The 1,153,433-nt window shown below is 38.7% G+C and overlaps 8 protein-coding genes, 1 non-coding gene and 2 pseudogenes across 18 annotated transcripts; 4 read left to right on the top strand and 7 right to left on the bottom strand.

Annotated features, from left to right (window-relative positions):
* Positions 1 to 51,017: 51,017 nt before the first annotated feature.
* Positions 51,018 to 51,317, top strand: KIAA0040 (KIAA0040 ortholog). Its single transcript, XM_065897749.1, has one exon. It carries the CDS (start codon positions 51,018 to 51,020, stop codon positions 51,315 to 51,317), a length of 300 nt encoding a protein of 99 aa, XP_065753821.1.
* A 12,762-nt stretch (positions 51,318 to 64,079) lies between these two features.
* Positions 64,080 to 118,500, bottom strand: TNN (tenascin N). The gene is made up of 18 exons (XM_065888009.1): positions 118,095 to 118,500; positions 116,072 to 116,446; positions 114,684 to 114,947; positions 110,784 to 110,969; positions 109,352 to 109,441; positions 100,468 to 100,731; positions 88,780 to 89,043; positions 85,149 to 85,412; positions 84,198 to 84,461; positions 82,213 to 82,476; positions 80,732 to 80,995; positions 78,213 to 78,343; positions 76,672 to 76,804; positions 76,066 to 76,217; positions 70,812 to 70,908; positions 69,762 to 69,929; positions 67,309 to 67,472; positions 64,080 to 65,004 (listed from the first exon to the last, which is right to left on the bottom strand). The coding sequence occupies exons 1-18, from the start codon at positions 118,498 to 118,500 to the stop codon at positions 64,864 to 64,866; spliced, it is 3,891 nt and encodes a 1,296-aa protein (XP_065744081.1). The 3' UTR covers positions 64,080 to 64,863.
* A 42,358-nt stretch (positions 118,501 to 160,858) lies between these two features.
* Positions 160,859 to 181,095, top strand: MRPS14 (mitochondrial ribosomal protein S14). The gene is made up of 3 exons (XM_065892518.1): positions 160,859 to 160,990; positions 174,913 to 175,071; positions 180,649 to 181,095. Exons 1-3 carry the CDS (start codon positions 160,946 to 160,948, stop codon positions 180,829 to 180,831), a joined length of 387 nt encoding a protein of 128 aa, XP_065748590.1. The 5' UTR covers positions 160,859 to 160,945; the 3' UTR covers positions 180,832 to 181,095.
* A 24,014-nt stretch (positions 181,096 to 205,109) lies between these two features.
* Positions 205,110 to 215,564, bottom strand: CACYBP (calcyclin binding protein). Its single transcript, XM_065883495.1, has 6 exons — positions 215,441 to 215,564; positions 211,343 to 211,562; positions 209,400 to 209,496; positions 209,076 to 209,175; positions 207,407 to 207,504; positions 205,110 to 205,678 (listed from the first exon to the last, which is right to left on the bottom strand). Exons 1-6 carry the CDS (start codon positions 215,459 to 215,461, stop codon positions 205,522 to 205,524), a joined length of 693 nt encoding a protein of 230 aa, XP_065739567.1. The 5' UTR covers positions 215,462 to 215,564; the 3' UTR covers positions 205,110 to 205,521.
* Positions 215,565 to 227,630: 12,066 nt separating this feature from the next.
* Positions 227,631 to 847,458, bottom strand: RABGAP1L (RAB GTPase activating protein 1 like). 7 transcript variants are annotated; one of them, XM_065882769.1, is made up of 25 exons: positions 847,321 to 847,458; positions 845,622 to 845,814; positions 836,794 to 837,004; positions 833,475 to 833,649; positions 825,394 to 825,551; positions 824,017 to 824,127; positions 803,145 to 803,211; positions 797,617 to 797,719; positions 793,961 to 794,127; positions 773,951 to 774,092; positions 722,209 to 722,302; positions 714,142 to 714,292; positions 501,318 to 501,431; positions 469,055 to 469,129; positions 453,936 to 454,061; positions 451,636 to 451,779; positions 411,027 to 411,068; positions 356,620 to 356,748; positions 254,845 to 254,937; positions 244,301 to 244,411; positions 237,396 to 237,500; positions 234,795 to 234,878; positions 231,536 to 231,607; positions 229,205 to 229,402; positions 228,033 to 228,185 (listed from the first exon to the last, which is right to left on the bottom strand). In XM_065882769.1, exons 1-25 carry the CDS (start codon positions 847,456 to 847,458, stop codon positions 228,033 to 228,035), a joined length of 3,156 nt encoding a protein of 1,051 aa, XP_065738841.1. The 7 variants fall into 7 exon arrangements, with proteins under 7 accessions (XP_065738858.1, XP_065738866.1, XP_065738881.1 ...); XM_065882778.1 differs by lacking the exon at positions 229,205 to 229,402; XM_065882786.1 differs by lacking the exons at positions 411,027 to 411,068; positions 451,636 to 451,779; positions 453,936 to 454,061; ... (12 more) ...; positions 845,622 to 845,814; positions 847,321 to 847,458 and adding an exon at positions 365,014 to 365,694 and having other exon boundaries at positions 227,631 to 228,185.
* On the bottom strand, positions 672,854 to 677,171 carry GPR52 (G protein-coupled receptor 52). Its single transcript, XM_065890597.1, has 2 exons — positions 677,080 to 677,171; positions 672,854 to 675,981 (listed from the first exon to the last, which is right to left on the bottom strand). Exon 2 carries the CDS (start codon positions 675,758 to 675,760, stop codon positions 674,675 to 674,677), a length of 1,086 nt encoding a protein of 361 aa, XP_065746669.1. The 5' UTR covers positions 675,761 to 675,981; positions 677,080 to 677,171; the 3' UTR covers positions 672,854 to 674,674.
* Positions 776,460 to 777,089, bottom strand: LOC136127321 (COP9 signalosome complex subunit 8 pseudogene; annotated as a pseudogene).
* An 84,477-nt stretch (positions 847,459 to 931,935) lies between the features above and the next one.
* LOC136141270 (U6 spliceosomal RNA) lies at positions 931,936 to 932,042 on the bottom strand. Its single transcript, XR_010657725.1, has one exon. It is a non-coding gene; the product is annotated as a U6 spliceosomal RNA (small nuclear RNA).
* A 29,456-nt stretch (positions 932,043 to 961,498) lies between these two features.
* Positions 961,499 to 962,745, bottom strand: LOC136121112 (heterogeneous nuclear ribonucleoprotein H-like; annotated as a pseudogene).
* Positions 962,746 to 1,061,524: 98,779 nt separating this feature from the next.
* On the top strand, positions 1,061,525 to 1,117,621 carry RC3H1 (ring finger and CCCH-type domains 1). Of its 4 annotated transcripts, none has more exons than XM_065877932.1 (20): positions 1,061,525 to 1,061,755; positions 1,073,023 to 1,073,143; positions 1,074,158 to 1,074,397; positions 1,074,847 to 1,075,022; positions 1,086,401 to 1,086,601; positions 1,090,793 to 1,090,925; positions 1,096,259 to 1,096,377; positions 1,097,714 to 1,097,826; positions 1,100,579 to 1,100,860; positions 1,101,171 to 1,101,385; positions 1,103,643 to 1,104,013; positions 1,104,514 to 1,104,681; positions 1,109,312 to 1,109,464; positions 1,111,654 to 1,111,867; positions 1,112,324 to 1,112,414; positions 1,112,539 to 1,112,671; positions 1,114,509 to 1,114,661; positions 1,116,036 to 1,116,151; positions 1,116,628 to 1,116,630; positions 1,117,471 to 1,117,621. In XM_065877932.1, exons 1-20 carry the CDS (start codon positions 1,061,525 to 1,061,527, stop codon positions 1,117,619 to 1,117,621), a joined length of 3,384 nt encoding a protein of 1,127 aa, XP_065734004.1. The 4 variants fall into 4 exon arrangements, with proteins under 4 accessions (XP_065734004.1, XP_065733988.1, XP_065734012.1 ...); XM_065877916.1 differs by having other exon boundaries at positions 1,114,482 to 1,114,661; XM_065877940.1 differs by lacking the exon at positions 1,116,628 to 1,116,630.
* Positions 1,117,622 to 1,134,986: 17,365 nt separating this feature from the next.
* SERPINC1 (serpin family C member 1) lies at positions 1,134,987 to 1,145,064 on the top strand. The gene is made up of 7 exons (XM_065873705.1): positions 1,134,987 to 1,135,125; positions 1,137,183 to 1,137,552; positions 1,137,876 to 1,138,091; positions 1,138,781 to 1,138,918; positions 1,140,598 to 1,140,988; positions 1,142,043 to 1,142,107; positions 1,144,811 to 1,145,064. Exons 1-7 carry the CDS (start codon positions 1,135,085 to 1,135,087, stop codon positions 1,144,985 to 1,144,987), a joined length of 1,398 nt encoding a protein of 465 aa, XP_065729777.1. The 5' UTR covers positions 1,134,987 to 1,135,084; the 3' UTR covers positions 1,144,988 to 1,145,064.
* Positions 1,145,065 to 1,153,433: the final 8,369 nt, after the last annotated feature.

The following is a 1,153,433-nucleotide window of genomic DNA, read 5'->3' as shown; positions in this document are numbered from 1 at the left end:
ACCTGAAGGATTAAGGAACTATTTCTCAGAGGTAGTAACAACTGAGCCAGACCTTAAAAGATAAGATGCTTTCCATGCCAACAGAGTGTAAAGGCAATCCAGGCAGGGGAACCCCTAGGACAAAGGCCCAAAGTCTAAATATAGAGGTGAACTCAGGGAACTGGGGGCAGTTCCATGAGAACTGGGACATTTGTAAGTCATATATAATGTACATATACATAGTATCTTACATGCACAGTATATACATATCTTCCTATCCTTGTGAAATTGGCAGCAAATAATTATTCCCATTTTGTTGATGCATGTATCACAAACTTATGTGACCCTATTCCATGAGCTAATCAGTTCACCTAATATTTTTTAACTAAACACCTGGAGTTATTGGTTATAGGTTGTTAAGTGGCCCTCAGTCATCTATGCCTTGCTCCCCACAGGTTCCTGAATTTCTATGAGACATGGCACCCACAGTGATGAAGGTCCTGGGAGGGATGGGAAGGAAGAGAGACTGAAGGACAGACGGACACAGCTTCCCAGTATGGGCATCTCAATGGCCCAACAAAATAACTCAACATCTTGGAAAAATAAATATTTTGGAATTGTTAAGAAATATTCTAGAAATGTGACTGATACATGAATCATCTATGTACATTGTGAAACCTAAGCCTTACGTTGTTTATTTCACAATAAAAATTTTCCATCAAGAAAAAAATAAAGACAAAAGACATGGCAATTTGTGGAGAGACCCATAGCACCCTAGGGTTTTGTGCCACTACAGATCATCTTATTTATGCTACAGAAATAGTCGATATGTCCACAACAGGTATCACTAAATGATCTCAGTATGTTTTCTCACTGAACCTGAGATAAGGGGATAAGGAGAGGTCAAAGACTAGAGTGGAAGCATCCCTTGTGCTGTTAAAAATAGTGCTGTTAGGCACCATCGAAATGGCTCTATGGTTGCATTAAAATAGCCACTTCAAAATGTCATCTACAGGGGCTTCCCTGGTGGTGCAGTGGTTGAGAGTCCGCCTGCCGATGCAGGGGACACGGATTCGTGCCCCGGTCCGGGAAGATCCCACATGCCGCGGAGCGGCTGGGCCCGTGAGCCATGGCTGCTGAGCCTGAGCGTCCGGAGCCTTTGCTCCGCAACGGGAGATGCCACAGCAGTGAGAGGCCCGCGTAACGCAAAAAAAAAAAAAAAAAAAAAGTGTCATCTACACAATTTTGCGTCTCATGGCAGGTGTGCCATGAAAGGGTTATGTGGCCTTTCCAAAGGTCACATAATTTCTTTAAGCTTCTAATTCCTCTCCTGTAAAATGAAGACCTGGACCAAATAACTTCCAAAGTCCCATTCTGACAGTTTACAATTCTGACTTTCCTTTTTACCACATCTAGTTATCCCAAGCCACTATCTGTACTAACAACCAATTGCCTGGGGCAGCAGAAGTCTAACCCCTAGTCCCGATGACACATGCGTGAATTTTTGACCCGAACAGCACAGTTCACTTGAAATGCCCCCATGGGCCCATCTGATCAGTGCTTTTGCCCCACACCTTGGGCAAATGTGCACTAGAAGTAAATCAGCAAGAAAATGATTGCTGCCCCCAAAGCAGTGACTTGAAAATCAATATTTACCTTGCCTTCTGTGGTTTCATTTCCTGCCCGGAAATGGGGCTGGGTGCTGCAGATGGGGCCTGAGATGACAAACACTTCTGATATAGGCTCTGAGTTCAGCATGGTTTCCTTTGCTGTGAGATATCGCTAAAACACTACAGAACTTTTCTTTACGTGGGATCAGGCAGAAAGCACAATTCAGATGGACTTCACTTTGGATTTCCTACTTTGGATGAAATTAGATGGAGCATCACCCTCCAAGTACCTTCCAGACTCAAGGAACCCCCAGGGTAGGTAAGGCAAGAGGAGGCACCCAAGGGTTCCAGCAGCCAGTAGGCAACAGGTATGAGAAATACAGCTGCACTGGCCACCCTGCCACAGAGTTGCCCCAGGAAGAGCCCACCCCTAGCTCAGCAACACTGGGTCACAGCCTTCTACTGGGGCGGTGAGCTCTGTCTGCATATTTGTAAGGGCATTTAAGGCAGTGTTTCAAAGCATGAATTATAATGCCAGAGACCTGGGTTTAAGTTTCATTCCTGCCCCTAACCCCCTCTCCAAGCCTCAGCTTCCTCATCACTAAAATGATGCTAATAGTAGAATCTAATCATAAGGGTCATTGTGAACATTAAATAAGACAGTGAACGTAAAGCAATAAGGTATAGTCACTATCTCACAGTGCTGTGCTGAGCTGTACTTGAGCCTGAGACAAAAGGAAAAATCAGTACTACTGAGCCTGTCTTTGTTAAAATCTTGATATTTTGTGTTCATCATGAATTTTTTGAAAGCTTAATTTAAAAATATTGCATTAAAGTATTACTTATCTTAATTATTGAGGGTTTTTTTTTTTTTGGCATCCTTTAACTCTTACACATTCACCTAAGAACTCAGTAAATGTCGGCTATCATTTTACCATCATCATGCAATGACTGCACATCACAATTTAGCACTTAATTATCTAATGTCTTGTATTAGTCACTGTTCTAGTCGCTTATGTCCTGTTTCCCAACTAATTTGTACACTTATTAAGGGAAGAAATTATGACATATGTCTTTTATCCCTAAAACTGCTGAGTCATAAGAGATTCAAGTAAGTGCATGTCCAGTGATGGCTTATAGCCTAAGGTAGACAATTTATAACACCACTGTCTTCTAACTGTTTCATGTGTTTGAAGGTTTTGTCTCATGATCCTTGAGAGGGCAGGGATGGCATCTGGCATTTATTCTATGCATGTCTGGTGTAAAGATGGGGGACAGAATCAAAGAACTGGCAGGGACCTTTGAGTTCATCTAATCCCACCTGCTCACTTTACAAAGAAATCATTTGATGTCCAAAGAGGTTGCATGATGTAGCCAAAACCCCTCAGTGATAGCGCCGGGATCTCCTGGGCTCTTTCCACGCCAGTGCTCTGATAATTTTCTTTTATCTCTTCTTGCCCATCAGTATCAAGCACGGAATTTTGCATGTAGGAAAAATCTAATAAATGATGTAGATGATTGATTTCTGGAACTTGAGTAATCTTTGCTTAAAGAGGGAGTAGGGAGTCATTGCCTGGAAAAGTGTATGTATTTACCAACTATCCATATCTTCTGGCTCAGTGTGGCAAGGTGTTTATGAGAACACGGGATTTGGAGTTAGACAGCTCTGTTTCAAGTCCTGGATTCACTACTTTCTAGCCATGTGACCTTGGATGAAATTGTTTCTTAATTGAATTTTCCTCATCCAAAATAGGAACATAATAATGGTACTTACCACACAGAATTGTGAAAAATTACACAAAACAGAAACCTGTAAAGAGTATGGCAGGCTACTTAACACATAGTAAATGCTCAACAAAAATTAGCAATTATCACTATTCTAAAAGTAAAGCCCTAAGAGTTAGGTGGGCTATAAGAGCAGATGGATAGAGTTATATGTATGGTTGTTTAATATACCCACATTTTTATATAATGGTGGATAAAGACTGGGAATGGGGAGCTAAATTATTAATCAAGCACTTATTATTATGCTATATCTATCCCATGAAGCCTCAGAAATAACTCTGATGTCCAATGTATTCTGTGAGATCTCAGTTCTATATAATCATGACAAGGGCCCCTCACGTGCACACACACCAGCTGCCTAGCTCCTGAAATTTTACAGATTTCCAAAAGCAACGGGAGCCCAGGCCAGTAGCCTATAAAAGGGACCTGTCATAGAGTCAAGAATGCCTAACTATAATCCCACTTTTAGTTCCATTTCAAGAGAAAACAAACTATATTAGCAAGGACACCCAATCCATAAGCAGAAGCCCAGACAAATAATAAGACACTCCATGACTTGGAATGTTGCCAGCACAAGCCTGATGCTATGAACAATGGATGGAGTAACCCAGGGAAACCAATTGCATAATTGAGTTCACACAATACCTCACCTACTTTTATTCTCTTTTGCCCTCCGCAAAAAGCAGTACTCTGAACCCAAATTCATATGACTCCACAGGAAGATGTGAGGTAGAAGTGTGAAAAGTATCCTATTTTTTATTACTTAGAACTTGGGAGAAAGAAACAGACTTGAATATCCCAAATTTCCAACCAAAGACTCCAATATTTTGCATTTTTGCAGCACCTTTATACCAAAATCCTCAAACCACTTCTGCTTGTCTGATATTAGCATCTCAGGGAAGCAGCCAGGAGTTTGTTGAAGCATTTTAAAGAGCACTTAATATTCAAAGCTGTTTTCAATTTTGAAAAATGAGGGAAAATACAAATAAAACTATTTTTCATTCTGGGTCAAACCCTCTATTGGCAATCTGAAATTTCTCTTAAAATTCAAGGTTTCCCAAAATCAATGTGGTATCCTAAATTGGATCCTAAAACAGATAAAAGGACATTAGTGGATGAATTGGTGAAATCCAAAGAGTCCATAGTTCAATCATTAGTATAGTACCAATGCTAATTTCTAAGTGCTAATTTCTAAATGTACTATGGTTACATTAGATGTCGACACTAGGGGAAACTGAGTGAAAGATATGTAAGATCCCTGTATTTTCTTTGTAACTTGTCTGTAGATCTAAAATTATTCCAGAGTTTATTCAAATATTTATTTTTAAATTAGCAAAAAAATAGTAAGTCAAGATTTCTTTGCCAGAGAAACTCTGGTGAGTGAAAGGGGTGGGGATTACTATTCTCTCTCCGCATTGAAAAATATACTAAAAGGACAAAAATCTCCAGTTTCTTTTACTAGAGATCAACCAAAAGATGGTGGCCAACTCCATTTCTCCTCAAGGTAACATGTTGGGAAGCTAAAGGGAACTGGGAGCTCCAGGATGTAGGCTCTCCAATCTGTAAAACAGAGATAATGACCTCTCTCTCAAGTGTCTCAAATGGGGAATCAAGGGCACAAAAAAGGTAGAGCACGTGACCTGTGTCAGGAGCTAGGTGAGTGGCATTGTCCTTTGCTCCATCTCAGGACATCCCCACTGGCGGCTCCTGTCAGCCCCTCAGGGAAACCTTACAGGTGGTCTCTCTGGGTGGAAGGATGGCTCCTCTATCTTGGCAGGAGGGCTCCCCATGTTCATGGCCTCAGAGGACATGCTGGATGTCTTAGCTCCTGGACAGTGACTTGTGGTCTCTCAGCCACACCTCTAGAAGCAGCTTATACTCTGCTGGGCTCCTGTCAAACTCTCTGGGGGCAGCTCTGTCCTCGCACCACTTTTTAAAGAACAGCCCACCCATCACTCTGTGGGGATAGGGAGACAGAAAAAACTACCATTTACTTAACTGATTTACTTTTCAGTAAGAGTGAGAAGGGAAAAAATGAGTCACGAGCTGAGGCTGGGGGCTCAGCACTTGCCCCACAGAGTGGCACTGTGCAGGCCACAATGTGGGTCATTTCTAGAGCAACCTCTGCTCCCCTTGGCTTGGCCCAACTTTTAATATGTTGCACTGACTCACTGTCTTTTGCTTCAAGGAAATTTTTAAATTAACTAGACCTTGACGCTGTATGACAGTGCAGAGCCCATTCCTTCTTCCCGGCATTGTCCAGTCTTGTGGATAGAGAATATTTTGGTAAAAGTCCCAAGTTTTTTTGTCCTATCTCCATAGGTTGTGAATTCTCTTGAGTAATCTCTATTCCAAATATTCTGCCTTATTGATCCTAGACACCACCCAAATGTCCCAGAAACTGAAAATGTTTTAGTATTATTCTCTCCCTGACGGCCTCATCTACCTAAAGGTGACCACATGTTCTGCCAGCCCCTGGGCTTTCTTCAGAAGTGGTCAGGGTACCCATCAGGTGTGTGGGTACCATCAAGGCCACTTCTCATGCTTTTGGCCACTTAGCATCTGAATCCTTCCTTTGTCTGCGGAGTCCCTCTCCCTGTGAAGCAGAGCTGGTCTCCCACTGTGGAGCTGTCAACGACAGATATTTGCTTACTGGCCTCCCTTGCAGCAGATGGGCTAGCCTTGAACTAGACTCTACCAATCAAATGAACCTAGTTCAGACTCTAAATTGGAAACTAGTCACACAAAAGAGCAGGAGTCACCCAGAATCCATTCTGGTGTGGGGATGGCTCCACCCAGCTTACTGACATAGCAGTGGTGGCAGATTCAGAGCAGTTTCCAGCACTTACTGTCAGTGTGGCAGGGGTACATGCTGCAGTGTCTGTGCTTAGCCGGAGCTGCCCTGGGTCTTCACCAGACCAGTTCTCCAGCACAATTTGGATATTTCCCCTGGCCGAGTAGCCCCAGAGCCTGTCCTTTTGACCTTTCTGGAAATTCTACAAACCAGAGCCTACTTCATGGGTCAGCAACCTGTGTGGTCACACAGGGGCCCAGGTTCAGCATGATCCTGTGCTTAGTTAAATGGTCTGCTGCCCATCTTCCAATCCTTCAAAGTTTTCACCAAGAAGCCTCACATTTTCATCTTGCACTGGGCCCTGCAAATTAAGTAGCTGAGCCTGCTGTGAGCTAGCTAATGTACTTTAGGTTAAGGGGTTCTTAACCTTTTGTGTGCCATGGAGCCCTTTGGCGGTCTGATGAAGCCTATGAAGTATATAAGGAACGTTTTGAAATGCACAAAATGAAACACGTAAGAAGCCAGTTATATTAAAATATAGTTAAATTTTTTAAACAAATATATGATAGCATAATATGTGTGATTTTTTTAATTAGTACATTAAATAAATCCAGTGGCAGGCCTAGTAACTGCTGTTGCCCAGAAGTAGTATTTTGGAACGCCTGCAACGACTGAAATGTCACTTGAAAATACCTACGACTTTTTTTTTTTAAGATTTTTAAAAATATATTTTTATTTATTTTTGGCTGCATTGGGTCTTTGTTGCTGTGCATGGGCTTTCTCTAGTTGCCGCGAGAGGGGGCTACTCTTCGTTGCAGTGTACAGGCTTCTCATTGCGGTGGCTTCTCTTGTTGCGGAGCACGGGCTCTAGGTGCGCAGGCTTCAGTAGTTGTGGCACATGGGCTCAGCTTTTGTGGCTCATGGGCTTAGTTGCTCTGCAGCATGTGGGATCTTCCCGGCCCAGGGCTCGAACCCTTGTCCCCTGCATTGGCAGGTGGATTATTAACCACTGTGCCACCAGGGAAGACCCCCTATGACTTATAAAGGTGATAAGGTCACAGGTATCTGATTTGCTGTCTATATTCATAACTTAAAGAAATGCTACATTCAGTGATTTTTTTAAAGTGATCCATCCAAGTCACAGTGTCTTTATTTTTTAATTAAAATTTAATTGTAAAACTTAATTAATTAGGGCTTCCCTGGTGGCGCAGTGGTTGAGAGTCCACCTGCCGATGCAGAGGACACAGGTTCATGCCCCAGTCCGGGAAGATCCCACATGCCGCGGAGCGGCTGGGCCCGTGACCCGTGGTCACTGAGCCAGCGCATCCGGAGCCTGTGCTCCTCAATGGGAGAGGCCGCAACAGTGAGAGGCCCGCATACTGCAAAAAAAACACACAAAAACTTAATTAAAATTTAATTTAAATAAATTCCTTTTCTGCTTCAACTGGCCAAAGCTGTTATTTTGTTGCTTACAAAGAGAAGCCTGTAGGATACAGGTACCTGATGTGACCCAGGCCCCAGGACGAATCCTGAGTATGCCAGGGCTCTCCACAGAAAACAAGCAAACACAACAGTCACAGTGGTCCGAGGTGAGTCAAAGGCGTATCCAACATAGCTCTGCCTCAGCTGTTAGGATCTCAGAAGAGAAAGTGTCAATGGTGACAGTCCAGGATGCTGTCTGTGAAACATGTGACAAGCCCTATGTGTGTGGTATAAACCAAGTGATCTAGATGTCTGAGCAAGTGGAGGTAGGTCCCTTCCAGCTGGGAAGGTCAGCTATTAATAACAGTTCTACCTTATGAGAAGGGAGATGAAACACATAACAGTATAATCATTGTGCCAATGTCCACAGCAAGTTAACAGAATGTTGAAGAATCTCCTTCCTCAATTTCCCAAATCCTAATCCAGAATTCTTAGTTCTAGACGCATTACCCCTCAGGTATTTCAACATGAGTTTGTTTTTTTACAGATCTCCAAGGAAATATGATAAAAACATACCTCCTCGGGTACTATTCTCTTGTTCCCCTTCCACTCCTCCTTTTGGGACAGGGGACTCAAAAGCCCTTCAACACAAAGGGAATATCTATCCTTTGGACACACTTGAGAAACCTGTGTTTGTTCAGAAAGTGGAAAACAATCCATTTGCAGATATCTTGAATTTTCCAAAGTAGTTTTATATCCATTATTATACTTGAGCTCCGGGCATATATCATTACCCCTGTTTTATAGATGAGGAAACCAAGGGTCAGAGAGGTTGCGACTTGCTCAAGGTCACAGAGCAAGAAAGAAAACCCAGGTTTCTTTCTTCTTAGTCCAGTGTCCTTTCCTCTGCCCACAACTCTCCTACGAGCAGATCATAACAAAAGGGGAGGCCGTCTCTGAAAGGGAAGTGCAATCATGCAGATCGTCAAAAAACCAAGACACCCACACCCCAAATTCTGGGCAACAGGTGTCAGCTAGGAGAGGAGAGGCTCAAAAAAGAAAACAGATCACCAAATCCTCTGGCCCTGAACAGGCTTCAGTTTGAGCCCCCAACATGGGACAGAATTCCTTTGGCCAGTGCCCAGCACACAGAGTCCTTCCCATTCCTGCCTGGGACTTAGGCTCCTAACAACAGCAACAGCAGGAAAAGGGCTTCATGAATATAAAAATAAACAAACTTTCTATTTTTAGCAGGGCTGCAGCTGTGAGAGCTTCTTTATTTGCTTTTTAGCTGCAGCATTCTGAGGGAGGAGAGGCAAGCCGGGAGGGGGTGGGAGACGAGGACAAGTAGGGACAGTCACACTGGGAGCCAAATTTTCCTTTGCTGAACCTGATTACACACAGGTCACAGAAACCCACGTCCAGCCTGGAAGTCCGTGGAGTCTGCAGGTCTGGAAAAACTGGAGAGCGACAACCAGGAAGCCAGCCGGTGACTGGGCTCTCCTCTGGCCATATATAGAAATAAATCATCTTTTGCCTAAATGGTTTTTAGAGCTACTGAAAACCGTGTTGTAGTGACTCCATCAGAGGAGTGGAAGACAAGCTTGTGAGTAGAGACCTTTCAACTCTTAACTTAGGCTGTAGCGAGAACCTATGTGAATCTCACAGAAACTCAGATCCAGCAACTTCCAGGCTTAAACCTGGCTGGGGTCTGGAATTCCCAATAAGCCTGCAGCATTTTTCTCCTGCCCAGCCCTCGCTGATAGCACTCAATATCAAGATCTTGAGAAAGGACAACCCTAATGTTGGAGGTGGGGAGAAACAGGAACTGTGGTTCCTCCTTTCTGTTTGCCTGAGACAGGATTGGACATTATGAGAAGGGAGTTCCAAGGCCACCACAGAGGAAGGACCTTTCCTTATACATGTCACAGTGGCTTTAGGAAACGTATGCACCTGATCTGATTTCAGAAGTACCTCTTTAGCCGTGCAAATACCTTTGGCTGTGCCACACCCTGACCCCATGGCATCTTTAATTACATTCTTTTCCCCTCTTGTGGCCCTTTTCATTCATGGTCGCAACTATATTTTCAGTCCTTCTGAGCAGACAGAATTGCAGACCCCAAAGCAGTACTGAGGAAGGAAAGAACCCAATGCTTTGGGTGCTTACAAGGAAATAAGTGCCCAAGCAAGGGTACCATGCTCTTCCATGCTGGGAGAGAGTCTCTACAACTTCCCGGATGTGGCCTTATGGCTGGCGGTCTTCATTCACTGGCAAATGTGTACCGAGCACCCCACTGTACCGTCGCTCGCAGTCCAGTGTGGGGAAGAAATAAACAGACGATGTCATCACTGTGGGGCAGGCTCTATGATGGGTAAGCAGAGAGTCCTGTGGGAACACAGAGGACTGGCTTCTACCGCAGTCCTGGAGAGTCAAGATCTTTTCCGAGGAGATGGTGCCTCAGCTAGCACCCAGGCAGGTAGAGCTTGGGTAGGGCAAGAGTTTCTCCTCGAACACTCCCTATGAAAGGGTAGTTCTCAAATAATACCATGGTAATAGGACATAGCAAGGCTAAAATATATGAGAGCTTAACCCCAGCACCTCAAAAATAGTCCCTCCCAATAACATTTATCATTTTACTCAATAACACTACTGAGCAAACCAATTGCTGGCAAATTACAAGAAAAAAGACAGTATCATAATCTATTTGACTGTGAATTTTGACAGCTAACAATGTAAGCCCTGGTATCTTGAGGTTGGAAGGGATCAAATGGGCTACTGAATCCTCTCACCATATATAAAAATCCCTTCTACAGTATCCCTGCCAGATGGTCACCCAGGCTCTGCTCAAATTGCTCCAGTAATGGAGAGCTGTCCACGGATCAAGGCAACTAGTTATTAATAGTTAGTTTTAAAAGCAGGAGCTGGAGTGTGTAGTGGCCTCCCACCCAGCTGAAGTTCAGTCTCCCAGTCTTTCCACACTCCAATAAATCCTACAGAAGGCCACCAGATTAACTTTGAAAGTGGTCAGTCCATTGTTCAAAACCTGCAGTGACTCCACCTACTGACATACAAATTCTAACCTCCTTCTAAAAGACTAGAAGAGCCCATATCAAAATGTAACATTGGTTATATTTAGTCATGAGGTTTATGGATGATATTTTGTTTTTCTCCTCCATACTTTTGAGTTTTTCCCTAGTTTTCTGTGAGACACAGAGAGAGAGAATAAGAAAGGTAATAAAATAATGTTATTTACAAAAAAGTCCTACTGTGTTTATTCGTTCATGTTGTACCCAATTTAGAAATCTTTCACTCTCTTTCCCAGTCTTTAAATTCTTCTGCACCTCCTAGATTCTGGCCAGCCCACCTCTATGTTTCCTTCAGTGCTCCAGCCCTTACTGCCCTTAAATCCAAAGTATAAAATTGAGCACTTTATTATAAGCAGTTTTCTACTATCTGTTATTAATCATCTCATGAGATGTGGTAGGTTCCACATCAGACTGTAAATTCGTTAAGGACCATATCATAGTGCCTACCTAGCGCAAGGCAGAGGCTATTGTAGATTCTGCGTGAATATTTGCTAGTGGATAGATGGATGGATGAAATTCCACTGGGTGTATTTATTAGCTCAGTTGGTTAGAGCACAGTTCAAATGATCAGAGCACAGCTCTAATAAGTTTTGTATGTCATCGGATCCTATGCTTCTCAAACTAGGGTGCCCACAACCTTGGAGGAATATGGCAAAGAAAGTCAAGTGTATATGAAGCCACAAGATATTAAATAATGTCTTCCTAAAGCAAAAATGTCCTCCTTTGGGGGAATACTCTGGTGGAAAGGTACGAGAAGCACTTTTGCAGCCCATCCCTTTCCAAGTGCAGGAATTCCATCCAAGGCTGACATCCAGATACTGCTTGAGTTCATCAGTTTAGGCTTTGCTTCTAGATACTTTCAGAAGCCAATAGGTCTATACCCCACCAAGAGATGTTCCTGGAAGGTATCATTCATCCTGCATAAAACAATGCAGAGATCACTGGTCTAGGAGCCAGAACACCTTGGTTCCAGCCCAGTTATGCAACTACTGTGGGCTACCAGCCTCTTCAAGCCCCAGTCTCTCATCTACTCTGCCCTCCCAACAAACGTTGGGTTAAATTAAATAATACACTTGAAATGTCTTTGTAAACTGAAAGTTATGTGCAAGCTTCAGGTATTATTATTGTTGCCCTTATCATCCCAGAATCAGTGAACTTGATTTTGTCCCGTGGGCACAGAGGCTGCTTCCCAAACCTGTCCTGTTGACTAAGGTGGGTAGCAGTGGAGCTCTGAATTCACAAAGTTGTAGGTGGAAACCTGACTCTAGTGTAAGCTCCACCAGACTAGAGTCTCATTCATTTTTATATATCTCATGTTTTGCTTAATATTTAGAATATATATATATATATATATATATATATATATATATACACACATATATGCTGAATGAATGAGTTTCTGTTTATTGGGATTTCTGCCTTCCATCATCTACCGGATCTTTGGCAAAATTAACAATTTTCCAAATCCCATTCTCCTTATCTCTTAGATAAGTATAATAGTATCTCAAAGTGTTAAAAGCATAAGCTGCCTGGCACATAGGAAGCAATAAGTCAACCGCAGTTAAAACAGAGGGAGAGGGTGAGTGTATTTCTGCAACTTGGTAAATGAAGGCTAAACTGTTATTTTATGGTTCTGTCAGCCCTTCCTTTTACCTGTTATGAAAGCGCCAGCCTAGGGAAAGGAAGGTTGCTTGCAGCAAGGATAGTGTTCTGAGTCACTGAACTAGTTAAGGAAGCAAATTTCAAAGGCACAGTTACTTTGTGGGCCCTCAGGGCAAAAGGAATAAACAATTCCAGTCTTCACAAAAACTTCTTCCAGAATGAATATGCCTGGGCAGGGCAAGCTGGGGTTTTCCAGAGGTCTCTCTGACAAAGTGACAAGAAATGTTTTACCTAGGCCATGGCAATGCTATATGAAACCCACACGATGGGCTCACTCAATAAATTGATCAGTAAACCGAGAGCAGGAGACAAGGGGAGCCAAAAAGAGAGGCGAAATGAGAGTTCTGTGGAGCCCTCCTCCCACCCTGAGACCCCTGCCAGAAAAATGGAATACTGAGGCCCTTTGTTTACATGTGCGCTAAGCCAGTGGTGCAGTGCTGCCAGTTCCAGAGACAGTGCTGGAAAAAGAGCTTTCGAGACACAGCCCCAGGAGGCTGGGAGGCAGAAACGGAAAATGAAAACTGAGCCCCTTCATGCCCCAGAGGTAGAAACAAAGGGCCTTCCGAGCTATCACCACCCCTCACCAGCCCCACTGCTGGAAGGGGTGCTCCATCTCTAGAACTTAGAGGAGCGCTCAAGAAACCATAAAGCACGTGGAGCAGAGGGGCACAGGTGTGTGGGGAGACGTGGTGATTATCAGAGGAGACATTGAAGAGTTTCCTGAACTTCCCCCAATGTCAAGATTTGGAGCTACAGTTATAAAAGTAATATTTCCCCTGGCATCTTGGATGCAGCATTGAAGACATTTTGGATGCTGCATGGAAAAGAGCTCCCAAGAAAAGTATATTGTCACTGCTCTTTTTAGAGGAGCTTTCATAATTAGAGTAATTTATGTCAGAATTAGACAGTTTAGGGAACAGAGATTTAATTGCAAGAGATAAATATAATAACTGGTATGAAAACAGGCTCTCAAAATCTGTTTAGCAATCCAAAGCCAAAATGAAAAAGCAATGCATTTGAAAAGGGCTGTAAGGGGTGGGCAGGAGTGAGGGGTGGGTGGAGGCGGGGAGAGGAAATGCTTTCTCAGAATAGTTATAATTTAGCTGGAAAACTCACCGTGTTTTGGATAACCTGCTAAAACTGAACACGAATGAGACTAAAAATAAAAGATAGCATCTGCAGAAAATACTTGGCTAAGGTAAAAAGAACAAGGTTTTGCCACCTTCATGAGGCAAAGGCCATGGAGACTGTAGAATTAGGGATGCTCATTGGCTCAAAACCAGGCCAGGACTCTTGTCCACAAAGACCCCATGTACACGTGGTGGAAGGGCCCGTGGGGCCACCCTGACTCCCGACCACATGGAGTCCATCTCAGCTTCCTGCAGCACTCCTTTACGGCTCTGCCATTCACCTGTCTGTCCAAACCCCTCTGGAATCCATTTATGTTGCCAGCCTGTGCCGCCTCCGGGAGATAAGCCATCCCATAAATTCACTACCTGTTGCGCAGTGTAGTATTCCCACTGACTTCTCCTGAACTTGCCTACCTCGTGGTTCCGCAGTGCTGCTACGTTTCAGGATCTGGTGCACAAGTCTGTGCTCATCTCATCCACACCACTTAGAAGCTGACCATTTCCTCCTAACAGCCTGCATCTTGTCAACAGCCCTTCTGACTTCCAGTGGGTGCCTTAAGGATCCAGGCTGCTGTTCAGGTACTTTCTGAAGTACCCGTGTAACACACTTTTAGACCCTCGCCCAAGTGTTGCAGCCAAGAATATACCACCGGTTAAGGTGAGAGTAAGATAATGTTCTCAATTTAATATTTTCCCTCCCTGAAGAAGAGGCCCATTTGGGCACAGCACTGTCCTGGTGCACACACATTATATTCGACATGGCTTCTGGACTCAGAGGCTTTGCAAACTGATGGGACAGTGTCTTCAGGCAGCACAAGGCCAATAGTGAAAGTTAACCTGTCTGATACGGGGCACTTTCAAGAAGGAAAAGCTAGCATGGCAGTCCTGGCCTTCTTAGCAGGCTAAGGTTCTATGCTAAATACCCCCTTGATTTTCACAACCCCCTGGGAGGCAAGCAACACCTTTTGTCCCATATTGATGTGAAACCAGAGCTTAGCAGGTGCTAGAGTTAGTCACTCAAATCTCCAGTCTCAGTTCACAAATGTGCTTATTTCGGCTTCTTTTATTTTCTTAATTAGATGTTAATGCTGTTTCACTCCATTTAGAGCCCACTAACCTCTTGACCACTCTCAAATATCTTTACTAAAAATATGAAAAATAATGAGGATTAAGCAAAATGTAACAGCACCATGATGGCCTGGGGCCATCCATGAGGTCATCAGACTTGGGATTATCACTGCCTAGAGAATAAAATAGTAGGTGGGTGCTCTAACATGCTTTTTTGTAAGGGATGCGTCATCCGCCCAGAGTGAGAACATCCTGGCCAGTCGCCCACTCCTGTACTTCTACCATAATTGCATCTTCCTAGCAATGCCAGTCCCTCAACAGACTTGGCAGCCTTGGCAAACCAATGTGAGCGAATCCACCATCTTGCCCACTGCCTTCTCTGCCACAGAAGCTGTTGGCCTTCCTCACTTACTGAGGCATCACAGAGACACCACCTCATGGATAGGCCCAAGATTTTCTTCCCACCATCGACAGGCATGTCCATCAAGCCCTAAACTCAAATCAACTGCCTCAGTTTCTCTTGTTTAATTTCTTCCCGTTCTCTCTGAAAAGCAGCCCTAAAAACTGTCATGTAGGCCAGAGCCAATCTGTAATGTTGCTCTAAATTTCCAGGAAGGCATCTTCTGTAACCCTTCCTCAATAGGCCTCATTCCAGGCCTGAACATGACCCTTGCTCCAATGTGGAATTCCTTAACAGAAGGTGACCTCCTCCTCTACTTGATGATATAGTAGTAAAAGGATGGATTGAGGGTTGGAAACAGACTCAAATCTGGCTTCCACCATTTACGAGTTATGTGACTGGGAGGAAGTTACTTAGCTACTCTGAACCTCAGTTTCCTCATCTGTAAAACGAGGATGATACTACGTCTCATAGCTGTGTTGTGAAAGGCTGAATGATGTGTTATGGGCAAAGCTCCTGGCACAGTGTCAAGTGTCCTTAGCATGAAAGGAAATCTCTACTCCCAAATCCTCAGGCCAGCATTCAAGGCCTCACTTTGCCCCCTGCCCCTACCCCATCCCTTGCTCAGGGCTCTGTTAGACTCTGGCTTTAAACTCCGAGAGTGTCAGAGGAACCAACTCTATGTAGGTAGACAGTTGTAAGCTCAAAATGTGGTTACAGATTGAGCGGCTCCCATCTTGGTTAGCACATCTACTAAGGGAAGCCCCTCATCTGGACACTTCTAAGCAATCTCCTCAGCCCAATCTTCCAATCTCTGCTGGCCCTACCTGACCACCTGTTAGCCCACCTGCTTCTGGGACCCACCTTTCCCCTCTTGTTCAAATCCAGACTAAGTTTTCTCCACCTGGCTTTCTGGGAAGAAGGTCTCATCTAATTTCCTTCCATTGGAGGAAAACTTCCTTTTCTCTCTTTCCTTAATCATCTGTGGCATTTCTGACTGGAGGGCTGGGTTTTCTCTTTGGTCTTTCAACTCAGAGCCATTTGGTTTCTCCATCGCTAACAGAAACAGATCTCTTATTCCTCAGCTGAAACAGCTGGCTGCACTAGTCATTTTAACACCCACACGCAGAGGCCAAAGGACACCAGCACTCAAGCACAGGAGCTGGTGGGCAAGACACGGCTCAGCACCTGGCACCTGGGCACCTGGCAAAAATAGTCAAGAGGGCAGCATCTCAGGTCCACGTCATGGGAGGACCTCTGAGGAGGCCCCTAGACACTCCGAGGCCAGGTTCTGTCGTCAACCCACCCTCCCCCCCACACACACAGTACCTGTGAGACAGTGAGCTCCCTGCCATGGGTAATCAGAAGCTTTGTGTCTGGAGTCCTCCATCCCACGCTGGTGCAGCTCTTTCATTTCCTAGCTTTCCAGGTGCTGGACTCCAGACCCACCAGCTCTGAATAAAAAGTGGATAGAGGGCAACTGAGGATGAGCGGGGAAGCACCTTTGAGAACTTGGTGAAGGCAGTTTTCCCCTCCATCTCTGCTTCTGACAGCTCCTGCTGGAGCACACTGTTTCTTATTGCCTTTGGTAAGCAGTGCAGAGACTTTTCCAAGGTGTTGCGTGCACCCCACCAAACACACCGTGCTGACCAGGGGAGCCCATCACGTCCTTTGTCCAGATAAGGCACTGGAGCCTTCACCCAATCTGCCCCATGGCCTCCCTCTCCAACACCTCCCACCCCCTTTCCAAGAAGGCTGCTCCATTAGGAAGGGCTGGGCTATTTTCACTTAAGCCCACTTTTCCCCGAATTAGGTCTCAGATCCCTGGGAGCTTTGGTGCCTCCGTGAAAGCGACTGGGACTGGTTCCGCAGGCTCCTGAGCAGCTGTGTCCTGCAGGAGGCGTGTTCCGGGACCGACAGGGCACCGACACTTAAGGGCGGGGCAGGGAGGGGGTAACTGGCGGGAAGTCGAGGTGGGAGGGAGGGCGAGTCTGGGCCGTGTGCGCCCAAGTCCAAGGTCAGCCGTCCTCCGTGGGCCCCAGGGTGGCGAGTTTGGGCCGAGCCCAGGGAGCGGGAGAAGGAGCGAGTCTGATTCAGGAAGTCGAGCCTCTGACATCAGGGGCAGGACGGAGTTGGAGTGAAACCTCAAAAATGCGAGGCGTCGGCCAGCGGGAGGGCAGGGAACACAGAGGGCGCCTTTCTCAAAGCCGCAGGCAGGTACGCGCAGCGCAGGGCGGCCCCCGCTGACCCTCCACCTGGGCCTGGCCCGCGCGGGACCCGCAGGGGCTTCCAGCGAGACACCAGGACCTCGTCCCTGCGCCCGATCGCTGGTGCACGGGCAGCACCAGACGGACCCCCGAGCGACCACGCCTGCAGGAAGCCCTCCAGTGGACTCAAGGGTGAGTCTCAAGATTTTTTGTGGTTGTTGTGTGTGTGTGTTTTAAAACACTTTTTGAGCTGCCCTCCGTTTGAAAGGGGGCTTCCCACTCCCTCCTTTCTTCAGAAGATTGAGACTAGCCCCCTAGATAAGTGAAATTTAAGGACTGTTTCCAAACAGCCTCTTACCCCTTCGCAACTTCACTTCCAGTGTCCCCCTGCTTTGCGAGGATTCTTGGCAGCCTTACTTCTGCTTCTGGGCTGAGTCCACATGGGTTCCTAGTGGGGTTTGGGGTGGAGTTCTCCGACTCCCGTTGACAACAGCTGCCGGCAGGAGCGGCTTGAAAGGGACAGAGGGACATTCAGTTTGCTAACAAAAAAAGTCAAGACCTGAGACCCTCCAAAAATCACCCCAGGCTCAGAGGTTTCTAAATTATCCTAGGTGAAGCCAAATTTTCAAGGGGTCTAAGAAACTGGCCACCGCGAAAATATGGCCTGGAGCCAGGGCTGGAATGGGAACCTGTCTGCTCTTCCCCGAGCCTCTGGGGGGATCTGCCTTGACACAGACCGCTTGCTAACTTCTTTACCTCTTTCAACAGTCCCACACCCAGTCCCTCACCCTGCCCATGAACGTAAAATGGAGGACACAGTGAGACCTGTTTCCCTAGTATTTTGAAGAGTTTCACAGGAATACATTATAGTAAAGTTAAACTATGGACATTAGCTAGTGGGAACACCAGCCCTGCCTAACCGAAAGGGAAACTGAAGCAGACAGGCACTGCCCTAATTTCTCAGGGAACAGTGGCAGCCCACATGCTAGCTGCCTTGCAGGACTGCTCCACAGATTCTGTTGAATGAGGAAGGGTGGTACACTTGAGCATCTGAGAAGCACTTTCCTTCCAAAGCTGTTGCATTTCATTCACTCAGCTGAAGTTCATAAGAACCTGCACCTAATCTGATGGGACCCTCATTCTGAAGTCCTGTTGGATAACGGGAGAGCCTTGAGTTACAAGGAACAGGACTGGAAGACAGCACTGACGCTAGGTTGTTCCTAACCTCTGTACAAATGGTTTGCAAGTTCCACCTAGAGAATTCAGCAAGGATGTCACCATCAACCTCCTGGTCTGATGTGTCTACCTTTCGCCTGTGCTGGGCTGGGGAGGCAGCTGTATTTAAAAAATCTGATCAAGTCCTTCATTTCATCTGAAATTCTGGCTCCCCATCCCCACCCCAGACACAATATTAGGAAAGAAATGTATTGCAAAACAAATGTTTCTCCAGCCTTCAAACTTTGTTAATATTTAGCCTGTGGAATAAAGAAAGGATCTTTTCTGTCCTCTTCCCTGAAGACTAACCCCAAGAGAGTAATGAACACTCGACAAACAGAGTCACTGATTTCATCAAACAGGGATGTACATCCATGCCATCCATTCATTCAACAGTTACTGTACCCACTGTGTGCCAGGCAGTATGCCGGGACCTTGGAGTCCAATTATCATGATACAGTTTCTGCATTTGAGGACATGAAATCTGGTAAATGAGACAGAGGAACAAACTACAGCTCAGAATAATACACATCATCATAGCAATAGCTATGGGACACTAAAACAATCCAAAGGAGGGAGTGAATAAATCCCCCAGGAATTATCTGCAGAAATGACGGATGAGCAGGTTTTGAAAATGATTAGGCATTCCCAGGAAAAGGGTATTCCAGACGGAGGAAAGGGTATCTGCAAATTCAATGGCAGGTTGGGGGAATTGCAAGTAATGGGGATTACACTGCTGTACAAAGAATGGTGAGCTCTTTCCTGTAGCAGTGGGAAGTCATTTTTTCAACAAGGAAACAGTATGGTCAGATTTGTGTTTGGAGAGAGAACTGATGGCCAGATGGAGGTGGACTTGGAGAGATGAGAACAGAGATAAGGAAGACCTCAACTAAGATAATGGTAGAGGGAACTGAGAAAAGGGCATGGACTTTAGTGGTGTTTAGGAAGTAGAGTCAAAGGTACCTGGTGGCCAAGTGAACGTGGCAAAGGAGGAATGAGTGGAACAGAGGATTATAAGGTGTTGAGCTGGGGATGGGGAGATGCACCGTGATGCTTGTAATGGAAACCACATGAACTAGGGGAGGAGTGGGCTTGGGAAGCAGATTTTTGAAGAAAACGATGAACATGTTAGACACATTTAAGTTGGATGTACTCAGGGGATGTCCAGGTGGAGATATATGGGAGGCAGCGGGCACACAAGTCTGGAGCCCAAGGAGAGGCAGAGGCTGCTCCAACGTAACTATCTCAGATGCTGTACAGAAAAGCAGTGTCGAAGGAAGCTAAAGAGGCCTGATTACACTGTCAGTGAGACCACTTGACCCTGAAGAGTCTTGGATTTGTCAGTAATGGCCTACAGGTATTATTTTCATACCACACAGTGACTTCCAGATGACTCTCTCTAGACTCCCAAGGTTTTCCCCAGATGCCTTGCACGGTGATACCTAAAATGTTAGCGAGAACCCTAAAATGGCACACAGGTCGTACAGATGCATTTAACCGAACAAGTAAATCCCCAAGAATCACTCCCCCATGTGAGAAATGAATACTTTAGTTGAATTGTAAAATCTGCAGGGACACCTCCGGAACTCATACCCCAAATCTAGTCATGGCACCTGTGTGGGAGAGTCCTACCTTTATTAAAACAAGAAGAACAACTTTCTCAGACTAATTCTAAACCGCTATAGAGTGGTCCTTTAGGTCTGGCTGCCAATGCCCAGATCAGGATCTTATGTGTCCTGGTGTGGAAGAAAAAAACCTTGAACTTGGAACTAGACAGACATGGGTTCAATTCTTGCCTTGACCACTTACTAGCTGCCCCTGAACAAGTCTTTGAATCTCTCAGCTTCATTTCCCTTATATTTAAAATGGAGATAATTATATCTCACCAGGGCAATAGTCAGAATCAGAATCAAATTGAAAAAGAAAGTACATTTAATGTGCTACATAAATTGTAAGGCTCTATAAAAATGCAAGGGGTTTTTACTAGTAGTACTAGTCTTTCCTCTTGAAGCTACCAAATCAGAGGGACTGTGTAGGTGCAGGATCTGGGCAGCGTCTTAGGCCCAGACTCGCAGCTTTTTAAATGCATGAAATATTTTAAGGCAGTAATTATAAAAGTCTCCTTCCATCAGAGCAATGACATGCATCTATTCTGGCCACTTCTCTTTTAACTCCTTACCTAATGCGGTCAGAGACCAAAGAAGCAAATGCTCTCCTAAAGCGTATGCAGGTTGCGTGGTGCACAAGGGTTCCTGGGAGCTCATGGGGCTGAAAGCAGTCAAGATTCCACTTGCTAAGCCACAGACCCACCCCCTTTGCAGCCAAGTCCACCCAGAGGGGACACTTTTTTCCTAATCCTCACCAATGTGCTAGTTGAACCAGTAGTGGCCCTGAATCTGAGCATCTTTTGATGGCTTAGATGTCTCTGTGTCTTCTCCCAGCCAGAGAAGCCTGACATATTCCAACCCAGTGAAGCTCAAGTTTTACGCCAACATCCAAACTTTCAAGTAAACAGACTCCCTGTAGGGGCTGGTTGTTGAATGAAGAAAAGGAAATAACCACAGACGCAGAGATTCAGATGGAAAGATACTTTAGAGATGAGCCAGCCCCTCTCCCTCTCACTCCACAGATGAGCAAACCAAGGTTCAGGGAGGGAAGTATGTGCCCGGGTCAACAGCTGGTTAATGGAGGGACCAGAATCCAAGCTCAGGAATAGCGAACACTCTCTGGACTTTGTATCACCTGGACCTTCTGTGCCTCACACACAGGGACACACGCAGGCACTCAAGTGCTGGCAGAGAGGAAAAGCAAGAAGATTCTACTTGAAGGCTGAATCTTCCCCAAGTGGTCTCTGGGGATAACCCAGAGCAGACCTTCAGGAGATGTGGGCGGATCTCCTCCTTTAAAACAATCTCCATACCACACCCATCCCTTCTGTTTCCTCGATGTCAATCCTTAAACTGTTCTCCAGAATTCCCAGAGATCCCTCAAGAAGGAAAACAGCATTGGGTGCCTTAATGAACTAAAGCCTGTTTAGTGTTTCATGAAACTTATCATGAAGACTGTTTCCAGACCAGTGGGTGGGTCAGCATTACACATCAAATATGATATTCAACTGACCATTCGATAAGAAAGGCTCTAAGCGAATCACAGGAGCTCGTGAGACTTATCACAGGCACAGTGAGAGATAAAACCGTGACAGATAGACTTTCCCTCTCCAAGCAGCAAAAGGAAAATCTACAGCAAATTTTTGGATGGGCAATCCCCAGGGCCATCGACCAGCTCAGGTTTCTGACATTTCTCCCACATCAGCCCGAGCCATCTGAACAGAGCACCACCTGGGGACGTCAGTGGCCCCTTAGTGGAGACTGGGCAAGGGTAGCTGAGTTCCAAAACGAACTTCACACAAACACAAGATTCCTTTCTTAGGGCAGCTCCCAAGGGGCTTATGGCAGAGTCCGAGCCGAATCCTGGCCCTGGGAAGAGACTTCCTCCCACGTCTGTAAGGAAACTGCTCCATGGAATTTGTTGCTAAGAAATGAAGGAAAACCGAATCATAGCCGTGTTTCTTGGTCAAAATTGAAGATTGTGTTTGTAAGTCATTGCAGACTTGCCCTTGCTCTTAACTGTCTATAACTCCTTCCTGTTAGGTTGTTTTTCAGTAGACTTTTATTCTCCTCAGATACAATCCTAATTTCAAGCCGGACAGGCTTAAGTAAAGCCCATCAGCAATTTCTTTTTGTTTTCCAGGCAAGTCATAAGAGAAAACTGGCAGAAGAGAAGGGGGAAAAAAATGTTATAGCAATAAGGATAGTTGTATGTTATAGTTCTTTTAGTCTTCAAATTGTCCTGAGAAGGAAAAGCTGGGGGTACACAGGTTTAGAGATGTGTATGGAGGCTGGGGGTTGGGGACGGAGAAAGAGGCAGGGGAAACTGGGACATTCAATTAGCTTTACTGTTAATGGGAACATAAGGGCACACGGTGCACATGCTGGGTCTTAACCTAAATGAGGTGTGACCGCGGCCACCTTAAATAAGAGAAGAGAAAAGCTGCATGCGAGTCCGGAGCCTGCTTTGCCCACCCCAACCCAAGGAAGATCCTGAGGCTGTGTCCTTTCTAGGTTTATAATCTTAGGTTCCTATGCAGCTCCACCAATGGGACAAGGTGCCGGCTTTCAAAAGCCCTTCTGCTGTAAAAGTCCCACCGTAGCCTGACGTTCCAGAGAGCCACTCAGGCACACGGGCCCGAAATCACCCAGGAACTAACGCTGGGGTCAAAGTGACCTTCCCAGTGATCAGGGACCGGGAGCAAACAAATGTCCACCCAACTTTTCTTGCTCCCATGAATCAGTGTGCACACTAGGCTCTCCATAGCTATTTGCTGAATAGTGGTGCTAAGAATTTGAGGCACACAAAAATGACAGCCACTGCTGCCTCCCAGCCACCCACCAGGTTGCTTTACGAGCACATCACAGTGGTTTACTCGACATCGTGCTGGGGAGAAGCGGCAAGGCTGGAAGAGAACACACCACTCTCAGGGCCAGCCCTGCAGACCTACCCCATCTGTCAAACTCCTTTCTTGTAAGTGACTGGTGGCTCCCACCCTCCCCTCCCTCACTCCACCGTCCATTCCTGACCTGAAACATCCCCCTGCTCCTGCCCAAGGCCCACAGTCGGCTGAATAGCAGTTGCCAGTGCAACCTGGCCATGGCCTAGATTAAAACCTCCAGACTCATTACGTGGGTGACCCACCCCATCCCATAATGAGACCTCCCCTGGGAGAGGGGAGCACATTGGCACAGCACACCACCCAGACATGACCTGCTTGCTCAGAGCTCTCCTGGTTTCCAAATTAGAAACTCAGACCCTGCCCTGTGGGATATTTGGCCCAAAGCCTTCTCTGGTTCAGGAAAAGAGCAATGATGTGCCGGGTGCCTTAGGGCACTTGCTGATTTCCAACTACTGTGTTCTTTGTAGTTGTACACGAAGACATTATTGACCCCTCTGAGGAAAGAGCTGATTTTTACTGTGTTTTCAATGGATGGATGGCACAGGTTTCCACGGCTGGATGTGGAAAGAATATCTCATTTCCAGACAGAGATACTGCATTTCGCCCTCCCTGTCTGGGACAAGAGGAAGGGATACAGTCACAGAGCATGTGACACACAGGGAAGAAGGTCTGATGCTCCTGACTGACATTTTCCAGGAATAAGTCTTCAGTGGTTTAAAAAATATTATTCCTTCAATAAGGAATACTTCAATCACTGAGGTATGCTGTCATTCGACATTTGGTATTGGAGTGAATGAATAAATACACACTAAAAAGATAATCAGTGACGTTATACTTCTCAAACCATTAATAATGGAAACTACACCATTCTTTTCCATTTAACCATCCATCAGCTTTCAAGAAATTTTGTGTTATCTCCTCCCACTTTTTTATTGAGGTGAAATTCACATTACATAAAATTAACCATTTTACTGTGAAAAATTCAGTGGCATCTAGTACATTCATGATGCTGTAGAACCACCACCTCTATCTACTTCCAAAATACTTTCATCGTTGCAAAATAAACCCCCATGCCCAGTAAGCAGTTACCTCCTATTGCTCCCTCTTCCCAGCCCATGGCAACTACCAATCTGCATTTATGGATTTATCTATTCTGATATTTCTTATAAATGGAACCATACAATGCCCTTTTGTGTCTGGCTTCTTTCCTTTAGCATAATGTTTTCAAGGTTCATTCATGTTTTAGCATTTATTGGTGCTTCGTGCTTTTTCATGGCTGAATAATATTCCATCGTGTATATGTACCACCATTTGGTTACCTATTCATCTGTTGATAGACACTTGGGTTGTTTCTACCTTTCGGCTATCGTGAATAGTGCTGCTGTGAACATGCAGGTACAAGGATTTGTCTGAGTACCTATTTTCAATTGTTTTGGGTAGATACCCAGCAGTGGAATTCCTGGACCACAGGGTAACTCTATGTTTAACTTTTTGAGGAACGACCAAACTGTTTTCTCTTCTCCCACATTTTTTTTTGAATTTTTTTTAACATCTTTATTGGGGTATAATTGCTTTACAATGGTGTGTTAGTTTCTGCTTTATAACAAAGTGAATCAGTTATACATATACATATGTTCCCATATCTCTTCCCTCTTGCGTCTCCCTCCCTCCCACCCTCCCTATCCCACCCCTTCAGGCGGTCACAAAGCACCGAGTCGATATCCCTGTGCCATGCGGCTGCTTCCCACTAGCTATCTACCTTACGTTTGTTAGTGTGTATATGTCCATGACTCTCTCTCGCCCTGTCACAGCTCACCCTTCCCCCTCCCCATATCCTCAAGTCTGTTCTCCAGTAGGTCTGCGTCTTTATTCCTGTCTTACCCCTAGGTTCTTCATGACATTTTTTTTTTCTTCTTAAATTCCTTATATATGTGTTAGCATACGGTATTTGTCTTTTTCTTTCTGACTTACTTCACTCTGTAAGACAGACTCTAGGTCTATCCACCTCATTACAAATAGCTCAATTTTGTTTCTTTTTATGGCTGAGTAATATTCCATTGTATATATGTGCCACATCTTCTTTATCCATTCATCCGATGATGGGCACTTAGGTTGTTTCCATCTCCGGGCTATCGTAAATAGAGATGCAATGAACATTTTGGTACATGACTCTTTTTGAATTTTGGTTTTCTCAGGGTATATGCCCAGTAGTGGGATTGCTGGGTCATATGGTAGTTCTATTTGTAGTTTTTTAAGGAACCTCCATACTGTTCTCCATAGTGGCTGAACCAATTCACATTCCCACCAGCAGTGCAAGAGTGTCCCCTTTTCTCCACACCCTCTCCAGCATTTATTGTTTCTAGATTTTTTGATGATGGCCATTCTGACTGGTGTGAGATGATATCTCATTGTAGTTTTGATTTGCATTTCTCTAATGATTAATGATGTTGAGCATTCTTTCATGTGTTTGTTGGCAGTCTTTGGAGAAATGTCTATTTAGGTCTTCTGCCCATTTTTGGATTGGGTTGTTTGTTTTTTTGTTATTGAGCTGCATGAGCTGCTTGTATATTTTGGAGATTAATCCTTTGTCAGTTGCTTCATTTGCAAATATTTTCTCCCATTCTGAGGGTTGTCTTTTGGTCTTGTTTATGGTTTCCTTTGCTGTGCAAAACCTTTGAAGTTTCATTAGGTCCCATTTGTTTATTTTTGTTTTTATTTCCATTACTCTAGGAGGTGGGTCAGAAAGGATCTTGCTGTGATTTATGTCATAGAGTGTTCTGCCTATGTTTTCCTCTAAGAGTTTGATAGTTTCTGGCCTTACATTTAGGTCTTTAATCCATTTTGAGCTTATTTTTGTGTATGGTGTTAGGGAGTGATCTAATCTCATACTTTTACATGTATTTGTCCAGTTTTCCCAGCACCACTTATTGAAGACGCTGTCCTTTCTCCACTGTACATTCCTGCCACCTTTATCAAAGATAAGGTGTCCATATGTGCGTGGGTTTATCTCTGGGGTTTCTATCCTGTTCCACTGATCTATCTTTCTGTTTTTGTGCCAGTACCATACTGTCTTGATTACTGTAGCTTTGTAGTATAGTCTGAAGTCAGGGAGCCTGATTCCTCCAGCTCCTTTTTTCGTTCTCAAGATTGCTTTGGCTATTCGGGGTCTTTTGTGTTTCCATACAAATTGCAAAATTTTTTGTTCTAGTTCTGTGAAAAATGCCAGTGGTAGTTTGATAGGGATTGCATTGAATCTATAGATTGCTTTGGGTAGCAGAGTCATTTTCACAATGTTGATTCTTCCAATCCAAGAACATGGTATATCTCTCCATCTATTTGTATCATCTTTAATTTCTTTCATCAGTGTCTTATAATTTTCTGCATACAGGTCTTTTGTCTCCTTAGTCTTCTCCCACATTTTAATCAACATTTATAAATTCACTTTCCTTTCTTGAGGATAAAGTGCATAGTAAGTGGCATGCTTTCCCTCACCTGGTCCCTTATTTCTTGCCTTTAATCTTATGCTTTAAGGAAAGATATTAAACCTGGCTTCTTGTGGTCCTAGAGACGCAGAGTTATTTGGATGCTTGAGATAGATAATATTTGGGTAAACTATAAATCCTTCTTGGTGTAGCTGAGTAGTAAGCAACAGATAACACCAGCAACATTTATGGAGGACCTTATGTGTGCCAGGCACTGCATTAAGAAAGTCACATACTTCTCACTTAACCCTCATGACAGTTCAACTATGATACCTATTTACCGAAGAGGAAAACTAAGGTTTCTACCAAGAGCAAAGTTCTCTTCCTCTGGCTCCAGAGTATTATCTGTAAGTCTCTCCTACAAAGAAATCTGCAGCTGCCACCAATGATGAATCAGAAGCTGTTCAATATCTTGGGAGCTTACAGTCTACTTTGGTGGATAGATAAAGAGGCAATTATAATACAGTGTCATCAGTGTTATGGTAGGTGTCACAACAGGGAGGAAGTGCATTTAGCCCGGCTCTAGGTGACAGACTTACCAGAGGAGACAAAATCTAAGTCAGTTGTTATTTCATTTATAAATAAATGAGCCTTTGTGCCCCTTGGTAAGGCTTGACCCTCCCCCATCCTCCCTGTGGCAACACCACCTCATCATTCCCAGAGCCCAGTGTCTGGCACACAGTAGCTGCTCATTAAACACAGGTTAATAAATGTGTGCTTCTGCTGATGGAACTTCCAGCCTCTGTCACACTGTTACGGAACTCCAATGCCTGGAACTCAACTCATATGCTTTCTCAAAAAAGCTGTGGCCCAGGCATGAGAGGAAGGAAATTAGAAAAAGCCTAGAAGGGCTTCTGTTGTTCTCTCTACATCTGAACAGGCTTGCGTACACGAGAAGACAAGAAAAGAGGGGGAAGAAGGGTGGGGAGACGGGGGGACTGTGAAGACACCTCCCCACACCCAGGTGAGGAGTCTGCAGAAGTGCCTGGGATCCTGAAGCAGAACTGGAATGAACTGCTAAACCACTTTACCAAACTGTACATTCTCCATTTCATCTCAAGGTTGTGTTGTTACTTCAAGACTCCTAGCTCATGGCTATCCGGTATCTGGAGCAATTCACCTCACCAGCAGGGACAAGAATCAGTAGCCTCACAGAAAGGTCTAGACTCTCCCCAGTTGATAATCCTCACTCCTCTTTCTCAGGGGTTTTCAGTGAGACTGGTTCACGTTCAGCACCTCTCTACAAAAGGAGAACTGTAAAAACTTTTAGGAGCCCTGCTGGCCTTGCTTTAGAAGGCAGGAGCTGTCCCAGCGTGGCTCTGGCTGCATTTTATTCTTACACATTTCTTAAATGTCTTTGTGTGTGCCAGACACTATACTGGAGGCTGTGGGGAATTTAAAAAACAAAGACAGGCACAGATCCCACCTGCAGGGGCCTACTGCCTATGCCTAGGAACCTGCCAGCCCTTAGCCGTACTCCTGCCCCCTCATCCAGAGGTGGAAGAAACAGCCTCCCCCCGGGATTAGAGTCTGTCCTGGGATCTCTGCTTGCTGGTGCCACCCTCTCTTCACCCACCACCCAGGCTCTGTGTGGTGTGACTCTCAGCATCCCTGACACCTGCCTCATCCCTGCTCAGCTGGCTCCCCAGGCTCTGAGCAACTTACCTAAGCCATAAGCTGCTGCTTTGGGTTCCTACCCCAACTGTGAAAGCAAGGCCTTCTTGTTCTGCACAGGCCCCAGTCCTGGTCCCCACTCACTGCTGTAACCCCACCCTGTTATAGCACCCGTGACCTGGTCCTGCAGAGGCCAATGCAAAGCTTGTGGAGATATGAGGGCTCAGTCTCCCAGGAATGAAAATGTGGGCACCCCGGCCTGCAGGAGGTAATATACAGCCTCACAAAGGCACTCTCAACTCTGGGTCTTTTCCATCCCATAACCATTCAGTCAGTTCACTAATCAAATGGACAAGCATTTATTGAGCATCTACTACGTGCCAACAGTGAACTAGGCATGGGGGATTCCTAGAGGAAAAAACTCTCAAACAGTCTATAGTCAAGTGGGAAAGCAGACATGAACAGCATCTGTACCATAAGAATAAAATAGTAAGACAGCACAAGTATCCAACAGTATCTTTCACCCATTGTCAAGGAGGTAATGTAGGAGAGAGGGACAGAAATGTTCAACCATGATGATCTCTATGTAACCCATGATTGCAGAAAAAGCCCCAGGCCACTAAATTTTCCTTTCTCTTACCCTATCTGGTGGGGGCAGTACAGTACACAGGTCAATTTCTGGTGCAGTTCTACAGGCCAGAGCATTCCTCACTGGCTCTGCCTGAGATAACCAAAGCGTCTTGCCATGCTACACACAGCAGTCACCAATCACTGTGGTCCCTTCTGCATCCTTGAGCTCCCCACCGCTGGATCATAGCAGGGCTCACGAGCTCAACACCCACGAGGCCTGACAGATTAAAGCTAACATTTATGGGACACTTACTCTGTGCCATGTACTGCTTTAACGACATGTTACAGATGATTTAACTCATCTGATTTCCACAACAATTCAATGACAGGATCTCTTCTGATTCTTCTTTTATATTTGAGGAAACTGAGGCACAGAGGGGTAAAGGGACTTTCCAAGGTCAGACAGCTAGTGAATGCGGGAGGGGCAACCTTTGACCCAAGCTGATCCACCGGAAAGAGTAACACAGGCGGTGCGGGAATACGGGCAGGACCAGCTGTGCTGCAAGCTGTGGTTCAGACAACCTCTCTTCACTGGTCACATCTACCTCAGGGGCTTCCAGCTTGCAACCTGTGGTCTAGCTTTGCCCTTCTTGCACAAAAATCTCATTTGGTTTCTACCAACCTTGGGCTAAATGTTACCAGTATTATTACATGGGTAGGCTAAGTGTGTGTGTGTGTGTGTGTGTGTGTGTGTGTGTATGAGAGAGTGAGAGAGAGAGAGAGAGAGTGAGAGAGAGAGAGAGAGAGAGAGAGAGAGAGAGAGAGATCCCTTTGAACTTGTGCCAACTGGAACCGGCTTTGGTTACCCTTGTGGCCCCAGATTTCAATTCAGGATTATCACCAAATTTAAGAACATACAAAGGAATAAAGCGTGTTTGGAGCTGAGAGGGAAGGAGGCAGAAAACTCACTATCCACTCAAATTTTCTTACACAATAATCTGCTTTCATGGTTAAACATGAAAAACATCCCCTGAAGGTCCTTGGCCCAGCGTATCATCAGTTATCCCCTGCCCTGTCCCTGAACATTCAAGTCATAATAGGCAAGAAGGTAAGGAGGGAGAGAAGGTCTCCCAGGAGCAGCCCTTCTCCTCAGGCCACTGGAATGCCATGGATTAGAGCAGCTGGCTGGGAGAGGGCCAAGCGGGAGTGAGCTGCTTGTTGCCATGGTAACAATGGGAGATTCAAAGTCCCCAGATCTTGGCCCGGTGCCTGGGCCACCTTGATTGGATTCCTTCTCTGAGCCAGCTGTGCTTCCTTGAGCAGTCTGGAATCTCTTCATTCTCATCCTCACTGCATTTGATCGTTCCATTCTCCCTGCAGATGCCAACTCAAATCACAGCCTCCTTGAAGCCTTGCCTAGATTCCTCAATGGAATTAGCAGCTTCCTCTGTGCCGCTCCCATAACCATTTGTTGGCATAAGTGTCCCCTGGGACACTCAACTAGTCATGCTTCATAGTTCCCCTGTGCTCATCCATTTCCCAAACAAAAAATAAATTCCTTGACTTCACAGTCTACATCTTTAGTTCAGTTTGGAATCCCTTACCCAGGTAGTTGGCAGGTTTCTACATCTTGTTAGGCAGCATCAGCTGGGAGAGCCCTAGAAAAGAGAGAAGTTCCTTGCGCACGTAGTAGGTTCTCAACTAATGTGCACAGAATTGAATTGTGCACTGCTGTGCTGCAGAGAGGGGAGAGGGCGGTTCCGGGCCTCCTTGGACTCAATTGTGTCAACAACCCAGGTTCAGGGAAGGAAGAAAAAAGCCAGCAAAGAGTTCCTCCCTCTGGAAAAAAAACAGGCAGAGCTTTTTGCAGTAATGACAGTGAGACAGTGAGATGCTGAATGCTACACACACGTTCTCTACCCAGTTGGCTTGGCATCCGAAAATTACCAAATGGAATGCTATCAATTCATGACACCAAAATACGTTAGGAACACAGCCAATCAGGGCTTTCCAAAAACGTGGTGATAACCTCACTTTCAAGTGATATAATCATAATATTCAGTACGGCACCCCGTGAGGCAAAGGCCCATATCCATTTGAGGCCAGTGATCTTTGGAAGTCAGGTCTCACTGCTGTCATCTCTGTTTCTCGGCACTGACAGCCTCACTGGAGATTCAAAGGTAGCTACTCCCCAAAAGAGGCCTGCAGAGTGTCCTTGCAGTCTGGAATGCCTCAGAATATCTGGTATCTGAGCACACTCTGAGCCCAAGCTGAATGAATTCTCCAAACCCAGAATACTGAAATTCCACTTGGTAGATTTCTTCTTTTCCTGAGTATCTTCTATCTGGCCACAATGCTGGGTGAGAACCCAGAAACCAGGGTAGCAGAGTGGAATGAGCACTGCATATTTAGGGGTAGAACTGCCCCATCTTCCACGATCAGCTGGGAGACCTTGGGCAACTCATTTAATTTCAGTGAACCTCAGTTTCCTCGTCTCTAAGTATGGTCATTCATTAATTCAGCAAATACTTTCCAAGAACAAAACAGGGCCCTGGATGCCCTACTGGGAATAGATTCTGTCTAGAATGGAAGAAAGATGACTAAATAAAATGAACCTAAAGTGGGTTGAGGGCTATGGTAATAGTATAGGGACAGTGATGGGGCACAGGACAGGGGCTCTAAACATAATGAGGTCACAGAAAGTTTCCCAAGGGGGATGATATTTCAGCAGAGACTAAATGCATAGAGACCAGGAGTGGGATTGGGATGGGATTGAGAGAGAGTTGGGGGTTTCAGATAAAGAAGCTTCCATGAGGCCCTAAAGCAGGAGGGACCACAAATCTCAGGGAGTCTGAGAAATGGAAGGCTTTGTAAACTGGAAAAGTGACTGGTTGCCATTGTTTGCTCCTCTCGTGCTGCTTTTTAGGAGTGAGTGGAGTAAGGAGAGTATCACTCTGGGAAATGGGAAAACTAGGACCCAGTCTGCCCTTGGCCACTGACCAGCTTTGCAATTTTAAACAAATTTTGAACACCCATTTCTGTTCTTTAGTTTATTCATCTGTGAAATAGGGCAAGAAATCCCTTCCCTCCTCACATTACAGTGGATTTGATGAAGAAATGTTTGCAGAAGCTGCTAAAAAATTAAAACGAGTTATTAAGTGCAGGGTCTTTGCTAGGACTTTCCCCAATCATAAATAAACGCAAGCCCATTCAGACTGGAGAAGTGATTGCATCAGGGTTTTTTTGCCCCCTGCCTCCCTTCCCAAGGGATCAGGAGATAAATAGCAGGTTCCTTCTGATTGGTTTGGTCATATGTCATTTCAGTTCATAATCCGATTTTGTCTAAGGGAGAAAGTGTGCTATTAATAAAAGGTTTTTTTTTTTAATTGTAATATTTGTGATTACTGAGCCTGGCTAGTTAGGGCAGACTGCCCATGAGCCCAGGGTGGGGCTTAATCCTGCTCTGGCCAAGGCATACTTCGAATTACAAGAGGGACCAGGTAAGAGAATGTAGCCTCTGAAACATTGATACTGCTACCTGTCTTCTGCCCACCAACTTTCAGGGCTTCCCTGGGGCCCATTACTGTACAGCAAACCTATGTTGAGCCTTCCCAGCCCCCCGAAATCTCACCAGCCTTGCCGGTATCACCTCATTTCCCACTCTTCCTCAGGAGGTTTCTTCACTGCCTTCCCAGTCTCAAACTCTGTATGTGCTGGCCTCTGGACCTCTACTCTTGCTTTCCCATACTACCCAACTCAGCCCAGCTTCCCTTCTCCCACCCAAATGTCCAACCCTCCATGTGATAACACCCAGCACGGGGGGCGCGGCAACCAACCTCCATCTCCTCCAGGCAGCCTCTCCCTTAAAACCTAAGCCAGGCTTCCCTGGTGGCACAGTGGTTAAGAATCCACCTGCCAAGCAGGGGACACGGGTTCGAACCCTGGTCCAGGAAGATTCCACATGCCATGGAGCAACCAAGCCCGTGTGCCACAACTACTGAGCCTGTGCTCTAGAGCCCGCGAGCCACAACTACTGAGCCCGTGAGCCACAACTACTGAAGCCCACGCACCTAGAGCCCATGCTCCGCAACAAGAGCAGCCACTGCAATGAGAAGCCCGCGCACTGCAACTAAGAGTAGCCCCCGCTCGCCGCAACTAGAGAAAGCCCGCGCACAGCAACGAAGACCCAACACAGCCAAAAATAAATAAAAATTAAAAATAACTTAAAAAAACAAAAACCTAAGCCAACATCGATCCCTCTCCTGTCTAACCGTGCATGATTTTGGCACTTCCTGATATTTACCTTAGCCTTCAATTGCTTGTATTATTTTTGAAAATTAAACTGTGAAGAGCATTAGCAGTCTATAAAGAATCTCATGTATGTATTATTGGACTTTTACAGCAACACTGGATGGTGAGTGGAGTCGGTGGGATTATTATCTTCCCATCTGAGATGGGGAACCTGAGGCTTGGAGATTTGGGGACCTGCACTGTCACCTGTCAAGACTTACCATGTTCTAAGTTTCATTAAGAAACTCTCCTAGGATGGGAACCAGATCATAACCTTCTTTTTTTTCCCTCAGCACCACATTGATCACACAGCAGATAGTTATTAACTAACATTTATTGAAATGAAATCCATAAGCAACTACCGGAAAAATAATCGGAATGGCGTATTTCATTGATGCACGTAATTGCTATGAGTACTATTAGCCTCTTCACGTGTAAAGAACAGGATGCTTGCAGCATTATTTTCATTATAGTGACCCAGTAAACAACCTAAGGGAGGCTCTCACGTGTTCTATACAAATGTCCCCACCCCTGCCCCCGGGTGTCCATCAGAGGGCAGCCACTCACGCAGGCTCTGCCCCCTCTGTTCACACCAAGCAGCATGGCCCCACTGCCTCCTGGCAAAGGATGGAACGTGCTTATCAGAACTTGCCTGGCAGGGTTGACATGCTGGGCTAGCCCTTGGAAATCTGGAGTCATTTGGGCACACGGAGGATCCGGGTTGCCCAGAACCGCTGCAGAGCCAGGTGCAACAGCCTCGAAGGTTGGGGTGGGGTAAGGGTGGGGTCCATCCATCCATTCTGCGTTGGAGGTAGGAAGACCTCCCAGCATGGGAGCCAATTTTCTAAGAATTTCAGGCCACTGTGACTACCTGGCAGAACTGAGGAGTGTTGTTTGTTGCCATGTCCCTACATCTACCTGGAATAATACCAGTTATGACTCTCAGTTTTCTACAGTTCCTAACAGCCTAGGAGCACATTCACAGGCACTGTTGCTTTGACACAAGGACCCTCCCTGCCAGGCAGGTACTCACTTCCAGGTGGTTGTTGACTTTGGAAAGTACCTGCATACAGTCAGACCTTCAGAACTGTACCAAAGGACTGAGAGGAAAGCCAAGCCCCTCCCAGCCCTGCCCCCATGCCCTCCGGTAGAGGCAAGAATGCTATCTGTCATTTTCTTGTGTCTCTTCCCAGATTTCCCCCATTTTGGAGATGAAGAAGCTGAGGCCCAAAGCAACTGAATGACCTTCCCGAGGACGCATACTGAGTAAGTCACTGGCGAGAATTTGAACTGGCTTCTCACACCACTATGAACTTCCCCTGCACTCCAGGCTATATTTTAGCCAAGAATTCAGCTCATGAAAATCTACAAGTGTGTAAACAAATAAAACCAGATAAATGTCAAAGCCAGAACTGGAGGCCTGGAGCTCCATAGGCTGTCCACTGAGAAGCAGAGCTGCCTACCCCTCTCAGGGCACTCCAAGCCCCTTCTCTGGCTGCTCCAATCCAACTCCCATCTCCAGGACTCTCTCCTGCCTTCCACCGAGCAGGGGCAGGACCATACATCCTGACCGTTTTGCTCTATCAAAGTGTTCCCACCCAATGTCCTATTTCTTCAAGACCCTGATACTTTGAGGGTTGGTCTGATAACTATATATGTGTATGTGTGTGTGTGTGTGTGTGTGTGTGTGTATACATATATACATATATATATATATATATATATATATATATATATATATATGTACACACACACACACACATTCTGGGATGCTAAGGAAAGATAAAACTTAAGGCTGGTACAGAGCCTGCAGGTGGTCCAGGCCTGAGGCCACAGGTAGAGAGCTGGGAGACAAGATCAGAATTCCCTGGCCTTTCCCACCATCCCCTCACCTCCCAGTGGCCCCATGTGCTTTCCAGAGAGTCTCTCATAAAGCTTTGAGGCCTCCAGGCAAGAATGGAGCAGGGGTGGTAGATGGGGAGGAGTGACGGGGTAGGGCTAAGGGAAGAGCGAGTGTGTGAGTGTGTGTGTGTGTGTGTGTGCGCACGCGCGTACACTTTGGTATCTATGGGGAACTCCCCTAGCCCAGTCTCCAGCAGTTTCTTCCATCCATACTCCCAAATCACTCATGGGCAATACCTGCAGCCTCCTTTGGGAAGGTCATTTCAGGGGTGGAGAGGAAGATAAGATATTTGGGGGCAAAGGCAGGCAAGTTGAGGGCATCAGGGATGAGGTGAAGCCAGTGGCAGTTGCAGAATTTCTCTAGAACAGGGTCTTACAGGTAACAGTCTATTTGCACAGAAGCACCTAAAGCTGCATTTGATGAGACTGAGCAAATATCATCTGTATCAAAGAAATAGGGGCTTCCCTGGTGGCACAGTGGTTAAGAGTCCACCTGCCGATGCAGGGGACGCCGGTTCGTGCCCCGGTCCGGGAAGATCCCACTTGCCGCGGAGCAGCTGGGCCCGTGAGCCATGGCCGCTGAGCCTGCGCGTCCGGAGCCTGTGCTCCACGACGGGAGAGGCCACAGCAGTGAGAGGCCCACGTACCGCAAAAAAAGAAATAGGGTACTGAGGCAAAAAGGGGGTGCTACTTGCCTGAGTGGGGGCTCGATAAATATTTTAGCACACTCATATATGTCCTCTGCATTCACCAACAGTTATTTATCAAAACTGTAAAAAAAAAAAAAAAAAAAAATCTACATGCAACGTTAGGGATACAGATGTAAATGCATACACACAGAAAGTGAAGGTTCATTCTCCAGCGACATCAACTCTGTGCTACCCGCCCTCTGGACGGAGCCTGTGACCCGAAGTCTGATGAACCTGAAATATTCCACACTGTGCATTCCGCAGGGGTGAGTTATGACTGGAATGAGAATATTTCTGCTCACTCCATGATTTGGCCTTTATATTTTAAGCCTTAATATTGCAGTAAGGTAGCTTTTGGCTTTTAATTGCGCTGAGCTTTTGTTAACATTAAATGAAGGGAGGAAATGGAAAGGAAAATAAAATCGTATCTGTATTGCTTTTGAGTTGCATAATTGTATATTTTTGCCACCCCATTAGTTTTCAACTATTCCAGCCCATAAACCTCTCCCCTGCCACCACCGAGGAAAATAAGTCGGTCATTCGGTTATCACTGCAAAGTTTGCCAAATTCTCAGTTCTCTTCTCTAATATTAAAGAGAATGATGCACCTTTAAATTGAGTCTATTTTTAAATTACCACCTGTGGGAGACCCTGAATCACACAAGTGCTTGGTCATCTTCTTGCTTTTTAAAAAAACACACCTTCCTTCTAAGCAGATATGACATTGGAAGACTTAAACATCAGTTACTGGAGTCAGCCACAAACTGTCCCCTTTATTTGGGGACCAGAGAAGGCACCACCCCTCCCCAACTGCTTCTAACTCGAAGATGACCTCAGAGCCTCAACTCACACTTTCCAAAAGTAAAACTTGCCTCAGTGCTTTACCACACCTATGAAAATTGGCTCCAAAATCTTTTACCAAATAGTTTCGAAGAGTGAAAATAAGAACAGTATAACCCAGGTATGTTACTGTAACCATGACTACAGGTTTTATTAGCACTAATACCAGGATGTGGTCAGACTGGATATATACAGACGGCAAACACAAGCCTGAGTGGTGTCAGAGTGTGTGCCCGCAAACTTTCCAAATTGAAAACGTAGCCCTTAATGACTATGATTCATACAGGACCTGGGGCGGGTGGAGGTGGGGATGGTGGCAGTGGGTCAGAGGGAGGAAAAGGTTTAGGGCAGAGGGCTGCATCAGTAAGAGAAGTCAGCGTTCTAATTTTAGCTGTAATTCAGCTTTAACACGATCCTCTAATATGCCACTGCTTGCATTTAGATTGCAATTTTCCCTTCTCGATGTTTTCTCACAGGTCTTGTCTGTTCTTCACAACAATCTTGAGAGATAACTGAGATGGCTAATAGCCTCACTTCTCAAATGAGAAAAGGGCTCGGGAAGCTTAACTGATTTGCCCAAGGTCAGAGGCTGGGAGGACAACTGAACCGGGACTAGAACTGGGTCCTCTTAATATTCTTTCCACTGCACCCCTCTGCCAGCCTTTTGTATTCTGCTTGGGACATTATGATATGCATTAATTCCTCTTGCAAACATCCCTCATCCTTATTATTTGTCTAATTAGCCAGAGACCAGGATCAATCCATTAAACTGGAGGTGACAACTGGAAAGTAAGGCTTGCCTTTTGTCTTTTGTCCTCATCCCTTTTTCAAGCCCCCTGCGTGGTTCTCCCCTTCATGGACGACAGCACAAAGAATAGGTAATGTCATCCCTATTCCGGAGGGAGGGTGTGGTCCAGGGGCTACAGGCTTAATATGCCTCCAGGGACCAGGCAGGTGTCAGGACTGGGTGAAGCCGGCAGGGTGGGGACTGGGGTACAGGTTGGGGGAACATCGGTCCTTCTAAAGCTCCAGCAGATTATAGCTATGTGGGAGGTTAGTGTGACCAAATTTTATGACTCGCTAAAGATTGAGAATTTTATATGAAATCAGAGGAGAAAAAAAATAAAGGGAAAATAGAAGTGCCTATGGGTTGGATACAGCTCCTGGGCTGCCAGGGAGTACTCTAAATTAGAGTTTTATGCCTTTGGGTCCCCAGCACCCACTATCATACGTGACATATTGCCCTTCTCTTCTTGTATTTTTGGTCCTATTAAAATGTGAGCTCCTTGAGGTCACAGAAGGTGTTTTAGTCCATCAAGAGTATATCCATAGCGTGTGGCACACGTGGCAGGCTATCAAATGCTTGACAGATGAAGGATTGGTGAATACCCCTCAGTCCTAGAAGAGAGAAGTCCTCAGCGTCTGTCCAGAGAATGGCAGCTCTAGAGCATAGCAGTTACAGCAGGGTCTTTTGCACTTTAGTAGCTCTATGGCCTTGGGCAAATTACTTAGTCTCTGATAGGCTCGGTTTCCTCATCTGTATAATGGGGATTAAAAGACCCGCCTCCTGAACTGCTGAAGGAGGCAATGTCTGTAGAGCCTTGATTACACATGCAGAGTTGCGCACTTAGTAAGAACACAACAAATGGTGGCTTTTGGATTCAACAGATCATTCCCTGTTCCTGTGAAAGGTGATAAGATATTATGCCAAGCCTCTGTTTTTGAGGCTTTGGCCTCCTGAGGTATCTATGTCAAAAGAGGCCAGTCAAAGGAAAACAAGTGAGCATTCTAGCTGAAATGAAGAGAAGAAAGTTGATAGTGATGGACAGAACAAGGCATCCCTAAGAAACTAGATCCTGGAGGTCAGGAGGGCTGAAAGAGGGGCAGCAGCTGAGAACGAATGGAAATACAATTAGCAAGAAAGCAGGGGGAAGGCAAATGAGTCTGCCCTGATTCCTAGGATTGGCTGACTCACTCCCACCGGTTCACAGAAAAGTTGATCAGACTCTGCTTATGAATTCTGTAATGAATGGATGCTTTTGTCTTTCACACAATATGAGTAGTATAATAACAAATAGGGTGTTATATGGTTTTCAAGGCAATTTTAAGGCCCCCACTGTGTAAAGTGTACTTAGCCTACACACTTTACACACATTGTCTTTACACGCGTCATTCACTCGCTCACACACTCATTCATTCATTCATCCATTCAACCAATACTCATTGCCAGCCCACTTTCTGCCAGACACTGTTCTGGGGAGAAAGAATGAAATGATGTAGCACAGTGGAAGAAACACCTCGCCCTCAGAGAAGTGTGCTCATATCTCTGTTTACAGAAGAGAAAACTAAACTCAAGGTGCTTAAGTGGGTGTTGCCCAGACTCCACGCCAGTGTCAGTGAAGGAGGCAAAATTCTATTTTTTTTTTTTGAGGGATAACTTTGTTTTATTTTGTTTTCATCTTACTATATCATTTTTTTTAACATCTTTAATGGAGTATAACTGCTTTACAATGGTGTGTTAGTTTCTGCTTTATAACAAAGTGAATCAGCTATATGTATACATATATCCCCAAGGAGGCAAAACTCTCAGTGCATGTTTTCTGGTTTAGGAGAAAAATCAGGAAGTTATCATGATGATCTAGGGACATAAACATGAGGAAGTCTGTAACTTGCTAACAGGCTGGGGGTATCGCATTAGATCACATTTAGCACAGCTGGAATTTTCAGAGTATCGGAGAGACACAATTTTTAGTGTTTAATCCTAAGAGTGACTGAAAGCGACTAATTATTGTCAGAGTCTATGACATGGACCCTTTGGAGACAATGTAATTAGGGAAGAGGATGGAGAAGAGAGAGGGAAGAGGGCGGGAGAAAGAGTAAAGGAGAATAAAGTGTCTAGACATGTTAGGCCATCCATAACAGAAAGTCAAAGAAAGCCCGGATGAAAACCCTTTTAAACTCCTTTAATTGTTCTTATTCTCTAATTATTTTCCCCACATTCATCTTTGAGTAGAGAGAAGGTGTCGTTTTCCTCCTCTGTATTTCCTAGCATAGCTTAATTAATACTTGATTGATTGAAAGATTGACTCATTTGAACCTGGAGTGAAATGGAGCTTTTTAATTTTCTTTCTGCTGAACCTGAAATAGAGCATATAGTAATTAGGAAAGGATCCCTTGTTATCAGAAAGTCCCAGCCACAATGAGCTCTCTGTAACTGAGCAAAAGGAAGGTAGATGATTATTTAGGAGTTGATAAAGCACACTCCCCACTCCCTTCTGCTTTCAGTGATATGGGAGTTTCTTGATCATTATTTCCTCCTTAAATGAGTTACTTGGCTGGAAGATCCGTCTGGATGGTGGGCTAAATGGTGGATAATTGTCATCAAAGTCTGGCCACAGATGTGACTGATGGCCTCTTTTCTATGCCTTTCATTGCCCCTGCTCTCTCTCCAATGACCTCGGTTGACTAATTTACATTTTTTTTCAAGATCTCTTTCCTTTTAGGACCCTTGGGCTAACCAGCATGACTTCATTCATTCATTCAGGGACATTCCCGACTCTGAGTATCTATACAGAATAAGACAGGCAAGGGCCCAGTTCTCACTGAACTTATTTTCCAGAGCAGGAAGAGAGTCCATAAATGCATACACTACAGTGACAAGAGCATCACGTGTGACTCCGAAACTTTAGAGTGGGAAGAACTACCAAGGCCATAAGACAGGATGGTGTGCTAGAGGTTGATGGGGGCTAGGCTTCTTAGATGACTTGGTCAAGAAAGGCTTCGTGTTGCGGTAACATCTGTGGTTACAAGTGAGTGGAAATGCCTTTGTGTGGAACTCTGCATGTTAGGAAGCAGTCGGCCACGTCAAGATCTGAAAGAAAATGTACCAGAGGGACAAACAAGGTCCTGAGGGGTGGACAGCTCTGAAGTAGGTGTGTCCAGGACACAGCAAGTGAGAAGGGGTTACAGGATGAGATTAGAGATGGAGGCAGAGCCAGCTGATGGAAGCACTTGTCGGGTATTTTTATTCAATACTTTCCAGGCATTGGGAAGCTGTGGCGGGGGGGGGGGGGGGGCTCGTGTGGGGAGAAGACGCTATAAAGAGGGAAGAGTAGAATCAGAGAGCCTGGTTAGGAAGCTGTGCAGTAATCCAGGTGAGGGGTGATGGTGACCTAGCCATGAAATGGACAGAAGTGGATAGATGCGGGATATATTCTGGAGATAGAAAGGATGAGACCAGCTGAGGGGTGGGAGTGGTGTGAAGCAGGAGGGGTACATGAGTCTCCTGGGGCTACCGTGACAAAGTACCACAGGCTGGGTGGCTTAAACAACAGAAATGTATTGCCTCACAGCTCTGGAGGCTAGAAATCTGAAATCAAGGTGTTGGCAGGGTTGGTTCCTTCTGAACCAACAGCCTTCCTTCTGAAAGCTGTGAAGGAAGGATCTGTTCCAGGCCGCTCTCCTTGGCTTGTCAACGGCCATCTTCTCTAAATGCCCCTTCATTGCCTTCCCTCTGTGCACGTCTACCTCTATGTCCAGATTTCCCCTTTTCATAAGGAAACCAGCCATATTGGATTATGGACCCACTTTACTCCAGTATGACCTCATCTTACCTAATTACATCTGCAAAAATGCTGTGTCCAACTAAGGTCATATTTTGAGATAGGGGTTAGGATTTTAACATATAAATATATCATATATATATATATGATTCTTTGTGCTTTTCTGTATTATTTTAATTTTTCAAAGAAAACAAGTAATTACAATGCAGTCAACAAGGGCTGTGATGGTAGGTTATTGATTGGCTCCATGAGAGCTCAGAAGAGAAAGAAATGGATTCAGGGAGGTCTGCAGGCAGAGGACTGACAGTCACAGAAGACCTCCCAGAGGAGGCTGGAAGGACAAGGAATTTCCCTGTGAACGGACCAAGGGAAGAGGTAAGAAGACATTGCAGGCAGGTGGAACGGCACGTGCCAAAGAACGGCAGTGTGAGACAGCCGGATGCTCGGGAGAATGTGAAGAAATGTGGCAACAAGGGTGGTGGTGGGAGACGAGGCTAGGGTGAGAGCAGAGACCAACAGCTCACAAGCGATTTGTCCCCCTCGCTAAGGAGTTGCGATGATCATGCAAGTGATGAAGAGCCAAAGACAGGCTGAGCAGGGGGAGCATGAGCCCATTTGGATTTTAGAAGATGAACTGAAAGAAGGAAAACTAGAGAGCAGTCTGAGGGCTTGGACAAATGCGATAACAACGAGGGTGAAGAGGAGGGTGCCTGTGCTCCTCGGGGTCCTTTCTCTGCTTCTCCAGCCTCTGCCCTCTATACTCACACCACCAGAGCTGCCTGGCTTGAACCCTGCTTCACCTCCGGCGCTCTTGGGCTCCAGCTCTCTCCTAGATTATGCCAAGCTCTTTCCCAGTCCGGGCCTTCGCCCTGCTGTTCCTGCCACCTGTGCACGACTGGACCCTTGTCATCCCTCCAAGCTCAGTTCAAAGTCACCTCCTCAGAGGCCATGCCGACTGTTTGCTTTATAGCCCCAACAGCATATCTTGGCTTCTTTGTTTGTGCACCTGTTTACTATCTGCCTTCTCCCTGCAGAAAGTAAGTAGCTTTACCATATCTGCATCATTTGTGACAATATATGCAGTGCCTGGGAAGGAACTGACACATACTAGGAGCTCATTAAATGCATTGGCAGAAGGAAAGAAGGGAGAGAGGGAAGGAACAAAAAGACAGTTTGGTGTGGGGGAAGGATGGAGGCTCATGTCCCACTCTGCCCGGTGATATGAGATCCACGGGGGGTGAAAAGGCTGTATCCACACCCTCATAGCGCTGCTTCTGAGTGATGCCCGTACATGTTTTAATTCTGAAATGGTTGCTTGGAAAAAGAATGATGAGTGTAGTAAGAGTCTCCTTACTACAGGAAAACTATAGAGAAAGGAGAAAATAAATGCCTTTTAAAGGAGACCTAAAGAATCAGTCATGACTCCAGAACCATCCCCAATTCTGAAAAGGCAAACAAATTCATCATTAGCTAAGAAGTTGAGGGTGTTTCTTTGGCCAGCCTATTCCTTTGGGGTCAAATAATAAGGGCACACATCTATGGCCAGGCGTGGCTCCAAGAGGCTCTACATCTACTGACTCATTTAGTCTTCACAACAGCCTACTATTATCAGCTACATTTTACGAATGAGGAAAGTGAGCCCCCTGGGTTAAGTAACCTGCCCAACGTGATAGACTTAGTGAGTAGCCGCATCAGGATTCGAACCCGGGATATTTGGTCCCGGAACCGGCACTCTGAAGCACTTAGTTAAACCCCTCTTGGGTCAAAGCTGCACCTCAGAAGAGTTGTTAAATGTATCACATATTTGTTATAATCATTGCCAACGTTAGCTTTTTGTCACTTGTATAAGGTAGGATGGGCTAATTGCTATAGCGAATAATCCTTAAATCTCAGTGGCTTCCCCCAACAAAGGTTTCTTTCTCATTCATTCCACCGTTCACTGTGGTCAGCGAGGTGCTCTGCTAGCAATCATTCAGGAACATCTTCCATCTCTGCTGTCCCAGGGGCCCTGGAGTCCTCCCCTGGGCCCTTTGCATCTGGCCAGCCAGTGAGCAAGCAGAGAGAGAATGTGGAGGCCCTTGGGGGAGATTTCAGGAGCCAGGCCCACGTTCCTTTGGCCAGAACTCAGTCACACAGCTCCAGAGGTGTCAGGGGGCTGAGAGGCATAGACTAGCCTGAGCCCAGGATGAGGACATGGTGGGCATCTTGCCTAGTGCTGCCTCAGTAGTTACCTGTGTGGACTCCTGTAGGGGAAACCTGGTAGGAGGGGTGCTGGAAGTCAGAAGACATTGGTTCTGGCCCTGAATCCACCAGTTGTCAACTGTGTGACCTCCAGCAAGTCACAGCTTCTTTTGGTCCCAGATTCCTTATCAATAAAGTGAGGGAACCCAACCAGAGGACCCATCTCTGGATCCTTCCAGTTCAGAATGTCTACATGACAAAGCATCATCTTATTATTTTTAATAACCATGGTACCTTAATCGTTTCTGTACTGATGACCTATTTGTGCTTTTGTTCAAAATTGCAACCATAATTATAACATTGATTCTGAGGGAAAATACTACCTATTTTCTTCTAATCCTCAATATCTAGTTCCACACCACGTATGCATACTCTGGGGGGAAAAAAGGAGGATCCAATTTTGTATTTGGACTAGTTACTTGAAGCAATTAATTAAATTGGGGGAAATACAGACATCCATTTCATCATGCCTTTTTAAGTTAGGTTTTAAGTTATAAGCGTAATATTCCACTAGCAGATTATTTTCTGTAATCTGACAATTTTTATACAAAACAGTACTTACATCTATTAGAGGGCATCTGAGCGTGCCAGGTTAGCAAGGTGAGAAACATCAAGAAAATATATATCCAGAGCAGCAGAGTTAATAACTGCTGACCGAGGTTCCACCGGCGCCCTAGCTGCCAGAGAGCCTTGGTTTCTGAAGTGTGTGATATTGTAACCACAGGGATTTTGCAAGGACTGCAGGGTAGTTTTGGGAGCTGGGACAAGGTTTGGGCAGGCAGAGTGGAGAGGCCTGGGGCTGAAAAAGAGGTTTTAAACCCTCAGGGGATGATGGCAAGAGTCAGGTAAAGCCTGTTGGATGGGATTCCTATTCTAGGAATATATCAGAGTTGGAGACCAGAGAGGAGACTAGGGCTAGAAGAAGAAGAGCAGAGCACAGCCCAGAGACAGTCCTCATGTCCCTCCGCCTGACAGTTCTCTCACCGCATCCGCTGGAGAACACCCAAGTCAGGCACTTATCCCACCCAATGCCACCACCCTCACCCTGGTCCCAGTGCCATTTTCCCTGAACAACTGCAGTCGTCTCCTCCCCCTCCTGCCCTTGCCAATCTGTTCTCTCTCACCCCAGTGACAGTGTTCTTTATGAAACACAGATCTATTCTGTTCCCTCCTTGCTTGAAATCCCATGGCCCTTACAGTACACACCAGCCATTGACATGGATCAGAAGGCCCTGAAGGTGTAGGGCCACCTGCCTTGAGGGCTTCACGTCACCCCACTGTCACCCCCACTCACTGCTGCTGCGTCCAGCCACACTGTCCTTTCAGGTCCTTTGCAGGAGAAGCAACAGGTCCAATTGTTCATCTGAAAAAAACACAATGAACAGATTATTTCCTGTGTTTCCAGACGTTGGTGTGGGGGGAGAATTTATCATGTATTAACAATTGAACTCACTGCTTTAAATTTAGAGGCACTTCATCTGAGAAGGTATTGGAGAGTTGAAAGAAAACACATCACACATATTACTTGAAAGTGCTTTAGATAAGTTTAGTCTATGTCCTCGAGAGTTTTCAGACACCCTGACCACATGTTTGCTGTTTCTGTCATTCAGATCTTAGTGAAGCCATCCCCACCCAGAGCCTGCCCTGGCTTCCCTGATGGGTATCACTCACTTTCACAGCATCCCGGGCTTCTCGTTCATAGCAACTATATACTTACACACCGGTCTGCAGGGTTCTTTGATGAGTGTTTGCTTCCCACACCAGACTTTGCGCAAAAAAGGGACAAGGATTGAGCCTGCCTGCTCCTGGATACCCAGGACCCAACACAGTTCCCAGCGTGTACTAGGTGCCGCATAAGTAGTCCCTGAAGGAATGACTGAGCAGACTCTGTCCTGGTTGTCATTTCCTTTTCACCTCTTAATCCCCTCCAGGCCAGCTTGCTTACTCCTTCCCCTGCGCTGCTCCCATGCCCTTTACACAGAGTTTGACCACAGGACACTTGATCACACTGTGCTTCTGCTAATTTTTTTTTTTTTTTTTTTTTTTTTGCGGTATGCGGGCCTCTCACTGTTGTGGCCTCTCCCGTTGCAGAGCACAGGCTCCGGACGCGCAGGCTCAGCGGCCATGGCTCACGGGCCCAGCCACTCGGCGGCACGTGGGATCTTCCCGGACCGGGGCACAAACCCGCGTCCCCTGCATGGGCAGGCGGACTCTCAACCACTGCACCACCAGGGAAGCCCTGCTTCTGCTATTTTTGTCTCTGCTCCTTACTAGACAGGGAGGAGCTCAGGATATGAATGCACAGGCCCAGACACATAGTGGGTGTTCCGTGAATGTTTATTGCATTGAACTGTGACCTCCACGAGAGTAGCTCTGGCCCAGATGCCCTGACTACACAAGAGCAAGAAGTAACACCCAAGGAGGCTCCCTGCAGCAGGCCCTGGTGCTGCTGTGTATAAAAATAAACCTCTTTCCCACCTCTCCTCGCCCATGATCCATCCATCCTCTCACTCAGCACATGGCTTCTGAGCTTACAGAAAAGGGTCATCAGCTCAACCTGCTCATTCAGCAGTTTTTGAACCTGATAATTGTCCAGAAACACTTGGGTTGTTTGTTATAAACATAAATTCCTGGGCATACCCTAGACCTACTGAATCAGGAGTGTAAGTCGGGAACCTGCATCCTTTAATCCCTTGGTGACACACTTGGTGACTCCCTTCCCTGGCCAGAAGGCCATCCTGCCATCACCTGAGATCTTTGGGTGAGGAGATAAAGCAAGCACAGTGATGACCACAACACAAGAAGGGAAGGTCTTTGCTCCCAAGTTACAATTATGAGGTGGCCCCCCACACATACCCAGGAGTCTGCAGCTGCAACAGAGAAATCTTCTAAGGCTCCGAGAGAAACCTGACCCTCCTGCTTCACCCCACCCCCTACAAGAAGGCCAAAGGTTTAAACCGTTTGGAAATCACTCTGGAGAAGGTTTCAGGGATTTCAATTGGGTGCCATCATGATCCTTATCATTAGCATTTCTAGAAAGCATTTGCTATCCAACAGACACATTCTTCAGCTTCACATGTATTATTTCACCTAACAGACAGAAATTACAAGAGGCTGGTGCAAAGTAGAATGCCCTTCCCCCTTCTTGGGGAGCTCCAGAAGCAACAGCAGTCTGAGGGCCAGCCCTAGACATAACTCTGGAGCAGCTCTTGGCTCTCAGGGATGGATCAGACATCCCTGTGGCAGGAGCCATCCCAGTACACTTCCAGGGGTTCCAAAGCCTGGAGGGAAGCTGGGGCCTGCAGAGGGCTAGGTGCTCTCCCCAGGTCTCACTTTATGAGCCCAACAGTCCTCCAGACACCCATTAGATGTTCCCCAAGCGACCCTTTTCCATTCCTGCTGCTGGATGCCAGAGTCTAGAATTACAGCCACAGAACTGCAGACCAGTTCTAAGCAGGGAGGTCACGTGTGAAGCCCTTTTCATTTGAATGGCGGCGGGGGGGGTGGGGTGTCCATGGTTCTCTGGCCATGAAGACAGGGCTACAGGTGAGGGATGGGGAAGAAGAGCTCAAGGCTAGAATTAGTCCACTGTTACGGGGAGATCACTCGCTATTTTATAGATTATGTTTTATAGTATTTTACAGTTTACGAAATGCATTAAACATATTGAGCTCTTAATCTTCAAAACCTCACTACAAGGGAAGCTTATTAGCTTCATTTTGTAGCTGAAGTTCGGTAACTGGCCAAGGTCACAAGAGTTGACCCAGGGCTCAAACCCAGGTCTTCTGGCTCCAGGATCTGTGTTCTCCATCAACACCTCACATGCAGGCAGACAGACGCTTGTGGGAAGAATGAATGGATGAAGGACTCTCTCCCAGCTAGATACTATGAAGGATATAGAGATGAATACTGCTCACTTACAAGAAAACTGAAAGGACCTTTTCCCCTCTTCTCCCTCCTCATAACCACCCCCATAACCACAATCAAGGTTGGTTAGCACCTACTGTTGGTTTTACAAGAATAGATGAATTGTTTTTCAAACAGTGTGGGTGATACTTGAGAGCCAACCAAAGGATGGGGTCTCCCGAGAGCATTTCTAAGGCTCAAAGTTAGCTCGTTTTGCAAAAACGTTCATAGAAGCTCTAACTTTTAATTCATACCACCAAGGAGATATTTGATTGTTTCCTGGAAATGCTAATAATGAAAAGCTCATAAATACTAATGAAACACTGTAGATGAGCAGCGCTCAGCAAGTAACGTGGGGGGCCTAGAAGAGAATTCTTAGATTAAAAAATATAAACAATACCTTTTAATTGAACTTTCCCCAGACAGGGTTCCCAACTATTAATGAATACTCTCTTTGGCTGTATGGAGAGTAGACGCAATTAAGTACCTTTAGGAATCCAGAGGTGAATTGTTGACTTAGCTTTAGCTTGAAAAGAAATCTGCTTACTCACAGGCTATTTTAGGTGCCAGGGGATGGATGAGTTTGAGACAAAGGTTGGGATGGGTGGGAGGGCCTGGAACATTGAACTAAAGAAATAATTCAAATGCATGCTTTTATTTCATCCAGCTAAGGATCCTAAGTTGGAATTTGCTTCTTCTGTTTGCCTTCTGGCATGATCCCTCAATGATAATAAGATCCCTGGAATGTACGAGGCTCCATGATACCAGAAACCTTATCATTGTCGTTCATTCCTGAATCCTCAATACCTAACACAGTGTGTGGCACATATTAGGTGCTCAATAAATGTTTGCCAAATGGATGAAACATCTTCTCTTAAAACACCTACCAGAGGTTTTCAGATTCTGTTATCTTTTCCTGAAGGGCAGCTCTGATCACAACATCCTCCTGTTATAAAGCCCCCCAGATAAACACACCCTATGAAGGACCCCTCTACCTTGGCCACAGCCTACAGTCCTTCCCTCTCCCACCCTGAGCTCCAGGATCACCAGAAGGCCCCTCGTTCTCCTGCTGATGTTCTAGAATTTTCACTGCCTGGAATCTCTGAACATCCTTTTCACACGTTTTTCTGTCAAGAGCCTACTCATCTCTTAAGATGCTCTATTCTCAAGTGGCTCTGCTTTTATGAAACCGCCCTAATATTCTCCAAGGGCTTGATGCCCTTCTTCTCCCTCCCTTGCTGAACCCAAGAATGGGCTCTGATTCACATATGCTCCCCACAGAGACCAGCACGACCCCCGGCACAGCAAAGTTTGTCTGCAAGTGTTGTCTGCTGCTGTCTAATTGAATCACAGAAATGCAGTGCAAGGAACATCTGGCCCCCGAAAGTGTACGTGGAGGGTCAGGTTAGAGAAAAGCACCTAACAACAGAGCAGAAAAATCCCTCTGGATGGGCCAAAGAATGCTGGGCCACGCAAGGCTGAGGTCAAAGCAAAGCTTACAGCAAAGGGAGAAGGAGAACCCAGAGGAGAGGCAGGCGGTGTGAGAAGGAGCAAGCAGCGAAGTGGCCCCGCTGAGGGGCTATGCGGAGACCAAGGGTGGTTTTCCTCTATAAAGAGCCTGTATGTTTGCTGGTGTGTGGCAGGTCCATGGCGCGAGATGTGCCCAGACACTCAGGGGGGCTCAGGCAAAGCCTCCAGCAAGGAGATAACTTCTCAGGATGTTCTTCTTTGTTGCATGTTGAATTTAAGTTCAGGTGCCGTATGCTTTCTATAAACCTCCCCTTGGGCGGGAGTGGATTTTTACTCTATGTATCTTCACGCATTTGCGAGGTGTCTGACAATGCAAAATAAATCTCTTTGTAGTCTTCTTCTGCAACAGACGGGCATAAATGTTTCAGTCAACCTGAGGGATAGCAAAGGATTGTAAGATTCGATAAATTCTGGGCTACTTGCCAAAAATGGGTTAATTCCACACGAAAGAATAGGAGGCCCAGAGCAACACCTGTGAGCAGCTCACCCCTTGGGGATCAGGGGCCAAACCTCCCAGAATCCATAAGCCCAGCTGTGCCACTCCCTCACTGTGTGACGTGTGCCTCCGTCTCTTCAGCTGTAGGGTGGGAGGAATAACTGTACCTCTTTCATAAGATTGTGATGAAGACTAAATGAGTCGATAGGTGCAAAGTGCCTAGAACAGTGCCTGGCATATAATAAGGGCTAGCTTACAGCATGATGTCAGGCTCCATGGGCCAGATGGCACAGGTACCAATTTATACAATTGCATAAACTGTATAAATAATGTTATGAGGGGATAGGTCCACATGCCTGCAGACCAGGACGGAGATCCTGGGTGTGCCTGGATGGATACATGGGCACTGGGTACATAGGACACTTATAGAGTGTGTTATCCAAGGAATTAGACCCCCAAGGACAACCGCTGGGACACCACGTGTAACACACCACCCAGGTGTGTAACACACACATTTATGCTCCAGTGCAGGAGAACCCAATAAAGCCCAGACTTCCAAATGATTCTGGACCCAGGTCCCCCAGTGCTTCCCTCCATTCACAATGCACCAACCCATTGCTCACTTAAAAGATAATTTACATGAAGGTGATTTAGAAAAGTATCAAATAAAATACAAATATAAAGTCATCATCCTTAGTTTTTCTGCTCACCCAGCAGCCTTAGGAGAGTGCTGGACCCATTGTTCAGAGGTCTGGGTGTTCATCACAGCTCTGTGTGTCCTCAAACATGGCACCTCAACACTATGGGCCTCAGATTCTGCATCTTTAAGTGAGAGAGCTGGTCAGGATGCTTTATAAGGTCTACAGCCTAGGCAATGTCTTTTTTATTTTCCTGAGCAATGTCTTATGCCAAGAGGTCTCTTCAATTTCTTTGAATTATCCTTGTCCTCCAAGTCTTATTTAGACCCGAGAACCTGTGGATTCCAGAACTGAAGGTGCCTCTAAGACCTTATACTTGAGGACTGAGGCCTGATATATAGGTAGAGAGTTGGAGAAGGTGCCACAGGAAGAGGGGCCACTCTGGACAAGCAACCAGAACAGTGCCGGCTGTAAGCTGAGCTCAGAACAGGAGTAGAGAGACATCCAGGGACCTCATCGCTGTTTCCAAGCACCATCACTGATCAGCCTGCAAAACTCTTTCCACCGCAAAGAAAGGGAACAGGCAGGGAAGGAGACTTGGGAATCTTTGGCTGGGGGACAGAAAGCAGAGACAAGGGTAATGAGGGAGAGGAAGGTAGAAACAGAGAGAACTGGTTTCCCACACAAAGCACGACGAGGCACAGGAGTGGGGTATAAGGAGGGGGGAGACACGGAGCAGGGAAGAGAGCATGAAGGGACAGCAAGGAAGGCAGGAGTGAGGCAGGATGAGGACTGATGACCTCCTAGCCTGGGGAGGTCCAAGTCCCCTATGACAGCCAGCAAGACTTGGACATTCTATCTTGTGCTTAAGCTTTAATTAGTGTTGAAAACGGCAAGTTCATAGAAGGTCAGATATGGAGCTGTCCTGTGGGGAGTATGTATTCAACACCTATCAGGTGAGCTGCAGTGGAGAACTGCTCCTGTAGAGGGTCCAGGGACCCTTAACCAGAACACTGTGAATACACACATTGATTTACTTATCTGACAACTGCAGAGCACTTACTATGTACCAGGTCTGATATGCTATTAATTTTTATATCCTAAGCCCCATACAGTTGTACATAGCAAGAATTAGTTAATACTTAATTGACTAAATGCATGTGTTTATCTTGTTTATAGAGTCTCAATACAATTTCAGTGAACTCTGGAAACCTTTGATTTCCTCCCATTTCCTAAGCCTAAAATCGATGATGTTATTAAAAATCACAGACCATTCCCACTGCGTATCTCTTAAATTATCTGTTTTTCTCTCTTTAGGTGCTATCCGTGGCATGCCCAAACCCAAAGCTGGTAGAGGAATAAGTTACAAGTGGGCAATTCTGCAACCTGTCACGCCCAGGCCTTGCTGGTGAGCTGAGAGGCTCCTCTGGTCCCATCTAGCCAAGCACCATGGAGAAAATCAGCACCTTCTTTAGCGCCATCTGGGACACCATCTCGGCCAAACACCAAGAGGGCCTCTTCAACAGCATCTGTCTAGGCATCCTCCTGGGTCTGCCCCTAGTGGTGATTATCACCCTCCTCTTCATCTGTTGCCATTGCTGCTGGAGCCGGGCAGGCAAAAGTGGCCAACAGCCAGAGCGAAACAAGGGGAAGAAGAAGAAGAAAAAGAAGAAGGCTGAAGAAGACCTCTGGATCTCCGCTCAGCCCAAGCTTCTCCAGATGGACAAGAGGCCATCACTGCCCGTCTAGTTAGACAGGAGGCAGAAGTGTCCTCCCCTGGGGGCTCAGCTGCCCTCCAACCACACACAGGGTAGGGAGGAGAAATCCCTGAAGTGATGCACTCACATCCACAGAGGAGCTACTCAACCAAGGAGCAAACCTCAGACTGAGTATCCCCACGGAGGACATTCCCGGGGAACACGTGGACAAGTCTTAGGTGCTGTCTCAGCATCTGTGTGTCCAATAGCAATGCTCTTTACTACAGACTCAGGCATGCCTTCCACCCACCTCTGGCACATTCCATATGCAAAAGCACAAGGAACGTTTATCCATACATCTTGACATATCTCCCAAATGCACACATGCACACCACATACACACACACACACGCACACACATTCAGGCAACAGGTACCTGGACAAGTATATACTGTTCATCAAATGGTCACTGAATGTCTACTTTGTACAAGGCACTAAACAAGGCAGTACATTATCTGCTCTTAGAAAAACATCTCATAGGAAAGCCTGGCAGACCCGGGCACACATGCACAATTACATAACCAGACAAGAGGCCTACGCACTGTCAGTGCCACACACCACTCAGGTTAGAGATGTATGCTCTTCTGTTCCCATCCCCACATAGCCTTTTACTGGGGATCTTCATATGAGGACATTCCAGCAACCTGGTACAGCCCCCGTTCCTGTATATTGATACAGACACACCAAGTTCCTGTGCTTCTGACCTCTCACCTGGGAGGAAAAGTTTAAAGTGTGATGGATCAAAATTCATCGAAAGCTATTGTCTCGCACATCATGACAAGGTCCTCAGCACCACTGATGGCTGTTTAATGTAATCCAAGACCTCTCTTTGAGATGCTACCCTCAGAACCACTCAGCAAGGCTCCCTTCTCCAAGCAAGGACAAACGGCTCCTGGTAGCGACCGCTAGGAGGCTATGGAGACCGGGTGTACGCCATCCACTTCAGTGGACTACCGTTGTATACCTGTGCAATGTATGTTTCACAGATGGGAAGGGGATGCCACCCCTGAGCCAGTGATCCCCTATGAAACCAAAGGTTTTCAGCAGGGAAGGGATTAGGACAATCACAGGTACAGTCTCACAGAAGGCACACTGGAAACAATTTCATAAGGTTGTCATGGGTGCATGGTATGTTGCAGATGGGATGCAGAAGTTACAGAATTTAAATGAAAGTAGGACGAAGCTATACAGAGGTTGATCGATATTTATTTTGAAGCTCAGGCAAGCGCCTTGCACACAGTCGGTACTCACAACTGTCTGTGGATGCTGTCGGATATGTGATGATGTTAAGGGTAAACTTGTAACACCTCCCCAATTCCCCCAAGTGACCTTCCCTTCTCAGTGAGCCCACTAATTGCTGCAACAGATGGAAGTTGGGTATCGAATTCCGCAGGAGGGGGGCGCATGTAGGACCAAGGGTCGGGTTGACAAGTCTGCCCTGAGAGCCATGAGGACATGTAAGCTAGGTCCGCAGTGAGTTGAGGAGAGCGTCTTCCCACCGGGCTGAGGTTGGGGGGGCCGAATTAATCCACTCATAGGGTGAACTGGTCGGTATTTTGATTGTATTGTGACCATATCACAAAGATGGATAATTTCCAACTTGGGAGCAGGTTGGGCTCTAAACGTTCATTTGCAAATCTGCTGGGTAGCTCTCTTGAAATATTTTCCCACAGAAGCTCTTCTAAATGGTGGTGAAATTACAATTTAATTAACAAGGTAGCTAAACTATGATATTTATAGAAGCAAAAGCTAAATTCTGAAAGACTGTGTTCATGGAGAAATGTATTCTATTTGTTCACTTGGGCTAGCTGGTACTCAACTGCCCTCCAGGTAAAGTCCAGGTCTAGTCCTATGGAGGGGAGGTGTCTGGTAGCAACTGCTGCACCAAGGCCTTCTGACAGATGACCCTGTGAAGCATAATTCAGGCCTGCTTATATTTTAAAAACAGTCATGTTCACCCTCTCACCCTAAGTGGCCTTAAATACCCTGGGCACTCAGGCTCCTTATGCGTAAACCTCTTTGACCAGAGAAAGAAGCACCCTCTGATGCTCTGTCCCCTTGTCATATGGAGACTTGTCCTAGAGCATCTGGCTGTCCCCTTCACATCCCAGGATGACTTGTCTTCTCCCCACACAACATGCATGTGACTCCCCACATACCCCACTGCCCAGCAGGGTGAGTTACTCTTTCAGTCTCCAACTCCCAGCCCCCATAAAACGGATGACTTGGGGGAGACGTGGAGGCTGATGGCCGAGACTGGCGTCAGATATAATCTAGGAGAGAGGATCTCCGGGATCAGGGACCGCACAAGTGCCATGGTTGCCTTGACAACCGGCTGCTAGTTTGAATTAAGAGAGCAGTCGGTCGTCATTGCCATGACAAGGCCTCTGTCTCCAGGGGCAGTGCCCCACTGTCTCCTCACAGAATGGACCTGCTCTACGTCCAGGTATGAAACACCCAGAAACACACTTCTCAGTTGCTTCTGTACCCAGGTTTGGAGACCCAAACCCTGAAAGAGGCTTATCTTTTTCCCACCCAACCTCCCCGAAAACCTTCACTGGAGTACCGAGAATAGTCCTGGAGTGTGATACGCCCGCAAATTTTTGTTGAATTCGTGGGCGCGTGAAAGGAGCTCAAAGCAATAACTGCAGTCCACTACCATTTCTTCCCACTTCATTCTCATCTTTCTCTCCCCTGTTTTCTTCTCTTATTCCCCTCCTCTCTGGGCACCACCCCAGCTCCATTCTTCTATCCCTCTCCATCTTTACTCCTTCCCAGCCTCTGTCCCAGAACTGCCACTGGCAGCCAGGGGTGCCTCAGGACTGGAGCCTGCTTGGCCCATCTCGGGGAGGTTAAGCTAACAGAGGGCAAAAAGGATGGTAAAGAAGAGGCTTCCTAAACCAGCCCAGACTGGGGGAGGAGCCCCCAGGCCCAGGACTTCTGAATGGTCAGAAGAGGTCTTTCTCCCACTGCTTAATGGATTCATTTTGGGTTTCTTGGGGGAAGGGGAAGATGCAGAAAAAAGGGCAGTTACCTCTTCAGGAAGAATACAAATGGTCCAAGTTGTATAGTATTTGTCAGTATTTTTTTTTCTGGAAAATTCAAACAAACCAAGAGAAGAACTTATTTAAATAAAATACTTTGAAAATGAAAAGCCATGCCTGGCCTCCTTACTTATGGAATCAGATAGTTATTTTCTTGACACTGGAGACTACCGTCTCCCAGACATCACTCAGAATGATGGATGCAATGACTTCCTCTGGGACACCTAACGCCCAGCCATCCCCAGGCACTGCCTTCCCCGGCAGAGTCAGAGGTCCAAGGACCAGGGATGAACTCTCGCACCGCTACCTGCAGAGTAGACACCTCAAAGACTAGGCACCCTCAGAGGTGCCAGGTGCAGAAAAACACACTGATGTTCCTTGGCAACACTTAGAGAATGTTCCCATCAATGAGGTCAATCAATATCCTCTTAAAGGAAAAACGGGAAAATAGCAAAGACTAAGTAAAAACAGACTTCTGAGTTAAATATGGTGCTGGAAACGGGAGAGACCAAATGCTTCTATAGTAGCTGCAAGGGAGACAGACAGATAAATAGAGGAGAGTAGGTGGACGATATAGAAATAGAGACAGACAGACACACACGTGTACGAGTGTATAAATGTATATCTTTTTCAAGTCGGCCATCGCTTTGCATTGGTTAAGAAATGTAATGAGTTAGATGCTCCTGATTCCTCCCTTGATGATGCTAAGCTGTCATTAAAGCAGAAACTATCTAGAGCAGTGCTGTCCAATAGAACTAGGAATGATGGAAATCTTCCTACCCCGTCCAATATGGTACCATTAGCCATATATGGCTATTTAAATTAATTAAAATTAAATAAACTTAAAGGTCCAGTAGCTGAGTCACACCAGCCACATTTCACTTGCTCAACCACCACACACGGTTGGTGGCTACCACCCTGGAGAACATGGGCCGAGAAGCTTGTGGGGGGAGGGGTCAAACACGCTGGCAAAGCACCATGTTTACTGCACTTCAAGCACCTAGGCAGCCCCGAGCCTCATCTCTTCCGAGGCAGGCTGATTATTCCTGTTGCTGTACTTGATCCCTGGGGTCCCTTCCCCATCACCACACATCCCATGAGCAACTGAGGACAGAGACCCTTCAGTCAGCTCTCTGATCCTTCCTCCAGGACTTCTAAAACTTTCCACCCTGGAGGAAGGAACGTTGCCCAGACAGCATCTGGGGGAGAGGCAGCTGCGGCACACCTGAGCGGATGCCAGAGCTCAGTGCCATCAGCTCCACCTGCCCAGGCTCAGCCCTGACCTTGGGGGTGTGAATGTAAATTTGGACAATGCTATGAGCATTCTCAACTCACCAGAACCCTCTGCACTGACCTCTTGCCCTTTGCCTTTAGTATTATTCCCAGATTCAAAGTCACACGATTACAAGATTGAAGAGTCCCTTTAACACAGCTTGCAATCTCTGCCATAGGTTCAAAGGGACGTTTTCAAATACCTGTGATACTTCATTCAGGACCAGCCATGCATGCAGGTATCTATCTAACTCCCTCTTGAGACTATTTATTCCATTGACATTTTTTTAAATAAATTTATTTATTTATTTTTGGCTGCGTTGGGTCTTCACTGCTGCGCGTGGGCTTTCTCTAGTTGCAGAGAGTGGGGGCTTCTCTTTGTTGTGGTGCATGGGCTTCTCACTGCAGTGGATTCTCTTGTTGCAGAGCACGGGCCCTAGGCACACGGGCTTCAGTAGTTGTGGCTCGTGGGCTCAGTAGTTGTGGCTCGTGGGCTCAGTAGTTGTGGCTCGCGGGCTCTAGAGCGCAGGCTCAGTAGTTGTGGCACACAGACTTAGTTGCTCCGCTGCATGTGGGATCTTCCCGGACCAGGGATCGAACCCACGTCCCCTGCATTGGCAGGCGGATTCTCAACCACTGCGCCACCAGGAAAGTCCCCCCTTTAACATTTTTGATTCTAGTATGTGCCGAGCACATCAGGTGGCAGCAATATAAAGTCATCTGGAGGGGCTCACAGCCTGGCTGTGGGAACAGACAAGCAAAGAGACCATTATAGTACGGTATGGTCACTGCTTCCAAAGAGGGAAGTTTCAAAGCTGGAGTCAGGGCAGGCTGTGGGGAGACGGGGGGCGTCACTCAGAAGCTGTCCCCCAGAAGAGAGCTGCAGAGGAGGCCACTGGGAAAGGAGGGCACCATTTGCATCTGCATATAACCTGACAGTGCAGCCTGGTGAGGACCACTGTAAGTGTGGGAAGCTAGGACTGGAGTTGTCCAGACTCTGAGGCTAACTCCAACTCTCACTGTTGTGTAATTCAGGCCCAGGACTTAATGTCCGTGAAGAATTCATGACAGTACCTATCTCACAGGGATGAGAGGATTAAATGAGATAATGCATACAAGCATTCAGCACAGGGCCTGGCTTACTATAAGTGCTCAGTAAATGTGCATTATTATTAAGGACAGAAGGAAGATCATGAGAGAGTTGTGTCCTCGAAGTCAAAGGAGAAGAAACTTTCAAGAAGAAAGCCAGAGTCTGGAGAGGCAGATGGTGCAGACAGGCCAAATGAGATAGGGACTGAAAATAATGTACATCTTCTATTCCCACTGATGTAATACGTTCCTCAATTTCACCACACACTGCACTGTCCACAGTATTATTAATACTCTTTGAATTAAGGGCTCCCAATTTACAGTATGTGACAGGTGAACTTCTTAAGTAGCTATCCCGCCTCACCTCAAGCCACCCTAGGGTGACAGTGCCTTCTGGTGGCCAGATCAGGAGAGTCTGAGTCAACATCTTTTTCACCTTACAACAGTGTTTGCCTTAGAACATCAATCCAGCTACGTCACAGGTCCTCAAACTCAATGTGCTAAAGACTCACTGGGTTTTATGTGATAGCCACAAACCTGTCAGGGTCAGTGACGCCATGCTCATTTGCTAGATAAGGGATTTTCATAACCCTAACTCTTAGTTGCTGTTAAAACATATTTCTGGTGAAGTATTCCAGATTTTACATCACTGCCTAGGAACGCTTCCCTAAGTACACAAGTTTTCCCATCACAACAAGATCAGACTGTATGGCAACCATGTTCCTGTGTTCCCAGCACTCTAGCCCATTCTCACCCGCATTAGAATTAGCCATTATGAGGCCAGAATTCTGTCTTATTCAGCACTGTATCTCCAGTTCCTAGCGTGGAGCCTGGTGCATACTATATGCTAAATAAATGCAGTGATTGGGGGAAAAAAGAAAGAGAATCACTGGGTGTTTCTCACAAGTGCAGAGACCCAGTCCCTCTCTGCCCTTCTGCTGGATTTATTACATCTTGGATGAGACCAGACAAGCTGCTCTTCTAACAAGAACTCTAGGTAAATGACAGTGGTCTCTGAACCATACCTCGACAAATATTGATATTATCTATTCAGAAACCAAAAGCATTCTATCGTCAAATAAGTTTGTAAAGCACTGCATACCATGACTTTCCCACTCCTCCTTGGAATGTGCAATGCAGGTATCACGTTAAAGGTTCTAATGGGTACTGGAATAAGGAAATGGTGTAACTCCGCTGAACTCAGCTTTCCCAAGCTTATTTGACCACGTAACCTCTTCTTTTAGCACCTCTGGAGGAGCAAGGGTTCCAAGGAACACAGCTTGGGAAATGCTGCCGTGGAGAGTTTGTGTACCCCCATGCTTCATCTGTTTGTCTTTTACTGCTAACACCTCAATTCATATCATCCCCAAGGAAACCCCTTTCGAAATGTAGAGATTTTCCTTTACCTTTACAAACCTTTCTTTCTCACTCTGCGCTTTCTCTTTCTTCTGTGAGCCATAATAATCCTATTGGTGGTTATTCATAGCAAATATACCTTAGAGCTAGCTAGGGATACCCCTCTATCAAGGAAAAATATATATATATCCAAAAGCTCTGAGAGAAGTTATGGAGACTAAAGATGCAAGGCCTCTATCTTACCATTCCAGAGTGCTTCTACCTCACAGTTATGGGCACTTTCAATACCTCATTTGACTCTTGCAGCAACTGACGCAGTGAGTAAATCAGGGACTAACGTCATCCCCATTTTATAAAGGAAGAAAGTGAGGCCCAGAAAGGTAAGCAACTCACGCAAACCTGGAAACCTGAAGACCAAAGTCTTCAGACTCCTATCCTAGTGCCCCTTGTGCACACAGGGCATCACGATCCAGGCCATTCTGCTGGTCTGGCCTCCTCAGAGACTGTTAACTTGCAGAAGCACCTCCTCTGGGTCAGAAACTTATAGAAGCCCCTAACGGGCTCTGCCCACAAGCCTTCAGACACCCAACTGTCTCCTTCAGATGTTCCACCGTGTAGCATGAGCCCTGACAGTTCCGTTTTTTCTTTTTTGTAATCCAAGTGCCTGATTTAAGCTTTGATTGCAGAGGCATCCATTTCAAAGAGGCACCCACTTCAAAGACCGCGATGCAGGATAAACACACTGCCATCCACACAGATGGACAAGGACCCAGGCCACCTCCCACACTGGGGCTCCTTTGTTTTAGAGATTCCGGTTGATTTCAGTAACTAACCATTTGGGCCTCTTGATTTTTTTTCTTCTTTTTCTGCACTTGAAATTCCCACTCCTATGTTTTCAATTCACCAGTGAAGAGCGAGCCCTCGAAATCCTAGGCCCCCACTGCAGACTCCAATAAAAGGAGAACCCTAGGCCCGCTCTCTCTGGAGCTCATTTTCTCTCTCTCTCCCTCCCACACACAACCTCACAATGTGGCCTCCTGTGTGCCGTGTAATTTCCAGGTCTTGCAAGTAATAAACCTTTATTTTTCAAAGGTTCCTGACGGCTATTGCTGAAGGGTATCTTACAATTATAATAAGAACTCAAGGGCCAGTCCAACCAAAACATTGGGTATTGATAGGCTGAGACCAGCCCAGAACACAGAGACAGCCTTATCTGCTTCCTATCCTTCCCTAATCAAGCCTAATTTTCTTCACCTGCCAAAATAAAGAACTGGTTTCACTCCACCGTTCTTTTACTTAAATTGCAATACTACAATACCTTTGTTTTCTATTTCTGTCATTATAAGTGCACTGCAATTTATCTGAATTATAGAATGAACAGGCTTTTCTGGGCTAGCCTGAGAACCTAATTTCTTTATATACCATTGGCGGCGGAACTCAACCCATTTCCTCGTAGCAACATCCAACCAACAGAAGGACTTTGGAAGTGGATTCACTTGCACTTTAGGAACTGCCTAAAACCCCTTCCAGGGGTGCCCCCCATCCCCTTGCCGGACCACCAGCCCAGTGGGCCAGGTCGGGGGACAGAGTACCTGTCTCACGAGGCAGTCTCTTCAAAGTGTTTCCCAGTTACCTGTTTTGTGCAGCAGCACTGCCTGCGCAACCACCAAGCACTGGCTGGACGCTGAGTCGTACCCCAGAGGCTGACTCTCCAGGTCATTCTATCCAGGAAGGAAGGAACGTGAAGACCCCCAGAACTTCCCTTTCTGGAGGAGAGGAAAGTGGCGCTGAGGCTAGAGGCTCCCGGTAGGACCACACTGCCATCTGCTGGCCCGGCCGCGTACAGCGCGCCCCGCTGCGCGGGGAGGCTGCCCTCAGACGTTATTGATTGATCCGCGCTCTTCATTGACAGAAAACACCTTCCCCGATCCTCTCCACCGCCCTGGGGAAAGGCTTAAGGGAACGACTTGGAAATTCTTTTAGCGGAAGACTTCCTCCAGTAAATGAGTACGTTTCGCCGAGAGCATTTCATTATTTATAATTGTTTTTCCACTGCCATGCTGTACCCGCATTGACACTCCACTCTGTCCACAGCCTGTCTCTCTTCACACACCATACCTAGTCCTTTTCTTTCATGTCATCCCTTTGATCACAGTTCCTTGGGTCATTTTTTTTTTCTTTCTCCCTTCAGCATTTCCTAGCTTGAAGGATCCTTGAATCCCTGAGAATTCCAAGTTAAAAAGTAGAAACCCTGGGCTCCCCTGGTGGCGCAGTGGTTGGGAGTCCGCCTGCCGATGCAGGGGACGCGGGTTCGTGCCCCGGTCCGGGAAGATCCCACATGCCGTGGAGCGGCTGGGCCCGTGAGCCATGGCCGCTGAGTCTGCACGTCCGCAGCCTGTGCTCCGCAATGGGAGAGGCCACAACAGTGAGAGGCCCGCGTACAGCAAAAAAAAAAAAAAAGGTAGAATTCCTTTTTTTTTTTTTTTTTTTTTGGCCGCAGGGCTTGTGTGTGGGGGATCGACCAGGATTGAACCCAAGCCTTCAGCAGTGAAAGTGCAGAGGCCTAAACATGGGACCACCAGGGAACTCCCAAAAGTAGAACTCTTGACATCTTGTGACAAACATAAAAGTTAGGACCCTCTTCCCAGAGGAAGCTACTGTCAAGAACCAGCCCTAAACTCTGCATGAAAGGATCCCTCCCCTCCCTTTACCACCCACCTCCCTCAAATCCTGTTAATCCTTCCTCCGAAATATTATTTAATCTATGCTCTTCTTCCCTTTCCCACAATTTCTGCCACAGGCCAAGGAAGTCAGTACCTATTGCCTATTGCAATAACCCTTAACTTGTCTGTGAATCTCCACTCTTTCCCTAAAACAGCCCTCCACGCCTCCCCCTATTCTCTATGCTGTCACCAGACTGATGTTTCCAAAATACAAGCCTCACTACAAGTGTCACTCCAAGGTTTAAACACCCCTGAGTGTTCTCCACTGCCCCCCTTTTTCATCTTAGCCATGGTTCTCAGCCCCAGTTGCATGTTAGAAGCCCCTGGAGCCTTAAAAAACTCAGAGGCAGGGCTTCCCTGGTGGCACAGTGGTCAAGAGTCCGCCTGCCGATGCAGGGGACACGGGTTTGTGCCCCGGTCCGGGAGGATCCCACATGCCGCGGAGCGGCTGGACCCGTGAGCCATGGCCGCTGAGCCTGCGCATCTGGAGCCTGTGCTCCACAACGGGAGAGGCCGCGGCAGTGAGAGGCCCACGTACCGCAAAAAAAAAAAACCAAAAAATACTCAGAGGCACAGGACTCAGCTGAGACCCACTGAAGCAGTGTCTCTGGAGGTGAAGTAGGATCAGGCTGGTAACAGCTCCAGCTGATTGTGCTAAACAGTGAGACCACAGTGCTTACACGGCCGAGACCAGTCCCTGCCCATCTCTCCAGCAAGGCTCCCCACCAGCCACTCCTCACCCCACCTAGAAACCATCTTCTTCCCTCAAACACACCACACGCCACCCTTTTTCATCCTTGCCATCAAGTGTCCTCCTCCCAAGGTGCCCTGCCTCCCCCAGGCCTCTCGTTTCTCCCCTGGCAAACTCAGAGTCCCCCTTCCGGACGCAATGCTGACACCACGCCCACAATGCTTTCTAGGGCACCCCGCTCTGTTCACAGCATTCTCCCCGTCGCAGTGCCCACTGTCGTGGTCTGTCCCCGTGGCCATCCCCACCACACTGCGAGCAGGGGCTGTGTTCTGCTCATCGAGGCTTTGCTAGTATCTTGCCTGCAACAGGCAATGGCTCAGAGACTTTATCAACTGCTTGTGATACTTCTGTCCTCGCTTTTACCCTAGTGCCTGGCTGTGCCATCTGTCTCTTCTATGACAGCTTTTGTTTTCTTTGGTTTGTCCTACCCGGTAGGAATTGTCCCTTAAGCTTCAAAACCCTGATGGCTCATAACCTGGCTCTAAGAAATGTGTCGGACCCTTGAAAAAGCAGGTCTATCCAGAAATCTATTCTGGGGCCTATATTCAGCTACCAGAGCAGGAGTTGCCAGAGCTGGTCATGTTAAAATGAGGTTAGGCACAGAGATTTAAGTCTGGAATGTTCTCCTCAGTCAGACAAACATCCTTTGAAAATGAGCTTCCCACCTCCTGCACTTTCTTCTTTGCCCCAGTGGAATCCTTGAAGGGTCAACTGAGGTTTTCTCTGTCCTGTCCCTTCAGGGCAGCAAGGACCCTACAGGCAAAAGAATGCAAGAAACAGCTCCCGTTTCCCACAAGCCCTCTTCTTGGCCAGCGGTGGGAAAACACCAGGGTTGGTGAACACGGACGGGGCTGTGCTGCTGCCACCATCACAGACGCCTCCTGAGCAAACAGGCCATCAGAGGGTGCCCCCTGCGCCACCAGAGCTACTCAGAGAGCGGTCACCCATCCAACAGCAGCCCTGGCCCAGAGCTGCTGAGTCAGAAGGGCTGCGGCCCAGCAATCCTGCCCCACCAGGCACATGTGACAAGTGCAGTTAAATTTGGGAAGCACCACCCACGATGCACCCGACCCCACCCCCGCTCTGAATCATTCCAGGGTTTGATCCACTTTGCAAAGGAGGCTTTTCTTTTCTAAAGAGGCTGCACCCACTGGGATGAGCACAGGGCTCCCGAGCCACCAAGGTGAGAACTTCGTGTGCAAACAGGAGACCAGAGGCCTCGGAACTGAGAAGCTGTGAAAGGGAGATTTAAAACGGACAAGGAAATAAGCTCAGCCTCCAGCCCTGAGGAAGTTGGATCAAACTAAAGACATCCGGCCAGTCTCTGCAAATATCTACTCCTCAGAGAGGCCCGTGGAGTCCCCCACTTCTGCCACCAATCTCCCCCTCCATCTCTTAATCCTACTATAATTTTCTTCCATGGCACTCATCACTTCTGGGAATTGTACGTGTATCTGTTTTTTATTGTCAGTCTCCACAAGTAGAATATAAGCACAAGGGCAGGAATCTTGTGTTTGGTTCACTTCTATAGCAGCAGGGCACAGAGTAGAACCCAGCACAGAATAGGGCTTAATCAGTGTTTGTTGAATGAATGAGTTAATGAGTGGATGAATGACAGCACACATAATCCAGTAGTGCAAGGACCACATCTGGCTTGCTTACCTCTGTGAGCTCACCGCTGGCTCCCCGGTGCCAGAACACTGCCTGATAAACAGGCAGACACTTAAATTCTCCTTGAACTGATGAGAGAGGTGCAAGCACGTTTTTAAACCACTAGCCCCAACACTGACACTGTACTTCATCCAGACCACACTTTACCAGACCGAGAAGTTAACCAGGGCATTGCTCAGTGCACGTGTATAGGGAGCCAAGGGGATGCTGAAATTTTTAAAGGTTGACAAACACCGTTTCTGAAGTATGGCTTGGCATTCGGACAGAGGTTAAAACCTGGAGAACCCGAGGCAATAAACGACTCCAGCACCCTCGAAGAGGACCGCAGCTTTTAGGGCACTTGTCTTCCTCCCCACTCACCCACTTCCCGGTTCCAAATACCATTATTGGCCATCACACCAGTCAGAGGCCACGGCCAACCAAACTCCATTATAATGCACAGATGGTACCTTTGCTTGCACTTAGGTTAAATTTAGAATTCAAGTGTACTTACGTGGGGAAAACAACACAAGGCAAATGTTTTTTAATCAAGTGGTTTATTTTTTTTTTCTCGAATAGGAAATTAAGTTTCTTCAATGGTCACTGACTTTGCCACAGAAAAACCTTCCAAAGTGATAGGAAAATAAGCCAAAAGGATCTGACCTTGCCAAGTGTCCACTCAAACAATAAGCCTCTGGTGCTGAGCACTTTCAGGAAACCCGGGGGTCCGACAGGGCGGGCGGGGTGGGGGAGGGGGAGGGCGGGGGCAGGAGGGAGAGAGGAGGAAGGCTGAGGACTTGACAGTACGAAAGGGAGTCACAGGAAAGGGTCTTTGGGAGGAACCAATTACCAAGAGAGTCAAATTATTTAAAGTTGAAATAAGTGAGAATTTATTCACAACATACGCAGATCTACAAGAGTGATAATGCAGGTGGCTGGAAAGGGGGCACTTAAAAATAACAGTGACCTGGAAGCTGGGGTTTCCAGCACGCCGGAAACTGGTCAGAACACAGCAAAATTCAAATCCCTCTTGGTCCCTTTTGGTTCCCTTTATTCTTCCTCATAACATCAGCAATTATTTTTAAAAGGGGAAGATTTATGTCTTTTTCCTCAAAAAAGATTTTACCAATTTTCCAGTGGTAATGGAAGGTAAGTTTCAGGCTACCTCAGCCCCTTGTCGTCAAACACCCCTTTGGTGTTTCTTTTTAGACAGAAGATTTGTATTAGCAGAGCCCTGAATATATATATACCAATTTCCAGAGATTTCCAACTGAAGAAGCACTAGGTGATTCTTTATCCGCCGCCCCTTTTTTTTTTGCCCTAATCCCGTATGTTTGTTACTGAAGATAGAGCAGAAAACCTTGCAGTTCCAGTGCTGTCTTGCCCATACACATTGTGCAGCTATTTTTGTGTTGATTTTCAGGCCCACAATACAGGTGGGCAAAATGCAGGTGACAAGGAAGTGAGCTATATGGTTGGAAGCTTGGTGACATGCTTTGTCCTGCAGGTTATCGAGCCATCTCAGAAGCCAAGGGCTATGAGCACCCCTCAGACTTCCATTAGCCAGTCATTAGTACCCACCCCACCCCATGCTTACACAGGCCCCAACCCCGGGCTGGTCTCCTCTTGTGCAATAAGTGCATGAATGGGCCGTCAGAATGTTCTCGAATTTTCTCCCAGTGTTTGCTTCTTTCTGCCCAGGACATGTTCCCCGCTGTAGCCATGAGGGCGGATCTTCAACTCCACAAAAGGAATGGAGAACTCATGTCCTTTCCATGGCTCCCAGTTCACCCCCTACATTAAATAAATAAGTAAATAAAATAAATAAAACAAATAAATAGGGCTTCCCTGGTGGCGCAGTGGTTGGGAGTCCGCCTGCCGATGTAAGGGACGCGGGTTCGTGCCCCGGTCCGGGTGGATCCACGTGAGCCATGGCCGCTGAGCCTGCGCGTCCGGAGCGTGTGCTCCGCAACGGGAGAGGGCCACAACAGTGAGAGGCCCGCGTACCGCAAAAAATAAACAAATAAATAAATAAGCCAACATCAAGAAGAGGCACCTGGGAGAGGGTGGGGTGGATTATGGTACCAAAGAATGTTTCTTTGCCAGGGAAACTACTCCCTCTCTGCCTAGGGGAGAGACGAGGGTATTTATAAAGGCAATGAGACAGGAATCTAGAAGCGTGCTCCCTCTGCTGGGCAGCTGAGGTTAGACAGGCTGACAATTTGGAAGTCCCCTGTGGTTGGAGGATGGGGGGTGTGAGCCCAGGAGGCGGGTGAGGCCAGAGCAGCAGCAAAGGTAACCCGGGGTCAACCTGGCCAGCAATGATCGAATTATCTTTGCCTCACTTTTCCTTTACAAAAAATTAAAGGCAACAGTAAACATATTAATTGGCCAATTGTGGAAAATCATTTTCAATTTAGACTGTTTAGATATTAGCTCTGGGTAATAAATAGTCTGCTGAAAACTAAATCTCATTTTACAACTTTTGATGGGTGAGCACAATAATATTTAATTCACTTAATAACCTTGCAACCTGGCCAATAAAGAGCCCAAGTGACCAATTTTATGTATTTTAATTTGTGAGGTAAATAATAAACAAGAAGCTAAATGCCTTGCAGACTGTGAAAAGCACATTAAGCAGATGAATGTCTTTTATTAGCAAATATGGGGATGGTTTAGGGCATGCTGGCTGCTCATTTCAAATATTTGATCTCTGGTCACAGGCTTCCCTGAGTCAGCCCACATGCTGCCACCATGATTCACGGGCACACCCTCCATGGCTCCCCTGGGGACATATTTCTTCTTCCCTTTGAAAAATCACATAAGGATTGGGAGTCCCTGCTGCCTGGTTAGGACCAAAGGAATCAAAATGTACCTGGACTTCAGATGTCCTAATATTTACAGTCATATTGGTACACTATGTATGAGTTCTGGGGACAGGTGGCTTCCTGAAGGCTAGGATCAAGATCTAGGATGGGAAATGAGAAACCCAGGAAGGGGAGAGTTCATGGAGGGGATGGATTCATGATGGGTAGGAACAAAGATGCAATTTTTAAGAATCTGTGAGGGAGCAGGCAGGAGATGCCTGGAAGCTGGCGAGGAACCACGACGATGTTCCCGGGGCAAGAGGATTCAAGAAATCACTGATTGGAAAGTTGCAGAGCAAGGGAGCGGGGGAGGAGCCCTCGCCAGCTCCTGGCCCTGTGTGCACACTCCTGAACTGGAGAAACCAGTTTAGCACAACGCTCTGGGCAGACTTTGGGTGGCTCTGGATGAAGTGGATCCAAGGGTGGGTCTGACATAAGACAGAAAACTTTGTTTTCCCCGTGATCAAAGGACTGAGAAAAATAGCTCTGGTTTAACTGGATGAACGACTAGAAAGAATTCTGAAGTGTCTGTTACGGATAAAATGTTTGTGCCCCTCCCCCGCCAAATTGCATATGTTAAAGCCCCGACCCCACAACGTGAAGGTATTTGGAGATGGCGCCTTTGGGAGGTAATTAGGGTTAGATGATGTCATGAGGGTAGGTCAACCATGGTGGGATCAGTGCCCTTATAAGAAGAGAAGGACAGACCAGAGCTCTCTCTCTCTCTCTCCACACTATGTGAGGATGCTGTGAAAAGGTGGCCATCCACAAGCCAGAAAGAGCTCTCATCAGGAACTGAATCTGCTGGGAACTTGATCTTGGACTTCCCAGCCTCCAGAGCCATGAGAAATAAATGTCTGCTGCCTAAGCCATGCCGGCTATATTATTTTGTTACAGCAGCTTGAGCTGACCAAGACAGTGTCCATGTGTGAACTCGTAAAGTGAGATGGTGTGGGACCCATATCATCTCTATTAAGCGGTGGGCAGCCTGAGTACCTCCCTGCACTGAGTAAGGGTACAGCATTGGTGGGAATGTAGAGCGGGGAGGGGCTGCAGCAGATGGGCAGGGAGGGCCTTGACCTCAAGGCCATGGAGCCTGGAGAAGAAGTCTTACTGCCCTGACTGCTGGCAGCAGAAGGAGAGGGTCAGCCAAACCAGTCTGGAGGGTGTCACTCTAGGAACACAATATGGGAAAAGCCTGGGACAAAAAAGATGTTCACCTGTCACCTACCTCACTATGCTTGGTCTCCCCGTATCTGCCATTAGGGTTGGCCAAGTGGCAGTTCTTATACCACCAGCCGCCATGATGCGTCAGGGCACAGTTGCTGAGGGCGATATCATTGTCCCTGTCAAAGGTTGTAAACTTCCATCCATTGTGGTAAGTAAGAGCGTCCCCTGCAGGAGAGAAGACATGAGAGGGGAGAGCCCAAGTTTCATCCCTGAGGGCGTGATCAAACTCTGGCCTGAAAGAGGACTGGGGGCAGGAAAACCTCCAAGCATGAAAACGCCAGGGATCCAGTCAGTTAGGCCACAAGGAGCCACTCTTTTCTCAAAATCGCCAAGATGAGAACATGATAAGGATGAACAGATTCTCTTTCCGGGCTTGTCACCCAAACTTCAGGCCTGTTTCTCCAATAGCTTTAAAAGCATTTTCACCTAGAGGCTTCACAGTAAAATATCCAAACACCCAAAACCAAACTCCTCGACGCTCCCCATAGTACCTGACCACCCTCACACAACTAACCCCCTTTCTGTGCTCCTGTCTCTGCTTGAGCATCCTCCCAGTCACCCAGACTGGGTCCCCCCGAGCCACATCTGACAATCCTGTGTACCCCATTATCAAGCCCTTCCTTCTGCAGGTCACTCCTATATACCCCTGCACCCACGGCTGCCACCCTGGGCTGTTCTCATCTCTCTCCAGGCCTGTGTAAACACAACAGATTTCCTAGCTCTTCCGAAGCTTAAGCGTCCATTTTCATCATCTCAGGCCTACGTCCTCCCACGTGGAGTGAATTCCTCCTCCTGGCTTTTCAGGCCTGTAACTTGGCTGTACCCTTTGCACAATCTCACAGCCCACTATCCGCACAGGCGCCCTCCACGTGTGAAGTGGACGCAGCCATCTTCCATGCCTCTTCTCACCTGTTTCTCTCTGCCCTTCATCATTCCAAAGCCTCACCATTCCTCAAAGCCCAGCTCAACCCCACTCCTGAGGAAGATTCTCCTTATTAATCCTCCCACACACACACCTGAACTTCTAGGGACCTTCTGGGCACATAGGTACGATCAAGTGCTTCGTTAATCCTATCTAGAAATCTGCCTTAATTATTTTACTTGTATTCTACTATTTCCCCATCACATTTGTCATCCTTTTATAAGTTTACTTTTTAATTCAGCTCATAAAATGCAATAAGGGCTCATATCAATCCCAAGCTTAATCAAGTTCTGTTCCTACAATAACAATACTTCCATTTAATCTGATATCTGAGTTACCCATCACCTTCACATATACATTCTCATTTGATGCCCACAGCAAGCCTGAGGGGTGGGTCAGGCAGCCCTTAATCCCATAAGGAAACAAACTCACAGAGGTTAGACTCTAGGAATTTGTCACGGTCCCACAGTCCACAAGCAGCAGAGCCAGGACTCAAATCTCCGACCTGAGACTCCAAGCCCAGAGTTCCTTCTGAGACACCGATCCACAGGAAGCTTCTTTATTTCAACAGCAGGCTTTGATTATGCCTAACAAGGACGAGCTGTCTCTGACCATCTACAGCAATGGTTCTCAAAGCGGACCCTGAACTGTCAGCAGCTGCAACACCTGGAACTCGTTAGAAATGCACGGTCCCAGGTCCACCCCAGACATACAAAACCAGAAACTCCACGGTCATACCCTGCAGTCTGTGCTTTAACAAGCCCTTCAGATGACAGCAAGCCCTTCTGATGCCAGCTAAAGATTGAGAACTTTTGTCCTGCAACCTCATTCATTCATTCAGAAAAAAAAAAATGTATATATATATATATATATTTAAATAATACACACACACAATGCTATGCAAGAATGGCAGTCACACTGCTGAAGCCGAATGAGTGGTGGGCAGACACCATGAATTCTCTCAGAATGTGGGTTCATCAGCTAATGTACAACAGCCCGAACTGGGGGAGTATAAGAGGAGGGATTTTACTGGTGGGGGATCAGTGTGTAATGTACAGAAGTTCCAATTTTATGATAGTCAAAGACTGCTTCATAGCACAGGGAGATCAGCTCGGTGCTTTGTGACCGCCTGGAGGGGTGGGATAGGGAGGGTGGGAGGGAGGGAGACACAAGAGGGAAGAGATATGGGGATATATGTATATGTATAACTGATTCACTAACACACCATTGTAAAGCAATTATACCCCAATAAAGATGTTAAAATAAAGATGTTAAAAAATAAAATAAAATAAAATAAATAAAGAAGGGTGAAAAAAATAAAATAAAAATGTATAATGTGTTTAAAAAAAAAAAAAGACTGCTTCAATGATTCTGTTTAATCCCCTGCGGGGCGTGGGGCCTCACTTGTCAGTGAGGACAATTCACCGTCACAGAACAATATTCTATCCCCCCGAGACCCATGGCAGGTGGCCAACCAATCCTCAGACACACAGAGCAGGAGACCCCAGCAGGAAGGACACATTTTGTCTTACCTGCTGTGCCTCTGTATTTCCCAACTGTCAGCCTGTACCGCTCCTTGCTGGAGGCTACTCGGAAGGAGTCATATATGGCATAGGCAGATTCGTTGGCAGTCTGTAAGTCCACTCTCACCTCATAGCGGGTGGGCGTGCCTGTGGTGAGGTTGTGTAGCTTGTCGAGTCCTAGGAATCAGGAATGGAATTCCGGTCACCAATCAACCGGTGTGTGAGCACCCACCAGTGGCATCGGAGACTTTCAGCCCGCAAAGCTGCCTTAGCCTTTACCTCCGCTGCTAATGGGGGCCTTCCCTACACCATCTCTTCTGGGGGGCTCATTCTCTCATCCCATTATGTCTTTGGCACAGTCATGGAAGCCACATCCTCTGGGAGGGAGCGGAGGGGTTAATTGTGGGATGAATCTGCCCCCACTGACTCCTTCTCCCTCAAGCAGAAGCTGTTCTAGTTATCATCCACTTATCTCACCAAGTGGGAGAGGAGATCACCTACTGACTCTAAGGTCACCGAAGGGACTTTTGTACCAAGCAAACCACAAACATCATCTACTCTATCAGATGCTGAGTATCCGCGTTATGATTTTTTAATTCTTCATTTCCCAACTGATGTTTTTGGCTATTTCATTCTCTACGAACATCTGCTCCAGAATAGAGCAGACGTAAAAGGGAAAAAACAACAATGCCATAACGACTGGCATTACTAGCAGAATGTCAGGGACTCGTATGACCTCCCAGAGTCCCAATCAATCAACTATTTTTCTCCTCTTGTGGTTTCTGAAAAGTTCAGGCTGCAGGCAGGTTGTGCGGGCCTTAGATGCAGCATAAAGCCCACCCACCTGTGACAGTCCCACCCTCTCACACGCCCAGAGCACATGAGAACCTTCCCAGCGACACGGCCACACCAACGCCCCGGTCGGCAGGTTCCTCAGAGAGTTCCTGTCGCGCGGAGCTCTTCCTGAACGTGGTGAGCTTCCGCAAGCTGCCTGACCAGCTTTTCAGAGGGGAGTCTCCCATTTGCACCTCAGCCTTTATGCATGCTCAAAGGTCATACCAAGCCAGAACTCCCTCATGGGGTCCCCGAAGCCTTCCACGTAGGTCCGCCAGCGCTTGAAGAAATCCAGCTGCCCAGTGTTCCGCCTCTGGAAGACCTGAAGAGGGAGATGGACGTTTCCCTCTGACATACCTGAACAGACGTGGCTGAGCGACAGAGGGCAGCACAGTGGACTGGGGCTGCCCTGAGGATGAGCAGAGGGGACAGAAGGGAAAACTGACAGACGTGGCGATGGACTAGAAGTGGAGCTGAGAGAGAGGAGGATGTCAAGACTGCCTCTCGCGGTTTGGGCTCGCGGCGCTGAGGGCAATTCACTCAGCCGATCGCTGGGAAAGGGGCTGTGAGAGAGGACAGTTTCTGTGAGTGCCGCAGAGCTCATCTGGGGACCTGGTAAGTGTGAGTGACTTCTGAGGTATCCTGGTGAACAAAGATGCCATAGGAACCACTGAATGTAAGGGCTAGAGTTCGCAGGAGAGAGCCAGGCTGGACTTAGAAGGTGTACCTGTGTATCTGAGACAGTGCCAGGTGCTCAGCAAGTCCCCTTTCACTCTCCTCACCCCCTGAACACAGGGAGACTTTCTTTTTCAGCCTTTCTTGCAGCTAAGCTGGAACCATATGACTTGCTCCAACCACAGGACTGTAAACAGGAGCATAGCTTATGGGCTGGGGGTCTCCACACTCTCTCTTCCATTGCCCTGGGCCATGGTGCCACAGTGAAGGCCACGTGATGACAGGGCAGGGCCACAAGCTGTGATCAGCCTGAATTCCTGAGTCACCACTGAGAAGTGACTTCGCACACGTGAGAAAAAACCTTTTATGGGTTAAATAATTGAAATTTGGGGTTGGTTTGCTACTGTAGCATAGCCCATTCTATCCTAACTAACATGGAAAGCCACCAGGATGTTAGAGAGGAAGATGAAGCCACTGGAAGGATGAGACCACCTGGGAAGAAAACAGGAACTGAAAAGAGAAAGTGGCCTAGAATGAAGCCTTGCAGACCCCGAGATATAAGAGCCACACACAGCAGGATAAGTTCATTAAGGCGAAAGGGGAGCAACTAGGGACGTGAAGGACGACTGGGAAAATGCGGAATCAGAAAGGCCGCTGGAGAAAGGTGTGCCCAATAGTATCAAATGCTGGTGAGAAGTCAGGGAGCACGAGGTCCAAACTGTCCACAGAATCTGGTGACACAGAATCGCCAGTGGCTTGAGCAAAGGCTGTGCTAGTGAGCGACAAGAGCAGAAAGCAAACCGGACAGGGCTGAAGAGTGAGTGAGAAGGGACAACGTGGAAACGGAGGTGCGACTGTTTCATGAGAGTACAGGCTGCTTTCTTTTCAAAACTTCACGTGGAAACGGAGGTGCGACTGTTTCATGAGAGTACAGGCTGCTTTCTTTTCAAAACTTCCTCTATCTGAGGAAGGGAGGCAGTTCCAGTCAGAGTACATTGGATTCTTTTCTATGAAGTAAACCTAAAAAGTACCTAAAAGCTAAACACACCTACGTATGCTAATTCCTCCTGGCCTTGAGGGCCACGCTAGACACCATCCTAGCTAACTTCACAAATGAGTCTGGAACTCCCCAAGGCTGGAGTGGCATCTTCTTCTCCGCCTCCTTTCCTTCGTGTTCATTCAAAAGCAGACGCCCAACACAAAATCCAATCCCCCCCTCCTTTCCACCATGCTTCACACCACGTGCCTTGAAGTCGAGCACTTTATCTTGAATCTGATGAGGTAAACCTCCTGATACTTGAGAATTCTTGACACTTTTCTCTGGGAAGAGACGGGGAAGGAGGAGAGAGCAGCTTGCCCACAACAATGCCGAGAGCTCCGAGTGGGAGCTCACCACCAGCTCCCTGTCTGCTGGCCCAGGAGGCACTGAACGAAGACGGCAACGGGTGGGAGTCCTGGCAGGGCGTTGGTGAGTCCATCATTTCTATTCCTGAGCCTGTTGTCCAACAGGTTAGAAGCGGGAAGGAGGTGTCTACCTCAGAGGTGCTGGGAGGACTCGTGAGACAGGACACGTGAAAAGGATACAGAGCCTCTGAGCAGAACTTAGGGATCGTCATGGCGAACAACGACCCACCGCACTAACACTGCTGTTCCCTTTCCCATCTTTTCACGTGTCCGTCTTTTAGAGACGTCCCCTTCCTTTACTGGCTTCCTTCATTTCTTTTTTCATTTATTCACTTGTGTAACAATCACTTGTTGAGCATTTGTTAAGGGCTGACTCCAGGGCAAGAATATACAATGTCATTTTACAGATGTGAAAGTTCAGAAAAGCGAACAGCCAGAGTTACACAACTAACTATTCAGTTGCTGATGCAAATATAAAACACTGCCTCCTCATCTTTCCATGAGAAAGCCTGAAAAAACCAGCTCTACTGACCCTGTTGTTCAAAAAGCATGTCGTAAGATTCTGAGGCTAACTGTTAATTTCCTAGCACCTGGGACTACTCCTGTATCACCGACACTGGAATCCTAGGGCAGATGTGGGCACCAATGTTTGGTTCCACACACCCTGCATCAAATTCTGTTCCCACTGATATAATTAGTTATACTATAAGGTCAGGCTCAAATTTGATCCTGGTACTTGGTCTCTATCTCTAATCAATGAACACAGTGCCCAAGCATTTTTTAATTTGTTTTTTTCTTTGTTTGTTTTACTAATGCTTCAGCTTGGCTAGGGAAACTCCAAAAAAATGGTTCTGATGCTCTTGGCATCACTGTTTAGACCCAGCTCTATACTTACTAGCGGTGTCCTTGGGCAAGTTAATTAACCTTGACAAGCCTCACTTCTCTAAACTATTAGATCAAGATGTTAATAGCCCATTTGCCATTCTCTTAAATCAAGGCTTCAGCAAGGTCATCAATCATGATAAATCATAAAGTATAGGGGCCAGAGTCTGGCACATACATACAGATATAATAAGTGATTATTAGATCTCAGTAAATGTTAGCTTGCATTTTATGATATCAGATTCCAAATGAACTGACCCACGGGGATCATTTGTACATCTTGATCAGTCAGCCTTAACTGACTCAATCAGAATCTAGTCTATTCCCTTCTATGAGGTGAAAATACCTTATAGTGAACTACCTGGGGTAACAAAAGCCCCTTAGCAAGTAAGTCTCAAAGGAGAAAAGAATCTCTTTCTGCCTGGTTCTACACAACAGAGCTTCACTGCACCCTAGAACTTACTCACAGTCCTGAATGTCTAAACCAAGAGGAAAAAATGAAAATCTCATTTAAATGCCTGTGGAAAGAGCCTCTCGTGTAGTCCTTAGGACTTGCAGGATGGAAAACAAAGACGAAAATATGTGAGACACTTAAGTGTTCCCTGAGGGTCTTCATTCCAGCCTCCCACCCATAGCCTCAGTTAACTCACGGCAGAGTCCTGGCCTGTTAATCAAATTGGGTTTCTGCTGCCTGGAATGGAGAAGAATCTCCTTAAAGGGATTTGAGAAGCTCAATTTAGAAGAGCAATGTATTCATAAGATGATCATCTTTCAATGACAGCAGACTCCTGAACCCCCGCAAAACATGGAAACCGTCAGTAAAAGACTTGGTAGAGAAGTTTTCAGGACTCCGTATATTTTCTGGAGTGTGGTAGCTTTGAGGAGAACCCTATAGAATTTCAGTTCATATATTATCTTCAGGAGTCTGGGTGAGAAAACAAGACTTGGGAGGGGGTGGGGGACTGGCATTGTTTAGAACCCAGAGTGATTCTATTATTTCTAGAACTGACGTCTGTGTTCCAGTAAAGGTCACTTGCATGGGCAAGATGTAGAAGGCAAGATCCTTGAGGTCAGGGACTTTTGTCTGTGTGGTTCACTGCTGGTTCTTGAGTACGTAAAACAGTACTTGACACATAGTAGGCACTCAATAAATATTTGTGGAAAAATCATGGGTACTCCCAGGCAGACAGACTAGCAGGTCTCTTTCGAAAGGTTGCCCTAGACACACATCTCCTGCCCTGTGCGAGGCTGGCTTTCAGAAAGGTCACATTGGACAGAACAAACATCCTGCCAATGGGCATCTATGGGCACAAATGCAGGGAACCGGCTTCAAGCCTGAAGGGACAGAATGCTTAGAGCTACAATGGTGCTGATGAGAAGCAGCAGGTACAGCCCTGTGAGTCTGGTCAGGTGGAAGGCCTCCCGTGTTACATTCTGTTCCATTATTTTTTATAAGTCAATCAGGAATTTCCCCCATCCAATCCCATTACTGCCTTTCAGCCATCAGATGCAGCTGTGTGGATAATAAGTTTTCTTCTTTGCTGCTTATTAGATGGTATCATTGTATCGGTGGCTGTTCAAGTGTCTTTGGTTTTGCAGGCCCCTGAGCGAATGTGTAAATGAACATAGTTGGAGCTCTATGAGATCATGCTTTCTCCTCCCCACAGTGAGTGGTGGAAGCACAGTGGGTAGGACTGCAGGCTGATTTGGAGCAGTGAGATCCTCTCTCTGTTCGGGTACAGGAAGAAGGGGGTGGGGGAGATGGAAAGATCAGATTGAAACTCTCAAAAGCAGCTCATCATATAATTGGATCAGGCAGATGCAATCAAAGAAGGTACCATGTGGTTTACTGGTCCACAGAGAGTAAAACCTCCGCATGCAAGAGGGACAGTCAGAACATTGCCAAGTTTCCTTCTCTCAGGTTTTAGCCTTTCGTATCAAAGTTCCAAAGGCCTTGCTTCTGTACCGTGGAGCCAGGATACAGAACTTGGACAACGGCTCCAATTCAGAGGACTGAGCCCACAAAGAGGCCATGTGTTTCCATCTTGGATGGCCTGAGATGACCCACTGGGAAGACCAATGACCCAGGAGGCTGGAGTCCTAAAATCTGGTCCCAACTTTGTTATTAACTCATGTGATTTAGCCAAGGCACTTCTGCTCTTGGGCTTCAATTTACCTATAAAATATGAACAATAATCTCTCTCACTTACTCTATAGCTTATGTGTGAGGGTCATGTTTATGAGAGTGCTTTGCACAGAGTAAAATGTAGGCTAACACATGTGTAAAGGGCATTAGTAGACAGTGATAAACCCACAAGCCTTCCCAATCATCAGCCTTAGTTTACAAAGCCTGCTCTACCCCAGGAGTGAAGTACTTCGGGCTCTATTCTTCCAGTGGGGTGGGATCTCTTTAAAAACAGCAGCAAGCCACCAAAGCTCCTCCCTCCCATGTATGAAGAAGAAATAGAGCTTCCTGGCCTGAGAAACAAGACACTGCCCAGGGCTCCGTGGGACTCACGATCCAGCCACCTCCATCCGTGTCCATGTCACAGTACACCTGCAGGGGCCAACTGGCATCCCCGTGCAGGTAGACGGTGTAGAGACCACTGGCGACGTTGCTATTCTGCTGAACTTGACTGCAGTCCGAAGGGTGTGGAAAACGGGCACCAACTGGGAGCCAAGCAGAGGGACAGTGTCGTTAGGAGAAGGGCGAGGGAGGAGGGGAGTGGGGCTTGTCCCCTATTTTAACATTATTATGTTTAGAAATTATTTTGGAACCCCCTACTACTTTGCTTCTTCCAACTCTTCACTCACGTCTTTTTTTTCTCACTCATTCTGCTCTCATGAAACCCTCCAAATGTATTAGAAATAAGGTCAAGTTCACATCATTTCCTCCTCCTCCGACCCAACTCCTCTCTCACCAAATAACACTATTCCACTCCCCTCCTTCGTCTCTCTACCATGGGATGGGTTTCTTTTGAACTCATGACCCCACTTCCATTTCCCCCTGTCTAGAGAAATCCAGAATCCTGTAGCTACTTGCTCTTCCTTGGACACCTCTTCTGGCCTCTCCAATGCTTGTCCTCCACTGCATTCTTACGCAGAGTGCACGAGCTCACGTTACCTGTGGAAAGGGTGGTGGATACACTCCTGCTCCGGCGATCACCCTTCAAGGCAACCAAGGAGACAGGGAGGGTGACACCCTGCTCAAGGCCTTGCAACTCAAACCTCTGGTCCCCTCTTCCAAGCTGCACCTCCTACCAAACAAAGGAGACAGTAGACATTCATTTATCTCCCCCAGCACCCTAGGCGTCAATAGTATTCCCTGGTGCTAATGACAGAAGCTACCTGGGAGGGTAGAGTTTTGTCTCTTTGAGGGCTCATTGGCAACCCAGAATCCAAGTAGGTTCTAGCTGCTTCTCTGAAGGGCTGTGCCATGGAGATTCAGCACTTCTGGGAGCTCTAGCTGGAAACCAGCCCCTAGCACTGCCACTGGGAGAGCACCCACTAGGTGTCCTGGCGACCTCTGCCCCCCAAATACATGCTGGGGCACCAACCTCAGCCACCACTGGAAGAAACAGGCTGGCAACACCAGGCTGAGAAGTTAATGGGAAGGTGAAGCAGGCTATGGTTATCTGTGAGGCAGGGAGAGAGTTGGTTTTTCAATAACCTTTCTTCTGAAACTGTCTTACTTGCTCTATAAACATAGGGTGAACTTTCCTGGCAGGACTGTCATAAGCATTAACTGAGATAATGAATAAATCAAGGGGCCCTTCCTTTTCTCCTTCCTCTCTTCTTTTTTCCTTGTGAAGGAGAGAGAATAATAACTTCCCACTTGGACAAGTTACGAAAATGTGCTGGCCTTCAGATTCCAGACGGGAGGTATAATTCTTGAAATAAGGGTTAATCAATTCATTCAATAAATATTTATCGAACACCAACCAAGTGCTAAGTTCCAAGCACTTTAGATACAAGGATAGTCAAAACAGACAAAAATTCCCCGTCCTCATGGTGCTAACATTTATTGGGGAAGACAGACATTAAACCAAATAACATGGAGCAGACTGTGTGGCCAGCAGATATGTGACGGTCAGCTAGGAAGGAGCAGGCACAAAGTTTAGTCCTATAAAATGAGACCACACGGGACTTCCCCGGTGGCGCAGTGGTTAAGAATCCGCCTGCCAATGCGGGTTCGAGCTCTGGTCCACGAAGATCCCACATGCCGCGGAGCAACTAAGCCCATGAGCCACAACTACTGAGCCTGCGCTCTAGAGCCCGCAAGCCACAACTACTGAAGACCGCGCACCTAGAGCCCGTGCTCCACAACAAGAGAAGACACCGCAACGAGAAGCCCGTGCACTGCAACAAAGAGTAGCCCCCACTCGCCACAACTAGAGAAAGCCCGAGCGCAGCAACAAAGACCCAACGCAGCCAAAAATAAACAAATAAATAAATTTATTTTTTAAAAAATGAGACCACACATAAAATGTCCACAGATGACCAAGTTTAGCATTGCCCCTTGCACATAGGTGGTGATCAATAAGGATCAACGTGTTCATCGGCAGGTTGCCATGGGGCCACCTATCAAGCTGGCTGGCCCAAGTGAGTTGCTTCACAGGGAGGCTGGGCAGGGGCAGAAGAGAAAAGACAAGGAGCATCCAGTACCTTGACAGTGCCATCTGGGAATTGGTAGGTCAGAATATAGCCATCGATCTGAGCAGAGGGGGGTGTCCAGGTCAATACCCCACCAGACTGTGTTACAGCAGACGGATGAAGGTTTTGGGGAGGGTCAATGTCTGTATATAAAACACCAAGTAATTATTATTACTAAGGTAATGAGAAAAGGTAATTTTTGAGGTGTTGGCTTATGTTTTCTCCCTATATATTCTCCCATTTTTCTTCCTCCCATCAAGCAGGTAGCAGGCTCCATTCTTCCTTGCCACAAGGCCTTTAGGATCCGTGTTTCTAAAAGTATAAACCCACCGAGGACAAGAGGATTAAGGAACAGGGAGTTGGGTGAGTCCCAGAGGGAGTGAACCTGGGCTCCCACCTCCCCAGCAGATCTCCAGAGAGCAGTGGATACAAGCAATCTGAATCAGCAGACAGATTCCCTGAGATCGCAGGGCTCCCAAAGTGGCAAGAAGGATGAGGGAAGGCAGATCTGGAAGGTCCCTGCACACAGAGGCACTCAGCAAACAGCTACCCAGAAGGATGACCGAAATACTGGATGGGACTCCCTGGCCTTGGAAAACCACCCAAGACCTTACATACAGCCCTGGGGAAGGAGCGTGACCCTAAATTTCCTGAGATTTCCAACTAACCAGCAGAATGGGAGCTTATGATGGAAATTAAGTTGGTATAGAAATATAAAGTTTGGGGAATTCCCTGGCAGTCCAGTGGTTAGAACTCCATGCTTCCACAGAAGGGGTCCCGGGTTTGATCCCTGGTCAGGGAACTAAGATCCCACAGCCCCATGGTGGCATAGCCAAAAAAAAAAAAAGAAAAGAAAAGAAATATAAAGTTCTATGTCTTATATAACTAAGTATGCAGTCTAAGATGCATACCCTGTACAGAATGGGGAAGCGGGGGAGGTGCTTGTATAAAGGAGGAGAGAAAGGAAGAAAGGGTAGTAGAGATGTAGGAAAACCAGAGATTTCTTCTGGCTCCTATGCACTTTCCCACTCAAAACACCAGAGGGAAAGTGTGGGTGCGTGTGTGCACTGTAGACCAGGAAAACTAAATCTCAGCAAAAATTCTAGTCAACACCACGATAATTGGCCAGATTCTTTTAACCAAACAAGATATGAATGGAAATTTCCATTTTGAAAAATCATTATCATAGGAGGTGATTTTAATTTAGAAGTTTCCAAAAAAGATGTCTCCAAGCTATTTTCTACCCAGTAGCATTTCAGCTGAGAACTGAATTGCAGTATTTTAATAGAAATCAGGCAGCTATCGCTTTGAATTAGGATATTTTGACAAATTTTGAGCTTCTGTAACATCAGCTTAGTGTGACTTTCTAAAACATAATATCTGGTATGGATTTTCTTCCATCCATCACACGGAAAAACTGAATTTCCTGCTTTCAAAATCAAAGCAAAACCTTAACTATTTAAATATCTCAAGTTGGCTTCTGCCACCTCTTTGACTGCCCACCCATCCCTGGGTTATGAACTTCAGATGTCGTCTTAGTTCTTTCCACATTTCTGCAAAGTAGAAAGAGGAAATATTTTTGTCTTTAAAAATGGGGAAAGTGAAGCAAAGAGAAGATGAAGAAGGAAGAGTGGAAGGAAGGAATAAAGGAAAGAAGAAGAGACAGGAAGACAGAGAGAGAGGGGAAGGAGGAAGGGAGGGAAGGGGAGGGGAGAAGGAAGGAGGAAGGTGCTGGTTGCCTCGGGAGAGCGGCACTGGATGTCAGCACTGGGATGGGGACAAGAGTTTTTCTTTCTACATATCTTTGTTTAGTTTGAAAAATTTTACTATCAGCATGTATTACTTTTTTGATTAAAAACTTCTGTTCATTGCAACTAACAAAAATAATAAAGGAATCAAGGCACTTCTAATGCCAGTGGCCACGCATGGCGTACTCGGCCACACAGGGGATGGCCCAGGCCTTGCCCAGACTGTCTAAAGAGGCCCACGGATGTCAGGGTGGGCTCAGTGATCCTGTCAGGTCCCTCTGAGGCCTGATCGTGGTGATGCTCGGCGACACCAGGGGCCTCATCACGCACAGAAAAGACAAGCAGTCCAGGCCCCATTGGTCGCCAACTGTAGTAAGGGGATGAAGATGCTCCACCACTGCCCCCAGTCTGGAGATGGAAGCAGAAGAGGCTCCTTGCCTCCCTCCTCCCTAAACTGAGGTCCAGCCAGGTTCTCCTAGCCAGGGCAGAGAGTCTGGGAGCTTGGCTGGGTGAGGTGGGGTAGGAAGGGAGGCTACCTTTTGCACAGCCATCTTGAAGAGTCACACAGTCTTACTTTCACACCACATCCTCTACACTCTTTCATCTTCATCTGAACTGTCCTGTCAACATACATTACCTTAAAAAGGTGAAAAGGGAAGCACTTTGAAGAATGCCCACAGGAGAAACACTGTGTTCCCTGCTCCGCTCCCCAGCCGATGTGGAGGAAGACTGTTTCCTGATAGGAGTGAAGAGTTTGATGCCCCCCGTCGTCCCTGACAGTACCTGTCGGGGCTGTGGTGTTGGCCTTCCTGCTCTCCCGGTCCCCCTTCTGGGCCCACACGTGCACCGTGTACTCCACGCCCGGCCTCAGGCCCGTCAGGACGGCGCTGCTCTGCTCCTTCCCCACCGGAACCTCCCCGGAGTCTCCTTCAGCAGAGGTGTAGCACACCAGGTACCTGTCAATCACGGCCTGCACCGGGTCCCAGGAGACGGTGGCCGTGTTCTCTGTCACCTGGTCGGTCACCAGGTTTTTGGGGCTGTCAATGTCTGAAAGGAAAAATGCTGATCAATATGCACTATTTATAGGCCACAGAGTGCGGAAGCTCACAGCCATTTTTCTTGGGGTGACACCCTTTCATGTTTTGTGGTTTTTCCATCTTGCATGCTCCAACTGCATCATGGACATATGTCTTCTCTCCCCAGGAAGACTCTGACTCCTCAAAGAGAAGGCACAGTAGACCAAAGTCTAAGCATCTATACTATTACCTCTACCAAGAGTTTAGCAAAACAAATTTCTTTTTTCGTTTTATAAGCATATGTCAAAACACCCACTAGATGTAAGGCATGGGACCAGGCAGGGTGCAGGGTCCAGTTCAAGAAGACATGGTCTCTGCTCACAAGCAGCTAATATTGATAATTTTGTTTCTAGCATCATGTCAACGAAGACCTCCCATTTCATGCAAGAAGATTCTACTGGCCAGGTGCAAATGTAAGCTCCCAGAGGAAGAGGGCTGTATTCTACTCCCTCGGGGTTCCCACTGCCTAGTAAGGAAAAGGGCTCATGGAAAATGCTCAATATGTGTTGTTAAACAAATCAGCAAAATTAAAATCGAGTTTTAATATCCTTTAGCATATATAGATTCACTTGTAATGATGGTTTGCTGGCTAAATCATGGTATAGAAATATGATCATACATCTCTTTCACAATAAAATGAGAATATAACCTAGAAATTATACCTGAAAAAAACACAATATTGTAAATCAACTATACTTCGATTAAGAAAAAGAGCATAACATAGAAATTACTCTTATCCTCCAAACTAGAATTATCATATGATTCATTTACAGTAAAGTAAACCACATACAACTACTCACTCTGGTGGATATAAAGTCTACTTTTTTGAAGTTGAATTTTGAACATATTATGATTAATATTAATGACATTTCAATTCATTTCCTGTTTCCAATCACAAACTCAATAGGAGACCCTCAATACTGAACAAAAGATTCACACACTCAGAGGAACAGTGGCTGGACATACCATGCAGTCATAGCAGACTTGTAGCTTGGAGACTGCCAGGTGGACCTGACTTGTCAAGTTAAAGGGAAATAAGAGATGGCTTGTAGTCTATTATGAAGGAACACCATCATGCTCTTCATTAAATCATCAACTCTGCCAGTGTGAGTTCAGGAAAACAAAACATGACCAGCCGTAGGCTTAACAGGACAGGGCTTACGTTCCCGAAGAAAGATGCTCCATTACCTGTCGGGGCCGTGGTGTCGGCCTTCCTGCTCTCCCGGTCCCCCTTCTGGGCCCACACGTGCACCGTGTACTCCACGCCCGGCCTCAGGCCCATCAGGACGGCGCTGCTCCGCTCCTTCCCCACCGGAACCTCCCCAGAGTCTCCTTCAGCAGAGGTATAGCGCACCAGGTACCTGTCGATGACGGCCTGCACCGGGTCCCAGGAGATGGTGGCCGTGTTCTCTGTCACCCGGTCGGTCACCAGGTTTTGGGGGCTGTCAATGTCTGAAAGGAAAAGTGCACTATTGATAAGCACCAAAGAGTGAGACGATGTTTCTTGGGTGAGGTAGCCTCCGTTCTAAAGGTTTTCCCATCTCCTTTGTGGATTTTCAGTTGTTTCATGGACGTAGATCTCACCACAGCTGGACTCTTGGATCCTCAAGGAGGCAGCACAGGACAGCAGAATGAGCACTAGGTCAGGGTCACAGGAGCTACAATCCAGTCCCAGCCTGAGAGGCAGAGTGGAGGAGCAGGTGGAGCCTTGGGCTGGAGCCAGGGAACTAGGCCCAGCTCTGCCATCAGCCAGCGGTGGCCCTGGACAACTCTGCTGCCTCTGGCTGGGTCTCCACTCCTCATTTGTAAAACGTGGGCCTTGCCAAACAGATTTTAAGGTACCATAATATTCCATGAATATTCCACAAATCTGACTCCATGAATCATCAGCTAACTTTGTGAACTGTAGAAATCATTCACTTCTCTGTACCTGAGGTTTCTCAACTGTAAAATGGGCATATTGATTCTTGCTCTACCCGTCTCAACAAAGCCCTCTGAGTACCAACTAAATGAGGAATATAATTCTCATTATTTGCTGGTAGGAATGCAAAATAGTGCCACCGCTCTGGAAACAATTTGGCAGCTCCTCAAAAAGTTAAACATAGAATTACCATATGGCCCAGGATTCCACTCCAAAGTATGTAGCCAGAAGAATTGAAAACATATGGCCATACAAAAATTTGTACACAAAAACTTGTAGCGTCATTATTTATAATAGCCAAAAAGTGGAAACAACCCAAATGCTCATAAATTGACAAATGGATAAACAAAATGTATTATATCCATATAATGGAATATTATTTAGCAATAAAGTGAAATATTGACACAAGCTACAACATGGATGAACCTTGAAAATATTATGCTTAGTGATGAAGCCAGTCACAAAAGGCCACATATTATATGAATCTATTTATATGAAATGTCCAGAATAAGGAAATCTCTAGAGATAGACAGTAGTAGTTTCCTAAGGCTGGGGGAAGTAGGGATGGGAAAGACTGCTAATGGTATGGGGTTAGCTTCTGGGGTGATGAAAATATTCTGAATTAGACAGTGGTGATGGTTGCACCACTCTGCACATACTAAATTACACACTTTAAAAGGGTAGGTTTCATAGTGTGTAAATTATAACTCAATAAGTCTGTTCTTAAAAAATGAGGAAACAGAGATGAAAGAACTTTACAAAGTATGAACCGTTACTGTATAAAAATGCAAGCTTAGGATCCTGAGAACAGAGCACACAGTACTCAAAGAGGATTTATCCACTAAGACAGCAATAACTCTTCCCTGTTCCAAAGAGATTACGCCAGAAGCCATTTTCCTAAAGTACTTAGCTCACAGATCCTAACATGTGGTTTCTTTTTATTTCTTCCCTTTCAAGAAGAAATATTTAATGATTGATCACAAAGGAAATATACAATTGGAGGAACAGTCGGTGGATAACACCAATCACCATTTACCTTCACAAGATCAAAGTGTGAGGCCAAGTATGAGCTCTTCATTATGATATAATGTGTAAAAACAGAGTGAGGGTTGGTGTGTGGTTTGACAGGAGTCTACCATCCTGCTCTTCCAGAAATCCTCAATTCTGCCAGTTTTAGAACAGAAAAACAAAACTTGACGTGCCATAGACGGTATGACAGGGCTTACATTTTCAAAGAACAATGCTCCATTACCTGTTGGAGCCTTGGTGTCGGCCTTCCTGCTCTCCTGGTCCCCCTTCTGGGCCCACACGTGCACCGTGTACTCCACGCCCGGCCTCAGGCCCGTCAGAACAGCGCTGCTCTGATCCTTCCCCACTGGAACCTCCCCGGAGTCTCCATTAGCAGAGGTGTAGCACACCAGGTACCTGTCGATGACGGCCTGCACCAGGTCCCAGGAGATGGTGGCCGTGTTCTCTGTCACCTGGTCAGTCACCAGGTTTTGGGGGCTGTCAATTTCTTTAAGAAAATGTTTGGAAAAAAAAAAAAAAGAAAAAAGAAAATGTTTGGGAAAACCTAAGCTTTGAAGCCATGTAAGAGATACCCACCACCCCATCACTGCGATTTTTATCTCCTAGAGCCCTACTGGCACAAGGCAATGGTATTCCCATCCAGAGGGCCTGGTGGGAGTCAAGGAAGAAAGTAACCCCTGGTTCTCCATCTCAAAGGACTGCTCATTATAAACTTGACATGCTTCCCTGGCTTTCAGCTCCCTAAAATGTGGGAGGAACAATGTCTTCTTAGCAACATTATGGCACATCAAAGCAATCAATTAGACATCTGCCATGACTTCAGGGTATCTAATTTATCACTTTATCAGGGGCTACTTCCCAAGCAATCATTCTGAAAGTATTATCACGAGCGTTGCAATGACCAGAGCCTATCAGTGTCTTTGCTGGGTCTGCTAAAAACACGGCCACTGCACAACTTTACTTCTGTCTTCTGCTTGATTGAGTGGCTCCATTGGCAGCTGTCAATGTCAGGGAAGCGCAGCACTTGAGATCACCACTAGAACTCACCGTCTTTTTTGATCTTTAAGATTCTCTTTGCAAAGTCTCTCAACTCAAGCCGCATCTTTTGGTACCGTGTACACCCAAATTCACACCCTCAAAATTCAATTCTAATTGACCATCTTTTTCTTATTACCTGTCGGGGCCGTGGTGTCGGCCTTCCTGCTCTCCCGGTCCCCCTTCTGGGCCCACACATGCACCGTGTACTCCACGCCCGGCCTCAGGCCCGTCAGGACGGCGCTGCTCTGCTCCTTCCCCACTGGAACCTCCCTGGAGTCTCCTTCAGCAGAGGTGTAGCGCACCAGGTACCTGTCGATGACGGCCTGCACCGGGTCCCAGGAGATGGTGGCCGTGTTCTCTGTCACCTGGTCAGTCACCAGGTTTTGGGGGCTGTCGATTTCTTTTTAAAAAGGAAAGGCTGAATTTTAGAGCCAAGCGGGGACATCCCAACTCCTCATCGTCATTCACTTTATCTTTATTAGCAATACAATTCCATTGAAAACATTTTCCAGGGAAACAAGCCACTGGATATTAAAACAGGAAGGAATTAGATCTTCTCCAAATTTATCAACATGGAAGTTTTCTGTCCTTCTAGTTCCCACGAAAATAAAAATCTCCTGAGCAACAAGATAAGCCACCCAAATGGCAACTGAAACAACCTCTTTTGCTATCTCCATGGTATCTAGCTATTTTGTTTCACAGAATTTGAGAGCTGAGAAGTTACATCTTTCAAGCTTCTTCTCTTGTATAAAAGGGGAGGAGAAGGGAGACCGGGCAAAATGAAAAGACTCCGAGATCCAACTGTTTTCTTGTGTTAAAACCTAGACCAGTTTCCTCTGAATTTTGAGCCCTCCCACCTTCTGAAGGACTTTGTTCCCTTTCACCTACCCTCTTACCTGCAGCATCAATCTCTCCTCCTCTACCATTATTCCCAGACAAACAAGCTCTAGATCCCTCATCCCCCTGCTCAACTGACAGGCTTCTCAGGAGAACCGTCTGCATATCTCAGTTTCACTCCTCTCCTCCCATTCACTCCTCAGCTCAATGAAGCTTGGCATTTTCTACAGCACAGCACTACAACTGCTAGTCTAGGTCACCAACAACTCCATGTTGCCAAATCCTATGGACACTTGCCATCCTCGCGTTGCTCGACCTTTGAGCAGCATTTGTCAGAGCTGAGCCACTCCCTCTGCCTTGAAACACTCTCAGCTCTTGGCTTTCATGACTACACACTCCCCTGGGTTTCTCCTAACCCCTAACTCCTCCTCTTCAGTCTCCTTCATCAGCAGCCTAAAAATGTCAGGGTGCCCAAGGTTTCCTCTCTTCCTCTCTCCCTACAGGTGATCTCACCCATGTCCACAGCTTTCAATCTCAGCCAGATGCTCACAGCTCCCCAGTATGTATCAACTCTGAGCCCTTGACTTGTATCTACAACAGCATATCCACCACATTGCCTAGCATGTATTAGACACTCAATAAATATTTGTGGAATCAATAAATAAGTCACTCAGTTAACCAGGGAATCTCATGAGTATCTCAAGCTCAAATATCTAAACGTCTTAACGTTCCTCCTCAAACCTATTTATCGCTCAGAAAATGATGCCCCAATCATCCATGTTACTCAAGTCAGAAACACAGGTCATACTTGGTCCCTCACTTTCTTCCTGTCCCACACCTCATCCATCAACAAATACTGTCATTTATGCCTCCCAAATATGTGCCCAGATATCCCCTTTTCTCATCCCTACTGCCATCACACATGTCCAAGTCATCACCACCTCTCCCCTGACTTTATTAAACTTCCCCCTTCTACCCTTATCATCTCTTCCATTTATTCTCCTCTGGCGTGAATAACTGTTTAACAATGAATATTGCATCATGCCACTCTTCTTCTAATAAGTGTAGCACGTTCCCTCCTTGAAGCACCATGTGGTCTTGTATGATCTGACCCTTCTTCCTTCCCCCATCGTCTCATGCCACTCTCTCTCCCATCCTCAATGCTCCAGCAACACCAGCCTTCTTTCAGTTCTTCAACCATCTCATGCTGTTCCAGCTCAGGGCCATCACACATATTCTTCCCAAAATGGCTAGTTTTCCCCAATACACATTCTCCCCTTCCTCTGCAAGCACACTGCCCAACAGATCTCTCTGCAACGATGGGAATAGTCCATAATCTGCACTGCCCAATACAGTAGCAATTAGTCAAACGTGGCTACTGACTATTGGAAATGTGGCTAGTATCACTGAGGGAATAATTTTTAAATTTTTGTTAATTAATTAAAATTTAGGGCTTCCCTGGTGGCGCAGTGGTTGAGAGTCCACCTGCCGATGCAGGGGACACGGGTTTGTGCCCCGGTCCGGGAAGATCCCACATGCCGCAGAGCGGCTGGGCCCGTGGGCCATGACCGCTGAGCCTGCGTGCCCGGAGCCTGTGCTCCGCAATGGGAGAGGCCACAACAGTGAGAGGCCCGCGTACCGCAAAAAAAAAATTTAAAGAGCCACATGTAGCTAGTGGCCACTGTTTTGGGTGGGATAGTAGAACAGAATTGTAAGCTGGGCACACAGCCCTCCAGCTAAAGACTTCATTTCCCAGCCCCCCTTGTACTGAGGTCTGGCACTGTGTCTTGTATCTGGCCGGTGGAATGTGAGAAGTGATGTGTGCAGTGCAGTCATGCTCTTCCCTTTCCATTACCCCTTTCCACTGGTTGGAGTGAGGATAGGTGATGACCATGTAGATGCAGGCAACTCCCTAGGAATGGCTGAGCAACAGTACGGAAGGAGCATAGGTCTCCTGTACCACGGAGCTACCCTATCAGCCTTGGTCCCCTACACTCTGACCATTCCACAAGAGAGAAATAAACTTCTTTCTTATTTAAGCCACGGTTATTTGGGTGTTTTTGTCAATGTGTATCTTAACTATTGCTCCCCCATTCCATCCTTGCCCTGTTATTTTCTACACCTACACCATGTTTATCTTGTTCATAGAACTTATTATAATTTATACTTATAAATGTGTTTGCTGGTTGATTGTCTTTCCCACTGGACTTCAAGAGAGTAGGAAACGTATTTATTTTGTTCACTGCTGTAGCCGAGGCCTGGCACTTATAAATATTCATTAAAATTTAGCTACATGGGGCTTCCCTGGTGGCACAGTGGTTGAGAGTCCGCCTGCCGATGCAGGGGACACGGGCTTGTGCCCCGGTCCGGGAAGATACCACATGCCACGGAGCGGCTGGGCCAGTGAGCCATGGCTGCTGAGCCTGCGTGCCCGGATCCTGTGCTCCACGACAGGAGAGGCCACAACAGTGAGAGGCCCGCGTACCACCAAAAAAAAAAAAAAAAAATTTAGCTATATGTTGAAATGAACACAGAGCTCCAGCTGCCAAGGGTAACACTTGTTCCTTTAAACTAAGCACCATATATTAAGTAAAAAATAAAATACCTTGCCACAAAAAAGTACTTTAACCCAGTGTTTTTAAGAATTTTATATTGGCTTTACCTAATTCCCTATGATTTCCTATAACTGATTAAAAACACAGGCTTTGGAAAACAGTTTTCAGACATTCATGGAACTGCTCAGTACTGAGCCCATTACTGTGCTTTGTTCTTTCTTTAGGTGAACAGAGTTTTTTTTTACAGCAAACTCTCCTAAAATAGTCTACAGTCCTTGAGGTCATGGGCCACAAAAGCAGCAGTGCCATAATTCAACAGTAGTAGATCAGCCCACAGTAAACACCCTAGTTTGCTTTTCTCTTCGCTCCTGTTACCTGTCGGGGCCGTGGTGTTGGCCTTCCTGCTCTCCCGGTCCCCCTTCTGGGCCCACACGTGCACCGTGTACTCCACGCCCGGCCTCAGGCCCGTCAGGACGGCGCTGCTCTGCTCCTTCCCCACCAGGACCTCCCCGGAGTCTCCATCAGCAGAGGTGTAGTGCACCAGGTATCTGTCAATCACGGCCTGCACCGGGTCCCAGGAGACGGTGACCGTGTTCTCTGTCACCTGGTCGGTCACTAGGTTTTTGGGGCTGTCAATGTCTGAAAGGAAAATGAGGATCAATAAACACTATTACTAGAGTGAGATCTTGTGGCCATGCTGTTTGGGCTGGGGCAGCTTCCTCTTCTTAGAATCTTCCTATCTCACATGTCAGTTTTCAGTTGTTTCATGGGTGTAGACCTCTTTCTACATCTGGACTTGTGGGTTTTCAAGGTGGCAGAACAGGACAGCAGAATGAACAGTAGGACCAGAGTCAGAAGAGCTGTGGCCCTGGACAACTCTGCTGCCTCTGGCTGGGCTTCAGTTTCTTGATCTGTAAATCTGGACTTCAGGTTGGATGGACTCCAGGGTTCCTTCAAGAACTAATGTTCCATGCCTGCATCTCATTTCATACATTACTAACTTGTTTTGTGAACTTGGGCAAGGCACTTCACTTCTCCGCATTCGTAACATTGAGTTGTTAATAGTTATTGTACATATCTCTCTGAGTAGTTCTGAAAACCAAGACAAAAAATGTCATGTAGAAAGGGGCCTTGAGGGCTTCCCTGGTGGTGCAGTGGTTAAGAATCCGCCTGCCGGGCTTCCCTGGTGGCGCAGTGGTTGAGAGTCTGCCTGCCGATGCAGGGGACACGGGTTCGTGACCCAGTCTGGGAAGATCCCACATGCTGCGGAGCGGCTAGGCCCGTGAGCCATGGCCGCTGAGCCTGTGCGTCCGGAACCTGTGCTCCGCAACGGGAGAGGCCACAACGGTGAGAGGCCCGCGTATCGCAAAAAAAAAAAAAGAAGCTGCCTGCCAATGCAGGGAACACGGGTTTGAGCCCTGGTCCGGGAAGATCCCACATGCTGTGGAGCAAGTAAGCCTGGGCGCCACAACTACTGAGCCCGCATGCCACAACTACTGAAGCCTGCGTGCCTACAGTCCGTGCTCTGCTACAAGAGAAGCCACCTCAATGAGAAGCCTGCGCACCACAACGAAGAGTAGCCCCCGCTCGCCACAACTAGAGAAAGCCCGTGCACAGCAATGAAGGCCCAATGCAGCCAAAGATAAATAAATAAACAAATAAATAAGAAGAAAGGGGCCTTGAAAATATTAAAAGTATCACAGTGCTTATAGGAAAAAAAAGGAGGCGGAAATAATATTAGTGTATACCCTGTAGAGATGGGTATTATGTGAGTTAATAACATGCCCCTTACGACAGCTCCTGGCAGAGTGGATGCCCAATGACCATAAGCTATTTTAAATGATATCAGTTTGTTGATATTTTATGAATGTACAGGATTATGTTCCTCCATACTACACACAGGGAAGGTGTTTGCATATGTATTCACCAAGAAAATAATAGCGTTCTTTGTTCCACATACGGGCATACCTCATTTTACTGTGCTTCTCTTTATTATGCATCAAAGCTATTGCACTTTTTACAAATTGAGAGTTTGTGGCAACCCTGTATCCAGCAAGTCTACTGGCACCATTCTGCATGTGCCAATAGCATTTGCTCACTTTGTGTCTCTGTGTCACATTTTGGTAATTCCCATAATATTTCAAACTTTGTCGTTATTATTTTATTTGTTATGGTAATCTGTGACCAGTGATCTTTGATGTTACTACAATTTGCTGAAGGCTTACATGATGATTAATATTTTTTAGCAATAAAATATTTTTAAATTAAGCTTTTTTAGACATAACACTATGGCACACTTTATAGATACAGTGCAATGTAAATGCAACTTTTATATGTACTGGGAAACAAAAAACTCATGTGACTTTCTGTACTGCGATGTTCACTTTATTGTGTTCGTCTGGAAGCGAACTCACGACATCTCTGAGGTATGCCTATAGTTCACTGCAAAAGCCATTACCCTAAGGTCCTATCACATATATGCAACAGTATGTTCAAGTGGGACTATTCTTATCTTGGTTTAGGCTGTGACCCCCAAGAAAATTGGTATTTACTTTCCAACCTGAAGGCCCACAGCCAAGGCAGGACCAACAGTTTTGTGGCCTTTGATTAACCAACCAACTCCAGATTACGAAAGAGGCTGGAGAGTACAAACAGGTGGGACTTAAAAGAGTGGATTTCTTTGGAGAGAGTTATACCATGAGTCCCATGGGTGAGAGCCAAGCCTCGAGTAAGCAGTTGCAATGGGATCCCTTACAGAGCTGCTTATATATACTCCAGAGCAAAAGTTCTCAACCAGGGGTGATCAGCAATGTCTGAAGATATTTTTGCTTCTCTCAGTTCAGTGTGGAATGGGGAGGCTCATGGCATCAAATGGGTAGAGGTCAGGGATGCAGCTAAACATCCTACAATGCACAAGACAGACCCCTGCAACAAAGAATTATCAACAGTGCCAAGGTTGAGAAACCCTGCCCAAAGCTTGGGGAACACCGTGGGCTGGTGTCTGACATGTGCCTAAAATATCTGAGAGGTGAGAAAATAGCTGGTTGTGAGCAGCAAGAGGCTGCAGCATTGCAACAGACCCATACATCTGGTTGCATGGACAAAGGATGCATGTGTGTACCCCACGGACCAGATGTGGGCCGAAGAAAGGAAAGCCCACCTGGGACTGTTTTAGAAGCTGTCCAAGAGGATCGCCCAGAGGAGTGAGGTGGGCTCACCTCACGCCTCACCAGAGAAGGGCACTGGAGGGCACCCCCAGATGTATGGGCAGAAGGGAGTAGGAGACCAGTAGGAGACATGCATGTATCTACAGAATCACTACAGTGAAAGAGGACAGATGAGGTGTCTCTGAAGAACACAAGGAAGTGTTCCATGAAGGAAAAGTTAGTTTTAACCCTTGTTAGGCCCCACGACAGACCCGAGCCAGCTGTGACTATTACTGTCAAGCAAGAGCCCTCACCTCTCCTCCTCCTGACACCCCTTACCTCCCACGTACCAAACATAAATGGGTCAGGAACTCGAGTTAGCACTCTGGAAGGACAGTGCTTAACGAATGGACTGGAAATACAAGAGAAGCTGAGCACGCCCCCTTCAAGGGCAGGCAGTTAGCCCACAAATGGCCCAAGCTGATGGAGAGGAGCAGGTTTAAAGTTACATAAAGTATGTACAATTACATGGATGTAGACATCTTAATTACTAAAATGATACATATTGGATGCTAAAAGTGACTAGACATTTGCTTAGTCTGAGCTAATAAAACGTCATTATTTCTGCAAAAAACGCTCATCCAAAGAGCAGAAACAAAAAGAAGCACCACAGAAAGGCTTTATTTATTTAACATCTTTATTGGAGTATAATTGCTTTACAATGGTGTGTTAGTTTCTGCTGTATAACAAATTGAATCAGCCATACATATACATATATCCCCATATCTCCTCCCTCTTGCATCTCCCTCCCACCCTCCCTATCCCACCCCTCTAGGTGGACACAAAGCACCAAGCTGATCTCCTTGTGCTATGCGGCTGCTTCCCACTAGCTATCTATTTTACATTTGGTAGTGTATATATGTCAATGCTACTCTCTCATTTCGTCCCAGTTTACCCTTCCCTCTCCCCGTGTCCTCAAGTCCATTCTCTACATCTGTGCCTTTATTCCTGTCCTGGCCCGAGGTTCTTCAGAGCCTTTTTTTTTTTTTTGGAGATTCCATATATGTGTTAGCATATGGTTTTTGTTTTTCTCTTTCTGACTTACTTCATTCTGTATGACAGTCTCTAGATCCATCCACCTCACTACAAATAACACAATTTCGTTTCTTTTTATGGCTGAGTAATACTCCATTGTATATATGTGCCACATCTTCTTTATCCATTCATCTGTCAATGGACACTTAGGTTGCTTCCATGTCTTGGCTATTGTAAATAGAGCTGCAATGAACACTATGGTACATGATTCTTTTTGAATCATGGTTTTCTCAGGGTATATGCCCAGTAGTGGGATTGCTGGGTCATATGGTAGTTCTATTTTTAGTTTTTTAAGGAACCCCTATACTGTTCTCCATAGTGGCTGTATCAATTTACATTCCCACAAACTGTGCAAGAAGGTTCCCTTTTCTCCACACCCTCACCAGCATTTATTGTTTGTAGATTTTTGATGACGGCCATTCTGACCAGTGCAAGGTGATACCTCATTGTAGTGTTAATTTGCATTTCTCTAATGATTAGTGATGTTCAGCAACTTTTCATCTGTTTATTGTCAATCTGTATATCTTCTCTGGAGAAATATCTATTTAGATCTTCTGACCATTTTTTAATTTGGTTGTTTGTGTTTTTGATTTGAGCTGCATGAGCTGCTTGTATATTTTGGATATTAATCCTTTGTCCATTGCTTCGTTTGCAAATATTTTCTTCCATTCTGAGGGTTGTCTTTTCGTCTTATGGTGTCCTTTGCTGTGCAAGAGCTTTTAAGTTTCATTAGGTCCCATTTGTTTTTGTTTTTATTTCCATTTCTCTAGGAGGTGGGTCAAAAAGGATCTTGTTGTGATTTATGTCATAGAGTGTTCTGCCTATGTTTTCCTCTAGAGTTTTACAGTGTCTGCCCTTACATTTAGGTCTTTAATCCATATTGAGTTTTTTTTTGTGTGTATGGTGTTGGGGAATGTTCTAATTTCATTCTTTTCCATGTAGCTGTCCAGTTTACCCAGCACCACTTATTGAAGAGGCTGACTTTTCTCCATTGTATATTCTTGCCTCCTTTATCAAAGATAAGGTGACCATATGTGCATGGGTTTATCTCTGGGCTTTCTATCCTGTTCCATTGATCTATATTTCTGTTTTTGTGCCAGTACCATACTGTCTTGATTACTGTAGCTTTGTAGTATAGTCTGAAGTCAGGGAGCCTAATTCCTCCAGCTCCTTTTTTCGTTCTCAAGATTGCTTTGGCTATTCGGAGTCTTTTGTGTTTCCATACAAATTGCAAAATTTTTTGTTCTAGTTCTGTGAAAAATGTCATTGGTAGTTTGATAGGTATTGCACTGAATCTGTAGACTGCTTTGGGTAGTATAATCATTTTCACAATGTTTATTCTTCCAATCCAAGAACATGGTATATCTCTCCATCTGTCTGTACCATCTTTAATTTCTTTCATCAGTGTCTTACAGTTTTCTGCATACAGCTCTTTTGTCTCCTTAGGTAGATTTATTCCTAGGTATTTTATTCTTCTTGTTGCAATGGTAAATGGGAGTGTTTCCTTAATTTCTCTTTCAGATTTTTCATCATTGAAAAATGATGAATGTGTATAGAACTGCAAGAGATTTCTGTGCATTAATTTTGTATCCTGCTACTTTACCAAACTCATTGATTAGCTCCAGTAGTTTTCTGGTAACCTCTTTAGGATTCTCTATGTATAGTATCATGTCATCTTCAAACAGTGACAGCTTTACTTCTTGTTTTCTGATTTAGATTCCATTTATTTCTTTTTCTTCTCTGATTGCTGTGGCTAAAACTTCCAAAAGTATGTTGAATACTAGTGGTGAGAGTGCACAACCTTGTCTTGTTCATGATCTTAGAGGAAATGGTTTCAGTTTTTCACCATTGAAATGATGTTGGCTATGGGTCTGTCATATATGACCTTTATTATGTTGAGGTAAGTTCCCTCTATGCCTACTTTCTGGGGGGTTTTTATCATAAATGGGTGTTGAATTTTGTCAAAAGCTTTTTCCGCATCTATTGAGATGATCATATGGTGTTTCTCCTTCAATTTGCTAATATGGTTTATCACGTTGATTGATTTGCGTATATTGAAGAAACCTTGCATTCCTGGGATAAACCCCACTTGATCATGGTTTATGATCCTTTTAATGTGCTGTTGGATTCTGTTGCTAGTATTCTATTGAGGATTTTTGCATCTATGTTCATCAGTGACATTGGCCTATAGTTTTCTTTCTTTGTGGCATCTTTGTCTGGTTTTGGTATCAGGGTGGTAGTGGCCTCATAGAATGAGTTTGGGAGTGTTTCTCCCTCTGCTATATCTTGGAACACTTTGAGAAGGATAAGTGTTAGCTCTTCTCTAAATATTTGATAGAATTTACCTGTGAAGCCACCTGGTCCTAGGTTTTTGTTTGTTGGAAGATTTTTAATCACAGTCTCAATTTCAGTGCTTGTGATTGGTCTGTTTATATTTGCTATTTCTTCCTGGTTCAGTCTTGGAAGGTTGTGCTTTTCTAAGAATTTGTCCATTTCTTCCAGGTTGTCCATTTTAGCAAGCCTTAGGTGCTTGTAGTAAGCTCTCATGATCCTTTGTATTTCTGCAGTGTCAGTTGTTACTTCTCCTTTTTCATTTCTAATTTTATTGAGTCTTCTCCCTTTTTTTCTTGACAAGTCTGGCTAATGATTTATCAATTTTGTTTATCTTCTCAAAGAACCAGCTTTTAGTTTTATTGATCTTTGCTATTGTTTCCTTCATTTCTTTTTTTTCCAATCTGATCTTTATGATTTCTTTCCTTCTACTAACTTTGGGGTTTTTTCTTCTTCTTTTTCTAATTGCTTTAGGTGTAAGGTTAGATTGCTTATTTGAGATGTTTCTTTTTTCTTGAGGTAGGACTGTATTGCTATAAACTTCCCTCTTAGAACTGCTTTTGCTGCATCCTATAGGTTTTGGGTTGTCGTGTTTTCATTGTCATTTGTTTCTAGGTATTTTTTGATTTCCTCTTTGATTTCTTCAGTGATCATTTGGTTATTAAGTAGTGTATTGTGTAGCCTCCATGTGTTTGTATTTTTTACAGATTTTTTTCCTGTAATTGATATCTAGTCTCATAGTGCTGTGGTCAGAAAAGATACTTGATATGATTTCAATTTTCTTAAATTTACCAAGGCTTGATTTGTGACCCAAGATATGATCTATCCTGGAGAATGTTCCATGAGTACTTGAGAAGAAAGTGTATTATGTTGTTTTTGGATGGAATGTCCTGTAAATATCAATTAAGTCCATCTTGTTTAATGTATCATTTAAAGCTCGTGTTTCCTTATTTATTTTCATTTTGGATGATCTGCCCATCATGAAAGTGGGGTGTTAAAGTCCCCTACTATGAATGTGTTACTGTCGATTTCCCCTTTTATGGCTATTAGCATTTGCCTTATGTATTGAGGTGCTCCTATGTTGGGTGCATAAATATTTACAATTGTTATATCATCTTCTTGGATTGATCACTTGATCATTATGTAGTGTCCTTCTTTGTCTCTTGGAATAGTCTTTATTTTAAAGTCTATTTTGTCTGATCTGAGAATTGCTACTCCAGCTTTCTCTTGATTTCCATTTGCATGGATTATCTTTTTTCCATCCCCTCACTTTCAGTCTGTATGTGTCCCTAGGTCTGAAGTGGGTCTCTTGTAGACAGCATATATACGGATCTTGTTTTTGTATCCATTCAGCCCATCTGTGTCTTTTGGTTGTTGCATTTAATCCATTTACATTTAAGGTAGTTATCGATATGTATGTTCCTATTACCATTTTCTTAATTGTTTTGGGTTTGTTATTGTAGGTCTTTCACAGAAAGGTTTTAAACCAGTGAGGAGTGAAGAAAATTTGGTTTTGGATCAACCATCCCTCAGCATGATAGTTACTTGTGCTTTCTTTATATTTATTCTATATGAAGGGGAAGGCTTTAGGCATTAAAAACAAAGCAGGTGCACAGGCAGAGAACAAATGACAATGAGCAATAATGTCAATGTTTAAAGACCAAGCTTTGGTCTTTAACCAAACAGAACAAGCTATGCATTCTAAGAGAAGCCATTCTATTTAAGGAAGGGGTACACAATTTACTATGCAAGGACACCAGCCTGCTCATCCTTGAGCCTCCCTTTCAGCCAAGGTCAGAGAAGGAAAACCAACCTAGACGGACATCAGCTTAGCAGTGACACAGTGATGATGCATGTTCCATTACCTGTCGGGGCCTTGGTGTCGGCCTCCCTGCTCTCCTGGTCCCCCTTCTGGGCCCAGACGTGTACTGTGTACTCCACGCCCGGCCTCAGGCCAGTCAGGACGGTGCTGCTCTTCTCCTTCCCCACTGGAATCTCCCCGGAGTCTCCGTCAGCAGACGTGTAGCGCACCAGGTACCTGTCAATCACGGCCTGCACTGGGTCCCAGGAGACGGTGGCCGTGTTCTCTGTCACCCCGTTGGTCACCAGGTTTTGCGGGCTGTCAATTTCTTTAAGAGAGATGAAGGAGTGTATCATTTGCCAACTCTGTAATTCGTGAAAGGCCAGCACACAAACAACCAAAATGATGACCTCAACAAATTTCAGAGTCTGTTATATGCCAATGGTTTGGATAACTTAAGGGTTTAATTAAGCAAGTGGTCTGAAATTTCCAAGAATGAGCTATTTGCATTCAGACGAAGCCAATATTCAGTCTCAACTCTATAAACTTTTTCCACAAGTAGCCTTTGGATAAAAAGAATTCATCTTCATATACAAATTTCTCCTTTACCCTGGGTTTACAGAATATACTGTTTTAGTTCCTGGCTCCTTGTACCTGAAAGCAATTATATTTCAATAAATCTGTGCATCCTCTCTAATATTTTCTTTTGGAAGAAAAATATCCCAGAAGTAGGACCTGTCAGTTCTTTCCATATAAAACATCATGTCTGAGGCCAGAGAAATGGGAGACTTTTAAAGTGAAGGCATTTGAGGTCTAGGATGATAAAAATAATCCTACTTGTAGGGATTTTCTGTCTGGGTTTCTAGGCAGTTAAACTGGGTTGAAACGTGGGCTACACTATTTCCTGGTTGCTAACTTTGGACAAACTGTATAGCTTAAGTCTTGGTCTCCTCATCGCTACAAAGAAGGAACTATCAGTAACTGCTTCTGGGTTATGGTGAATAGTACCTGAGATATTACACAGTAAGTGCTGAAATATGAGCTCTTTATTATTACTAATGTCACCTGAGGTATGAAATATCACTTTCTCCTCAAAAATATAAACCCTTAAAAAGTCAAAAAAACAAGGAATTGGGTGCAATGATTAGCCTGCCCTTATGATCGTGTTTCAAAAACCACCTCCTTGAAAAACTGAGCTTTCTGTGATAGCAGCTGCATTTCAAACCTGTGCACCACCACTTGCCAGCTCGGCCAGGCCAGCTCAGTGGGATACACAGCCAAGGGAGGCCTTGCTAGAAGGAGCACAGGACACCTGACATGAAAGACACACAGACAGCTGACATGAAAGGACAAACAATTTACCCTGGGATTCTATGCTGGCTTCAACGCCCCAGCCTCATCTTTCCCTACTGCACTCCCTCACAGACCTACCCACCATAAACACCACTAAAGATGACATTATTAACATAAATGCATATTAAGACATGACAGAAAACCAACCTGTCATATTCCCACACCTTTAGGTCTCTGCATATGCTGCTCCCACTGCTAACAGCCGCACATCCTTCTAGATTCCGTTCAGGGGTCACCTATTCCTATAGGCTGCCATGACCCCTCTAATCCCCACTTTTTTTCAGGTTCCCAAACTTCCAGGGTTATTTGTTTGCTCTGGAACATAACTCACTGCACTTTGTCTTTTTCACTTGTCTCCTCAGGATTGTGAATGCCATATGAGCACAAACTGTGCTTTTACCTTTGTACCCCCAGAGCCTAGCCCTGTGCCTGACATCCCCAGCAATACCACACCCCAGTGGCTCCCCATGATCTGGGGTGCTTTACTTGCACCATGCCCACCTGAGAAAGGGGAAGCCTCTTCTCCATTCCAGCTTCCACTGTCTTAAAAAGGTTGACCCACATGCTCTTTCTTTTCATAGCACTCAAAATCCTAGTGAATGGAGGGCCGTGTGTAATATAAACCAGGAGCTGGTAATCTAGAGCTCATGGGTCAAATCTGACCCACTGCCTATTTTTATAAATCAAGTTTTATTGGAACACAGTCATGCTAGTTCATTTCCATACTGTCTATGGCTGTTTTCTCATTTCAATGGCAGAGTTGAGCGGTTGCAACAGAGACTTTATGGTCCCCAAAGCTGAAAATATTTACTATCTGGCCTTTTACAGAAGGTTTCCTGACCTCGACTTTAAACAAACTAGGTCTCACCATCCTTACTGTCAATTTCTCCTTCCCCTGGAGGAGACAAGGCCCATCTGGCCCCAGTAGGCTATGCAACACAAAGCGCTTCAAGGCCAAATGCAGATTAACATTTCTGTGCACTGAATGTTTGTGTCCCCCCACAAAAGTTTATATGTTGAAGCCCTAACCTCCAATTTGATGGTATTTGGAGGTGGAACCTTTGGGAGGTAATTAGGTTTAGAAGAGGTCATGAGGATGGGGGCCCCCATGATGGGATTAGTGCCTTCCTAAGAAGAAGAGGAGACCAGAACTTCCTCTCTCCACCATGTAAGGAAGAAGGTGGCCATCTGTAAGCCAAGAAGAGAGCTCTCACCAATAAATGAACCAACTGGCACCCAGATCATGGGACGTTCCAGGCTCCAGAACTGCTGGAAATAAATTTCTGTTATTTAAGCCACCCAGTCTATGGTATTTTGCTATAGCAGCCCGAACAGACTAAGACACATTTTAAGAAATAAGCATGACTATCATTTATGTAGCACTCTCTATGTCAGGCCTTACATGAATTAACTCATGTAACCCTCACACTAACCCAGTGATGTAGACATTCGTATGTCCCATTTTACAGACAAGAATCTGAGGAACAGAGGCAAAGCAACTTGCCCCAAATCACTCAGCTAGTAAATGGTAGAGCTGAGATTAAAACTTGGACAGTCAAGCTTCTGAAACCATATTCCTAACCAATTATCAGCTTCTCTGAGAGTCTCTACACTAAGTGTCCACAAAAAAGGCCAATCAATAAGTGAATTGTTTTCTATGATTCCTGTCAAGTGTTTGGAACTTCAAGTGGACTCCAGGATTAGGCTTCTCTGAACTCAGGGACAGTGCCAGAGGAGGTTTTAAGCAGAAGGAATATCTGGGATACACCCCCATGCAGCCTCAGGACACCCGCAGGCCCCAGCTGAGCAGAACAACTGGAAGGAGTAAGGGAGCCCTCACACTTTCTGAAAGCTTCAAGTCAGACTTGGTACATTTGGTAAATGTTGACTCAGGAGGCAAACCATTTCCATGGTCTGAAAGAGAGCTCCAGATTATATGCAACATGCCTGTACAGTCACTGCAAACTGAGATGAGCATTCAAATTCACTGTCAGCCCAATGTTTTGAGTTTTAATGTCCAAAAATGAAAATTAGAAAGTGTTCCTCTACTCCAAGGGAGTTGCATATGGAATTCCAACCCAAATAAGTATGACCTTCTGTATCAAATAAAAAGGATGGTCTCTTTTGCTTGAGGTTAAAAAGGAAAAAATTCATAATTATGAAATTTGAAATTGCCTTTGCAATCCCCCACCCACACACCTGCAAACGAAAAAGTTGATGCTAGGTGGGCATCAGCCTCCTGACTCAAAAATCAATCTTCTCCTTGCCATGAGGAAACCTGTTTCTTTAGAGACGGGAGAGAGTAAGAATGAGTGAAGACTCCCATCCTTCTGTTACCTGTGAGGGCCTTGGTGTCGGCCTTCTTGCTCTCCTGGTTGCCCCTCTCAGCCCACACGTAGACTTTGTACACCTCTCCCGGCTTCAGGCCTGTCAGGACGGTGCTGCTCTGCTCCCTGTACACAGCTGTGTCCTTCGTCTCCCCATCAGTGGAGATGTAGCGCACCACATACTTATCAATGACAGCCTGGACTGGGTTCCAGGAGACCACCGCTGTGTCTTCTGTCACTCGATCAGTGACCAAATTGGTTGGGCTATCAATCTCTTCATAAAAATATATGAGAAAGAAAAAGTAGAGAAGGCATCTGGCTGGTCAAGATCACAAATGTTTCAAGATCGAGTGCATCTGGGTGACCTGGTTCCATAGTCTATGCAATGCAAGAGGCCCTCTCCATCATCTGTGACAGGTAGACAACTGGCCTCTGCTTGAACCCTAAGCTGAGAAAGGTCTTACTGATGGACTTCCATTTTATAATCAATGAGCACATTAGAGAAAACTCCTCCAAGTGTGGCCACTTAAAGTAGTACTCCTTCGAGTATGTCTACCCTTGGTGGGCATATAGAATACACCTAATTCCTCTTCCTGGAGACCATCCAGCAAGTATTCAAGAACAATTCTCATTCTCCTTCCTAATTCTCCTTTAATCAAACAGCTTTACCTCACTAATTTATGCACTTATAAGTTTAAAAGTATTATATTATATTAATTATATTATATTACATTATAAACTTATATTATCAACTTCCAACTTATAAAAACAATTATATCATGTCATACTATATTATATTATAAATTTATATTATCAACTTCCCAACTTCCAACTTAGAGTTTCTAGACCTGGCACTTACATCTAAACATGCTCTTGTCTTTCCCTTTTCAGAGAAAAATTCCCAAAACTTAGCTCATTCATTCAACAATTCACTGAGCATCCATCCCATGCCATGGCCATGTAATGGCACTCAGGAATCACCAATTAACAAAATAGTCAGAAATCACTGCTCATGCAGACTTTATATCCTAGAAGCACCAACCCAGAACAAAATGCCCTCCATGTCCCAGACACTTTACCCCCCAATAACATAGCCTCATCCCACAGTCTCAGAAAAATCCCTAAGTTTTTCATACTTGTCCCAGTTACCCCAGGGGCTCTCAACCTTTGCCAACATTGGACACCTACTAAGTACCACCACCAGAGGGTCTACTTCAGCATGTCTGAAATACGCCCTGACATCTCTATTTTAAAAACAAGTAGGCAAAACTCTACAGGTTATTCTGATGTACCTCAGATGTTGAGAACCTTCACATTAAGCTACATCTCCCCCATTTTTTGCATATAATACATGTTCTGGATCCACCAATTATCCTTGTTATATTTTATCTTATGGATTCCATTTATAATTTAGTCTTTCATCCAACATGGCCACTTTCCTCTCCAGCTACTTATCATTTGCAAACCATCTGAGTGCATCCATCAAGGTCACTAATAAAGATGCTTGCCCTGAGAACCCTACTTACAAGTAGATCGGGATCCTTTTGGTTAAAGACACACAAAAAATCTCTTACTCTCAGAAACCTAAGCATTTTTCTTCTTCCCCATCCTGTTGTAGTTCTCTTGGCCAAGAGTTTTCCAGCAGAGATGTTACAACTTTACATAGCTACATTCTTTAACATCAGCTACAATGCACCTTTCTTAAGCACAGTGGCCATGTTTTACTTGTGTGCAAGGAAATGAAATACATTCCATCACCAGAGACAGTGCATATTTTATTTAATAAATCAACTGCCATCTACTGACCACATATTAAGTGCCAGGTGCTTTTCATACGTTACTTTAGCAGACTTCATAGCAACAACATAAGGCATTTATCAGATTCTCCATGTACTAATTGGGGAAATTAATAACGGTTACCATTTTTAGATCACTAATTATATGCAAGACTCAGAGAGATTAGATAATTTGCCCAAGGTCACACAGATAGTAAATGGTAGTCCCTGACTCATTCTTTAAACAATCACTGAGTGCCTACTTGGAGCTGGGGACTCAGCAGTGTTATGAGTTGTGTCCCCCACCTTTTGCAGAGGTATATCTAAGTGCTAAACCGAAGTACATCAACATGTGACCTCATTTAGAAATAGGGTCTTTCTAGAGATAATCAAGTTAAAATGAGGTCATTAGGGTGGGCCTGATCCAATATGACTGCTGTGCTTATAAAAGGGGGAAATTTGGACACAGAGACAGACACATACAAGGAAAGACAAGACAAAGACACGCAGGAAAAAAGACAGTCATGTGATTGCAGCGCTTCATCTACGAGTCAAAGAACGCAAGGACTGCCAACGAACACCAGAGGCTGGAAGAGACAAAGAAGGAACACCTTGAGCTGTCAGAGACAGCATGGCCCTGCTGACACCTTGATTTCAGACGTCTAGCCTCTATAACCGTGAGACACTCAATTTCTGTTTTAAGCCACCCAGTTTTTGGTACTTGGTTATAGCAGCCCTAGGAAACTAATATAAGCAATGAAGAGAATAAAGACTCCCTACCAGGGAGCTTACATTCTCCTGGAAGAGCCAGACAATAAACAAGTGGGGATAGTATTGGGAAGCCCAATAGGGTAAGGTAAAGGAATTAGAAAGTGAGGAACAGAAGATATTTGTGATTTTAGAAGGAAGGTCAGCGAGAAGGTAACAGCTGAGCAAAGACTGAAATGAAATGAGGCATTGGGCCACATGCAATCTGGGCAACCTCATTCCAGGCAGAGGGAGCAGCAAGTTCAAAGACCCTGCTCCACGTATTTGGGGAACAGCAGGAGGCCAGTGCATCCGGACAGGGTAACTGAGGAGGTCGAGTGGCTGGAGGTGAGGCCAATGAGGTGAAGAGGCAAATAGATGCCTTTGAAAGTCATTGTAACAACTTGGCTTTTGCACTGAATGAGATGAGAAGCTTCTGGGGGGTTTTCACAGGAGAATGACATGATCTGACTTGTTTTATAAAAGGACCCCTCTGGCTGCTGCAGAGAGTACAGACTATTGCAGGTCAAGAGTGGAGGTCACCTAGGAAGCTGCTACAACAGTTTATGTATGAGATGACAGGAACGTGGACAACTGTGGCAGACGAAAGTGGGTTGGGGAGATTTCAAAGACAGAGCTGCCAGAATCTGCTCACGAATTTGATGTGGGCTATAATGACTTGTTGGTTTGGGTCTTTAGCAATTTGCAGAAAGGAGTGACCATTTACAGAGATGGGGAGATCTGAGGGAGGGCAGGGTTTGCAGTAGAAGCTAGGGAGAGGAATGGGACCAAGGGTTTACTTTTGGACATATTAACTGGTAGAGCCAAGATTTGAACCCAGTCCTATCTACCAAAGACTACACATTTCCACCTTATACCACTATAGGCTAAGCGGCACTACCATCGGCCTCTTCTTATGGAACTACGACTACTACTAAGAACGATAATACTAAACTACAGATAAAATAGATAAAGTATGACCTGAAAATTTCTTGCAACCTGAAACCCAGAAGCACTAGTGGATTGGAACTTGGAGTGGAAACTAGAAAGAGGAAATGGTCCCAGACTGTTGCCTCTGGGAGACAGGGTCTGGGCATACCTCATACCCATTTGGTAGAGTGGGCCTCTTGGGATGAAAGGGCAGTGCAGTCAGAACACAGACACCGACGGGGCCATGTCCTGGGCCTCTGGGGGCTCGAGTAGGCTCTAAGAGGATGCTCAGGAAAAAGTGTACACAGCGGGGGAGAGGACTCCCACCTCATCCCATTGCCCCTTTCTGTGCATAGCATGATTCTGCACATGACAGGGAGGTAATGAAGAGAGCCGCCAACGGTGATATGTCAATAGGGGGAAATTGGTGCGAAATCGGGAGTGGGGACATTTGGACTGGAAAAGTGAAGATGGGGAACACCCAGACAGTCCTGCCTCTTGAAGTCCCTGGCCCTCATCCTCTCCCACATCTGTACAACCCGCAGTCCCAGAAGTGCCTCCCACCACCACTCCCTGCCCCAGATCAGTGCGTGCCACCACGGCTGCCAGGACCCTCAGCCCAGGTCCATGGCTTTGAAGGGTCAGGGCTGCCTGTGTGTGCAGCCCTCTCAAGATCCATCACATCCAGCTGGGTGGATGGAGGAAATATTATGCTATTATTATGAGGTTTGATAGAGTAATGTATGAAAAGCTCCTGGCACATAGTATGTGGTCAATCAACGGCAGTTGGTTTTTTAGACACATTAGAGTTTTGTAGGTTATTTGCAAAAAGTAAGCTTATGTAACACACCTTTTCTTAGAGATAAAAAGCACATAGGAATGAACGTGAGATGAGGGGCTACCTCTGGGGATTACACAATTTAGCTCTGTGGCAGCCACTATAATGCTCTAACATCTAGGAAAGCAGAGATCAGAAAGATGAGAGAATGACCCTCAAAGGAGAAACTGAATGTTGTCTTTCCATCACTTTCTATGGATTGAGGCCAGTCCATCCCACTTGGCTGAACAGGGATAAGCTGCCACCAGTGATTATGGGAACCAATTCAGGAGAGTATAGATTTCTGACACAAGGCCTGATTTCTGACACACAGCCCTGAAGCTCCTTCCCCCGCCAACAGTCCCAGAAACCCCAGGGATGGAGGAGAACCAGGAAAAGACATCTTGGCTATGAAGAGTGAGAAGGTAGGAAGGAAAAATAGAATCACACCATGTCAGGGTTACAGAGACCAAGCCCAGAGAGGAGATGGGACTTCTCCAAACCCATAAAGCCAGTGAGAGGCTGGGCCAGCCTGGAACTCAGGACTCCCTGCCCCTTTTCTCTCAACTCCCTAACAACAACAACTTAAGTCAGTAGGCGGCTCTTCAAAGAGCTGCTCTTTTTTTGATAAATTTCAGGATGGGAATCAGACGCCAAGATACAGATGTAGAAGGAAAGCCTCAGTGATACTGTGACCCCGCACAATACGCCACATCATTGGAAGAAGCCAGCTTAGCAGGACCAAAACCTCCCTCTCTGCCAAGAAGAGAGGAACAAAGCCGTGGAACAAAGCCTTCCGGTAGCTGCAGCAGCTGGCCAAATCCTACAGGAGTCCCAGCGGCAGCCTCAACTGGGAGATAGGCCCTGCCACCCCAGCCCCAACTTCCTCCTCAGGCTGCAACTTCCCACCTGCTGGACACCAGCTGCCCTGGTGGGACCTTTCTCAGGGCCACTGAGGTTAGGGAGATTTAAAACAAGATTTAAGAGGCTTGATAGGTAGGATTCACTTTTGAGTGCACGTATTGGAATAAAAGTAAGTCCCATGTCAGGGATTTAATTTACAAAACTGAGGATACAGAAAAGGCTAATTAAGAGCTCTAGACACATCAGGAAAGATCATTCCACTTTATAACAAGATTCACCACAGGATTGGGTAGGGCACGGCTGTCCTCAGTCTATGCTGGCAAACCCAACAGCACGGGTCCACACTCCAACCCATGGCCACAGGCATTAGGGACAGCCTTCTCCATTCACAACGGCCACTTGTGAGTCACCCAGGTGGCGTAGTGGAAAATGGAACAACCAAGGTCTGAAATCCATGAGGATATTATGGGTTTGGAGGCAGAGATGGGGGACAGGGCCTATACTACTGGTTTGAAGGTGAGTTCACGGAAGAGTAGCTTCCTGGACTACAGTAGCTATGCTTTCTCAGGTCTCCTCTACTGCTTTTCATTGTGGCAATAAAATTATTCAAAAGGCACCATTTGTAGAGAATGTACGCAAAGAGATCAACCCACCTTCCTGCTATCCTCTAGCTTTGCTTCTGGAAAGCGAACCTAAATTCAAATGCCATTCACTAGTTCACTCTGAATCTTCTAAACTTTGTAGGCTTCAATTTTCTCACCTGTGAAACGGGAATAATAATGCTTACAATGCTTTTAGAAGGACCGAATATAATGTTTATGAAACCCCACGGTACCTAGAACACACAAATGCTAGAGATCCTCATTGTTTTTCAGCTATTGGGTGTATGTGTGGGGAGGCTGTGAGAGACAGGAGTTCTGAGTGTTGACAGGAGCTCATCTTGAAACATGAAGGAGTTTGAGAAGGAACGTTTTGGAGGCTGGGCCATTTCAAAATGAACCATTGTGTTTGGGAAGGAATAAAAAGCGAAAAGGATAATAAGAGTTGCCAAAACTTCTATTTCCTAACATAGTCTAAGGGGAAAAGTTCTGAGAAAATTGTTAAGCGAATATGCTAGGCTCTATGCTCTGCTGTGCGTGGGAGCGTGGGAGATTATAACAAAGCAAGTGGTCCTTTGTTTTAGACTTACCATGGAAAGGCATGACTTACAGACATGATTAAAAAATCATAATCATAAAAAAAATAAGAGAAGGGACTTGAAACGCATTTAGTCCAACCTTTCATTTTACAGATGGAGAAATGAAGAAAAAAGGGATAGCATCACCTCTTAGTTAGGGGCCTGCCTCTCTTGTCATTTGATGTGAAGTGGCTGTGACAGTCTGATGGAGGAGTTCAGGGACATTTCTCCCTGGAGACACTGGCCTGGCCGGTGCATGCTTCTCCGGAAACTGATCCGTTTCTAAAGCCTTGCCTTTCTAGAAGTGCCTTTCAGTGCACTTTGAGTACGTTAACAGGGTGAGCACTTCCAATCAACACTTTCACTTTCATGGTATTAGTTCCACTGAGTGACTCGTTAAATGGAAAATACCTGAACTGTGCCATTTCCTCCCTGCACATGCTTATGCCATTCTTATATTCCAGTGTTTCTCCATCTCACGGAATGCAGAACACCTGGAGAAAAGAGAGATTCTTTTTTTTTCCCCCTTACATTAATTGTCTAGCCAGGTTTGAGAGTGCTTCCTGACCTTAGAAATTATTGTGTCTTTTATTTTCAGGTTGGTAAGACACATAACACAAATTTATTTGCAATCCAATAAAATATCCCATCCTGCTTTTAGAATAGTATTGACAATAAAAAAACATTTCTTGAGTGCTCAACTTCTAGTTGGCATAATATGCTTGAAAGGTTAACTAGCAATTCAAGGCCATATGTAATTAAATGCTCTAGAAATTCAAAGGCAAAGATGGCTGCCATTTAATATTGTCCGAGAAGGCCTCAGTGGAGCAGCTAATGCTGGAGATGACCCAGAAGGATGAGTGATATTACTGCTGTGAGCCCCCTAAGGGCAGGGACCAGAGCTCATCATCTTTGGAAGTATCTAAAGGGCTTGTGTCTCTAGGACCCAATGGTACTCTGCAATTAATGTTTGTTGAACTGAATTAATTGATAGCTAGAGATAACAATGGAGAATTTCCTAAGCAGGGGTAACAACATGACCAAACCCACGAGGTAGAGATAAGCCTTCTGTGTTAGGGAGCCCCAAGAACAGTCCAGCTGCAGGAAGGCTTCCTGTTGGGAAGTTTTGAGAACAATGGCCCAGGTTGGAGGGGTCCACAGAGGCCAAGATAAAAGAAGTCTATGTTATCCAAAGACAATGAGGACTCACAGAATTTTTTTTTTTTTTTTTTTAGTTAGGGAGTAAAAAGTATGAAAATTAACCAGAAATAATGGACAGAGAAGTAAAAGTAGGTGGCATTTTAGTTTTGGGTCCACCAAAGTGGACATCCTGGGTTCAAATCCCAGCCCTATCATTTCCTGGCTGGGCGACCTTGAGCTTAATTTCTCCAAGCCTCAGTTGTCTTATATGTGACTTGGAAATAATAATAGGACCTACCACACAGGATTATGATGAGAACTAAATGAGATAATTTATGAGAAGTGCTTAGTGGTATAATGCCTTGTGCATGGTAGGCTCTCAATTAATTCACAGCTAAAGAGAAAGGCACTAGAAGCAAGGAAGGACTTGCCATTTTCTAATACACCAACGTGTTTCACTAGTTCACCATTCATGCAGGCTGCACAGTCTATACTGTATGGTTGAAAATTAAAGTATCTTTTATAATTGCCCAACTCTAGAACTCTTTCACACTCCAGATATGCAACCTATCTGGCAGCTGAAATAGTGAATTCAATTCTTACACCATCTCACCCTTACTCTCACCACCCTAACCAGCTACTGCCAGGACTGAACTGAAAAGAACTACGAAACTTTTCAAGGAAGTCTCAAAACTCAAAGATCCCTTCTTTGCCAGCTCCAAGGATTAGCCTCTAGGGGGTGACTGTAGGCTCGAGATCACCACCTCCCGACTCGACTTGGCAGGCGCACAGGGTGACCACAGGAGGCTCACAATTCAATACAGGCTCAAGCACTGCCTAAAAACTAAAACTTACATAGGATATCTTGCATATATAACTACAAGGATTTCAAATTCTTTTCTGATTAATAAATTACAAACTTACTGTCACATGTTACTCATTTATAGCAACGTTGGTCATTGTATATTTTCTCAATCTGCAGATGCTAAATCTCTTGCTACTCCCATGTGAAAGTCTTTACTATCTTTTGACATTTTAAAGCAAACTCCCTGAGTGTGTTTGCCATGAAAACACCACAGGAATGACAAGAAAAAAATTATAAATCACCTGTCTTAAGTAATGTGGAGCTGTGTGCCTAGGTCCAAGATAATAAATGCCTTAAAAAAAAACCCAGTGATTGAAGCTATTAAAATAAGCAGAAAGGTGCTGGAAATGGCCTTTCCCCTTGACTCCAGGATCCTGGAAGAGATTTTCAACGGCAAAACATATTTGAAATAGAAGAAGTTTGCTTCCCCTCTCCTGCCCCCCAAAAGATGTCAGTACACAAAGAGACAGGCTGTCTCTACACACAGATCCCAGAGTTTTTATCCAAAGAGGAGTCAGCCAAGAAAATATCAGAATACAAACATGAGATGCATTCATAGTGCCTCCCCGTTGTTCTTACCTGTCCTGCCATTCAGGAGAATCGGCTTGCCCTCGAGGTCTCCCCTCATGGGGACGACTGTGATCTTATATTCTGTCCCGGGCTGCAGACCTAGAAACAAGCAGCCAGTGCTGGGTGTGAGTACAGGCTCCAGACCCTCGAGCCCCAGCACTGCTCTTCCCCAGGATTTCTCCTGTGAGGGTGTAGAGAGGGCTAAGCTTCTCTCCTCAAGACTATAATCTACCTAAGGCAGCTAAAGAGCTGCAGGACCAGTGGAATACAAGGCATCACTGCGGAGCTTATCAGTCATGAAGCGCGGGCCAGAGAGGATGAGATGAAGTTAATGGAGTTCCAGCCCCTTCCTTGGACCACTGAGACCTTATTTCCCAATTGTATTTACAGCCCAAATGTTTTTCTGCTCCCGACAATCCTTTTCCCTCAAAAGTTTCTTTCCTCCCCATTGTAATAATTAGCTTAATTTTCCCCTCTTTATTTTCTTTGCTTTAATTTGCCCTTTCTTTTTCTTTTTTCTTTATCTTTGTTTGTTGTTTCTCTGTAGCGGCAACTTGAATGACTGTTCCTCATGACACAAATATTCAGACTCTAGTGGTGAACTGCGGGCAAACAGCAGCATGTATGAGGCACACACGTGATTTGCCACCGCACAAAACATTGAGAACTGCAAGATGACCTCTCAAGACAGAATGCAGGGAGTAGATGGCAGGACAAGGCCCCAGAGGAGGACTCACCGTGGAGCTAAAAAGCCTCAGGGCCCCTCACCTGCACCAGCCCCTTCCAAGGCCATGTGCTGAATTGGGTATTCGTGCTTGTGTATTACTTTCCTTAAAGAGGACACTGAAAATTGTACAAACTTCAGGTGTCACAAAACATTACCCAGCCCTACGTGGCCCCGTTCTGTTTGCAGCCGCCTGATTTCCAGCTCTGCCAGAGTTAGCTCTGTCACCTGGCATAGGAGCGCCCTACCCCAGGCCGCCTAGCTCAACTCCTTCCACATATGGCACTGAACAAACCAACCTCAGTCAACCAATTTCTCTCTCTCTCTCTCTCTCTCTCTCTCTCTCTCTCACACACACACATACACACACACACACACACACACAGTTCTTCCAAAAGGAATGTCTGTGTCCCACCCTGAGACACAGACAGGGGCTTCCAGAGGGTTAACTGACTTGGGAGAACATTTCGGATGTGTAATCTGTTACCCAGGTGCTCCAAGCTTCCAGAGGCAGTGCTGGAATGCTGGAGCAGAGACCTCGGGCCCCCAGAGTGGGCTCACCTCTGGGAGTTCCCGGGTCAGTGTTCAGGTGATTCCCAAGGCCCCAGGATCTTCTGTGCACACCTGAGCGCTACAGATGCTGGTCCCCTCTGCACACACTGTCCCCGCCTCAGCATCCACCAGCAAACATCTCACATCCCCAGTGTTGGCTCTTACCCGTGATGTCATATTGGCTCTTGGGGTCACTGCTCTTGGGCACGGTGACCTCGGCCACCTCTTGCCCTGTCAGGGGGCCATACTGCAGCTTGTAGTATTCCACCTTGGTCGGGGGGTTCTCCCACTCCACGTGGAGGGAGTTCTCAGTCTCATCCGTCACCCAGGCAGTGCCAAGCACAGCAAGATCTAGGGCAGGGGCCAGGGAGGGCAAGAGAAAGCAATGAACAGCAGGGGCCCGCAGGTCTGTAGCAAGACACTGGCTACCAGGTCAGCTCCCTTTCTTGACACACTGAAAGCTGGCTTCAGCCCCAGGACACAGTCCTTAGAAGGTGTCCCAGAACTACCGAAGTAGCAAATAATTGTTGGTTTTTACTTTGTCCATGGAGGATAGACTGTCCTTCGGGAAAGCCTCTCCCCCATCCCACCCCATCAGATGCCATGCAGTCCGCCCTGTCCACGCTGCTGTGGCCAAGCCCTGAACCTCGCCTCCTAGGCCAGCCAGCCAACCCACTCGGCCAGGGTTCACACAGCTCTGAACTAAACACTCACCCTTTAGCTGCAGAGCCCCTGCCCACAGAGACTCAACCTCAGGATGAGAAGCTCAAGGCCCCTCCAGGTAGAGTTTGGGAAATGCATTTCCAATTTTCTGGAGTATAACACTGGTAATAAAACCAGCTCTTTCCTCAGTCTCCCAAATCACAGCTCCTTCCCTTCTCTCAAATTCTCCTATAAGGATTAAACACAGGCAAAGCTATAAAGTAGGAGAATTTTAAGTTGGTCCTTCTGAGCATTCTTCCTGCACCTTCTACCAAATTTTAGCACCTCCACCAGGTACCCGGTGTCCTCAGCTGCCCCACCGGTCCATCCTGTGAAGGAAGAGAGTTACTGTGTACATTTATTCATAGTAAAGTACTTTTTTAAAGAGAGTGCAGTGCTTTATTTCATTTTATTTGTACTTTGGCCACGCTGAGCCAAACCCAGGCCTCTGCAATCCCAACCACTAGACGACCAGGGAACTCCCATAGTAAAGTATTAATGGCTAAATGTTCACCCCTCCACTCAGAAAAAGATGAAGATATAATCCTTATTACAAAGGAATGGATCGCTGATGTGGCTCTGTGGGAAGAACCGTTGGGTGGTGTTGAAGAGGGGTCTGGGGTCTCTGGGAATACTTTGAGTTCCAATGTCCATATCCCAGGCCAATGTCACCTGGCCTGAAGTTTGTAACAGGAAAGACAAGCCCCCAGACTTTCAGCCTCGCCCCTTCCTCACCTCCAGTGCCTTGGTGCTGAAGGTGTTCCCACCAGACTCACTGACCCCTTGTCAAGGACGTAGGACAGAGAATTTGTGCATCAGTCAAGGGGTGAACTCTACGCTTTCAAGGTCCCATGGCTCTGAATGTTTCTGATTCCCTCTGTTATGGATAAAGAAGCTCACAGAGCGTTTCCTCTGAAGCACTCCTGCCCAAACTCTGCCTTCTACCTGCCCGCCTCCAGGTTGTTCCCTCAAAGATGGGAATTCCTTGAGGGAACAGGTCAAGAGGCGAGTAATGAAAGTGACTCAAGGATTACAGAAGGGGCCCTACGTGGCTCACAAGTGAAAAAGCAGGATCTTAATGAAAATGTTCAAGATGATTATGGGGATAAGTGTCTCTCTGGCTGAGGCTCCCCCGAGGAGCAAACCAGAATGGGTTTCACTTGAATCAGATTAGAAAGACAACTTCACAGTCACAGGATTTTACAAGTCCCTAGAGCAAGAAGCCTAGAGGGGTTGCTAAGACTTTCAGAACAGGTGTCTTGGCTCTTCATTGAGAGGCTGTGAGCACCGTCTGTGAGCACCGTCCTGTCTAAATGCAGAGGCAGCCACAGACAAAAATGGGGAAAGAGGGCTTCCCTGGTGGCGCAGTGGTTGAGAGTCCGCCTGCCAATGCAGGGGACACGGGTTCGTGCCCCGGTCCGGGAAGATCCCAGATGCCGCAGAGCGGCTGGGCCTGTGAGCTGTGGCCGCTGAGCCTGCGCGTCCAGAGCCTGTGCCCCACAACGGGAGAGACCACAACAGTGAGAGGCCTGTGTACCGCAAAAAAAAAAAAAAAAAATGGGGAAAGAGAAAAGGAGCCCGACAGCTGGGAGCTGGCCTGGCTCTCACAGGTGGGCCTTAGTGCTCTCCTGTTGAACATAAACAATTCCACAGGACATCAACAGCAGACAAGGTGCTCTGTGGCCATGCCAAATTAAGGCCAAACGAGACGATTCCAAGATCACATCTGCACCCAGGCAAAACATGAACGAAACATTGTCCAACTCACAGAAGTGACTAAACATCCTCCCTCCTGACTGGTATGAGTGACTGTTCCTTTTTTACCAATGACAGCTTTAGCCTCCATCTAGTCTGCCCTCTTTCTGCATAAGATTCACTAAGATACCAATCAAAGGATTACCCCCAGTTCCTGACAGCATGCAATCCAAAGCAAATCCCTGCTTCCTTAACTCTTTCCGCAAATCACCTAATACAACCCCAACTTCTACACCAGTCCCCTCTTACACTGTCTTACTGAGACACCCATGGTCCCCCATGGTGTGTGTGCCCCGATGCTGCAACCATCAATAAACCCAACGTGTTCAACTACAGGGGTGCCCTGAGGGGTCTTTGGCTGGAGGGCGTTGACAAAGGCAATCACAAATTACCCTCCCAAGCATGACAAGTCCTTCGTGGCTCTTTCCAACACTGAGCTATCCCTACCCTATTCTACCCTTACCACCAAAAAGGACAGGCAGTCTGATGATTCTCCAAAGACACTGCATGTCAAAGGCCCATCCACCTGGATGTCCCTGGATTTTCCTCAAGAGTTGAGGGCAAGATGGAGACAGCTCATTTTTATTAGCATCTAGGACAGTGCCTGGCACATAGTAAATGTTCAATAAAGTATGCTGAGAAAAGGAATGAATCCGAATCACTCAAACAACTAGGTTTCTCCAAACCCTTGAAGATCTAGGCTGCCTCAAGTACTTCCATGAGAAAATAAGAATTTCTAAAGAATAAGCAATGATGCTTGTCCTTCCAAGCATTTTGATAGCATTTAGTGGTGCCCTGGAGACTCCATCCCTCCAGATCCATCCTCCTTCCTGCTCTGTACCCCAGATTATGACCTCTATGAAATGCATTAGCCTGGTTCCCTGGACCTCTGGTTTCTGGTCATGTTCAGCCATTGAGAGTCACCAGAAGAGGGCAACTGATCTCCTCACTCCCTCCTGGTGGGGACACAGCAGACTGCCTGCATCCCTCTACCATCAGGCAGCCCTCTCCTAAAGTCCTTTCTGGGTCTCAGTACAAACTTCCATCCCCTGCCCCTTCAGACTGGGGTGGATCCCCACTGATGCTAGCCCTAGAGTGTTTCATCCTCCAAACCCTACCTATACCTCTATAAATAACCTCTTCATTAAACCTCCTTCAGCTACCCTGTTTGTACCCTCTCTTTTCTGCTGAGATGAATCTAATTTATACAGGTGACTTCAGCAGACCCCCATCCATACCACCTTGATCTTGCTGAATGGTCACAGTGGTTCAGTGAGGGCCTACGGATGCAGGTGTACTCCAAGGCTGCTTGTATGTGGGTGCAGGGCAATCAGACCTCACTAATCTCAGGGATGGAGAAGATGCTGTGAGCCCCAAACCAGCAGGCTCCATCACTGACTTGGAGGACCCAATAATCATGGAGGAAAGAGAGAGGAACAAGAATGGAGACTTTTCTTCAGAATCTAGGATTGCAGCAGCTATGTTTTCCAAACCCCAAATCAGGGCAATGGCCTGGGGTAGTAGAAGGGTACTTGTGGGGACAATGGAAGAAAATGCTTAAAACAGAGCCTCTACTGGGAGACCTGGGGCATCTGGCTGCTTCCTCACCTGTGGTGGCAAGTAGGTGCTGTGGGCTGCTGGAAATCTCTTTCTTCACGTTGCGCAGGGTGACTATGTACTTGGTTCTAGGCAGCAAGCCAAGGATCTCATAGCTGTGCTGCTCCTTGGGCACTTGGATCTGCTTGACAGAGAGCTCCTTCCCCAGGGGGTAGTAGCTGAGGAGGTAGTGGTCCACCTGGCTGGAGGGCTCCCAGCTCACCAGCAGGGAATCCTCTGTGCTTTTGAGCAGCTGCAGACCCTGGGGGGCGACCACTGCACACAGAACAGGAACAAACATGCAGACGGTAAGGAAAGAAGGGTGGGAATCCACAGCCAATATGTATTCATTGAGCACCTACTTTATACTTAACACTATGACGGTGGGTGTGGAGGATACAGAGCCTGTGTAAGTCACCATTGTGGACCCCCAAAAGTTATTATCTGGTTAGGAGTTAATATTGACCCCCTATGTTGCCAGAGCTGCTCCAAGTCTTTGTTCAAAATCCTCCAACCTCCACGTTTAGCAGGAGTTAACACAAATCGTTAAATTAAATGGTCCAGGGATGAGAAAGGAAGCTACAAACAAACAAACAAAAAAGATGGAAGCAGCTGGGACCAAGATGGTGAACCTGACCTCTGACAGACCCTGAGTTTCACTCTACACTTATTTTACTACGTTAGCATATTAAATGACACACCTACCAGCAGCCATGACTGGGACTTTAAGGACCAAACAAGGATGAAAAGAGAGTGGCTCCCCACTCCCTTGAAAAAGCACTGCTCCTTCTCAGGTAGACTAAAGCATATGCCTCCCCACCATTAGCCTCACTCCTACTCCCTTTGTCTTTACTCATTAGGATTAAATCTCTCTTGCCAGGTGTGCGAGATGTTGATCTGTGAACTTAGTTCCCATTTCTCCATTCTTTGGCCACTGAGTAAACCTTGTGCTTTGTGGATTTCAACTCAAGTTTTGTTACTGGCTGCTAGAGCCAGAACCCTCCCCTAACCAGGCAGAGAGCCTCAGCAGGGCTAGGGCCCGAGCAGGGGCCATAAGACTTCATTCAGTAACACCTGGGGCCATAAGACTTCATTCAGTAACACCTAACACAGGCACACACCATCAGGTAAGACTAGGGTCCTCAAACCAGCAGTATCAGCATGGAACTTGTTAGAAATGCAAGTTCTCAGGCCGTCCCTCAGACCTGCTGAACCAGAACCTGCGGGAGGGGCCCAGGAATCTGTGTTTTAACAGGCCCTCCAGGGGATTCTGATGTAGGCGAAAGGTGGGGGGGGGTGCCCTTCTTAGGACAAAAGGTAATTAATGGTTAAACGGTGCCGTGGGGACCGCCGGGGCAAGTTAAGAAGAGAGGCGGGCCAAGGCGCATCTCTGCTCTCACCCTGGGCGCAGTCGAGGCCTGTGAAGCCCTCCTCGCAGTAGCACTCGCCCGCGTCGCAGAAGCCTTGGCCGCTGCAGTCGCCGGGGCAGCGCCGCTCGCTGCAGTCCTCAGACATGAAGTCCTCGTGGCACTGACAGACGCCGCGCACGCACACGCCGTGCCCGCTGCAGTTTTCCGCGCAGGCGGGGTAGGCGCAGTCGGCCCCCACGTAGGGCTGCTCGCACAGGCAGCGGCCGTCCACGCAGCGCCCGTGGCCGCTGCATGCGCCGGGGCAGGCGGGCCGCTCGCAGTCGGCGCCCTCCCAGCCCTGCACACAGTGGCAGCTGCAGGTGTCCGGGGAGAAGGTCCCGTGGCCGCTGCAGTGGTGACTCAGACCTGCCCGAGAGAGGAAAACAGTCAGCTGGGACTTGAGGGCTTGTGAGCGGGGAATCTCCTTCCCTGGGGCCCCTAAGAGCAGGCTGGTGATTTCAGGGTCCTGCACGGCTCTTTCTGTGGAGGAGGGTAGGGCCTATGGGGAAGACAAGGAGTCTGCCTTTTCCAACCTAGGCCAGAGGAGGACCTGCGCAATCTATTGATATATTTTATGCCTGAATAGCCACAGGGACCACATTTGCCTTTCCCTTTTCATCCCGAGCGCTCCTTTGACTTCTCTTGGTTCCTTCCCCTGTGAAAGGTGCTGATTGTTTAGTACCTTTCTATGAAGCCGCCTTAAATGCTCCAACCTGGATGTCAGCGGGCCAGCTTACACTAAGGGACAGGGCTCCTGGGCCAGGCATCAGAGCTCCAGGCTGGGTGAGAGCTTGCCTTGGTTGGAGGGGGCTGGACCTAGCAAGGCTGGGTCCTTGGGAAATGATCCCAAAGTGAAGCCTGGAAAAGTGGACCTGCAGAAGCTATCAAATAGCCCAGTCTCATTATGCGGGTGGCAGACGGGAGGGAGAAGGATTAACCAGGCTCCCCTCTCTAACCCCAGACAGCAAGAGGCAATTGGAGGGCGGGCCAGTCAGCCCTGTCTCTTCACCAGCCCCAGCTCCTGTCTCAGAACACCCTCTTTCCTTCCTAAAAACTTTAGACATCGAGGTCCCTCAGGGGCAGTTCCATGCTGTTTTATTCATGACAGCATCCTCCGTGCCTAGTTCTGTGTCTGGCTTATGAGAGGCGCTCTTAACGGTAGCGATTTCTTCAGGCATTAAAATATATGCCAAAGTATTACTGGTTAGTATCATCTGGATCAGCCTGGCCGTTTATGCTGAAAAACAAATGTGGTGATGGGGGGACTCACTATTTGTAAAATCAAATTGTAGTACTAGGGGCTTCCCTGGTGGCGCAGTGGTTAAGAGTCCGCCTGCTGATGCAGGGGACATGGGTTCGTGCCCTGGTCCGGGAAGATCCCACATGCTGCGGAGCTGCTGGGCCCGTGAGCCATGGCCGCTGAGCCTGCGCGTCTGGAGCCTGTGCTCCGCAACGGGAGAGGTCCCAACAGTGAGAGGCCCGCATACCGCAAAAAAAAAAAAATAATTGTAGTGCTTTATTACTGATAAAAGAGTTCATGATTTTCTGCCTAATGGCCGGGAATCTTCTGTACATCATCCATAGTTCTCAGAACTAGACTAGCTGATAGAATTCTCCTCAATGGACAGTTGAGGAAACTTAAGGAATTTGCCCAAAGTCACACAGCTAAAGAATGGCAGAACTGGGATTTGTACCCAATCCTGTCTAGCTCCAAGGCCATTGAGCTTTCCTCTCTAACCCGTTGCTTTCCCTTACAATAGAGACTGGATCCCCAGGTAAAACTGCACCCAAAAGCGTTCTCATCCGGAAGCACTGACCCAAGAGTCCAGACTCACTTTAAGGGTTGCTGGTCCCTCCCTGCTCAGGCTTGAAGGTAACCCCTGGAAGCTAAGCGCCAATGGTGGCACCCCCTAGAGAAAACCCAGAGTGAGAGGCGGGGTGCTCATGAGGCTGGCGGAACACATGAAGGTGCTCATTCAGTGTTTGTTGAATGGATACCAGGTGGTGAGCTCACCAGCAGCTCCCGGGCAGCAGCGCTGGGCACTACACCGCTCCTTCACCTCCGCCATCTCTTCCTCCAGCTTCTTCACCCGAGCCAGGAGGTCCTGGATGCTGCCTGCTAACTCGCAGTCCTTCTGGGGCGTCTGCAGGCGGATGTTGTGCCTGAAGATGATGTTCTGTTCCTCAGCCTCCCCTGGGGCCAGGAGTGAGGCTCCATCATCACGGAGGGGCTGGGGGTCAGCCTCTACCTGGACCAGGGCGGACTTGGGCACATCAATCTTGTAGGTGTGGCTGACGGTGACCTGTTGCTCCTTCTCGCTGCAGCCGGTAGACTCGAGAGCGGACGGGGCTGAGGCCACCAAGAGCACAGAGCCAAACAGGAGCCCCAGGGGGAAGCAGAACATCCCCTGGAGACCCATCCTTGGAGCGACGGGGAGCAGATGCTCCAGGAGGCCTGCATCCAGAAAAACATGCAAAAGCAAGCCATGGAGATTAGCTGATGGAAATTGGCCTTTTTAACGGATTCTAAGAGTCCACAGGAAGCTGAGAAACCAGAAGAGAGATTGCCTCCTAGATTATTTTTTGTTCCTTCTTCACACATTGCGCATTCTTGCCTCCTGTCTTTGCTGACACTGTTCCTACTCCCTCGAGGCCCTCCTTTTCATTTCTAATTCTGTATTTCACCTGTACTTCAGTAATAACAAGAACAACGTCTTGTAGTCAGGGCATACTGTGTGCCAGGCTTTGCTCGCCCTAATCCCTGATCTATACATTGACACTAATACCACCCCCACAGTAACAACACCAACAATTATAGCTGCACATAGAGCACAAGCTGTGTGCCAGGCACTATCCTAAATGTTCTACATTTATAAGTTCATTCAATCGTCACAACAACCCTTCATGGAATATACTGTTACCCCCATTTTAGAGATAGGGAAACTGAGGCACAGCTACCTCAAATGACTTGCCCGCAGGCACACGGCCGAGAGTGGCAGAATTTGAACCCAGGAAATCTGGCTCCAGAGTCTGTTCTGGTCACGATAACATCATACTGCCTCACACAGATGAGGAGGCAAAGGCTCAAGGGATAGAGCATGTTGACCTGGGTACCATGGTAGGAAAGGGCAGAGCCTGTACTCGGTCCCCGGACCAGTGTGCTGCTCACCACCTCTGCCCACAAGCCAGCAAAGGAAGAGAATTTCTAATAAAAATACCTTCTGCACGAAGTCTTCTCTCACACCCCCTGCCTCACCCCAGCTGGAAACTAGCTCTCCTTCTGCTAAGCGTTCAGAAAAATGTATCGGTCCCTCTGTGCATCTCTTGGCGGTTATTCTTGTGTTGTAATCACTCTTGTATGCAGCTCGTGTCCATGCGAGGCTGTAAGCCTCGTAAGGATAGGACCCAAGGCCAATTCCTCTCGGGGACCTCCCAAGGCAGGAGCACAGAAGCCCATGTGCTGAGGGGTTCAGTCAGCCTCCACTCCTCCAGCGCTTAGATGGTTAGTAAGTCAGACCACCCGGACCAGAGCTGGCTGTTAGGTTCTGCCACCTCTACCGCCAGCAGGAGGTGAGGGCCTCCAGCACCATCAGTGTGTAAGAGGACCCCTCTCCCCTGGTGCCCCCGACCCCACTCTGGGACGGCACATTCTTGACCACTAACAAGCCGAGTCAGGGCAGACCACAGGGACTGGGTTTGTGCCTCGCATTGACTTACAGGCACTCAGTCACCAGGACATCTCCCAGTCAGGCTGTCATCCAGAAACCAATCTGCAGAGCTGCCTCTTGACAATGGACTTCTGTGACCAACTCGAGACTCGTAAGCATTTGGACCAGAGATTGAAGAAGTCAGGAAGCCTAGTCCTTTCCTGGTGTCCCATGCAAGCCCGGGCTCTCCTTCCCCATTGTGCAAGGCAACTGCGACGTACTGAAAGGGCGAATCGACAGGTCCTAGGTGTCTAGCCTTGCGAAGACTACCTTATCCTAAGCTTTAGTCTCCTCAGCCGTAAAGTGGGAATGACAGTGCCTGCTTGACTGCGTTGTATGTGGAAAGCACTTAGCGCCATGCCAAGCACGTAGTAAGGGCCCAATAAATGTTTTGAGGTTTGTTTGGTTTTTAATCAACTACTGAGTATGACTTCCTTTTCTCTGTTATCTTTTTTTTATTGGGAAGGGTGATATCAATATTGAAAAGAATATACAACATAAATTGTATAGTTTTAATGGATTGTTATAAAGGCAACAGCCATGGAACCACCACCCAAGTTAAGAACTAGAATAATGTGGACCTGAAAGGTATCATACTTAGTGAAATAAGTCAGACAGAGAAAAACAAATACTGTATGTTTTCACTTATATGTGCAATCTAAAAAACAAAACAAATGAATAAATATAACAAAACAGAAACAGACTCACAGATACAGAGAATAAACTAGTGGTTACCAGAGGGTGTGGGGTTAGGGGAGGGACAAAAGAGGTGAAGTGGATTAAGAGGTACACACTACTAGGTATAAAATAAATAAGTTACAAGGATATAACGTACAGCAGAGGGAATATGGTCAATATTTTATAACTTTGTATGGCTTGTAACTTATGAAAATATCAAATTACTATGTTGTACACCTGAAACTAATATAATGTAGTAAGTCAACTACACTTCAGTTAGAAATTTTTTAAAAAGAATAAGAATATTGCTAGCTCCTAGAAGTCCCCCATGTGCCCTCATGGGATGCTGCCTCTTCTCCAAATACATAGTTGAAAACACCATCAAAAGAATTGACCTGGGCAGATAACTTCAGAAAAGGAAGACAACTTCCTAGTCATGAAACCAAATTCTAATACTGTGTAAAATCTTTAATTCTTAATAGTCATCATTTATTCAGTATCAGAAAGTGGAGGAAATAGAGGCTGAAGGACCCTGGCAGAATTGTTATGTGAAAAAATAATAATAACATTACAATAATATTAAAGGTTATTTGTCAGGTTGCCGCTACGTGCTAGGCACTGGCTACGTGCGTTAATCCTCATACTTAATCCTCGTGTAAGATTGGTGCTACTCTGCTTACCCCGGGTGAAGAACCAGGTGTTGAAAGGAAACTCACTTACCAGGAGTTGCTCAACTAGTAAGCGGCACAGTCAGGATTCTAATTTAAGTGCATTTGATTGCAAGCCTGTGCTTGTTCTGCATCGATACAACTGACATTCCGATACAAAGAACAAATGAGTTCAGTGTATACCATTTCTATGCAATGCCCTCCTTTGGAAAAATGTCCTGTATGTTGTACCCAAAGGTCATGCCACCACTGCGAACTCAACAGAATGACTCCAAAGGAAAGTTCTTCTTCATGTTACCCCTTTGCCCCACGCTCCTTCTTGGCTCTTTCTATTATCTGAAGCATGTATTCTTGATAATAGTAATAGCTCACCTTTTCTGAGCACCTACTACATCCCAGAAACTGGATGCAACACCTTGCAGAGGTAATGGAATGGTTGGTGAGACATTTCTTGTTGTCAGGCGATTTGGACAGTGGGTAATAAATGTCCACACAGTTTAAAGAAAGCTGCTCTACCGAAGGTTTTTCTGGGGCTGGGAGATTGAGGTAAACAGGAGGTGGAGGGTAAGAGACCAGTGCCTGCCCCGTGCCCGGAGGAATTCAGAGATGGGATTTTGCCTGGAACAGGCTGCATAGCAGACAGTGGAGGGAGGCCACAGAGGGAGGGGCTTGCACCCCAGAGTGTGGGGAGACAAGGATATCTAAGTCCTGCCATAGGTCAAGTCCATGTCACAGAAACAATGCCGCTGGGTCCAGAGTTACGGTGCAGCCCCACAGCTCACCCCAGTGGGCAAACTACCAGAGGAGGTGACAAAAGGTAGAATGCGGACTGTCTGAATAAAAGAGGGGGCAGGTGGAGCCAGCACTGGGAGCAGCTGCCATAACAAGAGCTTCTGACAACCAGAGGGAACTGCACCAGCCCCCGCTAAATAAAGACACCTTTTTCCTTCTCTTCTGACATCCGTCCCTGCCTCAGTCAGCAACGTGCCAGTTGGACTGAGGGGATGCAGGAAAGAAAGCACCGGGCCAACCGAGGTCCCCTGCCCTTCCGCTCATCTGTGGATTCCAGCATCGGCCTAAACTGGGTGAAAAGAAAAGACGTGGTCTGGATAGGACACTGAGGCTCTGATATGGGGAATGGACCTGGCTTTCACAAAAGCGCTCTCTTCCGACCCCCAAAATGACCAGAAAAGCCCTGGAATCTGCTTGAGACTTTTGTCAGAGGATGGGGGAGGTGAAGAACACCAGTAGAGTGATTGGAAGGCAGGTATAGGATAAAAATTATGATATTTCACCGTTGCTATCTTCAAAAGTTCAGCCCAATAAGTCAGTCACACACACTCATTCTCTGTTTACTCCCTAGGATGGAAACTGAGGCTCAGAGGCAACAAGCAATGTGCCCCTGATTATGCAATGAGACTGCAAGATCGCAGATTGGAACCCAGACACATGGTGTCCACTAACTGAGCTGTTAACACCTGAGCGCTCTGCCATCACCAATAACCACACCGATGGATCTGAAAAGCACCTACTATGGATGGGCTGCACGCGAGTTTGCACTGTCAAAACTCCCCTTCCCAGGCAACGATAGAGTTAAAAAGGCAGGCTTCAGACCTCTCTGTCCACTGTTGGCATCCAACCCCCCAACCCCAGCCTGCGGCTCACTATTCTCCAAGATATAAATGGAGTGCAGATGGTTTTCAGCAGTTCTGAACTAATGCAAAAAAGCCATGGACTCTTGCCACAAGCCGCAGCAGGGCTGTGCGTAGCCATCTCACAGTGTTTGTGTTTGAAGCCTGGAATAGGAGTAACCCCAGAAGCCCTTGTGGGAACGTTCGCTGTCACCCATCCTTCTGAGTTATAGCAAGACGTTCTCGTTAATTACAGCCTCTCAGATGCCACACATTGAGCTCAGATTTTCCTGGGCAGGGTGATTGCTCAAAAGAAGATGAGAGCAGGGAAGTCCTCAGCCTAGCACTTCTGTCAAGGTTAATGAGCAGCAGGAGAAGCCTTCTGGCTCTCTCCCTTCGACACGTGGCAGGAAAATCAGCATAAGGAAGGGATGACTTCCCCGCCTCTTCTGTGCACAGCGACCACAGACCGAGCTCTACAAGGATGGGGAGGGGTGGTGAGGGCAGCTAATGTCACTCAGACAAATGCAGGGTAATAAGTTTCTGAATGGGGATGATTATTCTGTTGAGGAATAGTTTCCCACCGAAAGAGAGGTAACTGCTAAAGGAATGTACCGAAGGCCATTTGCATGCTGGGAATGTGCACGCAGGAAACCAGACGTCCGCAAGAATCAGTCTCATTGACTGAACATGTCTTTAATTCTGACTGCAGGAAGGGTGGTAGGTGACATGGGAAATGGGAGCCGGGGCACATTAAGACTCAGGATGAAGCTGCCTGCTGTTGCTATTTCGAGAAAGGCTCTTTGAGGTGTGTCCTGGTGACGATGAACTGGAAGCACCATGAAAACGGTGGATGGTCCTCCTGGTTCAGCCCTGGAGGCACACTGATGTCACTGGCCTCTACATCTATGCCCTATTCATTCTCTCTTGGCGGCCACATCTACCCCTGTGGCTTTAACTTCCAGCCAAACACTGACATCTCCCAAATCTGTGTGTGAGTTCCTAAGCCCAGACATCCCTATAAGCTCAGGGATGACAGTGGCCATGACTGCGTTGATTCCCTCCATACTCACAGCCTCACAGCACAGTCCCGGCCAAAGTAATATTTTATGTAAATAATAATAGCCACCGGGTTTTCTGCATGTGTCTTTTTTAGGTGACAGGTACTGTGCTGGACAGTTTATAGACATTATTCTCATTTAATCCTCAAAATCCTGGGAGTCAATTGATGTCATTCTTTGTTACACGTGCTCAGAGAGGTTAAGTTGCCTAAGGACACACAGCTAATAAGCAGCAAAGCTGGGACCAGCACCAGGTCAGCCCATTCCCCGTATCTGTGTTCTTTATCTCTTTGCTATATGTACTGCCTCAAATGAAAAAAATCCAATGAGAAGATTACTACATGTGAAAAAGAGACCAAATGTCCTCCTTCCTGGATATTTAAGAGAGGGGTTCTCCTGGAAATAAAGGAAACCCAAGGTGTACTGAGCACTCAGTTAAACATTAGTTGCTCAGTAACTAAATCCTATGCCTGTACTTTTCTCTGCGCAGTACCGAGGATGATTCCCTGGAAAGATAAATTAGTGTTTGTCCCATAGAGAGGTTAAATTCTAGTCACTTCTCATGAGAGGCTGGAAAATTCCCTTCCTAGGAAACACAAAGCAGACGAAGACTTCTGTCTGTAGGGTCAGTTACCAACCAAGCCTTTGGCCAGAGGAGAAGGATGGACTCTGATCCCAGATGGTCCTCTCCCATCTTAGAGCTGATGATCTTTGTGTCACCTCGTTTTCTCCAAAGAAGGGCAGGAATAAAATATACTACTTACACCAAATAGAGTGGCAGCCAATTCCTTAGCCACCGTTACAGATCTTACTACTTAAATTTAGGGTTTTCTCGGGTTCCCTTATGACTTCATCTTGCCCTTACAGTTAACCACAAGCAAATACAGAAAAACTGTATTATCTTGGGTTTCTAGTGGAATCACTTAAAAAGAAGATATTCTATCCCCAAATGACAGGGTGGACATCAATGGACTATGAAGAAAAAGTGAGGGAGGTGGGTAGCTAGGGATACATCGATGTCACAAAAGTCCCCTGGAAAATTTACTCCTTCCCCAAACTCCCTTGGGTGTATTCTACCAGTGATCTAAGCCTGGACACTGAGTGAATCTAGGATCTTTTGACCCAAATACTCAGTCTAGGAGAGCAAGTTCTTGTGTAGCTGAGGACTTGCCCTGGCTCAACTCATCCTGGACTGGAGACCTTAGGTAACGGGTTTCACCTCTGTGTCTCTTCCTCCTTCAGTTTGCAAGCACATATGATGCACAAGGCCGTACTGTTTCTGTTGGGTCCAACTCCAGACAGACCAATTATACACAGCACTTTTATTTCTAATCTCTGCAACATTGAACTCTCTACACAGGCATTCCCTATAGCAGCGGTCCCCAACCTTTTTGGCACCAGGGACCAGTTTCGTGGAAGACAGTTTTCCCATGGACAGGGAGGGTGGCAGGGGGAGGAGGGTTCAGGCAGTAACGTGAGCAATGAGGGGGATGGCTCAACCGGTCCACGATCCTGGGGGCTGGGGACCCCTGCCCTATAGGACACGAGGCAGCTGAGTGTGGATGAGAATGAAAAATTGATTTCATGTCATAAGGCTTAATATAGTCATATTGCAGGCATCATTTCTCCCCCCGCCCCACCCCGGCCACTCTTGTAGTTCAGTAGAATATACCCAATGAATGCCCAAGAAATCTTTGTAGAGACCTCACACTGCCATGCAATACCCCTTCTCCCAAAAGAACTCTTTCCATCAAGTCTGCCATATGCCATAGGCTGGAAAAGATAAAGGATGGCATTTGCTGACTCAGCCTCAGCACTCAATCACTTTTTCACGGGTGGCCACAGGCTTGTGTGATTGTTTTTTTCTATCAACTGAATCTTGATCCACCTTGTAAAGGCTCAAATGGGTGATGAGAATGGTGGCTACCATTTTCTACAAGGAGGAGATAAAATGGACACAAGGACAAGAATTCAGGAACCTCACATCACATCAAACCAAATACCCAGTATCCAAAATGACTAAGTATTACCTTATATACAATTAGCCTTATTCCCCATGGTCCTTAGGGCATCTGATGACAAACTCTACTTCAACTGATTGATAATGAAGAGAGGCACCTGATGAAAAAGTTGCAATTCCTTTCTTTAGTTTAGTGTGTGGTTTTCCACATATTGAAATAACTTCAAAGTTCCAGCCTTCTATCAAAGAGGAGAGGCTTTTCCTTGTTAATTTCCGAGGACTTGCACTGCTCCACCCACTCTCCCTGGGCCTCTCTGAAGCCAACAGCACATATTCAGATGGTGGCTGGTTGGCATTAGCAGTGAGTCTACTGCGGTGAAACCCGGCAAAGCCCCTGCCCATCCAGGGATCAGGTCTGAGATCTTAGCATCATCAGCTCACAGATTGGCAGCTCCAGATGCTGCCGCAGAACCTAAACCATGATCTCATGTCTGTATCCAGACCCTGTAGGAACAAAGGCTCTGGAATGAGCACTGGGTTGGGTTGGACAAGAGTTTCCACTGGGTCTGGGCACAATTTCCTCAAGCAACTTCTCAGGAACAGACCTCAGTCTACCCTTCATTTCAAACCACAGAACAGGGCTAGAATGGAAACAGAAGCCACAAGATGATTTGAAGTCATGCTGTCCTATTTTCCCTCTTCTAGGAGTCAGTTGCGGCCCACATACTTGGGGACATAGCAGGATTCAGAATTGCATAAAAGAATGTCAGGTGGTTTTTTTTTTCCTCCTCCCTGGGAAAATGATACTGATGTTGGTACTCTTTATTCCTTCCTGGGTCCCTTCTCCCAACACCTTAACTCTGAGTCTCCAACAAATGCCCAAAGGCCAAAAATCACTGATTTTTTTCCATGAAGATCCTGTGTTCTGCCAGCTACCAATCTATAGTCCTGGCTGATCAGGTGTCACCTGATACTTTAGTGATACTTTGGCTTCTCCACGAACCAATGGACTTCGGGCACTGTGGTTAACCTATGTCCAGATGTGGGCAGTTTCTCGTTTTTATGTTAAGACTTGTTCTTTTTTTTAATGCTTATATAAGCAACTCAGTTCTGTGCTTTTAAGTGATTGTTCTGACTCATTCTTTCTCTCTCCTTCCCCCAGCTCTCTCTCAAACATAAAAATAAACAAATGGGTAAATAAATAAAAAGACCTCCAAAAATTAGCCCACCATATCATTTCTTGAAATGTTTCAAAATATTTCCTTTGCAGCATTGTGAGGGTAATAGCATAAGAATGTTGAGAAGTTGTCCTCTTACAAATAAGAATCAAAACTGATGAAACTTAACATTTGAATAAACTTTAAAGCTCTTCAAGTACATTCATAAACATCATCTTAATTGGTATATACAAAATCCAGAAAAAGGAAAAGTTATAATAGTTTCCTGATCACAACCGAAATAAAAGTGCCATTTTAGGATTAAAAAAGTGAGCTATAACAGATAAATTACAAAAAGAGAGATCTTTGACATGGTAAAGAAGCAAACAACAACAAAAAAATAGAGATGAGAACACGCTAGACTTAAAAGAAACATTTAACATAGAAATCTATTACTCCAGGTAGAAATTTCCCTACAACACAGACTGCATCTGGCCAAGTAAGAAGAATATTGTACTTGGCCCTGTCGCGGAACCAAGTATACTACTATCTAAGGACACGTTACTCAGGTCCTGGGAAATATTTCGTAATTGCGTTTTCACTCCTTATGGAGGTGACAGGAGACCAGTTACACTGCCTGGATATTCAGGCTCAGGAACTGAGGCATGTGAATTTCATCCCACCTGGCCACCATCCTCCCTCACACAGGTAAAATCTTCAGAGATTGGTGCTCTTACCTTGGAGGCTGCTGGGCACCACTTCCAACAATTCTGCCACCCAGGAGCCAGGCCCCTGGGGCTGCAGACCTTGGTGCTTGTCTGTCCCTCGTTCTCTCCTCTCCTCGGCTTCCCTCTCTGGGTTTAAATCCCATCCAGACAAGGGGAGGAGCCAACAAGGACTCTGGGGTCTTCCTTTCTCTTCCAGGCAAAAATTCTATTAAGAGATAAAGAGCAACTCTTTCTTCCTCTAACTAGGAAAGGAAAAAAAAATACACATTTCCCCCTTCATTTTTACTTCAATTACACAGCAGCTAAAAATACAGGAGGCTGTTTCCATTTAAGTAGGTCCAGAATAAGGTTATTGAAAGAGTTTGCATGTCTCCTGGCCAAGAGCTTGGTTTGCAAGTGCATTCATAAAGTCTCTTTCTCTCTTTTTCTGTTTCAGCCACTCTGGGATTTATTGTCTACCATTTTTAAAATAGGAAGAGACCTTCATCACAGAAAGAAATGATCAGAGACCCTCAGAGACAGAACCTCCTGTGATTCCCCCACCTCCTCCCTGCATCAGCTCACAGCTGGGAGTGGCAGGGTTCTGAGGACACCTGAGAGCAATGGCAGACCCAGGGAGTCCATTCCACAGCCCATTCTGGCCCCTACCCCTTCCCAGAGGCCTCCCACACACCACCCACAGAAGACCCCCATCACCAGGACAGCATAGAGGTACCCTTTCACAGCACCCTTCCTCTTTTGCCATCAGATGGCCAGGCCTTTACACTTTCTACAAACCAGAGCTATTCCAATAGGTCACAGCCCTACCCTCCACCCCTCTCCTGCCCTGCCTGAGGCAGATTCTGGAGCGCAGATCTACGTGATGGAAGGAGCCCACGTGTTTTCCATTCACCTCCATAGAAATCAAATGTTGTCAGAGGGAGAGAAGGAGAAGGAAGAGGACAGGAGAGATGGGGGATCAAGGAGTTGCCCCCAGAAGTGTGAGGGTGTGTCCAGAACCAGATTGCTTGTGTCTGAAGCTTGTGTCTGCTACTTGCAAATGACCTTTGACTTAACGCCTTCCTGCCTCCTTTTACGTCTCTCTAAAAGAGGAATAATATGGTTATGGTGAGGATTAAATGAGTTGATACGTGTAAAGAATTTTGACTAGTCCCAGGGACACAATGATGGTTCAATAAACGTTAGTTTTGGGGTGGGGAAGGGATAAATTAAGAATTGGGGATTAACAGATACATACTACTATATATAAAATAAATAACAAGGACCTACTGTACAGCACAGGGAACTTTATTCAATATCTTGTAATAAGGACTTTCCTGGTGGTCCGTTGTTTAAGACTCTGCTGCTCCAATGCAGGGGGTGCAGGTTCAATCCCTGGTTGGGGAACTAAGATCCTTTGTGCCACGCGGTGTGGCCAAAAAAACAGAAACAAAAACAAAACAAAACCCAATTATCTTGTAATAACCTATAATGGAAAAGAACCTGAAAAGGACTTTTTTTCACCCCACTGGCCTGAAGGGAAGAAAAAAAATCAGAGGAGAGGAGTGGGGTCCTTCATCAGGTCAGCATTGCACAAAGAGAAGGAAACAGCCATAAGATGTAAGACACAGTGCAATAGAGTTCAGAGGAAGCAAGAATCCAGAGCCAGATGTGACCACAGGCCATAAGCCCCTTCGCCCTGTCCAAGACAGAATTCACAGAGATTGGTGATGGGAACAGGGGCAGAGGGTGCTTTGGATTTGCCACAGGTTGTTAGGGGGACGCTGGAGCTGATTTTAGTTAACTCTCTAAGAAGGGTGACTTCAGCTGGAACGTGAGTTACAGGATTTCTTCTCAGTAGTCTTCATATCGAGACCCGTAGTGCTGGTTGGCTTTTCCATATGTTTATGCAGAGGCTCCGTAACTTCAATATGAGCTCCTGGAGAATAAGGACTTAGTTTTCCTCTTTTCCCCTCACTATCTATGGTGTTACAAAGTACATAATATGTTCCCTTAACTTTCATCATTTATGCCTCAAGATGCCTAAGGACAAAGCAGATTCCCCAAACATATGAGGCCTAATCCGCGGTGGAAGGCATTGGTTTGTCTGCCTATTGAAGAGCCTTGCCCTTCTTCTTTCCCAAGAGAACCCCAATTTTATTTAGATATCCACTCACCTCTTCCTGATCTTGGGCTTCAGGGGAGTCTGGGCTCCAGGAGGTGACTTCTGACTGACCTAAACCAACCAGTAATCCCATGGTCTTTGCCACTGACTGATTCAGATAGGAACATGCAATGCATTTGGGATCAGTGAGTTGTGGAGAGAGGCTGCTGGTGGGGCTTCGAGGAAAAGTCTTCACTCAAAAAATAAATAAATGACCCAAAGAAGAGACAGACATCGTTACATCTTTATATAATTCCTGAAACTGTGTCAGACACCTTGCAACCAAATGTAAGGGGTCCTAGCCAAAGACAAAGAAAATGTATCACTACTGAGCTACTGAATTCACTGCCCCTCAAGTTTTTCTACTTCGGAACTTTCTTGAGTTAGGATTTTGTTTCTTAGAATTGAAAGCATTCTAAGGGATTCCACATTGCTCAGTAAATTTCTTGGTAGCAAAGAGATTTATTGACATCCTGTTGAGAACATAGAGAGAGAGATGTAGGGAACTCCAGGAAGAAATCATTACAGCCAGGGACAGGCCATAACTTGGAGTCTGGGAAGTCAGTTTCCAAAGCTTTCTGTTCTTCTAGCTACACTGTATTGCCTTCAGTTTGAGAGTCCATGTGGATTTTCAATGGCCATAGATTCTTTGCAGCTTCTCCCTGCAAGAGGTTGGGTCCACTTCCCTACCACTTGAACCTGGCCTACCTTTGTGATTTCCTTTGCCCTAGAGAATGTGACACTAAGTGACACTATGAACCTGAGCTTGGGCCTTAAGTGGCCTTGCAGCTTCTGCTCTCACCCTCTTGGAATACAAGTGCCTTCTGAGGATGAAGGAGCACGAGGACAAAGAGGCCTCACTGTCCTAGCTGAGGCCGCAGACACATGAATGAGCCCAGCCAATACTATGTGGGCCATCCCAGTTCAGTCTACCCCAAACTGCCAACCCACAGAATGATGAGCAAAGAAGTAATTATTTTAAGTCTCTGTATTTTGGACAGGTTTGCTATGCAACAATGGAAAAATGATACAGAGCCTCTACCCAAACTAGGGGAATAGTTTAACTTGAAACTAATTTCACCCCTTTATTTCATCCAAATAAGTGTAACCCATTCCAGAACACCAAAGTTGCTGGATCAAATGGTGGTTCACCCAACATGTTATTATATCAGCTTCTTTTATTTGAGAAAAATGTTGGAAAAAGCATGCCAACTGCAGTCATATCCAATTTTATTTGTCCTAAGAAATCACCCCAAATCCAGAAGACCAGTGTGCTGGCTCTGAGGGAGCTTGAATCAATTGTGTCTAGTTTGGAGACCTGGAGCTGGTTTCAGCTGGTTTGGGTCTGGTTTGAGCTGGTTGGAAGATATGTCTTTAGTATCTTTCATTAGGATTCTGCTGAATCTACAGGAACTGAAACCAAACCTGAATAGACTTCCACTGTCAAGATCTTGTCTCAGCTCACTTACTCCTCTCTCCGCTATAAATTATATCTATTTTGTACCCATACGGACACTTTCCCTTCGTGGTAGTTTCTGAATTCAAACTTCTAATAGCGTTTACAGGGATGTGCCATCTTTGGCTTTAAATGCACAAGTGTTTGCGAAATAAACAGAATATGGCATTCGACAAACAGGAAGGTTTATTACTCCCGTCAAGGCAATGGAAGACCCTGATTCTTCTTCCATCAATATTTTCTTCTCTGGTTCAATATTTTTTGATATCTATCTCAGTAGAAGTCAATATCTTCTTATTAATCTCTTCTGGCTATAACAGTTGCTATGAGCCCATGACCTGAAGTGGATGGGGTCAGAGGGCTAGATTTGCAGGTAGGGGCCTGGAACCGTGTAGGGGATGGCAGTTTGGCCTGTAAGAGGCTCTTCATGTATCACTTGCCCATAGATCACTCTTTTGTAGATATCATTGCTATTTTCATTATAAAAGTAACATTATTATAGACCAACTAGAACATGGAGAAAAATGTAAAGAAGAAAATTAACGTTTCCTAAAATTCCCACAACCCGAGATAACCACTGGTTTGTTTTCCACAAATGTATACCTATATGAAGAGATGTATATATCTGTGCACACGTGTAAAAAAAGATTAACAATTAAGATTACATTATATATTTTTTCTGCTCTTTGCTCTTAACTGTACATAGTAATTTTTTTTCTCCATTTTCTTATATGTATTTTCAAGGACCTGCTTTTTAATGTTTCGTAGTATTCTAGTACATGCATCTAATACATCGGGGAAAGGACTGATTACAAAGGGAAAGGAAGGCATTTGGGGGAGTAATGGAAATGGTCTCTATCTTGATTGTTGTGGTTATCATAGAACTGTATACATTTGTCAAAATTCATTAAACTGTATACTTTAAAAGGGTAAATTTTAATGTATATAAGTTATATCTCAATAAACTCAAGGGGGAAAAAAGAATTAGCTAAAGAACCATCTCAAACTATGAACCAGTGCTGCCCAGATCTTGGTCTACTTTTAAATTTCTGTCTTGGCAACACATGGGAATCACTTGGGAGTTTTTAATGAAATAAGATGCCAGGGCTTTGGGGAAGGAAACCAGAGACTCTGATTTGATTGGCCATGGGTGGGGCCAAAGCATTATGTTTTCTGAAAGCTCCCTTGGTGATTTCCAAAATGCGCAGCCAGGGTTGAGATCCACTGGTCTGTACAATAATTCTTTGGACCAAAGAGGCAGAAGGAGATAAAATGGAATGTGTAAATTTCAGAATCGTAAAAGAATTTTGTAAATTTTGCAAACTAAACATTTATTAGCTCACTGAATTTTTTTGTCCAATTCTACCCGCCCCCCCCCACCAAGGCCTGAGACAGTCCTATAAATATTTTTGTTGTAATATAACTCAAATACTATAGAATTCATTCTTTTAAAGTGTAAAGTTCAGTGGTTCTTAGTATATTAGTGAGGTTGTGTAGCCATCACTATTATTTACTTTGAGAACATTTTCTTCAACCTAAAAACAAACACCATATCCATTAATAGTCACTTCTCATTTCCCCCTCCTCCAGCCCGTGACAAACCCTAATATGCTTGCAGTCTCTACGAATTTATCTATTCTAGATATTTCAAATAGATGGAATCATACAGTATATGATCTTTTGTGAGTGGTTTCTTTCACTTAACATAGTGTTTTTAAAATTCATCCATTCTATAGCACATATCAGTAGTTCATTCCTTTTCCTGGCCAAATGATATTCCATCATGTAGATATATCACATTTTGTTTATCCATTCATCCACTGATGGAAATTTAGGTTGTTTCCACTTTTTGCCTATAATGAATGTTACTGCTATGAACATTTGTGCACAAGTTTTTGTGTGGATGTTATGTTTTCATTTCTCTTCATATTTACCTAGGAATGAAATTGATTGCTAGGCCATATGGTAACTTTATTATGTTTAAATTTTTGAGGAACTGTCAAATGGTTTCCAAAGTGGCTACACCATTTTACATTCTCACTGGCCATGTATAGGAGTTCCAGTTTCTCCATGTCCCCTCCAACACTTGTTATTATCTGTCTTTTTTATTATAGTCATCCTAGTGTGTGTGAAGTAATATCTTGAGGTTTTGATTTGCACTTCATCAATGATTAATAACGTTGAGCTTCTTTTTATGTGCTTATTGGCCATTTGTATATCTTCTTTGGAGACATGTCTATTCAAATCCTTTGTCCACTTTTTAATTGAATTATTCATATTTTTATTGTTGAGTTGTAAGAGTTCATTATATATTCTGGACAAGAGACTCAATAAATATATGATGTGTAAATATTTTCTCCCATTCTTTGGATTGTCTTTTCACCTTCTTGATAGTGTACTTTGAAGTACAAAATTTTTTAATTTTTAAAAATAAATTTTTTTTATTATTTTTTATTTTGTTATTTATGCTTTAGGTGTCATGTATAAGAAACCATTGACTAACCTAAGGTCATGAGATTTACAAGTTTTCTTCTAAATTTTTTATGGTTTAGGCTCTTACATCTAGGTCAGTGATCCATTTTGAGTTAATTTTGGTATATGGTGTAAGGTAAGGGTTCGACTCTACTCTTTTGCATGTGGATACCCAGTTGTCTCAGCAATATTTGTTAGAAAGACTATTCTTTCCCCAATTAAATTGTCCTGGCACCCATCTTGAAAATCACAGTCATGTATTTTTTTGAGTATTTACCTCTGCTCACCTGGAAGAAATGTTTACTTATTCTATCAGTTGATTAGGAACGCTCAGTCCAATTGGCCATGTCCACACATCAGTGGGTCCAGTGCCTAATAGTTGTGACTTTTAAGTGCCAGGTTTCCACTAGGTCCTTAACAAATACCCTTTGATAAACTGATCTTGAGATTAATCAATTAAGTAAACATAGCATAATTTGTTTCTTATCAAGTTGATTGACCTGATTCAAGTGGCTCTCTCCAATCAGTCAAAAGGACCAAACTGGCCTGTTCAAGTCAACAGTCAGGATAAGAACAGTAAAAGAATCCTTGGGATGACAGTTGCCTATCAAACAGGACTACAATATTGTCTGTGTTTACCTCTCCCTCTGGTTAAATCCTGATTTATTCTAAGCTAATCATAGTAATTTCAGTCTCTGTGAAATGGTTTGATTTAGGAAAGAATATCTGACCCACTTCTGTCAAATGGGGGTTCTGAAAACATATTCGTGTATCAGAAGAATTGGTCCTTCTCCTTCCAGAGGCTGTTGCCATGCTTGCCTGGGATATGGCAGCCATCTTATAACCATGACGGGAGGTAAACAGGACAATGTATGACAGAACAGAACTATGAGAGGAATCTGGGTCCTTAATGACATTCTTGAACCCCTAAATTAACCCATCTTGGTGATTTCCTACCTTGGGACTTCTCATTATCTGAGATAATATATTTCTTCATTATTTTAAGCCAACTGGGTCAGAGTGCTTTGTTACTTGTACTCAAATCGTTCTAACCAACACAGACCTCCTGACTCTTCCCAGAAAATGCCTTCAAACTGCAAAACTTTAAGGGGACTGTAAAACTGAGCACAGTGACCCAGGGACTTGACATTCTCCAAGGGAAGTTTCCAAACTTAGCCTCAGATGAGCTTCCCTGAGATCTGCAAGGAGACCTGCCCTCTAGTCTGGTGATGACGGCAAAAGTATTGTACCTAGGTTGAACTTCATCCGAGCACTGAGTCCCTGGCTTCCTCAGGACAGCTCATCTCTATGGCTTTTCTAAAAAAGGAATAGTTATGGTATTAATGTGTTTAATGTATTCTTATCTCTAAAAATGTTTGGCTATGAAGGAAGTGCTTTTACGTTCCAAGTGGAACAATGCAATCTCAACATCTTTGGCATGAGAGGGAGCCAGGAGAAGCCATACATACGGAGTCTCCTCCCTGATAATAGTCATTCTGCCTACAGCTGAGACCTCCAGCCAGAGCTACTCACCACCATGGTAGGAAGGAAATTTCAGTTGTATGTTGAAGCCAGCATGTATGGGATTTTGAGAGGTTCCTAACTCTTCCCAGTTCCACACTCAGTGACATCACATTGGTAGCTTAAAAATCAGTGAGAGTATTTATAGCATGGAAATCAGCAAGGAGCTTTTTCTTTCTGGAGAACCAGGTACTCAACGTTACCAGCGCACCACTGGAAATTCCTCTCTCGGTCATTCTGGGGATTAGAGGTTCCTTTATACCACCAAGATATCATAACATCTCTTAAACTTCGTGGCTGTAAATCAAAGAAAATATAGACCCCACTGTCCTTCCCTGAAGATGACTGACTGCTGATATACGATAGGAAAATTCAATCAATTTCTTTACAAACTGAGTCATAACTTCCTATCTCAAATTTTCCTTCTAAGGCCAGGCTGTTCAGGCTTTTGTTTTATGGTTTCTGTTTTTATTTTTAATGCAACTTTGATTCTGCCTAATGGCCTAACTGCCAGCATTTTCATTTAAGGTTTTTTTGTTTTTAATTGTTGTATTCTCAGAGTGTAGGATTACAGCAAGGCTGCTGTGCAGTAACTGTTCCATTGCAAGCAAGGGCAAAGCCACAACTAATGATAAGGTTTACTGTGGAACTGCTGAGGTCACCCATTTGAGGCCAACTGTGGTCTCTGGGAGATGAGTCTACGGGTGACTCCCTGGTGACTGAGGGTACCTCTGTAGACTGCCATCCCTCTGACCCACTCTCCTCCCATCTCCTTCCATCTCTATTATCCCAAATCCATCCCCAACCAGGCCTTACAGGCTCCTCTTTCTCCCACTCCTTCTTCCCAATTACAAGTTTGGGAAAGTGGGCAAAATTCATTGTCAACACAACATCATTCCCACTGGAGTCTAAAGCTGAAGACAGAATTGTTTTTTTTGAATTGTGGAATATTTTAGATATACAAAAAGGTATAGAGAAGAGTATTATAAATAGTCTTGTACTTCTACCCAGCTTAGGAAATAAAACATTATGAACACTGTTAAAGTCCCTGCATGTGCCTCTCTGATCATATTCCCCTCCCTCCAAGAGAGAAACACTTTCCTGAAACTGGGACTATTATTCCAGTGCATGTCTATATACTTTTACTGTATACATCTATACATAAGCCTAAAAGCAGTGGACAGAACTGGTTTGTATGTTTTTAAGCTTTATGTTAATGATATTATAAATATTGTGTGTCTCTTCCTGAGATTTGCTTTATATCTATTAATATTATGTTTTTATCCATGTTTGTATTAGGCTTATTTTCTTTTTTTCTTTTCTTTTTTTTTTTTTTCCACACCGCACAGCTTGTGGGATCTCAGTTCCCCAACCAGGAATTGAACCTGGGCGACAGCAGTGAAAGCACCAAATCCTAACCACCAGACCACCAGGGAGCTCTCTGTATTAGTTTTCTATTGCTGTGTAACAAACTACCCCACATGCAGTGGCTTAAAACAACACACGCTTATTATCTCATAGTTTCTGTGGATCAGGAGTCCAAATGTGGCTTAACCGGGTCCTCTGCTCGGGGTCTCATGAGGCTGACATCAAGGTGTTAGCTGGGCTGTATTCTCATCTGGAGGCCTGACTGGGGAAGAATCTGCTTCCAAGCTCATTCAGGTTGTTGGCAGAATTCATTTCCTTGAGTTTGTGTGGCTGAGAGCCCTGGATCCTGGGGTACACCCACTTCCCTGCCATGTGGCCTGCTCCCTAGGCAGGTCACATCATAGTAGCTTGCTTCTCTGCAAGGCCAGCAGAATCCCTCACTCTAGTCTGCTAAAATGGAGTCATATAATGTATAAGATTTATTTCATCAATTTTGTCATATTCTATTAATTAGAATCAAGGTACAGGTTCTGCCTGCATTCTAGGGGAGGGGATTGCACAAAGGTGTGGACACAAGTGTATGGGAATTATTGAGATCTGTCTGCCTAGGATCTACCTGACACAGTGTTGATACCTGTTACTCTGGTCCATTTATTTCTGTTGTTATGTACATTGTATGCATTGTACAAATATACCACAAAAATCTACCCATTTTTATGTTAATGATTATGTTAGGGTGATTCCAGTTACTTACAATTATAAATAATATTGTGCTTAATAATTTTTATAGGTCTCTTCTATACATGGGAAAAAGTTTCTAGACCCTGAAGTATGCACGTCTTCAACTTTACTAGATGTGGCTAAGTTAGTCTCCAGAGTAGTTATACCTATTTCCACTCTACCCAGAAGTGTATGGCCCTCCTACCCTTGAAATTGACAGAATTACTTTAATTTTTTTTATATTATGGGCAATGTGGCATGTGTGAAGTAGTATCTGCTGGTTCTAATTTTTATTTCCCTAATTAATACTGAGGTTGAGCATATTTTCATATTTTTGTTTGTTTCTCCTTCTGGGAACTGTCCTGGATTTTGTGTATTTTCCTTATTGATTTGTAGTTCTTTATGTATCTTGGTTCTTAATTCTTTGTCTGCCTTATTGCACTACTGATATTTTCTTCTTATCTGTGCTTCTCTTTTTTACTTTTTTTCTGGTATTTTTATGTGCAGAAGTTTTTCATTTTAATTTGGTAAAATGTATCAGTCTTTCCCTTTATGATCTGTTCTTTTTATGACTTATTTAAGAAATATTTTCCTATCCTGAGGTCAAAAAGGTAGTCACCTATATTTTGCTATAAAGGTTTTAAAGTTTTTCTTAACACATTTAGGTTTATAGTATACATGGAATTTATTTTTTTTTCCTAGGGTAAAAGAAAGCATCCAATTTTATTCTATGTTTCTATGCAGATACCTAGTTGTTTTAGCATCATTTATTGAATAGGCAATGTTAGCCTCTCTAATATGCTATGTCATCTCTCAATTATCAAGTTTTCATATACATGTGGGTTTGCTTCCCGATTGTCTATTCTGTTCCCTTGATCTATTTGTTTATTCCTATACCAATATACTCTGCTTTAATTATTACAGTTTTATGTTAGGGTGAGAGCTAATACGTTTTAATACCAAATCAGGCCTTCCCTACCATCCCATTCCTCTCTTCAAAAATAATTTTAGTCTACATGTGACCTTGGCTCTCTCATATAAACTTAGATTCAGAAGGTCAAGTTTCATGAAAAGCCTTGCTGGGACTTCACTGGAGTAGTCTTCAATTTGTAGATTGATTTAGACAATGTTATAGGCTGAATATTATCCCCCCAAAATTTATATGTTGAGGTGCTTACACCCAGTACCTCAAATGTGACTGTATTTGGAGATAGAATCTTTAAGGAGGTAAAGTTAAATCAGGTCACGGGGTGGGCCCTAATCTGGTATGACTGGTGGCCTTATAGGAAGAGGAGATTATGGCACGGACATGCATGACCGTATGAAGACACTGAGAAAAGATGACCATCTACAAGCCAAGGAGAGAGGCCTCAGCACACCCCAACCCTGTTGACAGCATGACCTCTTCTAGCCTGCAGAACTATGAAAATATTAATTTTCTGTTGTTTAAGCCACCCAGTCTGTGGCATTGTTATAGTAGCCCGAGCAAACTAATACAGAGAACTTTGACAGAGTCACAACACTGAGTTTTCCTACCTACAAACATAGGCTATCTCTCCATTTATCCAGATCTTCTGTTAAGAAAGTTTTACAATTTTCTCCATAGGGATCTTATAGATCTTTTGTTAGATTTACTCTAAGGTACTTTATATTTTTGTTTTTATTCTCTTTTAATTCCAACAATTGTTCCATAAATTTTCATAAGTTTCTATGTAAGGACTAATATCTTCTAAATAATGACCATTTAATTTCCTTCTTTCCTATCCTTATAATTTTTGGCATAATTGAATAGAAGCCCTGAAAGCTGGTGTCCTTGTTTTGATCTTGATCTTCAAGGTGATACTTCTGCAGTTGCAAGGATATACTGTACATTTTTCTGAAGGAGTTTTGCCACCTGACATCCTGCAGCACAAGCTCAGTAAATCCCTCTCCTGCCCCCTCTTTCTCTGGCCCCTTCTCACTCCTCTTCCTTCTTCTTCTTATTTTTTTGCGGGGGTACACAAGCCTCTCACTGTTGTGGCCTCTCCCGTTGCGGAGCACAGGCTCCGGACGCGCAGGCTCAGCGGCCATGGCTCACGGGCCCAGCCACTCCGCAGCATGTGGGATCTTCCCGGACCGGGGTACGAACCCGTGTCCCCTGCATTGGCAGGCGGACTCTCAACCACTGCACCACCAGGGAAGCCCTCCTCTTCCTTCAATACAACCTATCTGTTCTGAGCCCCATGTCTTAAAAATAAAGTGAAGTCATGTGGTGATTCACACCGAGATGCTGATGGCTAATTATCAATCAGATGGCACATTCACATTTTAAGACAAAAGTCTAGGCCCAGGGAATAAATGTGACTGTTGGGGTCTGAGTGTTAACGTCTTCTCAGATCCCAACAGTAATGGGAACCATCTACAACCCCCTTTACAGTTTCTTTTTAAAAATACCACTTCTGGGCTTCCCTGGTGGCGCAGTGGTTGAGAGTCTGCCTGCCGATTCAGGGGACACGGATTCGTGCCCCAGTCTGGGAAGATACCACATGCCGCGGAGCAGCTGGGCCCGTGAGCCATGGCCGCTGAGCCTGCGCGTCTGGAGCCTGTGCTCCGCAACAGGAGAGGCCACAACAGTGAGAGGTCCGCGTACTGCAAAAAAAAAAAAAAAAAAAAAAAAAAAACCACTTCCGGGACTACCCTGGTGGTCCAGTGGGTAAGACTCCATGCTCCCAATGCAGCGAGCCTGGGTTTGATCCCTGGTCGGGGAACTAGATCCCACATGCACCCCGCAACTAAACATGTTGCAACGAAGATCCCATGTGCCACAACTAAGACCAGGTGCAGCCAAAATAAATAAATAAAAAAAAAAATATATATATATATATATATATATACCACTTTTCTCTGGGCATCCAGATCAGACTAGCTCAGATGGAACCGGGAGAAATTCCAAAAGATGGGGACTTGATGTGTTCCCTTATTTATTTATTTTTTTTATCATTCCAATAAAACATCTTTTTATTTTTTATTTTATTTTTTATAGCATTTCTTACATATTCTTTTATTTTTTTAAACATCTTTATTGGAGTATAATTGATTTACAATGGTGTTTTAGTTTCTGCTTTATAACAAAGTGAATCAGTTATACATATACATATGTGTCTCCTTATTTTAATCAAACTACCCAGGTTCACACCCCACTTACTTAAGTGGCCTTGAGTAAGGTGTTTCCTCTCTCCTGCCTCCGTTGCCTGACCTGTCAGATGGGGATAATAGTAGCACATACTCATGAGTGGGGTTAAATGAATCACTGATGTAACTTATTGGGAACAGTGCCTGGCACATAGTAAGCACACAATAAACATTAGCTAAGCCCATGGGATGGCCACCTTTGCACTACCATTCAGTTACTTAATGGGTTTTTACTTTTTTCTTTTTCTTTTTCCTTAAAAATCTCAGAATATGGTATTTAAGTGTTACCCTATCCCATGTATTCCACCCTGTGGCCTGGCACAGAATACCGCTCTAGTTCATTTGTAAAAGTTCATCCAACCCTGCCTGGTAACAATCACATTACTACTCTCCTTGCCTTTTTCTAGTATTTAGGGTTGAATGCCACTGGCTTTCAGGCCAGCTTTCCAAAATGAATGAAATGCTGAGCAAGAAGCAAGCAATGCTGAAAAGATCAAGCTGAATCTGACCATGGAGATGCTAGCACGCTGGGGGAACCCCAGGCATGGTCTGGTTTGCAGCCTCATCTCCTAGAAAGTCTAATGCTGTGCTGGGGGTTCAGTAGGCCTGGTAAGCTTGATGATATTCACGCCAAGGTCACAGGGAGGGGGGTGGGAATAGTGAGCAACGGGCCTCATTTCTTTTCAGTAATACCCATTGATAAAAGAAAATTTCACATATTGAGATATAGGGAAGTCATTCTGGCTTACACATGAGTTAACCTGAATTTTATGCTAAATAAAACAGCCTGTTTGTGGCCTATCAAACATACATTGTACATCTGCTTTAATCATTAAAGAAAAGGGCACATTGACTAGAAGTAAAGAATGTCCATGTTAAAAATAAAGATTAAATGCCCCTCTTCCTGGGACGCCAATGCTGGTACTTCTTTGATGATAAGTCTCCCTTCCCAGATGCCAAGGCCATACTGTCCATGCTGTATGTGTATGTGCTGGCATGGTTTTTGAAACCTTGAAGAAATGTATCCCTGACTTGTTTAGTATTCTTTACTCTGACAAGATATAAAACTGCTAAAAACCCTGCTTTTCTGGAGCAACTTCTCAGAGAGAAGCTGGCTTCTGGGCTAGTCCTCAGTTTGGCTCAAATAAAACTCTTTTCTATTTTTACTATTGACTGTTTATTGGTTATTTTCATCGACACCATCAAGCAATGAGATGGCTAGATGGTAATTTCAGGAAGGGCAGACAGCTGCTGCTCTAGCACCATGCCTGGTGCATACAGGCACTTAACAACTAGACACGAGTTTGTTTTAATTTTCCCCTGCATCCAGCCCCCGTTAGGCCTAATGCAGGCCCTAGACATACAATAGATAGTTAAAAAATATCGGTGGGTACCTCGAGCAATTATTGTGCTGCAAAATTGGTGTTAGCCTCAGTGAGCTGAGCCACTGACAGGTATTCACCTGTCTTAAGTACTTTTCTGTCATGTTTGGTAAGGATACACATCCTCAATATGTTACTGTAGGGGAGAAAGTTAAATCACTAAACAAATGCAGCTGTGTCCACTAAGTAAGTTGTTTTGCCTGCAGTGATGAAATATCAGGTTTACTGTCATTCACAGCAGCTGCAAGTATGTGTGAGGAAATAAGCCAGGTTAAGAGGGTACAAAGAGGCACCAGACACCAGCCCACAGGAGAGCTCAGCAAGGCTTTGATCAGAAACAGAAGCCCTAAAACAGAAGGCAAGAGGAAGGAACAAAAGAGCAAAGGCCAGCTCTCACGTTTGCCTCTACCCTTTAGAAAATCAAGAGCTTCCAGGACTGCGAGAAATCACCACTGATGATCCCAGCTGCCTCCAGCATCGAGGTAGGAAATTTTCAGGGGGACCACCCAGCCACACAGGTGCTTCCACAGCCAGAGGAGCAATAAAAACACTTCTGCCTCTCTTTCTCACTCGAAATCTCAGGCGAATGCTTCTCATTTGTGGAATCCAGCTGGGAACATGGGCACTAAAGGATTCTGGGGAGTGTGGTTCTCAGGCTTCCAACCCCTGAGATAAGGGCGGAGTATAGAAGGGATGGAATGATGTTGAGTTGTCAACAGACAATTCAGCATGAAAGGCTTCTAAGGTAAACTTAGAAAAACAACACTAGAAGGCAGTTAACCTGTGCTAAGGACTTCCTGTGCTTCTCAAGCAACACAATCTGTGCTTAAAGACAAGCATTGTCATTAAGACAAACTACTATGTATAAAATAAATAAGCTACAAAGATTATTGTACAGCACAGGGAATTTAGCCAATACTTTATAATAACTATAAATGGAGTTTAAGCTATAAAAATTGTGAATCACTATTCTATACACCTGAAACTAATATAATATTCCAATATAGTAATGAGGTAAACCAACTATAACTCAATAGAAAATAATACATTTTTGAAAAAAGATTAGGATTGGCATGAGAGTCGGAGCCTTTGAAGAAGGCTTTGGATAGAGTCAAACCCCAAGGCAAGACTTCATCAAATAGGTAATGAAAAAGAGGAAGAGCACATGGAAGTGAGCAGGCATACATTCTCACCCATGCATTTAGTCATCCATTCAGTGAATGTTTATTGCCAAGCATTGGGCTAGGCACTTGGGCTTCTAGACAGTGAGGAGCCACCGACTGTTTCTAAGAAAGGAAATAATATGACGAGATTTTTAGTGTAAAGAGATCATTATGAAAATGCATTTCCTTTCAGTTGTGTCTATGCACATATGCATTTTCATAATGCATTATGAAAATGCATATATGCATAGACACAGCTGAAAGGAAATTCACTTCAGTGTAATCAGTGCTCGTCTTTGGATGGTGAGATTGTGAATAAATATTATTTTCTTTTCTAAATCTTTCAGTATTTTACAAATATCCCACAATAAATGTGTACAACTTTTTATCAGAAAAAAAAGTTTTAGGAAAGAAGATAGGAAGATCAAACTGGTAACAATGTGAAAGAAATTCATCACACATTTGTCTTTTGATGCTTTTCTGTAGGGATACCCTTCCTTTGCTTTCACTTTCTTCCTCTTCCTTGTTGTCTCGTAGTCATTGCTCCATTTTCAGTTGAAACTGTCCTTCACTGAAAAGACTTGCCTGCCCCCTAAGGCTAGGTTAGCTGTCCATGTTTGACACTCACAGCCCCTGGGAGTGTCTCCCACCACTTGCTATACTTACAGGTATGGGCTTGATGCCCGTCTTTCTCATCAGAATGTAAGCCCCATAGGGAAGGCATCATACTGACCTTGTTCACAGCTGTTTCCCAAGTACATTTGTCATTCCATAAATATCGTTTGAATGATCAACTACCTCTATAAAAGATGTAAGACTGGAGACAGGCAGATTAGTAAGAAGGTGATTATGATAGCCTGTACAAACTAAACTAAAGAAAGGGCAGAGCAATGAAGGGGAGGAACCAGCCTGTGGAGTTGTTATGGTATCAAGTCTGCAGAACATAGTGACTTCTTCCTGGATTCATTCAGCAAGAAGCAATGGTTTGGGGAATATTTGGGCGGTAGAACTTATTAAGACTTGCTGATGGATTAAACGTGAGAATGATGGAAAAAGAACTACCAAGAAGGCCTCAGGAGTTTTGGTCTTGAGCAGCTGGATATGTCACGATACAATTTCCTGAGATGGAAAAGGTATTTGTGGGGGTAGGAATCAAGAGTTGCAATTTTGGATGAAAAGTAAGGATGGGGGAGAAATGTAGGGGAAGTTGCCAATTTGGGCTAGGGAGTTATTCTCTTAGGCAGGAAATACAGAAGGTGAACCAAGCTTGAGGAGAAATATGAATTCAGTTTTGGATATGTTAAGTTTGAGGTGTTCACTGAGACATCCAAGATATCCACCGAGATTATCGGGGTCTAGAATTCATGAGAGATTTCTGGACAGAGACAGAGATGCAGACTTAGTGGTAGTAGTTGAACCCATTGGGTGAATGAGAACATGTACAAAATGAGAAGGGCAGAAAGATACCAACGTTAAACCCTTGAGAAACTGATATTTATGGAAGAAGAGATGCCCTAAAAGGAGATTGAGAGGGATTCAGAGGAGTGAGAATATCAGATTACATGAAACAAGGAGTGCCATTTTGATCAAAACAAGAGTTCAAATAAGGGAGTAGTACATTGGAGTGGTAATAGAAGCCAGATTTTGGAGGTCCTTGAATGCAAGGCAAAGAAGTTGACTCTTTATCCAGAGCCTTCGTGATTAGTGCTGGTGACCGTGTATATGTTCTCGCTGTACCTGACGGAGCCTCCCAGCCCTGCAGGGAAATTGAGAAACATCGGTAGGTGAAGGGTCCAAAATCTTGATCCACATGGTCAAGACTTGGAGACAGGAAGTAGAGAGTGGCCCGTTAAGAATATATTTCTTAAACAACATGTCATCTAACCCAAGTCACCACTGACTTGAGTAAGCTGAAGAGTACAACACAGACTTTCAAAGGCCATCGTTATTTTTGGTTGGTTCTTATAGCCAGACCCTCAGCAAAGACAAAGTACAAAAAACATTCCCCAGGGCTTCCCTGGTGGCGCAGTGGTTGAGAGTCCGCCTGCCGATGCAGGGGACAGGGGTTCGTGCTCTGGTCCGGGAAGATCCCACATGCCACAGAGCAGCTGGGCCCGTGAGCCATGGCCGCTGAGCCTGCGCGTCCGGAGCCTGTGCTCCGCAATGGGAGAGGCCACAGCAGTGAGAGGCCCGCATACCGGAAAAAAAAAAAAAAACATTCCCCAGGAATCCTCCCAGTCTAGCCAACTCCAAAACCAACCACAGTGCATCCAATAGCCTCCATGATAGCCTCTTTGGCACCACATGAGCCATGTGTTAGTTTATGTACCAGAAGGAGCCATCAGACAAGTACAGAAAAAATGTCTGTCCTCCTTTCCATTACAGTGTTCCAGAGGAAGAAGATGGCCTGAGGCAAGGGAAGACAGGCACCAGGACTCCTCTAAACCCTGGCAGCTGTACCTTCTACCATACCACTGTGGTTTGGGGAGAGATTTGAAGCTAAGTTTCAAAAACAATTACAAATTAAGAGTCTGGCTAAACATAACCACAGAGGGAGAGGAAGATGAGCTGGATCTTTGCAGAAGGCATCAGGGTGTATATGGTGAATCTGTGAACCTGAATGTCCAGGAAGGCGCCTCAGCAGATGTCTTGGTGGGCAGCGCATGCATGTCACAGAAGGATACGTCTCTCCATGTAGACTGGAAAAATGAACAGCAATTCAGACCAATGGAAAGAGTACCAATGATGGTTAGCAACTGGCAGTGTGTTTGTGAATGTCTGCACCAGACGCACTTGGCATAAACACTTTGCAGACACACATTGTGTGGTTGCTTTCAGAAAGCCCTAAGGTTCCAGCCACTGACAGAAGCCAGGAGCTGCAGAGTCTTGACTGGGAGGTGAGCTGGACAGGTCTGCTGCCCTCGGGGAAATGGGCTGGCCCTGAGAACTCTGTGCTCGAGAGCCTGGTTGGGGAGAATAGGGAAGAAAGAGCAAGGTAAGCCCAGCTGAATAGGAGGCTCTTTGTTCCAAGCTTTTGGCCAACTCTCTCTCCAGTCCCCAGTTTCACTTCTAGGGGAAGGTGAGTGAACAGGCAGAGAAGTCTTTTAGGGAGAGAGGCCACCTCTGAGGGATGCAAAAGCCAGAGCTTGAGGAGCTGATGTTCTGAAGCACAAGAAGCCTGTGGTTGATCCCTTTAAGTGTCCTCAAGATGCGCCTTGTTGAGGCAAAAGAAATGAAGGCAAAAATAAACAAATGGGGCCAAATCAAACTTAAAAACTTTTGCACAGCAAAAGAAACCATCAACAAAACAAAACTGGGAGAAAATATTTGCAAGCGATGCAATTGACAAGGGGTTATTATCCAAAATATACACACAGCTCATACAACTCAATTGCAGAAAAACAAACAACCCAATCAAAACATGGGCAGAAGATCTAAATAGACATTTCTCCAAAGAAGATATACAGAGAGCCAATAGGCACATAAAAAGATGCTCAACATCACTAATTATTAGAGAAATGCAAATCAAAACTACAACAAGGTATCACCTCACACCAGTCAGAATGACTATCATCAAAAAAAAGCCTACAAACACTAAATTCTGGAGAGGGTGCGGAGAAAGGGGCACCCTCCAACACTGTTGGTGGGAATGTAAATTGGTGTAGCCACCATGGAAAACAGTATGGAGGTTCCTTGAAAAACTAAAACTAGAGGTATCTTATGACCCAGCAATCCCACTCCTGGGTATATATCCAGAAAAAAGTGAAAACTCTAATTCAAAAAGATACATGCACCCCAATGTTCATAGCAATATTATTTACAGTAGTCAAGCCATAGAAAAAACCCAAGTGCCCATCAACAGATGATTGGCTTAAAAAGATGTAGTATGTATATGGAATATTATGGAATCTAATAGTGGAATACTACTCAGTCATAAAAAAGAATGAAATATTGCCATTTGCAGCAACATGGATGAACCTAGAGAATATGATACTTAGTGAAGTTAAGTCAGACAAAGACAAATACTATATGATATCACTTATATATGGAATCTAAAAACAATATAAACGAATAGAGAATGGATGTGTGGAAACAGGGCAGGGGGAGAGGGGTGGGATGAATTGGGAGATTGGAATTGACATATATACACTACCATGTGTAAAGCAGATAGCTAGTGGGAATCTGCTGTACAGGGCAGGGAACTCAGCTCAGTGCTCTGTGGTGACCTAGAGGTGTGGGATGGGGTGGGGGGGTCCAAGAGGAGGGGATATATGTACACTCATAGCTGATCCACTTCACAGCAGAAACTAACACAACACTGTAAAGCAACTATACCCCAGTTAAGAAACAAACAACAACAAAAAAACAGAAATAGACTCCAGACATAGGAAATAGACTATGGTTACCAAAAGGGAACGGGAGAGGGGGAGGGATAAATTAGGAATATGGGATTAACAGATACAAACTACCATACATAAAATGGACAAGCAGCAAGGATTTACTGTATTGCCCAGGAAACTATTCAGTATCTTGAAATAACCTACAATGGAATATAATCTGAGAAAGTCTACAGTTGAATCACTTTGCTGTACACCTGAAACTAACACAATATTGGAAATCAACCATACTTCAATTTTTTTTTTTTAAGTTGAGAAGATGTGCCTTATTGGAGAAGACAGGCCCCTCTTGACTCTTGACTCTGAGGTGAGGCCCAATATGTTTAGTGAAAGCAAGGAGGCAAAACAGCGAGAGGGAAAGTCACAGGTAAAGAGGGACCAAGAAGGGGTCAAGGATAATAATTAGGCCTAAAAGTGAGGTCTAAGGCTAAGGGTACGATGTCAAAGCCGGGGTGAAAGAGGAAGCTATGCAACAAAGAGACAACCTCTGCTAGTTCTACCCAGTCCTGTCCTGTCCAGCAAACACGCAGGGCACCAGGCATCCTTCTGGGCTCTGCAAATCCAAAAGACAAGTTTCCGCACTCACAGAGCTCACAGTATTCTAGACAAGCAGGCTCCTAAAAGTCTGTTAACACAGTGAATGCTGCAGGTCCAGGGTGCTAGGAACCAACAGAGGAGCAGCCCAAACCCTGTCTGGGGTCCCCAGAAAAAAGCCTCCTGGAGAAGACAGGTATAGGTGTTTTGAAGGTAGAAATAACATTGTGTGCACACATGCGTGTGTGTGTGTGTGTGTGTGTGTGCCCACGTGCACAGGTGTATAATCTATATTCCCCAAGGTCCTGTAGAGCATTTTGCATATGACAGAATAATAAAGCTCATTGAGTGAACACAAGGATTCGTTATTTTTTCTATTTGTATCTTTCTAACTATTCCTCTGCTTCTTCTTCTTTTCCTTTGCTGGGAATGACCAGGGAGTTTCATTTGGAGGTAAGGTCCAATTATCTGGATGTCAACAAGATATAGAAATTGCCATTTTGTGACATGAGGCAATATTGGAGGAGAGGATACAGTGGCCTACAGTGAGAAGGGAAATCATCGTCATCATAATCATCATAGAGCATTTATTGAACACAAACATCCAGGTGCTGTTTTAAGGGCTTTTAATATGAAATGTGCTAAATCAATAACACAAAGAGGTGGTACTATCACAGGTGAGGACTTCAGTCGATGTACCGACAGCTCATGTAACTTGGGCAAGGTCCCAGAGCGAGTAGATGGTGGAGCCAACACCATCTGGCTCCGAACCTGCACCTTCTAATGCATCCCACCCTCAGGACTGAAGACGAAGGGCAAACCATCTTGAGCTTGCCACCAGTGTATGGGCCAGAGACCGCTGATTATTTTTAAACTTTTTAAAGCTACATAATATCCATCAGTTCATTTTCCCTATTTCCTTCTGTTTCCCTGTAGAATTGAGCAGATCCTAAATTCAAGGAGCTCTATAGATGATCACTTTTGCCTCAGCTTTTATTCCAGTGGTAAGAAACATAAGTCGTAAAAAAACAAGATAATATTAGCATCACAGAGCACATTACTGTCTCCATCAGATAATAGCAGCAAGCCAAGGGCCTATTGCTTTCTGGCAATAGGAGCTCAGGAGGGCCTGGGGATTGGGATAAAGGAGCACAAGGGCAGGACTGGCTTTACTGGCCTCAGGTCAGTGTCCATGCTTTGGTGTCATCATCCAAAAAAATAGAGCTAATGCTTTTCGGGCACTACAAGATGAACAAATTCATGTCTGTATCTGAGAAGTCTGAGTCTTCTCAGAGGAAACAATTGTCACCAGGATCAATTAATCTAAATATGACCAACAAGGACTAGTTGGTGCCAATCCTCTTTGATTCTTCCCCTATATTAAAATCAACATTAATAAAAACCCAACCTATTACTATTGAGGGGTAAAGGATAACTAAATGAAGCAAAGGGAAGAAAGAGAATCCTGCAAGAGGCTTCTGTGGTAACCACGGCTGTCCCACACAGGCAATCATAGTCTACAGTGAAGTGGCCACGTGTGCGGGCCTGTTCTTCCATCTTCATTACATCAACTTTTCCTACTGGGCAGCCACTCCCCTTCAGGACAGCAAATGCTCCTTCTCTTCCAGAAGCAGACCCTTGTGGTTACTGGAAGCATGAGGCTGAGGTTTTGTACCAAATCCCAGATCAAATCAGAGTGGGAGACACTCGGCCTGAGTCAGACCTCAAATGCATGAGAGGACAAGTCTAGTCTCTGCTGATTAATATAATCTGTAAGGATACACTGAATATAACCTGAGCTCTATTCATTCAAATATTTATTGAATGCATGATATGTACTAGGGACTGTTCTAGGAGATGGGGATATAGAATTGAACAAAATAGACTCATCATCATCACTGCCCTCTGAAGTTTACATTTCTAGAAAGAAAGACAGATCAGCTCTCCCTGTAGTAGAAGTGAATCAATAGTAGTGAAGTACTGCCCTGTGGTTCTATGAAAGAAGTAAATGAATGAGTGGCAGTTTATGTTCTTCACGTGTCTTTTAGGGAATATACACTACATTTCTCAGTGCTGTATAGGATACTAATGACCCTACAGCCTTGATCCTATGGAGATGTAGCAATTTAGGTAATTACCATTGTACTTTTTTTCTCTCTTCTCGTCCCTGAGCAGAGAAATCGAGGATGCTTCCTCACCATGAATTGCACCCAAGAAAGAAAAAGACAAAACCCCAAGTGGAACCCTGAAAGCAGATGTCCAGCAAGTCAAACTCAATCCAGTAATTTAATTACTTGACAAAAAGGTATTTACTGAGGACTGAATGCCCATTATGTGCTGTGCACTGCCAGAAATCCAAGAAAGTGTTATGACATGAATCCTACCCTCAGAGAGACTAGACATAAAACAATTAGTGCATAACACCAAAGATTATATTAGCTATCTATGATGGCAAAGAGCAGAGAATGAAAAACACATCTAGAAATATAATTTTGGGGTGGTAATTTGGTCTTGCTAATTTTTATTGAAGTGTAGTTGATTTACAACGTTGTGTTAGTTTCTGGTGTACAGCAAAGTGAGCCATATATATATATATATATATATGTATATATATATATGTATTCTTTTTCAAATTCTTCTCCCTTATATGTTATTACAAGATACTGAATATAGCTCCCTGTGCTATACAGCAGGACCTTGTTTTTTATCTATTCTATGTATAGTAATGTGTATCTGTTAATCCCGAACTTCTAATTTAGCCCTCCCCGCTTCTCCTTTGGTAACCATAAGTTTATTTTCTGTGTCTGTTTCTGTTTTGTAGAAACACAATTTTAATTTCCTTTTCTAAAATAAATCAGGACAAAATCCAAATCCACCCGGTTTTCCTGACAACTGATAAACTCAGCAGAAGACAAGGTATATCCAGGAACATTTTTCTTAGTCTAACTATGTTAGCCTAGAGGTGAGGGATGGGAGAGAACTTAAGGATTGTGGGTTTCTGGGAGAAAGCCATGGAGAGGGCTGCTGGACAGACATGTAAAGTGAGTGTGCTCTCCCCTGGCTCCTTCCCAGGCCCCAGCATGGACCATGAACATGAGGACATGATACACACTTCTGCTCCGGGGCTGCTGGGTGGTCTGCAGAATCACACCATGTATCTTCTCCAGGAAAGGGAACCTCTGCCTTGTGCTGGCATCATCAGGACTCACCCTGTGGCTCTGCAGAGGTTTTCTACCCTTGAATCCCACTAACTTCTGACTCTTTGGTATTTTTGTCCCTCTAGCTACCAAAAGCGATGCATTTCAGCTAAACTGCTAATATTCTGCCTTTTCATCAGGGTTTGAAATTTAGAAAACTTAGGAAGAGGAGAAAGAAAAAAAAAAGAAAAGGGGAAACAATGTGAAAGAGAGAAGCTACTTTCCTATCAACTGTTTATTCCCCCAAATGGAAATCTATTAAGAACGTTGCAAAAGAAAATGGGTATGACCTTATCCCTGAAACCACACGAAACATTTTGTTTCAGCCTGGGCCACAAGCAGCTGGAGGAGAGGGCCTTGGAGGTCCCTGAGTTGGATCCAAAACCTCAGAGTAAGTGTAGACTTTCCTCTGGTGAGAGGAGAAAGAGGCACCCACACAGCTGGAGAGGCAGGAGTGAGCAACAGAATCAGGTTGACAATCAAGAGGACCATGCTGGGGGGGAAAGGGCAGGGGGAGGGATATATTGGGAGATTGGGATCGACATATACACACTACTATATGTAGTATAGTATAAATAAGGACCTACTTATAGCATAAGGATCTACTTATAAGGACCTACTTCTAGCATAAGGAACTCTACTCAATACTCTGCAATGACCTATATGGGGAGAGAATATAAAAAAGAGTTGGTATATGTACATATATAGCTTATTCACTTTGCCGTACAGCAGAAACTAACACAACATTGTAAATCCACTATACTCCAATAAAAAGTAAAAAAAAAAAAAAAAAGAGGACCATGGCCTTGGGCAAGGAGGCCACGGGGAAAGAGAATGTCGTAGCCCTCCTGGAATTCCACTGAGGCAGGAGGTCTGGAATCCATGAAGGCCAGACAACCCTGGGGGTCCTGTCTCTCCAGGTAGCAGGCCAGGCTCTCTTGGGCATTCCAGGGGATAGCAGAGCAACTACATGTGCTTGGGTTTCAGCCAGATGAATAAGCATTGTCATCATTACCCAGGGTTTGTTGGGTCTGGCGTTAGGGCAACATGCTTGATCCTAGGGATAAGGGGGCCAAGCCTCATCTTTACTTTCTTGCCAGGGGACAAGGCACATGCTTTATGACTGTGTTTTAGAGAAGGCCATGAGAGCTCTTCACTCCCCTGTCGTCCTCTGAGGCAACTCTGGTTCTTCTCCAGAAGAGACTAAACGTCTATGTTACCCCATCAGCACTGCAAGCATGGTCTTCGCCATGCCTGGAAAGGGAGAGACAGAAGGGCACTTTTTGCTAAAATACTAGGCCAGCAAGTTGTATTCATAGAGGCTGAACTTGAAGGGAATCCCACGAACCATGAAGGGAGAATTTTGTGCCAGTCCAGTTCTTTCCCATTCAGATCGACAGTGTCTGGTTAGGACATGGTCAAGTATAAGAGTTTGAACAATTTTGATCCAACAAATATTTATGAACACCTACTACATTACTAGACATTCTGCTAGGAACTTGGGTATTAAGTTGAAAACAACGTGTTGCCTTCAGGAACTTTCAAATAAGTAGGGGAAATTAATACAAATTAATAAAACATGTCAAACAACTACGGTATTGAAAGAGCAATATGTAAGTCTATCAGTCCCACCCTCCCTAACCTTGACTTCTCCCCATGAGAAATTCTAGTAAATAGGTGCTTACCTTTGGATATCTCTTTAGAAAGTCAGGATGGTTGAATCTGGAGCGCACAAAGTACGAATCACTCCTAATGGAGTCAGATAGGAAAAGGGGAACTTGGAAATGAGACTGGGAAGAGCATTAGAAGTAGATGTGCTGCACTGCCATCTTGATAAAGCTGATGAGTGTAGTGAGTTGAATAGTGTCCCCCCAAAATTCATGTCTACCCAAAACCTCAGAACGTGACCATATTTGAAAATAGGGTCTTTGCAGATGTAATTAAGGTTAAGGGCTGAGACGAGACCATTCAAACGACCTCCATTCAAATGAGAATGTTCTTGTAAGAGGCAGAAGAGTGAGCAAAGACCACACAGGAAAGAAGGCAAGGAGCAGAGGTTGGAATAATGATTCTGCAAGCCAAGGAGCGCCAGGGGCCACCAGAAGCCGCAGGAGGAAGGAGCCTCCCCTAGAGCCTTTGGAGGGAGCGTGGCCCTCCTGACATTTGACTTTGGACTTCTGGCCTCCAGACCTGTGAGAGAATAAATTTCTATTGTTTTAAGTCACCCAGTTTGGGGCAATTTGTGGTGGCAGCCACAGGAAATGAATGCAATGAAGAAAAGTAAACCAGGTCCTTGGAATGGGGAATTAGCCCGAGAGGAAGGAGGCAGGTAGCTAAGATGGAAAGAGGAGTTGGTAGTAGGTGCTTCTGCATGCAGATACCAAGGCCATGACTGAGGTTATAAATCCTGGGAGCTGGATGGAAGGGTTGGGAATGACCTGCTGAGCTGTGTCTCATTGATTAAATAAGATTATCTTAAACCATATCTATCTCAAGCACCAACTTACTTGACATCTCTGAATCATAGCAGAATTAAAGAAAAGCAATGCACCTACGAGCCAGGGAGCCAGGCCTGGCAAAACGAGGGGGCCATCACCTCCTTAGCCAGTGCCAACCTGCACACCGTATCCAGCGGCCTGCAGGCAGAACGAGGGAGGTGGAAAATCAACAATTCCAAGTCCTCGAGTCAGGAAGATACCGAATATGGGGATGGAACATGAGACTCAGAAAGGAAAAATCTCTTTTTATGCATATTATCTGCAACAAATCAAAACAAATATGCAAGCATCTCCTTGGAACTGCTGGGAAGAAAATGTAACATACTTTTTGAGTTGGGGATGGTAAGTGGAAACTGAGTACCACATCCGCTACTACTAATTTAAAATGTGCAAGATATTAATCGCATCACCTTTATTTAGATATCAGTCTTTATGATTAATGTAAAAATAAAAAGGCTTTTCATATATTTACCCCCACTCAGAGGCTTGTTTTTCCACAAGATCTCAAGTTCTACAAACGCAAAATTTCCTATCTCCTTACCAAAACCCCAGCAGTGGTTCTGGCCTGGTGAAAAAGTATTTTCAGTCCTCTCCTCTGAGGTGGACTAGCTAAAAGCCTTTATGTGGGATTGTGTCCACACGTGACGTATCCTGTGCTAACCCCAGTAACGTGTAGCGTCTTGAACTAAACAGAACTGGATGGAAAGGTTGCTTGAAATAAAGTCTTCACGAGAAAGAGTCACCCAGGGGAACCTTGGAAGGGGGTAATCCGGTGTGTCTAGGGGCTCTCGTGGGGATGGAAAGGGAGCCGCAGAGGGCTGGACTTCATTTTGCAGGAGAAAGGGAGCTACTAAAAGTGAGTCGTTGCAGTGTTTTAGAAAGTTCACTCTAGCAGCAGAAAAGCGTGGAGGTTTTGCAGGGGAAGGAAATGGGTTACGTTTTTAAAAAAAAAGGAGGCGAAAGAGCAATTAGGAATACACTTAATACTAGTTCAGGCAGAGATAAAGAGGGTCTGACCAAGAGGAACAACACTAGGAGAGGAGAAAACGAAAAAGACAATTAGAAGTAGTATCAGCAAGATTTGGGACGATCTGTTGGATGGGATATTTTTGTCTTAGCCTGAGCTCCCCTATGCACCCACCACTTGCAAAAGCAGACTCCATGACAGAGGTTTACGTGCAAGTAGTTGATATGGGCAGCAACCCCAGGGAGCAGGAATGAGGGGTGAGGATGGTGACCAAGAAAGGGGGAAAAGGCAACACAAGGATGTGTTACTGCATTGGTGACAGGTGTTTCTATCACCGAGACCTTCCAGGAGCCACAGGAAGCACGTTATCCATAGGCTTCCATTGCCAGTTGGTTCAGAGTTTCCCAAGGGTGTCCACAGCCCCTGCATTTGGTGGCCGTGCACGTGTGGGTGCCGAGCTGTCCCTTGGTTCCTCAGGTGTCCCACATCAACCTCAGAGAAGACCCAGAGCAAGAAGTGAGATGTGCCTGAGGTAAGTCCGAGGGGCTATCTCACTGCACCTGAGCTCCACGGGATATTTTACTACCTTTAACAGCAGTTTTTTCCTGCTTTATGAACAAAGGGCCCTACATTTTAATTTTGCACTGAGCCCTACACATCATGTAGCCTGTCGTACTCTTGAGTCCTACAAAAGAGGCAAACTCAGTTGCAAACACAGGTCGTACCTGATGATAGGCAACCTGTCATCAACTTACTTGGAGGACAGGTGTGTGGGGGGCACAGCTTGCTGGCAGGTGTTGGAGCTCAGATGTGCCGCTACTGCCACCTTGTGTTCAATTCCATGAACTACACACAGCTCTAGGAGGAGACTTCCGGGCTGGGGCCATGGCAGCTGCTTCTAGAAAGAAGTGCTAAGGCCACCACACTCCAGGGCCAAGCTGGTACAGCAGTAGGATTACTTTTCAGCTGGTGGTGTTTAATGAAGGCAGACTATCCATACACGCTATTTCAGAGCCAGGGCTGAAAATGCTTGTGTGTGTGTGTCTGTGCCTTTCTCTCTCCCTCCAACATGTTCTTTTTCTCCTCTCCCACCTTCCTCCTCTTTGTTTTTCCTCTTGGCTGTCCCCACACACAGACCACCACAAGCCCAAGAAGTCTGGTTCTTTTGAGTCAAACCATATCCAGCTTTCCACGTGGGGGAGGCCTGGCCCTGGAGGCCCCTCCGGGAGAACGTCGTGGATGGGAAACACTGCAGGGGTGAAGCAGGGAGGGTATTCAGGTCCTAGGAAGTTGCTGAGTCAGCCTGGGCCAGACAAGGTCTCTAGGGACAGGCATAGACAGGCATATCACCAAGTCAATATTCTTACTCTGTGACTCGAAGGGCTGCAGCTCAGTTAACCCTGTTATTTACCATTTACAAAACAATAAAAAGGAGTAATTAAATAATCCTCCCCCAAAACAGAGAGGCAAAGGACATGAGCAGTCCTGTATTAGGTATATACTAGACACCAAAGGAACAACTTATTTGATGGTAGACACAGAGGAGCCAGAGACATGAAACCCAAAGGGAGAGTGAATGACTAGTGCTAAATAGGAAGGCAGCAAGCATCCCTGGATTCTTCATTTCTTCCTGCTTTGTCCAGGGTTCTGACTGTGCCTGTCCCCAAGGGTTAGCATAGGCTATTGACTGGGGCCAGGTCGTGACCTTTTCCTTCATGCCCTCTGAGAAACACATTTTTCAAATATTTTAGGTGAAATAACAGAGGCATAAAAAGACAAGAACAGGTTAATTTTTTTTTTTCTTGGCTGCACCGGCTCTTAGTTGCTGCATGCGGGATCTTCGTTGTGGCATGCAGGATCTTTAGTTGTGCCATGCAGGCTCTTAGTTGTGGCATGCGGGCTCTTAGTTGTGGCATGCGGGCTCTTAGTTCTCTGACCAGGAATTGAACCTGGGCCCCCTGCATCGGGAGCACAGAGTCTTAAAACTGGACCACCAAGGAAATTCCAGTTAATATTTTTAAATCAACTTCAACATTTTTGTGAGTCTAAAAGTAAAATCTATACATGATAAGGAAATTGAAAAAACTTTTAAAACATAAATATCGCCAGTAATCTGGTCACTCAACCTATTACTCTTAGTATCTGAGTGTATTTCCTTCTTCATCTTTTTTCTATCTATCTGTCTATCTAACCTATAAATATACCTGTATCTTTAAATATATATATCTAAAATTTTGGAACCCATCAGATTTTTTAAACTAGAATTATAACATGTTATTTCTTAATTCATTTAACTCTCCCCCTACTGTTAGACTTTTAAGTTTTTTATTTGTTCTTATTATAAATAATCCCAGGGTATGTGTCCTTGTATATAAATTTTAGAGTTTCCCAGTATTTCCTTGGTATAGATTCCTAAAAGTGCCATAACTGGGTCAATAGATAAAAACTTTGAAAAGAACCTTGCCAAATTGCTTTGTAGACAAGTTATACCAATTTATTTTTCTACCACTAGATTAAATCTCCCATTTCCCTATACCCATAACAACACCAAATGTTTTTTTTAAACCTTTGTTAATTTGCTAGATTAAATTGTCATTGTTTTAATTTGCATTCTCTTGGAAACTAATGAGGTTGGATAGTTGTAATGTTAGTAGACATTCTGAGACTTGTCTACTGGGATTTAAGTTTTAAAATATGTTCACATAATAAGAACCTGCTATATATAGAAAAATAAAATAAAGTAAAATTCAAAAAAATAATAAATAAAATTTGTTCGCCTATCTTTTCTTCTTTTTCAAGGCATTGTTAGCATTTAACTTTAACTTATCTAAAATTTATTTTGATAAATGGTAAGAGGTAAAGATATAATTTAAACAGTTTTCCCCAGTTCTTTAACCAATTGTTCCAGTACCACTTGTTCAGTGATTTTATGCTTCCTTTAAGATATAACAAACTGTAATTACACTGGGGTTTCTTTCTGACCTAACTAATCTAGTTCATATACCTGTCTGTTGATTTTGGCATCAGTATCACACTAGTTCAATCACTATGGCTTTATAATATATGGCATTTTATAATCTGGTAGGGCAAGACCATTCATTATTTTTCCTCTTTCAAAATTTCATAGCTTTCTACCTCTTTCCCATCCCACTTAATCTTTATATACATTTTAGTAGTATTTTAAGAAACTTTGCATTGAGGGTTTTTATTGAAATGGCATTAAACCTGTATTTTAGCCAACTGATATGTTGTATAAGTAAGGATCCCATGACAGCAGTCAGGCCTTTGTCCTGGAGCTGTCGCTTCTCCAGAGGACAGTTGTAGGTCTTGGTCTGGGACTAGTTCTGTGAGCTTGGCAAGTCATCTAACCTCTCTGTGCCTCAATTTCATCATCTATACAATGGTTCCTCTTATTTTATTATACCAAGAATCAATATGGTAACTAGAACAGTCTCTCACAATCAAATCTCAAAATGTTTAACAATTAACTTTTAATCTGTCTACCCAAAAATAACGTTTAAGCCTCCAAGGGAAGGACTATCTGAAAAACCAAAGGCAATATAACTGGCAATGCTGAATATCTCCACCTACATCTAAATAATGCCCAACTGCATCAGAAGGGCAGGGATTTCTTTCTGTCACTGCGCCTCACACACATACACAATGGTACATGACAGGCATTTAATACATGTTTCTTACATGAATAAATGAATGAATGCTGATGTTTCTCCTGATCTTAGAATTCCAGGACAGTAAGGCCAACAGCTTTCCCCACTTTCCGTCAAATGGCCAGGGAGAATCATAGAGGTTTTTGGGAGAACACAAGGTAAAGTGATTCTTCTTTACGCTTTGCCAGGCTTCCCCACCCAGTAATGGGGGAGGGTGCACTGGGGGAAAACTCTTAGGCTGTTATACAAAACCAACACAATTAATTAAAGAAGATCCTGGAGTCTTCTCTTACTGTCTCAGAGCTTCCTATCTTACCAGCCATTAAATTGCTTTAATCTCTTCTAAAGAAAAACAGCTTAATAACATACTAATACTGTTTAAGATATTTGTACATACATATATATTCATAGTAGCATTATTCACAATATATATATATTCATTCAATATATATATATACATATATATTCATAGTAGCATTATTCACAAAAGGTAGAGGGAAAACAAGTGTCTATCGACAGATGAATAAAGAAACAAAATGTTGTACATCCACACAATGGAGTATTATTCAGTCATAAAAAGTAAGGACGTACTGAAGAATGCTACAACAAGGATGAACCTTGAAGATGTTAAGTGAAAGAAGCCAGACACAAAAGAACAAGTGTATGATTCCACTTACGTAAGATATAGAGAGAGTAGAAAAATTCATACAGACAGAAAGCAGAATGGTGGTTGCCAGGGGCTGGGATGCAGGCGGAAGGGGAACTTACTGATTAATGGGTACAGAGTTTCAGTTGAGAAGATAAAGATGTTCTGGAGATTGATGGTGGTGATGGTTGCACAACAGCGTGAATATACTTAATGCCACTGAACTGTACACTTAAAAATGGTTAAGATGGTAAATTTTATGTTATGTATATTTTACCACAATTTTTTTTAAGTTACAATGCTGTTTAAAGATGCTTTCAGAACTAGTCTTACAGAAAGAAAACAAAAGGCTGCTGTGTATAAAGCTGACTCACCTACTTCGTGAGCTAATTGTGTTACTGAGTCTAAGCTCGTACTGCCCACCACACGACAGGCCAATAAATCAAGAGACAAGTTGTTGGGATGAGGAATAGTGACTTTATTTGGAAAGCTGGCAGACAGAGTCAATGGTGGACTAGTCCTGAAGAACCATCTTCCCAGAGTTAGAATTCAGGCTTCTTTTATACTAAAAGGGAAGGGGGTAAAGTCTTGGTTCTGGCCAGACTCCGGAGGGGACGAGTTAATTGCTTCCTTCCTGCAGCCATTCACAGGTGGGCCTGGTCAGGATGTTTCCCGTGAGCTAAATAAAGGTATTTTAGCTTAATGCTTATTATCTAGGAGGCAGGGTTCCCAGAAATGCACCATTACATATAATTTAAACTTATAGGTAACATCCCTTTAGTGATTAACTTGTAATAGAATACAACTGCAGAAGATAACCCTCAACTGTGCAGAGGTATTACATGGGCTAGAATTAGGACTAGATGCCTGCCTGACACTGGTTCAGGAATTTTCTGATTCTACCATGACAGGGGCTTATGCTGTCCTTTCCTGCCAGCTGGCCTCAATCAGTCCCTCCCCAGTTCATTACACATGTTCCAATACACTTGAATCTCTCTCTAAAGAAAGGAGTCTGCACTCAGCTTCCCTTCCCAGAAGACTCCTGTCCAATAATGTAGATGCAAATAGCACACAGGGGAATCTCCTCACTTCATCAATCAGCACATCTAAAATACAGGTCTTTGCCAAGCTAATATATACTCCTTGATACTCTTCTACCAGGGTGGTAGGTGGGTGGTACTTGCCTTACATCTACACAAAGTAAAGGAGCCCCACAAAGGGTTCATTCCAGACCAAGGACATTTGCTATGAAGATGAACTGAAAGTACCCTGAACTACAGACAGAAAACAGCAATTTTTAAATGGCAATGCTCCCAGCCCCAGCCCTGCCCCCGAAAAAAAACCCCAAAATATTTTAAGCGCTTTTCACCTAAAGCTCCAATACACAATATACATATTTTTAAATATATATATATATTTTAAACCCTAGACATATAAATGGGAAGTATAGCATTGCTATTCTCAACATGAGCACTATCTTTATAGCAGAGAGGAGAGATTTGCAAAATCCACAGGAAGGAGGACAGAGAAGGAGGAGCTGTCCATACTTGTAGGTTTCTGGCAAGTAGCATCCTAAATTAATGGAGGATACAGGAGAAGTAGGTTGAGCGAGAAGAATTTGGGGAAAGAGAAATTAGTAACAATGAACTGGTAGGTAAGGGAGGGTGGAAAAGGAGCTGGGTGGGGACGAAGATAATTTAAGAGGGTGTGTAAAGCGCTCAGGAAACGAGGAACAGATAATGACCGTCAGACTCCAACATCAGTATCACAGCTCCGCTCCCAGATAGTTAATTTGCCCATATTCCGTTGAATACCGCGAGAACGTACATCCAATTAACTACGCCCTCCTTCCTATACGCTAAAGACCCGCCTGCCGCCCCGCCCCCTGCGGCCCAGGTCCCGCCCCTCGTGTTCTCGCTGTATCCGGCAGCGTTAATAAAGTTGCAGCAGTTTGACATTTGCGGCGGACAACATGGCGGCCTCCACGCTCGGCTCTCTGCTGCGGACAGTCCGGCAGGTCTGCGCCACACCCTTAAACCCTCCTCCCCCTCTCCTCTGAACCTCCAAACCCACGGGTCCCCCACTATTCTGCCAGCTGTAGCGCCCAGTGCAGACTCGTCTCAGGGTTTTCGCTCTGCCCACTTCCCTCCTCCGTCCTGCTTCAGGGGAGGGCCGAGCTGCAGACGTAAATTTGGTATTCGTAAGCTTAGAGCTGACTGGCGTTGAAAGCTACAGATTGACTACAATTTATAAGGAGTGTAGGTGGGGAGAGAAGGTGTCCGAGGAATGAGGCCCCAGAGCCTTCAATGTTAAGAGAGCCCAGCAAAGGAGACTTGAAAGAAGCAGAGCGAGGGAGGAGAGCGTGGTGGCCCGGAAGCACTCCAGGAGCAGGGAGTGGGCAACTCTCTGCTCAAAGTCAATTAAAAGACGAGCTGAGAATTGCTTGTTGGGTTTAGCAGAGTGGAAATTGTTGGGACCTCGATCTTAGCCGTTTCGATGGCGTGGTGGGGGCGAAAGCGTTCACGACAGAATAGGAGGAAAGAAATTGGAGACCACGAATATAGACAAGCCTTTGAAAACGTTTTGCCGCAAAGGGGAGCAGAAAAATGGGTCAATAACTGCAGAGGAGGTAGGTTAAGAGTGGGTGTTATGTGTTATTTTTTTTTAACGTGACAGAAGTAACTGCGTGTTTTTGTGTTAAAGGGAAAGATTCTGTAAAGTGGGGAAAATGGATGATGTAGGAGAGGGAAGAATTGCTGGAGCTGTACCGCTGTGTTGGAAAGAGATGATGAGTTTCGTGTTCAATTGTTTGGTCTTAGGAACATAGTTAATCTGTAATAGCGTTGTCCAGTAGAAATAAAATGCCAACCACATATGTAACTTAAAAGTTTCTAAGTGGCCACATTAAAAAAAGTAAAAAGCAGATGAAATTAATTTTATTAAAATATTTTATTTAGGTATGTCAAAAATTATTTCAACATGTCCTATAAACGTGATGTATGAGATATTCTTTTTTTCATACTAGATCTTCAAAATCAGGTTTGTATTTTACACTTAAAGTACATCTTAGCTTGGATGCTAAATTTTCCACCATTAAAATGGAAAATGTAGGAGCTTCCCTGGTGGTGCAGTGGTTAAGAATCTGCCTGCCAACGTAGGGGACATGGGTTCGAGCCCTGGTCCGGGAAGATCCGACATGCCACAGAGCAACTAAGCCCATGCACCACAACTATTGAGCCTGTGCTCTAGAGCCCGCGAGCCACGACTTCTGAAGCCTGGGCACCTAGAGCCTGTGCTCTGCAACAAGAGAAGCCACCACAAGGAAGACCCAATGCAGCCAAAAATAAATTTTAAAAAATAAATTTATTTTTTAAACGGAAAATGTAGTCCTACCAAAACACTAAAGTTAATGTTTATCTTGCTTCCGTTTAAATTTTTTAATTAATTAAAATTAAATAAAATTAGGAATTACGTTTCTCTCGTTATATTTCAAACTCACTAGCTGTGTGTGGTTAGTGGCTACTGTATTGGACAGAGCAGATCTTTAATAACAGGATGGAATGTAGTACATGGACTACAGATGCTTTTTTAAAAATTTATTTTAATTGAAGTATAGTTGATTTGCAATGTTGTGTTAATTTCTGCTGTATAGCAAAGTGATTCAGTTATACATATTTTTTTCATATTCTTTTCCATTATGGTTTATTATAGGATATTGAATATAGTTCCCTGTGTTATTCAGTAGGACCTTTTTGTTTATCCATTCTGTATAATAGTTTGCATCTGCTAATCCCAAACCCTCATCTGTCCCTCCCCCTTGGCAGCCAGAAGTCTGTTCTCTATATCTGGTTACAGGTGCTTTTAATTTCGTAATTAAAGAGAAATTGAAGTCATCAGCTAAATGTGGGGATGTGGGAGCAGGTGTCAGAGATTTGAGGAAAGATGGTGTAAAATAGTCAAGAGTAGATGGGAAGAATAGTGGCAAGAATTAGAGCCAGTACAGTGAAGTGAGAGAGGGACCAGGGAGTTGAGGGTGTCTGAAAGATGACATTGTATTTACGGACCATGGAATTCAGGCTGGGTAAGCGGGAGATAGGAAATCAAAAGCTGAGAGCCAGTGAAGAGCTGGTAGGAACAATGGACTAAAAGTGTCAGAGGAGCTGTTATGAGGTGTTAGAAGGAGCAAGCTAGAAAGAAGTGATAGAGAATGAGATACACACAGCTGAGACAATGGAGGGCTTGCACCTACTGGTAATAAAAGACCTAGGGCATGGAAGTGAATAGGTAAAGAAGAGTGGAGGACAAAAATCACTGGAGGAAAAGAGTTCGAGGAATGGAGAGATCACAGTGTAATTTCATGTGTGTTGAGATCACCAGGAATTAAGACAGGAAGAATATTGGAGAGAGCGACAGTGAGCCAGCATTTACAGTGAGTGAAAAACGAAAGGGAATGGTGGGGGCTGTGGTAGATGACTACAGTGGTGACCTGTGGTGGGAGTATAACCCAATGGCACAAGAGCCAAAGCTTACTTTCAGGAAGGAGGGACAGTCTGGAAGCTGCAGCAAAGAGCCAGGAAGCTTTCTCCCACTTGTGGGAGAAAAAAAGAGCTATGGGGAAACTATCTGGGATTCAAGATTCTCTAGAGCAAATATCTGAAGGAGATGTTAAGGAATTGAGGATTTAGAAAATTTCGACAATGGTAGACCATGAGTTGAAGAGGGCCCAATGGAAGAGTTTTAGGAGGTGAAGAGCGGTGAGAGAGAGGGGCAGGATAGGATAAGTACAGAACAGAATGCAATCTTAATATATAAAGCACTGTTATAAACTGGTAAGAAAATACTGACAATAGAAATGTGGGCAAAGGACATACACTATTTACAGAAGAAATTACTATAATAGACCAATAAATGTTTATTTTAAAAGTGTATTGCTTTTATAGTCAGAAAGTTGTGGAAAAAGAATGAAAGGTGTTTTGTTTTCTTAAATAAATAGAGAAACCTGTTAGGAGATGGTAGAGAGGATGTTGATTAGGAATAGTCTGGAAAAGAATTGAGGGGAGAAATGTTTAATTTTGTTTTCTAATTCTCTTTAACTTTCAATGTCATAGATAAAAACAAACCTTGCATTGACCCTTAATGTGAATTGTTTCTTTCAGCCAAAATGATCTCCTCAGACCTTACCACTATATCTTGTTCATTTCCTCTTTTGGTTTGGAAAAAGTTCACCTTCTCTTCTTTCCTTTCCATGATGCTCATTTCCAGCCACAGTGACCACGTGTTCATTTGACTCAGTCGTGTCAAATCGATATTGAAATTTCCTTCATGCTGTCTTATTTCCAAAAAGCAGATTTTAGAGTTGTTGTATTTCCCCATGAGACTTTGAAGCATTGAAGATGCTCAGTTTATCTTTTGTTAATAGATTTAAAAAACGTTTTCTTTCTAATCTACTATTCTCATTTTCAGCTTTATATTCTGTATAATGCTGTACATATATTTGTTTCTAAAACAGCAGTTATAAGAGACCATCATTATTTTCTATAGCTGCAATTTAACGAACATATAATATTTGCTCTGGTTTGGGGGAGACTAGAGTTTCTAGTGGCCTATACTCTCTCTGCCTGTACTGTCAGTCAGAATTGTAAACTCTCACCATGTAAACATGTGACAATGAGGAGCCTACTATTTTGTTACTGGACAACTCATGCTAAGAAATATTAGGTCAATGATAATTTCAAATTATCATTTTGAAATAATGCTTTGACCCAGCAGTTCTGCTTCCAAGAATTTATCCTACTGATACATAGAAATATATATGAAATGATTTACATAAGACATTATTCATTGCAGCCTTGTTTATAATGATAACTGGTGAGGTATGGTCTAGCTGTCCACCAGTAGGTCACAGGATAATAAATCATGATGCATCTGTGGGGAGGAAAAAGTAACTGCTTTATCTTCTTCTAAGTTCTCAGCTGGGGCCCTTGTAACGAGAAAATCATACAAATTTGTAAGTTTTACCCGACACGGGAAGTTTCATAGGGAAATGAAGACCCAAAGAAGTTAAACCTGAGTAGTTTTGTGCTAGGTTTGATGAAGCCTGGAAAGTCGTGGGGAAATTTGATAAGACAAAAGGTATGGGCTAAGTGTAGAAAACTAAGGGAAACTTAGCAAGGCCTGTTATTCAGATTCTTCTCAGTGTCCCTCAGGCTTCAGAGATAAAGATGCTTCTTTCATGCCCTGGCTATAGGGAGGGCACCTGTCACATAAGGGTCTTATGACCTGTTTCAGGGGAAGGTCAGAAAGCCCTTCTTGCACCTGCTGTTTCTCAAATTACATTTGCTTGAAATAGTCAGTATGCCAAAGGAGCCATATTTTGAGGTAGTGTCTCCTGAACATGGTCACATCCATATAGTGGAATATTATGTGACCTAAAACAATGTGGAAGCTTTTTGGCATATGGATATGGAAAGATCTCCAAGATGTATTGTTACATGTGAAAAAAGGGGGTAGGGGAAGAAACATGGGAGTGGGCATGTGTACATGTATTTTATAGACAAAAATCTCTGGAAGGCTGCACAAGAAACTAGTAACTGGATACCTCTGGAGGTGGGGGTGTGGTCACTTGGCTGGTGAGGGACGAGGTGGGAGGGTGAATCCACTGTATGTCTATACTTCTTTAAAATTTCATTTTTTTATTGAACTATAGTTGATTTCAGCAAAGTGATTTGGTTATATTTGGTGTGTTTTATATATATTTTTTCGATTCTTTTCCATTATAGGTTATTATAAGATATCGAATATATTTCCCTGTGCTATACTGTAAATCCTTGTTTATTTGTTTTATATATGCTAATGTGTATCTGTTAATCCTATATTCCTGATTTATCTACCTCTCCTTCCTCCTGTCCTGTTATCCCTTTTGGTAACCATAAGTTTGTTTTCCGTGTCTGTGAGTCTGTTTCTGATTTGTAAATAAGTTCATTTGTACTATTTTTTAGATTCCACATGTAAGTTATATTTGTCTTTCTCTGTCTGACTTGCTTCACTTAGTATGATAATCTCTGGGTCCATCCATGTTGCTGCAAATGGCATTATTTCTTTATGGCTGAGTAATATTTCATCTTCTTTATCCATTCACCTATTGATGGACACTTAGGTTGCTTCCATGTCTTGGCTATTGTAAATAGTGCTGCTATGAACATTGGTGTTCATGTATCTTTTCTAATTAGAGTTTTTTTCCAGAGATATGCCCAGGACTGGGATTGCAAGATCATATGGTAACTCTATTTTCAGTTTCTTGAGGAACCTCCATACTGTTTCCCATAGTGGCTGCACCAATTTACATTCCCACCAAAGTGTAGGAGGGTTCCCTTTTCTCACAACCTCTCCAGCATTTGTTATTTGTAGACTTTTTGATGGTGTCCATTCTGCCTGTGTGAAGTGATACTTCATTTTAGTTTTGATTTGCATTTCTCTAATAATTAGCAATATTGAGCATCTTTTCATATGCTTGTTGGCCATCTGTATGTCTTCTTTGGAGAAATGTCTATTTAGGACTATTTAGGTCTTCTGTCCATTTTTTGATTTTTTTTTTTTTATATTAAGCTGTGTGAGCTGTTTGTATATTTTGGAAATTAATCCCTTGTCAGAAGTATTGTTTGCAAATATTTTCTCCTAGTTGGTTGGTTTTCTTTTTGTTTTCTTTATGATTTCCTTTGTTGTGCAACAGCTTAGTTTAACTGGGTCCCATTTGTTTATTTTTATTTCCATTATGCTAGAAGGTGGATCCAAAAACATATTGTTGCAATTTATGTCAAAGAGTGTTCTGCCTATGTATTCTTCTAGGAGTTTTATAGTATCTAGTCTTACATTTAGGTCTTTAATCCATTTTGAGTTTATTTTTATCTACTGTGTTCAAATTTCATTCTTTTGCACATAACTGTACAGTTCTTCCAGGACCTTTTAATGAAGAGACTGTCTTTTCTCCATTGTCTATTCTTGCCTCCTTTGTCATAGATTAATTGACCATAGGTGTGTGGGTTTATTTCTAGGCTTTCTATCCTGTTCCATTAATCTATGTGTCTGTTTTTGTTCCACTACCATACTGTATTGATTTCTGTAACTTTGTAGTATTGTCTGAAGTCAAGAAAGGTGATTCCTCCAGTACCATTCTTCTTTCTCAAGATTGTTTAGGCTTTTTGGGGTCTTTTCTGTTTCCATATAAATTTAAACATTGTTTGTTCTAGTTCTGTGAAAAATGCCATTGGTAATTTGATATGCCATTAGATTACACTTGTCTTTTTCTTGTGGTTGATTTCTATCTAATCTATTGCCATTGGATTGCACTGAATCTGTAGATTGCCTTGGGTAGTGTGGTCATTTTAACAATGTTGATTCTTCCAACCCAAGAACATGGTATATCTTTCCATCTGTTTGTGCCATGTTCAGTGTCTCTCAGTTTTTGCAGTACAGGTTTTTTGCCTCCTTAGGTAGGTTTATTCATAGGTAGTTTATTCTTTTGATGGGAAACTTTAACTGTGCTGTCAACTTTGGAGAAGTATCCCAGTTGTACCATGTTGGGTTGGCATTGTACAGAAATCAACAGCCATATTGGTCTAGAAACGTTAAACATAATTTTTTCCATCTGTACAGGGGTAGCACACTGTATTAAATATGTAAGGTCTTATCTACATGGGTTGGATTACAGAAACTAATAAAGTATTCTCTAAATAAAAAAATTGTTTATATTATTGTTAATAATATAAATTGTTTATATTAATATAACAATATAAATTGTTTATATTGTTAATATAACAATATAAATTGTTTCCTCAGTTTCTCATTCTGATATTCCATTGTTTGTGTATAGAAATGCAACAGATTTCTGTGTACTAATTTTGTATCCTGCAACTTTATCAAATTCATTGACGAGCTCTAGTAGCTTTCTTGTGGCGTCTTTAGGATTTTCTGTGTATAGTGTCATCTGAAAACAGCAACAGTTTTATTTCTTCTTTTCCATTTTGGATTCCTTTAATTTCTTTTTGTCTCTGATTGCTGTGGCTAGGACTTCCAGAACTATGTTGAATAAAAGTGGCACGAGTGGCCATCCTTGTCTTGTTCCTGATCTTAGAGGAAATGCTTTCAGCTTTTCACCATTGAGTATGATATTAGCTGTGGGTTTGTAATATATGGCCTTTATTATGTTAAGGAAGGTTCCCTCTGTGCCCACTTTCTGGAGAGTTTTTATCGTAAATGGATGTTGAATTTTATCAAAAGCTTTTTCTGCAACTATTGAGATAATCATATGCTTTTTATTCTTCAGTGTTAATGTGGTGTATCACACTGATTGATTTGCAGATATTGAAAAATCCTTGCATCCCTGGGATAAATCCCACTTGATCATGGTATATGATCCTTTTAACCTATCGTTGGATTTGGTTTGATAATATTTAGTTGAGGATTTTTGAATCTATGTTCATCAGTGATATTGGCCTGTACTTTTCTTTTTTTGTGTGGTTTCTTTGTCTAGTTTTGGTATCAGGGTGATGGTGGTATCATAGAATGAGTTCAGAAGTGTTCCTTCTTCTGCCATTTTTGGGAATAGTTTCACAAGGATAGTTATTAACTCTTCTCTAAATGTTCGGTAGAATTCACCTGTGAAGCCGTCTGGTCCTGAACTTTGGCTTGTTGGGAGTTTTTAAATTACCAACCCAATTTCACTACTTATAATTGGTCTGTTCATATTTTCTATTTCTTCCTGGTTCAGTCTTGCAAGATTGTACCTTTCTAAGAATTTGTCCATTTCTTCTAGGTTGTCCATTTTATTGGCATATAGTTGCTCAAAGTAGCCTCTTATGATTCTTCGTATTTCTGTGGTGGCAGTTGTAACTTCTCTATTTCTATTTTATTGATTTGGGACTGCTCCCTTTTTTTTCTTGATGAGTCTGGTAAAGGCTTATCAATTTTGTTTATCTTTTCAAAGAACTAGCTTTTAGTTTCATTGTCATTCCTATTTTTTTAGTCTCTATTTCATTTCTGCTCTGATCTTTATGATTTCTTTCCTTCTACTAACTTTGGGTTCTGTTCTTCTTTCTCTAGTTGCTTTAGGTGTAAGGTTAGGCTGTTTATTTGAGATTTTTCTTGTTTCCTTGCATCTCTAAACTTCCCTCTAAGAACTGCTTTTGCTGTGTCCCATAGATTTTGGATTGTTTTCATTTTCATTTGTCCCCAGGTATTTTTTGATTTCCTCTTTGACTTCTTCAGTGATGCATTGTGTAGTAGCATATCGTTTAACCTCCATGTGTTTGTGTTTTTGCAGTCTTTTTCTTGTAGTCGAATTCTATCCTCATAGTGTTGTGGTGAGAAAAGCTGCTTGATATGATTTCAGTTTTCTTAAATTTACAAGGGTTTGCTTTGTTGCTCAGCATGTGATCTATCCTGGAGAATGTTCCATGTGCCCTTGAAAAGAATTTGTATTCTGCTGCTTTCAGATGGAATGCTCTGTAAATATCAATTAAGTCCATCTGGTCTAATGTGTCATTTAAGGCCTGTGTTTCCTTATTGATTTTCTGTCTGGATGATCTGTCCATTGATGTAAGTGGGGTGTTAAAGTCCCCCACTAAAATTATTATATATTCTTGTATTGATCCTTTGATCATTATGTAGTGTCCTTCTTTGTCTCTTGTAACTGTCTTTTTTTTAAAGTCTGTTTTGTCTGATGTAAATATTGCTGTTTCGGCTTTCTTTTGATTTGCATTTGCATGGAGTATCTTTTTCCATTCCCTCACTTTCAGTGTGTATGCGTCTTTAGATCTGAAGTGTGTCTCTTGTAGGCAGCAAATATACTGGTCCTGTTTTTGTATGCATTCAGTCAGTCTGTGTCTTTTGGTTGGAGCATTTGGTCTGTTTACATTTAAGGTAATTATCAATATGTATGTTCCTATTACTATTTTGTTAATTGCTTTGGATTTGTTTTTGTAGGTCTTTTTTTGCCCTTTTTTCTCCTGTTCTCCTGTGTTGTGATTTGATGACTATTTTTAGTGGTATGTTTGGATTCCTTTTTCTTTTTTGTGTCTGTATCTATCATAGATTTTTGTTTTGCAGTTACCATGAGGTTTTTGTGTAGGAGTCTATATTTATGCATGCTTGTTTCAGGTTGCTCATCTCTTAATTTCTAATGCATTTTAGATACACTCACTGCATTTGTAGTCTCCTTTCCTCACTATTACTGTTTTTTGGGTTGTTTTTTTGCGGTACGCGGGCCTCTCACTGTTGTGGCCTCTCACTGTTGTGGCCTCTCCCGTTGTGGAGCACAGGCTCCGGACGCGCAGGCTCAGCAGCCATGGCTCACGGGGCCAGCTGCTCCGCGGCATGTGGGATCTTCCCAGACCGGGGCACGAACCCGTGTCCCCTGATTTGGCAGGCAGACTCTCAACCACTGCGCCACCAGGGAAGCCCACTATTACTGTTTTTGATTTTACATTTTATGTCTGATTGTTTTGTGTATCGCTTAACTGCTTACAATGGTTACAAATGATTTTACTACTTTAGTCTTTTAACCTCCCTACTAGCTTTGTGCATGGATGATTTTCTACCTTTATTGTATGTTTGCCTTTATCAATGAGCTTTTCCATTTTGTAATTTGCTTGCTTCTAGTTGTGGCCTTTTCATTTCCGCCTAATGAAGTTCCTTTAGCAGGTGCTGTAAAGCTGGTTTGGTGGTGCTGAATTCTTTTAGCTCTTGCTTGTGTGTAAAGCTTCTGATTTCTCCATGAAATCTGAATGAGAGCCTTGCTGGGTAGAGTATTCTTGGTTGTAGGTTTTTCTCTTTCATCACTTTAAGTATATAATGCCACTCCCTTTTAGCCTGTAGTTTCTGCTGAAAAATCAGCTGATAGCCTTATCGGAGTTCTTTGTGTGTTTTGTTGCTTTTCCCTTGTTGCTTTTAATAGTCTCTCTTTATATTTAACTTTTGTCATCTTTCTTACAATGCATTGTGGTGTATTCCTCTGTGGGTTAATCCTGTATGGGACTCTCTGTACTTCCTGTACTTGGGTGACTGTTTCCTTCCCCAGGTTAGGGCAGTTTTCAGCTATTATCTGTTCATTTATTTTCCAAGACCACCCTTTCTCCCTCCTTCTGGGATCCCTAAAATGCCAGTATTAGTGTGCTTGATGTTATCGCAGAGGTTTCTTAAGCTGTCCTCATTTCATTCTTTTTTCTTCTTTCTGTTTAGTGGCAGTGATTTCCACTACCTCTGTCTTCCAGCTCACTGATCCATCCTTCTGAATCATTTAGTCTACTGTAGATTCCTTCCAGTGTATTTTTCATATCAGTTATTGTTTTTTTTAGTTCTTTATATTTTCTAATTCTTTTTTAAAAACTTCTGATTTCTTGCTCTGTGCATCTATTCTCCTCCCAAGTTCTTTGATCGTCTTTACAATCATTACTCTGAACTCTTTCTTGGGTGGATTGCCTATCTCCACATGACTTAGTTGTTCTTCTGGGGTTTTATCTTGTTTATTTGTGTGAAACATATTCCTCTGTTGCCTCATTTTATGATTGCTATTTGTGATTTTGTGTATGTGGTAGGTTGGTTTCGGACCTCCACCTTGGAAAACTGGCCCTCTGTAGGAAACGTCATTTGTGTCCCAGCAGTGCACTCCCCTCTCATCCCTCAAGGACCAGGGGCCAGCTGGTCCCAGGGTAGTGTCTGGCCTGTGTTTGTGGACTCAGTCTGCAGGCTGCGGAACTGTAGTTTTCGTGCTTCTAGTGACCGTCCCCTGGTAGGTGAGCCTGGTGTAGAGGCTTGTGCAGGCTTCTTGGTGGGAGGGGCCGGTGCCTGTCCCCTGGTGGGTAGAACTGGGTCTTGGTCCTCTGATGGACAGGACCATGTCTAGGGACATATCTAGAGGAGGCTGTGAGCTCAGGAAGTCTTTAGGTAGCCTGTCTGCTGATGGGTTTGACTGTGTCCCTGCCCATTGTATTGTTTGCCTCAGTGCCTCTCAGCACTTGAGCCTATGGATGGGTGGGGCCAGGTCTTTGTACCAAAATGTCAGCCTCCACAAGAACTCACACATGCAGATGAATGCTCCCTGATATATCAGGCATCAGAGTCTGTGTCCCCAGGGTGGGCCACAGCCACCTCCCCAGGAGACCCTCCAAGACCAGCAGGTAGGTCTGGCCCAGGCTTCTGTCAGATTACTGCTTTTGCCCTTGGTCCGGTGCATGTGAGATTTTGTGTGCGCACTTTGAGAGTGAAGTCTCTATTTCCCCCATTCCTGTGGAACTCTTGCAATCAAGCCCCACTGGCCTTCAAAGCCAAATGCTCTGGGGGCTCCTCTTCCCCATGTCAGCCCCCTGGGCTGGGAGTGGAGTCTGACAGGCTCAGAACTCTCTTCTTTGGGAGAAGCTGTGCAATATAATTATTCTCTAGTTTGTGGGTAGCACACCTGGGGGTGTGGGACTTGATTACATCATGAGTGTGCCCATCTCATTGTATTTAGATGTAGAGAATCTTTTCTGCTAAGTTTCAGTCCTTTTTATAATTATTCTCTAGTTTGTGGGTAGCACACCTGGGGGTGTGGGACTTGATTACATCATGAGTGTGCCCATCTCATTGTATTTAGATGTAGAGAATCTTTTCTGCTAAGTTTCAGTCCTTTTTAACAGTGGTTCTGCAGATTGTTCTGATTTTCGTGTGCTCGTGAGAGGAGGTGTGCTTAGGGTCCTTCTCTGCCATCTTGGCTGCTCTCCCTTCAGCATTTTTATTACTTCCTTTTTGGACTTGGGGTCATGTAGACTGGAGAGGTCTGTTTCATTGCTTGTTCTTTCAGGGGATTTCACCTGTTCTTTTAATTGGGAGTAATTCTTCTGCTTTTTCATTTTACTTATATTTCTCTTATTCTGAATTTATTTTTTTAAGTATTAAATTTATTTATTTATTTATATTCTATTTTTGGCTGCGTTGGGTCTTCGTTGCATGTGGGCTTTCTTAGTTGCAGCAAGTGGGGCTACTCTTCATTGCGATGCATGGGCTTCTCATTGTAGTGGCTTCTCTTGTTGCGGAGCATGGGCTCTAGGTGCACAGGCTTCAGTAGTTGTGGCACACAGGCTCAGTAGTTGTGGCTCACGGGCTCTAGAGCACAGTCTCAGTAGTTTTAGCACACGGGCTTAGTTGCTCCGTGGCATGTGGGATCTTCCCGGACCAGGGCTTGAACCTGTATCCCCTGCATTGGCAGGCATATTGTTAACCACTGTGCCAGCAGGGAAGTCCCTCTTACTCTGAATTTAGGGAAAATAGTTGTCTACTGTGGTTTTGAAGGGCTGTTTTTATCTGGGAGTGACCCTGTGTAGACTGTATGAGTCCAGTATTTTTGGTGCGAGGGCTGTTTTTGGCTTGCTGTGTCTTTCCTCAGGGTGTACTGGCCCTTGTCTCCTTGATATAGGTGGTGTGTTTGATATTGTGTTGACTGGAGCCTGCACTGGATGTTGGGCAGGGCCTCCTCTTTTCTCTGTGATTGTTACATCCCTGTCAGGGGTAGAGTCTGCTCCCCGTTTGTTGGAGTGGAAGCCCCTAGATCCGATTCTAAGCTTCGATGTGAGGTAGGCAGGTCTAGAACACTGCCTCTGGGAAAGGAGCCCCTGTGCGTTCCTCCCCAGGAGCTGTTTGCTGTGATGTGTAACTCTGTGACACTGGTGCCACCTGGTGTGCACACCCACAAAGATCACTGTTGCTGGCACTGCCCTCGGGGGCTGCATCTGCTGCAGGAGTGCTTGGAATCGGCTTGGAGATTAGGTATGGGTTAGAAACCCTCACAAAACCATGGGCGAGAAAGTCCTCTGGAGCTGCAGCCCCACACCTAAAGCAGGAGTGCCAGTGATAACCTCAGTATTCAGTGCCGCCTCTATGTGTGTGTGCCCACAAAGTTTGCAAAACCCACTGCAGTTGGAGCTGTGCCCTGCTGTGAGCATGTTGATAGTGAGGCTGCTGTAGTGGACTCATGCCCCTCCCTTCCCATGTTGACAGTGGGGCTCCTACGGCAGCCTCATGCTCCATCCTGTGCACACCCCCAGTTGTGGCTCGGGCCACACTCCAGGCCCTTTGGGCTGTCTTCACACAGCCAAACCAAGTCATCTCCCCAGATCTGTCTACTGAAGCCTGAGTTTCAACACCCAATCACTATGCACGCCAGCAGGTGCACCTCAGACTGGAAAGTGTGGCAATGTGGCAAAGACCGTCTGTGCTGGTCTCTCTACCCTGTGGGGCAGCAGACCAGCTCCTGCACTCTGCTTTTGAGCCTCTGAAGCTCCCTAGCTGTCCCAGCAGACCTCCCAGACAGTGAAGGAGGTCCCCAGGGTGAGGGAACCTTTCGTCTTTCACAGCTCCCTCCCAAGGGTGCAGGTCCCATCCCAATTCCTCTTCTCCCTTTTCCCTTCATCCTACATGGTTTTGTGGAAATCTTTCTTGCAGCTTTGGTTGTCTGAGATCTTCCGCAGGCTTTCAGTAGGTAGCATGTATGGATTGTTCCACGTGTAGATGTATCTTTGATGTATTTGTGGGAGCAGGTGAGCTCCATGTCTCTCCACTCCACCATCTTGGCCTCCTCCCCCTTTCTATACTTTTTTGACTTTTGAACCATATATTTATTAACCTAAGTAAAGGTAAAACAGAATTATATAAAAAATCTCAGAAAATTTTTCACTTTCCAACCCACATTATTGGCATTGTATTAATTACCACCATTTTGGCTTAATGTATGTCCATAAAGGTTATTTGTTCTGAATTAAAAAGTCTATTATTTTAAATTATTAAAGTTATCCATAATTACTTGGAGGATAAAAGGTCATAAATAGTGACTAAAAGAGGATCACAGGATGGAGAAACTGCCAGAGTCTGGGTCTGACTGTCCTTCACTTGTTCTTTGTCTCTGTCTCTTAGGTGGTTCCTTCATCAGCTTCAGGCCAAGTTCGAAGTTACTATGTAGATTGGAAAATGTTGCGTGATGTGAAGAGAAGAAAAACGGCCTATGAGTATGCAGATGAGAGGCTTCGGATCAATTCTCTCAGGAAGAATACCATTCTGCCAAAAGACCTTCAGGTTAGCTAAGTAAGATGAGTATCTACCATAAAATCATTAACTCAAATCAGATCACTTTTAATACAGTTTGTTGTGACTTAGTATCAATATACTTTCTGGAGAATGTAATCAGATTTTTTTCAATCAACGTAAACAAATACCCTTGTAACTGATTTTGATGAGTTTCAAATTAAAAAAGAACTATTCATTCTTACTAGCTCTTTAACCATTTCATTAGGTGATGCTTAGAAAGTACTGATGCATGGTAAGCACACAGAAATTGGATAGTTATTTCTCCAATCATCCCAATCATTCAACTCTCAAGGCATTGGGAGTCTTTGCCAATGCGTGGGGCCAGGTGCCCAGCACATGGCCTACACCGTTCCTTATCCAGGGCCATCCCTAAGCCTGCCTCTCCGAATTCCTGTGCCCATGAGGTGGCCTTCCATTTAGGTTTACTTTCTTGTCACACTCTAACTTGAATAAGAGAATGTCAACTCGGTTTGACTCCCAGAATCATAAGTCCTGCCTAACTGGTGACATAAAATACCTGCATTCAAGAGTCTTATCAGGGGCTTCCCTGGTAGCGCAGTGGTTGAGAGTCCACCTGCCGATGCAGGGGACACGGGTTCGTGCCCCGGTCCGGGAAGATCCCACGTGCCGTGGAGCGGCTGGACCCGTGAGCCATGGCCGCTGAGCCTGCGTGTCCGGAGCCTGTGCTCCGCAACAGGAGAGGCCACAACAGTGAGAGGCCCGTGTACCGCAAAAAAAAAAAAAAGAGTCTTATCAGAGAGTATAACTCAAATTCAAAGCCATTAAACTTATCAAAAGCTCAGAGTAAATAATATTTCATTTATATAAATTTGGAGAATAATATACAGGCCCCTCATTACTGTGGATTCTTTTTTTTTTTTTACTGTGGATTCTTTTTAAATCTTGTCTAAATTAAGCCAGATAAGCAGAAAACTGAGTGCCCTGGACCATTCTGTTATGACTTTTACTGTAGTGACATTAAGCTACTTGCCTATATTTAGCGAGTAATAAGAAGTGGCTCCTGAGAAGCTCAGCTTAAGATGTTGTGGAGGACAAATGTATGAAGATTCCCAAAAGATTACTATGTGGTGGTGATTACTGATTACTATTTCTGCTCTGATCTTTGTTTCTGCTAACTTTGGGCTTACCTGTTCTTCTTTTTCTTGTTCCTTGAGGTGTAAGTTAGGGAGGGAGCTGTGGTATGAGAACCAGCAATAGCTGTGCAGAGACTCTATGAATCATGGGAAGTGATCATGGCACTATGTTGCCTGCCAACTAGCTTACAAGTCAGATTTATGCCCCAGTGCTAACATACTTACAGGCTCTCACAGAATGCTCTTTTGTTTCATTTTCCCTTTGCCCAGTTTCCTCATTTGTACACTGCCTTAAATCTTTACATTCACACATACATAAACAATTTGTAGGTATTCTTCAAGTTCTGTCTCCATGAAACTTTACTTCATTCTGCCAGCCCAATCATTTCTCCTGTCTCTATAGCATTTACTGTCTACCATTCATTGACTTAATCATGTTTTGTATAATTCTCTCAATATTTCTTTTTTTTTTAATAGTATTTCTTAATAGCACATGCATAAGCTTTTGGAGATCAGGAACTACTCTTAATGCTTAATAGTTGATATAAATTTAGTGGCTTTCATATACATTTTCTCATTTATGTACTTCTAATATGTTAATTATTTTGCTTCCATCATAGTCTAGTACAGGGTCAATCACACACACACACACACACATGCACAATAATACACATACTTCAACCACATACATAAGACTAAATCTGTACTGACAAAACCTTAGTGCTAACTACTGCAGTAATCTCTGTTTTTCTCCCCTGAGCCACTTTTGCCCTTTTACCATATTTATTTCCCTACGTTGCAAATGATCTTTTAAAAACGTAAGTCTCACTTGATCACTCGTCTTTGCATCTCCACCGTCAGAGTCTTTACCATAGGTGTCAAGGTTCTGAGGGCTCCTGCCCTTCCTTCTTCTTCAACTTCACCTCAAACCACATTTTCCTCCTACTTGATGTTCAGTCCAGAGGTTTCAGACTTTTATGATTCAAAAATCTTATGGGAAATAACCTAACTTACACCTCAAGGAACAAGAAAAAGAAGAACAGGTAAGCCCAAAGTTAGCAGAAACAAAGATCAGAGCAGAAATTAATGAAAATAGAAACCGGAAAAACTAAAGATCTGTGAAACTAAGAGCTGGTTTTTTGAAAAGATAAAATTGATGAGCCTTTAGCTTGGCTAACCTAGTAAAGAAGAGAGAAGACTCCAGTAAAATCAGCAATGAAAGAGGAAACATTACAACTGATACCAAATAAATACAGAGAATCATAAGAGACTGAGAAGAGCAATTGTATGCCAACAAATTGGCTAGCCTAGAAGAAATGGATAAATTCCTAGAAACATATAACCTATCAAGACTGAATCATGAAGAACTAGAAAATCTGCAGTGACCAATAATGAGTAAGGAGATTGAATCAGTAATCAGAAACCTACTAAGAAAAGCCCAGGACTGTGTGCCTTCATGAGTGAATTCTACCAAACATTTAAAGGGGAATTAGTGCCAATCCTTCTCAAACTCTTCCAAAAAATTGAAGAAGAGGGAAGCATTCCCAAAGTCATTTTATGAGCCCAGCATTGCCCTGATACCAAAGCCAGATCAGGACACTACAAGAAGAAAACTACAGGTCAGTATCCCTGATGAATAGAGATGTAAAAATTCTCAACAAAATACTAGGAAACCAAATTCAACAGTTTTTCCTCTAAGATCAGGAACAAGACAAGGATGTCTACTCTTGCCAATTCTGTTCAACAGAGTACTAGAAAGCCTAGCTAGAGCTATCAGGCAAGAAACAGAGCTAGAAGGCATCTAATCAGGAAGGAAGAAGTAAAACTCTCTCTATTTGCAGACAACATGATATTATATGTAGAAAACCCTAAAGACTCCACCAAGAAACTGTTAGAACTAATCTATAAATTGAGTAAAGTCGCAGGTTACCAAATCAACCTACAAAATTTAGTTGTGTTTCTGTACACTGACAAACTATCTGAAAAAGAAAGAAAACAATCCCATTTACAATAGTGTCAGAACTAAACCTAGAAATTAAGAAGGTGAAAGATTTGTACACTGAAAACTATATGCACTGATGAAAGAAATTGAAGAAGCAAAAATAGAAAAAATAATCTTAAAATTTGTATGGAACTACAAAAGACCCTCGAATAGTCAAAGCAATCCCGAGAAAGAAAAACAAACAAACAAAAAAAGCTGGAGGTATCACATTTCCTGATTTAAAAGCTATAATATTCAAAATTGTATGGTATTGGCATAAAAACAGACACCCAGAAATAAAGCCACAGATACATAGTCAACAAATATTTGACAAGGTAGCCAAAAATACTCAGTGGGTATTGGATAGTTTCTCCATAAATGGTGTTGGGGAGACTGGATATTCACATGTGAAAGAATGAAATTGGACCCCTGTCTTACCCCACTCACAAAAATTAACTTGAAATGGGTTAAAGACTTAAAGGACAGACCTGAAAGTGTAAAACTGCTAGAAGAAAACAAAGGGTAAAAAAGTTCTTTGCCATTTATCTTTGCAGTGATTCTTTAGGTGTGACACCAAAGGTGCAAGCAGCAAAAGCAAAAATAAGCAAGTAGACTACATCACACTAAAAGAAACAACAACATGAAAAGGCACCCTACAAAATGGGAGAAAATATTTGCAAGTCATGTACTTGATAAGGGGTTAATACCCTGAAAATGTAAGGAAGTCATACAACTCAGTAGCCCCCCAAATTTTTTTTGATTAAAAAATGGGCAGAGAACCTGAATAGACATATTTCTAAAAAAGACATAAAAATGGCCAACAGGTACATGAAAAGATGCTCAACATCACTTATCAGGGAAATGCAAATGAAAACACAAAGAGCTATCACCTCACACCTGTCAGAATGGCTACTATCCAAAAGACAAGAGATAAGTTTTGGCGAGGATGTGGAAAAGAGAACCCTTGTGCACTGTTGGCGGGAATGTAAATTGGTGCAGCCACTATGGAAAACAGTATGGAGGTTCCTCAAAAAGTTAAAAATAGAACTACCATGTATGATCCAGGAATTCCATTTCTCAGTATAAATCTGAAGGAAATGAAATCACTAGATAGAAATAGAAGTGATATCTGCACCCCTATGTTCACTCCAGCATTATTCACAATAGCCAAGACATGGAAACCACTTGAATGTCCATCAGCAGATGAATGTGACACTCAATGTGATTCATACACAGGCACAGAGTACGATACTATTTAGCCATAAAATAGAAGGAAATCCTGCCTTTTGCAATAACGTGGATGTACCTTGAGGGCATTATGCTAAGTGAAGTAAGTCAGAAAAAGACAAATACTGTATGATCTCTCTTATATGTGGAATCTAAAATAACAAATTCATAGAAACAGAGTAGAATAGTGGTTACCAGAGGCTGGGGACTGGGGAAAATGGGGAGATGTTGGCCAAAGGGTACAGACCTCCAGTTTTAAGGTGAATAAGTCCTGGGGTTGAATAAGTACAACATGGTGACTACAGTTAACAATACCGTATTATATACTTGAAAGTTGCTAAAAGAGTAAATCTTAAGTGTTCTCATGCACACAAAAAAGTAATTATGTGGGGTGATGGAGGTGTTAACTAACCTTTATTGCGGTAATTATTTTTCACGGTATATACATGCATCAAAATATCACATTGTACACCTTAAACTTATACAGTGTTCTATGTCAATTATATCTCAGGAAAGCTGGGAAAAAATCGTTTGGGGAGACAACAGAAATGCATTCATACATTTTCCAAAAGAGAAATGAGAATGTCTGTAGCAGCTCTATTTGTAATAGCTCAAAACTAGAAACTACCCGGATGTCCATCAGCTGTACAATGGATAAATGAATTATGGCATATTCACGCAATAAAAGCACCAATGAGAATGAACAACTTACAACACATGCACCAGTATGAAGACTCTCACAAGCATTTTATTGAGTGAAAGAAGCCAAACAGAAATGAATAAAAAAGAATGGTTTTTATTATAGTCCATGGTTACATTTATATAAAATCAAAACAAGAAAAATTCATCTGTGGTGTTAGTAACCAGGTTAGCTCTTAGCCAGGAGGTCAGTGACTGAAAGGAGGCAGAGGGAAGGCTTGGGGTGCGGATAATTTTTCTTAATCTAGTTGCTGGTTACACAGCTATGTTCTGTTTGTGAAAACTTGTTGAGCTTTACACTTATGGTTTGTGGATTCTTGTGTATCTACGTTGTTTCAATTAAATTTTGAAAAATTACATTGTATGTCAAACATTTCTGTCATTTTTCTGATCTGTTTGTTTCTCCTCAGAGCTTGAAGTTCACTATGGTGTCCAGGGTTCTTTTGCCAAACTTGGCTACATTAATGAATCTAGCCCTTTGTTCTCTTCCTCTGAGCATTAACTAATCATCTAGAATAAATAAATGCATGTGATCTGTGTAAATAATGTTGTGACTTCCCTTAGGAAGTGGCTGATGAAGAAATTGCTGCCCTTCCCCGGGATAGCTGTCCCGTTAGAATCAGAAATCGGTGTGTTATGACATCCCGTCCACGAGGTGTAAAGCGGCGCTGGAGGCTTAGTCGTATCGTCTTCCGTCACTTAGCCGACCATGGGCAACTGTCTGGGGTGCAGCGAGCAATGTGGTAATAATCAGCTCCAGAACCTACTGAGCTTACAGGAAAACCAGTTCTGGCAAGAAGAGACTTCTCTAATAGACAAAAACCTAGTTTTTATGGGGGTCCAGAATAAAGGTCTTCTCTACCTGATGCTATCTATAGTTAAATTACTTACAAATTTTAAATGAAAAAATTTGGAAGTTTCATTCTGTCAGTGAATTCTCTTTTCTCCTGGACTTAATAAATTACTGTCCCCAAGCATAGTGTGAAGAGTAGAGTAATAAAAAATATTTCTGTGGAAATATGGTCTGTATAGTTGTCTTTTCCCTCATGTTTATTAATCTTTTAGCAACATGTAAGTGTTCCTGTACTTTAAGAGCATTATTTCATACAGCAGTATTATCTTCTTGTTAATTCAACTCATTGACATACATGTCAGTGCTCATCTATGGCAGTTTTTAATCCTGGGATGGCTACCCTGACCTGCACAGCTCACTTTACTTTTACTTGATTGTTAGACAATACATTGGAAAGTAAAGCTGATGCTCTGGATTATCTAACTAATGCTCAACTTCTTTGTGTGATGGCTGAACAAAAACAGAACCACTAATTGTTTTCTTTTTCCATCTTCAAGAGCCCTTAGGACAAAATATGTCCTTTAAGCCCTGAAAATCTGTCCAAAGAGGATGAGTTTTGCTAGAATGGTATATATTCTCTGTATTCATATTTATTTCATCTGTAACAGAAATAAGTAAAGGTAGTAAAGTGTTGTCTCATGCAGTAACTCAATAGTGTCATCAGCCCAGTGATAAAATGTACACAGGGTGGTATATATCTGGAAGGTATTCCTGGAGCTGACACCTGAATTTAAATCAGGAGGCAAGGGATGAGGTTGTTTGCAAAGGGAACAGTGGAAGCAAAGGCGCTAAGGCATCAAACAGTGAAATTGCAGTCACTTCAGTGTATCAGAACTAAGCAGCACACGACAAAGGTCGTAAATACCAGCTGTTGGAGAGTTTTAAGCAAAGGAACGACATGATAGTTTGCTCTACAGACAAATGACAGCTGTGTGGTAGACGGCCATGAGAGGAAAAGACTACAAGCAAGATAAGCAGCCAGGAGGATGTCTTAATTGTTCAGGAAGACTAGGGCCTGATCTAAGGTAGTGGTATTAGCAAAGTAGACGAGGACAAATTTTAAAAGTGTTGTTTAGGAAGGAAAATTGGGCAACACTTAGAAACTGATTATATTTAATTGGTAAAGAACTTTCTGGGTTCCTGGTAAGGGCTACTATATAGATGGTAGAAGGCAACTCCAAAATAATTTGGGGGATAAAAGAATGGGTTTGGGGGAAACAAGATACATACCTGAGTTCAGATTTCAGTTGTACAATGTTTGAGATGCAAGTGTCATCCCGATGGGAAAGTGAAGTCTGGAAATCAGGTGAGGTCATGAGAGGGAATTATGATATACCTTGGATTTGTATTTCCTAAATTTGTATTACGACTTACTAACTGAAATGCTCTCGCTAATATCTCAACTAGTAACCAGTATTAATCAAATCATAGCTAGAACATGAAAGTTGCTGGTTTCTGGCATATCATTGATAACCTACCTTTTCCTTTGTTTGAATCAGTGTCCAAGCATTATCCACATATTTGTTTTGATTGCCATCTCCTACTCCTCCCTTTTTTCTTCATATCATTCATTTGTTGAAGGAGCCAGGTCATTTGTCCTGTAGAATGTCAACATATGGCTGTTTGATTCTTTATGTGTCCTTTAACTTAGTCCTCTATCCCTATAAAGTGGAAGTTACATCCAGAGGCTTGACTAGATTCAGGTTCAGTATTTTAGGAATGAATTTTCTCAAGTGTGCTGTGTACTCTGTCCCTTCACATCAGAAGGCACATATCTGGTTGTCCAACTTTTAGTGATGATTTATCAGTGGATTCAGGTGGGGTCAGCCTGATCCCTGCATTTGAAGTTCACCATTTATTAACCTGTCACCTAATGATTTTAGCATTTCACTGGTGTATGTTACCCTGACCTCTACTTCAATTAATGGTGATTGTCTAAATTCCATCACTTTTTCTGCATTAGCTGGAATTTTTCTGTAAGGAACTTAACAATTTATCTTCCTGAAATACATTTCTTAAAGACCAGATAAATGCATGATTCTCTATCAGTTTTTAGAGTGAGTTGGTGCTCTAGCAACTTCCAAAGGAAACAAATGACTTTTCACTACAATGAGCTTGTAGATTTCCTGTGTATTTAATGTTTCAGTCTACTCCAGACATTATTTTGATGTCCAAATTAATCCTTCCACTCTTGGGTCCTGTATCTTGTTGACTTGATACACTGACTTCATACAGGACTTTTAGATAGTTCCTTGCTTTCTAGCATAAGATAATCAAGGCTTACCTTGTATATTTCCTGCCTCAGTCATTTTTTTCAAGGGTCCCTCTTTTCGTAGGTGATGGCAGAGACCACATCTGGATGTTGTAAATAGTGCTACTGTGAACGTTGGGGTGCATGTATCTTTTCGAATTTTTGTCTTTTCTGGATATATGCCCAGGAGTGGGATCATATGGCAACTCTATTTTTAGTTTTTTAAGGAACCTCCATACTGTTGTCCATAGTGGCTGCACCAGTTTACATTCCCACCAGCAATATAGGAGGGTTCTCTTTTCTCCACACCCTCTCCAGCATTTATTTGTAGACTTTGATGATGGCCATTCTGACTGGTGTGAGGTGATACCTCATTGTAGTTTTGACTTGCATTTCTCTAATTACTAGCAATGTTGAGCATCTTTTTGTGTGCCTGTTGTTCATCTGTATGTCTTCTTTGGAAAGATGTCTATTCAGGCCTTCTGTCCATTTTTAATTGTGTTGTCTGTTATTTTACTATTGAGTTGTATGAACTGTTGGTATATTTTGGAAATTAAGCCCTTGTCAGTTGCATCGTTTGTGAATATTTTCTCCTAGTCCGTAGGTTGTCTTTTTGTTTTGTTTATGGTGTCCTTTGCTGTCCAAAAGCATATAAGCTTAACTGGGTCCCATTTGTTTATTTTTGCTTTTATTTCTGTTACCTTGGGAAACTGACCTAAGAAAACAGTGCTACAATTTATGTCAGAGAATGTGTTTGCCTGTGTTCTCTTCGAGGAGTTTTATGGTGCCATATCTTGTGTTTATCTTGTCATATCTTGTATTTTCAGTTTATTTTTGTGTATGGTGTGAGGGAGTGTTCTAACTTCATGGATTTATATATGACTGTCCAGCTTTTCCAACACCACTAGCTGAAGAGACTTTTTTCTCCACTGTATAGTCTTGCCTCCTTTGTCGGAGATTAATTGACTGCAGGTATGTGGGCTTATTTCTGGGCTCTCTATTCTGTTCCATTGATCCATATGTCTGTTTTTGTGCCAGTACCATGCTATTTTACTTAGTGTAGCTTTGTAGTATTGTCTGAATTCTGGGAGGGTTATGCCTCCAGCTTTATTCTTTTTCCTCAGGATTGCATTGGCAATTCTGGGTCTTTTGTTGTTCCATATAAATTTTAGGATTATTTGTTCTACTTCTGTGAAAAATGTCATGGGTATATTGATCACATTAAATACATAGATTGCTTTCGGTAGTATGGCCATTTTAACTATATTAATTCTTCCAATCCAACAACATGGCATATCTTTCTGTTTGAGTCATCTTCAGTATCCTCTATCAGTGTTTTATTGTTGTCAGCATATAAGTATTTCACCTCCTTGGTTAGGTTTATTCCTAAGTTATTTTTTGTCATTATTTTATTTTTATTATAATTAAATGTTTTATTGAAGTATAGTTGATTTACAGTGTTGTGTTAGTTTCAGGTGTACATCAATGTGATTCAGCTATACATACATATATATCTATTTTTTTTCAGATTCTTTTCCCTTATAAGTCTTTTTTTTTTTTTTTTTTGCGGTACGCGGGCCTCTCACTGTTGTGGCCTCTCCCGTTGCGGAGCACAGGCTCCGGACGCGCAGGCTCAGCGGCCATGGCTCACAGGCCCAGCTGCTCCGCGGCATGTGGGATCTTCCCAGACGGGGGCACGAACCCGTGTCCCCTGCATCAGCAGGCGGACTCTCAACCACTGCGCCACCAGGGAAGACCCCCTATAAGTTATTATAAAGTGAGTATAATTCCCTGTGCTATACAGTAAATCCTTTTTGGTTATCTATTTTATATATAGTAGTGTGTGTATGTTAATTCCAAACTCCTAACTTATCCCTCCCTCCCCCCTTTCCCCTTTGGTAACTGTAAGTGGTTTTCTATGTCTGTGGGTCTATTTCTGTTTTGTATATAATTTCATTTGTATCATTTTTTTTTGAGATTCCACATATAAATGATATCATATGATATTTGTCTTTCTCTGACTTCACTTAGTATGATAAAGCGTAGGTCCATCCATGTTGCTGCAAATGGTATTATTCATTTTTTATGGCTGAGTAGTATTCCATTGTGTGTATATATGTGTGTGTGTGTGTGTATGTGTATATATATATATATATATATATATATGTATCACATCTTCTTTATCCATTCATCTCTTGGTGAACATTTAGGTTGCTTCCATGTCTTGGCTATTGTAAACAGTGCTGCTGTAAACATAGGGGTGCATGTACCTTTTTGAATTATGGTTTTCTCTGGATATATTCCCAGGAGTGGGCTTGCAGGATCATATGGTAACACTATTTTTAGTTTTTAAGGAAACTCCATACTGTTCTCCATAGTGGCTGTACCAGTTTACTTTGCCACCAACAGTGTGAGAGGGTTCCTTTTTCTCCACACCCTCTCTAGCACTTACTATTTGTAGACTTTTTGATGATGGACATTCTGACTGGTGTGAGGTGATACCTCATGGTAGTTTTGATTTGCATTTCTCTATAATTAGCAATGTTGAGCATCTTTTCATGTGCCTTGTGGCCATCTGTATGTCTTCTTTAGAGAAATGTCTAGATCTTCTGCCCATTTTTGATTGGGTTGTTTGTTATTTTACTGTTGAGTTGTTTGAGCTGTTTGTATATTTTGGAGGTTAAACCCTTGTCAATGGCATCATTTGGAAATACTTTCTCCCATTCTATAGGTTGTCTTTTCGTTTGTTTATGGTTTCCTTTGCCATGCAAAGGATTTTAAGTTTAATTAGGTCCCATTTATTTATTTTTGTTTTTATTTCTATTACTGTAGCAGAGAGATACAAAAAGATACTGCTGAGATTTATGTCTGAGTGTTCTTCCTATGTTTTCCTCTAGAAGTTTTATAGTATCCAGTCTTACGTTTAGGTCTTTAGTCCATTTTGAGTTTATTTTTGTGTGTGGTGTTAGAGAATGTTCTAATTTTCATTCTTTTACATGTAGTTGTCCGGTTTTCACAGCACCACGTATTGAAGAGACTGTCGTTTTTCCATTGTATATTCTTGCCTCCTTTGTCATAGATTAATTGACCATAGGTGTGTGGGTTTATTTCTGGGCTTTCTATCCTGTTCCGTTGATCTGTATTTCTGTTTTTGTGCCAGTGCCATACTGTTTGGATGACTGTAGCTTTGTAGTGTAGTCTGAAGCCAGGGAGCCTGATTCCTCCATCTTAGTTCTTCATTCGCAAGATTGTTTTGTCTATTCGGGGTCCTTTTTGTTTCCATACAAATTAAAAAACTTTTTGGTCTAGTTCTGTGAAGAATGCTGTTCATAATTTGTTAGGGATTGCATTGAATCTGAAGATTGTCTTGGGTAGTATAGTCATTTTGACAACATTGATTCTTCCAACCCAAGACACAGTGTTTCCATCTGCTTTTGTCATCCTCAGTTTCTTTCATCAGTGTCTTACAGTTTTTGGAGTACAGGTCTTTTGCCTCCTTTTTAGGTTTATTCCTAGGTATTTTATTCTTTTTGATGTGACGGTGATGGGATTCTTTCCTTAATTTCTCTTTTTGGTGTTTCATTTTTAGTGTATAGAAATGCAACAGATTTATGTGTATTAATTTTGTATCCTGTGAGTTTACCAGTTTCATTGATGAGCTCTAGTAGTTTCCTGGTGACATCTTTAGGATTTTCTGTCTATGGTATCATGTCATCTGCAAATAGTGACAGTTTTACTTCTTCTGTTCCAATTTGAATTCCTTTTATTTCTTTTTCTTCTGATTGCCGTGGCTAGGAATTCTAGAACTATGTTGAATAAAAGTGGAGAGAGTGGACATCTTTGTCTTGTTCCTGATCTTAGAGGAAATGCTTTCAGCTCTTCATCATTGAGTATGCTATTAGCTGTGGTTTTGTCATATATGGCCTTTATTATGTTGAGGTTGGTTCCCTCTGTGCCCACTTTCTGGAGAGTTTTTATCATAAATGGATGTTGAATTTCATCAAAAGCTTTTTCTGCATCTATTGACATGATCATATGGTTTTTATTCTTCAATGAGTTAATGTTGTGTATCACACTGATTTGCAGATATTGAAAAATCCTTGCATCCATGGGATAAATCCCATTTGATCATGGTATATTCCTTTTAACCTATCGTTGGATTTGGTTTGCTAATATTTAGTTGAGGGTTTTTGAATCTAAGTTCATCAGTGACATTGGCCTGTAATTTTCTTTTTTTGTGTGGTTTCTTTGTCTAGTTTTGGTATCAGGGTGATGGTGGCCTCATAGCATGAGTTCAGAAGTGTTCCTTCCTCTGAAATTATTTGGAATAGTTTCAGAAAGATAGATGTTAACTATTCTCTAAATGTTTGGTAGAATTCACCTGTGAAGCCATCTGGTCCTGGACTTCGGCTTATTGGGAGTTTTTAAATAATTGATTCAATTTCAGTGCTAGTAATACGTCTACTCATATTTTCTGTATCTACCTGGTTTGGTACTTTTCTAAAAATTTGTCCATTTCTTTTAGGTTGTCCTTTTTATTGGCATTTTATAGCTGGCAGTGTCCGTTTTATAGTTGCTTATAGTAGTCTCTTATGGTCCTTTGTATTTTCTGTGGTGTTGGTTGTAATTTCTCCTTTTTCATTTCTAATTTCATTGATTTGGACCCTCTTTTTTTCTTGATGAGTCTAGCTAAGGGTTTATCAATTTTGTTTATCTTTTCAAAGAACCAGCTTTTAGTTTCATTGGGCTCTTCTATTCTTTTTTTCATCTCTATTTCATTTTTTCTGCTATGATCTTTATGATTTCTTTCCTTCTACTGACTCTGGGTTTTGCTTGTTCTTCTTTATCTAGTTGCTTTAGGTGTAAGGTTAGGCTGTTTGAGATTTTTCTTGTTTCCTGAGGTAAGCTTGTATCACTATAAACTTCCCTCTTAGAACTGCTTTTACTGTATCTCATGGGGTTTGGATCATCATGTTTTCATTTTCATTTGTCTCTAGGTATTTTCTGAATTCTTCATCTCTTTAAATTCTTCAGTGATTCATTGGTTTTTCAGTAGCATATTGTTTAGCCTCCACGTGTTTGTGTTTTTTACAGTGTTTTTCTTGTAGTTGATTTCTGATCTCATAATGTTGTGGTTGGAAAAGATACTTGATATGATTTCAGTTTTCTTAAATTTACCGAGACTTGCTTTGTGGCCAAAAATGTGATCTACCCTGGAGAATGCTCCATGTGCAATTAAAAAGAATGTGTATCCTGCTGCTTTCAGACGGAATGCTGTATAAATATTAAGTCCATCTGATCTAATATGTCATTTAAGGCCTGTGTTTCCTTTTTTATTTTCTGTCTAGGTGAGCTGTCCATTGATGTAAGTGGGGTGTTAAAGTCCCCCACTATTATTGTATTAGTCAGTTTCTCATTTTATGTCTGTTAACATTTGGCTTATATATTGAGGTGCTCCTATATTGGATCATATATATTTACAGTTGTTATATCTTCTTGGATTGATCCTTTGATCATTATGTAGTGTCCTTCTTTGTCTCTTATAACCTTTATTTTAAAGTCTATTTTGGGGACTTCCCTGGTGGTCCAGTGGTAAAGAATCTGCCTTCCAATGCAGGGGACACGGGTTCAATCCCTGGTCAGGAAACCAAGATCCCACATGCCGCAGGGCAGCTAAGCCCACGTGGCACAATTACAGAGACCACATGCCACAACTAGAGAGAGAAAACCCACATGCCACAACTAGGGAGAAGCCCATGCACCACAACGAAGAGACTGCATGCCTCAACGAAAGATCCTGCATGCCACTACCAAGATCCCACGTGCTAAAACTAAGACCTGGTGCAGCCAAAAATAATAAATTAATAAATTAATTAATATATATTAAAAGAAGACTTCAGAGACAGACAATTGCAATGTAAAAAAGAATCAAAAAAAATAATAAAGTCTGTGTTGTCTGAGTATTGCTCTTCCAGGTTTTACCTGACTTTCATTTGCATGGAATACATTTTCCATCCCCTCACTTTCATTCTGCATGTGTCTCAAGATCTGAAGTGGGTCTCTTGTAAACAGCATATATACGTGTCTTCTTTTTGTATCCATTCAGCCAGTCTGTGTCTTTTGGTTGGAGTATTTAATCCCTTTACATTTAAGGTAATTATCGATAAGTATGCTCTTACTGCCATTTTGTTAATTGTTTGGGATTTGTTTTTATAGGTCTTTTCTCTTCCTTTTCTCTTTTATTCTTTTCACTTGTGATTTGATGACTATCTTTAGTGTTGTGTTTGGATTCCTTTTTTGTTTGTTTGTATGTTTATCTATTATAGATTTTTGGTTTTCAGTTACCATGAGGTTTTGATATAATGGTCTATATACATACATGAGTGTTTTAAGTTGCTGGTTTCTTAATTTCAAATGCATTTCAAATAACCTGCATTTGTACTCTGCTCCTCTCATGATTACCTGTTTATATATCATATTTTTGTGTGGATAATTTCTTACCTTTACTGTATGTTTGCCTTTACTGGTGAGCTTTTCCATTTCATAATTTTCTTGTTTCTACTTGTGGCCTTTTCCACCTAGAGAGGTTCCTTTAGCATTTGTTTCTTCTTTTTTTTAATAGCCTGACGTCCTAGAGGTCATGTCAGTGTTTACAAAGCTTAATGATAAGTAAATGACTTGGACACAGATTTTGCTCAGACACCTCAAATCTGGTAAGTTTTTTACCCTCTGGTGATGGGTCTGGTTGGATATGGGTTGAGGAGTTCATTTAGTGTTCAGCCAGTTATCAAGTCTTGTCTTGGGTTTTTGTGTGTTCTTTTTAATTTTTTATTTTTTTATACAGCAGGTTCTTATTAGTCATCAGTCTTATACACATCAGTGTATACATGTCAATCCCAATCGCCCAATTCATCCCACCACCACCACCCACCCCCGCCACTTTCCCCCCCTTGGTGTCCATACGTTTGTTCTCTACATCTGTGTCTCAATTTCTGCCCTGCAAACCGGTTCATCTGTACCATTTTTCTAGGTCCCACATATATGCATTAATATATGATATTTGTTTTTCTCTTTCTGGCTTACTTCACTCTGCATGACAATCTCTAGATCCATCCACGTCTCAACAAATGACCCAATTTCGTTCCTTTTTATGGCTGAGTAATATTCCATTGTATATATGTACCACATCTTCTTTATCCATTCGTCTGTCAATGGGCGTTTAGGTTGCTTCCATGACATGGCTATTGAAAATAGTGCTGCAATGAATACTGGGGTGCATGTGTCTTTTTGAATTATGGTTTTCTCTGGGTATATGCCCAGTAGTGGGATTGCTGGGTCATATGATAATTGTATTTTTAGTTTTTTAAGGAACCTCCACACTGTTCTCCATAGTGGCTGTATCAATTTACATTCCCACCAGCAGTGCAAGAGGGTTCCCTTTTCTCCACACCGTCTCCAGCATTTGTTGTTTGTAGATTTTCTGATGACGCCCACTCTAACTGGTGTGACCTGGTACCTCATTGTAGTTTTGATTTGCATTTCTCTAATAATTAATGATGTTGAGCAGTTTTTCATGTGCTTCATGGCCATCTGTATATCTTCTTTGGAGAAATGTCTGTTTAGGTCTTCTGCCCATTTTTGGATTGGGTTGTTTGTTTTTTTAATATTGAGCTGCATGAGTTGTTTATATATTTTGGACATTAATCCTTTGTCCATTGATTCATTTGCAAATATTTTCTCCCATTCTGAGGGTTGTCTTTTCATGTTGTTTATGGTTTCCTTTGCTGTGCAAAAGCTTTGAAGTTTCATTAGGTCCCGTTTATTTTTGTTTTTATTTCCATTACTCTAGGAGGTGGGTCAAAAATGATCTTGCTGTGATTTATAATAAAGAGTGTCCTTCCTATGTTTTCCTCTAAGAGTTTTATAGTGTCCAGTCTTCCATTTAGGTCGTTAATCCATTTTGAGTTTATTTTTGTGTATTGTGTTAGAGAGTGTTCTAATTTCATTCTTTTACATTTAGCTGTCCAGTTTTCCCAGCACCACTTATTGAAGAGACTGTCCTTTCTCCATTGTATATCCTGGCCTCCTTTGTCATAGATTAGTTCACCATAGGTGTGTGGGTTTATCTCTGGGCTTTCTGTCTTGTTCCATTGATCTGTGTTTCTGTTTTTGTGCCAGTACCACATTGTCTTGATTACTGTAGCTTTGTAGTATAGTCTGAAGTCAGGGAGTCTGATTCCTCCAGCTCCGTTTTTTTCCCTCAAGACTGCTTTGGCTTTTCGGGGTCTTTTGTGTCTCCATACAAATTTTAAGAGTTTTTGATCTAGTTCCATAAAAAATGCCATTGGTAATTTGATAGGGATTGCATTGAATCTGTAGATTGCTTTGGGTGGTATAGTCATTTTCACAGTATTGATTCTTCCAGTCCAAGAAGATGGTATATCTTTCCATCTGTTGGTATCATCTTTAATTTATTTCATCAGTGTCTTATAGTTTTCTGCATACAGGTCTTTGGTCTCTCTAGGAAGGTTTATTTCTAGGTATTTTATTCTTTTTGTTGCAATGGTAAATGGGAGTGTTTCCTTAATTTCTCTTTCAGATTTTTCATCATTAGTGTATAGGAATGCAGGAGATTTCTGTGCATTAATTTTTTATCCTGCAACTTGACCAAATTCACTGATTAGCTCTAGTAGTTTTCTGGTGGCATCTTTATGATTCTCTATGTATAATATGTCATCTGCAAACAGTGACAGTTTTACTTCTTCTTTTCCAATTTGTATTCCTTTTATTTCTTTTTCTTCTCTGATTGCCGCAGCTAGGACTTCCAAAACTATGTTGAATAATAGTGGTGAGAGTGGACATCCTTGTCTTGTTCCTGATCTTAGAGGAAATGCTTTCAGTTTTTCACCTTTGAGAATGATGTTTGCTGTGGGTTTGTCATATATGGCCTTTATTATGTTGAGATAGTTTCCCTCTATGCCCACTTTCTGGAGAGTTTTTATCATAAATGGTGTTAAATTTTGTCAAAAGCTTTTTCTGCATCTATTGAGATGATCATATGGTTTTTATTCTTCAATTTGTTAATATGGTGTATCACATTAATTGATTTGCGTATATTGAAGAATCCTTGCATCCCTGGGATAAATCCCACTTGATCATGGTTTATGATCCTTTTAATGTGTTGTTAGATTCTGTTTGCTGGTATTTTGTGGAGGATGTTTGCATCTATATTCAGGGATATTGGTCTGTAATTCTCTTTTTTTGTAGTATCCTTGTCTGGTTTTGGTATCAGGGTGATAGTGGCCTCAAAGAATGAGTTTGGGAGTGTTCCTTCCTCTGCAGTTTTCTGGAAGAATTTGAGAAGGATGGGTGTTAGCTCTTGTCTAAATGTTTGATAGAATTCACCCGTGAAGCCATCTGGTCCTGGACTTTTTGTTTGTTGGAAGATTTTTAATCACAGTTTCCATTTCATTACTTGTGATTGGTCTGTTCGTATTTTCTGTTTCTTCCTGGTTCAGTCTTGGAAGATTATGCCTTTCTAAGAATTTGTCCATTTCTTCCAGGTTGTCCATTTTATTGGCATAGAGTTGCTTGTAGTACTCTCTTAGGATGCTTTGTATTTCTGCGGTGTCTGTTGTAACTTCTCGTTTTTCATTTCTAATGTTATTGATTTGAGTCCTCTCCCTCTTTTTCTTGATGAGTCTGGGTAATGGTTTATCAATTTTGTTTATCTTCTCAGAGAACCAGCTTTTAGTTTTATTGATCTTTGCTATTTTCTTTGTTTCTAGTTCATTTATTTCTGCTCTGATCTTTATGATTTCTTTCCTTCTGCTAACTTTGGGTTTTGTTTGTTCTTCTTTCTCTAGTTCCTTCAGGTGTAAGGTTAGATTGTTTATTTAAGATTTTTCTTGTTTCTTGAGGTAGTCTTGTATAGCTATAAAATTCCCTCTTAGAATTGCTTTTGCTAAATCCCATAGGTTTTGGATTGTCATGTTTTCATTGTTATTTGTCTCTAGGTAGTTTTTTTTTTTTTTTTTTTTTTTTTTTTTTTTTTTGTGGTACGCGGGCCTCTCACTGTGGTGGCCTCTCCCATTGCAGAGCACAGGCTCTGGATGCGCAGGCTCAGCGGCCATGGCTCACGGGCCTAGCCGCTCCGCGGCATGTGGGATCTTCCCAGACCGGGGCACAAACCTCTGTCCCCTGCATCGGCAGGTGGACTCTCAACCACTGCGCCACCAAGGAAGCCCTCTAGATAGTTTTTATTTCCTCTTTGATTTCTTCAGTGATCTCTTGGTTATTTAGTAATGTATTGTTTAGCCTCTATGTGTTTGTGTATTTTACGTTTTTTTCCCTGTAATTCACTTCTAATCTCATAGCGTTGTCGTCAGAAAAAATGCTTGATATGATTTCAATTTTCTTAAATTTATTGAGGCTTGATTTTTGACCCAAGATGTGATCTATCCTGGAGAATGTTCTGTGCGCACTTGAGAAGAAAGTCTAATCTGCTGTTTTGGGTGGAATGTCCTATAAATATCAATTAAATCTGTCTGGTCTATTGTGTCATTTTGGATGATCTGTCCATTGGTGTGAGGTGTTAAAGTTCCCCACTATTATTGTGTCGATTTTCTCTTTTATAGCTATTAGCAGTTGCCTTATGTATTGAGGTGCTCCTATGTTGGATGTATATATATTTACAATTGTTATATCTTCTTCTTGGACTGATCCTTTGATCATTATGTAGTGTCCTTCCTTATCTCTTGTAACATTCTTTATTTTAAAGTCTATTTTATCTTATGAGTATTGCTACTCCAGCTTGCTTTTGATTTCCATTTGCATGGAATATCTTTTTCCATCCCCTCACTTTCAGTCTGTATGTGTCCCTAGGTCTGAAGTGGGTCTCTTGTAGATAGCATATATATGGGTCTTGTTTTTGTATCCATTCAGCAAGCCTGTGTCTTGTTGGAGCATTTAATCCATTCACATTTAAGGTAATTATCGATATGTATGTTCCTATGACCATTTTCTTAATTGTTTTGGGTTTGTTTTTGTAGGTCCTTTCCTTTTGTTTCCCACTTAGAGAAGTTTCTTTAGCGTTTGTTGTAGAGCTGGTTTGGTAGTGCTGAATTCTCTTAGCTTTTGCTCGTCTGTAAAGCTTTTGATTTCTCCATCGAATCTGAATGAGATCCTTGCTGGGTAGAGTAATCTTGGTTGTAGGTTCTTCCCTTTCATCACTTTAAGTATATCATGCCACTCCCTTCTGGCTTGTAGAATTTCTGCTGAGAAATCAGCTGTTAATCTTATGGGAGTTCCCTTGTATGTTATTTGTCGTTTTTCCCTTGCTGCTTTCAGTAATTTTTGTTTGTTTTTAATTTTTGCCAAGTTGATTACTATATGTCTTGGCATGTTTCTCCTTGGGTTTATCCTGTATGGGACTCTCTGTGCTTCCTGGACTTGGGTGGCTATATCCTTTCCCATGTTAGGGAAGTTTTCAACTCTAATCTCTTACAGTATTTTCTCTCGTCCTTTCTCTCTCGTCATTCTGGGACCCCTATAAAGCGAATGATGTTGCGTTTAATGTCGTCCCAGAGGTCTCTTAGGCTGTCTTCATTTCTTTTCATTCTGTTTTCTTTACTCTGTTCCGCAGCAGTGAATTCCACCATTCTGTCTTCCAGGTCACTTATCCGTTCTTCTGCCTCAGTTATTCTGCTATTGATTCCTTGTAGTGTAATTTTTATTTCAGTTATTGTATTGTTCATCTCTGTTTGTTTGTTCTTTAATTCTTCTAGGTCTTTGTTAAACATTTCTTGCATCTTCTCGATCTTTGCTTCCATTCTTTTTTCCCAGGTCCTGGATCTTCACTATCATTATTCTGAATTCTTTTTCTGGAAGGTTGCCTATCTCCACTTCATTTAGTTGTTTATCTGGGGTTTTATCTTGTTCCTTCATCTGGTACATAGCCCTCTGCCTTTTCATCTTGTCTATCTTTCTGTGAATGTGGTTTTTTTTCCACAGGCTGCAGGATTGTAGTTCTTCTTGCTTCTGCTGTCTGCCCTCTGATGGATGTGGCTATCCAAGAGGCTTGTGCAAGTTTCCTGATGGGAGGGACTGGTGGTGGGTAGAGCTGACTGTTGCTCTGGTGGGCAGAGCTCAGTAAAACTTTAATCTGCTTGACTGCTGATGGGTGGGGCTGGGTTCCCTCCCTGTTGGTTGTTTGGCCTGATGCAACCCAACACTGGAGCCTACCTGGGCTCTTTGGTGGGACTAATGGTAGACTCTGGGAGGGCTCACGCCAAGGAGTACTTCCTGGAACTTCTGCTGCCGGTGTCCTTGTCCCCACAGTGAGCCACAGCCACCCCCTGCCTCTGCAGGAGACCCTCCAACACTAGCAGGTAGGTTTGGTTCAGTCTCCTATGGGGTCACTGCTCCTTCCCCTGGGTCCCAATGCACACACTACTTTGTGTGTGCCCTCCAGGAGTGGAGTCTTTGTTTCTCCCAGTCCTGTCAATGTCCTGCAATCAAATCCCATTAGCCTTCAAAGTCTGATTCTCTATAGGAATTCCTCCTCCCGTTGCTGGACCACGTGGTTGGAAAGCCTGACGTGAGGCTCAGAACCTATACTCCAGTGGGTGGACTTCTGTGGTATAAGTGTTCTCCAGTTTGTGAGTCACCCACCCAGCAGTTATGGGATTTGATTTTACTGTGATTGCACCCCTCCTACTGTCTAATTGTGGCTTCTCCTTTGTCTTTGGATGTGTGGTATCTTTTTTGGTGAGTTCCAGTGTCCTCCTGTCGATGATTGTCCAGCAGCTAGTTGTGATTCTGGTGTTCTCGCAAGAGGGAGTGATAACACATCCTTCTACTCTGCCATCTTGTATGGAAGTCTCTTCTTGAGCATTTGTTATGAAGCTGGTTTTGTGGTGCTGAATTCTCTTAGCTTTTGCTTGTCTGTAAAGCTTTTAATTTCTCCATCAAATCTGAATGAGAGCCTTGCTGGGTAGAGTATTCTTGGTTGTAGGTTTTTCCCTTTCATTAAATATATTGTGTCACTTCCTTCTGGCCTACAGAGTTTCTTATGAAATATCAGCTAATAATCTTATGGGAATTCCCATGTATGTTATTTGTTGGTTTTGCCTTGTTGCTTTTAGTATTTTTTCTTTATCCTTCATTTTTGTCAATGATTATTATGTGTCTCAGCTTGTTTCTCCTTGGGTTAATCCTGTGTGGGACTCTCTGCTTCCTGGACTTGGGTGTCTGTTTCATTTCCCGTGTTAGAGACGTTTTCACCTATTATCTCTTCAAATATCTTCTCAGGCTCTTTCTCTCTCTCTTCTCCTTCTGGGACCCCTATAATGCAAATGTTGGTGTGTTTGACCTTGTCTCAGAGGTCTCAAACTTGCCTGATTTCTTTTCATTCTTTTTTTACTTTACTCTGTTCTATGGCAATGATTTCCACCACTCTGTCTTCCAGATCACTTATCCATTATTCTGCCTTATTTATTCTGCTATTGAGTCTTTCTGGTGTGTTTTTCATTTAACTTATTGTGTTCTTTAACTCTGTTTGGCTGTCCTTTATATTTTCTCTTTGCTGAAAACTTCTTGTAGCTTCTTGCTCTGGATAGTCATTCTTTTCCTGAGTTCCTGGATCATCTTTACAATCATTACTCTGAACTCTTTCTTGGGTAGGTTGCCTATCTCCACGTCACTTAGTTGTTCTTCTGGGGTTTTATCTTGTTCCTTCTTCTGGAACATATTCCTCTGCCATCTCATTGTTTAAATTTCTATTTGTATTTTTATGTATATGGAAGGTTATTTATGTTTCTTGACTTTGGAGAGGTGGTCCTCTGTAGAGGATATCCTGTGCATCCCAGTAGTACACTCCCTTCACTGGCCCTCCCACCCAAGGGCCAGAGACCAGCTGTTCCCAGGGTAGGTTCTGAACTGCTTTTGCAGACTCGGTTCCACAGGTTGCTGGATAGTAGTTTGCTTGTTTCTGGTATCTGCCCACTGGTGGGTGGAGCTGGATCTTGGCCCTCTGGTTGGTATGGCCATGTCAAGGGGCATGTTTAGAGGTGGCTGTGGGCTCTGGAAGTCTTTAGGCAGCTTGTGCTGATGGGTGGGACTGTGTTCCTGCCCTGTTGGTTGTTTGGCCTGAGGCCTTCCAGGATGCTACAGGCTGTTGGGTGGGGCCAGGTCTTGGTGCCAAATGGTGGCCTCCAGAAGAGCTCACGCTGATGAATATTCCCCAGTACTTCCACCACCAGTGTCCTTGTCCCCACAGTGAGCCCCAGCTATCCCTGCCTCCCCTGGAGACCTTGCAAGACCGGCAGGTAGGTCTGGCCCAGGCTCCTATGAAGTCACTATTATTGCCCTGGATCCCAGTGAGCACAAGACCTTGTGTGTGCCCTCCAAGTGTGGAGTCTCTTTTTTCCCCATTCCTGTGGATCCTGCACTTGAACCCCACTGGCCTTGAAAGCCAAATGCTCTGGAAGCTCCTCCCTATTTCAGACCCCCATATGGGGGAGCCTGACATGAGGCTTAGAACTCTCCTATTAGAGAACTTCTGTGATGTAATTGTTCTCCAGTTTGTGGGTCACCTGTCCCAGGGGTATGGGATTTGATTATATTGCAGGTGTGCCCCTTTTACCATCTCATTGGGTTTCTTCTTTATGTCTTTGGATATAGAATATCTTTTTTGTTAGGTCACAGTCATTTTTATTGATGGTTGTTCAGCAGTTAGTTTTGATTTTGGTGTGCTCATGAGAGGAAGTGAGCTCAAGGTTCTTCTACTCTGACATCTTGTCCTTGTAACAGTTTTAAAGGGGATTGTTTTTTACTCTGTGATATTTCATTGTTAGTGTAAAGAAATGCAACAGATTCCTGTATGTTAATCTTGTATCCTGCTACCTTGTTGAATTTATTAGTTCTAATAGTTTTTGTGTGTTTGTGTGTTTAGGGTTTTCTATATAGAGTATCATGTCATCTGCATATAATTACAGTTCTACCTCTTGCCTTCCCGTTTGGTTACCTTTTATTTCTTTTTCTTCTCTGAGTACTAGGACTTCCAATACTATGTTGAATAGAAGTGGTGGAGTGGTTATCCTTGTCTTGTTCTTAAATTTAGCAGTTAGACTTTTAGTATTTACTGTTGAGTTTTGTGTTGGCTGTGGAGTTGGCATAAATGGCTTTTACCATGTTATAATATATTCCCACTTGAGTGAGAGTTTTTATCATGAATGGATTTTGAATTTTATCAAATGCTTTTCCCACGCCTGTTGCAATGGCCATGTGGTTTTTTTTTGTCAGTGTGGTGTATCACTTTGATTGATTTGCCTATGTTGAACCATCCTTGTCACACTGAGATTGATTGATTTGCCTATGTTGAACCGTCCTTGTTATACTGGGATTAATTCAGCTTGGTCATGGTGTATAATCTTTTTTATGTGTTGTTGGATACAGTTTGCTAATATTTTCTTGAAGATTTTTGCATCTATATTCATCAGTGACATTCGCCTGTGATTCTCTTTTTTTGTGGTATCTTTATCTGATTTTGGTACCAGCATGATCACAGCTTCATAGAATGACTTTGGGAGTGTTCCCTCCTGTTTGGTCTTTTGGAAGAGTTTGAGAAGGACAGGTATAAGTTCTTCTCTGTATATTTGGTAGAATTCCCCAGTGAAGCCATCTGGTCCTGGACTTTGGTTTACAGAGAGTTTTGGGGTTTTTTTTGTTTTTGTTTGTTTTTAATTATTATAGATTCTATTTCACTTCTAGTGATCATTTTGTTCAAATTATTTTTTCTTGACTCAGTTTTGGTGGGCTGTATGTTTCTAGAAACTTGCTCATTTTTTCTAGTTTGTCCAATTTGTTGACGTATAATTGTTCATAGTATTCTCCTATGGTTTGTTGGTAATTCTGTTTTATCAGTTGTTATTTCTCCTCTTTCATTTCTTATTTAGTTTATTTGGGTCCTGTCTCTTTTCCTTGGTGAGCCTGGCCAGAGGCCTGGCAATTTTGTTCATCCTTTCAGAAAACCAGCTCTTGGTTTGATTGATTTTTCTGTCGTTTTTTTAACCTCTATTTTATTTATTTCTTCTCTGATCTTTATTATTTCCTTTCTTCTGCTGACATTAGGTTTTGTTTGTACTTCTTTTTCTAATTCTTGTAGGTGGTAAGTTAAGTTGTTTGAGATTTTTCTTGTTTTTTTGGGAAAGGCTTGTATTGCTATGAACCTTCCTCTTAACGACTGCTTCTGCTGCACCCCATAGATTTTGTATGGTTGCGTTTTCATTGTCATTTGTCTCAAGGTATTTTTTAATTTCCTCTTTGATTTCATCATTGACCCATTGGATATTCAGTAGCATGTTGTTTAGTCTCCTGGTAATTGGTTTTTTTTTTTCCCCCCCCCGTTTCTCTTTATGTGGTTGATTTCTAGTTTTATACCACTGTGGTCAGAAAAGATGCTTGAAATTCTTTCCTCTTAAATTTGTTGAGGCTTGTTTTGTGTCCTAGTATGTGGTCTATCCTACAGCATGTTCCATGTGCACTTGAAAAGAATGTCTATTCTGGGGGGTTTTTGGATGTAATATCCTAAAAATATCAATTAAGTCTAACTGTTGTATTGTGTCATGTAGGGTCTCTGTGGCTTTATTTTCTGTCTGGAAGATCTGTCCATTGATGTCATTAGGGTGTTAACATCTCCTACTATTATTGTATTCCTGTCAATTTCTCCTTTTATGTCTGTTAGTATTTATTTTATATATTTAGATGCTTCTGTATTCCTTGCATATATGTTGAGTGTAATATCTTCTTGTGTTGATCCTTTTATCATTATATAGTTTCCTTTAGCTTTTTTTATGGCCTGTTTTAAAATCTATTTCGTCTGAGTATTGCTACCCCCTGCTTTCTTGTCATTTCCACTTAACCTACTGACATTTAAGGTAATTATTGATAGGTATGTATTTATTGCCATTGTAAACCTTGTTTTCCAGTTGATTTTGTACTTCTGTGTTCCTTTCTTGTTCTTTTTGTTTTCCCTTTTGTGTTTTGTTGGTTTCTTTTCTATTCTTGAGTTTTCTTTTTGGTTTTTGTGACTCTATTATATGTTTTTGATTTGTGGTTACCCTGGTTTTCAAGTATGTTAACCCATTACTATATCTACGTGCTTTAGGCTGGTAGTCATATAATCTCAAACACGTTCTTTTAAAAATCTACATTTTCTTACTCCCCTCCCCTCATTTTTTGATTTTGATGTCCTATTTTATATCTTCCTATTTATCCTTTTGGTGTTCATTGTAGTTACAATCACTTTCACAAAGTTGTTTTTGTTTTTTGTTTTTGCGGTACACGAACCTCTCACTGTTGTGGCCTCTCCCGTTGCGGAGCACAGGCTCCGGATGCGCAGGCTCAGAGGCCATGGCTCACGGGCCCAGCCGCTCCGCGACATGTGGGATCTTCCCGGACTGGGGCACGAACCCGTGTCCCCTGCATCGGCAGGCGGACTCCCAACCACTGCGCCACACCAGGGAAGCCCACAAAGTTTTTTTTTGATATTCTTTTAATCTATGTACTGGCCATTTAAGTGATGTACAGTCCTTTTATATATGTCTTTCCTACTGTGATTTTCCCTTTCTTATAAATTCTTTTTTATTTAAAGCAGACCTTTCAATATTTCTTTTAGGATAGGTTAGGATTGCTGTATTCTTTTAGTTTTTGCTTATCTGAGAAATTCTCTTCTATTCTAAATGATAATCTTACTGGGTAGAGTATGCTAGATAGTAGGTTTTTCCCTTTCACGACTTGGAATATATCTTGCCACTCCCCTCTGGCCTGCAAAGTTTCTGTAGAGAAATCACCTGATAGCATTATAGAGGTTCCCTTGTAACTGACTCCTTGTTTTCTCTTGCTTCCTTTAGAATCCTCTGTGTTTAGCTTTTGCCATTTTAATTTTGATATGTCTTTGTGTAGGTCTGTTTAGATTCATCTTGTTTGGGACCCTCTGTGATTCCTTTACCTGGGTATGTTTCTTTCTTTGGGTTTGGGAAGTTTTCAGCTATAATTTCTTCAGATACATTTTCGATCCCCTTTTATTTCTTCTCATTCTGAGATCTCTGTTATGCGTAGATTGGCATGCTTTATATTATCCCATAACTCTCATATGTTGCTTTCATTCTTTTTCATTTGCTGTTCTGATTGGGTGGTTTGCATTATTCTGTTTTCCACATCACTTATTCATTCTTCTACATTAGTTATTTTGCTATTTATTGCCTTTAGATAGGTTTTCATCTTGGCAATTGAATTGTCTAATTTTAATTGGCTCCTCTTTATAGTGTGTTACAGTGATCTGCATTTCTATCAGTATTTCATTACCCCTTCAGCATTTTTATTGCCTCCTTTTTGGACTCAGGGTCTGGTAGACCGGAGAGGTCTGTTTCACTGTTCTTTTAATTGGGAATAGCTCCCCTGCTTTTTCTTACTTGTATTTCTCTGAATCTATTATGAATTTAGGGAAAACAGTTATCTACTGTGGTCTTGAAGGGCTGTTTTTATGTGCAAGCATCCCTGTATAGCTTGTTTGAGTCCAGTATTTTTGGTCGTAGGGCTCTTTTTGTTATGGGTGCCTACCACATCTTTCCTGTGTGTGCTGGCCATTTTCCCAACAGAAGGTGTGTCTGGTGTTGTGGTGACCAGAGGCTGCACTGGATGTTGAGTAGGGCTTCCTCTTTCCTATGTGGTTGTCATAGCCCTTTGGGGGCAGGGTCTGCTCCCCAGGTGTTAAGAGTAGAAGCCCCAAGATCTGATTATAAGCTGTGGTGTGAGGTAGGTTGGGCTGGAGCGCTCCATCTGGGAAAGGAGCCACTGCGTATTCCTCCCCAGGAGCTGTCCACCAGGACCTGCACTCTCTGATGTCATTTGTCACTCACTGTGTGTGCTCACAAAGTACACTGTTGTTGGCACTACCCTCAGCTCTGCCTCCATGTGTGGGCAACCTACTGGTGTTTTGTGTGCTCCTAGAACTCAGTGGCTGACCTGTGCCCACTGTGAGCAAGCCGAGAATGAGGCTGCTATGGCGGGGCCATGCCCCTCTCTCATGTGTGTGTTAACAATTGGGCTCCCATGACGGACCCAGGCTCCATCCTGCACACTCCCACCTGTGGCCCTGAGCACATTCCAGGCCCTTCAGGCTGTCTCCAGAGTCCTCTCCCCAGTCTGTCAGCTGAAATCCTAGTTTCAGCAGCGACTTGCTGTGCACACCAAGCAGGTGCTTCTCTCCTGCTGGGAAATGCAGCAAGATAGCAAGGACCCTCGGCACTGGTCTCTGCTGGTTTCTGTCCTGCTTGCCACAAGTTAGATGTTGCACTATCCTCCAAATCTCAGGCTGTCTTTCCTAGCTGACCTCTCAGCTGGTGTAGGAGGATCCCAGCGTGAGGAAACCTTTCATAGCTCCCTCCCAAGGGCACAGGTCTCATCCTACCCAGTTACGTGGTATATTTCTTGCTGCTTTGGTTGTATGATATCTGCCAGAATCCAGTAGGCATTCTGAGAATTATTCCACATATAGGTGTATTTTTGATGTATTTGTATGAAGAAGTGAGCTCCATATCCTTTTATTCCGCCATCTTGATCTCATCCCCCCAAGTTTCTATTTAGCTTTTAAATGCTTAAATTTTAGATGGTCAAAACTATAGAAAGAGATAGTCACAGTATTGCTTCCATCCCATCTCTTTCCTCCCCCTACTGGTAACCATTTTTATTTGGGTTTACTCTTCCTTTTTGAATTTTATGCAAATACATGTATTGTACATTCATATTTCCCACTTTTTTTTTTTTTTTTGTGGTACGCGGGCCTGTCACTGCTGTGGCCTCTCCCGTTGCGGAGCACAGGCTCCAGATGCACACGCTCAGTGGCCATGGCGCACGGGCCCAGCCGCTCTGCGGCATGTGGGATCTTCCCAGACCGGGGCACGAACCCGTGTCCCCTGCATCGGCAGGTGGACTCCCAACCACTGCGCCACCAGGGAAGCCCTTCCCACTCTTTTTGACACTAAGGTAGTTAAGTGTAGCATAAACAATGTTCTGCATGTTGCTTTTCCACTTACTGTATCCTGACTGATCACTGTGTATCAATATGTGGAAATAATCTTCATTTTTTGGTGACTGTTAGTACTTCCTGTGTGGATGTCCCAAAGTACTAGTTTACTCAGCTAGTACCCTATGAGTTGATATTTGGGTGTTTCCAATCTTTTGTATATATCACTCCAAATTTTTGCCAGTGTTACTTTTGGGAAAGAGCCTAGAAGTAGAATTGTGAATTAGAGGATAAATGCACATATAATTCTGGTAAATACTACCAACAACTGCTCTTCTATACAAGTTTTAAGCTTCTCAACCTTTTCATTCCATTACCATATATGTATTTCCCCATACCCTGAATAGTCCACGTTTTAGAGTTTTTCCAATAAAAGTTAAAATACAGTATGTTTTTTATATGCTAAATTCTTTTTATATGTTTAATGGTCACTTAGGGATTTCCTGGTGGCACAGTGGTTAAGAATCCACCTGCCAATGCAGAGGACACAGGTTTGAGCCCTGGTCCAGGAAGATCCCACACACTGCAGAGCAACTAAGCCCATGCACCGCAACTACTGAGCCTATGCTCTAGAGCCTGTGAGCCACAACTACTGAGCCCACACACCACAACTACTGAAGCCCGTGTGCCTAGAGCCTGTGCTCTGCAACAAGAGAAGCCAAACAATGAGAAGCCTGCACACCGCAAGGAAGAGTAGCCCCCACTTGCCGCGACTACAGAAAGCCCATGCACAGCAACGAAGACCCAACACAGCCAAAAAGGTTATAAACAAACCAAAAAAAAAGTCACTTACATTCCTTTTACTAACGAAGTGTTGGTTAATAATTTTGGAATTCTCTCAATGTCTCATGTTAATTGGTAATTAACATGGTAATTGTGGGGGGGGGTTTGCCATGTAAACATTACATAGTTAAAATTATCAATATTTAGCTTTGTTACATCTAGATTTTAAGTAAGTCACATAGTATAGTTTTCCCTCACTGAGGTTACAATGGAGTCTTTCAGTACTCATGTGGCTTCACTTTTACATTTAGATCTTCTGATCTGTTTGGAATGTACCCATATGGCTATTTTTAGTTATCTCAATAAGAGCCATCTCTTCCCCATAGTTATGAAATGCTATTTACTGTATTCTAAACCTTCCATACACCTTGGGTATTTTTTATTCTGTTCCATTGGTCTGTTTTATTCATGTGCCAACATCACAGCTTTAATTATAGAGGTTTTATAATGTGTTCAATATTTAGTAATAGTTATCCTACATATTGGCTGTTTTTTTATGTTAATTTTAAACCCCCACCAAACTTTACCCTAGTACTTTTACCAAATTCTCTTATTAACTCTAGTAGTTTTGGATTTCTCCTCTACGCATTTAATTTGCTTTCTCTTTTCTAATTGCAGTGGCAAATAGCTCCAATATAACAAAGTTACGGAAATCACAGGCATCTTTCTTGCTCTTACTTCTGATTTTAGGGGGAGTAATACCCTCTGAAATAAACAATTCCCCTAAAAGCCTGACTTTTCTGACATACATCTGGACATCTGCTACATGATAGGTTTTTATTCAGCACAATAGATGGATTTCATATTTTACTTTACAGTTATTGTTTTTACAAGCCATCTGATCCATGGCAAACCCACTTACTGATACTATTATAAATATGTGTATTCTCAAGTTTCGATTTAGTTCCAATTTATTCATAAATATATGTAAATCTAGAGAAAAATATTTGTGATTAGATTATTAGGGCATGCTAATTCATGGTATATACATTACTTAAGCTGTGAATAGATCAATCTCTAGAACAACCTTGAAACACAGGTATGAATTTGCATTTTATGCAAAAACTCACGTTTTATTTTTATTCTTACATTGGTGGGAGCTGATGTCAGAACTGAAAGGCAAGCAATAACTTGTTTCTACCTCTTAGCTGAACAATAATACACACAATGTGGCATTTTCATTAGGTAAGAAGACTTGTTTCTTTACATTTCACACTAGAATACATTACCCTTTTCTTGAATAAAATGACCCGGTTACTAAGGAAACCATCTTTGGAGGGAGTGTGTGTTTGTTTAATAAGCATATTTTATTTAAATAAATCCTCCAGCAGGAAATGGAGAATCATCGCCTTTACTTAGACTGTGTAAGTAGTTTTATGTCAAACTTATCTGTGCAGCTCACCAACATGTCCTCGTTGGAAACATCGATATTTCCACATCACAGTTCCCAAAAAGACTAAAGTCTCAGAATTCTGTATCTCCTTTGGCTTGCTTCTCTCTTGATTCCACCCAGGCTTTATTAATGGTTCGCTTCATATCATCATCTCCATCTTCATAAATTTTCTTTAGAACATTCATTAATCCCTCACTAGGATCTGTTTCAGTGTCGTAGGAGGGCTTTCTGTTAAAAAGAAAACATGCAATCAATAATGGAGGAATATATATAATGTACGTGAAACATATAATAGTAATAATAATATATAGAATATAGAAATATATATAAATAATCCCATTTACTAACAAATTTTATAGGTATGATTACTAAGTATGAAAAGAGACAAATTAGTATGTAGGAAGTACAAGAGTGGAGGTAAGAGGAAGACACAGTATCCAAACATACTCTGACAATCAAAACATGTACAGATTCATCTTAAACAATATATAACCACACTTAGTGCATCAAAGAATGGGCATCAAAAATGGTTAAGGGGGACTTCCCTGGTGGCTCAGTGGTTAAGAATCCACCTGCCAATGCAGGGGACATGGGTTTGAGCCCTGGTCCAGGAAGATCCCACATGCAGCTAAGCCTGGGCGCCACAACTACTGAGCCTGTGCTCTAGAGCCCACGAGCCACAACTGCTGAGCCCACATGGCCCACGAGCCACAACTACTGAGCCCACATGCCACAACTACTGAAGCCCGTGCATCCTAGAGCCCATGCTCCACAACAAGAGAAGCCACTGCAGTGAGAAGCCCACGCACTGCAACATAGAGCAGCGCCCACTCGCCGCACTAGAGAAAGCCCGGGTGCAGCAACAAAGACCCAACACAGCCAAAAATTAATTAATTTTTACAACAATGGTAAGGGGTTATCTTGGGACTATGGGATTTTAGGTTAATTTTTAGCAGGAAAAGTAAAGAAATAAGCTTTTACTTTTCTAAACTTTTAATTTTCTTAAAAGCATGTTTCCTCATATAATATGAAAAACAATTTCATTGATAAAAAACAAACATGTTATATATGGACACATACTAAAGCTCATATTTTTTAATTAGAAAAGCCTTCTCTTAAGCCTGAGATACCTGAGTTTTGGGCCTGGTGGTATAAAAGCACAGCCCTCAACGTAGTCAACACTTCTAGTTCAATCAGTGTGCAAACTGGGCTCATTAACTTTATACTTAATTTTTCACTTACCTCACTTATTAAGTGCCAGATTCTGTACTGGACCCTGGGGATACAGTAATAGTAAAACAGGTTCCTATACTCAGGTAATCCATTCTAGATTTAAAAGCAATTCCACAGGTAATGCCTAACACCTTAGCCAACCACATCCCAAATGCACACTGGCTATGGGAGGGAGGAGTGAGAGAAATGTGGATGGCTAATTGACTCAACGTAGTACATTACTACTGCAGGAAAGCAGAGGAATGTTTTACCTAGGATGGAAGTATCTTTGAATAAACATTTTTCAGAATAGCCATTATTAAGGAGGATAAAGAATATTCTCTTTTTCACTCTATACCAGTGATAGTGAAATTCTAACTATATATCAGAAACTTCTGTGGAATTAAAAAACCATATATGGGTATCTGGGCTACTATGGAACTACTGAAATGGAATCTCTCGGAATGAGCACAGCACCTATATAGCAGCACCACTGGCCCAGGGTTAAGAACCAGCACAAAAGAACCAACCACAAGTACAAAGACCTCCTTAAAAAGCAACTTGCTAGATACATGCCCTCTTCGGGTGCCCTCTAACAAGTGAAAGCAGATATAACTGGGTTAATCAGAGGACATTAGAAGGTAAATGGTCAAATTGCAGACTATACACCTCCATTATTGATGAACATCTACAACCCTAGCAGAGAATACATTATAATTCTTAAATAAATGAATGTAGACTCACTCTTTCTCTTTGCATTCTTTTTCAACCTGAGTCAGGTAGTCCCACCGTGTGTTTTCTGCTTTCTTCCTACATAAGATAAGAACTGTATCTGTCTTGATCTGGAAGAAAAGTGGAAAACAGGTACAACTTAGAACACATGGAGATAGGCATGAATATTTAGAAAATAATTATTTACTCAATTACTCGAGTTACTGTTACGTACAGGACCTGTTTTAGGTGCTAGTAATACTTTTATGAATAGGCTGGAAAATCATACACAAACTGTAATTCCTTCAAATACTAGATGCTATCAAGACAAAGAGGATGTTAATGAGTATTGGGGAAAGAACTTCACTAGGAAAGCCTCTCTGGGGTAAAATGTGAGCTGTGGCCCAAGCTCCAGGAAAGAGGGCCTTCCAGGCAGTTGACACAGGAAGAGATGATTCTGGTGTCTTTGAAAACAAGGAGGAGGAATGGCTGGATTTTGATGATTGAAGGAGAGAATAAACAGTAAGAGGGGTCAGAGACAGGCAGAAAATCATGTAAGGCAGTATCGGTTAGGGAGTTTGCAAGGTGAGCAGAAACAGCAAGAATATACAGCCCTTTCAACAATGATCCACATAACTCTAGGACTCTTGAGTAATACTTCAACATGCGATTAGTGGACAAAGAAGGGAGCAGGGAGTCACAAGTTAATCATTAAATTATATTCTAATATTACCGTTAAGCTGCTACATAACTCTATGTAAACACAGACAGCAGAATGGCACATCTGTGTACCAGGGGCATTAAACTTCATTTATTTAAATTAGGTAGGAACAGAAGGATTATCTGAATTAGTGAAAAATGAATAATGTTGCTTCAAAGACAGTTTATTTCAATTTTGTAAAACAAATTATTATTCCCATTGTACAAATGAGAAAACTGAGGTATAAAGTGATTAAGTGAGCTGCCAAAGGTCACAATTAATATGTGATAAAACTGGCATTAAAACTCAAGTCTCGGGCTTCCCTGGTGGCGCAGTGGTTGAGAATCTGCCGGCCGATGCAGGGGACACGGGTTCGAGCCCTGGTCTGGGAAGATCCCACATCCTGCGGAGCAACTAGCCCCGTGAGCCACAACTACTGAGCCTGCGCATCTGGAGCCTGTGCTCCCTCCGCAACAAGAGAGGCCGCGATAGTGAGAGGCCTGCGCACCGCGATGAGGAGTGGCCCCCGCTTGCCGCAACTAGAGAAAGCCCTCGCACAGAAACAAAGAGCCAACACAGCCATGAATAAATAAATAAAAATTAAAAAAAAAAAAACTCAAGTCTCATTCTTAACCACTTTCAGTTTATTCAACACCCTCCTGATTCTAATGCAATATTCTTATAATCTATTTTTCTAGAGCAGGAGCTGGCAAACTTTTTCTGTAAAGAGCTAGATAATTAGTATTTTAGGCTTTGTGGGCCACATGGTCTGTTGTAGCTACTTAACTCTGCCACTGAAACACAAAAGTAGCCAGACAACACATACACAAATGAGCACTGATATGTTCAAATAAAACTTTATTTACAAAACAGGCAACAGGATAAATTAATTCTAGTTCATCTTAATTCTAAACTGGCCAGGTAATTTCATGAGGTTTCACAATATTATGAAAAAAATATTATGACAATTATGACAATATTACAACAAAAAAGTAAACCTACCTTTTTTGAACTGCCTTCCACAGAGATGGGTTTCAAGAGATTGTTCACAATCATGGAGTAACTCTTCCCATTTAGATTCTTTACCAAAAGATCAAATGACCTACAACACAATAGTGAACACTTTATCTTTCTGGTTCTGTGAAAGGTGCTCTTCAGTCGTTGTGGAAATAAAGCCAGTTTTACTTTAGGATGTGCACCTGGCCATCCCAGATGATAAGACTCAACCTTTAAAGCAGATGTAAAGGATAATTTTAAATTTAAGCAGAATTTTAGAAACTGAAAAGAACCCATAATAAGGCAGTCTTCCCCATTATGAGAACTCACCTCTCTGTGAAATGCACCTGCACATTCTCAGCGGGGACTTGATGAACTCCAGTTAAGGTAATGTAGATTTTCACAAACTTATCTGACTGATCCCATCCTGGTTAACAACAACAAAAAATGGACCATGAATAAAGTCTGATCTATCTCTGGAATAGCAAATGCACACAGCTCATAATAAAACTCACTTAGATAAAAATCTAGTAATAGAAACATGAAAGAAATAAAGATATAAGAAACTTTTTAGATGGAAAAATTGAGCTTCAAAGCAGTTAAGTAATCTACCCAAAGTCAGGCATCTAGCTAGTGAAACAACCTGGATTCAAACCCAGGTTTACTGAACACAAAGCCCATGTTCTTTTTATTCCTTAGAGTAAGCAATATGATCGTTAAATACTTCCTTAATTGTAGCTCATTTCCCCTTTTCATGGATATAATTTTGTCCTATTCCTAAATATTGATAATCTCCACCAAGCTGGATGGCTAAACATCAGCTTTGTCTAATCAGTATTAGCTAATTCCATAATCATTTCTACTTCTCTAAGCAGTTCAACAAATGCAAACCTAGCTTCCTCAATTCCTTTCCCTGATAAAGCAGAATATAAATTTAGAGAGTCAAATTCATCCAAATCTGCCAATTTAATTAACCTACCAATATCTAGAAGTTACTTCATTTTTTTATTATCAAGCTGGTCTCTAACCTACATGAATTCTGCTAACAGAAAATACACAAATGTCACATAAAAAGCATATCATATAATAAAATATGTATTTATCTATTTATTGTACTATATGACTTTTTCTTACTTAGTCCTATAGAAATCTAGTGTTAATAAAAAAAAAAAAAAGATGTTCTAGAGGGTTCTGTACTTCATTTAGTTACTTCCCATCCGTTCAACCCATCCTCCACATTGATAACTATTTCTCCCTAAACACAAATCTAGGTTCCTAGTTACTATGCCAGAATCCTACCACCTTCAGACCAGTTTCCTATCGTCAACGAAGTACACAGCGTATCTCCCATAGTACTGCAGTACATCACTTAAACACAACACACACGCTGCTTTTTGCTATGACGATACCCAAAACGCATGATGCGTTTCATGTCTCTACTCATGTCCTTTGCTCATGCAATTCCCTTCTTTCTTCATACTTGACGAACTCACCTTTTAAACTCAAATGTCTCTTCTAATTCTCCCTGACTGTTCCTCCCCTCCAGCAGAATTACTTTATCAGCTATATTCTCATAATACTTTATAAATATTCAGTTAATGAAATATTAAGTACTTACTGTGTGCTAGATATTGTGAGCACAAAGGAAAATAAGACTGTCCCTGCCTTCGTGAGAGCTCATTACTCAGACTTCAAGTTGCATTGCTTCCAAAATTAAAAAAGTCTATAATCAATTTAGGGAAAATGGTATTATGACATTGTTATGGCATTAATTGTACGTCTATGTCCCAACCACACCGTGAGCAGGGATTGGGTCTTGCTCACTGTTCTGTATCCACAAGTCCAAGTACAATAAAGGCACATACTAGGTGCTCAAAAATGTTGTTTGAATATAACTGGATTCTCTTCCTCAGTTAATATCGGTGATTGTTTGGCTAACAGAAATGCAAAACAGGAAGAAAAACAAAACAAAAAGCTGTGTCCATATATACTGAATATATTTCAGAATAGGTTCCTTCTTGCTGCTACTCACCATTGTACTAATCATCTTGCTCTCTTATTAATTAATTAGCTTTTAGAATGCAGCATTTTCTTTTTAATATCTTAAAAAGCATCTTATTAAATAAGAACTAATGGGTCTTCTCTTTAAAATCACCAAAAACAAACACTCAAGACTATTAAAAAATTGATTTTGTTAGTGGGTCACTACTAAGGAATACATGGCTCAGAGGCAGAAATAACTGTATAGAGCTGTATGTAGGGGTGAGTCATACCGTAATTACTGATTTTCACTGTATATCCTGTTGTAATAGGAGCAACCACAGCGGCTGGCTTTTCGTTTTCCAGAAGTTCTGCTTTCCTCTGTGATTTCTGCTGCATCTTATTCTTGATTTCTGTCTCAATCCTGGATTTTTCAGCTGTCAGGGCATCACGTACTCTTTTTCTAGTGGCTTTTTCCAGCAGCACCTTCACCTCTTCTAGATCTTTCTGTAGCTGTGTTAAAATAAAAGATAAGTTAGCTATGATAAATAAGACAATAGTTTGATATTGTGCATATCGATCATTTCAATTTACTGCATAAGAGCTAAGAATAGGAGGTTCATTTAAATTTCCTAGGGTTGGGTAGCAACAAGGATTCTTTCCTCCAGCCTACTGAATTGTAAATAACTCAAGATTCCTTTCTTTTAAAAAGGAAAACTTAATCTTGAAGTAACAATAGGTAATCAAGCCAAATTTTTCCAGTTTGGTAGACTGTTATCTACCTTTGTTTTAAAACATTTTATTTACAAAATACGAGTGTGATTTATAAACATTTTCTGATTATAACATGAAGAAATCCAACAAAAGGGAATCGTGAATTTCCTTGTAACATCCAGTCCTAGTCAAGAGATATGAGGAATTTTTTAAATATTGAAGTAAAAGAGATGAGTGATTACATGGTAAGTGTGGTGAAATGCTACAGCAACTTGACTGAAGTAATACTCTACTTTCCGTCAGTGATGCGTCCTCACTGATCTTCCTACCCCTAGTAATACACATAAGAAAGTTAAAATTTTTAAGACAAAAGATAAAAAAATAAAGACATATTTCTTCTTCTAAGAAGTCAGACAACTTCTTAATTCTAAAGCTCCTGATTAATTTTACTTGTCAAAAGTCTGGGACTTGGTTGCACAGTAGAGGATGAAAACCTGGACAAACAATCCAACATGCAATGCACTCCTGGATCACTGAAAAAGCCACCTGTTTTTTTCTTCTCACGCCAATACACTGCCTACCCAAGTCTATTTCTATTACTTTCTAGAGACAGACTCAACATTGTGTTAATTTAAGAGTTAAAGACACTGTTAGAAAATTAATGGGCTTAAAAACTTTTTCCCAGTTACCCTCTGACTTACTGCAAATGCATGAGATCTTTATAAACAAGGGATTCATTTCTCTTAAAATGACTTTACATTCTGGCTTGATACTAGCTAGCAATCTGACAGGAAGGCTTTGACATTATAGCCTGAGATCATGTAAGGCTCAATATAAAAATCTTTAAATGCTTGGTAACTTAGTATAATATCCAAAGTACAGCTCAAAAGTCTTTAGATTTCTTGAGTCTTAGAAAATGCAAACCAGAAAAACAAATGCTTTTCTTTTATCCCAAGTCTTTTATCTCATTTAACTCAGATGCCCTTGTTTCACCTATCTGTAACTGCTAACTTGGTATAAAAAGTCCAACTGTGCCCAGTCTCCTGCCCAAATTCTATCCCCACCTCCCAAAACTCATATTACTAAGAAAAAAAATTGCAAACTCATCTTTAAAGCATAGAACCAAGATGCTTTTAGTGCAAAGCAATCTTTTTTGTTATAATAGCTTTCAAAATTCACATTCATTCTAATAACAAGATGAAAAAAAATTAAAATGTTAAATGAGTATATTGTTTCCAGAGTAAGGATTTAGTTTAAAAAAAAAAAAAGTAAACGTATAGAGTCTAAACAAAAGGTTTTACTTCTTGACTGGAATAGGAATCCTTTTTCTAGGAGACTCAGAAGAGAACTCTGAGAATTAAGCAAGAGATCCCCAGGCCCTCTTTACAGCCAGTTTGGCTCTACAGTACTACAAAAATAAGATATCCACTGTAAGTCTGAAGCAATTTACAGCAGGCCTGTTTAAGGTAATTCCTCAGTTCTTCTCTGTTATTTGCAGATCTGAAACCAGTAAAATTGATCCCTTTGGTGCTTTTCCTGTACACGTATTTAAGATGCCTTAGATACAGCATTTCTTACCTAATTTATCTAGGCATTCACTTGTTTTCCTTATGCAAAATCACACCTCCCTTTTATCCCTATCCATAAACACATTAAAGCTTTCTCTTCTAATCTATTTCCAAATTCTTCACTAGGAAGCAATAAAACCAAAGTGCCTCAAAATAGGCAAAGACCTTGTACAGACATTTCTCCAAAGACAGACAAATGGCCCTCAAGCGCATGAAAAGATGCTCAACGTCATCAGGCATTAAGGAAATGCACATTAAATCCACAATGATACACCACTTCACATCCACTAGGATGACGAACAACAACAAACTCCAGCAAATAACAAGTGTTGACGAGGATGTGCAGAAATCGGAAGCTTCATACACTGCTTGTGGGAATGTAAAGATGCACTTTGGAAAGGAGTTTAGCAGTTTCTCTAAGTTAGTTACCATATGACCCTGCAATTCCACTCCTAGATATATACGCAGAGATTTGAAAACGTATATCCACATAAAAAGCTGTACACAATTATTCATAGCAACACTGTTCATAATAGCCAAAAAGTGGAAATCATCCAAATGTCTATCAATTTATGAATAAACAAAATGTGGTATATCCATAAAAAAGATTCTGCCATAAAAAGAAATACATGTTTCACCATGGATAAACTTGAAAACATTATGCTAAGTAAAAGAAGCCAAAAAGTAAAAGGCCACACATTGTAAATCTCCATTTGTATGAAATGCTCAGAATAGGCAAATCCATAGAGACATAAAGTAGACTGGTGGCTGCTGAGTGGGAAGGAGTAATGGGAAGTGACTGCTTAATGGCCACTTAATGGGTTTCTTTTGGGGTTGATGAAAATACTCTCAAATTATAGTGGTGATAATTGCAAAAACATGTGAATATACTAAAAAGCATTGCACCGTACACTTTAAAATGGTTAAAAACTGAATTTCATCTCAAACAAAAAAAAAGTGTCCCTAAATGTATACACCGCAATTAGAAAGCCCCTTACTTTAAAGAGGATTAATACTGAACACGCCAAATGTAGGACTGTAAAGTCACTTCAGAGATTCTTTCCTCAGGGCACATGGTACCACAAGGCCAATCTTTAACACCTAACAAACCTGTGGCAAGTTATCCAGAATAACACACATAGTTTTTCTTCATTTAAAGCAAATTCTCAGACTTAAAAAGTCAAATGTGAGATTTCCCACTCTTGTTCATATTAAGCAAAAAGATTTCCAGAGAACAAATCTAGTCAATGGATACCCAACACTTTACTGTGAATAACAGTACTGTCATCTTAAGTCGAAAATAGAGCAATCCAAGTTTATTATTCCCATGCTGTAACTGTGCAAACTAAGTCTCCAAAAAAGTTAAGCTGTCTCTGTTTAAAGAGCTTAAGCTTTAAAGAGAAAAAGCTATTTCCCACCACTAGTTACAACTAACTTTACAATTTATTTTTAAAAACGCCTATAGCAGACTGTTTTGTCAAGCACTGTTTTGAACATTTAGAACTATTACTTGGTCTTTACAACCCTATGAAAAGGATACTGTGACCCAGAGGAGCACCATAACTTGCGCAAAGTCTGTGTAGAGAAAAGATGACTAAGAGAATTTAAGTGCCGGGACCGAAGACTTCTCACCTTCCAACTGCCCTCTACCATGGAACGACACTCAGTTTTTGTAATCAGCTTTAATTTAACGACGCTTCACGTCCTCAGGCCAGTGTAACGCGGGCGGAAAGGGCCTGAGGATAACGTGAAGGTGACCAGCCCTCAGGCCCACCATCGGACCTACCTGCCGCCGGGAACCACGACACACACCCCCGCTCACCTACACCGCCGACCAAGGCTGAGCTGGGGGCATCGACCGTCAACTTTTCGGGGAAAGCGAAGGCCCCGAGGCCCGCAGTGGCCGGGTCGGCAACGGGGCGCCTGCAGCTGGGCGGGTGGGAGGCCAAGGGGAAGCGCGGGAACCCGAGTACGCAGGAAGGCGGTCCGACAGGCAGGTGTCGCGTGCGGCCGCTAGGCAGCTCCGCACGGGAAACGGCGGTGGGGCGGGAGACGGAGCGGAAAGCTCCAGGAAGGGCGAGCGAGGAAGATGAAGGCCGGACCCCTTACCTCCTCCACAGTTGAAGCCATGCTCGGGCTGCGTGAGGGAAGGCTCCAGCTGCAGCGGCGCAGGGGCGAGAACAGGAAACGCCGCACTGACCGCGCTCAACCCCCGAGCGCAGACAGCACCGGCACCTTTCACAGTCGCCGCGGCCTGAGGGCACACCCGACCCTGCGAGAGATCTCGGCCCGCCTCCCGCACGCGGCGCCTCTAGAACCTTCGCGAGTCCTTCGAGGCCGCCCCCCGGGCCCAAGCACCGCCTGCAGGGCTCGGCCCCGCCCCGCCTCGCCGGGCCCGGCCCTGCCCCGCCCACCTCGCCTCTTAGCAAAGCTCAACTCTCGCGATTAAACCGGAAGTTCGAGAAGAGAAACGCCTCTACCTCCACGCCGGGGCAACTGTACGTAATATACTTTGACCCCGTAGGTCCCGGCTGCGCAGTCGCAGCTCAGAACCGCTGCTTTCCCGTACCATAACCCAACCCCGGAAATCACGCACTGATCTTCGGGGTTCCAAGCCGGAAGTTGACTAGAGAGTCGGCTGTTTCCGTGCTCTCTAGGACCCAGTGCCATCGAGGCGGCCATCTTGTGTAAGGTTAACCTGTGAAGTGCGAGAAAAGGACAAAAAGGGGGAGAAAAGGAAGCGTGTTTATGCTAAGACGGGACAGAATGAGAACGTTAAGTGTGCTGGGTCCTGAAGGGAACAGTTTTATTTTCAGTGACTGCTGGCGCTCTGGAGACGTCATGATTTCGCCTGTACGACGTGGTGACGTCATCATGGATTGCGGGAGGAGGTGGGGTTGCGTTGGCTATGTGACGGGACCCAGTAGCCCCGCGGGGAAGTAAGCGTGCTAATATAGCGGGTACCTCCATGTGTCACCGCATTTCGGGTCCCGGTTTCCCCTCCTAGACTGTTGAAGGCCTTCCCTAGCACCTTCACCGACCATTCTGCGAGTCTCTAGTTGTCACCCAGGTTTGGATTCGGTTTAAGTGAGTCTATTCGCCAAAGAAAATGTGGGCTGAGCTTTCCTGGGGCTGCCTTCTGCTCCTGTTCTGGCTCCCGCAATGCCGCTATGTAAGGCCCTTGAGACCCTCCGTTTTCAGACTGTTTTAGCCTCTGGCAGACTGAAAATGTCTGCAGCCCCGTTGAGAGCATAAACAGTAACCCCGGAGAAGTCAAATAGCCCACACTCAGCTTAATATATCGCCCGAGGTAGCGATTAGAATCAGCACGTCAGAGGAGGAAAAAAGGACTAGAAAAAGGCAGGCTGACCGTTATGATAGTAAAGAATCTGAAGTACCGCACAAAAACAAATTACAGCTACGTACAACGTGCATGAATCTCAAACGTGACGTTAAGGGGAAAGAAGCCAGACAGAGAAGTTCTTCTCTAAAACTGCGAGACATTCAAAATCGGGTTAGTCTTTCCTTAAGTGGGGAGGACAATGACAGAAAGGAGCCACAAGGGGACTTTTGAGGTTCAAGTAACGTTCTGTTTTCTTTCTTTGGATGCTGGTTACAGATGTGTTCACTTTGTAGAAATTTCATTGAGCTGTAATTTGTGTAGTTTCTTTTGTATGTTATAGTTAACTAAAAGTTAACTAAAAGTAGGCCCAGGAGGGAATTTTCCAGAGATGATAGAAGTGTTACACTGATACATGCAATTGTCAGAATTCACAGAACGGGTACTTTCTGGTGGTCCAGTGATAAAGAATCTGCCTTCCAATGCAGGGGATGCAGGTTTGATCCCTGGTTGAGGAACTAAGATCCCACATGCTGTGGGGCAACTGAGCCCGCAGGCCTCAGCTAGAGCCCGGTGCTGCAAACTACAGAGGCCACACCACAACTAGAGAGAGAAAGTCCATCGGCATGCCACAGCTAGAGAGAAACCCTCACACCACAACGAAGAGCCTGCGCTGCAATGAAATATCCCACGTGCCACAACTAAGACCAGAAAAAGAAAATAAAAAAGATTAAAAAAAGAGGCCAAGAAAATATTTTTTTAATGTATGCTGTCTGTAAATTTAAAAAAAAGAATTCATAGAATGAACTCCTAAGATCTGTGCATTTTGTTTAGTTATACCTCAAGTTTTTAAAAAAGTGTCTAGGGAGTTCCCTGGTGGTCCAGTAGTTAGGACTCCCTGCGCTTTCACTGCCAAGGCCAGGGTTCAATCGCTGGTCAGGGAACTAAGATCCCACAAGCAGCACAGCACAGCCAAAATAATAATAATAAAATACTCCACTTAAAAAAAGAGTGCCTAACTGGAAGCCTGGAATTATTTAGGCACTTAATTAAATAGGAACAGATATCCTAGTCCACTGCGTGAGAACTTGACCTAATGCAGTGATTTTTAAATTTGCTTGATTATGCACCTCGGGCAACTTATCCGCCAGATATCCTAAAGCCACAGGTTTTAAGTACCACCTGTTACCAGTGACTCCCAAATCTGTACCTTCAGTTCCACCATATCTCTGAGCTCCAGACTCTGCCTTTGCTTCGATGTCTGATAAGACATCAAATTCAGCTTGTCTGAAAAACAAAACAACCAAAAAAACCTCCTGATTTCTCATCCTCGCACACCAAATCAGTTCCTCCAGTTATTCTCCCGCTCTGTGAATGGCCACCTCATTCTCTTAATTGCTCAGGCCAAGCATACCTGAGCTCTCAAGTCATACCTGAGCCTTCAATTTCAGGTCCTACATCCCATTCTCTGGCAAGTCTTGCTGGTTTTATCTTCAAATATATAATGAGAATAAAATGACTTCTCTCACCTAATCTGTGACAAAGGAGGCAAGAATATACAATGGAGAAAAGACAGCCTCTTCAATAAGTGGTGCTGGGAAAACTGGAAAGCTACATGTAAAAGAATGAAATTAGAACACTCCCTAACACCATACACAAAAACTCCAAATGTATTAGAGACCTAAATGTAAGGCCAGACACTATAAAACTCTTAGAGGAAAACATAGGCAGAACACTCTGACATAAATCGCAGCAAGATCTTTTTTGATCCACCTCAGAGAGTAATGGAAATAAAAACAAAAGTAAACAAATGGGACCCAATTAAACTTAAAAGCTTTTGCACAGCAAAGGAAACCATAAACAAGACAAAAAGACAATCCTCAGAATGGGAGAAAACATTTGCAAACAAAGCAACTGACAAAGGATTAATCTCCAAAATATACAAACAGCTCATGCAGCTCAATATCAAAAAACAAACAACCCAATCAAAAACTGGGTGGAAGACCTAAATATTTCTCCAAAGAAGACATACACACTGCCAAAAAACACAGATGCTCAACATCACTAATTATTAGAGAAATGCAAATCAATACTACAATGAGGTATCACCTCACACTGGTCAGAATGGCCATCATCAAAAAATCTACAAATGGGACTTCCCTGGTGGTACAGTGGTTAAGAATCCGCCTGCCAATGCAGGGGACATAGGTTCGAGCCCTAGTCCGGGAAGATCCCACATGCCACGGAGCAACTAAGCCCGTGTGCCACAACTACTGAGCCTGCGCTCTAGAGCCCGCAAGCCACAACTACTGAAGCCCACGTGCCACAACTACTGAAGCCCACGAGCCTAGAGCCTGTGCTCCGCAACAAGAGAAGCCACTGCAATGAGAAGCCTGTGCACTGCAGTGAAGAGTAGCCCCTGCTCACCACAACTAGAGAAAGCCCATGCGCAGCAATGAAGACCCAAAGCAGCCAAAAATAAATAAACAAAATAAATTGTTTAAAAAAGATGTTTTTAAAAAAATCTACAAACAATAAATGCTGGAGAGGGTGTGGAGAAAAGGGAACCCTCTTGTACTGTTGGTGGGAATGTAAACCGATACAACCACTACGGAGAACAATATGGAGGTTCCTTAAAAAACTAAAAATAGCAACTACCATATGACCCAGCAATCCCACTACTGGGCATATACCCTGAGAAAACCATAATTCAAAAAGACACATGCACCCCAATGTTCACTGCAGCACTATTTACAATAGCCAGGACATGGAAGCAACCTAAATGCCCATCAACAGAGGAATGGATAAAGATGTGGTACATATATACAATGGAATATTACTCAGCCATTAAAAGGAATGAAATTGGGGAATTTGTAGCGATGTGGATGGACTTAGAGACTGTCATACAGAGTGAAGTAAGTCAGAAAAACAAGTATCATATACTAATTTACATATGTGGAAAAATGGTATAGATGATCTTATTTGCAAAGCAGAAATAGAGACACATGTAGAGAACAAACGTATGCATACCAATGGAGAAGGGGGGGTGGGATGAATTGGGAGATGGGGATTGACATATATACACTATTGATACTATGTATAAAGTAGATAACTAATGAGAACCTACTGTAGAGCACAGAGAACTCTACTAAGTGCTTTGCGGTGACCTAAATGGGAAGGAAATCCAAAAAAGAAGGCATATATGTATACATATAGTTGATTCACTTTGCTGTACAGTAGAAACTAACACAACATTGTAAAGCAACTATACTCCAGTTAAAAAATTAAAAAAAGATAAACTTCTCCCTTTCTACATCATACTACTAAGAAAGGTGGTTGCTACTCTGGACAAATTCTTTTTTAATTTCTAGTGAGTATAAAAGTGAAATTAAGTTTAAAAACACTGAAAACATTTAAAAGATATCAGACTCAAAATTTTAATTACCTCATTAAATGATTAAATTTAAAAAAAAATAAATAAATAAAACCACTTCTCACAATCTCCACTGCTACCACCTGAGACCAAGACATCATTATTTTGTCTAGATTTTTAGCCTCTTAGCTGGTTTCTCTGCTTCCCCACTGTGTCTTTACGGTTAGTTTTCCACAGGGTAGCCACAGTAATCTTTTCAAATGATTATATTCCTTTGCTTAAAAACCTCCAATAACTTCCTGTTAGGCTTAGAATAAAGCCCAAACTCCTTACATAACCTGGAATGTTTTGCATGATCTTATATCTCACCTTTATGAGTTAGTGCCTTTATCTCACGGAACTCATCTCTCACCAGTTTCCCCTCCCCCTGGTTTAAACAGTGGCATTTTTGTTACTCCTTGAATCCACTGAGTTTGTTCTCACCTCCAGGCGTGTACTCTGTGCTTCCTGTCTGGAATGGTTTTCCTCCAGATCGTCACAAACCTTTTTCTATCTTCCTTTTGTGCCAGCATTTAAAACACCTCATAATTCCCATTCTTAAGGGTCAACAAACTCAATGCTGCTTCTCTCCAGCTGTATCCTATAATTGTCCTTACATCTATCATGTAGAAGCAAACTGACTCCTTGCCCTGCTACCATTAGGAGTAATTGGGTACATCAGATCCCAAAGTCAAGAAAAAAAATTAAGAACTTTGCATCCTGAGATAAACCAAAAACAAAACATCATCAACGAGACACACACACATCAGGGTCATTGTGTCTAGTTCTAGTCCCCCAAATAAATGAAATTCTGAACCTGAGCCTTTCCTGTAAAATTGGACTCCCTAAAATCAAACAAACACTTTATCTCTGGCTTTTGCAATGCTGATGTCTAAAACTATGGATAGTAGTGTGAGAATTGCTGTTTTCCCACCATGAACAAACTAATTATAGACTCTATACTTGGAAATTGTGTAGTTTTTTTCCTATAAATAGTTGTAATTTCTGTTTGGCGAGCTTGTTCTTCTAAAGCCTGAACTTCCTTGCAAACTTTCTTTGCAAGTAAACTTTCAAAAGATTTTGCTCTGAGTGTCCCTTTGACAGTACTGAAAAGTTTTGTTAAAGTATAATTTCAAAAAGGTGAAATCAAGATTCTCATGCAATTATAAAACAAATATTAACAAATAGTTTATGCAATTCATTGCATAAACCATGAGGGTAGCAACAAGTTCTTAAAACTATCAAAGAGTACATTTGCACAGGTGGGTACTTTAGGCAATTTAACAATGGAATATTAGTGTAAAGTTGCAAAGTTAGACACAAACTAGTTAATGTCCTACAGGGTAGTAAACGATACATAACCTTTCGAGTCATCTATTCCACTGGAAAGAAAATAGGGATTTGCATCCCTACTGGACAAAAATCTACAGGTTAACAGGTAACTTCACTAAGTGTAGGGTCTTTAATCAATAACGAACAGTGAGTTCCACTTACTATTCATGTCAAGACCACTCATGACCTCCTCACTGCCAAGTTCAGTAGATATTTTCTGAATAATTTGACTGTTTTACTTTGCGGTACGCGGGCCTCTCACTGTTGTGGCCTCTCCCGTTGCGGAGCACAGGCTCCGGACGCGCAGGCTCAGCGGCCATGGCTCACGGGCCTAGCCGCTCTGCAGCATGTGGGATCTTCCCGGACCGGGGCACGAACCCGTGTCCCCTGCATCGGCAGGCGGACTCTCAACCACTGCGCCACCAGGGAAGCCTCGACTGTTTTACTTTTTATGTAAAACTTCTCATTTTTTAAAATACTGCATAGGCCAAAAAAAAGATGTCTGTGGCTGGGTTTGGGCCGCAAACTAATTTTACAATCTCTGATTACTATTTTTTAATACATGCTGAATTCTAAGAGGAGCTGACTAATCTGGCATTCATTGGGTTCCATGGACACCCAAAACAAAACGCAAATTAGAACAAAATGCAAATCAGGATTCTCTGCACCCTGCCTCCACTTCAAGAGAGCCTCTGGAGTTCTGTTTGAATTATATGATGTCACCCACTGTGCTGTACTCTGAAAGATGAGGAGCAGCCACCCAATCCAGGATCAGCCAATCGGATTTTTTGTTTTGTTTTGTTTTGTTTTGTTTTGCGGTACACGGGCCTCTCACTGTTGGGGCCTCTCCCGTTGCGGAGCACAGGCTCTGGACGCGCAGGCTCAGCGGCCATGGCTCTCGGGCCCAGCCGCTCCGTGCCATGTGGGATCTTCCCAGACCGGGGCACGAACCCGTGTCCCCTGCGTCGGCAGGAGGACTCTCAACCACTGCGCCACCAGGGAAGCCCGCCAATCAGATTTTTGCAAGATTTTGAAACTGGGACACTGAGATGCCAGCCCATCTCTGCTGGTCACTTGAAGAGAGGACATGTAAACTTGGAAGCTGTGCACTTAGAAGCAGGGGATGCCTCTTTTCAGAGAGAGAAGCAGCAGCAGATAAGCATCACCTGGCAAGAGAAGCAGAAGAGCGATTATAAGAACAATTGCTTAGGTTCCTGATGGCATTCCAGCCCCTTGTCCCCATGCCTCTTCAGGCCCAATGGTTTGGCCTTTGGTAGCTATGAGCTAAGTATACTTTTTTTCCTTTTAATTAACTGCCTTATTATTATTAAGCTAGCTTAAGAGAGTTTGTTACTTCCAACCAAGGAATCACTATAGAGAGGAATACAGGGCACTTGGCTGTACCTGCTGTACAGGATATCATTCTGCAGGATATAACCTGGAGCAAACTCCTGTATATTTCTTCTTGCTAAATTGACTAGAGTCTAGTGTCAGATAAGTTTTTCACAAACATTGGGTTCAGATGATTCAGAATAAAATCAACTAGAAAAAAATTAAAAAGCCATATGGATTTCAGAACAAATGTTTATTACTGCTTAATGGGGCCAAAGGAGCAACACAAAGCATTGAAAACATCACTGGCTCACAAAAACAGTCATCTTGCTACCTTCTCGGTTGCATTTGTTTATTTCACAAGGCTTCATTCACACATGAAAACAAGATACTAATCCAATTCAAGTTCATAACAATTATAAAAGTAAACATTTGTTGGGACAATGTACAATAAATTGCACTTTTTTAACAAGCATTACATTTACATTTATAGAGTGTACTATACATAATACATGGAATTATGGAAACATCTAATTGGTCAGTGGTGATAGAGGAGAGAGGCTGCTCACTAATTTCTTTTGCAGTCAATTAGCACTGTTTGAGCTAATCAACTCCTTTATTCTGGAACCTGTTTTCACTGGAGAAGCCATGGGCAAAATCATAGAATTCATAAAAATAGATGGCACAGAATTTCTACTACCTCCTCAGCAAGGGAAAGGTAGGAGTTGAAAGAAATGACGTGGGGCTGACTGAGAAACTTTCTTCCTTATTTGAACTAAGGATTCATACCTTATGCAAAATACCAAAAATAGAGAAACTGATGCAAAGGCTATTGGGATCTTGGATTCTGGGGCCATTTCCAGGCTTTATTCTTGTGCTTTCATGACACCAGAGTCTTGATGTGTTTATGTCCTTACCATTCAGTTTCCTATATTTTATTCCATATATAATATATAGTTATTAAAAGTTACATTTTAACAGAAAAGTTTTTACATGTTAACTTATTGCCAATGAAAAAGGAAAGTAACTCAAAATATTCATCTTCTACTCAATGATTCTTTTTTCTTAACGTTTTCAGAATACCACTAATGATAAACCAGGAGTGGAGGTGGGGAGAGTAGGACGTGTTGATGAACATGTTTTTATAGCAGGTAGCAAATACATTTGGAGATAAGCTTGAAGTGTAGTCTTTTAGATGGAAGCTAAGACAGGGACTTCTGACAATTGACTGTAGTCACTAAGCTACTCATAAACATCCACTTTTCTCCTTACAACTCAAGATCATCATCTCCCATTGAGGTGCAGCCTGCACTGAAGTATTCATTTTGGTAGCTCTTGAAAGATAAGGAAATCCCTAAGGGCTTTGCCTGTATTATATGGAAGCCACTATGAGAGAGGAAGGATGTTTTGGAGCAGTTCCAGTTTAATGTGACAATCAGCACGGCAACTAGAGAGAAAGAGTTTTATATATCTGGTAGTAGGAAACACAGGCCACTGAGCTGTGTCTGGCCTTCTGTATCTGATCGCCATGTACATATTCAGTTGCATGGTACCTGGGTATACCAAAGAGGCAGGGATACTCCATATAAAATTCTACCAATCACACACACACACACACACAAATCTCACAGCATTCAAATCAAACAACAGAGTTTGTCCATGCTCTCATTTACCTGTAATTGAAGCAAGAGAATCGGAGCTACTTTAGAGTGGTTTTTTTTTTAAGAGTAAATTATACAACAGAATAATCTTACTAAGTAATTAAAAGTGTTCTTTTCCAGAAAGATAAAACAAACAGGGTATTTAATTTTTTGAAAGCTTTTTCTTCCCTAAAAGGGTCTTGAAATCAGACAACCACCTTAGCAGAATAATGAGTAGACTGATTTCAGCTCAAGAAAAAGAAAACTCAGTCCCTTACATTAGTTACGTATGTGATTCTCATCCTCAGTAACTAATCAATTCCTTTAAGGATCTAACTCTCATCTCTTGTGCCCTAAACTGTGTATTCTCTTGTTTTTCTTACTTTAGGTAGGAAATGAAGCTACTAGTTATTAACCAGAAAGTATTTTAAGAAAATGGAGTAAGGGTTTGAGAAAAATGAATATTAATACATAGTATAAGAAGATGGAATTTTTGAAAACAATGAAACAAGATAAATATTATTAAATACCCCAACATCAGTACTAACATTACTTTTCTACTTTATTATGGAAATTTAAGAAAGCCAATGAAGAACAAATTACTAACTTAATAGTTGGGAGAGAGGAAGAGAATGATTGGTTTCATGGAAAGATAGGGTCATAAGCCTATGTGACATTCCTATTAATGTTTCTGATAGGCATTCATATACAGACCATTAGGTAACTGAGAATTTATTTGCATTAAATTGTATGTAACTAAATATAACCAAATTGTGCCATGGCTCAGGATGTGGGAAGCTAGCAAACATATGCACTGCAAAATTCAGCTTGGTTTCTTTCAGCTTTAAGGAAATGTGTTAAGATTCTCAAGATATAAAAGCTAATGACTGAATTATCCAATTGAATTTCATTCTCTTAATTTATTCTGCAGAATTTAATGAAAGGAGAAATCGTCACTTCTCAGAATGTTGCAAATGTTGGATTTTTGGAGGAATGTTTTATATAATGTATGCTAGGAAAAGATGAAAAACACTCTAGAATATCAGAAAATTTCCTGGATATTTGAGCTGGTCAATCTCTTCCTAAAAGAAATCAAGAGAAGAGTAGCAATTCTCAACTATACTTCAAAAGAAGAGAAATTAAAACTAGCAGTTATTTAATGCTGGAATGCATGAGTTTTCAAACAACACATGGTGAAGGGCATGGGGTCTGGGATAGTGCTATTATAATATTGTATGAATAATACACCAACTTTTGAATTTTCTTTCCTTCTGTATTTGCTATTGCTACTTACCCAAAGACATTGCAGTGAGGGACAGTTTAGACTATGGTACCAATACACACACCCAAGTATGATATGGAACTGGAGAAGGAAAAAAAAAAAAATCTATGGATGGCCATTGTAATCTTTTAAAAGAGTTAAAAGAAAATGAAAAAAGACAGATTTATTAAATGTTTGGAATATATGTACCTAGTTATTTTGTTTAAAGAAAAAAAATGTAATGGGCTATGAAATTGAGCCAGGTCTACAGATAAGAACTGGACCTAGAGCTATTTCTCTCTCAACTACCATTTAAGGAAAATTATGCAACTTAGGCATTCTGTGAAATGTAAAAAGAGCTCTGTACAGTAGAATTATGAGATTCACAAAACACAAAAGAACATCTTTAATTTAGCTAGCCATCTGATAAGGCAACTTGTACAAGGCTTCTTGGGATCAAAGCATAAAGTACCAGTAAAGCTAACAAACTGTATTAAATGATTTACAGAAACAAGTACCAAGATGCAATTTTCTAGCCATTATATTCTGCAAAAAAAAAGGAAAACAAAATTAATTTTTCTAAACCACCATGTTGGGAATGTTAGAGTCAACACAGATACTCAGAATGCTATTTTCCTTTTGGGCGAAAGGAAATGAAAACTATGATGAGAGATGTCAGGACAAAAAAAAAAAAAAAAAAAGAATTCTGTAAGAAAAGTATTATTTGATGAGTGTAAAGAAGGATAACAAAAAACCACATCAGTTTTATGGGCTGTAGATGATACGAACACTTACCGATGAAGGGGATTTCACTTTTTAGAGTTTAATGATTATTTTAGAGGAAAGGATCCATCATGAGCAACTTGTAGTACATGCTCCTGGAGTTGAGATGGCTCTTAGATGATTTTTACTTCCAAGAGTGTGTTACTTTTAACTGCAACATATGGCACAGATGAGAGTCACTCTGGCACTACGGAGTTTGAGATACTTTGCAAAGAATATGTTCAACAGTGAAGCCAAGCATGAGTATCAGTAAATGTTACTATACATAGCTGACAGTAGTTTGGTTGCTGTAAAGGACCAAAGCCCTCCAAAATAGCTTAAAAAATGGGAAAATTAGTTTTTCCCTTACCAAAGGATTTCCTGCAAGGACTATTTATAAAGACATGTTAAATATAATTGAAAAAAATATTTCCATCAACTTTTAAACAATAGCTTTACCTTTCCATGAGATAAGCATTTCTATAAAGGTTGTATATGCAATCAAAAATGTTACAAATGCATTTGCATCTCTTCATCTAGGGGTACCAAGGGCACATTTTTAGGAAGCTACAGAAATCAGAAAAAGTTGCCTAATATTAAACTAAGATGATATGAAGCTGACTTCTATTTCCCATTTCATAACTTTAACAAAGTTACAGTGTATTAGTGTTTCCTTAGCAAGTATATGTCAACATTAAATGAATACTCTGTCCCTGGTTCTACATTCCATTCTAAGCACAACAGCTGTTCCTGGGCCTTTCTAGGCTTCTCTGGTGAAGGTTTCCTAAAGATGCAACTCATAATATCCACTTCTGACTTTACATTTGCCAGAAGTCACAACTGTGTTCTTACTTAGGAACTCGCAATTCCCATGTGGAGTTCTTAAAAGGACCTGTTAGAAGACCAGGACCAAAATGATTTATTTTATCCTGCATTTATCAAAATCTCAGTTCCTTTTATCTAGTATGTGTTTTCAATAGCCTATCTTATTCCATGGTTCTTGGCACTTCATTTCCAGATGTACCCAACAGAAAATAAAAATAAACTGTCTTTGGGAATTGTTCAATCCCAGGTCTGTTCTTTCCTTTGGATAGGATTATCGCTATCCTGGGCATCACTTTCAGGAGGAAACATGACAGTGGTCATGACTGGCCCCACAATGTGCTTTATCTGAATAAATCCTGAAAAGTTAAGAGGTTTAGGCTGCAATCTTTTTTTTGCTGTGACAAATACCTGCCTATCACTTCAACCTTGGAATAAAAGACAACTCCATTTTTATGTAAGATAAAAATAATATGAATAATTAGCTCTAAATAAAAAGCATTTAGTTCTGAATTACTTATTTCCAACCAAACATCAGGCATGTAAAATAATGTGTAATACTATGATGGATTGGAACACCGTCTTCCATGAAGAAGCACAAAAACAGGTATTTGACATAAATCAGGTTAGTTTAAATAACATCCCTTTTTTAAAAGTGTCATACAAGAAAGAGTAAGAGCTACTGAAAGATCCTGGCTTGCTTTCTGGCCTCCTTTCCTTCCTTTTAAAGGGACACCAGGAATCATCCTGGGTTTCCGTTGCTTTGATCGTTGTGCTCTTGTACTTGGGTGAGGCTGGACCTATGTGCTCTCCTTGGGGGGCTGGGTGGCCTGTGGCGGCTGCAGTGGCTGCGTTCCCGTGGCCGTTTTGATAGAGTTAAGGGTTTTGCTAAACCAAGAGTTTTTTGCAGCTTGGATTTCATTCATAAGGGCTCCCCTCTGATGTTCAAGTTCCTAATTCAAGAAAGAAAATCATCTGAGTTACATAAATATCTTCTCTCTGCCAACAAAATTAGAGTATAGCTTTTTGGAATCCACAGGTCTACACAGCCGCAGTTTTCTTCCTACAAAACCCAGGTGAGATTTAGTTGGCTTCTGAATGCAAGAAAAAAAAATCAGAGCTAAAAGAATTACCACTAAAAACCAGAATTTGTGCTTTCTCTGATCAGTGAAATGAAACCTCATTTTACCCTTTTTTCCCCCGGCAATTTAGGTCCAAATCTAGGTTTAGGCTGCAGCCTAAGAGAAGATGTTTAAAACCACAGGTAAACGTAAACATACAGATGGAATGAATTTTTACTGATAGTGTAAGCATGAGTAAATTCTAGTTCCAAACACATGGCCTGTGCCCCTGAGGACGTACAAGGTCAGAAGCAGAAAGAGTTCAGGATCGTTAGTGTGGCGCAGCAGGTGCCATGGCAGGACACGGTAAGGGTGAGGGTCACTGGTAGGAAAGAAGTGGGAACAGTCCATCAGAAGCCAGGATTGCTTTTCTAATTCTGATATCCTCCAATACGGAAAGAGATTATGGGGAAAGGGATTTGGCAAAATCAGGTAAAGATGAAAAGGAGCTCCAAAGAAAGAAAAGAATGGCTTGTCAGCCAACGTTCAACTGTCAGGGGAACGATAACAGGAGGGGTTTGGCCTTTCAACTTTCAGGATCAGCTAAGTGACCAAGTTCAATGGGAAAGGACCATGGCCAAAAAATATCAGTGTAAACTAAAAAGGCATCTGCTTAAGTTCTCACAAGATACATATAATTTTAGTTATTAAAAATTTATTTAAAACTATGTGTTTATATCAGTGTTTAAAAATGATGTAAAATGCAACTCATTTGCGGGCAGAAAATGTATTCATCTTATATGGTAACATCGTATGATTCTGAGCTCGATAGGCCGACTCTACAGTACTAGACTATCCTAGACCACTAGCTGTTTATTTTTTTTTAATTGATCTTTTATCAAATCACCAACCTGGATTTTACACTTGGCCTCCACCAGCTGCAGTTTGGTTTGTGCCAATTCCAGCTCCATTTCCCTCAGTTGCTTCTTAAGAGAGTCCTTCTCATCATCCAATTCAATTCCCTGGTCCTCTCTGCTTATGGCTGCTACTTTCAAAGCACCCTCCTTGCTGAAAATGTCACTGCAGTGTTTACATGCCATCATTTTACCCTGAAATATCCAAAAGAGATAACCAACATCAAACTGCATTTCATAGCATAAAACATGTCCTGAAACAATGCAATATGATTTTTCTTAAGACACTGCTTGTGGCCATCAAATGCAGGCCCATTTATAAAAGTAACTATTTTTCTTGTGCTATGACCAAAATGGTTATAGTCGGCACAAAACCCAACTATCCAAGACAGGTGCTACTTTTTCTTACAGTATCTCGAGAGAGACTCTGGGGATAGAAAGTATTATAGCATTTCTCTCAAATCTTTTCTAGAAACTTTGTACTACCATTATCCTTACTAGATGTCAAGCCCCGTGGCATATATGCTATATGCATTACCTCATTTAGTTATGATTAGGTATTATCACCCCCATTTTATAAATGAAGAAATTTAAGAGTTTAAGTAACTTCCCTGTGGTAGACTGAGGAAGGTCATTATGACTAACCTAAGTCTACTCCTGCAACAAGTGAAGTATACGTTCTTTTGTTCAAGTGAAGATGATCATTATTGTTCAAGGAGATAAAAGCAACTCTGCCACATGCCTGGATTGCCAATCAAGCACAGAGCACTGAACAATGGCAACTCTTTTCAAGACAACAGTGCTACAGTTTTCTCAAAATATCTTCATAAAGTTTAGAGATAAGAGATACTACAGGGCTTCCCTGGAGGCGCAGTGGTTGAGAGTCCGCCTGCCGATGCAGGGGACACAGATTCGTGCCCCGGTCCGGGGGGATCCCGCATGCCGCGGAGCGGCTAGGCCCGTGAGCCATGGCCGCTGGGCCTGCGCATCCGGAGCCTGTGCTCCACAACGGGAGAGGCCACAACAGTGAGAGGCCCGCGTACCGCAAAAAAAAAAAAAAAAAAAAAAGAGAGAGATACTACAGAATTTTGATCTATTTTGATGTCCTACTGTTACAAGCTCAGCATGTCCATAACTGTAACTATACCCCTCTCTTCACAGACACACAAAGCAACTCTGCCCACACTTCTGTGTCACTGTGCATTACCCCACCATTTAGGCCTAAAGACTTTGGTGTCATCTTTCCATTAGCTTCTCCTTCACTCCATATTCAGCTGGTCACAAAATTCTTCCTCTTGATATGTCCAAGCATGTGTCCCAGGCCTGAATCCCAAAAAGTCACCTTCTCAGCACAAAGTTCCTATTTTCAGTTCTCATGTCTCAGATTTTCAGGTTACAACTTTTAAAATATGTATTTACTGAGCATTTATTGTGTACCAAGTACTAGACTAAGCACTTTATTAACAGGATCTTATTTAATCTTCAAGATGACCTTATGAGGTAGGTAATATTATCTCTATTTTACAGAATACAAAATAAATCTGAGAGAGGTTAAATAACTTGTCAAGTTGTTAAGTGATATACGAAAGTGCCTAGAATGCATTTATTTACTAATATAAAGCTGAATATATTCAAATAGAATTGTATCAGGTTTCTGTAACACTGGCCCCAAGAGCTGGCTATACCAACACTGCTTCTTAGGAATACCAATCCATTTGGTTTACTGCTTTTTCTATACAATAATCACTTTTTTCAAGTAGGTAATCAGCACAAGGAGTTTTACCACCAGGGGGCAGCATAGAAATAAATGCTGCATGTTTTCTTTAAAAACAAATCTCTACTTTTGGTGGAAAAATCAGTTACCCAACGTGTTTCCTCCAGCTGAGCTCTATACTGCCCATGGTGTCCACTGTTTAAGAGATTAATGGGATGATCCTACTGGGTTGCACAAGGAAGTCACATCAATTCAGGCACAGTTGGGATGCAGGCTGCTGAGGGTTCGGGTTTCCAGGTTTCCGACAACCAAGAAAGCTCAAGGCCTCTTGTGACAATGCTGAAATCCTACCTCCTTTCCTGTTACCTGTCTCTGACAGCCCAAAAGATTTCTGGGAACATAACCTTTCAACTGGCCCACACCCCAGTCAGAAGAGGGACCCTATTCACCCTAATTCCTAACTCCTTTAAAACAAAGGTGGGGTGGGGTCGTGTTTACAGGCTGTCCTGCCTGTGGTGCGTCACCACATATTGGGATCCTCCTATCAGGTGCTCACTCAAGACTACATGAATTTGGAAGAAAGTGTATCACAGGACTGTTTCATTCTTCCTCACCTTTACCACTTCCAGCTCCTCCTTGCTGGCTGCTTGCTGTTTCTCCAGTCTGGTACTCAACTGGGAACAGATCTACGAGAAAGAAAAGAGCTACTTTACTAAAAAGTAGAATGTCTCTTGTAGCATGTGCACACAGCTGTTTATTCACTCACATCTCTGATGCTGTAAGAAATTTTGCAAATGAGTAGCACTGCAAATGCCAGTCATTCCCATAAAAGAAGCAGCAGAAAGCCTGAGAGTGTTCCGTGTGTAAAGCACACCTCTATCTCGATCAGTAGAAGAAACACATGGGGTAGATTTGCTTTCTTTCTGTCACTAGCTTCCGTGACCGGCCCCAGTGAATTCCTGTCCTCACTTTGGAATCAATCTATAGAATCTTTGCTGAGTATCTACTTTGGGCAAGGTACTATCCTAGGAATCTGATGAAAAGAATTCTGAATTTCTTCACGACTGAAAAGTGCTGTGCTGTGATAATCAGTGAGAAAGAAAATGTATGTAAAGGGTTTAATACAGAGCACCATTAAATAACATCTCATTATTATTGATTCTGAAATAAGGTGCTAACAAGTACCAGGAAGAGACAGAAATAAGTGCTTTCAAAGCCCCCTAAAATTGTATTAAAAAAAGAGAACAAAAAAACGGTTCGAGTCTTGCTACACTTGAGTGAAATAAGAATTTTTTATTTTGGAAAAAAATGGAAAAAAAAAAGTTAGGGGAGCGCTTCCCTGGTGGCGCAGTGGTTGAGAGTCCGCCTGCCGATGTAGGGGACGCGGGTTCGTGCCCCGGTCCGGGAAGATCCCACATGCCGTGGAGCAGCTGGGCCCGTGAGCCATGGCCGCTGAGCCTGCGCGTCCAGAGCCTGTGCTCCGCAACAGGAGAGGCCACAACAGTGGCCAGTGTACCGCAAAAAAAAAAAAAAGTTAGGGGATGTCAAATTTTCAAGTGCAATTTGGACTAAAAGCATAAAAGGTCTACCTCTATTATCAAAACGGACATTTAAAAAAATCCCAGTCTACTCAAAAATAGTTCTAGAGACCTGGGACTAGGTTGAGTTCAGTCTCCAATTTGTCCAGATCCAAGCCTGGAAACAATAAATAGGACTGTAGGGCTGATGTTAAAAAGAAGAGACTTCTCAAGCAATTTTGGCAACAAATAAACCCTTTTAAATAAGCCCAAACATATAGCCAGTAATAGCCAATTCCAACTACAGAATGCATTTAGATTACACTATATGTTTAACTGTCTTCAAAGAGATTGGTCTGTTGCCTTTTACATTACTTCAAGTGCTTGCCAGATAATATTCAAGGCAAGGATTGCTCCTTGAAGAGTGCTGCATATGGTGGCCACTCATGGCCTGATGAAAAAATGATGAAAAAACTGCTTCTGCAGCAATGGCAAGCTCCACAGCACACAGTCTTTAATGTTCCTTATATTGTGTAATGTCTAACCAGCCCTTCTCCTAGTTACCTAAATTCAAAATCTCAGGATCTCTTCCAGTATTTTCCCTTATCTAGCAAAAAAATGACTCTTGTGTTTCCTGCTTCTCCGTTTTCATTACTACTTATTGTAGTTCAGGGCGCTATTTTTTTCCTCCCCTGGACTCTGCTGTTGGCCTAATCTTACTGCTCTGTGTCTTTCTTTGCCCGTGCATCTCTTCACTTGGTTCCACATTTCTCCCTGGACAGAGTAGTGCCAATTATACGTCCCTGGTCATGCCACTGTCCTCCTATAAACAGAATAAAATCCGAACTCCTCAGCCTATCCCTGAAGATCTTCCTTGAACTAGGCCCCAACTCACCTTTGCTTCTCTCGTCTGTACTTGAAACTCTTGCTAAACAAGACTCTTTGTCACTAATCTACCTCCCATGCCTTCGCACATGCTGTTTCCACCTTTCCACCGTTTCCATCCTCTCCTTCTCCATCTCCAGATACCCAAACCTCACCTAGCCTTTGAAGCACAAACTCAAATCACTTCCTGCTCCAGGAAGGGATTCCTCATTTCCCACATGTAAGAAATTCCCTCTCCTCTTAATTATGGACAGGTTTTACCTCCGTATTAGAAAATCAGCTTCCAGAGAAGAGAAATTGAATGAATTTATCTTTTATTCCTCCAAAGTAACAAGCCTCACATGTAGCAGGCATTAAATAAACATATATTGATTTTGTACATCTGTATGTAGATATAGATATATAGATACAAATAGATTATAAAAGAGAAGTAGCTCTGAAGCCTTATTTCTAAGCAATCTTCCATGAAGGGACAGAATCCTTATGGAAAGGTGGTCATAATATACAAATGAACTAGTTCCCCCCAAAATGCATGAACAATATAACTTACATTTTTATTTATATAGCAACAAAGCATACTCAGTGTATTTAGTGATTCTTTCTAGTTGGCAAAACGGGAGAGGCCACAACAGTGAGAGGCCCGCGTACCGCAAAAAAAAAAAAAAAAAAAAAAAGGAAGCCTTAGACTTCAAACTCCTCTGTGAGGCAGGAGACCCCAGGGAAATTTCTGGATAAGTAGGTGGCATACAGTACCTTAACAATTCTGGAAAACTGGAACTTGAACAGTCCAGTCAGAGTACTTCAGCAACAAGAGGAGTCCTTGCCATGTCCCAGCATAACCAGCAGGGACAGGAAGATACTACTGGAGCTGGAATGAAGGCTTTCTGAGACACGCCGCCACCCCCACCCCCACCCCTGCGATGGGACTAGAAATGTCCTCAAAAGAGAAGAGCACCGCCCCACCATTAAAAGATCTTTTTAAGGTTAACAAGAGGAGGTTAATTGCTAGCACTGGTCTCTGTTGGGTAAGGCCATATAGCCATGTGGGAAAAAGAGCTCCCATGTTCTCTACTGTGACAGCAAAGGACTCATGGATCTCCTAGCTGTTGCCATTTAATACAGTGACTAAACTTTAGTGCTCGGCCAAGAGGCAAATGTTACTAGTGTGATCTACTGGAAATTAGCTTCTGAGTAAGGCAGAGACGGGATCCCAATGGTAATAAGATTTCTTGTTCCTCTAAATCTATCAAACATTGAAAACAACCAACAGATTGTTTTGCTCAATTAAACTTCTCATGTTATCAGCAAGCAGGTCCAACCACTGTCTGTTTCAGAGGAGAAAATGAGCCAACAAGTATAATCAATGCAGTACAGTTACTGTTCTGGAAACTCTAAAAACAAACAAACTTTCCCCAAAGAAAAGAGCAAAACAATTAGTTTTCTAGTGTCGAAGCCCACGATGGCACATTACCTGTTTATACTCGGCAATGATAGCTGTGGTCTTCTTTATTTCATATTCTGCCTTCTCTAGCTGTTTCCTGAAGACTTCTTTCAGCTAAAAGAGTAAGAATGAGAAACATCAAGACTCAGTCAAAATCTTAATAAATTTCCATGAACATCCGTATTCAAGTCTGCCTGATTCATAGTCAACAACAGTGTCAACAACTGTAAGTACACACACTTTTCCTATTGCAGTTGCATGTTGGTCATTTGAAAAACCTAGTCATCTCCAGAGATACAGAAATCTTACTTTTTTGCCTGCAATGTATAAGAATATGAGCAATCCTAGTATAAAACTGCTTATGCTTCTTACTACTTTATAAATATGTTGTTAAATAAGTGTCCATTCAGAAGCTATCTTTATCCTTATGAGAGTCTAAAACAAAACATCAAGGCAGCATTGCATGTACTCTTGATGCTCTGCAATAAATTACTGAGAAAACATTTTAGGGCTTCTTCTTTCGTCCCATATCGACACTGCTGTTACCCCTCAGGAGGTAGGAACAAGAGGCTTTTGGGACTGGAGTCAGACATGGGAGATGGGGACTGAAGAAACACTGACTTCAGAAGAAGTTAAAGTGACATAATGCAGTGCTTGTTACAGTAGCAGAAATACTAAATTATGAATGCTAAACCTAAAAGCACAGTTATTTCTGTAGCCTGGCAGCGCTAGAATTCTAGGTATAGAAGAAGGTTAAGGCAATGAAAAATCTCAGGTGCCACCAGCTAAAAAGGAAAGAATTTGATTCTCCCAAACTGACCAAACAAAAAACAACTCTGGTTAATTTTTAAGTACACAATCAGAAAAAAACTGATGAATTCTGCTTTGCAGCATCCCAAATTATGAATGGAGTATACTCGGTACTTGTAAATTCACAAGTTACTGCAATTTATAACTGGTCCTATCATTACAAGATTTCGGAATTTCTTCATATTTGCTACATTCTAAACTTCTAAGAGCATTTGTAGGTTATACTGATTCAAACTTAGTTGTTTATATTGGTCTCTGTTCTCTGTTACATAATTCAAGGACTTCAGCCATACCCTTCGTCCCTTCTGCAATAAGGCCGCACTGACTCAGGGTCAACTGAGATAGCTGCGATGCTTTGAGCAAGTTCATTTAATTTCTCTAAGCTGTAGTTTACTCATCTGACAAATGAGAATAATCCCTATCTCACAAGGGAACCACAACAATTAAAACAGGATATACACACATATAAACACACACACACACACACACACACACACACACACACACACACACAGAGAGAGAGAGGAGAGGGGCATGGATTAAATTCATTTGCTAACAGCTTCATTCTTTACCTGAAGTACTGAAGTGGGCCACCAAAAAATAGGAAGTAAAGAAAACAGCAAAACCCATCCAAAGGGCTAGATCAAACTGGACAATCGACCCCCGAATATTTTTGAGTATGTTAAAGAAAAACAAAAATCTTGGTCCACAGTAATTGCCGAGACTCATTGCATCATTTAAAAAAAAAAAATCATGGAATACTTTTTATAAATCCCAGAAGGTGCTAAATGACACATCCCTTCATTAGTAATTTTACTGGAAGTTTTTCTGGTTGCTTGGATGTAGGTCTTTGAAATGCTTTGTGTGCTGTTTTATATTTAGTATTATTTTTTTTTTTTTTTTTTACGATACGTGGACCTCTCACTGTTGTGGCCTCTCCCGTTGTGGAGCACAGGCTCCGGACGCACAGGCTCAGCGGCCATGGTTCACGGGCCCAGCCGCTCCGCGGCATGTGGGATCTTCCCAGACCGGGGCACGAACCCGTGTCCCCTGCATCGGCAGGCGGACTCTCAACCACTGTGCCACCAGGGAAGCCCTATATTTAGTATTATCGATGTCTCCGAACCGAACTCATTATAAGTGAGCTAATCATGCCTGGCTGGGACGGACAGAGATGGAGACCATTGGTGAAGCAGCCTGCTCTTCCTCAGGGAAGCCGGAAGCTTTGACTCCTATAGGGTGGAGAGGTCCCTCCTGTCACCTCTGGGTCCTTGGCGATGGTGTGTCTTCCAGCTGCTCAGCCTCACAACGCACATGAATACTGTAGAGAGCTAACCTCAGGGCTGGCTCCCAAAGGGTTTCTTTTTATTCTCTCAGGGAAGAAGATTTGAGAGCTCTGCCAGGAACAGAAACGTGGGTGCCCCTTCTTCTAAGGCATGAATCGGGAAAATGCGTGACTGATGGAGGTGACTCAGCAGAGATCTCTGTAGGCTTCCAGCTTAGCAACCCTCATAAACTACTTCAGAGAAGTCAAACATCTTGGAGATACAACACGAAATCTGCAGATGCCTCAAAGCTCTTGCATCATAATTCCAACTTCCTAAACTTGGAGAAAGCGTACCACTCTCGCTAGACGTCTCAGTCAAGGCAAATTCCTAAAAGCTGTTCAAGGGTGGAAATGCTGCCTCAATTCTACTCACATGTACTGCTTCAGCATCGCCCTTGATCTGAACAAATTTCATGTTACTTCTTGTTTACAGTATTAATCAACTCCGCGTACCAATACACCTGCGTAAGGACAAGCCCGCCTACGCCTGTTACCTGAGCTGTCTCCTCCTCTTGTTTCCTCTTCTCTTCTTCAGTCTCTACCAGCCTCTGTTTGGTCAAGAGGAGCTCCTTGTTCAGCACGTCTGCCTTGTCTTCTGCCTGCAAATCAGAGTCCATCACAGTCATAAAGAAGGTGAAGAAAGCACGTGTATACTTTCTCCGACCTCCAGTTACTATTGTTCCAACATTACTGGAAGCCTTTCTATTCCCTCTGGCTCACCCAGGGGGTGGCTGCTTTCACTGAATGCCAGCCAGGTACCACGCACTCAGCACACATTATCTCTAATCCTCACAACAAAAATTATTTTCCAGGTAATGACGGTGAGCTTTGGAGAGATCAAATAAACCTGACTGGGACACACATCTAAGATCAGAGCCACGATCTGAATTCAGACTGGAATGGCACTGAAGCCCATGCTCTCTCTAAACACATCTTCCACATTTTCAGCTGTCACTACAGCACTCACTCTGAGACTGCGTGGTAAGACTGGATGAAGGGTGGAGCCTCACTTGGAAGCTTCCACCTGGTGGTGCGCGGGGCAGATCCAGAGAGGATGAGCAGACAGGCTGATCCATGGACCACAGTTAGGTGAGAACATTCCAAGACCAGCCCAGGTTAATCTGGCCCACCAGGCTACTCACAATAGCAACGAGTGCAGTAAGGAGAAATTAAGACCAAAAACCCGTGATAGAGACAGCCCTGAGGAAAACTGAACTAAGGACCAAGAATCCAGGCAGAAAAGACCATATTTCTAGAATAGCCAAGAAAAGCCTGGAGAGAGTACACTGCTCATAATTTGGACACAGAACCAAAATTCACCGTGAAAGCACTGTGTGTTTGTATATTTAATTTAGTTAACGCGTGTCTGCTTTACACGTTAGGACACTTAGCTCGCCCTTTAGGTCTCGGCTTCAGGTTCACCCTGCAGTGCAGCGTGGTCTGAGCCCTGTCCCCCTCACCCCATCTGCAGCAGCTCCCCACCCCACCGAAGCTCGTATCTCCCTTGACAGCACACAGCACGACCTACAGTGACAAACTGCGTGTGTGATAATGTGTGCCTCGCCCAGCTGTCTGCAGCTGTGGGAGGTGGGAAACCTCTCTCGTTTGCTCGTCACTACACCCCCAGCCCTGAGCCCAGGACTGGGACAGAGCAGGCGCTCCATAAGTGAGTGAATGGACGTGGCACTCTGAGGCCCTGGAGAAGCAGACTGGGTGGAGGTGGGCGGAATGAGTTCAGCAGAGAAAACCGCAGTCACAGAAGAGAGGCAGCTCTTTGAAGAAGCCATCCCGGGCTGACAGCAGCAAAACGCTGTCCAAGTCTTTGTGAAAACTGGCCAGGTGGCCTTCTGTCTGTGTTTCACCATATCTCCCACATGTCCAGATGGCCAGGCCAGCACAGTCTGCTGGGTCCTGGCAGAGAAACTACAGTCCAGCTTCTCGGCTCTGTCTTCCAGTTCCTGATGTCCCACAGCCTAGGGCTTATAGCTGTTTTCAGATAATGTGGAACTGTCAGGTAGTTAAAGTGAAAAAGTCCCTTTTAAAGACTTTGAAATTTGTTCCGATACATTAGAGTTTAGGGGGAAAAAATCTACACAGCAAAACGCATCCTAATAGTAGAGGTGGGTCTCAAAAAAATGCAACATGCATGTTGCAAGTTTTAATAAATCGTAAGATATCAGATGTAGATTATGGAAACTCAAAACTGCGAATTCTAGAGCTGCAATGCAGATGACAAGTTACCTACAAAGCAGGAGATCCTTCCCAAGGTCTTCAACAGAGGGTCACCTGGCAGCAAATCATGAGCTTGCATTGGCAGGTGCTCCTCTAATGCCCTGAGAATTTGGTTCAACTATCCTTTGGTTGTTCCACTATGGCGTTAGCCTTTGAAAATATTTTTAAATAAAAAATCCAATTTTTCTAGTGGAAAAAAAAAAAAGCTGTCCTGATGGCTTCAGCATTCTTAAAAATCTTACCAAATCTGTCTCCCTAGAATGGCAGTCCACTGAGATATTCTACCCCAGAATATCTGAGTGACAGCCCTGCTAATAAAGAAGACTGCACTTTAACCACCTCTTACCATACCCTCAGCAATCTCCATTTTGTGAAGAAAATAGTCCTTTTTATAATATATATCATGACACACTGAAACAAATGTTTTCTAAGTTTGGTTTCTTGAAGGGAGATTCACTAAAACTCAAAAGTGAGCCTTCTGCCAACTTCTGAATAGTCAATGCTGTCCTGACATTCAGCAACAAGCTTCTAAAATTCTGTGGCATATCTAGATGTTGTACGATTTTGGAAATATCTATAAGAAAAGGGACGGGACTTCCCTGGCGGTCCAGTGGTTAAGACTCCTTACTTCCGCCACAGAGACAGCGGGTTCGATCCCTGGTTGGGGAACTAAAAGATCCTGCATGCCGTGCAGTGTGGCCAAAAAGAAAAAAAAAAAGGGAAAAAACTCACTTCCCTGAGGAAATTTTTGACGAGAGGGACTTTTTTTTTTTTTAAGATTTATTTATTTTTGGCTGCGTCGGGTCTTAGTTGCGGCAGCAGGATCTTCGTTGAGGCATGCGGGGTTTTTTCATTGCGGTGCGCGGGCTTCTCCCTAGTTGTGGTGTGTGTGTTTCCTCTTCTCTAGTTGTGGCGCGCAGGCTCCACGGCACGTGGGCTCTGTAGTTTGTGGCACGTGGGCTCTAGTTGAGGCATGTGAGCTCAGTAGTTGTGACGTGTGGGCTTAGTTGCCCCGCGGCATGTGGGACCTTAGTTCCCTGACCAGGGATCGAACCCACATCCCCTGCATTGTAAGGCGGATTCTCTACCACTGGACCACCAGAGAAGTCCCAGGCCTATTAGTTTTGTGTACACATTTTCTGTTGCACATTCTTCACTATGCCAAGGTCAGGTGACCTCCCTCTATTTCTGTTATCAGATCTGACATCTGCAGAAATTGCTGTGGGTCCCACAGGAAGCTGTATCCAGAGTTTCCCCTCCATGCTAAACAGTAAAGTAGGACTGATTCTGCTCATCAAAATAGAACCAGATCTGAATTCTCCTTTTAAAAGGTTCTCCTTTTAAAAATGGTCTTCTGGGTCTCTATATAGCCAACCTCTATACCTCACTTAAGTAGAAACCATCTTTAACGTTAAAGGAATCTCCAGGAACAGAATACTAAACAGACAGATACTCTAATTCTATCTTTGAGCCCAAATGATAAAACCTTCACCATAATTTGATAAGACTGAGTGGACCATTGTCATTACTGTCTTCTAATCACCTACCAACATCTTTTAATGCCTTATTGATATGAAAACTTCTAATTGCTCTCTAACTTCTATGACATATATGAGAGAAACGAACACTGCAATGTGTGATTAAATCATGAACCAACTAATAACCTGCTCAGAAGGTTCAGCTCTCACGTTAGGGATGAGGCTCTTTCAGAAATAATTTCTCAAAGAACTAGCCAAGGCAGTTGTTCAATTTAAAACAGAACAAAAGAATGTGCCACTTGTGATATGCAGCTTCTGGTTTGACACGAACTCCCTCTGGTCAGAAGGGACCTGGGCCCAGGCTGCAGTGGGAAAGCACTGGTTGTGTCTCTTGTTTTTGTTCCTTGGGAACAGAAAGAACAGGAAGGGCCTGAAAGCAGATAGCAACAGAAAGTGAAATGGAGATGTTGTATCTTTTTTCATTTCTGATCACTGAGAAGTCCTTATTTAAGGAGTCTCAGGGAGGCAAGTTGTCAAAAGAGAAGGCTCTGTCAGAGAGAAAAATGAAGAGCTGCTGGGGGCCAGGAAGCCTGAAGCCAGCGCTAAAATGACATGGGTATGAAATAACTTACCTAATTACCTAATTAGGTTTGTTTGCTTTACATATTGTCTCAAATACAATCTGCTTTCATATTTGTTTAATGTATGCCAATGTTTTGCTATTTTAATTAAAAGATTTGATTTTGAAGAACTGGTAATGGAAAAGTACTGGGCAAACTGGGTGAAGGCAGGGAAGCCTCACGCTAATATCCTTCCTCTCCTCAAAGACTGGAGGGGCAGGACACCTAAACTGCAGGGACAGCTTTTTGATGTGCAGATAAACCCTGCTCAGGCAGAAACTACAAAATTAGATGTTAGGAGGAGACAGCAATTTTTGAGTTAGCAATTCAATGAAATGGCAATTTTTATTCTTTCATCTAGAAAATAAGCTTCAAAAGGCAGAGGGGCCAGGTCTTAACTACTTTTTTAAAAAGAGAAAGGGAGGTATGAAGGGAGGAAATAAAAAGAAGGAATAAATGAAGGGATGTTTTCTTCAGGGATTGATCTAGTAGCTCCATGAGGTACCTAGGTACTCAATAATTTCAGGAGGACCCTAGCAATTGTTCCGGACTAATCTACAAAATGGGTTTTTTGGGTGGTGAAACAATTTTTTTTAATAAAATATTTTTTCTGATCATTAAAGAGTTATAGGGCACGTTATTACTTAACCAAGGGTGGTTAAGTAATTTAAGGTCTCCTTATAAAAGATATATAATTTAAAAAAAGTATGAAGATGAATATAAAAATTAGATTTACTGTTATCACCCAGAGACATCTAGTAGTAACATTTTGATGTATTTCCTTGTAGGCTTTTTTTCCTGTCAATGTATATTCCAGCCTCCTTTCTTTTCCTACGGGATGGCCCTTTGCCAGCATACATTCCTTGCAATTTAGATGCAAACATTATATATAGATAAATTTACTTTAAAAAAATATATTATTATATCATTACCTTCCCATTGTTTTTAAAAACGATTCCAGAAAGATATTTTACAGATATATCTTCACCCTCTCCTTCTATTGGACATATACATTATTTCAATTTTTTATTCTTGTAAGTAACGCTGCAGTAAACAACCTTGTACCTATATTTTTGAGCAAATCTCTACTTTTTTTAGGATGGTTTTCCAAGTCAGAGTATGTACGTCAGTTTCCTCATTTATAAAATGGAAGATAAAATACTTGCTTAATGGAGTCATTAGGAAAATTAAACGAGATAATGCTTATACATTGCTGAATAAAGTGCTCGGTGCATAGTAGGAACTCAGTCAGTATTTAATTTCATTATTGCTCAACCTTTTAAATATACCAAATGTACATTTTAATGTACCAAATACATTTCCCACATAACTTTCAATTTACAACTCTAACTTATTTCACTGCATACCTACTGAGTCTAACTGATTAAAACTTCTGTTCCTTCTAGTTTTATTGAGATATAATTGACATACGTTTTAGGTGCACAACAAAATGATCTGAATTACATACATCATGGAATGATTACAACAGATTTATTGCAAAACTTTTGCATTTAGCTAGCCACCTTAAGAAAACTACTAATGGATAAAACATTCAAAATGGCAGAATCAAGTGTCAGTCAAGGCCATTTGGAAAGCTAATATGGAACCAAAAATTTCATTAGAGTACTGAGTCACACCGTGGTCTTATTGCTACAAAAGTACAACAGCCAAGGTCAGGCTGGGTGTGGCCCTGTTGAATGGGGACCCCTCTACCTTCCCTGGTTCTGACTCCCTTAGTCACGCATTTTTCATACCATCTCTAACAGCCTGCAGAGAGGCTGGAGTTAAAAGGGCAGCCTAACAGCCTGCAGTTAAAAGGGTCATCCCCCTGCCTTCCACCATGGGGGTGCTGCTTCTGCCTTCTACATCCTGTGTCCCAAGCAGCACAGTTTTTGTTTTATTTTCAAACTCCATTTAGTGTTGACGCCTTCAGCTTCCTCCTCTCCCCCTTCAGCACAATTTTCCTTAACAGTGGTTTTATCTCCCATCTTACTGTGGCTAAAACTTCTGAGCTGCAAAATTAGCTGTTTATCTGGGAAAAGGAGTTGTGGCAGGGACCATTTTTAAACATTTAAAAAATTCCTGCAATTCTAAACAACCAATCATATCTATATTATTAACGGATTTGTATTTTAAATATTGTCAATGCATAGCCAGAGCACAGGTAATGCCTCTTTTTTACAGATTCAACCAGCTAAGTCTCAACTTTTCTGACCCTGCACCATTGGGCATATGGGCTTTTTAAAAGTCAGAAAATAGAGTGATGGCTTTAAATTTGTGCAAGATTCCTTCTATATTGCCAATTATTTCCAAAAACACAACCAACGGAAAAACAGTAAGTCCTAAAGCTGTGAGTACTGTTGGAAAGGACAAGGAGGTTAAAGAATTTAAGGGCTTCCTAGCAACAGCTAATGTTTATTGAACACATACTCTTGTAGTGCTTTACCTCATTTAATTCTCACATCATCCCTATGAGGTCAACACTTTTTTAAACCTATGGGCAGGTTAAGAATGGCCCTGGGTCACATGATTAGTGAGTGGTGATGCCAGGATGCACACCCAGGCAGTCTTGGCTCTCAACCGCTAGGATGCCGGTCAATCCAACAACACATATCTCAATGTACATACTTCATATAAAATCCTCACATTTACTGTAGATGAGAAATCTTTTTGGAACAAAAATCTACAGTGCCTACAGATATTAGAGTGGCACTGCATACTCTTGGTGACTGATAGTATCAGGTAATGATGCTGGCAGTCCTTGGTTTAGGAAAAGTAGAGATTAAGAGAAGAGACACCAGAGAAGCATAGAGCTATTTTTTTTTTAAAGTATGCTTCACATGCTGTTTGGAAATGACCGAAACCTATCTCAAAAGCTTGCGTTTTCCACCGTCTCCGGTGAGAACAGCAGTCCCCTCCCACTTACCACCCACCCCTTCACCCATCAGGCAGCTCACTCAGGGTCAAGTACAGAGCAAGCCCTGGTGGGACTGCCCTGAGAGCAACTTGGTCCTTGCCCCGGAGGAGGCTGTCATAGTCTTATTTCCGCCTAGTGAAGGACAGGTTTACCTGATCCAAGTCATTCCGCAAAGCAATTTTGCTGGTTACTAGTTCATGGGCAAGGTCATCATTCTCTTGTTCCAGCCTCATGCTGGCCTCTTGTAATCTCCGGTTCTCCCTCTGCAGAAAAAGAGCAACAACCAGAGGTGGGCATTAGGGCATTAGTGCCTGGAAATACTACCAGAAACAAATGGAACTGGTGAGGAAAAACAAGCAGCAACAACAACAACGAAGTGAACTTTTCAAGGTGTAAAAAGGAGAAGGCGCGAGTGGCACAGGAAGGCAGGATTGCTGTCTGGGAAACAACAGTGAGTTAAGCGAGCAGAGCGGATGCGGAACTCTACCCAGTGAAACTTACAATTGTCCCTTAAGCCCTCCAGACAGGACTTCATCATAAAAACCGTGCCATGAAAAGCAAAATTTCCAAACACACCCCCAATCTTGTGAGGTTTTCATATAGACCTAGAATACAGACACAGGCAAGTCTTTGTTTGAAACATGCACGATAATCCCACCCTTGACCTCAAAGGAAACTGCAAGACACAGTAAGGATGAAATTGGGGAAACCAATAGACATTTCCCTAAATGGTTTTTCCCATATCAGAGTTTAAATTAATTGAGTATATTTAAGATACACGGGTTGGATTTGTTTTGCTATCAACTGACATTTTCATTCCTTGGATATGAATGTATTTACTTTTCTGAACGCCAATTTTTGTGTTAGTAAGAGCAACCGTCCTTATGATAATGTCTCTGAATGTTTGTTTTGCCTTTTTAAAAAACTTCAGATTAAAAGGTTCTGGGTAAAATAAATTGCTGAGTTGTTTTTTGCCCCTTGAACTCCTAGAAAAAAATTTGAAACGGTTATATGATGAAGAAAGCAAGTCACTAATTCTTATGAAGCAAGATCTCCCCCTCACCAGTCATTATGAACTGTGTACATTCACTCTGTTTTCTGAATAGCAATTTAGCGACCTCCCTTCCAAAGTATCAAAAGTGCTGTCTCTGCTATTGTTAGCAGTTAGGGAAGATTCAAAAGAGAGCTGACAGGAAAAACATCAATGTGATAAGACCTTCCTGTTTTTCAGATTTACACTCCTAATGGTGTTTTCTGCAAGGATGGCAAAAACTCAGACAAAGCAGTGGTGTACAACCAGAAGCCAAATCTATGCCCTGGAAGATAGTTATCAGACCATACTGGAGGCAAGGCGGGGAGGGGGGCAGGGAGTGAATTTTATCTTCTGTAGAACCACCTGGAGTTTGTTATATGGAAAGAAGAGCCCTGATTTCTTTTTCTTTTCTTTTTGTTTTTTAAAAAGGGCTAAGAAGCAGATGGTAAGGGCAAAGGCTGAGACTTTCAAGGAGGTAGAGGATCCAAAAACAGGGCCAGCAAAGAAGCCAAAGGACAAACGTGCACTTTGACTACAGCCAGCCAACAGGGTCAATTGCTCCCTTCTCCTTTGTTAAAGGTAGACTGGAACAGTTGGGAACAGTCAAAACATTTTTGAAAAAGAGATCTACTAAAAAAGAAAAAAAAAATCCTAAATACTTCTAAATAAATTAATGATAGAATTCCATACAGTGTTAAAATATAAGTAAAAAATATCTCTCTAATGACAGGAGAAATGCTTATGCTACTTTATAGGGGAAAAAAAGAAATAACTGGAAAATCTCATTTTCATAACAACATAAATAACATTAACTCTGGGTAGTGGATTATTTTAACTGTTGTTTTTGTGCTTTTAAAATGTTTCCAAGTTGTCTACAATGAATATACAATACACGTGTTTAAAAAGTTGTTTAAGAAATAAAAAGCAATTCAGAAGTTCAGTTCCATTGGAAAGGATAAAATGCCAAAATGAGAATTTTTTTAAAGTCTTCTCCTATTAGAAGCTCATATTCTATGTGAAACCCTAATGGATCTTCCTCTGTGACCAAGATACAATGTAACCCCTCACAAAAAAGGACGCCTTGCCAGGAACCCTTTCCCAAGATATACCTGAAAAGACAGTGTACATATTTGTAGGGGCAAATTATACTCATCAAATTCTGTCTGTCTCCTCAATCTACAGAAGTTCTACCCTCCCATAGAAGCATAATAAAAGTGGGAACTAAAATATAAAAATAGCCAGGGTGTCTACAGCTGAATCTTTCAATCTTTGCTGAAGTCATCCAGATTCTAGCAGGGGCTAGAGATTAGTCTTTCGTCCTGATACATCACACTATTACCCCTTTTTACAGAAACAACTTACATGCTTGTTGGAAACAGATTAAAAAAATATGGTTCAAAAACTTTTCCAACAAATTTCCTCCTTGCCAGGAACAAACAGCAATACCAAGCACAGTTTCATCATACCATATTTCACAAGGCAGACTGCTTTAGACAGGGAAGAGATTTTTCTCATTTCTTGATAAATCCCCTCAAAAGAGACCGTGATAAGACTATTCGAATACCTATTCCTAAGTGTCCTATTTTTACTGAAGTTGTACTTAAGTCTCCAAGATGCAAACAGCTCCCTCAACTACTTATTTACACTGCGTTAATTTGGCACAAGCGAAAAATGTTGCAGCTACCAGTTTTTCAGGTTACAGTGATATATGCTTAGAATCAAGTTAAAATAACCTCCAGGTAAAGTCATACAACGCTATGGAAAAGCACTTTGTTCAAAGTACTTAAAAACTGCACCAGGAGCTACTTCACTACTGATTAGAGATACATGTCTGATGGGTTATCTTATATTATATATGAAAGAGGTGTGAGCTTGGTTGAAACCTGACTGGTCACTTCCCATTACCATGACTGTCGCAACTCAAACCTTTCCTCGCAGACACATAGCTAAGGGGGTGGGGTGGATAGGGGAAGACTGGGGAGAAATTAGGTGTGTCTGAGGGTCCCTAAAAAGCAAAATAGCCTAGGGGGCAAGCCTAGTGGCTTTTGCTCTAGCAAGAAGCTTCAGTTCAGTGTGTGCAAAGCAAGCAGCACAGTGGGAAGTGTGCAACTCCTGCTCTGCACTCAGACACGTGGGAAAGCAAGCTCTGGGGCCAAAAATGCAGTATCGTCCTCCAAAGTATGAACCTGGGGGCGGGGCAAGGTGGAGATTTTCTATGAAGAAGAACCCGCCCACGCTTACCAAGGGTTAAAGAGAGACAACATGACTTGGCTGTCTTTTCCAGCCTTTCCCAGGGAGCCAAAACTGTTTTTAGAACTGACTGAAGAAAAAGTCTGCCTTTATACTAGAATAAAGAAGACAGTTTAGCTTTGGGAAAGGTTGGAATCTTGCTTGGTTCGTTCTGAAATGTTGGCAAGGACGGCCCACCCGAGAAAGACGTGAAGTGGCCCCATAACCTCAGCCAGTGCAGAGATACTCACATGCCGTAAGTCTGCACAAGCGGATGTGCTGAACGTTCAGAGCCCATAAACAACACAGGCAAATCGCTTCCCTTGCCTTTCGGAAAAGGCTACAGGAGACAATGCTTACATAACCCTTAAAATTCACAGCACACTGTTTGAAACCTCCTCCATGTCACACAATTAACAACATTCGAACAAACAGCAGACAACAACTTTCCTCATTAGTTCCCTCCCCTCTTGCATAGGAGATGTGCGGCTGGGAAAGTTGGGTTAGTAACTTTGGGGAGGAGGATACTGCATTTTTCAGAGAGACAGACGCTGATATTACAGACATACATAGACAAAAAACTTACCTCCTGAAAAGCCATAGACCAACTACCGTTTTCAATCATAGGTACAAAGACAATTGAAAAAAAAAAGAATATCCAATGAAATTGCACACCTACTAATACAATTAGGAAATGGCAATAACAAAAACAGACGCTTGTTAATGCTATTTTGCTCTTCTGTTTTTCCTTAGAGTGTCATTTACTCTAAGTTCTCTCCAGGACAGCTAACATTTGATGCAAGAAAGTATACTTGAGGCAGCCAATGGGCAAAGTCTCAACTCAGGAAGACTGATACACTAAACTCCGCCCTCTCCACGCTGTTATTTGCAGTTTGCATGACTGATGAAAACGCTGTCTGTGGAACTATTTGCAACTACGGTGTGAGTTGTTTACACTGTTATTAGAGCTGGGTGGAAGGAACTTCCTTATGTGACAAAGTCAGAAACATTGCAAAATATTTCATCTTCAGGCAACAGAATGAAATTGCTGGGCAGGGGAATGCAAAAGAAAAATGGATCTCAGCTCTCCTCTGTGTCTGGGGGTTGGAGTTTGGGTGAAGCAGTATAAGGAATGGTGAATGTGATTTTTTCCAAGATGAGAAACCAGAGAAATGTGAACTGGCAATCAGAAGAAAATAAACTCAGCCTTAAAGGAAAAAATGATGGGGCAGGAGGCAGCTTTATGACTCTAGCTCAGTATTTTGGGTGTGCTGTCTGCTGCTATAATGAATTCTTGGCACAGACTTTTAAAGACATTTAAGGGTCAGGAGAAAATATTTTCCTAAAAGACCCAGTGTAATTTTATTAGCAACAACACACTCAACTCTCACATCTTTTCTTCTGGATGCCTCTTTCAAAAGAGTTGACAGTCATCATCTTCAAATTTCATCAAACAGGTTTTTGACATTCAAAGACAAATGCCTATAGATGAACTGTTTAAATGTCTACATTATCTGTAGATGAAATTTGAGAAAGAAAATCTGGATGTCTCAAATCATTTTATGCTCCTACTTTACCCAGCATATCCAGTTTTATCTTTCTGGTGGAAATTTAAACAATTTTAAATGCCAAACTAAAGAGAAAATCTTGTCAGTACGAACTAACTGGCAGTTGGCAAACGAGACTGCATTTCTCATAGCACTTAAAAACAATCTTAGATTACTCTTTAGCATAGGGGTCAGCAAACTTTTAATGTAAATGCCCAGACAGTAAATATTTTAGGCTTTGCAGGCCATATGGTCTTTGTTGCAGCTACTCAACTCCATCATTGTTGTGCAAAAGCAGTTATAGATAATAAGCATGTGGCTGTGTTCCAATAAAACTTTATTTACAAAAACAGGCAGTGGGCCAGATTTGGCCCACCGGCCGTATGGTTTGCAAATCCCTGTACTACTCTAGCATACAAATCAAATTTTTGAAAAGCAAATGGGTTACAGATGACGTAGAAACATAGGAGTGTGATGTAATTTTCTCCGTCAGACTCCTTTAACAGGAAACAAGACATACTAAAAACTGAAGAAAATTTTTGGAGAATTCTGAAGATCATTGATAAATATACCAAGAGATTCTTAATATGCATAACATTTATGCCTCTCCTGTTAAGTATAACTCAATCAGCAGACAAGCATCATCAGAAACCACCTGCTCCTTCTTAGCTAAGTGGCTCGAGAAGCATCAAGAGAACTTAGGCTTGCCTTCTCCACAATCCTATAACAGTGAGTTCATCGAGTTACCCACGTGCAAAAGGAAAGAGTGGCAGCCTTTTGAAGTTTATCGTTAAGTTGTCAGAGGCAGATAGAAATCATCCTCTTGACTATCACTGTTCATTAAAAGCACATGATTTCATAACAAATATTTCCAAAAGCCAGCAATATCTCTGATGTGAAAAATAAGAAGTTTATTTTCATTGGAAGAAAAATACTTTTCAAAGATGGATTCACTTATCTTGACTTCTCTGAGTAAGGAAGGGTCCAATACAGTAAAAAAAAAAAAAAAAAAAAAAAGGTGGGGGTCTTCTTTTTCCACGTATGTTTAGCATAAACTTCTTCACTTATCAAGTTAAAAACAAAATGTGACAATTGTTCTAAATTATTTCCTTAGATATGTAAGGATAGCAAATACTACAAGTTAAGCTTTATTTAGAAAATCTTGTTTGTACTGTTTGTACTATTTATAATTAAATAGCTTAATTTTAAATCACATGCAGGGATGACTGCTCTACAAAAATTAGTACGGGCAAGAAAAACCTTCTGTGAACTTACAGGAATCATTTTCTTTCTATTTGAATTACATTTTGATAAAAAATGTACTATGTCTAACCTCAAGAAAGACGTTAAACATTCTAGATTTAATTATACTGAACATAGATAAGATTCTTCAATTAGAAATTATGTATTTATAATACTGTCCCCCAAACCCAAGAGAGTTTAAGCATTCCTGATTCTTTCTAGGATTTGCCCATCTAGAACAGGTAATAACATAACCTTCATTACACGTTGGGAGATTCACCGAATTTAATTAATTAGCTGTGCTTTTTGAAGGCTTAACCCACATTTGTACAAGTAGTTCTTTAATTAAACAAGAAAAGCATGTCATCTTCTAAAGACAGATGAAGACTGTAGTTCTCTAAAATTGCCATCAATAGATTACATCATTAGAAAACTAACTTCCCCCAAATGAAAACAATTCATCACCTTAAAATAGCAAATGATATTTTAATTTCTGAAGTTGATAGCTGCTTTTTAGGGGCTTGGCTACTAATTTTTAAAATGACTAAAACAGCTGCACATATCCATGAACGTTTGTTTTCTGGGGATTTGTATGAAGATAAAAGTATACATGATGGGGCTTCCCTGGTGGCGCAGTGGTTGGGAGCCCGCCTGCCGATGCAGGGGACATGCGTTCGTGCCCCGGTCCGGGAGGATCCCACGTGCCGCGGAGCGGCTAGGCCCACGAGCTATGGCCGCTGGGCCTGCGCGTCCGGAGCCTGTGCTCCGCAACGGGAGAGGCCCCAACGGTGAGAGGCCCGCATACCGCAAAAAAAAAAAAAAAAAAAAAAAAAAAAAAAAAGTATACATGATGTACTTCTACAGACAAACCTTCATCCTGCATTTCACTTCACTTGAAATCTATAAATAAATTTACAAACCAAAATATCAGAGCAGATAAATACCACTACACAAATCGGGCCAGGTCAAACTTAAGAAGGACAATAAAAGGGGCTTAGAATAAATACTGTATATTCTTCTTCCCATAAAGTTTCCTTTCTGTGTCTTGGAATCTAGTCAGGAAGATAAACAGAAAGAGTACACCAAAGGCTATAAGCAGTCATTATAGAGCTCACTGGTTTCAAATACAAACTGATGTCAACACCAGGTAGCACAGGCAGTGTATGTATATATATATATATATGCATTATCTATTTATATGTTTATGTCTGTGTGCATGTATGTATGTATGCGTATATACTACATATATATATATATACACACGTATGTATATATACATAAAAATGAATGCATCACCCACTTATGTTGGCCTTTGCCTTATAAATATAAGTACACATAAGATCTATAGTCATTGATTAGCTCCAGTTCTGACAGGAGGTCTCCCTCCCACAAGTATGGCTTGTGCACAGGTACCTCTGGTGTGATTGAGGTTTACGAAAAAAAGATGGCAGGCAGATGCCAATTCTCTTCAGACATCTTGCTTGGATTTTTTTTTTCTTTTGAGATATAATTCACATACCATAAAATTCATCTTTTTAAAATATACAAATTAGTGGTTTTACTACATTCTCAAAGTTGTACAACTGTCACCACGATCAAATTCCAGAACATTTTCATTGTGCTTAGGGTTCTAAAATTTAAATTTATACCAACACCATTTCATCAAGTGTTAGATACAGGTGAGCACAGTGACATAACCTCAGAAGTAGATGTTTGCATATATCATAAAAATAGACACAAAACACATGTTTAGATAGCTACAGCAAGAATGTGACTACTGAGAGCTATCCTCTTTTTGTACCCTACCATGCCCAAGAAAAACAGTATAAAGCTGAAAAAATCTCTTGGAATATCTTAAGGTATGACATTTCTGGCCTTCTTTTTTTTTTTTTTAACTGACACAATCTTCCTAACTCCCTTGCCGTATGGCAAGCTAGAGGATAAACAAGTCATTTTAAACACTATGGATCCTAACGGTTGAGGAGGGGTTGTCAGTGAACTGGTATAAGTTCTGACTCAATGCCTTCAAAGATCTTCCCAAGTTATTCTTGAGAATTTTTGGGTTCCCAGTCCAAGAACTATGAGTTATAAAGTGCTTATTCCCAGGGCACAGATCTTATTCTTGACAGGATTAAATTTATAAGTTGCTAAAATGTATCTCCTAAGACACCTTCCTACTTTAATGAATACAACTGTAATTAGCTTCTTAAACTAGATAGTGAATATCTGAAAGAACAAATCTGTTGATGGTTGGACACTATGTTGTCAAGTGTCACCTTGAAAATGTAATTATAATGTGAGGACTATAACTTTACCAAGTTTATCTCCAGTACAAATTTCTAGACATTATTAAAAGTGGGACTTCCCTGGTGGCGCAGCGGTTGAGAGTCTGCCTGCAGATGCAGGGGACGCGGGTTTGTGCCCTGGTCTGGGAAGATCCCACATACCGCGGAGCGGCTGGGCCCGTGAGCCATGGCCGCTGAGCCTGCATCCAGAGCCTGTGCTCCGCAACGGGAGAGGCCACAACAGTGAGAGGCCCGCGTACCGCAAAAAAAAAAAAAAAAAAAAAGTGTATAGAAACATTAGTTGGATGATGTATTGACAAGCTATTACAATAACACAAAAGAAATAGCTATAGAGGGTGTCTGATATGCATAAAAAGAGCATTCAAGCTTAAAAGTAGTACCTGTTTGCAAAACAAAGACCAAAAATAAGTTTAATTCTACTTTGACCCCTCAGTAAAAACTGTACACATCAATAGTATATGTGTGATAATTACTTTTTAAGAAATAATATGCATTGTACTATTTATTTATACATAGCTGCTTTGACACAAAAAGGATATAAGAAATAATAAGTTCAGTTCCAGGCTGATTTTAAATACACCATTTTAGTCTTTCATTTCCCTCTCTTCTATTTTCAAGTATCCTTCCTAGGTTTTACTCATAACAATGGCAGCAATAAGAAAATTAGAATGACGCAAGCAGTAGGAGAGCTTCACTTTGGATCCTTAATAATATTTTATAATTACTACTTCAAGCCTTTCTAAAGCAGCAATGCTACATAAGCTGCATTAAAACTGGTTTTACTGAGGGGTGGAAATTAACTTCCAACTTTATCTATGAGCACCTTATATGGTAATAGTTATCTGCCATAGCAATATGTGGGATTTTATTATCAGCTGGTTTTATAAACAAGGGCAGTAACACACTGATGTTAGATTATTAGGTAGCAATACTCGAGAGAAACAGGAGAAAGATAATCAAGGGACTGGTGGAGCAGACACAAATAAGGTGATATTATTCTAGTAATAACTGGGTAATTAGAGGCAGTGGACCTAATAAGGCTAATCACAACCATTTATTGAACACCAACTATGTGCTGGGTACTTAACATATAAAATCCCTCATCCTCACAACAATCTTTCAAGGAAATGTGTATACTATATGTTTTACAGATGAGGAAGAGGCTCAATAATTAGTCCAAGATGCTGAACAACGGCATAGGGATTAAAACCCCCAACTTGGACTCCAAATTCTGTCTCCTTTTCCAGAAATTCAGGTTTTTAACTCAGATCTGACTACAAAATCCATACACTCCTTCCACCATTCCCCTATGTGAACCTCCAATGCTATTCAATTCAGCAACGGAGACGAGATATACTGTGTAACTGCAGCTGCCTGTGTCCAGCTTTCTGACCACATGGAGGCAACTCTAGTTATACAAGCAGAAGTCATCCCACAGTGGGTGGTTTAATTAATAATGTCATTGCAGTACTTTTTGGCATTGCTGGTGCTCAATGTATGAATACAATATTCTCTTGTCCTAATGTACTGATGTGGAGAGGGAGGGAATCATTCTGTATCTGTAGTGATCTGGAGAATTAAAACATGTTGAAGAGAGACACGAATTTTTCCGTTGGAAAAAAAATAAGTTTGAAATCAGTACTTCCCCAACATTGTATCATGGAAACACTGTTGCTAATTACCATTGAGGAGATCTTTATGACTGGCTCCCATTTTTTAAAATACTACAATTAACTACGATATTAAACTGAAATCATCTTGATTCTTGAACTGCATACTGTAATGAAATGTCACTGTTACTCATAAATTTGTTTGTGGAAATAAATGTTGCAACAAACACCATGACTGTGCTCAGTATAGCTCTGTGGTTTTTATTTTTCCTTTCGAGTGAGTTTGTATTTTGAACATTGGCTACAGACAGAGGTAAGTCTGAAACATTCTTGTGCCAGTCTTGGAGCAGTTCGCCTTCTAAAAGTCTTTGTGGATGTGACTGTGCACAGCTAAAACCGTACTTTGCCATTTTCCTTTTTTCTCATTTTTGAAAGTAGTCGATAGCCACTTTCTCTCTTTCTTTTTCCCTCTCTTTCTCTCAGCTTCTTATGAAGACTCCCAGTATAAATGCAACGGGTGAAGTTACCTACAAATATACAAACTGAAAGAAAAGAAATATTATGGTTGGCCACTCAGGAGTCTCCTGAGATGAAAACATACCTGGACATTGAGCATGGTCAGAGAGTCTACATCAACCAAGAAGGAACAGAGGGAACAAACTTTCCACAGCTGCTACTTTAGGGGAAAGAAGGCACTTGGCTCTGACAGGCGACCCCTGTCTCCCATACCTTGTATCTATCCATTGGGTCTTCCTGCTGCAGCTGACTCTCTCGCATTGCCTGGTATTCTTTCTCATATTTCTTTAGCTTCTTGGTCGGTACCTGCAGGGATTAGAGGACAATCATGTTAGTCAAGGAGATCATTTAGGAAACCATTTTCTGATGTGTTTCCCAATGAAGTCTCTGACATTCTAAAGGAGCACCCCAGACTCAATGTAGGGGGAAAATCTAGATTCTAGAACAGGGTCTGCAAACTTTTTCTGTAAAGGTCCAGATAGCATATATTTTAGGCTTTGCGGGCCACACAATCTAGGTCACAATTCCACTGTTGTTATTGCACAAAAGCTGCCATGGGTAATAAACAAACAAATGAGTATGGCTGTGTTCCAATAAAACTTTATTTACCAAAATGCGCTGTAGTCTGTTCTGCAACATTGCTGATATAGCATCACTTTTTCTTGTTAATGTATTTAACAGTGGTGTTAATTCTGTTAACTAACTTTCTTTAAGTAAAATTCACTCTCCCAACATGTTAAAAGTGAGAATTATTATTTTATAAAAATAAAATATTGAGCAACACACAAAAAATTTAATGGAGCTAATAATATATCAGAGAGAAAACAGATTCTAAAATTGGTAGGCAAATTTCTATTTCATAATGGTTGTCAGGAGAATTAAATGACAAAGTATCTAAAATAATGCCTGGTTCATTGAATTTTTTAAAACTGTGTTTTCAGGAAATATTCAAAAAAATCCATTTTAATCTATTACATGTTATACATAACAGACTAAGTCTACCCTTAGGCTTTTCTTGGACAATCAAAATTATATAATTCCTTTAGACATCAAAATCTTTCCTTAACGTTTAGGTCCTAACGTAAATGACTTGAAATGAAGAATAAATTTATCGAAATTTTAAAAAAGATCAGTGCATTATTTGGCTAATTACTGGGGACTCAGTGAAGGCAAAGACCATGTACTGATGCCCCTCAGCATCCATTATGATGCCTAACAATGTAATTGGCCCCTAGGAGGCCCTCAACAGATTGTTTCTTGTCGACTTCAAAACATGGTATTTAGAAAACATGTAAGCATGTGAGAGAGAGAGAGCAAGAGAGAATGGAAAGCACCAATGAAAATAAAATTATCTTATGGTTTTCTGGGATGGGGATAGTTTCAATTCTCTTAAATCTGGCCACAGAATTTGTTAAATAAAACGCAAAGACACCAGGTGTCATTCCCCAGCTTATTCTAATTACTTTGTTCTTCCCATCCAGGAGCACTGTGAGTACTGGAATTATCTGCTTCTCACCACAACTGGGAAGTTGCACACAGTCCAAACCTGTCAGGTAGTGTAAATCATTCAATTACCACATGATGACAGTATTCACCTGGCTGATGGGGAACCGCCTACCCAATGAGACTAGAAGAAAGAACATTTTCCAGCATGTCACTGAATTGCAAAACCACTGCTGAATATTGGCATGAGAAACTCTAACCCTTTACTACTCCATCTCCAGAGACCTTTAACAGTATGCTGTGACCAACGAGAGTGCAAGAGAAAGAAAAACACCACCTGCCAACTGTGTGGCCTCAAGATCATCGATAAACAACAAGGAAAATATACATGATCAAGTGCTAACAAAACAGCAACCACGTTATTTTTCTTGACTTTGAGAGGGGCAATTTCCTCTAGTTTTCTTTTCTCTGTATTAATCATATACTCTGAAAACCAAAACCAGACTCTCAAGACCAAGTGGCAAATCACTGGCACTGAAGTAGCCCTGGAGCTGAGGAGAAAAGGGAAGAAGTCCCAGAGTTTTAAGCAGTGACAGGGGTTTCCTGTGGATCTCTAGAAGGAGGGGTCAAGGGAGAAGTGAGAGGATTTGTGTAGAGGCATTGTGAGGAGGGAGCCTACTCCAGCAGCCACTTAACACAAAATGAGAAGGAAGTACAATATGTTAATATTTTTGTAGCTGAATACTGGTACCACTGGGTATCAGGCTGAACATCAGTCTTATGTGGAAGTATTTTCCGCATAGTTCTAAAACGGATCCATTCAGCAATAAGTGAATTACATGTTACAAGCTTGTCTCTAGAGAATTTCTTCTAAAACTGTATTTTTAAAATTGGAACTATTACTGAGGATTTTTTTTTAATATGTAAAAGAGTGTCCTTTTAAAAGTCAATCTTGTTATGTTAAGAGGTTCATTTCAAAGTGAAATTTAAAAAAAAAGCATGAAACGCCCCTCAATAAGCTAATCCTTTCCCATCTGGCTGAGATTCTAGGATGTTTGGCTTCATCTTGTTCAGGGAAACAGAGCAGGTTCCCAGAACAATATGTTGCTAGGAAACCTTCCAAGCTTATTTATCTTATGCTGTGGGGTGATATTGAGCATCCACCTGTGATTGGCACAAAGTAAAAGGGGAAAAAAGGTGGAGGAGGAAGGAGAGCTGATATGAAACTCCCGTGGTTTATGAGATAAAGAAAACAGACTGTTACAGTTTTCAAAACTATATTTCAGGACAAAATTGATTTAATTTTAGGTAATATAATATTGAGCTTGAATTTTTTCTTATCAAAGAAAGGAATTTTAAAAACCTCTGTAGTATGTAGTTTTAATTAAAAAAACATAAAGTCATTAAGAATTATTAGAATTTAAACAACCTACTATCTCAAGAGCAGTATAGGTATCTCTCCCCTTAAATTAAATAAATTTTATGTAAGTGTGTACTTGAAGAATGAGATGTATAGGGAAGAGGGGACTTCCCTGGTGGTCTAGTGGTTAGGACTCTGAGCTTCCACTGCAGGGGACATGGCTAGATCCTTGGTCAAGGAACTAAGACCCCACATGCCTTGCAGCGTGGCCAAAAACAAAACAAAACAGAACAAAATAGGGGAGGATCTGCGTAGGTTATATGCAAGTACTATGCAATATATAAGGGACTTAAGTATCCGTGGAGTTTGGTATTTGCGGGCGGGTCCTGGAACCAATTCCCTGTGGATGCCAAGGGATGACTGTAATTACTAATTTGCATTACTCTTTCTAAAGGTTAATCATGCAGGCCTCAGTTGGAGATGCAGGAGGGGAAGACTGAATAAGAATACAGTAGTTATTGCAGTACATATTGCAGGTACTGCAAATGTTTCACATTTGAGATTATTTGCAACCTGGAGACACAACCCACTCCCTACCTCCCAACTCACTCTTCCATGGTTCATCTTCATCCAGATGCTCAAGCCAGAAACCCAGCAGTCACCTTTGACCTCTCCCCCCATCAGTGATCATGAAGTAAGTCACTAGATTCTATAGTGTATGCCTCCAAATATATCTCTAGCATGTCTTCTTCTTTTGAACCTCACTGGCACTGCCCTAGTTCAAGTCATAATCACCTCTCACCACTGCAATAACCTCCAAGCTGGTCTCCCTGTGTCCATGCTTGCTCTACTCCCAAAGGTAGTCAACTTTTTTTTCAGGATGCAAATCTGATGTCATTCCCTTTCCTAAATTTTTCAATTGCCTCTTGTGCTTAGGATAAAGAGAAAAATACTTGACATAGTTCTGCTGGTGCTATAGGATCTGGTCTCTATCTACCTCTCTCCCTCACTTTCTATGCCTATATTTCACAAAAGTGGGGTTCACCCATCCCAAGGGGTACATAAAAGGATCCAAAACATGGAAAAGGCAAAAGGCAATTATTAAAAATTTCAGTTCTACTTCTTTTTTTCAACCTCAACTTTTTTTTTTTTTTTGTGGTACACGGGCCTCTCACTGTTGTGGCCTCTCCCGATGCGGAGCACAGGCTCCGGATGCGCAGGCCCAGCGGCCATGGCTCACGGGCCCAGCCGCTCAGCGGCATGTGGGATCTTCCCGGACCGGGACACGAACCCGTGTTCCCTGCATCAGCAGGCGGACTCTCAACCACTGCGCCACCAGGGAAGCCCCTAACCTCAACTTTTAAAAATGTCTATACTTGTGCCTATTTTATCAAAGTACATGTACATAATTTACTTTTAAATGAATATTCATATACTGGAGATATATGCTTAAATTCCTTTTACTGACAGGAATGCACGATCAAAAGAGTTTAGAGACGACCAGTCTCTACTCCAGCCACACTGGACTTCTTTCAGTTCCTTTGACGCATCCTACTCTGTCCTGTCTCAGGATTTCGAGCCTGCTGTTGCTCCTGCTGGGACGGATCTAGCACGTTCACCTCAAGATTCTAATTCAAAAGGTCTGAGGTATGGTCAGGCACCTCTGTTTTTATAAATTGCCTGCTCCTCAGGCAATACACTGTCCATTTGAAAACCACTGGATGAAAACATCAAGTGCTGGAAAGGGAAGAGTGACAGACAGGCTAGAGAGGCTTTCATGAACTGGCCTGAGAACATAATCATCGGTTTCTAAGGGAATACCCATCCTGAGTTTCAAACAACCAATTATTAAATAAACTTTAGGAGAGAATAAATTTGTTAAGATTAGGAAGAGTCTCAGGAAAAACATATTTTTAATGTTCTAAAATATTTCAAGAATCTATTATATAAGCAGTTTGGATATAAGGACAAAATCAAGTTTGAAATAAGGGAAAACCCATACGCTTCAAGAACAATTATTTAAAAAATAGAGTTACTTCTCAATATTATATGTAGGGTGATTTAGGGGTTAAACAGGCTTAGTTTATACTTGAAATCTTGCTCTGTCAAATACTAGATATGTAATTATAGAAGCAATTCATTTAAACCTCTTAATCAGGGGACTTCCCTGGTGGTCCAGAGGTTAGGACTCTGCACTCTCAATGCCGAAGGTCAGGGAACTAACATCCCAAAAGCCGCGTGGCAGGGCCAAAAAATAAAAAATAAAATAAAATATCATGCAATAAACCTCTTAATCAGAGCTTCAATTATTTACTTTTTAAAATGGGGGTGTAACACAAATAACAACTACCACGTCCATCTCCTTTTATTAAAAGCATACAGCATGCCATGGCACTGGGCTAAACACTTAACATATTTTATATTACTTAAGCCTTACGAAGTTGAACTGGGTTTACTATGCCCATTCAATAAATTGAGTACACTGAGAAAGATTAAGTGACATGCACAGGGACCACGGTAATGACTGACCCAACAGGCCTTTTTGACACCAAAGGTAAAGCCTTAATTGCAGTATGTTACATGCCTGTCATCCACCCAGCACACAGAGCTCTCAAACCCAAGACCTTGCTCAGCCTCATCAGTCGCCTGCTGCAACTAACTGAGCAAATCAACTGCAAGATGATACAGATACTTTATTTTAACACCTGACTGGGAGATGATGAACCTAGGATATCTGCTATCTTACCTGGCATAAAGCAGGAGCTCAGAAATATATACACCTCCTCCCTGAACTTTCTGGGCAAACTAGAACAAAAAAGGGAAGGTCAAATAGACCCTAAGGTGATTGAACCAGGCGTTTAACTCTGGGAGAAGCCTGCTTAAAATTCCATAAAGTCTCAAGAGGGGGCAGATTGAAATGATATATTTTCCTTCTCTCCCAGGCTTCTGAAAAAAGTATTGAGGCATAAACAATCCAGGAGATTTACAGCTTAAAGCAAATTACCTTAAGGTGCTGGAATCAGTCAGAGCTTAGATGGAACATTTTTTGAGGCCTACAGCTTCATTGAGAATGCCCTTCTCTGGGTATTGTTTCTCATATTTATTTCTTTCTGTTGCACCTGCTTCATGTACTGATTTGTACAAAAAAAAAAAAAAAGATGGGTTCTTTTTTTTTCACCCACGTGCAGCAGTTGCAACTGGGTCACAACTATTCCTTCTGTTGGTTTTTAAGGCTTTTTCTCAAATTTTTTTATACTTGAAGGAGAAAAAAAGCCATTTTACCTGTTTTTAAGCAATACAAATCCTTATCTCACTATGCTGGTTAACTTCCATTTCAGGCTGAATTATGAAAATTCTGTTTTCTCTTTGGAATGATTAAAAAGCAATGATATCTTAAGTTGGTATACCATACTGGATGCTTTTATTTTCCTTTGGTGGGAGGTGCTCAAAATCCACTGTAATATCTCATGTAAAATTCCACTTCTGAATGAGTTTTCTTATTAGAAATGTATTGCTTAAAATGTTTATTATAGTTTTGGAAAATAACAGAATGATTACCAAGTGCTAAAAATTAAGACTGTAAGATGGTATGTAATACACTAAATCTGGTTACATGTTGAATGGTATTGGTCTGATTCCAGGGAGTAGATTAACCAGATGTAGTCCCCAAACTGGGCCACAGAAAGCTGATACAGCTATGCATTCAGAGCAAGCTAATTAAGCTTATTTAAAACTAGACAATGAGACAGAGGGGAAGAATGATAGGGGAGCTAAGTAGGACACTGTTTTTTATCACCATCAAATGCTATGTTCATTAGAATAATGCTGGCCTTTGCACTGAGGATGCTGAGAAACCTGAAGCTGTACTTTCATGTCAGTTTCTACTGGCAATTAGATCAACAGTAAATATATATACTATTGCGGAAAATATTCACAGTAGAGAGAAGGCTATAGATATTTATGCTATAAGAAATTTAATTCAAGACTAATATGCCAAACAGCAGCTGTATAAAACAGTCTGAGTGCTTCCGTCTTCAGAGAGATTCACCTTTACCATACCAGACTATCTGAAAAGGAAAGCAGTGGGGAAGAAAGAGAAATGGGGAAACTTTTCTGTATTCACCTATCTTTGAGATACTACCTTAAAGGTAGTAAGTCAAACTGGTTAGAAGTTAGCAGCAGCAGTATTAAACTGCATGATGATTGCACTGCCATTTTTATACACCAACTTTTTAACATGGGAAGAAAAACTCATCCCTCCTTTGCATTTTTAAAAATCACCCATTCACTCACTCATTCCACAAATACGTATTGATTATATACAGTGTAGCAGGCATAGCCATCCAGGAACAAATGCACAGTGTGTCCCCTCAAGGAGCTCAGTCTGGTGGGGAGGAAGTCTTTGAAGAAATGATCACACAATTGAAATAAATACTGCACTTACATAAGGTGAATGCTCTTCGGGAGAAGTAAAGGTGGAGGGATAACAGTGCACAGGTTCTAATTTTGACTGCTTCTCTGAGGAATGACAACGAAGCTGAGTCCTGAAGAGTAAGTTAGCCAGTGAAGAGTAGGGGGGGAGAGTGTTCCCAGCAGAGGGCACGATGGGCACAAGATGGGAAAGAGGAAGACCAGCTACATCATTTGCCAGGACCAACACAAAATGATAATCAAGGCCCCTTGTCCAAAAAGTGAGAATTTCAAGGTGACAGTAGAGAGTTAAACCAAATGCAGTCCCGCAGGTCACATGCCCATGAAGCTGGCTGGAGGGACTGAAGGTCAGCTGGAGCACAGTGAGGAGAGAAAAGGCTGGCTGAGGCTGAAGAGGTATGAGAGGTACACAAGCACCAGCCCAAGGTACAGGGCCTCCAGGGACCAACCTCACAGACCAACCTACTATTGTCTGCTTCATCGTTCCACAAATAGTTACTAAAGAGCTATTGTGTAAGCCAGGCTGTTATGCAAGCACTCTTCTGTGTGCTAAGAGGAAGACAAAGAAGACAGTCTTTGCTTTTAAGCAGCTTACAAATAATTGCATTATTTAGGGTAGAATGCGATAAGTTCCACAAGAGAGTATAAGCACCAATTTGTGGGAGATTCAAGGCATGAAGATTACTCATTTGAGGTAGAGTATGCAAACACACAGACAGAAGGACTTCAAATGGACTGAAATTAGCATTCTGCCTTTAGAGCAATGATTTGGCCGTATCACTGTAGAAACAGCAAACACACCGAGCACTGCCTTATATACCAGGCACTGGACGCTATATGCTTTACACGTATTAATATATTTTAGCCTCACACCTATGAGGTAGGTGCTATTAATTTTCCTCACTTTACAGAGGGGAAACAGAGAGCCAAAAAGGGTAAATAACTTGCCCAAGGTCACAGAGCTAGCAAGGTGGGGATTCATTCCAATCCAGGCAGTCCAGATCCAAAGTCCTTGCTTGCTTTGGACTACTATATGATACTACCATTTTTACAAACATTGTTTTATTTTGCTTTTGAAAGTCTCTGTTATTCTTGTGCCTTTTTTATTTCTTCTCCCTTATCTTCTGTTGTTACTTTAACCTTTTTATGTACTTGATTAGCTATATATACTGCCTCAAATTGGCTAAGAGATACAGAACAACAAAAATAATTTTCCTAAAGATTTTTCCATCATCATCCTCTAGAGCCGGAGCTGGCAGAAACAGCAATATGAGATACACTTGAGTACGGATTTCTGAAGATGACACAGACAATGCTACTTTCCTCTGCTACTGATGACAGTCCCAATGTATCTTTGTACCGATGGCCAACTAGAGCTGAGGTAGTTATAGACAATTACTACTGACTCCTTGAGAACTCTGAATGCTGAATTAGCGGAACTCTGGGAACCCACACATTGGCTCCCAGTGCCCCCATGACCCAATGCTGGATCTGTTCCTTACAGAATTGGGAAGTGCATGTATGTGCTCATTCATTCAACAAATATCTACTATGTACAAGGCACTATGCCGGATGCCATGTGGGATACAAAGATAGCTATGACACAATCCTTTCATCAAGAAACTTACAATACACTACAGACTTTCATTTATGCCATCATTGAAATATGAGCCTCATACTGTTATGGCTTAGAGGAGAATATTTTCACAAATCTACAAGGAAATTTAGGACAGACTTTAAAATGGAGTTAGCATGCAAACAAGCATTGTCCTGGAGGGAGCTGTTGCTATTGACCATGCAAGTGTCAGGAGTTTTCTTTTCATCTTCGTCTTCTTCTCCTTTTTTTTTTGGTAGACATCAGTAGCCTCCAAGGATTGGAGATAACCATGGCCATACATCTCCTCCCCACTACCTTTCTACCAGGCAGGAAGCATCGTTTGTTAGCTGAGAGTCGACAAGCCCAGCGTATTTGGCTGCAGGTTTCAGACTGCTAGCTTACCAGAATCTTACATGCAATCCATGTAAGGCTAGAAGGCCTATATAGCATTTCTAGCCAATCCAATTAAAAATTATTTGACATCCTTTATGCTAATTAGAAAACCCTTCAGTGTAGAGTTAAATATAAGTAGGTTGAATTTATAGCAGTTATCTCCTGATTAGGGTCTTTCCAATGCTAACCAACTACCCCTGGACTGTGTATTCCCATATCAGGGTGCTTCAAATATTAATCAAGTCCAAGGTGTAGACTAAAACTAACACATATTATATCACACTGTGTAGGTTTTAATGTAAAATACAGAGAGTATAACAGTAGGGTAGGACTGTAAGAGCTACAGAGAGGGGCAAGATAAGGAGGGAACAGCTCATTATGGCTTATTTCTTTCCCCATTCCATAAAGGAAGCTGAAGTGCTGTAAGCAAAGGCATGGGTCTAAAAACATGGGCCTACAAACTGTGCTACACAGCTATGTTCGTCTGGGTGAGGAGCTAGGTGCCTGGTGTATGGCACCTGCAGAGCACGCTGGAAAGAATACCCTGGAGCCAGGTCATTAGAAGATCTAGGTTGTTGCCAAACTGATGAAAGTGTAAACCTATTTTGGTAGTTGCTAGTTCAGTGACCATATTTTCTAAAATAAAAAGCAGGCACATGGGCTTAACAGATGTTTGCACCCATTCTGGATATGAGAAGCAATCTGGAATATGAAAGAAAATAAAATACTAAAATTTTAAATTGTTTCGGTAGCTTACAGGACTTAGAAGGTAGAATATTTGACATTAGAACTATCTTTTCAAAAAAGTCTTGTCCCTGGACTTCCCTGGTGGAGCAGTGGTTAAGAATCCGCCTGCCAATGCAGGGGACACAGGTTCGCACCCTGATCCAGGAAGATCCCACATACCGCGGAGCAAGTAAGCCCACGAGCCACAACTACTGAGCCCACGTGCCTAGAGCCCGTGCTCTGCAACAAGAGAAGCCACCACAATGAGAAGCCTGCACACTGCAACGAAGAGTAGCCCCCGCTCGCTGCAACTAGAGAAAGCCCACATGCAGCAACGAAGACCCAACGCAGCCATAAATAAATAGATAGATAGATAGTATTTAAAAAAAAATAGTCTTGTCCCAGTTATGATAAGAAGTCACTGAGGTTTTTAAAATAGGGCAACAGAAAGATCCTAACTGTGCTGGTAATAATGTTCATTGGAAATGGTATACATGCTAAACTAGAAAGGGGGATAAAGAAAAGGAGGAAGGTGGCAACTGAAAGAATATTTATAAAGTTATGAAAATAGTTCAGGAGAAAATAGTTCAGGAGAAAATTTGTTAAGAAGGTGGCAATACAGGAATTCCCTGGCTGTCCAGTGGTTAGGACTCCACACTTTCACTGCTGAGGGCCCATGTTTGATCCCTAGTTGGGGAACTAAAATCCCACAAGCCATGTGGTGAGGCCGAAAAAAAAAATTTTTTTTAAACAATAAAATTTAAAAGAATAAAAGAAAGCAACGGTAGAAATGGAAAGGAAGGACCATTGAAACCAATAAAAGAGAGGTCTTCTAAAGCAAATCTTCCCTGGTCATTTTGGTTAGGCCAGGTCATCCCTCCCCTCCTAAAACTTCTTTAGAATTAGTCTATTCCACTTTTAATAATCGCATATGGCTGTAATGAGTTTTTCCTGGGTTTGAACTTTCTTAACCCAATTAGGATGTCTTATGGCAAAAAAAAGAACCCTGCCTTATTTAAAATTGGTATCTACTGCTTTAATCGAACACAAAGCTGAATACTCAGTAGATGCCTAATGCAGATTTGTTCAGTTAAGTATATTCTTAATGTCTCAAGGTTCAAAGGGATTTTGTGAAGTAGTTTAAATATTGGAATAAAAAAGACAGATAAAGACTATGCCCATGTATTTTCCTCGAGTATGGGTATTACAGGAGATATGTGATGACAGAGAGTTGATAAGTGGAAACACATAGAAATCCACTTAACATAGGATATTTTTGTTACCTAAATGAGAAGATTGTGATAACCAATTAAAAATGGCAGTTTTCCTTGATATGTTTGACAGAGCCAATAATTACCTCTGCTCTGTGGGGCAATTTCTAAAGTAGTGAATAACAATGAGACTATTTGAGGAGACTTTTTATGCTATGCAATTGGATGCTGTTTCCTAAATTGAAATTCATTTCTTTAATCTTGGGCGGAAAGACATAAGTAAAAACATCACGCATACTAAATGCTTAAAACACGAAGGACAGCTATATAGACATATACCTGACAATCAACAAGAGTATGTCTAGGACAATTCTCACTTTGAAAAAAAGGTAATATCAAACTAACTTTCTAAAAGTTAATTTAATCATTTTTGAGGGGAAGTAGATCAAATAAAAATATATTTGCAATTAGGCTTGGCTGCACAGGCAGAGAAAAGGCTGTAAGATTAGTTTTTTGTGTATGCCTGTTTAAGGTCCATCTACTGCTGTTTATACATGAATGATTGTTTCTCCAAAGCTTGGGGTAGAGTGGCTTTTATGTCCCCATTTCCATGGAAACTGTGAGGAGGCAAGAAAAATAAGGTATGGGGAAATGTGTATGTCAACCCTCACTTCCCTTCCACCCATCCAGCCCTCCTCATTTCCATGGGAACAGAAATTGAAAGACCTCCAGAAGCTGAAAGCGAAAGCTCACTCATAGATTGCAGCTGTTTGAATGTCAGCTGAGAGCTGACAAATGAGAGTTTATAGCAGCTGTTAAAATTTTTAAATGATGTTTTCCCTAATACATTCCCCACTGTCATAATTTACAAGGGGGAAACTGACTATATAACTAGCATGAGGAAGAACACTCAAAGGGATCTCTTGAGGCTTAGTCTGTTGCTGTCTTTCATAATTCCAATATCATGTATCATTTTAAAACAAATGACTGTGATAGGACAGGCAGTGAAATGAGGAGTGTGCTCAAGTCACTCTGATGTCACAAACTTCCTCCAAATGGTGGACGTGGAAAAGTGTGGAGGAACTAATTAAATGGAGGGAGGAGAGAGAAAAGGAGAGAGATGGGGAGGAGGGACCTAATTTAACTTTTAAAATCGATTTAATTGTATCTTATTACAAGAAATACATGAAGATTGTCAGCTACACCTAGAGTTGGAACACTGAGTCCAATGATGTTGGTGAGAGATCTTGACTTAAGCATTTGTAAAGAATTCTATAAACATACAGTATTGTATTCAAATCTCACTGGTTGGAGTTCAAATGGGGAATATACCCATATATATATGGGTATATATATATATATATATATATATTTTTTGCTACTGTAATTGAAAAGGACAGGCCAGAACTTGCTAAAGATTTACCCATTTCCCCTCTACATCAAGGGTTAAAGGATACACATGTAAAGTGACTTATAGATAGAAATCTGTTTTAAGCTTTTAGCTCAAGGGGAAATATCCTCTTCAACATGATCCTTTTAAACATATGCGAAGGTTGAGAAAGAAGAATTCTTTTTGTTTTATATGTCGTGACTCAATTTTATCTCTGAGGTGCTTTTTCACTCTTTATGAAGAGGTTGTTACTCCAAATTGTTCCCTATAACTTGGCTTCTACTCACACATGCCTCAGGCAAATACAAAACCTGAACATTATCTAATACAATTCAACAGAAAGGTGTCAAGAGCACTGGCCAACAAGCTAAGTAGGAATATTATGATAAACCTTTGGGGGCCTAAATGGGCTTTTTATTCTTACCACAATCTCCAACGTGATATTTCCAAAACAAGAATATAAGAACAAACTACAGAGGAGCTCCAAGTAGGATATCCAGTTTTCACTGTTGATTCAAGTAAAGTCTAATTTTATTTATGTCAAAAAGTACACATTGAGAACCTACTCATCATCTAGCTCTAGGTGCTAGTAATACTAACATTTGTGAGTAAGAGTTTCTAACTGCAAGGTACCTTTTTATTTAATGAAATATTACTATTTTAAAGTTAATCTTATAAAAAAAATATATGGCGCTCTCCTTCCCCAGCTTCCACTACTACAGACCTTGGTATACATGAGGGTTGTCCTGAGACTTGGTAAATCATTTATAATGTAATGTATAACTTAGGCTATAAAACGCAGGTTAGCAGTTGAAAAAATGAAAATGAAGGTGAATCTATAAATATGGGACCAAAGTTATTGATAAATTCTGGTACTTTCCAGTTCTCCATAAATGTTTTTTCTTTCTCTTTTCATAAGCCAATTTTTACTGGCTAACATAATAGTTAAGATAGTTTTATGAAGCACTTTGCTGCTTATATAAAGTATACAGTGATATAGGTTCATAGCATAGATAGACATGACTATGAAACTTCATAAGTTAAAGCATGCTTTAGCTTATTCCAAATTTTTTTTTCTTGCTTAAAACCATAACTTCCTTGGCCTTCATGTTCTCCTCAATTCTACCATCAGCCCTAGTAGCTGGCTTTCTCTTTGGAGATGTTCTCCACTCAGAAACAAAGTTAAGTTGAAATCTAGATGCTGAAAAGAAGTCTGGGCTCATCAAGACTTGCTCCTCACCAGCCTCACAGGATATATATATTGACAATCAGGACTTTTGTAAAATTACAAAATATTAGTGTCATGGCTCTTAGGGGAAAACTCATAAAAATGCTGAAATCATAAATTCATGAATTTAAAAATCTATATCACAAATCTTGGAATACTAAGTTTTTCAAATTTCCATTTTCAAAGCTAATGATTTTCTGTGAAACATTTTCAAAAGATTACTCATAAATGCAAATATGTAAGGACCAGACCAAATTAAGCCAAAGTTCATATTAAGTGATTTACTTCATCTCCTAGACTCTAAATTTGAGTGGGTATGTATTTATGTATCTACTGTTTCCAGTCCAGAAAAAGTCAAAGGTATTACATACCTAGATATTCTCAAAACTATTATTCACATGAACATAGAACAGAGAACCCAGAAACATTTACAAAATTTTTGTGAAAAACAATAATAAGGGCCTTCTTTTAGAATAAAGAAAATGAAAAAAATCAGAAATATCACTTTTTAAGAAGGGAGTCAGTTTTAATTTAAGGCAACCTGTAATACAAATTGAAAGTATTTTTAATTCAGGTGCTGTGTAATAATTATCCCTTTTTGCTGACAGAAAAGCTAGAGGATACAGAATATATCTGGCCCAGGAATCTAAACAAAGAACAGATTCCCTGATAATCCAGTTAAGGTGAAGGTCACAACACTGAACAAACTATGCTTTGTTCTCTAGTATAGACACAGGTATTTTTGGCTTATATTTTCATGCCATTCAGGAAAAAAAGATGTTTCCATAATGATTATACCAATTTACATTGCCACCAACGGTGCACAAGGATTGTATAGAATATTTTAATGGCTGCAGAAAACATAGCTTGTATAGGAAAAGTAATAGTTCATTAATTGTATATCTTTACATGTGACCTTAGAATTAAGAAAAAAAAAAACAACCGTACAACTTCCATTGCTTTGATATTGCTGTTACCATTTCTGATCCCTGCTTTAACTGTTTATGTTAGGCTTTAATAAAAAGGCTTCTAAACCAAAAAGACGAAGCAAAGTTTAATTCTTCTACAACTTTGTAATTTTCCCTAGAGGACTGGGCTTTCCACAGACTGTGAGTTGATCTGGATAGATACTCCAGTCTGACCCAGACACAAGGCCATAAATGCTGGGATGGCTCCAAAACCCTAAAAATGGTCCCTAGGCACACCTGACAACCAGGGAATCTTCATTATGCAAGAGATAACCTCAATAAAGACTGGAATACTAAGTAGAAAAATCTATCTTCCCCAGGAGAGTGGGTCTCAAACACTAGTATGCATCAGAATCTCCTGGAGGGCTTCTTAAAGCACACATTACGGGGCCCTATTCCCAGAGCCTCTGATTCATCGAGTCTGAGGTAAGGCCTGAAACTGTGCATTTCTAAGAAGTTGCCAGGTGATGTTGATGCTCCTGGTCTAGAGAACACACTTAAAGAACCTCTGCCCTAGTTTCCTCTTATTAGGGCCAATTCTTGAGTACTTGTCAGTCATCCAATTTCCTTTTGTAACCAACCCATGAAAACAGAGTGCAGGGTGGCCTCAAGCAGAGAGACTGGGCCCAAGCAAAGTGAGGAGGGTAACCGTGCAAGGAGATGGCCTCATGGGGACATTAGAGCCCAAGAATGGTGAGGAGGGCATTTACACAGAGAGGCAGCCTGGCATGGATGTGCTGCAGTTCAAGTGGAAGACGTCCATCAGAGAGATGCAATCTGACATGGGGAGTTAGGGCCCCAGCAGAGAGAGGCCTTGAAACCAGGTATTTAGAAACCACATAGATACAAATGCCCAGCCACACAAGGTGGGGGTGAGGGACAGCAGAAATAACAGACTTATGCATACAAGGGGATTGATGGAACAAGTTAAGGATCCAGATTTCTCAGTGTCAGAGAAAGTAGTTATAATAATGGAAAGAACACCTATGTTCATAGCAGTACTATTCACGATAGCCAAGACATGGAAGCAACCTGAATGTCTATCAACACATGAATGGATAAAGAAGACGTGGTACATATATGCAATGGAATACTACTCAGCCATTAAAAAGAACAAAATAATGCCATTTGCAGCAACATGGATATAACTAGGGTTTATCATACTAAGTGAAGTAAGTCAGAAGGAAAAAGACAAATACCATATGATATCACTTACATGTGGAATCTAAAATATGACACAAATGAAACTACGAAACAGAAACAGACTCACGGACACAGAGAAAAGACTGGTGGTTGCCAAGGGGGAGGGGGTTGGGGGAAGGATGGAGTGGGAGGTTGTGTTTAGCAGATGTAAGCTATTATAGATAGACTGGATAAACAACAAGGTCCTACTGTATAGAACAGGGAACTATAGTCAATATCCTATGATAATCCATAATGGAAAAGAATATAAATATATATATATATATGTATAACTGAATCACTTTGCTTTGCTATACAGCAGAAATTAACACAACATTGTAAATCAACTATACTTCAATAAAAAATGTTACTAAAAAATTAAGGGAAAGAGAAGAAAACTAGGATGAACCCTGTAGTGTTGGATTGGAAGTGGAGGTAATGGTGCAAAGTCAGAGTTTTCACGTGTGTGTGTATGCGTGTGTATGTGTGTATTCCCTAGCTCTGTCTGCTGAGGGGGTCTAGAAGCAATGATACCTCCCTGGTGAGCATAGCTTCTGCACAGATCTTGGTTTCTAAATACCATTCTCTACTAAAAAGAACGAGGGCTACTTAAATAAATACCTGGTTTCAAGGCTAGAGCCAGGAAAGCACATAAAAGCCTGGAATATCTTGTTGTTCCAAAAGCAAGTTATGCTCAGAGAATAATGGGAACATGTCAAATGACACAGACACCACCTTGGAGGAGCTCCTAATGGCCAAAAAGGGGATAATTTGAGCTTTAAAATGAATAATGATAGGAACAAAATAGAATATTGAATAGGAAATCACAAGTCCACATAGATACAAATGAAATAAATTTAACGTTTGATTAGGAATGGGATATTGACACAATTTCAAAGCCCTCACCACAAAAACCTTATTAGTTATGTAGGGGAAAAGAGTGACTTTACATGGAGAACCTGGCAGGAACCACCATTAGTCAAACGATCAAAATGAGCATCACCAGTAATGGGACAAATCAAAATTGTGCTCCCTCTGATAGAATGGACACAATGAGAAAAACATAGCATCATCTCTACGATAGTCTGGTCAAAATGTATACCCTAAATCTAATCATGAGGGACCATCATAACCATCAGACAAACTCAAACTGAGAGACATTCTACTAAATAACTTAGTTTGTAATCTTCAAAAGTATCAAGGTTATGAATGTCAAAGAAAGACTGAGCAGCTGTTCCAGACTGAAGTTTTCTAAAGACAGAGGTTGAACACAGTGTCTTGCTCAGAGTTCATCTTTAAAAAGTTCTTTTAAATAAATGAATAATTTGAAATATTAAAGAAGAGTACTGACTTTCCAGAGTGGTTCTGACATAGTCCTACATGAAGAAAGGAGAAGTACAAGAGGATTTCTCTAGGTCCTTTCTAGTTTACCAGTTCTATCCGGTTTGCTATCTACCTTCTCATCTATCATTCAGAGCACACTGAATAATAGAATTTGAGTGTGGATAGCTCAGAACTGCACTGGACAGGCAAATAACCACATACCAAAGGAACATGATCAGTCTAAGGAAAGCTGCTTTATAATTTAAGCCCTAATACTAAGAAGGCAAATCTCAAAAATCTACATACACCTGGACACAAAATGGGAGGCAGACAATGTCTTCCACAAAAGAGGCCAGCACATGCAGTCTTTCACATGGTATTTCTGCCACTTGATTATAGGCTCAACCAGGAAGTAATCAAAAAACAATACATTTACATGTTTTTAATTTTTTTAAATAAATTTATTTATTTTTGGCTGCATTGGGTCTTTGTTGCTGCACGCGGGCTTTCTCTAGTTGCAGAGAGCAGGGGCTACTCTTGGTTGCGGTGCGCAGTCTTCTCATTGCGGTGGCTTCTCTTGTTGTGGAGCACGGGCTCTAGGTACATGGACTTCAGTAGTTGCGGCACACAGGCTCAGTAGTTGTGGTGCACGGCCTTAAGTTGCTCCGCAGCATGTAGGATCTTCCCGGACCAGGGTGAGAACCCGTGTCCCCTGCATTGGCAGACGGATTCTTAACCACTGCGACCCCAGGGAAGTCCCTACATGGGTTTTTTAAGTTAACTATTATCCAAGCCTTCTGGTATAAAATAGGAGTCATCTTTTTGCTTCCTACAGTGCCTAGGTCTGCTGGCAAGTAGTAAATGTACATCTAAAGTACTGTCAGTTTATTTTATAACAGCTTGAGGTGGATACAGTTACCAGTTAGTCAGAATCTTTAACACCTTTAGGCAAAAAGCAGCACAGAGCTATGTATGTTACACAGATCCCAAAACTCCCTGCCTTCCTCCTTCCCTCATAAATATTCCCATTGGCTGAGACAACTAATTCTTGTTCAGTATAGCTGAGTAAAACACATGACAATAGCTGTCTTCCCTAATCTCTCTCTCTTTTTATTATTATTATTATTTTTTTAAATATAAGTCTTGCCAGGGCTGAAGCAAACTTTGATTTGGCCCAAAGCACTCACTTCTATTAAGCTTGAAAAGCCTCACAAAGAAAATCCCGGAAAGAAGATCAGTGAAAAAAGCATTAACTGTTAGAAGCCATAAGAAATGACTTCCTTTATTCAAAGAATTCAAAGCTAGGCTTAGAGCTAGAGTATTAGAATATCAATCTTACGATTAGCACTAGGGATTTTGAATTTTATTCTTAAAATATAATGCAAAAGACATCCCATCAGCTTTCTCCTTTAAAACAGATGGGAAATGTTCATCATATAAGAAAGTACTGAGTTTCACTGGACACATATATTCATTCCCACCATCCAGAGCCTGGCCTGGAGGGGGTACAAGTATATTGTGAAGTCCCCTGAGTGTAAATAAAATTAGGCATTAAGAGCATCCACATTGCTTACTTTATCTCTCTCCTTTAAAAGACAGGATGATGATGGTATGATTTTTTAAATGTTTCTGGTGAAAACCAAACCAGAACAACAACAAAAGCTCACTAGAATTGGGGGTTTAAAAAAAACAAACAAACTATTCCCCATTTGGTAAATCCAAACTGATAAATTCCTTTACTTGGACTTTGGTGGTTTCATATTCATCTGGATTTCAAAAATGCACCATTAGATTATTGTTAATTTTATCAGGTATGATATCAATATTTGGTTATAATTTTAAAGTTCTTATCTGTAAGATATATATTTAAATACTGATGAATGAAATATGTCTGAAATTTTTACTTAATTCCTCAGCAAAAACGGTTGAGGAGAAATGAAAAAAGAAAAGTGGGAGACTGATGGTCATTAAAGCTGGGTGATGGGTACATGGATATGTATGGTACTCTTCTACGTTTGTGTGTGTTTAATAATTTCCATGATACAAATTAACGTATATGCAAACAAACAGACTCACAGATATGGAAAACAAACTAGTGCTTACCAGAGGGAGAGGGGAAGAGAGAGGGGCAAGTAAGGGGTATGGGATTAAGGGATACAAACTATAGGGCTTCCCTAGGGGCGCAGTGGTTGGGAGTCTGCCTGCCAATGCAGGGGACACGGGTTCGTGCCCCGGTCCGGGAAGCTCCCAAATGCCGCGGAGCGACTGGGCCCGTGAGCCATGGCTGCTGAGCCTGCGCGTCCGGAGCCTGTGCTCCGCAACGGGAGAGGCCACAACAGTGAGAGGCCCGCGTATCGCAGAAAAAAAAAAAAAGAGATACAAACTATGTATGAAATAGATAAGTAACAAGGATATATTGTACAGCACAGGGAATTACAGCCACTATCTTGTAATAACTTTTAATGACGTATAATCTGTGAAAATACTGAATCACTATGCTGTACACTTCAAACTAATATTGTAAATCAAATATACTTCAATTTAAAAAACTGTGAACAACAAAAAATTTCCATGATAAAAATATATTTTTATTGCATCCATTATTAAAGCTCTTACGTATAATTATGGCAATGACACAACAAATTTTGGTCTGGATTTCAGTCCTTTCCATTTAAAACACTGGTTTAGAAATGTAACTCTATCCTTGATATTCCAACCACCTAATGTTATAATATTAGGTTAGATATAATATTAGGTTAGATATATTAGATATTTAATAGCTATAGTCAACCCCAAATATAACATAACCAATTTTCATCCACATTCAGATATACCATGGGGCAAACATTTAGTAAAAGTTAGACATAAAGGTTTATAAAGTAAGTTGGTCCTATTTCCTAGTGCCCATGTTGTAAACGACTTCATTATAAGTGTATTCCATTATATTTCAATTTCTGGATCATTGTTCTTTAAGACACATTTTTCCTTATCTCCTCCTCAACATGGAAAATGAAGAAAATAAGTACCAAGTAAATCATCACTCAACAATAACAAAATCAGGCTCATTGAATTTTGCTTTATAATCAATAGGAATTTACACACTTCCTACATTTCTAGTTTCTAATCTAACCAGAGCACAAAAACCTAGTCATATATATATATATATATATATATATATATTTTTTTTTTTTCCAGTACGTGGGCTTCTCACTGTTGTGGCCTCTCCCGTTGCAGAGCACAGGCTCCGGATGCGCAGGCTCAGTGGCCATGGCTCACGGGCCCAGCCACTCTGCGGCATGTGGGATCTTCCCGGACTGGGGCATGAACCCGTGTCCCCTGCATCGGCAGGCAGACTCTCAACCACTGCACCACCAGGGAAGCCCATATATATATATATATATATATATATATATATATTTTTTTTTTTTTTTTTTTTTTTTTTTTAACGAGTCTGAGAAACAGAATCTTTCTTTAATACTGACAGTGGAGAACAGAAAGAGGGCAATAAGTAAAATAAGAAAGTGGCTTCTCAGACAATTTCTCCCCAGCACCCCATCCTCAATCATTTCCAATTACTCTCTTGTTCACCAAACACAACTGTTAAAACCCCAGTAAGCAGCAGACTTCCTTAACAAGGTAGAGGTCACAGTGGAAAAATGAGGAGAGAAGTAGGATAATATATAAAAGCACTGCTATATTTGTTTGTTAACAAGTTTGTATCCCCTACCAGCCAGCCAGACTCTCCAGGGTGGGGAAAGGCTCTAATTAGTTCCAGTACTAGCTCTGAGCATGTGCACAGAAGGTACTCAATAAATATCTATCGACCAAATACATAAATGAACTTAAAAGAAAATAAAATCTCCAAAAATGGGGGAGGGAAATTACAGAAAAACAAAAACGGCAACAAAGTTGCAAAATACTGCAGATGGAAAGCATCAATTTCAATCAGTCAATCATTAGACAATCATTGCAAACATTTTTGGAGTTCCCTAAGGTTCTACTCAGTGCTCTAGGTAGATAATGAAATTAACAGTCAAAGTTAAATCTTTATGGGCTTTTTGCTTATATTGTTTTCCTTCTGGATAATCCCTTTCTCCTATATCTCAATTATTGCCTGTGTGTCTGTTCCTTTGTTCATCCATACAATACATAAGTGATTAAAGACCATGAAGTGAATAAAGTGAATAAAGTGAATAAGTGAATAAGTGAATAAAGTGAATAAAGTGAATAAGTGAATAAAGACCATGAAGTGTCAAAAGATTAACAAAGATCTGTATGGGGTACAAGTCAGGACAAGTATCACAGAGGTAGGTAAGACCTGGGCCTAGAAAAATAAGTGTTGAACAGCTGGACCAAGGGAAGTACACTGAGAAAGTCCCCACAGAATGACCAATTCTCAGGGGAATCAACGGGAAGTGGGGTGTAATGAGAAGGGGTTGCAAGGCTAAAGAAGGGCCAGATCCTGAAGGGCCTTATAGGGCACAGTAAGGAGTTCAGACTTCTAGATACTATGAGTTAGGGAATCACTGAAGGATTTTAAACAAAGGAATTTCATGCTCTAGTAGAAATATGGAAAATGATTAGGTGATGAGAAAGGAATCAAGAGGTGAGGCCAAATGTTAAGCAGAAAATGAACAGAACTTGGTCACTGAGTAGATGTGAGCAACGCCTAGACCAGCTCCTAAGTTTTTTGGCTGGATGGTACCATTCTCTGAAACACAGAAGTGAGAAGGAAGTGCAGGTTTAGAAGATAAGTTCAGTCTTACATCCCAGATTTTGAACCGTGTCATTTTGCCAATTATTTAAAATAGTATTAAATAAGAAGAAATATTACTGTAATTCACATATTCGATTAAAGAAGAGAAATTATAAAATCACCTAAGCAGATGCACAAACAACTGATAAAATTAAACAGCCACTAATAATTTACAAAAAAATTTAGCAAATTAGTAATAGAAAGGACTGCTTTAGGCCATACAAAGGCTATCAATCTAAAACCTAGAGTAAACATAATATTTCATGATGAAATCTTAGAAACATTCCCTTTAAAACCAGGAACAAGACAAGGATGCTCATTATCATGGCTCTTTTAACAGCTGCTAGAAGTTCTTACTGATGCAACAAAAAGGGAGAGGACTTCCCTGGTTGCTCAGTGGTTAAGAACCTGCCTGCCAGTGCAGGGGACATGGGTTCGAGCCCTGCTCCGGGAAGATCCCACATGCCCCAAAGCAACTAAGCCCGCGCACCACAACTACTGAGCCTGTGCTCTAGAGCCCATGAGCCACAACTACTGAGCCCTCGTGCCACAACTACTGAAGCCCGCGCGCCTAGAGCCTGTGCTCCGCAACGAGAAGCCACCGCAATGAGAAGCCCGCGCACCGCAACAAAGAGTAGCCCTGGCTCGCCACAACTAGAAAAAGCCCGCGCAGCAACGAAGAGCCAATGCAGCCAAAAATAAATAAATTTATTAAAAAATATATAAAGGGAGAAGGTAAATATAAGGGTTAGAAATTAGAAAGGAAGACAAAAAACTATTTTTTTTTTACAGATGACTGTAATCATTTAATTAGAAACAGCTAAAATAATCTATGGATAAAAGAATAAAACTATTTAGAGATTTTTAGCAAGTTCATTAGATACAAGGTCAATTTACAAAATCAATAGTATGTCTTTACAGTAGCAACAACCAGTTAAAAAACATAAAATAAAGCCCGTTCATACTTGCCACAAAAACAAAGTTCTCTGGGAATAAATCTAACAACAACAACAATAACAAAACTCTCTTGTGAGGAAAAATTTTAATTTTGTTAAAGAACTTAAAAGAGGACCAAAATAAGATACATGGGAAGACAACAGCATTAATATATCAACTCTTCCAAACACAATTCCATTTAATATCCCAAAAGATTTGTTTATATAAGCCGTGGTAAGCTGACTGAAAAAATTTATACTGAAGAGCAAAGGGCTAAGAATAGTCAAATTTTAAATAAAAATAAAGGAAGAGGCATATGCCCCTCTTAGATATCAAAGATTTATAATAAGTTTTATTAATTAAAACTGTGTCTTAGAGCTCAGGGATAGACACATAGACCAATGGAACAGAATTAAAGAGCCTGGAGACAGGTCCATGTACATACGGGACTTGGTATAAAACTTAGGTGGTATTATTACAAATCGGTGGGGAAAAGATCGGATAGTTAATAATTGGCGATCAGACAACTGGCTATTAAAAAGAGGAAAAAAAACCCAATTAGGTTCTCTACCTCACATTATAGAAAATATCTGCACAGATGAATTGAATACATAAATAAGAAAAACAAATATTTTTAAAAATTTATATATAGGACGCTATGATCTCTATGAAAATCTATAAAAATCAGTTTTTAAAAAGTGCCTGGCACACAGTAAATACTTAATAAATATTATCTTCATCATCATCATCATCATCTATGACCTCTAGGTAAGGAAGAAATTTAAAATAAAAAACCAAAAGCACAAATCATAAGAAAACAGAAACCACATGCCTTACCGTGGCCTACAAGGCTCTACCCCATCCGGCTCTCTGTCTTCCCTCACTTTTCCTCCCTACAGTTTCTCCAGTGTACCAGGCACACTTCTGACTCAGTCTTTTCACTGGCTGTCTTCTCTCCCTTCAACACTTTCTCTTCTATACAGCCACGTGGATCACTCCCTTGCCTCAGCCAAGGCTTTGTTCAAATGTACCTTTTCCATGAAATCCACCCTGACCCCTCTATTTAACATTGTGCCCCCCTGCCAGCCCTACTGATCTCCCTGACCTTCTTCCAAGTTTTTTGTATTACCTATCAACTTCTAATACACTGTATAGTTTTACTTAATTATTGTGTTATTACCTGTCTTCACGTAAATGTAAGTTTTACATTTTGCCTCCTTTATTTACTATCATATTCCCAGAGTAGAAGAGTGTCTGACACATAGTCAATAAATACTGAATGAAGGTAAGTCTAACTCATTAAAATTAAAAACTTTGGGGACTTCCCTGGTGGCACAGTGGTTAAGACTCCATGCTCCCAATGCAGGGGGCCCAGGTTCGATCCCTGGTCAGGGAACTAGATCCCATATGCATGCTGCAACTAAGAGCCCGTGTGCCACAACTAAGGAGCCCTCGAGCTGCAACTAAGGAACCCGCCTGCTGCAACTAAGACCCAGTGCAACTAAATAAATAAATATAAGAATTTTGGTAAAGAGAAACACACCACAAAGTTCAAGGCTAAGAAAAAATCTGAAAGATGTGTATAACAAATATAACCAATAAAGGATTAATACATAAATATCTATATAAGCCAACAGTAAAAGAGACAATCCATTAAGTAAGTGAGCTAATGATGTGGATAGGCAATTCAAAGTAAAGGAGAGCCATCAAACACATGAAAAGAGGCACCATCTCATCAGTCATCAGCGAAATGAGGAAACCACAAGGAGATGTCTTTTTTTTCCCTTTCTTCCCCCCACCCAGCTTAACTGAGATATAACTTGACATATAACTTTGTGTAACTTTAAGATGTACAGAGATACCATTTCATTCATAGATATAAAACTGGCAAAAATTAGAAAATCTAAAGATACCAAGTGCAAGTGATGATGAGGGGATGCTGCTGGAGTGTAACAGAATAACCACTTTGGGGAACAAGCTGGCAATATCTAAAGTTGAAGTTGTACATACCCTACAGTCTAACACCTCCATTCTGCAGTATATACCCCAGAAAAGCTCTTGATCAGGTGCTCAAAGATATATATACAAGAATGTCTGGGGGAATATTATCAGTATTTATAATAGCAAAAACTAGAAATAACTAAATAACCATAAATAAGAGAATGAATAAACAAACTATGTTACAGTCATACAATGGATTGCTAGTAGATGTACATGTAATAATACAGGCACATCTCAAAACCAATACTGAGTGGGAAAAGTAAGCTTAAAAAGGATAAGCATAGTATAAAATCATTTATGTAAAATTTAAAGATGCATAAAGTATAGAGATCCTAGAGCCAGGCTTTCTGGGTTGCAATCCTGGTTCTAGCACCTGGTACCTGTATGACCTTGAGCAAGTCACTTACCTCTCTGTGCCTCAGTTTCCTCATCTAAAAATGAGAACAGTAACTGTACACAGGACATTATGATGAAAGCAGTTAATACATGAGATACTTAATGTTATGTGTCAATTTGGTACGCTGTGGTGCCCAAATGTTTGGTCAAACACCAATGCAGATGCTGCTATGAGATTAACATTTAAATCAGTAGACTTTGAGTAGAGCAGATTACTCTCAGTGTGCGGGTCCTCATATAATCAGTTGAAGGCCTTAAGGGCTAAGACCTAGGTTTCATGAAAGACAAAACATTCTCAAGACTGCAACATAGAAATCCTGCTCAAGTTGCCAGCTTGCTGCCCTGCAGAATTCAACCTCAAGACACAACATCAATTCTTGCCTCGACTGCCAGCCAGCCAGCCTGCCCTACAGATTTCACACTTACCAGCCTCACAATCACTAAGATAATTCCTTAAAATAAATTTCTCTCCTGCTTTCTCTGTATCCTATTTGTTCTATTTCTTTGTAGAGCCCTGACTAATGTGATATATATGCCAAGTGCTTAGAATAGTGGCTGGTACATAGTAAGTGCCACATAACTATTAGCTCTTATTAAATATAATGTATTAAAAGTATTAAAAAGTTAATGGGATGAATACACACCAATTTTAGGATGGTAGAAACTCTGGAAGAAGGGAGGATAAAATGATTGAAGGTAACTGAGTGTTTAACTATATTTGCATTGTTTGATTTCTTAAAATATGATCACAAATAAATATGACAAAACATTACTATTTATTAATGGGGGCACAAATACTGGGGTATTCATTCTGTAATTCTGGTTTTGAAATATAACTGACTCAAACATGGGTGTGAGCTGCGCAGACCCACTTATTAGCAGATTTTTTTCTATAGTAAATACTACAGTACTACATGATCCATGTTGGTTGAACCCACAGATGCAGAATCATGGCTACAGAGGAACCACATAAATGGAGGACCATCCGTAAGACATATGTGGATTTTTGACTGTGCAGAGTGTCAGGTGCCCCTAACCCCCACATTGTTCAAGGGTCAACTGTAGTTTATAATGAATAATGTTTTTTAAGTATGCAGAAAAAGTTGAGACAAGTATAAACTCTTCATTGATAGAGTTCGTCTTTAAGGGAAGCAGGGACAGGGAGAGGTGATTATCAGTACAAGGGGGCCCAAGAACTTTCTGGCTGTTTTTTCTTAATATGAGAAAGATAACATGTTCCAGGTTTAAAGAAAGAGTCACCAGAGGAGAAGTTGAAACTCTTATGTCAAGTGAGATTATCCCTGGGGGAGATGGGAAGGGATCAGATTGGGAGCAAGGCCGAAAGAATTAGTGTTGACCAGCGGGGGACAAATCTTTTCCTAAGCCTGGAGAAAATAAGAAAGGTAAGTTTAGGAGTAAAAAAATGTATCTGAGCAGAATCTGTTTACCCTAAATTTTCTGGAAAGCAGGAAGCAAGGTCATTATTTACAGCTCCCCATAAATGTCATTTCTTTCATAAACCCCTCCCTTCTGATTATGCAATGAGAAATGTTCTTTCCCCTTTTCCAGATTTCTACAGTATTTTGTACCTTTCTCATGAAACTGACCGGACTGTAATTTAAAAGTGAAGCCCTTAGAAGCCTTAGGTACCTCTGACTCAGGTGTGATAACTCAGCCACGTTTATATCTCCCAATGGAATCACGTGGCAACGTAAGTTCTGACTAAATACTTTTTTGATTAAACCTTACAGGTGACAAAGTCTACAATTAAGCAAATGACTTCGCAATCTTTGTTGATGTGGAATATACTCAAATGATTAACATTACTGTGTAATTTGACTACATATCATTTATCCAGACATGGCACTAAGGGTAAGGCTTTGAGCTCCTGTTCATTGGGAAGGTTCTAGCAGAATTCAGCACTGTGAAAATCGTGGAGAGGGACCATACACTTAAAATAAACCAACCCTTTAAAACCTGTCATTCATTGTCTTTGAAAAAATAGTCATCTATTCAATAAAGGCTCCATATGCACTTGATATATTTTTAACTATCATCCAACAAACATTCACTGAATACTTACTATGCTTTACACAAACCATCAGCCTTAAAGGTTATTTCAGTTGTTTCTAATATCCAAATACCTAATAGGTAACAGTATAATGACTAGCATTTATTGAGCCTTTCCTATGTACCATATGCTGTTATAAGCATATAACACGTTTTATCCTATTTAATTCTCAAAACTTTACATACATATTCTATTACTGTCCACATTTTACAGAACAGAAAGCTGAAGTACAATATGGTTAAGTCGATTTGCCTGAAGTGGCACTGCTGGTAAGTGGCACAGAAAGGATCTGAACCCAGACAGACTCCACACTTTAACAATTATATTGAATTTCTTTACCAGAAAATGAAAAGTTTCGGTATCTTTGAGATGTGAATAATATGCATGTGTTCCAGTTTAGAAATAATGTTTTCATCTGATTTCTCAGTTGGAGGAGACCAAGAAATCTCACAAAATGATCAAAAAACCTGGTCCTTATTCAGAAGCATTTCTCTCCTGGTACATGAGTTGGTCATGTTCTTAAATTCCATGGTGAGAAAGCAATGCTGAGAGAGACAGCCAGTATCTAAAGAACATGTCAGGAAAAAAAGTAGTTTTAAAAATTGAAGGGCAGAGTGAATGCCTCAAAACAGCAGTTAACTATTGAAAATAAATGTCCTTTCCCATACTGATTTCAATAGTTTGTTTCAACAGTAGAGACCTCAATGCAGTCACTACATCCAATTTGGACTGCGTGTACTGAAACTGATACTGAAAGATAAACGAAGACCTTCCTTGTTAAAGCCACTGTCTGTTTAGGTCTATTTGTTAACCTGTATTTTAATACAACATTTTTGTGACTATAATTTTTTTCTTCCTTTTTTGGAAAAGGCTTCGACCTTTTTGCCTTCTGGACTTACATCTGGCCTGTGAATATAAAATTTTGCTTAGCTCCTGTACTACTCTTTTCAATGATGTTTAAGTGTTATGAGGTCATTTTAAGTCCCATCACCATCTAGACTGGATGACAAAGCAAGAAGATAAGTTCCGATATATTACTGTGAAAGTCTTAAAAATCTAGCCAGGTGACGATAGATCAATGGAACAGAATTGAGAGTCCAGAAACAAACCCGTACATTTATAGTCAATTGAGTTTTGACAAATTTGCCAAGGAAACGCAACAGTTTTTTCAACAAATGGTGTAGGGACAATGGATATCCCTATGTGGAAAAAAAAAAAAAAAAAATGTATGTAGACTCTTATACCACCCCTCCCCCGCAAAAAAAATGAAAACAAAATAGATCATAGGCCTAAATGTAAGAGCTAAAACTAAAAAACATTTAGAAGAAAACCTAGGAAAAAATCTTTGTGTTAGATCAGGCAAAGATGTCTTAGATATGACACCCAAGGCATAATCCATAAAAGAAAAAAGATGGTAAATAAAAAACTGTTGCTGTTCAAACAACATCATTAAGAAAGTAAAAAAGAATAGCACAGGGAACTCTATTCAATACTCTGTAATGACCTATATGAGAAAAGAATCTAAAAAAGAGTGGATATATGTATATAATAAACTGATTCACTTTGCTGTACAGCAGAAACTAACACAACATTGTACAACTATACTCCAATAAAAATTAATTTAAAAATTAAAAATAAAAATAAATAAATAAAAGGGCAACAGAAAGGATCCTTGCAGTGATGAAATTTTTCAGCCTCTTGACTGTGGTGGTGGACACACAAACCTATATATGTTATAAAAGTGTATAGAAATCCAATCTCCCAATTCATCCCACTCCCCCATTCCCCACCTTGGTGTCCATACATTTATTCTCTACATGTCTCTGTTTCTGCTTTACAAATAGGTTCATCTGTACCATTTTTCTAGATTCCACATATGTGCGTTAATATACGATATTTGTTTTTCTCTTTCTGACTTACTTCACCCTGTATGACAGTCTCTAGGTCCACCCACATCTCTACAAATGACCCAATTTCGTTCCTTTTAGTGGCTGAGTAATATTCCATGGTATATATGTACCACATCTTCTTTATCCATTCATCTGTCGATGGACATTTAGGTTGCTTCCGTGTCCTGGCTATTGTAAATAGTGCTGCAATGAACACTGGGGTGCATGTGCCTTTTGGAATTATGGTTTTGACATATATACACTATTGATACTATGTATAAAACAGATAACTAATGAGAACCTACTCTATAGCTCAGGGAACTCTACTTAATTCTCTGTGGTGACCTAAATGGGAAGGAAATCGAAAAAAGAGGGGATATATGTATACTATAGCTGATTCACTTTGCTGTACAGTAGAAATAAACACAACATTGTAAAGCAGCTATACTCCAATAAAAATTAATTTCAAAAAAGTATATAGAACTAATCCATACATACACAAATGAAACAAGTAAAACAGACACAAATGATTATATCAATGTCAATGTTCTATTTATAACATTACACTATATGTTTACAAAATGTTACCATTGGGAAAAACAGGATAAAGGGTAAATGACAATTGTCTGTATTATTTCTCACAGTTGCATGGAACCTACAATCATCTCAATTAAAATTAAAATTTAAAAACAAACAAAACAAGCAAAAAAAAGTAAAAAAGAAAAGCCATAGATTGTGAGAGAATATTTATAAATCATATATCTAATAAAGGACTTATACCCAGAACATATAAAGAACTCACGTAACTCAACAAGACAAATAACCCAATTAAAAAATAGGCAAAATCTTTGAAAAGACATTTTAACAAATGGCTAGTAAGGACACGAAAAGATGTGCAACATCATTAGGAAAATGTAAATAAAAACTTCCAATGAACTACTACTACACACCCACCAGAATGGTCTATAATGAAAAAGACTAACAACATTAATAAGTGCTGTTGAAAAAACAGAAACTGGAATCCTCAGATGCTGCTAGTGGGAATGGAAAATGTTACCGCCACTTTGCAAAACAGTTCAGCAGTTTCTTCAAAAATTAAACACAGGCTTACTATACAACTCAGCAATTCCACTCCTAGGCACCCACCCAAGAGAAATGAAGGCATGTTCACACAAAAACTTGTATATAAAGGTTCATAGGAACATTACTCACAGTAGCTAAAAACTGAAACGAGCAAAAAGTTCACCAACTAGTAAACGAATAAACAAAGTATGGGATATCCATACAATGGAATACTATTATGCAACAAAAGGGCACAAATGACTGATACATACAATAGCAGAGATGAACATCAGAATCATCAAGCTAAGTGAAAGATGCCAAGTGCAGAAGATTATACATTGTTTAATTCCACTGATATAAAATTAACAGAGAATGCAAATCTGTAAAAACAGAAAGTAAATTACAGTTTGACTGGGTCTGGGAGTGAGATGGGGACTGACTGAGAATGATGATGAGGGAACTTTTTGGGGTGACAGAAATATTCTAAAACAAGATGTGGTCATCGATGCACAAGCCTATAAGTAATTATCCTTCCTGAGTTTCAACTGGGCTCATGGATACCCATCTAAAGATTATCTTTCCCAGCCTTCCCTGAAGCTTGGTGAGGCCATATGACTAAGTTTGGCTTTAAGCAAAGATGATGTATACCATTTTGTACCAGTGCTTTTAAAAGGGAAGGGGCTTGTCCTCCCCTTCTTTCCCCTATTGGCAGTGAGATGGCAAAAGCTCTAACAACTTCTTGGACCCATAGATGGAAGCAGCTTGTGAGGATGGCAGAGCCGTCCTACATCCTACCAGCCTCAGATCTCACAATGTTGGACTGTATGTGAGAAAACCACTGAACTTTAGGAATAGTACAATTATGTTTGAGAAAATGAAGAATGGAGTTCACCACTCAACACTTGTTAACTGTGAAGTATCTGAGGCAGCAGCTATCTTTATGAACTGTCTGCAGACCAGCAATAAGAATGTTCTTATCTAATTACAGAAAAATTTATGCAACAACTTCTGTTAGTCTTCAATATTTAAGATCCACTGTAGATAAATATGTGGGGAAATCTGTCCTGGACACTAGTACATATCTGAAGTATATGTGCTGAAAAGTTATTGAAGCTTTGTAACTTCCTTCTATCTTTTAGGTGTCAATACTTATTTTCTGAAACAACGAATCACCAGTCTTTCATTTCATACAATCACTGGCGTTAAAATAGTGCTAAGTAAAAATCTGTCTTTTTTCTTTTTCCTATCGTTCTCCAATAAAACTTTAAGATAGCTAAATATTACAAAAAAGCCTTTTGTGGACAGCTCATTTATATAAAGAAGCTAGGTATTTCCTTACCTGCCACCTGACTTAAAATAGAGTTGTGTGAGAGGAGAGAGCTGAAAATCAGAAGGCAGTTATCAACCTTATAAGTGATAAGGTTAGGTGATTAGGTTAATAAACTTTGTGAAACTTCCACAAAGTAAGGGTTTGGTAAACATATTTACCTCATCAGGAAGACTGTATCACAAAAATAGGTATGTTCTTCAGGCAAGACAAGAGAAGCTGCTTGTCCTAACTGACAGTCCACAGGGACAAACATCTTATCTCTAGAAACACAAGGTTTAGTGCTGATACCCTACTCATGTGGCAATGATGTGCAAGTCAAAACCTCGGGGGAAACAATCAAAATCCTTATAGTTATATGGCTTCATCACATGGCTCTTATAAATAAGCATGCAGAGTGGACTATGGATGGACACCGCTACTTAGAGCCAATGGTACAATCTGTGTCATATACAGTAGAGACATAAGCTTTCACAAAGTGCTAGGCAATAAACTTTGAATTATTTTGCTGTTTAGTAGGTATACCAGATGACAACAGAAATGACAGCAGTAGGAAGTTGATGCCATTAAAATGGCACATATTTCATTTATTTTCACTATTTCCTAGGTTAAAAAATCTGAAAACATAAAAAATATGAAAACATAAAAAATATGAAAACAGGCTATAAATATCTGAGATAAATTTTATTGTTAAATGAATCCTTTTCTGAAAATCTAGAAGAGAACGGAATTCACGGTTAATTTCAACTACCTGACATGACTTCTCTCTCAGATTGATACACATTTCCATAAGAAATAAACTTATCTGATTAGACACAGCTGGTGCTGCCCCAAACAGATTCAGTTTGTGTTTGCTCATCTGTACCTGTTTATACTTTGCTTTTAAGACATTTCTAGATGTGGGTGTGTTCTTTTCTGAGAACATTGAAACTTCCTGAGATCAAAGATCATGTATTTGGCTTTTTTTGATAGCTCTAGTAATAAGGCATGGTATACTCTTGTCACATATAAATGCGTAGCTCCAGCTTGTATAAGGATGAAACAAGTATCCAATCCTTTGCTTTACTTTTCCAGGACAATGGAAGTGAGCTGGTCTGTTCATATTCTCTTGCCTGGTCCCTTTTGTGAGATAAATTTGAGAGGCTATTGGCAGAGAAAAGTAGTAAAATCTACAAAACAGAACACAATCATCTGTCTTGTATGGCTTGTACGTCATCAATGCCTGCCAGCCATGGACAATGCCACTGACCAATATTTTATGTTTTATCAAACAATGAGTTCATGAAAACATAAATGCTTACCCAACTTGATTTATACTTTAAATTTTCAGAAGTAAAAATCAAATCTTATCTATTTACTCACTTGACCTACAAGGCAAAAACAGGGCTGCCAAGGGTAGGAGCTACTGTGAATAACAATGCCAGAAACATAGCAATAAGAGGAAGTTTCCAAACTGAGCAGAGCTTCTTGCATTACTCTGAGCCTAGTCAGCATAGCACAGAAGCTGCAGGGAGAAAACTGGGATATCTGGAATAAAACACACCCTGGTTCTGGGAGGAGCTTAAAAATTACTGTCTCCAGAGTCATCTGTATCTCCTTTCTTCACCTTCAAGGTAAGCACAGCCTGATACCTGGAAGCAGTAAAAACCTCTTACTGTTAAGTCATGTGTTCACTATATTCAGCAGTTTAGAAGAATGCTAGGAGTAACAAGGGAGCTTTAATTTTTATAAAAATAAATGATGATTCAATTACATAATAGGAGTATTTGTATGGGCTACTTTTAACATCTTGAAATCCAATAAGATATTACTAAGCAGATAATATGCTCACAAAATTTACTGCCAGTCTTACAAGCACATTCTCAGATTCTATAAGCATTAGTTAAAAATCTCAAAATATCCTTCATAGGTAAATGGGAACCTTTTCACGGAAAGATAAAGCTTAGAGAAGGTAACAAAACTACTCAACTCACACAAATTTTCATTCAATTTAGCTACTATATTATTCTGCATGTATTCAACTGAACAGTTTGCATTCTTATTATTAAATTACATAAAGGTTCACTCTCTTATAAGTTTTTTTTTCCTTCTGTTTTTTAGCCATGCCACGTGACATGTGAGATCTTGGTTCCTGGACCCAGGGATCGAACATGCGATGCACCCCCGGCACTGGAAGCTCGGTGTCTTAACCATTGGACCCCCAGGGAAGTCCCAAGGTTCACTCTTTTAAATAGATGTTTTTATGAATTTTATGGTGCTTTATGTCAAGTAAAAATATCTTTGACATGGGCTTCCCTGGTGGCGCAGTGGTTGAGAGTCCGCCTGCCGATGCAGGGGACGCGGGTTCGTGCCCCGGTCCGGGAGGATCCCACATGCCGCGGAGAGGCTGGGCCCGTGAGCCATGGCCGCTGAGCCTGCGCGTCCGGAGCCTGTGCTCCGCGGCGGGAGAGGCTACAGCAGTGAGAGGCCCGCGTACCGCAAAAAAAAAAAAAAAAAAAAAAATCTTTGACACAAGAACAAAAAAAAATAAGTTGGACTTCATCAAAATTAAAAATGTTGTGCAAAGAACATCAAGAAAGTCAAAAGACAATCTACAGAATGGGAGAAAATATTTGTAAATCATATATCTGATAAGGGTTTGATATCCAGAATGTATAAAGAACTCTTACAATTCAACAAGACAAACGACAGTTAAAAATGGGCAAAGGACTTGAGTAGATGTTTCTCCAGAGAGGATATATAAATGGCTAATAAGCACAAATGAAAAATGCTCAGCATCATTAGTCATCATTAAGGAAATGCAAATTAGAACACAATGAGATAACCACTTCACACCCACAAGGATGGCTAGAATAAAAACAAAAACCAAAAAAAACCGAAAAGTGTTAGAGCGTCAGTGAGGCAGTAGAGGAAGTAGAACTTTTGTACACTGCTGGTGGGAATGTAAAGTGGTTCAGCTACTGTGGAAAGCAGCACGGTGGTTCCTCAATATGATAAATCTATATTTAACTTACTAGCAAGCAATTCCACTCCTAGGTATATACCCAAAAGAATCAAAAACAAGGACTCAAACAGATACTTGTACACCCATGTTCACTGTCGCGTTATTCACAATAGCCAAAATGTGGAAACAATCCACATGTCCAGCAACAGATGAACAGAAATAAAATGTGTTCATATAGTATATACATACAACAGGATGTGTTCAGCCATAAAAAGGAATGAAGTTCTGAAACATGCTACAATATGGATGAACCTTGAAAACATTATAGTAAGTAAAATAATCCAGACACAAGAGGACAAATATTATATGATTCCAGTTACATGAAATATCTAGAATAGGCTAATTCACTGAGACAGAAAGTAGATTAGAGGTGAGCAGGGCTTAGGAGAAAGGAGGGGAATAGAGAAGAACTGCTTAATGGGTACAGAGTTTCTGTGGGGAGGGGAGGAAGGTGGGTAAACCTGTTTGGGAAATAAATAGTGGCGACTATAACTAATGTCACTGAATTGTATATCTAAAAATGACATACCGAGAAATCAGTTAAAAACTTCAGGCATCTCTTCAAAGTCAAGACACCTAGCAGCTTAAATTACTTATCTTTTTCAAGCAGGTATTAAATTATTCTTCAGGTCAATTATGTGCTCATCAAAATATGTAATGAATTAAAATTCCAAAATAAAACTCTTAATATGGAGTCGAAGTTCATATAATTTAACTTCCCATCTGATGTTGGAATTTCCTCAGTAATATCCCTAGGTGACTACATACTGCTTAAACATATGTAGTAATTTACTGGAACACCTACAGGCATTCAGAGGAATGCCTTAGTAACCTTCTGGTGCATGAACAGTTCTAATTGTTAGTTCTGTTTTTTCCACTTCTGAGTTGAAATCTGTATCTCTAGCAGCCTGTACTCATTAACCATGATTCTGCCTTTTATTCCAACTTCCACACAATACTCCTTCAGAAATCTGAAGACTATTACTGGACCTCCAATATTCCCCTGTCCCAGCAAGCACTATTTCCCTTTCGATAAGACTTCAGGTCAGTTTTACCAGCTTGTACCCTCCACTCTAGCTACATTCCAAGTATTTTAGTATCATGGTATCCATCATTATGATTTCCTTCTCATTCACTTTCCACATTTAAAATTTTTCCATAATACATCTATATTACCTTTATGATGACAAAATTATGTTTTAGAAAAAAACAACCACATCATAGGAATCATTAGAGTACTTTCTGTAAAATACTGACTAAAATATGCTTCATAACAAAATTTATATTCTAATCTGAAAGGAAGAAAAATAGAATCAGAGCAGAGCAGATGAAAAACACTGTTACTTCTTCCTAGACATGATACTTTCAGGATGTTTACACGCACATTAGAGATCTTTGATCTGAAAGGGCTAACCCAAGTCTCTCGCTCTAAAGATGACAAAATTTAGAACTAGAAAGGTCAAGTGAATTGCCACGTTTAAATCATTAGCCTAGTGTTTTTGACAGTGTCATAAAATTAATGTCTTCCCTGCTGAAAGCCTTGAAAGTGTTCCATCGCCCTGTGTTTGAAGTCCAATTTCCTTAACACGGCTATTAAAGCTCCTCGTGATCTGGTTCTATCTTCTCTAGCCTAATTTTGAGCCATTCCTTGCTTCCCTCACCCAGCACTCTCCACTCCATTTCTTTAAGTTTTTCTGCTCATTTCTGAGACTTAGAATATACTTCCTCCTCTTACTGGAACACTCTTCCCCTTACCCTCATTCTCTTCAGTTGACTAAGTCCTACTCATCCCTCAGGTCTTCCTGATCTCAAACTTAGATTAGTTCTCCCTATATGTTGCCACAGAACCTAGACGCCCTAAGTTGGACTAGATCTCCCTATAAGTCCCCTTAGGACTCAGGTCTCCCGCTCTTCATAAAACCCATAACCTTTTGTGGAGATTGTTTAACATCTATCTTGCCTACTAGATTGTAAACCCCATGAAGGTAGGAACCCCACTGAGTTGGCTCTCTAATGGAAGCTCAGCACTGACTCCACTAACATTGCTGGGCTCAAAGTACGTAGTTAATAAATACTCAGTTTTACAAAGGCTTAAGTTAGCTTATAATTACTAAAAATACCTATCAAATGCTGTTAACATGCTACACTACACAGAATTCTTTTGGATTTGAATCTCATATATTACCCTTAACCCTATTATGTCTCATGGACACATTGTTCCAGCCAGACTCTTCTGGGTCCTGATTCTGTCAACCAATACACTGGCCATCCACATTGGGTCCTCTATACATTTGATAAACATGCTAACAAAAAATAGATTTCCTTTATATAATTAAGTGTCCTTCCTTTAAGAAACTGTCCAAAGATAATTTTTATTATAAGCCACCTCTGTACCTGTCTGATCTTCTAAACTGCCAGTTTCTAGACTATCAAAGTTTTTTTCTTTTACACTAGTAAGTTCACAGACTTATTTGAATAAACAGACCGAAAAAACGAGATTCAAGTAAGACGGCAGCAGTTCTCATTCGAACAATAACTTTCTCGTTAGCATATGCCTTCTCCACAGTCAGGGAAATTCAAAATAGACAGAACTGTTAACTGGTTTACTTAGTCTTTGTAAGTATGCTTGCTATAAGAAGAACAAGGCTCCCTTTTCGTGTATAGAATGCAGAGTCAAACATGGAACTTTTAGAATTTAAATAAGCACGTTTACCTTAATATCCACATACCCGAAAGAAAGTGAATAAAAATCTAATAGTAACAGTACCAATCATCGTTAGAGCAATCTTTCGCCTTCAGGATCCATGCTACAGAAATTAAGGAAACGTTAATTACCGTTTTAATGTCTAACTGATCACCTTTCCTTAGAAACTGCTGAAGTGTAGCAAAGTTCAGGATTCTGATAATTAAAGGGGTATATAATCAAAGGAATCTTCGGTATAACTAATGAGTGAGAACAAAGCATAACGCCATGCATTTTGAATAATGATGAAGAGCACTGCCCTAGAGCCAGGGAGCCTGTGTTCAAATTCTGACTTTACTACTTTCCTACAATGTGTTCTTGAGCTAGTTACCTTAATTAATCTGTGCTTCAGCCTGGCCATCTGTAAAATAAGCCTAGAATTTTGTTGTTAAGATTAAATGAGTTTAAAAAGAATTCTGAATTAAGTGAATTAAGTTAAAAAGTAATGTGTGGGGCTTCCCTGGTGGCGCAGTGGTTGAGAGTCCACTTGCTGATGCAGGGGACACAGGTTCGTGCCCCGGTCTGGGAAGATCCCACATGCCGCGGAGCGGCTGGGCCCGCGAGCCATGGCCGCTGAGCCTGCGCGTCCGGAGCCTGTGCTCCGCAACGGGAGAGGCCACAACAGTGAGAGGCCCACGTACTGCAAAAAAAAAAAAAAAAAAGTAATGTGTGATTCTTTTTATTGTGTCATTTTAGCACTATTAAGATGCAACCCAGGTTATAACAGTGTAGGACTTCTGGACCCTGACCCCTCTAAGTTCCTTACTATGTCAATTCCCTTCCATCCTAATTTGTGAGTGTACTAATTTCCTATAATCACTCCAAATCTCTTAACATGAAGTCAGTGCAGAATCAAGAAAGGAAATTAATTCTTTCTCTTTGTAGGGAGTACCAGAGGCAAGTACATTTTACTGTTCTATAAAAAATTCTCTAAAAACTGAGGAAGACCAATTATACAAGCAGCTGCGCCACTGAGACACTTAGAGCAAGATGGGTCAGTCTAATGTCAGCAGTGCTGTGGTCACACAGTCATTGTCACACTTATGCTGGCACAGCTGGGCCCAGGCTCCTGAGGCCAGAAGCAAGCTAAATCCTATGGGTTTGGTCTAAATAGGTCACAGGTAAGTGAAATTTTTCAGTATGAATTCATAGTCATTTTATATCATGTTCAAATATGCTCAATATATTAAAAACTTCCACATAGTTTAAAAGATTGAGTAGGGTGAATGCCTTCATTTCACTCTGGATGGAATGAGTACCTTTTACATTATTATAATTTCTGTTTTCCCCTTGAAGATTGCTTAGAGGAGGCGACAAATGGTAATTTACTGTGGGATACCAATATCACTTCAAATTTGTATACCCTTTAAATATTTTCAGTACTCTATTCTCAACTCTGCAGAAAATACTTGGGACAGTTTCTATTATTTCTAATTAACAGAAATGAATAGTTTCATTCAGTTATTCCATTTACTTATTTGACCAATTTTGTAGACTCTCTACCATGTTTTGATCTGGTAAGGTTTGAGAAAAAGTCTTTGTGTCTTGGCAAGTGTCGTTAACAAATGACCTCTTTTCTCCCCTGGGCCCAGTCTCAAACCTCTTGCATCAAATGCAGTGTGCTAAGCTCCACTTCCACCAATGATTATAAAGAGTGCTCACTTCCTGAGGAAACAGGTGAAAGTCCTTCTTAGGAGGAAAATGAACTTGTGAGTCCAGTCACCTCAGTCATGGCTGTATTAATTAGACAAAATCTATTCAGATGTACCCCAGCCTTCTCTCATATCCTCTCTGCAGCCTTCCATCACTGGGAAGGCTGATCCTTGAAAACATCTCATTCTTGTTTATAACAGTCTTGAGTGCTAAGTTACACCTTGTTTTTCATATCTTCTTTGAAGAGTTCAAGCCAATGACAAATTAGACTACATATTTACAGGTGACATTAATCTTCTAAATGGACATAAATCTTGTGTCTCTTTAATAAGAAGAAAGCTAACAGCCTACACCCAAGAGAGAAAGCAATTTGTGCCTTTCAGGCAGGAGCGATAAAAATGACCATTTTACATGAAGGAATCAAATTAACGTAAGTGTGTCTGTTAGGTTGGAGGGCACCGCAGAGCTTTTGGGCTTCTAACCAAAAGTCACCTTTTAATGATTAAGAAAGATTTTGCTGATTCCACCATTTACCACATGTGTATATGTATGGTTTACCATTATCTTGGATATACTGAATTCCCAAACATCAGAATTACTGTCACAATCTACCAGCTTGGAGTTCTTTAATAGACAGCTCAGTAAATGCACCTAGGACCTTCCTCCCCTTCCCCTTGTAATTCTTAGGATCTAATCAAGGAGGGAAAAAATTATTTGAAGGTACCTGTGAAGCATGCATTGGTAGGACACATGCATTTAAACAGAGCATCAGTGACTTGGAGATGATGTTTCTCAAATCCTATTCTCAAAGAACAGCCTGGAAAGGATCTGCCACAAACTGTTCCAACAGACCCTACAAGTGGAAGACTTGGCTATTAATAATACTAGGATTATTCCACAAGAGGACTACCGAGTATGAACTGTGAACCCCAGCTTTCTGAAACTTACCATCCTTCCACACATTTTGTACGGTTGATAATTGTTGAGATCCTAATTAGAGAAGTACCTGCCGGTGAAATGCCACAAAGAGGAAAAACAGTACGTGTAATCAGGTTTATTTAAAACAGGGGTGCCCAAGGGACTTCCCTGGTGGCACAGTGGATGGGACTCCACACTCCCAGTGCAGGGGGCCCAGGTTCGATCCCTGGTCAGGGAACTAGATCCCACATGCATGCCACAACTAAGAGTTCACATGCCACAACTAAGGAGCCCGAGTGCCATATCTAAGGAGCCAGCAAGCCACAACTAAGACCCAGGGCAACCAAATAAATTAAGTAATTAATGTTTTTTAAAAAATAAAACAGGGGTCCCCAACCCCAGAGCCAAGGACCGGCCTGTTAGGAACCGGGCTGCACAGGAGGTGAGTGGTGGGGGAGTGAGTAAAGCTTCATCTGCCGCTCCCCGTCGCTCCCCATTGTTCGCATTGCCGCCTGCACCATGCCCCTCAACCCACAGTCTGTGGAAAAACCGTCTTCCACGAAACTGATCCCTGGTGCCAAAAAGGTTGGGGACCGCTGATTTCAAGGTTGTAGTAAGGCCCTTAAAGAAAATAAAAACAAAATGGTTCTTTATGTCTCTAAAAGGCACCCATATGTTTAAGAAAAGGCCTTCATTATATATCCCTACAATAACAATTATGCTGTGATTTATGCAGGAATAATTACTAGTTTTTCTTTTCTTTCCGGAAGAAATTACAAGAATCTCTTAACAAGTGGCTGTCTTTGGAAATCACTGTCTGTCTTTTTTAACCTAATACATATATTGATTTTCTTTTATTGTTTTAAGGACCACAGGAGTTCTTTGGATAGAGAGAGTCTCTGAGTGATAAAATTTTGAGTAATTTCTGTTTTAGTTTTTCTTTATATGTTATTTTCCAAATTTTGTGTAATCAACATTATTTTACTCATTAATGAGAGAAAAAAACCTTTACGTTGCAAGATCTTTAGGGAATAGACTTATTTGGTATGCTTCACTTTAAATAAATGATACAAACAGCTCTTCTTTCTGTAATATGTATTAATCAACTTTAGTACATCATTTCCCTACTCAAAACCTTTGTCTAGAATTTAAAACATTGGTCCCTTAGCATAACACACAAAACATTTCATGACCAACTCCCATTCTTTTCCTACTTCCTGGCCTTCCTCTCATATGCTAGCCAGATGGAACAAGATGAAATCTCCAGACGTGCTACCTTTTTCTCAGACCTGTGGTGCTTCTGAAATTGTTCTTCCCTCTACCTGGAACATCTTTCCTCTCCACGTGACCACCTGAAAATTTTCTACTTTTCTTTCTTTAGAATGTTTCTCAAAAGTTTCCACCTTTAGGGCTGCCCTGGTGGTGCAGTGGTTGAGAGTCCGCCTGCCGATACAGAGGACATGGGTTCGTGCCCCGGTCCGGGAAGATCTCACATGCCGCAGAGCGGCTGGGCCCGTGAGCCATGGCCGCTGAGCCTGCGCGTCCGGAGCCTGTGCTCTGCAACGGGAGAGGCCACAACAGTGAGAGGCCCGCGTACCGCAAAAAAAAAAAAACAAAAACAAAAGTTTCCACCTTTAAATGGGCACAGAAATACACTGCTGGTGGGTGAAAGGATACATCTTTTAAGGAGAGCAATTTAGCCCTATATATCAAAATGACAAATATACACACCCTTCAACCTAGCAATTCCACTCCTAGGAATTGAACCTATAGATATTCTCACACTTTTGTGAAATGACATAAAAAAGATTATTTGCAGCACCATTGTTTGTAACAGCAAAATACTGGGAACAACTCTACATACACATATATTGGGAGTTGGTTAAACATATTACAAAAATAGTGAAATACTATGTGGCTATCAAATAAATAAGGAATCCTTGATGTACTGACATAGAAGAATCTCTAACACATATTGTTACATGAGAAAAGCAAAGTAAGGAAAATAATGGGACACCAAAAGTTCTGTAAAAAGGGAGGGGAAGAATACACACAAATTTGCTTGTATGTGCATAAAATATTTCTGGAAGGATACTTCTGAATAATAAGAACTTCACTGGGACAACACGAACAACTTCACTGGATACCATTTTATACTTACTGAAATTTTAAACCATGGGAATGTCTACTTATTCAAAAGGTAAAACTGTATAAAAGTTTAAAAATCAAAATGCTAAAAAAAGTGTTCACATCTTTTGATAGTATCTCTGTTTCCCATACTCTCCTCCATCATCTCCTTCATTCATTCATTAGAATATTGGACTGCAGATATTTTGTGCCAGGTGCTGTGGTAGGTAGAGAGGGGAAATAAAAACAACCTGCAGGGACACTGAACCTCAAGGTACAACTCAGAAAAGCAGGTAAAATATCTCATTTCAGTGAGTGCCCAGGGTGGGGGATATGACAGGCACACAAAAGGAGAGGCAGGGATCTAACCCATCTCTAACAGTGCTCACATCATTGCTTCATAATAACTGTTTACATGGCTGTCTCCCAAACTAGATTGTTATCTCTTGGAAGGTACCTTAAAGGTTAACACGGTGCATTGCACATAGGAGTTATGCATGTTAAATGAGCCACTGAATAAGCCATAACAGAAATAAGCAATGCACTATTTTTTAACAGTTAAGAACTAACATCTAAGTACTCAGCTAGACTCTAACCTAATTCTACAATCAATTTTATTAGAATTTGGTATAAAAGTCTGAGGATAAAAAGATTTAAAAAATAACTTTCCCTATCTTATGTGTACAGATATTTAAGAATGCATCCAATTGTCACAAACATATTATCCACTGCAGACCATGATTATACTTATGCAGTGCTTCATTTTTTCCCCTCCAATACTATCAATTAAATATGTACAGAGAGCATACAATGCACCAGGTACAATGCTGGGCTGCAGATACAATGGTAAAAAAAAAAAAAAAACATAGCCCTGTTCTCATGAAGGTTACATGTTAATGAGAGACTAATCAAATAATCACACAAGTTTCACAAGTATTTTTCTACATACTCAAGAAGAAGACAAAAACTGACGGGCATGGTCAAAGTTCTCCTAGGTGGCCATAAGGAAAGTAAAAGTTACCTTCATGTCTCATAAAATATAAGTTAAATGTTATTTTAGGGAATTATGGAGAGAATTCAGTGTCCTTGAGCTTGAATGGAAAAAATATCTTTATTTTCCTGAACCTCTGAAATTTATCAGCTTTTTTTGTGTGTGTGTGTACGCGGGTCTCTCACTGTTGTGGCCTCTCCCGTTGCAGAGCACAGGCTCCGGACACACAGGCTCAGCGGCCTTGGCTCACAGGCCCAGCCGCTCCACGGCATGTGGGATATTCCCGGACCGGGGCATGAACCCGTGGTCCCCTGCATCGGCAGGCGGACTCTCAACCACTACGTCACCAGGGAAGCCCTATCAGCTCTTTTAAATCATGAATGTAGGCAACAATCCACTGCAGTATTTGTCATTCTGTCATCAATAGACCTTACAGATATTTTCATTCACACTGCAGTAATTGCATATATCTCAAAATACTATCTATATTTATGACTTTTTTAGAATTATAGTAGTTATTCTACTTGCTACCATATCTTGTTATTTAATGTGTTGATAAAAAAAAAGCACATACTACTGTATCATAAATCGGATTTTGGGGGGTAGGGAGTGGGCAAAATGGGTGAAGGTGGTCCAAAGACATAAACTTCCAGTTATAAAATAAATAAGTCCTGGGAATAAAATAAATCCTGGGGTTGAAACATTAACTTTAGTTAATAATACTCTACTGTATATTTGAAAGTTGTTAAAAGAGTAGATCTTAAAAGTTCTCATCACAAAGAAATAAACTATGTGCAACTAACCAGACTTATTTTGCTCATTTTGCAATATATACATATGTAGAGCTATTACGTTGTACACCTGAAACCAATATAATGTTATATCTCAATGTTCAAAAATCTTCTTTTTCTCTATTTTGATACCTATATTTCAATATAATTGGTTTCCTTTAATTTAGTGTATTTTATGCATTTAAAAAGTTTTCTGATAAGGGGTCCATAGACTTAACCAAACTGCAAAAGGAGACAGTGACCACAAAACTGCTAAGAATCCCTGAGCTATAAAGGTTGGAATAACAATGCCAACAATTCCATGGTTGGCACACAAGGAATCTCACTGGAGAAAAGAGATTTCTGTTTTTAATCATGTTTGGGAGGGACAGGAAAGAAGAGTACTGATCCACTTCAAAGCTCCAAGAAAAATGAAAAAGGGTAATAGGGTGTTTGCTAAGCTTGAATTTCAATCAGGTTTTACTGTATTTTCAAAGCGTATATGTCATTTTCTGATGACAAATCTGTGGATATACAGCTTTGGTGAATATAAACTATGTATGCTGTTGAGAAACACAGTGTTTACATATTTTAGATAGCTAACCTAACCATGACGATCACATAAAAAGTCAATTATGGTGGATGATTGTTCAGCAAATATTTGTTCTCCTCTCTTCCAACCTCTAAGATGGGGTATACTTTCCTGACCCACTATGTTGGAAGTGGCCTTTTGACTTGCTTTGGCCAATGGAACATGGACAAAAATCAAAGTGTGCTAGCTCTAAGTCTAGGCCTTTAAGAGCCATCAAATGTTCCTAATGACCGGGCTTCCCTGGTGGCGCAGTGGTTGAGAGTCCGCCTACCGATACAGGGGATGCGGGTTCGTGCCCCAGTTCGGGAAGATCCCACATGCTGCAGAGCGGTTGGGCCCGTGGGCCATGGTCGCTGGGCCTATGCATCAGGAGCCTGTGCTCCGCAACGGGAGAGGCCACAACAGTGAGAGGCCCACGTACCGCAAAAAAAAAAAAAAAAAAAAATGTTCCTAATGACCACTCTAGGAACTTCTAAGCTCTGTCATGAAAAGAGCACACTCCAGATAGCCTGCTGATCTCAGAAGAGTGAGAGGTGTGGAACAACAGATCTAACCAAACCTGGGTCCTGAGCCGAGTAAGCTCAGCCATGCCCAAGTATGCCCAGCCATGTTCTGCCAAACGTTGCCATCCAAAGACTCATAAGGCAAAAGATACATGCTTATTATTATCAGCCACCACCAAGATTTATGGCCGTTTGCTATGCAGCAATATCTGACTAAGAATATACGATAAATAATACTCTTTAAAAACCTCGACTGACTGACTAATGCTCTCTGTTCTATCAAAGAAGTCTGATACTCTGGGCGTGTTGAACTCCTGTGGCTACTAGGCTGTTCCCACAACTGAATTTATGCTTAAAAAAGAGTTAACTGAACTGATTCCCAAACATGTTTATGATCATAATAAAATGAATGTGAAAAGAAACTGAGCTGCTGTTTCTATAAAAACTAAGTTGAGCTATTTGGAAAGGCAACAAAGATGACTGGTTAAATACAAAAGTCACTGTCACATTAAATGGTGGCAATGCCACCATCGAAGAGGTAAAAACAGTTATAAAAAAACTGTAACGTTTGTTTTAGATTGCTTTATGAGTTTATTAATTTATTGCCCCTCTTCAGGAAACTGAAATGACAAAGCATTATGTATTTCAGAACTCCTATTCAAAGGCATCAAAGGCCCTATAACAAAACTGATAATATGCATTTATGTTTTAAATTAAAATAAATGTTTATGTGAGTTAGTATGTACTATTTTGAATGCTTCACCTAAACCAACATTTTCTGTTAACCAACCAACTACAGGCCTGGCTGTGTCAGATAAGAGGGTTTCCTCAATATTTCAGCCTGTTAGAAATTCTATTGTGGGCATTTACAATAATCAGAGCAATGGTGTTATTTTTGTTTGCTTTGTTGCAAATCCCGCTCATAAGCCAGCCTGTAGTCCTTGCATTGAATTTGAATGCTACAGTTTGATTTCATATTGAGCTTGAGCACTGTGGTGAGTTGTTGTTTTCCTTTTCCTGAAAAGATCTTTGCCTCATGTTTATTTTTTTCTTTGGTTTTGAAAAACTCTTTCTTGATTTTGACAACTGGATCATTTCATTTTTTCCAGATGAATAATCACAGGGCAGCATAAGTAAGAATTAAAACTAGCATATACATGAATCCACTGATGGATTTCCTTGAACATTTTGCTTTGGGTTCTAGCAGTGTCCTAAAAAACAATTTTTTTTTAAAACATCTTTATTGGAGTATAATTGCTTTACAATGGTGTGTTAGTTTCTGTGGTGAGTTTTTGATGTAATACTGGCTTCTCTGATAATTTAATCATCATTTAAAATTTCTGTTAGCCAAGTCTAAAATTCGATTCATTAGACATGAATACGGGCCATGATATAAGGAATAAAACCTCAATTCCTTCTTCTGACTTACAAAGCCCTACGTCATAACCTGACCCCCAACTCCTTCCCCAGCCTCATTTCTTACCACTGTCTACCCCTGGCACATGGTGCTCTAATCACACTGATTCTACTGCTTTGCTAGTATATCAAGCTCTGTACCACTTTGGGGCCTTTCTCTCAGAGATTTCCTCTGCCTGAGCTACTCTTTTTTCCTTATTTTCCCTTGGATGTCATTCAGATCTCAAATGACACCAGTGAGGTACTCACTGATTACCCAACATAAAGCCTCCAATTAAAGACTTTAATTACATCACTCCATTTTAAGTCTCTGCATAACACTTATCACTGGCTGATCATTAGCTAATATTCATGTCTTACCTCTCCTCCAAATAGTATAAGATTCACAATTGACACAGGTCTTTCTTCCTCACACCTAGATTCCCAGGACCAAAAATACAGCATAGCACATAGGAGCAGATCAATGAATATTTTGGATTAATTACTAAACTGAATGCAAATATGGGTGCTAAAACAGACAAAAAACTAGAATAAGATTTTTCAGTCACTGTAGACAAGCTATGATTTTATAAAACAAAAATTTTACGTATTATATGGTTCATGTCAACTGCTCCTATAACACCTTCTGAAAAAAATATTTTGAATTGACTCACAAATCAACCCCACTCCCAGAATCAAGTATAGAAAGATTATTTCTCAACACCTGAAACAAGATTAAATGCAGAAGAGTTCTAATTATTATCATAGAAGCTGGTTTAATAATTTCATATTTAATAGTAAAACAACCTAAATGATCTTTAGATAGTGAATTTATAAAGTCTTGCTAAATGTTAATCTTTTATTTCATGATTTTGTAAAGGAAGAATCAGTTTGGAATTATATCAACTTATATACATATACCTCTTACTATGTGCTGGGTATTCATAAGTGCTTTAAGGTATTAACTGACTTAATCCTGTAAGGTGCTTCTAATATGCTTCCAATTTCACAGATGAGAAAAATGAAACTCAGAGAGGTCAAGTAACCTGCCCAAAGTAAATGAGCTAGTTGGAGGTGAGGTGGGATTTGACCCAGATAGTTTGGCTCCAGGGTCTGTGCTCCTGGGCTCTACTCTATACTATGTCACCTCCCTTAACACTCAGATTTTTCTCTGAAGAATCTACAGTTGTGATTCAGGGGTAGCAACTGAACTCTGCAAACGACAGAACTATAAATCTGAATGCTGTATGGCAGCCATATTCAGCCATGGGATTGAAGAAGCAGAGAACTTGGGGAAAGAGATAAAGTAGATGCAAAGAGAGAAGTTAATTAGATGGCATGAGATATGGAGAATGTTTGCCAGCATCAGTCTAGTACCAGCTCTGCTGAACTCCTGCCCTTGTGTTTAAAGGAACACAACCTGGTGCCCACATGATAAATTCCCTTCCTTGTTTAAGAGAGCTCAAGATTTTATTACTTGCAACCATAAGAACCTTAACTCATATCAAAACTAATAAACCACATGAGGGATGATCTGGCTTCCTGTGCTAAACTGAAGTTGATGAAATACTACCAAAATATGTTCACTTCAATAATAATGAGAATGTAAAATATTCAGATAATAACATTTTTAAAAAATATGGATGAGTCAATTGGTGTTACAGTGCTTTGTTTTAATCAATATTTTTGTATATACAGTGAAGATTTAGAAATAACTACTGATTTCATTGTTTTTTCTGTCTCTGGCACAAGGAATTGCTCTGAATTTTTTGTTTTTAATTTGGCATGCTAGATGAAATCTATGTGCCAACCCAATAAGAAGGAAGTAATTTCAGAAAGCTTACCCTCATCTCCCAGTTATACAACAGAGAAACTGGAGCTCCCTGAAGAGCTCCCTTCCTTTACTGCACAGGGCTGCTATTTCGGTATCTGTCCATTAAGAACATATATCCAGGGCTAATAGAGTATAAACATGTGTTAGTCTGGGTAAACAGTTTTTGTTAATGGACAAACCACTGAACAACCAAGTCTCTTCCAGTGATGCTGTGACCTAGCATTTCAAGATGTGGAACATAATAAAGCCAAAATGGGCCATCTTTTCTCCATTACATGCTTGATATCCAACTTTCCCATTCAAGCTGACACAACAACAGTCTTGCCAATTTTATAAGGTGGAAAGCTTACGTAATTTTCAACTTGTCTCAATCGTTTACTCTTCTTGTATAGATCAGCTGCTTGCTTCTTCCTAAGGAATACTACTGTACCTATCCACTGCAAGAACTAAACATCATGTGTGGACTAATTTCTTTATTCACACTGCTACTGTCAAAGTGTCAAGCAGTCCAGACTCCTGTCAACTCAATTTTTAAAAGGTATTACAGCAGGTAATGCCCTTTCAACATTTTTTTCCGCACGCGATGCGGCCCCCATCAGTCCACTACTGCCTATTACTGCAGTAATTGATGTATCTACTCAGCAGATGGTTCGGCCCATATAAATCCCTCTTACTAATTCCACATTGCATTCTCACCATCCTGAGGCTCAAACCTAAGATCCTCTACACCCCCAACCCAATGTCGCCAACCCCAGGGCTGTGGACCGGTACCGGTCCGCAGCCTGTTAGGAACTGGGCCGCACAGCAGGAGGTGAGCGGCAGGCGAAGAGGGACGCTTCACCTGCAGCTCCCCATCACTCGCGCACCGCCTGCACCACTGAACCGCCACCCAGCCCCCAACCCCTTCCCTGTGGAAAAACTGTCTTCCCTGAAACCGGTCCCTGGGGCCAAAAAGGTTGGGAACCACTGCTCTACACCATCTTTACGGCTAAAGGCTTCAAGTTTCCTGTAGGACTGATATCCTGATAGTGATTCCCTAATCAAACAAAGCAATTAGCCAGGGTTACCCAACTAGTCCATTTTGTCCATCCCACTCCCTGCCTTCTCCCACATCCCTGTGATACCTCATCTACTCACCCCACTCTTTCCTTTAGGCCTTCTCCAAACAGTGACAAGGGAAGACAGTAAGAGCTTTCATTGTGCTAAATACAAGCACTCTCATTTTAATCCTTGAAGTAATCTAGTGATGTAATGCTACTATATCCCTCATTTTTCAGATGAGGAAACTGAATCTTAGGGAAATGAAGTAATTTACCAGTAAGTAACAGATGTAAAATTTGAACTGAGGACTGTAACTTTAAAGCCTCTGAAATAGTTAACTTCTTGGCCTCTGTACCATCTGTTCGCCCTGCTCAGAAAGGTCCTACTACTTTCTACTCACTGGCAACACCTGATCAGCCTTCACAGCCTCACTCAATTGCTTCCACCCGCTTTGGAATTCTGCCTCCACACTGTTCAATCAGTGGTAATTATTCTCCACTTTGTTCTACCCTAAAAGAGTAAATATCAGCCCCATAAATACTGATTTTGCTTCTCTTTTATTTTATCGTGAGGTCTTTGGGGGAAGGGGTATTGTATTTATACCCAGCATGTGCAATAACCCAAAAATGTTTGTAATATTACATACTGGCCTCTACTAACATACACTGGAAAGCAGTATTCCCTTCATAACCACTTTATAGATTAAAAAGTTGAAATAATTCAGTAGAAAATAAATTAACATTTAACACGAAATATTCAAGCTCGACAGAGTATGCACTGGTTATTAGGCTTTTCACTGTTTAAACATTAAATTGAATATTCTGAATTTAAATACATATTCAAAGCTTTCTTTTGGAATGCATAATAACTGTAACAGGTGTGATCTTTTCCCTTTATTTATACTAGTCAGATATAAAAATAATTAGAAGTGGTGGAGGTGGTAGAGAGGAATGCTGGCCATTCCACTAGGAGACAGAAGGTCCTGACAGGAAAACTTCAGAGACTCCCTCCTTCACTTATTATTCCTTGTGTGAGCACTTGTGCTAAGGGAAGGATTGTGGGGAGGGGTACAGTTTTGTCTCACAATGCAAGAGTTAACAACCAAAGCCTGTGAATGACCAAAGAAAAAATAATCTGTTGGATTTAAGGAAAGGCAAGAATGCTGCGTCCAATGAGGCAGCCATTTTGATTAAACTGGATTTTCACCTTACATACCAACTTATTCATGTTGTAATTTAAAAGTTGTTAAATTCTGCTAGTGGTGACTCTAGGCTTTTGTTTAGTTTATCTTAGCAAATACAGTACTGATCCACGTAATCTTATGTTGTGTGTGTGGATGATCTGGATGATAAGAGAAATTATGCTTGACTTTCTTATCCTTTTTCTTATCTGTCATTTATGAAAAGGACCTCTGTAAAGGGATCTGTGATTTTCCTGAAATATTCATTTTTAAAGGATCAATAAGATATAGCCATATTTTTCAAAGTGTGAATCAAGACATTTCTGAAATTAATGGTTGCTCACAACTAGCCTTTAAACAATTAAATATAACAGAGCAGAAGAAAAACTTGAATATATCACCTGGTTTAGTCAAATTTTCTTTTAGTCTTGTGTGTACAGTGTCTTATATTTTTCACTATGTGTCTCCATCAAAAATATCAGAAAGGGCTTCCCTGGTGGCGCAGTGGTTAAGAATCTGCCTGCCAATGCAGGGGACATGGGTTTGTGCCCTGGCCCGGGAAGTTCCCACATGTCGCAGAGCAACTAAGCCTGTGGGCCACAACTACTGAAGCCCAAGCGCCTAGAGCCCGTGCTCCACAAGAGAAGCCACTGCAATGAGAAGCCCGCACACCTGAACGAACAGTAGCCCCTGCTCACCGCAACCTGATAAAGCCCGCACGCAGCAACAAAGACCCAATGCAGTCAAAAATAAAAATAAAAAATAAATTTATAAAAAAAAAAAGTCAGAAAGCCACAGAGCTACTTATGAACATGAAAAGATTCAGTGTCCACACCAAAAACACTGTACTTACTGGCATTCTACCATTTAAGGAATCAAGATAACTCTTATTATGAAACAAAGTCCAATTACAGAAAGATATTTAATTAATTCTGTACTAAGAAAGTTTCTAAATACCCTTGCAATAGTCAACCTAAACCCAGGGGATTTTATATGTTAGCAAGAATATAATTTGCTTCACAGTGCAGTAATAAATCATATTGAGAAGCAATATGATTTTATTTTATACTATAGAAAATCTGAGTATTTATCTCTTTCATACAATTTAAAGGGTTCATCTCAAAGCAAAAAATTCAATATGGAATCAAAAGCAAATGATAAATATTTTATCTTACCACAATTTTAGTATAACTTTCCCAGATAAACTAAAACCAAATACCACCTCCAAAAGATGTTACCAGTAAATAAACTATTTAAAATTTCAAATCTGATAAAGAAAACTCAGTATCTCCAGAAAGTTCTGCAATTAAATTGAACACACGAACGTCTATACTATTTAAAAGTTTGGTGTACAGAGCAGTATTTTGTGTCTTTATCACACCTCTGAGACTTTCCATATTAGGGACCAAATTTCATATCAAATAAACTCCAGGGCTAAACCCCCTTTGGGGGAGCTAGAATTGCATCAAGGCGTAACATATATCAATATGTAGAATATGGAAGAATGCTCCCTGGTAAGCATATTAATGCTCATTCATTCATTCATTCATTTTTTCTCTTCCTGTCTCCTGTAGATGTGTGAGCACACAACCTGCACACCCCACAACGTCTTTTATTTATTGAGCACATGACGCTCTCCATGACCCGGTCACTGCCTACCTCTTCAACCTCCTCTGTCCTCTACACTGAGTCACTTTACATCTCCCTGTTTTTGTTAATTCTCCCCTCTGGCCTGGAAAATTCCTATAAGGTTTTGAAGACTCAGCTCAGACCCCTTAAGAAGATCTTGATAGGACCATCAGAAAAAAGTGAAATAGAATTCTGAATTCTTTCATTAAGTTTTCATGATGGAATATTGCAAAATTAATGGCTAAAATGAAGCTTAAAGATTATCCACAACTGTGAACTAACCTATCCTGACTTGGTATATATAGTAATATTTATGGTTAACTAAGAATTGGCAATAATCTCCATATAATATATATATAATTATAAAAATAGAAATTATATTAAATAGGAAAAGAATGCAATAGGCTGGATATTTCTTTATTAATGAACACTTACAGAAGTATATTATGGTTTTGTATTTGTTTTGCTTTTGCTTTTTTTTGTCCAGCTGATTCTTTTAAACTGCAGCTATACAACATCTACAAAAGGAGAAAGTGTAATGAATCCCTGTGTACTCATCTTCTGTTTCAACAATTATCAACACATATTCATTTAGTTCACCCACATCACCAACCCCTCTACCGGATCACTTTGAATCTTTGCAGACATTAACTATCCCTACCTATCTTAATCATCATCATTAACTATATCCATAAATCTCTCTAAATCATCATTTTAAACATAATCAAAATATTACTGCATACACAAAAATTGAATAATTCTCCTAATATCACTAAATACCTAATTAGTGGTCAAATTTTCCCTGATTATCTTATAAATTTTTTTATGGTGTGTTCAAATCAGCATTGAAACAATGTCAGTACACTGCATGAGGCTGATATAACCCTTAAGTCTTTTTAAATCAACCTATGAGTTCCCCCTCACCCTTTTTTTATCATTACAATATATTTTTGGAAGAAATTGCCATATTATGTTTAAGGTTCCCATGTCTTAAAATAGAGAATTAGGATTTCATACTTGTAAGATAGTCATTACCAGATACTTGTTCATTCTGTTGCTTGTGATGGGTACTACTGAGTATAATGAATAAAGGTTACTACAACAATAGTTAGGAAAGTTTGTTAAAAGGTATGGATCGGGGGCTTCCCTGGTGGTGCAGTGGTTAAGAATCCGCCTGCTAATGCAGGAGACAGGGGTTCGATCCCTGATCTGGGAAGATCCCACATGCCGCGGAGCAACTAAGCCCGTGTGCCATAACTACTGAGCCTGTGCTCTAGAGCCTGCGAGCCACAACTACTGAGCCCGCATGCCACAACTACTGAAGCCCGTGAGTCTGGAGCCTGGGCTCCGCAACAAGGAAAGCCACCACAATGAGAAGCCCACGCAGTGCAACAAAGAGTAACCCCCGCTCGCCGCAACTAGAGAAAGCCCACATGCAGCAATGAAGACCCAACACAGCCAAAAATTAAAAAAAAAAAAAAGGTATGGATCGATGGCCGTTATAAGGATGACATCTACAGAGAAGAAATAAACACTCGCAAGGACTTTGTTTTTCTATTATGCCAGGACATACAATCTAAGACGCTTGGAGAATGGTTAAGCAAAAAATTTACAAATCCCAACTAAAATTATACTCATAATAGTCCTTAGTAATAATGTAAAGACTCTGAAAGTTATTTGATTTTTTAGATAGTTCAATTCTTAATGTCTATGTTATGGCCCACTGGTAAAAATGCTCCACACCAGAAAGACTGAATTATACGTGTGTATATGTAGGTAGTCTTCACCAAATAATCATACACGTACATACAAGGCAAACATGTGGGACAAATTTATGTTCGGCACTATAAAACTCCTCTCAACCTCACTACATAAGAAAGCATTAACCTAAGTGTTACTCCTAGGACACTTTTAAATGTACTATTAAGGTATAATACTGTTTAGTTATGTAAATAAATCCTTGAAAACCTGCAGACCTTTTTGTAGCTGCAACAATGCCAACAGCAATACTTTTATTTTAATTCCCAGGAAGTTATGCCTCAATTGCTACAGGAGTATAACTATCATATTAGAAAAGAAAAAAGAGCCCCAGAGTAGTGTGCAAGGCCCCACCTACCATAGACCTGGGCTTGCTGATGGCCACCAGACTAGTGAGGAAGTCTTCATCGTGCAGCTGGCTGAAAACATGGGCGTCATAGGCTACCATAATGGAGATTTCTTCCATCATCTTGCCAGCTGGCCTTTCCACAGCAGCAGCTGCTGCCCCAGCTACAGACCAGACTATCCAAGGGAAAATCCTATTGCAGCTCAGTGCCAATGCACACACCCACCTGAGTTTGAGGGGGTGAAGTGTCAAAATTCCAGAAGGAGAAAAAAAAAGCAGCTGCTATCATAGGCTTGTCTAGCAATTCATCCCCAGTAGAAAACTGAGAGAGGTCTCTTATCTATGGAGGAAGTATACACTATAAACACCTTCTGCATTCTTAACAGAGCAGCTGGGAAAATTCAGTTTTTAGAAATCTTCTTTAGACTTCAAAAAGGGAAATAAAAGTCTCCTGTGTGGAAATATCCAACAGCAAAAATGCAAAAACAAAAACGAAAAAACACAAAACTTGATTTATTGTTATGTTCTTGATAATTAGAAATTTTTTTAGTTTATCTTCTTACTTCAGTATTATATCAAGATTCTTCTTCTTGGAGGAGAAGTGGATTTTCTTACTGCTTATTTTTTCACATTCATAGAAAATAGATGGCAGCCTTTAGATTTTCAGAATTTATAGAATTCTTGGTGCAGTTAAAAATTATCTCCTGAAGTACGAAAAAAAAAAAAGGGTTCTTTTTTCCCTCTGAGTATTTCTGTTAAGAAAAAAAGTACCAAAATATAAAAATGAAACAGGGACTGCAATATCAGTGAATAACCATTTCCTCTTCTCCCACTTAAAAAAACATGACTATTTTAAACAGAATTCTTGATATTGAGAGCTTAGTTTTTTGTTATTCTGAAAGCAACACAAGGTTCTCATTTCTAAACTGATTATTTTTCTCCCATAGATAGATGTTCTCTTGGTCTCTATTTTTAAGCTTAGAGGTTTCTTTTAATTACCCAAATCAGCAGACAGTAATGAACTATTGGTGCCTTAGCCACCAGAAGCGTTTTTTTTAAAGTACAGCTGGAGACCGTAAATGAACCTCAATGTGCCCTGATGAAAAATGTGAAAGCTGCCCATAATTGTCATTACAAGGTTGCCTAAATCACCAGGAAATATAATGTATGCTAATTTCCATGGGAAAAGTATTAAGCAAATAAAAAAGGGGGGGAGGACAGATAAAGCTCCTCCAAAAGTTGTCTTTCCAGTATTTCTAATTAAGCTATTATCTTCTCTGCTTTTTATAGATTATGACACTGCAGTACCAAGAGAAATATTCTTTATTAGAATTAGAAATCAGTTTGGCAATGTTTGTCTACAATCAAATACAGATACTGTTTGGAACTCTTAGTCCTAATTACCAATAGCAGTATTACGTTGTCTAAGTCTGCTTTTCAGAAAACAAAACTTGGAATGAAATTTATAGTGTCTATTTTTCCTTGTTTTTCTAAAATATTTCCACCTAGATGAACATGATTACTTAAATAGTACCTGGTTCCATTTAAATGTGATTAGAAGAGTTTTGCAATACTATAGCATTCTAGATTACAAACGCACACACACACACATACACGGAAGGGGGAAAACACCTTATTGCTAGGAAACAGAAGCAAGACTAATACGTTTATTTAAACAGAAAATGCAATACTTTAAATAAATCCTCAAGATTAAAACAGCTTCAAACTGAGTTTGACCCTTGCTGGAGCTGGTAAAGCATTTTCACTTCATTTTTTCCCTACAATGCAGCTCTGCCTTTTAAGCATTATTTTCCTTAAAAATTCTTCCAGCACATTCATCTTAACGCTGACTAACCAGGTAAAAATTAAATGGTCATCAGGAGACAAGGTATTACAAAGCGTCAGACAGTTCATACCTTTTCAATTCCTTTTTATCTTTTCAGAAGTACTTTAAAGGATACTGTGAATCTCTTCGTGCATTCACTAGCACCAGAAGGTTTCCCATTTATCTTGCAGGACCATTTTCTAACTGTGAAAGCAATTCCTCTGACTTTCATATTTTCCTTTGCTCCAGTGACTCAGTGCTTCCACAATGATATCTGACTCAGGTGCACTGACAAAGACACCTGTTGTGGAAGGTAAAGAAACTACTTCCCATAATGCCTTACTCCCTGCTGGCAACCACCCAGGGGCAAACAAGAATTATAACCGCATTTGAGCAGTTGCCTATGCACCCTGGGAGAGCACATTCGGTGTAACAATAGGTAATCATCTTGGTTAAGAACACTCGTAACCAAGAAAAAAAAAAAGGCCAGGGAAAACAATAATAGTTTTAGGTGCTGTGTGTTAAACTCATAAAACTTCTAAGGCATCAGGGCTATGAGAGTGCAAAACACTTTTAGAAACAAAAAGGCTATAAAGACAGTTTTAAAATTACAAAAACAAAAGCTAACAATTTCAAATAATTAAGTCCTTTGAGAATTCCACACAGGTTCTCAGGTAAACAATTAGGTACCTTTAAAATGCTTCTGATTTATTACCTTCAAAAGACTCTTCTAATTAGCCACAGTGCCTTAGAATTATTAACAACATTTCACGCCTAAATCCAAGAGGTCCTCTCTCATAGCCACAGTGCATATGTTTTCTAGAGCAAGGACTCCTCTAAGTTTGATGGGCATCCTTCATTTTTTGTCACCCTTAAATGCTTCTCCATACTTCAGAGTCTGGGAAGCAAAAATTCAAATGTTCTTTTTGTCATACAGTTAAATGTATATCTGTGGTCCCCACAAAAAGCATACTTTTTGCAAACCAATGATCTATCTAAAAAATTGTCTTTGTGTTCTCTTTTCCTAAAGATATTTTCTCCAGTGTCAGAAATAACAGCTACCCTCCCAAACTTCAGGAGTCATTGTACACAGCCATGTTTACATACAGTACTTTCACTCCCTTGCAAGATCTTTCTTACTCTTTTGCCTTTTCCCCGGTGAACTGAGACCCACTGATCTCCCCGGATGGTTTCCACCTGAGCTTCTGCCCTCCTGGACTTCACACTGTGCAGCTCCACTGAAAAAAGGCGTGGGGGTGGGGAATTACCTGAGATCAAGGAGTGAAGTGCCGACAACACCAGTTGCTGCTAAAATTTGCCAGGAGAGGATTGGGTATCAAACAGGCAGCAGAAAACAAGGCACTCGTGGTAACCAAAAGAGGGGCTCCAGTTCCAGCAGGAACCATCTAGCTGTCTGTCCCAGGGCAAGTCATTTAACCTCCGGAGGTTTCAGTTTCCTCATGGTCATGTAAATTGAGAGGGATGGAATATATCGGAGGTTTTCACGTGTGCTCAGTTTGCTCAGAAAGAGTCAAAAGCAGTGTGTCCTATTTCCCTCCACTAAATAGGCTTATTGGGGGATTTGAAGGTGAAAATACCTTTTTAATCTCTATCAGAATAAAAAACAAAGGGGAACAGTAATCCCAGATGTTAAGAAAGTGCCCCCAGGGTTGCTATAATGTGTCCCAACAAATGCAATCTACTTTGTACCCTAATTTGGATTTTCTAAGGTCAACTCTTCTGCTTTTAAAAGAGGATTTGGTGACAGTTGCTACACTTTTTATTAGCTACTCTTTACAGTCTTTCTATTCAGAAGCCAAACTGCCTACAAAATAATTTTCACAAGTCTCTCTAGATCTCATTAAGATAAGAACAAATTAACAAATATCTCCAAATATTTTTAAATGCTGTTTTAAAATTTTTACACAGATTTTACTCTGTTAGCTGATTTGTTCCAACAGCCATTCTTCTAGGATTATTACTCTTTAACAAAAACATACCTGGGTCATACTAAATGAGTATGAGTCTAATAAACCATTCCTGGCCTTCAGAGAACATCTATTCTCAAGTATCAAATTTAGAAAGAGCCAAAACAAAAATCAAGAGAAGCCCGAATAAGATGTGAACTTTTTTCAATTTCTGTGTTCTCCCCAAATGCAGCAAAGCAATGTAGTTTAATTATGAGAGTAGTATTCTTTTTATCCACCATCAAAGTAGCAAATACATTAAAAAATGATCACGCATCATTAAAAAATTATCTCACCTCACAAGACTGGCTGTAAGGACCCTTTTTCCCATGCCTCAGGTTCTACTTGTTGAACATTCTCATCACAACAGCCATAAAATCAGGATAAGACAGAAAGGAAGACAAAACCACTAGGACAGAAATATGGCCTAGAGGGCAGAAAGGTCTTCTATGTCCCCCACATGTACTGGCAAAGCCCTGTAGAGATTGTTCTTCGTTCCCCAGTGGTCTTTGTCTAATCATTCAGGAACATCTTTATAGATTCAATTAATATATAATAGATTCAGTTCAATATAAATATTCATGAGGTATACATGACTCAATTTTAACGGACTGTCACAAAATGTTCATGGTATTGACATAAAGAACTCTAAGAAAGACAAAATTCTACAATTACTTTCTTAATCACAGGAAAACAATATTCCAAGTAGGTTTCTCTTTACACTTAGGAGTGTACATTACAGAACCCAAGTGCTCTAAGTGGCGGAACAAAAGATAAAATGAGAGAGAAACCACTGAAGTATCAACAGAAGAAAGTTTTTCAGAATACTTTGGATTTCAGAATAGTCCAGTAACATGCTGAGTTTTTACAAAGGAAAAAGAACATGAAGTAAAAGATAAATAAGTGAAATCTTAGTTCTCTTTAAAATCATGCAAAGGTAAATAAAGAAAACCATTATTCTCGCGTCAAATTCCAACCATTCAGCTCATTATCTTTGCTATCTTTGCTAGTAATTGCTAGGTAAATTCAAAACCTCAGAAAACACATATTCTTTAAAAAAAAAAAAAAATCCCCGGAGTTAAACTAAGAAAACAAAAACCAGTGGGACATAAATACTTGCTTAACAGTTACACTGGGTATCTTACTTCCTCATTTGCATCTCACTACAAAGAATGAGGGTGAGGTACATTCCAGACTATGAAAGAGTAGCTGCAACTCTTTAACAAGTCAGTTTTCTACCTCTTTTGTAACTCTGAAATCCACAGCCAACTATTAAAAACAAGACAATAGGTCCAACATGGAGTCACTTATGCTAAGTCCCATGTCACCAAAGACTTTGTTACAGTTTCCACTCTCCCAGAAATGAAATCTTAAACCAGGAGTCTCCTCATCAGCACTAGTCAGGTAATCTGCCTGATAGACCCTTGCTATCCCCTAAAGGAAAGTAATCTTGTGATAACCAACCCACTTCTTTGCTTCATGTAACTTTCTTGTTCCTGCTCCCTTCTGCCTATAAAAGTCTTTCATTTTGTACGGCTCCTTGGAGCTCCTTTCTATCTGCTAGATTGGCTGCCGCCCTTTCGTGAATTGTTGAATAAAGCCAATGAGATCTTTAAAATTTACTCAGTTGAATTTTGTTTTTTAACACAACGCATTCACTTAAATTTTACCTAACCAAAAATAAGCACTGCAAGTGCTCCTAAGCATTCACTGATATTTGCTATCACCCCAAGCGAGGATGGTTTCAAACACATCTAAGAATATGAGTAATGCTTCAGCTTGTCTCATTTTGAGCAGAATATACAACTGAATTGCAATAGCAAATAACTTTACCTTAATTTCTAAAGCATTTGAATAACTTTTCAAAGTTTTACTGACCACTAAATCAAACCATTCCACATGGAATATGTTTCAAATTCCTTTCTCACAAGGTCAGAAGGTAGGTTTAGAGAACAACAAAGTGTTATCTCGTTTTCATTCAAGTGTTCATTTGTCTCAAGTTCTTCCTGTAGGGCTGGTGACCCAACCTGGATAACTCTTCCAAATGGGCCCTCAGATCCCTGTAGCATGTCATATACAGAAGCTTGCAGTGGTGGACTTGACTAAAATCCTGCAGTTAAAACTGGAAGAATTTAATGGTATGTGAATTATATCAATTAAAATTAAAACAGCAGCATTTACTAAATGCATGCAATATGCATGAGGAGGGCTTATAAATGTGTAATATAGTAACATATAATATAGTTATAATAATGACTAATATATACTAAAAATTCTTCTATAATAATAATGCAGCTAGTATTTAGTAAGTACTCACTATGTCCTAGACATAGAATCTCATTTAATCTTTGCATAAGTCAATGAGCTAGGTACTATAAATATCCTTGCTTTATAGACGAAGTAACTAAAGTATGGAGAAGTTTAGTGATTTGACTCCATTCTCACAGCTAGAAATGGAACTGACAGGATTCAAAAACAAGCCTGTCTGGCTGCAAAGTGCGTGCCCTTCATGACTAAAGGAAGATAAACGAAGTAAGCAAACATGTACGGAGAATCAGCCCTGTGCCAGACACCACTGCTTCTCCCACGCTGGGATCTCCTTGACACTCACACACTTAAGGTTACACAATACAATACACCATGTCTGTCAAGTCATATTAGGATTGTAATAGAATTAAGTCCTTCTGCAGACAGGAAAGTCTTCATGGAAAAAATGGATTGGATTTTCATAAGCAAAGTGAAGTAAGTTTTTTAGAGAGAAAATAAAATTAGCCTGGCCAGAGTGGTGAATTTATGTTAGGTAGAGTAGGAGGTACAGTTTCAAAGGCAGATTTGAATCAGCCTGTGATAGGTTTCCAATCTCAGGTCAACAAATTTGGAATATAAGGTATGTAGGCCAAGGGCAGTCCTTGAAGACTACAGGGTTTCTGCCTTTCTAGCCTCCATTTTTTATCATTAGAGAAAGTATAGCATAATGGTTACCACATGGGCTCCAGGGTTCAAAATACCCTGGTTTGATACAATGCTCTGACACATACTAGCTGTTTGACCATGAGCAAGTTCCATAAGCTGTCTCACCCTTGGTCTTCTCATCCATAAATGAGAAAATGATAACAGTGCTGATATTATGAGGAATAAGGTAATGCACATAAAAGCCCTTAGTAAGGTGCCAGGCTCTGTAAAGTATTTGATTAGTGATAGTTGCTGTTATTATCAACATTAATAAAAATGATGGAGAGTTCCCTGGTAGTCTAGTGGTTAGGATTCGGGGCTTTCATTGCTCTGGCCTGGGTTCAATCCCTGGTCAGGGAACTGAGATCCTGCAAGCTGTACGGCATGGTGAAAACAAAAAAAAGAAAGAAAAAAGATGACTGGAGCGGTAAGATCATCTGCCGAAAACTGAGGAGAAGATAGAATATAACCTTTAGAAATGAGGTGGGGTCTCTTCTCAGTACATAAGAACACAGTCAATGCCTCCACTTTCTATTTTCTTGTCCAATTAACAAAAATCCTGAAGGGAGAAATAAAAGGTGTCACACAACTCCAATCCTGTACCAGTTTTCCCTACACAGTGAATCTTTCTAGATGTTGCTTTGTTTGAGAGCAATTTGGTAATTTACACAAGTCCTTCTGTCAGTAACAACTGAGGCAGGTCAGAGGAGGTAAAAGGTTGATAATGGAGTGGGAGGGGATCCTTACAGTCTAGCTTCCCTCTCCAGTTTCCTGACTACAATGCAAACAGAGCCTAATCAATTACCTCTTACTAAATTGAGCAATTGTGACAAGAACAGGGAACAAAGAGAGCATTTGTTGTATAACGATATTCATCGGTTATAACCTGATCAAGAAAACACTGTTACTATGGGCTATCATGTGGAAATACATAATCCTTCTTTCTAACTGTATTATAAAAAGATTTTCCAGTGTTCATTTGGATCTTAGAGTCAAAAGAAATATCCTATGCAATAGTTTAGAGTAACAGCTTATCCAGAAGCTTAGAACTGACCAATAAACCTGTAATCTACTTCGGTTCAAAGATGTCAACTGAATTTGATTAGGGGTGAAGACGGAAGGAGGGGAAAAAACCCACAAATTTAACAGTTATTGTGCTGAGGGGAGCTTTAACTACCTTGTATCTCTTTTAGTTTTTGCAACAATACTGTGAAGCTGGTTTTATTATCCCCATTTTACAGAAGAGGAAACCACTGCCCTAAGTTTATTTGAGATCACACCACTAGTAAATCAGAGACATGATTAAAACTGAAATACGTGATTATAAAAGCTCTGGGTTTTTTTCTGCTTTCTGTTTTTTCTCCACCTACAAGTTCTGCATAACATGAATTCAAGAGAGAAAAAAAAAAAATTCAATTTGGAGATCCTGAAATAGAAACTTTAAAATTTCTAAAGCGGGACTCTGTATTTCTCTTCTCTTAGTATTTTGTTTTTCATATTATATCATTATATATTGAAAATATGAACTAAAAACTCATTGCATCTGATAATATTATTTATTAGGCATTTGCAAATACAAAGAAAAAGAAAAGACTGAAGGCAAACTACTGACAAGTGCAATGCACACATTAACAGTCTGTTACAACAGAAATTACTGTGTGGACTGAGGCAGTGTTCTTTGAACTGTCAATGGTGGCTTTCATTATGCTAAAAATTGGCTTTTTCTTTGCGTTAAGGGCAATAGTAAATTGCTTAAAATTGGCTAATAGTAAAATAATAAAAAGTATTAACTTTTTAACAGCAGTGGCAATGCCCAAAGCATTCTAATTTTATTCATTTTGATAAGTTTATTTTTTATGTTCAATCTAAAATTTTTTCCCAAAAAGTGATCATTTCAGGTTTAAGAATTGTTATGTGTCATTATAGAGAACATCTCTCTAATATCATGAGGATCATAAAAATAGCTAAAATCCTTATGCTTTAATTCCTCTTCAAATTAAGCAGGAAGTTAAGAGAGAATATTAGTGCCTGCATAGCTGACTAAAGATTTTATTTTCAGTAAGAAATTCTAATATGATAACCGCCTTTAGGCATAAGGACATACGTATTCTGCAAAACATCTTTCTTATTTTAAATGTCCATTTGAGATCTAAGTAATGCTGCAAATGTTTAGGTGAAAAAGGCCTATTTACTAGTTAACCAGATACATAAAGAATCAAAGGCAAAACAAGCAGCTGTCAATTTCTAGAATTTCTGGCTATGCATTCCTTATTATGTTGTCCTTATTATCCCGTACTAAAGTTTTCAATGTGTTCTTAAATATAAATTTTAAATGTTCAAAACTGCTATGAAACTGTTATTTTATATTAAACTTAGCATGCATTTAGGGAGAATTTTAATTATGCAATGTAATATGAGATTATGACTTATAATACTAAAATGACCAACATTTAAATATTATTGAAATAATGGTGAAACAAAAAATTGCTTTAGCTGAGATTATATGTTTCTATACTAGCAAATCTGAATAAATGGTCAGACTGTAAAACCAAATACAGTGGTTTGTGGAGAAGTGGTTTGTGGAGAATTTAAATTTATGTAAATAGTGTCTTTTGCTTCTCCTAATGGCCAACTAGTTCTTTGTCACTTCACTACTTGTATCTCTCTTTGAAAGAGTGCAAAAATAGGGAAAGAAGGACAATCTCTAATTTGTGACTCTAATTGGTAGATGTTATTTCTAATCATCTATGTCAAATAGGCTATGGGAATAAGTTAAAATTAAGAGCTAAAATAAATAAAAGTTTCAGTTTATGAAAATTTCAGTCATCAAATGTTCTAGCCATACTTTCAATTTTCTATTCCCATGTATAAGGAGAACTGCCTAAAATAATTATAGGAAAACTGGCTCATAAGCCTGGCTAAATAAACTTAATGTTAAGCAGAGTTCTGGTATTAAACTTTATAAAGGATAAAAGAAATTGCCCATTATCTACCTTGCAAACACAGAATTGAAGCATTAATAAGTGGCTGCTTTTATTAACTATTTTATTTACTATTAACAGTCTTGTGAATTTTTTTTTTCTTTTCCCCTGGAAAAACTGAACAGTAAGCTGGTCTTGAAGCTAACATGTTAATGTTCAAAGAATTTTTTAAACTTCAACCATAACATTATTTTCTTTGTCTTCTCTCCATTCTTCTCCCCATTATTCTATTTCCCTTTCTCTGTCTCTCTCTCTCATACATACCTCTCTTAAAAGATTATTTTTTGTCCTAAACTATTTGACTCTTTGGCACATACTGTATTTATATCAGATAGTTTATTATACTAAGTATTCATTTTTACATACATCTTTAAACTTAACTTCAGTTATTCTGCACTGTTCTCTTTATACAAGGGTTGACAATATGAGATGTGAACACAGTATATACGGTTTTACAGATTATAGTTTATTAATGGGTCCTACATTAGCCAATTATAGGTGAATTACTCTATTATTTATAGCTATTGCAGCTTTCAGTAATTATTATTTTTTAAAAAAACACTATTTTACATTAGGATAATATTTTACTAAATATATTCCATTAAAAAGAAAAGCACCTCCGACATGTGGAGAGGATAATTAACCATTATGCAAGATGATATTCCAGGAGTTATTTCCTGTGAAAGAAAATAAGCTATAAATTCTGCCAAAGCCTGCAAGATAGTGGCCATTTTGTAAAGGAGTTTCATTCCAAGACTAAAGTTCTCCTGAAAGCACATGCAATTTGTTTTTAATGCAGATGGCCTTGGCACTATTAATATGTTGCCTGTGCTCTTTTTATTAATATTTTTGTAGAAGTGGTCTTTAACTTTTCAACACCGCAGAATACAAAAGGAGCCCCAGGGCAGTTGAACAGAGCAGAGTGAAGCAAACAGGTCTCAAATTTGGATAACACTAAAGCTCTATATGCCAGAGTGGGAAGACTTAAACTTCTGACAAGCAAACATGCCAAGGCTAAGTGACAGGAGTCTGATAGGAGACTGCAATGAGATAGCACCACTTCCCGCCCCAGCCCTTATCTCAGATTACTCTTCTGAGATACTTCTGGGTCAAAAAACCAAAAATAAAACCATTATGGGTAATATCAACCACTTCAATTGAATCTCTAAGTATTTCCCTCTCTTAAAACCTTAATGAATTTCTTCCTTAAAAAATTAGCCTCTTAGGCATTAAAAAGCAATACTGTAGAATTCTGTATCCAATGAATTAGAAAACATTTCTTTAGTCAGCATTATCACTGATAGGGTATTCTGTTAGAAAAGAATAACTAAAGCAAATGACGAACACAGAGCAATGTTAAGAGGTTGATGGGAGAAAAGAGACATTCATGTTAAACATACTATGTGTTTTGTTTCTGGTACAAAATATGTAGCATATGTAAATTAACCAAAAAAATAAAGAGCAGAACTGGAAAGAAATTCAAAGTGAAACAAACTTCCTCTTGATTTTAATGGTCAATAAAGAAATACATAAATTTAAAATAAATAAGTCCTTTAAGGCTTTACTAGATATAGGCTTATTAGTTATTTTGGCGGTTGCTAAGCAACATTCTCTTCTGTAGGGCTAACACATGTGAAATTAGCAGGTTGTCAGAAAAAGATAAATTGAACGCAAAATCAGGGAACAGCATTTGAAAAGCAAAAAGGAAAATGCGTTAACCAGCTAATAAGGTGGTAAGAGAAGGTTTAGTGATTTTTGCAATAATGGTTAAGCATTTTGTTTTCCACTGGCACCAAATGAGATGGTACTTTAGCACATTGAAATTTCAACTTTATTGAAATGGTGATGATTATACCCACCTTTACACTCAACAGCCTAATTATTTTGAATATCTCAAATTAAATCAGATCAGGATATACTCCAATTACTACTACTAATAGTGATCTCTATAAATCTCTTTCTCTAACAGTATTTTCTTCAAATGCCCAGTTTCAGGATATGTCATAAGCCTGGTTTACACTTTATCTTAGTAAAGCTATGGCTTCATGATGTTGCTTAAACTACTAGATCCCTGAAAATTTTGTTCTTTAATGTCAGCATTTTGGAATAATCTTTTTTACATCTTACTACAGCAACTCAGTGAGTAAAAAGGAATGCTATTTAATCTATTAGGTATAATAATGGAAACTTTTTTAAAAAGGAAAAATGCAAATAACCAAAGGGAAAATTACTGTAGAATTTCAACTGTTGTTGGGAAAGGAAAGATAGTAAGTAGAATTCCAGTTCTATCATTTTGAGGATTCAAGGGAAATTCCCCACCCTACCCTTGCACTTCTCTCCCTCCTCATTTTTATATGATGTTGCAAATTGTGTAAATGCTGTAGGGTTGCAACTATCAATCCCGTTATTCACAAAATCAATTCCTCCCTGAGTTTTCTTAAAGTCCACGTTGAACAAACCTTGATGCAGAGTCTAGTGAGGGTCAACTTTAACAAATGAGCCAACGAAAAGAACCTACATATGTGATGAATATCTACACAGAGGAGAAGGAAGTGCCTTGTGCCTCAGTTGTAAACATGGCTTGTATTAGTTCTGCAACCAAAACACCATGTGAGCTTAGACAGGCAGCTTCTTATTTTATTTTAAAACAACAGCATTGGGGCTTCCCTGGTGGCACAGTGGTTGAGAGTCCGCCTGCCGATGCAAGAGACACGGGTTCGTGTCCCGGTCCGGGAAGATCCCACATGCTGCAGAGCGGCTAGGCCCGTGAGCCATGGCCACTGAGCCTGCACGTCCGGAGCCTGTGCTCAGCAACGGGAAAGGCCACAACAGTCAGAGGCCCACGTACCACAAAAAAAAAAAAACAAAAAAAAACAGCATTGGACTAGATGATTGGTCGAGTCCACTTTAGCTTTACAGTCCATGATTCCATTTTGAAGCAAACTATTATACAAGAATTGTTATCTATGAAAGAATTACTCAGTCCTTAAACCTGCTCAGATGGGACAATTAATACCAATTAGTAGGATCTTTTAAATGCTTTCTCTTGAGGGAGGCACAAGACGGAGGGGATATATGTATACATATAGCTGATTCACTTTGCTCTACAGCAGAAATGAACATAACATTGTAAAGCAATTATACTCCAATATAAATAAATAAATAAATAAATGCTTTCTCTTTATTATTTTCGCATAGTAATAACACTTCTTCGGACTACACTCAAGAGTCCATTGTCAAGATCTAACTATCAAGGTAAGAGTAAAATCTAAGAGTCAGCAAACAGTTTGTCATGATGTGCATGGTTGAGATGTGAGATTTTAATGACCTTTACTTTCTTTTCAAGACCTACCAGAATTAAACATGAGTAGACACTCCAATTTGAAGAACTCATCCTGAGTCACAGTGTCACGTATAGAAAAGTTTATCAACCTTGGTACTATCAACATTTTGGGATGGATAATTTTTTGCTGTATGGAGTTGTCCTGTGCATTTTAAAATATTTTGTACCATTATTGGCCTCTAGACATTAGAAAACAGTAGTACCTCTCCCCCAAGGTTGTGACAAAATTTTCCAGACATTGCCAAATGTCCCCTGGAGGTAAAAACTGCCCTGAGTTGGGAAGCGTGGATATACAATAACTTAAATTTATGGAGAGGGATTATTTTTGATCGCAAATTGACTTCTAACCATCAGACTTTTAAAAATAATTTCTGTAATTTCAAACTCAACTGATGGTGTCTCAGAATTATCCAAAAGGGACTTCCCTGGTGGCGCAGTGGTTAAGAATCTGCCTGCCAATGAAGGGGACACGGGTTCGAGCCCTGGTCCTGGAAAATCCCACATGCCGCGGAGCAACTAAGCCCGTGCACCACAACTACTGAGGCTGTGCTCTAGAGCCTGCGAGCCACAACTACTGAGCCTGTGCTCTAGAGCCCGTGTGTCACAACTACTGAGCCTGCACTCTAGAGCCTGCGAGCCACCACTACTGAGCCTGCATGCCACAACTACTGAAGCCCGCGCACCTAGAGCCCGTGCTCCGCAACAAGAGAAGCCACCGCAATGAGAAGCCTGCACATCGCAACGAAGAGAAGCCCCTACTCGCTTCAACTAGAGAAAGCCCGCATGCAGCAACAAAGACCCAGTGCAGCCAAAAATAAATAAATACACTTATTAAAAAAAAAGGCGAATAGCCTCACTAAGTTTAAATTATGTTATCTCAATGAAAAAAAATTATCCAAAAAAATGAGTCATTGATTAATAGCTGTGACAAATTTTCTTTCACTTTGACAAGGTCTTTGCCTCAGAGATTACAACCAGAACATTCAAATACTTTTTTGTTTTTCAGGTTTTTTGAGGTATAATTGACGAAAAAGTTATGTATTTAACATATACAACTTGATATTTTCATATTAAATATTCTTAAAATTGGAAAATCACAAATCACCTGTGGGTATCTCATTGTTATAGGTATTGTCTATGTATCAGTATTAGTTACATGTTGAAATATGCATCATTCCACTTTATCAATCAGTTTTATAAAGTAGTGGAAGGGAGCAGAATATGCCACCAAAAAAATGCCTCTTAGGCATAATGATTATTTTAGTGTGACTATTTTTAAGAAACAGCAGACATAGGAAAAGCTCTGAAAATCAAGTAAAAGTTACCCTTTTGTAAGAGACATTTACATTTTATAAGAGCAGTCTCCATTTTTAACTGTGTCTCCCTCTCTATACAGGAAGAGAGGATGATTCTAAATTTCTAGAAACTATTATCATTGGAGAAGGCAAGGACTTAACTCTGTATAACAACCTTGCCCTTGTTTACTGTGCTTTTCCTGGCAACCTCCCATTAATGGCTGTCCCCCCAAACATCATTTGTTTTTAGCCGGAGATGTTATTTAAGGTGGTTGCTTGGGCTATGTGAGGAAGGTATTCAGTTTTCCTAGGTATCTCCCATGTATACAGGAGGTATGCATGTTATTAAACTTCTGTTTGTTTTTATCCTATTAATCTGTCTTTTATTACAGGAGGTGTCTCAACCAAGAACCTAGAAGGATAGAGGGAAAATTACTGATGCCTCCCCTACACTAGTATCCATGAATTTCAGAGACGCAGGGTTCTAAAGGGTTTTCAGATTCTTATGTTTCTGAAGGTGACCACAATACACCACCCCAAAATTATGCCAAGGTGACTTAAGGATTATTTGGAGCTGAAGGCAACTGAGAATCAGCAGACACAGGAGGAGCTCTCTGCCCTCCCCCATCTGCCCCAAAGCAGGGCATACGTTTCCCTTTTGCAAAGGAAATTTCCATTTGTAAAGGTGCCCCCTCTACAACCCTTATCTACCATGTTTCCCCCATACGTTTCCTAGTCATCTTCCCACAATTCACCCCCCTACAAGCCCCAACCCCTTTTTCCTCTGTCTGGTCACAATTTATCACCCTTTGTTAAATGGTCCCCAGGTCTAACGGCCTCTTTGGTTTTTCAGTTCTTTTCTGTGAAGTTTCCATTCATGTAGAAATATTAACATCTATAAAGAAACATATGCCTTTTGTCAGTTTAATTCACAGGCCCCAAGAAACCAAACCTGAGAGGGTGGAAAAAGGTTTTCTCCCCACACTCATACCCCACCACCATAAAACCTGAGACTGCGAGCCACGTGGCACAGCAGTTCTCCTGGGTTCCCTTACCTTGCTGCTCTCCCCCCCGGGCGCCCCTTCCCAATAATGTCTCTTGCTTTGTCTGGACATGTGTCTCCTCGGACAATTCATTTCTGAGTGTCAGACAAGAGCCCACTCTTGGGCCCTGGAAGGAGTCCCCCTTCCTGCAACAAAATGAGGACACCAAAGTCTAGGGGCTTAGGTAACTGAAATGGGAGACATGGAAAGGATTTGTACCTGGGAGGGCCCCACTGTGTGCTGCTAGGTTTCAATAGGAAGCACTGACTCTGATCAAAGCTATGTAACTACACCCATCACCTCTTTAGCTCTTATTCTATATGCAACCCAGGGGCTGAGGTCTACAGCTTGTCAGGCTTTGGTTTGCCACACCCTGGCACACCCCATCAAAGACATTGCTTTTCTCCCACTTGGCTTTGTTTTCTTCTTCCTTCTTATGCTACTTTCTCCCTTTCATTTTCCTCTCATTTTTTAAAATATAATTTATTCTTGTCTAGACAGTCCCTAATTTCCAAAGAGCAGATTCAAACAGCTACTAATTAGGGAAGGGAGGAAATGCAGAAACAAAGGAGGAGCAGTCAAGAAACAACAGTGCAGGGCTTCCCTGGTGGTGCAATGGTTGAGAATCTGCCTGCTAATGCAGGGGACAAGGGTTCGAGCCCTGGTCCGGGAAGATCCCACATGCTGCGGAGCAACTAGGCCCGTGAGCCACAACCACTGAGCCTGCGCGTCTGGAGCCTGTGCTCCGCAACAAGAGAGGCCACGATAGTGAGAGGCCTGCGCATCACGATGAGGAGTGGCCCCCCCGCTTGCCTCAACTAGAGAAAGCCCTCGCACAGAAACGAAGACCCAACATAGCCAAAAATTAATTAATTAATTAATTAAAAACAAAAACAGAAAAAAACAACCGACTATAAATATGAAGGTTTATTCTGCAAAAGAAAAAAACAACAGTGCACTGATAAAGCAGGGTCTTGGTTCCTCCTCAAGGGATATATTGATACATAACAATACCTTTGAGTTCTTCTGCTGGAACTAAGGCCCCCACCCAGGTGGAGGATGGTAACTTCGCTGAACACAAGATTCCTGAAGCACTACCCTGCTACCTCACCACCAACAGATCAGAAGAAGGTCACACACCTGCAGCCCTCACCCAAAATTTTGCCTATAAAAACTTTTTCCCACAAACCATTTTTTGAGCAAGAGCCACCTGTTCTCCTCGCTTGGCCCTGCAATAAACCTTTTGCTGCTCTAAACTCCGACATTTCTGTTTGGTCTCACTGTGTGTTGGGCACGTGAACTTGGGTTCGACAACACTGTCAAGGGGAAACTGTTGCTGGTGGAGACCTATAAAAGCAGGTGATGGGGTGGATACAGCCTCCATGCTTTTAGGGTTATACTACTTGATTAACTTGATTTGCTGCTATTAGGTGGGATGTAGATTGGGAGGAAGAGTGTGGTGTTGTTTTAAACTTAAACTTGGAAAGGTTTCCTTGTGTGTTTATCCTGGGGCTTTTTAATCTAAAGGTATAACTTAAAAATATAATAAATAAAACAGGAAAAAAAGGTAGACCCAGTAAAATGTAGTGGTGAACCTTTGGTTGCTTCTGTATACATTTTATTTTATTTCATTCATTTCATTTTATTTATTTATTTATTTTTCCTGGGCCACACTGTGTGGCCTGTGGGATCCCAGTTCCCTGACCAGGGATCAAACCTGTGTCCTTAGCAGTCAAAGTGTGGAGTCCCAACCACTGGATTGCCAGGGAATTCCCTTAAGTTGTATTTTAAATTGGTCCAGGTAAGATATGGGGATATATGTATATGTATAGCTGATTCACTTGTTATAAGGCAGAAACTAACACACCATTGTAAAGCAATTATACTCCAATAAAGATGTTAAAAAAAATAAAATAAAATATTTAAAAAATAAAAAAATATATTGGTCCAGGTATTCCAATATGTAATTAGTCAGTTTGATCTGAGAGCATTTGCATGGGAATAGGACTATATAATATTTTAAAATTAAGAATGATGCCAAAAACTTGGCCTCTGTGCACAGGTGTCAAATTGAATCTCGGAGACAGAGTTTTGGGTGAAGTAGAAAAGAATAGCTTTATTGCTTTGCCAGGTAAAGGGGAGACACAGCAGCCTCATGCCTCAAAAACTGTGTCCCAACCCAGGAGGTTTTGGTGAGGAGTTTTATAGCAATGGTTCAAGGGCAGAGTTGCTAACAAGGATCAGGGTGTGTGCAGGGCCTGCAGTCCTTAATCGGGCCTCAGGTGGTCTCCTGATGAGCTTCTCTAGTTTCTTTGATCAGGCCTCCCTTGTCTCTGCATTCCCTCCCTTCCCTGATTAGCAACTGTTTGAATCTGCCCTTTGGAACTCAGGGAAGGTCACGGAGACTGGAGTCTATTTCCTACAAACAAGAAACGGGGGACACAGAAAGGCTCCCGTGCCCAGAAGCCCCACAGGGTCCTGCTTGGCTTCAAGAACACAAATTATCTTCTCATTTGAACTGTCCATTTAATGAAAGCTATGCTCTGTTAGTACAAACAAATAAAAATGGGCCACTGCATAAACATCAATCAATCATTAAAAATTGGCTTAAAACAATTCAAATACTAAAAGGCAGTTGATACTTTACTTCTTAAAATGGTACTTTAGTGAAATTCAAGAGAACACATAGTTGCTGAGTTTCTCCTATGTACAGAGGAGAGTGCTAAACATCTGAGGTACCAGAATGAAAAACTCAAGGAATTCGAACTTTAATCAATAGGCTGTAGGAAGAAAATGAAAGAAATTTCTATACACGATGAAAATCCATGTATTAATCCCTCATTTCCTATAAAAAAATAAACACATGTCTTTTAATCTCATTTCACGTAAAATGTCTTTGATTTGAGCCTTTCTTTCCTGATTTTAACAGTCCCTCTATCTCAAGAGCCTGTATCTTTGTTTACCAGGTGCAGAAAAAAAGGCCCATTGAAGGGGAGTAGAATGCTTTCTTCAGGATCCTCTGAAATCACAGGTGGAATTTAGACTAATATGGTGTAAGAGCTGTACAGGGTCTCTGGGGTGCTCTAACTCAACTGCTTATATCAAAGGCCCCAAATAGAGCTATTCAGTGGTGAAGTTAAGGTGGGAATAAGCACTCTTGACTCTTAAGCAAGGGCCCTAACAGAAGCCAAAGCCTGTCTTGCCTTTGTTCTATGTATAGGATACAGTCACTCCCAGTCTTCCACAGAGCACAGCTAAACTCCTAGGGCTAAATAAGGTGGAAATAAGCTTCCTCCAGCACCTTTTAGACTGGAGAATCTCTAGGCCCAAATAGGGCCATCAGAATGGTCCATGGTGGCTGCTCTGTCAGATTGTTATAGATTCCCAAAACAAAATCAGAAATGGATTAGTCTCTACTACTAAAACAAAGGATCTAGGCTCAATGGTAACTGACTCCCCACACTTAATATAAACTAAGGCTTTCCTCAAAATATGATTTTAGGTAATTTCTTCTCCTTACTGAGAATATTAGACCTTCAAAAGGGCTGGGATAAGAGAGGAGAAAGAATATTTTAAAAAGCATTTTTAAAAAAGCATTTACATTGGGTATTGCAGTTAGAATTTTTAATAGGCAAAAAGTTTTACTTCAAATTCACTAGTGGAATCTATAAATATATTGCTCATTTCCTGGCTGCTTAGGCCATTAAGCATCTAATCTATTTCCTGAGCTGAAACTAGCTAATGGAAAAATATTTAGAATACTAATCATCTAGTGAAATGGGCATCTGGCATTTACTCACCCAAAACATATTCTTGGTCGTATTTCCCTTCAGTAATTTACATGGTTTCTAAAGGAATAATCTCACTTTTTGCAATAAAAGGTCTTTGCTATTAAAACATGGAAAGGCTCCTCCCTCTCTACCCTTAATGTTTTATGAATAAGGGCACTCCTCTGTATGACATTCTTTAGCCTCAACGCATACATAATATCAGGTTGGGAAGTGTATTACTTGCTTTTCTAGCAAGCAATTCATTCATGAAATCATTGAACGAAAACTAAAAACAAAAACATGAGGACAATATTATTACCATAACAAAACTGAGATTTTTATATTTACTTGATGGAACTCTGTTAAATAAACTTATTATACCACCTATATGCAATATTGCCCCAAAGCTGAAGAGGTCCAAATTACTGAAGGCAAACTGTGTGCTGATGCTGAATTTACCAGGCGCTAGATTTTTCTTTCTTTCTTTTTTTTTTTTTCTTATTAGTCAAGATTTTTCTACAATATGACATTCACAATACTTCTCAAAGCCTCATTCCCACAGGTTTCTTTCTCTTTTGTGGCTAGCATATTATTACCATCAGCATGACTCTGACACATCTGTTATTAGGTAGAGGGTTCAGACAGCAAACTAATTTTTGTATATTTAGCCTAAGAGAAGCATTATTCAGAAGGTAAACATGCCAGAGGAAAACCCCAAATGCAGGAGAGAGTCAACCAGGATTTTTGGGTGATCTGTACCATTCCTCCTTTCCTTTAGCATAGTTCATCAAGAGTCTTTGAAAATAATCTACCAGAGCCAGGCTTGGGCTTTGGAGGAAAGCTAGCTTTTGAGTTGAGACCTGGAAGTGTGACCCGCCCCCCTAAATTATGCACAATTCCGAAATTAGAATTTCCACTAGAGGGAATTTCTTTTAATTCAGTATCTGTAAAGTATGGTTTATAAAGGAGACAAAGCGCACTGTAAGGTGTAGTTTGATTAGATAAAAAGATTACTGGACTTCAAGAAAAGCACCCTGCTCTCTTCCAAACAGCATTCTTCTATTATGCAAGTTTTTAGCTTTTCATAATTTAGACACCAATCAGTGACAGGCATTATATATGCTTTGGCACAGAGCACTAATATAATTAGTGTGGCTGCTCTGAATGCCTCCATCCACAACAGAATTAGCAGTAATACAGTTCCCTTCCTTTTAGAAATATTAAAGACAAAACAAAAATATTTAACTTCATTTCCTTAAGAAAAATGACAAATTTCTGCTACACATGACCAATACCTTCTTTAAAGAAATTTGATTATCAAAGCAAAATAGAAACTGTTTGTTCTGTCAAACCTGTTCTGTCAAACAGGATCATTTTAATGACCCTGTACAGTCATTAAAATCAGTTGTTTAAATTTTTCCTCCCGGGTTTCACATTTTATACCACACTGCCCAGAGGTGTTGTACATGAGGCAGAAGCACTTTCTGACCTCAGTAGGCTATTGACAAGCCCCTGGAATGAGCCAGGAAAGGAAAATTGGACAATGTAACTTACCAAAAAGAAACAGCATCAAAACTCAGTATTAGAGATTCTGTGTGTTATTGCATCTGCTGATCATGCTGGGCTCCTGACACTGACTTGCTTGTGACTGTTTTGTGCTTTTCTACTTGGAATCTGAAGTGATGGAGACCACAGAAGCAATTCCCCACACTCTTGAATCTTCCTGTGCTCTTTGGAGACCTGAACAGACATGCTTCTCTTCTGCAGTTCTCGGGGTTAACATTTCGAGGCAAAAATTTACGAAATTCCAATCAATTAAATAAAAATTAAATATTTGATTCCCACACCACTAAACTCAAATAATTAATTGAAAGAGAACTTTTAGTGTCTAGCAATTTACAAGGTAAACCATATTCAGTCTCAGATAAAATTGGCATTGGAACAAAACTGGGGCAAGTCAAATAAGTAAGACTCTGGAAAAACTAGTCAAAAATTACAGTGTCATTTGACCCCACTGCCATGATCAAAAACTGTTCTAATGACAAATTTAAAATCTAGGTCACAAAAACAAAGAATTTTTAGAAAGGTAAGAGCTAATTTCCTAAGATATCCAAAGAAAACAAATTCCAACTTCCTCACTGAAAACAGAAAAGATTGTTTAAAATGGAAATGCCCCCAAAATTGCTTTCAAGACTATAATCTGAACAGGGAAAAAAAAACAAAACAGGTATAAAAAATTTATTCTCTTCATTAAGATAATAAAATTGTTATCTGACACACTGAGTCCCTGACTAAAAAAATAATAATAATAAAATTGGACTTCTACAAAATTAGAGAAAATAATGAAAATGCAGCAGAGTATATTTTACTTACGGCACTTAACAGGAATCACATAGCCCCTGACTCTACATGTGGTCCCTGTGCCTGGGGCTCTGAAGCTGATCTGCACCATCCTACCACCTCCAGACAGGAGGAAAGATGGCTCCCATTTCTAAGTCCTCATAAAGCCCCACATGTTTGGAGGCTTTAAAATATAATTTTACGCTACTACTTTTCCATTACTGTGTAACAAATTACCATAGACTTAGTGGCTGAAAGCCACAGCCATTTATTATCTCACAACTCTGAAGGTCAGAAGTCCGGGTGGGTTCTGCTGGGCTTTGCCCAGGTTCTCATAAAGCTTGAAATCAAGATACCTGCTGGGCTGGCCTCTTATCTCGAAGCTCTGGGGAAGAATCCACCTGCGAGCTCTTTCAGGTTGTTGGCAGAATGTAGTTCCTTGTGGTTGTATGGATGAGGTCCTGTTTCCTTGCCAGCCATCCCTGGGGGTGGGGGGCGGTACCCTCAGCTCCTCAAAGCTGCCTGCCTTCCTCCTCCCGTGGTCCCCTCCATCTTCAAAGCAGCAGTTGTGCATGGAGTCCCTCTCATACTTCCTCCCTCCCTGACTTCCCTTCTGCCATCAGCCAAAGAAAGCTCTCTGCAGTTAGGCTCATATGATTAGATCATGCCCACTCAGAAAATCCAGGATAATACCCCTATTTTATGGTCAACTGTGACATATAATCAGAGAAGTCATACCTCATCATATTCTCAGGTTCCAGCAATTAGGCTGGGACATCTTCGAAGGGCATCTAAGAAATTCTACCTACCAAAAAATTAAGGTAAACAAAACAAAATAACAAAAGCCAAATGGTGTCGTGAACTTGTCCAAATGTGAAACAAAGGTATTCTAAATTCCTCACACTTGAATAAGCAACATGTGCAAATGGTATAAAATAGTAAAAGTACAAAAGATATTAGTAAAAAATAAGGCTTCCTTCTAATGTTGTCCTTTAGTCCCAGTTCCACTCCCCAAGAACAACTGTTTACTAGTTTCTTATGTCTCCTGTGAGAAATCTCCATGTTAGGTAAAGCACATGTATTTGGAAGGGCGGATATGATCTGGTCCTGAAAGGTTATTAGCATTCCTCTGCTACATCACCCGGGCCTCACTCAGGCTTCCCCTGAGGGTGCTGGGGGGAAGTTATTCTGTGATAAATAGTCAGTTTAGATTTTCTAATTATCTGAGATTAGTATTGATCTTTTCTGTTTTCCTAGAAAAGCATCCATTCCTTCCAGGTTCTCAAATTAATTTGCATAGTACTGAGCAAAATATTTTCTTATAATTATTTTATTCTTTTCTGTTTCTATCATTTCCCCATTATTATTTCTCATTCTGTGTTCTCTTCCTCACCCAAGCTTCAATTTTATTAGGTTAGCTAGAGATTTATCTATTTAATTGATTTTCTTTTTTCAAAAAGAACCAGCTCTTTTATTTATTAGTCTGATTAATTTTCTTTTTCCAATTCATTAACTTTTATTGTTATTCCAACTTTCTGCTTTCTAATGTTTGTTTTATTGATTATTTTTCTAACTTTTTGAGTTAGATATTTAATTCAGTTATTTTCTTTCTCCATCAAGATAGGTGCTTCTGAATTCTACTTTTCTCTATCCCATAGGTTCTGACATGTAGTGCTTTTCCCCCTAGATTTTCTATAACCTGTTTGGTTTCCTCTATGATGGAAGAGTTGTTTAAAAAAATTTTTTAAATGTTCAGGTGAAAGTACAATTTATTTATTTTCTTAATTTCTAGTTTCACTGCAATGCGTTAGACAATGCTATATGTATTCATTTTGCCTTTTAAAATTCATGGACATTTTCTTTATGGTCTATTTTGTTTTTATTCAGCATTTAAAAAGTTCTATTCTTAGCTTTCAGGACACAGAGTGACAAATATCAAATAGTTAGTTCATTCATTATTTTTATTTGGGTTTTCTTTTTCTTGTTTTTTGTCCACATGGTCTCTTATGAACTAAGACGAAAGAATTAACATTTCCTACCACTATCATGTAACTATTTCTTTTCACATTTCCTGTAGTTTCTGTTTTATAGGTGACCAGTAGTATATTGCTGTTATGAATCATCCTTCTCTGCCTTATTTAAAGTTTTCTCCTCGGGACTTCACTGGTGGCGCAGTGGTTAAGAATCCGCCTGCCAATGCAAGGGACATGGGTTTGAGCCTTGGTCCGGGAAGATCTCACATGCTGCAGAGCAACTAAGCCCATGCACCACAACTACTGAGCCTGCGCTCTAGAGCCCGCGAGCTACAACTACTGAGCCCACGAGCCAGAACTACTGAAGCCCGTGAGCCTAGAGCCCGTGCTCCGCAACAAGAGAAGCCACTGCAATGAGAAGCCCGCACACCGCAACCAAGAGTAGCCCCCGCTCACCACAACTAGAGAAAGCCTGTGCTCTGCAACAAAGACCCAACACAGCCAAAAATAAATACATTAATTAAAAAAAAAAAAGCTTTCTCCTCTAAATCTACTGCTGTCTTATATTAAAGATGCGATCCCTACATTTTTGTTTGTGTTTTCCCAGTAAGGTTTTGTCCACGTTTTCAGCCTTGTCTGTGTGATTCTTCATTGAACCCGTTACCCTGCTTCTTCATGCCCAAGGAAGCTCCTGCTGCCAACCCATACATCTCGTCCTGTTAGTCTAAACTGGGCATTATTGGTTTTGTCCCTCAGAGAGTTCTTTCAACTTCATCTGGGATCTGCAGCTGTGGGTATCTTTCTTCAACTGCATTTATTTGATCTTTATCACATATTGTGGTGTGGGGTTGTACACGCCTCCTACTTTCCTTGAAGATGGGGTCGTGTTTCTTCTTTTTGTTCTCCTAGTGCAGTTGGATGCCATGACATTTGTTCTGCCATTTAAAAACCACAATCTAGAATTTGTTTTTGCCAGTTCTCTTCCACAGTCTATGCCTTACATCATGTTCTCTGGTGAAAGGCTTTGCTGTACTGGGCTTTGGTACACAGGCCTCTCACTGTTGTGGCCTCTCCCGTTGCGGAGCACAGCTTCTGGGACGTGCAGGCTCAGCGGCCATGGCTCACGGGCCCAGCCACTCCACGGCATGTGGGATCTTCCTGGACCGGGGCACGAACCCGTGTCCCCTGCATCGGCAGGCGGACTCTCAACCACTGTGCCACCAGGGAAGCCCCGGAAGGCAGTTTCTTACCCAGCTCTTTGAAATTCCTCCCATGGTTTCTAGGCTATTCTACACTGTCTATCTCTACCTCTCTACTCTCATCTCTCACTCATGTCTCTCTCTTCAGTTCAGTTCAGTTTAGTCTGCCTGAAAGTATACTTTTTAACACAATTCAAAGCAGATACTAAACTTTAAGACAAACCAATAGCTGGGCCACATTATGTGCTCAATTTTGTGTTTCACCTGCTATGTGCAAAGCCCTCTTCTTGGCATTGGAGACGCATACCGCGATGAATGCCTTAGGAACTCATACTGTAGTAGGGGGAAAAGAAGAAATATTATTCTTACATTTTTTTGTTAATGCACATTTCCACGTAGGCTCCTCAAATGCCATGTTTTGTCGTTAGCATTACCCATCTTTCTCTGGTCCCTCCCTATATCACATCATCTTTAAGTTGCCTTTTCTGTTCAAAGTCTGTACCCTCTTCAGGTGGACACAAAACTGCTGTTGTAAGGGTAAGCTGGGACAAAGTGAGAGTGGCATGGACATATATACACTATCAAATGTAAAATCGATAGCTAGTGGGAAGCAGCCGCATAGCACAGGGAGATCAGCTCAGTGCTTTGTGACCACCTAGAGGGGTGGGATAGGGAGGGTGGGAGGGAGGGAGACGCAAGAGGGAGGAGATATGGGGATATATGTATAAGTATAGCTGATTCACTCTGTTGTACAGCAGAAACTAACACACCATTGTAAAGCAATTATACTCCAGTAAAGATGTTAAAAAACAAAACAAAGCAAAACAAACTGCTATTGTTCATCAGTCCTTGCCTTGGCTGCAGAGTCAAAGTAATAAAAGTTGAACTTATAGAGCAGTTTCGTCATTTAGGATCCTTTGGCTACAAAGAATAGAGAATCAATTATCTCAAGTCACTGTGTGTGGCTGTGCGTGAGTGTGTGTGAGAGGAGTACGAGTGGGAACATTACTGCAAGGATTCCAGTGAAACTCTGGAACAAAGGTATGCCATGTGGCTAGGCCTCACAGTAATCCACGGAAAGCAGCTTAACCAGGCCTCATGAGAAATACAGGAACATAGACTGAGAACTGCAAGTTGCCCAGGATGAGAAAGATGTGTAATGATTTGTTTAGTTCCTTGTGTCTTTGGCAACAATAATGTGTTGATCATGCTCCTCCCCTACAGATATTAAGTAAAATCTTTGTATCTCGCCCCCACACAATTTTTAAAAATTTTACGACCTAGCTTTTACTTACTCATCACTTTTGCTTACTCATGGCTTCTACTGACTCATGTCACCTCTGTTTGCCTTTTTTCTGGTTAAGCATTTGACTTCTGTTCCTACCAAATAATTCTCTCTACTTCAAACTTTCCTAAGAGAGGATCTGATCAGCCTACTATGTCACCATCATCAGTTAGGTAAGGCACAGGTGCTAGGTGTTTTCCAAACAGCCTGACTGCTTAAACATTGTTTTTTTTTCTGCCTGCTTTAGGTCAAATGTAGGTGGTAAGGTCAAGCAACACAGAGCGTGGCCACCTATATGCACTGCGTAGAGCTGCTATCTTCAGGAAGAGGCTACAGGTAGGAGCCCTTAGAAGAGGACTGTGGGTATATAGATACTCCTAGATTTGGCCTACCTATTACAGTGGTTAAGCTTTCCTCAGTTCTGATAAACAAAATCATGAATTCTTCCTAAGGCTCTCTATAGAAAAAAACAAAAGCTTTTCTTTTATACTTAAATGTAATCACTACCAAGATAAAAGTCCATATACTATACCACAAAAGGCATGGGAATTTAGTCCAGCCAGCTAGAAATTCCCTGGAAAGAGTTATATCAAATAGTACCTACTGCTAGTATTCTAGGGAACCGAAGTTATCAATATACTGACTTCTGTAAAGGAACTATCCATTCACTATGGTTAGGCACTAGTGTGCCTAGAAGAAATTGGGGTCTACTTGTAATCACATTTCTGTCATCTAAGACTACATAGATGAAAGCTTTTTATTTCACTTACAACAATTCAGAACTGAATTTCACTTTGCTTATCATGATTCCTATAAAAACAGGTTTTATTATCATCTTATAGACTGGGAAAGAAAATAATTCCAGAAGCCAACAATGACATATTCTAGATTAGAGGTACACTGTATTCAGAGAATAAATTGCTATGGCTTTAGAATTTCAAGCAGGGCACAGCTGTAAACTTCAGCCTGGCCTAACACCTGAGCTGAGACAGTAAGTGCCTGATTTGGTACAAACATCTGTTTACCCAAGCCTAGCCATATGCCACTGGAACTGAAGACAAGGCAATTACCAACAGGGCTACAATGCATTCCTTTAAAGCTCCTGTAGGGGCATGTGCCCAACTTGTCCCTACATGTGCAATTTGCCTAATTCTTGCAAAATTATAAACTCTGTCAACTGTATGATGCGATAGATTTTTTAGAGCACACAAATTGAAGATATAGTCATCAAAGGGGACGTAAATTTTGATAAATTCCTTATACAACAAAGATTATAATAACAATGTTTTTCATAAAAATACTTTCAATTGCCAGATAATGACCCATATCTTTTTTTTAAATTAATTTTTATTGGAGTATAGCTGCTTTACAATGTTGTGTTAGTTTCTACTGTACAGCAAAATGAATCAGCTATATGCATATATATATATATATATATATATATATATAGCCCCTCTTTTTTGGGTTTCCTTCCCATTTAGGTCACCACAGTGCATTAAGTAGAGTTCATGTGCTATACAGTATGTTCTCATTAGTTATCTATTTTATACATAGTATCTATAGTGTATATGTGCCGATCCCAATCTCCCAACTCCTCCCAGCCCCCGCTTCCCCCTTGGTATCATACATGTGTTTTCTATGCCTGTGTCTCTATTTCTGCTTTGCAAATAAGATCATCTATACCATTTTTCTAGATTCCACATATACGTGTTAATATACGATATTTGTTTTTCTCTTTCTGACTTATTTTACTCTGTATGACACTCTATAGGTCCATCCACGTCTCTACAAATGACCTGATTTCGTTCCTTTTTATGGATGAATAATATTCCATTGTATATATGTGCCACATCTTCTTTATCCATTCCTCTGTTGATGGACATTTAGGTTGCTTCCACATCCTGGCTATTGTAAACAGTGCCGCTATGAACACTGAGGTGCACGTGTCTGCTTGAATTACAGTTTTCTCTGGATATATGCCCAGCAGTGGAATTGCTGATTGACCCATACCTTAAAGGCACATCACTGATGGGGTTAAAAAGAAATTCTCTGCAGCAAATAATCCATATACTGCACACTACTAGGAACACTTTTCCCATCAGCCAGATACAAACCATACTACTTTCACCATTCATTTGGGTTTTAACCAAGGAATTACTAAGCACTTACAATACCAAGAAGCCAGGAATTATGTTGGATATTTAGTACATGGAACTGAATTTACCTCCTACCTTCTCTCGAGGGAAGGAGTCCTAAAGGTCCAGCAAGGCAAACAGACTGGTAAGTAAATTATAAGAAAGTGATGTAAGAGAATGTTTAACTGGCTAATCCAATGGCCAAAGATTCAGAGGGGGATGTTCCGATTTCAACGTGTCCTATGAGAGATGTACACATCTTCTGATATATTTTGCATCTCTCCCCAAAGTGTTTACCATGAGAGACCCTGTGGCATCTATTATCAGATGTATAAAGGAAAAAAAGATATTTCTCAGTTTAAATTTTATGATTATTTTGCATCCAGTGTGTAAATTTGATTATGTGGATGTCAAACAAGGCAAGGGAGAGGCGATCATGGTCTTCATCAACTCTGTTTTGCAATGAGGGTGCTATCAACAGGTGGGAAGAAGTGGCTGCAGGAGTATAAATCTTTGAAATGAATTATGCAGCCAGACAGAGGAGGAGTGATGGTTATATGGTTACATGGAGAATAGGAGGCAATTATATCCTTCAGCTCCTCTCTCATACCTCAAGCATCTCAAATTCCCTCACTCCCTATATAAACCTCCTAACATCCTAACCTACTCGAATTGCCTGGTTACATATGACAGCAAACATGCATGGAAGAAAAATGGGGGGAAAAAATGAATGCACATGAAATTAGGTCCTTGATATCACCTTGAAAGAAAATCGACATCTTCTTTTAATGTGATGCAAACTACTGAATCTGTTAAATCACAGAATCTTGGTGGTTTAAAATAAAAGCAGTGTATTTTTAGTTCATGCAAAGTTCAGCTAGCAGGAGGGTGGAGTTGGAGGTCTCTGAACTCTGTAGTCATTTAGGAACTCTGACTGATGGATATTCTATCACCTTCAGTACGTGGTTTCCAAGGTCACTTTGAGGTCATCTAGTTGGCAAAAGGGTAGACAGAAAGCATGGAAGCTATATGGGAATTTTGTTTGTTTGTTTTTGTTTTTTTTAAACAGCCAAACCAAAGGAATAAATGTACATCACTTGAACTCTCACTCCTCTGCCCAAACTCAATAAGATGACTATACTTAATTGCAGAGGAGGCTGGGAAATGTAGTTCAAACTGTATCAGCAGGAAGAAAGGAAAATAGGTTTGGTGAACAATTAGCCAATTTCTGACAGTGTCTTTCCCAGAATATTATACTTCATCTGCAAATATATCCAGTTCTTGCATCCTAGGGATGTGAATTTAGGGGTATTTATTACAATAAAATTCTACTACTTAACAAATTTGCCTCTCAAGTAAATTTACTATAAAATGGATTGCCTGTAAAAGGTAAATTTCCATTATCATTACACACTGGCTTATTCAAATATGAGTTTGACTATATAAATATATTTTAAATACCTTTAGTTCTATTACATCAAATTGTGGTTCTGTCTCCACTTGCATTTCCTACTTGTCAAACTCAGCATTTCTAAAACTCAGCATCTCTAAAACCAAACTCATGATCTTCCCTCTCCCTATCTCCTCCTGACTTCCTCAACTCAGAAGAAGACCTCTGGACAACCAGTTATTCAGGCCAGATGCTTGGGGATAGCCCTTTATATTCTACTCATTCTCAAACCCCCATCCAATTCATCAACAGGTTTTACTTTCAAAATATATCTTGAATCCATTAATGTCTTCCAATTGCCCCTAATCCAAGCCAAATCTACTCCTCACCTGTATTATTGCTGTAGCTTGATTTTTGCTTCTATCTTGAGAGTAACTCTCTACTTTTATATTTTCTCTAATCTATTCTTTCTTACATAAATCAGATAATGTCTTGAAAACCCTTCAAGAAGATTTGCATTGTACTTCGGATAAAATCCAAAATCCTAGCCAAAGCTTTTGAGGACCTGCAAGAATCTGGTTCCCGGTTTCACCTCCAACCTCATTGGTCAGCACTTATTTTGCTCAATCTATACAAGCTATTTTAGTTTTTTGAAAAGGTCGAATGCATTTTTCCCTAAGGGCCTTCCCACACAGCATTTCCTCTGTCCAGAAAATGTTTTTTGTTTTTTAATAATGAAATTCATTTTCTTTTTACCATGAAATATCTTTTCATATAGAAGAATGTGATTGATGTATATGACTCTCACTCACTCAAGCACCAAAGCCAAGAGAGGTGATTATCCCAACTGTCTCCTTCTGGGAAGACGAGGTATATGGAGTGGCTGGGCTTTTCCCTCTAGCTCACCTATGAAACAGAAGCCTTTCAAAAGTCCCAGATTTGTCTTTGCCTTCTGCACAAGGCCTGCTAAAGGCCAAGACCTAGGCCACCAGAGATCAGCAAACGCCCAAAGAACAAAATATACGTTTAGAATTTACTTATATTTCAGAATTCAGGTTTTCACATAATTTCTGGCTCCTAAAATTCTTCCTTATTGTCTCACTCACTCAGCCACATACATTTAAAAATATATTTTAGGGCTTCCCTGGTGGCGCAGTGGTTGAGAGTCCGCCTGCCGATGCAGGGAACACGGGTTCGTGCCCCGGTCCGGGAAGATCCCACATGCCGCGGAGCGGCTGGGCCCGTGCGCCATGGCCGGTGAGCCTGCACGTCTGGAGCCTGTGCTCCGCAACGGGAGAGGCCACAACAGTGAGAGGCCCGCGTACCGCAAAAAATATATATATATATTTTAAATTATTTTATCTAGAAGTTGTAGATGTTCTGTACCAGAAGAGTTTATACCGACATCTAGTCCACTGTTTTGACAGAAACAAAAGATCTTCTATAGCACACTTTTCTACTCCTCTCCTGCTGGTTAGCTTCTGTTAATCTTTTAGAGCTTCAGCTTAAAATGTCACAAGTTTTCCTTGATCCTCATTCCTCAATCTAAATTAGATTCTAACTATTTTCTGTCTTGTAACAAACTTCTCCTTCCTTTTGCAACCTTTATTACAGCTTTTGATTATACTTTGTGTTATCTGCCCCTTCCATTACTCTGTAAGCTTCAGGAGGACAGGAATCCTGTCTGTTGTGATTATTACTGTATAGAAAGCCTAGTGCAGGACTAGGACACAGTAGGTGCACAAGAAATTTTAAATACTTATTAAGCAAAAGAATGAATAGATGCAATGTAATGTAATCATATTGAGTCACAGTAATCTTAAACCCTGTAAGCGACCAATAAATACTGGCACTATTAAACAACATTTAAATTGACTGTCTTCAAAAATTATGTAGTATAGTATAAGATTAATACAAAAAATAGTATACAAGAGGAAGTAAAGCACAGACTCTGGAACCAGACTGCCTGGAATCAAATTTCTGATCTGCCACTTACTAACCAAGTGACCTTTGTTGGAGATTTAAACATCCTGTGCCTGTTTTCTCTGATCTGTACAATCAGGTCAGTAAGAGTACTTGGTGATGTTAAGGTGATGATTAAATGGCTAACACGCCAGCCATCCAGGGAAGCAAGATGTAATTGTTGTGCCTGTTATCATTACAAAGTTAATGATAATCAGTGGTCTCATCAAAGAAAAAAAGAAAGTTACACAGAATCAGATGGGGGAAATAAGTAGGAGCAGCAAGCTGTAGAAAGGGAATTGGGTTGTGGATGTGCCGGCAAGAGGCAGGAGCACACAGGGACATCCGCAAGGGAGACAGGGAGTAGCGGGCTGCGTGGGTGCCCAGGGCCAGTACGCAGACACTACTGACACAGTGGCTGGAGAGAAGGGGCTGCTGGAGAGAGACTGCGATAGGCCTGCCATCTATCTCCCTGTGCCACGTGCTCAGAGCACTTAGTTCACTCGAGACATCCACCTACTCGCTGTGGGGAAGTGTCTTATCTGATCTGGGGCTCACTTAATAGAAAATAGCTGGGAACATCAGCCAGCAGGCAAGATTAAGTTGTGCACCTTTAGACAGCAGCAAATATCTCTGGGCACTGAAGGCAAGTTCTGTCTCATACGGCAGTTTTCCTGACAAACGCTGTACTCTACTCGTGGATCCTAATGGGGGAAAGTAGTTTCCTCATTTTCTTTTGTCTTCCTTCATTTTTCAATGGCATTTCCCTCATAATACTGAGAATATATTATATAAACTCCTCTCTGGTGTCCATTCCCCACTCCCCAGATCCTGGATCCATTTAAAACAAAGTCATTACAGTTTGGATCTTGTGATACTACACTGACTAAAGGTCTGATTATTTTATAAGACATAAAGTTTTACCCTTTTCTCTAGCTGTGAAACTACTTCTTTTTAAGTTACCCCTGAGACCATCTACGCATGGCCCACCATGAAAAATTTACATTAAGATGAGTTTAACTACATCACCCACATTAAGAGTCTAAAGTTACATCTGTTGGGATAAAATGACTACAGCTGAACCCTGAGGTGAATTAAAACAAAAACAGACGAACTAGGTCCTAAGAAAGAGTCTGCCTACAGCAAAGCATTGAATAGCTAGGTTGGTATCTTGTGGCAAACTTTCATTTGTTTCTACCGTACTTTCATTGCTCAGTGTCAGAGTGTCAGACTGTCCTTTCTTTAAAAGAGGGTGAACTCATCCTATCAGAAAAAAAAAATGTGGGACATTTATCTTGAGAAATCAATTTCAATAGTCAACCTTAACTTCCTAACCAGAATATGTGAATCTAAAGGCCAGCTGCTGCTCTACTTTGGCCAAAAAAGTAGGCATTTTAGGGGATTCAGATTTGTCTCTAAATCTTTGATTGCAATATTCTTATGTGCTATTGCCTTAAGAAGGCGTTCATGTTCATTTTGGCAAATGTATTCTTCACTTCCCCCAGTGCTTTATGTCATCTGAACCTTTTTAATCAATAATGTTTGATAGAAAACACACAGCACAGTGGAAATAAACCAAAATATTTTGAAAATAAAACAGTTAAATAATATTTATTTCAAATCCCCTATAAATTCTTGATAGGTATGAGGTAGAAAACCTTAAAAATTTTAAGTTTCCTCTGAACTCTGGAAACCTAACTTTCTCATGTATGATAAAATCAGTATCACAGGCTGGATCTTCTTTGTAATCAGAGTACCTCTACTCAAGTTTTATTAAGAATTCATAAGCAACTATTGCTTCTGCTATCAGGGAACCCAAACTGATGATGGTCTACTCACTCACTTGCATGGTGAAAAAAGTTTTGGTTTTTTTTTTTTTTTTTTTGTCAATTGAAGAAGTAATACCAGTAAAAGAAACTGTATGAAAGGATATTATTAAATAAACAGTATTAATAAATGAAAGTAATATATTAAATGGAAAGGAAGTCTCCTTTCCAATCAAACTCTCAGCCCTCTCATCAGAAACTAAGTTAATGTGGGGGGTTGTTTGTTTGTTTTTATGTACTGAAACATAAATTTGCCATGCATGTGTGTGGTAGATTGTTACAGGAAAGGCTCCTAATCAATCATGTCCCCTGGCATCATTTTCCCTGTATATCCACTCTAACATTGGCTCTCCATGTGATTTGCTTTGGTCAATGAGACAATGACAAATGTAACACAAGCAGAAGCTTGATAAGTGCTTATGCCACTGGGTCTTGCCTCCTTGGAAACCTGAGACCACAAGGCTGAGAAGCAGCCAAGGGTGAAAAAGCATGTGGAAAGGCAGATCCTACCCTGAGCTGCCCCACCAGCTGAATGAATCCAGAGATAACAGCAGAAGAACCACCCAGCTGACTCACAGAATTGTGAGAAATATTGTTGTTGTAAGCCAGAAAGTTTTGGGATGGTTTGCTACTCAGCAATAGATAACTGATACAGTATGCAAGCACAAATAGGCAGATATATTGTTGACATTCCTTGATTTCAGTTTATGAAGAATAAAATATAATTGATAATTATGAGATACATAAAGAGAATGTCACAGAAAATATAAAACACGATTATAACTATCATACATAAAGAAGGAACAGACTAGTCTGTCATTTGGGATCTGTATTAGCTGTCTTTTGATTATAAACTCTACTAATTTGGTATTTTATTTTATCTTATTTATGTTTTGGCCACATGGCATGTGGGATCTTAGTTCCGCGACCAGGGACCGGACCCATACCCCCGGCAGTGGAAGCTGGGAATCTTAACCACTGGACCGCCAGGAAAGTCCCATGTCTACCCTATTTTAAAAGGATGTGGCATATACATCTTAGCTTCAGTTCTTTCAACAGTTATTTTTACCATAGACAACCAAGAGGTTTATGCAAGTAAGACTTGAAAAACCTTTTAGAATTCTAAAATCATTAAATAATAATCTGAAAAATCGAATAGTTAAAGATAAGAAAGGGCATCTGGTTACCCAATCATTGAGGAAGAAAGCTGACCTTCTATCCAAGTCTTAAAGGTCTTGAAAGATGGAAAATTCACAAGTTTATATTTCATGAACTCTGTAATCTACACAATATGATAGACACCCTTCTTTTTTTTTTTTTTTTTTTTTTTTTTTTTTGCGGTATGTGGGCCTCTCACTGTTGTGACCTCTCCCACTGTGGGGCACAGGCTCCGGACGCGCAGGCTCAGCGGCCATGGCTCACAGGCCCAGCCCCTCCGTGGCCTGTGGGATCTTCCCGGACCGGGGCATGAATCTGTGTCCCCTGCATCGGCAGGCGGACTCTCAACCACTGTGCCACCAGGGAAGCCCTAGACACCCTTCTTAAAGCTGAATTCAGACTAAAAAACTCAGCTACTTCACTTTTCTATAGGAAGAAACCTGGAATACTATTCAGTGAGATACATGAGGATTTTTCTGTTTATTTCCAGAAGTATTTTCAGAGAGGATTTAAAGCCCAACACTCCTCAACCTAAATGAATAGGGGGGAAAAAAAAAAAGGAAAATAAAATGAATATGTTAACTGAATAAATATTTAATGAGTGACTTCTTTGATCCAGCTATTATGCTAGGGGTTGGACCAGGCCCAAGGCATCTAGAGAAGAGCAAAGTAGAGACAAACTCTTGAGGAACTCACAATGAGAGAAACTGACTCAAAACGATGACGGTAACAATGACAAACATTTTTTTGTATACTAATGATGCACAGCATTTGCTAAGTTTCTTACATATATTATCCCACTTAATCCTCACAGTAATCCTATTGTACCGACAATGTAATCCTCATTTTACAGAAGAGATAACTGAGATACAGGTAACTTGCCAGATATCACACAGGTAATAAATAGAGAAGCCAAGGTTTAACTCTAACAACATGGCTTCAGAAAACCACATTCTTAATTCCAACTGTGGTGCTCTAGTGGAGGAATTGCCAGAATTAGAATAAATAACAGCCTAGGTTCGCAGAGGAAGTGGTGTCTGTTCTGGGTCTTAAAGGATGAATAGGGGTTTGCTTGACCCCATAACTGCAAAAGGAATTGATGGGACTTCCCTGGCGGCCCAGTGGTTAAGACTTCCCCTTCCAAGGCAGGGGGTACAGGTTCCATCCCTGGTCAGGGAGCTAAGACCCCACATGCCTTGCAGCCAAAAAAACAAAACATAAAACAGAAGCACTATTGTAACAAATTCAATAAAGACTTTAAAAAATGGTCCACATCAAAAAAAAAAAATCTTTAAAAAAAAAAGGAACTGATAAATAATTTAGCCAGTGCTCCACACATGTTTAGCTTTATTAATTCTGACAACATCCTTGTGCAGTAGGTATTAGCCTCACTTCATGACGAAAAAACTCATACTCAAGGAAATTAAGTAACTTTCTCAGGATGGTGAGTAAGAGTTCCAGGTAGAAGGCGCAAGATGTGACGAGCGAGGCCAGAAAAGGGCATGGCAGATTGATGTGAAAAGTGGGGATGTATGCTAAGCTGAGAAGGCTGTGGGGTTTACCCCGCAGGTAACAGGGAGCCAGTATTGCTCTCTGAATGAGGAGTAGTACAAGGAGGTTGGTTCTCCGGGCAGAAAACTCTGGTGCTAGTGAGTAGAGGAAACTCCAGAAGACAAAAACTTAAGCCAGATAGACGAGTTAGTTAGTCTGAGGCAGCTATAGCAGTCCAGACAAGCAATGTCAGGGGCCTCCAACTATGAATTCTGAAGGTTCTAAGAAGATCCTACCATGTCAAACAAATTTTTTTTTTTCCAAACTTTTCCCTCACAGGTGCAATGTCTATGATCTGGCTTCTTAAACAATGGCCATCCTAAAATTTGATGAAATATTTTAGAATAAAAGGTTTTATGTAAATAATTTTAGAAAATAAACTAAGTCCTTTGGTTCTATACAGTATCCAAATTATGTTGTTGCTTAAAATACTCATTCTATTACAATAGATTTTCTTTTCTCACTGGACATCCTGCTAAGACATAACTTATTTCCTTGCACAACTCACTGCCTCTCTTTTAGGAAAGAAAAGGGGAATCAGGGAGGTTATGGTTATATAAGATATGATACAATAGATAGACAGGATTATAAGGAAGTTAATGCATTTAGATCATACCAAAGCAGGGTATATAAGTTAGGAAAGAAGGGGAATCAGGGAGGTTACGGTTGTATAAGATATGATACAATAGATAGACAAGATTATAAGGAAGTTAATGCATTTAGATCATACCAGAGCAGGGGATATAAGTTAGAACTTACAACAAGCTAACATGCATGCCAGAGGAAATTCCTTGCCAGCCAAGTGGGCTGATGGAAGTGAAGGGTGGAATTGTGAAGAAAAATAGGATATTTTAGAAAATCTGAGAGTTTAGGAGAAAATGGAAGAACTTGGGTAGGCTGACAAACACAGGAAACTGTCATGTGTTATCAGATGTTAGAGATACAGTTCAGGGTTGCCAAGAATGATTCATGTTCAGAAGAGAATGTTTTCAGAGAAATTGGGTTGAAACTAGCATTCTGTTGACTATGAGAAAGACATTGCTATGAGCTGAACTGTATGTCCCCAAAATTTATATGTTGAAGCCCTAACTCCCAGTACTAGTATCCTTATAAGAAGAGGAGATTAGACACAGATAACACAGGCAGCAGGATGACCATGTGAGGATACAGTGAGAAGATGGCCATCTCCAAGACAAGGAGAGAGGCCTCAAAAGAAACCAAACTGCTGATACCTTGATCTTGAACTTCTAGTTTCCAGAACTGTGAGAAAATAAATTTCTGCTGTTTAAGCCACACAGTCTGTGGTAATTTATTACAGCAGCCCTAACAAACTACCACAGACATGAAACTGGGGGCAGACATGAGACTCAGGAGAAAAAAAAAAGTACTGCCTGTTTAGGAACCAACTTACTGAGAAACTTCAATATGTAGTAAGAGCTGGTAGGAAGTACAGTGACCCTAAGGGCAAGGGATAACAGAGGATAACGCAGTGCCTGGAAAAGAGGATGAATGAAACGCTGCACAGAACACACTGATAGAGGCACTGAGCCTGTGCCAAACTGAGTAACTGAAGCCTCCCCTGACCTGAGTGACACAACAGAACACGAAGTTTTACCACCTCTTCATGTGGTTTGTATGCCAGTATTCCCTCACATAATAATAATGGTACTAGTGATGATGATGATGATGGTGACGGTGATAAAACCATTTGAACTACATATTACAGAGATCTGGATAGATTACAGGCATAGAAAAGGAACAGGCTAGACATTCCAGATGAAAGAAATCGTTCCCTCCCACAGGTGGCAGCAATAAAAAGTCCCCAAGCCAGAGGAATTGACAATAAGAATGGAGTGCCCATTTAATCACAACTATCAACTACAGCAAGGAATATAATTTTCCCCTCAGCAGTTTGTTTGCCTTTAAGCGGAGCTTCAGAAAGCTTGACAAACAGTTGGGGATATGTGAATAACACTTAAAAATCTTCACTATCTTTTTTGGGTTGCTATTCTCATTTACATGTTACTTCCACTATTTCAAAAGAAAAGACTTTTTCATGGTTGAGGGGGGAGGGGGAGAAAAAGGCTTAATAGTAAAATAAGTAAGTTCTTCAGAGTACTAATTAGACTCAGTCATTTCCCAGCTAAATGCTAAATGGATACATGAGCTTATGAGTAACTAAGTAAATATTATATAATTATACTTTATTCGCCCCAGAGAAGAGGCAGTGGCATCTGACATAGCTGTGGCTGAAGTGTTTGAAATACCCCCAAGATCCAATGGCCCAGCCTTCCTAACCTATTTTAAACACCTAAGACGTTTATATTTATTAAAAATAAATTTAAATTTAATTAATTAAATTTGAATTTTAAAAAAGTTAAATTACTTCCAATGAGCAGCAACAGGGGCACAGAGAAGCACATTTATTTTCTTGTCTAAATCAGATCCCCAAATACAAACTGTGAAGCACACTTTAAATATAATCTTAACATGAATTCAAGTAGTTAAAAAAAAAAACAAAAAACAAAGAGATGTGGCTCTCATTGTAAATAGCCATGGGAAAATTATTTATTGCCTCTGCTTCCAAAGAATGAAGATGAGTTCTAACTTTATTCTCCAATACAGATAAACATAAATCATAACAACTGGATAAGAGGTAATTGGCAAAACACTGCAGAAAGTTATATGAAATATGGAAACTCCCACTTAAGAGCATAACCATTTGTCTTACTATGTCTTTAGAAGACTGCTGAGAGTGAATGAGCTGCAGGGAAAAAGAATAAAGTTTGAGAGGAGAGGAACCACTAGTTGAAACAGTTGAAGTGTCCTTTTTTGTTGTTAATGTATGTGGAGAGCTCTAACGACATTGTACCAAGTTTGGGATGCAAGTAAGGGCATATGCTTTATTCTTATGATTTATTATTTCTTTTTCTGAAAAAAAGAGATGCCCATATAAAAATCAATTTTGATATCCATTTATCTTATTTTTCTTTGGAGTAGGACAATTTAATGATTTATATAGATCGGTTCATGATACAATATCCAGGTTCACTCATCAAGTTAATTTTAAAACGTTTCTATGGCTTTCTCCTTAATAAACTGAAAGAAATGACTGGCAGAAGCAGGTATGATGGTAGAAGAAAACAGCAGAAGTAATAAAGGATACAAATGCATTCCAGATGATTGGGAACAGACAGAAAAGCAGAGTTTTCTTAACGTGCAGGGTGCCTGAGGCCTGGGCATCCGGAGCTCTGGCCTGTTTTCTCCACCTGTTATAAACTGCTTCAGAGCATGTCTAACATTTACGTGTTTTCTGCTCATTCCCACAATGCATGGTTTGTGAGAGGCAAGATCAAATGGTATTAATCCCTGTTTGGGGGAAAACAATGCCCCAAATCTCAGACACACTGAGGGTTATCAATGTTAACAGAAGCCTCAGAGGAAAAATGAAGCAACTGTTTTGATATAAAAACTACTTCATTATCAGTTTGTTAATTATTACACCACTGTAGCCTATAACAAAATTAACATTTGCCTGGGAGAAGATTATGACACTCTAAACCAAATAGTCCAAATTGTGGCTGTCAATGTGCAGAGGTCTTTATAGGAAAGGAACATGAAATGTGGTTCCATTAAAAATGAACCCTTTCCACGGCGCACATAAGGGCACGTATTTTAGATTCACAGAGTCAACAAAAGCCTCTGTGTGGCCTCATTGCTAATTCAAAAAGAGCCTCTATTTGGGACATTACATTCTTGTTTATACATAGCAACAATAGCCAGAAAGAAATAGCAAACAGCATGAAGAAATTAGAGGTACATTGCTCTTAATACAAATGTTCTTCATAGTTTTGCTCTAGTGTGAAAGTTATTTTCAAACAGTTAAATTCAAATCCATGGTTACAAACATGGAGGTCTGAGAGAGAAAAATATTAAATCTCTAGATAAACGAATTTACCTCTATCCCATTAAAAGCATGACTTGTGAGAGGCAAGATCAAATTGTATTAATCCACTTTGGGAGACTGGATAATTGTCTGTCACAATACATAGATAACTGAGCTGGAGCAGAGCTTAGAGTTTTCTGAGGCAGGTAGTTACCATGGTAACATATAGTCAATGATGGCCTCCTCTCTAGCATGGGTTAGGAAGACAATTTTGGTGTGAAAGAAGAAGATGCTAGGGCAGGACTTTGTTTTCAGTCGCTAAGGCCCTCCTCTTCCTCTTATTTCCCTTACTCTTACTACCTCTGCCATCTTTGTTTATTCCTCCTACAATGCATTTCAAATCTCTATGATGAGAGTAAAATGGTAGTGATGGTGGTAACGTCATTAGGATAGAGAGAAGCAAATCACAGGAACTCGCCATAGATGGCAAAATAGCAATTGGTCTGATTTTGCTGACACTAAGTAACCTGAGCTACCAACTGAAAATTTTGAGCACAGGTCAGTGTTATCTTCTAATGTCACTAAACTGTCCTTAAAATATAAGTGGTTTTGGAGAAAAGATGTATTTCTCTTGGGCTATCACCAACAAGTCATTTAGTGTCCCCCTCCACCGCTCTCTGTGTTCTTAGAGTTCAATCCTTGGTACCTCTCCCTCACCCCCTTGTCCTGCAGTCTCTCAATCCCTATCTGTCTTCGCTTTCTCTTCTACTAGTTCTATTCCACTATCTATCATGTCAACCACTCTCCTGCTACTAGCCTCATCTCCCTGACCCTGTAGCGTGCTGGGGTTAGCAACTACCAGTCCAAAAGAAGTGACTTAATATTCACAAATTGTGTGCCACTTGTTAAGTCACTGGTACCTTGAAATTGGCCATATTTTACCTGGAAATTGGCAAAAGCTACAAATCAGAGATTCCCCCTTTACTCCTCCCTCTCGTATCCCCAAGGTCTGGTTTATTAGTGCACCACCACCCTGGTCCCACTGCCCTTCCTTTGTCTCATGCTGGCAAACCTCAACTATAGGTGAAAGTAACTGCTTTGTTCATGTGTACATTTGGATTGCTGGGTATTTCTAGAGAAACTCCCAAAACATTGCACATTTTTGCCACTATGAATTCATGACCTCCAACAATTCAGCCCAACAATTCTTTTGTGTTTTCCCAGTTAGTTCTTCCATTCTTTGCAATATCTAAAAGTTTGTCCATGTTCTTTGACTCTCTAGCTCCACTACATTCCCTTAGTTCTAGATCCTGCTTAATAGAAATAAGAGAAACCTTCAAATGGAATATTCTCAATTTCTTTCCTCCTCACCTTACCTTACCTTACTTAACCTGCACATTTGTCTTTATCCCCATCTATTCCCTCCTGCTGTAATGGAAGAAAAGTACATTCTTTAGAGTCTAATCCTTTATCTCCTCTGAGGTCTGTCTCTGTTGATATATTCCAATTTCTTTATTGAATCTTCAACTTCTCTCTTGTGGGTCTTTCCTTCTTATCTGAAGAGGGATGGTCTGGCCGGCCCCTGGATATCAACCCTCATCACTCCTTGAGCCATCTCCTAGTTTCTTAAACATACCATCCTCCCTCCCACCCCACAGGGTTTTACACATGCTTCCTTCAGTCTGAAATGCCTTATAATCTCAGTGCAAGAAAGCTTTTCCTAAACCACTGAGCCAGTCAGGTTCCTTTGCTCTTTGTTCTCCATATATCTTTATTATATCTCTTCTGAGCATGTGTCTCACTTTGTAATTATACATTTATTATGGCAATTATATAATTAACATCTTCTGCATGATATAAGCTCCATGAGCTCTGGGAGTGTATGTGCTTTTGCTCAACCTTGTGTTTCCTGGACCTGGCACAGTGCCTGGCATATAGTAGGTACTCAATGAAGAAACTGACTCACTGAGCGTTTTTTAAGCATTTAAAGCCATCTTTCCCATCCTCCAAAAATTCATCTCAACCTCATGTCTGCTTATCTCTCTCTCTCTTGTACTTACTCTCAGGCTTGCTGGCTGTTTCTTCCATCCTCCATCGTCTCCCCACACTAACCTCCTTAGAAGAGCTGTCTCATCTTCCTTTGTCCATTTACTCACCTCCTGTTTATTCCTTGCATCATTGGCTTTTATACGTCATCACTCCACTAAAACTACTGTCACTAAGCCCACAAAGAAACCTCTTTCATTAACTGTTGCATGATGTCCACTTCCACTCTCAGTACCTTATGAGACCTCTAAGCATCACTGACATTGTTCAACTTCTTCCTTCTTGAAAATATACCTTTTCCCTTAGCTTTCACACTTCACACTATTCTGGGTTTCTTCCTGCCTTTTCAGTCTCACTAGCTGCTGTTCCTCAGCCCGTCTTTTATATGTTAATGAACCTACCCTCAACCCTTCTCTCTGATCCTCTGAAAATTCACCCACTCCCATGGTTCAAATACTGATGACATCCAAATGCCTACTTTTAGCTCAGATCTGATTTCCATTCCATATCCACCTGCTTATTGGATATTTTTACGTACTTGGATATGAGACTGTAGATATACACCACAAACTTAACATGTCCAACACTTAACTCATTATCTTCTATCCTTGCAATTTGTTCTCCTTTGTGTGTTCCCCTTCATAGAGTGACTACTACCAAGTTGCCTAAGTGAGAATCCTGAGCATGATCTCGGCTCTCTTTCTCTGCCCTAGTGCTCTCATTTAATCACTAAGATCTGTTGATTCTATCTCTTGAATATTTCTGGAATCTGTCCACATCTCTTTAGCCCATAACAATAGTCTGGTCACTTCTCAACTGGATTACTGCAACCACCCCTGAACTGGTCTGTTACCAATATCTAATCTTATCCATTTTAATCTATTCTCCACACACCAGCCAGAATAGCCTTTCTAAAACATAAATCTGATCATTTCTGTCTCCTCTTTAAAAACCCACAATACTTGCCCCTGTCTGAAGATAAAATCCAAGTTGCTTACCGTTGGATTACAGGCTTACGTGGCTCTGTACCAGTTGTTTGGCTCCTGCTTACCTCTCTAAGTCTTCTATCTACTCCCCTCATTCCCTCTGTCCTTGAGCCCTATTCTCCAGTCATGAACTGCGCTTAAGTCTTGGACAGCTCCATCTTTTCTTACCTCTGGGCCTCTGCATATTCTCTGCATGGAACTTCCTTCCCTCTTCCTCCATATACTCCTTAATTCCTGCTAATCCTTCAGGTCTCATCTTAAATCTTACTTCCTCTGAGAAGTCTTTGTGTATAGTTCCTGGCACATAGTAGCTACTCAATAAATGACCTATCTTTCCTAATTCCCTTGTTTTAGTTTAATGTCAGATTTTGCAGTTTTAATATTGTTCAAGTTATTTTACTAATAAAATACAAACACAATAGGCTATTTTACTTTTTAAAACATTCTATTATGAAGATCTACCAATAGAATATTTTGAGTGATATGATGGAACTTTTCTACTAATGAGGTTCATCATAACTGTGGCACTTGTAACACTGTCCCAAATAAAAATCAACTTAAAAAAAAAAAAAAAAAAAAAGACTTGCTTCCCAGCTTTTGGAGAATAATTCTCAGGAAAGGTTGACATGGCCATAGAACTAACGTGTATTATATATATAGTACTCTAAATTGTGTTATAGATGTTTTACTCTTCTAATTCATCTCTTTATTTTTACCAGAGCAGTGCCCACTAAGTGATGTTTAAAAGAGCCAAATTTTTAATATTTCATCATCTACATACATGGCACCTATTTGAAACATAAGGAGGCATAAAATATTGCATTAAATCACATACAATGTCTAATACCTGGCAGTTTTTGGCCAACAAGAATGGTAATTTCATCAGTTCAAGCTAATACAAGTGAGTGATATTGAATAAAATTATGTAAAAAAAAAACAGATCAAGAAAAATTATAAAGGTTATATGTATATGAACTTGAATATATATAGGTATCACATTTATAAATTCTTATACTCTAAAGAAATATCAATTTTCTTAACAAGCTTAAGATGATCCCACAGCACAAAAGTTAATTTTTTTGAGTCACTGAGTTCCCTTTAAGAATCTAATAAAAGTTACATATTTTCTCACCAGGAAAAACAAAATGCTTAAACGCTTATATAAAGAAAGTCAAATTTCTAGTGACTCAGAGTCCATGAAGCCAAGATCCAAGTTTAAGAAGCTCTGCAATAGCAAAATTTTAAACTATAAGCTAACAACTGAATAACGATATTCAACCAAAGTTGCCTTCCTGTGAAAGTGCAGGATATTCATATATTAAGTAACCACATTATTTTTCAAAGTAAAGTCTGATGGGTGAATGTATTTTCTCATTTTAGCTTGGCTGGATCACAGGAACAGAAGGGATATCAGAATGATTTAAAGTCATGTTAGTAAATTAGAAAAAAATAAACACCGAAAAATATTCTTGATATTTAATGTCACACGGGTTTCAGAAGAATAAAGTTATTTACCCAATCCAATGTGCTTTATTAATAAATCCTGTTATCCACACACAGAGGTAACAATTTATTTTTTACCAGTAACAGTTGCATTTATTTTAAAACCAGTCAGTTTACTGAAATAACTGGGTCATCTAGTTCCTTAAAGTTAGAGGAAAGTGATTCATTTTCAAGGATAATTAAACGAGAACATGTCCATTCCAAGATTATACGACCGTACACAAATCCTATAGAAATAATTAAAATCCAAAAAAAAAATGTGTTACCTTTGACAGAAATTCTATTGTTAAACAGGCTGTGGATAAGAAATCATGAGCTCCAACTTTTTTGCCTGTTCCATGTCTGCAGTCACCTTTGTCTGTGAATGCTTTAACATGCAGCCGTGTTCTGTAAGTCCATGATTTCCTAACATTTCCAGTTCCCAGCACATGCTGCTGTAATGATGGCATGATGACTCACATCCTTACCACACTCCCACTTTCATTATTCAGTGTAACACCTCATCCTCCACAACCTCTCACGGGTTACAGCATATCAGAATGGGGAAGGGGTAGGAGGGGCCGACAGTGGAACAGGCCTGAGTGCTTTTTCAAAACTGCAAGCTGCTGTGAAATCAATGTAGTGGGTTGTGACTAGCAGAGGGAAGGGTAGAAGTTTAAAATGGAATAGTAGAAGAAAAACATCAGAGTGCATCATACATTGTAAGCGTAAGTATCTCTTCAGATGTGTGTGTGTGTGTGTGTGTGTGTCTGTGTGTGTGTGTGTGTGTGCACGTGTGTATGTTTAAGGTCTTGATATAAAAGCTATTTCAAAATGTAGGTCTTGGTTTAAAAACAATCTTAAATTTTCATGTTGGAGATCTACGTTCTAGTCCCAGCACGATCCCTGAATACTGTACAATTTATGTCTTCCTTCTTTCAGTTAAACCTCACATCAGCCTCACAATCATGCTATAAATTAAAATGGTGTCCCTTGGGTACTGTTTTAAGTATCTAAGAGAAAGGTACTCTCCTTAGATAATACAAAAAGAAACGAAACAAAACACAAAACTAAATAACCGTATTATTGCTTAAAAAAAATTCCTATCTATCTGTTCATGACCAAATAAATCACTCTGGTTGCACATAGCACTTTCATCTCAGGAACAATCCATTCAGATCATATTTTGAACTTGTCTTCTAACATTTTATGTTTCAGTGTCTCTCATATCTCACGTTTCTGGCTTGACAATCGTCAGTTACCTCCATCCTCTGAGGAGCTTCATAAATTATATTGGGAAAAAATCTTTCCCTGTACATTTCATATTTTTAAAACACTTTCCTGGGTTTTTTGTTCTCAGTTATTTTCCCACAGTTCTAGATTTCCCTCGAAAACATTTACCTATACCTCTTAACTCTCTACTCTTTTATTCTTAGAAATGCATGCTGTATTTTAATGGATCCCTACAGCACTGCCCCAAGTTATAGTACTTCTTTCTGACAGCTCGGGAACAATCAGCTGGCTGAAGCCTACCTTTCAAACCTACTACCCATAAAATTCAATCAAAGGCACCGTGACTACTGTGTTTTCAACGTCTACAGACAAATGTGGCTTATGCTTAGTCACCTGGCTTAGCCAAATAAAACAATCAGTCATAAAGCCTTTAAAAGTGTGCATTTCAGGATGAAGACTTCAGAGGTCTATCTTTCTTAAGACCTTTGGAATATGATCTCTTTGAATATAGAGTTCATTTGGAAGGCAACGTAATCTTTTTCTCCTCAAGCTATTTACGTTCAGCATTGAGTTGTACTTTTGAAACATTTAGAATTTAGTTTAAAATAACTTAAAATTCAAAACAAGTCTTACACCAGAGAAGTGTTGCAGTGGGTATTATGCTTAAGTGAAGTCTGTGTCAAAATACATTTTAAGAAATGAGCTTAATAAATCAATGGCTACTCTATCTTCTAGTTGCTCAATCCCAAATCTGTGGAATCACTTTGACCCCTCTTTTCCTTTCACACCCATGTTTAATACATCATGAAATCCCTTTGGTTCTCTTTCAAAATATACCCAGGTTCCAACCACCTCCATCTCCAATCCATCTCTGTCCCCACTATTATCACCCTGGTCAATCTATCATCATTTCTCAACAGGGTTACTGCAAACCCCCTATCTGATCTCCCTACTTCTACTCTTACCTTCCTATCGTCTGTTCTCAACACTGTAGGCACTATAATCCTCTAAAACCTCAGACAGATCTTATCACTCTTCTACTCAAAACCTTGTAAGGGCTCTTCACTACACTCCAAGCAAAGCCTAAAAACCCTTACAGTGACCTACATTTTTAGGCTCCTTGTGAGCTCTCTAACTTCCTCTCCTATTGTCCTCATTTTCATTCACTTCATTCTAGCTACACTGGTCTTCTTGCTGTTCCTCCAACTCACATGGCATGAGTCAGCCCCAGGGCCTTTGAACTAGCTGTTGCCTCTGCTGAATTGCTCTTCCCCTAGACATCTCCATGAATAATTCATCTCCTTCACCTTCAATGAGGTCTACTCTGACTACCAAACAACAACTATAACTTTCCTTCTCCCCACCAAACCAATCTTGCTTATTTTGCCCTACTTTTTCTTTTTTCATAGCTATTTATCACCTTCTAACATATTAAATATATTCTTTATTATGTTAATTGTTTACTGACTCTCTCCTTCGGCAAGAATGTAAAGTCCATAAGACCTGGGATCTTTGTTTTTTCAGAAAACAAATTTATATTTTTGTCATGGTTAGGTAAGAAGATTCCCTAGTATATTCCAAAGGTACAAGAATTTACATCAGTAAATTGGTTCCATTTTTTTTTTAAATGTGCCATCTCACCTTGATACCACAATTCTCTAGATAAAGATTTCTATTTTAACTTATTTATAAAATTTGTTTATTTATATCAGACATCTGATAAGGAGCAATGTATCCACAAACACTTGTCAGGTGTGGGATGGAAATGCGTAGATCAAGACAGAGCTTTCCAAGTCCCTTAGAGAAAGGAAAGCACGGCCTAAGCAGGCTTTTCTTGCTTGGTCCTAAATAATCTTAAAACAGATGGCAAAAGCTAAATACTAAGTCTGCTGCTATGGAAACCACTATCACAGCAACCCATTCTAGAGCCCCACCTATGAGATAAATGTTTGTCTTCCTCTTGTTACAACCTGAACCTGCTAATTCACTCTAAGTCCTACTAGAAGGTACAGCCACTATAGATACAAATCAGCTTGACAAAAAAGTCTGAGAGAAACTAGGTCATACACCATTTCACCTTAAACAGTCAGAATCCAGCAACATACTGAGAAAGAGTTTTATATAATCTGCCATGTTATTCTGCATTCAAGTTCCACCTTTATTATCTATAAATTCATATATCTTACCTTAATATTGCAAGCCTGCTCCATTAACCTTCTTGCATTTTCCTCTGCCCTGTATCTCTTTGGAAGCTGGACTCTGAAGAACTTTAAAGCACCTTCAAAATCAGCCTGCAGAAGATCTTCCTTTGAGGTCTAAAAAATAATCACCAAGAATCATCAATTACATTTTAACCTACATTCAGAACGAATACATTGTAAAAGGAATTTCTATTTTCCTGAATGTACTTTTATAGCCAAGATCTAGGTGAGCTTCAAAAATTTTGAGGAAGAGATTTCTAACCTCTTTAACTATAAGCTGAAATAAGTCACCATAAATCCTAGACGTGACAAAAGAATTAACAGGCTAACATATTTAATTTATATTACCTGAAGATTTGAATAGTGGATCTTGGCAAAGCTAACCATGTTATGGCTCTAAAAAAAGAAAAATGCCAGAAAAGGAAAAACTTTGAACTCTGGGACTAATCTGTGATTTTAGCTTGGCAGGCATTTTAAGGATATTTTACAAAGCTGGCTGAAGACATAGACAATGCAATCAAAGCACAGCAGAATTATATAATAAACACCTAATGAGAGGATGACTTTTCAACTAGTGACAGTAGCAGTTCAAGTGAAGAAAATAAGAAATTGTACCCATATCTTTTTTTTTTCTTTTTGCGGTATGCGGGCCTCTCACTGTTGTGGCCTCTCCCATTGCGGAGCACAGGCTCCGGACACGCAGGCTCAGTGGCCATGGCTGAGAGGCCCAGCCGCCCCACGGCATGTGGGATTGTCCCGGACCGGGGCACGAACCCGTGTCCCCTGCATCGGCAGGCGGACTCTCAACCACTGTGCCACCAGGGAAGTCCTGTACCCATATCTTAAAGACTATCATAAAACAGTAAATGAAGCAAACCACTTAACTACTGAACTTCTTATGAAAACTACTGCTTACCAGATTTACTTAAGAAATAACCACCACTTATAAATATATGTATACCCAGAAAAAAGACTGAAAGGAAATAAAAGAAAATGTTTCTCTGGATAGTGGGATTATGATTTTTTTTCTTCTTTATATATTTTGCTGTTTTTCCTGTAGTGAAGATTTTGTAATAAGAAAGGCAATAAATATTTTAATAAACAACTATAAGTAATCGCTGGCAAACACTGAGACGCAAATTAAGAGATTGAGAAAGACTGGGTACACAGAAGTAGGCCAAGACAAAAAGAAATAAGGTGTTTTAAGAGTCAGCACTTAATTGTCAAAAACTGCAGAAATCAAACAAAAACAAACAGACAAAAAAAAAAAACATGGTGGCTAGAAATCACAGATCTACATGCTAGTTCAAAATATTACTTTAAAAAAAAAAAAAAAACAAAATATTAGTTTATTTACATTCAAATTTAAAACTGATTAACCTTAAAGACTGCATTGAAAGAGTATAAGGAAGTCAGAGGAATCCTGCTCATAATGAGTTGATGTCATCACCACCAGCCTGGTCTAAGCCATTGTCATCTCTCAGGTGAGCCACTGCACTAACTCCCCAACTGGCCCCCCTCTTTCTGCTCTTGCTCCCCACAATCTACTCTCCTTACAGCAGCTAGATGATACTTTTTCAGATCATGTTGCTCTTCTGTGTAAAGCTCTCCAGTGGTTCTTACTGTGCTCAGAATAAAACCCAAAATCTTTACCATTGCCCACAAGACCCTTCAGGATCTGGGGCCCTTGCCTTCCCCTCCAACCTCATGTTGAATCACATCTCCCTCCTTGCTCTCAAGCTCCAAGCACACTGGCCTTCTTTCTGTTTTCTTGTACACACCAAGTTCATTCCTAACTGAAGGCTACTGCCTGTTCTCTCTGCCTGGAATATTCTTCCCCCAGATCTTCATAATGATAACAACTTTTTGTGATCTAGATTTTAGCACAAATATAAGATCTGAGTTAGGCCTTTTCTGAGCACTTAAATTCTTCCCCCCAGCCTATCAAGTCATTTTCCATCCAGTCATTTTCCAGTTTCACTTCTGTTTTCGTCCTAAGGAAAGGGGATTTGTCTGTCTTGTTCTTTGCTGTATCCACTGCCTAGAGTACAGGAGGTACTTAACTAAAATTTACTGAATAAGTGAATGAATTCTACTTCTGCCCCTCTTTCACTATACATATATAATTTTTTCTTCCCTTCTCTCCTCCCCTTTAAACAGAAACATGTAAAATAGAATAATATATTAATTCACACAGCAGGCATTTTCACGGGGAACTAGGCTGGCCCAAGTTTAGATTCACAAACTAGTAATCAGAAGACAGAGCCAGGCTAATAGTGCCAGGGAAAAAAACAAGCTTCAGTACATCTCAGATTTATTTCCTCCCTCACAGATACTGAGAGATGGTGGCAATAAGCAGTGGAGAGAATATTTAGCATGATAAAGGGCTATCATCTCACCTTAACTTGGTTGGAAAAGGCAGTTACTGGAAACAACTTCAGCCCCAAAGAGGGCCTCTTCAACTAAAATATCAACTGCTGAATTACTGAGAAAGCATCCACCTACCAGTTATGCCAGACATACTACATCCTTTTTCACCTGTAATACTGGTTCTGATGATTATCTCTTTGGCAATTGTTGGGAAAGTTCAACACAGGCTGCTTACAGAGTTTGTAGCGAAACAGGATTAGTAGCTTTCTTCATTAGTCAAAAACCTTCTAAGGGCACCTCTTCTATTGTCAGTGCAACTAACCTCTAGTTACCTGCAAACAGATGCCCAAAAATGGTGGGGAGCAGTCTACTGCCCACAGGCAGCAGCATGGTTACCTAATTTTCTAATACGGCCCAAGGCCTAATTTCAAGTCCAGCCTCTGAGTTCATACAAAAGCAGAAAGATTAGGATTAAAGATGAGAAGTCAAATATCCTGTGACATTTGCCCTCTGGTCAGGCAGGGATGGCCAGGCACACAGAGATGCTCTTTGGAAGAGGCTGTAGTCTCAGGGGAGGTACAGCAAGGAGTTCCCTACCCAGGTGGGGCTGAAGCTCAACTCAGGTTAAGTCTCTGGAAACCAGAATTCAGAGTGCCCTGTGACTGGCCCAACTCAAGCCCCTGAAGAGAGGAGCTCTGATAACCATGAAGCAAGTGTAGAAAATGCATCTTATTTAATCATCTAATTTTAGCCTCTAGAAGTACTTGTCAATTAGAGGTCCTCAAGCAAGGTTGCAAAGGATGGAATAGTCATTTTAATTCCAACTCTGGCTAACTCATGGTACTGCATAAGTCTCCACCGTTCTCCTACTTTAAAAGTGGGACTATATTCAACCTCGAGTATTTGAGAATGAACAAAGTTAAGGCATATGAGTATATTTTGTGAACCCCAAAACAAATGTAAGGGACAACATTTTGGAAAGTTGTCTCTGTTGCTCAAATATGCTCAGATACTGAAATTTTAGTATAACATTTTGTTACATTGCTTATAGTCCTTTTTTCCTAACCTTACAGATATATAGTTAACAAAATTTGAGTCACTTTGTACATATTATTTTGTTAAATATATACACCTCATAAATGTCAAGCATTGATGTAATAATATTAGTCCAAAATATAGGTAGTGGTGCTTTCTATGAAACTAAAACATGGCTTCAATCACACATACTAATTATTAATGAGCTGACTACGGAGATATTAACTTAATTAATGGTTATAATTGAGTTTATAATTGCATGAATGCTAACCCTCTTCTCCAACAAAGAAGAGAAGTTTAACACATGATCTTGTGATAAGACCCAAGCTTTAAAAATACACCCCTAAAAGGCAGACTAACATTTCAAAAACCAAACCAAGTACCCGAAAGAGGTTGGGCTGGCTTCTGGATAACATTATCCATCTGTACTCACTAAACAGAACCCCATCAGGCAGAAAGAATTGATTTAAATTGGAAAGGCTGTTCTTCAACTGGGAAATTCTTAGAGTTTTTCTATATTACCTTCAGAACAATAGTAAAGGAATAGTAAAATAATGAAAATGCAATTACTTTGCTAACAGTATTTGCTAAGTAATGTCAGCCAGAAGATAATATAGACAAGAACTAGGGAATCTGAATAAGCAAAGGCATGTTTTCTTCCCTTGTAGAATAAAGGAAAGAACTCTACCAGCTTTTAAGTAAGAACTAATAAATGATAACTTTTGAAAATCAGTGGCTCTACTAATACTTATCTTTTGCTCTCCAAACTTTCTGTCAAATCCTTTTAAGTGATGATAGGAAACATGTTTACCAATTATACCTTCAAAGGTAACATTACTTCTTCCTCATTTCTATGAATAGAGCTATATAAAAAGATTACCTGGATAATTAAAAAAACATTTAAACAAGTCCTACTTCTATTTCCTTTCAAGTAGGTAGAAATAAATATCCAGAGGGAAAGGTAAGTAGGATGTTAATGTAAGAATCCTTCCCACTCACCCCAGTAAAATGAATTAAGCACATTGCCAGGCACACAATAGACACCAACATATATCTGTTCCATGAATTTATAAAGGATCTACTTCAAGCATACTCACTATTAATAAGTCAAAAATTTATAAGATGCAAATTAGAAAGGAGATGTAGGATTTATTTTGATATAAAAATTGACTTTTATATTTGGGGGGCATCAGAATTGGGGGGGCAATTCTTTTATATATTGGGGGGCATCAAAATTGACTTTTATATTTGGGAGGCAACTTTTATACTTGAGTCTTTAACTTCTTTTAAGAGTTATCATCTCTCTTCAGTGAGTAATCCTTGCAGCAGTCAACAACAGAGGTAAAAATGGGAGAGAAACTTTCTCCTCTGCTCTTTTATTCCCTCCTTAAAATTAATGTTTTAAGGAAGTCCACAAATTAAAAAAACAAAACTAGGATGCAGTTTGACAGCATAAAGAAATATGATCAAAATTAAACTTTAAATGGTTACTGGAGGGACAGCTGGAACATTTGGCTATAGATATATGTCAATCCTCTTCAGCCTGAGAGTCCTTTGGATTCACCGTGCACAGTGCCCAGAGTATCAGATTGAAACTACAGCCAACACTGATATCAACATATAATGATCTGATAACTTCCCATGTCATATAAAAGCAAAAAGAAAAAATCTAGGAGGATAGGGAAGATTTTGAACCTGAGTAAAAGTTTTTCCTCTTTCTCCAAATTTCACACACTTACAGAGGAATATGAACTCTGGCTATGTGCCCCTGCTAATACCATTTGGAGTGTGTTTTTCCCACTGAAAAATTCAGTGCAAGAGTATCACATTTTAAAGTGATTTTTTTTTTTTTTTTTTAAAGAAAGGAGGGTGGGTGGAAATGAACAGTTCTAACATTTGAGTGTTAGCTCCAGATGCTTCTATTGGAAACCTCTCATTTTCTTGGATGACAAATCTTTCTTTAAGGGCCTCTGATGAGCAGCAAAATCTAGGTTTGATTATTTTAGGGGATTATTTGAAAAAAAATCTAGGCATGTTTCTCTTTCTCACCTTCGCTATATTCACCACAAATGGCTTTTCTTCCTTTAGTTATAGTGTCTAACAGGATTTCCATTCCATTGAGAAATGTTTCTGGAGGTCTGAGAATCATTTGGAAGCACAGGCTTTTAGAAGAGGACATTACTTAGCTGGTATCTAGGATACGTATATCCCTTGCTTTGGTATTTTAATTTCACCAAAGAAACGTGTGTTTGGTGAGTCTGCACACAGAATTTATGCCTTGTGGTAAAATCTAAAATGGAGTACTTGTACTTGATTTATTAAAGGAAAATTATTCTTTACTAGGTGTACCTTTGAAGAACAATAAGCAAAAATTCCAAATGTGCTTGGTGTTCTCATAGCTTGATGGTCTCTCTGTGAATCAGGGAACAATAAATAAGGCTCAAAGTCCAAGTCTACAACACTGTCTTGGTAAATCTTCATTTATTTGATCAGTTTCATTAAAAAAATTAACTTGTCTTATATGAAGAAAACTACTGGCATCTTAAAAGTAAAATAAGGGATTTGTATGTGTTTAACCCACACACACATTCATATTTAAAACATGATTAAAAACCTAAACTTCGGGCTTCCCTGGTGGCGCAGTGGTTGAGAGTCCGCCTGCCGATGCAGGGGACGTGGGTTCGTGCCCCAGTCCAGGAAGATCTCACGTGCCGCAGAGCGGCTGGGCCCGTGAGCCATGGCCGCTGAGCCTGCGCGTCCGGAGCCTGTGCTCCGCAATGGGAGAGGCCACAACAGTGAGAGGCCCATGCACCGCAAAAAAAAAAAAAACCAAAACCTAAACTTCAGTGCTTGCCCTCTTGACTGGTAATGGAAAGACTGCAACATTGCATGTGGTAGGATTCCTCTTAGGATTACCCTGTGCAGATTATCCGCTGATCCCACATCATTAGCCAGTCCAATAACACAAGGCTGAACAACTGTACTTCCCTCTGGTAAACATGCTAAACTTTGAGCAATAACTCATTGGATAGCTGATCCCAATTCATAGCCACATGGCTAATTAAAGGGCATGTGATTTCTCAGAATATAGAGTACCCTAGTTCTATCGACAATCTTTTGAGTACAACACTGTATAACAAAGTCAGAGATTTCCAAATGGCCCTATACACAACGCAGCACACACTTGTCACATATAGTGCAAATGGCACTATTACCTGCAGTGTTAGAGCCCAAAACAACCTGAGGGCTGTACCACCACCTCAGGTACCTAACTGAGCAACCAAGCCGACTTTGTACAGTTGCAACATATAGATATCTATGACCTCCCACAAATCTGAAGCTTGTGAAGCTTATGGGTTTTGTTGTTGACAATCGTTTTACACTAGAGTCATCCGGATTTTGATGCAGATTTTAGTATGAGTGATATTCTTAGTTATCAATTTTATGTTTTCCTTCAAAACACTGAAAATGTAAATGCCAAAGATAGGCAGCACCAGATCACTGTAAAGTTATCAGTAGAAGCCCGTGAGACACAAAGTTAAGCAGTCTTTAAGAATATTAGACCAAAAACTGATTCCTCAAAGAGAGGCAGAGAATTGGTTGAAATATATTTTAGCACTTCTTAGTGTCAAAGCTCCTGAAAAAAAATGCTTTTTATTTCACTGTTAAAAAACAAAAACAAAAAACTCCTTTCTAATAGAATCATGAATCTTCAGTTTTCTCCTTTATTAAGAAAAAAATGTTATGATTCAGGGGAACAAAATTCAAGTGAGCACTGATGACCTCACCTAGGCATTAAAACATATATATTGAGCTCTTCTTTCTTAAATGACAAAGGAACCATATTTCTCAAAATATACCACCCCCTTCTTTATAATTGTATGCTGGTCACTGCATCTAACTTCACCTTGCAATGATAAACAGACTTTCTTCTGGGTGAGAAATCCCTTAGGTGCACGGCTACCTAACATGTCTGTTATGATGATACAGGAGAGATTATATTTACATGCAAATAGATACATGAGACTTAATTAATAATTGTAAACATAAGCATAAACAGAGATGAACTATACTAGAGGGAGATATGTGAGAGAAAAGAGTTAAATTCAGTCAATATTGTACTTCTGAAAAAGACTCAAATATGAGAGAACCAAATGAGGGAACAGTCTAGAATGGTATTAAACTCCATTGTATAATATAAACAAAGCAAAATTATTCTTGCCCAATTACCAAATAATGGTATAGGACTACCACAGACCAATCACATTATAGAACAGTTGCTAGGTATAGTTCTCAAACCACTAAAAAGAAACACTGCACCAGTGATTGTGGGTATTTAATTTTAACCCTTGGTAGGAAGTGCAGAAGGGTGATTTTTCTCTTGTTCAGGAAATCAAAAAACAAGCAAGGCAGACTTCCCAGACTCAGCACAGACCCAACAGCTTTAAGCTGTTTCATAGATACACAGTTCGAACATTCCAGGAGAGAAAACTGTAATTTCCTAACCAATGATTTTTAAGGGGCAAAATTCCCTATTAACACAACCAAATTGACCATCAAATGGAGAGGTTAGAAAGCAAACCAGGCATAGTCCAGATAAGTCGCAACGTCTGGTGTAAAATTTAACCCCTTGGAGACAGAAATAACAGAATGCATCCATCAAGCACTTGGGTATTCTGCTTTATTGCTGAGCCTGGCCAGCCATAAGACCTTTTTTTTTTTGGCTGCCACAGAGATAATGCCACTAACGTGGGCTTGGAGAGGAGAGCCATATCTCCTCTAGCCAATTAAGGAGTGGCACGGACCAGGCTCGGACAGAGCCCCATGCCTGTGGCCACTCAGCACTTCCTTCTCGGTAGAGTGGGGAGAAGGGGAAGGAGACAGGAGACCGCAAGCCTCTTCCAGGGATACAGGGAATTCTCACAGAGGGTGGCAGATTCTTTACAAATGAAGTTCAATGAAAAACAGTCTCACCGCCAGAAGCCGAGGCACAAACAGACGATGCCCCATCCCCAGAAGTTCCAGCACTCGACACGCATACTCATTCACCAGCTTGTTCCTCTCGTCGTGCATGTCCTGGGACTTTTTGACAGGAGCTGTGAGCTTAGCAGCTGGGGCTGGGCAGGGCACCCCTTCTTCCATGAGCAGTAAGTAGTTATCCAGAATGAGAAAGCTGGATCTCTTATCCACAATTTTGAGAACTGCGGCGGGAGGGGAGCCAGGCTTAGGTCTCCCCAGGAGCACGCACAAGCCAGTCTGTGGTGGGAACTGCCAGCTAACGTCTCCACAAGAAAAACATTTTGGCTAAATTATCTACTGTGCAAGAGCCCCAAAGTAGACTGGAAATGAAATCAAATGCTGATCTAAATAAAAAAACAGCAAAAGCAAGCGAATGCAAGAAAATGGCCAAGAGTGATGCAGGAGAGTTCACATACATGTGTAAAAATGGACAAGCTGCTTAGAAGGGTCTAGCATGTGAGTGTGTGTGTGTGTGCTGTGTGTATGTGAGAGAGTGAGTGTGTGTGTGTGCGTGAGCAAAGAGCAGGAGCCAGGAAGCCAGGGCAGTTGTGAAGCTGCAAGGAGAAAAGGATGAGCTCATTGCAATCCTTGATTCGTGACAAGCAGCTCTGCTGTTGCTGCCTCTGCTGCTGCTGCCTCTCGCTGTGAATCAGTAATGAAGGGGTAGGGAAGGAAGGGGAGGGAAGAGAAGGAGGTAGGTGAATGAGCATGCAGAGTTTGTCTCGGGGGAGAATGCTGTAATAGGAAGCCAATGGCGAGCCGTTGGACAGATGCGCTTCCCCTCCCAGTCCACCTTCAATCAGTGTTAGGCTGACAGCTTATGCTGTTGAATCTTAAACCCACAGACAGATGAGCTAGCTTCTCCTAACATGTGATGCTCACAGAAAAATCAGACAGCCTGCCAGCTAAAAGGCTGACCTTTATTCACTCTTGCTTTCTAATAATGGTAACAGATACAAGTCTGATTTTTTTACTGCATATTTAAAGTGGGATGCTCCAATCCTTGTTAGATTACTGAAATCTCTAACAGAGCAGAGGCTTAGGGGAAAATGATAGAGTATGGACAGAAGAGCAAGGACTGAACATCCAAGAAACTACATGCCCTCGAGTTGAAGTGTTTATGCAATAATGACTTTTTGCAATGCTAGGATATGCAGAAGTATTTCAGCATTCTGGGAAGGCTAGCTGCAATTAAAAGGAAGATTATTTTTAATGTATTTTTATTTTTTATTGTGGTATAGTTGATGTATAGTATTATGTAAGTTTCAGGTGTACAACATAGCAAAAATGAAGACTCTTATAAATACACAATATGATAAAGCATAAAAACCTACAACATAATAATAAGAGTATACCTTTAAGGAACTAATAAAGTTGAGATTCTCAAAGCAAAAATAACTTTCCTAACCTAAAGACTGATAAACACTCACTTAATAGTTCAAAACATTGTTTTGATGCATTCTGGTCTAATCCTTCCCTTGTAATAGTATAACTTAGAGTTACTCACAGTTTAAAATTTTACAATCTTACTATTAAAGTTTTATATTAATTTCCTTGATGTGAACCATCAGTTTTAGCCAAATCAAGGCAGAAGGACAAGATCCCCTTTAAGGGTAGTTTCTTAACTTTATCCTAACAATTAACTACTATATATTGAGAATCTTGGAGCTACTGTTCTGTAGTTGGTCTCATATGGATACCAGACCAGTTTCTTCATGCAAGCTGTAGCATGGTGCAAAGACTAGTGGGGCTAAGACAGCTGGAGGAAGTTCCTTCTGAGTCTTAGTTTCCTATTTTGATAAGTTACAGATCTCTGCAAGTAAGAAAATAGAAACATTTATCAGCATACCTCTGTGATCTTGGTTAAGAAATACATTAATTACAGAATTGGGGATAAAGGGAAATACTGCCTTCCTTAAGAGAATACTGTTTGGTTTATTTTTCCAAAACCTCAGGTGAACAAAACTTTTTTGGGTTAAACATTTAAAGTATTAATTAACAAAATATCTTGAATAAGATATTTATATTTTGCTGTCAGACCTTCTATTTCTTCCAAAAATGATTTATTAAAAACCTATACATGGGCTTCCCTGGTGGCGCAGTGGTTGGGAGTCCGCCTGCTGGTGCAGGGGACATGGGTTCGCGCCCCGGTCCGGGAGGATCCCATATGCCGCGGAGTGGCTGGGCCCGTGAGCCATGGCCGCTGAGCCTGCGCATCCAGAGCCTGTGCTCCCCAACGGGAGAGGCCACAACAGTGAGAGGCCCGCGTACCGCAAAAAAAAAAAAAAAAAAAAATCCAATTAAAAAAAACCTATACAAAGTAAAGATTTTAATGTACAATGATAAAAGCCATTAGAATATGATATGTATATATATATGTGTGTGCGTGTGTTGTGTGTATATATATATATATATATATATATATATATATATATAAATATATATATAAAGTTCAGATCCTTGAGATTTTGGAGGAAATGTCTTATGGGCTACCCAGTGTGGGAGTTGGTTTAGCCAGAAGTGGGGAAGAGGGAAGAGGTTCTGGGTCTCTCATTACTCGAGCCCCCTGCCCTCCCCCCATCAGCAACAACAGCTCCATTTTTATCTTATTTACACAGTGAAGTTCTGCATGAGATTTTGTTTGAAAAGACTGTGCTACTGCTGTGTAAGTGTGAAAAGCACTGCCATAGAAGCTTTACATTGAAGAGCAAGGGACATTTTGACTTGCAAACGAAGAAAAAATTCAGTGACTCCTTGGCTTATAGGATTTTTTATGATTTATTTTTTTTAAAAGATAGGGTAGATGTTTCCATCCATCTGACTTGGTCTCAAAGACCACTAGCAGAAGCTTTTTTTTTTTTTTTTACTTATATAAACCAGAAACAAAAAATTTATTTCCCAAAAGGAATTAAATTAAAAAATTAATCAAAAGACTATGGAACTGGTTTGGCTCTGATGCTCACAAAAGAAGTTAAAACTATATGCACTAAATATTAAATGTAATAATTAAAATATGATAGTTTAATGAGCAAAACAAAGTTACACTTAAAAGATTTAGGTTCATTTAACAAAATGCTGTGTAAAAGGCACTACAAACCAGTGGTCATGTGTTTCAGTTTTCCCAATCTCTCCATTATCCTTCCCCTCAAATACGTATTATCCTCGAGGAGGTAAAAGGTACAGGCTCAGCTGCAGGCTCTGAGTGGGCCCTGCTGGGATGGAAGAAGTCGTTTTCGGCAGCAGGGTCCAGGGCACACCTACCCCAATGAGGCTGAGGAACTGTCACACCAGGGGCCTATAGAAGGCACTGGGGATTAGAGGAGTGGAGAGCCTGAGGAAGAACAGGAAGAAATGGGGGCAGGTCCAGCTAGCTGCTCCTACCAGCCCCTGAACCAAGACCCCGAACCAGAAGGGGCAGAGCTGGCACCAGTGCGGGGTGCAGAAGATGGAGCTGCTGACGTCCAGGGTTGGAACTAAGGCCCTAGGGCTTCATTCCCGGGACAGGCCAGCAGAGAATGAGGATGAAGATGAGGAGGGAGCTACAGCACTGAGCAGCCACAACTCTACAGTCATGGACCCAGAACATGCAGAGTTGGTGAAAAGGGCGAAGGAGGTGATATCAAATGCCCAGTGGGAAGATGTGGTACAGAAGGCCCTCCGAGCCTGGCAGGTGTCCCCTGCCTGCCAATGACCGCACTGAGAGCTGCCTCATCTCCCTGCATTCCAGGGCGGATCATATCCCAGGTTGTAATGTTCATCCCCATGCTCCCACCCCCCTTTCCACATCAAGGTAAACCAGACTTCTTCTCAGAGACTTATTAATTCAGTTCTATACAAATGGGGACATCAGCCCAAGCCCAACCCACCTTAGCATGTATCACTCTATGGAGAATAAAAGCACCCCCTTCCAAAAAATAAAAGAAAAGAAAGAAAGCATCATCCTTGCCTTCAAAATTTCCATAATTTTCCAACCCTGGTCGTGTTTTCAGGTTGTCCCTTGAGAACAGGCTGTTGATCAGTATCAGGTAAAATAACTCTTCTAGAATATCACTTGGCAAAAAGAAAGAATGTATTCTAGCGATTTTTGAAGCCCTACGAGAGTGAGTAATCTCAGTGAGCATTTCCCCTTATGCCTCCCCAACTCCCCAAGTAATTTATTTATTGCTGATCAGATTCAGCAATAAATAGAGCGTACTTATAACTCAAAGATAAATTTTTGAGTTATAAAGTAGTCCAAAAATGAAACTAATGATAGAAAAGAAACTCTTCTGAATTAACCAGTTAATAATACATGATTTCTCATATTTCTTTATACTATCATAAAGGAGATTTTAAAAAAATCTCTATGAAGGAAGTTCAACAGCAAATTGAAGATAATATGGGAAATTTGGATGAATGATCCAATGAGGCAGAGTGAGAGAAAGGTAAAGAGGGCAAGGCAGTGGTCCCAAAGCCATGGTCTAAAGAACAGCAGCCTCACTCTGGAGTGCTAGAAGCAGGTAGATGGTGGTGCAGTGCTAATTAGAGCCCTGAGCTTGAGTGCTCTACCTGAGCCACTCCACTCACTGATTGTGGACATGTGCAGGACATAAATAGATTTCCATTGTAAAGTGAAAAGATACTTGACTTAATTTATGGAACTGTAATTAAGAACAGTAAGTGCACAGTAACACAAGAAGTAGTTTCTTCAAGGGTTACAAAGGTGAAAAAGGAAAACACTTTCCAATCTGTAGGCGCTTAAAATCCAGGAGGCATTCAAACACAGAGATAAAGCAGGATGTGGACACTGTAAAAGGAGGAACACACTGTGTGTTATGATCTAATCATGTCTTTGTTGTCCACAGTGAATACAGGCAAAAGTGGGTTTAGACTAGTGGGACTGTCCTGGACCCAAATGTAAGAGTAATGAGAATTAAACATATTTCTAAGAGCAAAGCAGGGCATTGTTTATTACATCATCTTTTAGTCACATTTACTGGCTGAAAGACATGGGTAAATTACTACCCTCTGGGACTCTGTAAAAAGGCAGTATCACCTACCTAGTCAAGTTGCTCTGAAAATTTAATAAGTTAATGTATGTAAAGGAATATTTCATAGTGCCTAGCACAGGGTGGGTACCAGATAACCAGTAATTTCCTTCATTCTTTCTATGAAGTCAGGAGAAGAGGAGAGCAAGTGTAAAAGCATTTTGTTCATCTGGGTTAGGGTTTAGAAAGACAAAAGACTCTGGATGTATTAACATTAGAAAAAGAGTTTGCCAGTATATACAATGGAATATTACTCAGCCATAAAAAGAAATGAAATTGAGTTTTTGTAGTGAGGTGGGTGGACCTAGTCTGTCATACAGAGTGAAGTTAAGTCAGAAAGAGAAAAACAAACACCATATGCTAACACATATATATGGAATCTTTGGTTTTTTGTGTGTTTTTTTGCGGTACGCGGGCCTCTCACTGTTGTGGCCTCTCCCGTTGCGGACTACAGGCTCCGGACGCGCAGGCTCAGCGGCTATGGCTCACGGGCCCAGCCGCTCCGTGGCATGTGGGATCTTCCCAGACTGGGGCACGAACCCGCATCCCCTGCATCGGCAGGCAGACTCTCAACCACTGCACCACCAGGGAAGCCCTATATATGGAATCTTAAAAAAAAAAAAAAAGGTTCTGAAAAACCTAGGGGCGGGACAGGAATAAAGACGCAGACCTAGAGAATGGACTTGAGGACACGGGGAGGGGGAAGGGTAAGCTGGGACAAAGTGAGAGAGTGGCATGGACATATATACACTACCAAACATAAAATAGATAGCTAGTGGGAAGCAGCCGCATAGCACAGGGAGATCAGCTTGGTGCTTTGTGACCACCTAGAGGGGTGGGATAGGGAGGGTGGGAGGGAGGGAGATGCAAGAGGGAGGAGATATGGGGATATATATATGTGTGTAGCTGATTCACTTTGTTATACAGCAGAAACTAACACACCATTGTAAAGCAATTATACTCCAATAAAGATGTTAAAAAAAAAGAAAAAGAGTTAGCCAAACACTGATAAAAGACACTCCTGTAAGATCAACTGCCTCTTCAGTTCACCTTTAAGATTTAGACAGCTAATAATAAGTAGCAAAGGATCCATGCTCTTCTGAACTAGGAGAGGTAGAACAGCAAAAACTCAATTCTCTGCCTATTTCTTTTTTGTCTTCTAGACTACTTTTTAAAAGATGAGCCCTCAATAATTTGGCAAGTTCCTAAAATCCAACAGGTTAAATAAAGGTGACACAGTGAGTAGTCTGGTATTTTGGTACTGTAGAATCCCAGGCAACTCACACTCTGCCATTCAAGTCTTGGTTCTTCTCAGCACTGTCCTATATGCTTCTGGAGGTAGAAAGGTACATCAGATGCTTCTTCTAACTTTATGCATTATTCAAGCTACTTGAAGAAAAGGCTAAAATGAAATGTCAATGAGACTGAGCATACAAGTTATATCACAGGGAAATGAGTCTCATCATCTTATAGTTGGAACTCAACACACTGAGGAATTAGACTTCAAAATAAGAAAGTACATAGTTAACTGACACCGTGGTGGGTACTTCAGGTAACCAGACTGTTGGAACTCAAAAGGAAAAAAGATTCCTATAAAATATTATAGACTTACTAATTTTTTAGGAATGTTCTGACCTCTTGTGATACTTCAAGCATAACTATTTTAAAGGAGTTTTTTGTTTTGTTTCTGTTTTTCAATAGAAGAGAGAACTTTCCCCCACCAAAAGCAATTTAATAACATTCTGAATAGTCATGGTAGTATCACTATTACCTTATTACCTACTCTTGTGATCAGATTTAAGAACAATGCCTTTATTAATGCAAGAACTTCTTCTACAGTCTCTTTGAGAGTTAGTCATTTTGCCTCTGCTTCCTTATCTTCATTGACAATTAGCTGAAAAGGCTGCCTACTTTTATTACTGGACATTTATATTTGTTTAAAAAGGACTACTTATGGTAAGCTAGAAATCTGAAGCTTCCAGTCACTCACCTGAGGCACATACTTTATAACAACACAGAATGGGTCGACTTTTTTCCATGTGATGTTAGTTAAAATATCTGAACACAGTTTCCTTTTCTTGAAGCTAATTATCCCTGGTGTTAACTAGGCCTCCTATGAGCTGGTTTCTGCACCATTCTAGACTGTCCTACTTCCTGCTCCAAGGAGACACTTTTCTTGGACAGTGTCTCTCAATAAAGTTTCAATATTACCATCACTGACATACTCGACACTCTAGATATGATAACAGAATCATGAAATAATGCAACGTTGTTAGACCCTAGAAACATCAAAGTCTAACAAGTTCGTCCTATTGATGAAAAGAGTGAGGCGGCAGATACGTGACTTGCTCACAATCGTAAAACTTGTCTGAGGTAGAGCCAGGAAGCCAAGATCCCAGAGCCCTGCTACACAGCAGAGAACCTAGCATTTCCAGCTCTGTAACTTGCTCTCTTTCAATTAATGTAGCCCATTAAAAAAAAACTATCTCATTAGGAAGACTGTGCTCCACCATTTTACTCCACATGGAATTGGTCCGGAGCCTGTGCCTGCCATCTGGTATGAAAGAACCTAAGATTCTTAGATCTGAGTTGAGAGGAGGCTTCCAAAAGCCTGCCTTGAGAATAGTCACTTCTAAACACACACCTGTGATAATAAAGCACATCTGCCTTCGTAATTTTTAACTGTGAAGCACCGTCTCTTTTTTTAAAAAATTAATTTATTTATTTTTGGCTGAGTTGGCTCTTTGTTGCTGCATGCGGGCTTTTCTCTAGTTGCTGCGAGCGGGGGCTACTCTTTGTTCGGGTGCGTGGGTTTCTCATTGCAGTGGCTCCTCTTGTTGTGGAGCATGGGCTCTTCAGTAGTTGTGGCTCGTGGGCTCTAGGATGCAGGCTCAGTAGTTGTGGTGCACAGGCTTAGTTGCTCTGTGGCATGTAGGATCTTCCCGGACCGGGGCTCGAACCCATGTCCCCTGCATTGGCAGGTGGATTCTTAACCACTGCGCCACCAGGGAAGCCCCTCTCTTTTTCAGTCAAACAGAGAAGCTACATCCTTGGCCGCTCCGTCACAGTGTCTACATAACAGCAGCTTTTTTGAAGCCATGTTAGTGATGCAGGCTTAACAATGGAAGCCTATCTCACTTCATTTATCCGCTCCTCTGGACAGTTTGTATGAGGCTCCTCTTTATTTCCAAGTTTAAGCAGAAGGCATAAATTAATGTTAGCAGAGGCCTGTTTTTTAATTTTAAGTTGATCAGATTAAAATTATGACATGGAATCTAGACTATTCCTTGATGCTCTCAAGCTAGATCAGCATTTTACCTTTGTGTGTGTATGTGTGTGTTGTCATTGTTGAAAATAATGAGGTGCTATATTCATTTTGATAAGTTGTGAACTGCCTCTACCTCCTTCCCATGGTCCATCTCCAGTTCTCTATTAAATTTGCTATCTTTGGCATCTTCGTGTTACATAGAATGCTAGGTGTATTTTAACATCTGTCTCTGTGAAAAATAGTATTTTCAGTGGAGGAGTTATATGGGTCAGCCCATGTATTAGCAAGTGAATTTGTCTCCACAAAATGAATATGTCAAGATGGGGACATTCTTTTTTTTTTTTTGAATAGACAAGTCCATATTCTGAAATAAAGATGGTGATAGATTGTACAGCCATACTATTTCCCTCTCCCTACCTCCCACTCATGGCTTCAAAAGGGTTCAGTAGACTTTCAGAGGTAGCAAACAGGTGAGAGTGGAGGTGATTTTTCCTCCACTTTCATTGGACGTGACTGGATTCCTCTCCACCTCCCTTGTGAGCTCAGCACTCCTATACAAGATGTCTTGTATGATGATAGTAACAAGTGAACAGGTGTGTACAGGTCTTTCCTGCTTGGTGGGCTCCTTTCTCTACCTCATACGCATATTTGTTCCAAGCAGGGCCTAACAAAACAACTTATACACCACAGAGTCTTGGTAAATATTTCAGTGACTAAAAGTATGAATAATAATAGTTACCATTTATTTAGTATCTATGACAGCCATAAACTATGCCAAGCCCTTAGAGTATGCAGTATTGCAATTAATCTTAACAACAAATTACACTCATTTTACATAGGAGACACCTAAGCTTAGAAAAGTTAAGTGACTTGCCAGAGATCATGTAGCTACTAAGTGGTAACTGCAACTATAATTTACACATCTGCTATATAAGTGTTTTAAATCTAATTTGAGTTATTTGAAACAATGAAGGAGGTAGAGTTAAACAGGCTAGATCCTAAAAGCTAATCAAGTTAGTCCAGTGGAAACAACAGGATTTTCACAGTCCAGTCACTATGAATACATAGAGGGACTAATGTGTCTTGGTTCTAAAAGAAATGACAAAAACAAAGCAAAAACTTATGCTCACTGGTGATCTTCTCCATACCTTTCTTTTTTTACTACTACTGAACAACCCAATCCTGAGATCAGCCCTCTCTCCAGAGCTCCCAATCTGTATATCTATCTCCTTGCTGGATAAACGCAGCCTCACACGCAAATTAATCCCGGCATGTCCAAAGTCACCATTTCTTCCCCAATGCAGTTCCTCCTCCTACATTTCCTATCCTAGCAAAGAGTGTCCTCATCTACCCAATTATACCAGCAGACATCTGGGGGTCATCCTTGAGTACTCTTTTTACCTCCACTTCCCATACTCAACCCTATCATTCAAGTCTGGTTGATTTAACCTCCTCACCATCTCTCAAAACTATCCCCTCTTCTCCATTCCCATCTCTTCTGATTTGAGCTCACCCCTTAGTATGACACGCTGGGACGTCTACCAGCTGCAATACTCAAGTTACTTGAAGTTCCCCTGCACACACCAGGTAACTGCATACCTCAATGTCTTTGTTCTTGCTTTCTCCTTTTCTTGAACTGTTTTTCCCCTCTAGTTCACTTACCTTTTCCTAATTTGTTTTTATTTATTTATTTACTTGGTTGAACCAGGTCTTAGTTGCAGCAGGCAGGCTCATTAGCTGTGGCATGCAAACTCTTAGTTGCAGCATGCATGTGGGATCTAGTTCCCTGACCAGGGATCGAACCCAGCCCCCTGCATTGGGAGCACAGAGACTTAACCACTGTGCCACCAGGGAAGTCCCACCTTTTCCTAATTCATTAAAACTAAACTGTGGTATTACCTCCTGCAGGAACCCTCCCTCAATCCTAGGGTTGGGGTACATGGCCTTCCCGCTTGTTCTCTTTCCACCCTTGCTGTCTGTCTCATAACATTTGCAGGCTTGTACTTTAATGATCTGCACTGAAATCAACACTTAGGGTCCTTCTCCCCTACTAAGGCACTTAGAGATAGGTATCATGTATTATCCTTTTTGTCCTAAAAACTTAGCAGAGGCAATTACTTAACACATAGTGGCTATCCCAAAAGTGTATGTTGAAATGGTTCAGCATTCAAAATGGATAAAATATGATTATTATTCATGGGAGGGGTAGATAAGCATTTCTCTGATTAGAAATATTGACACTTTAATATTTCTCAGCCTTTAAAAATGTTCTTCCCTCTTTCTAGAATGTTTTCCTCCATTATTTTTCCTTTAAAAATTTTAACAATCCTGGGGCTTCCCTGGTGGCACAGTGGTTGAGAGTCTGCCTGCAGATGCAGGGGACACGGGTTCGTGCCCTGGTCTGGGAAGATCCCACATGCCGCGGAGCGGCTGGGCCCATGAGCCATGGCCGCTGAGCCTGCGTGTCCGGAGCCTGTGCTCCACAAGGGGAGAGGCCACAACAGTGAGAGGCCTGTGTACCGCAAAAAAAAAAAAAGAAAAAAATTAACAATCCTGCAAATTGATGTCATGGAAAAAACAAAAGCTAAGATGTCAGAGAGATCTGGATTTAAAACCACAACTTCAAGTCTAATTAGCTACATGATTTCAGTAAAGTTAGCCTCTTTGAGTCTTAATTTTTATGAAGAAAATGAGGTTTAATATAGTAATATTATGAAGTTGCTAATGTTATTAACATTTGTGACATTTCTAGCTTGGTAAACTGGCGTGATAGTAAAGATATTAACTGATAGGGAAAGCACTGGGGACAGGAAAGTATGGAGGATGAATGCAGTTAGTGAGGAACATGTGGTAATCCACTGGAGATGTTCCATAGGCCATGGGAAATAGAATCTGGAGCCAAGAGATGGGTTTAGGAATCACTGGTAGCCATACGCAAGATGGAACATGGGAATAAATGAAGTAAATTAGGGAAATACAGAAGTCATGAAGAGATGTTCTACAGTATACCTTGATATTCTTAATCATCCCAGATGTAATTTAATAACTAGTTGTATAATTATACTGTTAGGGAAATTAATCTACCCTACCAGACAGAAAGTTCCATAAGGGTAGGCATTGCATTAGCTTCACTCACTAGTATTTTTCCAGCACTCAGTACAGTAATTATCTATACAAGGAGCTCAGGAAATGCTTACTGAGTTGATGAATGGTTGCATTGCATATAATACTCACCAATGGGCTTTCTAATCATTTGCTTTTGAAATTTGGTGACCTAAATAAATGGTAATGTGAGAATATAAATTCCTAATGAAAATGTCCTGAGGTGGGGGTAAAAATAAAAATCTCACAAGTTCCTGTTGTGGGCCAGACATTGTGCCATCTGCTTCTATACACGATCTCACTTCATTCTCATAATGTGCTGTAGTAAAATCATAGCTAAAATAAATGATTTGCTCATGATGTGAAAAATCAGTTTGCTCCATCTCTACAACATCCTTGATTTCTCACTTTCCCTCAACCTTCCAAATCCAATTTATCTAAATATGTCAGCCCTGTCAGCCCTATCTACAAAGCTATCTTAAATCTGTCCTCTTTCTCCATCTTAATTGTCACTACCTTGGTCTAAGCTACCATCATTTCCTGACTGGTCTTGAAATAACATCTTAACTAGTCTCCATGCTTCTATTCTTGCTTTTCTTTTTATTCTTTAAATTTTTTATTTATATTATTTATTATTTATTTTTTGGCTGCATTGGGTCTTCGTTGCTGCACGTGGGCTTTCTCTAGCTGTGGCGAGCGGGGGCTACTCTTCGTTGTGGTGCACGGTCTTCTCACTGTGGTGGCTTGTCTTGTTGCGGAGCACGGGTTCTAGGTGCACGGGCTTCAGTAGTTGTGGCACGTGGGCTCAGTAGTTGTAGCTCGCGGGCTCTAGAGCACAGGCTCAGTAGCTGTGGCGCATGGGCCCAGTTGCTCCACGGCATGTGGGATCTTCCCAGACCAGGGCTTGAACCCATGTACCCTGCATTGGCAGGTGGATTCTTAACCACTGTACCACCAGGGAAGCCCTGTTCTCTCCTCTTTTCAATCCACATTCCACACACCAGAATTCCTGAATCAAAACAATGTCTTAAAACCATAAATCATATCAAATTTCTTCCTGCTTAAAACTTACACTGGCTTCCCATGTTACCCAAATGCCAATGCATTTCTATTCCTTATGTGTCTCTGCTGAACTGGCCACTGCCTCGATCTCTGACCACATCTCCTTCCTCTTTATAGCTTGCTCACTTCCTCACTAGGCTTCAGTCACAATGGCCTCCTTTCTGTTTTGAATATACGTTTTGAATATACAAAGCTTTTCCTGCCTCAGGGCCTTTATTTATTTATTTTTTTTTTTAATTTATTTTTGGCTGCATTGGGTCTTCATTGCTGCGCGTGGGCTTTCTCTAGTTGCGGTGAGCAGGGGCTACTCTTCATTGCGGTGCATGGGCTTCTCATTGTAGTGGCTTCTCTTGTTGCAGAGCACGGGCTTCAATAGCTGTGGCTCACGGACTCTAGAGCACAGGCTCAGTAGTTGTGGCGCACAGGCTTAGTTGCTCTGCGGCATGTGGGATCTTCCTGGACCAGGGCTTGAACTTCACCGTGTCCCCTGCATGGGCAGGTGGATTCTTAACCACTGCGCCACCAGGGAAGCCCCTGACTCAGGGCCTTTGAGCTTGCTGTTGCCTCTGATTTTCGTAAGGCTGGTTCCACTTCATCATTCAACTCAAATGTTATTTTGCTCACAGAGGACTTTTCTTACCATCTTATCTGGTGGCGGGTAGTAACACATTAGACTCCTTTGTATTATTTCTTTCATGACATTTATTACTATTTGAAATTGTTTACTTCTTTCTTATGTATTTTCTTTCTCTGCAGCTGTAAAATATAATGACAAAGCTCACAGGGGAGAGGAGAGAGACCTTTTAAATTATCTTGATTGACAAGTTATTCGACAAATATAACCATAAAATAAGATTCTTGCCTCAGCTTCTTTCATTAATTAATTCATTCATTTTTACTTTAAAAGATTATTACTTTACTGGGCCTTTTGAATCTCTCTTTTCTTTAGCAAGCAATAGCCAACTAAAGTGACCCCTTGACATATTTAGATTTAATATTTATTGCTTCAGCTCCCTGAGAGACCCCATGAGGCCACAACATAGCACCTTGTGGGTTTGCTAAGGAATGAATTTAGTTACTTTCATGTAGCAGATGGTGAGTAAGCTTTGCTTATAGAGTCATTCTCAGTTATTATATGTTCTTATAGGAAGGCAGTTATTTTATCTCAATTTTATTAATAAACTGAATAAGAAACCATAGTGGTATTAAAAAATTAGGATATTAAGGGCTTCCCTGGTGGCGCAGTGGTTGACAGTCCACCTGCCGATGCAGGGGACGCGGGTTCATGCCCCGGTCTGGGAGGATCCCGCGTGCCGCGGAGCGGCTGGGCCCGTGGGCCATGGCCGCTGAGCCTGCGCGTCCAGAGCCTGTGTTCCGCAACGGGAGAGGCCACAGCAGTGAGAGGCCCGCGTACCGCAAAAAAAAAAAAAAATTAGGAAATTTAAGAGCATCCTAGAATATAGTCTTCATAAATGTCAAGTTGTTTCCCCAAATCTATGTCTATACACATTAAAGAAAAAGACGATACTCCAACTAAATTGGTCTACCTGGTTAACTACAGTAATGCCATGATTAATAACAAATGTTATGCTTCCAAAAAGCCTACTATTAATCTATAACCATGATAAAGACTGGCCACAGAAAAATGCAGAAACCATTTTAGACATGAAAGTAGCTGAGTCACTGTGGCTTTTGGTAAAGGAGAGGTTTCTATATTTAAAAACAAAGATATCATAATATTGGTTTTTAAAGTGTCCTGCAAGCTGTGGATAATATATGCTATATAACTGTTGACTTATCTTAGGAAGGAGGAAGAAATTAAACACAAAACAACCAGAAACAGCCCTTAAGCCCAGTGTGGACAGAGAGGAATAAATGAACCCTGGGGCAAGGGATGAAAGAGGAAATATTCCATTCTTTTTGTATATATCATGAGCCCAGAGTTGTGCCTGGTGCTAGGTAGAATACAAAACTAGCACACAATGGCATCTTAGACTTTATGGTAGAGACAAGACCCATGAGCAGGACAATTAGGAGGTCCACGTGACACTGTGTAATAATGTGCCCAGTAGGTACAGTTGAGGCCAGAAGGTACATCTGAAGCTAGATTATGATGAAAATGAAATGCTAGAGGATGCACTTACAGCGGACAACAGACAGGTGAAGAATACAGTGAAGACAATTTTTAGAATGACTAATCTGGTAGCATAGGTCAAGGGAGTTTAAGAGAGGAAGACATCGAAGGTAGATAAGTCATAAAGCTCTTGCAGTATGCCAAATGTGAGAAAATGAGAGCCTGGACTGGTGTGGTTGTCATGGAAACAGAGCCAAGCTTGAATCTGAGAAGCCTTATGAAGGAATAACAGCTCTTCGTTATCTTTGTGTAACTTTCCAAGTATATGTAGCTTATTATGTCCTCCTTTATATAACTCACTGATACAAAACTGCCAGAGATAATATTCTTTACCAAGTCAGGGGAAAAGGTCCACCATGGAGAAAACACCTATGATATACGAACAAGGTGGCTCTCTTTTTTTTTTTTTTTTTACATCTTTATTAGAGTATAATTGCTTTACAATGGTGTGTTAGTTTCTGCTTTAAAACAAAGTGAATCAGTTATACATATACATATGTTCCCATATTTCTTCCCTCTTGCGTCTCCCTCCCTCCCACTCTCCCTATCCAACCCCTCCAGGTGGTCAAGAAGCACCGAGCTGATCTCCCTGTGCTATGTGGCTGCTTCCCACTACCTATTTTACATTTGGTAGTGTATATATGTCAGTGCCACTCTCTCACTTCTTCCCAGCTTACCCTTCCCCCTCCCCACATCCTCAAGTCCATTCTCTAGTAGGTCTGTGTCTTTATTCCTGTCTTACCTGTAGGTTCTTCATGACATTTTTTTCTTAAATTCCATATATATATGTTAGCATACTGTATTTGTCTTTCTCTTTCAGACTTACTTCACTCTGTATGACAGACTCTAGGTCTATCCACCTCATTACAAATAGCTCAATTTCATTTCTTTTTATGGCTGAGTAATATTCCATTGTATATATGTGCCACATCTCCTTTATCCATTCATCTGATGGTGGACACTTATGTTGTTTCCATCTCCTGGCTATTGTAAATAGAACTGCAATGAACATTTTGGTACATGACTCTTTTTGAATTATGGTTTTCTCAGGGTATATGCCCAGTAGTGGGATTGCTGGGTCATATGGTAGTTCTATTTGTAGTATTTTAAGGAACCTCCATACTGTTCTCCACAGTGGCTGTACCAATCCATATTCCCACCAACAGTGCAAGAGTGTATCCTTCTCTCCACACCCTCTCCAGCATTTACTGTTTCTAGATTTTTTGATGATGGCCATTCTGACTGGTGTGAGATGATATCTCATTGTAGTTTTGATTTGCATTTCTCTAATGATTAATGATGTTGAGCATTCTTTCATGTGTTTGTTGGCAGTCTGTATATCTTCTTTGCAGAAATGTCTATTTAGGTCTTCTGCCCACTTTTGGATTGGGTTGTTTGTTTTTTTGTTCTTGAGCTGCATGAGCTGCTTATAAATTTTGGAGATTAATCCTTTGTCAGTTGCTTCATTTGCAAATATTTTCTCCCATTCTGAGGGTTGTCTTTTGGTCTTGTTTATGGTTTCCTTTGCTGTGCAAAAGCTTTGAAGTTTCATTAGGTCCCATTTGTTGATTTTTGTTTTTATTTACATTTCTCTAGGAGGTGGGTCAAAAAGGATCTTGCTGGGATTTATGTCATAGAGTGTTCTGCCTATGTTTTCCTCTAAGAGTTTGATAGTTCCTGGCCTTACATTTAGGTTTTTAATCCATTATGAGCTTATTTTTGTGTATGGTGTTAGGGATTGATCTAATCTCATACTTTTACATGTACCTCTCGAGTTTTCCCAGCACCACTTGTTGAAGAGGCTGTCTTGTCTCCACTGTACATTCCTGCCTCCTTTATCAAAGATAAGGTGACCATATGTGCGTGGGTTTATCTCTGGGCTTTCTATCCTGTTCCATTGATCTATCTTTCTGTTTTTGTGCCAGTACCATACTGTCTTGATTACTGTAGCTTTGTAGTATAGTCTGAAGTCAGGGAGCCTGATTCCTCCATCTCCGTTTTTCGTTCTCAAGATTGCTTTGGCTATTTGGGGTCTTTAGTGTTTCCATACAAACTGTGAAATTTTTTGTTCTAGTTCTGTGAAAAACGCCAGGGGTAGTATGATAGGGATTGCATTGAATCTGTAGATTGCTTTGGGTAGTAGAGTCATTTTCACCATGTTGATTCTTCCAATCCAAGAACATGGTATCATGGTATATCTCTCCATCTATTTGTATCATTTTTAATTTCTTTCATCAGTGTCTTATAATTTTCTGCATAGAGGTCTTTTGTCTCCTTAGGTAGGTTTATTCGTAGATATTTTATTCTCTTTGTTGCAATGGTAAATGGGAGTGTTTTCTTTTTTTTTCTTTTTTTTAATAAATTTATTTGTTTATTTTATTTTTGGCTGTGTTGGATCTTCGTTTCTGTGTGAGGGCCTTCTCTAGTTGCGGCAAGCGGGGGCCACTCTTCAACGCGGTGCGCGGGCCTCTCACTGTCGCGCCTCTCTTGTTGCGGGGCACAGGCTCCAGACACACAGGCTCAGTAGTTGTGGCTCACAGGCCTAGTTGCTCCGTGGCATGTGGGATCTTCCCAGACCAGGGCTCGACCCCATGTCCCCTGCATTGGCAGGCAGATTTTCAACCACTGCGCCACCAGGGAAGCCCGGGAGTGTTTTCTTGATTTCACTTTCAGATTTTTCATCATTAGTGTATAGGAATGCCAGAGATTTCTGTGCATTAATTTTGTATCCTGCTACTTTACCAAGTTCATTGATTAGCTCTAGTAGTTTTTTGGTAGCATCTTTAGGCTTCTCTGTGTATAGTATCATGTCATCTGCAAACAGTGACAGCTTTACTTCTTCTTTTCCAATTTGGATTCCTTTTATTTCCTTTTCTTCTCTGACTGCTGTGGCTAACACTTCCAAAACTAAGTTGAATAAGAGTGGTGAGAGTGGGCAACCTTGTCTTCTTCCTGATCTTAGTGGAAATGGTTTCAGTTTTTCACCATTGAGGACGATGTTGGCTGTGGGTTTGTCACATTATGGCCTTTATTATGTTGAGGAAAGTTCCCTGTATGCCTACTTTTTGGAGGGTTTTTTTTATCATAAATGGGTGTTGAATTTTGTCAAAAACTCTCTCTGCATCTATTGAGATGATCATATGGTTTTTCTCCTTCAATTTGTTAATATGGTTTATCACATTGATTGATTTGAGTATATTGAAGAATCCTTGCATTCCTGGAATAAACCCCACTTGATCATGGTGAATGATCCTTTTAATGTGCTGTTGGATTCTGTTTGCTAGTAGTTTGTTGAGGATTTTTGCATCTATGTTCATCAGTGATATTGGCCTGTAGTTTTCTTTCTTTGTGACATCCTTGACTGGTTTTGGTATCAAGGTGATGGTGGCCTCATAGAATGAGTTTGGGAGTGTTCCTCCCTCTGCTATATTTTGGAAGAGTATGAGAAGGATAGGTGTTAGCTCTTCTCTAAATGTTTGATAGAATTCGCCTGTGAAGCCATCTGGTCCTGGGCTTTTGTTTGTTGGAAGATTTTTAATCATAATTTCAATTTCACTGCTTGTGATTGGTCTGTTCATATTTGCTATTTCTTCCTGATTCAGTCTTGGCAGGTTGTGCATTTCTAAGAATTTGTCCATTTCTTCCAGGTTGTCCACTTTACTGGCATAGAGCTGCTTGTAGTAATCTCTCATGATCTTTTGTATTTCTGCAGTGTCAGTTGTTACTTCTTCTTTTTCATTTCTAATTCTATTGATTTGAGTCTTCTCCCTTTTTTTCTTGATGAGTCTGGCTAATGGTTTATCAATTTTGTTTATCTTCTCAAAGAACCAGCTTTTAGTTTTATTGATCTTTGCTATTGTTTCCTTCATTTCTTTTTCATTTATTTCTGATCTGATTTTTATGATTTCTTTCCTTCTGCTAACTTTGGGGTTTTTTGTTCTTCTTTCTCTAATTGCTTTAGGTGCAAGATTAGGTTGTTTATTCGAGATGTTTCCTGTTTCTTAAGGTAGGATTGTATTACTATAAACTTCCCTCTTAGAACTGCTCTTGCTGCATCCCATAGGTTTTGGGTCGTTGTGTCTCCATTGTCATTTGTTTCTAGGTATTTTTTGATTTCCTCTTTGATTTCTTCAGTGATCACTTCGTTATTAAGTAGTGTATTGTTTAGCCTTCATGTGTTTGTATTTTTTACAGATCTTTTCCTGTAATTGATAGCTAGTCTCACAGCGTTGTGGTCGGAAAAGATACTTGATACGATTTCAATTTTCTTAAATTTACCAAGGCTTGATTTGTGACCCAAGATATGATCTATCCTGGAGAACGTTCTATAAGCACTTGATAAAAATGCGTATTCTGTTGTTTTTGGATGGAATGTCCTATAAAAATTAAGTCCATCTTGTTTAATGTGTCATTTAAAGCTTGTGTTTCCTTATTTATTTTCATTTTTGATGATCTGTCCGTTGGTGAAAGTGCGGTGTTAAAGTCCCCTACTATGAATGTGTTACTGTCGATTTCCCCTTTTATGGCTGTTAGTCTTTGCCTTATGTATTGAGGAGCTCCTATGTTGGGTGCATAAACATTTACAATTGTTATATCTTCTTCTTGGATCGATCCCTTGATCATTATGTAGCGTCCTTCTTTGTCTCCTCTAATAGTCTTTATTTTAAAGTCTATTTTGTCTGATATGAGAATTGCTACTCCAGCTTTCTTTTGGTTTCCAGTTGCATGGAATATCTTTTTCCATCCCCTCACTTGCAGTCTGTATGTGTCTCTAGGTCTGAAGTGGGTCTCTTGTAGACAGCATATATATGGGTCTTGTTTTTGTATCCATTCAGCCAATCTGTGTCTTTTGGTGGGAGCATTTAGTCCATTTACATTTAAGGTAATTATCGATTTATATGTTCCTATTCCCATTTTCTTAATTGTTTTGGGTTTGTTATTGTAGGTCTTTTCCTTCTCTTGTGTTTCTTGCCTAGAGAAGTTCCTTTAACATTTATTGTAAAGCTGGTTTGGTGGTGAACTCTCTCAGCTTTTGCTTGTCTGTAAAGGTTTTAGTTTCTCCATCAAATCTGAATGAGATCCTTGCTGGGTAGAGTAATCTTGGTTGCAGGTTTTTCTCCTTCATCACTTTAAATATGTTCTGCCACTCCCTTCTGGCTTGCAGAGTTTCTGCTGAAAGATCAGCTGTTAACCTTATGGGGATTCCCTTGTGTGTTATTTGTTGTTTTTCCCTTGCTGCTTTTAATATGGTTTCTTTGTATTTAATTTTTGACAGTTTGATTAATATGTGTCTTGGCATATTTCTCCTTGGATTTATCCTGTATGGGACTCTCTGTGCTTCCTGGACTTGATTAACTATTTCCTTTCCCATATTAGGGAAGTTTTCAACTATAATCTCTTCAAATACTTTCTCAGTCCCTTTCTTTTTCTCTTCTTCTTCTGGAACCCCTATGATTCGAATGTTGGTGCATTTAATGTTGTCCCAGAGGTCTCTGAGACTGTCCTCAGTTCTTTTCATTCTTTTTTCTTTATTCTGCTCTGCAGTAGTTATTTCCACTATTTTATCTTCCAGGTCGCTTATCTGTTCTTCTGCCTCAGTTATTCTGCTATTGATCCCATCTAGAGTATTTTTAATTTCATTTATTGTGTTGTTCATCGTTGTTTGTTTCATCTTTAGTTCTTCTAGGTCTTGTTAAATGTTTCTTGCATTTTGTCTATTCTATTTCCAAGATTTTGGATCATGTTTACTATCATTATTCTGAATTCTTTTTCAGGTAGACTGACTATTTCCTCTTCATTTGTTACGTCTGGTGGGTTTTTATCTTGCTCCTTCATCTGCTGTGTGTTTTTCTGTCTTCTCATTTTGCTTATCTTAAGTGTGTTTGGGGTCTCCTTTTCGCAGGCTGCAGGTTCATAGTTCCCGTTGTTTTTGGTGTCTGTCCCCAGTGGCTAAGGTTGGTTCAGCGGGTTGTGTAGGCTTCCTGGTGGAGGGGACTAGTGCCTGTGTTCTGGTGGATGAGGCTGGATCTTGTCTTTCTGGTGAGCAGGTGCACGTCTGGTGGTGTGTTTTGGGGTGTCTGTGGACTTACTATGATTTTAGGCAGCCTCTGTGTTAGTGGTTGGGGTTGTATTCCTGTCTTGCTAGTTGTTTGGCATAGGGTGTCCAGCAGTGTAGCTTGCTGGTTGTTGAGTGAAGCTGGGTTGCTGGCGTTGAGATGGAGATCTCTGGGAGATTTTTGCCGTTTGATGTTATGTGGAGCTGGGAGGTCTCTTGTGGACCACTGTCCTGAAGGTGGCTCTCTTAAAGTTGACTTTGAGGCACAAACTTTGGTTAAAAGTTCCATTGGTTTGGTCACTTTCTGTCAAAGTCTAATTACTAATGGAGTTCAAACCATAATATATTAAGCTGAACTGAGCAGAAGCTGATTCAGTAGCACTCTTCAGTTGTCTAGGGACACCCTGATTATCACCGAATGAGCAATAAGTGAGAATGTAAGGTCTAGTAAGCTTCCGTCTCTAAAAAGAAACACTTCATATGCAGCTCCTTTCCTTAAAATTGAAGAAAGAACATGACAGGGAAGTTTTTGAGAGGATGAGAAAGAGAGTGAGAGAAAATGGAGAAGAGCAATGACTCTTAGTATCTTGGCAAGTCTCCCTGACGGCACCTGGAAAATGCTGCTGAGTTTGCCGCTCCCTTTCCATCCTCACTGTTACAGCCTTGGGTAAAGAAGCCTTCATTATTTCTCCCCTTAAGAGTCTTCTAACTAGTCTCCATATTTATTACCAGTCTCTTCACATTTCAGTCTCTTTCTCTAACTGTCTTCAAAATTATCTTCCTAAAATATCCTATCTGACCCTGTAACTGTTTAAGGGTACCCTCTGGCCCACAGGTTCAATGGCTAGTACTCAACTCTAACCATAAGACACCTTTCAGACAATCTAGACCTATCCTACCTTTCCAATTACATCTGTTAGCTTGACCTTTCATGCCCAATGTTCTCATGGAGCTTATTCCCAAAAGTGTTGTATTTTATGACAACAATTTTATGACAATAAAATATTGTATTTTAGTCTGTTCCTTACATATGCTGTTCTCTTTACCTGAAATATCACTCCTTGTCTTTTCTTGCTAATCTTTCAAGACTCAAATGTCATTTTCTCTTTCAAGTAATCCTTGTCATTACCTCCTTCCTCCATCTTTTCATCCTGTCCCATTTGTTCATGACTGTATTTGTACACCTGTCTGTCTCCCCTACTTCTCTTTGAACCCCTCGAGATTAACTACAACATACTCAGCATTGCATCTCCACTACCCAACAGCTCCTAGTCAGGTGGTCACAGATCATTCAAATAAATGCTGAGTAAATGAATGAATGACTGAATTTCAAATGACGAAGTGAGTTATGAATAGATTAAAATATGAGCTTAAGTTTTAAAAAGATATGTATTAAACTAGAGAATGGTAAGTATGTATCTCTTATTTAATGTCTAAATTTGTAAGAAGAAAGGTCAAAATGAAAGCAAGTGCAATGTTTAAGGATTTCAAAAGAAGAGAGGGAAAATACTGACATAAGAAAACAGTGTAAATGCCATAAGAAAATAAATAAAACTCAATGTTATTTAGCAATTTGCTCACTCTCATTTGATAGTTCCTTCAGAAACAAATAAATTTGATTTGGGGAGGGTAGGGGCTCAGTCATCAGACTGGCTAGCTCTCTGGAGGTGGATCAATGGACAGATCTACGTACTTTGCAGAAGGGACACAAATGGAAGTCCAGAAGCTACTGTTTTAGTTTAAATTTTGATGCATAAAATATATTGAGAAGGGAATATTAAATAAAACAAGATGTTCCATTTCACATGGAAACAAAGTATAAGTGTTGATGGAAGTAGTGACTTATTTGGCTATAGGTAATAAGTATGCAAAATCAAATCATTAACGGTTCTCAAACAACAGTTTCTAAGCAATGCCAACATGTGCCCAAACTAATATTAATATAAAATACACCTTTAAAAAACCATCTGATTGACAAGTTAATGTGCCAAGAAGGCAGATGTTCAGAATTTAGTAATAACAGGATTGAAATCAAACTCAAGAAAATGACACAGAAATCACTGTGGTAAATGGAAGATACTTCCATATGTCTCCCCTACAAGCTATTACATTTAGAGAAGATAAAAACTACAAGTAGGGGCTTCCCTGGTTGCGCAATAGTTAAGAATCTGCCTGCCAATGCAGGGGACATGTGTTCGAGCCCTGGTCTGCGAAGATCCCACATGCCGTGGAGCAACTAAGCCCGCGAGCCACAACTACTGAGCCTGTGCTCTAGAGCCCGTGCTCCGCAACAAGAGAAGCCAACTCAATGAGAAGCCCATGCACTGCAATGAAGAGTAGCCCCTGCTCGCCGCAACTAGAGAAAGCCCGTGCACAGCAATGAAGACCCAACACAGCCAAAAAAAAATAAGTAAATAAATTTATTTTTTAAAAAAACTACAAGTAAATGGGTAAGATATTTGAAATGGAACCAGCCAGGCTAGATAAACAATGTAACCAAAGAATTAAGTTCCAATTTCTATCTGTTTCACATTTGCATATAGTTTTGTTTTCTTTCCCACCAGTGACACCCCAGGTTATAATGCTCTGAGCATGGGATACCACAACATTTAAATCAAAATTGAAAAATCTAGCCAACCTTCAAGAACTGAAAATCTAATGTGTAAGCATTCCACTGTATGTAAGACAATGGGCCCTAAGAGCAGGTGTAACCACTCTAAGGCTTGTGGTCTGCCCATAACCCTGGAGAAGCAGTGCAGGTTGTAGACCTGACAGAGTGAGTACTTGAATACATGTACTCAAAAGCTCCTGCAGGGCCTGAATGGTCCTGTTCTTAAAAGAGGTCTTACTCCTTTAGGTGTCCAAATACCACTGTCAATTCTGCTATCTTTGCTCTGAAATGAGAACACATTTCTTTTCCAACAAGAATGCATCATCTGTAAGTGTGCTCAGCAAGAACTTCTTTGATTTCTTCTCTTTACCTTAAAAAATTGCCTAAACATAGCATAAAATACCAAGTCATGATAATCACAATTATACATATAATCCCTTTACTAAAATTGCTTATTTTATTAAAGTGGTAGTTGAATGAAAAACTAAACAATATGAGAGTAACATTTAATTCTCTATTTTAACATCACTCATCTGGAAATATTTTATTTTGAATACTGCAGTATATTCCATCCAATGAGAAAAAAAAAAGAACTTTCCAAGAGCCTGCTTAAATGTCACCAAAACCAAAATCGGTCCTATTTGAAGCACACCAACTTCCATAATTTTATAATTAAGGAGAAGGCACTTATTTATTTCAAAAATTTTTTTGGCTGTGCAGTGCGGCTTGCAGGATTTTAGGTCCCCCAATCAGGGATTGAACCTGGGCCACCACAGTGAAAGCGCCAAGTCCTAACCACTGGACCGCCAGGGAATTCCCAAGGAGGAGGCATTTATAATTTAATAATTAAGAATAAATTGACATACTGAGCTTCTTCCAAGGCTCATCCTTTAAAATGGAGCTGGCTTACCCATGCAAGGCTTGCAGAATATGTAAAAGTCTAGTAGCAGATCAGCACCCACTCTACTACCCATTCCCTCATCCTCTCCTCCCACCTCTGGGCTCCCTATCTCTGGGCCGCCCTCCTTTACACTTATTTTGATTTGCATCCAGGCAGGTCTGTCTATTCTTGGCTTTGTACTCAGGTTCCTAAAACTCACCTCAGGCCAGCCTTACCTGATGGCCCAGGCTTGTTTCAGTTACTTCCTTCAGTTCATCTGCTCAACTCTCCACTTTTACAGTGTAATAATACCACCTCTGGGTAGATGATACCCCCACTACCAGTCCCACACCTGCTGGGATCAGTCTCTCCCACTTCCTACCACAACACGGAAGCAATCTCAGACTGGTGATTTCGAGGTGATGTCAAAAAAGAAAAGAAACCTGAGAAAGGTAAATACAATAAATTAACAAAGAGCACTAAAGTGAAAGGAGAATAGATCAAGAGTAGTCAAATCTATAGTTATTCAAATAAAAGAGAAAAATACCAAAGGTGCAAAGATATGTACTGACCTCTCAATTATCAACAGAGAATGGTGGCACTAATTTCAAACTAAGGATTAACATAGATTCAAATGTGTATTGTAATTCTATTTGAATAGCTCATATAGTAGGAAAAACCTTAGTTTAATGATTGAAGTCATTCAGTGAAGAACTAACTCAGAAAGAGCTAGGAATGCAGTTAGATTTCTTATCTGATATTCTCTCATAGCTTCACTCCAATCTAACATACCCACAAAAAGTGTAACCTTGCCCATGATGCAAAGTGCCACCTACACAGAGATGCAGAGCTGACCCGGGGGAGAGTAACAAATGAACAAGCTAGTTTCAAAGAGCTTCCCTCAAATTCTTTAAACAGCATTTAAGTAAAGTAAAGCAGGTATTCAAAAGCACTTACTCTACAAGAATTAAATCACAAGCCACTGCAGCTGCTGACCTTCGACACACCCAGAAAGGAGTTCAGGGTGGAGGTCAGGAATGAGGCACTCTGTGCTCTGGGGAAAACTGACAGAACAGGCCTTCAGATAGTTGGATGTTTTCAGGATAAGATTTTATGAGCCCAATTTCTTGCATCTTCTCATATCTAGAAAAGCACTAGAATCATTAATGGAGACATCTGCTCCTCATGACTAGAAGCAACCTTCATGTGAGTAGCAGCAGCCTTCTGCCAAAATGTGTGTTTGACTGCACGTATCCCCCTTCACCAAAATCACATATATATTGACCTCCCCCTTTACCACTTTGGAGCAGTTCCTCAGAGCTCTCTGAATGGCTGCATCACGGGCTAGAGTCCTCATTTTGCCCAAAAATAAAACTTAACTCACAACTCTCATGTTGTGCTTTTTTTTTTTTTTTTTTTCAGCCAACATAAATAAGCTATAACACAACAGTATTTCCTGGGAGTTATCTCTGTTTACGATGGTAATGTAAAAATGGAGTAAGGTCAGTGAAAATCAGAGGTTAGATGTGAGCTGGACCTGAAAAACATGTAGATTCAGAAAGTCTGAAAGGCTATTCCCAGACAGAAAGCAGACAAACCCAAGGTGTATGAGGCTAATCTGAGTCTACTTCTAGTTTAGCCAGAGTAGAGATAGGTGATGAGATTAGAACCGCCCATGTGAATAGAGTGTGAAAGGTTTTCAGGAATAGACTAAGGTATCTGAACTCCATTTCCAAACTTTAAGAATCAGTGAAGTCCTATTAAATATGGGAAAAGAGGGATGCAAACAGTGTCTCAGCCTGTACTTGACACCAATAGCATTAACTGAGGGAAATTTTAATCAGTGCATAATTATTTAAATTAAAAATATTTAATTTGGGAAACATGAGACTTCTGTATTCAAAAGAAGGAGTTTTCAGCATATATAAACTATGTGAAAAGATCTGTATTTACTGGATAAACAGTTAACAAATATTAATCAAAAGAAGCAATGGTTAGTGTGGTTTCCTTCTCTCCAATATAATACTTGAAAACAAAGCATAGATCTTTAGGGAAAAAACAATTCTACCTCAAATATTGCTTTCGATGAGGTGCAATCTATTTAAATACAACAACTGCAAAAGGGATGAGGTTAATCCTTTGGTCCTTTGCTATTCTGTGCATCAATCCTGGTATTAGGGATGCTTGCTGAACATGCAGAAATGCACTTGCCACTTTGGGGAATAAATAGTAAGCTTCAGGCTGTTTCTAAGAAATAAATAGACTACCTGGAGAATGCAGAACAAATACATATGAAATATCTAAATTAAACCAAAGAGCGAATGATACATTTTGTAACTGCAGCAGATGCTCATTTCAGGCAGAAAGAGAAATGGTTAAAGAACCATTCTTTAAAGGAGGTAGGATTTAAGCTAGAACATAGGGGCTAGAAGGCACTGTATAAAAAGAGAAAAGGGGACATGATGTGTAAAATGAAGATGGTTTCAGGATACAGTGCTAGAGTTTAGCTCAAAGACTTTCAATGATAGAATGAAAAGATGAATATAGCATAAGAATCAAGGACATGATAACAGATGTGCAGATCATTATCTAAGTAAATAGCGCCCCCTGAAGTTGCGTGTATATAAGCTGCCTTACCCCCATATGAATAATGATAATAATAATGAAAAAGAAATATCAAAGGCCTCTGAAAACTTTATACAGGGTGGCTAAAGATATAAAATTGGAACTTGAGCTAGGACAAAATTTAGGAATTATTTTCTTTGGAAAGTGAATTTATGCAATGCACAAATGCAGAAGGCCCAAAGATATATCTATTACTAAAGGCTCAGGAAGAAGAGGAACCCACCAAAGGGGTGAGCAGAGAAGTAAGGTTTCTGAACAGTAGAGAATTGGGGAAGAACAGAATGGTACCATCTCTGCAGAATGTTTTTTTCCCCCCAATGAGTTTAACTAGAGAGTTATGACTAAGTGGGAAGTAAACCACGAAAACTTCTGTTCATATACTTAATCAGCTGTTTTTCTGAGCAGCTCCTATGTCTTAAGACACAAGATTAACATACCATTTTGTTCAGCTGTTGGAATTTAGTACCCATGTGTCCATGCTTCAATTTCTCCAGTTATTAAAAATTTCAAGTTGCAAAATTAAACATATTGTGCAAAGAATACCCTTTAATAGATACAGGGCTATTCAGGTGATCACTTTCTTCTTGAGCGACCTTTGGTAGTTTGTATTTTTTTAGGGATTTGTCCAAGTTCTCAAATTTATTGTCATAAAGTTGTTCACAATATTCCTTTATTAATGTTTGTAGAATCTGTTAGTGATGTCATCTTTCTCATTTCCGTTATTGGTAACTGTGTTTTCTCTATTTTTTTTCCTGGTCAGTCTGCTTAGAAGTCTTATTAGGTACATAAACGTTTATCATCTTGACATGTGTTCTCTATTTGTTTGATCTACTCTTTTCCCCTTTTCCTTTTTTTCCTGCTTCTTTTAAACATTTTTTACGGTTTTATTTTATTTTCTTTGTTGGCTTTCTAGCTATAACTCTTTGTTTTGTTATTTTAGTAGTTGTTTTTGAGTTCCTTTAACTTATCACCATCTACCTTCAAGTGATATACACTTCACATACAGTATAAGCGCCGTACAATGGTCATACTACCACTTCTTCCCTCCTGGCTTTTATTCTATTTCAGGTATCCCCGGCTTTTTCAAAGTTCACTTGTGCCACTTCACTTTTACTAAAGACCCACATTAGCACCTGCTTTCGCTAACTAAAGAAATCCAAAGAGGACCTTCACTTTTACAAAAGTGAAGCAAGCTGAGCTGTTATGGAGGCAGCACACACTCAGAGCAGGGAGAGTGGCACCGGCAAGCTCCTCCCTTGGGAACTATACTCAGCATCTCAGCATCAAGCTACCATAGCTTTGAACTGTATCTGTGAGCATCTGTGCTTCATCTCGATTATCCCACAATACAGTGTTATTATTTTTGTTTAAACAGTGAATTATATTTTTGAGACAATTAATAAGAAAAAAGTTTTAGATATTCACCTTTTAGTCACAGGATTTCCTTTAACATTTTTAATAACTCATATCTGCTATTATGAATTCTTTCAGGTTTTGTGTGTCTATAAAAGTATTTTGCCTCAGTTTTTAAGAAATAAATTTTCCTTTTTTTTGGTTACGTACTTTATTATTATTATTATTATTATTTTTTTTTTTTGCGGTACGCGGGCCTCTCACTGCTGTGACCTCTCCCGTTGCGGAGCACAGGCTCCTGACGCGCAGGCTCAGCGGCCATGGCTCACAGACCCAGCCACTCCACGGCATGTGGGATCTTCCCGGACTGGGGCACGAACCCGTGTCCCCTGCATCGGCAGGCGGACTCTCAACCACTGCGCCACCAGGGAAGCCCTGGTTATGTACTTTAAAGATGTTGTTCCTGTGTCTTATTGCTCTCATTGTCCCTAAAGAGAAATCTGCTTAACACTGATCTTTGTTCTTTCGTTAGATATTGCATCTCATTTCTTAGGCAATTTAAAGATTTATCACTGGTTTTGAGCAATTTGATTATGACATGCCTTGGTGCAGTCTTCTTCATGTTCCTTTTGCTTGGAATTTTACTGAACTCAGATCTGTGGGTTTACAGTTTTCATCAAATTTGGAAAAACATCAGCCACTATTTCTTCAAATGTTTTTCTGCCCCTTCCCCCTTGCTTCTTCAAGAACCCCAATTACATATCCAGGAGGCTTTCTGAAGTGTCTCACAACTCCTTATTCCTTTCTTTCTTTTTAAAAATCCCTTCTTTAAATTTTGCATACTTTCAATTGCTATGTCTTCAAGTCCATTAATCTTTTCTTCTATAATGTCACATCTGCCATTAATCCCATTTAATATATTTATTAGCTCTATTATAGTAATTTTTATATCTTGAAATTCAATTTGTGTCTTTTTAAAATATTCTACATTTTTTCCTTAACTTTTTGAACATATGACATAAAGTTATAATTAGTGTGTTAATGTTACTGCTGATTATAACATGTGGACTTATTTTGATCAGCTGGTTTTTCTCTTCACTGTGGATCAAAATCTGCTTTGACCACATAGATGAAGATGATTCTAAGAGGTTAAAAAGTAATGTTTCATAAGCAGGGGTGAGTTTGCCCCCCAGGGGACTTTTGGTATTGTCTGGAGACTTTCTGTCTTCACTGGTGAAGTACTACTGGCATCTATCAGATAGAGATCAGGAATACTGCTAAACATCCTACACTGCATAAAACAGCCACTCATAACAAAGAATTAGCTGGCCCAAAGTGTCAGTAGTACTGAGTTTGAGAAACCCTGCTGTAGAAAAATAGGATGAAAGGAACTCAGGTCCCTGAATGATCTGATGGAGCTGAGCTGCATGCAGGCCTGTACCCCCGGCCTATTTCTACAGTCTGTCACATTAAAAACAAAAACAAAAACCTTCTTTCTTATTTAAGGCACTGTATTTTGGGTTAGTACAGCAGTTTAGCCTATACTCTGATACAGAAATTGGTACCCGGGAGTGAGGTGCTGCCAAAGTTAAAACTTAAAACTTAGGTTCTCCAGCTTTGTGTCTGAGTGAAAGATAAGGCAAGAGAACATATACTGCAAACTGGTAAACTGGTGATCCTTTTTACGCCATGTCACAATATTGGTAGAACTGTTGGCCTGTGATAACTTAAAAGGTACACTATTATGTGTCTATGATACTTGTCACTCTAGAGAAAGTGGTTGGAAAGTGGTCTATAAACTAAACTGCTCGAGTACAGTGATCTGAGGCCTCAGAGCTGGAAAATCTAACTTGTCCCCGTACTAGAAGGATAAACAGGCTCTATATTTTTCCATAAGTATCTCTCATTACGACTTCTCAGCCAAAATACAGAGACAGCCAAGAGGCGAAGATCAAATTAAGGGTGTTGCCTTCCCACTCAAACTTGTGGTTTTAGCTGGCCTTAGTGAAACTACTATTAAAATGGGGGAAGAAGAGAATGGGCCACTAAAAACAAACAGACAAACAAATAAGACAAGAAGACTTAAGAACTATGTCTAGAGGAAAGCTTTGGATCTGTTTACTCATAATGAACTGACTGCAACCAAAAAACCAAAAGTCTACAAAAATATTGAGGGAATTAATTTCTAAAAGAAATCAAAAGGCTAGCCTAAAAAAACCCAGCCTATTTATTTGATCACTAAAACAACTCTCAGGCTTCCAAATCTCCACAGATAGGAGGCAACCTCTGAAAACTGTACAGCTTCCAAGGAGAGTTTACTCTCAAACAGGAACTTAGATGTCACCACCGGGGACAATGGATAATGGCACAGCTGTTAGAAATTAGAACCAGTGGGCAGCCAGATGGGCTAACCAGGAAAGCTTCTCTACTGCTAAAGCATGGAATCTTGTACATTTCTATGGCCCACTGATTATGGTGTGTTTCCCATTCTTCCCTTTTCAAAATGAGAGTTTTTATTGCAGTTATACTTTTGCCTACCACTTCTGTACACTGGATGTGAGATGAGCAGATACCTTGTCGCTGGACTGTGAGGAATCATCCCAGACCTCATATACAGGACTGTGAATTATCCAGAGAGCCTTGACTTTGAGCAGATGAAGTAACTGAATGGGGCCTTTGAATGTCTCCCTTGGGAGGGAGGGAGTATTTACGCGTGGAAATAAAGGTGACTATAGATATTGAATGGCCAGAGGGACAGGTAAACTACGACTGACTATAAATTGTTCTCTAAAAAATTTCCCCCTTCTTCCATAGGCATAATTGTTTTAACAGGGCACATGGCTGCTGAGCTACAGACTGTATTTCTTAGTTCCCTTGCAGCTAAGTGTGGCATGGACAAACATTTTGTCGTTGGAATATGAGCAAAAGTAATATATTCTAATTCCTCACTATTTGCTTAAAATAAAATTGTTTCCTTTCCATTTTTGCTTAAAATTTCCCCCTCTCTCTGAAATGGAACTTAGATATGGCATTGACTTAGTTTTAACCATGTACATGAAGACAACATCCTAGGCGACAGCAGAGCAAAAACATATATGGAATCTAAGTCATCTCATGGGCTGGGCTGCCTGCCTTTCTGGGCCAGTCTTCTTCTTTCTGGACTGGTATGTATATGTAAAGAAAAATAAACTATCTTATTTTAACCACCATATTTTTCATGGTTTCCCTTTCATGTGCTCTTTCTCTTTTTAAACAGCAGCTTAGCCTATACCCTAATTAATCAAAGTTACATATGCCACAAATAAAAGATTCTGTTATAAATTCATCTGGTTATGCCAAACCCAAATTTCCCTAGTCAAAGGAAAACAGCAAAGGAGAAAAAAGAGCAAGCCTATGGAGTGTTTGGTTATTGTATTTCTGGTAAAAGGGGTATATTTTAACCTTTTCTCAACGTGCATAAACCAAGTATCAAATAAATTTTTATATGCTTCAGTTGAATTTCCTCTGACTGGTTATCCTATTGTGATAATATCTATCGATTGCCACAGTGAGTCATCAACTCTGTCAGCACTTTAATGAACAAAATTAGTCTATTCCATGCTGAAAAGCAATACCAGCAACTCTTGCAGATAAAAAGGGTCATAAAAACTTATTGAGCAGTGACATCCTCTGACAAAGGCTCTTGATAACATCTCCCTATGATCAGCTCGCACACAATGATTGGTCAGAGTGAAATGGAGTTTGAGTACGGCATTAAACAGAATTCAGGGATGACTTCATACATCTTAAAGGCTATGAAAGAAGAAATGGATAGGCTGAACTCAGGAATCAGATATTATTCTAGTTAGTTAAGAGCAGAGAACATTTTAATTTCATGATCATTCTTGATAGTGAGTTGGTTTTCATTAGCCTAAATTCAATTATTTGTTGACATAACAATGGCTCCTAGTTGCTCTGGCTCTGTTTCTGTCCTATTCGACCAGTGACATTTTAAAATTGGGATGACTATCTTTAAACATGCAGTTGAAGGAGTTCAAAACACACTACCCCAAAATATGGCACCTTGGAACACTGAATATTTTAAGCTGAAGGAGTTTGAGAAAATTGTCTTTCCCTACCCTTCCCCCTGAAGCAGGTCATAACACCCTCATGTGAGAGGTGCCCTTCCTACACCTGGAGGAAGAACCATCCTTCTCTCCCAGAGAGACGGATGCTGAAAAGAATTCAAACAAACAGGTCTTGCGAAGTTTTTCTCAGTTTATCATATTTCTCCACGACTGTCCACTCTTCATCAAACCTAGCATGAAAACATTCAAGTTTAGCCAGTTCTTCAGGTCTTCACTTTCTTTTGAAGGCCCCTATGCCATGTAAAACATATTAAATAAGTTTGTAAGCTTTTCTTTTGTTAATCTGTCTTTGTCAATTCAATATTCAGATCCAGCCATGGACCCTAAGAGGGTCGAGGAAAACTTCTCCCTCCCCTACACAGTCTTCAAACAACTTGGATAGAAAACTTTTTGATTCATAGTACAACGTCAACATGGATTTGTGAAATGGAAGCAGATTTCACTACAATTTAAGAGTCTCCTGCTATACAATGTGAAAAAGCATGGAATTTTGGGTGAGAGCTACTGGGATTGTGCATCAAATGAGAATAATAATCTCTTCTTCACAGGGTAACTGTAAAGTGTAACACACACACACACACACACATCTACAGTTTAGTGGTTAAGAACATTGGTTCTATAGTAAGACAGGCCCAATTCTGAGGCCAGTGTGTCATTTACCTAAAGGAATGACTTTAGCCAAGTTATTCAACTTCTCAAAGCCTTTGTTTCCTCATCTGTAAATGAGGATATTGACTCATAACAATCTTTATAAGATTAAAGTGAAAGGTCATACATTATGGTAAGTGAAATAAGCCAGTTACAAAAGGACATATACTGTATAATTCTACTTATATGGGGTACCTAAAGTAGCCAAATTCATAGAGGCAGAAAGTAGAATGGTGGCTGCCAGGTGCTGGGGGTGGGGGAAAGAGGGAGTAATTATTTAATGCACTCAGAGTTACAACTTGGGAAGACGGAAAAGCTCTGGAGACGGATGGTAATGACAATTGGACAACAATGTGAATATATTAATGTCACTGAATTATATGTTTAGAAACAGTAAAAATAGCCAATTTTGTGTTACGTATATTTTACTACAATTTTTTTAAAAAAGAAAAAACTAAAGGTCACGAAGATTAGTTTAAAAGTACAGCATCAGGCACATTTTAAGTGCTTTACAAATGAGTGTGTTATAATTAATTTTATTTATTATTTTTAAAATGCATTTGAGTTCATCACAAATGATAAATGCTGCACGATTACAGAATTATTGATGATAGTCGTTACATTTTTTTATATGGATCCAACATATTCCTTGGGTGTCTGGAAACACCTGGTAAGAATAATGGTAATACAGAGGAGCGTGCACTAAACACAAACCCTCACATACACACATGCACACAACGAAATTTTACTAGTTTAGAACAAATGGGTTGTTCACATTCAAGAATGTTGCAAAAAGGGGCTTTTAAGTGAGACTATAAGCAATTTGCTGGTATTCATTTTTAATTATAACAGATTGATTATTCTTTTGCATCTAATTTTATTATATTGCTCTGAAAACTCTTTTTGTAAGAGAGACAAAGATAAACTTCAGCCAAGAAGTTAAACAACAAATGTGATAATTATAAGATAATTCTTATCTATTCAATAAAGGACTGAGATGGTTGTGTATAGCATATATATTGTGTGTATGTGTATATACATATATATGGGTATATACACATACATTTATACACATTCACACGTATACATACATATAACAAAGATTGGCAGTCAGCAAGACAGAAATTTAGAGCCTTAGAAACCATATTTTCTTATCCCCTTATTTGTAAATAAGAAAATTATGTGTTAGAAAGGTGAGATGATTTGATTAAGACCCCACATTAAATTGGTGGCAGAAATGTGATCAAAGCCCTTCAGAACCTCATCTCATGTATCACCTTCAAATGCACCACAGCAAAGGACTTGTCTCAGCCGTTCCTCTGCATGCCTCTTTTGCATGCTGTTCACGCTGCCTAAAATGCTCTCCTCAAAGTTCAGTCACCTTTGAAAAATCTTTCCTGGTTCCCCCAGAACGAATATGGTTGCCCTGCCTTCAGGCTCCTGAAGCTCCCTTTTAAAACCCCAGGGCAATCATGCTGGATTATAAGTGTCTACGTGTCTGCCTTCTCCATTACACTCAGGACAACTTGAGGACACACACTGGCATCCCTGGATGCTCCCACACCTGACCCTGGACCTGTCAATAGTAGGCACTCACTGAACATCTGTGGTATATGTGACCTAACCAACCATCACAGGCTTCTCCAAAAGGAGACAGGAAAGTTGGCATCAAGAATGCAAGTGGGAAGTTAGCTTTGGAATGAAGGCAGAGCATACCTTCTTTAAAGATAGGAGAATATCCGAGGAAGATGGAGAGGGATTTTTTTTAAGTAAAAGAGAAGAAAGCATGAGTGTTTGTGCTAAGAGTACTCATACGGGGACACTGAATTTTATTGTTCTTATTTCTGTCAAGTGACCCCATATTTCCTAGGATACATTAAGTTCATATTAATTACTGACAACTTGGAACACGGCATGTTTAGTGAACCATCCTCCCTTCCTGGCGTTTTGGATTGTCTCATGAGAAACAAACAATGAGAAATCACTTCAACAAATTAGCAGTGTTATATAATACACACATAGTACTATGATGATATATATATATTTTCTGATATAAATCCCTAATCCATAAAATGTATGATTTCTGGAACTTTAAAACTTTAAAATTCCTTGAGTATCTTGCACTAGTTAGAAGCTCAAATTTTTGTTTGTTGGTAGTTTTAGTGTTTTCTGGATAGCATCCTAAAACAAACCTATCCTCAAACTAAACATACAACAGAGAAAAGTTGAAAACAAACTAGATATTCACACAACAAATTATGTTGGAAGGGGAAACCAATATAAAGGAATACCAATGTCACAGAATTGGAGCGCAGGACTACCAGCTTTCCAAAGGAGTAGTGTTTTGCTGCCACCAACAGGGCAATAGGCATTCCTTCATGTAAGTCACAAAACTAACTGAAGGCACAAAACCGATAGCAAATCCAAAAGAATGTTTACGGCTTGCTTCATTTTTTCAGTTCTTTAGCCTTCTAATTGTGTAACCTGAATGGCAGCTGCAGAAACTACAGTTCTAATTTCAGTCTGTCACAGATCACCATCTTCAAGCTCAGAAACAAAATTTTTTTTACCCAAGTTGGTGAATCAAAGACTAGGGAGAACTAAAATCCATTGTCTATTTTCAAGGTGTTTTGCTCTTCACTTCTTGTTTTTTAACCCTGTATGGTATTCAAATATGGTCCTGCAAGGAGAGAATCTCTGGAACATGAATTGATCCTTCTTTCCGATGTCAACAGAAAGGAAAAGGGGAATTATACTTTGAAAGGTCAAAGGAATACTTAACCAGCCAGCACAGTGCTGAATAATAACTGACTTTTTACTCTCTCAAATAAACAAGGCCCTATTTTATTTTATTTTATTTATGGGTTACATCACAGAGTTCTCAGGTACTCCCTACTTTTTTAATGTTTATTGGTCATTTTTGTTTCTATTTTTTTAAACTTTTACTGAAATATAGTTTATTTACAATGTTGTGTTAGTTTCAGATATATAGCAAAGTGATTCAGTTATACATATATATATATAAATATATATATATGTTCTTTCTTAACATTCTCTTCCATTATAGGTTATTACAAGATATTGAGTATAGTTCCCTGTGCTATACAGTAGGTCCTTGTTGGTTATTTTATATACAGTAGTGTATGTATTTTAATCCCAAACTCCTAATTTATCTCTCCCTCCCACTTTCCCCTTTGGTAACCATAAGTTTGTTTTCTATGTCTGTGAGTCTATCTTTTTTGTAAGTAAGTTTATTTGTATCGTTTTTTTAGATTCCACATGTAAGTGATATATGATATTTGTCTTTCTCTGACTTCCTTCACTTAGTACCATAATCTCTAAGTCCACCCATGTTGCTGCAAAGGGCATTATTTCATTCGTTTTATGGCTGAGTAATACTCCATTGTGTATATATTATGTGTGTGTGTGTGTGTGTGTGTATACGCGCACAACATCTTCTTTATCCATTCATCTGTCGACAGACACTTAGGTTGCTTCCATGACCTGGCTATTGCAAATAGTGCTGAAATGAACATTGGGGTGCACGTACCTTTTCAAATTATGGTCTTCTCTGGATATAGGAACAGGGCCCAATTTTAGAATTCTGGGGTTCTCTATTAAGACTCTTTTCCTGGTTTGAAGATACTAATAGTGGATGAGCTATGCTTTATAAATTAGGTTTCCTGGTTAAAGCAACCCTGGGTAATCCACCATGAATTAGCTGAATCACAATCCACACCTCAACCCAGGTACTTCTTTTGTCTCCATTTTAAAGGGGTTCCCCTTAGTATACTCCTCAGGAACCTCAAGGCCCCACTGAGCAATTGCTACAATCCTAGAAAATGGGCATGGAGATGGAGGAGCACAGAGACCAGACAGACACGTTAGCAATTGATAATGATGAAAGTAAGGACCAGCCATTTTCTAAGTGTGACTGGCTGCTTCCTCTGATTGCACATGTGTCTTCTCCTTGTTCCCTCACTACCACTTTGTTTAGATCATTTACTCTTGAATGTTTGATCACAGTGTAGTAGATGCTTAGCTGCACACTGGGATCACCTGGGGAGTTTTTAAAAATAGTGATGCTTGGGTCCCACCTAGATATTCAAATGAAATTGTTCTGTACAACTCAGAATCAGAAAATGTTTAAAGCTAACTCTAATATACAGGAGATTCTGATGTAGAGTGAAGACTGAGAAGTCCTGCTCTAAGTAACTCGTGAGTATTCCTACCCTTCTGGTTCCAGAACTGCCTGCATCAGATCTCGAGGGTGAGGGATGGGTGAGAGGAGGCATTCAGAAATGTTCAATTTAAACAAATTCCATGGGACTCAGGTGATTCTGGAGGACACCAATGGTTAAGAATCACTTTGAGTTATACTGCTGTAGGCACTTGCAATACTGTGACATAACTAAAATAAATTGGGACAGTCTCTTACTGTAGATTGGTGGGAAGATTTTTTTTTTTTGAGGGAGGAGAAGGGAAGTGAGAAAAAGATTTTATTTGTTCACATGCATTAAGAGGACTGTCAGATACTACTTTAAACAACTTAAGAAAAGGGACTATGTGTCTACTGTTGTATCCATATCATTAAGCACAGTGTCTGGCTCACAATAGGTGCTCAAAAGTCATTTGCTGAATGAACAAATAAACGAACAAATGTTATTAGTATACAATGCATTTCATGTGTCCTAGGAGAGTTCTGAATAGGGAATGGAAGATGAGTTGGTAGATAGCAAGTGGAAGATTACAAAGTAACAGGTTATTAAAGGTGAGAAAACAAGGAAGTCCTAATAAGGAATGGTAGGAGGTTATTTTACCTGTAGAAGGGGCACTGGACAAGGAAGCAGGATAGGACACACAGGGCATGGCTTATGAGAGAGCTTCCAGCCTACTGACAGCAGGGTAAACCGGAAGCTTTTGACGGGGGCCAAAATAAGAAATATGAATGGTTATTTCTCCAATGGAATTCCAGACAGATTTCTGGAAAGAAGGTTCAGTGACATAAAAACCTGTAGCAACAAGCTACTGATATGAGGGAAGTTTATCTGAGGAAAGAGATGTTTCAGTTAAGTATTTGGATTCTATTTGATATACAAATCAGAATCACACAAGCTGAACTGGAAAAAAAAGAAAAAAAAGTATTGTAACACAAATATATTTTCTATTTCTCATGTAATGTGAAATTATTTCTTTCTAAAAGCTGAATACTGAAGTAAACGGAGTAGGCAGGGACAAATGAATAATCTCTGAGAAAAAAGATTTTTAATTAAGCAAGTAGATTACATATGCCCAGACATACACAAAGCTTCTTCTTTTAAAAATAATAAAATCTGTAAAAAAGTCAATTATATTTCAATATAGCTGGAAAAAAACGTACTGGAGTTTCCTATAAATCTAGTCTGAATCACAGTGATGACAAAGACAAAAATCACATATAAGAGTACAATGAAGGTTTCTCCAGAATAAGGGGAAGAGCTTCATTACTACTTATGCATGGCAATTTTGATCTTTAGCAAATAATTTGTTCATCACCTTAATATGGTTGAACTACTACCACATGTGGCAGAAAAAGGTGGTGGTGATAGTAGTGGTAGTGGTAATCCAGAAATAGAGATCTAAGTAATAAAACTTTTCTGAAAGTAAATGAGATCAAGAACAAGACAAAGATGTAGGCTCTTTCCACTTTTATTCAACTTTGTTCTGGAGCACCCTGAGCCCTGCCCTCCCCATGCAGCAGTTGGGTCACAATTGGTCCAGGCAAGTGTCCTGAGCCCTGCCCTCCCCATGCAGTAGCCTAGAGACAACCAGCCTGGGTGGGTGTCCTGAGCCCCACACAACCTGTGCAGAGACTGAGCCACAACCAGTACAGTAGAGCTTCCCAAGTCCCACCTTAGCACAGAAGTAATAGAGGTGCAACTGGGCTGGGTGAGCACCCTAAGCCTTGCCCCCCTTACACAGCAAATGAGTCACAACTGGTTGGGTGAGTGCTCTTAACCTTTCCCACTCCACACAGAGCTGGGACAGATGAGCACCCTGAGTCCTGCCCTCCCTGCATAGCAGCCCAGCAGAAACCAGGCTGGGCCAGGACCCTGAGTCCCACTCTCCCTGTGCAGCAGATGGGCCACAATTGAGCAGGTGAGCACCTGGAGCTCCACCCTCCCCTCACAGCAGTCTCAGCCCTATTACAAGCAGCAGGTGCATGTAGCCCACGTGACAGATACCCATAGAGGGCCTGGTTCTGGTGGCCAGCAGAGATTGTGCTTCTTGGCCACAAGGAACAGCTCCTACCAAAGACCACTCCTTCAAGACTGAGAGAGATAGGCATTTTCCCTAATACATACAGACAAACACAGAGAGACAGGCAAAATGAGGAGATAGAGGAATATGTTCCAAACCAAAGAACATAGCAAATCCCCAGAAAAAAAAGACCTTAATAAAATGGAGATAAGCAATCTACCTAATAAAGAGTTCAAAATAACGATCGTAACGATGCTCACTGATCTCAGGAGAAGAATGGAAGAACACAGACAGAACTTCAACAAATGTATCGAAAATATAAGAAAGAAGGAAACAGAAATTATACTAAACTGAAAAATACACTAGAAGGGCTCAACAGCAGAATGGATGAAATACAAGCACAAATCAGTAAGCTGAAAGACAAAGCAATGGAAAACACCCAGATAGAGCAGCAAAGTGAAAACAGAACTTTAAAAAGTGAGGAAGGGACTTCCCTGGTGGCGCAGTGGTTAAGAATCTGCCTGCTGGGCTTCCCTGGTGGCGCAGTGGTTGAGAGTCCGCCTGCTGATGCAGGGGATGCGGGTTTGTGTCCCGGTCCAGGAGAATCCCACATGCCGCGGAGTGGCTGGGCCCGTGAGCCAAGGCCGCTGAGCCTGCGCGTCCATAGCCTGTACTCTGCAACGGGAGAGGCCACAGCAGTGAGAGGCCTGTGTACCGCAAAAAAAAAAAAAAAAAAAAAAAAAAAAATCCGCCTGCCAGTGCAGGGGACACAGGTTCAAGCCCTGGTCTGGGAAGATCCCAAATGCCGCAGAGCAACTAAACCCTTGCGCCACAACTACTCAGCCTGTGCTCTAGAGCCTACAAGCCACAACTACTGAGCCCTCGTGCCACAACTACTGAAGACCGCACACCTAGAGCCCATGCTCCACAACAAGAGAAACCACCGCAATGAGAACCATGTGCACCACAACAAAGAGTAGCCCCCACTCGCCACAACTAGAGAAAGCCTGTGCACAGCAACGAAGAACCCCACAGAGCCAAAAATAAATAAATTAATTAATTATTTTAAAAAGTGAGGAAACATTAAGGGACCTCTGGGACAAGATCAAATGAAATAACATTTACGTGATAGGGGGTCTCAAGAGGATAGGAGAAAAAGAAAAAGCCAGAAAAATTATTTGAAGAAATGACAGGTGAAAATTTCCCTAATTTGGGGAAGGAAAAATACATCTAGGTCCAGGAAGCCCAGAAAGTTCCAAATAGGATGAATCTAAAGAGAAACACACTGAGACACATTATAATTGAAATGGTAAAAGTTAAGGATAGAGACTCTTAAAACCAGCAAGAGAAAAGCAACTTATTACTTACAAGGGAAACCCCATAAGGCTATCAGCAGATCTTTTTCAGCAGAAACTTAACAGGCCAGAAAAGAGTGGCATGACATATTCAAAATGCTGAAAGAAAAAAACCCCTGCCAACCAAGAATTCTCTACCCGGCAAAGTTATTGTTCAGAATTTAAGGAGAGATTAAGAGTTTTCCAGATAAGCAAAAGCTAAGGAGTTTGTCACCACTAAAGTGGCCTTATAAGAAACATTAAAGGGACTTCCCTAAACTAAAAAAGAAAGGCACTAATAATGAGAACATATGAAAGTAAAAATCATACCAAAAAAGGTAAACAAATACTAAAGGTAGTGGATTAATCACTTACAAAGCATATATGAAGGGTTAGACAAAATTATTAAAATTAATTAAAAATACAATAAGTAAGAGATACATAAACTAAAAAGATGTAAAATGTGTCATCAAAAATATGAAACGCAGGAACTGTACATGCATAGGATGTTACATGTAAACCCCACAGTAACCAAAAAGAGAGAACTTATAGTAAATACACAGAAGAAAATGAGAAAGGGATCTAAATATAATACTAAAGAAAACAATCAAAACACAAGGGAAGAGAGAAAGAGAAGAAGAAAGGAACAGAGAGGAGCTACAAAAACAGCCAGAAAAAAATTAACAAAATGACAATAAGTACATACTTATCAAAAATTACTTTAAACATCAATGGACTAAATTCTCCAGACAAAAGACACAGAATAGCTGAATGGTTAAAAAAATAAGACCTATATGCTGCCTACAAGAGACTTACTTCAACCTAAAGACAGTTGCAGACTGAAAGTGAAGGGATAGAAAAAGATATACCATACAATTGGAAACAAAAAGAAAGAAGCTGGGATATCAATATTTATATCAGAAAAATGAACTTTAAAACGAAGACTTGGGCTTCCCTGGTGGCACAGTGGTTGAGAGTCCACCTGCCGATGCAGGGGACACAGGTTCGTGCCCCGGTCCGGGAAGATCCCACATGCCGCGGAGCAGCTGGGCCCGTGAACCATGGCCGCTGAGCCTGCGCGTCCAGAGCCTGTGCTCCGCAACAGGAGAAGCCACAACAGTGAGAGGCCCGTGTACCGCAATAAAAACAAACAAACAAACAAAAAAAACGAAGACTGTAACAGGAGACAAAGAGGACATTACATAATGATAAAGGGGTCAATCCAACAAGAGGATATAACATTTGCAAGAATTAATACACCCAACATAGGAGCACCTAAATATATTGGGTTGACCAAAAAGTTCATTTGGGTTCTTCCATAACACCTTACGAAAACCCAAATGAATTTTTTGGCCAATCCAATATAAAGTAAATATTAATAGAAATAAAGAGAGAAACAGACAGCAATATAATTATAGTAGGGGACTTGAATTATGCCACTTACATTAATGAGTAGAGCATCCAGACAGAAAATAAATAAGGGAATATTGGTTTTAAATGATCAAGGGACTTAATAGAGATATACAGCATATTTCATCCAAAAACAGCACAATGCATTCTTTTCAAGTGCACGTGAATCATTCTCCAGGATAGATCACACGTTAGGCCACAAAACAAGTCTCAATACATTTAAGAAGATTAAAGTCTTATCAAGAATCTCTTCCAACCATGATGATATGAAACCAGAAATTAATTATAAGAAAACTGGGGGCTTCCCTGGTGACACAGTGGTTGAGAATCTGCCTGCTAATGCAGGGGACATGGGTTCGAGCCCTGGTCTGGGAGGATCCCACATGCCGCGGAGCAACTAGGCCCGTGAGCCACAACTACTGAGCCTGTGCGTATGGATCCTGTGCTCCACAACAAGAGAGGCCGCCATAGTGAGAGGCCTGCGCACCGCGATGAAGAGTGGCCCCCGCTTGCCACAACTAGAGAAAGCCCTGGCACAGAAATGAAGATGCAACATAGCAAAAATAAATTAATTAATTAATAAACTCCTACCCCCAACATCTTCTTTTAAAAAACCTCCCCATTTTAAAGATGGAGAAACTGTAATTTACCTAAGATCACCAGATAAATTGTGTGAGATGGGATTTAAACTCAACCAGTCTGGCTCCAGCATCCATGCTTTTAACCACTACATGTGTGTAGTGACAAGGAAAGATATGCATAATATATTATTAAATGAAAAACAGTCTTGTTCAACAGCATTTTTTTAAAGAAAATAAATATGTTCATCCTTTCACATTGTTCTTTTAGATTTACCCACTACCTCCACATCTTCTTATCTATAACCCTCAAAGCCATATTAAAACATATTTGTTTATACATACATTTATGTGTATATGTAGGTAGGTAATACATGCTTACATATTCAATAGACTAAAGCATGGGAGAAAGATTTTATACCCAATTTTTATTATGGTTACCTCTGGGGTAGGGTTATGAATGGACCTTTCTTTTTTTCTACTGGAGTATAGCTGATTTACAATGTTGCGTTAGTTTCAGGTGTACAGCAAAGTGAATCAGTTGTACATATACATATATCTACTCTTTTTTTTAGATTCCTTTCCCTTATAGGTTATTACAGAATATTGAGTAGAGTTCCCTGTGCTATACGGTAGGTCTACATTAGTTATCTATTTTATATATAGTAGTGTGTGTATGTCAATCCCAGCACATGTAAGACACAAAATGAGCTTGGGGGTGGGGGAGAGAAAAACATTCTGTCATTTACTTCTTAATCATTGTTGGAAAGCAAAGAGCCTATTCTGATTGGAAATTTTCTCTGCCAACATGAAGTGGCTAAGATTAATTCTGACTGATCATCTCCAATCTATTATAATGTACTATGCTATGACTACTGAATGTTTCATATAATAAGTGAATTAGATTTTTAGGAATATATCCAACCTACCTAGTGGACACTGCCAACATCCTAAATGATTTAATGATGCTACCTACTAGAGCAAATCATTCTTTTAGCTCAATAGCTTTCCAGCTGCCTGGTAGACTGTTTCTAACCCAAAAGGAAGTAGCTGCCATTCAGAAAGTAGGTGTCTATAAACCATACTGAGCAACAGAGACATTTACCTATGTTTATGCTGTTTAAAATGATAAATTCAGCTTTGCCTTTTCTAAGCCAAAAGATTTTAGGCCATCTGGGGCCTTGGCTCCCTCAATAATCAACTGAGGGAGAGAATTAGATCATCTTCTCTAACACAGCTCATGATTCTCCTACAAATAACACATTTGATGTGTGCTAATGAGATAACCTACGTTAACATTTAGCACACAGTAAGTGCTCAAGTAATGTTATTTCCCTTTCTGATTCCCCTCATCACAAGAAATACAGAGAAATCTAAAGTCCCTCTGCAGCTATACTGAAAATTAGTTAGGCTGGGTTCATAAGCATTTTGAACTATCCCTAATTGTGTTATTCTGATATAAACAAGTTTATATTCTTTTATCTGATAGATTAGAAGCTAAAAGTTAGTCACTGTCAAATGTGTTTGGAGTATTCTTTTTCTAGGTGGGGCAATCAGATCAATTAAGTACACTTCAGTGCAGCCTATATATGTACTGTCTCTATGTGAGGTCAGCTCCAGGATTCAAACAAGGAAGAGAGATAAATATAAACCTATAGTAATGGGAAAGCTCTCCTTTTTATTTTCTCTAACTAGACATTCTCCAAGATGATATTAGATGAGTATCCATGCATTGCTAGAGAAGATACAAAAGCCTTTCTGCTCAGTGGCCAGAGAATGTCCCCTGCACAGGCCATGTCTGGGTTAACATGGCCATAAATAAATGAAAACAATACAATCAAGCACCCAAAACCTGTCAGCCAGGGGGATAATTTACCAGATGAATAAATTATTAGGCTGACATGGAGTACAGGTCTGATATCCATAGGCAAAGTAAGCACGGGCTAAGAGCACTAGTAAAGGAAGGTCATTAAAAATGAGAAAAGGCATCTTGGGAAAGATGTAGTATCTGAAACAAAAAATTAGACATGATAGGAAAAATCAAAACCTTGTTGGACTTCCTTATACTCACTTTATGGTTTAATATTGTTTTTAGTCTTAATTATGTAATACTTTCACTGCTTAGGCAGTCTAAAAGTCTTATTCCAGCCCTCTGCAGAAAGCATCTTTTGGATTTGATTTGTTTTAATGACAAGAAAAAAAAATGAGGTGGAGATCCATGATTTCATTGAAAGATATATGCAAAGACGCTTGTTACTTTATTGAAAATATTTAAAATATTTTCCTTAACTTCTAAAGTAACTTTGTCATATGAACTCTTCATATCTAAACTCAAAATGATTTAATGAAAAGTTTGAAGTACAGTTTATGAACTTCATAAAAAACAAATGCTTAACAGAATAAGAGATGAGGCGCAGCAGCCCACATCTTGAGTTGCATAGGGCCTATATTATGTGATGCCTTTGTTTTGAATCAAGGTATTTAATGGTTAAGTATGGAACCTCTCCTAAAATATCAGGAGCTTCTCTGAAGATTCAGATTATTATCTTTTGGGAAATCTGGAAGAATTATAGGGAATCTAGTAACAAATTCTGAATTACTTCGTCAATATAATAGTAATCACAATAATGACAGCCACCATTTATTAGGCGATACAATTTTCCAGACATTATGTTAAGAGGATTTTATGTATCGTATCATTTAGCAATCCTATAAATTAGTTTTCATTATTATCTCAAAATTCAGGGTCTGAGTAATTTGCCCAAAGTCATACACTAGAGCTGATATTAGAACCAAATCTGTCTGAGTCCGGTGTCTGCAGTTTTAACCATTACATTTTACTGGGAAAAGGGTGAGCTTGCATCTTTTTATAAGCAAGGCAATTATCACCTTCAATAACAGAACTTCATCTTTAACTGAAGGACAAAAACCAACCAGGTTATTTTCATCAACTCTGCAGCAAATGTCTTGCTGTTTCCACACTTTTAAAGCTGCACTGATATGTTGATATAAAATCCAACAAGGTAATTATAATTGAATTCTAACATGTCTTATAAATTTCTAGCTATCAGAGAAAGAACTGCAAATTGAAATGTAGCAGTTTCTTTTTTAGTCAGTGTATTACAGAAGCATTCTAATAATTCAATTATATGTTTAGGCACCTTTAGGGATGTTATTATGATAAGTATTTTAAGAAGAAAGCTGGCATTATTTTGACAGAAAACAGGTTTTTTTCTCATATCATACAACTTGAATGAATGGAAATATTTTTACCTTACTGGAAAAAGTGCTGTGATAGCAAGATTAAATGGATTATAAGAAAACCAAACTTGAAATAAACAACAACAAAAAAGGATGGGGGAAGGAGAGAGGATCAGAGTTCCTCAGAGAAGTCGTTTTTTTTTCTTTTTTTCAAGAATCTAGAATGAGGCAAGGGCTGTAAATTGAATGATGCCCAGTTCCAAGGGCAGAGAGGTAAGACAGTTTGGTAACTTAAACATAAAAACAGACTTACCTTTAGGAGAGCCAAGGCTACATGAAAGATTATGTTCAAACCCTGAAATAGAAAAAGAGAGTCAAAATCAATACTGTCACATCTATCACTATTTTATTAAGTATTTTCCCAAGACTTCTGTATATCATTAATAAAATCTGTTTTCACTTTCACATACAATAATAATTAAACATGAGATTTCTAAAGGTATTTTTTCTTCTATGAGAGGCTTATTATAAATTTTAGGTGCTATCTAATTAATGCTCATATAAATTTACTGTTTTTACAACAAATTGGCTCAGGGCTTGCAAAAGTCAAGTTCCTTGATCAAAATGGCAGTGACACCGAAGTCTAAAATTATGAAATTTGTTAAGTCTTATCTGTGTGATGTGGTTAAACTGCCAGTGGTGAACAAAACAAAACAAAGAAAAATAGTGTTGCTGATAACTGGGACAGATTGTAAGCATCACACTGGATTTCCCCTACTGTTCTTATTGCGTTGTTTGTTTTAGTGCTTGCTTTCAAGTAGTATGTGTACAGCTAGAGGTGGTAATTAGGGGCTATTTGCTAGACTCCCTTGTCCCTTTTTTCCTGAAAACCAGAGCAATACTTCTTCATGAATAAAGAAATTAAATAGTTTGTTAAGAAGCCATACTGGGGCTGAATTTTGACTCTGAGTTCAGCCCAATGACTCTGAAGAAATGTTGAGATATTAAAGTCAAGAGACAGGAATCTTAAATGCTCAAGATGACAGTCAGAAACAAATTTGCCACAGAATACGCAGTTTCCTTGTCATGCAAGTCATCATACATGAGAAGAAAGACCTTTCAAATTTGAGCTGACATCTCCCATAAGTCCAGGGTCTATTTGATGTGCCCTCTTCAGCTTGGTCACAAATATAATCTACCTACCTTCTGGATATAGAGCTGTACCAGATGTGTTATGCAAAGAACCTTTAACAAACCATCCTTTTACTGTCTCCAAAATCAGAAGCAAGAATTAGGACTAGGTAATTGATGCCGAAAACTCGGTTTCTGTGCACCAGTGCCGAATTGAATCTCGGAGACAGAGTTTTCGGTGAAGTAGAAAACAATAGTTTTTTTGCTTTGCCAGGCAAAGGGGGACGCAGCGGGCTTCTGTCCTGAAAAACGGTGTGTCCCAACTGGGAGGATTTGGTGAGTTTTACAGCAACAGTTCAAGGGTGGGGTTGCTGATAAGATTAGGGTGTGTGAAAGGCCTACACTCCTTTAATCTGGTCTCAGGTAATCTCTTGATGGGCTTCTCTGGTTTCTTTAATCTGGCCTCAGGTGGCCTTCTCTGGTGCTCCTCCCTTGTCTCTGAATCCTCTCTCTTCTCTGATTAGCAACTGTTGGAATCTGCCTTTGGGGACTCAGGAAGGTCACGGAGGCTGGAGTCTGTTCCCTGCAAATAAGGAACATGGGACGCAGAAAGGTTTCCATGCCCGGGAGCCCCAGAGGGTCCTGCTCAGTTTCATAATTAGAGTGCATTCCTGTTATAATATGCTAATCTTTCATATTCAACTACCAAACATATGACATAATAGTAAGAAGGGATGAATGATAAACACAAAACCTTTGGTTGAAGGTTTTGGGTGTACTCAGTTAATCCTGTAAGAAGCAGAAAGCAGCAGGAAGTATAATCAGGCCAGGAGACAAAATCAGATTGACAGACTGCATCACCACTCCAAGCAAGGATTCTACACTGGCTTTGATCACAATTAGAGAAAAAAAGGAGACCACGATCACAATCACAAGAACATGGGTGACAGTTAAGCAGAATTTGCTTTCCTCATCTAAATTTGGGTCCTCACCCGCTAGCTGCTGCCCACTTGTAGGCCCTGCTACACACATCCTCCAGCCCCACGTCACAGCGGCTAGGCATAGTGAATCCTCACAACCTGAGTGCTGATCAAGCCGCGTCAGGACTAAATCCACAGAGTCTCTGGCTCTTGTTTTTCTAGTCACTGCTGGCAATGTAAACATCTCTTGTCTCTTGTTCTCTAATCCTCAAAATGCTCTGGTCCTGGGGCTTTCCTGGTGGCGCAGTGGTTGTGAGTCCGCCTGCCGATGCAGGGGACATGGGTTCGTGCCCTGGTCCGGGAAGATCCCACATGCCGCGGAGCGGCTGGGCCCATGAGCCATGGCCGCTGAGCCTGCGCATCCAGAGCCTGTGCTCCACAAGGGGAGAGGCCACAGCAGTGAGAGGCCTGCATACGGCAAAAAAAAAAAAAAATGCTCTGGTCTTTTCTCCTAAACCAGTCTCCTACTCTTCCCTCTCCTTCCAAACCCCTGCAGGGTATTCCACTCCATGTACAACCAACTCTGCTATGTTCTCGACCTCCCTGCCAAACATTTCCCCTGCCTGCTTGCTTTCACAGGAAGAGTGAAATCTCAGTGATCCACAGAACAACCTGTATTATGATTCCCATTTTTCAGCATATGAACTTGACTAGCCTAAGGTTATATACACATTTAGTAGTAGCAGGCTAGGATCATTTGCCAAGCCTCCTAATGTGTAGTTTAAGGGCATTTTCACCACACAGTGTTGGCGTAATGTACTTAATAAGGGCTTATATGATGACCAAATGAATGAACTATACTAGCTATCCCCAAATTTTCTGGGATTTATTCTTTTCCATATGGACCTAACTAGACCAATTTGTAGAATCACCATCAAATGACAGTAAGAAACCTTGTTTTTCAATGATCTCAAAGTCAAACTATTGGACAACTGAGCTATGGAAAACACAAACAAGAACTTGGAGAAAAAAAAAAAATCTTTAGATAGCCAAAATAGCTCTCAGTAATACCAGGAAAAAAATTTATTCAATTTTAATTTCATTTACACTTAGAATTAGTTTGGTAATACGATTTTATAGTTTACAGATATCAGAAGTAGCAAAGTAAAAGCCAAAGTATGTGGTAGATAGGGTTAGGGACAGAGCCTGTTGAGACAGTTGCCAGAATCAAAATATTAGATCTGATAGAAACAGAAGATAAACTTTAAAAAAAATGTGTAGCTGTCCGGGCTCATTTAGTGGAGCCAATAGCCCTTCAATAGTTAACATTAGTTCACTGTGATAATCTCAGCAATGTTAACGAACGCTTACATTATATTTGAAACATCATGCTTAAGGGATCATAGTCCGTGTTTTAAATAAAAAGTAGATTTTCTTTAAGTTTGGGAAGCTAACGAGGTAACTTTCAGTTATCAGAAAATTTTATATATGTAAACTCTTTAAATAAGTTCATAATAATAAAGTATTATTGCACCTGCTTACATGAAACCCTAGATATTATCCACAAAAATGAAGAAAAGTAAAGACTTCATAAGCCTTCAACTGAAGTAGAATAGTGTGGCCAGACTGTGCAAACGAAGGTATTTTTAGACCTCTAAGTTGTTGGAAATCAGGAAAAACTTGCTATTCTACCCAGTGCTTTACTTCACTACAAAATGTATCCTGATTTCCTAAGAAGAGAATAAAAAAGGCAACTTTAGTCAGATATTTAAAAATATCTATTTTTTTCTTTTAAATAAGACTTATTCCCATTTAGGGATACAATGAGAGGTATCACTAAATTACAGTAACCTTCCTCAGGCCAACATTTGGGCACTACAAATAGGTTGCTTTTTTTTTTTTAAATAAATTTACTTATTTATTTATATATTTATTTATGGCTGCATTGGGTCTTCGTTGCTACGCGTGGGATTTCTCTAGTTGCAGCGAGCTGGGGCTACTCTTTGTTGCGGTGCACAGGCTTCTCATTGCGATGGCTTCCCTTGTTGCAGAGCAGGGGCTCTAGGCGCATGGGCTTCAGTAGCTGCAGCCTGCAGGCTCACTGGTTGTGGCTCACAGGCTCTAAGGTGCAGGTTCAGTAGCTGTGGCGCACGGGCTTAGCTGCTCCACAGCATGTGGGAACTTCCCAGACCAGGGCTCGAACCCCTGTCCCCTGCACTGGCAGGCGGATTCTTAACCACTGTGCCATCAGGGAAGTTCCAATAGGTTGTTTTTAAGATGACAATGTCAATGCAAGCTTTGGTCCTCGGCCTGCTAGCCAACAATGAAGTAAATTAAAAGCGAACCACCTTTCACTCTCCCAAGCCACCATATGAACTAAATCCCCCATTATTTTATTGTCCACCTACTTTTACATGGTCCAACTTTTGCCTAATTGAGCTGAGATATATTTTTAAAAGAAAAAAATTGTTATATATTTTCAAGATGCTTCCCCCTTCAGGAATATGTAATTTGTAGCAATTTGATTGTTACTGAGGGGTAAATAAGTGTTCCTAATAGGATTGAAAGGGTTAAAGCATTTGCAGAATTATTAAGAGTAAAAACAACAAGTAAATACATTGTTACGGCTACTTATTTATAGTGCAAAGTCTAACTCCAAGTGCAAGATAATAAATGAGTCAACATCCACTGAATATTTTCTATGTGCCAAGATCTAAATTAATTACACCAAAAATATGTCCTTACTTAATCCCACGACAACCTGAAATTCCGTTTTACCCACAAGAAAATTAAGATTTAGAGAAGTCAAATTAAATTTCCCAAGGTCACACAGCTATTAAGTGGATTTAAACTTACACAGTATAACTCTAGAACTCATATTCTTAACCGCTAAGTTAGAGAAGATGGCTCAAGGAATAAATGAATGAATGAATGAATGAATCACTTAGTTGGGTATTATTTAATGCGGCCTCTAATTCCTAAAGGATTAAAGTGATTCTTCCCATTTAAAGGCAAGTGCATTTTGAGAGCAGGGAGAAAGATAACAAATAGGTGACTTCTACCAAAACCAAATTTTATTATTTGTCTCCATATTGAAAACAGACAAAAATTAGCTGACTGCCTGCAGGATGTGAAGCAATAGAAACTCAGCTTGCCGTGAAAAGAAAGGGTCACCACCTTCCTCCAGTGACAACAGACTGAGATCAGCCTTGTGTGTGTGAAGGAGTAGTTCCTTAACTGATTGCGAAGCTGCTGTTTCAAAATTCAGTCACAGCCTGGCAAAACCTTCACTTTGAAGAACACCTACAAGTAATTGCCCCAAATTAAATAATTGCTCCAAAGTGCAGATCATCGTGTTCCCGGGTAGGCCAACAACTGAGCACCCACAATCTTGCATAAAGGAAGGCTGACAGCAGAGCACTCACTGAAACAAAGACACTGAACATTCTGGCTCTGATGAGCAGGCAATTGTGGGCTCACAGGGGGCTGACAGATTGCGTGAGAAGCTGTCAAAAACTGCACTGACAGCACTGAGAACAAATGCTGAAAAGGTAGTGTCAAAAAGTGCCAGAAGTGCTTCAGCACCTGGGTCCTTAGGGATCAAAATAAAAGGGAAATAAGTACTATGTGGAAATGGAAATCCAAACAACAAGGCAGTGAATAATTATCAAACCAGGTAAACGGAGCAGGCTCGCAGGCAAATACAACTAAAGCTAGAGGAAATAGGTGCTGCCCTTTCTGGCCCATCCAACAATGGGACACGTCACCCGAGGAAGGGGCAATGAATAAATGAGACAGCATATAAAAAGCATATCAAATGAATCGAGCACTTGCTAAGTATTCAGTAAATGCTAATGATTATTATTAGGTTCACATATTTATTGTCTGCCACATCTTACATTTTCTATGTATATTTTTTCACTAATTCTCTCAGTAACTCTATGGCGTATGTGTTACTGCCACCATTTTAGAAATGAGGAAACTGAGGTTAGGAGACATCACACTGTTAGTAAATGGTAAAGATAAGACTAGAATTTATGTATGTCTGACCCCCCAAAAAACAAAACCATGCCTTCTTTCACTGATTCCACCTCTACTGCAAAGTCAGGCAGATTTTGGTGAGATATCTGTTATGAATTAAAGACAGTCATAGTTCTTGGACACTTCTCCCATTTAGAGGTGGGGTCTTGATCCTCTCCTCTTGAATCTGGGAAGACTGTGCTACTGCTCTGACCAAGCGAATATGGCAGAAGTGAAGCTATGCCAGTACTCTGGGCCCAGGTCTCATGAGAGACTGACAGCTTCCACGTCCTATCTCATGGAGCGCTTGCTCTTGGAAGCCAGCCACTATGTAAGAAGTGCAATTACACTTAGACTCCCATGCTCTAAGAGGCCAAAAAAAGAAGAAGGGACCTGCAGGACAAGATGCCATGCACAGAAGGAGAGGCAAGGATCACCCAGATGCCAGATATGTGTGTGAAGATGCCATCTTGAAAGTGAATCCTCCAGCCTCAGGTGCCCCAGCAGATGCCATGTAGATCAGAGATGAAGCACATTAGCTAAATTCTTCTCAAATTCCTGACTTATGAAATTGTCAACAAAATAAATGGCTATTTAAAATTTTTAAACCCCTTTCATTTTGAAATAATTTCAGGTTTAGAAAAAATTTGCAAAAATAGGACCAAGAGTTTCTGCATACCCTTCACCTGGCTTTATCAGATGTTAACATCTTACATAACCACAGTATAACTATCAAAACCAAGAAAATAATATTCAAATTTTGTCAAATGTGCCAAGAATGTCTTTTTTCTGGTCCAGGACCCAATAGTTGTCATGTCTCCTTAGTCTTTCATCTGGTACGGTATTCAGTCTTTGTCTTCCACAAACTTGACACTTTTTTAAAGAGTACTGGCCAGTTATTCTGTAGAATGTCCCCCAATTTGATTTTTCTGATGTTTCCTTATGATTAAACTTAGATTATGTATTCTTGGCACATATACCACAGAAGCAATATTGTGTCAGCGCATCACATCAGGAGGCTACATAATATCACTATGTCTTGCTCTAAGATCATTGTTTTAAAGCCACTCAAGTTTGATGTAGTTTGTTATGCACATCAGGTAACCTGAGAAGAAACCCTTCAGCTTCTCTTTGTTAAATTTCTTACTTCTGTGATCTATAAAGTAATGCATTTTTTTTCCACAGAAAAAAGAGAGTGACAGATAATTACCATGCAAATATAAAGAAGTAAATACTGGCTGCTCTTAAATATAGTTCCTATAACAAGAATGCTGTAAATGTCAGCCAAAATGTATTTTACTTTATTCTGTGTTTCTCGTATTGTAAGCACTTTACAAGTTCAGTTTTTTAGGATGACTAAATGATGGACTTTGATGGAGTAATAAGTAAAATGATGTGATGTTTTGGCTTTTGGTTTGTTTCTGGATTTCCACTAGAGGTCAGGATTGTAGCACTGAAAACCAAGAAGGAGCTTTTAAAAAAAAGATTTCAGGGACTTTCACAGGAGCCTTGAAATACAAATTCACTGTAAGTCCTAATGTTTCAAAACCCTCAGGGATAAGTTCTCCCTTATGTCTACTACTAATTCACTAATATATTATAAAATCTAACAAAACTTGGATGATTCCCACCCTTCCTTTCCCCCAGTTATATTATATATTGTCCATTTTTGTTATAGAATCATTTGTTAATTTTTCATAAGCAGAGTGGTGAAGAAGAGTTCAAGAATGGAGAGGGATGAAAAGCGAATGTAACATGAATGCATCTGTCTGGTTGTGGGTGATTATCTTTGCTTGACTTGGGTTTGTTTTTTGAGTGAAGTACTGAAAACAGGTATATCTATAAAGTCTGAGTCCTTAATTATGAGTGACTCTGGGAAGAATTCTTAGAGGTTAGTGTCATCTGAATTAAATAAACCTTTCAGAAGCAAGGCATATAAAATAAGAGAAAAAAATTAAATTATAGCTTTTGACAAGTATTCATGAAATCTGTGTACCAGGCATTCTGAGAAGTGCTTAGCATATACAAGCACTTGTATGTTTACAAGGATGGGTAAATCATCCCTCTACCAAGGGACGTCCAGACTAGGATAGGAGATAAAAATGTAAACAGACAACATATCACCCCTGGGTAAAAAGGAGAGGTGTAACCTGGAAAGCACTTTGTAGTTCCTATAAAGATGTCCTACTGGCAATGAACACTGGCAATCACCTTTCTGCTCTCCTCAAATCCCCTCAAGTCATGATGTGCCTTGGATTATGCTGTCTTCTAGCTACAGTTATCAGTCAGTGATCCCAGGTTGCAGGGGTGGTTTTTTTTGTTTTTTGGGGTTTTTTTTTGGGGGGGGGGGTTTGCAGAACGCGGGCCTCTCACTGTTGTGGCCTCTCCCATTGCGGAGCACAGGCTCCGGACGCACAGGCTCAGCGGCCATGGCTCATGGGCCCAGCCGCTCCGCGGCATGAGGGATCTTCCCAGACCGGGGCACAAACCCGTGTCCCCTGCATCGGCAGGCGGACTCTCAACCACTGCGCCACCAGGGAAGCCCCTGCAGGGGTGTTTTTGATTCCTTTCACCAATTCCTAACTACCAGCTGATCTTGATTCTCTCCTTCCTCCAATCTCCTGCTAGAGTTTCCCTTGACCCAACTCACCCAGAAGCCAGAAGGTATAGGAACTCTGTTAGAGTTCTTGTACCTACATCCCCGCCTTTTTCTTAAAATAAAAAAATGAGAGATGAGAGAGATGTAGATGTATGAGAGATGTGGAAGCTGAAACAAGTTGCTGAAGGTTCATTAATTCACCCAAGATCACACACAGATGTTTGAAGCTGGGATTCAAGACAGGCAGTCTGTCTCCAGAGATAGTGTTTGAAATGACCATGGTACACTATACATTTTCCTCAAATTTGAAGCTATTAATTTAAAGTCAGAATAAGATTATTTTAAAGGTTAGCTGAATTAACAATGTAGATATTTTAATACTGCATCTTCAGACTAAACATGGCTCCAGAAGACCATTAGCTAAGAGGTACATGAGAGTGTATCAATTTATCATTACAAGGTATATATTAATATATCAACTTGAGTGGCATTAAATATATGCTTGTGAGACAATAGAAAATACATATTGGCCTCTGCCCGGGTTGTTGGCACAGAGCTCCAGAAACCCTTGTTATTTCCAAAGTGATAAGAACACTCGGAGCATCTCTGTTCGAATATTTCGTCTTTGACACTAGTTCCTGCCACAGAGCTCTAGGAAGCTTTGTAATTTCCTGGGTGACAGGAGTGTCTTTTGTTCTAGCGAAGCAAGAACTGTGGGTGGATTCCTGGATGGCTCCTGGATGAGGGCTGGTCTCTGAAAGATCAAGCCATGATTAGAAGCTTGGAATTTCCGGACCTGGCCCACACTCTCTTGAGAAGGGAGAAGGGTTGAAAATGAAGTTAATGATCAACCAAGCCTGTGTTATGAAGCCTCCATAAAAATCCCAATAGTATGGGATTTGGAGAGCTCCTAGGTTGGTGAACACATCCACACGGGGAGAGTAATGTACCCCAAACTCCGCGGGGACAAAAGCTCCTGTGCTTGGGACACTCCCAGACCTTGTCTTATGTATCTCTTCATCTGGCTATTCATCTGTATCCTTTATCATATCCTTTAATAAACTGGGAAAGGTAAGTAAATGTTTCCCTGAGCTCTATGAGCCCCTCTAGCTAATTAACTGAACTTGGGGAAGGGGTCATGAGAACCTCAGATTTGTAGCCAAAATGGACAGAATTGTGGGTAACCTGGGGACCTATTACTTGCAACTGGCATCTGAAGTAGGGTAGGAGCACGGTGCTGTGGGACTGAGCCTTTAACCTGTGGGATCTGACACTATATCCAGGTAGATAGTGTTGGAATTGAGTTAAATTGTAGGGCACCCAGCTGGTGTTGCAGAGAACTGCTTGGTGTGGGGAAAAACATCCACACATTTGGAGACTAAAAGCGTCAGAAGTGAAGTGTTCTGTGTGAGTGTGCCAGGAGTATGAGAGCAAAGGAGACACACAGAGAAGAAACATAGGAGATAACACTGAACTGAGATTTTCCCCTACAGCAGGAGGGAAAAGCAGGTTTTTTTCCTTTATGGTGCTAATCCAGGGAATCCCAACTGGAAGATTTAGACCTACCGGTAAACTATAAGGTCTTCCTTGATAACTCTCTCAGTAGGCTGCTACCGTGTCATGTACCATCATGCACGATGTCAAGAGGGAACGGCACTCTCCCCCCCGCTGCTTGTAGGGATTTCACTGGTGGTACCCACTCCCCCCAAATCCCATCCTCCTTAGTCATCTCACAGCTATGGGGAAATGAAAAATAGGTTCTTCTCAAGGAATTCCCCCATATTAGACCATGCCCTGAACCTCTGGACCTTACTGTATGGTGTTTTTCTCTACCTGGAACATTCTTCCCTCTTCTCTTAGTTATTGTTCCCCTTGTCTAGGTCTGGGATTAGACACTAATTCCTCTGGGAGGCTTTTTGGCTTTTCATTCCTGGGTTAGGTACTCCTCAGTAGTGATCTTTAAAAGCACCTATGTTCTCCATATCACAGCACTCATTCTACTGCTGGGTAACTACTCATTTACCGGTCTCTATCTCCCTGTAAGTTACATGAGGGCAGAACCCTGCCTATGTCTTTACTGGTATATTTCCATCCCTTGGGACACTACCTGGAACAGAGTAGGTGCTCAGAATTAGTTGAATGAATTGATGAAATGAATAGGGTTGTTAGGATCAAGGAAAAAAACCTTGAATGAGAATTAAAATTCATGAAATGTTCTTCAGACTAATTTGTTTCCACAATTTCTTGATATTAACTACATACTTGGTTTTTTTTTTTGGTTGTTGAGCCTTCTTTTCAGGTTATTTGGAAAGATAAACATGTTATGCTCAGTTCCTTTTTAAATATAAAAATTGAGCTCCTGGAGAGTAACACTAAAATACATACATGTTATCTTTCATCTTTTTCTGTCCCAGAAGGTTCATTACTTCTTTCCAAATCTGAAAACTAGGTTACAGTGCATCAGGAAAAAAACCCCAATTACACATTAATCACGGTCTTCAGAGATAAAAAGGAACTGATATTTTAAGTACTCTCAAAGCAGAATCATACCAAAAAACAAAACTCAAGAATTTTCAGTCAAATATACAGTTGAGAGGATTTAAAAGCCTCAAGAAATTGTATGTAGGGGCTTCCCTGGTGGCACAGTGGTTAAGAAGTCACCTGCCAATGCAGGGGACACAGGTTCGAGCCCTGGTCCGGGAAGATCCCACATGCCGCAGAGCAACTAAGCCCGTGCACCACAACTACTGAGCCTGCGCTCTAGAGCCCGTGAGCCACATCTACTCAGCCCACGTGCCACAACTACTGAAGCCCACATGCCTAGAGCCCGTGCTCCGCAACAAGAGAAGCCACTGCAACGAGAAGCCCACGCACTGCAACGAAGAGTAGCCCGTGCTCGCCGCAACTAGAGAAAGCCCGTGCGCAGAAACAAAGACATAACACGGCCAAAACTAAAAATAAATAAATAAAATTTAAAAAAAGTAACAGCTGTTAACGTTAAAAAAAAAGAAATTGTATGTAATTTTGCTTGGCTGATGAATCCAGTGAATGGCTGCACCTAGACTAACATACCAGGGAAGGTCCTGCATAGTTAATTCTTACCCCTCCATGGCTGAAGTCCTGAGGTTTGTGTCATGGTGGGAAACCATTAGTGAGTGTATTCATCTTTGGAGACCCCTTCTCTTTCTCTGTCCTCACTCAGTATATGGGTAAATGCTGGTGAAGCTTAAACACTAGGGACAGTAGACGTAGAAGAGATACAGGAGGAAAGACTGAAAAAGAGTCTGAAAACTTAAACCAGGTAAACAACTCCATTGTTGCCCACCATGTCTCTGTCAGGGTATAAGAAGAATATTACTAATTACAGGAATTTACAAAATTTTAAAAATCTCCAGATGGTGCAGCTCCATCTTTCTCTCCACTGCCTGGCCCCTACCACCCAGAGCCACTAGCAGCCTGGTCTGAATAAAAATGCAGTGCAAACTTTAAAAATCAGAATGATGTACCCTGGGGATAACCAAGGAGCCCAAATTTCTTTCTGCCAACAACCACACAGGGCTTAGTACCAAACTGAACACACCACTTTACAGAAGCCATTCCATGGTAAACCTTAATTGCTACCATCTCATATAGGCTTTACTGAAAAGTACTTCTGAGTACACTGTCTCATTCAACTGTAACAATATCTGTTCATAGACAAGCTGATAGTAATACCTCCATTTTACAAAGGAAGCTCAAATATGCTAGTTGATTTATTTTAATTCACAGAATTAGAACTGGAATGGCAAGCTTCCTGACTCTAATCCAGTTCTTTGTCATTAGATGAGTGGTTCTCAGTCCAGGCTTTTTATTAGAATCACCTGGGATGCTTTTATAACACACAAATGCAGGAGTTCCACCTCAGATCAAAGAAATAAAAAACCTTGAGGGTAGAGCTTGGCCACTTGTATTTTTAAGAATTTTCCAAGAGCCTCTAATTTGAATTCAGACTGAGAGCGGAGCATTACCTATTGCAAGCCAACTGCTCATTAGAATCACCTAGGGAGCTTTCCTAACACCCCAAGGTCTAATTTTATTGATCTGGGTGGGGCCAGGTGATTATAATATGCAGCCAGTGTGGGAATCACCACACAATGCCTCTAACAAGCACATCTTAAAACTCAAAGTCTGCTTTTGGCTATTTCATAATATTTTAAATGTTTCTAAAGGTCTCATGTGGAATGTTCTTAAAGTCAAACATCGAAATTAAATGTCACTAAAAATACTGTGAGTTGCATTATAGCATTATTTAATTAAAAGGTAGGGAATCTAGCTGAAGATGATGATGATAGAAACAGAAGAAACTGGACTTCCCTGGGGGCACAGTGGTTAAGAATCCACCTGCCAATGCAGGGGACGGGGGTTCAAGCCCTGGTCCGGGAAGATCCCACATGCCGCGGAACAACTAAGCCCGTGCGCCACAACTACTGAGCCTGCTCTCTAGAGCCTGCAAGCCACAACTACTAAGCCTGCGCACCTAGAGCCCATGCTCCGCAACAAGAGAAGCCACCACAATGAGAAGTCCCCGCACCGCAACCAAGAGTAGCCCTCGCTCGCCGCAACTAGAGAAAAGCCCACACGCAGTAACGAATAAACTCAGTCCAAAATAAAAATTACTTAATTTTAAAAAAAGAAATAGAATATATCTTAAACAATCCCACATGCCGCGGAGCGGCTGGGCCCGTGAGCCATGGCCACTGAGCCTGCGCGTCCGGAGCCTGTGCTCCGCAACGGGAGAGGCCCGCGTACCGCAAAAGAAAAAAAGATAGTTGATGCTTCCTACAGCGAGTAAATCAATATATCAGATTTTATTTGAATTATGCAAAAAATCTCATCAAGTACTTAAAATATCAAGGTAAATTATATTTTACGCATTTAAAAATGAATATATGACAAATTCTAAAAAAGCATACTATATTCTCTATAAAATATGAACATAACTCTAACATAAATCAAAACTAAAATATAATATATAGAAAACATAATGTATAGAAAACTCACAACCTCTAGCATGGATGAATTTTATAATGGAAAATATCTGACCTTTTATTTCAATGAGTACAGCAAAAAAAGAGAGATATGATGCATATCTGAGAAAATGACTAATAAAAACATAAATGCTGGGATCCACTGCAGGCTAGTCTATATACCCCACCAGTAGAAAAAAAAAATAAGTGGTCCCTTTGAATGTTGTTGAAAACAGGTTACTTGTGTCCAATTTCACAAATGTCTTCAGTGATTTATGTCCATGTATATATGTGTACATATTTATATACAGGTGGTATTATTCTGTTTTAATAGGAAACTATACAATTGGCTATTTTATTTTAATTAATTAATTTTAATATCTTTATTGGAGTATAATTGCTTTACAATGTTGTGTTAGTTATACAATTGGCTATTTTTAAATCTACAGGAAATACGATGAAATGAGTTAAGCTTAATAAAAATGCAAACAGGAAAATTTGAAAGTGATAAAATTTGGCAGATTAATGGTGAGAAAAGAACAGCATATAATGAACAACTAAGCAAAAAAAAAGTCAATTTAGCAGGTCAATTTTATGAAACTGGTAATAGAAAAAATTTCAGAGAAAACAACCTATCAATATTATTTTCTTTAAAAATTCCAATGAAAATGAGAACTTCTCTGGTGGTCAAGTGGTTAAGACTCTGCACTTCCAATGCAGGGGCACGGGTTTGATGCCTGGTTGGGGAACTAAGATCCCGCATGTCGAGCAGCACGGCCAAAAAGAAAAAAAAACCCAATGAAAATCAACATTTGCTCATCAATTACAAATGTGCCCCAAATTTTAACATAAATACATATTACCTGCTTGACCAGAAACCACATTCCTTACTAGAAGAGACAATATACATGTTTTGAAATTAATAATTTTTTACTGCAACCTGAAAACTTAATTTTGAAACTAAAAATGTTTACAATACAGAAATGACACATTTTAAAATGTAACAAAATATTCTGATGAGCAATTGATTTTCCTTGAATACAAAAACAGTTATAAGTTGGCAAAGGTCCTATTGCTATAGTTCTATGATGTTCCTAGTCAAGCATTTTTGCACAGCAATCTTAATAATTTAGAGTATAATTTTCCCTTTTCCACCTATCCATTCATACATCATGGATATGTAAAATCTACAACCTCTGACCCGTGAGCTATAATGATTATCCACTTTTTTAGAAAGCAAAAGGTAAATGAGCTTCCAGTATATTTTCAATTAAGTACTATGATTTATGCAGCAAATCTTTTATTTTATTTTTTTTTGCGGTACACGGGCTTCTCACTGTTGTGGTGTCTCCGGTTGCGGAGCACAGGCTCTGGACGCACAGGCCCAGTGGCCATGGCTCACGGGCCCAGTCGCTCCGTGGCATGTGGGATCTTCCCGGACCGGGGCACGAACCTGTGTCCCCTGCATTGGCAGGCAGACTCTCAACCACTGCGCCACCAGGGAAGCCCGCAAATCATTTTTTGTTAGTAATTAGCTATCACGGAGTAAAACAGCGAGGACTTCAGGTACCATAAGTATAGTCATTTGATTGCTCTAGGATATAATTCAGGTCATTCACAATTATGCTAAGCTATAAAATGGATGGGGAGAGCTTGTTCCTTTATTAAGAGCTGACCAAAAGAAACGTATCTATCTAAAGGAGGCACATAATTGAATCACTTATACTGGAAGTTCTTTTCCAAGAAATCCTGGCCTCAAATCAAGGAACTATACTAGAAATCACAGATCTGCCTGCCATAGTGAGGAGATGTCTCCATTTAAGAAAAGATAGACGAATTAGTTCAGTTAATTTGGTCTGAGATCTACTAAATGACAAAACAAAAACAAGTTAAAAGTGAGAGCTATAACAAATCAAAGAGACCTAATTAATAAAGGACACTGTAGCAACAGAAATATAGTAGTTGCTGCAAAAATTCTATAATTATAGGGAAAAATTCCAGAAGCCCTGTGAAATTCATTCCCATTTAAACATAGTAAATTAAGCCTCCTAGTAAACAATCTGGAAATTCACTGTAGAAATTCATTAATGCTGTAAACCGAAAGTTTCAGAGCAGGAGTTAAAAGATCTGTATCATAATTCCATTTCTGCCACCAACTGGCTTAGGTAAGTGTCTTAACCTCTCTGTGAGTTAAGATTCTTAAATAATAAAATGCGGAACACTGGTTAAAAATAATAAAGGGGGGTTTGTTGAAAGTTCACTTCCTGAATCCCACCCTGTAAGATTCTGATTCTTAGTGCATTGATTCTTAGAGGTTTTAGCACATGGCCTCAGTCTCAAAGAAGAGTAAGGATTTCTACAAGCCAGTATTTAAGAGGCTGAGTATCAAGATAGGTTTGATTCTAGCTCATCTCATCTTGTGCCTCATTTATAATAGATGACATCTGACCTTCTCCTAAGACCAAGTTTTCATCTCCTTATTGAATTCTGGTTCTGAACTGTTACCTTTGTCTAAGTTGCTGTCTTGAGAACTTGCTCAATTCTCCAGGCGTTTTTAGGACAGGGACCTTATTTTACTGTTACTAGTCCCCTCTTTGGAAATGAGGTCCTGCTTCCAAATCCTACCCATTTGGGTAGGGAGCTTTAGTGGACCTACCTTCCATTCTGAATACTACCCTTTTCTGGGGTCCTTATAGTCATGCTTGGTGTTCCTGCTAAGAGCTATTCTTTCTTTCAATATACTAACACTTACCAACATCTGTAGTAGGAACTCTAAAGATAAATAAACCACAGTCCTGCCCTTGAACATTACATGCTCTAGTAAAGGCATGAAATGATTCCCCATCAGGCTGCCCACTACAGTTTCCTTTGCAGGATTCTCCATACTTTCTTGTCTAATGTTGGGTGCCACAGCTTCAGTCTTTGATCCTCCTTTATTGATACTCACTCCCTAGGTGACCCCATCAAGTGCTCTTTAAATACATACTATATACTGCTGACTCCAAAATCAGCATCTTTAGCCTCACTATCTCCTTTGAATTCAGACTCATTTATCCAGCTACCTCAAGATCTCTGTTTGTAAGGCCATATAGGAATAGGATATGTCTGAATCTGAACTTTGTTTTTCCCACAAACCTGTTCTTCCGCCAACCTTTGCCACCTCAGTTAACATGCAACTGCATTCTTCTAGCTGTTCATGCAAAAAACTCTAGAATTTTCCCCTATTTCTCTCACAACCCACAATCAATCCATCAGCAAATCTTGTAGAATCTACATTCAAAATATATCCAAAATTCAACTATTTCTTATCAACTATTTCTTATCATCTCTCCCACCCTAGCCCAAGACACCATCCCCTCATGACCTGGATTAATGCAATAGCCTTCTGGTATCCCTACTACCTCTTGGCCCTCCACAATCTATTGTCAAAACAGCAACCAGAGTGACCCTTTTATTTTTTTAATTTTTTTAAAAATTTTATTTTTATTTTTTATATAGAAGGTTCTTATCAGTTATCCATTTTATACATATTAGTGTATATATGTCAATCCCAATCTCCCAATTCATCCCACCACCACCACCCACCCCCGCCACTTTCCCCCTTTGGTGTCCATACGTTTGTTCTCTACATCTGTGTCTCTATTTCTGCCTTGCAAACCAGTTCATCTGTATCATTTTTCTAGGTTCCACATATATGCATTAATATACGATATTTGTTTTTCTCTTTCTGACCAAAGTGACCCTTTGAAAAGAGACATTAGATCAAATCATTTCTCTGCTCAAAATCCTGCTTTTTTAAAAAACTTAGATAGCTTCATTAATTCAGAAGCTTGGACTGACTGATTTCCCCATTGTTTAGAACAGTGCTTGGCACATAGTAGTGTGAAATAAATAGTTGTCAAATGAATGAACAGAAGTACAGCAAAAGAGGTATGTATATGACATAGGGGGAGCCCAAAGGTAGGAACATGAGTTCCTCTTGGGTAAACTGGGAAAGGCTTCACAAAGCAGTGGATGCTTGAACAGATTTGTGGAATAAACACAAATCGGTCAGGTTAAAGTTCTGAGAGGGAGGCACCGAAAACCAATAGCATGACACCTGTAAAGTCAGAGAGAAACAAAGAAGCATGGTACACTCTGGAACTGCATGGGATCCAGGAGAGCTGAGATGGTAAGTGTAAGTGAGCAGAGAAGACTGAGCTGAAGAGGGAGGCAGGTGCTCCACTGCTTGCTGGCTCTCCTTGCCTCTTGCAACTGTCCAGACCTTGGTCCACATTACAGTCAGTTTGAGAGGTACCTGGGCAACATTAAAGACATAAAACGCAGTAGGGTGTAGGAGGTTATGATATGGACTCTGGAGCCAGCCTTCCTAAGTCTGAAGCGACCTTTCAGTTCTTCCTACCTGGATGACTTAGAGAAATTAAACTCTCTCTGCCTCCATTTCCTCATAAAAGCGACCTATCTCAGAGCGTTGTTATGAGGATTAAATGAGTTATATGTAAAGCACTTAGAACAATGCCTGACACAGCTCAGCATTACATATCTGAACACATTATTATGGTAAAGTTTTCAAGACTGAATTTCTCAGAATTTTTATATGAAATTTCATTTATTCGAGATCTTAAGGAACTTGCTCCATATTTTGATAAAAGCTGATCTATACATTTCTTATATAACTTCTTGAAAAAAATTTTTCTCCCAATCAATTTGATCACATCAAAGACTCAGTCTTAAAAGGAAAAGCTTAGATCACTAGGAAGTAGAAGCAGCTAGTACTTCAGGAGAAAGAGATCAAAGGATTAATAAACTAAAATTGAATACAGAGGAGAGGTGGTTCTAGTTTTGCTTCTCAGAAAATGATAGAAGCTGACTAATTTAGTCTTTGAGTATTTATTCCTTAATGGCTAGTTGCAGGTTTTAAAAAGCATTTAAATAAAACAGAACTTGGTTGCACTGATAATGTCAGAAGTTTGCCATGGATAGGCTGCTATTTTGCCTCTGACAGTCAATATTAGCCAGCCTGTGCAAGATCACTGGGCTGAACAGGATATCTTAGAGGTGCCTCCAACTCAGGCCTTGAGATGTCATATCCCAATCATAGGAAACAGATACTGAAAATAACCAGAGAATTTGAGGAGGATAACCAGGAAGCCAAATATTCCTTCTACTGCAGAGTTTACTGGCTTCACTGTGTGGATCTGCTTCACGTCTAACTGCTGTTCCTTTTACTATAGTATATATTTACTTCCTTTTGTTCTGTCCTCAAAGGAAATGGAGAACACCTGATTGCAATTTTTCATGTCACTGAGATACTTTTGAATGTACCCTTTTCAAGTTTAAGTATTCTTAATTCCTTTAATCAGTCCTCATATGTACTAATTGTAAATTATTTCACTGTTTACCTATGAACTCTCTTCAAGGCCTTCATAAATCTCCTAATAAAAAATGCAATTAGATAGTATACTGTAGCATCGGTCCAAATAGTGCAGACAGCTTTTGAAGAGTTACCTACTATACTCAAAGTATTCAATTTAAATTCCTAATACCAAACTGCCTTCTCCTGCTTTGAACTTAAGATCAGCCATGGATCTTAGAGCTTGTCCTGCCATACTTACACAAGTCCTCTTCTTTTTAAATAAGGGCTATTGCCTTAAAATACCCATAGAGTACTTTCCAAGTCGAACAATCCATGATTCTTTATGATTTAAATATAGTAGACACACTTGATTTTCTGGTTTCAAATAGAGAACAGATTGATTTATAGAGATACAGCTGTCTTCTAAGTTCTGGTTCACCAGAAGATGTAGTAAGAAAGGCACCAATATTACCAGGGCCAGAGTCTGGAAACCAAGACTCATTTACAGAATACGCCTATAGAATCTAGCCTTTTTGAGACTAGAGGAATTTCCAGGCATCTTGAAAACTTAAATGGTGGGTGAGTTCATTAATAAAAGTAAAGATGGACTGCCAGGAATAGTATGAAAAAGAAAATTCTCAAGTTGGAGATATATGTTATAAAGGTTTCATTTTTGCTTTGTTTTGTTTTCTGATTAGCCACTTGAAAAAATACTTGTCAAAAAGGCATTGTAATCTATTTTTCAAAAATGTTGAGAAAAGCAAGAGAATTAAAAACACTGAAAAAGTTACCAAAGTAGGAAGTTGCTTTTTGAGACATCCTAAGCACTCATTTTAGAGGGATATCTACTTGTCTGCAGATAGGATGACAGTAAAAACTGTCTATACAATTCCTAGTGGCCCTCATGACCTTTTAGTAGTCTCAGAGCAATGCTTCTCAGGGCAGTGAGCGGCACTAGGTAAAAGCAGGATTTTATTTTAAAAAAAAAAAAAAAAAAGGAGGTTGCTGTTAGAAACACCTCGAGGGAGGCAGGCAAAAAGGGCAATGTTGTTCTTCCACTTAATATTGAATTTGGAAAAACTGTTCTGCCCATTAAATTATTCTCCAGCCAATAATTTTTACTTTTTAAATCAAATTCATATGTCCCAAAGCAGAATTTATTTTATGCCTGCTTTAATCTTCTTTAGGACCCTGAAACTGTGTGACTGGGCTGGATGATCCCTCAAGTGTGAACAATTCTATGCCTGGGTAAAATCAAAGCCATTCCTTCTCAGAGAATATGTGGACAGACATTATATCCTGGTGAACCCACACTGGTTCACTGAGTATTCAGGTTTAAACACAATCAACCAGTGTGGGGCAAAATTCAAACATCAAGGGAGAAGCACTGTCTACTCAATGCACCAAAAAAAAGACTTACTTGATTCAAGTTATTGTTCTAGAACTTACATTGAAACTAATTTGCTTAAATTTTAAAGACAATATAAATGGGTAACAAATTACAAACAGAAATAAAGATTGATGTTGAATTTTGAATTGGTTCCAATGAAGTATCTGGAGGTTAGAGTGCTTGGGCAATACATGATTAGGTCTTGAATGTCATTCTCTAAACAATGTTACTGCTGAGAGTGAAGAGTAAGAAATTAGTCTGCATGTCTTCTGGAGAGAGACTCTGGATTTCCTTTCTCCTCTACAAAGAAATGTAGTTCTGATGGTTCGTACATGAGATTAAATGTGTGGAAGGAAAAATGGGAGCTTTACCAGTTGTTTTGTTTGTTTGTTGTTCTCTGAAGCCTTGCTACACAAAGAGTGCTCTGTGGAGACATTATCAGCATCACCTAAGAGTGAGTTGGATGTGCAGACTCTCTGGTTCCATATCCCAGAAACACCAACCGGAATCTGAATTAGCAGTTAAATAGGATCACCAGGTGATTCAAATGCATAATAAAATTTGAGACCCACTTGCTAAAGTTCCTTCGAATGGAAGAGCTTATGATTTTTTGTTTTGTTTTTAAATTTTTTCCTTTTACTGGATTTTTTTAACATCTTTATTGGCGTATAATTGTTTTCCATTGTTGTGTTAGTTTCTCCTGTATAACAAAGTGAATCTGCTATACGTATACATATATCCCCATATCCCCTCCCTCTTGTACCTCCCTCCCACCCTCCCTATCCCACCCCTTTAGGTGGTCACAAAGCACCAAGCTGATCTCCCTGTGCTATGCGGCTGCTTCCCACTAGCTATCTATTTTACATTTGGTAGTGTATATATGTCCATGCCACTCTCTCACTTTGTCCCAGCTTACCCTTCCCCCTCCCCGTGTCCTTAAGTCCATTCTCTATGTCTGCATCTTTATTCCTGTCTTTCCCCTAAGTTCTTCAGAACCTTTTTTTTTTTTTTTAGATTCCATATATATGTATTAGCATGTGGTATTTGTTTTTCTCTTTCTGACTTACTTCACTCTGTAGGACAGATTCTAGGTCCATCCACCTTACTCCAAATAACTCAATTTTGTTTCTTTTTATGGCTGAGTAATATTCCACTGTATATATGTGCCACATCTTCTTTATCCATTCATCTGTCAATGGACACTTAGGTTGCTTCCATGTCCTGGCTATTGTAAATAGAGCTGCAATGAACATTGTGGTACATGACTCATTTTGAGTTATGGCTTTCTCAGGGTATATGCACAGTAGTGGGATTGCTGGGTCGTATGGTAGTTCTATTTGTAGTTTTTTAAGGAACCTCCATACTGTTCTCCATAGTGGCTGTACCAATTTACATTCCCACCAATAGTGTAGGAGGGTTCCCTTTTCTCCACACCCTCTCCAGCATTTATTGTTTGTAGATTTTTTGATGATGGCCATTCTGACCGGTGTGAGGTGATACCTCATTGTGGTTTTGATTTGCATTTCTCTAATGATTACTGATATTGAGCAACTTTTCATGTGTTTTTTGGCAATCTGTATATCTTCTTTGGATTTTATAATAACAAAATCTGACTCTTGACAAAGGTATCTTTAAGGTAAAAAGGAAACTCACTGAATTTGAACATAATAACGTTTTAACAAAAAGAAAGGACTGTGCCAGGCATGTGACAAGTATTACCTCATTTAATTCTCACAGCAACCCAAAAGATGGATAGTATTATCTTCCTTTTACAGAGGAGGAAAGAGAGCTGCTAAGAAGTGAAATGATTTGCCCAGGGCTGCACAGCCTGTAAGCAGCAGTGCCTGGCTGGGAAACCAGGTCTTTCTCACTCCAAGCTCTGCTTCTACAACAAGGCCAGGAGAAGGATTTCAGAAAAGCTGCCCAATGTAGTCACAAAAACCAAACCAAGTGAAGCTTAATTGACCAACAAACAAATGTTTACCAATTATTTACTCTGGGCCAAGAACCGTGCTACTCTAAGAGGAAACCTAAGACATATGAGCAAGAAAGCAAAATTAAGACAATATAATGAGCATAAAATCTTGTGATTCATGTAAATACTAGAGATAACCAGATTTTTAAAATGATTTCACATGTTAATATTAATTATCTCATGGTTAGTAGAATTATCATTTTAAATTTTCTTCTTTGAATTAATCAAATTCTCTAAGACATTGTTTTTAAAACACATAGCTATGTTTCCACCAGTTTTACATGATATCTTAATAAATAATAAAATAAATTAGTTAAAAAATTATTTTACATTAAAAAAATAAGCAAATAAACCATAGGCCTCAAAGTTTCAAACAGGTCATACTCCTGTATTTTTCCATTTCATCTATTTTTGCATTCTTCTTTTAGACACTATATATCTATTCTGCCTCATGATTCAAACTATAATCTACTTCCCACAAACAGCAGATGGCACCATGCATCAGTGAAAGAATGGCAAAAAAGTCATAAAGGTCAAGCTGTCAAAATTGATATCTTTTTGAAATAACTCAAATTTTCTAATTAGCTTCATAACAGTGACAGATAATTTAAAAGACTTCATTTTGAAAATTCACTTTAGGTGAGAAAGTTACTTTTGATCCAGCCTTGCTGGTGAAAAATTGTGTGAGGAAATAAAAGAAGAAGTATCCTAATTTATAAAAAGTCTACTGCAAACCAATTTATAAATAAAGCTGTTTAATAGAGGTGTTAGCCTCTATCAATCCTAACATGAATCGTAACATAAAAACCTCAACCCAGGAGAGATTTCTGGAAAAATAAAAATTCAAAGGGAAAATTCAAAGTGCTAAATTATTAAACGAACAAATCTAATATACATCTTATTGACTCCAACGCTCCCAAGCATTGTCCCAGAACACGATAAAAACCTGGGAGCTATGCTAAATCAAAACACTGTTTGAGCGTAAATGAGCCCTTTCCTTCTTTGACCCAGTCACACAGCAAGCAAATCGACAGTACTTCAGAGGCTATTTCATTCCTGGAAACATAAAGAACCTGGACTATCTTTTTTTTTTTTTTCCCGGTACGCGGGCCTCTCCCGCTGCGGAGCACAGGCTCTGGACGCGCAGGCCCAGCGGCCATAGCTCACGGGCCCAGCCGCTCCGCGGCATGTGGGATACTCCCGGACCGGGTCACGAACCCGTGTCCCCTGCATCAGCAGGCGGACTCTCAACCACTGCACCACCAGGGAAGCCCTGAACTATCTTTTTAAAAAGACAGAAAGCAGACTCCATAGGCACAATTTTTAGAAAAGTTATAGAATGAAATGAAAGGTTAAAAGACCTAAACTAAAAAGTGATGTAGAAGGTTATACCTTATTGATGCTTCCAATTTGTAAGTCTAAATTCCACTAAATCTCTTTTTCCAAACAGAAAACTAGTAGGGGAGAGAACAGAAGAGCATGTTTTCAGAAGTTAAAAAAAAAAAAAAACAACTCATCAAAAATTATCCTGTAATATTTTCCTGTTCCTCAACCTTTAAACTATGTATGTAATGCTTTGGGAAGAAGGTGATGTTTTCCATTGTCTCAGACAGGTATTTTTCCTGAGTAAAATATAGCAATAATACTTCTTAAGAGTTTAACTTACAGATAGCTTTGACCTTCAGTTGTTCATTTTAGGTCCAAACAATAAATAAAGGCAAAATAAAAATTTATTTAACAACCTGCTCTTGATTCTAGGTAGGCATTCTTCTCCGATTCAATTCAACCCTATTCTACCCTACCTCATCTTTTCTCATTGAGCTGTCAGAATCCACCAACAAGCTCTCCAATCCTTAACCATGCCCTTAACAACAACCATGGCCTCTTTTCTGAGATACGAATTCATCTACTACCCTTCATCTCCTCTGCTGCCACTTCCAACTAACTACCATTGGCTCTTCTCTGAGCAGTAGTCCTTAACTTGTCTCCTTGGTCTTCTCATCCCCCTTCAACGCATTCACAACAGCCATACTCATCTCTGAAACACTTAAATCAGACCATGCAATTCCATGCTTAAAGGTCTTCACTGGCTCCTCACTGCACTTGGAAAGAAATCCCAGGTCTTCCTCAACATGGCTGCCAAGCTCTGTATTATCTGGATCCACCTACCTCTTGGCCAACTGCTCTCTGTGATCTAGAAGTTCTGGCTTTCTTTGATATCCTCCCACTCGAAAGCCTCACACATGCACCTTCCCCACCCATCACTGGGAATTCTCCTACTCATCTCTCAGATCTCAGCTCTAAATGTCACTTACTCAGAGAGACCACTCCTAAAACCCTAATCTAAAATAGGTTTACTTATTACAAAATCTTGAGGCAGCTGTACTTTCCCTTTATAGCATTTATCAAAATGCATAATCATATATGTTTTTGTATTTATTTATTATTTTTGTCTGCTCATTAGCCTGTTAACTCCATGGATGGAAGGATAATGTCTATTCTATTAGCCATGATATCTGTTAGGTCTAGCTCAGTGTCAGGACATATTTATTAAATAAATGAATGACTGGATGAATAAATAAGCCATTTCCCTTTAGTGAGTATCTCTGGTCCCCTAAATGTTGAATTGATAAATTACTGGTTATTATTTTTCTAGAGACAAAAGACAAAGCTTTGCTTCAAAACAATTTGGAAGCATATGCTGCTCCTTTTCTGGCTTTCCTGGCATCCTCCTAACTGTTATAAGTACTAGTTTGTCTCATATTCATGTTTGGAACTAGACAGTTGTCTACTTTTCACTCCTTTTCAATGCCTTTGAAAGCAAATTAGTCATGAATCCTTTTAGACTCTCATATAAACCTTTAATAGCCCAACCTTTAAAAATCTAGTTATCCTGCTGACATAATGCAACACACTAACTAATGTATTCTATGAACTCCTATCCCCCCCAAATAAAAGAAACCATATGAAAAAACGCTATAAAAATCTAATTAAAAGTTTTGCATACATTGTATATAATGTGTTCCTTTCCCTATAATTATACAAAAATGTAGTACTGTTAAGACAATTTGGCATTATACCCCATACTCATAAATGTATACTTACTGCAAAAGATAAAAGGCAAGAGGATAGATTTGTACAAGCCACAATCTACAATGTCAGCATTCATTGTTTTTTTTTTTTTTTTTTTTTTGCGGTATGCGGGCCTCTTACTGTGGTACCCTCTCCCATTGCAGAGCACAGGCTCCGGACTCACAGGCTCAGCGGCCACGGCTCATGGGCCCAGCCGCTCCGCGGCATGTGGGATCTTCCTGGACTGGGGCACGAACCCTCGTCCCCAGCATCGGCAGGCGGACTCTCAACCACTGCACCACCAGGAAAGCCCCCAGCATTCATTCTTAATGTTGAATTCTCACTGAATATATGTCAGTTGATATTACACAACTATTTTGGCTTTCCCAGAATTACCTTTCTAAAACATCTATTTCATCATGCCATTACTCTGATTCAAAGTTTCAGTGGCTTCCCACTTATATAACTGTGCTTCCCAAATTGCAGATGCCAAATCCGAGGTACAGCGAGTTATGTGTGAGGGAAGGAAAAGCCAAAGCAAATATGCTACATGTCCTTGGACAAACAGTTTTTACTTAAACATTTTTAGAAAAAAAATATTTATAGTAAAACAGCTCTGACTCTACCGTGCACCAAAATGCAAAATTTAAAAATGAATTTAATACATGATATGCAACTTTAAAGAAGCTTTGAGTTTGGGAAACTGTCAGACACAAGATAGACAATAAATGTGTCAAAAAGGCAACACAGAGGACTTCATTCATTTATTATATAAATAGTGACAATATGACAGTGGACCTCCCTCCAGTTTGGATCAGGTGTTCCTTTTCTTATGAGCTCATCCCTAATATATCACTATTCTCAAATATAATATTAGGTTGAACCATAAGATATTGCCAATATTCAAAGACTTTTGATTTACAAAAATGGCACACTTCTGTGGTTCAACATAATACAAGAGTCTTTCTATCTTATTTGTATGCAATCACCCCAACTTGCCTCCTTTCAAAAATATCTGTTAGTTCTTTGTCTCCACCATCAAGTACTGTGTGACTGGCCTAAACCAGACCACAATAAATGTTGGCTTAGGGCTCAGCCTAGATCAATTTGTACACAACAAGCATAAGCAAGCATTTGAAGTTCCGTATTTGGAAAAAAATTCCTTCTTCTTCGGGTTAAGGCACAAACGACTCCTATTTGCCATTTAATAGTACTGGTGGAGCATGACATAAAAAAAAGTGGGAAAGCCGGTCACAGTCATGCTCCCACACCCTATCTGAACAAAGTACTTATCCTACAGCATGCTACTGGGCTTACGTATAACAAAACCATTCTAATAAACCATTTATGTAAGTGTAGAATCTTTTAAGCTTGATCATCTATTCCTCTTGTCAAAGAAAGAAATAGGCTTAGTCAGTGCCTGATATCGACCACAAAGAATTGAGTATCAAGCCATACTTCTCTTTGTAAAAAAAAGATACTTGTGAATATGAGTTTTGCAAAGCTTTGATACTTTATGAGAAGAAGTTTTCGATTTTCAAAAGAGATTTTTAAGCTTTATATATATATAGCATATTATTAATGATCATATTATCATTTTCTGACTTGGTGAAAGTAAAAATCTGAATAAGCCTCACAAATAGTCTGTATTGAAAAAACAGCATATTCATTTCATTCCCTACTTGACAACTGCTAACTCTAAAAGGTTCCACCTTATTCTTCACCTAAATCTTCATGAAATAAAATATCTGCCTATTTTTAATCATAATTTCTCTTGCTGCAGCATTGCCGTGCAACAAAACTGATCCAGATGTCAATGCTGAGGAAGTTTAGCTGTTAAAATTCACATCTGTTTTCTGTCAACTTGGCTTTGTTGATAGGCCCATGGTAACAGATGACCAAAATACCCTTGAAAAAAATCAACAGAACAAGGTTTTTACCCCCAGAATCAACCTGAAAATAAAGCAAACACATAAACACTGCTGGGTATTTCCCTTAAGTTCTGTGTTTCTCTGAATTCATTACCTTAGACTACTATTTCACTTCCTAGAATTTGCCAAAGTAATGAATTCTAAGAAATGAAAAAGTGCACTATCTCATGCTTCCCCATTTCACTCTTCTCAATCCTCCAGAAAAAGGACTACGCCTGTACCATTCAATAACTCCCATATGGGACAGAAGACAGATCCCCCAATGACTCTCTGCTACTGCTTCTATGGATGATTAAAATAATCACAGAGTATATATCCTTTAGCCCAAACACATTTCAGTGTATAAGTACATAAAACTATTAAATGAGCATTCCTTAAACTTTAGAGAATTTTAAAGTTTGGAAACATTTGTTAAACATGTAGATTTCTAGGGTCATATCTTTCATGAATCTTGAATCTAAGATGGATCTATAAAATTTGTATAATTAACAAGCACTCCTCACCCCCATTCCAAGTTGAGATATAATTCAAATTCCATAATATTCATCCTTTAAAGGTGTACACATTGGTGGTTTTCAGTATATTCAAAAAACTGTACAACCATCCCCACTATCTAATTCCCGAACTCTTCATCACCCCAAAAAGAAACCTTGTATCTAATCCCTCTTCCCCCTAGTTCCTGGCAAATACTAATCTATCAATACTTTCTGTCTCCATGGATTTGCATATAAATGAAATTATACAATATGTGTCTTTTTTTTTTTCTTTGCAGTACGCGGGCCTCTCACTGTTGTGGCCTCTCCCATTGCGGAGCACAGGCTCCGGACACGCAGGCTCAGCAGCCATGGCTCACGGGCTTAGCCACTCCGCAGCATGTGGGATCTTCCCGGACCGGGGCACGAACCCGTGTCCCCTGCATCGGCAGGTGGACTCTCAACCACTGCGCCACCAGGGAAGCCCTATGTGTCCTTTTTGTCTGGATCCTTTCACTTAGTATAATGTTTTCAAGGTTTATCCATGTTGTATCATGTATCAGCACACCATTCCTTTCTAAAGCTGAATAACATTCCACAATATGGGTATACAACATTGTTTCATTCATCAGTTGTTGGACATTTGGGTTGCTTCCACTTTTTAGTTAATTACAAATAATGCTGGTATGACCATTAGTATACAAGGTGTTTTTTTTTTGGTAAACTTATGGTTTTAGTTCTTTTGTGTGTGTGTGTGTGTGTGTGTGTGTGTGTGTGTGTGTGTGTATTGCACTGCTGGGTAATATGGTAACTCTATTTTTAATTTTTTGAGTAATTTCCAAACTGCTTTTCAAAGTAACTATACCACTTTACATTCTCACCAGCAATTTATGAGGGTTCCAGTGTCTTCACATCCTCACCAATGCTAGTTTTTGTCCTTTTTGATTATACCTACCTATCCTAGTGAGTGTGAAGTCGTATCTCTCTGTGCTTTTAGTTTGCATTTCCCTGATGACTCATGATGTCAAAGATCTCTTAATGTACTTATTGACCATTTGCATATCTTCTTTGGAGAAATGTCTATTCAGATTCTTTGCCCACTTTTAAATTGGGCTATCTGTCTTTTATCAGTAAGTTGCAAGAGTTCTTTATATATTTTAGATACAAAGCCCTTATCAGACATGGGATTTACAAATATTCTCTCCCCTTCTGTGGTCTGTTTTTTCACTTTCTCGATAGTGTCCTTTGAAACATAAAATTTTTTAATTTTGACAAAATCTAATCTATCTGTTCTTTTGTTGCTGTGATTTAAATGTCATATGTAAGAAACCATTGTGTAATCCAAGGTCATGAAGATTTACACTTAGATTTTCTTCTAAGAGTTTTATAGTTTTAACTCTTACATTTAGGCCTATGATTTATTTTTTGAGTTCATTCTTACATATGGTATGAGGTAGGCATACAACTTCATTCTTTTATGTCAATATCCAATTATCCCAGCAACTTTGTTGGAAAGACCGTTATTTCCTTATTGAATTGTCTTGGCACCCTTGTCAAAAGTCAGTTACCCAAAAATGTATATTTCTGAACTCTCAATTCTAATCCATTAATCTATATATCTATTCCTATAACTAATCAGCTAACAGGGAGACTTTTTTTCTTTCAGTATTGCACTGTATCATCATGCTCTTCTAATATTAACAAGAAGGTTCTCACAGAACAAGGGATATTTGCAAAATTTCCATGCAGTGCACTATCAGACATAAACAGCAACGACAAAAAAACTAAACTGATTTTGGGGGAAAAGTAATATCTGGGACAAGAAATGGATCATATTTCTATATAGGTGAGTAGGCAAAGTAATATCTTCTAAAGATGACCTATTTTTCAGAAGCCTGATAATTTTGTGTATTTCAAGGTTGACTCATTGTATCTGAATGTGTTTATTTAGCACTATTAGCTTCAACCCAGTCACTTATTTTAAGCTGTTTACATTTCAAGTTGAACACATTAATTATTAGATAATTAGATAATAATGTGTTTTATTCTATTGAATAGAAAAAAAAGAGCATTTAAATTAGAGGTTTTATCAGTACTGCTGGATATCTATTGTTCATCTTTTTACAAAGAGTCATATAATAATATTAACAAACAATCTTTTCAACAGATTTACAGGAAGGCAGATTCTGAATACTAAGAATGCACTAGTTTTTCTCTGTATTAAGGATTCTTATGAACAAAATGGTCTCTTGCCTATCTGTCAATTAGCATAAACAAGAGAACTAGTCATAAGTAGTATGTGCCTACTTCATTGCGATGTTGGAGAACAACTAGACCATGACCACTAAATGCTGTAAGAAACAACCACCAGACTGTGACACAGCCTAAGCTGCAACTCAGTAAGTAGGTCAATGAGCCAGTGGAACATGCAGGAAATTGTTCTATTCAATTATGGAAATTTTTCTGGCATTATTCCTCACAAAGAAGAGCAAAGTGGGCTATATTACTAGGACATGGACAAGAAGCAAAATGTCAAGTAGACTTCTAAAAAAAATAAGAGCTTCTGAAAACCCTGGTGAGACAATCCAAAAAGCAGGAGACCAGAATGTTCCACTATGCCTCTTTTTTTAACCAATGCAATCAGCAATTCTAGTAGTGGTAGGTGGTTATTTTATGTCTAGATATGATTGCTCTGGGTAAATAATGTAAAGGTCAAATCACTGTTTGGTTAAAAATGCCCAACAATGGATGCTGATGGTAAAGTACCTGAAAAGGGAAGCTAGAAAAGAATCCCAGGAACATCAGAAGAAGCCATTTCATGATGAAAATTCTGCTAGATCATAGAAGGAGCAACTGAGATACAAGGTCAACAAATTCTTGGACTGAGAGACCTCAACCAATGTTGAGAAGCGATAAGACTCCAATCTTTAAATGAGAGTAGATAATGGGGATTTCTTAAGAGAGGCAAAGATCACTGGTCTATTTGCTATAGAAATGGACAAGAATAATCAGACTATCAAAAAAACTATTTCTAATTGGCCAACTATATGAGGAAGATGAAGGGCAGCAGTCTGTTTGGAGAAGGTAAGAAGTGTGACAGGGATGTAAAACTTTTAAGGAAGTGTGTGGCCCAGAATTACTCCCCAGAAAAGCCTGCCAGTATCCTGTCCTCAGATATTTGAGACTTAAAAAGGGAAGCCTTAAAGTTTATCAGCAAAAATTGGGTATGAATAAAACTGAATGGTAAGGGTAAGGAACTACTCTCCAAAAAAAGGTCTCATTTCCAATCTACTTCCAGCTGACACTGTATGATAGAGTTTCATCTCTACTGTACAATCTAAATAATTTATAAATCAGAGACTGTTGTTATGAATAATAGCAATGGAGGTCTTTAAACTAGTATTAGTTAGAAGATGCTTTCACAATCCAATTTCCACACAATGGGAAGCATTCAAATACTTTATATTGCTTTGCAGATAATTATTAAAATAATTTACATAGACTGAAGTTACATGCTGCCTTTACTCAAAACCCTACTTGAAAAACTATATCATGAAAATGATTTGGAACACTGCTACCACTTCAACCCTGAGGACCATAATTTTTAAGATTATACTCTATATTAAAACTGTGCTACTCTTCATTCTAATTAAATAAATATCTACAGCTGGATAATACATTTTTGAGATGCAATTTTGAGATTGATAATACAATTTTGAGAATAAATATGTATTTAATAAATATTTATCAAATGCCAAATTTCAAAGCAGTTAACACTAATAATTTCAATCCATGAAGTATATGCACCTAGAAATGTTTTGTTTTTCCAGATCCACCAGTGACCCTTCTCCGAAAATCTGCTTCCATGTAGAGTTCCTGTTGAGTGGGCTGTAGGTCATGTGACTCCCCCCAAGGCTAACCCTTATCACAGAATATTGGACAAGAGATGGACAACTAGCCTAAGGTGACCCATACCTTTGACCCATGACTATGGGGGCTTATTTAAAATACAAGCCGGACCAATTAGGTTATCCCTCAAGAGTTTTATCTTAAAAATATAAGGAGCTTGCCAAGAGCTGTTGATCCAAGAGCTGTTGATCCTAGAGCTGAAAGGTAATGGCAGACGTTTCTGAGATATTTTAGGCCCTGTACAAACAAAGCTACAAAGATGTAGGTCATGAAAGAAGGGCGAACATCCAATTCATAAACAGAGAGAGACCAATACAGATGAGTGCCTGGAGTTTCTGTGGCACCTGTCCTTCCTGAGGTCTACTTGCTCATCTTTTCCTGGGTTCCCTCTATATTTATAATAAACCCCTACTGTACTTGAGCTACTATGTCTGGATTTCTGTTTCTTAAAATTTCTTAACTAAAAGAGAAGGAATTCCTAAATATATTAACTTATTTTTTTTCTCTTAAGAATCAAGGGCACAGTTATTTTTCAGCCCATAGGATTTCATAAAAACATCTACATGAGGACAATAAAAATCATTTTGTCCATTAATTCTTCATTCCTACTTTCCTTCAACAGGTATTTCCTGTGTGTCTACAAGTTGACTAGGTATACAGTAGGACATGAAACAGACATGGCTTCTCTTTTCAGAAATGTATAATCTAGTAGAAGAAATAGGTATTTGAAAAGTAATACACAGTAAATAAATAAATAACCACCAACTACAGGGTGCTATCAGAGAAGGTAAAAGGATGCACTACTTAAGAATGGGTGATCAGGGAAAACTTCTTAGAGGAAGAAACATTTAAAGTTAGACCTGAAGGAGTAAGCCAGGTAGAATGAAGAACACACTGTAGGCAGAAGGGAAAGGCTACACAAACATTTTCAACCTGAAAAGATCTTAAGTGTTTCAGAAACTAAAAGGCCAGGGTTGGATGTACAGTGAGTAAGGGGAAGACTGACCCAGGGACACCACTGTGGAGGAAGGAAGAGTAAGATTACAGACCAAGTGAAACAATTCAAGTTTTATTTAGTGGGAAATCACTGAAGCATTTTCAGCAGAGGAGTTACATGACCTGATCTGGGTTTTATGAAAATTTCTCTGGATGCTGTGGAGAATAATGGGATAAAAGAAGGTCAAGCGGTAAGATGAGTTAGGAGGTTACTGAATAGGACATGATACTGAGGAGAAGACACATTTTGCTTTCAAAAAATATTTTGGAAGTAGACTTGATAAACCAGTGAGTACAATAATATTTTCCAAATATGTTCAATTGGAAATTGCTCAGAGATACATAGCATACATATAGACATACATGGGAATGATAAACACTGAATGGTTCCTCTGAGGAAGGCAAAAGGCGGGAGGTGTGATCAGGAAGAGATAATAATATACAAAGCTAACATTGTTGGTATTGTTTTATTTCTTAACCAGACAGGTAGACACAGGAGTTTACTGTATGTCTTTATGATTTTTTGGTATGTTTAATTTTTTTATTATTCTTTTTAAATTTTTTATTTTATATTGGAGTATAGTTGATTCACAATGTTGTGTTAAAGTTTTAAGTGTACAGCAAAGTGATTCAGTTATGCATAAACATATATCTACTCTTTTTCAGTTTCTTTTCCTATATAGGTTAATACAGGATAGTGAGTAGACTTCCCTGTGTTATACAGTAGGTCCTTGTTGGTTATCTATTTTATATATAGTAGTATGTGCATGTTAATCACAAAATCCTAATTTATCCCTCCCCCTGCCACCTTTCCCCTTTGGTAACCATAAGTTTGTTTTCTATGTCTGTGGGTATATTTTAAATATTTAATCATAAAAATAATAGACTATGTTTAGTTATTTTATTCAATCCATGTATATACAGTTTAACTGTCATGAGTGTTTCTGCCACCAAAAATACTATAAAGTAACTTTAGTTATTCCAATTTATGATGAACTGAAAGATTTTTACTGGAAAAAATTCTGTCACCCCACAACTTTAAGTCAGTGATCTTTGCTCTGATTATGAGAACTAAACACTCAACAACTAAATACTATGGGTTACTGAACAGGTTCAAGGTATATAAAGTCTTTGTGAGTCTTCACAGTAATGTGAGTCTGATTTTATTGAAGCAAAATACCACTTCTATTTTTAGCAGTAAATATGCAGCTGTATTTTAAAGTACTAGGTTTAACGTGCTTATTCCCCTATTGATCATCTTTCATAATTATTCCACCCTCTATATTTCTTATTTAAAAATTGACCTTAAATGTTCCCAGGGGCACCAAAACCTGCTTCTGGAAAAACACTGCAGAGAATTTGTAATCCAAGCACTTCCAGAACAAAGCATGTAACAGTAACATTCCCCATTCACTCCACAGCATCATCTGTCTCCAAGATGCTCCCTGAAGCATGGAAGCTACACAACCAGCCATCCTTCCCTCTCACTACTACCTTAAATGAAAACATGTAATCAATAAAACTTACCCCAGATTCTCCATTAGCACATCCTGTTTTCTCTACCTTTGAAATCTGTCCAGAGTTCAACCACTTTTCACTACCTCCACTGCCACTGCTTGGTCCAAACACCACAGATTACCTCAATTGTCTCTAACTGGTCTCCCACTTCTCCCTTCAAATTCTCCCCACATCTTTTTTCAACAATGTAACCTGAGTTCAGGATAAAACATATATCAGAGCATGTCATTCCTATACTCAACCTCTCCAGTGGTTTCCCATCTCAGTCCAGTAAAACCTAAATTCTCTACCATGGTCAAAAGACCCTGTTAAGATCTGCCGTATTTCTCTTCTTTCCTTTATCTTTCTCCATAGCATTTAACACCTCTGATACACTGTATATTCTACTTAGTCATTTGTTTATTGTCTGCCTTTTCCACAAGGATAAAAACTTAATGAGGGCAAGAGTTTTATCTGTTTTTTATTTACTGTTGTATGCCTGAACTTGAATGGTGCCAAGCATTAGTAGGACTTCAATAAACATTTGCTGAATAAATGAATATTCCTCTCAAAGTCACAGGAAGCACAGATAGTCGTTCTGCCATTTTTTAACTTGAGGTTTCTGCCTCTTTCTGTGATGTCAAAATTAACAAAAACACAAGAAAGAGCTGTTAAGACAACTGATGTGAGAACCATAAAGACCCTAGTAGGTAGGAAAGATATTAGCAGCCAGAAACGAGATTTTAGAGTTTTTTCTAGTCCTGAGGATTTCTACTGATAAGTAAAACATTAAAATAGCCTCTACATTATTTATTGGTTAGTCAAAGCATTTTTTTCCTCTCTTGTGACGAATTACTATTCTTAAAGTTTTCAGAAAATTTTATGTTTATGTTCTTAATCTTCCTTATATCAGCCCATTGTGATGTGCTTTAAATTCAATGTATTACTTGATAAAGGTGTTAATGCTACTGTAGTAATCATAGTGCAATACATAAATGTATCAAACTAACATGTTGTGATACACTGTGATACAAGCTTACACAATGTTATATGTCAACTATATCTCAATTAAAAATTCAATGTATCCCTATTTGAGGGAGGAAAATGGGTGCAAAGAGTAAAGATATTATACAATGAATCTATTCTTCAGATAACAGCTTTAGAAAACTGCTTTGAAAGGGGGATTATACTTGGTGGTATTCAATCAGATATCCCGTACTGTCATTTCTTTTCTCATCACCCTAAGAAGAAAGGAGAGGCAGGAAATATACTCCAATTTGAAGGGTCAATGATTTCCTTAAATTTCATGAAATACCAAGTTACTATATAAAGCTGAATGTATTTGATACTGTAAAACCTGAACTATCTGGGAAGAGTCAACTGTAAACAGCTGTCAGTTATCTTGTCAAGACTAAAAGAAACACTGTTTTCCTTATGTCTTTTGAAAGAAGGTGGAAGAAAAAACACTTTTGGAGGACTACTTGAATCACTATAGTCAATAAGAAACAGAATAAAACTTCTATTAAGGTCAATGGCTAAATTTTTGGTTTTAGCAAAGAGGCGCCTCAACTGGGGGGAAAACAAAGGTGGTTAGAAAGGTAATAACGAACCAATAGCTAGTTAACCCTCTCTTAAGAATCCCTAGGGGCTTCCCTGGTGGCACAGTGGTTGAGAGTCCGCCTGCCGATGCAGGGGACACGGGTTCATGCCCCTGTCCGGGAAGATCCCACATGCCGCAGAGCAGCTGGGCCCGTGAGCCATGGCCGCTGAGCCTGTGCGTCCGGAGCCTGTGCTCCGCAACGGGAGAGGCCACAACAGTGAGAGGCCCGCATACCGCAAAAAAAAAAAAAAAAAAAAAAAAAAAAAAGAATCCCTAAAGTTGGTTGTTAATTGAATAAATTGAGAAGCAACTAAAAGGACTATACAGGTGGATGGAGCAGAATGGAAGGTAATATTATTAAGTAAATATTTATTACGTAGCAGACAGAGTGCTAGACACTTTATATCTATAATTGCATTTAATCCTTAAAATAAACCCAGGAGCTAGGTATTGTTAGCTTCATTTTACAGAGAAGAAAACCAAGACATATATTGGTAAAGTAATGTGAAGAAAGTGATACAGGAAGGGTTAACTAAAAAGCCAAATACCTCAACGCCAATGTTAAGCTGTCTCTATGTTGCTTCTTCTATAACTGAATACATTGCTGAATTTTCCACATCAGGGTAACTGCCCTCATATAAGCACAAAAGTGATTTGGGTCTTAGATCCAGCTCTTAGTTCCCATCTGTACGCAACTTCAGAGATTAAGTGAATGACTTCAATCACCAAATGAGATTCATTTTGCTCCATGTTCATTGAACACTAATCTGATCTAGGACCTGCCATCTACAAAAAAAAAAAAAAAAAATAGAAAACAAAAAATCTGCCCCTGATCACAAGGAAGACTTTTACTGAATAAAAACAACACAAAAAGCGATGCTCAAAATACTTTGCAAAGCTGTTTGGTAGTATCTACAAAACCCTAGCTTACATATGCCCTAACCCAGAAATTTCACTCCTAGACGTGTGCCCACTGAAATGGGTACACGGGCTTCCCTGGTGGCGCAGTGGTTGAGAGTCCGCCTGCCGATGCAGGGGGCGCGGGGTCGTGCCCCGGGTCCGGGAAGATCTCACATGCCGCGGAACGGCTGGGCCTGTGAGCCATGGCTGCTGAGCCTGCGTGTCCGGAGCCTGTGCTCCGCAACGGGAGAGGCCACAACAGTGAGAGGCCAGCATACCGCAAAAATAAAAAATAAAAAAAATTAAAAAAAAAAGAAATGCGTACACATGTTTACCAAAAGACAAGTTCAAGAATGTTCATAGCAACACTATTCCTAATAGCCCTAATCGGGAAACGACCCAAACGCCCATCAACAATAGAATGGAAGAACAAATAAATTGTAGCATATTCACAAAATTGAAATAAACCATGCCTAGATGCACTATATGGATGAGTCTCACAAACATAATGATGAATGAAGAAGCTAGATGAAAAAGAGTTCATATTGTATGATGCCATTTATATAAAGTTCAAAACCAATTAACACTAATCTAGGTGTTAAAAGTCAGGATAGTGATCACTCTTCAGAGGAGCAGTGACTGAGGGGAGGAGGGCTTATGAAATGCAGGTAATGTTCTTTTTCTTTTATCTGGGTACTTGCTACATTAGTATGTTCAGTTTGTTAAAAATCAGCATGTTTTACACTAATTTTTGCACATTTTCTTTTATTCTGTTATATTTAAATAAAAGATTCTTTAAAAACCAATGTTTTATTCTTGGGGGATTAACAGCATAGCATTTACACTGTAATTAATACTTTTAGCCTTCTTCTTATCCCTCCATATAAACAGAGACAGATAATAAACATAGGAGGCTTTGTTCTTTAAAAAGAATTTTTTTTTCATTTCAATTTTGGGCTAAATGTCAATTTACAGAGTTCCATTCATCTCAATATAAGAAAATGTATTTTCAACTCTAGTTTCAAATCCTGTTGCAATCCATCTTCACCAAACAAAAGAATTAACCCTAGTTACCGCATATTTAGCTTTAAGTAAATATTTTAAATAAAACTACCGATAACTAGTTTTTGATTCCAACTGCATTGTCAGAGTCTACTAAAATTCTTCCCTTTTCTGCTACTTCATTAACTTCATATTCTTAACCTCAGAATGAATGAAGAAATCCTTAAAAACATTTAACTTAGGAAAACATGAAATGAGGATATACTTTCTAAGAGTAAAATTTCAAGCTCAATGACTTTCTCATTTTGCAATAGGATCTTTGCGCAAAATATTCTGCAGACCAATACATTTTTTTGGTCAGAATAATGAACTTTGAAAAATCAACACTTTTTCCATCTAAGAATTTCCAAGCCTTCCATTTGTAACTCAATATTAATTCATAACCATCAAGATTTAAATTGTTTTCTTTAAAAAGAGAGAATATGACGAAAACAAATACCTATGGATGATTCTATTTAAGACTATGTTTCCATTTCTTCTTTTGGAATATTTTATCACACATGAAAGAATAGCCTTGATATAAATATTTTATTAACTACAAGGAGGAAAGGGGCAAAGAGAAAACACAGACAAGCAGGAAATAAAAGTTTATCTAAAAGTTTCCTTTGCAAATTAATCCTCTGACAAAGATGACTTAGTGGAAAGAACAAATATCCTGAAGCACACTACAATACTGTTCCCAATAAACTTTATTTTGAAAGGCTATTTACTTTGTTAAGGGATGTTATCATTTATTTCCTTGGTTACCATGATGCTGTGATTACAACTTACTCTGTTTTGGAAAGCTATGCAACTTCCTTAAAAAGCTGCAGAAGCCTGGAAGGGTGGGATGGGGAGAGTGGGAGGGAGGGAGACGCAAGAGGGAAGACATATGGGAACATATGTATATGTATAGCTGATTCACTTTGTTATAAAGCAGAAACTAACACACCATTGTAAAGCAATTATACCCCAATAAAGATGTTTAAAAAAAAAAAAAAAGCTGCAGAGTACAGGTTTAAGGGAATAAAAGGTAACATGTATGATGCTCTTATTAATTTTAATGAGCATTAAGAACTTTCAAACACTGTGATTATGAATCGCAGCTGACAACTGATGAGAAGGCTTATAAATTTACTTTTCTTTTCCTTACCATAAATGTTGCTAATTTTTTTTAGCAACTGATATTAGAAATTCAAATATCTTCAAGATGAAATTTCCTGAGGAATTACGAATCTGGGTTCCAGAAGACCCGTGGACAGTGCTCCAGTGTCAGGTATGGCACCATTCAGGTAGAGACAATTTTACAAAGTCACTATTCCAGTGTTACTACTTTACCAAAAGTGACCAAGAAATCCAATTTAACTGGTATGATTAAGCATATTCATTTCATTCTCTTTTCTATAATGAACACCACCGAACCAATCTACTCTGAAGTTAGATAATATCAGCAAAAAACATGAAGCAATGATAATAAGCATTTGCAATCTCTTACTATATATAAAGATAAAACTGTTAAAATGTCATGCCCCCACTTTTTCCTATTTTTATAAATACCATGAAATACTGAACTCAGATCAGTGTGCAATAAGTAAGACCTATAAATATTTATCAAAACTAACTTTTAGTATCACCTTGTTTTAAGATTACAGAACTCAATGAATTTGGTTTTACTTTCAAAGAATATTAAACTAAGTTAGAGGAGTCAGAACTGTTCACCACACCCATTTGGATAATCAGGCAAAGTAGAGTGTTTAGTACAAATGTCCAGTTTGCTTTGTGCATGCTGTGATCACACCATTTTGACTTTGAATAAGGTTTTAGCTCCTAATTTTGCATTCTTCCTTTAGGTTTAATTTAAATAGGCATTTTAGGAACTAATTTGTAAGTAAGACAAATAGAATTAATGTGTCATCAGTCAGGTACTCTGGCTGTTATAATATTCAGAATTCGGGAACATATTCTGTGTCTCTCAGCGAGTCACTCAACTCTTCTTTATCAAAATATATTACAAATGTTTTAAAATCTTACATGTTTACAAAATGCTCTGCACCCTTCATATGTTGTGCTTCTGCCAGCTAGAACCTTTGAAGAGCAAAACCCAGCTGTGCTTGCATATCAGATGGTTACTGCAGTAAGTAGGCTGAAAAGTAAGTTATGCTTTATATAGCTTATATGTTTTTTGTCTTTTTTAACCTTATTTTTATAATGAAATTTCTAGTTCCTGGGGTGATTAAAATGGTTAGACTTTTCTTCTAAGAAAGAAGAAACTTTGTGTTAAAAAATATTGTAATATAAAACTGTCTAGATTATATTAAGTTTATACTTTTGATTACTCCAGCTTTTTACATTAAGACAGTTATATTTTTATATAAATTTATATTCCTAATAAAAAAGTTTTTCTTATCCAGCAACGTTTTCATCACCGCGAAGACAAACATTTTGATGGGCAGTAAATGATGTATGTGTGTGTAATATTACTTACATCTTTAAAAGAGTAAAGTAAATAAATACAGCCATCTAAGGAACTAAAAACAATAAAGGAAAACAAATATAGATACCTAAGGAATTCTGCAAACTAATTTTTGAAATATTCTACTGTCTAAACATATAATTATATGATATAGAAGCTTTAGTTTATCACTTCTCAATTGTCTGGTAGGAGTCTCAAACAACACACAGGAAGAGATATGAATTGAGAACTTAATTACCATAAATTTTTCATTTATATTCACTCTTGGAGGATAATTACATTACCATTAAAAACACACCTGATTCTAATTTCACTTATTTAACTTTAAAGGTCCTTGGTATTAGTAATGCATAATTATACAGATATAGGCTTATTGTGAATTTAATGATACAAATTTAATTGCTTCATTTTAATTTGTAGAAATTATATATGCCTAACATTTTCATTTCTCACAAATAATAAAATTACAATTAAAGTAGTCTTTACTAAAAATTCAAATAGAACTTTTTGGTCAGTATTTATGGCTTAATGTTCTTTTTTAAGGTAAAAAGAAAATGAAGAAAATTGTTAATCATGTTAAGTAGAAACTATTTTCTATTTTGACTTAAATATGAGAGATGGGAGTCACTCTACCTCACAAAGCAGTAAGTCAATGATGTGGAAGACCATGCAGAGTGGGAACTTGGCAGTAAAAAGAGTGAGAAACCACTGGGATGCATACATATGAGCTTCCAGGTTCAGATCAGAAAAATGGCCGTGCAGGTCCGGTAACTGCTCCTGAAAGTCAAAGTGGAAAATTGTGGGGGGAGGAACACTGAAGACGCCTCATTTCCTGCCACAACTGCGATTTATGACAAGCTTGCTATGATCACTCTCAATTTACTACAGCATTTGTTGACTTGTATATAACTACATAGAAGTGATGATAGGAGATGATAACTGGGCATATGACAGAGAATAAGAAAGACGTGTTATGAACAAATAACAAAGATCAACTCCTGCTCACTTGACTGTTCCTGTTTCTTGGGAAATGCTTGCTCTGACAGAACACCTGTGGTCTGGTGAATATCAGGACTCCACGGTCAAGTCACAGCACTCCATTCAGGGTTGAACTCCTAACTAGCCAAAAAAGAAATGTATCTTTTCTTTGAAGACCATTTAATATAAACATCATCTGGGTTCTATGATATTACTTCAGTACATTATGGTACTGAAGCCCAAAACATAACCGTACTTTTAACAGTCTATCTTCAATATATTAAAAATTACAAAGTACAGAAATTGTACAAGTATATAATATATAAAATTGGATGTCTCCTGGGAAAAATACTGGGAAAAAGAGGAAAAACCCTCTTTCCCCCCGACTTATACAAGTAAATGCTTTTCAAAAGCATGAAAGGCAAAGTATAAAGCATTAGCATAGCTATTCCCATAACTGAAAGACAAAGGCAAAGATATATAAAAGCCCACTTTAGTTTTGTTTTCATAAACAGACCACAGAAATAAAATTTTTGTACAAGATGCTCTTTGAAAAACACCCCAATGTACCCATCAGGTACTTTTAATGGGGTATTGAAGTGGTCATTCAGTTAACAGACAAAAGTGCTAACAGAAAATGTATTTGGGTTTCTTCATAGTACCATGAACATGCTATTCATTTATCAGGTACTTTTATTTGACTCTCAAAGCTCTTAAGAATACTGACCTTTGAAAAAATATGAACTTTTAAAAATGAAAGGTAAATGAAAGATAAAAAATGTGAAGAATCCCAAATATTTACTTGGAGGAATTAAATCTCTAAAAAAGAGCCCATTGCTTGTACTGTCCATAGTTATCAGATTCTTCTACACAGTCTTTTTCCCCCTCAATGCCCATTTGTCATTGTGCTTACAGTTCTTTTGACATCCTCCTCCCCCTTTATTTCTTCTTCACATTTCAGGTCTTCTACCCTCCTGTATTCCCTTCTCCTAATACAGCTGTCCTTAACCTCACTGCAAACTCTGCCTTCCACTTCCCTGTTCTAGCCTTTGTCTCCTATTGGTTTCACTTCCCCCTTAGACACCTACTGATCTCCTGACAAGTCATGTCAATAAGCTCCTACCAGTATCCTCTACTGCCACATCCCAGTAACCTTCCTCCCCAACCACTTTACTTTTCCCCAATATGGAATCAATTCAATCATGTATTTTCTTCACCTTTCTCTTGGATTCCCAATACCTCTTATAGAGAAAGCCATATAAACATGTTGCATAGACCCATTACAAATTTAAGATTTACAACCTTAGGTGGAATTTCAAAGCTACTCAGTAATTCCTTTAACAGCACTAGACAATAATTTTGTCCTTGCTCACAATCTTTTTTATGACAGATATATAAAAGAATACCTATTTCTCATACATATAATTTACACATATACATTATGAAATAGTTAACAACATTGTTTGAGATCTGGAAATTACAGAGGAAAAAATTTAAAGTATGTCCCTACACTACAATATTTTAGGTGGTTTTTAATTTCATCAATATCTTTCTGTCTCTTTAAAGTGTTCTCTACATGTGGACCTAAATATGGTACTGGTGCTAATTAATATTGAGAAAAATCTTAAGTATTTCAGCTTTTATTATGTAAATATCTTCATTTATTTACAAATAATACTGGGAAATCTCTTTACTGACTTAATTCACCATATTCGCACTTCAAAGTGTATTAAGTTGAATATTTTAAATGGAAGACTATTTTTATAAATGGTCAAGTAGTTAAATAAATATTTTATGCTATTAAGACCACCGTAGATATTGGTCAGAAACCAAATCCATTTACCTTTTCTGTAACTTTCCATTAATTTTCATAAACCATTATTTTTCAGTTTTATTGGACTTCCCCTATAAGTCAACAAATCCCTGAGTGATAAAACTTCCTAATGTTTATTTACCTGCATTAGTCTCTCCAACTGATAGAACTTGCAGTGAAGATCTTCAAAGTTGTTTTTGTAGAGGTCTCGTAAACCATAGTCATACATGATTTTCACCAAAACACAGAATGCTTGTTCCTCTGGCATCTACAGGAAAACATATACATACAGAACATGACTGAGTGGCATTTGACCAGAATGTCAGAAACATTCCTTCATGTTATTAGTCCCCTGTATTAGTGGTTGAAGGCCACTAGTGAATGAAATTCTCCAGAGCCAGCTTTCTGCAGTGACACAGGTAAAATCTGTGTTCCAAGTTTCAAGCTTCCCTACTTGAGATGAATTTCCCTCTTTTGCTAACTTTAATCACCTTGTCATTTACTCTTAAGCCATCTTAAAAATAGGTAATACAGTCAGATGATGTAAAAATTCAAAACAATTTAGAAGTATATAAAGGTTAAAAAAAGTCTCACTCCTCTCTATCCCTATATCCACTAATCCCTGTATCTGTCCCCCCAACCTCTTTTGCATAATCTCATTAACTACTCAATAATTTCTCATATATCCTGCCAGTGTTTCTTTATGCAAATAAAAGAATTACATTTATTTTACTTTTTCCCTTTCCTATATAAAAGATAGCATTCTAAATACATTGCCATGCACCTTGCTTTTCTCCCTCAATAATTTCCCAAAAGAGGGATTGCTGAGTCAAAGGATAAAATGCATTTTTTATTTTGATAGATAGTATGATACTGTCCTCCCAGAATCTTGATGTTGCTATTTTTCTGTCTATAAAAAGGTCTTCAGCTGTTTCAGAAGCTTATGAGCTTCTCTCATTAAGATTTAAATGACAAATAAAATCTGATATACCTTCCCAGATATTTTTATCTGAACAGAGAATAAAATCTGAAATCAAAAGAACCGATCTCTAAATTATGGTATCAATAAGCTGAAAGAATTTAGAGAGGGACATATTCAATATTTTAGGATTTGTACCAAGCAAACAGAAAAAGTTGTCCTTACTCAAGGTCCTAGGATGTAACTATTATGTAAACATTTACTTTAAATGTCACTTCTTTGAAAGTCTGACCTTGGCTGATTTCGGTATTTGACACATTTGTTAGACCAACTTCCTGCCTGAATAACTGAATCGAGTAGAGTTCTGTTTACCCACTTAGAAATGTAACTGTTTATTTAAGTTCCTATACAAACTGACCACTTCTGTTTTCTACTATAAACCATGAAATATGTAAATTAGTTAAATAAAATCTCCTAAAGTTAAATAAGTACAGTTAGCTGTTGTCATTTTGCTTCTCGAAATATTTGCTTATTTCTTTTTTACCTATGAGTTGGGGGCCTTGGCTTTGACCCCAGCTGTTCAAGTCAGCAGACATTTTTCAGTTTTTATGCAGTTATTTAGAACGTAAGCACACTGTATTTTTTACCCCTTTAGCAATTCTGTCATTGAAGCTTCAAGTGACACCAATGTGCACATGAACAGTCCAATACTTCTTTTACTACCAAGTTATAAGCCTCTTTGTCTTCTCCCTGATTTCTACTAAAATGGCTATACAAAAATGCTGCCCGTAAGATATCTGTAACCAGCCCTAGAGAAACTAGTTCACTCAACTTTTCCCTCTTCCCAAGTAAGTGATGATTAGTTGAATATACAAGGTATAAAAGGGATTAACCTTTATTTCCTTGAATGTGGTGAGACCATTAAAACAAAAGTTTAAACACCCTTCAGCATTCATACACGCAGTCACTGAACATATAAGATGCAAAGTACTGTTTGTTCTAGGCCCTGGATACAGAGGTAAAAGTAGAGTGCCTTCCCAAAGGACAAGGAAATAGGCAACTGTACTTGAGTCTGATACAGACACAGAAGTCGTGGAGTAGGGGAGGATGGGAGTGTGGAAGAGGTGTTAGATGTCGCTGCAGTTACAGTGCAAATAGAGGGATGGCCGGATATGAGCTTTATCAGGATAAACTATTTAAGAGAATGACAAATAGACATAAATTTCTGCTTTGCTTTTAGATATGGAGCTTAAATTTATTCCTATTCATTCAGTCACACTCATTCTCTCTCCCTCTCTCCGGGCACCCATCTCTGTCTCTATCTCTTGGTCCCCTTCCCCTCTCCCTCCACCACCTTCCCCATTCAACTGTCTGTCTCTCACACATATACAAACAATATATTTAATAAATGTTCTTTAAAAACAAAAGCATTTGAAAGTTTGAACTTGATCCCTAAAAATAAAACTGACAATCCCAGCCTATTTTTAAAAGTATATCTATATTTTGGGTGGGGGGCAGCCTTGGAGTTAGTATCCTTCAGGTCTAGCTTCAGCAATATAGCCAAGGTTTTGATTTTTAGTTAGTTCACGTGTTACATGAAAACAGTAGACTAAACCTACAAAATACCAGTCCAGCTGAGTAGAATCAATACTGACTATCTGCGAAGACTAAGGTCAGACATAATAAGCTCTTATGGGATCTCAGATACTACCTCAACATGAAAGTGACTAAAAATGAATCCCTGTGAAAACAGAAAAATGGTTACTAACAAAATGAGTGAGAAAGTAATGGGAAATAGTTATAATCCTTTGGAAAGTGGAAATTCAACCTTCTCTTTCTGGTTTAAAGATGAAATGGGATCTATTTAGCATGCCTAATTAAGCTTCCCTTGGTATTTCTCTTTCTTCAATTAATGTATTCATTATTACTAGCAGCAAGCAGGGTGAGCACACAAAATTAGCAAAAATGTCAAAGATTAAAAAAATGAGAATATCTAAACATGTATAAAATATAGCTAGACAACAAATACCGATTGACATTTACACTGCAGAGAAAAAAGGAAGTTCACACATAGACTTATAATGGTGTTTTGCTTTGAAGGATAAGACAATGCATGTTTTTGAAATACACCTCAGTGAAGTGTCAATAACAGGGAGTGAAGGCTGAGCCTAGACTGATGATATTGTAAAACATAAGATATATGATAAAAACATACTTTGGAAATTATAAACAATAATCACTGGTGGCTACTAATGACTTCAATGATGGCAGAAAAACAACAATAAATTATAGCTTTGTTAATGCAAATAAATATAATACTAATAATTATAATACTAAGTTGGGTAATAGGGACCTAGCTGTAACGTTAGCAATAGTTGGCCATTACCATAACTCATCAAATATAGAAAATAAATAAACTGGAGTTGAGAAGCAATGCTCAACAACACACCATTATATGCTATTTCCATCAGATAAAACAGACTAAAAAGTATAGATAACAGTTAAATGTGGCAAAATAATTAGTATTTACCACTTTCTGTTTTTAATATATGTAATTTTAAGTTTATATCATTTAATTTTTCCCAGCTTTATTGAGATATAATTGACATACAACATTGTGTAAGTTTAAGGTGTACAAAGTGATGATTTTATTTACTTATATATACATATATCACCTCACATAGTTACGATGTTTTTTATGATGAGAATTTTTGTCTTTTTTGTGGTAAGCAATTTTCAAATATACAATACAGTATACAATACTGTATTGTATATACAATACAGTATTGTCAACTACAGTTACTATGCTGTACATTACATCCCCTGAACTTATTAATCTAATAACTGGAAGTTTGTATTCTTTCACCACACTCACCCATTTCCCACATCTCCCACACCTGGCGACCATCAACCTCCTCTTTGTCTTTTTTTGTTTTTTTAAATCTTGTGGCCACGCCACAGGGCCTGTGGGATCTTAGTTCCCCTACCAGGGAGCGAACCCATGCCCCCTGCAGTGGAAGCATGCAGTCAACCATTGGACCACCAGGGAAGTCCCAACCATCAACAAACGTTTTTAGTTTCCACATATAAGTGAGATCATACATGTCTTTCTCTGACTGACTTACTTCACTTAGCATAAAGCCCTCAAGGTTCATCCATGTTGTCACAAATAACAGAATTTCCTTTTTATGGCTAAATAGTATTCCCCTATATATATATATATATATATACCACATTTTCTTTATCCATCCATCACTCAATAGACACTTAGATTGTTTCCATGTGTCACTATTGCAACTAATGCTGCAATGAATGTGGGGTGAAGACATCTCTTTGAGTTAGTGTCTTTGTTTCCTTTGAATAAATACTCAGAAGTGGAATTGCTGGATCAAATGGTAGTTCTATTTTTGACTCTTTGAGGAACCTCCATACTGTTTTCCACAGTAGCTGCACCAATTCACATTCCCACCAACAGTGCACAAGGGATCCCTATTCTCCATATCCTCCCAACACTTGTTAATTCTTGTCTTTTTGATGATAGCTATTCTAACAGGTGTAAGGTGATATTTTGTTGTGGTGTTAATTTGCACTTCACTAATGATTGGTGATATTGAGCACTTTTTCATGTACCTGATGGCCATCTGTATGTCCAGAAAAAAAGTTTTCAACCTTTCACCATTGAGTATGTTAGCTGCTGGCTTGTCATATATGGCCTTTATTATGTTGAGGTACGTGTCATCTATACCCAGTATGTTGACAGCTTTTCTCACACATGGATGTTGAATTTTGTCAAATGCTTTTCTGCATCTATTGAGACGATTATATGTGATTTTATTAATGTGATACATAACTTTTATGACTTGCATATGTTGAACCATCCTTGCATCCCAGGGATGAATCCCATTTGATCATGGAATATGATCCTTTTAATGTGTTGTTCAATTTAGTTTGCCAGTATTTTTGTTGAGAACTTTTGAATGTCATCAGGGATGTTGGCTTACAGTTTTCTTTTCTTGTAGTATCCTTCTCTGGTTTTGGTATCAGGGTAAAGCTTGCCTTGTAAAATGAGTTTGGGAGTTTTCCCTCCTTTTCAATTTTTCTGGAAGAGTTTGAGAAAGATTGGTACTAATGCTTCTTAAAATGTTTGGTTTTAATGTTTGGTAGTATGCACCAGTGAAACCATCTTGTCCCAGGCTTTTATTTGTTGGGGGAGTTTTGACTCTTGATTTAATCTCCTTACTTGTTACTGGTCTATTCAGATTTTCTATTTCTTGAGTCTTGTGTGTTTCTAGAAATTTATTCATTTTTTCTAGGTTATCCAATTTGTCGGTGTATACTTTTTCACAGTAGTCTCTTACGATCCTTTGTATTTCTGAGGTATCAGCTGTAATGTCTCCTCTTTTTAAATAATTTTATTTATTTGCACCCTCTTTTTTTCTTAGTTAATCTAGCTAAAAGTATATAATTTTGCTTATCTTTTCAAAGAATCAACTCAGTTTTGTCAATCTTTCCCATTGTTTTTCTATTCTCTACTTTATTTATTTGTCTTATAGTCTTTATTATTTCCTTCCTTCTACTAACTTTGGTCTTAGTCTGTACTACTTTTTCCAGTTCCTTGAGGTGTAAAGTTAGGTTGTTCATTTGAGATATTTCTCTTTTCCTGATGTATGCATTTGTCACTATAAGATTCCCTCTTAGAACTCCCTTTGCTGCCTCCTATAAGTTTTGATATGTTGTGTTTCTATTTTCACTTGTCTCAAGATTTTTTTTTTCTGCGATACGTGGGCCTCTCACTGTTGTGGCCTCTCCCATTGCGGAGCACAGGCTCCGGTAGCGCAGGCTCAGCGGCCATGGCTCACGGGCCCAGCTGCTCTGTGGCATGTGGGATCTTCCTGGACCGGGGCATGAACCCATGTCCCCTGCATCGGCAGGCGGACTCTCAACCACTGCGCCACCAGGGGAGCCCAAGATATATATTTTTAAATTTCTCTTTTTTCATCCATTGTATGTTCAGGAGTGTGTTTTTAATTTGCACACATTTGTGAATTTTCCAGCTTTCGCCCTGTTACTAGCTTCTAGTTTCATAACACTGTGGTTGTAAAAGATACTTTATATAACTTCTATCTCAAATTTGTTGAGACTTTTTCTGTGACCTAACATGTGATCTATCCTAGAAAATGTTCCATGTGTGCTTGAGAAGAATGTGTTGCTGCTGGTGGATGGACTGTTCTGTGTATATGTTAGGTCTATTTGGTCTACAGTACTGCTAAAATCTGCTGTTTCCGTATTGATTCTCTGCCTGGATATCTATCCATTGTTGAGAGTGGGGTACTGAAGTACCCATATATTACTGTATTGCTATTTATTTCTTCTTTTAGTTATGTTTCTATTTGCTTTATATATTTAGGTGCTCTGAACATACAGGTGAGTGCATACAAATTTTATAATTTGTTATATCTTCTTGATGGTTTGACTCCTTTAACATTATACAACTTTCTTCTTCTGTTTTGAACATTTTTACCTTAAAGTCTATTTTGTCTGATATAAGCCTATAGCTACCTCTACTTTCTTTTGGTTATCACTTACTTGAAATATCTTTTTCTACCCCTTCACTCTCAGTCTATGTGTGTCCTTAAAGCTAAAGTGAGACTCTTTAGGCAGTATACCATTGGATCCTGCTTCTTTTTTTCCTTTGTCCAGTCAGCCATTCCACATCTTTTGATTAAATAATTTATCCATTTAAAGTATTATTGATAGATAAGGACTCACTATTAACATTTTGTTAATTGTGTTCTTTTTTGTAAATCCTTTGCTCCTTGCTTCCGCTCTTACAGTCTTCCTTTGTGATTTGATGATCCTTTGTAATGGTATGCTTTGATTCTCTTTTCTTTGGTGAATCTACTGTCGGTTTTTGTTTTATGGTTAACAAGAGTCTTACATAAAACATCTTATAGTTATAACATCCTATTTTAAGTTGATAACAACTTAACTTTGATAGCATACAAAAACTTCATACTTTTATTTCTTCCCACCTCACACTTTAAGTTACTGATGTTACAGTTTACATCTTTTTTATATATATTGTGATAAAAATTGCTGTAGTTGAGGTTATTTTTAATACACTTGTTTTGTAACTTTTTTTTTTTTTTGCGGTATGTGGGCCTCTCACTGTTGTGGCCTCTCTCGTTGCGGAGCACAGGCTCAGCAGCCATGGCTCACGGGTCCAGCTGCTCTGCGGCATGTGGGATCTTCCTGGACTGCGGCACGAACCTGTGTCCCCTGCATCGGCAGGCGGATTCTCAACCACTGTGCCACCAGGAAAGCCCATGTTTTGTAACTTTTTAAAAAAGAGTTGTAAATGAATTATGTACTACCATTATGTATTAGAGAATCTGACTTTAACTGTGTATTTACCATTACCAGTGAATTTTACACATTCATGTTTTTATGATGTTAATCAGCATCCTTTTATTTCAGCTTGAAGAATGCCCTTTAGTATTTCTTGAAAGGCAGGTCTAGTGATGATGAACTCCCTCAGCTTTTGTTTGTTTGGGAAAGTCTTTATCTCTATTTCATTTACAAAGGACAGCTTTACTAGGTATAGTATTCTTGGTTGACAGTTTTTTTCTTTCACTATTTTGAATATATCATCCCACTTCTTCCTGGTCTACAGTGTTTCTATTGAGAAACTAAATAGTCTTATGACTCTGTAAATAGTCTTATATATGATGAGTAGCTTTTCTCTTGCTGCATTCAAAATTCTTTGTCTTCAATTTCTGGCAATTTAAATATAATGTGTCTTGGTGCAGCCCTTTTCAGATTCTAACCACTGAGGTCTTTTGGGCCTCATAAATCTGGAAGTTCATTCTCCCCCTAAGTTTGGGAAGTTTTCATCCATTACTGCTTTAAATAGATTCTGTCCCCTTCTCTTTCTCTTTTATTTCTAGGATTCCCATAATGTATAGATTGCTTAATTTGATAGTATCCAATAAGTCTTTCTCCACTTTTTTTCTTTTTGTTCCTCTGACTTGTATTTCAAATGACCTACCTTCTAGTTCACTAATTCTTTCTTATGTTTGGCTGAGTGTGTTGTAGCTCTCTATTGAAGTCATCAGTTCTGTCATTGTATTTTTCAGATCTAGGATTTCTATCTGCTTGACATTTCTATTGTTTTGTTGAACTTGTTTTTTTCATCACTGCTTTCCTAACTTCATTTAGTTGTCTGTGTGTCCTTGTAGTTCAGCAAACTTCTTTTAGAGGATTATTCTGAATTCTCTGTCAAATAGTTCATAGATCTCTATTTCTTTAGAGTCAGTTATCTGATCTTTATTGGTTTCCTTTGGTAATGTCATGTTTACCTGATTCTGCATGATCCTTGATCCTCTGCGTTGCTATCTGCACATTTGAGTAAGCAGTCTCCCTCTTACAGACATTACAGGTTTGCTGTGGCATGGAAAGACCTTCAACAGTTAGCTCAGTTTGGAATAATGCTGGTAGCATCCATGGGGAAAAGCAGGACTTGATCTCAAAGTCTTTAGTTGGGAGAGGCCACTGTTCATGCTCTGAGGTTGGGGTAGGGAGTGGTGGTGACACTGGGTTGGCTCTGTGGTTAGGTGGGCCTGCTGGTTGGGATCCACATACAATCAGGGCCATTGGGTGAACTCGCTGATTGGGTGGGGCTGCTGGCTGTGCTCCATGGTCAGATTGGCCACTAGCGGGGCTCTGCAATCACCTCTGGATAGGCAAGTTCACAGGCTATGTTCCCTGGCAGGGTGGCACCATTGGGTAGACTCTACAATTAGGAAGAGCTATGGACTGAGTTCTGCAATAGCTCCTGGTTGGATGAGGTATCAGGTTGTGCTCCCCACCAGATGGTGCCACTGGCTGGACTCTGTTTAGGTGGGGCCACAGGCTGTGCTTCGAAGTTGGGCAGGACCACAGGCTTGGCTTCATGATCAGATAGGCTGTTGGCTGTGTTCCACTGTTGGGCAAGATAACAGAATGGGCTCTCTAATCAAGAAGGGCTTCCAGCTATATCACACAGCTGGGTGGGGCTAAAGACTTCGCTGTGTGGTCAGGTAGGGTTACTATCCAGGCTCCTTGACTAGATGAGGCCGCAGGCTGTGTTTAGCAATTAGGCAGGACTGTAGGCTCGGCTTCATGGCTTGATGGTACTATAGGCTGGGCTCTGAGGCTGCCCAGGGTGACTCTTCAGGCTACCTGGTTATGCAGGGGCAGAGGCTATGCCTAACAGTTGGGCAGGGCTGCTACCTTGGCTTTCTGACTGAGCAGGGCTGTAAGATGGGATCTGCAGCTGCTCCGGTTCTCTGGACAAACTTCCTAGAAGGTCAGGACTGAAGCCTAAACTGGCAATTGTGTGGGGCCTGTGAATTTGCATCTCTGCCTGGGCAGGGCAGTAGAACAGGCTCTACAGACATTATGCCCCACTGACAGAGGATCTAAATCCAGCAGAACTGCCAAAAGCCTGGACTTAATGCCCTGGCTGCACTCTTTTTGTGCCAGATACAAAATAAGACTCTACACTTATAATACAAGGTATTCAATATTCATAAAAACCCTAGAAGGATGATAATATTATTTTCACTTTATATTATAAATGAAGAAACTGAAGCTCAGGAAACTTGTCCAAGGTCATGTAACTTGAAAGGTATTAAACCACAATTCAAATTCATAGTTGTGCTTTTTACTATCCTTTGAAGGAGTTCAGCTTTGAAAGGGCAAAGAAACCTGAGAGAGCTAAATGGGAGGATCAAAAGAGGATTTTTTTTTTTAAGGTAAAATGTCTTGGGTATATTTATAGGACACAAAGAGAAGATGCTGGGTAATGGCTCCAAAGCACTGATGCAAGAATTAACAGAGAACAGGAAAACCTCTTGGATTTATAAGGAAAAAGTGATTTGGGAATACAGAAGGGCTTATTTAAAATATACTAAAACTCTTATTGTAAAGAATCACTATAAGATAACGTGATGTATCTGTCTAGCATCCCATCTCCCTATCATCTGATGTCAAAATCTCCTTTCTTTTAGGAAAACCATTCCATTTTTCAGGAGGAGTTGATCCAGTTCACTGTCAGCACTGAGGTGGACTCAAGACTGGGCCAGCCCAACCAGATACCTTACCTTCCTGCCCTTAGTAGTTGATTCAAGGATGGCAGATTCCCAAGGCAGGCCAACCAGAATCCTTCAGGGTTTTTGTTTGCTTATTTGTTTTGTTTGTTTGTTTGTTTAAGTACAGGAGCTATAGCAAAAGATGATCCCTTTTAAATGAAGTTGTAAAACTGAAAGGATATGAAGCCGGGCCAGTCTGCAGCCAGGCTGCCCACTTTGTGGCCTGCCCATATAAGTTAAGGCAAGAAAATTTAAGCAGAACAGAGATACAGAGACACAGATTTCTGATGACAAAGTATGAACTCTGGAATCCAACCATATCAAAAGCATCTCTGCTCTGGACTCCCCAGTTATGTGAGCCAATATATTTCCTTTTTAATTTAAACTACTTTTAGTTAATGTTACGTCACATGTAGCAGAAAGATTCCTAAATAATATAATGGCACAAATATTTTCACTTATATATACATATAAAGACACTAGGAAGCCTCTATTTTGTTACCTTGGACTCTGTAGAATCCTTATTTTCAGGAAAACTAAGAAGTAGCTCTGCTTCTCATTTCTGATGCCCACTGGTTAAATCTTATCTGAAACTTGTCTTTTTTGGGGGGAAGCATTTAAAGATCTGTAATTTTTAAACCTTATATTATTTTGAAATATGGCACACAGAAGAATATATAAAAGTTAAATTTATACTTCAATGAATATACAATTATGAAGTAAAAACAGATTAAGAACTAGAATACTGTTAATACTCCTGAAGATCCCTATGTGTCCTCACCCAGTCACGACTCCCAATTTCTCCTCAGAGAAATCGCTGTCCTGATTTGAACAGTAATCACTTCACTGGTATTATTTATATTTTCCATGCATGGAGCATCCTAAAATAGAGTTTACTTTTGTCTGTTATTGAATTATACTAAAATGGAATCATACCAAATGATACCAATAATTTGCTTTCTTACTAAACATTATGTTTGTATGATTCATTCACATTAGCCTACGTAGTATGAAACGTTTCTTTACTTGCTGTATAGTGTTCCACAAAATGAATATGCCACAATTTATCCATTTTAATTTCTAATTATAATTCTAATATTAGACATTATAATAGTGGGCATTTGAGTTGTTCATATATCTAGGAGTGGAGCTGTCTGGTATGCATATCTTTATCAGATAAAAGCCAAACTGGTTTCCAAACGAGTTGTGCCTGGTTACAGTTTTTGAAAAAAAACAATACTTTTAAACATTCTGGGTTATCCAAAAATAATGCTTTTTGCAGTTGGAAAGCTTCCATACATGTTGATATTAGCTTACATAGAGTGATTTAACCTTAAAAAGGAGCATAATTTTCTGAAAGTCTAAAAAAGTATACGTTCAATTAAAAAAAAAAACCTTAAAGCTGCTTGACAATAAATATGTGAGAGAAATATATTGGGGTTAAAAATTATCTAAAATATTTTATATGATTCTTAGCATAAATGAAATATATGAGGACATTATTTATTACACTAATAATATAATGATGATATTACTGATAATTATTACATATTTAACTTCAAAGGCAGATAAACACTATAATGGTTACAAGCAATCTGTGCTGTAACAGTTTTTGCAAACTGTAAATGATAAATTTCTTATAATTCCATCAATAGATATAACAGCATCTATGTGATAAACACTTAATTCTTCCACTGCTTAAACTACTACAAGTTACAAAGCTATTATCAAAGCTTCTGGAAATTTCCAAGCACCAGGAGAAGATACTTATTTCTTAAAACTATCTAGACATGGAAAAACTTTAAAATTCTAAATTTTTGTTCTTGATCCTACTTTCATTTTTGGTCTTTCTTTCCTCTTAGGCAGTGAATGTGAAATATAAATGACCATGGGTGAGGAAAAGACAGCATCCCAAAAAGAAGCAGGTCCTGACAATGATTAATATGGAGTTGCCAAAGGATGTCTGGCAGCAAAAAGAAGCAATAGCTTATGTAACTGATAAAAAATTAGTCAGTAAGACCCTAATAACATATCTCCCTGGAACCCGAGATAGTGTATTTGATGAATTGTTTAAGCTAGAGTGTATTCTTCTACCTATTTAAACCACAGAGGCAAAATTAAATATGGATAAGAAAAAATTACAGTTAACTTCTCTTATTTAAATTGGTTAATGGATGGGTTGGTCAGTCAATGAAATATGCTGATTAACAGAATTATCACATATACTTTTAATTAAAAATTACAATGTAAGATTTTTTTCATTAACACTGAATATCAGTTCATCTTTCCTCCAGGATTCTGAAGGCATTTCTATATTTCCAGTTATTTTTACAAGCCATGGCAACAACTGCATAGTTCTATTAATGTAGAAAGTGTAGAAACTAAACTGAATTTCTATTCATCTTGTCACATACTTTGGAGGTAATTTTGTTGTATATGTTTACAATGGCCGACTTTCCATGACCCTTGTAATAGGACAGTAGATAATGTAAAAAAAAAAAAAAAAAATCTGGGTTATTTGAGTTTCCTAGTTATTTGAATCACTGCCTCTCTTTTTTTTCGGGGAGGAAGTATGTCCAGAGAAATATGAACTTACAGTTAACTAAACTTCTGTTAAGTCTCAGAACAGATTTCCTGGAGTGATATTCTTCTCACTGAAGTTTAATCAATATATTATAATGTGTTTAATGGGGCTACAGGTCTAAAATGCTAAACTGTGACATATTCAAAGATTACTTTGTGGAAGATAAAGCTTCACTATCCATGGCTTGGACATCAGCTGATCGTCAGAATGATCATAAAATCTCCTTTTAGACGAATGGTGGTTATGAAACTTGGTGAACACGTCTATGTCACTGTTTATAGTCTCCAGCCCCCTGTGGTAGGGACCTGACTATTCTAACTACTAGGTGGGTTTAGTAATAGAACAAAGGCTCCAAGAATTTGTGACTATAAAGTACTTGATTATCACAAGAAATCTGAAGAACATGGGCTGTGGAGATGACAAAAAAAAGGACAGCAAGGAGAAGATCAAAAAGACCATAAACAGATAACGATGCCACAGAGAAAGAAGTCAAAGTTAAAGTGAATAATCACAATAGAACCACCATATATTATTAGTATCATTAAAATCAAATGATCAGCATTAGGACCACGAGTCTATTATAATTGTTCTTCGTTTCCAGAATGCAAACCTAAAAGAAATGCTTTTGTTTTAAACTTGCTGGACATCTCTGCTGCATTTGACATTATACAATGCTGCTTCTCTGTTGAAAATCCAGAAATTCTTCAAGGATTCCTCTTCCTCATCAGCCCTCTAAATATCTGGCATTCCTGGGATCTATTCTGTTCTTCTTCTTCTATTTATTCTTCTTATATGGTCTAATCCACTCTCATGATTTCAGCTTTGATTCCTCCCCCAGTGTCAGTCTCCAGTAAACAGTTGGTTGCTGGACAGCTTTACTCAGATATCCCCAAAATACCACCTCCACCAAATTTCAAAACAAAATTCATCATCAACTCCTAACCTTTCTTCTCCATTCAATCTCAACGGACGTGTTTTCTATCTCAGCTCAAAATACCATACTTCATCCAGTCACCTAAGCAAGAAAACTAGACATGTTACCTTTGACCCTTCCTTTGTCAATCCATCCAGGAAACCTACCAATTTTGCCTCCTGCATGTTTTTAGATATTTTTAAAAATAAATTTATGTATGTATTTATTTATTTTTGGCTGCATTGGGTCTTCGTTGCTGCGTGCAGGCTTTCTCTAGTTGCGGCGAGCAGGGGCTGCGCTTTGCTGCGGTGCGCGGGCTTCTCATTGCGGTGGCTTCTCTTGTTGCAGAGCACCAGCTCTAGGTGCATGGGCTTCAGCAGCTGTGGCACGCAGGCTCAGTAGTTGTGGCTCACAGGCTCTAGAGCACAGGCTCAGTAGCTGTGGCGCACGGGCTTAGTTGCTCCGCGGCATGTGGGATCTTCCCAGACCAGGGCTCGAACCCATGTCCCCTGCATTGGCAGGTGGACTCTTAACCACTACGCCACCAGGGAAGTCCCCTCCTGCATGTTTTTAATTGTTTTTTTCTCTGGGTCTCAACATCTCTCATTTAGATTGATGTTTCCTAACTGGTCTCTCTGCTATTGCTTGCTCCCTTCAGTTCAACTCTCTACATGGATATAATAATTTATCTGAAGTGAACATCTGATTGTCATTCCCTTGCTTCGAACTGATCAATGGCTCCTCATTAGCTTTAGCATAAAGCCCACATTTCTTGACATTATTAAAAAGTCTTCATAATTTGGTCCCTGCCCATATGACCATTTTTACCTCATACCTCTCTCTGCATACAATTTCTATAGCAACAGTAAAGGAACTATCATTTCATACTGTTCCCTTTATATATTGTGCCCTTTGTGTTTCCATACATTTGCTCATGTTGTTCCTTTTCTCTACCAATCTCTTCTCCCTCTCTTACCCAGCTCACCTCCCCCAACCTCAATTATTTATGTCCTGGCAAAGCTACCACCTCCTCTAGAAAGTCTTTTCTGAAAGTTCTGGCAGAGCTGAGTTGGATAATTCTCCTCTCTATTCTCTTATTCTGTGCATCGCTTTCACTTAGCACACTGTAAGTTCCTCTGTAGGGATCATCACAAAAATCAGCACAGATACATAGAAAGAACTAAAATAATAGGTATGTGCGTACATTACCTGTGCCCCATCCTAGCCGATGAGGCCTTTGAGAACACAAACGATAAATTATTCGTATTTGTAATCCCACTTCCTAGCCCAGTACTGACAACTGATTCTCAATAAGTGTTCTGTTAAATGAAGGTGACTAAGAGAAAAGAGAGTATACAAAAATAAATCACAAAAAAGATAAAAGACTTCCTTGTCACATTCCTTCATCATGGCTCTGGTCCCGCTCATATTAGGGCAGTTACATTGACTTCTTTAATTCTAGAGGGTTCTAGTTAAAAATAACTCCAAATAAGCAATTTATGCCCTACTAGCCAGCAAAATTAATTCTACTGAGAAACTGTCCTGTTCGTGACATCAGATCTCTTACTTTATCACCAAAAGAACATTTTTAAAAAGATATGCCATGTGTAATCTCCATCAGGTCAATGGAGAATAAGAAGGGAAAACAAAACCAAGCATCAAATAAAATAAACTTGGCAGCACCATGCCCTTTATTACATGGAAAATTACTTACATGCAGCAGCAACACAGCAGCAAGAAAAGACTGTCCTTGACAGTACCCAATGTCTTCGTCATAGACAGAGTAGGCCTAGAGAAAAGATGAAAAGAAAGAAGAATCATAAACATTCACGGAGTTTAACCTAAGTGCTAGCTCACATCAAGCTGCTGCTTGTTCTTGTCCCTGGCCTGTCCACCACAATTTCAATGATCCCTCAATTTGGATGTGTGAGCCATTAGCACAGTGGGATCCCTCAAAGAGGCTGTACATTTCCTAAAGCAATTCTAGATGTACCATTATCCCCAGGTTCATCTTTAGAATCTGGAATAAAGAGATGCTCAGAGCACCTAAATTAATTTTTAAAGATCCATTATGGTTTGTGGTCAGGTAAACGAGACTGTGGGAGGCAGAAGCAAATAGTGGAAGAGGGTGGGAAGGTTCTACAGTTGATGTGGGAATTCTAATGCACTATACGGGGGAAACCTTAATGCTGCGAGAGTGCAGTGCAGATCCCCTAACCTAACAGAAAAAAAAAAAAAATCACCCTCTCTAGCCTCTACATGTTCTCAGACACCTTCTAAACTACTCTCGCACTTTCCAGAGGCTAAAGGGTGATTCCTCCCATCTATACCACTAGGGCAAATCGGAAACATTTAGTATTGCCCTGCATTTTTAGCAGAATGGCTGGGAGAGAGCCTCTTGCCACACATGCCACAAACTATCACGAAATGTTCTGCCTATTTACCATCTTCAACATCATTCTAACCAGGCTGCTAGTACAGAGCCAGTGGCCCATTCACAGGAAACATAGTATCCCTAGAGAAGCAGCTATCATACCATTCAACTTAATATTCACCTTAGTCTTTATAGGAAAGGAAATAAGGTTGTATGCTTAATACTTCAAACTGCTGAGACTACAATTTTTTTAAAAAAAATACCCTGTTCAAGTTTTTAAGAGGTTCAATCAATTACAGTAGGTGGACCATGCTGATCAGACTATAGTATAGGAATTAGTAAGGTTTTGCTGCAAGAAAACCAAATCATTTGTCCAAATAGTAAATATTTTAGGCTTTGAGGGACACTTACATATCTGTTGTATATTGTTTTTCTTTTCTTAAACAACCCCTTACAATATAAAAACCATTTGTGGCTTTTGTGGATTAAGGGTAGTACAAAGTCAGACAGCGTAGGCTATAGTTTCCTGATCCCTGATTTAGAACAACAAAAACAAAAATCATTCAGATGCTCCTACATTTATTTTTAAAAGACAAACACCCCAACTGTGCTGTTTAAATCCTGGACATGTATCCCGTTCCATGTATCCCACCTATCTGTTGTGCTTCATTAAAGTGAGGGGAATCTCCATTTAATGCACTATGATTTTGTGAGTATAAAAATACTCTCTGGGGCTTCCCTGGTGGCGCAGTGGTTGAGAGTCTGCCTGCAGATGCAGGGGACATGGGTTCGTGCCCCGGTCCGGCAAGATCCCACATGCCGCAGAGTGGCTAGGCCCGTGAGCCATGGCTGCTGAGTCTGTGCATCGGAGCCTGTGCTCCGCAACGGGAGAGGCCACAACAGTGAGAGGTCCGCGTACCGCAAAAAAAAAGAAAACCAAAACTCTCTGTCCAGGGCAATGGTTATCAAAGATAAATAGGAATGGTTACCATAGGGAGGGTAAGTGGGGTATCTCCCATATGCCAAGGTAGTCAGAGTACAGGGACTAGAACTCTTTTTTTACTTAAAAAAACTTTATTGAAATATAGCTTATATTCAGTGAAATGCATACCTTTTAATTTCACAATTCCTTTGAGTCATTTATGTAACCCCGTCATTATAGAATATTTCCATCATTCTAGAATGTTCCTCATGCCTCTTTGCAGTCAAACCACCTCCACTCCAGGCCACCAGTAATCTGATTGTTTTCACAATCTATTATTAGCTTTGCTTTTTTTTTTTTTTGCGGTACGCAGGCCTCTCACTGCTGTGGCCTCTCCCATTGCAGAGCACAGGCTCTGGACGCACAGGCTCAGCGGCCATGGCTCATGGGCCCAGCCGCTGCGCGGCATGTGGGATCTTCCCGGACCGGGGCACGAACCTGTGTCCCCTGCATCGGCAGGCAGACTCTCAACCACTGCGCCACCAGGGAAGCCCCAGCTTTGCATTTTTTAAAGAATTTCATATAAGTGGATTAATATAACATATACTCTTTGGTGTCTGGCCTCTTTCACTCAGCATAATGTTTCTGAGATTCTTCCATGTTGTTGCATGCATCAGTAGTTCATCCCTTTTAATCAGTGGGTAGTATTCCACTGTATGAACATACCACAATTGGTCTATCCATTCTCCCACTGATAAACATTTGGGTTTTTTCCCAGTTTGGAGCTAGTACAAATAAAGCTGGTTTGTATACACAAGGCTTTTTGTGTACATAGGTTTTCATTTCCCTTGGGTAAATACCGAGGAGTGGGAGTTCATGGTTCAAACGATAGGGGTATGTTTAACTTTGTAAGATACTGCCAAACTATTTTGCAAGGTGGTTGTTCAATTATTGCATCCACACCAGAAAAATATAAGAGTATTCACTGCTTCAGATCCTTGTCAATACTTGACATTGCCAGTCTTTTTCCTTTTATTAATTCCTGTGGTTTTGACTTAAATTTCTCTGATGGCTAATGACATAGAGCATATTATCATGTGCTTTTAGGCAACTAATACATATTCTTTTGTGATTATCTCGTCAAGTTCTTGCTCATTTGTTTAATTGGGCTGTTCATCTTATTATTGCTGATTCATGGGAGTTCTTTATACATTCTGTTGACAAGATCATTGTCTGACATATGTATTACCAATATTTTCTCTCAGTGTGTGACCTGCCTTCTCATGCTCTTAATGGTGTCTTTTGAAGTACTATTGTTATCTTTTAACCTTCTTCTGCCAATGTTGATACTATGACACTCTCTTCTAATAAGAGACGAATTATATCATGGAATCATTAGCTAAAGAATTTAAAAGAAGCTTTTCTTCATTATAACCAGTTTCCAGAGCTCAGCTTAATTTTAGAAACTGAAAGATGGATTAGCATCCTTTTATTTATTTAATTTTCTTTGATTTATATAGTTATGAGTCCTTATTTGTACTTTTATCCAGAGCTCAAGGGTGTGTGTGTGTGTGTGTGTGTGTGTGAGTTAGGGTGGAGGGAGAGTTACAGAGAGAAAAGAGAAGGAAAAAATAACAAAGAAAGAGGTGAAAGGTTCTAATACTATCCCTATTTAGTGCATTCCTGATGGTACTCCATCACTTCCTTTTCCATGAACAAGGAACTCTGAGATCTGTTGATAAGACATATATTTTCAAGGTTTCCCTTCCCCATAAAAGATGTCTAAGTTGAGGATTCCTTAAAACTGGGGATCTCTGAAGTCAATCATGCTTCATCAACCCTGACAAAACTTTGACAAATGTTTGATCCATCTTTATATATTTCATGTTTACTGAGAAGTGTGCTATTTATATGCTCGTTTGTGTTACAAGAGAAGTCCAATATAAAATGAAGGTCCATAACACACCAAAGAAGGTATGAACTCAATGACCTCACAAACTATTCTCTAACTGGAGAGCTGAGAATAAAAGTTCAAATCAGCAATGTACTGATCTTACTTTCTAATTGTGTTATGGCTTTGGATTAGGTTAGTAACAAAAATGACTTTTCAGAGGCCACCTACCAAATTTGATTTTATGATTCACAGTTTGAAAAACACAATGCTCTAGCAAGTTCTTTCCCTTGGAGTTCTTCTAAGCACTGTTTGGCTTTATTCTAAGCCTTCTGTGAGTTGAACCAAATCCTTTCCCTCTATCTGAAACTTGCCTCTCTTTGCACCATACCTCTCTCCACTTCTCATTTTAATTGCTTTTCTGGCCAGACGCCTGCTTTCAGACTGACTTTCAAAAACCATCTGAGTACCACTTCTATAATGGAGAAGTAATTCCTACTGGACCAACCTTCCCCCCGGTAACAAATTTAAACTATTTCGAGACAAATATATAAAACAACTATCTGAAGGCACTGAACAAAAAAGCAGGAAGAAACTGGAGGGGAAAATAAACTTGGATGAAGGGAATGACACGGTAAAATTCTCATTCTTTATGGCTTTTGCTGGAGGTCATGCACCAGTGTGGATGGCTAAAACTTGGATATAAAACTGTAGACTTATTCGTTTGAAGAACCAGGGAACAGATCGGGGTGACCGTAACATCTAGAAAGCGAGAGTGGAAACACTAGAAAAAAAGAATAACAGAAGAGAAGCCTTTACTACACTTAGTGTAAAAGTATTTACAATATCCAAGACAAGGTAAAACTGATACATATATAGACAAATAATTAATAGAACAGAATAAAAAGTCTAGAAGTAGAGCCACACTCATACAGTCATTTAATTTCAACAAAGTTACCAAGATAATACATTGAGGAAAGGAAAATTTTTTATATATGTAAAAACTTAAATATATAAAAATTGTTTCAACAAATGTGCTCAAACAATTGGATATCCATATGGGGGAAATAAATTAACCTTGATCCCTACTTCACTTCATATGGAAAAATTAATTCTAAATGTACTATGCTCCTAAACATAAAACTAAAACTATAAAGCTACTCAGTGAAAACACAGAACATCTTTGTAACTTGGTAAATGCAAAGGTTTCTTAGCTAGGGCACAGACACATTAACTATTAAAAAAATAAACTGATACAGCAGACATCATCAAAATTTAGAAACCTCCACTGATAAAAGGACACCATTAAGAAAATAAATAGGTAAACCACAGACTGGGAAAATATTTGCAAATATATCTAAACAAAGTCTTGAATCAGAATATATAAAGAACTCCTACAACTCAATGTCAAACAACCTAAGTTAAAAATGGAAAGAAGATATGAAAAGACACTTTACAAAGAAATATCTATGAATGGGCAATGGGAACGTGGCCAAGTGTAGAGGAGATGAAAACAGTGGATTAGGAGGATGTGGAACTCACCTCTCCCCATGAACACATCAAAAATACATCCACTTGTGGAACAACTGTCACTGACAACTAACTGGACACTGGCAGAAAGACTCCTGTACAACCAAGACTGTAAGAAAGATCCACAAAAAATTGAGTAGGAAGGGAAGAGAAGTGATCAGATTGAGACCTGTACCACTAAGAGGAGACTCAGAGGAAAAGGGAGACTACATGAGCAGAGATCCTCCCTGGAGAGTGAGTGATGTGAGCCACATACTGGGTGCCACAGCCTTGGGGACCAACACAGGAAAGACAAGCTCCTTGGCTGGTTGGAGGGCCAATGGGACTAACAGGAGGGCTGTGAAAAGACTGGACTTCACTTGTAAGAAGCACGAACACGCTCGCTCCTGAAGCAGGACAGAGAGGGTGGTTTGTAAACTGCATGGGTGGCTGGCCACCTTCCTGTGACCACTCCAGTGTGTGCCCCCATTTGAACCAAATGAACACTCTAGCCCTGCTTTCTTCACAACACAGCTCCACCCTGGGGTGAGGGCTGCCATGGTTGAGGAGGAAGCTTGGCTGTGACACACAGAGATGGCTCAGACCCAAAGCGGCATCTGAGCAGGCAGAGGGAACCATTATTTACACAGGCAGTGTGCCAGAAGCAGTCTGGGTCTCAGACCCCAATTGGACTGCCACAGCCCAAGCCCTGACCTACCCCAAATGCCCACACCAGCACCTCTTGCTCAAACACCATCCCTCTGGGGAGAGGGTGCCAGTGCTGGGAAGGGAGAGAGCACATACTGTTCAATTTCATTTGTCTCCAGGTATTTTAAAATTTCCTCTCTGATTTCTTCAGTACCAATTGGTTGTTGGGTAGCATACTGTTTAGCCTCCACATATTTGTGTTTTTTGCAGTTTTTTTCTTGTAGTTAATTTCTAGTCTCATATCATTGTGGTCAGAAAAGATGCTTGATATGATTTTAATCTGCTTAAATTTATTAAGACTTGCTTTGTGGCCTAGTATGTGATCTATCTGGGTTAATTTTCCATCTGCACTATCAATTTCTCCATTTATGTTTGTTAATACTGGCCTTATGTATTTAGGTCTTCCTGTGTTGGGTGCATATATATTTATAATTGTTATATCTTCTTCTTGGACTGATCCCTTTATCATTAAATAATGTCCTTCTTTGTCTCTTGTTACAGTCTTTGTTTTAAACTATATTTTGTCTGATATAAGTATTGCTAGCCCAGCTTTCTTTTTTTATTTCCATTTTTATGAAATATCTTTTTCCATCCTATCACTTTCACCATCTGTGTCTTTAGATACAAAGTGAGTCTCTTATAGGCAGCATATATGAATCTTACTGTTTTTAAATCCATTCCACCACTCTATGTCTTTTGATTGGAGCATTTAGTCCATTTACCTTTAAAGCAGTTTTTGATGGGTATGTACATATTGCTATTTTGTTAACTATTTTCTGGTTGTTTTGCAGTTCTTTTTTGTTCCTTTTTCTTCTTTTGCTCTCTTCCTTATTGATTTGATTACTATTTTTAGTGTTATGCTTAGATTCCTTTCTCTTTTTTTCATGTGTATCTATTATAGATTTTTGGTTTGCAGTTACCATGAGATTCATATATAACAACCTATATGTATATATGATAAGCTGATGATCACTTAAGGTAGAATGCATTTTTACTCACCCATCCCCAACTTTAATGTTTTTGACATGATATTTTACATTTTTTGTTTTGTGTATCCCTTAACTACTTACTGTGGATATAGATGACTTTACTATTTTTTTCTTTTAACTTTTGTACTAGCTTTACAAGTGGATGATTTACTACCTTTATTGTATGTTTATCTTTATTGATGAGATTTTTCCTTTTGTAATTTTTGTATTTAAATTTATGATCTTTTCTGGTTAGTGAGTTCCCTTTAGCATTTCCTGTATAGCTCATTTAGTGGTGCTCAACTTTTTTAGTTTTTGCTTGTCTGTAAAACTGATTTTCTCTCTTTCAAATCTGAATGATAACCTTGTTGGGCAGAGTATTTTTTTCTTGTAGATTTTATTCTTTAATCACTTTGAATATATCGTGCCACTTCCTTCTGGCCTGAAAGTTTTTGCTGAAAAGTCAGCTGATAGCCTTATGTATGGGTTCCCTTGTACATAACTTGTTGCTTCTCTCTTGATGCTTTTAAGATTCTCTATCTTTAATTTCTGACATTTTAATTTTAATGTGGACCTCTTTGGGTCCATCTTGTTTGGGACTCTCTATGCTTCCTGGACCTAGATGTCTGTTTGCTTTCATGGGTTATGGACATTTTCAGCTATTATGTCTTCAAAAAAATTCTCTAACCCCTTGCTCTCTTCTCTCTCTGGGACCCCTATAATATGAATGTTAGGTTGTCCCATAGGTCTCCTAAACTATCCTCATTTTTAAAAATTCTTTTTCCTCTTTTCTGTTCAGCTTAGGTTATTTCTACTACTTTGTCTTCAGTTCGCTGATCTATTCCTTTGTATCATCTGATCTACTGTTGATTTCTCCTACTGTATTTATTTGTTCAGCTATTTGGTTCTTCTTTATATTTTCTAACTCTTAAAATTTTCACTGTGTTCACCCATTCTTCTCCTGAGTTTGTTGAATATCTTTATGACTATTACCTTGAACTTTTTATTGGGTAGATTGCTTACCTCCTCCTTGTTTAGTTCTTTTGCTGAGGTTTTGCCGTGTTCCTTCATTTGGAACATATTCCTCTACCTCCTAATTTTGCCTAATTCTCTGTGTTTATTTCTGTGTATTAGGCAGGTCAGTTATGTTTCCCAGTATTTGAGAAGTGGCTTTAGGTAGGAGCTGTCTTATGGGGCACAGCAGCACACTCCCTTCTGGTCACCAGAACTTTATGCTCTAGGGCTATCCCCTATGTGGGACCCTTCTGTTGTGGCAGGGTGCACTGGTAGTCAAGGCTGGCCCCTGACCTGGTTGGCTGCCAGGACCTCCGCATGTGGAGGCTGCCAGCTGGTGGTGGGTGGGGCCAGGTCCTAGCAGGGACCTGCAATTTACTTTAAAGTATTAAAATACTTTAAAGTGTTAAAATGGATTAATTACTTGAATATAAGGGTAGATGGACAGAGACATATGTGATGAAAAAGTAACAAAATATTATAGAATCTAGGTGACAGGTTTATGGATGTTCACTGTACAAGTCTTAGAGTTTTTCTGTGTATTTGAAAATTTTTTGTATCTTTTGGGGGAAAAAAATCTGTGTCTGTATTCTGTCTCTTCTCTCTGATCTGGACTATAGACTACTCTTCTGGCTGGGGTCCCAAGAGAGCTTTATATATTCATTCAGCAAGTCACTATTTACTGAGCACCTATTATATAATCAAACATTGTGCTGAGGTAGACACCAAGATGAAAAGATATGGTCTATACTCCTCAGCTCAGAGTCTTGCACAAGAGTTCAGCATGTACAATGAAAAAGTACACAGTGAGATAAGTTCTATAGTTATGTGGAAGATCAGAGGGAAAGGGTGGGTAACCAGGTCATAATGCCAGGAATAGAGACAAAGGCAAGGGAGGCATCTCAGACAAGATGATACTGTCTTAATCTTAAAGAAGAGGATGTGACCAGAATTGCTGCAAGCCTGGCCTCACATTCTTGAAGGAAGAATACAGAGATGCTTCAGGTATGCTGCAGGGAAAAGGTATGTACAAAGGCAGACAGTGCCAGACACTGTGATAAGTGCTTTTCTACATTCTCAATTAATCCTCACAAAGCCTATGAGATAAGAAAAGTGACATTTAGAGAGGGTAATTAACTTGGGCAAGGTCACATAGCTAGAGCCAGAATTTGAACCCAAATCTTTTCAAATACAGAGCCTGTACACTTAATACCTTTATTACACCACTGCTATAGATTGTGTTTTCCCAAAATGAAGGAGGGCCTATTTTCTGATTTGCCTTGGGGGTCAAGAGAGATAGGAAATAAGATTCCACACTCTCAAAAGAAATGACAATCTGACCAAGGGCAGCTTAATATTTTTCAATCCATAACTCATGGGTTTAGGGAAGGAGAACTTTCAATTTCTTTATGTAATATGCATGTTTATTAACATACTGACTACAGGTAAAACTTAGACATGTAAACAGAGATAGCTGTTAAAGCTTAATCATGTTGGTGCTAACATTTATATATAATGTAAGTTCTCCTTATTGAAATTAATATGGAAAACACTTAACTTTTTTTATCTTGTGAATAACTGTTATGCATCGATAGGGATGCTAACTTTGAAAATAATTTTCCACAGGGTAGTGGGACTTTGTTTGCCAGCCCAAAATATACAATAACCACTACTGCTCTTGAATGACCTTAAAATCATTAAGCAATGTTTTTAGTCTTACAGCTAGATTGTCTAAAGACTTATCTACAACCTTATTTCTCCCAAAACACTCTCACACACAAACCTTTATCAGATTGGTACAGGAAATACAGAATGCTGTTTCTCTTTTGTCCCAGAAATAGGCAACATACAGTACTATTTTATCAGACAATCACACTTGAAGATGAAGGAAGGTCAGACACAGGAAGAATGAAAAGGAAATCAGAAGATGTTCTCTAACAAGATAGAAAGGCTGCTATGTGGGCATGCAAGAAGGGATTAAACTTCTCAAACAGATTCCCATTTAGCTTCTTGGTACCGCTAAAGTACTGCTGTGTTTGCTGATTTACTGGCTATCATAGACAGTAGTTAAGTTCACCAGTTTTAACCATGATAACATTTCCTGTTTCTCCAAACACTAACCTAAATATTGAGCTGTCACACAATTGAACATAGCTCTAAGGACAATACTGAGAACAGGAAATATTAACTCAGATCTCCTCACTTTAACAGGAGCTTGACATTTATGTAAAACAATTTGCCATTTATTAGTTAGACAAACTGTTTCATCTATCAGTACAATGAACTTCGGCCAACATGAGGTCAAAACGAACAAACAAACAAACAAACAAATCAGCCTTTGGATTATTGCTCAGTAGCCCTTAAGTGAGTATGTTAGGGAGAAACAACCAAATATAAAATATGTGGAATAAACTCATTTACAAACTGAAAAGAGACCTGTTCTCACAAACTGAGAGACAAAAAAAGAGATACCCAAGAAAGACTATTTTAAAGTAATGCCACAATAAGCTAAACGAAAAGAGATCACAGGGTGACAAGAATCATTAAAACACATGGTTGTCTAAAAGAGATTAGGATAACATTTAAAGAAAAGATTATTTAATACAGCACAAGAATACAAGTGGCTTTTCAAATAACTTTTAGCATTAATTTTTCTAATTGTTAACTAGCCAGTAACATTTATTTATCAATAACTACTATCTATTTTTTCAGATATTTATATATATAGTAATTTATTTAACCCTTAAAACAACCTCTGAGGTAAGTACTCTTAATATCCCCATTTTATAGACGAAGAAACTGAGGCAAACGAAAAGTAAACAACTTGTGCCAGGTCACCCAGTTAGTAAGCAGCAGGCCAGAATTCAAACTCAGGCAGCTCCAGAGCTCAAGGCCTTAGCTACTGTCACTATACAGTCTCTAGATCTTAATGATTGTTGACATATGTGGCAGAGTTTAGGTGAGCAACAATAAAACCTAAGGATAAAACATAAATTTTTCTTTTTGCTATGTATTCAATAAATATTCACAAACTAAACAGAGAGAGAGAGCTTTCATTCAAGAATGCAGAGGAATGATAATCACAAAGTTTAGCACAGTGGTTGACTCGGGTGATGGAACACTGAATCTGAGAGGAGCACCTGGAGTATTCAAAGATATTGGTAATAATATATTTCCTAAGTTGTATGTACAAGGATGTTTCTCCTATTATTGACTTTTAAAACTCATAAATACAAATTATGTTTACTCATTTGAATGTATGATATATTTTATAATTTTAAAAATTTAATTAAAGTTTTAAAAAATTACTTATTAGTAACATTCCATTCAATGGTTTGTGTTAAGATTTCAATTTGGGTGACATCTCTAGAATATAAATATATGAAAGACACACACTGAGCTTCACTGGGGTTCACTATAATGATTAAAATAGTGAAATAGACAACCAATGAAAAGTTCTCTTCTTGAAGAAAACTGTATATAGGTACAGTAGATTCTCATTACTTACAGTAGATATGTTCTATGAAGTTTCTGCAAACACTGAATTAGCAGATACTCAACCACTGTCCATAGGGGATAGAGTGTGTTAGGCTTCTGCAAGTCTCTGGTCACATTTTCAGCAACTGATCAATACATAACCTTGTGTTACGTGTGTTTCTATTTAAATGCACCTTATTTAATATTTATTGTTGACTCATTAATACAGAAATCACTGTCAACAGTGCTGTCACGCAGGCCTGAACGAAATTCATCTAACACATGTATTTCCTCCCTAAGGCACATCACATCCTTCCTGTGCTCAGCAACACTAGACACTTAGCATGACACTTGGGGGACATTTTAAACAGCAAAATCACCTAAAGCACAAAAACGTGGCACTAACTATACCACAAAAAGACACTTGGGGGCTTCCCTGGTGGTGCAGTGGTTGAGAGTCCACCTGCCGATGCAGGGGACATGGGTTTGTGCCCCGGTCTGGGAAGATCCCACATGCCGCGGAGCGGCTGGGCCTGTGAGCCATGGCCGCTGAGCCTGTGTGTCCGAAGCCTGTGCTCCGCAACGGGAGAGGCCACAACAGTGAGAGACCCGCATACCGCAAAAAAAAAAAAAAAAAAAAAAAAAGACACTTTGGTATAGTATTACAGTTGAAACAAGAAGGCAGAACAGTACCCAGTTTCATCTAAACTTGGAACATATGCATCAGGCAACTCAAACTTTCCACACTGCACATGGGCACATCAGTGAATGACCACAAAAGAACCAAGAGTATTGATTTGGGGGTTACAAATAAACCTTAGCAAGTAGATAAATCTGCAAATATGGAATCTATGAATAATGAGGATTGACTTTGTGTGTGTGTGTGTGTATCTGCTTAGAACAATATCTGCATCTATCCATGTCTACATATCTTCTTGAAGATATATATCTTTTTGGATACACACACACACACACACACACACTCATATCCAGAATTAAGCTGAAATCATTTATTTCTGAATTAGTCTACAAAAAGCAAATTAATACAAAGCTTTTTTTTTTTTTTTTTTTTTTGCGGTACATGGGCCTCTCACTGTTGTGGCCTCTCCCGTTGCAGAGCACAGGCTCTGGACGCACAGGCCCAGCGGCCATGGCTCAAAGGCCCAGCTGCTCTGCGGCATGTGGGATCTTCCCGGACTGGGGCACGAACCCACGGCCCCTGCATCGTCAGGCGGACTCTCAACCACTGAGCCACCAGGAAAGCCCGATACAAAGCATTTTTAATTAATAAAGCCAAAATTGTTATTGATAAATTATTAATTTTAAGAAGGGCCACAAACATCAGAAAAAGCAAGTAAATGAAAACAATGTGAATGTATCCCCACACTACAATTTAAAGTTTTAAAATTTGGTTATAAATCAGTATTTTGATTAAAAATTTTCAGTACCCAATATCCCTTATCATATTCCTTTCACTCAAGCTTTTAGAATATTATCAATGACATTTTTAAAAAAAAATTTCTTTACCATTCAGTACCAGTAGTCCACAGTGATTAACCATTCATTTACCATTATTTTCTGTGAAAATCAGCATGCTCTTTACCATTAAAGCAATATGGTTATGAGGTTCTCAGATTAGGTGAAATCACAAAATTAGCCCCTAACTGCAATGACCAGGACAGTAACTCTAAAATAATTGACTGTTAAAAAGTTTACTTAAAAACTTTCTAATAGTGGATCTTAATGCCAAATACTTCAAATTCCAGCTCTGCCATTTATCAGAATTATTTAAATTCCCTAAGTCTCAATTCTTTGAGGCAACAAATATTTATTGAGTCTACTATGTGAAAGACTGGTCAAAGCAGTGAACAAAATGGACAAAAACATTTTGCTCTCACCATAATTCAAAAAGAGTCATGTACCACAATGTTCATTGCAGCTCTATTTACAATAGCCAGGACATGGAAGCAACCTAAGTGTCCATCGACACATGAATGGATAAAGAAGATGTGGCACATATATACAATGCAATATTACTCAGCCATAAGAAGAAACAAAATTGAGTTATTTGTAGCGAGGTGGATGGACCTAGAGACTATCATACAGAGTGAAGTAAGTCAGAAAGAGAAAAACAAATACCGTGTGCTAATGCATATATATGGAATCAAAAAAAAAAAAGGTTCTGAAGAACCTAGGAGCAGGACAGGAATAAAGACCTAAATGTGGTGACCTAAATGGGAAGGAAATCCAAAAAGGAGGGGATATATGTATATGTACAGATGATTCACTTTGCTGTACAGCAGAAACTAACACAACATTGTTAAACAATTATACTTCAATTTTTTTTTTTTTTTTTTTTTTTTTTTTTTGTGGTACGCGGGCCTCTCACTGTTGTGGCCTCTCCCGTTGCGGAGCACAGGCTCCGGATGCACAGGCTCAATGGCCATGGCTCACGGGCCCAGCCGCTCCACGGCACGTGGGATCTTCCCAGACCGGGGCACGAACCCGCGTCCCCTGCATCGGCAGGCGGACTCTCAACCACTGCGCCACCAGGGAAGCCCTATACTTCAATTTTTTAAAAAATGTGGGCGGTAAACATCAGCAAAGAAAGTCAGAGTAAGGATCTCCAAAAATGTGCTTCTCCTTAACAACAAGAGAAATATCAAAAGTTGTCATAATCAACTTTTACAGAGCTCTGGATATTGACCAAAGGTTTACAGCAGCCCGAGGAACATTCACTCCAGAAAAACAACTGAATCTTGGTAAGAACAAGGAACTTTGTGGAATTTTTAACTTGCCATAGTTCCATCCCCTGCTCTGCAGCAACATTATGACCTTGAAAACTAAAGAGGCTGCATTTGCAACGAAAACAAGCAGCCTGGCAGCCACCAGAGGGAGCACAATGGGGCTAGAGCTCCTGCAAAGAATAACTCCCAGAGAATTATTTTACCTGTCCAGTGGTTCCCCAAAGATTCTATCTGCAAGGCTCACTCAATATAAAAGCCTTTTCCCCCAGGGGCATTTATCAAAACCAATTACAGGCAACTGTTTAATATTGTGACTGTCTGAGGTGGCAGATAAAAGTTGGAGTAGAGGGACTTCCCTGTGGTGCAGTGCTTAAGAATCCTCCTGCCAATGCAGGGGACACAGGTTTGAGCCCTGGTCCGGGAAGATCCCACATGTTGCAGAGTAACTAAGCTCGTGCGCCACAACTACTGAGCCCACATGCCACAACTACTGAAGCTCACATGCCTAGAGCCTGTGCTCAGCAACAAGAGAAGCCACCACAATGAGAAGCCCGTGCACCACAATGAAGACCCAACACAGCCAAAAAAAAAAAAAAAAAAAAAAAAAAGTTGGAGTACGCAAGAGATTATAATGAAAAGGCTTAAAAGGAAAAGCTTGGAAACAACATGTCCATAAGGGCTATGAAAGACCCAGACATACTTCTGGGAATTTATAGGGCCATACCTATCCATAAGGCTGTAGAGATGCCCAAAGCTTTGTGTATGCTCAGGAAAGGCCTGAGAAGGCTTTAAGCTCTCATCTCTGGCTGACCTTGAGAGTCTGCACAAGCAGAAAATGAAGGCAAAACAGAGTTCTCAACTGGCTGGTTGAGTAATAAAGACATACCTAATTACACACACAGAGCCCCATGACAAAGAATGGGAAACTTACTGGTACAGGCATAAGGAAATCTCTATCCAATCATTAGCTGACCACCAAGCAGCAACTTCAATGGCTACACATGACAAAGAAAATAGACTTCACAGAATTAGTTCACAAAAGTTACCAACCAAACTACTATAACAAACAACAACAACAAAACCTTGCAAACCCACAGAGACAGAAAGTTTAATGACTGCCAAGGGCTGAGGGCAGGGATGATGGGGTATGACTTCTAATGAATACAAGGTTTCTTTCTGGAGTGATGGCAATGTTCTAGAATTAAATAGTGGTGATGGTTGCATAAACTCTTGAAAATACTAAAAACCACTAAATTGTACACTTATTCAAAGGTGTGAATTTTATGGTACGTGAATATCTCAATTATAAATGTATGTTTGTGTGCATACACATGCATATATATGTCTATCTGTATATTTATATGTACATACATTTCCTAGCCTTGTCCACTGAAGTGACTTGTGCTATGACATCCCAATAGCAATGAATACATGTAGCATACAGATCTTGGTTTCTTACCATTTTTTTTTCTTGTTTTTTTCTTACCATTTTTGACTACAGAAAATGGGGCTCCTTGGAGAAATGGCTAATCATAAAACTAGGGCACAGAAAATATCTTGGAACATCTTTTTGGCCAGAACGAAAGGCAATGCTCCAAGAGTGAGAGAGTATGTCTATCACTTGAAGGTCTTAAAGGTCTCCCACTGTCTAACTGGGGACAATCTGAGCACCAAAACAAATAATGATAGTAAGAGAATATAGTCCCCCGAATAAAATGAGGATTCATGAGTCCATGTGAATATGATAAGTAATAAATAAATGGAAAGTCTGATAAGGAATGGGATATTTACATAGTTGCAAATTGTCTCAAAATACTTATTAATTACAAAGGGAAAAGGAGTAACTTTATAGCAGAGAAGCAGAAGGTAAACAGTATCCTATTTATGTAATCAAAGTGAAAATGGGAAAAACCACAATTCTGTGCTTCCTGAGAGAGAGAAATAAGAGCAGATCATTACTTCTGTGTTACTCCTGCCAAAGATGTATAACCTAAATCTAACCATGAGGAAACATCAGACAAATGAAATTGAGGGACATTCTAAAAAAATGACTGGTCTGTAATCTTCAGGTCAACAAAGTGAAGGAAAGAGTGCGAAACTGTTCTAGATAGAAGGAAATCAAGAAGGCAAGACAACCGAATGAAATACGTGATTCTCTACTAGATCCCTTTTCTATAAAGGATAATATTTGGACAATTAGTGAAACCTGAATGAAGACTAAGCCTTAAGTAGTAACAATATGTCAATGTTACTTTCCTGATTTGGATGTTGTATTAAAGTTACGTGGGAGAATATTCTTGCTTGTTAGAAAACACCCTAAAGTATTTGGGAGTGATGTGGCATCATGCTGGCAAATCACTCTCAAAGAGTAGAGAAAAATAAAATTCTGTACTTGCAACTTTACTCTATGTTTGAGATTGTTTTAAAAATACATATAAATATGGAAATACACATACATAGATATAAATAAATTTGACAGGATCATTAAGTCTGTTGATTCTAATAATAAAAACTTGGAGCTTAAAAAAAGGTTATTAAGTTTTTCCTATATGCTGATAAAAGGGAAAGTATCAACATAAGCTCTAAAAATAGATTCACTGATATGAAATAATCTAAACACTGGTGATGAGAAATGTAGAAGGCTAGATGTTCTCACAAATATTCACTCACAAAGCAATTTTCTTATCTAACATGGCTGGCAAAATTCCTAGATGTAAGTTTCCTTTTATATAAAACTTAAAAAAAAAACACCCTTGGCAACAACTTAAAAGTGAACTGATATACCCAGTTTTTATAAAAAAGGAAATGTAAAATAATTACCATATCCTTAAAAAAAATTTTAATGTCCCTATTACAAGGAACTACTGTGTGATTATGGTGAATTACTCAGAGGGTTTAGTTTATACTCTTGGATTTCTGATTTTTAAAAAATGGTACATAAAGGACATCACGAAGGAAATCTACAAAATAAAGAAAATCAGCAGCCATGCTCTGAAGAAGCTTAACCTGAATGTTTATGAATAAAATTACACAAGAAGGAAATGGTAGAAATACAGAGCTTTTTCAGAGTTTATACACGTTAAATTTTCATCTAAAATATCAGTATGGTGACCATGAAAATGCACCTCTCAGATCTCCAACAGCAAGGAACATAATTGACCAAGGGTCTCAACTGCTGTGCACCAAGCAGCTGCACTAATATCACACTTGCCATGGGCTGCTCCCAATTAATGACTGAGCACAGCAAGAACACTAAGGCAGGCCAGCTTCTGGGAGAAGTGGGAGCTCACAGGCAACCCCTGTGGCCTTGCCAAACTTTCTTTAAAAGTGCACTACAGTCTAAGACACTGCCATCTGACCTTCTTTCCTTCCTCTCTTCTTCTTTCAGGGTCAGACCAGCACTGTGGTCCAATGGCTCTCCCAGCTTCCTTCCCAGTTTCTCTTACAGGCATTTCCCCTAATATAATTTTTTACAATTTAATCCTGTCTTGGTGATAGGCTTCCTAAAGGACATGGAATAACACAGTCAGTTTCACCAAGTCAAGGCTGTAGAGTTAATTATATTGACACCGGATAACTGGTACTGCACTCTGCTCTCTGGGACAAAGAAAAAGAAAATGTCAGAGACAGCGTCTTCCCTCAAAGACTGAACACACTGCAGAGAAGACGTAAATGAAATTAATCAGATACTGTTCAAAACATAATCCACAGTAACCTAAATTTTACAGAGTATTTTTCATCTGTAAATCACTGTGGGTAGGACAAGCTTCACAAGGGAAGTGGGCAACTAAGATCTGGACAGATGGGAAGGAGGAGGAGAGCAATTCAGATTCACACCCTTCCAAAGTCTTTAAAAGATGCAGGAAGAGCTCTGGTTAAGGAGGAGGCTTCAAAGTTATAAAGACATTGCCAACTGCATAACAATTAGTAAACAGGAAATAAGTGCCCATAAGTCTATAACTAATTAACTCAGAAATAACTGAGAGTGTATTATTTAGAATATTTAACGCATCTGAATCTGGTATAGAAATAGATCTCTATTTTGAGAAAAATCATAAGTTCAGGAGGTACCATGAGTAGAATTTAATTTGAAGGTTCTTTGTGCATGTCTTTGCACATTACTGTTGTTTTTCCTTTTCTCTTTTAAAAAGTAATCTTACTTTTCTCCTTTTCCTCAAAGAGTATTGTTTTCTAAAAACAGTGACTATAATCAAACACTTAGGATATATTCTAATCCCTGTGTTCTAATTTTATACATTTTTATCATCCCCATAATCCCACCCTTTCTCTTTTTATTCTAATAATGGTGTGACGGCTTCAATTAGACTTATAGTTGAAAGACTACAGGCTCCACAGAAACTACAAAGCTATTTCAAGAAAAGCTCTTACGGGGCCAAGCACATAAAGAAATTTTTTTTTTTTTTTTTTTTTTTTGCGGTACGCTGGCCTTTCACTGTTGTGGCCTCTCCCATTGCGGAGCACAGGCTCCAGACGCACAGGCCCAGCGGCCATGGCTCACAGGCCCAGTCACTCCGCGTCATGTGGGATCTTCCCGTACCGGGGCACGAACCCGTGTCCCCAGCATCAGCAGGCGGACTCTCAACCACTGCGCCACCAGGGAAGCCCACATAAAGAAATTTTAAAAATCTCTTCAGACACTCTGAAGAGCATTACAAATCACTCATTCTCTTTCCAGGACTCCAGCTTCACAAACTTGACCTTTTTATTGTTACAGTTGCAGAAGAACTCCACATTTAAAATAACATTATATCTTCCCAATTGAGCTCTGACTCATAGAATATGTGTATTAAAGAGAACAAAACCCTCCAAAACATCCCTAATGTATGACTTTAGTGATACTAACAAATATAAAAATGTTTTTGAAATATTTATGCAAAAGCTAAGCATGAAGTTAACCCCCAAACACACACACACACACACACACACACACACACACACACACACACAAGAGTGTAGCTTTTCAACTTTAGGTTAGGATCTCTTTTTATGTGTATGTATGTGTAAGCATGCATCTGATGTTCTGAATAGCTACAAACATAATTGTCCTTGGCAATGAAGTAGAATTAACCAATTCTTCTAAAACATAAAATGTGAAATGAGTGATTTAAAGGAGGGGAAAAATACTAAATAAGCTCTTACTCTGAGAGATTAAGATTTATCAGTATGATAATCTATTATCCCATTGTAAACAAGATCATCAGTGAAAGTTTCCCCTTTCCTCTGGAAAATCTGAAACTATTAACCAACAATATGTCTACTGAAAAGTTTGAGGAAAACATTATAAAAGTTTGATCTCTCGTATTTCCTCACAGAAGCTAAATATATCTTATAGAAGGGGAACTTTTCAGAAAACTGCCTGCAATAATGCTAAGAATAGCTAATCAGAGATTTCAGTGGTTTCATACTGCCAAGTAAATGAAAATTAAAGGGTCCCATCAAAGAGGAAGGTCTCCAGTAAATACCTCAGACTTTTAGTTGAGATCCTGGAAACTCACTCTCTAAGCAAGGAACAGTCAAAACTGGCTCAAAGGGATACACCATACTCCATCTTCCTACCAGAGGAAAACTGAATCTGCTCTGGAGTGAAATATCAATAACATCATCGAAAGCCTTTATAATTTTTCATAACAAGACCCAGAATTCTATTAAATATGATCAAGCATGAAAAAAAATGATCAAATGAATAAAAAATCAAGAGAAAATAGGAATATATTCATAGGTGATCAGATATTAGACTTTATCGGACTTGGACTTTCAAATAACTATGATTAATCTGTTCAAGAAAATAAAAAATAATTTCGCCAAGGAACTGGAATCTACTTTTAAAAAGAATCAAATGGAAAATCTAGAACTGAAAAATAAAACAACAATAATTAAGGATTCAATAGACTGGAGAAAGGATTAGTAAAAAATATCCAGATGGAGCCACCAAGAAAGGATGGAAATATATTAAATAGGGTAAAAGACATAAGGGATAGTAAAATATTAGTACTTGGACATCCAGAATAGAGGACAGAGGCAAAACAGTATTTGGGGAGATACTGGCTAAGCATTTTCTAAAAGTGACAAACTATGTCAAGCCGCAGATTCAGTAACAAACTCCAAGCAGTATAAAGAAAACCACACCTAGGACACATTATAGAAGAAACAAACATAAATAAAAAAATTTAAAAGCAGAGAAAAAAAGATGCATTACCTTTAAAGAAACCATGATAATACTGATAGCCATCTTTCAACAAAAATGATTAAAGTCTGAAGACAATAGAATAGCATCTTTAAAATCCTAAGGAAAAATAACACCAACCTAGAACCAAATGAAAATATCTTTCCAAAATAAAGACAAAATTATGAGGTTCTCAGAAAAGTAAAAAATGAAAGTATTTTCATCAGCAGACTTTCACTAAAGAAATAATAAAGACAGTTCTTTAAGCATAAGCAATATGATCTCAGATGTACTCAGGCAATGTAGAAAGAAATGACGAGCACAAGAACAGATACATAGGTGAATAAGTCTAGATGAACACTGATGGTTTAAGACACAAAAAATAACATCCTGTGCGTGTGTCTGGGGGGGTACTGATACTCAAACATAATTAAATACATGACAAAAACAGAACAACAAGCAGGACATGGAGTTAAAGAGATATAAGTTTCTTGCATTATCCTGGAAGTAATCGATGATTTAAGTGATTGATCACTTTAGGTGTGATTGATCATTTAAGGTGGATTCTAATAAGCAAAGAATGCACATTGTGGTCATAACTACTAAAAGCATAAAACTGCATAACTAATAGGGTAACTACTAAAAGCATAAAAACTGCATAACTAATAGTTACAGTGTGGAAAATAGAAAAAAAGAGGAAAAAATGAGTAACAGATGAGACATATACAGCACAAATAGTGAGGTATTAAGTTTAAAATCAACTATGTCAGTAAGTTCATTAAATGTAAATATACTCAATACCCCAATAAAAAGATAAGATTGTATATAGTTTAAAAATTCAATTATAAGATGCTTAAAGAAGACGCAAAAATAAAGCTAAGGTGGACATACTTATACTGAAGTTCAAACTAGCAACAAGAAAGACATTTTATAATGATAATAAGGTTAATTCAATACGAAGACATAACAATACTAAATTTGTATGCACTTAATAACATAACCTCAAAATACATAAAGCAAAACTTGGCAAAATTAAAAGGAACAATAGATAAGTCCAAAACTCATAGTTGGGAATTTGAGCACAATTTCATCACTAACTGATAGAACAGACAAAAAACAAAACCAAAAACAAAACACATAACAACAAAGAGAGTAACTCTAAAGAAAATCAGAAAAACATGATTACAAAGTTTATCTAATTGAAACCAAAACAGGACATGTTCAGGTCATAAAGCAAGTCTCAACAATCCAAAGTTTTAAACTCACACACAGCATATTTTTGACCATAGTGAAATTAAGCTAGAAATCAATACCCCCCAAAAAAGAACTTAGAAATCAATGAATGTGATGGATCAAAGGAATCACTATGGAAAGTAGGTAATATTTAAAACTAAATAATAATAAAATATGACATCAAAATTGGAGAGGTTACAATGGAATACTACTCAGCAATAAAAAAGAATAGAACACTGAAACACTCAATGACATGAATGAATCTCAAAAGCATTATGCTGGAGAGAAGCAGAAGTATGTGCTGTATGATTCATTTACATTAAATTCTATAAAATGAAAACTAATCTGTAATGGAGAAAGAAGATAATGGGGTTGCCTGGGGTCAGGTATGGGTGGGGGGATTGACTGCAAAGGGGCATTAGGGAACTTTCTTGGGTGATATTAATTTTTTTTAACATGCAGAATTTTATTGAAAAAGAAAAAATGCAGATATCAATAAAATAGAAAGCAAATATATAATAGATAAGATCAACAAAGCCAAAAGTTGGCTCTTTGAAAAAACTATTGATAATAAAATTGATGAACTATTTCTTCAATGCAATACCAATCAAAATTCTCAAAGCATGTTTTCCCCTCAAAACCTGCCAAGCTGATTCTAAAATATGGAACTACAAAGGACCAAGATAGTAAAAATAATTTTGAAGCATAACCAAGTTGTAGGCCCAGCACCACCAGATAATAAGACTTCTTGTAAATCTATTTTAATTATAATAGTGTGGTATTGGTATAAAGATAGATAAGAGATCAATGGCATCGAGTGGTCCAGAAATGAAAACATCATTTTTAAGAGATATATGCACTCCCATGTTTATTGCAGCATTAGTCACAATAGCCAAGATATGGAAACAGGTTAAATGTCCATCAATGAATGAATGGATAGAAGTGATGTGGTGTATATACAGTAATGTAATGTTTTCAGCCATGAGGAAGGAGGATATCCTGCCATTTGGGACAACATGGATAAACCCTGAGCACATTATGCTAAGCAAGATAAGTCAGACAGAGAAGGACAACTGCTATTTTACATCACTTATCTGTAGAATCTAAAAAAGTCAAACTCCTAGAAAAACAGAGAGTAAAGTGGTGATTACCAGAGGATGTGGTGTGCAGGGGGGAGATAAGATTGATGTTCCTTAGGGGTACAAACTTGCAATGAGTTGTAAATAAGACATGTAGATCTAATGTACAGTATAATGAAAATAGACAATACTGTACTATAATCATCAAAGATGTTGAGACTACAACTTAATTATCCCACATCCACTAAAAAGATAGGATAATTATGTAATTTAATAGAGGTGCTAAATACCAATACAACAGCAATCACATTAAAATATATAAATGTAACAAGTTAACATGTTGTAAAACCTTAAATTTACATAATATGTCAAATATATTCAACAAAAAAGAAATTAAAAAGAAAGCCAGAATTATGGAAAAAAAAAAGAATGGTCCAGCTACAGACCCATGTATACATGGACCTGATTTATAACAGAGATGCTACAGCAATACAATGGAGAAAGAATGATTGTTTAAAAACAATGCTGGACCAATTAGAAATACATATGGAAAGAAAATAAACCTTGACTTCTGCTTTATACAAAAATCAATTGTAGATGGATCATAACCCTCAATGTAAAAAGCAAAAGAATAACATTTCTAGATTACATCAGAGAATATTTTGACTTTGGGCTAGGCAAATATTTCTTAAGCAGGACACAGTAACACTAACCACAAAAGGAAAGATTAATAAAATTAATAGCTTCTGTTTATCAAAAGATACCATTAATAGAGTAAAAAAGCAAGCCATAGAGAAAACATTTGCAATACATAAATCTAAAAAAGGATTCATACCCAGGATATACAAAAAAATCTCCTACAAAGCAATAAGAGAAAACCCAGTTGTTAAAATAAGCAAAAGAGAAACAGGTTTGTCATGACAGAGGATATCCTAATGGACAACAAGCATGTGAAAAGATGCTGATCCTCGACAGTCATAAGGGAAATGCATGTGAACCACAATGAGATAACAACTACACATCCACCAAAATGCTTAAAATTTAAAAGTTTATCAGGTTTTGGTGAAAATCCAGAGCAACTGGAATTCTTTTTTTTTTTGCAGTACACGGGCCTCTCACTGCTGTGGCCTGTCGCACTGCAGAGCACAGGCTCCGGACGCGCAGGCCCAGCGGCCATGGCTCACGGGCCCAGCCTCTCTGTGGCACATGGGATCTTCCCGGACTGGGGCACGAACGCATGTCCCCCTCATCGGCAGGCGGACTCCCAACCACTGCGCCACCAGGGAAGCCCTGGAATTCTTAAACACTGCTATTTGAAATGTAAATGGTTAAACTTTGAAAACTTATTTGGCAATATCTACCAAAGGTGAACATGCCCATATCCTTTGACCCAGAAATTCTATTCCTAGTAGATATCTAACAGACATGCATACATGTGTGCACAAAAACATTATTAATAGAAGTGTACACATACCAGCATTATTCATAACTGAAAACAACCCCAAATGCCCACCAAGAGTAGAATGGGTAATATATTGTGATATAGTCTTGCCGTGGAATATTATGCAGCAATGAAAACAATGAATTCCTGCCATGTACAATAACATGGTTAAACCTCATAGACAATGGGAACAAAAGAAACTATACACAACAAGATACATTTTGTGAAAGTCAATTTTTTAAAGATCCAAAAGAGGTCACACGTATGACATGTACAATATGGGAAATATAGTCAATAATTATGTAATATTTTCATCTGGTGACAGATGGTAACTAGACTTATCATGATGATCACTTTGAAATATACAGTAGTACCAAATCACTATGCTGTGTAACCGGAACTAACATAGTGTTGCAGGTCAATTATACTTTAAAAACAAACAAATTAGGATCAGATTGGTAGTTACCAAGAGGCAGGGGGTGAGGAGAGGGAACTAGATAAAGGCAGTATGTTATACATGAAAGCTGCTAAGAGAGTAAATCCTGAGAGTGCTCATCACAAGAAAAAAAAAACCTTTTTCTATCTCTTTAATGTTGTATCTGTATGAGATGACAGATGTTCACTAAACTTATTGTGGTAATCATTTCATGATGTATGTAGGCCAAATATTAGGCTGTACACCTTAAACATATAGAGTGTGGTATGTCAATTACACCTCAATAAAACTACAAGGAAAAAATAAAGTTCAAAACGAGGCAATACTAATATATGGTAATAGATGTCAGAATGCTGTTTACCTTTGGGGGAAGTAATTACTAGCAGAGAAAATAAGGGAGGCTTCCAGAGTGCTGGCAAAATTCTTTATCTTTGTCCTAGAGCTTACACAGCAGTGTTCACTGGGTAAGAATTCACTGAATTATAGCCTCAATATTTGTACACTCTACTATGTGTGTATTAAATGTTAGACTTACTAAAAATTTTTAATGGTAACAATGAGACCTAAAGTGATTTTTAAGGATACTATTGTTTATAAAGATGAAGGCCTAACATGGATGAACCTTGAAGGTATTATGCTAAATGAAATAAGTAAGACAGAGAAAGTCAAATACTGTATGATCTCACTGGTATGTGGAATCAAACAAAATAAAACAAAACCACAACACCAAACTCAAAGAAAAAGAGATCAGATTTGTGATTACCAGACTACCAAAGGTGGGGGTGGAGGGAGGGGAAAGTGGAGGAAGGTGTTAAAAGGTACAAGCTTCCAGTTATAAGGTAAATAAGTAGTATGGATGTACAACATGATGACTACAGTTAACACTGCTGTGTGACATGTAGGAAAGTTGTTAAGAGAGTAGATCCCAAGAGCTCTCATGACAAGGAGAAAAATAATTTCTTTTCTCTTTATTTTATCTACATGAGAAGATGGATGTTCACTAAACTTTCTGCGGTAATCATTTTACAATATATGTAAGTCAAGCCATGTTGAAAAAAAATTTTAAGTACACCTTAAATTTATACACTGATGTATGTCAATTTATTTCTCAATAAAACTGGGGGAAAAAATGAAGACTGCCTTCTTATAACCAGCTACAAGAAAAAGCCACATTTTGTAAGTTTGATATCCAATTTCTATTTATTACTATTAGAAGTCCCTAGGGTCTCATTAAAACCTTTAAAGGCCCTAAGCACTGAAGAGATTATGGTGCCCATTCCCCATATGTAGTTCAAATAATCTAAAGATTTTTTGAAAAAGGAATCAAAAGTTGCATGCTGAAATTAACATAACTTCTTTCTAGAACTTCAGATTATAAAATTCTAGATGAAATTATTAAAGATGAATTTATTTTTCTTTTGTGGGCCCCCCAAAGCATGTTCTTGTACTATCTTCTGACTAATCTTGTACTCGCTGTACCAGGAAGAAAATAATCAAAACATTTACCTTGACTAGGAGCCTGAGTAACTCCAAGTTCTTTGGTGAAGACCCCATTGGTGTCCCTGATTTTCTCCTTATTATTATGACATTGATATGCATAAACATATAAGATCATTTTCTTCTTCACATTTAATTTTTAGCCTGACAGAAAAATATTTTCTACCTCACTGGATTTCACTTGCGATAATGATGCTAAGATTCACTTGCAGTTTAAATATTGTCCCTCTAACACTAAGAAAAGCCACCATAGTACAAAGAACATGGACACTGCAGTTCGACAGACCTGCCTAGAATGGAATACTAGTTTCAAAATTTCTTATCCATGTGATAAGAGTAAATGCTTTTAACCTTCCTGAGAATTTATCCTAAGTACAAGAACAGAAATATAGTTTTTATTTCCAGGATAACTGTCAAAATACATAACACGATATGTGTAAAAGTGCTCAGCATAGTTTCTGGTATTCAGGAAGTATTTAATAAATCATAACTTCTCTTCTTCATCACACATGTACAATCACAATAGTATTGTAGAAATATTACAGAACTTTAAGCTAACAGATCTGGGTTCAAATTAGTCTCTGCCATTTAGTGGCTATGTAATTTTAGGCCGATAATTTAGTTTCTCTGGAGTTCATCTATAAAATGCAGGAAATTCTTCCTGCCTTAGGGAGGACCAATGGGGATCAAATAACAACATGTACAGAAATGCTTTCTAAACCACAGTGCTTCACAAGTTCCCACTGTTACTGTCGTGATGATGTCAATTATCATCTGAATATTAGGAAGGTACTCCAAGCCTTCCTGTATGGCCTGAAAGAATTAATTTTTCCTTAAGGAAATTAATTTGTTTGAGAATACTCTGCTATCCCTCAAGGTCTTCTGAAACCACTTAATTCACTGTTCATTAGGAAGTGCTGGCAAAGCAGAGCAGCCCCAGGGGTTCAAAGGACTCCTCAGTAGCCCCCTGTTTGGATCTGCCTTAGAAGGTTACTGTAATTCAAAGAAGCACGCCAGCAACCCAAGGGTGAGAGAGGAGGTACACAGAAAACAGAAAAGATCTGCTTGATTCTCCAAAGGCTGCCTGATTCCCCCTAGGTACCGCTCTAAACTAAATCCTTTTGGTGCATTCTGATCCAGGAATGCCTGTCATTCCACACCAAAGAGCCCTCATTCTGGGGCCAATCAGGTTCCAAGGACATAGTAGGAGGAGTCCCACAGGTTGCTCAAGCTGTTGGTAAAATTGGGCTATGTAGAGTAAAGAATAGGGGGCTACAATGTGTTCAGAAAATCTGTCATTAAAACTAGGGATCATTCAGGAACCCCAAGGAAGGGAGTTGCATTACGAGTAGTCAAATAGATAGAAAACTATGGAGAGTACTGTCGACTCCATGAAAAACAATTCAGCCCTATAATCACAAATACCCCCATAAATCTAGAAAACAATATAAATAATGTATGATTATATCTAATTTCAAAAGAGTTGCTGATCATTTACATTCTTCGAAATCAAGCATCAGATCACTCATTACTTTGGTATCAAAATAACTCCTGAAATGCTTTAGTTCTTATATTAAATCCAATCTTGTTTTGAGAAAAATATTTGCTGCGACAGGGGTTAAGTTTATTTTTGTCCTTCTACAAACCATTATACTATCAAATTATTAACCCAGATGAACAAAGGTATTGATTTCTCTGTAATATATTCAACCCCTCCCATTCAGTTCACAGCCGTAGCCTCTTTGATATAAAGCAGTTGCTGTAATCAGAAAATGTGAAAAAGCAATATGCTTCAAATTAAATGGCACAAGAGTCTATTCTGTTGTAAACAATGTTTTAGCTAATTACTATGACTGACTCGTCTTAGGTCTTATAAAGAAATGTATATCTAGAAGTAAATCACTAAATGCACTACATTTCATGTGTGCATGAGACACACTCCCAAACATAATAACAGAAACCCAGGTAAAGTTTTCAAAGTAAAATCACATTCCTTTATAGTCCTGGTATTGATAAACAGAGCTAAGACCTAACACAGGAATTAACTGTTAAATTCTACATTCAATATGTTATATTTTGGGAAAAAAAAATTTAAAACAACACTTAAAATCATAACAAATTGTAATTAGAATAATCTTATCACACCCCACACGATTACCGAGGAGGAACTTTAAAAAGTGATTTTCCCAAAGTCTTAGATCTGCTTAGAGGAGGAATCAAGACCAGAACCAGACCTCTTAATGTTTAGTCCTTTAAACTACGCCAACCTGTCTCCCAACTAAAACCAGATTTTACATCATATGTAAATTAGGAAAGTCCTAAGGATACTTGGGGAGGAGTAGTATATTTTTCATCCTTTAAAGAACATTATTTTAAAATATGTTATTGACATAACTAACAGGAAAGAAAGGAGGGAGGGAGGGAGGGAGGAATGGAGGGAGGAAAGGTGGGAAGGAGGGAGGGATGTCAAAACTATCTCATTTCCAGAATCCTATGAATCCTATTATACTTTCAGTTCTACTTCCACGCATAAATTTATGACAACAGAAGAATCTTTGAACCACTTCGACTTCTTCCTACTCTGAAAAAGATATTAAGAGGCAAAAACTAAAATTGACAGGGCCATTAAAACATGACAGAGAGTTTTAACAGTCCTCCCTCTAACCTGACAGTTCAGATCATTCCTCATTTCACCAGAGTCACAGAAAAGTTTTCAGCTCCAAAGTCAGACTCTTATATCCTTGAAACCAGAGTTGATTTCTGGACTTATTCTAACTGAAATTCTCTCAATAAATTTCTATCTCAATTTAACAGCACAGCATATTACATTTCTAGAATAGGCTCCATTGATGAGGAGTTGTCAGAAATAAATGAGGTAATATATACGGAAATACTCTGTAAATTTAAAATTACTATAACACATGGAAGGTACTGTATTAAAAGGAACTCTATAAGTGTGCTGCTGATGTGAATACCACCATTCTTAGTGGTAAATCATTAAATGCATTTCATTTACAATCAGGAGTGAGACAAGGATGTCTACTATCAATACTTCATTTTAACACTATAATGGAGGTTCTGGTCAGTGCAGTAAGACAAGAAAATAATTAAGGAAAAAAGAAGAATAAGAATTGGTAAAGAAGAAGCAAAACTTTCTGTATTTATACATTATATAACAAAGTGGCTGATTTAAGGTCAAGGTTTTATTAATGTTTCTTCAGTTTTGTGCAAGGTATCCAGAATGGAAACTCAGTTTTATTGCCAAGAATGTGAGGTATGATGTTAGATATTATTCTAGAAATAAAAATGATAGAACAGGTAGACCACACTCAGTGACCTTAAAAGTCATACATGGTAGGATAAAGGCCATATGGCTCAAATTGAATACAAAAAGCAAAGGAAAGTGGATGTACAAACTTGAGAAGAATATTCAATTCTAAATTACTCATAAGTAGGCTCTCCTCTTTGTGATTATCACCACCATCTGAGGTTTCCTTGCATGAGGACTAGACTACTAAATCATAGTAGGTCCAGAGGAGAAGGCATTGTGTCGATTAAAAACCAAGAGGTCCACATGGTAGGAACCCAGCAAATTTTGGTTTCTCCAACATTTTCTGATATATTCATCTCTGCTCTCCTCCATTATCAAAGACTATTATAAAGTTATGTTTAGGTAGTATATATTTTAGCACAATATTAAAAGCCTTATCAACTTTTATTTACTACCTTGAATTTTGTAATGTTTTTAACGGGATTCTTTTGTTTTCCATAAAATTTAGTGCAATTTAAGCTACTCAGTAATTATAATATGTCTTAGTCCTATATTTTTATGATATTCTTTACTCATAAAGAGATTTAAAACTGTTTGATCATGTTACAAAATACACATTGATAATTTTAAATGGTTACACAAGCTGTGTGAATGTATAACAAATACTTTCTAGTGAATTCAAGGTTGAATTATCTGCAATATGAAAGCAAGGGGTATCAGTTACTTAAATGTACCAACTATTTAACTTTTATCTTTGTGTTTAGTAGTGTTTCAGATATTTCCCCTCTAAATATTACATAATGAAGCAAATACTGTTTTTACTACAATGGAGCAAAACTGTAAGGCAGAAGCTGCAAGCACATAGAGCCTTCTGTTTTAGCTATGTGAAAAAAAGTATCTAGTATCAATTAGAGAAAAATTGAGAGAAAAGTTACTGAATGGCTGAAAATATACTAAATGCTAGGAGAAAAATGTTGTTCCATATACTATAAGCCAGACCTTTCTAAATAACTTAGAAACTATATAAATTTTGATATCTTCCTTACACAAGCCAGAGACTAATTAGCTTGTAGAATTTTAAAACTGGTGGAGGGCTTCCCTGGTGGTGCAGTGGTTAAGAATCCACCTGCTAGTGCAGGGGACTTGGGTTCGAGCCCTGCTCCGGGAAGATCCCACATGCTGTGAAGCATCTAAGCCTGTGTGCCACAACTACTGGGCCTGTGCTCTAGGGCCCGCAAGCCACAACTACTGAGCCCGTGTGCTGCAACTACTGAAGCCCGTGCGCCTAGAGCCTGTGTTCTGCAACAAGAGAAGCCACGCAGTGAGAAGCACATGCACTGCAATGAAGAGTAGCCCCCGCTCACCGCAACTAGAGAAAGCCCAACAAAGACCCAACACAGCCAAAAATTAATTAATTAATTAATTAATTAAAAAAAAAAAACTGGTAGAAATTTTTTTTTAATAATTAGGTTTTCCTTTCACAAGCACATAATAAATATATTATACATTTTTTTGTGGTGTTTGATGGCTTTTGTCATTTTAAAAACTAGATGACATATCACCTTCTAGAAATTAGTATACTCTCAGACTTTGTTAGTTATGCATTTCTAGCTCTAAATGATATATCCATATAAAAACAGATTTCTGATCAGTGTGTACGTTTATAATCCTCCAAAATGGCTACATCAAGAGAAAAGAAAAAATAAAGAAAAGAAAGACAGGAGGGCTTCCCTGGTGGCACAGTGGTTGAGAATCTGCCTGCTAATGCAGGGGACACGGGTTCGAGCCCTGGTCTGGGAGGATCCCACATGCCGTGGAGCAACTAGACCAGTGAGCCACAACTACTGAGCCTGCGCGTCTGGAGCCTGTGCTCCGCAACAAGAGAGGCCGCGATAGTGAGAGGCCCACGCACCGCGATGAAGAGTGGCCCCCGCTTGCCACAACTAGAGAAAGCCCTCGCACAGAAACGAAGACTCAACACAGCAAAAATAAATTAATGAATTAATGTTAGATGCAGGCTTGTGACATCCTCTGTCACATAGTGGAGGACGTAAGTCAGGCACCAGCAGATAAGCAAAGCTTTCAAAAAAAGAAAAGAAAGACAGGAGTAGGCAGAGGGCTAAATCACAAACATGCACAAAGAAGGATTTTAGGCAAAGTGTGCCATTTGCAGAATTAAACGTCAATCCTACTTGGTTAGCATATGCAGGTAGTACTTTATAAGTGCCATTTTAAAAAAAACAGTAAATATTAAATGATACTGATATGTGAGTATATTTCTGACTACCTACTGGCTAATCTTTGCTACTTAATAAAAGGTTAAATTTGATTATTCAGAAACTTACTACCTAACTTGAAAATTAGCCGTGGTGTTTGTTTTTTCTTCATATTATTACAAGATTTTTGGTGTCGTTCACTATTCATCAGCAATCTCTAGTGGAATGGTAGGTAAGGACAAATGTTGAGTATACCCATCACACTTTGCAGGGCATCTTAACTTTGAGGATAAAGGGAAAAACTTTATTTGATGGAAATTTTGCAATTTTGAGTCTTTGGTCTCGATTAGCATGGACAATGTAAGTTAACGATATATAATGATTTGAAAAGTCATTCTTCATTTCTAATATAACTTTGAGAAATTAATAATCTGATAGCTATTCTCCACTATTAAACACAGAGCCTTTTTAATCCAAGCAACTCATATGTACTGAAAGTCAGGCAACAGTTTTTCTTTCAGATTTACTAATAATGAGGGAGAAGAAAGATTTCAAAATGGGATATAAAAACTGCACAAAGATGTATAATGTGACATAACTCAGAATACATCAACAATATCAGAGAACTTGCCAGTATTCAAAAACAGGTGCCATACTGTTTCTTACTCTTGCCTACTGTCAAAAAATAGAGACAACTGCCACATTACCTTGTCAGATGAACAGAGTCAACAGGACTCCTCTGAGCCTTTACTGCAGTAGCCTGAGAGGATGTTCTGTTCCTTTCCTGTTAGCATCAAAGCCAAACTGAGGTCATACCACACCTCTTCCACCACAAGAAGGCACAGAACATGCAGCCCAAAAGTCACCCTCAGGACTCAGTACTGAGGATCTGGTAGTATAAGTATAAAGCAGAGAACATGGCACAGTGCAAATCTAAAAATCTTTAAGATGGGTTCCTAAAATATAGCCCTATATAATAAATTAGAAAAAAATAAGGTGGAGTGTCCTACCTTGCAGATCTTGTACAGAGATTCCTGGCCATCTCCTCCGCTATCTTTAAAGTAATCATGTGCAGGAAATGTACGATGAATATCTCGAGTAATAACACTCTCCTGGGCTGAGTCCTAAAAAAAAAAAAGTAGACTTGGTCATTAATTTTAAATTTCTTAATTATGAAAATTAATGTCAAAAAATTTCAAACAGCACAAAAATAGTATGCTGCCCTCTCCATAAAAAAAAGAACAAAAAGAAAACCTGCCTTCCATCCCAGACCCATAGTCCCATTCATCAGAGATAAATACTATCAACAATTTCTTTTGTGTCCTTTCATCCATCTATCTTCAGACTTGTGACTGTGTGTTTATGTGAGGCGGAGGGGAGGGAGGGAAGTTGTATACACACTTCTCCATCCTTTGCTTTTTGAAGCACAAATAGAAGAAAACTATCTGTTCTTTTCACTTAATGGGATAACTTACAGAATATTCTTGATCAGTACATGCAAATGTATTTTATTTTCTTTAATAGCAACTATTAAAAAGAATGAGGCACACCTGGATATGGACGTATCATAATTTAATATTTTCTTATTAATGATTTTTTTTGCATTTTTTCTATTTATATCACAAATAATATCACTAGGAACATTTTTATACATACATGTTCAAGATATATTCCTAGAGGTGGAATTGCTAGGTCAATAAATATGCATTTCCATTGTACCAACACATAATCCAAACAGTTGTAGAGTATGTGTTTCTCCGCACCTGCCCCAAACCAAATATTATTTGACTTTTTAATTTTTGACAATCTGATATGTGAAAACTCAGACCATAGTCATTTAAAAAATAAAAAGTATTATCAATCTTTCCTCCCAATGGGTAATTACCCAACTTACTCACTTCAGAAAATAAAAAGCCCTCAAACCAACATATTAAAATGACATATGCTTTAAAGATAAATCTAGAGTTTTTTTGTTTTTTGTTTTTCCAGACAGATTCAAGATCCAAAAGTTCAAAAGTTCTAAGCCTTATAAAAAATGATTAATCATTCACTTGATTTTATTTTACCTCTGTAAATGTTTTTATCTGTTTAAATGTCAAGAAAATGGGATGGGACTACTTCTACCAACCCCAATAATGAAAACATTCTGCACAACTAAAGAAGCATCAATGACTACTAATGCAAATTAAAAGTATTATTTAATGTCTCGCTCCCATAAAGATTTGAACAAATCCCCTCTTTCAGTTAAAATCAAGCAAAGAAAAAAAACGAGTTTTAATACATGAGTTACTTTAATAATGCTATTTCTCTTTCTCTCTCTAGCTGAGAAGTACATAAGAAGGATGTAGTTGATTAGCTCTAAGTTAAGCCAGTGCCTTCTCTTGCTGCCTTTTTCATTTCAGCTGCTATATCATGCTGAGTAGTAATTAGATCTTATATCACACAGAGAAAGGATGAAAACTGAAAAGTTCCAAATTTGCTAGCAAACATCAAACATATTATAAATCAGTCCAGAGAAAATTCTGATGGCTTACCAGAATGGAATGCTAAAACCAAATAAAAATGGAACTTTCAAAAAATTACCATAACTTAAGTAAAAGGATACATAGAAAGTTTATATTTATCATGGTAAATGTAATTTCTAATGATAAAGAAAACTGGGATGAGATGGGGGTTTAGAATACGGTAAATATAAAGGTAATGTATAAAGAGATATATTAAGAAATGTATGGTTTATCTGGTCTGTTATGGAATCTAAGTAGGGGAATCTGGTACCAGGCAGATGAGTTTTCACTGCCCAGGTTTTCTCCAACAGAAGGGTGCTCTTTCCACACAGTAAGTCTCCACTTACAAACTATTTGGAAAATTACCAATGAAAATTTTACTCCTCCCAAGCTGAACTATTTTAGGGGCAAACATGTTGAATGGTTCACAGGATATCTCTTTTTGCACTTTTTGAGATGTTGAGGGAGAGAAATCATTGGACTATATTCCCTAGAAACTGCCTACTCTACTGGCATCATGCTGTGTTTAAATGGTACCAACAGCCTGATTCAGAAAAAGGGAAATTGAGCAAAAGTTTCTAGGAAGTAACTTTGTATAATACTGATTAATTTTTTTCTATGAATAATTGAATCTTCCTTGTTTGTTTTAAAAAATAAAGGGGCAAAATCAAATGAAAATAAAAATCATAAACTTTTCTGTACTTAGTAAACTTTCCTTTCCTATGATTACTTTTAAATGCTTTCTACATATGTGTGTTTCTAGAGTTTTCTTCTTACATATTGCTCTCAGTTGGCTAAGGGAATAATTTCTGGAACTTCACTTTATTAACTAAATAAGCTATTTTGCTACATTATTCACTGATCCCTTTCATATAAGTGAAAATTAAGAGGTACACTAGAGTCTTACAAATAGACTAATATGAATGAAATGGCACACTATAGAGAAAATAATCGTGTTTTCAAAGCGAAAGCTAAAGTTAACCATCTCCCAATTACCCATACTGCTGAGAATAGGAAGAGTATATATTCAGGAATCCACATCTAATCCCCCCAATTTACTCACTCAATCATTAAAGTATTTGAGTCAGGGAGTCACTAAACCTAACGTTGTAAAAGGAAGACAAAATCATTTTTCTCTTCAATATTCATTCCTTTTTTCTTTTTAAAAGACTTATTCCAATGATAGCTGTCAACTTTTACAAGAAATAAAATGAACAGAAAAGGACAAAAAAGAAGCCAAATAATTCACCATCCAAATATCTGGAGTTAAAAAGTTTCATGTGAAAACCTTTTATAAAATATAGCTAAAAACATTTTATAGCACAACCAAAACTGATACAAGGTCATTTTCTTGGAAGGTCCCCATAAGCACTCTCCTTAAGTCCTGACAATTATCCTCAGAATGAGAAGAGGGAAGAATTCACTCTTTCATGGACAGCTAATTCACCAATATATAGAGACTCACAACTTTACCCACAATTTACTTCCCATTAGATGTGTCTCCCATTCTGATTCTCAGTCCAATATGGTGGTTTAGTGGCTCTGGAGCCAGACAAACTCATTGGTTCGATTTCCGGCTACTCCACTTAACACCTATTGGATCTCAGACAAGTTATTTAATCTCATTAAACTCAGTTTCCTCATCTGTAAAATGGGATGGTAATACCAAATTCATGTTGTTTAGAATAAGATAACGTGTGTAAAGTGCTTAGCACACTGCCTAGTATACATTGAATACTCATTAAATAAATAAATAAAAATTATTATTCACCTTTTATTTTTTTTTACATCTTTATTGGAGTATAATCGCTTTACAATGGTGTTAGTTTCTGCTTTATAACAAAGTGAATCAATTATACTTATACATATGTTCCCATATAGGTCTGTGTCTTTATTCCTGTCTTACCCCTAGGTTCTTCATGACATTTTTTTTCTTAAATTCCATATATATGTGTTAGCATATGGTATTTGTCTTTCTCTTTCTGACTTACTTCACTCTGTATGACAGACTCTAGGTCCATCCACCTCATTATAAATAGTTCAATTTCGTTTCTTTTTATGGCTGAGTAATATTCCATTGTGCCACATCTTCTTTATCCATTCATACGATGATGGACACTTAGGTTGTTTCCATCTCCCGGCTATTGTAAATAGAGCTGCAATGAACATTTTGGTACATGACTCTTTTTGAATTTTGGTTTTCTCAGGGTATATGCCCAGTAGTGGGATTGCTGGGTCGTATGGTAGTTCTATTTGTAGTTTTTTAAGGAACCTCCATACTGTTCTCCATAGTGGCTGTACCAATTCACATTCCCACCAGCAGTGCAAGAGTGTTCCCTCTTCTCCACACCCTCTCCAGCATTTATCGTTTCTAGATTTTTTGATGATGGCCATTCTGACTGGTGTGAGATGATATCTTGTAGTTTTGATTTGCATTTCTCTAATGATTAATGATGATGAGCATTCTTTCATGTGTTTGTTGGCAATCTGTATATCTTCTTTGGAGAAATATCTATTTAGGTCTTCTGCCCATTTTTGGATTGGGTTTTTTTGTTGTTGCTGTTACTGAGCTGCATGAGCTGCTTGTAAATTTTGGAAATTAATCCTTTGTCAGTTGCTTCATTTGCAAATATTTTCTCCCATTCTGAGGGTTGTCTTTTGGTCTTGGTTATTGTTTCCTTTGCTGTGCAAAAGCTTTGAAGTTTCATTAGGCCCCATTTGTTTATTTTTGTTTCCATTTCTCTAGGAGGTGGGTCAAAAAGGATCTTGCTGTGATTTATGTCATAGAGTGTTCTGCCTATGTTTTCCTCTAAGAGTTTGATGGTTTCTGGCCTTACATTTAGGTCTTTAATCCATTTTGAGCTTATTTTTGTGTATGGTGTTAGGGAGTGATCTAATCTCATACTTTTACATGTACCTGTCCAGTTTTCCCAGCACCACTTATTGAAGAGGCTGTCCTTTCTCCACTGGACATTCCTGCCTCCTTTATCAAAGATAAGGTGACCATATGTGCATGGGTTTATCTCTGGGCTTTCTATCCTGTTCCATTGATCTATATTTCTGTTTTTGTGCCAGTACCATACTATCTTGATAACTGTAGCTTTGTAGTATAGTCTGAAGTCAGGGAGCATGATTCCTCCAGCTCCGTTTTTCGTTCTCAAGATTGCTTTGGCTATTCGGGGTCTTTTGTGTTTCCATACAAATTGTGAAACTTTTTGTTCTAGTTCTGTGAAAAATGCCAGTGGTAGCTTGCTAGGGATTGCATTGAATCTGTAGATTGCTTTGGGTAGTAGAGTCATTTTCACAATGTTGATTCTTCCAATCCAAGAACATGGTATATCTCTCCATCTATTTGTATCATCTTTAATTTCTTTCATCAGTGTCTTATAATTTTCTGCATACAGGTCTTTTGTCTCCTTAGGTAGGTTTATTCCTAGATATTTTAATTAAGAAGCACATTTAATTGTTTAAAAATTTTGGTGAATGTATATTTTAGATATCCATCTGTATTTGTACACTTTAAATAATGAAATAAACCACTGTTTTTCTTTGGATATTATGAACATTATGATTATGAAACCAATACCCTTTGAGCTTTCAGCATGATGATACATTAATGCATACACACCCTCTTCTGAATTTTATATCATGTATCTTATGTGTCTGAAATTATCCTTGTTTCTATTAATCCATGAAAAAAAGCAAAAGTGAACAATTATTTGGATAAATTGATGTTTTCATCAACTGATATACACTCTGGCCCCAGCCTTGCATATATTCATGCAAGAAAGGAAAATGTACACAAATATACCCAGAAAAAACACTGGGAAGGACAGGGTATGGTAAAAGCTAAATTTGTCAGAACAGCTACCATTTTCATTCATTACTTTAGAATTCAGCTTCTGAGGATCAGAGAAGGGTTGAAGTCATGGTTAGGGACAGAACAAATGCCACTGTCACTAATTCATGGCTCCCTTCTGTACCACTACCATCAAGAAAGTAACTATGGGCAAAGTCCTTGAGATCACCTTCTATCCTGCCTAAGGAGCCATCAGGTTGGGCCACATATAAAAGCTGACCAGAAGCAGGCAGTAGTAGTGAGAGGTTTAGAAGAAAGTCTTTAAAGTTGAGTTTTATCACCCACCCAGACACACACCCCTGACACTACCATCACGTAGAAATGAAATTTCTATTTAGTTTACCTTTCAAGGATTTTCTTTAATTTCCAAACTGCTAAGTCATAATCAAAACTTATCTTAAAAAATACATCAATCCCTAGTGTGATAAAATCCATGGCCCAACAGAGGATATAATTCAGCTTGTTGAAGATCAGTTTAAAACCAACTCTAAGAGGTATGATAAGTATCTCGATTAACTTTTGATCATTTTAAGTGGAGACAATTTATAGCCTGTTATCAAGAGTATTACATGAGCTGTTCTTCCAGTATAATGTATATACCCTGACATCTTTGTAATCCTCTTAATTCCTATTTGAAGAGAATCATCACTTACTTGCTGTGAGAAAGAAATGAATACAGCATTGAAGTGTCAACAAGTATTAGGAAGACAGGTTTGGATGACCATACCTTATTATTTCTTAGGAAACAATTTCTAGGCTGTCAACAACTGGAAAGGTATTTCAATGAGGATTAGTGTTTTTACATGTGACCTTAGCACCAGATGAAGTATAAAAATAATGTCCTAATAAACAAACTCCTTTGGCTGTACCCTGATTTGCTACATTTTTACAACAATGACAGCATCTTTTCTTATTAATGCCTATTTTCAAATCCAAACTATAACTGCATTTTCACTTTTCATCTACTATAAAATCATTTCAACTTTGTAAGTATCATGTCAACTTGTTAATGTCATTAGAAATGCCAGTGGAGACCATGCGCAGCCACAATCAGTCAGCAGATAAATGATTCAGAGCTTTAAAAAAACTTGACCTTAAAACGTGTCTGCTATTCTTACTCCACAGGGAATCCTCCTTTAGTTCTATGTTGGAGCTAGATCTATGGTAAAACATCACAAACTAGTCAAGTTACATGTCCCTGAAAGCAGATGGGTTTGCAGTGGTGGGTCTGATTTATTTGCCTTGATGTTTGCCAAAAATCCGAAGAGGCAGAGATTAAAGGAGAAAACATAAAAGTTCATTCTAGTTTCAAACATGCTACTAAAATCACGAGCTAGAAACAGTAACACAAAAAGGTTGGATCATTGCCAGCCTTCTTTCCTTGAATATGGGGGGCAAATCTCAGCATAAGCAGGGTAATATGGAAGCAAAGAAATAAATGACAAATCATATTGTTAGCAAGCTGCTGCCTGGGCATTGTACATATGTGCTGCCAAATGTCTCAGAATCAAAGCCTGACACAAAGGTCAAAAATATAAGCCATATTCTGCCTTCACCTAGAAAGAAATCTCTTAGCGGGGAGTAGCAACAATGAGAACAAAGGGCAGGGGGGAAGAGAAGAGAGAGGAGAGGAAGTAGTGTCTTCATAAGACCAGTCAATATTCATGATGAATACCTTAGTCCTGAAGTAAGTGCTGGGACTGCAGTGGGAAGTATGTGAATAGAATAAAGCAATTCTTTGGAATTAGAAGACTAAGAAGCATTGCAGCCTATGAGCACAGCCTGGATTTCCCAGAGATCCTATGGAATCTAGGTCAGACACCTCTCAATGATGAATATGTGGGGTTAGACTCCAAATGCATCTATAGCCACATTTGGATATGTCCTCATTCCCAGGGTTGCTGACCACTCATTCTCCCAAAATAAAGGTTCAACTGGGGTACTTGACAGTCTTGGAAACTCATATCAACAGGCAATGATAAACTCTGCAACTCCTGTTAAAATGAAGCAGAATAACTGAACTCCCTGCTATTATTTTCCAAAGTTAGATGTATTTCTGATTTTGCATTATTTTAAAATTATTAATTATAATTTTTATCAAAACAGCTCTTTAAACCCTTTTAAAATAAATTAAAAATTTAAGTGCTACATATTTACTAACCATTGTGTAAAAATAACATTTTTTCCACAAAACTTTAAAGAATGCTTCTGATAACCAGCATTTGATAAACATGCCTATTTTTGCCTAATCATTACATTTTATAATTTTATTAACTTTGGCCATGTATACACTAGTTACCGCTTTTATAGGTTGAATATTTTTTTAATAATTTATAAAACATTCTACCATTCCTTCAATCATTTTAGATGCTTCTGTTTGAAACTCTTTGAGCTCAATTAACCTTCTTGAATTGAATGACATAAAAATTGAGTGTACATAAAAAATTAAGCTTTCTATTTGCTGCATAGTTCAAATTTGTTCACGTATTCAACACATACTTTTCAGAGTACCTACTAAGAATCAGACACTATTTTAGGTGCAGAGGATATAATTGTTAGCAAGCCAATGTCCCTCCCCTATGGACTTTATGTTCTAGTAGTTGAGGAAAAAGACATAAAAAGCATGTATATAATATTGGTTAGTGAAACGTACTATAAAAAAATAAAATGATAAAGATATAGTGAGGAATAGAACGATATTTCAGGTAGAGTGGGTTTGCTTCTCTCAGTTAGTGTTCAAATATTTAGAGAAAAAGCATTATAGGCAAAGGTTCGGAAAGCATGTGCAAAAGCCCTGAGGTGGGAGCAGTATGGCAATACTTCTCTGGACATTTTCCAGCATTTTGCTGACCTTTATGTTTGCAGATGCCTTCAATGAATTGCTAAAAATAACTCTGACACTCTCTTGGATTAACATGGTTACCTCAGAAATTTGTTAGTATAAATTAGATTATTTTTACAAGATGTTTTAGCTCTTATATTTGAACAATGTGTTCCTAGTTGCACCTGTCTGTATGAAAGCTTACTATTCAAAAATTTATCTAACACTTACCATGTGCAAGACATTGTACTAGGATCTACAGGATCAAAAAGGCATGAGATATAGTCCATAATGTTCCTAACTTGCAAGAGGTTAAGATCTACTTGTAAAGACAAAATATCAATGGAAGGAACCATATGCTAACAGCCAAATAAATGATATATGAGTAACGTTAGCTACAGGAATTCAGTAAAGAAAGTGACTATCGAAAGGTTCAAGTGGTGAAAGTGGGCTTCCGCAGGAGATGGGGCCTGGGCTGAGCACTGTAGACAAGATGGGCTCAACAAAATTGAAAGATCTCAAGAGAATACAAGTGTGGTGTGAGCAGAGGCTCCAAAGCAGGGAAGCACTTGGCATGCCCAGGAAATATGATTCTAATTGACTATAGAAGGAAATTTATAAAGGGCAAGTTGAGTGGGATCTAGAATATGGAAATGTAATCTTGAATGAAGACGTTTTAATCCTGCAGACAACAAGGAGTCATTTCATCTGCCATGGTCTTTGCAGTCACAGATTTGTGAACTATTGTTTCAGTTGGGCCTCATCTGCTTTTGTTATCTGAAAGAATTGTGTGTAGTGAAGAATCAGCCTTACCCAAAAAGAGAACTGGCCTTTCCCATTGGCTTCTAGGAGGTGATCTCTAGGCCCTTGCAAGTGTAATAGGAGGTCTTTGTTTGCATGTGGGTCTTGACCACTCAACAGCCTAACAATGTGACTTACCATGGGGCTTCGGGGCATGCAGTATTAGCTCTACCTATGGAGAGGCTGGAGACTAAAGGTTAGTCATGTGAGCAGTACATGAATAAGCCCCTGTGAAAACTCTGGACAAGACTCAAGTGAGCTTCCCTATCTGGCAATACTCCACGCATATCGTCACACACTGATGTCAGGAAAGCTACATTGTCCATGACTCCGTGGGGAAAGGACAAAGGAAGAGCCATGCTTGGTACTTCTCCTGGACTCTGTCCAATGTGCGTCATCCCCTGGCAAGCATTAATCTGTATCCTGCAGCTGTAATACAATGTCACCATGAGTATTACAGCTTTCATTGAGTTCCAGGAGTGCTTCTAGTGAATTACTGAACCTGAGGGTGATTTTGGTAACAACTTGACACAACTAGTGTTAGAAGTAAGGGCAATCTTGTGTGGACTATGCTCCCTCTTTAACTTTGAAATTGTTTAAATTCTAACAAGTTGGCCATCAACAAATATGAAGTTTTTCATTGTGGTATTCCCACCAGTAAATTTTCTCTATTCAAAGATATGTATCATTGCCTGCCTTTTCATCTGTCTTTGACAAAATACTATTCACAATAAAATAGTCCTCCAATACCATGTTAATTCAGATGACCTTTTAATGTAGAACCTCAAACGTTAAAAATGTTGGACCACTATTGACCATTGGCCATCTGTTCAATGAGCTCCTCAAAAATCTATATGTAATCAGTAAAGACCATTAAATTAAAAGTAGGTCACACAACTGCTGATATGACCCTCTAATTAACTTGCATAAAGGATCATCTGAAACCTCAAAGGACAGTGAGTGTAAGTAAACAATAACTACACCCCCAAGTAAATGTCAATAATATGTATATTTTAAAAATCCTTTAGGATCAATGAAGTTACTCTATACTGGGATGTGGGTTTTGAAAAATCCAATTAATTTTTATATCAAGTCACGTTACATAAAATTGTCATTTCACTCCTTTTTGTAACAGTACATGTTTCCATTAATATAAGTTTTTACTCACATAGGAGTAGGAGATGCACTGATCACCACAAGAACAATAACAGAAGAAATAGGAAGGGCTAAGAACAGAAGGATTTGTTCCTGAGAGACTATAATAGTTCTAGTTCTCAATTATAAAGGTCATTTCAATAAATTAAATATTCTAATTTAATACAGAAAGTGTACAATAAGGTATTTTTTGTTTTACAATATTTCAACTTTCTTTTCTGATACTCTACTTTGTTCATAATTCTCTAACCAAGAGGGTCAATTTCTGTTTCTCCAACAGACTTCTCTGGAAGTAGTAGCAATCTTTTTGCAAGAGGGCACATTTGAAATCTGATTAATCCTTTTTGGAATAAAGCCAAATAATGAGTAGAAACCTAAAGATTTTTATTCTGCACTGTTTTTCTCTATATGGACTCAGAAATGAGCATTACTATTCTAAGACTTAGAGGATCTAGGTAAATATATTCCAGCTCCTTGACACAGTATATTCCTTTTTTAGCTTCTTTGCTGATTCCTCCTCTGCCTACTCCTTATCTGATGGTGTTACATCCTTAGCATTGTTCTGTGCTCGCTCTTCATGCTCTCCCCAGGAAATCACATCCACTCCTGTAACTTCAACCACCATCTGTCTTCTCTCTCCTAGATCTTTACTAAAGTAGATGCCAAACCTTACTGATTATCAGAATCATCTGAAAATTTATTTCTGAACCCAGATTTCACCTAGATTTAATCTACCAAATTCTCTATAGTACTTCCAGGCAATCTGTATTTTTAACAAAGATCTATGCAGCCTTGAGTAAAAGTCCACAAATTATTTGGGAACTACTGGTCTAACAGACCTATCACTCCACATCTAAAACTTAACAAGTCAAAAATTCAATTCAGAATTTCCTATATTCTGATTCTCAGCAGAGTGAACTTCCATGTCTGAGCTGACATACAAAGAGTTATTCTAGGAGTCTTCTCCCTTTTCCTCTCTTAATCAATTTGTCCTTTGGTCTTCTACTCTGCTTTTTTAATTAACTGGTACCCGTGTCTGAATATCCCCACTTGATTGCTACCCCCAGGTAGACTACAATCAGTTCTTATTTATCTTTGTTTTCCTTGCAGCCTGAGACTTTAGTATGTGCTTCATAAATGGGTGCTGAATAAATCAGAATAAGTGAAGCAGGCATGGGAAATATGTATGTATTCCCTACAATGAAGAGACTCAAGTTTTATAATTTTTACTTTGAGTTTTCAATTCTGTTCTAACCTTATTTAGTCAAGAACAGCGACAAAAGGAAATAATTTGCACCAAAACCAAAGATGATGACAAGGAGTCATAGATTTCCAAATCAAAATTTCACAGCAAAATTCATACCAAAATCTTCTTGCTCCTAATACCAAAGAAAACACATGAAAATAATTACAGATATTATATAAACTACAAAAAATCAAAATGGATCTCTATCTTAAAATAGAAATTAGAAATTCTACCACTATTGGAATTGCCAAAACTCATCATTACAAAAAGCTGTTTGGAGTTTTCTCACTGAATTTGACGTCATTTTATATGAAAAGCCATAAAAGATAAAGACACACTCAAGTGCTGTATTTTTTTAAAAATTAGTCTTTTTACTTTAAAAGTGAGAGAGATGAATCACAGAATTAACGTGTTTAAAACACTGCTAGAAGCAAATTACATTAAATATGATTTTTTAGAAATCTGAAGTATCTTTCATGGTGTACATGTTAACTCTTTCTCAATAAAATAGCTTGAAGTAGGGGCTTCCCTGGTTGTGCAGTGGTTAAGAGTCCGCCTGCCAATGCAGGGGACACGGGTTCGTGCCCCGGTCCGGGAAGATCCCACATGCTGCGGAGCGGCTGGACCCGTGAGCCATGGCTGCTGAGCCTGCGTGTCCGGAGCCTGTGCTCCGCAACGGGAGAGACCACAGTAGTGAGAGGCTCGCGTACCGCAAAAAAAAAAAAAGCTTCAAGTAGTAGATTGAGATCAAGGTTAGGTAAGAATCAGGAAATTTTTTCCTATTCATTGTACTTCTGGATTATAGTACTTAATAGGTTCAGGTTCTTTATTAGTCTTAATACCATATTAAATCAAAGGAAGATACAGATGGTACATAGGTACAATTTATAAGTAGTTCACAATATGAAAATAACTAATATTACTGCTTAGAGAAACCAAGCATTATTTAGGTCAGCTAGGACATATGTCCTTTTCTGGCACCATCACCATAGTTCAGGATATTATCACTTTAGGCTTAGGCTCTTTCAATGGCCTCTAAATCGTCCCAGAGATTTTCTCTCTTTCAATCAGTCTGCACAGTACTTTCAGGTTAATCTACCTAAAAGACTGTTTTGTTGTTGCTGCTGTTATTTTTCTATAGTATCACAAATGTTTTACTATTATTTTTGGTAATACATAGTTTTTTTAATTGAAGTATAGTTGATTTACAATGTTGTATTAGTTTCAGGCATATAGCAAAGTGATTCAGTTATACAAATATATATATATTCTTTTTCAGGTTATTTTCTATTATAGGTTATTAATAGATATTGAACATAGTCCCCTGTGCAAGGACAGTAGCTCCTTGTTGTTTATATATTTTACATATTTTAGTGATAAAGCAATGTTTTGCTCCTGGGTAGCATTCAAATCCATCTACAGTATGGTCCCACCTGCTATCCTCAAATAGAAAAAAATCCTTATCCATTCCATCTGAATCACATCCCATTCCACGAAGTTTCACTGTTCTTTCAAATTTTAATGTTTTTGTACACTTTCCTCTGTCTTGGATGACCCTACTTCCCACATTTTCCCCTACTGAAATCCTGTCCATTTATAAAGGCTCATATCAGACTTCTTCCATGGTAAGGTCCTAATGATCCAAAGTGAAAAGAGTATCTTCTTCCTTTATGCTCTTATGATACCAACTTGTATATACTTAGATAAAACTTACTATATATTGCCTTGGGGTGAGACATATTTTACCTCCACTAAGCTCCTGGCTCCTAGAGATGGTGTCTTATAGTAACTCATGTAGTACCCTATGTAGTAGGAGCTAAACAAAAATACTTGTGGAATAAGTGATTCTATGAAAGGAGAAAATGGTCAACCAAAGCAGAAAGGCAGAGAATAAAGGAAGAGCTTGTGTTTCTAGTTAAGTAAAGGGTAGGTCATGCCCCACACTGAGCCACAAATGAAAGCTAGGTTGGGGCAAATTTTCTGTGCCTGGTCACTCACATCTGCCTTGTGAAATGCTTTGAGCAGGCTCCTTGGGGACAAGGATTATAAAAACCATCATAAGGCAGAATGTTATCTGCCACAGCCAATGCCACGGTTAACATTTTCACCCACAAAAAACATAGTCTCATTGTTCAAAACCCTGCTTTGCCAGGGGATACTTGGAGATAACTTTGGAGCAAGTTATCACATTTTAGTTCATAATGCTAACTGCCTGATATACAGAAAAGAATCAAAGAAGCCTTTACACAGATTTATCATGATCATCAGAAAGCACACATTTTACCTAAATCTATCTTCAACCTAGCATAGGCTGAAATGCTTTATGAAGATGATGTAATGCTGCAATTATCTAAGGAACCACTGAAAGCAGCGCTCTTCCAAGTTGGTATTTCATGCTATAGCTGTGATAACGTGTTCAAAATCACAATAGTAAATAACACAGCCCTGAAACACGATAGCATAAGCCAGACAACCTGCGATAGCATGAGTCAGAAAACCTGTCACAAACGTAGCAAATCTGAGAGCCACAGAGAGGGGAAAGGATTTTGATTCTTTAAACAACAAAGATATAGCACCCTGACCCTGAGTATCAGTCAAGAGGACATCTCTGCTTGTGCCACTAGAGGAATACCTGCAACTTCTAAAAGGAAAGAGATGGAGATGGGATGGGCTAAGAGAGGCAAAAAAAGTGCTCTGGCTTTAAGCCTGAACGCAGGTATCGCAATACCACTATGCCATTACCCCTAGGGAGATCAAGGCCATGTGGGCAAAGTTGTGGGGGGCGGGGGGAATGACATTGGAGGGGAGGAGGGCTCAACAATATTTCATGAGTAGAACTCCTGACTTGTTAGCTTTTTGTTTGCATTTTACTGAACGATTTAAGTAGGGCAACTACTACAAAAATCAGTGCCCTATAAAGAAAATGTATTCAATTCAATGTGCTCAGCTACAATGTGAGCTTTAGTCGTCTTAAAATTTCATAATTCCACAAGGGTCAGAAACTACTGTGCTTTGCCCCAGCTTTAGGGTTCCCAGATTAAATATAGGATGCCCAGTTCAACTGCATGGGATTTAATATTGCATAGGACTTACTTGTTTATATTAAAAAATTACGTTTTTGTTTATCTGAAATTCGAATTTAAGTAGGTGTGCTGTATTTTTATTTTTGCTAAATTGGGCAGTCTTATCAGATTACTATTATCACAGTATAGGGAAAATCAATTCCTGAGTACTCTTCATATATCACTTTGTTCAAGTTGCTTTTAAACACTTGGTCTAAAAGGTACCATATTTGATATAAACGAGTCACATTTGACTTCTCAAGAAAGCTGTGTTAAATTTACTTAAAAATTGAGCAAATATTATTTAAAAGCCACAGAAACTGTTTTGAATAGAATCAGAAAGATCTGTTCTAAACTACAAAAGACTGAGAGGAAAATGAGGACATCTAGATAACAATGGACAGACACCATTATTAGTAAGAATACCAAGCCTGTGAGGCACAGAAAAACTGAATTGATGACCTGGAAAATAAGATCAAATTAAGATATAGCAGACTGATCTGAGGTCCCTGCAGACATGAAGGCAGGGAACAGATAAAGATTCCTCCCAGTGAATAGAAGACAAAGATGCTGAGAATGTTTACTTAGTCAACATTGTCTCCTCTGTTCAAATGCCAAATAAAGACCAATCAATTAACATATGAAAAGCTTTTCTGGTCTAAGAAGAAAGTGGCTTCAAAATTAGCAGAATGACATAAAACTACACCTGAGTTTTTAGTACTGTACTATGCCTTATCAAAGGATGACTTATTGCCCTGGTATTTACATTGTAAATATTGATATGAAGAAGTATTAAGGCACAACTTGAAAGACTTGGTGGGTATGATGGCCTGGGGACAAGCAACCTTCACGTACAACTCCAATCCAGGAAAAATTAAAATTTATGGGTTGCATATTTTAAATGATCTTTTTAATTAAAAAGTTGAAGCCATTTCTTAAATATTCTTAATTACTTCTCTGAATGGTTATAAATTCCTAATTGAAATTTCATAGACCAAGTAACTATAGTATCTGATTATAATATATACCTTTGAACCAACTGTTAGTCTTTGATTATATTGTAAATTAATTGAAAAATGTGATTTTTCTTCTCATATACTCATTAAAAGAGAATTTCCAATTGAAAACAATTTAAACAGAAACTTCTTTAATAACACACACACACAAGTCCACTTCCTTTGAAACAATTTTCATCAGCTACTTTTATCTTTTTGGCTGCAACCAACTAACCACAGAAGGAGTTTAGCTCCCAAGGCTCAGAGACTGACAGCCTACCATCCCAGCCCCTACCAGTCCCTAATGGGGCTGGACTCACTAAGGCTTTGACAGTCTCTGAAGGTAAACCACACAGACTGTGACTAGGTGAGACAGGGGCACTGAAAAATGCACAATTATCTTGGAAGTAGTTGATATTTCAATCAAAACCAAAACGCCTGAGACAGTCAAAATGGGAAAAATTTGAACTTTGCTGAACTTCCTTAAAATTGCTTCACAGAATATCCTCAGCAAATCCATTGCCTCTGGGCCTAGTATTCCCACCCCATCCAACAAGACCATCTGTCCTCACCTCTAATTGAGCAAACTTGACTTATTTTCTTTTATGTGCCCTACCTGTCCAGTAAATTGCCAAATACTCCTTCAAGCAGGAGTAGGGAGGTGTACAGGATCCAAAAATATATATATTGGGCAAATTTTAGCCCTCTCTGGGTAGAGAGAGTCCTGAAATTAGTTAAGGGGCCATAATTCAGAGCTAGGCTGGGTGATGTGGCTGAAGTATTGGTCTAGAATCAATGCTGTCCAAAAGAAGTACAACACAAGTCACAAATGCAAGCCACATATGTAATGTAAAAATTTTGTGTAGCCACATTAAAAGAGTAAAAAGAAATAGGGGAAATTAATTTTAATAACATATTTAATTTAACCCAATGAATCTGAAACATTATTATCTCAACATGTAATCAATATTAAACATTAACACTGAAATATTTTACATTCTCTTTTTCCACACTGTCTTTAAAATCTGGTATTAATTTTTTTACACGTACATCATTTTGATTTGCTGCATTTCAAGTGCTTGAAAGTACATGTGGTTACTGACTACCACAAATGGACAGTACAGGTCTAAATTTTAACTCAAAAGCCACACTCAATATCTTCAATCTCGTCACAAACCTTTCTCTCTGTAGGGGGAAAAGAAAAATGTCTTTTGAGTGGGGAAGTAAAAACAGAAAGGAGGAAAAAAGAATGGCTATGAAGTTCTCAATACCTGCCTCCAAGTGTGCAAGTTGTAGGCCTATGATTAAACATTCCAGAGAAGAACTGCTTATGCTTTTGCTTCTGCCACTCCTGATATGCCAAGGTTTCTTTCTTTCTTAAAAAAAATTTGTATATCTCCCCCTTTTTCTTTTTTAAAAATATTTTTAATGGGGCTTCCCTGGTGGCGCAGTGGTTGAGAGTCCGCCTGCCAATGCAGGGGACGCGGGTTCGTGCCCCGGTCTGGGAAGATCCCACATGCCGCAGAGCGGCTGGGCCCGTGAGCCATGGCCGCTGAGCCTGCGCGTCCGGAGCCTGTGCTCCGCAACGGGAGAGGCCACAACAGTGAGAGGCCTGCGCACCGCAAAAAAAAAAAAAAAAATTTTAATGAAGTGTTGAACATACAATATTATATTAGTTTCTGGTGTACAACATAATGATTTGACATTTGTATACACTGTGAAGTGATCATCACAATAAGTCTTGTTACCATTTGTTACCACACAAAGTTATCAATTGTTTTTTTTTCCCCTCGTAATAAGAACTTTTAAGATTTACATTCTCAGAACTTTCAAATTTACAATGCAATATTACTGGCTATAGTCACCATGCTGTATATTACATCCCCATGATTTATTTATAACTGCAAGTATGTACATATTGATCTTCACCCATAACACCCACCCCCCGACCTTTCTACCCTCTGCTGACCATCATTCTGTATCTATGAGTTTTGTTTTGTTTGTTGTGTTTTTTAGATTCCACATATAAGTGAAATCATATGGTATTTGCCTTTCTCTGTCTGACTTATTTCACCTAGCATAGTACACTCAAGGACTATCCATGCTGTCACAAATAGTAAGATTTCATTCTTTTTTTGAGTACTATTCCATTATATATACATATATATATATGTATATATAAATAAAATACCTTCATTATCCATTCTTCCCTCAATGAACACTTAGGTTGTTTCCATATCTTGGCTATTGTAAATAATGCTGCAATGAACACTGGAGTCCATATATCTTTTCAAATTAGTACTTTCACTTTCTTCAGGTAAATACCCAGAGGTGGTACTGCTGGATCATATGGTAATTCTATTTTATTCTAATTTTAATTCTAGTTTTTGTAGGAACCTCCATACTGTTCTCCATAGTGGCTGCACCAATTTACATTCCCACCAACAGTGCAGGAGGTTTCCCTTTTCGCCACATCCTTGCCAACACTTGTCATTTGTTGTCTTTTTGAAGACAGCCATTCTGACAGGTGTGATATGGTATCTCATTGTGGTTTTGATTTGCATTTCCCACATGATTTTCATGTGGCTGTTGGCTATCTGCATGTCTTTGGGAAAATGTTTATTCGGTTCCTTTAACATTTCTTGTAGGGATAGTTTAGGGATTTTAGCTTTTGCTTGTCTTAAGTACTCTTTATTTCTACTTCAACTCTGAATGATAATCTTGCTGTTTAGAGCATTTTTGATTGGAAGCTTCTTCATTTCAGCATTTTAAATATATCATGCCACCTCCTTCAGGCCTGTGAAGTTTCTGCTGAGAGATCTGCTGATAGTCTTGTGAGGGTTCTCTTGTATGTAACAAGTTGTTTTCCTCTTGCTGCTTTTAAGATTCTCTCTCTAACTTTGGACATTTTAATTGTAGCGTGCTGCTGTCGGTCTCTTTGGGTTCGTCTTGTTTGGAACTTTCTAGGCTTTCTGGATCTGGAAGTTTGTTTTATTCCCCAAGTTAGGGAAATTTTCAGCCATTATTTCTTCAAGTAAGTTTTCTTCCCCTTTCTTTCCCTCTTCTCCTTCTGGGACCCTTACAATGCCAATTTTTTCCATTTGATATTGTCCCATAGGTCCCTAAAGATATGTTTTTTTGTTTGTTTGTTTGTTTTTTGCGGTACGCGGGCCTCTCACTGTTGTGGCCTCTCCCGTTGTGGAGCACAGGCTCCAGACGCGCAGGCTCAGCAGTCATGGCTCACTGGCCCAGCCGCTCCGCGGCATGTGGGATCCTCCCGGACCGGGGCACGAACCCGTGTCCCCTGCATCGGCCACTGCACCACCAGGGAAGCCCAAGCTATCTGTTTCTTAAATGCTTTTTTCTTTTTGCTGTTCTGTTTGGGTGAGTTTCACTGTCCTGTCTTCCAGATCACTGCTTTTTTCTCTGCTTCATCTGGTCTGCTGCTGAACCCCCCTAGTGTATTTTTTAGTTCAGTTACTATATTATTTGTGAGTCCTGTTTGATACATTCTAATATTTTCTATTTCTTTATTGAAGTTCTCTCTGTTCATCCATTCTTCTCCCAAGTTTGGTGACCATTCAAACATCTTTATAACCATTGATTTGAACTCTTTATCAGGCAAATTACTTCTTTTTGTTTCATGAAGGTTTTTTTCTGGAGTTTTATCTTGCTCTTTTGTTTGGAATATATTCCTCTGTTTCCTCATTTTGCTTGACTCTATGTTTGCTTCTACATGACAAGTGAAACAGCTCTCTCTCCTGTCTTGAAGGGGTGGCCCCATGCAGGAGATGAACCTTACTGTTTAACCTTGTCCTAGTTTCTGGATGTCTCTCTAACTATCTCTCGTATTGTTTCAGATCTGTGGGGCCCAGAAACACAACCCCACCTTGGTCACCAGAGCCCAGGGTTCAACGGGCATCCCTAGGGTGGGCTGCACACACGTGCTAGCCTTGGGGGGGTCATGGGGGGATGGGGCACTTGCCTGCTGCTTCTGGCAGGGCATAGCAGCAATGAAGTGAGGCAAGCAGCAGCAGCTTAGAGTGAGAACGCAAAAATGGCTCCTACCAGCACCAGCACTAACAAGGTAGAAGCAAAACATAAAATATGGTGCTTGCAAATGCCTCTGTCCCTGGAGAGAATTCCAGTGGGCTTTTGCCCCTCTGACAGACACTGTAAGATTAGCAAATGAATCTCCTCATATGGTCTAAGATCTTTTCACACTGTTGCTTTTACACTGGGACCCCAGGTGAGTGAATTTTCATGTGAGCCCTTTAAAAGCAGAATATCCATTTTGTACAGCCCTGTGGTTCTTCTGGACATAAGCCCTGTGGTTTTCAAAGCCAGACATTTTGGGACTCCTCTCTCCAGTGCAGGTCTCAAGGATCGGGGTGCCTGATGTGGGCACAAACCCCTTTCTCCTCAGGGAAAAGTTCCATATTTGTGAGATCCTTTCCAATTATGGGTCACTGTACCTGGAGTGGGAGTTTTGGTGAGAATGCATCTCTGCTTCTCCCTACCCATCTCAATGTGGCCCTTTTATCCTTCATTTTGAATAAACAAAGTTTAGTTCTCGGGTTTTTTTTCAGAGGGAAGTGTTCCATATGTAGCTATAGTTTTGCTGTGTCTGTGAGAGCAGGTCAGTTCAGGATCTTCCTATGCCTCCATCCTGAAGCTCTCCTCTGCCAAGGTTTCTTATGAAATGGCTAAGCCCATTACCAAGAACAGTGTTTCTTAGCCATACTTCCATATGGGATATAATTAACTAGGACTTATCCTACCATCCTGGACTAACAGATAAACACCAGTAAAAAGTATAAACAGGGACATGGACTTAAACATTTTCTATAGGCCTTGGCTTCAAAGAACTTCACAGAAGATGTAAAAATCTCAGAGATAACTGCTTCTGGTACTGCCAAAAATTATGGAAGCAAGCTTAATTAACCCTGTATTGAGAGAGTATTGACCTAATTATGTTGACACTGCCTGAATTCTCTATTTAAGGAGGGAGAATGCTTACAGGCTAGATTACCAAAGTCCATTTTGGGGCTTTTGTTTTTTTCCAAGTCTCTCAATCTTCTTTAGGCACAATGAAGAACAGCATTAAAGAAGACCCTTCACAATGGAATGCCCTTTTCTGAACGTGTATGGTAGTGAAAAAATTTAGGCTTTAAAGCCACCTGCAAACTATATAATCTTGGACAAGTTACTTAATGGCTCTAACCTTTGTTTTCTTCATCCTCACTACTCCCTCAACAAAATAATGATGCTAATTCTAATTTTCAGAATTTTTTAAGATTAGATATTACATATGCCAATCGTAGTACCTGGCACATAACAGGCATTCAACTCATGGTGGATATCATTAAGCCTGAAATTCTTTTGCTTTTTTTCTATAGCATGAGGGCAGTAATTCTAGCACCTGGAAGCTGGGTAACTGCTGAAGGCTTCTGATGCTACCCGGTAAGCAGATCATACCCAAGACTTCTAAGACAGAGTCATGGTGAACAGACTGGGGGTTAGCAAATACATGGCCATCCTTGGAGCTTCTCCAGGAGCCATGGGAACTTTAAATCTCCATTTCTGAATCATGATAATGATCTAATACTCAGTGTGGTGGGTCAAAATCAGAATTAAAAGAAAAAAGGAAATAGTAAATACCACAGTGCATCTCATAGAATCATTTCTGAAAACTCTTGCTTCCGACAGACAAACATATTGGGGTGGCCAAAAAGTGCCTTCGGTTTTTAAGTAAAAATAAAAGACACATTTCTCATTTTCACTGAGAACCTTATGGAACAATGTATTCACCCTTCTGTTCCATTACCTTCTGCCATTTTTCAGGCAACTTCATAATTCCATCTTCCCAAAACTTTTTACTTTTTGAGCAAAGAACTGTTCCAGGTGCCTATTACAGTCTTCCTGGGAATTGAAATTTTTTCCATTAAGAGAATGCTATAAAGACTGAAATAAAGGGAAATCCGAAGGTGCAGTATCTGGTGAATACGGTGGATGAATCAGAACTTCCCAGCCAAGCTGTAACAGTTTTTGCCTGGTCATCAAAGAAACATGTGGTCTTGCGTTATATTGATGGAAGATTCTGAGTTTTCTGTTGACCAATTCCAGACGCTTTTCATTGAGTGCCGCTTTCAGTTGGTCTAACTGGGAGCAGTGCTTGTTGGAATTAATCGTTCGGTTTTCTGGAAGGAGGCTTTAATAGAGGACTCTCTTCCAATCCCACCATATACACAACATCACCTTCTTTGGATGAAGACCAGCCTTTGGTGTGGTTGGTGGTGGTTCATTTAGCTTGCCCCACAATCTCTTCCGTTCCACATTATTGTACAGTATCCACTTTTCACCCCCCGTCACAATGTTTTAAAAACAGAACGTTTTCATTAAGTTTAAGTACAGAATCACAGGCAGAAATATGGTCAAGAAGGATTTTTTCGCTTATATGTAGAACCCAAACATCAAAGTGATTAACATAACCAACTGGTGCAAAGGATTTTCAATGCTTGATTTGGATATTTTGAGTATGTTGGCTATCTCCCGTGTGGTATAACGTTGGTTTTTCTCAATTAATGTATCGATTTGATCACTATCAACTTCAACTGGTCTACCTGACCATGGAGCATCGTCCAGCAAGAAATCTCCAGCATGAAACTTCACAAACCACTTTTGACACGTTCAATCAGTCACAGCACCTTCCCCATACACTGCACAAATCTTTTTTTGCACTTCGGTTCCATTTTTACCTTTCTTGAAATAATAAAGCATAATATGCCAAAAATGTTTCTTTTCTTCTTCCATCTTTGATGTTAAAATGGCTACACAAAAATTTACCAATTTTGATGTCTTTTAAATGCACGCTGATATGACAGCTGTCACATACAATCTAACAAAATGGTTTTGAATGAAGTTAGAGACAACTAAGTGTTACTAGAGCCTTCTTATGGAAAAAACCAAACAAACATTTTGGCCAACCCAATAGATGTATATATGGGGAGGGTGAAGAATGTTTGACTACCACTGCCTTAGAACACACTAGGATTTCAAGGAACCCTGAAATTTTTTAATTCTAAGGAGACATAAATAAGCAGGAAAGAAGAACACCTAACTCCTTTGAAGAGGAATTTTTAGGGCAACCGTGAGAGCTGCCAAATATGGGCTCTAAAACATGGATACTGGGATAAGGATATAACAATCCTAGCTTCAATCCATATGGCTGTGTTAAGATCAACTACCCTCAAATGACTATAGAACAAAGCATAGCTGGTTAGCTAGATGATATAAACTCTTCATTGAGTAAGACATGTTCATTTTTTCTTAATGGCTATTTTTTTTTTAAAAGCGTTTGGGAAATAAACAAGTTAAGGCTCTAGTGAAATTAATTTTCCTGACTTTATAAATAGAATCTGATATAAATCTTTTTTGTGTATGGGATTAGAGGTTTACATAATTTGAGAATACTAATGTGTATAATATAGATGCTATAGTTTGCAATGCTATTTTTGGTTATGAAAAGAAAAAACAACCTGGATTTATAAAGCACATGTGATTTTTTTAAAATGAAGTACCATGGATTGGAAATGCTTAAAGAAAAACTTTCTAGCATTAAGACAGAAAAGAATTAAGGAAAGTAAGTTTATCTGTTATAAAGTGAACTCTATCTTATCTCCAAAGAAACCCTCCTTCAAACACCTTATGGATTCTACCCTCAACACTCCACTGAAACTGCTCGTTAAGGTTGCACTGACCTCAAAATTGTCAAGCACAAAAGATAATTTTCAGTGTTCATACTGTGTGAAGTGGACAGCATTTGGGAAACCTAACTACTCCTTCCCTTTTTGTGTTGTGATGAGAACTTTTAAGATCTACTCTTAGCAATCTTTAAATATACAATTTACTATTATTAACTATAGTCACCATGCTGTACATTACATCTCCAGTACTTATTTATTTTATAAACCATTCCTTTTTTCTTGAACCTCTTCCCCTACAGGCTCCTGAATACCTCTTCACTGATTTTCCTCTCATCTCTTCACAGCTTCTCAGCCACTTTTGCCAGCAACTCTTCTTCTATAAAATTCATATATATTCTCAGCCCCTTTTTCTTCTTAACCAACACTGTCCTTTTGTGGTTTTGTACATACAAAGCCTCAACTTTAAGCCATTCACTAATGATTTTCAAATTATGTCCCCAGGCTTCAGACCTACATTTTAAATTGCCTACTGCGCATCTCCTCCTGGTTGCCCCGCAGGCACCTCAAACTCGGTGTGGTAAAAAACAAACTCAGCATCTTTTTCCAAAAGTATTCTTTCCCTCTCATATTCCTGCCCCCTTGGGGTGAAGGGCACCACTCTCCATTTAGTCCCCCAAAGCAAAAATCTGGGAGTCCTCACAGATGCGCCCTCCTTTATGACTGTTATTGTCAAAATCAATTACAAAGCCCTATCTGTTCTTTCTCATTATTGACCCTCAAATCCATGATCATTTTATTTTCATTTCTATTGCTCCTTATTTCAGTACCTGAGCTTCCTCTCCCTAGAATATTATAATTTGTTTTCTTGTGAAAATAGATTTATTGAGATAGAATTGACTTACCAAAAACTCACCATTTAAAACATGCAATTCAACAGTGTTTAGTATATGCACAGAGTTGTGCAACCATCACCACAGTCTAAGTTTAGAACATTTTCACACCCCCCAAATAAACCTCACACCATTTAGTCGTCACATTCCATTTGCCCCATCCCTCTTAGCCCTAGGCAACCTATACTTTATGTCTCTATAAGTTTGCCTATTCTGGATATTTCATATAAACAGAATCATACAATATATGGTTTTTTTGTGACTGATTTTTTTCACTTAGCATGTTTTCAACGTTCATCCCTGCTGAAGTGTGTCCCAATACTTCATTCCTTTTTACTCCTGAATAATATTCCATTGTATGGATATACCAAATTTTCTTTATCCATTCCTTCCTTTATAGACATCTGGGATATTTCTACTTTTTGGCTATTATGAGTAATCCTGCTATGAACATTTGTGTGCAAGTTTTTGTGTTAACATATTTTCAGTTCTCTTGAGAATATATCTAGAAGTGGAATTGCTAGGTCATATGGTAATTCTCTACCTAACTTTTTGAGGAACTACCAGACAGTTCTACAAAGCAGTTGCAGCATTTTTAAATGCCCACCAGCAGTGTATGACGGCTTCAATTTCTCCACACTTAACTTTTTGATTATAGCTACCCTAGTGGGTATGAAGTGGTATCTCAGTGTCTTTGATTTGCATTTCTCTCATAGCTAATGATCTGGGGCATCTTTTCATGTGCTAGTTGGCCATTTGTATATCTTCCTTGGAGAAATATCTATTGAAATCCTTTACCCATTTTTCAACTGGGTTGTCATTTTATGATTAGGTTGAAAGAGTTCTTTTCATATTCTGGTTACTAGATCCTTATCAGATATATGATTTGCAAAGGTTTTCTTCCATTCTGGGTTGTCTTTTCACTTCCTTGGTAGTGTCCCTTGATGTACAAAAGTTGTAAAACTTGGTGAAGTCAAATTTATCTTTCTTTCTTCTAGTGCTTGTGCTATTAGTTTTATACCTACTAAAAAACCATTGTCAAATCCAATGTCATGAAGATTTACCCCTATGTTTTCTCCTAAGAGTTTTATAGTTTTAGCTTTTACTTTTAGGTCTTTGATCTATCTTCAGTTAATTTTTATATATGATGGGAGGCAGGGTCCTATTATTTTAACCTCACTACCAAACTTTGGTCTTGCTGCCAAAATGATTTTCCTTAAAAGAAAACAAACAATTTTTTCTATTCTATCATCACATAATTAAAATCTCTAAATGGCCATGTCATATCTTTTTTTTTTTAAAACATCTTTATTGGAGTATAATTGCTTTACAATGGTGTGTTAGTTTCTGCTTTATAACAAAGTGAATCAGCTACACATATACATCTGTTCCCATATCTCTTCCCTCTTGCATCTCCCTCCCTCGCACCCTCCCTATCCCACCCCTCTAGGTGGTCACAAACCACCGAGTTGATCTCCCTGTGCTATGCGGCTGCTTCCCACTAGCTATCTATTTTACGTTTGGTAGTGTATATATGTCCATGCCACTCTCTCACATTGTCACAACTTACCCATCCCGCTCCCCATATCCTCAAGGCCATGCTCTAGTAGGTCTCTGTCTTTATTCCCGTCTTACCCCCTAGCTTCTTCATGACCTTTTTTTTTTTTCTTTAGATTCCATATATATGGGTTAGCATATGGAATTTGTTTTTCTCTTTCTCACCTACTTCACTCTGTAGGACAGACTCTAGGTCCATACACCTCACTACAAATAACTCAATATCATTTCTTTTTATGGCTGAGTAATATTCCATTGTATATATGTGCCACATTTTCTTTATCCATTCATCTGTTGATGGGCACTTAGGTTGCTTCCATGTCCTGGCTATTGTAAATAGAGCTGCAACGAACATTTTGGTACATAACTCTTTTTGAATTCTGGTTTTCTCTGGGTATATGTTCGGTAGTTAGATAGCTGTGTCGTATGGTAGCTCTATCTGTAGTTTTTTGAGGAAACTCCATACTGTTCTCCATATTAGCTGTATCAATTTACATTCCCAGCAACAGTGCAAGAGTGTTCCATTTTTCCCACACCCTCTCCAGCATTTATTGTTTGTAGATTTTTTAATGATGGCCATTCTGACCAGTGTGAGATGATATCTCATTGTTGTTTTGATTTGCATTTCTCTAATGATTAATGATGTTGAGCATTCTTTCATGTGTTTGTTGGCAATCTGTATATCTTCTTGGGAGAAATGTCTGTTTAAGTCTTCTGCCCATTTTTGGATTGGGTTGTTTGTTTTTTTGTTATTGAGCTGCATGAGCTGCTTGTAAAATTTGGAGATTAATCCTTTGTCAGTTGCTTCATTTGCAAATATTTTCTCCCATTCTGAGGGCTGTCTTTTCGTCTTGTGTATGGTTTCCTTTGCTGCGCAAAAGCTTTGAAGTTTAATTAGGTCCCATTTGTTTATTTTTGTTTTTATTTCCATTTCTCTAGGAGGTGGGTCAAAAAGAATCTTGCTGTGATTTATGTCATAGAGTGTTCTGCCTATGTTTTCCTCTAAGAGTTTGATAATGTCTGGCCTTACATTTAGGTCTTTAATCCATTTTCAGTTTATTTTTGTGTATGGTGTTAGGGAGTGTTCCAATTTCATACTTTTACATGTACCTGTCCAGTTTTCCCAGCACCACTTATTGAAGAGGCTGTCTTTTCTCCACTGTATATTCCTGCCTCCTTTATCAAGATAAGGTGACCATATGTGCATGGGTTTATCTCTGGGCTTTCTATGCTGTTCCATTGATCTATATTTCTGTTTTTGTGTCACTACCATACTGTCTTGATTACTGTAGCTTTGTAGTATAGTCTGAAGTCAGGGAGCCTGATTCCTCCAGCTCCACTTTTCCTTCTCAAGATTGCTTTGGCTATTCGGGGTCTTTTGTGTTTCCATACAAATTGTGAAATTTTTTGTTGTAATTCTGTGAAAAATGCCAGTGATAGTTTGATAGGGATTGCATGGAATCTGTAGATTGCTTTGGGTAGTAGAGTCAATCCAAGAACTGTAATCTCTTCAAATATTTTTTCAGTCCTTTTCTTTTTCTTTTCTTCTTCTGGGACCTCTATAATTCAAATGTTGGTGCAGTATCAGAGGTCTCTGATACTTTCCTCAATCATTTTCATTGTTTTTTCTTTATTCTGCTCTGCAGTAGCTTCTTCCACTATTTTATCTTCTAGGTCACTTATCCGTTCTTCTGCCTCAGTTATTCTGTTATTGATCCCTTCTAGAGAATTTTTAATTTCATTTATTGTGTTGTTCATCATCGTTTGTTTGCTCTTTAGTTCTTCTAGGTCCTTATTAAACATTTCTTGTATTTCCAAGATTTTGGATCATCTTTACTATCATTATTCTGAGTTCTTTTTCAGGTAGACTGCCTATTTCCTCTTCATTTGTTACGTCTGGTGGGTTTTTGCCTTACTCCTTCATCTGCTGTGTGTTTCTCTGTCTTCTCATTTTGCTTAACTTACTGTGTTTGGGGTCTCCTTTTCGCAGGCTGCAGGTTCATAGTTTCCACTGTTTTGGGTGTCTGTCCCCAGTGGCTAAGGTTGGTTCAGTGGGTTGTGTAGGCTTCCTGGTGGAGGGGAGTAGTGCCTGTGTTCTGGTGGATGAGGCTGGATCTTGTCTTTCTGGTGGGCAGGTCCACATCTGGTGGTGTGTTTTGGGGTGTCTGTGGCCTTATTATGATTTTAGGCAGCCGCTGTGTTAATGGTTGGGGTTGTGTTCCTGTCTTGCTAATTGTTTGGCATAGGGTGTCCTGCACTGTAGCTTGCTTGTCATTGAGTGGAGCTGGGTCTTGGTGTTGAGATGGAGGTCTCTGCGAGATTTTTGCCATTTGATATTACATGGAGCTGGGAGGTTTCTTGTGGACCAGTGTCCTAAACTTGGCTCTCCCACCTCAGTGGCACAGCCCTGACGCCTGGCTGGAGCACCAAGAGCCTGTCCTCCACACGGCTCACAATAAGAGGGAGAAAAAAAATAAAGAAAGAAAGAAGAAGATAAATAAAATAAAAGTAAAATAAAATAAAGTTATTAAAATAATAAATAATTATTAAGAAAAAAATTTTTAATAAAAAAAGATAACAACGGACAGACAGAACCCTAGGACAAATGGTAAAAGCAAAGCTATACAGACAAAATCACACATAGAAGCATACACATACACACTCACAAAAAGAGAAAAAAGGGGGGAAATATATACATATCTTTGTTCCCAAAATCCACCTCCTCAATTTGGAATGATTTGTTGTCTATTCAGGTATTCCACAGATGCAGCGTACATCAAGTTGATAGTGGAGCTTTAATCCGCTGTTCCTGAGGCTGAGGGGAGGAACTTCCCTTTCTCTTCTTTGTTCGCACAGCTCCCGGGGGTTCAGCTTTGCATTTGGCCCCGCCTCTGCGTCTAGGTCGCCGGAGGGCGTCTGTTCTTCGCTCAGACAGGACGGGTTAAAGGAGCCGCTGATTTGGGGGCTCTGGCACACTCAGGCCATGTGGAGGGAGGGGTACAGATGCAGGGAGAGCCTGCGGCGGCAGAGGCCGCCATGATGTTGCACCAGCCTGAGGCGCGCCATGCGTTCTCCTGGGGAAGTTGTCCCTGGATGACGGGACCCTGGCGGTGGTGGGCTGCACAGGCTCCTGGGAGGGGAGGTGGGGATAGTGACCTGTGCTCTCACACAGGCTTCTTGGTGGTGGCAGCAGCAGCCTTAGCGTCTCATGCCTGTCTCTGGGGTCCGCGCTTTTGGCCCCGGCTCGCGCCCGTCTCTGGAGCTCCTTTAAGCAGCGCTCTTAATCACCTCTCCTTGCGCACCAGGAAACAAAGAGGGAAGAAAAAGTCTCTTGCCTCTTCGGCAGCTCCAGACTTTTACCTGGACTCCCTCCCGGCTAGCCGTGGCACACTAGCCCCCTTCAGGCTGTGTTCACGCTGCCAACCCCAGTCCTCTACCTGTGATCCGACCGAAGCCCGAGCCTCAGCTCCCAGACCCGGCCCGCCGCGGCGGGTGAGCAGACAAGCCTCTCGGGCTGGTGAGTGCTGGTCTGCACCGATCCTCTGTGCGGGAATCTCTCCGCTTCGCCCTCCGCACCCCTGTTGCTGCGTTCTCCTCCGTGGCTCTGTAGCTTCCCCCCCGCCACCCACAGTCTCCGCCCGTGAAGGGGCTTCCTAGTGTGTGGAAACATTTCCTCCTTCATAGCTCCCTCCCACTGGTGCAGGTACCATCCCTATTCTTTTGTCTCTTTTTTTTCTTTTGCCCTACCCAGGTACGTGGGGAGTTTCTTGCCTTTTGGGAGGTCTAAGGTCTTCTGCCAGCGTTCAGTGGGTGTTCTATAGGAGCAGTTCCACGTGTAGATGTATTTCTGATGTATCTGTGGGGAGGAAGGTGATCTCCGCGTGTTACTCTTCTGCCATCTTCTCAAATCTCTCCTTGTCATATCTTTTGCAGTGATACTTAACTTTGTGGGAATAGAGAATCTGTTGAAAACTATCCCCAGGAAGTGTGGATGTGGATGTACATGTGCATGTGTACACTAACAGATACACACACACACACACACACACACACACTTTTGCGTGTAATTTCAAAAGATTCCCCAAAGCACTAACACCCGTCAAAGACCACCAGCCCAAAGAATAAAACCTCAACTCTTTTGCACTCCTTTGGCACCATGCCCCCATGAGCTGCCCTGACCTATCATTCTAGCCTCCTTGCCTTACCAGTCTGCAACCTGGCTCCCCACAGGTTAGCATTAAAAGCTCTCTGACTCTATCTAATATGTCATACTACATTATATACTCACATTTCTTTGCACACGCATGTTATTCTTTCCACCCAAAACACATTCCTCGCTCACGAGATTGTTTTAAACGTTAAGTATGATAACTATGCAAATGTGCCTGGTATATAGAAGGCATAATGTTTGCTAAATTTAAAAAAAAGAAAGACTTAGCAAATGTTGGGAAATGAAGATTGCATGTTTTATTTCCAGAAATCTGAGTGACCTAAACAACTGTGTTATATCTGTATTTCTTCATTCACTAGTTAATATTGGAAAACCTAATATGTATATATATGGAAATCATATAGCACAAGACAATTTCTAGGTAATAATAAGTCTAATGGAAGGTAAACTGATCACAAAACTATCTCATTTGTATAAGTTCCTCTTATACGTTTTTAAGGAAGATTACATTGGTTGAAGTATTCATTTGAAAAAAGTTGTAACATAACACTGAAGAATTTATCTCAGAAAGTATGATGTTCTGTCTCTAGAAAAAGAGATTCAATTAAAAGGTTACAAATTTTCACCTATATATGTTCATTCCAATACATCAATGATGTTTTCCAAACATCACTTTAAAATGCATCAATTTACTTAAATTTTGTTAAAATTAAAATTACCACTCTGTGTATATATCTGAGGAAAACAAAATCACTATCTTGAAGAGATATCTGCAACCCCATGTTCACTGCAGCATGATTTACAATAGCCAAGACATGGAAACAACTAAGTGACCATCAATGAAGGAACAGATAAAGAAAATGTGATACATGTGTGTATGTGTACACACACACACACACACACACACACACACACACACACACACACACACAAAATGGAATATTATTCAGCCATAAAAAAGAAGGAAACCCTGCCATTTGAAACAACATGGATGGACTTTGAAGGTACTATGCTAAAGTGAAATAAGTCAGACAGAGAAAGACAAATACTGTATGATTTCACACATATACAGAATCTTAAAAAAAAAACTAATAGAAACAGATAATATATCTATGGTTGCCAAAGTTGGTGGGATGGGGTAATGCGTAAAGGTGAGCAAAAGTACATACTTCCAGTATTAAGATTAATAAGTTCTGGGGATGCAATATACAGCCTGATCACTACAGTTAAGAATACTGTATAATGTACTTGAAAGTTGCTAAGAGAACAGATCTTGGAAAAGTTCTTATCACAAGAAAAAAAAATTGTAACTACATGTGGTACATGTATATCACCATGAGGTGATGGATGTTAACTAAACTTATCGTGGTAATAATTTCACAATATATGCATGTATCAAATCATTATGCTGTACACCTTAAGCTAATGTGATATGTCAATTGCATCTCAGTAAAACTGGAGTTGGGGGAACCTAACACCACAGAAAGCCTGTATCTTGGCAGGGGAAGTGTTCTCTTCAAATTGCAGATCAAGTGTCCACAGTTATATCAGCTGAGAATCAACCCTTAAGAATCAAGACAATAGAACAACTAGTTCTAAAAAGCTGGACATATTTGAGAGGTAAAATCCAGGAAGATTGATGTAAAATAATTAAAAAATAACTTGGTGAATTTCAAGGAGGAATAGTTATCAAAGTGTAGTATGCAAGTATTGCTGTTATCCTGAGGGAACTGCACATGAAATTTGTGGAACTAAGACTAAGGGAAGGCATAAGAATAAAGAAATACTAGTAGGGAGCTGAGAAGGGCTTTTCTTAAAATTTATAACTTTCTATATTTATAGCCTTAAGGCTTACTTGAAATCCCTAATGAAAAATGGTATAAAACACCGGTACTAACATTTTAACCCTTACTAAGGAAATCTAACAAATAAATTAACAGACTGTATGCTACATTTCACTGAGTCTACTGTTTAGATTTATCTTATTTTTTTATTAAAAAGAGATTTTGATTGAGTGCATCAATTAAATACATAATGCTTGATGAATCTCAGAGGCTCATCACTGGATATGTTAGAATATGTATTAATCAAGCAGAAGGGTGGAAAAAAAAATAATAGTAATTACATACAAGGGCATAGATAAAGTCCAACTCTTCACCAAGGTTCAAACAGAATCACAAACAAAGAGACTTTGCTAAATAAAATGCAAACTCTATTTCATAAACTTCATATTGTTAAAGCACTCTTTTAGGCAATGATGAGTACAATAAACTCATAGATTATTCACTGCAAAAAAAAATTAACTTCCTTATGCAAATTGCCTCAATTTGTGATGTTTTGTGTGGAAAAAAATAAAGTGGTACTTCAAAAGTCATATTGTAATTATTATCATAAAGACAAAATAGCTTCTGTTTCTTATACTTATTACTGACTTTTAAAAACAAATTTCCTACTATTACAGTTTAATTTTTTAAATATAATGGACAAAAGAAAATATCCAAAAAGGCAAATATGAGCTTTATTTTTTCATTTTTCTTTTTATGATTATATTTATTTCAATATACAAAAGAATGGTGTTCCCATTATTTAAGCTGTTTCCAACTAGATAATATTTTCTTCAGCATTTAACCAAGTGTTGGCAATTGAAAAAAGAGAAGGTCAATGTGATTGGTTAATTAAGATTTCAAATAACCTGCTGCTCCATAGAGGGGAGGCTAATTCCTCATTTATAAAGTCCATTTATAACTCTAGCTCTGAGAAATGGTCCTAATAAAACTCACAGTTAAGTAGGCCTTCAAATGCATACCAGCCATTAACATTTGGGCTGCCTGCTGCTAGCAAAATATTAATATTTGATGCCACAGCATTTTCATTTTATTACTATTTAGCATAAATCTGTTTCAGGGTCTTATGAAACAGCTTTATTTATGTGTTAAACAGATTAAACTCAGGTTGTAACAATTGGTTTGTAAATGACTTGAAAATAGTTTATAGCCACTAGGAATCTGTATATTTTCTGATTAGATTAATAGCTGTATTTCCTCCAATAAATGCACTATTAGGGACAAAAACAACTTATTGCAGGGTCCTTTGAAAAAGAAAAAAGAAGAGGAAAAAAGATCCAGGAAGACAGTAAGGGAGAAGAGAGCCAACTGAAGGAGATAAAACCACTTTACCTTGCTATAGTGTTTGTAGTTTATTGAGAAGTTCCTATATATTACTACTTTATCTAATGCTCACAGCAATCTGGTGAGATGCTCAGATAATTACTATGCTACATTAAAGATGAGAAAACAAAAGCTCCAGAAGGGTTAAATTTCAAATCAGTTACATGGCTAGAAAATGGCAGGGCAAGATGAGAATCCAGGCCTTGTGATAAAAAGAATTTATGCAGGTGTTCATCTAATATTTGAGCTATATCTTAAATATTCAAAAGCATATAAGTGTAATGGGTGTGTATGTGTGTGTGTGTGTGTGTGTGTGTGTGTGTGAGACAGAGAGAGGGAGAGAGGGAGGAGGGAGAGGAGAAGAGGGGAGGGGAGGGGAGGGGAGAGAGAAGATCCCAGGTTAGAAGGACTTTGATGGATAAAGTCAGGAATGCATGGAACTGTTTAGTGGCCCATTTCCTTCCTTTGACGGTAACCTCTTTGAGGGCAGGGAATGTGTCTTTTTTCACCACTTAAATGCCAAGACCTACCAGAGAGCACCACAAATACTGGCTACACAAATGACAAGAGAAAGAAAACAGAAACTAAAAGAGAATGGTGATAAAGACATAAAAGGAGGAGAAACTGTCAAGAAAGAGTACTTAATATCAAATTCACATATGTATTATACCTAAGTAAGAACCTCCCTTGCCTTTGGATAAAACAAGGAGACTGAGGCTGACTCTAAAGGATTGGGGTGGAGTACAGTAGTGGAGTGATGGAGGTTATACAGTCAACGTTCTACAACTTAAATCTTTATCTCTTTGCTAGTGTGTTACTAGAGTGTTAACATGGTATGTTAACTGTTTCTGGGCCTAACAAAGATCAAAGGTCTAGAGAAAGAGAGAGAGAGGGAAAGAAACAAGCCATGTACCAATTATTATATCAAGATAAAACGTTATCATACCCGAAAAAAAACTCTAAAAAGAGGTAGAAATGACTTAAAAGAATCCATTCTATCCTTCCTTCCACATAATGAAAAAAGTATGACTGGTTTCTTAGGTACAAACAATGAAGTCTGACCCTTTGGCTATTTTCATTTGTTTGCACTATTTAAATATTAGGAAAAATAAAACACAACCAAAAATTAAATGGCACAGCAACCAATCAGTTGTTTTGTAATGATACCTAAGAAGAATATTTCAAGTTAACAAAAGATGCCACATAAATACCTATAATAATAATAACTACATAATGTTCTTTTCTAAGTAATAAAATTACCATACCATTTTAATAAGTGATTGTTCTACATGTGGGAAAACAAAACTGACACAATTTAAATATGAGCTATATTCTCTAAGAAATGAAACTGATGATACGTCCTTTCTGTTTAAAGCTTCAATCTTCACATCAATAGGAAAAACTAATTTCTTTTCTCTTTGCTCCATCAAAGAACGAAAAGATTAGTCCTGAGATCTAAGAAGGTTGTTACTTCCACTAAGAACAAGATCAATATGAACCTTCCACCACGGATCAATTAAAAAACATGTAAAAGAGATTTTAAACTTTCTCCTCAAAATGGTAGTGTGGAAAACTAGAAAGGATGATGTTTTCTAACAAACAATTACCATCTTGCTTTTTCAAACATCAGTATCTATTCTGTACTACATACCAGGAAATGCATGGTTATTTACTTAAAGTCAGTTAACGAGGGCAATGCCATGAGAAAAAGATTTAAATCTGTACAATTCTTAATTACAGAGAAAGCAAATTTATTACTTTCAAATTCTACCTAGTAACAGAAAGGTCCTAGAGGACCTGCTGTAATGACCAGATAAGGCTGCCTATAATTAGCATGCTACTCCTCTGTGTGTTAATCAGGAAGCCAAACTACTGAAGGCTGCTCAGAAACATTTTGTTCTTTTAACCATTTAAAACATTCCCTTTCTAATCTTGCTCACATTATTAGTTTGCATAGGCAATGAAGAAAGAATTCTGGTAGCAAAAGTAAATTTCATTTCAGGCACTATTTAACAATCCTTTAAGAGTTTAAATTAATGAGGTCTTTACTAAGTTTGTTTTTATCTTTTTCTAAACATTTCTCTGTTGAGCATTTATTACTCTCAGTTGCTTTTATTGTTGTTTTTTGGTTTGCATTCAATAGTTTGTTATGGTAAAAGAAGCAGAACAAATCTGAGATCTGTAGTGTCCACTTCTTATCATTTCTACTCTTATTTCAAAAGCAGGAAGAAAAAAAATCTTTGTGAGACAAAAGTCTACCATATCATACTGAGATAATAGATCAACTCCCTTAAGAATAAGATTTTTAAAAGAAAAGATGCCAGTACTTAGCATAAAAATTGGTATTTAGTTATTATTATTTTATCCTAAGAGCAATGACATTATATGATCAAAACCAGAAAACTATAAGCTACTTTTAATGGTAGTATCTTCTGAATTCGGATTTAATTTCAATTGGCCCTTGACATTGGAAAATGACCTTAAAAACTTTGCATATACTAAAATCAATGATTTTTTGGCCAGGCTGCACGGATGCAGGATCCTACTTCCCGGATCAGGGATCGAACCCACACCCCCTGCAGTGGAAGCACAGAGTCTCAACCACTGGACCACCAGGGAAGCCCCTAAAGTCAGTGATTTTTTTGAAATAATGGCAAAGTGAAATGGGCACTGGCTTGGGATTCAAGAGTTTCTGCCTTTTCTGCCATTACTAGTTATATGGCTTTAAGAAAGTCAATTAATCCCTGGATTTCAGTTCACTTAACCACAAAATGAAGAAATTGGCTTAACTAATCACCAAGGTCTCTCCCAGCTCCTATATACTCTGATTCTGAATAAGGATTACTAAAAGTGGAAAACTACCATTTGTTTTTCAACTCAAAAGTGTGAGATCTTCAACTTATTTTTCTGCCTTAAACTTTGCTGCCAAAGCAGTACAGCAAGTTTCAACCAAGTGCGGCCATTCTCTGGAGTCTCTAATGTTGAGATATAAGGCCTTTAAAAACTATATGTTATGACTTTAAGGTATTTAAAACACAATGGGGACTTCCCTGGTGGTCCAGTGGCTAAGACTGCACGCTCCCAATGCAGGGGGTCCAGGTTCAATCCCTGGTCAGGGAACTAGATCCCACATGCCACAGCTAGGAGTTTGCCAACTAAGGATTCTGCATGCTGCAACTAAAAAAAGATACCACATGACGCAACTAAGACCCGGCGCAGCTAAATAAATTAAAAAATAAAACCAACAACCCCGCAATGGTTAGAGGCTTTAAAGAAAAATGTGTAACAATATCTAACAATAAGGTTTATAAGGAACTTTCACATGTTACCTCATTTAGTCTTCTCAGTAAGTTGGAGAGCTATTATATTACCCATTCTACAAAGGTCAAGTTCCAAGACGGCACTAAGATTGGGAGATTTCTTACTTCATAGTCCATGCTTTGTCCATTACACTACATTACTTTAAATGCACATATAAATCCCCTAGATCTCACTTTGATTTAGTGGGGAATGTTTTCTAAAATGCTTAATTGTAAGCTCTCACAGTCTCATTAGAGCAAAATATTGTCCAGAGTACATCAAAATTTCTTCATTTTTATTTGCAAGCTGTTCCTGAAAAAAGATTCAGGATAACTTAAAAAATTAAATAATTGAGACTAATCCTGTAAATAAAGACAAGTATTTCTGTTTGCAGCTAAAATGGAGCCATGTTGAAGCAATGTAAATATGGTTGATAATTCCTTTGGTTCCCAACACTTTTTTTTTTTTGGCGATACACGGTCCTCTCACTGCTGTGGCCTCTCCTGTTGCGGAGCACAGGCTCCGGACACGCAGGCCCAGTGGCCATGGCTCACGGGCCCAGCCGCTCCGCGGCATGTGGGATCTTCCCGGACTGGGGCATGAACCTGCGTCCCCTGCATCGGCAGGCGGACTCTCAACCACTGCGCCACCAGGGAAGCCCCATAATTCTTAATTAATCTGGGATATTTCAAAATTTTATTGCCCTTCTGAGACTCCATATAATTTGAATTTAGACTGTATGAGAAGCTCCTGTCTGAAGACCTCTGATATATATATGACTTAGAAAGACTATATGATCTTGGGATCCTCTAGAAGAAAGCATTATATTGCCACTGATTATTAAATACAACTCTTTATCCTAGTCACTGAGTTACAAAGCTCTGTGTTCATTCAATCTGTTCAGAGCAGAGAAAAAATGAAACCCAGTTTAGCTGAAAACCAGCCCAAACTTATCCAACCCCTATCACTGTGATACCTCTATAAGCAATGATGATGACTGAATTATTTGTTTTAAAAAGTATTTCAGGTTGAGGATTTCTATGAACATGTAACATTGGTAATCTTCTATTAGTTCTAGCTAATACTTCAGGACTGCGCATCAGCAACTGATCAACGGATATAATTCCAACATCTTTTAGTTACTGTTCAAATAAGAATCATAGAATAATAGTTCTGCAGCATTTAAAAGCATATTCACTTTCTATCAATGGTTTTCCAGAATTTATTTTTGGCATAATAATAACTACAATAGGTTCTTAGCTTAAAGATAGGTGTCACTTTTCCAAAAGCCATTTATAAATCACTGCTCTTGATACTCTTCAACTTCTTTCCTTTTGTGGGAGGGTGACTTTCTCCAGATTAGAAACATTTATGCAACGGAAAAACAAATATAAGAAATCTTCTCTAGGAGGAGGTAGAAGTAGCAAAGATTTCAAGTTTCTCTACTTGGCTGAGAGAAAACACTGCTAGATTCTTGAATCCATTTCTGGACATATGCCTAACCTCGATAAATTTGGCTTTCTGCACTGCAATATCAGAGTTAGTTTTTAACAATTCCTTATAAAAACCAGCAGACATCTGAGGGTTGCCAAGGTAAAGAGTGCAATGAGGCAGTATACAGAGTGGTTACAACAATCTCCCGAGTCAGTGTTCAGGTGCAACTCCTAGTTCTTTCCTTATGATCTTTGTTAGTGAGGATTCTGTTGGCTGAAAACAATAAGAGGAAACCCCAGACAGAAGCTAATTTTTTTCTTTTGTGTAAATGCCCAAAGATTGGCAGTTCAGGGCTGGTGCAGAGGCTCTGCTCCCCAAACCCCACAAGGACCCAGTTCTTTCCAGCTTTCTGCTCTACCTTCAGGTGCAGCCCTGGCCGGCACAGTCTAAGACGTGCATCAACTGTCACATGCCTTGAGACAGGAGAAAGGAGGAGTAGAGAAAGGAAGAAGGCAGCAGAGGACGCAAGCCAACTCTCTCTCAAGAAAGTTCACCAAAATTACCCACAATAGTTTTTTTTTCTTGGCTGCAACTAGTCACACTTACCTGCAAGGGAGATTAGGAAATGCGGGCTACGTGCCCAGCTGGAGCTGTTATTACTGTGAGAATAGGGTGAAAACAGATATTGGGGTACTAGCTATCTCTACCACACTACCTGTGTGATCTTAAACACTTTATGCCACTGACATCTCATCTGTAAAATGGAAAAAATATTAGAATCTCCCATCATAAAGCTACTGTGAACATGAAATAATAATAATCAACGTAGAGGGGTTAGCATAGTGTCTGGCACGTAATACCCAACAAAGTAAACAATTATTTATCCTTCACACATTTTCTTTTGCTTACTGATTTTATCCATTTGTCCCAACCCCCAAATTATCAGCACAATGTAAACAGATTGATACTCTCAAATCACTTCTTTCAGCAAGGCCCCTCCTCTTTCTAATGCCCTTGCCAACACACACACACACACACACACACACACAGACACACACACACACACACACACACACTCATTCTCTCTTTCTGAAAGAAGACTTTAGTGCACCTCACTACCTAAATTCATGTTCAAACTCCTTCTAAATCTATGCCATAACCTCTAAAACTCCCCTTTCTTTACCTCCCCAATACCTTTGCAACAATATCCCCCACTATGATCCAATGTAGATAATACTAATGATAACAATTACAAAAAAATGATGATGACCAAAAGTACTAAATTTTAGAGGCTATTACTTTTTTCCTTTTTTTTTTTTTGCGGTACGCGGGCCTCTCACTGTTGTGGCCTCTCCTGTTGAGGAGCACAGGCTCCGGACGTGCAGGCTCAGCGGCCATGGCTCACAGGCACAGCTGCTCCACAGCATGTGGGATCTTCCCGGACCAGGGCACCAACCTGTGTCCCCTGCATCAGCAGGCGGACTCTCAACCACTGCGCCACCAGGGAAGCCCGAGGCTATCACTTTTTGAAAGTTCTTTCTTTGCCAGGTAATGTGCTGAGTATTTTACATGAATTCTCTTTCTTTTTTAAAAAATTTAAGTATAGCTGATTTACAATGTTGTGTTAATTTCTGCTGTACAGCAAAGTGATTCAGGTATGTGTGTGTTATGTATGTGTATAACATACATACACACACATTCTTTTTTCATATTCTTATCCATTATGGTTTATCATAGGATATTGAATATAGATCCCTGTGCTATACAGTAGGACCTTGTTGCTTATCCATTCTATATGTAATACTTTGCATCTGCTAACCCCAAACTCCCACTCCATCCCTCTCCCACCGCCCCCCTTGGCAACCACAAGTCTGTTCTCTATGTCTGTCTGAACTCTTTCTTTTAATCCTCATAATAATCCTGTGAGGTTATTACCATTATTATCCCCATATTTTAGATTACAACTAAAGCTTAGAAAGGTTATATCCAAAGTCACACAGTAAGTATATGGCAGGGCTGTGATTTGAACAGAGGTCTGTTGGTCTTCAGAGCTCTTCATTTAACCACTGTGTGACACCCGTCTTGCACAAACATACCACCTGCATTCTCTGTATATACCTGAGTCCCCTTAGAATTCTTTTTCTAACCACATCCTGCAGTGTCATTAAGGTCTAGCTCATTCCTGATCTCTTCCATGAGGCCCTCATCAACTATAATGTAATAATAATTATAGTAATTATACTATAGTAATAAAAACAAATAGCAAAATTGCACTTATATTATACAGTTATAACACTAGGCAGTTCTAAGCACTATATACTAACTCATTTAATCCTCACAACACTGTGAGTTAGACCATAATTATCTCCATTTTACAATGAGGAAATGAGGCCTAGAGAGGCTAAGCAACTTGCCCAAGCTCACATAGCTAGTAAATGTTGGAGCCAGGATTCTAACCCAGGTCTCCTAGATGCAGATCTTGTGCTTTTCACCACTAAACCATACTGCCACTCATTTATCTTCCATAATTTATTTCCTCTCCTGTAACCCTTTCTTAGATATTAAATTACATATAGCCTTATATTATAAACTAATGTAACCATTTCACATATTAAAATATCAGGCACAACATATATGAATGAACAAAATATGGTATACTCATACCGTGTAATATTATTCAGCCATAAAAAGGAATGAATTTTGATATATGCTACAACATGGATGGACATTGAAAACATTATGCTTACTGAAATAAGCTAGACACAGAAGGACAAATACTGTTAAGATTCACTTACAAAAGGTACTCAAAATAGGCAAATTCATAGAGAAAGAAAGTACAAGAGAGGTTACCAGAAGATGGGAGCAAGGGGAAAAGGAGAATTATTATTTCACAAGTATGGAGTTTTCGTTGGGAATGATGAAAAGGTTTTGGGTACAGATAGTGGTAAGGGTTACACAACACTGTGAATGGATTTAATGACAGGGAATTGTATACTTATGAGTGGTTAAAGTGATAAATGTTATATTTTACCACAATAAAAAATATCATGCACGTTATAGTCACACTTCACAGACTCTTGAAGGCCAGTGAAAGCCTTCTGGGACCAGGAGATACTAGGAAATTTACTACATCATTGGTTTATAGTTCTTTAAAATTTGTGGCAGACAGAAAATGAAATCTAACATTTCTATGAAACACCTAAGCAGTAAATCCAAAACCATGTCTTGCTTTCCCAACATGATCAACAATATCTTCAGAAAAAAGTTTTGAGCAGGCACACACACACATACTCACAAACAAGATGCCCAATAAAATTTTGTTTAATTAAACTGAATATTCAAAGCCTCTCAAAGACACAAATACATAAATAATCTTTGCAATTATTTCACCAGCATTCAAGGAAAATCCTAAAATCTCCACTTTGTAAATGGAGAATATAAGGCATAAAGAAGAGAAGTGATACTCTTTGGATAACTGTAAATCTGACATGATAGCTACCGTTCTCTGCCTCCCATTTGTAAGTTACTGGATCATACAATCTTGAAAAATGTCACAAAACACCAACTGTGATACTCATACTCATACAAGAAATTAAATCAGAGTAGGGTGAATACGGATTACCACCTGCAGCCCTCCTCCTCCACCTTTCCCCCCTACGTCATTCAACATACTCTCCAAATTAAAAGGGGAGTATTTTCAGATCCTAACTCAGGTGAAGAAACAGATTATTACCCACCAGCAATGAACATGATCAAAAAAGAAACAAAGGTAGCACCTGTTCTTTAAGGAAGTGACCTGAACCCCTTCTGATGAAGTTCCAAAACCATTTTTAGGTGAGACTACTGCTCAGTAGCCATACTCTTCCCCATCTCTCACCACTCAGGCTCACCCCCTTTCCAGTTACTGACAAGAAGCAACATGGAATTTCTCTTCTTGCTCTCTGCTTGGCTTCTATCGGAGGCACAAACCATAAATAACAATGGAATTACTAAAAGTTTTATACCAGAGGAAAAAAGATGCAATAGAAGCTAAAGTATTCATCAACTGGATACTTAATAACTGGAAATAATGAGATATCTTTGTATTTCTTGGAATGAATTCTGAAGGGATTTAAGAATCCTAATTAGGACTTTCCTGGTGGTGCAGTGGTTAAGAATCCACCTGCCAATGCAGAAGACATGGGTTCAAGCCCTGGTCTGGGAAGATTCCACATGCTGCAGAGCAACAAAGCCCGTGCACCACAACTACTGAGCCCAAGCTCTACAGCCCACGAGCCAAAACTACTGAGCCCGCGTGCCAAACTACTGAAGCCTGTGCACCTAGAGCCCATGCTCCACAACAAGAGAAGCCACCGCGATGAGAAGCCCGCACACCTCAACAAAGAGTAGCCCCCACTTGCCGCAAATAGAGAAAGCCTGCACGCAGCAATGAAGACCCAATGCAGCCAAAAATAAATAAATAAATAAAATTAAATTTAAAAAAGAATTCTAATTAGGCATGAAGAACTGTTAATATAATGCTATACCACAAGATCAATATTTAACCTGTCTGAATAACAACAGGATTATTTTACATTTATTAAACAACCAAAAGGTTACATCTTATATATATAAGGAAAAGAATCCCACTCAAAATCAGCCAAATCTTCACTAAAGTTTTCACAAAGTAAATGAATCTGATCAGCTTCCTGAAGCATCTCATCCTTTTTTCTTTTTTCCTGACTATAGGACCTTCCCTGACTCACTAAATAATTTGCGCCCAAGCTCTCAATACAAAGCAATTAGGGGCTTCCCTGGTGGCGCAGTGGTTGAGAGTCCGCCTGCCGATGCAGGGGGCGCGGGTTTGTGCCCTGGTCCAGAAGGATCCCGCGTGCCGCGGAGCGGCTGGACCCGTGAGCCGTGGCCCCTGGGCCTGCGTGTCCGGAGCCTGTGCTCCGCGGCGGGAGAGGCCGCGGCAGTGAGAGACCCGCGTACTGCACACACACACACAAAAAAGCAATTGGGATATGGGGAAATAAGGCTTAGGTAGAATTTCTTTGGGTTGTGACTGGTGCTTAAGCTGTAATGCAGCACAGCTTTGTCTGATATTAGAAATTTAACTTCATAAGTTAAACACAGAAACATTCCAAACTGTGTCAAATCCAGACAATTAATACCTTACAAATATTATGACAATCAACTGAATATTAATATACACAAAGGAATTCAGGGGAGAAGAGAAGGAAAGTGGAAGCCAAGAGAAGCTAGAGAGGTCATAAGAGGAAAGTAACCAGTCAAAAAAATAAAAGTGAAGGCAATTAATGGGATGCCAAGTAGTGAGAGAATCCTGCAGTGAGCTTAGTGATAATTAAAATTTAAGGAAGCAAAACTCCTCTATTGGGAGTAGGTAATGTAGTACGTCCACAGCATAGCTGGACACATGCATTATATGGAGTGTAAGTAGGGAGATAATAGGGAAAGACCATGTTTCATTACATGTGTCTCAAGAGTAGAAGATATGTGCTAGGTTAGAAAATAACCAGTTCCAGCTCTTTTATGTTCCTGTTGCCTGAGTGTGACCTCAGACACCTCACGCTACCCACCAAACCCATCCCCTTCTAATAATCCCCTCACTAATCTATTAAATCACGAATATCCCTTCACTTCAAAGCACACTGCCTACATACCCTACAACACATGCTCTCTGTCATTTTAAATAGAATCATTCAACTAAAGTTATGGCAAATATTTGATATTCTATGGGGAAAAGACTACAGTGCTCAAAAGGATGAACATGATCTAATAGAATAACTTTTGGCAGGGGTTGGTGAGGAAGTTGTATTGTTTTGTGGGAAGTAGAAGACAGTTAATTCCTGGCATGAGTTCAAGGTAGCTCTACCTTTTTTCCAGTCTACCACTTTCAAAACAATTTTACCTCCTATATGATCTAGAGAGTTCTAAATATACTAAATAAGAGATTCCCCAGTAATTCCACATATATTTAACTTCTCTAAAGTTGATACTTCTAACTCAGCAAAAAGTTTCCAAGGCATTTCAGGTACCTGAAATACAATCAGAGCCTTTGGCAGGCAGAGTTCCCCTTGGGAAGGAGAGAGGCCCAATAGCATAACCACAGGAAAACTGGACCATGGAAAGAAAGAGTGTGAGGAAGAGGTAGGGGAAGGACCTCTGGACCAGCATTTGTAAATAGCTTTCAGAACCCTTCCCACCAGAGACAGGATTTGGAGAGACCATGAGGAGTCCCTGAACTGTCTACCCTCCGCCACAATAGATGAATCCCAGAAAAGTGGTCATGTTAATACCTAAAGGATTCCAGGGACACAGACCAATGCTGCTACTACTGAAAAATTCTTATTATTCTAAAGTTCTGCCTAGGATTGATAAAGTACCAGACATTAAGACTATCCTACAACTACTTTATGAAAATTAGGGTCATTCTTTTGGAAGTCTTTCCCATAGTAGAGTGCTACAGGAGTCCCCCACAAAACCCACTCACCCTTCATTCAGGTACCATCTCTCCCAGGAAGCCTTCCTTGACCCCCTAAGATGGGAATCATAACTTCCTCTATATTCTCATAACATCCTCTATAAAGTTCTAGCTGAACATTTAATACACTAAAAATCCACTGATGCTTTGTCTGCTTCCCCAGTCAGATTGTGAGTGCCTCAAGGAAGAGATTCCTGGTGCGTGTAATCACTAAGTACTCAAAAAAATATTTTTTGAATCAATGGAAGATAATCTTTCCTCTTTGAGGATACTTTAAATTACATCTGTCTCCCCTGCCCAAGGGATTTGAGATGTTTCAATCAAGCAGGAAAAGAGTACAAGGCAGCAGAATAGGAGAGTGGTTAAGAATGTCAGCATCTGGGACTTCCCTGGTGGTGCAGTGGATGAGAATCTGCCTGCCAATGCAGGGGACACAGGTTCGAGCCCTGGTCCGGGAAGATTGCACATGCCACGGAGCAACTAAGCCCGTGCACCACAACTGCTCTAGAGCCTGCGAGCCACAACTACTGAGCCCGCATGGCACAACTACTGAAGCCCACATGCCTAGAGCCTGTGCTCCACAACAAGAGAAGCCGCCACTCGCTGCAACTAGAGAAAGCCTGCGTGCAGCACCGAAGACCCAACACAGCCAAAAAGAAAGAATGTCACCATCTATCACAGTTGGGTTTAATGCCTATACGCTACTTTGCCAAATACGTGACTCTGAGCAGGTTACTTATCTATGCTTCACTATCCTCACCTGCAAAATGATGATAATAATGGTAGACATCTCACAGGCTGTTGTAAGGATTAAACAAAGAAACACATGCAAAGTACCTGGTAGAGTGGCTGATTCATCATAAATGGTCAATAAACGTTAACTGTTACTGGCAAGGAGAAAGCATGTTACCACGGAATGAGGGCAGATAAGAGCTTAGAAGACTTGGATTCTACATCTCCTGGGATTCACTTGCTGGTCATATGGCCTAGAGTTAATAAAGCACAATCTCTATGAGCCTCAGTTTCCTCATCTAAAAAATAAAGATGAGGAAAACAACCTGCTTAACCTTACCGACTGTGTGAATCAAATAAGGTTAGATATGTGAAACTGCTATAAAATACTACAAAGAGATGAATTTTTGTGACATGGAGCTCTGCATTTTTTATCTTGTGTAATATATGTCTGTCTAATGAGAAGCAAGTAGTTCTCATTTCTGCTTTCCTCACTAAGGTAATGATTAGTGCATATGTGTGCATTATTTTAAGAATGAAAATATCTTTTCCAAAAAGAGAAACATTTGGGCTTCCCTGGTGGCGCAGTGGTTGAGAGTCCACCTGCCAATGCAGGGGACACGGGTTCGTGCCCCGGTCTGGGAGGATCCCGCATGCCGCAGAGCGGCTGGGCCTGTAGGCCGTGGCCGCTGGGCCTGCGCATCCAGAGCTTGTACTCCGCAACGGAAGAGGCCACAACAGTGAGAGGCCCACGTACTGCAAAAAAAAAAAAAAAAAAAAGAGAGAGAAACATTTGATAAATGTTCTGCATGGCAAGTTATTTAGGTAGAAAAGAAAAAGGATTATTTTACAATAGACTTTTAAAAAAACCACATGAATATATTCTCAGGCATTCCCTCTACCCTTCATATTTTCATAATCTTTATTAAAGTGTTTACTATATTCCTGCCTATAGTAAAAAAAAAAATTCTATCTGTCACCAAATTATAAGGCCTAGAGGAAACATATTATCTTGTTTATGTCCCCAGTCTGAAGTACAGTGCCTGATGCTTACAAGGCCATAATGTTTGTGGAATTCAGGAGAAATACACTAGTCAATTTCTACAAATACACTATAGTTCAGTTTCTTTCCTGAACGTAAGATACTCATGATCTCTACAACTACTTGATAATTACTATGAAAAAATCATGTGGCATCTCTTAGAATGCTTTTAGAATACTGTGTGGTTTCATGTTTCTATTAAAGCAACTATAAATGTAGTGTGATCTTCCCATACAGTAAGTAAACTGCATGAGGGCAAGAACCAGGCCTCATTTTCTTTCAAAAATACAGTACACTTCTGTAAGGTGTTACAGAAAAACCAGAACACACTTTTTGGCCAACACAGTATTATTTAGCATCATGTCTCACATACAGAGGAGTACAATAATTAGTTTCTAGCTGATCGATCATAATATATATAGCAACTTGACGTAATCATTACATCCGAGGGAAAAAAAGTGGGAATAAAAATTTTTTCTATGTATTACTGACCTTCTCTTTTTAGTTTTCTACCTAGAAAATAAGGAAACTATAACTGTTAAATATGTTGTAAGAGGATTAATAAGATCATCTGTAATCATCTTTGTGCATCCGGACAAAATGATACTCCATAAATAGAAAACTGTATTAAAATATGCATTTCTAGGAAGCCAGGGAGCCTTGTGCTTGGGGTTCCTAAACTCTGATGGATACAAGGTAGAGCTTTACATGAGTGGGAACAAGCACCCCAGGAAGGGCACTGAAAGTGATAAACATTTTGAAAAAGCCATAATGTTTTTTTAGAGGTAATTTATTTTCTACGAGTGCCAAGATCCAGGGTGACAACATTTGTGTACGTGTCTGTGTGTGTGTGTGTGTGTGTGTGTGTGTGTGTGTGTGTGTGTCTTAAAACAATTCTCTGGATGGAATTATTACTTTTTTTTTAACAACTTTATTGGAGTATAACTGCCCCACAGTGGTGTGCTAGCTTCTGCTTTATAACAAAGTGAATCAGCTATACATATACATATATCCCCATATCTCCTCCCTCTTGCGTCTCCCTCCCATCCTCCCTATCCCACCCCTCTAGGTGGTCACAAAGCACTGAGCTGATCTCCTTGTGCTATGCGGCTGCTTCCCACTAGCTCTCTATTTTACATTTGGTAGTGTATATCCTCATTGTGGTTTTGATTTGCATTTCTCTAATGATTAGTGATATTGAGCATCCTTTCAAGTGTTTGTTGGCAATCTGTATATCTTTGGAGAAATGTCTATTTAGGTCTTCTGCCCATTTTTGGATTGGGTTGTTTGTTTTTTTGACACTGAGCTGCATGAGCTGCTTGTATATTTTGGAGATTAATCCTTTGTCATTTGCTTCATCTGCAGATATTTTCTCCCATTCTGAGAGTTATCTTTTCATCTTGTTTATGGTTTCCTTTGCTGTGCAAAATCTTTTAAGTATCATTAGGTCCCATTTGTTTATTTTTGTTTTTATTTCCATTTCTCTAGGAGGTGGTCAAAAAGGATCTTGCTGTGATTTATGTCATAGAGTGTTCTGCCTATGATTTCCTCTAAGAGTTTTATAGTGTCTGGCCTTACACTTAGGTCTTTAATCTATTTTGCGTTTATTTTTGTGTATGGTGCTAGGAAGTGTTCTAATTTCATTCTTCTACATGTACATGTCCAGTTTTCCCAGCACCATTTACTGAAGAGGCTGTCTTTTCTCCATTGTATATTCTTACCTCCATTATCAAAGACTAGGTGACCAAAGGTGCTTGGGTTTATCTCTGGGCTTTCTATCCTCTTCCATTGATCTACATTTCTATTTTTGTGCCACTACCATACTGTCTTGATTACTGTGGCATTGTAGTATAGTCTGAAGTCAGGGAACCTGATTCTTCCAGCTCCGTTTTTCTTTCTCAAGATTGCTTTGGCTATTCGGGGTCTTTTGTGTTTCCATACAAATTGTGACATTTTTTGTTCTAGTTCTGTGAAAAATGCCAGTGGTAGCTTGCTAGGGATTGCACTGAATCTGTAGATTGCTTTGGGTAGTATAGTCATTTTCACAATGTTGATTCTTCCAATCCAAGAATGTGGTATACTTCTCCATCTGTTTGTATTGTCTTTAATTTCTTTCATCAGTGTCTTATAGTTTTCTGCATACAGGTCTTTTGTCTCCTTAGGTAGGTTTATTCCTAGGTATTTTATTCTTTGTGTTTCAATGGTAAATAAGAATGTTTCCTTAATTTCTCTTTCAGATTTTTTGCCATTAGTGTATAGGAATGCCAGAGATTTCTGTGCATTAATTTTGTATCCTGCTACTTTCCCAAACTGATTAGCTCTAGTTGTTTTATGATAGCATCTTTAGGATTTCCTACATATAGTATGATGTCATCTGCAAACAGTGACAGCTTTACTTCTTCTTTTCTGATTTGGATTCCTTTTATTTCTTTTTCTTCTCTGATTGCCATGGCTAAAACTTCCAAAACTATGTTGAATAACAGTGGCTTAACTGGGCAACCTTGTCTTGTTCTGCTCTTAGGGGAAATGGTTTCAGTTTTTCACCATTGATAACAATGTTGGCTGTAGGTTGTCATATATGGCCTTTATTATTTTGAGGTAGGCTCCCTCTGTGCCTACTTTCTGAGAGTTTTTATCATAAATGGGTGTTGAATTTGTTGAAAGCTTTTTCTGCATCTATTGAGATTATCATATGGTTTTTCTCCTTTATTTTGTTGATATGGTGTATCACACTGATTGATTTGCGTATACTGAAGAATCTTTGTATTCCTACTACAAACCCCACTTGACCATGGGGTATGATCCTTTTAATGTGCTGCTGGATTCTGTTTGCTAGTATTTTGCTGATGATTTTTGCATCTATGTTCATCAGTGATATTGGCCTGTAGTTTTCCGTTTTTGTAACATCTTTGTCTTGTTTTGGTATTAGGGTGATGGTGGCCTCGTAGAATGAGTTTGGGGGTGTTCCTCCCTCTGCTATATTTTGAAAGAGTTTGAGAAGGACAGGTGTTAACTCGTCTCTAAATGTTTGAAAGAATTCACCTGTGAAGGCTGGACTTTTGTTTGTTGGAAGATTTTTAATCACAGTTTCAATTCCAGTGCTTGTGACTGGTTTGTTTATATTTTCTATTTCTTCCTGGCTCAGTCTTGGAGGTTGTGTGTTTCTAAGAATTTGTCCATTTCTTCTAGTTTGTCCTTTTTATTGGCATAGAGTTGCTTGTAGTAATCTCTCATAATCCTTTGTATTTCTGCAGTGTCAGTTGTTACTTCTCCTTTTTTATTTCTAATTCTGTTGATTTGAGTCTTCTCCCTTTTTTTCTTGATGAGTCTGACTAATGGTTTATCAATTTTGTTTACTTTCTCAAAGAACCAGCTTTCAGTTTTATTGATCTTTTCTATCATTTCCTTCATTTCTTTTTCATTTATTTCTGATCTGAGCTTTATGATTTCTTTCCCTCTGCTAACTTTGGGGTTTTTTTGTTCTTCTTTCTTTAATAGGTATAAAGATAGGTTGTTTATTTGAGATTTTGCTTTTTTCTTGAGGTAGGATTGTATTGCTATAAACTTGCCTCTTAGAATTGCTTTTGCTGCATCCCATAGGCTTTGGGTGGTCATGTTTTCATTCTCATTTGTTTCTAGGTATTTTTTGATTTCCTCTTAGATTTCTTCAGTGATGTCTTGGTTATTGAGGAGTGTATTGTTTAGCCTCCATGTGTTTGTGTTTTTTACAGTTTTCTTCCTCTAATTGATATCAAGTCTCATAGCACTGTGGTAGAAAAAGATACTTGATACGATTTCAATTTTCTTAAATGTCCTGAGGCTTGATTTGTGACCCAAGATATGATTTATCCTGGAACACTTAAGAAGAAACTGTATTGTGTTGTTTTTGGATGGAATGTCCTATATATATCAATTAAGTCCATCTTGTTTAATGTGTCATTTAAAGCTTGTGTTTATTTATTTTCATTTTCGATGATCTGTCCATTGGTGAAAGTGGGGTGTTAAAGTCCCCTATTTTTATTGCATTACTGTCAATTTCCCCTTTTATGGCTCTTAGCATTTGCCTTATGTACTGAGGTGCTCCTATGCTGGGTGCATAAATATTTACCATTGTTATATCTTCTTCTTGGATTGATCCCTTGATCATTATGTACTGTCCTTCTTTGTCTCTTATAATAGTCTTTATTTTAAAGTCTATTTTGTCTGATATGAGAATTGCTACTCCAGCTTTCTTTTGATTTCCATTTGCATGGAATATCTTTTTCCATCCCCTAACTTTCAGTCTGTATGTGTCCTTAGGTCTGAAGTGGGTCTCTTGTAGACAGCATATATACGGGTCTTGTTTTCCTATCCATTCAGCCAGTCTATGTCTTTTGGTTGGAGCATCTAATCCATTTGCATTTAAGGTAGTTATCGATATGTACGTTCCTATTACCATTTTCTTAATTGTTTTGGGTTTGTTTTTGTAGGTCTTTTCCTTCTCTTGTGTTTCCTGCCTAGAGAAGATCCTTTAGCACTTGTTGTAAAGCTAGTTTGGTGCTGCTGAATTCTCTTAGCTTTTGCTTGTCTGTAAATGTTTTAATTTCTCCGCCAAATCTGCATGAGATCCTTGCTGGGTAGAGTAATCTTGCTAATAGGTTTTTCTCTTTTATCACTTTAAATATGTCCTGCCACTCCCTTCTGGCTTGCAGAGTTTCTGCTGAAAGTTCAGCTGTTAACCTTATGGGGATTCCCTTATGTGTTACTTGTTTTTCCCTTGCTGCTTTTAATATTTTTTCTTTGTATTTAATTTTTGATAGTTTGACTAATATGTGTCTTGCCATGTTTCTCCTTGGATTTCTCCTATGTGGGATTCTCTGCACTTCCTGGACTTGACTGACTATTTCCTTTCTCATATTAGGGAAGTTTTCAGCTATAAGCTCTTCAAATATTTTCTCAGTCCCTTTTTTTTCTCTTCTTCTTCTGGGACCTCTATAATTTGAACGTTGCTGTGTTTAATGTTGTCCCAGAGGTCTGAGACTGTCCTTGACTCTTTTCATTCTTTTTTCTTTATTCTGCTCTGCAGCAGTTATTTCCACTATTTTATCTTCAAGGTCACTTATCTGTTCTTCTGCCTCAGGTATTCTGCTATTGATTCCTTCTAGAGAATTTTTTTTTTTTTTTTTTTTTTGCAGTACGTGGGCCTCTCACTGTTGTGGCCTCTCCCATTGCGGAGCACAGGCTCCGGACGCGCAAGCTCAGCAGCCATGGCTCATGGGCCCAGCCGCTCCGCGGCATGTGGGATCTTCTGGGACCGGGGCACAAACCCACATCCCCTGCATCGGCAGGCGGACTCTCAACCACTGCACCACCAGGGAAGCCCTTCTAGAGAATTTTTAATTTCATTTATTGTGCTGTTCATCATTGTTTGTTTGCTCTTCAGTTCTTCTAGGTCCTTGTTAAACATTTCTTGTATTTTCTCCATTCTATTTCCAAGATTTTGGATCACTTTACTATCATTACTCTGAATTCTTTTTCAGGTAGGCTGCCTATTTCCTCTTCATTTGTTTGGTCTGGTAGGTTTTTACCTTGCTCCATCATATTCTGCATATTTCTCTGTCTTCTCATTTTGTTTAACTTACTGTGTTTGGGGTCTCCTTTTCGCAGGCTGCAGGTTTGTAGTTCCTGTTGTTTTTGGTGTCTGACCCCAGTGGGTGAGGTTGGTTCAGTGGCTTGTGTAGGCTTCCTGGTGGAGCGGACTGGTGCCTGTGTTCTGGTGTGTGGGACTGGATCTTGTCTTTCTGGTGGGCAGGACGTGTCCAGTGGTGTGTTTTGGGGTGTCTGTGAACTTAGTATGATTTTAGGCAGCCTCTCTGCTAATGGGTGGGGTTGTGTTCCTGTCTTGCTAGTTGTTTGGCATGGGGCATCCAGCACTGCAGCTTGCTGGTCGTTGGGTGGAGCAGGGTCTTAGTGTTGAGACTGACATCTCTGGGAGAGCTTTCGCCAAATGATATTACGTGGGGCCGGGAGGTCTCTGGTGGTCCAATGTCCTGGACTCGGCTCTCCCACCTCAAAGGCTCAGGCCTGACACCCAGCTGGAGCACCAAGACCCGTCCACTCTGGCCGGAGTTAAACAAGTAGCCTGGCTAGATGCCAATTCAACAACTTTTCCCCTATTCATCCATTTCTGTATAATTGAATAGACCAGACCAGACCAGACCATGCATCTTCTGTGCCACTGAGGATGCTGGAATTAGGAGGAAGAAATAAATTAAGTAAAACTGTTTGCCCTTATTTTACTGGGAAAACAACTAGTATTACAAATTTACAATATTTTTTTAAAAAAGATTTTTTTAAAAAAATTGCATTTATTTTGGCTACGTTTTGGGTCTTTGTTGCTGTGTGCAGGCTTTCTCTAGTTCCAGCGAGCAGGGGTTACTCTTTGTTGTGTTGCACGGGCTTCTCATTGTGGTGGCTTCTCTTGTTGCGGTGCACAGGCTCTAGGCATGCGGGCTTCAGCAGTTGTGGCACATGGGCTCAGCAGCTGTGGCTCGTGGGTTCAAGAGCGTAGGCTCAGCAGCTGTGGTGCACGGGCCTAGTTTCTCTGCGGCATGTGGGATCCTCCTGGACCAGGGATCGAACCCTTGTCCCCTGCATTGGCAGGTGGATTCTCAACCACTGCACCACCAGGGAAGTCCCCACAGTCACATCTTTAAACTGCACTTCTGGGTAAAGAATTGTAGAGGCCAAATATAAACTGAGTTGATTTCTGGAAACCTTTGGCTATCACAGTAACAAATATTGTGCTTGTTAGATGCCAAACACTGTTCTGCATGCTTTGTATGTGTTAATTTACTTATTCCTCACAGGTTTTAATATTATGTTCATTTATGAATGAGAAACTGAGGCAGAGAGGTTAAGCCAGGATTTGAGCCAAAGCAGCCTGGCTCTAAAGTTTTTGCTCTTAGTTAATGTGCTATATCGTATGTCCATATAGCAGCCAGTACAGATATATGCAATAGCTGTTTGTTAAATTTAATTTTATACCTAATTTACACACTTGTACAAATTGAAATATTTTTTCACCAAAACCTTTACATAAAAATAAACAATTTTAAGTCTTAGCATTCCTGGTTCAATGCATGGGAAAAAACCCATTTTGTTAAAATACTCCAAAATAAGGGGTGGACAAACTTTTTTGATAAAAGGCTAGAGAGAAAACATTTTAGGCTTGTGGCCCAAACATCTCTGTAAGAACTACTCTTCTCTCCTCTGTAGCACAAAAACAGCCATAGACAATGTGTAAATGATAAATTTCAAACTTTACTGTAAAACAAGTGGCAGGCCAGATTTGGTTTAAGGGTCTTAGTTTGCTCACTCTTGCTCTAAATAAAAACAATACATACATAAACAAAAGCTCTACTTTGGTAACATGAGAATAACTGCATTACTAGAAGTAAGTTGCTTAAAATAATTTATTTGGTTCAAACAGTGGTTCTCAGTCAGGGGCGATTTTTCCCCCAAGGGCAACATCTAGAGACATTTGGGGTCATCACAACTAGGGGACTGTTACTGGCATCTAACAGAAAGCAGTTAGGGATGCTGCTAAATATCCTACAATGCACAGACCAGTCCCTACAACAAAGAATTATCCTGTGCAAAATGCCAATAGTGCCGAGGTTGAAGAACCTTGATTTTAAGAGTGACAATTTATGTAAATCATCTTTTCTATCTATCCCTCTTAAAACAGCTTTTTAATTTGGTCCTGAAATAACCCTGTAAAGCAGAGAAGGTGGGCACATTTTTCTGATTTTCTACAGAATAAAACTAATATTCAGAGAAGTTAAATGACGTAAATCAGTTCACAAAGCCAATTATATATCAGAGCTAAAACTCACACCAAGGTCTTAATGTTTTAAAAGCTCTGTTCATCCTCCCCTTACTTCGTAGGATTTTAAGACATGTTTATAATAGATAAACTTGAAAAAATGCTTTTAAAATTGTATTGTCAAAATATAAAGCTAAGAACACTGAATTCCGTATTTTACGTCTTGTTGAATTGCTTTAAGAGTCAGTTCTGGGAGGTAAGGTACAAAGGAAATTCAGAAACGTTACATCAGTTTTCAAAAATATCCTAGGAGAGAATCATCACAATTAACACATAACTTAGAAGGTAGATTCTCCCCTCATATTCTCTGCTTACTCATTTACAGAGTCATCTATCAGTCCCAACATTCTTTTTTACTCACAGTTCTTAAATTCCTTTCTTAACTGGTAGAATAGGGCACCCATCAGGTGTGTTACTCTTATATGACTGAAAATAGAACTGAATATATAGAACTACTGTGACTACTATACTGGGGAACATTTTTGGTGGAAATGGAGATGCATTTTAGTTTCAGTCTGCAGAATCAGGGAACATGGAAGAAATAAGTCCCTCCAAAGCCCAGTGTACTCCCTCCACTGAAACCCAAATGGGACTACAACTGTCAATCCTAAAATACAGCTTCCATCAAAAGAAATATTTTTGGACACATGTGTCAACTCCATTCTCACAGTATCAGAGAGACTGGTATTTGTGGACTTTGGCAGAATCAAGAACTCATGGGAGCTTCCAGGTTATGCTTTTGGCTCTATCAACTCTAGTTCTCATCAATATGACTTTCACCAGAACCAGAACCAGAAAAACTGACCAGTTTGGAAAGATATGAAATACCACTATATTTCAAATGAAATTATCTCCTTCCATCCGGTTCTCTATTTTATCTTCAATCCCACTCAACAGTACAGGAAAACTGACTTCTACCATCTTTAAACTAGAGATATATAAACTAAAAAGTAATATTTCAATTCAGAGACTGTTTTAAGTATATTCTTGATGTGTTATCAGTCCAGGACAGTTTGATCTCCAGAACAAAGGAAGATACTCTATCTTGAATCATCATAGATGTGGATAAGCCCCTTGACAACATAATGATTTCAGGTCTCTGTCCTTGAACTCAGTATTAAATAATTTGAATTTGCAATTTCTGGCAATCTTTTTTTTAATGAAGTAAAAGTTCGATGTGCATGTGTGTTTGTTTATGTCAGTATTTGGTTTTCTAAGGTCTAGCTGAGACATACTGGAACTTGAAATTTTTATACTTTGCAATATACATAGTTAAAAGTTCTAAGACTTATGTGTTCATGATTATGATGAGCAACAGAAATACACTAGTACTTCCTTCAAAAACATATTTAAACAATTTAAGAATAAATTAAACTTTTAAAATAATAATAAATTATAAAATGAAACTTTGGGAGTATAAAACACGTGATTTTAAAATTTCAGTGAATTCTTAATTAGGTAAAAAAAGCATAGTTTGAAAAGGATGACTAAGTGACCCATTTCTGGATGGGTTATTTCTTCTTTCTCTGTCAACAGAGAGCTAGGTCTTCAGAGTCCTTCCATCATATTCTCTGAGGGAAAGATACTTACATTTGTCTAGCATTCAAGACTCATAATGACTGAGAAATAAAACCAAAAGAAAACACCTGCTTGAGTTATAAGTCCATAGATAGATTGGCCTTCCCTTTATTTTGCTTTCTCACTCAGCTTCGTTATAGCCTCAAACAATACACCTGTGGGTATAGGACTTTACTTCCCAACACCATGGTACCAGTAACTTTTCGTTATCAGGAATAATAAATATAAGGTAACACTTAGGAAATTATGGGTAAGCAGCAGCACAATGATTTAAGAAGACATATTATGGTTTAAAACAAAACTCGGGAATAGCATCTCTAAATCTAACTTGAGAGTTTATTTGGAGTAGAGTCAAGCCACTTCTACCTTCTACCAACAATTGTTCCTCCTTTGTTTACAAAGATCAGCCAAATCAACTGTGGAGGTCAACAGAATGACAGATGTCACAGACAGAATCTGTGTATTTCTAGGGAAACTCTTAGCAAACCTTGAAAGTGAGACAAGGTTATACGAGGTAAAGAAGCAAACTTATTAAGCTATATATATATGTACTTGATTCAACGGAAATTTTAACTTAATCTGGCAGTAAAACTATAAAACGGCATAAGGAGTTCCCTTAGGCTGAGGCAAAACAGGCTTTTTTTTACAGAAAGCACCAGGGTGGCTGGCATGCAGCTCCAGGGTGGACCTTTTGTGTAAAAAAGGAGGTCACAACACAACTGAACTGTGGGAAGATTAACAGAGACTCTTAGACATATCAGGGTCTCAAAGAGTGGCTGGAATAAACTGTCCTTGCCTTTATCTGACTTAAAATTTTCTGTTCAATTTTTTGGAGAAAACTCTAAGGAGAGAGGAGAATGTTTTCTCTATCCCCTTCTCTTTAGGTGAAAGAGGTTGCAAAAGACTGCAATATAACTCTTTGAACTGGGAACAGTTAAAATGCAGGGATTAAGCCAGAGAGCTTTTTCTTCTGAGGAAGGCAGCTGAGGTGATAGCACTGAGACTGCCTGCTCCCTGACCCCAAACTGTTGTGGTCTATTTGCTTTCCATGGGCTCATCATCTTTCTCAATCAGAAAGCAGCTAACCACCCCTGGCAGAGAATCCTCCTTTTCCAAAGTATATCCTGAAGGACAGGAGACCCTAAAAATTGTGCCATATTTCTAAAGACAGAGGCTTACAATTCTCAGGCAACATCTCCAGCTCATCTGAGGCTGGCATAAAGAAAAAGGAACCATGGGGATCCAAGCTTGGGCAGACTGTCTTCATATGTGACCAAGAAGGCAGTAAGATGATGTAATTCAAGTACAGCCTCTGACCTGATATAGATAGGAATTGTTTAGCAGGATGCTAGCACCTGGTCTTACACCAAGGCTATGAAGGAGGTGCAGGTCCCCAAAGTGTTAGACTGGAATGAAGGGACTGCAGATAAGATCACAGGAGTGAAGAGAAGAATCCCTGGAGGATGGTCTTGTGGTATATATAGCATGTCACTGGTTCAGGCCAGAACTGGCACCTAAGCAAGAGATACATATATGTCTATCAAATCAACAGAAGTGATACTTGTATCCAGAAGATGAATACCGTGCCACCTGGCTTCAATCAAGGCATCTACAATAATTTCAGCTATTTCCAAACTGTTAGTAATTTCCAAACTAAAGATATTAGACCTGCCATGGCCCTGAAAAGTTTATGGAAGAACCTTAAGTTTGAGCCCAAGCTAAATTTCCATGCAGTACTTGGGGAAATCATGGGCAACTTGGCATCATCAACCATGGGTAACTGCAAAGGTTCCTGCACAAGCCAGTCAGGCTGACCTTTCCAGACACAGAGATTAGCATGTGGATGCACTTTAGTCCCTCTGCACTAGTTATGCACTTCCCAATTAATTCATGACATTTAAGAGTGTACATAGATGAGATCAGATCCTTTGCAGACATATGGCATTAAAGAAATGCCTTTACACTCCTACAGCATACTTTCAGTGATAAAGATTCCTTGATTTGCTCAATTTTTGGATGGTTGAAGAATTCAGAGACACAAAACTCCCTCTACAGAAATGCCCCTAACTCATTGGTACAAACTTCCAGACTCCTCCTTCATACCAAAAGCAATGCTACTATGGGTTTATAAATGTACACTCACTGACTAGCAGAAAGCTGATTTCAAAGCTGAGCTCACTTCATCCATCTACAAATAATTCCAAATTTCTTGAGCCCTCAGGAAAGAACTTCCTCAGGACCCAAAAAAGAAAATTAATGTGCAATGTCTACTTTTATTTCAAACTTTTAAACCTAGTCCCAGAGTTCTATTTGGATTACATCCTTATCTGGGCTCTGATTCAGATTTCATGCTTCTGCCACTATATAGCCAGTTGATGAGAAAGAGTACAGGGTGAAGAGCAAGGGAAAGAGGACCATGGTAATAGTATCCCAATTGGCTTCCTGTCTTCAGTCATTATTTTCCTTATTTCATTTCATCCATCCTGGATATCAGCAAATTAGTATTTCTAAAACCCTCCATTTCATGTCTTTATTTTCTACTTTTTACGTATCAGCATATTCAAGTCCTTCTAAAATGGACATATATAAGGAAATTATTTTAAGTGAAAAGAAAAACTCCACTTTTATTATTTCATTCTCAGAGTACAGTCTAAATGCACAGCCCTCCACCATCAAGGCTCCAATGCCTCCCCATTCTGGCCGTTCACTGTTCTTCCACAATGAATCCTACACTCTAATTTAATTGATCGATCCACAGCCCTTGAGTACCTATCATCTTCTCACCCATTCCTGTCATTTGCTCTTGCTCCTCTACCACAGTGCAGCCCTAGCCCTTCTCTTATCAAAATCATCTTCACTCACAAAGATTCCATCACCTTCAATGTTATTTACATCTACTATAAACCAAAAGTGAGATTTTCCTCCTCCTTAAAACGTCCCTCCAAACTGAGAGCCAACTGATAATTTACTGGCAAGGACTGTTAGTTGTTTTCCTATGTAAATACTACCTATACCTTCCCTAATCATGCTAAACATTAAGGAAAAGGAAAATATATTGCATTTTTCTTCTTGGCACATAATAGATGGTCAATAAATGTTTGTTGCATGAATCCTGAAACATACTTACAACACTTTAACAAATAATTAAACCAGGTGCTCGATAAATATTTGGTGTTTACATGATTAAGAGAGATGACTGCAAGGGCTTTTGCCATAAAGCTATTGAAGGGTATCCTATCTATATTACTAACATACTGTGGAGCATTTTAAATCTTGAAGAATGTTGGTATTACTCAATGGTGAGTTAAGCAGTGATGGAAAACAGTTATAATTGAGTATGAAAGATAATCTGTACCTTGGCATAATTATACCGCTTAAAAAAGGGTCTAAATATATATTCCATTTATTTAGCGTTCATATTATTATTTCTCAATGCTTCACTCTAAACAAAGAGTTCTCATTTATAAAGAAAGTAAAAAGTAAAAAGTGGAAGAATCCTTGCTATTTATCTTGTCCTGATAGGCTTCACTTGGCCTATCAGGACAAGATGAAGCCTATCAGGACATACTGCAATGCCATAGCCAGGCACCATCTTGCTTATTCTAACTGCTGGAAACCTAATTAAGGAGCAATAAATAATTCCCTGCATGCTGGCCTTGGAAACTACAAGTGCAAGCAAAAATACAACAACGTGAACAAGGCTAGGCAACTATTACTATTTATTATTACCTCAAGAGTTATTAAGCACCAAAAAGAGTTATATTACCAAATAAATTTAAAGAGGATTTTATTTTCTTGCTTTAAAACATAATATCTGTGGTAAGATATGTGACACCCCTTACCCCCGCCGAAAACATTTTTTCAGAGAATCATCACTTTAATTTAGAGGGAAAATGTTAATTTTAAACTTCTAGGAATGTACTACGCCTAAAACTGAAAGAAATTATTTCAAACAAGTACAAGATGTCTTTTTAAAGAAGGGAATTACAGTGTATAAATCAAACCAAACACTTCATCCTACGGTACATGCCATGCCATATTTGACTTCCAAGTAAATTTACTGCTTTTCGAAAATCTACCGTCACAAAATTTCAAGGAGCTCACTTGCAAATGCCATGGGAATTTAGTAGATTACTATAACTCAAACTGATTTCAGTTTTACCAGGTGAGAAAGAGGAAGGTTTAACCTAGTCATGACACAGTGCCAGACACATTTTAGATACATCCTTTAAAAAGGAGAACTTTAGATTGAGCAGATTTAATACTCTAAAAAAATAGAAAATTAAAGAAAATGTGCAAAACCATTTTCAGAAAAGACAAATGAGAGAGGCTCAATTTTCAAAAATAATACCAAGGATTTGGTCTGATTTGTAAAAGCAATTATCTTATATTTGAAAAACACTGGAGATATAAATGAAGAGAACAAAATGAAACTACAGAAACGTGCTGAATTTGACTATAAATCAATTCAATTTTGAGGCTATGGTAGGAGTAACTAAAGGAGCACCAAATTGATATTTTCACTTAAGTGATAAACTTTATTATTACTCTCTATGAGGAAGAATACTAATTGTAATTACCTGTGGTTCTACGATTCCTGATGAGGATTTCTGTATCTAAGTAAGTGAGAAATAATGGTCTATAGTGTTTTGGGGTTTTCTTCCTATACTAATTTTGTCTATTTTTGGTATCAGAGTACTACTACCTTCAAAAATTGAGTCAGGAGGTGTTCCTTCCACTTTTCTAGAAGAGACTGTGTAAAGTTGGTGTTAACTTTTCTTTAAATGTTTTGGTAGAATTCTCCAGTGAAACATCGGGAACTGGAGATTTCTTTTTCAGAACTTTTTAAAATTACAAGTTTAATTTCTTTAATGGTTAAAGGGATATTCAGATTATCTATTCCATCTTGGTTGAGTTCTGGGAGTGTGTGGTTTTCAAGGAATTGATTTCCTTCTTCTAAATTATCCATTTAAGGGTATAAAGTTGTTTATAGTATTCTCTTACTGTCTTTTTTTCTTTTTATACATTTATTTATTTATTTATTTTTGTCTGCTTTGGGTCTTCGTTGCATTGCTCAGGCTTCTCATTGTGGTGGCTTCTGTTGTTGTGGAGCATGGGATCTAGGCACACAGGCTCCTACCTCTACTAGGCACAGCTACTACTTCAGTAATTGTGGTACGTGGGCTCAGGAGCTGTGACTCGTGGGCTCTAGAGCACAGGCTCAGTAATTGTGGCGCATGGGCTTAGTTGTTCTGCGGCATGTGGGATCTTCCCAGACCAGGGCTCAAACCCGTGTCCCCTGCACTGGCAGGCAGATTCTTAACCACTGTGCCACCAGGGAAGTCCTCCTTGTTGTCTTTTTAATGTCTGCAGGATTAGTACTTATATCTCCTATTTTACTCCTGATACTGGCGATTTGTGTTTCATCTTCTTTTATTTTTTTCCAGTCTTGCCAGAGGTTTATCAATATTATTGATTTTTTTTAAGCAATCAGTTTTTTGTTTCATTAATTTTCTTTTTCTTTTTTTTTTTTACTATTTAGGTATATTTGATAATTAAGATTGGTATATATCTAAGGTGTACAATTTGATGATTTAATATACACAAACACTGTGAGATAATCACCACATTCAAGCAAATTAACATATCTATCTTTTCAAATAGTTAGCAAATTTTTCCTTTTCTGTGGTAAGAACACTTAAAATCTACCCTCTTAGCAAATTTCAAGTATACAATAAAGTATTGTTAACTATAGTCACATTGCAGTACATTAGATCTCCAGAACTTATTCATCTCGCATAACTGAAACTTTATATATCTTAACCAACATTATCCCATTTCCCCCTTTTCTCAGACCCTGGTGACCACCATTCTACTCTCTGCTTCTATGATTTCCACTATTTTAGATGCCAAATCTAAATGAGATCATGCCATGTTTATCTTTTTGCATCTGGCTTATTTCAATTATCATAATGTCCTCCAGGTTCATCTATGATGTCACAAATGACAGGATTTCCTTCATATATATATATATATAAAATATTAAAAAAATTTTTTCTTTATCCATTTGTCTATTGGTGAAGACTTAGGCTGTTTCTGCATCTTGGCTATTGTGAATAATAATGAAATGACCTTGGGAGTACAGCTATCTCTCCAAATGATGATTTGATTTCCTTTGGGTATATACCTAAAAGAGATTGCTGGATCATATGGTAGTTATATTTTTACTTTATTGAGGAGCCTCCATACTTTTTCCGTAATAGCTGTACCAATTCACATTACTACTAACAGTGTACAGGGCTTCCTTTTTTCCCACAACCTCATCATCACTTGTTATTTTCTGTCTTTCAGATAGTAGCCATTCTAACAGGTGTGAGATATCTCACTGTGATTCTGATCTGCATTTTGTGCACCTGAGCATCTTTTCATGTACCTCCTAGCCATTTGTAAGTCTTCTTTGAGAAAAAAATGTCTGTTGTAGTCCTTTGCTCATTTGTAATCAGGTCATTTGCTTTATTTTTGCTGTTGAGTTATGAGTTCTTTATATATTTTGGACATTAATCCCTTATATGGTTTGCAAATATTTTCTCCCATTCCACTGGTTGCTTTTTCATTTTGTTGACTGTTTTCTTTGCTGTGCAGAAGCTTTGTCTATTTTGCTTTTGTTGACTGTGCTTTCGGTATCATATCCAAAAAATCATTGGCCAGACCAATTTCAAGGTGTTTCCCCCACTATGCTTTCTTCTAGGAGTTTTTGATTTCGGTCTTACATTTAAGTCTTTAACTAATTATAAGTTGATTTTTGTATATGGTGTGACATAAGAATCCAATTTCATTCTTCTACATGTGTATATCCAGTTTTCCCAACACCATTTATTGATGAGATGATCCTTTTCCAATTCTGTGTTCTTGGCACCACTGTCAAAAGACTGGTTGACCACAGATGTGTGGATTTATACCTGGAATTCTCTATGCTGTTCCATTGGCCTATCCATCAGTTTTTATGCCAGTACCATACTGTCTTGATTACCATGGATTTGAAATATATTTTGAAATAAGGAAATGTGATTCCTCCAGCTTTGTTATTATTTCTCAAGACTGCTTTGGCTATTCAGGGTATTTTGTGGTTGAATACGAATTTTGGGTTATTTTTCTACTGCTACAAAGAATGCCATTGGGATTATAATGGGAATTGCACTGAATCCATAGATTGCTTTGAACAACATGGATACTTTACAACATTAATTCTACCAATCCATGAACATGGGATGTCTTCCCATGTATCTGTGTCTGCTTTAATTTAATCAATATCTTATAATTTTAAGTGCATAAGTCTTTCACCTCTTTGGATATATTTATTCCTAAATATTTTATTCTTTTTGTTACTGTTATGAATGGGAGTGATTACTTAATTTCCTTTCAGATAGTTTGTTGTGTCTACAGAAACAATCGATTTTTGTATGTTTATTTTGTATCCTGCAACTTTACCAAATTCGTTATCAGTTCTAACAATTTTTTTATTGTGGTTGACAATAGGGTTTTCTCCATATATGATAATGTCACCTAAAAATAGAGATCATTTTACTTCTTGCATTCTGACTTAGATGCCTTTTATTTCCTTTTCTTGTCTAATTGCTCTGGCCAGGACTTCCAGTACTATGTTGAGAAGGAGTGGCAAAAGTGGGCATCCTTGTCTTGTATCAGATCTTAGAGGGAAAGCTTTCAGTTTCCCCACACTTATCATGATATTAGACGTGGGATTTTCATATATGGACTTTATTGTGTTGAGGCAAGATCTTTCTATACGTATTTCACTGAGAGTTTTAATAAAGTATTAGGCATTTCTTATAGGGCAGGCCTAGTGATGATGAACTCCCTCAGTTTTTGTTTGTCTAGGAAAGACTTCATCTCTCTGTCATTTTTAAAGAATAATTTTGCCAGGTACAGTATTCTTCATTGGCAGTTTTTTTTCTTTCAGTATTTTGAATATACCACCTCACTCTCTACTGGCCTGCAGCGTTTCTGCTAAGACTAGAATATCCTAAAATGTGAAGCAATATTATATGTAATAAACAGTAGTGCCTCTATCTTCAACACCTTTGAAAGTCACTGGATGGCATTTCACACTCTCCAGAGATGTTCTATTTTATCTCCTCCTCTTCTTGTTAAACTACTCTGCTCACAGTAGAATTGAAGATATATTTTAAAAATTATTATTAAACAGTTGTACTTCAGAAAAAAAAAGAAATCTATCGATAATCTTATGGGGATGCCCTTCTATGTGATGGGTTGCTTTCCTCTTGTTGCTTTCAAAATTCTCCCTCTGCCCTTAACTATTCACAATTTGATTGTAATGTGTCTCAGTGGAGTCTTTGTATTGATACTATTTGGGGACTTTTGAGTCTCAAGATTTGGGAAATTTTCAGACATTATTTTTTCAGGCATTATTTCTGCATTGCTTCAGGCATTATTACTGTTGCTTGTCTACCCTCTTCTCCTTCTTGGACTCCCATAATGCATATATTAGTTCTGTTTTAAGTATCCCATACATCCCACAGGCTTTTTTAAAACTCTTTTTCATCCACTTTTTCTTTTTTCTCCTCTGCCTGGATAATTTCAAATGACTAGGTTTTAAAATTTCAAGTTTGCAAATTCTTTCTTCTGTTTAATTCAGTCTACTGCCGAAGTTCTCTGTTGCATTTTAAAATTCCATTCACTGCATTCTTCAGCTCCAGAATCTCTACTTGGTTGCTTTTTATTATTTCTGTCTCTTTGTTGAATCTCTCGTTTTGGCCATGTATTGTTTTCCTGATTTCATTGAGTTGTCCATCTTTGTCTCTTGTAGTTCACTGGGCTTCCTTAAAACAATTATTTTGAATTCTCTATCAGGCAATTTGTAGGTCTCTATTTCTTCGAGGTCAGTTACTAAAAAATTATTGTGTTCCATTGGTGGTATAATTTTTCTTGGATTTTTCATGTTTTCTGTAGCCTTGCTTTGATGTCTGCACATCTGAGGGACCAGTCACCTCTTCCAGAATTTACAGGTTGGCTTTAGAGGGGAAAAACTTTCACCTACAAATGGATATGTGAGCACCAGCTGGGTGGGGTATGATAAGTCTGGCTCTGTGTGAGGGTGCAGAAGCGGGTCTAAGTTCTGGAAGAGTGGAGCAGTGTAGTCTCCATGGAGCTCTGTCAGCTGAGGTTGGCATTGGCAAAGACTGTAGTAGCCCTCAGCAGCCAACACTCTGGGTGTCCTCAGTGGCAGTTAAGAGCTGTTTGGGCTTTGATGGTAAAGACTTCTGGGATCCTCTTGTTCTCTTTTTCTTCCTACAGGGGAAATATTGGCCAAACGGATCTTTCTTAGCACTGAGCGTGGCATGCAAGTGCGTATATGACAGCAGCAGGATCTGCGGCACTTGTGCCAGTGGTGACACAAATGACTGAGGCACAGGTGCACATGGAGCAGCCATGAAGCTTGGGTCTGGAGCTCAGATACATGTAGAACAACTGCAGTTCCTGAGATGAATACATAGGCACACTCACTGTGGTGGTGGCACCAGTATGCAAGGTGTGGGCATGTATGGAGCTGAGGTCCAGGGGTTGGGGGAACAGAATGACCACAGTGCCTGGGAATGGGAAAAAGATGCACTTGCTGTAATGGTAGAGCTGCTATCTAAGTGGGCATGCAATGAACGGCTGTGGAGCCAGAGTCAAGTGGGGCTAACTGGTACTTCTCCTGGGAGTAGGTGGGCATAGCAATGGCTCATTCACTTGGGACACAGGGGAGCACAGCAACATGGGACTCTGGGCAGCTCTGTCAGCTGAGCTCAGGATCAGTGCTGACTGCATGGGTCTTCAATGGCGAAAGCTGCCAGCATTGACAGGAGTGATGAAGATTGCTATTCTCCTTTTCCTTGTGGGAGAAGGTCACACCAAGGGGATGAGGTGACATAGGCAAAATGCTTTCTATGCAGGATTCTCAGTTTCTATGTTCTGCAGGGTTTCTGCAGCTCCCCTACTGTAATCCATTGTATTTTTATCGATATGCAGTTGTTTATTCATTGTTTTTGCTGTTTCTGTGGAGGGGCTGAGCACTGGAACCCCCTCGTCTGCCATTTGTTGGTCACTCTCCTCTACTGTTTTCTATTTTGAATTTCCTGGTTTCTGTTCTTATTTTTTTTTTTTTTTTTTTTTTTTTGCGTTACGCGGGCCTCTCACTGTTGTGGCCTCTCCCGTTGCGGAGCACAGGCTCCGGACGCGCAGGCTCAGCGGCCGTGGCTCACGCAGCCAGCCGCTCCACGGCATGTGGGATCCTCCCAGACCGGGGCACGAACCCGTGTCCCCTGCATCGGCAGGCGGACTCTCAACCACTGCGCCACCAGGGAAGCCCCTGTTCTTATTTTTATTATTTCCTTCCTTTACTTGCTTTGGGTTTATTTTTCTCTATTTTTTCTAATTTCTTGTGTTAGGAACTTAGATTATTGATTTGAAAACTTTCCTCATTTCTAATGCAACCACTTAGTCCTACAGATTTCCCTGTCAGCATTGGTTTAGCTATGTTTTGATATGTTTTATTTGCATTTAAACTCAATTCTATGTGTTTTTTAAAATTTCCTTTGAGACTTCCTCTTTGACCTATAGATCATTTTTCTCCCTGTTATACTTGTTATTGATTTTCACTTTGAATCTGTTGTCAGAGAACACACTCTGTATGACTTCAATTGTTTTAAATTTGTTGAGGTTTGTCTTAAGGGCCAAGAATATGATCTAACTTGGTGAATGTTCTGCGTGTATTCTGCTATTGTTGGTAGTATGTTCTATATATGCCAGATAAATTCTACTGGTTGACTGTATTGTTCAGATCTTTTATATCCCTGCTGATTTTCTGACTAGTAGTTCTATAAGTTGCTGAGAAGGGAGTCCTGGGTCCACTTACATTTTAACATAATTTCTAGAGTGGTCACATCTAACATACTTTGTTCTTTTGTCCACTGAATATTAATTAATAAATGCTGAGCAGGTATACTGAACATTATAGTAGCAGTCATTTATTGGCTGACTTTCAGAAGCCTGGAGCTGTCATTGATTTGTTAACTTTCAGACGTGTAGTTAGGAGTGAGGCTGTCATTGACTGGCTGATTTGCAGAGGCATGGCCACTGGAGAGAGGCTGTCATTGACTGGCTGATTTTCACAGCTTGTGCACTGATCCAGAGTTATGTCTAATTAACGATGGTTACTTATTCTGACTTGGGACTTCGGGCAAAGAACAGTCTTTTCCTTTCTTGAACATAAAAATTAAATACTTTTTAATTCTCAGTTCCCTTCAGAATAATGTACAGGAGAGATCATAAAGGAGTATAAAGATCTATATCTCTGGAGGTATGATTTTCAGCTAGTATTGTCATTTAAATGATTTAAGTGCCAATTACTGTGGTGGGGAAAAGAAGCTCTAACTGCTGAATTTTGATACTGTATTAGAAATGCTGAATACATGATATTTAGTGCATCCTAATAAAGTCAATATACGATATACAACAGAATCATTAAATACAGGATGCTTGGCTACCCTAATTGTGAGAGAATGTGTGTTTCTTGATAGAGACTTTGGACTTCAGGCAGTAAGTACCATGGCCATTTTTTAAATAGGACAAAGACATGATTAGATTAATGTCAGGGGGGAAGGGGGAGTGGTCCAGAAAGTAATGACTAAAGGAGGGAGATGAGTTTAAATAGAACAGTAACCCAGGAAAAATATTAAAAATGAGATCCCTCAATTATTACAAGAGTACTTCTTTAAACAAAGGTCAGGGAAGGATAGAGAAAGGGATTATAAACTAAAAGAGAGCTTGGTCCCTGGCTAGTTTTAGATTCAAGGGTTCCAAACTGGTATAGTGCTCAATTCCTATTTAATGGCAAAGCTAACTCCTCTACACTATTTATAGGAAAAACACCTAAGCTTCTGGAATTATTCTTGGTTTTAGGGATTCAGGAACAAGTTGGGCTGGCTTTTCAATAGTTTTGCTTCTACAGTTTTTTCCATTTCTTGAGATCTCAAGAGCTATTACCAAAAGTCTAAAGTTTTCACTTCATCTCTGCATAATTCTAAACTTTAACTTAGAAAGGTGACCAAGTTTGTACAAACTTGCTTTTCCCTTCACCACTATTTTAGGTTTGAATACCTATACAGGATTGCATCACAATATTTAAAATCCAGTCTCTCCTTTCAAAGCATTCTTACTCTATCAAGTATCTCCAGAAACCACTCCAACAACCTCCACAAGCCAAGAAAAATTTTGAGCTTTACTTTCTATAATTTTCATTATAAAGAAAATAGCGTCAAAATAATGCACCACACTGTAGAATTAAGGCTGCCTCTTCCATCTGCTTTTGAGAACTACTAGTGTGTGTGCATGTATATACATACACACACACACACATATATATAAAGTTATATGTTTAAGAAGAGTGAGGTACAGTATGCTAAGAGATGTTAGCAAAAATTGCCAACAGAGTAGCTTTTGGCTTTACCACCATTGTAGAGTTGGTGATAACCTAACAGATGGATTCGAGGGCAATAATCTAGTTTTCATTGCTTCACTTCACTGTTCACAGGGGACTCAAGGACAGGGGTTCAGGTACATTGACAGCATGACTTAACACATACTATATAACATCTGCCCTATATTATTTGAGGAATCAGTCACTGAATTTTTAAATCTTCATGGTACATGCACAGTAGTAAGACATTTTTATAGTTGTGAGATTTTCTTTTTTCAATCTAGGAGACTGTTGCAGCTTTAAATTATTTTTTAAACCTGTCTGATACTTTCTAACTAAACTTGTAAAATACCAACTGGAGATTCAGGTATACTTTTAGTGTTATTTGAACATACGCAGCTAAAGTAACAGCAAGTAGTTACTCAATGCTAAACTTAAAAATGAGAAAAGTGACAAGGAGACAGAACCTCAAGCTTTAGTAGTAGTTAAGCTTTCCAACCAAGATGAATTAGTTAAGCAAAACTGACGGAACTCCAGCCAAGTAATGAAATATTGGAAGATAAGTGGCATACAGATGCCCCTGCAAATTTATGTGGAGATGATAAAAATGTATCTCAGAAACAGATGAAGCGTAGAGGTTTTACTCTTCTGAAAAATTTAGAGAATAGTTCCATTTGTAAACTGGCATGAGAAAATCAGGGTGATTAGTACTATAATTATCTCTAATATTAAGCATATAACATGATACATCCATAAATAAACAAGTTCAGAGTTTCTTCATTATTTCTATTCATCATCCTAAGAATCCTGGTAGACAGGACTTTTAAAGTAAGGAGTAGAAAGCACTTGGACAACAGAACTGTAATTTTACAAACAAACAAATTAAGAAGGCAAGGGCTTCCCTGGTGGCGCAGTGGTTGAGGGTCCGCCTGCCAATGCAGGGGACACGGGTTTGTGCCCTGGTCCGGGAAGATCCCACATGCCGCGGAGCGGCTAGGCCTGTGAGCCATGGCCGCAGAGCCTGCGCGTCCAGAGCCTGTGCTCCGCAACGGGAGAGGCCACAGCAGTGAGAGGCCCGCGTACAGCCAAAAAAAAAGAAGGCAAACTACTGAATTAATATTACATGGCAAAGAGTTTAGAAATCTTAGATTGTTTGGCTTCATTCTGTAGGTTATGCTTTCTGTTAATTACCTTCACCCTGAGAGATTATTCATGCAGGTTCTAAAGCGAACACGTGTGACAATAACCAGGGAAATGATACATAAATTTACTTCTAAACTCTAAGCTCCCTCACACAGAGAGCAGCACTCCTGTCAAGCTGCCAAGAAGCACTGATGAGTTTAACAGGCATTAAGCCTCCTAAGAAGTTGGTGTTTTAGGACATATTTGTACAATTAAGGTTCATGAAAAGAACTAGAACAAAAATGTGAGAAATTAGAACATCTAATCAAATGATAGCGGGTGACAGGATGTCACAGAGACCTTCACAGAACCTAAGCTACATTTTAAGATCACCTTTGACTAGGCAAATTGTCTTTCTCAATGTGAAAGTAAATTTACTCTTGCTGAAAGACAATATAAATATGATCCTTTTCAAATACAATATAGTATGTAATAATTGATGGATCTGAGGTCAGTTTAAATACTAATACTATGACTATATATCTAAACTTGGGAAATTCTCCATCTCTAAAAAACTTAGGTTTACTTACAATTTTTGTTCTTTTAAAGTAAGTCAATCTCTACAGTATAAGAAGTGCTTGCTCCAGAAGATGCGGTATATATACAATGGAATATTACTCAGCCACAAAAATGAACGAAATAATGCCATTTGCAGCAACATGGATGAACCTAGCGATTATCATATTAAGTGAAGTAAGTCAGAGAAAGACAAACATCATATGATATCACTTATACGTGGAACCTAAAAAAATGATACAAATGAACTTACTTACAAAACAGAAGTAGACTCACATAGAAAACAAACTTATGGTTACCAAAGGGGATAGCGGGGGGGTGGAAGGAGAGAAAAATGAGGAGTTTGGAATTAACATATGCACACTACTATATATAAAAAAGGTAAATAGCAAGGACCTACTGTATAGCACAGGGAACTATACTAAATATCTTGTAATGACCTATAATGGGAAAAAATCTGAAAAAGAATATATATATGTATATGTATAACTGAATCACTTTGCTGTACACTTGAAACTCACACAACACTGTAAGTTAACTATATGTCAACATGTACCACAATGTTCATTGCAGCACTATTTACAACAGCCAGGACATGGAAGCAACCTAAGTGTCCATCAACAGATGAATGGATAAAGAAGATGTGGCACATATATACGATGGAATATTACTCAGCCATAAGAAGAAACGAAATTGAGTTATTTGTAGTGAAGTGGATGGACCTAGAATCTGTCATATAGAGTAAAGTAAGTCAGAAAGAGAAAAACAAATACTGTATGCTAACACATATATATGGAATCTAGAAAAAAAAAAAGGTTCTTATGAACCTAGGGGCAGGACAGGAATAAAGACGCAGATGTAGAGAATGGACTTGAGGACACAGGGAGGGGGAAGGGTAAGCTGGGACGAAGTGAGAGAGTGGCATGTACATATGTACACTACCAAATGTAAAACAGATAGCTAGTGGGAAGCAGCTGCATAGCACAGGGAGATCAGCTCGGTGCTTTGTGACAACCTAGAAAGGTGGGATAGGGAGGGTGGGAGGGAGACACAAGAGGGAGGGGGATATCAGGATATATGTATACATATAGCTGATTGACTTTGTTATACAGCAGAAACTAACACAACATTGTAAAGCAATTATACTCCAATAAAGATGTTAAAAAATGCAATAAATATAATATTTCACTTTCAAAAAAAACAACCTGTATGTCAACATAAATAAATAAATAAGAAGGAAAAAAAAAGAAATGCTTACTTTTTTCACCACCTCTACCACCATAACAATAATAAATGCTGATATTCACTAAGAGCTTGCTTGCTATGTGGCAGACACTGTGCAGGGACTTTCTACAATAAATCTAGGAGGAAGTTACTGTTATTACTCCCACAAAGAGATATCACTGCTAGCACAATCAAGAACATGGATTTGAATTCAGGCCTGTCTAATTTTAAACCACTGTGTTAAAACTCAGTTTTCAAAAGTGAACTTAATGATAGTCTACTGGCTTTGTTTTAACGTAACTGCTTTATCTTAATCCAACAGATGCAATTTAAGAAAAACAAATAATCAGACAAGTCAGCTCAATAGTCCTTTTCCTGTTTTTGTAAAACAATTCTAATGGCTCTAAATCCCCCACTTCACCTTTACCAAAAGAGGCATCTTTAAAAGTGCCTACTATGGAAAAAGATTCAGAGCAAAGTTCTTATTCCCTTTATTATGTATGGCACATTACAGGAAATGAAAGATCTGATGAATTTAGAGAATTGAGTAATATCCAAATTATACCACCAGCCAATATCTAAACTTTGTTTATACTAGAACTTCTGTTTTATATAACTAGTCTCGAAAGTGGTAGTCTAGTCCCTACCTTAATATATTTATGCTTAGTAGATTTGCTATATGCACTACTGTCAACCTATACATTAAATACTTCTAGATAATACAAATATAAATGTATTGTCTAACATGTCTCCTTACCCTCTGGGTTATAGTATACTACTCATTTTGGAGACCATGGAATGAAAGAAGCAGAATTCTTCTGGCTTCTTATTTCACTAGAACTGCCACCAGACCCAAATGCACAGCAGTTCAAGGGCTTTTTTCTAACACTCAGGTGTGTCAGTGGAATATCCAATCTCATAGTAACCTTTAAAAAAGTTTTCAGGACAGGTCTGGAAAAGCCTTATCCTATTGCTAAAGTTAAAGATCTGTTGTTCTTTAACTTTATGATTTTTTTAATCTTTAAGACAGAACTCCTTTCTACTTAAATATCTCTACTTCTATGTTAATATAAATACCACACAGAATTGAAGCAGCCTGTATGAAGAAGACAATGGCAGAACATCATAAGTATAATCAGTTGATAATATTTGTTAAAAATTGCCATGCACCAAGCAATATGTTAAACATTTTATATGTATTATTTCACCCAATTCTCAAAAAATCGAATGGAACCAATTAGGTAACTCCCACAAAATTATACATGTAGCACAAGAAGAGCAAGAATTAAAACCCAGGTTTATCTAATGCTAAGCTCTTAACCACTTAGCCTGACCTCCAACTAAGCCTAACTAGGTAGGATTTTTTCCATGAAAAGATTATAATAATAATAATAACTAATGTGTTTACTATGTGCCAGTATTAATTATTCTTAAAAAGGATACTCTAATTAAGAGTAGTTATTATTCTGATTTATAAATGAGTAAAACAAAGCATAAAAAGTCAAATAACTTGCCCTAGGTCACAGAAGGCTAAAAAGTGACTTAAACCAATGAATTCTATCTCCAGAGCCCAGACTCTCAACCACTACACTAAAGTAATATGTTTTTCTGTGACAATTTCAGCCTCCTAAAAATTTAGCAGACACACTGGTATTGGTCTGGTATTGGTGTCACATTATAAAATAAGCTTGTAAACAGGAAAAAATACACACACATACATACACATGTGCTAGTACTGGCCCTGCATTTCTAGACTATTTGATGTTTAAACAAAATTATCTCTAAATTGTGTTCAAAATTTTCATATTGCAGAGGCAAAATCCTGTTGTTGTTTTTTTTTTCTATAAATTTGACCATTTTCCTCCCAGGGAGTTCAAAGCAGTTCTTTGATAAATAACATAATTTTATAACACAGAGTGAAATATCATTACACCCACTTTGTGGATAAAAAAAACTAAGTCACAGAAAAATTAAATGTCAGGTTGCAATTCAAAGAGTAAATGGCAGCAGTGGGAATGGAATACAAAAGTCCTAGATTGGTAGTATGTCTATAAGGTTATACTTCGATAAATAATTTTATAATGCAGAGTGAAATATCATTACACCCACTTTGTGGATAAAAAAAAAACTAAGTCATAGAAAATTTAGTGGTGTATCTGTAAGGTCATCCTTCAGTAGACATTTATGGGGCACATACTACATAGAATACATGGCACACAATATTATGCTTGGAAAAATGCAAAAAAATTGCTCTTAAATAGTTTATAATCTGGCAGAAAATAAAAAGAGATGTATGAAGAATCACAAGGGAAGAATGAGGTAAGTACTAGTCAAAACTGTAAGATATTCACAAAGAAACTGAAAGAGGAAATATTACTCTCAGGTTGAAAAACAGGGAAAAGCTTCCAAGGGAGTTAGTATTTAATCTGAACCTTAGGAACAGTTAAAATATTCACACATAAAGGTAGAGAAATGTGCATTCCAGACAGAAGTATCATCATAAGCAAAGAAACGGTTTTCCCAAAGAACTGCTCAGAGATAGTTGCACCATGGTACACACAAGAGGACAGTAAGATCTGAGAGTGGAAAAGCGGGCTTGATGCAGACTAGAGAGGGCATTTTCAAGCAGGCTAAGGAGTTTCGAGTTTTCTTCTAAACTAAGAAGGACAAGGAGTAACATAACAGAATGTGAGCTTCAAGGAGACTGCTCTGGCAGCATTTTACAAGATTGACTAGGGAAGAGGGTAACTAATTGGCTGCATACTTGATGAACGATAGTGTGCCTGGGGTATGTGAAACCACTGGATATTCATGGAAGATCTTCCTTAAAATTTAATTTTATTGGAAGGTTTGGAGAGTTGAAAACAATTATAACTTTTTGTGCTGCTTAAAAGGTCCTTACACATGCATCAGGATCACACTTTGCACGCTGATCACAAACAATGTGGAAAAATATGTAAAACTCACATGATGGCAGATCATTAGGGTTGTGCTCTAAGGCAGTACCACACTCCTCTTCTCTACTCAATTACTAGGCTCCCTCTCCTTCGCTAGCTGTTGGAAGTTCTAAGTTGCAGATGTTTGAGAAACACTGTATAACGTTTTAATAATGTTAAGTAGGAAGGTCTAAAATATGACAATTACAGGCAAAATTGCAGAAAGGAAATGGGTGGGATAGATGTTAGGGGTAAGGTAATGGTGGTCATCCCTTTCTTATCCTTCTGCCCAGACTCGGTTAGGTGTCCAGCCTACAAACTTCCACAGAACACTGCACACTGTTGGCTCAGCACTTATTATACCAAATTGACTGTTTTCCCATTTGTGTATCCCTCACTTCAATTCATACCAAATCAGGGACTGCCTTGGGTTACAGTTGTATTCTTAATACTTTGCACAACTTCTGGCATCTAGTAAAGTATTCAGTAAATGTCTGTTGACTAAGTAATTATAGAAGCAACAGATGAAATGGAATTGTAACTATTCATATTTCCCTTTCACAGAGGGAAGGAACTAGTCTAACCATTTGACTTGAGAATGCTGCTCCTTCATCAAGGATTTAATCAGGCCAAAAGCGAGAATGTACTCTCAGCCAAGGTGAGGTGTACTACAGTCAGTCTAGGAGACACCTCCAACCATCCTCCCTACCCTGTCCCCACAAATTTCAAAAGAGTGCTCGGCAGTAGCCACTGTATTGTCCTTCTGGTATCTCTAACCACCTCCTTAATGACTGCTTAGTTAGGGCGGCACACATGCACTGATGCTGTATACAAAGTAGTAGCACATTCATGGAGATTGGGATGGTTACCCTGTGTAATGCAATGGAGGGACACCAAAGGCAACCTCTGCTATATTAATGAGGCTTTCTCTGGACTTAGTGAACCAAGGAGTTTTATTCGAATGTGAATATAAATTTCACATTTATATGCTTATGTTTAAAATATTAGTCTAGGGACTTCCCTGGTGGCGCAGTGGTTAAGAATACGCCTGCCAATGCAGGGGACATGGGTTCGAGCCCTGGCCTGGGAAGATCCCACATGCCGTGGAGCAACTAGGCCCATGCGCCACAGCTACTGAACCCCACGCACCACAACTACTAAGCCCACGCGCCACAACTACTGAAGTCCGCACTCCTAGAGCATGTGCTCTGCAACAAGAGAAGCCACCGCAATAAGAAGCCTGTGCACCGCAACTAAGAGTAGCCCCCACTCGCCGCAACTAGAGAAAGCCCGCGCTCAGCAACAAAGACCCAATGCAGCCAAAATTAAATAAATAAATTTATATTAAAAAAAATTAGTCTAGAGGTACTGGTTTTAAAGTAACATTTCTTAATGGACTAATGGTATACCACCTATAAACCTAGTATATCAGTATCTCCAGATAAGATTATAATATTCAAAATATTATGGTCACTACATTTTCAATAAAATCTTTTAACAAAAAAACGTAAAAATATACACTTCAAAAGTATGCCTCAACATAAGGGTCACAAATATTTAAAACACAGGAATGCTTTAATGAGCTTTAATTAAAATTATAAATAAGGTTTGAGGAAAATGTTTCTCAAGTTAAATTTCATCATCATAGGTTTTGAGAATGAGAAGACTACAAGAAATAACCCTCCTCCTTCCCTTCCTTCCCTACTTATTTCCTTTCTTGAATCATCCAATAAGAAAAAAAAAAAGTACTAGCTGCACATGAGACATAGAAGACAGACCAGACTCTACCTTCATAGAGCTCAGAGTATGGAAAAAGGGAGAAAGCAAAGACAGAAACCTGCTCTCGGTGATGTGATTAATGCTGATGGTAGAGCAAATAAGCAAAGTTGCAAGTAACCTTCTAAAAATCAATAAAGACCAAGTATGAGTGTTCCATTTAGTCCTACTAGCCTTGTCAAGAAAGCTGTTTTTAGAAGTTTACTAACTGGGCTACTTAATGTGGGCTTTTGAAACTATTTCTTCCCTAGCATGTAGTACTTCAAATGAGCAGGAAAAAAACCAAAAATATTTTCTTTGTATGTCATTGTAAAAAGTCAGCATACAGTGCTTTAAAAAGTAAAATAGGATTCTTTGTACTTCATGGTAGAATATTAAAAATTCTATCAGGAAATACTCAACAATAGGAAAATGGTTTAATATATACAGTAAAAGCCTTACCAAAAAATATTATGCACTCCTTAAACATTATATTATGGGAAAATGTTTAGTGGCATGGAAAAATATTTATAATGATTTATTAAGTGAAATTAAAAGAACAGGTTGTAAGCAGAGAAGAGCATATATAAAATGTACACGATTAGTTAGAATGGTAGCCCTACTTCCCCCATGAAGAACCAAGCTTTTCCTGAAATCTTTCCATTTCACCTACCTACAGCTCCATCTAGAAATGTGGAAATAAATGTGTTACACATATGCTTTCTGATATCTGAATTTTCATTATACAAATGAATTTTATTAGACATCTCCTCATAGAACTAGGGCTGCCAACTTTCTTCTCTTTTATTCTTCTCATTTTTAGTTGCCAGCAGTGTTCTGTAAATGGAAATCTTTTCTTAAAACAGAGGCTAGTTAAAATGCTGTTTGCTTTCCTGTCCGATATCTAAGCTTAATGTCCAATGGCACATTAATAATAGAATATTAAAATTTCTTTGTAGGCACACATACACTTTGCAATACTCCAAAAATCTGATAAATAAATAGTGTACAATATGGCAGAATCTGACTTAGAAAATTCCATAAAGAAAGGAAAAATCTAAATTTCCTTGATTCAGAATCAGGAAGTGCAAGAGTTACTGATGGTATGTAGATTTATTAAGCATCTCTGCTGAGGACTGGCTATAGAGGACTGGGGAGACAGCCATATAGAAATGACTGTTTCTCCAAAATCTTTTACCCATATCCACAAACGGGAAAGAGGGGTGCTCCTTAGGAAGACAGGTTCTTAGTAGCAGTGAGTTCAGGGCTACAGGCTCCACTTATTCCCCCCAGTTAGCCTTTTGTCCTCTGAGAGGAAGACATGTCCCTTTACACCCACTCCAGGTTAAAGAAGGGTGATCATTAGTACTAATATAGCTCTATGTTTCTCAAATCTTATTAAGCTACTTTTACTTGGTTCAACCTCATAATATGAACTGTCATAGCAACTCATTCAACTGCTTCCCACATATAAGTTTATAGTCTATTTTTAATTGAAATTTCATCTAAGTCACAGAAGAACTGACAAAATACAAAAGCTCAGCTGGGAATGCATTTCTGAAATTATCTTTATGGTTTGTTGAGGGAGAAAGGAAAGGCGATTCTATTTCAAAGAAATTAATAAATGAGACTGTTGGCCTTTTTTTTTTTTTTTTTTTTTTTGCTGTACACGGGCCTCTCACTGTTGTGGCCTCTCCCGTTGTGGAGCACAGGGTCCAGACGCGCAGGATCAGCGGCCATGGCTCACGGGCCCAGCCGCTCCGCGGCATATGGGATCTTCGCGGACCGGGTCACGAACCCGTGTCACTTGCATTGGCAGGCGGACTCTCAACCACTGCACCACCAGGGAAGCCCGAGACTGTTGGCCTTTTAAGTTAAAAGACCAACTTCAGAAGCTGCAAGATAATATCTATTTATGTTCTTCAATTTTAAAATATCCTTGGCTTAGATCTATTTCATCTTATATCAACAAAGAAAATTATTTTAAAGTGTAAACTAAACATGTAATATCTAAATCCGCCTTTTCCCTATTAAAAGAAAAAATGAATTATTTAAAAGGCCTTAGTGCGAAACCAGCAGGCAATAATTCAGATACTCTACTTTTTGCTCAAAAGGAATAACAATATTCCTTGCTAAATGTTAGCAAATTTCCTTAAAGTGACTATAAAATATTTCTAACATAATACACACCTTTTTCTAAAAGATTCCCCCCGCAGTCAATGACTTAAGCTATTCTCTAAAAGCAACTATCAGTTTGATCGAAAAGTTACTATTTGTTAACCTTGTTACTACTTGTTTTGATGAAAACCAAGTTTTTAAGAAGAAAAAAGTTTAACTCTTCCCACATGAAGAAAAATGTTTATTTTTCTTTCTACTTAATCTATCACTCTCAGTCATCCTGGAAATGTGTCACAATTTCATAGAAGGCACGTGTAAAATCTTCCCCTTTCTGTCTCCCCACCTGCCCTTCCTCTATCCCTCCTTCTTCCTCAATCTTTTTTCACACATACACAAGCATACACGCACATACACAAACACTCATAGAGCTGCAGAAAGTTAAGATTATTTTTGCTTTGGAGTTTTTCATTTAAACTGCCCCTTTAAGGAAAGTGATATAAACACTGAGAAAAGACCAAATATTAAATTTCCAGAGTGCTTTCTTCCCTGACGTTGATATTATTTGTTTGAATAAATTCGCCCAGTGCAGACCTCATCAATAATTAAAATACTGATGAAAGGATATCTACAAAGAGGAAAAAAATGTTATGATAAAAACCTGAGGTGAAATAAGGACAAGATTTCCTATAGAAAACACATATCCACATTATTTTAGCATTTATAAATTCCATTAATATGAGGCTATCATATTCATTTAACCATATTACATGCCTACTACACGCAGACACTATTCTACAACAAAATGAAGTTTTAAAAAAGATGAATTTTTCAAGACTCTTTTTGATTCTTATAAAAGTATACACATTCAATTTAATTTTAAAATATGCCCAATTTCTCTATCAAGCCCATGGAAAAACTGAAGTTTTCTAATTCAATGTAAAGCAATTATGAAAGATGAAAGCCTGTTGTCAGAGCATTTTTCATAGCCACAATGAATATTTTATCCTCTGGAATTAATCCTTAATCATTTAGGAAATGCATGTTTCATAAAACTAATTATTTCTCCATAACTATGAAAACATAACTCTCAAGAAGGACAAAGGTTGAAGAAATTGGGAAATGGAGGACTATAAAACTGTAAATATGGAACACATAATACGTTCCCACTGAACTAAACACCTCAATTCTTCCAAAAGGATTCTGAGTACAACTTCTAGGGTCCTCTCATAATAGTAACTATCCAGACTAAAGAGAAACTTCCTTTGGCAAATCAATCACCAAGTACATCTTCTAGGGTCCTCTCATTATAGTAACTATCCAGACTAAAGAGAAACTTCCTTTGGCAAATCAATCACCAACTAATTGGGAATCTTTGCTTCCTGGCTATTATATAGCTCCTGTTTACATCACAAGTAATCGTTGCTGACTGAGTATATACAACGCGCAGAGCAACTAGTTCTCTGAGAACCTAACAGTCTGGACTTGCAAAGTTCTGGGCCTTCTGGACCATTCCAAAATCCTGAGATATGCAGGGGAGATTTCCTTTAAAAAATGACTGGGTACAATCCTGAAAAGTCTAGAACTTTGTATATAAATGGGGCTGTCATAGAAATTCTGCTTGATTTTGTTTAATTTTGACATATGTGCAACAGAGGAAAGACAAGGTAAACATCACATCCCATGAGATGAAACACAAATATTAATTTAGAAAATTCAAGGTTTGGTAAACTAGAATAGTACTAACTACAACAGTAGTGGTCTTTAGAGTGAATACCAATCACTCCCATCAGGAAAGTGGTACTTGAAAGTTCCAAAGTCCCAAAGGAGAGAAGCAACATTTAAGCATAATTTCATATAACAATCATGAAAGCTTTAAGACCTAGAATCATGACCTCATTTTAACACAAACATTCAGTCTACTGGAATACACAAAGGTAATAATCTACTAAAAGCAAGGGACATAACTAGGACATTTTAAAACCTTTGAAAGATACATACATGCACACGCATATTTAAAGAGACTAACAAAATTGAATATAATTAATTCTACAGGGAGAACGAATAACCATTTCTTTGTGTGTGTTTATGCCTATTTCTTTTTAACTTCTAAATAATGACAAATCTTTAATAAAATCCAATTCTGGACACAAGAATCCAGCAATGTTTAAATCCAAATGAAAATAAAAGCTCTATAGAGAAAAAACAAATTCACGTACATTCTAAACTTCATCACAAAGAAAGCTAGTAAACTCCCCTGAGAACTGTTTGAGTCTAACTTTAGGATCAAATATCTAACTAGAACAACAGCATCCATGATCAATGTTTTGTCTCTTTCCACATTAGTCACAAAGGTAAGCATTTTGACTTTTATCCTCCAGATTACCTCCATGCATATACCTTTTTCCTAACAATAATATGTTCTCTTATTGCAGGCTCATCAGAAGTCTCAAATATAATTTTAATAGGTACTGTAAAGTTATGGAGATTAATTATTTTGTGTGTATTGTTTACTTTTGGTTTTACACTCATTAACTTCATTTTGTTGAGACTCATAGGATCATAATCTAACCTTTCAATTTCCTACCTATACCTTATTAATGGTCGATTATTTCCTTTCATCCCCAAATAACGCCATGAAATCAGAAGTTTCTTTTGAAATACTTAAGTAACCAATTCGTTCTTGCTTATTTCTCATACCGTATACAAAAACACTTAAAAACACAACCTTGGCATACAATTCAGGAGACTGAACACACTAGCACCGTTTTTCCCCACAAGGTTAGGAAAAACAATTGGGTTGTAATAAAGAATATGCTCAGTGGGGAATGAGGATGGAATGATGGTTTACAAAAGTAGATGGCTTATAATAAGTATGAAGCCAGAAAGGGAGAGAAGCATAATTTAGGGAGCATAGTTTTTTTAAAAAAAAGCAAAAATTAGAGAAAGTATCCAATTTTTTATTCACATATATATAAGTATTTATATATTAATTATAAAGAATAATTATATATACATATATATAAAGAATCCTAGCTGGTACATAGAAAACGGAGGATAAGATTATACCACGGATCAGAAAAAAGCAGGCAGGGCCGTATTTATTCAGTGTTCAAGAGATAACAGTATTCTTTGACAGTGAACAGCCTCCTTGGAACTTTCCCAAAGATTTACTTAGGCCAAATTTTTGAGTAGAGGTGGCAGATATAGCAAATTAAAATACAAGACATCCAATTAAATTTGAATTTCAAATAAACAATAAATAATATTTTAGTGTATATATGTTCCATGCAATACTTGGGATACACACATGCTAAAAAATTATGAGTTGTTATCTGAAATTCAAATTTAACTTAAAGTCCTCTATTTTATCTGGCGACTCTGGTTTGGATGTTTAGTAAGTATTTGCCATTTACTGAATCTAGTTCCTTCTGAACAAACGACAACAATGGTATCAAAACGTGAAAATACAGGATCCCAGCTCCCAAGAGACTAATAGTGAATTATAGTTATAAAGACCACAGATGCCTAATATCTAGTTTCCTGTTTGCTAGTAAAAAGAATGGAGACTTGGGTTTAAATCACCACCTGTGTGACCCTGGACAAATCACTTAACTTCTCTCCAAGGCTAAAATTTCACATAATACTGAAAGATTAAAAAGAAAAAAAAAGAGCTGTAGGAAAAACTGGAGACAATGTATGTAAAGCATCTTATACCACTCCTAAAACAAGAAATACTGACATTACCTAAATACATTCTTATAGCTTTACAGTAAACAGTCACATGGCATTGTCAGTGAAATTGATTTTTATGCTTGAATTATAGGCTTCCATGGATCTCCTGAGAATATATATATATATATATATATATATATATATAAAATAACAAAAGTATTCATTCATAAAACACTAAACAAGAAAAGTCACATCAATTAAATTACCATAATTACAAATTTAGGATCATGCTAAAGGCAATAACAAAAAACATCCTCTTCTGCCAAGCAAAATTTCTTTTGGCTTACTGATTTAATAATTCCATTTCTAAAAATTAAGTTATCTTTCTTTTTGTAAATCATCAAAGCTTAAGTACTATAATTATAGCACTAAGATTTATTCCTATTTTTTTAACTATCAATTTAGTTAAAATGTACTAATTTGTTTATTAAAAGAATCTACTACAACAATTGCAAATAAGTCAGGCAAATGTTGCTTTCAAGCAAATTACACTCATGGCACTATTTGAGTGCTCTGTTGACAAATCAGTCCCTCAACTAGTGGTTGTAACAAAACACAATCAATCCTCCCACACCCCCATTTACTTACTTAAAACTATGCACAACATCCAAAATCCACTTTACTGTCATATCTGCCCTGGGTAACAATTTAAATTAGAAACACGCTGCTTAACTTGCTGCATCAGCTTAAAGGCAGCAAGGAGCTCTCTTTTCTCAGAGGGAAAAAAAGATGCAGGAAAAAGTTAGGTTAGGTTAAAAACTGAAAACTGGATAGTTATATTTTTTGGAAGCATATTTCCTACAGAAAAGAAAATTCATACTGATAAATACCAAAAATAAATTCCAGAGCCAAAAATACAGTATTTATGAAGTATTTATGCCATGATCAGCTAATAACTTAATAATATTCTGGCTAGATTTTAAAAAGATGTTGTTAGTCACTCCCAGACTACAGACCTTACTACAAAGCTACAGTAATCAAAACAGTAAGGTACTGACACAAAAACAGACACATAGGTCAATGGAACAGGGTAGAGAGCCCAGAAATAAACCCATACACTTACGGTCAATTAATCTATGAGAAAGGAAGCAAGAATATATGATGGAGAAAAGACAGTCTCTTCAATAAGTGGTGCTGGGAAAACTGGACAGCTACATGTAAAAGAATGAAATTAGAACATTCTCTAACACCATGTATAAAAATAAACTCAAAATGGATTAAAGACCTAAATGTAAGATGGGATACTATAAAACTCCTAGAGGAAAACATAGGCAGAACACTGTTGGACATAAATCACAGCAACATCTTTTTGAATCTGTCTCCTAAAGCAAACAAGCAAAAATAAACAAATGGTTCAAAAAGAGTTATGTACCACAATGTTCATCACGGCTCTATTTATAATAGCCAGGACATGGAAGCAACCTAAGTGTCCTTCGACAGATGAATGGATAAAGAAAATGTGGCACATATATACAATAGAATATTACTCAGCCATAAAGAGAAATGAAACTGAGTTATCTGTAGTGAGGTGGATGGACCTAGAGACTATCATACAGAGTGAAGTAAGTCAGAAAGAGAAAAACAAATACCACATGCTAACACATATATATGGAATCTAAAAAAAAAAGCGTACTGAAGAACCTAGGGGCAGGACAGGAATTAAGACACAGACGTAGAGAGTGGACTTGAGGACACGGGGAGGGGGAAGGGTAAGCTGGGATGAAGTGAGAGAGTGGCATGGACATATATACACTACCAAATGTAAAACAGATAGCTAGTGGGAAGCAGCCGCATAGCACAGGGAGATCAGCTTGGTGCTCTGGGTCCACTTAGAAGGGTGAGATAGGGAGCGTGGGAGGGAGACGCAAGAGGGAGGAGATATGGGGATATACGTATACATATAGCTGATTCACTTTGTTATATAGCAGCAACTAACACACCATTGTAAAGTAATTATACTCCAATAAAGATGTTAAAAAAAAATGGGACCTAATTAAACTTAACAGCTTTTGCACAGCAAAGGAAACCACTGACAAAATGAAAAGACAACCTACTGAATGGGAGAAGACATTTGCAAATTATATGACCAATAAGGGGTTAATATCCAACATATAGAAACAGCTCATATGGCTCAACATCAAAAAAAACCTCATTCACAGAACTGAATAGGCATTTTTCCAAAGAGGAAATACAGATGGCCAATAGGCATATGAAGAGATACTCAACGTCACTAATCATCAGGGAAATCAAAACCACAATGAGTTAAGCACCTCACACCTGTCTGAATGGCTATCATCAAAAAGAACACAAATAACAAATGTTGGCAAAGATGTGGGGAAAAGGAAACCCTCATACACTATTGGTGGGAAAGTAAATTGGGGCAGCCACTGTGGAAAACAGTATGGAGGTTTCTCAAAAAGCTAAAAATAGAACTACCATATGACCCAGCAATTCCACTCCTGGGTATATATCCAAAAATAAAATAAAAACAACCCACTAACTCGAAAAGATACATGCATCCCAATGTTCATGGCAACATTATTTACAACTTCCAAGGTATGGAAGCAACCTAAGTGCCCTTCAACAAATGAATGGATAAAGATGTGGTATATATATAGACAAAGAACACTATCACCCATTTAAAAAAAAAAAAAAAGAATGAATTTTTGCCGTCTGCAGCAACATGGATGGACTTGGAGGGCATTATGCTAAGTGAAATAAGTCAGACAGAGAAAGACATACTGTATGATATCACTTATATGTGGACTAAAAAAATAAAATAAAATACTGAATAAAACAAAAAAGAAGCAGACTCACAGATATAGAGAACAAACTAGGGGTTATGAGTCGGGAGAGGGAAGGGGGGAGGGGCAAAATGGGGTAGGAGGCAAAGAAGGTTATTGTGGGATATGAAATCATGTGTGTGAAAATTTTGAACACTGTAAAGCACTAAAGAATTGAATCATTCAATTGAAAAAGGTGAAAAAAATTTTAAAGGAATGAATTAAAAAAGCTATTTAAAAAGATGTTAGTGAATGACAGTCTAATAAGTCAGATATATTTTATTATTAATTTACTTGTTAAAAATATTTTAAGTGCCTATTAGGTAAAATAAGACCAAGGAAAACACTCTTAAAGATCCTAGTAAACTATCTGTAAATAATTCTGTTACCCACCTCTCCTCTGAATCCACTCATGTATTATGAGGGATTCAAATGTGAATATAATATAGGTTCACAAATATCCACAATGGAGAGTTGAACATTAAAAAGTATTCAAAGAAAACTACAAACCAAGTTCTGTGGGACTCGAAAAGTGGAGGAAATTATATTCATGTGGAGGTGAAGCATCTGAACTAGGTCTTAAAACATCAGTAGTGTTGATATTTTGATAGACAGAGACAGTCAAAAGAACTTCAACAATACAGACAGTGGCATAAGCAAAAGCATGAAAACAGGAAAGCACAGGGGATATTCAGAAGCCGAAAAGAGTGGAGACTGGCAATAGCAGGAATCTGCCAAGCTTTTCTGAAATGGGCCAGATAATAAATATTTCAATCTTTGTGGGCCATATTGTATCTGTTACAACCACTTACTCTGTCTTTCTAGTACAAAAGTATCCTTAACAATAGTCAATGAATGAGTATGGCTGTGCTTCATTAAAAATTTATTTATGGACACTGAAATTTGAATTTCATGTAATTTTCTCATATCATAAAATATTCTTCTTCTTTTGACTTTTTCTCACCATTTAAAATGTAAAAAACCATTAGCCTTCAGGCCACATAAAAGCAGGCAGTGAACCAGATCTGGCCTTCAGGTTGTAAGTTATTAACTCCCATTTGAAATTCTCAATAATTGGTACCTAATGCTTCAATTTTCTAAAAATTTAACTATATTCAAAGTTTATTACTTTTCTTTCCTGAGTTGACTTTATTTAAAAGAACAGCAGGTCAGAAAAAGAACCTCAGGATTTCACTTTTTAACCATCCTTAATCTTACTTCTTACGTATCAATAGGCCTATGTTCCCTTGATGTTTAACTGCACTCAATGTTCAGGCATTAAATTGTTTTTCTCAATTTTTCCACTAGGTCTCATTAAGTGTTTTATTGCTTCTTCCTGCTTTTCTTTGTATAGCTTAACTAATTATATTTATCACTATTTAGTTTTTGTTTTGATACACATACTTTTATCTTCTTTCTCTTGGAGTTTTCATAACAACAATAATTGGATTCCATTTCACTGTACTTTTGATTTTAAGATACTCTAGTCATTGCCTCCACCTTTTGGATCTGAATACTTTAGAATCTTATCAAGAATCCCAAAAGTTTTGTCTACTGAAACAGAAACTTCTTTACCCTAAATTCATCTATTTTCATCTCCTGGGATTATTACAATCTTTGGCCATGGTAGAAAAGTTTCATCCATATGGACCCCATAATGTCAAAACCAAAAAATTTACCATATTCAAAAGAGAATATGGTAGAGTTAACTTGGGTAAGGGCAGCAAAAACCAAAACATTTTCAATTAAATTAATCAAATACAATCATATGTATATTGTAAATTTGGAAAACTGCTCAGTGGGACACAAATCCCTTACATATATGCCTTATAATGCAATATACCAAAATTATAAGATGAAAATCATTTTGAAAATCATTTCAAAAATTATTTTCCGGGCTTCCCTGGTGGCGCAGTGGTTGAGAGTCCGCCTGCCAATGCAGGGGACATGGGTTCGTGCCCTGGTCCGGGAAGATCCCACATGCCGCGGAGTGGCCAGGCCCGTGAGCTATGGCCGCTGAGCCTGCACATCTGGAGCCTGTGCTCCACAACGGAAGAGGCCACAACAGTGAGAGGCCTGTGTACCACAAAAAAAAAAAAAAAAAAAATTATTTTTCCCTAGAGGATTAAGAGAATAAAAGATACAATATGGCATACATACCTTGAAACAAACTGTAATAAAAACCACCACTCACTTTCAAATCTAAAGAGCCAATACACTTAGATTTAATTCTTTACCTTTTAATTAAAGACCCAAATTTGTGTCCTGCAATAAGACACAATACTGCAAAAGGCTACACATTATCTATAGTTCACCTAAGTACAGCTAGCAGCTGTTTGGAAAAAAAAAAAAGTAAGGAAGTACGCGTTTATGGCAAACGATTCATTTTTTAGGAAATAAAATACTTAATGTGACATAAAAGTCCTCCCAGGGGAAAGAGATTGATGATGATAATAATAATGGCTGTTAATGTTGCTTGTGTGTTTACCAGGAGCCAGGTGCTGTTCTTTATACATTACGTGTAATAATCCTCACAACAACCCTATGAGGTAGGTGCTATGATTACTCCCATTTTATAGATGAAGAAACTGAAACTCAATGAGGGTAAATAACTTGTCCAAACTCACAGAGCTAGAGAGAGGCAAAGCTGCGAGAAACGCAGGCAATCTGGCTTCAGATCCTCAACTCTTAAACACTATGCTATTTGTTACAGTACAAAAAACTGTATTTAAGGCAGAGGACTATGGTTTTACAAACTGGAATTCAAGCCACTTTAATTTTCAACCGTGGCAGTTTATATATAATATAAAGTACAATAAGGTTTAGCATTTAATCATACTACAAACATTTCATATTATTACTTAGTAACAAGGCTAATATTTACTAGTCAACAGATGGTTGAAAGCTGTTTTAAAATGATGCATGAGTATTATTTTGAAAATGAGACAATTCAATGTGATGAATATCTCAAATAGGCATGAGCTGATGAGTGGCAGATGAAAGAGCACTGCTTTACTTTAGAATTTAGATCAGTGGTTTTCAAGGTGTGGTTCCCTAGCCAACAGCATCAGCACTGAAGAGTCCATCTCCTGGTTAAAAACCCATGTATGATTTTCCAGACCCGACCAAGGCTTTACCAGGAAAAATGAAGGAAGCTGAATTCCTGAAAACAGACTTGGCACACAGCCAATGCATTGCAGTTTCTAAAAGGAGTTGCACTGAAGGACTCGGGCCCCCTGGCCAATCATGTTCTTTCCCATATTTACAATCCTAGTTCAGGAGCCTTCATTCCCAGATCTCTGGTTGGGGGCAGGGTAGGGGGACATGACACACATACACCGTGAAGCCACTTTCCCCCACTAGTCAGTACTTTCCCACTCCCAGCCCTTCCCCTCAGGCTTCCCAGATCCCATCTGGAGCCTTTTGTTCAGGGGTCCCTCAACAGTGAGACAACCCGCATATCTGTGCTTATTGACCTGATCCTCAACCAGCGTGCCCTTCCACGGGGGAAGATGGAAAACGGAAAAGGGGAGTCAGCATTTCCTCCATTTTTAGGCTCTTGCTTATACCATAGCAATAAGCGATTAAGGCTTAACTCTTTCATCTTTGGCTTGTTGCTTTAATCGCTACTCCAATGCTTGGCAGCTCAGGGCACTCTCTTACCAGCTCAGCTGAGCTCCCGAGCAGCATCACCTGGGAACTTAGTACAAAATGCAAAATCTTAGGCCCTATACCAATTGAATAAGAAATTCTGGGGGTGCAGCCCAGCAATCTGTGCTTTAATGAGCTCACCAAGCTTTGAGAATACTGCTTTAGAGAGACCCTCTCCTTTCTTCCAGGTAAATGATTCCTAGTTATTTCTTGGGGCATTTCCTAAGAGCACTTATAAGAGAAATGACCAAATTCACAGCTCAGAAACTTCTGAAAGAAATAATCTAAGGTTTATTTCTGCTCCCTTTCTCCATCATCCTTCCAAAAGGTTTGCTTTAGTCCTTAAGATCCGTATTTTTATTCCTTTTACGAAATAAGATAAATTCTTTTTAACCTGCATAGTTATATAATTTTTTTTTTTTTTTTTTTTTTGTGGTACGCGGGCCTCTCATTGTTGTGGCCTCTCCCGTTGCGGAGCACAGGCTCCAGACGCACAGGCTCAGCGGCCATGGCTCACGGGCCCAGCCGCTCCGCGGCATGTGGGATCTTCCCGGACCGGGGCACGAACCCGTGTCCCCTGCATCAGCAGGCGGACTCTCAACCACTGCGCCACCAGGGAAGCCCTATAATATTTTGACTGATAACATTTCAAACGAGAAAACCACTTACATCTACACATTAAAAATGCAGGTAAGTTGTCTTAAATGCAACAGAGAACTCTAAACAATAGTTCACTTTGTTGTCTTAGTTTGGGCTATTATAACAAATTACCATAAACCTAGCAGCTTAAACAACAAATATTTATTTCTTACAGTTCTAGAGGCCAGAGTCCAAGATTAGGGTACCAGCATGGTTTGGTTCTGATAAAGGCTCTCTTCCTGGTTTGCAGATGGCTGTCTTATTGTACCCTCACATAAAGGAGAGAGGCTAGATCTCTTCCTCTTTTTATAAGGACACTAATCTCATCATAGGTGTGGCACTCTCATGACCTAATTACCTCCTAAAGACCCTACCTCCTACTACCATCCTATTGGAAGGTTGGGGTTGCAACATATGAATCTTGGGGGGACACATATAGTCCATAACATTGATGGTATCAAATTAAACTGTGGAAATAAAGGTTTGTAATTTTTCTCCTTAAAAAAAAAGGGGGGAGATACAAACTACACCTTCTTTCAGCTTTCTTACTATAGTTGCGAGCATGACCTCAATGACTCAAGTTATACTAGTTTGTTAGAAACTCTCTGGTAATAAGCTACTGAGTAGAAAACATGGTACCTTTGAAAATTTCTAAGGCATTAGTGAACTAATATGACTTGGAGCTAATGAAATTCATTATGTTTAACTCAATCAAAAATTAAGTTTTAGAAACAGAACATTTACATAAAATGTAATGCAACAAGTTAGAATATTGAAAAACTCTCATGATAAAGGAAAGCTCCTCACATTATCTTTGACATCTGTTTTATTTAGTTCTAGTTTAATTGTTGTAGCCATTATATATCACAATAGTTTATTAGTTTACAGCTAAGAAACAACAAACTGCAGAAGAATATATACAGTATACCACCATTTACACAAAGTTTAAAAACATTCAACTTGCTAAATACTGTTTAGGGATAGATATAGTAATAAAGATATACATAGGAATGATAAATGCAAACATCTAAATAGTGGTTACCTTTAGGCAAAGAGGAAGAGGGATGATACCAGAGAGGAGTACACAGGGGACTTCCATTTCATTTGTAACATTCACATCTTAAGCTCAGCTGTGGATATATGGATATTTAGCACATGATTCTCTACAGTTTTTTATGAGTTTTTAGAAATATCTTATAACATACCAACACTCGATGTAAATGGTATCAAGTGGCATGTATTCCTAAATTTGCTTTTCTCACTCCACATTATGTTTTTGGTATCCAAGTTGAGGATTATTTGTGATTCACCCCTTTTTGCTGTTTTCATAGTGTACTATCTGCATGAGACATTTTTATTATAGCTTATGTACTTACATAAGCTATTCATAGCTGATCCATATAATACACTACTATTATTTTTCTTTTTCCTTTTCCACATTGTTTCGCCCACCTCAGAGTTCATAGTTGTCCTGTTTCTTAGTTTTCTACATACCCAAAACTCTCCCCTAATTTTGTAAATCTCTTCTCAATAGATACAAATACTCTCAATATTTTATCAACTTCATCTTCTTGAAAAAAAAAAATCTCCCCAGATCCTTCTGAATTCTGATTTGAACTGCTTGTTCAATAGGCTTTCTATTCAGCTATCAGGTTCAAATTTTCCTTTCCCTCATCTGGAGGGTTCTCTGTACCTCTTTCATGGTAGACCTTCTACCAGCTATATCTTATGTTTCTCTTTATTTTCGCTCTTACCTTTCATGGTGAACATTTCACAGTAGCCTCTTGAGAAAGGATGAATGGAGACTTAGCACATCTTAAAATGTCATTAATCTATGCTCATATTTGTTCATTTTTGCTGGGTATAGAATCCTAGGTTGGAATTAATTATCCCTCACATATTTGAAGGTGTTGTTCCATTGTCTTCTTCCACCTTTTTATCCAATATGCTGGATATTTGGTGTGCCCTATCATTCTGGAAACTCTTGAAAATGTCCTTGAATTACTTCTTTTATTTCCTGCTCTCCATTTTTATCTCCTACAACTCTTACCGTTCAAGTGTTGGGCCTCTTAGACTAGCTAATATTTTTCCTCTATTTTTTATGGAGTTAACTTACACAGTAAGGTACATAAAACAAAGTACAGAAAGGCATACAAGTCAAAAAATTTTTACATTTACATCCAAGGTATAAAACCTAGAGAGACACATTCATATCAATACACCATACGGTATTACAAGGGTCCCCAACCCCTGGTGCGTGGCCTGTTAGGAACCGGTGCACAAAGCAGGAGGTGAGCAGCGGATGAGCAAGCTAAGCTTCATCTGTATTTACAGCCACTCCCCATTGCCTGCATTACCACCTAAGCTCCACCTCCTGTCAGATCAGTGGCGGCATTAGATTCTCATAGGAGCGCAAACCCTATTGTGAACTGTGCATGTGAGGGATCTAGGTTGCGCGCTCCTTATGAGAATCTAATGTCTGATGATCTGAGGTGGAGCTGAGGCGGTGATGCTAGTGCTGGGGAGCAGCTGCAAATACAGATTATCATTAGCAGAGAGGTCTGACTGCCCAGAGACCATAATAAATCAATTGCTTGCAGAGTCATATTAAAACCCTATCAGTGAGTGGCAAGTGACAATTAAGCTGCATCTGGTGGCAGGCTATATAGTGGCAAGTGAGTTGATGTCTTTCAGTTGTACAGCTGTATCTGGTGGCAGGCTTTACGTCAGAATCTGACACTTATTTTAGTCCGTGTGTGGCCCGCCCATTATTTTATTTACCACTTTCATCCATGCCTCTTTCCCACACTGCACACTTGTTTCAGTCACAGTTTTGGTAAGCCCACAAGCTAACCCTAGCCAAAATGAGTAAAAAACAAACGTTGCTGGAGAGCTTCTTTGACAAGAGGGAAAGACCCAATGATGAGATAGCAGAAGACTCTAAGACTGCCAACAAAAAGAAAGTGCATTTAAAAGAAAATACCAAGAGTCCTACTTAAATTACAGGTTCACTGCAACAGGTGATTCACATTCTCCAAGCTCACTTTGTATAATATATGGCGACCGGCTATCCAATGAAGCCATGAAACCTTCAAAAGTGCTTCGCCACATGGAGACCAAGCACCCTGCATTAAAAGACAGGCTTTGGAGTTTTTCAAAAGAAAATAACATGAACACGAAGAACAGAAGCAATTATTGAAGGCCACCACTTCATCAAATGTGTCTTCAAGGAGGGCATCATTCTTAGTGGCTAACCACATTGCTAAAGCCAAGAAGCCCCTTACTACGGCTTCTTCTACTGGTAAAGAGTTGATCCTGCCTGCTGCTAAGAACATTTGTCATGAACTTTTAGGAGAAGCTGCAGTTCAAAAGGTGGCACGTTTTCCTCTTTCGGCTAGCACCATAACTAGAAGAGTTGAAATAGCAGAGGATACTGAGGCACAATTGTCAGAGAGGATTAATGAGTCACCATGGTATGCAATCCAAGTTGACAAGTCTATTGATGTTGACAACAAGACAACAGTGCTTGTTTTTGTGCAATATACTTTTCAGGAGGATGTGCATGAGGATATGTTATGTGCACTTTTTTATTTTTGGCTGTGTTGTACCTTCGTTGCTGCACACGGGCTTTTTCTAGTTGTGGCAAGTGGGGGCTACTCTTCGTTGTAGTGTGTGGGCTTTTCATTGTGGTGGTTTCTCTTGTTGCTGAGCACAGGCTCCAGGCGTGTGGGCTTCAGCAGTTGTGGGACGTGGGCTCAGTAGTTGTAGCACACAGGCTCTAGAGTGCAGGCTCAGTAGTTGTGGCACATGGGCTTAGCTGCTCTGTAGCATGTGGGATCTTCCTGGAACAGGGCTCGAACCTGTTTCCCCTGCATTGGCAGGCAGATTCTTAACCACTATGCCACCAGGGAAGTCCCTGTTATGTGCACTTTTGTTGCCAGCCAACACCACAGCTGCAGAACTATTCAAGTCTTCGAATGATTACATATCAGGAAAACTGATTTGGTCATTTTGTCTCGGTATATGCACAGACAGAGCGGCTGCCATGACTGGACAGCTTCCTGGTTTTACTACTCGGGTCAAAGAGGTTGCTTCTGAATGTGAGTCTACGCACTGTGTCATCCATAGAGAAATGCTGAACTTAGCAACGTTTTGTAGGATGTGATTAAAATTATCAACCACATTAAAGTACATGCCCTTAACTCACGTCTGTTCACGCAGCTCTGTGAGGAGATGGACATAGGGCACACGTGTCTTCTCTTATACACAGAAGTGAGATGGATTTCTAAAGGTATATCACTGGCCAGAGTTTTTGAGTTACAAGAGCCGTTCCAGAGATTTCTTTTAGAAAAACAGTCACCACTGGCAGCAGCACATTTCAGTGACAAAGAACGGGTCACAAAACTTGCTTACTTGTGTGACACATTCAACCTGCTCAGCGAACTCAATCTGTCACTTCAGGGGAGAATGACAACTGTGTTCAAGTCGGCAGATAAAGTGGCTGCATTCAAAGCCAAACTGGAATTATGGGGGAGATGAGGGAACACTGGGATTTTTGACATGTTTCAAACATTAGCAGAAATTTTGAAAGAGACTGAGCCAGGGCCTTCTTCCTCCCAGCTGCTGTATGATCACCTATCTCAGCTTTCAAAAGAGTTTGAGCATTACTTCCCAACTACAAAAGATCCCCGAACTGGGAAGGAATGGATCAGTGCCCCATTTGTGAATAAGCCAGGTGAATCGACATTGTCTGTGCCAGAAGAGGATCAACTGCTTGAGATCGCAAATGACGGTGGCCTTTAAAGTATGTTTGAGACAACTTCAAATCTCCATGTGTTCTGGATGAAAGTCAAGATGGAATATCCTGAGATTGCCACAAAAGCACTGAAAAGCCTGCTTCCATTTCCAACACCCTATCTTTGTGAGGCAGGGTTTTCTGCAGTGACAGCAACCAAAACGAGATTACAGAGTAGACTGGATGTAAGCAACACACTTCTGGTGTCACTGTCTCCCATCACCCCCAGATGGGACCATCTACTTGAAGGAAAACAAGTTCAGGGCTCCCACTGATTCTGCATTGTGGTTAGTTGTAGAATTATTTCATTATATATTACAATGTAATAATAACAGAAATAAAGTGCAAGTAAATGTAATATGCTTGAATCATCCTGAAACCATTATCTTCCCAGCCTCCCGGGTCCGTGGAAAAATTGCCTTCCACGAAACCGGTCCCTGGTGCCAAAAAGGTTGGGGACCGCTGCTGTATGATACCCACCCCTGACTGGTAGCCACTATTCTGACCCATGACCATAGTTCTGATTATTCTCGAAATTCATATAAATGGACACATGCACTATATATTTGTGACTGGTTTCTTTCACCCCATAGTTGCATTTTCAGATTCACTCGCGTTGTTGCCTGTGGTAAGTTTTGTTATTTCTAATGTTAACGATCTAATTTTATTAAATTATCTATTCTATTTTCTACCTCTCTTTATTTGTGTATACTTGCTGGGGGACTTCCTCAACTTCATTTTATAACCCTTTATATAATAATTTTTTTTAATTTTTGCTTAAAAAACTTTTTTTAAATTCCCCTTGCTCATTTTAATTCCCTGAATGTTCCTACTTACAGGAATACATATGTGCATGTATAAATATACTGCTTTTGTTTGATTGTCTCTTATCTCTCAAGATATTAATTTTAGTTTATTCTATTTTTTTATGTTTTTTCTTCTCCCTGCACATTCTCCATGTTCTCCAAGTAGCTTTTTATCTGTTTGTTTCGGTCTTTTTTTCTTCTTTTTTTTAATGTCAAATGCATCCTTCTAATGCCTAATGATATTTAACAGTAGGGCACTGGCTTCTCCAGCTGTGCAGGACAGTGCCAAAAAGACCCACTTCTTTCTTGCCTCATCCATAACACTGAGATGTGCTGCATGAGGGGGGAGTGGGAAACAGCTAGGAGAACAGCAACTGAGGCTCTCAGAGGGCATTAAAGGAATGTAGGTCCTACAAATGCATCACAGACTCTATTAGGAAGCCTGTCCATGAGCCGCTGTGGATGCCTCACCTGAGGATCCCATCAACTGGTCCCTGGTTGACACCTCCAATGCTCTGTGCACCTCATCCACACACATTCCCACCTCGTGGCCAGCTCCCCACACACAACCCCGATGCAGCAAGAGTAAACCTACGCAGGCTGCTAGTGTGCACATGAAGAAAACCGGTCCACCTCTACAGCATTAGGAGAAACCACATAGACTCACATGTTCAGTACTACTCTAGGGAAAGTAAGCAAACAGGAGGTTGCTAGCACCCAGCACAGCTTTGTAGGATCAAGAGAAGTCATACAAGCTTAAGAATTCCACCAGAAGAGGGAACAAAAAGTGTCAAACAGGTATTTCCATAGAAAAGGTCTGAGAAACATACACAAGTCAATGTGATACACCATGCTAATAGAATAAAAAGAAAAATCACATGATCCCTTAATAGATGCAGAAAAAGCATTTGAAAAATTCAACATCCTTTCATGATAAAAACTCTCAACAAACTGTATACATAACTCATAATAAAGGCCTCAACATAATAAAGGCCATATGTGACAAGCCCACAGCTAAAATCATATCAATAGTAAAAAGCTGAAATCTTTTCCTTTAAGATCAGGAACAAGACAAGGGTATCCAGCCTCAACAGTCCTATTCAACACAGTACTAAAAGTCCTAACTGAGCAATTCAGCAAGAAAAAAAAAAAAAAAAAGCATTCAAATTGGAAAGAAAGAAGTAAAAGTGTCTCTGTTTGCAGATGATGTGATCCTATATATAGAAAATCCTTAAAAATTCACCAAAAAACTGTTAGAATTACTAAACAAATTCAGTGGTTTCAGTATACAAAATTGATATACAAAAATCAGTTGAATATATGCTAACAATGAACTATCTGAAAAAGAAATAAAGAAAACAATCCTATTTACCATTGCTCAAAACAATAAAATCATTCGGAGGTGAAAGATCTGTACACTGAAAACTACAAAACATTGATGAAAGGAACTAAAGAAGACACATAACTGAAAAAATATTCCTTGTCCATGGATCAGAAAAATTAATATTGTTGTTAAAATGTCCACACTACTCAAAGTCATTCAATGTAATTCCTATGAAAATTCCAATTGCATTTTTCATAAAAATAGAAAAAAAAATCCTAAAATTTGTATGGAACCACAAAAGACTTCAAAGAGACAAGCCAATCTTGAGAAAACAAACAAACAAAAACTGGGGGCATCACACTTCTTGATTTCAAACTATATTACAAAGCTATAGTAATTAAAACAGTACAGTACTAGCATAAAAATAGACACACATACCAATGGAACAGAATTCAGAGCGAGAAATAAACCCATGAACATACAGTCAACTAATATTTGCTAAGGGATCCAAGAATACTCAGTGGGGAAAAGACAGTCTCTTCAATAAATGATGTTAGAAAAACTGGATGTCCACATGCAAAAAAATGAAATGGACCCCCTATCGTACACCATGCACAAAAACTAAGTCAAAATGGATTAAAGACTTAAATGTAAGACCTGGAGCCACAAAACTCCTAGAAGAAAACACAGTGGTAAAAAGCCCTTTGACATTGGTCTTGGCAATTTTTTTGGATATGACACCAAAAACACAAGTAACAAACAAATAAATAAATAAATAAACAGGCAGGACTACATCAAACTGAAGCTTTTGCATAGCAAAAGAAAAAATCAGCAACATGAAAAGGCACCCTAAAGAATGGGAGAAAATATCTGCAAAATACATATCTGATGAGTGGTTAATATCCAAAATATATAAGGAACTTACACAACTCAACAACAAAAAACCAACTAACCAGGGAAGAGGAACTGAATAGACATTTTCCAAAGAAGACATACAGATGGCAAAAAACCCAAATGACCCATTTAAAAAATGGACAGAGGGCCTGAGTAGACATTTTTCCAAAGAAGACATAAAAATGGCCAATATGGATATGAAAAGGTGCTCAACATCACTAATCATCAAGGAAATACAAATCTAAACCACCATTAAAATTAAAGAATGAGATATCACTTATTAGAATGACTATTATCAAAAAGTAAAGAGATAAGGGTTGGCAAGAATGTGGAGAAAAGAGAACCCTTGTGCACTGGTTGGTGGGAATGTAAATTGGTACAGCCACCATGGAAAACAGTATGGAGGTTCCTCAAAAAAATTTTTTAAAATAGAACTACCATATGATCCAGCAATTCCACTTCTGTATATGTCTGAAGAAAACAAAATTATTATCTTGAAGAGATATCTGCACTCTCATATTCACTGCAGCATTATTGAAGCATTATTCACAATAACCAAGTCATAGAATCAACCTAAGTGTCCACTGATGGATGAATGGATAAAGAAGATTGATACACACACACACAAATACATATACAATGGAATATTATAGCAATCCTGTCATTTGAGACAACATGAATGGATCTTGAGGCCATTATGCTAAGTAAAATAGGTCAGAACAAGAACGACAAATACTGTATGACTTCACTTATATGCAGAATCTAAAAAAGTCAAACTCATAAAAGCAGAGGGTGGAATGGTGTTTGCCAGGGGCTAGGAGATGGGGAAAATGGAGAGATATTGGTCAAAGGGTATAAACTTCCATTTACTGTAGAAGACAGATAAGTTCTGGAGATTTAATGTATACAGTATGGTGACTACAGTTAACAGTACTGTATTATATACTTGAAAGCTGCTAAGAGAGAAATCTTAAATTTTTTCACCATTAAAAAGAAAAAGGTAATAGTGTGATGTGATGGACGTGTTAACTAACCTTACTGTGGTAATCATATCACAATAAATATGTGTATCAAATCATCACACTGTACACCTTAAATTTACATAATGTTATATGTCAACTATAGCTCAATAATGCTTGTGGCAGCGGTGGAGGGGGGAAGAGTAGGGCACTGAAGAGCTGAGTGGAAGCTCAATAGAATGGATGGGGCTTGCTGACAGTGGTACTCACTGAAGGATGATCTGACTAAGCCATGTCTTTGGGGAACCTCCAAAGGATCTGTAAGTCTTTCCTTCTTGGACTTCTTACATTCACTAGAGAAAACTCTTCCAATCTCTTGCCTTGGCAGTATATGCCTGATTACCTACATCCTGTGAGCTGACAAAGACTGGAAGTCTCAATATTCAACATGCAAAAATTTCATTTACTATCCCTGACTTCAACAGAGTACCCATCTGCCTTCTGCCTTTTACTGTTTTGTGGTATTCTTAGTCCTGGTACCCTTATTTTACCCTTTACAGAAAATATGCCTTTAGACTTCTGCCACGTAAGACAGGCACTGTAGCCCAGCTACACTGAGGAGGTGAGGAGGTGAGGAGGATGGGATCTTGGAAACCAACTGCTTCTTAAATAGATTTTAAAATCAGTTCTCCTGTTTTTAACCCCATTTTAACTTCCACTTCCAGAGGTACCCAGTGTTTTCAATCCTGAGTAGTATGAGATCCTGGTATGTAAAGCAGTCTTCTCAGTTTTCCCCTCTGCCAACTTATAACTGAGCTTTCTCAGGTCTGCTAAGTTAGCACTCATGCATCTGGCTTTCCATCTTCCAAATTTTATAACTTATCTCATCTCCCATTTTCTTTGCCTTTGTGAGTTTATTTATTTTAAAGCCCCTTTAGTTTCCTTTTAGAGGGGCTTTGGGAAGGACCTGAGCTATCAGCATGTGTTTAATCTGTCACATCTAAGCAGAAGCCCTTTTTATTTATTTATTTATTTTACTATATTTCAATAATGAATAGAAAATTCACAAAGCAAGAAATTAAATTTAGATTGTAGTTTTCCCTTTCCAAACCTAGCTTCCCATAAGCTCCTTCTTTCTCAGCACAAGCCAGAGGAAAGTGAACATTTTAAATCAAGTGGTTATTTCATCTAAATAAAACCAATAAAACTCACATGACAAATATTTTTCCATGATTTAAAATGGATAGACGTTTCGGCATAATTTAGAATATGACTAAATAATCTGCTAAATTCCAATACATCCACTCAAAATATTTTTCTTTTATGATAGAATCAAATTAATTTCTTTGGCCTATAATAAAAATTCTTTATTTTCTGTGGAATATAAATTTTATTTGCCACTATCATTAGTTCACTGCTATATTTCAGATTATCTGGGCCACCTAAATTCTAAGTTGTTTAATAGGTTGTTTTAGTTATCAACACATTATGTTCTTGATAATAAAACACTTTTTAAATCAGGTGCCTCGAAGATAAGAAAGCCTAGATAATTCACATACTATTTTAATTTTGAATACAAAATTTCTTTCAACGTGCTGATAATATAAAATATTTATCAGAGTTTTAAACAATCAATCTTTAAAAAAATATAAAGAATCAAATGTGAAGCAGTTATTTTGTGTTTTATTCTGTGGCAGTCAAGAAATGATTATTGAGAAAATAAAAGGCAGCCATAGTTTAAATATTTGATGGTATTAAATAATTAGTCCTTATCATAAACCTATTTTATTCTTAATAATTAAAATTCACTCTGCATCAAGTTGCTATGGCAACACAACTTCACTGAAAAATAAATTCTTCAAGTTCTGCCATGAAGCATGCTGCTGACCTGAAGACCTTATTTTGAGAACAGGGAGAAAAATATATAATTTTCCAGTTCATAAATGTCTAATCAATACTTAGAATTGCTTTCCAATCTATAGCAAGAGTTTTGCTCTCAGAGTCCTGGGGACTGACGCTTTTTATTTGGCTTTCATTTCCTTATACCTTTAATAAATGAAAACATTTTGATAAGAACCATTTCAGCAGGGCTCACCTCAGGCAAATTGGCTCCAACTATAAATAGTAAAATCTGCCATCTGCCTTTCTATTCTTGTGCTGAATGCAGTGCTGGCATTGTGTTCACACTTCACTGGTGCCAGGCCTGATGCTGTATAGCCAGTAGCAACAGAAAATAATAGTGCAAGACAGAGATAATGAAGTGAAGAACAGAAATGGTATTACTATAATTAACTGCTGTTTTGATATTCACCACAATAAAGGATATACAATGGTGTGGAGAGAGCCTAAAGCCACATTTCGTCTTAGCCTCATAAACGGGTTTGAAATCAAACTCTGGTTGGAGCCTAGTGATTTTACATCACTGAAGACTAATTCAAATGTAAAGGACCCAAGCACAGTTAGCAATATATGTTTGTCATGTTAGAAAGAGGCTCCATAGTTGTACCACGTATTTTTTATTCTAATGATAGTTAATGAAGCATTTCTTTCTAAAATCACGGGTATTTTCCTGTTCTGTTTTAAAGAGATAAGCCCTTTTGCTGTACCTGACCCTTCCTCACTCTTTCAGTTCTGAAACCCCATGCAAATTTTCATTTCAATGCAGCTCCCATTATTTCTCTTGGGATATTTTGAATCCTTGCTACTGTAAGATACCGACCTTTTCTCAGTCTCGCCATTACATACATCTGACCTATTTTAAATAGAGAGTGACTGTCAAGGAAGTCATCTGTACATTGTAATTGAAGAGGAACGTACACAGGGCAACTGCCATATTGTATATTCCTATATAGTAACCCTGTTATTCCTGTATCAGTAATTACTGAAGCCATTATCTTACTTACATAGTCAGCAGCCAAAGCCAGGAGGCACCATTCACTCCTGGAGTGAGTGCCATTTACATAAGAACACAACATGAATGGTGTCCCTAGAGTTGTGCAACGTGACAGTACTAAATGTATACTTAATGCCTAGGATGAGATGAGAACAGAGTAGATTGTTTTGTTTTTGGTTTTCGTATGTTTTATTTGTTTTTAACTTCCCCAAGTGGTTTTAACACACAACCAGGATTGAATACCACTGGCCTAATAATATCAATATCTGATCCAAAGTCTTTCAAGATAAAAATGAATGGTTTAACCCTCTAAAAATTTTTACCTAAAACTGATTCCCAGCTTTTACATTTAAAAAATCAGTAGTATTCTTACTGATTAATGTTAACAAACATCAAATATAAATCATTATGTCAATGCAAAAATGGCATCAAAAACAATGTCACTTTTGTAAAGATATAAAACAAAGGCAATTCGGGAATTACAACGTAATACGTGTAAGACCACGAAATATTCTTTAGGAGTGGAACACTTTGCTTCATGAGAGAAATAAATTTACTGAGATAAGTAAAGTACCATCTGGAAGGCTACTATAAGCACATAGCATTTATAGTGGCTTAGCTGATTTTTTACTTCCTAATAAGCTAAGAGGAAGTTTAACAGGTACAGCTCTGACTGACTGCTACCATATATTTCTACAGTGTCTATTGCTATGGATCCAGACTTAAAAACTTGCCTTCCTAGAAGTTGTATTAGTAGTCTCCTAGAATTGGAGGGATATTACTTGTTCACTACTGATCTGTAATGTTTTACAGAGAGTCACTTGCCAGGAGAGAATTGCTGGCTCTCTTAGAAATAAAGATGGAGGATCTTACAAGGATTTTCAAAGACAAAAATATTGCAAAAGATGTTAGTATTTCTTTCAAATTATTTTTAATGGGTCCTATTTAGCCAAGTCCTGCTTCTACATTTCCCCCTATAAAACATATTTGAAATGAAATAAATATTTCCCATGTTTAACTTGATATAATAAAACCTATTTTAATATCATAAAGTTAGACTGCATCCCCGTAATACTGCACTAATTATAATAATGTTATACCTTAGTGAAATATTAGTCACACGTGTAACTGAAATCTTCCTGTTAGTGAAATTGCAGGGATCTTCCAACAGGTTTCTTTTGGAAATAATTCATTAGCTCCACATTTTAAAGGAATTATGAGCTAACACTTGAATAAAGAACTATATTTATAAATATGCATTTTATAGCATCTATAATTTAAAATAATTACTGTTCAAATACCTGGATTCAAATCTCACCTCTGTCACTTACTATGGCTATTTATTTAACCTTGTTAAGCCTCAGTTTCTTCACCTATGATACAAGGGTAATTTTAACACCTAATTCATACGGTTGTTTTGAGGATTAACTGAGATAAGGCATATAGTATTTATCACAGTGCTTGGCACATAGTGTGCACTCCATAAATATTATCCATTATAATTATCTCTTATGATTTAATCATAGTGGGCTGGTCTAAATTTAGCCTTTACATTAAGCTAAGAACCACTGTTTTTAGGATGTTATTCATACTAATACGGAAAATTTTAATGCTTTAGTCTTAGTTTCTTGACTTTCATAATTATCTATTTTGTTAACGAGGGTTCAATTTTTTGCATTTGAATATTTGGAAGTGATCTTCCAAGAACCATTATTCCTATTTTAATTAACAAAGATTTAGCAGGTGCGTAAGAAATGTCTTCAAGTGATCTAAATGACAAAATTGGTTAAAACCCAAACTCAAGATAGGTTACTAGCTACATAATTTTTTCAATAAAAATACTTTCCAGCGTTATGCCTTTAACACTACTGCAAGTAATAAGAAAGACTACCTGTATTTATAGTACGCTTTACCTGAGTATGTGTTAGCCAATATGTATTAAACGCTCACTATGCACAGAGCACTTCAATACATCCAGTCACAGTGAGTTATTACAGAGCTTAAAAATGTCATCACTGTTCTTAAAAAACTTGCAATTCAATGAAAAATACATAAGTATGGTTACCACAATAACAAATACATAGAAAGTAACAACAGGTGTGGTTATTAAAGACCATATGTGGAAACTGGCCAATTTGCAAATGAAACAAATCAATTTTGCAACTACAGTATAATACTTAAGAGCTCTCAGAATTATTAGATGTATGACCTCAAACCACAGATAAGCAGGAAAAAGAACACCCCTGCCAAGTAGCAGCAAGCTCTGTGGGAGAGTTTTCTGCTGGAAATCTCTCTCTCTCTCTCTCTCTCTCTCTCTCTCTCTCTCTCTCTCTCTCACACACACACACACACACACACACACACTCACGCACAATTTTCAAAGCTAGAATAACTCAAGTACCTCCTAACTGATTTCAAGATTTTGTCCAATCTTATTAAAGGAGATCATTTTACTTTGCAAAGGTAGTGAGTATTTCAGATGAATTTGACTTGATCTTAGTATTTGTCCATTCCTCTAGATTATCTGTAATTACAAGACCTACTTCATAGGATTATTTTGAGATATAAATGAAATAATCCTTGTTGGGTTTAGCACAACACCCAGTATCTACCAAGTGCTCATTGCTGGTTAATGATTCTTTTTCTTATTGTTATTCGGTAAATACTATGTAACAGTGCTAGCAGATTTTATTGAATGCCTAGTCATGGCCCTGCTAGTCCATAAAGCACCTTTGTGCACATTAGGAAAAAGCAACCCTCCCCCTGGACTAGTGGATGGTACAATCCCAAGCCAAGGGGCACACCTGAGGGAGCTGAGTAGCAACCTGCCTCCTATCCAGGCTCCCTTCAGCTGGGTATCAGCCCTGAATAAAGTACCTGCAGGTGGGGAGGGAGAAAACACCTCCTGAACAAAATGTGTTTTAAAGCAGAGGGTGAAATGAGGGAAGAAGCATTAGAAAACACATAGGAATATTAGGAAATAAATCAAAGAAATTTATTCAAAGGGATGGCAGGTGTGAATGTTAAAGAATAATGTACTTCATAAGCAAGATTCTTTATTAAAGTAGATAGGGACTCAGACATAACAGAAGAAGAAGGAAATCATCTGGATGGGGAAGAGAGGGTTAAGGGTAAAATCCTGAAGGAACATGGTGTACCTAGAACCATATAGATAAAGGTGTAATGAGAAACTCAGATACTATGGGTAGGGGATGAATTGGTATGAAGAGATGAACCAAATTCAGTTCCTGGTTGTAAGTCTTCATACAACTAGTCATTTCTATCAATACTACAAAATTTAATATATACTGGTGGGCTGAATCTCAGAAAGGGAATATCTATAAACTCGTTCACTGGAGCACTACATCAGCTAATTTCCACAGTGAGAACCTCAGGTCCTATAAAGGGAAGTGTGCAGAGGCTCTCTCCAGCAAACTTACACTTCATCTAGACACCTGGCATTGGTTAGTTTTGCAAGTGTCTCTAACAACAAAATCTCCACTTAGTCAAATTCGCCAAGGATCACTAGTTTTCGCACATTTCCTTCCTCTTTGTCATTTGTATTTATCAGCCTTGGCACATTCCGGCCAAATGCTTAATATTATCCATGCCTACTCTGCTCTTAACCCAGACCATTCTGATGGCACCTTTCATTGAGCTCTTGAGAATAGTGAGTTAAATCTCCTATATTCTTCAAGTTTTCATTGATTGTTCCTTTAACAATCTGGCTTTCTTTCTCAACCTCTCCAATGCAAATGATCTCTTGTGTGACCCCCCCCCCCCCACTCCTCAGTTCCTCTTTGCCAATTACAGATCACTGTTCTACCAACTTCTCATTTTCAAGTCCTAGCCATAAACTTCTACCAATCTATTCCCACCCTCATAACCCTCCTCCATGGACTTTAAAGGTTAGTCTTTGTCCTATTCCTTCTCCTCAAAAGTGACCTTAATAGCCATACTGACCACTAGCACTTCCTGAACTTCAGTGATCTTCATTTCCACCCACTCCAATTACCTACCATTACCACTATCCTAATAGCTATGACCTACTTCATATCCCAGACTCTGAACACTATAACCCTCAACTCTCTTTCCACTATTGATTCCTCATTCCAGTAAACACTCATTTTAATCTCCCATCAATTCATCAAAACTTTTGGTTTCACTTGCCTCTCTACCCAGCTTCATTTGCAACCATTTCAAATACATCAATAGCACCCTCTGTTCCTTCTCCTCTGGAAATTTTGCTATGCAAAACTTAAAAATTTCCAACTTTGGATACTTTCTAGTCTATTGTCTTTACTGTCAGTTTCTTTACTCTCATTTCCAAGATGCTAAGCACTGCTAAAAAAAAAGCCACCAAACCAAGCTTCTTGGGGCTAAAGCAAATGTGTATCTAACTTCAGTAAGGCTTTTGTTATGGCTAAGTAATCCATGTTGTCTTTCCTTGTGTCCACTTAAGCAGGTTCACATTTCCCACGATGGTCATTTAAAACCTTTCCTGCTCTCTTCAACCTCAAACTCCATCTCACCTACTCTTAGTCTTAGCAGATGACCTCACCTATACTAAAAAGCTGAAATTCTCTCAGCTTCCCTCTTCTTCACTTCATACCTCAATATCTGTTCTATCTGCTGGATATTTAGAAATTGTTCCTCCTGCTTTTCAGTGTGAACCCTGGACATCTGACTCTTCACTCATCTCTTTCTAACTTCTATTGTATTCGTTATGTGAACAATTTCTTATATCTTTCATTCCCTACATAGATTCTTCCCAAGTCAAACAAACAAAGAAAATAACCTCTCTTAATCTCAAAAGCCGGTCTAAAGATACCATCTCCTCACCCCTTTCTTTTGTGGTTTAAGCCACAAGTGACCAGGCTTCCAAAGTGAAGGAAAGGCAACAAGGTGGTATTTACCATAATCCACTTGGATCTAGAAAGAAAACAGTCAAATTTTTCACATTTATTTTAATTTAATCTAGTTTATTTATACTTCCATACATTTTATAACATAACGTATGAGTGCAAGAGTGTATGTGTGCAACTCATAAATACATAAATATATAAGTGCAGTAGGTTATGTATATAACTTCTAAATAAGTAAATTTACAAAAATTAAAACTGTGTGCTCAAATGTATCTTACTGACAGGGTGTGCACTCAGAAAAGTTTGGAGAACAGCCAATGGCAGCTCAGAGCTGAAGGGGAATACCTGAAGCCTCTCTTGTCACGCAGTCCAGAATTTAATTCCTCTAATTTCTGTCTGAGCGTGGGTTTAAGAATAGAGAGAGAATGCTGCTGAATTTAAGCCTCCCTTTACAAAGAAAAAGAAGAAAGGACAACAAGGTTGAGGAAAAAACCCCACTGGCGTAAATAACTGAAAAGCAGCGCAGCAATCAGAGCTTCCTTGCACAAGAGCACCACAGGCTAGCATACACACACGTGCTAACTGGATGGTGGGTAACAGGCAGAGAGCATCAAAACTTAATTGGGCGGAGGGGCTCAAGACCCTTTTAGAGGGTCCTCAAGGTCAAAACTATCTTCCTGCTAACACAAAGATGTTATTTACCTTTTTTACTCTCTCAAAAATGCTGTGGAGCATTTTCCACAGGCCACATTACATGTGATAATGCAACAAAGTGAATGCAAAGCGGATTTGAGATCCTGACTGTCCTATATTAAGACATATATTAGAGATTTTCAAACATGTAAAACACCATTAGTCGTCTCACTTAATTATTTTTATGTTAGAAAAGTTATTTTTCATTAAAAATGCTATGGTAACATAATGAACTTATAAATGTTATTTTAGATAAATTAATAAAACATTTTAAAAATGTTTCAGTCTTTCATTTCTAACATGGTAAATATGAATAGCTAAAATCCACGTAAACAAAACCTTTTTGTGGTCCTCAATAATTTTTTAGAGTATAAAGCAGTCCAGAGACTAAAATATTGAGAATGGCTATAATAGACATATAAATGAGATTTAAGGTCTGGGCTGCAAATTTGGATCCAATCAAAAATCTGTCAGAAAAAACTGTGATTAAAAAGAATGGGGTGGGCTTCTCTGGTAGCGCAGTGGTTAAGAATCTGCCTGCCAATGCAAGGGACACGGGTTCCAGCCCTGGCCCGGGAAGATCCCACATGCCGCGGAGCAACTAAGCTTGTGTGCCACAACTACTGAGCCTGCTCTCTAGAGCCCGCGAACCACAACTACTGAGCCCATGTGCCACAACTACTGAAGCCCGTGTGCCTAGAGCCCGTGCTCCGCAACAAGAGAAGCCATGACAATGAGAAGCCCGAAAACTGCAATGAAGAGTAGCCCTTGCTCGCCGCAACTAGAGAAAGCCCACGTGCAGCAATGAAGACCCCACGCAACCAAAAATAAATAAATTTATTTTAAAAATAAAAAAATAGAAAGAATGGGGTGTTTGTAAAAAAAAAGAAAAAGAAAAATCACCATCTTGCTCAAGAAACCAATGTTACCTAATATAAAAAAACCAAAAAGAGAAAATTTCTCTTAGGAAAAGAACTCCACACTGAACCTTTGAAGCTTCTGGGACTGTAGGTTCTGCATTCAACTTCTTATACAGAGGTTTTGGCCATGTAAGCATCTACTTAAATAACAGAGTGTAATGCTTAAACATACAGGTATCATTATATTACATGATAAAAATCAGTAAACTGTATGAGCTGTAACTTAGAGCAAATTACCTTCATTTATCTCATGGTGTTTAACTTCTGAGTAACTCCCTTTCCTTAAGACCAAGTTTTTTTTTTTTGAAAAAAAGATTTTTTTGATGTGGACCATTTTTAAAGTCTTTATTGAATTTGTTACAATACTGCTTCTGTTTTATGTTTTGGGCTGCAAGGCATGTGGGATCCTAGCTCCCTGACCAGGGATAAAACCCACACACCCTGCATTGGAAAGCAAAGTCTTAACCACTGGACCGCCAGGGAAGTCCCAAGATCAAGCTTCTTGAAGGAGTTGGCTATGGTTGCTGCTCCACTGCCTTCCCATTTCTTGTTCCCTTACAGTATGGTTTCCACCCCAATCTAAAACCCTAAGCTTTGAAAGGTTGCAAATGAACTCCACCAACAAAAAGATAATCTCCTCCCCTTTTCTGGCTTAAAATGTAGCACAAACTTCATGATTTAAAAGTCAAGTAGCACAAAACAGCCTATGTTTTCTCTTTTCACAAGATTCCTTTTCCCAGAAGCAAGCAACTGTTTTTCTTCTAAAAATAATTAGCATGATACCTAAATATCCATAAGCTTATATAGCTATTTCTTGATTCATTCATTTCAGATTTTACCTATAGTTTCCTGCTCTGATAGCTGAACCTTCATCTTTTTTTTTTTTTTTTTTTTTTTTTCTGGTACGCGGGCCTCTCACTGTTGTGGCGTCTCCCGTTGTGGAGCACAGGCTCCGGACGCGCAGGCTCAGCAGCCATGGCTCACGGGCCCAGCCGCTCAGCGTCATGTGGGATCTTCCTGGACCGGGGCACGAACCCATGTCCCCTGCATCGGCAGGCGGACTCTCAACCACTGCGCCACCAGGGAAGCCCTGAACCTTCATCTTTAAATGGATATCAGCATTCATTGTTACCACTTTTAGTTTTCAAGCTTCTCTCTTCCTTTGACTTTCACCCCACTATGCATCATCCCAAAATATACCACAAACTCATAAAAATGTGTACAATTTCTTTTGTTTGGTTTTACAATTTTTCATACGAAGAGTGCTTAAAATGTAGACTATTACATATCTAAGTTATTTGTGCTAGATACTCATTGTAGATAATTTTAAATAAGTAAAATTAATAATTTTAGATAATTTCAGTACACCATTAGGAGAAATTCCATATCAAAATAGACAAGCTATAAATAAATTTTAAATATTTTTACATTAGTTAAAACATGATGCCAGTAATACAACTTAGCCTATATCATATGCTTTCCTAGAAGAGTGGCAACTGACAACAGTTACTAGGCTCAACATTTATTTCTTAGTTAGTAAATAATCTACTGAATGTCAGATATTATATTTCAAACTAGATGAAAGGAAATAATACTTAAAAATATATTGAGAAATATTATTGAGGGATGCTGTGGAATCACTGCCTTACAAATATTTAATGGATGCTAACTATCTAGGCCTTATATGAATGATTAAAATTGAAATAAAAGCACAGTTTGGTTACAATATTAACATCTGTTATGAAGCCTTCCTTTCATGCATTTGCGTGACCTGCCAGCATGATAGTGCTATGACAGAACTCATTCTCAAGGAGGACTGTGGCTATCAGAGAGACCTAATTCTACTGCATTAATGTCACTATAGGTGAAGAATGTTAGCAGGATCTAGAAAAACTAGTACTACTTACATTTCTGATTTATAACATAACTATCCTGAATAATATATTTTATACATGTACATGTTTAACTATTCACTCTTCTCTGAGTAGAACAATCTAGCCTAAAGCAATGTCTTCAGCAATCTGGGCTCCAGAAAAGAGTACATTTAGCACCACTGTCACAGAGGCCCCTCCAGATTCACCAGATGAGTCATACAGTTCCAGATACTAAGATTCTAATTTACCTAGCTACCTCATTTTGAATTCTTGGCCTGCTGCCCACATGTAAATTTAGAGAGGATTAGAGAAAGATTGAAGGCTTACAGTTGGTCATTATGCTCTGAAAACATGACTTTTCATACATGCAATATGATAAATTTCAGTTGTCCCCTGTGCTCCCAAGAAGCAAATGTTTTAGAGCATAACATGTAAATTCTAGTACAGTCTTAAGCATGGACTTCTATATCTCTATTCTATTATCTTCTATATTAGAGTAAAACGGGCTAAAATACGTACTACCATACATTTCAAAAGTTATGTGAAGTGGTAGTTAGAAAACATACAAGTTTGCTAGAAGCCAGTAACTAGAATGGAAGAAATAAAGGTGATAATACTACCATTACCACTGTCCCCAAGAATAATGTCAGCTATTAGCTATTTCCTTGAATAGAATACTAGGCTAGAAATGTTTGTCCCAAACAGTTAAGTCTTACTTTCTCATGAGTGCACCTGTTCTAAGAATAAATATATGGAGAAATCCTTTGGTCTTACTAATTAAAATTAAGATTGGTTTACTGTTCATTAAAGAACATCTAAAACACTTCACAACATGATTAGGTGTGTAAATAAGCCACATGCTATTGAAAAGTCCAGCAGGAGAGAAATTAACCAGGGGACTTGATGGAGAGTCAGAAAATTTAATCAGATGGAAGGATGCATGCTCAGTATATCTAAAATTTCTCCAGTTAAGGAAAAAAAAGCATGAAATTTTAATTTCTCTTAGGTAGAAATTATGGCTTAATTTATTTTAGTTCCAGTGTTCTAAATTTGTGCTTTTAAGAGCAGGCTTACTTTAATTGTAAACATTTAGCATTACATGTGAGCCTGCTAGATTCTTTTATGACTAAAGAAAATTAGTCATAATCTAGTCTTCACTGAAAACATACATCTCTGCCTAAGTGTTTTGTTGGTAAAGAAACAGGTCTCATTCTCCTTAATCTGTAGCTTTCTGTACATTATAAATTTATTTCTTGATTTTGTGCTTAAAATCTATGTTGTGCTTTTTCTTTCATATTTTTCCATATAATCAAAGCCATGTGGTTGCCTTTTAATGATGTTCTAAGCATTTATTCAAACAAGAAATACAATAACAGGTTAGGAATGTGGAGTCCCCTAAGTCATGTCTACTAGTTAAAACTTCAAAGTAATGACATAACATTTTCATCAAGATTCTGTTCCTCCTTTTACCTAAAGTTTCACTCATTTAATAAAAAAGAAAATCTGTGGATACTGATACATGGGAATATTTTTATTGTGGTTTGACAATCAAACGATTTAGTGTACTTTGAAAATCAACTAATTAATGTCCTGAATTGATATCTTAATAGAACAGTCTGTTTAACTATAGTAAGCTTTATAATTAATACATGACAAATTTCTTTGTTCACATGTAAGCAAAACTTGGCATGTAGAGTCACTGAGAAACCCTGCATACATTTAATGAGCAGTTCCACTGCAGGTGTCTCCTCATTCAACACATACTTGGGTTGTAGGATACCTGACCTCAGGGGTGAAGTTTTGTTTGTTTACACCTTGTGAAGGCAAGGGTGAGAGGAGCCACAGGAGCCCTAAGGTCTCTAAACCAAGTTCCTTTATCCAAATTCTGAAATAGTGTCTTCCCAACTTTTCTATGCTGTCTTGGTCAAGGATCATTTGATTAGAAGGAACAGGATCTGCTTAGGTTAGTACAGAAGAAAGGGAATTTACTGAAAGGATATAGGACCCTTACTCAGAATCTTTGCAAATTCAGAAAAGAATAGCTGAGTCCCATGAAAGGTACCTTCCAATTCCTTCTTTCATTCATTTACTTGTCTATTCATTCAACCAATATTTATTGAGTACCTGCTATGTGCCAGGCATTGTCTTAGGAGCTGAGGAAAGAACTGTGAACAAAACAGATGAAAAGAAAATCACTGCACTCATGAAGCTTACATATTAATATGAAAAGATACATGAATGGAAAAGAATGTAAAATATTTGAGGGAAAATATTCACTGCATTTGACGAAAGTATGGCACATGGGTAAAAAGAGGTTAAAAAGCTAAACTAAGATAAGCTTTGGAAGTGAGGTTGCAAATTATTGTCTTAGGTTATTTAAGATGCAGTAAAAACCCAATGGAAGTTTTTAAACAGGGTAATGGCATAATCAGGCCAGAGCTTAAGGAAGACCTGAGCTATGAACAGTGGGTGGAATGGATGGGGGGTGGGAGGAGGGCAGGAAGACCAACAGCAAGCATTGCCGCATTCCCAGTAAGATGTGTGGGCCTTAACCTTAGCAATGGGTAGTAAGAATAGAAATGGAGGAGATAAATTAGATGATGGTGGTTACATAAGTAGAATGGACATGCCTTTCACTGAATATGTAAAACCTGAAAAACTGTCAAACGTGACTGACGGTGCCATGAACTGAAAACGGTAAAGACTGTGTGTAGCAGAGAGTAGAGGGTTAGAGAGAATAGAGAATGATTCTTGACTTTTAAGATACTTAGTGTGAGATGTCACTTCACTTCAAGTATAGATATCCAAGCAATGCAGTTTTTGGAGTCCAGGAGACTTGAAGACCAGAAATATATGTTTGGGAATCACTGCACAGAGTGTAAAGGTAGGAATATAAAGGACTACTAAGGGATGGAGGGGGTGCTGGAGACAGCTTGCTGAAGGATGCCTGTATTTAAAATTTGAGAAAAAGGAATAATAAATGCTTTGTCAGAGAGTTAAGAAGAGCATAAAAAATCCAGCAATCTCAACTTAGATTATTGTAATGCATTCTTGTACATTACCTGAGGAAAAGGGATGAAGGAGGAGGAGGTGGGGGTTAGGGCATTATATATATAAACACGCACAAAGTTAAAATATGACAAAAGAGAGGCAAGATGAATATTTTTAATTTATATAAGCTGTTACGATATTAGGCCACATGCATTTCCCTTCCTCAGCAGGGATATAATATAGGGTATCACAGTTTATCTTAGTAGTACCCACTGGGCTAGTTTTGATTACATAGAGATTTCTAGGCTAGGGTTTACCATGTTGAATGTAAGGCATTAAAGCTAAAATAAAGAAAGGGTATCTGAGCAAAAGGTTTTCATCATTATTCTTCAAGATTTAATTACCTTTCTCTAACACTATATGAGACTAGCTATTTTTACTCAGAGATCTTCTAGCCAAAGATGGTCTAATTACCTTGCCCTGAATAGACTTTGCTCATCCCTATTTATATAGTGCTTTGAACATTTAAAATTTGCCAGTAGTTTTTAAAAGATGGTATAATACTATATCACTCCAATTTAATTATACACAAATGTGCTCTTTTTTCATTCCTAACAAAATGAACACAACTAAACAGGGCTTGCATGTTATATAGAAGTAATAAAACAGGCATTGTTTGTATATCAGAGTCACAAGTCTTTAGAGTCATATAATGTGTGTAATATCATTTCCAGGATGAGAAGAAAATAAGTCTTCTAATAAAAATATGTGACATTTGTTCAGAAAGGACAATCATTTCCTTGAGATATCCTCAGACTAGATGTGTCTCACAGATATATTCTTATGAATAACTTTTCTGAGGAATGATGCTATAACAATTTCTCTAGCACACCCAGGAGAAAACATCTCCCTCAAATAGAGAGCTGGGTAGAATACACAATTGCAAATGACATGCCAATTCATCATATGTCATCAGATCTTAACCATTTTTTCTCTGGCTATGGTACCATTTAGCTAAAAAGCAATCAAGATTCTTCCAGAGAACACTGCAGAAATGATGGAAAACTATATTAAGAAGTAAGAAAATAACCTTGAGATTCAATAGCAAAGTAAACTGCATAATTGTATGGGTTCAGAGAAAAAGCAAAGGACTGTGAAACAACAGTACATAAAAGATTTACTAAATATATTTCAAGGCACATTGAAAGCCTTGTAGAAAACTGTAGAAAACCACATTAGAAAAATGTTCTCTCCCAGGGTGGTGAAATTAGGGGGAAAATAGTAGATAGGGGATCTTGGGCCTTGTTTTATAACAACATGCTTCTGGAATTGTGTGGGGAGGATATGGGCTCCTCTTCCAGCAGAGTGGAAAATGGTAGAGTCTTTATTATCACTAGCACAAACAAATATATATATGAAATCAGGAAAAATAAATGTTTTTATTTATTCAAGATGTCATAATACTCATACAATTTTTAATGTACTTACAACTTTAAAACTCTCTTGAAATGCAGCTACAACAAGCTAATTCATAGGTAGTGAAAATCCATTCAAGATAAAGCATGCCTTTATCGGCATGACTATGTTGTAGAGGATACAAACACTAAATAAAGTGTGTTTTCTGCCTTTAAAGAACTTCTAACTATGTGAGCAATGGCTCTATTTGGTGAATATAAAATATGGTACACTAAAGATACTTAATAGTAAATCAAAATTCATCTTATTATCTATCATTAGGTTATAGTGTTTACTCATCTGATCCACTTCAAACCAATTCACTAGCCTATGGATTATCAAGGCCACTGCAACTCACGTATATTTTTCCCCCTCTGTGTTTTTTTTTGTTTTGCTTTGTTTTGTTTTTACTATTACCACCTCTGAAAGAATGTGCCATGAGAGTAAATCAGTTTTGTTTGGTTTTTGGTTTTCTTTTCTTCCTTCCTTTCTCTCTCTCTCTTTCTTTCTTTCCCTTTCCCCCTTCCTTCCTTCCTTCCTTCCTTCCTTCCTTTCAGCTTCTTGACTACAGCTATAGTAAAAAAGAAGTTGTTGCATGGAAGTTTTAAAACTAATGATAACATTAAAGACGGAGGTCATCTATGAGTATCAATTACCTACTACAGTTGTCCCTAAAAACAGATAATAAAAACTAATAGAATAGGTTGTTAGAAGGTACTCATACTTTGTATGTCTAATAATTTCCTATGGTATCTCTGATGCCTTTTGTTTAAATATGTGAATTCTGCATATCTTTAGTGATACAATGGAAGCACCAGTATAACATGGCAAGACTATATCAACAAACATAATTCTGGTCACTATATTTTTTAACTTTTAATCAAAGCAATAAATGTACATGGTTTTAAAATAGTATTATTAAGCTAAAGTGAAAAGCCGCAGTGTTCTGTCCCATCTCTCCCCAGTTCTGATTCTTATTCTCCTGAGAAAATCATTTTCAATTCTTTTAGCTATTTCTTCCTGTATTTACACACATATTTCTAACATGCATACCCTTCAACAAACCCCACTGCGTATTACAGGTATAGGCAAGGTGTGCAATATACACATTATTGAGATGGACCAGTGACGTGGCCAGTACTTTTCTTTTGGAAAGGTCAGTTTCCCCAAAGAGGAACCCTTCAATTTCTTCACTGTATAAGTGTGGTTGCTAACATTCTGCCTGGTGTTCTAACTGCTTATGCTAATTACATGAATTTTTTGTGTACCTCTTGCTTATAAAAAGTTCACTGTGTTAAGAAATTTATTTTAATATACATTTCAGTAATTATGAAGAGCAGCAAGTTGTGGTGCACATTTTTATTAACATAATTTTCTATTTATAATTTTCAGTTTCTGCACATGAAATACATCTTTATATCAATTAATAGTTTTCAAAGATAATCAGTAGTTCCAGTAGAATAGCAGAATTTTAGATCTAGAAAAACTTTGAATACCTTCTAGACCCACTCCATCATTGCTCAAAATTAAAAGTTAAGGAAAAATTCATAGATATTTGAAGAATTCCAAATGGTACATTCCTCAAAAAGAGGGCATATATAACATAATAAATATTTTCTAAATGGATATATTTTATTTCCCCACTGAAAATCTTTTTCGAAGCCAGAGCAACCAAGTGTTTTAAAAACACCTACAAAAAGAAATTATTATGCAATAGAAACATTTTAAGTATTCTAATTGTTAGTATCAATATATAGCTGCTCTCCCAAAAAGAGTTTTTTTAAATAACCAACTTACAGTTGGTTACATAGTGCCTTATGTACCCATCCAAGAAGCAACTAAAAAGATTTTATGGAGGTATAGGGAGAAAAAAAAAGTAATAAAAGTAAATGAGGTGAGAAGACCACGTAGTTTTGAAAATGTAGGTTCTCAAAGGACATGGAAGCTTTTGTGTCTTTCCCAAGCTTTGGCCCCTGCCCTAGATTTTGACTCAGAAAACATTAATAAAAATAAGAGAAGAACGCTCACAATAGAAAATGCTTGTTCCCCAGTTTAGTCACTGAAGTTGCTCTTCTAAGAAATCAGACCATGTCTTCCACTCAATTAAGGCAATGGGCTTAAAGATAACAAATTACAAAAAAGCAACTTGGTATTTAAATACAGCTGCAGGTAAAAACTGTGGCATTTCAATGATTCATCACTCCCATTTAACCATGAAACAATATCTACCAAATCTTTTATAGAAGCCCCAAGTCCTGATGAGCGCCGAGTTTTTTCACTGGGATTCAGGGCTGTTGTGTCTCCTCACTCCTTCTCAATCAGGGACTGCGCTTTGCCAAGAAACAAAACTATGGATAGTAATACCTACATCAGAGGGTTAGGGCGACCATTAAGTGACAATGTACGTGGCAATCATGTGAGTTACCTGTCCCATAGGCCCTTCATGAAAGTTAGTTCCTCTCCTTTCTTTTTAAGTTGCACTTACTACGCCCCACTTTTATAATACTTAACCGCACTATCGTGATTGTCTATCAGTTCCTTTCTCTATGAATGCTTGCATAGCAGGAACTCTATATTCCTCATCTTTGTATCTGGGCATTTAGCTTAGTACTTGGTACACAATAAGGGCTCCCGTGAGTCAACCATAGTGACAGAACTGGTTGACACCTGAATTGAATGGTACCTAAGCAGCAGGAAGGAATAGTAAAATGAACATTGTTCCACTTATCAGGAGACCTGCCACAAGCAATTTACAGTGGATAAATCACTTAACATCTCTGGACATCATTTTCTCACTTGTGAAATAAAACGCTTGGGTTAAATGATCCCAAAACTCCCTTCCAGCTATAAAATTTTGTAATTATATGACCGTGACTCTAAATGATACAGAATTTATGAGGGTCTAAAAATTATATTATGATATATGAACTTAAGAGTTCTAGGAATAGAGATTTAAAAGAACAGAGAAAGCCAAGAAAGTGACAGGGTGATACATGTTTCAGGTTTTATTTTCTCATACTAAACAAAACTGTCACTGCTGCCACCTCTACTGCTAGCAGCAGCTGCCGTCTACTGAGTCTCAACGTGTGCCAGCACTATGTTAAACTCTTCATGTAAATTTTATCATTTCATCTTCACGAGAATTCTATGGGGTAATTACTGCCATTATGGCCACGGAAACTAAGACTCAGAGTGGTAGCCCAAAGTCACAGTGGTTGGAGCTAGAACTCAAGCCAAAGTGTGTCTGATGCCAAAACCCACTATTAAGAATACATGTTTCTAGGTATCTATAAGCTTTATAATTCTATATAAAAGAAAATCTCACCACTATAATTATCTAAGTATTGACCTCATACAAATAATAAGAAGCAATCACCCACATGGTACTCTTTCTTATCCCAAAATATACCTCTAGTATTCCTAAATGTTCTAAGTCATACCAACTGTATACACTAATTTTAAAATCTTTGATGATTATAATCATCATTATACTGTGCTGTCCCTTTTAAAATTATTGATTCCCATAAAAATAATCAGGTGTTTTAAACTTGAATTTCTATATGTTGTAAGATTACATCAAGAATATATGAACTACACTGTAATCTAAGCCACTTCCTGGATCATAGTGTGTTATATGTGATAACTGATCTTGCATAAAGGAACTCATTTTAAATGTTTCCCCAGTTCTACTATGCATGTTGCATTGTGATATTCTGGCCTTTTGTAAGACTGAAAGAAAAATAACTTTGGGTGAATAATTACAACTTATTAATGTATAGAAAGCATATTCCATTTATAAGAGCTAATTCCTAATATTATCCAAAAGGAACTTAGGATATAAAGAAAAACTCCAGTTGTAATAAAATCCATAGCATATCACCAACTCACATTGGCTTAGAGGTTGTTCCTCTGGAAAGAGAGACTTCTTGAAGTGATAAAATATATAGAATTAACTAAAATCATATCAAATTCAGTTCATGGTCTGGCATTAGATAATAGAGATCAAAGAGTCAATTCTTAGCTTTTATGAGGAGAAAGTAATGCTAAATAGTCACAATTAAAACTTTGTTTCTGTTAAAAATGCTTATTCCTCATATCCATAGGATTCAATTAATCTTACCTACTGATTAAATTTACAGGAGTCTACACCATAATAACAGGAAATTATTAAAAGCAAGGTTATAAAACATATTTGATTTCAACAAGTTCTCTTTATCAATGAATATCCCTAACCAACATCATGTGAATATTATATAATACTTACAAAAGCATATGCATACTTATTTCTATAAATAGGTTTACATTACATGTAAATCCCTACACAACCTCACTCTTCCTTAGCTGAATCATTACACTCTTACTTGCTCAATTACCATATTCCAGTATGAAACAAAAAAATACAAATTAATTAGTTCAAAGCTAAAAGAACTGAAAGGGCTAAATTATGAAATTTTTTCTAAGTATGATTTAGAACTTTAAAATTAAGGAATAAAAATATAAAACTAGTTTTCCAAATGTGATGAAAAGAACTTACCCATGAAACTAACAGGATCTTGAAATAAATCAAGCCTGTAAGGTAATGTGCTTTCAGGGATTTTATTTTCCCTTCTGGGAGATACTACAATAATCACTGTGTAGTTAAGGCCTCTGAGATAGAAATCAGTAAGTAAAATTAACATACAGGCAGTCACCGTCAGAGCTAATAATACTATAACATGTAACTCCCAGACATTAATAGAGATACTCAACCAGAGATGAAGTGGCTAATCAGCTTTTTCAGTCAAGCAAATCAATAGCCAACCTACACAGGGTTTGCAGAATCTTTTGTTCAAATGACAAGGCTGCTGCTCTTTCTAAGCAGTCTTTGTTGGACTGAGAGAGAAAAAGAGCAAAGGAATCCGCGAGAAGCTGCCAATGACAAAAGGGCAAAGAGGGGGAGGGGAGCATAAAGAACAGGCTCAGAGAACCAGAAATCAGTGCACCAGAAAGACTCCAGGTGATAAAATGAGGGAAACAGAATTCATACAATAAAGAGAGACCAGAAAACCAGTGGAACAAAGGGGTGGGGGAAAGGGAGTTCAGGAAGACAGAATTTACACAAAACACGGTGGAGTTATGAAGGAATGGCTGAAAACTAAAACGCAAGGTAGTGGACGCCATGCAGCTTCCTTGGTTCACAGTGTGAACTCTAACTTCAAATTCCACACAGAAGTTCCTTAACTTCCTTGTGTCATTCAATTACAAGTTCAACCTCTTTAAGGAATTTTCCCAACCCTCTTTTTTTTTCTCTTGGGGTGGTGGCTAGTTAAAAGGAGGAGGATGAGTTGTCTCACGGTTGTGGTGAACGGGAGATGGGTGCTGATTCACTTGCTGTGGCCCAGGCAACTGACTGGCTTCACCTGACACATCTGTCATTCTACCTAGTCACTATCTGTCCTATGCTTGTATCTATTGAGATTTGGCTGGTCTTTTTGGCTGACAACCTTGAATACTGCTATAGCCTATAGGTTTGAGAAGCTTAGTTTCGAGGTCCAGATACTCTGCAGTATCCAGGCTTTCTCTTTACACGCCTCGGCTAGCAGACCAGCACTCTTAGAATTTCTCTATCCCTAGACAGTCAGCTTTTTCAGGCAATCCTGCTGTTCTCAGATTCTCTTCTGAAACTAACTGGTTGTTCTTATTTATCACAATCACTATCATCAACACATCCCTGTCTTCTACTTTGATTTTCAGCCTCTGAAAAGGTATGTAGGGGAATGAAGACACTGACCTATGGCTCTTCTCAGCACTAGAAAAGATTTCTTCTGGTGTGGCAGAAATTGCCTATATACCATCCTGAGTCCTTTACATACCATTGTTTATAGTGAAATTATGTATAGATTTTCAAATTTTGCTCTTAATACGTGGTGAGGAGTTTCTAGAATTTAGAACATCCTGATTTCTCTCAGACAACCCAAAATGTCATGACTCCTATTTTGTACAGACAAAAAATTAATTTAAAACACAGTTTAAGGGCTTCCCTCATGGCACAGTGGTTAAGAATCCTCCTGCCAACGCAGGGGACACGGGTTCGTGCCCTGGTCCAGGAAGATTCCCACATGCCACAGAACAACTAAGCCCGTGCACCACACTACTGAGCCTGCACTCTAGAGCCCGTGAGGCACAACTACTGAAGCCCACGCACCTAGGGCCCATGCTCCGCAACAGGAGAAGCCACAGCAGTGAGAGGCCCGTGCACCGCAACGAAGAGTACCCCGGCTCGCCGCAACTAGAGAAAGCCCGCGTGCAGCAACGAAGACCCAATGCAGCCATAAATAAATAAATAAATATTTAAAAAACAAAAAAACTCCACAGTTTAAAATATTAGACTTTGACCCAGTAATTCTACTCGTAAGAATTTATCATATTGATAAACTCGTATGTATGCAAAATGATGTATGGTCAGGATTAAAACTGCAGCATTATTTTTTTTTATTGAAGTATAGTTGATTGACAATGCTGTGCCAATCTCTGCGGTGCAGCAAAGGGACTCACTTATACACATATATACATTCTCTATTATATTCTTTTCCATTATGGTTTATCACAGAATATTGAGTATAGTTCCCTATACATTGGGACCTTGTTGTTTATCCATTCTAAATGTAATAGTTTGCATCTACCAACCCCTCTAGCGTTATCTGTAAAAGCATAAGACTGGATATGGTTACTATAGCTGGTAAGAATGAGATCGTTTTATACATACTGATATGGAACTGTACAGAGATATTATGTGAAACAAGCAAAGGTGTACAAGAGTGTAAACTATGTATCTTTTGTGTACACAGAACTGAATGACAGAGATAAAGGGTGGAGGCCAGTGGGGGAGAAAGTAGGGGGAGGAGATTTATGTAAAATTATATCCTTTTGTACCTTTTGAATTTTGTTACTACACATGAAAATAATTTATTGAAAATAAAACTCAGAGTTGAGCAAATGATTCCTTTATTCAAGGCTGTATCTACCCTCATCTTAAAATAAATAACTCATGTCAGTGATTCCATGGGTGGATGGGGGAAGCTCTGGAACCACAGGAACAAGGGAATACTTGGAACAAGATATACTTTTAATAGGCCCTAAAGATTCCTCACATCACCATAGGAACTAGGCAAAGTTTCACTCTCTGACATACTTCCATTCCATGAGTTTGTGACACTGGAAGAAAGTAAACTACAACAATGAGATTTCATGGCATACATCTCAGAGGGAGACCCGTTTCCACCAAGAGTTCCAAGGACTAGAGCAAACACACACCACAGCCTCACTACCCATGTTGGAGAGTCCCACAGGCTTCGGAAGAGTTAGCAGCTTCCTGGAGCAACTCTTCTAACAGTAGCTTAAAATAGCATTAATAAAAGACCGAGGGGGGGACCTTGAAGATGGCGGAAGAGTAAGACGCGGAGATCGCCTTCCTCCCCACGGATACACCAGAAATACATCCACACGTGGAACAACTCCTACAGAACTCCTACTGAAGGCTGGCAGAAGACCTCAGACCTCCCAAAAGGCAAGAAACTCCCCACGTAACTGGGTAGGGCAAAAGAAAAAACAGAGACAAAAGAATAAGGACGGCACCTGCACCAGTGGGAGGGAGCTGTGAAGGAGGAAAAGTTTCCACACACTAGGAAGCCCCTCCGCGGGCGGAGACTGCGGGAGGCAGAGGGGGGAGTTTCGGGACCGCGGAGTAGTGCACAGCGACGGGTGCGGAGGGCAAAGCGGGGAGATTCCTGCACAGACGATCGGTGCCGACCAGCACTCACCAACCCGAGAGGCTTGCTGCTCACCCACCGGGGCGGGCGGGGCTGCGAGCTGAGGCTCGGGTTTTGGTTTTGGACGGAGCTCAGGGAGAGGACTGGGGTTGGCGGCTTGAACATAGCCTGAAGGGGTTAGTGCACCACGACTAGCCGGGAGGGAGTTCGGGGAAAAGCCTGCACCGGCCGAAGAGGCAAGAGACTTTTTCTTCCCTCTTTGTTTCCTGGTGCGCGAGGAGAGGGGTTTAAGAGCGCTGCTTAAAGGAACTCCAGAGACGGGCGCGAGCCGCGGCTAAAAGCGCGAACCCCAGAGACGGGCGCGAGCCGCGGCTGAGGGCGCGAGCCCCCGAGACGGGCGCGAGCCGCGGCTGAAAGCGCAAACCCCAGAGACGGGCGCGAGCCGCGGCTAAAACCGCGGAGCCCAGAGACGGGCGGGAGACGCTAAGGCTGCTGCTGCCGCCACCAAGGGGCCTGTGTGCGAGCACAGGTCACTCTCCACACCCCTCTTCCGCGGAGCCTGTGCAGCCCGCCACTGCCAGGTTCCCGGGATCCAGGGACAACTTCCCCGGGAGTACGCACGGCGGGCCTCAGGCTGGTGCAACGTCACGCCGGCCTCTGCCGCAACGTCACGCTGCCTCTGCCGCCGCAGGCCCGCCCCGCACGCAGTGCCCCTCCTTCCCCCATCCCCCAACCCCCGGCCTGAGTGAGCCGGAGGCCCCGAATCAGCGGCTCCTTTAACCCCGTCCTGTCTGAGCGAAAAAACAGACTCCCTCCAGCGACCTACACGCAGAGGCAGGGCCAAATCCAAAGCTGAGCCCCTGTGAGCTGTGAGAACAAAGAAGAGAAAGGGAAATCTCTCCCAGCAGCCACAGAAGCAGCGGGTTAAAGCTCCACAATCAACTTGATATACCCTGCATCTGTGGAATACCTGAATAGACAAGGAATGATCCCAAATTGAAGAGGAGGACTTTAGGAGCGAGATCTATGATTTTTTTCCCTTTTCCTCTTTTTGTGAATGTGTACGTGTATGCTTCTGTGTGACATCTAGTCTGTATACTCTACCTTCCACCATTTGTCCTAGGGCTCTATCCGTCCATGACTTTTTTTAAAAATTCTTTTTCTTAATAATTAAGTTTAATTGTAATAACTTTATTATACTTTACCTTCGTTCTTTCTTTCTTTCCTTCCTTCCCTCCCTCCTTTAGACAACGAATCACCCCAAATTGAGGAGGTGGTCTCAGGGAGCAGGATGTATGATTTTTCCCCCTTTACCTCTTTTTGTGAAGGTGTATGTGTATGCTTCTGTGTAAGATTTTCTCTGTATAGCTTTGCTTCCAACATTTGTCCTAAGGTTCTATCCGTCCCTTTTTTTTTTTTTTCTAAATATTTTTTAATTCAATAACTATATTATACTTTATTTTCTTTTTACTGTATCATCTTTCTTTCTGTCTTTTTTTCCTTCTTTCCCTCCTTCCTTCTTTCCTCCCTCCCTCCCTCCCTCCCTCCTTTCTTTCCTTCTTTGCTTCTTTCTTCCTTCCTTCCTTTCCTCCTTTCCCTCTTTCTTTACTCATACTTCTACTAATTCTCCCTACATTTTCTCCCTTTTATTCTGAGCTGTGTGGATGAAAGGCTCTTGGTGCTCCAGCCAGGAGTCAGGGCTCTGCCTCTGAGGTAGGAGAGCCAACTTCAGGACACTGGTCAACAAGAGACCTCCCAGCTCCACATAATATTAAACGGTGGAAATATCCCAGAGACCTCCATCTTAACACCAGCACCCAGCTTCACTCAACGACCAGCAAGCCACAGTGCTGGACAACCTATGCCAAACAACTAGCAAAACAGGAACACAACCCCACCCATTAGCAGAGAGGCTGCCTAAAATCATAATAAGGCCACAGACACCCCAAAACACACCACCAGACGTGAACCTGCCCACTAGAGAGACAAGATCCAGCCTCATCCAGCACAACACAGGCACTAGTCCCCTCCACCAGGAAGCCTACACAACCCACTGAAACAACCTTAGCCACTGGAGACAGACATCAAAAACAACGGGAACTACGAACCTGCAGCCTGCAAAAAGGAGACCCCAAACACAGTAAGATAAGCAAAATGAGAAGACAGAAAAACACACAGCAGATGAAGGAGCAAGATAAAAACCCACCAGACCTAACAAATGAAGAGGAAATAGGCAATCTACCTGAAAAAGAATTCAGAATAATGATAGTAAGGATGATCCGAAATCTTGGAAGTAGAATGGACAAAATGCAAGAAACAGTTAACAAGGACCTACAAGAACTAAAGATGAAACAAGCAACGATGAACAATGCAATAAATGAAATTAAAATCACTCTAGATAGGATCAATAGCAGAATAACTGAGGCAGAAGAACGGATAAGTGACCTGGAAGATAAAGTAGTGGAAATAACTACTGCAGAGCAGAATAAAGAAAAGAGAATGAAAAGAACTGAGGACAGTCTCAGAGACCTCTGGGACAACATGAAACGCACCAACATTCGAATTATAGGGGTTCCAGAAGAAGAAGAAAGAAAGAAAGGGACTGAGAAAATATTTGAAGAGATTATAGTTGAAAACTTCCCTAATATGGGAAAGGAAATAGTTAATCAAGTCCAGGAAGCACAGAGGGTCCCATACAGGATAAATACAAGGAGAAACACGCCAAGACACATATTAATCAAACTGTCAAAAATTAAATACAAAGAAAGCATATTAAAAGCAGCAAGGGAAAAACAACAAATAACACACAAGGGAATCCCCATAAGGTTAACAGCTGATCTCTCAGCAGAAACCCTACAAGCCAGAAGGGAGTGGCAGGACATACTGAAAGTGATGAAGGAGAATAGCCTGAAACCAAGACTACTCTACCCAGCAAGGATCTCATTCACATTTGATGGAGAAATTAAAACCTTTACAGACAAGCAAAAGCTGAGAGAGTTCAGCACCACCAAACCAGCTTTACAACAAATGCTAAAGGAACTTCTCTAGACACGAAACACAAGAGAAGGAAATGACCTATAGTAGCGAACCCAAAACAATATATAAAATGGAAATAGGAACATACATATCAATAATTACCTTAAATGTAAATGGACTAAATGCTCCCATCAAAAGACACAGATTGGCTGAATGGATACAAAAACAAGACCCTTATATATGCTGTCTACAAGAGACCCACTTCAGAACTAGAGACACATACAGACTGAAAGTAAGGGGATGGAAAAAGATATTCCATGCAAATGGAAACCTGCAGTAGCAATTCTCATATCAGACAAAATAGACTTTAAAATAAGGACTATTAAAAGGGACAAAGAAGGACACTACATAATGATCAAGGGATCGATCCAAGAAGAAGATATAACAATTGTAAATATTTATGCACCCAACATAGGAGCACCTCAATACATAAGGCAAATACTAACAACCATAAAAGGGGAGATCAACAGTAACACATTCATAGTAGGGGACTTTAACACCCCACTTTCACCCATGGACAGATCATCCAAAATGAAAATAAATAAGGAAACACAAGCTTTAAATGATACATTAAACAAGATGGACTTAATTGATATTTATAGGACACTCCATCCAAAAACAACAGAATACACATTTTTCTCAAGTGCTCATGGAACATTCTCCAGGATAGATCATATCTTGGGTCACAAATCAAGCCTTGGTAAATTTAAGAAAACTGAAATTGTATCAAGTATCTTTTCCGACCACAACGCCATGAGACTAGATATCAATTACAGGAAAAGATCTTTAAAAAATACAAACACATGGAGGCTAAACAATACACTACTTAATAATGAAGTGATCACTGAAGAAATCAAAGGGGAAATCAAAAAATACCTAGAAACAAATGACAATGGAGACACAACGACCCAAAACCTATGGGATGCAGCAAAAGCAGTTCTAAGGGGGAAGTTTATAGCAATACAAGCCCACCTTAAGAAGCAGGAAACATCTCGAATAAACAACCTAACCTTGCACCTCAAGCAATTAGAGAAAGAAGAACAAAAAAACCCCAAAGCTAGCAGAAGGAAAGAAATCATAAAAATCAGATCAGAAATAAATGAAAAAGAAATGAAGGAAACAATAGCAAAGATCAATAAAACTAAAAGCTGGTTCTTTGAGAAGATAAACAAAATAGATAAACCACTAGCCAGACTCATCAAGAAAAAAAGGGAGAAGACTCAAATCAATAGAATTAGAAATGAGAAAGGAGAAGTAACAACTGACACTGCAGAAATAAAAAAAATCATGAGAGATTACTACAAGCAACTCTATGCCAATAAAATGGACAATCTGGAAGAAATGGACAAATTCTTAGAAATGCACAACCTGCCAAGACTGAATCAGGAAGAAATAGAAAATATGAACAGACCAATCACAAGCACTGAAATTGAAACTGTGATTAAAAACCTTCCAACAAACAAAAGCCCAGGACCAGATGGCTTCACAGGTGAATTCTATCAAACGTTTAGAGAAGAGCTAACACCTATCCTTCTCAAACTCTTCCAAAATATAGCAGAGGGAGGAACACTCCCAAATTCCTTCTACGAAGCCACCATCACCTTGATACCAAAACCAGACAAGGATGTCACAAAGAAAGAAAACTACAGGCCAATATCACTGATGAACATAGATGCAAAAATCCTCAACAAAATACTAGCAAACAGAATCCAAAAGCACATTAAAAGGATCATACACCATGATCAAGTGGGGTTTATTCCAGGAATGCAAGGATTCTTCAATATACGCAAATCTATCAATGTGATAAACCATATTAACAAATTGAAGGAGAAAAACCATATGATCATCTCAATAGATGCAGAGAAAGCTTTCGACAAAATTCAACACCCATTTATGATAAAAAAACCCTCCAAAAAGTAGGCATACAGGGAACTTTCCTCAACATAATAAAGGCCATAATGTGACAAACCCACAGCCAACATCGTCCTCAATGGTGAAAAACTGAAACCATTTCCACTAAGATCAGGAAGAAGACAAGGTTGCCCACTCTCACCACTCTTATTCAACTTAGTTTTGGAAGTGTTAGCCACAGCAGTCAGAGAAGAAAAGGAAATAAAAGGAATCCAAATCGAAAAAGAAGAAGTAAAGCTGTCACTGTTTGCAGATGACATGATACTATACATAGAGAATCCTAAAGATGCTACCAGAAAACTACTAGAGCTAATCAATGAATTTGGTAAAGTAGCAGGATACAAAATTAATGCACAGAAATCTCTGGCATTCCTATATACTAATGATGAAAAATCTGAAAGTGAAATCAAGAAAACACTCCCATTTACCATTGCAACAAATGAATAAAATATCTAGGAATAAACCTACCTAAGGATACGAAAGACCTGTATGCAGAAAATTATAAGATACTGATGAAAGAAATTAAAGATGATACAAATAGATGGAGAGATATACCATGTTCTTGGATGGGAAGAATCAACATTGTGAAAATGACTCTACTACCCAAAGCAATCTACAGATTCAATGCAATCCCTATCAAACTACCACTGGCATTTTTCACAGAACTAGAACAAAAAATTTCGCAATTTGTATGGAAACACAAAAGACCCCGAATAGCCAAAGCAATCTTTAGAACGAAAAAAGGAGCTGGAGGAATAAGGCTCCCTGACTTCAGACTATATTACAAAGCAACAGTAATCAAGACAGTATGGTACTGGCACAAAAACAGAAAGATAGATCAGTGGAACAGGATAGAAAGCCCAGAGATAAACCCACGCACATATGGACACCTTATCTTTGATAAAGGAGGCAGGAATGTACAGTGGAGAAAGGACAGCCTCTTCAATAAATGGTGCTGGGAAAACTGGACAGGTACATGTAAAAGTATGAGATTAGATCACTCCCTAACACCATACACAAAAATAAGCTCAAAATGGATTAAAGACCTAAATGTAAGGCCAGAAACTATCAAACTCTTAGAAGAAAACATAGGAAGAACACTCTATGACATAAATCACAGCAAGATCCTTTCTGACCCACCTCCTAGAGTAATGGAAATAAAAACAAAAATAAACAAATGGGACCTAATGAAACTTCAAAGCTTTTGCACAGCAAAGGAAACCAAGACCAAAAGACAACCCTCAGAATGGGAAAAAACATTTGCAAATGAAGCAACTGACAAAGGATTAATCTCCAAAATTTACAAGCAGCTCATGCAGCTCAATAACAAAAAAACAAACAACCCCATCCAAAAATGGGCAGAAGACCTAAATAGACATTTCTCCAAAGAAGATATACAGAATGCCAACAAACACATGAAAGAATGCTCAACATCATTAATCATTAGAGAAATGCAAATCAAAACTACAATGAGATATCATCTCACACCAGTCAGAATGGCCATCATCAAAAAATCTAGAAACAATAAATGCTGGAGAGGGTGTGGAGAAAAGGGGACACTCTTGCACTGCTGGTGGGAATGTGAATTGGTTCAGCCACTGTGGAGAACAGTATGGAGGTTCCTTAAAAAACTACAAATAGAATTACCATATGACCCAGCAATCCCACTACTTGGCATATACCCTGAGAAAACCAAAATTCAAAGAGAGTCATGTACCAAAATGTTCATTGCAGCTCTATTTACAATAGCCAGGACATGGAAACAACCTAAGCGCCCATCATCGGATGAATGGATAAAGAAGATGTGGCACATATACACAATGGAATATTACTCAGCCTTAAAAAGAAATGAAATTGAGCTATTTGTAATGAGATGGATAGACCTAGAATCTGTCATACAGAGTGAAGTAAGTCAGAAAGAAAAAGACAAATACCGTATGCTAACACATATATATGGAATTTAAGGGAAAAAAATGTCATGAAGAACCTAGGGGTAAGATAGGAATAAAGACGCAGACCTACTGGAGAACGGACTTAAGGATATGGGGAGGGGGAAGGGTGAGTTTTGACAGGGCGAGAGAGAGTCATGGACATATACACACTAACAAACGTAGTAAGGTAGATAGCTGGGGGGAAGCAGCCGCAAGGCACAGGGATATTAGCTCGGTGCTTTGTGACAGCCTGGAAGGGTGGGATGGGGAGAGTGGGAGGGAGGGAGACGCAAGAGGGAAGACATATGGGAACATATGTATATGTATAGCTGATTCACTTTGTTGTAAAGCAGAAACTAACACACCATTGTAAAGCAATTATACCCCAATAAAGATGTTTAAAAAAAAAAAATTATTATAAAAGTCTTCATAATAAAAAAAGTGAATACTTTAAGAAAAAAAAAAAAAAAAAGACCGAAGATTATTCTATCAATAAAAGGCCAAAGATTTCAGCTGCTAGGAATTCGTTCTAATGGCCAACTTAAAATTTCACAATAACAATGAAAACCAAGGAAAAAATTAGCTTTATTAACTTTAATCATCTAAACTGGAGGCAGAACAATCTAGTGGTTAAGATTCTAAAACCAAATATAAAGAGGCCCAAATCTCCAGAAATCATTTTATTTCACACGGAAAATCCATAAAATATCTTGTAAATTATAACTACTTGGTAGAAATTATCTCAGAAGAACTTTTTTCCCCAAGAAAAACAACAATAATAATTCAACTGAGGATGAAATGAACAGTGTGTCAAGTTCTACCAACTAGTTCCACAGTGCTTTAAATAGCAACAAAACAGAGCAAATTTCCTTCCCTACCATGTTCTTATCTTACAAGAAACAGCATCTATTGGCCCAAGGGAAAAACAGTACATCAACACAAAAGCAACCCAGCCAAAGCTGGCTGTGGCTTTATCTGCAGGAGCCCATCAACAGTACAAGCCCACTTAATTTGACCTAAACCCTTCCAAACCTCCAACAGAGTACTATTTTCAAAAGGCAAGAAACAGATCAATGCCATTTTCTCTCTAAAAAAAAATTATACACAATCAATGTTCTAAATATATGCTCTTAAAAATGCTAGACTGCAAAGAAGAAAAGTCACAGAAAAATAAAATTATTTCTTAGAAAATAATAACTAAGTGTAAAATGGCAACTTCCAAGAAATATTTAAATTCAAATTTAAAGGTGAAACAGATTAAGCTTTGAGATTAAATGTCAAGTTTGAAGTCTGAGTAAACTTCAATAGTATATTTAAAAATAAAAGTAGATTTTACTGCTAGAGATTGCATTCTGCCTATAAACCTATTATTAAGTTTAATGCTCGGTAGGGTTATGAACTTCTACAGATAAGCAAATAAAGAACTTGAAAACAATACTTTACACATAAATTTAGATCATATGTTTTGACACGTTTTTGACACATTTGAGATTGTTACTATATTTCATGAATGTCATTTAATAAATATTTACCAAATACACATTATGCCAGGCTCTGGGAATTCAACAGTGAGCAAAAAAAGACATAGCCCCTGACAATGACAATGAGAAAGATAACTAAATGGGTAATAATACTGCAGTGTGTTAAGGCTAAGATGAAAGTACAAGGTACAATGGGGCCGCAAAGCAGGTACACTGGACAAGTATGGACGAGCAGGAGGGGCAATGAGTGGCGAAGGAATTTAAGACCCTTCCTAAAAGGTTTCACACGTAAACCAGGACTTTAAGGATCACTAGGACTTATTCAAAGGGAAAGAGGAAGAAGGCTCCAAGTAAAGGAAGTATTATTTGTATGAGAAGAGAGGCAGGGTAGGGTAGGTAGGGAGAAGAATACAGCGCATTTGAGAAACTAAAAGTACTTAATTCATTTCTTAAGAAAATGAATAAAAACGTTCTCCCTTCACTCATCAACTCCACTTGTTCATTCATTCAATTAATATTTACTGAGCTCTGATAAAGTTAATGCATATATCAGGACCCACAAAGTGGAGGCAGCCCCGTTAGCCCAGTCCTCTTCACAAATCTAAACCTAAGTCAACCTGCACTTATGGGAAACACTTCAGTGTCAAGGAAACCTAACATACACTAATCACAGTCCTCCAACTCAGCTTTAGGTAGCTTACCTTAGCCTGGAAACTAGGACCTGCTTGCCTAATAAGGAAATCCCTGACCTTGCCAATCATGCCCTATTTCTGAGTTGCCTCTTCCAATGCTCTCTAAAACTCCCTTTTTCCCCAGATCCCTCTGCAACAGTGCTCCACTGCTTGTAGGCACTGTACTCCCCCATGGATTGTTTTCCTTTGAATAAAGGACATCCAACTTGTTACTAAGTTGTTTTAGTTTTATCATTTCACAGCTCCTACTATTAGCTGCCCTGTTCAACAGTAAGGTATCGATATCTTTTTCAAATTATAAAGCCCAAATAAAAGGAAATCAATACACCTTATTAAAGGCTCTTTCTCTTGGGATGACATTACACACGATTCTTTTGAAAAACAACCAGAAAAAGCAATTATTGTAAAATTGGTAAATTCCCTGAGAAGTAATTAAGTCTTAAAATAATTGGTTTACTTTCCCATTTTTCTTATCCCATTGCCTCTGAATTATCATAGTATGTATATCTTAACAGTTCAGTAGGTTGGAAATCTGACACAGGTTTCCCTGGGATAAAATCAAATGTCAGCAGGGCCGCATTCCTTCTGGAGTCTCCAAGGGGAGAATCTGTTTTCTTGACTTTTTAAGGGCCACTCACATTCCTTGCTTTTGGCTCCCTTCCTCTATCTTTAAAGTAAGGGCTAATCAAGTCCTTCTCACAGTGCATCACTCTAACTCTCTTCTGCCTCCCTTTTCCATTTTTAAGGACTCATGATTATACTGAGCCCACCAGCATAATTCAGGATAACCTCTGTATTTTAAAGTTAATTCATTAGCAACCTTAATTCCATCTGTTACCTTAATTCCCCTTTGCCATGTAACCTAACATATTCAGAGGTTCTGGGGATTAGGGATGATAGGGGAGTCATTATTCTGCCTAGCATAGCACAGTAAATGAATATTTAAGGTTACTGATTATACACAACGTTGAGGAAATTGCAATGGTGGCCTTTTTACTCCTGTGATTTATATCTGCTGGAGTAGATTTAAAAATATGTACAAAATCATACTGTCAGGGAAAAAAATGCATCTTAAAAGTACTTTAAGTAGGAACTAGATGACTATAGGAATGAGAAAGAACATTTTTAAAAGCTTAAAGGGAAGATGACACATAAAGTAGGTCTTAAAGCACAGGTAGGATCTGTAACAGGCAGAGATGAGAAGGGGTGATATTTCAGGTGGTGGCTTTGCATGACTAAATGGAAGGAAGATTAAAAAAAAAAAGAAGTCCTACTAGACTGTAACAAGTCCCAGTAGGATGGAGTGAAGAGCGCTCAATGGGAAGCAGTGAGAACTGAGAATTTCAAGGAGAGAGTAGCCAAAAATTAAAATGTGGCAGAGATGAAGGAATGCAAAGTCAGAGAAGAGGTCACTGGAGTTTTAATTAGTGGATCACTGGTGAACTTCGAATAAGCACTTAGTCAAGTGCTGGTGGCAGGAGCCAGATTGCAGTTCTTACAGAAGTGAGCTGGCGCAAGTGTAAATGGCTCCTTTGACATATATATATTTTTAACATTCTCCATTTGTTTTATTGAACCAATATAAATGTACCAAAAGTATACAACAACACTGTGGAAAAAATAATTACAGATGAATACCAGCAAGTTAAAATCAGTGATATGTAAAAATAAAATATCGTCAACAGGTATATTTGAATTCCAGGACTAAAAGACTGAATAAACATTTAAATATAAACTACTCAAATGGAGTAATAAATTGACCACATTAGTAGAAAAGGGGTTAAAAATCATGTAATCTTTAAAAATGTAAAAGTGATCAAATTCAAAACACATTCATAATAAAAAATTCTTAGCGAAGTAGGAACATGAGATTTCTGAATCTGATAAAATTCAGAGGAATCCTGCAGGAGACATAGTTTTCATAGGGTTAATTAAATTTCAACTATATTTTTCTATTACCTTTTGAATAGAGCCCAAATGCAGAATTAAAAAAAAAAACACTTTTCAGTACTGTGTCTTTTCTTTCAAAACACTTTTATGACACTGTATCCTTCTACTGAGAGGAAAGCTGGGTGGTGACCATGCCATCACTAATTCCCTTTTACTAGAGAGCATTCTCATCTTGGCAAGGGAGGAGTTGAGGCAGGAAATTCTACTGGCATTTTTCAGCATCACCAAAGGACAGATGGCTGGGCAGCAAGAGGACAGAAATCCACTGATGTGCTCTAGCATCATGTTACTTTCAGATTTTTAAGGACAAGTAAGTGGTAAGACAGCCGTTGGTCCAATAAAAGAAGACAAAGCAGCTTATGAGCAGAATGGTGTTGGTAGCTTGGTTTCAGGAGACAGTCTGGGAGAAAGGTTGTTGCCACGAAGATTCCGAACTGTCTTGTGATGATTGTAGAGGAGCATCACCATGTAGCCACTAGTCCAGATCATGAGGTTGATGCAGAGGAAATTCTAGATGAGCATGGCACTCTGAAATACTGCTGACACCCTGTAACCCCCTTGCTTTGTTTTACAGTAAGCCAGAGAATAGCCAGGTTGGGCAGCTGAGGCATTGGTGACAGCTTTATTGTTTGTGATGATCCAGATGTAGATGAGCATATTGATGACCCAGAAAAAGAGGAACGAAGGCAAAATGCATGTGGAGATTTGGGGTTTGAGCCATGCCCGCTTAGAGTTTCTGGGGCTAATTCTAATGGCCTGAAAAGTGTTCAAGACAGAAATTGTGCAAAGAGAAATGCCTTGAGTCACCCTATGAATGTACAACAATGATTTACAGCCAATATCACCCCTTATAGGCCAAATTCCAAAAGATGACATTGCATCTTGAATGCCCCTGAACAAAATGGTCATGATATTAGCTAGGGTTAGGTGCATGAGAATCATACCTGTGGGCTTCTTCCAGTATGGATGAATTTTTTAAATGTACATGTATAATATTAATAGGAACAGATTTCCCAGATACCCAATGCCAACTTAAAAGATGAAGAAAATTCCCAAAATGGTATCACTTGAATACCTAATTCTTACAAATTTTGTAGAACAGTCTAAAAAGGACCACATCTGTGTTATATGAATAAAAATTGGAAATAACTGAGTCACAGGAAGAAAATATCAATGTAATAATTCTGTCTCAGAGGAAGAGATTTCTCAGCTACCCAGAATTCCAAAATTCTAGGTCTTTCCCAAAGGTCAAATTTGCAATTGGTAATTGACAATTCTTCTCCTAAACATCAGAGTTAATTTCAACTATACTCTTGTATTTTTAAGTAGTCTGGTTAAAATATCCCTGAGAGCCATTACCTATTGATGTTTTAGGACAATTTTTGTGTTTTTTATTTATTTCAGCATCTGATTTAGTAGATTCATGGAATATTAAAGATAGAATTGATGGCTGCTACTGTGACAAAGTTACTTGATGAGCTTGTTTATGTAAATTGTTTTCAATTTGTGTATCTAAAATCTTTCTCATCAACAATATTCTTCTCATTCAATAAAATAGTGAGTTCTCTCTTATTGGCACTTATCTTTCATTTGGCTGTGCAGCATCACGCATGTGTTTCTATTCCAATCTAATGTTCTTCAGACCAAAGCTACATAAAGAGCATTTCTAACATTTAAGAACCAAACCTACTTCTTTAGCTATAATCCTTCCTTTAACACCCTTTCCCATTTTCTTCACTATAATTTTACCATCTAGGAATATAATCTTATATTAATGGAGGGTCTAGTATGTAAGACATTCTGTATCACAGATCTCATTTTCCTCACTTGGTTATATAAACTGCATTGTTATCTTTATTTTGCAGACAATGAAACTGAATTTCAAGAAACAAACACCTGTGTCTACATTTACTGTGTGTGCGGTTGCTGGTACTATGGCTTGAACCCAGATTCATCTAATTTCAAACCTTCACTGATGACCTTGGAGATAAATACATTGTCCTAATCAATGTTCAATGCTTGTTTCACAATATCTTTGTGATGTCTGATTGCTGTTTTTAATGAAAAACTCTGTTATCACTGCTTCAATTGCAAGACATTTTTCTAGTTCTTTTAAAAATTTCCAAAGACTTCTGCTAGCATTGTATGCATACAGTTACATTTCTGCCCTAACTTTTAATTATGTAGGGCACCAACCTCACTTTTACCTTACTCTGATGCATTCTTCCCTCCACCCTCCTATTATTCTATGACCCAAACACCACTTATATACTGATAGAGCCTAATAGTTGATCTATAACCCAGACCAGTCTCTTGAATTCCAGAATAACAGACAGTGGCCACAAAGGACTTCCCAGTCTCTCCTGGGCATGTTCTTCTTCTCCTAATATTCTTTTCTTGATCAGTAAAATAAATAAATCTAGGTTCAAAAAGCAAAATCTTTTTAAAAAGAAGGTTGAGCAGACAGTAAGATAACAGGTTCGGTAGTACACACTATGCCAAGGGAAAGAAGTCAATGAAACTGGACAGATAAAGAGTAAGAGTAAAAAGTCAGATCAAAGACACAGGTTGCAACCCCCAAGGCAATACATGAGGGTAAAGAACTTTATAATAAAGTCACTGACAATATCAATTAGAAATCTTTGTTCTAAAATTTTAATTTGGGGAGAGGGGAATAGTAAAGCAAGATTCACCTACTAACCTCACTTTACAAATAGACTACTGGGCTAACAAGTCCATTGAAAATACTGTCTGTCTTCATTCTTACCGGATTCAAATATGAAATTTCCTAGGAAATTCCACAAGCAAAATTACACAGGCTCTTAGGCAAAATTAGAACTAAAGAAAGCCTATAGCAGTAATGGTCACCTCCCAGCACGTAAGAAAATACAAACTCAACCGTTGCCAAGTTTTACTGATGGTTCCCTTTAGAAGAAGATAAATATATTAACTGTTTGAATTCTTAAGATATGGACTTCCAGAGTCTCTCCTAAATGGCAATAAAAACGTGTTTGGAGAGCATGGGAACAACCTAATGACTTAAAGACACAAACTGTTAAACAGGAATCACAAGTCCTAGAAGCTTACATCATTTTAACTGTCTCTCTTTGAACACAGGCTGAAATAAGATTTCTTAAGTTATAAGTCATAGCTATTTTATATCCATCTCTTTCTGATAATATAGTCTTTTTAAGGTCTCTATCTAAAATATCAAAAGAATATAATTAAATATTTAATTGTGTAACACTGAGGAACTACATTTGACTTAAACACGCGTCTATTGCATGTTCTAAGACCACTCTAGCCTGTTTCTACATCCCCCATGAAATATGAAACAACATATGAAACAACATATAGAAGCTATATGAAACTGGCACCAAAGGAATTACAAGAACAGTGGTGGTCAAGTCCTGTCACGCAAGAGCCTGTGATCAAAAAGCAGAATGGCAGTTGAATGTACCCTCCTTACTATCATATTTTCTCACACTCTTTCAAAATTCCTGATGGCGCAGATAGACATTTTTAAAGCGAATTACTGAAAACACCAGTAATTAGTGAAAAACAAAGAAAAATAAAGAAAATGGCAAATAGAAAATTTTGATTCCAACAGAATAAAATGTGTAAATAAAAATAATAGTGAAAACATTAATACCAACTTTCCATTTTTTAGTGAAATCAACTATAGATTATGCTGCCTATTAACAAACATAAACAAAATGTTAGAAAACATTACATTATGAAATGAAGAATACTACTCTTCTGAAAAGTATCATTCCTAATTAATTTGCTCATTTCATTAATCTCAAAGTATTTTAATTTGGACAGTTTGGGCTATATATCTGAGCAAAACCCCACACAATTGAAGTCTTAACTCAATAATAACATTTCATAGATAATATGACAAACTATTACTTTAAAAAAATAAAAAGCTCAATACTGAGATCCAAGAACATGAAAAATGGGCACCATAGGGATTATCCAACTAAATTTGTGATTTCTGAATGACCTCTCTGCCTCAGTTAAATGAGGTAATATTATTTGCTTCCTATTGCTCTCCTAGGTTTTAGAATGCACTACAAAAGAGTCTTTACTCCTAGAAAAATTATTCATTTAAATTAATTTCTAAATATTAAAACTAATTTCTCATCGGCTCTTCTGAGGAACTTGACAACAGCAAGGCCTCTCAAAAGAAACACACTGCTGTCCTGTCCTCTCTTGTGGTTAATGTTTGCCATGTGAAAAATAAAATATAAGTCCTAGCCAATGAAATATAAGTCAAAGTGTTCTATGACAGTTAAATGCGAAATCTTAAAAAAGAGGGAAACTGCTTCCCTTCTTTCCCTTTTTCCTCTGCTGGAACGCAGACTTGATGGCTGGAGCTTGAGCAGCCATCCTGAACCTCAAGGTAGAAGCTATATGATGGCAGCACAGTAGCAAAAAAAGAATCGGTTTAGGTTCTTTACACCATGAAGCTACCTCGCTAGTCTTGGATTATCTACCTCCAGACTTTATTTCTGTGGGAGGAAAATAAACTTCTATCTTATTTAAGCCACTGTTTTCTATGGTGTCTAGCCTTACACAAGTGAACCTCATCCTAACTGATACAATGTGCATATCCTAACAATTCCACACCTGTCATATACTCGAAAATCTAGACCAGTGCTATTGAACAGAGTGACAGAAATGTTCTTTATCTGTGCTGTCCAATCAAGCAGCTGCTAGCCATGTGTGATTATTGAGCAATTGAAATGTCTTCTAAACATTTAACACAGAATATTATACTTTACTTAATTTCAATTAATTTCAATTTAAATAGCCACATGTGGCTAGTGGCTATTGTATTGGACAGCACAGCTCTAAGCATCAAGGAACGTCAAAATTGTAATTGAATTAATTTTAAATGATAGAAAATTTCTCCCTAATTTATATATAACAACATAGTAAAGCTGTAAACATTATTTTCATAAGAGACATGCCTATAATTATATTTTGCTAGAGTAATGTTATTATGACTAACTTGAGCTATACCTGTAGAAACTCAGAAACTGTTAGTTGTGAAGATGAAGACAACTTGACAGTGGGTCTGAAACACAGATCTTCTACTTTAGTACAAAAAGCTATCCTGAATTTCGTCTTAATTAGAAATCCACTGCTCTTACAAATGTGACAGGATTTAAATACTGTTTACCTTTCTTTTCCATTCATATGTCTCTTAACTCAAAGCAACTGGAATATACAAAGGACTATCAAGAAAAGTGTAATGCCTTTTCAATTCATTAAAAATTGAACTAATATTATGTTGGAGAATATCAAAGCAAAATTTTTACTCAAATTTAAATAAAACTACTTCCTAGCATGAAATGAAACAAATTTTGGTCTGCTTTAAAAACTAATAGATACTTTTCCTCCCCATGCTCACTACTTTTGTGTCAAGAGGTACGAATATTATGGATAGTGAAGCACAGTTCTCAGGTTATTAATAAACCAGAAAATTCACAACAGAAAGGAACCTCAATAAGGTCACTTAGTTTATATCCTCATCATTTGTCTATCTTCTTCTCCCCTTTCCCTTCAACAAGCAGAATTAATCTCTCTCTGTGATCATAAAGTACTTGTGTGATATCCTCACACAGCACTTACTATACTAGGTCATGATGGTTTTCAAAACTGTCTCTGCTCTACACCTTGAAATTCTCAAGGGCAAGAGAGACCTCGGAGGGGTACTGTGGCAGTGGAACAAAACCATCCAGATGTGGCACAAAGGAATTTGCTCTTGAGGGCAGAGGAGCAGAAAAGGAGAAATGTAATCACAGCTCACTAATCCCACATTTCTGTCCAGGGCTGGTCTTGGTTAAAATCTGTTTTAATTCAATTCATCCTAAACTTCATTTTTGGGTACACCTCTGTTTGCTTAAAATTTCTGAATTGCAAAATCACATGCAAATTAGTGAATAAATGAGATAATAAATTTAAGCATATGATGGATTAATCCTAAATAAACCTTTTAAATCACTTTGGTTAACATTACAGTTTGCTGATCAGAGTATTCTAGCTGGCAGTCACCGTTTCTGCAACCTCTGTATAACCCTTTTATTTTAAATAACTTGTATAGAATCAATTAGGTATTATATAAATACCACCCACATCCTTAAAAGAGAGACATGAGCAAATGAAGAACTGATTTTAAAGTTATGAAAAGATGTCATTTTTAAAAATTCACTTTGAATGACATACTTTTAAATTTTAACTGCTGCCTTAAACTGAAATGACAACTCATTAGTTACCCGAATTCCTATTTTTTTAACTTGAGAACCAACTCTACATTTTATATATGAAACAGGCTAGACCTGTGATACTAGGTATGTATGATAGCAAGTAATATTAGAGATATAAATGTATCCCAGAGAGAGTAAATATCCTGGTCAGAATACCCAAGAGCAGAAGCAACACTGGCAACCATTCACCATCATTTAATATACCCACCCAGCTATTATGTCTAACCAACTACAGTATCCAATTTAAGACGGCTTCAAGGCTAATTAGGGAGTAAATGAAGCTATGGTCTTTACCATTGATGTATTATAATAAATTATGCACCTTCTGCCTGAGGCAATGGGATAGAACAGCGAAACATACACACTTATACCACTGCTTCCTCATTAACCAAATTCTACATTGGCATTTTAGGCAATCACCTTTCAGATGGGCCTTTCATGGCATTTTTGTCTTTAAAAAGCTGTCATTCCAGAAAGGTTTGAGAATTTCCATAGTAATTTCAAACTTTAAAGTACTATTTCTCAAAGTGTGGTTTTAGACCACCTGCCTCAAAATCTGAGGAGGTCTGAAAATGCAGATTCCTGGGCTCCAAAGCCCCACCAAAACAAACTCTGAGGAGTGGAGCCCAATTTTTAGCAAACATTCTCCCGCAAGATTCCAGTGGCTGCTAAAGTTCGAGAACCACGACCTAAGAACAAGCTATTACTGTGACTCTTGGAATGTGCGTTAAGAAGCACTAGACATACGGATATAACCTATACTTTCAAGGTGTGATCTCTAGACCAGGAGCAGTAGCATCACCTGGGAGCTTGTTAGAAATGCAGAATCTCAACTCCTTTCCAGCTCTGCTAAATCAAAATTTGCATTTTAACAAGATCCCCAGGTGACTCATACTTACATTAAAGCCTGAGTTGTACTGGTCTAGAGCAGCATTATTCTGGAATGCAGGTGCCCTGGGGCACCTTACACAGGTCAAACAGCAAAGTGTATTAGGGATACTGTGGTAAACACCCAAAATACACTTTACAGTAAAATAGGCAATCAAAGCCCCTGTTAAAACACAGAGGGAAGATTCTGAGTATCTTTTAGTGAATTTTTAAATGTTCATGGTAATATCCTTTCCATTACATTCTACCAAGCATTTTATTAAACATGGAAGACAGAATTCACTCAAAATACAATTGAGAACAGAAGAAAGCTGAAAAGGAGAGGCTGCATAAGCAGCAACGGTTTGTGAGTTGCTTTAGTCCCCAGTTTCAGACCCACTTAATATAAAAAGAATAACCAGAGATTGGTTCAAGATGGCAGAGTAGAAGGACATGCTCTCACTCCCTCTTTCGAGAACACCACAATCACAACTAACTGCTGAACAATCATTGACAGGAAGACACTGGAACTGACCAAAAAAGATACCCCACGTAAAAAGACAAAGGAGAACTGCAATGAGATGGTAGGAGGGGCGCTATCACAATAAAATCAAATCCCATAACTGCTGGGTGGGTGACGCACAAACTGGAGAACACTTATACCACAGAAGTCCACCCACTGGAGTGAAGTTTCTGAGTCACACGTCAGGCTTCCCAACCTGGGGGTCTGGCAATGGGAGGAGGAATTCATAGAGAATCAGATTTTAAAGGCTAGCGGGATTTGATTGCAGGACTTCAGCAGGACTGAGGGAAACAGAGACTCCACTCTTGAAGGGCACACACAAAGAAGTGTGCACATTAGGACCCAGGGGGAAGGAGCAGTGACCCCACAGGAGACTGAACAAGACTTACCTGCTAGTGTTGGAGGGTCTCCGGAAGAGGCAGGGGGCACCTGTGGCTCACCAAGGGACAAGGACACTGGCAACAGAAGTTCTGAGAAGCACTCCTTGGCGTGAGCCCTCCCAGAGTCCACCATTAGCCCCACCAAAGAGCCCGGACAGGCTCCAGTGTTTGGTCGCCTCAGACCAAACAACCAACAGGGAGGGAACCCAGCTCCACCCATCAGCAGACAAGCCGATTAAAGTTTTACTGAGCTCTGCCCACCAGAGCAACAGCCAGCTCTACCCACCACCAGTCCCTCCCATCAGTAAACTTCCACAAGCCTCTTAGATAGCCTCATCCACCAGAGGGCAGACAGCAGAAGCAAGAAGAACTACAATCCTGCAGCCTGTGGAACAAAAACCACATTCACAGAAAGACAGACAAAATGAAAAGGCAGAGGGCTATGTACCAGACGACGGAACAAGATAAAACCCCAGAAAAACAACTAAATGAAATGGAGATAGGCAATCTTCCAGAAAAAGAATTCAGAATTATGATAGTGAAGATGATCCAGGACCTCGGAAAAAGAATTGAGGCAAAGATCGAGAAGATGCAAGAAATGTTTAACAAAGATCTAGAATAATTAAAGAACAAACAAACAGAGATGAGCAATACAATAACTGAAATGAAAAATACACTAGAAGGAATCAACAGCAGAATTACTGAGGCAGGAGAATGGATAAGTGACCTGGAAGACAGAATGGTGGAATTCACTGCTGCGCAACAGAAAAAAGAAAAACGAATGAAAAGAAATGAAGACAGCCTAAGAGACCTCTGGGACAACATTAAACACAACATTCACATTATAGGGGTCCCAGAAGGAGAAGAGAGAGAAAAAGAACTTGAGAAAATATTTGAAGAGAGTATACTAGAAAACTTCCCTAACATGGGAAAGGAAATAGTCACCCAAGTCCAGGAAGCACAGAGAGTCCCAAACAGGATAAACCCAATGAGAAACACGCTGAGACATATAGTAATCAAGTTGGCAAAAATTAAAGACAAAGGAAAATTATTGAAAGCAACAAGGGAAAAACGACAAATAACATACAATGGAATTCCCATAAGGTTAAGAGCTGATTTCTCAGCAGAAACTCTACAAGCCAGAAGGGAGTGGCATGATATACTTAAAGTGATGAAAGGGAAGAACCTACAACCAAGATTACTCTACCCAGCAAGGATCTCATTCAGATTCAACAGAGAAATCAAAAGCTTTACAGACAAGCAAAAGCTAAGATTCAGCACCACCAAACCAGCTCTAAAACAAAAGCTAAAAGAACTTCTCTAACTGGCAAACACAAGAAAAGAAAAGGACCTACAAAAACAAACCCAAAACAATTAAGAAAATGGTCATAGGAACATACATATCGATAACTACCTTAAACGTGAATGGATTAAATGCTCTAACAACAAGACACAGGCTTGCTGAATGGATACAAAAACAAGACCCATATATATGCTGCCTACAAGAGACCCACTTCAGACCTAGGGACACATACAGACTGAAAGTGAGGGGATGGAAAAAGATATTCCATGCAAATGGAAATCAAAAGAAAGCTGGAGTAGCAATACTCATATCAGACAAAATAGACTTTAAAAAAAAGAATGTTACAAGAGACAAGGAGGGACACTACGTAATGATCAAGGGATCCATCCAAGAAGAAGATATAACAATTATAAATATATATGCACCCAACATAGGAGCACCTCAATACATAAGGCAACTGCTAACAGCTCTAAAAGAGGAAATCGACAGTAACACAATACAGTGGGGGACTTTAACACCTCACTTACACCAATGCACAGATCATCCAAAAGGAAATTAATAAGGAAACACAAGCTTTAAATGAAAAAATAGACCAGACAGATTTAATTGATATTTATAGGACATTCCATCCAAAAACAGCAGATTACACTCTTCTCAAGTGTGCACAGAACATTCTCCAACATAGATCACATCTTGGGTCACAAATCAAGCCTCAGTAAATTTAAGAAAACTGAAATCATATCAAGCATCTTTTCTGACCACAACGCTTTGAGATTAGAAATCAATTACAGGGAAGAAAACATAAAAAACACAAACACATGGAGGCTAAACAATACGTTACTAAATAACCAAGAGATCACTGAAGAAATCAAAGAGGAAATCAAAAAATACCTAGAGACAAATGACAATGAAAACACGATGATCCAAAACCTATGGGATGCAGCAAAAGCAGTTCTGAGAGGGAAGTTTATAGCTATACAAGCCTGCCTCAAGAAACAAGAAAAGTCTCAAATAAACAATCTAATGTTACACCTAAAGGAACTAAAGAAAGAAGAACAAACAAAACCCAAAGTTAGAAGAGGGAAAGAAATCATAAAGATCAGAGCAAAAATAAATGAAATAGAAACAAAGAAAACAATAGCAAAGATCAATAAAACTAAAAGCTGGTTCTCTGAGAAAATTTAAAAAATTGATAAACCATTAGCCAGACTCATTAAGAAAAAAAAGTAGAGGACTCAAATCAATAAAATTAGATATGAAAAAGGAGAAGTTACAACAGACACCGCAGAAATACAAAGCATCCTAAGAGACTACTACAAGAAACTCTATGCCAATAAAATGGACAACCTGGAAGAAACGGACAAATTTTTAGAAAGGTATAACCATCCAAGACTGAACCAGGAAGAAATAGAAAATATGAACAGACCAATCACAAGTAATGAAATGGAAACTGTGATTAAAAATCTTCCAACAAACAAAAGTCAGGACCAGATGGCTTCACAGGTGAATTCTATCAAACATTTAAAGAAGAGCTAACACCCATCCTTCTCAAACTCTTCCAAAAATTGCAGAAGAAGGAACACTCCCAAACTCATTCTATGAGGTCACCGTCACCCTGATACCAAAACCAGACAAAGATACTACAAAAAAAGAAAATTACAGACCAATATCACTCATGAATATAGATGCAAAAATCCTCCACAAAATACTAGCAAACAGAATCCAACAACACATTAAAAGGATCATACACCATGATCAAGTGGGATTCATACCAGGGATGCAAGGATTCTTCAATATACACAAATCAATCAATGTGATACACCATATTAACAAACTGAAGAATAAAAACCAAATGATCATCTCAATAGATGGAGAAAAAGCTTTTGACAAAATTCAACACCCATTTATGATACAAACTCTCCAGAAAGTGGGCACAGAGGGAACCTACTTCAACATAATAAAGACCACATACGACAAACCCACAGCAAACATCATTCTCAATGGTGAAAAACTGAAAGCATTTCCTCTAAGATCAGGAGCAAGACAAGGATGTCCACTCTCACCACTATTATGCAACACAGTTTTGGAAGTCCTAGCCACAGCAATCAGAGAAGAAAAAGAAATAAAAGGAATACAAATTGGAAAAGAAGAAGTAAAACTATCACTGTCTGCAGATGACATGATACTATACATAGAGAATCCTAAAGATGTCACCAGAAAACTACTAGATCTAATTAATGAATTTGGTAAGGTTGCAGGATACAAAATTAATGCACAGAAATCTCTTATATTCCTATACACTAATGATGAAAAATCTGAAAGAGAAATTAAGGAAACACTCCCATTTACCACTGCAACAAAAAAAATAAAATACCTAGGAATAGACCTACCTATGGAGACAAAAGACCTGTATGCAGAAAACTATAAGACACTGATGAAAGCAATTAAAGACAATACAAACAGATGGAGAAGTATACCATGTTCTTGGATGGAAGAATCAATATTGTGAAAATGACTATATTACCCAAAGCAATCTACAGATTCAGTGCAATCCCTATCAAATTACCGATGGCATTATTTACAGAACTAGAACAAAAAATCTTAACATTTGTATGGAGACACAAAAGACCCCGAATAGCCAAAGCAGTCTTGAGGGAAAAAAACAGAGTTGGAGGAATCAGACTCCCTGACTTCAGACTATACTACAAAGCTACAGTAATCAAGACAATATGGTACTGGCATAAAAACAGAAATACAGATCAATGGAACAAGATAGAATGCCCAGAGATAAACACATACACCTATTGTCAACTAATGTATGACAAAGGAGGCAACGATATACAATGGAGAAAAGACAGTCTCTTCAGTAAGTGGTGCTGGGAAAACTGGATAGATACATGTAAAAGAATGAAATTAGAACACTTCCTAACATCATACACAAAAATAAACTCAAAATGGATTACAGACCTAAATGTAAGACACGGCACTATAAAACTCTTAGAGGAAAACACAGGAAGAACACTTTGACATGAAGCACAGCAAGATCTTTTTCGATCCATCTCCTAGAGAAATGGAAATAAAAACAAAAATAAACAAATGGGACCTAATGAATCTTCAAAGCTTTTGCACAGCAAAGGAAACAATAAACAAGACAAAAAGACAACCCTCAGAAAGTATTTGCAAATGAATCATCAAAGGATTCATCTCCAAAATATATAAACAGCTCATGCAGCTCAATATTAAAAAAACAAACAACTCAATCCAAAAATGGGCAGAAGACCTAAATAGACATTTCTCCAAAGAAGACATACAGATGGACAAGAAGCTCATGAAAAGCTGCTCAACATCACTAATTATTAGAGAAATGCAAATCAAAACTACAATGAGGTATCACCTCACACCAGTTAGAATGGACATCATCAGAAAATCTACAAACAACAAATGCTGGAGAGGGTGTGGAGAAAAGGGAACCCTCTTGCACTGTTGGTGGGAATGTAAATTGATACAGCCACGATGGAGAACACTATGGAGCTTCCTTAAAAAACTAAAAGTAGAATTACCATATTACCCAGAAATCCCACTACTGGGCATATACCCAGAGAAAATCATAATTCAAAAAGATACACACACCCCAATGTTCACTGCAGCACTATTTACAATAACCAGGTCATGGAAGCAACCTAAATGCCCATGGACAGACAGATGAATGGATAAAGAAGATGTGGTACATATACACAATGGAATATTAGTCAGCTATAAAAAGGAACGAAATGGGTCATTTGTAGAGATGTGGATGCATCTTGAGACTGTCATACAGAGTGAAGTAAGTCAGAAAGAGAAAAACAAATATCATATACTAACGCATATATGTGGAACCTAGAAAAATGGTACAGATGAACTGGTTTGCAGGGCAGAAATAGAGACACAGAAGGAGAGAAAAAACGTATGGACACCAAGAGGGGAAAGCGGCAGGGGGTGGGGGGGGGATGAATTGGGAGATTGAGATTGACATGTATACACTGATGTGTATAAAATGGATGACTAATAAGAAAATAAATAAATAAACATTGGGGGAAAAAAAGAAATCTAAACCCTTCTTGTAAATAGATTATGAAGTATTTAACACACTGATCCTAGCCTCACCTGTATTAAACCTGTATTGTGTATCGGTCAAAATCAAAACTGTGTCGTTAGAATAAAACACCTTAAAAACAGTGCTTCATCCACTTCTCTGTTTCAAAGCCCATGAAAATTAGTTCACCTCACTTGCTTTGGCTCCAGAAGAGTTCTTTACCCATATGGAAAAAAAAAAAGAATAACCAAGATCTTATTCATTTAATTCAGCACATTCTAAAAGTTGTTTTCCCATGTTTGAATGCACTTGTGGTTGGGGTACAGTTTCTTACTGAATAAAAAGATTTGCTGAAAAGAATAAAAAACAAAATGTTAAGAGGCAGCCCTCCTTGAATCTTTTTTGATTTGTTTTGTTCTGTTTTTTAACAAGGTAAGGCACAAATCAGAGAGAGGACTAAAGTCTAAAAAGATACACTTGAAAACTAGACAGGCAAACAAGAATTAATGTGCATATTCTAGATAAATTTTGTGCTACCTGACAAAATATTATGTGGCCATAACACTTTACATAGAAATTACAACTTATTTTCTTAATCACAGAAGCATATTAAATTAGTTATAAAATTTATTACTAGATAATGACACTATTACCACTCAACAATGGGAATACTATCTACATATTCAGCTTATTATAAAATGTACTAAGCAGGTTTGATATAAAGACATTAAAATATCTTTGGAGAAATGATCTCTAAGCACTCTTTCAAGCACTGACTGATTTCAAAGCACTTACTAGAAATCTCAGTAATGTGGATACCAATAAGTTTTATGTAGTGTCAAGTACAAAGTAAACGTCAAAAAATGTCAATATCCTCTTGAATAAATATAATGTTGCTATTATCATGCATCATGTCAGAGTCCCTGTTGTATACTACAATATTAACTGTTTCATCAGCTTTACATATAAAATATATATCACAGTTTATAATAATATTGGTAAAGAAAGAAATTTGCCCAGATGTCTAGTACCTTTCCTCCATCTTAATACCTTAGAACTGAGGTTGAAAACAATGTTACAGGAAGCAAATACCAGAAAATCATGTGAAACAGCTATCACGTATTGGTTAATTCTGAATCAGCACTAAACTTTAAACTTACATTACTTCATTTTCTACTTTCTATACTAGAAATGAGATAAAAATACAATGCTTAGTTCATTGCTCAGAAGTCCTAAATGTTAGACAACGATGATTGCTAAATGTAAACATCACAGCAATGTCTACAGCCAAGAAAATAACTCCAAGATGCTTAGAAGCACAGGGCAGGTTATTTGCTTATGAACAGCATAATTTTAGCTTGCAATGCTATTTGTTCACATATTTCAATAGTCTGCCTGCCATTCACACATACAGATTAACTGCAATGATTTGTGAAAGAAGCCTACCCAGTAATAACTTCCGCATTTTATCTTTAATAGTAATTATAATACCTTAATTACAATAATCTGGCAGAGACCACAAGCAGAGCTTTGATATCTCAGCACACCCAGTTCTCCTGCAACTATGGTACTCAAGCAGTACCACCCTCAGATCCAGGAAAGGGGGGACACTACCACAAACCCTGTGTTTCAGAGGATCCTAGTATCGCAAATAGCCCAAATCAAATCCACTGAAGAATAAGTGGATGCCTTCTGCCACTCGGATCTGGGGCTCACACTGACACAGTGTGACCCGTGACCTTGAACACCTACCCTCACAAGTAATACCCTTCAAGCCCCAAGGAAATGCTTCTCCACATCTCTTGCCCTCAAAATAAAAGGGGATTATGTCAGAATGCTCTGAAGGTTTATGGGCTACAGTGCCACTCAAGACAGAGACAGATACTGCTCTGGAGCTTTGGGGAGATTTAAGCCATGAAAGCACTTAGGTAAGAGAAAAGACAAATTAATTAACTTGGCAAATCCTTCCTCTCAGATATCATGAATGCAATAAATCCCTGCTTAACCAAGTATCATTTCCCAGTAGTGCCAAAGTCCATTTTATTGCTTCATGTTTTCATTTGTGGTTCTGGAGGTACTCACAAATTAACATGGTATTTCCAAAAGTTTCACATAGCAGCTGAAGAGTATTTTCTATATTATGAAATTCATAAATCTCTTGTGCTTGCCTTTTACATCAATAGATAATTCTGCACATATTAAAAGAAAAATAACCTGAAAATAATTAGTTTTTAAAGTGTTCACATTTGCTTTAATTTATATTTTTATTAAAATGTATTCAAATTTTGGTGAAATAGCTAAAATATTTGATTGGTCAGTAAATTGCTCCAAATTTTATTAAAATCTTATTAACAAAATGAATATAATTAAAATAAAAATGGCATAATTAACTAATTTTTAGAGTACTTAATAGTTTTAAATTTAAAATCAGAATATTGAAGATTAGAAAATTGTTGCAGGTGAGATCTTTTCTTACATACATAGAAGACTGGGAGCTTTGTTGAAAAGTTTTCTGTATAAAGTATCATGAATGCATAAAGTTAGAATTAACTCTGACCTTTCCAAGGTTACTCTGCTAAACTTTGTTGGACCCAAAACAGAAATCATATCTCCTGACTCCCAACCTTGCGCTCTTTCAATTCCGATTTAGGAAGATTTAAAAAGTTCACCTTACATGGGATATTTAGGTTTACACTTGTAACTTCTTGACCGGAAGGCAATTCATATACAGCAAGAAGAAAATGGCCAAAGACTTGATCGCCCTTAATGTGCTAGAAGTCCATGCTTGTTATCCTTTCAAATTCCAAACCTCCAAAAGTAGACAGGATTGTCATGTTTACCTTAATTGTCTGCCCTTAACTTCTTGATACCCAGCACTGCAAGCTTTTAAAAATATGTATTGTGCCCTTGACATTTTAACAAAAGTTGTTCAAAACAAAGCAATGTATAAGTCCAAGATATTATTGTTAACTACTTTAAAAACATTGTAACAATGTCTGACAAGACATACAATGACTGCAAAAAATAATCCAATCAATCATTCAACATATACAAATAGAAAAAATGCATGATGGGAATCTCAAATACTCTAGTACCTTGCTATTTCAAGACACTGCAAACATTTAAGTATAAAAGAAAATGATAAGCATTACATGTTACGTGTACACAAAATACCACAGGAACAGCTAATTCCACTCTACCACACCTCACAAAGAAAATGGAGCTAGTCAAAGACAGTCTAGAATAAGTTTCGTAAGGCCCTGAGAGAACTGATGGATATGGATTAATTCCATGGGCATTCGTTTTCTCATCTATAAAACAATGGAATTAGAGATCAGTAATCGTTGAGAACCTGTAACATTCGATGCAGGAGCCGTAGAGGAATGGCTGACTGTAAGACTCTTCAACCTGCTTCACTTAGAGCAGCTCAGCCATTATATGTTTTATGTATGTATCTAAAAAAGATTCTGGGACTTCCCTGGTGGTCCAGGTTAAGACTTTGCCTTCCAACACAGGGAGTTGCAGGTTCAATGCCTGGTCAGGGAGCTAAGATCCCACATGACTTGATGCCAAAAAACCAAAACATAAGACAGAAGCAATATTGTAACAAATTCAATAAAGACTTTAAAAATGGTTCACATCAAAAAAAATCTTTAATTAAAAAAAAAGAAGAAGATTTTGCTGGCTTTAAAAGGATGTTTGAAAACTTTAAAAAAAAATATAGCATTGTGGAATTATATATGCCAAATTATGCTTACCTCAAAGCATGTCTAGCCTGCCAGGAGACTACCTCTATTAACAGCTAAGGAGCCTCTAAAGTAAGAAGTCATCCTAAGGGAAAAAAAGGGCCATAGGTACTGTAAGAAGGGAAAATATCATCAGCATGTCTTGTTCCCTGGATACCCCTGAGCCTATGCTGAGTCTACCTCCTAGTTTTAACTGGGACTTGTCCCAGAGCTCTGGAGAGCAGATGCTATACCAAGAACAAGAAAACAAGACGTTGCTCAAAAAATCTCTTTGAGACACTCAGAGTACAAGGCAGGAAAGCTTTGGAATCCATGTAGTGGATTATAATAAATACACTTTTTTGGGGTGGAAAGAGCTGGATTTACTAAGGTAACACAGAATGCAGCATGCTTCTGCAGAGCCCCAGAGAAAGCAACACACACCTGGCATACGAGGAATTCTGCACACCAGCACGGTCCACAGAGGTCCTATGTTATCAAGAGACAGTACTCACAGCACAAACATCAAATAGCAGCGGCCTCCCAGAAGGCAGAAGTGGATGTCACCAAACTGCTGTGGCGCAAGAATATGAAAGCCGGGGCAGAAGAGAAAGGTAGACAGGACCAACTGGGCTCTTGGACATACAAGCAATGGGGAGGACGGTGACAGGGCAGAATCAGAAAAATACCAAAAACCATGTGAACATTCCTATACCATAATTTTGCCCCTGTTATGGTTAGGAAACATAATTTTATGACTGGCAGGTAACAGATGAAATAGCATGTTGGAAAATACCACAAAAAAGAGAAATGACTGGCCAACTTTGTTTACTGTACTTGATTTTTTGGAGGGAGTAAATCTGCTAGTTCGTTACTTCTCTTGCAGAGAGTTCAGTTCTTAGCATTATTTTGGAGACCATAAAAAACTACCTGTATCCAATTATTTGAAAAGATTTCACAGAGTACAACGAACAACATGAATGTTACTCTTCTGACTTTATGACAAAAATCAGAGACCAGGTCAAATCCTCTTTATTGTAATTATTATATTTTTTCTTTCCCCGTCATAATTCTTGATTACACTTACAACATTTCCATCACTCAGCTCAAATGGATCTTTGTGTTTTTCTTGTTTAATGTCAATAAGTAAACAGCAAGACCTTGGACAAACATTTAAGACACATTCATGTCATAAAACTCAAGAAATATCAAATCTCCATTTTCAAATTTCAACTAAATATTATTCTGGAAATGGTCCTGCATAACACTTGATGCTGTTTTTTTCTTGATGCTGAGTTTTTCAGAATCACCTAATGTGCTAGCTCATGCCCCATTTCATATGAAGAAAGTTAAAAGTCCATTTAAATAGGGCGTAAATTTTCACAAACACTAAACTGCTCAAATGGCTCTCCCGGAAATTAAATTAACAGCCCATTTGATTTTCAACATGTTCACATTTTAGTCATGCCTATTTTTTAGCAACCATGCAAAAGCTCAACTCATGGTAAGTTATAGAGTCCTTCTAGAGACAGAATAAAAATTTTAAATTCTTTGACTTAACATTCTGGCAGGGATAGGGAGAGAAGGTAACAATACACTATATATGAAAAAGGGTTAATATTCCTACTAAATAAGGAATTCTCCTGCGAATTGAAAATAAAGAAATGAATCTAATAAAAATGTAGATAAGGGCTTCCCTGGTGGCGCAGTGGTTGGGAGTCCGCCTGCCAATGCAGGGGACACGGGTTCGTGCCCCGGTCCGGGAAGATCCCACATGCCGCGGAGCAGCTAGGCCCGTGAGCCATGGCCACTGAGCCTGCACGTCCGGAGCCTGTGCTCCGCAACAGGAGAGGCCACAACAGTGAGAGGCCCGCGTACCACAAAAAAAAAAAAAAAAAAAAAAAAAGTGGATAAAGAACCCAGGCATTTAATTTATTATAAAGTGGCCATACCTCTTTGACCTGTCTAGGTATTTATTACTAAAGGTATTGTAAAGATATTCTTACTACATAAGCAGATGTAACCTAAAATATTGCTCCATGCTTTGACTTTAAAGGCATGGCAATATTTCACTGTATTCAGAATTGTTTTCTCTTCCTAATACTTGTCAAAAGTATCCTTATAATATGTGTGACCAACTGAAGACGATGCGTTAAAATCTGTTTCTATTATGTAGAAACTTCGTTAATGAAAACAGAATGACATAAATGTAATATTCTCTTTCTAGTTTAAACTATTACTGTGCAGAAATCAGTTAACACAGCAAGCCTGAGACTGCTATCCTTAGAAGGCCCTGCTTTCAAGGCTGGCCATTTGCTGGCATCCGGGAACTTGAATTTGGGGAGGGGTCCCACCACTCTCTAAATAAGTATACCTAAACTGTTTGTACAAACATGCATTTTATATTGAACATCTACATTCCTTCTAGGAGTCTGAAATTTTGGTACACACTAGATAAAGGGTGTCTATGTGACTAACTCTTGATAAAAACCCTCGACTTCTAGGCTCAGGTGAGCCTGTCTTGGAGAACCCAGCTGAGAGAGGAATTTTGGAAGCTTATGCCTGGTTTCCTCCAGACTTTGCCCCATGTGCCTTTTTCCTTTGCTAATTTTGCTTTGTATCCCTTTTATTGTAATAAATCATAGCCATGAATGTGACTATATGCTGAGTCCTGCGAGTCCTTTTAGCAAATCACCAAACCTGCACTGGTCTTGGGAACTCAACACGATTACACTTTTCCCCACTTTAGGAAAAGTAGATAAATAATCCATTTCAAGACTCATCAGAAATCTGTACCTCGACCTTTGCCCCCTATATGTGGTCAGCCACCAGGTCCTGTAGACTCTCTTTTTTTATATTACTTTCTCTCCATTTCCACCATACCAATCCCCTTGATTTCTTTCCAGTCACCACTCCCCTTATCGCCTCAAGCTCAGATTATGACAATGGTCTCTCATTCTGCTCTGGCTGCCTAACAAATTACAGTAGTCCCCTACATAAGAATGAGTTCCGTTCCAAGAGCGCACTTGTAAGTCCAATCGGTTCGTAAGTCGACAGTTAGCCTAGGTACCAAACTAACGTTGATTGGCTATATAGTACTGTATTGTAATAGGTTTATGATACTTTTCACACAAATGATACATAAAAAACAAACACTAAACAATAAACATTTTTCATCTTACAGGACAGTACCTTGAAAAATACCATAGTACAGTGCAACAGCTGGCACACAGGGGCTGGCACGGAGTGAACAGGCAAGAATTAAAGATACTGTACTACTGTACTCTATACAGTACTGCAGAGTAAAGCACATAAAAGCACAACCACTTGTAGAGGATGCACACATGTGACAATGTATGCCAGAGATGTGAACTAGCTCACGTGATTGGACACATGAATGCACGTTTGCATCTTTGAAAGTTCACAACTTGAAGGCTCGTATGTAGGGGACTTACTGTACTACAGATGGGGTGGCTTAAACAACTGAAATTTATTTCTCACAGTTCTGGAGGCCAGGAAGTCCAAGATCAAGGTGCTGACCAATTTACTTCCTGGAGGGAGCTCTCTTCCTGACTTGAAGACAGTTACCTTCTTAGAGTGCCCTTACACAGTTGACAGAGAGCACTCTGGTATCTCTTCCTCTTCTTATAAAGGAGCCAGCCCTGTCATATTAGGGTCCCACCCTTAATGACCTCATTTAACCTTTACCACTTTCTCACAGGCCTATTTCTAAATACAGTCACACTGGGTGTTAGAGTTTCAACACATGAATTTGGGGCCTGTGTGTGTGTGTGTGTGTGTGTGTGTGTGTGTGTGTGTGTGTAAGATAAACACTCAGTCTATAACATTCTCCTATCTGGTCTCTCTGCCTTCTGTAATAAATTCTGCATTCTGCAGCCAGATTAAGCTTCCTAGGAGACTGTAGTCACCAAGGAGGGATCTCCAACATCTATGGTATACAGAACAAGTACTTAATCTGGTGACCACAGAGTCAACATCTAACATCAGAATAGGATTTACTTTGGAGGTCAATAAATTAGAGTAGTCTGTATCAGTATTTAGTTCTGATTTGGATATGTTCAAATTTTTTCAAGGATATTAATTGCCTAGTATTAAATTCTAGTAAATAGCTACTTTTCTAAGATATTGTCTAACTTAGCAAAATTTCTAGTATATGAAGAAATTATCATCTTGCTAAATAAATTACTCCCTAATAGGTATACTGGGTATTTGAAAGCAAGCTGAATATTTTACCTTCCTTCCCTGTTAGAGAAGGTGAACACTGTCTTAATATCAATTTTGTATCTCCAGTCTAAGTCACGTCATAGTCTTACAATAAACTTTTTAAATTGAACTAGAAAGGAATATTAATTCTTCAAGACAACTAATATGCTGTCAGTAAAGTAATCATATTCAATCAAAAAGGAGCCTCAGCAAAATGACAGCTAAGTGCTAAGTATAACTGAATTTAAACACTAAAAACTACATAGAACAGGAATAAACTTTTTAAATCCTAGTGAATCTTTCTCAAAGAAATCCATGCAAAGTGGCTAAAATGCCCTTGTACTGAAACAATCAGTATCAATACATCAAGATTTTTTTTCTACATTTCTGCTACATGTAAGCCACTGTGCTAATTAGTTACTTCGGTGGATACATAAAAGCTTAATAGTGTCAGCCCTCTTAACTCTTGACTAGGAAAATAAGACAAATATAAAGGGAAAATCCAACTTCTGAGGCTAGTTAACTTGGCTAGGGCACAATGCCAATGAAGTCATTGGTTTAATCTGTGATAATTGGTATGCTCTGTTCCCTAAACACTGTGTTCTGGAATGTCCCTGAATTCAAGGAGGACCAAGCATTACAACATGGATGTAGTTGATGATAGAGAGGTGAGAAAAAGGTGTATGAATACATGAAATGGTACCTATTCTGTGAGATGGCGTGACGCTGAGCCAGGACATTTTGGTAGGTACCTGCCAAATGCAGTAGTGGTCCTGTGCAACTGGTAAGAGCATGAAGGTGGGTCATGGCTGTAGAGAGAACTTTATCATACAACTAGAGTCAAGAAATGATCAAACACACAAGGCATGCTTGGGCTGAAGTTCTGTGTACCAGAGAGAGCTCTGCTCTTTTAGGTCTGGAATAAATAGAGCTTTTTTCTTCTCTAGGCAACTTAGTTCTATAGTATTTGGCTCTCTTAGGCTTCAAAAGGTAAGTAAGGTCTGTTTGGAAGTGACAATCCCCAGTGAAGGCAGCTGAGCCACTTCCGAGGATGCTGTCAGAAACCTGAACTGAGTGAAATTTTGTTTCCTTTCAGTATTGGTCTAGTGAGCAATTATGATGTATCTGTTTTGTTCCAGTCCAATAGATTTAGAAAATTGTGCACGTTTGGTTCCAACTCACAGTGGCACAGTTAGTGTCTTAAAACTGATTAGTTTGGGACTTAAGTGGGACAGAGTACTTATGGTAAGGGATTCCTTCTGCAGAGCCCCAAGATCCAGCCTCTCCCCAGGGCAGACACTTTTAGCAAAATTTAATACAGCGACTCTCAATCTTCAGAGTGCAAAGAGAAATACTTAGTCAAAAATTCAGGTTCCAAAAAAAGCACATGAAAAGATGCTCAACACTGCTAACTATTAGAGAAATTCAAATCAAAACTATCAATACAACGAAGTTATCACCTCACAGCAGTCAGAATGGCCATCATCAAAAAGTCTACAAACAATAAATGCTGGAGAGGGTGTGGAGAAAAGGGAACCCTCCTACACTGTTGGTGGGAATGTAAATTGGTGCAGCCACTATGGAGAACAGTATGTAGGTTCCTTAAGAAACTAAAAACAGAACTATGATATGATAAAGCAATCCCACTCCTGGGCATTGCTAGGAGTAGGAGTAATATACGATGGAATATTACTCAGGCATTAAAAATATTGCCAGTTGCAACAACATGGATGGACCTAGAGATTATCATACTAAGTGAAGTAAGTCAGACAGAGAAAGACAAATATCTTAAAAAACTAAAAACAGAGCTACCATATGATCCAGCAATCCCACTCCTGGGCATATACCCAGAGAAAACCATAATTCGAAAAGATACATGCACCCCAATGTTCACTGAAGCACTATTTACAATAGCCAGGACATGGAAGTAACCTAAATGTCCATCAACAGAGGAATGGATAAAGAAGATGCAGTACACATATATACAATGGAATATTACTCAGCTGTAAAAGAAGAATGAAATAATGTCATTTGCAGTAACATGGATGGACCTAGAGATCCTCATACTGAATGGGAAGTCAGACAGAAAAAAACAAATATCACATGACATCACTCAGATGTGAAATCTAAAAAAATGATACAAATGAACTTATTTACAAAACAGAAACAGAGTCACAGATGTAGAAAACAAACTTATGGTTACCAAAGGGGAAATGTGTGTGTGGGGAGTGGGGGGAATTAGGAGCTTGGGATGAACATATACACACTACTATATATAAAACAGATGACCAACAAGGACCTACTGTATAGCACAGGGAACTCTACTCAATATTCTGTAATAACCTAAATCGGAAAAGAATCTGAAAAAGAATATATGTATATGTATAACTGAATCACTATGCTGTACACCTGAAACAAACACAACATTGTAAATCAGCATACTCCAATAAAATTTTTTTTAAAAATTCAGGTTCCAGAGACCCACATCCCAAATATTCTGATGTAGTGGGTCTAAGGTGGTTTCAGGGAATCCTCAGTTCTAATAAGCACTACGAGCAAATCTGATGTAAACTGTTCATAGTCTACACTTCTGGGAAATGCTACATTAGTGATTAATTCACAGCAGAAAAGACCTTATTTATTAGAAAGTAATAAAGATACCTTTGCTAGAAATATATAGGCAACAATATGAAACCTTCTGATATTTGGTAACCAAAATAAATCCCCTTATCATCAATGTATCTCTGTAAAATTATATATACACACAAATATCTGAGCCTACTACCTAGGACAATAAATTAAAGCAGCACTTACCTGACATCCAGCAATTTATGAGAGGCTGTTTATAGTCACAACTAACTGTCTCTTTCTAATATCAGATAAAAAGACATGAGCATAAACACACACAAGCATGTGTTTGGTATAGTTGCCTCAAATAAGTATGCTCTGTTCTTAGACTTTGTGTAAAACACTCTGCTAGTAGCATCCAGAAATTCAGGGGAAAGAATCATAAATTCTTAGAAATATTCAAGCATAGCTCCAAAATAATTAGCAGTATAATCTAATCAAAAGCAAAAATATTCTCATTTTTATATAGCGCTCACCTATAAATCCAAGATATTCAGTCTGTCTACAAATACTTACTGAACACCTACCCCATACAGGGTGCTGCTTTGGGTGACAGGAATACAGTGATGAATGTGACAAAGTCCCTGTCCCCATGGAATGTAAGGTTCTAGAAAGAGGAAATTGGAATGATTTTACATATATATGTCAATGTCTATTCTTTCTCCTCTGGGTTTTTTAATTTTTTTCTTTAGATTCTTTAAGGTGATAATGTCCAATGCTAGCCTAAGGAACTAAAGACTATTTGAAATTCACTGTGTGATATTTATACCACAATATCTGTCTATTCCATCATATGGATCCTGCTTAATTTTATCTCATCAATCATATTTGTTTACACTCAAAGTAGCTAGTAACTATTATATATTATCCTATAACACTGCAAGATTATAAAAACAATGTAGAATGTGAATCCATCATTGAACAATGATCAGGATGAATTCTTACAAAAAAATAAAGCACATTTTAAATACATAAAATTTTATTTGTCAATTATATCTCAATAAACTTGGGGGGAAAAGATGGTAAAATTGGGATATCAGAGAATAAAGATAATGCCTATTTTATTTCAATATTTTAAAGTAATTTTTTATAAATATGGTTGATAGAAAGATGAAATAAACTACTACTAGAAGTTTTGATGTACCACACAAAAAAATTTTAAAAAGCAGAATTATCTAGTATGAAATCAGCCTACCAGTACTTTTTTTGTGTGTGTGTATAAAACTCTTGCAGAATTTTATCATTAGATCATTAGATAAACTGGAGCACCGTGGTATCTCTCACACACAAAAGAAGAATTCTAAAATTTCTATTCATTTATCCTTATTCATATATAGCAGGTTTGTGTAACCTTTAGATTTAGAAATACAAAATAAACTTTTAAAATACAATGTATTGAAAGGATGTTCAACATCACTAATCATTAGAGAAATGCAAATCAAAACTACAATGAGGTATCACCTCACACCAATCAGAATGGCCATCATCAAAAAATCTAGAAACAATAAATGCTGGAGAGGGTGTGGAGAAAAGGAAACCCTCTGGCACTGTTGGTGGGAATGTAAATTGATACAGCCACTATGGAGAACAGTATGGAGGTTCCTTAAAAAAACTAAAAATAGAACTACCATACGACCCAGCAATCCCACTACTGGGCATATACCCTGAGAAAACCATAATTCAAAAGAAGTCATGTACCACAATGTTCATTGCAGCTCTATTTACAATAGCCAGGACATGGAAGCAACCTAAGTGTCCATCGACAGATGAATGGATAAAGAAGATGTGGCACATATATACAATGGAATATTACTCAGCCATAAAACGAAATGAAATTGAGTTATTTGTAGTGAGGTGGATGGACCTAGAGACTGTCATACAGAGTGAAGTAAGTCAGAAAGAGAAAAACAAATACCATATGCTAACACATATATATGGAATCTAAAAAAAAAAAATGGTTCTGAAGAACCTAGGGGCAGGACAGGAATAAAGACACAGACGTAGACAATGGACTTGAGGACACGGGGAGGGGGAAGGGTAAGCTGGGACAAAGTGAGAGAGTGGCGTGGACATATATACACTACCAAATGTAAAACAGATAGCTAGTGGGAGGCAGCCACATAGCACAGGGAGATCATCTGGGTGCTTTGTGACCACCTAGAGGGGTGGGACAGGGAGGGTGGGAGGGAGGGAGACGCAAGAGGGAAGAGATATGGGAACATATGTATATGTATAACTGATTCACTTTGTTATAAAGCAGAAACTAACACAACATTGTAAAGCAATTATACTCCAATAAATATGTTAAAAAAAAAAAAAAGGCCACCTTACAAGTCACAAAAGGATTCCTAGGTGTGTCCATAAGTTATCAGGTAAACTAAATCTCCTATGATTTACAGTATTTACATTAAGAATATAATAAAACCATACATGAAGACTGAAAGAAATTGATCTAAGTGGGGTTACTCAGAGATGGTATCTTAAAAGACAGTAAAGAAAAAATCAGTACAAATTGGATTCTGAATGAAATGGAGAATGAGGGAGAAGAAAAAGTCCTGATAGTCTTTTATTCAATAAGCATTTATTAAATACACAGAGCTATAATGTGGAGATCTAGGAAGATACTAGGAAGGTCCCAATGAAATCAACAAGAAAACAAAACAATAGGAGATGGTCAGTTTAAGGAATAAGAGTTGGCAATAATGAATTCTCTTTGTGATTGTTTGGGTTTCAAATTTTAGGAGAAATCCAGAATAAAAAAGCAAAATATACATGACTGGAAAGTAGGTACAAGGCCAGATTTAAAGAGCTCCACTTAAAAATACTTGCTAAAAGAATGGTACTTCAGTCCCTGAGAATGGATGAGCTTTCTGTGGAAATATTCAAAGGGAACAATAAATGAAGGACAAGGAGAGCATCAAAATTATAGCTCTGTAAGAATTATTTTTAAATGCCATCTAATCATTCATTTGTCCTCGGGCAGAAGTCCACTTAAATAAAAACTCCAAAGGTCATTATCATTCATCTTCTTAAAATCTCCACTAAAATGCATTCTTAAAAATCTTCCTGCAAACTGTGTTCCAAACAGTAAAGATATCTGCATAAAAATCTTTCTATATTTTAAATGCAGTTATGGAAAACAAATGGTAAATTTTCTTACAGTAAATGCTATCACATAATCATATGTTAAATTATATTTTGATTTGCTAAATAAATAAGCAGAAGGACTTACATACTTTTTTCTTGGCCTTTTAAAAATTTATAATTCAATATATAAGCTTAGAAAATAACATAATCTCTTCTAACAAGTCCAAAAATATCTATGTGTATTATATCAAATTAAGAACTTCTTAAACAGTGAAAAAATGTTTCTGCATTTCCATAAATGCCCCAGTGTTCTAAAATAAACAGTAACTTTCTGCATCAACTTAAGACAATATAATTAATGAAATTCACATTATGAAGATCTAGCTGTTGCTTTTAATCCAAATTGAGAAATTTACATTATGAAGATCTAGTTGTTGCTTTTAATCCAAATTGTGATTTGTTGCTGTTGTTATTGCTAATTCTCTTCTCAACCTTTCCCAATCATAAACAAGGTTAAAAGAATAATAAAAATTAGAGGAAAATTAGGTTTTAAAAGTTGTATAGCATCTTTGTAATTTAGACACTTGGAAGTCTGAAAGCTACAAAATTAAGTATTTTGCAATTAGTAGTCAGGGAGAAAAAGGAGAGGCAAATGTTAAACATTCTTATCAAAATATTATACCACTAAAACTGTTGTTTAGAAGAAATCAATATATGTGGTAAGGTAAGGTGTATTTCAAGTAAAAGGTCTACTGCTGTAAAAATAACGGGTCTAACCTAATCAAAAGGCCTACATTCAGTTATTTCTATGAGCATAAAAAGAACTGAATGACTCCCCTTGGTGAATACACACACACACACACACACACACACACACACACACACACACAGTAAATGTCAACATAACATAATGTATAGAAAAGAGTTAATATAGCAGGCCTGAGACTGCCTGTCCTTAGAACAGTCTCCTTGTAAGGCTGGCCCACGGCTAGCTTCTGGAAACTTGGCTGATAAACATTTCCCTACAATCATATAAAGCTTCCCCTAAACGACAAGGATGATTCATTATGCCTGGACTGTTTGTGCAATCAATATGGTTTATGTGAAATATCTGTTGCCCTTCTGGGAGCCTCGGATTCTGGTAGGTGCTGGGTAAAGGATGCCTATATGACTAGCCCCAAGTAAAATCCTTGAATACTGAGTCTCTAATGAGCTTCACTGGTACACAACACTTTGCACGTGTTGTCACAAGTAGCTGGAGGAATTAAGTGTATACTCTGTGACTCCATTGGAAGAGGGCTCTTAAAAGCTTCTGCCTGATTCCTTTTGCTAATTTTGCTTTATATCCTTTTGCTGTAATAAACCTTAACCATGAGTACAACAATACACTAAATCTTGAGTCCTTCCAACAAGACACCAAATCTGAGGATGGTCTTGGGGACCAATGACAAAGATAGTTTGAGACAACATCAATTACCTGGATTTACACATTAAAGATGTTTATCACATATGCAGATGGCAAAAGTTTAATGAATATATTAGAAGATACGATGAAGTTTCAAAAAGGCTGGAACAACTGAGCCAAGTCTAACATGATGAAATTTAAGAGAGATAAAGATAGTCTAAAATTGTGTTTAAAAAAACATGAACTACTGTACATGTAGGGAGAAGGAACATGTAATTAAGGAGGTATGAAAAAGACCTAGGGGATTATTGAAAATAAACTCAGTATGTTAAATGGTAAAATATAACTATCAAAGATATCGAATTTACTTCTGTGCTGAAAAAAGCAGTATGGTATATAAACCAAGGGGAAATAATAACTCCATTATCCTCTGTTACTGGTCATATCGCATACAGAACATTATATTCATCCATTTAAAGAAGAATATATTAGTGCAAATTCATGAAAAAGCTGGTGATGAGCTCCAAAACCATATTTTACAAGGAATGGCTCAAGACTAAGAGAAGACTAGAGATAGGAACAATGATTCTACTAATGTATACAGAAGGTTCTTGGGTAAAATAGAAATGTTAATTTTTTCTATATAATCACAGTGACAAGAAATCAGAAAGACATTCATTTCAGCTGAATATAAAAATTATTCCGAATCCAAAGTTACCCCAAAGCGCATTCACCTACATTTAAAACACGTATTCAAAGCCTACCAAGTCCACTGAATGTGGATTTTGGACGGAAAAATTCAATTAGAGTAGGTAGCTATATTAAATGATGCCCATATTAAATAATCTTTCATCTCTTCTAATGTACTCTTTTCCATTGCTCCCTCATATATACTCTACTAGAAAGGCAGGGGGAAAGGATTTTGATGTAATTTTCAGTCCAACCAAAGCTCAACTGAGTGGGGGAGAAAAGGAGAAAGACCTCAAAACACAGTTAAGCCAAACAATTAAATTGATTTCAACTCAACAAATAAATGACTTAACTGTAATAGAGAGCACTTGATACTCAGCTCAACAAAGAACTGAGTAGCCTATATACAAAGTACTCTGAGGAACCAGGGCAATGTAAAAGACAGAACAGGGAGAAAAGGTGCAGACTTACAAGCATCCCCTGCTCCGCAGACATCCACAGCAGGTGTGTCAGCTCCAAAGTGGTAAAGCCACTCACTGGCTTACCACAGCTCCAGTCACCACTGTGGGAACTATACCCATGGTTCTGTGGGTTAGAAAAATCCCAAGTATCAAAACCAGGCCTGGGGTTCTCAGCCCTTAAGAGCTGAAGTCTTGATGTCCACATACACCCCAAAGACACAGGCCTCAAAAGTCTGCTTAGGAAAAGATCCTCCCTCACAGAGGCAGAAGAATACAAGGGGGAAAATGTTCCAGGTCTTTCTCAAACACCAATATAGGCAGCTGTGTGGCACACACCACATGCAATGAATAGGCAATGCTGAAGACAGTACCAATAATGAGACAACAGCATTATCAGAATTCAACATTCTTAAAATAACACCTGGTCTTAACAAGGCAGCAACACAGAGAAAATGGTGAGCTAATAAAAGTGAGAAGATGACCTGAGCTCAAAGGCTTTTTTTTTATGTTTCTTTAGTCTCTTTTATTTTTTTTTAACATCTTTATTGGAGTATAATTGCTTTACAATGGTGTGTTAGTTTCTGCTTTATAACAAAGTGAATCAGCTATACATATACATATATCCCCATATCGCCTCCCTCTTTGAAATAAAGAATTTGAGTACATTGGTTTAAATGAGGTTCAGCAGGCCCATCTCAGTTTTAGGTTTGTTTGTTTGGTTGCTTTTTGGTTTTTTTAGTGCAAGGAAGAAAAATACCACAAAAACCATATTAAACAAAGCAACCTCTGTAGGGGCTCAGAGGGGATAAAGTGAAAATCAATTCCCTTAATTTACTTGTTAATTAGAATTGCTGCTGGCAAGTCTGTGGTGAAGCAAGGTAGGTTGTTAGTTACTGGTATGAAGATAAACCGGCTCACTTCTTTTGGAAAGTAATTTGGCAACATGCATAAATAACCTTAAAATATTTTCATAAGTTTGACTCAGTATCTCTCTTTCTTAAAAATTCTAATAAAATAGGGCTACCCTGGTGGCGCAGTGGTTGAGAGTCCGCCTGCCGTTGCAGGTGACAAGGGTTCGTGCCCCGGTCCGGGAAGATCCCACATGCCGCGGAGCGGCTGGGCCCGTGAGCCACGGCCGCTGAGCCTGCGCGTCCCGAGCCTGCGCTCTGCTGTGGGAGAGGCCACAGCAGTTAGAGGCCCACGTACCACACACACACACACACACACACACACACACACACACACACACACACACAAATTCTAAGAAAATAATACTAAATAGGGACAAAGTTTTATTTATAAAGATGTTCATAAAAAGTATTCAGTAAAACAGAAAACTCCTTAAGATATAAATAACTACATTAAAAACTCCTTTACATAGAAGTAGTCCTGGTCCACAGTGGAAAAATGGAAGGGAAAAAAAATAATGAAGAGTTGCTATATCTAAGTGTATATGGGTAATGGAATTATGGGTGATTTAGTCTCTATTTTTATCCTTTTAAATATTCCCTGTATTTCCTTAAGGAGTAATACTTCTTTAAAAATTAAAAATAAAAACTAAAATGAATCTTGATTGAGGATGAAAAAATGGAAATTAGCTATGTAGAAGGGATGACAATTAGAAAAGGCAGTATTTTGAGATAAGTTTTCAGCAGTTAGCTATAACTTGTCCTTTTATAGAGTTGTGTGAAATTAAAAAGTGCTAATTATGGAAGGGCAAGTTGGTGGATATATAAAGAAGCAGAGACAATATCTTAACACTCAAATTATCTCTATAAGAATCCTTGACGTCTTCCCTTAAAGTCTTCCAGTCCACTGAATGTTCCAAAAAAGGCAATAATAATCCTAATAATCCTTCGAGATCTTTCATTTAAAATCAACTAATGGAAACCTGACAATTTACTATTTTTTAACATCCAGCTTTACATGAAATTTTCCTTTCAGTCATTTAGAGAAAAATATACAATAAATAAATTATTATGGTGTTCAGACAGACTATATGGGTTCAAATGATGGCTCTCCTACCTCTGATATAGAAAAGTACCTAGTGCATGGAAAGCATATATAACTGTTTGCTTTTATTCTAATGAACCAAATGAAGTATGTCTTCAATAAAAGTTTCAAGATCGTTTATTCATTTTCTCACCCATTTGACTAAACCTGAGGAAAACCAAAATGCTCTGACAGGTTAGTTTAAAACACCTTTTGACATCTGACAATGTCAAAAACCATAAAATTCTTTTTGATGTAGGAACTCTTAGCCATGAGTGCAACTATATCCATTAATTTTCTAACATATATTACCAAGAGCCTAGTAATAATGTTATATATAAATGCAGAATTATAAACTCTTTCTTAAATTTTTTTTATATTTTGGCCACGCAGCACTTGTGAGATCTTAGTTCCCCAACCAGGGATTGAACCCCAGCCAGGGCAGTGAAAGCGCCAAGTCCTAACCACTGGATTGCCAGGGAATCCCTATAAACTCTCTTAAGTCATATACATTTTAGAGTTGCATACAAGTGTGGCTCTTACATAGCTAGATCTTCTGTTTCACTGCCTATTAGAGCACTACAAAAGAGGCCTGCTTATTTATAAGTGAATCAATTTTTTCAGACTATAAGATTATCACTTATTGAAGGAAAGTTTAACAAATGCTTTTGATGTTTGAAAACTACATTCAATATTAAGTATTATTGACTCCACATTTAAAGGTAAAATAATGTATGATTATATACATTAGCAGTTGAATAAAGAGACTAGGAAGTAAGTTTCATATGCAAAGAATTTTAGCCAAATAGGAAAAGGTGGAAATACAATAAGTATGTAGATTAACTGTAAAAGGTAAGAATTAGTTAATTAGAAAGAATAGTTCTTTGTTTCATTTAGAGTGAGGTAATCAGTTGACAAACCACTGGAATCATAGAGGAAAACTCAATATCTATGGTTTTACCCATATGCTGGAAATTTTCCTGATACTTGGGTGAATCAGGTTGAAATTAACAATCACTCCTCCTTATGAGATCCTTAGCAATGATAAAAGCACAATGTTCTATTACTGTGAGTATCATGTACAAGGTACATATAACGTCTTATATCAGGGGTCAGTAAATGTTTTTCTGAAAGGGCCAAATAGTAAATATTTTAGGTTTTGTAGGACATAAAATCTCCGTCACAACTACTTAACTCTGCCATTGCAGTATGAAATATGAAGTCAGCCAGAGGTTGATTTATAAATGAATGGGTGCAACTATGTTTCTATAAAAGTTTATTTACAATAGTAAGCAGTAGACTTTGTCAACTCCTATCTTATACTATAGTTACCTATATGTGGTCCATCTATCCCCATTAGTCTATATGCTCTTAGAGAACTGAAAATCTATTTTACTTATAAATCTCACTATCTTGCATAGAATTTAGTATAGTCCCTGTATAGTTTTTACACAGGAAAAACCTGATAAATACTTAAGGAACAAATGCATAAATGATTCTATTAATTAAAAAATATCAGGTATACATCATATGATTAGCTTAGTAGCAGACAAATTAAAACCTGCCTGTCACTAAAAAAGCCTTCATAAAGTAAGATTCATCGATAATCAATGACAAATATTAGGGAAAAACTAGTAGTAGTGGTCTAGGATGATACCTGAGTTGGTAGAATATGTCGTCCCCATGTACAGTCCCTGAAGCTACTTCTACCCATGTTAATATTCTTGTCCTAATCTCAACGCTTATACCTAACGATTTTACTCCAATTAGATTTAATCCATATAAAAGAATATTTTATTTTTAATATACTGCATCCCAAAGTTATTGTGCATTTCTCTCAACTATAGTATGTTAAACACTGAACATTTCCTTTCCTTTCATTTTAATAACTTCTCAAGTATCCCAAGGTATCCTCTGAGACTAAAGCATCTAAACACATGGCTAAATATTTACGTCAATTCATCTTTTAAAATAAATCAATCCCTCTAATTCTTCAATCTATTGCATTGTTCCTAAAATCTCTCCCTCAAATCCTAGAAATTAGATAATCTGCCCCCTTGCTTGCTTCCCACAATTCAATAAATTATTCTTTGGACTTAAAAGTGTCCAGGAGTATCTGTAGAACCACAATTCATGTCACATAAAACACAATCAATATATATTTATTGCCCTAATTTGTTGATATGGAATGCAAACATAACTGGTTAATTCAGACTGCAGTAATTTGAATTTTGCAATGACTCATCTTGCAAACCCTTTTAATGAGTACCATAAATTAAATAGTCATAAATTCTCACAAAAATCTTAAATGTTTAAGGCAACAAACTTCAAATAACTCAGCAGAATGCAGTTATATTCAACTGATGCATATATTTTCGAAGGAAAGGTTTCATCTAAGGACATTTATAAGACAATCCTGTGTTAGCCTAATTTGAGTTCCTTTAATTTTTCTATAAACATATTATTTCATTGAAAGAAAACTGAATTATATATTAATAGGGTTTTAGGTAAAAAACCACTAATTCAGACTGCTCTCTCTGATTCCCTGAGTACTATTTTTTAGACTATACACAAACATATATAGGACTTTATAAAGCACTGTAGCCAGAAATGTCAAAACCTTTTCCATCATAATGCTTCAGAAAAACCCATCCCATTATGACTTCAACAACATCACAAATCCATTACAAAGAACATTCAGAACACAAAGTGCACAGCTATGACATGTTTACTTTTCAAAAGCAGTTATATGAATATAGTAGTGTGTTTTTGACAATTCTTCATGAAGGTTATAGTTTTTAAATACATAACTAATACAGTTGAATTCAGTCTATATAGCTCTCAATAAATTCTGCAGATGTTTTCAAACTGTTATGTTTTTAAAAGGAGAGATAAATTTTCATTACCCTCTATGGATAAGAAATTGCTTTAAGAAATATCAACACAATTAGCAGTGCTGAGAATACATCTTATTAAAAATTTCCATGACCCCAAAATCCCACCTTCAACATATAGTCAACCTTAAGGTAATCTTTCCCACTTTAAAAATTAAAAGATAAAATTTTATATGGAATTTTCCTGTATCAACTAAGTCTTCATTTGCTACTCAAGGAAGAAGGGTCAGGTCACTCAACCACCAGCCATCCATAAATACATTATTCAAGAACTGTATCACAGGCAAAACTATTGCCACACAAGACATATGGTCAGTAGTATCTCTATCTGGTTATGTGATCTTGTGAGGGTCACTTAAAAATCTTATCTCAGATTTCTATATGTGAAATGAGATAGGGCGTACTCACAGAAGCTTTTAGAATACATCTAATTGATAATGACGAGGGCATTTTACATGTTCAAAAGCATTTTAAGCTTTTTCAAATTTTAACGTGCAGCGTTTTCTAATAATTTCTTAACATACTTGATAGGAGAGGCAGGTACTTGTCTCCATTTTCCTCATTGCACATGGAATCATTTGAATATATCTCATATTAACATTCCCAAACTAAGACATTATGGGTAATCTCACCAAAGAATGTTACTTCAAATCCTAATAAGTTTTCTATTAAAAAAAAAAGATGTGTACCTTTAACTATGGCAAAGTAATTAAACACTCTACAATGACTGCAAATTGAGCATGCAGGGATTTTTTTCTAAGTTTGTAACATTGGTAAAATCATTGTAACAAATACACACATACCCACATGCACACACCTTTATCTTGTCCCACAAATAAATGCTACCACAGGATGTCCTGGACTTCAAAATCTATAAAAGTCAATCAAGGTATAGTCCTCTAATAAATTTTAATAGTTTGTTCAATGATTAAGTGTTAAATCACATTTAGAAACTGAGAAAGTAGGGCTGTAAGTGAAGCTGATGATTGAAATAACAGAAGCCATTACAAGACCCATTTAATAATAAAACACTCTAAATGCGAATCTTTAAAATGTACTTTTCCAGGCTTATCTCCAAGTAAATACACCTAAAAATCCAGTAAAGTTTTAAGACCTTGGACATGTAATAAGTGTTTAAAAAAACTGTGTTGGGGCAATAGAATCAGAAGTGTGATAAATCTAATCTTTGGGGGGTGTCAAGTTTTTCCTCAAATTCTGTTTGAAGAGAGCAAAAAGTTAAATGCGTATTTATTTGTAATTTTTATTACATTTTAAAATCTAACTTATGGCAAGAACATTTCACAAAAACCTAGATATATATACATTATAAAGAAGTTGTTTTCTTGCAAATAAGAAACTATGCTTTATTTTGAAATTGGTAACTTAAAGCAATTCTAAAGACAGAATTTTGAACCATCTTTTCCTTGCCAAAATAATAAATTTAAGAAAAATCCAAATATAATTTAATTTGTTAAAATATTAAAACAAGGATTTTCAGGATTTTTTTAACCTGCTTCTTCACAAATTATATTTTAACCTTAGCAAAATCTATCATTTATAATATCAATTTTACCAATTTACTATTTTTAATTATAAAACTCCTGGAAGAGTAAATGGAATAATAACTGTGAAGAGGCTATTTATTATTATAAAATGTATAATCTAATACCTATTTTAAACTTCAAACTCTATTAGAAACATAAGTAAATGTTTTAAAACTGTATTTTACACAGGGTAAATACACAAACACTTGCTTGTGTCAGGCATAACCTCAGACAAATGCACTGGTCATCTCTTGCTACAGTCTGCACTGCATTCAAAGATACATTTAAAATTTTTAAGAACAGCCTATATAACTTTGTACTTGATTGGTTGTATGTGGGCCTTCCACCTAAAATAATGCCACCACTTTGAATTTATAAAGTATATCTGGGCACTTTTTACCAGCATCAACATGCTTAAGTAGAAAACATAAAATTAAGTAGAAAACAGTAAAATTGGAGTCAAATTTCTAAAGTCAAAAATAAATGTGATTTCTCTTGCATAAAGGAGCATTTGGGGAAGTTTTAGAATTTAAGCAAATATTTCCATTCATTAAATTCTACCATTATGTACTATGTTTCTTGATATTTATCACCAACATATTTTAAAACTTTACAATCTCCAAAACTAATCTGGTAGTCCCATTTACTACAGTGAAGATACTGATATCACATATGCCTTTCTGCTATCAGATATAACAGACTCCTGCTGAATTTATTACTCTGATTTTCTTCACCTTCATAGGGAATCATAAAAAAATAGAATAAATGTTACCATTAAAAAGTTATAGATATGATCTTTGGGGATGGGGGACTGAAAGCAGAATCTTGCCTATCTGTGAAACGCAGTTAACACACCAGCGGGACCCTATTTCCTTAATGCAAGGTCATCCTTCTGTTATTTAAAGATGTGGAAAATGCTAAAAGGTGCCATCAACGGTGCATTAAAAAAATGGTGCAGTAGAAAAGTGGTAGGTGATTGAGATCCCTTTCAGATTCAGCAAATAACACTTCCAACTGATTGTGTTGAAGCAAAATTATGTCAAGGACACCTAATATCATAAGCAGAAGGGCATCAAACTTCTCTAAAAATTTTACGTGAAATAACAAATATTACACAAGTCAGAAACTACATAAACTGTCTTCAAAAGAATATAGTATTGAGACAAAATTGGATAATGTTACTTGTAGAATCAACCAAACTTTTGTGAAACATCAAAATATTTTTTAAACAGTCAGCATTCTTTTTAACAAAACAATTTTCCCATTATAACATAAGTAAACACTCACTGTAAAAAACTTTTAAACAGATTAATAAAGAAGAAAAACCTAATCACATCATTTTTAATATTTTAAAAGACAATCATTTACACTATTAAATAAAGTTAAAATATTTTCAATTATAGAGCAAAACTAGCCCTGGATAAAACTTTCATGTATAAGAAACACTGAAAAGGGGATTTATATTTTTTTCTTTTCAAGTCATTTTGTTTTCCTCAGTGTCTATATATTTGGTTGATGATTATGCAACTTTCTACATATCCTTCTAATCTTAAAGTTTTACTCAGGAAAAAGAGCAACTTTTGGAACCTATACATCAGAATAGAGCATCAACTCAGTAACATAATCTCCTGTGCATTGCGATGGTCCTACCTGGACACAAATGATGCTACGCTCAGCACGTTATACAAGCAAACTCCCCACATCTTAATCTTCTCTGTTTATCGCATATTTATAACTTTTTCACATCTAATGATTAGCTTCCAGGGTAGGGAGAGACAGAGGAAAGTCATTTAATTTAAGGCAGCAACATCATTTCTAATCTTCATTATAGAAGATACCTGTAGAGCGAATCTATTTATTAATCTTTGTTTCTTCGAGGTAACATGTACGTGACAAAATACCTTAAATTCCATTTTAGTAAATGAGGAAAACTAAAATGTGAAGACAGATGGCAAGATATTCCTGAACAACGCTTTCCTTCTATTGCCAACCTGATGAAATATTTAAGCACATTTAATACAATAAAGTAAGGAGGTAGGTTAATCTCAGAATCATTCCTGTCTCATCCCATCATCTGCTTGCTGGATGTCTTTAATCTCAAATGATGTCTTCATGAATAACTATTCCTGGAAAATGAGCTTTCAGAGATTATGGAAGTTTTCTACATTTAAAAATATCTGAGTTTAGGCCAAAATCTGAGTTTAGACAGATTTGGGAAAAAACACAGTTTTAGAAAACTCTAATTGTTAGAAAATACAATTTTCTTAAATTGCAATTAGTGACCTTTAAGTTGTGATGGCAATAAATCTGGCATCCACAAAGATGATAAAACAGGAGCTACCACATTCCAAATACTTTCTATGTGTCAGGAGCCATGCTGAACACAGAGATTACTTTATCTCATTTAGTCCTCAAATCCAGCCTAGTAGGAAGGTACAAGTCTCTGGATCTTCCTGATGAGAAAACTGGAGACGTGGAACATTCATTATTTTTCCTAGGGCTAAACAGCTTATGAGGGCCAGGATTTCAGTGCAGGCTTCACAAACTAGTAGGTTATAAAGGCTTCCAACACTATATAACTTTAGAAACAACGCCACAGATAACAGAACCTTTAGTAATAGACTACATCATTATTGTTTGGTTGTCATTTATAACCAAATTGGATAATTACCATAGAATACAATATAATAAGAATAATGGTTATGCTTTCTATTCTTAAAACATATTCATCTAAAAGACAGAATAATTTCAAAATAAGTATTATTATATAAACACATATTAAAATATGTCAAAAGCAAGTTAAGTGGCTTGCCCTAGAGTTGCACATGAAACATTAAAATAAATGAAGAATCTAAACCGAGAACTTGCCTTCTAGAGGCTCTCCTTTCAGCCTAAAACAGAGATTTCCTTCTCTACGCTTCTCCTTCAAAAAACATTTTTTTCAATGAGAAATTTATAGAGACTTGAAAAAGATATTCAATGAAAACTTAACAAAAATGAACAAAAGTAATGTCAAGGGAATGTCATGTCCCAGGGTTTCAGTTGGATTGAAGACTAAACTGGTAAGTGGGGGCTTACCAGATTGCTACTTTAATAAAAGAGATTTTTAAGATCAAGGAAAAAGATATCACAAGGAAAGACCTGAAGCAAAAGATTTAAGTGAGAAAAAAAGAAAACTCAAACAAGTTCTGTAGGCAAAAGGTATAGACAGAGGTACAAAGGTCTGGAGGCTTTGGGGGGAAAAGGCAGCACAGCATAATGGTTAATTGAGTGTGAATGAACCTCTCTACCACTGATTAATTGAGTGACTGACTTTGGATAAATCACTTTTCTTTGGTTTCCCCAACTTTAGGATGGGGGTAAAAACAGTACCTATCTCCATGAGTTGTAGTGAGGATTAAATGTTTTCATATATGTAAAACTTCACACAGTGGCTGGCATATAATTATCGTTATTAACTACCATGAGGAAAAGCCAGAAGAGGAAAATGCAATAAACACAGGCTCGGGTTTTCTGTACAGAGGATCTATGGAGTCTTTTCTAACTATACTTACACACCAAACTAAAGGATCAAAATCTGATTCCCAAATAATACATATAATGTTGAAAGTTCTATTTATGCCACCTGGAAAGTCAGCAGCATTATGTTTCCTTGAAGTTTGTTTTCCTTAAACGGGTCTGAACTCAAAAGGCACATTTCAACTTATCCAAGATGTCAATGGCAAATGGGATGAGAATTAATGTAAACAACCCAAACCACAAAAATGTGAAACAAATTTTGATTCCCCAACAGTAAACTCTTATTCTAAGTGTTTTATTAAACTGAAGCAAAGTCTGATTTTGAATATGTAGAATACTGTTTTATTCTTTATTTTAAACCTTCCTTACATGTTTAAAAATATACATGGGTTCAGAACAACCTCAATAAAATGATGACATTTCTTTTACTAAAAGACCTCTGAAGTCAAACCACCAGTGTGCAAACATGTTTGGCTTCCAATTTGAAGAGTCATAGGCACATTTCACTAAATGCATTTCATAAAATAAAGAAATAAAAAATGCTGAGAAGAAAAATACTCAGTAGTTTGATATAAATTTTAAAATATCTGTCAGGCAGGAAACTTATGGTAAAAAAAGTCAGATTTAGATGTTTTAGCACTTACACCTGCTTCGCTACTAATTTCCCAAATGCTGTTTTGCTACATCTAAACCCCTGACAATTTACTACACAATTCCATGTAGCACACTAAAAAATAAGTTAATTTAATCTCTGAATATGAAAACAGATCATTACAAAAGAAAATACTGACAGTTCTTACCTGTATTTGATAATTAAGTATATTTTATTCTCAGCATCACTAAGAATGCAGCTTGGTCTAACAGAAATATCTAAATAACAACTACACAAAAGTATTTTTCTCTTAAAAGAAGTTTTTGTATATTTTTGTCCAATGTTGATGACTTAAGCAACACTGATCTATATAGTGTGCTAAGAAGACATTAGGCACAGATCACATAATGTAATTTACATTTTCTTTGTTGTAAAAAATATAGTATGTGCAAATGCATTATCATACAAATAATTAGCAGACACAACAATAAGCTTTGTAAATCTAACACAAAAAGGTTAATATTTTACTCTTTAGGGAAAAAAAGGACACAAGTAGCTTTAAGAGCAATACCTCACTTTTGAGTGAGTATTCTGCATCTGCATTAGAATTATCTGTGAATTATCTTAAAGAAAAACAAAGCTTAACTATAGCCCCTGCAAAAAACAAAAAGACACCACTTTGGGCACATGAACTAATTCAAAAGAAAACAAATAAAAACGTTTCCCAAAGCCATTAAAAATACTTAACACAATATCTCAAACAACCTATAGAATGCTTTTTTGGAAGGAATAAATCATTCAACATTATGACTTTTATATAGTAGATTCTTTCATTAGCTAAGACACTTCTGGATTAAGGTGCCAAAGGATGCAGATCAAGAAAAATGGAGAGAAAAAAAAAAAAAAGCTGTTAGGAAGGAGGAGAGAGCATAATTTTACCCAGAAGAAACAAAAATACTGTTTCTTTTTGTTCATAGCAGAAATTTTGTGCTACGGATATTATAAAAACACAAGCAAAATGGCTGTGTGGCCGGTAATAAAATACAATGCTTACTATGCATCCTCCATGGAGAGACCGTTTAGGGATTGTAGATAAGTGAGTTTAAACAAGTACACTTTGATGCAAAAAATTATACTTTACCACATATATAATATGTAGCATTTTTCTGTAAAGGGCAATTTATGTAAGTAATTTCCACAAACACAAAGAGAGTGAGAGAGAGACAGAGACAGAGGAGAGAGTCCAGTCAGAGAGAGAGACAGACGCCAGGGGCTTTGCTCATGCCCTGTGGAAGATCTGAGGTACTTTTCCATCCTCAGTGCTTGATTTTGCCTATTACTGCACATTCACACTCACACACTACAATTATCTCATGAGATTACTCTCTACACATCCTTTTCTTCAGGGGTTTTTTTTTCCATGAAAAAAAACCTTTAGTCCCTTCCTCTCATAGTCAACTATTCTAGTAAATATTTCTCTAGTGGCAAATTTCCAGATGAAGCAAGAATACAATCCCAAACTACTGTCAGACTACATTTGATTTACTGTGTGGTTTTCTTCAAATGGAGCAGGAATTAGCCCGTTTCCTAGGTTGGGGGTCTCGTGCTTCCTGATCCTTCACACACACACAAGATGTGCACATTGTCTCGGACAGTCTTCGGAGGCCTAGCCGGAAAACACTGTTGGAGAGGCTGTATATTACACAGTTACAAAAACTATTACTTATAGCAAGCCAGGTTGTTAGGAAGGACAGTGTTGGATTGTCCAAGACCCGGGAGCTTTCTAGAAGAAAGTATATGATATACGGGAGCCAGAGCATGTAAAACACACTGGTTATCCGAAACAAAACCATGGCGTAGCGACGGTCAGGGCTATGCCCAGTCTCTCCAGAGGCAGCGACTTCGTGGCTAGGGAATCGGGCCCTCCGGTCATTTATCTCTTTGGTGTGCTGCCGGCAAATTGTGAAAATGTGGAAGTAAGTGAAGCAGACAACAAAGGCAGCAGGAGCATAAAGTAAACAAACAATAAAGCCAGTAAAATAGACACTGGTGAGCCAAGAGGTGGCACACCATTCAAAAATGTCACCGTGGTAACCGGGTTTCCCCCAGCCAAAAAAGGAAGGCAAGAAAATTAGGCAAGAGTAGATCCAGATTAAAACAATGCAAATTCTCAGGCGACAAGGGGTGACCAGTTGATTGTAGGAAAGAGGCTTGGTAATTGCAAGATAGCGATCCACACTTATGCAAGCAAGACATGCCATAGAAACACTTTTTAGAACTGAGATGATATATCCAAAAACCTGGCAAGTCAGTGACTCGTGGATACCTGTGGAGTAGTGGAGAAGTGAGAGAGTAGGAACCAAGCAGGTAACTCCAACGAAAAGATCAGCATAAGCCATTGTCTGAATGAAATAGCTGGTCGTATAATGGTGTAAGAGTGGAGCACAGTGAAAGACAAAGATGACCGTTAAATTCCCAGCAATGATTAGAAATGTCAGCAAGACAATAACAACCGTCTCGAAGATGCAGACGTCCACCGCACTGTAGTGGCCAAATCCAAGTGGGCAAGAGTGACGTTCGGACACATTCAAAATGCCACTGCTCATGTTCAGGATCCTCCATTCAGTCCACCTGGATTCATTCATGGCTTGGAATTAAAAGAACCTGCAGCTCTGGCTACAGCAAGCAGGTGCCCTGCCTAGCATCTGCTAAACTCTGCCCATGAGTGTCTCAGAATCAGCTTCAGTAGACAGTGGCAGCGCTTCTGTCACAGCTGAGCATCCCAGGGAGTACTCAAGTCTCTTCATCAGCCTCAGTGCAGCAGTAACACACCTCAGCTTTGGGAGGGGGGAGGAAGGGGGATAAGCTAGAAAGGAGGTGAAAAAAAGGTCACCGATTAGCTTCCTCCCGTGCTTTCAAACAACTTTTTGCAGACACAAGGCACTTCTAGAGAAAACGGACTTTTCAATAATACCTTGCACTATGAAAAATTAAATCTGTAAAAGAAAAAAAAGCAATTGCCAAAGGAAGAAAAGCTCTTGTGGGCCGTTTGTTCTCCTCAGAAAGGTAGTTTCTTAGGGATCAACTCGAAAGAGTGAGAAAAAAACCTTAAATAGGCTCAGGCTTCCTGTTTCATCTGTCAGGAGAAATGGATTCATATTGTAGAATTTAAATAATTAAGATCTCAGATTTGGTTGGAAAGCTAAGAAAAAGTTCATTGTGGCAAAGTGTGTCTTTGGCTCAGTTCAGGGTTTGATGCTGGTGGGTCAACCTTATGATCCATTTCTCTCTCTTTTCTCTCAAAAGCTAAGAACCCCCTTCTCCAACAAGATTAATTCTAAAAGACTCATCTCTACTGGGGCACAAAGGAGCAGAACAGCAGTAATGGACTCCAGATTGCCCTGTAACTCTCATAAGAGAAAAAAAGCATACTTCCAGTAGAGAAGATAATACACAATGGGTCAATACTGACAAAATATGAAAAACTTCTGAAGTTTTAATTCTGCATGCATTTTTTTAAAGCATTCAGATGAAAAGAGTTTTAGTCCATTACAGTTCCTGGTGCTACCACCAGCATCGTAATTTATACTCCTTCCTTTTCAAAAGGAAAATAAAATCATTTTTGCTATTAGTTTCAGCATCAATAACTGAAAACAACCTTCATTATCTGATACACCACCTTCCTTATAACGGAGCATGATCATAAAATATACAGCTCAAAGTTATTTCTCACCTTTGCAACCACACCTATATCTCACAAATATGTGTAAATATATATGAAATTTAGACAACAGAAACTTTCCTATATGCTCTGAGCTTCTGACTAGAAATGCTGCCATTATTTATTACTTAGGTATTTCTAGTAGGCTTTCTAATCTATATTGCTATATCTTTTCTGTTTTCATTAAATGATTAACACATTAAATCATTACTTCATCTAAACCTTTTCAAAGTGGAAAATTACCTTGTTTGCTATATTTGCAGTTATATAGCAGCCATATGTTAAGAAAATGCCTCTTCTAGTTCTGTGTTCTATTTTGAGCAAGTGCTCAATTAATACAGGGGCCATTAGATAGGTTATAAGATGTTCTTGTTTTAAAATACTTCTAAAGCATCAAGATGAGTTTAAATCCTAGAGTTTGAAATACTGAAAGACTGGCAGGATAGAATCCATCCAAAATGCTTCCAAGGTCATTCTGATATGAGGTTAACATTTGTCAAAAGTCTTTTTTAAAGTACAGGCATTTCAGAGAGTCTCTTGTCAGTCTTTGCTGTCATACCTTTTGTAGAAAGAACATGCGTTAGAAATAGAAACATTTCCTTCAGGAACAATGCAGGAGCTTAACAGAAAGCATTCTTCTTAAAGTTATTTTCTTGTGCACCACCAAGGCATTCAGGGAAGTCCTTCTTCTTTTATAATAATAGCCACAGGATATTCCTCCTTGCACATTCCTAGTTTCACTTATCACAAAATAGTTCTTGTTACAGGAATAAAACAATGCTTCTCACCTACATTCACTCTTATCAGCTGCTAGGCTGGGCTGCTTGATTCAGAAGTCCGATTTACTGTGATGCAGTTACCGAGATGCTGTCGGTGTATTCCTCACAGTCTCTCAGTATCACTGCCTCCACCTGAACCGAAGCCCTGCTCCTCCTCCTCATCCTGAGCTGATGCAGAAGAACTCACCATCAGAAAGGTGACTCGGTCCTCCTGCCCCAATCAACAGCACAGCCAATGGCTACTGCAGCTGAAACTGTCACTAGGTAACAGTTGCCAGGCACATGCAGGCTTATAGACTTACTCGGCAAGCTCCGATCAAGATTGACAAAAGAACACAGTGGAACTGACCGATCCTTATAACATATTAATGACATGTATGAATTTCTAGAGGTATTTTCCTTATAGCATGTGTAAAGATTATTTCCTATGAGCAGGACAGAAAAAAAAAAAAAACCCTGAGATATACCTTTAAACCCTGTAGAGAAACTACCACAAGGTACTATGACACTAAAAAGTCAGCAGTAATCTAATGCTCATTGGCAGAAAAAACCTATTAATTATTAAAAATCGTCTAAGTCTTCATGAACTCAAATGATAGAGCTACTATTTTTACTCTTTAAAGTATATTTTGATTAACAGAAGTTACTTCATAATCTCTCCAATCCCTGCCACACCCACACTAAATTGCTGAATCTGATGTATTTAACTGTACAAACAAAGCATTGGAACTAACACCTCTATACTAAAATCTACTTGCCGGAATATTTAAGATCAAATATGACCTCAGAAGACATTAGAAATAAATAGAATGAATGCTTAGTCCACTTTTTATCCTAATAGAAAAAGAGTCAAAGAACTTTGTCATACAGTGCTTGAGCTACTCATACCCAAGTCAGAAGAAAGTAATTAAGCTCATTTATATAATGGAGGTTAAAAATATTTCCATTTGGGGCTTCCCTGGTGGAGCAGTGGTTGGGAGTCCGCCTGCCGATGCAGGGGACACGGGTTCATGCCCCGGTCCGGGAAGATTCCACATGCCGCGGAGCGGCTGGGTCCGTGAGCCATGGCCGCTGAGCCTGCACGTCCGGAGCCTGTGCTCCGCAACGGGAGAGGCCACAACAGTGAGAGGCCCGCGTATGGCAAAAAAAAAGAAAAAAGAAAAGAAAAAAATTTCCATTTATTTTGACTTACTATAGACAAACATTCACTATTTTAAAAACATTTCTTATGGGGTCAGCAATTTTCTTAAAAGTAACTTAGAATTACCTTACACATTATTTCAGAATTGAATCAGGAAATTTGAGATGAAAATGGATAATCAACACTTAGAGCACATTCTATGTGCCAAGCATTATGCTATATGCTTTACATTTTTGTCTCAATAAAAATATTAAATCTCTATGAAGCAGATACCCATCATTATCATTTTCCAAAGGAAGAAAGTGGGTACCTAGAGATGGTAAGTATAACTTGCCCACTATTACAGAGCCATGAAACTAGGAATGAAACAGATCAAAATTGTCATTCTTGGGCTTCCCTGGTGGCTCAGTGGTTGAGAGTCTGCCTGCCGATTTAGGGGACACAAGTTTGTGCCCCAGTCTGGGAGGATCCCACATGCCGCGGAGCAGCTGGGCCCATAAGCCATGGCCACTGAGCCTATGCATCTGGAGCCTGTGCTCCGCAATGGGAGAGGCCACAACAGTGAGAGGCCCGCGTACCGCAAAAAAAAAAGTCATTCTTAACACCATTTTGATGAACTCCTCCTTCATTCCCTCTCTTTTCCACTAGAGCAGCTAGTCAGGAAATTTCTAAGAAGAATTATTTTGGATTTCAAAAAATGATTTCTAGATAATAATAAATAATAGATCTTTCCTCCATGTTGAACTGCCTTTCAGGAAGATCATGTTACTGTTAAAATCTTCAGGGGGTTAGGTGGAATAAAGAATGGAAGCATATTGCTCATTACCAGAAAAGTGTATGAAATAAGTTAGAATAACAATCTTAGAATGAGTACCATATTGAGATTTGAAAGTAAATATTTAAATTTAATATAAAAAGGCTAGAAAGTCCTATTTTACAGGGAAGCATTTTGACTTTTAGGGTTACATAAAAGCATGGAAATCAAACAAGATTCTATTTAACTAAAACTCTCTTTCACAATAATAATAAATATTCAAAATAAAAATTACAGGTGATAAATATTCATGAATGTAGACAGTTAAATATGAAGCTTTACTATAAAACCATTGAAAAATAAAATGCTATTAATTAAAGCTACCTCATCACCAAAATAAAAAAAGAAATCCTTCTAAAAGTATAGACTGTGCATTATTTTTCAAGTTTTGAATCATAATATTTTTTAAATCAGAGAAATGGCAAAAAATATCATTTAGGGAAATTCAATACTTTTTTTTAAATTTATTTATTTTTGGCTACATTGGGTCTTTGTTGCTGCACACGGGCTTTCTCTAGTTGCGGCGAGCGGGGGCTACTCGTCCTTGCGGTGTGCAGGCTTCTCATTGTGGTGGCTTCTCTTGTTGTGGAGCATGGGCTCTAGGCGTGCGGGCTTCAGTAGTTGTGGCACGCAGGCTCAGTAGTTGTGGCTCGAGATTCTAGAGCACAGGCTCAGTAGTTGTGGCACACAGGCTTAGTTGCTCCACGGCACGTGGGATCTTCCCGGACCAGGGCTCGAACCCGTGTCCCCTGCATTGGCAGGCAGATTCTTAACCACAGCGCCACCAGGGAAGTCCCTAGATCACTTTAGTTTGACACATTTATTTCCAACAAATAATCACTGATAGGGATTTGAGTCTAAGAATACTGTAAATAATCCCTAGTTGTACATGCTGCCACAGGTATATGATAATATGAGAGGGAGAGTTTAAGAAGCAATAGCTTTGACCCACCAAGCTTCCTTCTTTTCTTCTACCAACTTCAAAAAGAACAGTTTCAGGAATTCAAACAAGATAATTTTCTTCTTTTCTGAGACTGACATTTTTTACTAGCCCCTCACTTTTCTTCCTTTCCATCCTTTTTTCTGATCTGATTATAATAGAAACTAATTTATAATGTGAAGCTCTAATAACAAGAGCATTAATATCATATTTACACAGCTCATTACATAAAGCACTCTTTGTTTTTGTATTATGCATAATTCTCTTCATTTTAGGGGTCATTAGGTGTTTTATTTTTGTCATTCTTATTAGTCATTATCAACCACCCCTCTTCTCCTTTCACCTGTTGAACACTAGCTGTGAAATATCTAAGAGGAACCATTATTTGGAATTACTTCAGAATTACTTCTAAGAGCTAAAACTGTATAACTGCTTGAGATGATACATCACAGATGTTTAATTTTTCATTTATACCTTAAATATGTTTTATGTGTCCTTTATATGTATCAATATTTCATTATTAGTCATCTAAGCAACTCAAGCAACTGCTCAATAGGATCTAAACAGCAAAGCAAGAGAGGATCATTAGCCACCGACAGTAAATAGGATAAACAGTAGGCAATGATTATCAAGGAGAAATGAGCAACCAACATTGTAAAAAACAAATATAGGGTAAAGTAAAAGGTTTTTTAAAGGTACAAAAAGGTGTATGGATTCAGAATTTATTTCTTCAATTATTTCTCCCATCTGTTAACTTTTCTCCACCTCCACTACCCTAAACAAACTAGCACCATCTTGTGTGTGAACCACTATAGTGGCTTCCAATCTGATCTTCCTGAGTGGTCTGTGGCCTCTCTTCAATCCATTACGTGCAAAACAGGCAGAATAACCTTTCCCAAATGCAAATGAGATGATATCACTCCCATTTAAAATACTTCAGTGGTTTTACACTGCCCTTAGGATAAAATACTAACAGGTCCTATAAAATGTGGTCTCCATATATCTATTCAATCTAACTTCTCTTCTACATTATTTAGGATTAGCTAAACTGGCTCTACCTCCCTCCACTCCACCCTTCCCCCACATTTCTTTTAGTTAATTCAGATACAGTCTTCAGGCTTCAGTTCAAATACCACTTCCTCAGAGGAACGGTCCTTGAATTCCCAGATTAGACCAGATTCCACACATACCACAGTTTATAGTATATTTTCGTTCAGTTTTGTCTTCCTCACTGGATTGCAAGCTCCATGAGGGGAAGAACATCTGTTTTGTTCCTCATTATATCTCCAGCGCCTACACTACAGTGTTGGGCAAAGAGTAGGAGTTGAACAAGTAAGTGTTTAGTATAATGTTAATATAAAAGCATATCAAATAGCTTGACAAGTCTATAAAAAGACAGGAAAACACTAATAACCAGTTTTGTGAAGGTCAAATATGCAAAGTTCCTTGCAATCCCTTGTATGACATACAAGATTCACAAGAAAGCTATAAAATATATGACCAGATTGCAGGGGGAAAATAATTAGCCTCCTAATATATTCAAAGTAAGCACAATATTATTCATCTATACCTCTACCTAAACCCAATTCAATATGAATATTTGACTACTGATTTGAAAAATCATATCTAGCAAGAGATAATGATTACTTACCTATCATTTTAAGAATGTCAAATGCTGCAAAATGCAGTGTCAATGTATTTTAAATGTACTATCAAATGTAGTATTAAAGCAACTTGGTCTAAGTGCTAAGGAAAAAATAAACTCTTTAAAGTGGGACATGTTAGAATCCACTATTTCATGACCCCTCAAGAGCAGAAAACAAGTTTGTAAGTTAACTTAATTTTATTATGAGGCAAGTTATTAACAATTAAAAATATTTAACAAATGTTAAGTTTATGGCACTACAGAAGAAAACTTCCTCAGCCTGACAAAGATACTATATGGGAAAGCCTACAGCTAACATGATATCTAATGGTGAAAGAGTAAATGCTTTCCCTTTAAAACTGGAAACAAGGCAAAGATGTCCGCTCGCACCACTTCTATGCACAATGTTCTGGAGGTCCCAACCAGTATAATAAGCAATATAAAAAAACAGTTAAGCAATACAAGAAAAGGATGACATGATTGTATACATAAGAAATACGCCCGCCCCCAAATCCCATTAGAACTAATGAGTAAATTTTGTCATAATACAAGGTCAGTATACAAAAATCACTGCATTTCTATATACTTGCAACGAACAACAGTAAATGAAAATTTTAAACAATAAACTATCTACAACAGCCTCAAAACACAGAAAATATGAATAAATTTAACAAAAGACATGTAAGACCTCTATCCTAAAAACTATAAAATGTCATTGAGAAAAATTAAAAGGTCCTAATGGAGAGGTATGTCATCTTTATGGATTAGAAGACTCAATATTGTTACGAATATTTGTTTTCCTCAGACTGATCTACAGATTTATTGCTATTCCAATTAAAATCCAAGTAGGCTTTTGGTAGAACTAAGAAGTTGATTCTAAAATTTACATATAAACACAAAGGACCTACGATAGCTAAAACAATCTTGGGAAAAGATTAGAAAAAAGTTGGAGGACGGGTACAACCTGATTTCAAGACTTACTATAAAGCCACAATAATCAAGATTGGTATAAGGACAGGCAAACAGATGACTTAAAAGAATAGAGAGTCCAAAAATAAACCCATAATTGCCAATTGAATTTCAATAGACTCTAAAACAAGTCAAGGTGAACAGGAAATTTTTTCAGTAAAGGGTACTAGAAAATTTTGAATATCTGGAGGAAGATAAACTTAGACCCCTTTCTCATACCATACACAAAAAATTATTTGAAATGATCACAGATCTAAACATAAAAAATAAATTATACTTAAAATTAAAATTCTGCTTTTCAAAAGATGTCATTAAGAAAATCAGTAAGCAAGTCAAAAGACTGAGAGAAAATACTAGTAAAACATATATCCTACAAAGAACTTGTATCCAAAATACATAACTGACTCCTACAATTTGTTAATAAAAATACAAATAACTCAATCAAAATGGAGAAATACAGACACAGACACTTCACAAAGGAAAATATACAGATGGTCATTCAAGAAAATGAAAAAGTGCTCAGCATCAATAGTCATCAAGAAAAGACCAAGTAAAATCACAATGAGATACCACTATATACCCATTTGAGTGGATACAATTAAGCCACTGATAAACACTAAATGTTGGTAAGGATGTAGAACAACTGAAACTCTCATAAATTGCTAGTGGTAATGTAAAATGGCCCAACTTGGAAATTTTTGAAATAGTTTGGGAGTTGCTTATAACATTAAACAAATCTGCCCTATGACCCATCAATCCCATCCAATAGAAACAGAAACATATATCCGTAAAAGACTTGTATAAAAATGTACATAGCAGCTTTATTTTTAATAGCCCAAACCTAGAAACAACCCATACATCCATCAACAGGGGAATGGATAAACGGGAATGTGATATGTCCATACAATGAAGTTCTGGAACAGGCAAAACTAATTTTTGATGAAAGAAATCAGAACATACTTGCTTCAGGGGGGTGTGTGTGTGTGTGTCTGTGTGTGCGTGTGTGTTTACTGGCAAGAGGTATAAGAAAACTTTCAGGGATGATGGAAAGATTTTCTATCTTAATAGCTGTGGGTTATATGCATGCATATGTGTTGAACTCACCAAAATGTCCACACTTAAGATCTGTGCATTTTACCCATATGTAAGTGATAGCTGAAGAGAATGATAAAGATGATTGCATTTGCTTTTTTCAAGTGCCCCCATTTCAGTGCAACACCATCAAATTAGAGACCTAAATTACTTGAGTGCATTTTAAGGCACTGCCAGGAAATCATAAATATTGATGTTGAAAAAGAAAAATATCAGAATCCTCAGAAGCAAAGTCCCACCAAGAATAAGGGCTACTGAAATGTCTAAAAGAACAGATACTGCTGGACAGAATAAGTACATTTAGCCCGTGTCTACTTTCACAGTCTCTCAATCATTATACCTGACTCATGGCTCACTGTTTGTACTCACAGACACAACAGCTCAGATGCAAGTGAGACACTGAGTGAGAAAAGACTTCTTATTAAATGCCAGTTATACAATACTCTGAGACTGCCTTAGCTAGCTGGGGCCTAAGACAACTGTCTGAGAAAGCAAAACCTTTGAGAGAATCCACTATCTTTAGTCAATCACAAAGGAAAATGGACAAAGAAAATACTAATTTATGGGGATGTTTAACTCTTAGTGGGGGAAACCCTCAAATATAAAATATATACTTAAAATCAAATTAATTGGTTAAAAAATAGTATGCAGAACAATAAAATAAAACCATGCACTGTATGATCTTTCCTTCCATTTTCCCCAAGTTATGTTATTACCTTTAATAAACATTTATTTAGTTTGAAGACTAGGAAAGACTGTGACTTAGATAAGAAAATGTAGGCTTTAGAATGAGCCAGATTTGGGTTGGCACTGGCTGTAACACTTATTAACTGTGAGGCCTTGGGTACATCATTCTCTCCACATGTCTCAGTTTCCATCTGTAAAATTGAGATAATAATACTTAACTTTTAAAGTTGGTTATGAAAATTAGTAATTAAAAATAAACCAGAAAAAGCATATAGCTTTCACTCAAAGCTCACTGATAATGAAGTTAAACATATTCTTTACTATCAACAGGCTTTTTGTTTAGTCATTTCTCCTTAAGAAACCACACCCACAGTAACCTGTTGAGAATAGGAAATTTAAAACAATACTTTCACTTTTCTCTTGAGTTGCCAACTCCCTCAACATTCCTTTTAAAAAGTACATTCTTAAAAGAAACACATTGGGCTTCCCTGGTGGCTCAGTGGTTGAGAATCTGCCTGCCGATGCAGGGGACATGGGTTAGTGCCGCGAAGCGGCTGGGCCCATGAGCCATGGCCGCTGAGCCTGCGCGTCCGGAGCCTGTGCTCCGCAATGGGAGAGGCCACAACAGTGAGAGACCCACATAAGAAACACATTTTCTGAACCTGACCACACATCTTAGGAAATTTATGTGATTAGCAACACAGTAATATAAGAATTACCAAACCTTGGGCCATAAAAATCTCAGTTACATGGATCCTGCAATTCCCAGATAATTGAAGGTTTCTCTTTTTTAATTTTTTAAATTTTGTTTTACTTTATACAATTTTACATTTAAATCTTTATAAGATGTATCATCCACTCCTCCCCTTCTTAAATTGAGAATTCTGAACATAATTTAATGTTTGCCTGGTAGGCTGGGATCATCACCGTTAATGTCAGTTAGAATACTATCTTATAACACAATCATACCTTGGATTCAATATATATGTATATTGAATCGAGAGACTTTAATTTCTACAAGTAACTAGGTACCTAGATAAGAATATATAGCTCCCTATATTTCCTGACTCTATTTGCATAGAAAAGAATACATAGCTCCCTATATTTTTGACTCTATATAAATATAGCAGTACTCTTCGTTCCTCTTCTAATTTGCTATCTTTAATTTTCTAGAGGATTAAAAATCAGAAACTAAGCTTATAAGAATTTTTTATCCAAGAGTAAACAGAAGTACTTCTCTATGAGTAAAGTGTCATAGCTTAGGTCTGAACTGTCAGTTATTTCTAGGTAGGTGAGGTGGTAACTATTTTAGTAAGGCAACAGACATAATAAATACACCTAAAAATAACACAGGAAAAAAGGAAATTCCAAGCTTTCTTACATCTTTCATGTAAGAGCGATCAATCATTCATGTTCTTTTCTTACTTCATACAACAGCAAATCTGGAAATTATATTGCTTAAGAAGATTTTTATATCAATGAAATCCCATCAAGTATTAATATTATCTCACAGAATGGGTTCAATACAGTTACCTCTCTTTAATTTTTGTACAATAAAAAAATAGAGGGAAAAGTTAAACCTTAAAACTTTTCCTGGCAAAGTCTGTTAAAATTATATGAAAACAGAACAGCACAAGTACATTTTAAATAATGGGTTCACATTATAGGAAAGAAATGTTGATTCAAATTCATTTTTAATTGAAAGAGATTTTTCCCTTATAAAAGAAAATTGCTATTTTTTTTAAGATATCTTATTGTTATGGCAACTGAAGTGCTAAAAATAATAAAGAAATATCAAAGTTGTTATAGCAACTGGAATTTTAAAAAGCCATGAAGTGTAAAATAATCAAACCTTTACTTGGCTTGAAATGCAACATCTATAACTCAGTTTTCGAAAGAAAATTTGAAGTACTCATGCTCTTGTCTTTACAAGTTGTCTCTGCAGTCCAAATTAAAAAACAATAAATGCATGTTGAATTAAACTCAACTATTCAGAGTTGGCACAAAATCTGGATTTTCTGATTTTCTAAATTGCTTCTTACCTCCAGTCTTCACTGCTCTGATCTAGAAAACACTAAAAGTGGGGAAAAAATTTATTCACTGCCAAAGTGCTTTGCCCAGATTCATCCAATTAGAGTTCAATTATTTAAAAATTTATTGAAGTCCTACTGCATGCTAGGTATTGTGCAAGGTTCTGGGACTTTTTTTTCACAGAGTTCACAGTCTAGTAGAGAAGAACTAAAACAGGTCACCGGGGCTTCCCTGGTGGCACAGTGGTTGAGAGTCCGCCTGCCGATGCAGGGGACACGGGTTCGTGCTCGGGTCCGGGAGGATCCCACGTGTCGCAGAGCGGCTGGGCCTGTGAGCCGTGGCCGCTGGGCCTGCGCGTCCGGAGCCTGTGCTCGCAGCGGGGGAGGCCACAGCAGTGAGAGGCCCACGTACCGCAAACAAACTAACATAAAAAACAGGTCACCATCACTGAAATGTAAAGTGCAATGAAGGAATATAATGAGATTATCAAGGGAAAATTCATAAAGGTCCTTCCTATAAGCAGTGGTAAGATCTTTGAAGGATTTAAACCATGAGGTAGCATAAATTTATTGTTTTCTCAGAGATGCCCATATTAAGAAATTAAAACTTCAGATATATGTGCTTTACATTAGAAAATCAAGATAAGTCTTCACTTTCATAGTTTCATTTGCTCCTTTCTAATAACTAGCGACCAAGATTCAGGTAACAAATGTAGTAACATATGGTGCTAACATAACACATCTCTCCAGCATTTATGGACTGAAGAGAACTGGCCGGGAATAGACTCCATGATACCCCTGTTTTATTTGTATCCATCTGCTTTTCAGCATTTGCCCGCTAAAACCATAGGCTTATTTTTAAACTAGCAGTGATTTATCTTGTGAGCTAGTGATGACGACTTGAGAAGTTCAGACTGGACTCAGTGGGAAAGAGAGCCATTATTTGCCTTAGACCTAGAAAGGGAGAGTTGGTGTACCTGTTGGTTAGTAAAGCCTCCTGTTACATATAATATATATAGTCTGATAACTCTACAGAAAGAGAATGATTACAAAAGCACAAACTCTTCCCTTACCTACCTTACCCAGTAAAGAAAATGACTACTGATGACCACTACTGTTTTGATCCTGAGGCCAATACAATTCTATTGCTTTTTATTAAAAATAAATGTTATGATCATTTACATGAATGATCTGTAATATCTTGTTTTACTCTTAATCCATGCTTATTAGCATTTTTTAATTTTCAATTTTTATTTCCACAACAATCTAAAAGCATTACTAGAAGTAGATTCTGATAATCTGACTGCTATCTCATAATGAAGTACTGTTATGCTAACAATGAGATAAATCAACCTCTGGTCTTTTTCTTTTTTCATATATATATATATGTTTATCATATATTTTTTCTTTTATCATATATTTCCTGTGCTATGCTATTTGAATAATATCAAAACCTTGAAGTCTGTTTTCTTTTTTTTAAAAAAACAACATACACTATTATTTTTTTCAGCTGCGTTGGGTCTTCGTTGCTGCGTGCGAGGTTTCTCTTGTTGCAGAGAGCAGGGTCTACTCTCGTCACGGTGCACGTGCTTCTCATTGTGGTGGCTTCTCTTGTTGCAGAGCATGGGCTCTAGGCGTGCAGGCTTCAGTAGCTGTGGCACTCAAGCTCCGTAGTTGTGGCTTGCGGGCCCTAGAGTGCAGGCTCAGTAGTTATGGCGCACTGGGCCTAGTTGCTCCGCGGCATGTGGGATCTTTCCGGACCAGGGATCAAACCTGTGTCCCCTGCATTGGCAGGCGGATTCTTAACCACTGCGCCACCAGGGAAGTCCCAAAACCTTGGAGTCTTAATACTCCGTTTTTCAGCAGTCTTGAAAGGGAGAAGACATGTATTTGTGATAGAAAAGTTTTGGAAAATTTTAGGAAACCACTTATCCAACATCCCTAGTATGTCTTTATACTTGTAAATTTAATAGTCCTGTTTAAATGTTTTACATATGCAAGTATTACCAAATTTTTATACCAAAAGATGGCTGCAGAACTGTGAAGGATTCTAGTTATAGTAATAGGTTAGAATGACATTTTCTTTAATAACTCCTTTTATAAATGTACCACCCAAGCTGAATGTCATTATGGGACTATTTATAATTTAGACCTTTCTGTCAAGATGATTTTATGCCCTGACATGACACTGAGTAGGCTGGAAACAGCTGTATGCCCCAAAGGGAAATGAAATTATTGGTGTTACTCAAGAGCAAAGGTATTAAATACGAAAAATTTCTTAAAGAACTTCATGAGAATGATGGTGGCCAACAGACTGTAACATACAGTAAAATTATGCCTTTTGAGCAATAACAATTACAATAATAAGTGCTCTTCCCTCTAAGTAGATGAAAGTTAATTATAAATATAACTCTAATCCTTTGAGCTTCCTAATAAACTAGATGTATGGCACTACTACAATTAAGGTTTTTGCACACAAAATGGGTTGTTAGAAAACTTTTGGAAATTTTCAGACAAATCATTTACCCAATATCCATGGAATGTCTTTACATTTATCAATTTTAACATTGCATAAAATGAGTTTAACCAAAATGAACAGCATCAAGAGAAAAATGTCAATTACTAGGTAACTTGAGGATTAATTGTATTTATGGAAAACATTGGTCTAAACCCCACCATTAATATAAGACAATAGACAGGACAATCAGACTAAGGTGTTTGTTTCTGTTTTGTTTTATTTACTTTTTTAATCTATTAAAATTTAAAATATTAAGTTATATCTAATTTGCTCCTTATATTTGGGGGGATTTACACAAGAATTCAAGTTTGTGGAGAATTCTGAATACAATAGTTAAAACTGCTATTCATGTCTTAGCCAAACACTACTGGAAATGAGCGAAGAAAGCTCTGGTTCACTTATTCATTGCATGATATGGAGAAAGTCCCTTGACTTCTCCCAGTCCCAAATGCCTCACCTCATTTATAAAATGAGATGCTTAACATATGAAGCATGCACTAGATCCTTTTTTAGGGTTCTTGAGAGCCCTGAAATTTTTGCATCCAAAACAGTGCCTATTAAGAACATAATAAATGTGAGCTCAAACACAAAGACTGTAGACATGAAAGTTACAGAAAACTACTAATAAAGAATAACATACTACAGTATCTGTTGGTTTTACAGGTCTAATCCTATTTACAGCAAATGCCATAACAAATTCCAGTGAAAAAACTCAGCATGACAAAAAGATTCCCAATGCTGTGGCTGATGACCTAAACATCTCAAATAATATTATGCATGTAACAGTGTTCCTTACCAACTGAAACAGAAAAAGGGAAAAAAAGCTAGAAAGTCCCCTATTATTTGCTTACACTGACCAACAAGGATGATCTAATCATTCTGTTCTAAATGTTAAATCATAATCCAATTGTTGGCTTATGTTAATTCTACAAAAGCTTGCATTCCATTGTATATTACAATTTTATAACAATAATAATGCCAATAAAGTGTAAATCATGGGCATAAATGGAACATAAAGGTGTACCATAACTGATGCTATATACAGGTCAATAAAATGCAATAAAGGCTGGAATGTATTCCTCTTTTTATTTCATATTATCAATAAGACACTTCAGAAAGAATGTGATTTCAAGGAGATTACTATATTGAATGTGGTTTAAATTACTCAGCACCTTTTCCCAGCAATTTTGATTTAAAATACAGTTATTATTTGTTTATTGAAAATATGGCTGCATACACGTGACTAAGATGTCTTACATTAAAGTCTGAATAATATATGATAAAACATTTCTAAAAGTCAATAAAATATATATTTTACCACTATCAAAAAGCGTTTAATAACTAAAGAAGTACAGAAATGACATGGACTTGAGGAAATAAATGAAGGTTAAATCTGCAGTTTACTAATTTAAAATGCCAAGTTGAGAACGGAAAAGTAGCAGAAGTTAAACTAGGAGCCAGTATCTCTACCTACCCTAAGGGCATGAAGTCTGAGAGTAAGACACATAAAGGTTATTACATTCACACCATAAGCACATCTTGTTCTAGGCCAATACTACTGAACACAGCAATTTTACAATCCTTCTTTGGTAGTGGGTCAGAAAGAAAAAAGATATATCCTAGGGCTTCCCTGGTGGCGCAGTGGTTGAGAGTCCACCTGTCGATGCAGGGGACACGGGTTCGTGCCCCAGTCTGGGAAGATCCCACATGCCGCAGAGCGGCTGGGCCCGTGAGCCATGGCCGCTGAGCCTGTGCGTCCAGAGCCTGTGCTCCGCAACGGGAGAGGCCACAACAGTGAGAGGCCCGTGTACCGCAAAAAACAAAATAAAACAACAAGAAAAAAGATATATCCTATATTGTAGGTAGGCCATAAAAACGTAGACACACATTTTTCTTCATTCATCATTCAGTAAACTTCTTGAAAGACTACTATATACCATGCTTTCTTTTTGAAATCCTTTGGTTTTGGTCAAATAATCTTTTCTTATAAACTGAAGTGAGTTTTCCTTTAGGAACAAGGATGCTTACTTCTCAGATCATTTGCCTTTGGCCTACATGTCCCAAAATAATTTTTTTCCTGTTTCTGAAAAGAGAGAAAGTCGAGTTCTAAACAGATGTCATATATAAGTCAAAAGTAAAATGAACACTTAGTCTGCCTTCTGTACTTAAATTACCTACAGAAGTTGTTCCAAAATTAGATTTGAGGCCTTGGCAGAATATAGAATATAGCTTTCACAGAAATGTACTCTATACTAAGAAGGGAAAGAGGGAGGAAAGAAAGGAAGGAGGGAGGAGGGAAAAGAGGAAAGAAAGGCGCAAACAAAAAAGAAATGTTCAAAAGACTTCCAAAAAAGGAATTTTAGAAAAATTATTAAACATAAATATTTATAATGCATTTTCATCCCAAAGCATATTACTTAGCATTTAAATAGCCCCTCTGGCCCAGAAGTCTTTTAAATTTTTTTATTAATTGACTCAAAATTCAAAGTACAGGTATAAAGCATTTTGGAAATACTATGCAGTTCATTTTGAGATAAAGAAAAAGCAGTTTTACTCAGAGTACATTTTCCAGAAGAGAATGAAGAAAAGTCCAAAAGACATCAGGAGACAGTGCTAAAATATTTATCTGTATTCATTACCTGTCAATTCAATAAAGTGTTAAGTGCTTCCCACAATGTCAGGTGCAGTCTAAAGATACTATGGAAAAATGTTGATGAGATAAGGGTATATTCTATACTGGCATAGTTACCTATAAGCAAAAGAAGATAGTGTGGTATAGAAGAATGGACCCAGAATTTAGTGTTGGAGATCTAGGCTATAGCTTCAGATGTTATAATTACCACTATGTACTACATATTCCATACAAATAAGTTCTTGTATCTTTGAGTTCTCATCTGAAAATAGGGTAATACATCAATTGTTTTGTGTAACCATCTTATCTTAGATGGTTACCTGGAATATTAATTGACAAAACATTTATAAAACATTTTGAGAAAAATATAAAGTATGTTTAAAATGTCATTATTTTTACTAATAATACTTAAAGGAAAATATTTTAAAGCAGATTTAAGTTAAAGAAGAATGGACCTGACCAACATAAGACTATTTCATATAACTTCCACTGGGCCTCTATTTCTACATCAATAAAGGGGGTAGAATTATTACTGGCCTAACTCAGTATTATATGAGGTTTTCATAAGGATAAAACTAGAAACTAGATATAAAAAAACTTATAAACTATGAAGGGCTATTTCTATGAACTTAACGTTTAGGTTCCAACAAAATTCATATCTTGAAATTTGAATTTTAAAATATTAGGAAATGGGGTCTTTCAGAAGTGATTATAAATGCAGTCCAAGAAAGCATGCCCCTTCTACCATGAGAGGACAAAGCAAGAAGGTACTGTCTATGAACCAGGAAGTGGGCCTTCATCAGACACTGAATCTGCCAATGCCATGATCTTGGAATTCCTAGCCTCCAAAACTGTGAGAAGTAAATTTCTGTTGTTTGTAAACCACCTACTTTATGGTATTTTGTTATAACAGCCCAAATGGACTAAGACAGCTATGAAATAAATACTATGAATTTAAGTTGCTATTCCTAAAACTTTTTTTGGAAGTTGTTCAAATGTTAAAAAAAAAATTACTTAAATCTTGATGATCCTTATTAATCAGGCACAGGAAGCCTAGACACAAGGCGATTCTTACCCAATAGGCAGAGAAGAGATTCTCCTTTGTTACATTTACAAGTCTCCAAACTGAAAGATACCACAGAAAGCTCTTTTTTCCTTATGAAAAGTAATCTAAAGCATGTGCTCTTAAACCAGACATCTCTACTGTTTATTATAACTTTGCGCGAGTTATATAAAATCTTTGTGCTTCAATAGCAACCTCATAGGGTAAGATTAAATGAGTTAATGCATTCAGTAGTAAATACTCAAAATTATTAACTATCATTATTATATATCATTAATATTTATGTTTAAATATAATTTAATACTATAATTATAAAAATTATAAAATTTCTACCTTCTTAGCACCATATGCTAATAAGCCTCAGAAGAATCACTCTTGCTTCCCTTCAAAAGTACTAAAGCTTGATATATACAGGAGCTATACTGCTGGTATGACAGGGTAAGCCTTAAAAGGCCAAGTATAAGCTCTAGACTAAATACAAAAAAACAACTCACTGAGGACTCTAGAGAGAGAAAAAGAGTAGGCATACTTTGGAGAGGTAGTCAAAACTTGGAGAAAGGAAATAGCTGAGATAAGTTCACATTTTTGCAGCTTTGGCCTGAGGGGAGGTCACATTGACAGTGTGATGCAGCGTGGCTGAAGTTCCAAAAGAAAGCCCACTACTGTATCTTTTTTTTTTTTTTTTTTTTTTTTGCGGTATGTGGCCCTCTCACTGTCGTGGCCTCTCCCGTTGCGGAGCACAGGCTCCAGACGCGCAGGCTCAGTGGCTATGGCTCACGGGCCCAGCCGCTCTGCGGCATGTGGGATCTTCCCGGACCGGGGCACGAACCCGTGTCCCCTGCATCGGCAGGCGGACTCTCAACCACTGCGCCACCAGGGAAGCCCTACTGTATCTTTTTTGACTGAGGAACCAAGGACAATACCCAGGGTAATTACAACTGCCACAGTGAGGACGGAAATAATGGGGAAACAGAGCTAGAAAATGAGAACTCTAAATTCTGTGTATAATATCTGCCCCAGTCTCTGGTAACCCCCAAATCAAGCACACACATGACAGACTACAAACTGGTAGGCTCAAGATAAATGGACTGAACTGAGAATTGGGCTGCTGACCACCAAAGGCAAGACAAGAGTTTATAGTTTAAGTAAAACAAAATTAAACACTTGCTAAAACAAAAAATCAATACTCTCATAACATTCACACTTTCCAGAAGAGAATGCCAAAATTATCTGACAAACAAATACCAGGAAACTGTAACCCATTTGCAAAGGAAAAGGCAATCAAAAGAAGCCAACTTTAAGATGATCCAAATGTTGAAATTATCAGACAAGGACTTTTAAGAGGCTATTGTACGTGTATAAATAATGCAAAATAAGTAAATGGCTTCACTTCCTGAATGGTTTTATTCATAGAAACTGTTGCCTATATGAAATAGTTATTTTGTTTATATCACAAGGTGATACTGGGCCTCATTCATGCATGAGATTTTGTGAATAAATTCTATTACCTCATAAAAAAATAAAAATAACATTTTTAAATGTATTCTGTGAATAAGCATGGGCTGTACATGGAGCTGTCAGCAAAGTAGCCCCAGCATTAGTTAAAAATATGTTCAGAAAATTAAATTATTTTTAAAAAGTCAAAAACATTTCTATGTAACAATTATACCCTGATTAAATACGTTATTATGCTTTCTTCTCTTCACTCCAGTGTCATCATCACCTCATTTTTAGTCTGTTTTATTAAACATATCTTTGCAAGGGAAAAAAAGAGGCTATTATAACTATGCTCAGTGATGGAAAGAAAATTATAGTTGCAAAGACTAAAAAGAGAAGAAATTTCAACAGAGAAACTGAAATATAAAAAAGATCCAAATGAAAATTCTAGAATACAAACATGCAATGAAAATTTACTAGATGGACTAAGAATTGAGATAAAAGGTAAGTAAACTTGAAGAAAAATCAACAAAAGTTATCCTATCTAAAGAAGAAAAAAAAACAACTGACAAAAAATAAAGAACTCCAGGGATGTGAGGGTACAATACCAATACTCAGAATTCCAGTTGTAGAGGAAAGAATTGGGGTGTAAGAGATATTTAAAAAAATAATGCCCCCAATTATTCCTAATCTGGTGAAAGATGTAAATTTATAGATTTACGGCTCCAAGCAGGATTAACAATGAAGAAAACCATGCCTAGGCATATCATAGTCAAATTGTTGAAAACTAAAGTGAAAGAGAAAATCTTGAAAGCAGCCAAAGAAAGACAACGTATTACATACTGGAGATATGAAGGATGATTATATGAATGATGCAGGACCAGCTATATAATTTGTGAGTGTCAGTGCAAAATGAATATATGGAGCCCATTGTTCAAAACTATTAAGAATTTCAAGACAGCAACTGCAGAAACTGTAACCAATCACAGATCCTTTCTAAGTATGGGACTCTACGCACCCGCACAGGTCACATGCCCATGAAATCGACTCTGAAATGATCATTTACTTTCATCAGGAACTATGGAAGCCAAAGGCAGTAAACAACATCCTTAAAATGCTGAAAGAAAAAACTGTCAACCCAATAGTCTACATCCAGGGAAAATACCCTTTAAGAATAAAGGCAAAATAAAGACATTTTCAGATAACAGAAAACTATGTTGTTACCAACAGACCTGCACCATAAGAAATGCTAAAGAAAGGCTCAAGGATAATGACAGCAGAGAGAAAACATGGATCTTCAGGAATGAATGAAGAACACTGAAAATAGTAATAAATATCTGGATTTTGTTCTTTATCCTAAATGCATCAATGAAAGTTTTTTAAAAAGCGTTTTCTGGCCATAATATGGAAAACAGGCTGTAGGGAAGGGGGCGGGGTATGAAAAAATGGAATTGGGAAGACCATTGAGAAAGTTACTGTTGTCATCTTGGAAAAAGATGTACCTAGGGCTCTAGCAATAGCAAAGATGGAGAAAGCCCATGTTTGAATCCTAACTATGCTCTTTCCAAATATACTGGGCTACACTTCGACAGGAAAAAAAGTACAAAGTATTTTCTCAGTTTGAGATACTGGCAAAAGATAAAGCTTAGCTTAAGCTTCATTCTGTTCTGGAAGGGTCCCAGAAATATGTTCACATTATTATGTGCTTTGGTAAAATTTGCAAAGAAAAAAAAGATTATTTTCCTTAAAAAGCTTCCCCTGCCCCCCGCAAAAATTATATATGCTTCAGGCCCAAAATCTGAATCCACATTGGCTACTCAGACAAAACTAAGTAGCATAAAAGGGAGAGATGAAAGGTATATTAGAAATGAAAATTAAAAGCTAGTTTATAAATCCTCTTGGGTATTTAGCATAATATCAAACATGTCTTGAATGACAAGTATCACTTAAAAAGCACTCCCACAAATTAAATTACTAACATTCAACCTAATGGTCTCTAAATCAATAATCTAGATTAATACGTAGTATGTTCAAGATTCATACAATTATATCTATGTCAGTGATCAAATATGTCATGAAGAATATCTAAACTCATTTTCTTCCTGGGAGTGATTTCTAAAAGGTAATATAAATAAAGAGGCTTTGGGGGTTAATGCATTTTATATGCATCACTTCAATTCCACAGCAAAGGCAGTGGCCGAGTTTCCCCAGAGGGCTGTTTGTCACAGTATTTTTCTGGCTACACATGCACCCATTTCCAAAAAGAAAAAAAAGCCCTCCAATAACCTTAAACTCTGTGTGAAGCTACTATCTCCAAGACAGAACATTTCAAATTAATGTGGTTGGCTCTTTCACTAAAGGACTCTTCTCCAGTATAACCCAACAGAAGGAATGGGAAACAGGACTTATCTTCCTGGGAAGTAAAATGTATTAAGGTTTTAAATGTGATGGGTCGAGTAGTACAGGAATGCAGATTAATGGAAGTAAAATTTAATTCTTGTTCTTTAGGCTCAAGTGGAAAACCTAAAAGGCTCCACACATTTTGAGAATTAAAGAAGAAGCCTGAATCAAAAAAGAAAGTAGGGGCTTCCCTGGTGGCTCAGTGGTTGAGATTCTGCCTGCTAGTGCAGGGGACACGGGTTCGAGCCCTGGTCTGGGAAGATACCACATGCCGCGGAGCAACTAGCCCCGTGAGCCACAACTACTGAGCCTGCGCGTCTGGAGCCTGTGCTCCACAACAAGAGAGGCCACTATAGTGAGATGCCCGCATACTGCGATGAAGAGTGGCCCCCTCTCGCCGCAACTAGAGAAAGCCCTCACACAGAAACGAAGACCCAACACAGCCATAAATAAATAAAATAAATACATAAATAAATAAATAAAAGTAGACAGCCAAAACCCAGGAGAGAAAAATTGTTCAGAAGAATCTACTTCTCTGATTCTCTGACTTTCATTCTTTCTTTTGCATCAAGTAAAAACCAAATATCACATGATTTGTTTGTTACATAAAGCATAAATTAACGAAAAAACCTTAAACCTTATAAGGCAACTATATTTAATCCATTTTATATTTATTTACATAGTATTCTTTTGATAAGGAACTACTGTATAACTATTTTACTTTTTAAACTATATTGTCTCATCTGTCCATCTGTAAACTCTCTATTAATGAAGGCTATCCATGATTATAAAAAAAATTTAACTATTTTACAGTGAATAGTAAACTATGTTATGACTTTTTAGCATTTTTATCTTTCTTAACTAAAATAAGCCAGGAGTAATTACACCCATTCACTGAGCTAATAATCATTCAAAAAATACTTCAGAAACATTTTAGAGTTTAAGGTCTAGGACCCAGGCCTTTGCTACTCAAAGTGTGGTTCATGGACTAGCAGTAGCATTGGCATCACCTGATGGGTTGTTAGAAATGAGAATCGCAATCCCCATCCCAGACCTATTGAATCAGAATCTGCGTTTTAACAAGATCCACAGTATTCTGAATGCCCATTAAATGCAGAGGTCTGTCCTAGATAATGTTTCTGGCAAGAAGAAAAAAAGGCGACAGTGAACTTAGAACTGAATGCAAACAAACCAAAAACAGATTCTCAAGAACTGACTCAGTGTTTAATGATTAAATCAAAACTTGCAGAGGGATATGGAATCAGCATCTTAGACTGTATTCTAAGTTTATACTCTACATAGGATCAAAGTGACGTAATGCTGGCATTTAGTATTACGGACATATTTTCATGAGACTAAACACTCTTTAAAGACTCTTTGGAGTGCCCCTGAAGCATCGTACGATTCTTAAATAACCTTTAAAATTACCACGATAAGACATGGGTTTCTCTTGTTTTTCAAGGATGCTTCACTGCTGCAGGCATTGTTAAAGAACATCTCTATCTCTAGAATAAAAAGACATAGTTATGATTTAACTGTAACCATTCTCTCAAAGTATTAATATGTCACCAGAGGACCCTATATTCAAGAATTGTCAGTGACTTAAGACACCAACAAATTTGGTACAAACTGGACAGAATTTAATACCAAGAGAATCTCTCTTATATGGTAATAAAATCATTCTATGCAGAGTTCCACAAACAATATAAGTGGAAATAATATCTACTACCTTGCTAAATCTGAATATGACCTGTTACCTAAGAAAATTAAGTGACTTGAGTGCCTAATTTGGAACAGTTCAGCATCATTTTGGGGTAAGGCACAGTTTTCATCCACTGCCATGTGTACACCTTGGAGGGGAGGTATCAACATTGGTGAGCAACCCAGATAACAAACAAAACAAGTTCTACACATGTGCTGTCATGCCTCAGCATTCAAAAGGCCAGCTCTAGAAAGCCAGCAAGTTGCTTCTTAGTGTTTAGTCTCAGGAGGTAGTATTTATTAATGAAAAGTTTAAAAGCCTGCAGTTTTATCACAATATAAAGAAGAAATATTCTCTATGACCGTATGCTCCAAGCAATGTTCAGTGAAAAACATTAAAAAGAGAGTTAGAAACCACAGATAAATTAAGTCCAGTTTTTATTTCTACTTCTGACACACATTTGACCTTGGGCTGAATATTTAAACCTTTAGACTTCTGCATTAACTTGTAATACTATTACTTGAAATCAATCTATTCCATAGATAAGTCACAAAGATTAATAAATGTTTCTAAATCATTTCTTAAAATTAATGTATTTAATAAACATATGAGAATACTTCAAATAAGGTGAACATTTGAGTAACTGAGTTATTCAAATTAACACAAATCCATACACCTAAAGTTCAAAGAAAACCCGAAACAAAAATAAGACCCGATATAAAACCTGAATAAAAGCTATGGCTCCTGGCTTTAATACTGTTCTTGTTCAAGACACTGTCTTGCTCCCATTAGACCCATCACATATAATATAGGTTAGTGGCATTTCGGGGTTAATAACTTTTCTTCCTTTGTTTAAACAAACTACAAGTCTAATAGAAATTCATCTACCTTTAAAAAGCAATTGCTCCTTCTCTCATAAGACTATGTTTGCCCTGACTAAGCATGCCATGAGGTTTGTAAATATTAGATTGTGTTGTACCAGCAATCATTTGTACAAGATTGACCACCTTGGACTACAACTGATTTGAAATAATGGCACAGAATAAATTGATCCCCAAAAGGCCACAATTCAAATCAGCTTCATGTGCTCTGACTCTACCATGTGCCAATGGGAATGGGAGGGTGGTAAGGATACACGGAAGGGTAAGTTACAATTCCCGCCCTTGCTGAGGGTAGCTTTCCAGCTCTTACCTCCCTAATTTTTCCAACTACCTGCCCATTTTAGAAATTAATAAACCTCTGTGTATTAGGACAAATATCAAAAGATTGGAAGTAAAATTAACAGAACAACACCAGGAAAAATTATAAAGTTTTTTTTAGTAGTTCATAATCAATTACCATTTGGTAAATTAAGAAATACCTGATATGCTGGATATAATAATCATCATACAAACATAAATAGGCCTGGGAAACAAGACATATAATACATACATAAAGCACACAACCTTGTGAAGTAACTTCTCTTATACAGTAATTCTCTAAGATGACTTCAGGTAAGCCAAATAGACTGTTAAGCTAACAGAAATGCCATTGTGATTTAAACAGGTAAATTCACTAATCGTTGTTAGATATTTACGTTTATTTTGATCTTGTATGTCATATATATGTTTGTTTGTATTTATATGTATCTATATACAAACCCAAATGTTACCTACTAATATTCTTTCTATATAGCATGGCTTGTTCCAGGATTTAAAAAACATGATAAGATTACAAGTTAAAAAGCCTTGCAGATCAACCAAAATATTCTAACTCAAGTATTATTGCTATTATGTAAATTTACATCTGAAAACAAGTCCATTAAATATCAAAGTTTATTACTACAAAATAATCTGCTAGAAATCCCTAAATTACCCCTTTCACCTGGGACATAAGCAGTTAACGAATGTTGCTAGAAGCTAGAGAGCAAGTAGCTAAGTCTACAGTTTCTTTCTGTAAAATAGCCTGAGAAGGCAGCTGATGAGCAGTTTCCTTTTTAATTAGAGTCATTTCCTGATTAATTAGTCTCAGAACACTTAATGCAAGACTACACTGTGCCATTGGGACGAACAACAATTCTCCTTGTGGTACAACCAGGTATCACCTTTTCTCTAGGATCAAGCTCAATCTAATTTCTGTTCCAAGGGGAAAGGATCTTTTCTCAGAAAGAGTGAGCTGGAAAACCATAGCTCAACGTGGAGAGGTATGTCATCAGCCCCAACAGGAAAAAAGAACATGTAGATTATCTAGGGGAATTCCTTTACATCCTTAATTTAAGATTCTGTTATAGTTTTTGTTGTTGTTTTTTTTTTTCTGGTATAGTTTTATTTATTTAGAAAATCTTGATTTTAAATAGTATGTTATAAAGATCAATTTCCCTTTTGACTGCATGATCAAGCCTATAGGACTGAATGAGACAAATTTTGTAAGCATACCCAAATTATCTTTGCATATACCTGAGCTTTGCAAAGATGTAAAGATCTGAGCTCCCTAGAAAGTAAAGTAAGAGAGCCTCAGAGACTTTGATTAAATAATCTGTATGAAAAGACAGAACCTTACTTAGAGCACCTAAGTACCAACTAGACAGATGGATAGAAAAATTAAGATAAGCATTCAATTAAAAATTACCATTATACTTTTTCAAACAAGAACTGAAGCTTTAAAGAGTTTAATGGAATTGCTCCTTTTCACATCGTCTTTGCAGGTATCAAGGTAAAAGCTTCATGATGCCGTCTTCAAAAAATTAGTCATCTATTAAAAGATTAAGTAGCTTTTATAAACATGTCAGAGATCATCCTCTTAAAGGGTAGAAGTGATTGAATTATTCTGACAGTAATAACAAGTAAAGCTCTCTCTTGTAGAATAAAGTGTGCATACCCATAATATTCCAATTCAGATATTAAAAAGTTTTGAGCAACTTTTACCTAGTCTATTCATCCTTCATTAGGAATAAAAATGTTTGTATATAAAATAATTAAAGTCTATTGTGTGCTTAATAGAAGTATAACTGATAAAATAAATTGTGACACTGGAAAAAGTAAAGATTTAATACAGAGAAAAAAAGGAATCAAATGAGAATCATAATAAGGTGTTATGGTATAACTATTCTTTTAAAATTGCAACATGTTGAATTAATTACAACACTTAGCTTGAAACACTCTATGGAATGAATATATTAATTCCAAAATTAATGGAATTTTTTGGAACCAAAAGCCAGTTTATAAAATAAAGCTTTAAAGTCTGAAAAAATTTTGCAGCCATCAATAGTATCCCCAACATGGTATTTTTACCTAGTATCTTTTGAAGAAGCTCAAGAAATTTCACAAAGAAACTGAATTTTTCTAAGGCCTACAATAACCTTAAATTTATTCATTGATTCTTTTGGTTTTTTTCCATTTGTTTATTCTTTTTCTATTTGATGGAAAAAGGAAGTAGGAACTAGGATGAGTTTGCAATAGGAGACATTCTCCATGTCATATTTTGGGGTCTTTGTGTGTGTATATTAACAATTACATATTAACTCCATAAGCTCGAAAGAAGTAATTATTTATCTTATAACAAAAAAGAATAAATTAAAAAGACAACTTTTCAAGGACTAGTCTTGTGTCTGGTCTCTAAGAGCTACTCATTAAATGTGATGAAAAAAGTGAGACTTCAATTAATCATCTCTGGTCTATAACTTGAAATGGTCTATTAAAAAAAAACATGCATAAATTCTAATCAAAGTCTTCACCACAATGCCATAGCCATTAACCCCTAGTTTTTCTATTCCAATCATGGAGCACTGACCTATAGAATTTAATTCATACAGTCATTCAACAAAAAATTTATTAAGGACTAATGCCAGGCTCTGGGGATACAAAGTACAACAAAATGACAGTTTCTCTACTCTATGATGACACAGTCTACTGCCTTGTTAGTTTAAAAATCAAGAAAAAGCCATGTGAGTAAAAAGCAGCCTAATCTGAGAAATTCACAGGGAACATGAAACCCAGCAAATATAAAACAACAAATAATAAAAAATCACTTTTCAGAGCTACATTATGACAATTAAGAAATGGAGGCAGGTAAACAAAACAATGAAAGTTATGATGGAGAGACAAAGAAATATAAACTATAAAGAGACACAAAAAGAGAGAGGGAAGATACTGAGAAATTCATGAAGTAATCAAGCAGGAAGCTGCAAATAGAACTGTCACCAAAATACAAGCAGAAACATGTGATATGTTGGGGAGGGAGTTTTGGTGCCTGCCTCATAGGTATCTGCTGTCTCTTCCTTTTTTAACCTTGGCACTAATTAATGGTAAACATATCTAAACATAAATTTGAATGGAAAAGTAAATCAAAGTCAAAGCAAAACCCTGGAGAAAACTCATCACACTACGTTACCCAATAAAATATAAATATGCTCTAGAAATATGTGCAGATAAGTCCATAAAGTTACCATGAAACTGGGATCCAGGAATCACATTATAATCTCAGGCTCTTGAAAATTGTGAGATTTAAGAAAAATATCCATGTTTTCCTCTTATCCTTAATTCTATAGCTATAAATATAGCTTTTATGCCACTGATCCATGCTCAGCAATAGCCCAGTCTTCCCTCAAAACAGTGTACTCCTACTCTAATTCATTACAAAATCATCTTTTCCTTAATTAACCTCAAAACTAAGCATTATATTTAAAGAATAAAAAAAAACACTTACCACTAGAAGCAGAACATTATCACTTAAATACATGAAAACAATTAAGAATATATTTTTTAATTTTTAGAGAAACGTATCAATGCTGGCGGGAAAACTCTGAGTTCTCAGATTCACATATATAATCATAGTTTTTACACATGTAGGTATCAATATTGATATGATAGAAAATGAAAGACCTCAGGTAATGAGAACAAAGAAAATTTAATAAAAACTATGCGGTGAAAAAAATAATAAGCAAAGGTATAATTATGTAGTAAGAAACCATCGCCCTTATTATGCAAGAAAAGAGGAAATAAAAGGTACATTTTCTTAAAGAATCTCAATAATTCTTAGTTTCCTTTAATAAAGACCTTCTACTATGTACATGCTCAAGTCATTTACATTACAACACAGTGAGTATTCTTTAGTATCCTTGCCCCCTTTATTTTTTTGGTTAATAAATTTTAAAGAACTATGAACTTTCTGGAGAAATTTTTAAATTTTATGGCTACATCAGTAACATACCAGTACAAGAGCCTGTGATTTTTATAATACCAATGGTACAGACTCAGCAGGAGTAACCCCATTCTATCAAAAAGCTCATTTCCTACAACTAGACAAGGTGATGACAGAGAACAGAGCAGCTATGTGATTAAGCAATGCCCTGCCTCTCAACAAAACTAGTGTTGAGTGACTAACATACAGCACTGAATTTAAAAAAAAAAAAAACACGTAAAGAAAAAGCAAATATCTACCTGGCTAAATGATGTACAAAGTTTAATTTAGTTGTGGAAACTTAAATTTTAAAAATACATAACTGATGCCATAATTTGAGTTTTCAATTAAATATTCACTAAATGTTATTTGACCATAAGAAAAATACCAATTTAAACATTTCCTCTTGAGACTGTCCAGTATTTATAACTATAGTACGTTCCACTAAAATAGGGTAAAAATTTTTCTTTAGCTACATGTTTTATTAAAAGCCATCTGCTACAATAATGCACTGGAGAACAGAGAGAAGACAGGCTTTACTCTGAGCGGTACCAATAATCTGACAAGAATAAACACAGTGAAGCTTCATCTGTCTATACAATGCTCAAGAAAGCAGAGAACTTGCAGAATCTTAAAACAGGCCACTCTTATCATTGTTTTTTATTTATATTCCAAAAAAGATTTTTGGCAGCAACTACCAAAGTAATACTTGCAACTTTGCCCTTTTTACTCTCTGATAGAGGTTTAAACACATGCTCTCTGTACTTTATCAAACTAGACTTTGTCTTTGCAAGTTTATACTGTTTTGTATTTAGCCAATGGATGGTACTTTTCAGTTCATTGATTTTAAAAATTAATATGCATTACCATACTAGCACAGTACCTGGCACACAATAGGTACTCAAACATTTATTAAATAGATACTGTAAAATTACTTGTTAAAATTCTATTATGTCGACGCTAGGTAATCAACTAAATATATCATTTTAATATATTTCCTGAGGTTTTTCACTTCACATGTTTATTATAACAAGAATAAACTTGTATTATGTTCTTCCCATTTTACCAGGGGACAAGCACTGACCCATAAATAGTGGATGTGGTTGGCCAACTGAGGTGGAAGTGAGGGAAGAAAGGAGCACATTGAATTCACTTCCTAAGGCTTCCAGGATAATCCAAGCTAAGTCACGAAATGGCAGCTGAATCATTACATAAGCCACTCCTATACTGTACTCCCTCTCCTATCTTGCTCAGACATATTTAATTCCCACCTCAAACATTAACTTCCCCATGAAGTCTTCCCTGACTTACCCAAGCAGAGCTGTCACTGCCTCTTTTGTATTCCACACACTTGATTAAGATACCTGTTAAAACCTGTATCATCATATATTTGATCTATCCGTGTACTGGCCTGGCTTTCCCTAGGCCATGCTCCTCAAGGTTGAGAGCCCGTTTTGTCTACATAGGCCTAGAAACTACACAGAGCCTGGCCCATAAAAGATGCTCAATAAAGAGTTACTAAATGAGTGAATTAATAAGTGAATGAGATTGATATCTGCCTTGCAGTCTTGATTAGATTATACAGGCATCAGGAGTGATTTTTTAGAGAATATCATTTGACTTTATGATATACTTGAATATGCATAATCACTGAAATAATAATTCACATAATCATTACAAAGTCAAGCCTAAAGATGCAAACATTCCAAGATATTCACTAGTCAGAAAAAAAAATCAGAAAAAGACAAATCTGACTTTTCATACTTCTAAAAAGATCACTTCTCAGTTCTATCAGCTATTGTTCACATCATATGCTCTCATGAAAATTATGTGACTAGAAGTTGTCAAACACATATTAAAGTAGAAATATACACTGATACCAATATCCATTATTACTAATATCATGCACTCATATCTTGAATACTTACTATGTACCAAGCACTTTATCATTTTATTTAATTCCCACAACAATCACAGTAGGTACTATTATTATCCCTGCTTTACAAATGATGTAACTGAGGCTTAGAAAGTTGGGATAACTTCTCAAGATCACAAGTTAATACATGGGAGGTATAAGACTCAAATCCAGGTCAATCTAACACTAGAACTTAAATCCTTTAAAAAGAAAATGTATGTGTGTGTGCACATATATACATATACTTCTTGAAGAGAAGATTCATTTGGAAAAAAACAAATTCAAGTGAGAGAAGGAAATGAGTTATGATGGTATTTCTGAAAGCTTATCAATTAAAAGCTTGTTTTGAATTTAACAAAGTATAAAGTATGAATGCTATCAATTAGGTCACTTCTACAAAAAAGCATAGAATTATAGTCTAGTATTTCCTATGCTATATAAGCAGTATCAGCAGACTTGATAAACTATAGCACACATGCCATGTTAATTAAAATTACACATACAGCTCTGTAAAGCTACATAAAATTCAGGTTTCCCTAAAACACACACAATCTTCCCCATGTCAAGTGGCTCATACTGTGTGAAAATGTGATCATTACTCAGTGGCTCCTAAAGCCAGCAATTAAGATTTAATCCTAAGTTTAGAAGCTTTAAATTCTGTTTGTTTCTATAAGGGGCAGCAAGGTCACAATCCTTCCATCGTCCTTTCAGATCACCTCAATATTATGAAGAATGCTAATTTAATAGAAATAACAAGAAATCTCAATGATAAGCAATAAAGAACTTACACTTTCAGAAATATGCGGTACAAGTCTGCCACTGATTCATCAACGTGTTGGTGCCCTCAGCCTCTGGCAGAAATCATGTAGCAGCAGACAGTGGTTGAAGCTGCCAAGTCCACTTTAGGACAGATGGTGTGAAGACCCACTTTAAAAGGGACGGCTTGAAGTTAGGTGATTTCAACTTTTCTATTACTAATTCTAGAAAGTACTGTTTAGAACGTTTCCATCATTTAAAAGGTTTACATGTTTCTTGATATAAACAGAATAATTCCTCAAGTAAATTATAAATTTCATTTCCATACAATGAATAGCAAAAGTAGAGAAAAGGGATAGTACTGATTTTATTTCTTTAAACTTTTATTACCCTTAAGGATTAAATGATGGGGAAAATACAGAGAAAGTTTTCCCTTCCAAAGGATCTTTAAAAGACAAAATGTAAGAATGCCCTCTTTCATTTCTATTTTAGAGTTTTCTACTTTGTGGATTCAAATACTGACTCTGCTATTTAGTAACTGTGTATCTCAAACTCTCTGAACCTCCTATCTCACTGATGGTAAAAATGGGAGTTATATCACTGAAGCTGTCAGGTTTACATGGAAAGGGCATATGAAAGCAATAGACATAATGACCATCACACACTCCACTACTTCTCTCAGCAAGTGTTTTCTAGCATCTGCTAGAGGGCAGTCCTAGCGTTGAGTGGTAAGATCACAGTGGTGAGCAAAATCCACACACAATCCTTGCTGACTTAGAGTTTATGGTGTAGAGTGTCCCCGTGGGTCATATTGAACTTCCCACAGCCTCTGACCATGGCAGGACCTTTCACAACTCTGTGTCTTTGGGAATGGCATTGCCTCAGACTAAACATACCCTCCTGTTCTTTGCTCCTGGGCAGAGTTGGCTGCTCCAGTCTCTGTGCTCCCTTATCACCTTGTTCATATCTCTGTCACAGCACTTAACCATGTCATCACCATTTCTCTGCTTTCTGGACTGCCTCCTACACTGGACTGTACGTTCCTACAAGGTAGGATATCAGTGTTACTTTTAACACAGAAGACACCTTAATGTTTAATAAGTGAAAGAACGAATTAGTGGCACAAGTACATAACAGAGTGTTACACATATCCTGTTTTTCTTCTTTCTCTTTATTTCTCAGATGGGTATTCTGAAACCTGCACAGACATCAAGAACCCATAGTAATCTCCATATTTCCTAAAGTTCTTTTCTGTGCCACTCATTTAACATTGAAGCATATACTGCTTTATAATTTTCCCCATCCCCTATCACTAATGAGTGCTTACCATATATTAGGCATGCTCTGAGTGCTTTACATGAATTATCTTATTCAATCCTCACAACAATTCTGTACGATATGTATTATGAAGCCCATTTTACACATGAGGGAATTGAGACTAAGGATAATTAAGGGACTTGCCCAAGGTCACAAGCTACTAACCAGCAGAGCTTGAAATCTGAACCCACAGTCTCCCTCCAGAGTGAGCACCAACATTTCCTCCCAAAGTGGAGCTGCAGCCTTCACCAAGGCAAGTTGTGCCTAAAAGCTCCTTGATGCTGCCAGCGGGATCAACATAATTTCTCCATTATTTAGATGGATCAGCTCTTTTGGCTGGTCCTGCTGGGTACTCAGCTCCAGATTAAGATTACCAGTTAGCCTGCAGCTCCTGTCCTGCTTCATCTTAAATCTAGTCTAGAGTGTTTCATCCTTTTTAAACCTTTGGTCCCTAGAGTCTTTTCCTATCGGTCAAAAAGATTTGCAAAGTTTTATTTTCCATAGATTACACTACAAAAACAACAAGGCCAGAGAGAGTGACTGTTCCACACTGTAACCCCAGCCCTCTTCCCTGTTCAATATTACTCTCTAGTCTTGACCTAAGATCCAGGGTGGCTCAATCTACATGCCCCACTGGCCATTGCAAAACTCTCTATGCCAGTAATTCTGAGTGGCTCCTACCTACTCCCTGGCAAAAACAACATAGGCTAGCACACCAGGACCTGCTGCTCAAATTAACCCATTGCTGTGCTCTCCCCAACTAGATGATAAAATTCCTGGGAAAAGACACTGTGCTTCACACTTTACCAGCTTTATCCACAACACAATGTAAGGCTTACAATTTAGGGGAAGAAAATAGAAAAGAATAAATGACTATATGAACAGGTCAACAAATGACCTTGGGTCCCTCGTGAGAGGGACAAAAACAAATTTTACTGCTCATCCAGTACATGCCAGGCCCTATACCAGACACAGGTATCCACAAAGAGTAAAACAGTTGTGGTCCTTGCTCCCCTGGAGTTTAGAGCCTACTGGTGAAGTAGACCTTAAACAACTAAAAGCACACTGTGACAGCTCCCTCCCCTGAGGCAATGGTCGATATGCTAATATAATAGAGTCACAAAATCAAATATATTTGAGGGCTGGTCAGGTATTACCACGTATGAAGAACAGAGAGTAAGTAATAAAGAGTAGTATGTCTATGGCAAAACAGAAAGTACAAGCTTGAGCCAGAAATGTATATTATTCTTTAATGTATTGTACTGATGATTACACAAAGCATATGATAGGCTGGATCCAGCCTGCTATATGCCATCTAACCTGAAAAGGATGCTTCAGAATGTGATTTGTTTTTTCAAATTGTGGACTAGTGCAATATACCATAGGATTTAAAGATAAACAGACTACTTTCTCATAGAAGCCAAATCTTAGTAGGTTTTCTATAAATACTTCATATTCCTTCTTCCCTATATAATCTGATGTCTTTGGGAGGTCTTTAGCAAGTTTATATGCTCAAGCTGAACCATTTTATTAACTGACCTTGAAATCTTGCCATTCTCTTAATAAGAGAGGAAAAATTAACTGGACCAAAAGAAAATATTACCAGCTTTGGACCAGAAAGTGCCAAATATGCAGGCACTTCTTACTGAAAATCCTCTGGGTGTTTATGTTCTTTCTCCTGAGCAGCTCCTAAGCTCATATGCATTCACCACCAAAGTGCGTTCTTAATGCTCTTGGCTACAAGCACTTGCTGTCTTATTTCTACCCATAAGCAGAGAGAAAGAACAATATTATTTTTTAAATACTGACATTATTCATCTTATTTTTATTACATTTGGCTATGAAGCCAGGAAGACAATGAAATTAAATATACCACTGTACTTTCTCTCACAGAAATGTTATGACTTGAGAGCCTGAATAAAGGCACCAGATCAGAGCCACACATTTCTACACTGTTTGTAAGAAAATGTTTTTGATAAACTGCACTGTTAATGATAGAAATAACATAAAAATTTTATGTGGTCATTGACTTATAAAGCAAAGTTGCAAATATTTATTATAGTATCTTAAATTGTACATTATTAGTCAATCTCAAGTGGCGATTAGTAAACATTTGCTGTCCTAAAATAAATAAACTACTAGGCTTACATGCTTTTCATAATAAATTATTGCACAACAGATCTCAACTTCTGTCTCTACTAACAAGGCAGCTGCGGCAGAGAAAGGTAACTGTCTACCTAGTATCTCTTCTCTTTCTTCCTTATTAATAAACTCGTATTTCAGTGGATGAAGAGGAGCAGCAATGTACCACCTTAAAAAAATATTTCCCAGCTTTCTATGGAGATAGCCATGTAACAGAATCCTGATCAAGAAGATTATGTGGAAGCTGCTGTTTGGGGCTTAAGGAAAAAATCTTTAAAAGAGTGACAGACCTGGTTCTGTCAAAAAGAGATACGCCAAAAAGAAGTCTAGGCTCTTGGAAGGTTCAGGCTCATGGAAGGTCCAGGCTCATGGGACATAACTTCTAAAAGCCTGGAATTTCTCAAATGACAGGGACATCTTTGTTATTCATGGTGGGCCCCTCCAACCACATCTGACAGTTTATGCTTACATTTTGGGTGACTCATGGAAGGGCCCTAGAAAATTTATGCTAATAAGAGGACTAAGCATGGGAGCTGGCCAACGCAGAAAGACCAGCCATGTAATTAAAGGATGGGGGTGTTGAGCCAGGTGATATCGATCCAGTCTCAGGGGAGGGAACAAGAGAAGGCTAAAGACTGAGTTCAACCAAGTGGGCGATGATCCAATCAATCATATATACATATGATGAAACCCCAGTAAAAACTCTGGACACCAAAGCTTGTTGAAATGCCTGGGATGGTGACAGGTACTATTACAAATTGATGCTGGGAAGGTAATATATCCCTGAGGACAATGCAAGCTTCCTGTTTGGAACCCTCTCAGTCCCCGATTCTGCCCAATGTATTTCTTCCTTTGGCTGGTTCTGATTTATATCTGATTTGCATCCTTTTGCTATTAAAAAAAAAAGAACTGTAATTGTAAGTATAACACTTTGCTACATGCCTGAGTAAGTCTATGGGGACCCCCAAATTTGTAGCCAACTGGTAGGAAGTGAGAATGGTTCTGGGGACCCCCAAACTTGCAGCTGGTGTCAGAATCTTGGGCAGACTTGTCAGTCTGGAAGACTGTTCCCTTAGCCTCAAGTCTGGCTGCCTTTGTCTTTTCTCTTCTCTTTTCTGGACACAACACTTGATGTAGAGCAGCCATCTTGTGACAACACGGTGGCAACCATATGCCAGGTATATCAGACAGGGTTCAGTCAGGGACACAGAACCCACTCTAAGTATTTCAAAAAGGATTTAATGCAAGGACTTAGGCACTTACACACTGGAAGACCAAAAGACTGGGGACATCACTGCTAGCTTTCAGGTTTGCCACCACAACTATAGTCCAAAGAATCAGGAGGTTGCTATTGCTACTCAGGATAGGAAACTGCAGGAAAAAGGAACTACAGAATGAAGGCATGTGATTCAGAATGGAACGCCCAAAGCAGATGCAAAATCTCACAACTGGCAAGGCCCAGGCATCTGCCCACCACTGCCAGAGGAAAATAATGTGGCTTTTTTTCCTCCCTCCAGTCTTCACAGGCAGAAAGTAAATCACAGCCAGAACCCCACAGTGAAAGCAGTCCAGGAATATTTTATTCAATGAAAACATTTATGTCATTCTGTCTCTTGATCTTAAACTTTTTCCTAAAAATTGTATATTCAAAACTACCATGTTGCTTGGTATATATGGCAAAGCTTTTATCACATATATGAACATATGTATTGTCAGGAGTTTATAAATAATATTTGGGAGACTATTTTCATTTTTCTTCCAAATTCTGAAATCTTAAAAGGTATGAATTAACAAAGCCTCTTAATGGAGGAAGGAATATGACAGTTGCTGCTATGCCATGAGCAGCCACTAAAGGTATACAGCTTAATTATGTGCAAAAGTGATTTGACGCCAAGAGTTAATGGTCTCTGGACACTTTTGCTCAGATATCCTCATCAATAAAAATGTCTGAGCATAAACTTCCAATATATGTATATTTATTATTTATTTTTATTATTCACAAGTGCTACTGTACTAATATAAATACTATAGAAATGTAGAGAAAAATTAAAAAATGAAAAACATTTGCTTAAATAAAATACTACAAAAATACTATTCAATATTGAACATGGGCCATTTAAAATTTTTTTATTTTGTGTAATTTTTCTATTGAGATAAACTTCACATGACATAAAATTCACCATTTTAAAGTGTACAGTTCAGTGGTTTTTAGTATATTCACAATGTTGCGCAACCATCACCTCTAATTCCAGAATATTTCCATCACCCCCAAAAGTAACCCCACACCTGTTAGCAGTCACTCCCAATTCCTCCCTTCCCCATCCCCTGGCAAACATTAGTCTACTTTCTGTCTCTCTATATTTGTCTATTCCAAACATCTCATATAAATAGAATCATACAATATGACTCCTCATCTTCTGATATGTTTGTTTAGCAGTTTATGAAATGACAACTTGAAAACTTTCCAAAATCAGTATTTTGGTTCATGGTTTTAATTGTGATCATATCTGGAAAATAAGAACAAAGAGCAATAGATCTAAGCAGAGGCACATCATCCCTTTCAGTCCTACCCATCAACCATTTTGTTGAAATCTGGCTAGGAGAGTACTCATTTTCTCAAAGTATTCTTACAAATAAACCAGAAGGTGTTGTATTTTCATATTTTTAACAATCAGTCTCAAGTTCTCTTCAACCATTTTCACAAGTTTTAAACATACCTGAAATTTCTGATTCCAGATTTTAAAGTAAGAAAATGGTGAGAGTTTTGTAATAACACAGGCATGTAGTTTTCAGTCACAAAATCACATAGTAATGTTTAAATTGCTAAATGTTTCAGACATCCTTCTCTATAACATGAATTTATTTCCCAAAGTAGTTGCTTTGTCATCCATTATCATAACATTAATTTTTGCTTGAAGGACAGATTAGTGTGTTTTTTTTAAATATCTTGATATGTAACATCCTGTGACAGCAGACTTTATGAACCACCCATCTATCCTATGAAGATTTAAAACTAGATAACCTGTAAATCCACTTAATCTAACACAAGCAAACTGCAAGAAAACTGAGTATTCTAAAAGTGAATATATGAGCGTGAGCACCACTGTTATTCCATTCCAAGGTGTGCAAATCCCTTCTTCCCCCAGGTCACTCCTGAACTACACAGGACAAGTGGCCATCAGACCCAAGGACCTAGCATGGCACAACGAATATTAGTATAGCTGAATAACATTTTGCATTTGTAACTTAAAAAATGCAAATGGAACTTTAGACATCTCTGCCCCCAACATCAATGGATCATCTTGCACATTCCACTATAGAAAATACTAATCATAAAAAATGGTATGAAGGTTTCTTCTTTTAAAAAAATGAATGAATTTAGCAGTGACTGAATATACTAGGCACTCAGAAAATATTTGTGAAAGGGAGGGCGGCAAAGAGGTAAGGAAGGGAAGAAGAAATCAGAGGGGCTAAAGAATTTTAAAAGTTGATACAGCCTGAGGAATAAAGTCTTGCTTATCAAAAAAATTATTTATGAATAGAGATTTTCTATAAAACAAACAAAATATTACCATTATGTTAAAATCCATGATTTATTAGAGTAATTAAGAAATTAGGAGATAAGACCTAAGAAGAGAGCCTAGGATTGAGGATTACCTTTACCTGTGCTCTAAAATCAATTTTTTGGGCATAAGCAAAGGAATTTACATTGGAACCAGAGGCTCCTGACAGGATAAGGATATGGGCAAGTATCCACATCATTTAAGTGTCAGGTTACATAAGCATAGGAGGCCGTATAATTTCATTTTAAGTTAATTTGACTTTAAAATTATACTAGAGTACAGTTATACTGTGTACAACTGTACATAAATCTCATACAGTAAGAAAGGTTAATTGAGAGTACTTGAAATATAAGTATGTTCCAACTTAGTAAACAGTTATAAAGTTACTTGAACAGAAAAATGAAAGCCAAGGCATTAAGTGTTCATAGATCACTACAGTGCATTGTTTATCACTGTCCAACAAGTGTTTAGAACAAAAGGCAACTATTCACTGAACAACAATGGAGTTTTTAAAGAAGTTCAAAGCATTTATGACTTACTGGAGCTATGAAAACAGGATTTACTTCATATACTGTTGCATGAGAATAATATGAAAAGATCTCCTACCTTTGTGATAAGAAGTCGGTACCTATCCAGCATTGCCTGGTTGTCATGGCAGCCTGCTAATAATTGCCATACCTCTGCCCTCAATGCTTCAGGAACACCACTCTTCACCAGAGTAGATAGCCCTTTTGGTCGCACACCAAGATTATTGTGCCTGAGAAAACAAGAAAATAAACCATTCATACTCCCTTCACCACTGCTGACCTGCTGTTGTTATGAAAAGTATATTGATGAGTTTATATAAAAGTGCAAGACTGGATCAGGAGAAAAATGGCAGGGAGGGGCATGAAATAATAATAGTAGTGTTTAAGTTTAGTAATGTCTTCAACTTTTTTTCTTGATTCCATCTTCTTTATTAGTGAACCATGTTATTCCACCCACAAGGAAAGTTCTTTCTTCTCCTCATTTACTTTTTAATCATCCTATGAACCTACTCATAATAATGAATGTGTTAACTATATATTTCTAGGCAGCATTCCAAGGCATAAAAAGAGCCATTTGAATCCCCTGAGATGAACGTATGACAAGTTGGCTAATGACGTGTGTATGGTAAGTGTCGGGGGCAAGGGATGCTGAAAGTAGATCAGGGGCCTATCACACCTTGACTATATACCTCTACATCCTGACCCAAAGTGCTTCCTAAAGCAAGAACCTAGACCTTTCCTCCAAAACATATACAACCTATCCAGCTTCCCAGCAACATACACTTATCAGCCCTACCCATTTCCAAGGGTGTTTAGAATTGGAACAATGAAAAATACATTGTCATGAAGTCAATGATCACATAGTAGGTATGCTACTATGATAATCTGCCCAACTGAACAAGAAACAGAACTGTAGTTCCCAGTCTATGCCTAGCTTGAACCTGGAGCTATGTTCTATGCCTTTTTGTTCAGACTTTATCTCTACTTTGCTGCTCACCTTTGATCTCTTAGAGCTGATCCTAGTGTAATCATCTGGACTCCAAACCTTAATGATGTACTCTGGTTTGGTCTAACATCTCAGGTTCCGGTTTCAAGTTTTAAGCCTGAAAAGTCATAGAAACCATATGTCTATTTTCTAAAATTGGCCTCCCATCTACTTTACCTCCTTCTCTATCTTTTTTTTTTTTTTTTGCGGTACACGGGCCTCTCACTGTTGTGGCCTCTCCCGTTGTGGAGCACAGGCTCCGGACGCGCAGGCTCAGCGGCCATGGCTCATGGGCCCAGCCGCTCCGCGGCATGTGGGTTCTTCCCGGACCAGGGCACGAACCCGCGTCCCCTGCATCGGCAGGCAGACTCTCAACCACTGCGCCACCAGGGAAGCCCCCCTCCTTCTCTATCTTTACACACTGTTCCAGCTCCAGGCCAGACCTCAGTTTTGGCATGCCCTTCATCTGAAAATATGTTCCATGCTTTCCCCATCCTCTCATAGTCCAGCTATCTTGGAAAAACTGTAATAAGTTCCATAACTCGAAAGTTCAAGTAAACTCATCTCATTAATATCTTTAATAAACCATCAAATGTATGACCATTCTGCTTTCGTTCAACCTCATAAAGGAAAACGTTTATATTGTTGAGTTAGGGAACCTAAGCTGATAATACTGACAGGCTTGAAGCAAAACAAAGTAGAAAGAGGTAGAGCTTACATGATTTAACATGCTACGACACCATTAACATAATTATGCTGCTAAGTGAAAAAAGCAGGTTTCAAAATAGTATATATGGTATTATTTAAAATACACATTCTCTCTCTCACACTCTCTCCCTAACACATACTATTTTGAAACCTGCTTTTGACATGCATAGGGAAAGAATATGGAAGAATAAACTCCAAAATATCTATGTAATGGAATTGAGAGAAAGTACTCCTTTTATTTTCCTATACTGTTTGAAATATTTACAACGGTCTTGAATGTTTTTATAATAATACACCAAAAAACCCATTTCAGGTCTTTAAATTTCTCTCATGGACTTCAATTAAAATATAAATTTAGTTAATTTGGAAAAACACCATAGCTAAATATGTTCCATAAAATATGTCAAGTAGATAGAGTATTAATTATTCTTGAGAAGACTTATACCTGAGTAAACTGTATGACACATGAATTTCCTTCCTACTGCCTCTTCTTCACTATCCAACTGAATTTAAGATTAGCAAAAGAATACTGCACCACAAGAGAGCCAGGATCAGTCATAAAAGGATCTTTTTGTAATTTATTATTTGATTCTGATTACATTTTTGAATAGGAAAAACGTTATGTGGTTTGAGGGCTAGGAAAGTTTCTGTACTCTTAATGTAAAAAAAGAAATGAGTTAACTAAAAACAACAGTGTGCAAAGGGCTAAGCTCATTTCCTATGAAATTAAATGCAAAATATGCTGAATTATGAGTCCCATAATGTACAATATCATATAAGAATTCAAATTAATTAAATATATTACATATTATACAGAAATCAAGGTCATCACTGTGTATCTACAGCTATTAAAATTCCAATAAATATCTCCTATAAAAGAAATCTTTATTCCACCCCACATCACACTCTAGATATCATACTGTCTCCTACCTTGCGCATCAAATTTCTCTAAAGGATCGCTGTATACTCAATCTCTATTTCTTCCCTTCACACTCATTCCTCAGCTCAACTCAACATGGCTTCTCTATCTCTCCTAGAAACAGTTTTCACTTAAGCAATACATGACCTCTCTATGCCACTAAATTCAAAAGACATTTTTCACTCCTTTCACTGTTGACCACTTTGTTTCCCTCGGCTTCAATAACAAAGCACTCTCTTTTCCTCCCACCCACAAACCCCACTGATGATTGCTTCTCCTCTATTAACCTCTTAAGTATTCTGAGCTTTTAACCTCTCCAGTTTCCCTCAGTGATCTAATTCTCTTCAGTCTCTTGTCTCTGGGCATTGTCATCCATGTCCATGTATTCTGAGCTCCAGAAATCAACATGCTCAAATCTAAACTCATATTCTTTCTCCCTAAACCTCATCATTTTCCAGGGTATCCTACCTCAGTGATTGTCACTACAATCCAACCAAATTAGAAACCTAGGAGTTATGGTTGACATTACTCTCTGTCCCATAATCCATTACTAATCCATCAAGAAGTCTAATGCATTTTATTTTCCCAACCTGTCCAAAATCCATGCACTTCTACTTCCACTACCACCAACTGTAGTCACTCTACAACCTCTACAATGACCTCCTAACATCCATTCATCCTACTACGATATGCTTCCAATACGGCAGACAAAATGAAGAGGACAAACAGCTTGATTGTTATGTTGGCTCAAATTACTCTGTATAATGATTTATATAAGATTTTGAATCTGGAATATCTCTTCCTACTCATGCATACACACACCTTAAGGTTAATAGTCAACAGTCCCTAATACACATTTTACCATAATATGATTCAACTCAACCAACATTCAGCTTCTAGCTGACCCTCAGCCATCTGTTTGGCTGGGTATAATAGAAAAGTCTTTTCTCCTCTCTTAAAAACCCAGGCACTATTTATCTTTACAGACTGACATTTAAAAAGAACTATGTCATTCATAACACAACATGATTAACAGCTTTAATTTACCTATTATTCTTGTAATGACACAGTAATTATATTGCATACAGCACCCTAGTACTTAAGAGACACTAGTGGATACTAAGCTAAATGCTACTAGTATACAACTATGACCAGAGAAGACCCAAACAAAAGAGCAATCTATAGAAATAATCATTGTTTCAATATTTCTAATAAAAATATAACTATATATGGCCATTGCTTTAATAGTGCACAGCATTAACTGCAGCTATCAAGAGACTTGGAAATGGGCTAGTTATGACAGGTGCCGAACTCTGCACTAGAAGCAAGATAGTTATCAAATTATTCAAAAAGTCACACATAAACCAGACATATACTAAACAAGTAGCCATCAGGCAGTTTTTAATGCATGAATATAAACTCCACAAGGGCAGGAATCTCTGTCTTCTTTAGTTATATATCCCAAGCACCTAGAACAGTGCCTGGCATATAAAAGGTCTTCAATACATTTTAGGTAAATGAATAGATTTATGAAACTAAATTAATATGATCAACTACTAAGGCTAAGCTAAAGAATGCTTTTTTAAAAGCAAACATTCTCATTGATTCTAATAGCATCATAAAGCTGTTTTATATTCATCTAGTTACCTTCAAAGAGGCATCTTTTCTTGAAACTATCTGGGCATGTAAGAACTTTCTCTATTGTTAAAGCTGTCCAGAAGAGAATTTCAAAGGGAAGGTATCATTTCTAACAAAAACAGCAGAGAAATCAAGAGATGAGAAGAAAAGCCATTGAATGAAACTGAGTGGTCACTGATGGAATTAGGAAAGTTTTGATAGAGGGGAGGTGGAAGTAAGTGGTTAGAAGATATGAGAATGTGAGGGCAGCAGCCTGACCCATGTTAAAATGTTTTCTCAGAAAAGGGAATAGCTAGAACTGAAACTAAAAGATGGAGAACATCAAGTAAAGTTAGCCATTTGTCCTTCCCCCATTAATGATAAGACCTAGATATGTCAACCTAGGTCTTACTTTAAGTTAAACAAGCTACATGAAGAAAAGTTTCAAGAAAAGAGACACATTAAAGGTCACTGGGTAAATCAAGAACACATATTTTAATCTGATTTGTATATGTTTTTGCCAGGTTTTTTCATTAGTCAAAAAAGTGGAACATTATATTGATGTGAAAAGGAAGGAAGCTATGGATGTTCATGCTTAGTGATTCAAATCCTTCATGTTTCCCAAGTTTAGATTTTCTTTTCCCCCTGTCAAGTCTGCTGATGCTCAGCTAGGTTGAGAAACCACGGATTAAGAACACATTTTCCCACTGTGATAATAAGTATAGCTATGAAAAATATAATCAAAGTGCCTATTAAATGCATACTGACTTTCTGAAAGTCTAATAAAAGAGAATGAATAGTTTGAAGATGGTTTTATTTATATATAATAAACTATACTCAATTTTTACCTCAGAGGTTCATTTCATTTTTTTTGGTTAGAAAATCTTCCTGCCACAAAAGCTGACTTACATCTAAGGGTTCAGCATCAGCACTCTGCTTTCTTAAGCTATCCAGAAATAATTCTGCCCCAATTCCTTAAATTCTTTAAATAATTTAATGTATAAGTCATCAGCATTACCATTCTGAATATATTCAGGAAAAAGAAATCTTGCTAGCACTTCAGTTTGTTTCCAAGTCCTCCCTTCACAAACATCTCCTCATTTCCTCTCTCCCTGACCCTCTCCCTCTCCTCTCTTAATCCTTGTTTCCTCATTTTTTTTTATCTAGTTCTTTCATCAAGACACCTTAACTCCAGTCTTGTATGAAGACCTCCACCACTGAACATTTTATAGTCTGTTTTCCATTTTCTTTTCCTTAGTATCCTTATTTTTTTCTGATTAGTTCAAATTAGTATTAAATAGTCTTCCTTTATATCTTTCTAATAGTATATTTCATTATCTGAATTCTGATTTTATCCATAAAAGCTTCACTTTATTTTAATAGAGTGATCTAGTGATCTAGTTGTTTTATATAAGTTGAAAATACTTTCAACTATGTTTTATTTAAAAGTGCCTTGAGAACACAGGCTGCCTCCTCATAAAAATCTCCCCAAAGCACAAAATGTAGTGTTTTCCCCAAAAGGTGCTTTAACTAAATAAATCACAAAAATATCTTCATGTAAGTCCCTAAGCTAGTATTCCTAAGACTCACTGAAAAGCTCTAAAAAAGATGAATGTTTAAAAAAGATATTCCAAGAGCAATTTAAAAATTTTGTCAATTCTTGTGTAATAGATATAAACTCTCAAACAGGCAAATTTTATTGTTTTCATATGAATTGTCATGACACAACTGCAATAATAAGTTAAATAAAGTAAAAATACATATTGAATTGTAAAAGATCCAGCAAGTTTTATAAAGGTCTAAAAATCAGTTATCTTAGTCCTTTAAAATAGTTCCCTCAGATTCTTTCAATGAGTTTCTTGAAGTCCACTACTAAAAATATAATGTAGAAAGATGGTATTTTATTTCTGCAAAAAATGTACACTGAATGATAGCTGAGAAATCCCATCAACTCTTCTTCAGAATTCTTTCTCTGTTTGGAACTCCTCTCTATACAAAAGACCCATGAGTTTGGTATAGACCTCATCAACCCATGCAATTACATCCTAACTACCTTCTCTATTAATAGTTTCTTCCTACTCCAAAATTACCTTTCTAAATAATAAAAAGCATCATAGCAATTTCACCTTTAAAATATTTGTTGGGGATTTTCTTTATCACATTTATTGTATTTATTTTTCTACTTTTGTGTTCATTCGAAAATTTCCATTGGGTCCTCAGTGCTAACAGGAACATTTATCCATTATGTCACAATTATCTGTTTAAATGTCTATATGCCTCTATAAGATGGTAAACTCTTTGGGGGTAAGAATTATCTCCTATTCATATTTAAATCAGCACACAATTCCTAAGAGAGAATAGATGAATTTTTTAAGTTGGGTAAAAAATCAAGTGATTGTCACTTTATAAAAAAGAAATTTCTTAACCATTTTCTAAACAAAACGGTTAAGAAATTTGAAACAACCTCATTGTTTCAGTTATTTTGTTAAAATGGTCTGTTATGAGTGTATATTCCCACCTTTCTTGATTATGAACCTCAAAGGTAGGAACTGTGTATTTATCTATGTATCTCCTAAAACCTAAGAGGATGCTGTATATTGAACCAAGTTATAAATCTTGCTTTTTGTAAATAAAGATCTCAACTGGCTGTTTAATTAGTCATAAAAATATTTTGTTTTCTTGTCCACCATACTGCCATTCTCATGATCTCTCTTTAAACTCATACGAGAAGTCTGGGAAGGGTATCAATTTTCCTAGTTTATTCTCTCTTGTACTAAAACTTCTACATGCTCCTATAAAAAGTAATCCAGAAACCTATGTACATTATAGAAATAGCAGCCTGTCCAACTGGTTAAAAAGTTCTGGCTCTGGAGCCAGACTGCCTAGATTCAAATCCTGTCATTTACTTGCTGCATGATCATGGGCAAATTATTTATTGACCATGGGATCTTGAGCAAGTTACCTATTTGCTGCCATTATTTGTTGTGTATTTTTATACTAGCTACCTGACATAGCTGCGCCTCCATTTTCTCATCTGTAAAATGGAGATAATAATAATCCCTAAGTCAGAGGGTTGTCATGATGATAATTAAGGTATCTAAAGTGCTTAGAACAGCACCCGACACACAGTAAGTACACTTAAGTCAGCTATTACTTTTGTAGCCATGCCCCACCTTTCCTTCTGTTACAATGAATGTTCTGCGCTTCTAAATACAACTCTTCCACTAGTCAACAAGTCCATCTCTTCTTGCCTATTCATCGACTTCTCTTGCAACTGTGTCCTCTTCCTCTGGCATTATCAAATTTTCTCTTCCTACTAGATCATTTCCAACAACATACAATGTACAGGCTATGTTGGCCATCTTAATTTTCAGAATAATCTCTCAACCCACATCCACTTCCTAATTATGTCCCTATTTCTTATCCTCTCCTTATAGCAAAACTTCTCTGAAGACCTATCTATCTATAACTGCTGATTATCTTTCCTCTTAGACATAGTCCAATCAGGCTTTCATTCCTACCTCTCCACAGAGGGGTTCTGGTCCAAGTAACCAGTGACATTCAAATCGCTGGACCCAATGAAATTCTCAGGCTTCCTCTGACTTGACCTATCAGCAGTTGATCACTTCCTCCTTCTTGATAGTCTTAATTCACTTGATTTCTACCTTGGTTCTCCTCCTACCCTTGGTTCTCTTCCTCCAAAGGAGCTTTCTTGGGCTCCTTTGAATGATCTTTCCTACTCATCTTTCCAACTGCCAAACACTGGAGTGGTTGAGGGCTCAACCCCTAGATGACTATCTATATTGACTGCCTAAGTAATCTCAAGATTAAGATATATAAACACATAGATTTTAATTAATAAAGCAAATTAATATCAATTATATAAATATAAAATTTTCAATAAAAAAAAAGTTTACCATCTTCCTAGCAATTCTCCCCAAGAATATAGGATCTTCTCAGGACAATCCTTAGACACATCACCTGTTCCACTCGAGAGTTCATTATCACTCTCTGCAGAAGAAATACAAAAAGAACAAACATTATATTACATACTATATTAGATATTAATGTATTCTGAAACATGACTGTGTGTCTAATGAACAGTCAAATAATACTTTTGCTTAATTATTATACCCATTGCAAAAATAACAGTATTTCATTAATACATTTTATCTTTAGTGCCTAAATAAATATTTTCAAATCACAAGTTTTTATGAAAATTCTTGTCTACAGTTTACACAGTATGAAATTGAAAATACCTATAAATAAATATCTTTACCCAAAGAGAGAAAATTTTAAAGCTAATGGTAACATGATTAGAAATTCTTAGATGGTATTTTATTCATCAGTTGAACATTCTCAGAAATTAATATTTTTTTAAATTAAATTATTTTATTACTATAGTTATTAATATTTACTGAGACAAATAAATACTAAAAACAAGAGTCAGACATATATATCAATATATAACACCAAGAAACATGTATAATATGATACAAACACACAACCAGAAATCTAAAAAAATTTTTTAAGGTTTTTTAAAGATATATTGATAAGTACAAGATATTTTTGACTAAGGAAAGATGAAACTATTTGGTCTTTTAAAATGGCAACTGTATAAAACATCCCAAGATGTAAAGTAATCGTTTCAGAAAGAATAAGATAGGTTGAGTTACAGTTTACAATCAGTGGTGAAAATGAGTAATTCTAAGGTCTATAAATCTTTTGAGTGGTAACAGAGTTGGTAGAGAAAGGAGATGTAATGGGCACAATTCACCTACATTATAACAAAGACTCTGACACAGTACTACCTAAGAAAAGGCTGGAGAAGTATTGTCTGAATGATGAAATAAGCTAGATAAAAATCTGTCTGGCTGATGGCAAGTACTAAGGTTTTTTGTTTGTTTTTTTTTTGTAATACGCGGGCCTCTCACTGTTGTGGCCTCTCCCGTTGCAGAGCACAGGCTCCAGACGCACAGGCTCAGCGGCCATGGCTCACAGGCCCAGCCACTCCGTGGCATGTGGGATCTTCCCAGACCGGAGCACGAACCCGCCTCCCCTGCATCGGCAGGCAGACTCTCAACCACTGTGCCACCAGGGAAGCCCAGTACTAAGGTTTAATCAATGCTGTTACAGTATAGTAGGGATTGGCATTAAGTGAATCACATTGGGATCTGTGTTAAGAACAGTTTTACTTAGCATGCTACAAATCCCATGATCCAATCATAAACTCATTCATGTATCAGTGGATATATTCAACACCAAAAATTAATATGATAAATACAGGTTTATATGGCCAGGTTAAAAAATGTGGTCATATCCATCTGAAAAGATTTTATCACATATTTAGTAAAATATAAACAAACTATATGCACACACACAGACAAATACTTCACCATATTTAGAATGATACCGGATAAACAAGAATCATGAGGGACATTTTATTCAAAAAGTAAGTATTGGGACTTCCCTGGTAGCACAGTGGTTAAGAATCCACCTGCCAATGCAGGGGACATGGGTTCGAGCCCTGGTCCGGGAAGATCCCACATGCCACGGAGCAACTAAGCCCACGTGCCATAACTACTGAGCCTGTGCTCTAGAGCCCGTGAGCCACAACTACTGAGCCCACATGCAACAACTACTGAAGCCCGCACACCTAGAGCCCGTGCTCCACAACAAGAGAAGCTACTGCAATGAGAAGCCTGCGCACTGCAACAAAGAGTAGCCCCCGCTCACCACAACTAGAGAAAGCCTGCACACAGCAACGAAGACCCAATGCAGCTAAAAATAAGTAAATAAATTTATTAAAAAACAAAATAAAACAAAAAAAAACTAATGAAAGCCAAAATTTCAAAAAAAGTAAGCATTATTCTGGATGGTGGGATGAAGGTTAAAAGGATATACACTAACATCACTGCTCTAGAAATACCTCACATAAGCAACTCTATGAACTTTGCAACAAGTTCATCATGAAAATAATAGAAATGAGATATTTTTTAAAGCTAAAGTACATGAAGTATTACTAAGTACTGGAGGAATAATGTAAACAGAAACAACTGAAGCCTTAATATTAGAATATCCTAATGTGAACTACTACCCCTTATAATCCTTATAATTTTTTAAACTGAACTGAGGCACTTCTGAGAGTCATATGAAATGAATAAAGGAAACCTCATTTAAAGTGAAGTCAGGAAGCCATGGAGGGGCAGTTCTCACACATGTATCATTCACCGCAGCTTACAGACCCCAGCAGGAAGAAAGATTTCCTCCTGATCCAGCAAGGACAAGCTGCCCACCATCTGCAGCCAATGAAGAACCCCTGCAGCCCTCCCCAATTTCCTCCTTTCCTCTATAAAAGCAAGGCCCTCTCATCCGTTCTCCAGATATGCTTATGTTCACCATTTTTTGCTTGTCCCAAACTGCACATCTCTGCTATTCCAAAATAAACTTATTTTGCTGGTAAAATAATTGGCTGGTTTTGTTTGTTTAAAATCAGCAGGGAAAAGGGACACTATTAAAAGTTACACTGGAAAACAGGTTAAACTTAGACTCTCAGGCAAACAGACTGCTGGTCACCCCTCTTATTAATTAGTACCAAGCATAATATAAGTACTTATAAATTGATATTCAGTTAAGCAGGGTCCAAGGCGTTCCTACTTTATACTCTAATTTGCTACACAGTAAATCATAATACACCAAGGTGCCAAATTATTTGATGAAGTTGTACATGCTAAACTGGAGAGTAAAATCTAAGAACACAATGAAAATGAAAAAGAAAAAAGGAAACAAACACTGATAGACATCATTAATCTTTTTTTTTTTTTTTTTTTTTTTTTTTTTTGTGGTACGCGGGCCTCTCACTGTTCTGGCCTCTCCCATTGCGGAGCACAGGCTCCGGACGTGCAGGCTCAGTGGTCATGGCTCACGGACCTAGCCGCTCCACGGCATGTGGGATCTTCCCGGACCAGGGCATGAACCTGTGTCCCCTGCATCAGCAGGCGGACTCTCAACCACTGCACCACCAGGGAAGCCCCATCATTAATCTTGATTATGATAAAACTCAAAAAGTATTACTGATATACAGAATCTTTCAGATTCTTATTATTCTTGTTGGGAAAGGAATCCCTAAGCATGAAACAAAACCAAGATGCTATAAGAAAGAATAAGAAATATAACTACCTATAAATTAAAAACTTCTATGAAGTAAGGTACCATATATATTAAAAAACAAGCAAAAAAAATTTTTTCCAACATATGACAGGGCTATTTTACCTAATATACCAAGATCTTACTAAGCAATAAAATAAAGAACAATCCAACAGAAAATTGGGCCAATGACATGAACATAGTACAGGTCAAAACATATAAAATACAACTAGCCAATAAACATATTAGGGCTTCCCTGGTGGTGCACTGGTTGAGAGTCCGCCTGCCGATGCAAGGGACACGGGTTCGTGTCCTGGTCCAGGAGGATCCCACATGCCGCGGAGCGGCTGGGCCCGTGAGCCATGGCCGCTAGGCCTGCGAGTCCGGAGCCTGTGCTCCACAACGGGAGAGGTCACATCAGTGAGAGGCCCACGTACAGCCAAAAAAAAAAAGAAAAAAAAAAAAGATATTAAAGAAAGCCCTATCTCAATAATTTTTCAACGCAAATTAAAACAATGAAACATATTCACCAATTAGATTGGCAGACAGTATAAAGAATAATAATACCTAATGTTGATAAAAGTATGAGGAAACAGACAAGAAGGTTGACGTTTAAATGAGCAATCTTTTTTAATTTATTAAGATTCTAAATTAATACACCATTTGATCCAGCAACTCCACTTCTAGAAATTTATTATCCAGAAATACATATGCCAAAAATATATATGTAAGAGGATTTTCATTGCATCACTGCTTATAATAATAAGGAATTGAAAACTATCAGGAATCCATCAATAGGAGTTTTATTAACTAAATTATAGTATATCCATTCAAAAGAATACTATCCAGTAGTTTAAAAGAATTGGTGAATCTTTATATGCTAACATGAAAATCACCTAAAATATATTATTTGGTGATGAAAAGAAACAAAAGAGTAATTTTAAGTATGGTTTTATTTTAGTAAATATTATTACTTATATGATTACAAAGACCTTTAAAAATAGCTGTAAGCATATACACCAAACTATTAACAGCAATTATGTTCCAGCACCTAACAGTATCTTATCACATGGTAGGCACTCAATAAATATTTAGGGAATGTATCCTTCACTTTTAAGTTTTATATTTCTGTAATATTTTTATTGTTTAAAATAAGTATGCATAACTATAATAAGAATGGGGAAAGGATTTTAATCTTTTAATGAACCCTGTTGCTATATGAAACAAAAACCTATTTTATTATTATAAACCCCTACTAATATGTCATGGAACATGAATGATAACAATGCCTTGTCTTCCTGACAACCTCCCAAGTTATTGTCCACCACAAAAAGGAAATCAGAACTGTAAGCACCTAGACTAGCAAAGGAGAACCCCAAGGAGAAGGAAAGAAAACGGGCACAGTGAAGTAAAACCAGATCCCTGATGAACAATTAAGGCAGAAACAACAGCAAGTCAGGGGCCAAATATTTGGACAAAAATAGGACGTAGCCAAGGAAGATAGGAGTCCCAAGCTTTTACTGACTGTCTGCCTTTTTTATTTATATTCCAGGCACTCTTCTAAGTTTTACAGGCATTAACTCACTTTATCCTCTAAACAACCTAATGAGGTAGTCACTACTAGTGTGCCCATTTTAAAGGTGAGGAAACTGTGGCACAGAGAGGTTAAATACTACTGACCATGAGTCTTATATATTTACTGGCCATCTTGCTAGACAGGAAGAAAGGGGGCTGAAGAAAAGTAAATTTAAGTCTCTACTATATTAGATAAGACAGAGTTTCTAGGGAGGACTAAAGAAACTAAGAAAAAAATAAGAAAGAAAAAAGACACAAAGTGTGGTGGAAAACATAGTGAGGAGGTTGGCAAGTAAAACGTGACAAAGAAGAAGAGAGAAGGAACAATGGAATCATGCAGATACATAAAATGATAACTCTGAAGGTTCTGAAAAACAACTGCACTCCATTCTACATAAAGAGAAAAAAAGAGAGATAGTGAGGACAAATGAAAGAAGGCTGGGATTCCTATCCTTGGCTAAATCCTAATCCATCAAAATTCAGGTCAGGGGCTTCCCTGGTGGCGCAGTGGTTGAGAGTCCGCCTGCCGATGTAGGGGACAAGGGTTCATGCCCCAGTCCGGGAAGATCCCACATGCCACGGAGAGGCTAGGCCTGTGAGCCATGGCTGCTGTGCCTCCGTGTCCAGAGCCTGTGCTCCGCAACGGGAGAAGCCACAACAGTGAGAGGCCCATGTACCGCAAAAAAAAAAAAAAAGAATTCAGGTCAGGAGTTACCCTCTTCTGGCTAGGCTAAGTGCGCTCCCTCTAGGCATCTTCAATCATAGCACTTACCACATCCTATTATTATTGTCTGTTATCCTCTACATCTTCTCCCATTAGACTCAGTTTCTTGGCAGTGGAGACTAACTTTTCTATATTGCCAGTGCCTAGATTAGTACGTGGCCATAAAACCGATAAAAGTTTCCTAAATGGATAATCAGAGGGGAGGGGAAGAAGGAAAATCCATTACAACTAGAAAAAAAAATTAAAAAGTAATGCCTTGAAAATTAGTGACATTTAGTATATGAACATCTGTGTGCAGACATGGGTAAATGGGAACCAGGTTCATTCAACCATTCTTAACTGGTCCTGGAGCCAAACTGCCTGCATTTGAAACTCAGTTCCACCACTTACTAGCTGTGATCCTGGTCAAATTACTTAACCTCTCTATACTTCAGCAGCCTATTTCTAAAATGAGAATAATAACAGTATACATCTTATAGAGTACTGTAGGAGTTAGGCAAGTTACTATATGCAAAACACATATTACAGTGGCTGGCAAAAGGCAAGAGCTATATAAATGTCAGCTATTAAAGCTATCTTGAGACGTAAACGTGGGGTCCAGACGCAAAACCCCCAGACGTAAACCTCCCAAGTGGTAAACTGGGCCCAGATGTAAAACTGGGATCTGGAAGTAAGCCCTCAGATGTAAACCCCCCAAGTCGTAAACATGGAGCCCAGATGTAAACCTGTGGGCTAGATGTAAACCTGGGTGGAAGCCATGACCTGGGCCTCAGACACCTGCCAAACCCCCGATGCTGCACTCAGGAGCAGAGAAGGTGAGCGTCCAGCGCCCTGTATGACTCAGATACGACACCCAGCCCTCAGGTGACTGCACCTGACTGGGAAGCCCCTGACAGGAGGCCACCCACAGGCGTCTCCGGGATCCAAGGAAAGGAGCCCCCGACAGGATGCCTGGGCCTCAGGCAACTCTGAGACAGGACAGCTGACCAAGCCATGTGGCTGATAGGGTCTTGGTCCTCCAGCCAGGTGTCAGACCTGTGCCTCTGAGGTGGGAGAGCCAAGTTCAGGACATTGGTCCACCAGAGACCTCCCAGCCCCAAGTAATATCAAATGGCAAAAGCTCTCCCAGAGATTTCCATCTCAAAGCTATGACCCAGCTCCACTCAATAACCAGCAAGTTCCAGTGCTGAACACCCCATGCCAAACCAGCAAGACAGAAACACAACCCCACCCATTATCAGAGAGGCTGCCTAAAATCATAAGGTAACAGACATCCCAAAACACAACCAGATGCGGTCCTGCCCACCAGAAAGACAAGATCCAGCCTCATCCACCAGAACACAGGCACTAGTTCCCTCCACCAGGAAGCCTACACAACCCACTGAACCAACCTTAGCCACTGGGGACAGACACCAAAAACAACGGGAACTACAAACAAGCAGCCTGCGAAAAGGAGACCCAAACACAGTAAGCTAAGCAAAATAAGAAAACACAGAAACACACAGCAGATGAAGGAGCAAGATAAAAACCCACCAGACCAAACAAATGAAGAGGAAATAGGCAGGCTACCTGAAAAAGAATTCAGAGTAATGAGAGTAAAAATGATCCAAAATCTTGCAAATAGAATGGAGAAAATACAAGAAACATTTAACAATGAACTAGAAGAACTAGAGATCAAACAAACAATGATGAACACCAAAATAAATGACATTTAAAATTCTCTAGAAGGAATCAAAAGCAGAAAAAACAGAGGCATAAGAACGGATAACTGACCTGGAAGATAAAATAGTGGAAATAACTACTGCAGAAGAGAATAAAGAAAAAAGAATGAAAAGAATTGAGGACAGTCTCAGACACCTCTGGGACAAGATTAAATGCACGAAATTCGAACTATAGGGGTTCCAGAAGACGAAGAGAAAAAGAAAGGGACTGAGAAATATTTGAAGAGATCATAGTTGAAACTTCCCTAGTATGGGAAAGGAAATAGTCAATCAACTCCAGGAAGCGCAGAGAGTCCCATATACGATAAATCCAAGGAGAAACACACCAAGACACATATTAATCAAACTATCAAAAATTAAATACAAAGAAAAAATACTAAAGGCATCAAGGGAAAAGCAACAAATAATATACAAGGGAATCCCCATAAGGTTAACAGCTGATCTTTCAGCAGAAACTCTGCAAGCCAGAAGGGAGTGGCAAGACATATTTAAAGTGATGAAAGGGAAAAACCTACAACCAAGATTACTCTACCCAGCAAGGATCTCATTCAGATTCAACAGAGAAATCAAAGGTTTATAGGAAAGCAAAAGTTAAGAGAATTCAGCACCACCAAACCAGCTTTACAACAAATGCTAATGGAACTTCTCTAGACAGGAAATACAAGCAAAGGAAAAGACCTACAAAATAAACACAAAACAATTAAGAAAATGGTAATAGGAACATACATATCAATAATTAGCTTACATGTAAATGGATTAAATGCTCCAACCAAAAGACATAGACTGGCTGAATGGATACCAAAACAAGACCTGTATATACGCTGTCTACAAGAGACCCACTTCAGACCTAGGGACACATACAGACTGAAAGTGAAGGGATGGAAAAAGATATTCCATGCAAATGGAAATCAAAAGAAAGCTGGAGTAGCAATTCTCATATCAGAGAAAACAGACTTTAAAATAAAGACTATTACAAGAGACAAAGAAGGACACTACATAATGATCAAGTGATCAATCCAAGAAGAAGATATAACAATTGTCAATATTTAGGCACCCAACATAGGAGCACCTCTATACACAAGGCAAACGCTAAAGCCATAAAAGGGGAAATCGACAGTAACACATTCACAGTAGGGGACTTTAACACCCCACTTTCACCAACATACAGATCATCCAAAATGAAAATAAATAAGGAAACACAAGCTTTAAATAACACATTAAACAAGATGGACTTAATTGATATGTATAGGACATTCCAACCAAAATCAACAGAATACACGTTCTTCTCAACTGCTCATGGAACTATCTGCAGGATAGATCATATCTTGGGTCACAAATCAAGCCTTGGTAAACTTAAGAAAACTGAAATCGTATCAAGCATCTTTTCCAACCACAATGCTATGAGACTAGATATCAATTACAGGAAAAAAATCTGTAAAATATACAAACACATGGAGGCTAAACAATACACTACTTAATAACCAAGAGATCACTGAAGAAATGAAAGAGGAAATCAAAAAATACCTAGAAACAAATGACAATGAAAACACAACGACACAAAACCTATGGGATGCAGCAAAAGCAGTTCTAAGAAGGAAGTTGTTAGCAATACAATTCTACCTCAAGAAACAAGAAACATCTCAAATAAACAACCAAACCTTACCTAAAGCAATTAGAGAAAGAAGAACAAAAAAATCCTAGAGTCAGCAGAAGGAAAGAAATCATAAAGATTAGATCAGAAATAAATGAAAAAGAAACAAAGGAACAATAGCAAAGATCAATAAAACTAAAAGCTGGTTCTTTTTTTTTTTTTTTTTTTTTTTTTAAACATCTTTATTGGGGTATAATTGCTTTACAATGGTGTGTTAGTTTCTGCTTTATAACAAAGTGAATCAGCTATACATATACATATGTTCCCATATGTCTTCCCTCTTGCGTCTCCCTCCCTCCCACTCTCCCCATCCCACACTTCCAGGCTGTCACAAAGCACCGAGCTAATATCCCTGTGCCTTGCGGCTGTAAAAGCTGGTTCTTTGAGAAGATAAACAAAATTGATAAACCATTAGACAGACTCATCAAGAAAAAAACGGAGAAGACTCAAATCAATAGAATTAGAAATGAAAAAGGAGAAGTAACAACTGACACTGCAAAGGACCATGAGAGACTACTACAAACAACTATATGCCAATAAAATGGACAACCTGGAAGAAACGTACAAATTCTTAGAAAAGCACAACCTTCCGAGACGGAACCGGGAAGAAATAGAAAATATAAACAGACCTATCACAATCACTAAGTGGAGACTGTGATTAAAAATCTTCCAACAAACAAAAGCCCAAGACCAGACGACTTGACAGGCAAATTCTATCAAACACTTAGAGAAGAGCTAACATCTATCCTTCTTAAACTCTTCCAAAATATAGCAGAGGGAGGAACACTCCCAAACTCTATCTTCGAGGCCAAGATCACCCTGATACCAAAACCAGACAAAGATGTCACAGAGAATGAAACTATATGCCAATATCACTGAACATAGATGCAAAAATCCTAAACAAAATACTAGCAAACAGAATCCAACAACACATTAAGAGGATCACACACCATGATCAAGTGGGGTTTACCCCAGGAATGCAAGGATTCTTCAATACACACAAATCAATCAATGTGATAGACCACTTAACAAATTAAAGGAGAAAAAATATGATCGTCTCAATAGATGCAGAAAAAGATTTTGACAAAATTCAACACCATTTATGATAAAAACTCTCCAGGAAGTAGGCATAGAGGGAACTTACCTCAACATAATAAAGGCCATATATGAAGAAACCACAGCCAACATCATTCTCAATGGTGAAAAACTGAAACCATTTCCCCTAAGATCAGGAACAAGACATGGTTGCCCACTCTCACCACTATTATTCAACATAGTTTTGGAAGTTTTAGCCACAGCAATCAGAGAAGAAAAAGAAATAAAATGAATCCAAATCAGAAAAGAAGAAGTAAAGAAGTAAAGCTGTCACTGTTTGCTGATGACATGATACTATACATAGAGAATCCTAAAGATGCTACCAGAAAACTACTAGAGCTAATCAATGAATATGGTAAAGTTGTAGGATACAAAATTAATGCACAGAAATCTCTTGCATTCCTATACACTAATGATGAAAAAATCTGAAAGTGAAATCAAGAAAACACTCCCATTTACCACTGCAACAAAAAGAATAAAATATCTAGGAATAAACCTACCTAAGGAGACAAAATACCTGTATGCAGAAAATTATAAGACACTGATGAAAGAAATTAAAGATGATACAAATAGATGGAGAGATATACCATGTTCTTGGATTGGAGGAATCAACATTGTGAAAATGACTATACTCCCCAAAGCAATCTACAGATTCAATGCTATCCCTATCAAACTACCACTGGCATTTTTCACAGAACTAGAACAAAAAATTTCACTATTTGTATGGAAACACAAAAGATCCCAAATAGCCAAAGCAATCTTGAGAAAGAAAAATTGAGCTGGAGGAATAAGGCTCCCTGACTTCAGACTATACTACAAAGCTACAGTAATCAAGACAATATGGTACTGGCACAAAAACAGAAATATAGATCAATGGAACAGGATAAAAAACCCAGAGGTAAACCCACGCACATATGGTCACCTTATTTTTGATAAAGGAGGCAAGAATATCCAATGGAGAAAAGATAGCCTCTTCAATAAGTGGTGCTGGAAAAACTGGACAGCTACATGTAAAAGAATGAAATTTAGAACACTTCTTAACACCGTACAAAAAAATAAATTCAAAATGGATTAAAGATCTAAAGGTAAGGCCAGGCACTAAAAATCTTTTAGAGTAAAACATAGGCAGAACACTCTGACAAAAATCACAGCAAGATCCTTTTTGACCCACCTCCTAGAGAAATGGAAATAAAAACAAAATTAAACAAATGGGACCTAATGAAAGTTCAAAGCTTCTGCACAGCAAAGGAAACCATAAACAAGATGAAAAGACAACTCTCAGAATGGGAGAAAATATTTGCAAATGAAGCAGCTGACAAAGGATTAATCTCCAAAATTTATAAGCAGGTCATGAAGCTCAATATCAAAGAAAACAAAACAACCCAATCCAAAAAAGAGCAGAAGACCTAAACAGATATTTCTCCAAAGAAGATATACAGATTGCCAACAAACACATGAAAGAATGCTCAACAACACTAATCATTAGAGAAATGCAAATCAAAACCACAATGAGGTATCATCTCACACCAGTCAGAATGGCCATCATCAAAAAATCTATAAACAATAAATGCTGTGGAGGGTGTGGAGAAAAGGGAACCCTCTTGCACTGTTGGTGGGAATGTAAACTGATACAGCCACTATGGAGAACAATATGGAGGTTCCTTAAAAAACTAAAAATACAACTACCATACGACCCAGCAATCCCACTACTGGGCATATACCCTGAGAAAAGCATAATTCAAAAAGAGTCATGGGGCTTTCCTGGTGGCGCAGTGGTTGAGAGTCCACCTGCTGATGCAGGGGACACAAGTTCATGCCCCAGTCCGGGAGGATCCCACATGCCGCGGAGCGGCTGGGCCCATGACCATGGCCACTGAGCCTGTGCGTCCGGAGCCTGTGCTCTGCAACGGGAGAGGCCACAACAGTGAGAGGCCTGAGTACCGCCAAAAAAAATAAATAAATAAAATAAATAGAGTCATGTACCGCAATGTTCACTGCTGCTCTATTTACAATAGCCAGGAGATGGAATTAACCTAACTGTCCATTGACAGATGAATGGATAAAGAAGATATGGCACATATATACAATAGAATATTACTCAGCCCTAAAAAGAAATGAAATTGAGTTATTTGTAGTGAGGTGGATGGACCTAGAGTCTGTCATACAGAGTAAAGTCAGAAAGAGAAAAAGAAATACCATATGCTAACACATATATATGGAATCTAAAAAAAAAAAAAGGTTCTGAAGAACCTAGGGGCAGGACAAGAATAAAGACACAGATGTAGAGAATGGACTTGAGGACACAGTGACGGGGAAGGGTAAGCTGGGACGAAGTGAGAGTGGCATAGACTTATATATACTACCAAGTGTAAAATAGATAGCTAGTGGGAAGCAGCTGCATAGCACAGGGAGGTCAGCTCGGTGCTTTGTGACCACCTAGAGCGGTGGGATAGGGAGGGTGGGAGGGAGACGCACGAGGGAGGAGATATGGGGATGTGTGTATATGTATACCTAATTCATTTTGTTATAAAGCAGAAATTGACACACCATTGTAGAGCAATTATACTCCAATAAAGATGTTTAAAAAAAAAAAAAGCTATCTTCACCCAAGCAATATGAATGCCTATGATGTAGACTGCTGGGGTAGAATCTGGAGTGCAAGGTTTGAGGAATGAATGAGTGGGAAGTAAAGATACTAAATGTAGATTTTTCTTTATGCAAACTCATGAAATATGGGAGGTAAGAGAGTAATAGAGCTAAAGGGAACTGCAGGGTCAATTCAAGCATTACATTTCCCTTATCAACTCTGATTCCCCACCAAATTAGCCACTTCTTCCTTTTTGGCCTTACATAGACTCCTACAATAATATCTACAAGACTTCCATGAAAACATGCCTGTTTACATTATCTAGTCATGTATTTAATATCTATAACATTCATGTCACACTCTTAAAACCCAAGCTCTGTGAGGGCTGGGATTATGTCTTTTTTGCCTTTATATAGTAGCCTTTAGCACACAGTAACACTCAATTGTGGAAAGAATGGAAGGATTAGTTCATTGCTGCTTTGTTTTTAGAATATGTTCATACACTTAAGGTAATTGGGAAGGAAAACACTGGAGAGAGGAAAATGAGAAATCAGGCAAATTCTCTCTAAAGACATGAAATTGCCCAGGTTTGTCAGTGTTGACTGATGAGGACATTTCCTATTCCGACTAGATATGAGGCTTTGATGAAGTCTGACGATGTTAAGAGAGTTAGTTGAGGAAATTTGTAGCTAACAGTTTCAACTTTCTGTATAAAGATTAACTTTAGCAGAGGTTTCTGACAGACTCTCTTTAACTTAGAGAGTAGGATTTGGTAGAGACTCTTCTAATATGAATAATTTCAACTCCTCCTCATGAAGATTTTCCTCATGGATTTCAATTTCCCTGCAGCTACTGGTCTCCTTCAGAAAGCAGGACCATACAGAGCATTTCAGATGTCACTGGACTCATACTGTAGGACTATAACTTTCTTTAATCTAAACATCAGTGAAACAGAGAATCAGTCAGGTAGTGTTGTAAAAATTAAATGAAAATGCATGTGAGGTACTACACACAGTGCCTGGCACATAGTAGTACTCAAGTGTTAGCTATCATTTTTATTCTTAATGTTACTGAGTCCTCAATAGCCTGCCCAGCAGCACTTCAAAGTAACTAAAAAAGCATTCCAGGTTTGCTTTGTCTTATCCACTGATTTCTAGCATGCAGAGAGCAGAAACCAATTGTGCAACAACAAAAGAAGATACAATAGATGTAAATTTTTGGATCAAACAAAATAAATCTATATGATACTGCAATCAAAATAATTTAAAGGGTCTCTTAACTTTGGTCACTCTCTGCTTTGAAAAAAATTGTGTTTCTGTTAGCAATGTTTTTCATCCTAGTCATAAAAGAAAAATTTCAGAACTAGTATCAATAAACATCATAAAAGGAATAAAAAATACAGACACACATACACAATGCTTTATTTTTTCAAACAAAGTTAAAAATAAATTACAAAATTAGGGACAAATAAGCACAAAATCTCATTTTCTTTTCTTTTCAACTAAAGAATTACTCATAAAATAAAAGGCTGAAAAGTAAGCGCAGACAAAATGTGACTACTGAGGGTTTTCAGAGATTTTTCCCCTTAATTTTGGTCTTTCTTAATAAGTAATAAATGTTTGTTGAAAGTAATACAGGCAACCACAGGTTGGTATAAACTCTCTTCTAAACACACTGGGGAGAAAAACCCAAAACCTTACTGATTGTGCAAAATCTGCAGGCACACAGGTCTGTATAATGATACCTGCCAACCTGGAAGAGTACAAAAGTGATTCATTTTGATTAATTAGTTGTCAATAATGTATGTCATTTTTGACAGCCAAACAATAAAGCTACATTTTTTTGTTTGTTTGTTTGTTTGCAGTACGTGGGCCTCTCACTGTTGTGGCCTCTCCTGTTGCGGAACACAGGCTCCAGACACGCAGGCTCAGTGGCCATGGCTCACGGGCCCAGCCGCTCCGCGGCATGTGGGATCTTCCCGGACCGGGGCACAAACCCATGTCCCCTGCATCAGCAGGCGGACTCTCAACCACTGCACCACCAGGGAAGCCCAAAGCTACATTTTAATGACTTAATATAATATAATCTCTAACTCTTTCTCACATCACAGAGCCAGAATCTACTTGTTCTATATAGAAGCTTATATACAAATATAAATCATTAATGTAAAACAAAAGATATTCCTTAATTTCTGAAATGTTCTAACATTTCCCACTGTCAAAAGCAAGCTGATTTATTATAGACAGAAGGTCCATGGTAGAGGAGACCACAAATTGCATGTTTCTTTCCAACTAAATCATCATCACTGTCATTCTGAATCTAATTACAAGTTTCTAATTAATAATCCCTGTAGTTGCTAAGTGTAAGTGATTAATAAAAATGTATCATTAATTGTTGAAACCTGTCAACCACACTCAAGAGAACTAGGGCAGCCAATAAGCGTTACGTGAAGAACAATTAACAACATTAAGCAAACTGCTTTCTTAATCATGACACTAGTATATTCCTTTCTATGTGTATATGTGTGTTTCATTTCACATTTTTCTGGGATGTTAATGAGTTAGAATTTATTTAGTTATTTACATTTTGAATTTCAGTGTTTTGCAAATGTATTTTAATTTTCCTTCCATTTTCCTTTTTTTCTTTTTTGTTTTGCAGTACGCGGGCCTCTCACAGTTGTGGTCTCTCCCGTTGCAGAGCACAGGCTCCGGACACGCAGGCTCAGCGGCTTTGGCTCACAGGCCTAGCCACTCGGCGGCATGTGGGATCTTCCCGGACCGGGGCACGAACCCGTGTCCCCTGCATCGGCAGACAGACTCTCAACCACTGCGCCACCAGGGAAGCCCCATTTTCCTTTTTTTTAAAGTGTATTATGTATGACTGACATACAAAAAACTGTAGATATTTAATGTATAAAACTTGATGTGTTTGGAAAGGCTAGTATAGTCTTAGAATAAGAAATATGAGCAATGTCTATTTGAATGTATTATCTATGCCTCTTCAAAATAAACTGAGGTGGTGAAAGAGGAAAATAGTATCTGGTAGATTAAAAAAAAGAACATATATGAATAGTTATACTAAAGGTTAAAACATATTATTCAAAGAATGACTTTTTTTAACATCTTTATTGGAGTATAATTGCTTTATAGTGGTGTGTTAGTTTCTGCTTTATAACAAAGTGAATCAGCCATACACATACATATATCCCCATATCTCCTCCCTCGTGCGTCTCCCTCCCACCCTCCCTATCCCACCCCCTAGGTGGTCACAAAGCACCGAGCTGATCTCCCTGCACTATGCAGCTGCTTCCCACTAGCTATCTATTTTACATTTGGTAGCGTATATATGTCCATGCCACTCCTTCACTTTGAAGAATGACTTTTTTAAAGGCAGCTAATCAATTAGAGAAAAAAATTAAGCAAAGGTTAGAGATAACTAGAAACAAGGAGGAGCAAGAGAAGAAAGAACTCATTAAAATAGGTCACATCTGACTAACAGGTGGAAAGGGAACTCACTGACATCTACCATGTGGTGCACAACATACTCAAGAGTCCTCTCAGCAGATCACCCTCTTCAACCAAGAGTGTAACTCTGAAAGGGAAAATATTCACAAATAAATAAGAAAGGAAGAGGAAATGACCACAAAACTTGCCAAAGCAGCCAAATGAAATCAGGCAGTCAAGGAAGTAACAGTAAGATCAGGTTCATGTCTGCATTTGGGTGTTTTTTTTTTTTATATTCCCCTGAGAGTCTATACTTCTGAACATGAACCCAGTTGAGTTACTGAAAAAATCAGAAAACTAGACATGATAAAGAATGAGTAACTATCTATCTGTATGTATGTATATATAACACATATATGGGCACACATATGAACACACACACTCACACACACACACACACACATATATATGGAGAGGAAGAGAAGGAGGGAGGGAAAAAGAGAGATGGAATACATGTTTCCAAAATTAGGGAGGTGGGGAATGTAAACTCTGGAGGAAATGGATGCCTTTAAGGGAAAGCATATTAAGTGATGAACAGATGGCCAAGTATAGAACACAATGAGGAGAAAAGCAGAAACTTCCCAAATAGACTTAGGTTAGTCTTTTAACACAGACTATCTCTTACACATAGGATCTTAAAATTCAAACGTGGCAACAAAAGTATTTGTGAAAACAACAGTCAATAATGAATGGATTTTTGAGAAAAACTCAAGGTTTTGGAATGTAAGTTCCATTTTGTTGAGCCTGCTAAGCATTCTTTGCATGGCCCTAGGATAATACGTCTCCCTATAATGGCCTGAATACTAGTCTGTTGAGACTAACCTAGTCACTTATGTAAGAGACTGTGTTCTAGTCATCACTGTATTCTTCCCTATCAAAGCACTTAGCAATTTGGCTGGCAAGATGGCAGAGTAGAAGGACGTGAGCTCACCCTTCCATACAAAAATACTGAAATCACAACTAACTGCTGAACAACCATCAACAAAACAAATGCTGGAATCTACCAAAAAGATATCCTACATCCAAAGACAAAGAAGAAGCCACGAGATGACCAGAGTCATCGCAATCACTATAAAATCAAATCCATTCCCACCAGGTGGGCAACCCACAAACTGGAAAAGAATTATACCACAGAAGTTCTCTCACAGGAGTGAAAGTCCTGAGCCCCACGTCAGGTTTCCCAGCCTGGGGGTCTGACAATGGGAGGAGGAGCCCCCAGAGAATCTGGCTTTGAAGGCCAGCGGGGTTTGATCGCAGGATTTCCACAGGACTGGGGGAAACAGAAACTCCACTCTTGGAGGGCACATACAAGGCCCTATGTGCACAAGGACCCAGGGAAAAAAGCAGTGACCTCGTAAGAGACTGGGCCAGACCTACTTTCTAGTACTAGAGGATCTCCTGCAGAGGAGGGGGCCAGCTGTGGCTCACTATGGGGACAAAGACACTGGCAGCAGCAGTTCTGGAGAGTACTCATTGGCATGAGCCTCCCTAGAGACCATCATTTTCTCCACAAGACCCAGTCCCACCCAATAGCCTGTAGGCTCCAGTGCTGGGATGCCTCAGACCAAACAATCAGCAGGGCGGGAACACAGCCCCACTCATCAGCAGACAGGCGCTTAAAGTCTTCCTGAGCACAGCCCTGCCAACCAGAGGGACAAGTCCCAGCTCCACCCCCCAGGGGAAAGGAACGAGAACCCTCCCACCAGGAAGCCTGCACAAACCTCTTAGACAGCCTCATCCACCAGAGGGCAAACAGCAGAAATGAGAAGAACTAGAATCCTGCAGCCTGTGGAACTAAAACCTCAATCACACAAACTTAGAGAAGATGAGAACAGGAGAGAAATATGTCCCTGATGAAGAAACAAGATAAAACCCCAGAAGAACAACTAAGTAAAGTGGAGATGGGCAATCTACCAGAAAAAGAATTCAGAGTAATGATAGTGAAGATGACCCAAGATCTTGGAAAAAGAATGGAGGCACAGATCGACAAGATATAAGAAACGTTTAACAGAGGAACTAAAGAACAAATAAGGAGAGGTGAACAATACAATAACTGAAATGAAAAAATACACTAGAAGGAATCAATAGCAGAGTAACTGAGGCAGAAGAATGGATAACTGAGCTGGAAGACAGAATGGTGGAAATCTTCTGACACAGAACAGAATAAACAAAAAAGAGTTTAAAAAAAAATGCAGACAGCCTAAGAGATCTCTTGGACAACATTAAACGCACCAACATTCACATGATAGGGGTCCCAGAAGGGGAAGAGAGAGAGAAAGGACCTGAGAAAATACAGTAAGTCCCCTACATACTAACCTTCAACTAACTCACGTGATTGGACATGCAAATGCGTGTCCAACCACTTAAGTTAGTTCACATCTCTGGCATACATTGTGCGTGCATCCTCTACAAGTGGTTGTGCTTTTATGTACTTTACTGTACAGTACTGTATAGAGTTCAGTCATACAGTATCTTTATTTCAAGCCCAGGATGTCCAGAAGCAAGTGTAAAAGCAGCAGTGATACAGCTCATACTGCTAAGAGGAGGCACTGTTAGTTTTTGAGACACAGGACTTGAATGTAGAATGGTACACAAAGGTTGCAGCGGTCATTCAGAATGCAATCCAGTGCTACCATGTCATCTATGACAAGCAAAAAGGAGCTTCTACCCAGACACCGCTGGATTGTTTTTTTCAAGAGGATAGATAGAATTGAATCCAGCAAGGAACCAGAACCTATGCCATCAACGTCAGGAGTAAGTGAAATTGCAGCTTGCCCTCCGTCTCCTACTGCTGATGATCCTTCAGCTCTACTATCTCCCACCTCCTCTCCTACCTCCAGTCAGTAACTCTTCTTGCCTGTTCACTCGATGCCAGCCCCTGTATGCCACCTGCCATACTGTACTACTGTACTTTTCAAGATACTGTAAGATTAAAAATGTTTTCTTTACTTTTGGTGTTTGTTTGTTTTTTATGTATTATTTGTGTGGAAAGTATTATAAACCTATTACAGTACAGTACTGTATGGCCGATTGTGTTAGTTGGGTACCTAGGCTAACTTTGCTGGACTTATGAACAAATTGGACTTACGAATGTGCTCCCAGAATGGAACTCGTTTGTATGTAGGGGACTTACTGTATTTGAAGAGATAATAGCTGAAAACTTTCCTAATATGGGAACGGAAACAGTCACCAAAGTCCAGGAAGCACAGAGAGTCCCAGGCAGGATAAATGCAAGGAGGAATGCACCGAGACACACAGTAATCAAATTGACGAAAATTAAAGGCAAAGAAAAGAATATTAAAAGCAACAAGGGAAAAGCAACAAATAACATACAAGGGAACTCCCATAAAGTGATTAGCTGATTTCTCAGCAGAAACTCTGCAGGCCAGAAGGCCGTGGCATGGTATGTTTAAAGTGACGAAACGGAATAAACTACAACGAAGAATACTCTACCCAGCAAGGCTCTCATTCAGGTTTGATGGAGAAATTAAAAGCTTTTCAGACAAGCAAAAGCTAAGAGAATTCAGCACCACCAGACCAGTTTTGCAACAAATGCTAAAGGAACTTCTCTAAGCAGAAAAGAAAAGGCCACAACTAGAAACAAGAAAATTACAAATGGAAAAGCTCACCAGTAAAGGCAAACATAAAGTAAAGGTAGGAAAGCATCCACACACAAATATGATATCAAAACCAGCAACTGTGAGAAGAGGAGAGCACAAATGCAGGATATTAGAAAGGCATTTGAAATTAAAAGACCAGCAACTTAGGGGATTTCCCTGGCAGTCCAGGGGTTAAGACTTCGCCTTCCAGTGCAGGGGGTGCAGGTTCGATCTCTGGATGGGGAACTAAGATTCCACATGCCTTACAGCCAAAAAAAACAAAAAAATGTAAAACAGAAGCAATATTGTAACAAATTCAATTAAGACTTTTAAAACGTCAAAAGAAATCTTTAAAAAAAAGCAGCAACTTAAAACAATCTTGTTTATATACAGACTTCCAAGAAAATGGCAATAGGAACATACATATTGATAACTGGCTTAAATGTAAATGAATTAAATGCTCCAACCAAAAGACACAGACTGGCTGAGTGGACTGTCTACTGTCTACGACATGAGACTGTCTACTGTCTACGATTTGAGATCTAGGGACACATACAGACTGAGGGGATGGAAGAAGGTATTCCATGCAAATGGAAATCAAAAGAAGGCTGGAATAGCAATACTCATATCAGATAAAAGACTTTAAAATAAAGACTGTTATAAGAGACAAAGAAGGACACTACATAATGATCACAGGATCAATCCAGGAAGAAGATATAACAATTATAAATATATATGTACCCAACATAGAAGCACTCCAGTATATAAGGCAAATACTAACAGCCGTAAAAGGAGAAATCAACAGTAACACAATAATAGTGCAGGACTTTAACACGCCACTTTCATCAATGGACAAATCATCCAAACAGAAGATCAATAAGGAAACACAGGCCTTAAATGACACATTAGATCAGATGGACTTAATTGATATTTACAGAGCATTCTATCCAAAAGCAGCAGAATACACATTCTTTTCAAGTGCACATGGAACGTTCTCCAAGATTGATCACATGCTGGGCCACAAAGAAAACCTCGGTAAATTTAAGAAAACTGAAATCATATCAAGCATCTTTTCCAATGACAACACTATGAGGTTACAAATCAACTACAAGAAAAAAACTGTAAAAAACACAAACATGTAGAGGCTAAACAGCATGCTACTAAACAACCTATGGATCACTGAAAAACATCAAAGAGGAAATCAAAAAATACCTAGAGACAAATGAAAATGAAAGCACGACTATCTAAAACCCATGGGACGTAGCTAAGAGGGAAGTTTATAGCAATATAATCTTACCTTAGGAAACAAGAAAAATCACAAATAAACAACCTAGTCTTACACCTAAAGCAACTAGAGAAAGAATAAACAAAACCCAAAGTTAGTAGAAGGAGAGAAATCATAAAGATCAGAGCAGAAATAAATGAAATAGAAACAAAGAAAACAATAGAAAAGATCAATGAAACTAAAAGCTGGTTCTTTGAGAAGATAAACAAAATTGATAAACCTTTAGCCAGACTCATCACAAAAAAAAAGGGAGAGGGCTCAAATCAATAAAATTAGAAATGAAAAAGGAGAAGTTACAATGGACACCACAGAAATACACCATAGAAAGGATCATAAGAGACTACTACAAGAACTATATGCCAATAAAATGGACAACCTGGAAGAAATGGATAAATCCTTAGAAAGGTACAATCTCCCAAGACTGAAACAAGAAGAAATAGAAGATATGGACAGACCAATCAGAAGTACTGCAATTGAAACGTGACTGAAAAACTCCCAACAAACAAAAGTCCAGGACCAGCTGGCTTGACAGGCGAATCCTATCATACATTTAGAGAAGAGTTAACACCCATACTTCTCAAACTCCTCCAAAAAAACTGTAGAGGAAGGAACACTCCCATTCTCATTCTTTGAGGCCACCAACACCCTAAAACCAAAGCCAGACAAAGATATCACTAAAAAGAGAAAATTACTTGCCAATTATCACTGATGAACACAGACACAAAAATCCTCAACAAAATACTAGCAATCTGAATCCAACAGTACATTAAAAGGATCATACAGCATGATAAAGTGGGATTTATCCCAGGGATGCAAGGATTTTTCAAATATCTGCAAATCAATCAGTGTGATATACCACATCAGCAAATTGAAGAATAAAAACCATATGTTCATCTCAACAGATGCAGAAAAAGCTTTTGACAAAATTCAACACATGATAAAAACTCTCCAGAAAGTGGGCATACAGGGAACATATCTGAACATAATAAAGCTCATATATGACAAACCCACAGCAAACATCATACTCAATGGTGAAAATCTGAAAGCATTTCCTCTAAGGTTGGGAACAAGACAAGGATATCCATTCTCATCACTTTTATTCAACACAGTTTTGGAAGTCCTAGCCATGGCAATCAGAGAAGAAAAAGAAATAAAAGGAACTAAATTGGAAAAGAAGTAAAACTGTCACTGTTTGCAGATGACATGATACTATACATAGAAAATCCTAAAGATGCTACCAGAAAACTACTAGAGCTCATCAATGAATTTGGTAAGGTTGCAGGATACAAAATTAATGCGCAGAAATCTGTTTCATTTCTACACACTAACAACAAAAGACCATAAAGAAAAATTAAAGAAACAATCCCATTTACCATCACATCAAAAAGAATAAAAAGCCTAGGAATAAACCTACATAAGGAGACAAAAGACCTGTACTCTGAAAACTGTAAAATGCTGATGAAAGAAATCAAAGATGACACAAACAGATGGAGAGATATACCATGTTCTTGGATTGACAGAATCAATATTGTCAAAATGACTATATTACCCAAGGCAATCTACAGATTCAGTGCAATCCCTTTCAAATTACCAATGGCATTTTTCACAAAGCAAGAGCCAAAAAATCTTAAAATTTGTATGGAGACACAAAAGGCCCCAAATAGCCAAAGCAATCTTTATAAAGAAAAATGGAGATGGAGGAATCAGGCTTCCTGACTTCAGACTATACTGCAAAGCTACAGTATACATATAAAACAGTATGGTACTGGCACAAAAACAGAAATATAAATCAATGGAACAAGATAGAAAACCCAGAAATAAACCCACACACCTATGGTCACCTAATCTATGATAAAGCAGGCAGGAATATACAATGGCGAAAAGACAGCCTCTTCAATAAGTGGTGCCAGGAAAACTGGACAGTTACATGTAAAAGAATGAAATTAGAACACTCACTAACACCATACACAAAAATAAACTCAAAATGGATTAAAGACCTAAATGTAAGACTGGATACTATAAAACTCTTAGGGGAAAACATAGGCATAACACTCTATGACATAAAATGCAGCAAGATCTTTTCTGAGCCACCTCCTAGAATAATGGAAATAAAAACAAAAATAAACAAATGGGACCTAATTAAACTCAAAAGCTTTTGCAAAGCAAAGGAAACCATAAACAAAATGAAAGACAACCCAAAGAATGGGAGAAATTTGCAAACGATGTAACTAATAACAGATTAGTCTCCAAAATGTACAAACAGCTCATGCAGCTCAATATCAAAAAAATAAACAACCCAATCAAAACATAGGCAGAAGACCTAAATAGATATTTCTCCAAAGAAGACATAGAGATGGCCAAGAGGCACATGAAAAGATGCTCAACATCCCTAATTATCAGAGAAATGCAAATCAAAACTACAATGAGGTATCACCTCTCACCAGTCAGAACGGCCATCACCAAAAAATCTACAAACAATAAATGCTGGAGAGGGTGTGGAGAAAAGGGAACCCTCCTACACTGTTGGTGGGAATGTAAATTGATACAGCCACTATGGAGAACAATATGGAGGTTCCTTAAGAAACTAAAAATAGAGCTACCATATGATCCAGCAATCCCACTCCTGGGCATATATCTGGAGAAAAACATGGTTTGAAAGGATACATGCACCCCAATGTTTGCTGCAGTGCTGTTTACAATAGCCAAGACATGGAAGCAACCTAAATGTCCATCAACAGATGAATGGATACAGATGTGGTAATATATACAATGGAAAATCACTCAGCCATTAAAAAGAATGAAATAATGCCACTTGCAGTCTCACAGATAGACCTGGAGATTATCATACTAAGTGAACTAAGTCAGACAGAAAAAGACAAATATCATATGATATCGCTGATATGTGGAATCTTTTTTTTTAAATGATACAAATGAACTCATTTACAAAACAGAAACACACTTACAGACTTAGAGAACCAACTTATGGTTACCTGGGGGGTAAGAGTGGGGGGGAGGGATAGTTTGGGAGTTTGGGATTGACATGTACACACTGCTATATTTAAAATAGATAACCAACAAGGACCTACTGTATAGCACAGGGAATGCTGCTCAGTAGACTTTAATAACCTAAATGGGGAAGAATTTGAAAAAGAATAGATACATGTATATGTATAACTAAATCACTTTGCTGTACACCTGAAATTGACACAACATTGTTAATCAACTCTGCTCAAATATAAAATAAATTGTTTTAAAGTACTTGGCAACTGGTAAGCACTCAATAAACGTTTGATGAATAAAATAAGGAATGCAATATTTTCAGAACCTATATCAACTGCCTACATAATATTTCCATTTGGATATCTAATAAGATTTCAAAATAAAATGTTTAATTTTCTTCCCATACCTGTATTTGCCTGATTTCCCACCCTTCCTCACCATTTTCATAAATGACAGCACTATTTATTCAGTTGTTTACATTGAAAATCTACAAGTTATTCTTGAAACCTTGTACCCTCATTACATAAATACATTTAATTACTCAACCCTGTGGACTCCACCTCCAAATCGTTAACTCGAATCTCCCTACTTTTCTCCCTTTCCAAATACAACTCTAACCCCAGCTTCCAACATTTTGACAGAGATTACTATGAGAGTCTCCCAAATGGTCTCCCTGATTCCATCCGTGCTCCGCTGAACTCCATTCTCCATGTATACAGCTGATGTGGTGTTCTGAAATCATAAATCAAATTTTTGTCCTTTCCAGCTTAGAACCCTTCAAAGGCTTCAAAAAGGAAAAACTCCTCCCTTTGGCTTATAGGAATTACATGATGTCCCCTGGCTCCCTGTCCACATCTGCTTGTACTACTCCCTTGCTTGTCCCCTACCCTTCTGGCATCTGTCCTCCTTTCCTCCTCTTCAAACAAACCAGGCACACTTTCACCTTTGAGCCTCTGTACCAACTGTCCCTCCTCCTGAAATGCCCTTTCCCCACCTTCCAATGGCTGGCTTTCCCTTGTCACTCAGATCTCAATTTAAATGCCACCTCCTCAGAGAAATTTTTTGCTGACCACCTAATCTAAAGGTGGTCCAGACCTATCAAGCATCATTAGTTCTTGATATTTTTCTTATTTATTTATTATCTGTCATCTCTCTCCCAATCAGAAGTAGAGTAAATTTATCTATCTTATTACGTCAGAGGTCTTCAAGATCACCGCCAGGTTCAATGATTCACTAGGAGGAATCACAGGGCTCAGCTTATAGTTGTACTTAACACTTACGATTTTCTTTCATTTTTTTTTTAATGTATTTATTTATTTATTTATTTTGGCTGTGTTGAGTCTTCGTTTCTGTGCGAGGGCTTTCTATAGCTGCAGCGAACGGGGGCCACTCTTCATCGCCGTGTGCAGGCCTCTCACTGTAACGGCCTCTTGTTGCGGAGCACAGGCTCCAGACGCGCAGGCTCAGTAGTTGTGGCTCACGGGCCCAGTTGCTCCGCGGCATGTGGAATCCTCCCAGACCAGGGCTCGAACCCGTGTCCCCTGCATTGGCAGGCAGACTCTCAACCACTGCACCACCAGGGAAGCCCAACACTTATGACTTATTACAGTGAATGGACACAAAGAAAAATAATCAAAGGGAAAAGGCACATTGGGATGAAGTCTGGAGGAAAGAAGGTACAAACTTCCGAGAGTCCTCTCCCAGTGGAATCCTCTCCCAGAGGACATACTTAATTCCTCCAGCAATGAGTTGTGACAGCATGTGTGAAATGTTGTTTACCAGGAAAGCTCATGAGAGACTCGGTGCCTGAAGTTTTTCTAGGGGCTGGCCATGTAAGTACCCTATGCCTAGCATGTACCAAAATTTCAGAAGCCAGAAGGAAAGCAGGTGTTCAGCATAAAGCATACTGTTAGTACAAACAGTTTAGGCACAGTGAGCCACTCTTCTCAGTTAGGGAATGTGGGAACGCTCCTGAAATCTAAGTTTACCAATACCAGCCAAGGGCCAACCTTGCAAGCAGGCTCTTCTAGGGACAGCAGCCTGAAGCCTGCTAATATTAACTCATTTCTGCACATTTATTAACCCCTATATCACCTATTCTAACTTCCACTAACAGATTTTTAAAACAAAAATGTTTCTCTTCTCTGAATCTAACATTTCAAAGAGATTTCCACTCATTAAACAAATATTTACTTAACACTTGCCACATGCTAGGCATAGGGAACTCAAAAAATAATAAAATACCATCTGCGCCTTAGGAACTCACACTCTAGAAGGTGAGAGAAATGAATTTAAAAGACCATATTTATAATCAAGTATTTTAAGAATTATTAAGTGGTGTATCCAAAGTACCATTAGAACATAATGGCAGAAAGACTAACACTGCCTCAGTGTGTAAGAAAAAAACTTCCAGAAAAAATTAAGAGAGAGAAGAAAGGGCCTACTTTAGCTAGAAATGGTCAAACAAGATTATCTGAAGGGGTAACACTTGAGCTGAGATCTGAATGATAAGGGAAAGGCAGCCAGCAGAATTTCTGATCAAAGTACCTTCCAAACAAACAATAACATAGGCAATGGCACTGAGAAAGGTCCATTAAAGGGAAAGCTCCGGCTCCCCTGGTGGCACAGTGGTTGAGTCTGCCTGCCGATGCAGGGGACACAGGTTCGTGCCCCGGTCCGGGAAGATCCCACATGCCGCAGAGCGGCTGGGCCCGTGAGCCATGGCCACTGAGCCTGCGCGTCTGGAGCCTGTGTTCCGCAACGGGAGAGGCCACAACAGTGAGAGGCCCACGTACCGCAAAAAAAAAAAAAGAAAGGAAAGCTCTAAATACCTAAAATACAGTAAACACTTGATAAACAGTACCTATTAGTACACTATTATGTCCTCTTCATGTATTAAGAAACTGATAATTTTAGAGATTAGATACATGAAGCCCATACCACTAGAACATTTGTATATTATTTATGTCTACCCTATTCATTTACCAAAAATAAAATAAAAAAAGTTTTTAGGTAGAAGTTAAAAATAGTACAAGTAGGGGCTTCCCTGGTGGCGCAGTGGTTGAGAGTCCGCCTGCCGATGCAGGGGACGCGGGTTCGTGCCCCAGTCCGGGAAGATCCCACATGCCGTGGAGCAGCTGGGCCCATGAGCCATGGCCGCTGAGCCTGCGCGTCCGGAGCCTATGCTCCGCAACGGGGGAGGCCGCGGCAGTGAGAGGCCCACGTACAGCAAAAAAAAAAAAAAAAAAATAGTACAAGTAAAATGAAGAAAAACTCAATTAATTATTCATTGATTCAAATATTTACTAAGTACTGTACGGCCAAACTTAAAAAGGTGAAACAGACATGCCTCCTAACTTTGAGGACTTATGTTCTAGTAGGAAAAAAAAGGAAATGGATGTAGACACATGAGAGCAAAACAGAATATGTGCTATAACAGGAACAGAAAAGTCAATGGCTGGAGTGGGGTAGGAAACATGCCTTAGATCAGAACACCTAAGCTAAAGCAACATACAAGAGGTAAATGAAAAACTAAGCCTTAACCTGATCAAAACAAAGGCAAGTAAGGAAAAAAAAAAATGAAGGGTTATATACATAACTCTTAACCGAAAGAAGATTTTTAAAAACTTCATTAAGAGAGATACCTTTTCCTAAGCTGTGTAAGCAATTTATCTGCTAAATCTTTTACACTGAATAAAGTAAATCATGTCTAAGAAGACATTTTTAACTCAACTGTAGAAATATCTATTACACCAACCTTTGATTAAAGTAGAAAATACAAAATTAGTATGACATAAAAGGCCTTCCATTATCCAACCTCTGTATTCGCTCTAACCTCATTTCCCACCCTTACAGGTGAACTATGTATATTTTACTGCACTCATAATGCTATTTCTCATCACCTGAAATTTTCCTCCACCTGGAAAGGCTCCCTTACTATAGCATCTAAATATTTCTAGCTAAATAATATGCATTAATAAAGACTGAACTCAGAGGCATAATTTTCAAGACAGCTTCCCTGAATTTTCAGGCTAAACTAAGTTCCTTTTAGTCAGTTCACATTATACCCTGTTCTCATCTTATTAAAGTTGGCCCTCCTCATCCACAGGGTCTGCATTCATGGATTCAAACAATCGTGGATCATCTGTAAGGAACTTGGGAATCCAAGGATTTTGGGTATCTGCAGGGAGTCCTGTAACCAATCCTCTGCAAATACACAGGGATGACTGTACTGCATTTACTATATTTTACTAAAATTATCTATCTATGGGTCTTCTTCTTCATCCAGACTATAAGCTCCTCAAGGATAAGTCACATCTTATTTTTGTGTCCACAGCACTTAGCAGACAAGTGGGTGCCCCCTAAAAATTTATTAAACTTTTACAATTTTGATAAAACCTACTGAATAACAAATTTGAGTTACAGATGGCTTTCTAATGATCGGAACTGATCCAGGAATCACATTTGAAAAACTTAGAAGAATAAATCATTAATTTTCTTTAGAGGGAACATCCTGGATATCAATAGTCTACATTTTTCACAGTCTATAGTACAGACTCTTCAAAACGGAGATCATTAGCAAGTGCCAAAGTACCTGTGGTCTGTACTGTGAAAGAGAGAAGATCCAGTTGCTCTGTGCACTTCTTAGGTGAATGAGTGGTAAAATGAAATTGTACTGCAGAAGTCAAAGAGCCTTCCATGTATACCCACTTGGATTGAGGGCCACTGAATCTCAGAACAGGTGATCTTCTATAATCAATGGTTCTCAATTCTTTCTGCCTCTATCATTCACATATGTAGCCCATTCTCATGAATTATGTTTTTCAACATACACAGTGATTTCTCAACTTAGAACACACACTTCTGAAGTAACAAGGCACTTCCATATATTGAGAATTACTGATCTCTATTATTTCAATTTGAAAACATCATATAGGATTTGATATGTTTATTTTTTTATGAGTATATTTATAAGTTATAATACATTTATTTCTTTTTTTAAAAATGTGATAAAGGCCAACATACAAAACGTGACTTATGTGAAGGTCAAACACTCTATTAAATTCAAACTACAATCTGCTCCTTTGCCCTAAAATCTGGTTGCTAGTCATAGTGAAAGAAATGGAAATCTATTGCACCATTCTATGATTAAGGTGTATTATTCTACTTATGCAAAATATCCTCTTTTCAAGAAAAGTTGTGAGAATGAAACTCAAGATTTCTCTTTTTTTTAACATCTTTATTGGAGTATAATTGTTTTACAATGGTGTGTTAGTTTCTGCTGTATAACGAAGTGAATCAGCTATACGTATACATATACCCCCATATCACCTCCCTCTTGCCTCTCCCTCCCACTCTGCCTATCCCACCCCTCTAGGTGGTCACAAAGCACTGAGCTGATCTCCCTGTGCTATGTGGCTGCTTCCCACTGGCTATTTTACATTTGGTAGTGTATATATGTCAATGCCACTCTCTCACTTCTTCCCAGCTTACCCTTCCCTCTTCCCGTGTTCTCAAGTCCATTCTCTACATCTGCGTCTTTATTCCTGTCCTGCCCCTAGGTTCTTCAGAACCCTTTTTTTTTTTCAGATTCCATATATATGTGTTAGCATATGGTATTTGTTTCCTCTTTCTGACTTACTTCACTCTGTATGACAGACTCTAGGTCCAACCACCTCACTACAAATAACTCAATTTCACTTCTTTTTATGTCTGAGTAATATTCCATTGTATATATGCGTCACATCTTCTTTATCCATTCTTCTGTCGATGGACACTTAGGTTGCCTCCATGTTCCGGCTATTGTAAATAGTGCTGCAATGAACATTGTGGTACATGCTCTTTTTGAATTATGGTTTTCTCAGGGTATATGCCCAGTAGTGGGATTGCTGGGTCATATGGTAGTTCTATTTTTAGTTTTTTAAGGAAACTCCATACTGTTCTCCATAGCGGCTGTATCAATTTACATTCCCACCAACAGTGCAAGAGGGTTCCCTTTTCTCTATACCCTCTCCAGCATTTATTGTTTGTAGACCTTTTGATGATGACCATTCTGACCAGTGTGAGGTGATACCTCATTGTAGTTTTGATTTGCATTTCTCTAATGATTAGTGATGTTGAGCATCCTTTCATGTGTTTGTTGGCAATCTGTATATCTTCTTTGGAGAAATGTCTATTTAGGTCTTCTGCCCATTTTTGGATTGGGCTGTTTGGTTTTTTTGATATTGAGCTGCTTGTATATTTTGGAGATTAATCCTTTGTCAGTTGCTTCATTTGCAAATATTTTCTCCCACTCTTTGGATTGTCTTTTGGTCTTGTTTATGGTTTCCTTTGCTGTGCAAAAGCTTTTAAGTTGCATTAGGTCCCATTTGTTTATTTTTGTTTTTATTCTCATTACCCTAGGAGATGGGTCAAAAAGGATCTTGTTGTGATTTATGTCATAGAGTGTTCTGCTTATCTTTTCCTCTAAGAATTTTATAGTGTCTGGCCTTACATTTAGGTTTTTAATCCATTTTGAAACTCAAGATTTCTTAAATTATGGAGTTTTAATCCCTTAACTGGATTAACATGACGTTATAAATATTCAACAGAAATCTTACTTTGGAAATGATCATTAAGTACAAAGCCTTCAAGAGGTACCCAAATTCTAACTATTGGAATTCAACTCATCTTTCTCTGAGTGTCTGTACCTCTAATATCTTGCATTTATTTTACACATGTCTCTTTCCATCTTTAGACTGTAAGCTCCTTGAAGATAGGAACTGATCTTAAGCATTTAATGCAGCATTTAGTATATGCCTTGCATAGAGCAGGCTCTAAATATAATTGAATGTAGGAAGGATGAAAGAACAGAATCTGAAAAGGAAAGGTAAGTACAAAAGAGCAAAGCTTGAGAATGATGGAAGCCAGGAAAAGAAAACTAACACTAGAGAGCCATAAAGGTATGGGGAGAAAGACGAGTGAAAAGGCTATTAAGCAGGTTATAGCTGGGCAACTCTGAAGAGACATAAAAAATCTAATACCCTTATTTCTCTGATGTAAAATTTGTTTGTGGGTGTTGTACAAGGAAAAAAGACAAATTAAAGCTCTAATTATCTAAAGCCAAACTTCTGTTTTATTTTTTAAATACCACTCAAAAAAAATTTTAAGTTCTCAAATGGGTACCACTTAGAATTTTTATTGAATAATTTGTCTGTCTCTACTTACAGTATAATAGAAACACTAACAGTACTGTATTATGTAGCCTTCTGCTGACATACACTTTACAAATATTTACTCCAGCCCAAATACTAAAGTCAGTGTGATATTTTTAGCACTAAGTTTTGAGAAAGCTCAGCTTTCCTCCTGTAGTTATAAGAGATCTGAGTCACTCAACTCCCAGAGCCATATTCAAATCATTAGAACACCATATCCCCCTGGTGTAACAAGAGCCATAATTTCTCCAACTGAAAAATTACGCCCTTTCCTTTGAGGAAAAGAGAGAACGGCACATGAATTAGTTCCGAAAGAGAGAATGCTAAAGAGAATGGCATATGAATTAGTTCCATAATATTTCTGCAAGTAGTTAATAAACTCTCAGTCTTGCTTCAGCTAAAGGAGTTAACTGTTTACAAAATGCAATTATAAAGTAATCGGGACACTAGATTCTGGTCCTGACACTGTCACTTAATCTCAGAGTCTCAGTTTCCAGAACTTTAAATGAGATAGTTCAGTATAATTAAATTCAAATAACATTTATTGAGTATATTCTGTGCAAATATATAATGCCTAAATTGTTGCCAGGCTCCAACATTTAAATATTTTAATGATTTGAGGTTATCAAAATTGTCCTGATTGAAATAGACTATATAAAGAGAACCCAACAACTAGCACCCTCCTCCTCAGGGATTTTCCTCAGACACCTACCTCCCCAAGCCCTGCCCTTGGGAGTCACAGTTGCTCTCAGCAATTTCTGGCTTCAACCCAAACCCCAGCACGAGGCTGATAAAGAATGGCAGTCTGACATACTCAGCTCCCACCTGAAATGGGGGCAGTGTCTGAGGAGGAAAAGGGAGATTCAAGTAAGGTGCTAGTCTGTAAAACAAAGAAAAGGTTTTAGCATGAAAACCACTCATAAACCGTGTGACCTTGGGCAAGCTGCCTAACCTTCCTAAGCATTTTTTTCTATACTAAAAAAAATGGATAAAATACTACCTCACAGGACTGATGTGAGAATTAAACAGATACTTCACATAGTTTTCCGTACATATTTTTCATTATTATTAATGATTAATAATGTTGAATCAGTTACTCAACCTGTTTCCAGGGACCAGGCTACCTACCAAGTATTAAGGACATTCTACCTCAGGAGAGGGCAAGCAGTAGATGAGTCTAAGATCTCTTCTAATTCAAAGGTTCACTGAAAATATGCAGCTGTATCACCATCACCACCACCAGGGTGTGTGAATGATCACACCAAGGTAGTCACTACAATCTTACAGTCTGCATCTTAATCACTAAGTTAGCAGCAAAAGGGGGTAAGGTGGTCATGCAAACGCTAGACACAAGGTCTCTGAAATGGGCAGTTATGGTAGTATGGTATATGAAATTGCATAACTACCATCTGCTATTACTTATGGGAATAAAAGTCCAGAGGCTAGAGAGGGCTCACTTCACAATATGGAGAACAGCAATAAAATGCTGATAATAGTCCCAGGCATATGGATATGTTCAATAAAGTTAGCTTCTATTATTGTTATCATCATGTCATAGAAGCAGTCTCTGGGGACTATCACAAAAATAAGTTTCAAGTACTATAGGCTCTCAGGCACCCTATATACCTTAACACTGCTGGCAAACTGTAGGGTCTCCAGATTTCACTAGAGATCATTCTCCAGAACATTTAAATTTCTTCAGTCAGTTGAAGCATGATTAAGATGTCTTAATCTAACACAAATACATTTTGTTATGGTTTACTACCACCACACCAAGTAAAGCAGGTGCTGGTCAAAGATGAAGCAAGCTTAAGTAACCACAGTGCTGACAGAGTAGGCACTCAATAAACATCTGGGAGGGAGAGAGAGAATCTAAGGGGAAAGCAAAAATCCCTTCCCCTCAAATACAATGGATTATTTCTGGGTTCCTAGTACTTTTGATCTGAAATTCCATGGTTTGATGGGATCCCAAAACAATATATACCTCTTAACAGATAAAAATCCAAAAGGAGTGGGTACGAGTAGAGAGAAGCAATGGTTTTTCATGACTCTTCCCTCATATTACCTCAATAAAAATGCTCACTCTCTTCCTGATTTCCCTTTAGACTAATATTCAGGCAGATATATCAACCAAATGAGATTTTTCGAATTTGACTATAGGTACTGTGAAATACTAAATCTCTGACAGGAAGAGCAGTTTATATGAGGTTTAACAACAAAATAGGCACTTATAAATTAAAATCTATTAGGCTAATAAGCATATAAAACATGTTCAATCTCATTTATAATCAAGGAAATATAAACAAAATGAAATGTTACTTATCACCAATCAGAATGGTAACTATTTAAAGACTGATAATATCTCCTGTTGTTGAAGGCAGGAGGTAAAGGGTGCTCAGATGAACTACTGAGTGGGACATACATTTGCAGTCTTTCTAGAGAGCAATTTAGTAGTACCTATCAAAAACCAGATTGCGCTTCAGAATATATATACAAAGAAGACTATTCTTTACATCTGTAATAGCAAAAAGGAAGAATGGAAATTGCTGTTAGAACCTTCAAAAGAGAAATGGAAAAGTAAGTTATGCTATAACCATGCCACAGAATACTATGCAATTTGAAAAACTGAGAAATAGTTTAATGTAGTGTTCATAACAGATTGTTTAATGAGAAAATCATGTTGCCAAACATGATATACACGATATACACAATGTTCCTTTTGGAAACCAATACATAAACTGTTAAATGATTTCTCTTGAGAATTAGCATTGGTGGACAATAGGAGTCCATTTTATATTTATTTTAAAATTTTAAGCAGTGAAAAAGAGAAAGAAAACTCCATGTATTTTTGTGTGTTTGTTTTTGAAGTAATACAAAGATGATTATTCTTCCCAAATCATAAATCAGTGACTGGCTTTACACAGTTGATTTTTCAGTAGTACTGTTAATATATTTAAATGTCTTAAAGATTTGATTAAGTAAATGATTTTCTCAGTCAAAACCCATTTTAGTTGATTCATATGCTTGGTTAAATTGAAATGACAAACATATCAATAATATTTGCAAGGGAAAAATAGAACATACTATTATAAGTATACCTCAGAGAAAATCCACTTGGGGTTTTTTACATTTGGTTCATCATTTGTCAACAGCAATAATTATTTTAAGAACTCTAGACTGTTTCTAACCAATCTCCTCTCTGTATTAGGCTACCATTTAAAATGTTATTGTTATATTAAGCTGAAGCCATTGTGAATAAATATTCATCTCTCTCTTAGCATGCTGGATCTAAACAACCTCTTCAAACACATGAACCACTTTTTGGTTCGCTTTTACTGAACCACTCAGGAAAATATAATTACACCAAAAACATTAATGGACAGATGAATAAAATCAAGTCAAATTTCTATAAAAACTGTGTGGAATTTAGCCAGTTGCACTGACCCTTCAAGTACAAGGTTCATTTAAAAGTCAGCCCTACTATCAACAATGACATTTGTAGGATTAAATTAAGCCTTCCAATTTTCAAAAAAGTACCAGTATATAACGTTATTTAGAATATGATTGATGTGCACATAAATGTGTGAGATTTCTGTACTTTGAACACATTTCGTTAAAACAAAAATCCTCAGGTTATGAGATGATTACTTTCCTTTAAAAAGAAATGACAAGAAAGAAATTTTGTATTAACCTAAAACTTTAGATATCAAAGATTTCCCTCAATTCCCTTAAATTAAGTAGGAAAAAGGGGTTTTCAAGAAGGAGGGGAATCCCATATCAGTTAAATTTCTGGGATTTCAAATAAAAACATCTTTGTATGTAATGTGAATTCTGAATAATATGTAAGAAACATGAGTAAGTGGTCAAGTTTTCATCCGTACTTGATGTAGCACTAGCCTCGGTGCTACATCCAACAATTTGCACAATCAAATTTTATAGAATTCAATCTCCCTCTTATCTTCTAATATTCTTTCCTCTCCAATCTCATCCTAATCTATAATATTTATAGAAAGTGTTGATAGGGAAATTACAAAGGCAATATTGTGACAATGTCCCTAAGTAAATTATAAATTAATTTTAACCTCCACCTATCAAGAAGTTTAAGACATGAAATCAAACAATGAAGTATCACATTAGTTGGCATTCAGGAGAATTTGGGGGATTGGGAAACATGAAGAATTATCACACTGAAGTTAGAAAAATGATGAAGGACAGCTGCATGCATATTGGAATGACATGAAAATAGCACTAATTAGAAAGAACTAGGGCTAAGTTTCTACAGGAGTACTGGTTAATTCAAAACTAATTTTCTAACTTGTGAACTAAATATTTTAAACAAATTAGGAAGAAATAAAGAAAAGTGAACATGATCAATTAATGCTCAAAAGCATATCTTTACATTAATAATGTTCCAGATAATGTAAATAGTATATCTACAAAGTACTAAATAAACCAAATTTGACACCAGCCTGAAAACAAAAACACCAAAAGAAAAAAAAAGGAACACCAAAGGAAAATCAAACCTATAAAAGTTTAAAAACCAAATAGGAGCATTTTAAAATAAACATTTATTTAATTAACTCTTTCCTAAAAGCATACAATACAAAAAGAAACAATAAATTAAAAAGACGTACAATATAAAAACCCACAACTCATATTTGCTATATTCACAATCTTATACTTACTATAAGGTTACAATTTAAGTTTCATGCAATATATTTATATTTTTAAATCTTTTAGATAAAATGTCTTAAAGTCTGATTTTCTTACCAAAGATTCTGCACTGTACTAACCTTGAAGAGCAATCCTCCCTGGATCAATACGAAAAAAGATTTTTACTATCTTAAGGTGTACTTTTTCATTAGATTATCCATTTATGACAGTTTGAATTAAATAAACATTTTGGACTTGCCAAAACAACCAACAGCACAATTGTACCTTGAATATTAACAAATTGTTCAGGCACACTTAAGTAACTAAATGAGAGGATGGGTGCTTGCCATCACACCTATGTGATAAAACACTAACTCTAGCATGCTTTTCTTTTCCTTCTTGCTACTTCTCATATTTCCTTTCAAATATATTTTCCATTAAGAACAAAATCAATTCATGAAATCTGAGTTGCTCTACTTAAGGTCATTTCAAAATGAAAAAGAAAAATTATTTTTTAGATACTTTCCACTAGAAATACACTAAAACTTTACTGTAACACACTATACATAGTAAAAGTTTTATAAGAACAGTTTATTTTCAAGCACTAATAAAAAGGGCATGTATTATGTAATAAAATGTAACTAGCAAAAAGTAACATCAACTATAATGTGGCCCCATGTTTTGTACACAAAGGACAGTACAGTTATAACAGAACATTCCATAGTTTCAAAAATTACACAAAGCATACTTAAAGCTATTCATAAATATGCTGTGACTGTCAGGGTTGGCCAACTTTTCTGTAAAGGGCCAAATAGTAAATATTTTCAACTCTCACATGTTCTTATCTTTCTTATTTCTTTTTTTGTGGGGGAGGAGGGCTGGGGAAGACTGTATAAAAATATAAAAAACATTCTTGGCACAGAAGCCATACAAGAAAGAACAAGTTGTGGGCCAGATTTGCCAGCAGGCTATAGTCTGCCAACCCTAGGACCCTTCCCTTTCAAAGTAGCTATTCATTCTTATTTGCTTCAAAATATTAAAGATGAAAGAATTTTTAAATGTCCAACACTACATTTTCCAAAGGAATTAATTTCTTTAAAAGTAAGGGTATACCTATAGTAATATAAAAGCCTAGACTATCTATTTTACAATTTAAATATAAATCATTCCCATACACATTGAACATGTTAGAATCAGAGTTCAATCTGCCAAATTCAAGAATCTTATCACTTAAAAAAATAAAACTCTAGATCCCAGTGAATTTTCCACAAGTTAAAGACAGTATAATAAACTTTCCAGGCAAAAAAAAATACTGTGGGAAATGAATTAAAATATATTCTTTGTCAACTGAAAGGTCAATTACTCTTTAAAACTGCATGAGAACTTTTGTCGTTTTTAGGGAGGGCGGGCGGGGGGTAAAAGACATGCAACCTAGAAACATGAGAATGTAGTTTACTTTCCACTGAATGCTACAGATATTCATCCTTGGAGGTACTGTATTTTAAAATATAAAGATTACTACATGATCGAGGTGGAATAAGATTAGACCTTAACAGACTGTACTCATGAATTAAACACTACAATTTTGTATTTTAGATTTCTAAATGAAATACAAATCACAGGGGAGGAAATTAAATGCTTGAGTTCAGCTGATATGGGACCCAATCATACTCAATCATCCATTGGTTAGATCTCAGTGTTTTCTGAAACACCACTGGTTATTTGCAGGGGAAAAGGTCAAAAGCCCAAACAATACTCCTAATCTCACAGTACTTAGGATCTAAGCCACATATTTGGCACTTGATTATACTTAGGTCAAATGCAATACACACTGTGATGTGGCATAGTATTACTTAATTCCTGCAATGATTTAAAATGTTTATTCCCACCTAAAATGTAAGTAACCTTAAAGGAATTTTTGTCACTCTCAGTACCAAGCATAATGCTAAAATATGTAGGTACACAAATATTTCTTAAATGAATGAAATTAATTAATATACAAATATGCTCTCTTCCAGGGTGAACTAACCTAGCACTAAGCCTTTAAATATGGCAATTAAAGACAGGTACGACTCAGTCACCTTTTCCCGTCAATTATTTCTCTAAAATCGGTCATTTTTTATTTCCAGGACCAGCACCCTAGTTCAAGCTTTATCTCCTCAAATTAGATGTATATATCATGGATTCTTCACTATTCTAAACTGCATTTTACATAATATACTGCCAGCTTAATCTTCCTAATGCAAACCTTTGCTCATGCCATGCCCGAGCTCAAAATCCCTCTAAGATTCTCCACTGCTTTACACAAAGTCTGTGCTGTTCAGTGTTTCTAGGGAGTTTCTCCAAGGCCTGCTCTCAACCTGCCTCTTCAACCTCACATTCACTGTCTCCTAGGCATACCGAAGATTCTGTTCATGTCTGTACTTTTTGCTTTCACATATGTCAAAATGCTATGCTTCTTACTTTCTACTCTTGCAAATCTCACTAACTCTTTCAAACTTTCCCAGACTTGGTCATTTGATAATGAATTGAAACTAGCATTTACCAGAGATGCACTGCATGGAACTCTCTGACAGACCCACAAAGATGAGTAAGAATTGAGCTTCTCAGAGGAATTTACAGTCGCCAGGAGAGAGAAGACACATGTAACTATAATTTAATATGGAATATCATAAATGACACTAAAAACGTGTAAGTAGAATTATAGTGGAATTCTGTAGTCAGGGAACAAGAGATTACTTCTGACTGGGGATAAGTAGAGGTATCATGAGAAAAATATCATTTAACCTGATAGCTGAACCTTGGCTTCAAAAGGCAGAGATGGGAAGGACTTCACAAGTAATGGAAATAGCTCAATAAAAGACACTCAAAACCTACAGCAATCAATGCTCTTATAATTCATTTGGAAATTCATCATGTACTGTTTTGAAGTTGTCTAGGTCATTTTTTGGGTTTTTTTTTTTTTTTTTAGAATTTAATTTTTTTTCCAGTTGTATTGAGATATAAATGACATACAGTACTGTATAAGTTTCAGTGTCCAGTATCTAGGTCACTTTTTGTTTAGCTAATACTGCATATATTTATATCCTTGGTAGGGCCTGGTCTAATAGGAGAGATGAGATATAAACTTGTAAAATAAGGGGAGTAATAGTAATTATCTTGCATGGTTACAGTAACAAGTGAGGTAACATGTATGCAAAAGTGGCTATTACATAACAGATGCTTGAAAAAGGATAGTTTCCTTCATTTCTGGTACCTAGCTCTTTGTTACAGGCAGTTCTAAAATGACCCCTACGATTCCTGCCTCCTGGTATAAACACCCTATAAAGTCCCTACACTTGAGTGTGGGTGGGACATATGAATATGATGGATGTCATGGCTGTGATCACATTGTGTTACATGCCAAAGGTGAAGGGATGCTGCAGATATAAAGTCCCTAACCACTCTGGCTTTAAGTTAATCAAAGGGAGTCTATCCCAGATGAGCCTGACCTAATCAGGTAAACCCTTAAAAGAGGCCTTGGGCCTTCCCTTAGAGAGATTCTCCTCCTGGCCTTGAAGCAAGCCCCCATGAGTGCTACAACTGCAAAGAAATGAATTCTGTGAGCTCTGAAGGGAACCCCAAGTCTTAGATGAGACTGAAGCCCCAACCAAAACTTTGATTGCAGCTTCGTGAGACCACGAACAGAGGACCCAGCTAAGCCATGCCCAGACTCTCGATCCATGGAAACTGTGAGATAATAAATGTGTGTTACTTTAAGGTGCTAAATTTTTTTGTAACTTGTTATGGAGCAATATAAAGCTAATTAATACACTCTTCTCCCTCTACTTTCTCTCAAACACCTTCCCTTATCAAATGTATTTTTTAATCATTTTAATTTGTTGAAACAGATAATGTAAAAATGCAAGAATGAAACAACAATATTCTAAAGTCCTTTCTTCCCTCTCACTGACTCTCTCTCATACACATGCATGTGTGTGCACACACACACCAATTTTATAAATACAGAAAGTATCTGATTGGAAAAGAAACAGTATGTAGTCTACCAATATTATTTTATTGGAACATATTTCCTCATCTGTAAAATGATATAATAATAGTATTGACATTATAGGGTTGATAAGAGGATTAAATAAATTGAAGTCAGTAAGCAATTTAAATCCTTGTTACTCAAAGTCTGGTGTGACCAAGAGCAATGGCATCTGGTAGAAGATTTTTTTTTTTTTAATAAGAGTTCATTTTAACAAGATCTCCAGGTAATACATGTGCACATTTAAAGTTTAAGAAGCACTTCATTAATGAGCACTTATCTCTCATGTAAGTGCAATATGATCATTATATTTCTTAAAAAACTCATTTCTTTTCTATACTCTCTATCTTCTTTTCATTTGAATATAAAGAAATTTCATTTGCAAACTGATTTCTATAGTAAAAGCTGTTTGTGATTATCTTTTCTCTAATCAGACTATGAATTAAGAAATTAAAAGAAAATAAGCCTCTAGTTGAGTGTGAGACTATTTTGCTCTCTACTCAAAATGAGTTAGAAGTAGTATTAGACAGCTAATCATCACTCAGATCAAGGGGAAAATTTTTTTTCTAGATAGCATTTAACCAATCCAAACACAAAAACAAAAAATGTAGATTACACAAAACATAAAAAGTACAACCAAGTGTGAAACTTGCCTAATATTACTGTGAATCTGGTCTTTTACAATTACTTGGGCATGTGTCTTAAAGGAAATCACACTATATTTGCCAACCACTGCCTTCTTGTAACTTACTATCCATTTTACGAGTAACTAAATACAATTCTGAGGTCAACAAACAGAAAGCCAGTTTGAAATCCAAAGGAAGTAATACCAAGTGCACCTCAAGTTTCAAAAGCAGGAGCAATTCAGAACTTGTGGAAGTATATAAACGTGACAAAGTAGTTTAAAGACAATCCCTATAGGGCTTCCTTGGTAGCGCAGTCATGACAAAGTAATTTAAAGACAATCCCTATAGGGCTTCCTTGGTAGAGCAGTGGTTAAGAATCTGCCTGCCAAGGCAGGGGACACAGGTGCGAGCCCTGGTCCGGGGAGGATCCCACATGCTGTGGAGCAGCTAAGCCCGTGGGCCACAACTACTGAGCCTGTACTCTAGAGCCCACGAGCCACAACTACTGAGCCCGCATGCCTATAGCCTGTGTTCCTCAACAAGAGAAGCCACCACAATGAGAAGCCCCTGCTCGCCGCAACTAAAGAAAGCCTGCACACACTAACAAATACCCAACGCAGTCAAAAATAAAATAATTTTTTAAAAATAATAGTAATCCCTATAATGTTGCATTGATGGACTTAACTTTCTGCTAAGATTCCTTGCATTCAAATTAATACCCTTTAACACACTTCACTTTTTGAACAGCATTTGAAAAATATGCAAAGGTACCTTAATTCATTTTATTTTAGATCTTTCCCAGGAAATTAAGAGCAACTTTAGTCCTTTTAAATCTGCATCCCTTTTTAGTTAAATTACAGGCTAAGGTAAGACAATTTAGAGTGACTTGAACTTCCACTTTTGCTTTGACAGGCAAATTGCTGAAAATAATTAAATAAAAGAATACTCCAATTCCCCCCAGCAGGAACACATTTCTATGCCACCTCCAGTTCTAACTTTTGATATTTGCGTTGACAGAATGTCAATTACAGAACTAATAATAAAGTGTATTGAAAATGTATGAAGTCTCTGATCTATAAAAGAAAAGAAACTATTACTTCCTACTCTGTGATATTTGTAGCTTTTCTAATACAGGTGATGGCTAATAGATTTTCAAAAGGCAAGGTGACATTTCAAACAGTGAAAAACTGTTAAGAACAGAAGTGAAAAATTTTTAGGGAAAAACAGAAATCTGATGACTTGTTCTTATTCAGACCATATATAAGAATGAGAAATTGGGCTTCCCTGGCGGCGCAGTGGTTGAGGGTCCGCCTGCCGTTGCAGGGGACGCGGGTTCGTGCCCCGGTCCGGGAGGATCCCGCATGCCGCAGAGCGGCTGGGCCCGTGGGCTGTGGCCGCTGGCCCTGTGCGTCTGGAGCCTGTGCTCCGCAGAGGGAGAGGCCACAGCAGTGACAGGCCCGCGTACCACAAAGAGAAAAAAGAAAAAAGAAGGAGAAATTGAAATTTTTATGTATGTTTTTCATATTTTCAATTGCAATTCCATAAATGTTACCTCTTTTTTCTAGTCTTTCTCAGTATGAAATCATTTTGAAGCTATTTAAGGAAAAATAGTATTCATTTATTATAATTTTATTATAATAAATATATTTATTATTTATTCCTTCATTTATTATTTTTCATATTGTTTACTGAATCTCATTGAGAAGTCGGCATTTGAGGAAAGATTAGAAAGAGAAGAAGGAGAGGCCCATGTGGCAATCTAAGAAACAAGGAGTTCCAGCCAGAGGGTACAGCAAGTGCAGCAGCTCGAAGGCAGAGTACACCTGGTGTGTTTGAAGAATAGCAAAGGATAAGGGTGGAATTTGTGGGGCAGAAAGTGACAGGAAATGAGGTCAGAAAGGTTAAAAGCAGAGAGCAAAATCACAGACAGCCTTGTAAACTATGGTAAAGAACTTTGGCAAGTGAAATGAAAAGCCAACTGAGGATTTTTAGAAGAAATGTGATCTGACAGATTTCAAAAGGATGACTATGGTGATATGGAATACAGACTAAGGGGTTGTGGACAAGGGTGGAAGGCAGCAGACCCGTTAGGAGGTACTGCAATAATCCAGTACAAGAAATGACAGGGCCAGAGAGAGGTCAGATTCTGGATTCTAAGATTTGGAGCCTAGGAGCTGTCACTTGCTGACAGGGGAAGACTAAAGGCTTGGTTGTGGGAGAATCAGCCTTCACCCATATACTCCACCTGGAACACATCCTCTCCGTAGAATAGAAAAGAGAGACGCAAAACCATCGTACACATGCAAGGCCTCACGTCCAGCATGGATCTGTGACTAGCTAGGAACCCCTCTGTTCTGAGTGTGTGTACAGCCTTGCATGTGTACACAGCCTCCCAGACCACCAGTGATATGTAGAATCTAATGAGGCCCATTCATTCCTTAAATCTCCTTATTAAAATTCTGGTCAATCTGTGGCTTTCCCCAACCAGAATTACAACCTCATGCTACTTAAAACATTGGTCTTCCCATTCTTTTGCCATAAAAAAATCACTATTGTTTCCAACAACGTTCTAGAAATATGGGGTTTTTCTACATTTGCTCCAAATCGAGTCCCTTCCACGGGTGAAAACAAAGCTACTAGTTTTCACAGCTTGCCCCACCCTAGCAAAACCACCACGATAATAAGCCAGTGGTGGGGATGAGAAGAATGGGAGCAGCCTCAAGCACTAAAACACCACAGACTGTTCTACCCAAGGTTCAGTGGTTTTTCTTAAATAAATGCTTCTCAATTTTTTATATAATTTGATCACTTTCTCAAGACCTTAACTGGCTGTTTTCTGACAATTTTATTGACATTTATGATTGCTTTTTGATGAGCAGATTTGCCAAGCTCCTCACCCAAGCCATTCTGCACTAAACACATTTTAAATGTAATTTGCCTGAGCAACCTACTAAAAAATGTCATAGAAAATATTTTTAAACATTTCTAATTACGGAAATTGCCAGTATGCTAAAATCACTATTTTCTTTTGACTGCTAACATGCCTTTGTTGAAGAGCTTACTCAGGTGACCTTAAGTAGAAAAAAGCCTCTAAGCAGAGTAAATAGCATTTGCAAAGACACAGAAGCACGTCAGGGAACTGCATGCATTTTGTTAAGTGTTAGGTTAAGTGTTGGGTGGGTAACTATTTTTAGCTCTCCCTTTCCTACTACAGATGAGCTCAAATCTCTTACACCCTAAATATGCCCTTTGTTGGCCAGATGCAACCCAATGTTTTTACTCCAATCTCTTTTCTCGTCTTCTCCATCAACCTTCTTGAAAGAATAGTTTGAACACTATTCAAACTTCTCCCCTTCCTCACCTCTAGTCAATCCTCAATCCACTACAATAAGGCTTCCTTCCCAACTTTACTAAAATTACCCTCAGAGGGGTTCAGTAATCTCTCAAATTTACCAAATCCAATTAACAATTTTTGGTACTTATCATACTGAAACTCTTGTTCCATTTGTCAATACTGCACATCACTCTTTCCTTCTGAATCTCCACTCCTTAGTCTATTACCACATTGTCTTAGCTCTCCTCATATTGTTCTGATCATTTTTCTGCAGATAAGTCCTTTAGCTGCACTTAAAGGATCTCTTAAACTCTACTTCTAAACCCCCCCTCCCACATTTCTCCCAAGGAAATTTCAGCCATTATCATTGCTTCACACTGATGACTCTCAAACCTTTATCTCCAGTTGTAAAACTTCTCTCACAATTTAAGACTATTTCTAATAACTGAAAAGTAGTTCCACTTTAATGTTCCACAGTGAGTTCAAATTCATCAGTGTCTGAAACTGAATAAATCTTACCCCCACCCCCAAACCGACTCTTCCCAGGTGTTCTCTATCTCATTTGTTGGCATCCACACCATCCAGGCACCTCAGCTACAAACCTAGATTGAATTTATGATTCTTTCTCCTCCCTTCTCTTCTGCTGCCCATGACATCCAATTAAGTTACAAGCCCCACTGCTTTAACCTCAGGAATATTCTCAAATCTCTTTTACCCCTCATTCCTTACATTTTGAGGTAGTCATTTTGACACAACTGTGTCAAAAGAACTTTGTCAAAATGGCTATGTCAGAAATGAAGCTTGACAGCATAGCACAGGGAGATGGGCTCGGTGCTTTGTGACCACCTGGAGGGGTGGGAGAGGGAGGATTGGGAGGGAGGCTCAAGAGGGAGGGGGTATGGGGACACGTGTATGCATATGGCTGATTTGCTTTGTTGTGCAACAGAAACTAACACGGTATTGTGAAGCAATTATACTCCAATAAAGATCTATTAAAAAAAAAAAGAAATGAAGCTTGAGCCCAATTTAGCTCTCTGCCAAGACTGGAAAATGATGGCCTATCCAATACTTCCTACATGATTTTAAGATCCTGGCAGTGAATGTTTCTAAATATTTGCTGATTAAAGCCATGGCCGCTGAGCCTGCGCATCCGGAGCCTGTGCTCCACAACGGGAGAGGCCACAACAGTGAGAGGCCCGCATACCGCAAAAAAAAAAAAAGATCTAGAAAATGTAAGATCTACAATATCTTGTCTGTAAAGGGAATACTAAAAATACTACCTTTTAAGCAATTAGAAGCGGAGTTACAATTCAGTGGTTTAAAGAAGAATACAGGCATGCCTCATTTTATTGTCCTTTGCTTTACTGCTCTGGCACACATTGTGAACTTTACAAATTGAAGGTTAGTAGCAATCCTGGGTCCAGCAACTCTATGGGCAGCATTTTTCCAATAGCATTTGCTCACTTCAAGTCTCTGTGTCACATTTTGGTAATTCTCACAATATTTCAAACTTTTTCATTATTATCACATTTGTTATGGTCATCTGTGATCAATGATTTGATGTTACTATTGCAAAAAAGATTACAACTTGCTGAAGGCTCAGATGATGGTTAGCATTTTTTAGCAAAAAAGTATTTTTTAATTAAGGTATGTATACTGTTTTTAGCTAGAATGCTATCGCACACTTAATACAGTACAGTGTAGTGTAAATATAACTTTTACATGCACTGGGAAACCAAAAAATTCATGTGGCTCACTTTATTATGATATTTGCTTTATTGCAGTGGTCTGGAACAGAACCCACAATACCTCCAAGGTATGCCTGTACTTTGATTTTGTGTGTCATGAAAATTCATGCGCTTTAGGGTAAGGCTGCCATAGGTTTGAATTCTGTAGATTATACTTTTTTTTTTTTAAACATCTTTATTGGGGTATAATTGCTTTACAATGGTGTGTTAGTTTCTGCTTTATAACAAAGTGAATCAGTTATACATATACACATGTTCCCATATGTCTTCCCTCTTGCGTCTCCCTCCCTCCCACTCTCCCTATCCCACCCCTCCAGGCTGTCACAAAGCACCGAGCTAATATCTCTGTGCCTTGCGGCTGCTTCCCCCTAGCTATCTACCTTACTACATTTGTTAGTGTGTATATGTCCATGACTCTCTCTCGCCCTGTCAAAGCTCACCCTTCCCCCTCCCCATATCCTCAAGTCCGTTCTCCAGTAGGTCTGCGTCTTTATTCCTGTCTTACCCCTAGGTTCTTCATGACATTTTTTTTCCCTTAAATTCCATATATATGTGTTAGCATACGGTATTTGTCTTTTTCTTTCTGACTTACTTCACTCTGTATGACAGACTCTAGGTCTATCCATCTCATTACAAATAGCTCAATTTCATTTCTCTTTAAGGCTGAGTAATATTTCATTGTGTATATGTGCCACATCTTCTTTATCCATTCATCCGATGATGGACACTTAGGTTGTTTCCATGTCCGGGCTATTGTAAATAGAGCTGCAATGAACATTTTGGTACATGACTCTTTTTGAATTTTGGTTTTCTCAGGGTATATGCCCAGTAGTGGGATTGCTGGGTCATATGGTAATTCTAGCTGTAGTTTTCTATGGAGAACCTCCATACTGTTCTCCATAGTGGCTGAACCAACTCACATTCCCACCAGCAGTGCAAGAGTGTTCCCTTTTCTTCACACCCTCTCCCGCATTTATTGTTTCTAGATTTTTTGATGAAGGCCATTCTGACTGGTGTGAGATGATATCTCATTGTAGTTTTGATTTGCATTTCTCTAATGATTAATGATGTTGAGCATTCTTCCATGTGTTTGTTGGCATTCTGTATATCTTCTTTGGAGAAATGTCTATTTAGGTCTTCTGCCCATTTTTGGATTGGGTTGTTTGTTTTTTTGTTATTGAGCTGCATGAGCTGCTTGTAAATTTTGGAGATTAATCCTTTGTCAGTTGCTTCATTTGCAAATGTTTTCTCCCATTCTGAGGGTTGTCTTTTGGTCTTGTTTATGGTTTCCTTTGCTGTGCAAAAGCTTTGAAGTTTCATTAGGTCCCATTTGTTTATTTTTGTTTTTATTTCCATTACTCTAGGAGGTGGGTCAGAAAGGATCTTGCTGTGATTTATGTCATAGAGTGTTCTGCCTATGTTTTCCTCTAAGAGTTTGATAGTTTCTGGCCTTACATTTAGGTCTTTAATCCATTTTGAGCTTATTTTTGTGTATGGTGTTAGGGAGTGATCTAATCTTATACTTTTACATGTACCTGTCCAGTTTTCCCAGCACCATTTATTGAAGAGGCTGTCCTTTCTCCACTGGACATTCCTGCCTCCTTTATCAAAGATAAGGTGTCCATATGTGCATGGGTTTATCTCTGGGCTTTCTATCCTGTTCCATTGATCTTTCTGTTTTTGTGCCAGTACCATACTGTCTTGATTACTGTAGCTTTGTAGTATAGTCTGAAGTCAGGGAGCCTGATTCCTCCAGCTCCTTTTTTCGTTCTCAAGATTGCTTTGGCTATTCGGGATCTTTTGTGTTTCCATACAAATTGCGAAATTTTTTGTTCTAGTTCTGTGAAAAATGCCAGTGGTAGTTTGATAGGGATTGCATTGAATCTGTAGATTGCTTTGGGTAGTATAGTCATTTTCACAATGTTGATTCTTCCCATCCAAGAACATGGTATATCTCTCCATCTATTTGTATCATCTTTAATTTCTTTCATCAGTGTCTTATAATTTTCTGCATACAGGTCTTTCGTCTCCTTAGGTAGGTTTATTCCTAGATATTTTATTCTTTTTGTTGCAATGGTAAATGGGAGTGTTTTCTTTATTTCACTTTCAGATTTTTCATCATTAGTATATAGGAATGCCAGAGATTTCTGTGCATTAATTTTGTATCCTGCTACTTTACCAAATTCATTGATTAACTCTAGTAGTTTTCTGGTAGCATCTTTAGGATTCTCTATGTATAGTATCATGTCATCTGCAAACAGTGACAGCTTTACTTCTTCTTTTCCGATTTGGATTCCTGTTATTTCCTTTTCTTCTCTGATTGCTGTGGCTAAAACTTCCAAAACTATGTTGAATAAGAGTGGTGAGAGTGGGCAACCTTGTCTTGTTCCTGATCTTAGTGGAAATGCTTTCAGTTTTTCACCTGTAGATTATACTTTTTTAGCCCTATGACCTCGAATAATTTACTTAAAAATTTTTTAGTCTATTTCCTCACATGTAATATAAAGACGATAATAGTAATTTCTCAGGACTAATGTGAGTAAAATATGAAACTAGGTCTATTAAATATCAAATACATTATATACACAAAGCAGATATTTAATCCATTTTAGTTAGTTATCCTTCTTTTAAGTTAGTGAATAGAAGTGAGGAATTTTTATTTACTAAATTAGAATAAAAGGCATTATTATGTGGTACTAAATTGTATAATATATTTTTACTGAGTAGGGCTGAGTCATTCTATTATTTTTCTTCTTTCCCAATTCTAGCTCCATATATTTTTTCATTTCTAAAGGAAATGGCATTTTTGCAAGACATTATCTGAAATCTTGTGTTCAAGTAACTTTCTGGTAGATACTTGTCACACCTGTTTATTCTTCTTCCTGAGCACACAGCTCAATTATATTCCCCAACCACCCCTGTGGTTCTTGTTTAGCAGAAAAGAATGTGCACAGCTTCCACGTCTGGCCCAAAATTCTCCTTCATGCGATCTCTGTCTTTTCCTCTTCATGTTGGCTGGGATAGAGATGACAAAAGTGTTCCCGGAAGTCATATAAAATATAATGGAGTCACATAATGGAAGTAAGGGCTGAACTCTGTGATCACTAGAATACTAAGGAAGTGAATGTTCTGTGACTCCAAGGCTAGGACATAAAAGGCACTGCAACTTCCACCTTGGTTTCGGGGACTGCCATCTGGGGAAAGCTAACCATTATATCATAAGGACACCCAACGAGAACCATGGGGAGGCCTATGTGGAGAGGAAGTGAAGTTTCTTGCCAACCGCCAGCAACATTTTGGCAGCTATGTGAATCAGCCCCTTGGAAGCTCCTCCAAGCTTTCAGCCCCACCCAATGAAGTCTTCAGATAACTATATCCCCCAGATAATATCTGACTCTTCCTAAGAAACTCTTAGCCAGAATTGACCAGACAAGCCTAATTCCTGACGCACAGAAACCATGAGATAATAAATGTTTTTAAGTCAAAAAAAAAAAATTACTTCCAACCACATGTAAAAATTTAAATAGATCACAGAGAAATCATTAAGGAAAAAAACTGACAGGGAATTCCCTGGCAGTCCAGTGGCTAGGACTCCATGCTTCCACTGCAGGGGCCCATGTTCGATCCCAGGTCAGGGAACCAAGATCCCTCAAGCTGCACGGCACAGCAAAAAAAAAAACCGAAAATGACAAATTAGACTTCACAAAAATTAAACTTTTGTTTCTCAAAAGACAATGTTCATTTCTTTTTATGGCTGAGTAATATTCCATTGTATATATGTGCCACATCTTCTTTATCCATTCATCTGTCGATGGACACTTAGATTGCTTCCATGTCCTGGCTATTGTAAATAGAGCTGCAGTTGAACATTGCGGTACATGACTCTTTTTGAGTTATGGTTTTCTCAGGGTATATGCCCAGTAGTGGGATTGCTGGTAGTGAGGTGGATGGACCTAGAGTCTGTCATACAGCGTGAAGTAAGTCAGAATGAGAAAAACAAATATCATATGGTAACACATATATATGGAACCCCCCCCCAAAAAAGTGGTTATGAAGAACCTAGGGGCAGGACAGGAATAAAGACGCAGACATAGAGAATGGACTTGAGGACACAGGGAGGGGGAAGGGTAAGCTGGGACGAAGTGAGAGAGTGGCATGGACTTATATATACTACCAAATGTAAAATAGATAGCTAGTGGGAAGCAGCTGCACAGCCCAGGGAGATCAGCTCCATGCTTTGTGACCACCTAGAGGGGTGGGATCAGGAGGGTGGGTGGGAGGCACAAGAGGGAGGGGATATGGGGATATATATATATATGTATAGCTGATTCACTTTGTTATAAAGCAGAAATTAACACACCATTGTAAAGCAATTATACTCCAATAAAGATGTTAAAAAAAGAGAGATATTGTTCAGAAAATGAAAAGGCAAACTACAGAGAGGGAGAAAATATTTGCAAAACATATCCGATAAAGGACCTTTGCCAACGTATATAAAGAAATCTTAAAAATCAACAAGAAAAAAAAAATCAACAAGGAGACAAATAACCCAATTTTAAAATGGTCAACAGATTTGAATAGAGTCTTGACCAAGAAGACAAACAGGTGGCAAATACCATAGAAAAAGATGCACGACAGAATTAGTCATTAGAGAAATTCAACTTAATATCACAAGAAATGATTATACACCCTCTAGAATGGCTAAAATTTTTTAAACTGACAATGCCGAATGTTGGTAAGGATACAAAGCAACTGACTCATCAGTAAGGAAAATGGCACAGCTACTGTGAAAAACAGCTCAGTTGTTTCCTACAAAGTTATCAACATACACTTACTGTAAGACATAGCCATTCCACTCCTAGGTGTTTACCCAAGAGAAATGAAAGCACATATTCACCAAAGACTCATACTCAAATGTTCATAGCAGCTCTATTCCTAATAGCCAATAGCTAAAAACAAATTCACCATTAACTGGTGAATAGACAGATAAACAAATCGTGGCATATCTTTACAACAGATTACGACTAACAATAAAAAGGAACCACCTATTGATACAACATATATAAATCTCAAAAGTTTTACGCTATGTGAAAGATGCTATATATCAATACAAAAGTCTGTACTATATGATTCATTTTATATGAAATTGTAGAAAAGGCAAAACATGGTAACGGAACACAGATCAGTGATTGACAAAGACCACAAGTGAGGGGAAAAGATGGACTGTAAAGGGGCATGAGGGAAATTTGGCCAGGGGGGAAGGTGGAGGGAGGGGTGGTTAATGGAAATGTTTTACATCATGATTCTTGCGGTTGTTATACAGATGTATATCCACTTGTCAAAATTTGATGAACCATACACTTAAAACATGTACATTCTATTGTATGTAATTTATACCTTCATAAATTTTTTAAATGAAACACTCAGAATAATGTCTAGCATACTAAGCACTCAACAAATATTAGCTAAAAATAACTTATTTTTATGGCAATCAAAGAAAGGAATGGTTTCATAGAGAGAAAGACTGAGAATTCTAAAATGCCCTTTTCAAAGATAACATAAATTAAGAAATTTTCTTTTAATAAACCCTATCCTGTAAGCAGATAATATAAAGGTTAAAAGTAAAGACGTGTCATTTAGCTCTAATTTCTATAAAAAGTACTGAGCACAGAGCCAAATGAAGTGTGACTCTCGTGAGGTTGGTTAGCATCTCTCAGCAGCATTCAAGTAGTAAACAGAGAAGATACCAGCTAGTATTTCAAAAAGTGAATGGTAAGTGAAAAGGCAACAACGAAAAACAAGTCAGAACTGAATAATGTCAAATGAGGAGTACAACATGAAATATCACTGAAATTCTAAAAACACTTGAGAGAATTTGAAAGTTCTCATTAAACACTTCAAAAGTACTTAAAATAGGGAGCAAGACAACAAAGTTAGGCTGTCAAATTTAAATAGTTGTATAAGTGGGACTGGGGAGTATTCAACCAAGGAACCAAACAGACCAAATTCTCTTCTGTATCTAGTAGAATCTAGTCTAAGAGTAGCAGAGACTACAGAGAATCACCACTCCTCGCTTTATCCCTCCCATAGGCACGCACGCGCGCACACACACACACACCACACAGCGTTCAGGATTATAAGTAAAGCAGCTATGTAAAGAGAGGGAACTGAATAAATTTCACTTCTTACCCTCTTCTGCTTCATCCTCCTGGGGTGACAATGGGCCCCCTCCACTAGTAGGAGTGACTGGTTCCTCCTTCTCAGACTCTCGCTGTAGACTCACCACCTCATATATTGCATCTCCAGCATTGGTATGGCCTTTTCCCTCAGACTGAGAAAGATATAAACACATGTTTCAACATTAGAAATTTTTTGGTTTTTTTTTTTTTTTTTTTTTTTGCGTTACGCGGGCCTCTCACTATTGTGGCCTCTCCCATTGCGGAGCACAGGCTCCGGATGCGCAGGCTCAGCGGCCATGGCTCACGGGCCTAGCCGCTCCGCAGCATGTGAGATCTTCCCGGACCGGGGCACGAACCCGTGTCCCCTGCATCGGCAGGCGGACTCTCAACCACTGCGCCACCAGGGAAGCCCCAACATTAGAAATTTGAAGGAGGGACTTCCCTGGTGGTCCAGTGGTTAAGACTCCATGCTCCCAATGCAAGGGGCCCAGATTCAATCCCTGGTTAGGGAACTAGATCCCACATGCTGCAACTAAGACCCAGCGCAGCCAAATAAACAAATATTTTTTAAAAAAAAGGGAATTTGAAGAAAACATTGAAAGATAGTATATTTCAGTGGTCCTTAAAAAGAGCTAAAATGAAGAGCAGCATGTCATGTTCGATCTACAGCATGTCTGAAGTTGAGAAAAAATTTTAAAGTATATTGTTCTTCACATAGTATTCTAAACGTATCGTTCTTTTAGTATTATTTTAACCAATACAATGAAACCTACTAACCATTTTGAGAAAACTCAATTTCTTTTATCAGAAAAACCTGAGACAGCATAGATTCCAGGGCAGACAGATAAGCAAATGATGCTGGATTCTCAGGACTGACTACCTTGCTCTGAGGTAAAGAGATACCAGCTATATCCATCAGCTAATTCATGGAAGTAGACACTTATCACCTTATAAATGGTTTATATTCTAAATGGCCATTGGTTTAGGAGGAAAAATTAAGGCAACAGCCAATTAACCAACCTAGCACGGCCTACAAAGCCCTAAATAAATTGGACCTTGCCTCTCTCTCAAGCCTCATCTCACACCCAAAGACTGTTACTACATTTCAGCCACTCTGGCCTTGTTTCAGCTCTGGGAACTTTAAATTCTTTCCCCACTCAAGGTCTTGGGACATCCTTTTCTTTCTGCCAATACAGCTTTTCCTCCTACTCTTTGCTAACTCCCATCAATCCTGGATCCTTACCTCCTAATGTCACTTTACAAAGAAGCTAAATGAAGTTTCCATGTTTTTGATTCCCAGCAAACCCTGTCCTTCTCCTTTACTGCACTTACTACAATATAACTACACATAATTCTTATTATTATATTTATTTGTTTAATGGCTATCTCATCCAGAAGAGAGGAAGCATTATATGTGCAAGGATTATGTTGACTTTCTTTTTTTTTTTTTTTTTAGGTCATTTCTATTTAATTAAGAAATTTGTAATTGAAAAGAGACAATGACAAACTAGAACACAACCACAGGAAGACAGGATAGTGAAACTTCTAGAAACTACCTTAGAAAAAACAGTTGAAAAATTCAATTAAATATTTATTGAACAAATGCAGAATAAATGAACTAGGGGGTGGTTTTAACCTGAAGATACAACAAACAACTTCAAATATTCAGAGGGCTGTCACACAAAAAATGAAAGACTTGTTCAGTATTTCTCGAAAGGGCAGAACTTGACCCAAGGGCCAAATATAAGCAGCCAAGAGGCTGCAGGACAGTCGTACAAAGTGTATCACTTAATCACTTCTTTCCCAAACAATGCATTCCACACTTACGTTTCCCTTCTTCTGAAAGGAAATATTACAACTTAATACTTCTCATGAATGTCTTTAACAAGCCGCATTTTCATGGCAAGCCCTCCACTGCCAGCAATGGATGTACTCACACTCTCAGAAAAAAATCTAAAGTTAACAAGCTGGTTTACTAGGGAGATGGCCTTTGTTCCTCAGCTCTATCTCAGCATTTTATATTTGTGATTCTCAGGAGGGGAGAGAAAATGAGCATATTCTCCAAAGGGGGTGAATTAGAGTCCCCGGCACTTCAGATCCTGCCCCTGGGGACAGTCTTCCTCAAACCCCAGACGTATCACTGTAACTATCAACCTGTGGTAGAGATGGGAGTGTGCTGTGTGCTGGGGCAGAAGAAAACAGCTGACAACCACTGTTCTACATGAAGCAGGAGAGCTGTATTTCACGAGTCACTAGGAAATATAAACTGACTGCCTAATACTGACGGGCTCCATCCAAACTGTCAAATATTACAAAATGAGAATTGTTTCAACAACCATTCAGCATGTTTAAGGACAAAATATATATAATATATTTTATATTATATACGTATTTTATCACATACTCAGTAAGGAATGCTGAGGTGCTTAATCCATCCAATAAAACTGAAAACAAAAATTTTACATTTTTCTGTCAGTATTCAGGATGCTGAAGGTGGATCTTGAACTCAGAATGATAAGTCAGTTTTCGAGGAAAGCCACAAAATCGGTGAGTCTGGCTAACTGCTGTTCACTGGGGATGGGTGGAACGGGGGCAGGCTCTGAAAAGGGAATAAACCTGTTAAAGGAAACAACCAGGGCCCCTGCAACTGGCTTTCTGGGCATGACCATCCTTGTGGTGGAGTCGGCCTGCCATCCTTGTTCTAGGACACCTTTCACAGCCTCTTCCACGGGAAGTCCAACAAAGGCTGAGAAATCGTTGGCGATAATGGAGGTATATGCCTGAGAGACCAGGGAGAAGGCTCGCCTCCGGGTGGCATCTCTAAGTGCCTCCATGATTGGCTGGACCATCTCAGACCACGGGTGAGCGCTGATGGTGGTATAGATCCCAGGGAAATCTCTCTGCCAGATTCTTTGTCCTACCGACCAAATTCCCCCAAGTTCAGAATTTGCAGATTTTATAGCAGGTGGCATTCTTTTCCAAAGATATCTTGCATTATTCATGTCATTATAAAGCAGATATAAAGCTAGAAGCTGACCATACACTGGGGGTATAGCAATTCCTCCTGGAGCCTCGAGCTCCTGGTTCTCGCACTGATCCAGCAACTTTCTGAAACTAAAGGAACTTTCCGCCATCACCTCCACGGGCATTTTCCCGGCTCGTCCTGCCACCGAACCTCCCCGCCGAGCTGGACCTCAGACTGTCCCTATGTTGACTTTCAATCAGAAATAATATGGTACCTGACACATAGTAGGTACTCAAAAAATGAGTGGAATGAATGACTAGACTAATGGTAAAACATGAATTTTAGAGTCAAATAGATCTGAGTCTGAATTCAAATTTCACTACTAATAAGACTGTGCTCTCGGACAAAATACTTAACTTTTCTGAGTCACAGTATCTATAACAATAAAATGGAAATAAACCACCTTAAAATTATTAAGAAGATTAAATATAACAATACTTTGAACACAAACCAAAGTGCTGGAACAAATTTATACTATTATTATTGCAATGTTTGTACCACCATACTAGACTCTAAAGAAAACAAAATACGAATAATATAAATCTAACTTTACACGTAACGGAACTAGAGAAAGAGGAACAAACAAAACCCAAAGTTAGTAGAAGGAAAGAAATCATAAAGAACAGAGCAGAAATAAATGAAATAGAAACAAAGAAAACAATAGCAAAGATCAATAAAATTAAAAGCTGGTTCTTTGAGAAGATAAACAAAATTGATAAACCATTAGCTAGACTCATCAAGAAAAAGAGGGAGAGGACTCAAATCAATAAAGTTAGAAATGATAAAGGAGAAGTTACAACAGACAGTGCAGAAATACAAACATCCTTAGAGACTACTACAAGAAACTCTATGCCAATAAAATGGACAACCTGGAAGAAATGGACAAATTCTTAGAAAGGTATAAGCTTCCAAGACTGAACCAGGAAGAAATAGAAAATATGAACAGACCAATCACAAGTAATGAAATTGAAATTGTGATTAAAAATCTTCCAACAAACAAAAGTCCAGGACCAGATGGCTTCACAGGTGAATTCTATCAAACATTTAGAGAAGAGCTAATACCCACCTTTCTCAAACTCTTCCAAACAATTGCAAAGAAATTGCACTCCCAAACTCATTCTATGAGGTCACCATTACCCTAATACCAAAACCAGACAAAGATACTACAAAAAAAGAAAATTACAGACCAATATCACTCATGAATATACATGCAAAAATCCTCCACAAAATACTAGCAAACAGAATCCAACAACACATTAAAAGGATCATACACCATGATCAAGTGGGATTCATCCCAGGGATGCAAGGATTCTTCAATACACGCAAATCAATCAATGTGATACACCATATTAACAAACTGAAGAAGAAAAACCATATGATCATCTCAATAGATGCAGAAAAAGCTCTTGACAAAATTCAACACCGATTTATGATACAAACTCTCCAGAAAGTGGGCATAGAGGGAACCTACTTCAACATAATAAAGGCCACATATGACAAACCCACAGCAAACATCATTCTCAATGGTGAAAAACTGAAAGCATTTCCTCTAAGATCAGGAGCAAGACAAGAATGTCCACTCTCGCCACTATTATTCAACTTAGTTTTGGAAGTCCTAGCCACAGCAATCAGAGAAGAAAAAGAAATAAAAGGAATACAAATTGGAAAAGAAGAAGTAAAACTATCACTGTTTGCAGATGACATGATACTATACATAAAGAATCCTAAAGATGTTACCAGAAAGCTACTAAAGCTAATCAATGAATTTGGTAAAGTTGCAGGATACAAAATTAATGCACAGAAATCTCTTGCATTCCTATACAGTAATGATGAAAAATCTGAAAGAGAAATTAAGGAAACACTCCCATTTACCACTGCAACAAAAAGAATAAAATACCTAGGAATAAACCTACCTAGGGAGACAAAAGACCTGTGTGCAAAAAACTATAAGACACTGATGAAAGAAATTAAAGATGATACAAAGAGATGGAGAGATACACTATGTTCTTGGATTGGAAGAATCAATATTGTGAAAATGACTATACTACCCAAAGCAATCTACAGATTCAGTGCAATTCCTATCAAGTTACCACTGGCATTTTTCACAGAACTAGAACAAAAAACCTTAAAATTTGTATGAAGACACAAAAGAGCCTGAACAGTCAAAGCAGTCTTGAGGGAAAAAAATGGAGCGGGAGGAATCAGACTTCCTGACTTCAGACTATACTACAAAGCTACAGTAATCAAGACAATATGGTACTAGCACAGAAACAGAAATACAGACCAATGGAACAGGATAGAAAGCCCAGAGATAAACCCACGCACCTATGGTCAACTAATCTATGACAAAGGAGGCCAGGATATACAATGGAGAAAAGACAGCCTCTTCAATAAGTGGTGCTGGGAAAACTGGACAGCTACACGTGAAAGAATGAAATTAGAACACTCCCTAACACCATACACAAAAGTAAACTCAAAATGGATTAGAGACCTAAATGTAAGACCAGACATTATAAAACTCTTAGAGGAAAACATAGGAAGAACACTCTTTGATGTAAATCACAGCAAGATCATTTTTGATCCACCTCCTAGAGTAATGGAAAGAATAAATGGATTAATCTCCAAAATGTATAAACAGCTCATGCAGCTCAATGTTAAAAAAAACAAACAACCCAACCCAAAAATGGGCAGAAGACCTAAATAGACATTTCTTCAAAGAAGACATACAGATGGACAAGAAGTTCATGAAAAGCTGATCAACATCACTAATTATTAGAGAAATGCAAATCAAAACTACAACGAGGTATCACCTCACACCAGTCAGAATGGGCATCATCAGAAAATCTACAAACAACAAGTGCTGGAGAGGGTGTGGAGAAAAGGGAACCCTCTTGCACTGTTGGTGGGAATGTAAATTGATTGATACAGTCACTGTGGAGAACAGTATGGAGGTTCCTTAAAAAACTAAAAATAGAACTACCATACGACCCAGCAATCCCACTACTGGGCATATACCCAGAGAAAACCATAATTCAAAAAGATACATGCACCCCAATGTTCACTGCAGCACTATGTACATTAGCCAGGTCATGGAAGCAACCTAAATGCCCATCGATAGACGAATGGATAAAGAAGATGTGGTACATATATACAATGGAATATTACTCAGCCATAAAATGGAATGAAATTGGGTCATTTGTAGAGACACGGATGGATCTAGAGACTGTCATACAGAGTGAAGTAAGTCAGAAAGAGAAAAATAAATATCATATATTCATGCATATATGTGGAATCTAGAAAAATGGTACAGATGAACCAGTCTGCAGGGCAGAAATAGAGACACAGATGTAGAGAACAAAGGTATGGACACCAAGGTGGGAAAGTGGCGGGGGTGGAGGGGTGGGGGTGGGGGTGGGATTAATTGGGAGATTGGGATTGACATGTGTAAACTAATATGTATAAAATGGATAACTAATGAGAACCTGCTGTATAAAAATAAATAAATAAAATTCTAAAAATAAAAAAAAAAGAAGAATATAGGCATAGATAGAGAAATAATATCTCTAATATCTACCTGTATTGTAATCCATTTAAATTATAAAAATAAAACTACTTTATTCACTGTTTTCAAGAATTACTTTTGAACCATAAATCAAATTTCGGGTGCATTTTCAAATCATTTAGCAAATGATAAAATGTAAAACTGTCTACTACATTAAACATAGAAAAAAAAAGAAGAAGACAGCCGTGGAAAGTTAAATGGTTAGGTTTAAACCAACCAAATTTTTATTGCATTTCTGCTATATTTAAGAAACAAAGACCTCAATCCCTAGAGCAACCATTAAAATAATTATATAAAGAAATATAATAAAAATGAAATACTAACTGTTCAAATAATCCAAAAGATGACAGCAAAGGAGAAATAAAGAAATGTAAAATAAAAACAAGTAGGAAACAAATAATAAAATAGTAAACTTAAATTTAAACATATCAATATTTATGTTAAATATAAACTGCCTAAACAATTAAAAAACAAAATTCTCAGATTATGTTTAAAAAAAGACAACTATTTTCTGTCTACAAAAAAACCCACTTTAAATGTAGTGACATAGGCAAGTTGAAGGTAAAATGAGCTTAAAGACATACCACAAAAACACTAATCAAAAGAAAGCTGAAGAGACTATATTAATAAAAGACAAAGCAGACTACCAAGCAAGAAAAAAAAAATCACTGCATATAAAGAAGGACACTGCACCATGTTGAAAGGATCAATTCAACAAGAACACATAAGAATCTTGTAAGTGTATGCACCTAACAAGAGGCTTTCAAATATATGAAGCAAAAAATTCAAAGAAATGAAAAGAGAGGGACCAATTCACATTTATAATTGGAGACGTCAACATTCCTCTCACAGTAATGAAAAGAAGTTTACAAAAATTCAGCAATGTTATAGAAGAACTGAACACCATCAACAGCGGGATCTGATATTTATATACCACTCCACCAAATAACAGCAGAGTACACATTCTTTTCAAATGCAAATGGAACATTCACCAAAACAAACCATTTCCTGGATTATAAAACAAACTTTAAGAAAAATTTTAAACGTGAAATAATATGTTTAGTGACCGTGATACAAGTAAACTGGAAATCAACAACAGAAATACATCTGAAAAATCCCCAAATACTTGGGAATAAAATAACACACTTCTAAATACTCCATGGATCTAAGCCAAAGAGGAAGGCTCAAATTAGAAAATATTTTGAACTGAACAAAAATGAAAATACAATAAATCAAAATTAGTGGGATACATCTAAACAGTGTACATAGGGAGATTTAGAGCTATAAATGCTTATAAGTATTTCAAGTGAGACATCCAAAAATCAATAACCTAAACTTCCACCTTAAGAAACTAGGAAAAGAAGTGCAAAATAATCTAAAACTAGCAGAATTGAGAAAATAAAGGTAACAGCACAAATCAATAAAACCGGGGACAGAAAAAATTAAAAATTAATGAAACCAAAACGTAGTTCTTTACAAAGACCAATGAATGGATAAACCTCTAGCTAAATTCCCAAAGCAAAAAAGAAAGAAGATACAAATTACCGATACCAGGAACAAAAGAGTGGATATCACTACAGACCCCATGACATCAAATGGATAATAAATTAATACTGCAAATGGCCCTATGCATATTAATTGGACAACTTAGAAAAAATGCACCAAGTTTAAGGTGTACAGCATAATGACCTGATACACTATATCAATATATATTGCAAAATAACTACCACAGTAACATCCTTCAACTCACATAGTTACTCTTGGTAATTTACTGATTATACTTTTTTTTCAATTGAAGTATAGTTGATTTACAATGTTTCAGGTATACAGCAAAGTGATTCAGTTTTATATGCGTGTGTGTGTTTGTGTGTGTGTGTGTGTATATATTCTTTTCCAGATTTCTTTCCATTATACGTTATTACAAGATATTGAATATAGTTCCCTGTGCTATACAGTAGGTCCTTGTTTTTATCTAATTTATACAGTAGTGTGTATCTGCTAATCCCAAATTCCCAATTTATCCATCCCAACTGATTATACTTCGATTTAAATAGGTTCAAATCAACATGCATCTTCAAAAGGGAATTTTCCTTTTATGCTTTTTAACTCTAATAACTGATAAAAGACTCTGCCTCCAACTGAAAGGAATGTTAAGGCACCTGAAAGCAAAGAAGAGATTTGAGAGGAGGATAAAAAAAAAAAGTTATTTTAACATTAAACCTATATTTAGCCCAGAGCCCATAAAAAGTCTAAATGAGGCCTGTGCTAGGAAAAAGATCTAAGAAAGGGCAGCTACTTCTACTTCCAGCCTGGCTCATGCTCTCCTAGAGAGGAAAGAAGAGGTGGCTCACTTTCCGCTATTAAGGGCCAAGCCACAGGAGCTTCTGAGAGCAGATAAGACTGTGATGACCTTTTGTCATTCCCTAAAACCTACCCTTTTCTTCAGACAAGCCTCCTCCCTCTAAACTATCTCTTGACTGAAAACACAAAACAGGATGATAGGCTTTGGAGAACAGACTTGTCAAGAGAGGAGCTTTTCCTCCCCCTTAACACTTGACCTCCAGTCTTACTTTAGGTCTCTTGGACATTACAACTCTGCCTCTCATTTCTCTATAACTTCCCCTTGTAGGGGAGCAAAATTTGCCACCCCAAAATGTCTCTTTCGCATGCAAATTATTTAGAGATGGAACAAATCAAGGCCAAAAAGACTCAGGAAAAATCTTTGACCTTCCCCCTAACTGCTTAAATTTAGATAGAAGGCCTGTTCCTGGAATAGGGCTGCAATAAGAGATGTCTGCAAAGGATATGGGCTAGGTGTGATGGGGTAAACTCAGCAGGGCCTAGAGATCACAGTCCATTCTGTGTCCCATTGTCTCTGCATGGCCCAGCAAACATCTATTTACCAAATATTTTCTTTTCCATCTCCATGTGAACTGCCTTTTTTCCCTCTGAAGTTCCAAAACACTACTCCCAACATCCTCTTTTGTCTTCAACTGAAGATGGTATTGAAGGAAGAGCTTCAGCCATTTTGGAGAATTACTCAGTTTTCCTGGGTCTTTACTATGTATACATGTTACTAAACTTTTGTTTGATTTTCTCCTGTTAATCTATCTCATGTCAATGTAATTCTTAGGCCAGCCAGAAGAACCTAAAAGAGTAGAGGAATATTTCTTCCACCCTAACACCCTTCTCGCCTGTTTCATGAGACTTCTCTTTTCTGAAGGTAAATTTTATTCCTAGCAGATGCAAAAAAAAAAAAAAAAAACCAAAAAACAGGTAAAGTACTTGGAACAGTGCTCAGTACATAGTAAGTGCTATGGAAGTGTTACTTCTGGTACTATTTTGTGCTGTTAAATGATATAACACTTTGAGGCATGAGATAGTCTAACCTGTGGTACAATACGAAGAATAACTAAGAAGCAAAAGTGGCTTCCACATCCTATTCTAGTGCTCTTCTAGAAATCTTTCTGGGCAAATAATTATGTTAATAACAATAAGGATAGCAAGCATTCAATCCTGGCAACAACCCAAGCTCATCCCTTGAAAGGTCTTTTTCCCCAGATCTTCATTTGGTAAGTCCCCTCTTGTCACTCAGACCTTAGACATTTAAATATCACTTTCTTACAGAGGCCTTCCTTGACCACCCAATATCCACCAAGTCATCATAGCACTCTGTTACTATCTGCTATCTTGCCATTTGTTTGCCTGCCCGTCTGTCCCCTCCATGTATCCTCCATACATAGAATGTAAGCTTCATGAAGCAGGGACTTCATCTGCAGCATTTACCACTATATCCCCAACGTCTATAATAGTAATCTGTCAGAGCAGGCACTTAATAAATGTTGATTTAATTAATAAGTAAATGAGCAAACAACGCTACATGGTAGGTATTATGTTTACCTCCATTTTACATATGAAGAAGCTGAAGCTCATGGACACAACTACCAAACGACAGAATGGGGAACTAGCCTCATGCTTACTATCAGAATCAAATCATTAATATTTGGGGTTACCCTTTTGTGTCACTTTACAGTCTACAAAGTGATAGCACAGACAGTATCGTACATGCTAAAATATACTGCAGGGGAGCAGAATTTGTCACCCCAAAATATGCCACATTAGCATGAAACCAAGCAGGACCCTGTGGGGCCCTCTAGGGCAGGGGTCTGCAATCCCCGTACTAGTCCACAGCCTGTCAGGAGCCGGGCCGCACAGCAGAAGGTGAGCAATGGGTGAGTGAGCGAAGCTCCCTCTGCCGCTACCCATCGCTCCCCATCGTTTTCATTACCGCCTGAACCATCCCCCCACCCCCACCCCAGTCCGGGGGGAAAAACTGTCTTCCAGGAAACCAGTCCTGGGTGCCAAAAAGGTTGGGGACCGCTGCTCCAGGGTACAAATCCTTTCCGTGTTCCCCATTTCTTGTTTGTAGGAAATAAGCTTCATTCAGCCTCCCAGATCTTCCCTGAGTACCAAAGGGAAGATTCAAACAGTTACTAATTAGGGAAGCGTGGGAATGCAGAAACAAATGAGGAACAGTCAGGAAACAACAGTGCAGCATGGGACGAGACGTGGTTCCTCCTCAAGGAATATACATAACAACATATCTTTGAGTTCTTCAGCAGGAACTATGGCCCCCCACCCAGGTAGAGCACCAGATTCCTGGAACACCAGCCTGTTACCTCACCACCAACCAATCAGAAGAAAGTCTGGACACAGTGGAAGATAATACAGACTCTGATCCCCTCCCCAAATGATTAAATGTGATTAACTTCCCCTTTCTCCATTTAAAAAACTTTCATGGTCAAGCAGAATCTTAGGAGTTGGTTCTTGGACATGAGTCTGCCTTCTCCCCAGGTTGCCGGCCTCCTGAATAAAGCAACCTTTCCTTTCTAAACGAGTATTGGCTTTCGAGCGAGTATTGGCTTTCGAGCTTGGCTTTCGAGCCGGCGGGCAGCCAAACATGAGTTCAGTGACAAGCATAAGGATTACTATTTTGAGCTAAAGACAATCAAAACCTAGCAGACTCAGGAAAGCTCTTTTACCTCTCCCTCACTTGCCTAAATTTACAAAGCAAAGGAAGAGAGCTATTACCAGAGATAGCTTCTTACCTAAGAAACTTACCTGTACAGCAGGGCAACCTTTGTTTTCCAAACATCTCCTCTCCCTTCCTGTGAATGGCCTTCCTCCCCTTTGTATCCATAGATCGATCCCTCCCCTTTCTTTGGCTCAGGATGGTATGTAAGTTTCAATTACCAGCAACCTTTTGTGTCTTCATATCTTTATGCTGCTCCCATATGTACATAATTAAATTTTCCTGCTGTTAATCTGTCTTATATTTATTTAAATATTAGACAAGCCAAAGAATCTAAAAGGGAAGAAGGGAAATTTTTTCCACCCCTACAATATTCCCTCTCTGCTGTGATCACAGAAAACGACTCACATATACCCTCAAATAAACTCCTTTTAACCATAACTTTGTGTCATTCTACTACTATTGTCCCTCCTTTTTCTAAACCCCACAGCATTCTGTACATTATTTTCACCTAGTATTTATCATAGCCCTCCTTGTAAAATGGTAATTTCTATATATTTCCTTATTAATAGGAGGTGACACAAAGTTCCTTTGGGGATAAGGTTATATTTTAAATATCTTATCTTTGCTGTGCCACTACAATAGATATTATAAATTAACTTTGAATTAACTTGACTACAACAGTCATGGAATTATTTGTGCTAAAAACTTTTTATAATTCACTAATTCAAATGGCATAGAATTTTAGACATGAAAAAAAATTCAGGAATACTATTAACCCACATACACTATGTATCTACACTGGAATAGGTGATTCCTTCTCAATCAAATGTAAATTTCACTATGTCTTTTTAGGTCAGATGCTCCAATAACTGAACATAACTTAATTTGTTATTATTATTAGAGTTTAAAAATCTCCATAATAAGCAGCAACACATTTTTTTCAGAAAATTTGTTCATCATGATAATCAGATATGCTAATAGAAATTATTTAAATTATTTAAACCCCACTAATTCTACAACATGTGCTTTGTATCTGAAGAAATGTCAATCTACATTAAAACATGTTGTGCTGGCCTCAAAATGTTCTGTATTTCCTAAACTAATCTAACGTAAACAACATTTCTTAAGAGTATCTTTAAAATGAATATTATATAAGCATTTCTTTTTTCATAACACTGTTTTTTCTCTATAATTGCCTCGAATTGTTCTTTGTAGTTTATCACACATCCCCAAATTAAGCAAGAATTCAAGAACCACCCCCTACATGTTTTCAATGCTGCTGACTCGGCTGACCCCTTGACAACTGAACTCTATTTTACACTAACTTCATCTAAGCAGCTAAATCTGCTCCTATTGTTCTTGAAACTCTATAGTATTCATAAATGCCTAATTTATAAAATAAAAGATCACTGAGTTCAATGAAGTTAAGTGCTGCATTTTCCAAGCTCCCATCTCCATATGCTTCTACTCTTTTATGCCTAACGTAACTGCTGTTATCAATTTTTACTACATTTTGGCACAAGCAAAAAGTAGAAAATACTTTTATGAAGAACAACACAGCTAAAAATGTTGCACACCATTACTGTGAACAAAAGCAGGTACCTCTGTCCATAGAAAATAATTTCATTTCAAAATTTCAAACAAGTAGTATTTTAAGAGTAACACCATAGTCTTAAGTACAAGAATATTATCTGGACCTAAAGTAAGTATATCTGACTATGAAATAAGCAAAATTTCATTATTAAATATCAATTAGGTTGCTACTTCCCCATCATACCCAAGTAGCTCTTCCTTGTCATATTTTTCTCCAGGTGATAAGCTTTTTGTTTTATTTATTAAATCTTCAACACACTAAAAGTCTTTAGATATGAGGATCATTTATTCCTCACTAATAGGCCACTTGGTAATGTGGCCTTGGTAATGTAGTAATGTGTAATTTCTTAAACTCCACAAATGAAAGACAAGGGAAAGGAAAGCTAATACTTAATGAAAGGATCCCAAGTCACTGTGCTTGCCATCTTGCTTTTCTTAACAACTGGCATATTACTTTTTAAATGCATTGCAAAAGAGTTTATGTACATAAGGATTCTCTCCTTTCTGGCTTACAATTTCAAATCTTTAAATACTAATTTTCCAGAATAAATTCTTTTTAATCAACTAATAACTCCTCAAGTTTTCAATGAAGGCCTATAATAACTGACCTATTCTCATTTCAGTACCCAGAATGAAATACTGCTTTATTCAATTTTATTTCCTTTGATGTAGTCTCATAGTAAGATACACCCTATAGTACAATACAAAGCAAATCTGAAAGTAAGCGGTAACACCTAAATGTCTTATCGTTCTTTAGGCAAAATACAACCAGAAGAATATAAAATTATTCTGTGATTTTAAAAATTATAAAACAAAACAAAACAAAAACACTACTACAAAGGTTATAACTTTCCTATCAAAGAATCCTGCCAATAAACATCTTATGATGGGACTCACAGCATTTATTTTCAGTAACAGGAAAAGGAAGAAATAATAATTCATCAAATTACTTCTTAGGCAATTTATTAGTGTAGCAACAGGTGATGTCACTATAGTTTAAAGTTATGAGTATCTTCAATATGAATTCATTTTGGGGTACTTCAAAACTGTCATTTTAAAAATCACTTTGAAATGACAGAATAATAATTAATAAGCACATAAAATTTGAAGCAGCAGAACCTTCCAAAATTCTAATTTTGCTTTCAGCTGTTTTGAAAGTCCTCCCATGAATTAATCAATTTTTTTAAAAAAGAAAATATCAAGTGATGCATAATTTCTTTTTTATTGAGATATAACTGACATATAACATTGTGTAAAGTATACAACGTGTTGATACATTTATATACTGCAATACGATTACCACTGTAGCATTAGCTAACACCTCTATCATGTCACATCATTATCATTTCTTTTTTGGGGTGAGAACAATTATGATCTAGTCTATTAGCAACTTTAAAATTTATAATACAGTACAGTCATTCCTTGGTATCTATGGAAAGATTGGATTCAGGACTCCTCCATGGACACAAAAATCTATGGATGCTTGTGTCCCTTATATAAAATGACATAGTACGGTTGGCCCTATGTATCTGCAGGTTCTGCATCCACAGATTCAACCAACCAGGAACTGATCCATGGACTGATCCACAGACTGATTAATGGTTGACTGAATCAACCCTTGAGAAACCCGTGGAAAAAGGGCACACTAGACTGCTGACTACAATCACTAAGCTGTGCATTAGACCTCCAGAACTTTTTTATCTACTAGTTGCCAGTTTGTACATACTTTCTTAACTATACTATTTCTGAAGAAAGAAATTAGTTCACTTTCAAAATATCTGCTATGCCATTCCTCTAAATGTTGGCAACAAAAGGTTTTCAGCACTTGACTCCATATTTTGATGGGTATTCATTCAGCAAAATCACTAGCAGAGGGTTTGACTTCCAAACCCAGGAAAAATAGAAGGAGAGACTGAATTTTCTAAAATTCTAACTTTGTATATAAAAGTTGTATATAAAATAAAGTGTACCCTAATACTTTGGATTTGTACCCAGCTTCTCTTTTGTTCCCAGTTGCAGAGGTGAATTATGACATTTTGTCTCCCATTCAAGCCTCAATCAACTGCAGTCTAACTTCCGCCCCACTACTCCTCTGAAATTGTCCAAGTTTTACAGTCTAAGATCTTTGTCTCTTATTTACCAATCAAATCCTTAGCTAACCTTCCTGAAGTACCTGATGCTTAAGGCATTCTCTCCTGCAGGAAACAATTTCCTCCCTCGCCATTCCTGGCCTCGTGCTCTTGTGATTTTACCCCTAGATCTGTGCTAATCCTCTACATTCACTTGGCTCAATCCTCTTCCTATACCAATCTTCAATGTCTCCCCATTCAACACTTGGCCACCTACGCCTAGTCACAATTCTCAAGCTTTAACCACTTTTAAAATCTTTATTTCCCAAGCTTAGGATACAAATATCCAACTGCTTACTAAACCTAAAAGTTCCACAGAAATGTGAAATTCAGCATATCTGAAACTCCGCTAGCTTTCCTCATGAGTCTCGAAACATTTCTCCTTGAAAGTCTATTTCTGTAACAGGGAAAAGCTAAATGGGACTCCAGGTTCGATTTGTTTCTTTGACTTTAACCTTTGCTTTTTGTTGTTTTTGTTATTATAATCATACATAATGGCCTGACTCTGGGAACCCTACCCCTCTGCCTGAATGTTAAACTAAAGTGCCTCTGTTCAGTTCAAAGGGAGACAACCTCACCCCACCCACCTGTGGATGTCTCAAGAAAGAAGAAGAAATTAACACATCCCCTCACGGAGGCTGGCCATTCCACAGGGTATTTGCAAAACTTATGGCCTTTTGACTTTACTTACTCATCTCCTCCCCCTCTCTGTGCTATAAAAGAAGCTGGCATCCAAACCCCGATAAGATGGTTTATCAGAGACATTAGCCTGGCATCTTCTCCATCTGCCGGCTTTCTGAATAAAGTCGTATTCCTTGCCTCAACACCTCGTCCCCGATTCACTGCAGCGAGGGGAGAAAGCTTGGACTCCGTAACGTCTCAATCAAAAGGATCAACAAGCACCCAGTCACCTGAAAGTAATCCTAGACCCCTTGTTTTCCCTCAACCTCACGTCACATCAAACACCAGATCTTGATTCTTACTTCCCTAAGGCCTCTCAAATTCATCTTTTCTACTATCCCCACTGCCACGGCCTTTCTTCACGCCATCATTTCTCATCTTGGCCACAACAGCCTTCTTACTTCATATTTATTTGCCTGCAATAGCAATATCTTTTTCACTACTGTCAGCGTGACTTTTCCCAATTATAAATACAGTGTCATTCACAGCTTAAAATTCTCCCAACCTGAGGATAAAGGACTAAGCATGGTAATGACCTACCTATTCGGAATAATTACCCACCATGCCCACTGATGCTTCGGCAATATCTAATTTCCTACAGATCTTGAACATATCATGTTACATCAGAGTTCTACGACCTGACTCAACTCTTGTCTCTGACTAAAATGCCCTCCTCTGCCTTACCACACTCCAAAATCCTGACCTTTCTACCAGAGTTAGTTATTCATTTATTGGTTCATTTATTCATTCATTTATTTTAGGCTTAAGAAACAAAGGATTCTACCCAAAAAGAACAGAGACTAGATAGAAGACAAACAAGTATTAATTAACATTAATAAAAACAATAATAGCTAACATTTACTGAACATGTACCAGGTGACAAGCACTGTCCTAAAGGGCCTTACATGAATTCATATTTATTCATCATGACAACTGTGATACTGTGATATAATAAGAAATATATATTTTGGTATTCATCCTGGCTTCTGAAACAGTGCCATAGCAATAAAGGTGAAAGAAACATCTTTTGTTGTAATATTTCGTTTTTATCCCATTTCTGAAATAGTTCCAGAGCAATAAAGGTAAAAGGAGCATCTTTTGTTATTCCTAATGAGTTTCTTTCAACCGCACTTAAATTTTGTTAGAGGTGACTTTTGGAAAGCCCCTGAGGGTATGGGGGGTGGGGGAGAGATGGATGCTAAAGGAATCAATCACATGATAGAAGGCTGGAACTTTCAGCCCCACTCCCCCAACCTCCAGGGAAGCGAAAGGAGCTGGTACTTGAGTTAATCACTAATAGCCAGTGATTTACTCAATTGTGCCCACAGAATGAAGCATGCATAAAAAACCCTAACTTAGGTGTTCAGAGAACTTCTGGGTTGGTGAACACATGGAGGTACTGAGAGGGTGGCGAGCCTGTACAGGGCGTGGAAACTCCATACACCTTCCCCCATACCTTGCCCTGTGCACCTCTTCTAGCTGGCTGTTCTAGAGCTGTATCTTTTTATAATAAACTGGTAATCTACTAAGTAAACTGTTTTCCTGAGTCTGTGAGTCATTCTAGCAAATTATCAAACCTGAGGAGGAGGTTGTGGGAACCTCCAAGTTATAGCTGGTTGGTCAGAAACACAGGTGACAACCTGGACCTGCAACTGGTGTCTGAAGTAAGGAGGAGGGGCACAGTCTTGTGGAACTGAGCCCTTAACCTGTGGGGTCTGTGCCTACTCCAGGTAGTGTCATAACTGTATCATAGGCCATCCAATTGGTGTCCAATTGGAGAATTAATTGCTATAGGAAAAACACTCACCCATCTGGTGTCAGAAATGAAGTGGTATGAATAGTAGTAAAGGAAACAGAGTTTTCTTTTAACAACTCTGAGAAGTTAGAGGGAAAGTTATAACCTTAAAAATTAAAAGATATTAGGAAAAAAAGTTTTTAAAAAATCAGTGATATAATCTTCATATGAAGAAACTAGAAAAACAAGTTAAATCCAAAGCAGAAAAAAAAAAGGAAATAAAAAAGAAAGCAAAAGGAATCAACAGAAGATAAAACAGAAAAACAATAGGGAAATCAATGAACCCAAAATCTGTTTCTCTGGGGGGGGGAATAAAATCAGTAAAATTAATAGACCTCTAGCTAGGCTGATAAAACAAAAAACAAGAGAGAATATATAAATTACCAATATCAGAAATAAAAGCAGATCCTACAAACATTAAAAATAAAAAGGTAATATTTTAAGCAATAAATTAAATATCCTTGATTAAACTGAAGATTCCTTGAAAGACACAAATCACCAAAAATGACTCAAGAAGAAATAAAAATAATAATAAACAGACTAACACAATATCTACTAAAGAGATTAAATTATACCACTAAAGTTAGAAACCATGTTCTTATCTGATATTCATTTAAATCAGTCTCACATTTATTGGAGCTGAATATTACAAGTGAATCTAATTTAATCTTTTTATTTCACATGAAATGGCCTCAAACAGTATTTTTAATGTTTTAGTACTAAGAAATTCTTATCTCATGGTACTTACCACTCAGTCACTCAACATCAGTAGTTTTAAAAATATGAAAATAACATTTAATAATAAAAATCCACTCTAATATATATATTCTTGAAATTTATATAAATATATAAATTCCAGTACTCTTGTTTATCTTGCCATATATATATTATATATATCTATATCTATCTATCTATATATATATGAAGCTAATTTGGGGGGGCAGGGCGGGAGGGGGGAAGCTAACTTTTTATCAAGTCTCAAGGAAGAAAAATTCACAGCATAATAATTTATTAACTGTCACTAGAATGATGACAACCACTTTGTATACAGCTCCTTTATTCACTCTTATGCAACTCTGAATAATCCTTTGGCTCAAAATGACAAACGAATTCTTTGACAGTCATTAACAATTAAGCTACCAAAAAAAAAAAAAAGAAAAGAAAAGAAAGAAAGAAGGGAGAAAAATATCTCAGAATAAAACATGAAAATATGCTCAGTACACTAAAATTTTAAATATTGTTCATATTATATTCATCAGAATATGCTACAAAAACTAAAAGAAAAAAAACAGTCTACACAGTAATAAAAGCTGTGTCAAACCACAGCTCTAATAATTTTATGCAAGATGAAAACCACAACAATTTCAAAGCATCTAATATATGAAGCCTAACTGAGCAATGACAAGTTTTTTTTAATATGAAAATGGTTAAGTGGCTTCTATATTTGTTCACTGAACTGATGCTTGCTTTTACCACATTACATTTTGCATATTACAGTATATGAAGCAACAAGCATTTTTTAAACTTGGGAGAGAGGGAGCACTAAACAGGATGAAAAGGATTTACATCACTCAAATAGAATATTTTACTCTGATTTCATAAAATGGACACTACTAGAATTCAAATTATTTTTCACTGTTACCTTCTTCCTTCATTACATAACAAAAAGTGTATTTTACCTATTAATACTGCCTAATTTAAGAACTTCACAGAAACCCTAATTTTGTTCATTTAATATTAAAATAATTTTATAACCTTACTAATAAGTCAAACAACACCTTCACATAATATTATATAGGTAGAAATAACTATAACAATTAGTCATGTATTACTTCATAATGTTTTTACTATTATTTATAAAGATATGATGTTTCTGTGCCCTTTCTTTTTGGTTTTATGTAATTGTATATAAAAGGAAGAAAAGCTGTTTTAGATATAGATTCGTTATTTCTATTAAGTATGTTGATACTTTACAGGTACACATTACAGGTTTCTAAAACAAATTTCTACATAATTATTAGTAGTTGTTTTTTTTCAATTGACACATGGATTTTTCAAATACTCTGCTAGTTGACTCTAAATATCATTTGATTATCTGAGGAATTCTATTGCTTTTTATTGTTATTTAAGAAATTATGTTGGCATTAAAGAAAAAATGGTGGGAAAAATGTATTATGTGAGAAGAACAAAAAGGTCCTACCTGTTTCAACCTCATGAAGAAAGTCTCCGTGAAAGTCTTTCTGCTGAAATACCAAAATCGCTCGTTTGCAGGGTACACGCGTACTACTGTCTCCAGGAGAAAGCGTACAGGCTCCACCACCTCCGTGACTACCATATCCACCGCCACGGTCATGTACACTCGTTTATCTGCAGTAGAAATTTTCTGTGTTTTATGCCAGCTTTATTATTACTTATTTAAGAAAACAAAGTTAAAGGATTAAGGTTCTTTTTTTTTTTTTTTTTTTTTTTTGGCGGTATGTGGGCCTCTCACTGTAGCGGCCTCTCCCGTTGCAGAGCACAGGCTCCGGACGCGCAGGCTCCGCGGCCATGGCTCACGGGTCTAGCCACTCCGTGGCATGTGGGATCTTCCCAGACCAGGACACGAAGCCGTGTCCCCTGCATCGGCAGGCGGACCCTCAACCACTGTGCCACCAGGGAAGCCTGGATTAAGGTTCTTTATACTCCTGTTACCTGCTATGTTTAATTTTAAATGTTTTATTGTCACTTAGATTAAATAGGTAACCAAGTTTCCCAAGTATGTTTCTCAACACTCCTGATCCCACCTTAATCAAATGTCCAAATCTCCTCTGACAACTTTAATTTCTCCTTCTCAAAATCAGGCCCTTAATATAAAAAAATAAATAAAATAGAAATTTCAGAATGTCTTTTACACTATCTTTTAGGTTTAAAAAAAAAACCTGGAAAATCACAAAGATCTGCCCTTTCATTTTATAAAAAGAGATACTAGAAATTATTAGGTCTGTTTGATGAGTTGCATGGGAAGGACTGTCAAATCAGAAGAGATGCTCAACCTTCATTATGTTAAATTTGTTTGGGAAAATGTTATTAATATTTCAATGTTGTATGCTTTAAGGGAAGTCCCCAGAGATTTGTCAGTACCCTCATTGTCCATAATACATATTAACCATCAGGAAAATCATTGACCAAAGCTCTAATGTGTAACTTTCATATATATATACTCTATATATAACATATAAAATACGCTATATATACTCTCTATATATATAACATATAGAGTACACATACACATATATACTCTCTCTACATATAGGGAGTATATATACACACTACATATTTATAGTATGTATATATATTTTCTATACATAAAATATATATCAGAGTCCTGGCAAGTGCTTTTAGACAACAGTATACTGTTACCAGTCAAAATTTCAGTTACTATTTAAAATGTTTTCTTCACCACAGACTTCCTCTAATTTGAATCTAGACTTTCTAGACCAGTGTCTATTCCTTTTCTTCAGTTTCGCTATGATAGGTTGAAATATGGATTTCATTTTATTCTATTTACCCTGCTTGAAATTCATTGGGATTTTTGAAACTGTGGTTTGTTTATTCCATATCATTTTGTCACTTCTTCATTATTATTATTATTTTTTTTTTTTGCAGTACGCCTCTCACTGCTGCGGTCTCTCCCGTTGCGGAGCACAGGCTCCGGACACGGAGGCTCAGCGGCCATGGCTCACGGGCCCAGCCGCTCCGCGGCATGTGGGATCCTCCTGGACCGGGGCACGAACCCGTGTCCCCTGCATTGGCAGGCAGACTCTCAACCACTGCGCCACCAGGGAAACCCCTCTTCACTGTTTTTAAAATATTTTTTAAATTTATATTGTCTACCATTTTCAGTTCTCAGTTAAAGGAAAGTTCAAATAACCAAGCCCACCATTAGAAGAAACCTTCAATACTGTCTTTTTAACCATTATACAACATTTATACTCATCAACTACACTCCTATTAATATCATTAAACTCAACAAAAAATGTATTACATTCGTACTAAATACAAGCATTCTATCTGCCAATTCAAGAGGAATTAGGATTCTCTAGACATTGTACTTGACCTAAGGACCTTATAAAGTCTCAGGGGAATAAAGTAGAGGGGTTAGGGAAAATAACAAAACACAGAATACAATATACAACTTGATGTAGTGAAAAGATCCAAGACATTTCATCTCTCAGGGCTTCAACTTTTGTAGTTTTGATTCATGACTCCTCTGAGTAATGTATAATTTCAAGAACACCATTTAAAAATGTAAGAAATTAGGTCAACATTTTTGTGTGGCATATGAAATGATTTTAAATTTAAAACACATTATCTTTTGCATTAGAATATTATTGTAATATAGTACTATGTAGTTTCTTTTCATTGAACAAATAAATTTTAAAATATGTATTTTTTTAAATACATAATTCTTTTTTATTTTTTTACTATTATTATTATTTTTGGGCCACACTGCACGACATGTGGGATCTTAGTTCCCCAACCAGGGATCGAACCTGCAACCCCTGCATTGGAAGGCAGAGCCTTAACCACTGGACCACCAGGGAAGTCCCTGAAATATATTATTTTTAATTGAGGACCAAATAGGTATTAAAATACAAAGTGAAACTGAACTATGTGTTACATTAAGAACAGGTAAAAAGTGCTTTTATAAGTTATTATTTGAAATTTCTATATTTTACTTCAAAATTATCAACTGGCTTATTTTTTCCATTTTCACATTGATTTTCTGAATGTTTATAAGGAAGAAGTTTACAGACTGGTATTCACAAGCCTGTATCCAGAAATAACAAACTGTGGTGTAAAAATTATTTATTCCTAATATATGAAAAGCTAAATTTTACATAATCATCATTATTTTTCTCTCTTTTAGCCCTCAGTTTGAAATAGTTTGATGTGTGATCAAATGCATACAATTTATGGAACTGGTAAATACTTTTATTAAGGAAATTCAAAAATGATTATCATTTAATGTTCTTCATTAATATATTATATTTCCATATCAGTATTCACTAATGCTCCTGTCTTTAACCAAAAGTCTATTGTGGGTAAAAAGTAAATAATATAAAACAAAGATCAAACAAGCTGATCCATTATTTTCTCAATATAAATTATTGGTTGAATCATAGTAAAGCATTTAGTAGAAGATTATAACTCATGAGATAAAACTAAATTTTAGTTTAAAGGCAGATGGTGGAGGGGAAAAAAAAAAAACCACATGGGCAATTAACAGATATCTGGATAAAGTAGAAAAAAAAATAAATACAATGGGAAAAATGACAAATGAGACTACTTACCATCTATAAATTCTGTTCAACACTAACATATTAAACAAAATGAAAAGGTAAACAACTTGGAAAAAAGTATTTGTCACAAATGAAATCTTAAATATACATTACTAAGTTCCCGAAGGTCAAAAGACTGGAATGAATAATAGTAAATGAAAAGATATAAGTAATCTGTAATATAGAGAAAAAAAGTTAAAATATAGTTATCAGAGATGCAAAAATTCCAGAATTTGCTTCATCATTTCTTTCATATTCTTCCATCATTTCCCCCTTAAATAAAACAACTCTATAATGACATATGAAACACAAAGCCCAAATACTTTCTTAACATAATGTAATAAAATTAATGCACATATCATCGGGGGGCTTTCTTTTGAATAGTGGAGGTTTTCCCCATAGATGTATAAAGCATGAAAACAAGAATAATTGCATTTAAAATGAGCACCAGAATTTTTTTTAAACATGGCAAAACAATATTGTCCATAATGTAAATTTTAAAGTAAATAATAAGGAATTTTTTAAGAAAATTCACCTTTTGGGGTTTCTTCATTAAGTGCCAGAAATATTGGTGCATTGGGGTTCCACATGCCGGTGATAACATAAGCTCTCCCATCATAGCTCTTTCCCATGGATTCCTATAAAAGTTCAAACAGGAATCACTGAGAATATATACATCAAAAAATCATCATTTTAAATTATACCTTACTTTAAGCAATCCAATTTATTAAAATTTGAATTCACAAACAGGGGACTTATTTTCTTTGTAAATTTTTTTCATCCCACAGAAGCATTTCTTTAAATATTAAATTCTCCTACAGCTTTCTCCAGAGTTTCTATTTAGAGACACATACTCTTGGATAAAAGGAGGTATGCCCTTACATGCTGACTCACAAAAACATAATACTGGTATGAAGTTATATTTAACTTTATCTTAGGCTGGTTGTCAAAATTTCACATACCTACACATACAGGATATAGGAAGTTTCTATTAAAACTGTATTACGGATCTCACTGAAGATAGTTAAACTGAATTAATAGCTAATCACAGGAAAATAGGTTAGGATTTTTCTTCTAATGTTCTAATTTTTAATATATTCTTAAAATATTAATGTACTTTATCACAATGAATACCTTCAAAGTTAATACTTGTATTGCCTATATGCCAGATATAGGTACACTTTCTAACAATCATAAATCAATATTAGGAGACTAATACTGGTTTGTAATCAGCACTCAAGGTAATTAACTATCTCCCTCTACCCTCATACTTATTCTCCTTCTGTTCTCTCCTTCTCCTCTTCCTCTTCATTTCCTCCACTCCTTAAGACTTTTACCAAGCCAGCTCTTGACTCTCGCTAAAGCAGCAACTCCACAACTATATGTGGCCTTGAAAGCAAGGCAACACATAGCTTGTGTTTGTGTGTGTGTGTGTGTATGTGTAGTGTGAGGGAGCTTAGAGGTTGTCCCGTGGGAGAACAGCACACGCATACAAATATGTGCCCGTGCAAAAGAGTATTATCCACAGTACTTTCAATTTTCTGTACCGATTTCCTTATATTATAAATGGAGAGTACGAAAAGGGTCAGACTAAAAATAAAAGAGAAAAAACTTTTTTTCCAATATTTCCCCCACACAGATGCTTCTCTGAATCCCCATGAAATTACTGTAGTCATTTGGCAATTACTATGTACATTTTTCTAGTGTACTAGTGATATTTCACTAATCAGATTGTATAGCTTAAGTGCAGGGACCCTGAATTCCAGAAGTGAAATACACTCAGGGCCATGTAAAGGAAAGCCACTCAGTACCTCCAACACATTTATATATTCATATCTTTCTCTCTCTCCCTCACTCCCTTCCATGTGCCTATCCTCTCTCTCTACTGTCTAATTAGACATTCAGAACAAGAATGAGCACCTGACCCAAAAAAGTCCAGTCCATTTCTGGACAAGAGCTCGTGCTATGCTTGAGTCCAAAAAAATGAGCTAGACCAGTCAAGTTCTTTCTTTCAATTAACAAATACCAAGGAAAGTGGGCAGTTAGCAGTGGGGCTGAAAGGTTTTGATAAGAAGTCAGGTGATGTCAGGCCACATACAAAACGAAGTTATAACAGAATTTAATGTAGGGAAAAATATATAAAGAACAGCAGAGTACTAGGAAACTGCTAAGTGGTAAGAGAGAAATGGAGAAAACAAACACCGAAAAAATCCTTAAAAATAATTAATCCTGTAGTCAAAAAACAAAGGCAGATACAAAGGAGGCAAGTTGAAGGGGAGGAAAGAGAAGGGCAGAGAAGAGGCAGGGAGGGAGAGAAAAGGGCAAGGAGGGAGAAGGGGAGGAGAGGGAGAAAGAGGGAAGAGAAGGAAAGAAGGGAGGCAGGGAGAGGGAGAGAGAAGAAGGTGCAGAAAGACAGAAGGGGGGGGGGCGCAGCACCAGAGGTTGAGAGAACAGGGGCAGCAGTAAAGAGTCTCACAGAAAGAGTAAGCCCATGGCAGGAGAGGCAGACAGGAAGAGACCAGATAGAGACCACTTTGCAGGTTTAGGTACAATTTCATGAAGATCAATAACCTCTTTTGCCTTTAAGGTGCTCTAAGTGAATCTTTGTTTCTTGTAACCAAAACAGCCCAACCAAATTAAGCATATTTTTATTTCTTTTTAGCCCTCACAACATACAACCACAATAATACTGTCTTACACATCAAAAACCCTCAATAGAAGTTTCTCTTCATCAAGTCATTTTTGATACTGAACTAGACATTTCTATTACATAGCCTGGCTTGCTCCCATCCCCTTATGAAGATACTGTCACAATCTTTGCTCTAGACTTCTTTCCTGACTCCTCTGCATGCCCTGGCTCCCCCAGGAAGGCTGACAAGATCCGGGACATCAGGTAAAGGACATCTGGACGACAAAAGCCTCTGCCCAAACTAGGCCAGGCTGGAACCACCAGATGCCCTCTTCTTAAGAAAATAAACTGGGAAATATAATGAGAATATGACACTTTGCAATGGAAACATAAGCTGAAGAATCATGCTAATTCATACTAAGCCATGAATGAACTACTGTCAAGTTATGAGTAAGCTGAAGCTATGAGGTCAAGTAGGCAGACAGCAGGGTAAAGCACACAGATGGCATCAGAAGGAGGAGATAACACAAAAAAATAAAAATTAAAAATGTAAGTTCATGCTAATCCATCTATTCATTAAACAAATATGAGCCCACTGTGAGTCATGCTCTATACCTGTGAGTATCCAGCAAGGAAAACAAAACAAAAATGGTCCTGACTTTATGGAGCTGACAGGCTAATGATTTCCAAACAGCAGTTTGTGACCCATTTGTGGATCATAAAATCAATTTAGTGGATTGTGACCAGACTTTTTAGTCAAGTAGAGGGAAAAAATTGCAGATTTCATCACACATGTAAGGGTTAAGAACTGTTTCATAAAAATTTTACTTTAGCTTTTTTTATCCACAAAGATTACAAGTATATTGGATTACAATGTAAATTTTATTTCTGTGAGTCCAGCTACTAGCCTAATGTCAATAAATAGTTAACTGTGAAGATCCACAAACTTGCTGTGGCGTCTCTAGGACTTTTTTTTTAAATATTATTTTATTTTACCTGCTTCTGAGTTTTTCTAAAAATGGTATTACATTGTTTTTAGTCTTCTGTGACTTGATTTTTTTTTTTAACATCTTTACTGGAGTATAATTGCTTTACAATGTTGTGTTAGTTTCTGCTGTATAGGACTTTAAGTTGTGCTCCAGTTCCATGAAAACTGACTCTACCTAGTTTTCAGCTTTTTGGTACATTCCTGTTAGGCTTTTCCTAGGTATCAATGGCTATGAATCAAAATTCTCATTTCCTTATTCCTACTACAAGTATCTTCACCAAACTATTCTCACTCACTACTGGGAGAAAATTGAGAGTCTGTCATCTGTACCCACAAAAAAACCTAACTAATTTTATTTATATATGATTTTATTTACAGACTATGTATGATATATATATAAGTAATTTGGCTATTTGACTAAAAAATATATTTCATTTATAAGTATAACTTTCTCTTTCATGTAGATTTTATATTAAACAAAATTTATAAATTTATAGAAAAGTCTCAGTTCATCTGGCTTATTTAGCATTCAGGGAAGAAAGTCAGCATTGCTTAAAAATTATTCAAGTCAAATAGAAAAGTCTCACAAATTCTGAAATTAAATATAATTAAACACTTTTAAAGTTTGTCAGAATAAAGTGCAAGGTGAAATTTGTTTTCAAAGTGTACACGTATTTGGATGTCATAGAAGAAAAAGTATTAACATCTGGCTCTAAAGGGCAGAACTAAGACTAATTAGGCAAAGTTACAAGGAATATGATTTCAGGTGATTACAAAGGTATAACCTGTAATAATCAGAACTGTCCCATAGTCTTCATTATAAGATAACAAGTTCCTTTTTATTAGATGTAATCTAGCTAAAGCTCAATAACCGTGTATTAAAGATAGCATGAAGATTAATAGCACTGGTAATAACAAATCACAACTGCTCATAATTGTACATATAAACCCTCCAACTTGACCAACTATTTGTGGCACAGGTAAGCCCACCGCTCTTTCCAGGAGCTTCAGTGCTGACAAGTCCTTTGATATCAATATGGACTCTTAAAGGTGGAGGGTTGCACCACAAGCAAGACACTAAGACTAAGGGGTTCAGAAGTTCATGCCAGGTCTGTAACTCTATAATCTAAATTTAGGTTTCACAGAAAAATCTTTGCCAGTGATTCACCTTAATCTTTTAAACTCTGAAAAATCATTCTAATTAGGATCTAGGAGCTTATAAGTGTTTAATGTCCCTGAAACTACCTCCTCACGGAATTTTCAGGGCTCCAAAATGCTATGTCCTGCCTTAAGTAAAACCACTTGCATAACTGATATGCTGTAAAGAGCCAGGGAAGAGAGATGAACCAATACCTAATTCATTTTCACATTTAAAGTAACTGGTTATCCTTACCTTACCTACCCATGCAGTGCTTCCTCTGTATTTCTGTGGCTCATTGTACCAACTCTATGAGAGCACTTAACCCACTGCTGTCATTACATACTTAAAAGATCTATTTCCATCACAAGATTATGAACCCACAGATGGTAAGAACTGTTTTACCATGTCTATAACACCAGCACTTCACACAATACCTGGCACAAAATTAGGTCCTCAAAAAGGCTGAATAAACCATTCTACTACCAGTAGAAAATCCATGTGATGTTACCATGAAATAACTCAAAGAAAAAGTTGATATAATTTGTGGTATTTAACTGACATTTGCAAAATACAGCTGAAAGGAAGAAAACATGTAGTGCTACCTAAAAAAATCTCAGTTAAGTAAAAAACTTTATACTTATACTAAGATAACTATTTCCTATAACATTTCTAAACCACAGAGTAAATGTTTTCATTAACTGCAATATTAGCAGGTATTTCTGTTTAAAAGTTAAGATGGCTTGCTATTTTTACATCAAATACCAACTCTTAAATACATATTAACCTTCAAGGGCATTCCTTAAATAAGTACCACTCCTAAAGTAAATATACTTTGCTAATGAAAGGTAATCAAGAAGGAAAAATTCAGAAAGGGAAACGCTTTAAAGAAAACAAAAGCATCCATCATGGTACTCAAATTAATAATATTGTATTAAAAAAAATGAAAGGCACCATATTCACTTATAACATTGTGCCTGTTATAATCATGTATTTGCTATTTTGGCTCAAAGAAGAGACACATTCCTAAGAAGCCAAACAGATGAATAGATGGATATTTTCATTACATTATCTTTTTATTTGTTTCCCACTTGCATATGCTTTTTTTATGAAAGTTTTCCTAAATCTCTCCCTCATAAGTAATTTTAAGTTTGGGGTTCCAAATTAAATTACTACTATCATAGTAATTGATAGCTGAAAGTTAGAAACAATTTTGACAAAATGACAAAATTTCAAAATAGAAAATACTTTAAAAATATAAAATAACTATCATCTATACTTGGTTAAGGTGCTTAAGATTTTCATTACCATATCCAGTAAATGCATGTCACTGTTCTTCACGTTTCGACCTGGGCTTAATAACATTCCAAAACATCTGAAAATATTGGGGAGGGAAAAAAAAGGAGAAATAAGGTATCAAGAATATATAGAAGCCCAGTGAGCAAAAGCCTCAATAGTAACGATACAATCTCAGCTCTGTACTGACAAATAGCTTTCATTTTTTAGAGAAACATCATAAATAAGAATTCATTAAGATACAAAATAAAATCACATAGAAATAAGTTACCTAAATTCCCAGATCTTTATTTTTGCATGTAAAAGATTACCAATGATCAGAAACTGTGATAAAAAATAGCCATAAATTGTTAACTGAAACAAAATACAGTAGTGACATATAAATTAGTTTCTGGGTAAAAATGAGATTGTATTTGCTTTAGAGTTACTCCAAACATACTGGTCAAGATCAACTAACCTAGTTAAATTAAAAGAAAGAAAATTTTTTTTAAAATTAGAATAAGACACTGTACTCTCTCTTTGCATCAAGCCAGATTAATAGAAAGTCACCCTGGCCCTCAACAGTCATGTTCACTGAGTAGCCTATATCTTCAGTTTGAAATACTATATTCTCAGTTTGAAAAAAAAAAAAAAAAGTTATATGAAATTCATTACTAAAAATGCTATTATATTAGTGAAGATATTACCCAACATACTGTATACTATTAACTACTTTGGAAGCTTTAGGAATCCCATCAACACTACCACTTTGTTTGTAAAGGATTTTCATAAACTCTAAAATTCAGCTAATTCGAACATTTTTTAATATTTGTTAGGATATTATTGTTATTTCTTCTTTATAGGTAAGAAACGTAAAGTCCAGAAAAGCTATTTTACTCAAATTTATGTGGCTATTAAGTAGGTCTTGTACTCGAGAGACAATGTGATCTGTCCACAGTGTGCCTCTCTCTGCCAACAATGCATACCCACACTTACTAGAAAACAGTGTTTTTACTGTAGCTTTCCAAAATTTAAAAGTATGCTATGGAGCATTTTATACAAGACTATAAACAAATTAAATATACCATTTTTTAAGTTTCAAAATAGCGGCAGCTGAGCAGTCAATACTTAATCTGATCCTTGTTTTTCAAAGGTTTAGTTTTCTAGTAGCATGGCTTTTTTTTCCCATAAACAAGACAAGAGATTAGTCCTGTCCAAATATGAGCTTAGTAAATAGTAAAAACATATATATAATACTTCCTGTGAATACTTGAGGATACCTTGCTCAAGGCATCCAAAAAGATCAAGTATATAACAAAGATAAAGTCAGTAAGTTCTGAGGAAATTCCAAACATATTATTGTACCAGTGAACAAAATATAACTTACTAAAATAGAAATTATTATAATCTAATATTCATAATTTTAATATGATTCCTTTAAACTGCTATGAACTCCTATAATAAACACTGTCTATACAAATTAAATGCTAATTAATCATGCACTTTATTGTACTATTTCTTCTAAGTTTGCCTTAAATTCCTTATAAGAATAAAAGAGCTAATTCTTTTTCAGATATAAAATTTAGTTCCCTCAACTTAAAAGTCGGGTCAGGGCTTCCCTGGTGGCGCAGTGGTTGGAAGTCTGCCTGCCGATGCGGGGGACGTGGTTTCGTGCCCCAGTCCGGGAGGATCCCGCGTGCCGCGGAGCGGCTGGGCTCGTGGGCCATGGCCGCTGGGCCTGCGCGTCCGGAGCCTGTGCTCCGCAATGAGAGAGGCCACGGCGGTGCAAGGCCCGCGTACCGCAAAAAAAAAAAAAAAAAGAAGTCGGGTCAAAGAGGACAGAAGACTTCTCTCACATTCCCTATTCTTTGCTTCAGCTTGCACCTCTCATGGGTTTTAAAATACTATTTTCTATATTATGGTTTTTAAGTTACAAAACTATTATCTATACTCATTGTAAAAAGCTAATGAATACCAAAGTGTATAGGGAAAAAATAATTTCTCCTTTCTCTCTCTAATCTCAGACCCTTTGGAACCAATACTACGAGTTTAGTATGCACCCTCCCTACCTTTCTTTTGCTCGTTTTGAAAATTTAAAGTTTTATATTGTTTGTCAAGCACTCACAGGTAAGTAGCAAAATGGGTACAATTTTCCTAATATAATGTCCTATCTTAAACTCCAATGCAAAAGGAAATTTAGGTTTTCCTCAAATGGGAACACACATCACCTTATTTTGATGATCTTTGATGCACTGCTTTTTTCCTGGGTTATAAATAAAAAATCCTGCCACCAACCAACAGTGCGACCCTAGAGAAAGCACCTAACCCCCTTGGGCCTCTGCTTCCTCTTCTAGAAAATGGGAGAGGTAACAATACATGAACTCTAAGGATTCTTCCAGCACTAAAACTGAGTAATTTTTTTCTATCAAGCTGTATTAGTCATTTCCAAAATTATATTTCATTAAAGCACATAAGGTTTCCTATAGAGACAAGCAAGGTCTATTATGAATAACATGTCAGAAATTAGATAGATATTATTAGCACCACAAGCACCTATTGCAAATATTAAGTGTTTCATTGGGGAGTTCAAAGCGTTCAATCTTCTCTTATTAACTCCATAAATAATGCAGAAAGCAAACTGCTATTACACTTATTTTCTCAAGGATGTCACAGTCTAGTACGGGAGGAAAATAAGTAAACGGACAATTACAACCTGTACGGTAAGTTCTACGATAGCTGTAAGTACAGAATGTTAACAAAGCAGAGAGAAGACACACCCAACATTATTTATAATATAGCAAATAGCTAACTTGACCCAAAATTTGAAATCAAACCTCCTAAGAATGGGATGATGGTGTTATCATATTAATAATAATTATCATATTAATTACAGCAGCTGTTTATTGAATGCTTTGTCAGACATTACTATATTGTTGCATTTACATTTCTAAACAACCTCCATATAACAAATAATAAAACTGGTTTCCGGAAAGTAGAAGTGATTTGTCCAAACCACAAAGCTATTAAGCCCGTGACTATGACTCCAAAACTGCAGAGTCTTTTACACATTATACTCTGCCACATCCCTAGCCTATCAGTAGAAAAGATTATAAATTCCCTGTGTGATCCTGGGCAAGTCACACACTTTAAAGTCTCACTTTCCACATTTCTGGAACACAAATATTACTTGCTTATAGGCTGACTATGTTAATGTAAAGCTGAAATGAAAAAACTCACAGGGAAAGTACACCATAAATTCTAGAGCTGTTGCCGATTATAAATTATTATTACAACTGTCACTATTATTTAGAAAAGAAATTTGGCCTTCCATACTGCCCAGTGAGTCTCTACTCAAAACAGAGATTTAAACAGCTTTTAACACCAAGTTAGCATCCATACAGACACCAAAAATTCTGCATATCTTGCATGGCTTTAGGGTTAATTGATGGAAAAATAAAGATGAAATGTTACATGACACATATGCAACACGCTTATAGAGATTCAGTTCTTCTCAGGGCTGGTCACATAGGCATCCTCTGCCTAGCATGTACCAAAAATCCAGACTCCTGAAGGAAAGCTGGTGTTCAGCACAAACCACATTGCTTGTCCTAAAAGTTTAGGCACGGTGAGCTACTATTCTCAGTTCTGGGAATGGTGGAAACCCTCCCGAAAGCCAAGTTTCCAAATGCCAGTCAACAACCAACCTTATAAGCAGGCCTTTTAGGAATGGTAGTGTCAGTCCTCCTATGTTAACTCTTTTCTGTACAACCCTATTTTGGTATTTACATTTTAAGTAAAAAAAGAAATTTAATACAAAACAATATCATCTGTGGGTAAAATAATATGGATTCCTCAGAAGCTCGATTCCATTTAAAACAGTTGAATCAAGCCATATAAAGCTTTGATCAATTATCAAAAGCATAACAATTTTCTATGGTACAATGGAATAATTTACCTAAATATATAAACCTTAAAGAAAACAGATAAAGAATAATTTAAAAACAATATGAGAATAAAGAGGATGGGTAAACTTATTAAAATATATTAAAAATAGAAAAAATCAAATTAATATTTAAAGCACAAATACAATATTCACACGTAAGACTTATTTAACTTTTGTTGACTTGCTTTTTTTTGGTTGCACAGCATGTGGGATCTTAGTTCCCCGACCAGGGATCGAACCTGCACCCCCTGTTATTTCACTTTTGATAATTAACTGCCTAAAGTCCTACTAAATAAAAATAACATTTTATGTAGTCATTCCTCCCACTTCCCTTCAAATCAGCCAAGATCTTTAAAAAAAAAAAAAAAACTATGCTGCCATTATAAATAAGAACAAAATATTAGTAACTAAGCAGTGTTTACTAGTGATATAAAATAATTATATCATATCTATAGATACTTAATACCTCCCCTTGTCCCTACCCCAAAAAAAGTCATACAAAAGAGACAAATACAAAGACTTTAAGGAAGACTAGCAAAAAGCCCTGGATTCAAATCCTCATGTTGCCTCTTCTTAGCTATTTCTTAGCAGGCAAAATAACATGCTTTAGTTTCCTCCCTCTGCCAAAGAAAAAAAGTAAATAAAAAGATAATTTACTTTATAGGATTCCTTGCTTTAGTATGAAAAACACTATGCAATAAACACTTGGGATGGATGTTAACATATGGTAGAAATCATTAAATAGTGGTTATTATCCTTGCCATTATTATGACAATTAAAAGACTATCAGTTAAGAAGACTATCTAAAATAAACACTTTTTTCCCCCAGAAATGTATCAGAAAATTTATCTGTGGGACTGGTTAATTTCATTAGATACTAGTTCAATTAGATACTGTCAGTTTAGGTCCAAATAGGAGAGAGAGCACAGAAATAATCTGAACAGGAAAAGTTTATTATAAAAAATTTTTCTCTGTAATAGGAGAGTGACTATAAAGAGAATTCTAAAGAACAACCTAAGGCTGAGGAAGAGTACCCCAAAGAAGAGCAAACTTGGAAAGAAGATCCTCCCCCTAAAGCTGGTATTCTGACCTCACTGTAGAAGATATGACTGCAGCCCAGTGGATGACAAAGAAGTTTTCTGGACTGCCCAGGCAAAGCTGGACCACAAGCAAACAGGAAACAACCCTCTAGGGTGCAGGTAGCCAAGGGTGGCCGGCAGGTGAACAAAGGAAATCAGGACTCCCGGAGGCAGCTCAGAGGCAGAGTGGTACAAAGCCTGAGGCCCACAGTGTCTGTATCTGGAGGGCTGCAGGAAGATCTCGCTGAGCCAGGACCAGGACTATGAGTTCACAGGGGGAATGCATGCACTGTGTGCACAGCTGGAGCACAGCAGCACTGGATGTCCCAGAATCTTGTAGCAAGAGCAAGAACAATCACAGCACACCAGAACCAAGAAGAGTCCCACCCTCCTGCAGTATCTCTCCAGCACCCTCTACTGGCACAATTTAATACTGTGCTTGCTGCAAAGAAGATGCATAAAGTTGCACTAATGCAGATCAAGTAAGAGGGTAGATTTGGAACCAAGAGGCAATAAATTGATAATTGGCATAGGATACAGTTAAAATACCTCATCTCTTCTAATAACTTAACAGCCCGGTTAGAAATCAAAATTTCTTAAACCAATAAATTAAGAAGTTATTTTCTTAAAGTAAATCAAGAATGTAAATTGTTATAGCCACTATGGAAAACAATATGAAGATTGCTCAAAAAGTTAAAAATAGATCTACCATATGATCCAGCAATTCCACTTCTGGGTATATACCCAAAGGAAATGAAAACAGGATATCAAAGAGATAACTGCACTCTCATGTTTATTGCAGCATTACTTGCAACAGCCATGATATGGAAACACCCTAAGGGCCCGGCAGTAAATGAAATAAAGAGGATGTGGTATATACAGTGGAATATTATTCAACCATGAGAAAAAAGGACACCCCACCATTTGCAACAACAAAAGTGGATCTTGAGGACATTATGCTAAGTGAGATAAGCCAGACAGAGACATAAAACTGTATGATATTACTTATATGTGGAATCTAAAAACATCAAACTTGTAAAAACAAAGAGTAAACTGGTGTTTACTGGGGAGTGAGGGAACAGGAGAGATGTTGTTTAAGAGTACAAACATGCAACTAGTAGTAAATAAGTCCTAGAGATCTAACACACAGTATAGTGAATATAGACAACAACACTGTATATAATCAAACTTTCTAAGAGACTAGATCTTAATTATTCCAACCTCAAGAAGAAATAATTGATAATTATACGACATGACAGAGGTGTTAACTACTGCTACAATGGCAATCGTATTACAATATATAAATGTATCAAATCAACATGTTGTATACCTTAAGTTTACACAATGTTATATGTCAAATATATTTCAGTTTAAAAAAAAACCAAACTACTACATTTAAACAACCTGGAACTCTCTCCTCTGCTAGGACCTGGTAGCCCCTTTGTCCATAACTATCTTGATTAGTCACCTTAAGTTAAATAAAGCTAAGTAAAGATCTTTTGCCACTGGAAAAACAATTAATTAATTAAGAAATTATTATTATATTATAGAAGCATACTATGATTTACAAAAGGATTCAAAAAGAGCTCCAGTAGAGGTCTATCGATTGTACCAATGTCAATTTCCTAGTTTGTATATTATACTATAGTTATGTAAGATGTTACTATTGGGGGAAGCTGGGGGAAGTGTACATGGGGCATCTCTATACTATTATTTTAACTTCCTGTGAGTCTGTAATTATTTCACATTTAAAAGTTCATTTGAAAATGAGTCCTGGGCTTCCCTGGTGGCACAGTGGTTGAGAGTACGCCTGCTGATGCAGGGGACACGGGTTCGTGCCCCGGTCTGGGAAGATCCCACACGCCACGGAGCAGCTGGGCCCGTGAGCCATGGCCACTGAGCCTGCACATCCGGAGCCTGTGCTCCGCAACGGGAGAGACCAAAACAGTGAGAGGCCCGCGTAACGCAAAAAAAAAAAAAAAAGAGCCCCAAGACATCTAGAATAAACTTAGAAAAACTTTTCACAGAAAGCAATGTACGTTTTCATTGCTAATATGAAAAAAGTAGTTCTTAATATACGATGCTAAAAAGGTAATAGTATTATATACATACCTCTGGAGTGCCACCACCCCCCACCACTGGCTGCCAGCGAAAGCTAGCAATGGAAGACACTGAAAATTCTGTCCTAATTACAAGCTCCAGTCCAAAAGCTGAGAGAAGATAGAAGCTTCCAATTTCTCATTCTCCAAAGCACCTGATGATGCCGATAACTCTTTATCAATTGTCACTTGAAACAACTATCAGAGAACAATGAAAGTATTTTGTATAAATATATCCTGTTTTTCTAAGGTAAAAGAGAGTTACCTTTCTACTGCCTTATATGAAAACTCAAAGAAGACAAATGAGTAAGTTCAAAAACAACTTGTAAAATATTATGCAGGGGCTTCCCTGGTGGCGCAGTGGTTAAGAATCCACCTGCCAATGCAGCCAGCCAACACAGGTTCAAGCCATGGTCCAGGAAGATGCCACATGCCGCGGAGCAACTAAGCCCAAGCACCACAACTACTGAGCCTGCACTCTAGAGCCCGTGAGCCACAACTACTGAGCTCACATGCCACAACTACTGAAGCCCATGCACCTAGAGCCCATGCTCCGCAACAAGAAAAGCCACCGCGATAAGAAGGCTGCGCACCACAATGAAGAGTAGCCCCCAATCACCGCAACTAGAGTAAGCCATGTGCAACAACAAAGACCCAATGCAGCCAAAAATAAACAATTAATTAATTAATTTAAGAAATATATATTATTCAGACTTTGGATCACCCCACTAACTTTTTCTCATTTTCAGGATGGAGAAAAATGACATCCATTAAGAAAAATTATTAAGACATCTCTGGCATTCCTATACACTAAGGATGAAAAATCTGAAAGTGAAATCAAGAAAACACTCCCATTTACCATTGCAACAAAAAGAATAAAATATCTAGGAATAAACCTACGTAAGGAGACAAAAGACTTGTATGCAGAAAATTATAAGACACTGATGAAAGAAATTAAAGATGATACCAATAGATGGAGAGATATACCATGTTCTTGGATTGGAAGAATCAACATTGTGAAAATGACTCTACTACCCAAAGCAATCTACAGATTCAATGCAATCCCTATCAAACTACCACTGGCATTTTTCACAGAACTAGAACAAAAAATTTCACAATTTGTATGGAAACAAAAAAGGCTCCGAATAGCGAAAGCAATCTTGGGAACGAAAAATGGAGCTGGAGGAATCAGGCTCCCTGACTTCAGACTATACTACAAAGCTACAGTAATCAAGACAGTATGGTACTGGCACAAAAACAGAAACACAGATCAATGGAACAGGATAGAAAGCCCAGAGATAAACCCACGCACATATGGTCACCTTATCTTTGAAAAAGGAGGCAGGAATGTACAGTGGAGAAAGGACAGCCTCTTCAATAAGTGGTGCTGGGAAAACTGGACAGCTACATGTAAAAGTATGAGATTAGATCACTCCCTAACACCATACACAAAAATAAGCTCAAACTGGATTAAAGACCTAAATGTAAGGCCAGAAACCATCAAACTCATAGAGGAAAACATAGGCAGGACACTCTATGACATAAATCACAGCAAGGTCCTTTTTGACCCACCACCTAGAGAAATGGAAATAAAAACAAAAATAAACAAATGGGACCTAATTAAACTTCAAAGCTTTTGCGCGGCAAAGGAAAGCATAAACAAGACCAAAAGACAACCCTCAGAATGGGAGAAAATATTTGCAAATGAAGCAACTGACAAAGGATTAATCTCCAAAATTTATAAGCAGCTCATGCAGCTCAATAACAAAAAAAACAAACAACCCAATCCAAAAATGGGCAGAAGACCTAAATAGACATTTCTTCAAAGAAGATATACAGACTGCCAACAAACACATGAAAAAATGCTCAACATCACTAATCATTAGAGAAATGCAAATCAAAACTACAATGAGATATCATCTCACACCAGTCAGAATGGCCATCATCAAAAAATCTAGAAACAATAAATGCTGGAAAGGGTGTGGAGAGAAGGGAACACTCTTGCACTGTTGGTGGGAATGTAAATTGATACAGCCACTGTGGAGAAAAGTATGGAGGTTCCTTAAAAAACTACAAATAGAACTACCATATGACCCAGCAATCCCACTACTGGGTATATACCCTGAGAAAACCAGAATTCAAAAAGAGTCATGTACCAAAATGTTTATTGTTACAATAGCCCGGACATGGAAACAACCTAAGTGTCCATCATTGGATGAATGGATAAAGAAGATGTGGCACATATATACAATGGAATATTACTCAGCCATAAAAAGAAACGAAATTGAGCTATTTGTAATGAGGTGGATAGACCTAGAGTCTGTCATACAGAGTGAAGTTAAGTCAGAAAGAGAGAGACAAATACCGTATGCTAACACATATATATGGAATTTAAGGAAAAAAATGTCATGAAGAACCTAGGGGTGAAACAGGAATAAAGACACAGACTTACTAGAGAATGGACTTGAGGATATGGGGAGGGGGAAGGGTAAACTGTGACAAAGCGAGAGAGAGGCATGGACATATATACACAACCAAACGTAAGGTAGATAGCTAGTGGGAAGCAGCCGCATAGCACAGGGAGATCAGCTCGGTGCTTTGTGACCGCCTGGAGGGGTGGGATAGGGAGGGTGGGAAGGAGGGAGATGCAAGCGGGAAGAGATATGGGAACATATGTATATATATAACTGATTCACTTTGTTGTGAAGCTGAAACTAACATACCATTGTAAAGCAATTATACTCCAATAAAGAAAAAAAAAGACATCTAAAACTCGTGATTTTACATCTAGGCAACTTAAAGTCAGTGACTTGAGCTCCTTTCTAAATAAAACTATTTAACAACTTGCTAGGGTGAAGGCAAAAATAAGTGCTACATAAATTCAGCAAAAGACCCTCAGAATGGTCTAATATCCAATTATATCAGCCCCAAAATAATTAACAGTTCAGGTTCTACTATCTATCTACTTTAGGGATATCAAATCATATTAGAAAATTGCTTATTCTGTGAGAAGAAAAGAGCCCTAGTTGATTTTCTTTTTTCAGTACTCCATGGCTTGGAAACATTTTCCTCAAGAAAATAACACAAGGAAAGGTACCTGTCAATCACTCATGCTATGAGGTATGGTACTTAACACTTCAACTTCTCACTATGTAGTGTTTGCTGCAAGTCAGAAAGCACAAATTAAGAACTGAAGCAGAATTTATTATCGAAACAGGCACATCTCTGAATCACTCTACAAATGATCAAACTGCTTTCTAGTAATGATGTGTTTTATATTTTATATATATATATATATATATATATATATATATATATATATACTTTAATGTATATGTAGACTGTACTCCCCCAAATTAGGATCAGATAAAAGTGATTCATGGAAATTCTTTCTTCCTAGTAGTAATGGCCCATGTTACTCAGTACAAACAAAGCTGTATACTTAAAACAAATCTAGTAATTATACTCTGCTTGCTGTATCAATACTTCATTCTGGTTCACACATCAAGCATCAGGGCAAATCCCTGGGAACAAAGTGATCTGACAGACATAAAACCCTGAAGCCAAAATTCTCTTCCCAACTAACCCTCCAAAAGGTCTGGAATTACCATCATTAGAACTCCACTTCTTGTTAGGGAGCTGTAAAGAGACCCATTTTCCAAATGTATATGGTATTATTTTCCCTGAATTATTTTATGTCAAATTAAGAAGTAATACTTGGCAAAAATCAACTAGTCAGAAAATTAATACAGCAAAAAATGAAAAGCTTCCCCCTCGCTTTTCGGGTATCTAGCAAAACCAGCAATCTATTCAAAGCATTGATGTGGGTGCTATATAATAGTGTTAGGGTATTTAAAATACTAAATAAAGGTTTAAAAATCCATATCAATTTAATGGTATGTAAGAAAATCTTTTGCAGTATTTCTACACATGATGAGACCAAAACCCATGAAAATGTCAGCTGGAGAGGGACAGAGAAGATTGCTATCTCCACTTTGGAAACACCAGAAAGAGACTGACCTGATCAGATCTGCTTTAACATTTTAACTGGAGCCTCTCAATAATTAGGCTTAGGCTGCTCTTCTCACACATTTCAGATTACAATCATCTTGCTTTCTCCTCTCAGCTCTTATTATTGGTCTTCTCATCTACAAATCTATCAGCTTTTCTCCCAGGGCACGGTGCCCCTGGGTTTGAAGTCACTGAACAATCACTTGGATGCCCATTTATACTCTCACTTTCAAATTCTGCTGGAAATACACCAAAGAATGCTAATCCATTTATTTTCTAACTGGTTTGATTAATTTTAAACTTAGCAAGTTATCAAAATTTAATTGGGTACAGTCTCTAAAAGTATACACTCAGAAGTCAGATGGCCTTGGTTTAAACCCTGGCTCTATCAGTTCCTGGCCAAGTGACCAAGTTACTTAATCTCATTAAGCCTCTGTCTCATCTTCTGCAAAAAAAAAATAGGGTAATAATTAAAATGTTTTCCTCACATGTTGTTATGACAATTAAATTTTACAATGGCCATCACACAAAAATGTTAATATTATTTTCTTCCTTATGTCCAGTTCCTAAATAAAGCTTAACTTGTAAAATCTAACACAGGTGACTGAGAAAAGCAAAAGAACATTAGAAATTTTCAAAACGTGAGAGCAGTTTTCACATACCCTCTAAACAGGTTAGGATTCTGTTAGGTGCAATGTTCTGTTACTCTCTGCACATTACAGTGAATGTAGTCAATACCCTTAACTTTATAAAATTTCTATATACTTTTTATTCATTTACTCAACAAGTTTTTAAAACGAAGTAGAGAGTAAGAATATTTATTCTAGACCAGATAGACTTGGTATTTAATTGTATAACCTTGAGAAAGCTATTTAACCTCTCTGTGCCTCAGTTTCCCTGACTGTACAATGAAGATAATAGTATCTATACCTCATAAGTAGCACCTAGAACAGTGCTCAGCACAGAGAAAATGCTAAGTAAGGACTAAGTAACTGCAAAGCTCTGGTTCCTAGCACAGGGCCAGATATTGGAGATTCTGAGATAAATAACACAGTACTTGCCTTCAAAGGGGTTGAGACCAATAATCACAGTATAATTTGTCAAATATCTACACATGAGGAATGCTTGTACCCTTGAATGCACAGAGAAATAGATTTTTTCATGATAAAAACTAATATTTTTAAAAACCAAAATACTGAAAATTAGCATTCAGAATGGCTGATGGGTACACTGCCGTTCAATATATTATTCTTTCTATTTGTGTGTATGTTGGAAATTTCACATAATGGGAAGTTGTTTTTAAAAATCATTTTCTCATAAAGTAAGCCAAAATTATGTAACTTGAAGGATTTACTTTCACACCGATATCTTTATACTATAAATGAACTTTGTCAGCAGCAATGCTTTAAAAAAAAAAAACAAAAAAAACCAGAGGTTAAGAATTCTCATGACAAAAAAAAAAAAAAAAAAAGAATTCTCATGACAAGACTGCCACCTACTGGATTACCTTAAATTCCACTACATACATTTTGTGATTTAAACACATTAAGTACCACATATAATCCAATAAAAAGCAAGAGTTTCTTTTTTGAAAAAACAAAGATAAATCGAAGTATTTAAAAAATACCCCATATCACAGGAAATTCTGTCTGCTATGTTGAACAAAGTATTCTTTGGGGAAGACCCATTAGCCTGAAGCAATCTCAAGTTAATTTTAGTTTGGATGTTTAGAGGTCATCTGACAGAATGTGTGAAAAAGGAGGCAAAAACACTTAACAGATTTGGTAATTACTGCTGAGCATATGAACCCATAGTTGTTAAATATTATCATCGACATTAATTATATTAAAATAAAAGCAATATGTTAAGTGGTTATATATGGAATGAATTTTTTTACCTATCTTAATGGTATACAAATGGTAGGTAAAATTCTGGCTTAGGTAGAATTTCTAATGATAATGATATATACTGATTCAAAAAGTGCTTTAACTCAAACAACTTGAGATAATGTGCTCTGGAAAAATGCCTCAAAATTATTCAAAAAGTAGCTTAAGTGATGATGAAGACACTAATGTCGAAGATTATTGTGGAGAGTCTGAATAAATTTGTCTTATGAACATGAAAGGGGCAAAAAGCAACATTTCTAAGTTATTATGTATAATATATTTTAAATGTATGCATAAATGTTTATCTAAGTTAACAAAGAAAACATAATTAGGTATCTGACTATTTCACCTATATTCACCAAGGTTTCTATATTTAAGTTAATCCAAGACTGGATCAGACAAGAATTATGAATGAAAGCTAAACCAAGGAGGAAATTTTGATGAGAAGCAAGATATTTTCATGGGTCTCCCCACAAACTGCTTACTAGCTGCAAGGGAGGGGGGGGGGAAAAGGAATTACAATGGAGAAACCAGACATCTTGACTGGTAATCAAATTTAACATCACCAGAAAGGGACAGAGGGTTATCAAGCACCTCCAAATGTGATACACTGTGAAGGAGAGAACATCACCTATGCAAATAAACTATCTGAATTTAATCATGAGGAAATATTAGATAAACCCAAACTGAGCAACGTTATATTAAAAAGAGGGGAAAGGAGGAGTAGGAGGACATGGAGTTCATCTCTCTCCACGGATGTGGAGAAAGGAGGAGTAGGAGGACGTGGAGTTCATCTCTCTCCACGGATGCATCAGGAATATATTTATAGATGCAACAACTCTCATAGAACACTGGCTGAACACTAGCAGAAGACCTTGGACACCGGAAAGGACTGTAAAGATCCCTGCATAACTGGTACGAACAACTTGTGGGGGCTTGGTTACTTGACTGGAACTTGGGCCTCAGGCTCTGAGGTGGGAGCACCAAGTCCAGGATACTGGACCACTAGAGAATTCCTGGCTGCAGGGAAGATTAACCACCAAGACCTCTCAAAGAGGCCCCTCTATGTGAATCCAAGACCCGGCTCCACTGAACTGCCAGCAGCCTCTAGCACTGGATGCCTCACATAAAACAACGAAGACAGGAACACAAACACACCCATCAGTACACAGACTACCTAAAGTCATACTAAGCTCACAGACACCCCAAAACACACCACCTGACACGGCCCTGTTCAACAGGGGGAAGACTCAACTCCACCCACCAGAACGCAGGCACAAGTCCCTCCCAACACGAAGCCTACGCAAGCCACTGGGCCAGCCTCACCACTGGGAGCAGAGCTAACAGAAGCAAGAGGAACTATGACCCTGCAGCCTAGGGACAGGAAACCTCAAATATTGTAAATGAGACAAAATGAGAAGACAGAGAAATATCTTTCAGGCAAAGGAGCAAGATAAAAACACACAAGACTGAATAAATGAAGAGGAAATAGGCAAACTGCCTGAAAAAGAATTCAGAGTAATGACAGTAAAGATGACACAAAATCTCAGAAATAGAATAGAGAAAATACAGGAAATGTTTAACAAGGACCTAGAAGAACTAAAGAGCAAACAAACAGTAATGGACAATACAATAACTGAAATTAAAGATACGCCAAAAGGAATCAATAGCAGAACAACTGACGCTGAAGAACAGATAAGTGAGCAGGAAGATAGAATGGTGGAAATAACTGCCGCAAAGCAGAGTAAAGAAAAGGAATGAAAATAATGGAGGACAGTCTCGGAGACCTCTGGGACAATATTAAGCGCACCAACATTTGAATTATAGGTGTCCCAGAAGAAGAAGAAAAAAAGAAAGGGTCTGAGGAAATATTTGAAGAGATTATAGTCAAAAACTTCTCCAACACAGGAAAGGAAATAGTCAATCAAGTCCAGGAAGTGCAGAGAGCACCATACAGGATAAGCCCAAGGAGAAACACGCCAAGACACATATTAATCAAACTAACAAAAATTAAACACAAAGAAAAAATATTAAAAGCAGCAAGGGAAAAGCAACAAATAACACAGAAGGGAATCCCCATAAGGTAAACAGCTGATCTTTCAGCAGAAGCTCTACAGCCCAGAAGGGAGTGGCAAGATATATTTAAAGTGATGAAAGGGAAAAACCTACAACCAAGATTACTCTACCCAGCAGGGATCTCTTTCAGATTTGACAGAGAAATCAAAGGTTTACATACAAGCGAAAGTTAAGAGAATTCAGCACCAGCAAACCAGCATTACAACAACTGCTAAAGGAACTTCTCTAGACAGGAAAAACAAGCGAAGGGAAAAACCTACAAAAATAAACCCAAAACAATTAAGAAAATGGTAATAGGAACATACATATCAATAATTACTTGAAATGTAAATGGATTAAATGCTCCAACCAAAAGACACAGCCTGGCTGAATGGATACAAAAACAAGACCTATACATATGCTGTCTACAAGAGACCCACTTCAGACCTAGGGACACATACAGACTGAAAGTGAGGGGATGGAAAAAGGTAGTCCATAAAAATGGAAATCAAAACAAATCTGGAGTAGCAATATTCATATCAAACAAAATATTCTTTAAAATAAGGACTATTACAAGAGACAAAGAAGGACACTACATAATGATCAAGGGATCAGTCGAAGAAGAAGATATAACAACTGTAAATATCTATGCACCCAACACAGGAGCACCTCAATACATAAGACAAATGCTATAAGAGGGGAAATCAACAGTAACACAATAATAGTAGGGGACTTTAACACCCCACTTACACCAATGGATAGATCACCCAAGCAGAAAATAAATAAGAAAACACAAGCTTTAAATGACATATTAGACCAGATTAATATTGATATTGATATCAATTAATTGATTATTGATATTTAATTGATATTTATAGGACTTAATTAATATTTATAGGACATTCCATCCAAAAACAACAGAATAGGACTTCCCTGGTGGCACACTGGTTAAGAATCCACCTGCCACTGCAGGAGACATGGGTTCAAGCCCTGGTCTGGGAAGATCCCACATGCTGCGGAGCAACTAAACCCATGCACTGCAACTACTGGGCCTGCATTCTACAGCCCACTTGCCACAACTACTGAAGCCCACAAGCCTAGAGCCCATGCTCCACAACAAGGAGAAGCCACCACAATGAGAAAACCATGCCCCACAAGGAAGAGTAGCCCCTGCTCGCCACAACTACAAAAGCCCATGCACAGCAACGAAGACCCAATGCAGCCAAAAAATAAATAAATATATACATTTTTTCAAAAAAGCAGAATACACTTTCTTCTCAAGTGCACATGTCACATTCTCCAGAACAGATCGCATCTTGGGTCACAAATCAAGCCTTGGTAAATTTAAGAAAATTGAAATCACATCAAGCATCTTTTCCAACCACAACGCTATGAGACTAGATATCAGTTACAGGAAAAAAAGTGTAAAAAAATACAAACACGTGAAGGTTAAACAATATGCTGTTAAACAACCAAGAGATCACTGAAGAAATCAAAGAGGAAATCAAAAAATACCTAGAAACAAATGACAATGAAAACACGATGACACAAAACATATGGGATGCAGCAAAAGCAGTTTTAAGAGGGAAGTTTACAGCAATACAATCCTACCTCAAGAAACAAGAAACACCTCAAGTAAACAACCTAACCTTACACCTAAACCAATTAGAGAAAGAAGAACAAAAAACCCGAAAGTTAGCAGAAGGAAAGAAATCATAAAGATCAGACCAGAAATAAATGAGAAAAGAAATAACAGAAACAACAGCAAAGATCAATAAAACAAAAAGCTGGTTCTTTGAAAAAAAAAAATTGATAAGCCATTAGCCAGACTCATCAGGAAAAGAAAGAAGACTCAAATCAACAGAATTAGAAATGAAAAAGAAGTAACAACTGACACCTCAGAAATACAAAGGATCATGACAGACTAATTGGTGACACACCAATCACAAGCACTGAAACTGAAACTGTAATAAAAATCTTCCAACAAACAAAAGTCCAGGACCAGATGGCTTCACAGGCAAATTCTACCAAGCACTCAGAGAAGAGCTGACACCGATCCTTCTCAAACTCTTCCAAAATATAGCAGAGGGAGGAACACTCCCAAACTCATTCTATGAGGCCACCATCACCTTAATACCAAAACCAGACGAAGATGTCACAAAAAAAGAAAACTACAGGCCAATATCTATGATGAACATAGATGCAAAAATCCTCAACAAAATACTAGCAAACAGAATCCAACAGCACATTAAAAGGATCATACACCATGATCAACTGGGGTTTATCCCAGGAATGCAAGGATTCTTCAATATACACAAATCAATCAATGTGATACACAGTATTAACAAACTGAAGGGTAAAAAGCATATGATAATCTCAATAGATGTAGAAAAAGCTTTCAACAAAATTCAACACACATTTACGATAAAAACTCTACAGAAAGTGGGCACAGAGGGAACCTACATGACATAATAAAAGCCATATATGACAAACCCACAGCGAACATCATTCTCAATGCTGAAAAACTGAAACCATTTCCTCTAAGATCAGGAACAAGACAAGGGTGCCCACTCTCACCACTATTATTCAACATAGCTTTGGAAGCTTTAGCCACAGCAATCAGAGAAGAAAAAGAAATAAAAGGAATCCAAGTTAGAAGAGAAGAAATAAAACTCTCACTGCTTGCAGATGACATGATACTATACATAGAAAATCCTAAAGATGACACCAGAAAACTACCAGAGCTAATCAATGAATTTTGTAAAGTAGCAGGATACAAAATTAAGGCTCCCAGACTTCAGACTATACTACACAGCTATAGTAATCAAGACAGTATGGTACTGGCACAAAAACAGAAACACAGATCAATGGAACAGGATAAAAAGGCCAGAGATAAACCCATGCAACTCTGGTCACATTACCTTTGACAAAGGAGGCAAGAATATACAATGGAGAAAACACAGCCTCTTCAATAAGTGGTGCTGGGAAAACTGGACAGCTACATGTAAAAGAATGAAATTAGCACACTCCCTAATACCATACACAAAAATAAACTCAAAATGGATTAGAGACCTAAATGTAATACCAGATACTATAAAACTCTTAGAGGAAAACATAGGAAGAACACTCTTTGACATAAATCATAGCAAGATCTTTTTTGATCCACCTCCTAGAGTAATGGAAATAAAAACAAAAATAAACAAATGGGACCTAATGAAACTTAAAAGCTTTTGCACAGCAAAGGAAACCATAAACAAGACCAAAAGACAACCCTTAGTATGGGAGAAAATATTTGCAAACGAATCAATGGACAAAGGATTAATCTCCAAAATCCACAAGCAGCTCATGCAGCTCAATTTCAAAAAAATAAACAATCCAATCCAAAAATGGGCAGAAGACCTAAATAGACATTTCTCCAAAGAAGACTTACACATTGCCAACAAACACATGAAAAGATGCTCAACATCGCTAATCATTAGTGAAATGCAAGTCAAAACCAAAATGAGGTATCACCTCACACTGGTCAGAATGGTCATCATCAAAAAATCTACAAATAATAAATGCTGGAGAGGGTATGGAGAAAAGAGAACCCTCCTACACTGTTGGTGGGAATGTAAATTGATACAGCCACTATGGAGAACAGCATGGAGTTTCCTTAAACTAAAAATAGAACTACTATATGACCCAGCAATCCCACTACTGGGCATATTCCCTGAGAAAACCATAATTCAAAAAGAGTCATGTACCACAATGTTCATTGCAGCACTATTTACAACAGCCAGGACATGGAAGCAACCTAAATGTCTCTTGAAAGATGAATGGATAAAGAAGATGTGGCACATATATACAATGGAATATTACTCAACCATTAAAAGGAACGAAATTGGGTCATTTGTAGAGACGTGGATGGACCTAGAGACTGTCATAAGAGTGAAGTAAGTCAGAAAAACAAATACTGTATAATAACGCATATATTTGGAATCTATGAAAATGGTACTGATGAACCTAGTGGCAGGGCAGGAATAAAGATGCAGATGTATAGGACAGACTTGAGGACACAGCAGGGGAAGGGGAAGCTGGGACTAAGTGAGAGAGTAGCACTGACATATATACACTACCAAATGTAAAATGGATGGCTAGTGGGAAGCTGCTGAATAGCACAGGGAGATCAGCTCGACGCTTTGTGACAACCTAGAGGGGTGGGATAGGGAGGATGGGAAGGAGGCTCAAGAGGAAGGGGATATAGGGATGTATGTATATATATATATATAGCTGATTCACTTTGTTGTACAGCAGAAACTAACACAACATTATAAAGCAATTATACTCCAATAAAGATGCAAAAACTAAATATAGTATAAAAAATAAAAAAGAAATAAGAAAAATAAAAAGAGGGAAAGGGATGTATTCTTCAAGAATGTCCATTTTGATGGGACTTCCTGGTGGCACAGTAATTAAAGAATCTGCCTGCCAATGCAGGGGACACAGGTTTGATCTGTGGTCTGGGAAGACCCCACATGCTGCAGAGCAACTAAGCCCGTGCACCACAACTACTAAGCCTGCACTCTAGAGCCCACAAGCCACAACTACTGAAGCCCGCACACCTAGAGCCCATGCTCCACAACTAGAGAAGCCACCGCAATGAGAATCCTGCACATCACAACAAAGAGTAGTCCCTGCTCACCACAACTAGATAAAGCCCGCATGCAGCAACAAAGATCCAGTGCAGTCAAAAATAATAAATAAATAAATTTATTTATTTAAAAAAAAAAGTCCATGTTTTAAAAGAGAGAGAAAGACTGTGGAAATCTTTCCAAATTAAAGAAACCTAAAGACATATGGCAGCTAAATGCAATATCTGACCCTAATGTAAATCCCAAATTGGATGGGGGGAAAGGATGGTATTGGGTTAACTGACAAAATTAGAGACAAATAGTAGGTTAGATAAAAAGTATTGTATGAAAGCTAAGTTTACTGAGGTTGATACAAATAATGTGGTTAAATAAGAGATATTCGTATCCCTATTTTTAGGAAATACAGATTTCCTAAGGAAGTAGATAGGGATAAAACACCATGATGTATGTAACTTACTCTTAAATTGTTTAGAAAAACAATCACGTGTGTGCGCGTGTGTGCCAGGGTGGAGGGAGGGAGAGAAAGACTGAGAGACAGAGAGAGAGAGATTGAGAAAGTGGGTGCAAAGCAAATGGGGTAAAATGTTATTAATAAGTGATTCTGAGTAAAGAGCATGCAGGTATTCTCTGTACTAGGTTTTTTTTCTTTTTTTTAAAGTCTTCTGTAAGTTTGAAATTACCTCTAAATAAAAAGATTAAAATATTGCTATGTCTACTGCTAACAGAAAAATTAAAATATAGACATAAATATATAAACGCATGCAGACACACGTGTGTGTATATATGTGCATGTGTGTTTATATATTTTAAAGAGGTATCTCTTAAAAATTCTGATATCTCAGTAACTTAATGGACTTTTTAATAATCAAAATGATTGAGAAATTAAGGTATTTGTCCTATATGTAAATAAGGGAGAGACGGAAAAAGCCCAAATAGGGTAGAAGCAGTTATTACTGATAAAACAAAGCCATTTCATGTTTATTTCCCCCATCAATTGACATTTTCAATGAACCAGTTATATCTAACTTATTTAAGTGGGGAAAGCATTAGGTTTCTCATTCTCACTTTTAAATGGAGAAACCGAAGCATGGTGAAAAGCCACCGTAAGTAATACAGCTGAGATTCAATAGTATGTCTCTTGAAACACAGTAACAATGTCAATACAAGTTTTGGTAGCATTTAGGAGCAAGCTGCTTACCTCTCAATAGCTAATTCTTTGTTAGAAAGTTGCTGCACTGTAATCACAACCTTCTTCTCTATTCCTTGTTTTAATTTGAAATAAAATTTATCTCTATCCTTAGGCACAGGACTGAAATATGCAAAAAGAACAGGAATTAACAATAATTAAAAACAATAAAAAAGATCTCTCTTTCAAGGTTAGAATGAGCCAACAAACTATTTAAGCAACAACACCCTTATTCTTAAGATATCCTAACTCTCATCTTGCCACAGAGTAACTACAAACTTTACAGTCAGCAAAACAGAGTTGTTATTAATTTTTAAACTGGGTTTACAAGAGCCTTATAATTTATCTCTAACGAGATTAAAAACAAAACTTTTTAAATGACACCATTTCAAATTTTAGTTTTTAAATTTTAACACATTTAGGAACATGGTTTATTTAATTACTTTTAAGACTGTCACATTTCTGGTTTAGCTGGCTGCATGAATGCCTTTAACACAGTGAAACCCAAGGCAAAAACTGAGAAGAAGAGCTTACTTTTAAACATCTAGAGTTTGAGATGACTGTGACAAATCCAAGTAAATATAAATAAAAGATGAACAAAGAGGTACAGATCAGGGCAAGTTAAATTCTAGCCTAGACCAGACTGACAATTCTCAAGAATTAGTTCATTAAAACAATAAGTGTCTAAAAGAAACAAAACAAAAACAGTTTAGTGTCTAAAATATAGGTTGCCTTATCTGAAAAAGAAAAATACTTTTAGCAACTTATTTGACCTACGACTCAATTTCTCTATCTGTAAAAAACAGGTAAAATACCTACCTAACAATTATGGTTAGAAACAAAGGCAAAGTAAAGGCCCATAACTGATCATTAAAGAGTATAACTGTTTCCTATTATCTGCCTATTTTTGAACTAAAGAAGAACATTCCAAATACACAGCAGAAGGAAATGGTTAATTAAATGATGGTCAAACCATACAATATACTACTGGTAACCATTAAAAATGATTTTAAGAATATTTTAATTGAAAAATTCTTATATCATGAAGTTAAAAGAAAAAACTATATATATATATACAACTGTATAAAAATACACCCTAGAAATCAAATATTAAAAGTGATTGTGGCTGACAAAACCATAGCTTTTTATTCTAATTTTATTATTTTACTAAATTTTCTACAGTAAATATCAGTATTTTAAAATATTAAGAAAATAATTTACATAAAACATCTGAAAAGCATGACAAAAGTAAACCATGCATTCACCAGTGAAATATTTCTTTATCATCCTAAAGCTTTATACCAACATTGCATATTCTGGAAACTTTAAATTAGCCAATATTATATTTCAGACACAATACCAATTTTTAATCTTTCCAAACAACCTCACCTAAAGTTTCCTTTTCCATCATCTTCTTTTACCTCCAAGGAGACACTGAAGGTAAATACATCACTGTCAGGGGTAGGAATAACTGAGTCTTTAACATCAGATACTTGTCTAGAAGACCGTTTGAAAGCTGTACAGAAACTATACAAAATTCTGCTTACCTAAAAGAATAAAAATGGAAACAATATTAGACAAAGATTTAACTGCATTTTGATAAACTTCTTTCCTAATTCTTGAATCTATAATTTCCCATGGTCACAATGCTCTTTAGCAGATAAAGTAGATATAGTCTAAGCATATACACACACACACACACACACAGAGTTTGTAATATACAGTGTGTATATATACATAGTATAAGCATATATACACACACACAGTTGACCCCTAAACAACATGGGTTTGAACTGCACGGGTCCCCTTATATGCAGATTTTTTTCAACAGTAAATACTACAGTAGTATACAAGCCACGGTTGGTTGAAGTGGCAGATGCGGAAGAGTGGATAAGGAGGAACCGCTCATATGGAAGGCCAACTATAAATTATACATGAATTTTTGACCGCACAGAGGGTCAGCGCCCCTACGACATGCCACCCCCCAAGCCCCAGCGCACTGTTCAAGGGTTAACTGTAGTTTGCTTCTTTCAATCTGGCATTTAAACACCAAAATAAAGACGTTTAATTTAAAGTCACAAAAGAAGCTGTGTGTATGTATAGATGTTTCTATGACCCCTAAGATACTATATTGCAATGAATGAAGCCTAAGATAATTACTAGAATGATACTGGCATCTAAACCTTCCCAATGAACACACACAAACAAGGTTTTAGGCCAAGGTGTCAATTTCTCTTTTCACTTCTCTCAACTTCAGAGGGCTAGATCCTGAGGCATAGAATAAATACTGTTTTTTGCAAAAAGAAAACATGGTAGCATGATTTAAAGAACTTCCAGTATTGTTAATGTTGTTGTTGTATAAATGTGTCATAGAATGAATGAATCCTGAAATGTTCTTATCTAATTTATTAGTATTAAACCACCCTGGTGACTTTATATACACACACATACATAAATATATGTATGTGTGTATATATATGGATGGCTTTTACTCCTCCCCTAAAGTGGAGGAGTACTCTACATCCCACACTCTTCCAGACGGTATTATCTTCCTTGGTTCCAAAAGAAGCATCAAACTTGTCTGCTTCAAACACAAAAGAACTTCCAAATCTCTCAGGCCCCTCATGGGTTGAACAAATAAAAACAAGATGAAATAAGAAGGGTTTGAACAAAGTTCATATTTTCAAAATCTCACACTGGGAGGTACTAGTAAAGAAACTTCTCTGAATATTAAATCCTTCACTTTAGATAAAGTGAATTCAAATTATTCTTTGTATTAATCTAGGATTATAATATTTTATAATTTGCTTGAAATAAGAGCACTCTCATTAACAGTAGAATTTCTTCAAGTATGGGGGTCTTTCCTCATTATTCTATTTTTATTATATTCATACATTCTCTAACACATACATATTCTAACACATTCAATGGTCCTCAAACTTCCAATGGCCACACTTACATCCAGTAATCAATGATTACCCTAAACTGCCTTTTCAGTGCCAAATCAATAGTTTTCTAAATTAACTGACTTACACAGGTTAACTGTGTAAGAATGCTGCCTGCCAGCCTAAAGTTCAACTTCAATCAATAGCATCATATTTGTATCACTGCATTCATAAAATTTTTTAATATGTTAAAGTTATCTCATTATAACTTTATATAAATGAGTAACAACAAAGCAGCAAAGGATTCATATTAATAATAACTGTAGACCTCAAATCTTATACAATTAAGACAATTATAAGTTCATTCATTCATTCAACCAATACTTTTTGAGTGCCTTCTGTGTACTAAGTATTATTCTAGGAGAGAGGGATACAGCCGTGTACATGGAGCTTTCATTTCAGCACATGTAAGTTGAATGTGCTTGGGGTGAATGGGAGGAATCATTAGGTAAGGCAAAAACAGATATGTTCAGCCTCAACTGGACCCTTATTGGACTTAGCTCAATAATTTAAATGTTATAGAGGAAAACAGAATCAAAGAACATGCTAGAAATAAGTCACTGAAGATTATGCCTACAAGGTAAAGTGTAAACAGGGACTTTAAACTATTTTCAGTACTTTGAGTACTGCCTACTTCCTAACTCCAAATAAAATGTGACGTCTCTTATTTACATTTTATGTGTATTTAAGAAAACATTTTTAAGCATATTTTTAAGAAAACATTATATGTGAAAACAGAATACCTGTACTTAGTTTTTGATACATTAGTAAAGTTAAACCCCAACCCTATTTATTATTTTTTCTTCTCTCCTATATTCTTCTATTTCATTTTCTTTGTATCAGAGCTGTCCACAAGCCTACACATCATGCCACACCAAAAACAAAGTCAAAGAACTTGGTGAATTCTAAAGTAGATGGGCAAGGCTCAGGAATGTCTTTTGAAAAAGGCTAAGCATATGAGGCTGAGCCAGAGTGGTAGAGAATGATGGGGGGGAAATCAGCCTACACCTTTCTCTCTTCTTGGAGGAAGGACACAACAGTACCTTAACAGCAATCAAACTGCATTTAATCCTGACCAGTCTTAGAAGTTGCTATTTCCAACAACAAGGTTAAAATCATTTGTGACTTCTAGAGTCTGTGAATAAGCTGGAATGATGATCCAAGAATTGGTAAGGTAGAGTAGCTTCAAAAACGATGATTATCAATGTCTATAGTTATTGGAACAAATTGGGTAACCAATTTCATCATGAAAAAATTTAAAACATAATACCATGGAAAACATTTCTATACACGTCACAATATTAAATACACACACAAACACACACGCACACACAATAATCTAGAACAGGCATTTTCTTTGCAGAAGTCAAAAGGTTTATTGACAAATAATACAGTACAATTTTTCCCCAGAGGCAGTACCTACCTACAGAAAGCATTAGTTAAACACAAAACTATCTCTTGGAGTTGTTGTTGTTTTTGAAGAGGTGGGCAGGAGGACACATGTAGATATGTGGAAAGGAGACAAACCAAAATCTTAATTCTGATGGAATTCTGAGTAACTTTTATTTTCTTTTGTATTTCAGTATATTCCAAATTCTCAATTATTACACATTAACAGTCCAAGAAATGCTATTAAATGAAATGTTTACTTAAAATAAGTAATACAGGGGGACTTCCCTGGTGGTCCAGTGGTTAAGAATCCACCTTCCAATGCAGGGGACGCAGGTTTGACCCCTGGTCAGGGAACTAAGATCCCACATGCAGAGGAGCAACTAAGCCTGTGCACTCTAGAGCCTGCACCACAACTAGACAGCCTGCATGCCGCAACTACTGAGCCTGCGTGTCGCAACTAGAGAGAAGCCCGCACACCACAACAAACAGCCCGCACACCACAACAAAAGATCCCATGTGCCGCCTGTTGGTGGGAATGTAAATTGATACAGCCACTGTGGAGAACAGTATGTAGGTTCCTTAAAAAACTACAAATGGAACTACCATATGACCCAGCAATCCCACTACTGGGCATATACCCTGAGAAAACCATAATTCAAAAACAGTCATGTACCAAAATGTTTATTACAGCTCTATTTACAATAGCCCGGACATGGAAACAACTTAAGTGTCCATCATCGGATGAATGGGTAAAGAAGATGTGGCACATATATACAATGGAATATTACTCAGCCATAAAAAGAAATGAAATTGAGCTATTTGTAATGAGGTGGATAGACCTAGAGTCTGTCATACAGAGCGAAGTAAGTCAGAAAGAAAAAGACAAATACCGTATGCTAACACATATATACGGAATTTAAGAAAAAAAAAATGTCACGAAGAACCTAGGGGTAAGACAGGAATAAAGACACAGACCTACTAGAGAATGGACTTGAGGATATGGGGAGGGGGAAGGGTAAGCTGTGACAAAGCGCGAGAGAGGCATGGACATATATACACTACCAAACATAAGGTAGATAGCTAGTGGGAAGCAGCCGCATAGCACAGGGAGATCAGCTCAGTGCTTTGTGATCGCCTAGAGGGGTGGGATAGGGAGGGTGGGAGGGAGGGAGACGCAAGAGGGAAGAGATATGGGGACATGTGTATATGTATAACTGATTCACTTTGTTATAAAGCAGAAACTAACACACCATTGTAAAGCAATTATACTCCAATAAAGATGTAAAAAAATAAATAAATAAAAAATAAAGTAACTGGGAAGTGACCCCCACATTAAAAAAAAAAGATCCCATGTGCCGCAACTAAGACCCGACCCAGCCAAATAAATAAATAAATAATTTTTTAAAAATAAATTAAAAATAAAATAACAGCAAATTCTTCGAAGATAAAGCCTTTTCACTAATATTGGTGAAAAAGGAGCAACTCTTTTAAAAACATTTATCAAGAAAATGTTCACCCAAAAAAGTTAATGTAGAAAAGTTATCCTATAAAAGATACCCAGAAAAATATGTGTTAAAATTTTAAAAACTTGCTCAAGTATGTTACTAATTGAAAGGAGCTAAAACAAGAGGCAACCATACAAGAACTTTTTTAATTACAAAAATCAATTTATTTGAGAAAAACAATATAACTTCCAAATTAATTTCCAAAATAAGGCATTTTGCTAAAATACCATCTCAATAAATATATGTTTAGCAATAATATTTTCTCATACAAGGAATTAGGTTTTCTTTTATATAGTAGTGTACCAGCAACCCTAAGAAAAACCAATGCATTAAGAGTAAAGATGTTCCTAATGATACCCTTGGTATTATGAAATACCTCTGAATGCCTGTAACACCAGCTGATAAAAACCTGCTTCTAAAACACAACACTGAGAACTGATAATAATGGTAAGTATGTCATAACATACAAACAAACAGCAAAATCTGTTTTGAAGAAAATGGTTACACTGAGTAGTAGATATAAATTCTTAAAGAGAGTCAACTAATTATCTTTAAAAACAGTTTTGTGTAATATATTCATAAAGATGCAACAAGAATAGATGCCTCTCTGGCTTTTTGCACTGTGCTTTCTGATACTCTGCTCTGTCTGTAATTCTTCAGCAGAACTCTAGCACATCATTCTCCCTGTACAAAGATCATCAGCATCAAGATACTTCTGGCTGGATTCCCCAACTCTTTTGCCATAGATAATTGAGATCCACTCCAGCAGAGTCCCACAGAAGAACAGCCAGGGCAATAAGTCAAATGTGTCCTAACCCTTCTGTGGGAACCCCTAATCCTTGTGTCACAGGTCCAACAAAGCCATCACCCTCACTGGGCTTCCCCTCTACCACTGTTGTGTCTGCTGTTTGTGGCATATTATGGTGAAATAAGAGCACATCAAAGTGATAACTGGTAGTGGCAGCCATGCTGCTACTCCCTCTTGAGAAGATGTCTTCTTGCCTTTAACTGGCAAACTTCTTCAAATCTCATCCAGGGACTCTGCAAACAATGGAAAACAAATTAATGCCACTGCTGCATGGTACATATTTAAGCAATAAGAATGTCAGTCATCTGTTCCTGAGCTATCTTTGCCAATTGTCTGTGTCCATTAAGAGGGACCTAAATACTAAGGACTAATGTTGTCCCTTCACCACATAACAAGAAACTTCCAGGAACCAGATAACTAGACAACCAGTAAATGCAACAAAAAGACAAGTAATTATTTTTTGAGGGGAGAGAGGAAGATATCAGACATTCTATAAAAGGCATGAGTAAAACCCAAAGGTTGCTGGAATGCAAGCTATATGACCGAGAAATCCCTTTATAAAGCATAATTGAAAGGTAAAAATCTATATTTACTTTTTATAATAAAGCAACAGGAAAGCTGTGACTGAAAATTAAATGGGTCTTCAGAGTCATAAACTTCCTTAGGAAACCAGCTTCATCATCTGTTCTCTCAGCCTTTGGATAAGGAAAGGGTAACCATAAAATTTGTCAGCCAAACCAGAGCACTTTTGAGAATAAAATGAAGTGCTTTAATAATATACTTGGACAACAGTCATAAACTAGGACTGCTCCAGGCAAAGAGGAGCATAAGGTCACTAGTCTAAATAAATACCATCTATGTTATGGAAATGTCATGAGTATCAAGTAAATGCCTAGCGCAGTGCCAGGCATAAGCCCTATATTTATATCGGGTTGTTATAGAAATGATCTCTCATAATAAAGTTCAATGAAAACTGTCATTTATTTCTCCTTCAAACAATGAATTTTACCACCAATGTCCCAGAATGTAACACTTTGAAAAATTTACTCAAAAAAATTAAATAATAAATGGATATCACTTTATCACAACCTACAATGTACCAAATATCCTCTCCAGAAATACAATTAATCCTATTTAATACTATATCCAAAATGGTCAGGCCAAGAATTCCCCCTCAGTTTTATCCACTGCTTACCCACTGTTAAAGCTCTCAAAAATGACAAATATCCCCCCCATAAACAAGTAGATGCTATAATCCAAAAAGAGAGTTTCATACCATCACAGTTATGAAAAATGCTTGCAACCAGGTGCCTTTCAATTTCCTTCTACAGCAGTGTTTCTGCCTCTCCAAGCAGCAGGTTCTCCAATTCTTCAAAGTTCTCTTTCTTACTGTTGAGCACCAGTTATCCAGAATCCACACAGGTATGCTAAATGACGGTTGCCAACATGAAATGCCAGGTCTCTACCATCTGCTTCCCCACCTCTGTAGTGGAGTTGTAAGGATCAGAAATAGACCCCCCAATTTACAAACACACACACACATTCTTTCAACATATTTATATCCACTGCCTCCTACGTGCCAGGCATACTTGTACTCATTCACTCTACCTATCACACACTTGGCCAAGTAGTCAGTATAGGTATATGTATAGGTATGTATGTGTGTGTAGGTATATATACATACACACATTGGGATGAAATAGATTCAGAACTATATAAAAAACAAACAAAAAGAAACAAATTTGAACTTCTTACACAGGCATGGTTCTGACAGAGAACTTCTATGTCTGTACATGTTCATTTTAGTGTAAAAAAATTAATCACCAGGGCATAATAACAACTGACATACCCCTCACGCTTAGTATCAGACACACAGAAATCTACATTTCTATGAGTTCCCATGTTGTGGCCAGAAATAAACTCTCAGAACTCCTGTTAATATAATGGTTTATTTATGTTTCATAGTAAAGAGAAAATAGAACAACTGCTACTTTCAGCATTTTCTGCTGACAACTTATATTTCCAAAAGCAAACACACCTGAGACCTTGCCCATCCAAATCCATTTAATAATGCCTTTGAAATGGTTGTATAAGTACTAAAGTTCTAAAAGTGCAAATTATTTTTAATTTGGGGAGAAATCAATAGATACAGAAAAGAAGGCAATTTCTCCATGCATGTAACAGCCATTTGATTCTGAGTCTAAGAATAAACTACCATTTAATAATTGGTAAGAGGAACTCACTGGCATCGTCAAAGGACTATAAGTTGACAACCCTGCTGTATGGGAGCATTTGTAGTTATAATTAATACCAGTTCTATAGAGCAAAAGCCAGCCTCTGAATGAGTGCACATAATAAATGATCACCAGTGAAAATCACAGACATCTGTGAAACAATCTTACTGCAGTATCTAAGTGAAAGGCCCAGCAGAGAAACAGGTATTGTTACAGACATTTTTTAAAGTCACATAGACCAATCAACTTAGGCAAAACAATAAAAGAGGGGCAAAAATATTCTTCCTTTCTAAGTCTGAGCAATTACTACCATGGTGGGGTGGGAGGAAAGCTTATCAAGGGGGATTTTTCTGTTACATATGTTAAACTGAGAGAACCACTTTAGTGCACAGAGTTATCAGATTTAGCTTTCCATATGCGGCTCTATGCCATTATAAATATTAACTTTCTCTTCAGAAAGATACTCCAAATTCATGTAATATGGTATATGGTCATACATACTAAATTATATGACAGTGAAATTAGAGTTTGAAAATATTACCCTAATTCATCTCAATAGCGAATTGCTACAACATATTATACTTACTGCCTCTTTAATTTCACAGGAGAAAACATGTATCTGGAATTCTTCTGAACCATGGGAACTCTCTGTAAATGCAAAGCAATTGCTCTCTACTGTCCCATCATGTCCACGTGCACAGAATAACACCTTATAAATTGGAAAAGATGCTATCTCCATGTTGTTGGATTGGTCTATGATTCTGCAGAACAGTGATGAAAAATGAGATAAAATATTAACTATCAAAGAACAAAGGCAAACACTTTTACTATGCCAATAACATACAAAATAACTATCTTAAAATCACAAAAATAAACTGGTACTAATAAAGCAGGAAAACAATTATCTTCATATTTTTGCTATACACACACACAAACACACAAATTCTTCAACTTCTTTTGACAATTACTTCATTTTTGTGTCCTATGATCGAATTCATTTACTTTCAAAGCCAAGTATACACTGCCTGGTAAAATCAATGTCATACATCCCTAAATGCTAGTCTTGTTCTGTTATGGCAAGAGGAATGCCAGTAAAAAATAGCACAGACCATCTCTGGAGAGTTCATTTCTATTTAAAGCAGCACCTGTAAGTTTATCCAAGTCCAGGTCATTCATCGTTCAACAAAGACTTCTCTTACCCTAAAAAAGGTCAGAGTGGTTCCAAAGATAAACTTAACAATGGAATTTAAGAGGTAAAAGGAGTTTGTGGGACTTAAGAGCAAATATTTCTCTGACTTTCCCTGTACAAATCCTAAGCTCTAGTTTGATCCAAAACCTCAAGACCACCTCAGGATCTCAAACTGTAGAACTGAGGGGGACCTACTAGGAATAGAGAGGCAAATCACTAAGTCTTTGTTACGGTATGTTTGGCACTTTGAAACTCAATAGATACAAATATCAAAATGCCTTTTACTGTTAAGAGATATCATACAAACAATATACCTACAAAACGTTTTCCTGAAAAAGTCAAAGCATTTTTACCAAAACCTTGTTAAATTTATATTGCTATTATTTTGGTACTTAGAACTTTTCTCACATTCTAAACCTCAGAGAATGAGGCAAATCAGAAAGGGTTTGGAAAAGATTAAATCAGTCTTCAGAGAATAGTATAGGTTCAAGACACGTTCAACCTAATTTCCCAGACCTGGTTCATTTATTTGTTCATTCAGCAAATATTTACTAAAAACCTGCTATGGACTGATACTGCTCTAGACAGTACTATCAGACAGAAGCTGTAGCAGGAAAAAATACCAATAACCTGCCCCCATGGAACTTATATTCTAGTGAGGAAGACAGACAATAAACAAATAAGCAAATAAATATAAAATATCAAGTCAAAGAAAAGTTCTATGAAGGAAAAAAGGCCCAGTAAAAAGAAAGAGCGATAGTTATGATATGATCGAAGGAGGATTCTTCTGAAAATTTGGCAGTTTCTTACAAAACTAAATATACCCATACTATAGGATCTAGCAATTACACTCCTTGGTGTTTATTCAGATGAGTTAAAAACTTACATCTACACAAAACCCCGCACACAGATGTTTACAGAAGCTTTATTCATAATCGCCAAAACTTGGATGCAATCAGAATGGCAAATGGAAAAATAAACTGTGGTACACCCAGACAATAGCATATTATTCAGCACTAAAAAGAAATGAGCTATCAAGCCACAAAAAGACATGTAGGAACTCTTAAATGCCTATTATTAAGTAAAAGAAGCCAATCTGAAAGGGCTACTTATTACATGATTCCAACTATATAATTTACTGGAAAAGGCAAAACTATGGAGACAGTAAAAAGATCAGTGGTTGCCAGCGGTTGCAGGGAGGGACAAATGATCAGGCAGAAGGCAGGAATTTTCAAACAGTGAAAGTACTCTGTATGATATTCTACTGGTGGATACATGTCATTATATATTTGTCCAAACCCACAGAATGTACAACACCAAGAGTGAACCCTAAGGTAAACTATGGACTTTGGAGAATTATGTCAATGTAGGTTCATCAACTGTAACAAATGTAGGGACTTCCCTGGTACTCCAGTGGTTAAGAATCTGCCTTCCAATGCAGGGGACGTGGGTTCGATCCCTGGTCCAGAAACTAAGATCCCACATGCTGTGGGGCAACTAAGCCAGCGCGCCACAACTACAAAGCCCACATGTGCACTCTGGAGTCCGCGCGCCACAACTACAGAGCCCACGCGCTCTGAAAAATATGCGCTCTGGAGTCCGTGCACCACAACTAGAGAGCCCGCGCACCGCAACAAAGAGCCCACGCGCCTCAACGAAAGATCCCATGTGCCGCAACTAAGATCCAACGCAGCCAAAAATAAATAAACAATTTTAAAATAAATTAAAAATTGTAACAAATGTACCATGTGGAAGAGGATGTTGATGGTGAGAGGTGTGTTTGGGGGAGGTGGAGGGATGCACATCTGGGATATGGGAAATCTCTGTACTTTGTGCTCAATTTTGCTGTGAACCTAAAAGTGATCTAAAAAATAAACCCTATTAAGAAAAACAGGAAGGAAGAAAAAGAAGCCTTCTTTTGATAAAAAGGTTTCTTGAGGTGAAACCGGAGAGAAGTGAAAAAGCCACTGGAAAACCAAGGAAAGCTTGTTTAGGCAGAGTAAAGAGACTACACAAAAGCCCTGAGGTAGGAATCCTGACTGATAGGCCCTGAGGCAGGATTCATGACTGTGTTTGAGAATGAGCAAAGAGGCTACTATGACTGGAATGTAGCAAATGAATGAAGTGAATGAATGAATGAAGTAAATGTAGTGAAAGAAGTGAGAGAGCAAAGGAGGGAGGGAAGAGAGGGGAGAAGGACAGAAGATCAGGTCAAAGCAGATCATCAGGGCCAGACATGGTAAGAATTTCAAATATAATCACAAGTGTGACTGGAGGCTACTGGAGGGCTGAATGTAGGAAAATAACAGTTATCTGATTTACATTTAAAGAAATTCAAGGTTCAGATGACATTAAATATTATTCCTAGTGAAGCATGTGAGAAAAAGCCATTTTGCTTCTTTCCAGTCTGACGTAAAGAGCTTGAAATCTAGGGATCACTCTAGTTTTCCGAACCACTGTTACAATGACAAGGTGAAACACAAATCATAGGTATTTTGACAGTTATAGTTGCATTTATAGCATTCTAAGCAAATTTTACAAATGCCCCTTGCAAATAAGGAATACAGTCTAAACCTAAACATGTTTACTTTGCATGGCTACAGAGTAAAAGTGAATTCAGAGTAAGTCCAAGGCCTCACTTATGATAAAATATCATCACCACTACCCAAAAAAACTTCACACATGTCTAAGGGGGTAATAAAGGATTAGAGCTTACCTCACAGAACCTTCCGGAACATTTGGCACATACAGAGTAACAGGAAAGGGGTGCTGACTGGAAGATTTCATAGTTGCCATTGCCCGTAACGCCTCCACTTCATTACGTGGGGAAGAAACCTTCATACATCCTAAGTAGGTCAGTTTGTTAAATAAAACACTATCTTCTTCAGGTATTCCACTTGGAGAAGATGGTCTGGGTGTAGAAATTTCTGAAGAAAAAAAAAAAAAAGAAACACTCAAAAGTTAATATAAAACTTCACAGTATAATTTCATCTATTGCCCAAAAACAAATGAAAAATTGCAAATAAAATTTAGGTCTCTCTGTGTTTTCATTTCTTTTCATGTTTATCCTACATCTTAACTTAGAGTTTTGGAACTGGCCATTTTGTACTTCAGATCTCTCAAAGTATTATCTTACTAAGCTATGACTTCTTTAGAGGAAAAGAAAAAAAACATTCTAAGCTTTGTATTTTAAAAAATCAAAAATACGGAGTTCAAATGATATAAAACAGTAAGAAGAAAAGACTACACTAAAGACAGTGTGAATTATCCTAAAACGAATGAGAATTAAACAAAACTAAAATCCGTTAAAAGTGTTTCGGGTAAAGATCCTGCATAGCACCAAATTTATTAATCAGCCTAAATTCCTCAGCAAAAGTCAACAATGTTAAAATGTTCCATCTCATACTAATACCAACAAAGTCAAGCTCCTTATTTTTCTCCTTCCTAGCTTGCTGGCTTCTATAAAATATGTAAGTATTTCAATGAAAAATTTTTCCTCAAAATAATTACTTTGATGAATTATCCTATGATTGCTTCCCCCAATTCTTTAAAAAAAAAAATCCACTTTAATTCTAAGCACAGCACGCATGTAGCAAAGTCCCAACTGTGGTTAGAGAGTATTTATCTGCATATATCAGGTAGTATAAAGCTTCCCCTCTGCCACTCTCCCCATCCCCACCTAAAAACCCACATTCAGCTAATCTCCAACTCTTCCCACTACCCACATCCACGCTGTACAAAATTAAGCAGCCTGTCTCACCCAAACTAGATCCTTGTGACATGCTCTAACTCTCATTACCAGGATTACACTTACAGGATATTAATAAATAAGTCACAAAAGCCATTCCCAACCTCCCCACTCCAGCTCCCAAATATTATACTAAATCATGCACCCTTCACCACTTTTTTCTATTGAAAAACTAAAGCTATTCAAATGAAGTACTTCATCTACCATGTTCTGCAATCACTGAAACATGCTTTTTCCACTTTTGAATCAGTTCAATGTATATATTTCAAAAGGGACATATAAAAAACTACAAATACGTTTTAAGGCTAAATACAAACATGTCTAGAATATACATATATACATATATGCATTTTTGTTAATTTAGCAAGTACTTATGCAAAAACAATTATTTGCAAGATCGTATGGTAAAACTGTGCTTTGGTGACTGATGAACACGGTAGATCAAGTAGTTCAAATTGTCTAACGTATGTGTAACTGGAATTCTACAAAAGAGGAAAAGGTGGAGAAAAAGCTTTCTGAAGAAATAAATGTTTTACAAAATCTGTGTAGCTCACAGATTCATGAAACTCTGTATACCCCAAATACAAAAACAATACATAAATGGATCCAAAAAAGACAGATGACAAAATTGTAGACAAGACCGTTAAAGTAACTATTATAACTATGATAGAGGAATTAAAGAAAAACACCTAACAAAAGAAGGAGAAAAATGGAAGACAGAAAAAACAACCAAAAGAAATTCTAGAGCTAAAAAATGCAAGATCTGAAATGAAATATTCCCTGGGTGGATATAACAACTAATTCTAATTTGCATAAGAAAACAAGAATATTAAAGAAGATCCTTGGGATAAAGGAAAATGATACTAGAGGGAAACTGAAGAGCACCAAAAGTTATAAATATGAGGGAACGACTTTTTTCTTGCCATTTAATTTCTTTAAAATACAGCAGACTGCTGGTCATCCCCATTTGGAAATCTTATTAATCATTATGTCCAAAATTGAATTCATTAGATGTACACTGAACTATTCATGCCTTGAATAACTCTTGAATCCATCCCACTTTTCTTTGGCCCCATAGTCATTACCCAAATTACTACAGCAGTAACCTCCAGTCTTTCTTTCCTCCAATTTATTCTCCACACTGCAGCCACCAAGATCTTCCATAAAGATAGAAGAACTTCCATGGTGGCACAGTGGTTAAGAATCTGCCTGCCAATGCAGGGAACATGGGTTCAAGCCCTGGTCTTGGAAGATCCCACATGCCATGGAGCAACTAAGCCCGTGTACCACAACTACTGAGCCTGCGCTCTAGAGCCCATGAGCCACAACTACTGAGGCTGCATGCCACAGCTACTGAACCCCGCAGGCCTAGAGCCGGTTCTCTGCAACAAGAGAAGCCACCGCCATGAGAAGCCAGTACACCACAACGAAGAGCAGCCCCCGCTCACTGCAACTAGAGAAAGCCTCCGTGCAGCAACGAAGAGCCAACACAGCCAAAAAATTAATTTATTTATTTATAAAAATAAATAACTAAATAAAATAAAATGCCAAAAAGAAAGATGAAAGAAAGAGAGAGAGGGAGGGAGAGAGGGAGAGAGGGAGGGAGGGAGGGAGGAAGAGAGGGAGGGAGGAAATAAACAGATATACCACACAAACACTAATTATAAGAAAACCAGAATGGCTATATTAATATCAGAAAAATCCGACTTCAAAACAACAAACAGTAACAGGAGAAAAGGGGACATTTCACAATGATAAAAGGGTCAATTTATAAGGAAAACATAATTTTAAAAGTGGCTATGCCCCTAATACCAGAGCTTCAAAATACTTGAAGCAAAAACTAGCAGAACTGAAGATCCTCAAACTGAACCAGTCAAATTGAAGTAACAAGTCTGCTATAGCTTCTATGTATTAACTGAAAACACTGGGCAGAATATAAAAAGTAACTACTTTTATAGAATATAAACAAGTAACTACTTGTTTTTATTTTTTTTAATTTATTTTATTTATTTTTGGCTGCATTGGGTCTTTGTTGCTGTGCGCAGGTTTTCTCTAGCTGCAGCGAGCGGGGACCACTCTTCGTTGTGGTGTACTGGCTTCTCATGGAGGTGGATTCTCTTGCTGTGGAGCACAGGTTCTAGGCGTGTGGGCTTCAGTAGTTGTGGCTCACAGGCTCAGTAGTTGTGGCTCACAGGCTCTAGAGCGCAGGCTCAGTAGTTGTGGTGCACGGGCTTAGTCGCTCCGCGGCATGTGGGATCTTCCAGGACCAGGGCTCAAACCCGTGTCCCCTGCATTGGCAGGCGGATTCTTAACCACTGCGCCACCAGGGAAGCCCAGGATTGTTTTTTTTTTTTTAAAGCAAGTAACAACAGACAGATTGGAGAGAGGTCAAAACGTGAAGAACTACCAGTATAGTACTGAATTCCCTTTTACATTTTTTCATCCTTTATATCCCATATTTGACCTACGGGCCACCCAAGTTGCAGAACTGTGCAGTGAGCAACAAAACTGTGAGAGAAATCCAATTTTTCTGGCCAAAGCACAGAAAAAAAGAGTCCCTGTAAACCAGAGAACATTTGGGGAATTATAACTTTCTTTTCTCTCTCTCTCTTTTTTCTCTCCCAGTTCTACCACAAGGCCAGCCCCAGTGTTGGAGCTTCACCACTATGTGGGAAGTGGGGCTGGGGGGAAAGGATGGAGTGCCGTAGCATATGCAACTCGAAGAAAAGGAACCTCTCAGTGGTTAGAACACCCAAACAAACGGGCTTGGCTCTTGTGGTTCAAAAAGGAAAAGGAAACCTCTGCTATTTTTTTTCTTTCTTTTCTCTCACCACTCTGTCCTGAAGTGAGAAACCTGTCTTTCTACGCAAGAGAAGAAGGAAAATGGGCCCCAAGAAGCCAGAGAGTATGGGGGAAATCCTGAGGAGGAGAGTTGGAGAAGGTAATCCCCTAATTTTGTGTATGAACTAACACAAGTCTTGGGTTCACCACCATGCTATACATGTGTGGAACAGACCAAAGAAGCATAGCAAAGGTTTTGGAATTGATTGACTTTGGAACCAGAAAGCAAGATCGAACTTGCAGTCTGGATGTAACCAAGTGGACTGCCTGCTAAAATAAAACAAAATCAACATTCTTCAGAGGATTTTATCTGGAAACAGAATCTCAAAACGTAAGTTTCAGAAAGTCTGGAAAACAATTCAGTTACTCAACTAACAAAAAAAACAAAAAACAAAAATAGAAAAAGGTGACCAATTGTCAAGGGAAAAGCAATCAACAGATACCAATCCCAAAATAATGCAGTTGCTGGAATTATCAGACTTTAAAATTGGTATTATAACCATGCTCTATGACATAAAGGTGAACAAACCTGGAATGAGTGAAAATATTAAAATCCATGGCAGAGGAACAGAAAATGTAAAAAGGTGAATTTTAGACCAGAAAAATAGAATATCTAAAATTAAATATTCACTGGATGGGCTCAAAAGAAAGGAGATAACAAAATAGTGAGCCAGTAAACTGGAATACAGATCAACAGAAATTTTCTAAACTAAAGAAGGGAGAAAAGAAAAAGACTGGAAAACAATGAAAAGAGCCTTAGGAATTGCAGGACAATATGAAAATACCTAATAGCTTTGTTGTCTGAGTCACGGGAAAAGAAAAAGACTATGCACAAAAAAATTTTCTAAAAAATGTCTGAGGGCTTCCCTGGTGGTGCAGTGGTTGAGAGTCCGCCTGCTGATGCAGGGGACACAGGTTCGTGCTCTGGTCCGGGAAGATCCCACATGCCGCAGAGCGGCTGGGCCCGTGAGCCATGGCCGCTGAGCCTGCGCGTCTGGAGCCTGTGCTCCGCAACGGGAGAGGCCACAGAGTGAGAGGCCTGCATACCGCAAAAAAAAAAAAAAAAAAAAAAAAAAAAGTCTGAAAACTTCCTAAATTTCATAAAAGATATAAATTTACAGATTCAAGAATCTCAGTGAACACCAACAAAGATAAATTCAAAGAAAACCACACCCATATAACCAAACTGCTGGAAAACAAAAATATTGAAAAAAATATTGAAAGTAGACAAATTGCATGTTACAAATAAGGGAACAAATAAGTGATTCAAATGACTGCAGATTTCTCATCAGAAATGATAGAGAAGAGAAGACAGCGGGACAACATCTTTAGAGTATTCAAAGAACATTGCTCCACAGAAATCCAGGGGTTAGGTATGTCAATGGAGTTAATGGGCCTACACCCTGCCCCATGCCCTTTGTGTTTTTTTTTGTTTTTTTTTTTGGCCAAGCCACACGCTATGCGGGATCTTGGTTCCCTGACCAGGGATCAAACCATGCCCCCTGCAGTGGAAGCACGGACTCTTAACCACTGGACCACCAGAGAAGTCCCCCCATGCCCATTTAAAGTGGTATGTTATAATTACTGGGCTTTGACCTAAAACTGTATGTGATTTTATTCTGAGGTTCAAGGTTTCCAAAACTATTGATGATGACAAACATTTTATTTGGTACTTACTTTGTGCCAGGCATTTTACAAAATACTTTATGTGGATGGTATCATTTGAACTTCTAAATCCCTATGAAACGGGTTCTATTTTACCTCTATTTTACAGATGAGATAACTGATCGTTAGAGAAGTTGAATAACTTGTCCAAGCTGCAGGCAGAGCCTGGATCCAAATCTAGGTCTGAACTCCAGATATCATGTCTTAGCCTCTATGAAAGGTCTAAAATAGAATGAATTAAAATCAAAATGAAGTTTATTCTGCCCTTAATTATAGAGTACCAGCTCTTCAAGGGAAGGAACTGTTCTATCCTCTTTTTATTCCCAGCACTTATAACAAGTGTCTAAAAGACTAGGCACTCAATATATGCCAAATGAATCAATCAGTAAATAAATGAAATTTTTTAGAGCTAGTGGTCCTTTTAGCAACCAATTAATGGCAAACACACATCATCTCTGGGTACCACTTAGATCCTATCTCATCCACAACTAAATGTATCATAACTGCAGCTTTCATGTAGACAAAACTCATGACTAGTGGAAATCTGAAGTTAAGCAAACAAACAGCAAAGTATTTTTAGCAAGACAACACTTTTAGATCTCGTGAAATCACACATCGATGTAAGAAATTCATATCCTCCTAAATATAAATTCAGTCCTGTTCAAGTCATACTTTTGAATTCCATCATCCCTTCCTTAGCAGAAAGATGCAAAGAATAACAAAGAGCATGAGAGAGAAGACTCATCTATGTATCCACACAGTATTTTAGTACATTACAGTAAATCAGTAGATTCCCTGTAGAGGTGAATCCAAGTAGCCAGGACATACGATCACCAAATGACAAAACCCAACAAGTTATCATGATGTTTAAACAAAAGCCCTTATCTATCTAAATTTATCACTGGCAAATTACATATCTTTAATGTTCACTTTAGCCCATTTAAATCTAGGTACTTTCCAGACAGTCTCTTACCTTTGAAGTTATGTGTCATTTTAATCGACCACAACAATTCTGTTAACAAAAACTGCAACTATGAAGAAGCAGCTGAAATGTCTTCTCATAGTTCTTTCAGGCTGCTATATAACAAAATACCACATGGGTGGCTTATAACAACAGACATTTATTTCTCACAGCTCTGGATGCTAGGAAGTCCAAGACTGAGGCTCTGGCAGATTTGGTGCCTCATGAGAGCTCACTTTCTAGACAGCATCTTTTCACTGTGTCCTCACACTGCAGAAGGCACAAACTAGCTCTCTGGAGTCTGTTTTAGAAGGACATAATCCCAATTATGAGGGCTTTGCCCTCATGACCTAATCACCTCCCAAAGGCCCGACGTCCTAATACCATCACTAGGATTTCAATATATTAATTTTGGGGAGAACACAAAACATATGTCTTTTCATTGAAAATGAAAAGAAACAATATATAACAAGAAAAGAATGCTTTTTAAAAACTTACTTGTAAAGCAAAGTGGAAATTCTTATCCACTGAGATCTTCAGGGAAAGATACATTTTTTAAAAATGTATTTAATATAATGGGTGTTGAAAACACACAAGTACATTATACATGGTCCCTATCAAATATGCTCAGAAATAAGAATATTATCTAGGCCATTGCAAAGGACAACTGATTCCAATAACCCATCAGAGCTTTCAATACATGAGAAGATAAAGGTATTTCTTCCTTTTGATTAATCTATTAACCAAAAAAATAACTATAGGAATGTTGATGTCAGTATGCTTTGGGTTTGGGGCGAAGGCTAGGGATTTAAGAAATTCAAAAGATAAAGAAAAGCACAATGAAAAATATAATCTCTCATGTTCCCTCAATCAAGAACTAAAAAAATTAATATTTTGTAAGGCTTATTTCCAATCTTGTGTGTACACACACACACACACACACACATATAAAGTCCCCTTGAACTTAAATCTAGCCATGAATATGAATATACACTGAAACCTACGAGTCTTTATAATGAATCATTAAACTAGGGGCACTTTTGGGGACCCCCAACACATGGCAAATATCTTCTCTGAGCCTCATTTAGCCATATTTATTATGGTACTTTTCTCATTCAGATTTAAGCTTTTATGTATTAAAATGCAAGTAGCTTTTCCCTTTATGATTTGGCTTTTCCTACCCTGAGAATCACAAAAATATTCTCATTATTTTCTTCTTAAAGGTTCATTTTTCCCATTTAAATATTTGATTCACTAGGAATAAATTTGGGGTACAGTGTAAGGTAGGGCCACCGTGTTTCCACTGTGTAGCACTCTGGCCTATATCTACACCTACCCTACACGAACATTCAGAAATGGATCATGAGTGCCTTAAATCAGTCAGGATGATCTCATCTCCTCTGTCAGAATGACTTACTGAGGAGTTTGAATATAACCAAGGCCTACACCTATTGGCTCATATCATTCCCCAGACTACTAGAAAATGATTCAGTTGGTCCAATCAGAGTAAAACTCACAACTTTTGTTCGACGGGTAAAAGATCAGAGCCTTTCTCTCGGTCACCAGACATGAACAAATCACCTAGCCTTACTTATCAATTTCTGCAGCTACCTACTTTGTGACCACAAAGGATGCCAGTTAAGGAGAAAGATGACATGGAGAAGATCAAAGCTGAGTAGTTTACAAAGAAATACTACCAGAGGCCAGATCAAACCACACCTCCAGTGTTTAAACCAGCTGAAGTAGGAGTTGGGTTGGGTTTGGTTTGGCTTTCCTTCATCCAAAACCATTTTGACTTTCCTTCATCCAAAACCATTTTGACTTGCAAGCTGGTATTCCTACTATAAATCCTACTCATTCATGCATGTACATATTATTTATTACACTGTAATAAATACTTTTACAGTATTATTACACTGATGGAGTTGATATGTTATTTTACTTAGAATTTTCACAAATTGTAATTGAAATAACTGTAGTCAAACTGAGTAAGAAGTCACATTATATGGAAGAATGTGTCCATTACACTGTTCTTTGATACCCAAGAATTTATTCATTTGTTCAATAAGTATTTATTGAGGGCCTACTATATGCCAAGTACTAGGGGTAAAATGAATGCCCAGACATAGAGCCAGTTCTCAAAGAACACTGAGACTGATTTTACAGGTGGAGATACAAACAGAAACATAAGAACCAATGTGGGAACTGAAAAGCTGCTGGCCTTGATCTCAGAAAATGAAGCTAATAAAATTTTCTAATATTCATCTTAAAATTTTCATTATCACTTTATCCCATTTCTATTATAGTTTCTAAGAGTTCAATACAGTACCTGTATTCGACGGATCCAAAATTAATTGAAGAGACGGCTTATTTATTTGGCTGGCCGAAACATCTCCAAATGAATGGTCTGAAATCTCACTGGAACTCGGACAATCAACAGGAAGGCTGCTTTGCCCTTTCTCAGAATCTCTCAAAATCTCTTCCATGGCTTTTTCCAGTTGTTCATCACCATTAGAAACTATCTACAGACAAAGCAAGACAATTCGTTTCAATCATAACATGGTTCTGGAACTTAATGAAAATATTTCATTTCTAGAAGAAATTTAAACAATCTAAATATTTAAATTTAAATATAGTTACTGAATACCAAGAATTTATACAGCTGTACCTAATTTCATTAGATATATATAAAATCCTGAGTTATAAACTCAACTAAATTAGAGGATTATTAGTATCAGAAAAGGATTCTTCAGAAACATACCAGGCATTTTCCAACTATATCTGATCTAAGATCTTATTTACAGATATTTTCTTTTCTTATTTTTTTCTTTTTCTCTTTTAGAAACGTATTCTAAAAACTGGGTAATCCTAAATTTATGTGTTTTTTTTTTAATTTATGTGTTTTAAAGAGGAAAATGGATACATTTAAATAGATAATATGTAGCACTGATATCATTTAAAAGGTCATATTTTTTGTTATCATAGCATAAACATATTTCTGACTCCTTTACAAATTTTGCTTGAGCTGTCAAGGAGTACTACTAATTTCCTTACTCTTAAGTTGACTCATCTTCTTCTTAAAAGCAAGTGAGACACAAAGCCTAAGTAAATAAATGCCTTAAACACATTAATATGAAAATACAGAGTTAAATGAATTTAAAGAGCTGTTTATTTAAATACAGATATTTGAATAAATTTAAAGAAATCCATTGATTAATAAAATTATAAAAATATATATCCTCAACATAATGTAAAATGCGTACTTAATAATCTGATTTTTATAAAATTTTATTAGATTGATTTTATTAGATTAACATACTAACATACCTTTGATATAATTAATATTAAATAAAAGTCATAAATAATATACAGCATTTTTGGCTAATTTCTCTCTTCCTATTTCTAGAGGGTGGTTATGCACTTCCCATACATGTATACCTGGGTTTATATGGTTCTTTTTTTTTTTTTTTTCAAGTTAGGAAAGGCAACATAAAAATGAAAAAGAAAAAGGACCACATCCAAATAAAAACTCAACTGCTAAAATTATAAAACATATACTTCAAAAATATTCAGACAAGTGTTAAATCACATACTTGAATGTTACCAGCTGACTTAAAACATAAAAATCATAAAGAAAAGTCAAGTGAAAATAATACATAACTACATACTTATATAATTAATTTTTAAAACCCAGCAGCAGTAAGAGAGACAAAAATATCCAGATAAATTAAATTTATGTAAGATTTAACCATTAAGTCTAACTTGCCAATTATCCTTTCTCTTCTTTTTTCCCTCCTATTCCTTCTTTCTGAATTCTAAAGTAAAAGATAAAAAACCGAAAGCAAAAACTTCAAAAATACACAAACCAAATAATTAGCATCTGGATAAATCAAACACTGATTCTAGTCTCGAGGTCAGTACTCAAGAAAAACCTTTGGATTTTATATATCTCCTGAGATAAGTTTCACCTAGTTAAAAATAATAATAATAATTTAAAATAATATCATTTGTAGAAAAGGGAAAAATACCTTCAGTTCAGGTTTTTCATCATCTTTTGTAGAAGTATCATCTGCATGCTGAGGAACCAAAACAAATTCTTCACTGTTCAGTGTAGTCACAGAATCCGATGACCCACTAATCTTCTGTAATGAAGCTCTGACCTCCATTTCAGTGCTGCAAACCTCTCTTCCCACATCCACCTGGTCAAAACCACAAGGAGTAAGAACAAAAATTAGTGAATAAAAACATGAACTATTAAGTACCTGATCAATCTTTGGCCTTTAAAATTGGTTCATGCAAGGAAGAATTCTGCTGGCTAGATAATTATCTCAAAACTAGGGAGGCTACCTTCTTGGGCTGGGCCACATAATGGAAATGTACCCTGAGCTTCCACGCTAAAAGAACCATATTGTTCCCTGAAAAACAACACAAACCTGACCATATCTCAACTAAAAGGATTTACTACTATTTGGCACTCTACATATTTCTCCTAGAAATACTTTTTGTTCTTTTTAATAAATAGAAAACTAAATAATAAATAAATAAGCTAGAAGTATCTACAAATTCATACACAAACAAAAATACATTCACTGAAATTACTTTATAACTAAACCTAAATGTCTGCAAAAACTTATCTCCTCAAGACTAAGTATTGTACCTTAAAATATTTTTTCTGTGTCACTTAAGTTGACTGATTAACATAGAATTCAACACCCTAAGCCATGTATCTTTTCTTTTCCAGACATGTAGCCACTTATCTACAGGAGGCAAAAAAAGCAGGGGAGGTGAGGGGAGCAAAGCTTTCACATTGCATTTATGCAGCAGTAATCAAATACAGTGTGATTCTGTTTTCTGGATAGATCTCTACTTTACACCATAGAAACTCAACATTCTCTATCACTTCCAGAAATTCAAATATTCACACAACTAATTTTAACTGAACATGTACACTATATAACAGTCAGTATACTCACAACTGCGGTTACATGAGCGAATAAGGCAAACAAGTTGCCTCCTCTCGTGGAGCTTACATCTAGTGAGGAAACAAGCAAGTAAGGTAATCCCAAATCATTCTCAGGCTATGAAGAAAATACAACAGCCTAATGTAACAAAGAGTAGCTGTAAGGAATACACGGACAACTTTAAGTAAGGTGGTAGGAAAGGACTCTCTGAAAGGGAAATATTTGAGCTGAAACCTGGAAGATAGAAAAGAACTATATATTAACCAATCTGCTCAGTGACCAAAGGGGTAATGTGACAGAGAGGTAGGACAAGTAGACCAGTGCTAAAGAATGCAGGACCTTGTAACCATGGTAAGTCTGCTCCATGCCAAAAATTCCCCCATAAATGTTCTTTTTCTCTTTCTAATTAGGTTATTTTGTTCACTGCCTCATATAAATACGGCTGCAATATCTCATTTTGCCATTAGGTGACACTAACACCATTACTCTCAGAAAAAAAAAATTAATAATAACTTCCCCCTTCAAGTTACACTTTAAAAAATTACCTAATGTTACCAAAAATCAAAGTTTCTAATAATATCAAAACAAAGGATAATTACTGCAAACTCCAAGGCCGGTGTAATTAGCTAGCCTTCATTTATTTGTTAGGCATATAAACATCCTTCCTTTTTAAAACCCTTCAAGCACATTCATCTGTCCTCTAAAGGTTTTTCTCATTTTGCACGTTATATGTTTCTGAAAATGCAGTATGTGTTAGAAGCCATGTTTTTACCCTTCAGGCTGCCCCATGAATCCGTGATTGCCAAGACATCACACATTCCAGGTGTTCTTTCTGTGGCCTATCCTTCTCCAAATCTTTTTCAGTTGCCACTCCTCTACTTGACCTCTAAATGTTGGAAATTCTCCCAAGTTCAAGTCCCGAGCTTTTTTTTCTGATTCCTTGCCGCACACTCTAAGTAATATCTCTCATTGCCATGGATTTAAATAGCATCTATATGCTGAAAGACTCCCAAATTTCTATCCTAACCCAAATGTCTCCTCTAAACTCCTGATTTGGAATCCAACTCTTTATTTGATATTTCCATGTGGAATTCTTATCAGTATCTTAAAATGTGACCCACATGGAATTCCTAATGTCCCAGCCAAAGCTGTTCCTTATTCAGATTTCCCATTTCAGTAAAGAACACCACCTTCCACCAAGTTGCTCAAACAAAAAATCTGGTTATCATCCTTGATGCATCTCTACTTCTTCATTCCTCTCATTGCCAAGTCATGTCAGCCCCACTTCCAAAATAAATCCCACATCTATCCCCATCTTTCTCCACATCCATTTTACCAACCTAATCCAAGCTATGATCTCATCTACTATAAAAGTTTCCTAACCCATCTCCTACCTCCAGTCTTCTCCCTAATCTACTCTTCATGGAACAGCCAAAGAAATCTTTTGGAAAGTAAGTTGGATTACATTAAAACTCCAGACTAAAATCTTTTCATTAAAATTCAAATAAAATCCAAACTCCTTGCCAGGACTTAAAGGCCTGACACACCCTTGCCTCTGTCATTTTATCATTATGGCTCTTTAGTCATAGAAAGTTTTTTCCCACTTTAGGGTCTTAGCTCTTATCTCCTACCTTCATATGGCTGACTCCTACAGGTATCAGCTTTGTTTCGTCCACTCAACAAATATTTAATGAGTCCCTACTATGTGACAGAAACTGTAATGGAAACTGGAGACTAAATGATTAGTGAGATGAACGAAGGCCCAGTCTTCTTAGAACTAACATTCTTATGGATGTGATAAATAATACAGAAGAAAATTAACTAGGATCACATACTGGAAAAAGTACTGGAAAAGATGATGAGAAGGGGCAGGGAGCAATATGGATTCAGTTGACATTTGGATTTAATAAGAATAAGCAAACCATGGAAAGAAATAGGGAGAAAGAACTTCAAGTAGAAGAAATAGCAAATACAAAAGCCTTGATGTAAGAAAAGGCTTACTGAGGAACAGAAAGGAGGCCACAATAGCTACATAATAATGAGTATGGGGGTAAGAATACAGGTGTCCCTCAGTATCCATGGAGAATTGGTTCTAGGAACCACCACAGACACCAAAATCCACAGATGCTCAAGTACCATAGCTGGCCCTCTATATCCTTGATTCCTCATCTGTGGCTTCAACCAACCACAGATTGTGTAGTATTATAGTATTTATTGAAAAAAATCTGTGTATAAGCAGACCCAGACAGTTCAAACCCATGTTGTTCAAAGGTCAACTATAGTTAGTATGAGATGAAATATAGACAGGAAAGGCAGAGAAGCCTGAGGCCACCCTGATGTTAAGGCTATCCCGCAATCCCAACTCTGTTTTGTTCACCAGGGAATATTCCATTCCTACTTTAGTGTCTAGTACATAGTAGGTATTTAATAAATGTGTTGAAAAAAATGTTAAAAGCCCCAATCAGGCTAAAGTTCTCACAACTACCAAATGTGGAGCCAGTATTCGAACTAGGTAGTCTGACTTCAGAGTACATGCTCTAAAACACTACATTATACTGTCTCTTAAAGTCTCATCTGTTCTTGAGATCCAAGGTTGTTATCAATGGAACATCACTATGTGTACTGAACTTTCCCCACACCTCTCTTCCTTCAAAACTTATCTGTCTCTTCCACCAAAACATTCTTCTTAGATAAGTGATATTTACACTAATAGTTAATTCTGAATTAGCATGTGAATGAATACTAATGGTTGCTCAATTCAAATAAGATGTCCATTTATAACAGAGGTTTTCTTTAGCCCAAGAGAATGTCAGATATTCTGCCATGCTAACAAGAAAACTATTAGTTTACCATATGTAATTTTGTGACCCCTCCAGAACACAGCTCACCACTTCTCATTCTACTCAAAATTAAGACAGCTCTCATTACAACCATAAAAACTCTGCCTTGAAGGGCATTATGGATACTTTTAGAAGTTTACCTAATGCTACTTTATTGGACTAAAGATTGCTTTGAACCTCAATATAGAGATGACATGCTTATCAAATTTGCACACAAACACAAAATCTGAGAATGCAAAGTCAATACTTTAAAATATTTCCACAGGCAAGTAATAAGATTTAAATATGGAAAGAATAGTCTTTTCAATAAATGGTGTTGGGACAATTAGATAACCACATGCAAAAGAATGAAGTTGGACCCCAACCTCACACCATACACAAAACTTAATTCAAAATGGATCACAGACCTAAATATAAGAACTAAAACTGGGCTTCCCTCGTGGCGCAGTGGTTGAGAGTCCGCCTGCCTATGCAGGGGACACGGGTTCGTGCCCGGGTCCAGGAAGATCCCACATGCCGCGGAGTGGCTGGGCCCGTGAGCCATGGCTGCTGAGCCTGCGTGTCCAGAGCCTGTGCTCCGCAACGGGAGAGGCCCGCATACCGCAAAAATAAACTACCAGATAAGAACTAAAACTATAAAACTGTTAGAAGAAAACATAGGAGTAAATCTTCATGTCCTTGGGTTAAGAATGGTTTCTGATATGACATCAAAAGCACAAGTGGCAAAAGAAAAAAACAGTTAAACTGGACTACATCAAAATTTAAAATGTGCTGAAAATGATACCATAAAGAAAGTAAAAATAAAATCCACAGGATGAGAAAATATTTGCAAGTCATATATTTGATAAGGGTCTAATATCCAGATTATATGAGGAACTCTTAGAAGTCAGTAATAAAAAGACAAATAATTAAACTTCTGGTATCAGCTAAAGAGCCTGGAAGTCATCACTCCCTTCCCTATAACAAGAAAAGGTTGAACAAACTGAAAATCAATAGCTTTTCTTGGATCCATCAGATAACTGAGGTCACAGGACCAACTGCCATTCCAAATCGGGGGGCAAGCAAAAGAGAGACAGCGACTGAGATCTGTTTACCTGCAGCAAAAGCTGCTGGAGCCATAAACTGGAAGAAACACTTAAATGATAATTTTGACAAATTGCTGGAAGCTAAGTGTGGAATTTGGGTGTGAGAGGGGAGAGTGGGTTGTGGAAGGGTGGCTTCAAATTTTTTGCATATTTAGTTGGTACTTAATAATAAGTAATAAAGAAATTTCTAACATTCAAAAAAAGAGAAAGCTGGAATAACTATATTGATTTTAGACAAAGCAGACTTCAGAACTAGAAAGATTATCAGAGATAAAGAGGGGTATTATATAATAATAAGAGGGTCAATTATCCAAGAAAACACAAGAAACAAATGAGTATGCACCTAAGAACAGAGAATTAAAGTACTTGAGGCAAAAACTGATAGAACTGAAAGGAGAAACAGACAAATCCACTATTATACTTGGAGACTTCAACACCCCTATCTGAGATGACAGATCAAGCAGGCAGAAAATTAACAAAGATATAGATGACCTGAATAGCACTATCAGTCAACTTGATCTAGTTGACATTTACAAAATACTAATCTAACAAGAAAAGAATATACTTTCTCACAGAGAACAGTCACCAAGGGAGACCATATTCTGGGCCATAAAACATACCTTGGCAAATTTTAAAAAATTAAAACTGTATAAATATTGTCAAACCATAATAGAATTAAGCTAGAAATCTGTAACAGATAGCTTGGAAATTCCCAAATATTTGGAAATTAAATGACACACTTCTAAATAATCATGAGTCAAAGAAGATGACTCAAGAGAAATTTTTAAATACTTTGAACTAAACAAAAATGAAAATACAGTTTATCAAAGGTTGTGGGACACAGTGAAAGCAGTACTTAGAAATATGTTGCACTGAATGCATATACTAGGAAAGAAAAAAACACTTAAAATTATAAAAAACTTATGCTTCCTTAGGAACCTTAGGAAACTAAAAAAAGAGAGAGCAGATTAAAAGAAATAAAAAATATAACAGAAATCAATGAAATTGAAACAAGAAAACAATACAAAAAAATTTAAAAATCAAAACCAAAAGATAGTTCTTTAAAAAGATAAATAACATTGATAGTCTCGCCAGGCTAAACAAGAAAAAGAGAATACACAAATTACCAATATAAAAAATGAAAGAAGGTCATCACTACCAACGCCCTGGACATTAACAGGATAATAAATGAATACTACAAGCCATTCTATGCCCACAAATTTGGTGACTTAGATGAACGGGACCAGTCCCTTGAAAGACATAAAGTACCAAACTTCACACCAGGAAAAATAGATAACCTGAATAGCTCTATACTTTTAAATAAATTTAACCAACAATAATTAATAAGCTTCCAAAAAAGAAAGTACCAGACACCGATGGCTTCACTGGTTAATTCGACCAAACATTTAAGGAAGAAATAGTATCAATTCTCCGTAATCTCTTCCAGAAAACAGGAGAGGAAATACTTCCTAACTCATTCTATGAGGCCAACATTACCCTAATACCAAAACCAGATTACAAGAAAACTATAGACAAGATATTATAAAATCATCTCCAACAAGGTATAAAAAAATTATACCCCAGGGATGCAAGACTGACACAAAAATCAATGTAATCAAACATCAATAAGCTAAAGTAAAATCATGATCATGTCAATTGATGCAGAAAATGCATTTGACAAAATGCAACACCCATTCATTATAAAAACTCTCAGTAAACTAGCAATGGATGGAACTTCCTCAACTTGGTAAAGAATATCTACAAAAAAACCTATAGCTAACATTATACTTAATTGTGAGAGACTGAAGAGACTGGACACTTTCCCTTAAGACTGGGAACCAAGCAATGATGCCCCTCTCTCACCTGTGATTCAATATCATAAGAAATAAAAGTTATAAAGATTGAAAAGGAAGAAATAAAACTGCCTTTATTCACAGATTACATAATTATCTATGCAGAAAACCCCAAAGAATCTACCAAAAAAAACCTTAGAATGAGTGAGTACAGAAAAGTCACAGGATACAAGGGCAATACACAAAAGCCAATCTCTTCCCCACATACAAACAATAAACAATGGGAAATTTTAGTTTTTTTAAAAAGCAACAGCATTTACAATAGCACCAAAAAATGAAATACTTATGTAAAAATCTAACAAAATATCTATAGGATCTATTCGTTAAGTAGAAATCTACAAAACACTAATGAAAGAAATTAAAGAAGATCTAAATAGATGGAGAGATACTCAACATTCACAGATTGGAAAACTCAATACTGCTAAGAATGTCGATTCTTTCCAATTTGAGTACTTAGATTCAAAAAATAACTTGCTGAGACTGAATAAACAGACTGAGCACTCAACTACAAGCTAAACTATCTACACAAGAACAGGGACCATGTCTATTTTTATTTTATTCACCAACACATCCCCAGCACAGTGCCTACACACAGTATGGGCTCAATAAATAATCTGTTTAAAAAACAAGTCAATTATTTTGGACATAGCAGGCTGGACTCCTGCATCAGGTAGGAAGTTGTACTGAATGGATTCTAAAGGCACTTAATCTTAAGATTCTCATTCTATGTGATGTGTAGAAGAATTCCATTCCAACAAGTCAATTCAAAATATAACCTAAGTCTATGATTATGCAGCAGAATGCTAAGCAAAATGTTACTTTCTCTTTATATATGGGGATCTGCTATTACATCAAATCAAAAGAAAGAGCAGTTGGAAAATTTTCAGGAGTATTTTAAATAATATGGAGCTCACTGTTCTGTGAACTCAAGACTAATACATCCATTTCAACTCAGCATGTAAAACAGAGCAGCGCACAAAAGCAAAGCTGTTTTTAAAAGCATTTTGTTCAAGGTCTGCCCTACTATAACCCAAAAATTATAATGTGAAATCTGACAAAGCATTTTTATGTTTCTTCAGGCACAGAAGAAGAAAAAAAGACACCAATACTGGGAACTATAGTCTCGGCATAAACATTTTTATTTTTACAGCATTTTAACAGTATATGAGAAAAAGGAAACTAAGCAGTGCTACAGAAAATCTGATAAATGTTTCTTCTATCCATCTTCCTTCTCCCCAGCTCCAAACCCAAAGGAACTCAATAAATTAACTGACTTAAATCACTTAAACACACACTTATCTCCCACACCTATAGTAATTGTACTAATTCTATTAAAATAGCTTTTATTTCTTAATTCAATGCCATGTCATTTTTGTCAAATGAACAATATGATATCTAAATTAACACCTCACTTGGAGGCCTAAAACTACAATTTTCACATGTACAAGAAACAGTATAACAACATTCAGCAAAGTCTAACTGGAAGCTATCTTCTTCCCAAAATAACCAAACACATTCAAAACTATAAAATCATTGTGTACATGGTCTGATTTCTTTCTGTGCCGAATGTGGTTAGCCTACTCCTTGCTTTTAGATTATGTGCTTGTACCTATTCATTTTCAAGTGACTCAAACTAAAATAGAAAACTGAAAATATGAGTGTGAGTCAAAACTGGATAAGCTGGGAGGATAACCAGGGCATGGAAATTAGAATGACTATAGTAGGCCCATTACAAAAGTGGAAACAGGAAATATGCTTAATTTACAAAAAGAAAACAGACATGAATAATTTAAAACATCATTTACCAACCACAATTCTTCTGTGCTTTGAAGAATTGAGTCAGTCCTAGAAAAAACTACCATGACCTCTTTTTACTAAACAGTCCATCCACTATTCTAGTTCTCAGGCAAGAGCCACACCAATATGTATGTATATATGCAAGTGTGTCCCTGCCCCGATTCAAGGCACAGAAGGACCTCATTAGCTCACTTTACTTTGGTGGATACCTGTTTCTATTTGTCCAGCAATACTCTCCAAACCTTTTTTTCTGAGAATATGCTTTCCCTCTACTCAAATCACATGGCTTTTATAGAAACCTCAACCCTTTGGCTAAACAGATCCAAAGGTGGGCACTGAATCCAAACTAGACCAATTAACCCATATCCCTTCCTATAAATTCTTTTTGAATAAGCATGCTTAAATTGCGTTTCTGTCATGTGAAGTCTAATAAGTCCTAACATAATTATATGCTAGCAAAAAGATGTACAAGATATATTTTAATAGGTTGCAGATGGCCATATGGTTTCATATAGTATTTGTGAAAACAGAAATATAGGTGAAGAAGACAAGAGAATCTGAAAAGCTGACAATAATTTCCCAGATCAACAGTACAGTGAATGTGATGAAAGAAAGGGAAAAAAATAGATAAAACACTTACTTGAAATAATTATAGGAAAAAAAAAAGGATAATACAAGTACCTACAGTCAAAGCATGGTTTAAAAGGCAATAGAAAAATGTTTTATAACCAAAATAGGAAGGCATCATAGGACAAAGAATAATTTTAAATGGTAGGCACATTATGATTATTACATAATATTTCCATGTCATAAAAACAGACGGCAATACAGGAAAAAATTTTTATTTAAGAATTTATATTGGGCTTCCCTGGTGGCGCAGTGGTTGAGAGTACACCTGTCGATGCAGGGGACACGGGTTCATGCCCTGGTCCGGGAAGATCCCACATGCCGCGGAGCGGCTAGGCCCGTGAGCCATAGCCGCTGAGCCTGTGCATCCGGAGCCTGTGCTCTGCAACGGGAGAGGCCACAACAGTGAGAGGCCCGCATAACGCAAAAAAAAAAAAGAATTTATATTAGGAAGGTGAGATGTGTGGGTGTCTGTGGTAGATCAGATTACTGTTACCAATTTTTTACTTCCTCCCTATTACAGAATTGTACATTTATGCCTCTTGCCATGTTTACTTGGTACTATCTCCAGTTAGAGTAAGTGAAGCAAAATATTTCCCTGCCCAAATAAGTTTGGGCTTAGCCATGTAATCTGCTTTGGTCAATGAATATCAGTAAACAAAATCTGAGCAGGACTTCAAACGTACTTGAGTTTTTTGGCTTGGTCCCCTGAGTTTCTGCCATCTATCATGAGAAGAACATGTACCAGGAAGCCAATGGCCCCAAAATGCAACATGAGAAAAAGACCTGGATCCAATCTACAGCCAGAAGAGTCTCCCTGTCAGACCCACAGAACCATGAGTTAAAAACTAAATGTTTGTTTTCGTAAACCATCAAACATTCCAGCATTGTTCCATAGCATCGTAATAGCTAATTCAGTGACCTACTATTTTTAAATTTCTTCAGCATTATTATACTATTTTCAAATAAAAATCAGAAAAAGCTAACACTGCAACTAACAAATCAATCTCCAAGGAGAGATTAATATACTTCTTCAACTATTACCTAAAAAATCTAGTTGTTTCTATAATTATCATTTATATTCCACTGAATTAAAATGTACTTCAAGAGGCTACCCTTCTAATACTAATATTCAACTCTAGGTATACTCAGCTGTGTAAAACTTTGACCCATGCATTCTATTGTAGTTTAGAAAAGCCTACTCAGCAAAATCTCCTAGGCAATAATATAAATGAAAAATATTTTGAAAATAAATAAAATCAAAAATTCTAATGAAGATTGACTTTAGATTTTTCTCTCGGTTTTCCTGCCATAACTACATATGTCATTTATTCAAGAGTAACTTTGATAAAGTTATATACATTATATAGTCACTTTTTGCCTAGAAAACCAAGGATTATCAGCTAAGCAGTTCAGTGTTCCATAAACTTGGCTTAAAACTAATAAACAGCTTTATGCCCAGCAGGTACAGACATATGGTCAAGAGGAAAAAAAATCCATCGCATGATAAACTACACTAAAGAGTCCACTTAACCATAGCCCCCCTTCTTCTGCTGGTCTAGTAAAACCACCTAATACTTCATATGTGTGTGCTGCTGCACAAAGCACGTAGCAGTCAAAAATCTTGAGCTCTTTCTTGCCATGGGAAAGGCATCTCAATTCTATGAACACACTGGTTTCTTTATCTGAAAAATAAGAGGTTTGACTAGTTGATCTCCAAAATCTCTTAAGCTCTAAAAAATTTATACATAATTTATTTTCTTTTTTTTTTTAAGATTTTTTTGATGTGGACCATTTTAAACTCTTTATTGAATTTGTTACAGTATTGCTTCTGTTTTATGTTTTAGTTTTTTGGCCACAGACATTTGGGATCTTAGCTCCCCAATCAGGGGTCGAACTGGTACCCCCTGCATTGGAAGGTGAAGTCTTAACCACTGTATCGCCAGGGAAGTCCATGTTTTCTGTATATATCTGTAGATGAAGAATAAATCAAATATAGATGAAAAGGCTGAGGCATAGAGAAATTAAATAATTTCTCTAAAAATTTACAGAGTCAGAAGTAGAATTTAGAAATCCTCAGTTAAGAAATCTATTTACTAGCATATTATATTTCCAAGGGCTGGAAACTATAACACTATTACAAACATTTTCATCCCATTATCTCTTCCGCCTTCACATAATATACTCTATGAAAGTATACCAAAATATAACACCAAGCAGAATTAAGAGGGAAAAGGAGTGAATTAATGTTTACTGTGTATTTCCCACATAACTGGCACTAAGTTAACAGAAGAAGTACCAATTTGTTGCCTCTAGTATACACTCTAAGTAGTAACCAAAACTGCATGAACCTGGCAACCAGACATGGTTCCTGAAGCTAAGGGAAAGAATAAGGGTTTCCCTATTGCCCTCTTCGACTATTTGATCCGCACAAGCTCAGCAGTCAGGGGAGACTCAGTCAGTCATTGCCCAAGAAGACGCTGCCCAAGCATCAACACAACTCAGGAAATTAAGTCAAATGATTTGTGGGTTCTTTCTATTAAAGCTTACAAGCAAAGACCTGACCTCTGTCTTGGAAGTACAGAGCTTTCTGCGTATACTAGGACACTGAGTAGTTTTAAGATACGCTTGACTTAACACCTTCTAGCTCATGAGAAGAAATTTAAATGTACAGTACCCAAAAGCTTCTTGGCATATAGTGTGAATGTACATTTGTATGTGTGTAGGTATTTATATCTGCCTAGTTCTACAGAATTAGTGATCCATATAAAAGAGTGAGAATTCATGAAAATCCCTCAAATTAACTAGGTTTCAAGAAACGTCATTTTTCCCTGATTTGGCAGAATTTTTAACAAAGGAATAGTATACATTTCATACTACTTCTTAATTTTTTCAGTAAAATGATTCAGTAGGATGCTTATGGGAAAAGTTAAGAAATGTGAAAAAAAGTTTTGAAATACTAAAAAAAGGACTCTGAAATCTGTTGCACAAAAACAAAAATAAAATACTGAGAATAATTTGAAGAAGCTAATACTTCTTAAATATTAAAATTTCATAAGTACATAGTTTCTATGAAATTACATAATCTCATGTGTCTACTAAAGCAAAGGGGAAGAGGATCTTGCTGAGTTGAAACTGTAAACTACAAACTGAGTCACTAATCAATGGAAAAATAATTCACAGTAAAACCTGTTCTAGTACTGGTTTCTACATTACAAGTTTTCACTCTCACAAGGCAAACGAAACTCAAGGATACTTTATATCATCAGAAGAGCAAATTATTCAATGGCTTCATAACCATTTCTGTTGAATACCCTACCTAAAGGATGTTTTTAAAATGCTTTCTGATATTTTAAACAGGTAAAGTGTGATAAAATACAAACCATCAGAAATCCAATATTTGACTAAATCTGCATGTCGATGTCCATCTTGATATCTGTCATGCCTTTGAATCCTGGGTTAAAAGCCACAATAGACTTGCTGCCATACTGAAGGCAAAGAGTGGAATATTAGAGCCTCAGGGTCTCCAATGCCATTCACACAGAATCCAGTTAATTTTTTTTAATTAATTTATTTACTTTTTGGCTACGTTGGGTCTTCGTTGATGCGTGCAGGCTTTCTCTAGTTGCGGCAAGCGGGGGCTACTCTTCTTTGTGGTGCGCGGGCTTCTCATTGCAGTGGCTTCTCTTGTTGTGGAGCACAGGCTCTAGGCACGCAGGCTTCAGTAGTTGTGGCACGCAGGCTCAGTAGTTGTGGCTCGCGGGCTCTAGAGCACAGGCTCAGTAGTTGTGGTACGCAGACTTAGTTGCTCTGTGGCATGCAGGATCTTCCCAGACCAGGGCTTGAACTTATGTCCCCTGCACTGGCAGGAGGATTCATAACCACTGTGCCACAAGGGAAGTCTCCCAGTTAATTTTTTAACAAACTTTCATTGTTGTTGCTGATGTTGAACACTTATTATTTGATAGGCATAGTTATAAGATGGTCTTCTCCAACTGTATATCCAAGAGACATTTCAAACTCAACACATTCAAAAATCATACTTCCAATCTTTCCCCCACCAACCTACCAGTCAACCCACACCACCCTCCCGTAAACTTTCTCATCTTGATTGATGGCAACTCCATCCTTCTAGTTACTCCAGCCAAAAATATTAGTCATGCTACTCCTTTCTCTTTCTCTCCTTCATCAATCTTTCTCTCTTCCTCCCTCCCTCTGATTTCACAGCTATACTGTCAGCAAATTCCTTTGGCTCTACATTTAAATCACATCCAGAATCGTCCATTTCTCATCACTTCCCCCGCCACTACCCAGTTTTAGCCACCACCATCTCCTACCTAGATTATTCTAAAAGCCTCCTAACTAATCTCCCTGCTTCTTTACTTGCTCCTCTATGGTCTATTTTCAAAAGCAGCCAGAATGATCCTTTTAATTTAGTTCTTACCAGTCCTCTGAGCCCTCCAATCAGAACCCTCCAATCACTCCCCCATTTCATTCATGTAAAAGCCAAACGATCTTGAAAGTCATTACCCGCCTGTACTACAAACTTACCCCTTCTCATTACTTTCCTCACCCCACCTTACCTTACCTTTATGACTTATTCCCTACAATTCTCCACCTTGTTGACTCAACTCTACCTAAAATGATCTCCTTATTTTCTCTCAAACAACCCTGGCACACATGCTCTGGTTGTTCAAAAACAGAACATTCTTCTCCCAGATGTCTGCTTGGCTAACACTTTCAGTCCCCTGTTCATATCTTCACTCAAATCTCATTTTCCTGACTTACCCTGATTACTTTATTTAACACTGCTTCCCCACCACCAACTTCCAATTCCCCTTTATCCTGCTCCACTTACTCTCTTTTTCCAGAACACTTATTTTCTAACATACAATCTACTTCACTTTTGTATTATATTTACCGTTTATTGTCTTTCTCTCCCACTAGAATGCAGCATCTTCAAAGGCAAGGATCTTTGTTTTATTCTTTGATGTAACCCAAGCACCTATAAGAATGTCTGGCGTGTAGCAAAGAGGTAAATATTTGCTGAATGAATGAATGAATGACTGTCCAAGATGAATAAACTTAAACTTCCTAAAACCCAAAGAGCCATCTAGTACCCTCCAGCCTGATCAGGACTTTGTCTCTAAAGCGACATGATGAGAACATTGATGGTTTCTTTCATTGGGTAACTTACCAGCATACATTCTGACATTATATAGAACTTCCAGGGGTTTATAATGAGGTAAGTAGAAGACAGTGTAAGTTAAAATGTTAGAGACCTCCTCACCGAATTTCCCATTTATGCAACAATAATGAGAACACCGACTAGACAGTCAGTCATATTAAGACGTTGTTGTATTTTTGAGAGGGTGAGTGTAGTGGTATTGTTCTGAGGGAGTCCTTGTCTTTTAGCAATACATAGTGAAATATTTACAAATTAAATGATATGATATCTGAGATTTGTTTCATATAATCTGGGGTAAGCACAGGGGAAACCAGATTGCCATCATTGATAAAAGGTCATAGGAACACATATCATTTGCCCTGATTTTGCATATGTTTGGAAATTGCCAAAATAAAAGGAACAAAAAAGCAAAGTAATAATAATATGGAAAGTAAGTTAAAAAAAAATTAAAAAACAAAAGCTTATATTTCCTTTAGCATCTAGCACATTACATGGCACCTAAATAACAAATAAATGATGAAAGGCTAAAGTACAGGTCAAAACTAAACAATAGTTTCTATAAACTACCATAAGGACGAGCAGATTAAAACAAAAATTAGCGACCAAACTGAGGCCCTCCTTCAGAGCCAAAAAAAATGCCATTCACTGTGATGGTCACAGTGACTTCAGATTTGTATGGATGACTGGGACAGAATGGGGAACACAATGAAAAGATTTTTCATCTTTTTTCAAGATAAAAGGCATTGTACTATATTCCAAAAAGGTCATTTATATAAATGCAAAATATAATCAACAAGGGCAAGAGAACATGGCTGAAATTTTATGTACCAAATAACACTGCAGCATAATTATTAGAAATACAAGGATCAGGACTTCCCTGGCGGTCCAGTGGTTAAGACTCCGTGCTTCCACTGCAGGGGGCATGGGATCAATCCCTGGTCTGGGGAACCAAGAACCCAGATGCCATAAGGCACAGCCAAAAAAAAGAATACAAGGATCAAATTGAGTAGAAAACAAATATAGTGGGAAACAAACATTATCTCAATCCCAGAAAGATCAAGTAAACAAAAAAATTTTAAAGAAACAGAAAATTTAAATCTTTGAACTATTAAGGTAATATAAACTAGATATAATAAAATTTTTATTCTTCAAAACATAACTTGTACCACTGGAAGCAGTTTCAACAATCTCCCCAGCTGATTAAATCTACTCTAGTAAAATGATATTAGCCTAACTGAGAGCTACCCATTAGCTCATGTACAGATAAATGTTTGTTGGTTTTTTAATTCACATTCAAGTAACTGGAGATAAAAATCTAATGGACTAAGTACAAAAAGGTATAAAACTTTCCCATCAGGAAGAGAAACTGTTATTTATGCTAACTTACTCTGCTAATTTGCCAAAGAGTAAGATGTGATATATGTGTTTCACATTCTAGGAATACCAGATTGTTAGCTACCACCTACATAAGAGTTTATATAAAAACATCTCAAGTACCTGAGTGTCTGCCACATGGTAAACACCAAATATGTACTGAATTAACAAAATTAAAAATCACTGAACACTTGGGGCAATAAACACATCAGAGCTACAATCACAGATTATTTAAAATGTAAAAATGAGAATACTACGTATCAAAATCTTGCTGGTTTTGTTCCATAATACATTTACAGTAATATTATCGTGCAAACGGCCACAATCTGAAAGTGTCAACTGAAAAACTATTAAAACTAATAATGGTGGCGCAGTGGATAAGAATCCGCCTGCCAATGCAGGTAACACGGGTTCGAGCCCTGGTCCGGGAAGATCCCAGATGCCTTGTGGCAACTAAGCCCATGCGCCACAACTACTGAGCCTGCACTCTAGAGCCCACGAGCTACAACTACTGAGCCCGTGTGCCACAACTACTGAAGCCCATGCACCTAGAACCCGTGCTCCTCAACAAGAGAAGCCACCGCAATGAGAAGTCCACGCACCGCAACAAAGAGTAGCCCCCACTCACAGCAACTAGAGAAAGCCCACGCACAGCAACAAAGACCCAACGCAGCCAAAAATAAATAAAATTTAAAATAATAAAAAATTAAAATTTCTGGGGCAAATAAATATATGATGGGAGGACAACCAGATAACCATTCCAAAAAAGATCAAACTGGATTATACCTCAAATCATACACAAGACTAACTTCCAAATGCATCAGAAGTTCTAAATGTAAAAAATAAAATTATAAAATTTTTTTTAAAATTTAAAAAACTAATAATAGATTTCAAAAAAATAACATCTTTTAGGACACTAAGTACACAAAATAGTGCTCCTCATTATTATTATGATATTTCTCTACTTTCACACATTTCATAATTTTTTACTTTATATATTGACACTCTTAGCCTACCTTTTTATAATAAGTGCCAAATGCAGTAATTTATATCCACAGGGCAAAGATTTTCCTATTCTTCTATGGTGACATCATCTGCCCCAGAGGAAAAAGGTCATCTCCTCTGCAGCAGTGCCCACCAAGTAAAATCCCTACACTCACCACTACCAAGGACAGGTGTATGGTCCCATCCAAAGGCTTCCTTGGCCGACCAGGTAGTGGGAAAGTGAGTGGGCCTCCCTCGCCAGGGACCCTGAGTCTCTGGAAAGAATTTCAACCAGCCTCCGGATTTTCCTCAGCCTAAAAGCAGTATCTGGCTGTTATCTAGAGATTTCACACTTTCTTAGCTATGTATAAATAGAATATATTCACCCCACACACACACATAAATCAATCATGTTACTATTAGACATTTAATCTTTAAACTTTTTCTGAAATATATTCTCTGTGAAGATAGGAGATAATCAGTATTGTTTTTATTATTAAGCAAGCCTGCCAGAAATAAAATACATTAATTCAATAGCTTTCTTTTAGGCCAGCTGTATCTCATTACTCGAAGTCCAAAAGGAGGTAGGAGGAACCCATTCATGAGAGTCAATAAAATAAGTGTCTAAGAATAAACTTCTTAAATATACAGACTTAACAAAAAATGCTAGTAAACTCTACTGAAGCCAAAAAACTCTGACAAATAGAGACAATGGTGCAGGATAGTAAAATTCAGAAAACAAACCATTAGGTAAACCAAAGGTAACACTTTACACAGTGTAAAGATGCCAGTTTTTCCAAGTTGATTTACAGGTTCAGTCAAATTACATCAAAATTTTAAAAAGAAGTTCTTGTGAAACTTAACAAAATAAACTAAACTTTAGGATGGTGGTTAAGGGCATGAGCTCTAAAACCAGAAGACTGCCTGGGTTTGAATTCTGGTCCCTCAGCTTAATGTGATCTCAAACTAAGTATTAAACCTTTCAGCATCTCAATTTTTGTGTCTCTAAAATCGTGGTATAATACCAACAACAATGGGCTGTTACGAAGACTGAATGTGCCAATACATGCATTAAAAAACAAACAAACAAACAAAACTTGGCCCACATTATGCACTCAGTAAATATAAAGTGGAATCAACTGATTCACTTTGCTGTACAAGAATCTAACACAACATTGTATATCAACTATACTCCAATAAAAATTAATTTTAAAAAAATATTTGGAAGGAAATATGGGGGGAAATAATCAAGAAAATGTGGGTAAGCAGGGAAGGTATATTACCACATAGTAGAAGATAGATAAATTAAAGTTATGTAATACTGGTATAAGAAATCACAGGTAAATCAAAGAAACAGAACAGAGAATTCAAGAGCCTACCAGTATAAGAATCTGGTATAGGATTAAAGTGACATGTTACAAACCATTGGTGAAAGGACAAGTTTATTCAAAACATTAGTGGAAAGAGGAATTATTCAATAAAAGGTGATGGGACAACTACTAGGGAAAAAATTAAATTTGATCCCTACCTAAAACCAAACTCCAAATAAATGTTAAAAAGATTTTGGTTCGGGCTTCCCTGGTGGCACAGTGGTTGAGAGTCCGCCTGCCGGACACGGGTTTGTGCCCCGGTCCGGGAAGGTCCCACATACCGCGGAGCGGCTGCGCCTGTGAGCCATGGCCACTGAGCCTGCGCGTCCGGAGCCTGTGCTCCGCAACGGGAGAGGCCACAACAGTGAGAGGCCCGCGTACCGCAAAAAAAAAAAAAAAAAAGTTACATAAACACATATTTTCATTGTCTAGGGAAAGTAAATGTGCTAGAAAATTATATTGCCCTGTACAAATCTTACTGAAATTGTTCAGAGAGAGAAGTAAAGCTTCTCTAGGAAGAAAAATGATCATCTTTAGCTGGTCTATAAAAAATAATGTTTATATTAGAACTTAACTACTCATGCAGGAGGAAGGAGTGAAGAATTAACTTATGAAACAAATGCTCCATGTCAAAAAATAATAATCATTCAGCTTTGCGGCTAAGTCATCCAAAATGACATTGTTTTCATCTTCTCTTATTCTGAAATAGAATAAAAATGAAATTAATACAGGAATAAATGTTTGAGGACTTCTTGAAACTGATAAAAGTCTTCCCTCAAGAAGATCCAGCTATTAGAATTTACTGACTACCAGTGACTACTGTGAAAAAAACAGATGATCAATCACTCTAAACTGAAACAAAGCACAACTCCAAAGAACTTAATGGTCAGAGATAAGTCCAAAGACAAAACAGGTTTTCCTTAAGGTAGAAAAGAAAATCAAAGGTAAGTTTATCAAAATATGATAAAAGATGTCTTTCTTTAAAATGTATACTCTACCTGGGATTAGATAATGGTGCACAACCTTGTAAATATACCAAAAACCACTCAACTGTACACTTTCAAATGGTGAACTATATCTCAAAAACAAAAAATCAGTGTCTAACTGACATTTATATGCAAAACCTTCCAACAAGATATGGAAAATATATGTAAATAATGTTACTCATCAGAAATTTTGTGTTTAGCAAGAATCTACTATTAAGCTGTAGCTTCTATATGTTCCAAGATTTCTCTTCTCAAAAAACATGGGGGGGGAAGGGCACAAGTACATATTTTGTCTCCCTAATAAGCTACAAGATTTGAGTATCTGAATGGACGTGTAAATCCTTTGTTAACATTCTCCATAAACAGTCTCTATGTGAGAGAACCTTGTCAGAGCTTGCTAGAGTTTCAGTTTAGAGTGGTTGGTCACTAGTTTTTTTTTTCACATTAGTCACTGACGCTCAGTAAATTCTAATAGCTGGATCCTCTATTGTGGGAAAAATGATCATGTCTTTGCAGACCTAAGCTGGGATTTGGGCTGCCTGATCTCACTGACAGCTACAGCTACGTTCATACAATAAAGAATGTGACACCTGCCTCTTCTGATTAGGAGCTCTATGTTCTAAGCAAGACAAGTTCTAGGTTGTCTACCTCAGTTAAGTAACTGTCACTTCTCTAAAGCCTCTAGAGCCTAGAACCCCACATGCGTAGGATTTCTCTTTTCCAGGGCACAAAGGGCAGAAGGCAGCTAGGGGAAGTCAGAATGGCATCTCTTTATCCTGAGTCCAAAGTGATGCTACTTTTACCTCTGTTCTACGAAAATAAATAAGAGAACCCCCCAAAAGTATAATCTAATATACCTAATTTGTATTTCATATGAAAATATTATAAATAAGTAAATATTAAACTGTTCATTGTAAAGGTTTATTTTTCCATTTTTATATAAAAAAGTATAATTGACTTCCCTGTAGACTAATTACTCAATTCAGACAGCCATCAGTGTCAGGGAAAAATCTAGCCAGCTGGTTCACGTTTCCAACCCAGGAAAATACAACTGACCTGAATTACAGGCATCACGCCTATGATAATTACCATTTACTGAGTATCTGTGTATTTATAATACTTCCAAAAACTCTACAAGGTAGCTATTATCCTCACTTTATAGATATGAAAACAGGAAAAGAATAGCTGTTAAGTAATTTGCCTGAGGACACAGTGTTAGTATACAGCTGAGGCAAAACTCAAAACCAACTCAACCCGACCCCAAAGATTCTGTGTTTTCCACTATGAAATGACACCTCTCAAAAGAAACAGATACAATAATAACATCTAACATTTGAGTGCTTATTTTGTATTATGCACTTTACATTCCATGTAACCCTCACAATATAAGATAGAGCTAACATTAATCCATTTTTATAAATGAAGAAACAACAGAATGCTAAATGATTTACCCAAGGTCACAAGACTAGTATGGCAGTTGAACAGAGAGACCACATTCTTAACCACTACACACACACACACACACACACACACAAACACACACACACACAGAGGCATGCGCACACTGCCACTCATTACCTAGCAGGCACTGTGCTATATACTTTTCTTTCCCTTTCTCACATAATCCCTCCAAGAACAACTAAACAAACTCTAGATTTTTAAAAGTTCAGCAACTATTATTCCTCAACTAAAACAGCCTTTTACTTTGCCATTTCAGTGAATTTTAAGTGGTAAGTTTAAGAGAAAAAGTAGCCTAAATCCAGAAGACAAATTTAGAAAGTCCTCAATACATTAAAAATAAATTTTTACTATGCTGCCACAATTTTATCTATTGTACAGTCTTCCTTCATCCTCAACTACAAACATTCTAAATCTGCATGATTAACTCTGCTTTTTCTTTAGTTAACATACAGTCAGAAGCTGATAGTTATTATTAGCACTTACCATTTTACTACAGGTCAGTTGCTTTGCCAGGAGCTTTATATTTGTTAATTAATTTAATTGTTAATTGGGATTAAAAAGGAATTAAGTAATTCACCCAGGAACTACACAACCAGTTAGCAATGGAAACGAGATGTAAACTCACGTCTAATCCAAAATACCACTCTCATATTATGCCATACCTTAAAATCTAGGGAATTTATTAAAAGAGATGTATTTAGGTTGACGAAATGGGGGAGCAGGGCAGAGCGATCCTATATTTTACAGTAGGAATAACCTTGGAAATCAGAAACTAGTCACTCCATCTTTGAATTATTTAAAAAACATTTAAATGATCAATTGGTTAACAACGAAAAAGTACAAGAACATGCAGCACTGGATAAAAACTAAAAATTTCTATAAATGGTCATGTCTATCCAACTTTGAGAAAATGGAACCACCAGAATGTGTCATAATTTCCAAAAACAACCTCTAAAAATGGAAGAAAATAATTAAGTACTTGCCTAAAAGATGCCAAAGAATCTTTTTTTAATGTGCATGACATGGATTCATTAATTCAAACATTTACTGGAAGTCCATTATATACTTAATACTATAAACTGGAGGATGAATCAAACCTGTGGGCTCTTTTAGGCCCTAATACCTATAACAGCATAGAGGGTCACTGAAGCTTCTCCAATTGCCACATATGCTTTGGGGATTATTTGATCTCTTTAAAAATAAAAGAAAGCAAAACTTTCAGCACCTCCAAACAATTCTCCCCTACTCTCTCAAAATATACTTAGACTCTTAGAGCAAACTATTTATCTAAGCCAGTTATTGAACTTGACACAAAATCAAAATGAGAATATTTCAAAGCATAAGAATTAAAGGGACAGCACTAGTCCCATGTAACAGGTTCACAAATGGAAGCATTCATCTAGAGGAGTTTAAACAGCCTCTCTTAATACTGGCTCCTTAAATCACATTGCAAATCACAAAGCCCACAGCTTCTATGTAAACTTAACATAAACAAAACAAAAATCAGTCTTATCTGAATTCAAATACTCCAGGCTTTCACAACTTCAATTATCAGGATAACAATTTTTAACTCTGTACTGACTTTTACAAACATAAGATGGAACAAAGACATAAAAGAAAGTTCTAGTTAATTATACTGAGCTATATTTCTATGCCAAAACCAAATCTCACCAAGAAGTTATAAAATACTTTAGGTTATAGGTTAAAGCTGGTGAGTAAAGTGATCTAACTGGTTCCAAAGTCTGACTATTGTTACATTTTAAAGCCATGGTCAAAACTTCAAATATAAATAAGCACTCCAGGACTTCCCTGGTGGTACAGTGGTTAAGAATCCGCCTGCCAATGAAGGGGACAGGGGTTCGAGCCCTGGTCCAGGAAGATCCCACATGCCTCGGAGCAACTAAGCCTGTGTGCCACAACTACTGAGCCCGCGTGCTGCATCTACTGAAGCCCGCCACCGGAATAAGAAGCCCGTGCACAGAAACGAAGAGTAGCCTCCACTTACCACAACTAGAGAAAACCTGCGCCCAGCAACGGAGACCCAATAAACGCAGCCAATAAATAAATTTTTTTTAAAAAGCATTCATTCTAAGGGGCTTCCCTGGTGGCGCAGTGGTTGAGAGTCCGCCTGCCGATGCAGGGGACACGGGTTCATGCCCTGGTCCAGGAAGATCCCACATGCCGCGGAGCGGCTGGGCCCGTGAGCCATGGCCGCTGAGCCTGTGTGTCCGGAGCCTGTGCTCTGCAACGGGAGAGGCCACAACGGTGAGAGGCCCGCGTACAGCAAAAAAAAAAAAAAAAAAAAAAAAAAAAAAAAAAAAAGCATTCATTCTAAAAGCTTGGAGCAAATACAAATGTACAAAATGTTCAGCCTAATTCTATCAATTAATAAGTTAAAAGCTGGTATAAATCCTCCAATATGACAGTCTCACTTATTTAGTAAAGTTGTAAAGATAAACTCTGGCTGTCCCAAGGATTTTTATTTTACTACATTGTTGGGAAATTTGAGCTCAGTTTAACCAAAGGTATTTTCTTTTAACCTAGTTAAGTCACAGCTGAGATAACAGTGAAATAGACAAGTATTTCTACCATAAAAAACATAGCCTAGTTATAAATACAAAATAAAAATTGACTATTCCTAAAGGGTATGAATAGGCCCAGACAGTAAATATATAGTCATAAACACAGTAATGCTACTTTATAAAAGCAATCCCTTCTTGATTCCCAAAGTTTACACTTGGGAATTTAACAACTGTAAACCAATACCCAAGCACAAAGTAAGAAGTCAAAGGTCTCCCCAACCCCACTTAAATTCTCCAGCTTATCTTTTTAACATACAGCTAAACGTTATTTGTTGTACTTTTTCCCTAAAGGTAAAAAAAAAAATTAGGCAGGAATTCTTTCCTGCTTCTGAACAAAGGAATTCCAATAAAAACTCACATATATGATAACAAAATTACCACCTCTAAACCAAGTTCTACAAATGGAAAATTGTTTCCAAGAAAAAGCAGCAAAGAAACCAGAGTAGTTAGCTTGACATCTGAACTTCACTTCCCCCCCTCCCCCAAATATCAGCAAATAACTTTCCTCCCACTAGTCAAAGCCCGCCTCAGGGCTTAAATTCTCTGTCCCTGACTTTATTTTTTATTTATATATGTCATTTAAGTAATAGGTTCTTAATATGCTAAATATCACTAGTCTTTCATAATAGCCCTAGCACACAACTTGAATAACACTTGATACTATGACAAACCAGAAGATGAAAGTTTAAAAAATGAAAGGATGGGACCTTTTACAACTTGTCATAGTCTTGTCAAAATACGTCAAACTTCTGTAAGCCAAGAACATATTTCAATGTGTTCTATCAAGAGAATGATGAAAATAAACAGTTGGAGAAACACAGAAATGAAACTCATATTCGATATATCCAGAAATAAAACTCATATACTACATCTGAAGTAAATTCTAATCTATTTATTATGTTTTAGATATAGCTACCTAGTAACAGTACATTGTGCTTTGGGAGAAAAAAATTCTCAATATCCTCCTTGCTTCACAAAAGTACAATAGTATTCCAAACCCCAGGTCACAAAGAGATGTATTTACACATGTTGAACAAAGTTCATGTGTGCCCTAACAATAAGAAAAGAAGTGGCCAGAGAGCAAGGCTATCTGTGCAGTGACAATATCCACGAGCATCACAGTAGACCAAGGCTGGCTTCTATAAAAATATCTTCATCTAAATGCAGTTAAAGGCATGTTCCCACAGCCTAAATACTAACTTCTGGTACCTATCTCTTCACTTTGTGGCTTCTAACCAGTAACGCTTAGAAATCCCCTGGGGGAACTGCTGTCCTTTCAGTTCAGTTCCATTATGAAGTATTTTCTACCTTTCAAATGTCAAAATTTTAGATTAGCATACTTCACAATGCAGAGTAACTTCTGCAAAATAAATTCTTTAAATAAAATGTCTTAACCAGTGAAAGAAATAGAGAAAGAGAGAGAGGGAAAGGGAGGGAGGGAGGGAAGGAAGAAGGGAGGAAGGGGGGAAGGGAAAGGTTTAATGCAGACAATTTAGAAAACTCAGCAAAGCCATGTCTTAAATGGCTTTCTTCATGTACATTTTTTAAACCAAATCAGTAAATAGTAACTGGTCTCAGAAGAGCTCCAGACTTCTTCATCCAAAGAACAACATAATTTAGTACCCGGAATCCCAACCCTTGTTACAGTTTCTAACATCAAACAGATTGTATACACCTAAACCTATGTTTTAACCTTATTTCATTCCATAGATAAAGGGACTATTTACCCTGTTACACATATTCAAATTTTAATGAAGTACTTTAGGATCTCCCTTAATCTGAGTAAACAAATGTACAGCAAGAGGCCAGTCAAGAAATACTTAGTAAACAATAATTATGTGCAAGGCATTCACATAAAGTTTAAAGCAGGTCAGTGCTTTGGGGGGGTGTTGCCACACGCTGATATAAATAATACCTTTCTTTCAAAATATCAACATGTTGGCTCAAACAAATTAAAGCTCCTATTTCAAATGATACAAGACAGTTAAGATAAACAGATGTTCACTAATGCGTGGTTGACCCATATGCTCCCTTCCCCCAAAATGTGGAGAATATTATTGAGATTTCATTCTGATAAGAAAATGAAAACTTATACCTGGCGGTCTGTATAATATTCATACAGTCAAGTTTGCAATATAAGGGCACATCAGCATAAAAACAACTGTAGCCTTTGCTTTCATGAAATGAATAGGTCAAAGCAGCAACATTAATTTGAAGGCATACATGTTTTCTATTAATAATACAATTTGGAATGTAACAAGTATCACATACTATGTGTTTAATGTGGCAGTTGTCATTTTTAAAGATTTAAACATTCAAGGTCTATTTTGTTGAGAATAAATAACAGTTATTTTATTACTATTATTTACTAAATGCTTACTATGAACCAAACAGTATTGGGTATTTTAGTTATCTTTTTGTTATTTACGTTCACAACAATCACTGAACTAACTGTATTCCCACCTTACAAATGAAGGAATACATTCAAAAGATTTAATAATTTGTTCTAGTTAATACAGCTAATTAAATACAGAGTCCAGATTCAGAGCAACCAAATCAATCTCACTTTACAGCAGTCTTTCCTACAAGGACTGCCCACTGGTTGGGTGCCTGGAGGTGATCAGGGAACGGACCAGGTTAAATGGCTGAAAACATGCCTGCCTAGTTCCCTGACCAAAGTTTCCATCTGAATGAACTCCAGCTGTGGCAGGTTTTCACTGCACTGAAAAAACAAAAACAAAAAAACCCTACTCTTCTGTTCTCTTACTTCTGTGAGGGGGCTTTCCCTTCTTGCTAGGAAGAATGCAATACTGGAATCCTTACTACATTTCCCAACCCATCCTTACTAGTACTAAAGCTCAACACTTGTATTTTGTCCCACATTTGGCTCCTTTTTTCTGTTCTCAATGAGTTAAGAACCTGGAAGGGTGGAGAAGTGACTTCATCAGACCCTTCTGAAACTCCAACTGACATGTACAGCAGAGTTAGAGAAATAGAGGAGGTTAGAGATCAAGCAGCTGTCATTAATGAAACACACTTAACAACATCAAGAGATCCACAGGGAGGAGTATTATCATCTATAAAATAAGCCAGTAACATAATTCCTTTTGATGTTTAACTACAAAGTTTCAAAGATAATCTGGTTTTGAATATGCACTACTCAATCTATGAAACCTTCAGACCATTTGGTCTAATACCCTGACCACTTTGGAAAAAAGTTAAGTCAACACCACTAGCTTTGTTGCTGCTATGAAACTGGACTTTTATCAATGCACTCAGTCCTACATTCTAAACCCAAACTTTATAGTCTGGCCCATCTTCTTTCCCTTTATTAATATACCCGCCTTCCTAGACTTTTGCTAACTTTGATGTCCCAAATCTGATCCTTTCCTTGTATATTGAATGCTCCCGACTTGGCTTTTCTCTGCTATTCCAGGAACATCCCTGCTTAGGCCCCAAACATCTTGTAGTATTGTACACTATTCACTGGCTCATAAAGACCTGCAGGGCAGTAAGCAAAATGATCATAGCATACCAAGCAATTACAAGATCAGAGTAAAGAAAAGGAGAGAGAAAGCAACAGGAATGTGGGAGGGAAAGGAGGAAGAAGACTGCAATGTCCCATGATTAGACTGATCAGTTTTTTCTCAACCAGTATACATATACCCCCAGGCACAAACTGAGACATGCTGGGGATACACCAAGACAATGAAGGTGTCTCAAACGCAGTGCCAGCTCTCTTCATTCACCCCAGTTTTCCAAAATTAATAGACCAGCAGGAATTGTTTTTTTCTTTTCTGGTAGTAAAATATTAGTATATTTACATAATCAGTATGCAAAAGAATGCAACATTCACATGAATTATTAAGATATAACAGAGAATTTAAGAAATTTTCAAGCTGCTCAGAGGCATATTCTAAACTTCCAACCTACTCTCCTCTGCCTTTGACGCTCTTTGCAGGTAGCTTAAGAAGCCCTATTTTATACAAATTTGGGAGGGTAAAATCCCAACAGTTGGATTTTTCTGGCTAACAAATCTGAAAATTTTCTCCAACACTTCCAGAAAGAGTAGATCACTCCCTTTACAGTGCTTCTACAACATTCTACATTAATTTATATTCCTATTTTAGCATTTATCATACCACATAATTATTTATGTGTCTATCTCATCAATTACAACTAATTCCTCCCAGACAGCAACTATACATCTATTCATCTTTTATTTCCAGCTCCTAGGAAAATGTCAAGAACATAGTATACCACCTGACAATATCACATTTGTTGAATGAATCAACGAATGGGTTAAACTTACACATTTCAAAGACGAAAATAATTTCTCTCTAGCCAGATCATGTCAACACAGAAGAAACGTTAATACGTTAATTACATTAGACAACCCATACAAATACCAAACCCAAATCCACTTTACAACTATAATGGGATTTGAAAGGCTAATTCACTCACCCACAGTCAAGAAACCACATTCCATAAACAATATAAAGACAAAAGCTGAACACTTACTGCACACAGTTCTCTTATATGAAGCATACCCTTTCAAATCTGAGAATTTCTGGTCATTCAAAAACAAAACTATGATTAAAAACCTTTACAAATGATGCCTGCCATTCTGTTTATCCCAGTACATTTTATTAAGGACAACAGATCTTAAGATACAACAAATCAGAATTGCAGTGTATTAGTTTAGCTTTAATTATCCATGCTCTACTTCTAGTACTATACTTTAAACCTATTTGGTTCTCCAGAGGGCAAGTATAACTACATTATGCAGAGTCACAAAGAAAATCTTAATTACTTCAGGGGGAGAAAAGGCTACAATGTTTATGATCTTCCCAGCTTTTCAAAGCTTTCCACAAGATGATGAGAATTCTCAAGACAGTGTCAATAAAAAATGACTACTTTTCAAAGGATAAGCAACATTTTCTCCCATGTTTTAAAAAGGGTTCTATTTATTTCAGTATAAAATTTGCATATTCTCTAATATTATATTCTGAAAATTTTTAAGGTCCTATATTTTATTAAATATGATGCATACTTGAATGTACACATTTCCATTTAAAAATATACTATAGGCTACCAATAAGGTGACTAAGTGGCATTTTATTAATCAATGCCCCCACAGTACCTGACACATATGCAATTGATAAACATTTGATTAATTAAGTCAACAAATATTTAAGTTTATTTTATACAGGCACTGCTCTAAGCACATGCTATTATAACATGATAAACCTAACAGATATGACCCTTGCCTTCAAACCACCTTCAGTCTTATGAAAAGGCAGAAATTCAACAAACATACTAATATATACTTATCAAGTGTGGCAAGTAGAATGAAGGAAAACAATAAGGTCATATTAGTAGGTGGGGGGAGGGGGGTAATCCTGCTTTAAACTGGAATACTAAGGGAATATTAAGGATGCCTCTCTAAGAATAGCGCATTTGAGATAAGATTCTCCATTCAAAGATTTGAAGAAAAGATCATTTCGGGTTGTGGGAACAGCATGTGGAAAAGTCCTAAGGCAAGTTTCAGAAACTGAAAAGTCAGCATAACTTGATGACAGAAAACCAGAGGAAGAGTCGATCCCTTAGAAACTGGCAAGGGGCAAGACTGTATACAGTTCTGTACCACATTTAAAGATTTAAGGTGTTGGGAGACCTTCAAGATGGCAAAGGAGTAAACCATGGAGATCACCTTCCTCCCCACAAATACATCAGAAATACATCTACATGTGGAACAACTCCTACAGAATACCTACTGAATGCTGGCAGAAGACATCAGAATTCCCAAAAGGCAAGAAACTTCCCACATACCTGGGTAGGGCAAAAGAAAAAAGGAAAAACAGGGACAAAAAATAGGGACGGGACATGCACATCTGGGAGGGAGCTGTGAAGGAGGAAAAGTTTCCCACACTAGAAGCCCCTTCGCGAGCGGAGACTGCGGGTGGCGGAGAGGGGGAGCTTCGGAGCCACGTTAGAGAGCACAGCAACAAGGGTGCAAAGGGCAAAGCGGAGAGATTCCCGCACAGAGGATCGGTGCCAACCAGCACTCACCAGGCCAAGAGGCTTGTCTGCTCACCCACCAGGGCAGGGCAGGGCTGGGAGCTGAGGCTTGGGCTTTGGAGGTCAGATCCCAGGGAGAGGACTGGGGTTGGCAGCGTGAACACAGCCTGAAGGGGGATAGTGCGCCACAGCTAGCTGGGAGGGAGTCCGGGAAAAAGTCTGGACCTGCCTAAGAGGCAACAGACCATTGTTTTGGGGTGTGCGAGGAGAGGGGATTCAGAGCACCGCCTAAGCAAGCTCCAGAGACAGGCGCGAGCCGAGGCTATCAGCACAAACACCAGAGATGGGCATGAAACGCTACGGATGCTGCTGCAGCCACCAAGAAGCCTGTGTGCAAGCACAGGTCACTAACCCCACCTGCCCCCCTGGGAGCCTGTGAAGCCCACCACTTCCAGGGTCCCGTGATCCACGGACAACTTCCACGGGAGAACGCACGGCACCACCTCAGGCTGGTGCAACGTCCCGCCAGCCTCTGCCACCGCAGGCTCGTCCCGCATCCGTACCCCTCCCTCCCCCTGGCTTGAGTGAGCCAGAGCCCCCTGATCAGCTGCTGCTTTAACCCCGTCGTGTAACAGCAAAGAACAGACACCCCAAGGTGACCTACACACAGAGGCGGGGCCAATCCAAAGCTGAACCCCAGGAGCTGTGCAAACAAAAAAGAGAAAGGGAAATCTCTCCCAGCAACCTCTGGAGCAGCGGATTAAATCTCCACAATCAACTTGATGTACCCTGCATCTGTGGAATACCTGAATAGACAACGAATCATCCCAAAATTGAGGTGGTGGACCTTGGGAGCAACTGTAGACTTGGGGTTTGCTTTCTGCATCTAATTTGTTTCTGATTTTATGTTTAACATAGTTTAGTATTTAGTTTATTATCACTGGTAGATTTGTTTATTGATTTCATTGCTCTCTTCCTTTTTAATTTTTAATATTTTTTTTTTTACTTTTTCTCTTTTTGTGACTGTGTATGTGTATGCTTCTCTGTTGATTTTGTCTGTATAGCTTTATTTTACCATTTGTCCTACTGTTCTGTCCATTTTTTGTTGGTTTTTATTTTCTTCTTTAGTATAGTTTTTAGGGCTTGTTATCATTGGTGGATTTGTTTTTTGGTTTGTTAGCTCTCCTCTTTCTTTCTTTCTATTACTTTTAAATTTCTGTGTGTGTGTGTGGTACGTGGGCCCCTGTCACTTTTGTGGCCTCTCCTGTTGCGGAGCGCAGGCTCAGCGGCCATGGCTCACAGGCCCAGCCGCTCCAAAGCATGTGGGATCCTCCCGGACTGGGGCACGAACCCGTGTCCCCTGCATCGGCAGGCGGATTCTCAACTACTGCGCCACCAGGGAAGCCCTAAATTTTTTTAATTTTTAATTTTTTTATTTTAATAACTTTATTTTTTCTTTCTTTTGTTTTTTTTCCCTTTTCTTCTGAGCTGTGTGGTTGACAGGGTCTTCGTGCTCCAGCTGGGTGTCAGGCCTGTGCCTCTAAGGTGGGAGAGCCGAGTTCAGGACACTGGTCCACCAGAGACCTCCCAGCTCCATGTAATATCAAATGGTGAAAGCTCTCCCAGAGATCTCCACCTCAACGCTAAGTACCAGCTCCACCCAATGGCCACCAAGCTCCTGTGGTGGACGCCCCATGCCAAACAACTAGCAAGACAGGAACACAACCACACCTATTAGCAGAGAGGCTGCCTAAAATCATAATAAGGTCACAGACACGCTAAAAAACACTACCGGATGTGGTTCTACCCACCAGAAAGACAAGATCAAGCCTCATCCACCAGAACACAGGCACCAGTCCCCTCGACCAGGTAGCCTACACAACACACTGAACCAACCTTACCCACTGCGGGCAAACACCAAAAACAACGGGAACTACGAATATGCAGCCTGCAAAAATGAGACCCCAAACACAGTAAGATAAGCAAAATGAGAAGACAGAAAAACACAAAGCAGATGAAGGAGCAAGATAAAAACCCACCAGACCTAACAAATGAAGAGGAAATAGGCAGTCTACCTGAAAAACAATTCAGAATAATGATAGTAAAGATGACCTAAAATCTTGGAAATAGAATGGAGAAAATGCAAGAAACATTTAACAAGGACCTAGAAGAACTAAAGAGGAAACAAGCAATGATGAACAACACAAAAAATGAAATTAAAAATACTCTAGAAGAGATCAGTAGTAGAATAACTGAGGCAGAAGAACGGATAAGTGACCTGGAAGATAAAATAGTAGAAATAACTACTGCACAGCAGAATAAAGAAAAAAGAATGAAAAGAACTGAGGACAGTCTCAGAGACCTATGGCACAACATTAAACGCACCAACATTCGAATTATAGGGGTTCCAGAAGAAGAAGAAAAAAACAAAGGGACTGAGAAAATATTTGAAGACATTATAGTTGAAAACTTCCCTAATATGGGAAAGGAAATAGTTAATCAAGTCCAGGAAGCACAGGGAGTCCCATACAGGATAAATCCAAGGAGAATTGCGCCAAGACACATACTAATCAAACTGTCAAAAATTAAATACAAAGAAAATATATTAAAAGCAGCAAGGAAAAAACAACAAATAACACACAAGGGAATCCCCATAAGGTTAACAGCTGATCTTTCAGCAGAAACTCTGCAAGCCAGAAGGGACTGGCAAGACATATTTAAAGTGATGAAGGAGAAAAACCTGCAACCAAGATTACTCTACCCAGCAAGGATCTCATTCAGATTTGATGGAGAAATTAAAACCTTTACAGACAAGCAAAAGCTGAGAGAGTTCAGCACCACTAAACCAGCTTTACAACAAATGCTAAAGAAACTTCTCTAGGCAAGAAACACAAGAGAAGGAAAAGACCTACAATAATGAACCAAAAACAATTAAGAAAATGGGAATAGGAACATACATATCGATAATTACCTTAAATGTAAATGGACTAAACGCTCCCACCAAAAGACACAGATTGGCTGAATGGATACAAAAACAAGACCCATATAAATGCTGTCTACAAGAGACCCACTTCAGACCTAGAGACACATACAGACTGAAAGTAAGGGGATAGAAAAAGATATTCCATGCAAATGGAAATCAAAAGAAAGCTGGAGTAGCAATTCTTATATCAGACAAGATACACTTTAAAATAAAGACTATTAGAAGAGACAAAGAAGGACACTACATAATGATCAAGGGATCGATCCAAGAAGAAGATATAACAATTGTAAATATTTATGCACCCAACAAAGGAGCACCTCAATACATAAGGCAAATACTAACAGCCATAAAAGGGGAAATCGACAGTAACACATTCATAGTAGGGGACTTTAACACCCCACTTTCAACAATGCACAGATAATCCAAAATGAAAATAAACACAAGCTTTAAATGATACATTAAACAAGATGGACTTAATTGACATTTAAAGGACATTCCATCCAAAAACAACAGAATACACATTTTCTTCAAGTGCTCATGGAACATTCTCCAGGATAGATCATATCTTGGGTCACAAATCAAGCCTTGGTAAATTTAAGAAGATGGAAATTGTATCAAGTATCTTTTCCGACCACAACGCTATGAGACTAGATATCAATTAGAGGAAAAGATCTGTAAAAAATACAAACACATGGAGGCTAAACAATACACTACTTAATAACAAAGTGATCACTGAAGAAATCAAAGAGGAAATAAAAAAATACCGAGAAACAAAGGAGACACGATGACCCAAAACCTATGGGATGCAGCAAAAGCAGTTCTAAGAGGGAAGTCTATAGCAATACAATCCTACCTTAAGAAACAGGAAACATCTCAAATAAACAACCTAACCTTGCAACTAAAGCAATTACAGAAAGAAGAACAAAAAAACCCCAAAGTTAGAAGGAAAGACATCATAAAAATCAGATCACAAATAAATGAAAAAGAAATGAAGGAAATGATAGCAAAGATCAATAAAACTAAAAGGAGGCTCTTTCAGAAGATAAACAAAATTGATAAACCATTAGCCAGACTCATCAAGAAAAAAAGGGAAAAGACTCAAATCAATAGAATTAAAAATGAAAAAGGAGAAGTAACAACTAACACTGCAGAAATACAAAAGGTCATGAGAGATTACTACAAGCAACTCTATGCCAATAAAATGGACAAGTTGGAAGAAATGGACAAATTCTTAGAAATGCACAACCTGCCAAGACTGAAGCAGGAAGAAATAGAAAATATGAACAGACCAATCACAAGCATTGAAATTGAAACTGTGATTAAAAATCTTCCAACAAAAGCCCAGGACCAGATGGCTTCACAGGCGAATTCTATCAAACATTTAGAGAAGACCTAACACCTATCCTTCTTAAACTCTTCCAAAATATAGCAGAGGGAGGAACACTCCCAAACTCCTTCTATGAGGCCACCATCACCATGATACCAAAACCAGACAAGGATGTCACAAAGAGAGAAAACTACAGGCCAATATCACTGATGAACACAGATAGAAAAATCCTCAACAAAATACTAGCAAACAGAATCCAACAGTACATTAAAAGGATCATTCACCATGATCAAGTGGGGTTTATTCCAGGAATGCAAGGATTGCTCAATATACGCAAATCAACCAACATGATTCACCATATTAATAAATTGAAGGAGAAAAACCACATGATCATCTCAATAGATGCAGAGAAAGCTTTCGACAAAATTCAACACCCACTTATGATAAAAACCCTGCAGAAAGTAGGCATAGAGGGAACTTACCTCAACATAATAAAGGCCATATATGACAAACCCACAGCCAACATCGTCCTCAATGGTGGAAAACTGAAACCATTTCCACTAAGATCAAGAACAAGACAAGGTTGCCCACTATTACCACTCTTATTCAACATAGTTTTGGAAGTTTTAGCCACAGCAATCAGAGAAGAAAAAGAAATAAAAGGAATCCAAATCAGAAAAGAAGTAAAGCTGTCACTGTTTGCAGATGACATGATACTACACAAACAGAACCCTAAAGATGCGACCAGAAAACTACTAGAGCTAATCAATGAATTTGGTAAACTAGCAGGATACAAAACTAATGCACAGAAATCTCTGGCATTCCTATACACTAATGATGAAAAATTTGAAAGTGAAATCAAGAAAACACTCCCATTTACCATTGCAACAAAAAGAATAAAATATCTAGGAATAAACCTACCTAAGGAGGCAAAAGACCTGTATGCAGAAAATTATAAGACACTGATGAAAGAAATTAAAGATGATACAAATAGATGGAGAGATATACCATGTTCCTGGATTGGAAGAATCAACATTGTGAAAATGACTCTACTACCCAAAGCAATCTACAAATTCAATGCAACCCCTATCAAACTACCACTGGCATTTTTCTCAAAACTAGAACAAAAAACTTCACAATTTGTATGGAAACACAAAAGAACCCAAATAGCCAAAGCAATCTTGAGAACGAAAAATGGAGCTGGAGGAATCAGGCTCCCTGACTTCAGACTATACTACAAAGCTACAGTAATCAAGACAGTATGGTACTGGCACAAAAACAGAAAGCTAGATCAATGGAACCGGATAGAAAGCCCAGAGATAAACCCACGCACATATGGTCATCTTATCTTTGATAACGGAGGCAGGAATGTCCAGTGGAGAAAGGACAGCCTCTTCAATAAGTGGTGCTCAGAAAACTGGACAGGTACATGTAAAAGTATGAGATTAGATCACTCCCTAACACCATACACAAAAATAAGCTCAGAATGGATTAAAGACCTAAATGTAAGGCCAGAAACCATCAAACTCTTAGAGGAAAACATAGGCAGAACACTCTATGACATAAATCACAGCAAGATCCTTTTTGACCCACCTCCTAGAGAAATGGAAATAAAAACAAAAATAACAAATGGGACCTAATTAAACTTCAAAGCTTTTGCACAGCAAAGGAAACCATACACAAGAGCAAAAGACAACCTTCAGAATGGGAGAAAAGATTTGCAAATGAAGCAACTGACAAAGGATTAACCTCCAAAATCCACAAGCAGCTCATGCAGCTCAATAACAAAAAAACAAACAACCCAATTCAAAAATGGGCAGACGACCTAAATAGACATTTCTCCAAAGAAGATATACAGACTGCTAACAGGCACATGAAAGAATGCTCAACATCATTAATCATTAGAGAAATGCAAATCAAAACTACAATGAGATATCATCTCACACCAGTCAGAATGGCCATCATCAAAAAATCTAGAAACAATAAATACTGGAGAGGGTGTGGAGAAAAGGGAACACTCTTGCACTGCTGGTGGGAATGTGAATTGGTACAGCCATTATGGAGAACAGTATGGAGGTTCCATAAAAAACTAGAAATAGAAATGCTATATGAAGCAGCAATTCCACTACTGGGCATGTACCCTGAAAAAACCATAATTCAAAAACAGTCATGTACCAAAATGTTCATTGCAGCTCTAATTACAATAGCCCGGACATGGAAACAACCTAAGTGTCCATCAGCGGATGAATGGATAAAGATGTGGCACATATATACAATGGAATATTACTCAGCCATAAAAATAAATGAAATTGAGCTATTTGTAACGAGGTGGATGGATCTAGAGTCTGTCATACAGAGTGAAGTGCGTCAGAAAGAGAAAGACAAATACCGTACGCTAACACATATATATGGAATTAAAAAAAAAATAATGTCATTAAGAACCTAGGGGTAAGACAGGAATAAAGACACAGACCTACTAGAGAATGGACTCAATTGAGGATGTGGGGAGGGGGAAGGATAAGCTGTGACAAAGCGAGAGAGTGGCATGGACATATATACACTACCAAACATAAAGTAGATAGCTAGTGGGAAGCTGCCGCATAGCACAGGGAGATCAGCTCGGTGCTTTGTGACCACCTAGAGGGGTGGGATAGGGAGGGTGGGAGGGAGGGAGACGCAAGGGGGAAGAGATATAGGAGCATATGTATATGTATAACTGATTCACTTTGTTATAAAGCAGAAACTAACACACCACTGTAAAGCAACTATACTCCAATAAAGATGTAAAAACAAAAACAAAAAAAAGGAAACAGTACGATACTGACACAGAAACAGAAATATAGATCAATGGAACCAGATAGAAAGCCCAGAGATAAACCCATGCACATATGGTCACCTTATTTTTGATAAAGGAGGCAAGAATATACAATGGAGAAAAGACAGCCTCTTCAATAAGTGGTGCTGGGAAAACTGGACAGCTACATGTAAAAGAATGAAATTAGAACACTCCCTCACACCACACACAAAAATAAACTCCAAATGGATTAAAGACTGAAATCTGTGGCCAGGCACTATAAATCTCTTAGAGGAAAACATAGACAGAACACTCTATAACATAAATCACAGCAAGATCCTTTTTGACCCACCTCCTAGAGAAATGGAAATAAAAACAAAAAGAAACAAATGGGACCTAATGAAACTTAAAAGCTTCTGCACAGCAAAGGAAACCATAAACAAGATTAAAAGACAACCCTCAGAATGGGAGGAAATATTTGCCAATGAAGCAACTGGCAAAGCATTAATCTCCAAAATTTTCAAGCAGCTCATGCAGCTCAATATCAAAAAAAGAAACAACCTAATCCAAAAATGTTCTGAAGACCTAAACAGACATTTCTCCTAAGAAGATAAAACAGATTGCCAACAAACACATGAAAGGATGCTCAACATCTCTCATCATTAGAGAAATGCAAGTCAAAGCCAAAATGAGTTATCACCTCACACCAGTCAAAATGGTCATCATCAAAAAATCTACAAACTATAAATGCTGCAGAGGGTGTGGAGAAAAGGGAACCCTCCTACACTGTTAGTGGGAATGTAAATTGATACAGCCACTATGGAGAACAGTATGGAAGTGCCTTAAAAAACTAAAAATAGAACTACCATACGACCCAGCAATCCCACTACTGGGCATATACCCTGAGAAAACCATAATTCAAAAAGAGTCATGTACAACAATGTTCAGTGCAGCTCTATTTACAATAGCTAGGACATGGAAGCAACCTAAGTGTCCATCGACAGATGAATGGATTAAGAAAATGTGGCACATATAGACAATGGAATATTACTCAGCCATAAAATGAAACGAAATTGAGTTATTTGTAGCAAGGTGGATGGACCTAGAGACTGTCATACAGAGTGAAGTCAGAAAGAGAAAAACAATTACCATATGCTCACACATATATATGGAATCTAAAATAAATAAATAAATAATGGTTCTGAAGAACCTAGCGGCAGGACAGGAATAAAGATGCAGACATAGGGAATGTACTTGAGGACACGGTGAGGGCGAAGGGTAAGCTGGGACGAAGTGAGAGAGTGGACATACATACATTACCAAATGTAAAACAAATTGCTAGTGGGAAGCAGCCACATAGCACAGAGAGATCAGCTCAGTGTTCTGTGACCATCAGAGGGGTGGGATAGGGAGTGTGGGAGGGAGAGGCAAGAGAGAGGAGATATTGGGACATACGTATATGTATAGCTGATTCACTTTGTTATAAAGCAGAAACTAATACACCATTGTAAAGCAATTATACCCCAATAAAGATGTTAAAAAACAAAAGCTTTAAGGTATTATTCTAAGTGTACTAAAAAATCTAAAATGAAGCTTTATAGGTGAGGTGTATGCAAGAAAGACCAATATATAGAATGCCATAAGGCCTTGGCCCTACATCAAAAGCTTGGTAAATAAAGATGCACATAGATTTCAAGTTAACATGTTAAAAGGTGTATTTGTGTTACGTTTTCATGATTCCCTACTTTAAACAACTTTTTCAATTAACTCATCATCTACCAGACATGATCAGGATCTTCCCTTTCCCTTTATATGTTCACATTAGCAGAGATATAAGTGAGCAGTAAAATGGTTAAATACAAGAAGAATAAAAGTACATGGATATGCAAAAAGACCATAAATAACAAATCTTAGTGAGATGCGGAGAAAAGGAAATGCTCCTACACTGTTAGTGGGAATGTAAATTGGTACAGCCACTGTGGAAAAGAATATGGAGGTTCCTCAAAAAACTAAAAATAGAACTACCATATGACCCAGAAATTCCATTCCTGGGCATACATCTGGAAAAAAAAAAAAAAAAAAAAACACTGGGACGACGTGAGAGAGTGGCATGGACATATATACACTACCAAATGTGAAACCGATAGCTAGCGGGAAGCAGCCGCATAGCACGGGAGATTGGCTCGGTGCTTTGTGGCCACCTAGAGAGGTGGGATAGGGAGGGTGGGAGGGAGGGAGACGCAACAGGGAAGATATATGGGGATATATGTATAGCTGATTCACTTTGTTATAAAGCAGAAACTAACACCCCATTGTAAAGCAATTATACTCCAATAAAGATGTTAAAAAAAAACCGCTAATTCGAAAAGATACCTGTACCCCTATGTTCATAGCAGCATCATTTACAATTGCCAAGATATGGATACAACCTAAGGGTCCATCAACAGATGAATGGATAAAGATGTGGTAACTACTACTCAGCCATGAAAAAGAACAAAATTTTACCATTTGCAGCAACATGGATAGACTTGGAGAGCATTATGCTAAGTGAAATAAGTCAGACAGAGAAAGACAAACACTGTATGATACCACTTATAAGTGGAATCTAAAGAATAAAACAAATTAGTGAATATACAAAAAAAAAAAAAAAGACTCACAGATACAGAGAACAAACCAGTGCTTACCAATAGTGGAAGGGAAGAGGAGAGAGGCAAGATAGGGGTAGGGGATTAAGTAGTACAAACTACTATGTATAAAATAAATAAGGTACAAGGATATATTGCACAGCATAGGGAATATAGTCAATATTTTATAATAACTATAAATGGAGTAGAGCCTTTAAAAATTGTGAATCACTATGTTGTACGTCTGATTTTAATATCGTAAATCAACTATACCTCAAGAAAAAAGAGGGGCTTTCCTGGTGGCACAGTCATTGGGAATTGCCTGAGAATGCAGGAGACATGGATTCGAGCCCTGGTCCAGGAAGATCCCACATGCTGCAGAGCAACTAAGCCCGTGCACCACAACTACTGAGCCTGCGCTCTAGAGCCCGTGAGCCACATCTACTGAGCCCACGTGCCACAACTACTGAAGCCTGCACGCCTAGAGCCCACGCACCACAACAAAGAGTAGTTCCTGCTCGCCGCAACTAGAGAAAGCCCGCGTGCAGCAACGAAGACCCAATGCAGCCAAAAATAAAAATAAATAAATTTTTAAAAAAGAAAAAAGACAAAAAAAGTACATGGATATGTAATGACAAATTGGGAAACCACCCTCTGAATAACTAAGCTGAGTAGTTGGGTGCAGGCTGGAGTGGAATGGGAGCAGGGCTCTATGCAGAAGATACAGACCTTCTGAAACTGTAAATTTTAACCATGTGCATTCACTATTTTTTAAATCAGAACATTAACTATATTACATTTATCACTAGGAAGCAGCTTAAAATGATGTAGCTGCTTACCAAAACATCACCAAGTCTTTCAGAAATTATTTCCACTTAATTTTTAATTAAAATGAAAACGTAAGTATTAGCCATTATTTTGTGAGATTAACTATCCTTCCATCTTCATCTACCTGAAACTCAACTATGCAGAAATTCCTTGGGAGTTTCTACCTACAATATTCTATTTGATAAACATCTTTCATTGTTCAATGAAACATTTTTCATCTCTAACAAAACAAGTTTGAGCATTAGTGACCCCCCCAAAAATCTAGAAATTGACATTTAACTCTATTAGAACTTTAAAAATTTTAACCAAATTTTAAAGTAAAGGTACACAATGATCCAGTGATCCACCTGCAAAAATGTGTCCCAGATAAATACCCACCAATATATGAAAATACAAGAACACACACATTGGATTTGCTTTCACGGGAGGGGGGAATCCAAACATCTAACAATAAGGAAAACGTTCAATAAGTTATGTGGTATTATGCTGCCACAGAATTGTCACAGAAAGATATCCAAAATATACTAAGTCTATTGTAAGCTCATTTCTTTTTTTTAAATGTGTGAATTAGTAAACAATGTATGAGGAGAAGGAGATTTCACTTTTTACCTGTATTCTTCTTTTGAATATGTTACAATGATTATTATATACTACCCAGGATTTTAATATAAAGGTGGAAATTTTCAAGAAATAATTATTTGAATATGATTTTACATTTCTTTAAATAAAATTTTAAAATAATTTCAATTGTAAGTAAAACCTAAGAGAAATAAAATTTTAAATTACCCTTCAAAGTACTTTAGCCCTATCGTTCTCAAAGCAAGCTGCATACCATTTTCTGCATCTCAACTGGGATCCTTACTGAACAGTACCTAGCCAGTAGGCTCTGAGTTAGAGCTGAAAGGTTGTAAGGCATCTCCAGGTCTCCTTACATTTCCCAGATCCTGCTATCAGAAACAGGAGGATGGCAGAGAGCACTGATAGATCCCTCCTATCCCTACAATCATGTTTCAGTGGAGCCCACAAACCCTAAGAGGTCAAGAATCAATGCCCTATATAGAAAACGTCAATATGGGCAGGTTAGGGTTGCCACCACAACTCCACCCCAACCTTGAGTGACCTATGGGATCACCTTCCACACCACTTAAGCTGAGCACCTTCTCAAATAAGGTGGACATTCTTAGCATACAAGTGCTAAAATCAAAAACTAAATACCTTGACTACCACAAACTGAAGAAGTGGTTAAAGAGCAGTAGGTCTTAGTCTGGGAATCTGACCAATAAAGAAGTCCTGAGGAGAGTACAAGAGATTAACACTGCAGAGCTTCATGAAACTTCTCTACTAAAAGAGACTCTAGATGAGAACAGCTGCCAGGAGATTTCAGATTTTAAAATAGTTTTGATATGGAACATCTCAGGCCTATCTGCTCAGCCTCAACCTACTATTAATTGTTAACAGTATTTAACATCTGTAAAGAGAAGAGGAAGTAGGGGGAGGGGGTGTTACATGCAGGGGAACTTTCATTTTTAATTAGATATACTTGTGTATTTATTGAATATTTTACCAAGAGAATATGCTCATGTACCAATGTGATTTTTAAAATTCAATAAAGACTGAAAATATAAATATCCCTAAAAATCATACACAAATTAGTGTGACTAAGTTTAGCAGAAGCTTTCTATAGGGAATTCAGTAAAAAGCAGCGATTGATGATGACTATACGAAATGATGTAATAATAAATACCATGTACTAACATTTATTAAGTACTTACTACAGGTCAGGTCCTACTCCAAGCCCTTTATATGTATCAATTCATTTAACCACCACACATTATTAACCCTTCTTTTACCAAGAAGGAACCTGAGGCACAAAGAGCTTATTTAACTTTCACAAAGTCACAGTTATTAAATGATGGAGACAGGATTCTAACAGTCAATCTGATTCTAAGGGACTTAGAAAGAGGTATAAAAATAATAGCATGATAGGGAAATGAACAACCCAATTTTAAAAATGGGCAAAAGACCTAAACACATACCTCAACAAAGAAGATATACAGATAGCAAATAAGTATATGAAAAGATGCTCCACATCATAAATCACCAGGGAAATGTAAATTAAAACGAGATACCACTACACACCTAGTGTAGGGGTATCTACATCCAGAATACTGACAACACCAACTGCTGACAAAAACGTGGAGCAACAGGAATTCTCAGTCACTTCTGGCAGGAATGCAAAATGATATGGCCACTTTGGAAGACAATTTGGTGGTTTCTCACAAAACTAAACATTCTCTTAACCATATGATCTGGTGATCACACTCCTTGTTATTTACTCAAAGGAGATGAAAAATTATGTCCACACAAAACCTGCACATGTATGTTTACAACAGCTTTATTCATAATTACAGAAATGTGGAAGCAACCAAGATGTCCTTCAGTAGGTGAATGGATAAATAATAAATATATGTATACATATAGCTGATTCACTTCTTTGTACAACAGAAACTATCACAACATTGTAAATCAATTATATACCAATTAAAATAAATAAATAATCCAGACAGTGGACTATTATTCAGTGCTAAAAAGAAATGAGCTATCAAGAAATGAAAACACATGGAAGTACTTCAAATTCATAATACTAAGTGAAAGAAGCCAATCTGAAAAGGCTACATACTATATGAGTCCAACTACGTCAATATTCTAGAAAATGCAAAATTATGGAGGCAGAAGAAAGATCAGTGGTTGTCAGGGGTCGCGGGGGCGGGAAAGGAAGGATGAAAAGGCAGAGCATGTAGGATTCTTAGGGCAGTTAAACTATTTTGTATGATACTACAGTGGTGGATACATGTTGTTATACATCCACACTCATAAAAGGTACAAAACTAAGAGTGGATTCCAATGTACACTATGGACTTTGGTGATTACTATGTATCAGTGTAAGTTCATCAACTGTAACAAATGTACCACTTTGATGTCTGATGTTGATAGTGGGGGAGGCTGTGAACCTAAAACTATGAACCTAAAACTTCTCTGGAAAATTGTTCAAAAATTTAAAAGAAATAAAAATAATAGCATCATGGGGTTAAAAGCAAGAAGATAAAAGAGGGCTCCTGTGTAACTTGAAAGCCATGTTGCCACCTTCCTCCCAAGCTTTGCTTATATTTCAAATAGATAATCATGGCCCTCCCTGGCCAATCAACTTTAGGAGTTTGAAATTCCTGAGAATGCCAGGTTGGGAGTGTGGGGTGTTTGCTGCTCCAGGATCAACAGATTCACATTCACTAACTGAGCATTACTAATCTAAAAAACAGCTTTCCACACATCTTTGGTATTCTTACTGCCCCCACCAAATTTTAATTCCTATGACAGTTTTCTCCTTCATCTGCCATTGTAGCAGGCTTCTACCTAATCCTTTATAAGAATTTCCATTCAAAAAGATTATATTCTCTTCCTTTTAACACCTTTCCCTTTGGCATTTCACAGCCTGTAAGACTGAGGAAAGGACCAAATCAAAAGAGAAAAGAAAAAAAAAGAGAGAGAACAAAGGTTATATACCACCTATCACTTAAGCCCAGTTCCAACAAGTCGCTACAAAGATACTTCTACTTACATCCCAAGGGCCTGAACTTAGTTAGTTATACAGCCACTCCAGCTTTCAGGAAGGGCTGGGAGATGTAGTCTTTATTAGATGAACATGAGCCCAGCCTAAAATGCTATTACTTCAGAAGAAAGGACAGGCAGCTGTGGAGGGACAACCTGCAGGTTCTGCCACACTCGTCCTTATACCCTCACTGCAATGGCTGACACATACATAGCTGGCACTCAATAAACATTTTTGCAATAAATATTTCAAGTCAATTCAACTTTAAAAAATCAAACATTTATTGACAGTCTCCTGTATCAAGTTCAAATTCCTCTGTTTTAAGATTCCTTCATAAGTTAGTACCATCCTCCTTATATAATCTTATTTCTTAATATTTAAGAGGCGATTTAGTATGCTCCATAAAAGCACAGGGCTTGGAACCCAGCTGCCTGAGTTTAAATCCCAATTCTGCAACTTACTGAGAGTGTGATCTCAGGTGAGTAACATAATTTCTCTGTGCCTCAAGTTTCTCATGTGTAAAATGATGATGATGATGATGATGATAATACCAACTTTCTAGGGTTATTTGCAGATTAAATGTAGTATACTTAGATCAGTAACTGACACACAGAAAGCACTCAATAAATGGCAAGCAACTATTACTTCCCATCATTACCAGCCAACTAATTGTACCATGGCCTTTAAATTATCCTCTAGACTTTATCAGATCCCAGTATGTGGCAATCATTTTTACTTTTGTTCTACCTCTTGAACTCAAGGCAACTGTTTCAATCTTTTGATCTTGAGACATTTAATTTTCCACAACTTTGTTTATACTATTTTGCCCCAACAATAAAGCCTTTCTATTTCCTCCTGTTTATCTAATGCCTAAAAGCCTCATCTCAAATCCGTTTATCTTATTAATTCTGGTTAAATAGTATGCATAGGAGACCTTCAAATACCTACACTCTCAGCTCCCCTCTCCTCGCACCAAGATGAGTGGTGGTTAAAGGTAAAGGAAAATGGCCAGATTCTCTTCATATACTTCAACACAAACAACATACTACAAATAGGGTGAATGCAGTAGCAGATATGAGAATCTGTCTTCTACTAAGGCAGACATTAAAGGGATTTGCAAAATGTAAAATCATGCTGTCTTCTCACTAAATTGTTTGTTTTAGAAATAGTTACTTTTTGTTTTAAAATATGTCATTTATGTTAACATGCAATGGATTTATTACCATTACTGTTAATGAATAAATAAGAATTCTAAATTATCAATTTTATTTTCTAATGGAGCAAATATCCCCATATACATATTCAACATCTTACCTTTGGTCATACTACTCCCTTTACTTAAAGCCCCTTTCCTCTCTCATCTGGCTATAACTAGACACTACCAAGCCTTCAAAACTCAGCTCAAATTGTACCTTTTTCATCATCCCCTACCCCTCCTACTGCAAATGATTTCTTCCTACTTGAGTTGCCAGCGTACTTTATCTGAATCTCTCTCAAGATTAACATCTCTACGTGATTTATCTTCCTCGAGGGCAGATTATTATTCATCTTGTATCTCCAGCTCAGCTCACAGTGGGCATAAAATGAATGCTTTTGCAATGAATGCTTCTAAAACTTAACAACTGATGACAAATTATATCTCAAAGAACAAGAAACAAGAATATAAATATAAAATGACTTTTAAAAACTAAGAATGGGTAGACAAATATAACTACAGATTTAAAGAGGACCTAAGATGACACTGGGTCCAACTTCTGATCTAAATTATCAGTTCAGTGTTTCTCCCAGTAAGAGTTCTTAGTTATTAAGAAGAAAAATAAATTATAGCTACCTAAGCCAAATGGAATTTATTAAAAAGATATCTCCAGAAAAGCAAGGAACTGGACTTATAAAAGGCCACACAGCCAAGACTATGCCCAAAAGCAGGCCTCAACCTTTCCTGTGATGCCACCACTGCTGCTGGCACAGATGTCAGAGTTTGCACTGCCCGCACTACTAACAGTCTAGACACTGGGTGGATGCCACACTTAGAACCACTGCCCCTGCTGCTTCCTAAACTAAATGAGATCGTGTCTACTGCTACCAACTCTCACTGGAATGGATTTTTTCCAGTGTCATCTTTATAATACTAGCTTCCAGTCCAAAATTGGAGATAGGTATTTGATTGATGGAACCCAGGCATGTATCCATGCTGTAGATGAAAAGGGGGCTGGGAATAAAGCATCGAACATCTTCAGCTTTTCTAGTGAAAAGAAGGCTCTGTCTCATAAAGTGGGGAAATTTGCCAAATACAGGAAAGGGGTTCAAGTGCTGAAAAGCCAAAAATGAGAAATGTTCACTATTCATAACAACCCTTATTGACGGCATTCAGGCAACCACATTACCCTAAATAGCAATTATCAAAACTATATGATACTTAAAGCACTGTGCCACAGATAACTTGTTGGTAATAAGGGAAAATATAAACTTTATAACAGAACAATTAGATTTTGTCACCACTTTACCCAGTGATCAATATCAGCATCACTAAGAGTAGGACAATGAAATATGTGCCTCTAGATACAATGCATTATGATACACACAGCACAAACTATAAACACTGGTGCCCAAAATGTTTTAAACCTTTAGATCTAGCTTTCAGCTTATAGGAAATAGAAAACAATGAATTAAATCAGACAAATTCAAAACGTGAAACATTTTACAAGACAACTGTCTAGGTATCTGAACAGTCATGAGAAGAAAAAGGAAAAAGTGGGGAGATGCATGTAGATTAAAATGTACATAAGAAATCTACAACTAAATGCAATTGCACAGTCCTTAAGTAAATCTTGCTTTGAACAAACCAGCAGTATAAAAGACATTGTTGTAGGCTGAACTGTGCCCCGCCCCAAAAAATTCATATGTTGAAGCCCTAATCCCCAGTACCTCAGATTTGGAGTTAGGGCTTTTAAAAAGGTAAATTAAAATGAGGCCATTAGGGTGGACCTTAATCCAATCTGACTGGTGCCCTTATAAGAAGGAAATTTGGACACATAGAAACACCAAGGATGTGCACACACAGAGGAAAGACCATGTGAGGACACAAAAAGAAGACCGCCATCTGCAAGCCAGGGAGAGATCCTCAGGAGAAAAAACCTTCCAACACCTTGATCTTGGAGTTAACAGTCTCCAGAACTGTGAGAAAATTAATTTCTGTCGTTAAAGCCACCCAGTGTGTGGTATTTTGTTATAGCAGTCCTAGTAAACTAACACAGACATTTGGGGTATAAAGGGCAAAATTTTAATATGGGCTGGGTTTCTGATGATATTAAGAAATTGTTAATTTAGTTAGGTGTGATAATGTGAGAATGTGATTATGGTTATGTAAGAAAATGTTCTTACTTTTGAGAGATACATTCAAGTATTTAGGGATAAAAATAAAACAATTTCTGTAATTTGCAGTGCTACACTGAAAAAAGAGATGAAGCAAAAATGAGAAACGTAAGAATTGCTCAATTTAGATTGTTATGTAGATATTAAGTAAACAGTATTCTCTTCTTATAAATTTGAAATTTTCCACAATGAAAAGTGAAAAGAAAACATACCCATATGATACTGATTTAAAGAGGAAAAACTGATCATACAACAGAACAGAGATCCCTGAAATAAATGACAGGAATGACACAACTAAAAGACTCAAATGAGGAAAAAAATAACAGAGAAAACTGTAACTATTCATTTCACAAATATCTGTCGAGTGTATCCTATGTGCCCGTACTGTGCATACAGAGGTGAACAAAGGAGACGTGGTCCTGCTCTTAAGGGGCTTATAATCTAATAGAGGAAAGACATGTAACAAAACAAAGTAAACACAGTAAGCACAAATAAACAAGAAAAATATACAAATATGTAAGATTTTTGAAACAATCTTTTTTTTTTTAAATAAGTTCCTCTTCCATCTCTAAAAGGGAGTTCCTCAGGGTTCTATTCTGGGTCTCTTCTACTCTACCCACTTAATCTCAATTAGCATATTTCAAACCCAGACATCTTTCTCATGTTTTATAACCATTCTTCAAGTTGCCGACAGACATCTACAAGTGTTTACCTCAAAGACATCAAACCTTGAACTCATATTTTCTTCCCCCAAAACTGTTCATCCTTTAATCCCTCTTGGTAAAGCTGACCAAGAATTATGACTCCTTCTCTTTCACCCCTAATCAAACATATCACAAAGTCCTAATGATTTCATCTCATGAAAATTTTTTTTTTTTTTTTTTTTGTGGTATGCGGGCCTCTCACTGCTGTGGCCTCTCCCGTTGCGGAGCACAGGCTCCGGACGTGCAGGCTCAGCAGCCATGGCTCACAGGCCCAGCTGCTCCGCAGCATGTGGGATCTTCCTGGACCGGGGCACGAACCCGTGTCCCCTGCATCGGCAGGCGGACTCTCAACCACTGCGCCACCAGGGAAGCCCGAAAACTTCTTAAATCTGTCTACTCCTCTCCTAGTTCACTTACCTGGATTATTGCAATAATTTTCTAAATTGTCTTCCTGACTCCAGCCTTACTTCTCTCCAAATTCACTCTACACAGGCCAAAATAATCTCTCTAGAACAAAATCTGATGCTGTATTATTCTTAGAATAAAGTCCAGACTTCTCAAATGATCTGTAGGACCCAGCATCACCAGGCCCCTGCTTACCTTTACAGCCTCATTGTAAGGCTCTCCCCCTTCCTTCATACACACTGCTGTCCAATCCATACTGAACTTCCTTTTTTCACTCTTCAAATTTGCTATGTTCTTCCCTGCCTCTGGGCCTTCATATCTACTCTCAATCTCTAGTACTCCCACATCTACTTCCCTGGCTAACTCCTACTCCTTCTCATCTTAGAATCTCTCTTCTGGGTAAGGTGCCCCTCCTCTGAGCTACCACTGCAGCTCATATGGCCTATCATTGTACTTATCACAGAGCACAGTAACTGCCTACATCCTCATTAAACTATAAATTCCACAAGGGCAGGGTCTCTATCTGTTCACTTAGTACCTGCTATATCAAAGGCCTTGATTGAATACATTAACTCTGTCAATGATGATTACTAAATTGATCTTCATCTTCATATTATTTATCTTCAGTTGGGCCCCAAAATTTAATGATATTTTTTCAATCCAAAAAGTCCTGACATGTTATCCTGTGGGAAGATTATCTATTTTAAGATTTAGAAAATTGTTAGAACTTCTTACAAGTGTCATTTTATTTTCACTTCAAATATGAAACTTGCAAACAAAAAGTTCCAGTTTTCAAAGCAGAGTAGTTACAACACTATTTCCCCTTTCCCCCTTATTCCAATTTCCTTGACCTCTCAAACATTATATTAATAAGTTTGCTATAGGGAAAGCACCTTCCCAGATATACGTATAAAGATATTTCACTGCAGAAATGCCTTTTTTTTTTTGACCGTGCCAAGCGGCTTACAGGATTCCTCGCAGTGAAAGGGTGGAGTCCTAACCCTGGGCCACCAGGGAATTCCAGAAATGCCATTATTTTTAAGACTAAAAAATTGTTAGCTTAACAAATCATCCTTCTATCTAAGGTAAACAGGCAGCATCCAATATTATGTCTTTGTTAAATAACAAGATTTTTTAATTACTCTTGCCAAACACTGAAGCATATTTCCTTCAAGCATCACTCAAAAACAAGTCTAGAAAATAAAATTAGACTATAAGAGTAATTTTCCTAGCTAAATAATCCTAGTTGTTTTATTTTAAAAAGTCAACTGAATTTAAAACAATATTTAGAATTATTTGGGAGATAGAGTGTCCCAACATTTCTCAACAACATTCAACTATAACCAAAATGTGTTGTACTTGGGGTTGTCAGATAAAACATAAGACACTCAGTTTAACCTTGAATTTCAGAAAAACAATTAATTTTTAGTCTAAGTACATCCCAAATATTGCATGTATTTTTATTTGCTAAATCTGGCAACCCTAGTTATATTAACAAAATTATCACACCTAGCAAAATCTGACTTTACTTATACCTTTTTCATTATAAAAGTTATACAAATTTAGAAAACAAACAAACAAAAATGTCCATAATCCTACTAAGCTAACACAATTGGCATTTTAGTGCATTCCTGATCTTTTTCTTTTTTTTTTTTTTGTAGTACGCAGGCCTCTCACTGTTGTGGCCTCTCCCGTTGTGGAGCACAGGCTCCAGACGCGCAGGCTCAGCGGCCATGGCTCACAGGCCCAGCCGCTCCGCGGCATGTGGGATCTTCCTGGACCGGGGCACAAACCCGTGTCCCCTGCATCAGCAGGCAGACTCTCAACCACTGCGCCGCCAGGGAAGCCCTCTTATGTATTTTAAATGGTTATATTCACCCTTCCTTAAAATGATACAGTCTTTGTAATTATTTTCATGCTATATAATGGTTCTTGGAATAGATGTATCATAACTTAGTCTCCTATTGTTGAAAATTTAAGTTGCTTCCAATATGCTGCTACTATAAATAACATTGCTCTGAATATTCTCCTGCATACACCTGTTTCTTATCTTTTTCTTTCTTTTTCCTGTAGTTATTTCTTTAGGATATTCTCAAAAGTGAAATTACTGAATCAAAATTTTATGAAAAGATTATGAATAGTCTAACAATTCTGGATACATCCTGCCAAATTACAATCCACTAGCAATATTTGAATATGCCTGCTTTACTAAAATCTAACATTACATATTACTATTTTCAAAAAATCTGAAATAAGTATAAAATAGTATTCCATTTTGCTTTAATAAGCATTTCTTTGATTACTGAGAAGATCTAACATTCTTCTGACAATTGCTTATAGGTTGTATTTCCTCTGCTATCAACTGTCTGTTCATTTCCTTTACCCATTTCAAAAAATGTTTTTGTTCATTATAATAATAAAGCTTTCTGAAGTGAAGACTAAAACAGCCAACTGTCTAAAATTCTAGTCACATGGACCAAATGAAAAACTAGTTTATATCTACAATTCCCAGTGCCTTCCAGAAAATACTACAAAAATACTTTTAATGTAAGCTTTCATTTTATTTATATTATCTCAAGGTTCATTTCATGGAAATCATAACTCTCATAATTAAAATTAATTAAAAAGTTAAGATGACTGAAATTTCCTGATATTAAAATAAATACCAGAAAGATCAGTTCAACCTAGAACTTGGATATGCCACAGAACTAAACTTGATCATCAAAACAGAAATCATGTTGCAGATCTAATCTCTTTAATAATCTAGAGACACCAAAAAACTCTGATTCTGCAAACAGAGTTAACTCTCCAATGCTGTCAGTAATCTTACAAACATAAATATGCACTACTGGTTTCAAGAGAAGACAGAGTAAGAAAGTAAGTAGCTCAGCAAAACTTCATCAACACCATTAGAGCAGAACTCAAAGCTCACATCAAGCTAATAGCAAGCCTTTAAATGGCAGAGATTTTAGAAGTAACCTAATTCAATCTCTTTCCTCTCCCATCCCCCACCCATTTTGCAGGGGAAGAAACCAAGGCATAATGAAGTGAAATAAACTTTCAAGATAGTCATAAAGCTACTTCGGGGAAAGAATATCTGCTTCACCCTGTAATAACAAAATTTTATTGAGTGCATTATTTGAAGCTCTAGAGATAAGAGAAGTGAAAAAACCGGTTAAGTCCTTGCTCTCAAGGAGCTTACTTGCTACTGGGGAACGGAAGAAAGGAAGGAGGGAGTGAAGGAAGGAACAAAGGAGGGAGGGAGGGAGGAAGGAAGAGAAAGGAGGAAAGGAAGGAAGTTTCTGATAGGGATAAGTATTCTGAATTAAAATACACAGGGCAACATGGCAGAGCAAGCCTAGGGCATCAAGGACCACTTCAGATGCGGTGGTGTGGGAAAGACTCAGAGAAAATTTTTTTAAAAGCTGAGATCTGAATGACAACAAGAAGTCACCAACAGGAAAATCAAAGGAGAAAGCATTCTGATTAGAGATTCTCTTATATCCAAATGTTAGTCAAGGTACAGCAGGGGGTGAAAGGGAGGGTGGCAATGCTTCTTTTGAACAAAATGTGTACCATTTAAGTATAAAAGATACTACAGATTCAATAATAAATATGGCACTAACATGATGATTTTTTTCAAATGATACACAAACTAAGATAAAATACTGTGAAAGGAAAATATCTAAATCATGATGATTTAACTTAATCTACTTTGAAAAGACACATAGAATAATTAACCAACTTTTCAATGATCGCATTTGAAGGTGACAAAGTAAAGACACTTTAAGATTTATAGATAATTTTTTAAATTCTTAGAAGATATCAGAAGGAATCAGGGCAAGATAATGCTAATAAAGATTTTCAAATACGATGGAAAATTAACATTAGTCAGAAACTTCAGTTTCCAACTTTTCTAATCCATTTTTGACACCTGCATATACAACAGCCTAAGACTTTTTTTCCAGGAAAACTATTTATATTAAAAGACACTAGGAATATTGGGCTAAGAGAATAAGATGTTTCAGTCAATAATTCTACTTTTTTAAAAAATCAGGGTTTTTGGTTTTTTTTTTTTTTTTTTTTAGTACGCGGGCCTTTCACTGTTGTGGCCTCTCCCGTTGCGCAGCACAGGCTCTGGACGCGCAGGCCCAGCGGCCACGGCTCATGGGCCTAGCCGCTCCGCGGCATGTGGGATCTTCCCAGACCAGGGCACGAACCCACGTCTCCTACATCAGCAGGCGGACTCTCAACCACTTCGCCACCAGGGAAGCCCAGATGAGTTATTTTTAATACATGTATATTTCACTTTCCCCACTGCAATCACTGACATACATGGTTTATGCCTTATACTTCTTTACGTTCCTCCACAGCACCTAACAGAGATGTAACGAAAGGGCAAATCCCAATAGGAGTAGCAGCAGTATAGATCTCAACAGCTTGTGCACTAAAGGGGAAAAGAGAGGGGGGAAAATACTTCATTCCTAGAAATGTCTTAACACATTACCACAAAGGAACAATTCTATAGCTCATAAACCTTGAATAAGTTGCACCCAGCTCACTGAAAAATCATTCTGTAATCAAGTAAGTCGTTTAGTACTGTCAGCATTTTAATAACTAAAAAATAAATAAAACTTTTTAAATTTAATTAAATTAAAAACCACCCAACCAGTTTATGAGGTTTTAAGCCAGACTATAGATGTTATGCCATATCTGATCCAATCTGGTTCCACCTGTCCTCCTTCACATAAAGCTACAGGCCCTCCGCATCTGTGTCTCCCATCTGAGGTCACGAGTGCTGGTGCAAAATCTCTGCCATCATTCCCCAGGTCATCCAGTTCTCCCTCACCCCATTTTTTGGTTTGCTGCTGTCAAATAAAGTTACTAATACAGAAGAAATACTGAGGATTCTGGCTTGGTAAAAGTCCTAAGAATACCTACCATCTATGGAGCACCTTCTATAACCAGGCACCTATTTCTTAACTTTTACAGAGTCTTGAGGTATTATTACTTTCATTATACAGATATATAAACCCAGAAATAAGGTTACTTACCCAAGGTCACACAGTTAATTAGTCTGTCAGGTTCAGGGTTCTTTCCTTCCCAAGAAACAGATCAATGACCATTCCATCATAAAAAGGCCAAGATAATGACAATAAGAGGCAGAGCCACCAATACAAGTGAACAAGGTCAGAAAGCAGCAAATCCAGAAAAAGGAACTCCACAATCTTTTCCACCTACTTTAAACCCACTGCCTCACAACAATTATAAGCTTGAGAAGGCCTGGAGAATGTTTTTTCACGCTGATAATCTAATTTGGAGACTACATTATTTGCTGACATCTAGCGCAAAGACTGAATTTTTATATACTCATTATTATTCATTTTAAGAAATTTTCATTTAATAAGGTTAATGATACAGAGATAGATCCAATTCAGTTCTAACATAGTTTACAAAACCGTTTTAAAAGTATTATTGAAAGTCCTACTAAGTGCCAGACACAACAAGAAAGAAAGGAAGGAAGGGGAAACATTTATGAGAACTAAACAATGTGCCAGGAACTGTGTTATGTCTCCTCTACATTCATTAACTTATTCAAGATAAATAACCCTCTGCAGTAAGATTATCCCCACTTTACAGATATCATCCCCAATGCCACACAAAGCCAAGATTCAAACCAAGGAGAGACCAATTCCAGAGCCCTAAACGAAGTAGTTTTTGTTTTTTTGCATTTCTCGAAAAGCCTATAGTCTAAAGCAGAAACAGACAAGCTACAATGCAATGTTTATTAGTATCACAACAGGGAGGAAAATAGAATGCTCCAAAAGCACAGATGAGAGATTACTAACAGAGTCTATAGTCTCAGTGAAGGTTTTCAAGATGATGACATCTAGGCTGAGAGAGATCACAACTATAAGCCATCCAGAACAGAAAGACAATCTGGTCCACACTCTCTAAAACTACCTGATATCCAAATGGTCAAGAGCCCTAACTTTGATATTTTATATAAGCAAATAATTTCTAGCCAATGTTATATAGCAAAGACTGTGCTGAAATATGTCTAGTATCCCATAAAATACACAGGTCTATGTATCATATATACGAAGAAAATTAAGGTTATTCAACGCCCTTTGGAAATCAATCATTCAGGATAAACAATTTGATAACTGAACTAAGTTTACCCTCTGGTTTTCATACTATTTCATATTAGAAAATCTTTTTAAGAAAAAACTTTAATGCCCCTGTAAATGTATACAGACCATATATTTAACCTTTTCTTGTAAGAGAGAACATGACAAACTTTCATTATTATTCTAATACTATTAGAAACACAATTGATACCCAAAGCTAAGTAGGTGCACAAGGCTGTTTTCCTTTACTATCTACAGTTTTTAGTTTTTCCTATTTCTTTGCTGCTATCATGTCAGCAATCTCACTGTTATCATCAATATGTATATTTATGACATTTCAATTCTAAATTATTCCTTTTAATCTATTACCTTAGAAACCACAAGCATCACATATAAAATAAAAATAAGTTCTCAGTGAGAGCTTTATTTATAAGTAACTACTTATAAAAATGATATCTACTTTGGGGTTTTTGCATGTTTCAGAGAGATGAGGAGCTGCCACTGGGTCTATATAAGTTAAGAGTTATAACTTCAAATTTTCATACCTCTATTTAAGATGTCTCTCTTGCCTTCTTTAAACTCAACTCAGATATTCCAAGCAACCTCACCTGAAACCCCAGACCAGGTTACATAACCTTCTGAAGCTTTCTGTAAGACATATCCTAAGCTGCCCCATCCTTGCTACACGCCACTACTGCATTTGCATGTTTCTCCAGTATGACTGTCAGCTCCTTAACAGTCTCTTATCTCTCCTTCTCTAGCACTGAACCCATTCTCTGCCTTATAAATGCTTGCTGAATAAAACAATGTCAGAGAATGAAACCAACGGTATAAAGAGCCATAAAACCATAACACTCCATACAGTAAAAACGAACTTTCATACTCATAATGATTAACTTTCTTCTGAAAATACACACTTAGGAAATATAAACTTGAGGGAAAATCACAAGAAAAGTATTAAGCACAAGCATGTGACAACATACTATTAAGCTGTTTTACCCACTGCACCCTCAAAAAAATCTGTTTATCTTGGGGGGGAAGAAAGCAAAATACATAACTATATTTTTCCCAGGCAACCATATACTTTTTTCCACCCTAAGTTCAAAAAAACCTGACATTTAAGGAATGGTGATTATTAATTGTCCAAGCTAAAAGAGAAGTTTTTTTGGGTGTATCTAGCTATTTTGAGGTGTTAAAATAAAATAAAAGTCACCCATTACAAACAGCCATAGATCTTGATGTTGGAAGGCTCTCAGAGGTCATCTAATGCCATTTATATACTCCTCCTCATTGCAGAAAGAGTTCAGGTTGGTAGAGAGCATCCAATCCACTTTTCATTCAATACACTCTACATTTTTGCCTCCGTTTGTCTTTCCCTCACGGATCCTCTGGACCCACGCAAAACATGTCTTCTGCCTTGCAGATAGCAGCCTTTCAAAATCCATTTTATTTTGCTCTACTTATTTTATTTTACGGTTTGACTTATTTTAGTGATTAAAAGTAATATACATGCTTATCTATTTCAATGACTTCTTTGGCTTCTCAAAAATTATCCAGTAAAACGAAAACACCAGGCATGTTTATAGGTGTTCCTTTGTAAACCTTACCTTTTTGGTCCTCATAACCACCCTATGAAATAGGCAAGGCAAGTATCATCAACCCCATTTAATGAATCATCAATACAGAGTAGTAGTTGAGAGTCACTATGAGGCAAATTTAGAAGTAAGAGACCTGCCTCTTATGAGCTGTGTGATCATAAGTTACTTTCTCTAAGCCTGTTCCCTCATCTGCAAACTGGGAATGACATTATAATAGTTCCCACCTTAGATAGTTTTTGCAAAAATTAACTAGATAATGCATATTATCTTATATAATAACTGACACATTCAAAACTCAATAATGTTAGTTTATTATTATTATGCAAAGAGAAAAAAACCGTGGCAAGTCACTTACGCTCTCAGAATCTCATAGCAGCACTAGAGCAGGAACTAAGGTCTTCCGTTCTATCCACCTTGTCTTCCACAAAACCAAAAAATGTTTTTAGTTATATTTGCAGCTTAAAGATGATTTTTTTTTCCATTCCCTTTGGCCAACCAAAGTTTCTAAAATCTACTATTATCATGCTCCTCATCCAAATGAAATTCTCACAAGTACAAAAATTGCTAGAATTCTCTATCTAGAAAAGTAAATTCTCAGTGGAGCATAATAAAGTTCTACTACATCTAGCATGCAAACATAATGAAATTTACAAGCAAAATGAGAAGTATCATATTAATTGCTAAACAAACTGGTTTCTCCAACCTACTATTGTTAGATTATCTTTTAAAACTTTTATCTGATATTTTCAAATGGTAGAGATTGCTATTTTAGTGTTTGTGAAACCAAGTGCAACAGGAGAAACCTGTTTCATCTATCGAAACTATTGACAAGGGCTTCCCTGGTGGCGCAGTGGTTGAGAGTCCGCCTGCCGATGCAGGGGACACGGGTTCATGCCCCAGTCCGGGAAGATCCCACATGCCATGGAGTGGCTAGGCCCGTGAGCCATGGCCGCTGAGCCTGCGTGTCCATAGCCTGTGCTCTGCAATGGGAGAGGCCACAGCAGTGAGAAGCCCACGTACCGCAAAAAAAAAAAAAAAAAAAAACTATTGACAAAATTGACAAGAAATATAAAACACATGTCAGAATTTTTAAAAATTAGAACACCCCATTGTTCATAGCAGCACTATTTACAATAGCCAAGACATGGAAGCAAACTAAATGTCCATTGACAGATGAATGGATAAAGAAAATGTGGTATATATACACAATGGAATATTAGCCATAAAAAAGAATGAAATAATGCCATTTGCACCAACATGGATGGACCTGAAGATTATCATACTAAGTGAAGTAAACCAGACAGAGAAAGACAAATATCATATGATATCACTAATATGTGGAATCTAAAAAGTGATAAAAATGAACTTATTTACAAAACAGAAATAGACTCACAGACATGGAAAACAAACTTTTGGTTACCAAGGGGAAAAGGGAAGGGGGAAGGAGGGATAAATTGGGAGTTTGGGATTAACATATACACACTACTATATATAAAATAGATAAACAACAAGGACCTACTATATAGCACAGGGAACTATATTCAATATCTTGTAATAATCTATAATGAAAAGAATCTGGAAAAGAATATATACATATATATATATATATATACATATGTATAACTAAACCACTTTGCTGTATACCTGAAACTAACACTTTTTAAATCAACTATACTTCAATTTGAAAATTAAATAAAATAGGGGACTTCCCTGGTGGTCCAATGGTTAAGAATCCACCTTCCAATGCAGGGGTCGTGGGTTCAATCCCTGGTTGGGGAACTAAGATCTCACGTGCTGCAGGGCAACTAAGCCCATGTGCCACAACTACTGAGCCCGCGCACCACAACAAAAGATCCCACATGCCGCAACTAAGACCCAATGCAGCCAAATAAAATAAATACATAATTAGAGGCCTAGACTCATTAGTGAAAAATTAAGCTGCCTAACTCATGCATAAAAATTTTATAGGTTCACTACTATTGGCAAACAGGTGGTCCTAGGATTTAAATAGCAACATCTAATCTCATTTTTCCCATTAATGTTAACCAGGAAGCTTGGGTTAGTGTTAGAATCAATTCTAGAATATTGAGAGGGAAAAATGGATGGAGGAAAGAAGACATTAACTGAATTACAATTTAGTACCAACTTGATAGGCAGTAATACATCTTTGCATAGGAAGACTAGGACAAAGTCAAATCAAAATATTGTTCCACATTTGACCACTAACAGCAGGGCAAAATATGAGACAAAGATTTTAAATGAAAGAATACAGTCCACGAGAGAAGATCTTTGTGGAAATAAAATAATAAATGAATACGGTCTGATGGCTATTAGCTGCTGAGACAACAAAATCACTATAAAACAACCTAAGAAACCATACTATCTGCCAGTATATGTATAGTCTCCCATCAATGGTTGACTTTTCACTAAACTAAAATATAATTTATTCAAAGTGTCATACCAAGATAAATTTACTAAAGAGAAACTATTCAAGGAAATACCTAATATCCCCTGTAACAACCATTTGCATTTATACAATGCTCCTAGCAAGGGGACTCAAAAATGACAAAGTACATCTTGAAGCACAGAATAAATACTCTACATTGTTTATCAAAAACTAGTGTTACATGTCTCTTAAACCTTCAAAACTGAAAACCACAAGTTTGTATTTTTACTAAAAATAGTGTTTGTTATTTGCATCCCCTCTGGTGAAGTTTGATTTTTAAAGTCCTGTAATTTTGCCTACTGCTGATAATGAGGGAAGAATATGGGTGTACATAATACACAGGGTAAGGGAGAGGTTGAGAAATCCTTCACTGGTACATGAATGAATTCTACACTTCCCTTTTAAAATGTGCTAGTTTTCTGGAAATGTGACATTCAAAAAATCCCTTTGGGTTTGCATTATTTTCATATTTGTGACTTGAAAGATAGTCTTCAAAGAGCCAGACCACTTATTTTTAGTCATTTACCAGGTAGACTGTGTTTTCGCCATAAATTCCAACAGCTAGTAGGTGGGGTGTGTGTTATACGTACATATAAACACACACATCCATGTGCATGTGTATATATTTAGAAAAATGTTTGCATAGTTTAAATTAAGGACATCAACATCACACTTTGTATCACAAAAAAATGATGTTAGAAAATTTGGAAGAATTTTAATAAACTCAACTTGTAAAACCTAACACGTCTTAAAAAAAAAAAAAACCCACCTCTGTGCTGACATGATTAGCTACACCATTCAAATGGTGCGAGGTATCTGAAGCATGCTGCATCTAAATTCTTATCATGCTATTTGGGGTGTGCTATTTTGTGGAAAGGTTCATATGAAACTGCTAAAACCTAAAGTAACAGGACGATATACTTTACATATCAGAAGTTGAAATAAATGAGGAAAACAGTATGGCAAAGACATAATTCACATTTATTTTGGAACCAAAGCTCATCCCAAAAATTCCTTGTCAACCACCCAAAGGTAGCCCAGCTTTTTACCAACCAAGCAGCTTTTTACTATAGCAACTTCATTACCAAGATTACCGAAATTTTCCACACACTTCTAACAGTCTGTATGTGTTGTTACCTGGGCAACATTCAAAAAGGGCTTTTAGCTTTATGGAACTGGTAGGTCAAAGAGAAGTAAAGCTTCTTCAAATTGACTGTGCATCATTTTAATTAGAAGCTGTGAGTATGAAATCATCAACAGACAGAAAACCTTGAGAACTACCACCAGAGCTTCAATTTGATTAACAGACACAACTTACTGTCATTTGTCTTCACTTCTAGCCACCTAATTCCCCTGTGGAACAAAGCAAGCTCCATCCAAGACTTCAAAACATCTCCAGTCATACAGGCTGTCAAAGACATAAATGCTGAAATCAAAGGAACTTCTTTGAGTAAAGAATCTATCCTTCACAACTGGCTATAGTATGAAATACTCTACTTTGCTGCCCTAAATTCTGAAAAGCAGTCAGCTCAGCTGTGGATCTGTATAAACTGCCTTTCTGCCTAAACCAAACCTGCCTCCAAAAATTAAGATCCAGTCATTTAGAAAGCACATTTTTAAAGATGCTTTGAAAAGACTTTCAAAACTGCTTCCTGTACTGCTACAGCCAATTTGATGCTGTCTATTTGGCCAAACAAAAAATAATGGCATCTCCTTACAAAGAAAATATTTTCCCTTTCTTTCCAACAGTTTTAGGATTGATAAACTCAAGGTTGTTTCTCTTACACTAATAATTTTTCCCTCAGCTTTTACTCTAAAGATACTTAAGTGTTCTCTGGGTCATAGTCTAATCAGGAGCACAACATACGAAGCTTACTTAACATTAAGAAGTACTAGATGACTCCAGAGACAAAAATGAAAGACGAGTTGAAAAGCAGAAAGGAAAACTGGCCTTCAAGGCTCTTCACCATCTGGTACTGACTCTTTCTTGCCTAGCTCTTTCCCTCCATACCTTTGATTGCCCTGGCCTCTGGCCCAGAAAGGCCTTTCTCTATGTACTATTTGTCCTATTTCCACATGTCCAAATCCTACCCATTCTTCAAAGCATGGTTTAAATGTCACTTCTTCCCATATCCTTACAACTAAAAGTAATCTCTCCCTCCTCTCTCTAACTTGTACTGCCTTATCTTTATCTCTTTAGTACACATTACTTTCTGCCTTACATTATCTTTGTTTCCATATTTAATCCCCCACGTAAGCATAATGCCTCACGGTCAAGGTTCATGCCTTATTCATCTCTATTCAAACTGCTTAACACAATGTCTTACATATATTAAACACTCTAATTGAGCTACATGAAAGGGTTGGGTTAGGAAAAGAGATAAGTCCACTAGAAACAACTCCAGATTAGGAGTCCCCAGACCTGGCTTTGCTAATGACTAGCTATGTGACCTTGAACTTCAATCTTTTAGTGTGTTCATCCACAAAGTGAAGAGGGTGAACTAAACCAGTTTTTAACTATAAACTGTTATCCATTATCTGGCTGTAAAATCAATTTGGGTGCCAAAACCCAGCATTTTTTAATAAAATGAAATAGAATAGAAAATACCAAAGTGTGTTGTAGGCAGTGCTGTGGTATGCTGTAAATGTTTAACTGGCTATCCAAAGGAGAGAGAAAAGCTCTGAACTGTAACATTTGCAGGTGTCCCTGGTGTAAATACTCCCACCAGGGCCAATTTCAAGCTACACATGGGGTTCCATGGGAAGAGAGGCAGGATTGCACTTACAAGCCAACTGATGAGACAGCTCCAGCAAGGTCCTGAAAAGATAAGTATTGTTTCACCAAACTTTTCTTTCAACTGTGTGTGTGTGTGTGTGTGTGTGTGTGTGTATGTGTGTGTGTTGAATCAGGGTATAAGATGTATTTCTTACTGTGAGCCACAGTCAAAACAGTTCATAAATGTTCAGCTAAGCAATCTCCTAGTCTCTCTTCCATGTATGCTACACAATGCAATACATCTCACTCTTAGTTACATATGTAATCTCTTCACCACCAAAATTGATATGTCTCTTCAAAAATGAGAGTAACAGAGGTGCCTATTGATACCGCCAGAAGGCAAATTACAGGGAGTGGAAATTTGTCTTAGGAAGTATTAGCAAAAGGCCAAGGTTCTCAGCCTTTGTTCAGTTACAACTGAGGGCTACAACACCCTACTAGTAGCAATGGCCCATTTAGCAAAGGGTTAGGAGAAAGAGGAGAGGAAAAGGAAATATAGTATGAAAAAAGGGCCATGTAATTGTGATATGTGCCCATTCCCTCACTCCACTAAGAACCTGGGTACAGAGAAAACCAGTGCTGTAAAAAAAAGGCAATTTCCATACCTGGTGTTTCCCTGTCAAATTCTCCAGCACAAGCCTGCACTGAGAATCCCCTACTACTGAAATTAAGTTTTTGCCATGGACTAGAGACATGTAGTACTTGTTGAACTTAGAAGAGGCAAGGGGGAAAATAGTACAGCAAACAGTTGTTAGACTTGATATTCTGGGAAAACCAGGCTTTTATTGAAAAAAATACTTTATTTTCTTCTTATTTAAGCTTACTAAACTGGGTGAGAAGGGAAGTTTCTTGAATATATTTTTGGCTGTACTATGTCTATCACAACACAGTCTGTAGCCAGATTTTTCATGAGTGTTTATAAAGAATTGTGTTTTCTATTTTTAAGGTTATTTAGAAAACAAGAAGGCTCAGAATTTCAAGTGGGCTAATAATCTTAGCCCAAATCTAACTCCAAATCAACTCAATATATGCCTATAAGTTTCCCAGGAAAATCCCAAAAATTACACCAAAAAACACCAAAAGATGACAAAAAGAAGTCAGCAAGAGCACAAACTTGCAATACTCAAGTATGGCATCCTATCTGTTGAATGAGTGCAATATGGAAAGTAAATGAAGTATGAAAAAGAGAATGTTGAGATACAAGTTCTGCTTAATTCCATTAACTATTCCTTATTAGGGTCCACTGATAGGTACTTATACCTAATTTCAAATATTGACCATAAAGTGAAAATTATTAACCACTCTGAAAAACCAAGAGTCAGGTCAAGCAATGTCTTTCTCCATGCTCACAATATTAAACCCCTCCTTAAAAACTGAGTATGTTTTGGGACTTCCTTGGTGGTCCTATAAAGACTACATCCACTTCTCTCCAGATGACTTGTTAATACATAATACCAGGGCACATTTTGACGGGATTTAATAGAGACATCAGTCTAACTCAGTCTCAACTAACTCCCCTACCAAGCGAGCATTTAATACAATTTGAAGATAATGCATACATTAAATTCATCTGGTCTTTCTCCTTTGTAATTTCATTGTCAGTTTCACATGGAACTTTGTTGAGATAAGGAATCACAGGCCAGTTTTCCAGTAGGAGCAACTTGTGGACCAATATTTTCCATGCACAAAATCCACTTCCAATTTGACCACAAGCAAACTTCATGTTTGTATCTCCTGACATCATACTACTGGATATTCTACAGAAGTGCAGCAGAAGCCACATATAAACACTATTATGAGAAAAGTCAGAAGGTTTTCACGATATCGTGTTGTCAGAATCGTTAAGAAGCAACTACTTACCTCTCACCATGTACAAGATAATTTAAATGTATTTTTAAAAATCCCTAAACCTTCCCGTACCAAAAATGCAGACCCTGAAATCAGTTTCCAGTCAGCGCTGAAATCTGTCAGGCAAGCAAAGTTCTCCTTACCGTTAGCATAATGAGGTTGACAATTCTTATCACTTACATGAAACCCTCAGTTCTGCAAGTGACCAGGTGAATTTTGGTACATTTTCTAAGATGATCCTGAGAAGTATAAGAAGAATACACAAGCACCTGGACACACTGCCCTGGGATCAGCAACTAACCCTGTCGGTCCAGTCCCCTAGCACCCGGACACCTCCCACTGGCCAGTGGCCCCTTTCCACATGCTGACGCACTGCCCAGTACTGCACCGTTGGCGACCAGTGCAAACTACTAGCCCAGTCTCAGAAACTTTGACTCAGTTATCAGTACACTGAGCACCCACAACCTGGACGGGGGTTGTTTGGCATGGCCAGGCGGTCAACTTTGAAGCGGGGCATTTCTTGCGAGTAGAGATCTCCCCAGGACGCAGCCTAACCCATCCAGCAAAACCACAAGCATCAACAGCAGGAGAGGAGCAAAGACCCGGGCGGAGACAGGGGGAGCGCGAGGGCAAGACGCGGTCACCAACAGATGCCTGAATGTGGGTAAGAAAATAACCTAACCACACGCCCCCCGGACGTGGGGCTGCTGCGACTGAGAACCCGGCAGCAGGCACGGCGCAGCAGCGGGCGGCAGCGGCGGAGGCGGCGGCGATGTCAGGAGGGCACAGCTGGAAACGAGCTCCCAAGTCACCAACCCCGCCCCCAGGTGAGGGGAGCCGACCCCGACAGCCGGCCCGCCCGGGCCGCGAAGAGCCGCCGCCCGGGAGAACCGCGATGTCCGGGAAGCCACCGACAGTCCCGAACCCTCCCCGAGTCTTCCTCCCGAGGTCCTCTCGCATCCCGTCCCGGGCCTGGCCCCCGCCGCTACCCTCTCCGGCTCGCCCCGGCGCCAGCACCCCCAGCCCGGCTCCGGGTCTCTTGTCTGCCCGCCGGCCCCTAGGAGGCCGCCCTCACCTCACCTCCTCACGTCTCCGCGGGCAGGGCCGGAACAACTCTGCCAGGCACCCGGGTCCCACCCGCCGCCCCGCGCTCTGCGACCGGGCCCGTCCCGTTCACTCCGCCGCCGCCAGAGCCCTGGGAGGGCGGAGGGAGCAGGGCGGAGTGAGCGGAGAGCGAAGGGGAGGAGGACCGCCCGGCAGGAAGAGGCGAGGGAGGGGGCGGGCCGGGGAGGAGGAGGAGGAGGAGGCGGTGGCGAGTCGGGAGCGCGCGCGTCTGGGCCCCTCGGCGCGGCGTGCGCGCTCCTGAGGGTGGAGGCGCCTTCTCTGCCCTGGGCGGCGGGCGCGCACGCGCGTACACGTCCCCGCGTGGCCGTGGTAGGGTTAGGGCCCGCGAGTGAAGACCCGGCCGACCTGGCTTGTTACGAGTAGGAACAGGCGAAGGGGCTGGATGCGCTCGGGGCGCTTCAGAACCTCCCGGAGGGTAACCGCGCCGTGAGCCAGCCCGCGCGGGTTAGCTGAGGCCGTCCCCGAGCCCTGAGCGAGTCGGGCTGAAGCCCTGCCCGGCGGTTACCGAGCTCTTAGATAATTCTGAGTTTGGGGCGATTGTGTTCTTGCTCATAAACCTGGCTTACATATATTTTCATTCTTAATAATGCCCAGTAATCCTCAGGGAAGTCACCTTTTAAAGAATACTAACTTTTCTCGCCAGTTACTCTTTTCTGTGCCTCTTTCAAGGTGTCTTGTGTACTTACGAAGTGCTCCCTTGCCGGTTCGTTCTGTGAGACTCAGGGGAGATTGAAGAGGAAAATAACCTGCGTGGAATGAACAGGAAGCACTATTATGTATTTATGAAGAAAACGTACCCTCATTTGCACCTTTTTATCCTTTGGGGTCATAAATTTGGGGGCACAAACTACTAGAAATAAAATAAGCTAACTCTTTTTCATCTACTAATATTGTACTGATCCTTCAACTGTGGATATCCTCCTTCCCAGATAGTGCAAGCAAAAATGACCAGGCAATTTTCTGAATTTCCTTAGCACGTTGTTTCTATAGGTTTGTGGCGCCGAATATACTCACCCTTACCTGGGTAAATCTGTGCAATACTTTATCCCACTAGAGAATCTTTGAGGCCCTGCTTCATTCATGTTTATCTTCCACCATGCCTAGCATAGTGTCTGACTCATAGAAAGTACTCTATAAATGTTATCGTATGTATAAGTGAATATATTGTAGCAAGAGTTAAGTGTATGTCCAATGATTTCTGATCTAGAGTGACTTCTTTAGTTTAAAATTCTCCCTCTGTCCTACCTCAATTCCCCTGCACTCATTTCCCCACCTAGATCCAAAAGCTACCTGAGAAATATGACATTTGTCCAAAGAGCCCTCTCAAGTTCTACACACACACACACACACACACCCCACACACACACTGTGCCCTCCACCACGCCTTTTTCCTAATTTAAATGTTTATAGATGTTGGGACATATTAAGTGTTGCAACTGTTTTGTGTTTCCCCTACCTGCTGGGCTTCTTTAAGCTGTGTAAGAGACTACCTAGCTCTGGGCCTGACGCAATAAATGCTGGTCTTTTGATATTTAATAAAGTTAAATATAACTCAAAACATCTGTATCTATTAATAAATAAGCCAACAACTATGTACTTAGCCTCTACTAAATGAAATACTAGTAAAGTTACACTGGACACCATAAGAAAGTCAAAAGATGAAAAAGACAGTTTCTGCCTTCTGATATCTGCTAACCAGAAAAAAGCTTTCTGAGAAAAATGGCAACACTGTGATAATTATCTGCATTCAATAAGAAACAGCCCCTGAAAAAGGAAATAAAATTTTTAAATCACAAGTCCAAAATAAGTTTAGTGTTCCCAAATTCATTACCACATGCCTTCGGCAGCAATAACAGTGTCCACCATTGGCTGTTGCCAGTTAATTCTCCTATTAAAGTGGAGCATAACAGCCAAGTCACTATTATAGGATCATTGATGTGCCAGCTTGCTACAAGGCAAAGAACTCTGTCCCATGGCCACATGTTACACCTCTAATCACCAGGGGTCATTCTGTAAAACCGAGCTGTTCCTCACAATAGAACTTGGATAAGAGATGTCACAAGAGAACCTAGATAAGAGACAAGTCACAAGAGAACCTAGATAACAGACAGTGAAGGTGATTTGGTACAAACTCATCCTCACTACCAGAAAAACAGTTCTAAGTACATTGCAAAGAACTAATAACAAAGCATTCTTCCTATAATGTGTGATGCTCACTTCTCTCCCCACTATGGCTTTCTTAGTATTAAGCATACACTAGCAGCCCTGGTCCATGAAAGGACTGAAGCTCTTACTTTGAGGGGAGGTGTTATAAAATGTTCTAACATGATTCATAACATGACAGAAACTGGTGTCCTAGGTCCAGATCTAACCCACAAATGCATTTTGTTTGGCCTGCATGGTGCTTAAAAAATTAGCCAAAGTTAAAAGCCAGAAGATTTCACATGCTTTTTGGGGTTCTTTTTAAAAAGTGGAAGATTTGGAAACAGTGGGCTTACATTTTCACATGAGGACAGTAAGCTACAGGACATGCTTTGTCTCTTTTACAAAGTCTTTACATTCCTTATTGTACCTTACACTGCTCTGTTTCCTTCATGTGGGTCTGCAATTCCCAATTTAAAATATAATACTGTATCAAAAACTGGAAACAAGTTCAACTTTGAACAAAAATGTTAGAGTTTAAACTATGGTATTTAGTGGAGTAGAATATTATTATATTGCGTTTATAATGAGCACTATTGGTTGACTCCCACCCAAGTGTGCATTTCTACCCCTCTGCAATTGTAAGTTAGCTAATGATTTGAATGGGAACAGGCCCAGCTCCAGCTCCAAGTGTAGACCCTAACTGAGGTACGTAATCAGCCTAATCAGGTCCTCACCTGACTCTGTCAGTGATAGACACTAACACAAGTCTAAATTGGTCCAGTTATAAGGAAGGCCAGATCTTGTGTTTGTTGGGAGAAGAAAAGTCCTCTCTCTCTCTCTCTCTCGCCCTCTCTCTCTCTCTGTCTCTCTCTCTCTCTCTCTTTGTCTCTCTTTGTCTCTCTTTGTCTCTCTCTCTCTCTGTCTCTCTCTGCCTGGTGTGATGGATGCATGTGAGTCCCATAGTTATTGTAGGCACTTTGCTACCATAAGGGCAGCCAGCCTGCGGATAAAGCTGACACATGGTGCAAGAGCTCGAACCCAGATTGAAACCTACCACCTTCCTCTGGATTTAGTAATTTCCCTGAGCCAATAAATTTTCTTAGCTACTTAAGAAAGTTCGAATTTGGCTTTTTATTACTTGCAGCCAAAGCTAAATTTTCCATGCATGTTACAGAAGAAAAGGCTGTAGTTGCATTATTTGACTCTTCTAAGGATACACTTCCCATGGGATGAATAGGTAACAACATACGTGATAAAATTTTACAGGGTCTTGAAAGGAACTTCACCACCATCACCCCAAAATCCTTCCCTGACTAGGTTACCTTATGCCTTAGAATCCTTCACTATACTTTTTTTAAAACTTTGACTTCAGTCCCATGCCCTATTTAAATCAACTTACCCTGAGAAGAGCACTTCATGATTCTAATCAGTAATCTTGTATAAATGAGTTTATCATACGGTTTTTGAGTGGTTTTTTTACTAGTGGGAAGATAGAAAAAGAGACAATGGGAACCTGAGGAAGGAAGGAATCACAGAGAGAGCGAAGATGTAATAGAAGAAACTACAGATATAGAAGATAAATTCTTATATTTCACAGTTCTATGCAGGGCTGAAATTCAGGCAAATCATACTAAGCCTATATGATAAATCAAACCAATATTATAATCACCCTTTTAAGACTGAATAAGAACAAAATCAAACAATATGTATATAAGGATCAGAAAATTTCCTCAGCAGTAGAAGAGGCAAGCAGAGCCATAAATATCTCTCTGAAGAAGAAGAGCTGATGTACTACTTTTGTGATTCGATAAGAAATGAAAAGGATATCTACCAAAATCTATTCCCATACCTTGTGGCAGGAGTCTGAAATTCACTTCACTATCAGAGTCCTTTTCTTGGTCTGGGGCAGTGATCCTCATTAATGTATAACAAAGTCACCTTGGGAGTTTATTTTTTAAATGCAGACTTCTATACTTAACCCCGAAGAGATTCAGTAACTCTGGGATGAGACTTGGGACTTGTTTTATTTTAACTTTTTATTACAAAAAATGTTTAAGCACATAAAAAGTAGAGAGAATAGTATAATGTCTTTATGTGCCGATCATTCAGCTTGAACAATTATCACCATATGGCCAATCTCCTCTTCCCTACCCCTCACATGGATTTCACCTATAAAAAAAAGATAAATATATATTTCATTATATAGTTCTAAAAGGTAAGGATTATTTTTTTTTGCAATCAATAAAATCCAGAATGTGGGAAACTCTACAGGACAAACCACCAAGTTCCTTCAACAAATATATTGCATAAATAAAAATAGGAAGGAGGATATGCTTCAATTGCTTGAATCTTCATTTTGTTTTTTAACAGCTTCATGCAGTATAACTGCCATACAATGAACTCTACATATGTAAAGTATACAATTTGACAAGTTTTGACATATGTATACACCTGTGAAACCATCACAACAGTTAGGACAGCAAACGTATTTATCTCCCAAAAAATTTTCCTTGTGCCTCTTTGTAAGTTCTCTCTCCTATTCCCCCATCCTCAGGCAACCACTGATCTTCTGTCATTCTAGATTAGTTTGCATGTAGAGTTTTCTATAAATAGAATCACACAATAGGTATTCTATTCGGTGTTGCTTCTTTCGCTCAGTGGAATTATTCTGAGATTCATCCTCGCTGTTCATGTATCAATAACCATTGCTTTTTAGTCTTCCAGCCTCACGACATGCTTCCAGTTCCAGTATCCACGTGAGCCATTGGACTTCAGCATGTACTTGGCTTCAGCTCCCTCTAATACTCCATTTTTCTGTTTTCCTTTTTCTAAAACCTGGCAATTTCCCCTTTCTTGATTTCAAAATATTGAAATTGTCAACGTATATTTTTTTCACTTTTTTACATTATTATCTAGCATGTTTATATTTTTGGAAAGGTAGAGAGTCTTCGTCAGCCAACTTTTGACTTTGCCATTTTATTCTGAATTTGATTAATTTTTAACTTTTTTTAAAACTCCTTTTTAACAATATAAAGAAACTATTGAAAAGGAACTCTATTTTTTAACAGTGTAAAGAAACTATACAAAGAGGGGAGCCTGCCTCTGTGTTGATGTGATGTCAGCCATTTTAGCAGAGTTCTTGCTCCCTGATGAATTCCTGACCCCAGGCATGCAAACATAGCTTTGGCAGTGACCCCAAGTTCCCTTGAAGTACTTGCCAGAGGACTAGAATTTAGATTTTGGACATATAAGAAATATTCTTTTTTTGGCCATGTGGCACGTGGGATCCTAGTTCCCCAACCAGGGATTGAACCTGTGCCCCCTGCAGTGGAAGCATGGAGTCCTAACCACTGGACTGCCAGGGAAGTCCCAGAAATATTCCTTAAATACATGTGTTTTGTATTTATTCCTTAAATACATATGTTCTAAGCAACTTCAAAAATTACAAATACTTTCATGGGAAATCCACCCTCTCCACCACCTCCCAGCCCTCCCCCAAGACATTATTTTAGTCCCTTTCCCTTTGCCACGTTAAAAAATAAGCTGCAAATTTGAAAAAAAGATTTATGTCAAAGTTCTATGAGAGTCTAACATTAAAGTAATTGAGAATTATCAAATGACACTGTTGTTTTAGAATATATTAGAAGATTCCCAACACTTTCTCTAATACTTCTCCAATTTCAGGAAGATTCTCACTACTCTTTATGCTTTGATTTGATGACAATAACAACCTCTAGTGGAAGATCATTTGTTTATGATATTTATACCTATATACATCATTGCTAATAATTTCAAACTTCATAACAAAGTTGAGGAGTATTTTTCATAAAAAGTATATCCTGTGATCATATTCATAATATCTTATTTCATAAGATAAATAGAGAGTGAGTGATGTTCATTATGTTATTCTCTATGCCGTTTGGTATATTTAAAATTGCATAATAATTTTTAATTTAATTTCACTGTCACTTTGTGCTTTACTTTGGATACATACCCTTCAATCTCTTTTGTGGAACTAATATCTCTCTCTTCTGTATCCCCACAACACCTGGTACATACTTCCTTACAGCACCTATAACACTTTCTTACCTTTAAATTTTTTCATGACTATCTATCTCCACTAGATTTTATCTCTTTGAAGACAAAAACCATGTCTTTTTTTCCCTAGTACTCAAACATTTAGTAGATGTTTATTGTATGAAAAATTGAAAATGCATTCATACATTTGTCTTGGAAATGTTTCTCTTCTCAATGAAACAGAGAAGTTAAGTAATATAACAAATTACTGAGTTTCCTGATAATTTATCATAAATTACTTTCTTTGGTTGCAAGCGACAGAAATGTTCTCTGCATAGAGAAAGCAAGCATTTTTTAAAAATTGTATCAACAATACAATTAATGATCTCTATTAATAATTCTAATTTATCAGCAATCAATGCTTGACCTAGCTACTTTATTAGAAGAAATATATTTGTCTCTATGCCAGTGACTCCTAACTTCTTGCCTCAACATTCATTTTCTCTTTCCACCTTAATAACAAAATCCCAAATTTATTCAAGATTAGAATGTGCAGAGTTAAAAGATTACAATTCCTGGACTCCCTTGCAGCTATGTACTCTGGCAAAAGAGAAGTAACTGAGAAATTATCTTCAAAGAAAAGGAATGGGCTCCTCTCCTTTCATTCCTCCTGCTCCCTTGAACATAGATGTGGTGGTTGAATCTAGCAATCATCTTGAACGAGAGTACAAATGCACACCATAGGAATGGTGAAGTAATGAACTGGGAACAGTTTAGATGAACTGGAAGGAGTGATGAACTGATGACTTTGTAGAACCTCCAACCCACCTGGAACACCAACTTCCAAACTTCATTTATACAGAATGAAACCTTGTATTTTTAATCCATTATTATTTTTTTTATTTTTGGTTTTACTCACTGCAGCTGAACCTAAATCTAACCACTGCTACAATACTTAAACCTTATTTTAAGGTCATACTCCTTCATTGATTCACATGATTTTAGAATAGTTAAAATAGTTTCAGAATACTGTAATTCCTTTAAAATTGAAATTCTTTATTTAGACCCATTATACCTAGGATAGCTGATACAGGAAGGTTGGATGAGAATTTCAGTAATGATTTTGTCTTAATAACCATGGCTAAAATGCATGTTTTATGTCAATTTGAGTTTGATATTCTTTTTACTGAAAGTACACTGAATTTTCTCTCTGCCTTAGGGAGGTTGAATTTTCTCATTCAAATTTTACATTTATTTTTCCATAAGGTTTGAATATTCTATATTCATTTATTTCAGGGTTCTACTGTAGTGACTGGTGAATAAAACTAATACAGGAATTGTAAATTTTTTATTTTATAAATTTGAGTTTGCAGTGCTTATTTCCTCCTAAAACCTGTACCTGCAAGTTCTGAAAGGTTTCCACTAACCGTACAGTGGAAAATCTGTGTACTCATTACATTGAGCTAGTGTAACTTGTGAGATATAGTCAAAACATAACTGTTCTCTTGAAATTAATTCAGAGGCGTGATTTTTACCCTCTGCCACTAAGAAGAAAATTCCAGCAAGTCTCATGACTTTTCTGCTCGCTTACCTTACAATCACTTTAAATCACAAAATTCAGCCTCAATCTGACATTTAGAAAGGAAAGCCTTAGAGAAACGGAATGTGGTCAGCTGCTTCTCTCTTTTCTACTTGCTTTCTTCCCTACTCAGTAGCTGCTGTTACTGACTCTCTGGGTTGGAGTACAGGAAACGAATAGGGAAAAGGGAGCAGAAATGTCTTAATTGGCTGGCATTATAGTATGATGACTTTGTATTCTTTGGGACTCACAGATGTTTAAAACTTATTATTTATCTTCAGGGGTTCACATGCTTGACCAATCAAGCCACAGCTCCTCCAATAACTCCTGACATGGGCATATATTCTATTCTTCTTGCTGCCACTTTTCCCTTATCCTCAGATTTCTTGGACATCCACGCCATTCTGTTCTTTCTGTTGGAGCCCAACTGACGTTTTAGTCAGTTCTTCTTGGACAGTAGTCAAAAAGATCTCTGGACTGATTCTTTCTCCCTTGCGTGGCCCACATCTGCTCTGTGGGAAGCTTTATGCATCCTTTGTCCTGACAAATTCTAAGAGAGCTTACTGGTCCCAGTACTATTGGGTATATCTTCTCCAATAACAAAGAACCTGCCAGGCCATCTCTTTCTGGACATCTAGATTTTCCCGGGGCAGGGTGGGGGGGAGTCAGACTTCAGTCCTTTATTCTCCTTCCTTCCCACCACAGTCCTCTGAATAATCCTGTAAGAGTCCACGCTCACTAGGCTGGAAGTGAAAGGGCAAGCACCCTCTCCTCCTTTACCTTTGTGAGAGGGCTTAGGATGCACAGCATGGCCTTCTCTAAAGAACGCCTCTTCGCAAATGCAGTCTCACTATCCAGCTGTCTGACCCTTGTGGTTTTTAAAAACCATCTAATCAGTGGAAATTTCTTTGAAATTTCTACTTGGTGGTCTGGTCCTTCACTGAAAAATCACACCTGTTGCATTGGAGTGCTTCAGTCACAATTTCCTATGCAACTTCCTGTTACATTTGTTACAGCTTCAGGATTCAAAGAGCCAGGTTTTTCAGATACTTGTTTAACCAAGAGAAAACTAGCATATTTTCCAAAAAATTATGTTTTAAAAAATAAAATCCTTTATTAGAACCACAGGAATATAAGCTGGTGATAACAATCACAAAGTGGTCACTTACATTCAAAGTGAAATTTGGTATTTTTCTCTCTGATCAGTAACTTATCAGTAGTTTCTTTGAATTCCTACATCCTCTTCCCCACTCCACCATGAATACTTTCAGAACTAAGAAACCTTCCTCTAACAAATCCTAAATTCTTCCTCTCAGAGTAAAAAAATCTTTCAGAATACATATTTGGTGGCCCTCTTTATTTCATTATTTTTTTTACATCTTTATTGGAGTATAATTGCTTTACAATGGTGAGTTAGTTTCTGCTTTATAACAAAGTGAATCAGTTATACATATACATAGGTTCCCGTATCTCTTCCCTCTTGCATCTCCCTCCCTCCCACCCTCCCTATCCCACCCCTCTAGGTGGTCACAGAGCACCGAGCTGATCTCCCTGTGCTATGCGGCAGCTTCCCACTAGCTATCTATTTTACGTTTGGTAGTGTATATATGTCCATGGGTGGCCCTCTTTAAAATCAAGCACCTCTTTAAGAATCAAAAGCCCTTCTTGATATATGTGTTGCTGCTTCTACATATTTTAACTTTCTCTTATCTAAAGATTTTCCTTTTTTTCTAAGTGGATAAAGAAGAAAAGAAAACGTGCAGGCATATAATAGACTTGTATCTCTGGCATGATTACCTTATTACTTTTTTCTCTAACCAGCATAAAATATAATCACCTTTACTCACCCCTAAAACTCTGACTTTTGAGGGATATTACTTCAAAGTCCTCCCCTTCTTTCTTAGTCAAAGCTTTCCATATATTGACTCGTGGTTTCTTATTTTATGTAATGGATTGTAATCTATTTCCATCAATATTTAATTTAATGCTCAAAATGGACCAGATTTGCCCATGGAGACCTTTCAGGCTGGATTCTGTGATATACACCCCCCACCACCACCATCATTCCTGGAGCACTTTGCTTTCTGGCTCAGCAAGATGTTCCAAGCTTATCTTGCACTTTTGCTGCACCAGTACTGGAATCAGCCAATTCTCCAAGAAGCCTGGTTACAGTTGTGGAGAATGGTATTTAGAAGCCAAAATCTGGGGAATAGATGTGCTCAATTGTATTGGGGTGTTGTTACTCTCAGGCCCTTTCAGTGGACAGAGCTAGGAACTATAGAGGTACAAAACACATATACACTTTTAGATCTATATTTATTTTATATCTATTTATATCTGTCTATCTATCTATCATCTATCTGGATATATAATCATGAATTCACACAAATACCTCCAATAATAAGCCAACACCACAATGGTTATTCTAGTTTTCTCTTTTTCTATCTGATAGTGGGAAACCTGGTTCCAACTTTTTAATGTATTTACTTATGTAATCAACTCCCTGTTAAGTAACACATCTTCCAGAGTCACCACCACTCCCTTTTCCACATAGGTATCCTCCTCACCCGTTCAGGCTCTGACAACAACTCTTGTCTGCCCCTACGATATGAATGTCCTCCTCATACTGCTGAGGCTTTGACTCCTCATGCATGGCCAGTTTTCTGTGTGGATCCCTAATAGCCCATTTCAGGCTGCCCCTCTGCATGGGTGCCCTCCTCACTTCAATCAGTCTATGACTATCCATACTAGACAGTCCTCTTATATAGGCACCTCCTTTCACATATGGCCCCCAAACTCCTCTCTGAGCTCTCTGATTCTTCCCAACTCAGACCCAATGCCAGCCTTGCTCTATCCTACCTAATGGCTTTGGGGAGGAAAAGGAAGTAAAAGAAAGAGGAAAAGTCATATATATAGTTTGCAAAGCCACAAAACTGGTTAGATCTCCTAGGAAATGAGGATAGAGGAGAACTGAGCCTTGGGGGAACTCCAACTTTGACATTTACTTGTCAAAATAATGAGGAGGAACAAAAAAAGTACAGTGTGAAGAAGGATCCAGAGATGGGGTAAAACCAGGAGAGAGAAGTTTCTTGGAAGCCAAAGTAGAATGTGTTCCAAAAAGGTCAACTGCGTTGAATACTACTAAAAGGTGAAGCATAATGAAGAAGATTTTATCATTGGGTTTAGTGATATGGAGAGCAAAGGTATATTTGATGAGAGTACTACCAGTGAAATGGTGAGGGGAAAAAATGTAATTGGAGTAAATTCAAGATAGAATGAGAGTTAATGATATGGGACAGCACATATGAAAAATTCTTCTGAGTTTTTCTGTAAAGAGGAGTAAAGAAATGGGGGAGTATCTAAAGAGGGTTGTGAGATCAAGAGGGTTTCTTTTATTAATTAAGAGATATTAAATATAGTTGTATGTTAGTGTTAATGATCCTACAGGGAGGGAAAAATTGATACAGGAAAGAGATGGGATAATTTTAAGAGCAAAGTTCTTGAATGGGCAAAAGGAGGTAGGACCCAGAGCACAAGAGGAGAGTTTGGATTCAAACAGAAACAGGAACAGTTCAGCCTTCATAATAGGAGGGAAGGTGAAATGCAAGTAGGTGGGTGGAATTAGTGGTGAGAAGCTGTGAAAGTTCCCTTCTGACTGCTGCTTTTTTCTCAGAAATAAAAAGCAAGGTCATCAGCTGAGAGGGAGAAGGGAGGAAGATTCTTGAGGGGAATGGCATCATCTGGAAGAATGGGAGAGACAAATGACTAGGGAAATGTAAAGAATGGCTGGGTTACACTGAGAATCCACTTGAAACTTGAGGTCATAATTTTAAAGTGAGTCCAGTCAGCATGATGACTTTTTTCTCTAGCTGATTAGGTGCAGGCACTGAGGAGGTGGGAAGTTGTATTACAGCAGGCTTAGAGTTTTGCCAAGTAAATACCAAAGGAGAGAAGGGCAAGCGTGTTGAGGGTGTGAGCTATGACTGCTCACAGTACAAACCATCTCATGAAAGAGTTTAAAAAGTATTAGCCATATAGGGCTTCCCTGGTGGCGCAGTGGTTGAGAGTCCGCCTGCCGATGCAGGGGACACAGGTTCGTTCCCTGGTCCGGGAAGATCCCACATGCCGCAGAGCGGCTGGGCCCGTGAGCCATGGCTGCTGAGCCTGCGTGTCCGGAGCCTGTGCTCCGTAACGGGAGAGGCTGCAACAGTGAGAGGCCCGCGTACCGCAAAAAAAAAAAAAAAAATATATATATATATATATATTAGCCATATAATGTTTAAAAATGCATTTTAGGGACTTCCCCAGCAGTCCAATGGTTAAGATTCCACAATTCCAAGGCGGAGGAGCAGGTTCAATCCCTGGTCAGGGAACTGAGATCCTGCATGCTGTGTGGCAAGACCAAAAAATAAAAAATAAATTTTTAATTAAAAATGCATTGTAATAAAAATTTAATAAAGTAGTTTCACCATAGTGACATATGTATATGTGTAGTGATAGATAGATAAAATATCATCTTCTTAACCATAATTGCCAGCCACATTTGGAGTTAATATTGTTTCTGTGTGCAGGAATTATTATTTTTTTTTGCGGTACGCGGGCCTCTCACTGTTGTGGCCTCTCCCATTGCAGAGCACAGGCTCTGGATGCGCAGGCCCAGCGGCCAAGGCTCACGGGCCCAGCCGCCCCGCGGCATGTGGGATCTTCCCAGACTGGGGCACAAACCCATGTCCCCCGCATCGGCAGGCGGACTCTCAACCACTGCGCCACCAGGGAAGCCCCTGTGTGCAGGAATTATTGACACAAATACTAAATAAATTCAGAAATCAATATTACTGTCATCATCAATATTTTCACTATACAACCATAAGCTCTATAATAAATGGCAATTGTTTCTTATCTCAGAACTGAACGCAGTTTAGGAAATTCTGGGCTAAATTTTTCCCTTTGCATCTAGGAGGCTATTAACCGTTTTGACTCATCTCATCTCTGTTCTGTCTTGAGGCACCAACAGTTTAAATAGCTATTAGGTCAGTAATTTTATTATCTCACTCCAAACATAGTATAAGCCAATAGGAAAATCCATTGGTACTGACTTCGTGAGAATAGTTAGGTGTATATCACAGATGGCTCCACTTTTGACATCCAGATGTACCTTAGGCCTCAGTCCCTTTTAGAACTGCATGGGTCAAGGTCTTTGTATATTCATTCATTGTATATCCTCTTACAAATACTTGAATAACTGCCTTGTGTTGGCTCAGTGGGGGGACAAAAAAATTAATATGCTATGCTTTCTATGCTCAAGAGGTTTCCTCATCAGTAGGCCAGATGAGACATACACACAAATAATTCTATAAAGCAGTTTATGATGAGTATTATACTGTTGATATAAATTGAATCTATAGTTACACAGAGTAATTGTTCCTTCCAGGAATGAACAAAGAAGTCATTAAGGAAGACATAGAGACATGGTATTTCAACTGGGACTTGAAGGATGGCAGAATTTTGAAAGAGAGAATAGAATAAGAAAGTTTCCGGGCAGAAGGCATGTCATGAACAAAGACACGGAGGTAAGAAGGGAAAAAATGGGTGGAAAGAATAACTTTGTTTTTTTTAAGATTTAGTGGTTTATTGGTTTTTGTTTATTTGTTTGCTTTTTGACCACACCACGTGGCTTGCAGGTTCTCAGTTCCCTGACCAGGGATTGAACCCGGGCCTTGACAGTGAAAGCACCAAATCCTAACCACTTAGACCACCAGGAAACTCCCAAGAATAACATGTTTTAGATATCATTTGGCAGCAAGAGCAAAAATCCACTTGATAATGTTTAAATCAGAATTTGCTTAAAAAGAAATTTCTCACAGATTTAAGAATGGGTAGCAAATGTATCTGGGCCACACAAGTGTGTGGAACCAGGAACCAGAAAGTTAAGAACCAAGGTTATTCTTTCCTTCATTCCTATTTTTCATTGTCTATTTCTTTTCTCTTTCTCTCCACCCTGGTGTGTCAGTTTGGATCCTCCAAGAAGTAAACGCCAGAATATGTACATAGGAAAAAGCCCACCTTAGCTCCTAGCACTAGTTTCCAATAACTTATCAGTCTCTGTAAACCATTTCCAATTTCCTGGTATGGAGAATTTGAATGATTCAGTTTGGGTCAAATAAAAAAGCGTCTCTATTTTTAAAAATGCTCAAGTTGGAACAAGGAGATCCGGGAGTATGTGTACAATGCAGGGAATATAGTCAATATTTTATAATAACTATAAATGAAGTAGAACCTTTAAAAATTGTGAATCATTATATAATACACCTGTAACTTATAAGATATTGTACATCAACTATAATTTAAAAAAAGATCTGGGTTTAAACTGTGGATCTGATATACATTGCCCATGTGATTTTCTTAGCTAATAGTTACTCTCTACATGTGTTGCTGCGTTGTCTGTTAAAGGAGGATTAATAATACTTTACAGGGCTATTATAAGAATTAAGCAATATAATAAATATGAAAACTCCTTGAAAATTGTAAAGTCTTATACAAAGCAAAAGAGAAAGGATTAAAGGAAGAAAAAGTAGTCCAGATTCGATAATCAGGGTTTGTTTCTTTTAATAGAGGAATGCATAACAAATCAGAGCAAAGAATAGGAGTCAGAGAATCTGTTAGGAAGCTATACAAATAATCGGTTTGGAAGGATGTGGTCCCAGCTCATGGCAGGGATGATAGGCAGTGGTGGTAATAATAGTAATAGAATTGGGATAAAATAGTATTAGAATTAGGATAGTAATGGAATTAGATAAGAAAGTGGATGGAAAATAATTTTGAAATTTTATGTAATGTAAGCCAACCCATGCAGATTAACCCCTCTTTTGAGTAATCTTCCATACTCTAGATAAATCTATGAAAAAGCGAAGAGACTACATTTCATTCAGGAATACTCTTCCAGAAAAAGAATTAGGCTCCTTGCATATGAAACTCTTAAAAAGGAAAGAAGATAGAATAATGTTAAAATGATACTTTTGAGCCCGAACTAGCCTCCATGTAGAGGGGGAATTTGTTTATGAGAAATATAAGTAGATGGCCAAGTACAATATTTTTGACTGGTACCAAAAACTATCTTGCCCGATAATATATTCTCAACTGGTCATGCTATGGTGGCTAATGTTTATACTTTGAATTAAAGACACTGAAGGTTTCTGTTAATATGTATATATTATCTTGGAATAATTCAGCAAGGAAAAGTGGCTTGTTATAAGATACCAGCAGGGAAACCCACTAATAAAGAGGAAGATTTTTAATGACACAAACCTTGTTGAAAAATATCACCTTAAAACTAATCAGTTTATCATAGTATCTGTCCTGACACCTAGAATGACCAGAAGGAAGAGCAAAGTAGGACTGGGGAATTTCTTTTTTTTTGCGGTATATGGGCTTCTCATTGTTGTGGCCTCTCCCATTGCGGAGCATAGACTCCGGAAGCGCAGGGTCTGCGGCCATGGCTCACGGGCTCAGCCGCTCCGCGGCATGTGGGATCCTCCCCGACCGGGGCACGAACCCGTGTCCCCTGCATCAGCAGGCCGATTCTCAACCACTGCGCCACCAGGGAAGCCCAGGACTGGGGAATTTTGCTGCAGAAGCAGAGGATCACGAATGGGCTCAAGCTGAGATTGACAACTTCTGAGAATTGTTGTAACTGTCACAATTCATCTCCCCTTCTTCACCCCTGGCTGCTATGCGTAATATGAAGCAGAACATTGGGAAATACCCCAGGAGAACTGCATTTTAGGTTCTTCTAACAGTAGAGAAGACTAGAAAGATGGAGTTGTTGCATACTGAGATAGGAAAAATTTTAGGAGGAAATAGAAGGGGACAGAATCAGGAGTTTAATTTTTGGATGCATAAAGTTCCAGGTGCCTATTAAATAACCAAATACAGATGTCAAGTAGGCACTTAGATATACAAAGTTGGATTTATGAGACTGAAGTTCAGGAGAGAAGCCTGAAACAGATATATAAATTTGGGATTGCCAGTATAGAGGGACAATATTTAAAGCCATAGGCTAAAAGAGATCATAACAAGAGGGAATAGAAATGGAGAAAAGAATCAAGGACTGATCCCTAGAGCAGCTCAACATTTAGAGGCTTAAGAGATAAGGACGAACTCTCAAAGGAAACTGCAGATGAGTGGCTGGTGGAGTAGAAGGGAAATCAGATTAAGTGTGGGTATACAGGGAGCCAAATGAAGATAGTGTTTCAAGGAGAAAGGAATTATCAGTTGGAACTGAATGCTGCTGATAGGGTCAAGAAGATAAGGAGTGAGCAATACAGTATCAATCCTGAGTTTCAAGGAAATGAAGACAACTAAGATTTTTTTTGTTTGTCTGTTTGCTTTTAAAATCACAGTGATAGAGGTGATGATTTCTTCCTGCCTTTTAGGTAAATATATGGTACTATCTTAAGATTATAGTCAGAATACTCATTGAATTTACTATAGTTCCCCCAAATAGTCACATTTACTGAGTTCCTTTTATGAAGACCCTGAGATGAGTAAGATATGGGTCCTGACTTGGAAAATCATTGCCAAAAAAAAAAAAAAAGGAAAAAAAATCACTACTACCATATTCTGAATACATACTATGTGCCCAACACTAGGTAAGGCACTTTACAAATGCTATCTCATTTAATAATAACGACAACCCTATGAGCCAGGTATGTTTTATAGTCATTTTAAAAATGAGGAAACGGAGGCGCAATCAGGTTAAATAATTTGACTAAGTCACTCAAGCACTAACAGTAAGAATAGGAAGTGTGTATGTGTGTGTGTGTGTGTGTGTAAGACTTAAAACAACCATTTCTTTAACTCATGGTTTTATGGGTCAGCAATCTGGGCTGGGATTACATGTGTAGCTCTTCTGGTTCAGTTTGACTCATTCACGCATCTACAGTCAAGAGCCTGGCAGCTAAAAGGTCCTGCTTCTGGGGCTTAGCAAGCTGTCAGCTGGGCAGGTGGCGGGACTGAGCCATATGTCTCTCATCCTCTGGCAGACTAGCCTGGGCTCAGCCCATGGACTGTCAAGATTGTAAGAATGAAAGTAGAGGCATACAAGGGCTCTTAAGGCCTAGGCTAAGAACTGGCACACAATATTACTTCTACCACATTGTACTGGTCACAGTAAATCACAAGGCCCACATTCAAGGTGTGGGGAACTTGCTCAATAAATATGTCCACAACATCTTGCATTTAGTGGGTGCTCAGTAAATGCTTATCAAACAAATGAAAATAACAATTTCAATCTTAAAGTATATAGACTCCATTCAGTGTAATCAATTGATAAATTTTTTTCCTCATCTGCCTGGGCCCAGAAGCCTCAACCCATCCATTCTTATCTTTGCTTTCAGAATAGCAAATGAGGATCTAGGAAGGAGGAGTAAGAGGCAGCTCCACTTAAAGACACAGTGAAGAATCTCAGCTGGCCCCAAAAAAGTTCCTCTGAAGAGATCCAGGGCATCATCAGAAGGCTAGGCCAGGTACCTGGCCCAAGCCTGGCTACCTGAATTGAAAGCCACATGCCTTACCCTTCACCTATGGGGAAGAAAGACTTTTAGGCCTTTGTGAGGGCAGGGAGACAGCCTCCTTTAACTCTTTTTCCTCCAAAATTTAATAGCTTTATTAAGATTGAAATGATGTAGAATGAAGTGTACATATTTAAAGTGTACAATTTGATACCTCTTGACAAATGTATATATGAAACTATTACCTGTTAAACTATTACCATGATCAAAATAATGAACATATCCATCACCCCAAATTTTCTTTTTTTAATATATATTTTTTTAATAAATTTATTTATTTTATTTATTTATTTTTGGCTGTGTTGGGTCTTCGTTGCTGTGCACAGGCTTTCTCTAGTTGTGGCGAGCAGGGGCTAGCCTACCCTTCTTTGAGGTGCACGGGCTTCTCATTGCGGTGGCTTCTCTTGTTGCGGAGCACAGGCTCCAGGTGAGCAGCCTTCAGTAGTTGTGGCATGTGGGCTCAGTAGTTGTGGCTCGCAGTCTCTAGAGGGCAGGCTCAGTAGTTGTGGCGCACAGGCTTGGTTGCTCCGCGGTATGTGGGATCTTCCTGGACCAGGGCTTGAACCCGTGGCCCCGGCATTGGCAGGCAGATTCTAAACCACTGCACCACCAGGGAAGCCCCACCCTAAATTTTCTCATTGCCACTTTTTAAGCCCTCCCTCCTGCCTCTCCCTGTCCACCTCTGCCCTAATCAACCTCTAATTTGCTTTCGGTCATATAGGATTAGTTTGCATTTTCTAGAATTTTATTTAATTCTGCTCTGGAAATTGACATTTGTCCTTGGGAGATCAATGTGTGTATGTGTGCCTTAACTGATGATTGTCTCCTAAACCCTTAGAATACCAAAGTTCTTTCTAGATCCTAGACTATGAAGCTGGACTTAGAGTAGAAAGTGTACCCGAAACCCCCATGCCTTTTCCATGGTGTTATTCTAGATTGAAACACACAAGATGGGGAAATGTGCTGCTAGGAGATGCTCAGATCCACAGACTATCAGGAGGGGGAAGGAGGCTGTGGGCTCTAATCTATGATTCAAACAATCCATTAGCAGCAGAAAAATGAAGAGTGTTTTCTAATAGGACAGAGAATGCCTTTCTGAGCAGCAGAGAGCATGTGGGTAAATCTGTAATACATGTGATGCAACACCTCTTACCCTTCATTTTCCCAAATATACCAAGGAAGGCGATTCTAATGAGTGGGTGAGGGAAATCTGAGGTTTGGGGTGTGCCCTACAGAGGGAATACTAGACAGCTCTGAGAGCACGTATGAGCGACATCTAAGGAAGGAAGGCACTGAAGGAATGCTTCCCATAGGAGAAGACATCTGAGCTGCATTTTGGATTAATAACATTTTCCATAAACTGTCTGGCAAAACCAATAGAAATCCTGATGAGCAGAGTTTTTAGGGAACTGATGCATAGATAGGTGAATATATTTCCCCAAAGAAAATATGAAGCATATGGTCTGACATCTGATTTGGCAATATGACAGAATATTTGAAATTGGGACTCTCCAGAAAAAGAGAGCATATGGTCACTCTGAGCGTAGGGTGTAGTTTGGGGGAGGGCTCTAAGGTGTGAGAGGAATAAGCCAAAGAAAAGGTGACTGACAGCACTGAGATTAAGCAAATGTCTAATGTCATCAACGTTGATTGCAGAGAGTTAAAAACAGAGCTAACATATAGAAGCCAACTAAGATCCCCTGAAGAGTTTCTCACCCATTCTCCACTCTCTGGTGTGACAGATATTAACAGCAGCCAGCAACGCCTACCAGGTAGGCTTAAAAGTGGGTGATGATAGATTTTGAGGCAATAGTGGACGTGAGGGTCAGCAAAATCAGTGAAGTAGTTGCGAAACAGCCAGCAAATACTGCTGCAAAGATACTGATTTTTCTTTTTTTTTTTTTTTTGCGGTACACGGGCCTCTCACTGTTGTGGCCCCTCCCGCTGCGGAGCACAGGCTCTGGATGCACAGGCTCGGCGGCCATGGCCCACGGGCCCAGCCGCTCCGCGGCATGTGGGATCCTCCCGGACCGGGGCACGAACCCGTGTCCCCTGCATCGGCAGGCGGACTCCCAACCACTGCGCCACCAGGGAAGCCCAAAGATACTGATTATACTTCCTCTAAACTCCCACCTTATGACAAATACCAGCATTGTAAGTATTTTACTTAATAGTTTATATGGTCCTCAAATAGAAGAAAAAGACAAAAGATGTTCTTTCTTTTTGAAAGGGAGACAATACTTTTAACCTAAAGAGAAAATGGATTAGGTTAATTGCATTTTGGTACTACCTGCTTGACTTCTTCCTGTACAAGGTATAAACTCCTAAGTGCCTGTATTTAAAATAGTGTACTTCATAGGATAAGAGAAAATAAATTTTAAAAATCTAAGGACTTGAGAAGGGAATCAAAGAGTGAAAGTCAACTAGAAAGCTATTTCAGGGAGGAAGTAATTTGTGAAAATTAAATAACTGGGTGATGGTGACAAAAGAAATAATGACAGTTCTTGGAGGGGATGATACATTTTCAGAATTTTAGTTTACTTCTTTGAATTTCATGACAGAATGAAGTGATTAATATCATACATTCACGTTGAGGAAAATGGGCATCTTGATAAGAGCAGATAGTTTTAAAAAGAAATGAGATAATCTCTTTGTTTATCAAATTAACAAAAATTTTTAAAAATGATAGTGCTCAGGGACATCCCTGGTGATGCAGTGGTTAAGAATCAGCCTGCCAATGCAGGGGACACAGGTTCGAGCCCTGGTCTGGGAAGATCCCACGTGCCAGAGGAGCAACTAAGCCCGTGTGCTACAACTACTGAGCCCGCGAGCCTAGAGCCTGTGCTCAGCAACAAGAGGAGCCACTGCAATGAGAAGCCCGTGCACTGCAACAAAGAGTAGCCCCTGCTCGCCGCAACTACAGAAAGCCTGCACACAGCAATGAAGACCCAACACAGCCAAAAATAAATAAATAAAATTTTTAAAAAATGATAATGCTCAGTGTTGTTGAGGGTAGAAGAATGTAGTCTCACAGATGACAAGTGGGAGCATAAAAGCCATGACTTTTCTGGGAAGCACTTTGGAAAAATATAAGAAAAATCTCAAAAATGAGCAGAGCAACTGATGTAAAAATTCTACTTCTAATATTTATTTTTGGGAACTAATCAGAAAAATGTTCAAGGATAGATCTATAATTTCAATAGTATTGTTTACAAAGCTGAAAATGTCCCAGAGTTAATTAATGAATGTGATGATACTTCTATACATTGTAAAATGTGCAGTCATTTAAAATATCTATATACATATACATGGGAAGAAATTCATAATACTAATAATAAAGTAGGTTCTGAAATAGTATGTATAGTTTGACCTCTCAAATTTTTAAAAATTCTATAGCTGTAGACATGAATGCTTACAAAAAAAAAAAATACCAAAATGTTCTCAGTGACAGAATTATGGATGCTTATTCTATTTGTCTTCTTGTATCTTCTATTTTTCTTTAATAAAGATGTACTGTTTATGTAATAACATTTTAATTGAAGTATAATTGATATACAATATCATATTACTTTCAGGTGTACAACACAGTAATTATATATATTCATATATATTGAAATGGTCACTATGATAAGTCTAAAAAATATGGAATGCTTCACAAATTTGCATGTCATCCTCACGCAGGGGCCATGCTAATCTTCTCTGTATCGTTCCAATTTTAGTATATATGCTGTCAAAGTAAGCACTATAATAACTTTTTTTTTTTTTTTTTTTGCGGTACGCAGGCCTCTCACTGCTGTGGCTCCTCCTGTTGGGGAGCACAGGCTCCGGACACGCAGGCCCAGCGGCCATGGCTCATGGGCCCAGCCGCTCCGCGGCATGTGGGATCCTCCCGGACCGGGGCACGAACCCGTGTCCCCTGCATCAGCAGGCAGACACTCAACCACTGCACCACCAGGGAAGCCCTAACATTTTAATGACCATTTTATGAACAGAAGTATCCTCACTGAAGGTTTTCTCTCCAAAGGATGAGTGCAGGAGTATGAAGATGTCCTGAAGGTGAAGCTGAATGAGAAGTACATATGTTCAGGAGGGATGTCTAGCAGGAGAAACGACAAAGAACTCTTATATATGCCCCAAAAATGAATAAATGAGCAGAGATATTTTTAGGTCACCATTTGCTTCTATTTTGGGGGGCTTTAAAAATTCTTCATCTGGAGAAATAAGCATTCATAAATTTGGGGGTATGGGATGAGATGGAGTAGGGAAATTCAAATATTTTCTGGCAGCAACTTTACTTCTGTCAATGTTTGTTTATCCCATCACCAAGGGAAAATGGTTCACAATAGTCTCGACCATCAGAAACATCTCAGGATTTCAAAAATACAGTAAGAATAATCATTATTGATGCTTTTGCAGCACTCTTCAAAATGTTAAAAAAAAAATTCACTAACATCAAATAGTGTCTGTAATAAACCTATGAGCCAAATCAAATCAATATGATTCACAGGGTCATCATGAAATGCAGGTTTCCAAACTGCTGACACACAGAAGTATCTGTTTCGGTCAAGGATCTTGGTAGCAGTAATAGAGACCAGCTCTCACCGATTTAAGCAGATCAATAGTGGATTAAAAGGACATTGGGTTATATTTCCATAATCTTTAAAAATGATATTGGGTGGCTTACAGAATTGCTGGGAGGGCTTGAAAAACTAGGCTTGAAGCTAAGCAGGAGGAATAAACCACCCACAGAACTGATCTGATGAGGAAGCTGGCTAGAATAACCAACCGTCCTGGTTTTCCTGGGGCTGAATGGTTTCCAGAGATTCAGAGTTTTCCATGATAAAACTGGGTAAGTGCTAGGCAAACTGTGAGAAGATGGTCTCCCCCTACCCAAGCCCCCAACCCCCCACCACAGCCAGCGCCATGGACATCAGGCACTAGACCACACAGTCTGCCCTTTGGCCACCTCTACATTGGAAACTGTAGATTGCAGAAATGTTTCCTGTCAGTAGGTTAAGAGAGAGAGAGAGGAGAGACTGTTGCTTGTATCTTCAGGGCTGAGTCAAAAGTCCAGTAGATGTCTGATTGAAAAGACTAGGTCACATGCCTTCACCTTAGCTGCAAGGGAGGGAGAGAAAGTGACTATCTGACATCTTCCATTTCCATTATGGGAGGTATCTTTGCTCACCACCAAGATTAACACGGTGAGGAATTCTCTAAGTATAGGAAAGCAGTTCAGGTGGCCCAAATAATGACCAATTTCCACTACAAAATCCAAATTAGTTTTAATTCTCTAATATTATTTATTTAAGAACACTAAGGCAACTGTTTGTCTGGTATATAGTAGTTTCTTTGATTTAAAATTAAGTTTTAAAAGTCAGATTAACAGCATGTTACTGTAATACCACCTTAATTACTTGGCCACAAAATAGTTTATGCCTGTTATAACTTTTACAACTATGTGACAAACATAATCCTATATTTAGGTTGTAAAAAATTTAATCCTTCTGACTTTTGTCCACCACAATGGATTGTTCCCTTTCCATTATTTACCCAGGAAATTTTTTTCTCTCTTTTGTTTTTAATATGTCTAGAGGAGACAAGTGTTTGCCAAGAAGAAATGGATTTGGATGGAAACCTTTTATCGAGGACAAACCTTAAGAAGACTAATGGACAATGAGCTCTGTATAACCCTTTGGCCTTCACTCTTAACGTTTATTGTGATCAAGTGATTTGAGCAAAGGATTTCAAGTCAGTGCTCATGTATTTTTTGTAGCTTTTCATTTCTCTTACAGAATGACCTGGAACAAACCCATTGAGATTTTTTGTCTTGTCTTCATATACTGAACTATAAAATGGGAATGCCTGTAGTTAATCAAAGATAGTTTTTACTGATAGTAAACAACAAAACAATGGACGAAGAATTCTGGTCCTGCCTTTCAAGGTGTAATTGTGCAGTCTTGAGGGTATCACTTAAATTCTGTGTCAGTTTCCCCAATCTATAAATGATAATAATACCTGCACTACCTATTTCAAAATATATATGAGAAAAAGCATTTTTTAAAGTATAGAACAGTGTTAAGTATAGCAAAGTGTTATTATTGAATTACTCTTGCAGCATTTAGTGCTAAAAATGCAGAGTGCTTCCTTTGATTTTATCTAGGAGATATATCTCTGAAAATCAATTTAAAATTATAGAAGCTAATAGATGAGTCCTTTTTAGTTTGTGGTTATCTTCTGCATGGCAGATTTTTTTTATATATAAATGTATTTATTTTATTTATTTATTTTTGGCTGCTTTGGGTCTTCGTCCCTGCTCGTGGGCTTTCTCTAGTTGCAGTGAGCGGGGTCTACTCTTCATGGCGTTGCGTGGGCTTCTCATTGCAGTGGCTTCTCTTGTTGCAGAGCACGGGCTCTAGGCACGCGGGCTTCACTAGTTGTGGCGCATGGGTTTAGTTGCTCCGTGGCATGTGGGATCTTCCCGGACCAGGGCTTGAACTCGTGTCCTCCGCACTGGCAGGCGGATTCTCAACCACTGTTGAGAAGCCCTGCATGGCAGATTTTTTTTTTTTTTTTTTTGCGGTTCACGGGCCTCTCACTGTTGTGGCCTCTCCCATTGTGGAGCACAGGCTCCAGATGCACAGGCTCAGCGGCCATGGCTCACGGGCCTAGCCGCTCCGCGGCATGTGGGATCTTCCCGGACCGGGGCAGGAACCCGTGTCCCCTGCATCGGCAGGCGGACTCTCAACCACTGCACCACCAGGGAAGCTCCCTGCCTGGCAGATTTTTAAGTGGTAATTATTAATGCAGTTTTCTTACACTTACTCTTTCCTCAATGCCATTTTTTCAAAAGTTTTCTGAATTATATTTATAGTCCCTGAAGTCCTGGGGATGCTCTTCTGTGGGGTTTTTTTTTTTTTTTAACCTAAGATGTCCAAGGTATAAGACTGTATACAGGAAACAACCATTAATACAGGAAACAGAAAGTAGTATTGTTCTACTTAAAATAACTGCCCCCTAACGGAGGTATAGAATATAAGCTCCATTTATAATGAGAGGGAACAAATGGAGGGGAGGAGAATCTGTTGAAAGAGATTTGCTTGACAAATATACCATATCTACTTTGTGAAATTACCAAGCACCTAAGGACTAGAAAAGTACTCACATACCCTCTATGAAGAGGCTCCTTTGTTTCCTTTATCTCCAGCCCTTTAAATAGTGTCTGGATAATCTCATATTAACACTCTGGAGCTGTTAATTTATAGATTAAAAACTGCTGATGTAGGACAGCCATGTGATTAATCAAGATACCAGAAATACAAGCAAGGAGGCAAGATACTTATTCTGGCAGCTTCATAACTGGGACTCTTCGGTAGGAAAAAATATCTCAATCCCACTCCTTTATGAAAGTTCTTTCTATATCTCAGTCTTCACTGTCTAAACCTAAATAGAATTCCTTTCTATTTTTAATCCCCTTTCAACAAAATGAAAGCTGAATTTACACACCAGTTTTTGTCTTTTATCCATCAACACTTTAGCTGAAGAGAAACTACACTGCCTGTTAATCTCGAGTGGGATAAACCCTTCTGACTTTTCCCTCACACCTACTCTAAGTGTGTTTACCACAGAAGTCTGGCTTAGGCAAATAGTTTGATTTGCAGAGATGGTACTGCCTATTTCTCTGGGTGACCTTGAGCAACCTCTCAGATTCTTTTCCTAGAGAATGTGATATTGTTAATAAAGAACTATGTGATCTGTCTTGCCCATAATAATTTTTTTGTTGGTTGATTTCTTGATTGCAATGCAGAGCTTAGATTCACAGTACTGAAAATAATAGATCTATTTGTAAAGTTAAGCATTCAACTCAGGATTGTTTATAACTAAGAATATGAAGGAATTTGACTTAGTTCTTCATGAGACTAAAACATGCAAAATCCTACACATTAATACAAGTAAAATGCAAATGATCCCACACTATGTCCTGAGGGAACTATAAAAATGTATAAGAAATAATCCCTGATCTCAAGGATATTACAGCCTAGTAATGACTTGTTACAACAACTTCTGACACATTTTAAAAGATTCAATACAATTGAGAGTACTCGCTATGTAGAAGGCACGGTAAAAAAAAAAAAAATTACTATTGCAGTATCCTAAATAATATCTCTGAAATGTTGTGATTATCAATTAATTTTTTGTCCTTGTTTTTAAAAAAAATCAACAAGTTTTACAAGATATTTAAAACAAAGAAGAGTCCTCAGTCCTTTCACTGTTTCCAAATAAAACGACTTTCAACTGTAGGTGATTTTCTTCATATGTACCTCCATACTTTACATAACATGCTTGTATTGCTATATCATGTTCTTTCAGTTGTAGGTATTCTCTGTTGTCTTCCCTCACTCCATCACAATTAAACACATACACACACAGTCAGTTCCCATTCCTCATCAACACAATATATTGACTAGGTAAGTGTATAATGTTTATATTATTATGAGTATATATGTTTTCAGAACAGTAGTCAACTATGATCATTTTTGCAAAATGTTTTGCTTTCTCTGGAGTTAATAATTTTCATTTAAGTTTAGTTAATTTTCTAATCCTTAATTCAGTCAAACTGTCTGTCAGGTATTTAAATTTATTAATGTATACTATTAATTTCATTTTCCTAAATATTTCTGTCCGAGGGCCTCTGACCTACTCCAGCTTGGACTTGTTGCATAACTAGCAACCTAGGATCTCCCTTGACGAACATCTTGGAGATTCCTTTCACTTCTCTCCTACAACAGATGTCCTGTTTTGATGGAACACAACGTTCATTAAGTTCATGAGAAAGGATATATATAAGGGAAACAAATTTTTTGAGACATTGCATGTCTGAAAACATCTTTTTTCCCCCCTCTACATGCATACTGAGTATAGAATTCTAGGTTGGACATAATTTTCCTTCATGATTGTGAGGCCATTTCACCATTGCTTTCTGCCTTCTAGTATTGCTTCTGAAAAAGCAAAAGACATTCTGATTCTTGATCGTTTGTATGAGACCTTTTTTTTTTTTGGAAGTTTATAGGATCTTCTCTTTGTCTCCAGTGTAAATTCATGGTCATGCGCCTGGGTCTGATCTTTTTCCATCCCTGGTCATATATACTCAGTGACATCTTTCAATCTGAAAACTCATGAGCTTCAGTTCTGGGAAATTTTTATAAATCATCTTGTTATTCCTTCTCAATTGTTTTCTTATTTCCCTCTGTCTGGAACTCCTATTATTCAGTTGTTGGACCTCTTGGACTTGTTCTCTGGATTTTTTTTTTTCCTTCTCTCTAATTTCCTAGCTTTTACTCTTTTTGCTCTACTCTCTGAAAGATTTCCTCAACTGGATCTTCCAAACTTTCTGTTGAGATTTTCATTTATGCTACCACGATTTTCATTCCAAAGAATAATTTTTGCTATCTGAATATTATTTTTATGTAGCATCTTGTTTCATAAATGTAATATCTTCTCTTGTATTTAAGTTTTTTTCTCTTTGCCTAGTTGCTATCTCCTCAAACTTTCTTTCTTGTATTTATTCATTTTGGTTTTTATCTTTCTGTTATATGATTTCTTCAACTTTCTGGTACTCAATTGCTTTTTTGCTCATATTTAAGAGTAGGACACTAAAAGCTGATAGAAAGCTTTGAGCATGTCAACTCTGAGTTCTAGTGTGAAATGATATGGCTGATTTGTTTGTTAAGGAATCCCTGAATTTTTATCTTTAGCTTTATTTATGGACTGGTCTGATCCCCAGAGAAGGATCTTCCAGTCTCCTGCCTAGAAGGTCTAGGCCTCACTGCCAGTATTTTGGAGTCAACTGTGGTAAGAGGACTTAGGCCTCACACACTCACATTCTCCCATGTTTGGTACAGTACTCCACATTCAACTGTGACTGATGACCCTCAGATCAGAGACCCTCTGTTTTACCCTCTACAAAGAAAAAGGCTCTAGTCTTTTGTGGGAGGCAGGGAGTAGATAATCAATCAGCAGTATAGAGTGAGAGATAAAATTTAGCTATCTGTTTCTTCATTATCTTTCAACTAATATTCCTTTTTTAACATTCCCCCTACTTTTATTTCTATTTCCAGAGGAACCTGGTCCTGCTAATTCGTGGCTTTTTAAGCATTTCTGCAATGCAAATCAGTTTAGTTCTTGGCTTTCTCCCTGCTAGTTTAGGAATCCGTTTTCACTGGACTCCTCTCAGTAACCACCAATCTATCCGCTTCATAGCATACGAAATGTCATTAATTTTGTTTATTCTCCTGTTTTCTAGCTTGTCAGTTTATGGCCTTAAATTTTTTTTTTAACTAAGTTTTAGTGAAGTTTCAGGAGGGAGCAAAATTAGATGCATATGCAAAAGCGTTCTCCCTTTTACTGAGAACCCCCCATTTATTTTTTTGCCGGGAGACTAGTGAATCAAAGGAATTTAATCCAAACCAAAATCATGAGAGAGACACCATCAAAGGCTAACATAGCTCTCCTCTTGTTCCAGTAGGCCGTTATGAAGAGAAAAAAATGGCATGTTGCTCCACACAAAAAAATGAAAGCCCATTAAAATACGGGTAGGGTGGGCTTCCCTGGTGGCACAGTGGTTGAGAGTCCGCCTGCCGATGCAGGGGACACGGGTTCATGCCCCGGTCCAGGAAGATCCCACATGCCGCAAAGCGGCTGGGCCTGTAAGCCATGGCCGCTGAGCCTGCGTGTCCAGAGCCTGTGCTCCACAACGGGAGAAGCCACAACAGTGAGAGGCCCGCATACCACAAAAAAATATATATATATGGGTAGGGTGAAGCATTACTAACCAATGACATATTTCCTCCCACAACATTGATTTAGTACTATTAGTAAAAATTAATGCCTGCTTTTTTATTAAAATACTTTATTTTTAGAACAGTTTTAAGTTTACAGAAAAATTGTACAGAAAATACAGAGAGTTCCCAAATACCCCCCTCTCTACCCCCATACAGTTTCTCCTAATATTAACATCTTGCATTAGTGGAGTACATTGTTACAATTGATGAACCAATATTGATGCACTATTAAAGTCCGTGGTTTCCTTTAGGGTTCATTCTTTGTGTTGTACAGTTGGGTTTTTTTTTTTTTTTTTTTTTGGTTTTGAAAAATGCATAGCCTCATATATCCAGCACTACAGTATCATACCAAATAATTTCATCACCATAAAAATCCCCTTTGCACCAACTATTCAATCCTTCCTTTTTCCCCTCTCCAAATCACTGGCAACCACTGATCTTTTTACTATCTCTACAGTTTTGCCTTTTCTAGAATGTCATATTGTTGATATTATACAGTATGCAGCATTTTCACACTGGCTTCTTTCACTTAACAATGCACATTTAAGGTTTCTCATATCTTTTTGTGGATTGATAGCTTATTTCTTTTTATCGTTGCATAACAACCCACTGTATGGATGTACCACAGTTTGTTTATCTACTCACCTATCAAAGAACATATTGGTTGCTTCCAAGTTTTAGCCATTATGAATAAAACTGCTGTAAACATTTGTGTATATGTTCTTGTGTGGGCATGAATTTTCAGGTTATCTGGGTAAATACTTAGGGCATTATTGCTGGATTAGATGGTAAGATTATGTTTAGCTTTTTAACAAACTGAGGAACTGTCTTCCAAAGTCGCTATGCCATTTTGCATTCCCATCAGAAATAAATTAGAGTTCCTGCTGTTCCTCATCCTCGACAGCATTTGGTGTTGTCAGTGTTTGGAATTTTGGCCATTCCAATAGATATGTAGTAGGACCTCATTGTTGTTTTAATTTGCAATTCCCTAGTGACATAGGATGTTGAGAATCTCTTCACACATGCTTCTCATATGTATATCTTCTTTGGTGAGATGTCTGTTCAGATCTTTTGCCCATATTTAAATTGGGTTGTTTGTTTTCTTATTGTTGAATCCTAAGTGTTCTTTGTGTGGGTACAAGTTCTTTATCAGGTATGTGTTTTGAAAATATTTTCTCCCAACAGATGGCTTGTCTTTTTATTCTCTTAACAGTGTCTTTCACAGAACAGTCTTGAATTGTAGTGAAGTCCAACTTATCAGTTTTTTCTTTCATGGATCCTGCTTTAGGTGTTATATCTAAAAAGTCATCACCAAACCCAAGGTCATCTAGATTTTCTCCTATGTTATCTTCTAGAAGTTCTATAGTTTTACATTTTAAATTTAAGCCTGTGATCCATTTTGAGTTAATTTTTGTGAATGGTGTAATGTCTGTGTCTAGATTCATATTTTTACATGTAAATGTCCAGTTTTTCCTGTACCATTTATTGAAAAGACTATTTTTTTTCTTTTGGATTGCCTCTGCTCCTTTATCAAAGATCGGCTATATGTGGGTCTATTTCTGGGACCTCTACACTTTTCTGTTGATCTACATGTCTATTGTTCATCAATACCACACTGTCTTGATTACTGTAGCTTTACAGTAAGTCTTAAAGTCAGGTAGTGTCAGTCCTCAAACTTTTTTCTTCTTCAGTATTGGGTTGGCTATTGAGTCTTCTGCCTCCCCATATAAATTTTAGAGGAAGTTTGTCAATATCCACAGAGCAACTTGCTGGGATTTTTATTGGGATTGCATTAAATCTATAGATAAAGTTGAGAAGAAGTGACATCTTAACGACATTGAGTGTTCCTATTCATGAACATGTAGCTTTCCTCTTATAGATCTTACACATATTTAGTTAGATTACACCTAAGTATTTCCCTCTCTCTCTCTCCACCCCCTCCCTCAATTTGTGCCAAAATAAATGATGTTTTGCTTTTAAGTTCAAAATCCAATTATTCCTTGATAATATGTAGGAAAACAATTGGCTCTTGTATATTAACCCTGTATCCTGCAACCTTGCTATAGTTGCTTACTAGTTTCAGAAGCATTTTTTGGTTGTTGATTCTTTGGGATTTTTGTACATAAACAATCATGTCATCTGTGAACAAAGGTGGTTTTATTTTCCTTCCCAATCTGTATACCTTTTAATTCTTTTTCTTGTCTTATTACACTTGTTAGGACTTCTATTATGATGTTGAATAAGAATGGGGAGAGGAATTCTGATCTGGGGAGAGGTTCCATGAGTAATTTAATCAGTCCCTGAACTAATGAAACCAGCATGCCTACAACTCATACTGTGGAAATATAGAAAAAGCAATCTGAACTGCACATGCACTATTGGCATGGAAGCAAAAGACTCTCACTCCCTTTCACCACCACTCCCAAACTTCCCAGCATGATTTATATGGCATCAAGCAACATTCAATATCTAGGTGAGGCCTCAAGCATGCTACTACAAAATAAATGGCTCAAGCTTGGGGCATTTTATTGGAGTGGGGGGAGCGGTTATGGAAGATTTATCCAGTAACTTAAATCTCTGTGAGTAGGAGGTTTCTCCACATAGAGACAAGTAAACAACATCCCATTTAGTGGACTGTGCCTTAGAATAGCATGAAACTGGCAGGAGATGACATAGATAATGTGACCATACAAACCAGTTTGCCTGAGGTAGTTTTTGCCTATTGTCTGAGTGTAATTATTAATAGTGTCCCCTTCATTATCAAAATTGTCTCAATTTGGGAGATAAACTATATGGTCACTCTACTTACAGGGGAAGTGAGAACAGTGAAGAAAGACCCCATATGCTCAGAGAGTTCTCCAGAAAACCCTATGCTTACTCATGTAGGCTACAAGAGTCCCTATTTTTAAAAAGAAGAGAAAGAGGTCATACAGTTTGGTTAAACATTCATACATGCATTAATAACAGGGCTTCCTGAAATCAGACATGCTATAGCCTTGCTCAATAGCTGTCAGAGGCATTTTAAGCTATCAAATGGCTTTTAAACTAGATTATCTCATATTTCCCTGCTCACTTTCACCCTGCCTGGGAAGTCCCTCTGAATTTAGAAGTCCTTTACTGGTCTTTGAGAAAATTTCTATGCTCTGAGGAGCCAAATGTAGCAATAACCTGCTTCAGACCACAGGAAGACCCCTAGATATTTAGATGATCTAATAGTTTATGTTTAGAACTAGGTCACAACATTTCTTTCCCATTCAGGGCCTCCTTCCTGTTACAAGTTTGAATATTAAATAGAGTCCTCAAAAAATAAATAGAGTCCTCAGTGGGAGGAACTACCTAGTGGATGGCAGAACAAGTCCATCAACAAATAATTTTTGAGCAACCTCTATGTAGGTCCTTGAGTATATTGTCCTTGGGTACAAAAGCTGGCAATATAGTCAATCAATCAATATATTAAACAATTGCTTTAAAAGACCATATTACCCAAATGGTATTGTGGAAGTACAAAATAACCTGATAATTTATGCAGTTTAGAAATTAAGCACAAAAGGAATTAGAAAAAAGGGAGCTGAATTTTTTAATAAGTATTGGAAGAGATTTGGTTTAATGAGAGGACAGATTGTGTGTGTGTGTGTGTGTGTGTGTGTGTGTGTGTGTGTGTGTCTTGGTAGTAAAGTAATGAGAATATCTTTTAAGTACTCAAATTAAAATAGCACCTCTCAAGTTAAATTGGAGCTATCATGTTGACATTTTGAAGAAAAGTAGTGATGCGAAGCAGAGTTGTACTATTCATAAACTTCTAGATACCATAAATCTAGCGCTATTTAAAGAAATGCAGGAAGGAACTATAGTAGGGAAGGGGCATAAGATATTATTTTTTAAGGCAGATTAAGAAAACCAACTAGATCTTTTAGAAACTAAAAAATACCTTAATTGAAATGAAAAACCCAAGGGAAAATTACTTAATCTAGCTGATACTCATTTATAAAAAGAGCTTCATGACTGTGTCAAAGGATTATGTGGTAAATGTAGAAATAATGTATTTTAATCTGAGTTATTAGTTCTAGGCAATAGAAATCAACTCTGGCTGATTCAAATAGAAAAGGAATTTATTGAAAAGATGTTGGATAACTTATAGAATCTACTGGAGAACTGGAGAACCAGACACTGGGATACCTAGCCTTAAGTGATGCTCACAACAACTCGGATTGGTATAGTGAGGGCACTATTCCTGCTTACACAAAGCAACATTTGCAACAACCTGCACCACCAATACTATTAACACCAGACACTGTGTCACCAAAAGACAATTCTACCACTCTGCTCCAGGGAGTTGATCTTTCAGCAATTTCCCCTGAGTTTCTCATAGTCTCATTACCACTAGCACCTGCTAAATGTTCTAGGAGAGTGCCTCTGATTGGTGCCATAAATGCAAAGGGTGCTGAAAGAGCAAGTATCTGGAATAGTCAGCTTCTTTAATATAAGATGGAAGCCCTGTATATATACAAAAGAGCTTCAAATACTAGGCAGCCAAAAAGAAAAAGGCAAATGTCACTGCAATTCGCTCTTGTAACTGCCCAACAGACACAAACATATTTCTTCCTATTCTTATTCCACTAACTACTTCTGCTCAGTATACTGCAATATATCCTTCAACAACTGAAAACATGTTCTCCATCTCCCCAAAATGGGGACATCATCAGTTGGTGCAGGGGGTGGTAAACAATTTTTTGTAAGTTGTTCTTGTAAGTAAAGTTGTATTGGAACACAGCCATTCCCATTTGTTACACATAATCTATGGCTGCTTATGTTCTGCAATGTCAGAGTTGAACAGTGGCAAGAGACTGTATGTCTCACAAAGCCAAAAATATTTCCTATCTGACCATTTACAGAAAAAGTTTACAACGATTGAATTAGTTCATCCAACTTCAAGTCCACAGCTCCTGAACAATGTCTATTGTTCCTTTAATCCTATCATTATTCCATCACAATATTCAGTAACCTCTAGACTAATTTATAAAGACAGACACCAACTACACATCCAATATAAAATAGTGGGGAAATAGAGAGAAAATATTTTAAAATAATTTTAAAAGATAAATATATACTTTATTACTTAACTCAACAATTGTTCATTTTTCTAAAAAAGATTTTTCTTGATGTGGACCATTTTTAAAGTCTTTATTGAATTTGCTACAATATTGCTTCTGTTTTATGTTTTGGTTTTTTGGCGCTGAGGCATGTGGGATCTTAGCTCCCGAACCAGGGATCAAACCTGCACCCCTTGCATTGGAAGGTGAAGTCTTAACCACTGGAGTACCAGAGAAGTCCCAACAATTGTTTATTGAATACTTACCATGTGAACTCTTCTATACACTGGAGTTACAGCTGTGAACAAACTTTCTATTAGGAGTGACAGGCAATAAATATCGTTTAGATAGTGATGAGAAGAAAAATAAAATGGGTGGGGGAAGGAAATACATGGAAGAGCAATAGAGTTGCAGATTTAGACAGGGTAACCAAAGATGGCCTTGTTGAGAAGTTGACATTGAATAAAGACCTAAAAGAGATGATGAGATGAGATAAGATATGAATTATGCAGGTATGTGGGGAAGAAAAATTGAGACAAGGGGAACAGCAAGCACTGAAGCCCTGAGGAAGAAAAATGGTGATGGTGAGAGTAATAGAAGATGAGATCAGAAGGAGCTAGATGATGTAGAGTCAAAAAGTCATTATGAAGGACTTCCCTGGGGCGCAGTGGTTAAGAATCCACCTGCCAATGCAGGAGACATGGGTTCGATCCCTGGTCCAGGAAGATCCCACATGCCGTGGAGCAACTAAGCCCATGCACCAGAACTATTGAGCCTGCGCTCTAGAGCCCATGATCCACAACTACCAAAGCCTGCGCACCTGGAGCCCGTGCTCTGCAACAAGAGGAGCCACCACAGTGAGAAACCCTTGCACCACAACGAAGAGTAGCCCCCCACTTGCCGCAACTAGAGAAAGCCTGTGCACAGCAATGAAGACCCAACACAGGCAAAAATAAATAAATAAATAAATTTTCTTTAAAAAAAGTCATTATGAGACCTTTGACTCTTTCTCTGATGTGACACAGCAGGGGAGAAAATACAGATCTATGCTACAGTTCTTCTTCCTGAAAATGGTCATGAGAGCATAGGAGATATTTATGAACTTCCTTCTTAAAGGAAGACTGCACATTCTCACTGCCTTTAGCCAGATATTCACCAGATACTCATCCTTCATACCTGAAAGATCTGAATCTTTGGTGGTCCTGCCTGTATAATTTGCTGTAGTCTTCCATTACCTTATACCTCTGAATATGTCAATAACAGAAGGAGCTCCAAATGATCACCTGGTCTCCATCTATACTACTCCTGCCCCTATTTTGGAGTAGCAATCCTTTTTTCCCCGATATCCCAAATCAATTACCTCAATAAACAATCATAATTCGCCCCCCCCTTTTTTTTTGTCATTTGGACCAGTGTTAAAAGTGACCTGAAATGACCAGATAAGCGTCTGAGTTTCAGATTTGATTTATTTACTGTTGTATTCCCTGGTAGAAGCATTCTTCTCTTGCTTTCTCAGACTAATAAATAATCAGAGCTCAGAACTGTAGGTACAGGAAGCAAAAACATTTTGAGGAGACTATTATGAATTCATTTAGAAGATATTTATCAACAACTGACATGGACTCTTTAAAACTATCAATGCTATAAAGTAAAAACAAAGAAGCTGGGGAAATGTTCTAGACTTCAAAATGTTAAGAGACATGACTACTAAGTGTGATGCAAATTCCTAGATTGGCTGCTGTTTCAAATTTTTTAAAACAGCTATAAAAACATTATTGGGACAATTGAGGAAATTTAAAAATAGACTGGATATATACAGCAATGTGAATTATTCTGAGTGTGAAAATTGCATTGTGGTTACATAGTGTATGTATCATAACTGATGCATGTTGAATTATTTAGGAAGGAAGTGTTCTGATGTCTCCAACTAACCCTCAAAGGAACAGCAAAAAAAAAAAAAAAAAGCATGTGTATGTGTATATGAATAGTGGAACTGAAAGAGAAGTAAAGCAAATGTAACACAATGTTGACAATTACTGAATTTAGGTGTTTATGAGCTCACTCAGCAAATACTTGGTTGGATGGGAAAAGAGGCTGAGTTTCATCTATAGTATTGGACATTTTGTCTACCTGATTATTGAGATCTTCCTCTGAAGTGGGCATCTTCAATGAGCATTCTCATGGGACATAAATATTCTAACATTCCCGGTCCATTCTGAGAAATGTGCCCTCATTCTGCTTTTCTAAAACTCTTTGTAAGCCACTCTTCAATTATTTTACTTCCAAGTCTCTGACTGTTCATCACAACTATTAGTTATTGTCCATGAATCAGTGTACATATTTACCTTGTCACCTCTTTTTCTAAGCAAAGTGAACAATGCAATGACCTGCTTAAAATTTAATTGATGGGGGTAGGAGGGGTTCTCTCTTCCACTGCCTTTCAGGACCACCTCTAAATGGAGGTGTAGCCTGATCTTACTCCCTAAAATCCAGTCATGTATCCAACTGAAGACATCACCACTTGGATGAATAATACATGTCTCAAACTCAATTTGTTCAAAATTAAGCCTCTGATCTGTTCTTCTGGCTGAATAGAACTGTAAGCCTTCTGGTTGTAAAACCTGAATATATGTAAGCCAGGATGGGATTTTTTTTTTTTCTCTTCAGTGAATGATCATAGAGAATTCCACATGAAGCCCTAGGTATGGGCTAAGGAAAAAGCAGCAGAAAATGCTGTAAATGTCACTTACTTTGCTTGTTCATGGACATACATAAACCACTTTCTCTTGATGATGGAATGCTGCTGGGAACATCAGACTTTATGGCTTGGTTTATGGAGGGCTCCTCAGAATTCATGGCCCCCTGGTATCTTATGGTCAGATATTCAGTCTCTATAAGAGACTGGTATCAAAACAAGAGTTGCTTATCAAAAATAGAGTAGCTACTTGCCAAAAAGAGTGTAGTTTTTCCTCCCAAAATATACGATGCCTCCATTTTGATTCCCCTATTAGAACTTTCCATCATCTCCATACAGCTCCCGACCTGCCTTGATCAGCTAGAGAAACTCCTCTTGCTTGGAAGCCCTCTCAAAGCTGAGAACCTTTTGCGTTAACCTGAAAATGGGTCAGAGCAGCATACTCACGTGGCATATGTTGCCTCTAAAATCCGAGGGGGCTCACCAACCAGTGTCTCTTTCTTAGTGGTAGGTAGAGTAGCAACCTGATGTTCATTTTAGAGGAAATATCCCAACTTATTGACGCTAAAGTGCAAGCAGCTCTGTGCTCAAAGTGCATTTGATTATGTCATATAGAGAATGTGCCAAAGTTTGTTAGGAGAATCACACCAGGACTTTAAAGCAAAACAAATCTATGCTCTCTTATTAAAAATTATATAATATATTATATAAGATATAATATATTGTATAAAATATAATTTAAAATACATGTATATATGTGTCACTTTTTAAAGAAACAGCCTGTGGCTTTCTATACTGAGCCTTAGTAGATATTGATCCCTGGTGGGTACTGAATGCATGCCCATGAGACACCTGTATTCATCATAAACTTAATATTATCTAACTAGACATAAAGTCAAATGTCAGCACACCATCATCAAGTGAAAACAATGTAAACAGAACTATACCCAAGCAGATCCCAAACTCACAAGGAAGTTATACGAACAGGTGGTTCACACTCCCAGCATGATGTTTCTGACTTCACTGTCATACCTCTCACATCCCACTTCTGTGGCCTCATGGTTATTTGCTTCTGATCATTTGCCTGCAGAGGGGGAAAAAAAAATCTAAGAAAGTTTATAGAAAGTTCTGTACGATATGGTAGCTCTTGCCCTAAAAGGACTTCTGTGACATTCAGCTCCATTTAGGTAAACCCTGAAGAGCAGCGTGAAAGAAGTATCTCCCTGTGAGAAAACTTCAAGAACTATAACTTAGTGGATACTCTGCTTCGTGCAACTGAAAGCATTTTATATGATATGAATTTTCCATATAACACTGCTGCAGACAAAAGAGCTCTGTAAGTCAATAGTATGATATCCATTGGATTTACAGGTCTTGTCTTGCATCCCATCACTCAGAAGCAGTTGGTACTGATCTTATAGAACAGTGACATGGCTATTAAAAACTCAGTTTCCTGGCCAACTGGGGGATCATGCTATATTGAGATGTGAAGATGGTGTGGTCCTACAGGATGAAATAAATTCTCTAAACCTTTGATTAATATATGATGCCCTGGGAATTCCCTGGTAGTCCAATGGTTAGGATGTCGTGCTTTCACTGCCAAGGGCTTGGATTTGAACCCTGGTTGGGGAACTAAGATCCCACAAGTCGCGCAGTGTGGCAAAAAAAAAATACACACACACACACACACACACACACACACACACGTATATGGAACCAAAATGGTAGAAATGGTGGTTATGCTGCCCACAGTTTAACCAGTGACCCTTTCACAAAGTGTTTCTTTCCTGTTGCCATGACTTTGGGTTCTGCTAGTTTAGCAGTTTTAATAATTAGGGTAGACGTACATCCTTCAGGGACATAAGAATTTTGTGAAGTGGACAAGTAGAAATGTCTTTTAATCAGAAAATAAAGAATCACAATTTAGGTGAGAAGATAGGACTAGAGGCAGCAGTTTGAGAGTCATCAGGTATCAGATGTAAAGGTGTAAGAGAGGATTAATCCTCTGAAGGAGAATGCAGACTGAACAGCCAGCCAAAGACTGTGCCCTGGGAAATCCTGCAATCAGAGGCTCGATGGAATGAGAACAGACTGATGCAATTGTAATAAAAATCAATGAGACATTTCTAGTTTTAAGTGTTATCTGGCAGCCCCTGACTCAGCCTCTCCCAACTGCTGCCTACATTAAAAGACAAAGAAAAATGATAAAATGTATACCAGTGCAGCACATGAAGACTGACAGGTTGCTGACTGCCAAGAGGAATTATCCTGATTTATGAGGCCAATGGAGTTGAATTCAGAAAAACATTTGGTGGCCCACCCATAGTCTGCTTCATGAGTCAGAGCAGATTCAACCCTCTGAAAATAGGTAGGATGTCTGGGCATCCTTCCCCCATTGTTGGCTTGGTGACTCAGAAAGCCAGGATCCATACAGAGCTGCAAATTGAGCAATCAGCCCTCTTTTGCCTACAAAATCCCATATCATGCTTTTTGGTTATAGTACTGTTAGAGGCTAGCATCTTTCTGTGTATTTCTGAAGACTGCGACTTCCAAAGTTCATTGGGAAAGGATGGAGTGGGAATGGAGAAGCAGGTAGTGGTCCATTGTGGCCTGGCAGATTTGTCCCTATGAACAAAGTCTACAGACAGAGTGCTGGTCACAGTGTTTTCTGAGCTGATAGCAGATCATGAATTCCGTTGGTTTGTTTTGTCAGAGAATCAGTTAGTTCCTATCCCTCAGGCAGTAACATTAGTTCCACAATGTCCCATCGAAGTATAGCAGAGCAAGGTAAGAAGAAACACTGGGGCTACCCTGGACGTGGGCATACTAATCTGGTCTCTAGCTAAAGATCTAAGAGTAGAGCCAAAGGAAATCCATACTTCCGCCTGGGCATATGAAGAGTATACTGCCTGTAGATGAGAAAACAAAGAGCGGAGAAAACTGTCCAAACTGACTTAAGGTCTTAATAATTTCCACCAAATCTAGCACTATGAAAAGCTATCATATGTTCATGTGTTTTATTTCCTCAGGTTAGCATTCCTGGTTTTGTCTCCAGCACCTACTAACTAAGGTCAATCTTGCCTGACAATCTTTGAAAAAGATCCAGTTCTTGGTTCACCTTACCCCACAGATTTCATGTTTCAGATTATTGTCTGCTTCTCAAGACTGCAAAGCTCTTAGACTTGGGTTACCTTTTGCTCCCTACCCATAGCTAGTGGCCAGCCCTGCCTACTGGCATACAACTTGCCTCAAATCCTGGGAACCCTGGTCCATATCAGATACCCAAGCCCTTTTCTCACCCAAGAGAGATATAAAAAATAATATAGAAAAAGGAAAATGAACATAGTCCAGAAGATTCAGAGTTTTACTTATCTCTGAAAGTGATTTTCAATTAGAAAACTGTTTGACACCCTCAGTAAGAAAGCAAGAAGTCATGGCCTGTCCAAAACATATTCAGAAGGACAAAAGAAGAGAAGATGAGATAAAACCCAAACTGAGAATTATGAGTATGTCTGAAGAGTAACCCAAAAGAATTTGGACAGAAGTAATAGTAAATCAAAGACAAATTGAATAAAAATGTCCAGACCTAACAGAAGGCTTAAAAATAAATTAATGAAATTAATGGAAGAAGACTCACATCTAGACATACCTTGGGAAAAAAATTAGATAACAAGGATCTTATAGGCATTAGGCAGACTAAAACAGACTACTTATAAATGACCAAAAATCTGGTAGTCCTCATGTAGAGCTTCCACTATAACAGACTTTTTAACAAATTTGCAGGGATACAATTTGAAATCCAAGCCATTGTGTAAGTATGAACCAAGTGTGAGCCAATGTGTTCATGTGTAACGGCAAGAGAAAAATGAGAGACTTCAGAATAAGCATACCATTCGTGTTCACTTCTTTAAGGAAATCTTAAGTATATATTCAGCTAATTAAGAAAGAAATCAAAATAAGAGTTCCAATGAGGAAGTAGTGCTATAAAATATGGGCAGTGGACATTAAAGCCCATTAAACATCATTCATTCATTCATTCATTCATTTAACAAGTATTTATTGAGCCATTACTACGTGATAAGTGTTGGAAATGCAACAGTGAACAAAACTGTTGTCCAGGAGTTAGTGGGAAACAAAGAAAATTCAACAAGCAATTATAATCATCAATGTGTGCTATGAAGCATATAGTAGAGGGAACTAGCCTATTTTAGGGGTCAAAGAGGATAAACCAGAAATGAAATTCTTAACTGAGACCTAAAAGGTTGCTAAGAATTAGCCAAACAAACAAAAAGAGGGGAGAGAGTGTTCTAGACAAACTGAAGAGCTCTTATAAGCCTCAGAAGCAATACAGGACATTTGAAGAATAGAAATATGTTTGGGAATTCCTTGGCGGTCCAGTGGTTAAGACGCTGCGCTTTCACTGACAAGGCCATGGGTTCAATCCCTGGTCAGGGAACTAAGATCCCACAAGCCGTGCAGCATGAGAAAAAAAAAAGTTCTCTGTAGCTGGAACTTGGAGGCCAGGCTAGAAAGATAGTCTGGGCCTGGATAATGACTGTAAACCATGCTAAGGGGGTTGGCTTTTATCCTAAAGGTAAGTCAAAATATTATAGAAAAGTATAACAGGAAATAGATGACCAGATTTTAGAAAATCTGATTTGAAAAAATTCAGGAAAAAATTTCTTGTATGTAAATAATGGATTGTACTGTAGCATAGGTAAGTGGGTAGATTCAAAATATTTACAAAAAAAAGATATTTAGGAGACAATCAATAGGATATGGTGGGACTTCCCTGGTGGTGCAGTGGTTAAAAATCCACCGGCCAATTCAGGGGACACGGGTTCGAGCCCTGGTCCAGGAATATCCCACATGCCGCAGAGCAACTAAGCCTGTGCTCCACAACTACTCAGCCTGCTCTCAAGAGCCCATGAGCCACAACTACTGAGCCCGTGTGCCACAACTACTGAAGCCTGCGCACCTAGAGCACATACTCTGCAACAAGAAAAGCCACCGCAATGAGAAGCCAGCGCACCACAACGAAGAGTAGCCCCCCCCAATGCAGCCATAAATAAATAAATAAATAAATAAAAATAGGACATGATGAATGATTAGACACTGCAGAAAAGGGAGAGGAGGAGTTAAGACTGACTAGTAGTTTCTAGCAGGGGCTATTGGGTGGATAGTCATGCTGCTGCTGAGAGGAGAGATATTGGTGAAGGATCAGGTTAGGGGGATAGTTCAGTTGGGGACATTTTGATTTGAGGAACCTAGAAATCATTCAAGTAGGCAACTGGGTATATGAATCTGCTGCTCAGGGAAAAGATCTGTCCCAATGTAGAGATTTTTGAGTTAAAAAGCAGTTGTCAAAAAGATGGGCAGACATCAGGAGAGGCATGTGGGAGGGGCCCTCCAGGAGGAGTGGGAGAGGAGCAGAGGGCGATTGCTCCACCCACTCAGGCCCAGGTAGCCTGCTGAGCTCCCAGGTGAGGTGCCCTGCCCTCTGAGACCAGGGGTGGGGGGCACACCTGGGCCCCTTCTGTTCCTTGAGCCTAAGGTCCACCCACCACAGCCCCCAGGGCTTTTTCCAGCCCTGTGGGTCCTAAGCATAGGCCCCACCCACCACCCAAACCTCACCCTTGCTTAGGCCCCACTCTCCACAGCCAAGGCCTTCCCCCACTCTCTATTTTGTTTTCCTTTTCCCTCTTCCATTTTTTTACTATTGTGGTACTGATGTACCTGCCAGTTGTTGATTCATCTATATATTTTTTTTTTTTTTTTTTTGCGGTACATGGGCCTCTCACTGTTGTGGCCTCTCCCGTTGCGGAGCACAGGCTCCGCACGCGCAGGCCCAGCGGCCATGGCTCACGGGCCCAGCCGCTCCGCGGCATGTGGGATCTTCCCAGACCGGGGCACGAACCCGTGTCCCCTGCATCGGCAGGCGGACTCTCAACCACTGCGCCACCAGGGAAGCCCTGATTCATCTATATTTTTATTTTTACATTGTTTCTAACATATCTGTTAGTTTCCTGGTCTAATTTTATTTTTTATTTTGTTACTCTTCTCTCTCCTCTTTTTTTTTTTTGCCACCCCATGCGGCTTGCGGGATCTTGGTTCACAAGCCTGGGGTCAGGCCGAAACTCCTGTGGTGGGAGCTCTGAGTCTGAACCACTGAGTCTGAACCTCAGACCCCAGGAAATATTCATCGGACTGAGGTCTCACAGAGTTCCTTTTCTCAGCACCAAGACCCAGCTCCACATAATAGCCTACAAACACCAGCGTTGGAAGCCTCAGGCCAAACAACTAGTAAAACAGGAAAACAATCCCACTCCAAAAAAAAAAAGGGACGGCAAAAAAATATGTCACAGATGAGGAGAAAGGTAAAAACCTACAAGACCAAATAACAGAAGAGGAAATAGGCAATCTACCTGAAAAAGTATTCAAAGTAATGATAGTAAAGATGATCCAGGATCTCGGATAGAATGGAGGCATGGATTGAGAAAATACAAGAAATGTTTAACAAAATCTAGAAGAATGAAGAAACAAACAAACAGAGATGAAAAACACAATAAGTGAAATGAAAAATACACTAGAGGGAATCAATGAAAGAATAACTGAGGCAGAAGAGCGAATAAGTGAGGTGGAAGACAAAATGGTGCAAATAACTGCCAAGGAGCAGAATAAAGAAAAAAGAACGAAAAGAGTTGAAGACAATCTCAGAGACCTCTGGGACAACACTAAATGCACCAACATTCAAATTATAGGGGTCCTAGAAGAAGAAGAGGAAAATGAAAGGGTCTGAGAAAATATTCAAAGAGATTATAGTTGAAAACTTCCCTCACATGGGAAAGGAAATAGTCACCCAAATCCAGGAAGCACAGAGAGTCCCATACAGGATAAACCCTAGGAAAAAGACACATATTAATCAAACTAACAAAAATTAAATTCAAAGAAAAAATACTAAAAGCTGCAAAGGAAAAACAAAAAATAACATACAAAGGAATCCCCATAAGGTTATCAGCTGATTTCTCAGCGGAAACTCTGCAGACCAGAAAGGAGTTGCAGGATATACTTAAAGTGATGAAAGGGAAAAACCTACAACCAAGATTACTCTACCCAGCAAGGATCTCATTAAGATTCAATGGAGAAATCAAAACCTTTTCGGACAACCAAAGATAAGAGAATTCAGAACCACCAAACCAGCTTTACAACAAATGCTAAAGAAACTTCTCTAAGTGGGAAACACAAGAGAAGAAAAACACCCACAAAAGCAAACCAAAATGATTAAGAAAATGGTAACAGGAACATACATATCGATAATAACCTTGAATGCAAATAGATTAAATGCCCCAACCAAAACACACAGACTGGCTGAATGGATATAAAAACACGACCCGTATATACGCTGTCTACAAGAGACCCACTTCAGACCTAGGGACACATACAGACCAAAAGTGAATGGTTGGAAAAAGATACTCCATGCAAATGCAAATCAAAAGAAAGCTGGGGTAGCAATACTCGTATCAGATAAAATAGACTTTAAAATAAAGACTGTTACAAGAGATAAGGAGGGACACTACATAATGATCAAAGGATCAATCCAAGAAGAAGATATAACAGTTATAAATGTTTACGCATCCAGCATAGGAGCACCTCAATATATAAGGAAAATGCTAACAACCAGAAAAGGAGAAATCGACAGTAACACAATAATAGTAGGGGACCCCACTTACACCAATGGACAGATCATCCAAACAGAAAATAAATAAGGAAACACAAGCTTTAAATGACACAATAGACCAGATAAATCTAATTGATATTTGTAGAACACTCTACCCAAAAGTGGCAGAATACACTTTCTTCTCAAGTGCACATGGAACATTCTCCAGGATAGATCATATATTGGGTCACAAATCAAGACTTGAAAAATTTGAGAAAATTGAAATCATATCAAGCATCTTTTCTGACCACAACACTATGAGACTGGAAATCAATTACAGGAAAAAAACTATAAAAAACACAAATACATGGAAGCTAAACAGTGTGCTAGTAAATAACCAAGAGATCACTGAAGAAATCAAAGAAAAATACATAGAAACAAATGACAACGAAAACACGATGACCCAAAACTTATAGGACACAGCAAAAGCAGTTCTAAGAGGGAAGTCTATAGCAATTCAATCTCACCTCAAGAAACAAAAAAAATCTCAAATAAACAATCTATCACTACACTTAAAACAACTAGAGAAAGAATAACAAAGAAAACCCAAAGTCAGGTGAAGGAAAGAAATCATAAAGATCAGAGAAGAAATAAATGAAATAGAAACTAAGAAAACAGTAGCAAAGCTCAGTAAAACTAAAAGCTGGTTCTTTGAGAAGATAAATAAAATTGATAAACCCTTAGCCAAACTCATCAAGAAAAAAAAAAGAGGATGCAAATCAATAAAATTAGAAATGAAAAAGGAGAAAGCACAACTTACACTGCAGAAATACAAAGGATTATAAGAGACTACTACAAACACCTATATGCCATTAAAATGGACAACCACGAAGAAATGAACGAATTCTTGGAAAGGTACAATTTTCCAATACTGAACCAGGAAGAATTAGAAAATATAAACAGACCTATCACAAGTAATGAAATTGAAACCACAATTAAAAATATTCCAACCAACAAAAGTCCAGAACCAGATGGCTTCACAGGTGAATTCTATCAAACATTTAGAGAAGAGCTAACACCCATCCTTCTCAAACTCTTCCAAAAAATTTCATAGGAAGAAACACTCCCAAATTCATTCTATGAAGCCACCATCACCCTGATACTAAAACCAGAAAAAGATATCACAAAAAAAGAAAATTGGACACCAATATCACTGATGAACATAGATGCAAAAATCCTGAACAAAATACTAGCAACAGAATACAACAGCACATTAAAAGGATCATACACCATGATCAAGTGGGATTTATCCCAGGGATGCAAGGATTCTTCAATATACGCAAATCAATCAATGTGATACACCACATCAACAAATTAAGGAATAAAAACCATACCATCATCTCAATACATGCAGAAAAAGTTTTGCCAAAACTCAACACTGCTTTTTGTTAAAAATTCTCCCAACAATGGGCATAGAGGGAACCTCCTCAACATAATAAAGGCCATATATGACAAACCCACAGCAAGCATCATACTCAGTGGTGAAAAACTGAAAGCATTTCCACTAGGATCAGGAACAAGACAAGGATGTCCACTCTCGCCACACATTTTTTTGTTTTTAGTAAATTTATTTATTTATTTATTTTTAATTTTGGTTGCACTAGGTCTTTGTTGCTGTGTGCAGGCTTTCTCTAGTTGTGGCGAGCAGGGGCTACTGTTTGTTGTGGTGCACAGGCTTCTCATTGCGGTGGCTTATCTTGTTGCAGAGCACAGGCTCTAGGGGCATGGGCTTTGGTAGTTGTGGCATGTGGGCTCAGTAGTTGTGGCTCAAGAGCACAGGCTCAGTAGTTGTGGCACAAGGGCTTAGTTGTCCCTGGCATGCAGGATCTTCCCAGACCAGGGTTTGAACCCATGTCCCCTGCATTGGCAGGCAGATTCTTAACCACTGTGCCACCAGGGAAGTCCCCACTCTCGCCACTCTTATTCAACATAGTTTTTGAGGTCCTAGCCACAGCAATCAGAGAAGAAAAAGAAATAAAAGGAATACAAATTGAAAAAGAAGAAGTAAAGCTGTCACTATTTGCCGATGACATGATACTGTACACAGAAATTCCTAACGATGCCACCAAAAAATGACTAGAACTAATCAATGAATTTGGCAAGGTTGCAGGATACAAAATTAACGCACAGAAATCTCTGGCATTCCTATGTACAAACAATGAAAAATCAGAAAGAGAAATTAAGGAAACACTCCCATTTACCACTGCAACAAAAAGAATGAAATACCTAGGAATAAACCTACCTAAGGAGGTGAAAGACTTGTACTCAGAAAACTATAAAAGACTTATGAAAGAAATCAAAGAGGACTTCTCTGGTGGTTAAGAATCTGCCTGTCAATGCAGGGGACACAGGTCCGAGCTCTTGTCTGGGAAGGTCCCACATGTCACCGAGCAACTAAGTCCATGTGCCACAACTACTGAGCTTGAGCTCTAGAGCCCATGAGCCAAAACTACTGAGCCCGTGCACCGCAACTACTGAAGCGCATGCGCCTAGAGCCTGTGCTCCACAACAAGAGAAGCCACTGCAATGAGAAGCCCACGCACCACAACAAAGCATAGCCCCTGCTCACCACAACTAGAGAAAGCCCGCATGCAGCAACGAAGACCCAACACGGCCAAAAATAAATAAATTTATTTTTTATAAAAGAAATAAAAGATGACATAAACAGATGGAGAAATATACCATGTTCTCGGATTGTAAGAATCAATTTTGTGAAAATAATTATACTACCCAAAGCAATCTACAGATTCAATGCAATCCCTATCAAACTACCAATGGCATTCTTCACAGATTTAGGACAAAATAATCTTACAATTCATATGGAAACACAAAAGACCCCGAATAGCCAAAGTAATCTTGAGAAAGAAAAACGAAGTTGGAGGAATCAGGCTCCCTGACTTCAAACTATACCACAAAGCTACAGTAATCAAGACAGTATGGTACTGGCACAGAAACAGAAATACAGATCAATCGTACAGGATAGAAGGCCCAGAGATAATCCCACGCACATATGGGCACCTAATTTATGACAAAGGAGGCAAGAACATACAATGGAGAAAAGACAGCCTCTTCAATAAGTGATGCTGGGAAAACTGGACAGCTACATGTAAAAGAATGAAATTAGAAAACGACCCAACACCATACACAAAAATAAACTCCAAATGGATTAAAGACTCAAATGTAAGACCAGGCTTAGAGGAAAACATAGGAAAAACACTCTGACATAAGCCACAGCAAGATATTTTTTGACCCACCTCCTAGAGTAACAGAAATAAAAACAAAAATAAACAAATGGACCTTAATGAAACTTAAAAGCTTTTGCACAGCAAAGGAAACCATAAACAAGATGAAAAGATAACCCTCAGAATGGGAGGATATATTTGCAACTGAAACAACAGACAAAGGATTAATCTCCAAAATATACAAACAGCTCATGGAGCTCAACGTCAAAAAAACAAACAATCCAGGTAAAAATGCGCAGAAGACCTAAATAGGCATTTCACCAAGCAAGACAAGCAGATGGCCAAGAGGCACATAAGAAGATGCTCAACATCACTAATTATTAGAGAAATGCAAATCAAAACTACAATGAGGTATCACCTCACACCTGTCAGAATGGCCATTATCAAAAAAATCTAGAAACAATAAATGCTGCAAAGGGTGTGGTAAAAAGGGAACCCTCCTACACTGTTGGTGGGAATGTAAATTGACACAACCACTATGGAAAAAAGTATGGAGGTTCCTTAAAAAACTAAAAATAGAACTACCATATGACCCAGCAATCCTACTACTGGGCATATACCCAGAGAAAACCATAATTCAAAAAGAGAAACGCAGGGCCTTTGTATGGAAGTATTATGGCAGCACCATAGCACTGGTGGAGGATGAGGAACAGGTGAAAATTACTGCAGTTCTCTCAGGATCTCTTGGAGGGATCTCTGCTGACCCGCTGCCAACCCATTGGACTACAGCACTGCTTCTTCAAAGTGTTTAGAGGAGAATTCTTGAGTCTGTTGGAGAGGCAGCAATGGTGAGATGACCCATTCAATCTCCTGACTGGAACAATCAAACTCTGGCTGCTGACATTCTGGAGTTGTTGGCGGGGAGATTAGTGGTCTTGACATTCACCATGTAAATGACAGGGTCTTGGGGCTCCAGCCAGGTGTCAGGCCTGTGCCTCTAAGGTGGGAGAGCTGAGTTCAGGACATTGGACCACCAGAGAACTCCTGGCCCCACATAATATCAATTGGCAAGAGCTCTCCCTGAGGTCTCCATCTCAGTGCTAAGACCCAGCTCCACTCAATGACTAGCAAGCTCCAGTGCTGGACACCCCATGCCAAATAACTATCAAGACAGGAACACAATCCCACCTATTAGCAGAGAGGCTGCCTAAAATCATAATAAATTCACAGACACCCCAAAACACACGACTGGACGTGGTGTTGCCCACCAGAAAGACAAGATCCAGCCTCATCCACCAGAACACAGGCACTAGTCCCCTCCACCAGGAAGCCTACACAACACACTGAACCAACCTTACCCACTGGGGGCAGACACCAAAAACAATGGGAACTACGAATGTGCAAACTGCAAAAGGGAGACCCCAAACGCAGTAAGTTAAGTAAAATGAGAAGACAGAGAAATACGCAGCAGATGAAGGAGCACAGTAAAAACCCACCAGCACAAACAAATGAAGAGGAAATAGGCAGTTTACCTGAAAAAGAATTCAGAGTAATGATAGTAAAGATGATCCAAAATGTTGGAAATAGAATGGAGAAAATACAAGAAATGTTTAAGAATGACCTAGGAGAACTAAAGAGCAAACAAGATGAACAACACAATAAATAAAATTAAAAATTCTCTAGAAGAAATCAATAGCACAATAACTGAGGCAGAAGAACAGATAAGTGACCTGGAAGATAAAATAGTGGCAATAACTACCACAGAGCAGAATAAAGAAAAAGAATGAAAAGAATTGAGGAGAGCCTCAGAGACCTCCGGGACAACATTAAATGCACCAACGTTCGAATTATAGGGGTCCCAGAAGAAGAGAAAAAGAAAGGGACTGAAAAATATTTGAAGAGATTATAGTTGAAAACTTCCCTAATATGGGAAAGGAAATAGTCAATCAAGTCCAGAAAGCACAGAGGGTCCCATACAGAATAAGTCCATGGAGAAACACACCAAGACACATATTAATCAAACTATCAAAAATTAAATACAAAGAAAAAATATTAAAAGCAGCAAGGGAAAAGCAACAAATAACATACAAGGGAATCCCCATAAGGTTAACAGCTGGTCTTTCAGCAGAAATTCTGCAAGCCAGAGGGGAGTGGCAGGACAAATTTAGGTGATGAAAGGGAAAAATCTACAACCAAGATTACTCTACCCAGTAAGGATCTCATTCAAATGAGAAATTAAAACACTTACAGACAAGCAAAGCTAAGAGAATTCAGCACCACCAAACCAGCTTTAAAACAAATGCTAAAGGAACTTCTCTAGGCAGGAAACAAAAGAGAGGGAAAAGAACTACAAAAACAAACCCAAAACAATTAAGAAAATGGTAATAGGAACATACATATCAATAACTACCTTAAATGTAAATGGATTAAATGCTCCAACCAAAAGACATGGACTGGCTGAATGGATACAGAAACAAGACCCATATATAGGCTGTCTACAAGAGACCTAATTCAGACCTAGGGACACATACAGACTGAAAGTGAAGGGATGGAAAAAGATATTCCATGCAAATGGAAATAAAAAGAAAGCTGGAGTAGCAATTCTCATATCAGACAAACTAGACTTTAAAATAAAGACTATTACAAGAGACAAAGAAGGACATTACATAATGATGAAGGGATCAATCCAAGAAGAAGATATAACAATGGTAAATATTTATGCACCCAGCATAGGAGCACCTCAATATATAAGGAAAATGCTAACAGCCATAAAAGGGGAAATCGACAGTAACACAATCATAGTAGGGGACTTTAACACCCCACTTTCGCCAATGGACAGATCATCCAAAATGAAAATAACTAAGGACACACAAGTTTTAAATAATACATTAAACAAGATGGACTTAATTGATTTATTTTTCAGTTTTTAAAAGGAAGATTTATTCGACAAGTTTCACTTAGCGCAATACACCTAAAAGGAAAATCACAATACAATGAAAAGATTTAAATCAAGGCCTCAGAATTTCATACAAACACCAAGACCAAAATCCTAAAGTATTGGTATTGCGTCTCAAATTTTCCCCATTAACTTAAAAAAAAAGCTTAAACTTACGTACCATAGAGGTTATTAAATGAATCTAGAATTAATAAACATGCCAAATGTTTCACTTTTAATTGTAGACACAGCTCCTATATTGACTTTTACAAAAAAGCATGTCTTTCAACAATGCATCCAAACAGTGTTCAACGTAATGTGGTGCAAGCAACATTTAACATAATTCAGCTGTTTTAACCTAAATAAACCTACTGCTTAAATACATCCTACAATATAACTTGAGAAAAGCTGAAAATTATTTAACAGTAATAGATTACTCAACCTAGTTACATCCTAAATGAATGTTTGTGTTCAAAAATACTGAAACTTAAGTCTTTAACACAATCCTGATTTCCACTTAGAGTAAGCATAAATCACAAGCTTGTATTGCAAAACTGTTAAAACTTAAGTTTTATTTTTCTTTTAAAAAATGTTGACCAAGAGTCAGTGATCAGAATCAATTACATTCCCCATCCACCACTCATACTGGACATGCTAGACATCCCTCCCATTCCATTCACTCCCATAGATGCTCAGCTTCCACTACTGAAGTAGCTGCTGTTCAGTGCTCCTTGGCTGCCTATGCAGTGTTTGATTGAAAATCACTGGAGTTTTCCTGTAAAACTTGGTCATATCCACTCATGCTGCTCTGGCCACCATAGCCACCTCCATAATGACCACTCAGCTGCTGGCTGGCTGGGCCGCCATAACTAGACTGGTTTGACAAGCCCATGACTCCCATCATTTGGCTACCATAAGCACCACTGCTTGCTCCTGCTGTAGAATTCAAGAGCTCTACATATCTGTGTTGCATATTTGCTTTATCTTTTGCTATAGCTGTCACAGCATCTTCATGAGTTGCAAACTTGACATCTGCTTCACCAGTTGCTCTGCCATCAGGACCAATTTCAATATGTACTCTCACAGGGTTGAGTGGTGAAAAAAAAATTATAAATGCCATTCTCAGTAGTTCTGTAAGGTAATCCATGCATGTGTACATAGTGTCCTGTTGTGCTCTGGAAAGTAGAGCCACCATCCCCATATCTGTGATCTCACATTCCTGAAAAACAAATCTATCTGACCCAAATCCATAGCCATCATTATAGACATATAATCATCATAGCCTCCATAACCCCCACCATAAGCACCACGCCTCATCCTTTCAAAGCCAGCTCCTCTTCCAATGCTGTTATACCCTCTGCCATAGGGACCTGGCTATTGCATGGGCATAAGTTTTCGTGGTGGATCATAGTGAGTTCTAACTTCAGCTCGACTGCTCTTAAAGATTTCAATATACCTGTGCCCTATTCTTTCCTTGTGTTTCTTTAGAGCCTTTTCAGCTATTTCCTGTGAAGCAAACTGCACGAAGGCCTCCCCCGTACTCCTCCCCTGGAAGTCCACCAGCAATGTTATCCCATTTGGCACGATTTCCAACCCTGAGAAGAACTGAACAATTTCTTCCTTGCTACATCCAAAGGGGAGTCCTCTAAGCTGTACAAAACCATCATTGGCCGTGTCAAGACTATTTGGACCAGTATGCTTCAACACCCAATCCATTTCAATGTTGTTTGACTTGAATACTTCAACATATTTGTGTCCCATAGTTTCTTTGTCTTTTTTCAGGGCCAATTTGACTTCATCTTCTGATTCAAGTTCAACTAAACCCTCGCCACTCGGTCTGCCTTCTCTGGTGTAGATGAAACGAACACCTTGAGCCTCATTTTGAATTTTGCAGTCAGAAAAAAACTGCTGCACTTTGTTGGCCGGGCAAGACCAAGACAAACCCCGGACCTTCACCATGAATCCCGCGCCACCTTTGGTGCCCAACATCAACGTCTTTTAGGGAGTCCTGGCGTCAAAACAGACTCCACACACAACTTCAGCACAGATGAGAAGAAAATCAATTGATATTTATAAGACATTCCATACAAAAACAACAGAATACACTTCCGTCTCAAGTGCTCATGGAACATTCTCCAGGATAGATCATATCTTGGGTCACAAACCAAGCCTTGGTAAATATAAGAAAATTGAAATCCTATCAAGTGCCTTTTCTGACCACAATGCTATGAAACTAGATATCAATTACAGGAAAAAAAACTATAAAAAAATACAAACACATGGAGGCTAAACAATATGCTACTAAATAACCAAGAAATCACTGAAGAAATCAAAGAGGAAACAAAAAATACCTAGGAACAAATGACAATGAAAAAATAATGACCCAAAATCTATGGGATGCAGCAAAAGCAGTTCTAAGGGGAAGTTTACAACAATACAATCCTATCTCAAGAAACAAGAAACATCTCAAATAAACAACCTAACCTTACAACTAAAGCAATTAGAGAACAAAGAACAAAAAAATTCCAGAGTTAGCAGAAGGAAAGAAATCATAAAGATCAGATGAGAAATAAATGAAAAAGAAATGAAGGAAATGATAGCAAAGATCAATAAAACAAAAAGCTGGTTCTTTGAGAAGATAAACAAAATTGATAAACCATTAGCCAGACTCATCAAGAAAAAAAGGGAGAAGACTCAAATCAACAAATTAGAAATGTAAAAGGAGAAGTAACAACTGACACTGCAGAAATACAAAGGATCATGAGAGATTACTACAAGCAACTATATGCCAATACAATAGACAACGTGGAAGAAATGGACAAATTCTTAGAAAAGCACAACCTTCTAAGACTGAACCAGAAAGAAAGAGAAAATTTAAACAGACCAATCACAAGCACTGAAATTGAAACTGTGATTAAAAATCTTCCAACAAACAAAAGTCCAGGACCAGACGGCTTCACAGGCGAATTCTATCAAACATTTAGAGAAGAGCTAACACCTATCCTTCTCAAACTCTACCAAAATATAGCAGAGAGAGGAATACTCCCAAACTCATTCTAAGAGGTCACCATCACGCTAATAGCAAAACCAGACAAAGATGTCACAAAGAAAGGAAACTACAGGCCAGTATCACTGATGAACATAGATGCAAAAATCCTCAACAAAATACTAGCAAACAGAATCCAACAGCACAATAAAAGGATCATACACCATGATCAACTGGGGCTTACCCCAGGAATGCAAGGCTTCTTCAATGTACGCAAATCAATCAATGTGATAAAACACATTAACAAACTGAAGAACAAAAACCATATGATCATCTCAACAGATGCAGAGAAAGCTCTTGACAAAATTCGATACCCATTTATGATAAAAACTCTCCAGAAAGTAGGCATAGAGGGAACTTACCTAAACATAATAAAGGCCATATACGACAAACCCACAGCCAACATCATTCTCAGTGGTGAAAAACTGAAACCATTTCCACTAAGATCAGGAACAAGACAAGGTTGCCCACTCTCACCGCTATTATTCAACATGGTTTTGGAAGTTTTAGCTACAGCAATCAGAGAAAAAAAAGAAATAAAAGGAATCCAAATCAGAAAAGAAGAAGTAAAACTGTCACTGTTTGCAGATGACATGATACTATACAAAGAGAATCCTAAAGATGCTTCCAGAAAACTACTAGAGCTAATCAATGAATTTGGTAAAGTAGCAGGATACAAAACTAATGCACAGAAATCTCTTGCATTCCTATATACTAATGATGAAAAATCTGAAAGACAAATTAAGGAAACACTTCCCATTTACCACTGCAACGAAAAGAATAAAATACCTGGGAATAAACCTATCTAAGGAGACAAAAGACCTGTATGCAGAAAACTATAAGATACTGATGAAAGAAAGTAAAGATGATACAAACAGATGGAGAGATATACCATGTCCTTGGATTGGAAGAATCAATCTTGTGAAAATAACTATACTACCCAAAGCAATCTACAGATTCAACGCAATACCCATCAAACTACCAATGGCATTTTTCACAGAACTAGAACAAAAAATTTCACAATTTGTATGGAAACACAAAAGACCCCAAATAGCCAAAACAATCTTCAGAAAGAAGAAAGGAGCTGGAGGAATCAGGCTCCCTGACTTCAGACTATACTACAAAGCTACAGTAATCAAGACAGTATGGTACTGGCACAAAAACAGAAATATAGATCAATGGAACAGGACAGAAAGCCCAGAGATAAACCCACAGACATATGTTCCCCTTATCTTTGATAAAGGAGGTAAGAGTACACACTGGAGAAAAGACAGCCTCTTCAATAAGTGGTGCTGGGAAAACTGGACAGCTACATGTAAAAGAATGAAATTAGAACACTCCCTAACACCATACACAAAAATAAACTCCAAATGGATTAAAGACTGAAATGTGTGGCCAGACACTATAAATCTCTTAGAGGAAAACATAGGCAGAACACTCTATGACATAAATCACAGCAAGTTCCTTTTTGACCCACCTCCTAGAGAAGTGGAAATAAAAACAAAAATAAACAAATGGGACCTGATGAAACTTAAAAGCTTCTGCAGAGCAAAGTAAACCATAAAGAAGACGAAAAGACAACCCTCAGAATGGGAGAATATATTTGCAAACTGACAAAGCAACTGACAAAGGATTAATCTCCAAAATATACAAACAGTTCATGGAGCTCAATATAAAAAAACAAACAACCCAATCCATAAATGGGCAGAAGACCTAAATAGACATTTCTCCAAAGAAGATATACAGATTGCCAGCAAACACATAAAGGGGTGCTCAACATCACTAATTATTAGAGAAATGCAAATCAAAACTACAATGAGGTATCACCTCACACCTGTCAGACTGGTCATTATTGAAAAATCTACAAACAATAAATGCTGCAGAGGGTGTGGAGAAAAGGGAACCCTCTTGCACTGTTGGTGGGAATGTAAATTGATACAGCCACTATGGAGAACAGTATGGAGTTTCCTTAAAGAACTACAAATAGAACTACCATATGACCCAGCAATCCCACTACTGGACATACACCCTGAGAAAACCATAATTCAAAAAGAGTCATGCACCACAATATTCATTGCAGCACTATTTACAATAGCCAGGACATGGAAGCAACCTAAGTGTCCATCAACAGATGAATGGATAAAGGAGATGTGGCACATATATACAATGGAATATTACTCAGCCATAAAAAGAAATGAAATTGAGTTTTCTGTCATGAGGTGGATGGTCCTAGAGTCTGTCATACAGAGTGAAGTAAGTCAGAAAGAGAAAAACAAATACCATATGCTAACACATATATATGGAATCTAAAAAAAAAATGTTACTGATGAAACTAGTTGCAGGGCAGGAATTAAGAGGTAAACATAGAGAATGGACTTGATGACATGGGGTGGGAGGGCAAAGCTGGTGTGAAGTGAGAGTAGCATTGACATATATATACTACGGAATGTAAAATAGTTGGCTGGTGGGAAGCAGCAGCATAGCACAGGGAGATTGGTTCAGTGCTTTGCAATGACCTAGAGGGGTGGGATAGGGAGGATGGGAGGGACTCTCAAGAGGAAGGGAATATGGGGACATGTCTATGCATACGGCTGATTCACTTTGTTGTGCAACAGAAAGTAACACGGTATTGTGAAGCAATTATACTCCAGTAAAGATCTATTAAAGGGCCTCTCCTAGTGGCACAGTGGTTAAGAATCCACCTGCCAATGCAGGGGACACAGGTTCGAGCCCGGGTCCGTGAAGATCCCACATGCCGCAGAGCAACTAAGCCCATGTGCCACAACTACTGATGGCCTAGAACCCATTCTCTACAACAAGAGAAGCCACTGCAATGAGAAGCCCGCACACCACAACGAAGAGTAACCCCTGCTCGCCGCAACTAGAGAAAGCCTGCACACAGCAATGAAGACCCAATGCAGCCAAAAATATAAATAAATAAATTTTTTTAAGAAAAAGGTCTATTAAAAAAAAAAGATTAGCACAAGAATGTTCATAGCAGCTTATTCATTGTAGCCGCAAACCAGAAACAACCCAAATGTTCATCAATAGGGGAATAAATACACATTGTGGTATATTCATGCAATGGAATACTACTGAGCAATAACAAATAATGAACTATTGATACACATAATAAAATAGATGATTTCAAAAACGTATTGAGAAAAGAAGCTAGACACAAAACACTGCCTACTTTATTATTCCATCTATATGAAGATTTAAAAGATGAAAAATGCATCTGTACTGATAAAAATTAGAACAGTTGCTGCCTGGCATTGCTGGGCAGCAGGAGGTGGAAGGGAGAGACATGAGGGACTTGAATAGAAAGCGGCTGGAGGCACCTTGCTGTGTTGATGGAAATGTCCTGTGTTTGTCTTGACTGGGGTGTTTATTACATGAGGGTGTACAATTGTCTTAAATGATCAAACTATACACATAAGATCTGCACATTTTACTGTATGTCAATTATACCTCAATAAAATTAATTAATGAAAACTAGGTTTTGTAAAATTTTAGTGAATTTTTCAAAAATATTATTTCCAAATTGACCTTAATTACTAATGCACTGAGAAATTAAAATCACTCAAAAGAGAATTTCCACAAGTTCCTAATATTATCACATCTACCCACTGTATATATGTGCCCATATACTGCCTTTCTTCCTGTTTGTAAAAATGAATTATCTGTGCTCCTAAAGCCAACCCCTCCATTTGAGCACTAGATCCCATTCTTTCTCATCTCAACTCATCAAGGACATAACTCTAGTAATTCTCCCCATGCCCTCCTGCACATTAACTCTTCTGTCTCTACTGGATCACTCACACAAGCATAGAAGCATGCTCTAAAACATCCCATCCTAAAACAGAGGGAGAGGAGTTGTCCCTTGAGTTGACACTTTCCTCCAGCTCCCACTCTAGTTCTCCACTCTTTTTATAAAAAACTCTTCAAAAATGTTGACTGTATTCTGTTTTATAAGTTCTTTCCATGTATTCTCTTAAACCTACTCCAATCAGAGTTTTGCCACCGATACTCAACTCAAACTGCCTGCCAACATCAACAATAGGCTTTATGTGGACAAATCCAATGGTCAATTCTCAGTTCATTGATCTCTCTTTTCTCCCTGAATCATACTCTTCATTTGCTTTTAGGAATCAGTTTTCCTTTTACCTCATTGGCCGTTCCTCCTTTGTTGGTTCATCTTCCTCAACCTGATCTCTAAATGTTGGGTTTGGCCCTTCCACCTCTTTTCTTCATGTCCAAACTCACTTTCTTGGTGAGTAAGTGGCCACAACCAATCTTATGGCTTAAATATAATTTATATGCTGATAATACCCAAATTTTAAAAATATATATCTCCTCAAGACCCACATCAAGGATCCCACCAAGCCCACAACAATAACTAGTTCCCAGTAGAGCTCAGAAGGAAAGTTGCACGATATACTGAAGAGGAGGAATTACCATATACACAGAAAACACAGCAGTTAAAGGACAACTTGCATTGTCAGAAATCTGGGAAGCATGTTTAGAGTATATTCTACAGGGGTCAGTCCAAGGAAAAAAGTAAGGAAGGATCTGTATGGAAACAACCTAAGTGTCCATTACATATGAATATATAAAGAAGATGTGGGATACTACTCAGCCATAAAAAAGAATGAAATTTTGCCATTTGCAGCAACATGGATGGACTTGGAAGGTATTATGCTAAGTGAAATAAGTCAGACAGAGAAAGACAAATACTGTATGATATCACTTATATGTGGAATGTGGAATCTAAACTCAAACAGTTAATAAAAGAAAAAAGAAACAGAATCACTGATATAAGAGAACAAACTAGGGGTTACCAGTGGGGAGAGGGAAGAGGGGAGGGGCAATATAGGGGTAGGGGAAAAGAAAAAAGAGATTATTATGGGATTATATGAAATCATGTGTGTGAAACTTTTGAAAACTGTAAAGCACTATAGAATTTAAAGAATCATTCAATTAAAAAATTAGAAAAAAATAAGATAGGATCCGGCCAAATTTATTAACACAGGTGCTCTTACCTAGGATTGGAGATTTACCATGTTTGTTGAGTCTTTGTGTATGACTCTAACAATTTGCTTGGTTGCTAGTGGGCCTGGCTTCAATGATGGCCTATAGCGAATGAAACTGAGATGGCAAAACCTCTTTGGGATTCTGTAAGAATGAAACCTAAGGCCTAGGGAAATGGATATGGTGGAGCAGATATTCCCAGCCACACACTAACCATACCTACTTGGGGCCTAGATGGTATTCCATTCACCAAGATACGAATAAATTAATAAGAAAGGATTTATCAGTCATTAAAATGTATGCATTTACAAACATAAAACTTGATATTTAATTATGTGCAATATTAGGCATTTTACGGGTTTTACATTTTTAATTTTGAATTTGTTCTTCAAAAATATTTTTAGGGCTTCCCTGGTGGCACAGTGATTGAGGGTCCACCTGCCAATGCAGGGGACGCGGGTTTGTGCCCCGGTCCGGGAGGATCCCACATGCCGCGGAGCGGCTGGGCCTGTGGGCCATGGCTGCTGAGCTTGCGCGTCTGGAGCCTGTGCTCCGCAACAGGAGAGGCCACAATGGTTAGAGGCCTGCGTACCGCAAAAAAAAAAAATAATAATAATAATATCTGAAGATGACCAGAATATACCATTATTGAAAAAAGCAAAACATAAGAGTATAAGCGATATGATAAAGAGCCTATTAAATACACATATGTGTGTATGTGTGTGTATGTATGTATGTATGTGTATGTGTGTGTTATTTTAAAAAAAGACTAGAAGGGACTTCTGATTTCAGCCAAGCCTGATTCACCTTCCCACCTAAAAGACTGAACAATTAAAGAAAATATATAAAACAACATTTTTTAGACATTGGCCATCAAGCTATACAGAACAGTGATTCCTTAGAAAGAGGAAACAAACAATTGCCTCCGCCTACTGTCTGGACAGAATTTTCAGGCCAGAGCACAGGAAAAGAGAACTTAGGTTGAGCCCAGTGATATGCCTTCGTTGAGGAGACAGAGCAGGATGTCCAGATAAGCCAAGGCAGGTGTGATATGCTGGGCACAGTACAGGAGAGGAGAGAGATACATAGTAGAAAGTTCTGGAGATCTGCAGAATGTCACCCTTTGAGTTTTCAGTTAAGTACTGATCAGAGCATGTTTATGAAGAAACTACTTAAGGCTAGGGAAATAACCAACTGAAAAGAGCAGAAGGTACAAGCCCTGGGACTCAGAACTGGGGATAGTGAAAAATTATAAGGATAGAAAATAGTGGAGGGAATTCCCTGGTGGTCCAGTGGTTAGGACTCTGTGCTTCCAACGCAGGAGCATGGGTTCAATCCCTGGTTGGGGAGCTAAGATCCTGCATGCCTCATGGCATGGCTGAAAAAAAAGAAGAAAACAGTGAAATAAAAAGGTGGAAAATTGTACTTCATAGGCATTGCCTCAGCAGTGGAATAAAAATTAGCTCTGGATTAAAGGTTACTCTGGTCGCATCTAATGAAGTTAAAAGCAAGCTTCAAAGGATCAAAATATTTCTAATTAACTATGTCTAAAACAAAGCTCAGGAATAATTATAGGAATGCAAAAATATACAGCACCTAGCAAGGTAAAACAACAATGTCTAGCATCTAATAAAAAGTTACCAGAAATAAAGAAAGCAGGAAAATACAACCCATTACAAGTAGAAAAAAATTAATAGAAACATACTGAGAAATGAGACAGGTGATATAATTACTAGACAAGAATATTAAAAGTTATTATAACTATATTCCATATGTTCTACAGGGTAGAGGAAAGACTGAATAATAAATAGAAACATGGAAAATAGTAAAAAGGCACAAACTGAACTTCTAATGAAGATGGAAATAACAGCAGTTTAGACGCTGCAGAAGAAAATTTTTGTGAATTTGTAGGGATAATAATAGAAACTATCCAATATAATTTTTCTATGTATATGTCCAGATTAAAAACAAAACAAAAGATGGGAAAAAATGAATAGAAAATCAGTTGTGAGACAATTGTAAGCAGCTTAAGATATATGTAATTGGAATTCCTGAAGGAGATTTAACTTTAAATGTGAATGAACATCAGGAATCATCAGACACTTGAGGATAGTCTCTAACATGGAAGAGACCAATAGAAATAGTCAAAAGGAACTTGAAGAAAAGTAGGTAACAGGAAAAAAAAAATCCTATTAAAAAAAACAACAATGTAAAGTATCCTCAAAGAGAAAAAAGAAGAGATAGCATCCATGAAATAAGATGATAAATCTATTTTTAAAAAGGATGACACTTAGAGAACAACAAAATACTTTTGGAAATGGAAAATATAACAATAATTATAATAAAAATTAAGTATTAGTTTGGCCAAAAGGTTCATTCGGTTTTTTCCATAAGATGGCTCTAGTAGTGCTTAGTCGTCTTTAACTTCATTCCAAACAATTTTGTTAGATTGTATTGTGACAGCTGTCATATCAGCCTGCATTAAAAAAAAAACTTACTGGGACTTTCCTGGTGGTCCAGTGGTTAAGAATCCACCATCCAATGCAGGGGACCCAGGTTCAAACCCTGGTTGGGGAAATAAGATCCCACATGCTGCAGGGCAACTAAGCCCGTGGGCCACAACTATAGAGCCCACGTGCTCTGGAGCCCACATACCACAACTAGAGAGAAGCCCACACGCCACAACAAAAGATCCTGCATGCCGCAGCTAAGACCCCACGCAGCCAAAAATATAAATAAATAAATAAATTTTAAAAATCAAAATTGGTGAATTTTTTTTAAAGAAAGTTTTGTTTGTTTATTTATTTATTTTGGCTGTGTCAGGTCTTAGTGTGGCACACGGGATCTTCACTGCAGCATACAGAATCTTTAGTTGCAACATGCAGGATATTTTTTAGTTGCAGCATGCATGCAGGATCTAGTTCCCCGACTAGAGATTGAACCCGAGCCCCCCGCATTGGGAGCATGGAGTCTTACCCACTGGACCACCAGGGAAGTCCCGAACATTGGTGAATTTTTGTTATTGTTGTTGTTGTTGTTGTTGTATGCGGGCTTCTCACTGTTGTGGCCTCTCCCGTTGCGGAGCACAGGCTCCGGACGCGCAGGCCCAGCGGCCATGGCCCACGGGCCCAGCCGTTCTGCGGCATGTGGGATCCTCCTGGACCGGGGCACGAACGCGTGTCCCCGGCATCAGCAGGCGGACTCCCAAACATTGGTGAATTTTTGTGTAGCCATTTTAATATTAAAGATGGGAGGAAAAAAAGCAACATTTTTGGCATATTATGCTTTATTATTTCAAGAAAGGCAATAACGCAACTGAAATGCACAAAAACATTTGTGCAGTGTATGGAGAAGGTGCTGTGACCGGTTAAACGTGTCAAAAGTGGTTTGCAGAGTTTCGTGCTGCAGGTTTCTCACTGGACGACGCTCCACAGTCAGGTAGACCAGTTGAAGTTGATAGTGATCAAATTGAGACATTAATTGAGAACAATCAACCTTATACCACGTGGGAGGTAGGTGACACACTCAAAATATCCAAATCAAGCATTGAAAATTACTTGCCCCAGCTTGGTTATGTTAATCACTTTGATGTTTGGGTTCCACGTAAGTTAAGCGGAAAAAAACCTCTTGACCATATTTCTGCATGTGATTCTTTACTTAAACGTAACAAAAACGTTCTGTTTTTAAAATAAATTGTGACAGGCGATGAAAAGTGGATATTGTACAATAATGTGGAACAGAAGAGATCGTGGGGCAAGGGAAATGAACCACCACCAACCACACCAAAGGCTGGTCTTCATCCAAAGAAGGTGATGTTGTGTATATGGTGGGATTGGAAGGGAGTCCTCTACTAAGAGCTCCTTCCAGAAAACCAAACGATTAATTCCAACAGGTACTGCTCCCAGTCAGACCAACTGAAAGCAGCACTCGATGAAAAGCGTCTGGAATTATTCAACAGAAAATGCATAATCTTCAATCAGGACAACACAAGACCACATGTTTTTTGATGACCAGGCAAAAACTGCTACAGCTTGGCTGAGAAGTTCTGATTCATCCGCCATATTCACCAAACATTGCGCCTTCAGATTTCCATTTATTTCAATCTTTACAAAATTCTCTTAATGGAAAAAATTTCAATTCCCTGGAAGACTGTAAAAGGTACCTGGAACAGTTCTTGGTTCAAAGAGATAAAAAATTTGGGGAAGATGGAATTATGAAGTTGCCTGAAAAGTGGCAGAAGGTAATGGAACAAAAGGGTGAATATGCTGTTCAACAAAGTCCTTGGTGAAAATGAAAAATGTGTCTTTTGGGGCTTCCCTGGTGGCGCAGTGGTTGAGAGTCCACCTGCTGATGCAGGGGACGCGGGTTCGTGCCCAGTCCAGGAGGATCCCACATGCCGCGGAGCGGCTGGGCCCGTGGGCCATGGCCGCTGGGCCTGCGCGTCCGGAGCCTGTGCTCCGCAACAGGAGAGGCCACAACAGTGAGAGGCCCGTGTACCGCAAGAAAAAAAAAGTGTGTCTTTTACTTAAAAACCAAAGGAACTTTTTGGCCCACCCAATAGAAGAGTTCAAAGATAAAACTGAGCAAACCTCCCAGAAAATAAAACAAAACCATAAACTGAAGGAAAATGAGTGATGAAAAAAAAAGAAGGAAAGAAAATTTAAGGGTCAATTGAGCTCCAACATCCAAATTTGGAAAGAAATGAAAAAGAAAAAAGCATAAAAGACATCACTGAAGAAAAAATACAAGAATATTTCCTATAATTGAAGGACAAGTTTTAGGACTGAATGAAACTCATTAAGTATCCAGCACAACAAATGAAAAAGACCCACATCAAGGCACATCATTGTTGAATTTCAGGTCTGGGATTAGGAAAAGATTGTAAGAGCTGTTAGAGAAAAATAAGTCACATGCAAAGAGTTAAAAACCAGAATATCTTCACACTTTTCAACAGCAACAGTTGAAGCTAGAAAGCAATGAAGCAAGAACAGCATAAGGGAATATTATTTCTAACATAGATATCCATCCCTGCCAAACTATTGGCCATGTGTAAGGACAGGATTAAGATATTTTTGGACAAACAAGATTTTTTTTAAACAACTTACTTCCCACATACCCTTTCTCAGGAAGCTGCTGGAGAACCTATCACCAAAAAGAAGGAACAAACCAGATGACACACTCAAACTGGGTAACTGAAGAGAGTTTAATAAAGGGACTGTTTAGAAGGGTGTGGAAAGGGCTTAGGGAAAGCAGTAAGGAGTAGTACAGCACTCTGGGCCTAGTTACAGCCGTAGGCCTGAAGGGGCAAGGGGAGAGAGTGGTTACTGGAAGCCAGAGACAATGCTATCTGAAGAGGACTACCAGGCAGGAGCTGTGGCTTCAGACAGAGGGAAGAAGTCAGGAGAATAAACACCCCATCCTCACTTCTCTCCCTAACATCGAATGCTGAGTCTCCTATTGGCCAAACCCAATCAAAAGCCAAAGAGAATGGCATATCTCAGAGTTATTGAGGATTCGGTTCCAGACCACCACAATAAAACAAACATCGCAGCAAGTCACACATGTTTTTTGGTTTCCCAGTGCATATAAATGCTATGTTTAAACTATACTGTAGTCTATTGAATGAGCAGTAGCATTATGTCTTACACAACAACAAAACAAAACAAAAAATGTATGTACCTTAATTTAAAAATACTTTATTGTTAAAAAATGCTAAGCATCATCTGAGCCTTCAGTGAGTAATAATCTTTTTGCTGGAGGAGGGTTTGAAATAGTGCAAGAATTACCAGAATATAACATCAAGATGTGAGCAAAGTGAGCAAATGCTGTTGGAAAAATGGTGCTGAAAGACTTGCTCAATGCAGGGTTGCCGCAAACGTTTAATTTGTAAAAAAATGTGTTACCTACAAAGTGCAATAAAACAACGTATGCCTGTACATAGCAGAGTGGCAAAGGGAGCAGAGGAGTTGAGGAAAGAGAGTGAGGCAACTGGAATATTGGAATATATCTAGTACAGAGGGAGATACAGGATCCGGGAAATGGGATCCAATACAGCACCATGGCAAAAGGATTTCTCAACTTGAAGATGAAGTAAATACCTGGATGACTCCTATGTACCATAATCCAGATTGGAACAAGACATTGGAGAATTACAGGATGAGCATCTTAAATTTTAAATAAAGAAAGAAAGTGAAAAAAAAAACAGTAGATTACCTGATATGTTTAATATTATGAAAGGATATTTACAATTCTTCCTAAAAGTTGGGAGAGTAATTTGTCATAGTCGTACAGCAAACTAAGCAAAGGAACTAGGCAACTATTAACTGAAGAAAAATAAAAAGTAGTACCAGGGAGGAAAAATAAGAGTCTGCACAGTTAACTCAACCATGAGTATAATGTGTATATAAAGGTCATAATAACAAATATTGAGTATTCATCTAACGATATGACCAGATGAGGAGATGAAAAGAGGGAAATATATTTGTGTCTATGAATGTGGGGGTGATAAATAGCAACAAATAGTTAATATTTAAAACTGAAATATTAAGAAATAGCAGTATAGGCATGTTATTTAGAAATATGAGTGTAAATACCAGAACAGCCAGCTAAAAGACTTGAAAGCAGTGACTCGTGGGAAATGGAGGTAGAGGGGGTAGTCTTGGGGGAGAGATGGGTCCAGAGATTGCATTCTTCATTACAAGCCTTATAGTACAATCTGGCTTTTTAGACTATGTACGTGCATTAATGTGACAAAAATTTAAATTAAATAAAAACCCTAACAAACTGAAGATTTTTCTTTCATTAAAACAAAATTAAAATGTGGCCAACTCCTTTACACCAGTATAGTAAAATACACAAAACCTTGTTTGTCCTATCTTCTTCAATGGTTTCCAGGTTTCCTCTTCTCTGTGCTCTAGACCCTCACATTTTAGTAAATGAAGATTATTTAGCACCTTCACAAAGAATGGGGAAGAATTAATAAAAAATGTTTGATGAGTATAAAGAGGTCCAAAGGGATAGGAATCTGGGGCAAGTCTTTCTGGCTAAAAATTCTTATAACATGTGATATGAAAAAGAATTATAGAATGTGGGGATCTTCTTCAGAAGTTTCCTCCCTCGAGAGAGATTTTTATTAAACAAATACATTCTGCAAATGCTGTCAAGTATACCAACAACTAGTCCTTCAGTGCATTCACTCAGCCAGTGAATTCAATATTCAAGACAAACCTAATGCTTAAGCTAAAATATAAAAAAATATAATTAAATAATAGTAAAAGCTAACAGTAACTGAGCAGTTGCTAAGTGATGAGCACTGCACTGAGCACTTTATTGCATTATGTCATTTGAAACCTCACAATAATCCGAGGAGTTAGATTTGACTATTTCCCCATTCTACACATGGGAAAATCTTTTAAAGGATGAGTAACTTATTCAAGGAAGTAGCAGTCTGGATTTAAACTCAGATCTTACTCAAAAGCCCAAGCTCTTATAAACTTCCAGTGTATTCTGAATGAAACCAAAACTGACAATCAAGGGGCTGGGGGTGGGAATGGGGAAAGATAAGAATTCACTCTGGCTGTCAAGTCTCAAGGTAGGACTATAGGAGTAGAAGAGAAAGTTACTGGGGACCAATTAACACTGCAAAAGAATGATATTACTTTACAAAAGAATGCCACTGCAGACTGTCACATGAGTACTACTAGAATAAACCAAAACACATGTTAACTAATTCACCACTTATTGAGTGACCTCTGAATTGGTCACTGAGCTGGGTACTGGCAATACAATTTCTTCACGTATATAATATACTTAGAAATGAAGAATTTGTTGAAGAGCCACTACAAAATTGGAGGCCCTTTGCTATCCTGAGAACAAACGATAAGCTTCTTAGAAATTAATTGTTATACTATGGCTCTTTCAGTAGAGGGCACTAGGCGATCAGGATAGTTTTGAACATCAGGTGGCAAATAGTTAATAGAAGCATCTTTTTAGAACTGCGTAGTCATTATTTTAAAAAGCATTATCAAGGGTTCCGAAACTGGAGTAAGTCACGAACCAAAGAAATAAGGTTATTAATATATGAATATTGGTGAAATCACTAAGGTTAATATTCTAGATGCTTGCATAATTATAGATTTCTTTTGAGTGATTCTATTTATAAAATGATTTTCATGACTTATTTGCAAGTCTCTATTAGGGCCACCAGGAAATGTCAGTTTAGCACCTAGCACTTGTGAGAGAGATAGCCTAGGGTAGTGGAATGAACTACAGGTCAAAAGTCAAAAGGCTAGAGTTTGAGAGCACTTACCCACCTTCATCCCCCTCCCCATTGGCATTTACTAATTACGTGGCCTGAGGGCAAATTATGTAATTTCAGGTTCCAGACCTCTAAAATATTGATAATTTCTCCCCTGTTTATGAATGTAAAAAATGTATTGCAAAATGTTGTAAATATGTAAGGTACTATAAGGTGTGAAAATTCAAGCTGTTAGAAAAAGAAATTCCAGAAACTAAATGCAATATACCCTTTTGATTCCAGGCCTATGGGGATTGGCTTTAGAACCTTCTGATAATAGTGTACATCTTGCTAGTGTACACAAAGATCAAAGGCAGAAATCTACTGTCACAACTTCAGGGTACTTTCTCCCCTCTTAAGATTTTGCAAGTCTCTTTTCTACCCCCCGTATTGAAGAAGTACAAATTAATGAAGATTTGCTAAAAGATCTTTTTATGATGTAATCATCTCTATCAACAAACTTTCATTAATTTGCATAGACAAATTCTCCAGTTTTCAGGAAGAAAGCACATCCAGCTGTACACTTTTCATGAAACACACACGCACACACATACACACCCCGTTTGCATGCCTAATTAGCAGTATGATCACTCAACATCACTTCCAAATGCCTTGATGAGTAATGTTTCCATTAACAAATTAATAGGGTATGATTATAGTTTACTTATGCATGGGAAAACTGAGGAACAGAAAGATCAAATGATTTACTTAAAATGACATAGTATCAATCATGGACTTTTGCATTCTAATCATCCTAGAACCACTGGAAACTACTGGGATCACATAAGACTATTGGAAAATTAGCATTCTAAGTTCCATTCTATTTATCTTATTATTCATTTGGTTATGAAATTAACAAATACATTTTGAACAGCTACTATAATGCTAGGCCCTGCGGAAGGTGCTAGAGCTACAATAAGGAGGGAAAAAACTAGCACAGTCCCTACACACTCATGAAGTTTATAATCTGGAGGGGGAAACAGACCAAAAAAAAATGTGAGGAGAAAAATAAAATAGCTGTGAGTTGTGAACATTCCATGAAGAAAAGAAATAAACATGAATTCATTATGTTAAAATAGAAACAAACAGAGGAATGTGATCTTAGAGATAGTGCTGAGGAAGAGTCAGGTCAGGAAAAGATGGTGACATTTAAGCCGAGACCTGAAAGAGCAGCAACGTTGTGAGGGTTGCAGCTCTCTTGACAGAGGCAATAAATAGCGTGTGCAAAGACCCTGAGGAGAGAAAGATGTGCCCGAGGAGTTGAAAGAAAACTGGATAGAGCATGGCGAGCAAGGGGGAGTGACTTGAAAAATGAGATTTAAGACATATGGTGGCGGGACGTCCCTGGTGGTCCAGTGGTAAAGAAACCACCTTCCAATGCAGGGGATGCGGGTTCAATCCCTGGTTAGGGAATTAAGATCCCGCATGCCAGAGAAACTAAGCCCGCGCACCACAACTACCGAGCTCGCGCCCTTCAACTGAAGAGCCTGTGTACTGCAAACTACAGAGCCCACACGCCCTGGAGCCTGCAAGCCACAACTAGAGAAGAGCAAACCCGCACGTCACAGCTAGAGAGAAGCCAGTGTACTGCAATGAAAGATCCCACGTGCCTCAGCAAATATCCCGTGCACCAAAACTAAGACACAACACAGCAAAAAAAAAAAAAACATATGGTGGGGTCAGATCACACTGAATTTTACAGGCCATGGAAAAGTTTGGATTTTATTCTAAGTACAATATGAAGTCTCTGAAGGATTTTAAGGAGAGGAATGACATGACTGGAGTTGTATTTTTAAGAAGATTCTGCTACTGTGAGAAGAATGGGTGGGAAAGGAGCAAGAGGGGCAACAGGGAGATGGAATGAGAGTGAAATGCAATAATAGCCTCTCAGATAGATGACAAAGAACTCAATGAAGGTGGTGACGGAGATGAAAAGTTGTTCACGAACTTGAGGTGTATCATAGATACTCATAGTTCTACTGGTTATTAGTGAAGTGTTTCTATGCATAGTACACAAGATACAAACTTTTCACTTCACAGAATGAGTTCTTTTAACTCTTTCAAAGAAATCAAGGCTGTTATCAAGCACTGTAATCAATTCACCAAATATTAATTGAACACCTTCTAACTGTGTAGAAATTAAATTTGAGAAATTTTGCTCCCCTTCAAAACATGTACCAGTTTGGAAATTGGAAACTCCCTGAATTAAACAATTAGAAAATAACCTATTGTTTAACATAATAGTAAATACCAAGGGTAGAAAGTAAGTTCTCAAGACGGACAGAAATTTTTAAAATAATAAAAATTTGTATCTTTATGGTCTAAAACAGGAGATTCTTTCTGGAATTTTAAGGATACACAAAGTTTAGGTAAACCAACAAATTCAGACAAGGAAAGGATTTGCGTAAGACCATTGTGGCAGATATTTTGGGGGATTTCTTCTCAGCTCAAAATAATTCTCCCCTTTTCTCTCAGAACTGACCCTCCCTTCACAGGAATGAGTACCTGACAGCCATGTTTTACTATATGATTCCTACTCTTATGGCAAGACTGACTAGACCACACTGGATGCTGGACCCAAACCAAGTCAGGCCAATCAAATTTCTATCTCAGAAATTCTGAATTGGGACTCAAAATAGGTAGGTTAGTCTTTAAGCATGGCTGGAACTGTGACATGTAACGTCAGGAGCTGTAGAGGGCAGAGAAGTGGGAAGAACTGATCTGTAAAAAGAAGGAGCAAGGGAAAAGTCCTGATTTTTTTGGTTCAAGATCCTACTACACCCTTCCAGAGTCTCTCACTGCATTATCCTTGAATTCTGTAAGAAAACTCCATATCCTTAAAATAATTACCCTGTTTGCTTAAATCACCTTGTTAGTTGCTTGGAACGAATATGCTTTATCTGAGCCCAGCACAGTCATGAAAATGGGAATGATCATGATGAACAGGACTGACTAAAGCAGAAGATCATTTTATACACAGAACATTTAGTAGGACAGAAAAAGGATAAGGCTAGGCACCCTCTTTAACAAGCATACAGCTAGTGGAGTATGATAAACAGCATACCAAAAGAGCAATCTCTCATGGATGCTATCAAAGATATGTAACTATCAAAGAATGTAAACTACATAGTCCGACAAGAAAGGGAGGCATGAGTCAGGCACTAACACACTCAGGAGAAAGTGTTAATTTATGGAGATGAATTTGGCAAGGTTCTTAAACTGGACATACTATTTTCAACAAACAGTATGACAAACAGTATTTATCAAGTCCTTACTATGTGTCAGGAACTCTTCCAGATACTAGAAATTAAGTACTAAACAAGAAAGACAAATTTTCTGCCCTCCTGGAACATACTCTTACAGGGGCAGGGAGTTGAGGAAGAAATAATGAATAATAAATGAATTAATATGGCTCATAATTTCTAAGAACTTAACAAAGTAAATAATTAGATAAATGGACATAGATGTGAGCACAAGGATATAGACACATTACAATGTTAAAATATTAAAAAATTAGAAACAACCTAAATGTCCAATAATAAGGGATTGATTACATAAATTATAGTATATCCAAATTATGCAGTATTATATTACATTTCAAAAATATTTTAAAATAGTAATAGCTAATGTTTATTTAGTGCTTACTATTTGCAAGGTATTCTTCTAGTGTTTTATATATAGTAATTTGTTTAATAAACACAGAAATCCTGAAGTAGGTATTCCATTACCATTTCCATTTTATGGGATAAGAAAACTGGCCCAGAGAGGTTAAGTAACTTACCCAAAGTCATACAGTGAGCAAGTGGGAGAGGAGAGATTTAAACCCAAAGACAAATTTGACTGTAGAGCCTGTGCTCTTAACTATACCATCTCCAGAAAAGCATTCTAATGTGGGAAAATACCCATACTATAATTTTTAAGCTAAAAAATGCAAGATATTGATATAACTTTATATATAATTTTTAATTAAATTATGTAGACAGTATATTTATGCTCTAAAAAAGCATTAGAAGATATTCCAAAATATTAATAAACTATTTTCTCTGAATGGTAGGATTACAGATTTTTATTCTCCTCTCTGTTTTATATTTCCAAAACTGTTTTTCAGTTAAGAGAGATTACTTATTAAAGGGGGTAAAAATTGTGCTGAGGCTTTACAAATGAAAGGAAATTAAGTAAAAATTGGCAGAAAAGTAAGTGGGAGGAGGTTTTATGTTTGCTACCATAATCCCTGTAGTGAATCAGAAAGCAGGGGAATCATTTATATGTTGAATCTGAAATATGACAGAAATGAACTTATCTATGAAACAGATTCACAGATATAGAGAACAGACTTGTGGTTGCCCGGGGTGGGGGCGCGGGTGTTGGGGGGTGATGGACTGGGAGTTTCAGATTAGAAGATGCAAACAATTATACATAGAATTGATAAACAACAAGGTCCTACTATATAGCACAAGGAACTGTATTCAATATCCTGTGATAAATCATAATGGAAAAGAATATGAAAAAGAATATATATGTATAACTGAATCACTTTGCTGTACAGCAGAAATTAATACAACATTGTAAATCAACTATACTTCAATAAAATAAATGTAAAAAAAAACAAAGAAAAGAAAGCAGAGGAAAATTGAGTTTCTGTAAGTTGCTTCCTCCAAGATATTTTTTAAAAAGAGATGTGGTGATTGACATTTAGGGCATTTTAGTTGTCATTTTTTACAAAATGAAACTGAGCCCAAGAGAAGGAAGGTTACATGTCCACAAAAATTAATGATGGAGCTAGAAAAAAAAAAAAAAGCTCTTCTGATACTCCAGGCACTCGTCTACATTGCTAATAATATTGGGGGAAATGTTTACCTAGGATTAAAAATGAGTTTTTAGAGCATCTCTGTTGGAGAACAGCATTAGGATGATCACATTGAACTGTATTTGAACAGAGCTTTATAAATGTAGAATGAATGAGAATGACTAGATATCTTATCATAAGCATTGTCAACCATTCATAAAATAGCTAATGTTGGTAGTTGGTTTCAAATTATTTAAGAATTGGTAGTACCTGCTGCCATGGAAGTCTCTGACAATAATTTGGCAGCAGTTCAGAAAAGGAAATGGAAAAAGAGTTTTATCTTAATATTTATATATTTGACACTTACTGTTCCACGTGGGAGTTACCTGATATAAGAAGATGGTGGGCCATTACATCTCTATTCCTGTTACATTTCCAACCACACAATGCACTTTTCTGAATGATGCCTCTATAACCAAATGAATAAGATCAAAACTCTCTCTACAGAAAGCCCTAAAGAATCAGTAGAGATATGTCTTGGAGAATATTAATGTAATTTTGTGATCACTGGTCATTCTACAGGTATTTGCTAAAAGCCTATAAAGGGCAGGATAACTATGATATGAACGTCCATTGTGTAGACACAGTCACTGCCCTCAAAGAGTTTGTCTCTAGTAAAGAGATAAGTAAACAATTATTATATATGATTCAAAGCAAGCATGCTTAATGTGCTATGAGTAGTATGAACCATATTTTAAATCATCACAGAAGTGGGAAGTATTGTTTCTAGGCAAGTCAACTGAACTGATCTCTGAAGAATGGTGGAAATTCAATAGACAAAGATGAGGGGCAAAGAGTGCATTCTAAGCACTCTACCAGGTGTGAATATAGAAAACCATGGCATATGTTAATGTTGATACCACACCCAGAGAATTTTGAATTCCAGACACGTTGCCAGGAATATACTCCTTCAGTTCTTTTCCCCTATTCAGCTCCAATAAGCTGAAAACTAGGCCAACAGCCTCCAGGCAGGAGATTTTAAAAGTTTTGAGATATATTTCCAGGACTATTTGAGGTTTCCAAGAGGAAAGATGTAAAAATACTAGCATTGGGGGTTCTTTAACATAGTGGCCAAAGCAGCTCACTCTACAGTAAACTTCACAATAGGCGAGACTTCCTCATGGGCTCAAGCTTACAATCAGCTCTTCAGTGGTTTCAAACAGATGAGTAAAGATCACAGTTATCTCAGAAAAGCCTCTAACAAATATGTAAAAGTAACTGGAGGGGAAAAAGACCATGTGGAGAGAAGAATACTCTTTTTAAAAAAATCCTCATTAGTCTCAGAGAAATAAGAGAAAACACTGCATCCACAAAACAAGAACATGATGCCAAATAAAAAGGATATTCATAATACAAACAAACAAAACAAAACAAAAAACAAAATCAGCCCTTGTAAATTAAGACTTAAACAACCCAAATAAAAATTCAATATCTGGAAGATGGTGCTGCAGAAAAACAAGTACAGCAAAGAGTAAAAAAAAGCAGAGATAGAAAATGGGAAGGGGAGTGGGAAAAATAAGAAGAAGACTCATCCAGATGGACCAACATTCAAATCATTAGGGTCCCAGAAAACAAGAACAGAGAAAATGAAAGGGAGGAAATAATCAATGAACATCTTCAAATTGGATTGAAAGATGCGTGTTTCCTGATTGAAAAGACATGTAGTGTGCAACACAATAGATAAAAATAAACCCATATGAAGGCACATCATGAAATTTCAGAAACCTGAAGACAATGAAAAATTCTACAAGCTTCCACAGGTAAAAATAGGACATATAATATGGATCATGAGTTAGAATAAATCTGGTAGGCAGAACTCTAACCTCAAGATTCCCCATCTCTTGTGTACATGTGTACTATGAAAATATTTACTATGTGTACTATGAAAATATTTACTATGAATATGATGGATATCACTCCCATAACTAGATTGTGTTATATGGCACAGCTGACTTTAGGAAAGGCTTGACCTATTCAGCATGAAAAGGATGCCTAAAAGTGGTGGGCCTCTTCCTGACAAAGGAGATTCTCCATAGCTGGCTTTGAAGACAAGGAGGCCACATGGTAAGAAATGCCTGTAGTAGCTGAGAGGGGTCCCTGGCTGCCAACCAGCAAGGAAATAGGGGTCTCAGTCTTATGACCACAAAGAGCTGAATTCTGCCACCTCCTGAATGAGCCTGGAGGTGATTTCAGCCTTGTGATATCCTACGCAGAGAATCCAGCCACGCTGTGCTCAGATTTCTGAACTATGGAATTATGAGCTAATAAATGGGTATTGCTTAAGTCTCTAGATTCGTAGTGATTTGTTAACAGCAAGAGAAAATGAACACAGCTTTTCAGCAGCAATGGAAGCTAGACAACAATGGAGACACCCTCAACATTCTGAAGAAAAGTTATTTCTAACCTAGAATTACATACCTCACCAAAACTGCCAATTAGCTGTTAGAGTAAATTAAGGATATTTTCAGACATACAAGATCTCAACAATTTACCTCCCATGTATCCTGTCTTAGCAAGCTACTGGTGGGTGCTTCATTAAAATTAGGGGGGAAAATAAAACAAGAAAGAGGAATATGTGGTATACAGGAAGAGGTGTGAAAATTCCCAGGATATTGGTGAAGGGAGATCCCAGGATGACATGCACCACACAGCTAGTCCATGTTGGAGCAGTTTAGAATGCTCTGGAGACATTTTTGCCATGAAGATTAAGTTAAAAGAATACCTAATATAGCTGAAGGAATAGAGAGGAGATTTAGATATTTGGTGGAGAGTTGGGGTTGAATTATTGATAAGTATATAGAAAGCTAACTGTATAACAACAGCCTCAAGAAAGACACTTACTTAATTCTAAGGGAAACAAAAAGTTGTACAGGAATTGTTGTCATAGTTTATTACTTGACTTAACTGTTAATAGTTTTTATGTGGTCATAATAGAACATTTCACCACAGTGAAATTGCAGGAAGACCTAAAGCTCAAAATTAAGAAGTAGTTGTGGAATCTGACAAGCAAAACAAACCAATGATAGAACAGAAACAGACTTAGTAGACATAGAGAACAAACTAGTGGTTACTAGCAAGGAGAGGAAATTGGGGAGGGGAAGCAAGATAGAGGTAGAGGATTTAGAGGTAAAAACTACTATGTCTAAAATAAATAAGGGGGGCAGAGTCAAGATGCCAGTGTGGGAAGATGCAGAGTTCGAATCTCCCCACAACTAGGGCACGTGCCAGACACTGGTGGGGCACCCTGATGCCCAAAGACATGGGAAGAATCCCCAAACAAACAGGTAGGACATGGGGGGATTGAGGGAGGAAGAGACGTGGAAGCTAGACAGGACTGGCACCACTGAGGGGTGGTTGAGAGGAGGGAGGGGTTCCCACATCTGGAGGGACCCTCAGGGGCTCAGAGCAGGGGATTGGGCCCAGTGTTTCCCTTGTCCAATCAGCCGGGGAAGTCTGCCTGGCTCTCAGACTGGGTCCTATGGCCTCAGAGGTCCCCTCCAGGCCAGGTTGGTCCTGGGGACGTAGGAGGGAGGCCAGGGAGATCAGGAGAGGCAGGCAGGAGGGGCCCTCCAGAACGGGAGGAGCAGAAGAGCCTGCTCGAACCCAGGAAGGCTGCTGGGCTCACAGGTGGGGTTCCCTGGTCTCTGAGAACAGGCCTGGGTGTCTTCTGTTCTTCTGAGCCTAAGCTCCACCCCTCCACACACCACCCACTGCCATTTCCGGCCCTGTGGGTCCTAAGCATAGGTCCCGCCCACCACCCAAATCTCACCCCTGCCTAGGTCCGACCCTCCACAGCCAAGGCCTCTTCCAAATTTTTTTTTTTCTCCTCCTCTTTTTTACTACTGTGGTTCTGTTTTACCTTCTGGTTGTTGTTTCATCTATATTTTTATTTTTATTTTTTTCTAACATATCTGTTAGTTTCCTTGTCTAATTTTATTTTTACTTTGTTATTGTTTTCCTTTTTTATTTTCATTTTTTCCTTCCCTGCACAGCTTGTGGGATCTTGGTTCATGAGCCAGGGGTCAGGCTGAAGCTCCTGTAGTGGGAACTCTAAGTCCAAACTACTGGACTAACAGAGAACCTCAGACCCCAGGGTATATTCATCAGAGTGAGGTCTCCCAGAGGTTGTCATCTCAGCACCAAGATCCAGCTCTACCCAATAGCCTACAAACTTCAGTGGTAAAGCCTCAGGCTAAACACCCAGTAAGACAGGAACACAATCTCACTCATAAAAAAAAGGTAAGGGCTTCCCTGGTGGCTCAGTGGTTGAGAGTCCGCCTGCCGATACAGGGGACACGGGTTCATGCCCTGGTCCGGGAAGATCCCACATGCCATGGAGCAGCTGGGCCCATGAGCCATGGCCACTGAGCCTGCGCATCCGGAGCCTGTGCTCCACAACAGGAGAGGCCACAACAGTGAGAGGCCTGCGTATCACACACAAAAAAAAAAAGGTAAAAAAAAAATGAGACTGCAAAAAAAATGTCACAAATGAAGGAGCAAGGTAAAGACCTACAAGACCAAATAAAAGAGGAAATAGGCAATCGACCTGAAAAAGAATTCAGAGTAATGATAGTAAAGATAATCCAGAATCTCAGATATAGAATGGAGGCATGGATTGAGAAAATACAAGAAATGTTTAAAAAAGATCTAGAAGAACTAAAGAACAAACAAACAGAGATGAACAACACAATAAATGAAATGAAAAGTACACTAGAAGGAATCAATAACAGAATAACTGAGGCAGAAGAATGAATAAGTGAGCTGGAAGACAAAATGGTGGAAATAACTGCTGAGGAGCAGAGTAAAGAAAAAAGAATGAAAAGGATTGAAGACAATCTCAGAGACCTCTGAGACAACACTAAATGCACCAATATTCAAATTATAGGGGTCCCAGAAGAAGAAGAGGAAAAGGAAAGGTCTGAGAAAATATTTGAAGAGATTATAGTGGAAAACTACAGTGGAAATAGTCACCCAAGTCCAGGAAGCACAGAGAGTCCCATACAGGATAAACCCTAGGAAAAACACACCAAGACACATATTAATGAAACTAACAAAAATTAAATTCAAAGAAAAAAATATTAAGAGAAGCAAGGGAAACACAAAAAATAACATACAAATAAATCCCCATGAGGTTATCAGCTGATTTTTCAGCAGAAATTCTACAGGCCAGAAGGGAGTGGAGGGATATACTTAAAGTGATGAAAGGGAAAAACCTACAACCAAGATTACTCTACCCAGCAAGGATCTCATTAAGATTCGATGGAGAAATCAAAAGCTTTTCAGACAAGCAAAAGCTAAGAGAATTCTGCACCACCAAACCAGCTTTACAACAAATGCTAAAGAAACTTCCCTAGGAAGGAAACACAAGAGAAGAAAAAGACCCACAAAAACAAACACAAAAAATTAAGAAAATGGTAACAGGAACACACTTACTGATAATAGCCTTGAATGTAAATGGATTAAATGCCCCAACCAAAAGACACAGACTGGCTGAATGGATACAAAAAAAAGACGCATATATACCCTGTTTACAAGAGACGCACTTCAGACCTAGGGATACATACAGACTGAAAGTGAAGTGATGGAAAAAATATTCCATGCAAATGGAAATCAAAAGAAAGCTGGGGTAGCAATACTCCTATTAGATAAAATAGACTTTAAAATAAAGACTGTTACAAGAGATAAGAAAGGACACTACATAATGATCAAGGGATCAATCCAAGAAGATGACATAACAGTTATAAATATTTATTCATCCAACACAGGAGCACCTCAATACATAAGGCAAATGCTAACAACCATGAAAGGAGAAATCGACAGTAATACAATAATGGTAGGGGACTTTAACACCCCACTTACACCAATGGACAGATCATCCAAACAGAAAATAAATAAGGAAACACAAGCTTTAAATGACACAATAGACCAGATAGATTTAATTGATATTTACAGAACATTCTACCCGAAAGTGGCAGAATACACTTTCTTCTCAAGTGCACATGGAACATTCTCCAGGATAGATCACATCTTGGGTCACAAATCAGGCCTCAGAAAATTTAAGAAAATTGAAATCGTATCAAGCATCTTTTCTGACCACAACACTATGAGACTGGAAATCAATTACAGGAAAAAAACTGTAAAAAACACAAATACATGGAGGCTAAACAGTGCGCTACTAAATAACCAAGAGATCACTGAAGAAATCAAAGAAAAATACATAGAAACAAATGACAATGAAAACACAATGACCCAAAACCTATGGGACGCAGCAAAAGCAGTTCTAAGAGGGACGTCTATAGCAATTCAATCTCACCTCAAGAAAAAAGAAAAATCTCAAATAAACAATCTAACCCTACACCTAAAGCAACCAGAGAAAGAAGAACAAAAAACCCAGTCAGTAGAAGGAAAGAAATCATAAAGATCAGAGCAGAAATAAATGAAATAGAAACTAAGAAAACAGTAGCAAAGCTGAATAAAACTAAAAGCTGGCTCTTTGAGATGATAAACAAAATTGATAAACCCTTAGCCAGACTCATCAAGAAAAAAGGGAGAGGACTCAAATCAATAAAATTAGAAATGAAAAAGGAGAAGCCACAAATGACATCGCAAAAATACAAAGGATTATAAGAGACAACTACAAACAACTATATGCCAATCAAATGGACAGCCACGAAGAAACGGACAAATTTTTGCAAAGGAACAATTTTCCAAGACTGAACCAGGAAGAATTAGAAAATATAAACAGACCTGTCACAAATAATGAAATTGAAATGGTAATTTAAAATATTCCAGCAAACAAAAGTCTGGGACCAAATGGCTTCACAGGCAAATTTTATCAAACATTTACAGAAGAGCTAACACTGATCCTTCTCAAACTCTTCCAAAAATTGCAGAGGGAGGAACACTCCCAAATTCACTCTACAAAGCCACCATCACCCTGATACCAAAACCAGAAAAAGATATCACAAAAAAGAAAACTACAGACCAATATCACTGATGAATATAGATGCAAAAATCCTGAACAATATACTAACAAACAGAATCCAACAACATATTAAAAGGATCATACACCATGATCAAGTGAGATTTATCCCAGGGATGCAAGGATTCTTCAATATATGCAAATCAATCAATGTGATACACCATATTAACAAATTGAAGAATAAAAACAATATGGTCATCTCAACAGATGCAGAGAAAGCTTCTGATAAAATTCAACGTTTATAAATTCCATTTATGATAAAAACTCTCCAGAAAGTGGGCATAGAGGGAAACTACCTCAACATAATAAAGGCCATATATGACAAACCCACAGCAAACATCATTCTCCATGGTGAAATACTGAAAGCATTTCCACTAAGATCAGGAACATGACAAGGATGTCCACTCTCACGACTCTTATTCAACATAGTTTTGGAAGACCTAGCCATGGCAGTCAGAGAAGAAAAAGAAATAAAAGGAATCCAAATTGGAAAAGAAGAGGTAAAACTGTCACTGTTTGCAGATGACATGATACTACACATAGAAAATCCTAAAGATGCCACCAGGATTTCCCTCATGGCACAGTGGTTAAGAATCCGCCTGCCAATGCAGGGAACACAGGTTCTATCCTTGGTCCAGGAAGATCCCACATGCTGCAGAGCAACGAAGCTCGTGCACCACAACTACTATGCCTGTGCTCTAGAGCCTGCAAGCCACAACTACTGAAGCCTGTGTGCCTAGAGCCTGGCTCTGCAACAAGAGAAGCCACCGTAATAAGAAGCCCGCGTACAGTAACCAAGAGTAGCTCCCGCTCGATGCAACTAGGGAAAGCCCGCGCACAGCAACAAAGATCCAATGCAGCCAAAAATAAATATACAATTAATTAATTAAATAATTTCAAAAAAAGAGAAAACTAAGATGCCAGCAGAAAACTACTAGAACTAATCAATGAATTAGGTAAGGTTACAGGATACAAAATTAATGCACAGAAATCTCTGGCATTCCTACACTAACAACAAAAAATCAGAAAGAGAGATGAAGCAAACAATCCCATTTACCATTGCAACAAAAAGAATAAAATACCTAGGAATAAACCTACCTAAGGAGGTGAAAGACTTGTACTCAGAAAACTATAAAACACTGATGAAAGAAATCAAAGATGACAGATGGAGAAATACAACATGTTCTTGGATTGGAAGAATCAATATTGTAAAAATGACTATACTACCCAAAGCAATCTACAGATTCAATGCAATCCCTATCAAACTACCAATGGCATTCTTCACAGAATTAGAACCAAAAATTTTACAATTCGTATGGAAACACAAAAGACTCCGAATAGCCAAAGCAATCTTGAGAAAGAAAAATGGAGCTGGAGGAATCAGGCTCCCTGACTTCAGACTATATTACAAAGCAACAGTAATCAAGACAGTATGGTACTGGCACAAAAACAGAAATATAGATCAATGGAACAGGATAGAAAGCCCAGAGATAAACCCATGCACATATGGTCACCTTATCTTTCACAAAGGAGGCAAGAATATACAATGGAGAAAAGACAGCCTATTCAATAGGTGGTGCTGGGAAAACTGGACAGCTACATGTTAAAGAATGAAACTAGAACACTACCTAACACCATATACAAAAATAAACTCCAAATGGATTAAAGACCTAAATCACTACATAGACCAGACACTACAAAACTCTTAGAGGAAAACATAGGAAAAATACTCTTTGAGATAAACTACAGCAAGATCTTTTTTGACCCACCTAATAGAGTAATGGAAATAAAAATAAACAAATGGTACCTAATGTAAATTAAAAGCTTTTGCACAGCAAAGGAAACCATAAACAAGACAAAAAGACAACCCTCAGAATGGGAGAAGATATTTGCAAATGAAACAACAGACAAAGGATTAATCTCCAGAATATACAACAGCTCATGAAGCTCAATATCAAAAAAACAAATAATTCAATGAAAAAATGGGTGGAAGACCTAAATAGACATTTCACCAAAGAAGACATACAGATGGCCAAGAGGCACATGAAAAGATGCTCAACATCACTAATTATTAGAGAAATGAAAATCAAAACTACCTGAGGTATCACCTCACCAGTCAGAATGGCCATCATCAAAAAATCTAGAAACAATAAATGCTGGAAAGGGTGTGGTGAAAAAGGAGCCCTCCTGCATTGTTGGTGGGAATGTAAATTGATACAACCACTATGGAAAATAGTATGGAGTTTCCTTAAAAAACTAAAAATAGAACTACCATATGACCCAGCAATCCCACTACTGGGCATATACCCTGAGAAAACCATAATTCAAAAAGAGACATGTACCACAATGTTCATTGCAGCATTATTTGCAATAGCCAGGACATGGAACTAACCTAAATATCCATCGACAGATGAATGGATAAAGAAGATGTGGCATATATACAGAATGGAATATTACTTGGCCATAAAAAGAAACAAAATTATTTGTTGTGAGGTGGACGGACCTAGAGTCTGTCATACAGAGTGAAGTAAGTCAGAAAGAGAAAACACATATATATGGAATCTAAAAAAAAAAAAAAAAAATGGTACTGATGAACCTAGTGGCAGGGCAGCAATAAAGACATAGACATAGAGAATGTACTTGAGGACACAGGGTGTGGAGGGGGAAGCTGGGCCGAAGGGAGAGTAGCATCAACATATATACACTACCAAATGTAAAATAATTAGCTAGTGGGAAGCAGCAGCATAGCACAGGGAGATCAGCTCGCTGCTTTGTGATGAATTAGAGAGGTGGGATAGGGAGGGCAGGAGGGAGGCTCAAGAGGGAGGAGATATGGGGATATATGTATGCATATGGCTGATTCACTTTGCTGTACAACAGAACTAACACAGTAATGTGAAGCAATTATACTCCAATAAAGATGTATTAAAAATAATAAATAAAATCAAATAAATAAGCTACAAGGATATATTGTATAACACAGGGAATATAGCCAACATTTTTTAATAACTTTAAATGGAGTATAATCTATAAAAAAATTTGAATCACTATGTTATACATCTGAAACTAATAAAATATTGTAAACCAACTATACCTCAATAAAAAAAAATTCAGAAGTAGAAAGATAGCACACTTACAGATCTAGAATACCAAATGAATTAATTAAAGAGTTGATAAGCGCTGCCTCTACAAAGAATGGGTGAGATGTGAGGGGACTGCTCATTTTAGTTTCAAACCTTATAAAATTATTTTTCTCTTTAGAGGCGTATATATCTTTCATGAAGATAAACACTAAAAAGAGAAGGAGGTAGTGAAAGGGATCTTTACAAATTAATGTGTAAATGGCTTTCTTGAGAGGGAAACTCCTGACAACCCTCTGATCATAATAGTGTTTTCATGTTAATATCCATTTTAAAAAGCAAAGAAGTTTTTATTTTATTTGTAAAACAATGAGCACTGTTGTACATTTTTCAGCAGAAGCAACCCATTCATTATGGCTAGCGAGGATGGAAAGAAGTAGATTAAAAAATCTTGGGAAATAGACTCAACAGAACCTGGTAATTGATTGCTAAATGGATGGGAGCAGTGATAACACAGAAGGTATGAGAAAGGAGGGAAGAGTCAAGGATGGTTCCCAGGTTTCTGCCGTGGAGTACCTGGGTAAATGGTGGTATCATTTTCTGAAATAGAAAATATAGAAGAGAAATAGAATTGGAAAGACAGGGAAGAATGCAAGTTTGATTTGAGGCATGATCAAATAAAGTACCTACAGGATATCCTGGCAGAGAAGACAGGTGGCAACTAGATATAGAGAACAGGAGTTCGCAGGAGAGATTTGGCCTCGAAAGAGAGAACTGGAAATGTAACAAGATAAATAAGGTGACTGGGGGGAAGGGAGCAGGAGAATCCTTCCACAGGGTCAGACCTACTTTGCTAAACCAAGTTAGAGAAGGCTAGGCTTCAAAAGTCTATGGGAAGGTTGAGTGATATCACATATTTGGAATCTAAAGAAAAAGATGCAAATGAACTTACTTACAAAACAGAAACAGACTCACAGACATAGAAAACAAATTTATAGTTACGAAAGGGGAAAGGCAGGGAGACGGATAAATTAGGAGTTTGGGATTAACAGATGCACACTACTGTATATAAAATAAACACCAAGGTCCTACTGTAGAGCACAGGGAACTATATTCAATATCTTGTAATAACCTACAATGGAAAAGAATCTGAAAAAGAATATATATATATGTATATACATATATATATAAATATCACTGAATCACTTCGCTGTACACCAGAAACTAACACATCACTATAAATCAACTATACTTCAACAAAAATATTAAAAAAAATAAAAGTCTATGGGAAGGTTGAAAATTATAACTTGGAGAAGTTGAAAAGTGCTCAATTACTCTAAGGGGAGGGTATACAAAGGGTTAGAAGACAGTGAGAGACCCTGTGGTTGGCAGTATTTGGGGAAGGGGACAAAAATGTCCAACAGGGAATTGAAAGTTATATGTTGTGTGATATGCCTTGCAACTCTACATCTTTTGCTTCCCAGGAAATCATTAGTAAAAACTGGCTTTCCTTCTCAATATTTTGTGGAGCATATTTGTTTTCAGGGAATGTGACAAAAAAATGAATTGTGTCTCAAGGTTTGTACAAGAAGAAGGCAGACACGGTCTGTAGAAGGATGGTTACATGACTATAGGTATCACCAGTAAAGTGTTAGGGGAAGTATTTGCAAACAACTCCGGTGAAGACTAAAACCAAGAGGGTGTCAGGGAAGTCACTGTGGTTACACAGGAAGGTCTCTGATAATCTCAATTCTTTTTTTTAACGGCTTGTTGTTGTTCCATTACTGCCTTTTTTTTAAATTTTTGGCTGCGTTGGGTCTTCGTTGTGGCGTGCGGGCTTTCTCTATTTGCTGCAAGCAGGGGCCTCTCTTCGTTGCCGCCCGCCGGCTTCTCATCGCGGTGGCTTCTCTTGTTGCCGAGCATGGGCTCTAGGCACGCGGGCTTCAGTAGTTGTGGCTCGCGGGCTTAGTTGCTCCACAGCATGTGGGATCTTCCTGGACCAGGGCTCGAACCCGTGTCCCCTGCACTGGCAGGTGGATTCTTAACCAGTGTGCCACCAGGGAAGCCCGCCTTTTTGTATTTTTTTAAACTGAGATATAACTGACATATAACATATTAGTTTCAAGTATGCAACATATTGTAATCTCAATTCTTAACAAAAAATGCAAAAGACAGAAAGTAGGGTCCATAGCCAAGAACAAATATAAGAGATTGGCTCCAACATAAAGTTATCAGGAAGGCTGAAACCAGATGAACTAAGCCTTGTGAATAAATGCTAAGAAGGGTGTGAAGAAAAACGGACTAACCTACTTCTTGAGTCCAATGGCAATGTTAATTCATTGGTTCCTGCCTCTGTGTCAACAAGGAGCCCATCAACTATGATTCACCAATATTTTAGTCCCTTTCTGCCCCCACCACCTTCACACCCTAGGCTCTTAACTCTATTTTACTTTATATCCTAGCACCTATCAATACCTGAAACTGTATTATATATTGTTAATTTGTTTGTTGTCTGTCTCCCTCACTCTAAGGTAAGTTGTATGAGGAGTTCTGTCTTCAATACTCTGTCCTGAATCGTACCTGTCATGTAAAAGATATTCAATAAATATTTATTATCGAATGAATCAATTCCTGTCTTGTTTCTGCCTTTTGTCAGAAATGACCTCTGGATTAAAACAAGTAGGAAACAATTGGTTAAGAGGGAATTTAAGGGATTTCCCTGGTGGTGCAGTGGTTAAGAATCTGCCTGCCAATGCAGGGGACACGGGTTCAAGCCCTGGTTTGGGAAGATCCCACATGCCATGGAGCAACTAAGCCTGTGCGCCAAAACTACTGAGTCTGCCCTCTAGAGACCACGAGCCACAACTACTGAGCCTGTGTGCTGCAACTACTGAAGCCCGCGTGCCTAGAGCCCGTGCTCGGCAACAAGAGAAGCCACCGCAATGAGAAGCCCGAGCACCACAACGAAGAGCAGCTCCAGCTCGCCACAACTAGAGAAAAGCCAGCGCACAGCAACAAAGGGCCAACGCAGCCAAAAAGTTAATTAATTAATTTTTAAAAACCTTTAAAAAAAAAAGAGGGAATTCAAGTCTAAAGCAGCATAAGCTTGTACCAAGGGCTTCAAAGTACTGTAATGATAACTGCAATCACTTACTGATCACCAAGTAGGTGCCAGGCACTGTGCTAAGCCCTTAACCTACGTTATCTAATACAATCTTCAAAGCCAAGGGATTGTTAACCCCTTTTGTAGATAAAGAAGGTAAGTGCCCAAAGGCTTAAGGAATTTGCCCCATCTGGCCAATGTCCAAGCCAAAGTTCAAACTCAGGTCTCTCTGACTTCAGAGCCTGCGTCCTTAAGCATGCTGTGATTCTGCCTAATGAAAGTAAGACATTTCCATACCATATTTAAATCCCTTGGGACCCAACCAAATTATCTATCAGGATCCTAAAATTATTAAATTGCTTTTTGTAATTATGAATTAGGAAAAATGGACTAAGTGCTAGAAGACTGGTGGTGGGTAAGTATGTTTATGATTTTTAAGAGTAAATTGTACAATAAAGGACCACAAAACTAGATAGTTTAGTAGTACTATTTATATAACAGTCTTGGTATTTGAAATACCTTTAGACTGGGCACTTCAGTTTGTACCCTGCCCTCCACTTCCTGCTGTCTTCTCCCAGCCATTTTACATATTTTGATTTCCTGTCTGGCCCCCAAAGAAATTTCAATATGTAACCAGAAACCACAGAAATCTGTCCCAGCAGAAATTCAAGGACACACACACATTGTTTAGGATCACTTTTAGAAATAGTAATTGATCATTAAGAGCCAACAGAGGTTTACTATAAAATCATAAGACAAAATTATTACATTGATTCTAAGTGACAAGGAGGTAGTGGCAGCAAAAATAGAAAGTGTGGCTTTTTAAAACCTACATTTTAGAATATCTTAGGGGCAAATACACAATGGAATGGAATGGAAACAATGCTTGCCTCTGGCAAGGGAATGAGAAGGCTGGAGAACAGAGGAGGGAGGAAGACTTATATTTCACAGTCTATCTAAAGTATCTTTTGAATTTTACAGCTCTAACATTTCATGGGTGATGGAGCCCTTGCTGACACAAAGGCAGCTCTAACATTTCATGGGTGATGGAGCCCTTGCTGACACAAAGGCAGGAACAAAATCCAACCAAATGAGCCTAACTCCAGAGTTTCCTGAAGATTCTCTGAGATGATGCTGAAACCATCCTCCCAGCCTTTATTGTGACACAGAGAAACCAACTTAAGTAGTTCTCAATTACCACAAGATGCTGAATTCAGCTGCCATTGAAGCTCAGTTGTTCCCTACACATGACTCAGCCACCGCTTCTCTTCACCTGCATCTTGTCATGTTGAACCCATTAAGTCACCACCTAACAAAAATTTGCTCCCTCCCTCTTTTAAAGTTTCAGGTTAGTTGACTAATGTTCTTCAGTTTCCCAGCAACAATGAGAAATAGGCTTTTAAGCTGTGAAGTTCCCTTATTGTTCTTTACCTTTGGTTTTCCACAGACTTGAAGCTTGAGAAAACAGAATTAAAGTTTCAAAACATTGTTTTATTTAGCTATGTTTTGAATATTTTGATATACCTTTGCTTAGAAAATACTGAATTTCTGACTTTTTAGCAACAACAAAACGTGTCAAAAGATATTATTAAAATTCTCTACCTTTTCCAAGGAGTAAAATGTAATTATTAGAGATAAAATAGCATACATAAACCCTAGTCCAGGAGAGGGGAAGAGTGATTGAGATGGACTCAGTGGTAGGGCAGGAAGGCTGGAAATGGAAGTACTCTAACTGATATCCTATTTTCCTCAATCACTTTTTCTAAAGCATTAAAAATATTTTTACTGACAACAACAAAACACAATTTTAGAGCATACAGTATAGGCAGTATTTTTTTTTTTTAATTATTTATTTATTTTTGGCTGTGTTGGGTCTTCGTTGTGGTGCGTGGGCTTATTGTGGTGGCTTCTCTTGTTGTGGAGCATGGGCTCTAGGCGCATGGGCTTCAGTAGTTGCAGCACGCAGGCTCAGTGGTTGTGGCACATGGACTTAGTTGCTCCACAGCATGTGGGATCTTCCCGGACCAGGGATCAAACCCATGTCCACTGCATTGGGAGGTGGATTCTTTTTTTTTTTTTAAACATCTTTATTGGAGTATAATTGCTTTACAATGGTGTGTTAATTCCTGCTGTATAACAAAGTGAATCAGCTGTACATATACATACATCTCCTCCCTCTTGCATCTCCCTCTCACCCTCCCTATCCCACCCCTCTAGGTAGTCACAAAGCACCAAGCTTATCTCCCTATGCTATGCGGCTGCTTCCCACTAGCTATCTATTTTACATTTGGTAGTGTATGTATGTCCATGCCACTCTCTCACTTCATCCCAGCCTACCCTTCCTGCTCCCTGTGTCCTCAAGTCCATTCTCTATATCTGCATCTTTATTCCTGTCCTGCCCCTAGGTTCTTCAGAGCCATTTTCCTTTTTCTTTTTTTTTTAGATTCCATATATATGTGTTAGCATACAGTATTTGTTTTTCTCTTTCTGACTTACTTCACTCTGTATGACAGTCTCTAGGTCCATCCACTTCGCTACAAATAACTCAATTTCGTTTCTTTTCATGGCTGAGTAATATTCCATTGTATATATGCCACATCTTCTTTATCCATTCATCTTTTGATGGACATTAGGTTACTTCCAGGTCCTGGCTGTTGTAAATAGAGCTGCAATGAACATTGTGGTACATGACTCTTTTTTTTTTTTTTTTTTTTTTTTTGCAGTATGTGGGCTTCTCACTGTTGTGATCTCTCCTGTTGTGGAGCACAGGCTCCGGATGCACAGGCCCAGCGGCCATGGCTCACGGGCCCAGCCGCTCCACAGCATGCGGGATCTTCCCAGACCGGGGCACAAACCCATGTCCCCTGCATCAGCAGGCGGACTCTCAACCACTGCACCACCAGGGTAGCCCCACATGACTCTTTTTGAATTATGGTTTTCTCAGAGTATATGCCCAGTAGTGGGATTGCTGGGTCATATAGTAGTTCTATTTTTAGTTTTTTGAGGAACCTTCATACTGTTCTCCACAGTGGCTGTATCAACTTACATTCCCACCAACAGTGCAGGAGGGTTCCCTTTGCTCCACACCCTCTCCAGCATTTATTGTTTGTAGATTTTTTGATTATGGCCATTCTGACTGGTGTGAGGGGATACCTCATTGTAGTTTTGATTTGCATTTCTCTAATGATTAGTGATGCTGAGCATCCTTTCATGTGTTTGTTGGCAATCTGGATATCTTCTTTGGAGAAATGTCTATTTAGGTCTTCTGCCCATTTTTGGATTGGGCTGTTTGTTTTTCTGATATTGAGCTGCATGAGCTACTTATATATTTTGGAGGTTAATCCTTTGTCAGTTGCTTAGTTTGCAAATATTTTCTCCCATCCTGCGGGTTGTCTTTTTGTCTTGTTTATGGTTTCCTTTGCTGTGCAAAAGCTTTGAAGTTTCATTAGGTCCCATTTGTTTATTTTTGTTTGTATTTCCATTTCTCTAGGAGGTGGGTCAAAAGCTGGCCTTACATTTAGGTCTTTAATCCATTTGGAGTTTATTTTTGTGTATGGTGTTAGGGAGTGTTCTAATTTCATTCTTTTACCTGTAGCTGTCCAGTTTTCCCAGCACCACTTATTGAAGAGGCTGTCTTTTCTCCATTGTATATTCTTGTGGCAGGCAGATTCTTAACCACTGCGCCACCAGGGAAGTCCCTATAGGCAGTATTATATATCACTGCTATGAACATTAAAATAATGTACTAATAAAACTTTTTTTGTATATATGCTTAAAGACATCTATTTTAGTAACAAGTCACTAGTTTATGCTTTCCCCATAAATAAAGAGTGAAAAATTAGTGAGAATTTTTGACTATTATTTTTCTGTGCTCTGTTAACTGAAGTTGAAATACATTGAGTGTTTTCTTTCTCCTGAAGGTATTGTCTTTGAACTTATCCCAAATTTAACAGCATAAACATAACAACTTTGGCTTCATGTTTAAAACCTAAGAATGGGGAATTCCCTGGCTGTCTAGTGGTTAGGACTCCATGCTTCCACTGCAGGGGACACAGGTTTGATCCCTGGTGGGGGAACTAAGATCCTGTGAGCTGCGGAGCATGGCCAAAAAAATAAATAAAAATAAAACCTAAGACTGATTGTTGACCAAAGTAAATATACTCAAAATGTACAAATGAAGGAAATAATGTGGAATAAAAATTCTCAAGCCCCTGGAGAGTTTATTCCATTCATTTTGTTTGTTGGAGGCTAATTATCTGGTTTACGGACTGAACAGATCCTTTGTTACTTCTCACTCCAAATATAGTTGCACTTCTACCATTTAATCACTCATTTTCTTCTCCCCATAAGAATCTAGGAGAAGTGAAAGGAAGAACAAATATTTTAGCTCTTAAACTTTCAAGAGGTCAGTACTTTATATAGTATAGGCGATATTATGGTCTGCTACCTCAACTGACTGGTGACCAAAACTTCAAAACACTCTGGAAATTGCCATCAGCTAATGAGAGCCTCTTCCCCAGGAGTTTATGCTTCTTTCCTAAGGATAGTTCTCATCCAACAACTGGTCAACGTGAGGTTATAAATGTCTGATCTCTTGTCTAAAGGTAGAACATCTCTAAAGGGACTCCCAGATCCAAAACTTCTTGTGGGATCAGCTGAGGCCTCTGTTGTGACTGCGTCAAAGATCAATTTTTCCCATTGCCCTCACTCTTTACAGGTGTTGTTCCTAGATTACTTCTCAATAAAACTTTCTCCACAAATCACCCTCTAAGAGTCTGCTTCTGGGGAGACAATCTAAGGCATATTTGATTTTCCACCAGCAGAAAACTTTTGTTCCCTCTAAGTTCTTGTAGCAGCATAGGACACAGAATCTTAACAACAGCAGTAAAATGAAAGCTGTATTATTTCTTACCTATTTTATAGCTACCCAAAACAACATTCTTTTTTTTTTTAATTAACTTTTATTGGAGTATAGTTGCTTTACAATGTTGTGTTAGTTTCTACTGTACAGCAAAGTGAATCAGCTATATGTGTACATGTATTCCCCTCTTTTTTGGATTTCTTTCCCATAAAACAACATTCTTGACTTTCTCTGTGAGTTGAGGGAGAAGATGGAGCCCGCAAAATTAAGTAAGGCTATTGACCTTCATGGAGATCAAACTCATGACCTTGGCATTATTTTACCATGCTCTGCTCAGCTAAGCTAATAGGTTCAGACAGAAAGCTTAAAAGTGAGATTTAAAGACTGCTTCTATAAATCTTGCTACCTCCGTTAATGACAACCAGCAAGAGTAATCCAAAAGTTGTCTTTCTGAGAGCTTTTACACTTCTCCAATAGATTCTAGTTGAAGATGACAGATTGATCATATGAATTTCTCTTCTCCTGCCTAAGAACTCCCTAAAATTAAGACAATGAGAGAAGAAACAGCAGCAGATAAAAGACGTCAACAGTTTTTGAAAACTGAAATCAGATGAAGTAGCAGCTAAGTGATTCTGCAGAGCAGAAACTGAATAGCTCCAGAAAAAAAATACATTCTCTAACCCTCCAGTGAAACGGCTGGCTCCTGCCTAATCATCCTAAACTAAGTAAATAGAACAAAGGGGCCCAGAGACAACAGAGCCAAAATAAGAAGAAGAAAACTCTTTTTAAAACTCTAAAACCTTCAAGGAAGTAAGAGATTATATGATAACCAATTAAAAAACCCAAATGGACTTCTATAAAAAATAAACAGGAAATGTAAAAGCTATCTTAGAAATTAAAAACATAATAGCCAAAATAACAATGTGATTAGGAGGGTTGGAAGAGAAAGTTAATTAATCTCCCAGAAAGCAGAGAAGAATAGAAAAGAGAAAATAAAAGAGATATAGAGGATGAATCCAGCAAGGCCAAAAACCAAGTATAAAATTTCTGCAAAAAGAGAAAATAGAGATGAGTAAATTATCAAAGAAATAATACTAGAAAATTCCCCAGACCCAAATGACAGGAGTCTATGAATTGAAAAAGCCCAGATACTCTGAGCAGTGGCTGAAGAAACACTCACACAAAAGTCTGACATTGTGAAATTTTTTAATACCAGAGATAAAGATTCTAAAAGCTTCCAGAGAGGAAAAACAGGTCACATGCAAAGGAGCAAGAAAGAGAATGGCTTCGGAATTCTGTTATCAATAAGAATGCTAGAAGATAATGAAGCAATGCTTTCAGAATTCTGAGGAAAAAGTACCATTCAAGCCATAAGATATTTTCATTGCTTCAAGGACCCAGAATTTTTTTTTTTTTTTGCCTGCACAGCAGGATCTTAGTTCCCCAACCAGGGATCACCCTTGCGCCCTGCGGTGAAAGCGCAGAGCCCTAACCACTGGGCCATCAGGGAATTCCCAAGCTTTTTTTGTTGTTGTTGTTTTGGGGGGTTTTTTTGGGAGTGGGTTTCAGAAAATTTATTTTCTGTCCATCCTTCTCTGGATTTTATTAAAGATGCACTCCAACAAAAGAGAGATATAGATCAAGACAGAGAAAGACATGGAATCTGGGAAACATTGCAATGCAACATGGAAGAAGCAGGCCCAGAGAGCAATCAATACAGGCTGAAACAAGACAGAGGCTTCCACATCTAGGAATATAGAGATATGTTTATACACACACAAAGAAACAGTTAATATGATTTTTTTTTTTTTTAAGTAATAACGTCTGGGAATTCCCTGGTGGTCCAGTAGTTAAGACTCCATGCTTTCACTGATGAAGGCCAGGGTTCAATCCCTGAACTAAGATTTCACAAGCCAAGCGGCATGGCCAAAAATAAAAAGGAATAGTTTCTGCGGCAATCATTAGGAGGTAATATGAAGGGGTGGGGCAAGAAACTACTGTTTGTCTTTATAACTTATTTGGTGCAATTTGATTTTTTAAAAATTATGTACATAAATACTTGATTAAAATTTTAATGAAGTAAAATTGATTAAAAAGGTTAAAATAAAACAATTTTCTCATATTTTTTAAAGGAAAGTACTGAACAATAGAAGCTGAACACAAAATGATCACCGGTCCTTAATTACAAAAAATATGCCAAACAAAATCCCACTTGCTCTTTTGGCCCCTTGACAATCAATTTGCTACGAAAGGTAAGGATGACTGAGCCAGTAAAACTCAAGGTTCAATGCACTGCCCTTGAATGGCATGAGCTTATAATGGATTTAGAGCATGCATTGACGGTGACTTATTTTGCATGGCTTCTGATTTAACTTAGCATTATGTCCACAGGAAGGTTAAATTATGCTTTATTATGCAATTATGGCTAATTATTGTATTGCTGAACAAATGATATATTTATTCATTTGGTTATGTTACAAAATCTAGGGTTCTTTCAAATGGAGCAAATGCCAGGTAGACTTGACTAATTCCCTTGCCTTAACTTTGGTGTTAAACTTTAACAATTCTTATGGGTTTCTTTTCCCACCCTCCCACCAAATCAGAATGTTTACCACCTTCCCCTTCCAACGTTAGTGACATGTCTTTTGAATTGAGCTTTAGTAGATCCTTTGACTATAGTTGGTAAAACAAAGTGAGTGAAAATTGCTAGTTAAGTGATGGGTACCTAGTCTTGATTATAACATTCTATCTACTTTTGTTTGTATTTGAAATGTTCTGTACTAAAAAGCTAAAATAAAGGTGGGCTCCCCCAAATGGAAAGCATTTGTTGGTATCTAGCCTTGATTGTTGAGTGAGTCAACTTAGAAAGGCAAGAGTCCATTTTCTTTGCAATTTTTTCCATTATAGATTCTATTTTTGTTTTCATTTTTAATATAAAGAGCAGCCCACATAACAATATGAAGCTTTCATCCTCTTCAGCAAAATAGGCCTTGGTCTGCTACATACCTGAAGGAGAGACCCTCGAGGGAAATCTCAGTAGGAAACTGTGTTGATGAGTCAGCCTGTGGCACACTTTCTCTGCCTTGATACTAAATCAAAGCTTCAGTTAATGAGTAGGGCTGCTTTGTTGCTGAGCACTGGTCCCCGGAGGGACAGTAACACCGAGGGTGTAGCTATTAATAGACTCTAACACTCCCTTTTTTTTTTTTTTTTTTTGTTTGTTGCAAAAGCCCAAGTGTTGCTTGTGGAAACCTAGACAAGTTGTTACCTGGATAATTAGTCTCTCACTGAAACTCCATTAGTGGTTTTAGTTAAATAAAAAATGATGTTGCCTTTCTTGCTCTGAACAATTTGACTGGGTTGTGTATACATTAAGTTGTGCCAGGCCTGGTCTTCCCCACAAAGCCTGTGTCCTTCTGATCCTTCAGGTGATTCATCTACTATACACACATAAAAATTACAGTTCACAAGGTTGCTGCTAGAATTAGTTAATGTTTGCTGTGTGCTGTATGATCCTCAGATGAAAGGCACTAAGGAAGTGCACTGTGTCTACATAAAGTAATATTAGTACACATTGTAAAGAATAGTGGGATCTCTCTGAATGTAAGGTGGAATATTAACTTCAGGTTATTTTTATTAGTGTTTGCAGAAGAACACGATGAAACTGAAGAGGTTTTCAGGTGAACATGTAACTGACAAAAGCAGACACAATTCTGTTGTAGACTAAGGAAATACAGACTAAAGATACCTAAATATCAAAAGAAAGAAAAGAAAAGAAAAAAGTGCATACTCAATGTTCAAAGAAGGCAGACTAAAAATAATAATGAAGATTCTTGATTCTCAAGATTCTTTTCCCATTGAGATAAAACAACTATAAACTGGCCCCAAAAGAGTTTACCAGAAATATTTGATCTTATTTTACTCTGCATAGTTTTACATGTAGTTGATGGAAGACAGTTCAAAGAAAAAGAAGGAGGGAGGAAAAACTGGCTAAGCATAAACATCAGTGAACACAGGAGATGCCTGAGAGTTATTTTTGAACCTGCCCTTTATTTCCCTCCTCTTGATAATGAAGGCCTAATAATATTGCCTTCCAAATATCAGTTCCTCCTGTCCCATTCCCACCTGCCTCACCCCAGTTGGATCCCGCAGCAGCTCAGATCCGGATTGCCACAGTAGCCACCTGGCTGACATTCCTGAACACTCTCACCCTGTGTGCCAAACTCATCCTATCCAAACTCCTTTCATGCCTTTGAAGGCCTGTTATTATCAGGCCCCACTCTACCTACCCTGCATAACTCTCTATTCAGCTACATTGTTCTTCTTGGAAGTTATTCCCTCCTTCATAATCTTTAAACCACTGAGATGTACTATCCTTCCCCTCCACCAAGCTAAACTAAAACCATTCTCAAAGTTTCTGGTCAATTTTAAAGCCTTCCCTAACCATGCCAGCTCTCAATAATAATTTCTCTTTTCTGACCTTTTTTTAAAATATGAATTTATTTATTTTTGGCTGCGTTGGGTCTTCGTTGCTGTGCGGGGGCTTTCTCTAGCTATGGCGAACGGGGGCTACTCTTCATCACGGTGCGCGGGCTTCTCATTGCAGTGGCTTCTCTGCAGAGCACGGGCTCTAGGTGCTTGGGCTTCAGTAGTTGTGGCACGTGGGCTCAGTAGTTGTGGCTCATGGGATCTAGAGCGCAGGGTCAGTAGTTGTGGCACATGGGCTTAGCTGCTCCGTGGCATGTGGGGGTCTTCCCAGACCAGGGATCAAGCCCATGTCCCCTGCATTGGCAGGTGGATTCTTAACCCCTGCGCCACCAGGGAAGCCCTTTTCTGACCTTTTTGACATCTAGGCATCTAGAGTTTGTGCCACAGACTTCCGTGTTTGTTGCTCTTAACTACAGGATGAGACTGTAACCTCTTTGAGGGCAAAGACTGTTTTTTAGTTTTATTTTTAGCTATTCCATTCAATTTAATTTCACACTTAAGTAAACCTGCCTCAAATTTGCCAATTTCAAAGACTGTTCTTGATATACATTTTGCAGGTCACAGAGTGAGGGCTTCAGAGGAACTGAGTAAACATTTGTCTGATTGGCTGATCCTAACTGTGGTCTATTGTTGTCTCCCTTTCAAAACAGGATTGGCAGGGGTAGGGGGGTGGGGGTGCTGTGAAAAACACTGGCTTTGGAGTCAGAGCTGAATGATAATTCCACGGTTGCCATTCCATCTCTGTTGCATGAACGTGGGGAAGATTTTTCTTTTCTAACATCCAGAGAGCTACCAAGACGTGTTCATCCAGCCCCTGACCAATGGAGGACATCAGATCTGGCAACAAGAGCCATCAGCTTGTGTCCCCTGGCATGGGGGAAGGAGTATTTCACTAGCCATGTCCAGAGCCTAGAGGAAATTTTTTTTACTTCCCTCACTACAATTCTACTCTCACTAATAAACTTTCTGGTTTTCCAGGTTCCATGATACCAGAAGAGGGACTCCCAGACAGAGGGTCAGAGTTTCCAGACACTAGAAAGGAATATATCACCTGACATTATGGCTGTTACGTTAGTGTCCTACGAGTTTGGTCAGTGTGAATTGTCATCAAGACACTCATCATCTTTGGGAAATTGAGAAATTCCAGTTTATGAAAAGGGCTGAAAAACAGTCACTGGGCATTGATGATCCACCAGATAGATACTCTACCAAGGAAGGCTGCCAGAGCAGCTAGCTTCTAAGCCATACTTCCACTCGGTCTCCACACTGTTACACACTTCTGCTTGTCAAATCACCTGTCCCAATTTTGGTTACACCAGAGTAGCCATATATTGCAGTGGCCTCAGTTTGAAACATGACCCTATTATGTACTAAATCACCCTGAGCAAATAGCCCAGGCTTATGTGCCTGTTTCTTCATATGAAGTAAGATGCTAACTGCATCTACCTCACAAGGATGTCATGAGACGCTAACATACATAAAATACTTCAAACAGTGCCCAGCATCTAATTGCTCAATAAATAATAATTATGAAAAAAGCAAGTTCTAGGTAGGACTATGATAAAATTAGTTTAGTCCCAGTCTCCTGACTCATTTTGGTAAAATATGAGGAATAATTTAAAGAATTTGTCAAGATTTTGTAAATATTTCTTACTTCTCCATTTTTGTCAGTTTCTTTTGGCCACAAATTTGTTTCCACATAGCAATTAACTGTCATTCCATGAAAACAAAAAGGGCTTCTGGGCTTTATTTCCTGAGGTCATTAAGCATGGTTAAAGAAAGCTGAAGAGGTAGTTTCTCAGATAGCTTTGTTAGGAGAAAAATAGATGGGGTAGTGGCAACTGTGAAGAAGAAAGGAATATAGGAGGAATCTCATAAACCTGAGGGAAGAAAGGTGTTCAGAGGTGTTACTGGATCTCAAGATCTTATGAACCAGAGCTTCTGACTTAACTAAAGGTCAGCTTGATGCTTGCTCTCAGGTCTGCAAAGAGATAGTCGTCAATCCTTCAGTAGCTAAAGTTATTTGTAATACAAATAAGCTCTTAGTTAATACCCAAGAATGTGCAAGATATGCTTTTTCGAGGACGTTCTCTTAGGAGATTGAAACACATTGTATCTGATATATTTTTTGGATGATTTAGAACACTGATAGAATTTTTGAAAATTCACTCCAAACTCCAACAAACATTTCTGGGTCTTCAGCATCTTATGAAGGTTCAAAACCAAATTGATCTCTTGCTTTGATTTCAAAATCTCCACTAAGCATACTTGAAAAGTTGTTTTCTCTTATCCAACTATATTGGGTGGGTTTTTTTCCTCCTACTCTTTGGCAGCACAGCCTAAGAGTCCAGATTTTGGGTTGGACTGTCAGGGCTCAGTTCCCAGATCTACCGCTTTTTGATGAGTGACCTTTGGGCAAGCAACTTAATCTTTCTCTTTCTTCCATTTCCTCATTTGTAAAATGGAGATAATAATAATAATACCGATTTATAAGTCTCTTATAAGAATTCGATGGCTTCCCTGGTGGCGCAGTGGTTGAGAGTCCGCCTGCCGATGCAGGGGACACGGGTTTGTGCCCTGGTCCGGGAGGATCCCACATGCCACGGAGCGGCTGGGCCCGTGAGCTATGGCCGTTGAGCCTGCGCGTCTGAAGCCTGTGCTCTGCAATGGGAGAGGCCACAACAGTGAGAGGCCCGCGTACCGCAAAAAAAAAAAAAAATGTCAAAGTATGGTGAGCGTGTAATTTTATTTTACTTTTTTAAATTAATTAATTAATTTCTATTTTTTTGGCCACTCCATATGGCATGTGGGATCTTAGTTTCCCAACCAGGGATCGAACCTGTGCCCCCTGCAGTGGAAGTGCAGAGTCCTAACCACTGGACTGCAGGGAATTCCCAGCATGTGATTTTTAAAGATATTGAATATTATAACATAGATTTATCTGCCTAGCCCTCTTCTTCTGGTTCCACGTGGTCTTGGAGTTATTAATCAAGGTATCCATTTTCCCAACCACAAGGGTGGGTACATGCCGCAGGTTGGGCCATACCCTTCCTCTCCTGGACTTTTCCTGCATACTGTGCTGAGAATGGGATTGAGAGGGGGGAGCTTCTCTTGCTTTTGCATTATGGACTATCAGAATGTAGCCCTGGACTACTAACCACATCCTCCCTCCCCTTTCTGCTACAGAAGAGAATGATGCCACGAGACAAAAAGTAACAGTCCCAAGAGATGCAGAGAGAACAAATCTCTCCCTGCCTAAAGAATCCAACACAGTTACATGAGCCAATAAAGTTACCCATTTAGTGAAACTAGTTTGATTTGGACTTCTACCAGCCACACGTGCACACAAAAATCCTAGATTTTCCAGCATAATTTCAATTTCAAACATTCTGTTTTATTGTTCCCACAAATACTACCACTACTACTAAACAGCTACAATGTATATTGCTTTGTAAGTTCTAAGCACTGTTCTAAGCATTTCATATGTTGCAACTCATTTAAACCTCCCAACTATGCTATGAAGTGGTATTATTATTATCCTTACCTTACAGATAAGGAAAGTGAGAAACAAAGAGATTAAGTAATTTGCACAAGACCACATAGATAGAAAGTGGAGATAGGATTCAGATCAAGGTAGTATGAATCCCGAGTTCATGCTTTCTGTGCCTCATGGTGTGTCGAATGGCCACTGATCATATAGATGTTGGTAGGAATTAAACTCTCTGTAGTGTACCCTAAGAAGAAGATAGGAAGTGGCCCATATGATACATGTATACTAATTTGAGAATGGGGAAGAGGGAAGGACACATAGGCCAATTATACTTCTATAGCTACTAAATGGAAAGCATGCCAGAAAATTAGTTATCAATGATTTTCCAAATAGATAAGTTCCTTAGATATTCTTCTCCCATATTCCATTCATTCCTCATGCCATTTTATGTTCTCTAACCCTTTTCCAATTTTAGAGAAGTCTGGCACAATTTTCATTCATTTCTGGGATTCCTGAAACACTTGATACCTCTACTATTTTACCTCCCTTTTACTCTGAAACCCACTGCATTTTGGCTTAATTGCCATACCCTCTTCCTTATGAAACAGCCCTGGAAAAGGGTGCCAAGAGCTTCCTGCTTACCAGGTCCATTGAGCACGTCTTAGTAGATAAGTTGCTTGATAGATACTTCTGTTTTTTTAACCCGTTTCTCTAGCCTTCCTTGGCATCCTCTCCCTTGGTGTTTGGGCCACCACCTCTCCTCATTCTCTTCTTCCATGCTGGCTGTTCTTTTCAATCTCTTTGTAACATCCTTTTCCTTTTTACCATTAAATACTGATAATCCTATTCAACTTTTTAAATTCAGGTCAATGTTATTTCCTCCAGAGAGGCTTCCCTGTCACCTACACCCATAGAGTTCACCAAACCTTCTCTGGTATGTATCCGTTGCCCCTCTTGTGCTGTATTGTTATTTTACTTGCTACTTATATCTCTCCTGCTTTGGGTTGAAAATTCCTACAAGGGATGATGTTTTATTCATCTCTGTACCCCAGCACTTAGCAAGTTTTCACCATGGAGTGGATTCCCAGTAAATGTTTCTGAATGAATGAATGGGCTTGTCTGGTTTTCAATTGTGGAATATCTGCCTATTATGACTCAACTTGGCCTTTTTTTTCTGTAAAACAGGAGAGACATTACATTATCATAAAGATGCCCGGAGATATAAATTACCTAATAAGTCAAAGGACACTTGGATACCCAGTAATGAGCATCTCATTACCTAGTAAGTCTGAATATCTGTTTTCCTGCTAAATAAATCACTGGTGATGTGTGTGTACTTGTGTGTTTACAGGAAATTAGAGAAAAGTAGGCTTTTAGTACCTGACACAAAAATCAAAACACCTGATTGCTAGTCTTGGCTCTATGACTTAGCCCAGTGACCTTGGACAAGTTATTTAGATAATCTGAAGCTTGAATTTTTAAAATGATAATTAAAATCTCTAGCCTGCCTACCTTATAGAGCTGAAGTGTAGATAAGATGGAAGAAATATGAAAATGCTTTAAAAACTGTTTTAGGTTGTTACATTGGTTGCAGAAAATATAAACACACTCAGATTATGTCAGGTAGTAAATGGTTTATTGAAAGGATACCTGGGGAAATTTTTAAAAACAAAATAAAGCAGAAATCTCAGCCACTAGTTTCAGCCAACCAGGGAAGTGGAAAGTGGCACAATCATGGGGTCACACAAGAGTAAAGGGAACCTGAGTATAGCTGAAGTGGACAGAGACTGTAATGTGGTTTCTGAACTGGAAGTTTCTTCAGGGTCTGGCACAGATAAAGCAAGAGCTTGCTAACCTCTCCTGAGTGCTCTGCAATTGACATGATGTCTTTTCTCTCTGTCTCTTTTTCTTTCCCGGTGACTTTCTGCCTTTGATCCTACCAACTAACTGACCCCCTAAGTCTATAAATCAAACAACAGATAGATTGCTGCTAAGGACCTAATGGCAAAGCTCTCTGCTCCAGGTTCTCTCATAGGAAGCCAGCCAGCCAATAGTTGGCTGTTCTTGGGTCAGAGGCACTCCCCTGGTCCAGTTAGTGGTGGCCGTGGGCGATAGAGCCAAGAAGAACAAACACACTCATTTATGTACCCAAGGCTCTTGATTTAGATTAGCCACAGTAGGATGTCACTAGGCTAAAGGGTCAAAGGGAGAAAGGAGTGTTAAAGGAGCCCAAGGACTAGGGGTTACCCGGTGGAAGCCTGCCCAGAAAGCAGCTGGAACCATGAAAGAACTGGCTGATGCCTAAGATGCCACCTGAAGCAGTTAGAAGGGGGTTTGATGAGAAATAACCTGGCTTCTTTTCCTTCCTGCTCTCCAAACTCCTCCCCTTAGGCAAACATACCAGGAATCCAGCTAACACAGGAAAGTTAAGTCTTCCCTGTGATACAGAGAAAATCAGAGAAGGGCAAGAAATGGATCTGAGGGCAGAGAGGTTCAGGACCAGCTCTGTATCTTATCATTAACTGAGTCAAATCTTCAGTTTACTTGGGGACGGCCAAGAGCGTCAACACTGTTATAGTGTAGACCTAGTACGTTGGAATGAGCAGAACTGGCTTTGAATCTTAGCTCTGCTATTTATTCTCTTTTATTTGGGTTGAGTTACTTAACCCTTCAAAACCTGTGTCTCATTCTGTAAAATGGTGATAACAATACCCATCTTCCAGGATTAGAAAGATTCAACATAATGAACGTAAAACTTTCAGCACAACATCTAGACACGGGGAATGCTTTACTGTTACAATGATGATAGTGACAGTGGTAGCGGTGGTGATGGTGATAGTGGTTGTCCCTGCCACTAGGATATGTTTAATTTTTGCATCTCCAATAGCATGTCTTAGAAGTTTTTAAGTTGATTAAAAATATAGGCATCACTGGGCCTCTGAGTAACTTTATCAATATCAAGGTTACCTGCGGTTAAAGAGTCTAAATTGGAAAAATGCCATGGAGGTTTCTGCACCTCATCAAAAAAAAATTATGAGGTGCTTTACACATATAAAATGCTTGCCTATGTACATGGTAACAGTCATACCACAATATTAACCATTTAAGAAAAAGTACAGGGGCTTCCCTGGTGGCGCAGTGGTTAAGAATCTGTCTGCCAATGCGAGGGACACAGGTTCAAGCCCTGGCCCGGGAAGATCCCACATGCTGAGGAGCAACTAAGCCCATGCACCACAACTACTGATTCTGAGCTCTAGAGCCCGCGAGCCACAACTGCTGAACCCACATGCCACAACTACCGAAGCCTGTGCACCTAGAGCCCGTGCTCTGCAACAAGAGAAGCCATGACAATGAGAAGCCCGCGCACCACAACAAAGAGTGGCCCCCGCTCACAGCAACTAGAGAAAGCCTGCGCACAGCAACGAAGACCCAACACAGCCAAAAATAAATAAATAAATTAATTAATTAATTAAAAAAAAAGAAAAAGTACAAAGCATATGTAGCTAAGGGACTGTATCTTTGAAAATGCAAATATATTTGAGTAGACCAAGCAAGCAATTTCAGGGGAATTATGTGACTGTGATTGTGAACAAGTGATTCATCCATTGTGATGGATAGGAAGTTAGTGGATAGTTTAATTGTATTTTGGTGATTTAACCAAACTTTGGAAAAGTACTCACACTAATTTCTTTGTCATTATCTGGAATGTCAAGTTCAAAATATCATAGGGTTTATTTATTTATTTATTTAAGTTAAACCTCCTTTTATTAGCAAATTCCCTGAGAGGAGAAGACAGTGCTTTCGGTTCTCTATTCTGATGTTTCTATGACTTTTAAATTTTTCAAATTTTAAAAATTGTGTAATATATAATGTACATAAAATAATGAACGAAATTGTACAGTTAAAGAATAATGACACAATGACATGTGTGTATTCACTACCCAGGGCAAGAAGCAGAATATTTCCACCCAGGAACTCCCTTATTACTACCAAAGTGAACACTGTCCTCAATTTTAATTAATGTATTAATAGTTCCTGTTTTCTTTATATTCTTAATCACTTGTGTATATATCCTTAAATAGCATATTATTTAGTTTTGAATGCTTTTGAACTTTAAGTGGGATCATAGTGATTACATTCTTCTAAGACTTGCCCCTTTTACTCGACATTGTGAGTCATTCATGTGAACACAGCTCTAGTTCAATTTTGCATCTATATCGTAAGTTGACCTACAATGTTCTTTTATTGTATTGTCTTTATTGTGTTTTGAAATCAAGACTATAGCTTTCTTTTAAAATGAGCTGGGAATCTTTTGTTCTTTCTTGGTTTCTGGAAAAAACTTCTACGAAGCAAGAATTAGTTGCTCCTCAAATGTTTAGTAAACTCACCCATAAGAACATTTTGACCCGTTTTGTTTTTATTTTTGTTGGGGGGGAGGTCTTAACTACCATTTTAATTTCTTTAAACTTAATGTTTATTCAACTTCTCATGTCAATTTTGAAATTTTATAGTTTTAGATATTTTTGTATTAATTTAGATTTTCAAATTTATTACATATGGCTGTTGTAATTCTTCACCATCTTTTTTTTTTTTTTTTTTAAACTTTTTTTTTTTTTTTTTTTTTTTTGCGGTACGCGGGCCTCTCACTGTCGTGGCCTCTCCCGTTGCGGAGCACAGGCTCCGGACGCGCAGGCTCAAGGGCCATGGCTCAGGGGCCCAGCCACTCCACGGCATGTGGGATCTTCCCGGACCGGGGCACGAACCCGTGTCCCCTGCATCGGCAGGCAGACTCTCAACCACTGCGCCACCAGGGAAGCCCTCTTCACCATCTTTTAAGTGCTCTCATGTCTTCAAGATTTCAAAAATATTTTGACCAGCTTTTCTAGTTCTCAAAAGAGGGTTGATTTGAGCTCCCTAGTCCATAAGTATCAGAAATAGATGTTTGATTCTATTTTGAATCTGCCTACTCTTGATTCATGCTTTAAAGTTTTATTTCTCCCTAGAAACATTAAAATTACTTACTGATTTTCTGTGTTGAATAATTCAACAACTGAAAATTCCATGGATCTGACTCCGCCATTTCTGTTCATGATGCCTTATTATCTTGGGTGATTATTGCTTATTGACATTATTATTATTTTTCTTGTTTTTACTGTGAATTATACTTTTTAATTTGAACTCTCAATGAAATTCTTGAGGCCTGGGATGCAGGTAGATTCCTCCAGAAAAAAAATTGCCTTTACTTCTGTCAGGTGTCTAGAGCAAACTAGTCAAGAGCCACTTTAAATGAAATGATTGGCTTGAGATATTTTTGGCCTACTCAAGAAGCGAGAACTCAAACTATAAACCTGCAAAAGGGTTGGCTGGTGGTAATCAATTTTCAGAGGAAAATTATTCCCCTCCATTCATCACCAAAGTTTAAAATAGGTAATTTTTTGCAGTCCCAAGGAGGGAAGAAGCATTCATTTATAGTTCATCCTAATACTGAGGGTACAGCCCTCTGGATCCTGGCTTTAGGAGGAAAAACTCTCATGTTAGACTTTATATTTTGACTCTTGCTTTGTCTTTTGTGCCCCTAGTCCTTCGGGCCATGGAAACGGAGTTTACCAAGAGAGGAAAATTCAGCAAATGTTCTCAAGGAGAAAACTCTCAGAGTTTCTTGTAAAGCTCAGAGCTCCTGGCTTTATTCAGAACTTGGTCTGAATATTCTTCACTTTCTTGCCAGCTCATGTATATATACAAGATCATTTTTAAGAAAATATTTTAACCAACATATTTTGTTGCTTTCAGCAGGAGGGTCTAAGTCATTAATAGTATTGTTCTCTGTTTATATGATTAAAAAGAATATTATATACATGGTTTCATAACCTGCTTTTTAATATAATGTAAAAAGAACACTTACCTAACTTAAGGAATATGTGTCTGCAATCATTATTTAATTATTTATACATTCAACAAATATTTCCCGAGGCCCTAATATAGAGACATTTTTTTGTTCCCAATGATACAACAATGAATAAGACACACAGTTGCTACATGTACTAAACTTAAATTCTAAGGGAAGGGAAATATTAAACCTATTATTGCACAATAAGCTATATAATTACAAACTTTTCTTATCAAGAAAAATTAGAGGCTACTTTGAGAGAGCCACTCAATTTAGACTGAGAAGTCAGGGAAGGCCACCCTGAACAAGAGACATTAGAAACTAAAGGATGAACAGGAATTAGCCAGATGAAGAGTGAGGGGAAGAATTTCCAGGCAGAAGGAACAGCAGGTATGAAGGTCCTGAGACAAGAGGGAGCATGCCATGTTTTGGAGCTGAAATAAAGCAAGAGAAGCTGTAGTAGAGATCAAAGGGGAAAAGAGTGAGACATGAGCTGGAGAAATTGGCTGGGGCCAGAGCATACATGGCCTTCTACTCTGTATTCATCAGCTCCGGATGCCACAAAAGCCTGGGTGGCTTAAGCAAGAGAAACTTATTTTTTTTATTTTTTTGCGGTACGCGGACCTCTCACTGTTGTGGCCTCTCCCGTTGCGGAGCACAGGCTCCAGACGCGCAGGCCCAGCGGCCACGGCTTACGGGCCCAGCCGCTCCGCAGCACGTGGGATCTTCCTAGACCGGGGCACGAACCCGTGTCCCCTGCATCGGCAGGTGGACTCTCAACCACTGCGCCGCCAGGGAAGCCCAAGAGAAACTTATTTTCTCCCAGTTCTGGAGGATGCAAGTCCAAGATCCAAGTTCCAGCATGGGCAGGTTCTGGTGTGACTTCTCTTACTGGCTTGCAGACAGCTGCCTTCTTGCTGTGTCCCTATGTGGTAGGGAGAGAGCTCTGGTATCTCTTCCTCTTCTTATTAGGGCACCAGTTCTGTCAGATCAGGGGTCCACCCTTAATCCAAATTACCTCCTTAAAGGCACTATCTCCAATACAATCCATGGGAGGTTAGAGCTTCAGCATATGAATTTGGGGCGGGGGGGGGTACACAATTCAGCCCATAGCATATGCCATGGATGTTTATTTCAAGTGTGATGAGAAGCCATTGAAGAGTTTTGTGCCAGGAAATGACATGATCAGTTTATGTTTTGAGAGAATCAGTGTGCTTCTTGAATTGAAGACAGAAGAGGAGAGATCAGTTAGGAGACAATTGTAATAGCCGAGATAAAATATGGCAGCTGGGACCTCTTTGGTGTGAGGAGTAGAGAGGATTCAATGCATTCTAATACAAATTTAGGAATAATCAAATAATTGTCACCATTTAGTGATCGTTTGGATGTAAGGAAGACCTAAATATTGAGGAGGTGTCTAGATTTATTGCATGGGCACATGACTGGATGGTGGCATAATTTACTGAGGTGAGAAACACTAGAATTGCAGGTTTGGAGCAGGAAGAAGATAAATGTAAGTAAGTCTGTTTTGAAATGCTGAGTTTGAGATGTCTACTAGACATCTAAGTGAGATGTCAAGTAGCAGATAGATCTGGGATAATGATACAAATGTGCAAGCTGGTATTTGAAGTCATAGGAGTGGATGCGATTGGACAGGAAGAGGGAACAGAATAGAGAAGAACAGGGGGCCTAAAGCTAAGCTTTGAAGAACATAATTTCCTCACAACACTCTATGATGAAAATTTTTAAACATAAGGAGTCACACTGTGAGCATCCATATACCTACCACCAAGATTCTACAATTAGCATTTTACTATATTTGCTTTATCCCATATCTATTTATCTGTCTGTTCTTCTATCCATCTATCAAGGCATCTTATTTTTTGATTCATTTCAAAGTAATCTGTAGATATTTGTACCTCTCACCCCTAAACACTTCAGCATGCACATCAACTAGAGTTCAAAAGTTATTTAAGGTTCTTTTTTATTTTTATTTTTTTAAACATCTTTATTGGAGTATAATTACTTTACAATGTGTTAGTTTCTGCTGTATAACAAAGTGAGTCAGCTATATGCATACATATATCTCCATATCCCCTCTCTCTTGCATCTCCATCCCCACTCCTTATCCCACCCCTCTAGGTGGTCGCAAAGCACCGAGCTGATCTCCCGGTGCTATGCAGCTGCTCCCCACTAGCTATCTATTTTACATTTGGTAATGTATATATGACAATGCTACTCTCTCACTTCATCCCAGCTTACCCTTCCCCATCCCCGTGTCCTCAAGTCCATTCTCTACATCTGTGTCTTTATTCCTGCCCTGCCCCTAGGTTCTTCAGAACCATTTTTTTTTTTTAGATTCCATATATATGTGTTAGCATACAGTATTTGTTTTTCTCTTTCTGACTTACTTCATTCTGTATTACAGACTCTAGGTCCATCCACCTCACTACAAATAACTCAATTTCGTTTCTTTCTATGGCTGAGTAATATTCCACTGTATATGTGTGCCACATCCTCTTTATCCATTCATCTTTTGATGGACACTTAGGTTGCTTCCATATCCTGGCTATTGTAAATAGTGCTGCAATGAATATTGTGGTACATGACTCTTTTTGAATTACGGTTTTCTCGGGGTATATGGCCAGTAGTGGGATTGCTGGGTCATATGGTAGTTCTATTTTTAGTTTTTTAAGGATATGGTTCTTTTTTAAGTTGAAATTTACATATAATGAAATGTGCCAACCCTAAATGCACTATTTGCTGAATTTCAACAAATGCATACTTGCCTATTTAATGCAAATTCCTATCAATATTTAGCCATTATGATTACCCTAGAAAATTCCCGCAAGTCCCTTTCCAGTCAGTCTCTATCCCCTCTTCCATAGAAGCAACCATAATTCTGATATTTTTCCACCAAAGATTGCCTTCTGGAACTTCATATAAATGGAATCATACAGTATATACTCTTTCTTGTATGTAAGGTTTCTTTTATTCAGCATATTATTTTTGAGATTCATTCCTGTTGTTGCATGTATGATTAGTTTGTTCCTTTTTCTTGATGAGTCTTATTTTATTGTATGGCTACACCATGGTTTGTTTAGCTTTTCTTCTATTGATGGACACTTAAATGCTATTTCCAGTGTGAGACCATCATGAATGAAGCTGCTATGAGCATTTCTGTATAAATCTTTGTGGACGTATGTTTTCACTTCTCTTGAGTAAATATCTAGAAGTGGAATTGCTCATGAGTCAGAAGGTCGATAGATGGTTGCTCTGGTTTGGTTTGGTTTCGTTTTTGTTCTTTTGTGATAGAATCTTTATTTTACATGTTAGCATCATAGCACAAGAATCCATCTCAGGCATTGTCCTGATCTGAACCCCCACCCATTATATTTACACAAGTACTGTTCCATGATCATTTGTGTTAAATATATCGAAATACTCCTTCTGTATATCCAGCTAATCTAGAAGCAAAATGATGTTTATAGACTTGCAATCCTTCCCCTAATTGAAATTTGTTTCTGGATTAAATATGTCTGAATTCTTTTGAGGTCACATGACGAGGAAATTCCAATTTACAGTCTGCAAAAGCTACTCAAGGAGTCAAGATACTCCCTTGCATGGACAGGATTTTTGGATCCTTCTATAATAGTATTTTTAAAATAATTTTTTAAATTATGAGAAAAAACACAAATTAATTTACTCCCCTAACCATTTTTAAGTGTTCAGTTCAGTGGTGTTAACTATACTCACGTTGTTGTGTAACAGATCTCTAGAACTTTTTCATCTTGCAAAACTGAAATTCTATACCCGTTAAGCAACTCCCAACTTTCCCCTCTTCCCTCCCCGGCAACCACTACTCCACTCTATGTTTCCATGAATTTGACCTAATCTAGATACCATGGAACCATACGGTATTTGTCTTTTCATGACTGGTTTATTTCACTTCATATAATATCCTCAAGGTCCATCCATGTTGCAGCATGTGACAGGATTTTTCTTTTTTTCTTTCTTTCTTTTTTTAATTTACTTTTGGCTGCGTTGGGTCTTCGTTGCTGCACACCGGCTTTCTTAGTGGCAGCGAGTGGGGGCTACTCTTCATTGCAGTGCGCGGGCTTCTCATTGCGGTGGCTTCTCTTGTTGCAGAGCACGGGCTCCTAGGCACGGGCTTCAGTAGCTGTGGCACACAGGCTCAGAAGTTGTGGCTTGCAGGCTCTAGAGCACAGGCTCAGTAGTTGTGGTGCACAGGCTTAGTTGCTCCGCGGCATGTGGGATCTTCCCGGACCAGGGATCAAACCCGTGTCCCCTGTATTGGCAGGCGGATTCTTAACCACTGCGCCACCAGGGAAGCCTTCCTTCTTTCTTAAGGCTAAATAATATTCCATCTGTGTATATACCACACTTCCTTTATCCAGTCATCAGTAGAGGAACATTGGACTACTTCTACCCCTTGTCTAATGTGAATAAGACTGCAATGATAAATAAAATTTTTTAAAAAGACTGCAATGAACATGGGTGTGCAAATATCTCTTTGAGATCCTGCTTTCAGTTCTTTTGAATATATACCCACAAGTGGGATGGCTAGATCATAGATGTTTTGTTTTTATAAGAAACTTCCAAACCTTTTTCCAAAGCATTTTACACTCTTACTAACAACACATGAAAAAACTAGTTGCTCCATATCCTTGCAAACTCTGTGGTCAATCTTAGAACACCAACATTTAAATGTCTAATAAAATAGTTACACCGGGGCTTCCCTGGTGGTGCAGTGGTTGAGAGTCCGCCTGCCGATGCAGGGGACGTGGGTTCGTGCCCCGGTCCGGGAAGATCCCACATGCTGCCGAGTGGCTGGGCCCGTGAGCCATGGCCGCTGAGCCTGCACGTTCGGAGCCCATGCTCCGCAAGGGGAGAGGCCACAGCAGTGAGAGGCCAGCGTGCCACAAAAAAAAAAAAAAAAGGTGGACCGACTAAAGGAGACTATGGAGTAGTAGAGAGATGGGAGAGAAACCAGGTGTGATTACATAAGAAGGCAAAGGAAGAGAAGGTTTAAGAAAGAGGGACTGATCAAGATCTTCTCATGTACTTTTGCTCTGCCTCAAATACATCTTCCACTCTATAATTAGTAATTTTTCAACAAGCAAATTTTATCATTTCCCTCCTTTGCCTTTCAGACCTCACACTGCTATTAAAATGGAGTTGCCAGGTTTTGCAAGCAAGATGTCCAGTTAAATTTAAATTTCATATAAATAACAGATAATTTTTTTAGTGTAAAGTATGTTCAGTGTAATATTTGGGACTTATGCTAAAATATTGTTTATCTGAAATATAAATTTCAGGTATATATCTGAAATATAAATTTAATTCAACATCCTGTATTTTATCTAGCAAATCTATCAAAATAAAGTTCAAAAACTCCTACTTTGGCCTCCAATGCCTACCTGCCTACCTCTGTAGCATCTTCTTTGCTAGACTACTTCTGAATCTCTATACTTTCTCGTAGTCAAACAAGAAAATTCTACAAACTTTCTCACAGGCTTCTTCTGCCTCAGTGCACTTGCATATGCTGTTTTCTCTGGCAGAAACATTTTGCTTTCTCTCTTTGCCTAGCTAAATTCTATTCATGTAGCTTTCAACTTAACTGTCACTTTTGTTTTTCCCCTTGGTCATGAAGCGGCATGAAGGATCTTAGTTCCCCGACCAGAAAATGAACCCATGCCCCCTGCAGTGGAAAGGCAGAGTCCTAATCACTGGACCAACAGGGAATTCCCTAACTGTCACTAGGACTTCTCTATTCATCTCAGGCTAGGTCAATTCTCATTGTTATATATGCCCTTTGGCCTTCCAGCTTGTGGTTATTTAATTATTTATATGTATTTTATCTTCCCTGCTAGGCCATAGGCCTCCAAGGAAGAGACTGCCTGTCCTGTTCATTGCTGTATCACCATAGCATAGTGACTGGCATAAAACAGGTTATCAAATATTTGTTGTGATTGCTTGTGATAAAGTGGATGCAAATTAATTTTGTTTTGTGACTTTTATATCATCAGTTGAGAACATTTGATGCTCAATTAGATGCTGCAGAAACGAGGTTACAAATCTCTGCAGAAAAGAACCACAAATGAACACTTCAAGTACAGGAGTTGAAATACTTTTGCAAAAAATTTAAACATAATTCTTTTTCCATGTAATTTTACCAAAGAGGAAATGCTTGATTAGGAAGATGCCTGTTAGCAAAAGGAATTCAAGAAAAAACAAAAAGCACTTTGCATTTGTCATAATTTTTAGCTAAGAGAGATATTTATATGGAGGCTTTCCCCTTCAGAAATCTGTGAAATATTAGTTTTTAATGTAGACACTAAACATTCTTGGCAGAATGAGAAAAAAAAATCAAATTGAAAGCTTGAGAGGAGTGTTGATTATTTGAGCATAATCAATGAACTGAGTAACAGAAGGAAACATAACTTAATATACCTCCACTTCAGTTTAAGTGAAATGGATACAGATGTACTCTTAAGTGTTGAGACTATAATGACTAGAGTCATGAAATCAGGGCCCAAAGAAAGAAAAAACATGGATAACTCCATTAAACTGAGTAAAGGTCAACTATATGAGAAATGAGAAAATGGATTATTTCTGCAAACCCTTGATTTCTGTACCCTTCTCTTGTATGTTAAACTATCTCAGTGGCTAACTTAAGCAGAAAGGGAATTTTCTGGAAGAACACTGAATGGCTCATAGTTTTGATTGTAAGGAAGGGAATTGAGGGAAGCTAGATGGCCAGAACCAGAGCTAAAGTCAATCCTGAAATGGCCTGGTAAGGGTACTACTGCCATGACCAGTAGATGCTGGACATAACCCCAGGGATTGCTGCCATTGTCCCATCAGATTCTGGGTATCACAGGTGTGAGTGGGATGAATTCTACTTACTTCTGTGTAACTCAGTCCAGATTCAAAGTTCCAAGTAAGAGCATCCAGTCTACCAAGCTTAGATCATTTTCCCTCACCCTAGGATTGCTGTGGGGCAGAGGTGGGAGGAGGTGGTGGGTGGAGGGAAGAAGACAAATATCTGGACTTTCTGGCCTGTAGTGGGAGAAAAGATTCTGCCACCCACAAAAATTCCCAAATGGAAAATTCCCAAACAGTGTAAGGAGGGGAGGGTAAGATGATGAGCAGTCACAAAATTATAAATATCCATTATATACGTCTATCTTTCAGGGGTATGAGGAGATATAAGAGAATCTTGCTCTATCTGACAGCTACTATTGTGTCATTTCTACAATTGTAGGCAGTAGGTTACTAAATCACCAATAACTTGATTTAAACATATCCATATATACATGTACACACAAGCATACAAATTGATCGACTGACTTTTTTTTCTAAGTTTACTATTCATATAGAGAAAGGGAAAGCTTTTTCTTTTTTCCAGGTCAAATAAAGCCCCTAACCTCAGAGGATAAATTTGACAATAATGTATTTTGATGAAATTACATTGAGAGAAGGCAAATTCAGCCATGTGGAGAGTCATGAGGTCCCATTTAAAGGACTCCTTTAAAAGATGCTCCCTGATCAGCTCGGTGCTTTGTGTCCACCTAGAGGGGTGGGATAGGGAGGGTGGGAGGGAGGGAGACACAAGAGGGAAGAGATATGGGGACATATTTATATGTATAACTGATTCACTTTGTTATAAAGCAGAAACTAACAGACCATTGTAAAGCAATTATACTCCAATAAAGATGTTTTAAAAAATGTGTTAAAAGGGTAGATCTCATATGAAATGTCCTTAACACAAAAACAAAAATCTAAAAAACAAAAGAGCCTAAGGAAATATGTGGTGGTATGTCTATTACCTCAATTGTGGTGATAGCCTCATGGGTGTACGCATATGTGCAACCTCATCAAATTGTATACATTAAATATGTGCAGTTTTTTAATATACCAATGATACCTCAATTAAGCTGTTTATAATTACTTAATTAATTAACATTATGCTTAAAACTATTCCAAGATTTCTGGAGGACAATTAGGCACTATTATAAAATCTTCAAATATATGCATAACTATTATCTAACAATTCCACTTCTACAAATTTATCCTAAAAATGAAACATATGTTGAAAGATTTAGCAAACTTTTAGTTGTGAATAATTTCAGTGGTGTGATATATCTCAAATAAAAATGGAAATAAAGTCTCAACAACAGTGGAAAAAAACAAACAAAAAAAGATGCTCCCTTATACAGCTTCTTGCTGAAAAGGAAGATCTAATCTGGGGCATTGCTCTCCTCTTCACATTGGTTCCTGAATGAGCCCTTGTGCTCCTTTGATTTTATCTGATATTTGTAAATCAAAAGCATTAGGAAAATCTGCCCACCTCTGAACTCAGTTTCCCATTTAGTCTTGTAGAGTCATCTGTATACATGACAATTACTCACAGGGGATTACTTATAAATATTATGTCAGTGCTGTTGTTGTTTTAGATTACTAATTCCTTAGAAAGGCAGGAGCTCTGTCTGTTTAATTAATTGCGTTTAACACCAAACATTGGTCATTACATGTAAGGTTTTTAAAGCTGCTGTTGGACATTATAATAATAAAAGACTTTCGCTGGCTACAGCAAATCAAATCTCTCTTCACATAAGACAGGTCTGACAAACAACAGTGTGGGGGCCAAAGAGAGCCCACCACCATCTCTTTATCTCTGTTCCTGTAAATGAAGTTGTATTGGAACACAGTCATGCTCGTTAGTTTACATACTGTCTATATCTGATCTCGTGCTATAATGACAGAGTTGAGTAGTTGTGACAGACTGAAAAGACTGTAAAGCCTAAAATATTTACTATCTGGCCATTTACCAAAAAACCTTGCTGACCATGGATCTACTTCAGTGGTTCTCACCTCATATAACAGGATGGGATCCTCTGTAAAATCCCAAAAAAGAAAAAAATCCCTGGCCCCACACCAACACCCCAAAAGGGGTCAAAAGGTCTATAGTGGGACTTCCTTGGCGGAGCAGTGGTTAAGAATCTGCCTGCCAATGCAGGCGACACGGGTTCGGTCTCTGGTTCGGGAAGATCCCACATGCCGCGGAACAACTAAGCCCGTGCACCACAACTGCTGAGCCTGCGCTCTAGAGCCCACGAGCCACAAGCACTGAAGTCTGCACGCCTAGAGACCGTGCTCCACGACGAGAGAAGCCACCGCGCTGAAGAGCCCCCGCTCGCCGCAACTAGAGAAAGCCCGTGCGCAGCAACGAAGACCCAATGCAGCCAAAAATAAATAAATAAATTTCTTAAAAAAAACAAAATGTCTATGGTCAGAGCTGGAGATATACAGCTTTTAAAAGTTCACACAAAATTGAGAATCATCAGCCTAATGCAATACACAGTACCTAGTATAATTTTAATAATTTTCATTCATTGGCTATTAGATGTCAGGCATTGCCCTAGACGTTCTACATGTATTTTCTCATTTATCTCCATAAAACCCGTCTTAGATACATTTTACAATCCTTATTTTATAGTAAAGGAAATGGAAGTATTCTAAGGTTAACTTGTACAAGCTAACACAGCCAGTAAGTGGAACAAGAGTCTGCACTAGGTTTTTCTACCTATCCAAGATTGACAACAGAAGAAAAATATCCAGGTGGAAAGAGACTCTGACTCTTATCCCCTGAGATGTGCTTTTTCTCTGGGAGAGCTGTAGGTATTTACCATTACTGATGCTACACTGACCTGCATAAGAATGACTGGCTGGGGACTTCCCTGGCGGTCCAGTGGTTAAGACTTCGCCTTCCAATGCAGGGGGTGAGGGTTCAATCCCTGGTTGGGGAGCTGGGATCCCGCATGCCTGGTGGCCAAAAAGCCAAAACATAAAATAGAAGCAATATTGTAACAAATTCAATAAAGACTTTAAAAATGGTCCACATAAAAAAAAAAAAAAAGAATGATTGGCCTAAGTATGGCTGCAGAACTCTCCTGTTGATAGAAGGTAGCACAGCTGAGAAAAGACTGGAACATTCAAATAAGATGTTATTCAAACCTAGAGGGTATCAAAAGGGAAATAAACTCATGGAGTAACATGAAGCTAAGTATTCATCTTCAATGAGGAGCGCACCATAGGAACATCTTTCTTTCTGGTTCGTGACCTGCCTCCAATTTGTAGAGCTCATCTTTAATCCCTAACCTCTTGGAACATCGTAAAGAACTCTGAAGACTTCCCCATGTCCAGATTCTAGAAATTAAGGCATAGAGCAAAAGGAAGTTTCCTTTCCATCTTGCCTAAAGCACAACTTTCAAATTCTGGTTTCATGAATGATTTATACACCAATGTTCAACTTTTTCTTAACTGGTTACTCATGACATGACAAATCTAATAATTTCTAAGAAATATTGAACGTCCATTTTTGCTAGATGATATCATTTGGTTACAATATGTATTTGACCTCAGTGTATCTATAATTGCTTATTTAGGCAGAGCTCTAAATGATCTTCAAATCATTAACCCTATAAACAAAGTTTAATCCTTTCATACTAATCTTGGGTCTGTTCAAGTTCTGGTACTTGTTTTCTGCTAATTCTCATTGTGATGTGACTCAGATAATTTTGATAATCAGTTTTTTAAAAAAAATTCTAGTATCCTATTTATTGTTGCTAATTTATACCCCCAAAAGCATTGATATTTTATGATGCAAGGAGTAATCAGAAAAAGAAAAGCTTCAGATTTCATTGGGTAGATTTAAAATTGTACCCTCATAAGGGTGCCTTTTATTCATAAGTATGATACTCTAAAAATGAGCGTTTATTATTGTTATGGGCTGAATTGTGTCCATTCATCCCACACGCTCCCACCACCAAAGTCATATGTTATTGTCCTAACCCCCAGTTCCTCAGAATGTGACTGGATTTGGAGACAGGGCCTTAAAGGAGATAATTAAGGTAAAATAAGGTCATATGGGTAGGGCTTAATCCAACACGCCTGGTGTCTCTATAAGAAGCGATTAGTACACAGACACAGTGAAGACCATGTGAAGACAGAAGGAGAAGATGGCCATCCATGAGCCAAAAAGAGAGGTCTTGGAAGAAACCAAGCCTGTCTACTCTTTGATTTTGGACTTCTAGCCTCCAGAATTTTGAGAAAATTTCTGATGTTTAAGTTATCCAGTCTGTGGTATTTGTTACAACAGCCCTAACAAACTAATACAATAATGAAAACCAACAATATTCCAGTAAGTTTTGCCCAAGTGAAAAGTGGAGCTGCTTTCTCCTATGACACTGTTTAAAGTAATACCTAGAATGCCCCTCTCTGCTGAAAGTTGTCTGATGTCTCTTTCATAAAGGGGTGCTGTTTACTATCACCCTGGAATACGTCTCAGGAGATTGGTTAAAATTCGGATATTCTCAATTCATAGAAGGTAGGCCAGTTCAAAAGCAATTTCAGGCAGGACTCGGAAACATTTTCTTTAGCTCTTTTAGAATCAAGTCTACAGGGACCTAGTTCCAGAAATCCCAGAACTTACTTGGGCTACATCTGCCATGATCACTTTGGATTGTTTCCCTGAATCTAAGGCAATCCCTTAGGTTTAGTTTGCAGTTACTGACTTGGGACTGGACTCTAAAGATTAAGGGTAGGTCAGAAACTATTGACTTCCTCATATTTCCTTGGGACATCTTTATTTCTTACTCTACAGATTTATCTTAATGAACACTGGTAAGAGGAGTGTAGACTGGGGGAGAAAGTAGATTATGGAGAATCTATGTATAGGAAAAGAGGAGGGTGGGAAGGGGAGGACTAAATTGGCCTCCCACACTTACTTTACCTAAAGCAATTCAGAAAATCCAAATGACTCAGCTCCAGTACCCCCTATTTTGTGCATGTGTTCCTGTTTGAGGATGTCATTCCCTCCCCATACATAAATGATTTACACTGGAGAAGTCTCAGGTCCTAGCTGTACTTTAATAGAGTTAATCCAAACTCTATTCTCATATCCTCCAATTAGCCCTGTATTAAAAGCTGATTGTACTTGTATGCCTCCGGGTACAGATCTAATACATTGTTTGACATCTGTTAAAAGGTAGGTTCTATGACATTAGAATAAAGATTCCTACTAGCTTTTCCTTTTAACTTTCATAGAACTTTATACTTTTTAATGCAATAATCACCAAGCTATTTTATACTCTAGTAGTTGACATGTACTTCTCATTGTATTCCTCGTACTAGACTGTTACATTTCTTCAAGGCAGGGACACATGACTCATTCATTTTTGAATTTTTTCCTCCTATTCCACTCCTTCCCACTCTCTGACCCCCTCCTCAATAACATGGCGTTTATCTATAACAAAGAGTTGTACAGATACGTGATCTAACTTTTCTTAGTCTCTGTTTCAGCTGTCGCAGTAAGTGGGTTGGTATCTTAGGTCTTTTCTAGTCCTATACGACAACTAATGCTTTAGGTTGATAATTACACATTCCAGAGCAATTTAAAAGCATGTGGTAACTTAAAAAAATCACTTAGCATAAACAAAAAAGCATAGGCTATTCTAAATAAATAAATAATCAAAGGAAGAACATTATAGTACAGGTATATCAGAAAATACATTTAAAAGATTCATAAAGCCTTATTAGCATTAATTTTTTTTTAGGGTTTTTGTTTTTGTTTCTTGCGGTATGCAGGCCTCTCACTGTTGTGGCCTACTCCCGTCGCGGAGCACAGGCTCCGGACGTGCAGGCTCAGCGGCCATGGCTCACGGGCCCAGCCGCTCCGCGGCATGGGGCACGAACCCGTGTCCCCTGCATCGGCAGGCGGACTCTCAACCGCTGCGCCACCAGGGAAGCCCAGTCTTTAGTTTCTTGATCAGTCAATTAAGGATGACAAGTAACCAAATACAGTTTTGCTCTAAAAAAACCCTAAAGGGCTTCCCTGGTGGCGCAGCGGTTGAGAGTCCGCCTGCCGATGCAGGGGACACGGGTTTGTGCCCCGGTCCGGGAAGATCCCACATGCCGCGGAGCGGCTGGGCTCGTGAGCCATGGCCGCTGAGCCTGCGCGTCTGGAGCCTGTGCTCCGCGACGGGAGTAGGCCACAACAGTGAGAGGCCTGCATACCGCAAGAAACAAAAACAAAAACAAAAACACATCTTTAAGTAGAAAAAAAAAAAAAAGAAACTAAAGACTATAATGACATACCTAAAATGGATTTTTAAAAAACATTTGAGTACTTACTATGTGCCATGTGCTGTTCTAAATCCTTTACATGAAATGATGCATTTAATTTTCATAGTATATCAGTGGTGGAGGCCGAGGCCGAGTCTAAATATCTAGAACTAGATAATAAAATATAAAATAAAACCAAATTGTTTAAATTGTGTTAAAGCTACAAAATAGTGATTTCTAAGCACAAATGACTATGAGACATTTAAGCTGTTTGTCTTTAGTAATTCATTCTTAGTCAGTTAGCTTAGCTTAAGGTACTTCTCAGGCACTATTTTGCTGTATTAATACAAATTTCACTAGATGAAAACAAATCATACAATTTTAAGAGTTTAGAAGCTAAATATAATTTAAATTTTAACATAATTATTTAATATTCATATTAACTCTCAACATCCTAAAAACTGTCACTATTATTTAACAATAACATAGCAAAAATTTTAAACAGCAAAATCAGGAAAAGAAGAGCTTAATTCACCACCTAAAATTTTTAGAGTTAATTTGGGAATAAAACCCAAAATATCTTTTTTTTTTCACTGAATAACCATATTATCTTTCTTCTAAATAGACTCAGTCTCAAGGGATAAATTATTCACTGTAACTTATATGTCTACCTTATCTGGGGAGTTCAAAGCATAGAAATGACTTTTTGTAGATTAGTTTTTATTGCAAACACAAGTGTTTTCTTCAGAGCTGCTCTTCTCCTTTTTTTGCCAAATTTTTGTTTAATTATATCATTAAAATGAATTTTGGGAAGCCCCTCCATTTTAAACTTATTTTTAACTGAAATATTTATGAAATAAAAACAAATTTAACTTAAAAATCATATTTTTTAAGGGAACATTGAAGGGGGTCTACCTGTTGAGGTGTAACTATTAATAGTTCAAAGAAATTATATTATCTAGGTTGATTCTATTGAAAGTTGCCTCACCTAAACAGGGAAGTTGGCATGTGTGCCTAGCAACAGCCGCTAAAACCTTCTGTTGTGGAAGGTTCCCTAGGAGTGAAAAGGGAGGAGGAGGAAAAACTGGAGGAACAGATTAATCTGTTTTTTTCCCAGCAGGGGACTGAGGCCTGGCTGAGGGATAGCCTTTAGATTAGCTACACACTAACCTAATCCCTCCATGGTAGCTAGAAATTTGCTCTTTGTAGGACTGGGGTTACTATTTAGCGGGTTGAAGAGATGGATACAGATTTAGCCCACTTCAAAGAGAGTAAATTCCAATCATCAGAAAGACATCAATAGGTCTTCTAAAAGAAGCTAAAATCTGAGTAGCAGGAGGGTGTTAGCAACTAAAAAGAACTCTTCCCTGCTTAGAGTTTAGGAAGGTGTGTGATATATTATTTACAAATAATATAAGAACACTAGCTGTTACAGTAATTGAATTTATCACCTTAAAAGCAGAAGCTTCTCTAAATATAGTACTTCTCTTGGTATTGGGGATGTATGCAATGAAGAAAGGACAGGAAAGCAAAATCTCTGCTCACTTGGCCAGACCTGAAGGAAAAAAAAAAAAAGGCAGGGGGAGGGTGATAATGAACAAGAGTATTAGCTGGGTGCTTACTTGAGGACCATCTCTCTCCTCTATTCTAAACGATTTATTTTGAAATTACGACTGTATGGTATGAAAAGAATTCCATTTCTCTCCTTTCTTAAAAGCAAGGGTTTGGCTAAACCGAATTGTCTTGAAAGGGCACTCCCATTTTACCCAAAATGAAAATGGCTTCTTTTCCATAATGGAGAAGAAACTTCAAATAATCATAAGGTTAGATTTAGATCCAATAGCTCTTCTAAGGGCTTAATCTTTTTCTTTCCTGCCCCAGACAGCTCTTAATTGGTCACATAGGCCTGGAGAGACGTTTTGGGGCAGTGAGTGTCCAGGCCTTTGGGCTGTTTACCCCTGCTAGGAGGCTGAACTCTTTGGGGGAGTCTGTGAGGGAAATGACTAGGGCAAAGCTGGTGTGATCAAGAACCAAGATGAAACAGGATAAGAACAAATTCTTCTGGGGTGGAGGAGGAGAGATGTGAAAAAGAAACAAGAGCAGAGGGACGAGGCTAAGAGAAAGCCAAGGGGGAGAGGTAAGCGCGGGATTGGATGGAAACGTCAGAAATTTTCCAATTCACCATCTGGCCACTTGCCCGCTGGGCGCCGAGACGCTGGTGGACCAGTTCTTCTGCTCAGGGGGTGGTGCGCTCTCGGTCCAGGCGGTAAGCGACACCACCCTCCCTCCCGGGCGTTGGTGGCCGGTGACTCAGAGCTTTGCTCCCGCGCCCGCCCCGCCCGTCTGCTTGCCCCGCCCCTGGAAGGAGGGGCCTCACTCTGGTCTCCGCCCCAGTCTCTGGGGCGGGCCGGAGCCCGAGGAAGAGGAAGGGGACGAGGACAACGAACGACGGGGCGGAGGAGGAGGAGGAGGAGGAGGAGGAAGAGGAGGGAGACCAACAAGATGGCCCCTGCTGCAGGAGCAGCCTCAGCAGCAGGTGGGAGGCCGGAGGCGGCGCTGGCGGTGGCAGCGGCGGCCGTTGTCCGGCGGCTTGGGACAGAGTCAGAGTCGACGGTGGCATTGGCGGCGGCGGTGGCTGCCGCGGCGGTGGTGACGGCCGCGGGGACTCGGAGCTGAGAGGAGCTGCTGCTCGGACCAGCGCGGTGAGCGAGCGGCAGGCGGCGGCGGCTGCGGCAGCGGCGTGGGGAGCCGGGCGGCTGCGGCCCGGCCTCCGTCGGAAACAATAGGCAGCCGCGGCGGGGCAGGGGCTATCCTCGGCCGCCCTCGGCTCCTCGGCCGTAGCGTCCGCCCGCCCGGCCTCAGGCCCCGCCGGCGGCCGAGGGGCTTGTCAGTGCCCGGCGTCCTTTAGGCCTCGGGCCTCCGCGTGCCGCCTGGAGGGCCTGCCGGGGTGGGTAGGCCGTGGGGATGTGCAGATGCCGCCCTGGTCGAGGGGAGGGCGAGGGAGGCTTCGGCCAGAGGGAGGGGGCCACAGGGCTGCCCAGCCCCACTGTTTGTTCGAGGACCTTGGCGGGAGCAGAGTGCGCTCGGGAAATGCTTTTTGGACCCCCAGTCTGTGGGGGTGGGGGAAGTGAGGGCGTCTGTAAACAGGCGCCGCCTGCACCTCAAGGCTGCTCCCTCCCCCTCCCCCTTAAGCACTCCCGTTCCTCGGCCAAGTGGGTTTTACGACGTCTGTTTCCCTGGAGCTACTGCAGATCGAGACCGATAGTCTTTTTTTTCTTCCTGGCGGCGCTAGGGAGGTTGTGTTTGCAGGTGTTTTTCAAAAAAATTTAAGTGCAGCAACACCAACAATTCTGCCTGGTAAAATGTGATTATCAAGGGATGGAGAGAGATAGAGGGCTGAAGGATGTTCCTCTTTAAACATTTCTAGGCATCAGTTCTCTCTAAACATCAGTTTTGCCCACGTCCCGGTGAGAGTGGAACTAGGGCTCTTTTGGAACAGTAGATAATGTAACTCTTGACATCCCAGAATAGTCCCTGAAACTGGAAACAAAGCCGCTTGCTGGCAACGCGAAGACAAATTGTAATGTTTGAATAGAACTTTTTTCTTCAAAGGAACCGTTGTGAATTATTAATGTGCCGCATAAGAAACAATGTTAACTAGCATAAAATGGAACTAATGAAGCATTTTTTCAGGAGACAGAAGAGCTTCGTCTCCAGGCTAGAACTTCTTGTCCTTTTTTATAATTTTCAAAGCTAGGAACAACTGTTCTGTATTGAATGTTTAGGCTGAAAAAGAGACAGCTCCTCCTTATAGTTGCCCTGCATAGTGATTTCTGAAACTTCAACAGTTAACTACTATTTCTCCTAAACTTAATTTCTCAAGACATCTACCATGTACCTTTCCAAGTGAAGGGGAAAATTACCCAAGTTATTTCTATGTCAGTTTCTATACGTATGGAGAATTTATATTAAAATTGTTTGGATGTCTCCAAAAGACTGCTTTCCACTGTTTAATATTAAATTGCGAGGTCCATTTAGTTTGTGTTCTTAAAAGGACCTGTGCTGGGCAGATAAAATGCCAGTTAATATCTTTCACCCATTTTTAAGGTGAATTTCTAATTAGAATTGTCTGTATCTGTTGTAATTCAGAGCGTTTTAAGGTTATATGAAGTTTAATGGGAGGCACTGGGCCTTGGTTCTTCCACAAAAGTTGACAGTAAGTAGACTAGAAATTGGATAAACGTGGAGGTTGGACTGTTTTATTGTTGCTTAGGATTGAAGTATAATGCATGAATATGAATGACTTTCATTTTAAGCCTAGTATAAATAATGTGGATATTTTGACTTTTTAGGTAGTGGGGAAAGAACAACTTTCACATGGCTTCTGCTGATGTGAATTTTCTGGGAATAAATTTCAAAAGGGACTTTTTTTTAAGTGTTCAAAGTCATGATTTAATCAATCAATTTTTTTGGCTGAATTTTGTTAGTTGGTACAGAATGCAAGTAAACTCTATCTCATAATGATACTTAAATTTATCTGTGACTCTAAACCTATTAGAATAATTGTAGTAATGTATGAATTTGTAAATTGTAAGTGGTCAGTGTGGTTTGTTGTGAAAACAAATCTTATGTTGTGTCAAGGACTAATTTGCCTCATCATTTTCCTAAAAACAAAGATTTTTAAGTGTTAAGGTTTTGTGTTTGAAATTAGATGCTGACCCAGCAGTCATTGAGTCTGGGTCCCAATTTATGCTTGATATTGAATTCTGTTTTTATTTGTGTCAGACTGTTTTAAGATGTGATCCCTCGTTATGTCTTCAATATCAGTGTTTATTCCGATTATGTCAGTTCAGATTTTCTCAAGTAATATTTAAGAATTTCCTTCCAAGAAGTTTTGGGACCATAGCTTAAAAATTAGATTTGTACTTTCTCGGTAATATTAAAAGTTAATATATGTTTATTTCATTTGGAGAAATTTGAAAGGGTTTTTTTTGTACATAAAAAATTTAAAATAACAATTTTTCAAAGCACATTTGTTAAATGAGTAAATGAGGGAAAATATTCTCACTTATTCCTCCTAATTAGTCTGTAATATAGGAAGAATCTGAGGCTTAGGAGAAGCTAAGTAGCTATAACTAGCAAAAAGGCCGCTTAGTTAATAGGCAAAAAAGCTTACTCAAACCTTGTGACACAAATTAGATGCTTTGCTATTGCTACTGCTGCCATATGTCCCAAGGTTAAACTTTGAAGCATCTCCTGTATTTACGGATTCCTTTTTTTTTAAAAACCATGAACTGTGTTTTGTAATACTGTGCTTGCCTTCAGCTCTAATATCTTTTCTATTATCATTATTTGTACACTGCCAAATTATTCACTTATAAGTTTGAGGACGTATTCGTGTGAATTAACAAAAGAAGCACTTATATTTGCTTTTAGCAGATCTGAATGCCGTAAATATAGAAACTCATACTGTTTACATAGGGCAGATTTGTGGTATTGCTGTAATTGTTTCATGGCTTTAATTTGTTATATAAGCAGTTAGCTAAGTTGTACCTTTGAAATAAATACTTACGAAAGTTTTATTTTTTAATAAATTTATTTATTTATTTTGGCTGCGTTTGGTCTTCATTGCTGCACGCAGGACTTCTCTAGTTGCGGCGAACGGGGGCTACTCTTCATTGCGGTGCGTGGGCTTCTCATTGCAGTGGCTTCTCGTTGTGGAGCATGGGGTCCAGTAGTTGTGGCATGCGGGCTCAGTAGTTGTGGCTCACGAGCTCTAGAGCACAGGCTCAGTAGCTGGGCTTAGTTGCTCCGTGGCATGTGGGATCTTCCTGGACCAGGGCTTGAACCCGCGTCCCCTACATTGGCAAGCAGAGTTTAACCACTTTGCCACCAGGGAAGGCCCTTAGGGAAGTTTTAAAATGACTTTAGTAACATTCGGTAGTGTTAAAGTCAGGTCAGCTAACATTTGGAATTCTTCATTTATAATTTTTTAAAGCCTTAGACCACTTAGAATTACGCAGTATTTTCTATCTCCAGATATTAGAGCTTGAAATGGAGTTTGGTGGGATCTAATCAGTCCACTCTTACATATATCTTGCCAATGGTTGGCACCCAGTAAAGTGAAGAATAAACTGATAAGTGATCCTTGTTTGGTGGACACTTCGGAGCAGGATGTTCCTTGGCAGTGTATACTGACCTGGTTTAGTTTTGGCTATGTCCATGCTCAGGAGTTGAGGTATTCTTTGGGATTGGATTCAAGTGGATTTAAATTCTCAGATTGACCTGCATCAGAACAGTCACAGATTTCAAAATCAGCCTGTTGGTTAGGATCTTCTTTAAGATCACCTTCTTTTTTGTTTAATCCTGGAGTCTAGACTGGATTTGGACTAGCCTTGGAGGTTATAGCATAATATTAATTTTTCAGCCATTTATATAAAGGAATTTTTCTTACTCCGAAGTTTTTTAATGTTGATTCTATACGTTTTCTCTTTTTTAAAATATTTATTTATTTTTATTTGGTTGCGCCAGGTCTTAGTTGTGGCATGCGAACTCTTAGTTGCTGCATGCATGTGGTATCTAGTTCCCTGAGCAGGGATCGAACCCCAGCCCCCTGCGTTGGGAGCATGGAGTCTTAACCACTGCACCACCAGGGAAGTCCCGATTCTATACATTTTCAAGTGTGAAGTTTACTTAATCTGAAGTGATGTTGTGCTACATCTCCAAGACAGTTAGCTTTAGCATATTTATTTATATCCATTATTGGTCAGATTTGTGTCTGTTTACTTCTTATATTCTTATTTATTCTTTATGTAATGTTAGACATTTCTTATCAGTTCACAATATTTTCCTGATTGAGGTTTGAGAAAAGAATTCTAGTAAAAAATTTGAGTTCATCTTACATGCACAGTTGAACTGACTCAAATTATGTTCTGCCCTAGAGGAATAAATGTCTTAAGGTTCATTTATATTTATTTGAGACTGTTTATAAATGTATGTTTGATGTTTGTCAAGCATTTTAGCACTGATCTCAGTACACACCCATTACTGTAATATAAGGTAATAATTTAGTTTGTAATGCATTTTTTTCTAAACGTCTCCAAGATCTAAATAGCATTTGAATGTGGTAGCAGTGTTTTTGAAGAAGAGTTCTACAGTGGTCTATATATCTTAACATAAATTTTTTTTTAAATGGAGGTTTAAATCGCATAACATAAAATTAACCATTTTAAAGTGAACAGTTCATTGGCAGTACATTCACAATGTCGTGCAACCACTACCTTTATCAAGTTCCAAAACATTTTATCACCCCAAAAGGAAACTCTTGTGCCCATTGAGCAGTTACTCCCCATCCCCCTCTCCCCCAGTCCCTGGCAACCACCATTCTACTTTCTGTCTTTATGAATATTACATAAAATGATTTTGAGCCAAGATTGAGCAAGAGTGCTATGTATAATTGAAATTGCAGGAAAAAACTTTGGGATATGATTGTTAGGAATCAAAAACCACCTCATTCTTTACATTATTCTCTAAATACAGTAGGCATGCTGCCAGGGATTCTTTATGGAAGAAAAATTGGAAGTCACAGCAGTTCGAACTTTTCATCTTGATCACTCCAAAGAAGTTGTACTTAAGCTCTCAGACTCATTAGTATTTCCTTGTTGAGTTGTGAGAATTAACTAAGTTTTAATGTTCTATACAAATGTGAGCAATGAATAGTCTTATCTACAGGTTGTTTGGCTTTTGTTTTTTCTTAATATATAGAAGAAACTTGGAATATTAATAGACAAGGACTTATATGAGGTTATATTAGAAAATGATTGTTAGATTGAAACTCTTTAATCTGTATGAATCTAACTGTATTACTTTTTTTTTTTTTTTTTTTTTGGCTCCGTCGGGTCTTAGTTGCGGAACGCAGGAATCTTTTGTTGTGGCGCACAGGCTTCTCTCTAGCTATGGCACATGGGTTTCTCTCTAGCTGTGGCACACGGGCTCCAGAGCACACAGGCTCAGTAGTCGTGGCACATGGGCTCCAGAGTGCATGGGCTCTCTAGTTGTGGTGCATGGGCTCTAGAGCACGTGGGCTCTGTAGTGGCAGCGCGTGGGGTTAGTTGCCTCTTGTCATGTGGGATCTTAGTTCCCCGACCAGAGGTCGAACCTGCATCCCCTTCATTGGAAGACGGATTCTTAACCACTGGACCACCAGGAAAGTCCCCTAACTTTATTACTTTTTTCAGCTAATCTTTGAGCCTGTTTAGAGTTATGATTTGCCTGACACTCTGCTTGTTGAATAAATCTTTGAATCCTTGGTCTTGGGTCTATACCTGACTCCCTCCAAAAACATAGACACTGTTAACAGAAGCAATTGGTTTGTAGCTTTTTTAAATTGTTTGTTTGATTGAGGGAGAAAATAAACAGACTTTTTTTCTTTCATCTTTGACTTAAATTCAAAATTAGGTACTTCCCCTAATTAAATTTAAATCTTAACATTTATGGTGAGAAGTGAAATACAGATTTTATGTTACTATTAAAGATTTGTAATATTTTACAGATACAGAAGCTCTAAGTCGGGAAGAAGAATTTAAATTTTGATACTAATTTCCCCCCTTTTAGGAAAATTTTATTTGACTATTAAATTTAGTTATAAGAACAACTTAAAAAGTGATGGAAAGAATTATAACGAATATTTAGAACTCAATGCAGTAAAATTCCTGCTTTTCTTTAATACTGACTTTTTTCAGGAAATATCAAGTCTCTGTAAATATTAATATTTCTATGTTTATATACATCTGATTAATCTTTAACAGTAATTTATTAGAAAGCTAGTGTACTAAATTAATACATTTAATCATAAAATAACATCTTTAAATGAGGTTAAGTTTAGAGATCTATGCTTGAAAATATGGTTTAGTGGAACATATGTGAATGAAACAGGATCATTATATTCTTAGCTTTATTATAGAACAGTATGTCATCTAACCTGATCCCAATTTAGAATAAGAAGTAGACAAAAAGACCTTTATCACAAAGTTAATGAACTAAATCATCTACACTAAGGCACTGGCTTAGAACCTCTCTTGCTCTGTACATAATTCTAAGAAGCTTGATATTTTCACAGCAGAATTTAATCTGTTTTCTAATTTCACAGCAGATTAAAACATGCAAATTAGATGTGGGAGTAAAGGTACTCTAGGTAATATGGACAGCAAGAAGGGTAATGAGGTAAAAATCACATTAGCATGGGACAGTTTAATACAGGGACATTTTTTTAGACTCTGAGTATATCATTAATTAATTATTCTGCTATATAACCTGTTGTTCCTGATGATAGGTTCATTGTGGGAAAATTCACTTATGTTTTTGATTTTGGGAATCATAAAACTATATAAAGAATATATTAGAACATACACTTTGGAGTCAGATGTATCTAAGTTCCCATCTTTTATCACATAAGCTTTATGATTCTTCATCTCTAAAACCAGAAATGGTGATATCTTCTTTGAAAGGATTGTTTTGCAATTTAAATGAGTTAACATATATCTATAGTATAGTACCCATTCAATAAATGTTGTTTTCTTCCTTAAATTTTGTTTAACAAAAATCACTTTAGAAAGATATTCATCTAAGAATATTTGAAAATTTTCTGCTGTCAATTGTTAGTATTCAAGATACAGTTAAACTTTGTGTATTTATGGAGTTGGTGGTCAGAAATGAAATACCATTCTCATTTTCTTTCCACATCAGTCTTTCATTAATATGGACCTGTGCTGTTTAATATCAGCCACTAGCTACATGTGACTACTTAAATTTAAAATTTTTAATGGATTTTTTTTTAGAGCAGTTTTAGGTTTATAGAAAAATTGCACTGAAGGTATAATTTCCATATATACCTTCCCCCACAGTTATTTCTGTTAACATCTTACATTTGTTATAATTGATAAACCAATATTGACAAATTATTAACTAAAGTCCATAGTTTACATTATAGTTCACTCTTTGTGTTGTACAGTTCTATGGGTGAGATTGTCTTCTTTCACTTAGCAACGTACATTTAAGGTTCTTCCATGTCTCTCTGTGACTTGATAGCTCATTTCTTTTTATTGCTAAATAGTACTCTGTTGTATGGATAAATTTAAGTTTTAATTAATTAAAATCAAAATTTTAAATTCCTCAGTTGCACTAGCCACATTTCAGGGGCTCAATAGCCACATGTGGCTAGTGGCTACCATATTGGAAAATGCAGATATAGCACATTTCCATCATCTCAGGAAGTTCTATTGAAGAATGCTGATATAAACCAAAGTCCGGTTCTCCATTTATATTCACTCTCACAGAGAACTTACCATTTGCATGGCCTCAATTTGTCCTAAGCCTACCTTTTCAATGTTTTTGCTTGTGCTGCCAGCAATCCTAAACTTGACATAATTTAAAATCCTTTACTCCCCCCAAAGAATCAGCCTTTCCAGATGCTGTCCATTATAATATGGTTTCTTCTCAGGGCATCATCTTTTACTCCACTCTTCTTGTCCCTAAAATCTGGAGTCATCTTTTTCTTTCTTATTTTTTCTCTAAACCTTTTGAATATTTATCAGAGATAAACAGGTCTCAGAGCTAATAACTGGCAGAGTTGAGATTAGAATCTAGAACTCCTTTTTCTAGTTCTCTCTTGGGATCTCCACTAGTTGGGGTGCTTTTACAATTAATTTTAAAGTTGTGGTCACTTTTGAAGAGATTATTGGGGACTGTTTATGTACTATGTAATTTAAAATACTATAAATCAAAACTATAGAGGCTATAGCTATAGATTTAATAAATACTAATGTACTCATTCTTTAAAAAGTAGAACTTGAAATGAAGAAGTTTATCTTATTTCTTATCTTAAATAAGAAATTTATTTCTCTATAATTCAGTTATTATGGAAAAATATTTTTTCTTCTGTGTGTGACCCACTTTACATAATAAAAATTAATTACCTGTACTAATATGAATTGCCTGGTAAGGGTGAATAGAATTTAACTGAACATTGTTGCCATCCAAAATTCTCTATTGGTACTGATTTACATTTGTATTCTATTCAGATACTTTGTAAAATCCAATTTGGTTACCACATGAACTTGTACTTTCTTAAACATTATTTAAATTATCATGTTAAAGTTTCCAGAGCTCTTTTGCCTTTCTTTTGGGGTAAGCTTTACCTCTTCTTTTGCTGAAAATAGCTATACTGTGTAAGGTCTTGATTTGATCTTCTCTGTATACTGGTTATGCTTGCTCAAAAGTTCATTTTTGTGGAGACATTCTGTTAAAGAGTAGTAGTCTTCCATGTTTAAGTACTGTATTTAAAAAAAAAAAAAAGCCTGAATTTTAAACCATTTTGAAATGCTTTCCCTATAATTACTGCTCTTAAAACCCATGTTTTATATGTCAGCTTTTACATTAATTACTGTTTTGATTAAAACTGTCACTCTTTGCTCGAATCTGTCCTCTCTTTAAATTTATTAAAAACTTTTTTAAAACATAAGGCTCTCCATATATTTAGAAAAGCTGAGTTATGAGTTATCTGAGTCAGTTTTTTCAGAAATGTCATTTTATTATGTAGGTTTGCAGTTGACAAAATCTCATAAGGGCACAAAAGTTCCTTCCAATATATTCTCTTTCTACTGCATTAGAAAAAATGAGGGCAGGAGAGAGAGAGGGTTTTTTGAAATAAGAAAATCCTTAGAATAGAAAATGTAATATTTAAAACTCTTTAAAAGCATGTAAGAGTAACTTGGAATATCACAAAGCTTAGAACAGATAATGTCATGAAAGCATCTTTGAATATTGAAGTTGTAGGACCTATTCCCATAGTGATTGACGTGCATTATTTAATTCATTGTTCTCAGAGTGTTAAAACTTTAAGAATCTTAAGTGTATCATGACAAAATGGTGAGGGGCAGAGGGGAAAGAATGGGTGGGAAGCAAAATCCTGTCAATAGAATCTCCATTTTTGAGAGAGATTTCAGGTTCACTTGTTGATTTTTTTTTTAGTATTCTTTTTTGTTTTTAAAAGACTTGGTTGGTTGGTTGATTTGTTTGTTTTAGAGCAGTCTTAGGTTCACAGTAAAATTGAGAAGAAGGAACAAAAGATTTCCTGCATACTCAGCTGCCTCCACACATGCATAGCCACCCTTATTATCAACATCCACTGCCAGAGTGGTACGTTAATTACAATTGATGAACTTACATTGATGCTTAAAGTCCATAGTTTATATTAGGGTTCACTCTTGGTGTTATACATTCTGTGGATTTGCACAAATGTATAATGACAGGTATCCATTATTATAGTACCATACAGAATATTTTCATTGGTTTAAAAATCCTCTTTGCTCTGCATATTCATCCTTCCTCACCCCAGCTTCTAGCATCCACTGATCTTTTTATTGTCTCCATAGTTTTGCCTTTTCCAAAGTGTCCTATAGTTGGAATCATACAATATGCATTTAAGTTTCTTACATGTCTTTTTGTGATTTGATAGCTCATTTCTTTTTTAGTACTGAATAATATTCTGTTGTCTGGTTGTACCACAGTTGTACCACTGGTGGACATCTTGGTTGGTTGCTTACAAGTTTTACAATTATGAATAAAGCTGCTATAAATATCCATGTGCAGGTTTTTGTGTAGATACAAGTTTTCAGCTCCTTTGAGTAAATATCAAGGAGAGTGATTGCTGGATCGTATGGTAAGAGTATGTTTAGTTTTATAAGACAATGTCAAACTGTTTTTCAAAGTGGTTGCCCGATTTTGCATTCCTATCTGCAATGAATGAGAGTTCCTGTTGGCGCCACATCTTGGTCAACATTTGGTGTTGTCCGTGTTCCAAATTTTGGCCATTCTAATAGTGTGTAGTGGTATCACATTGTTTTAATTTGCATGTCCCTGATAACATATGGTGTAGAGCGTCTTTTTATATGTTTATGTGGAATATATAATATTGTATAGTCGGACTCATGCAATATGTAGCCTTTTCAGATTAGTTTCTTTATCCTTATCTTTTTAATCTGTCACTTCACTTTTAGCTTTACCTCGCTCATAGGTAGTTTTAAGAATGCAGTTAATTTTGGAGGTATACTATCTTCTAAAGATTAAGTACCAGCATTAAAAAATTGAACTCAGGCTTCCCTGGTGGTGCAGTGGTTGAGAGTCCGCCTGCCGATGCAGGGGAAACGGATTCGTGCCCCAGTCCGGGAAGATCCCACATGCCACAGAGTGGCTGGGTCCAAGCCAGGGCCTCTGGGCCTGAGCATCCGGAGCCCGTGCTCTGCAACAAGAGAGGCCACAACAGTAAGAGGCCCGTGTACCGCAAAAAAAAAAAAAAGATTGAACTCATCTTGTGATGATAGATTCAGCTCTCTTACCTTTTATGTGAATTGTCCAACACTTTAGAAATATGAAACTTGCTACAATCAAGTAGTGATTTTTTCAGTCATTTAACAATTGTTGAACAAATATATGCCATACAACAGCATAGAACAGTATGGACTTCCTCTTATAGAAAGAGTTTAGAATGTATTGGGAACATCAGAGGGGCAACCTAATATACACTAGGCTATAAAAAGATTTCTTGAAAGAGCTTCCTGAGTTGAATGTGACTTAAAGGATGAATAGGGGTTTAACATCCCAGATTTAGGGGAATACTTGCGCCAAACAAGACCTAGAGTGAAAAAGAATATCTTGTATACAGGGAAACCTTCATACTTTTGTTGCTAGAGTATAAAACATGAGGCAGATGGTGGTGAAAAATAAAGCTGGAGAAGTAGGTGGGGGCCACATCCCAGGGATCTTGTATGGCATGTTAAAGCACTTGGGATTGATTCTGCTAAGGCAACATCTAAGAGGTTTTTTTAATTTTTATTTATTTATTTAGTTAGTTAGTTAGTTTTGGCTGCATTGGGTCTTCATTGCCACACGCGGGCTTTCTCTAGTTGTGGCGAGCACGGGCTACTCTTTGTTGCGGTGCATAGGCTTCTCATTGCAGTGGCTTCTCTTGTTGCGGAGTACGGGCTCTAGGCATGCGGGCTTCAGTAGTTGTGGCACATGAGCTCAGTGGTTGTGGCTTGCAGGCTCTAGAGTGCAGCCTCAGTAGTTGTAGTGCACGGGCTTAGTTGCTCCACGGCATGTGAGATCTTCCCAGACCAGGGCTCAAACCTGTGTCCCCTGCATTGGCAGGTGGATTCTTAGCCACTGCGCCACCAGGGAAGTCCCTAGGAGTTTTTGTTGATGTTGTTTGTTTTTTAACTTGAGATAACAAAATACATGCACTAAAGGGCAAAAATCATAGCGGTAGATCTTGATTACTTTTTACATATATACACTTGTGTAACCACCACCCAGATCAAGATATGCAATGTTTCTAACACCCAAGAATTGTTTCTACTCTTTCCCAGACAGTACACTCTCTACTGCCTCCCAGCTTTCCTAAGAGTTAATTCTGACTTCTGGCACTGTAGGCTGTTTTGCCTCTTCTTAAATGAAATCATGCATCATGTCTTCTTTATGCTTCCTCTATAAATTAAATTCTACAGTAGGTGCTATTTTGTATCTGGCTTTGTACATTGTAATATCTGTGAAATGTGTCCCTGTTATATGTAACAATGGACCGATTGTTTTATTTTTATCATTGCTGTATAGTATTCCATTATATGAACTTATCACAGTTTATGCATTTTGTTGATGGACATTTGGGTTGTTTGCAGTTTATTTTTGGCTTTTTATGAATAAAGTTGTTATGAACATTACTGCATATGATTTTTGGTGGACATACTTAGTCATTCCTCTCATATAAATACCTAACAGTGGAATTTATGGGTCATTAGTAGACTTTGGTTTAGCCTAAGGAGATACTCCCAGTTTTCCAAAGTGAATGTACCAATTCACACTGCTGTCAGCATTGTATGAGAATTTCGTATGCTCATATCATCTTTAATACTTGGTATGGTCAGTAAACTTTTTTTTAGCCATTCTGGTAGGCATGTAGTAGATTCCCATTGTCATCGTAATTTAAATTTCCCTTGTGAGTAATGACATCTTATGACTCTTAAATAAGCGTATTATACACTTACTGGCCATTTTGATACCCTCTTTTGCGAAAGGATCTTTCAAGTCTGTTGTCCTTTTTTTAAAATTTACTTATTTTATTTTTTATTTTTGGCTGCGTTGGGTCTTCGTTGCTGCGTGCAGGCTTTCTCTAGTTGCAGTGGGTAGGGGCTACTCTTCCTTGTGATGTGCGGGCTTCTCATCGTGGTGGCTTCTCTTGTGGAGCACGGGCTCTAGGCACGTGGGCTTCAGTAGTTATGGTGTGTGGGCTCAGTAGTTGTGGCTCATGGGCTTAGTTGCTCCATGGCATGTGGGATCTTTCCGGGCCAGGGCTCGAACTCGTGTCCCCTGCATCAGCAGGTGGATTCTTAACCACTGCGCCACCAGAGAAGCCCTATTGTCCTTTTTTTTATTGAGTTTTTTGTCATGGAAGAAAACCATAAGTGAATGACCAGCAGCTGTGAGGAGTGTGGATGAAGGCAAGAACAAAGCTAGAGACAGAGATCAGTTAAAAGGTTACTGTGTGATCCAGGTGAGAGAGACTGTATGCTCTATGAGAGCAGGGACTTTGTTTCATTCAGGGCTACATCTTTAGATCCTAAGACACTGTCTGGCACATGGTAGGTGTTCAGTAAGTAATTTTTGAATGAATGAACACAAACTTCAATCAGGGAAGTAGAGATGGAAGGAAAGATATAGATTTAAGAGATAATAGAAAATTTTAATAGAGGTAGAAGAGGACGGAATCTAGGATGATTACCAGGTGTGTACATTGAGTGTCAAGTTGTATAGTGATGTAACTAAAGAAACGAAGGCTACAGAAGGAATTACAAGTTTAAAAAAATAGGGACAAGTTAATTACCATGTGACCTTGCACATATTACCTAAGGTTTGTGCTCAGTTTCTTCAACTCTAAAATTAAGATATAATATGTAATATCTAATAATAGGGTCATTGTGAGGACTGAGATAATGCATGCAAAATTTAGAATAGTGCCTGTCATATAAAATATACTCAAAAAAGATTAGAGATAGAAACAATTGAAAATCCCTGTCTTCATGGAGCTTACATTTTAGTAGTGGTGGGTCCACACTGTAACAAAATAACTAAAATAAAGCATATTAGATGGTGAGAAGTATTGTGGAGAAAAATTAATCAGGAAAGAGATGGGAAGCACAGATTGTGGTGGTAGTGTGATTAGGGTTGAGGGATCAATTTTAAATAAGGTGATCAAGTAAGGCCTTCCCTAAGGGAATTCACATAGTAATATGTGTAGGGAAATGGGAAAAAGGTTCAGGGTTAGGAGAAGAGCGGGACAAATTGTTCGTAATTTAAGATAAGAAAGCAAGGCTCCCTATTTTACCAAAGAATAGAGTGTAATAATAGTAGATTTATTTGTTTATTGTGCAAACCCACAGCAGTTAGGCTTGTCCCATTCTTTTATCCTCTCTTCCCTGTAATACACTACATAAACCTAAGGACGAATTTATACCCTAAAAGATCTTTGTTACATATATTGGAGGAAGTGTTTTATGTTTAATTCTGACATAGTAGCAAGAAATCAGTAGGTTCTCTAACAGTAGCTACTACTTAGGAACAGCAAAATATCTTCTTACAATTTATATAACTGTTTCAAACCACTTGATATGTGTAAATGACATACATTATTATAGGCTTCTGTGTTTGGACTCCATGTAGCAATTCGTTCATTCTTTTAAAATCAAAATGAAATATTGTCTGGGGTAACAGTCTAGAAATAGTTCTAAAATGGAAAATGAATCTATCCTTTTTTTTTAATTTTTAAGCATTATTTTTCAAGTATGCGCAATTGAAAATCATTGGAAATAGTTGGAATTCTTTCAGGCATATTCCATAAAAATAAACAGTGATAAAAAAATGTCCTTAAACCTTGGCCAGTAGATTATGGGGACAGTTTAATAATACTAACATTATTGTTATTTTACTATTATTAAATATGTTAGATTATATCTTTAACACAAAAATTCCCTAGGTCATAGTATACACTACATATCACCCAACCATTGCAAAAGAAGTATGCTCCATATGCAGCTTGCCTATTCTGAATAATCTGCATGTTTTCTCTTTGCTGTCCAGTTGTAGAATCAGTCAGAGCCCTATGGTATCTACCAAGTGCCACAAGGAAGTCTAGGACACAAGCTCCCTCAGAAAAAAAGTAGAAACAAGTAAAAGTAAAGCAGTAGGGGCCATTAGTGTGACACATGTGCTGCTTTGTTTTCTTGAGTAAAGAGGGAATTCTTTGTTCCCAGTTTTTGTTATTGATACTTGTTTTTTTTCTTCCAGTTCAGCACCAGAAATCTGCTACATTCCAAATCCAAATGTCATCACTACTCCAAAATTGAGTTCATGAAGGGTAGCTTTCTAACTGTGGTAGATTGAACTGGAGTATTTTGTAACAGCTTAGTAATATAAATGTAGAACAATCTAACAAATATGTTGAGTGAAAGAAGCCAAAATACAAAACACATACTGATGATTCATTACATAGAATTTTAAAACAGGTAAAAGTAATCTATAGCATTAGAAGTTACGATAGTAGTGGCCTTTGAGGAAGAATAAAGAGATAATGATTGGGAGGGATGGTGAGGGGACTTTCTGGGGTGCTGGTAATGTTCTATATCTTGGGTATACAAGTATGCTCACTTTGCTTACTATGTTCATTGCGCTGAACACTCTTGATCTGTATACTTTTTATGTGTGTATGTTATATTTCAATACATTAAGTATCTTAAAATATTTATAAGATTAAGATTAGGGCTTCCCTGGTGGCACAGTCGTTGAGAGTCCGCCTGCCGATTCAGGGGACGCGAGTTCGTGCCCCAGTCTGGGAAGATCCCACATGCCGCGGAGTGGCTGGGCCCGTGAGCCGTGGCCCTTGAGCCTGCGCATCTGGAGCCTGTGCTCTGCAACTGGAGAGGCCACAACAGTGAGAGGCCTGCGTACTGAAAAAAAAAAAAAATTACAGCTGCTGAAAGTTGGAAGACAGTGGGAAAAGTACAGGATTTGGAGTTGGACAAGTGTAGGTTCAAATTATGACTAGGTCACTAAATTATCCAAGTAACTGTTTTCAGTTCTCTTTCCTTCCTTCATCGATAAAGTAGAGGAGATATCTCAGAAGGTTGTTTGAGGATTGAATGAGATGATTTGTAAGTGCTTAGCACTCAAATCCCACTCCCCCCTCTCACAGTTTTGGGATAGAGGGGGAAAGATTTGAGGAGTATATAAAGAAGTTGTAGGTAGGTGAAAACAATTATAACTTGCTGAAGATGACTAAGGTGATGCTGGTAAGGAAGGTTAAGCCTTTCTTTGTATTGTAACCAGTAAAGACCAACAACTTGGGAGTATTTGAATCACTTTCAATATTGAGTTAATAGTGCTGCCCTGGCACGTCGACATGGAGGACTGTTACACAGATGACAATTTATATTCGGTTAGAATGTAATACGAAGTTACAGATAGATTTAAATTGAGCCTAAGTAGTATGTTTTCTTTTTTTTTTTTTTTTTTTTTTTTTTTTTTGCGGTACGCGGGCCTCTCACCGTTGTGGCCTCTCCCGCTGCGGAGCACAGGCTCCAGACGCACAGGCTCAGCGGCCATGGCTCACGAGCCCAGCCGCTCCGCGGCATGTGGGATCCTCCCAGACCGGGGCACGAACCCGTGTTCCTGCATCAGCAGGCGGACTCTCAACCACTGCGCCACCAGGGAAGCCCAGTAGTACGTATTTTTAAGTCTAAAGGATTTGTTATCCATGCTGTGCTTTGAAAATGTTACCGTTTTGGTACATTTGAATGCTCTTCCCTGTAGTTGCTGATAATTTATGCTGCAAGAATAAGGAGCTAAATTTAGGCATGTTGTGTTTGTGAAGGTACTTATATATATTAGTAATTTTTAGGCCTTAAAAAAAGAGAATAGATTCATTCTATGAAAACTTTGTAATTCAACCGAGGGAACCTTTCACATTCCAATGTCAGTTTTTCATTCAGTATTACTCTTTTCTCAAAAGGCTATGATGAAATTTATAAATGTAAAATTGTGTCTTGATTATATAAACAATCAGATATCTATTATTGAGTAACAAACCACCCCAAAACTTAGTGGCTTAAAACAACAACCATTTTATTTGCTTACAATTCTGAGTTAGTGCATGGGGCTAAGTTAGCCACGGGTGGTTCTGCTGTTGGTCTCCACTGAGGTCACTCATGCAGCTTCAGTCATCTGGCAGCTAAAATTGGGGCTGATTGTTCTAGGGGTCTGAGCTGGGACAGTTTTTCTCTGTTCTGTTGGTCTCAGCTCAGGTCTAGCTCAAGCCTTCTCACATAGTGGCACCATGTTCCAAGAGTGGAAGTTGCAAGGTTTCTTGAGGCCTATGCTGTGAAGCTCTCCAAACATCACTAATGCTATATTCAACTACAGTATTCAAAATAAGTCAAGGTCACCCAGATGCAAAGTGTGGGGGAAAAGATTCTATCTCTTGATAGAAAGAGCAGCAAAGTCAAATTACAAAGGGGCATAGCTACAGGGATGGGAGGAATTGTGGCCATCTTTGCAGACTACCACAACAAATGATTAAGAAACCTAAAGAAAAAGTCTTAAAATAGTAAAGTTAGACAAACCTGGGTTGGAATCTCAACTCTACCCCTTACTGGCTGTGAGACCTTAAGAACATTGCTTAACTTTTCTGGGCCCTGATTTTCTCAAGGGTGTGATAATATTTTGCAAGGTTATTATGAGTATTAAAAGTTAGTGCAAAAAAAAAAGATAATGCACTTTAAGTTTTTAGAATGTTTTGACCCATAGTAAATTCTATTGTTATTTTAGAACTTGCCATTCCTTTAAATCTCCATTTGCTTGTATTGCTCACTTATTACCTGAACCTGTGATAATCTCCTTCAAAGATAGGAATGCCAGCATAGTTTGCTACTAATAAGTGGTGTCCCAGAGGCCCTCTGAAAGATAACGAAAATTGAGAGTTTTTTCCTCTGTTTGCCAGCTTTGATGTATTAAGACTCATTTGCTCATATTAGAAGTTGTCTGCTTAAAATATAAAACGAAAACCTAGGTTTTATATTTGGGTACCTAAGCCTTGAGTTAACTCCCCACCTCCCTCTTCCAAAGTGGAAATGTGTGTGTTCATTGTAAAAAGGAACTGTCAAGATTTTTAAAAATTGCATTTACACCTCATAAACTAATTAATATTAAACTGTTTGGGATATAAGAATACTTGCGTTTTTAAGCTTTTAATGTCTTTTGTTTATAAGTTTCTGTATTGTAGTGTTTAGGGAAGAAATCATCTAAAATTGGCATCACTTGCTAATAATATTAAATTCAGAGTTTATATTTTGGCCACAGAGAATTTGTCATCATGTTGCTGATGTTAGATATCTTTTTTCCCCAGTGCTTAAGGTGGAAAGTAAGATTATTGATTTGAGACTTTCTTCTTTTTTAATATAGACAGTTAAAGCTATAAATATCCATCTAAGCCTTGCTTTGGTTGCATCCCATGAGTTTTGGTATGGTGTGTCTTCATTTTCATTCATTTCAAAGTATTTTCTAATTTCCCTTTTGATTTCTTCTTTGACTTACTGGTTATTTAGCAGTATGTTGTTTAATTTCCCTGTATTTGTGAGTTAAAGTTATTTTCTGTTTGTAATTTCATTCCATTGTATGCAGAGACTATAATGTTTATGATTTCAATCCTTTTAAACTTATTGAGACTTGTTTTATGGTCTAGCATATGGTCTATCTTGGAGAATGTTCTGTAAGCACTTGAAAATAATTCTCCTGTTGTTGTACTGAGCATTCTGTGGATGTCTTTTAAGTCTAGTTGGTTTATAGTGTTATTCTTGTGTTATATATTCTTGTTTATCTGTGCATGTTACTTTTGGAAAGACCCTAGGTTCCTTCCCTAGCAGCTTTCTGTTAGCCCAGTTGACTTTCTATTGGCAAAAACATAAATATTCCAGCTTGATAGCTTTGCTAATGTATATTGTCGGACTTCTTCTGTATTAGAACCATAGAGAAAATAGCAAGAGACGAAGAAAACCCAAGACATTCTCTGATTTTAAGGAACTTACAGTCTAGCAAGTAGTGGCTTTCTCTGTTGAGGATACCTTTAACATGGATACCACATAAGAAATTGTCACAGTAATCCAGGTAAGAGAGGTTGGCAGCCTAATGTAAGGATTTAGGAATGGATGGGAAGGTTTCAAGAAACATTAAAGAAATAAAATGAATGGGACATGATGACTGATTAGTTGAGGCGGGGAGCAGGTTTGAGGAAAAGTGAATAGTGAAAGATGATTCCCTATGCTTCTGTCAACAGGTAAGTCACTCAATCATTAACATAGGAAACAAAAAGTTTGGTAAAGTTGAGATGGTTTGAGACCCCAGTTGGACATGGATGACTAGTAGCCAACTGGTTATGTGACCCTGGCGCTCAGAAGAGAGGCTTGAACTTTTGGAAGTCATCAGTATCTAGTTGGTAGTCGAAAGTTGAAAATAGTTGAAGTCACTGAGGGAAATTTTGTAGAGAAGAGAATTGAGGAAGGAATTCTGAAGAGCCACATATATTCCACGGATGGGCAGAGAAGGAGAAGCCTTCAACAGGGACACGTAAGGAGTGGCCTGTTAATTAGTGGAATACCTGGACAGTGTGCTGTTATAGAAGCCCCAGAGGGACAGCATTTGCAGGAGTAACTGGTCAGCATTATTAAATGCTGTATAGAAAGAAAGGAGATAAGGACTGAGATGTGACTGTTGTATTTCATAAGAAGGTTGTTGATATACTTGTTAAGAATAGTTTCAAAGTCGTGGTTGGAATAAAGTGATAGTTTGCAAACTGAAAGGTGTGGGAGAAGAGAATAGAGACTAGAAGAAGACAGGAACAGGGACAGGGATTGAGTGACTTTTTTTTTTTTTTGATTAAATAAGACAGGGTGGAGATAGAAATGTGGTATGTTTTTGGTTTTGTTTTTAGTTTTTGGGTTTTTTTAGCTCCTCTGCAGAAACATTTAAGCATGCTGGTGAGGAAAGAACTAGTAAATTGGGATACATTGAAGAAACAGAATATTAGTGTTGTCCCTTAAAACAGCAGTCCCCAACCTTGTTGGCACCAGGGACCAGTTTCGTGGAAGACAGTTTTTCTACAAACTGGGTGGGGGGTGGTGGGTTTGGGATGGTTCAATCACATTACATTTACTGTGCACTTTATTTCTATTATCATTATATTATAATATATAATGAAATAATTTTACAACTCACCATAATGCAGAATCAGTGGGAGCCCCGAGCTCGTTTTCACTTGCCACTCACTGATAGGGTTTTTTATTTTTTTTAATTTATTTATTTTTATTTTTTGGCTGCATTGCATCTTCGATGTTGCATGTGGGCTTTCTCTAGTTGCAGCAAGCGGGGGCTACTCTTCATTGTGGTGCACGGGCTTCTTATTGCGGTGGCTTCTCTTGTTGCGGAGCACAGGCCCTAGAGTGCCTGGGCTTCAGTAGTTGTGGCGCGTGGGCTCAATAGTTGTGACTCGCAGGCTCGGTAGTTGTGGTGCACTGGCTTGCTTGTTCCACGGGATGTGGGATCTTCCTGGACTGGGGCTTGAACCCGTGTCCCCTGCATTGGCAGGCAGATCCTTAACCACTGCGCCACCAGGGAAGTCCCTGATAGTGTTTTGATATGAATCTGAAAGCAATTGATTTATTATGGTTTCTGTATAGTCAGAACTCTCTGCTAATGATAATCTATATTTGCAGCCGCTCCCCGGCGCTAGCATCACCATCTCAGCTCCACCTCAGATCATCAGGCATTAGATTCTCATAAGGAGCGTGCAACCTAGATCTCTCACATGTGCAGTTCACAGTAGGGTTTGTGCTCCTATGAGAATCTAATGTTGCTGCTGATCTGACAGGAGGTGGAGCTCAGGTGGTAATGCAAGCAATGGGGAGCGGCTGTAAATACAGATGAAGCTTCACTTGCTTGCTTGCCACTCACCTCCTGCTGTGTGGCCCAGTTCCTAACAGGCCGCAGACCAGTACCAGTCTGTGGCCTGGGGGTTGGGGACCTCTGTCTTAAAATGTCTCAGTTTCACTGGATTTCTCAGGAGCTTTATAGATTAGTATTTAACAATCTGAAATATAAATTTATGAGACGTTAAATTTTCTTTTCATTGTGACCATTTTCCCCTACATTCAAGATTACTGAGGACTTGCCAATCAGATTTGTCATTGTGTTTCAAGATAACTTCTGGGGATAGGTGGAGCAAACTTCCTCCTTAAAAAGGAGCCGTTATTCTAGCAGGAGGATGGATTTCAAAATGTGACCTGAGAAACTATTTAAAGTCTTGTTTAAATATGTGGCCTAGCCTTCAAATTTTATTCATGTATCTTTTGTATTGGGACTGAGTTATCTGTATGGTTTAGAAAAGAGCCTTAATTAAGCAGGCATCAGTTTTCTTTCTTTTTTTTTAAGCTTATTTTATTTTTCTTTTTTTTTAGGATATTTAATTTTTAGAGTAAAATGAATTAATACATAGAAAGAGCTCAAAACAGTTCCTATGCATTGTTATTGGTGTTGTTATTGTTTTTTAGCAAGTGTTATTATTAAGAAGAGATCAATTTTCACAAAGAAAACAATTTTCAGATACTTGCATTTAATTTGAAAGCAGTTGACATGATAACAGATCAACTAAAATGCTTAGCATATTCCAAAATATGTCTGATTTTGGTTATTCTTATTATGTCCTTGATGTTTGGACTGCCACTAAATGGTGAGGACATATTTACATACAGTGTATGTAATATTCAGCAGAATATTAATGCAAAAACTGAAAAAATAACCTTTTTATGTTTTGCTATAACAGGTCACTTTCCCTGCCTACTGCCTCACAGTTCCTTTGAAGATGATGCTTTTGAGTCTGGCTTTTTCATTCTACTACCTCTTTAATAACTCTGATGTCCTATTCAGTGGAGTACATTTTACACAGTGTGGAACTTTGCTATGTAGAAGAGAAACCTGGAGCTTCAAACTATGTACACAAAGTTAGAAACTGTCCTTCACTTGCAGTGTTTCAACTTCAGATCAGGCATTTTCTCTGTGAATGGTTTTATTCTTCCTTACTGTTTCTTCTTCTAAATTTGGCTTTAGGTTGGAGGTAGACATGTTTCTTTTTGTCCTTCTGAACACTAGGAAAGTAAGCCACCTAAATTAGCCCTTTGTAGCTTTCTCAACCCTTCTTTATCAAGTTCTGTTTTCCAGGTGTTTCCTCCTCTAAATCAGAAGCCCTTCTCTTTATACTTGTCCCAAGTATTTGTCAATATTTGTACTGACATTAGTGTATTAAGTTATTTATATCTAGGATGATGTGTACAATATAGGGTTACAATTCAATCCGTTTATTTTAGGAAGAAGTATTTTTACAATCAAAATTGGGTCTTCACAGGGTATTATTGCTGGAAAAACCTTGAACCTCCAAAAATCACACACTGTTTCATCTGTAAATTAATTAATACTCTGCTGAGAATTATAACACTGAGTAGTGTTATAATAAGCCTTCATTTATTTTTATTCGTTTTGTTTTTATTTTCTGCTTTTAGCTTTATTTTTCAAGATAGTTAACATTTTTCTCTTCTCTGATGTTTCCCTGCTTGTTGGTTGCTATGGAAATGTCCCAGAGAAATGGCAAATTAAGTTAAGGCCAAAAATAATAGTTAAATGCATCTCATGGGGTAGGATGGGATCAAAGGAGATCCAAGATTTTCTTCGTAGAGACAATAAGGTTTTGTTTGTTTGATGTAATATCTTACTCAGGGCAACTTACAGTTTAAATTCACATAAGAACTGAGTTTTAGTCTCAGCTCAAAGTTTTATTAGCTTTGGACAAGTTATTTAATGCTGCTGAAGCTCAAAACGGGTATAAAATTGGTATAAAAATGCCTCAGGGCTTCCCTGGTGGCGCAGTGGTTGAGAGTTCGCCTACTGATGCAGGAGGCACGGGTTCAGGCACGGGTTCGCGCCCCGGTCCGGGAAGATCCCACATGCCGAGGAGCGGCTAGGCCCGTGAGCCATAGCCATGGCCGCTGAGCCTGCGCATCCGGAGCCTCTGCTCTGCAACGAGAGAGGCCACAACAGTGAGAGGCCCGCATACCACAAAAAAAAAAAAAAAAAAATGCCTCAGAGGAGTGACTAGGCCAGAGTAGATACTTGATGAATTTCAATTTTCATATTTCTTCCTCTAAATCAGAGACACATAAAATGAACCTTAATAGAGGAGATGGTAATAACTTTTTAACAATTTTTAACATTTAAATGAAATCTTCAAAGCAAGTATAATTTAGCTATTTAGTAGGGTTATTGCTGTGCTCATAGAACAATCTGAAAGTTGTCTTTATATTTTTAAATTATTACATTAGGGCTTCCCTGGTGGCACAGTGGTTGAGAGTCCGCCTGCCGATGCAGGGGACGCGAGTTTGTGCCCCAGTCTGGGAGGATACTGCGTGCTGCGGAGTGGCTGGGCCCGTAAGCCATGGCCGCTGAGCCTGCGCGTCCAGAGCCTGTGCTCCGCAGCGGGAGGGGCCACAACGGTGAGAGGCCTGCGCACCGCAAAAATTACATTAAAAATTTGAAAACTAAGAGTTTATAAAAAGCTTTTAATGACGATTTAACAGTTTTATTAAAGTATAATTTACATACTGTAAAATTTACTTATTTTAAGTGCACAGTTCAGTGATTTTTAGAAAATTTGCAGAATTGTGCAACCATCAACACAATTCAATTTTAGAACATTTCCATCACCCCTAAAAGCTCCCTTGCCTTAATGAGTATTAACTTTCACCTGTAAGTGGCACAGATTACAGAATTTAAAAGTACCAGCTTGTGAGTTAGGCTGGACTGAGTTTGAATCATAGTCCTGCCACTTACTAGCTTTATGTCTTTGGGTAATTCTCTGTATTTTGTATTCTTTATCTTTAAAATGGAGATAATAATTACATTACAGTATTGTGGTGAACATTTACTTAATTAGATACAATATATAGAGCACTGAAAGTGCTGACACCTAGTTGGTGCTTAACAAATAACTGGTTACTGGTAGTGATTTGTATTGTGGTTTAGATTTGTGGTAGACATTTAAATGAGAGAAGCACCTGAAAACACCTAGCATAAGGCCTGACACATGATTTACTTTCAGAAACCCAAGCTCTGTTAGGCATCGTGTCATCATAATTTTGTCTGTAGTAGCTCTTTGGGAATTGGTTTAATCACGCTTAAACCTTAAGGCTCACAACATGTAGTTGTTTGTTATTTTGCAGAGGCATGGATTTGAATTGAGTAACTACAAGGCAGCTACAAGACTTAGAGTTTGATGTCTGCAAACTAGTCACTTAGCTGGTGGAATGAGTCACTGGTCTTGGTCTTATTGTTTACTGTTCATCGAAATAATTTTCTTACTCTGATAAGATCTTATTTCTTTGTAAAAAAGAAATAAGCTCTGAAAAAAGTCTAATGATCATATTGATTAATTTTATTAACATAAAAGTATAGAGATTTTTCTTTTGAGTTTTAATCAGAACTTAGAAGTTGGGATGACGTAGTAAAATGTCAAATGTCAGATTCTGTATTGTAGCTCCTATCAATGACATGAAGAAGGCAAATAAAACAACCTTTTAAATGCTGTCTATGCACCCACCTACTGGTGTAAAAATATATATTTTTGGGGGGAAGTTATATTTTTTTAATTTGGGCTTTCTTCAAGGTTGGACTGATTGCTATTTAATTTGTGTGTATTCTGAATTATCTATTATGAATTATGAACAGTAAGATCACTAATTGTTGTCATTTACATAGGAGAGTAGACCTTATGGTAAACTAATGGGGAAGTTAACCATTGCTCTCAACACTGAGCAGCAGAGTCAGTCTGGGATTTTTTAAGACATAAAGAGGATTCATCATTCATGCTCTGTTTATGATTAGGAAGGTTCCAGTAGAATTATTCCTAATGAGCTAGATTTGGGCTGACCCCTAACACATAACTATTTATCTGCAGACTTTGAGCACATGTGCATTAATTAATAGAATTTTTTTTTTCTGACAAAACCTTGCTCTGAAGAAGTTTAAAGAATCTGAATGTTGGTATTTAGTAATTTTATCTCATATGTTTACTCTTGACTGAAAGAATGTTTTTTTATTACATCCACAAAGCCATATGTCCTGTGTGGTTTAGATATGTTTTGTGGTTGAACAACTGTCTTTGAGAAGCTTGGAGAATGTTTGGAAAGATGACTTTGGAGAAAGATGTTTAAAGAATGAGGAAGTGGAAATTCTTCTTAGACCTAATAACTACAATTGATGACACTTTGTAGTCTTTAAAAAATCTTTGGTTTATGACTTTGATGATTGAAATAGAATCATCAAAGAGCGACTTACTGTTCTTAACCATCAACTTTCCTAGGCAAAATCAAACTTTTAAAATACTATTTTCCCCTTAGTCTCTCAAACCTATCTTTATGGTTAGACGAATGCTTATATTTTTAGTGACGATATGGGTGCTGATTCTGAATGTTAACTATATCAAGTTTGTTATATATCTCTAAGAACTATTTTACTGGAAAATTTAAGAGGTTAGAACTCTATACTTCATTTTACTAGGTTAATACAGATGGAAATGATACATAAAAGTAATAAATTATACTAGTTCTTTGAAACATAAATTCTAGAAAAGTTATTAAAGGGTTTTTAATTAATTTTTAAAAGAAATAAGTTTTGATGATTTGTAAAAGGTCAATTTTATAAGGAAAAATATTTTGAATAGCCTTATAGTAATTTATCTTAGAGCCTAAATTGTGTTCTAAATGTGCTCTTGTCTTCTCGTTTTCATTCTTTCAAATTTTTTGCACTTATATTAAGTAATTCGTGATTATATACATTTTGTAAGTTGCCCAACTGTGTAACTGCTGTTAAGTTTGTTAGATATCTTTCCAGACCTTTTTCTTCATCCATTTATATTCATTAATACCAAGACTAATACGTAGAATTATTTTCCCCAACACAAATGACATCGTATTTATTGATCTTAAAGTTTTGCTTTTACTTAACGTTTCTACATGCTTAACTAATTCTCTTTTTAATTATTCCATATGTTTTCATAGTATAGGCATACCCTGTGTTAGAAACAGTGAAGTGGGTCATCTCCTGCCTCTTCAGTGCCTTCACATTACTCTTCACATTATGACCAAATACCATACTATGAGTTAAAAGATCCTGTAGTTTTTGGTTCCTTTTAATTATTTAGTCTCATCCCATATCTTTCTCTTTTGCTCTCTGTTTATTTTGTTTTGTTTTGTTTTGTTTCTGGCTTCCTTGTTGCTTTGGTTTTTTTCAAGCTCCCCAGTTGTATTATATTCTGTCTAGTCTCAGAACCTGTGGTTATGCTTTTCCTTTACCTAAAATCTTCATACACATATTACGTATTATTCTTTCCATAACTTTTATTCAGCCTTTGTCTTCAAATCTTAACATAAATATCACTTCTGCAGGGAAGCAATACCCTACCCACAACCTCACCCCCACTTGGTTAGATTATCTCAGTTAAATGTGCTTATATCTCCCTGTCCCTTACCTGCATATCATTTACCATAACTTGCAGTCATGTTATTTAGTTGTATCATTATTGTTTGTGTAGCTAATGAAGGAAATAATGTTAGCCCCATGCAGACTTGGAATGATTTGCTCACCATTTTTTATCTCCAATACTGAGCATGTAATAAAGACGAATAAAAATTTTTTTGCAAGTAGCTAATGTTTAATTTTTACTGGGAATGGAAAAAAGATTTCTGGGTATAATTTCTCAGAAAAACTGGTTTAATGAAGAAAGAGAAGAGTTGTAAATAGTAGCATTAAAATCCTTTTTTGCCACTTAATATATATTTGTAAATCAACCAATTTGGATAAAGAAACTAAAAGGAAAGTATAATGGCTTATCTGTGGAGGTGGGGTGGGAATGAGGACTAGAGAGGTGGGAGACAGCCCTGGGAGGGAGATATTTCACTGTAATTATTAAAATTATTTTTGACCCACGTGATCATATATTACTTAACCTTTTTTTAAGAGTCTGATGAGATTGTAGTGTAAATACAGAGAAAATATATGTTCTTATAAATTATTACTTTTATTTTTTCTATATTCTTAAGTTTTCAACAGTTATTTTATTTCAATATGCCTGGATCAGTGATTCTTATCTTCCCTTTCCCTCCCTCTCCAAACAAAACACATCTTTAAGAATCTGATAAGTCATGGATCTTATTCCTAGAAGAATGAGCATGTTGTATATAAACAGCTTTATGTAGCATTTCCAAGGTTGATGGATACTGTAATCAGTGCCAGATATTGTTAACTGTAGTTTTAATATGCAAGGATATTTTTTAATCTTTCAGATATTCAGTGATGGCTTTATGTTCAACGTAATCCAGTGGGGGATCAGGGGATACTAAAAGTAGGATTCAGGAAACTTTCTGATCCTGGCTTTGCCATTATTAAGCTGTATGACTTTGAGTGAAGCTCTTTTACTTGTCTTTGGTATCCTCCATGTCAAGTTGGTATAGTGGAAAGTGCATAGACTTGAATGTCAAGTACTGGCCTGAAGTTGATGTGTTTTGACTTTGCCACTTACTAACTGTATGACCGTGGACAGATTCTCTGAATGTTATTTTATTTCTCTGTGAGAAGAAGGAAAATGATTCCAACTTCTTTGGGTTTTAAAGATTAAACGAAAAGAGGTGTTTGAAAAAGCTTAATAACACTTATTACTGATAGAGATATAAATAAATGTTAGTTGCCTCATCTTGAAAAATTAGGCTAGAAGTAGATGTTCTCTAAGGTATCTTTTATCAATGATTTAGAATTCTGTTTTAAATAGTTCTTGTTATGACAGAATAATTTGGAAAATTTGTTATAACAGCACTGATCTGAAATCACATGGGAGAGCATTGAGGTATTTTAAGTCTGTAAAACTGATGTTGACCATATTTTCTGCCTGTTTTCTGTATTCTACTGTGCTGGATATGTAGTAAATCTCCAAATACTTGCTGTAATTCTAAGATTCATGAAACACTAATGTAGGTTAGACTTTCTTAACCTGGAGTCTTTAAATACCCAAGAGATCTATGAATAGATTTTCACAGGTCTCTGAACTCTTTGAAATGAAATGAAAAATTTTTACTGTGCCTAAATTGTAGTGAGAAACAAGCTATAGCTTTCATAGTGAACAAGGCAGATTAGGTCTCTGTCCTCATGAAGTCTACATTCTAATATAAGATAGACATTGAGTAAACAAATAAAAATATAAGAAAGTATAATTTATAGATGGTAGAACTATTTTGTAGAGAATTTAAGTACAGTGATGGACTAGAGAGTGACTTAAGAGATTATTTTAGCATTTTAAGTGGTCAGGGAGTTCTGAGGAGTTGAAATTTTTGGTGACATCTAAATGATAAAGAATGGCCTTGAATTCAAAGATTAGACAGAGAGACTAGCTAGTACTAATATCCTAAGATAGGAACAAGCTTCACGTGAGTAGCTGAAGGATAGTAGAGTGATGGAGACAAGTGTTAGAAACTGAAGTTGGAGAGAGAATTACAGGTCTTATCACTTACGGCTTTGTAAACCAGAATATAATATCCAGATTTTATTCTCAATGTAATAGGAAGCCATTTCAAGATTTTTAACTGGAGAATGATGAGAAAAGGAAACTCAAGATAGAACCCTGATAACTCACTTCAGCATTTAGGAGTTTAAGAGATCAAAGCCAGTGAGTTGGCAAGGATGAGGGGAGTGTGGTTCATTGACACTTTCAAGAAGGGGGGAATAGTCATGTTTCATATCTTGTTGAGAAGACAAGTAAGATTAGAACAATGACCTAATCATTAGATTTGTCAACAGGGTTGTCTGCCAGAAGAACGAAATTACTGTGAAGTCAATAAATAGCTATTAGGGGACTTCCTTGGTGGTCCAGTGTTTAAGAATCCACCTTAGAATGCAAGAGATGCAGGTTCAATCCCTGGTCAGGAACTAAGATCCCACATGCCGCAGGGCAGTTAAACCCACATACCACATCTTAGGAGCCCACGTGCCACAACTACTGAGCTTGCACACTCTGTAGCCCGTGTACCACAACGAAAGATCCTGCATGCCACAACGAAGATCCCGTGTGCTGCAACTAAGATCCAACACAGCCAAATAAATAAATAAATAAATATTTTTAAAAAAATAGCTATTAGCAGCTTTGTGACACTGGTCTTTTCCTTTTTAACTTTCAAAAAAAATTAAAATTTTTAAAAATTTCATTTTTGTGACATTGGTTTTTGAATGAACCTGCAAGTAATTCTTCCTTTTTTAACCTTTAATCTGTGGGTGGTGATATGGTTAAGCGTTCGGGTTTTGAGCCAGACTGTCTGGGTTAATATTGCATCTCTATTTGTTTTTAGCTTATTCAGCCTCACTAAACGTCCATTTCTCATGGAGTTGACAGTTGAACACGGGGGTTAGGGGTGCTGACCCTCTGCTCAGTTGAAAATCTGTGTATAATTTATAATCGGTTCTCCGTATATGCGGTTCCTCCTCATCTGCACTTCCACATCCAAGGATTCAGCCGACTGCAGATCATGTAGTACTGCAGTATTTACTATTGAAAAAAAAAATCCGTGCATAAGTGGACCCTTGCTATTAAAACCCATGTTGTTCAGGGGTCGACTGTATCTGTAAAATGGGATAACAGTAGTTACCTACCTTTTATAATTTTGTTCTATGTAAAGCAGTTAGCTGTATAAATAGTAAAAATTATAATGATTGTGCAATAAAACGTTTATATTTTCTGCTCTTTGGGGTTTCTGTAATTTTATAGTGTTTAAGGAAATAAAGTGCTGTGTTTTAACTTTGTTTTATGATTAATTAACAAATTTTAAGTGCTCTACAAGGTCATACTGGTAAAAAGGAAAGAACCATTAACTCAACTCAAGTAAAGGTTAACTTAAGATCAGATTCTTTGTAGGCATTTTTTTTTTTTTTCTTTGCGGTACGCGGGCCTCTCGCTGCTGTGGCCTCTCCCTTTGCGGAGCACAGGCTCCGGACGCGCAGGCTCAGCGTCCATGGCTCACGGGCCCAGCCGCTCCGCGGCATGTGGGAGCCTCCCGGACCGGGGCACGAACCCGTGTCCCCCGCATCGGCAGGTGGACTCTCCACCACTGCGCCACCAGGGAAGCCCCCTGTAAGCATTATTTTAAACTGCCATGCTAATCTATAGAAAAGTTCGTATGGATGACACTTTATCAACTTAATCAACTTCAGCAAACATTTCTGACTAATATCCAGTCCTCGTTCTGAATATTATGTCTTTCAAACACTTTTTCTCCTTTATTTTGGAGCATTCTGCAACCCCATGTACAATTGTAATTGTATCATTTGACTGTACAGTTGAGTGTTTAGATACTGTATTTTCTTTTTTAGCACTCTGGATGGTAGTCTCATTAAGTAATAATTTAATATAAACATACTTGTAGCTACTCATTCTGTTTGCAGATGCATTTTATTTAAATTATTTATAATTAAAACATTATAGAAATCAAAATGTGGGCAATTTCTTTATTCACTTTTTTATTATTGCAAGGGCAATTTGGACATATACTCAGATAACTTTAATTTTAGATCCTAAATGTGAAATTAACTTGGTAACTGTTTAGGTCCTTAAATTTTTTTTCCACTGTCCATTTATCTGATAGCACACTTCGCAGAACCCAGACAAAGCTGAGGTTACCCAGAAGGCAGATACTATGAGTATGCTGTTTCACTATTTCCCTAACAATTCAGAGTCTGGCACACAGTAGTAGTAGTGCTTAGTAAATATTTGTTGAATGAATGGATAAAATTTTTAGCATACCTAATAGAAATTGTTCTCTCAATAATGGGCTTGCATTTAAGGTTGAGTTACTTCAATAAAACATTAATTAAATGTAATGCTCGAAGAGTAAAATGTGTAGATAATTTACTTTTCTAATAATTACAGCTTAAGTGACATTTTTGTTTCCATCTTTGTAAGCAGTCTCTGCTGAGCATAATCAAATCGTTAAGAACGTGTAACACTATGTTACTTTATTCTGTACACCAGTTCTCATTTTTAGAAGCTACAGTTAGAGTAAGTACTGCAGGTATTGTTTAAGATGTGTGCTAGAAACTTCAGGTTAGGTTTTGTATGTAAAGAAAATTTCTGTTAGATGCAGGTGATAAGTTTTGTGATTTGGTTTTTATCCCCTACCAAAAAGAGAGGGTAGACAGTGAAATTTGACTGTATATGTGTTCTGGTTAACTGTATTGACCTATCATTCTTAAATTTGGGAATTTAAAAAATCTTTTGAAGTAAATACTTTTCACTGTGTTCTAAAACAACATACGGTAGCAACAAGTATAAGCCGTAACAGAGGCTTAAAAGATCTTTACCAGTAAATAAAACTCTTAAAAATAAACCTTAGGGCTTCCCTGGTGGCGCAGTGGTTGAGAGTCCGCCTGCCGATGCAGGGGACGCGGGTTCGTGCTCCAGTCCAGGAAGATCCCACATGCTGAGCGGCCGGGCCCGTGAGCCATGGCCGTTGAACCTGCGCGTCTGGAGCCTGTGCTCCGCGATGGGAGAGGCTACAACAGTGAGAGGCCCACGTACTGCAAAAAAAATAATAATAAAATAAATAAACCTTAAAAAGAACCCCACGGTTTCTTTTTATCTCATTACCCACACTAAATTTGATGATAAAGTATTAAGGTAGATTTTATTTTAGGCCAGTTTTTTTGAGACTCTTTATTAGGGTGTAACATACACCGAAATGAATACGCCTAAGTGTAAAGCTTGATAAATTTTCACAGCTGAACATATTAACATGTTCAGATCAGAATATTATTAGCTATCTTAAAAAGGCTAATTTTAAAATATAAAACAATCATAGACTTAGATAAACTTGAGAGACTTACATCTTGGATCTAACTTTATTACTAACTTGTCACCCTCAGCAAGTTATCTCCTCTTTTTGGGGTCTACTCCCCATCTCTAAAATAAGGGGATAAGACTAGATGTTTTATTATGGCTCTCACTTTGTAAAAATGCAGAGATGTGGACTATGTTGATATAAATGTGTTATAAAATCTTATAGGTAGTAAGGTGAGAATGTACAGTTTAATTGAAAAGGAAGATGCTCATTTTTTTTTCTTTGTTTTTCAGGTAATATTTCACACTATGTGCTGACTGTATTTACAGAAGATATTTAAAAAAAAGAAAAGATAAACTTTTTTCAAAGATTTTGATTCCAGTGGAATCTTTGCTTTAGATTTTGTGTGTGTGAGTGAATTGTAACTCCAGAAACAATGCCTGTACAAGCTCCACAGTGGACGGATTTCCTCTCCTGCCCAATTTGCACTCAGACTTTCGACGAAACAATTCGAAAGCCCATCAGTTTGGGTTGTGGCCATACTGTCTGCAAGATGTGCCTGAACAAACTCCACCGCAAGGCTTGCCCATTTGACCAGACCACTATCAATACAGACATTGAACTCCTCCCAGTAAACTCAGCATTGCTGCAGCTAGTGGGTGCTCAGGTAAGTTGAGTAATTTGTTATCCTTTTAAATTTCTGTATGTGTGTTTTTTCCTCCCGAGGGAAACTTGTTAATATCTGGTAATATTGCATTCTGTTTTTGTTTTTGTTTTTTAACATCTTTATTGGAGTATAATTGCTTTACAGTGGTGTGTTAGTTTCTGCTTTCTAACAAAGTGAATCAGCTATACATATACATATATCAACATATCTCTTCCCTCTTGCATCTCCCTCCCTCCCACCCTCCTTATCCGCCCCCCCAGGTGGTCACAAAGCACTGAGCTGATCTCCCTGTGCTATGCGGCTGCTTCCCGCTAGCTATTAGTTTTACATTTGGTAGTGTATATATGTCCATGCCACTTTCTCACTTTGTCCCAGCTTACCCTTCCCTGTCCCCCCTCAAGTTCATTCTGTAGTAGGTCTCTGTCTTTATTCCTGTCCTCCCCTAGGTTCTTCATGACAATTTTTTTAAACAAATTTTCTTACATTCCATATATATGTGCATACGGTATTTGTTTTTCTCTTTCGGACTTACTTCACTGTGTATGACAGACTCTAGGTGCATCCACCTCACGGCAAGTAACTCAGTTTCGTTTCTTTTTATGGCTGAGTAATATTCCATTGTATATATGTGCCACATCTTCTTTATCCATTCATCTTTCGAAGGACACTTAGGTTGATTCCATGTCCTGGCTATTGTAAATAACACTGCAATGAACATTGTGGTACATGTATCTTTTTGAATTATGGTTTTCTCAGGGTATATGCCCAGTAGTGGAATTGCTAGGTCGTATGGTAGTTCTATTTTTAGTTTTTTAAGGAACTTCCATACTGTTCTCTGTAGTGGCTGTATCAATTTACATTCCCACCAGCAGTGTAAGAGGGTTCCCTTTTCTCCACACCCTCTCCAGCATTTACTGTTTGTAGATTTTTTGATCATGGCCATTCTGACTGGTGTGAGATGATATCTCAATGGTAGTTTTGATTTGCATTTCTCTAATGATTAATGATGTTGAGCATTCTTTCATGTGTTTGTTGGCAATCTGCATATCTTCTTTGGAGAAATGTCTATTTAGGTCTTCTGCCCATTTTTGGATTGGGTTGTTTGACTTTTTGATGTTGAGCTTCGTGAGCTGCTTGTAAGTTTTGGAGATTAATCCTTTGTCAGTTGCTTCATTTGCAAATATCTTCTCCCATTCTGAGGGTTGTTTTTTCGTCTTGTTTATGGTTTCCTTTGCTGTGCAAAAGCTTTGAAGTTTCATTAGGTCCCATTTGTTTATTTTTGTTTTTATTTCCATTTTTCTAGGAGGTGGATCTAAAAGGATCTTGCTGTGATTTATGTTATAAAGTGTTCTGCCTTTGTTTTTCTTTAAGAGTTTTATAGTGTCTAGCCTTACATTTAGGTCTTTAATCCATTTTGAGTTTATTTTTGTGTATGGTGTTAGGGAGTGTTCATTCTTTCACATGTAGCTGTCCAGTTTTCCCAGCACCACTTATTGAAGAGGCAGTCTTTTCTCCATTGTATATTCTTTTCTCCTTTATCAAAAATAAGGTGAACATATGTGCATGGGTTTATCTTTGGGCTTTCTGTCCTGTTTCACTGATCTGTATTTCTGTTTTTATTCCAGTACCATACTGTCTTGATTACTGTAGCTTTGTAGTATTGTCTGAAGGCAGGGAGCCTGATTCCTCCAGCTCAGTTTTTTGTTCTCAAGATTGCTTTGGCTATTCAGGGTCTTTTGTTTTTCCATACAAATTGTGAAATTTTTTGTTCTAGTTCTGTGAAAAATGCCAGTAGTAGTTTGATAGGAATTGCGTTGAATCTGTAGATTGCTTTGGGTAGTATAGTCATTTTCACAATATTGATTCTTCCAATCCAAGAACATGGAATATCTCTCCATCTATTGGTATCATCTTTAATTTCTTTCATCAGTGTCTTATAGTTTTCTGCATACAGGTCTTTTGTCTCCCTAGGTAGGTTTATTCCTAGGTATTTGATTCTTTTTGTTGCAGTGGTAAATGGGAGTTTCCTTAATTTCACTTTCAGATTTTTCATCATTAGTGTATAGGAATGCAAGAGATTTCTGTGCATTAATTTTGTATCCTGCTACTTTACCGAGTTCATTGATTAGTAGTAGTTTTTTGGTGGCATCTTTAGGATTCTCTATGTAAAGTATCATGTTATCTGCACACAGTGACAGCTTTACTTCTTCTTTTCCGATTTGGATTCCTTTCATTTCCTTTTCTTCTCTGATTGCTGTGGCTAAAACTTCCAAACCTATGTTGATTAATAGTGGTGAGAGTGGGCAACCTTGTCTTGTTCCTGATCTTAGTGGAAATGGTTTCAGATTTTCACCATTGAGGACGATGTTGGCTGTGGGTTTGTCATATATGGCCTTTATTATGTTTAGGTAAGTTCCCTCTATGCCTACTTTCTGGAGGGTTTTTTCATAAATGGGTGTTGAATTTTGTCAATAGCCTTTTCTGCATCAATTGAGATGGTCATATGGCTCTTATTCTTCAATTTGTTAATATGGTGTATCACATTGATTGATTTGCATATATTGAAGAATCCTTGCATTCCTGGGATAAACCCCACTTGATCATGGTATATGATCCTTTTAATGTGCTATTGGATTCTGCTTACTACTATTTTGTTGAGGATTTTTGCATCTATGTTCATCTGTGATATTGGCCTGTAGTTTTCTTTCTTTGTGACATATTTGTCTTGTTTTGGTATCAGAGTGATGGTGGCCTCTTAGAATGAGTTTGGGAGTGTTCCTCCCTCTGCTATACTTTGGAAGAGTTTGAGAAGGATAGGTGTTAGCTCGTCTCTAAATGTTTGATAGAATTCACCTATGAAGCCATCTGGTCCTGGGCTTTTGTTTGTTGGAAGATTTTTAATCACAGTTTCAATTTCAGTGCTTGTGATTGGTCTGTTTATATTTTCTATTTCTTCCTGGTTCAGTCTCAGGAGGTTATGCTTTTCTAACAATTTGTCCATTTCTTCCAGGTTATCCATTTTATTGACATATAGTTGCTTGTAGTAATCTCTCATGATCCTTTGTATTTCTTCAGTGTCAGTTTTTACTTCTCCTTTTTCATTTCTAATTCTATTGATTTGAGTGTTCTCCATTTTTTTCTTGGTAAGTCTGGCTAATGGTTTATCAATTTTGTTTATCTTCTCAGAGAATGAGCTTTTAGTTTTATTGATGTTTGCTCTTGTTTCTTTCATTCCTTTTTCATTTATTTCTGATCTGATCTTTATGATTTCTTTCCTTTTGCTAACTTTGGGGGTTTTTTGTTCTTTTGCTAATTGCTTTAGGTGTAAGGTTAGGTTGTTTATTTGAGATGTTTCTTGTTTCTTAAGGCAGGATTGTATTGCTATAAACTTCCCTCTTAGAGCTGCTTTTGCTGCCTCTCACAGGTTTTGGGTCATCGTGTTTTCATTGTCATTTGTTTCTAGGTATTTTTTTGTTTCCTCCTTGATTTCTTCAGTGATCTCTTGGTTATTAGGTAGTGTACCGTTTAGCCTCCATGTGTTTGTATTTTTTTTACAGATTTTTTTCCTGTAATTGATATGTAGTCTCATAGCGTTGTGGTCAGAAAAGATACTTGATATGATTTCAGTTTTGTTAAATTTACCAAGGCTTGGTTTGTGATGCAAGATATGATCTATCCTGGAGAATGTTCCATGGGCGCTTGAGAAGAAAGTGTATTCTGTTGTTTTTGAATGGAATGTCCTGTAAATATCAATTAAGTCCATCTTGTTTAATGTCTCATTTAAAACTTGTGTTTCCTTATTTATTTTCATTTTGGATGATGTGTCCATTGGTGAAACAGGAGTGGTAAAGTCCCCTACTATGATTGTGTTACTGTCAATTTCCCCATTTATGGCTGTTAGTATTTGCCTTATGTATTGAGGTGCTCCTATGTTGGGTGCATAAATATTTACAGTTGTTCTGTCTTCTTCTTGGATCGATCCCTTGATCATTATGTAGTGTTCTTCTTTGTCTCTTGTAATAGTCTTTGTTTTAAAGTCTATTTTGTCTGATATGAGAATTGCTACTCCAGCTTTTTTTTGTTTGTTTTGTGTGGTACGTGGGCCTCTCACTTTTGTGGCCTCACATGTTGCAGAGCACCGGCTCCGGATGCACAGGCTCAGCGGCCATGGCTCATGGGCCCAGCCGTTCCGCGGCATGTGGGATCTTCCTGGACCAGGGCATGAACCCATGTCCCCTGCATCTGCAGGTGGGCTCTCAACCACTGCGCCACCAGGGAAGCCCCAGCTTTCTTTTGATTTCCATTTGCATGGAATATCTTTTTCCGTCCCCTCACTTTCAGTCTGTATGTGTCCCTAGGTCTGAAGTGGGTCTCTTATAGACAGCATATATATGGGTCTTGTTTATGTATCCATTCAGCCAGTCTATGTCTTTTGGTTGGAGCATTTAATCCATTTACATTGAAGGTAATTATCAATATGTGTGTTCCTATTACCATTTTCTTAATTGTTTTGGGTTTGTTTTTGTGGGTGTTTTCCTTTTCTTATGTTTCGTGCCTAGAGAAGTTCCTTTAGCATTTGTTTTAAAGCTGGTTTGGTGGTGCTGAACTCTCTTAGCTTTTGCTTGTCTGTAAAGGTTTTAATTTCTCTGTCGAATCTGAACGAGGACCTTGCTGTGTAGAGTAATCTTGGTTGTAGGTTTTTCCCTTTCATCACTTTAAATATGTCCTGCCAGTCCCTCTGGCTTGCAGAGTTTCTGCTGAAGTATTAGCTAACTTTATTGGGATTCCATTGTATGTTATTTGTTATTTTTCCCTTCCTGCTTTTAATATTTTTTCTTTGTATTTAATTTTTGGTAGTTTGATTAATGTGTGTCTTGGCCTGTCTCTCCTTGGATTTATCCTGTATGGGACTCTCTGTGCCTCCTGGACTTGATTAACTATTTCCTTTCCCATATTAGGGAAGTTTTCAACTGTAATCTCTTCAAATATTTTTAAAGTCCTTTTCTTTTTCTCTTCTTCTTCTGGGACCCCTAGAATTCGAATGTTCGTGCCTTTAATGTTGTCCCAGATGTCTCTGAGACTGTTCTCAATCATTTTCATTCTTTTTTCTTTATTCTGTTCTGCAGTAGTTATTTCCACTATTTTCTCTTCCAAGTTACTTATCTGTTCTTCTGCCTCAGTTATTCTACTGATTCCTTCCAGAGAATTTGTAATTTCATTTATTGTAGTGTTCATCATTGTTTGTTTGCTCCTTAGTTCTTCTAGGTTCTTGTTAAATGTTTCTTGTATTTTCTCCATTCTGTTTCAAAGATTGTGGATCATCTTTACTGTCATTACTCTGAATTCTTTTTCAGGTAGACTGCCTATTTCCTCTTCATTTGTTTGGTCTCGTCGGTTTTTACCTTGCTCCTTCATCTGCTGTGTGTTTCTCTGTCTTCTCCTTTTGCTTCACTTACTGTGTTTGGGGTCTCCTTTTCGCAGGCCCCAGGTTTGTAGTTCCCGTTGTTTTTGGTATCTGCCCCCAGTGGCTATGATTCGTTCAGTGGGTTGTGTAGGCTTCCTGGTGGAGGGTACTGTTGCCTGTGTTCTGGTGGATGCGGCTGGATTTTGTCTTTCTGGTGGTCAGGTCTGCATCTGGTGGTGTGTTTTGGGGTGTCTGTGACCTTATTATGATTTTAGGCAGCCTCTTTGCTGATGGGTGGGGTTGTGTTCCTGTCTTGCTAGTTGTTTGGCATAGGGTGTTCAGCACTGTAGCTTGCTGGTCATTGAGTGGAGCTGGGTCTTGGCGTTGAGTTGGAGATCTCTGGGAGATTTTTGCCATTTGATATTACGTGGAGCTGGGAGGTCTCTGGTGGACCAATGTCCTGAACTCAGCTCTCCCATCTCAGAGGTTCAGGCCTGATGCCCAGCCGGAGCACCAAGACCCTGTCATCCACATGGCTCAGAGTAAAAGGGAGAAAGAAAGGGAGGGAGGGAGGAAGGGAGGGATAGAGGGAGGAAAATAAAGTTATTAAAATAGAAAATAATTATTAAAAATAAAAATTTTTAAGTGATAGAAAAAAAAAAAGAGCAACCAAACCCAAAACAAATCCACCAATGATAACAAGCACTAAAAATTATACTTAAAAAAAAAAAAAAAATGGGGCTTCCCTGGTGGCACAGTGGTTGAGAATCTGCCTGCTAATGCAGGGTACACGGGTTCAAGCCCTGGTCTGGGAGGATCCCACATGCCGCGGAGCAACTTGGCCCGTGAGCCACAACTACTGAGCCTGCGGGTCTGGAGCCTGTGCTCCGCAAAAAGAGAGGCCGCGATAGTGAGAGGCCCACGCACCACGATGAAGAGTGGCCCCCGCTTGCCACAACTAGAGAAACCCCTCGCACAGAAACGAAGACCCAAACAGCAAAAATAAATAAATTAATAAACTCCTACCCCCGACATCTTAAAAAAAATAAATAAATGGAGAGACGGAACCCTAGGACAAATGGTAAAAGCAAAGTTACACAGACAGTATCACACACAGAAGCATACACATACGCAGTCACAAAAAGAGGAAAAGGGAAAAATATATATATATATCGTTGTTCCCAAAGTCCGCCGCCTCAAGTTGGTATGATTCGTTGTTCCTTCAGGTATTCCACAGATGCAGGGTACATCAAGTTGATTGTGGAGATTTAATCCGCTGCTCCTGAGGCTGCTGGGAGAGATTTCCCTTTCTCTTCTTGTTCTCACAGCTCCTGGGATTCAGCTTTGAATGTGGCCCCGCCTCTGCGTGTAGGTCGCCTGAGGGCATCTGATCCCTGCCCAGACATGATGGGGTTAAAGTAGCAGCTGATTAGGGGGCTCTGGCTCACTGCGGGGGCAGGGTTACGGAATGCTGGGTGAGCCTGCGGTGACAGGCTGGCGTGATGTTTCACTATCCTGAGACGCCAGTGACCGGTTGCACAGGCTCCAGGGCGGGGAGGTGTGGGTAGTGACCTGTGCTTGCACACAAGCTTAGCGTCTCATGCTCATCTCTGGGGTCCGCGCTGATAGCCGTGGCTTGCGCCCATCTCTGGAGCTCGTTTAGGCAGCACTCTTAATCCCCTCTCCTCGCGCACCAGGAAACAAAGAGGCAAGAAAACGTCTCTTGCCTCTTCAGCAGCTCCAGACCTTTTCCCAGACACACTCCCGGCTAGCTGTGGTGCCCTAGCCCCCTTCAGGCTGTGTTCACGCAGCCAACCCCAGTCCTCTCCCTGGGATCCGCCCTCCGAAGCCGGAGCCTCAGCTCCCAGCCCCGCCCATCCCGCAGGTGAGCAGACAAGCCTCTTGGGCTGGTGAGTGCTGGTTGGCACTGATTCTCTGTGCGGGAATCTCTCCACTTTGCCCGCCGCACCCCCGTTGCTGTGCTCTCTTCCGTGGCTCCGAAGCTTCCCCACTCCGCCTCCCGCAGTCTCTGCCCGTGAAGGGCCTTCCTAGTGTGTGTAAACCTTTCCTCCTTCACAGCTCCCTCCCACTGATGCAGGTCCCGTCCCTATTCTTTTGTCTCTGTTTTTTCTTTTGCCCTACCCAGGTACGTGGGGAGTTTATTGCCTTTTGAGAGGTCTGAATTCTTCTGCCATTGTTCAGTAAGTGTTCTGTAGGAGTTGTTCCACATGTAGATGTATTTCCGATGTATTTGTGGGGAGGAAGGTGATCTCCACATCTTACTCTTCCGCCATCTTGAAGCTCCTCCTGTCTTCTATTTAAATAGATAAAATTTTGTTCAGTACTGTGCAGATCCTTTATTTCAGTACGTTAAGGAGATTTGTTATGGTGGTGCAGTGTTTCTCAGTCACTGTACAGTAACATTCGTTCAGTCTGGTGGTCAGACTTTCTCAACAACCTTAGCTATCAGATCATTAGAGAAACCTAAGAGGTAAGTCACAAGAACTTCTTAATAGTGAAGAAGATATTATTCACAAAATAATTGCATTTTACTTAATAGGAAAAGTGAAGCTGCTTCAGACTGTTTTACTTAGTAGACACTAACTGAAATGAAAGATCAAGAAAGTGACGAAAACTATAGAACACAGCCTTTGGGAACCATTTGTCTAGAGTAGAAGCAAATACCTCTAAGTATCTAAATATAAAAGTTACTCTAGTAATTCTGAAGGTAGTACTCTGAAAGTTTTGTGTCAGTATTCTCACGGTAGAGATCAATAGTATCTTCAGAAGGTTTCACAAAGCCAAGGGAAGCAGGCTTTTCAGAGTTAGGTATGATTCACTTAAACAACCCCTCACTGTTAATTTGCATAGTGTGAATCTAAAGTATCATATGTTTACCATAAATCATTTTCCAAATACATATACTGGAACTTTGTACATTAATATTTATATTGATACCACTAATATTTGCTAGATTAGTCTTCCTATAAGTTGATAAAAAGTAGGGAAGGTTGATATTATGTATGTAGGAGATAAAGAGAGCAGTTTTAGAACAGCTTATTCAAAAGGAAAACTTACTGGGACTTCCCTGGCGGTCCCGTGGTTGGGACTCTGTGCTTCTACTGCGGGGGGAGTAGTTCAGTCCTTGGTTGGGAAACTAGGATCCTGCATGCACATGGTGCAGCCAAAAAAAAAGGAAAACTTACTTTATTTACAAATCTATCTTGATGATGTCGCCAATACTACAAAATATTAATATTTGTCAGAGGGAAATTGCATTTGATTGTTTTTCTTCTCTTCCTGTACTTAATTTTTCATTTCATAATCATTTCTCTTTTTGTTTTGAAAATTCCATTATGACATTTTGGAAATGTTTTTAAAATAGACTTATTGGGGATAACAATTTTAGTAATATAATATTTTAATAACAAATAACCAAGACTTACTTTTTCTCATAAAGTTGTCTAAGGATGAACTAATTCTTTTTCTACAAAATGAGTAAGACCTTGTCATGTCTTAACTGTAACAACTAATGTTTATGAAATTTGAGGATAGGACATTTTAATCCATAATAGCCATTATTTTAACCCCACAGATCTCCATTAAAAAACTGTTAGAAGTAATAAATGAATTAAGCAAAGTTGCAGGATACAAAGTTAACATGCAAAAATCGGTTTCATTTCTGTACACTAACAATGAACAATCCAAAAGGAAATTAAGAAAATAATTTCACTTACAGTAGCATCAAAAAGAATAAAAGACTTAGGAATAAATTTAGCGAAGGAGGTGAAAGACTTGTACATTGAAAATAAAACATTGCTTAAAGAAATTAAAGAAGACATAAATAAATGGAAAGAGATCACCTGTTCACAGACTTAATATTACTAAGATGACAGTACTACCCAAAGCAATCAACGGATTCAATGTAAGCTTTTTCAAAATCCCAATGATGTTTTTTGAAGAAATAGAAAAACCCATCCTAAAATTTATATAGACTCACAGGGGACCCTAAATAGCCAAAACAGTCTTAAAAGCAGAACAAATTTGAAGGAATCACACTTCCTGATTTTGAAACTGCAAAACTCTAGTGATCAAGATAGTGTGGTGCTGGCATAAAGATTGGCATTTAGATCAATGGAATAGAATAGAGAGTCCAGAAATAAACCCATATATATGGTCAAATGACTTTTTACAAGATTGCCGAAACCATTCAACGGGGAAAGGACAGTCTTTCCAACTAATGGCGCTGAGCAAACTGGATATCCAAATGCAAAAGAATGAATTTGGACCACTACTTCACACCATATACAGAAATTAAATCAAAATAGATCAAAGGCTAAAAGTAAGAGCTAAAACTGCAGAACTCGTAAAACAAAATATTTGCATAAATCTTTGTGACCTTGGAGTAGGCAGTGGTTTTTTTGTTTATTTATTTATTTGGTTGTGCCAGGTCTTAGTTGCGGTAAACGGGTTTCTTTAGTTGCAGCTCGAGGGCTCCTTAATTGCAGCTCACTGGCTCCTTTGTTGCGGCACACAGGCTCCTTAGTTGTGGCACGTGGGCTCCTTAGTTGTGGCATGCATGTAGGATCTAGTTCCCTGGCCAGGGATTGAACCCGGGACCCCTACATTGGGAGCATGGAGTCTTAACCACTGAACCACCAGGGAAGTCCCTAGGCAGTATTTTTTTAGCTATGACACCAGAAGCACAAGGAACAAAAGATAAATGAAACTAAATCAAAATTGAAAACTTAGTGTTTCAGGGAATTTCCTGGCAGTCCATTGGTTAGGACTCCACGCTTTCATTGCTGAGGGCCTGGGTTCAATTTCTGGTTGGGGAACTAAGATCCCACAAGCCACGTGGTATGGCCAAAACAAAACAAAAAACTTAGTGCTTCAAAAGACACTGTCAAGAGAGTGAGAGAACAACCCACAGAATGGGAGAAAATAATTGTAAATCATATATCTGTAAGAAACTTGTATCTAAGAACCCTTACAACTCAATTATAAAAAGAACGTGGTTTTTAAATGGGCAAAGATCTGGACGCTTCACCAAAGAAGATATGCAGGTGGCAAATGAGCAAATAAAAGCTTGCTCAGCATTGTTTGTCATTAAAGAATTGCAGATTAAAACAACAATCAGAGGTACAAACTACTATGTATAAAATAAATAAGCTACAAGGATATATTGTACAACAAGGGGGATATAGCCAACATTTTATAGTAACTATAAATAGAATATAATCTTTAAAAATTGTGAAAACAACAACAGTGAGCTACCACTACACATAAATTAGAATAGCTAAAATTCAAAACATTGACAGCACGAAATACTGGTGAGGATGGGAAGCAAGAGAGACTCTCATGTATTGCTGGTGGAAATGCAAAATGGTACAGCTACTTTGGAAGTTATTATATGATTCTGTTTATATGAAATGTCCAAAATAGGCAAATCCGTAGAGACAGAAAATAGATTAGTTTTTTCCTATGCTGGAGGGGTTTGGGAGGAAATATGGCAGGGGTGACTATGGGGTTCTTTTGGGGGGGCTATGAAAATGTTCTAAAATTGTGATGGTTGTATAACTGAGAATATACTTAAAGTCATTGAATTATATACCTTAAATGGGTCAATTACATGATATGCAAGTTATATCTCAATAAAGCTGTTACAGAAACAAAACAAAAAATTTTTAATGCAGTAATTTTGTGTGTATGTATATAAAAGATCTTTTGAAAGAATTCAGTAAATTTAATGGGAGTTTTGATGTTACCAGTGTTAGAATAGGAGTGCATAAAACATACTCAATAAAACATTTGATTATAATTAATTAGTGAGCACTCAAACACACCTTTTTTTTACCTCTAGGTTCCTGAACAGCAGCCCATTACTTTGTGTAGTGGGGTTGAAGATACAAAGCATTATGAGGAAGCCAAGAAGTGTGTAGAAGAATTAGCACTGTACCTGAAACCACTCAGCAGTGCTAGAGGTAAATCAGATGAAATTATCCATGCTGAGCACGTGTTCATTAAAGATGCTTTTGTTACCATAAAAACTGTGAGCTATAAGTGAATGTTAATGAAATTCATTTATTTATTGTAAGCCAAACCCACTGGTGCTAAATAATATTACAAACCACATCAAATAAAGTAGTGAGTTTAAAGTTTATGTACTATTTATTGGAAACATTTTTTGAATGAGTTGCAAAAGTAAGTATAAAGTGGTTTCAGAAGGGCTCTCTATCATTTGACAACTCTAAATTGTCAGCCTTCTATCCAGTTTTGTGTGGTATGCTGTTGGGGGTACAATAAAACTGGAAGTTGCCATTACTATCTTGCCATTATGGCTTGTTTTTATTAGGAAGGTGAGCTTAACCACTAGGAAATATACCAGACCTGTTAGGACCTCAAGATTTGGGTGTTTTTTTTGTTTTGTTTTTTTAACATCTTTATTGGAGTATAATTGCTTTACAATTGTGTGTTAGTTTCTGCTTTATAACAAAGTGAATCAGCTATACACATATATATATATATCCCCATATCTCCTCCCTCTTGCGTCTCCCTCCCACCGTCCCTATCCCACCCCTCTAGATGGTCACAAAGCACCGCGCTGATCTCCCTGTGCTATGCGGCTGCTTCCCACTAGCTATCTATTTTACGTTTGGTAGTATATATTAAGTCCATGCCACACTCTCACTTGGTCAAGATTTGGGTTTTTAATTATTAATATTGACTGGCCTTTTTTTCTTTATTTCTCCATGATTAAAATGAATAATATATTTAATGTCATGAGTGTTACATTTGCATGCAATAACAACTTTTGTATACTTTTAAAATGCAAACTAGGCTTCACTTGTGTAATTTGTATTGTTTATTTTAAATATTCTGATAGAACCCAGAACTATTCCACATAGCCATAAGTCAATCAGCCCATCAGAGGAAGTTTTTCTGGACTCTAAAATTACATTGGAAACCTAGAAATAACTATATTTTCTGTTTTAAAGGAGTGGGTCTGAATAGCACTACTCAGAGTGTTCTGAGTCGCCCAATGCAGAGGAAGCTGGTGACTCTGGTCCACTGCCAACTAGTAGAAGAAGAAGGCAGGATTCGTGCCATGAGGGCAGCTCGATCTTTAGGTGAACGAACAGTTACAGAGCTCATTCTCCAGCACCAGAATCCTCAGCAACTCTCTTCCAATCTTTGGGCAGCAGTCAGAGCTAGAGGCTGCCAGTTCCTTGGACCAGGTATATAATTAAAGTTTGATATTTACTATACTAGTAATTCTAAAAGTATTTATAGTGTAGGAACTATAAGTGATGTACAAAGGCTAGTTCTTTACAATATTCTGTTGTTATCAAGTAATATCCCACTTGGTATCCCACAGTCATGGCTTGGGTAATTCCATGTCAGTTTTTCAGGATACTTAAAACTTTTACTGCCAAAAGTTTATTCATTTTGATAGAGGTTTTCTCTAACTGTATTAATCTTTTATCTGCTTTCTTAAATAAAGTATATGGAATGTAATAAAAAATTGCCCCCAAATGGTTCAAAAGTATAACTGAATATTGGTTGTTGTTGTGTTGCCCATTAATGAAGTGGTACCTGTAGAAATTATTAAATGTTTCCCTTCTAAGAAATGGCTTTATCTTATCTCTGTACATGATAAATTTTGGTTTTGCTCAACTTTTCCTAGCAATGCAGGAGGAAGCTCTAAAGCTGGTTCTCCTGGCCTTAGAAGATGGTTCTGCTTTGTCAAGAAAAGTATTGGTTCTCTTTGTGGTGCAAAGGTTGGAGCCACGGTTTCCTCAAGCCTCTAAAACTAGCATTGGGCACGTTGTCCAGCTCCTTTATAGAGCCTCCTGCTTCAAGGTATGAACCTATGGTAACTTTCAGCTTAAAAGGAAACGTCCTTTCCCCAAACTTAGGTAGTAAGACTTTGAGTTTAATAAAGTTGCCTGTATCTTTCCATAAAATTTTAGCAGTTTTTCTTTTCTCTTTTAAAGAATATAGATGGTGTCCTGTTAAAGTTAAATCTTGTATTGAATTTTGTATGTTAGATATTGTGCAACATAGATTAAATCATGGCTTTTAGATTTTTGTATTTGAAGAGACTAAAAAGCCATGGCAGTTTTCCACCAAGACTGCAAACAGAATTGGTCTAAAGAGAGAGAGTCATTGAAGCAGGAGTACATTTTATTTGGCTATTTGCTCCTGATATAATTCCATATATACAGTACTGGAGCTCCATTTGCCATTTTGGTTTTAGTATATATAGTAATGCTGGACATGTCCTTTGTATGCCAAGTTGAATCAGCACTATTTCAAACACTGGTGCCCACTATGTATCACTTATTGTTCATCCTGTTTTCCTAACTTCTTAATGTCAGGGCTTCTTGCTTTTGACACAACACATAGCAAGTACTTCATGGGCCAGGGAAGTATGTCTCTAAAAAATTGTTAATTCATACAAGCTATAAGGAGGTCACCACATTCCCTCATCTGACACTGAAACTAAAAAACTCCCACATTAGCCATCCTGCTATATTCTAATCTCGTTATTTTTTGAGAAGGATAAAATGGTTCACAAAATCAACACAGCATATAGATTTAACTTAAAAAAATTTTTTTTAAGTTCTAGCTAAATGCCAATATTATTCTGTTTCTTTCTAGACTCAGATTATATACTGAAAATGGGGTGTGGATTCCACATCTGTACCCACCCCTCTTGTTTTTCATACGTCCCTCTAGAGCTCTCAGAACCTCAACTGGTCCAGATTGTCCCTGAATAACTCACATTTGTTGTAATGGTTGTAATAACCTGACTGTACAGTGTAATCCGGAATACATTTCAGAATGTCTGTCTGCTTCCAGTGTTACTTCTCCATTAACAGTGCCAGATAGATACAGTATAGGAAGTTTAAGATATAAGGGGAAAGAAATCCAGCCTTCCTCTGTGAAGAAGAATAAGGGGCTCAAAAACACCAGAATACCCCAAGTGAAACTTTCTCAATCCTAATTAAAAGCATTAATAGTAATTTTTAAAAGATTGGAATATGTAAAAATCCAATTATTTTTCACTTGAGTCATGATTATGTCGCTTTATTTCATTGTCCACCTGCTTTCTTCTTTTGGTGGCAGTTTGTACTATACTCTCAATCATGAAAAGATTCATTTTCTCTCATCACAATAGGTCCATACCCTAAACTGTATTCACTATTGCAGAGTTTCTATTAAGTGTCTGCCAATACCCATTTCATCTTCTTCATGGAACTCAAATCAGCATTTTCCTTTCTTTGCAGGTGTTCGTTCTAGGCATTTTAGTACAGTACAGTTCCAGGACTTCAGACATTGCATTTCTTGGAAATCTTTGAGTGTTTTTAGTTAAAGAGAGTTTTGAGAGCCAAGTCCATGGAAACAGTACATCATATAGAAAGCATATACTACATTTTAATGAGATTTAATGTATATTGAAAGGGTGTTTCATACATATACATTTGGTCTTTTGACTTGCCTTTGAATAGGGGCAAAATATATTTAGTTTTTGTGACTATAGTTCTTGATTTTTTTATGTTTGGTCTCTCTATGGACTTACCTAACAAAATTTAAGTTAGACCTTCTTATAATAAGAATGGAATACAAGTAAAAATATATCAGTATGACCTGGAAGTCCTGACTAAGATAGTCTATTGTTTCTTTGATGGGAGGGAAAAAAAAAAATGGGAATTTTCTATAGAGGAATTTGAGTCCTTATGGGAATAAAAGATTAGCAAGGCAAAAAACGTTGTAAAATATGTTAGGATATAGGTGATCCTAGACTAGAATTAATTGTTCTACTTTGATTCATTAGGCCTTTGGCCTGAATCCAGCTTGACTTAAAATGTGAATTATTAGGGGTGATACCACTAGCACCTACCTCAACAAGTTTAAAGAATTAAATGAGTTAATATGTCACTATAACAGTTAATAAGGTAACTTAACACACTGGCACATACTATGTGCTCAATAAATGTTAGTTATTTTTATTGCTAAAAAATATCATCATTGTCATACAGCATCTTAGAATTTTCACTTTCAGGTGGTGACCTAACCTACAAAACTGCAGGGAGAATTAAACCAAGTACAAATTAGTCATCTTTAGAATCACGCCAGCATCTGAAGCTCTTTCAGTTATTGAGTACCAGCTATCTCAATACCAGGCAAGCCCAAGAGTAATAATCCATAGATATGAAGAAGCAGCATGGTGTTTTTCAGAATACTTGTATGAGTATTTTCTTCTTTTCTTTTTTTTTTTCACATCTTTACTGGAGTATAAATGCTTTACAATGTTGTGTTAGTTCCTGCTGTACAACAAAGTTAATCAGCTGTTTGTATACATATATCCCCATATCCCCTCCCTCTTAAGCCTCCCTCCCACCCTCCCTATCCCATCCCTCTAGGTCGTCACAAAGCATCAAGTTGATCTCCTTGTGCTATGCAGTAGCTTCCCACTAGCCATTTTACATTTGGTAGTGTATATATGTCATTGCTACTCTCTCACTTCATCCCAGCTTCCCCTTCCCCCACTGTGCCCTCAGATCTGTTCTCTATGTCTGTGTCTTTATTCCTGCCCTGCCACTAGGTTCGTCAGTACTGCTTTTTAAAATTCCATATGTATGTGTTAGCATACGGTATTTGTTTTTCTTTTTCTGACTTAACTTCACACTGTATGACAGATTCTAGGTCCATCCACCTCAATACAAACAACTCAATTTTGTTCCTTTTTATGGCTGAGTAATATTCCATTGTATATATGTGCCACATCTTTTTTATCCATTCATCTGTCAATGGACACTTAGGTTGCTTCCATGTCCTGGCTATTGTGAATAGCCAGGTGCTGCAATGAACATTGTGGTACATGTAAATTTTTTTTTTTTTTTTTTTTAAATCTTAAGGAATTTATTGATTGATAACAGGCGTCTAGAAGTAGGGAGGTTCCTGTCTGGCTAATTCACCAGATCAACCACATCCACAAAAACCCAGGCCTCTCCCATCAGTCTTTTCTGCATCTCAGGTGGATCAGCTGCTCTTCACATGGCTGCCCAATGGTGGAAGAAATTCCCAGCTCACATGATCAGACACTAAGAAGCAGAGGAAGAAAGTTTGACTTCCTTGTGTCTCCTCTTAAGAAACCTTTCCCAAGAGGGACTCTACTCTCCCTCCAACAGATGTCCCATTGCATCTCATTGTGAATGTAACACACTAGGTCACATGACACTTCCTAAGTAGTCTCCAACTCGGATAATGGAATTGCCAGCATTGGCTTAGACCGGGGTTTATTCACCTTTTCTGTGCCATGGGCCCCTTTGGCAGTCTGGTGAAACCTAGGGACCCCTTCCCAGAATACTCTATTTAATTGCATAGAATGAAATGACCGGATTACAAAAGAAACCAACTATATCAAAAAATACACTTTTTAAGTGATACAGGAATAAACTTGCTTCATTAGTGCACTAAATAACAAAATCTAGCAGCTGATCTATAACAACCATAATTTTTAAGTAGTGATGAAGGTAAACAGTGTTCTGAGATACCTGTAATAACTGTTTTGTGATATGAAAATATTTGTGATTTCCATTGGTGACAAAGTCAAAAGTTACTGCTAATGATACTGTGGTTTGTTCTTACATTCATAATAGAAGGAAATGTTAAATTTCAGTTGGAGTTTAATGAAAGGTTTTTTTTTTTTCTTTTTTCCCAATGCAAGATTGTGAATCCCATGCATTCCATCCACGGACCCTTGGTAGGGGTGGTCTGTGGACTACATTAGAAGCGCCCCTAGCTTAGATTAATTAAGATTCACATATTGAGTCTGGGAGTGGGCATGTCTTCACTGAGACAAGTGGCTTCAAAGGAGTGTGGATATCTAAACTAAATCAGGACTAACTCAAGCAAAAAAAGAAGTAAGAGGGTGGGAGAGTAGGGTAGAGGAGGAGTGGGGTGATCTTGACTCCAGGGTCTGCTCCGTGTAGGGTCAGCAAGGGCTTCCTTCAGAGGGAGAACACTTCTCATCACTGGAGGAACAGACCTTGTCAAGGGGACTCAGACATACTAGGATTCCTGCCATCCTTGGCATCTTACATACCCCCCCGCCCGTTTTATTTACTTTTGTTTCTTAGTTGGTTTTCTTTAAACATCTGTATATATTTCAAGGTACAGATATAAAACTTGCCCTTTACAAATATTCAGCCTACTGGAATATATCCCTTCTATCCCACTCCTTAGAAGTGACCACAGTTCTCAGCTTAATGGATGTCTTTTCAGACTACTTGCTATGCACATGTGATATCCCACCAGCTTACAAACTTTCTTGTGTTGGCAATGCAGAGTACCAGGCCCTGCCCTCCCCCATGCTGGTGAATGAGAACAGCCTCACTGTGCTAGATGCTAAACTCAACAGTGTCCCCTTCGATTCCCCGAAGACACTTGCAGTTCAGGCAGGGGAGGTGGCCCTCACACCGCATACCTCAGAAATGGCAGAGCTGAGATTTGAACCCATGTCTATCAGACCCCAAAGTCCATTCTCTAAATGCCATACGTGTTGGTTTGCAGAGCTGTACCTGATGGTCCAGTCATTTTTTCCCTTTTTTTTTTTTTTAAGGAGTGGGGTGGGCATATTCCTGGAACCTGGCTTGGATGGTGCCAACTTGAAATGGACGTTCGCACTGAAGTGTTCAGGTGTCTCATCAGTAACACTTGAGTCTCCTAAATCATTCACAGGAGACTCCAGACGTATATTCAGAAGGCAGCATTGGAAGCATGAGAAGAATTTACAGTAAAGCTAAAAAGCAAGGCAGAGATGTCCTCTATGAGTTCCATAATTTAACATTATCTTGGAGGTACTGCCCAATGCAGTTAGACAAGAGAAAAAAAAATAAAGCTTATGTAGATGGGAAAGAAATGAGAAAGGTGATCTTACTTGGGGAGATCATTAATCAGATGAAAAACTATTATAAGCAAAAAATTCAATAAGGTGGCTGGATACAAAAGTTAAAATACAGAAACCAATAGCACTCACGTTTATGCAAGCTGCATCTCGTTAGAAGACATACAGAAGAAAAGATTACATCACAATAGCAGCAACCCAGGTGTTTTGGAATTAATTTTTTAAATGCGAAGTCTATAGGAAGGACACACCTAAATGCTCTCTTCTCAACATCTTATTATAAAAATTTTAAAACATACATAAAAGTTTAAATAATTATATGTAGAACACCCATATACCCACCACCTAGACTCTCCAGTTAACATTTTTTGTATTACACATATCAGTCCATATATAATCCTCCTATTCATTCAAAAATCCGTTATTTTTCTTTGTTTCTTTTAATTATTTTTTTTTCTTGTTGGTCAGCCATTTTATACACATCAGTGTATACGTGTCAATCCCAATTGTCCAATTCATCACACCACCACCCCCACCCCTTGCTGCTTTCCCCCCTTGGTGTCCATACGTTTTTTCTCTCCTTCTGTGTCTCAATTTCTGCTCTGCAGACCAGTTCATCTGTACCATTTTCTAGGTTCCACATATATGCTTTAATATACAATATTTGTTTTTCTCTTTCTCACTTACTTGACTCTGTATGACAGTCTCTTTTTTTTTTTTTTTTTTTTTTTTTTGCGGTACGTGGGCCTCTCACTGCTGTGGGCCTCTCCCGTCGCTCCGGATGCACAGGCCCAGCAGCCATGGCTCACAGGCCCAGCCACTCTGTGGCATGTGGGATCTTCCCGGACCGGGGCACGAACCCATGTCCCCTGCATTGGCAGGCGGACTCTCAACCACTGAGCCACCAGGGAAGCCCTGTATGACAGTCTCTAGATGCATCCACGTCTCTACAAATGATCCAATTTCGTTCCTTTTTATGGCTGAGTAATATTCCATTGTATATATGTACCACATCTTCTTTATCCATTTGTCTGTCAATGGGCATTTAGGTTGCTTCCATGACCTGGCTGTTGTAAATAGTGCTGCAGTGAACATTCGGGTGTGTGGGTCTTTTTGAATTATGGTTTTCTCAGGGTATATGCCCAGTAGTGGGATTGCTGGGTCATATGATAATTCTATTTTTAGTGTTTTAAGGAACCTCCATACTGTTCTCCATAGTGGCTGTATCAATTTACATTCCCACCAACAGTGCAAGAGGGGTCCCTTTTCTCCACACCCTCTCCAGCTTTTGTTGCCTGTAGATTTTCTGATGATGCCCATCCTAACTGGTGTGAGGTGATACCTCATTGTAGTTTTGATTTGCATTTCTTTAATAATTAGTGACATTGAGCAGCTTTTCATGTGCTTCTTGGCCATCTGCATGTCTTCTTCAGAGAAACGTCTATTTAGGTCTTTTCCCATTTTTCAATTGGGTTGTTTGTTTTTTTTGATATTGAGCTGCATGAGCTGTTTATATATTCTGGAGATTAATCCTTTGTCTGGTGATTCATTTGCAAGTATTTTCTCCCATTTGTAGGGTTGTCTTTTCGTCTTGTTTATGGTTTCCTTTGCTGTGCAAAAGCTTTGAAGATTCATGAGGTCCCATTTGTTTATTTTTGTTTTTATTTCCATTACTCTAGGAGGTGGATCAAAAACGATCTTGCTGTGATTTATGTCAAAGAGTGTTCTTCCTATGTTTTCCTCTAAGAGTTTCATAGTGTCCAGTCTTACATTTAGGTCTCTAATCCATTTTGAGTTTATTTTTGTGTATGGTGTTAGGGAGTGTTCTAATTTCATTCTTTTGCATGTAGCTGTCCAGTTTTCCCAGCACCACTTACTGAAGGGGCTGTCTTTTCTCCATTGTATATCCTTGCCTCCTTTGTCGTAGATTAGTTGACCATGTGTGTGTGGGTTTATCTCTGGGCTTTCTATCCTGTTCCATTGATCTATATTTCTGTTTTTTTGCCAGTACCATATTATCTTGATTACTGTAGCTTTGTAGTATAGTCTGAAGTCAGGGAGTCTGATTCCTCCAGCTCCATTTTTTTCTCTCGAGACTGCTTTGGCTATTCACGGTCTTTTGTGTCTCCATACAAATTTTAAGATTTTTTGTTCTAGTTCCGTAAAAAATGCCATTGGTAATTTGATAGGGATTGCATTGAATCTGTAGATTGCTTTGGGTAGTATAGTCATTTTCACAATATTGATTCTTCCAATCCAAGAACATGGTATATCTCTCCATCTGTTGGTATCATCTTTAATTTTTTTCATCAGTGTCTTATAGTTTTCTGCATACTGGTCTTTTGTCTCCTTAGGTAGGTTTATTCCTAGGTATTTTATTCTTTTTGTTGCAATGGTAAATGCGAGTGTTTCCTTAATTTCACGTTCAGATTTTTCATCATTAGTGTATAGGAATGCAAGAGATTTCTGTGCATTAATTTTGTATACTGCAACTTTACCAAATTCATTGATTAGCTCTAGTAGTTTTCTGGTGGCATCTTTAGGATTCTCTATGTATAGTATCATGTCATCTGCAAACAGTGACGGTTTTACTTCTTCTTTTCCAATTTGTATTCCTTTTATTTCTTTTCCTTCTCTGATTGTCGTGGCTAGGACTTCCAAAACTATGTTGAATGATAGTGGTGAGAGTGGACATCCTTGTCTTGTTCCTGATCCTAGAGGAAATGCTTTCAGTTTTTCACCATTGAGAATGATGTTTGCTGTGGGTTTGTCATATGTGGGCTTTACTATGTTGAAATAGGTTCCCTCTGTGCTCACTTTCTGGAGAGTTTTTATCATAAATGGGTATTGAATTGTGTCAAAAGCTTTTTCTGCATCTATTGAGATGATCATATGTTTGTTTGTTTTTTCCCTTTAATTAACATCTTGGATTAGTGTGATACATTTGGTCATATGGTTTTTATTCTTCAAGTTGTTAACATGGTGTATCACATTGATTGATTTGTGTATATTGAAGAATCCTCGCATCCCTGGGATAAATCCCGCTTGATCATGGTGTATGGTTCTTTTAATGTGCTGTTGGATTCTGTTTGCTAGTATTTTGTTGAGGATTTTTGCGTCTGTATTCATCGATGATGTTGGTCTACAATTTTCTTTTTTTGTGATATATTTGTCTGGTTTTGGTATCAGGGTGATGGTGGTCTCATAGAGTGAGTTTAGGAGTGTTCCTCCCTCTGCAATTTTTTGGAAGAGTTTGAGAAGGATAAGTGTTAACTCTTCTCTAAATGTTTGATAGAATTCACCTGTGAAGCCATCTGGTCCTGGACTTTTGTTGGAAAATTTTTAATTACAGTTTCAATTTCATTATCTGTGATTAATCTGTTTATATTTTCTAATTCCTCCTGTTTCAATCTTGGAAAGTTGTACTTTTCCAAGAATTTGTCCATTTCTTCCAGGTCGTCCATGTTATTGGCATATAGCTGCTTGTAGTAGTCTCTTACGATCTTTTGTATTTCTGTGGTGTCAGTTGTAATCTCTCCTTTTTCATTTCTAATTTTATTGATTTAATTCCTCTCCGTTTTTTTCTTGATGATTCTGGCTAAAGGTTTATCAATTTTGTTTATCTTCTCAAAGAACCAACTCTTAGTTTTATTGATCTTTGCTCTAGTTTTCTTCGTTTCCATTTCATTTATCTCTGCTCTTTATGATTTCTTCTTTCTACCAACTTTGTATTTTCTTTGTTCTTCTTTTTCTAGTTGCTTTAGGAAGGTTAAGTTGTTTATTGAATATTTTTCTTGTTTCTTGAGGTGAGCTTGAATTGCGATGAACTTCCCTCTTGGAACTGCTTTTGCTTTGTCCCATAGGTTTTGGATCATTGTTTGCATTGTCACTTGTTTCTAGGTTTTTTTTTTATTTCTTCTTTGATTTCTTCAGTGATCTCTTGGTTATTTAGCAGCACACTGTTTAGCCTCCATGTGTTTGTGTTTTTTATTGTTTTTTTCCTTCAGTCGATTTCTAATCTCATAGTGTTGTGGTCAGAAAAGATGATTGATACGATTTCAGTTTTCTTAAATTTTCCAAGGCTTGATTTGTGACCCAAGATGTGATCTATTCTGGAAACGTTCTGTGTGCACTTGAGGAAAAAGTGTAGTCTTTCGCTTTCGGGTAGAATGTCCTAAAAATATCAATTAAGTCTATCTGGTCTGTGTCATTTAAAGCTTCTGTTTCCTTATTTATTTTCTGTGTGGGTGATCTGTGTATTGGTGTAAGTAGGGTGTTAAAGTCCCCCACTTTTATTGTGTTACTGTCAATTCCTCCTTTTGTGGCTGTTAGTATTTGCCTTATGTATTGAGGTGCTCCTATGTTGGGTGCATAAATATTTATAATTGTTATGTGTTCTTCTTGGATTGATCCCTTGATCATTATGTAGTGTCCTTCCTTATCTCTTGTAACAGTCTTTATTTTAAAGTCTATTTTATCTGATATGAGTATTGCTACTCCATCTTTCTTGTGATCTCCGTTGGCATGGAATATCTTTTTCCATCCCCTCATTTTCAGTCTGTATGTGTCCCTAGGTCTGAAGTGGGTTTCTTGTAGACACCATATATAAGGGTCTTGTTTTTGTATTCTTTCGGCCAATCTGTGTCTTTTGGTTGGAGCTTTTAATCCATTTACACTGAAGGTGATTATCGATATGTATGTTCCTACTACCATTTTCTTAATTGATTTGGGTTTGTTTTTGTGGGTCTTTGTCATCTGTTGTGTTTCCTGCTTAGAGAAGTTCCTTTAGCATTTGTTGTAAACCTGATCGGTGGTTTCGAATTCTCACAGCTTTTGCTTTGTCAGTAAAGCTTTTGATTTCTATGTCAAATATGAATGAGACCCTTGCTGGGTAGAGTAATTTTGGTTGTAGGTTTTTCCCTTTCATCACTTTAAATATGTCCTGCCACTCCTTTCTGGCTTGCAGAGTTTCTGCTGAAAGATCAGCTGTTAACCTTATTGGGATTCCCTTGTATGTTATTTGTTGCTTTTCCCTTGCTGCTTTTAATACTTTTTCTTTGAATTTAATTTTTGATAGTTTGATTAATATGTGTCTCTGTGTGTGTCTCTTTGGGTTTATCCTGTATGGGATTCTCTGCCCTTCCTGGACTTGATTGACTATTTCCTTTCCCATGTTACGGAAGTTTTTGACTATAATTTCTTCAAATATTTGTTCAGACCTTTCCTTTTTCTCTTCTCTTTCTGGGACCTCTATAATTCTAATCTTGGTGCATGTAATGTTGTCCCAGAGGTCTCTGAGACTGTCCTCAATTCTTTTCATTCTCTTTTCTTTATTCTGGTCCCCGGCAGTTATTTCCCCCATTTTATCTTCCAGCACACGTATTCGTTTTTCTGCCACATATTCCTTCTAGAGTTCTGGGGGGTTTTTTTGGTTTTTTTTTTGCGGTACACGGGCCTCTCACTGTTGTGGCCTCTCCAGTTGCGGAGCACAGACTCCGGACACGCAGGCTCAGTGGCCATGGCTCACAGGCCCAGCTGCTCTGCGGCATGTGGGATCTTCCCACACCAGGGCACGAACCCGTGTCCCCTGCATCGGCAGGCGGACTCTGAACCACCGCGCCACCACGGAAGCCCCTTCTAGAGTATTTTTAATTTCAGTTATTGTGTTGTTCATCATCGTTAGTTTGCTCTTTAGTTCTTCTAGATCCTTGTTAAACATTTTTTGTATTTTCTCCATTGTATTTCTGAGATTTTGGATCATCTTTACTGTCATTACTCTGAATTCTTTTTTAGGGGTTGCCTATCTTGTCTTCATTTATTTGGTCTTGTAGGTTTTTACCTTGCTCCTTTGTTTGTAATGTATTTTTTTGTCGTTTCAATTTTTTGTGTTTTTTTTGATGGCTAGGGCTGTATTCCTGTCTTACGGGTTGTTTTTTTCTGAGGGTTCCAGCACTGGTGTTTGCAGACCATTGGGTAGAGCGGGTCTTGGTGCCTAGATGAGGACCTCTAGGAGGCTTCACCCCGATTAATATTCCCTGGGGTCTGAGGTTCTCTGTTAGTCCAGCGGTTTGGACTCGGTGCTCCCACCACAGGAGCTCAGGCCTGACCTCCGGCCCAGTTGCTGGGGTTCCTCCTGTCCCCTCAGGGGACTGGTGCCTGGTAGGTGCCCTCTTTGTACCAAGAAGCGAATTCCACATCCTTCTAGTCCGCCATCTTGACTCCCTCTCTTCTCTTCAAAGTATTTTCATATCTCTCTTTGGTCATATAAAGTATAAGCCCAGTTTGTTTCTTAACCTGACTCATGAGATTACGTGTGTCTTCCTAGGTCACCAAGCGTGATGAAGACTCTTCTTTGATGCAGCTGAAAGAAGAATTTAGAACGTATGAAGCTCTGCGGCGAGAACATGACTCCCAGATAGTGCAGATTGCTATGGAAGCAGGCTTACGAATTGCACCAGACCAGTGGTCCTCTTTGCTTTATGGGGACCAGTCTCACAAATCTCATATGCAGTCCATTATTGACAAGGTAGACCCTTTTTTGTTCCTTACTTCTTGGACTAATCATGGAGTTTTGGTAATTCATTTATTTAACAAGTGTATATTTAAGTGAATCCTGTATGTCAGGCTCTTATAAATTATATTCTCTGTAGCTGAGTGTCATGTCATAACTAGTCACATCATAGTAGCAGTTTGTTCATGTAAAGGTTTTTTAAATTGAGGTATAATTGACATTGTTCATATAAGATTTGATTTAATTAGTTTTAATGCTTTATCCAGTGCTGTCTCACATTCCTGTGACAGTCTCCTATCTCTATTTTTTCATTGCCTTTCTTCCTTTTATTGTTTTCTGAGTTTTGATCACTGTATTAGTTGAATTCATTTTCTAAACGCCTTTATTGTCCTCCTGGAACAGCCATTTAATGACCTGGAAGATGTATACATTGAGGTTTCTTGTGGTTCTTAGCCAGAAAAATTTCACATTATAAGTTACCAACCATTCTATATTTGATCAAATTTTCAGTAAACTTATTTCTACTTTATTTGTTGTCTGTTATGATGAAAAGATCACTTGAGTACACATGAATTTTAGGTCAGGCCCCACTATTTCTGACTCTAAGAGTTATATTTAATTCTTTTAAAACTATAGAATAATACTTAAACTGGTTTTGTTGCAGTTCAACATGAAATATGTGAAAGTGCTGTAAGATAAAGTGTGTAAGATAAAAATCTTAAAAGTGCCATGTAAATATATTATGTTGAATAATTTTAAAAAATTTTTACTATTTACCTTAATTTTTACTATTTTATCTTAAGTCCTTATAACCATAGAGATGATTATACATTAGAATCCACCTTACATTTAATTTAAAGAAATAATGACGGGACTTCCCTGGTGGCACAGTGATTGCGAGTCCACCTGCCAATGCAGGGGACACAGGTTTGGGTCCTGGTCTGGGAAGATCCTACATGCCGCGGAGCAGCTGGGCCCGTGTGCCACAACTGCTGGGGCCTGTGCACCTAGAGCCCGTGCTCCACAGTGGGGGAGGCCACCACAGTGAGAAGCCCGCACACCACGGTGAAGAGTATCCCCCACTCGCTGCAACCGGAGAGGGCCCACACGCAGCTGCGAAGACCCAGCGCAGCCAAAAATAAATACATTAAATAAATAAATTCAAAAAAAAAAGAAATAATGTTAGTATGTAAGAGTAGCCTAAATAAAATAATATTTAACACTTACTGAGAGCTTAGTGTGTGTCTGGTGGTTTTATTTTATTTTTTGATTTTAGTGCGTTAATACTTTGCTCAGAATATTTTAGTTTAGTTTAGTTTATGTTAGTTTAGTTTAGTTTCGTTCAGTTCAGTTTTTGGCCTCACCACGTGGCTTGCAGAATCTTAGTTCCCTGACCAGGGATTGAATCCTGGCCACAGCAATGAAAGTGCCAAGTCCTATCCACTGGACTGCCAGGGAGAGCTTCCTATCTGGTGGTTTTAAATAATTCATTTAATCTTCTCAACAGCCCTGTATTATTCCTTTTATACAGAGACAGAGGGAGATTAAATACATTTCTCCAGGATCACGTAGGTAATAACTGACAAAGCTGGATTTGAACTTGAACATTCTGACTCTAGAATCCCTGCTCTTAATTACTAAACCTCTTTCCAGACTATTCTCCCCCTACCCCACGCCACCCTTTTTTTTTTTTTTGCTATTCCTAAAGGTAGAATTTTTGAAATAAGTAGAAGGTTGATGTCAAAGGAGAATTAGGAAATGTTTTATAACTGCATGGTGTGTAATTGTCAGTATAATGTGTATTATTTGTTCTGTCCTATAGATACCTTTATCAAAACTTCACCTGCAGCTCCTAGGCCTGAAATTATGCAGTGGACTGATTATAACCTTAATCATGATCTTTTAAAGGAGTGGCTTTCTACCTCTGAAGAGAAACTTGACTTGCTTTTATGAAAATTGTACAAGGAGGTTAAATTAACCTTCTTGTCTGAACTGGACTATATAACTAGATGTATATCCTGCAATAATTTTCTCACACCATGAGCAGTAATTTGAATTTAATATCCTAAACCTTCTTACAACAATCTGGTAAATGAAGTTAGTAGTGTGACATCTTATTATTATATAGAGCAATAGAACTTCGTGTGATAATGAAAATGTTCGGTATACATGCATTGTCCAGTATGGTGATCACGAGCCACACTTGGCTATTAAACACTTGATGTGTAACTTGTGTAACTGATGAACTAAAATTTTTATTTTACATACTTAAAATTTTTAATAGCCATATGTTGCTAATGGCTACTGTATTGGACAGTGCAAGTGGAGAATTTATTAAAACTGATAAGAAAAACAATAACCCTAGTAAGTTAATAGGCAAAGAAATATGAAATAACAGTTCACAAACAGGAAGTATATCTAGTTGATGGACTAGAATTCGATGCCAATAATAAATACATTTAAAGCAGTGACATGCCAAATATTGCCTGTTAAACTATAAAGAAACATATACTCTCATTAATTGCTGATGGTTTGTATAGTGCATTACAGGTCTTTTGAGAAACAGTTTGTCAGTGAAGCCTCAAAATATTTGTGTACTTTACCAAACCTACTATTTCCAGGAATTTATTTTAAGGGAATAATCCAGACTTTCAAAAAGGTTATGAATGCAAAGGTGTTAATTGCTAAATTATTTACAAAGGATAAAATAAAGGGATGGTTAAAGAAGTTAAGATACATCTGCTCAGAACACTGTTACATGGCCGTTAAAATTGTGGTCATATCAGGACAGATACTCTCTTCAGCTATTAAGTAGCACTTGATTTCTTTAAAAAAAAAATGTTAGTGAAATATTTTTGTTAAGTCTCAGTGGTAGATACATGGGTGTTATTATATTAGACAGTTACTTTGAAGTATTTCATAATAAAAATGGTTAGGTATTTTAAAAATACCTTTGTTGGGCTTCCCTGGTGGTGCAGTGGTTGAGAGTCCGCCTGCCGATGCAGGGGACACGGGTTCATGCCCTGGTCCGGGAAGATCCCATACGCCTCGGAGCGGCTGGGCCCGTGAGCCATGGCTGCTGACTGAGCCTGCGCGTCCGGAGCCTGTGCTCCGCAACGGGAGAGGCCACAACAGTGAGAGGCCTGCGTACCGCAAAACAAACAAACAAAAACCTTTGTTATAATATTAATGGTAGGCAAATCCATAAGTTTATAAATAGCTGATTATAAGTATATGAAAAACATGCAAAGATGAAAAATTGAATAAAGACATGCCAGCATTTTAATGATTAGTTGTGTTATTCCATGTTTTTTAAAATGTATGCTTTTTAAAAATTTACCTTTTAGAATGACCTTTGGGGGAGAAAAAGTTCCACATGTATATATACATATATATATATATTTTTTTTTTAAGTGAAAGTGAGTTTATTTAGAGAGATACACATTCCATAGGCAGAATGCTGTCAGTCTCAGAAGTGAGAGCAACCCTCATCTATATTAATAAACTACATAGCTAAATGTTTCCAAGTAAGAACCTTTAGTTAGTATCACATAACCAGTTTTTTTACTTTACAGGTCATATGTACTGACCAGCTTAGGGGAGTTAGTGCAAGTATGTGTGTCATTAAGCCTTGAGAAAATACACAACCTAATAGCTTCCAAGAATCCCAAACCAATATAGGATTTTTTGAACTGGAATGAACTTCTCAAATTATTTAGTCCATACAACAGATGGAGTTCAGATAGAGTCTGTAAAGGTTATATCTGATGTCATAATCTTTGGTCCATAACAGAACTTGAATTCAAACACAGTTTGAGTACAGTTTCATTGTTCGTGCTGTTGTATAGCATTATCTCTAGACAGTATTTCCAAACTTCAATTATTTGGAAAGACCCCAAGAGCCAAACTAACACAATACTGTAAGAACTGGAGATCCTCCAAATTGAGGATGTGAGAAAGATCTCACATTTGAGGAATGTGATGACAGAGGGAAGAGAGAGTATACAATATATCAACCTGTGGATGCAGAGAAGTGCAGGGTTTGTTCAAGTAACAAGTGATCCAGTCTGGCCAGAGCATGGGATGTGTGGGAGGATAAAAATTAAATATAATTAATTGCAAAAATGGTTGTGATATTGTAAATAATCTTTATTTTAAAAGGATTATCTGGTCTTTGAGGGAAGTTAATATTTATCTTTTTTTAAGTTGCAGACCCCAGCCTCTTTTGCACAAAGTGTTCAGGAACTAACAATTGCTCTCCAGAGGACTGGAGATCCAGCAAACTTGAATCGACTAAGACCCCATTTGGAGCTATTAGCAAACATTGACCCTAGTCCAGGTAAGCCCAGGGAAAATTAATGGACTATCCTATATGTGCCTTAGTGCTATTCAGTGAGTCTTTTAATTATCTTTCGTTACATTTCTCTAGAATTTCCTGGTGTAGTAATTCCAAATCTTTTCTATAGTATTTAAGTTTCTGGCCCCAATCTTGTCTGTCTCTTTATTACTTCAACTAATATTTATTTAATACTTTTTACTGTGCTGCTCACTTTACCAGCAAAATAGGATCCCTCTGGGATCCTTTATGTTTCCTCCCTCTCTCATCACAAATTGTGCTCTATTTTTATCATTTTCATCTCTTGACAAAACTCGTTTTCTCATTTTTTCTGTATCATATGTCCTTAGTTGCATTTTTTTGGTCCCAACTTTACTTTCTCTACGATAATCTTGTTCCATCACATATCCTCCCTTGTGTGTCTACTTTGTCCAGCCATTTCCTGTTCCTTCTCCTTGACCTGAAAGTCACCCAACCTTCATTTTTCACTTAATATTACATCTAGGGTGTGTTAGCTTATATCCTATTGCTGTCCCTGTGTTTATTCCTACTACTGAACTAAAATTCTTTTTTTTTTTTTGCGGTACGCGGGCCTCTCACTGTTGTGGCCTCTCCTGTTGCGGAGCACAGGCTCCGGACTCACAGGCTCCGGATGCGCAGGCTCAGTGGCCATGGTTCACGGGCCCAGCCGCTCCGCGGCATGTGGGACCTTCCCGGACCAGGGCACGAACCCGTGTCCCCTGCATCGGCAGGCAGACTCTCAACCACTGCGTCACCAGGGAAGCCCTGAACTAAAATTCTTAACATTCACTAGTAATTTCCTAGTTTCTAATTCCAAAGATTTCTTCTCGGTCCTTAAATAACTTGATTTGTCTTTAGCATTTGATAATGTTGTTGACCACTTCCTTGATATGGAAACTCTCCTGATACCTTATCTTTCTGTAGTCTTATGATTCTCTTCTGGCCTGTCTGAATGCTGGTTCTGTCGTATTTTGACCACTCTTTCCTCTTCTGCCTCCTAAGGAGTAGGCTGGTTGTGTTCTTGGAATTTTGTTTTTTTCTGCACTCTTCTGTTGATGATGATGGTCATTTATTCTCAGCATCAGGTACTATTCCTTTTTAGATAATAGACTCCCAAATATCTCTATCACTGTTATCTCTTCATCACTCCAGACCTACTTTCCCAAATGCTTTCTGAGATTCCGTATCCTCTCCCCTCCTCTCCTCAGTGTGTTTCAAAACAAACTCATCTTCCCTTGATACCTGCTCTTCCTCCTGTCTTCCCTTTCTCTGTAAATGACCTCATTCTCTGAGGTATGTAAGCTTAAAACTTGAGCCTTTTGTCTTACTTTATATCTTTTCCTTTCACTTGCTCTACATAGCATTTCAGACAACAGGTTTTTTTTTTTTTTTAGCTGCATTGGATCTTCATTGCTGCACACGGGCTTTCTCTAGTTGTGGCGAGTGGGAGCTACTCTTCATTGCAGTGCGTGGGCTTCTCATTGCAGTGGCTTCTCATGTTGCGGAGCACGGGCTCTAGGCACATGGGCTTCAGTAGCTGTGGCACGTGGGCTCAGTAGTTGTGGCACACAGGCCCTAGAGTGCAGGCTCAGTAGTTGTGGCACACGGGCTTAGTTGCTCCGCAGCATGTGGAATCTTCCCGGACCAGGGCTCAAACCCTTGTCCCCTGCATTGGCAGATGGATTCTTAACCACTGCGCCACCAGAGAAGCCCTAGACAACAGGATTTATCTGTTCTTTCACAATATCCCTCTATCCCATGCCTATTAATACTGCCTCAGTTGAGGGCCTCATTCCTTTTCCTGAGACTAAACTTAGCCTTTCATTTTTCTCTACTCTTTTAATTCTTCCTTCTAGTCTACTTACTGCTGCAAAATGAATCACATCTCAGATCTTATTTTACACTCATAAACTTTTAAGTGACACCCCTTTGCTTATAGAATAAGGTTTGGAACTCTTGACCATGACATTCAGAGTAGTAAATTTATTACCAAAATCGCTTAATCAAACCAGGTAAGATCTTTTTTTATGTTTTTATTTTATTACTTTTCTAAAATTATTTATTTTTTTGGCTGTGCCACATGGCATATGGGATCTTAGTTCACCGACCAGGGGTCAAACCCAGGCCCAGGGCAGAGTCTTAACCACTGGACTGCCAGGGAATTGCCCTAAGATCTATTTTTAGATCCCAGTGATTTTTTTTTCCCCCACTTCTGTGCTTTGATCATTCTGAGCAATCAGAAGAGCACTTCACAAGCTCACTACCTCATCAGCACCGATCTGTCTACCTAATTCTGTGCCAGTATATTCTACTCTCCTTGTGTAATAGTGGATAAACCATGTAACAGTGGATAAACTTCTAGCTAAGGCCACCCTCTCTCCTCATGTACCAGTATCATCTTGTCAAATATATCCTTCCAGTATCATCTGTTTCTTATGTCATCAGTTTTCTTTCTCTACTACAGTAGCTCTATCAACATACATTTTATTGTTCCTGTCATCAAAACCCACTTTTTAAAAAATTAATTTATTTATGTATTATTTTTGGCTGTGTTGGATCTTCGTTGCTGTGCGTAGGCTTTCTCTAGTTGCAGCAAGCGGGGCATCTCTTGTTGCGCAGCACGGGGTCTAGGCGTGCAGGCTTCAGTAGTTGTGGCACGTGTGCTCAGTAGTCGTGGCATACAGGCTTAGTTGCTGCGAGGCATGTGGGATCTTCCTGGACCAGGGCTCGAACCCATGTGCCCTGCATTGGCAGGCGGATTCTTAACCACCAGGGAAGCCCAAAACCCACTTTTGACACCATTTGTCATCTACCTACGATTCCAGTTCTCTCCTTTTTATAGCACTCTCTTGAATGCAGTCCAATCAGGTGTTTATCTCTACCACTCAATCAAAATTGCTTTTGTCAAAGTCACAAGTGATTTCCATGCAGCTAATTCCAAATGTCAATTCTTGGTTCTTTTTGTGTTTGACCTGTTAGCAACATTTAACGTTGTTTACTCTCTACTCCTTGTACCACTCTTTTAACTTCCAGGCCACCACAACCTCCTAGTTTTCTTCTTACTTTATTGAGCCCTCCTTCTTAGCCTCTTTTGCTGATTTTTTTCTGATCTCCATAGCCTCTAAACTTTTTTTTGTTTTTTTCCCATAGCGTCTCACGTTTTTTTCCCCATAGCCTCTAACCCTTGAAGTGCTTCCAGAATTTAATCCTTGTGTCTCTTTTCTATTTATACTCATTCCCCAGGTAATCTCAGGTAGTGTCCTCAAAGTTTCATGGCTTTAAATATTATTTATATGACTCACATTTACTATATTTCGTCAATTCTGAAGCTCACAATTTTTTTTTCAGATTTTAGCATTCCGAAACTGGGCTGCATTTGTATAATCAATGACAGGTGATAATTAGCAATCTTTTCCATTTTAGTAGCACATAAAATAATGGTATGTGTTACAGTTCATGGTGTTTTAGAATCTGTATAACATAGTGTATACAGCCTAGACCTTCTTCCTGAATTCTTTTTTATATCCACCTGCCTGCCCAATATCCAGTAGTTCTACTTGAATATCTAATAAGAATTTCAAAAATAGTCTGTCCAAAAGTGAGTTCCATCCCCTGTCCCCCGCCCACCCACCATTCCTGTTAGTGGCACCTCCATCCTTCCATTTCCTCAGTCCAAACGCCTTGGAGATACCATCAACTCGTCTTTCTCTCATAAGGTACATTGGATCTATCAGTATATCGTGTAGGCCTTACCTTTAAAATCCATTAGGAATCCATCTACTTATCACCTTCACTGCTACCCCCCTCATCCCTCTTCATAGATTATGGAATAGCCTTCTGTTGTCTGTCTGGTTCTAACATAGGAGCCAGAGTGATCCTATTACCCCTCTGCTCAAAAACTCTCCAGTGCTTTCCATCACTCAGTAAAAGCCAGTCTTTTCTATGACCTACCAGGCCTCACATGATCTGGTCTTCCTTTACCTGTCTCCAACTTCTTTTACTCTTTTCCCACCTCATTCATTCCAGATTTCACCTCCATGAACATGTCAGGCATACTCCCATATTAGGCCCTTTGCACTTATTCTTTCGTTTCCCTAGAATGTTTTTCTCCTCTATATCCTAATATATCTACAAGGCACACTCAAACCCTACTTTCACGTCTTTAATCAAATGTAACCTTCTCAAGGAGGCCTTTTCAGGCTACCCTGTCTAAAATTTTACACATACCTGTCCCACTCCCTTTCCTTGCTCTATTTATTCAACTCAGTATCTAAATACTTTGTGTTTTGGTTATCTTATTGATTATCTGGCTTTTCTCCTTGAATAGAATAGGGATTTTTGTTTTGATTGCTACTGCTTCCCTCCCAACTAGAATAATACCTGGAACTTAGTAGGTGTTCATTAAAATACTTTGTTGTATGACTGATCTCTTCACTTTCTCTGCATCTTTATCCTTTTTTACTGTTGAAATTCTACCTGTCTTTCAAAGCCTAGTTCAAATGCCATCATCCAGAAGTTTTTTAGTGTTCCAACAGGAAGTCATTTCTACATATGTGTTCTCACTTCATTTTATATTTCTTTTAGAGAACTTTTCATATTTAGCCTTACAGTTAATTTTTCCTTTATAAAGTCACAGTACTTTACTAAACGAAGAGTGTGTATAGCATAGCTGCTTTATATAATAGCTCTTCTACTAAATTTTTTAAGCTTTCTGTTTAGCAATACTTGCTTTACAAAGAATTTCAAAATAGACATTACAAATTGGCTGACTGTAGGCAGTCCACAGTCAAGTTTGTTTGATCCACAAAGTGTTGGTCTGCACTATACTCTAAATTTTTTAGGTGCAAACACTCAAAAACTAGAAATTTTTACATAAAAATCTCAAATTTCAGTTTTCCATAGGAAACAGTGGTGTATCTGCCAGTGTCAGCCTTGCATCTTCACATAACAACAGTCAGCTAAAGTTGAGTAGTAACGATAATCTTAGATGTGAGACATACTCTTTAACACAGTCCCTGTCACTCTTTATTGCTATTTCCAACACTAAGGGTCTGAAGACGGTTACCATTTATTATCTGTCATATTTAATTCCTATATGTTACTACCTTCACTGTCCCTGAAGTTATTTTAGATTGTAACCCCTGCTTTAAAAGGATATATTTATTCCTTTAAGATGATGTTTACGTGAATAAGCTATTTCATGAATAGCTGTATGAAGCTTGATTTCACTGAAGTGCTGACACTCCTTTACTAATTTAATACTGGGCAGAACATTGAATAACATAGTCTGAAATTTTTTAAAATTTGTTGTGTAGATGCTCCTCCTCCTACTTGGGAACAGCTAGAAAATGGGCTGGTTGCTGTGCGTACAGTGGTACACGGGTTGGTTGATTATATCCAGAATCACAGCAAAAAAGGAGCAGATCAACAGCAGGTAAAGGAGATGTTTGAAACTTAGAAGTAAGCCACTGTGTCTATCCTTACAGATAAAAACAAAGCCAACAGGATGACATGAATATTTTTAGACTCTGTAAAAACTAGAAATTAAAATAAAATAAAAACCTATTTTTAACTCCCTGTTCCATTAGACATCATGAAGAATGTAACAAAAATTATAAGATTTATAGTTTAGAATGGTTAGCAGCCAGTTTATTGGATTAGCCTAGTAATTTTATCTGACAACATTGAAATTAAATAATCATTGTTGGTCTAATGTGCTGGAGTCAGTTTTCACATTGGATATAGCAGCATTTGATTCTTGCTAAAGGTTATTCCATTTGTATAAAATTATTCTCTTTGGTTACTCTTGCATTTCAGTTTGACAATAGATATCACTTTTTAGTGCTAATGCTGTATCTCTCCAGTACTGTTCACATATTTTGTAAATGCTTTTTCTGCATTAGCATTCAGATATTTTTCATTCATAATGTCAGTTATGACAGTGGGCCAAATTTTCCTCAAGTATTTTTAGATGAAATATATGGCAGTAAAATATAATAGCCTGTGTTATGGCTAGAGTTTTAAATTTTACTCCCAATTATTTCATTTTGCCCTCAGAATTTATGTTAGGTTCAGTACATATTTTGTAGTAGTAAGCTTGAGAAATTAAAACTTTGTTATTAATTTATCTGGCTCAGTAAATATTAACAATAGATTATTCAGTATTCCTTTTTTCTTTAAAATTAAGAAATATTAAAAGTAGAAAAATATGGATATGCTTTTCCTAATCTAAGCACAGATCAGGGCTTTATTTATGATTAAATTTAGAAAATTAAAAACTTACTTTTAACTCCTTGTTCCATTAGACATGAAGAATGCTCATCATCAAAAATAATATTAACTTTTAAGTTCTGCCTCTTGTAGATTTTGTAGTGTGTTATAAGGAAACATAATTGTAAGTGTAGCTATATTGAACATTGTCCACAACAGATATTAGGAGACAGTTTAAATATTTGAAAGTCCTAATCTCCAGTGGTGTGCTTGTCCACTGTAAAACGTTGGAAAGAAGATCTTAGAGCTCTCATGAGATTGAATCAAGAATTTATGTGATGTTACATGTTTGATAGTTAATATCAGCATATCAGAAAAATCAGGACTACTTTTTTTTTTAAGTAATTTATTTTGCACACTTTCCAGGACTTTTGTCTGGGCAGTCTAGATAAGTGTATGAGTTAGTCTGAATTATTCATCTAGATTATTAAGATCCTAAAATGGCAATGCAAGATTTACATTTTTTTTTTTAATGGCTAATGTTTTAATTTTGGTCGTAGCCTCCACAGCATAGCAAATATAAAACATACATGTGTCGAGACATGAAGCAGAGAGGAGGATGCCCTCGTGGGGCCAGCTGTACATTTGCACACTCACAGGAGGAACTGGAAAAGTAAGTGTGAAAGTCATCAGACTCAACCTTCCAGTAATTTGTTAGAGAATAAGATAGAATTATTAGGTAGAATAATTTGCTGCCATTGAGAAATATGAAAAGATGTAGTTGCATTCCCTTTGATGAATAGGAAATCTTTAGAAAGTAATACAGAATTTTAGAAAAGAAAACCAAAGCAGTTTCTTCACCTTTCATTACATTGTGCCTACAAGTAGGAAGCTACTTGTGGTTAACTGAATCTAAAAGTGAGTCATTTTCGCTATCCCCCCAACCCCCCACCCCCCCAATTAAAAGTCTAAGAATTTTCATCAGCTTTAACTGATTGATTTTAACTAATTGAATAATGCACTTCCAATGGAAAAATTTGCCCCTTGCTCTATTCAAGAAATTATTTATTGCCTGGCTCATTTTCACAGATTATTTCAAGGACCAGATAATTTCAGTGATGTTAAATTGCCAGCACATAGTAGAAAGAAAGGAAAAGCTTCTTAATTGTTTTATAAAACCAGTATAACGCTGACAGTAAACTTGACAAAGCACAATTAAAGAAAACTACAAGTTCATCTCACACGTTAATATTTTTAAAATCCCAAATATTAAAACTTAGAATTCAGTAATACATTAAAATAGACACCATTACTAAGTGCAAAGGTAGCATAATATAATTACTCTGGGTTAGAAAAGAATGGGTATGATAACCACGTGATCATATCCAAAGATGCCAAAAGACATTTGAATAATATCCAATGTCCGTGATAGATCAAGATCCCTTAGTAGAACAAAAACATCATAGATGTTTTCCCAACATGATAATTATATTTCAAATCAAAAGCCAGCATGATAGCATGATGCTTAATTGGTATTAGTTTATTAGATTCAGTTTTGTTACAGACAAGAGTAAGGGAAAATTTTCTACTAGTAAAAAGTGTTATTTAACATTCTGGAAGTTGTAGCTAATGTATGTAAACAAGAGAACAAAATAGCCAAAATCATTAAATGGGAAAACTCAAGAGAAATACTAGAAACAAAAGAAACAAGAATTTAGTAAGGTAGCAAATCAAAAAATTAGTTTACAGAAATGAAGTACTCTCATATAAACTAGAAAGGGAAACATAACCAGTTAAAAAGTAAGGTGACATTAAAATCCCTTTTGCATTAACAACAAAAACAAAAAAGATAAACACCAAATAATAAGCTAATAAGAAATATCCAGGATCTCTTGAATTGAATTAGTAAACTACATAGGAACATAAGAGAAGAGTTGAATAAATGAAGAAGCATACTGTGTTCTTGGATAAGACTTGGCATTATAAAGGTTTTATTTCCTCTTAAACAGCAAGTTCAGTGAAATCCCAATTAGAATCTTAACGTGATGATTTTGGGAACCTAACAAAATCATTCATTTGGGAGAAAAAATATGCCAATAGCCAGGAAAATTTTTGGAAAAAAAGGTCTTCAGCAGGGACTAGACTAATAACTATTAACCTGTTTTATGAGCTAAAGTAAGTATAAAGACTGTGGTATTAGCATAGGAATAGATAGCCCAATGAAATACAATAGAAAATCTAGAAAGAGTTCCAGATACATATAGGAACTCAGCATATGTGCAAAAGGTGGCATTTCACATCAATAACAAAAAAACATGATGAAACAACTATCCATTTGAAAAATAGGGCTGGATTATTACCTTTACACCAAAACAAATTACAAATTTATCAGAGATTTAAATATTTAAAAAAGAAACTATAGAGTACTTAGAAATATTTGTGGTTGTTATATAATTTTACAGTAGGAAGGATTTTTAAAGAATGACACCTAGCATCTATAAAGGAGATCAATAAATTTGATTACGTGAAAATGAAAAACTAAGATAATGGCCAAACACCACAAACTTAAAAAAAAAAAAAGTGGGGAAATGACATAGAAAAGGCTGATATCCGTAACATAAAATGAGCTCCTACAAATCTGTAAGAAAGAGAAGAACCAGTAGATATATGGATCATGTAAATAAGCAGTTCACAGAAAAAACACTAATGGCCAGCAGACATGTGAAACTGTGTTCAATATCATGAATTGTTAAATGTAAAGTAAAATAAAACTTGATATTTTTGAACTGTCAAATTGTCAAAAGCTGAGGCTAACCAGTGTTTAATGAAATATTGAAAAAAGCCTTTTTTTGTTAATCGGTAGTGGTTATAATAGCTTTGGAGCATTATAAGAGTTTCTAACGTGCATACATTGGACTTAATAGTTCTGCTTTTGGTTATTCACACAAGTGCAAAGTACATGTACATAATTTTCTGTTATTGCATTGTTTTAATAGCAAAAAATTAGGGACAACCTAAAATGTACTGACATAAAGAAATATTTAAGATTATGAAGTAGAGGAAAATATTTACTATGCAGCCGTATATGATCCTGTTTCTGTAATTTATAATCTTACAAATGTAAGAATATTAAGCCAGTGTATGGAGTGGAAAAATCTGTATTATATACCAAGCTGTTAACAGTGATTACACCTGATGGGTGGTCCGCCCCCCCCCCATCCCCTACCCTAAAGTGTGTGTGTGTGTATACACAAGTTTTCAAGTTGATAGCTAGAGCCAATGTTTCAAGAGAATTTCTAGAAAATGATGTGCTTGGAATCCTTTCCTTTTGTATCCGTTTCTTAAATACATTTTAGTTCCTGATTTTTAAAAGCTTTTCCTTTTACAGTTTTGGTTTTTGGTGTGTGCCTTTGCTTTTTATATAGATTTCGTAAAATGAACAAACGCCTGGTTCCCAGAAGACCCCTGAGTGCCTCTTTGGGTCAACTTAATGAGGTGGGCCTGCCTTCAACAGCTATCCTTCCGGATGAAGGTGCAGTGGATCTGCCTAGCAGAAAAACCCCTGCTCTGCCAAATGGAATTGTATCAGCAGGGAATACAGTAACACAGCTGATTCCACGAGGGACAGACCCCAGCTACGATTCTAGTCTGAAACCAGGAAAGATAGATCACCTGAGCAGTAGTGCCCCTGGATCCCCTCCTGACCTGTACGTTGTTTTTCCTAACTTTTATTTAAAGTTTCTTTATAGACATAAAGTAGAAGGAAGAAAGAATAATCGGTGCTTTGTTTGGGGGGCTTATTTTGTTGTTTTTTATTTCTATTTCCTGTGCCAGTGATTTTTGAGAAACAATTAACATAGGTGACATAAGATCAAAGTTTGCAAATTTTGTAGAAGAAATGGCTATTGGAAAAAAAGTTTCCCAAATTGTGGCAGTTTGTTTTACATTTAACAATTTGTGTACATTAGAAGTATTTTCAAGACCTTAAACTTGACTTGCAGAATCTTGCTCCCATAGGCTAGAATCTGTCCCTAAGAGTATTTCTGCCTTGCCTGTTAATCCACATCCTGTACCTCCAAGAGGGCCAACAGACCTGCCCCCTATGCCTGTCACCAAATCACTTCAGATGGTACCACGAGGTTCTCAGTTATATCCAGCACAACAGGCAGATGTTTATTACCAGGATCCTCGAGGAGCTGCTCCACCATTTGAACCAGCACCTTATCAGCAGGGTAATGATCTTTCATTTATGTCACTCACTTTTCTTAGAAGTTATGAGAATGATTTCAAGAGTGATCATATTTTCAGTAATCTCAAAATAAATAAATGCTTTTTTTAATACTTGGTAAAAACTGAGGTTATATGACCAACTAAATAGTATGAAATAAATGAAGTAGCAAAGCTATGAAAAGTAATTCGCCCTGACTACTAAAAGCAGTTGTATATTAAATATGTTTACATATTTATAGAAGTAAGTCATCCAAGTAGACAATGGAAATTTGCTGAGGCTGTATATATTTTCCTGACCAAAATTTTCTTCAAGTACGAAAAAAGAATTTAATATTACAGTGGATATAAATTAAACACAGTACATTTTTTTGCTTTCAGTTGTCACCTAATATTTTTTCTAGGCCTTGTAATATATATGAAAAAATGCAAATACATACTTTTAGAGAGTTTATAGTATAGAATCAGTATTAGTAAAGAATAGAAAACTATATGTGTGAGAGTATATATATCTATATATGTGTTTAAAATGAAGTGTTCAGTTGTGGTAGTTAATATTAGTGTGGTAGGAATTAACTGCAGGACTCAAGGAAGATCATTGAGAACTTGAGGGATCAAAAGACTTTGTGGAAGGATGCCCTAAATAGAGGTATTGGGAATAGAAAGGAAAATTTACAAATGGATTGTAAAGATGAGGGTCTAGAGTCAAGGAGGAGTAAGGAGACTTGTTGTTAATCCAGGTGTGACTACTGAGGTCTGGATTAGTGTGATGGGAAAAAAGAAAGTATTTGAGAAAATAGACAAATGTGGAAAATTAGCCAGTTTTAATGATAATATACCAGGTATGGAGAATGAAGGAGAGGACTTGATTGAGGTTTCACATAATGTAATTCATGTGAAAAAATAAGCAACGATTTTTAAACTAAAGTGTTGACTCTCTTTGTCAGAAACAGTATAGTGCTATTGTTTTTTTTTTGTTTTTTGGGTTTTTTTGCGGTACGCGGGCCTCTCACTGTTGTGGCCTCTCCCGTTGCGGAGCACAGGCTCTGGACGCGCAGGCCCAGCGGCCATGGCTCACGGGCCCAGCCGCTCCACGGCATGTGGGATCTTCCCAGACCGGGGCACGATCCCGTGTCCCCTGCATTGGCAGGCAGACTCTCAACCACTGCGCCACCAGGGAAGCCCCTCTATTGTTTTTTAAGCTGGGATAGATTCAAGGTGTTCTCCATTTCCTTTTCCCAAGGCTATATTAATTTTGAATCAGCAGTGTCTTTTCTGATTTCAAAAAAAGTAGTTTTAAGTTGGCATGGTGTCATTAATACATATAAGAATAGGATAAAAGTTGATCTGTCTTCCTTTTGACCATTCATTGCAGGAAAAACCCAACTGCTTTTGTTGAGTTAACCTTAAATATGCTGAATCAGTAAGGGTTCAATTGCAGATAGCAGAAATCATTCTGGCTATATTAGCAGAAAGAGGTTTAATACAGAGAGTCCTACAAAATCAGTAGAAACGTTGGAAAAGCAGACTTAAGCTAGGCCTCCAGGAATGAGTCCCAGAGCTAGTTGCTGAAAGAACCTATTACAATGAAGCTGTAGAAATAGGAAACTTCTGCCCTAATTGCCAACTTGAGGAGCTCATCAGTTGAGGCAAACGTCTTCAAATTGGGAAGCTACTGCCACGACTGTTGTTTCAAGAACTCTAGGGGACTTCCCTGGCGGACCGGTGGTTAAGACTCTGCACTTCCACTGCAGAGGGCACGGGTTCAATCCCTGGTGGGGAAGGAACTAAGATCCCACATACCACACGGCACAGCCAAAAAACAAAGAACTCTAGAGCTATGCAGTTAGCTACTAGATCTGTACCAGCAGAATGGATCTCTTTCCAGTTAACTCAATTTCACATTCAAAACTTATGCAAATGAGTGATTTTGTAGAATCTAAGCTTCAGGGAAATACAGTTTTTTTGCTTTTCAGTGTTTGCAGTATGTTAAGGCACAGGAGAAAGATGGTCAGACAATTGAGAGAGCCAATTTACTGTTGTAGACTATAAGTAGATTGGTGTTTTCAGTAACTTTTAAGGATAATTTTTGCTTGTTATTTTTCGCAAAGCTAGCCTGACTACATAAGCAGAGGGAAAAATATCTAAAGAAAGGAGTGGATTTTTAATTCTTTAGTGTTGAAATATTTTAAAAGGAAAAGTCTTAAATAGAAAAATAGATTGGCTCATTGTTGCTTTTGGTTCCTCTTTTGTATTGTACAGGTATGTACTATCCTCCACCACCACAATGTGTGTCCCGCTTTGTCCGACCTCCACCATCTGCTCCTGAACCTGGTCCTCCCTACTTGGATCATTATCCACCGTACCTCCAAGATCGTGTAGTAAACTCTCAATATGGCACACAGCCACAACAGTACCCACCTATGTACCCACCACACTATGATGGCCGTCGAGTATACCCTGCTCAGTCTTATACAAGAGAGGAGATTTTCCGAGAAAGTCCTATACCCATTGAGATTCCACCTGCAGCAGTACCATCCTATGTACCAGAATCCAGAGAAAGATACCAACAGATGGAGGGTTACTATCCAGTGGCTCCCCACCCAACTCAGATCAGACCTTCGTACAACAGAGTATGCTGGGTTTTTGGGGTTTTTTCTTATTATATAGATTTACTTGATTATTGCTTGCAGTGATTTTTTTTTAACCTTTTGCCATGGTAATAACTCTTTGATCAATCAGTTCTTTTTTAAAAGAAAGCATCTTCTCTTTTTTCACCTTTTCATAATCTGCATAGGTTGTTTTTTTTTTTTAACTTTTAAAGGGGAAAAAAATTAATACCCCACTCCCGCTAACCCATCTTAGTTTCTGAACATTAGATGGTTTTATTAACATTTCTAGATTTATTTAGAAATTATGGTCTCTGACCAAGAAAAAGAAACTTAAATTTAGCTCTTTGGGAGATCCTGAGACCTTTTGGGGGTTTTGTTTGTTTTGTTTTGCTTTGTTCTATTAAGTCTTGCTATTTCGGATGTTAAGATGAGTATACAAGCTGCTTATTTAAAATATGTGCTAAGTGAATCAATGTGTCCTGAAATTCTTTTTCAATTTTTACTCATCTTTGCATTTTCAGGAGCCTCCTTACAGCCGGCTTCCTCCCCCTCCCCAGCCCCATCCTAGTCTAGATGAGCTACATCGAAGACGGAAGGAAATAATGGCACAACTAGAGGAAAGGAAGGTTATCTCTCCACCTCCTTTTGCACCTTCACCAACATTGCCTCCTGCCTTCCAACAAGAGGAAGTAAGCACATCTTTTTTAGTCTCTTTATCAGTTTTTCCTTAATCAGTGATTTATTGTGTCCTATTTAAGTCATCTTCACATATTCCCAAGGTCATGAGGATATTTTCCTCTAAAAGGTTTATTATTTCATGTTTAGATCTACAGTCCATCTAGAATTGATTTTTGTATATAGTGTCTTAGGAGTTAAGATCCATTTTTTCCCTAAAGGGTATCTCATTGATCAAGCATCATTTAATGAAAAGACCATCCTTTCCCTAGTACCCTGCAGTCACCTTTATCATAATCTGGTCACCTTTGTCGTAGTCAGGTGACTATATGTTTCTGAACTTTATTCTGTTTCATTGATCTATTTCTCTATCCTTGTACCAACACCACATTGTCTTAATGTAGTAGTATTGTACATCTTAATGTGGTGGTGTATGCCAGTTTTGGTCTTCAGGATTATCTTTGCTGTTCCTGGTCCTTGGAAATTCCAGACACATTTTAGAATCAGCATGTGGATGTCCACAGAAATATCTGCTGCAGTTTTTGTGTGTGTGTGTGTGTGTGTGTGTGTGTGTGTTACGTGGGCCTCTCACTGTTGTGGCCTCTCCCATTGCGGAGCACAGGCTCCGGACGCGCAGGCCCATTGGCCATGGCTCACGGGCCCAGCTGCTACGTGGCACGTGGGATCCTCCCGGACCGGGGCACGAGTCCATGTCCCCTGCACCGACAGGTGGACTCTCAACCACTGCGCCACCAGGGAAGCTCTCTGCTGCAGTTTTTATTAGGATTACATTGAATCTCTGGATCTGGGCAGCCCAGTATGGTAACCACTAGCCACATGTGGATAATGATGCTTAAAATGTGGCTAGTTCGAATTCATGTGTGCTGTAAGCATAAAACATACATTGGATCTGAAGGTTTAGTACCCCCACCAAAATATCAATATATTTATATTAATTACATGTTAAAATACTACTTTGGGTGTATTAGATTAAATAAAATATATTGTTAAAATTAATTTTACCTGTTTTTTTTTAATATGGCTACTAAAATGTTTTAGATTACATATGTGGGTCAATTATATTTTCATTGGACAGTGTTGCTTTAGATCCGTTTGAGGAGAAGTGACATCTTTCCAATATTGAGTCTCCAAGAACATGGTATACCCTCCACTTCCTTGGATCTTCTTTAATTTTTGTCAATAATGTCATATCTCATATAGTTTTCAGTGTCTTGCACATCTTTCGTTAAACTTATTCCTAGAAAACTAATGTTTTTGAAGCTATTTAAATGGAATCCTTTTTGAAATTTCATTTTCTATTTGTAGATTTTGTAGATTGTAGATTTTTGCGTATTTTGACACCTGTGTTCAGCAGCCTTGGTAAATTTCCCTATTAATTCTAGTATTTGTTAGTGGATTCTTCTGGATTTTCTGTGCACACAGTCATGTCCTTTGTGAATAATGACCATTTTACTTTCTCCTTTTCAATTCTTAAGTCTTTTCTTTTTTTTATCTTGGTTGTGTGAGCTAGATCCTCCAGTAAAAATAAAAGTGATGATAGGTTTTCTTATTTCCAGTCTTTGAGCAAATGGAGCTTCTAATAATTTACCATTGTGATGTTTACTGTCATCCTTTTTGTAGGTAATCTTTATCAGATGAATGAAATTTCCCTATATTCCTAGTTTTTATAATTGAGACTGTCAAAGGTTTATTTAACTCAGTAGTGAGGAAAACAGCAGGATGATAAAGTTAATTCAAAGAGTAGGAGAGACAGGCTAATATAGGTAGTGAAAGGCAGGAAAAAAACACTGAAATAGAGTTGCTAGAATAAAACTGGTTAATGTACTAGAGGGTAATAAACCATAATTTGAGGGTTATCAGTATTTCCACAAGGCAGTACTAATAGTTACCATGAATGAGTGTTGTCTTATTATCTTTTTAATGTCTTCAGGATCTATAGTGACCCCAAAGACATTTTTCCACTTCTGATAATTTTTTTCCTTGGTCAGTCTTGCTAGGGATTTATCATCAGTTTTATCTTTTCGGAAAGCCAGCCTTTTGCTTTGTTGATCTTATTTATTTAATTATTTTGGTTTGTTGATTTTACATAACTGCCTCAGCTCAGTATGTGTGTGTGTGTGTGTGTGTGTGTGTGTATTTATGTCAAGTAGGTTTTTTCAGTAGGGTTGCAGTTGATATTATGTAAGGAAAATGTCTTACATCCTTTATGTGTAGAATTATGATTCTAAACAATATTTCTAGCTGATAAATTATGAATAATAAGCAATGAAAATTGAAATATATCACATTGCATATAATAAACAGTAAACTTTGGGGTCTACAAAAGTAATCTACTAAATAAAGATTGTTCATAGTATCTGGCTTTCCTCTCTAAACACTTTGGATGAATTTTCCACAACAATGTAGGTTAATTAGTAAAGCTATAACATCTTCTATTAATATACTTTTACGTGTAAAGTATCAACATTACATGATATTTTTTCAAAAACTTACTATTAGAGACATCCCAGAGCCTTGTTATGCCATACCATTTTTTGAGAAATATGGAAAGCAGTATGACACTGTGAAAAGTGAGCTAATTTTGGAATGAAATATAATTATCTGTGAGGTTCAGCTTTGTGGCTCAGTGTGTGATCTTTTGTAAGTTATTTAGCCTTCATTAACCCTGAGGCTCAGGTTTCTCTATTTGTAAATCAAGCATAATAAAACCTACCTCACTGTGGTGTGGTGAAAATTAAATGAGACATAAGGCATCTGGCACAAAGCAGGCATTCAGTAAATAATAACTGTGTGTATTACTTTTTTACTTGTAATAAAAATTATAATAATGCCTGGCTGTTACGGAACTTTATCTATTGACAGAATTATTTTAGTTACTGACATACAAAGCTATATAATTAAACTTCAGTTCTGATTATAAACAACCTACATATAATTATACTAAATTCATACATTATAAAAATACATAATATAGAAAGAAATTTCTCCAAGATCTCATTTTCTATATCACTGTAAGTTTATTATATATTTTAACTTTTAATATATATTTCAACTTTTCTGTGCATGAAACACATCATTATAATTTTTAATCAGATCATTTAGTAATAATATATTCAGATTTTACATTTTGCACTTTTTTTTGTTTTTGTTTTTACTTAACCAGTTATCCTGGATGTCTTTCTGTATCAGTATATAAATTTATCTCATTCTTTTTTCTCTTAATAAATTTATTTATTTATATTTTACTTTTGGCTGCATTGGGTCTTCGTTGCTGCACAGGGGGTTTCTCTAGTTGCAGCAAGCGGGGGCTTCTCATCACAGTGGCTTATCTTGTTGCGGAGCACGGGCTCTAGGCGCGTGGGCTTCAGTAGTTGTAGCTTGCAGGCTTAGTTGCTCTGCGGCGTGTGGGATCTTCCCGGACCAGGGTTCAAACCCATGTCCCCTGCATTGGCAGTCTGATTCTTAACCACTGCACCACCAGGGAAGTCCTATCTCATTCTTTTTTTAATTGCTGTATAATACATTGATTGCACTCTTGTTAGTAGGTCATGTCTTTAAAAAGCTAGCTGTTCTACACAAAATTTGTAAGCAGAGGAAAAATGTAAAAAGGAGCTGGAATTTTTAAAATAGAAGTAGGACAAAAAAAAAGGAAAGAGGTTATAAACAATGGAAACAGGAGTTGTGGTTGAAAATGAGTGGTACTGTGAACAGCATATCCCTCTGCCAGTGCAGAAGACCAAAGTGATGACTCAGAAAATAGAAGGTTTTTTTAGTATAGGCGGAAGCATAGAGCCATTTAAATGTACCAGTACTCCCTGAATTATTAGTATGTCAGTATATACATCTGTGATAAAGTGAGAGCAATTTATTAGTGTTCTAGCACTCCCTATACTGGTATAACCTTGGTCCGATCACCCACGTTGTCTGTCATGGACTTGAAGAACATATGAGATAGTGTATACATAAAAGTACTTAGAAAACTGTAAAACATTACACAGATGTGAATGTAAGTAAAAATGCATTAGACCTAGAATGCCTATTTAGTTATTACATAATTTCAGAGCTCATCCTGAGACAAGAAAATTAGGAATCTTATCCTTTTCACTTCATTGACTCAACCCTAAGGACCAGAATTTATTCAAGATATGAATTATTGCTATTAAAGAGATTTAGGTAAAAATGTTATTATGTCATCACATACTATATAGAACATTTAAGATTACATTTTAAAGAATTTCTAATGCTCTTGTTTACCTGGAATGTTATTGAAAGAAACATTAAGGAGGGTCTAGCAAAACTAGGTCATAATACATTCTTGCTTAAGTGTTAACTGAATCTGATGAGAAAGAGGATGGGCAAATCTCTTCAAAAATCCTAATTTGATTCTTTGAAGGATATTGAGATACTTTTTTGACCCTCTGTTAACAAAGTGTAAAGGCTGAATATCATTTTTCATTTGTTTTATATTTTTCATAGTCTACAAAAATCTTCTAGTGACACAAATCAAATAACTGTTACTATGTTGTTTCAGCATGATGTTCTAAAGAAATTCCTGCTCTCTCTGTGCTGTTACTCATAGACCCATTTCCTATTTTGTTTCTTTTTTCCTTCTTCCATCTGCAGTTTTTGGATGAAGACTTGAAGGTAGCTGGGAAATACAAAGGAAATGATTATAGCCAGTACTCACCCTGGTCATGTGACACCATCGGCTCCTACATTGGAACCAAAGATGCAAAACCCAAAGATGTTGTGGCAGCAGGGAGTGTGGAAATGATGGTATGTGTAATAACTAAGCCATAATTAATACAAATGAAGATAAACCAAATAAATTATCCCCAGTTCTAGGGTAGACACAAGTAACTGAGCTTTGCTTAAGTTTCAGACCATATTCTGTACTATGTGATTGAATTATATTTAAACTATATGTTTTTTTATTTCTTTCAGGTATATATAAAAATCTTTTCAAACTTGTCTAGACAAAGAAGAGCGTTTCTTATGTTTCTGTGAAGCTAGCAATTAACCCAACAGCTGTTTAGAATTGAAAGTAAATTATTTTGCATAACTAAGATCTTGAATTTCTTGTCCAAATAAATTATAACTCTTTTAAAGTTTAAACAGTAAAGTTGAATCTAGTGAACAATACTAGTGTTTGAGTCAGAATTATAGTTACTTAGCTTCAGATGAGCTGTGGTATACTGAAATGTATTACACTTATGCCATTTTATTTTTTAACAAAAAATAATGTAACACCAGTGTATCTAATACTCAAGCTTAAAATATATCACTATTTTATCTTAATTGCTTCTTTATCCTTTAAAGAAATAAAACTTTACATAAGTAATTAAATCCTCCTCGATTTACCTCCCTAATCTCATTTTCTTCCTCCCTCCTTCCCTGGAGATAACCCCTATCCTGAATTGAGAGTTTATCATTTCATGAATAATTTTATACTACTTCTAAACAATTTTGTTTTGAACGTTTATAGACCTTATACATATTATAAACTTCAACTTGCATTTTCATTCAGCGTTGTTTTTGAGATGTATCCAAATTTATACCTATAGTTCAAATTCATTCATTTTCACTGCTTTTATCAGGTACCATTGTATGATAACTAATATCATACAATAAATAAATAAATAAATATATATAATTGCTTATTGATTTTCATGTTGATGAACATTTAGGCTGTTTTTAATTTTTTTATTATTATGTACAGTGCTACAGTAAACATTCTTGCATATGTTTCCTTGTGCACATTGCATGAAAGTTATGCTTAGGAGTAGTATTGGTGGGTTAAAGGTGTGCCTTGACTATTCTTTTTTTTTGACTATTATTCATTTGCCCTTGTTAATTCTAACAGAGGTTCCCTAGGTTGTTATATAGATTTTCAAAGACAAAGATTTGCCCAGCTGGTTGAGAGAAGACCAATTCTTGGTAATAGAAAAGGAAGACTTAGATGAGTGAGGTGATATCTATAGCATAAATATGATTAGATGCCAGACAATTAAAAAAAGAAGAAAGAGAAAAAAAGGAATATAGAGGAGAAAAAAGCGAAAATGAACCTTTTGTTTTTCTGTGGTAGGATTAAGAAAACATTGTTTTTAGGCCATAAAAAACAGTCTTTCTGAGAGAATAGGAATGAGATGAGGAGGTAGAGGTAGATAGGAACCTTTGCTTTGTACCTGACTTTCAGAAAGAGTTATTATAATAAAGTAACATAAACATTAGCAAAATAAAACTCATTTACTTAAATTAACAAAGAATAAAAGTGTTTTCCAGCCTAACCTAGATGTAATCGAACATTTCCCAAATGGATAAAAGTGTACCCCAGTGTTTCTCAAACGTGAATGTGCATGTAAACTACCTGGGGAATCTATTAAAATTCAAGTTCTAATTCAGTAAGGCTGGGATGAGACCTGAAATTCTGCATTTCTAATGAGTTCTCTAGTGATGCTGATGCTGCTGGTCTCTGGACTATTTTTTGAGTAGCAAGGGTCTAGCAATTAGATTTCCATTTATCTTTCTGACTGGAATGCCTTTTAAAAGCCTATGTTGGCACTTATATTTTTAAACAGTCTTTTTCTAACTATTGATTGTTGAAAATTAATTTATTGGTCATGATGGGCCTTTTTTTAAAGAAATGAATTAAATACAAGAATACATTACATATAGTAAGGATAAATGTTTGTCATGAAAAAATATATATATACATTCAAATATATATATTTGAATGTATATATGTACTGGGCATGATGTAAAAAATATTATAGAAAGTGGTCAGAGCTTTGAAAAGCAATGTTTTATATGACAACTAAAGGCAACTAATGATTTTAGTCTTATCAGTAAGAACATTATACTCTATTTTAACCTTATTACAGAGCTAGAGGAAATTATGTTAGAGATCTAAGTGTGGGGTGGATTTCTCATTTTACTTTTTACCTTCTTATTTTACTCTTTACCAGAATGTGGAGAGTAAAGGAATGAGAGACCAGCGATTGGACCTTCAGAGAAGAGCAGCAGAAACCAGTGATGATGACCTCATCCCATTTGGAGACCGACCAACAGTATCTCGATTTGGTGCCATTTCTCGAACTTCCAAAACAATATATCAGGGTGCTGGCCCAATGCAGGCTATGGCACCTCAGGGAGCTCCCACAAAATCTATTAACATTTCAGGTAAGAATCTCAGAGGTAAGCTGATTTGGAGTGTTCATAGTCACAACTCCCAGCACCACCTACTCCCCACTTACCGTCAGTGCTTTTCATAATCTTGCAGGGCAGTAGTCTTCAAACTTTTCTGTGGAATTATCCCTGTAGAAAGGTAATTATAACCCAGGGAATTGTAGGGGTACAAACTAAAATTAAATATCTGTATGTGAAGGTAACCTATGTGTTATTTTTAATAGTTTCATTGCTTTTGTTAAAATAATACATCTCATTTTTTTTAAAATCAAACAAAAGAAAAAATTACAAAGATTGACTTTTTATTGTGGGAGAAACAAACATCAATACCCCTCCATCTTTCAAGATAACTGTGTATATAATATGCCTACGCCTTTTAGATTATGGCTACCTAAAAAAAAGAATCAAATCTATGAATTGCATCATTCCCTGTAAATTACTCTCTTACAGATTATGGTCCGTATGGAGCCCACAGTGGCTGGGGAGGTTCTCCATATTCACCTCATCAAAACATACCTTCTCAGGGACACTTCAGTGAGAGGTATAAGTCATTCTTTTTACTTTTACAAGCCTTTAAAATTACTCAACTTACTTTGTTTTTCTGGTCATAACATTTTTTTTAAATAAAATTTTAAATTTATTCCATACTTTCTTTCCCACAAAAGGGAGAGAATATCTATGTCAGAAGTGGCCAGTCATGGAAAACCCCTTCCATCTGCTGAGAGGGAACAGCTACGACTAGAATTGCAGCAATTAAACCAACAAATTAGCCAACAGACCCAGCTACGTGGACTAGAGGTACCAGCCTAGAGATATTTTTTCATTCCAGTTTTTGAAGAGTTCTCAAAAAGATTTTAAAAGGAGGAACTTTTGAGGTAAAATGAACATAAAACTTTAAGGTTTGTTTCCTAAGAGTTAGTATAGTTGTCCATTTTTCAAAGAATTTAAGTACTTCGAAGTTCTGAGACAATAGGAAATTTTAGAATTTCTATTACCTGAGAATAGAAAACATATTTTATATGTTTTATATATTATACATTATATATTACATCTGTATATATATATAAGCACCTTTTATATTTTTATACTGTATAATATTTTAGATAATCTAAAATTTGTAGATTATCTAAAATATTATATGAAATAAAAAATATAAAAGGAGCTTATACTCCTTGATGGCACATTTAAGTTGAAGGTATATAGTATATAGTTTTTTAATCAACAGATGCTTTTAGCTTAAGATTTGTTTTTAATTTCTTATATTTTCTTTAATTTTTAAAAATTTCTCTCACTTCTTTTACTCGTCAGCATCTTTAGTAGAAGCTTAGAACTTGGACCTAAAAAATATAGTCTCTGTATAATAATACCACCTTTCATTAATATAGTTCTTTCAGTTTATAAATTACTGTCACATATCTTATTTGACCCATACATGTCCCTGTCAATTAGATTAGGCAGGTGGTATTGTCCCCCACCCTTTTTGGTTGAAGGATATTAGTTTCACAGAGGTTGAAACATGAACCCAGCTCTTCATACTCCAAATTCAGTGTTCTTTCCACCATGCTACCTGATACTTACGAGAAACAAAATGTCAGAAGGCAAAGAATTCTTAAAGTCCTTTAAGTGCCACATCAGGAAGACTAGGTTTTGTTTATATTATCCTTTGCATTGGAACATAGACTTTGAATATGGAGAGCTAAAGACGTTCTAATGATAAATGCATTGCTCCCTTCTGGAGAAAAAGATGCTCTTGGAACGTTTCTTTCTAGATGTATATCTTTCTACAAAGATCTATAATAATAAGTAAGCTATTGCTTTGGAAATAAATTTCTAACTGATTCAGTCTTAGACTTTCTTATTAGCAAGGCCAGTAGGAGGGATTTTTGTGTGTGTGTGTGTGTGTGTGTGTTTGTTTTTGAACATGTGTCTGGCTTGTGCTCTTATGTAAGCAAGAAGGTTTAGAAATAAAAACCTGTATAGTATGCATGTTTGTCTCCTTTTTCCCATTGCTTTATTAACATTGGTCCAAAACTTTGCTGATTCCTATCGTAAGAAAAAAGAATGCTGTGTTTATTATGTTCACCTTTAGTTTATTAACTTGTTGAAGATTTGGACCTTTAACTCCATAAAGCATTATTCCTTACCTTGCTATTTCATGGCTTTTTGTCTTTATTGAAATTTCTAGACTGATTTTCTGTTCCAAAAGAATTTCAGCACTATTTAACTCGCTGTGGTTAAAAGTCCCTGCCATTACTGAGGTATCATGAAAGAAATGATAGAATTTACATCAGAGAAAATTCAATTAAAAAACAAAAGGAAAAATATAGAAAAGGAAAGAAGCACATTTATAGTTGACTTCTCTTTCCACTAAGAAAATAAAAAGAGCAACTTATACCAAAGATTAAATTACTATTCACTAAGTTTAAATGCCCCGTATTTTCCCTTTGTATTCAAATGGTACTCAGAGAAAGAAGCAGTGCCTTACATTTGCATCATTTTTATTGCCAATCCATGAGTAGTAAGTTGCTTGGGCGGGTCTGGCTTCGGGCCTGGTCACTCTGTGCGCGGCGTGGCGTGTGTTGAGCTGTGCGCTTGGCTTTTGCACTAGGCTGTCGGTAGCAGGCTGGCGCTGCAGAGGGAGGCGAGCGCCTTGTCAGGCCAATCACAGCCCCCACCGCCGCCGCCGCCCCCGCCGAAGTGGCCTGGAGCGCCCTCAAGTGAGCAGCTGAGCTTGGAACTGCACCAGGTGGAAAGGGAAATCGGGAAGAGAACCCGGGAACTGAGCATGGTAAGTGCTATGGTGGGAAAAGAGAGGAAAGCTGAAAGGAAAGCCTGTGTGTAGTTGTGTCGCTGAACTCGTGGCTCTGGAGTTCTAGAATCATCTAGAGCTGTAGAATCATCACCCCAAGGCACTGCACTGAGTGATTAATACTGACAGTGAGTGTCCTGAAGATGGTCTGCCTCCCTGTTTTATCATTCTTCTCATTCTCTTTTGGTTTGAGTGTGTTCTTTGTCTTAGTTTTCTGCATTACAAAAAACTTTCCGGGAAAACAAGGGGGTTATCTGGAAGTTACTAAATTTCTGTTAAGCGTATTGATTAAGGAAGCAAAGGGGATGGTGTTTTTTGCAGTGCCCTCATGTTAAACAAAGATGTATTACCAAATAACATTTCTAGGTTTCACAGCCCTTATGTTATTGATGACCTATTTTTTTGTCATGAGTGAGATGCCATCTACATATTATTTCTTGTGGAATTATATCCATAGATATGCTTAGGGTTTGTTTCATAGTGCACGAACACTCATTTCAGTAAATTTTTAGTCTTAGGAGAGTGAACCATTCCCTCAGATTGCATGGTAATTGGTTTTTGTTTTTTTTTTTTGCATAGTTTTCACATTCTTTGTAAGCAAATAGATGGGATATTTCATTTTTCTGTTTTCAATAAGTGTATTATAGATACTTATTATATTTTGACTTGCTTTTTCTGAGTCATCAGTTTTTCTGTGAGATTTTTCCATGTTAACTTGAGGCATTTGTCCCCTTGCTATCCAGCTTGGATAGTGAGCAAGTGGGCCGTACTCCATTATGCTTTTGTGTATCTCTCTCTCTCTCTCTCTCTTTTTTTGGCTGCATTGGGTTTTCGTTGCTGTGTGCGCGGGCTTTCTCTAGTTGCTTCACGCAAGGGCTACTCTTCGTTGCTGTGCAGGCTTCTCATTGTGGTAGCTTCTCTTGTTGTGGAGCATGGGCTCTAGGTGCACAGGCTTCAATAGTTGCAGCACATGGGCTCAGTAGTGCGGCACACGGGCCCTAGAGCACACAGGCTTCAGTAGTTGCGGTGCATGAGCTCAGTAGTTGCAGCGCATGGGCTCTTCGGGCACACGGGCTCAGTAGTTGTGGCGCACTGGCTTAGTGGCTCTGCGGCATGTGGGATCTTCCTGGACCAGGGATCAAACCTGTGTCCCCTGCATTGGCAGGCAGATTCTTAACCACTGTGCCACCAGGGAAGTCCCTATGTATCTCCTTTAATCTGCCTGTTTCTTTGGTCATTTTACAGAACTAAATATGATTTCTGATCATCATTTTGTGTTATCTATATCTGTTCTCTCTTCCATTAGCACCATTAAATAAAAGATAATTGAATTTATTTCCTTTTCTTTCAAAGGAGAACCAGTGTTCTCTGGATATGAAAAGCAAATTGAATACAAGTAAGCAAGCAGAAAATGGACAACCAGAACCACAAAATAAGGTTCCAGCTGAGGACCTTACATTGACATTCAGGTAAAGAAAGGGACATTTTCATAGTCTTATACAGTCATGACAGAAGTACCTTCATACATATAATTTGATTTTTAAAATATTATTTTGTATACACTGAGAAAAGAATATTTTTGTATGAGTTTAGGAGTTAAAACTTATTTTAGGTCAGACCCAAGGTTGAATTATCTGTTAATACCTAAGAAATAAAATTTTCTGCTTCCATCTCCTTTTTCCCCTTGTTTTTTAATTTATTTAAAACCAGTGTTAACATTTTGATATATACCCTTCTGGTCTTTTTTTTTTTCTTCTGTTTTTTTCTTGTGTTTTTTTTTTTTTTTTTTTTGCAGTACGAGGGCCTCTCACTTCTCTGGCCTCTCCCATTGCGGAGCACAGGCTCCGCACGCGCAGGCTCAGTGGCCATGGCTCACGGGCCCAGCCGCTCTGCGGCATGTGGGATCTTCCCGGACCAGGGCACAAACCTTTGTCCCCTGCATCAGCAGGTGAACTCTCAACCACTGCGCCACCAGGGAAGCCCTCTTCTGGTTTTTTGAAGTGTGTAGGCATTTAGCCACTTCCACCCACCTATCCGCCCCACCCCCGCCCATCCTCCTGGTTTTTAATTTGGTCTGTCCCATGTCATCCATTATTCTTCTATAGGTAGGGAAGGATACATATCCGCTATTGTGAACAACCCTGCAATAAACAATATTATAGTTAATTCTTTGTTTGCATATCTTGCATCTTAGAGTATTTTGCAACTTAGGGTATTTTGAGGCTTTTGATGCATAGTCCCAAGTTGCCCTCCTGATGATATACAACAATATCTAATGCCCTGTTGCTTTCAGGCTTAGGTTTTTGGCTGTTTAAATCCATGCGTTATCCTGGGTTCAGAGCAATTTCTTGTACTAGTAAACCTGCTAAAAGCAGGGGTCAGCACTTTTTCTTAAAGGCCAGATAGTGAATATTTAAAATTATGAGTTTTACTATTTCTGTGAAAACTCTCAGTTCTGCCATTGTAATGTGAAAGCAGCCATAGACAATATGCAAGCAAATGGGCAGGCTGTGTTCCAATAAAAATTTGTTTACAAAAACAGGCAGCTAAAAAAAATAAAGTTAAAAAAAAAAAAAGGCAGCTAGCTAGCCTTAGTTTGCCAACCCCTATGCTAAAATAAAGCATGGATATAGAGCTGTAAATTAAAGTTTGAATGCCATTCATGTATGCCATTCCATACTGCTAAAAAGAAAGGCCCTGTTGACTTTATTCTACTAAATAATCATTTTTATCTCTCTCCTTTTTTAAAATCCAAACTCCTTTTTTTTTTTTAAAAAAACGTTAACAGTGATGTGCCGAATGGATCAGCCTTGACACAAGAGAACATCGGCCTCCTATCAAACAAGACCAACTCTCTGAACCTGTCAGAGGACCCTGAGGGAGGAGGGGACAGTAATGACTCCCAGAGATCAGGAGTTACATCCAGTTCTGCTCCCTAAAACATGAGGAGTCCTACTTTTATCTTCTGTTCCTAACCAATTTGTGGGGCGTAGGGGTAGGAGAACAGATAGCTTCTAAACATTTTCTCTGAGAGTGGTCAGAGAAATCCAGGAAAAGCACCGGAGGCAATGTGCACAAACACCACTACTAAAAACAAACCCTGCACATAGTTCACAATAATGCATTTTTTAATTTAAAAGAAAAAGAAAAAGAAAATTAGCAGTATCTGCAAGCAATTCAGATTAAATTTGTTTTTGTTCTGTGAATGAACTTTATTTTAATAACTTTGGACGCCTTGGATCCAGGGCTTTAAAAAAAAGAAGAAGATATTATATATACACTCTGTTTGATTAATTGTATGATCTTAATGAAGTAGGTTTTTCTTGTATTTTGGTATTATTACATACCCAGTGTGTATAATTCCTTACCCCCAGTCCTTTCCAACTCTCACAACCCCATAAATTAGAACAGACAAAAAGCACTGGCCTTTCTGAGAATTCTGTGGTGCTTGAGAAATAGACAGTAATAGACTAGTTATTAGAAAGTGTGCAGCACACCAGCTTTCTAAGAGCTGTTACTTAGAAACCATAATCTGCTTCCTCTTTCTGGGTCACTAGCTTCATGTGTAGGTGGGTTTTTCATATGGCATTAAAACTTTTTGTAGTTTTGTTCAGGAGGGCTTTATTTCTTGTTTTTGTGTTTATTTCAGCTTTTCAGAGAGATAATTACCAATTAATTTTTGAAGCCCTCATTTCCGATATTATGGATGGACCCCTTTCATTCTCTTAATGTAATCAGAAACCTGAGTCAATTTTAGATTGCTTGAGTAGATTTAAGTGGAGATTACTTTCAGGATAAACTGTAGTTTATTAGCACTGAAAATACATACTTGGTTTATTACCTGTATTGAGGTGATGGTTGGAAATTTAGAGCTGTGCTTTTCCAAACTGAACCTCTGCTGAAATCATAGAATGTTCAAAAACCACGACAATCAACCATGTTGTAAAACTGCAACACTTGATTTGAACTTAAAATGAACAGAGCCACATTAGTTCAATGGATGTGTTATGTTTTACTCTCAAAAACCAGAAGTATAAAATTCCCGTATACTGGAGCCCTTGGCTTTCAGAGATTGGCAAATACGAACTGCCTGAATCTTAAGGATAGTTCATGAATTAATCAGTTGCTGCTTTTCAGAATCATTAGCACAAGTAGATAGTAAGTACCTAGAAGTCAATTTTTGTAGTCTTGGCTTTACAGTATTGAAAAGATTCTTCATGAAAATGTTGAAAAGAATGAGGAAGAATTTGTATTACTTAGTTCTGCTGCACATATTCTGATGCCACATGTCTGTACTGAACTAAGACCGTATAAAACATGTTTAGTGGGGGTTATTTGATATAGTCACCCACCCTATCCCTATGTTTGCCTGATTTTCTAAAACTTTCCCTTTCTGGATTATACTACTAAAACAGAAAGCACTGGTTATGTAATAAGTTACTGCATTGCTTTGGTTGGGTAAAAGCAAGAGTTTGTATTTTTCTTGTTTCTTATTTTCTTAACCCTTAACTCCTGCTGAGGTCATAACAACCTCAGTCTAAGCTCTGTGTCCATCATATTGTTAAATGAAACAAATGGGGGGTGAGGGTGGGGGGAGGGTAATACAGTCCTGCCATTGCCTACCAGTAGGAGAGTCCAAACAGAACACTCTTTTGAGTAGCAATTATTTAATTTGCCCAGTCAAGGCACCGTGTTTATATACTATTTCACATTGAATTTGATTATGCCCTACAGACCTGGCTGGTCAAGGATTTGATATACACATATTGGCTTGGGATTCGAGCTTTCTTTTTTATTTAAATAAAAATTTATATATATATTATATATATACATATATACATAGCTATATCTGTATATATATTGGGTATGTTTTATGGATTTTTTCGCATGAGCGCAGCTGTTGCGATAAAATGACTGATTGGGAGGTAGAAGCACTGAATGAAGATGAGGCATTTTATCAGTTGATATCCATATTTTCCTTTTTTTAAAAAAATACACTTGCTTTTTTGCTTTTTTAATTTGTTTTATTTTGCTTAAAACCCTCTTACATTTACTCTTTAAGTACTTACTGTTTTTTGGGGAGAAGGAGAGAAACTTTTATGTCTGACAGAGTCCCGAGATTTTTCATTTCTCTCTATAGCCATAAAAGACAACATTCTTGGCCTCTAACCTTCTGTAGGCAGATTTGGGCAGATGTTATTTCTCCTTTGGACATGTTTAATTCCTAAATTTTAGGAGCAGTTGGTTCAATTTGGAACTCAGAATGATTCTGGTACTGAAAAGGAATTTATGGGTATTGATTTTGTTGAAATTTGGAGTAAAAGTAAAATTCCATTTTGGGTATCTGTTGAAACCCCTAATAACTCAACTTCTGTTGTTCTTGTTCATTTTCTTCAAATATACTCATTCTTCCTTTCACCATTTTGATTTTGTAAGCTAGGCAGAAACAGGGATTAATTTACACAGTATTCCTATTATGAATAAAACCAGAGAAGCCACTGTTTTGAACTGACTTAAAATACTCTCTTTCTCTTTTTAAGGTATTTTCATGGAGTGAAGATGGGGGGAATCTCAAATTGTAGCCTTAACCCTAGCTGTACCTCTCTAAGGCCTCACACTCTAGAGGAAATCTGAGTGGGTAGAACAACAAGAGAAAGGTATACTGTCCCATTGTGCCTGTAATTTACCTATTTTAAATTGGTTACTCTGCCTTACCTCATAGAAATTCTTACAACTTTCAGAGTGCTCACAAGCAGTTTTAGGAATTCAATAAAACCTCCATTGTTTTTTTCTCTTTCTTTTCCTTTTCTCTGTTGTATACCTTGTGATATGATGAGCTAATAAGGGTCGATGGCCTGTTCAGGCAAAACTGCTTGACTTTCTAACTGCTTTTTTGTTAAAAATCTATGAAAAATAATTGACTTTTCTAGCTTTTTAAATTTATTCCTTTAGAGACAGGTAGAAGATGAAACCAGTCAGATAGGAAATACAGTTTTTATGCTTTCTACTTATTCAAATGTTAATTTCTTCTGAAGATGACTGTTTGCTTTTCACTGAATTAAAAGGCAAGACTCAGACATCTCAGATGAAAATGAACAATTCTGAGAAGGTTAAGGTAGGAGTAATAAACATTGTGTTCAGTCTGGATAACAACACCAGAATTTTATTCCAGCTAGGAATATAAAAGTACTTGGACTTTTTCTTTCTTCAGTGAGTCTCTGGAAGAGGGTAGAAGAACCGAGAATAAGATATCTAGACTCAATTTTCTGACTTATATGTAGTTCTTTTGCCTTACTTATAGATATTGTCATAAGTTCAGTAGGTGCCATGACTTGGGTAATTTACAGAGGCTGAAGTAACCAAAGATCCATTCCTTGTTACTTTTCTAATCAAAAGAAAAGTTAGTTATAACATAGGTTTCTAGTAATATTCAAATAATAAGACACTATTTCTAATGCCAGCTACAAAATACTCAACTACTCAGAATGTATAAAAATTTATTTCATACAGCATTAATGTGGTTGATTCCCTTCTCCCATTTTATTTCCCTTCCCTTCTCCTAGTCTTTCCCATGTATTTATTTATTTATATATATATATATTTTGCCTAAAAGACATAAAATTGGTATGATTCTCATTTGCTACCTTGAATATGTAACTCCATCAGACTTCCCATTGGTCTTTAGGGTTGGAGCTCAAAGTTTTTGTTTTTCTTTTTTTCTCTGTCCCTTCTGTATCTTGCAAATTCCCCTTGATTTACCCACTGCCCTCCCCAATCTGCAACAGTGACAGTTTGCTGCCTCAAAACAGAGCATTCAAATGAATTCGCTTAGCCAATAACTTCTGTGAAGTTGCCTTTTCTAATGGTGTTATTACTCAGTGATGCACAAATGTGGTATTTGCCCTACTGGTAGGCAAACAAAGGTCTGGTTAGGAACGGTAACCTGCTGTTTTCTTTAAAGGAGAGCCAAAGACTTGTGCTTTACTCTGTTTTGGTTTGGGAGGAAATAGTAGCCATTTCGATTGTGAAACCTCTTAGTAGTTGTGAGTTGATTATACTGTGTAGGGAGATGTATCTAAAGTTAACTGTTAAAGTTAGCTGGCCTTATAAAATGTAAAAGTAATGAAAATTCTTCAGTTTTTCTAAACCATGAATGTCATCTTTAACAGTATTGTGTGTAAGCAGTTCCTCCTCCCTTTTGTTGAGATTATCTTGTCACGATAGCATGTTGTATTTTTGCTATTTTACTTGTGCCTAAAGGACAATCTCCTATCACTATGGTCAAGTAACTATAGTCAGTACATGTTAGATTATATTCAGATTCAGAGAAAAATAGATTCTTTTCACTAAAGAGTACTTGGTTGCTATTGCTTATGTACAAATGGTTATAGATGGAGATCTAACCATCTTTTTCTACTTTTTTTTTGCTCATTTTAAAGAATTGAGTAAAGCTTTCATGTATAAAAGCTATCTGTAAAAAGCACTTGTAATGTCTTATATATCATTAAAAGGAAAGGCTCAGTTACTTTTTAGGGGAAATTAATAACCTGTCTGGAAATTAACTGCAGTGTTTACTTAGATTTTTACCCTGAAAGAGTCCAGTTGTGTTTATTTTTTATTGACGATACATGGTTATAATGTTTGCAAGGTGATCTCTTCCCTGAAAAGTCTGCCTATCCTTTTAGATAAAAATTAGAGCTACTAAACTAAGCAGATTTTACGTTCAACGTTAGGGATTGAACAGGCAAGCAGTCTACTACTGTCATCATTTTACCTGATTGCCCATTTTGCTGGCCCACATTCATACCTTTCTACCTTGGACAGCTATGATTTTTATATTTATTTGTTGTTTCAGCTCAGCTTTATGAAATTTTCCTGCTGAAATTACTTATTGGGAATTATAGGTGGATTGCAGTTAATATTTTTTAAAATTCTTATTTCAACTTTCCTGAGCCACTTAGAAAAAGAAAGTTGTTTTTGTCGAAAGATACTGTTAATTGTAGTAAATGCCAGCTTACCATTTGGTTCTTAAGATTTTATTTCTTTGACTGCTAAAGGTGTTTTCACTTGCATTAGATTGTAACGCTAGCTATAATGTTAATGAAGAATAGGAAACTGCCACCACCAAGAAGAAGTAACACCTTTTAATAATAAATATGTTCCCAGTGGGTAGATTCTCAATACTGCACTGAACAAAGTGGGTAAAGAGCCCTTTGAAATCCTATTGTGATAAAGGGACTAACCTCACCACTGGAATCCTTGTTTTCAGAGCTTCTGAATTTTCAGCCAAACACTGAACTTCCCCTAAACTTTATTCCTGAGCAGAACATCCCTAGAGTAATAACCATTATTTTCAAAAGAAAATAAGGCACAGTAACCCAAGAGAGAGAACTTAAGCCTCACAACAAATTGTGTCCAAAAATATGTATTTAGAAAAATAAAATCCTGTGGAGTTTGTTATCCTAATGTATGTTGTATACTAGATAAGGTGACTTATTTTCTTGTATTGAGGTCTCATTATTTCTAGTTGGGTTTTTGTGTGTGTGTTGTTTTGTTTTTAATTTAAACTCTTAAGTAGACAGAGCTCACAGGTCTTTGGCATCCATTCTAGGTTGTGCACTCAGAGTCATCTTATAACTGGAAACTGTCAGGTGGGCCCCTACCCCAACTCCAGATGGTGTATGAAAGGGTCAAGAAAAGAATGGAAACAAACTATTGGGTGGATAATTGGTAGCCTTTTTTTTTTAACCTGATTTTTAAAATCACCATTTATTAGTGTAATCTCTCTCCACTGATAGGCTGCCATTCTCACAATAATATCTGAACCACCCTGTAAAATACTCCTCTGATTTCAAGGCATTTAAGCTTTTGCTTATCATGTTTACATCCTCTGTTCAACTAAGACACTGTTCTGAGAGCTACTTTTTCCAGGTGTATTGTTGCCTAAATTTCCTTTATTCAACCCCTTTCATCCTTTCTCTTCTTCCCACCTTCTGGGAATGAAAGGAACTTGGGGGAAAAAGTTTCTCTTTTTTTTTTTTTTTTTTTTTTTCATTGATCCATAGGCTTCATTATCTTACTTGATGATGAATCTGTGAGTTTTTAGAACAACAGAAATGGAAAAAGTGAATCAAGATAATGAACAAAACCTTTCACCCACTTAAAACATTTTCCAGTTGTGAGATTCCTCTTCTTGTGTGTGGTCTCTTCCCCTTGTTACCCCTCTTACCCTTTTTCCCTGACTATGGTCAATTTGGCTCATACCAGTCTCCCCGAGACATTCTGCAGTCATTATCACCTTTTTGGGTGGATTTTATTTTGTTTTATTTTGTTTCTGTTTTTTTAAGTAACTTTTTAAGATTGATGCATATTTGCTTGGGATAGAGCTTGTGTAATTTACCAATCGTATTGATTGTATGTGATTGTGCCCTGCGGAGGTATATTTAACAAGTCAAAAATAATCTAGGATAATAAAGGAGCCCATGAGATTTGAGTCAGGTTATAAATGACTTCATGAAATCATTTACAATTTGAATAGTGAGAATTTATATCTCCTGTTCTTAAATTAGTGCTAGACAAAATACCATTTTTTTTAAGTTTTCTTGCATTCCTATTTTTCTCCCCTTGCCTTTTAGCTCCCTTGTTCTTTCTTGCCTGCCTCCTGTTCAGAAATAAAAATACTGAGCCTTAAAGAGACAGCTCATTTCTAAATTGCTGAAGTTTGTGAAATTTTACTTTTTCCAAGTGTTTCCAACTTTTCTTTAAAAAGTGAAGACATAATGAGTTGGAATTTCACAAGCTGTGAAATTAGCACTTGGCAAACTGTGAAATCTTATTTGAAGACTTTATCTCCTGGAAGTTCTTTTGGAATAGAAAAAAAGACCATTTCCCTCTCTTTTTAAAAATCTGTTTATATTTTGAATTTTTAAACAGACTTCAAAAAAGTGAAGTGGAAGAAAAATAGTAGTAGGAAGATGTTTAGGACAGCAAAATGCTGGGTCTGAATAAGTACATACTCTCCTTGTTGCAGAGTTTTGAGAGGATGAGGGCCATCTTTTTAATTTGTATTATCTGTGTGCATGGTGTCTATATCAAAGATGCCACATTTTGTTAAAATGCTATTCCTTTCTTTATTCTCTTGGAAACTGACTCAGCCTCATGTTGCTCCAAATTAGTGTTTAAGGCTCCCACAAGTTGCAGATAAAAGGACAAGTAGAAGGAGGTGATTCGCCTTTTGGTTTGTAAATATATGCAAGTGTCTACAAGGTCTTTATCTGCTTTCTGTCAGCATTTATATTAAATGATAAATTGATGAGGAGAAATGCGTAGTCTTTTTTTGTAAATGAGCCTGTGCCCTCTTATTCTAACTTTGGGATTGTTTTCTTACACCTTTTTTATGGAGTTGTGTTTGTTTGTTTGTTCATTTTTAGGTGAAAAATAAGAGAAGTAGGTAATATATACAAACACACATACTTGCAGCGTCAACTTTATAGATATCACAGGAATTAGCCCAACACCACAGTTCAGAATACTTCATTTGTTATACAGTGATTGCACACTAGGAGTAAAGGTAATGGTTCTGAAATCCTAGAGTCAGTGTTCAGTGAGACTCCATGGTTAACATCCAAAGTTCTAGTTTTTATGCCTTCTCTTAAAATCAGAACCTTTTTATGCTTAAGCAACATGGCCTTGCTCTGAATACCTTCCTGATGCAAATATTTTTTGTCTTTCCGTTCATACTCACTTTTCCTAATTGTCCTGAAATCCCCACCAATTAGTCATTCCTGGCATTTAGAGGATTTTCTCTTAGAGACCACTGTGAAATATACCCTATTCAAGAACTCAATGGCATGAAGAAGAAAAAAGGGGAGAAGAGGGGAATACTCTAGATTAAAAGGAACTTTAGAGATACAGAAATCACATGCAACGTGTGGACTTTGGATCCTAATTCCAACAAACCAAACATTCTTTTATATTATATAGTTAGGGGAATTTGACTTAAGTATTGAGTATTAGATAAAACCAAGGAATGACACTTTTGTTCAGTGTGATAATAGCAACATTGTTATATAATAAAATGTCCATATTTTTAAAAGACAATAACTGACAATGGCTAGAGTTTCCTTTAAAATAACTGAATATTTTTAAAAGAAAAATAATATACATTACCAGTGAACAAACATCACTCCTTGTACCATCAGTTAGCAATTAGTTGTCCGTTAGTACCATATCTGACCTCAAGAGTAGGGGCCACAGTAAGAAAATGTTCAGAGGGTATGAAGGATGATAACTATTCCAACCATTCTTGAATGTCATAAAAGCTAGAATGGGAATTCCAAAACCAGACTTGCTGTCTTTACCACTTACCTAGGCCTACCCTGCTTACAAGCAACAGGGTACTTTGTGATCCCTTACACTGAGACTCATTGATTAATATGAGTTTGAGGGCTTCCTTGGTGGTGCAGTGGTTAAGAATCCAACTGCCAATGCAGGGGACACAGGTTCGAGCCCTGGTCTGGGAAGATACCACATGCCACAGAGCAACTAACCCTGTGTGCCACAACTACTGAGCCTGTGCTCTAGAGCCCGCAAGCCACAACTACTGAAGCCCCCACACCACAACTACTGAAGCTCGTGCGCCTAGAGCCTGTGCTCCACAACAAAAGAAGCCACCACAATGAGAAGCCCGCGCACCGCAACGAAGAGTAGCACCTGCTCACCACAGCTAGAGAAAGCCCGTGTGCAGCAACAAAGACCCAATGCGGCCAAAAATAAATAAATTTAGTTTTTAAAAAACATGAGTTTGATTTTTTTGTGTATATTAGCATCTCAATCCCAGTAATCAGCTAATCTGCAATGATCAATTTGTAAATCACTCTGCTTTCCAACATGGTGGCTCATTTAGTTAATGGCTGCCACCCTTATTTGGAACACCTAGCACATCAAAAGTAAACTTTCAACTACTCACTGAACACTCAGTACAGTATTTACTAAAGTAATTTACTGAGTACTCTCTATATGGCACAACACTGTAGGGGACAAAGAGGAAAATACTCTCTACCCTTAAGGATCTCAGACTCCACTTATGAACTTGACATGTATACAGTTTAAGGATACATAACATAAACCATCTACAAAGCACTAGACAGAATTACCAAAGGATTATGCAACCACAGCTATCCTCAAAAGAGAAGAGCAAGGAGCTGTGAGGCTATACACAAGGAAGATTTAGCCTTGCTTGGCTAGCCAGCAAAGGCTTTCTTGAGGAAGTGGCATTGAAGGTAAGAAACAGCTTGGGGGGACTGCGCAGGGGCGGGGCAGGAGACTCCTAGTCAGAGAAAAAAAGATGGGTGAACTCTGCGAAAGAAGAAAGACAGTTACGGAAACGAAGAAGGTCATTGAAGTTAGAGTAGAGAGAGTGAGATAGTGGCTTTGGATGCAGAGCCAGATCACAAAGTTGCGTTTTATTCTTAAAAGGAGTCCAAGGAAGGGTTGTAAGCAGGGGAATTAAAGGGATCAGGTTTGTGCCTCTTCATTCACGTTCATTGAGAAGCTTCTGTGTCAGTGCTTCTCAAACCTAACATGAATGCAGTTCACCTAGGGCTCTTGTTAAAGTGCAGTTACTGTTTCAGCGGGTCTGGAGTGGGGCCTGAGATGATCTAACAGGCTCCCAGGTGATACCAGTGCTGTTTGTCAGAAGACCACACTTTCGAATAGTAGGGTTCTTTCTACGTGATAGGCAATTTTAGAAGCAGAAGGATCCAGTTTTCTGCCTATCAGACTTAAACCTTTTAGTGAAATGAGTGAGATGTAAGGCATAATTAGCACCACTTGGAGACCACTTAAAGGGAAGGGTCTAAGGCTGGGAGAAACAAGGTAATTCAGGGAAGTTTTTGCATTTGAGGAGGGCCAGGTCTTAAAAAGCTTTATGTACCCTTCTGAGTTGTGATTTTATCCTTTAGCAGTTAAAAAGCAGTATAGATTTTAAGCCCGAGAGTGATGATGATTGTGATTTGAAGTGGAATAGGGCCTAAGGCAGAGAGCTCAGTTGTGAATCCGTTGCAGTAGACTTACAAGAAATGATGAGGGCTTGCACCAAGACAATGGGAATGAAGAGGAGGGGAGGAATATCTGAAAACAGCACGAGCATAACGCATTTCTAAACACCCAAATGGGCGCCATCAAATGGATGCCACCAAAATCAAGTGCTTCCCGTAATTCCCTTGACCAAGTGTAAGACCTGATCCCATATTATCAAGTTAAAGGGAAAAATTACCTTTGCAGTGTCAAAGCCCTTAAAAAATACAGTTTTATGGAAAACCTACAGTAACCTTAGTTTATCATCACCTTGCTATCTTCCCAAGTCCGAAAGTGTTCAGGTTATTATGAACTAAAACATGCTCTCTAATTTTCCTCAGTCCCTATGCTTAACCATTATCATCTAACTGGGCATTTTGTTATCGTGACAGCAAGCCAGGCAGCCTGATGAAATCCTGGCCTTAGGGCATGACGCAGGCTGCCTTTCCAGAGTGGGCTGGCCCGTTTCTCTCTGAGCATCTCGAGGGTTTTTGTCTCTAGCAGCATTCCCTGGTTAGCTGAACCTCTATAGCCATACCAAGATGTGATTCCTGACACTTGTTTCTGTTCAAAGGTAGAACAGCCTGTGCCCGAGCAGTATCTGTTGGTTTACAGCACTGGCCATTTGGGAAGGGCCTGAAACCAACTATGTCCTGATGGGATAAAAGCTGCCAAGCTACATTCATTTCTAGCCCCTCATTTCCTCCTCAACCCTCAAATGGACTTGGTCAAATTTGCTAGAGCAGCCCTCGGCAGAGGTAGGTAAGAGACACCAGTCACACAATTGACCTGTACTTACCAAAACACACACCCTTGGCCTTAGCTTTACTGTGAGTTTCTTCCTGTTGCTTCTTGGTCTGTCCACCCCAACCCCTATCTCTCCAGGGAACTTTCTCCCACTACCTCTACCTCTGCCTCTGCTGTCTTCCCAATTTCTCTTTTACCACCTACAACTTCCTGAACTAACGTAGAAGCAATGAGCTTTGACTCCATGCAACTCTCTCTTGCTCAACCTCCCAAGAATACCCTTGTCTGGTGTTTCTGTTCATACACGGTGTCAATTCCTCTGTATAAGTAAGCATTTTTACTTTACTTGATAATCTTAACTTTGCACTTGGGAGGAATTTAAAGTTATTTTCCTGTTAATAAGTCAGCAAAACTACTCTGAACCTGGGTTTCTTCAAACACAAATATTTATTGAGTACCTGGTACATTCAAGACCGAGTGGCATGTGCACTGGACATGTTCAATAAATATTTGTTGTTTTGATTTGGTTTCCATTTGGTTTCCCTGAAACCAAAACTGAACTTTCTAACAGTTGTGAGAATTTGGACAGATTCCAATGAGATGCTTTGAGAATCTCACCTGAAAGCTGCCAAATGATAATGCAGGATTTACTTCGATAAACTGTATTTCACCTTAATTAAAATGTCGTAACCACCAAGTAAACTAGAAACCTAAGAGAGCTGAAGACAACTCTGTTTTTTGTGCTAGATGTTTTGCTGAATTTCTGTGGAAGAGTTAAGCTTTGAGTTACTCAGTAACCACAGCAGGGGCTCAGCTCTACTGTTTGTTCTCTGCCAAGGTCTTACTCTTGGATCCAAAGAAAAGAACAGAACAGCCCAGGAAGTGAGGCAGTGGTGGGGGTCAGCTCAATTACCTGCTCACAGGAGTTACTACTGAGACCAGAGGCAAGGCTAGGGAAAGAGGAATTTTTTATTTTATTACTGATGTTGAAGGAAGTATTAAAAAGAAAAGAGAGGGTGATTGAATGCTACATTCTTTCCTCTCCATGGCTCCTCAAATCTACCCCTAACACAGCAAAGCACAGAGGCCTCTGAGATCCTTCCAACCTTGTTTTTGCTCAGAATAGAGAGAAGTAATGCTAATTTTTATCTGATAAAAGTTCTTAAGTCTACCTGCAGTTCCAGAAATGGTTAGAAGTTTCCATGAAGAATTTGATTTGAAAATATACAATTATTACAACACTTTACAGAATACCAGTGACAGTGGAGGGGAGGGGAGAGAGAGAGACCCAGATTAGTTTGCCCAGTGTACAAGCTGTTTTTTCCTTTCCTCATCAAATCAGTCTAAGATGAACCAAGAGGAAAGGGATTTGGGGTCATCAAAGTCTAGACAATGAAAGCCAAGGGGAGCTGTGTGCAAGAGAACCAAAGACTGGGCTGGTATTAAAGACTCCAAAAGACCAATTGAAAGTCTCATTTGGAATGTGCGTCAGAGACAAATGCTTTCTAATTAAATATGGGCAACCAAAGGAAAAGGTGGCAGTCCCTGAGTTTGCTTCTGGGTCCTGGATTTTGAAGGACACCTGGGCAAACTTGATAGAGACTACCCAGAGGAGACGAACCAGATGGTGACATATCATAAACACTACCCCAAGAAAAACAATTGGACACTGTAAGTTTTAACCTGGGAAGGCAGGGACATTTTCTTGATAGCTATCCAGACAAGGCTTTGAATCTCACCTTTGCCAGCTTTGTGATTTGGGGCAAGTTCCTAACCCTTGTAAATAGCAGTTGTTTCGTCTGTAGACTGGGCATATTATTATCTTCCTGGTAGAGCTGACAAGAGAATTATATAAGCTAATGCCTGCAAAGCACTTAGCGTAGATCCTGGAATGTAGTAACTGGAACCTATCATTTTCATATTCAAAGATTTAAAGATTTTGGACTTCCCTGGCGGTCCAGTGGTTAAGACTCTGCACTTCCACTGCAGGGGCACAGGTTTGATCCCTGGTCAGGGATCGTGTGCTGCGAAGTGCGACCAAAAAAAACAAAGATTTAAAGATTTAGACCTAAGCTAATGTGAAGTAATGGTTAAATTCTAGACAACGAAATATTATACAGTCATTAGAAATAATTTTGCCAGTCAGGGTACACCTAAACACGTCTGTTCCATCAGTTCCACCTGAACTGGGCTTCTCTCAGTCTCCTTTCCTTCTTTGTCACCAGCCAGGGGCTCAGGCTGTTTCTAGTTCTTCTTTGGTGCTGCCACCACCTTTGTGTCATGCCCTGGTACTCCTCTCTCCCCAAGCCTCTGTGGGACACAACCCTGATGCCCTTGTTGCTCACAAAGTCCAGACCTTCTTGACTAGGTGATAATAATATTGACATATTGAAAAATAGAAAAATAAGAAGGTTCATATTGACAAATCTCACTTCCACCCCTGTCTGTCTGCACCTCCATCATCCCCACTTTGTGATACAAAAGTTAGCATACTATAAACAGTGCTCTGCAGCTCGCTTTTTTCTACTTAGTGAGCCTAGAGATCCTTCCATATCAGTACAAAGAGAACAGCCTCATTCTTTTTGATAGTGGCATAGTTTTCCATTGTGGGGATGTACCTTGGTTTAACTAGTCTGCTATAGATGGAAGTTGTTTCTAGTCTTTTGCCACTGCAAATCAAGTTACAATTGGTAACCTAATTTATACCTATGCAGATATGTCTGTAGGATACACTTTCTGAAGTGGGATTTCCAGCTCAAAGGGTAAACTCATTTGTGATGCTGGTATTGCCAGATTTCCTTCAAAGGGTTATAGCATTCTGCACTCCCATCAGCAATGAGTGAAAGGGCATTTTCCTCACACCCTAGCAAGAGAGTGTGTTGTCTAACTTAGTTGATGTCTGAATTCTAATGGTTTCAGTGATAATCCTTTTTAGGGAATCAGGTGGGAGCTAGGAAAAGAACAGTGCTTAAAAAGTCTGCAAAGAACCACCGAGGAATGCTAAAATTAGCAGGTGAAAGTCTGATGAAAAACGATGTATCTTATATACTCAAAGTACCTTCTTTCAGGATACTTGTTTAACAAAAAGGGAAATATTGTAATTTTACAGCAGAGAAAGAAACTCGGCAGTCCTGATCTTAACCAAGTGATCAAAATTAACATCACCAGTAATGGGGCAAATTGATATCATGTGCCTCCTGATACGATGCACTAAGAAGGGTACAACGTTATTTCTTTAGTATTCCTACCAAAAAAAGTATAACTTGAATCTAATCCTGAGGAAACCTCAGATATACTCAAATTGAGAGACGTTCTTTAAAAATAACTGGCCCAGGGACTTCCCTGGTGGTGCAGTGGTTAAGAATCCGCCTGCCAATGCGGGGGACACAGGTTCGAACCCTGGTCCAGGAAGATCCCACATGCCGTGGAGCAACTAAGCCCGTGCACCACAACTACTGAGCCTGCGCTCTAGAGCCCAGAGCCACAACTACTGAGTCTGCGTGCCACAACTACTGAAGCCCACGCGCCTAGAGCCAGTGCTCTGTAACAAAGAGAAGCCACCGCAATGAGAAGCCCGCACACCACGTTGAAGAGTAGCCCACGCTCGCCGCAACTAGAGAAAGCCTGCACGCAGCAACGAAGACCCAACGGAGCCATAAATTAATTAATAAATTTATTTAAAAAATAAAAATAACTGGCCCGTACTCTTAAAAAATTCCACAGTCATGAAAGACAAAATAGAGCAACTCTTCCAAACTAGAGGAGACCAAAGAGACATGACAATTAAATGCAATGTGACCCTGGACCAGGAAATGGGGGGTGGGGGGGAATGGACTTTTGGGGGCTATGAAATGTTTCCCAATGTGTGATCCAGGGATCCAAGGAGGTCCACAAAACCTTTCAGTGTATTCATGAAGTCATAACTATTTTATATAAACTATTTAAATAATTAGATGTAATTTAGCAAGACTATAAAGAGATCCTGAGACCAAAAATTTTGAGAACAACTGCTATAAAGAACATTAGTGGGACACTTGGCAAATTTAGAATAAGATTTATGGATTTGAAAATGGTACTATATTACTGTCAATTTCCTATCTTTGATCTTATACTGTGGTCATATAAGGGAATATCCTGGTTTTTAGGAACCTCAGTCTTCATAAGGGTAAAAAGGCATTATATCTGCAAATTATTCTCAAACAGTACAGAAAAATAATAGGGAGAGGGAGTCAGAGAGAGGGAGAGGGAGAGAGAAAGAAGAATATCAAAAGCAAAGCAAAAAGCAAATGTGGTAAAATGTTAACAATGTGAGCATTTGGGGAATCTGGGTGAAGAGTATACAAGAATATTTTGTACTATTTTTGCAACTTTTTTATTACTTTAAAATTATGTTAAAATAAAAAGACTTTGTGTCTTAGTCTTGCAAATTAAGAAATTTTTACATTATCACCTCCTGATCTTTCCCTCTCCTGACCCCAGTTCCATGGACACCCACCTGTCTGCCCTTCCCCTTCCCCTATACACACTTTAGTCAGATGGCCAGTAGCATTGATTGGGATGTTTATCTTCATGTCTGGGGTCTGCTGTGAAGCACGGTGCTCCTTGAGGACAAAGTCATCTTTATAACCCCGGGCCCAGCACCAACCATGCCCGGTACGTATTGGCATTTATTAAACATTTGTTAATTAAATGATCATATGACTCAATGAATGGATGAAGAAATTAAACACAACCCCTGATGTATAGTTCTTCACTACCTGGCCAGGTGGTATCTGCACCCTTATCTCTTTTCCCACAGATGTTCACCAGACCCCCTTTGCCCCTTGGGCAGGGTCCCCTCACCTGCCTTCCTCCAAGGACCTTCTTTACAAGGCACAAGTCTCACAACTCCTACAAGCTGGAACAATAGGTCTGAACAGCATATTCCCCCCTCAGGATCTTTGTATCTCCTGTTTCTTCTGTGTGAAAAGCTCTTCCCAAAGATATCTGACTCCCTCCCTCATTTTACTCTGGTCCCTTAGTGTCAGTTTATTAGGGAGGCCTTTCCCACCTCCTTTCTACAACAGTAGCCTCCTTACCTCCTCTCATCACTTTCTATCCCGTTGCCCTGTTGTATTTTCCTCTGTAACCCTTATTAACACCTGACTGACATGTTATAGATCTATTTTTTATATACTGATTCTTTATGTGATCACTGCATGTCTTCCTGTCTGGAGCTCCCAGCCCCTAGAACAGTGCCTGCTGACTCAGGTAGTGCTCCTGTGTTTGCTGAACACAAGTGGTTGAATAGGAGACTTTCCACTTGTCTTTAATCCGGAGTGACAAGGAGCCTCCAACCATTCTGGGGCTTTTTAGGACAGTTCCTTGTAATTTCATACTGTACATGGGCCCTCGAGATGTCCAGGGTCTAAATCAGTCAAGAACTTAGACGCAGCTTCAGTCTAGGTAGAGATTTCCTGTCTAATGAATAAAGAACTCTTTAGAATGCCTGTGACTGTACCAACTTCAAGAAGTCTTCAGTCACACAGAAGGTGGCATACTTGTATCCTGTGAATACAGTTGCAGCAATCCTTATGATACTGTTTTTGGCTATTTAGGAAGAGGGAAATAAACATAAACCTGCCCTTTATCTCCATTAGTTTGACTCCATTTCCCCAATAACTAAAATAAGTAAAAATAACAATATGAATAAATAAAAATACTTCGTTCTGTTTGCTTCTTAGAAGTATGTCAGTAGTTGCATGTATGTTTTTCACCTGCCCCACCCTGTCTCCTGATCCCCCAAGAGAATTTTTCGAAGTATTTCCCACCCAGCTCATCCACCCTAGAAATGTCCTTGGCAGCACCCTGAGGCCCTTGCTCCTGTGCCCCCTCCCACCACTTCAAGGCTGAATGGGGAATGAGTCCACTGTACACGCAGGTGTAACCATTGTGTATCCTTGACTGGGTCACTGACACATCAGCTCTTAGAGGCCTGAAAGTAGCACCTGTTTCAGAATATTTCTCTTCTCTCCCCTATGATTAGATAACGTGGGCTCTTTTTCTCTCTCTTTCCCTAAAAACCTGTGAGAAAGAGGATATTGCACTGAGAGGTAGAAGACTACCTCTCATTCTGGACATTCAACTTGGCTAGTTATATACTATTTTATTTATGTAGAAAATAGACTATCTTCTACCTCCTGGTTTAGTTAACCAGGAAAAAAGAAAAAAATTCCTGCAAAGTTCTCATCAGCTAGGTATTTTCTAAGTTTGAATTTGTGAACATGTTCTCCTTTTCCTTTTCTATAAAGATGAAGAAGAAAGTGAGGGAGTATGGGTAGGAAAGGTGGACCTTCTTTCTCTGGACCTGACTGAACTTTAAAACTTCTCTACTAATTAACCAGCACTGGGCTCTACACTTTGCTTAACCCTGGGAGCATGTCATCAGCCTTTGACCTCATGCCTCCCCTCCTCACCAGCTCCATCCCCCATCCTAGCCTCTGGAACCTCATCCAGATTTAGAGGAAAGAACCAGTTCAGAGGGATTGCCTCAAACCACACTATCTCCACTCGCCCAGACCTGTGGAAGATTAGCAACCATGCTTTCCAATGGGATAGGAACTGTAGCTGCTGGAAAAAGGTAAGAGGGGTGAGCTTTCCCTTTGCATGCCCTCACTGGGTTTTCTGACCTCTGAAGGGACTCACCAGGATGACCTCGACACCTTCGAGAAGACCAGGCCCTCTCCCTGGTAGTTTTAATCAGACTTGTTTGGAAGACGTCATTCCAAGTGCCCTCCCTCCCACTCCCTTCTAGGGGTAAGGCCTTACCCTAAGCCACACCTTGGATTCTTAACCCAAGAAACAGGGGATGTCTTCCCTTGTACAGAGATGCTGCATCAGTGTCAGCCCTCACAGCAGTCCAGGAGATGCTCCAAGGGGAATTGCTGGGCCTTCCATACATCTGAAAAGAGGACAAATTTAATCTATGAGGACCTCCTAACTCCCTTTTTGCTCCTCCTTCCACTCAATTCCCCCCTGCCCCACCCCCGTCACATCCCCCATCCCCCCACCCAAGGTCTCAGTGACCTTTGACAAAGGACTGCAGCCCTCAACATCACACACATTCCCTTCTTGATCTGGTTTTTTACAGGAAGCTAGAAATGAGGCTGTGGCTTGACCACCTTGGTTTTTCTTTGTGCTTAACAGAACTCCTAGGGCCCCCTCAGCCTCCACTTGTATTTCCAAATGTAGCTGAGGGACAAAATGGGAAACAGAGGCAAGCAAGCTGAGGAGAAGAATGGCAAGATTCTCTCTGCTTCCTCACCCTGCCTTCCATGGCTCCCTCAGTGCCTCTGCTCTCCCATTCTGTGCCTCTGTTCTTAAAAGGACTGCAGGGTTCACTTCAGATCATGCAAGAAGCCAAGTACCCCTCAGCTGCCCCCAGCTTCCAGCCAGCCCCACGCTTGCCCAGCAGACCACTTTGGTGAGTCCTTTCTTCACTGCGTGCATAACCTGCTTTTCTGCTGGGGGAAGATTGAGAAGACTCAGTACCCTCATGCAGACTCCCCTCTCTAGACCTAAGGGCCCCAAGTCAGCCACAGGAAGTTCCTGGCCCCTCATGTCTTATCTACAAAAACATTACAAGAGAGTTTATCTCTTGGTTTACTTAATTGGGTGTCCCAATTCTCCTAATTTGCCAATTTCATGATCTCATTTTTTAAAAAGTGAAATTAGTTTTATTTACTTTAGCGAATACACGTTGGAAGTTACTAAAACTTCTAGGAATCAGAAAATGCTGAGGGCCTGAACTAAGGCAGTGAGAGAACAAGGAAACAGAATGCATAGAATCTAGGGTGTGACTAATGAGAAGGGTAAGAGGGAGAAATCCAGAGTGGCTCTCAGGTAACTGTGGGTCCCATTTGCTGAGTTGAAGGACACAGAAGGAGAAACGTGTGTGGGTGAGAGTTATGAGTTCAGTTTGTTCGTATTTCACTAAGGAATCTGCAGGACATCCAGGTGGAATTGTCCAGCAAACAACTGGTCTGGAACTCAGTGGAAGGATTAGGCTGGAGCTAGAGACTTCCGGTGTTTTCAGCACATTGATTGTGGCTAAAGTAAATAAAACTAATTTCCCTTTTTAAAAAATGAGATCATGAAATTGACAAATTAGGAGAATTCATTTCTTCTTAACCCTCTCATGTTGCTGAAATCCATCTGCTGAATCAATCAAAATCCTCCCAATCCTTTAACATCCAGGTTAAAAATCCATCTATTTCTGAGTCCTTCCCTAATCAGCTTCTGTTAATGTCTCCTCCAACTGACCTAAGATTTCATTGGGCACTAAAGTTCTCTGCCATTTTTCTTGTGTGCATGTCCCATCTCACCAATTGGAAACTTTGCATTCTTTATATCTTCCAGCATGAGGCCTTGGGCACACAATACTTTTAATAACCTCAGTTGCTTCAATAGTTGATTCTAATTTCAGCATGACTATGGCCAGGCAAGTGAAACTATCCACTTGTAAGGAGTCCAGGACTGGACTTGTCCCGGGCCCTTGTACTTTTCAAAGATTTTGGCCCTCATCCTGGCCACAGCAGGTGGGATGGTAATCTATGCTTTACTGGGGCAAATCTGTGGTGGGCAGTGGGACGGGTGATTTCTCAGCCTAGCTTAACTCGGCTTTCTGTCCCCCTATAGGAGTGTATGTCTTCTCTCCTTGCTGCTTATTGGCCTCTGGAGCTGCGTGACCTGTCATTGGAGCCCTGGGGAAGACATCTGCACAGCCAAGCCTCGGGACATTCCCATGAATCCCATGTGCATTTACCGTGCCCCAGAGAAGAAAGCAACCGAGGGCGAGGGTTCAGAGCAGAAGATCCCCGGGGCCACCAACCGGCGGGTTTGGGAACTGTCCAAGGCCAATTCCCACTTTGCCGCCACCTTCTATCAGCATCTGGCAGACAACAAGAATGACAAGGACAACATTTTCCTGTCACCCCTGAGTATCTCCACAGCTTTTGCTATGACCAAGCTGGGTGCCTGTGACAACACCCTCAAGCAGCTGATGGAGGTACAACCCAAAGCCCTTCTGCCTAACCTCCTTGCTGGTACACCCAGGAGAACATCTATGTGTTGGCCTAGAGCCCTTTAGAGACTTTGGGTGGTATCCCAGTCTCTTTATGTTTCTTTTTCTCTTTCTCCTTCCTACCCTTTATTCTTCTTTTATCCATTTATTCATCTAGAAAGCATGAGCTGAGCATTTATGCTGTGCCAGGCACTGTGTTTGAAGGGACTCACAACTATTGGTCAGGGGCTGAGTGGCACTGTGCTCACCACCCATGTTAGCCAGACTTCTTTACCAGACCCACCGCTGTTTTCTTTTGGCTTCTACAGGTTTTTAAGTTTGATACCATCTCTGAGAAGACATCTGATCAGATCCACTTTTTCTTTGCCAAACTGAACTGCCGACTCTATCGAAAAGCCAATAAATCCTCTGAGTTGGTATCAGCCAACCGTCTTTTTGGAGACAAATCCCTTACCTTCAATGAGACCTACCAGGACATCAGTGAGATGGTATATGGAGCCAAGCTCCAGCCCCTGGACTTCAAGGTGAGTTGCAGATGTCATCCCTGACCTCAGAGTTCTTCTCCTCCACTCAGAAATTAAAGAGATAGAGAAGCAGGATCCAAATTAACACTGCTATGGTAGTTGAAGGCAGGTGGAGGTGTTATAATACTATAAGTCAGAGCCCCTGGGATATGTATTCTTGCTTGAAACCTGAGAAATCAGTGTAATCTCTGGATTGTAGAGGCTGCTCTGAAAAAGTTATATAAAAGTCCTGCAACAAAGAAATCTACTTACTTTATTCAATCAGTATTTCTCAAACTTTTTGGACCACATGGGCATCTCTCCTGCCCACCCCCCCAACTCCTATGTCACTCATTAGCTTCCCATAGAACATATCTCATGAATACTTATAAGAGTTCGAATTTCCAGAGTCAGGGAAGATAATACTTTGTTTTCTTTTCTCAGACTATATTTCTCCTCTTCTGTTTCTTTATTTCTTCCTCTTTTCTTTCCTTTCTTTCTCTTTCTTCTGTTACCATTTATTAACGATGTGGAAGATTCACGACACTACACTAGATATGTGAGGTTTCCCCAATCTGGGTTAGAGAGATGGCTTAACCAAATGGTGGGAAAGAGCAGAGGGATGATGGACAAAATAAAGTGCTTCACAGGGAAATGGAGAAGCCAATTGAATAGCACAGTTGCGTAGGTTTGTTTCCTGTTCTCCTCAGGGAAATGCAGAGCAGTCCAGAGTGACCATCAACCAGTGGATATCCAATAAGACTGATGGGCGTATCACTGATGTCATTCCCCCAGAAGCCATCAATGAGTTCACTGTGCTGGTGCTGGTCAACACCATTTACTTCAAGGTACTCAAAATGTCCCTGGAGAGACCTCAGGGATGACTTGTTTTCCCTCCAGCTTACCTTCTTTCATACCATTGGGCATGTGTCAGTAGATCTTTTTGAGAAATGGTACATGCATGGTCTGGGTAAAATACAAATTTGCTGAGTCTATAGTCATGTCTAGGGCTGTGGCTACTGGCCTGAGGTCCAAAGGGGGCCTGGTAGTGTCTCTGGGCCCAAGCAAGGTGTGCGTGGTAATAAATTCTCATATATATGTGACGATTTCTCCTGTCCCTAATTAACTCCATTTTGAAATCTGGAACAAAATGACAGAGTCTATAGACAATCCTCAGTGGTGAGATTTTCTCCATCATCTAGAGCAGCTTCTGCAGTGACTCAAAATTCCTCTTGCCTGAAGCTTCTGAACCTCCTGATGCCAGACTAACGTCAAACTTAGCAGAAGCCTTGTTACATGATCATGCAGACGGCTTTGTCTTTCTCAGAGAGTCAAGAGTTCTAAAGACTGTTCCAACTTTATTACATTTAGGAAGGATGAGGGAGAAGGTCCTGGGAATAAACAGACCATTGATACTCAGGAGGGCCTCCAGCTTAATGCAGGTTGAATTGTGCCCTTCCCAGGTCATGCTCCAGATACACTCTTCTCCCTGACTGGGCCCAGGGGGTTAGCCAGTCACTGCTGTTGGCAATTACTCTGTTGCTTAGGGGGTCCCTCACCCTAAGAATGGAGTAGGTTGCATTTCTACAATGTGTACTGCCCTTTACAATTTATGGAACACTTTGCCTTTTATTAGTCCTCCTGACCTTCATAACATCACAAATGTGAACTTGGGCTGCTCAGACAGATTACTTAATTTAAATTCTGACTCTTCCATTTCTGACTGCAAACTTGAGTAAGTTACTTGAGACTCTTCTATGCCCCAACTTCTGCATCTATAAAATGGTAATAATGATACATCTACCTTACACGGTTACTGAAGGGATTAAGTTAATGCACATAAAATGCTTGGAGCAGTGCCGGGCACACAGCAAGCATCCTACAAATATTAGTGATAACCAGCTCCTAATCTTACAGATGAAGAGCCACCACTCAAAGAGTTAAATGACTTGTCCCAAAATCAAAGAGCCAGAAGATGACAGGGAATGATAATTACAACTCAGAAATGTCAAAGGAGTGTCTTGTATCCCCTCCTTCTTTGAACAGAAAGTTGGCCAGGCCTCACTCTCTGCCCAGCAGGACTCCCAGATGACCCCCTGGGGTTATTACCTCTGTCTGGCTTTATTCATCAGGAACAGAGCCCAGCATTTTGGAGGATGTCCTTTGAGAAAGAGGCTGGTGGGAGGCAGAAAGCAAAAGGCAATTAGATTTAAACTCTAGAAGAGACTTGCAAAGAGGCCAGTAGGTTGTTCTTGTTTTTATTTTTCTTGTTATAAAAGCATATAGTCACTGCTGAAAATCTAGGAAATACAGAAAAGTTCACAGAAAAAAAACGACTCATGATTCTATCACTCTGACAGTCAGTGTTAAGACGTTTGCATGCATATCCCTCTAGCCTTTGTTCTTAACAATTACACTTACATATTAATGTAATAAAATATTGTGACTACTTCCCATGTCAATATTCTCCTACGGATGTTTTTGGTCTTCTTGCTTTGTGATTCTCCCACCTGGCGTCTTCTTCCAGGGCCTGTGGAAGTCAAAGTTCAGCCCTGAGAACACAAGGAAGGAACTTTTCTACAAGGCCGATGGGGAGTCGTGTTCGGTATTCATGATGTACCAGGAAGGCAAGTTCCGCTATCGGCGCGTGGCAGAGGGCACCCAGGTGCTTGAGTTGCCCTTCAAGGGTGATGACATCACCATGGTGCTCATCCTGCCCAAGCTTGAGAAGAGCCTGACCAAGGTGGAACAGGAACTCACCCCAGAGGTGCTGCAGGAGTGGCTAGATGAGCTGGCAGAGACACTGCTGGTGGTCCACATGCCCCGCTTCCGCATCGAGGACAGCTTCAGCGTGAAAGAGCGGCTGCAAGACATGGGCCTTGAGGACCTCTTCAGCCCTGAGAAGTCCAAGCTCCCAGGTGAGTGCAGGAAGGACTTTCCTCCTCTCTCTGTCCCCAAAGAAGTCTGACCAAAGGTGGAAGAGATGGGGAAAGAGTAGAAAAGGGCGAATCAGGACACCTGGATTCTAATCCCAGTTCTACTGCTAACTCAGGGAAATCCCTTCCCTCTCAAGATGTCAGTTTTCTCTTCTGTAAAATGGGACGTTGGCTCTTGGATCTCCACAGGCCCATATGGCACTGGAACCTTTTGAGTCTGTAACTGATAGAAGAGATGGGACCAGGTAGAAAAGAACTTGAAAAGCATCAGAAAATTCAGAGCAAGGAGACAGATATGATTAAGAGCCAGGGACATCCGGGTCCCACAGAATAGGCATAGCTGACATGTAATAGCCCTTCTTCACCTGATATTCCAGAGGGCTCATGTGAATTCTAAGGTCACATGGACAGATACAGTCACCCCCTTCCCAGTTTTGATACTTTGATAACGGTGTTAAGTTGGTTTGGTTCTTCCAACCCACCATCCTTTAAAAAATATGCATTAAAATCTCTCTCTTTTTTTTTTGGCTGCACTATGTGTCTTGTGGGACCTTAGTTCCCGACCAGGGATTGGACCCTTGGCAGTGAGAGCACGGAGTCCTAACCACTGGACTGCCAGGGAATTCCCTAAAATATCTCTTTTTTAAAAAGGAGCTTACAACGTTAGTTAATTGGATTTACCTTTAATGGTCTGTCTTTAAACTAAGTCTGAAAACCACTCCCAAAGTGTTGCTACACTGGAAGGGAAGACATTCCTACCAGATGGAGTGAGTTTTTCTTTAAGAACAGAGTCCTCACCCCCCCACGAGCTGAAGCAGGAGATTAAATTCACGGGAGCCAGGCTGAATAAACCCAAAGTACTTTATTATTTTTAACATGTATTTATTGTTCAGGGTATCATTAAGTGAGGGTCCAGGATTTCTTTCTATTTTTCAAAAAAGCCCCAAAGGACATCTTAATTTAAACTGAATTCCTTTCTGTGGGTTGAAGCCAACCTTCTTCCATTTCACAGAGCTTTCTCTGGTCTTCCTTCTAGGTATTGTTGCAGAAGGCCCGAGGGACCTCTATGTCTCAGATGCATTCCACAAGGCATTTCTTGAGGTGAGTACACCTCTCTTCGCTCTCTATTCTTCTGCTGCTTTTTTTGTTCAATACATCAATATCTCATGTGATTAGTAACTTTGGAGTTGTTCCTCCACTGGCTCTTACAGTGTAGACAGCAGATGTGTGAACACTAGGAGACAGCTGTGGAAAAAGGCATGATTGCAGTGTCCCTCAAACCCCAAATCTGTAGTGCCCTCCTCCACGAGGACTGCTACAATATAGCCCTGACTTGAAGCCCTCATGGTCTAATTGTTCCACCCTCCATCCTCTACCTCTCCTGGGAACATAGACATTAAGGGGAAGGTGACACAGGAAAAGCAGCCAGCAAAGGCATTCAGAGGAGGAGAACCAGGAGAGGATGAGCTAATGGAAACCCAGGAAGGAGTGTTAAGACAATGGAAAGCATTTAGTAAGAAGATTTTTTGAAAAGTGACCGAGGTGACTTTTCCCTGAGGAATTTGGACAGAGCAGTAGGGGCACATGCCTAGTTGTAATGGCTGAAGAGCAAATGGAAAGTAAGAAAGGGGAGCTGGTGAGTGTAGATTGTGTCCTAGAGTGTGTTCCAGAAAACCAGAGCTCTAGACTATACTGCAGGTAACAGAAAGTTAGATGGTCAAATAAATGTACATCCTCTTCTTGGGAAATTAACAAGAATTAATGCACATTGGAGTGCCGACATCTGAGCAGTTCCATAGTGAAGAAGATGGTTCAGTATTGCTTCACCTAGTGTTGCCCCAACTAAGATGCCCATGGAAACCTTTACTAGAGTAAGAGTTGTATAAAGCCTTTAGAACTTCTGGTTCTCAAACACTGAGCTATATAGATCAATGGCATTAGCTTTCTGGGGAGCTTGACTCAGGATGGGGTCTGAGAATCTGTATATTTACAAAGTTCCTCAAGGAATTTTGATGCACAACCAGGTTTGGGAACCATTTATACAGATTATTCTTTGGGAGAACCAGGCTACGAGGGAAATGTGATGGGGCAATGTTAGAGAAGGTCACAGGATTGAGGAAATTGCAAAGAAAGAAGATTGTGGTCAGAGAGGAAGGTTTCAGGGCATCGTGCTAGTAAATATAGTTGCAGAGTCCAAGCTCAGTGGGAAATATGTAGTTAGGAGGAAAGTGGAGGGATCAAGGGGCAGGAGGAGGTCAGAGTAATTGTAATGGGAGTGAGGAAGTGTGATAGCTTAAAAATACCGAAGGTTATACAGTCTGAGAGAAGGATAATGTAATTATAATCTCAAAAGTCCAGATGTTCTGAGAGATGGCAAGTTCAAGGTGTAGCCATGGACTGGTTTCCTTAAGTGAAGGTAATGCTCATTGGGTTTGATGAGATGAAAGACGTGGGAGGTTAGAGTATTGAATGGGTCTCCTACCACGATATTTTAATTGTCTAGGTCACATGATATCAGGAGTTAGGATAGACAGAAAGGCTATGGGCTAGGCAACAAAATCCTCAATGTGGGAATATAATCCATAGGACAATAGATGTTAGTGACCTGTAGGACAACAGCAAGAGTAGAGGGATATATCTTAAAGATACTGAGGTCAGAACAGGGGATTTTACATGAGTACTGGATTCATGGTTTTGGAAGTAAAAACAACACCGATACCATATGGATTATGGAAGAAAGAGCACTTAGAAAGGCTGCAAGGGAAGATGAGTCCTCAGGGTTTTAACTATGATTGAGAATCTTCTTCCAAGGACCCCAAATAGAAGTGGTCAGCTCAGACCTCCTTGAGGGCCTTGAGTAACTGTTAAGAAGAAGCAGAAGTTTACATTCATTTTGTCTACTTGAGCCAACTAAACAATGATGCAAGGCTCCTCCATGGCTCTTGGGAACCCAATACACACACCCCAACTGATTGTAGATCTCCTGAGAAGCCATTAAATAAACCAGAATCTGATTCGAATAAAAGGATCCTGGTCTTACAAAAGCTCCAGTCTGCTCATAACTTTAGTACTAGAATGATCATGAAATAGATAGTGTGGCCAGAAGGGAGGTGGTAAGGAAGGAGGGAGGGAGAGAACAGCATCAACCAGCTCCTCAAGACTCAGGAATCTGAAGTGCTTTCATTAGAGGCAGGGACAGAGTTTTAGTGACATTCTGGGTCCCCAAACAAAGTTTTCTAAAGATATCTCCCTCCAGACCTGTGCAGTTCTACTTATCAGCAAGTTCAGATACCATCACTTCAGTCTGTTACTCGAGGAAGTACTCATCTCATCCAGCCAGAGGACCCTCCTCTCTTCATAGGCCCTAGTTCCTGAGTGGCTGCTTACAGTAGTTGTATCTGGGATCTTGATGCTCCAGGAGTGAAACTATCTCAACTATAGTGCTCTACTCTGGAGTCAAAATGTCTTTTAGTATCTAGTACAATACCATATACAATGGTGCCAGCCAGAAATGTGACAACCTCGTATACATCTAGATTTCTGGTTCAGAGATGATCTGAATGGACCCTGGCACTTATTATTCAGCACAAGGCTTGGATGAATACAAGTGCTTACGTCAACATTCAGTGGATGAAAGAAAGACTAAAAGTAGGGTTCCAGAGGGAACCCAACCCGACCCAAGTGTACTTTCACATGGAAAACAAATGGCATTTTGAGGAATTGCTGTGTCGATGGATGATTCACCTGCCTGTAATGAGCTGCAGAGTAGCTAATGTAGCAGTTTGTTTCCTATTTGACCTGCAGGTAAACGAGGAAGGCAGTGAAGCAGCAGCAAGTACCGTCATTGGCATTGCTGGCCGTTCGCTGAACCCCAGCAGAGTGACCTTCAAGGCCAACAGGCCCTTCCTGGTTCTTATCAGGGAAGTTGCTCTGAACACTATTATCTTCATGGGCAGAGTAGCCAACCCTTGTGTTAACTAAAATGTTATCCTTTATAGTTCTTCCTATTTTGGTTTGTGAATAGAAGTAAAAATAAATACAACTACTCCCATATCTCACAATTACGAATGGACTTTGCCACCTGAAACGAAGACAAGGAAAGGAGAAATGGATAGAGATGCTGTTGGGCATTTGGTAAAATGAGGCTTTCAATTGTTCTCTACCAGCGAACACATCTGGGTCAAGAAAGTGAAGAAGGGAGATATGTCACTGCTTCATCTTGAAAGATGGTAGGCATCCTGAGAGGGCAGGGGGAGCTTGAAATCTAGGTAATCCCCTCATACTAAAAAAATCCAAAAATTTAAAACGAATTAATCTCTATACAGAAAAGACAGAGATTCAAATCTGAATATTAAATCATTTAATTCTCAAACCACTCACATGCATAATGTTCTTTTACACAGTGTTAAAATAAAGAGGAAAATGTATTTTTATACAAACAGAATTTCAAGTATACATTAATAGACTTTTCAAATTACTAACCAAGTTGCTAAGATTTCATTCACATTGTTCTTAAAGCTGTTCAACGAGAAAGCTTTTGCTAAACTGCTTTAAATATGTTTATATAAACCCATATATTTTCACTTTCTCTGAATCTCCCTCCCCCAACCCAAGTCTCTGCCCACCCTCCTGCCCTCCCCCCTCCCCCTCCCCCGACACAACAGGGCTCCTGGGGCTCTAGGAGGCATGCAACCCCACCAAGAACTATTGGCTTGTCATCAGGGGAAGGACAGAATCTACAGGAGGAGAGACTGAGAACGCCTGTCAAATTAAGGGAGAGAACAGATCTGATACTTAGAAAGGACACAAATCAGGATCATATTTTGTAGCCTGTGATCCACTTGCCTTTTATTAAAAAAAAAAAAAGTCTCAGCCTCCCACAAAACCACCCACAAGTTTCTGATAATTTGGTAGCTGAGAAAATAATTTAACATTGGGTATTTTCCCCAGTGAAACTTCCAAAATCAAGGTAGGCATTTTGAACTTTTTCATTTGGTTGTTTCTTTTTCCCTTTGGCTGGGGGTGGGGGGCAGCTTAAAAATGGTTGATTTCTGTGTTTACGTTATGGAATTTAGTTAATTTCACGAGGTCCACCAAGAGTTCTCCCTCCTCAACTCTCCTCCTGAAGTAATCTGGCTTCAGGGCGAGGAACAGCCACTCTCCTTAGGAATTAAAGTGCATATTTTCAGTAAAAGTGGGGTGGGGGAGGTGTGGTTTACACTTAAGTGATAACGATTAAAAGAGGGTGGGATGAGAGAAAATCCTATTCCTATATATAGGTATTTATAGTTAAGGTCATAATAAAAACAGATATTCTCTAAGGAAATAAGATGTACAAACCCAGTCCAGCACCCTCAGAGGTGCAAGAGTGCTAGCCTGGCTCACCGACTTTTCTGAGGCATCTTTATTAATAGAATAATCGCTTCAGATGAAAGACACAAACCTCAAATGTTAGTTTTTTCAAAGGGAAAAAACAGACCGGTAGGTTCTTCTAGTTAAAAACTCTATCTCATTCCCTTTCAGGGATAACAACATTTTAGAAATTGATTGTCTGTTTTAATATGAATCCTAGATTAACAAGTTGTGAAAAAATGTTAGATAAGTTTGTTGCTTAGAAATATTATGGTAGCCTTTAGAAACTCAGGATGAGGAGGCATAGTTGGTCCTTGCTATCAATAAATATCAGCTGAGGGGAAGTTAAAATTTTCCTGTAATCTCTTTATTTGATAGCTACCACCAGAATCTTACTTTCTGTTTTCCTATAAATGCTTTACTATTTCTTGGGGGACAAACCCAAGAATTTTCCAAAGAGAAGTAAATGCTACATTATTAGCTGTATGAAGAAGTGATGAGAAGGGGGAAATTGTCCTGGATTCTGGCCTCTGAGTCCAGTGTGATCTGCTTTTCACAGTGACCAGTGGGAAGGCACAGTGCCAGGGACAGGTGGATGGGAGACAGCTGTCACCCACCATATAAGCACCATTGAGAACAGGTGGACAGATTTCTTTCCGACTATATCCATCTGAAGGAAACCATATTTCAGCTACATCGACTTTTCTACCTTAGAACCCTCTGTCTTGTCTTGTCTTCTCAGAGACAGAGCATAAGTGGGTCCCACCTGAAATTATGAGAAGCCAGGATATCTAAGGGAAATCTAAGTGGCTTTGCGGGATCTTATTAGTTCTCTGACCAGGGATTGCACCCAGGCCTTTGGCAGTGAAAGCGCCAAGGACCCACTAACCACTGGACCGCCAGGGAATTCCCTAAGTGCTCTTTCAACCTACTTCTCCCTTTACTCACTTATGCTGACGTGCCAAAAATTGAGAGTTCTGATTTTAAGATTTCTTAAAGGAGGAGCCATTGATTCCTGACTCATCTGGCAGATCTATTTAAGTTCTGCCATTAGATCACAAAATAATTCAACAGGCTAAAACAGTGAACATAGACCATAGAGGATGAAAAGTTAACGGACTGAGACATTTCTTTTGCCTATAGTTTGGGAATGTTTTTCTTTTGTTGTGAATAGGGGGGATGGGACAGGGTAGTGAAACTGCAGTCAGACCAGCTTTTGTTTAGCTCTTTCAGAAAGGATTTCTTAAAGGTTTAAGAGGAATCAGCAAGCCAATCAGTAGGACAGAAGAACTTGGCAGAGCTTCACAGTCCTGATAGAGAATTCCTGATAGGGAATTTCTTTCATTACTGGTGTAAAATATAGTACAAGTTTCTCTCTCTCTATTTTTACCATTACTTCCCCCCCCTCCTCCTCCTCTACTCTCCTTCCCCAAATCTTAAAATCCAGTGCGGTGTGATTTGCATAAAGTTCAACAGTGTTTCACAGTACTCCACCATGTTCCTCAGTATGAAAACCCTAATGGGCTACTCTCCGGATGCAAACAAGTCTCAAAGGCTATTGCTTTTCTATTCCACACAATATAAGGAAGCCTTCACAAATCTTCTAAGGCATAGAAGGCGTTTTTCTCTGACATTGCAGCATATACATGCTAAGCAAACAGCCAGGCCTTAATGTTATTTTAATGAAATTTCATAGCCTGATTCAGTCCTCTGCACTAGCAATTTTTCCTTCCACCCACTTTTTCTTCTCAAACACACCACCTATTTGAAATTGAAATTATCAATTATTTGTAGGCAATATATGAATGAAAATTTCTACAGTGCCGGCAGTCTCTCAGATGAGAGACTGCTATATTTGAACTTGCTCTTAAACACAAATTTCTTTCATGAATTAGAAATCACTTGGTAGCTAATTAGTTTGAATGGTGGTTTTCACTTTTTTAAGGATAATCAAACAGTTCTCCCCTTCCCTTATCACGTGTGAGGTTGCCATGGGCAGGTATCTTTATACCTGGGTGGGAGAATGAAAGATATGAAGACTCGTTTGGGAATTACTGGGTTAAGTCTTTGATATCCTGGAACAAAGATGCTGAAATGACTCACTTCACATTTCATGTAAAACTCAGAAATATTTACGCCTTAGCTAGTGCATTTAATTCACAAAGAAACACGGAAAAGTGAAAGTCGCTTTACATCGAAATCCCACTTAGAAGATAGGCTAAGAAACAATCAAATACATCACCATCACCCCAGAAAGGGCCCTCCTTTTTCTTCATTAACTTTAACAATGCCACCTGCTTACTTTACAAATAAAAATCACCCTAGGTGGCTTGGGCTTGGCTCTCTTAATAAGTTCAAGCGCTCCATTTCAGCTAGCAGAGTTAAAAAAAATCTCCACTTAAATCACATATGCAAGGGAAAGAGGATTCTAGGGAGCAGACTTTGAAAATCTGTTTTGCTGACTTATGCATACTTTGGTATAGAGAGGAAACTGGGTGGATGGCAACATCTCTCTACTGAATTACTCCGAGGACAAATAAATGATCCATTTTACCACTTGAGCCTTGGCCCACTCTAAGTTTTAAACTCAGAGCCATGCCTGGGATACCAATAAAGGTATCTTATGACAAAAGAGAACCAGGTAGAGGTTATCCTGCCAAAGACCATTCAGGACTACCTAGAAAATGATTCTCAACCTTGGCTGCCCATTAAAATCATCTGAGGAGCTTTTAAAGCCCAGGTTGCACAGCAGGCCACTTAAACGTGAAGGTCTAGAGGAGGCCCCAGGCATCAGTACTTTTTAAAATGCCCCCGGTGATTCTAATGTGCAGCCAAGATGGAGAACTACTTGCCGAGGTCAACTGGTTCTGTAACAGAAAGCACTAAGGTCACTGTTCACCTAAGCCAGACAGAAGAAAGATAAGACTCTATGCTTCCTCCCAGATTAACAGATTTAACATGCCTCAAACAAATTACCTAGGCGTTTCTCACTTTTTTGTTTGTTTTGTATTTCAGTAAATCACTGTGGCTGTAAAACAGGCTGCACTGCTGACAGTATATTATTGACTTAGTAAGACAGCACCTTAAGTATGTGTTTGTAGCAAAACAGCTCGGGACAGGCCTAGGCCAAAACTCTGCGCACAAACAAAAGATAAGCCAGCAGGAGTTAATTCCTGAGTCTAGGATATTAGGAGCATGGCTTATAGGTTGACAATGATTCTATAGTTAGAAAAAAAAATAGCTGTGGTGAATAGATTCACATGATTTTACTGCCTATCTCCCTATAGCATTCATACTGTATTCGGGCGAACGTTACTGTATCAGTTGTCACCAATGAGTACTGCTTGTCTCATTTGGAATTTCACACTGTATTGTCACTTGCCCTACCCAGTCACCAGGAAAGTAAATACTTATCAGCTAGTACCTAAAACACAGATGCCAACCTCTAAAAATCTGAAAATGGATCACTCTCTCATTTTCACTCCTAATCAGAGAATCCCTGTTTGGAATTACAACCAGCCAGTGCATTAGAAATGAAAAGGTGGAAAGCATTCTGGGATATTTCTGAAAAGGCCAGTAGTCCTTCCTCAGCTGTAACAAATGTTCACACGGTAGGTATCCTGACTTGGCTCAGTGTACTTGTGCCCCAAACGGCAAATCAGTTGAGTGCTACAACTGCATTTAAAGATTAGGTGGCCTGCCTAGTGGCATTTTACTTCCAAAACTGAATTTCCTGGCACCCACAACAGGCCATCCTGACTATTTTAACAGTATTGGCATTAAAACCAGAAAAATCTCTCTTCGGAGTGTCTAAAAGCAAAACAGGTCATCCAAAAAACTGCATGCAAAACTGCAAGTTAAGATATTGGCAGAAGGCTCATTATCAGGAAAATATGGTTGATATTCCAGTCCCCCAAAATGGACTGCAAATGGCAATTAAAAAAAAAAAAAAAACCCCTCAGGATTCAAACAAAATTTTCACATCATTCAAAGGAGTTGAGTGCACCTTTAAAAACAACAGAAAGACTCCACTTCCACGGGCTACTCTTGCCAAATAGACGCCAGTGGATAAAAGCACTAAACCCAAGTGTTCTGTTTGATTTGGGTAATGAAACCAAACATTGACATCTGAACATGACAAGAAGTGAGATACTGCAGTCTCTATATTTTGGGTCTGGCTTTCCTTTGCTTGCTACAGAAAGCTACACTCTATCTTCAGCCAAGTGCTCAGAGGTAGAGGAGCTGAAGTGAGTACAAGAGAATGGGGTGGATGGTGGCTGAGGAATCCAGCCTCCTGCCTAAGGGGCTACAGGGCAATCTTGGAGTATTCTCAGTCTTCAATGGGAGGTAGAATTTTCTACACTGACTTATCTGCCTTCATCAGACACCTTTTTCTCACATACATACATAAAATCACATACACATAGCTGGCAACTCACAATGATATTGCAACTTGCAGCAACTGTACACCTAGCCCAACAGATACTTTCAATCTAAATTTTATATTATCCTCAGCTTTTCTCAGGTAGATGCAAGCCAAATTTGTTCTTTTGAGATCCCTCCTTTTGCCAGGCTTCTAAACATACATTTCACTTTAACGCCTACATCTTTTGTCGCTGAAGAACAGCTGCACTAAGTGGGTGCAACGTGTTATAACATCTTTATAAATAGAAAGTGCAAGAAACAATTTTCTTAGCCAAAATACAAACAAAGCAACTAAAAGCTCTCATAGCCTACTATGCCAAGAATTTGATTTTTATAATCAATGATACAGCTAACAAAATGCTTCTAAAGCTACCAAAGTCATAGTGAATGAGTAAATATATTTATAAACATACATTTATGAAAAAAAGATATTAAGAAAATAGCCAAACTTCCCACAAAAGTTATTTGCATGAACTATCTTTAGTATACCACTCTGTGTTCAATGCACATGCATATACAATTGAATTATATTAGTGTTATTTTTATTGGCCCACTTTTCCAAAAAGAAAACAGGCTCATTTTTTAAAACTTCAAGTTATATGATTTAAAATCATTTTTGTAAAAATATCAAATACCATATAAATTCTAAATATCTTTGCTATCTGGCTGATAGCCATTCTAGAGGTGGATTCCAGCCACACGTAGTGACTCCTGATTTAGCATCTTGGCTTCCAGAGGAAACACATTTTAAGCTTTGTTCCCTGTGTTGTAATTCTGTTTTTGCAGTGGTTCTTTAAGAACGACTGTAGTTAGGATTCTATTTATAGGAAACTCAGTAGATCACCTTCAAAAATGTCAAAACATCTGCCACAAGATATGCTAAAAGCAGAAATCTAAACCTTAAGGAATTTCTCAGGATGTGGTTATTAAATGGTTTAGACTTGTGATGCTGAAAAGAAAGAATAAGTATTTTGTCAGTCTGCAGGTTCCCTTTCTTCTGACTTTGTTCTCTTTTTCAATTTGAGACCACAGTACAGTTGACCCTTGACCGACATGGGTTTGAACTGCATGGGTCCATTTATAGCCACCATCAGTGGTTGGTTGAATCCCTGGATGCAGAGGAACCACAGAAACAGAGGCCAACTATAAGTTATAGGGGGATTTTCCACTTGCAGAGGTCGGCACCCTAACTCCCACATTGTTCAAGAAACAACTATACTTAGTTTTCGTGCAACCACCAGATGATTTCAAATTTAAGAGTCACAGAGAATCTAGAGGAGGGCCCAAAGAGCTGTAAGAAACCGAATGAGTGGCATCTTCATAGATTATCAAATATTTTTCAAGTGTCCAGTATTTTCACTATAAGCATCTTTGCTGCAAACATTTTCACAGCATAACTAATTGGTCATAAGACAATTTTTGCCCCAAAAGATAAAATAACTGGATGAGTTTTTGGTTTGCTAGTTTGGTTTCGACCGGCATTTCTCCCAGTTAGCAACATTACTGATGCCTTTACTGAGCTGACAGATAATGATGATTTGCCCCAAGAGTTGGTTTCTTATTTTGAAACACTACACTGGAGGATAAAGAGGCCAAAAGCCTCAAAGGTGCAGAGTTGAACCCACATTTCCCACAGAACTTTGGAAAGTCTATGAATGGACATATGACAAAATGCCAAGAACAAACAACAGTGCAGAGGCTTTCACAATGCAATACAAAGCTTGGCTACAAATATGCATCCTGGTATTTGGAAACTGATACCTCTCTTAATGAAGGAAGAAATTTAAGCAAAAAGAAAAAGAACAATGCTGAATGAGGAGATGAATCAACAAGCAAAAAAAAAAAAAAAGTATAAAATACTAAGAATGAAAGACCTGGAAGACAAGTGCTTAGGTACAACACACAAAATCAGTTATTTGTGCAGGCTTGCCATGAATCTACACACATTTTAGAGGTATTCAAATATTTTGTATTTTGCAATAAAGTTTTTTTTTAATTTTGTTATTCATTTTTCATGCTGCATTATGTCCTTTTTAATGTCCCTCTTTTATTTTTTATTTTTATCTTTTATGGCAAAATTGCCTTACAGCGAATTAGTTATAAGGTGAAAATGCTTGCAGCAAAGTTGACTATGGCAAAGATGGTTCTAGCAAAAGTACCTAGAACCAATTTTTCATTCCCTGGGAGTATATTTTCAAAGACTTCTCTGTCACAAAGAGCAGACTTTGAGGTACAGCAGAGTGGAAATATGGATAAAAAAGAAAATGTTAAGACTATTTTATTTTTATTCATCAAAATTTGCCCCAATCATTATATGATAAAATCTAATTAATCCTGATGCCTAAATGAGTCAAACATTCCAACCCTGGTTATTCAACTACAAATGCCGAAGTCTTTCTTTTCTCTTCCCAGAATTTTCTAGAGTCCTAAATTAAGTCTTCAGCCCTGAGTACCCCTTTTATATCCTGTATTTGTAATTCCTGAGGCCTGACCGGGGAACAGAGATCTCTTCACTATATGATAATTGGGGATGACCAGCAAGAAGCCCTCACAACTAATTCTCTAGGAAACCACTATACATGGAATGGATAGATAATACCAAACCTTTCTTCTCTTAGAAAGTGTATTCATTTGGGGATGATCATTTTTA

The sequence above is a fragment of the Phocoena phocoena genome, chromosome 1, assembly GCF_963924675.1.
Source record: "Phocoena phocoena chromosome 1, mPhoPho1.1, whole genome shotgun sequence".
NCBI lineage: Eukaryota > Metazoa > Chordata > Mammalia > Artiodactyla > Phocoenidae > Phocoena > Phocoena phocoena.
The sequence above is the reverse complement of the archived record's forward strand: the minus strand, read 5'-3'. Positions and strand labels throughout refer to the sequence as shown.

Bases quoted from the DNA above. Each gene is read 5' to 3' on its own strand.
- RABGAP1L (XM_065882769.1), bottom strand. From the start codon at position 847,458: ATGGAGGTCAGAGCTTCATTACAGAAGATTAGTGGGTCATCGGATTCT. The intron at 794,128-797,616 runs GTGAATTTTCTT...TTTCTACTGCAG, and splicing joins TAATGAAGAAACCCCAAAAG to ATAAACGAGTGTACATGACC. The intron at 454,062-469,054 runs GTAAGTAATTTT...GTTTTCCTGTAG, and splicing joins CTGCTGTGTTGCTGCTGCAT to ATGCCAGAGGAACAAGCATT.
- TNN (XM_065888009.1), bottom strand. From the start codon at position 118,500: ATGGGTCTCCAGGGGATGTTCTGCTTCCCCCTGGGGCTCCTGTTTGGC. The intron at 116,447-118,094 runs GTGAGCTCACCA...TCTCTCGGGCAG, and splicing joins CTGCTGCCCGGGAGCTGCTG to GTCTGAGTCACCACTGCAGC. The intron at 85,413-88,779 runs GTAACAGGAGCG...CTTTTTAAAAAG, and splicing joins CAACACCACGGCCCCGACAG to AAATCGACAGCCCCCAAAAC.
- KIAA0040 (XM_065897749.1), top strand. From the start codon at position 51,018: ATGGAGAAAATCAGCACCTTCTTTAGCGCCATCTGGGACACCATCTCG.
- RC3H1 (XM_065877916.1), top strand. From the start codon at position 1,061,525: ATGCCTGTACAAGCTCCACAGTGGACGGATTTCCTCTCCTGCCCAATT. The intron at 1,100,861-1,101,170 runs GTACGTTGTTTT...TTGCTCCCATAG, and splicing joins CCTGGATCCCCTCCTGACCT to GCTAGAATCTGTCCCTAAGA. The intron at 1,104,682-1,109,311 runs GTAAGCACATCT...TTCCATCTGCAG, and splicing joins CTGCCTTCCAACAAGAGGAA to TTTTTGGATGAAGACTTGAA.
- CACYBP (XM_065883495.1), bottom strand. From the start codon at position 215,461: ATGGCTTCAACTGTGGAGGAG. The intron at 209,176-209,399 runs GTGAGTTCTCAT...ATTGTGTTGTAG, and splicing joins CAGGTGCATTTCACAGAGAG to GTCATTTGATCTTTTGGTAA. The intron at 207,505-209,075 runs GTAGGTTTACTT...CTTTTCTTCCAG, and splicing joins TGGAAGGCAGTTCAAAAAAG to ATCAAGACAGATACAGTTCT.
- MRPS14 (XM_065892518.1), top strand. From the start codon at position 160,946: ATGGCGGCCTCCACGCTCGGCTCTCTGCTGCGGACAGTCCGGCAG. The intron at 160,991-174,912 runs GTCTGCGCCACA...TCTGTCTCTTAG, and splicing joins TGCTGCGGACAGTCCGGCAG to GTGGTTCCTTCATCAGCTTC. The intron at 175,072-180,648 runs GTTAGCTAAGTA...GACTTCCCTTAG, and splicing joins TTCTGCCAAAAGACCTTCAG to GAAGTGGCTGATGAAGAAAT.
- GPR52 (XM_065890597.1), bottom strand. From the start codon at position 675,760: ATGAATGAATCCAGGTGGACTGAATGGAGGATCCTGAACATGAGCAGT.
- SERPINC1 (XM_065873705.1), top strand. From the start codon at position 1,135,085: ATGCTTTCCAATGGGATAGGAACTGTAGCTGCTGGAAAAAG. The intron at 1,135,126-1,137,182 runs GTAAGAGGGGTG...GTCCCCCTATAG, and splicing joins ACTGTAGCTGCTGGAAAAAG to GAGTGTATGTCTTCTCTCCT. The intron at 1,138,919-1,140,597 runs GTACTCAAAATG...GTCTTCTTCCAG, and splicing joins TCAACACCATTTACTTCAAG to GGCCTGTGGAAGTCAAAGTT.